At 40.7% G+C, this 1,153,433-nt stretch overlaps 8 protein-coding genes and 3 long non-coding RNA genes across 16 annotated transcripts in view; 7 read left to right on the top strand and 4 right to left on the bottom strand.

The window, feature by feature from the left end:
* Positions 1 to 1,829, top strand: part of LOC132392764 (secreted phosphoprotein 24-like) — an 11,783-nt gene extending 9,954 nt beyond the window's left edge. The window contains exon 6 of the mRNA XM_059967085.1: positions 1 to 1,829. This exon is cut by the window's left edge and continues 3,216 nt beyond it. The gene's annotated coding sequence lies outside the window, so the exon portion shown is untranslated.
* An 18,181-nt stretch (positions 1,830 to 20,010) lies between these two features.
* LOC132392763 (secreted phosphoprotein 24-like) lies at positions 20,011 to 30,860 on the top strand. The gene is made up of 7 exons (XM_059967084.1): positions 20,011 to 25,953; positions 26,054 to 26,157; positions 27,463 to 27,591; positions 27,771 to 27,902; positions 29,798 to 29,837; positions 30,410 to 30,454; positions 30,566 to 30,860. The coding sequence occupies exons 1-6, from the start codon at positions 25,770 to 25,772 to the stop codon at positions 30,439 to 30,441; spliced, it is 621 nt and encodes a 206-aa protein (XP_059823067.1). The 5' UTR covers positions 20,011 to 25,769; the 3' UTR covers positions 30,442 to 30,454; positions 30,566 to 30,860.
* A 26,817-nt stretch (positions 30,861 to 57,677) lies between these two features.
* LOC132392259 (secreted phosphoprotein 24-like) lies at positions 57,678 to 64,530 on the top strand. Its single transcript, XM_059966091.1, has 11 exons — positions 57,678 to 57,729; positions 57,845 to 57,948; positions 58,476 to 58,604; positions 59,225 to 59,356; positions 59,445 to 59,489; positions 60,959 to 61,003; positions 61,837 to 61,881; positions 62,698 to 62,742; positions 63,334 to 63,378; positions 64,313 to 64,357; positions 64,489 to 64,530. Exons 1-11 carry the CDS (start codon positions 57,678 to 57,680, stop codon positions 64,516 to 64,518), a joined length of 717 nt encoding a protein of 238 aa, XP_059822074.1. The 3' UTR covers positions 64,519 to 64,530.
* Positions 64,531 to 98,946: 34,416 nt separating this feature from the next.
* LOC132392258 (uncharacterized) lies at positions 98,947 to 118,366 on the bottom strand. The gene is made up of 3 exons (XR_009511470.1): positions 118,265 to 118,366; positions 102,437 to 102,523; positions 98,947 to 99,757 (listed from the first exon to the last, which is right to left on the bottom strand). It is a non-coding gene; the product is annotated as an uncharacterized LOC132392258 (long non-coding RNA).
* A 5,920-nt stretch (positions 118,367 to 124,286) lies between these two features.
* On the top strand, positions 124,287 to 128,306 carry LOC132392256 (secreted phosphoprotein 24-like). The gene is made up of 8 exons (XM_059966090.1): positions 124,287 to 124,657; positions 124,805 to 124,908; positions 125,610 to 125,738; positions 126,087 to 126,218; positions 126,325 to 126,369; positions 126,962 to 127,006; positions 127,612 to 127,644; positions 127,758 to 128,306. The coding sequence occupies exons 1-8, from the start codon at positions 124,606 to 124,608 to the stop codon at positions 127,788 to 127,790; spliced, it is 573 nt and encodes a 190-aa protein (XP_059822073.1). The 5' UTR covers positions 124,287 to 124,605; the 3' UTR covers positions 127,791 to 128,306.
* An 8,408-nt stretch (positions 128,307 to 136,714) lies between these two features.
* nme9 (NME/NM23 family member 9) lies at positions 136,715 to 206,681 on the bottom strand. Of its 3 annotated transcripts, XM_059967081.1 has the most exons (22): positions 206,552 to 206,681; positions 201,304 to 201,354; positions 194,109 to 194,166; positions 191,694 to 191,744; positions 189,596 to 189,699; positions 188,877 to 188,948; positions 178,246 to 178,362; positions 174,923 to 174,998; positions 172,930 to 173,012; positions 171,953 to 172,045; positions 171,098 to 171,252; positions 168,916 to 169,115; positions 168,443 to 168,587; positions 166,917 to 167,024; positions 164,046 to 164,197; positions 160,019 to 160,163; positions 158,250 to 158,488; positions 157,766 to 157,822; positions 151,049 to 151,108; positions 150,501 to 150,602; positions 146,101 to 146,160; positions 136,715 to 139,224 (listed from the first exon to the last, which is right to left on the bottom strand). In XM_059967081.1, exons 2-22 carry the CDS (start codon positions 201,334 to 201,336, stop codon positions 139,115 to 139,117), a joined length of 2,220 nt encoding a protein of 739 aa, XP_059823064.1. In that variant the 5' UTR covers positions 201,337 to 201,354; positions 206,552 to 206,681; the 3' UTR covers positions 136,715 to 139,114. The 3 variants fall into 3 exon arrangements, with proteins under 3 accessions (XP_059823064.1, XP_059823065.1, XP_059823066.1); XM_059967082.1 differs by lacking the exon at positions 191,694 to 191,744; XM_059967083.1 differs by lacking the exons at positions 188,877 to 188,948; positions 189,596 to 189,699; positions 191,694 to 191,744; ... (1 more) ...; positions 201,304 to 201,354; positions 206,552 to 206,681 and adding an exon at positions 175,906 to 176,010 and having other exon boundaries at positions 178,246 to 178,358.
* An 11,374-nt stretch (positions 206,682 to 218,055) lies between these two features.
* Positions 218,056 to 825,214, top strand: vps8 (VPS8 subunit of CORVET complex). Of its 3 annotated transcripts, XM_059967078.1 has the most exons (47): positions 218,056 to 218,213; positions 229,508 to 229,576; positions 231,018 to 231,148; positions 238,740 to 238,836; positions 243,467 to 243,499; positions 248,598 to 248,652; positions 255,677 to 255,801; positions 257,017 to 257,103; positions 259,014 to 259,081; positions 261,749 to 261,902; positions 264,546 to 264,605; positions 265,046 to 265,153; positions 266,818 to 266,898; positions 278,571 to 278,741; positions 291,144 to 291,218; positions 292,544 to 292,579; positions 295,318 to 295,408; positions 300,210 to 300,256; positions 302,306 to 302,395; positions 309,013 to 309,059; positions 323,748 to 323,970; positions 325,584 to 325,673; positions 328,227 to 328,278; positions 331,357 to 331,399; positions 338,133 to 338,205; positions 349,765 to 349,884; positions 353,458 to 353,529; positions 358,160 to 358,279; positions 358,670 to 358,726; positions 359,690 to 359,772; positions 362,598 to 362,682; positions 382,501 to 382,599; positions 384,534 to 384,623; positions 397,725 to 397,771; positions 418,611 to 418,758; positions 432,507 to 432,596; positions 444,503 to 444,542; positions 465,200 to 465,303; positions 471,010 to 471,091; positions 484,078 to 484,160; positions 558,142 to 558,222; positions 559,022 to 559,039; positions 585,089 to 585,258; positions 644,435 to 644,603; positions 694,090 to 694,143; positions 782,037 to 782,114; positions 824,912 to 825,214. In XM_059967078.1, the coding sequence occupies exons 1-47, from the start codon at positions 218,142 to 218,144 to the stop codon at positions 825,050 to 825,052; spliced, it is 4,209 nt and encodes a 1,402-aa protein (XP_059823061.1). In that variant the 5' UTR covers positions 218,056 to 218,141; the 3' UTR covers positions 825,053 to 825,214. The 3 variants fall into 3 exon arrangements, with proteins under 3 accessions (XP_059823061.1, XP_059823062.1, XP_059823063.1); XM_059967079.1 differs by lacking the exon at positions 559,022 to 559,039 and having other exon boundaries at positions 218,057 to 218,213; XM_059967080.1 differs by lacking the exons at positions 218,056 to 218,213; positions 229,508 to 229,576; positions 231,018 to 231,148; ... (1 more) ...; positions 243,467 to 243,499; positions 248,598 to 248,652 and adding an exon at positions 251,089 to 251,274.
* Positions 685,591 to 734,782, bottom strand: LOC132392760 (uncharacterized). 2 transcript variants are annotated; one of them, XR_009511641.1, is made up of 4 exons: positions 734,441 to 734,782; positions 712,870 to 713,103; positions 687,852 to 688,015; positions 685,591 to 687,740 (listed from the first exon to the last, which is right to left on the bottom strand). It is a non-coding gene; the product is annotated as an uncharacterized LOC132392760 (long non-coding RNA). The 2 variants fall into 2 exon arrangements; XR_009511640.1 differs by having other exon boundaries at positions 685,591 to 688,015.
* Positions 825,215 to 887,309: 62,095 nt separating the features above from the next.
* LOC132392758 (UPF0524 protein C3orf70 homolog A-like) lies at positions 887,310 to 924,070 on the bottom strand. Its single transcript, XM_059967077.1, has 2 exons — positions 922,277 to 924,070; positions 887,310 to 888,768 (listed from the first exon to the last, which is right to left on the bottom strand). The coding sequence occupies exons 1-2, from the start codon at positions 922,458 to 922,460 to the stop codon at positions 888,176 to 888,178; spliced, it is 777 nt and encodes a 258-aa protein (XP_059823060.1). The 5' UTR covers positions 922,461 to 924,070; the 3' UTR covers positions 887,310 to 888,175.
* A 9,294-nt stretch (positions 924,071 to 933,364) lies between these two features.
* On the top strand, positions 933,365 to 939,749 carry LOC132392255 (general transcription factor II-I repeat domain-containing protein 2A-like). Its single transcript, XM_059966089.1, has 3 exons — positions 933,365 to 934,889; positions 937,629 to 937,716; positions 938,416 to 939,749. Exon 1 carries the CDS (start codon positions 933,404 to 933,406, stop codon positions 934,883 to 934,885), a length of 1,482 nt encoding a protein of 493 aa, XP_059822072.1. The 5' UTR covers positions 933,365 to 933,403; the 3' UTR covers positions 934,886 to 934,889; positions 937,629 to 937,716; positions 938,416 to 939,749.
* A 185,356-nt stretch (positions 939,750 to 1,125,105) lies between these two features.
* Positions 1,125,106 to 1,132,776, top strand: LOC132392254 (uncharacterized). Its single transcript, XR_009511468.1, has 4 exons — positions 1,125,106 to 1,125,284; positions 1,127,604 to 1,127,975; positions 1,130,954 to 1,131,157; positions 1,131,800 to 1,132,776. It is a non-coding gene; the product is annotated as an uncharacterized LOC132392254 (long non-coding RNA).
* The last annotated feature ends 20,657 nt before the right edge of the window (positions 1,132,777 to 1,153,433 follow it).

Raw genomic sequence — 1,153,433 nt, 5'->3', positions numbered from 1 at the left:
CCTTTGTCGTATTTGAATTGAGATCTCTGGATCCAGTCCAGCCCTTTTAACATGGGTTCTGCAACTTAACCATGATGCTGTTGTATCCAGTGATCATCATTAAATGCAACAGAGGCAATTCATTCTTCTGTCAGGTACAATCAGTCTCTCTACTCCCAGACAAATTTTGCCCACAGTAGTTTAATGCAATCCATTAAATCAACAATAATCAGGTCAAAGCAAGTCAACATAAGTACTGTTTGACTTTTAAGAAGTTGACTAGAGTGAGCAGAATCCAGCCTTAGAAGATTATTCTGGATCTTTGCTGGAGTGCACAGATGCCTTAGTTATGAAATAATTATATCAAACCTCATTAGATTCATAGAGTCATTGAGCACAATAGCACAGAAACAGGCCCTTTGGCCTATCTAGTCAATGCTGAACTGTTATTCTGCCTATTCCCATTGTATGCACCCGGGCCATAACCCTCCATTCCTGTCTTATCCATGTACTTATCCAAATTTCTTTTAATTGTTACACTTCAACCTCGTTCTACCATTTCTACTGGCAGCTCAGTCCACACTTGTACCACCCTTTGAGTCAAGAAGTTTCCCTTCAGATTCCCCTTAAATATTTCACTTTTCACCCTAAACCTGTGAACTCTAGTTACAGTCTCACCCAGCCTGAGGAGAAACAGCCTGCATGGGTTCAAACTATCTATTTCCTTCACAATATTGCTTACCTCTGTAAGATCCTCCCTCATTCTCCTGCATTCCAGGGAATAAAGTCCTAACCAATTCAACCTTTCCCTGTAACTCAGGTCCTCAAGAGCTGGCAACATCCATATAAAATTTCTCTACACCCTTTCAATCTCATTGCTATCTTTCCTGTAGGTAGGTGACCAGAGCTGCATGTAATAGTCCAAATTTGGCCTCATCAATGTCTCGTATAACTTCAACAAAACATGTTGTCATTCCGCTGTTTGTTTTCTTCCTCCAGCAGCAATAAATCCAAAGGTATCTGGCTCACTACAGACAGCCTTTTTCAAAATCCATTTCTGAGTCTATTCCTGCAAAACCCTTCCTTCCTTTCCGGTTTTTGTGTTTATCTCTCTTGCTCCCACCAGCCCCTCCCTCCCAACCCTGCTGCTCTACAAATTTCCTGCTCTCTGGGAGGGAAACTGAAAACACTCTATCAATGCAACAAACAAAAAATGTCCCAGTTTCATCTCAAAACTTTAGCTGGCAACAGTGGCAACTGAATGTTTGGGTTGTGTATGACAAAAATGTTGAGTTTGAAGCTGATAAGGATTTGTATATATTAATGCTTTGCAAAATCAAAGGGCGGCTCGGAGTGTTTTGCCACGAACCTTTCCCTTCACAGTATTTCTGTTTATCATTCTTGTCCTCTCAGCTCCTCCCTCCCCATTCCTCCTGCTGCTCTCTGGAATGGAAAATCCTAAACACACTATAAACACAACTAGCAAAAATGTTCCAGTCCCAAACAAATGCCAGGACCTACCACATGAATCAATACAAGTGTTGGCAGTAAGTGGCACCAGCCTAACTGAAACAGCTACATCAGTGGAGAAGCTAGAATTCTTGCTTTAACTCTGAATGGTTGAACGAACACTCACTATCTCTCCAAGGCAATTCTTCTCACAGCCACTTGGGTGAAAGACTAGTAGTCGGTAGTCTAGTGTAGTTTTTTGTGTTGTGTTATGTAGTTCAGTGTAGTTTTTTGCATTGTTTCATGTGGCAACATGGTCCCGAAAAACGTTGTCTTGTTTTTACTGTGTACTGTGCCAGCAGTTATGGTTGAAATGACAATAAAAAGTGACTTGAACTTGTCTTGAACTTGAACTACTGGGAACTTTGACAAAAAAGGCACAATAAATTGATCCAATTTTTCCGCAGAGCAGGAGATCAGAGACCTTTTTGTAAGAAGATAGTCCAGCACTAAAGGACTTCAGCTTTGATCACCAATAGCACTACAGGCTGAGAGCTTCCTATTCCAGATTCCATCATCTCACTCAACTCACTGATTTTGAAATATATTCTCAAGTGTTTATCCAGGCTTTTATTTTGTGATACTAAATGTTGAAGGGATCCTGGACAGGCAAAGGCTGTGCAGGGACCTAAGAGGTGGGAGTACTTCCTGTGATATCATCGCTCTGCAAGACATGCTGACCTTGACCGTCAGGCTGCAAATCATTTATACCGAGCATATATTTAACAAATGCAGTTGGTATTTCTGGAGGTAAACGTGTCCCTAGTTGTCCTGCAATGAGGTTATTCTAAAGAGAGATTTTACATTTATCTTCTCTGGGAACAAGCTAGAGTTTGCAGTGTTTGCTGTTTGAACTTAATCTGTTTGTAAGTTTAACCTGTTATGTTTGACATCAAGAATTTTGACAAATAGCTGATATCATCCAGATGTTTATTAATATCCATAGGGTCTCTTTGGAGTTGCATAACTCTATCCCTGTCAATTTCAGTCATTTGAACTCTTAAATCAGGAGGAAATGCATACCATTCACTTCTACCACTCATCAGAGATGTGAATAAATTTACTTACACAGCAGGGCTTTGAACTATTTTCAGTAATGGGCCAAGTAACAAGAAAAACTTACTGCTTAATAGGGACACAGTTAACTCTGGGCTCCAGGCTCTTGCTTTTGCAACCAGGGACCCTCTCACTGCTTTGATTCTGATAAGCTTTACTCTTACCAGTCTATGTGACACTAATCTTCCCTGTGACTTCAAAGTTAAAGCAATTTTCTCCTACTCTAACTGGGCTTTCACCAGTAGCTTGAAGTCATAGAGTGTCTCATTTTATTCAATTTAGCTTTCATGGAATATACATACATTCTTATGTAAAAGTTGAGAACAATTTAGTCATAACGGTATCAAAACAGATCTTTTGGCCTCCCAATCCAAACCCCTTCACCCCACTCCAAATTCTAGCACATTAAGGACAATTTACCATATCCACTGTCAAACCACACAGCACACAGTTTCAGGGAGAACGTATCGACTCGACACAGACAGCACTTCTCGATAGTACCCAATTTGATGGCACTGAGAGGCAGCATCCCTACTATTGACACTGCTTGAGAAATAAATCGTGATCCCTTTCATCTTTTCACATTGCTTACAGCGGAATGCCTGTTATACCTTAGATTCCAAGAGCATTAATGGAGGCTAACTGGACAGCTGTGCAGGGAACAGGATGCACATTTAAAGATGCCTGTTTAACTCAGAGTAGGATGGGTGCAACAATTTTGCACTTTTCTTTCATTATCATTATTGTATATACAGAGCTTTGTTCCAAGAATAGCTGGAACTGGCAGGAGAGCAGTAATTGAAGCTATATCTGCAAATCTTAAAGGTCTTTGGCATGTAGCGACTGGTTGTTACAGTAAACTTCCACAGTTTTCCATACCACGTTCAACACTTTGCATGGAACACCAGTTTATTACACTGATAGGATTGTACCAAATTCAGCATGTGAAGCTCTGAGCCTCTAGGGCTAACAGTTGCAGTGACTTGCTTTCCGGTGCTGTCTGTGTACAGATTGCATGTTCTCCCTCTGACCACATGGGTTTCCTTTCACATTGCGATTGGAAGGTTATTGACCAGTGAAAATTTCACTTACTTTGGAAGGAATGTAAGGGCAATAGGTGGGAGGGAAAATAAGCAAGGGAAATGCAACTTCACAGTGAGGCAAAATAGTCTCTGGGTTGAAATAGCCTTTTCTTTCTGTTGTAAGGATCTAGGGAAAGCTCTCCCTCTTAGCCCTGTCATTCAATTGCATTAAGGTCCCAATCAAAAGATGTAGGTGAATTATTAATCATGTAGAAAACTATCAGTCAACCTGGCTGCTGACCTAGAGTATTTGAACACTTAAGAATCATGAGGCAAGAATTGAAAATTCACCCCAAATTGGAAGCCATTTGTTGATATCAGATTGCATAATTCACAGTCTCGAGAGCCCACATGTAAAATGGCTACAGATCCGTTCAGACAACTGAAACCCAAAATGAAGCAGCCACACCTATCTCTAGTGGATATCTATTTTAATAATGTGTGGTGTGATGCAGAAGAAGTCAAGTCAAGTTCATTATCAGTTAACTATATACCATCAAATGAGTCATTTCTCCAAAGCAGGGTGTAAAGCACAGTAGTACATATAAAACTTATAAAAGTTACAATAACTTTAAAAAATAAGGATAAATTCCACAGAGGAATTATGCATAAATAAACAAAGTAAAGTGCATAAATTAAATATTGTAAGGTACAGAACAGATTAGCCAGTGACACTTTGAACATGTTGTGGCAGGGAGTTCAGAAACCTGAGGGAAGGAACTGTTTCCCATCCTGACCGTTCATGTTTTTATACATCAGAGTCTCCTGCCTAATGGTAGAAAGTCAATGAGGATGCTGGATGGATGGGTGGGTTCCTTAACGATACTAAGAGCCCAGTGTACACAGCGCGCCTGATAAATATCCCTGATAATCCTCTCAGCTGTCCTCACCTTCCTTTGTAGGAACTTCTGGTCCAATGCTTGGCTGCTTCTATACCAGATTGAGATGCAACTTATCAGGACGCTCTCAATGATGCTCCAACAAAATTCAGTTAAGATGTCGTGAGCAGGGAGCCTGACTTGCCTCAACCTCCATAGGAAGTGGAGGTGCTGCTGTGCCTTCTTGATCAGGGAGGCAATATTAGGGGACCAGGTGAGGTCATCCATGATATGAACTCCCAGGAAGTTAGTGCACTTAACTCTGTCTGCAGAGGAGCCAGGCATTCACAGAGAGGGATTGTTCATCTGCACCTTCCTGAACTCCACAATGGTTTCCTGGGTCTTCTCCATGTTCAGACTAAGGTCATTCTTCAGTAGCTTCACTTCCTCTCTGTACTCTGTCTTATCATCATTGTTGATAAGGATAACCATCATTGTGTCATCTGAAAACTTGACACAGTTTCAGCTGGATCCTGTGACACAATCATGCGTCAGCAGTAGGCTGAGCACACAGCCCTGGGGAGCGCTAGTGCTCAGCGTAATTGGACTAGAGACGTTGCTGCCCACACGGACTGACTGTGGCCTTTCTGTAAAGAAGTCCAGGATCCAGTTGCAGAGGGAGGTGTTGAGATCATGTAAGGACAGTCTCCTTACCGGTTTCTGTGGCATGATGGTGTTTAACATAGAACTGAAGTCTATAACCATAGCATATGAGACATGACAGAATGGAGGGCAGAGGCCATTGTAGCTGGGAGTAAGGCTTTAATGTGCTCCATAAAGTGACAATATTCATTTAGGTAGGTCACTGTCACCTTCTTTGGCACTGGAATGATGGTTGGTGCCTTGAAGATGGCAAGGTCTGTGACTGGTACAGAACAGTGATATTATATACTCAGTGGCCACTTCTTTAGGTACAGGAGTGGAACCCAAAATGGTTTCCTGCTGCTGTAGCCCATCTCCCCCTCCACCCATCTAATCCTGGGTGGTGAACATTTTCTGATGGGAGCTTTTGGTCCTCCACCCACTACTTCCTTGCGTCATTGAGTTGCTCCCTCTCCCTCCATTTGACGTGTTGTAACGCATGTTTCTTTGAGTTACCGTCTCCTTTCTGTCAGCTTGGACCAGTCTGGTCATTCTCCTCTGATGTCTCTCATTTTAACCAAGCGTTTTCACTCACAGAACTGCCGCTTGCTGGATGTTTTCTGATTTTGGCACCATCCTCGATAAACTTGAGAGACTGTTGTGCATGTAAAATCTGGGGAGATCAGCAGATTTCTGAGATACTCAAACCACCCTGTTGTACACCAACAAACATTCTACTGTCAAAGTCATTTAGATCACATTTGCTCCCCTCTCTGCTGTTTGGCCTTATCAATTGACTGAACATGTTCACCACGTCTGCATGCTTTTTTGCATTGAATTGCTGCCATGTGATTGGCTGATATTTACATTAATGAGCAGGTGTAGAGGTGTACCTAATGAAGTAGCCACTGAGTGTATATTCTATGTAGTTTATTGAAACATTGTGATATGTGCAGCTAACATTGTTAAATATGGTATGGTGATTATTAATGTGTCAAGAACTTTATCCCCTGAAGCACAGGAGAATGAGGGGAAAATTGATTGAATTATACAAAATTATGAGGGGAAAAGAAAGAGTAAATGCAAACAGACTTTTCTGCTGAAGTTGGGTGACGCAATAACTAGCGATCATTGATAAAGGTGAAAGGTGAAATATTTAACGGAACATGAAGGGGATCTTCTTCTCTCGGAGGTGGTGTGAGTGTGGAACAAGCTGCCAGCAGAAGTGGGAGATATGGGTTTGACTTCAAACTTAAGAGAAGTTTGGATAAATACATACATAGACACAGGTGCAAAGAGGGCTATGTCCAGGTGCAGGTTGATGGAACAAGTCAGAATGATAGATCAGCACATATTAATTGGGCCAAAGGCTTGTTTCTGTACTGTAGTGCTTTATGACTCTAATTGAAGAAGCAGTTTGATTAAAGTTGGTCACAACGTAATTGGAATATGTTACAACTAGAAGTTGTTTGAGTAAATGAGAGTTGTCATTGATAGAGAGAATTTTCCTTTTGGATTGTAGTTATGCTAACAGTAAAAGGAATATGAGAGAACGGTTTTGTTTCTTCTTGAAAACTGCTTCCTGGATTGATTGATTGATTGATTGATTGATTGATTGATTGATTGATTGATTGATTGAACAGATTTTAAGTTAAAGGCTATCCATGGCCAAATTGGGCCAATTGCAATTGACTGTTACATTCACTGTTGCCTGGAACAACAGAAGGATTAGAAAACTGAATAGGATAACCTGTAACCGATTGTGTTATAAGATTTTTTTTAATCAATTGGTTTGGAACCCTTTTCAAAGTTCAAAGTAAATTTTATTATCAGAGTACAGACATGTCACCACATACAACCCTGCGATCCTTTTTCTTATGGGCATACTCTGCAAATCTATAGAACAGTAACCGTAAATAGGATCAGTGAAGGAGCAAGTAGAGCATAGAAGACAATAAACTGTTCATCTGCAAATATAAGTACATAGCAATAAATAACACAATAAACAATCTTTAAGTTTTGATCATTGATTGGGGGAACATCTCAATAGGGAATGTAGTTACCCTCTTTTGTTCAACAGCCTGTTCTTGAACCTGAAGGTGCGAGTCTTGAAGCATTGTACCTTCTACTTGATGACAGCAGTGAGAAAAAAACATGGCCATGGTGGAGAGGACCTTTGATGATGGATGCTGCTTTCCTATGTCAACATTTTATGTAGATGTGCTCAACATTTTGGAGAACCACTTTACCTGTGATGTACTAAGTCAAATCCAGAAGCTTTTGTAGGATTCTCTGTTCAAAGGCATTGGTGTTCCCATACTAGCTGTAATGCAGCTAGTCAATACACTTCCCACTGCACAGCTATAGAGGTTTGTCAAGGTATTTGATGTCATGCTGAATCTGTGCAGACTCCTGAAGAAGTAGAGGCGTCGTCGTGCTTTCTCTGCAATTATATTTACGTGATGGGTCATCTGAGATAGTGACACCCAAGAATTTAAAGTAACTGATTCTTTTCATAGCTGATCCTCCAATGATGACTGACTCATGGTTTCACTCTCTGGATGTCTACAGTTGCTTGGTCTCGCTGACATTGAGTGAGAGGTTATTGTAGTAACAGCACTCAGCTAGATTTTATAGTAAAGCAGCATTTTCTAACATTTGGTGTAGTTGTCAGGATCCATACAACATGTAGGAGGTAAAAATCTTCCAAAAGTAGGAGAGGTGGAGAATATTGAATATTGATGAGGGTGCCATCTGAAGAGTTATTGAGTGAAAATTGGGCGGGAGTTAATTTGATTTTTACTCTCTGCTATTAAAGATTTTTTGATGAAAATGGATCACCTAGATAATCCCGAGTAAATTGTAAACATGTTAGATGGATGTTAATTATTGTGCGTTGTAGCTCACAAAAAATATGCATCAGCATATTCAGCATATGGTGCAGCATTCAACCAAGAAAGGGCAACAAGAGCTCATGGGATTTCTGGGATACTGGAGAAGATATGTAAGGTGACAAGGAAAAATATTTCTTTTGACGGGGGACCCAAGCAACATGAGGTGTTGAAGCTGCTAAAAGCTGCTAACAGAACCAATTATTACTGCCTTGATTTTAGCTGAAAGATGGCTTGCCAATCATTGGGAGTTTGGTAGAAAAGAATGTAGCCACATGGAGTCAGTGGGAAATGCAACTAGGAAACAGTACCTTTGGGCATAGTAATGAAGCGGTTAGCATAACACTATTACATCATTAGCTGTAAGATTGTTCTTCAGTTTCTGCCACTGTCTGTGAGGAGTTGTATGTTTTAACTGTGATTGCATAGGTTTTCCCTGGGTGCCCCTGTTTCCTCCCACATTTCAAAGGCATATGAGATCAAGTCAGCGAATTGTAGCCATGTTACAATTGGTGGGTTGACCAGCACAATCCCAGCTTATTTGATTTGACACAAACAACACATTTCACTGTAAGTTTTGAAGTATATGAGACAAATAAAACTAATCTTTCAAAGACTTACATCAAACCAGCCTGTCTCTTTTTAAGGAGTAATGCAATATGTCTACAGCAGGTGCAAGCTGACTGTGGAAAACTGAGAGTGCCAGCTCCTGTTAGCCAGGGTTGTACTGAAGTCAATGCATTAATGTGATGAGTTACTTTTACTTCTGGCATGTTAGAGTTTACAGGTTCGGTCTGGGATATTTATTTTGCATTAGGTTTCATATTTGCATGGTGGCTTCAAGTGGATACCATGCTGGTCAGGAGCAGCGGGAAGGTGAGTGGAAATCGGAATTACATTTACTGGAAATGCAATCAGATGAAAAGCTCATGGAAAACCAGGCCAGTGGGATCTAAGTCATCGCATCCTTCCCTTCTCCCTGTTGTCTGTTGACTATGGTATAGTTGATAAGAAGTGTTACATCGGTCATAGACCAGATCAATCATTGAATTGAATTGAATTAGTTTTGTATTATCGCACGTACTGAGATACAGTGAAAGACTTCTGTTTGCATGCCAGCCTGGCAGGGCATCGCCTTACATAAGTACATCAAGGAAGTAAAAAAGAAAACAGAATGTAGAATAGAGTATAGCAGCGACAGAGATAGTGCAGTGAAGGTGGAAAAACAAAATACAAGGGGCATGGTGAGGTAGACTGGGCGATCAGGAATTCATGTGGGACTCAATTCAAGACTCTCATATCAGCAGATTAGAATCTGTCCTTAAACCTGGTTATGCAAGCTCTCAAGCTTTTGTATCTTTTGCCCAATGGGAGAGGGGTGGTTTTGGGACCTGTCTGCTGGGTTCCTTAGGCAGTGCATCTTCTGGTTCAGAGTGACAATTGTCTGCTTGCTTGCACAGTGAGGAATTTGTTGCCTACTTCGAGGGTTTGACTCTGGCTCGGAGATCTATGCAATAACTGCGTAGCTATTCTCACCTTAGCAGACAGCTTCTGATTTGTTCTGTAGGCTCAGGAGATGTTGATGGGAGAAATGTGCAGCCATTACTGCCTGGGTAAGGAGTGTTGTCTGCCGGAGGCCGATGCTTCTATTAGCAGTATTCATCAAGATTCAGTTAACCATAATCTGCCTGTGTGACAAGTTCCAGGGTATCTGAACCCTCACTTAGTCAAAGACAGTTCCAAATAATTCAGCCACAGCCCAAAGATCAAAAGCCAAATTAGAACCAAATTGCTACCTAATTTGTTAAAACATATTCAGCAAAGTTTGGGGTCGGAGTATTTAAATCTCACTGTTATCCACAGATATGTTGTCATTCCCCCCACCCCACCTGTATCCACAGTGACTTACGGTAACAGTGACAGTTTATACTGGTTCAAGGCCATTAGCTCCCACACTGACAGCCTCATTTTATCCAATATCAATATTAATCCCTGAGAGCTTGTTTACTGAGTGTAAATCTTGTGCACATTCCTGTGATGGTTCTGCACTTGTACTTGCTGAAGCTCAGGAGAATGAGGGGGATCTCATTAAAACCTGCTGAATATTGAAAGGCTAGATAGAGCGTACCTGGAGAGAATGTTGCCTGTAGTGGCAGAGTCTCAGGACAGAGGGTAATGGCCTTGAATAGAGACGTCCATTTAGAACAGAGATGAGTTTCTTTAGCCAGTGGGTAGTGACTGGATATATTTACAACGGATGTTGATAAGTTCTTGATTAATCAAGGCAGTAAAGATTATGGGGAGAAGGCAGGAGAATGGAATTGAGTGGGATAATAAATGAGCTGTGATGGAAAATTGGAGTGGACTCAATGGGCTGAATGGCCTAATTCTGCTCCGACGTCTTATGACTTTATGATGTTATGGTCATTCCCACAAACTAGTAAAATCTTTAAATGACAGTCTTATGACCCCAGTGCTTGGAGATTGTTTTTCTTTCTTACTAAGTGTTGACTCATCACAAGCTCAGCATTCAAATGGATAACACCTTCAAAAACAATTCCATTTCTCCAGCTTTTGAGATGTTTTGATCTTGTGAGATTCTGAAATTCTTAACCATTTGGACTGATTACAACTGCTTTGCCCTTTTGGGAGTCTAATGACTGATTTCACCTCTACCATACCATCCCCAACTTGTTCTTGGTCATCTCCCTAGATCCTGTAAGAAAATCAAGATAATGTGTCTTAATGACTACCACCTAGTGTCTCTGAATTCCACCAAGATTCGACCCATTACAATTTGGCTACAGCTGAATCAGGTCTACAGTGGATGACATCTCCTTCATTCTGTCCTTTACCTGTCCCTGGAGCATCTGGATAGTATAGATACCGATGTCAGACAATAGCTCTACCTTCAACATTAATGTAATAATCCTTATTATAAGGCATAACGGTGGTATAGCAGCTATCACGATGCTACTAGAGCTCAGAGCATCAAGGATTGCATTTCAATTCCAACATCATCTGTAAGAACAATGTACATTCTCCCCATGGAGTGCATGGGTTTTCTCTGGGTTGGTAGATTAATTGTCCCGTGATTAGGCTAGAGTTAAATCAGGGGTTGATGGGTGGCATGGCTCCAAAAGCCAGAATGGCATAAATATTAGAAGCAAACTCATCCCAAACTTGAGATCCTGGGAGTCAACACCTCCCTCTGTGACTAGATCCTTGACTTCCTGACAAACAGACTACAGTCAGTAACGATGGGCAGTATAATCTCCTCCACAATTATTCGAAACACAGCTGCTTCACCAGGTTCCATCCTCAGCCCCTGTGGTGAACTACATATACCTGTCTGGACACGCCCCCCCCTGCTGACTGCTCCTGTGGCTCCTCCCACTGACCATGGCTCCTCCCACTGACCCCGGTATAAAGGCGATTTCAGCCTGAGCCCTGCCCTCAGTCTCCAGGATGTAGTGTGGTGGTCAATTGCTGCTTGTTCTTTCTTCCAGCCAATAAAAGCCTATATCTCGCCTCACATCTTAGAGAGTTATTGATGGTGCATCAGCCCCTCACTCTACTCCCTGCACACTCACGGCAGGGTGTAGTTGTGTGGTGGAATCTGAAGTAGTTGATAGGAATGGGGGAAGAATGAGATGGGATCACTTTTGGATTGATAAGAACGAGTGGTTAATAGCCACTGTAGACTTTAACAGGTCAGTTTCCATGCTGTCTGGCTCGAAGGTGATCTATCCTACACAAAAGTTTAACAACTGTAATTATTCAACAAAGCAACTCATAGTTGCCTCCATGTGTCCAAACAGGAACAAATGGCAAAAGCAAATCAACCTGTAAAGATGTATTAATGTTGTGCTCCATAGGCAAGGGGCTTACATCAACATAGTGGGATAATGCCAGCATCAAAATTCATTCATGCATAAGATCCAATCTATTCCTTATGATGAACCAGCATTTGTGAAGTAAGCCAAATAAAGGAGGACAAGATGGCTACAAGAACTTTGTTAGGGATAAGTGGGGTGCTAGAGAGACATCCAATGGATAGGCTGGAGAAAGAAATCTTCTGACGATACTTGTCTGGAGAAAGCAATTTTCCAATTAAAAAAAAAAATTCTACAGGATAACCATCAAGTCCCGGGGCCTTACCAGATTGCATTAAAAAAATAGCTTTATGCATTTCGGATTCAGTAATTTGGGCATCAAGAGTAAAATAGTACATCGTTACCATTTGACAAAGGAGAGACTTTCTAAAATATTTCCCAATGTCGACAAATATTGTGATAGATGTAAAACTGAGATAGCTACACTGACACGTATGTTCTGGTCATGTTCTATGTTAAAACAATTTTGGAAGTCAGTCTTTTCGACAATTTCTGAAGCACTCAGAATCAATTTACAACCTAATAAATTGACTGTGCTTTTTGGAATAATTCCTCAAGACATCCATGGTATTTCTGTGTCTGGCCAACATGTTATTGTGTTTGTTATATTGATAGCTAGGAGGGCCTTCTCGTTGAAATGGAGAAGGATATATCAGCTCCTACTTTGTCACAATGGTTCTCTCAAGTGATGCCATGTCTTAGCTTGGAGAAAATTAGAAGTCGAACCTTTGAACCTTTATTTGATTTTGAGAAGAGATGGGGCTCATTTGCTCGTTATTATCATTTCAGTTAACTGATAGATTTCCTCCACAATCTAAATGCAATTTTTTTTGATACATCTTTCTTTCTTATTGGTGGTTTGATGGTTATTTTTAGAAACTTTCTGTATGACGCATGGTTCCGGGGTTGTACCCCTCCAATGGGTTTCTTTTTTTTGCCTCACTTTTCTTGCTTATTAGGGTTTTTTCTTTATTCACAAAATTTTCAATCCGTAAGATAAATTCATCTTTTATGAGGCGTTGTAAGTGTTGTTACTTCAATGTACTTGTGCTATTTTTGAATAATAATAATAATAAGATTTGAAAAGAAAATAAATCTTCTGACATTCATCTGAAGAGTATTTGACCCAGGGAGAATTTACAGAATTTGCACTATGCATGCACCAATAATGAGTTTTTCAACAAAATTCATGCAGCTGGCTCACACAAACAATGTTCTCTGCATAAAAGTTACAAATTTCAACATGTCTTTTGATGTTAGAAATATATGTAGAAATCTCCAATTTCCACAGGGAACCCCTTGTCCATTCAACCTTCTAATCTACCTCCTGGCACCAATCCCTACAAACAGCAGAAGTTTTACATCTGCCTATTCACCTCCTCCCTCACCCCTCCATTCAAGTCCCCAACCTGTCTTTCCAGGTGAGGCAGCACATCTCCTGTAAATCTGTTGGGGTCATCTACTGTACCTGGTTCTCCCGATATAGCTTCCTCTGCATAGGTGATATCTGACATAGATTGAGAAACCGCTTTGTCATGTACTTCCACTCCATTTGCAAAAAGGCCATTAGCCAACCATTTTAATTCTTATCCCCATTCACATCCCCACGGCCTCCTCTATGCCAATGTAGAGGCCACTCTCATATCGGAGGAGCAACACCACATATTCCATCTAGGTAGTTTTCAACCTGATGCATGGACATCAATTCTCCAACTTCCAGTAAATTTGTCCCCTGCCCCTTCCCTCATTTTAAATTCCACACTCCGGCCTCTTACCTCTTCTCAACACCAGCCGGTCACCTCCCCCGACGCCCCTCCTCCTTCCCTTTCTTCTATGAACCAGTACTATTGAACTCCTTCTCCAGCCTTTTGCCTTTCCACTTATGACCTCCCAGCTTCTTACTTCATCCCCTTCCCTTACCCACTTGGCTTCGCCTATCTCCTTCTAGCTTGTCCTCCTTCCGCTCTTCCCACCTTCTTATTCTAGTATCTTCTTTCTTCCTTTCCAGTCCTGATGAAGGATCTCAGGCAAAATGTTGACTGTTTTTCCATTTCCATATATGCTGCCCATCCTTCTAAGTTCCTTCAGTATTTTGCATGTATTGCTCTGGATTTCCAGCATCTGCAGAATCTTCTGTGCATTACTCAACTAACACTCTCTCAGCAATAGTTATATTTTTCAGAAGGCACTTGGTGACATCAAAAGTTATTGTGGAGAATAAAATCTGATGCTGTGGTTAGAAGATTGCAGATTAACTGGAAGCACTGAGATGGCATAAATGTATCTTTGTCTGGTTGGCAAGATATCACCAGTGGTGTGCCACAGGGATCCATGTTAGGGCTACAACATTGCTTTTTTTAACATAACATAGGAGATTGGTGAGTAAAATCAGAGCTCATGGCATTGGGGGCAGGGTTTCAACATGGATAGAAAACTGGTTGGCAGATAGAAAGCAAAGGGTAGCAGTGAACGGGTGTTTCTCAGACTGGCTGGAGGTGACTAGTGGGGTACCACAGGGCTCTGTATTGGGACCACAGCTCTTTACGATTTATGTCAATGATTTAGATGAGAGCATTGAAAACTATATCAGCAAGTTTGCTGACGATACTGAACTGGGTGGCAGTGTGACATGCGAAGAGGACGTTAGGAGAATACAGGGAGACTTGGATAGGTTGAGTGAGTGGGCAGATACTTGGCAGATGTCATTCAATGTGAATGAATGTGAAGTTATCCACTTTGGAAGCTGGAACAAGAGGGCAGAGTATTGTCTGAACGGTGTCGAGTTAGGTAAGGGAGAAATGCAAAGAGACCTAGGAGTCCTAGTTCACCAGTCAATGAAGGTGAATGAGCAAGTGCAACAGGCAGTGAAGAGGGCAAATGGAATGTTGGCCTTTGTTACAAGGGGAATTGAATACAAGAACAAGGATGTTCTTTTGCATTTGTACAGGGCCCTGGTGAGACCACACCTGGAATATTGTGTACAGTTTTGGTCTCCAGGTTTAAGGAAGGACATTCTGGCAATTGAGGAAGTGCAGCATAGATTCACTAGGTTGATTCCTGGGATGGCAGGGCTGTCTTACGCAGAGAGATTGGAGAGATTGGGCTTGTACACGCTGGAATTGAGGAGATTGAGAGGGGATGTGATTGAAACGTTTAAGATAATTAAAGGATTTGATAGGATTGAGGCAGGAAATATGTTCCAGATGTTGGGAGAGTCCAGTACCAGAGGGCATGGATTGAGACTAAGAGGTCAGTTATTTAAAACAGAGTTGAGGAAGAGCTTCTTCTCCCAGAGAGTTGTGGTGGTGTGGAATGCACTGCCTCGGAAGACGGTGGAGGCCAATTCTCTGGATGCTTTCAAGAAGGAGCTGGATAGATATCTGATGGATAGGGGAATCAAGGGATATGGGGACAAGGCAGGGACTGGGTATTGATAGTGAATGATCAGCCATGATCTCAGAATGGCGGTGCAGACTCGAGGGGCCGAATGGTCTACTTCTGCATCTATTGTCTATTGTCTATCTATTGTCTATAAGGCTTTTAATAAGGTTCTACATGGTAGGCTGCTCTGGAAGGTTAGATTCACATGGGTTACAAATAGAATTGGCTAATTAAATATACAACTGTCTTGATGGTAGAAACCAGAGGCTGGGAGTAGAAGGTTGTTTCTTGGCCTGGAGTCCCATGACTAGTGGTGTATCCCAGGGTTCAGTGCTGGGCCCATAGCCGTGTGTCATCTATATCAACAACTTAGTTAAGAATGTAAAAGGCATGGTTAGTAATTTTGCATATGGCAAACTTGATAGGTTGTATATAGACAATGAAAAAGATTATCAAAATTGAAGAGGTATCTTGATCAGCTGAATAAGTGGGCCAAGGAATGGCAAATGGAGTTTAATTCAGTTAAGTTTGAGAAGTTGCATTTTGGAAAGTCAAATCCAGGTAGGAATTTCATAGAGAATGGAAGAACTCCAGAGAGTATTGTAGAGTAAGGAGATCTTGGATTATAAGTACATGAATCATTGCAAGTGTCTCATAGGTAGACAGGGTGGTGAAAATTCAACCAGCTCCATCATGGGCACTAACATACCCAGCATCAAGGACATCTTCAAAAGATGATGCCTCAAAAGGGTAGCATCATCATTAAGGACTCCTGTCACCCTGGACATGCTTTCTTCTGATTACTACCATCATATATATATATATATATATATATATATATATATATACACACACACACACAATACATATATATACACATACACACACACACATTTATTTATTTATGTGCTGCACTGTACTTCTACAGCTATAGCAAAACTACAAATTTCACAACATATATCAATGACAGTATACCTAATTCAGATTCTGAAGAAGGCTTTTGGAATACTGGCCTTCATTAGGCAAGGCATTGAGTATAGAAGTGAGCGTGTCATGGAGGTTGTACAGAATGCTGGCGAGGTAACACTTGACACAAAAAAAATAAGAAGCAGCACATAATCTAAATGAAAGATTGCAGAGCTGGGTGCCTTGGTATATGTGGGATTCACAAAAGGCCGGTGTGCAAGAAAAGCAGTATTTAGGCAAGAGAAAAGAATGTTGCTGTGTATAGTTAGGGGAATAAAACACTGTTACAGGGAGACTATGTTTTAATTAGATGATAGGATATTAAAGTATTGGAATCAGTTCAGAGATTTACTAGAATCTTTGAGGATCATTTGGCCAGGCTAAACTTGTGAACGTTGACGTTCCAAAGAATCAGATGCACTTGACTGAAACTTTGAGAGGTCTTCACAGAAGATTGTGCAAAGAATGCTTCCTGGAAGAATCTAGAACTAAAGACACCTCCAAGATAAGGGGATGCCTATTTAAGACAGAGTTAAGGTGTTTTTTTTTGTCTGTATCATATGGCTATGAATAACTGAAGCTATCCCTTAAAGAATGGCAGAAGCAAAGCCTTTGAATAGTTTCAGGGCAAAGCTAGACTGATTCTTGGTAAAGAAGTACGTAAGGTTGCCAAGCAAACTGCTTTGATCTCATATGGTGATATAGGCCTGAGAGGTCGTGACCTCCTCTCGCTTCAAATTCAGATGTTCATATACAGACCAGTCGAAGAACGAAGACCAATGAAGACCTATTCATTTCATACCACCCTAACCTGTTCTTTGCCTAAATCTCGTCAAGGACTTGACTAACTCCCTTTGAAAGGTTGCTCTTGAATCTGTTTTCCCTATCTTCTCAAGCTGTACATCTATGGTACAGCATACATTTCATAAAGTATCTGCATTGTTTCACTTAAAAATCCTTAAGCAAAGTACTTCAGATGCTGATGAAATCATCTTGTAGATGCTCCAAATAATTTTGATGAAGGAACACTGACATGAAATTGAAACACCCCAGTTTCCTTGCTGTGTAAATCTAGGGAAGACAACCTCTGCCCCCGCCAAATTTGTGAGATTGAGCCACGCTCGATCCCACCCCAAGCCCTGGTTTGTGTGGATGCTGTGTCATTTGCTACCCTGTTACAAATTAATGCCACGAAATAACAGACAGTACACTGCATACGATTAAAGGAATGATTTGATTAACCTTAACTAAAGGGATAGTAAAGAATAACAAAATGAAAACGTTCCAATTAAGCAGTCAAGTTGGAGCTCATCTTGAACTTCTCTGTCATTCACACGCTGGACCTTCAGTAAACATGAAAGCACACACCATCTTCCAAACATCACACGTGATCCATCTTGAACAAATGGGTCTCCTACCGGATCGTATGCTATGACCTGTTCTCCCCAGCATCTCCTCTCATCTCCTCCTCAGCAAAAGCTCCAAGCCTAACTTTAGTGTCCCTCACCAGGGAAACCTCCCCTTATTCTGACCATCCTCATTGGTTGGCACACATTTCGTATCTCCCTCATCTTCAACAGTAACCCAAACAAGCATGAAAACAAAACAGATTGCTTTTACAGAGCCGCCAAAATGAAATATATACAGCATAACAGTAAAAATATGAACCAGCTCATTTCAAAATGTCAACACTTTCTCTTCCCACAGATGCCGCCTGACCTGCTGAGTATTTCCAGCAATTTCTGTTCTATTCAAGGAAATATCTCAGAAACAGAAAAACCTACAGCTCAATACAGGCCCCTCAGCCCACAAAGCTGTGCCGAACATGACCCTACCTTAGAACTACCCGGGCTTTACCCATAGCCCTCTATTTTTCTAAGCTCCATGTAGCCATCCAGGAATCTCTTAAAAGACCCTATCGTTTCCACCTCCACCACCACTGCCGGCAGCCCATTCCACTCACTCACCAGTCTCTACCTACAAAACTTACCCCTGACATTTCCTCTGTACCTGCTTCCAAGCACCTCCAAGCTATGCCTTCTTACGCTAGCCATTTCAGCTCTGGGGAAAAACCTCTGACTATCCACACAATTACTGCCTCTAACCCTCTTATATGCCTCTATCAGGTCACCTCTCATCCTCTGTCACTCCAAGGAGTAAAGGCTAAGTTCATTCAACCTATTCTCATAAGGCATGCTCCCCAAACCAGGCACCATCCTTGTAAGTCTCCTCTGCACCCTTTCTATAGTTTCCATGTCCTTCCTGTAGAGGCAACCAGAATTGAGCACAGTACTCCAAGTCAGGTCTGACCAGGGACCTATATAGCTGCAACATTACCTCTCGGCTCTTAAACTCAATCCCATGATTGATGAAGGCCAATGTACCGCATGCCTTCAGAGTCAACCTGCGTAGCAGCTTTGAGTGTCCTATGGACTGGGACCCCAAGATCCCTCTGATTCTCCACACTGCCAAGAGTCTTACTATTAATGCTACATTCTGCCAACTTATTTGACCTACCAAAATGAACCACCTCACACTTATCTGGGTTGAACTCCATCTGCCACTTCCCAGCCCAGTTTTGCACCCAATCAATGTCCCGTTGTAACCTCTGACAGACCTCCACACTATCCACAACACTCCCAACCTTTGTGTCATCAGCAAAATTACAAAGCCATCTCTCCACTTCCTCATCTAGTTCATTTATAAAAATCACAAAGAGTAGAGGGTCCCAGAACAGATCCCTGAGGCACACCACTGGTCACCAGCCTCCATGCAGAATATGACCCACCTACAACCACTCTTTGCCTTCTATGGGCAAGCCAGTTCTGGATCCACAAATCAAACCCCCCTTGGATCCCATGCCTCCTTACTTTCTCAATAAGCCTTGCATGGGGTACCTTATCAAATACATTGCTAAAATCCATATACACTACATCTACTGCTCTACCTTCATCAATGTGTTTAGTCACATCCTCAGAAAATTCAATCAGGCTCGTAAGGAACGACTTGCCTTTGACAAAGCATGCAGACTATTCCTAATCAAATTTTGCCTCTCCAAATGTTCATATATCCCATCTCTCAGGATCTTCTCCATCAACTTACCAACCACTGAAGTAAGAATCAGTGGCCTATAATTTCCTGTGCTATCTCTACTCCCTTTCTTGATAAGAAACAACATCCACAACCCTCCAATCCTCTGGAACCTCTCCCGTCCCCATTGATGATGCAACAATCATTGCCAGAGGCTCAGCAATCTCCTACCTCACTTCCCACAGTAGCCTGGGGTACATCCCATCTGGTCCTAGTGACTTATCCAACTTGATGCTTTCCAAAAGCTCCAGCACATCCTATTCCTTAATATCTACATGCTCAAGCTTTTTAGTCCACTGCAAGTCATCCCTACAATCGCCAAGATCCTTTTCCGTAGTGAATACCGAAGCAAAGTAATTACTAAGTACCTCTGCTATTTCCTCAATTTCCATGCACACTTTCCCATTGTCACACTTGATTGGTCCTATTCCCTCACATCTTATCCTCTTGCTCTTCACATGCTTGTGAAATGCCTTGGGGTTTTCCTTAATCCTGTCCACCAAGGCCTTCTCATGGCCCCTTCTGGCTCTCCTAATTTCCTGCTAGCCTTATAATCTTCTAGATTCCTATCATTATCTAGTTTTTTGTTTTGTTTTTTTTTTAACCATTTCATAAGCTCCTCTTTTCTTCTTGACTAGATTTACAACAGCCTTTGTACACCACAGATCTTGTACCTCACCATCCTTTCCATGTCTCATTGGAATGTACCTACTCAGAACCCCACGCAAATATCCCCAGAACATTTGCCACATTTCTTCCATGTTCCCTAATTTATGCTTCAAGGTTCCTGCCTGATGGCCTCATATTTCCCCTTACTCCAATTAAACATTTCCCTAACTCATCTGTTCCTATCCCTCTCCAATGTTATGGTATAGGAGATAGAATTGTGCTTTCCCAATGAGAGACCTGACACCTGACCAGGTTCATTTCCCAATACCAGATCAAGTACAGCTTCTCCTCTTGTAGGCTTATCTACATATTGTGTCAAGAAACACACCTAACAAGCTCTACCCTATCTAAACCCCTCACTCTAGGGAGATGCCAATCAATATTTGGGAAATTAAAATCTCCCACCACGACAACCCTGTTATTATTATACCTTTCCCAAATCTGTCTCCCTATCTGCTCCTCAATGTCCCTGTTACTTTTGGGTGGTCTATAAAAAACACCTAGTAGAGTTATTGACCCCTTCCTGTTCCTAACTTCCACCCATAGAGACTCCGTAGACAACCCAGCCATGACTTCCTCCTTTTCTGCTGCGGTGACACTTCTCTGATCAACAAAGCCATGCCCCCACGTCTTTTGCCTCCCTCCCTATCCTTTTTGAAACATCTAAAGCCTGGCACTTGAAGTAGCCACTCCTGTCCCTATACCATCCAAGTCTCTGTAATGGCCACAACATCATAGCTCCTAATGCTGATCCACACTCTAATCTCATCCGCTTTATTCACAATACTCCTTGCATTAAAATAGACACATCTCAAACCATCAGTTTGAGCAAATCCCTTCTCTGTCACCTGCCTATCCTCCCTTTTGCACTGTCTCCAAGATTTCTCTATTTGTGAGCCAACCTCCCTTTCCTCCGTCACTTCAGTTTGGTTCCCACCCCCCAGCAATTCTAGTTTAAACTCTCCCCAATACCTTAGCAAACCCTCCCACTAGGATATCCCCCTCAGATTCAAGTGCAACCCATCTTTTTGGTACATGTCACACTTGCCCCAGAAGAGATCCCAATGATCCAGAAATCTGAATCCCTGCCCCTGTTCCAATCCCTCCGCCACGCATTTATCCTCCACCTCATTCTGTTCCTATTCTCACTGTGACGTGGCACAGACAATACAAAGGCAGTAATCCCGAGATTACTACCTTTGAGGTCCTGCTTCTCAACTTCTTTCCTAATTCCCTGCAGTCTGTTTTCAGGACCTCCTCCCTTTTCCTACCTATGTTGTTGGTGCCAATATTGACCATGATCTCTGGCTGTTCTCCTTCCCACTTCAAGATATCGTGGTCGTGTTAATTATATTCCTATTCCTCCCAGGTTTTGTGTCCCTTGCTGCAATGTTATTCAATATTGTCACGTTCCCATTTTCAGCAGCTGTGTCAGCAACCTTCAGTCTGAGCTTGAAGGTGCAGCAGTAAATCTAACTCATGCCAGCTCTGGATGTTCAGCACCCCTGGTCTTTGAGCAGAAGCTGACACCTGTTCTTCCTTGTGGTTTCATCTTTTCTTGAACTGCTTACCTTCTCCCAGTGCTTCAACTTTTCTCACTCCCCTCCCCCTCCCACACATACCCTGAGCCCTACACCCAACCCAGGAGTCAGGAAACCTAACCACAGATTACAGCACCACTGTCAATAAACCCAAGTCCAAGACAAATCCTTGCATGCAGTGCCCACGCTGGGGGAACTGAACGGCCTCTGTTGTCAGAGGTCCTTTGCAGAGGAGGCTTGGTAACTTTATTAAACCATAATTTTTGCAAACTTTGCTCAGTATTTTGATATTACAGTAACCTAACCTTAGAGGGTGGTGAGATCTACCCAAAGTGGGCATCGGGATGGCTTAGCTCTGTCGCCCACTCATTATTACGGTGGTGAGGGGTCAAGGCATTGAGCCCAGTCCACTGATGGATTATGAGCACAATTCCAACAGACTAAGAGGTTGTTTTAGGGACCCCTTATTTCATTTATTCAGTGCAAGAGAGTTTCAACAATAGTTCCACCCCCCACAAAGGGTGGATTAGTGGAAAATATTAAGTAGTTAAGGTCTCAATGGAGGCTTTTTGGTTTTAATGGAAGCACAAGTGTTGGTTGACCAAGCTCCTCCCAAGAGACACCTTGAGCATTTAGATATTTAGAGTCAGCGTGCCAAAGGTTTAAACTGCATTTCAGGATTAATACTCTTTTGCCTGTGTTTCCTAGACCTTGTGAGCATTGAAAGATAGTGAGATAGAGTCAGAAGTGGAGTGCAAAAGCGAAGAACTTGTACACAACTGTTGGTGGTCAAAAGTAACAGAATTCCCCTCTACTCCCTCAGCAGACCTGTTTATTTCTTGCTCAGTGTGAACCAGTCTCATCTCCATCACCACAACACCAGCTCCAGAAACTTCCACCTGCATCTCATCGCTCTCCAATGCTGACCTCACTTCTAAATTTCTCAGGGCCACCCTTCAATCCTTCCCCGACAACCCTTGTGCTGCCTTCCACCTTTCTCCAACCACCTGTCTATATGAATTCTCATACCATCTCTTTCTCCACTTTCTCCCCAATGCATTGTCATCACCACAGTCCTTGAGCCTTTGTTATTTCTCCATCACACACCAATCTAAACACATGCATGCAGCCACTCCATCACTTCACTCTTCCCCTGTAGTGAACTCCAACCCAATCAATTTTCAGAATCAGATTAATTTATTTACCACATGTACATCCAAACATACAGTGAAATGGCTCATTGCATTAACAAGCAGCACAGTCCAAGGATGTGTTGGGGGCAAGTGTTGCCACACATTCTGATGCCAATCTTGCATGCCCACTATGCTTTGCAGACAACATGGAACGCAACTAAACAGATCACACTATTATAAATAGTTCATTTCTGAGCTCATCGAATGTCTGTGTCCTTTGACATTTGTGAACTGGCTGCAGGAGCTTTAATCATGACAATGGGATATGTGAGAACTGTAAGAATGCAAGACTATGGGAATTCAACCATGGAAACATAAAAGTTAGGTGAACACAAGGACGGGACTCATGAAGAGTGTGACAAGTGAGTGGCCCAGTGCTTTAAGCTGGTGCTAATGTTTTGGTCCTCTTACTGTAGCATTTGATATCAGTGGAGAGGGTATAAAATTAGAGCATTTGAGGGACTTGGAGGTAGTTTTGTTAAGGCCTCACTGATGGGTTGATTGGGAACAATGCCACAGATCAGGTAGAGTAGGAGGTATACTGCAGTGAGAGGAGCCCATGCATACCTAGATAAGTATTTAATGTTTGTTTTTCTGTCCGAATAAATGAAGTTCTGAAGATCAAAGTAAATAATTGGATCTGTGTCTTTCTACCTTACCAAGCCTACTCCACAAACCATTTGACGTAATGTGAGAACCACAACAAGCAACAACACAACAGTAAAACCAGCCCATTTCCTTCCTCACACCCAATCCCCTCACATAGATGTCCTCCAACCCCAGAACAGGCCTACAGGCCTTCAGCAGTCTCGCAGACAATGAGTCTCCAATTTTCCCAATGGACTTTAGACACATAGACCCAGAGCTTCAACTATTGACCCTCGACTTCTGGACTTTTAGGCTTCATCTTTGGTATGGGTCCCAGGACTCCGAGCTCCAGGCTTTGAACTCTGGACTCACTGATGACAGGATACCAAACCTAAGGCCATGAACTCTGGTCTAACTGACTTGCATACCTAGGGGATCACAAGCTCTCGCATCCCCTGCTTGCATGGACATCTGATCCGGGGACCAATGTGCCTGACCTATAAACTCTAGTGTACACTAACTTGTCTGTCAAACATGGGAACATGTAAAATCTAATGTTCACTATGGAGGAATAACTCCATGGGCCCATCTTGCACCCAGTAAATAGCTGGGCCAAAGCAATGGGAACATTCCTTGAAAGGTCCAAACATTGGGACCTAAACTTTGTAGGACTTCTCATGTTCTTCATGAATATGATTCACACCAAAAACAAACTGGTGTTTGGGATCAGCACCGATGTTTTACAGGAGAACAGGAGAAAGAATGGGTTAATAAACATATCATAGGAATAGCATGGACACCAAACCAATAGCAAAAAGGCTTAAGTTTGGCTGAAAAGTCAGCATGTTTGGGAAGAAATACCGGTCAAATGCCAGCCACAGTAGGTCCTGGATTAGCTGATCTGGCAATCGCTAGCTAACCACAGAGAGGCACAAAGTACATCAAGATTCTTCCCTCCATCTATTGTTCTGCCACAAAGTATTTCCATGTGAATGAAGTCCTCCAACTTGACATTCTTTTTCTGAGACCTGCAAATATGTGGGTTCCTCTCTTACTAAGCCAAGGTCCAAGAAGGTCGGCATGGAAACCAGATCTCTCAGCCCACCAAGCCCATGTCAAATATCAGCCATCCATTAGTATTAATTTTACATGAATACCTATTATTCTTCTCACATTCACAGCAACTCTGTGATCCTACCACTCACCTACACACTAGTTGTAATTTAAACTACTGATTCTTGTCATATGAGAGGAAACCAGAGCACCTGGAGGAACTCTGTGTAGAGATAGGGAAAATGTGCAAGCTCCACAGACAGCACCCAAGATCAGGACTGAACCAGAAACCAGTGCCTCTTGTGCCACTGTCGTTTTGGAACTTCAGCAGGGTGATCAAATGGCCAATCCAAGACATCAGTTTGTTTCATGTGTGAGCCCCATTCAGGAACAACGCGAGACATCCTGAGCAATTAAGGTCCCAGTGTCTGGAGCTTTCGAAGAATGTTCATATCCACATTGGCCCAACCATCGGTCCTCATATTTCCATGATCAAATGAAAGAACAGATTTAATGGGCCAAAAGGCCTAATTCTGACTCTATGTTATATGGTCTAGGATAACACAATTTGATGCATTGGTTTCAAAGCACTGTTCTCTGGGCATTAATTCTCCCCAAGTCTCTAATTATTGATCTTCTATATGAATGGAGAGGGACTAGGAATCTGTATCCTGAGATAAGGTGAATAAGTACCTGGGAAGCACTGAGGGAAGCCTCACACAGTAAAGCATGTTGTTTTCGGTCACTGCCCAGGAACGTAACTGATCAGGTGTTGCACATACAATGCTATTGATTGTAAATACAGCACAAGAAGTAGACTGGTAAGAACATAAAAGGGAGGAAAGGAGAAGAAATTTGATGTGAACATTAATTCTGTTGCAGCCAGCTTTGAATTTATTCTGAATATAAAGTGGCGGCAGTGGATCCAGAAGAGCTTTGAGGGGTAATGATTAACCCAAACAACAATGCTGCCCCCTGCTTATAGGAAAGCCCAGGCAACTGTAAAAATTTCCAAGAGGTTCCATCCACATCCACTGCAGCTGCTCAGATCCCATCATCGAAAACTTTGCCACAGAAAGTTCTCCGAAAGCTGAAACAATGTGCATTTTTTGCCTTCCCTAATGATATATCTGCTGGTCTGCACTGCACAGGAGATTCCAGAATACTCCTGCAAAACTGGTGATATGCTGCCAGGAGTTAATCAGGAGACGTGAATGTGGTATGTTTTTAATTACCAATAACCATTTCCTCTACCTCTGTCAGTTCATAATTTCACGTTTCAAGGAATGTAACCCAATCTGACCACTTTCCCCACCAAATCTAAATACGGTGATGATACTTGGAAGAAGCTGTGCCCATTTTACAGCCCACCTGTCAGCTGGTTCCTGTGCCCACGGTCAACAAACTGGGCAAACATGAGTCACTGTTTGGATGTGGTGGAGGTTCAGAATATAAAGACCAAGGCAGCAAAGCAAAGGCAGATCGAGAGAGAGAGAAACAGCTCCTTCACTCTGAGAAACCAGCTGGCTGATCCCACACGAGGCAGAATGAAATTCTTCCTCCTCGCCGTTGCTGCCGTGCAGATTCTGCACTGCTCGGGTAAGTATCAGGGAAAGCAGTGAGTTGTTAATAATGAGCTTCAGGCTGTTCTATATCACCGACACGTGTGAAGAACTGATGGCCTTTCCTTTCTCCGCAGGTGCACCGAGCTCCAAGTCTGCTCTGAGAGCATCAATGATAAAGCTGAACAAGATCACCAGAATCTCGAACCTCTGCGGTGTAACTGGGAGAAGAGTCGCAGATGTAAGTGTTCTTTGGTTTAAACATGTTTCACTGTCAACAGTATACAAAAACATTGCTTCCTGAGCCGCACTTGACATGAGCTAAGTAGTATATTGATAAAGAATTTAATTTTGCTAACATGAGAGATTTGGACTGGAAGCAAAATTCAAAACTTTTTCCAAAATTTAAATTTAGTATTTACTTTTGGCCAAAGTATTTCCAGACTCGATTTATCCCTCAATTATTTATTCGTTTCTTTCTATTAATAAAAATTCTGGTCTCTTGAAAATCTTCAGTGTGACAGGTTAAGGGCTAATGCTCTCTTTGAGTAAATTATGTGTTTGATAAGTTGAAATGTTCCAGGGAGACCTCTTTTGAATGTAAAGGCATGTGTTTCTCTAACAGGCATTTCATTAGAGTAAGAATACTTGGTTCAAAACCACGGTATTGAGGTGGGAGGGATGGTGAGAGTGAACTAGGTTTCTAGAACATCATAGTGGAAATAGATACAATAGTTCATTCAAGAGGCCTAGTATTTAGGGGAGCATGGTAGCGTAGGTTTTATTTATTTTTGATTTAACAATATAGTGCAGAGTTGACCCTTTCGGCCCGTCACCCCAGCAAACCCACAACCCCGATGAACCTTAACCTACTCACGGGGCAATTTACAATGACCAATTAAGCTACCTGATACATCTTTGGACTGAGCGGAAACCAGCAGACCAGGAAAAAAATTCACGCATTCCAAGGGGAGGATGTACAGAGGCTCCTTGCAGAACAGCGCTGGAATTGAACTCCAAACTCTGGAGAAACTCTAGCACAAACTTGTTGCGCTAACTGTTACGTTACCTTGGCACACTTGACAGCACAACACTTTGTAGGGCCAGCTGTAATAACAGGGTTCGATTCCTGCCGCTGTCTGTGAGGGGTCTGTACGTTCTCCCCATGACATTTGGTCCTCAGTTTCCTCCCACATTCCGAGGACGTACAGTTTAGGCCAGTGAGCTGTGTACATGGTATGCTGCTGCTGGAAGCATGGCAACTCTCGTGGACTGTTTAGCATAATCCTTCTTGATTTGATTTGACACAAATGACACATATTTCGCTGCATGTTTTGATGTACACATGACAAATCTAGTCTTTTATATTTGATCTCTTTAGACAGGCATGGGAATATACAGGGGAATGGAAGGATTGGGATCATGTGCAGGCAGAAGGGATTAAGATAATTTGATATTTTGTTCAGCACAGGCAACGCAGGCTGAAGGGCCTGTTCCTGTGCTACACGATGCTCGAAGTTCTAACGCATACCACTTCTGTGCCTAGGTTTATCGCACAGGCAGATTGTCATACAACGTGGATTTAGCATTTACTGTGAAAGAAACAGTCTGTTCCAAAAACTCCCGGCGTCCATTTGATCATCGCAGCTGCCGATTCCGCTCTGGAAAGAATGCGGTGAGTCCTGGGTTTATTGTAGAACTGAAGCTCTTCAGTTTACTGAGTTGCAGCATAAAACAGGCAGTTATATTGAGTCATTAAAGGAATTTTGTAATGCTGAGTTATCTGCTAGTGTCTCCCTGACTCGGCGCCTACTGATGCCATTCAGCAATTTTACCTATACTTTACTTCCACAGGGAAAAGGTTTCTGCAAAAGCCGCGTTGAATACTTTGCTGGCAAGATTGTTGACATTGACGTGGATTGTCGAGGTTTGAGGACAATTGACAACAGAAGTAGATCTTTAGAGTCAAATGAAAATAGTGTTGAGGTAAGTTCACCATAATATAAATCAAGGAATGGGCTTTTTGTGTGTTGAATACAAATTTTCTTCATTTATAACTTTATGTTTTTCCACTGTGTATAAGATTATGAAGTGCATAGACTGAATAAATATGCATAGACTTTTTCTTGTGGTTGAGGAATCAAGAACTAGAGAATATAAATTTCAGGATGAGAAGGGAAAGACTTAATACAAACCTGTCGGGCAACTTTTACACTCAAAGGGTGGCCAGTATATGGAATGAGCTGCTGGAAGAAGTGGTTGAGGTAGGGACATTAACAATATTCAAAAAGCTACATGGACAGGAAAGGCCTAGAAGGATATGGGCCAAACATGGACACATTGGATCATCTTAGATTGAAACCTTGGTCCATATGAACCAGTTGGGTCTACATGCTTATTTCTGTGCTGTAGGACACTTTGGCTCATTCACTTGTGGTTCCGCTTACTTCCCTCTGAAAAGATATGTAACGGTGGACCATAAATTTGACATGCATCTGATTGATTCATTGGCAGTGACATTAGAAATCCATCAATGCTTGCACATGCGAATCAGCTGGTATCTTCACATCGGCACTTTGTATGTATCATTGGAAACCAAATTCACTTGATGCCCTCAGTTCTTATTAACAAGCTCCAAAGCTTGAGCCACTGTACCTCCCTCTGAAACTGAATCCTCGACTTTCTCACTGGGAGACCACAGTCTGTGCTGATCGGATATAACATCTCCTCTTGCTGACAATCAACACTGGCACATCTCAAGGATGTGTGTTGAGCCCACTGCTCTACTCTCTCTATACCCATAAATGTGGGCCTAGGCACAGCTCGAACACCGTCAATAAATTTGCCGACGACACAACTAGTGTTGGCAGAATTTCAGATGGTGACGAGGAGGTGTACTGGAGCGAAATAGATCAGCTGGTTGGGTGGAGTCACAACAACCTTCCACTTAATGTCAGTAAGACCAAGGAATTGATTGTGGTCTTCAGGAAGGGAAGGTCGAGGGAACAAATACTAGTCCTCATTGAGGCATCAGCAGTGGAAAGGGTGAGCAGTTTCAAGTTCCTGGGTGTCAACTCCTCTAAAGATTTATCCTGAGCGCCAACATTATGATGCAATTACAAAGAAGGCACAACGTAGATATTGAGAAGTCTTGATATGTCAACAAAGACACTCACTAATTTTTACCGATGTGTGGTGGAAACATTCTAACTGGTTGCGTTGCCAGTTGGTATGGTGGGGTCACTGCAGAGAATCAGAAAAAGCTGCAGGAACTTATAAACTCAGCCAGCTCTATCGTAGGCACTAGCCTCCCCAGCATCGAGGGCACCTTCAAAGTGCGATGTGTCAAAAAGGAGGCATCCATCATAAAGGACCCCATCACCCAGGTCATGCCCTCTTCTATTTGTTACTATCAAGAGAGAGCTACAGCAGCCTGAAACTTCAAGAGCACAGCCTAAAGACACACACTCAAAGACACAGATTCCCTTTGCCATCAGATTTCTGAATGGACAATGAATCAATGCACATTACCTCACTATTTGTTCCTCTCTTTTTGCATTACATATTTGATTTTTTAAATATATGCATACAGCACTTCTTACTGTATTTTAGTTGTTTTCTTAATTATGTATTGCAATGTACTGCTGCCACAAAACAAATTTCACAACATATGCCAGTGATATTAAACTGGATGCTGATTGAATTTGTTGAAACTTGATGCATGCAAGTGGATTTTTACCCTTTACTTCCTTTTCTATCAATACTGAGAATAGTTCCTTATTTTCAGTACTTTAGGACAATAATGTCCTTTGTATAACTTTAATATTTTATACATTCTCTCCTTTGCATAAAATCTATAAACATTACTCTTTTAATTACAGATGAACTTCAGGAGAGCACCTCGTCGAGGAATCTACAGACGTAAGTGCAAACTAAAAGATTATTAAGATTAATAGGACCACCTGTACTTAACTAGTTAAAATGAAACATGGGGACAAAATGTACTTTATTAATTTTGGATTCTATCTGAAAAAGTTAGGGGAGGGGGAGGATCAAAACTGATTGAATCTTGTCAGAAATGGAGAATTGAAATCCTCGTCAAAGGATTTTAAAATGGGCCTAAAAAGTGATTCTATTCTCCATTGGATCTGAACGTAGTGGCATTAAAGGGAAACTTATTTACACTCACACCATCTATCATCTAATTATTGTTAACCCTAATCTTTAGGATTAATTGATCATTGAACTCACCAGTCAGGAAGTGAGCTGTTCAGTCCATTATTTCTGACCATTAAAGGCCAACGTAGCAATTGCCTGCAGAAAAAAAGACAGGGGAATCATTAAATCACAACTCTGAAATTTAAGCTATTAACCCTTTTGAAATATATAAAAAAATATTGTTGTTAATCTTTGTTTACTGATTGAAAAATAAATAAATGTAAATACTTTAATATAGTCAGGCAAAAGTGAAAAACATTTGTTTTTTATTCCAGGTGTAAAACAAGTCAGAAGAATTGTTGGCTAAGGGAGCAACAGATGTAGGTAGAATTTCAAGTCAAATAATCGCCTTTTGATTTTTAGTAACAATTGGCATATTGATTGCAACCTGGATGAGAAAAATGATAATTTTGTTGATTGCTTGATTCCAGAGTCCCAATGAGGATTCCACAGCCCAAGTGAAACATCTGAAGGGCCAGGCTCGGTATGAAGACAAGAAGACCTCAGTTTGAATAAAGGAGATGTTACCAATTGTATTCCGTTTGTTTATAGATGGGGTGGGAGAGTTGGGGAGGAAGGGTTATCAGTGTGGGGCTGACTCTGCAGACTCCTGACTGTATATTTTACTATAACTGGGAGATTCGATAGCTTGTAAATGATCCATCCTTTTGTGTGTACTGTTTCCAGTGGATTAAATTAGAACTACCAAAGAAATAAATACTGATAGCGTTCCAAATTTTGTTACTTACTTTACTGATCTAGTTTGGTATGGTCATTGTACATTGGGATTATGTCACCAAACAATTCTTCTCCAAATTGTGGGCTGATCATCCGGAGAACTGAGTTTAAATCTAACCACTGCCACGGGGAAAATTAAAGCCCACCAATTTTAATTATTCTACAATAAAAATTTAGCATCAGTAATAGTATTGAAAAGCATTAGCCTCATTAATGTCACATAGGAGCATCTTGACCTGTCTACTGATCATCTAATACTCTTCATTGTTCTCAGAGTCAGAGAGTAACACAGTCCCTTCAGCCTAATTGTCTATACCAACCAAAATGCTCCTCTAAGTTAATGACATTTGCCTCTCTAAGCCTTTCCTATCCATGTACCCATCTAAGTCTCTTTAGAAGCGTCATTATTTTACCTGCCTCCACCATTTTCAGCTAGTAGCTCACTCCATCTACCCACCAGCCTCCAGGTGACAAAGTCATCCATCAGATCTCATTCAAATCTTTCTCCTTTTACTTTAACCCCAAGCCCTCTAGCTTTTAATTCCCCTCCCCTAGGAACAAGTCTGGGTACACTCACCATACCTGTAGCTCTTGTGATTTTATACAATGACCTAAGCAAAGGTTGAGACTAAGGATATTTAGCAATGAATAACAAATGATACCCTTGGCAGCAAAGCCTAAAACAAATAATTTAACAGACACAGTCTGTCTGTTCCTTTGAGATGGTTGTTAATTAGATAGTTTGAGTGAGGAGCCATATACTGTAATGCATGTTGTCAACATAGAGCCTTTACTCTTCAAAAGATATGACACCTGTTTCTTTACCTAGTCAGTGGTGGAATCAATTTATCAGAGTGAAATCTTCCACCTTGAATGGAAGTGAGAAAATTATTTTGATAAACTGAGAATGATTTCTGATTCATTTTCAACCTTAGATGACCCAAGTCTCATGGTCAAATAACATTCCACATACTTGTACAGCAAACAACATTAACTGTGGCCGTTTCCTCCCTCAGCTGACCACTTTATGGACACCTTGGATCCATCTACTGCTTCCTGTGGCATTCCAACTATTTGTTTTTGCCAGCAGTTTCTTTCCTTTCGTCGTTGCTTCCCTTTAACTGCGTACAGAATCCACACTCATTGGCTATGCCAGATGGCGCAGTGTGAGGTAACCAAGTCCATAAGCCATTCTGCTACAAAGCTGACAAGACCCAAGCCTACCAAGGGTGTGGGAGCAGTGGCTGGAGCACCCCAAGTTATGACCAGCTGTTTTACATATTGTATTTCTCATAGGTATGCCCATGGAAGCAGCTGCAGCACTTTGTGACCTTGACCCACATGCCGGACCCATGATTCCACCAATGGGTGCACTTGCAGGTCCATTGGTGAAATGACCAGCGCTAAGTTATTGGGCTGCTCGTGTTCATTTATCACATGGAGCAAGCACAAACAATGCTCGATTGTGATAGTTTGAGTAGGAAGAATTCTCTGTTTGCTGGGGTAATAGTTCTGGTCGATCATCCACCCAAGACCTGGCTTTCGTGCACTGTGCATCCACATCAAAAAAAATGAACTAGCGAAGGAATTTGCCACAGCCTTCTCCAAAGCACAAGAGTCTGAACCTCAACTACCATATGTAGTTCAGATTTGTGCTCAGTGGCCATCAAAACCCTTATCAAAATTGTGTTTCCTGCATTCCCATGTGTTAATTGCCTGATCTGTATAGAGTCTATCATGTTTGGTTCACCTGCACTCTTTCCTGTTACCCTGTGTGTCTATCTGTCCAATGGATTAGCTGACACATTGTTCCCTCTCTTTTTCTGAGATAACTATTATTTTTCCAGGATTGTAGCAAGGCCAGAACTTTTTTTTCCCCCAAACCCACTAACTCTTGAGAAGATGGGGCAAGTTGTTTTCTTAAAGAACTGCAGCCGAATGTGCTTTCACATTGCTGCTGTGGCAGATTCCAGGATTATATCCAGCTCTCTCTTAACCACTTGACAATGACATTTCACTTTACAGGACTCAAGATTTACTTCTTTTTCTTCTGACTTTTAACGGCTGTTGGCAGTCCAAATTAAAGGTCCATTACTGCCATCAACTGGACTGGAGTGTGGTGTAGAGAGTTGGGAACTAAAACCCCTACTAGTTCTTTATCAATTGAAAACTAAATTACCCTGAAAAACTGACGGGGTGTTTCCAGGTTTTAGAATGGGCATTACTACTGCCATTTTCCACACAGAGGGAAAATGGCCTCGATTCCAAATATGATTCAGAAATTTTAATCTTTTCTTAAAGAGAGTTGTCAGCTATATGCTTAAACATACAACATCATATATCATCCTTTCCTGGAGCCGTCTGACCTGTACTATTAATAGCTTTCATAAATTCAGACAAAGAATACATCACTAATGCTATCATTGCTATAGCTGGCTTCCAACACATCAGGGTATTCACTTACAGCCTTATCCTTTCATTGTTAAGCCTCTTCACTTAAATTATCTTGATTTATGATTTGCAAAAAATGACCAAGCCAGTAATTCAATTCTCTGTTTCAGTAACAATTGTATTACTTGCTTTAATCAATGTTATTAGCCCTATGAATCTCCCTTATTTTTTTAATCATTCCCCAAACATCTCCAAGTTTAATACCCCTTCCAATACTATCACAATATGACCTCCAGTAAACCTTTCTCGCAACCTTCACTACTTTCCTCAGCTCGGCCTGTGCCCTTTTACACTTAATAAAGTCACACAGAGTGTAATACTTCTTAACTGTCCTAAACACCTTATTTCTCTCTGACTGCCCCTGAACACTCCTCAGTCCACCATGGTACAGCCTTTCTTCTATTGATGCCCTTTCTAGTAGGAGTCGCTCCCTCTGCAGTTTGCTGAATAATGTGACATAACCTTTCATTGCAGAAATCCACATCATCCTCAACATTCAGCCCTGATAGGTATTCATCACATAAAACTTTAAACCTCTCCCAATTTGCTTTAGCATAATTCCACTTCACAGAAGTGGCCTTCTGTCCCTTATATAAATCCACACCCAAGCTTATAAATATGGGAAAATGATCACTTCCCAATGTTTCATCTCCCATGACATCCCAACTCACTCACTCCAGCTAGAATATCGGAAACTAAAATTAAATCTATAGTAGTTTCAGAACTATTATGAACATTAAATCTTCCATCATTAAAACACACAAGATGTGAAATATCTAGAACTTCCTCAACAATCAAACCATTACCATCACTCTGCGAACAACCCCACAGTGAACTAACGATGCGCATTAAAATCCCCACACCATACAATCCTTAGTGAGCTAGAGCTACATATGCTTTCCAGCAAATCAATCGAGAGCTTTCCAGAGGGGTCATAAAAAATTACCACTTTAATGCCCCTACCTGTTGAATCAAATACTTCTATGACAGGTGCCTCATATACTTCATTTACATCTACAACTTTATGTCCTATCCCTTTCCTTATAAACCTTGCAACATCACCCCCTTTACAGACTAATCTATCATGCCTAATTACAATATAATCCTGCAAAGAAAAACTTAAATGTGGTAACAACCAGGTTTACTGAATACATATAACATCAGGTGGACTTAATAAATCAGAAACAAGCTTCTTAAAGTCTTGACCATTAGAAATCAGGCTTCTCACATTCCACTGCAATATTCTTTTGCTAATTATGTAGCTTCACAAGGAGACTGAAATACAGATACTCCACCCATCAGAGCTTCATTTACAGCTTTCCACATATCACCTGTTATACCCAGATACTTTTAGTGTTACGTATTCCGTAACTGGATAACTTACCAGCAAAGATAGAGAGGTCCGTTGAAGTCTGATGTCACTATTTTCAAACGTTTTTATTTATAAAGGGACACAAAAGTAAGGTTAATACAAACATTCAGATAATGCACGTCGTCAATACTCAATCTAAAGCACGGGTATAGTAATAATCGTCATTAAGAAGTAATCTCGACTGTTGTCTAGGGGATAATATATTGTCTGTTGGAAATATAAAAGTCACTCAGAAGTCTGCAGACTTTAGCCTTTCGGGGAATCGCTGGGTTTCACGTGTTTTAGAGGGATCGGCGAAAAACGGAAAAACTTGCCCGGGTCTTTATGAAGCCACTCCGTTAAATCAGGGGAGCGTTGTTTCCCCGTTGGGTTAGTTCGAAGTCCTTCTCGGTATTATCAGCCACCCATTCCCCAGGCAAAGGAGTTAGGAGCGCACGTGGCGTTGAGTGGCTTCCAGCCATGGGAGCACTGAGCAAGGGTCTCCTTCGGGTGCGTTGCTGGGGTACCGCCTCCTGCAGTCCCCTTTTATCTTGACTTGCAGAGTTGTAGATGTCCATCAAAGTAGGGTGATGCAATCCCTACCCCCACATTGCCCGAGGGTGTCCATATCCATGGTAGCTGTCACGTAGCAGGGACATGCACGTCACACAGGTGCCTCTAAGAACAATGGCCAAAACTGTTGCATTGTCTCTCACTTCCGAGACCTGAATTAATAGCGATCTTGTGATTCTCCGGAAGGAGGGGGCTGCTCCCGCTCCTTCGGCCCCTCAGAGCTGTGGTACATTCATAACATTAGTAGCTTTCACAATAATTTTAATTTTCTCAATGTGACTAGATGTCTGAGCAGTACAATTCACCACATCTGTTATGAACATCACAAACTTAATTTTATCAACTAGTAAATAATCTTTAGTAAGCAAAGCATGATGTTAACATGTAGCCTTTGACATAACAGTATCTTCTCTGACTAGTAATTCTTTATCAATGTTTCATTTAATCTTTTGCACAGCCCCCGCATAAGACACACCTAACTTCTTCAATCCTTTGAACTTCAGCTGCCTTCTTAAGCACTTCACATCGTCTATAAGTTGCACAATGGTCTCCTCCACACTTACAACATCTAAACTTTACGCCTTCACAATCTTCCTATTGATGTTCCCCACCACACATACTACATCTTAGTTTCCAACGACATACTGCTGCAATGTGCCCAAACCTCTGACATTTGCAACACTTAAGCAGGGGTGAAATATAAGCTAGAACATTATTACTAACATACCCCAAACTAACTTTATCAGGGAGCTTCACTTCATCTGAACGTATCAATATAGCTAAACCATCCATCCTTTCCCCATTTCTGACAACTTGCAATCTCTTTACCTCCTTAATTTTGCATCCCAATAAATGAGATTTAACCTCTTCCATCAGAATCTCCACTGAACGCCTGTTGTAACACCCCTAACACCTCTGTTTTCATTAGACAAAATTAGTACCATCCTTTTGCCAAGTAAAGTCTTCCGTCATAATGTCTTTTCACACTGCTTTTTATCCTTACACACAATTAATACCTTCCCTCTTAAAGTATGAGCACAATCTATATTCCCTGTGGCTACTTTTAACTCTGCAGTAAATTTAATACGATTGATGAAGGGCATCTGTTCTGGTTAAAATTTAAACAATACCTTGCAGTCTTCTTTCTTTTTTTTCAAGATATTGATCCCTTCCTCTCGATCACTTGAAATCATTCCAATATTATATTTCTTTTTCCATTTTCCATTTGCAGTTCCTTTTCCAGATCCTCTCCCCTACTTAAACCTATGCTATTTCCCAACATCCCCGCACCATCCATAGCCAGTGCCACCAACTATCACTCCTCGAGCAAGCTCCCAGGTCTGACCACTCCACCATCCAGCCAGTCCTCTTCGTGTACGGTCACTCAGTTTTTTTCCTCCCCCTCTAGATTTAGAACGAGAGCAAGAGAGTTTAAAGGAGCTGGGTCTTGGGACTATTTATGAGTTCCACCTTACAGGAATTTAAAACAGGCAAGTTTGTTAATTGTTGGTTAATTGTAAGTTCATTGAACTAATAATGAGCAGCAAATAAAAAGGCTGAATGAAGCAGAGCATCTATATTGGAGAAGAAATGGTGTGAGTGGGCTAATGGAAGCATGGAGGTTCAGGAGGCTGAGAAAGTGGCCCAGGTGTTGGATGTATGTGTGGATATTTAAAAAGGCTTTGGTGAGGAAGCATTTGCAGGGTCTTAGGTTGCTGTTGATCCTTTGTACTTCATTCAGTGTTGGCAGGATGGAAATAAGGTCAGTGGAATGCTCCTCCTACAAAATGTGGAAGGTCAGGGAATCTCCTGATCTCCTTGATGACTATGTCTGTGGGATGTGTCCCAGTTGCAGCTCCTGATAGACAAAGGCAAGGAAATGAAGTTGGTTCTGGATCATTTGGGATGCAAGGAATATGATAGGTGAGACATTTACTGAAGTTGTCACACCCAAGGAACAAGCTTTGGGTGGATGGTTGGATGGATGACCAGGAAAATTAAAGGAAGCTGGCAGTCAGTACAGGCTTCCACTGTGCTGATTCCACTTAATAGCAGGTGGACATCTTCAACAGGGTAATTATGAAGGACCTTTGCCATCCAGGATATGAGCTCTTCTCATTGTTGCCATCAGAGAGGAGGCACAGGAGACTGAAGGTACACACGTTTAGGAATAGTTTCTTCCCCTCTACCATTGGATTTTGAAACAGATCATTCTTCTACAAACTTAAGACCATGCCTCACTTTTTACTCTCATTTTACACTACATGCTTGATTTTTACTTATTTTTGTGACATAGTACTTTTTTAATGCATCGCACTGTACTACTGCCACAAAAAGAATTGTGACGTGTGTCGGTGATAATAAACCTGATTCTCACAGCCTTGGACTTTTTTGAGAAGGAAGGGACTATCAGCAGTAGTCAGGTCTCTGACTCCAAGGGAAAGGATCCAGGAAGATAGGAGACCTGATAGTGACGGGGACAGGCAGGAGGTCCTAAGGCTACAGAAGAAAAGCCAGGATGGTTTATGCCTCTTGGGAGCCGGCGTCAAGGAAGTCTCTGAGTGGAAGCCGAAATATTCTTTGGGGGGAGGTGAGCAAATAGTTGGCCAAAATGACATAAGCAGTGCAAGGGATGGGGCCCTGCAGAATGAGTATAAGGACTTGGGTAAGAAACAGGACCTCAAAGGTAGTGATATCTGGATTACTCCTGGTACTACATGCTAGGGAGCTCAGAAACAGAAGGATTGGCCAAATGAATGTGACTGAGCAGCTAGAGCAGGCTTCGGGGATTCAGGTTTTTGGGCAATTGAGATCCCTTCAAGAATTGGGATAACCTGTACAAGAGGTTGTATTTGAGCCCGAGAGTAACTGATACCCTTGAAGGGAAATGTGTTAACGCCATACAGAAGAGTATAAACTAGATTGGCAGGGTGATGAAACGCTGAGTAGGAGCGAATTATGGGGTAAAACAGTAACCCAGTGAGAGCAAATTTAGTAATCAGGATTGCCAGAGGCAAGTGAAGGAAATGTATACTGAGATAAACCGCATTTACAGCATGTCAATGCACCAGGAATAGATGGGGAGTGGCATGGTAGTGTAGCAGTTAGCATAATACTGTACCCTGTCAGTGACCCAGGTTCAATTCCATTGCTATCAGTATAGGAGTTTGTATGTTCTCCCTGTGACTCTGTGGCTTTCCTCTAGGTGCTCGGGTTTCCTCCCACATTCCAAAGATGTACAGCTAGGGATAGTAAGTTATGGGCATGCGATGGCAACAATTGTGGGCTGCCCCCAGCACAATCCTTGCTGATTTGAATTGATACGTGACACATTTCAATGTGCCTGTGACCATTAATGTCATCTTTATCTCCACATGGATTGGCTCCGAGAGCTGGGATATTATAACCATAACCAAAACATTCCTGAGAGAAGGACAGGACCAACAGCTCCATATTGCAGGGTACAGATGCTACAATTGTGGCTGAGGTACAGCCTTTTTAATAAGGAAGTACGAAAGAGTAGTACTTACAGATGACATTCTTGGGGCATTGTCCAGTGAGGCCATATGGGTAGAACCCACAACAAAGATGGGAGGGTCACTCTAATGGGGCTGTAGCAGAGAACCACCATCCCCCCTCCCTCTACTCTCCACCAATAGTCAGCAGGACTAGAGATATTGTTCATAGTTATGAGAATAAGTGTTGTATAAGGAGGAGATTTTTAACGTCTCCAGTACTGACAAGGCTATCCAGGCTGTTAAGGGTCTGGAAAATTGAACTTGTAACTTTGTATAGGAAATAATCCTCATTTGAAGGGCCCTACTCAAGGACCTTCTCTTAGAGCAGGAAGCAGGGTAAGGGACAGAAGTGGCAATCAGGGAGCAAGTTGTTTCCAGTGACCATAATGCTATTAGTTTTAAGATAGTAATGGAAAAGTTGAGGACAAACCCACAGGTTAGGGTCCTGTTGAAGCAGGGCTAAATTAGGGGGATTTAAGCAGAGTGATTTGGTGAGCATTTTGGAGGGAAAGGAATGGATAGCAATTGGGAGGCTTTTAAAAGTATGATATAAGGTATTCAGGAGCAGCATATTTTTGTTGGGATGAAGGGTAAACCTGGCATATTTAAGGAAGATTGGCCAACAAGAGATATTGAGGCTCTGGTCAAGAAAAAGAGGAATTATACTGTTTTACTGTGAACAAAGTTGCCATAAAGACACTGAACCTCATGGATATAGAAGTGTTTTATTCAACAAAAACAAGCAAAAGCATCCTATTGAGACCCTTTCAAAGGAAAGGGCCTCGCGACCCAATATTACATAACAATTATATGCTAAAGATCAAAGGACAAGTCTAAAGTTACAACGTAAGTACAATGCTTCCTTTGAATCACATAGTTTTCACACATCTCCTTCTTTGCACCCACACTCCAGACTCCCAAAATGAATCTATCTTTCCAAAATGTTTTTTTTTCTATACTGAGCCATACAACTGATCATCTACCTTCAGAAACCAGCCTTTATTACAGAGTACTGTCACCTTTATACTTCAACATGCTATTCACGACTTTCTGTTGCACTTTCTCACTGTCCTCTGACTTTGCATTTGCTGTGGGTCTGTTTCCATCAGCTGTGGTCAGTTCTGAAGCAGCCAGCTGGTGTTCGTCACTTGGGTTCTCTGCAATGATACTGTTACCGGGTACACTTGATCTCCCGCTCTGTCTGTGAGGGAGACGAGAAGGTGGGCCATATCATTTAACCTGATTCCAGTGTTTCCACTGGCTGCCTTGCTGGGACTGTACACCAACGCAGGCATCATTCATCTAGAGCACAACCTGTGGTTTTACCCACCTGGTAAGTGAAACCTAGCATTTCAACCAGCTCTTTTACCATGACTTGGTCACCTGGCTGTGGGAGGACTATCTTCTTTCCCTCAAGCTCTCCCTGATCTGCAATATATCACTACTGCTTTGCTCGATCCCTTAATGTGTTACCCTGGTTGCAGTGGTCCTTCACATCCCTATGTAATCTTATTAAATTTGCAGTTGTAATTTCTTCCTGTAGATTTGTAATTTCTGTTGCTTCTTGTTCTTCCACTGCCCTCCTCACCGATTTCTGCCCTTTCTGTTCCTTACTAACCCCTTTCTGGCAAGCCTTTACTTTAATCACTGCTACCTCCTCAGGCAGCTGCACTACTTCTAACAACTTCTGACTGTACGGCCCCTCCCCTTGAGACCTCCTCATATGATTCCCACACATTGCCCTGCCTCCTGTCCCTGCTTGGGTTCGTTCTCTCTCTCTCTCTCTCTCTCTCTCCCCCCCCCTCTCTCCCCCCCCTCTCTCCCCCCCTCTCTCCCCCCCTCTCTCCCCCCCCCTCTCTCCCCCCCCCTCTCTCTCCCCCCCCCTCTCTCTCCCCCCCCCTCTCTCTCCCCCCCCCTCTCTCTCCCCCCCCCTCTCTCTCCCCCCCCTCTCTCTCCCCCCCCTCTCTCTCCCCCCCCCTCTCTCTCCCCCCCCCTCTCTCTCCCCCCCCTCTCTCTCCCCCCCCCTCTCTCTCCCCCCCCCCTCTCTCTCCCCCCCCCCTCTCTCTCCCCCCCCCCTCTCTCTCCCCCCCCCTCTCTCTCCCCCCCCCTCTCTCTCCCCCCCCCCCCTCTCTCTCCCCCCCCCTCTCTCTCCCCCCCCCTCTCTCTCCCCCCCCCTCTCTCTCCCCCCCCCCTCTCTCTCCCCCCCCCCCTCTCTCTCCCCCCCCCTCTCTCTCCCCCCCCCTCTCTCTCCCCCCCCCCCCCTCTCTCTCCCCCCCCCTCTCTCTCCCCCCCCCCTCTCTCTCCCCCCCCCCTCTCTCTCCCCCCCCCCTCTCTCTCCCCCCCCCCTCTCTCTCCCCCCCCCTCTCTCTCCCCCCCCTCTCTCTCCCCCCCCCTCTGCTTTACAGGTCACATGCCCACTGCCCCTGTCTTATCCATATTATTTCTCCTTTTATTGAGTCTATGATTGCACCTGCCTGAGTCAGTGTGTCTATCCCCAGGGTAGTACCTTTATTGTTTGGGAACACCCAAACATCTCCAAGGAGCTGCACTGCCTCAATTTCAAGTACCCAGCACTGACTTCTCTCCACCCTTATTGTTTCACCTCCTGCACTGGTAATGTAAATTGCCTCTCCCGTCATGGACGAGGGTAGGTTAGTTATCAATGCTGACAATCCTGTGTCCAATAACATTTCACATTGCTGGTCCCCGATAAACCTTTTGTGTACATCCGTGGATGATCACTAATGGCAATAGAGGCTACCGTCAGTTGTTTGTCTGATCTCACCAGTTCTATAATCTAGTCAGCAGCCAAATGGGAAAGAGAGAGTGCTGTTGTGGATTCTGCCTGTCTTCTTGAGTGATTTTCACACTTTTCTTTTTTTTATCACAACACTACCTCCAACCATGGCCTGAAAAGCCACAGCTGTAATAGATCACCTCGTTTCCCCTCCCTTGTCTTCTCCAGCAGTTCCCTTACTACATGCCTCAGCTGCTGACACAAAAAGCAAGTTCTCCATGATGTCATGACAGCTACACTCATCACAACTGCTTTGTGACTTTTCGTGCCCCTCCTCTGGTCTATTTCACTGTCCCATAATACTATCTTGGAGAAGGTCGATCCCACCACTATCCCCAAATCGAAAACTTCCTGATGAGCTGAGCTCAGGCCTTCCCTCAGCATTTTCAGGAAGACTGGGTCATCCCTCCCTGGATTGTCCAACCCAGAATATTCCTCTCATGCTCGATATTTACACTCTGCATAATCAATGACTGGCTCATCAGCTCTCTGAATAACTGATACTATTGTTCCCTAGTTATTTGCACCTACCCTCCCCCCCCCACCCCATTGCTCCCTCAATTCCCCTTTAAAGAAGCAGTATCTCTCTTCAGTGTTGGCATTCCCAATAGTTGCCCATGTACCATCCTGTCCATGCTGTACTGTCCCACATATTCCTTGGACACTTCCCTTTTACCAACACATGGCTAACTTTAGGACACATCTGGTGAATTTCAATCATTTCCTGGAGCTTGTGCCAGAAATCTGCATTCCCACAGAGGTCCAAGTGTCAGGTTTAATTTCCCTAAGTAAGGGCAACTCTACAAAATGCCCTGCTTCTCCTCAGGGATAAAGGGCTTGTGAATGGCTGGCTTGGGTCATTAGAGTTCTTGACCTGAGGTTGCTTGACCTCAATTGGTGCAATCCCAACAGATATATCTGGGGATCTCCGCGTTAATTACAATATTACATAAAATGTAAGTGATGGATAAAAATTAAACAGTAACACTTAAAACTGCAGGATATATACTCTGCAAACTGTCTGTACATCTGAGCTCATAATGCCTGTTATATTCCTTGGCATCTAACTGTTACACCAAAGTTACAGAAGTTTTGTTAAAACACACACACTCACAAATGCATCAGCCAAAATACCATTCTCAGGAAAGTATATCTGACCCCCACCCCTATGTCCCGAACTGTCAGTAACCACCCTTCACAGCTGATGACCCTATCTCACCAACTCAACACACAAAGTTCAGTCTCTTGTATAAACACACATGCATGCACGCACACACACCACAGAACTTTTCAGCTCCGCCATGTTCGTGATGCCTCATGATCCCAAAGCCACTGACTCAAACAGGTCCAAACGTAAGTGCTAACTTTAAAAATATTCATCCACTTAGATCGCTGAGATCGCACAAAGGTCACAAAGGTATCCTGTATGAGCCCCCAAATGTTACAAGAACAACACCACTGGAGAGACAGTGAAACTAGTGGATACAGAAATGCTTTCTTCAACATCAATGAGCGGCAAGGATCATATTGAGACCCTTTCAGAGGAAGAGGCCTGCTCAACCCAATTTTACATGATACTTTATATGTTAAAGATCAAAGGACAATTCTATAGTTACAATATATCTACAATACTTCCTTTGAATTACATATAATTTTCACACTTCCTTCTTCGCACCCACACTCCAGATACCTAAAATGAATGTTAGTCAGCATTGTCTAATTTTCAATTAACTTGCATCCAAATCTCCAGGAAACTATTGTCCAGGGCTGCATTTTAAACTTAATCTACAATCCACTTTCAGGTCTAAATATTGGTTGCAGAAGTTAATATTGTGCTATATAACCTAGAACATGCACTGGGTTTAGGAGGTTGGGGAATGAGTGAATCCCTTGAAGACTAAGGAAAGATTAAGAATACTCTAAGAGGGGCATCAGGAGGTAAAGAGATGGTTAGTTGTATAAATTGCTGATGAGGCAGCGGTTGCAGTCGCTTGTACGATTTTAGTCCCCTGTTATAGGAAAGACATGGTTATGGACTATAGGGCCTGAGTTATAGGCTAGGTTTTTATTTCTTGAGCATAGGTAGGTGAATGAGAGGTGACCTTATAAAGGTTTATAATATTATAATAAGGATAATGGGAACAGTTTTCTCCCCCCAGATAGGAGAATCAAAAACTAGGGACCATAGATTTAAGGTGAAATGGGAAACGTTTCAAAGTGATCTGAGGGGAAACTCCTTCATTCAAAAGGTTATGAGTTAATGGAACAAGTATGGATGAAGTGGCTGAGGTGGGTACGTAGTATCGTTTAAGAAGAACTTGAATAGGTATATGGAGGATCTGGATAGAGGGATACCGGCTGAAAGCAGGAAATTGGGATGAGCTAGGTGGGCAGTATAGTCGGCAGTGACACATTGGGACAAAGGGCTTCTATCTATACTGTATTATACTGACTCTGACTCTCTGCAGAAGACTTCTCAATTCCTGTTCTGTTTACTGCCTTTTAATTCTTAGCCTGGTTTCGCTTCCATTCTAATTCCTTACTCTACAATCTTCACTGGTAGTTTTGGCATGCTGCCTACACCATATCGCACCTATTTTATTTTGGCTTTAATTGTATTTCTCCTTTGTTATCCAGGAGCTCTGACTTTGGTACTCATCACTTTTCCTACTGTGTGAATGTCTCTATCATCTGAATCATCAATTTCAAAGCCATCCATCATCCCATTGGAGTTAAATCTGAATCCTCCCTTACACCTTATTCTGGTCAGGTCCCCTTTCATCTATTTCAGCTCACACTGCTCCTTGATTTCCTTATTAATAATCTAAACCTTACAACGCATTAATGTTTTCTCACTCTCTCTCAACTTATATCATGCCCCAGGACCAAGTCCAGCGAAGTCTCCTTCCTTTTTGGGCAACTTTGCTGACTATTAAGGATCGTTATTGGACACCTAATTTATAAAGTGATTAAAAACCATATGCCTTTCAATGGTAAAGTAGCAATGGAAATGTTAAATTATAAATTAATAGATTCATTGTGCAGAAAAATTGTGACAAATAGAACAGCATAGAACAGTTCTATTTGCCTGTATTGTGCAGTAGCATTTTATGTTCTAGTACAAGCCCTTAGGCCCATAGTGTTGTGTGGATCTTTTAACTACTCCAAGATCAATCAAACCCTTCCCTCCCACATGGTCCTCCACTTTCTTTCTTTCATAAGTGTCTTTAATTGGAACAAATTGTCAATTGTTAAATGATTTCCTCTTTTGCCTTTAAAATTCAAACAAATTGCCATAGGTCTCCAATTTGTAGGGTCCCAATATTTTTAGATACAGGAATACTTTATGTTGGGGTGACTATAATTGCCTTTCTCTGTAAATAAGATCCTTGCTCTCATCCACTCTGTGAGAATACCAAAATGGTCAGGATATTCCAAGTGATGTCTGAATAAGTACCAGAAATCACGCGTCAATCCAGATCAAAGGTCTTGGCTCAATATCAACTGTCAATTTCCCACCACAAAATGCTGCCTGCCCTACCCAATTCCTCCAGCATCTTGTTTATTTCAGATTCCAGCTCCCAAGTCTGAATAGCACTATGCTTTGCACTCAGTTTTACTTTCTATGCACTCCACTACCTGGTTTCACCTATCAGCTATCAGTTTGTACTACTTCCCCTCTCCCCTCCTATCTACAACCTTATTCTGGCTTCTTCCTTTCCAGTCCTGATGAAAGGTCTCAGCCTGAAACATCAACTGTTTGTTCTTTTCCACAGATGCTGCCTGACCTGCTGTGTTCCTCCAGCATTTTGTGTGTATTGCACCAGTATCTCATTCTCTCAAACTGTCCCTTCACAACATCAATCATCTATCTTCAAAGATGTCAGTATCAGCTGCCACATCCTTTGTTTCACTGAGGGTGTATATGTTAACAATTATCTGCACTGATATTTAACACTGAAAATCATTTTCCAGTAATGAGGCTGGTTTCCTGACACATTAACTAGACAATGATTGCATACAGTACTACCACTCACATAATTGTAGGCATCATCTATCAGTTTGGAAATTGTGCTCAAGCACCTTCATCTGGGGCTTCAAAGTTCAAAGTAAATTCATTATCAAAGGACATATATGTCACTATATACAACCCTGAAATTCATTTTCTAATGGGCATACTCAATAAATCTGAAACAATGGAAGACTGCCCAACTTGGGCGTTCAACCAATGTGCAAAAGACAACAGACTGTGTGCAAATACAAAAAGGGAAAAATAACAATACTAAATAAATAAGCAATAAATATCAAGAACGTGAGATGAAGAGTACTTGAAAGTAAGTCCATTGGTCGTAGGAATTTTAATTTTTCAATGATTGGGCAAATGAAGTTGAGTGAAATTTGGCTTAAGAGCCTGATGGTTGAGGGGTTAGTAGTTGTCCCTGAATCTGGTGGTGTGAGCCCTGGAGCTTCTGTACCTTCTTCTTGATGGTAGCCACGAGAAGTGAGCATGCCCATGGTGGTGGGGGTCCTCAATGATTGATGCTGCTTTCCTGTGATACTGTTTCATGCAGATATGCTCAATGGATGGAAGGGCTTAAGCCGTGATCGACCGGATTGTATCCAATACTTTTTTGTAGGATTTTCAGTTCAAGGGCATTGATGTTTCCATATTGGGCTGTGATGTAGCCAGTCAACCCACAACACATCTACAGAAGTTTGTCAAAGTTTTAGATGTTATGCCGAATCCCTGCAAACTGCTCAGCAAGTAGAGACGTGACCGTGCTTTCTTCATTATTGGACTCGTGCTGGGCCCAGGTCCTCTGAAATAATAACACCAAGTAACTTAAAGTTGATGACCCTCTCAGCTCTGATCATCCAGTGAGGACTGCCTCATGTACCTATGGTTTTCTTCTTCTGAAGTCAATAATCAGCTCCTTGCTCTTGCTGAAATTGAGTAAGAAGTTGTTTCCCAAAGCAGTAAAGAGCAATGAATGGATCCAATACCCTGAAACACAACCAGTAACAGATCTGCAGATGGACCCAAATCCGTCCAGAATTTTGCCTTCAGCTTTCCAGCCTGAATTTAATCATTAGAGACACAAAAGACTGCAAATGCTGGAATCTGGAACAATGAGCTGGAGGAACTCAGTAGGCTGTGCAGCATTGACGGCACTCAAGGAATCATTGACATTTGTATCATGTATCAAATGTCAAACATTTCATTTCCATCTTCACCCCCAACAGATGTTTCCCAACTCATAAGTTCCTCCACCAGGTTGTTCAACAATGTGAGGGTTCAAGCCCATGATCAATATATATTTATAAATAAAAGTTTCTGCTCAGCCTGGGCCTGATTTCCTTCGCACAGGTGCAGCTTAACCTGCCGAATATTTCCATCATTTTATTACTTAAAACTTTCAGAAACTGTAGTTTCTGACTTATTCTGTTACAGTGATTTGCTTGGTTCTGCCTCATTGGTCTGATTTTTTAAAAACATTTTGTTCCAGTGGACTGCTGGAAATGACTAGAAATCAATTCTCATCCATTAAGTGTTGACCCTGACATTTGTTTGGAGTGTCAGTGGGAGGACATTCTAAGCCATTATGGATTGCAGAAATGCACTGGTGTTCTGAACCAGGCAGAACAACCATTCATTCTTTCACGTTGCAGGTCTATCTGTTAAATCAGGAGTGAAACAAATCACCAACAAACAGGGAATCCTCCGTAGTTTTCAGGGCAATGACAGGGTTCGCATCATTAAACAATGTGGCTTAAAGTCAGTAGTTGGCAGAATCTTATGCATAGACTGACCTGCAAAAAAGTCCATCACAACTACCATAGGTGATGACTCTCGCTAATTCTCAACCAGGATCCTATTCGCCACCTGTCAATGATTCAGTCCAAATGTTGTCCCACCCTCTCTGCTGTCCTGCTGACAATTAAGCTCCACATTTGCAATTTCACTTTGCATCGTAAGTGTTGAGAGCAGATCCTTTTTTCACTTCCTTGTAATGTCGTCACAACCAAGTCTTCTTGCTCATTAACCCTCAAGTCATACCGTTTCAATTTTTTTTCCCAGTTGAAGAAACATAGAAACAGAAATCTACAGCACATTACAGCCCCTTCAGCCCACAATATGGTGTCAACCATGTAAGGTCTGCTAGAAACTGCCTAGAATTTCCCTGCTGCATAGCCCTCTACTTTTCTATTTTCCATGTACCTACCTAAGAGTCTCTTAAAAGACTGCATTGTATCCAAGAAATGACACTTTTCCCTCAGAACATCATAAAGGGTAAAACATTTTAACTCAAGGATTTCTGAGTTTGAATCTTCTGCACCTCCATGCTTTCCAGCTGGAAACAAGAGCAAGGTTTGGATGAGGAGTAAATTCTATTGCTGACACTTCATTGCTGGGCCAGCTGTGTGTCACTCACCCTACAAAGTCACTTACCATCATCAGTATGGCGAAGCTGGTACAAAGCCACAAACACCCACTGAATGCAACCCATTAAACGTCAATATTAGATGTTCACGAAGAAAGGCTCAGATCTTCCCTGAAACTTGTACTTTCTGAGGGATGGGCCCATGTCTCTCAAAGTTCACTGGTCAGCTTTCCTGAAGAGCAGCCACAACTTTCCCTTTTCACACTCCTACACATTGACCACAATGCTTCCTTCCCCCAATCCCTGAATAGAGAACACCCTGCAGTTGGTAATTACCACCTTCTTGCCTCAACCCTCCATTGGCCACCCTCCCTAACTCCACCTTCTGGTCAGTGACCATAATCATGACAACTAAGTGGTCTGCTTTGTCCTGGATGATGATAAGATTCTTGACAGTTATTGGAGTTGTATTCATCCAAGCAAGTAAAAGCTGCTTCACTATGCTGCTGATTTGTGCCTTGCAGAGAATGGAAAGATTTTGGGGGTACAGTACATCAGTTATCACATATTCAACCTTTGAGTAATACCCATGGAACACAGGAATCCTCATGTCAATCAAGCACACATTGACACTAAACCTTCAATAATCCCATCTTGTTTTAATCCCTCTTAATTCCCATCAGATCATCCCCGATTTGACCACATACCAGGGGAAGATTACTGTAGCCAATGAACCTGCACACCTTTGGGATGGCGAGGAAACTGGAGCACATGTGCTTACAGGTGAATGGCCTCCCCCATTCTAACTCCTTGTACTTGTCTAAACACCACCTGTCATTTCTCATCACCAAACTCCAGCTGATCTATATTTTGCAGTATCCTTTAACAAGCTTCCCTGATCTCCACAACTCTGCCAATTGTCATGTCCTCAATAAACTTGCTCACGAGACCACCCACATTTTCAAACAGCATTAATATACATTACAAACCACAGAGGTCCCTGCACTTATCCTTACAGAACACTACTGGTTACAGGACTGTCACCTCATCCAGAGAAACACCCCTCTTCCATTACCCTCTCTCTCTGAAAAGCCAAGCCAATTTTTCATCTAATTTACCAACTCACCTTGATATCATATGATTTCAGTTTTTGCCCCAATCTGTCATGAGGTACAATGTCAAGTGTTTTACAAAAGTTCCCCATAGGCAACATCCATTGCCTGGCCCTCATTTGCATTCATTATTATTCCTCAAAATACTAAAATCTGAGTCCGAACCTCCATGCACAAATCATACTCACTACCCATAAAGTCCATGCTTTAATGCGAGTGGAGGAAAATATAGTGCACTAGAGTCATAGAAAAGTACATTTCATAAGGAGGCCTTTCAGTCTATCTAGTCTGTGCCAAAACCATTTAAACTGCCTATTTACATCTACCTGCACTGGGACCCTAGCCTTCCATAACCCTACCATTCATGTACCTATCCAAATCTCCTGTAAATGTTGAAATTGAGCTCATATGGACCACTTGTGCTGGCTGATCATTCCACATGCTCACGATCTTCTGATTGAAGAAGTTACCCCTCATATTCCCTTTAAACTTTTCACCTTTCACCCTGAACCTAGTTGTTATCCCACCCAACCTCAGTGGAAAAAGCCTGCATGAGGGAAAAAGTCTATATCCCTCATAATTCTGCATGACTCTATCTAATCTCCCCTCAATCTTACACATTTCAAGAAATAAAGTTCTAACCTTTTGCAGCATTCCTTATAACTCGGGTCCTCCAGTCCCGGCAACATCCTTGTAAACTTTCTCTGAACTCCTTCAAGCTTATCTACATCTTTCTTGTAGGTAGGTGACCGAAACTGAAAACAGTATGCCAAATTAGGCCTCACCAATGTTTTATACAACTTCAATACTGCATCCCATCTCCCGTACTCAGTTCTTTGATTCATGAAGGCCAATGTGTCAAAAGCTTTCTTTGCGACTCTATCTGGCTGGGACTCCACTTTCAGTGAATTATGGACCTGTATTCCCAGATCCCTTTGTTCTACCACACTCCTCAATGCCCTACCGGTCACTGTGTAAGACCTACCCTGGTTGGTCCTACCGAAGTGCAACACCTCGTACTTGTCAGCATTAAATTCCAGCTGCCATTTTTCCACAGATATCAGAGAAAGTTATTTTACACAGACCTTTTTCTTTTGAAAACTTTTTTTATTGCATTTTTAAGTAGTTACAAAATGATGTATGAAAAAAAATGTATATAACCCTTCCCCCCTCCCCTTAACCCCTCCCCCCTAACTGCCCTATAGAAAAAAAAGAGAAAGAGAAAAAAAAAGAAAGAAAGAATGCCTGGTTGTTGGAAGATCTCCACATGCTCCATGGAATTCGTAATAACTTTAATATGTATATTTATTTCTTTCCCCAAATAACCAATTGTTTCATCTTCAGAGCATCTATAGATTTAATCCTGTCTTCTGTAAATAAGGGCTCCAAATTTTCAGAAATGTTTCATATTTATCTCTTAAATTATAAGTAATTTTTTTAAAATGGAATACAACCATAGATTTCTTTCTTCCAAGAGTCTATACTTAAATATGTATCCGATTTCCAAGTAACTGCAATAGCTTTTTTGGCTACTGCCAGTGCAATTTTTATAAATTCTTTCTGGTATTTATTTAGTTTGAGTTTCTGTTTTATCCCTTCAATATCACCTAATAAGAGTAATATTGGATTATGAGGAAATTGTGTTCCTGTAATTTGTTCCAGTAAAAGTCTTAAATTTGTCCAAAAAGGTTGAATTTTAGAACAAAACCATGTAGAATGTAAGAAAGTACCAGTTTTCTGGTTACATCGGAAACACTGATCCGATAAATTTGGATTTAATTTATTTATTTTTTGTGGTGTAATATATAATTGATGTAGAAAATTATACTGCACTAATCTTAACCGAACATTTATTGTATTTGTCATACTATCAAGACATAGTCTTGACCAATTTGTTTCTTCAATTTTAATATTCAAATCACTTTCCCATTTTTGTCTTGACTTATGGACTCCTTGTTTAATTGCCTGTTTTTGAATCAAATTATACATACAAGATATAATTTTTTTAATATTTCCCTTTTGAATTAAAATTTCTATTTCATTAGGTTTCGGCAATAACATTGTTTGACCTAATTTTTCTCTTAAATAAGCCCTTAATTGAAAGTAACAAAATAAAGTGTTATTTGATACTTTATATTTATTCTTTAATTGATCAAATGACATTAATATACCTCCTTCAAAACAATTCCCTATATATCTAATCCCTTTTTGAATCCAATTATATAAAAGTTGATTGTCCATTGTGAAAGGAATAAGTCTATTTTGAATTAAATACACAGACCTTGAGAAATGTCTGGAATGCACGGCCAGGGGTGGTAGAAGGGACATTTAAGAGACTCAATCACATGGATGAAAGAAAAATGGAGGGTTATGTACTATGTAGGAGGGGAGGGTTAGATTGATCATGGAGTAGGTTAAAAGGTCAGCATGACATCATGGACTAAACAACCTGTACTGTGCGTTAGTGTTCTACATTCTGTTTTTCCAAGGTAAGTAAACATAGTCCTTCAGAATTTTCATCAGTAATTTCCCTACCACTGTAAGTGCTGTCATCCGTAAACATTCCCACTTCTGAACCTACGACTATAAGGCTGTGAACTGGCGTAGATAACTTCAGCCACAACAACTCTGAACTGATTTGACAACCTACAGACTCACTTTCAACGACTCTTTGCTGCTCAGGTTCTCAGTTTTTGTTTTTATTTGCAGAGTTTGTCTTCTTTTGCGCATTGATCGTTGAATGAGAGTTTACCCTTTGGCTGAATTGTATGGGTTGAATGAGGGATCTGCTGCGCCAAGGGGTTAAAAATTGTGGTGTACGGTTTTCTGTTCCTTATGGTGTCTCACGGAAGCCCGGCTCTCTGATCTGTTCTGAGTCTACTGCACTAAGCACATTGTTTTACAACACGGTATACAGGCCATCCTCAACATGAAGGCAAAATTCAGCAGAACTAATGACTAATCCTGCCATGGAGAAATGCATCAAGTAGATTGGGTGAGGTTGAAGCCATGAAGATTCATCCCTTTTATTGATGTTTTCCACTGCCTGTTGATCCAGTCTGACACAGTGTCCTTCAGAATGCAGCCAACTGGTTACGGAGGTGCTACTGAGACATTTACAACATAGCGTGACAATATCAATATTACAAGCAAAACATAAAGAGGCAGTGAACGGGGGCAGGCAGTGAATTTGTTTTTGCACTGCACACTGCCTGTTTGTTTGGCTCTACATTCTTCAACAGAAAGAAACTCAGCAGAGTTTTCAATCAATCACCAAATCAATAAAGTATTGCAATGCCTGTGAAAGGAACAAGATGAGTGGAAACAGCTCAGTGATCAAAACTTACATTATTCTGCACTTTTTCATTCTGCTCTCCATTTGAGTCGACAGAAAATACCGTGACTGTAAAGAAACAAAACGAAAGGATGAGGGTCCCTGTAAATTGCACACAATACCCCAAGTGTGGTCTCACACTTATAGAGCCTCAACATCACATCCCTGCTCTTATATTCTATACCTCTAGAAATGAATGCCAACATTGCATTCACCTTCTTCACCACTGACTCAACTTGGAGATTAACCTTTAGAGTATCCTGCACAAGGACTCCCAAGTCCCTTTTGCATCTCTGCATTTTGAAATCTCTCTCCATCTAAATAATAGTCTGCCCATTTATTTCTTCCACCAAAGTGCATGACCATACATTTTCCAACATTGCATTTCATTTGCCACTTCTTTGCCCATTCCCCTAAACTATCTATGTCTCTCTGCAGGCTCTGTTTCCTCAACACTACCTGCTCTTCCATTTATTTTTGTATCCTCAGCATATTTAGCCCCAAATCCATTAATCCCATAGTCCAAATCATTGACATACATCATAAAAAGCAGCAGTCCAAACACCGACCCCTGTGAAAATCCACTGGCAGCCAGCCAGAATAGGATCCCTTTATTCCCACTCTCTGTTTTCTGCCGATCAGCCAATGCTCCACCATTGCTAGTAACTCCCCTGTAATTCCATAGGCTCTTAGCTTGCTCAGCAGCCTCATGTACGGCAGCTTGTCAAAGGACTTCTGAAAATCCAAGTATACTACATCTACTGATGTCCTCGAAAAATTGCAGTAGGTTAGTCAGGCTAGTCAGGAGTCAGAGTACTACAGCAGAGGAACGGGCTTTTCAGCCCACCTAGTCTGCGATGATTTGTTTTACTACTAATCCCATCAAACTGCCCTCTATACCCCTCCCATCCTGTACTTAAACAAACTCCTCTTAAATGTTACAATTGAACTTGCATCAGTCACATCTGCAGGTAGCCTGTTCCATATTCTCAGCCCGAAATATTGACTCTTCTTGGATGCTGCCTGGCTGCGTTTCTCCAGAATTTTGTCCCTCTTCCTTTAGATTTCCAACATCTGTAGATTTTTTTAGTTTAAAATAAAAATATGGACAGATTTCCTACAAAATAATGGGACTCAAATTACCTATGTGCTAAAATATAGTCAATGTTTGCAATCAAATAATGATAACTTAGGTCTTGTTCAAAATATGATGTATATTTTCATGCTGATGTTGGTACGTGTTTCCTTGGGCGGTGATCATTCCCATGAACTGTTTACTTCCACTAATTATTTTGATGTTCTCTCCTTTGCTCCGCACTTCCCCTCACATCAACTCTGAGGTCAGCGGACAAACCAGGAGCCAAAAAGCCTGACCATAGGCTTCATTAACACTGTCAACAAGTCCCAGTCCAATCAAAGCCCTGGGTGAGGCGCCCATGCTCAGAGAGCTAAATAGTTTCTGTTGTCAGGAACTTGTTGCAGAGAAAAGTTTGTAATAGGGCTGATCTTTTATTCGGACAATACTGTGCTGCAACACCATAATAATATGAACTCTTTGTGTGTAGCCGTTTGAGCAAAAGGACAATCGATACAGCACAGTGAGGGTCAATCCATGATCACAGTCTAAGCTGTCTTGTTGGCCTGTCATTCAGTGTCTGAGCACTTACACTGGGGTAAATGTGAGCACAGGGCCGTGAGCACATCAGGTATTTACTGTACTTCTGACTGCTTTGGCACAAGGAAACTTGAACAGAACAACATATTCTGATTTAACTTCCTCAGCGACCACACTGGGGCTTTGCAGCACCTTGTTTGCCTGTCGCAGAGTGAACATTTCAGTTCCTGCATGATGGATTACTCAGTAATCCTCGCCAGCTGTTTATCTGCACGTTTTCAGTTCTATATATCACCAAACTGTGATGATGTGTTCTTCATATCCCACACAAATTTGGCAAGCAGATAAAGACACCATCAGTTCATGAGCAGCCCACAAAGCCATGTTGGCCATGGCCAACGTGAACCCACTGCCCCCAGTGCATCAGTGAGCTGGTACTCCCACTCACGGCACGATGGAGCACCTCAACGGTCAGTGTTGCTCAGAAATACTCGACTGTGTGAAATCGTCAGTGTGCATTTACAGATCAGGTTGACCAAACTGTGCCATGTTTGCTCCAAGTTTAACCCACGGACAATGAATAAGTTAAGGATATCATTGCTGGAATGATGCCTGGAAAATCTTGGCAGGGCTGAGAATTGTGCAGTGCACCACAAGCCAATTCTGTGCTGCTGCTGCTGTTACTGAATGTCCTTACATCAGCTCCTTGGGCATGATGATGCTGCTTCAGGTCCGTGCCCTCCTCTCCAACGTCACCCTTGACGTTGCCTGCCGGAAGGTAACCAAAGACGTGTTGGATCGATGATGCCAAGAAGTAGTCTCAACAACAATAACACTTTAGAACTAGTCACTTGTCACTGGCTCCTGTAGCTTCCTGTGCTGAGCTCCGTTCGTACCAAGGAATCGATCTGTCAGAGTGGGAGAAAGGAAGCTGAAACCACAAAAAGGGGCTTGGCATCAAATTAGTGATGAGGACTGAAAATTAAATTTAAGATGCTACGGTATTTTGGATTTAAGTTTTTAGATTTAGTTTAGCATTGTTTGTCACATGTACATTGATAAATACAGTGGAATTTCATATTATTTATTTATTTTATTTAGAAATACAGTATGGAACAGGCACTTCCAGCCCAACAAGACATACCACCCAGCAACTAATCTATTTATCCCTTGCTTAATCAAGGATAATTTGAAATGACCAATTAATCTATTAACCAGTATGTCCTGAGAATGTGGGATGAAACCAGAGCACCCAGAGAAAACTCATATGCTCATGGGAGGAACAAACAAACATCTTGCAGAGGGCATCAGAATTGAATTCTGAACCGCAATGCCCTGAGCTAAGATAGCATCTACACTACAGTGAAATGTGTCGTTGGCATCAAATCAAATCGGCAAGCATTGCACTGGGTAGCACGCGAGTAACATCATACTTCCGGCTACAACATAGCATGTCTACAACTCACTTAGCTGAACTATCCACCTTTTTTAAAAAAAATGTGGGAGGAAACTGGAGCACCTGGATGAAACCCATGAGGTTGCAGGGAGAATGTACAAAATCCTTGCAGACAGCAGTGGGAATTGAACCTGATCTTGCAGCTGACACGGTGAAGAGTTGTGCTAACCGCTACACTACCATCTCGATGATGCAGGGAAGGATTAATTTAACAGGAACTTAAAAAAAATATATATATATGTCTTGACAGTGAGAACACAAGGACAATAGAACATAAAAACATACGGAATTAAAACAGGAGACCTTAACTTCATGCCTGTTCACCATGAGGTACAGTCACTATTGATTTTTTACCTCAGATGCTAATTCCTACCCATCCTCATCCCTTGATCCCATCCATATTTTCATTGTACATCACCATGGGTCATTAGGAAGTGAGAAGAGCTTTGGATGCATCACTTCCTGTGCCATCCTCACAGCTTACCTCATGGCAAGATATCAGAGACCATTCTATGTGCAGACCACCATTGAAATGGAGGAAATACAGAGAGATGGGAAGGGAACCAAACAAAGTTATTCATTCTGATGTGTCGGGTTAGCAGCATCATCTTGTCTTCCGAAAGGCAACATTTTCTGGTTACTGATCCACACCAAACTGACTAATAGTCCACTAATTGAACTCTGTTTATTAATACTATCAATGGAAAGGTTCTGTGGGACTTGGTCTTGCTCAGACTACCCTGTTAAGAGCAGTATTTGGGTAATAGTTGAGAATAAAATCAGTCCAAATATTGATTCCACATACGGTCTACCACCTGGTTTCAGTCAGTCCTTGGCATTCATGTTGTATGGGAGTATTCTGGAGTTATGTGAATATAGCAGATATTAACTCAAGCAAGGACCAGTCTTCCGTTCATATTGTAAATTACAACCAGTGAACTGAAGTTAAAAGCTTCACTTTTACTTGTGGCTGCTCCACAGACTAAGGGATTGCATATGCCGCAGCCAAACATGAAAACAATGAGCCTGCAGCAATTCAGACAACTATAGCTAAAGTAGTTTGTACCCTTGTAAATAAATTCAGGGGAAACTTGTAATCAGAAAAGATACTTGAACATTCAGAGATGTCTTCCACTGTAGATATGCATATGCAATTTAAGGGAAGCATTGTCAACTCAAATAATTGAAAGTAAACAACATCATTGTAACCACTGAAAGTTGTATAGAATCAGCTCCTGTTATCTTGATCTAAAGTTAACAAAAATGTGATGTACCTTTGGGTTTGAGAACCTCTACTGAGAGGTTCCCAAGAATGATCGCTGCATGTTGTGCTGAATAAAGATTCTGTATCGCCAATTTTAGTGTCTCTCTGGTGACATTGTTCACAGTCAAAATAATGTGAAGAATGGACAAATCGTTCAAATATAAGCCCTGGGATGAATGGCAGGAACTGGGGGGAAAGAATCAGGGAGAACAGAAACTGCTTAATGTAGAAAGCTGTTGCAGGAAGGACTTGAATTTGGCAGCTGACCTGAATAAATCATGGAAGGTAACGTGCCAGTGAATTCAGTCAAGCTACAGGGGTAATGATAAATACAGTAACATTGCCCCCTAGACTTGGGAGTGCCAAATCCTACCTGAACATATTCCAGCAAGTTACATTTTATAATATCCCACTAATTTAAGCAACCCCTTCACAAAGATGATAGAAACTTTAAAGAAAAATGTCCATAGAAAATGAAACACTGTTCTGATCAATAATGTTGCTAGCAGTAGAATCCCAGAGATTAACCTTTGATTATTGGAAAGTGCAGGAAAATCCTGAAATTAACAACCCTGTTCTAATTGAAAGAAACAGAGGTAAATTCCTTTGAATTAAGAGCAGCTTTGTTCAGATTCATGATGACAATTTCCTCTCTTTGGTTAGTTTATTATTTCAAACTCTAAGGAATAAAACCTGATTTCACTCTTTTCCCACCAAATCTAAACATGATGACGATTCGAGGAGGCGGCTTTGCCAATATTATAGCCCCCCTTTCATCTGGTTCCTGTGCCCACGACTTTCAAGCTAGGTAAATATGAGTCAGTGTTTGAATGTGGTGGTGGTGCAAGATATAAAGACCAAAGGCAGTGAAGTGAAAGCAGATCGAGAGTGAGAGAGAAAAACAGCTTCTTCGCTCTGAGAAACCAGCCGGTCCATCCCACACGAGGCAGAATGAAATCCTTCCTGCTCACCATCATTGCCGTGCAGATCATCCACTGCTTAGGTAGGTACCAGGGGACCTCAAAGAACACTGAGTTATTGGTAATGAGCTCCAGTCAGTGATATTTCATGCACGGGTAAAGGGAGTATTTTGTAAAATATGCTTTCTCTCTCTTCAGGAGTGCCTGTCCCTGAGGATGCTCTGAGAGCCTCAGTTCTGAAGCTGAATGAAATTACTAAGGTTACCAATCTGTGTGGTATCACTGGAAGAAGAGTAGCAAATGTAAGTGTGTCCTTGTTTCAAGTGTGTTTCACAGACTGAGTATTATTATTAGAGGAGGAATATTTTAGAAGAATATTATTGAGCACAGTTAGACACTTTGTTACATTTGAGAAGAATATTAAGCATACTCAACTTTTCATGAAATTCAGTTCAAGAATTTAAATTCTAAATCTGTATTTGATTTTGGAGACGGGAGCAACCTTTGGAATTGTGATTTGAAATTTCATCCAACTTTGGGATTTATTTTCTTCTGAACTATGTCTAAATCCTGATTTTCTATCATTTAATGTTCATTAATTTCCTGTAGCAACTGAAGGCTCCGGAACATTGTTCATTTTGCACAATGAGGGGCAAAGAATTAAACTTACCCTCAGATGGGTTAAACCTTTGGTCCCTGTTACATTGTCATTCTGACTGTCAAATGTAAGCATCAGAATGGAATACAGACCTCTTCTGTTCTAAGCTGTATATGGCCAGTTATGGTTGGCAGATGTACTAACATACTCATGACTTGTTTCTGTTAATAGACCTATCGCACAGGTAAACTGTCATACAGCGTGGATTTAACATTCTCTGTGAAAGAAACCATCTGCTCCAAGAATTCTGGACTGGAATTTGATGATCCCAGCTGCTATTTCCGTCCTAAAAATAGCGCTGTAAGTCCTGAGTTATTCTGTGACATCAAAAGCTTCTTGTGAGTAGTAAGTTTTGCTGTAGTATTGAAACATGTGAAATTAATATCTCTTGGGTCATCTGGTACAAAGATCTCTAAATACCAATTTATATCAAGAGAAAGGACTTGAAATACTGAGATAGACCATTGAAATGGCCTCACAACTCCAGGTTCAATCCTGACCTTGGGTGATGTCTGTGTGGACTTATATGTTCTCCATGTGACTGCATGGGTTTTGTCTAACATCCAATGATGTGTTGGCTGGTAGGATAATTGCCCTTAGCGTAGGTGGCTGGTAAAAGTATTGTGGGAGTGGGGTGGAGATGATAGAGATGCGAGAGGAACGATGGTATTAGTGCAGCTCAGTGCTTGATTATCACCACAGATGCTGAAGGTCCTGTTCCCATGTTGTATGATTTCATGAGTATTATATTAAATTTGCAAAAAGACCATAAAAACTGAGATATGTCATTGAAACTGCCCTAAGTACTAAGCAACATCATAGGAAAATCTGCCAGTAGAAAGTGCTGAAAATTGAGCTAAATGACATTCTGCTTCAAAACAAAATTTTCAATCATGTAATACATCATGTTACTCTAACAGGAGGAAGGGTTTTGCAAAAGCCATGTTGAATACTTTGCCAATAAGGTGGCTGACATTGAAGTGGAGTGTGAAGGTCTGAAGACAGTTGACAGTGAGAGTGACGTGACAGAATCAAGTGAAGCCACTATTGAGGTAACTTCACCTTTACAGTATTCAAGGCAATGAAAGTTTATTTCATTGGATTCCTGGCTAAAGATGTGAACTTACTCTTTTCGTACAGGAAATATCTGAGTCAAGAGAGACATCATTTGAAGAAACATCAGATGTGAGTATTAACTGCTGACTTGATAGACTATTTTCACATTAATCTCAATTATCCAGAAAGTATAAAATGCCACTATTAGTTTTGCCATAATTGACTCTTGAGAGACCAGCTTATTTCTGTTCAAGGTATTAGGAGAAGGGATCCATGTGCTTTTTTCCAATGGGAAATTTCTAACATTTTCAAAGGATTTTAAAATTTCCCCAATCCTGGGGTAGCTTTTCTCCATGAAGTCAAAGCAAACTGAAAGTGTAAAGAATGAGATTTGTGTGATGCCATTATTTGTAGAACACAAGCGGCTAGGGATCTCTAATAGTTGGTCCTTACTGAATAGGAAAGTTTAAAACAATAAATACCAGTTGATGATCATATCATTCATCAACATCTTTTATCCATTGATGGCAGAATATCAAAGATCTTTTCACTGTGACTGAGCTATTGAATCTGAGAAGTAAAATGTCCCTGGTTATCAATTCTATCTCTATAACATTGTTTGTCACTTTTTAAAAGTTTGTTATTTATCAAATGCAGTGTATAATCCTAAATTGAAAGTATTGACATTGTAATACAGTGGATTCCGGTTAACTGGGCCATCGTTAAATCAGGGCAGCCGCTTATTTGGGACAACTCATAAAGAACAAAAACTAATCAAGAAAATACCTGGGATTCCGTTCATTTATTTGGGACACTATGCAACTTAATTAGGGCAGAAAACTGTTGCCAAACCATTTCTAACTAGCAGCAGTTGTGTGCACTTGCCTGGTCATTAGACGTTACACCATGATTCAAGTAAACAATTTTTAAATAGCATCAGTTGCTAGTGTTCGTCTTCAAAAAGCAGTAAGTTTTGTCACTGATAGTTGGCAAGTAAGACAATTCAGAACAGTTTTGTTCATTGAGGTTTCAAGCAGTCATGCTTGAAGATGCTAGGAATGGCCAGGAGTAAAAATGAAAAGATTTTATGACTTCAACAAGTTAGGAACTATGAAGAACTTGAAGGTATTGACAATTGTCTTAAATGTTACAATTAAAATGAAGATTTAGAAGTTGCAATCATTGACAGCACTGTACGAAAGCAGTTCATTGTCCACTCTAGGTTTTTGCGCTGATTTTGTTCATTTACAGTCAAAAGAATGTGACACAGATTAATTCCTTCATTGATAAGTATTAGGAGCTAATACAGAGTTTTATTGTACGGTAGTAGCATTGGTAGCATTCTAGTTCGTTCTCTATTCATTTAAATATATAATTTGTTACTCAGTTTGTCTTTGTTATACCATTTTAACTATTTCCATGAAACTTCTGCTAATTGGGGCAGCCACTTAATTGAGCCAAACTGGACTGTTCCTGATGTGTCCCAATTAACCAGAATCCACTGTATCATCATTTTTAGATTTTTTTATAAATAAGAAACATATACATAGTTTATCAATTAATTCTTCATTAAACATATGAATAATATCTTAATGCAGGTGGAAAGCAAATCAGTCGAGTCTTCACTGGAAGAGCCATCAAATGTAAGTTTAAGCTAATGATTCTTAAATATAATATGTCATCAAGATAGAAACTGAGGATTTTAGTTATTGGGAGAGAGAGAGAGAGAGAGAGAGAGAGAAGAAAAAAAAACCAAGCCTTCCTGACAGCAGCCACACATTGAATCTCCCCTTTCAATGTACGCTATTCAATAGTTCTGAGGGAAGTCAACCCAGCTAGGGGAAATCTCACCCCCATCATTGATCTTGCAGTTCTACAATTCCAGGGTTATGTTGACACATTGCTACTGTGGAACATGAGATACCTGGTGGAGTATTCCCCTCTCCAAACTTCAGTCGAGATTTATCAAATTAGAACTTTTTACCCCCAATTGCATGAGGGAATGAGGAGAGGTTTGATATAGGTGTACAAAAATCATGAGGGACATTGATAGGGGAAATTCAAACAAGCTTTTTCCTCTAAAATTGTGCGATATGAGAACCGGAGATCATGGGTTAAGTGTGAAAGGTGAAATCTTTAGGCGGAACAAGCGGGGGAACTTCTTCGCTCAGAGGATGGTGAGAGTGAGGAGCAAACTCCCAGCAGAAGTGATGGATGTGAGTTTGATTTCAACACTTAAGAGACATTTCCCAAGTACATGGTTATGGTCCGATTGCAGGTCAATGGGACGAGGTAGATTAATAGTTCAGCACAGACTAGATGGGCCAAAAGGCCTGTTTCTGTGCTGTAGTGTTCTATGACTTCTAAACTCTCATTAATAACCTAATAGTTAAATCTTATACATGCTGGGAAATAGTTTCTAAGATAGCACTTTTGCCTTCTGTGCTGAAATGTAAATATTAATATTTCTTTACAGGACCAAACAGAGTCAGAGGACACATCCCTGGAAGAGACAGCAGATGTGAGTATTAGTTGGAACTTCACAAGATGATTTTTCTGTTGATCCTGAATACTGAGCCATTGAATACAACTGAGAATATACCATGACTAATATTTCTATATTCATAACATTTTGACATTTTTAAATATTCTTATATATAAATGAAAAACAGGTATCAATACACTTTTTGCTAAACTTATAAATAATACTTTAATATAGGCACAGAGTGAATCAGAAGAAACATCACTGGAATCTTTAAAAGTAAGTTTAATCTGGGAAATTTTATTTTCTGATTCTTAACTACATAAAATGTGAAACAGATTAAGTTCTCAGAGTAGTCAGAGGCATTTACTTAGTCAATAGAAAAGGAGATACAGAGCTCATTTGCTGTTGGGTGTTCACTAGCCACAAGAGTTTGTTCTTCACTGAATCTGCGGTGACATAAGATCATCGAGAACACACTCCCCTGACAACGCGTACAACTGATAGCTTTCTGATAGAAGCCTCTTTTATGTTCCTCTCACCTAAGGGACAAATTCTGTGGGAGTTCAACACAGCAAAGACCAGTTGAAGGGAGTGGTTGTCTCAGTTAGATTATCTCGTGACCCTACCCCTCTCTGCATGAAGGATGTGCTGACCATTGCCACAATGCAGAATAATAGGTACTCGGTGAAGAATTCTCCAACCCAATGCTTAGCAATGAGCTGAAATTCCAAAATGTTCAGATTTAATAATAGCTCATTTGTAACTTGACATTTAATTAGTTGGTAACATTTTAACTCTTATGACTCTTTGCTCTCCTATGCCAAATTTTTAAATATTAATATTTTCACACAGGTCAAAACCAAATCAATAGAGACATCACTGGAGGAGACATCAGATGTGAGTATAAACTGGGGGACTTGTCAAATGATTTTCTTGGAGAACTTGATTTTGGGCAATAAAATGTGAAGCCCTGAATTTCAGTTTCAGGACAGACTGAGAGAGCAATTTCATTTACCGGGTAATTCAAAATTCCAGGGTGGGGTTTACAATGTTTATAAAGGGATTGTTGAAGTGACCCCAATATAGGATGAGTTGGTTCTCGAAGGATAAAGTGAGCTGAATACCAAATTGCAAGGAAAAAGTGTCAGAGACACTTGTTATACTCAAAACAAAGAAAACCACTGAGTACTCATCCTTCCTGGTGCAGAATAGCAGGGTTAATACAAGAGATGCTAATGGATGGGATGTGTCCCTATCATTACATAACTATTGACCCTGGAGTCCTTATACCAGTTCTGTATTGATCATTGCAGTACATGATAGAACATGAGAGGTTTGGTGAGAACTTCTTTCTCACAATACCGAATCACTGAATTACAGTTCTGATATGTCCACATCAAAGTAATTTAAATTCAAAATCATTTGCTTAGAGTTAATTTATCATTTACCAGATGTTTTCATTAATCCTGTCCTGATGTTTTCATACAGATGAGAAGCAGATCAGAGGAGACGTATCTCCAGGAATCTTCAAATGTAAGTTTAAGCTGAGAGTTTTATCAGCTTGCTTTCTCATATAGCAAGTTGTTGGGATGGTGCAGGCGTTTAGCTAGTAGAGCTGCTATCTAAACACTCCAGTGACCCAAATCCCACACAGACCCATGTTCTCCCTGCAATTATTTGGGTTTCCAGAAGGTGATCCAGGTTTATTTCACACCCAAAGACATACAAGTTGGTGGATTAATTGTGGGAGTGTGGATGAATGGCAAAATACGTGGCAGCAACTCGGAATATGGGGAAGATAAGCAAGGGGAAAACTGAGGCAGAGATTGCTTTGTAGGCTGACATAGACTCAGTAAGCTGAAACAGCCTCAACTTCAAGTTCAAGGGAATAAAAATGAGCTTTTTACAGCATCAGTACAGAATATTATAGCCTCTTTTTATGTCATAAGGGAACATGGAGATAATAAGGAAATTTAAACTGAGAAGTGTCAGAAGAGAATCTGAAGTTTACATTTAAATGCAGTGATTCAGCTCTTACTGGATTCTCCACAACTATGACCAGAGGATTGTTGGGTGAAGCTGAGCTTTTGCTCCCTGAACTTTAGGGTAACCCAGATCAATTACCCTGATAGCACCAATGATCTGTGGATAGGTAATGGATTCCTAAAAGCAGCCCATCTTATATTCTCCTCATGTAATTATAGGTTCCAGGGAAGTTCAGAACTACAGTAATTAATTGATGGAACATTCCTCCAATATTAGAATAGCCATTGACTCCTCCTATATTGACAATTTCTGCACAGCAGAAATTCAAACTTCATTAAGGATATTTTAACTCTAACATTGAGCAAATGAAGCGTACCTCAGGAATATAAATTGTTCTCACTTCCTGATTTACAACCAGATATTATTGATGCTTTTTGTTTAGAAATAATTCTAAAAATATATATATATTATTTTCATTCAGGAGAAAAGCCAATCAACAGAATTATCACATGAAAAATATTCAACTGTAAGTATAACTGTGTCAGATAATTGCCTTGCTATCATTATCACAAAGACAAGAATTATTCTAAAATAACTATATTTCTTGTATATAAATTACTATTACTATAACAGATCTGTTAATTCCATCTATCCTAGGAATACAAGGATTCAAGGTTCCAACACTAATCAGAAGGAAGCATCTGAAAGTTCAAGTTCTATGTGAAACACAAGGAAATCTGGTTCCAATTAAAGAAAATGTTGTCAATTTTTTTCATATATAAGAGCAAGGGGCCTGGGGCTCCTAACTGTACATAAAATGTACCTAGGGATATCTATACTTTGTAAATGTTCTGTATATTGGTGTGTAATGTTGTATTGTGTAATGTGGATCAAATTAAAATTATAAAGGATTTATTCACATGTTCTTTGAAACAAGTTTTTCATTCTACTAATTGTATTTGAATTAGGCTGCTGCACTCAGGCAGGATGTGTCAGTCTACAGATAATTAGGCTGAGCAGCATACTTAGCTGGTTGAAGGCTGGTGTGGAGATGTGGGAGTGGTATTTCCATGGCCCAAACTAAAATTTAAAGTCTCCACGTTTCCTGATCCAAAATCCAGCATTAGCTCAGTGAACTCTTTTGTGAGCACAGAATCTTGCACCTTGAGTCAAAATGACCAGACAACATTTTTCTGTCTCTGTTTTTTTTGTAAGTAAACCCTTTGTTTTGAAAATAGCTACTGTAAGGTTATTGGCATGAATGAGCTCTGACCTAAATATACAAAGTTAATGAGGATTATAGATAGAGGTGGTGAGCTGGTGAGCCTAGAACTTGAGATCATAGGATTAGTGTGCAAGTTGTGATATTGAAAGGAAATCTGAGGGGAAGCTACTTCATCTGTGGAAATGGTGGACGCAGGTTCAATCTTAACATTTAAGATTAGTTTGGATAGGTATGTGGATGAGAGAGGTGTGGAGGGCTATGATAGCACGTGGGTGGGACGAGGCAGATAACCACGCCAACATGGACTAGATGGGTCGAGGGGCTTATTCTGTGCTGTAGACTCTATGACTCTATGATACTAATCTGCTAAAAGCAGCAGGAAGGCTTTCAGGAGAATGGGATGATGTGAATGGGACAATGTCACATCCAGTCCAGTCAACACTATGAGGTCCTCCATTAAAATTTCAGGACGAGTGACTAAGTTAAGATGGCCATCACATAGACACATCAAGCAGCAGCCTGATATAGCCATGCACGCACATTCAGCCAATGTTCAAAGCTCCTCCATAAAGGTATGTTTCTTGTAGCTCTCGTATGACAGCTCCAAAGAGGATGGCAATTCAAAGACATACACTTTGAATTGCCAGCTAAGAGAGTAAGGTCTCTGAAAGTTTTTAAAATTAACTACATTAAGTCTAATGAAAACTGGTCTTACACAGGCAAGGAGCCCTTGCTTATCACCACACGTTACAGACTTCCTATTGGATCGCCGGCAGGTGGTAAGGATGGGCTCCCTCACCTCTGTCTCTCTGACCTTCAACACAGGTGTTCCCCAGGGTTGTGTTCTGAGTCCCCTTCTCTACTCCTTTTACACCCTCACACACAGCTCCAATCTGCAGATGGCATGACTTTGATCAGACTTATTTCTAGCAGTGATGAGATCGCCTACAGAGGAGAGGTTAGCACCCTGACTCAGTGGTGCCAAGGTAACAAACTTTTCCTCAATGTCCAAAAAAAACAAAAGAGATAATTGTGGATTACAGGAGGAATGGGGACAGGCTCAGTCCAATCAACGTTAATGGGACTGCAGCTGAGAGGGTAACTAGTTTCAAGTTCCTTGCATACACATCACCGATGATCTCACCTGGACTGTACTCACCGGATTTGTGGCAAAAAGACCAGAACAGTGTCCCTTCCACCTCAGGTGACTGAAGAAGTTCAGCATGACCCCCCCAGATCCTCAAGACCCTCTACAGGGGCACTGTTCAGACCATACTGACTGGCTGTATCACCACCTGGTACGGGATCTGTACCAACCTTGATCGTTGGGAACTGCAGTATGGTACGGACAGCCCAGCGCATCTGTGAGTATGAGCTTCCCTCCACTGAGGACATTTATAGCAGCAGGTGCAGAAAGAAGGCCTGAAAGATCATCAGGGACACCAGTCACCCCAACCATAAACAGTTTCAGCTGCTCACGTCAGGCAAATGCTACCGCAGATTTAAAGTCAGGACCAACAGGCTATGGGACAGCTTCTTTCTACAAGCCATTAGACCTTTAAACTCACATTGCAGCAGCGTCATAATGCAAAGACTATTACTCCCTCACAGAGGCAGCTTTTGCCATTTCTCCACCCCTTTCTCTCCTCCAGTGGAGCAACACAGTAACATAGTGGTTAGCATGATGTTGCTATAGTGGCAATGATCACTGATTGAGGTTCAGTTCCTGCCACTGCCTGTAAGAAGTCCATACGTTCTCCCCATAACCAAATGAGTTTCCTCCTTATGCTCCAGTTTCCTCCCATATACCAAAGACATAAGGTAATGGTCAGTAAGTTGTGAGTACGTTACATTGGTGCCAAAAGCATGGCAAAGAAACCAATAGGTCCCTCTGCCATTTCTCCACCTCTTTCTCCCCTCCATTGGGGCAGCACAGTAGCACAGCGGTCAGCATAACACTATTACAGCACCAGTGATCACAGATTGGGTTTCAATTCATGCCTATGCCTGTAAGGAGTTTGTATGTTTTTCCCATGACTGTACGGGTTTCCTTCGGGTGCTCCACTTTCCTCCCAGATTCCACAGACATACAGTTACGGTTAATAAGTTGTGGACATGCAATGTTGGTGCGGCAGCATTGTGACACTTGCCAGGCTCTCCAGCACAAACCTTGCTGATTTGCTTTGAGGCAACAATGCATTTCACTGAATGTTTCAATATACAAGTGACAAATAAAGCTAATCTTTTCTTTATCTTTATAAATACACAACTGATCTTATTCCTGCTATATCCTTTGACAACTTTCTTCACGATCCACTATTCCACCAGTTTTTGAGCTGTCTGAAAACTTACTAGTGTGATCATCTAAATTTTCCATAAGACCATATGTGCATAAGGCAAAGGAGCAGAATTAGGCCATTTGGCCCATCGAGTCTTCTCCATTTTTCAATCATGGCTGATCCTTTCCTCCCCTCCTCAACCCCATTTCCCGGCCTTCTCCATGGAACCTTTGATGCCATGTCCAATCAAGAACCTATCAATCTTGGCCTTAAATACACCCAACGACCTGACCTCCATAGCTGCCTGTGGTATCAAATTCCACAAATTCACCCCCCTCTGGGTAAAGAAATTTCTTCACATCTCTGTTTTAAATGGACACCTCTCTATCCTGAGGCTGTGCCCTCTTGTCCTAGACTCCCACACCATGCAAAACATCCTGTCCACATCTACTCTGTCTAGGCCTCGTAAAATACAAAAAGGTTTCAATGAAATCCACCCCCCATTCATCTAAATGCCATTGAGTACAGATCGAGAACCATCAAACATTCCTCGTATGATAATCCCCAGAATCATCCTTGTGAACCGCCTCTGGACTCTCTCCAATGGCAGGACACCTTTTCTTAGATGAGGAGCCCAAAACTGTTCAAAATACTCAAGGTGTAGCCTCACCAGTACCTTATAAAGCCTCAGCATCACATCCCTGCTCTTGTATTCTAGACATCCTAAAATGAATGCCAACATTGCATTTGCCTTCCTCACCACTGACTCAACCTCCAAGTTAACCTTTAGGACGTTCTGCACAAGGACTCCCAAGTTCCTTTGCATTTCAGATTTTTGGATTTTCTTTCCTTTTAGAAAATAGTTTGCACATTTATTTCTACTACCAATGTACATGGCCATGCATTTTCCAATATTGTATTCCATTTGCCACTCGCTTCCCCATTCTATATAAGTCCTTCTGCAGCCTACCTGTTTCCTCAATGCTACCTGCTTCTCCACCAGTCCTAGTATCATCTGCAAATCTGACAACAGAGCTATCTATTCCATCACCTATATCATTGATATACAGCATAAAAAGAACCTGTCCCAACACCGATCCCCATGGATTACTAGTCACTGGCAGCCAACCAGACAAGGATCCTTTTATTCCCACTAGCTGCCTCGTACCAGTCAGCCAATGCTCTACCCATGCCAATAACTTTCCTGTCATAAGCAGCCTCATGTGTGGCAGCTTGTCATAGACCTTCTGAAAGTCCAAATATACAACATCTCCTTTATCTATCCTACTTGTAATCTCCTCAAAGAATTGCAACATGTTTGTCAGGCAAGGTGTTCCCTTACAGAAACCATGCTGACTTTGTCCTATCTTGTCCTGTGTCACCAAGTACTCCATCACCTCATCCTGAACAATTGACTCCAACATCTTCTCAACCACTGAGGTCAGGCTAACTGATCTATAATTTCCTTTCTGCTGCCTTCCTACTTTCTTAAAGAATGGAGTCCCCAGTCCCCTGGCACCATAATTTTTAAAGCTTCCCAATCCACTATCCTCCCACTAATTTTTGCCTTGTTGTACACCCTCTCTTTTGTTTTTACATTAGCTTTAACTTCCATTGTCATTGTTGTACTATTTTGTCATTTGAGTATTCCTTCATTTTTGGAACACATCTGTCCTGCACCTTCCCCATTTTTCCCAGAAACTCATGCCATTGCTGCTCTGCTGTCATCCCTGCCAGCATCTCCTTCCAATTTATTTTGGCCAACTGCTCTCTCATACCACTGCAATTTCCTTTACTCCACTGAAATGCTGCTATGTCAAACTTTACTTTCTCCCTATCAAATTTCAAGTTGAACTCAATCATATTATCATCATTGGCTCCTAAGGGTTATTTTATCTTAAGCTCCCTAATTGCCTCTGGTTCATTACAGAACCCCAATCCAGTATAGCTGATCCTCTCGTAGACTTAACAACAAACTGCTCTGAAAGGCCATCTCATAAGCATTCAACAAACTCACTCTCGTGTGATCAATTAACAACCTGATTTTCCCAATCAACCTGCATGTTAAAATCTCCCATGATTATCATAACATTGTCCTTTTGACACACCTTTTCTATTTCCTGTTGTAATCTATACTCTACATCCCAGCTACTGTTTGGAGGCCTGTATATAACTGCCATCAGACTCCATTTACCCTTGCAGTTTCTTAACTCAACCCACAAGCATTCAACATTTTCCGATCCTACGTCACATCTTTCTACTGATTTGATGCCATTCTTTACCAGTAGAGCCACACCACCCCCTCTGCCTACCTTCCTATCCCTCCAATACAATGAGTAACCTTGGACTTTCAGCTCCCACCAACAACCATCCTTCAGCCATGATTCAGTGACAGCCACAACATCATACCTGACAATCTGTAATAGTGCAACAAGATCATCCACCTTATTTCTTATACTCAGTGCACTGACATATGACACTTTGCGTGCTGCAATTGCTACCCTTTTTGATTCTGCATCCTTAATACACTGATACTCACCCTGCTGGCTATCATCTACCTGCCCTTCTCAACAGTCTGACTGCATGCTATCTTATCTTTTTCACTATCCATCGTATCCTAAGTCCCTTCATTCCGGTTCTCACACCCCTGACAAATCCTCCACAACAGTTTTAGCAAACCTGCCTGCAAGAATATTGGTCCCCCACGGGTTCACGTGCAACCTATCCCTTTTTCCCTTTTTTTACAGGTGATACCTTCCCCAGAAGAGATCCCAATGCTCCAAGGACCTGAATCCCTGCCCCCCACCCCCACACCAGCTTCTCAGCCACGCATTTATCTGCCAAATCATCCCGTTTCTACCCTCACTGGCATGTGGCACAGGTAACATCCAGAAATTACTATCCTGGAGACCCTGCTTCTCAGTTTTCTGCCTAGCTCTCTAAAATCTTTCTTCAGGACCTCTTTGCTTTTCCTTCCTATGTCATGGTATCAATATGTACCAAGAGAGAAGACTGCTCTCCCTGTCTCCAAAATGTTGTGGACGCAATCCGAGATGTCCCTGACCATGGCACCTGGGAGGCAACATGCCATCTGAGTGTCCCGTTCATGTCCACAGAATCTCATTTTCATCCAAGACCAATTTATATATTACAAACTACAGAGATCCCACCAATGAACCCTGCGGATCTCCAGTCAGAATGATTTTCCTTCACCACAATGCCTCTGTCTTTGATGACTAAGCCAATTTTGGTTTCAATCTACCATCTCAGTGTGGATCCCATGTGACTTAATCTTCTGGATTATAATGAGGAACCTTGCCAAATATAAGGTCCATGTAGACAACATTCATTAACCCACATTTGCTAATCATCTTCATCTTTACCTCAAACTGCAATCATATTTGTGAGACAGGACCTCCTCTGCACAAAGCCATGCGGACTATTCCTACTAAGCCCATCTTTTCTAAATATAACTGTGTCATGTCTATGAGATTCTTCTCCAATAATTTCACAACCACTGATATAAGACAATAATTTCCTAGTTTGTCACTGTTGCCCTTCTTAAACAAAAGAATGACTTTGGACATTCTCCAATCTTAGTCACTGTATGTCTTTGCATGTCTGTGTGTGTCTTGAGTGTGTATGATCTTGTCTATGTCTGTTTTCTGTGTGGTATGTGACTCTGTCTGCCTGGAAGCATCTTTTTGTAAGTTGTGGATATACATATCTGTGTGCACGCGCGTGTCTGTGTGCCTGTGTGTGTGCTTCTAATTATCAGTGTATATGTCTATGTTACCGAGTGCCTATTTGTGTTTGGTGAGTGTGCATGTGTGCTCACTCAAAAGCCAAAGTTGAGTTATCGTCAAATGCACATGTATGCACAGATACAAAGAAAATCTTACCTGCAGCAGCATCACGGGCATATAACGTTATACAAACATAATGTAAAGGTTCAAAGGTTAATTTTATTATCAAGATATTTGTGCAGAATACAACTCTGAATTTTTCTTCTCCAGAATGCCACAGAACACAGAAAATCAGCTAAGTAGTTAAAAAGAAAACATCAATTCTATGCCCCCCATAGATAAAGAAACAGAAACAAAAACTCGCAAGCCCAAACACTCCCATCCCCTCCTTCGCACTGTTATGTCCGCAGCCCCCTCCTTTGTGAGAATCGCAAGAGCACTAGTTGAGGAGGGGGGGGTCAGTAGACCCAGGAAATGGGAGAGAGAGAGACGTGCCGAATACCTCATTCCACCGCGATGCAAAATAATGCGACATTGACCATTGTCTCCTGGAGACCACGTTTGTGGATTGGGGTCTGTGCTACGTGCAAGCCCTCGGGCAAAGTCAGCTGGTTGAGAGAGAGATTGCATCATCCCAACCTGATTGACACCTGAGACTCCGTGAGGAAGTATAAAAGAGGGTCTGGGGGAACAACCCCTTCAGACGCACCAGGAGAAACACTAACGATCCCGTAGTAGCGGGAAGCCATTTGAAGGAAGTCACGTGCGTTTGATTCCGTGGCTGGAATTGGTGACTGGAACCACGGAAACCAGCTTTTAGCTAACAACGGGGAAGCCTGCTCCCCTGATTCAACGGATTCACTTCATAAAAGACCCGGGCAAGTTTCTTTTCTCACCAATCTCTCTCTCTCTCCAACAAGTGAAAACCCAGCGGTCCCCAGAAAGGCTGAAGCCTGCAGGAACCGAGTGACTTTTATATTTCCATCGGACAACGTATTATCCCCTAGACAAATGATCGAGCTGTTTCTTATTGATGGTTATTATTAGACCCGCGCTTTTAGATTGAGTAGTGACGACGTATATTATCTGAATGTTTGTATTAATCTTATTTTTGTGCCCCTTCATAAATAAAGACTTTTAAAAATAGTACCATCAGACTTCAACGGACCTCTCTATCTTTGCTGGTAAGTGATCCAGTTATGGGATTTCGTAACAGCACAGAAAAAATAACAGATCACCCGAAATCCCAGCCCCCAATCCACAACAAGAAATAATGGGCAAGAACATGTAAAACAACATACAACTGAAAGAGGCCAATATGAACTACAGTTAGCTTGAACTACAGTCCAATCCATAAATCACAGAATTTTGATAACATTTCCAAGAGTATCAGGACCCAACAGCCTCTCTGGGGAAAGACACATGAATCAGCAGCCTCTCTGAGAACCGTTCACTCCGCTCTGCATTTGACTCAATGCTTCAATCTACCTCAATGCATTAACCGGCAAGAAACATAGTTGATCATGGCCCCTCATCTCGTCTCTGAGCTTTTCCTCGTGGTAGCTCAAAATTGCTTACACTTCCCTGCTGGAGTTTTCTTGGGGACAGCAGAGCATGAGCTCACTGAATCAAACTACAGACTGTAAGTCACAGGGTCCAACAGTTTCAAAGACAAAACTAAGATAAAAAGTAGATGTAGAAAAGCTGAAGTGATTGACTATCTGGAAGATGTCGCCCGAGGAATCGTTCACGGGTGCCATCTTGACTGGAAAATTCACTAGATAAACATAAACTATAAATTACATACAATTTTTACAAGGAAGAACGCAAGTAGAATAAAAATTAAATGAAAATACATTTTAGTGCAAAATGATCAAAATAGTCATAGCGTGGCTAAGCTGTCGTGATTTGGGTTATATTGGTTGTTTCAAGAACCAAACGGTTGAAGGACTGTAGCTGTTTTTGAACTTGGTGATGTGGGACTGTAAGCTTCTGTACCTTCTGTGCAATGGTAGCTGCAAGAAGATGGCATGGTAAAACATTGGGGATCTTTGATGATGCATGTTGCCCTCCTGAGGCAGTGCCACTTGTAGATACTTCCAGTGGTGGAAAGGGACGTGCTTGGGATGAACTGGGTTAAATCCATTACTCTCTCCAGCTCCTTATGTTCCTGCAGAATTGAAATGCCATTCCAAACTATAATGCAACCAGTCAGGATATTTCCAACAGTTACAATCCAAACTTGCTTAACCGTGTGTGTCTGTTTGTATCTTTTTTGGCTGCTGTGTGCACTCAACAGTTCCCTGGCATCATACTCTTATGTTCCAGTTTAGCTATGGCAATACCAGGAGGTTCGACACAGTATTCATTACAGTGTCTCCTGGCACTCAGCTTGTTTTTGGAGATTTGTCTAGTGGTATGCTCTATCCACAAAGAGCAAACAAAAACTTTATTTCTGCTATTTCTGCCTTGTTGATCTACGTTCAGTCATCAACAAAGAGATAAGATATATTGTTGGCCATGTTAGTGACAGGAACATGCTCACTAATACTCAACTTGGATTCTGCCAAGGTCACTGGGCTCCAAATATAAATGTAATGTTGGTCCAAACAGGGATGCAGGAGCTGTATTCCAGAAGTGAGATGAGAGGAACAGCCTTGTTAACCCTGTGTACTTATAAAGGAGCCAGAACAAAAGTAGATAGGAACAATGGTGAAAGTTATCCACCAGCTGGATAAGTGCCTTGCACAAAGGAAGTGGTTTTGGTTAATGTAGATCATCAGGCCCCAGGACATCACTGGAAAGATTCCACATTGCAGTATCCTTCACCAGCCATCTTCAATGTTTCATCAATGACCAGCCCTCTATCATATGGCCAGAAGTGGGGATAATCACTCATGACTGCAGATTGCAAGTTCCTGGACACGATTCTCAGATTTAGATGTATCTATCTCATGTAAATGGAAACATATAGTGAAATGCGTCATTTGTGTTCAGAACCAACACATCTAAGGATGTGCTGGCAGCCCACAGATGTTGCCACATATTCCAACATAGAATGCACACCATGCTTGGCAGAACATAACAAGCAGCAAAACAAGAGCAAACCAATATTCTTTCCTCCTTCCACCTACTCATAGACAAAGAGAGCTCTGCAACTCCAGACAGGCCTCCAGTCTCCAGTCTCAAGGTTACAACCACCAGGGTTTGACTTCCAGTCTTCTGATCGAGCTTCAGGCTTTGACCTTTGGTATCAACACCCAGACTAGCTGATGGCAGGACACGAAATTCCAGGCTCGAACCCCAGGCTGACCGACTGACTGGCCCTCATTCCTCCTCGTGCCTGCTGTTCACACAGACATCTGATCCTGGGACCAACAGACATGGGACAGCCCAACATCCATGGATGTCCTTTTTCACCCGTCCATATTGTTTACCTTCAAGCATGGAGAAGAGGCCTATACTCCAAATGTCTTTCATCACCCATCCACATCGGTAGACTTTAAATGCGAGAGTGCAGAGCGGAGGCCTAACCTCTAACTCCTCGACATCCCTGTCTCTAAACCATAATTTTACCTCTAAGTCACCACATCCCTATCTTTAAACCCTAACCTGATTGTGAACTTCACACTCTGTCCCCAAAACTACAAGCCAGCATTTTCTCAATATCCTAAATTAAGCATTCTTGGAATTCTATTCGGCAAATATATTTCTAATTTTGAGAACCTGCCTTCTCGTGAGAAGCTAGGGAAGAATTTGTGGAGCTCCAAGTGGAAATACTTGTCATACCATTAACCATGTAAGAGGTACTGGGAGACTGGAAGACCGGAAGATGGCTAATGTCAGAATCAGAATTACGTTTATTATCACTGTCTTCTAAGTAGGTCTTAGAATCAAAATCTCAGATGGTGAGGTTTACAGGAGTAAGAGATCAGCTGGTAGAGCAGTGTCACAACAACCACACACCATATCAGCAAAATCAAGGAATTGATTATGGACTTCAGATAGATGTCTCCTATATACAATGATCCTTCGGGCAATATCTTCTGGATAAATCGTGAAACCATATACTTCACTTCATTCATGTCTCTTGAGAGGGAAGAATGCCTTTTTATCACTTGTGAGCTTGCTCTGCTGTGAAGAGGGAGAATGTTGCCCAGGTTTTCTACATTTTGGATGTGGACTTGGATTATGGACTCTTTTTCAGTCTTATGGTTTTTTTTTTATTCTGTGTTTTTCACCCAATCTTTTTTTGTCTTTTGTGTGGGGGAGGGAGTTTGGGGGTCAATGTGCATATTTTTTTTTGGTTCATTTTTTTTGTGTGGTGCGCAGGGATTTGGTGTTGATGATGGTGCTGCTGTTATTTTCTTTCTTGGTTTCATGGCTATCTGGAGAAGAAGAATTTCAGAGGTGCATAGTTTGATAATAAATGTACTTTTGAACCTTTTAATGTGGACTTCAGGTAGGAAGGTCAGGAGAACATACACCAATCCTCATTGATGGTCAGTGAGGGGAAGGATGAGCACCCTGGGTGTCAGCATCTCAGAGGATCTATTCTTGGACCAACACTTTGATGCAAACACAAAGAAGGTGTGACATAGTGGACTCCCTAATCAATGAATGAATGGCTGCCAGGGCAAATGATAATTTAACTCTTTCTGAGCTTGCAGCATGTGAGGTTTGTAGGGTAAACACTGCAGAATTGTTAGTGACTAAATGCCTGTAGAATTACTGTTAATAGATGGATTGTTCAGGCTTATCACTTATGTGTAAACATTAATGTCCTTATGAGGGCCCAAGGAATTTTGTGTCTGGACACTGGGAATGTTGTGTGCTACGAGATGATGAAGAGTGACCATTAAAATGTCAAATTGATTTATGAGGACTGTGTTAATGAACACATGTGTTGCTTGAGTGAAAGAAACCGGACTGAGTTAATGGCATGAGAACAAAAGATCAAAGTGTTTGTCTGTTTCAAAGGCTGCATTAGTTTTTTTAATGTGCATGAACTGATTCAGTTAGAGTCATTAGCAATGGACCCATTGGTCCTGACTAAACTGTGGGCTGTTCAGTCTCACGGAGCTGAACCCTTCTTGTGGGCAGTGGTCATACAAGCTGTCCGTGCTTGCTATCCTGCCCCATTGGCTTGGAGTGCATTTCCTCACCTTTGGAACCTCCCCCACCCCTGAAGGCTATTTCATACCTCTGTGATATGGCAGTACAATCTGCCTTTTATAACAATAATGACTTTAATGGCCCTGAGGTTGACCTCTTTCTCCTTGGTATCTCACCTGTTTGATGGAACAGGGACCCTAATGGTGGAGAGGTATCTTGCTGGCTCTGTTAGAGCAGCTGAGGGTCTGACTGTTGAAGAGACTGGTAGTCTATTGGCCCAACGTGAAGAGTCCGATGCAGATCAGGACCGGGTGCAGGTTATTGGTGTTTTTAAATCCTGACAGCAACAGGGGCAAACTGATCAGCCTCTCACTGCTACAGTCAGAAGTTCCCACCTGCTCAAAAGGGCAACAATTATACCAGTGTCCAAAGAGAGGAATGTGAGTAGCCTTAATAACCATCCTCCAGTAGCACTCGCATCCACAGTGATGAAATGCTTTGAGAGGCTGGTCATGACTGACATCAGCAAAAACCCAGACCCACTGCAATTTGCCTATCACCACAATAGGTCTATGGCAATCTCAATGGCTCTTCACACAGCCCTAGATCACCTGAACAATACAAACACCTATGCCAGGATATGGTTCATCGACTATAGCTCAGTGTTTAACACCATCATTGCCACATTCCTGATCGATAAAGCTACGGCCCACAAAGCTGTGTAGAATGTGTCCTTGCCTTAGAACTACCTAGGCTAAATTATGCATGAAAATAAAGAAGCCCATATATATAATGATTCTCGGGCTGTTGTAAATGGTTTTGCTGTCTGGTTACCCCTGTGGAAACAGCAGTCTTAAACAGTTATGGACTATCCCTTATCAGGAACAGAGTTATGGAAGGACATTTGGAGCCAGTCATCGCATACCACCATTATGGTTTACCATGTCAAGGCCCATTTGAAAACTATTTCACCAATGACAAGATTTAACAACATTGGTGTCAATATAGTTCATTCAGCAGTAGTAAATTGTGGTCTATGTTTAGAAATTATGGACTGATATCTTTTGAAGCAAACCTTGGCTGCCATTCACCATGGACATGTCTCTGATCAGATATGCCAAATCAATTATTTTGCCCCCCCTTCCATTACAGAAATAATTCCAGTAGCTCTTCACTATGATGGACATTTTATTCTGGTCTTTTGATGGCAATCCTCACTGTTAGAGCTAATCAGCTTCAGGGATTAGAAAACCTTGTTTCTGCATATGGTGATCCCCTTGAAATTCAATCTGATAATGGTTCGCACTTACCAGGGTGCAAGAGTAAGCTGTCTCCAATGCTGTACAATGGATCTTCCATGCCCCTTATTATTCTCAGGTTAGTTGCTTAATTGAATGAATGGTCTATTAAAACAGAAAATTCATTTACTTACTCCTTCACAACTTATCAGGATAGCTACCCGAACTTCCCTGTGTATTGTGTAATTTGAACAGCTGCCCCTTGAAGAAAGGCACTTCCTTTTTGTAATGACAGGACAATGTATTGCTCTTGATCCTGATGGCACAATTGAATGTGCTGATGAAGAGCTGATTCAGTTCTGTAAGGGGGGGGGGGGGGGTTTAAGTATGGGTGACACACCCATCTTCTCTCCAATGGGCAAGGAAATACATGGTGGGTGAAGGTACGAGGAGAAACCCAAACTGCGTCTGTGGATAGGGGTCAACTGACTAAGGAAGAATGAAAATATTTCTGTCTCTCTGTTTTAAAGGTTCCTGCTTTGTTCCGTTTCAATGCTTGCCTTGTGTTTTGTTGGATATCTGACTCTGCTGAGACCCAACAAGCCACTGATAACCTTGTGATTTGTGAAAATGGTATTATTGTTTTGGGAAAATGTACATTTTTTGATATGCACTCATTGTGAGTATGGAAAGTCTATAAGTGAGGGAATGCTGGTCTAGGGTGACTGGCCTCATATGGCTGTTTTTTCAGTGAAACAAGTAAAGTGCCGAGTTGACTGTAATCTGCCTCTAGTATCTGAAAAGACAATGAAGTGTTTGTAAATCTTACTCATTCTGTTCAAATTGTCAACAAGGTATTGTTAATGACCCCCTCAGGGGTGAGGACATGTACTTATTTTAATGTGAATGTTGAGATTAATCCTTGGATCTGTATAACTTATATTTTAATAATTGTGATGTTAATTTTAATCATCCAAGGGATATTAATATGTATTATTTTATGCCGAAGGAAGATTTCTATGTGTCTCCTATCTAACAGACATTCATCACGGGCACAGCCCTCCCTATCATTAACGATACCTTCAGGAGGCAACCTTCAAGAGGGTGGCATCCATCACCGAGGACCCTCACCAGCCAAGACATGCCTTCTTCTTGTTACTCCCATTGGGGAGGAGATACAGGAGCCTGAAGTCCCACACTAAACGATTGAGGAACAGATTCTTCCTCTCCACCATCAGATTTCTGATCAGTGCAGGAGCCCATGAATACAACTTCAATATTCTTTTATTTTGTACAATGTATTTAATTTGTAATTTTTAGTAATTTTACGTCTTTGCACTGTACTGCTGCCACAAAACAACTAGCTTCACATCATATAAAACAATAGGGCTAATGCTGAATCCTGAAATTCTGAAACCATTGTTCATGGGTGCATGCATCTGAACTACAGCCTAGTGAGTTTAATATCATTGATGGGCAAGTTATTGGAAGGTTTTCTGCGACACTGGATCTACTGTATATGCATTTGGAAGTGCAAGGACTGATTCTGGATTGTCAGCATGTCTTCCTGTGTGAGAAATCCTGCCTCACAAATTTGATTGAGATTTTTTTGAAGATATGACCAACAATACCAATGGGGGGAGTGAAGTAAATGTTGTCTACAAGCACTTCAGCAGAGCCTTTGAGGACCTGCATGGTAGACTGGTCCAGAAGATTAGATCGCATGAATTAGCCAATTGGTTTGTGGGGCTCCTCATGGAGATACTTGTATAATTAATAGTCATGCAAGAAGACTGGACAATGAGTAGGGCAATTGGAAACAAAATTGGCTTGACGGTACAACTTAGAGGAATGTTTCTTTTGTCGAGTACAGTGGATAGGGAGGATGATTATGCAAGATTGTTATGGTAGTCATGGAAGATTTTAACATGCAGGTCAATTGGGAAAATCAGGTTGGTAATGGATCTCAAGAGAGTGAGCTTGTTGAATACCAAAGAGATAGCTTTTTAAAGCAGATTGTCATTGAGTCTACTGGGGGATTAGCTATACTGGATTGAGTTTATGTAATGAACCAGAGGTGATTAGGGAGCTTAAGGTAAAAGAATCCTTAGGAACCAGTGATCACAATATGATTGTGTTCAACTTGAAATTTAATAGGTAGAAAGTAAAGTCTGATGTAGCAGTAATTCAGTGGAGTAAGGGAAATTACAGTGGTATGAGAGAGCAGTTGGCCAAAGTAAATTGGAAGGAGCTGCTGGCTGGGATGTCAGCAGAGCAGCAATAGTGTGTGTTTCTGGGGAAAATGAGGAAGGTACAGGACATGTGTATACCAAAAATGAATAAATACCCAAATGATAAAATAGTACAACCGTGGCTGACAAGGGAAGTTAAAGCTATTGTAATAACAAAAGAAAGGGCATACAACAAAATAAAAATTAGTGGGAAGATAGAGGATTGGAAAATTTTTAAAAACCTAAAGAAAGCAACTAAAAGAATCATGATAAGGGAAAAGTTGAAATATGGAAGCAAGTTAGCAAACAATATCAAAGTAAGTGGTAAAAGTTTTTTCAAGTATGTTAAAAATAGAAGAGAAATGAGAGTGGATATAGGACCGCCAGAAAATGAGGCCAGAGAAATAATAACGGGGAGAAGGAGATGAACTAAATGAGTATTTTGTGTCAGTCTTCCCTGTGGATGTTGTAGTGTGTGAAGGAAGAGAAGTGGGTGCAGTTACTGTTACAAGAGAGAAGGTGCTCAAAAAGCTGAAAGACCTAAAGGTACATTAGTCACTTGAACCAGAGGAACTGCACCCTAGGGTTCTGAAAGAGGTAGTGTTAGAAATTGTGGTGGCATTAGAAATTATCTTTCAAAAATCATTGGACTCTGGCATAGTGCCAGACAAGATAGTAAAAAGTCAGCAGTTTCCTTCAGGGAAAATCCTGCCTGAAGAACCTGTTGGAATTCTTTGAGGAGATTACAAGTAGGATAGATAAAGGGGATGCAGTGGATGTTGTATATTTGGACTTTTGGAAGGCCTTTGACAAGGTGCCACACATGAGGCTGCTTACCAGGTTAAGAGCCCATGGTATTACAGGAAAGTTACTAATACAGTTGGAGCACTGGTTGATTGTGAGTAGGAATAAACAATCGTTTTCTGGTTGACTGCCAGGGATTAGTAATGTTTTGTAGGGGTCAGTGTTGGGACCACTTATTTTTGTGCTGTGCATAAATTGTTTAGATGATGGAATAGGTGGCTCTGTTGCCAAGTTTGCAAATGATATGAAGATTGGTGGAGGGGCAGGTAGTGATGAGGAAACAGGTAGGATGCAGGAGGACTTGGACAGATAAGGAGAATGGGCAAGAAAGTGACAAATGAAATACAACGTCATGCACTTTGGTAGTAGACATAAATGTGCAGACTGTTCTCTAAACACTGATAAAATCCAGGAATCTGAGAGGCAAAGGGACATGGCAGTCTTGTGCAGAATGTCCTGAAGGTTAACTTGCAGGTTGAATCAGTGGTGAGGAAGGCAAATGCCATGTTAGCATTCATTTCAAGAGGTCTAGAATACAAGGGCAAGGATGTGATGCTGAGGCTTTATAAGACACTGGTAAGGCCTCACTTTGAGTATTCTGAACAGTTTTGGGCCCCTCATCTTAAAAAAGATGTGCTGGCATTGGAGAGGGCCCAGAGGAGGTTCACAAGGATGATTCCAGGAATGAAAGAGTTATCATATGAGGAACGTTTGATGTCTCTGGTTCTGTACTCACTGAAATTCAGAAAAATGAGGGGGAACTCACTGAAACCTTTTGAAAGTTGAAAGGCCTAGACAGAGTAGATGTGGAAAGTATGTGTCCCATTGTGGGAGAGTCTAGGACAAGAGGGCACAGCCTTAGGATAGAGGGGCATCCTTTCAAAACAGAGATACGGAGAAATTTCTTTAGCCAAAGTGTGGTGAATTTGTTGTCATATGCAGCTGTGGAGGCCAGGTGGTTCGGTGTATTTAAGGCAGAGATTAATAGCTTCTTGATTGGAGATGGCATCAAAGGTTATGGGGAGAAGGCCGGGATCTGGGGTTGAGGAGGAGATACAAGAAAAGGATCAGCTATGATTGAATGGTGTAGCAGACTCGATGGGCTAGATGGCCTAATTTTGCTCCTATGTCTTTTGGTCTTATGGATTACAACAAAATCTTGATCAATTTGGTAAGTGGGTTGAGTAATGGCAGATAGGGCTTATTTCAGATGAATGCAACAAGCTATAGTTTGATCAGTTAAACCAAGTAAGGACTTGCACAGTAAATGATAGGGCCCTGTGGAGTGCTGTACTTCAGATAGATAGTTCTTTGAAAATTATGCTATAGATAGATGGAGTGGTGAACAACGTGCTTGGTAAGCATGCCTTCGTTGGTCAGGGTAATGAGTTCAGGAATTGGGATGTCAGGTTACAGCTGTATCATATATTGGTATGTTACACAGCTGTATAATATTTTGTAAGGCACATGACCACCTGCATTCCAAGGTCTGAAAGTGGTAGCTATTGAGTTGGCAGGTGCATTAAAAAATCCAGTTTCTAGCTGAGGTTCTAGAGAAAGAGCTAAAGTTTGGGTAAGATAGGACTTTATTCCTAGGAGAACAGAGAGCTGGGGGATATATTTATAGTGGTTTACCAATACACAAGGAGCACTGATAAGATGGTTTGTATGTGAAACAAAGTGCCAGAGGAAAAGTAGATCTGGGTACAATTAGTAATAGTAATGTGGTCACTCAGGTCGAGCAAGATGTTCTCCTAAGGGTTCGTATTTTTGTGGGTCCTCGGGAGGCTGCAGAGGCCAATCCAGAGTCCATATCATCTGGTGCAGTGTGGGCACACGTAAGTGGTGGCTGTAGTTTGTAGTTGGGTCTTTTGATTGTTCAATTTTTTCTTTTTGCAGCTGCCACTTTTTCTCTGTGGCTCAGCGGAGGTCACTGACATGTAGCAGTGCTCCCTCTTGAATGGAATTTCTCCAGGTGTATCTATATATTTTCCCAGTTTTTGTTGAATTTCTTCAAGTTGATTTTCATGTTATTGTTGAAACATTTCCTTTGGCCACAAGGGGCTTGCTGATCTCCTTTCAACTGGGAGTAAAGGATCAGTTTGGGGCGACACGAGTTAGGAGTTAGGCATCCAAATGACATGACCAATCCTTCAGAACTGGTGCTGTTTTATTGTGGGGGAGATGCTGCTGGCCTCCTCCAGTACCCTGGAATTAGAACAACAGTCCTTCTAGCAAATCCTCAGAATTTTTTGTAATGTACTTTGCTGGTATTGTTCCAGGGCTTTCAGGTGCTTATTGCAGGTGGTCCATGATTCAACTCTATACAGTTATATAGGAAGGATGACTGCTGTACAGACCAAAAGTTTTGTTTGGACCTGTAAGTTGCTGTCTTCAAAGAGTCAGGTGGTGCTTCATCTCTGAGTCATTGCCTGCTTTTGAGGGGAGAGGATACATTGGAGCTCTTCTTCAGAATGTGCTATGATGGCATTGTAATCTGCATACTGATGCTTCATGATAGAGGTGGTGTTGACTTTGCTTATGGCCTTGAACTGGTTGAGGTTGAAAAGCCTACTGTCCATTCTATACATGGTTTGGGATTCCTTGTGGTAGGTCTTGAACCTGAGGTGATGGATGGCAGGTATAAAGATGGAAAATAGGGTGAGTGCAATGATGCAACCCTGTTTGACTCCTGGACAGTGGAGGGTCTGATTCAACACCATAATTGCTGAGTACTGTGCTTGACATGCCATCATACAATAGCATCAGTATTCATAAGTACATTTCAGGCCAGTTGTGTCTTAATAGAACATGCCAAGATTCTTGGAGAAGATAGAAACTGTCTCTTGTAATAAGGCATAAAGAGCCTTTGGCAGCCGCACCCACAACGGAGCAGAACTATTTAGGATCCACTCTACTCACCTTACTCAGGAAAGGGACTGGAAAAGGTGTCCATAAAATAGCCTGCCTCGAATTCTCCTGACTTGATTACCACATTCAGAGGATCTCCATATGTGGTCAGAAACAAAGGAACGTGATATATGGAGCCTGGAATATGCAGATAGATAGTTCAACCAGTGATAGACCAGAGAAAAAAGCTGTGATCTTCACCAGAGAGCTGAGGAGATACCAGACTGACCTAGCTGCTCTTTCTTAAACTGCCTAGCAGATGAAAGACAACTGAAGGAAGAGAAGGGTGGTTACACATTCTTCTGGAAAGGGAAGGCAACTGACAAGTCCAGGATCCATGGTGTTGGGTTTGCAATAGAGAACCAACTAGTCAGTGAAATTTTTGAACTTCCTGTGGGGAAATCAGTGAATGCTCATGATGATCCATTTGGTTCTTGACAACTACCAGATGGCTACCATCATGACTGCTTATGCATCAGCTCTGGATGCACATGAGTATGACAAAGAGGCTTTCTGCACTTGCCTAGACACAATACTGTCAAGCATCTCCAAGGAGAATAAAATAATTCTCTTCTGGGACTTCAATGCCAGGGTTGGTCAGGACTTCAGCCTTGGGACAGATACCATAAAAAAGGAAGGCATTGGCAACATCAACTCAAATGGAGTACTATTTGTCATCAGAGGTGCTGAGAACAATTTTATCATCGCAATCGCTCTCTTCTGCCAGAAAAGCAAATTCAAAGCAACTTGGCAGCACCCACTATCTAAACAGTGGGCCCTATCGCGTAATCTAACTACGTCATTGTCCGAGCTAGGCACCACTGTGATGTGACTATCACAAAGACCATAACCACACCTGATCCACCCCTCCATGTCCATCTGCCTCATGAGAAAAAGGAGGCTTCAGATGAAGCAGACCAGGACAAGACTAAAACCTGAGAGTCTGCTTGACACTGCCACCAAGCAGCACCTTCAGGCCTCGTTTGGGGAAAACCTCTAATGGGAATAACTAGAGGATATCGAAGAACACTCAGGTCTGCTTAAATCCATCATTCTCGATACTTGCAAAAGCATCATTGGGTACAAGTCCAGAAAACATCAGGATTGGTTTGATGATAACAACATGGAGATAGAATGACTTATCTCTACGTAAAGGAAGGCTTTTGTGTCTGGCAGAATGACAGTCGAAGCAAACAGCCAAAAGAGAATCTTATTCCAGAACCGGGGCAAATGTGCAGTGGAGGGTGAGGGAGCAAAAGAGTTCTTGGTGAACTGAGAAAGTTCTGGAAATCCAGAGACCAGCAGACTCTGGTAATATGAGTGACTTCTTCAGTGCCACCAAAGCACTCTATGGTCCAAGTTACTGCCGGTTAAACACCCTGCACTCAAAGGATGGGAAGAACTTATTAAAGAATCTGAAGGATATGAACAATTGATGGAGACAGCATTTTCAAAAACTTCTTAACCAGAGATTTCTAACCAAATCCTGCAGAGACCTGTAAGCAGCTCCAGAGACATGGGGCACCTCTCAGTACGAAGGAGACCTATGATTCCAGATCCTGAAAAGCAACAAAGATCCTCAAGGAAGGTGCACCGGCGTTCCTGTATCACATATACACCCTGCTCCTGAAAGTCTGGGAAAAGGGACAACTGCCCTCAGAGATCAGGGATGAGTTAGTAGTCACCGTTTTCAAGAAGGAAGACAAGACAGATTGTGGCAAATGCAGAAGCATCTCCCTCCTGCCAAAAGCAGGCCAAGTGCTTGCATGTATCCTTGTCAACCAACTCCTCCCACTATCTAAAGAAGTACTCCCTGAATCACTGTGCAAGTTTCCTCACATCTAGAGGTACTGCAGACATGAACTTCACAGTCTGCCAATTACAGGAAAAATGTCATGAACAAAGGCAACCCTTGTACTTGGCTTTCATAGATTTGACAAAGGCATTTGGTACACTAGACCACCAAGCTCTGTGGAATACACAATTATGACATTTAAAAGTCACTTGGACAAATAGGAAAGGTTCAGAGAGATAGGGAACAAACACAGGCAAGATAAATAAATAATAATAATGGGACCATAAGACCATAAGACATAGGATCAGAATTAGGTCATTTGGCCCATTGAGTCTGCTCTGCCATTCAATCGTGGCTGATCCTTTTATACTCTTCCTCAACCTCATTTCCCAGCCTTCTCCACATAACCTTTGATGCCATGTCCAATCAAGAACCTATCAATCTCGGCCTTAAGTACACCTAATGACCTGGCCTCCACAGCTGCCTGTGGCAATAAATTCCACAAATTTATCACCTTTTGGCTAAAGAAATTTCTCCACATGTCTGTTTTGAATGGAAGCCCCTCTATCCTGAGACTGTGCCCTCTTGTCCTAGACCCTCCCACCATGGGAAACATTCTTTCCACATCAACTCTGTTTAGGCCTTTCAACATTCGAAAGGTTTCAATGAGATCCCCCTTCATCCTTCTGAATTCCAGTGAGTACAGACCCAGAGCCATCAAACATTCCTTGTATGATAATTCTTTAATTCCTGGAATCATCCTTGTGAACTTCCTCTGGATCCTCTCCAATCCTAGCACATCTCTTCTCAGATGAGCCCAAAACTGTACACAATACTCAAGGTGAGGCGTCACCAGTGCCTGATAAAACCTCAGCATCACATCCCTGATTTGTATTCTGGACCTCCTAAAAAGAAGGCCAACACTCTAAAGTAAACCACTGACTCAACCTATACCTTCGGGGTGTTCCGCACAGGGACTCCCAAGTCCCTTTGCATCTCAGATTTTTGAATTTACTCCCCATTCAGAAAACAGTCCACACATTTATTTCTACTACCAAAGTGCATGACCATGCATTTTCCAACATTATATTTCATTTGCCATTTTCGTGCCCATTCTCCTAATCTAAGTCCTCCTGCATCCTATCTGTTTCTGCAACACTATGTGCCCCTCCACCAATATTCGTATCATCTGCAAAATTGGCAACAAAGTCATCTATTTCATAATTTAAGTCATTTATGTACAGCATAAAAAGAAGTGGTCCCAACACTAATCCTTGTGGAACACCATTAGTCACTAGCAGCTAACCAGACAAGGATCCTTTTATTCCCACTCACTGCCTTCTTCCAATCAGCCAAAGCTCTAACCTTGTTAGTAACTTTCCTGTAATCCCAAGGGCTCTTAACTTGGTAAGCAGCCTCATGTGTGGCACCTTGTCAATGGCTTTCTGAAAGTCCAAATATACAATATCCATTGCATCCTTTTTATCTATCCTACTTGTAATCTCCTCAAAGAATTCCAACTGGTTCATCAGGCAGGATTTTCCCTAAAGGAAACGATGCTGATTCTGTCCTAATCTGTCCTGTGTCACCAAGTACTCCATCACCTCATCCTTAACAATTGACTCTAACATCTTCCCAACCACTGAGATCAGGCGAACTAGTTCTTTAATTTCCTCTCTCCTTTCTTAAAGAGTGGAGTTACATTTGCAATTTTCCAGTCCTCTGGCACCATGCCAGAGTCCAGTGATTTTTGAAAAATCATTGCTATAATTCATAATAATCATGTTATTATTCCTCCTGCCTTTTTTTCTAGCAGTCCTATATCCATTCTCATATCTCTTTTAATTTTTACAGACTTGAAAAAGCATTTACTATCCACTTTGATATTACTTGCTAGCTTGCTTTCATATTTCATCCTTTCCCTTCTAATGATTATTAGTTTCTCTCTTTAGCTTTTTAAAAACTCCTAATCTATCTTCCCACTCTTTTTTGCTTTGTTGTATGTCCTCTCTTCTGTTTTAACATTAGCCTTAACTTTCCTTGTCAGCCACGGTTGTACTATTTAGCTATTTGAGTATTTCTTCATCTTTGGAACACACATGTCCTGCACCTTCTTCATTTTCCCCAGAAACACACGCATTACTGCTCTGCTGACATCCCTGCCAGCAGCTCCTTCCAATTTACTTTGGCCAACTCCTCTCTCATACCGCTGTAATTTCCCTTACTCCACTGAAATACTGCTACATCAGACTTTACTTCCTCCTGATCAAATTTCAAGTTGAACTCAATCATATTGTGATCACTGGTTCCTAAGTGTTCTTTTACCTTAAACTCCCTAATCACCTCTGGTTCATTACATAGCACCCAATCCAGTATAGCTGATCCCCTAGTAGGATCAACAACAAACTGCTCTAAAAAGCCATATCTTCAGCATTCAACAAACTCACTCTCGAGATCCATTACCAACCCAATTTTCCCATGTTAAAATCTCCGATGACTATCATCACATTGCCCCTTTGACTGGCCTTTTCTATTCTTTTCTTTTCTTTCTTTTTCAATCTTTTTATTGAGTTTCATATATATATAAGAAAAAACATAACATAATAATGAATAGGTTATAAATACAATAGACTTGAAATTGCATTAATAATAGGATAATAATACCCTATTAAACATCAACAAAAAAAGGTACATTAATCAATCAAGTCTATATAATTATATATGAAAAAAAAACAAAAATAATCGTCAAAAGAAAAGGAAAAAAATTTGAAAATATATAAAAGAAAATATATATTGAAAAAAAAACACTAAACTAAACTAACATGGGCGATAATAACAGTTTATAAGTATATGATAGTGTCAAAAAACTCCGGAACTCCATACCTGAACAAGAATAAGCAGAGAGAAGGTCTGAAAAAGGCCAAATTAATTCATATGAAAATGTCGAATGAACGGTCCCCAAGTTTCTTCAAATTTAATTGATGAGTCAAAAATAGTGCTTCTAATTTTTTCCAAACTCAGATAAGAAATAGTTTGAGAAAACCACTGAGACGTGGTAGGAGGATTTACTTCTTTCCAGTTTTGTAATATAGACCTTCTGGCCATTAATGTTACAAAAGCAATCATTCGTCTGATTGGAGGGGAAAACTGATTACCATCCTCATTTGGTATACCAAAAATTGCAGTAATAAAATGAGGTTGTAAATCGATATTCCAAATTGAGGAAATGGCAACAAATATGTCCTTCCAATAGTTATGTAAAGTGGGACATGACCAAAACATGTGGGTCAATGAAGCCACTTCTAAATGACATCTGTCACATTGAGGGTTAATATGAGAATAAAATCGAGCAAGCTTATCTTTAGACATATAAGCTCTATGTACAATTTTAAATTGTATTAAAGCATGTTTAGCACATATAGAAGAGGAATTAACCATTTGTAAAATTTTTTCCCATTTATCTGTTGATATATTGTATCGAAGTTCTTTTTCCCATTCTTGTTTAATTCTATCTGATATTTCTGGTTGTATCTTCATAATCATGTTATAAATAAAAGCTACTAATCCCTTCTGACAAGGATTAAAGGTGAAAATCAAATCTGAGAAATCCATTGAAGTTGAATTGGGAAAAGATGGTAGAACTTTATGTAAGAAATTTCTGATTTGTAAGTATCTAAAAAAATTAGATTTAGGTAATTTAAATTTGTTGGAAAGTTGGTCAAAAGACATCAAAGTACCTTCAAAAAAAAGATCATGAAAACATTTTATACCTTTCCTTTTCCATATGCTAAAAGCTTGATCTGTCAATGAAGGTTTGAAAAAAAAATTAAGTAAAATAGGGCTATCAAGAACAAAGTTTTTCAGAGTAAAAAACTTACGAAATTGAAACCAAATTCGTAGTGAATGTTTAATAACAGGATTAGATATCTGTTTATTGAATTTAACTAAATCAGCAGGAAGAAAAGAACCAAGAACGGAGAATAGAGAATATCCCTTTACCTCACTACATTCCAAATTTACCCACTGTGGACACAATGGTGAGTCCAAATCTAGTTTCCAATACTTTAGGCTACGAATATTATTCGCCCAATAGTAAAATCTAAAGTTAGGTAAAGCTAAACCACCATCTTTTTTAGATTTTTGTAATTGCCTTTTACTTAACCTGGGGTTTTTATTTTGCCACACAAATGAGGAAATTTTTGAATCAATGTTGTCAAAAAAAGATTTAGGAATAAAAATTGGTAAGGCTTGAAATAAATATAAAAATTTTGGTAAAATCATCATTTTAATAGCATTAATCCGACCAACTAATGATAGGAATAAGGGAGACCATCTTGTACTAAATTGTTGAATTTGATGAAGCATAGGTAAAAAAATAAATCTTTATATTTCTTGGTGATTTTTATACCTAAATAGATAAAGTTATCAGTAACAACTTTAAATGGTATCCTGTCATTCAATAAGGTTTGCACGTTTAAGGGGAATAATTCACTCTTATCTAAGTTTAATTTATAACCAGAAAAACTACCAAATTGAGCCAACAAGGATAAAATAGCAGGGATAGACCTGTCAGGATCAGAAATATATAACAGCAAGTCATCAGCATAAAGTGATAATTTGTATAACTTCTCATTACGGGTGATACCAAAAATATTAGGAGATTCACGAATAGCAATGGCTAAAGGTTCTAATGCAATAGTAAATAATAAAGGACTTAAAGGATAACCTTGTCTCGTACCACGAGATAATTGAAAAAAAGAGGATCTATAATTATTTGTAAGAACAGAAGCAACAGGTTTATAATATATTAATTTAATCCATGATATAAAATTAGGACTAAAATTAAAATTTCTCAATGCATTAAATAAGTATGTCCATTCAACTCTATCAAAAGCTTTTTCAGCATCTAATGAGATAACACATTCTGGGGTTGTGGGTGATGAAGTATAAATTATATTAATCAATTTTCTAACATTAAAAAAGGAATACCGATTCCTAATAAAACCAGTTTGATCTTCTGAAATAATCTGTGATAGTACCTTTTCTAATCTAATGGCTAAAATTTTTGTAAGAATCTTAGAATCTACATTTAATACTGATATAGGGCGATAAGATGCACATAAAGTAGGATCTTTATCTTTTTTAAGAATTAGAGAGATAGTAGCTTCATAAAAAGATTGAGGTAATCTCTTCTTAACAAACGCATCATTAAAGATTTCACATAACCAAGGAGAAAGCAAAGAAGAAAAAGTTTTTAAAAATTCTATAATATAACCATCAGGGTCAGGAGCTTTCCCTGAATTCATTGATGAGATAGCCTCACTTATTTCGGCCATAGAGATAGGAGCATCAAGCAAGCTACGATCTTCATCTATCAGTTTAGGAATATTCAAATTGTTAAAAAAATTATCCATCATGGACAGGTCACCATCAAATTCTGATTGATATAAAGATTTATAAAAATCTTGAAAAGTGTTATTGATTTCTTTATGATCAGTGGTTAAATTACCGTCTTGTTTACGAATTTTAATAATTTGTCGCTTAGTCGAAATAGCTTTTAATTGATTAGCTAACAATTTACCAGTTCGATCACTATGAATATAAAATTGAGCCCTGGTCTTGATTAATTGATTCTCAATTGAAGAAGATAATAATAAGCTATGTTCCATTTGAAGCTCAACTCTCTTCTTATAAAGTTCTTTGGTAGGAGTAACGGAATAAATCTTATCAATTTCTTTAATTTTATCTACCAATAAAGCTATATCTAAATATCTTTGTTTTCTTTTACCAACGGAATATGAGATAATTTGTCCACGGATAAAAGCCTTGAAGGAGTCCCAAAGTATTCCTCTGTCAATCTCTTCGGTATAGTTTGTTGAAAAAAATAAGTCAATTTGTTGTTTTATGAAGGTAATAAATTCTGGATCTTGAAGCAAAGTAGCGTTGAGTCTCCAAGATCTAGTATTAATGGAAGAGTCCGAGATCTTGATAGATAACTTCAAAGGTGCATGATCCGAAATGGCAATAGAATTGTATTTACAATCAGTAACATCTGTTAATAAACGATGATCAATAAGGAAATAATCAATTCTAGAATAACTATGATATACATGTGAAAAAAATGAAAATTCTTTATCTTTAGGGTTCAGAAACCACCATATTTCAGTAATTCCCGAATCAACCATAAAAGAATTAATAAGTAAGGCTGATCTATTCGGAAGAGTTCGAATAGGTTTAGATCTATCCATCGAAGGATTCAAACAACAATTAAAATCTCCACCCATTATCAACATATATTCATTTAGATTAGGAAGGGAAGTAAATAAACGTTTAAAAAATTCAGGGCAGTCAAAGTTTGGAGCATAAGTATTAACTAGAACGACTTTTCGATTAAAAAGTGAGCCAGTTATCAACAAAAATCTGCCCTGTGGATCAGAAATAATTTCATGATGTGTAAACGAAATTGAGGGGTCTATAAAAATAGACACACCCCTAATTTTGGTGGTACAATTCGAGTGAAATTGTTGACCCTTCCAGAACCTAAAAAAATGTTGATTATCCTCCCTCCTAATATGGGTCTCCTGTGCAAAAATAATATTAGCGTTCAATCTATGGAATACTTTAAATATTTTTTTACATTTAATCGGATGATTTAAACCATTAGTATTCCAAGAGATAAAGTTAATAGATTTATCCATCATGCCAATATTAGTTGTGTGTATCATAAAAGGTTAAAAAGACACATAACCCATAATTCAGGAAGAAGGAAAATTGATTCAGGAGCAACCAGAGAACATGACACCTCAACAATATTAATAATTTAAAGTCGGCCCATAAACTAAAAGCAAAAAAATAAAAAGCAAAAGCGTGAAAAAAGATCCCTACCCCCTCCCCCCACCCTTCGAAAGAAAGCCAAGCGGCAGGCGCATAATCTAATACTAACATTACCCCCAATTCAAGATGGCAGCTCCATAAAAAGATTTTAAAAAACTATGTAACACCCAGATTAAAATATAGGGTTGCAAAAAGAAAATATATATCAGTCAGAATGAAAAAACTAATATAATAAAACAAACAATCATTAATAAAAAAAGTATGAACATTAAAATTTGAAAATGTAATATACCTTTAAAAAAAATTCCATGTTCAAATACAAGAAAGATGACGTTTCAAAAGCAAAGACTTATGGGAAGAAGAAATGACATTTTGAAAAAGCCATATTACAAAATATAAATGTAAGTTCAGCAATCTATTAAAAAAATTTAGTAAAAAAGAGTTATCAAAATAGGATTAAAAAAAGATTTAATAGACACTACAATATATATAAAAAAAGACTAAAAAATTCAAAACATTCGTCCCATTTCTAAGTACAGGCAGACAAATAAACGCTTACAGAAAGCAAAGTCTTATGGGAAGAAGAAATGACATTTTGAAAAAAAAAGTAATTCATTATTACAAAATAAAAACGTGTATAAAAAAGGATATTATAAGAATTAAAAGAGCGTCTATAAACAATGATAATAGTAGTAAAAAAAAAAGAACCATTCCCGTAGATCAGGATAAGAAGTTGTAACCCAGCTTCACAGGTTAAAACTTAAAATGAGATGGCATCCTCTCTCCGAAAAATCTTCAATATAACACATAGTTCAAGTTGCACTAGAAGATCGATATTCTTCAACAAATTTCTTCGCTTCTTCCGGAGTGTTGAAAAATTGTTGACTGTTGTTGTTCAGCGTAATTCTAAGCTTCGCTAGATACATTAAAGCTTGTTTAAGTCCAATCGAGTGAATCTCTGCCATCACTGGTTTAAAAGCAATTCTCGCTCTCATTACTTCTTATGAATAATCTTCAACAATTCGAAATGTGTTGGTATTGTAAGAGATCATACCTTTTTTACGAGCTAATCGAATTAAAAGCTCTTTCTCCCGAGGATAATGAAGGCGAACAATCACCGCTCGTGGTTTACCAGACACAGCCGAAAGTCTCGCAACTCTGTGAGCGTGGTCGATAACAGGTTTATTATGCAAACCTTCATCACCGAAAATTTCCCACAATAATTTAGAGAAAAATTCAGTTAAATCACCGGACTCAACTTTTTCGGGAAATCCGATGATACGCAAGTTCTGTCTACGAGATCGGTTTTCGAGATCAGTAATTTTAAACTTATACTGATCCATAGTTTTAGCAGTTGACTCAATCTTCTTCTCCAGCGCTTCAATTGTACATACTTTTTCACAAATTGATTTTTCAAGAGTCATGATATTATCTTCATGCCGCTGAATATCTGATGCCTGCGATTGAAGCTTAGTTTCAAGCGATCTATCAGCTTCTTCAAGTTCAGATATTTTCATGGTAAGCTTATTTTCCAAACTTGTCAGTCTACTTCCCAATTTACCTTCTAATCTGCCTTCCAAACCCGCAAGTTTAGCGTCCAGAAGGTTAGAAATTATGTCGACGGGAAAAGGATCCTTAGACAATTTCTTGCTTGTAGCCATTTTAAGTTTGACAAGATTAGATCAAATATTGTTTTAGGAAAAAGAATTAATCAGAAGTAGCAACTCATATGATTAAATTCAAAAAGATTTGATTAAAGGGTGATTATAGTTGAAAAAATGAAGAGCGCCTAAAAGGCAGATGTTTACATCGCCATCTTGAAACTCCACCCGACTGGCCTTTTCTATTACCTGTTGTAACCTGTGGTCCACCTCCCGGCCACAGTTGTATGTAATTGCCATCAGGGGTCTTTTACCCTTGCAGTTTCTTAACTCAACCCACGAGAATTCAACATCTTCCAATCCTACGTCACATCTTTCTACTGATTTGATGCCACTTTGCCAGTAGAGCCACACCTCCCCCTCTGCCTACCTTCCCATCCCTCCGATACAATGAGTAACCTTGGACATTCAGCTCCCAACTACAACCATCCTTCAGCCATGATTCAGTGATGGCCACATCATACTTGACAATCTGTAAAAGTGCAACAAGATCATCCACCTTATTTCTTATACTCCGTGCTTTGACATATAACACTTTAAGTGCTGTAGTTGCTACTCTTTTTGATTCTGCATCCTTAATACACTGATAATCATTCTGCTGGCTGTGACTATGTCCCATCATCTGCCTGCCCTTCCTGATAGTCTGACTGCACGCTATCTTTATTTTTTTACCATTTGTCCTTTCCTGAGTCCCTTCACTCCAGTTCCCACCCTCCTGCCAAATTAGTTTAAACCCTCCTCAACAGCTCTAACAAACCTGGCTGCGAGAATATTGTTCCCCCTCAAGTTCAGGTACAACCCGTCACTTTTGAACAGGCCATATCTCCCCCCAGAAGAGATCCCAATGATCCAAGAATCTGAAGCCCTGCCCCCTGTACCAGCTTCTCAGCCACGCATTTATCTGCCAAATCATCCTAGTTCTACCCTCACTGGTGCGTGGCATATGCAATAATCCAGAAATTACTACCCTGGAGGTCCTGCTTCTCAGCTTTCTACCTAGCTCTCTTAATTCTCTTTTCAGGATCTCTTTGCTTTTCCTTCCTATGTCATTGGTATCAATATCTACCAAGACATCTGGCTGCTGTCCCTCCCTCTCCAAAATGTTGTGGACGTGATCTACGAAATCCCTGATCCTAGCACCTGGGAGACAACATACCATCTGGGTGTCCGTTCACGTCCACAGCGTCTCCCGTCTGTTCCCTTCACTGTCGAGACCCCTATCACTACCACTCCCTTCTTCTCTCTTTTCCTCTGCACCACGGACCCATGCTCGGAGCCTGTAGCACAGTTGCCGTGGTATTCCCCCCAGGAGGTCATCAGCCACAAAAGTATCCAAAGCGGTATTCTTGATTTTGAGGGGAATGACCACAGGGGTGCTCAGCTCTAACTGCCTATTTATATTTCTATTCCTCCTGACAGTCACCCAGCTACTCGCCTCCTGCAACTTCGAGGTGACTACTTCCCTGTCACTCTGACCGATTATCTCCTCACTCTCCTGTACAAACCTAAGGTCATCTAGCTGCTGCTCCAGATCCCTAACACAGTCTTCAAAGAGGTGCAGTCAGATTCACTTCTTGCAGATGTAGATCCCTGAGAAAATCTGGGTCTCCCAGGATGCTAACATCCGGCATTAAGAACACACAACCCCCATTTACTATACCAGGTACAGTAAGAGAAAAACGAAAAGGAAACCATAACAGAAGCTTGCCCAGAGCCGACGTCTCCTTTGAGCCAAAGCCTGATGCTTCTACTCTCGCCACGGGCCTACTCCTGACAATGGCCACTCCACTTGTCCCTCCTGTGCTTTTATTTTATTTGCAGTGCTCTGCTCCCGCTGCTGACACGACCTCTGCAATGGCCATACGCTCATGAAGCTCTCCTTTCAAACAGGCATCGCCGACCTGCGAGAAACCTTTTCACAGTACTCTGCTCCCACCGCTGATAGGGCCTCTGCATTGGCCAAACACCCACAAAGCTTAAACAAGGGACATGCTGAGATAGACACCCTGGTTGATGTGACAGCCTTAAGGGCCTGTTTACTGTGCTGTACACCTCTGTGAAAATAGCTGCCCTCAATTGAACTTATCAGCTCATTTCGTCATCTTAAATACCTCAGTTAGAATTTCTTGTAATCCTGCATACCATTGAACCAAACCTGGAGTGCACAAAATATACACTGTGTCATAAAAAAAGATAGTGATCAGCAAAACAAGTTGGGAACTATTCAACGGAGGACTGTCATGTCAAATTTTACCTCCTGCATTTAACAAAAAGAGGATGTTTACATGGATTTATTAAATGCTGTAGAATTAAATACAGGTTGCATTAGAAGGCTTTCAGAGATGATAGATGATGCTCCGCTACGGATGAAAAATAACTGTGGAACAGCAAAAACAAATCAAATTGGATCATCATGGTGGCAAATAGAAAATAGTATGTTATTCCTGGAACAATTTAATATGTTTTTTTTTAACTACAGGAAGTTTCCTGACTGTTTACACACCCCTGTCAGATGATTAACTCAAGCCTTCCAAACACAATCTTCTGGTTTTAAAGCTTCTGCCACCTCTTCTGATTTGTTACCATTTGAACTCAAACTTAAACCATTGCAAGCAAACTCATGAGTGGCTACTGCATCCATTTTAAGCCACTAAGGCTCACACAAGGACTATCTAAACCAGAGAATCTGTACAAGGAGACTGAAATTTGTCATTAATAGAAGACTAGCAAAGATTAGCATAGAATTAACAAGGAGCAAAGATTTCTCAGCCGACTGTTGTTGCGGCCAAGTTAGGAGCTCAGCTGTAATTCAGGGTATGCTGTAGAGAATTCAATATTATTCAGTACATGGTTTGGAAAACTAATCTCACCTGGACTGTACATACCGGCTGTGTGATGAGAAAACATAACAGCACCTCTTCCACCTCACAGAGCTGAAGAAGTTCAGCACGAGTCCCCAGGTCCTCAGGACTTTCTACAAGGGCACCATTGAGAGCATCCTGACAGGTATGGGAGCTGGACTACCCTCAATCGCAGGGCACTGCAGACAGCCCAGCGCATCTGTGGATGTGAACTTTCCTCTATTCGGAACATTTACTGCAGCAGGTGCGTAAAAATGTTCCAGAGGATCATCAGGGAGTGCAGCCACCCCAACCACAAACTGTTTCAGATGTTACCGTCTGGCAAATGGTACCACAGCATTAAGGAACAGAACCATCAGACTCCAGGACAGCTTCTTTCACCAGGCCATCAGATTTATTAGTACATTGGTCTGATTGTGTATGACTGTACATATATGTACTCAAAATGGTTATGTATACAATTTTAGTGTTTGGGCAATATCCTCCCCCATTTCCCATCTTTATTGCTTGTACATTGTGATGGAGATGCAGCAAAAGGATTTTTACTCCCTTGGGTGTAAGAAATAAAGCAAATACAAACACAAATAAATCTAGAATCCTAAATGAAATCAGATTTCAGATTTCTGAGCAGACAATAAACCCATGAATACCACCTTACAATTTTTGCTCCCTTTTGCACTTCTTATTTATTTTTTATCTGGTGCTGGTGAACCAGCCCCATTGCCTTGTGGGTAGCCTCAGGAGAGGTGAAGGCTACAGGTTTAAACCCAGGTAGAAAATCCGGAGTGGAGCTCCTGGGGCAGCTGGACATCACTGAACACCCTTCCGGCATCTCCTGTGGCCAAGCTGGTGGCAAACGTGTTGCTTCACTTTCCTTTAGACTACGCCGGTGAAGTTGAGAGGAGGTCCTTGACGACTGGCCATCTCAGGATCTTCCTACCTTCTGTACAGGCTTGTGCTGTGGAGAGGTCACTCCAGTGCCAAATGACTCTATTGTCGTTTGAGACAGATGGATGTCATCAATTTACTTGTTGTTACATAGTCCTTATTATAATTTATATACATTTTATGCACTGCACTGTACAGCTGCTGCAAAAAAAAACAAATTCCATGACACGTTAGTGATAATAAACCTGATTCTGATTCTGAAATTAGACTGGGACTAGGGTAACTGGAGTGGCCAATAAAATACAAGTTCTTTAATGAGATCATCGGTATTTATAACATGTTGAATGTGGGATTGTAAAGGCGTAATCCTCTGGTGGAATTGTAACCACAGTAGTATACTCTCAGTGGATTGAAGTGCAGTTAATGGAGAAACAAAGGAGAATGCCTGGTTTTCTTTATTTTTTTATGGAATTATCTGTCCCATAGAATCTCTGTTATGATACCATCTCTCCAACAAAACATTAAGCAATTCCTTAAGCACCTGCACCTGGCAGAAATGTCAATGTTCACTCCAGTTTTTGTCCAATCCTCTCTCTCACGATATTCTATGACACACCATTCAAAATGTCTGCATTGACTGAAGTGGCTAACTTCACACAAGTTTGTTGACGACGCCACTGCTGTGGATCAAAGGTGGTGATTAATCAGCATACAGGAGGGAGATAGAAAATTTGACTGAGTTGTGTAATAACAACAATCTCAGAGGACCAGTCTGGACACATGATATGAATGTAATTACAAAGAAAGCACAGTGGCATCTCTACTTCCTCAGGATCTGTGGAGATTCGGCATGTCACCAAAAACCTTGACAAACTTTTATAGATATGTAGTGGAAAGTGTATTGACTGGCTGCATTACGGCCTGGTATGGAAACACCAATGCCTTTGAGCAGAAAATCCTACAAAAGGTAGTAGATTCAGCCCAGTACATCACAGGTAAAGCCCTCCCAACCATTGAGTACATGAATTACTGTTGTAGAAAAGCAGCATCCATCATCAAAGACCCCCACCACCCAGGCCATGCTTTTTCGTCGTTGCAGCCATCAGTAGAAGGTACAGATGCCTCAGTACTCACACCACCAGATTCAAGAACAATTACTACCCCTCAACCATCAGCCTCTTGAACAAAAGGGGATAACTACACTCATTCAATATCTGGTGTTCTCACAACAAATGATCTCACTTGAAGGACTCTTTATCTAGTTATGTCATGCTCTCATTACTTATTGCTATTTACTTATATTTGCATTTGCACAGTTTGTTGTTCATTGATCCTGTTTACAATTTGCTGTTCTATAGATTTGCTAAGCATGCCCACAGGAAGAAGGCTCTCAAGGTTGAATGTGGTGACGTGTGTGCACTCTGAGAATAAATTTTACTCTGAACTTTTGAACTTAGAACTTTGAAGCAAATGAGTATAGTTACATCTTCTTGGGTTGTCTTCAGGTCAGTTTAAGTCTACTTGAGAGTTAGAGTTAGAGTTGAGAGCCAGTATGGTTTTTTTCTTTTGTTGATTGCTTTAACACACCTAAATATGTTTAAAAGCACAGAGAGCGCTAAGATCACTAACGCTTAGACCGTTATTTCATTATATCATTAGTTTTAGTTTCATTAGATTTTTATCGTTACAATAGGATCAATTGGTACATATAATGTCAGAGAAATATATTAACTACACATCCTGAAATTCCTTTTCATCACAAAATCCACAAAGAATGAGTGACAGTTAAACTTTAGAACTCCAAAGCCCCCCATACACAATCTGCAGCAAGGCAACGACTCCCACCACCCCCACCAACAAAAAAGCATCAGCGTCCTCCATCGAGCACTCAAGCATGCAGAAGGAATCAATAAAGACACAGACTCACAGTACCCCAAAGACTACTCGTTCACCCGGTAATTCAACATACCACGGGATCTCTCTCTCCCTAATAAGGAAAAAGAGGTGTCCCCATTTCACAGCGAGAGGGGAGACATAACAAAACAACTCGCTGATTTACAATGTTAGAAGTCTGTTGTGTCGTTTTTTCCGAGCTCTGTGCCCAGAGAGTCGGCCCCAGAAAGACACAGCTTTCCGGACACACACCCTATGGCAACTAACCCACTACTCCCGATGTTCTGTGTTCTCCCGCGGCACTTCAGTCCGGGGCACCGGCCGAGAATCAGCACATCTCCAGAGCCACGAAAATCCGGCACCCTGAAGGCGCACTGGTCTTCCAGGCCACATCCTTGGGATATCAAGAACAGCCGGTTGTGAGGCCCTGAGAACGGGTCCCATTCCTGCAAAAAATTGAAGTCAGTGTGTAACTCCAGGTCAGGGTCTTCAAAAGAACCTGGAAAAGGAAAAAAGGGAAGATAGAAATATAGCTGTTTCCGAAGATGCAAGCAAAGGAGTCGCCAACTAGCGCCATCATAACTTGGCTTCATCCCTCTTATTGATTATCTTTGCTGCTTCCATACTAAAGGATTAAATGTACTCTTTTGAACTTTGGATCTTGGTTATTTTGGAGTGTGTCATGCAGTGTTAACCCCCGTGATTAGTCTCTGAATGGTTTTGGCTTGTTTTCATGTAATCACTACAATGAGCATAATGCTGGCAGATGCAATTTATGTAGATAGGCATCACAGGCAACCCAGATGTGATGGGCTGAAAGGCCTGTTTCTGTGCTGTATGATTCTCGATTTCTAATATGCAAATCACAGTTCTTTCATAATTATCTATGTAATCAATAATTTCACAAAAGACTCAGCCAATCAAGACTGGTAAAAAACGCAGTCAACTTGAATACCTTTGGAATCATATGAAAACATAAAATAATTAAGTTCAGCACTATTCCCCAGATTTGTATGCCTGCAATTCAAAAAATGTCAATGAGAAAATAAAGGGCATTCAGCCCATAAACACAAAAAACTGACCAGACAAGAAAACAAAAATGGGAACAACCAAGGATTAAGAGGCCAAAGGTCATGAAGATGAAGAAAGCAATCAATCATGAGGCATTGGAGTTCGAGCTAAAGTGCCATTTGATCTTAAAGGCTAATCCGGAGCAGCTGAAGAACAAATTCTCTGGTGAATGTAACCCTGATTAGCCTTCAGAACACTCGTCCTGTTCATTTTAACCATCCCATGGGGCTATAGGAATTTCTGATGGTGATATGCTAAATATTTTCCTGCTGCAGTTGCTTATTCCTCTGATGATTATCCTCACCCACCCCTTTGACATTCCTGCCTCTGAACCCTCCCCCTCCCCCATTTGCCCGAAACCACTCAGTCAGGAAGCCACAAACACAAACCTCTCCACAACTGTCAACAAGACCCTGGTCCAAAGTAAATCTCCGCATACAGCACCCACGCTTGCTGATGACTGGCCCCTATTGTTGGTGACGTGAAGCAGAGAAAGCCTGGAGTTTGCTGTGGGTTTCTTCCAATAGCTTCTGTATAGTTAGCTGTCACTGCAAGGCATGCAGGGCTGAGAAGGAGTTGTCAAGGGCAGGAAAATATAAAATTCTGTTCAAAATCATCTCCAACATGAGAGCAGAAGTGAAATGCATGCAAATGCTTAGATTCAAATTTCCAACTATTGGCAAGGAGATAATATCACAAGATCACAAGACAAGGGAGCTGATGTAGGCCATTCAGCCCATTGAGTCTCCTCCGCCACTCCACCATTAGCAAACTATTCTCCCGTCTAGTTCCAATTTCTGGCTTTTTTTCCCATATCCCTTGATACCCTGACGAATTAGATACCTATCAATCTCCTCCTTAAACATCCTCAATGATCGGGCCTCCACAGCTGTATGTGGCAATGAATTCCATAAATCCACGATCCTCTGGCTAAAAGAATTTCTCCACATCTCTGTTTGAAATGGGTACCCTCTAATTCTAAGACTGTGGCCTCTTGTCCTGGACTCACCCACCAAGGGAAACTGCCTTTCCACATCTACTCCGTCCAACCCGTTCAACGTTCAAAATGTTTCTGTGAGATCCCCTCTCATTCTTCTATACTCTAGTGAATACAGTCCAAGAGCTGACAAACGCTCCTCATATGTTAGCCTCGCATTCCAGGAATCATCCTCGTAAATTTTCTCTCTCCAACACCAGTACATCCCTTCTAAGATAGGGGACCAAATGATGTCTCACCAGTGCCCCATAGAGCCTCATCAACACCTCCTTACTCTTGTACACCATTCCTCTTGAAATGAATGCCAACATTGCATTCACTTTCCTTACTGCCGATCCAACCTGGTGGTTAACCTTTAGGGTATCCTGCACGAGGACCCCCAAGTCCCTTTGCACTTCCGATTTTTGAATTTTCTCTCCATCAAATAATAATCTGCCTGATTATTCCTTGCTCCAAAATGTACAACCGTACATTTCTCAACATTGTATTTCATCTGCCATTTCTTTGCCCACTCTCCTAAACTGACCAAGTCTCTCTGCAACCTTTCCATTTCTTCAACACTTCCTGGTCCTCCACTTATCTTGGTATCATCCGCAAACTTAGTCACAAAACCATTAAATCCATAATCTCTAAATCAGTGTAAAAAGAAGAGCGGCCCCAACACCGACCCCTGCGGAACACCACTAGTAACCGGCAACCAACCAGAATAGGATCCCTTCATTCCCATGCTGTCAAAGGTTTACTGCACCACTGATCAACTAGAGAACATCTTTAAAATGCCTCAAGTAGCTGCCATCCATCAAGAAGGACAAGAGCCATCTTCAACACAGTTTCAGTAGCCCTGGTTACTAAATGAGAAGTAGAAAACATACTTCATGGAGCCATAATTGGGTATTGCACAAAAGGATTAGAATTCTAATATGTCTACCACCTCACATGGAATTATTGTCTGGGTCACCCAACATGAAAAAAAATGCATGCACAAGAACATAGAACATAGAAAATCTGCAGCACATTACAGGCCCTTTGGTCTAGAAGCTGACTAGAATGTCCATACCTGATAGCCCCATGCCCGATGTTTTCTCCAAGTGTATGATTGTTCAACAGTGCTGTCCATCACCAATACCCCCACAAGGTACTCATGCTATAGAGTGAGACAGCAGGTTAAACGTCAGTCATTGGCAAACAAGAAACTAAACCCTTAATGGAAGCCAACTCATCAAAACAGTGATATGGTTGCAGTTCTAGAATATCTTTTTGACAAGTTGACCCAAACTTTTTTGTATATCAAAGACAGTACTTGTGTTCATCTGCATTATTCCATGCAACCAATGCTATTTAATGCTTTTACAGTATACTACAGAATACATTTTGTTAATGCACACTAATAACACTAATTATTATGATGAAAATTCTACTAATGAGTAGGAGAAATCTCAGAGCTGTTCTTCATGAACATCAGACTTTTATTGATGGAATCGTTTTCATCCCTATCAAAACAATCAAAACAGAAATACTGCAGAGAACTTTAACATTGTACCTATTAGTCAGACTAGTCCAGAAAATCAATAGTTTAGCTGCCCAAGGTCTAAGTGGACAACAACTGTTATATTGAAGCAGTATTACTAACTTGCAAATTTTTGTCTCTAAAATGAAAAGAAAACATGCTGTGGAATTTCACTACATACACATGCATATATATTTTAAAAACTTAATTTTTTAAAACAAAAAAAAGTATGGAACTTACAGCATTTAGAGCATCAGTTTTTATGTCCATTGTGTATTTGTACCATACTCTGTCTAACAAAACTAACAAAACATTTAACAAAAACATTCTATCTTGCAAGGGCACAAGTAGCAGCACTGACACATGAGTATTAACATCTGGACTTATTGAGATCTTCTTGACATCTGGACTACTGAGATATCTGATAGCAGCAAGTTTTATAAAAAAGAAAATCTGTCATACCAAGATATATCTTTGCAAGAACCTTTTTTTCCAGTTCAATGAAATGTGATCGTCATTTACTACTGACCACAAACTGTACACCATGACTTGTGTGGTAAATTATCCAAATTAATATCATCTAAGTATGGTTGACTGATTCCAGGAATGGACAGAGTGTGATTTTGTACTCTTACCAATAACCATTTCCTTTCTTCCGTCAGTTTTTTATTTAGCATTCTAAGAAATAAAATCGTACCTCATCCACTTGCCACCAAATCTAAACATGATAACCTTTCTTGGAGGAAGTTCTGCCCATTTTTACAGCCCACCTTGTTCCGGTGCCCATGATGGTCAAGCTGGGCAAATATGAGTCAGTGTTTGAATGTGGTGGAGTTGCAAGATATAAAGACCGAAGGCAGAGCTGTGAGGGCAGATCGAGAGAGAGAGAAGCAGCTCCTTCACTCTGAGAAATCATTCGACTGATTCCACAGGAAGCAGAATGAAATTTTTCCTGCTCACCATCGCTGCCGTGCAGATTCTCTACTGCACAGGTAGGTACTGGGGAGACTGGGGCATCTGAGATCTCTGAGTTACTGGTAATGGACTTCAATCTGTTTTATTTCACCCGTCTAAGGAGAATACATTGAAGTTTCTTGGAGAGTTTTATTTAAATTTACCCTTTCTTCTGCAGGAATGCCAAGCACTAAGGAAGCTCTGAGAGCCTCAGTTATAAAGCTGAATGAAATCACCGAGATCACCAACCTTTGTGCAATTACTGGGAGGAGAGTGACAAATGTAGGTATATCTGAGCAAAGAGCAGGGAGCTTAATTATCAAAATTTACAAATATATTTGACTACACTTAGATGCTGAGTATTAAATATGCACAGAATATGATACAATGCATTGTGCTGGCTGAATCTCTGTTCAGTAGTGTTACAGGAAAGATTCTAGCATGTGGCTGATCGGCAGGAGGCAAAGACTGGGAATAACGGGAACCTTTTCTGATTGGCTGCCAGTGACTAGTGGTGTTCCACAGGTGTCTGTGTTGGGACTGATTCTTTTTACATTATATGTCAATGATTTGGATGATTGAATTGATGGCTTTGTTGCAAAGGTTGCAGATGATATGAAGATAGCTGGAGGGGCAGGGAGTTCTGAGGAAGAAGAGATGCTTCAGAAGGATTTAGACAGATTAGGTGAATGGGTAAAAAAATGGCAGATGGAATACAATGTCAGGAAGTGCATGGTCATGCACTTTGGGAGAAGAAATGAAAGGGCCGACTCTTTTCCTAATGGAGAGAAAATACAAAAAAAATGAGATGCAAAAATCTTTGTGCCAGATTCCCTAAAGGGTAATTTGTAGGTTGAGTCTGGAGTGAGAAAGGCAAATGCAATGGTAGCATTCATTTCAAGAGGAGTAGAATATTAAAGCAAGGATGTAATGTTGAAACTTTGTAAAGCACAGGTGAGATTTCACTTGAAGTACCATGAGCAGGTTTGGGCCCCTTATCTTAGAAAAGATGTGCTGACATTGGAGAGGGTTCAAAGGAGGTTCACGAAAATGATTCCAGGATTGAATGGCTTGTCATATGAAGAGCGTTTGATGGCTCTGGGCCTGCATTCACTAGAATTCAGAAAAAATGAGGGGTGACCTCATTTAAAACCTATCAAATGGTGAAAGGCCTTGATGGAGTGCATGTGGAGAGGACATTTCTAATGGCGGGAGATTCTAAGACCAGAGGACACAGCCTTAGAGTGGAGAGACTTCCTTTTAGAATGGAAAAGAGGAGGAATTTCTTCAGCCACAGAGTGATGAATCTGGGGAATCCTTTGCCAAAGGCAGCTGTGGATGCCAAGTCTTTATGTATATTTCAGACAGAGGCTGATAGATTCTTGATTGGTCAGGGCATGAAGGGATACAGGGAGAAGGCAGAAGCTTAGGGCTGAGATGAAAATTAGATCAGCCATGATGAACTGGCAGAGCAGACTTGATGGGCCAAATGGCCTAATTCTGCTCCTGTATCTTATGGTATTGTTGTCAAGGGAGACTAACACCACATCAGATATAATCTTGGACAAGTAGTTTAAAATGATTAGGAGATAACACTTCAAATGACCACAAAGGCTACATGAGGAAATTAAATCCAGTCAATTAAAATAATCAGGTATAAAATTGTATCATCAGTAAATGCATCATACGAACAATTGGATTGTTATTCCTAACTTACTGCAGAAAATAAAATTGCTACTTTTCCCTTTCTGGCATGATTTCAGATTCACTGAACTGAGTAACTCTTCACTACTCTCTGAAATAGGTTTCTAAGAGAGCCACTTGTTTTATGGCTTTAATTAATGACCAATTGCTGGACTTGTGTTTAACATCCACGTCACAGGAATCAATTAACCCGAGTTAAAATTCAGTCATTCACTATCTGATTTTAGGGATTTAGATTGGACCAAAGTATGCAAATAAAATCTGATGTTTTTTCCAAGCTTTGAACACAGGATTATTTTGTTCGCATTCCAAAATTCTAATTATGTGTTGAAAAGCAAAAGCCTACTGATACTGGAATGTTAACATAAAAATAGTCAGCATTTGTGAAGATAGAAACAGAGTTCATGTTTCACGACAGCATATTGTACATTAGTGAAATTTTTAAAAGGGTTGTTTCATCCTTGGACAAATTAAGTTTTCTGATCCATGTTGGCTGTTGATGCTGAATGGTAAACCAGTGAAATCTGTGTAGAGTTTCTCTGACCAGAACGAGCACACACTGATAATCTATTTCCTTTTATCAGACTTATCGCACAGGTAAACATTCATACAATGTGGATTTGACATTCTCGGTGAAGGAAACAATCTGCTCCAAAAGTTTTGGCCTGGAATTTGATGATCCCAGTTGTCGTTTCCGCCCCAAGAAGATTGGTGTAAGTCTCAAGTTTTATTACAGCGTGCAAACTCCATGTGTGCTGAATTATATCAGCACAAGGGCCAAGGGTGATAAGTTGTATCAAAGGCAGGGCCAATGGTAGACACATGTTTTCTATTCAGAGTGGTAGGTGCCAGGAACACACTCCCAGAGCTGGCGGAGAAAACTGAAATCTGCTACATTAGTGGCATTTAAGAGGTTTTTAGATCAGCACATGAATATGAGGGGAATGGAGGAGTGCTGATCATGAGCAGGAACGTGGGATTAGTTTAATTTGACAGGATGCTTGGCAGAATCGCCATGGGTGGAAGGGTTTGTTTCTGTAGTATATTATTCCATGTCTATGTGTCATAGGAAGTGCCGGCAGTGCTGAGTTATAGTGTAGTGAGTCCCTATTAGGGGGATGATTCTGAGTGCTGGATTTCATACATACTGTTAACCCATAGGGGGAATGGTGCCCCCTGAGGTAAATCAAAAATAAACTAAGAATTGAGCTATACTGTGACCATTTTTTATCTGTGAGGATCTCACAGTCATCAAGACTTAATACATTTCATTTTATTTTCACAGGAGAAAGGGTTTTGCAAAAGCCGCGTTGAATATTTTGCTGATAAGGTGGCTGACATTGAAGTGGAGTGTGAAGGTTTGAAGACAGTTGACAGTGAGAGTGACTCTCTAGAGTCAAGCAAAACCAGTATTGAGGTAACCACTGTTATACAATTCAGTCTAAAGGGATTTGTGACACAAGGTTGTTTAAAATTTGTCTCATTCTCTACAGTACTGATGATTATTATAAAATATTTTCATACAGGACAGAAACAAATCCCAAGAAACATCACTGGAAGAACCATCAATGGTGAGTTTAAACTGAGGATTCATTGAATGATTTTCTACTTGAAATATAATGTGAAACCCTGGATTCAATTTGGCCAGAATGAAGTGTGAAATGAAAAATTAACTTAATTTGAGGAATCCAAGGGAAGTATTCTGATGCTCAACTCCTGTGGGAGATCGCCACTTACTGTGGAGATAAGTATTATTGAAATGGCTCTACGTACAGAGGAACAGTTGATTTCCTTCTGAAGATAAAGAGAACTCAGCAGAAAAAGACCAGGGATTTTGGAATGAGTACTAGCTGTTACATAATACCAATAAAAAACACTATAAACTTGATGAGAATAGCATTCATTCTCAGCTTATCTATTAACCTCATAACTCCACCACACCTGGACTGCACTGCAGAATATGTTAGGTTTATTGACAGTTTTCCAGCTCCAACATTGAATCACAACTTAAAAACTCAATGAATAGGTCCTCATTTATTATTCAACATATTAATGTTTTGTATATCTTATGTATGACTATAATTAACTAAATATTTAATGAACCCTGTGCCAACTTTGTGCATATTAATATCTTGACAGGAGAAAAACCATTCTAAAGAGACATCACTGGAGGAAGCATCAAATGTAAGTCTAACTTTCGTCTGCTGGTTTCCACTAAAATAAGGTTTTCAAATCTGGTTTGAACTCTGTTAGAATAGTCTTTGAGGATTTAATTTTTACTAAACACCATGCAGCAATAAATGGGAGAGGGAATAGTCAAGCTTAATTGCTATTGGTATTTCTACAGACATTGCCAGAGTTTAGGTTGACTTGACCCCGATATAGAAAATGAATTTGCATTGAAGTTAAAGGGAGTGGAATGTTGATGGTACTGGGAGTTGCGGCAGATGGAGCGTGAGAGTATGGTTGATTAAATATCATGAACAATGGTCCAAATTACAGGTCCTTCCTGTAGCTTCAAAGTGAAAAATCAAGACTGAAGTGGAATTCCTCTTTTGTTATTCAATATTTTTGAAATTTGTGGCCCAGCATTTATTGTTCATTCAACAATGGGTTTCAGATTCTTGTGAATATTGAAAATAATATTGAGAATGTGGTGGTGAGCTGCCTTCTTGAACCACTGTTGAAGCTACTTCCACAATGGGGTTGGGAGTGGATGTCCAGAATTTGGATCCAGCGACAATGATAGTTGCATTTCCAAGTTAGGATGGGCTGAGACTCACAGGGGAAATCCCGTGCTCTTCTGAACCTGCTTGACTTCCTGTGTGAAGCGGTTTTGCCACTTCATCATTCTGTGATGTAACAATATTAGTGCATTTGTTTGAAGGCAATGGCAGAAATAAAAATGTGAATATTTTTATACAGGTGAAAAGCATATCAACAGAACGATCAACCCAGCAATTTTCAAAGGTGAGTATCTGCTGTAACTTTGTTATCCAATACTTTACTCTTGATTTTGAACACTAGCAACCAAATATTAAACTCAGACTGTATTCAGTCCATCGCAAGATGACAGCTCTGTTGGTTCTGTTTATTGCAGGAACATTTTGAGGATTCAAGAGGCCAGCACTAACAATAAAGAAAAAACTACGAATGACCAAATGATACAAGCAGACCTCAATCAAATTGAAGAAAATTTGATCAAATATACTTCTCCATATCTAAGGGGGTGGTGGGGGGTGGGCGGGGCTGCATGTCAAACTGAGATTCCTGACTGTACATTTTACTGTGATGGGGAGATTTTATAATTTGTAAATATTGGTATTGTTTATTATGCATTATTGCCTTGTATACTGTGGATCAGATTAAAGTTATAGAGAATATTTCAAGTTCAAGTTTGTTTTCATTCAACCATACACATGTATGCTAAATGAAACATCATTCCTCTGGGGCCAAGGTGCAAACAACAGTACATGTAATCACACACACCACATATACATTAGTTAAGACCCAGCACAAACAGTCACAGCCCCTGAATGGCATGCCCCAGGACTGATGGTATATGGGATGTTGTCCTGTCAGTACTGGAGAACTGGCCTGCAGGGATCAGCTTTTAACTTAGCACGGATTCTAGTGCACTTTTTTCTCACACCACCTCCAGTGCCTCCTTCCCTGGGTGGCTGCAAGAGGTGGCATTGTGGTGTGAGGGCCTGACTTGTGTAATAACCCAAGGAGAACCTTTGCTATTTGTCTCACTAATGAACCGGGCTTATGATATTTTGTATTAATAATGACTAATAGGGTCCTGCGATCATAAGAAAAATGTGTAAGATAAACATTTGCACCACTGGAGCAGTTGCTGCGACTAAACATTTACTAATATTCTTCCAAATTTTGTTACTTAGCTGAGTGATCACACTACAAGAAACAATGCATGAGTGCAAATAAAGCAAGTTAAACCTCATCTTGTTGCTGGGTGAAATAATAACACAGACTATCAGAATTAAACGACAGAATGTGAGCAAAAGTAGCTAACATAGTTTAGAAAGTAAACAGCTTTCCTTTGCAAATCTTATGATAAAAAGTTACATCTCAAGTATGCAGAAGTGCTATGGTCCGGGGCTTGCAAACTCTTCCCATGGATTTCTATATTTCAACTAGAGAGTTGTGTGGGAGGGAAGCATTGTAGAATCTGAAACTGAATAACGCAGTAGAAGAGTCAGAAGAATTGGGTTATTACTTGGCCACCATATGGAAGACTTCTGGATCAACTGAGCAAGCTTAATGTTTTATAGGTATAAATTACCCAACTGCTGTAAAACTGCATGATAAGTCCAGCGTTTAATTAGCACCTGCTGGTGTTCAGTACATGCGGCTGTTCCCATAACAAACGAGGCAGTGCTTTAGGTTCATGTGGAACCCATGGTCCTGCATGAATAAGTCTGTCCCTCCCTGAACCTTTAGGAAGCTCAGATGTATTCATAAAAGTCATGTGAACATAAATCTGCACAGAGTTTGCAAGGGCTATCACATCCACAAATATCTGAGACAATAAGTCCATTTTCTCATGGTCCGGGCTGCATTTCTGAGCAGCACGTGTGACTTGTATTTCCTGAGGTGGTCAATGGTACAAACCGCTGCAACACAGAAGCCCTGCCATTTCGGGAATACAAGTTCTTACTTCCTTCGCAGGCTTTCACCCGGAGCTGCAGAACAAGGTGGAAGAGAGGGAGAGAAGGCTGAGAAGTGGGAGTTGCAGGAAAAGGCTAAGCAGAGGTGGAACATATCTGTAATTAAGAGTGAAGAGTGGCTCACTCTGGATACAATGCTTCTGATCTTCTTTAGAGAACCTCACCCCATTAGATCAGTGTCCAAACAGAAAGATCAGTCCTGACGCATAACTGACCAGCAATAATACCACAAGGCTTTTGAGTCCTATGCTTTGAATATACTGGTGTACATTTTCAGCCCACTGGGAATTTCTTACTATATGGATGTCACCTAATTAAAGTAATAAGCAATGTCTGAAAGTAGCTTGCCAGAGATGAACATCATAGAAAATCAAGTTAGAGAGTCACAATTCCTCAAGAAGCTGTGGAACAGCATGTGGTGAACTACATACACCTGTCTGGACACGCGCCCCCCCCCCCCCGCTGACTGCTCCTGTGGCTCCTCCCACAGACCCCTGTATAAAGGCGATTGGAGGCACTGCTCCCCCCTCAGTCTCCAGGATGTTGTGTGATGGGCTCTTGCTGCTGACGGTGCTTTCTTCCAGCTAATAAAAGCCTATCTCGACTCACGTCTCCGAGAGTTATTGATGGTGCATCACAGCATAAATGTATTTTGTTAAAGAATTTCTTCATTAAGTATCTGTGATATATGGACCTATTTCTTTTAGAGCAATGACTTCCCTGAGCACTACTTATTGATCTGTTGTCAATGCATGCACATTGCTCTCTCTCTCTCTCGTGCAATGTGAATGCACCAATTAAAGCCATCTCCCATGTGCGTACTTTTATTTAATTGATAGCTAGTTGTACACAGACATACTAGCATCAATGTAGGAACACAAGACATGGGAGCTGAAAAATGTGCCCTGTCATTGACCAAGATCATGGCTAATCTTGCACCTCTGCTCCCTTTTCCTGCAATTTTCCAACATCTCTTGATTCCCTTAATAAGTCTAGACATATCAATCTCATTCAGTGCATGAGCCTCTAAAACTGAAAAGAACTGTGAGGAATCTCCTCTCTCTGGGTGAAGAATCCTCTCCTGAATTCAGTCCTGCTCCTGAATGTGGCCGTAATCAGGGAGATGGTGATTGATTTTAGGAGTAAGAGGCCTCTGACAAGTCCTGTATACATTCTGGGAGAAGAGATTGCAGCAGCGGACGAGTACAAATACGTGAGTGTTCACCTCGACAACAGACTTAACTGGAAAACCAACACCATGGCTGCTTACAAGAAAGGGATGAGCGGACTATCTTCTAAGGAAGCTGAAATCCTTCAATGTGTGCAGCAGGATGTTGGAGATCTTTTACCAATCTGTTGTAGTGAGTGCTGACTTCTTTTGCTTCTTTATTTTGGGGGAGCAGCATCATCAAAAAGACTGGATCCTTCCTTGGCTACAACCGGGACTCTTTTGAGTTTAGTGTTGGAGGGGAAGTCACTAAGCAAACTGTTATCCATTATTGACAACCTGGCACATCCTCTCCATGACCTACTGAATGAGCTGTGAGAGCCTTTTCAAACAGACTCATTCAGTTCTGCTGTCACAAGGATTATTTCAGAAAATCTTTCCTACCAAATGTAATAAGCTTATACAACACAACAAAAGAAAATCTGCAGATGCTGGAAATCTGAACAACACACACAAAATTATGGAGGAACTCAGCAGGCCAGGCAGCATCTATGGGAAAAAAGCACAGTTGATGCTATGGGCTGAAACCCTTGGGTAGGATTGGAGAAAAAAAGCTGAGGAGTAGATTTGAAAGATGGGGGGATGGGAGAGAGAAATGCCAGGCGATAGGTGAAACTTGAAGGAGGAGGGATGAAGCAAAGAGTTAGGAAGAAAATGAGGGGAGAAGCACCAGAGGGAGGCAATGGGCGGGCAAGGAGATAACATGAGAGAGGGACAAGGGGATGGGAAGTGGTGAAGGAGGGTGGGGTAGAGGCATTACCGGAAGTTTGAGAAACTGATGTTCATGCCATCAGGTTGGATGCCTCCCAGACAGAAGATAAGGTGTTGCTCCTCCAGCCTAAGTGTGCTTTTATCCTGACAGTGGAGGAGGCCATGGATGGACACATCGAAATGGGAATGGGAAGTGGAATTCAGTGGAGGTGGCCACTGGGAGATCCTGCTTGTTCTGGTGGGTGGAGTATAGATGCTCAGGGAAGCGATCTCCCAATCGACACCAGATTTGTTTATCTCTGTGCGACAGGAGAACACACGTCATAGTACAATAGTCTCTGCTTTATTATTTTGAACATTATAGGATGTGGAAATCATAGAAATGGTTCAGAGGAGATTTACAAGGATGTAACCTGGATTGGGGAGCATGAGAATAGGTTGAGTGAACTTGGCCTTTTCTCTTTGGAGTGACGGAGGATGAGAGGTGTCCTGATAGAGGTGTATAAGATGATGAGAGGCATTGACCGTGTGGATAGTCAGAGGCTTTTTCCCAGACTGAAATGGCTAGCACAAGAGGGCACAGTTTTAAGGTGCTTGGAAGTAGGTACAGAGGAGATATCAGGGGTAAGTTTTTTATGGAGAGATTGGTGAGTGCGTGGAATGGGCTGCCGGCAACGGTGGTGGACTCAGATACGATAGGATCCTTTAAGAGACCACTGGACAGATATATGGATCTCAGAAAAATAGAGGGCTATAGGTAACCCTAGGTAATTTCTCAGGTAAGGACATGTTCGACACAGCTTTGTGGGCCGATGGGTCTGTATTGCGCTGTAGGTTTTCTATGTTTCTATTATTATTGCACATTATTGAACATTGGTACATTATTATTGGGTATATTATTATTCTGTATTTTATCATTCGTTAAGTCTGCACACTGCTAAGTGTGTTCTAAAATGTTGCTGCTGTAACAAAAAAGGGAGCTGTTCCCATTCAAGATCAATAAAATTGTTGTTGTTAATGTCATTATTATTATTGTTGTTGTTGTTATTATTATTATTACAATCCAAACTGGCACCAAATTGTGACCTCTGTTAAATTGCAGCTCAGTTTTAGTTGTTTATTAATTGTTTTTTAGGTTTGTAAAATGGTTTTGAGGACAGAGAGGGGAGTTAGGGGCTCAGGTTAGAGTTTATAGATAGGGATGTAGGGGAATTAGAGGTTTGGCCTGACTCTAAGTCTCCAGTATGTTTTCAAAGGCCAGCAATGAGGACCTGGGATATCTGTGACTGGATGTCAGATGTCGGGCCAGCATGAAAGTGGATGAAGACTCCCCAAGGTCAGTGGGTTCTGGAGCTGGAGTTCTATGCGAACAGTACAACACATCCTGATGTCACCCTGGGCTCCAAAATCAGTGAGAATGAAGTTCAAGGCCTTGTGTTCAGAGTCCTGTCAGTGGTGATTCCAGAGTTTGAGGCCAGTGATCAGTGTATCCTGGGATTGATGCTGAGGTTCGAGGCCCAAGTGTTGAATCAGAATCATAGAAGTTGAGGCCTTGTCAGAGCCATGTCTGCTCAGGAAATCAAGAGCCCAACGTTTGCAAGCTCCAGTCTGAATCTGCTGGAGGTTGAAGGCCTGTCATGGGGCTAAGGAACTGTGTATGTGCATGGGTGGGAGGGAAGAATGGAGCTCACTTTGCTGTTGTTGTTTTGTTGCTTGTTGTTGCTTTGTTCTGCTGAGCATTGTGGGTATGCTATGACGGCACTGGGGTGTGCGGTAACGCTTGCGGGCAGCCCCAGCACATCCTCAGCTGTGTTGGTTGTTAACACAAATGAAATGGATGCTTCAATGTGCGCGTGATAAATGAACTTGAATCTTGAATCTTGTTCTGAGGCTGTAACCCTGATCCAAGACAACTCAGCCATTTTCCCTCCCTGCAGCCTGTTGAGTCCTAAAAGAATTTTTATAATTTTAGACCATGAGACATAGGAACAGAATTCAGATATTTAGCCCATCAAGTCTGCTCCACCATTATCCATCATGGATAATTTATTATCCCTCTCAACCCCATTCTCCTGTCTTCGTCCTGGAACCTTTGGTGCCCTACTTAATCAAGAACTTATCAACCTTTGTTTTAAATATACTCAATGACTTAGCATCCACAGCCATCTGTGGCAATGAATTCCACAGATTTACCACGTTCTGACTAAAGGAATTTCTCCTTATTACTTTCCAAAATGGACATCCCTTTATTCTGAGGCTGTGCCCTCAGTCCTAGACTCCCCTCTACAGAAAACATCCTCACATCCACTCTATATCGGCCTTTCAATATTTGATGGGTTTCAATGAGATGCCCCATTCATTCTTCGAAACTCCAGTGAATACAGGCCCAGAGTCTCAAATGTTCCCCATATGTAAACCCTTTCCTTCCCAGAATCATTCACGCAAATCTCCTCGGGATCTTCTCCAGTACCTTCACATCTTCTCTTAGATACTAGGACAAAACCCACTCACAGTACACCAAGTAAGGTCTGACCAATGCCTTACAAAGCCTCAGCATTACATGCTTGCTTTTAAATTCTAATACTCTTGAAATGAATGCTAACATTGCATTTGCTTTCCTTATTACCGACTCAAACTGCAAGTTAGACTTTAGGGAATCCTGCACAAGACCATTTGCATTTCTGAATTTTGAATTTTCTCCCCACTTAGAAATTAGTCTATCAATGTATACCAATGTGCTTGACCATATTCAGTGGGCCCTCCTTATCCGCGAGTTCCACATGTGCAAATTCAACCAACTTTGTCTTAGTATATAGTATATATTTTACCCTTCTATGCATATAAAACACTTAAGAATGTATGTTTCAGCGCTGGGTTCAGGAAGTTCCCGAGTTCAATCCAGTGACAGACCACTTCCGAGCGCGCTCTCCACCGTGCTGGGTTGATGTGGAGGATCAAAAACCCAAATCCCCAAAACCCAATAATTAAACCACTGCCTTGCTTAGTAATAATTGTAGCTTTTATCGGGGCAGGGCCTTTCTCACTTTATCCTTTAAATTTGTTCTGATCGTTGATGAACTGTAGCCTAACACTTTTCCAATGACCGATGGCGTTTCACCTCTTTCTGATCGCTTTATTATTTCCACTTTATTTTCAATTGTGATCGTGATTATTTTCGTGAACAGAAACACTGCGGATTCGGAGCTCCGCCACCGGGTCCTAATGTCCACCGCATTCAGGCAGGTTGAATAAGGGACTTGAGCATCCACGTTTTTTGGTATCCACTAGGGGTCCTGGAATAAATCCCTCACAGATAAGGAGGGTCAACTGTACCTCCTTACACTATATTCCATCTACCACTTCTTTGCCCATTCTCCTAATCTATCTAAATCCTACTGGAGACTCCTTGCTTCCTCAACACTACCTGCCCCTCCAACTATCTTTGTATTGTCTGCAAACTTGTCCACAAAGCTATCAATTCCATCAATGAAATTATTTACATATAATGTGAAAAGAATTGGTCCCCACACCAACCCCTATGGAACATCACTAGTCACCAGCAGCCAACCAGAAAAGGCCTCCTTTATTACCATTTTTTTACCTCCTGGCAGTAAGCCAATCTTCTAATCATGCTAGTATCTTTCATGCAATACCATGAGCTTTTCTGATAAGCCTTAAGTGCAGCACCTTCTCAAAGGCCTTTTGAAAAACCAAGTGCTGACTCTCATTTGTCTATCGTGCCTATTACTTCCTCAAAGAATTCCAAAAGATTTGTCCAGCAAGATTTCCTCTGAAGGAAACCATGCGAACTTTAGCCTATTTTATCATGTGCCTCCAAGTACCTTGAAATGTCCCCTTTAATAATGGACTCCAGTATCCCAACCACTGAAGTCAAGCTAAGTGGCCAATAATTTCCCTTCTGCCTCTCACCCTTCTTAAAGAGTGAAGTGATGTTTTCAATTTTCCAGTCCTCTGGAACCTTGCCAGAATCTAATGATTCTTGAAGGATCACTACTAATGCTTCCAAATTCTCTTCACCCACCTCTATCAGAACCCTGGAATGTAGTCCATCTGATTCAGGTAACTTATCCAGCGTCAGAACTTCCAGCTTCCTAAGCATCTTCTCCTTCATAATAGCAGCTACTTTCACTTCTGACCCTGGCTCTCAACATTTTTTTTAGGAGATGGCTTTGGGGATAGAGAAGGGAGTTAGATCTCAATGTCTGCGAGACCAAGTCTGAGTTGATTGGAGGCTGAAGAAGACAAACTGTCCTGGGGTTAGAGGACTGTGGATGTGCATGGGTGGGAGGGAGAAACAGGGCTTGTTTTGCTGTTTTTTTTTGTTCCTTGCTGCGTTCTCTTTTATTGGGATCCGTGTTGTTCTCCTGAGCTTTGTGGGCTACATTGGCACCAGAATGTACAGCAACACTTGTGGGCTTCCACAGCACACTCTCAGGGGTGTTGGTTGGTAACACAAATGATACATTTCACTAAATGCTTCAAAGTACATGTGTTAAATAATCTTGATCTTGAACATTAATCAAACAGATCATTACTGTTTAAAGAATGTGTTACTAGCAAAGAACATGACTGAGGTACAAATTCAATATCTCTAAATTTTAAAAAATAGATTAATTCCTTCAAAAAAACGTGGATTGAATTTCTCTTTGAACTCTTGTTGGTCTCACAGCTACTACAAGGAAGTGGGAATTTCGACAATAAATACAAGAATTACTTACTGACAGAGTCTAGTGTTGGGACCTCAGCTTTTCACTTGGTAAATTAATGAGCTGGTTGAAGGAACTGCTGATATTGTGGCAAGTTTGCAGATGACACCAAGATAGGTGGAGGGCTAGGCAGGGTTCCAGGTGCAGGGAATATGCAGAAAGGTTTGGACAGGTTAGGAGAGAGGCAAATAGTGAAAGATGGAATGCAGCATGGGGATGTGTATAGTTGTCCACTTTAGTAGAAAGAATGAAGGCATCTATGGTTTTCTAAATGAGGAGAGAATTCAGATATTGGAGATGTAAAGGGACCTGGGAGTCTTAATTCAGAATTCTCTTAAAGTTAACTTGCAGGTTGATTTGGTTGAAGGAAGGCAAGTGCAGTGTTAATATTCTTTTCAAGAGAATTAGAATGTAAAATCAAGGATGTACTGCTGACGGTTCGTAAAGTATTAGTTGGGCTACATTTAGAATATTATGCGCAATTGTGGGCTCTGCATCAAAAGAGTATGTGCTGGTCCTGGAGAGGTACCAGAGGAGATTCACAAGAATAATCCAGGAATGAAAAGCTCAATATATGAGGAGTGTTTGATAGCTCTTTGAAACATACTGAATATGGAAAGGCTTAGATAGATTTGATGTAGGATTGGTGTTTCCATTACCAGCAGAGTCGAGGAACTGAGGGCACAACCTCAGGTTAAGCAGATGTTCCTTTAGAACTGAGATGAGGAGGAATTTCTTTAGTGAATGGATAATGAATCTGTGGAATTTCTTGCCATAGAGGTCTGAGGAGGACAGGTATTTAAGCGGAGGTTGATTGGTAAGTAGATTAAGGTGTGAGAGTGGGGTTGAGGAAAGGAAAAAACAATCAGACATGATTGAATGACAGAATGACTCAATGGGCTGAATGGCCTAATTCTGCACTTCAGTCTTATGGTATTATGATCTAAAACAACTATCAGCAGCCATAACATGAGCAGGCAAAGTCCAGCCTAATCTGCAAAAAAGGAGGAATAGTTCAGAGTCACACTCTGTCTTCATTTGAATCACACAGTATATAAGAATGCTAATCACATTAATCACCATGACCGATCCAGAAGAGCTGAATGTCTTATAATATTAAGGGAGTAAATGATTAAAATCTCTTATGATAACTGACACCTCCTGCTTACTTTAACCATTCCCTAATTCCATTCAGTTCTGAGCTGACGATGGTGATATACTAAATATTTTCCTGCTACAGTTGTTTATTGCACTAATGATTATCCTCACCCACCCCTTCTACATTCCTGTCTCTGAAGCCTCCCCCTCCCCCACAATGCCGAGGCCATGTAAACCGGGCAGGCAGGAAGCCACAAACACAAACCTCTCCACAAGTGTCAACAAGATCCTGGTCCAAAGTAAATCATTGGATTCAGCACCCACGCTCGCTGATGACTGGCTCCTGTTGTCAGTGACGTGAAGCAGAGAAAGCCTGGAGCTTGGTGAGATTTTTGGCCAGCGCTTTCTATCATTGGCTGCAGGTACAGCAAGGAGGGCAAGGAGTGTAATGTCCAACAAACAAAATAAAACCCAAACTATCTGCAACACGAGTGCAAAATTGAAATGACTAACATACTCTGGACTCACGTCTCCAACCATGGACAGAGTTAGCATTCACATGAAAACTCGTGTGTATCAGGGGTTGATAAAAGCATGCGCTTAGTATAAGCATTAACTGATTAATATATTTCACTTGTGATAAATAATACTTTCTTGCTTTGAAGCTCCTAGAAAGAGATCATTATTAGTTGTGCTACTCCATAAAATAGGCTTACAACCCAGCCCCAGCGCAAGAATGGCCAAAACAATCAATGCCCATCAGCTCCTGAAAACAAACTGAAAGGAACTCTTCAAAGTATCTGCCATACACAGATCCACAAAACTCTGTGGTCAGGAAAGTAAGAAGCTTTTCTATCAAGGCTTTCCAGGGTATTTAGTAAGTCACTCTGCAGTATTGAAATGGGCTCTTTGAGGCCACCTCGTGTCTGGTGACCATGATGCCTTTCTGCGCTTATCCCATTTGCCTGCATTAGATGCACATCCCGCTGTATCTCTCCAATCCAAGTAGTTGTCCGAATGCCTTTAAAGCACTCTAATTATATCTGCCTCTGGCTACTTATTCAAGATATTCACCGCCCCTCAGATCTGCTTTAAAACTCCCTCCTCTGACCTTAAACCTGTGCCTCTAGTTTCTAATCAGAGAAACAGATTCTGACCATCTATCGTATCTATGGCTCTCATAATTTTTAATCACTGTAAGATCTCCCCTCAGCTTCTTACATCGTAGTGAGTACAAAGCCAGCCAGAATCAGATATTATCACTGACATACAGTATATCGTGAAATTTGTCATTTTGTGGCAGTAGTAAAGCATAAAAACACTATAAATTACAATAAGAAATATATTTAAACAATTAATAGGTAGTGCAAAAAGTGGTCCTTTCAGAAATCCGATGGTGGAGGGGATAGAAGTTCTTAAATCATTGAGTGTGTGTTTCTTCAGTCTCCTGTACTTCGTCCCTGCTGGTAATAATGAGAAGATGGCATGTCCCGGATAGCAGTGGTGTTGGGGGGGGGGATCCTTAATAATGGATGTTGCCTTTTTGGGGCATCGCCTTTTGGAAGTGTCCTTAATGGTTGGGAGGCTAGTGAACTAGCTGAGTTTACAAGCCTCTGCAGCTTTTTCCAATTCAGTGTTCCTCTATACCAGATGTTAGAGCAAACAGTTCGAATAGTCTCCACAGTACATCTGCAGAAATTTGCTCTGGTATCTGGCAACATACCAAATTTCCTCAAATTCCCAATGGAACATAGCCACTGATGTGCCTTCTTCGTAATTGCAGCAATATGTTGCGCCCAGGATAAATCCTCAGAGACGTTGACACACACGAACTTGAAGTTGCTCACACTTTGCATTGCTGATCTTTTGATGAGGACTGGTGTGTGCTCTTCTGATTTTCTTTTCCTGAAGTTCACAATCATTTCCGTGGACTTACTGATGTTGACTGAAAGATTATTGATGCAAGACCTCTCAACCAGCCGATCCATCTCATTCCTCTATACCTCCTCATTGCCATCTATGACTCTGATAACAGCAATTATCTGCTAACAACAGCCTGATTTGTCCTTTTACTGACAATGCCTCAGACCAGGCGACATTCTGGTAAATATCTTCTGCACTCTGTCTATTGCTAACACACCCTTCTGTTGTGTGGTGTCCAGAATATTCCAGGTGTAGTCTCACCCATGTTTTGTACAACTGCAGCAAGATCTCCCACCTCCTATACTCACTGAAGGCAAGTACACAAAATGCTGTTGTCACTGCTTAGCCACCTATATCACCACCTTCAGGAAGCAACAAACTTGCACCCCCAAGCTCTCTCTGACCATCAACATTCCAAAGGTCCATATCATTCCTTTTATGTGTTCTGTCAGAATTTCACTTCCCAAAATCTATTACCACACACCCATCTGGATTAAGTTTTAAATGCCATCACTATTGTAACATTCCAGCTGGTCTATGTTCCACTATACCATTCAACAACATTCTTTGCCATCTACAAATCTACCTGCTTTCAAGTCTTCTGCACGCTCACCAATCGCACCCCTTAAATTCTCATGGGTATATATAAGGGCCTGGCGTCCATCCCTGGCACTGCAATGAGTGGCAAATTAAGTGCATATACGTAGCATGAAGAGTAATTCTGAACAGAGAAGAATTGAGCATAACACAGAGAAGCCTTGAGGATAGCAGCTCATAAAACCATAAGAGCAGCATTGGGCCATTCAGCCCATCGAGTCTGCTCTGCTGGGTGGAAAAGAGAACAAAATGGTGGAAATATTCTCAGCTATTAATAACTGCATAGTACAGTAAAAAAGGCACACGCTTGCCAATGTTGGTTGGGGCATTGAATATGGAAGTCAGGATGTCATACTGTAACTGTGTAAATCTTTGATTGGCTTACATTTGAAGTATCATGTGCAGGTCTGGTCACTGCATTGCAGGAAAGATGTGGAGGGTTCAGAGATGATACTGAAGAGATTTCACAGCATATTGCATGGATTATAATGAGAAATCAGACAAATTTGGACTGTTTTTCTCTGAATCAGAGGCTAAAAGATGACCTGATAGAAGTATATGATTTATGAGAAGCATAGATAAGGTAGTTAGTCAGAGCCTTTTTCCCAGGGTGCAAATGTTAAATACGAGAGGGCATAGGTTTCTAAGGGCATGGAGAGATGTGAGAAATATTTTAAAGATTAACAAGTACACAGAAGGGATTATGCAGATGCTGGAAATCCAGAATATCGCACACAAAAATGCTGGAGTAACTATCAGGTCAGGTAGTATTTATAGAGATGAATAAACTGTTGCTGTTTTGAGCTGAAACCTTTCATCAGAAGATTAATGGGTAAGGGGTTTTACAGAGAGAATTGAATATTCCTGGCATACACTGTCAGGAAAGTGGCAGAAGCAGATATAATAGGCATTTAGAGAGAGAGATGTAGAACAGGTGCAGTATATGGGATTAGTTTAAATGGGCATTGTAACCAGCAGAGACAGCATGGGTGGAAGAGCCTGTTTCTCTTCTGCACTGTTCTATGTTCTATATTCTAACAGTATTGACTTGATGAGTTTCTCAAGTAATTTGTGTGTGTATATCCATGAGCCTATCTGAGAGTCTTTTACCAGCTTCTACCACCAACCCACTGCAATGCATTCCAGGAACCCAACACTCTCAGTGTAAAATACCTATATCTGACATCTCCCCTAATCTTTCCTCCACTCACCTTAAAAGGATGTCTTCTGGTGTTGGTCATTGCTGTGCTGGGAGAAAGGTGGTGTAGAAACGGCATGATTATTTCAATGCACAGACATTCTAACAGTCAGTGACTATATGACTATATTATTGTAATAAATGGTGTATCCCTTAATTGATACAAAAGTGGCAATGCACCACCAAGTATACTACAAAGACCCTGTCTAAGCAAAGTTCAAAGTTCTAAATATATATATATATATTTAGAACTTTGAACTTATAGTTTTATATATATATAACTATAAAATAGCTTGAGGTTCATTTTCTTGCAGGCAGAAAACAGGAAGAAATAAAATAGAATTTCATGAAAAATTGATGCACAAGTACTAGCAAACAACCAAGGTACAAAAGAAGGCAAAAGAAAGTAAAAATACTATTGAGAATATGAGTTTAAAAGAAGTCCTTGAAAGTGAGTCTGGAGGTCATAGAATTACCTCAGTGTACTGGTGATGGAAGTAAATCACACCAGTTCAGTAGCCTGATGATTGTAGGGTAATAACTGTTCCTGAACCTACTAGTGAGGCATCTTATGACTTCTGTGTCTACTTCCCCGTGATAGCAGTGGGAAGGGGCATGGGCTGGATGGTGGGGATCTTCGATGATGGATGCTGCGTTTTCTTATGGCAGTGCTCCTTGTGAGTGTACTCAATGGGGGGGGGGGCATTTTGCCAGTGATGGGCTGGGCTGTACCCACCACTTTCTGTTGCCTTTTCCGTTCCTGGGCGTTGGTGTTTTCATAACAAACTATGTGCAGTCAGTCGGTATACTCTATAGTATTTGGTGACATGGCAAATCTACCCAAGCTTCTTAGAAATTAAGAGAGGTTTCATGCCTTCTTTGTGATGACACTTCTGATGACTATGTATGTGCTGGTCCCAGGCAGAGTTTCTGACATTCTAGACACCAAGGAATTTAAAGCCAGTGATCTTCTCCACCTCCTTTCCCTGAATAAGGACTGGGTTATAAACCTCCAGCTTCTTCCCCCTGTAGTTGATAATCAGCTAATTGCTTTTGCTGACATTAAGTAAGAGGTTGTTGTTGTAGCTCCACTCAACCAGATTTTCAATCTCCCTCCTATTTGACGATCTGTCACCATCTTTGATCTGGCCAACAATTGACTTATATCAGTATGGATCATTCACATTCACTGATAACTGAGCCCTGAGTGAAGATAGAGTTGAATAAGCCTAGTATTTTCTTCAGTTTATCTTCTTGTTTCATTACAGTCAGCTGACCCTTTGAGCTGAGAAAAACTGAAAAGTTGAGGGAGAGTTACATCCAACTCATGAGGGTAAAAAGTAATCTATCTCTATCCTGAGGAAGGGTCTTGGCCCAAAACATTGAGTGGTTGATCCCCTCCAGAGATGCTGCCCGACCTGATGAGTTCCTTCAGCAGTTTTTGTGTGTTGCTCTGGATTTCCAGCATCTGCAGAATCTCTTGTATGAACTTATCTCCGTAATGGAAGCAAGATCAAAATGGTTATGAAAACTTCAACTCAAATACCCAACCACATACAGGAGATTAACAACAGAACAGGTGGTGTTTACTGCTCTACTGATGAACATGGCTTTTGGAATTCCTTATTCAATGCATGGTTCCAATCTCAGGTACAGCATCTTGCATTTGTACAGCACCTACACAAAACCTCCCAAGACACTTCACAAAGGTGTCATCCAACAGGAAGCATGATGCAATTTATAGTGCAGAATTAACTGCATCAAACTTCCATTCTTTCTGAATCTTTAATCTGTGCTTTGAGCATTATGATCTTGTTATGCAACAAGAAACCAGGAAACATCTTCCAGAACCAAACAGTAAGATGAACAGCACATGTAGCAGTTGAACTGTCACTTTTGGCTTATTCATAGTCATTCATCTCCTGGTACCCACACAAGATAACAATGCAGCAAAATGACTGTGCTATGGGGGGCTAACAGGACTGAGTAAGATACTCGTCAGATGACTCATGTAATGTATGCAAATCATGATATCAAATTCAAGTCAAGCATTCTGAATAGATCTTTGGGAAAAAGCACATCTTGAGACCAGGATCCAAAGAGGTCCCACGTTTCTTGTTGAACAATGGAAACTGAAGACGCAAGAATTGCTCAGCAGGCCAAGCAACATCTGTGGAAGGAGAAGCAATTAATATTACAGTTCAAAGATCCTTCACTGCAATTAGCGGTCTTTCAGTTGGTTGAGCTCAATATCAACAGCCAATCATTAATTGCAGTTTCATTCCTGAAGAACGGTGACAGGTCAGCCATCGTCGCTGATGAACTAAACCCAGCAGAATGGAGTTAGCACAGGGGAGGGGAACACAGAGAAAGTGCGGAAAATTCAAATGGAAATAAATGAAATTTGTTTTGCACCTCATCCACGTGATGGTTTACAGACAAGTCTTTGATACTGCCACAGGACAGGAGTTAAATATTTTTCCAGCATGTTTTTTTATGCAAAAATAATTCAAATAACGTGCTCAACTCCTCACTGAAAAATTCCAGAAGTTCATCCCAGTGGAGAGAGTGTCACTATGTACACATGGCAAATGATTATTTCTGCTCTTTAGTTTATTTATTATTACATAATCTGAGAAATAAGACCCTTTCCCACTAAAACTAAACATGTTGATAAAATTCGGAGGAAGCTTTGCCCATAATTAGAGCCCACCTTTCATCTGATTCCTGTGCCCACGGTCAGCGAGCTGGGCAAACAGCAGTCAGTGTTTAAACGTGGTGGAGATGCAAGATATAAAGGCTGAAGGCAGTGAGCTGAAGACAGATCAAGAGAGAGGAGCAGATCCTTCACTCTGAGAAACCAGCCAGCTGAACTCACACCAGGCAGAATGAAATCCTTTCTGCTTGCCATCGCTGCCGTGCAGATCCTCCACTGCTCAGGTAGGTACTAGAGAGAGCAGTGAACTGTTGGCAATAATCTTCAGTCTGTTTTATTTTAGCCATGTGTAAGAAGATTCTACTGTTGGAATGTCTTTTTTTACAACTTTCCCTCTCTCTCTCTCTCTTTCTCTCTGTCTGTCTCTGCAGGAGTGCCACACACCAAGGAAGCTCTGAGAGCCTCAGTAATAAAGCTGAATGAAATCACCGAGATCCCCAACCTCTGTGGTATCTCCAGGACAGGAGTGATAGATGTAAGTGTACAATGTTTTGTTGCATAAAGTCTGCAAAAATATCGGTGATCTCTGATAAACTGGTTATTAAGTATAATCTATACATACTACATTATGCACACACAAAGCTGGCTGATTCCCAGTTTGAGAATCTCTAATCTAAATCACTGCTTGATTTCAGAGATTTGGATTGGAGGAAGGATTTCAGATATTTTCAGGATTAGTGCTTCATTTCCTCTAAATTATTTCCAGATTTGAATAGTGTGTCTCCTACTTATAAACTTTTATCAATAATTAAATGTTCCAGCATATTGAATATCTTCTCTAAGGTTCATCATGTTCATTCAGTAATTGGACAACATTAAGTGTCTTGACCATGTAGGCTGATAATTCTGAATTTATAAGTGGAGTTATCTTTTCAGTCATAGAGCCATGGAGTCAAAGAGTATGTTCAACCTTTTATTTGGTCTAGTCCCATCATCCTGCACCTGGATCATAGCTTTCCATACCCCTCCTATCCATGTACTTAATCTTAAATACTGATATGGAACCTGTATCTATCACATCCACTGGGAACTTACTGCGCACCCTAGGCGAGGGGATGCCCCCTCTGGTTCCCTTTAAACATTTAAATAAAACCTGTGACATTTTGAGCTCTACATGACCAAAGTAAGATCATCTGATACAGCAATACATCAGTAAACTGCTTTCCTTTGTTTTAGGTTTATCGCACTGGCAAGTTGACATACAATGTGGATTTAACGTTCTATGTGACAGAAACCATCTGCTCAAAAAATTCTGGATGGGAGTTTGATGACTCTGTCTGCTTTTTCCATCCCAAACAATATGCTGTAAGTACTGAATTATGTTGTAGCATTGAAACCCCTATATGCCACTAACTATCTAATTGAAGAATGGATGCTAATGTTTCACCTTGAAAGGATGATAATACCTTACTTGTATCAAATTAAAGCCATACATACTCAGCTACAGCAAAGGAAATACAAAGAGGTTTCAATGATATCAAAATACCTTTGAGTTAGTTCTAGTAGTAGTGCAATCTCTCGAGTCGTGTACATGATTCTCCTAAGGGATGTCTATTGATGGGAATTCAGGTAGCTGTAGAGCACAATTCTGCCCCCTTCTGCCAAGGGAGTCAATTCTATGCTTACATAAATCAATATTCTTAATTTTGACAGGAGAGAGGTTTTTGCAGAAGCCACGTGGAATATTTTGCTGATAAAGTGGTTTATGTTGATGTGGAGTGTGATGGGTTGAAGACAGTTGACAGCGAAAGTTACTCATTAGAATCAAGTGAAATCAGTTTTGAGGTAACCACAGTTATACAATTCAAAACATTCTCATACTTGAGATTAATTATAAAATGTCCCAATATTACACTGTGCTAAAGATGTAAATATTCATCTTTTAAAACAGGACGAATCCAAATCCAAAGAGACATCACTGGATGAAGCATCAAATGTGAGTATTGACTGGACATTTAATAACTTTCTTGTATATCTTGATTGTGAGCAATAAAATCTCAAGTTCTTAGTCCCTGAGTGGAATGTAAGAAGGCAATTTCTTTCAGTTCAAAGCACAGGAGGAAAGAGATTCCAATGTTTGATTCCTAAATGAATGTGAGGTTGTGAGGATGGGGCTGGGGTTAGTTTCCAACCATTTCCAAAGATTGTTGAATTGACTCCAACACTGATTTTCCACTGAAGGCAAAGTGAATTGACCACCAACAGGACATAATAATTGCAAATGATGACATCTAGAGAGCAGCCTTGATGCAATCTCTTTAATGGACCTTCTCTTAATGGAAGATCATGAAGGACCAGTTCTAGAAGCATGTCCACATAATTGGTTTGACCTTTGAACCCAGGGCAGTGTTGATCACCTACTATACAATTCCACATATTTGGTGAGGAAATTCTCTGCTGCAAAACTGAGCTACTGAATCACAGATAACATCCATAATTGACAATTAATATTTTAAATATTTTAATTTGCTAATAGGTCTTTATTTACTATTGAGCCCTGCACTAAATACGTCAATATTTTCATGCAGGCATATAGCAAGTCAGAAGAAACATCATTGCAAGAATCCTCGAATGTAAGTTTATTTGGGAAAATTTTACGTGCTGTTTCTGAATTGCAAACATGATCCACTCTAGGTTAATCTGTCAGGATAAAGTCTGAAAATCAACAAAAGGAGGGGAAGGATACTGATACTCAAATGTTTTTTGGGGGTTTGCCATTCTTTAAAGAAGGTTATTGAGTTGACTAATGAGCTTCATGAAAAACATTCACTTTCCTCCTACAAAGGTCATAGTATCAAAAACTAGGACATTTTTGCTTACATTTATATTCTCCTAATTTAATAGATACCAGTTATCAGCTCTTCAGGATTGTAGGATTCAATACCATCAAGACCTATAGATAGAACACCTCAATTCCATTAGTTCATTCACTGACCACGCAGCCCCCTTGTATCAGGGCTGCTTTGATCCATGCTGCACTGCAGACCAAAGAAGTGGCTGGAGGCTTTTCAACAACAACAATTAAATTTCGGTTGTGCCATTTTGACTTTTGCCACTTCCTACAGTTATGATTTGATGGCATTTAAATGTTTTAATATTTATTGCATATTTTAGGTGATGCCAAAAATTAGGATTATTTCCAAATTATTAAAGATGTAACACTTATGTTTTAAAATAGGTGAAAAGCAAGGAAACGGAATCATCTTCAAATGTAAGTATGAAGTTGGACTGTGTTGATTAAGTTGTCATCACAAACACGCACTAAAGCCGTATTCAGTACTCTCCAACTGCAGATATTAATTTTGTTAATTCCATTTATTTCAGGAAAGCACTGTGGATTCAAGAGCTTGGTATTAAACATAAAAGTAACTCCTGGGAGCCAAAGCTCAGTGTGAACACAAGAAAACCTCATTCAGAATAAAAAATGCTGTTATCAACTCTATATGTACATGTAAAAGGAGCACTTGAGGTTCCTGACTCTAATTTTCTACTGTAACTGCAAGATACCATTGATTGTAGATGTTTTGTACTTTCATGTTTTATTCTCTTGTATTGTGTTATCATTTTGTATACTGTGGATCAAAATGAAGTGTAAATTTTTGTGGTATTCTGTACAGCTGTTGTCCATTCTACTCTGGATTTAATAGCCAATGCCTGCTTATTAACCTCGGCTTTGTACTGCCACCCTATTTTCTGACAAGGTTATCTATTTCACCACCGAGCAGGTCTATTGGTTTACTACTGAGCAGATCATTGATCTGGCCAGTTTAGACTTGTTGTATTGTACTGCAATTACATATTCTTGGCTTTTAGACCAGAAACCCTATAACTGTATTGTTTTTGCAGACATGTATAGGTATATCTTTTTTTTTCCTGAAAACAGATGAATAAATTACTTTGAACAAATATGTTTTGTGACTTATTCTCTTTTGTTACCTTGTTTTTATTTGTGGTATAACTTTTTTTGACTAAAATTACGTTGGACAACATTAACCACCAGAAGTACCTCCAGCTCAGTTCAGTAACTATCTTTTCTTACTTTGACTGTACACAGTATTATGGGAGCACGTACATCATTCCTGTCTATCAGTCAGCCATACTTTCCACTCCATGATAGATAAGAGCGAATGATTCAATTATATTTAATTCCATATGGTTGTTCCCTGCTTCTTTAAGAGAATTGAATGTGCCTGTCTCAAATAGTAGGAGTTTTGTGAGCGAGGTAAGGCTGTATTGAAAGTAAGGAACTGGTTTGTCTTACTTATTTTTTTTGTCCTCGGTACTTTCTTATTTCCAATTGCAAATTTAAAAAAGAAATTGTACATGCTGGAGAGGCTGAAATAAACAAAGCAAATGCTAGGAACACAATGGAGAGTCTGAATCCAAAATATCAATAGCTTATTCCCCTTCATAGATGCTGCCTGATCTACTTTGACCTGAAACATTGACTCTGTTTTTCTTTTCAATGGTCTTGTCAGATCTGCATTTCCTTTTCTCTACATGAATGCAAATACATGTGGAATAACTCCCAATGGTTGGAGGAGTAGAAAAGAATATTTTTACAAAAGTAAGGTTCAATATAAGACTGGCTGCAGATTCTTAAAGCAAGAGATCAGTCACTTAGACAGAGCCAGCTCGTCCCACACTGACTACATCTGCTCCTATTTCCTGTGCTCTCAATGAAACTTATTGGTCTGATGCCAAGGTAACACAATAACTTTCTCCCAGACCTCTATCACTGTAAGTAGGATGTTTTGCAAACAAGATAACATTGTGGAGTTTCCTCGGCCTATAGAGATGCCATAACCTCTGTTTTGGCACTTCACATCCAGGATGCCTCAAGCTGGATATTGAAAGAGGAAACTGTTCCCCACCCCAGCCTGTTTGTGGGAAACAGCCAATTCTACTGCTGATGGTCATATTGTCATTACTACTACTGACAGTCACTATGGGTAAGTTACTCATGGTTTGTACACAAACATCAAGAATTAACCAAACAGAGTCAGTAGTTGTCTATCAGATAAGTAGAAAGGATGTTTACTTTGAGATCCACAACTAAACAAAGTAAATTTATTATCAAAATACATATGTCACCATATACAACTCTGAGGCTCATTTTTTGCAGGCGTTCACAGTAATTACAAGAAACATGATAGAGTCAACGGAAGACCAGACCCAGCAGGATGAACAATCGATCAATGTGCAAAAGACAAGCTGTGCAAATACAAAGAAAAAAAGTAATAATAATAATAGTGGTAAATAAATAAGCAATAAACATCGAGAATATGAGATGAAGAGTCTTTGAATGTGAATCCATTGTTTGTGAGAACATTTCAGTAATGGGACAATTGAAGCTGAGTGAAGTTATCCCCTTTGGTACAATAGCCTGATGGTTGAGGGGTAATAACTGTTCTTGAACCCGGTGGTGTGGGTTCTGAAGCTCCCGTACCTTCTTCCTGATAGCAGCAATGAGAAGCGAGCTAGATGGCAGACACCGTTTTCCTGCACCAGCATTTCTTGTACAAACATAGATATGCTCAATGGTGGGGAAGACTTTACCCATGATGGACTGTGCCGTATGCTTAAACTGCAAATGCTGTTAATCTGGTGAAGGTCCTGATGAAGGGTCTCGTCCCAAAGAGTCAACTGTTTTCTCTTTTCCACAAATACTGCCTGACCTTGTGTGTGTGTGTGTGTGTGTGTGTGTGTGTGTGTGTGTGTGTGTGTGTGTGTGTGTGTGTGTGTGTGTGTGTGTGTGTGTGTGTGTGTGTGTTTTTCCATTCAAGGGCATTTGTGTTTACGTACTAGGATGGGATGCAAACAGTCAATGTACTTTCCACTATACATCTTTAGAAGTTTGTCCAAGTTTTAGATGACATGCCAAATCTTCATAAACTTCTAAGTAAAGGCACTCCCATGATTTCTTCATGATTACACTTACATGCTGATCCCAGGACATATCCTTTGAAATGTTAAGACCAAGGAATTTAGAGTTGCTGACTCTCTCCACCTCTGATCCCCCGATAAGGACTGGCTCATGGACCTCCAGTTTCCTCTCCTGAAGTCAATAATCAGCTCTTTGGTCTTGTTGACATTGAGTGAGAGGTTGTTGTGGCTCCACTCAGCCAGATTTTCCATTTCCCTCCTATATGCTGATTTGTCACCATCTTTGATTCGGCCAACAACAGTGGTGTCGTTAGCAAACTTAATGGCACCGGAGCTGTGCTTAGCCTCACAGTCATAAGTATAAATCAAGTAGAGCAGGGGACGGGCATACAGCCTTATGGTGCAGCTGTGCTGATGGAGATCGTGGTGGACATATTGTTAATTGTATTTGCCAACAGTGACTTCCAATAAGAGGAGGAAAGGTTTTCAAGAAACCAACATTGCATTTCAGAAAGCTATTGAATCATCATTGTGCATCTCATTAACATTAAGTCTGTGGAATATCTTTCCTGGAATATTATCATGCTTCAGAATATATGTAATGCTTGATGCTGATCAACCTAAGATTGGTCCCAGTATCACGGTCTGCTTGAATTTCATTGCAACCATAACCTCACTAAATTGCTTCTCCATCTGAAACATAATCAAGGGAAATAACCTTCTTTTTGATTTTCTCGCTCATGCTTTTTTCTATTTCTGTTGTGTTGTTGCTAATGAGTCAGAGATGTGGTGGAAAAGCAAAACACTGCAGTTCTTGGAAATCTGAAACCAGAACAGAACATTCTGAAAACACACTGCAGGTCAAGTAGAGTCGTGGACAGCAAAACAGAGTTAATGTTTTAGGTCAATGTGCTTTCAGAACTAGTATTTCTTTTCCCAAGGACACTGGCTGACTTACTGATCATTTCCAGCATTTTCTGTTTCAACTTCAGAGTTGCTTCTGTTGCGTCTGTAGCCCCCTCCTTTGTGAGAATCACAAGATCATCGGTGGGTTGGGTCAAGGGGCTCAGGAAATGAGAATGGGACATGCAAAATGCCTCGTTTCCCTGGCGATGTAAAGCTGCGGGACATGGCTATTGTTTCCGGAAGACCAAGTTGTGTATTGAGTACTGTACTATTCATTGAAGCCCCTCAGGGGACGACCAGAGTGGGCTGGTTGAGGGAATGCATCATCCCAACCTGACTGACATCTGAGACCCCGTGAGTAAGGATAGAAGAGGGTCTGGGGAACAACCCCTTCAGACACACCAGAAGAAACTTTAAGCGACCAAGTAACAGCAGGAAGTCATCTGAAGGAAGCCACGTGCGTTCGATTCCGTGGCTGGAATTGGTTGCTGGAACCACGGAAAACAGCTTTTAGCTAACAACAGGGAAGCCCGCTCCCCTGACTCAACGGATCAGCATCTTAAAGGACCTGGGGCAAGTTCAAACCGCATCACTTTTAAACTCAACAACGCTGCAGCTTGAAAGAACTGATAGTGACTGTTATCTTTCCATCAGACAATACATTAACCCCTAGACAACGATAAAGCTATTTCTTATTGGTTATTATTATACCCGCGCTTAGATTTAGTATTGACGACGTATATTATCTGTATGTTTGCATTAATCTTATTTTTGTGCCCCTTTATCAATAAATGCTTTTAAAAATAGTACCATCAGACTTCAACGGACCTCTCTATCTTTGCTGGTAAGTGATCCAGTTACGGGATTTTGTAACAAAGTTGGGGTTCTCGTCTCGAGATTTGACACCAAATTGGGAGGCCAGTGAATCGGGATTGTAAGTCCAAAACTTGGATCTGGTTACGTGGGTAGCCAGACGGGAAACCAGCAAAGACGGACGTGGGTGAATTTATAGAAAACCCAACTCTGGAGGCGCTGGAGGCAGCCTCTAAATCGGACTTGATAAAATTGGCGAAGGAGTTAAGCCTCGCAGCGGTGAGGTTGTCAATGAAAAAGTAGGAGGTGTGAAGGGCAATAACTCAGTATTATATTGGGAAGAATGTGTTTACAGCTGAGGTATTGGAAAATATCCCTGAAAAGGTACCAGCTAGTGGGACGGCTCAGTTAGAGTTGGAGAAATTAAATTTGGAACATGCACTTCAGTTAAAGCAGCTGGAGGCAGCTGAGAGAGAGAGAGAGAGAGAGAGAGAGAGAGAGAGAGAGAGAGAGAGAGAGAGAGAGAGCAAGAGAGGGAAAGGGCCGAGAGAGAGAGGGAAAGGGCCAAGAGAGGGAGAGGGAGAGAGAGGGAAAGGGCCGAGAGAGAGAAAGAGAGGGAGCATGCGCTCCAGCTGAAGGAGTTAGAGGTGAAACAAGAGCATGAAATGAAGTTAAAACAGCTGGAAGCAGCAGAGAAAGAGAAACAGAGGAAACATGACTTGGAGATGGAGAAGTTACGGCAGGAGCCACGAGTTCCGGGATCAGACCGAGAGGAGCGGTTCAATGTTAGTCGAGAGTTCAGGTTAGTAACCCTGTTTGAGGAGACGGATGTTGATAGTTATTTCTTGCTTTTTGAAAAGGTTGCAGTGAATCAGAAGTGGCCCAGAGGTCAGTGGGTGGCGTTGTTACAAAGTGTGTTAACGGGGAAGGCACAGCGGGCATATACAGCGTTGACCATGGAGGAGGGAGAGGAGGAGAGTTATGACAAAGTAAAGGCGGCCATTCTCCAGGGTTATGAGTTAGTACCTGAAGCATATAGACAAAAGTTCAGAAATTTAAGGAAAGGGTGGAATCAGACGCATACCGAGTTTGCCTGTGAGAAGGGTGTGCTCTTGGACCGGTGGTGCACAGCAGAGATAGTGGGAGAGGATTATGGGCGTCTCAGGAAGTTAATTCTGATTGAGGAATTTAAAGGTTGTGTTTCAGAGGATATCCGGATGTATTTGAATGAGAAGCTGCATAAGTCCATCTCGGAATTTGCTACATTCACAGATGAATATGCCCTAACCCACAAGACCAAGTTTTCCTCGAATAGAAGTTCCCAGAGAGATCGTGGGAATGATCGAGAAAGCCCGCCGGCTGAGGCAGAGGTCCCGCCGTAAGCTAGTGGTAAGGTTGAGGGGGAAAGGCCAGACAGCCAGAGATTTCCGTGCTTGACCTGTTCTAATTGTGGAAAGGGGTGGCATATTGCATCTCGGGGCTTTGCTCCGAGGAAAGAGACAGGAAAAGGGAAAGCAGCCGTCCCTATCAGATGTGCCGTGGTAATCAGTAAATCGACAAGAGAGCCCAGGGTAGACAGAGTACGAGAAGGGGCTGAGACTTGTCTGTCACGCAGAACTGTGTCTGTGAGGGAGGGGGACACACCAGTTCCCATACGGATCTGGAGAGACACGGGGGCTGAGCTGTCGTTGATCAGCAGTAAGGTACTAGAGTTTGGTCGCAAGATGAGGATGGTAGCTGTAAAGGGAATAAGTAAAGGAACAGAAATGGTGGCTTTACATAAGGTCATTATGGATTGTGAGTAGGTATCTGGACCAGTTGAAATAGGGGTGTGATCAGAATTCCCGAGAACTGACGCGGACGTCCTTCTTGGTAATGATTTAGCAGGTGGTAAGGTTTGGTCGGCAATGCTGCCGACCCGCCGACCGACGAGTGCGGTGGCTCCGCCCCTAGAGTCCCAGATCTATCCCGCATGCTCGGTCACTCGCAGCCTGCTGAGAGAGGCAGCTGAGAATGAGAGCATTTTAAATCCGGCCAGTTTTGATTTGGCCGAGACGTTTCTACTGACCCTGTACCACGAGGGTTTAGAGGGTGGTAAAACAAAGACTAGTAAAGTGGAAGAGGGTAAGGGAGCAGAGGTAGATCTGCCCTTAGCGAGGAGAAAGGCCCTAGAGACAGAAAATAAAGATGAGGAACTGATAGAGCAGTTAAGAGATCCAGAGTTGGACAGGGATGATCTGTCTGGTTTGGCAGAACTGTTTGAAGAAGTTGAAAATTCTAAAGGTGTTCCCGATAATGAAATGAGGACAGCCCTAGATGAAAAGGATGCCATTACCTCGTAGAAGTCTGCTGGGTTAGCAGATGAGGTTGTTTCAGCCCGCGGGGTTGAGTTTACTTCGGAAGGGAGTTGCCCAGTAAGTACCTGGGAGGATCGGGGAAATGTAGAATTTGAAAAGGGTACGGGTATTGAAAGCCTGGAAGAGGCCAATATCCCATTTGAGTGGGTCCAAGATGGGGATGCACGTGGTACTGAACCTAGTAACGGAGCTCAGAAAAAGTCTGAGGTATTTGATTCAGTGGAACGAGATGGCCGTCCTGGTGGGTCAGATAGACTTGGTTCAGTGAAGAAAGAGTTAACCTTGGTAATAGTGGAAAGTGAGAGTTCCCAGGTGTGTGTGCTCGAAGGTGTGCTGAAAGTTAATGCGGAGTTCACAAATGGGGAGATAAATATTATCGTTGAAGGAAACGGGAAATCTGTAGTTCCCAAATCGAATGAAGAAATTTTAAACCCTGCCGATCGCTTACCGATTCAGCCGGAAGGTGACGGGGGCCCATACGCTATTATTATTCCAAAATGTGGTGCGAAGAGGCAGAATTCGAAATGCTGTTTGAACAAAGAGGGATCGCTGGTATTGAGACCCAATAGCCTCAGGGGTCCTGAAGAGAAAACTAGCAACTTAAGTAAAATTAAGGAATTGGGTGGAAATTCGGGAAATGGGCTAAGTTTGGAACACATTGTTGATAAAATAACTCCTCTGGAAGGAGCGGACGAAAGCCGATTTCGCCAGGGTGCGCCAACTCCCCACGTGGGAAGTACCCGAAAAAGAGGCGACGGTTAATGGGGACGCCATTTTTAAATAGCAAAGCCGGTTGTACGGGATTTCGACACAGCCTGTGAATAATAAGGACAACCCCCTTGAAGCCTGCCTGTTCAGTTTGAAAACAACCAAAAGATTTGTAGTTCCATCAACTGTTGTAGATGCACGGAAGCTGAGATCACACCTCCTTAGAGTTGTTGCTGAAGGAAAGAAATAAAAATAGGCGGTTATTAAATTGAAGTCTGATGCTACAAGACTTTAGTACGGTACACGATGTTAAGATATTGAAGAAAGTGACACTGTAATCGTTAATTGTTTAGATACTGAATTGAATGCATCACTGTATTACTCTGTAGAAAAAAAACTTTGGTGTTATGTTAGATTCTAACACTCTGAGACTCTGTATTCGTATTTTTCTGATGGTAAAAAACGCCTTGAAGAAAGGGGGTGTTATGTCCGTAGCCCCCTCCTTTGTGAGAATCACAAGATCATCAGTGGGTTGGGTCAAGGGGCTCAGGAAAGGAGAATGGGACGTGCAAAATGCCTCATTTCCCTGGTGATGTAAAGCTGGACGTGGCTATTGTCTCCGGAAGACCAAGTTGTGTATTGAGTACTGTACTATTCATTGAAGCCCCTCAGGGGATGACCAGAGTGGGCTGGTTGAGGGAATGCATCATCCCAACCTGACTGACATCTGAGACCCCGTGAGGAAGTATAAAAGAGGGTCTGGGGAACAACCCCTTTAGACACACCAGAAGAAATGTTAAGCGACCACGTACCAGCAGGAAGTCATCTGAAGGAAGCCATGTGCGTTCGATTCCGTGGCTGGAATCGGTGGCTGGAACCACGGGAAAACAGCTTTTAGCTAACAACGGGGAAGCCCGCTCCCCTGACTCAATGGATCGGCATCTTAAAGGACCTGGGGCAAGTTTAAACCGCATCACTTTTAAACCCAACAACGCTGCAGCTTGAAAGAACTGATAGTGACTGTTATCTTTCCATTGGACAATACATTAACCCCTAGACAACAATAGAGCTATTTCTTATTGGTTATTATTATACCCGCGCTTAGATTTAGTATTGACGATGTATATTATCTGTATGTTTGCTTTAATCTTATTTTTGTGCCCTTTATCAATAAATACTTTTAAAAATAGTACCATCAGACTTCAACGGACCTCTCTATCTTTGCTGGTAATTGATCCAGTTACGGGAATTCGTAACACTTCATAAAGTCATACAGTGTGGAAAAAGGCTTTTCAGCCCAACTCTTCCATGCTGACCAAAACTCACACCTAAACTAGTCCCACTTGCTCATATTTGGCCCATGTCCCTCTGAAGTTTAAACCTCCAGAGTCTAAAACTTTCCTACCCATGTATCTACCTAAGTGCTTTTTAAATGTTATTTATGTGATAGAATCCTATTCATACAAATAAAAGTAAGTACCATCACACATCCTGAGAAATTATAGCAGTGGACTCGGAAAGGCTGAGAGAAATTCTTGGCCCCATCAGTTTACTTATGGTCCTAGGTCAGACCAAAATGCTATACTATGGGAGTCAATTTTTAGAGCAGGGTAATGTTTATTTTCCAAGATCCATTAAGTAATGGGGGAACATCTCAGCTCAAGTACACTGTACTGCTAGATTGAGATAACTTTATGATAAAACAACACGTATTACAAATATCATTAGCACACATTATCATCTGCAACATTTCTTTATAGATCATATTTAAGTTGTAATTCAGTCTTTACACTTGAAAATTTCCTTCTGGTAAATCACGACACTCAGTGATGTAAACGACCAGAGTAAGGAGACAGTGATTTCCACATCCTTAGTTAAATCCGATGTGCATGCATGTATGTCCCATCAATGACTAGTTAGCTGCAGTAGCGTGGATTGTTTAGGCACCTTGTTTTGTGCGGTAGGCAGCCCAATAGCTTAGCGGTTAGAGCAATTGCTTTACAATGCCAGTAATCACCAATCTGGGTTTGATTCCCACCACTGTAAGAAATTTGTATCTTCTCTTCATGACCACATGGGTTTTCCCTGAGTACTCCAGTTTCCTCTCACATTCCAAAAGATATATGGGTTAGGGTTAGTGAGTTCTGGGCATGCTAATTTGGCACCAGACGCGAGGTGACATTTGCGGGCTGCCCTCAGAACACTCCTCGGACTCTGTTGGTCATTGACGCATTTCACTTTGAGTCAATGTACATGTGACAAATAAAACTATTTAATCTTTTGATATAAAGACCTCAGCAAGGTTTCCAAGGGGCCTTACTGCAATGTCTATAGGATGCTGACAGAGATTTGACAGGGTTAATGCTCCTTGAAATGTGAAAGAATCAAATTGAATCATATTTAAAATTTAGTATGATCAATAAGGCTGCTAATTCTACCAAATTTGTAGCGTAGTGGATAGAAGACAAGATTGTGTAGGGTTACAAAAGGATGTAGATCAACTGGGAAAGTGGGCCAAGGAATAGCTAGTGAAGCTTAACACAGACAAGCGTGATCTTGGGAAGTTAATCTAAGCCAGGACTTACACAGTAAGTGCATGGCTCATAAGGGCGTTGTACAACAAAGTGGAGTACGAGTATATAGTTCCCTGAAAATGGCAACACAGATGGTGAAGAAGACAATGCTTTCATTATCAGCACATTAGATACAGTCATGGGTGCTGTGATAGGCCTATAGAGGACTTTGGCAGGACTGCATTTGGAGTATTCTGTGTAGTTCCAGCTAATAGGAAGAATATCAAGTTAGAGACAACACAGAAAAGATTGACAAGAATGTTGCTAGGACTGAACAGCTTGACAAATGGATAGGCTGGAGCCTGTTTTCCCTGGAATTTAGGAAGCTGGGATTGATTATGCAGAGATACAGTATACCAACCCACAAGGGGCATAAATAAGGTGGGCGATTACAATCTTTTCTTCAGGGTAAGAGTGTTTAAAATTAGACAGCACAGGTTTAAAGTGAGAGGATGTGTCTGTGGAAAAAGCTACTAGAAATGCTAGTGAGAGGTACATTTACAGCTTTTAAAAGATATTTAGACAGGTAAGTACATAAAAATGAACATGGGCAAATGGGGGCAAATTGCATTTGCTTAGATGGATACTTTGACCAGCAGAAAATTAATTGGGAATAAGAGCCTGTTTCCATGATATACGACTCTGACTATGACTCTAAGACTAGAATACAATAAAACAGAGTTCTTCAAGAGGCTGAGTGGTTTTGATGCACTGGAAAGAGAAAATCTATTCCTTCTGATGACTAGTTTAATAACCAGTGGTCATAAACATAGAAGTAAAATTGACAAAATTTCAATGATTAGTGCCAATAATGTTAAGTAGGACAACTTCATGTGACTTTAAAAAAATTAAGGCATGGTAGTCATTTATTTATTTAGTGTTACAGCACGGAGTCGGCCCTACCAGTCCTTCAATCCGCCAACGCCCCAGTAAGCTCGCAACCCTGATGAACCTTAACCTAATCACAACACAATTTACAATGACCAACTAACGGCCTTTGGACTGTGGGAGGAAACCGGAGCACCCGAGGAAAACCCATGCTTTCTACAGGGACTACTCCCAGAACAGCATCGGAATTGAGCACTGTCTCGCTGAATGGGCCGAGCTGTCATACTATTGTGCTAAACCTACTGATATATCAAGTTTTCAGTCCTCAGTGAATCACCCTTTATCAAATAAAGCTGGATTGTTAATATCAGAATCAGATTTAAAAGGAAAACAATGTTATGAATGATTAATGATAGATGTTGTTCTGTGAGGAATCAGATGAAGAAAAATACCTCCAAGAGACTGCATTTTCATATATGTATTTTTTTGGTGTTAAGGTGCTTTTTTTCAGTATCAGACTGCCATAGTCAGTCTGAGCTGTTGAAGAGCTGCATTGCACTGTTTGTAATGGGGTCATATGTGCAGCCCCAGCCAATGCCTTCTCCGCTGATTATGCAGAATCGCTGATGGAATTATTTCCTTCTGCATTTTCCTTCTCCTCCTCTGTAGGTCCATCTGGAGAGCTTGTCTTCAGGTGCTCAGCGTAAGCAACATCAGGAGCTGTAAAATTGATAGTGCAAAGGCTGTTTTAATCCCATCGTAAAATGGTCTTATGGTATTGGTGTTGTTTTATAATTGTCACACGCTGTACACCAAGATGCAGTGAACACCACAAGCCACGTTCGTCAGTAGAGCAGTAAACCGCTGATATACATGACCCGTGATGGTGTAAACCTCGTTTATGTGGTTGGGTAGTGGAGTTAAAGTTTTCATGACCATTCTGATCTTTCTTCCATTACAGAGATAAGTTCATAAACACAAGAGATCCTGCAGTTGCTAGAAATCCAGAGTAACACAGACAAAATGCTGGAGAAACTCAGCAGGTCAATTGGGGGAGTAAACAGTTGGCATTTCAGGCTGAGGCACTTCACCAGGACTGGAAAGGAAGAAGCTAGAGGTGGGGGTGGGGTGGGACGTAGTGCATCCTAGAAGGTGATGAGGGAAGTCAGGCGGGGAGGAGGGGAGGCGAAGTGAGGGGGGGTTGAAGAACCTGGGAGGTGATATGTGGAAAAGGTAAAGGGTTGAAGAAGGAGGAAACTGATTGGAGAGGAGAGTGGGCCATGGAAGGGAAGGAGGAGGGGCACCAGGGAGAGGTGATAGACAGGTGAGAAGAGGAGGTAAGAGGGGCATCAGAGTGGGGAATGGAAGAAGAGGGTAGAAGGAGGGGGAAAATTTACTGGAAGTTAGAAAAATTGACATTCATACCATCAGATTGGAGGCTACCCTGTGGGAATATGAGGTGTTGCTCCTCTAACCTGTGGCCTCATCGTGGAGGTAGATGAGGGCATGGAGTGATGTGATGGAAAGGAAATGGGGACTGGAATTAAAATGGTTGGCTACGGGGAAATCCTGCTTGCTGTGGATGGAGCAAAGGTGCTTAACAAAGGGATCCCCTGGTCTACGTCTGGTCTCACTGATGTAGTGGAGGCTGCATCGAGAGCACCGAATACAGTTGATGACCCCAATTGTATTGGATAACAGAAGTGTTACTTCACCTGGAAGGAGAATTTGGAGCCCTGAATGAGCAGGTGTAGCACTTCTTCCACTTGGAGGGATGAGTGGCAGAAGGGAGGTGAGTGAGGAGTGACAACGGACAAGGGAATCACGGAAAGAGTGATCCTTGTGGATGGCGGAGAGTGGGGGGGGGGGGGGTGGGAATAAACATTTGTTTGTGTTCCATCCAGACAGAACATGCCATACATAATTACTTCACAGTATTAAAGGGAAAACTGAATATTTTCTATGGTGTAATTCAAAAGTGCAATGGAGGTAAACAAATCATGTGAAAGGACCATGGTGAGGCTGAGAGTTCATCTTCAGTGTAGAAGAAAAACTTACAATATGTTAAGTCCCTAAATATGTGCTGATGTATGACTGCTGTAGGACAGATTGACTTCAATGGTTTGTGTTATTCAGAATCAGACAGTAAAGCTTTTTGGTTATACTCTCAATGGCCACTTTATTAGGTACACTGTACACCTGCTCGTTACTACAAATATCTAATCAGCCAATCATGTGGCAGTAACTTAATGCATAAAAATATGCAGACATGATCAATAGATTTTGTTTTGATCAAACATCAGAATGGGGAAGAAATGTAATCTAAGTGACTTCGATTGTGAAATAATTGCTGGTGCATGACAGGGTGGCTTGAGTATCTCAGAAACTGCTGATCTTCTGGTGTTTTCATGCATAACAGTCTCTAGAACTTATAGAAGATGGAGCCAAAAACAAAAAACTTGCAGTGAGCAACAGGTCTGTGGATGAAAACACATAGTTTATGAGAGATGACAGAGGAGAATGGATGGACTGTTCGAGCTGCCAGGAAGGCAACAGTAACACAAATAACCACACATTCCAACAGTGGTGTGCAGAAGAGCATCTCTGAATGCACAACATGTCGAATCTCGAAGTGAATGGGCTACAGCAGCGGAAGACCAGGAATATACCCTCAGTGGCCACTTTATTAGGTACAGGAGGTAACAAGGGGTACCTAATAAACTGGCCACTGATTGTATATGCACCAGCATTTTATATATAACTATACCAGGAGCAAACACCTCAGAAAAATATTGCAGCAATTCCGCAAGATAGAAAGGTGTAAAGAATGAGATGAATTTGAAAACATTGACCAAGATGCTAGACAAGGTTGTCCCTTGAGCCCTTTGCATTCTGATCTGGCTTTAGAACCCTTAGCTATTGCTTTCCAAGAACCTATCAATACCACTGGTATTCTAAGGAGAGGTATTACTCACAAAGTTTTGCTTTATACGCTGATGACCTTTTGCTTTATATTTCTAATGTTGAGACTTCATTACCTTCCGTACTTTCCTTACTCTCCTGTTTTAGTCAGCTTTCAGGATATAAACTGAATTTTCGTAAGAGTGAACTTTTTCCTTTGTATAATTTTGTATCAATTAATACTAACCTTACTTTTAATATTGTAAGAAATCAATTATTTGGTTGTAACAATTACTAAGAATTATAAATACTTACTTAAATAAATTTTTTTTACCCTGCTGAATTATGTAAAAACGGCACTATCAAATTCCTTATCGTTGATTGGCCAAATTAATTCTGTTAAAATGAATACTTTACCTAAATTTTTATACCTTTTTCAGGCCTTACCCGTTTTTATTCCTAAATCCTTTTTTGATTCTCTTGATTCTATCATATCTTCATATATATGGAAAAATAAACACTCCTGACTAAATAAAGTTCATCTTCAAAAAGTTAAAAAGAATGGAGGTTTTGCTTTACCAAATTTTAGGTTTTGTTACTGAGCAGTCAATATACAGAATCTCATGTTTTGGTTATATTATATTAACCGAGAGGACCGTCCGGTTTGGGTTTCTTCAGAAGCTAACTGTTAATAAATTTAATAATAATCTCTCTTCTCGGATCCTCAATTCCTTTATTTTTAAGTAAACTAACTGATAGTTTTGTGGTTAAACATACTTTGAGGATGTGGCAAACTATGTATACCTGTCTGGCCATGCCCCCTGCTGACTGCTCCTGTGGCTCCTCCCACAGACCCCGGTATAAAGGCGATTGGAGGCACTGCTCCCCCCTCAGTTTCCAGGATGTTGTGTCGTGGTCTCTTGCTGATAATTGTGCTCTCTTGTTGCTAATAAAAGCCTATCTTTTGCCTCCCGTCTCCAAGAGTTATTGATAGTGCATCAGAGGATTTGGATGCAATTTAGAAAATATTTTGGTTTATTGGCATTTTCTCTTTCAAGTCCCATTTTTTCTAACTACTTTTTAAACGTTCTATGACTGATGTAATTTTTAAAGATTGGAATAGACTGAGTATTAAATGCTTCCAGGATTTATTTGTTGGAGGAAGTCTCTTTTCGTTTGAACAGTTGTCAGCTAAATATAGCTTACCAAAAACCCACTTTTTTGATACTTACAAATTAGAGACTTTCTGCGATCTCAATTACATACATTTCCTAAAAGCCCTGATAATAATTTATTAGATGTAGTTTTTAATTTGAAGCCTTTTTATAATGGATCACTATCTAATATTTACGGTATGTTGTTGGGAATGAGAAACGTTCCTTTAGACAAAATTAAAAATCTCTGGGAACAAGATTTACAGACTTCAATTTCTGAGGAGACTTGGAATGAAATTTTTTAATTGGTTAATACATCATCTTAGTGTGCCCGCCACTCCCTCCTACAATTTAAAGTGGTCCATAGGGCCCACATGACTAAAGATAAGGGGTCTCATTTCTATTCGGACATATCTCTCTATTGTGACAGATGTAACAATGGAGAGGCTTCATTAGTGTATATGTTCTGGACATCCCCGAGGCTTGATAAATACTGGAAGGTACAGGTAATCCCCAAGTTACGAATGTCCGACTTACAGACAACTGTACTTACGAACCAAAGAAGGAGAACGCTGTCCGCTATTTTAAGTTGGATCCCGACGCCATCCGCCATTTTACATCGGATCCCGACGCTGTCCGCTATTTTAAGTCTTTGCCGTTGACACTGTGTTGAGTGTTTAACTTTGTATTTGGCTTAAAATTTTCTTAGTAAGATTCACTCTGACCCCGCCGCCCCCCCCCCCCCATTCTGGTCAGCTGGTGGCACAGTGAGATCAGCGCCGGGCTGGAGAACAAAGGTTTCCGAGTTCAATCCAGTGACAGACCGCTCCCGTGTCAGGTTGATCTCGATCCAATGATTCCCGTACCATCCGTGCCGGGTTGATGTTGAACTTGCAACTCAACCTTGTTAAAAAAAAACACTGCCACCTCCAGTTTAAATTCCCACGTGGAATATTGTGGATGATCAAATACCCAAACCCAGCACAGCCTCCCCACTTGTCCCATTCAACCTGTCTCAGTGCGGTGGTCGTTAGGACCCAGCGGAGCTCGGGACCCGCCGCCTGCAGTATTTCTGTTCCATTGATGGTGTGTGGTGGTCCTTAAGACCCAGCGGACCTCGGGAGCCTGCGGAGGTTGGGACCCGACGCCTGCAGTGTTTCTGTTCCATTGACGGGAAGCGATCGCGATTGAAAATAAAGTGGAAATAATAAAGCATTTGAAAAGAGGTGAAACGCCATCGGTCATTAGAAAAGCATTAGGCTACAGTCGGTCAACGATTGGAACAATTTTAAAGGATAACGGATAAAGTGAGAATAATGGAGCATGTGAAAGGCCCTGCCCCGATGAAAGCTACAATTATTACTAATCAACGCAGTGGTTTAATTATTGAAATACATACGTTTCTTAAGTGTTTATATGCATAGAAAGGTAAAATATATACTATATACTAAGAAAAACATTTGACTAACTGACGCTAAATAATACCGGATGTACTTGTTCCGACTTGCGTACAAATCCAACTTAAATATGGACTCAGGAATGGAACTCATACGTAACCCGGGGAATGTCTGTATTTCAAACTTTTTCCTGTACCTTTTAAATTTTAAACCAAACTCTTTGACTGCCTTATTCAGTTTTGTTGGAGGAAAATATATTATCTTGGAGACACCTGATCTGCACATTTTGGCTTTTATTTCTCTTATAGCTAGGAGGGCATTGTTGCTCAGGTGGAAGGGTGTTGCTCCGCCTACGAAGCGATGTTACATCATGCTTAAATTTAGAGAAAATTCGTTGTTCAATTTCTGAATCAAGACAAGACTCTTTAACGTTATGGGGACCTTTTTTGAATTATTTTCAAAACCTTTGATTTGTTATCAAGTACAGATGTTGGCTAATAATAAGTTTTACTATATGATAAGGACTTTTTTTCCCGTTTTTCTTTCTGTACCAAACAGCTTTTCTTAGTAGTGGGTTAGATTTTTTTTGTATAATAAAACTACTACTTTTCAATATTACAATTCAATTTAATTTACATGAATATGGGGTAATGAGACTATAAGTGTGATTCAAATGTATTGTAATTGATAAGTGATATATATCCTCCCGTACTCTGTATTCTTTCTTGTAAGAAATCAATAAAAAAAAGAAAAAGACCAATACGTTAGAATTGAGTGGATATCAAAAGAGCTGCAGATGCTGGAAATCCACAGCTAAAGAGAAAATGCTGAAATTACTCCACAGAAGAGGGCAAACCAGTGGGATGAGAAACAGAGTTGAACTTTTAAGTAAAAGACCCTCTGTCAGGTATTATTCTGTCAGAAGGATGAAGAGGAGTGAATTATCTTTTTGTCACACTCTTGTAAAATCTATGTGTTGCTAATAACTAGTAATAATCAATAGAATGTAGTATTTTCAGTACACGCGACAGAAAATACCATTAGGTCAGCATGTTGAAAAGTTTTCATATTTTCGCCTTCACGAACTTGGCGTAAGTTGGGATCTGGTTCCACATCTAAAAGTCTATACTCAAGTCTCCTACTTCACAGTAGTAATTACTCCTTGTAAATAAGTGTAATCAATGAGTGAGAAGCAACTAATTAAGCCATTTAAACTAGAGATACGGCAACATTAAAATTCTTCCTTAACCTGTCTATGCATTCACCTGCAGGGCTCACTAAACAGTGAACAGGGATCCTGTGCGGGTCTCCTCTGGGGACTAAAATTAATTGCAGCACCTCAGCTGACTCAGCACAGATAAGGTTCATGGTTCAGGCTATTCAAATTTTGGAGGCTCTACACTTTGACTCATGGTACATGGAAGGTTTAAGATTTTAAACATCAGAAGCTCTCTCGAATCTTTCCTCAGAATGTTATAGAATGGGTTGTTGAAAGATGGGTAAGCAGCTCTGGTGAAGGGCCTTATTCTGTCCATTCTGGAGCAGCTCACTCATCTTTGGTCCCCGCTGGACACTCAGCCCTCACCTGTGGCTCCAAGTTGCTGCTTGCATGTGAGAGTGGCCACACCCTGGGGCACCACTTTGACAGGCATTCTAAACCCGGCGAGGATGACCGGTGGGCCTCATACCCCGGTGAGGTGCGGATCTGCTTGTCCTTGCATACAAAATCTGCTCTGGTGGACAGGGCAGATGAGATCAACAGTGAGATCTAATGGCCAGAAATGCACTTACATAGTGCTTTATTGAGAGAGACGGGCATGACAAGGCGTAAAAGGTGGCATGGTTATCTACCGCCACCAAGTAAAACCCCAGTTACGATGACTACTCGTACCACGGACCCAGACGTCCGAGGTCGAGGGAGTGGAAGTGCCAAGTGCAAAGGCTTTTCCTCTTTAAAAAAAAAATTTCCGCACAGGTTTCAAAACTGTCATCAGATACGGCGAACAACTAAACAATTAGTGAGCTGCCACTGCTCTGACAGATGAACCCAGACAGGGTATGCTTTTCTACTAATGAACTGGAATAATGAGTCTTAATCAAAAGTGTAGTTCTGTAATTATTGCGGAAGCAATATTGTAACTTACTTTCAGGTTCTGCTGAAGCCAATTCTTTTGCCTCCACCTCGTTAGATGCCACCACGGAATCTATAAAAAGAAATGCAATAAAATTAACAGAAAATTTTTTACAATACTCCCGATCTGCAATTTTTGACCACCCATGTAAAGATACAGATTATTTACATATTAACTTACTCTGAAAAATTAAAGCTTTTTTCTGCTTCTGATTGTTCTGCTGCCCTGCCTTGCCTATGTGACTGTACCAAGTATAATGTAACGTTTGAAAGATGTTTTGCAATGCCCAGAGGGGCAGCCAAAGATAAGAAGATGCAGATGGTAAATAATACTAAGAACAGAGAATAGAGGAGACACTTCCAGTGCAGAGAATGAGTCGTGGGGGGTGGTGGAGAGGTGATATTTCAAAAAAATATCTGCAGGGCAAAGACAGTCCACAAAATATTATTGGCAGTTCAAAATGAACACTCCTTTATTGTAACACACACAAAATGCTGGTGGAACATAGCAGGCCAGGCAGCATCTATAGGGAGAAGCACTGTCGACGTTTCGGGCTGAGACCCTTCAGCCTGGTCTGCTGCGTTCCACCAGCATTTTGTGTGTGTTGCTTGAATTTCCAGCGTCTGCAGATTTCCTTGTGACTCGTTTATTGTATTCACTTAGGAAACAAATACGGTAGGTGTAGGTTTCGTGGAGGGGGAGGGGATGTTACAGAGCACGTTAACTTTTAAGAGGAGGAGGTATTAGATATCTGAGCAAAAATACAGGTGGAAAAGTTCCACGGCATGATGAGAGTATCCCAGGCTTCAACGGGAACAATGTAGGAAATTGCTGGGGCCCTGAAAGAGATTTTTAAAACTTCACTGGCCTGAAGTGGAGTTCCAGGTGGAAGGTCGACAGCGAATGTGTGACCTTTATTCAAGGAGGGCAGCAGGGATAAGGTAGGTAACTATAGGCCGGTGAGTCTAACTTCAGTGGTAAGAGAGCCATTGAACCAAAATTGTGAGGGACAATTGGAAAGGCAGGGGCTATTCAGGGATAGTCAGACCTGGTTGATTGGAGAGAGATCCTGTCTGAATAATTTGATTGAAGTTTTGAGGAAGTAACAAAATACATTGAAGACAGCAGTTTGGTTAATGTAATCTACATAGACAAGATCGTAAATGGAAGACTGGTCCTAAAGAGAACCCATGGGATTCAAAGACGTTGGCAGATTGGACTCAAAGTTGGCTTGGTAATAGGGGACTGAGGGTACTTTGTGATTAGAAGCCTCGGACCAGCTTGGGTACTTGATGTGCAGCATGAACAAGGTGGGCCGAAGAGCCTGCTTCTGCGCGTTATGGAGTGATAAATGTTTTGTAGCTCTGAATAATTGCACGTAGTGTCAGTTTACATCATATTGGCCAGGGGTTTCCACAGTAAAAAACACCTATTGAAAGTGGATGTGAGAATTTAGCTCCATTACCCTCAGAAAGTTTGAGATTCCCTTAACATCCTCACATAGAAACTTCAAAATTCCCACAACTGGTTGTCACTGTCACTCAGACACTGGACTCCTCATTGTGAAGGATGAACATGAGAACCTGTCCACTGAATCTGTTCCTGGTGAGTCCTGGTGACTTCATTCATTTTAGTAGAGAGAAATGGGTGTGATCTGAATATAATTAGCATATTTTTGTATTGATTACTCGGGGGGGGGGAGGGTGGTGGTTAAACTAGTCTGGCAGAGGTGTGGGACCCAAAGTAGTAGTGCGGAACCTGGGCTAGTAGCAAATATAAATGTTAGAAAGAGCAATTTCAATGGACAGAATGGGCAAGGTAAAGTCAGGGAGCAAGGAAGGTCTCCAGGAAGCTTGACACAAAAGGCAGGTGAACTTAGGGCATGGGGCTGGGATATTATAACCAAAGCAGAAACATGTTTGAGGGAGGGGCAGAACTGACAGCTCAATGTTCTAGGTTATGGAAACTCTTAGAGAGGCACGTGGATGTAAGAAAAGTGGAAGATTATGATTGTGTAGGAGGCAAAGGTTAGATTGATCGTGGAGTAGGTTTGTACAGGTCAGTACAACATTGTGGGCCAAAGGGCTTGTACTGTGCTGTACACACAACCTATGTTCTATGTTCTTGAAAGGTGGGATGCTATATATTTGAAGCAACAGCATGGTACTTAGAGAAGAGATACCCGTGGGATCTTTTATGCAAAAAAACACCATTGAGCTCCGATATGAAGTTATCTGAAATCTATACATAGGTTGATTGGATTGATCGAATTAGTGCAAAGCATAAGAATGCCTGCATACTGCTTCCTTGCAATGATACCTAGTAGCCCTGGTATTTTCTGTTTGATTCCAACTTAATACTTTGCAACCAATTACACTAGGAACATATTGGGTTGTCTGAGGACACAGCCCATTGCTTGCTGAAGGTTAAGATTCAAGTCATGCTTGAAGTACAAATGGCTTCAGTGTTTCTGGGTCAGGAAGGAGACAGATCAGCATGGTTTCAGGTTCTGGTGGCTAAACAATGAATCATGCTGGAAAATATGCATATGTGGGTTGTGGAAGAGAATGTGATCAGGCATCTACAAGATTGAATAATCTTCCAAAGTTTAATGTCTAGACTTCAGGTTAGGAATAGCAAATAGTTGCCTGCACTTAATGGAATTAGCAATAATTAGCAGGGATGAAACTCATCTGCACAGGCATAATGGAACGGGCAGAACAAATCAGAGGTATTGGTCAATGAATTTGCTATGAGTTCGAAGCTCAGCTTCTTCCAGACAATATCAGAATCAGAATCAGACTTTAATCGCCAAGTACCTGTGCACATACAAGGAATTTACTTCCGGCAGATGTTGTCTCTCTGCTCATAGCAATAATAATGATAAATATAAATGAAAATATAGATTATACATACAGGTAGTGCAATCCAAGTAATAGTTAGCCGACAGTTAACCGGCAGTTAACTGTTCAGCAAAGTGACCGCAGTAGGGAAAAAACTTCTCCAGAGCCTATTAGTCTTAGTCTGGAGGGATCTGAAGCGCCTACCAGACGGAAGAATATGTGAGAATACTGGGGTAAACTTGGAACAGGCACACAAAATGCTGGAGGAACTTAGCAAGTCAGGCAGCAACTGAAGGCACAGGGGCACAGTTAGTGGACCTGCGGAACTCACAGCTCCATAGTTCAGGTTTAATCCTGATTCCCATTGCTTTCTGTATGGGGTCCCTGCGACTTCATGTGTTTCCCCTGGATTTCTAGCTTGCTCCTACATTACAAAGACATGCAGGTTAATTGGAGACTGCAAATTGCCTCTAGTGTGCTGGTTAGTGGTACAGGTAAGAGGACTGAGGAGAGAATAAATTACAAAGAAATAAGTGGGAATAGGTTATTCTGTGAACATACATAGACATGATGGGATGAAATGGCTTCTTTCTGTGTTGTAAGGAACAGCTTGCAAGATAAGCTTTTCACGATACCTTGATACATGTGACAATAATAAACCAATAACACCACCAAACAATATTTAGTTTTGATACTAAAAGGACCAAATTGTCTTGTAAACTCAGCAATTCTGAAATAATTGTATTTTCCACTTATACTTCCAACCCTTTGCTAAAAAGGCAAGCATACCATTTACTTGACCGCTTGCATTTTTTTTTGATATTTCAGATTCACGAATACTCATTACTTTAAATTATTCACTCTTAATAAACTTACGGTTCCCCACAATTTCCAAGTTTCTTTTTGCATCTTCCACAGGAAGACAGACACAAAATATTTGTTTAAAGTCCTTGCTACTTTCTTTTTTCCATCAAAAGTTTTCCACTATTTGTCCTGATTAAATCCATGTTTACTTTCACTAAAACCTTCGTTCAATTTTTGCAGGGGTTCTAGAAATCTGCTCTTATCATTAGGGCTCCCAGCGATCACAATGAGCCTCTCTCAGGGCATCCAGAGGGGAATTGGTTGGAATGAAAGGATCAGACCAAATGGGGATCCCATCCCCTTCCCCACCCCCAGGTGCTCCAGTTTTCTCCCACATCTCAAACTCAAATGAGTTGGCAGTCAAACTGACTGCAAGAAAACTGCTCTGGAAGTAAAGGCGAGTGATAAAATATGGTGAGGAATTGACGAGGACATGGGGAGAATAAAATGGGTTAGTGTAGATGGGTGTGCAATGACTAGCACAGGCCCAGTGGGCAAAAGGGCCGGTTTCTGTGTCATGAACATGAAGTGGTGGTAGGAATACACCAATGTGCTCATTTGACAATGAGCTTGCGAGGGTAACTGTTATCAAGTTATTCTTCAAGCTCTGCAGGTCAGATTGCTCTCTATGTACTGGAGTCTCTGTGCACAGCCCCTAACTGATTTCACTTCCCCACTACAGAGAATATTAGACAGGATCATTACCCTCTTCATTAACTTGCACCTCTGGAGTTTCTTCTGGCAAATTCTTCTGCAAGCTCTCATCAAAGGCGCTCTTTGAGTTTTCAGTCTGAGAGTCTACAGGAGCTGTAGAAATTAAAGGCACAAAAAGACTATTTTGGCAATTGTAAAGATTAAGTGAGAGAGAAAGAGAGGTTGGAGCGGACATAGTTGCTCAAAACATCGAATGGTTATTTCACTTCATAAATGCTGCCTGACCTGCAGAGTACCTCCAGCATTTTTTATGTGCCATAGGGAGAAAGCAGTTGGCCTTATGTGCATTACTCCTCTAATTCAACTGTCCATAGAAATTCATCTACACCTTAAGTACACTTTATGATACTGACCATCAGATCTACAACAGAAGTAATCTCAGCGGGACTGGTGTCAACTAATACTGCAATTTTGCGCCAATGCTTTGCACAATCTTTCTCGTCATAAATTAGGATGTCTCTACCTTTGGGTGGAAGGTTTTAGCTAAGACTGTAGTTTTTTACCTTACAAAAGGGATGATAAGAGATGGATCCACTTACTTTCATCACCTACTTCAGTTTTCTCTGTTGAGTCCTCTGCATCGGCTCTCAACTGTGTATCTAAAAGGCAACAAAATAAGTGAATGAAATATTATATTTACTGTTAATATCTGCCTCTTCAGCATACATGGAATACACACTTACAATCTACTTAATTTTCTATGTTCTTTAATATTAATTCTGTGGAGAATTGGCTCAGAGTTTTCTATTTTTAATTTTAATATGTTCTCCTAATCCAGTGTGCAGGATAAAGACCAAAAATATTACTAACATAATTCTTTCTCTCTGCTGAACTGCACAGATCCAAAAGAGGAAAACTACATTAATCCCAAGGGTCCTGGATTAAAGAAAGGCGATGTAACCCAGTTTTGCTGTTGCTGGTTGGTATCTAACAGCCCCTGCTGGTGGAATGTGTACACAGACATGATTGAGTCAAAAATCTGGCTCTGCTGCCCCTGGTGGTGGAGGAGCAGAGGTGCAATAGGGTAGGGATTGTCTTCTTACAATGCTGCAGTCATCATGGAATGAAGCAGAGGCAGAGTGGCCTTCCTGTTTAGTATGTTCATGTGCTTGGAAAATCACTGCCTGTCTACCAAGAATCTGAAGATGACAAATCACATGGAGAAAGTTAACCCTTACACTTTAACATGACACTTCATTCTGCATTCTGTACTGATGTGATGATATGATCTATATTGATAGCGTGCAAAACAAAGTTTTGCACTGCACTTTGGTGTATATGTAATAATAATAACCCAATTTACCAAATAGATGAAAATGGTGGGTTGATTCTTTAACGAGATGCCAGATAGCATCTGTTGTTTCAAAGCGAAAGACTGATGCAAGGTACAACAGTGACACATTACTTGGTGACTTCACTATTGTTATGTGGGAATATGTCATTCTTTCCCTCCAGACACAAAGTGATGTTAGAAGTAACTCCCTCTAGAGAGGTGCTGTAGTCTCAGGTTGTCCTAAAACATGGTACATCTAGTGTAATAGCTTACACTTTCTATACTGGAAGCAATGATGAAATTTTGGGCAGAAATGGAAGATTTATTCTACACATCAGAGGGCTATATTTGATCCTGGAGTAGTGCCCAGTGCCTACAATGTAAATGTCTCTGGCAATATTCATCCAAGATTTAAAAGCAACCTTCACATGAAAATGTAGACCAGCCGTCTCAGAAAGCATTGCTCAAAGCTCAAGCAGGGTTTCTCTGCTACTTTGATAACAAATGGAGCATTCCATTTTGTCAATACCCCTACTGATTAAGTCTCTTGGGAGTGACTATTGCTAAAGAATAAACAGTGGAAAGTTACCTTCTTTTCGCTGTGACCACAAATCTTTGCCTAATTGTGGATCAGGCCAGTCAACAGTTAGGAATGATCTCACCGACCAGTCTGCATTAGCCCTACTTATTAATGTTACTGTAATGGAATAACATTGCTCCAACACCAACTAATAGTTAAAAAAAAGAAGACAGCCAAAACTCCCAATTACTAATATCATGACATATTAAATACACACTATGATTTTCCGGAGTTAAACAGCTGGAACCTCAGTAACCTTGTCTCTGCCCTATTTCTCCTGAATATTGCCCAGTACTTGAACTGCCCTATTCATAGTCCACCTTGGGAAAAGATGGAAAGGGCTGTGTAGTAATGTTTTAATCATAACAATGAGGGGTATAGATACAAACATGCTTTTTCCACTGAGGTTGGGCGAGACTAGAATCAGAAGTCATTGGTTAAGGGTGAAAGGGTCAAAGTGCAAATATTTAAGGAGAACATAAGGGGGAACTTTTTCACTCAGAGGGTAGTGAAAGTGTGGAACTAACTGCCAGTGGAAGTGGTGGTTGCAAGTTTGAATTGAGCACCTAAGAGAAATTTGGATAAGTACATGGATAGGAAGGCTATGGTTCAGATACAGGTCAATGGGACCAGGCAGAATAATTGTTTGGCATAGTCGGGATAGCCAAAAGGCCTGTTTCTGTGCTGCCATGCTCTGTTTTTCAGTAACAACATAGTGAGGTAGGATATAGAATAAAGCATTTGACAGGTCTTCCATGGTAGGTTGGTCCAAAAGGTTCAGGAACATGGGATCCACATTTAGTTGGAAACAAAATAGGGTTGGTTATTGAGAATAGATGATAGTAGTTGAGAGGTGTTATTTTGAATGGAGGACTGTGACTAGTGCTGTTCCACAATATTCAGTGCTGGGAACTTTATTGTTTGTGATATGCACTCAGTATATATTTTATTAGCTACTTCCTGTACCTAAAATGCTCTTTTTTACACCACTGCTGTAATGTGTGACTTTTGAGTTACTGAAGCCTTACTGTCAGCTTGAACCAGTCTGGCCTCTCTCCTCTGAGCTCGCTCATAAACAAGTCAATTTCACCCACAGAACTGCCACTCACTGGATTGTCTTGTTCTTCACACCATTCTCTGTAAACTCTGAAGACCATTGTTCATGGTCTTGCAAATCAGCTGCTCCTGAGATACTCAAACCACCCCATCTGGCAACAACAATCAACCCACAGTCAAAGTCACTTAGATCACATTTCTTCCCCATTCTGATGTTTGATCTGAACAACAACTGAGCCTCTTGATCATGTCTGCATGCTTTTTCTGCATTGAGTTTCGGCCAAGTTTGTCTGATCAGATATTTGTATTAACAAACAGGGACACAGGTATACCTAATAAAGTAGCCACTGAGTGTAAATAAATGATCTGGGTGAAAACGTAAGTGGCCTGATTAGTAAGTTTGCAGATGACATGAAAATTGGCAGAGTTGTGGACAGTGATGAAGGTTGTCAAAAGTTAGAGCAGGATATGGGTCATTTGGAAAATTGGGTAAAGAAGTGGCAGATAGAGTTTAATCCAGACAAGTGTGAGCTGTTGCAGTTTGGGCAGTCAAATGTAAAAGCAAGTGTATTGCCCCCTAAGCAGCTTTGATCTAATGAGGAACTTTAGGATACAAGTGCTTAGATCGCTGAAAGTGACAACACAAATGGATAGCATGGTAAAGAATGGATATGTTATGCCAGTTTTCATTGGCTAGGCATTGAGTGTAAACTAGGAAAGTCACGTCGCCGCTATATAAACTTTGCTCAGGCTATATTTTGAGTATTGTGTGTAGCTTTAGTCAGTGTGGATGAACTGGAGAGGCTGCAGAGAGGTTCACCAAGATGTTGCCTGGATTACAGAGTATCAGCTACAAGGAGAGGTTGAACAAACTTAAACTGTTTTCTCTGAAGCATCAGAGGCTCAGGGGTAGAACATTATTTGAGGCACAGGCAGGATAGATGGCCAGAATCTTTTTCCCAGTGCGGAAATGTCAAATATTGGAAGGTGTCAGTTTAAGGTGAGAGGGAGAAGTTTAAAGGAGATTTGCTAGGCAAGTTCTTTAAATAGAGAGCAGTTGGTTTCTGAAATGCAGCACCAGGATAGGTTGGAGAAGCAGGTATGATTCCAGTGTTCAGGAAGCTTTTAGATAGTGACATAAACAGATAGGGAATGGACGGAAATGGACAATGTCCAGATAGGTGGAATTAGTTTAGATTGGTATCAAGTTCAGCATGGATAGGATGGCCCAAAGGGCCTGTCCTGTTCTACCCTGTTCTATGTTCTATGTATCTTTGGAGTCAACCATTGATTTTGTGAATGGAAAACTGGTGTAATGTTGAAAGGAAAACATTCCATTTGGCTGGCCTGCAATTGAAATGCTGGGGGAAGATGAGGGGTCAGCATAGATATTAGAGGCAAAATAAAGGGAGATGGTGGTTGTTGATGGTCACAATGCCTACCTCACTGCGCCCTTTTAGATCTGCTGATGTTACCATGTTACTCGAAGCAGACATGTGACATCTCCACACAATCCAAAAAAGCTTCACGCAGCAGAATCTACCTCATGAGGAGAAGGATAACTGAGGGAATGTCGGATCCAAATAACCCATGTCAGCTCTAACTTTAATCTGTGTTGATAAGAATTCCAAAATGATTGATAATTGTAGCAGAAATCTTGCTTATTTATAGCCCTGGCTATTAGAACATTAAAAAAAAACAAATTAAAATAACTTGTTTTGGGAAACAAACTGGTTCATGATTAGACTGCTAGAATGTAAAACAACTTATAAATATCTCTTCAGATTTATTTTTGTGAATGAGCTTGGCATGTAACTTTACTGGAGCAGAAACAAATTTGGCTCATCTCAGAATGTAATACAAACCACTGAGTAAAAGGGAGAGAGACTTGTGGTTTCTCTATGTTTTTACCTGCACTTTTCCTAAAGGTAATAGATGTCTTTCAAGAGTGTGACCCTTAGGAGGAAAGAGCCCACACCACACCACTGCCCATAAAACTGCAGCACATCACTAAGTCAGTTGTCCGTCTTTGCTTTTATTATAGACTAGGATCCCTGCTCAATTACATTGATTTTTTTTAGAGCATACACGAGGGAATCTGCAGATGCTGGAAATTCAAACAACACACACAAAATGCTGGTGGAACACAGCTGGCCAGGCAGCATCTACAGGAAGGAGCACTGTCGACGTTTCGGGCCGAGACCCTTCGTCAGGACTAACTGAAAGGAAAGATAGTAAGAGATTTGAAAGTAGGACAGGGAGGGAGAAATGCAAAATGATAGGAGAAGACCAGAGGGGGCCAGATGAAGCTAAGAGCTGGAAAGGTGATTGGTGAAACTGATACAGAGCTGGAAAAGGGAAATGATCTTGGGACGGGAGGCCTCAGGAGAAAGAAAGGGGGAGGGGGGAGCACCAGAGGGAGATGGAGAACAGGCAGGGTGATGGGCAGAGAGAGAGAAAAAAAACAACTAAATATATCAGGGATGGGGTAAGAAGGGGAGGAGGGGCATTAACGGAAGTTAGAGAAGTCAATGTTCATGCCATCAGGTTGGAGGCTACCTAGCTGGTATATAAGGTGTTGTTCCTCCAACCTGAGTGTGGATTCATCTCGACAATAGAGGAGGCCATGGATAGACATATCAGAATGGGAATGGGACGTGAAATTGAAATGTGTGGCCACTGGGAGATCCTGCTTTCTCTGGCGGACTGAGCGTAGGTGTTCAGCGAAACGGTCTCCCAGTCTGCGTCGGGTCTCACCAATATATAAAAGGCCACACTGGGAGCACTGGACGCAGTATACCACACCAGTTGACTCACAGGTGAAGTGTCACCTCACCTGGAAGGACTGTCTGGGGCCCTGAATGGTGGTGAGGAAGGAAGTGTAAGAGCAGATGTAGCACTTGTTCTACTTACAAGGACAAATGCCAGGAGGGAAATCGGTGGGAAGAGATGGGGGAGACGAGTGGACAAGGGAGTCATGTAGGGAGCGATCCCTATGGAAAGCAGAAAGGGAGGGGAGGGAATGATGTGCTTGGTAGTTGGATCCCATTGGAGGTGGCGGAAGTTACGGAGAATTATACATTGGACCTGGAGGCTGGTGGGGTGGTAGGTAAGGACAAGGGGAACCCTATCCTGAGTGGGGTGGCAGGTGGATGGGGTGAGGGCAGATGTGCAGGAAATGGGAGAGATGCATTTGAGAGCAGAGTTGATGGTGGAAGAAGGGAAGAGAAATAGCCTACAGACTCTCACAGCTACCTGGACTATTTCTCTTCCCACCCTGTCTCTTACAAAAAGGCTATCCCCTTCTCACAATTCCTCTGTCTCCACCGCATCTGCTCTCAGGATGAGGCTTTTCATTCCAGGACGAAGGAGATGTCTTCCTTTTTTAAACAAAGGGGCTTCCCTTCTTCCACCATCAACTCTGCTCTCAAATGCATCTCTCCCATTTCCCAAAACATTGACAGTGCTTCTTCCTATAGATGCTACCTGGCCTGCTGTGTTCCACCAGCATTTTGTGTGTGTACATTGATTTTTTTTTAGTTGAAATGAGTGTAATTTGCATCAGATGCAAATTTTGTGAGATCTTGCATCAGTTATTTCCGAAATAATAACAATAATGTTACTTACAAAATTGGTTATATTCACAGATCAATTTTACCTTAGTTGAGAGTCCCCACCCATGTGTCGACCTTCAAAGAGGCTCTAAAAATTAAGTTGGCAGCGATAACACTGATAACATTTAAATGTTTCTGTTTGTAACTTTGTTTCGATTTGCCAAAAACCCAACAGTGATATTTTCCACACACGTGTCACATTTTACTTGCACTTTAGAGAAAGAAGCAGAGTTAATTAGCAGACACGCTAACTCTGTTTTTCTCTCCATAAATGCTGTCTGACCTACTGAACATTTCCAGTACTTTCTCTTTTCCTTCCAATTACTAATATTGATTTCATTTTGGGATAGGTCCATTTTTAGTTACAGTTATCAAACTTCACAGTTTCCAACTTTGTGAAATGCAAAAATAGAAAAAATATATGTTTTCAGAAAAACTCCTAAATACACAGGTTTGTGGGTGATTTCATGTCCAGCAATATGCAGAAATTCAGTGGGCAAGATGGAGAAACGGAAATATTACGTTAAAATTTGCTTAAGTCTGGGAACTTTTTTTGCAGGATCAACACCTTCAATTATTCCTTATTTTTGCAATATGTTGCTTAAAAAAGTTATTGCTTGGTATATTTACCTGCACAGAAACATTCAAGTTTGTTTTCAAAAGTATGTTTTCGCATTGGCTATATTAGCTGAATTATCTAATTAAAATAACCATAGGAGACATTCATACAAACCTTCTGATTCCTCCATATACTCCGGGTAAACTATTTTCTCCAAGTTTGGTTCAATACCTGAAAGTAAAGACAAATGTCAGCAGTATTATCAATTCAAAACTTAACCAGCTTCTTAATTTTACTTAAGCGGCCCTGTCAAGAGCTTCATTAATTCTTTCAATCAATCTGCACAATAGCTTCAATTTTGGTCTTAGAAGATAATCCTTAAATGTCCAATATCCTGAAGCTTCAGATAAGGTGCATTTACAAAGCTGTCAGCTGCTTTCATATACTTACACCCTAAGCCTGTCATGCTTGTGTTGAGAATAACAGGTTTAGGGTATGGGTAAGAATTGGAATATCTAAATGATAAAATATTTAAATTTACATATATCTGTTTTTAAAATAACCATTTATTTCACATAAATGTGGTAATGTTTCATAATTTAATGCCATAAGCTTAGCCAGACTCTACATTTCATTTCTTCCATTTATATGTTCTGACCTTGGACAATGCCATCCACTCCGATATTTATCTCTCCAAACAGAAACTGGATTTTTTCCATGGCTTGCATCTGATCTGTGGGACCATGCAAGGAATTCTGTAAGACATCCTTTGCAAACTTGGCTCGTAAGGAATCTGGTGCTATTTTCTTGGCCTCCTCGGGATCTGTTGGACCCATCAAATTTCTCCATTCTTCCACTGCATTCTCCTTACTTAGAATCATCATCAATGATGGACCTCTGCAGGGGGCACAGAGAGGATCAGAGCCTATCAGTATTAAACTTACTTTAACCTATCTTTCAAAATGTGCACAATTTCTTACCAGAAATAAGGCTCACAAAGAGAAAGTGGTTTCAAACAATAGATTTTAAAATAATGGCTTTATGAACTTTCAATGTGCCGAAATCCAAAGTCAATGTATAGAACATTCTATCTATTGAAGGCCCCAATGCATAAATTGCTTAAGGCAAAGCTAGACCTACAATTTTTGATTTATTTGCAAGATGTGGACCCTTGGTAGAAATTTTAATATTAATTGCCAATCCTTATTTCCCCCCAAAATGAAGAAGTTAACCACATTGTAAGTTCAGATGTCACATACAGGCTGACTGGGTAAGAAGAATGGATATCCTTTCCTCAAGAAAATTAGTGAGCCAGATGAGATTTGACAATACCTTGAACACCACGTAATATTGGAATTCCAGATTTAGTCACATCTGACATTGTATGATTTGAATTCCTGTTGTTGGATCAATTGCTAGACATGTAACTTAGCCACTTTGCTACTGTACTGTAACCAGAGTCAGCTAAGATTATTATTTTCAAATATTGAGTTGAAAACAGTGTTGGGTGGACTAATGACCAAAATGCTAAAATTAAGAGTCTTCTATTGTTTATCAAATGATATTCATAGCTGAATCCCATCATATCTTTGTGTCCATTAACTCTGACTGTCAGCTTTTTCCTGACGTGTACCATCCTTTTAGTTAAAACAGAATATTCTAATTACTCTCTGTCCTCCTCCCCGTAGAGTACATAAAAGGACATAAAGGAGGGTCAGCTGAGAGGGAATGGAGCCAACACTAACACACTAACTGAATAGCCACTTTCTTGCTGTTGTTTACATTAATTTATCAAACTAAAGAAGGTGGTTTATATGGTGAAAAATAAAACCCAGGAGAAAATAACATTCACTCAAATTATATTTTTATTTTCCCTATCCTTTTGATCATAACTCTCTATTATTTATTTTGCCAGCCATATTTACATCTTGACTCCAAATAATTTTCCTTTGGATGGCTGGTTTGTTTACTGCAGGAATAAAAGCCAAACCTTAAATGATTTTCTTAGCAATGAGTAAAATGTTATATTTATAATCCAATGGGATTCATTAGTTGGGTTCAGCTTTGGAGACAAGGTGAGTTATAAACAAAGCCAGACATCGGTTCTACAGACTATCTGTCTACCCAAGAATAGAATCACATAATCATAGCACGGAAGGAAGGGCATTCATTCCAGCATGCCCACTTTGTAAAGGGCCATCCAATCGGTCCCCTTCTCCCCAGAGCTCCACAGTTTTCCTTTTTCTATTCCATTTTGTGAGCTACTGTTGACTTGTAGACAGTGCACTCCATATCACCAAATCTACATTAACATCCAGAAATAATTGCATTTCTGCCCATGGAAACAGTTTTCCCTCATCTATGCTTTCAAGACCCTTCAGATGTCAGAGCTCAATTAAATCTAGATAGAATCTAAATAAAACCTACTCAGTCATATAGTCAATCAGCTTGTCAAAGAATGGCTTGCCCTTGTGTTCCTTGTAGAACTCTTCAGCCAGTTCTCTGCTAAATACCTTTTCTTCCATCTGTGAAATTATAAAGCCTCCTTCTTCAATCTTCTGTATAATCATATCTGCCATAGTTGAAAGTTAAATCACACAAGCAGGTTAGCAAAGGTTGCACCCATTCTAATATGATAAAAACAATCATAACGAGTGAGAGGATAAATATCACAATGATATTGGGAATGTTTTTATGGAATAAGAAAACAAAATGATGAAAATGCTTTAAAAAGTGCTGGTGTTTGACTTCAGGAAGGAGAAGAAATGTACCTGCTCCTGTTTAGATCAATGGCGGTGAGGTTGAAAGGATTGAGAGCTTTGAATTCCCTGGTATAAACACTGCCAGTAGTCTGTCCTGACCCAACCATGGCCAAGAAAGAACACCAGCACCTCTACTTCCTCAGAAGTTAAGGAAATTTGCCATGTTCCCATCAAACCTTACTAATCTTTACAGATGCACCATAGTTAGCATCCAATCCAGATGCATCACAGTTTCGTATGGCTACAGCTGTGTCTGAGAACGCAATAGGCTTCAGAGAGTTGTGGGTACAGTTCAGCATATTATGATGGACTCTGCCTACACTCCTCAATGGCAGCCACATGCATCAAAGACCCTCCCCACCACAGACTTCCTCTCTTTTCCCCCCTCCCATTGGACAGAACATTCAAAGCCCGAAAGCACATACACCCAGTCTCAAGGGTAGTTTCTGTGCTGCTGCTATAGGAATAATAAACAGACCGCTTGAATGAATGGGTGGACTACTGACCTTACTGCACTTTCACTGTAACTGTAACACCTCACTCTAAATTCTGCTATAGCTTTTCCCTTGTGCTACCTCAATGCACTGACGTGATGAAATGATCTGTATGGATGGCATCAAAAACAATGTCTCTCACTGCAGCTCAGTACAAATAACAATAATAAACCAATTTTGTTACTCTGACATTATTGTTAAAGCTTTCATGAACAAAATTATGCCTCGTTTCCACATCAAGAAAGTTTTTCCATTTCATTTGGCAGAATTTTGTTGGAACTAAATGTGACTGAGTGAAAACCTAAGCAAATTATTCAGATCTGTATGAACTCTGTAATGCAGGACAATTCAAGAGAAGTCCTCATCTTTGTTTACAATTCCCAGCATTAGTTTGTCCAAGACAGCCCTGGAACCTCCTCTGGTTTCTACACAGTTCCAGATCCTCTCATCTTCTTTAAATCTCACCTCACCTTTCCTCCCCCAACAACAGCATAAACAAGACTCTGATTTTTTGAAGAGCTTAAAACTGGCTTCACAGACAATGTTAGAAACACTCCAACAAAATGGTCAATCTAAATGCCCAAAGTGCCAGAGCTCAAGGATTAAGCTGGTCGAGGCAGTCTTGAGGAGGACTTCATTGAATGCATACATGATAGCTTTCTTGAACAGCATGTTTCTGAACCTACAAGGGAACATGCTAGCTTGGATCTGGTCCTGTGCAATGTGACAAGTAAACTTAGCAACATTGTAGTTAGGGATCCTTTTGGTAAGAGTGATCACAGCATGATTAAGTTACTCATACAAATGGAGGGTGCAAAAGTTCAATCTAAAACCAGGTATATTATGCCTAATAAAGGGAGACTACAAAGGGATGAGGGAGGGCATGGACAGGATAGACTGGGAACACAGGCTATATGGTGGGACGTTTGAGGAACAGTGGAAGACTTTGAAAGAGACTATTCCCGGTGCTTAACAAAAGTATATTTCAGTTAAAAGCAAGGATAGTAAGGGTGGGAAGACCCAGGCTTGGATAACTAAGGAAATAAAAGAAGGTATCAAACTAAAAGCTCATCTGTACAAAGTTGCCAAGAGCAATGAGAAACTGGAAGATTAGGAAAACTTTAAAAATCAATGAAGAACCACTAAGCAACCAATAATGAAAGGGAAGATAGATTATGAAAAACGGATAGTAAACATTTTTATAATAATATAAAGTGGTGGCTGAAGTGAACATAGGTCCCTTGGAGGACGAGAAGGGGGAATTGATATTGGGTAATGAGGAAATGGCTGAGGCTTTGAATGACTATATTGTGTTGGTCTTCACAGTGGAGGATCCATCTAACATGCCAAAGAGAGATGATATGGATGCGATGGGAGGTGAGGACCTTGATACAATAGCTATCACAAAAGAGCAAACTTGTGGGCCTAAAGATAGACAAGTCTCCTGGTCCTGATGGAATGCATCCCAGGGTACTGAAAGAAGTGGTAGAGGTTAGAGTTGAGGCATTGATGATAATTTACCAAAATTCTCTGGATTCTGGGCAGGTCCAGGCAGATTGGAAGGAGGCAAATGTCACACCACTGTTCAAAACAGGATGTAGGCAAAAGGCAGGTAACTATAGGCCAATTAGTTTAACATCGGTAGTTGGGAAAATGTTTGATGCTATCATTAAAGAAGAAATAGTGAGGCATCTGGAAAGAAATGGATCCATCAGGCAGACACAGCGTGGATTCAGCAAAAGCAAGTCCTGTTTGACAAACTTACTGGAGTCCTTTGAGGATATAACAAGCAAAGTGGATAGAAGGGAACAGATGGACGTGATTTACTTGGATTTCCAGAAGGCATTTGATAAGGTGCCACATAAAAGACTTATCCATAAGATATGGATGCATAAAGTTGGGGTTATGTATTAGCGTGCATAGAGAAGTGGTTAACCAATAGAAAGCAGAGAGTTGGGATACATAGGTGTATCTTTGATTGGCAATCAGGGGTGAACGGTGTGCCGCAGGGATTGGTGCTGGGTCTGCAACCGTTCACAATGTACATCAATGACCTGGAAGAGGGGGCCGAGTATAGTGTATTTAAGTTTGCTGATGACACTAAATTGAGTGGAAAAGCAAACTGTGCAGAGGATAGAGAGAGTCTGGAGAAAGATATAGATAGGTTAAGTAAGTGGACAAGGGTCTGGCAGATGGAGTAAAATGTTGGTAAATGTGAGGTCATCCACTTTGTAAGGAAAAAATGGAAGATCAGATTATTATTTAAACAGTAAAAGACTGCAGCCTGCTGCTGTGCAGAAGGACTTGGGAACGCTTGTCGATGAATCACAAAAGGTTGGTTTGCGGGTGCAGCAGGCTATCAAGAAGGCAAGTGGAATGTTGGCCTTGATTGCAAGAAGGACTGAATTTAAGAGCAGGGAGCTCATGCTGCAACTGGAATTCAGAAGAATGAGAGGAGATCATATAGAAACACATAAAATTATGAAAGTGGTAGATAAGGTTGAAGCAGGGAAGTTGTTTCCACTAGTAGGCGAGAATAGAACTAGGGGATATAACCTCAAGATTCGGGGGAGTAAATTTAGGACAGATGAGGATGAGCTGCTTTTCCCAAAGAATGGAGAATCTATAGAATGCTCTGCCCAATGAAGCATGGAGGCAACCTCAGCAAATATATTTAAAACAAGGCTGGATAGATTTTTGCATAGTAGGGGAATTAAGGGTTATGGGGAAAAGGCAGAGAGATGGAGAGGAGTCCATAGTTAGATCAGTCATGGTCTTATTGAATGGCAGGGCAGGCTCAATGGGCCAGATAGACTACTCTCACTCCTATTTCTTAAGTTCTTAAGAATGCTTTATTGCTATTCATGTTCCCTCCTGGTAAATGGTGCCAACTTTGATAAGATACCTCAGGTTAAGCTCCCTCAGATATTACCAAACATCCCAATGTTCGTAAAAGTATAGCTGTACATGAAAAACTGTTAATGTTAGTGAATGGAACTATCTTTGCTACTTCTCATCTTCAGAAGTCTCCAAATGCACCTCTGCCCTTAACAGCATACTTAACACTCCTCTGAGTAGTTTTCATATATTTATTGAGCATTTATTTAAAACATTTTAAAAATGCATGGCTTTTGATTAATTATGCTGTACTGAATGGCTGGACATTGTTTCTGTTTGTTTACTGATGTCTCTACACACCTTTGTGATTCTCCATTGCGTCAGGTTTGATGACGGCCAGCGTATGTTCCATTTGGAAGAAGAACTTCAGCTCCCATTCTGCCTCCTCTGGAGTGCTGCTGCCGTGCAGCTGATTTATTGGAATAGATTCCACTGCAAACTGTGCCCTCAGACTGCCGGGAGGAAAGCAATACATGTATTAAATATGATAGATTACAGCAAGGAATGTAATAAATAGCTCATTTGTAGGTTTGAGGCTCCAGCTGGCACACCTGGTCCTGTCTGCAAAGGCACTAGCCTTTCAAATCCCCTGAATGTATCAGTGACGCCTAATTCAAACTGTTATTACCATAGTCGAGTGTATACTCATTGCCATCAGGAGCACACAGAGGTGGTTCTAGCACAATCAGGTAGTGAATCCTGTTTATGTTCACACTAATACATTCCCCCACATTACACCACAGACCTACGACATTGCTGTACTTTCCTTATTTTAATTCACTGCCTTCACCAGCGAAACATAATGTAAGGCTTTATTAAAATAATGGATAGCAACAACTTTTCAGATGATGCTTTGCCTTTGTCACAAATAAAGCACTTATTTGATCTGAAATGTTCTTTGAAAGAGCTTTTCCGATCTTTTCAGACCAAATATATTTTCCGCCAGTTTTGTATGCTTTTCTCTTCTCTCCAGAGAGTAGTCATGAGCTAAGGTAGTTCCATGGGTCTGCAGAGTCCTCCTGTACCACATCAAGTGTCCTTTATTCCTGCATTAGGCTAGTTAATTGCTGTTGGCAGGACACTTGATAATTATTGTCTGGAATTAAAATGTTGGTCATTCCTCATCCAGCATTCCCATAATGCACGTTAGAGCAAGGGCCACCAACCGCCCATTCGGTCAGTGAGTTCCCCCAGTAGCGCAGTCCCAGGATTGTATGTCCAGGGGAGCAGGAAGCAAGAGGATCATTGATCCCCTTCATACGCGAGTCAGCGAGCCCAGAGTTTAATGCATAGAATTTGCGGTTCTTTCATCAGCAAGTCCAGAGCATGAGGCCTGCAATTCAGGGTCCCATCATCAATTAGTCCTAGGGTCAGTACCGAAGCTTGAGGCCTGAAGATCGATTGGAAGTCCAGAAGTCGAAGCCCTGGTCTATGAGTCTGAAGTGCACTGGGGAATTGGAGGCCTGCTGTCTGCAAGTCTGCAAATCCTGTGTGATGCTCAAACACATCTCTCCCATTTCCCACACATCTGCTCTCACTCCAACCGCCCGCCACCCCACCCGGGATAGGGTTCCCCTTGTCCTCACCTACCACCCTACCAGCCTCCGGGTCCAACATATAATTCTCCGTAACTTCTGCCCTTCTGCCACCTCCAATGGGATCCCACTACCAAGCACATCTTTCCTTCCGCCCCTCTTTCTGCTTTCCACAGGGATTGCTCTCTACACGACTCCCTTGTCCATTCCTTCCCCGCCATCCCTTCTCAACGATCTCCCTCCTGGCACTTATCCTTGTAAGCAGAACAAGTGCTACACCTGCCCTTACACTTCCTCCCTCACCACCATTCAGGGCCCCAAACAATCCTTCCAGGTGAGGTGACACTTCACCTGTGAGTCAACTGGTGTGGTATACTGCGTCCGGTGCTCCCGGTGTGGCCTTTTATATATTGGTGAGACCCGACGCAGACTGGGAGACCATTTCGCTGAACACCTACGCTCAGTCCGCCAGAGAAAGCAGGATCTCCCACTGGCCACACATTTTAATTCCACGTCCCATTCCCATTCTGATATGTCTATCCATGGCCTCCTGTCTAGATGAAACCACACTCAGGTTGGAGGAACAACACTGATATTCCATCTGGGTAGCCTCCAACCTGATGGTATGAACAGTGATTTCTCTAACTTCTGTTAATGTCCCTCCTCCCCTTCTTAACCTATCCCTCATTTATTTATTTATTTCCCCCTTTTTTCTCTCTCTCTGCCCCTCACACAATCACTCCTGGCCTGTTCTCCATCTCCCTCTGGTGCTCCCCTCCCACTTTCTTTCTTCCTAGGCCTCCTGTCCCATGATCCTTTCCCTTCTCCAGCTCTATATCCCTTTTGCCAATCATCTTTCCAGCTCTTAGCTTCACCCCTCCCCCTCCTGACTTCTCCTATCATTTTGGATTTCCCCCTCCCCCCACTACTTTCAAATCTCTTAGTATCTTTCCTTTCAGTTAGTCCTGACAACGGGTCTCGGCCCGAAACGTCAACAGTGCTCCTTCCTATAGATGCTACCTGGCCTGCTGCGTTCCACAGCGTTTTGAGTGTGTTGCTTGAATTTCCAGCATCTGCAGATTTCCTCGTGTTTGTGTTTTTAAATCCTGTGTGTGAACGGATTGATGGAGGAGAGAAAAGGGGCTTGTTTTGATGATGTTGCTCTGTTGCTTGTTATGTTCTGTGTTGTTCTGCCGAGCATTGTGGGCATGCTTTGCTGGCACTGAAATGTGTGGCAGCACTTCCATTAGGACTGTCTCCAGCACACTCTTTGGTTGTGTTGGTTGCTAATGCAAACAACACATTTCACTGCATGTTTTCATGTACACATAATAAATGAATGAATCAGAACCTGAATCAATCAGTTGTCTGATCGCCTTTAGAATCAACCCTAGTCTTCTAGTACAAAACTCAGTTTCAGTACCTCTGTTGCCATTGCTCTGACAGAAATCAGCTAACTTAGGGCTGTCTGGGGTTAAACATTTTTCTTGTCAGATTGGAAGCTACTGAGTCAGCCATTAAACAAAGTCTGTTCATTCTTGACAAGAAGCTAAAGGACCACGTTTTTACTTTTCATCAAATCAATTCACTCCCAGTCTCTGCAAAGAAAATCGTGTGGTCATTTGAAAGGACATACCTTTCAGGGGCTTCTTCTTTCGCTTGGTGCACATCTTTAGGCCCCAGCTGATTCCTCCAACGTGCAACAGCATCTTTGCTGGCAAGAGCCAAAGCTAGTACAGGGCCACTGCAATACAGTACAGGCTAATGTTATCACTGATATAAAAGTTTAGTAGGTAAAATACAAGCAGAATATAGATCACTGATGATTCAAAGGAACTTTTGTTTGGCTAAGATGATAAAGTCCTCCATGGAGGGCCAGTTGTTTTGTAATATTTTTCATCCTAATTTTCATGGAAACCATTCCTTCAAGGAATAATATCAAGCAGGTGTTGATATTGATGGATGTGTTCTTCTACCACCCCAGAGACCTGAAACATCTGTACTCGAGGGGTACTGCCTGAGCTTGCAAGGCACCTTCAGTAATATTCATTTGTTATTTTGGGGTGGAAAGGCCAATGCTCCTTGACTCAGGTGAATTTAATCAAAGAGATTTTTTTTCTAAAGGCAGCCATTTTGCCTCCAAGTGAAGTCACTGATCATCTTACCAAAGGCTTGGGCCCTTTCGGAATGCCTAAGCAATGTTTAAGAACTCTGAGATGAGATTACGTAAGATCCATCATGAACCTCTATACACTCTTCTGCCATGTAATTTTGGGTTACTCAGATTGCAAAGTATTCCTTGTACCAAAGGATTATAGGGAAGCATTCCAACAAACTTGAAGACAACTGTATTTGATTATTCCATGACTCTTATATTTCAATCTGGTAAACTAGTTTCAATATTTTAAGCAATTCGATGAATCCTGACTAATTTGTAAACCCCCTTTCAATTTAATGGACATTATAACATGGATAGAATCAAAATCAAGACAATATGTTTTAGTATTTATTATTATGGAAACATTCATTGATAGATACAGTACAGCAACTGTACTTATAAAGAAATAAAATACTGTTGTTGCTGGAAATGATTAAAACAGAATATACAGGAAATACTCAGCAAGTCAGGCAGTGTTTACAGAGTTAAAACACTTAGTATCTTTTCAAATCAGCAAAATTAAAGGTAAATAGTTTGAATATTTAAAGGAAGAAATGGGACGGAATGAAGGCAGGAGGAAGGGAAAGAGCTGACAATAGGCTGATAGTCCATTATAACAAAAGCTTGGTGGAAAATGGTTTTCTAAATTTACCAAGGGTATTTGAAAGGAATGCTATTACTCCTTTGAGTGTGGTCTCCCCATATTTAGGAGTTGGTGTGATTGTTTTGACGAACAAAATTCAATTTTTCATTATGAGTTTACAGTCTCTCATTCTCTATCACTGTCACCTCAACCTCTCTGCTTTATGTTGCTCCAACATAAGGAACAAAAGCCTATCAGAAAGTGAGGACAGAATAATGAATTTAATAATCCAAGATTATCAATTTAAGCATTTTTATTTCAAATTATTTGCCTTACCACACATATAAAGCATGCATATGGTACTATTCAAGGCATTCTGTAATACTTAAACGCTAAATTTAACAATTATGTACGGTGGTACCTGGTCATGTTCTGAAGCAGTGCTGGGAAATATTCTGCTTCCGTGTGCTCTCTGTAAAATTCATAAACTTGTTTTTCTGTAAGGAAGATCTCCTTCTGCATGGCTACTGTTAAGCCAGCCTCACTAATCTTCTGCAGGATGGATTCTACACAGCAGGAGTAAGGAATTAGCACATGTGGAATGACATAAATTGTGATGCTCATACTTTCAGAAGCCTTAAATGATTTAAAATTAAAGTCTCTAGTGGTAAAACTGAGGATGATATTAAAGCTCAAAAGTTATGTTGTGAAAACCAGAAATTTTTGACCAAAATGAGCAGGAACGTGTAACTACACTCCACAAGAAGTCTTTAGTATTTCAGTTCTTTCTGTGCTTTGGTCCCTCCTTTATCAGATTTAACATTGTGTAAATCTGTGTGGATAGGGGCCATATTCGGAGGAACTGCGGTGCAAAGCTACACAAATTATTCTCACCTTTTTTATCCTTTAAGATATCTGGCCTGATCAGAGCCAAGGTCTTCTCCACACGCTGTCCAGCCTCAGCGTCATGATGGGCCTCAGAGCCGGCCCCAAAGTTAGGGAAGAAAAACGCAAGTTCCCTGGCAGCCTGTTCCTCATCATCACATCCATGAACTGCATTGAAGAGCTTCTCAGTACCGTACAGAGCTCGGAGACTTTGGGGGAAAAATATCCATTAGGAATTAAAAAACAGTAAGCACGCCAGGTAAGCTCTCTGCTTTTGCTGTTACTACTCAAAGCAAATAATTTGGCATATATAAGGTGTGACTTACATATTATTGTCTTTTTATTGAATATCTTTAATTATATCTAAGAGTGTTTTCTTCTCTCCCCTATTGAATACCTTTCAGGATTGAGGAATTCTGAATGGGAAACTAGGTAATCTGATCTTAATTGACGTTGAGAGTTCACAGCTAAGATCTTAAGTATTTATTGCCAATAATCATGAAATGCAGATAATTCCCAACAAGTAAATCACCCTCACCTTGCTTTCAACACTGTTAGCAATGATGAATCTCTCACCATTACCATCCTGGGAGCCACATTCAGCAGAAGCCTAATTGGACAAGCCACATAAATAGTGTGGCTACAACTGAAGGCCACATGTTAGATATTCCATGGTGAGTAAATTACCACCAGGCTTCACAACATCATTCCAACGTCCACAAGACCCAGGCCACTCATACAGATACAGCAAGACAAATGGAGTGTTGGTCTTAATTGCAAAATGATGGAATACAAGAGCAGAGACATCTTGCCTCAACTACATAGAGCCCTATGAGATTCCACTGGCAATATTATGTGCAGGTCTGGTTTCTCTACCTGCGTCAGGATATCCTTGTGGCAAGGGGGTTACAGACAAGGTTTGCCTGATGAGTCCCTGAGACGGTAAAGAGAGATAAAGTCAGCCCTCTAGAGATCGAAAGAATGGGTTGTAACCTCATTCAAACATATAAAATGTTCATGGGACTTGACAGTATAGATTCAGTTTTGATTCCTCCTCTGCCTGGTGTGTCTAAATCAGGGTCACAGTCTTAAAATAAGGAAGCATCCTCAGGGCAGAGATGAGAAATTTCAGCACCAAGACCAATTCTCTAATCCCAGAAGGGTGTAGACGTTCAGGCTGAGTATACTTAAGACAAAAACTGATTGATTTTTTGACTTAAGTTAATCAAGGTAAAAGTGATTCCAATAAAAATGTGGATTCGGAGTGAAATATCAGTAATGATGTTGAATGGCAGATGTGGCACAGGGTAGGAATGGCTTGTTCCTGAATCTATTTCATGTGTATGATCTACTTAATAGACATCCACTTCCAATGACTCTGAAGAAGTCCACAGCATCCAGAGCCAAGCTCACCAACTGACTAATCCTATGCTGTACAACTCTACCCACCAAGCTAAACGTCCACTCCTACCCTACTGGTATTCTGTGCTGCAATGTACCCCATCCACAAGTTGCCCCACAGCAACCAACTTAGCTTTCTTCAACACCACCTCCCAAGCCTGCCACCACGAAGAACAGCAAATCCATGGGAACATCACCCTTTATCTTGACTTGAATAAGAATCAATGATCCTTCATCATTGCTAGGTCATTGCTTCCCCTGCTAATGATACAGTGTCTTCTCCTATCAGATTCCTTCTTCTTCAAACCTTTATACCTTTTCGACTTATCACCTTCCAGCTTCTTACTTCATCCCCCCCCCAACCACCCTTCTTCCCCTTCACTTGGTCTCACCTATCACCTGCCAGCTTATATTCCTTCTCCCGCCCTCCCCCCCCCCCCCACTTATTCTGGCTTCTTCCATCTTCCTTTCCACTCCTGATGAAGGGTCTCAGCCTGAAATGTCAACTATTTATACCCCACCACAGATATTGCCTGACCTGTTTTTTCCTCCAGTATTTTGTGTGTGATACAGTAACCTTTACTATTTAGATTGCAGCAGTTCAAGAAGATGGGTCACCACCATCCTTTCAAAAGTATTTACAGATGGGTAATAAATGCTGGACTTCTCTATGTCTTAACATCCTAGTGCTGAGACAGCTGGCTTAATTTCTTCAAATTCTTAATGCTACCCAGATCAAACCACAGCAGTCAGTAGGACAAAGTTTGGGAGTTCCTTTGTTTTCCAGTACCTTTCAGGTTTCTCCTGTTTTGCAATTTCGACATCAGTTGGGCCAATGAACTCTTTCCACAGAGGAATGACTTCATCCGTTCCTTCAGGTTTGGATATGATCAGAGCACGGCAGGGACCACTTGACATGAAGCGAATTAGCTCGTCAAAATGAGACTTTAATGTCAAGAACAAACAATGTTTGAAAATCAGTATACATTTTCAGAATTAATCTTTTATGGTACAATATTTTCCTCCTTTTTTCTTCCTTCAGGTTTCCTTTGGCTGTTTGGCATTGGGTTGATAACTAATAACCAGGTTTCCTTTGCTGCTGTTGAGTCTCATCACTGTCACTCATTTTCTGTTTTAAGTCATAAGAACCACACTTAGAGATACGTATGTAGACAACTTCCCTTCAGGGAAAAAGGCATCCTCTTTTTCATGGCCACTCACCTGCTAGCAGAGTAGCAAGGCATTCCATCACATAGCATTAGGGTTAAGAGATTATATCTTACTCCAGTTTTCTGAATTCATTGGGAAAGTAGGCATATGTATAAAATGACCTGACAGAGTAGATACCGAGCTGATAACTCCCTTTGGTGGAGCATCTAAAAGCAGGAATTATAGTCTCAGAATTGGCTTTCAGGAGCAAGATGAGAAATTTCCACAGCAAGGCAATAGTGATTCATTGCAATTTCTACCTGAGGACTATGGAGATTTGGAGTTTCAGTTGCTGAGTATATTCAAGACAACTGATGGATTTTTAGGGGTTCCAGGGATCAAGGTATATGGGGTTGCAGCAGAGTTACAGGTTTTTGATATCCATCTTTTATTCCAATTTAGCAAGACCCAGATACCTGGTGCTTTTCACACCCACCTCCTCTGACTGATGTTGGTAGAGGCCTCGTGCCTCATCTTCTGTTAATGTCCGCTCCTCTTGGCAGATAATTTCAAAGCCTGCTTCCTGAACCTAAGCAGACCAAGAGATATTGGAAGGAGCTCAGTGTTTTCAATTCTGAAAATTACAGAAACATTGGTGTATCGTGTAATCAACTATTCCTAACCATAACAATGTTGCAACATTACTCCTGGGTCCAAAAATATTACTAGTATTCAAGGAAGCATAGGTCATAGATTTATCGGGTAATATGACAAGGAATTCCTCATTTCATTTTTAAAGCAACATCCCTTTGTTTGAGCCTGTGCCTCTCCTCCTTTTGGAAACATCCTCTTCACACCCACTGTATCCAGGCCTTTCAGTATCTGTTAGGTTTCAATGTGATCCCTTCTCATCCTATTGAACACCATTGAGTTTTCCATTCTAGTTTAAAAACTGAAATCTTCATTTCTAAAACTGAAAACATTTTCTGTCCACAAAACAAAAATAACATTGCAAGGACTCAAGTAAGTTAGGCAGCATCTGTGGAGGAGCAAACAGAGGGTCTTGAGGATCAAGAATTTACATCTGAATAAAAAACAAACTGCTGGAGGAGCTCAGTGGATCCGACAGCAGCTGTAGAAGTAAAGAAGTCAACATTGTAGGTCAAGACCCTGTGTAAGATCCCTCCTAAAATCTGAATAATTTGAAACATTAATTTTATTTCTTCCTCCATGGAAGCTGACTACTTGTCGAGTGCTTCCAGCAGTTTTTAAATCTTCAACTTTAAGTGTATTTTGTTTCTGTTGTATTCTTTACACTTTACATCAATGCATCATTACTAGTTCAGGGATTTCAAGATTTAAACATCGGGGTGGAATTAAAATACAAAGCTGAGTTGCAAATCTGAAGATTGACTGACACTAAATATCCTCAAATAATTTTTAACATTAATGGTTTGAAATTCTGCTTCTCACCTTCATTATTATTTCATCTGCTTTCCCATGAGCCACGGCATCAGGTTTAATGATCGCAAATGTGAATGCCTTGTTGGTAGTAACTGCATTGAATGAACACAGAGTTTGTGATACACATAAGGAATTCACTTTTATTGAATAGTTCAGTGAAAAGATTTAGGAACACAGGTAAAGCAGTCAAATGATTGAGCTAGCCAGGATCCAAAGCCTTTAGGAATATATTTCAGTGTGTCTCTCACTGCTGCCCCCTAAGGGTTAATGTACTAACTACGCTGTGGAAACTTAAGACATGTTTACACTTTAGCTGGTTTTCTCCCCTTTATTCCCTTGCTATTTATAACAGTCAGCCTGACTCACGTGGCACCAGTCAGAATTAACACTCACAACATCCTGGTTCAAGTTGCAAAGAGCTGAGGCTGAAACTTCAGTCTGACACTGAGGAAGTACTGCACACATCTTTGTGATGGGACCTTAAGCCAGGATCTCATCTACCCTTTCAAGTGATTATAAGCATTCCCATAGCACTATTTCAGAAAGAATTTCTGGTGTCCTGGCCAGCACATCACTAATCAGCATCACCAACGGCAACCTATCTGGTCATTGCCTTATTCCTAATTGTGGATGCTTGCTGTGCATTGTATTTTCTACATCATGAGAGTACCTGTTTAAGATGCACTTGACTAGCTGAAAAGGGTTTTTAGATATCATCAGGACATAAATGATGAAACTTAAAGCCAAGTCCTTCTTTCATTTAAAAGTGCCTAACCTTTAAGATTATACAGGTCACCAGAGCCAATCTGATGCTTCATCCTGTGGGGATCCTGCCAGCATTTCCAAGCTGATGTAAAAATATTAACCTATTACCATCTTTATCTCGTTTATACATGGGAATGTTCGCATCAGTGATTACATAAAAGGAAACTGATAGGGTCATTACATTGAATGGAAAAAAACTACAAAAAGTAGTGGATACAGCCCAGTCCATCACAGGTAAAACCCTCCCCACCATTGAGCACATTTACAAGGACAGCTGTCACAATAAAACAGTATCTATTATCAAGGACCCCCACCATCTAGGCCATGTTCTTCTCTGACTACTGTCATCAGAAAGGAGGTACAGGAGCCTGAAGTTCCATGACAGAAGGTTCAGGAAGTTATTACTCCTCAAGCATCAGGCTCTTGAACCAGAGGGGCTAACTTTACTCACCCCAACACTAAATCTGATTCTACAACCTACGAACTGCCTTCTAAGGACTCTGCAACTTGTGTTTTCAATATCTGTTGCTTATTTATTACTTTTTTCTTTTCTTTTTGTATTTACACAGTTTGTTGTCTTTTGCACATTAGTTGCTTGCCTCTGTCATGTGCATTTTTTCATCGATTCTATTGTTTCTTCCTACTTACTGTGAATGCCTGTAAGAAAATAAATCACAGGGTTGTATATGCTGACATATATTTACTTTGATAATACATTTACATTGAATGTTGAACATTTGACCTTTCTCTAGTTCTGCAGAATTACCTATACATTGCCTTAACTAAGATCAGGTGATACTGTACACATCAACAATTGAATATGTAACTTCCTGATCTGCATGTGACAGTACTGCAACATCAAGTGCATTTATCTCCAGAGACATTAAGAGTTTTTTCCTAGTTGGTCTTGCTAATATTGTTACTAGGTATAAATGTCCATAAGTGTAACTAAGTCATTGTGGTGTTACACTGCTCCAGAAGGCAGTCGATAGTAGAAATACAAGAAGACAGGAGAAATCAATGAGTAACTGATTTTTGGCTGACTGTGGTTGGGAGCATCTGCAACATGAAGATCTCTTCCCATTTGATGTTTCCCCCAACATTCCCTTGTCATTCTAAGTAACTGAGCTGATGCTCCCTCCTTCACTCTATCAACGGGCAGCAGTGGGTTCTTTTTACATTCATTGCTTCAATGGTCCAAATGGCCTAATTCTGCTCCTATATCTTATGGTCTTACCCAGTTCTTTCTCTTCATCAACTGGCAGCACTGCCACTTCCTCATTGTCTTCTTTTACTAAACCTCCATCTTTGACCTAAATCCAAAAGTAAATCATGGCTCTGGTTGGTTGCCTTGTTGAGACACTTGAACAATTTTTATGACAGGATTAGACAAAGAAAATATTTCACTGAGGTGCATAAATTTGCGAATAAAGATAAATTGAATACCAAGTATATATATTCCATAACGAAGAGTTTTTTCTTAACCAGAGAACATATGTTAGTAGTAGATGGCTTGACAATAACTGCAGGCGAATGATTCAAATGTTCAGATTCCGATCCTGATAGAGTTGCAGACTTTTTTTTATCATTTGTACATTGAAACATACAGTGAAATGTGTTGTTTGTTTTCTTAAGACTCCATGCGCTTCTCCCTAACCAATACAATTCTAATAAAATCTATCATTTAAGGATTTAAGGGTGTTGGTAGATCAGTTTGAAAAAAACATGCAAGGACTAGATACCCATATAAAAAAGAGAGGTGATTAAAAATAAAACATTCCATTTCTTAGTGTCACAGAAAAGAACAGTACAGAAATAGGCCCTTCAGGCCCATCTACTCTGTACCAAACCATTTAAACTGCCTATTCCCATCAACCTCCACAGGACCATAGGCCTCCATACCCTAACCATTCATGTACCTATCCGAACTTCTCTTAAACGTTGAAATCGAGCTTGCATGCACCACTTGCACTGGCAACTCGTTCCACACTCTCACAACTCTCTGAATGAAGAGGTTTCACCTCATGTTCCCCTTAAACTTTTCACCCTTAACTCATGACCTCTAGTTGTAGACCCATCCAACCTCAGTGGATAAAACCTGCTTGCATTTATCCCATCTATGCCTCACATAATTTTGTATACTTCTATCAAACCTCCCCTCAATGTTCTATGTTCCAAGGGATAAATTCCAAACCTGCTCAATCTTTCCATATAGCTCACCCAAATTTGCCTCAAGGCAGCAAACATCTCCTCCTCTGTGATCTATATAGGGTCCATGAAGTTCATGCAGCTTTGCTTCTGTTATATGAACGCTGTGTCCATCTCCTGAGTAAATACAGATGCAAAAAATTCATTTCAGATCTCCCCCATCTCTGTAGGCTCCACCCATGGATTATCATTCTCATCTTCTAGAGGACCAATTATAGCTGTTACAATCCTTTCTCTTAACACATCTGAGCATCCCTCAGGATTCTCTTTCACTTTGTCTACTAAGGTAACTTCATGTCTTCTATTAGCCCTCCACATTTCTTTCTTAAGTGTTCTTTTGTATTTCTTATCCTCCATAATCACTACATTTGTTCCTACCTGTCTACACCTGCTATGTACCTCAATATTTCTTGTAAACCAAGGTTCCTGAAACCTGTTATCTTTACCTTTTATTCTGACAGGCGCATATAAGTTTTGTATTCTCGAAATTTCACTTTCTAAGGCCTCCCATTTATCAAGTGCACCTTTGTCGGAAAACAGCCTGTCCCAATCCACATTTGCCAGGTCCTTTCTGATACCATCAAAATTGGCCTTTCTCCAATTTAGAGTTGCAACTCGCCAACCTGACCTATCTTTTGGCATATTTACTTTGAAACTAAAGACATTATGATCACTGGATACAAAGTGTTCCCCTACACAAAGTCCATTATCCTGCTCTGCCTCATTCCCTAATAGCAGATCAAGTATCTCCCACTATCTCATTGGGACTTCTCTATACTGATTAAGGAAAATTCCTGAACACATTTGAGAAACCCTATCTCATCTAGTCCTTTTACAGTATGGGAGTCCCAGTCAATATGTGGAAAGTTAAAATCACCTACTATAACAACCCTATGTTTTGGCAACAGTCTGCGACCTCTCTACAAATTTGTTCCTCTAAATCCTGTGGACTGTTGGGTGTTTTATTATATAGCCCCATCAACATGGGGCTATACCTTTCTTATTTCTTAGTTTCACCCCTAAAGCCCCATTAGTTGAGTTCTCCAATCTGTCCTGACTGAGCACTGCCATAACATTTTCCCTGACTAGTAATGCCACCCTCCCTATTTTAATCCTTCCTGCTCTGTCATGTCTAAAACAATGGAACCCCGGAATATTGTGCTGCCCCTCCTGGAACCAAGTCACACTAATAAATACAACATCAGAATTCCATGTGTTGATCCATGCCCTGAGCTCATCTGCCTTTCCTACAATGCTCTTGCATTGAAGTATATGCAGCACAGAAGCTTCTGATTCCTGACTTTTTCTGAGGTCTTAGCAACATCTGTCTCCCCTAACTGTTTTGGAACTCAGGTTCCTATGCCCCTGCAACTGTAGTTTAAACACCCCGTGCAGCACGAGGAAACCTTCCTGCTAGGCTATTAGTCTCCTTCCAGTTCAGGTGCAAACTATCTCACCTTCTTTGGAAGAGAGCCCAATGATCCAAAAATCATTGCTCCCTCCTACACCAATTCCTTACCACATGTTAAACTGTATAATATTCCTATTTCTGGCCTCACTAGCATGTGGCATGGGTAGCAATCCTGAGATCAGAGCCCTGGAGGTCCTGTCCTTTAACTTAGCACCTAACTCCCTGAATTCACTTTGCAAAACCTTGCCACACTCCTACCCATGTCATTGGTCCATACATGGATCAGGACCTCTGGCTGTTCATCCTCCCACTTAAGGCAGTTGAGATGTCCTGGACCCTGGCAGCAGGGAGGCAACATAGGATTCCAGGAATCTCAATCTCATCCAGAGAACCTCCTTTCTGTTCCCTACCTAACGAATCCCCTATCACCACAGCTCGCCTCTCCTCCCCCCTTTCCTTCTGAGTCATAGAGCCAGACTCAACCACTGTGACTTTCCTCTGCTACGTGATTTCCCCCAACAGTATCCAAAGTGGTCTACCTATTGTTGAGGAGGATGGCCACAAGGATACTCTGCTAGGGCTGCTTAACCCCTTTCCCCTTCCTGACTGTCACCTGGTTTCCTGTGTCCTGCACCTTAGGTATAACTAACTACCTACATGTCCTAACTATCACTCTCAGCCTCCCAAATTATCCAGAGTTCATCCAGATCCAGCTCCAACTCCTTAACATGGAGTGTAAGAAGCTGCAAATGGATGCATTTCCCACAAGTGTAGTCATCGGGGACCCTGGAGGTCTCCCTGCCTTCTCACATGCTGCAAGAGAAGCATTCCATTATCCTGTCTAGTACCTTTACTGTACTAAGTCACCAAATATAAAGGAGGAAAAACAATTAAAGACAGTAGTTTGGAATCGGTACTTTTTTTGTCATTACTGTTCTCACCACTTTCCGGTCAGCTCCCTCTTCAAGCACCTTCTTTTCTGCAACTAATTGTTCGAGAATGGTTCTCTGGAGCAACGGAGCATTCGCTCCCCTCACAATGGCAACCAGCTGACCTCCCTGAAACACAGAAAATGCAAGAGTGGCAAGTTTAAAATGTAAGGGTAAGCTTCACAACAACCTTCTATGTGAACTCAGTGCCTCAACAGCTAATGGCCAGATGAAATTGTTAGCAGATGTTTCAGTAGCCAAATGAGAAAATCTGCTGGTTGCTCTACAGTGTAGGTGAAGGTAAATCAGCCAAGTCAGTATTTGTTGACTTATATATTCCACCGGAGCCTCCTCTTACCCTATCTCATCTATTCCAATGAGTAAAATCCTTCATTTGAACCTTGCACAGGAAAATGTTCATGCCTTTCCATTAGATTTCATGCCATTCATCTGGTATTATAATTATATTGTTCTTTAAGAGTATTTAAATACATATACAAGCACTTGAATTTACCAAGTGCTGGTAAATAGGATTAGTCTATGGACATGGTGGACCAAAGGATCTTTTTCCATGCTGTAGGACTTTTTTAAGGCATTATGAAGTAAATGTGTTAACCATTTCTCCATTCTGCATCCAGATCCCTGATTTACCCAGCAACTGACGGTCATTACCATTTGTCTCAAATGTGAATTCTGGAGCCAGGGAGGATAAACATCCTTCTTCTTGCTCCTTGTCTTCCTTTGCCATGAAGACCAGAATGAACCCCGTGTCATGGAGACTAGAATGAAGCCTTCGCCATAGAGACCAAAATGAACCAATCATCGTTACAATCAGAATCAGAACCTTACTTGGTTTCCCCTCATGACATTAACACTGAAAAGTAATTCCTGCCCATTGAGTAACATTGTTGCCCTCCTGAAATAACCCAGATGGGCCTGAGTAAGTAATTAGCAATGCAAGCCAGAAATCGATGGTTCGTGGTTCTGCCAAGGTGCTGATGGAAACTCAGAAGCATTTCTCAATGTTGAGTTCAGGTGTAGATTATCTTTAATGTAATTAAGTGAGCCAAAGGTTCAATGGCCTATTTATCAGTATTTACCATGAAAGAGGTCATGGATGTCAGGGAATTCACAGAAGAGAAAAGTAATGTCCTAAAATGATCAATATTACAAAAGAAGAGCTGCTGGTAGTCATGAGATGGGTAAATCCCCGGGCTCTTACCCAGTGTATCACTGTAGATTGTGGGAAGGAAGGGAAGAAATTCCTGGGGGATCTGTAAGGTAATTTTGTATCTTCCTTAGGAATGATTGAGGTACTGATATCTGGAGGGTGGTTAGTATTATGCAAGGACTAGCCAATGAACTACAGGCTGTTGAGCCTAGCATTTGTTTATGGGTAAGTTACTAGAGGGATTATAAGAGAACAGGATCAATCACATTTGGAAAGACAAATTCTAAAAAGAAATAGTCAACATAGCTACTCACGTGTGGGCAATTATGTCTCACAAACTTAATTGGCTTTTTGAAGAGGGACTATGAGGACAGAGAGGACATTGTCTCTAATGGACATTAGCAAGGCTTTTGCCAAGATCTGGCATGGTAGGCTGTTTCAGAAGGAGAGATCACATGGCATCCAGTATGAGCAAGCAAACTGGATTTTAAAAAATGGTGGAAGGAGTCAGAGTGTGATAGTGGAGAGCTGATATTCAGATTAGAGTCCATTACCTGTAGTGTGATGTAATGTTCCTTATGTGCTGGACCCAGTACAGATCCACTGAAATGAAAACACTGAGGAATTTAAAGTTGCTGAACCTCAGCACTTCTGATCCTTCAATGAGGACTGGCTCAAGGACCTCTGGTTTCCTCCTCCTGAAGTCAATAATCAGCTTCTTGGTCTTGCTGACATTGAGTGAGAGGTGGTTGTTGTGGCACCACTCAGCCAGAGTTTCAATCTCCCTTCAATATGGTGATCTGTCACCCCCTTTGATTGGGGAAGTTAAACTACGTCAGTACATATACAGTGAATAACAGAATCATGGGAGTGTTGTAAACAAGAGACACTTAAGGATACAAGTGCATAGTTCTCCCAATGTGTTGACAAGTGGAGATTATAAGAACATAAGAAAGAGAAGTGGGGTTTGGTAATTAGCCATTCATTGTCATGGCTATTTTGGCTATGGACTCAGCTCCACTTGCCTACCTTCAACCCTAACCCTTACTCCCCCGCTATTCAAAAATTGATTGTGTTTTAAACACATTTCGTGATGTAGCCTCCACTGTTTCCCTGTCGGAGAATTCCACAGATTCACTGCTCTCTGGGAAACGCAGTTCCTCCTCATCTCCATCCCAAATCTATTCCCTCTAATCTTGAGGCTATGGCCCTTAGTTCTAGTCTCAATTACCAGTGGAAACAGCTTTCCCACTTCTATTTTACCTTTCTCTTTCATAGTTTTATTTGTTTATATAAGATCCTCTCTCATTCTTCTATAGTCTCAGACAACTTAATCTTTTCTCATAGCCCAACCCCCTTATAGCCCAACAACTCCCCCATCTCCAGAATCAACCTGGTGAACATCCTCTGCAACACCTCCAAAACTAATATCTCTTTTCTTTAGTAAGGAGACAGAACTGCAGCCAGCACTCAGGTGCAGCCTTGTCATTTCCCTGTACAGTTCTAGCATGTGGCATGTTTGCTTTCATTGGATGGGACATTAAGTACAAGAATTGAGAGATCATGTTACAGCTGTACAAGACATTAGGGAGACCACTCCTGGAATATAAACTACAGTACTGGTCACCATTTCATTCAAAGGCTGTGATTAAGTTAGAGGGAATGCAGAAGAGATTCACAAGGACATTGCTGGGACTGGAAGGCTTGAGATTGAATATGTTGGACTTGCTTTCCTTGGAGCAAAAGAAGTTGAGAGGTGAACTTGAAAAGATTTATAAAATGATGAGGGGTTAAAATAAAGTAACAGATGAAATAGATTGTCAATGTATTTTCCCTACAGTAAGGAAGCCTTTAAATAGAAGGTTTGTTCAGGGCATGACTGCACAAGCACATAGGCGTCAGCCAGTGAGAACAGTGAGAAGAGTTTATAGAGCAGGCATCAGAAGGCTTTGGTGACAATGGGTTGAGGTGAGGTAGGTTATCTGTGTAGAATACGGACAGGAAGAATGTGTGCGAGGCCGGTGTTCTGTACTGGGTATCAGAAGTGGGCAGTTCTGGAGACTCTCAGTCTCCCTGCCGGCCACATCTGCACCACGTTTGTCAAGCTGCAGCTCCTTAGGGACTGTGTTAGGGAGCTGGAGATGCAGCTCGATGACTTCATCTGGTCAGGGAGAGTGAGGGGGTGATAAAGAGGAGCTATAGGCAAGTAGTAACACTGGGGCCTCAGGAGACAGATAAATGGGTAACAGTTAGGAGAGGGAAGGGCAGGAGGAGTCAGAAGTTAGAGAGCACCCCTGTCACTGTATCCCTTGACACTAAGTACTCCTGTTTGAGTACAGTTGGGGGGGACAGCCTACCTGGGGGAAGCAACAGCGGTCATGCCTCTGGCACAGAGTCTGGCCCTGTGGCTCAGATAAGTAGGAAAAGGAAGAGTGTGGTAGCAGTGATAGGGGACTCTATAGTTTAGGGGTCAGACAGGCGATTCTGGGGATGCGAGAAAGAAGCATGGATGGTAGTTTGCCTCCCAAATGCTAGGGCCTGGGATGTTTCTGATCGCGTCCATGATATCCTGAAGTGGGAAGGAGAGCAGCTAGAGATCATGGTACATATTAGTACTAACGAGATAGGCAGGAAAAGGGAGGAGGTCCTGAAAGCAGACTATAGGGAGTTAGGAAGGAAGTTGAGAAGCAGGACCTCAAAGATAATAATCTCGGGATTACTACCTGAGCCACGTGATAGTGAGTATAGGAATAGAGTGAGGTGAAGGAGTATAGGAATAGAGTGAGGTGAAGGAGTATAGGAATAGAGTGAGGTGAAGGAGTATAGGAATAGAGTGAGGTGAAGGAGTATAGGAATAGAGTGAGGTGAAGGAGTATAGGAATAGAGTGAGGTGAAGGAGTATAGGAATAGAGTGAGGTGAAGGAGTATAGGAATAGAGTGAGGTGAAGGAGTATAGGAATAGAGTGAGGTGAAGGAGTATAGGAATAGAGTGAGGTGAAGGAGTATAGGAATAGAGTGAGGTGAAGGATAAATGCATGGCTGATGGATTGAAGCAGGGGGCAGGTATTTGGATTTCTGGATCTTTTGGGGCTGGAGTGACCAGTACAAAAAGGATGGGTTGCACTTGAATCCCAGGGGTACCAATATCCTGGCAGGAAGGTTTGCTAAAGCTATTGGGGAGAGTTTAGGCGAGGGTGGAAACCAAACAGAAGAGATGGAGGAAGAGGAAGTTGGCTCACAAATAGAGAAAGATTGGAGAGAGTGTGAGAGGGAGGACGATCAGATGATAGAGAAGGGATATGCTCAGGCTGATGGTTGTCTATTTTAATGCAAGGAGCATTATGAACAAAGCGGATGAGCTTAGAGCATGGATCAGTACTTGGCGCTATGATATTGTGGCCATTACAGAGACTTGGATGGCTCAGGGACAGGAATGGTTACTTTGAGTGCCAGGCTTTAGATTTTCAGAAAGGTTAGGGAGAGAAGCAAAAGAGGTGGGGGCGTGATATGGTTGATCTGAAATAGTGTCACGGCTGCAGAAAAGAAGGAAGACATGGAGGAGTTGTCTACAGAGTCTCTGTGGGTGGAAGTTAGGAACAGGAAGGGATCAATATCTCTGTGCTTTCTATAGACCACCTAATAGGTGTAATAATAACAGGGTTGTCTTGGTGAGAGATTTTAATTTCCCAAATATCGATTGGAATCGCCCTAGTGCCAGGGGTTTAGATGGGGTGGAGTTTGTTAGGTGTGTTCAAGAAGGTTTCTTGACACAATACATAGACAAGCCTACAAGAGGAGAGGCTGTACTTGATCTGTTATTGGGAAATGAACCTGGTCAGGTGTCAGGTCTCTCAGTGGGAGAGCACTTTGGAGATAGTGATCACAATTCTATCTCCTTTATCATAGCATTGGAGAGGAACAGGAACAGACAAGTTAAGAAAGCGATTACTTGGAGTAAGGGGAAATATGAGGCTATCAGTCAGGAACTTGGAGGCATAAATTGGAATCAGATGTTCTCAGGGAAACGTACAGAAGAAATGTGGCAAATGTTCAGGGGATATTTGCATTGAGTTCTGCAGAGGTACGTACCAATGAGACAGGGAAAAGATGGTTGGGTACAGGAACCATGGTGTACAAAGACTGTTGTAAATTTAGTCAAGCAGAATAGTCAAGCTTACGAAAGGTTCAACAATCTAAGTAATGATAGAGGTCTAGGAGATTATAAGGCTAGCAGGACAGAGCTTAGGAAAGAAATTAGGAGAGCCAGAAGAGGCCATGAGAAGGCTTTTGCAGACAGGATTAAGGAAAACCCCAAGGCATTCTATAAGTATGTGAAGAGCAAGAGGATGAGATGTGAGAGAATAGGATCAATCAAGTGTGACAGTGGAAAAGCATGTAAGGAACTGGAGGAGATGGCAGAGGTACTTAATGAATACTTTGCTTCAGTATTCACTACAAAAAAGGATCTTGCTGATTGTAGGGATGACTGATAGCAGACTGAAAAGCTTGAACATGAAGATATTAAGAAAGAGTATGTGCTGGAGCTTTTGGAAAGCATCAAGTTGGATAAGTCACCGGGACCTGATGAGATGTACTTCAGGCTACTGTGAAAGGTGAGGGAGGAAATTGCTGAGCCTCTGGCGATGATCTTTGCATCATTAATGGAAATGGGAGAGGTTCTGGGAGAATTGGACGGTTGTGGATTTTGTTCCATTATTCAAGTAAGGGATTAGAGATAGACCAGGAAATTATAGACCAGTGAGTCCTATTTCAGTGGTTGGTAAGTTGAAGGAGGAGATCCTGAGAGGCAAGATTTATGAACATTTGGAGAGGCATAATATGATTAAGAATTGTCAGCATGGCTTTGTCAAAGGAAGGTTGTGCCTTACGAAGCTAAGTGAATTTTTTGCGGATGTGACTAAATACATTGATGAAGGTAGAGCAGTAGATGTAGTGTATATGGATTTTAGCAAGGCACTTGATAAGGATTATTGAGAAAGCAAGGAGGCATGGGATCCAAGGGGACATTGCTTTGTGGATCCAGAACTGGCTTGCCCACAGAAGGCAAAGAGTGGTTGCAGAAAGGTCATATTCTGCATGGAGGTCGGTCACCAGTGGAGTGCCTCAGGGATCTGTTCTGGAACCCTTACTCTTTGTGATTTTTATAAATGATCTGGATGAAGTAGTGGAGGGATGGGTTAGTAAACTTGCTGATGACACAAAAATTGAAGGTGTTGTGGATAGTGTGTAGGGCTGTTACAGGTTGATAGGATGCAAAACTGGGTTGAGAAGTGGCAGATGAAGTTCAACCTAGATACATGTTAGGTGGTTCATTTTTGTTGGTTAAATATGATGATAGAATATAGTATTACTCCTGACAGTGTGGAGGATCAGAGGGATCTGCACAGGTTGACTCTGTGGATAAGAAAGCATACGGTGCATCGGCCTTCATCAATTGTGGGATTGAGTTTAGGAGCCGATAGGTAATGTTGCAGCTATATAGGACCCTGGTCAGACCCCGCTTAGAGTACTATGCTCAATTCTGGTTGCCTCACTAAAGGAAGGATGTGGAAACCATAGAAAGGGTGCTAAGGAGGTTTACAAAGATATTGCCTGGATTGGGGAGCATGCCTTATGAGAATAGGTTGAGTGAACTCGGCCTTTTCTCCTTGGAGCAACGGAGGATGAGAGGTGACCTGATAGAGGTGTATAAGATGATGAGAGGCATTGATCGTGTGGATAGTCAGAGGCTTTTTCCCAGGGCTGAAATGGCTAGCATTAGAGGGCATAGTTTTAAAGTGCTTGGAAGTAGGTACAGAAGAGATGTTGGGGGTAAGTTTTTTTTACGCAGAGAGTGGTGAGTGCGTGGAATGGGCTGCCAGCGATGGTGGTGAAGGTGGATACGATAGGGTCTTTTAAGAGACTCCTGGACAGGTACATAGAGCTCAGAAAAACAGAGGGCTATGGGTAACCCTAGGTAATTTCTAAGGTAAGGACATGTTCGGCACAGCTTTGTGGGCCAAAGGGCCAGTATTGTGCTGTAGGCTTTCTACATTTCTATGGCATAGGTTTAAGGTCATAAACATGAGAAATTCTGCAGATGTTGGAAATAGCGTTAAGGTGAGAGATATCAATTTATAAGGTCCTGAGGGGCAGGTTTACCACACAGACTAGTGGTTACATGGAGCAAGCGGCTGGGAAGTGGCAGATGTGGATGCAATTATGATTAAAAACATTTGGACAGGTTCATGGACAAGAAAGGTTTAGATAATGGACTAAATGCAGGCAAATGAAACTAGCTCAGGAAGGCTCGTCGATCAGCATGGATGAATTGGGCAGAAGGTCCTGTTTCCATTCCCAATAACTTTATAACTCTTTTTTGATAACATCCCTTCATCCTGCTGCATATTTGATCTTTTGGCTCTACTGACTCTGATATTGGCCTCGAGGAATTGAACTCAGAGTTTGAGTGGAAATCAAGATTTGAAGCAATGAGTTCCGAAAACCTTCCTTTGACTGCCAATTGGAATATTTAATATTTTACAATGTTATTTCGGACAGTTTCCATCCCCCTTCAAAGGTTTTGTAACCACATAGAAAAGAGGAGGCTAACTTATAAAGGGGAATTTTGTTAAGAGCTGTCCGTAAGAGTAAATAATATTTTATTTTTCACAAATATTATTACTGGCCTTCATAATACTGAGTTCATTTTATTAACTGACCAAGGGGCATGCTTTCATGTTTTAAGGTGTAAATGGTTTGCACAGAGTTGGTAAAGGTACACAACTGTTGATGCAACCAAGGCGGATGATGGTGAGCATTTCAGGTATCTCCTGTAGAGGGAGAAAATCTCTCCTGGTTTCACTTACAAAAATGCAATAAAAAAAAGTTTAAAAAAAAATTAAAAAAAATTAAAAAAAAAAAGAATCTATCCTGTGAACCGACATGTAATGCTTACATATGACAAACTTCACAGATACAAGGTGGGCAGTGTGAAACTGTCACCTCATTAAAAGAAAAATAATTTTGAGGGCCATTTTTGAACCATTTTTGACCAGTGTATTTCAATTGAAAAACCCTGAAGACACATTGGAGAGCTCAACCAATAAATTGGGTTGAGGGCTGTGAATCCAGGAAAATTTATGAAGAGTTAAGTGAAAGGAGAGTAAATTACCATGGAATGAGGTCAGCAAAATTCATTTGGTGATTCCAAGATATCCTAAGCTGCTCCTTGAAGGTCCAGTTGCTCAACATATGTTCAGTGGTCATTTAACGATTCAATCAAGATCATAGAAAAGCTGGGCAATGAGTTTCTTAATCTAATTGTTCTTATCCCTCTGTCATACACCATCTGGAAATAGCAACCATGGTCATGAGGGGGAATCTTATTGAAACTTATCCAATATTGAAAGACATAGATATAGTGGACATTGGGAAAGATGTAGGGGAGTCTTGGAACAGAGGACTCAGCCACAGAATACCAGGATGTCCCTCTAGAACAGAGATAAGGAAGGATTTCTTTAACAAAATGGTGGTGAATCTGTGGAATTCATTGTCAAAGATGGCTATGGAAGCCAAATCATTGGGTACATTTAAAGCAGTGGTTGTACTTCTTGGATCTGCACTTCGTCATTTGCCTAAACTAATTGTTAATCCTCTTATTAGACATACTTTGAGAATATGGGCTCAGTTCAGAAAATATAATGGCTTTCACAGTTTCTCTCTTTCAAGTCCTACTTTACATAACCATCTTTTTCAACCTTCAATGCAAGACTTAACATTTCATGACTGGTACAGAAAGGGCATTAAGGCGCTTTGAAGATCTTTTCATTGCTAATTGTTTTTCAAATTTTGAACAACTGTCTGCAAAGTTTAACCTACCTAATCTTCATTTCTTTAGATATCTTCAAATTAGACATTTTTTTAACCCTTTAATACCAAACTTTCCTGAGATGTCTGAGAAAAACTTTTTGGACTTGTTTCTCTGTATCAACCCATTGGGAAAAGGTATACTATCTACTATTTGTGATAATTTAGTGATTTGGAGGCATGCTCCCTTTGATAAAAGCAGAGCTGCCTGGGAGTGTGATTTAAATATTTCCCTGTCCAATGAGGTTTGGGATTCAATTCTTAAATTAGTTAACTCAACCTCTTAATGTGCTCGCCACTGCCTTTTGCAGTTCAAGGTTGTACATAGGGCTCATATGTCTAAAACTAATTTATCGCGGTTCTATCCTGATATTAGTCCCTTTTGTGATAAGTGTAAAGGGAGCGAGGCTTCTCTTATCCATATGTATTGGGCCTGTCCTAGTTTAGAGAAATTTTGGAGAGATGTTTTTTAAATTTTATCCCATATTCTTAATTGCCATTTAGAACCTAACCCTTTGATTGCTCTTTTTGGCACCTTGGGTGAAGTTGACATGCATTTGAGTCTGACTGAACATCGAACATTATCTTTTGCATCTCTTTTGGCTAGACGGTTAGTTCTTCTTAGGTGCCCCACCCACTCATGCTCAATGGCTTAGTGATATTATGTCATGTTTAGACCTTGAAAAGATTCATTATTCACTTCTTAACTCAGACACAAACTTTCATAAGGTGTGGGGACCTTTTCTTGAATATTTTCACAATTCCACTATAGATTAAAGATTTATCCTTTTTTTGTACTATAATCCCTTACTTGCAGCTTTGTTTTCTGGTTAATTTTTACAGTTTTTTTTAATGTGAAATACATTATAGTTTAGGTAGTAGGCATTATACTTTTTTATATTTACAGCTCTGTGGTGACGAAAGCTCTGATTAACTTTTCTTTACATTGTAATGGTTGGCTTGAAGTTTTGTGGTGGGAGAGTGGGAGAATACTAGCTTTATATGATTTCATTTTGGGTGCTTTTTCTGTATTGTTATGAATTGTATATTAGACACGTTTGTTTTGCACCGTGTAAATCTCCATTTTGTTGGTGGTTTTTTTTCTGTTCTAGTGTAGAAACTCATAAAAAAAATTTAAAAATTGTTTAAAAAGCGGTGGTTGGCAGTTAAGTTCTAATTAGCAGAGCAAACTTGATGGACTAATTCTGCCCCTATGTCTTATGGTCTTTATCTGAGCCACTGTGGGTAGAAATTTTCTCTGTCATCTCTTTTTGGAGTTGACAGGAACCTGACAAGAAACCATAAGCAAGTTCTCAGGTCTTAGAGCATATGACAGTATTAGAGATTGTCTTCGTGACAGAGGCACCCTCTCCATTCCTCATTCATATCTTTCCACCAGAGCGGTCAATGTGCCTTCTGATAATCATGGACTGCACTCACAATTAAGAGAGGCTCCCTGGGAAAAGCACAAGAAGCAGCCAACACGTCAGTCAGCATTCTGTGGAGTTCAGATGTGGGAAGAGTACTGCAGGAGAAGGAGCATTACACAAACCCAAAAACATGTGACATTTCCACTTGATGAATCTATTTCAAATGATCTCACCCCATAGAAAAGGAAAGTGGGTTCACATTTCCCTCTGTACTTTTGTAGGGAGTCAACGTTGTCCACTTCGGCCTGGAAAATAAATGTGCAATAACATCAGTGGGTTAACTGCATTCTGGGAGAGTTTTATTTCCCAGCATGACTGCCTATTTTATGGGAATGTTACTAATTCCACATGGGAATGGAGTGAATTTGCCTCTGGACAGGTTAAGAGCTCCCCTAAATTTTAGCCATTTGTGGGATACTTGCACACTGGAAGGCCAGCATTTCTGGCATTTCTCCAAAGGCATTTGAGCTGAGTATCTTGGGAGACCATTTCAGAGGACATTTCAACCCAGCCGCATTGCTGTAAGTATAGAGTTTCAAGTAGGCCAGATCTCTAAAGCAGATGAGTGAAGCAAATACTGTAGCTTGAACAATGATCAGGTGGTCATCTTTGTTACTACCTTTGAAATCCAGATGCATTGTGGGTATTAGATTGTGATGCTTGAGCCAGTCTGTGTTATGATAGAAGATGAATGGCCTCTGGAGCTGTATTCAGTCCAGGCAGAGGTACTTCATCCACTACACTTGTAACATTATCTTTTTCTCAGACAATGTTTCCATCTAAGACTCATTCGAAGAGATATGGAATTTCTTTTTTGCTGAATTTCAAATGAAACCAGTTTAGCTGTGGTACTGTCTTTCTGAAATTCCACAAAAAAATATTAAGGTCTTACCACTGCAAAATGCAAGAGGTCGTCTCCCAGCTCATTTTTAATCTTCCGAAATAAGCTAATCACAGCCTTGCATGGACCACACCACCCTTGGTATACATCGACCACTGCCAAAGAGAAGAGAGCTAGCTGTCAACTAAAACATTCTATCTGAAACACATGTTTTAAACTCCTTAAAAATTAATTACACAAAAGCAAGGACACGTATAAACTAAGTTTAAGGTACTAATATATGACTTGTTTTGATTTATTGTTTCTGCAATGTGGGCATCTCTGTCACGACCAGTATTTGTGGTCTGCCCCTGAGAAGAGGGCAGTGGTTTGTCTTGTTGAACTACTGCACTCCTCCTGTTGAAGTACTCCCACAGCGGGGAGGAAGTTCGAGGATTTCGACCTAGTGATTGTGAAGGAATTTTGACAGATTTCTAAGCCAGTGGTTACATTTACCAAGTGCTAAGTGTATCCAAAGCTTTTATTTTCAAGTTGTTTTCAATGTTATTTTTGAGACTTAGGCAAGACAATGTATATTGTGCACCACGGGCAATGAATAGCCAACCTGCAGGTTCACCTCCAGATAAACTAGCCCAGCAAGACCTCAAACCTGCCATTGCTTTTCTGCTGCTAAAACCCTTGTAAAGGCCATGCATTTTAAGTCTGCCCTCCTGGCAGCTCTCTGGCCTTTCTCGCTAAACAAATTCATGTTCATTCAAAATTCTGGTATCCACCTTTATTTGAAACCAAACCCTTTTTGTTCATGGCGCTGCACTGCTCCCCAGTCTGAACGCACTTTCATTTGTAGATTATTCTGGTCATTTTCAGAGGCAACTGTGGTCTTGCTTTTCTATATCTCACCTCCAACTCTACAACTGTTTGAGACACTGACATTACTCAGTGCTTCTTGCATATCCACCATTCTAAATTCATCTGAAGCCCAATCCATTAATTACCAAAACTGTAAACTATGGAATTGGTTCCATAAAGCTCGTTGTTTTCTCTACCTCTCTCTCCTTCATTCTTATGCTACATGAAAGCTATTTCTATTTTTCCACAACACACACAAGATGCTGGAGAAACTCAGCAGGTCAGGCAGCAGCTGTGGCAAAGGATGAATAGTCAGAGTTTTGGGCCGACACCCTTCATCAGGTCTTGGCCTGAAAAGTCATCTATAAACTCCTCTCTCTAGATACAGTCTCACCTGCTGAGTTCCTCCTGCATTTTGTGTGTGTTGCTCTGGATTTCCAACATCTGCAAAATCTCTTGTGTTTCTATTTTTCCACATTTCCTCATAGCCCCTGCATGATACTTGCTATTAGATCTTCAACAGTTTTAATGGGGTTGATGTGGTGCTCTAAAAATATTTACTTAAGGGTAGTTAGCATGTGACAAATAAAACCACTGGAAGTGCCATGTCCAGATGTTTAACATCCAAATAAATGAATCACATGAATGAGCAATTCATGGGTGTGCTTCAATAACATATGGTTCAATTGAGCAGCTAAACCACTGAGGGTGATTACAGGCTACAGTGGTCTTAGCATGACTAGTTCATGATGTAAGCAATAATTCCCAAGAATCATCTCTGTGGTAGTTGAACATTCATTTCAGTTTTCCAGTCATCACTTGCTTGAGCTTGCAAACTAGGTAACTTCCATTAAAATATATTAAAATGAGAAAGGAATTTAAGGCTTACTTCTTCTACTGATTATGCAGAATTATTTCAACTATCACCTCAACCTGATCCACTTGCTTCCCAGAGAAAGATGAAGAGGCACAAGTGATTATTCAAGGCTGTTTATGTTTTTCATGGTTTTCTATCTTGTATCTATAATCACTGTGAATATTCTTAGCCAAACCTCCAACCAGAAAATTTACAACAGATAGCTAATTAAATCTGAGACACTGGTCAACATTGAATTGTTATTTTACATCCAGATTAACTTTGGTAAAATACATTCGGACAATGTTGCTGCACTTACTGAAAATGTACTGTTGCCTTCCAGCAATTACTGATGTTTATCGGACATTTAATTGCTGGTGTTACATTAACTTTAAGACATGGGGCATCCATTAAAATAACGTTCAAAGGGATATTTGTACTCACAAAGCCTAGATATCAAAACAGTAGCAGTTGGAAAATACAGGGTGGAGTTTCCTGAAAGAAGAGCTAACTGTAAATAAACACAAATCATTTTCATATGTATTCATATTTTGGCAACAACAAATTACTCTTAAATTCCAGCTGATCTCATTATTAAATATGAAAACACAGAACTATCAGCAACAACATTTTAATTTCACTCCATATGGTACTAGAAGTATGAAACTTGAAATATCATGCAAGCTACTGTGCTTCCACATCTGGGAGTTAAATTAAAAATCTGTAAGTCTTTTCATTTGCACTGAAACCATAAGAAAACATTCAAAGAAATGCTAATGCAAATATTTTGTAGGTCTGAATGCAGATTAATTATTTTTTAAAGAAGTTCATTTAAGAAGAGAAAAAGTAGGTTTAACCGTAAGCCCATTCTGATCATGTGCAAACTGAGGGCAAAGCTCTTCAGTTTGAGGACAGAACCATCATTATGAGCTGAAATATATTCAGGTGCATGGATCTACAGATAGCAGAATCTATGAAAGAAACAATTTAATTTTGTTCTTAATACATTTTCCTTAGCTTGCTTGAATTTCACTCTAGGTTTCTGATTTACACTGTCATTATCCATATCTCTGGCTCAAAGTACATAGGAATTCCATGTTTTTAGTCAGAGCTTCATAGTAAAGGACGGTCTAACATCCTTATCCTGCTTTGGCTAAAGTTCTGTAATTTCTTGAATATAGCAAGGCATCCCGGTTTGCGGTCCTCTTATCCATGAGCAATTCAATGCACAAAACTGGTTCCTGAGAGGGTCCACACATACAGTGTTCTCTGGCTGTAACTGCCACAAGAACGTGGCTGAGCCAGGTCCTTGGGTCAAAAGTGTCCGGCAGCCTGAATGTTCATAAATGCCCCATATTCTGTATTCACGCAGGAGTCCTATCCCTCCTGAGAGTTAGATGGGGAAATTCCAGCATTTCTCTGGAACATCCAGGCTGGAATTTTCTTTGGTTATACTGGACCCAGCCTATCTCTTGCACTTCCCCCTACAGCAGGGGTCGGCAACGTTTACCACTGAAAGAGCCAATATGGACAGAAAAGAAAACACTGGGAGCCACAAAACCCGTTTGACATTTAAAATGAAATAACACTGCATACAACGGTTTTTTTTTGCCTTTATGCTATGTATAAACAAACTATAATGTGTTGCATTTATGAAATTGATGAACTCCTGCAGAGAAAATGAAATTACATTTCTGCATGCAACAAAAACATTTTGAACTCCGAAAAAAAGACGTTGGGTTGAAGGTTACTCCATAGTTAGCCTACCTTGGATCGAAGAATTAAAAGAAAGCGCACACTGGCGGGTGTCAGGCATTGGCAGTGGTGATGTATATTAATAGCGATAAAAAACATGTTGTAGCGGTGTGCTACATGCAGCGCTAAAATAAAGACACTGCAGTCAAAGGTAGCTTTATTCGAACTAAACAGCCTTGCTTTAAAGCCTCCCTCAACCCATCCCCGTGGGTGCGGATGCTCCAAAAGACACGTACTCACAAACCCCCATAGGCTATCTCCCTTAGCCGGAACGGTGGCTAATTGTGAGCCGGTTCGGATGTGCCAGGAAATGGGGTCTCCACAACGTTTTTAGATTGTACAAGATCACAATAATCTTCAAATTTCGAATTACATTTCAAAAACTAACAAACCACGGGGAGCCGCAGCACAGAGATAAAAGAGGCGCATGCGGCTCCGGAGCCGCGGGTTGCCGACCCCAGACCTACAGGATGCTCATGGCCTCACTGAACTCCCAGCGTCAGGTCAGAACAGGCATTGAGCTCATTCTGCATAGGGGAGTGGGCCACATGGTGCAAAACCTAAGGGCTCACCAGCAACACTGACTTCAGTCTCCTCGCCAACTTTAGACTTTTTGATGTTAACACCATTGCCCTAGGTTCAGCTTAGGCTGAATTAGGCTATTTATATCTGTGCGCTATAACTCTTAACAAACTTCTCCCAGCCTTGGTGATGCATTTCCTCTTAACTCTTTGCCATTCAATGACTCCGCAAATGTTACTTTTTCATCTGTAACTTTAAGTCTTTCACTGGTGGCATTGCTTCTCTTCCCCAGGAGCTTTTGCTGCCCCACAATCTACCCTCCATCCCATCACGAATTTTCAGTTTCTCTCATTTTGTAAGTGATAGTCACTCAATGCAATTTTAATGTTAATTATGTTAATTTTTATTGAGTGTTAATCTGTTTAATTGATTAAAAATGGGCCTAAGATTTCATATAAATGTAAAATTTATTCATAGTTAATTTTGCAGAGTGTCATTTTGTTCCATTGTTATCCTTACTCTTAAATATCTCTCCTATTTTGATGCCAGATTGGCTGAATCTCACTTTAAGAAATTTCTTACCAGTCAGCCCAGTTATAGCCAGCGTTTCATCCCATTGTTCCTGGCTCAAGACAGTAATCTGCATAGGAAACAGCAGAGTAAATGTTGGATGCATTTGTAAGTAATTTACAGACCCAAAGTCAAATTAATAGAGAATATGGCTCACCATTGTTGTTGAAAAGGTACAGAAAGACTAGGAATACACTGCAATACATTGTTGCACTCACACTTTACTCAAAGGGACATTTGCTGACAGCAGTGACTTAATTGGGCATCTTCAGAACTGACTGCAGGCTGTTCAAACCCCATTCAACGGCGGAGTGTGCCCAGCTAATAGGGAGGCCTTTTGTTCAGTACTTTGCTGCTGAGATTCTCACTCAATGGATGCCTCAATGTTTACACCATTTGCACCAATTCACTCAGATGCTATTGATGTGGACATGACTGGCCACTCTGGATTAGGGATCCTGAGGCAGGAGGTGAAGTACCTAGTTCCACAGAGGTTCTGCATTGTACCTAGATCTCTTTGACAAATAATGCATTTGAAGACACGGGCTTTTCAGTGCTGTGTCTCAAGATATGGGTACTAGCAAGGAAGGAACTTTGACTGCACTCTTACATCTAAGCTCTCTCTCCTCAGAGCTCAAGATCACATTAGCCCTAACTTCCTTGCCAAGTGGTGATAGCAGATACCTCAATGCCTCCTAACTTGCTGCTCATCACACCATCAAGGGGGTCACCCAGGCACTTTACTCAGAGAGAAACAGCAAAAGTAATTGTGGTGAACTACATATACTGGTCTGGACACGCCACACCCTGCTGACTGCTCCTGTGGCTCCTCCCACGGACCCCGGTATGAAGGCGATTGGAGGCACAGCCCCGGCCTCAGTCTCCAGGATGTTGTGTGGTGGTCATTTGCTGCTTATTCTTTCTTCCAGCCAATAAAAGCCTATATCTCGCCTCACGTCTCTGAGAGTTATTGATGGTGCATCAGTAGTGACTCTGCCTCACGATTCTGATCTGGGTTCAGTCCTAATCTCTGGTGCAATGTGTGTGGACTTTACCTGTTCTCTCTGACCACGTGTTTCCTTGGGATATTCTACTGCCTTCCCAAGTATGGGGTTAATTGCCCAACCATAATGGCACTTGGTAGATTTGATGGTGGGAGTTGATGGGGATATGGAGAGTTTTAAAAAAATGTGTTAGGGTCAGATTTGTGTACATAGGTTCCCATGCTGTATCTCTTTGAGATGGTTTCAGCTATCTTGATAAACAGCTGGCTCTTCGGGCATTGGGTTTTGCCAGAACTGCTGAGAATATGCAGCTCTGTTCAATGTATTTTACAATGAATGTGAAGTGGCTTCTTTTCTTTTGAAAGGGGCCACATGGCCTTTTCTTTCTCCCTCAGTCGTACGTTTAAAACTCCTACTCTGTGCAATTTAGTTTGTTGCATCGCTTTCGATTTCATCAAGCTTCATTTATCTTAATATTTCTCCATATCACAAATTGCTTGCCATTAATTCAAATACCATTAACTGTTTTATTTTACTTTTAAAAGGAGAGATAATAATGATCAAAATGAATTACACAGTAAATGAACTGTCAGTCACTAAGCCTGTGTGTGAAGAAACCAAACTGACATTAGCAGAGTTACTGTCATTGAGAAGGGCTGTTTCAGCACTATATGATTATAAATTAATTCAGCTCCCACGCGTTGTCAGAATACAGAAATTCTTTCATATTAGTTTTCTGGCATCATCAGCATTTGCTGTTTAAATAGGAATATTTAAACATAGCTAAAAAAGAAAAACAGAAAAAATGCCAGCTACATTAAAAGGTTTTTAAGGGGATTGTTTACTGAGTGTGGACGTGCCTCATTAGTAAAGATAATTTCACCTCTGCCCTAGTAAACAGGTTTTCAAAAGTTCCAGTCATACTATTTTAGCAGAGTTCTTAAGCCACTTAAAATAGGGTGGATTAATAAATGTACTAAAACTACAAATACTAATTCACATAAACAGGTTACCTTGTACTGTATTATAATGGTTGAATGTGAGAGAAATCAATCTTATTTTTACATTCATTGATTGGTGTTGTTCTTAACTCAACCTGTTTTCTTTGCTGCCTTTCAGTAAGTGCTACTTATTTTCAGTGACATTAATTGGAGCATTGGCTAAAATTGAAATAGTTTGTTAAACTTGTTTTCATCGCTTTGAAAGGCTAATGACATTCTGCAGTGTTTTTTAAATGAGGAAATTAATACTAAGGCAATGAGCTTCATCTGTGTGTTTTTCAAACTGCATCATGAGCTAAAATTTGTTGTTCAGTAAATATTCTGAATTGATGTTGTTGAGGAATCTGGCAACAATATGGACCCTCCCTTGGGTTAGTGATGGTGGAGCAATCGAAGTCAGACCACAGTAAACAGGGACTAGGAAGCACATTAATGTATCAGCTCGGCTTCACTGGAGAAAGGCCATTCACGGAAGCCCCACAGACAGTTCAGACGCCTAACAGGAAGTGGTTGTGTGTACTGTTATTATATTAATAATTTGTACTTACAAATAGGTTATCTGGCAACTTAAATAATTATAAATTGCACAGGAAAGAAATAATCTTGCGCTTAAAATAGATAACTTGAATTAACTAATTCTGTATTAACCAGTGTTATTTTTAATCTTGTGGTTGTAACTCAGTTGTGGGTTTGCACAATTAATTCCAATTGAATTGCTCCATTGGGGTGATGCGGAACCCTTGGGAATTCATCGGCAGCACTCATTTCTCTGATGTGCTCGTGGGCAATCCTCGGCATGGTAGGTGACTGGGAGAGCCCCGAGCGATGCCAGTGCTATGGAGAACAAGTGCTAACTGATTTCAGTCAGGACACGTTACCAGTGGGATAATTGACTCTAGGAAAACTAAAGGGAGAGGCAGATGAAAAAAAGATAGTTGGAAACACTGCTGAATTGGTGCTCCAAGCTGCTGCTGAGAGAAAAAAACAATGAAAGAAGGACAAGCAGAAAGCAACATCAAATCTGTGTGAATAGTCTATATTACATGTTGTCTATTTTGGAAGGTGGTCATTTGAGAATGCAGGCTAAGGAGTGGAAGGAGCTTGTTTATCATGATTCTATCTGCAGGCACCACAATATGTGGGTCCAAAACATGCACTTGAGCTGCTGGGGACAAATCCATGCATTATTAGGGCACTGAAGGAGAGAAGGAAACATATGGTAGGGAAGGAGGACGTGGAATGAAAATATTTAATTGTTCAACCCATTTTGACTCATTTCTTTGGGTCTTATTTCACCTATGTATGCTTACAGTCATCTTTCCAATAGCTAGGTGACCAGAACTGCACACAATAACCAAATGCAGTCTTTCCAATGTCTTGTCTGGCTGTAACATGTTGCACTTATTGTCCTGACCAATGAACACAAGCTTGCCAAATAACTTCTTCATCACCCTGTCATTCAACAACCTGTCACTCAACTTCAGCAACACTAAACAGCTGATTATTGACCATAGGAGGAAGAAGAGGGAAGTCAGTCAGCCAGACCTTATTAAGGGAATGGAGGTAGAGAGGGTCAGTAACTTTAAATTCCTCAGCATTGACATATCAGATGACCTGTCCTGTGACCAGCACATATGTTCCATCACAAAGAAGGCACGACAGCACTTCTATTTTCTTAGAAGTTTGTGCAGATTCAATGTCATCTAAATCATTGAGAAATTTCTGTAGATGCACAGTGGAGAGTATCTGGACTGGTTGCATCATGGCCTGAAAACACTGATGCCCAGGAATAGAAAAGCCTACAGAAAGTGGTGGACACAGGCAAAGCTCTTCCCACCATTGAATACATTTACAAGGAGCACAGCAAAAAAGCAGGATCCATTTTCAAATGCTCCCACCATCCAGGCCATGCCCTTATCTCATTACTACCATCACGCAGGTAGTATAGGAGCCTTGGGTCCCACACCACCAGGTTCAGGAACAGTTATTTCCCAACAACCATCAGGCCACTGAACTCGTGTGGATAACTTCACTCACCTTAACAGTGAACTGAGTCCACAACCTACGGACTCACTTTCAAGGACTCTACAATTCATATTCTCACTATTATTTATTTACTTTTTATTATTAATTGCAGAATTTGTCTTCTTTTACACAATGGCTGTTTGGCAGTCTTTGTTATGCAGTTTTTCTTTGTATTTCTTTATTTGCCTGCAAGAAAATTAACCTCAAGGTTATATATGATGACGTATATATACTTTGATAATAAATGTAGTTTGAATGTTGAATTGTCATAGTCACAAGTCATACAGTACAGAAGTTCTGTCCATGCCAACCAGCGTGACTCTCTGAGTTAGTCCCATTTGCCCACCTGTGATCCATGTGGTGCAATTGCAGCTTGACCATGTAAAGGACCTCACTGCAGAAATACAATCTCAAAAAGTAGGAAGATTTTGGAAAGAGATAATGAGAGTTAGTGAGCAAGAATTCAGGATGAGGAAGCAGTAGCTTGGATTATTGCTGTTAGTTCTCAAAAAGAGGAGGAAGGTGTTTTTCTCCATCAGTGGGAGGGAAAGTTCTCCAAATGTTGGCAAGACATTGTTGTTGAAGGTAACAAACAGCAGCAACAATGTGCCTAGGTCTTACATACAGCTTAGGAAGTGACTTAATAACCTAACAAGCCCAAAGAATGTGAGTGCAGTTTCTGATTTACCGGCTTACTGTGGTGTACAACCCTGCCTCCACTCACACCCCAGCCAAGTGTAATCTGTCACATCGTTCATCACACCTATTCAACTGTCAGCTACAACAAACTTATACTTCCTGGGCACTTCATTACTTCTAAATTTATATATCCATTGCTGCCACTCACTTCAATCCTTATGGAAATGTTTGAGTCATCCACAAGTGAATACATTAGAAAAAGTAATGATGGCCCATTTGGCCCTTTCTGTCTGTCCTGTCATTCAATAGGATCATGGTTAATGTTGTGTATGTAATATTTAAGTAATATTTGATATAACCTTGTACATATATATTGTTTGATTAAGCATTCCTAGCCATCTTAATTCAATAATTGTGGGTTATATGTAAAAATGCATTAATTGCACGTCATCACACTAACTTGTGATATATGCACACCTCACTTAAAGTAATCTTGAAGCCAGACCCACATTTCATACTCTCGTGTCCTCCTTCAAATAAGGCTAATGTTTTGAAGTTATGAAGCGTAACAGTTCATATTCTGCCTTGGGATCCCTGTTCTGCACTAGTGCTATATCCTTTGATTTCATTAACAACAAAAAACATATTAATTTCTGACTTGAATATAATCAAAAAATGGAGCCTTCAAGTTCTTCTTATACAGAGAATTCATTACCAATGGAGGAAATAAATTTCTTCTCATCTTTGTCCTGAATGGCCCTGCTATTGACACCCCAACCAGGGAAAACATTATCCATCTACCCATTCAAATTCTGTGTATTTCAATGAAATCACCTCTCATAACCTCTCCTCACATGGCAAATCTATGAATAAACTTGATTAAATCTTTGCTAAACTTCCACTATTATAAAGAACTTATTCTTTAGATAGATAGGGGAATTATTGAGACTCTTTATAATTGGAGTAATACTCCTACACTCAAGTCTTCTTGCAAAGAAGGCCCACTTATTGTTTGAGTCCTAATTCCTAATTACTTTTATGTACCTACATATTATGTCTTAGTCATTCATATTCACGGACTCCCAGTCTCTCTGACCGTAGACCTCTTCTACATCTCACTGTATAAAAAAGGACTCTGTGCCAAATCCATTCCACCTTACTGTAAATCCCTGCAACCTGTTGTCAAGCATAACTCCACCATGGGCAGTTCCAAGCCCAGCTGCGAAAGCAGGAGGATTGGGCAAGGGGCAAGCTACTCCATCCCATAAAGCAAAACCCAGAGCTGCAGAAGTTCATCCCTGGGAGAAGAACGAGTTTCGATGGGCTACAACTTGGAAAACTGGCCTTGGACAGAGGACTCTGGCAAGCTGTTGTTGGTGGCCTATACCCCGGTAGGGATGATGGGCTTAAGTGAGTGAGTGAGAATTATATGACTTGCTCATCAACTCCATCCTGGTTCTGCAACCACCCACTTACACTAGGGGTAATTTACAGGAACTATTTAATTTACCAACTGGCGTATCTTTGTATATGAGGGAAATGAATGAGAAGACTCCCAGGGCCACAGAGGGAACTCTACACAGATAGCACTAAAGGTCAGGATGGAACATAGGATTCTGGGACTGGGAGCAACAATACTACCTGCCTTTTGACTCTGCTTCCACACAGCCTGTCTGCATTGACGTCACAGCCCACACTGTCCCTCAGATTATTTGTGCAGTGAATTTACTGGATAGACAAAATTCCTGTGATTCACTCATGGACGTGCTCTTTCACTTTTTGTTAGGAGAGAAAAAAACAGTATATTAAAGGCTAAGAAGTAGAAGCGGCTCCCACAGTTTGTGGAACTCACAGTGAGGTTGTTGCTTGTATATTTATTGAGAAACAGCATGGCAAAGGCCCTTCTGACCCCCAATTTATTCCTAGCCTAATCACAGAACAACTTACAACGACAAAATAACCTACCAACTGGTACATCTCTAGACTTCAGAAGAACTGCCTGCATTATGTTTGTTAGTTGGAACTGAGATATCTTATATTGAGCATTTATTGAGACTGAGCAATCTGAACTTGAATCATCTTATCAAATGCACCTCAGTCTCATCTCCAGTTTACTGGTGAGCTTCCCAAGTCCTCGAAAACTCCTGCCAGAAGTCTTAAATTCTGATTTTGTTGGAAAGCTTTTACATTGTCCTTATGAGCTTGCAGTAATGATAGACATGCAAGTTACATGCATGAAGTCAAATGAGCCTGTTGGGGGAGTCCTTGCTGTTTTTACAATTCCTTTTCCTTTACACTCACCCTCACAAGCACCCTTTGTTGTTAAGGCATAATGGCCCTCCTGCATCCATTTTAGAGTACAACCAAAAAGAATTTTCTTAGAAATTGAATTGCATAACAATCTATGAAGTTCTAGATGAAAGTACATGATAAAAATTATTTGGGATAGTTTTACAATGTTTCATTATTAATAAAAGTAGGTAACAAATCCAATGGAACCTTTAGATTGCAGCTGTTTATTTAATTTCCTAGTCGTACCTGCAGTGCTGTTTCTTTCTTTTTTCCAGCCATTTTCCATTTGTCTCCTGACTGAAATGGAAATTAACAATGTTTGCAAGATTCAATCCACTTTCATCATTTATTTACATATTTTCTTGTGCCACGGCAGCATCTTATTAATCAGAATCAGGTTTATTATAACTTCTATATGTTGTGAAATGTGTTGTTTTGTGGCACCAGTGCAGAATAATATATAAAGTATACAGTACCATAAATTATAATTTGAAATATGTAGGTCGCATTCATGGCTATTCAAAAGTTTGATGGCAGAGAGGATTAACTGTTCCTAAAAAGTTGAGTGTGTGTCTTTAGGCTCCCGTGACTCCACTCCAATAGAAATACACAGCAAATCCAGGAAGGTAGAGGTCCTTAATGATGGATGCTGCCTTTTTGAGACACTGCCTTTTGAAGATGTCCTCAATGACGAGGTGGCTAGTGCCCATGATGGAGCTGACACTAGCCTCCTCAGCGATAACTTTGCTAAAATTTATCTTCGTCCATGTACCACAGTTCATCAAATAACTTTTAAATTAAATTTGCTCAGATGAGAGCAATTTCCACATTTTTAGAAGATTTAGCTTAAATGATTATCAGCTGGGAGACCAGTTTGCACAGATGATTGGATTTAGTTTTTGATGTCTCAGGTTAATTTCAATTCAGTCATGGAATGATTGTCTTCCAAGCATATGCTATTCAAGGTAAACCACTGGAGATAATGCTTCCCCTTGAAGTTTTGTTCAGTGCAAGCACTAATCAACCAATTATTTCCCTTTTAATTTTGTTGGGAATTGGGTCTTTGAAATGAAATCTTAAATATGGTGATTGGACTGAATCTGGCACTGCCAACCAATTTCTTAATGGGATTGAAAGAAATGTGGTCTATTTCCTACTTAGCATCAGTCAGGTGCAAGAAACTAGGGGCTTGAAGAGCACCAGAAGATCCCATGTACTTCCCCAGTCATGGACAACACTGCCACCTATTGCTCAAATGCACTGTTTATCCACAGACTGATCAGCATATATAAGCAATTCCAATTGGTTTCAGAGATTGAGTTAGTTGCAGAGAAAATGTGTAGTGATATTGCACAAATAAATAAATAAATAAATAGTCAATCAATCATTGTCAACTGGTCTGACTAATTTTCTTTCACTGGGTGTGATCATCTGAAGAGTCTGTGAATGTTGTTCAGAGGAGTCAGGACATTCATAAAGCCTGGGTGGACTTTATAGAGGAAATAAAATGGAAGCTGGGATTGTGGAAGTAATGCTAGAACCTGGTCACTGGGTCTAAAGTGCTCTTGCTGTCGGTCCTGGTGTTACTCAGATCCTGTGCCTGTGCTGCTGCAATAACCCCAGCATCTTCCACAATATCGAAAAAGGGACAACGTCCCCAGAAGATTGACATGTAGATCTTTTAATAATTGAAGGGGGTGGATATACAAAATGGCTCTCACCCTGATGGCTACCTTTATATGTGGCTGCTTTAGATTCAGATCAGGTTTAGATTTATGTATCACCTGTACATGGAAACATACAGTGAAATGCATCTTTGTGTTAACAATCAACATAATCGGAGGATGTGCCGGGTCAGCCTGTATGTGTTTCCACACATTCTGGCACCAACATAGCATGCTCTCAGTACTCAGCAGAACAACAGAGAACACAACAAACATCAAAACAAGCCCCTTTACTCCCTTCTACCCACCCACCTTTCACGTGCAGACAGTCCTCCAACTGCAAAACACGCCTCCATTCTTCAGTCTCCAGGTTTTAGGCATTGGACTTCAATTTCCGGACTTCCGATGGACTTTCAGACTATAGTCTTCAGCCTCAACCACCCCAGACTAGCTTATGAAAGGATCCCGAACTCCAGTCTTGCCAACTGACTGGCTCTAGTGCTTCCTTGTGCCTTATGGACATCTGATCTTGGGAGTCACCAACCCAGAGCATCCCTCCACAGTGTTGGACTTTGAGTGCAGAGCAGAAGCCTGGACTCTGGATATCCTTTATTTAGCTATGCATACATTCTGGGTACCAAATGTTACCATGTTCAGAGATGCTACCTGCCATTGGGCCTGCTTATGCTGTCATGAAACATTCCATTCATTTAGACCCCAGCTGTCTCACGTGTCCCTTAGACAAATGCTGACAGAGACAAACACCTGCTAACATAACTCAGTCAGGCAGTGGTTTTCATGGAAAGTGCTTTAAGCACTGCAGAAAAAGGGGTGGCAGGGGGTAGTGGATCCTGTCCATTGGTTTCCTAAATAGACCAGCCTTATCACCAAAACTTTGAAACAAACAGGACAAGACATTTCTTGGTTGTGCTGCAAGGACCTCTCCTTGTGAAACCTTCATACATGGCTGGGGTTTTAATCTCATCATCACACATTGCCCTTGTGGCTGCCAGCTTCTATCTCCATCTTGTATAGGTTACGGAAAGAGATGCTGAGTTCTTTGTTTAAGCTTACATTGAAAATTTGCATATGCTCTATATTCTGTTCTAGGGAGACCCCAGTGAGACAAATAGTAACTGCGTTCATAACATTATTAGCTCAGTGTAAATTGCCAAGTTGTCTGCCTGACACTTGGTAGTCTTCCACTATGACATGGCCAAATGTTGTAGGTTCAAGACCTCATGCTGAAGGATTCACGGTGTGAAACTGTCACAATGGCTCTATGGGGAAAGACCCTCTGTTATTATGTCAAGCAAATTTATATGTATATAAAGAGAATTACATGGTTTGTGCTGAGAATGGGGGTACATGAATACGCTGTGTAAAAAAATCTCAAACTTTACAATTAAAAATATGCCAAGCAGATACCTTTCAAAGGGTTTTTTTCTGGAATAGTGAATTTACAAATCCTTACAATCAATTTTTACTAACAATGTTTCATAGTCATCTCTAATACTTTGTAAAGTTGAAACTTTATATGTCACTTTGCTATCGGATTTTACTTCTATTCCACTTGAGGAAGGTTGAATACTTTGGCAGAAATAATTATTCTGTAATCAATTTCCTTAATGATAATACCAGATTATGATTATATTGAGATTAAAAAAATCAAATTACAATTTGTCTTGGAAAGACAAATGTCCATAAGACCTTTAGACATTTGAGCAGAATTAGACCATTTGGCCCATTGAGTCAGCTCTGCCATTCAATCATGGCTGTTCTTTTTTTCCTCTCCTCATCCCCTTTCCCCGGCCTTTTCCCCATAACCTTTGATGCCTTATCCAATCAGGAACCTATCAAGCTCTGCCTTAAATACACTCAACAATCTAACCTCCACAGCTGCCTGTGGTAATAAATTCCACAAATTCACCACCCACTGGCTAAAGAAATTTCTCTGCATCTTTTTCAATGGACGCCCCTCGATCCTAAGGCTGTAATCTCTTGTCCTAGACTCCCCCACCATGGGAAACATCCTTTCCACATCTACCCTGCCTCAGATTTTCAACATTTGAAATGTTTCAATGAGATCCCTCCTCATCCTTCTAAATTCCAGTGAGTACAGACCCAGAGCTATCAAATGTATGATAACCCTTTCATTCCCAGAATCATCTTTATGAAACTCCTCTGAATCCTCTGCAATACCAGCACAACTTTTCTTAGTTGAGGAGCTCAAAACTGCTCACAATACTCCAAGTGAGGCCTCACTAGTGTCTTATAAAGCCTCAGCATCTCATCCTTGCTCTTGTACTCTAGACCTCTTGAAATGAATGCTAACATGGCATTTGCCTTCCTCACCACCGACTCAAACTGCAAGTTAACCTCAGGGTGTTCTGCACAAGGACTCCTGAGTCCCTTTGCATCTCAGATTTTTGGATTTTCTGCCCATTTAGAAAATAGTCTGCACATTTATTTCTACAATCAAATTGCATCACCATGCATTTTGCAACATTGTATATAATTTACCACTCTCTCACCTATTCTCCTAATCTAAGTCCTTCAGCAGCTTACCTGTTTTCTCACCACTTCCTGCCCCTCCACCAATCTTCGAATCATCTGCAAACTTGGCAACAAAGCCATCTATTCCATCATCTAAATCATTGATAAACACCACAAAGAGAATCAGTCCCAACACCAACCCCTGTGGAACACCACTAGTCCCTGGCAGCCAACCAAAAAAGGATCCTTTTTCTCTCAGTTGCTACCAATCAGCCAATGCTCTAACCATGCCTGTAGTTTTCCTGTAATATCATCGGCTTTTAACTTGGTAAGCAGTCTCATGTGTGACACCTTGTCAAAGGCCTTCTGAAAGTCCAAATATACAACATGCAGTGCATTCCCTTTATCTATCCTACATGTAATCTCCTCCAAGAATTCCAGCAAGTTTGTCAGGCAAGATCTTCCCTTATGGAAACCATGCTGACTTTGTCATAACTTGTCATGTATCACCAAGTACTCCATTGCCTTATCCTTAACAATCGACTCCAACATCTTCACAACCACTGAGGTCAGGCTAACTAGTCTATAATTTCCTTTCTATTGCCTTCCTCCTTTCTAAAAGAGTGGAGGGACATTTGCAGTTTTCCAGTCCTCTGGTACCATGCCAGATACCAATGATTTTTGAAAATCATCACAAATGCATCCACAATCTCTACTGCTATCTCTTTCAGAACCCTAGGGCGCAGTTCATCTGGTCCAGGTGCCTTGGGCCTTTCAGCTTTTTGAGCACCTTGTCCCTTGTAATAATAACTGCACTCACTTCTCTTCTCTCATACCCTTCAACATCTGGCAGACTGCTAGTGATGCAGAATACTCAGTTAGTTCATATGCCATCTCCTTGGTCCCCATTATTATTTTTCCAGCCTCATTTTCTAGCAGTCCTATATCCACTCTCACCTCTTTTTTTTTGCATACTTGAAAATGCTTTTACTATCTACTTTGCTATTGTTGGTTAGCTTGCTTTCATATTTTCCCTCCTAATGTTTTTTTTTAGTTGTTCTCTGTAAGGATGTAAAAGCTTCCCAAACCTCTGTCTTCCCTGTAACTTTTGCTCTGTTGTATGCCCTCTCTTTTGCGAGATCTATACACGAGACTTCAATTCCAATTGATTCGTGACGCTTTGGTTTTAAAATATTACCAAATTATGCCGGTATTATTTGGACCTTTAATCGGTATCCACAAAGGCCATCAGCAAGAAAGGAACATCTTTTTTTCCAACAGAAACACTCGCAACTTTGTGTGCAGAAGATTATCTTTGAGAAGCTGAAGAGTACCTTGATGGAAGTGCAGTCGAACCCACACTACCCGGCAGCTGGGAGAGCCGTCTTGTTGGTGGCAGTGGCCGTGTCTTTTTGTCTCGCACACTAAGTTCAATGGGAGAATCTCCGGAAACTTGGCAGGCGGAAATGTAAACTGTTGCTGGTTGCCTTGGTTAACCATCATGTGATCAGTATGGCCAGCCAATAACACTGCCACCCTGCTTCAGGACCTTACTCCGGTTTCTTTGCAGTACTTTCAAGTGGTGCACTTTGAAATTTGAACACGTTGATGTTGGATAAACCGAGACTGAAACAATGTCGGCGCAATAAAGTAATCGAATTTGTTTTTCCACTAGCGTTTATCGTTTCACATCTTTTCAAAATGCCGATTCAAACTGTGCTAATCGGTTCACGTTGGGGGTTCCCTCTGCGCTTGTATTCCTTGCGCAAATACTATTAATTTGATCCGTTAAATTAGGCTAGATTATGAGGGGTGTTTTCTGGTTTATCTGTTCAGCTATTGGTAACAATGACCCTGTTTCATTTTAGCGTCAAAAAGTGTAGAGTTGGAAAGCCCCAATTGAAATTGGCGAAGTTAGTTTATTTAAACTAGACACATTTTCCTTCTCAGCACCATAACACTTCCAATCCGGTTTAAGTCAAGTGAACTCTTAATGAAATACCACAATGATAAAAAAAAATTTAAAAAAAGTTGTGGGTGCTGTAAATCTGAAATAATCAAGCGAGGAAATCCTGGAAATAATAAATAGGTCATACAGAGTTAATAAATCAGGTTGGTGGATCATTCCATCCAAAAATAAAGTACACTACTATGTAACGTTATTGGAACGAAAAACTATAAATGCGGGAATTCAGAAGCAAAAACAGAAAACGTGGTTGTTGAGTCCAGAAGCTGATTGAGGCGATGTTACCAACAATCAGAATCAGAATCAGTTTTAACGTCGCGGCACCTGTCGTGAAATTTGTTGTTTTGCGGCAGCAGTACATTGCAATACATAGCAATTAAAACTGTAATTTACAATAAATATATATGCATTCACAAGTTACATTAAATAATTAGTGCATAATGAGAAAAAAGCGGTGACTCAATGTCCCTACAGAAATCTAACGGCAAAGTGGACATAGAAAGGGTGCAGAGGAGATTTACAAGGATGTTACTGGGATTGGGGAGCATGTCTTATGAGAATAGGTTAAGTGAATTCGGCCTTTTCTCCTTGGAGCGAAGGAGGATGAGTCGTGACTTGATAGAGGTGTATAAGATTATGAGAGGCATTGATCGTGTGGATAGTTAGAGGCTTTTCCCAGGGCTGAAATGGCTGCCACAAGAGGGCACAGGTTTAAGGTGCTGGGGAGTAGGTACAGAAAAGATGTCAGGGGTAAGTTTTTTACTCAGAGAGTGGTGAGTGCATGGAATGGGCTGCCGGCAACAGTGGTGGAGGCGGATATGATGAGGTCTTTTAAGAGACTTTTGGATAGGTACATGGAGCTTGGAAAAATAGAGGGCTATGGGTAAGCCTAGTAATTTCTAATGTAGGGACATGTTCGGCACAACTTTGTGGGCCGAAGAGCCTGTATTGTGCTATCTATGTTTTCTGTGTTTCTATGGACGAAGCTACCCCCAGAATTGTTGACTGTATGCTTTAAGGCTCCAGTACTTCCTTTCTGGTGGTAGCATGCCCTGAATGAGGAGGTCGTTAATGATGGATGCCTCATCTTTGAGGTGTCTGTCATTTTGATGATACTACATGAAAACACAGCACATCATTTTCATATTCATTTGGGAGTTATGAATTATTGTCATGTGATTCAATACTGAAAATTCTATCCATTCGTTAAAATGCATATTTCTGGAATTATGTATAACAAATTACTAAACCTACCTATACAATAATCAATGATTTCCACTCTGTAATGTAATGACCTAAAATCGGGTCAATTCTGAGACTTACTGATGACAGAAGTAATGAAACCTTTTACTTGTTACATTGTACAGATTAGAAGCATTGTTTTTGCTGCTTACTAGAATACAATCCTTTCAATTATTCTTTCAAATTTAGGTTTGCAGTTTTGTGAAACACTGAACATATTCTGTCAATTGTCAGTACCTATAATAGTTGTATCAAAATTGACATTGGAATATGATTGAGGAAGCTGTTTACATACCTTAGACACCTTGAGTCAATGACTCTCTTGTACATTGCTATGACCAAGAAGTGCAAGGTTCTGTGAATTTTTTAAAAAGGCAATAAAATAATACTGGATTGATTGAAAGGTCTGTATTCAAGTATGATCATAACAATATTTTCCTAATATTTTTATGGATTTATGAAGATTATTTACAAATTTAAAGATCTTACGTAAAGATAAGTCCTTTAATTCACTGCCAGAGGATGATGTACCCCTATCTTTTATTTCTATTTACATATGCAGATAGCAGAATTAGCCTGAACTGCAGATACAGTTATTTTCGCCCATTGAATTTTTGCTCCTCACTTCTGGATCTTCATTTCTTCAAGCTATCAATATGGCTCACAATTACTTATACTTATAGCTTTATGTTGGGAGACTTAGCATTCAAGTCCCAGTCAAAAAATTGAATACAACAATTAGATTCTTGAAAAAGAGAGGGAGGAAGAGGGACCTATTGGCCAGTTGGCTTAATATGCAACATAGGAAAGGTATTAGCAACTATTATTAAAGATGATACATTGGGTCACTGAGAAAAAGCATTGTGATAACCAGACAATTCAAGGTAGCCATTGCTTCACAAAATTGAAGCAATGTTTGACCAATGCATTGATTTTTTTGAGAAAAATAACACATGCAGTGGACAAAGAGAAATCAGCAGATGTACCAAAATTTCCAAGAGCATTTGATAATGTACCATGCCAGCTGTAGAAAATAAAAGCTCAGGTGTAGGAAATTACATATTGTTGTGAATAGATGACTGACTTGCAAGCAAGAAGAAAGAAAGTAAACATAAATATGTCTTTGATGGCATGACTCAGGAACAGGGTTGGGGTCTCAACTTATTACAATTTATGCAGTGTACTTGCATAAAAGGACTAAAGGTATGTGCCTAAATTTTCAGCTGACTGAAAGAATAGGAATGTAAATTGTGAAGCAGTAATAAGGAGGGGACTATAAAGGAATTTACAGAGATTAAGTGAGTGAACAAAAATCTAGCAAATTGAGTTATTGTTCAGCTTAGTAGAAAAACTGAGACAAAAAAATAGCACTTAATAGTAAGAGATTGTCATTCTCTGAGATACAGATATTTGGGTATCCTGGTGCACAATTTTCAAAATGCAGGCACAGTAAATAATTAATAAAAGCCAATTGTCAGGCCTGCACAGACAGACACCTCCAAGTCTCCACTCAGCTAGCAGAAGTCACAAGTTACTTGCCACTCATTTTCAGCTAATAACCTGCAGCCTATTAAAACCCAGCTCTTATCCACAGTCCTTGTTATTGTGTATTTAATATTATAGTAATATTTGAGTAATTTCATAAACATTGTTTGTTTAATCATCCTTTCTTGCTTATATAATTTTTACGGTTATATGCAAAAATACATGAATTGCAAATGTCATCATACTACCACATGATATGCGCATGCCCTGTGCACGAGACTCACATTTTGGACTCCCCTTTTTTCCTTTGAATTAGTTTAATGTTTTGAAGTTACAAAACATAACAGTGGTGATAAGATATCTTTAAAAACAAACCCAAGATGGCTACCAACCTGTTGAAGTGCAACAAGAAGTTCAAACTGAAAAACACTGCAGTGAGGAGTGGTGAGTGAAAAAAGCAGCCCGGCACATGCGGAGACTGTCGAGTTAAAAACAAGGCAGTGAACAGTGAACAGAAGAACTTAACACACATAATCAGTGAGTTCTGGATGGTAATGACAGAGGCACAATGGAGTTGAAGTCAAGAATGAGGGTGACCATGAGCAATATTGCAGTATCTAGATAGAGGCCAGCCTGGCAGGGGCTCACATACACCAGACCAATGTGGGTTTAACGGTGAAACTTGCAACAAAGTAGAATGCATACAAAGAGAGTGTCGTCAGGCAGACAAAAATAAATGGACTGCACAGGGAAGAGAAAAAGATAAAAAGTCAAGTTGCAGTGTCAACAGATACACTAATCTGCACACTGTTAGTAACCAATCTGATAATGATAAGGGTGATACTAGGCTGTGTAGCCTTAAGATTTACAATGTGAAAATTCACAATTGACAAGCAATATGCTGTACGTCAGAAATGAACGGTAAAATAATTAAGTAACACACACAAAATGCTGGAGGAACTCAACAGGCCAGGCAACATCAATGAAAAAAAGTACAGTCAACGTTTCAATCCGAGACTTTTTTCCATTGATACTGCCTGGCTTGCTGAGTTCCTCCAGCATTTTGTGTGTGATGCTTGAATTTTCAGCATCTGCAGATTTTCTGTTGTTTGTGGTTAAATAAATTGAAATGGAGTTGGAATCCAGCTCTGCTAGTGCAGTCATTCCACAAAATGTGTCTGAGCAGCATTTCATAGATACTAAACTGAAGTCTGCAATATCCTGCTGAGACCTTATATTGTAGAAAAGGTAACTCATATGGGAATAATGATCCTGACAGTGAAATAAAACAACCAGTACACCACATTGAGCTGTATGTGTTAAAAACAGGAGGACCAGCATTGTAGGGATATGATTGGCTGCGACAATTAAAACTTGAGCGGAGATCCAGCCACAATTTGCATACCACATTCCCTGCAACAAAGTCAATTTAAAGTGAATTAACCAAAGGCACTGAATGCTGCCCCAAATGTCACCATGCCAAACACCAGGAACTATTGCCCAACAGAGGACAAACAGGTGTTGGTGTCAACCTCTGTGCCTCTGGCTGGAATGTAAGGAACATATCGGAGAAAGCTTCTAATTTGTTAATGGGAAAGTTACTTGTGAAATGTAGTTTGGTTTTAAACTGAAAATAAACTGAAGGAGCTTCATGAAAGTTATAAGCATTTGACTTTTGTAGGTATAATGAACCAGAATCTACTCTACATGGATTAATGTTATTCAAGTGGGAGACAAAAAGCTGCTTGTAAAAGTAGATGCAAAAACCAAAGCCCAGCTGGATAAATGGGAGGCCAAAAAGATAGGAGTCAATGGTGATATGAAAACAGAGCATTCGTCAGATGATGTTGTAGACAAGGAAACCAAGAGGAGAGATCTGATCGTAAATGGAGCAATAGAAGGATTGATAAGAGAATACTCCAGTGAACTAAATGAAATTTCCCAAGATCAAGATGCACAAACTAGAAAAAGAGTGGTGACAATTGCTGCCAGAACCACTTCCTGCAATCTCAGAGTCAATTCCTACATCCAACACCAAAGAATCCCCAGAATCTGAGATTATTTTCACGGCCACAAGTTTCACCTGCTAAAAAGAGTGATTCCACACCCCCCAATCAAAAAAGATATTATCACAAAAGAGTAAGAGATCCTTCTCAGCCATTAAATCTTTAGGCTGAATGGGACAAGTTAAAATTTACTATGTTGTGGATATCTGTATATTGCTGGCTGAAGCCTCCATTGGCCAGAGTTGACCATGGATATTGCATCCCAGTTGTCTAGATACACAAGCCTGGCAGTACAATATGGAGAGCAAGCTGTTGCCCATGTAGCAAGCTCTCCCCTCCATGCTTCTGATGAACCCAAAGGGACGGCAGATACCGATACAGTTTGGTCCCAGCAGCATTGCAGGAGTTACCAGTCAGCACTGAACTCAATGTAGGAATCCATGCTATTGGGAGCATTTAATAGGTAGTGGGAGCTTGTGCCATTACCACCCCTGGCTATAACGACCTTTAGGGTAGTAGTTGTATTATATAATATACTGTGTATATAGTTGAGATGTATTCTCTATTGAGTTGGATTTTATAGGTAAGCAGGGAGAGTGTTGTGTATTTGATATTTCAGTAATATTTGAGTAATCTTGCAATTACATTTTTAGTTAAGCATTTTTCATTGTTTTCTAATTAATTGTGGTTATATGTAAAAATACGTGAATTGCATACGTCATCACACTACCACCTGATAGGTCCACACTTGCTTAAACACAAAGTTAGATGCTCATTTCAGACTCCCGTGTCTTCCTTTGAATTAGTTTAATGTTTTGAAGTTACAAACCATAACACTTGTTACCTTTTATATGAAACAGCTAGCCTCTACGAGTTGCTCCTAGCCTTCAATTACCTTGTTGGCTTGTCATGTTAAGTATCTGTTCTTTCTTGTTTTGTGCGCACCCCCGCCCCCCCCCCCCCCCGTGGCTTGTTATTTTGCAGTTTCTGACTAAAGTGTTTATTCACTGTTGAATCACTCCATTGCTCTGTATTTGGCTCAAACCTACTTGGCATTTGCTGACAGGATGGGTGAACCAGTGATTGACTAGCAGAATTTGCTTCAAGTGGAAGTTGAATGCCGACATGAGTACACGATGCAGAAGTAGCAGGAAGCCATTGACCATTTCTTCTGCACTCTCGACCATCTCTCGATATTGTTACAGCAACCCTGTGACAGGCAAACTTCTCCCTTGGAGCTTTGGATTCCAGTGCTTAAATGCAACAATAAATCTCCAACTTGATGCTGCAAGTTTCCTGTCCCAGGGCTTCCTGCACTTCGAGCTGCAGCCATCTCAGTTTCAACAGACCAATCCAAGATAACCTTCAACTCTCTTAACTGGCAGGTTCTGACCTGGACTGCCACTAACTGGGACAATAGAACAACCATCTGCAATAAATGAGGAATTCACCGCAGAAATGTGTGGAATTTTCAACCATCAATGTGGAGGGGTGGGGGTGGACAGTGAATCAGATACTTTGCCTGAGTCAAGGCTCACGCTTCGTGCTGGAATTCAGTACTTTCTCAGTGGAGTGCAGCTGGAATGCAGCAGCACTGCTGGCCCATTACCATCATGGCCTCTCAGAGTGCTAGTCTACCCAGGAAATGCATATCAACTTTGAAAGCCTCATCGATCTGGTCTTCTGTGTTGACAAGTGTCTTGTTTAACAAACCTCCAGATCTCCTGCCAGAACCATTTCAGGCTACAGGACACTCATTCACAATGCCTTGCAGTTAGGAACAACTCACTTAACCCCTCCCCCCCCCAAAAAGCATAAGCATCATAGGATAAACAACTTGTGTGCTTACTGTGGAGTTGTTAATCATCTATGCATCTAATGGCTACTGCCTTTAAGAAAATTGGCACCACTCCCAGCCCTTGTTCCAGCACCATAGCCCAACTCTCTCTCTGTACCCCTTCAAACCCCGGCGGCTCTATGTGCACTGGAGGCTCTGGTGGCTTCTGGTGCAGAAGGCAACTTTCTGGACTGGACACTGTGTGTGTGCAGCTTGGACTCCGTACGAAGCCTATCTCTCACCTCTTCTGCATCACAGCCATTGGTGGATCTCTGGTATAGTCAGAATATGCACACGGCCTGTGCAGATTTGCATCGGAGAGCATCGCGAGTCCATCCAATTCTTCCTTACTGAATTATCCAACACTTCACTCATCATGGGTTACCCCTGTCTCTCCACTCACAACTCATACTTCTCCTGGTCAGCAATTTCACTGCTGAGCTGGGGATCTGCCTACAACCTCATTTGACTTCACTCTGTAAATCCAAGGAGATGGGGGAAACCCTCAACCTTACCAACCTCCTGCAGGAATACCATCGCCTTCAGTAAAAGGGAAGCCAGCATTCTGCCGCCTCACAGATCACACAACTGCACGACTGACCTCCTCCCAGGCTCCACCTCTCCACGGCGTCGTCTGTTCTCTGTCGCCGCTCCTGAGACCCAAACCATGAATGACCACACTGCTAATGCACTATCGCACGGCTTCATTTGACCATCCCAGTCCCCAGCTGGTGCAGGATCCATCTTTATCAATAAGAAAGATGGGGGTTTAGTCCCTGCATTGACTGCCACGGACACAACAAAATCACCATTAGAAATCACTGTCCTCTCCCCTTGATTCCAAACATCCCACAGTGCCCAGTTCTTCATCAAACTGGATCTAGAAAGTGCATATAACCTGTTCTGCATCTGTCAGGGGATGAGTGGAAGACAATGTTCATAACACCCACTGTCCACTACAAATATTTAGTGATGCTTTCTGGAAAATCAACTATTCTTCAAGTTAGAGAAAGGTATTTTATTTAATTAGATACAGTGCAGAATAGGCCCTTCCGGCCCTTTGAGCCACTCCTCCCAGCTATCCCCCAATTTAATCATTGTCTAATCATGGGACAATTTGCAATGACCAATTAGCCTACCAACTGGTACATCTTTGGACTGTGGGAGAATACCAGAGCACCCACAGGAAACCCACGTGGTCACAGAGAAAATGTACAAACTCCATACAGGCAGTGTTGAGAATTGAACCTGTGTTGCTGGTATTGTAAAGCATTGTGCTAACCACTACATTACTGTGCCACCCCTTGGTAATGCCTTTCAGACTTTCCAACAGTCCTGCTGTTTTTCAAGCCTTCGTTCACGAGATCCTCTGAGACATGCTATAACTGCGTAAAATCACTCATCTTCATCTTCTCGATGGCATCCTCATCTTCTCCAAGGACCCCAAGACCATGTCTATCATGTCTGTTCAATCCTTCAGCATCCCCTTGAAATCCACCTATTCTGCAGATTAGGGAAATGCCAGTTCCACACCCCAGTCATTTCCATCCTGAGTTATGTCCATTCACTATCAGCCCAGAGAAAGTGCATGCCATCATTGAATGGTCCTGACCATGCTCCCTGAAACAGCTACTACGCTTCTTGGGCTTCTCCAACTTCTACCACCATTTCATCAAGAACAACAGCCGAATTGTCACATCTCTCCCCTCCCTCATCAAATCACCTACCTTATGGATAACCTGGTTTGCTGTCATGGACCACACTTTTGATCCATGGCAGCAGACCAGGTTATCCATAAGGTAGGTGATTTGAGCAGATCAAGACACTTCACCTCTGCTCCCATTCTCTGCCATATGAACCCCTTTGGATCCTTTGTGGTAGAATTGGACGCATCTGATGGCTGCCAGGCCAACTGCTGACAGCACCCAGACAGACTACTCCAGCGTGGAGACCATGTCTGGCTATCCACTTGAGATCTCCCCCCTGCGGACTGACTCTCACAACCTCTTGTTCCAGTCATTAGTCACATTACCCATCATTAACCCGGTCACTTACCATGTCCAACTGCCGGTGTTCCTCAGGATCACACCTACTTTCCATGTGTCCTGCCTCAAGCCTGTTGTCCATGGACCACTCAATCCACCTGAGCCTGCACCTCTGGAACCAAGGATGCTGGAAGGTGGCCCAGTGTACATGGTTCACTGGTTGATGCATTCACATTGCCGTGAACAGTTTGTTTAGTTTCTGGTCGACTGGGAAGGGTACAGCCCAAAGAAGAAGCCTTGGGTCCCATCCAGTTTCATCTTGGATCCATTGCTTATCGAGGAGTTCCCGTCACAACTACAGACTCGGCTGTGCAGCAGATTCAGTAATTGCACTCATGATTATGCATGTGCCAGCTAATTATTACTTCATTATGGTGGTATTTAACTCTTTTCTTTTTGTTGTTGCGCTTGTTGAGACTTGAGCAAAGTACAGCAACTTTACGCTTTTGCTTGCTTTCAGCCTTTCCTGAGAAAGTGGACAATCGAGTTGATTGACGCTGAAGACTAGCAGGATTCGTTTTATATTCAGAAATTCCTTTCATCGAGGTGTTCGCATCTGGTTTTCCATTTGAGAGTTTTAGTTGACAGCCCTGTTTCGCCTAGCATTTATTGTTTTATTTTCCCTTAAAATACTGCTTGCATTAATGTCTGTGCACTATTTGCCTGCTTTTTTTCCCTTTCCCTCCCTCTATCTCCATCCCCCTCTCCCCCTTCTCCCATGGACGCCATATCCAAATGTACTGACAGTTCCACTGGACCCATCCAGATTGTCCTGGACTGTCAGGTGCTAGCCGTGGGGGGTGGGGGTGGTGGTGGTTCCTATCAGGCAGGCTCTTCCCAATTTTTACCCAGCTACCAGGAATCACCCACTGCTCATTTTCAAATCATCACCTGCAGGCTATTTAAACCCAGCTCTTGTCCACAACCCTTGTTCAGCCATACAAACTAGCCAGCTTCAATCAGTTGCTCCTAGTCTTCAGTTACTTTGTACTCCTGTCATGTTAAGTATCCATTCCCTCTTGCTTTGAGGCCCCTCAATGCTTAATATTTTGCAATTTATTATTAAAGTGATCGTGTATTGTTAAATTGTCTCCACTACTCTGCGTTTGGGTCAAGCCTCCTCTATATTTCTTGACACCCACAGAATGTTGTTTCTTTCCATAGATGTTCCCTGATTCACTGAATTCCTCTAGAATCTTGCCTACTGCTCTAGGTTCCATCATCTGCAGTCACTTGTGTCTCCAGAATGTTATGGTTTAATGTGAGTGATACTGAACGTAAAAGTTGGAAAAAATTTGCTTCACTTATCCAGGATTGACAAGATGGTGACTGGAATACCACAAACACAAGAGATTCTGCAAATGCTGGAATCTATAGCAGCAGGCACAAGATGCTTGAGGAATTCAGCAGATCAGGCAGCATCTATGGAGGGGAATAAACAGATGATGTTTGATGTTTTGAGGCAAGACCCTTCATCAGGATACGTACGTAACCTCTCCTAAATTGAGGATCGACCTCAAAGCACCAGAAGCGGTTTAGCGTAAATTTACTAATACTTGGATTAGTCGAGTTGTCTTTTGATAGGATAAGCTGGGATCCGTTGGGAGTTCTGGAGAATGAGGGGTGGGTGGTGACACGATTTAATATTAAGTCCTGAGGAGTCTTTAACAGAGTCGATATGGAGAGGATCTTGAGGCAATCTGTATCCAGGTTTTAATGCTTAAAAATGATGGGTCACCATTACAAATATGCAACAGGAATTTGTAACTGAGGTTTGAATTAGGTCAGTCGGATCAAGATCGTGGGACCGAGTCGCGTTGTCTTGCAATCCTTATATTCGCATCGAAATAACCTTTCTCTCAGTACCCAGGAAACGGCACATAGTTGTATGCACCAGCTCTTCAATAACCGTTAAAAAAAAGACTTGCTATAAAGTTGGCATATGAGATTCGCTTTGCAGAAGATCACAATTTATCAACAACAGGTAAAAGAGTAATGACATTACTTTCGAGGAGAAATTCACAACCCTAAATCCCTCTGACAGAGAAAAGGTTCAATTTACTGGACTGGCAGTGAGGTTTCGGCATGCACAGAGCAGGAATAACAATGCAAACATTTCCCAATCCTTGCGTCCTCTCAACTAACAATCACTTCCTGCATTTTCCGCAGGAAACGTTCCGCATCAGAGGCAGCTGATTGGTTTACCGCAGCTGTCTGTCAAAGTGCGCGATGACGTAAGTTGCAGCGAACATCCCGGTAGGGTGACGGTTGCTACGGTGAGGGTTGGGCGGGACTATCAGCAGAGGGTCAGAGACAGGTGATCGGGGAAGTGGTGCACGGAGGATGTCGGAGTCACCGGACACACAGAGCTTAACGTCGTCTTCGTCCCAGATCAACCTGACGGACGCTGACGGGGTAAGCCGGCTAAGCCCAAAGACCCTCTCCCCATTATCCAGGCGCCTACTAACCTGGGCCTTGTGCCTTCCTCTTTAGCTGGACCCCAGTGCCACCATTTCCCCGGTTCGGGCTGCACCATCCTGCCCCTGTGCCCTCTCAGTGGCCCCGATGACCACACCCCCACCTCACCTGCCGTGATCCCAGTGCCCTTCGTCACCTTACCTCTTGTCCACTCCGGTTCAGCATCTCCTTTCCCACCACTGCCCTTGACAGAACTGCCACCTGTTTCCCCCAGGAACGCTGCCCGAGACCAGTTTTTCATGTAAGGTGTGTTCCAGCTCCCAGTAACTTATCCAGGACTTCAGAGTTAGTTGCTAACTAACTAATCTCTGTGCCACCTGATCGATTACTCTGCCGTGCTGTTCTATAGACCCCTTGTTATGTTAAAATAAAACAATAGTAACATGTCATTTCTCTATTCAGATGGGGCCTGCTATAGATTTGTAGCACAATTAGTTGTATTGGTGTGAAATAGGACGATGCCTTAATGGAGTGACATTCATTAATGTACACCACACCTCACTTCATCCCACCTCTTTCACCCACTTACTTACCCTCTCACTTGGCTTCATGCATCATCTTCAGGCTTGCACTCCTTCCTCACCCTCCACCACCTTATTCTGACTTCTACCTTCCCTTCCATTCTTGTTGAAGGGTCTCGGTCTGAAATGTTGATTTTTATTCCTCTCCGTAGCTCCTGCCTGACCTGTTGAGTTCCTCCTGCTGTCTGTCTGTTACTCTGGTTTTCCAGCATCTGCAGATCTTACAATGCAGAAATATATTCTTGCAAAGAAAATGCAGTGTAGGTAGATAATAAGGCACAAGGCCATAACGAGGTAGATTGTGAGGTCAATATCCATTTTATTATGCTAGTTTCCATAAAGTAGACTTATAACAACATGATGAAGCTGTCTTTGAGCTGAGAGATATGTGCTGGCAGGATTTTCTTTCTTTCGCCCAGTGGGAGGGTGTAAGAAGAAAAAATGTCTGGGGTGGGTGAGGTCTCTGATTATGTCGCCTGATTAACTGAGGCAACAAGGTGTAGATAGAGAGGAAGCTGATTTTTGTAATATGATTAAAGGCCCCATGCGACCATTTTGAAGAAGAACAGAGGAAATGGGGCCGGGCTAATATTTCAAAAAAGAGCAGCAGAATTATTTTGATCAATGGGAAACAACTGATACTGCAGATGCTGAAATCTGAAACAAATGTTGGACTCAGCCAGTCAATCGGCATTTGTAGAAAGGGAAACAAATTAAAGTTACAGGTCAAAGAATGAAGGATCTGCCATCTGTGACTTAACTGCAAAATGATTGTGGAATTATTCCCAGTGCCTTGGCTGTCACTTTCATTGTGCTGATTGCTTGCTGACAGTTTCCATGTTTACATTTGCTGCCATTATTTCAACTGTAACTGCGTTTCAGAAAGACAGTTCTTCATTAGCTGTAAATGTTTTGTACATTATGTAAGAGATAGGAAAGGCACTTCACTGTGAATTTAGTTGAATTCTACCCTTCGTTGGTGTAAAGTAAAAACGTTATGCTGTACAACTGGCATGCTATTGATTATTAATACTATTATGAATCTTTTCTTCTTTTGAACTCTGAAAACCACACAGGATTTTATACCTTTTAAAATTAGATAATTATCACTCCATGTTGGAGTTACCTGTTTAAAAACATGCTACTGAATTATATTTATAGTTTCAGTGGGTTAACATTGCAGAATAAACAGATTTGTTTTTCTCATAATTTTTAAACACATCACAGTGCAGCTTGAAGTCTTGCTTATAGCTGCTGGTTACTTCTATCAATTTGGTTTGCCTAGTTGTAGTTTCTGATTTGTTATTCCTGGCTGATGTCATGTGCTGTATCTTATGTTGTTATAGTCTGGTTATTGGGAGATACGCGACACTCTTTTGCAAGATCTTGGATGTATGACTTCATGATGAGATTGTGGACAGCTCTGCTTGCCCCACAACGTGAAGAAAATTAGTTGGTTGTTGATGGTTTTTTCAGACCTTGATTTCTCATTTGAGTTAATTCTTCTTAGTGTGCAGTAGATGGAAGGTGCATCTTCATGATAAGACAAACCAAAACCGAAATGCAATATACTGTGGACCCATGATAAGCGTGTCATTAATCCATGATAAATAAAAGTCACTGCAAAACAACATAAACTTGGGATCTACTTCATTGTCATTTGTGATGTGTAAACCAGGAGTTGTGGTTCACAACATTGTTAGGGAGGATAACAATAGAACTCCAATAGTCAGCATCTAGAAGGGAAGATAAAAAAGTAGGATCTCAAAGGTGATATTTCTGCATTACTCCCAGTGCCACATGCCAGTGAAAGTATGAAGAAGAAGTGTATAGAGGTTCAATGTGTAGGCATGGTGCATGAGACATAGGAGCAGAATCAGGCCATTTGGCCCATCGAGTGTACACTGCCATTTCATCCTGGCTGATTTATTATACCTCTCAACCTCATTCTTCTGCCTTTTCCCTGTAACGTTTGACACCCTGATTAATCGAGAACCTATCAACCTCTGCCTTAAATACACTCAATGACTTGGCCTCCACAGCCGCCTGTGCCAATAAATTCCACAGATTCTGGCTAAAGAATTTTTTCCTCATCTCTGTTCTAAGTGGATGTCTCTTTATTCTGAGATTGTGCCCTTTGGTCCTAGACTCCTCCACTATATATATTAAAAAAAAATCCTCTCCATAACTATTCTGTCTAGGCCAGAGGTTCTCAATCTTTATGTCATATCCCTTTAAACAAGGGATGATGGGTGCCAGGTTGGTAGCCCCTGGTCTAGGCCTTTCAATATTCAATCAGTTTCAATAAGATCCCCCCTCATTCTTCTAAACTCCAACAATTGCAGGCCCAGAGCCAGCAAACAATCCTCATATGTTCACCTTTTAATTCCTCGGATAATTCTTGTGAACCTCCTATGCACCTTCTTCAATGTCAGCACATCTTTTCTTGGATAAGATGCCTAAAATTGCTCACAATAGTCCAAGTGTGGTCTGACATTTAAAAGTTTATAAAGCTTTAGCATTATGTCCTTGCTCTTGTATTCCAGTTGTCTTGAAATGAATGCTAACACTGTATTTGCCTTACCACGGACTCAACCTGCAAGTTGATCTTTAGGGACTCCCAAGATCCCTTTGCAACTCAGTTAGAAAATAGTGCACATCTTTTTTCCTTCTCCCAATGTGCATGACCATGTACTTCTCTACACTATATTCCATCTGCCATTTCTTTGCCCTTTCTAAGCCCTTCAGCAGACACCCTGCTTCCTCAACACTACCTGTCCCCTCTTATCTTCATATCATCTGCAAATCTGGTCGCCAAGTCATCAATTCCTTTATTGAAATCATTGACATATAACGTGAAAGAAGTGATCCCGATCCCAACCCTGACCCCTGCGGCACACCACAAGTCACTGACAACTTTATTCTGACTCTGCCTCCTACCAGTCAGCGAATCTTCAATCCATGCTAGTATCATTCCTGTAATACCATTAGCTCTTATTTTGTTGAGCAGTCTCATTTGCAGCATCTTGTCAAAGGCCTTCTGAAAATCCAAATAAACAACATCCACTGACTCTGTTTTGTCTGTCCTGCCTGTTATTTCTCAAAGAGTGCTAACAGATTTGTCAGGCAAGTCTCCCATTAAGGAAACTGTGCTGAATTTGGCCTGTTTTGTCACATACCTCCAGGTACCCCAAAACCTCATTCTTAATAATTGACTCCAACAATTTTCTAACCACTGAAGTCAGACTAAATTGCCTGTAATTTCCCTATTTCTGCCTCTCTCCCTTAAGGAGTAGAGTAATATTTGCAATTTTCCAGATCTTCCGGAATCTAGTGATTCATGGTCATTTTTAATGCCTCCACAAACTCTTTAGCCACCTCTTTCAGAACTCTAGGGTATAGTGCCTCTGGTCCAGGTGACTTGTCTACCTTCAGACTTCTCATCTTCCCCAGCACCTTCTCCTGAGTAATACCAATGACACTCACTTCTGCCCCCTGATGCTCTTGCATTTCTGGCATTCAGCTAGTGTCTTTCACAGCAAAGACTAATGCAAAAAAAATGTTCATCCACCATTTCTTACTAACTCTTCAGCATTATTTTCCAGTGGTCCAATATCCATTCTTGCCTCTCTTTTACTCTTTATATATCTAGAAAAACTTTTAAATCATTTTTATACTATGGCTAGCTTACCTTCGTATTTCATCTTTTCTTTCCTTATGGCTTTTTTAGCTGCCTTCTGTTACAAGAGATTTACACGAGATCCAGCTATGATCTATGGAAGGCCGTTTCACAGTCAAAGTGGCAATTCCATACTAAAACTTGCATCAGTGAAGCATGCTTGACAGTTGTGGCAGGGCTTGAATACTCTTACCTCTTATAAAGTTAAATCAGGTGACATAGGGCGACAGCAGGTCTTCATTTCCTGATGAGCTCGATGTCTTCTATGCTCGCTTTGACCATCAAAACATGTAGGAACCATCACAAAAATTCCACAGTCCCTGATGATCATATGATTTCAGTTTGAGCACGTGTGAGCAGCCTTCAGGATGGTGAACCCATGAAAACACCCAGCCCAGATGGGGTACCTGGTCAAGTACCTGTGCTGATCAACTGGCTGGATTGTTCACTGAGATCTTTAAACTCTCGCTTCAATAGTCTGAGGTACACACCTGCTTCAATTATACTGGTGCCCAAGAAGAATTTGGTGACCTGGCTCAATGACAATCATTCAGTAGTACTGATATCCATGGTGATGAAGTGTTTTGAGAGGGTGGTGCTGAAACATATCAACTCCGGTCTGAGAAGTGATTTAGATCTGCTCCAGTTTGCCTACTGGACCAACAGGTCCACAGTAGATGCCATCTCATTAGCTCTTTCCTCAACCCTGGGACATCTTGACAACAAAGATGCATATATTAGGCTGTTCTTTATCGATTACATCTCAACATTCAATACCATCATTCCATCTAAGCTAATCAATAAGCTCAAGAACTGGGCCTCAGTACCTCTTTGTACAATTAGATCCCTGATTTCCTCATTTGCAGACCCAGTTAGTCCAAGATCTCTTTCAGTACAAGAGCACCACAAGGCTGTGTGCGTAGCCCCCTGCTCTTCTCACTTTATTCATATGACCATGTGGCTAAGTACAGCTCTAATGCCATATTCAAGTTTGCTGATGACACCAATATCATAGGCCGAATCAAAGGTGGTGATGAATCAGCGTATATTGAAGGGAAATTTAAAATCTGACTGAGTGCTGCCATAACAACAACCTCTTACTCAATGCCAGCAAGACCAAGAAGCTGTATTGCAGGAGAAGGAAACCAGAGGTCAAGGGTTGATGAACCAGTCTTCATCGGGGATCAGCAACTTTAAATTCCTTGGTGATATCATTTAAAAGGAGCTGTTTTGGGTCCAGCTCTTAAGTGCAATTACAAAAAAAGTACGGCAGCACCTCTACTTCTTTACAAGTTTGTGAAGATTCGGCACGATAACTAAAACTTTGACAAACTTCTATAGAAGTGTAATGGAGAATATATTGACTGGCTGCATCACAGTCTTTTATGGAAACACCAATACTCTTGAATGGAAAGTCCTACAAAAAGTAATGGATGTGGCCCAGTGCACCATGGGTAAAGCCCTCCCCACTATTGAGCATATTTACATGATAACACTGTCTCAGGAAAGCAACATTCATTATCAGGGACCCCCACTGCCCATTATCTGCTTTCTTATCACTGCTGCCATTAGGAATAAGGTACAGGAGCCTCAGGGCACACACCACCAACTTCAGGAACAGTTACTACTCAACCATCAGGTTCCTGAACCAAAGGCGATGATTTGACTTGACTTCATCATTGAAATGTTCCCACAACCAATGGACTCACTTTGAAGGACTCTGCATCTCATGTTCTCAATATTTATTGCTTATTTATTTATTGTTTTTATTTCTTTCAATAGGTGCATTTAATGTCAGAGGGTTGTATGTAATATGCATCCTGAAATTCTTTTTCTTCGCAGACTTTCAGAAAAACAGAGGAGTGCCCCAAAGAATGAATGACAGTTAAAATGTTAGAACCCCAAAGCTCCCCCAACTCCTCCACCCAGCAAGGCATTGACACCCCACACCCCCACCAGCAAAAAAACATCAGCACTCTCCATCGAGCACTCAAGTGTGCAGCAAAGCATCAATAAAGACACATACTGTACCCCAAAAACTACTCAATCACCTGATAATTGGACATATCACAAGCTCTGTCTCCCTCTCTAATAAGGGAAAAAGAGGTGTCCCCATTTCACAACAAACAACTCGCTGATTTACAATGTTAAAAGTCTGTTGCATCACTTTTTCCAAGCTCTGCATCCGGAGAGGCGGCACCAAATAGGCACAGCTCTTCCAACACGCAACCCCCAGCAGCTAACGCGCTGCTCCCAATATTCCATATTTTCCAGCAATGTTTCAGTCAGGGGCACCAGCCTAGAATCAGCATGTCCCCAGAGCCACAAAATCCCAGAACCTTGAAGGTGCACTCGTCTTCCAGGCTTCGTCCTTGGAATATCAAAAAGTGGCCAGTCAGGTCCCATTCCTGCAAAGAACCGAGGTCAGAGTGTAACTCCAAGTCAGGGTGTTCAAAAGAACCCCCCCCCCCCCCGCACCCTGAAAAAGGCAAAAAGAGATGTCAAAGATAGAAATAGAGCTGTTTCTGAAGATGCAAGCAAAGGAATAGCCGTTTAGTGGATCTTTTTTTTTATTTACACAGTTTGTTGTCTTTTCACATTGGTTGAACATGCAAGTTGATGTGGTCTTTCCTTGATACTGCTGTGGTTATTCTATGAATTTATTGAGTATGCCTGCAAGAAAATGAATCTCAGTGTTGTTTATGGTGACATAAATGTACTTTGATTATAAATTTACCTTGAACTCTGGTTTTTAAAAGCTTCCCAAACTGAAAATTTCCCACTAGTCGTTGCACTACTCTCTGTCCTCCTTTGCTTTTATGCTGGCTTTGACTTGTTAGCCATGGTTACCTCATCCTCCATTTAGAATACTTCTTCATCTTTGGGATGTATCTTTCCTTCACCTTCTGAATTGCTCCCAGAAGTGCCAGCCATTGCTGTTCTGTTGTCATCATGATAGCAGCCCACCAAAAAGTCCAGAAGGTACCCGAGGTCTTCTTAAACCTCATGCTGCATCACTAATGAACGACCTCCGTCGCTGATTGCGAGAAAGAGCTCTTTGAAAAGTCTTGAAAGCACCTTGTAGATAGGAGGGCCTTAGATTCTTGGGGCAAGGAGACTGTGTAGGGAAGAAGGCAAATACAGTGGGTTGCATTTCAACCCAATTGAGGTAATGCCCCTGTGGTACTCCTTAGCTTTTGTGCTTGTCATCATTTTTTTATTAAATTCAGAATCCCAGGCATGGTCTTGTGGTGGAACATCTATAATGGGATAGAGGGGTAGATTGGAGTTAGTGACACAGTTGGGATTGCTCATCTACTTTCATAAATACCCAGTGTAGGGTTGACACTTAATTACTGAGATAAGGATATAAAATGTCATAATTTGTTTTGGTAAGGGGTTATTCAGTAGTGTTAGGCACTAATTTTGATAAGAATTCATAAAGCAGACACAATTAAAATAAATAATTTTTCATGAAATTGCAGTATTCTTGAAATTGAACTTCCTGAAGTAGATTATTTTTTCTGTAGATGAAATGCTTGGCTGTATTATTCTTTACCAGTAGGGTCTTCAGTATACGCACAAGGATGTGGTTTTGTGAAATTCCATCTACTTAATAAACAATGAAACTAGATTGCTCATGAAGAGATTACCCATTTCAGAAACAGTCATATTAGCCACTTTGTGTTTTTTGTGTGCTCAAAATATTCCATGATTTATTCTTCAATCAATTTTTAATGAGCTTCCTGCATTTATTGTAATGGCTGTAACATGTTCTGGAGAATCCGGGAAAGAGTCAAGTCAAGTCACTTTTATTGTCATTTCGACCGTAACTGCTGCTATAGTACATAGTAAAAATGGGACAGCATTTTTCAGGACCATGGTGTTACATGACACAGTACAAAAATTAGACTGAACTACGTAAAAAAACAACACTGAGAAAAACTACACTGGACTACAGACCTACGCAGGACTGCGTAAAGTGTACAAAACAGTGCAGGCATTACAATAAATAATAAACAGGACAATAGGACAAAGTGTCAGTCCAGGCTCTGAGTATTGAGGAGTCTCATAGCTTGGGGGAAGGAACTGTTACATAGTCTGGTCTTGAGAGCCCAAGAGCTTCGGAGCCTTTTCCCAGACGGCAGGAGGGAGAAGAGATTGTATGAGGGGTGCATGGGGTCCTTCATAATGCTGTTTCATTTGCGGATGCAGTGTGTAGTTTAAATGTCCGTGATGGCAGCAAGAGAGACCCTGATGATCTTCTCAGCTGACCTCACTATCTGCTGCAGGGTCTTGCGATCCGAGATGGTGCAACTTCCGAACCAGGCAGTGATGCAGCTGATCAGGATGCTCTCAATACAACCCCTGTAGAATGTGATGAGGATGGGAGTGGGAGATGGACTTTCCTCAGCCTTCGCAGAAAGTAGAAACGCTGCTGGGCTTTCTTTGCTATGGAGCTGGTGTTGTGGGACCAGGTGAGATTCTCCGCCAGGTGAACACCAAGAAATTTGCTGCTCTTAACGATCTCTACAGAGGAGCCGTCGATGTTCAGTGGGGAGTGGTCGCTCCGTGCCCTCCTGAAGTCAACAACTATCTCTTTTGTTTTGTTCACAGTCAGAGACAGGTTGTTGGCCGCTGCACCTCCTCTCTTTAAGCTGACTCATCGTTCTTGCTGATGAGACCCAGCACGTTCATTGGCGAACTTGATGATGTGGTTCGAGCTGTGTGTTGCAGCACAGTCATGGGTCAGCAGAGTGAACAGCAGTGGACTGAGCACTCAGCCCTGGGGGGGCCCCCGTGCTCAGTGTGATGGTGTTGGAGATGCTGCTTCCGATCTGGACTGACTGATGTCTCCTAGTCAGGAAGTCTAGGATCCAGTTGCAGAGGGAGGTGTTCAGGCCCAGTAGGCTTAGCTTTCCAATCAGTTTCTGAGGGATGATTGTGTTGAATGCTGAACTGAAGTCTATGAATAGCATCCGAACATATGTGTCTTTTTTGTCCAGGTGGGTTAGGGCCAGGTGGAGGATGATGGCAATGGCGCCATCTGTTGAGCGGTTGGGATGGTACGGAAACTGCAGAGGGTCCAGTGAGGGGGGCAGCAGGGTCTTGATATGTCTCATGACGAGCCTCTCAAAACACTTAATCATGATGGATGTGAGTGCAATGGGACGGTATCATTTAGGCAGGACACTGAAGACTTCTTCCGCACGGGGACGATGGTGGCGGCCTTGAAGCACGTTGGAACGGTGGTGCTGCTCAGGGAGATGTTGAAGATGTCAGTGAGAACATCTGCTAGCTGGACTGCATATCCTGAGCACTCTACCAGGGATGTTGTCTGGTCCAGCAGCCTTCCGTGGGTGGACCCTGCAGAGGGTTCTTCTCACGTCGGCCACGGTGAGACACAGCACCTGGTCATTTGTAGGAGGGGTGGACTTCCTCACCACCACATCATTTTCTGCCTCAAAACGGGCGTAGAAGTTATTCAGCGCATCTGGATGGGAGGCATCACATGCACAGTCAGGTGATATTGTCCTGTAATTGGTGATGTCCTGGATGCCCTTCCACATGTGCAGCCTGTAGCTGCTGTCCTGGAAGTGGCTGTCGATTCACTGGGCGTGCCCTCTGATGGCTTTGGACAGTTTGGCCCTTGCTGTTGTTAGGGCTGCCTTGTCGCCTGCTCTGAAGGCAGAGTCACGGATCCTCAGCAGTGCACGCACCTCTGCGGTCATCCATGGCTTCTGGTTGGCACGTATAGTGATGGTCTTGGACAGAGTAACATCATCAATGCACTTGCTGATGTAGCTGGTCACTGATGCTGTGTACTCCTCTAAGTTGGTAGAGTCGCCATTGGTTGCAACCTCCCTGAACATGTGCCAGTTAGTGTGCTCAAAGCAGTCTTGAAGAGCAGAGATGGCTCCTGCTGGCCAGGTTTTCACCTGCTTCCGAACTGGCCTGGAGCGACTGACGAGTGGTCTGTATGCTGGGGTTAGCATAACAGAGATGTGGTCTGAGTAACCGAGGTGGGGGCAGGGCTCTGCCCGGTACACGTCGGGGATGTTTGTATGAGCAAGGTCCAACTCGTTCTCCTCCCTCATTGCAAAGTCCACATACTGATGGAATTTGGGGAGCACTGACTTAAGATTCGTGTGGTTAAAATCACCGGCAACAATAAATAGACCATCAGGATGTGCGTTCTGCAGTTTGCTATTAGCCCCGTACAATTCACAGAGCGCCTCCTTAGCATTAGCGCTGGGGGGAATGTACACACCGAATATAAGGACAGAGGTGAATTCCCATGGCAAATGAAATGGTCTGCATCTAACAGCCACAAATTCTACTAGCGATGAGCAGTGTCTGGAAACCAGCACAGAGTTCTTACACCATTCCATGTTGATGTAAATACACACTGCGAGTCTTACCAGAGAGAGCTGCATCCCTGTCTGCTTGAAACAAGGTGAGCCCGTCTAGCTGAATAGCAGCATCTGAAATTTCATCAGTGAGGTATGTCTCTGTGAAAACATACAACAGACTTTGTACTCCTGCCGAGTATGTCGTTGGAGTCGGATGTAATCCAATTTATTGTCCAGGGAGCGGACTTTGGAGAGCAGAATGGATGGGAGAGCCGGCCGGCGAGGATTCGCTTTTTGCCTGGCATGGACCCCTGCCCGCTGGCCTCGCTTCCGCTTCCTCGCACATCGCTTATGACATCTCCATCTCCGGCTACCAGCATCAGGCGAGTCTGAGGAATGTAGGCCCGTTCCCGTCAGCAAGTCGAGGTCGCGTAATTCAGCCAGAAGATCTTTGTGGAGGTTTGTTTTTGGGCAATCTCTGTATTGTAGTAGTATCTGGCAATGGTAGATAGTCGCTCTGTTATCCATGTGCCCTAATCGAAAATTGTGTATCAAACTTAAATTAGAAAATTAAATTAAAATAACACCAGGTCTGAAAGGCCACTGTGATAGCTGTCGGTCTTATTTTTTCTTGATATGTAGGGAGGAATAAAAACACATAATTTTTTTCTTTTGCAGATTGATGACAAAGAGTTTGATATTCCACAAGTTGATACTCCACCTACTCTGGAAAGCATTCTAAATGAGGTAAGCTTAATGCTAAAATAAGAGTGTTCTGTCTTTAAAATGTGCTGGACAACAGATATGTTGAAGGAATTATTGCCTGATTCATTGACTTTACCTGCGTCCCATAACATTGTAAATTAATTAGTGTCACTGGTAATCTGGGACTAGTTTTGAAATGTAAAGGCATATTAAAAAAAAGTAACTAAATACTGGAAATGTAAAATTAAAAAAGACACTTGCACTTGTAAAAGTGGATGTAAAAGATTGGTTGAAATTCATCAGAATTAAGTTTGTTGCTAGGATTTCTTTGTGCATAATATTTTAGTATAGTTTAGGATATTTTGTTCCAAAACCTTAGATTGTGCCAAGACTAAAGGACAAAAAAAGCACCTGATTGGATTGATTATTAGCTCCTTATACTGCCCTCCTATACCTTTCTCCTCGTCTAGATTTGGAACCAAAGGCAAAACACATAATTATTGGAATTATCCTTAAATTTAGATGGGGTGGAGTTTGTTACGTGGGTTCAGATCCTTTCTGAACACACCTAACAAACTCCACCCCATCTAAACCCCTCACTCTAGGGAGATGCCAATTAATATTTGGGAAATTAAAATCTCCCACCACGACAACCCTGTTATTATTACACCTTTCCAGAATCTGTCTCCCTATCTGCTCCTTGATGTCCCTGTTACTATTAGGTGATCTATAAAAAGACATCCAGTACAGTTATTGAGCCCTTCCTGTTCCTAACAGACTCCCAAAACAATCCCTTCATGAATTCTTCCTTTTCTGTTGCTGTGACACTAACTCTGATCAACTGTGCCACACCCCCATTTTGCAATTTAATTTAATTTAATAGAGTTTAATTTTGTAAAATCCAAGCATTGCTTTTAATTCACTCCAATGCTTTTATAGCTTCCTGCTTTGCTAGCAGGCACTTTTGTGGGCAATACCTTATCAGAACTGGCTGCAAAGGGGACATTAGAAAAATAGCTTGATTTTTTTTTTCTTTCACTTTTAAATAAGAAAAATGGTTAAAGATTCATAAGTTAAGAAAGGATATGAGGGGTTGGGTTTGTAGCTTCTCATGATTGCTCTGCTATTTGGTAAAATCATGGCTGCCTATCTACCTCAGCATCTCTTACTGCAGAAATTTCATTTCCATTGGTTCTCTTAATATTCCCAAAATTATCAATGTCTATATTAAAAAGCATAACAGCCGTTGGGCTGAGAATTTGAAAGATACATTATCTTCTGGGAGTAACTACATGTCCTTTAATTGGAGTCGTAATTGATCATCTCATCGTTATGAGGTTCTTGGCATATTTTTTGTAACACCTAAAATATGCCTTGGTTCTGGACATCCCAGCTAGGTGAAACATCATCCATGGAAACACAGAACTAATCCATTTAAAGTGGTGTTTCCCTTTTCTTTCCAATGTGCCTTTCCTTTAAACAGACAGAAGATGAAGATGAATCGTTTATATTGGAGGACCCAACCCTTTTGAACACAGATAATATTGATGCGCATTCTGGTGAAACCTCTTCTCTTGCTAGTTCAGACAGTGGTGACAGAGCAAACTTAAAACGGTGAGAATTTGGAGATTACAGTATCAGCTTTTTATGTCAAGTCGTCACAAAGTGACAAGAATTTGCTACTGTGGGAATGGCAGTAACTAAGCTTGCAGGTTTTATCTTTGCATGTATTATATTAAATTTGATTTCATTTTTATGGAAAGAGTGACATTTGTGTTTTGTCATAATGTTGATAAGAAGCTAAATGGAAAGGCTCAAAGGATGGACACTGACGTAATATATTGAATTTAACAAAAGGGTCATACACTAAGTGGCCACTTTATTAGGTACACTTGTATACCTCATTACTGCAAATTTCTAAACAGTCAATCACGTGGCAGCAATTCAATGCTTAAAAGCATCCACATGTGGTCAGGAGGTTCATTTGTTGTTCAAACCAATCAGTGGAATGGAGGAGAAATGTGATCAGGTGACTTTGAATGTGGAATGATTGTTGATGCCAGAAGGGCTGGTTTGAATATTTTAGAAACTGCTGATCTCCTGGGATTTTCACATACAACAATCTGTAGAGTTTGCACAGAATGGTGTGGAAAAACAAAAAAAAAATCCAGTGAGCAGCAGTTGTGTGGGTGGAAATGCCTTGATAGTGAGAGAGGTCAGAAGAGAATGGCCAAATTGGTTCAAACTGACAAGAAGGTGACAGTAACTCAAATGTTGTAACGTGTTACAACAGTGTTGTGCAGGAGATCATCTTGGAATGGACAACACATTGAACCTCAATCAATGGGCTACAGAAGCAGAAGACCAGGAGGTATCCAATAAAGTGGCCACTGAGTGTATATTTTGCATCAAGGCAATGCCTAGGACAGTTGAATACTGGTATCTATACTAGAATACTCGAATCCTAGTTTTTTCCTGACATATTGTTTGTATATTTTGAACACAAAGTTAACAATAAACTAGTATCCACAGTTATCACTGGCAATGATCATGTCTGCAAACTAAGCATTGCTTTTAATTCACTCATTTTGAATGCAGACAGGTAACTTTGCAGAATTACATCCAGACATCCAAAGTATATCTCTGTTGTGAGGGATAGCTGCCTGAATGTATGAGTAGAAAAATAAAGTGGTGCCACAAGTAAACAGGGTGTTGAAAAAGTGTTTAGCAAGCTGGCCTTTATCAGTCAGGTCATTGAGTTTAGGTGTTCTGACATTAAGGTGCAGTTGTACAAGCTGTTGGTGAGACTGCACTTGAAGTACTATATACAGTTTTGGTCACTTCTCATGAAAAAATGTGATTAGATGGCAGAAAAGATTTACAATGATGTTGTCAGGATTAGAAGGCCTGAGTTTGGCAGAGGTTAGCCTCATTGTAGGAAAATAAAGGACAATTTTATATAAATGTTTAAAATTATGAGAGATAATGGTTAAGGTGAACGAATGGTAGCTGTCTTTTTCTCAGGGTAGGGAAGTGCAAAGCTAGAGAGCATAGATTAAGGGTGAAAGGGGAAAGATTTCAAGGGACCTTGGGTAATTTTTTCATGCAGAGGGCAATGACTACATGGAATGAGCTGCCCAGAAAAGTGGCTGAGGTAGGTAAAATAGTATCATTGATGAAACAGTTAGATAGGCACATAGATGGGTGAGACTTAAGAGACACATGGGCCCAACACAAGAAATTGCGACTAGCATTGTCAGCATGGACTTATTGGGCTGAAGGGCCTGTATTCATCCTGTATTGCTCTAACTTGCCAGAATATTAAGTGACAAAACATACATATCCTCAACTGTGTATTAAATGCCAGGGACATGTCTTTAACAATGTTTTAATATACAAGATGGCTGCTGAGTGCTTTTCCTAAACTAATCCTGAGGTTTTCACTGAACACTGAATAATATGAACATTCATCTGTTGGCTTCCACTGCATAGTTTTAATGGATAGAATCAAAATGTCCAACATTTAATGATTGGTTTTAATAGGCTCAAAGTAGTTAAAGTTAAGTTGTGAACACGTTTTACTTCTTGAAGATGTGTTCCCCTTTTTCATTAATGTCTGCTGCCCATAATTTCATTCCAGAGTAATCCCTTATTTATCTATCTATTATTTATTTAATATATATTTTTTTAAATTCTTCTTTGATATTATGTATTGCATTGAACTGATACTTACTAAGTTAACAAATTTCACAGCACATGCCGGTGGTAATAAACCTGATTCTGATTCTAACACTGGAACCAAATCAAGTGTTTAGATGGTTAGTGTTCAGTCAGAAGCAAAAAAAAAATCTGCAGATGCTGGAAATACGAGCAACAAACTCAAAATACTGGAGAAACCCCAGCATTTGCAGCAGCTACAAAAAGAGTACAGTTGACATTTTGGGCTGAAACCCTTCAGCAGGACTGGTGGGAAAATACTGAGGAGTAGATTTAAAAGATGGGGGGGGACCTGAAGTAGGTTGGGGCATACCCTTTTCTCTCTCTCTGTCTCTCAAGTTATCTCCTTGCCCGCCCATCACCTCCCTCTGGTGCTCCTCCCCCCTTTTCTTTCTTCCATGGCCTTCTGCCTGTTTTATCAATTTACATCCCAGCCTGGCTGCTGAGTTCCTCCAGCATTTTGTGTTAGTGTCCAGAATATTGGTTTATGTTGTAAATAAGGAATGTGTGGAGTGATCTATGAGCTGGTATCTAATTCATCATTTAAGTTGCCCTTGGGATTTGCAAGTATTCTGTTAAAATAATAAGTATCTAATTTTTAATGTTGCCATCTTTCAAAATTAGTTGATTCTTTTATAGCCCCGATGCCCAGTAGACTAGAATACAGGTAGTCCCCGAGTTACGAATGTCTGACTTATGGACAACTCGTACTTAGGAACCGAGGAAGGAGAACGCCGTCCGCCATTTTAAGTTGGATCGCATGCCGTCCGTCATTTTAAGTCATTGCCATTGACATTGTTGAGTGTTTAACTTTGTATTTGGCTTAAAATTTTCTTAGTAAGGTTCACTCTGACCCCACCTCCCCCACCCCCGTTCTGGTCGGCTGGTGGTGCACTGAGATCAGCCACCGGGTTTGAGAACGAAGGTCCCAAGTTCGATCCAGTGAGAGACTGCTTCCGTGCCGGGTTGATGTTGATCCAGTGACTGCTGTACCATTCGTGCCAGGTTGATGTCAAGCTCACAACTCGACCTCGTTTTAAAAAAAACTGCCAACTCCAGTTTAAATTCCCATGCAGAATATTGACGGATCAAATACCCAGACCCAGCACAGCCCCCACTTGTCCCATTTTGCCTGTCTCAGTGCGGTGGTCCTTAGGATCCAGTGGACCTCAGGAGCTGACGGAGCTCGGGACCTGCCGCCCGCAGTGTTTCTGTTCCATTGACGGGAAGCGATCGCGATTGAAAATAAAGTGGAAATAATAGTGTTTGGAAAGAGGTCAAACGCCATTTGTCGTTGGTCAACGATCGGAACAATTTTAAAGGATAACGGATAAAGTGAGAATAATGGAGCATGTGAAAGGCGCTGCCCTGATGAAAGCTACAATTATTACTAAGCAACCCAGTGGTTTAATTATTGGAATACATACATTTCTTATGCATAGAAAGGTAAAATATATACTATATACTAAGACAAACGTTTGACTAACTGACGCTAAATAATACCGGATGTACTTGTTGCAACATACGTACAAATCCAACTTAAAGGTGGACTCAGGAACAGAACTCATATGTAACCCGGGGACTGCCTGTAGATCTTTATTGTTGTTGCTCAAGACTATGAGATTGTAGTGCTACAATGTTCACAAAGTCTCCTCCAGAGGAAGGACAGTGACAGCATTAATTCTAGACAGTACATTTTTCAAAGAGGCAGTGATCATAACTCCCTGCCCTTTAGCATAGCCTTGGACAAAGATAGAAGCAAATGGTGTTGGAAAGTACTTAACTGGAGAGGGCTAATTGTGTTGCTGTTAAGCAGGAATTTGGCAGTGTAAATTGAGAACTGGTTTTTACGAATTTTACAATGGAGGTATGGAGGTTGTTTAGGGAGCACTTGCATGGTATGTTTGTCCTATTGAGGCAGGGAAGGAACCATGATTGACCAGAGAGGTGGAGCATTTAGTCAAGAGGAAGATGAAGCATACTTAAGGTTTAGGAAGCAAAGATTAGGTAGGGCTCCTGAGAGTTATAAGGTAGCCGGCAAAAAATAATTAAGGGACTTGAGAGCAAGAAGACAACGTGAGAAGGCATTGGCAAGTAGGATTAAGGACAACTCCTTGCCATTGTACACACATACTGCAAGAATGTAATGTTGAGACTTCAGAAAGCACTGGTGAAGCCACAGTTGGAATACTGTGCACAGTTTTGGGCCTCTAATCTTAGAAAGGATGTGCTGACATTGGAGAGCATTGAAAGGAGGTTTACGAAAATTATTCCAGGATTAAATGGTTTGTCATATGAAGGGTGTTTGATGGCTTGGGGCTTGTACTCACTGGAATTCAGAAGAATAAGGGTTGACCTAATTGAATTCCATTGAATAGTGAAAGGGCTGGATAGAGTGGATATGGAGAAGATGTTTCCTATGGTGGGAGTGTCTAAGACCAGAGAACACAGCTTCAGAATAGAGTGGTGTCCTTTTAGAATGGAGATGAGGAGGAATTTCTTTAGTCAGTGAGTGATGTTTCTGTGGAACTCATTGCCTTGGGTAGCTATGGAGGCCAAGTCTTTACGTATATTTAAGGCAGAGGTTGATAGATTATTTGTACCATATAACCTACTGTATAATATAGGACAACTTTATGTTGTACTAATACACTGTATTGAGTATGCGCTATTAGGTGCGTATTGATCTGTACGTGTGTTCAGTTTGGTTTCAGTTAGTAAAGAACCCTGTTAATGTAGCTCCAGTCTCCAGTGTTTTTTTACTAATGATATTGTTGTGTAAATGACCACATACACAACATTCTTGGTTGGTCAGAACATAAAGGGATACAGGGGGAAGGCAAGAGACTTGGGCTGAGAGGAAAAATGGACCAGCCATGATGAAATGGCAGAGCAGAATCGATGGGCCAAATGGCCTAATTCTCCTCCTATATCTATGGTCTTATGTTCTTATGTGAAGAACAGGAGTTTGACTAGAATGAGGGTAGGACAGACCAGGGATCAAATGTGCCGAGAGTTAAAAGAGGTAGGTCCTTAGTGAATACTTATCATTATACTCATTATTCACCAGTGAGAGGACCTTGACAAATGTGAGGTCAGCATAGAAGAGGCTAATGTGCTGGAACTTGTTGAGGCTAACAAAGAGGATGGGCTAGAATGTTTGTAAAAGCAGTAAGATAGATAAATCTCTGGAGCCAGATGGGATATATCCTAGGTTATTATGGAAAGAGTGAGAAGACATTGCTGCATTGTTGGTGATGATCTTTGGATCCACACCACAGGAATAGTATGAGAAGATTAGAGAGTTGGCAAATGTTGGTACTTTGCTCAAGAAAGATAGTGGGTATAATCGTGGAAATTATAGAGTAGTGAATCTTGCATCAGTTGTGAGGAAACTATTGGACAGGATTCTTAGAAGCAGCATTTACAAGTACTTGGAGAAGCATAGTCTGATTAGACGTAGTCAGTTTGGCTTTATGAGGGGGTAGGTTGTGCTTTATGAGCTTGATTGACTTTTTTAAGGAAGTGACAAAATAAATTGATGATGGTAAAGTGGTGGACGTGGTCTAGATAGAGTTTAGTGAGATATTTGACAAAGATACCGAGATCATTCACAAAGTCCCGAGGCATGGGATTGAGAGAAATTTGGCTGCATGGATTTAGAACTGGCCTTCCCAAAGAAGGCAGAGGGTGGTAGTGGGTGTACAGTATTCTGCCTGGACTAGTGGTGTTCTGCACAGGTTTGATCTTTGTGAATTTTTTAAAATGACTTGGATGAGAAAGTGGAAGGGTGAGTTAGTAAATTTGCAGATGATTGGAAGCTTGGTAGTGTTGTCAGTAGTGTAGAAGGTTGTCATTGGTTAACACAAAGTACACTGCAGATGTTGTGGTCAAATAAACACGTACAAACAAGCTGGATGAACTCAGCAGGTCGGGCAGCATCTGTTGAAAGGAGCAGTCAATGGATGCTGCCCGACCTGCTGAGTTCATCCAGCTTGTCTGTACGTGTCATTGGTTAAAACAGGACATTGATAGAATACAGAACTGGGCTGAGAAGTGGCAGATGGAATTCATTCTGGAGAAGTGTGAAGTGATTCACTTTAGAAGATCGAACTTGAAGGTAAAGTGCATAGATCCCCAAGTTGCCACACAAGTTGATAGCATGGTTAAGAAGGTATATGGTCTGTTGGCCTTCATTAGCCTAGGGATTGAGTTGAAGAGCCAAGAGATAATGTTGTAACTCTTTAAAATGGTTAGGCCACTCTTCGAGTACTGTGTTCATCTGTGGTCACCTCTTTAAAGAAAGAATGTGGAAGCTTTAGAGAGGTTGTAAAGGAGATTTACTTAGGATGCTTGCTTTTTTTTAATATAGTGGTACGTGCATGGAATGCATTGCCGGGGTGGTGGTGGAGGCACGTGCATTAGATATATTTAAGATAATCTTTGATAGGCACGTGGATGAAAGAAAAATGGAGGGCTATGTGGAAAGGAATAGTTTGATTGATCTTGTAGTAAGTTAAAGGTCAGGGCAACATTGTTGGCCGAGGGGCCTATATTGTGTTGTTGTCTTCTGTGTTCTATGAACTATTAATTTAGGTGAAAGAAAATTTGGAAGCATGTCATTTTTTTAACGGCAGGTTCTCATTGTCCTGTTTTTTTTTGAAATTGGCAGTTTCTATTTAAGTTTGTTTTCAGGTTATTCCGGTACTGTCAGTGCAGAGGAGTCTCATAGTCTCATGCTGCAGAGTGTCAACATTGCAGTGTGAAGTGTGACTTTGCACTGTTTTGGTAGCTGCTCTGAAATAAGGGAAAAAGGTTCCCTAAACTCTTCTCTTTTATCATCTTTGTTCCCCTTTTAACAGTTTCAGGTTGCAAATATATTTAAGTAAAAGTGAACTTGCGCAATATTTATCTTCTATTTCATGTGTGAATTATTTATAATTCATGTTTATTACTTTAATTCTGAATTTTCGAGTGATAAGGATTGGGTCTGAAGTCACAGACCAGATTGGATAAGGATTGGATAGGAAATTTTCCTTCCCTAAGAAGATCAGTGAGTTCAGTGTATTGTTGTAATCTGGTGTTTTCATGGTTGTGTAATTATGTATTCCAGGATAATTTAGTTAACTGAATTTAAATTCTCCGCATTCTGTGGTTGGACTATTGTGAGCTGTCCAGATTATTACGCCTCTGTTACTGGTCCAGTAGCAGAGCTATTTCATTGTACCTTTTAGACTTTAATTTTACAGAACCAGTTGATACAAATAAGAGAATTGTCATTGTAATCTCAGCCATGAAAACAGTTGCAATAATTCTGTCATTGCCTCCTGCAATTATTTCTCTTGACTAATCTTGATACTGATTAATTTAGAAGGATATAGATTAAAATACAGTTTGGAATGCTTGTGAAGAAGTGGCAAAACAAGGTAACAATAATGTAGTTCTCACAGTTTTTCTTCTTCTTCTCCCTCATTAACCAATTGTCTAGAAGGAAAAATGTTTCAGATGTCAGCTTATGCATTCATGGTTCAGTTGTTCGGCGATCAGTTCTTAAAGGGGTTTCCGCACAAGTTGTATCTGCAGCAGTAAGTAACTTTTCCTTCTTATCACCTCTCCTAAATGATCCCTGTGAAATGCAGTTTGAGCTTTGCTAAACACCTTTTGATTTGACCTGTCAATGTAGCACAATAAGGGGTTGGCAATTGTAGATTTTTTTGTTTTTTCATAAGAAGGATCACTGATCAATTTTGAAAAATGGTCTGCAACCCCTTCTACACTAAAGTCAATCTAGAAAGCAAGCACTCTATTGGCTCCAAAGCAAAAATATTCTTCCCTAAACAAGAAGACCAGATCTGTAAGAATTTCTCTGTCATCGCAAAACTCAATATATAGCTGCAGCAAGACTTTCTTATTCTTGCATTTGTCCATGCTGCGCCAGTTTGATGTGAACTCACCATACTAAGTTTGCTTTCTTTTTTCTGTGTTTCTTAATTAAGCTTTCATTTTGCCACCTTTATTCCAAAGTTCTAATTGTCATGAAGAGAAATTAATGGTCCACTTCTTTATGCCTATTGAATGGATGTTTTTGGTGAAGATTGGTGCTATGTCCATGATTGTAATGCCCATGTGAATGTCGGGATGATTAAAGAAAATAAATACAATCATTAGGGTATATGAGTGTGTGAGAAGTCAACATAGGGTAGCTAAAGGAGGAATAAAGGGCAATGGGACCTAAAGGAGAGTAAGATAATGATATCATGAAGTTTAGAAGGTGAAGAATGAGAGATTGACATGACAGAAATTAACAAGTTGAATCTAGTGGCCACAAAAGAATGACACACACAAAATGCTGGAGGAACTCAGCTGGCCAGGCAACAGCTATGGGAAAAAAAGCATGGTCGATGTTTTGGGCTGAAACCCTTCAGCAGGACTGGAGATAGAATGCTGAGGAGTAGATTTGAAAGATGGGGGGAGGAGAGAGAGAGACAGCAGGTGATAGGTGAAACTTGGAGGGAAGGGGATGAAGCAAAGAGCTAAGAAGTTGATGAAGCAAACAGAAGATGGAAGAAAGAAAAAGGCAGGGGGGAAGGGGTTCGGCCTGAAGTGTCGACTGTGCTTTTTTCCCATAGATGCTGCCTGTCCTGCTGAGTTCCATCATTTTGTTTGTGTTGTTTGGATTTCCAGCACCTGCAGATTTTCTCTGAGTTTTGTTCATAAGCACTTGCTTGCATTTTTTTATCCTGATCATGAAATTGTACCATGTGACGTGTACAAATGCTTAGTTATTTATAGGAAATTCTTGCCAATACAGCTGGCTCCAGGTAGCTCAGTGTTCTGCTTTTTGTGATGTAGTTAAGGTTTTGGCTTTGAGCGTGTTAGTCTGTTGAAGATATGGAGGGAAAACATAGGACTATAATTTGCTGGAGAAAAAAAAAATCTAATGGCACCTGCTATAGATTTGTCTGTGCCCGTTTAGATTTTTACATGCAGCTTTTATGTGAAAGGTTAGATAGAAAATGGTGACTGAGGTTACAAACAAATCAGCCATGCTCATACTGACTGCGACAGAATGATTGAACGATTGAGTTGTCTACTCCTGTTGCTGATTCATATGCTTGCTGATGCATTTGTGGGGAGGCAAATGAGGCCAGGGTGATTATAGGAAGCAAATGTGTATCTCTTTAACTAAGTGGATTGATGAACTATGGAATGAACTGTGTGAACACAGGGAATGATATATGTATATCAGATTAAGTGAATTCATTGCCAGGTGGAATAATGAGGAATAAAGATTGCAAAATGATGACTTGATTAAGAAACACAGAAAAGAGAAAATGAATTTAGTATCCACGAGGAAATCTGCAGATGCTGGAAATTCAAACAACACACTCAAAATGCTGGTGGAACACAGCAGCAGGCAGCATCTATAAGGAGAAGGGTCTTGGCCCGAAACGTCGACAGTGCTTCTTCTTATAGATGCTGCCTGACCTACTGTGTTCTGCCAGCGTTTTGTGTGTGTTGAATGAATTTAGTATCGTGAGTTCACATCAGATTACTACAACATGGACAAATTTACTAGATTGATTTTGGTGTAGAAGGGGTTGTCATCTGGGGAAAAACTGAGGAGTATTGGTCTGCTACATTGAAGTTTGGAAGCATGAAAGATCTCATTGAAATTCTGGTAGCATAGCAAAGATGATGTTCTGAAGAAATAACTCCTAAATGAAGAGGCATATTCTAAGGAAATGTATTAAACACTGAAGACTTGAGGTATAAAGGAATTTCTTCTCATGTAAATCTTTGGATTCCTTTATTTTCGAGAGTTGTGGATGCTGAGTCATTAGTTGTATTTATTTTGAGAACACAAAGGAATTAGAGCCTTATAAAAAATTAACCAGAAAGATAGAGTTAGGGGTAAAGCTTAAATTAGCCATGCTTTCATTGAATTAGTTGTAGGCTTAATAAAAGTTATGACACCACTTTCTATTTCTTGTGTTCTTATTTAAGGATGAATAGTGCCATATAACACATAGATAGTTTTGCAGCATAAATTGGTCTGTAAAATCACAAACAAGAGTACCTCTACAGATGCTGGAAACCCAAGCAACGCACACAAAATGCTGGAGGAACTCAGCAGCCAGACAGCATCTATGGAAAAAAGTACAGTTGACATTTTGGGCCGAAACCCTTCTGCAAGAATGGAGAAAAAAAGCTGAGTAAATTTGAAAGGTGGGGGGAGGGGAGAGAGAAACTCCAGGCAGTAGGTGGAGCCTGGAAGAGGAGGGATGCAGCAAAGAGCTAGGAAGTTGATTGGTGAAAGAGACAGAAGGCCATGGAAGAAAGAAGAAAGTGGAGGGGGGGGGGAACACCAGAGGGGGGGTGATGGGTGGGCAAGGATATAACATGAGAGAAGGACAAGGGAATGAGAGATGGTGAAGAGGGGTGGAGGCATTACTGGAAGATTGAGAAATCGATGTTTATGCCATCAGGTTGGAGGCTACCCAAACAGAATTTAAGTTGTTGTTCATCCAACCTAAGTGTGGCCTCATCATGACAGTGGAGAAGACTGCAGATAGACTTATTGGAATGGGAAGTGGGTTACCACTGGGAGATCCTGCTTGTTCTGGCAGGTGGAATGTAGATGCTCAGGGAAGCAGTCTCCCAATCTACGTTGGGTCTCACCGATATTCAAGAGACCATGCTGGGAGCACTGAACATAGTATATGACCCCAACAGACTCGCAGGTGAAGTGTTGCCTGGAAAGACTGTTTGGGGCCCTGACTGGTAGTGAGGGAGGAGGTGTAGGGGCAAGTGAAGCATTTGTTGCGCTTGCAAGAATAAATGCAAGAAGGGAGATCAGTGGGGAGGGACGAATGGACAAGGGAGTTGCACAGGGAGCAATCTCTGCGGAAAGCAGAAAGTGGGGGGGGGGAGAGAAAGTTATTTGGTGGTGGTGGAAGTTTCGGAGAATTATGTGCTGGACGCTGAGGCTGGTGATGTGGTAGGTGAGGACAAGAGGAACCTTATCCCTGGTAGCGTGGTGGGAAGGTGGAGTAAGGGCAAACATGAGTGAAAAGAATGGTGGAGGAAGGGAAGTCCCTTTCTTTGAAAAAGGAGGCCATCTCCTTCATTCTGGAATAAAGCCTCCTCCTGAGAGAGATGGAGGAATTGAGAGAAGGGTTTGGTGTTTTTACAAGTAGCAGGGTGGGACAAGGTGTAGTTCAGGGAGCTGTGAGAGTCCATTGGTTTATAATAAATATCAGTGGATAAACTATCTCTGGAGATAGAGACAGTGAGATCAAGAAAGGGAAGGGAAGTGTTGGAAATGGACCCGGTGAATTTGAGGGCCGGATGGAAGTTGCATGCAAAGTGAATGAAATCATTGAGTTCAGTATGGGTGCAGGAAGCACCCTGCAGTGCTTCTGCTGTCCCTACACCTCCTTCCTCTCTACCATTCTGGGCCCCAAACAGTCTTTCCCTGAGCACCTACACCCTATCCGCCAGAATAAGCTGCATCTCCCAGTAGCCACCCATTTTAATTCCACTTTCCATTCTCATTCTGATATGTCCATCCACGGCATCCTCCACTGTCAGGATAAGGCTACACTTAGGTTGGAGGAGCAACACCTTGTATTCTGTTTGGATAGCCTCCAACCTGACGGCATGAACATCGATTTCTCAAACTTCCAGTAATGTTTTCAGCCCCCCCCCCCCCCTCATCATTTGCCATCCCCTTGTCCCCCTCTCATGTTATCTCCTTGCTTGCCCATCGCCTCCCTCTGGTGCTTCTCCTCGCACCACTTCCTTCCTACTTCCATGGCAATCTCTCTCTTTCACCAATCAACTTCCTAGCTCTTTGCTTCATCCCTCCCCCTCCAAGTTTTACCTGTCAACTGATGTTTCTCTCTCCCCTCCACCCCCCCCTTCAAATCTACTCCTCAGCTTTCTTTCTTCAGTCCTGCTGAAGGGTTTTTGCCCGAAACACTGACTACTATTTTCCATATATGCTGCCTGATCTGCTGAGTTCTTCCAGCATTTTGTGTATGTTGGCCCATAAAATGCTTGTTCTTTTGTTTAATTTATTTTGTATCAAGTTTGTTTTAGGATTTTGCCATTTGTTTGACATAATTGGAGGAAATACGAGATTTGAGTAAAGTACTCCCTTGGTGAGATGTGTCTATTTGGTAATAAAATTTTATAACTTTTTTTTAACAGGATAGAGTCGATGCAGGATTACCCACTGCTGTTGTGAGTACAACATATATAAATCATTTATTTCCACTTTATGGTGTTGATTATTGATGAAATGTTTATTTTACCTTTTGTAAATCAGATAAAATTTTTGGGATGAGATTTGATGATTCAGTGAATGATTTTATGACTGAATACATAAACTGAATACAAACTGCAAAAACAAACTGTTGAAATTATGATTAGTTTGGGTAAATATTTTCCCATCTGCCATTGATAAGAGGGGGCAATTTGTTGCCTTGGTGTCTTTTATCTGTGGTGCTTTGATTCCAAGACAGAGATTTTTCTTTCTGTGTTCAATGAGGTGCTCTTTGTGATAAAAGTAGATAATTTATTGATTTGATCAGAGCCCAAAATGATTTTGACTTAATTTTCTGTTCCTTCTCTCGAAAGTAAAGTCTACCACAATTGCAGGTGGAAGATCGTTATATATATATCTGCTATATTTCTCAACTTGCATTTTTGAGGCACAAAAATAATTTACATTTGATATCTCTTTGAGTGTACCATTCTGATTTTAGTTTCTTGCTTTAACCTGAAATGGGCGTACAAAGTCCTAATTTTTAGGGAGGTTCAAGTGATAATGATGATATTTGATTTTGTTCCCCACTGGCCCAGGAGGTCTCGACTCTAAACTTAAACAATATCATAAAGTACTACCCAGGTTTAAAATACTGTCCTGCAAATCATACATTAACTAATACACCCATTAACAGTGCAGTAGAAGAAATTAAAAATTGATACTGGCTTAATGAATTTACTTTTAGGCATCATCTCTGAAGATAGTTTAGAAAAAGAAAGAAGGAAAGAAAGTTACTGCTTAGAAATTGAATTTCTTCGATGTGCTGTGCTAGCACCATGTATAACACTGAAGCCCATATAGAAATCCTGTAAAAAGAAAACACAAAATTGTACAGATAGAAACACGCAACAGTACAGTACAGGCATAGGCCCTTCAATTCACCATGTCTATGCAAACCATTAAGCTAATGTACGTGTTATGTATCACTTTATTCCCTGCTTGTTCATGTTTCTTTTAAATGTTGCTATCATATCTGCTTCTACCACCTCACCTACATATATAATATTTACCATCAAGAAAAACTTAAGATAGTTCTTAATCACGACATAGTTTGTGCGTGGGAAATTTGTGCCGTTGAACAGAGGGTCCAGGGCATTAATGGGAAGCTAGAATGAATATTTGGTTTTATCTGTGCAGTCAGTGGCTGCCTGCACTTGTGGGAACCTAGCAACACTTCCAAATCCAAATTCTCAAGGTATCAACTGTTCCTCACTGAAATTGAAGGTGAAACCATCTCTGTGTGTTGTGATGTAGTAGAGGTTTGTGGTAACTGGTGACAAGTTCCTATGGAGAAGTCAAAGTGACCATAATCAGCACACCAGAACAATACAGACATGAGAAAATGATCAGAAGTTTTCATGTCGAATTCCCAACTTGTCAGGAATGACAGCCTTTGAAAATCTGAGCCTGCTAATACATCGTTCATGGGAGTAGTCCAGGGAAGAAACTGCATCTCTGAAGACTCTGTTAGATAGATTTCAGATAGACATGTCTTTGTCATGTTACAGAGGACCTGACATATTTTGCCTAGCAGTCATTGTCTTAACAAGAACTAATAGTACCAGTGCTGTGAATGCTATCACTATCAAACAGAGAATATCTCAACAACTAAATAACTTGGTCTAAACAGAGATTCTCTACTCCCCACACTGTTAGCTCTAAGCACTTGAAGGTGCTAAGAATGTGGAACTGAAGAGCTGGGGTGTATGACGATAATTAGATGCAGCAGATAGCGAATGTGGAGGAGATCTGCAGTTGCTCTCCACGGAGGCCATGCATCAATCGGTTGGTGTCATATAGAAGGGCGCAAGTCTGTGACGCGGTTGGTGGTCTTCACAGAAGGGCTGAGTTTAATTCTGATGGGAGGATGTTTTCGAAGTTCTAAGATTTATGTGATTATTAGACTGTAGTTTATATTGCTTTCCTTCAGTTTGCTGTATTTTCTTGTTGCCGATTGGCAGGTTGGGGTGCAGGATGGGTGATGTGTTGGTTTTTGTGAGAGAAAAGGGCTGGGGATTTTAGGTTTGATGTTCTTCCTGGCTTTTCTGTATGAACGATCTGTTAATTTTTGTGTATGAGAGTGGGGGGTTTGATTGTATTGTTGCTCTTTTTTTGTGAGAAAGAGAATTGGGGGTTTGATGTTATTGTCGCTTTTTTGCAGGGGTGGGAATATGGGGTTTGATGTTCTAGCCACTATTTTCCATGGGGGTGATCTGTTAGCTATTGTGCGAGGGAGGGTTTGGGGGTTTAGGATTTGTGAGTTTTGTTTCTTTTTCCCTTTCATGCAGGGAAAAGAGTTGATGTCTTTCAATGACTCCTGTGTTTTTTTCTTCTGTATTTCATGGCTAGCTGGAGAAGACGAATATGAGAGTTGCATTGTACATGAATACTTTGACACTAAAATGAACCTTTAGCCAAGGTGACAAATAGACTGGGATGTCAAGCAAGAACCTGACCATTAGGTGTGAGGCGCTCTGTGTTGCTATAACTGGTGGAGGTGTGCCATACCATGAGAGTGTGCTGTGGCAGTCATTTGTTCTTTTTCATCTTGAGATCCAGGATTGTTTGTTTCGATTTAGTCATTATATATAATTCTCCAGAGGAAATGGGAGGAAGAAAATGTACTCCACCCAGCCCTTACCATGATAGCTATCTTTGTGTGTGCTGCATCATCCTGTTCATAGAACTGAAGTATACATGTGCTGAGGTTCTGTGTCTGCTTGGTGTTGTGAAGGCTGGGCCTGGCCTCATTGCTATACACTGTTGCATTCATTTGGACCTTGCCACATTGCTGGACTTTCACCAGAAGACAGACAGGCTTCAGTCAACATGGAGCATGCTGCTGCCCTTGAGATGACAGTGTTGCAGATGAGATTGTCTTCCACTTATTTATGGACTGATTGTTAAGGAGTTTTGAAAGAGGGTGAGTTAGCCCTTGTTGAGGTTTTCCCTGAGCAGCTGTGCAACAGATGATTTTATAATCTTTGAGCTGTTCTCAGGGATACAAATGAAGTCAAGCATCAACTGGAAGATCATCAGCACAGTGGAAAAATCTTGCTATGGTTTGTCTTATACCTGATGGCCTTCCATTGTACCAAGATGCTGCCATTCGCTATATTCCAGGGTATAAGCATATATGTTGTGGGATGTACTGAAGCTTAGTGCAGCCCCTGTAAGAGCTTTATGAGAAGGGACTTCAGTCTGAGGTCCTGATGCCTCTGGACTCTGAGGGGCTGAGCCCTGGTGGCATCTTTCAAATATTTCATGTAACAATCTTTCAATTATAAAATCACCCATCACCCATTATTCTTTTTTTCCGGCTACTGAGGCAATATTTGATCCAATTTACCACTGTACCTTTCTTTACTTGTCCAAATAGGATCTTGACAAAAACCTTGCAAAAATGTATGTGGACTATATCAAACAGTTACTGACTCTCCACGAGGAATTCAGGTAGTAAGGTCTGCCTTTCAGTTATAAATTCATGCTGATTGACCTTGATTAATTGGTGCCTTTTTAAATGAAAGTTTTACTGTCACTTAGAAGTCCAATAACTTGTCCACCAGTAAACTTACGTTGGTTGTTTTATAATAACTTGTCTAGCGCGCTCCTAGCAGTCGTGAAAACCTGGCATTGTTTCAAATGCTAAAGAGAACTGAAATGCTACATTCAGAGCCTCTGCTATTTGTCCCCTGCTTTCTGCTAGCAGCCTGGAAAGTAAATCATCTGGGTGCCAATTTAACCATGCTATAAAGCGGTAACTTCCTTAATACTTTCTCTGTTATGATGTTAATCCCATCCAAAATTTCACACACACTTGCCTATGTACAGTTTTGGCACTGTCCCCAACTCTTATGAAGATCAGTTATCAAAATGCTCATTGAAAACCTGACCTCCTATATCTAAACCACCTCCATACATAGAATGTGGTATCTCATAGGTTCTACTCTTTTTTGTTAGTTGCATGTTGGTTCTTCATCTACTTATAAGACATTGGATTATCCTTCTATTTTATTTGGTATTTTTTATCTCACCTCTTTGCTTTCTTCATTTCTGCTTTACTTTCTCTCCAATCTTTTGATACTTTGACATAAGTTGTTTTTGCTTTAATCTATCCTCTATGTGCTTTGTTATTTTGGGTTCCAAAATTGGTTCCTTGCCTGTTTCCTGAATGATATGCCTGTTCTTATTCAATCTGTAACGAAATCTCTCTCTGACTGTCTTCAATTGAGCCGCTCCTGCACATAATGATTTCTTGATCTGTGGTTGTTCAGAACATTGCAAGCATGCTAGACTTCCCAAGATAAACATTCTACAAGTTTGAAATGCCCTGTCATGGCTTGTAGATCAGTGACATTAAGAAATTGAATCTAAAATAATTTAAAAGCAGGAATCTACAGATTCTGAAAAGGCTAAAATTAAAAAAAAAAGCTGAAATGCACAGTATGTCAGGCAGCATTTTAGATGGAGAAATGTTTGCTTTCTGCTTGATACTTCATCAGTGAAAGAAAAGGCATCAACTTGAAAAAAATAATTATTTTGTTTTCTATCTGTAGAGGCATTTCCAAAATGTTCTGTTTGCAGACTAATTATTATGATTTTTAAAGAGGAAGGTTGGTCTTGACTCAATGAAATCCGTGCATATTAAAGTCCACATTTTATGGATGTTGTATTCATTGGACCCATCTTACATGTGTGAATATTGCACGGAAGTGCTGGTGACCTAGAGCTTTTCAGCTGGCTGATGGAAGTCATGTAAGACTGCCAATCAAATTTCCCAATGGGCACTATTTCATCTGAAAATGATGGCTAGAGTGTCCTCGAAATGTACATGATTTGTGTAAAACTTGCATACTTTAATGAGTCTAAGTAGAAAAGATGAAACCGTGTGGTTGCCTTCAGCAATGATGGAATTTGTGATTCAGTTATTTAATGCAGTTGAAGCAAGCAATAAAATATTCTTGTAGCCACAAGTCTATGTTTTTTATTTAAATTGACTTTTTGCTTCTCCAGGTTGTGTCAAACCTCATAGCAGTGGGCACGTCACATGGATTGGCACTTGTATTTGGTAAGGTAGAAATCTTTCACAGTCTCCTCAGTTGTTCAGTGCTCACTGTAACAACCCTAATAATATTGTTGTCTTAAAATAAAAGTTTTTCTCTGAATCTGCAAATATTAAGTTATTCAGATTTCTTCTAACTACATTGAAGTCTTCATGTTCAAATTTTTCTACATGTAAATATGTGTCCAACATGGTCCCTGTTTCTATATGGCAAAAAGAAATAATTTTGAAATTGGGCAATTCTACCAAATTGGTGTGGTAAGATAAAAAGTTATAGCCTCAATAAAGAAAATTATAGGCCCGGTGCCCATTATGTTCTGTCATGTGAAATAAATAGAAAATCTTTGGTTAAATTTTTATCATCTTATTGTTCCTAAAATGTTCCAAGTGAATGCAGATTCATCCTATCAGATTCATCCTTCTCCAGCCCTTTGTCTTTCACCTATCAAGTTCCCAGATCTTTACTTCATCCCTCCCCCCTCCTGGTTTCGCCCATCACCTGCCAGCTTAGACTTCTTCCTCCCCTCCCCTCACCTTCTTGTGTTAACCTCATCTTTTTTTCTCAGTCCTGATGAAGGGTTTCAGCCCAAAATGCTGACTATTTACTCTTTTGCATAGATGCTACTTGATTTGCTGAATTCCTCCAGTATTTTGTGTGTGTTCATCCTGGCAAGATGTGTGTGTTCATCCTTGGAATGAACTAAAGTCCAAATTATTTGTTACCTGAATGTATGCTGAAACTGGTGGTGACCTTTCTATTGTTTGATTGGAGTCATGCAAGGCTGCTTTTTAATTATGCACTCCTTTGTGAGAAAGAATCCTGCTTTCACTTATTTGAAATTGTGTTGATTCTGTTATAGTAGGGGGATGAAAAAATACAATAATTCCAAAGAGAACATTGTTAGTATTTAAATGGACTGGGCAATGTGGTGTTTTTCTGTTTGTGCAAATAAAATTAGCAACGTTACAACATATTAGTTGGCCGTAAAAGCATTGTGAAAACTTTTAATGACCATATTTGAGCTTCAAATCAATAAAAATATTATACATGCAATTAATTTTGAATATAAGAAAAAGCGTGCTTTTAAATAGTTCTGAATTGTGCCATCAACATGAATTACTGTTGGAAGGCACTTGCAGTGCAGCTATCCTTTGTATTGATAAGTTTAAATATTTGCAGTGTTGGCTCACTTCAGGGCAACATTACCTCTGCTTTACTAGCTGTTTAGTCAAGAGTAACCCCAGAACGTGGTCATGTATTTTATACTCTTGAAGGAGTACGGCAGGACTGCTATCTGGAGCCATTTCCCAGCATGGCTGGACTTGAACCAGTAAACTCTGGGTAATGAGTTCAGGCTCTTTTAAGGTTTACATCTCCCCCCTCAAATAATAGTTCAAATGGCACACCTAGCAGAGCTGTTGCTTTATAACTGCAACATCCTGGATAAATGTATCAGAATCAGGTTTATTATCATTTCATTTTTCAATCTTTTTATTGATTTTCAAATAAAGAATATACAAATCAGAGGAGGAGTTTAGCAAACAGATAATATAAATGACATATAAACAGTAATAATACAAACAGAAAGTATATAATGTCAAAACCAAATAGGTAAAATATTATGCTGTTATATATACAATGGTTAAAAAAAACTACAACTCCTCATAGCAATCATAAAAAAAATTGGAAATTTTATTGATAAAGGAAAAAAACCCACTAACTAATCTGAAACAAAAAAAGAGAAAGAAGAAAAAAAGAAAAAGAAAGATTGGGCAGTCCAATTGAGGATAAAATTAAAAAAGAGAGAAGAAACATCCTTCCAAGCATCTCTGAACCTTCATGGATAAGGATTTTCCCCAAAGAGAATAAAGAAAAATAAATAAATAAAATTAAGTCATGTGAAAATATTGAATAAAGGGTCGCCAGACTTGTTTAAAATTAAAGGATGTATCAAATATCTGGCTTCTAATTTTCTCCAAGCTTAGACATGACATAATGGAGGAGAGCCAATAAAGAACAGTAGGTAGGTTAGATTCTTTCCAGTGTAGCAAAATAGCTCTCCTAGCCAGTAAAATTGAAAAAGCTATCACATGTTGGGCGGAAGCAGACATTAATTTAGTATCACCGGCATTTGTTGTGAAGTTTGTTAACTTAGCAGCAGAATTCAATGCAATACATAATACTACTGTACAGAAGAAAATAATACAAACTAAAATAGTAATAAATAAATGAGTAAATCAATTACAGTATACGTATTTTGAATAGATTAAAAATTGTGCCAGAAACAGAAATAATACATATTAATAAAATGAGGTAGAGTCCAAGGGTTCAATGTCCATTTAGGAATCAAATGGCAGAGGGGAAGAAGTTGTTCCTGAGTTGCTGAGTGTGTGCCTTCAGGTTTATATTTAATTTAAGTTAATATTTGTCTTTATTTGTTTTAGTGAAGGCTTGTGCAATGTTGCAGCAATCTTTGTGTAATATGCATCTCTTTTGTGTGCAGAGTGCTGTGTTTCTTTAAGTTATAGAGGAAATGTTTAATATTTTTATGTATAATATGCTGAACATTGAATGCTGACTTGTGGTCTCTTCTTTTTCTTCATGTCGCCCTGGATATATAGGAAAAGGTACAGAACACAGAGGTGTGGGTGTACCTAGGGGGCTTGCTTGCTTTCTGCCTTTACAAACTGAAGCTCCAATAATTGACATAAAGTAAAATGCTTGTTTTTCTGTCTAAGATTGCAAGTTACCTTTAAATTTAAGTACTGCAGGCGAATTTTATCTTATTAACCTTTTTTTGTAAGCTGTCTCCACTATTCATCTATAATGGTACAGAAATAATAGAATAGAATTGTAATATTTTCTATTTTGTGATTCTACCCCCATCTTTCCTTTTTTTGTGTGGGTTTTAGGGATATTTCATGCATCTTTAAATTAGCACAATTCTTTAACAGTCTCAAACAAACATTAACAATCAAAACATATAATGCCGTAGTACATAGAGATGTAATGGGCGATAACAAAAGGAATTTAAGTAGTGACTTAAAGGAGAAACAAAAAGCAATAGAGATGTAGAAAGATTTGAGGAGGAAATAATTCTTGAGCATAGGTGGTCAAAAGCATGACCTCTGGAAAGGTAGAGGGGTTTGATTAATTTTGTGCATATTGTATGTCGTTAGTATTTCGAAGAAAGCTGTTTCGATGGCTGCTTTTGGAGGGCTTCAAACAAAAAGTTCCAGGAAAGTTCAGCATGAATCTGGGGGGTAACAAACTGTTCAGTGAGCTGGGACAGGTTAGTCAGTTTGGATATGAATTTAGCATGGCAGGTGTGATGACAGCAGATTTGCAGAGGGAGGCAGCCTGTCCCTGAGTTGAAAGAACTGTTAATAATACCAGTTAATATGGGAGCCAGGAAGCAAAGCTGAATGGCTAGAACCTTGCTGGAAATAGGGCAAGGGCATGGGAGGTGGTTAAATGAATAGAATAAACTGGACAAGGCAGGGACTGGGTATTGATAGTGAATGATCAGCCATGATCTCAGAATGGCGGTGCAGACTCGAGGGGCTGAATGGTCTACTTCTGCACCTATTGTCTATTGTCTAAACTGGGTGGGTATTAAGGGATAAAATAGAGAGGTTAGGGACATGAAACTTTGATACTAGGATGGGGTTAACAGAGGAAATTTAGAGAATTAGAGAGATGAAGAGAGAAATGAGGCATTAAGGAAAGGAAAAAGAAATTAGGTTAAATAATTAATAACTTGATTCATATGGATGTTTATACCAAAGGTACCTCGGCCAGAATTTGTTCCAGTAATGGAAAATTCATGGTGCTTGTTTGCAACTGAGATTATCATGCCAAGTTAATACTTGCAATGAATGACTGGATCTTATCTTTTAAACATTAAACTTACTCTGGGAGCTGGGGACTCCTCTGCTCGTTCATTATTACTGAACTGTGTCCCAGAATTGAGAGAATTGTTAATAATACAAGTCATCCCTTTAGATTAGAGATGAGGAATTTATTTAGCTAGAGGTAGGTGAATCTGTGGAAGTCATTGCCACAGACTGCTGTGGAGGTCAAATCATTGAGCATATTTAATGAGGAAGTAGATAGATTCTTAGTAAGGGTATCAAAGGAGAATGGGGTTGAGAGAGAAAATAAATCAGCCATAATTGAATGCAGACTCATTGGGCCAAATGGCATAATTCTTTTCCTATGCTTTATGATCATATAGTTATATAATTTATCAGAATGCATAATGGAAATAAAAGCAGAATGTTGGTCTGCAGCAGTGGAAAGAGAGTAAATGAGTTAATGTTCTTTTTGGATTCCTTGAAGCCACACTTGGTCAAATGATTGACTCTTTAACATCAAGGGTAGTCACTCTTAAAAACTCAGCCATCTTACTGATGATTTGGACTGAGACTGTAATGAGTTCTTGAGCTGCATGGTGCTCTGGAACCAAAAAACTGGGCATCATTGACCAAGTTATTGTTGAGCAAATGGACTTCATGGCTGTGGACATATCATCTACTACTTGCGAACAACTGAAACGAGTCTTGTGGGCATTCTATAATTTACTCTGCTTTTGTTGAGATTCCTGCTGAGTGAATTGTTGGCCATTTTAGATGATTGATCAGCATCAACCATTGGTCTGACTTTGTGCATAGACTTACCAGCTATGAATGGTGGATTTCTTTCCTTTAGTGAGCATATGGTATTTCAGGGAAGATATGAGAATGAGTAGAAGATTGGCTGAATAAAGGGGGCCTTTTATAATTGGCTGTCTTGTTCCACAGGGTTCGGTGTTGGTGGAGGGGCAGGTAGTGTTCAGTAAGAAGGGAGTGTGCAGAAGGACTGAGACAGATTGGGAGAAAGGGCAACATTGTGGCAGATGGAATATAGTGCAGGGACATGTATGATAATGCACTTTAGTAGAAGAAATAAAGGTGTAGACTATTTTCTAAATGCAAATTCAAATATCTGAGGTGTGAAGAGACTTGGGAGTCCTTGTGCCAAATTCTCTAAAGGTTAACTTGCAGGTTCAGTGATAAGGAAGATAAATGCAATTTTAGCAACCATTTCAAGAGGATTACAATATAAGAGCAAGGATGTGATGCTGAAGCTTTATAAGGTATTGGTCAGAGTACAATAAGAATATTGTGAGTAGTTTTGGTCCCTTTATCTGAAGAAAAAGATGTTGGAGAGCGTCCAGAGGAGGTTCATGGGAATGATTCTAGGAATGAAAGGGCTAAAGGAGTGTTTGATGGCTTTGCTTGTACTCACTGGAGTTTAGAATGATGAGGAGAGATCTCATAGAACAGAGATGAAGAGTAGTTTCTTTAGCCAGACTGTGGTGAGTCTGTTTAATTCATTGCTATGGATGGCTGTGTAGGCCAAGTCATTGGGTACATATAAAGCAGAAGTTGATAGGTTCTTGATTGGTAAGGATGCCAAAGGTTGCGGGGAGAAGGCAGGGGAATGCATTATAGGGGGGAATGATAAATAGCCATAATAGAATGGCAGAGCAGGTTCAATGGACTGAATATCCTGATTCTGCTCCTATGTCTTATGGTTTTTATGAACCAGTTGTGTTTATTGAATTTGAAAATTTCAATGTTACTACACTAAAATTAACTTGTTTTTGTGACGGATTTAAATAATTAGAATTGCTCAGCGACCATGTTATCTCTCTGGATCACCAATACAGACATTTGGATCACTTGTTCAGGAATATAATCACATTGCTGTCATATTACTTTCTCCCCTTTCATATGAATATCTAAAATAGAATGCATGAACTGAAAAAGACCATTTGGAAAACCAAGCCATCTTGTTCTATAAAGTCAATTTTAATACATTTAATGGTAATCTGTGACATAATTAATTTAATGTTTAGGAATATTTATCTGACTTTTCTATCCAAAGTAGCGAGTGCAATAATATACTGCATATTAGTTGTTAAACTTGGCTTAGTGCCACTGCATTCTTCCCTGACTCAGCGTTCTAAGTTTAAGTCCCAATGGAACTACTGCACAATATAATCTAAATTGGCATTTATTACTGGTGGGGTAATGCTGTCATAATAGGAGTGCTTGCTTTCCAATGAAACATTAAACAATATTCGCTTGATTTAGAAGATCCCAAGGTTTTATTCAAAGCATTCTTTCAATTACTAGGAGAGAGATAAACTGGTCAAAGCAGTAATTCTTTAGTAGAGTAGACAAATCCTCCATGGGAATTGAATGCACAGATCCTTTGTGTGTTGCTCCAGATTTCCTTCATCTGCAGTCTCTTGTGTCTTCATGGGTCTTGGGCAAGACTGAAAGGGCGAGGGCTGGGTACAGAGCTTCATAAAATAGCCAAAGCTGACTAACTTTCCTAATTTGCCTCCATTTGTATTATACTTTCTAATGTCATAATTAAAGCCTGAAGCACCATCTAGTGAAACCTTGGCCAATTTGGCAATTTATTTCAGAACTGTTTGTGTTACTTAGCTGCTTTGCAGTGCTGTCCACACTCCGAAAATACAACTGTGTTATTTATTGCGGAGAACTTCAGGCTGTACTGGAGTTTTGGAAAAAGCTAGATTAATGCAGGCTTTTCATTTTTTCTGTATAAAGTCCTTGCTTTACAATCCTATATCTTACAGTAGTTTGTGTGAAGCAGTTGCTTCCATTGCTGCTTTTTGTATAAAGAAACAAAAAAATGTGTTTTCATCATCTTTCACCTTTGTTACTTCTTACCTTTTACTTAGCATATTCTTTTTAACTTGAAAATTGGGACGTTGTTAGTTTTATTTGTTAGCATCTCATTTCACAGATAGTTGTGGTTTAGTGAAAGACAAGGATTAGAGTTTTTAGTGAAAGACAAGGGTTTTTCTTTAATGCATAAATTTCTTAATTCTCTTCATATTTTTAGATACAAAAATTTTAGATGAAGCTACTAATTGTATCATATGTTACTTTATGAAAGTATATGTAGCTCTGTGATGAGTTATTTATCTTAAAGATCTTTCTCTTTCAGATCCAAATCAAGCTCTGCGGTTGTGTCTAGGGAGCACAGCAGTAGGGGCTCAGTATGGAGCTGTATCAGCGCTCAGTATCAACAGTGACTGCACTCGTCTCCTCTGTGGGTTTGCCAAGGGACAGGTAGGCTTAGTTGACATCTGGCAGTTATTGTAGTAGAGGACTGCTGTCCATTTGGTGGAAGGTTGTTGAAGGGTGAGAATTTTTTAGTATATCTGCCTGCAGATTTTTAACCTTTTTTAAAAAATTACTCACATCAAGCATTTAAGTTGGTGGACTTGTGTTTTTTTTTAAATTGGATTCTAATACCATTGGTATATAAGTTTGTGACTGGATAGGCAGGTACGATTTTGACACATTTAATTTTTGGAATCAAAAAATTCTGAGGCAAAATTAAATATTAAAATTTTCTGTTGGTTTCAAAAAAAATTGTTGCATTTTCTGCCAGCTTTTACTCATCTGCCTTATCTGAAAGGGAGAGCTCTTGGCCAAAATGCCAGAGAACTGAAAGCTGTTACAGGAGCCTGCCACTAATACATCAACCTTCCAATTCCCTCATCAAAGCATGAATTAAAGAATTCTCAGTTCCTTTGTATTTTCTGAAAAAAAAATTGCCAAAAAGTGCTTTTATGACTTTATCTACATCTTTCCTGGTACATGTTGTGTCTCCTTTATTGTAGAAATTGGGCTGCCAGAGTTTGTGACAGAAAAAAATTACTTGAGGTTCTGAATTAATTTTGGGGTGGATGTTTGTAGAAGTAATCATTAGTTTAGGCTTGTTTAAGAAAAAGGGTTGTAAAACCTTACTGAGGCGGTTTTCAATACTAGCCTGTTTGACAAGGTATAGAGCCAGCATGTCAACTATTGAACTGCAGCTTGCCAAGGAACAAATGCTATCGGGGAAGGAGTAGAAAGTATGAGTAAAAGATATCCCTGATTATAAAAGAATACTGAGGATGCTGTAGTGATTGGTTCGTTGTAGAGCCAGCCTGCTATATCAATCTTTCTGGCAATGGTAATGTATAAGATGCTTCTGAGGTTTGTCTTGTGTTGGAGTAGCTGGTGAAGAATTTTATGCAGCATATAACTGGGAACCATGTTTGTATTTAGTTTTTAATATTCTCTTGTAACAATTCTAGTCAGTTTAATTGGTTGTTTGATGCAAAGGTTTAGCAATGTCTTTTGTACAAATTTGATGGACTGGATTATAGGTAGAACTAATAGAAAAATTGAATTGCACCTTCAAAAAGTGTTTAAATCATGCTGAAGTATGCATACAACTGTGAATGCAGAATTTACAATTATAAAGCACTTGTGTGTTATTTTTGTCTCTTGTAGATTACCATGTGGGATTTAGCGAATGGGAAGTTGTTGAGAACGATAACTGATGCTCATCCTCCAGGGACAGCCATCCTGCACATAAAGGTTTACTGTCATGAATAAATTTCAATAGGATAGAATACTAATTTCCTTAATTTACACATGAATTCTCTATTTAGTAACTACAGCTGACCATATTATGTTGTGGGGTGTGAATTTAATGCAGCATTTAACTTATGGAATTTATTTTAACTTTCTGACTTTAGTGAGCTTGGCTGTAAAACAATATTGAATATTTCTATGTCGTAGAAGTCACAGAAATCTTAGGACTCTACAGCACAGAAACAAGTCCTTTTTCTTGTTTAGTCTGTGCTGTACTATTAATCTGCCTAATCCCATCAACCAGAACCCAGACCATAGGGCTCTATACCTCTCCTATCCATGTACCCATCCAAATTTCTTTTAAATGTTGAAATTGAACTTGTGTCCACCACTTCTGCTGGCAGCTCGTTCCACATTCACACCACCCTCTGAGTGAAGATGTTCCCCCTCACGTTCCTCTTAAACATTTCACCTTTCACCCATAACCTCTAGTTCTAGTCACATTCAATCTCTGTGAAGAAGGTCTGTATATATTTATCCTGTCTATACTCCTCATAATTTTGTATACCTTTGTCAGATCTCCCTTCATCTTCTATGCTCTATAGGGCATGAAGTCCTAAAGAATTGAATCTTTCCTGTAACTTGGGTCCTCAAATCTTGGCAATGATTAAAAAGAATCAATTAACAAAGATGAGGGATTAAAATAGTAGATTTCAATTAAAATTAGGCTTTTGATTACTTTTTTCATCTTATTTTAGGTTTATTGATGTATATGGTTCATTTAAGTGTTAGGGATACAGTTTTATCAAAATCTGATTGGCTGAAGTAATAACATTTGACCTCAAAACAAAGAACTCTGCTTCAGGTATAAAGATCAACTTGAAATGGTTGTGTATTTTGGACAGTTTAAAGGCTGGAGATTATCATCATTGAAAGTGAATTATAATTAATTTTTAGTAGATTTGAAAAACAAGTAGTAAGAAGCTAATAAACAAGTAATTTTTATTGCTTACAATTGTGGGAAGAAAATAATGAAGTAATTGTAGCCTCCTGGTAAGCCTCAGGGTTGCTCAGCTCGCTTTCGTCTAGGGGGAGCAGCCTTCGGCCCCGCCAAAATGGGTAATCAAGTTGGTGTAGGTGCTGTGTGATGTACCCCACCACGCCAAATAACAGTTAGTACACCATATGCGATTAAATGATTACACTTTATAAGTACTTCTTGGTGATGGGTTAGTAGAAACAAATACAATAAAGGCGCCAAGTCAGTAACTCTATCAGTTCTGTGTGCAAATAATTCGTTGGAGCTCTTACAGAACCGGGCCTCCCTTTCCTTCAGTCAATGTCCTCTGAACTCTGCGGACCTTCAAATGGGACCACCCTTGGTGGTCAACTAAACACTCCACGCGAGTCTGTCCTCGTCTCCCCTCCTCGCTGAAGACCCTGGGCCTCGGACTCCCGCTCAGGGTCCGTTCCTCGTCCATCTTACAGCATCTCACTCATCTTGTTTCCTCTCTCTGTCCCCATTGCGCCTTCTCCCCAAAGCCTGCGAGAACAATAGCTTATAGATACACAAGAAAGAATAACGTCTATCCCAACTGGTTAGCAAATGAATACAATTCTCGTTATCATTAATTATAACCCAAACAAGCGGCTACCATTAACTCAGCAGTTAACATTACAGAGAAGCCATTTTATTATAACATAACAAAGAAGCCATTTTATTAGCCTTAGCTATAACATAAAAGAAGAAACCCCTTACATAATAAAAATATATGGATATCTAGGACATATCTTGTGTGTTCAATATTAGGTAATTGTAATTGAATATTTGTTTTTATGTTGAATTTTTATAACAAGCTACTCTGTTAATTTAATTTGTGTGTAATACATGTGAATTATCCTTTTTATAACAGTTCACTGATGACCCAACCATAGCCATTTGCAATGATAGTGGAGGCTCAGTGTTTGAACTTTCCTTCAAGTAAGTTTTGTATTTTTTTATATACATTAGAGGCAAATCTCAATATATCTTGTACTTAATATATGCCTACTGATGATTAAACATGAGTTTCAGATGAGCTTCTGTGGGAAGTCTATGTGCAAGATTAAGTATGTTAGATTTTGTTAATTTTTTTAGTTGTATTGCTTCACTCATGCCATTATGGAATAGTAATACAAATTGGCCTAGTAGTTGAATCACTAGAATAAAGGTAGGATGTGGACCAGTTATAAATTTGGTTTGAGACTCTTGTTGGGGACATGGGGAGGGTTGAAGTTCAATTGAAGGGAATTGGAACAATGAGGGAGTGGCAAGACTATTTACCCTGAAAATTGGGGTTTATGAAGGGGTTGATTGTTGGTGGTGGTTATGATTGGCTGATAGAGATCAATAGGTAGTGGAGGGTATTTCTGAGCAAAGGTCAGGTTCATAAGCTATTTCAAGTTAATAATAAGGTTGCATGTCAGGTGGCGGATCAGATTTTTTTGGAAAAAGGATGGGTTAGATGGCAAATTAGTGACCTTGAGAGACACAGGAAGACAGATTTGGTATCATTGAGGTTGCAGATTTCTGATTTTCGTGGTTGGACAAATGTTGCAATTAAAAAGTGTTGGGGCAAGGGGAAGAATGACAAGACAAATTTGTTATTTGACAAGGATTTATCTGTATTGTATTCCCAGTATTAGAAGCACAGGATAGAGCCTACAAAGGGCAGGTCTGCAATACACATGGCCAAAGCAAACCTCAAAGCATTTTGGTGGTCTGTGGGCTGTTCACGCAGATTGATATCATGGTAGTAACCTTCAGGAGAGTTGTTGTCAACTGTTTGATCTTACTTGTATTAGCAGACAATATGTATTAAGAAGCTAGAAAAAAACTGAGAACTTTGTGGAACTTGCAGATGTTATTTTTTTGAAATTTAATTGCATAGAATAGAACAATATGGCACTCCTGAGATGCAGTTTCAGGTCTGTTTTGTTGTCATAGTTTTAGACTTATTTCATCCTGTCTGCTCATACTTTTTTTTCACATTGTGAATTGCCCGCAGCATTTGCTTAACATCTATCAGGCTTGCAGCTGATTCTGTTTCTGCCATTGCTGGTGCTGTATGTACATACAGCACATACAGTAGTATCATAAGCAAGGGGGCAGAAGTTTAAGATGAGATGGAGAGGGTTCAAAGGGATTTGAGGGTGTATTTATTTTATAGTTGTGATTGATGTTTGGAATTAGTTCCCAGAAGAGGTGGCGGAATCAGATATAATACTCTTCACATACTGTACATTTGACCAAGCATTTCACAATGTGAAACAAGCACTGGTAGGTGAGGATAGAAGGATATAGATCTAATACGAGCAAATGGAATAGTGTAGTTGTGGAAAAAGGCTGGCATGAATGTGGTAGGCTGATGGGCCTGCTTCTATGCTGTATCATTATGTATAGTAGTAGACTGTCAATGCTGCTGATCCTCTGGTTCAGGATCTATAGTCAATTTCTTCTTCTTTCTGATTAGCTTTGAAAGCTTCTTTGGAAAAGTGTGTTCTTGGGTGTTGGGCATAATTGGAAATAGGCTTAACTGTGACCTGTACCTATAGTCAATCAGATCAGGTGTGATTGTGTATTGGAAGGGCTGTTAATGATTGTACTCAGTTTTTTGTAAATTTTTTTGAAAAAGAAGGCAGCTGAAAGAAAATTGCTTTAAAACTTTTTCAGCATATAAATTTTACCTTATAGATTGTTATAATGTAAACAGCTGTTACATCTGTTACACTTAAGCAAGTGGGATGATTTCCTTGTAAGCTAATGTCGTCATGTACCGTTCAAAGTTTTGGGGCTTGCTGTAAACTTGCTACCAGTCAGGTGGGGAAGTGTAGCACCAAATGCAAGTTTGCATTGTCTGACTCCTCTCGTGTTGCCATTGAGCATGCCAATAAAATATAAAGTTACAAGTATCTGAAAAAGATGTTGCAAACCTGAAGGTTAGAGAAAACATTACAATGGGAGAAATTCCGAAAGACAGTGTCAAAAGATGTAAGGTGTCTTTTAGAAAGCATTAGTCCATCAAGCTGATACATTTTGTAAGTCGCATACTTCCTTCCATATTGTGGGCTTAGCTTCACTCAATGTCATAAAGGAAAATAGAGTTTGAATATTCCTCCCCAACTCTCAAAGATTAATCTGGGAGTATGGATTTGTGTCCATACTCTTGATTTTTAACCTGGACTGATTCCTCTTCACAGATCCAAGTGACCCACTGATTAGAGAAGAATTTAAGTTCTGTCTCATATAGTGATCTATGAACCTGTGTGTTTTCTATTTTCCATTTGACGTTTAACATATTTGTTGGTTGTTGTTCCTTTCTACTCCTTGTTGCGCATTGGGTGGCAAAATTGCCATATTTTTAAGCATTTTTTTCTGTTTTTTATGAGGCCGAATTGCTAGCTTGATGCTCAACCCAGCACAAATGAAAAATGTGCTAGGAGCTGGCCGGTTTCAAACCCGAGATCTCTCGCCTCGAAGTCTCGTGCAGATGCCATTACACTGCCAACGGGCTACTTAACATGTTTAATCTAGTTTATTTTATTAATTCTTACAGCTTTATTACATGTTGTTCTGCACCTGAATGTCGTTCTGTAATTTTAATCTCAGGAGAGTAATGGGAGTGAGAACATGCGAGTCCCGTTGTTTGTTTAGTGGAGCTAAAGGCGAAGTTTGCTGCATTGAACCGTTACTTGTAAAGCCAGAAATGAGAGATCACCCAATAACACAATATGCACTACTGGCGATGGCTTCTTTAACCAAGGTATAAATGTTTTGAGTAATAAAAATATATATTTTTGAACTGCATCTAATCCCTTGTACCCCTCTATTGATGATGGTCGAAGAAGGTGTCTACTTACTTGAATGCAGAGTAAAAGCTGAAAACTTGTTCTAAAGCAAGAAGAGCACCAATTTGCCAAAAATTGTTCATTCCTTCATATACTTGAGTACAGCATTTCACCCATTGCCAGCTTCTCACCTTCTACCCTGATTATATTCAGCATGTTCAGTCCTCTGTTACATGTACCTTAATGTCCCACATATTTCACTGACTCTTGTTGTGCAGTATCTTAAGTTTTAAACTTACTTCCTTGCATTTAACTTATCACTGGCTCACCGAACCTAATCTTTGTGGTAGTCTAATATTTATCTAATATTTATAAATTTCCATTTATGCTGATAGATCCTCAGCTATTTGGGTAAAGTGCTGAAATTTGTCTTCCTTACTCTGTCCTCTATTTAATCACTCACTGGGGCCATCTATTTATTAATATTCATTTATCTCTCATAATGTTTCCCTTCCTCTCTTATTATGCATTTTCCTTATTTGTAATTAGTGAAGTCTCTTGGGATTTGTTTTTTATTTTTGGACAGTTTAAATGCAAATTGGATAAGAACTTGAATGTACTGTACAATTTTTGAAGAACAACCAAGCATTATCAACTATTGTGTCATAGTTTTGAAGTACATTGTTCTGTCACTGCCTAATCTGCTTGAATTGAAAGTACCACCTAAAATAAAAAAAATTGTCAGCAATTTTTAATTGAAAAACAATTATTGAGCAACTAATGATCTAACCACTACATTATAATTTAAAGGCAATGCAGGGGATGTGGAAGAGTGAATTATTTTTGGCTGAATAGTAGGTAAATAAGTAATGTAAGTGTTACCAGGCTAATTTGCAGATGCATGTTAGAAAGTTTTGAGAATTGCTTTTAAATTAGCTAGGCTGTTGTTTGCTGTGCTCGACGACTTGGTTATCTGGGTAGAGTCACTGAGTGACACAGCATAGATGTCCCAGCTAACCATGTTGTCCATCTAGCTAGTCCCAGTTTACTGTGTTCAACCCATATTCCTGCAGGCCCCTCCCTTCAGTGAATCTGTTAGGTGTTTCTTAAATGAAGGTATCATACAAGCCTCAACCACTTCCTCTGGCAGCTTATTCATGTACTCACCACTCTAAAAGTGAAAATGTTTTCCCTCAGGCAGATTTTGCATCTTTCCTCTCTCACTCTAAATCTATCCTCGTTTTAATCTCCCATACTCTGAGGAAAGGTCTATTACCGTCCACCTTATCTATGCCTCCAATAATTTTAAACACTTCTGTAAGGCTGCCTCCTCATTCTCCTACTTTATGAGAAAGAAAGACATAGCCTGATCAACTTCTCCCAATAACTTAGTCCCTGTAGTCCTGGCAATATCCTTGTATGTCTTTTCTGCTTTCTTTGCTAGTTAACCACATCTTTCCTATGACACGGTGATCAAAACTGTACACAGTGTTCCATATATAGCTTCACAAATGACATGAGCAACTGCTACATAATATCCCAACTTCCTAAGGGGATTTGAAGTGAATTCAAGGATGGATAGAATGTGGAGGGTGGTACAGACAGTTGCTATGACAATATTTAAGAATTATCTAGATGAGCACTTAATTGTCAAGGCATTGTATATTATGAGTTTAGTTCTAGTGATCAGAATTAGGGAGGAGTTTCATTCCTAGAAAACCATTTTGTAATGTGATTTATTTTCTCTCATTACCCGAAAATCCACTTGAAATATTACCATATCAGCTTCCCAGGGAAATCTATTGTATCTGCAGATGCTGTAATCTTGCACAAAAACACAAACTGAGAAAGTTTTTTTAAAAAAAAGGGCAGATGGAGCTGAGTGAGGGAAGTGGACGTTGGTGGCAGCATCTTGTGTCACTACTTATCACCATCTATCCTTCAGTTGAATAGAGATGTATAATTTTAAACAAATCAAATATAGGTAGGGTAACAAAGTAAGAGCAACAGACAATCTTTTGGAGGAAGCACTATCTGTTTTGGGGGGGGGCGAGTTATTGGAGTGGAATAATTTGTTGACGTTTCGGTCAAAACCTGCTTTGACTACTACCTTACACCTGATTTCAGCATCTGCAGTCTCTTGTGTCTCCAGCTAGCAAAATGACTCCTTTGGGTTAAAATTAAAAGTGCCACATTATCTGCACGTTTCTTAAGAATTATGAGTTGAACAAAAATAAGAAGAGAAAAAATTTTTTGTGCCCGTTGCATTTTGTGTTTACTACTATAATTTTTTTCCTGTACAAAAATTTCTTAAGAACAAGTTTTATTCTGTTGCTTGGATTTTTAGGTAGTTACTTATGAATTCGGTAAGGGTGAATGAAACTTAAATGATTATAATGGGGGTGGGTGGTGAGGGGGTCACCTATAAATAGAATTAGTGTGGACAAGTACTTGATGGTCGGCATAGACATTATGAGCTGAAAGGGTAATTTCTGCGCTATGTAACTGACTGTAGAAAGAACTTGTAAACAGAAGCATAAATAGTGCTTGTTCATACCATTTTTGAAAATGCATTTTTTAAAAGTGGAATAATTCCAACAACTTGGTTTGTTTCTAAGGTCTTGGTCATTGGATTGAAACCCTCATTAAAAGTCTGGCTGACATTTCCATATGGAAAAGTAAGTGTACATGTGTTACTTTGGCTTCCTATAACAAATAGGGTACTAGTTCCACAAAAACCTTCAGATACAATACTGGTAATAGTCTTTAGATGTTTATTTTTCCAATTTTCATATCACACTGTGGGTTGTACTTCATCACCACTAATCTTCTGAACAGAATATTTGGCCAAGAACTGAAGGAATTATCGCCTGCTCTCTTCCATGGTACTTGAACTTGTCAGCAAAATGGGCAATATTCCTCATTTACACTATACATTCTGTATTTATATGATTAGTCTATAAAACATTTGCAATTGCATTGTATACTAGAATAAGTGTTTCTAACATTAGAAGGATGCAACATTTACCTCACTATGACTAAGTTATTGACTACCTACCTAATCAGATTATTAAAGTTGGCAGTATTTAATTTTTGTTTTTGTTTTTGTTTATTCTAGACAAATCCAGCAAGTGTTCCGCTTTTATCTTGGCAGTTTGTTGCAGTACAGAGTGCTGTGATGCCCATGCTGGCTTTTTGTAGAGGAAATGCCATTCATTTCCTTCTGGTAAGTTTACCAAGGACATGAACTTGCATCTGAAGTGAAGAGCATCAGAATATTTTCCTCCACAAAATATTTGTCGATAATATTCTCAACTATAAACTCTTTAGCTTCTGAAATTCTCTCATTTAGACATCTCAATGAAGTTAAAATGCCTTAGTCGTCGCTAATCATGAAAGTACTATTCTTGTGTATAATTGACCTTGGATCTGCCTTTGCCGTGGGCATTGTACTTCTCTATTTGTATGTGTAGTAGGATATGCACAATTAATTCTGCAGCCAGCCAAACTCCACTGAATTGAAGACAGGAGTCAGGATATAGCATTCAAGCTCTGGGTGCTTTATTTGGGCAACACACAGACACATACAATTGAGTAAGAATAAAACTGAAAATGAACTAGAAAAATACTGCAAGTACTTAATGCATCTAACTTATGATGATTAATTCACACATTCATAAGAAATTAGGAATATATGAAGCAAAACACATATAAAATATCCAAAATTATACCCATGAGTAAGCAAAGTTTTAAAGTATGCAAGAAGATTAATATCATGTAAACATTTATTAAATTACTAAGGCTGGTCAAAGGATATACTGATCTATCAGTTCTGTAAGAGTAGTCTGTTCTGCTTTTAACATGTTTGGGTTTGTGCTAAAAATGAGCTATGTTGTTCAGTTTAGAAATTATCTGTCAGCCAATCAGGATGGTGGAATTGGGAGAAGGTTCTAGAGAACGCTGGGTGGAGAGGTTTTTGTGAGGGACACTGGTGTGGGTCGAGGTCTTTTTGGCGGGAGCTGGGAGCAAACAGGAGGGAAGATGGCTGAGGACACTGCCTCTGTTGCACAAAGTGCTTTGTGCAGATGAATGGCTTCAAGGAGGAGGGCCCAATACCATGGGCCCATTTGTTCGAGGTGGATTTCGGGCGACATTCGGAAGGTGGTGTATGCTTTCATGCAGACTATGGATCCAGTGCACGAGTTAAAGCCAACTTCAAGATGAACTCCAACTAAAGTGCACATTTGGGCTCGGTGAACTGTAATGTGCCCCTTTAATTTTTTTTCTTTTTTTCCCCCTACTAACTTCAATAAATCATATATTTGAAAATATACTTTCTTTATAATTGTATGCAGTGTACAGTCTGTTATTTCTTGCCAATGGGAAATTGCACAGTGCCAGTAGTTACATAGTAATCACACAGATCAGGGTCTGGGTGGGCGAGACATCCCAACTTCCTGAGTTTGGTGGAACACAAGTCATGTCGATCCTAGACATATGGAGTCTGCAGAAAGGTAGTTTTATCATCGCTGAGTCTGGTGGCTGTTAGCAAGGGGCTAACGAGCTGAATCTCTAGAGACGCTTTATGAAAACGGGTTTCATATCCATAATATACACAGGGTACAGTTAGGGCTCAGTGTTGTATAGCTGGAGTTACGGTATTGTGGGTTATTTAATATACATTTGATACTTATTGCTTGAGTTTTGAATGTTGATGTTTCTAGAAAATGGCCAAAGTATTTGATATACACCGTTGATGTAAGCAAAATTTTGTTTGAATTTATAGCTGACTATGCGGTTTTTTTCTATTTTGATATGTACCTTCGTTAATATTTTTGACCTCATTTATAGCAATAATTTATTAGATAACTTTTTTTCTGTTCTTTGCAGGTGAAGAAAGATGAATCTGGAGCTATACATGTTAGCAAGCAGAAACAATTACACTTACACTATGACCTCATCAACCTGACAGTATGTTTGAATTTGTGATTTTATACTAGTTTTTTTACATGCGAAGTACACTTATAATCAACTCTTCCCATTCTGTGTTGACCAAAAACTGTATTTGACCACTCAGAAGTGGGACCTGGTGTGGTCATCTGCTGTTGTAGCCCATCCCCTTCAAGGTTTGATGAGTTGTGCATTCATAGATGCTCTTTTGCACACCACTTTTGTAATGTGTGGTCGAGTTACTGTTGCCTTGCTGTCAGCTTGAATCAGTTTGGCTTTTCATCCCTGACCTCTCTCATTAACAAGGCATTTTCATCCACAGAACAGCTGCTCACTGGGTGTTTTTTTTTTTGTTTTTAGTATCATTCTCTGTAAACTCTAGAGATTGTTGTGCAAGAAAATCCCAGGAGATCTGCAGTTTCTGAGATGATCAAACCACTCTGTCTGATTCCATGGTCAAAGTCACTAAGATCACATTTCTTCTCCATTCTGATGTTTTATCTGAATAACAAATGAACCTCTTGACCATGTCTACATGCTTTTATGCATTGAATTTCTGTCACATGATTGGCTGAATAGATATTTGCCTTAATGAGGAGATGTACAAGTGTATCTAATAAAGTGGCCAGAGTGTAATTTCTTACATTTCATTGGTACTTGAGAGGAAGTTCAGCAATTTTTTTAAACAGCAATCGTCACATGCTTTCTTGAACTTCAGTGATTTATCAGTTGATGTAGAGCAGGTGTTTGACAAAAAAATTAAAAATCTATTGCCCATTAAAAGCAAAATCCTTTTGTCTATGTTACTGTCATTGATGGTACTACATGGATTCATGTGTTGTCACAATGTCAACCTTCATAGAATTTTATTATTATTTATGAATTCTTTCTCAATAATCTGAATTGTAGTGGTTCATGTCAGATATGATTACCCCAGATCTTGCAATTTGGTAACCCTTTTCCTTAGTTCCGTGAAACCATCAGTCTTCCCATTGGAATTTAGTTACATGGTTCAGTTTATTTTCAGAAATTGTATACAGTATATAACCTGAAATTTCTACTGCATGTTATGACAAATTCTAGTCTTTGACCAAGTTATCTATACAGTACAAGACAACTAAAATGGGGCACACATACACAGAAAAAAACAATTAGGCATAATTTAAACTGTGCTTTATAAATGATAGTCTTTATATGAGGATATCAAGGATAGATTCTTCAAGCAAAGGGCAGTGGGTATTTGGAATTAGCTGCCAGAAATAGTAATTGAGGCAGGCACATTAACAATGTTTAAAAGCCATCTAAATATTTATATGGATAGAAGAGGCATAGAGTACCATGGGTGAGAGTCAGGTAGATGGGAATCACTCGTTGGGTAGCACAGGCGGCAGAAACGATTTGGGCTGAAGAGGCTGTATCCATGCAGTATGGTTGAAGTATTGTAGCTTAGTACTGGCCCCTTTTGTGCATCTGGACTCTTTCCTTCATCAATGCTATGTTTTTTGCCATTTGAATATACATTTCCCCAGATGGAGATTTGAAGGATATTTGTGGAGATACCTGTGGACTTGTGCTTTTGATACAGATCAAAATATCTGTTTGATACTTCCCTCAAATTAGTTGCTGTGGTTCTGAGGAAAGTAGTTGGTAGTTCATAATAGTATTACAGTTCTCTCTTTCGTTATGATACAGTATTGATTTAGTTCCTTTGATCTAATGTCCTGATGCTTTCACAGAGGTTGACAGTTACTACACTTTCCAAGCACTTTCATCTTGTCTCTGCAATTTTATTTTCTCCTTTGCACTTTTATTCAATTATCTTCCGGAGGTTACTTAATCTATTTTCACTACCTTTCAGATCATGCATTCCAAATCACACTCATTTGCTGATTTTTTAAAAAAAGCTTTGATTAAGGTTACTGATCCTTCTGCCATATGTAAGTTTTTCTGCATTTACCCAGTCAAAATTATTATTAATTGTGAACATTTCAACTGAGTCTCCTCTTGAACTTCACTCGTCGAAGGAGAGTGACCCAGACTCCAAAATAATTTAAAAGGATTGAAGTTTCACCCTGGCAATATCATAAATCTTTTCTGCATCCTTCCTGGAGTCTGTACTTAAGAGTTAAACATAGTTCTGCAGTTTGTTTTTAAGAATGGTTTAGGTTAATTTCCTTGGTTTTGGGCTGTATTTCATTAATAAAGACAAAGGTGTTAAATGTATTTACAACAGTCATCTTGACCTGAGCTACAACCTTCAATGATTTGTGTATGCATATGCCCTAATTTAGGACATATAGGAGCAAAGAGGTCCTTCTGCAGTTGTACAGGGCCCTGGTGAGACCACACCTGGAGTACTGTGTTCAGTTTTGGTCTCCAAATTTGAAGAAGGACATTCTTGCTATTGAGGGTGCAGTGTAGGTTCATGAGGTTAATTCCTGGGATGGTGGGACTGTTATATGTTGAAAGATTGGAATGACTGGGCTTGTATACACTGGAATTTAGAAGGATGAGAGGGGTTCTGATTGAAACATATAAGATTACTAAGGGATTGGACACGCTAGAGGCAGGAAACATGTTCCTGATGTTGGGGGGAGTCCAGAACCAGAAGCCACAGTTTAAGAATAAGGGGTAGGCCATTTAGAATGGAGTTCAGGAAAAACTTTTTCACCCAGGGAGTTGTGGATCTACGGAATGCTTTGCCTCAGAAGACAGTGGAGACCAATTATCTGAATGCTTTCAAGAAAGAGTTAGATAGAGCTCTTTTAAAGATAGCGGAGTCAAGGGATATGGGGAGAAGGCAGGAACAGGGTACTGATTATGGATGATCAACCATTGTCACATTGAATGGCGGTGCTGGCTCAAAGGGCTGAATGGCCTACTCCTGCACCAATTGTCTATTGTCTAATTTTGACATTATAAATGGAAAGTTGAAAGAAGGGTGGACCTGATTCAGATGAAAATTGAGGCCAGCTTCTGAAGGTGAAGGGTATGAATAAGGAGCTACTTGAACTTGATTGTTTTCACTCTTCCTGATTCCCATTGCAATTATACTATTGACTTTGAATTATCTTTATTAATATCATGCATCACCACATTTTTCTGTTTGTTTCACCACTTATGTTTGTCTTTCTATTTTGCCAGTGTGTGTCCTTGCGTAATCTTATTATTCTCTTTTACTTCTCACTGCGCTTCTGAGTTTTATCATCTGGAGTCATTGGAATCCTACCATGCACATCCAAAAACAAATAATACATACTCAAAAGACTGGTAGGCCTCAGGATATTCTATGTGGGAAATCAATGTAAAATGTATTTATGGAAGTCATACTATTTTAACCTATTAGCATGTTACTTTAATAACATAAGCTTTATTTTTTCTATGTATTCCATTAGAATATAGTTCTTTAATCATCCTTTGAAAACCTAAATATATTTCATTCTTGTGAAACTTGTCAATCTTTTGTTATTTCAAAGAATTCAATGAAGGTAATCAAACATGATTTGCTTTTAACCATTTTATTCCAACTCCCTATTTTTTGCCCAAATGGTATTTAACTTCCTTATCACCAAAGTTAGGCTGTTAGTTCTGAAGTTAATCTCTCCACTTTGTTAAATATATTGGTAACATTTGTAGTCTTCCAGTCTTTTAGTATTTTGCAGGCCATTACTTCCTACAGTGTGAAACCCAACATCATAACTGGCTGAGATGCTTCACTCCCAAATGAACTGAATGCTTTTTATGCACGCTTTGAAAGGGAGAGTAAAACTGCACCTGTGTGAATTCCTGCAGCATCTGGCAACACTGTGATAGCTGTTTCAGATGCTGCCATCAGAGTATCTTTCAAGAGGGTGAATGCTCTCAAGACATCAGGCATCGATGGTGGACCTGACAGAGCACCAACAACCTTTGTCAACCAGTTGGTTTCAGTGTTCAAGGACATCTTCAATCTCAATCTACAGTTGAAGGTTTCTACCTGCCTCAAAAGGGCAGCAGTCATACCGCTCCCAAGAAGAGCAGGTTGAGCTTCCTCGAATACCATTGCTCAGTTGCACTAACATTTGCTGTGATGAAGTGCTGTGAGAGGTTGGTCATAGTTAGAATGAACTCTTGCCTGAGCAAGGGCCTGTACCTACTGCAATTTTCCTACCACTATAGCAGGTGTACAGTGGTTGCAATCTCACTGGCTCTCCCCTCGGCTTTGGACCATCTGGACAACAACAATACCTACATTAGGCTGCTGTCTATTGATTATAGCTCGGTGTTCAAGACTATCAATCTCTCAGTACTAAGCAACAAGCTTCAAAACCAGGGCCACTGTTCCTCACTTTGCAACTGATCCTTGACTTCATAGTCACTGTGGATCAGTAATAACATCTTCTTGCTGACAACCAACACAGGCACCCCCTCAAGGATGTGTATTTAGCCTGCTGCTCTACTCTCCGTATACTCATAACTCTGTAACTAGGAACAGTGCAAATGTTCACTATAAGTTGACTGATGACACACTGTTCTTGGCAGAATCTCAGATAGTGATGACGAGTGAGGTCAATAGGCTGGTTGAGTGGTTTTGTAACAACTTTGCATTTAACGTCAGTACAACCAAGGAATTGGTTGTTAACTTCAAGAAGGAGAAATCAGAAGAACTCATAGTATTTCTCATCGAGAGTTCAGCAGTGAAAAGGATGAGTAGTTTCAAGTCTCTGGGTGTCAACACCTCTGACTCCTGAGCGAAGTAGATTCGTTGCAGTTATGGAGATGGCTCACAAGTGGCTATATTTACTTAGGAGTTTTAGAGATATGACACATCATTAAAGCCTAGCAGATTTCTACGAATATACCATGGAGAATATTCTGATTGGTTGCATTACCATCTGGTATGGAGGTGCTAATGTGCAGGATCAGAAAAAGCTGCAGACGGTTTAAATTCATCTAACTCCATCATGGGAACTAGTCTCCCTAGTATCGAGGGCATCTTCAAAAGATGATGCTTCAAGAAGGTGGCGTCCATCCTGAAGGAAACTCACCGTACCGTCATCTCATTACGACCATCAATGTGGAGGTATAGGAGCTCGAGGACATGCACACAATGTTTTAGGAACAGCTTCTTCCTCTCTGCCATGTATCAGATTTCTAAATAGATAATGAACACACCCTAGAACACTTAATTCACTGTTCTTGCTACCTGTTTTGCATGACTTATTTAATTTGTTTAATATGTGTATTTCTTATTGTAATTTATGGTACAGTGGATTCTGTAAATTGGGACAGCCACTTATTTGAGCTACCTCTTAAAGAAAAAAAACTATTGTGAAAATAGCTGGGATTCCTTAATTTGTTGAGATACCATGCCACTCAATTGGGGCAGGAGACTGTTGCCGAAGTTTCTAATTTACGTCAATCATGTGCACTTGTGTGGCTGTTAGACACTACACTAGTGGTCACCAACCTTTTTAAGCCTAAGATCCCCTACCTCAGCCTTGGTGAAAGGCAAGATCGACCCCAGATCGATTAGTTACATGCATGCACACTGGGTGTAGAAAAGACTGGAAGTAAAACCCTGCAACCCGGAAGTAGAAATAATGTACAAACATCAGGGGTCACCGCCCTTTTTTTTGCACGATGGACAGGTTTAATGTTGACAATATTCTTGTGGACCGACCGACGGGGTGGGGGGGGGGAGCGTTAAACACGGCCAGGATACAGCGATACTCGAAGGAGGTTCCTTATGTCCAGTCTATTCCGCAATTTAGTTTTCGTGGCTCTCGGCGCTTAGCTTCTGTCACGCTGAAAAAACTCAACAGGTTTGTCTTTAAGTGCAGGGTGCTTGGACTCAAGGTACCGAGGCAGTTTTAAGGGTTTCATTGCCTCATTAGATAGCCTCCCAGCCCGAAATGCAGCCTCCCGCCCACCTGCTAGCTGCCTTGGCCAGGTGCGGCTGGTTGTGGGTGAGGTGAGAGGACAAGGTCAGGGCTGGAGGCCCCTATGCTGAGGCTGCAGCAGTTGCGGTCCGGAGACAGCGACTGATCGAGCGAGGAATGTGACAGGGCGCAGGCCTGCCTCCCTTGTAGGTAGGTAGGCTCTACCGGCCGACAGAAATTTGTTTCAGTAGATCGCAGCACGGTAGCTGCTCTGCTACTTAAGGAACCATGAGGCTGAATTAGGTCGTCTGCGAATATTTTAGTACCGGGTTCCCTATGAATATTCAGTGTGCTAAACAGGTTTACAGGCAGTGCCTGTCTGTCTGTGCTCCAGGCCAGTAGCAACGGCACTTCCCGCCGGCTGCGCGAGGCCATGCAGTGATCCCTGGTGCGAGGGTGTCACAGCGTTTAGGTGATTGATAACCTTGTGTGGGTTCAAGTTCAACAGTTGGCATGATGGAATGAGGAAAGGTGCAGCTGACTCATATCTTTTCCTCGCAGCCTGGTGACTGGGGTCCACTGAAGTACACTGTGTAGTGCGGGGGAGCTACATGCATGCGCACTGGGCAAAAAGAACGGAACTAAAACCCTGCAATCTGGAAACAATCTCTCAACAGCATTTGTGTATTTATTTTTCGTTTTTTTTTCGGGATCTACTGCGGAAGTCTCAAAGATTGACCAGTTGATCACGATCGACTGGTTGGCGACCACTACGCTACACCATGCTTAGAGTGGACAGTTTTTAAATAGTGCCAGTGTTTGTGTTCAAAAAGCAGTGATTTTTGACCAGTAGTTGGTGAAAAATGAGCAGTACAATAATTCAGAACTATCATGCTCACTGTGGTTTCAAGCATTCAGGCTTGATGATACCAGAAACAGCAGGGAGTGAAAATGAAACTTTTCACTACTTTAATAAATTAGGAACCACAAAGATATCGACAGTCATCTTGAATGTTACAATGAAAATAAATATTTGGAGGATGCAATTGTTAAAAGGATTGAATGAACGCAGTCCATTATTTAAATAAGGTGTCAGTGTTGATTTTTTTCATTTACAGTCAAACAAAAGAACATGGTAGCGTACATTAATTTCCTCCATCGTTAACTATTAGGAACTAATACTCAATTTTATGGTACTGTGGTATTATTGATAATGTTTTAATTTGTTCTGTATTACATTTAGGTATATAATTTGTTGTTCAGTAAAATGGTAATTCGTCTTTTCTTTTAATACCTTTTTAAATATTTCCATGAAATTTTGGCTAATTTTGGCAGCCATTTAATTTGGCCAAAATGTATAGATCTCGATATGTCCCAATTAACTGGAATTCATGTACATTTTATGTATTGCACTGTACTACTGCTGTAAAACAATAAATTTCATTACATACGTTAGTAATAGTAAACCTGATTCTGAAAATTGTAGCTGAATCTTTTTTCCTTGCTGCTTGGGGTGGAGTCCATTTGGAATAGGTAGCTTTTTAAAATTAATCTCTACCAAATTTTTTTGGAGCATATACTCATAGCCATCTTTATTTGCATCTAGTGCTCTCTCTCCCTTTCCTCTTTTGGCAGCATCTCTTTGCTGGTGTTGAATAAGTATTCAGTTAGTTCCTCAGCCAAACCCATTTCTGCACAAGATCTCTATTTTGTTTCTTAATTTGTTTCAATTTTCCTTTAACTATTTTTAATATTATGATGTATATGTACAAAAACCTTTTGACCATTTTATTTCAATTTAGCTTACTATCTATGGCCTTTTAGCTCTTTCTGGCTTAGTTGCCCCCTGTATTATGATGTCTGCTTTTTCTGTGTCATTTCATTCTCTTTGGTTATTTCAAGGCAAACTACCTTTGTACACTCTTCCTTTCCCATTCTTAGGAATTTTTTTCATTGACATCTTGGCATCTGAACTGTCTCCTCTTTGATGAGATCCAGTTGTCAACCAACCTTTTAGCACATCAGTTCTTGTTTCCAATCAATCTTTTTAACTAATTGGATACATTTTCTCCTTAATTACTTGACTATACTTTTATATTATTCTTTGTTGTTACTGTCCTTGTGTGATTGACAGAAGCTTATAGGATTGCTGTCTGCCAAGATCCTGCTCTAGAAACCTAGTCGTCTCTTCTTTTAAGGCTCTTCAAAGTGTTCCTTTTGTTCAAAGGCTAAAATATTTGCTCAGTGTCTTCTTGTGGCTTTGTGATAAATAATGTTCAGTGAGGAAGTTTGCACCTCCCAATGTGCTACTTGCAGACCTGTTTCTCATGTATTTGAGTGTACTCATTTTGATATTTTTTAACTGGCCACCAGATGTCACTTCTGTCCATGGGATCTGTGCTAATTAGTTATATTTTGTCACAGTGCTTGAAGGTCAGCCTTCAGACTCTTATTTAGCATGACAAAACATGTAAAATGCATTACCTCAGTTAATGGCTTTGAAGGCTTTTGCTATTTTGTGAGCGCCTTCACATACAGATTCTATTATCTTGCTCCTTTCGATGCTTCTGCTCCATAATTTATCTGTATGTGAACATCTTTATTACTATTTTTGTCATCTTTGCTAGAATGGTAGATGCATTCAAATTAAAGGTCATCTCTTCATTCGTATTGCATAATTTTAATTTGGCTTTCTGTGACCTAGAAAATCTCTTATTGTTGATCATTGATTCCTTTATTTTTAAACTAGTCGTGCTTCTTAATACCTGTACAATTGATGTCATAACTTGAATATATATCCCAACCCTTCTTCCCTTCTGCCATCTGATTCCTAAATGGACATTGAACCTGTGAACACTAGCTCACTTTTTCAGTATATGTTATTTCTGTTTCTGCATGATTTTTAATCTATTCAATATACATACACTGTAATTGATTGATTTTTTTCTTCTATATTATGTACTGCATTGAACAGCTGCTGCTAAGTTGACAAATTTCACATTACATGCCGGTAATAATAAATCTGATTCTTTAAATACCCTTGTCCTGTATTCAAGCCGATACAAGCAATAGCAATGTCAGTCTGTAACCCATCTGCAATGATGGACCAACTTTCAGATCAAAATATTCGATGTCCAGCATGAATCCACATGAGTATGTGGCATGTGTTTGAATGGATTTTAGTAAGTTGGAGTCCTTCTCAAGAGTAATGGTTTTTAAGTTATATATGATATGCTGATCTAATTGCATTTTATTTAAGGTAATTTTCAAAAGGCAATGCTTTTTAAACATTTTAAAAATTGAATAATGTCATTCTGAGATAGGTTTTTTTTTAAAAAGTTTGATCTGACATTTTTTGATATGACTTAGCCAGGACATTGTAACAGAATGTTTACTGAGTTTTTTCATTTTGCTTTGGTATTCTCTGAGGCTTTTCTGAGGTGACTTGGGTAATTCAATCATGAGTCTGGGCACACACAAATTTTGATGCAGACCATTGGAGCCAGATGGTTCAATAATTAGAATTGCCTTTCCTTTTTGATTGCATTTAAATATGTTAATATTCAATGAAGCATTAATGATACTAATGCCCACATATTAGCTAGCTGGTGCCTTTCTAGGAATACTTTCTTTTCCCTTTTGAATGTTGAATCAATCATAGTTCTGCATTTTATTACCAGCCTTAATGTGGAAACAGCTTTGTGTTTGAAACTGCTGGCAAAGTTGCCCAGTGGCTGGTAATTTATTTAACTGTCAATGTTTGTTGTATATGTAATTTATACATAAAACATTTAATGCATGGGTGACACCATGTGAGGTGTAAAAGTACTAGTTAATTGTTTCTTGCATTGTCCTGTTCAGTTAATGTTTTTGCTACGGTGAGAATACAATTCAAGTCCAGATATGCTAGTTGGAATCAAATGGAAGTGATAACTATGTTGGTGTGTAACATAGAATGGTATTCAAAGAAACACAGATCTCAAACATGATTCCTTTTCCCTGTCATGAAACCACTGCCCATCACATATTGAGGTGTATGGATATGCCATTTTCAAAATTTATACAGGCAATAAGAAGAAACAATGAAAATCAATTGAATCAGCAGCATCCATCATTAGGGACCTCCAGCACTAAGGACATGTTCTCTTCTTGCTGCTGTCATCCAACAGAAGGTACAAGAGGCTCAGGACTCACCACCAGGTTCAGGAGCAGTTATTACTCCTCAACCATCAAGCTCTTGAACCAAACTTCACTCACTTCACACCCCATCATTGAAATATTCCCATAACCTATGGACTCACTTTTAAGGACTCTTTATCACGTATTCTTGATATTTATTGCTTATTATTATTGTTTTATTATTATTATTATTTCTATTTTGTATTTGCATAGTTTGTTGTCTTTTGCACACTGGCTGAATGCCCAAGTTGGGGTGGTCTTTCAATGATTCTGTTATGCTTATTATTCTATTATGAATTTATTCAGTATGCATGCAAGAAAATGAATTTCAGGGTAGTATATGGTGCCATATGTGTACTTTGATAATAAATGCACTTTGAACTTAGAACTTAGTTATTTTTTTATCAGAAGAATGTGGCGTTGAGCTCTGAAAGAAATATGAATAATGGAGAAAGGAAATTCCCCATCTTTATTTTTTTGAATTCTTTATTGAGTCCTCTATATGTAAATTATGATCTGAATGTGGGAACAATTGAAGAGAATTGACTGAAGATTTTATTTCTTCAGGAAAGACTTTCTTGTTGATGCTTATTTCATGGTTAAAGTTAGAAACTGAATGGAAATACCATTGTGAGAACATTAAGTAGGAGCAGACAGAGGCCACTTGGGTGCCTGTGCCTGCTCGACCTTTCCATGCTGCTTTCCAGTACTCTCTCCATATCTCTTGATACTCAATGTCGAAAAGTAAATTATCTCCGTTTTAAATATGTTTGGTGACCAAATGTCCAAGTCCTTTTAAAAAGAGAATTTCAAAACTCACTGCCCTTTGGGTAAAGAAATTTCTGTTTTGAATAGATAAATTCCCTTTTTATTTGATAATCATATCCCTCTGAACAATCCTTTTAATCTTTCAGCATTTCAAAAAAAAGTGTGCTTCTATTTTTATCTATCAAAGTGGAATCTTACCTTTTATAAATAGTATTCTCTCATCTATGTCCTTGTGCATTCACTAAGACTATATTTATTTCTCACTTGATCCTCTACTTCCACCTCACAATTCACACCGCCATCCTGTCTTATTTCATTGGCAAACACTGATACATTAAATTTGGTTCCCTCATCCATGTTATTGAAATAGACTGAGAATAGCTGGGTTTCAAGTACTGATCCATATGGCAATATATGTGATACAACTCCCCAACCTGACCCATTTATTTTGAAGATGCAGAAGTAGGTTTTGCAAAAATTCAGCTGAAATCCCTAATATAATTTATTACACAATTAAGTAACCTATCAAGCTTTATGATTAGAGTGCTTTCAATAGAAGTTATATACCACCAAAAATTTACTAGGTGCCTGTGCAAGAGTAAAATAGATTGGGATTTAGGAGGAGGCTCATTTTCTCTGCTGCAGTTAGTGAAAACTATGGCAAGTTCATGGAGTGTGAAAAATAGGAATACACTTGAGTAATAATATTCAGACAATTAAAGGGTATAAAAGTTTGTGATACAAGAAAGTCCCTTCAGATTTCTTAACTGTATTATCTGGAATATTGTATCATGTGCTTCAAAACTGTGTGGGGTTATTCATCTTTCATCTTTAGCTGAACAGTAAAGGGAGAATTCATTCTCAACTTTCCCCTTCTCATCACAGTGGATCAATTCTCGGACACTGGCTCTACTAGATAGTGCTGAGAAGTTACATATGGTGGACCGGCAGAGCCAGAACGAGCTGGAGATCGTAGACATTGCTGAAGTGCAGTTGGTTTATAACAGCAGTCATTTCAAATCCCTGGCCACTGGTGGAAATGTGAGCCAGGCTTTGGTAAGAGCTCAGCAATTTCAAATGTTTTCAACAATTATATTTTTCTTTCCTCTTGTTTTTGGTTAATAATTACAGATATTGATTTGTGGTGCACTTTTATTGTTTTCAAATTTAAATTAAATCTCAAATAAACTGCATTGTCCTTTATATCCTCTCGTGTTACTTGTAAGGCTGGTATTGTCTCTTCTCTAGTTAAAACAATATGGCTGTGGTTATCAGTGCTGTATTTTGCAAGGCTGCATGAAGTAATTATATTTACACGTTAAAAATAAAGGCCAGTAGATATGCATGCACTGATCTAGGTGAAAACTGTTTTAAATAAAATGCATTTTGATGAATGCACCTGCTCATTTTGTGTTAAATGTTTAATATATTTTTTCCACAATGTTGAATGCCATCTTTGATCTCATGGTCATGCACAGAATTAAAATGATTTTTTTGCTAATAAATTAATTTGGATTGGAAACCAGAACCTTTATAAGTTATTTTTCTGGATGCATGCAAATCTTCAGGTGCTTTAACTTCGTGTGAATGTCATGAAATTGACTTAAGTTCCATATCAAGAAAGAAAAAGTAGGATATGCTTTCTGTATGTTATGCATAAAGTGAGAGGTAGGTGTTTATAAATAATGTATTGAAACTACTATATAGCTTACAAATTCAACATGTTAGGCACTGCCACATACTTTAGTCTGTAGATTAATCAAGATATGGTTGTATAGTTCTAGGTTGGAGTCATTACTTGCCCATATGAAGATATTTTTTTGTCTGCAGATTTGATATGATTTGAATGGATGAATAATTTCAGATTATTAGCTTGATTTGGGGCTTATGTTTCTATTTAAGATATGGCATAGAGACAATGGACCAGTGTACCCATTGGGCAGAATTTGTTTGGCCTCCTTTCCTGAATAGGTGTGGTTTCAGCAACTCTAGTCACCCAGATTCACTCATGATCTCTACTGCTGTCTATGTAGAGTTTGTTCATTCTCCTTGTAAATGTGTGGGTTCCCTTTGGGCACTCTCATTTTCTCAATTAATTGACTATTGTGAGCCATCAATGTAAATTTGATGTGCCAAAGGGCTTATTTCTCTGTTGTTTGATTCTAACTCTTAAGAACTCTCAAGACCCGAATCCATCCCAGGCAAAGCAGTCTGTTGGATCTACCATCTAGGACAAATCATTTTCTGGCACCCTGTGACTGCAGTGTGCACTATCTGCAGAACCTATTGGAGTTAATTGTGTTAGGCTACTTCAACAGCACTCCCCAAACCTGCAGACTCTACCAATAAGAGGTTCAAGGGCATTAGGCTCAGAGGTACACCACAAGCTACATGTTCCCCTCCTATTCTGAATTGGAAACACTCCTTCCTCAATATCAGATCTGAATTCTGGAATTTCCTCTTTCCAGCATTGTGTCAGTGCCTTCAGCAGAAAGACTGAAATGGTTCCTGCTACCTTCTCAATGGCAACTAGGGATAGGCAATGAATGCAGACCTTGCCACTGATATTTAGATCTTGAGACAGGATCTACCTGTATTTATAAAGGCGAGAAATGATTATGCAAAGTCAGGATGGCTCTATATGTGGAAAATTGTGTCTCTCAGTTTGAGGATTGACGAGAGTTATGTAGACTTTAGTAAAACCTTTGTTCAGGTCCTACGTGATATCCTGTTCTGGTTTAGATTACATGGGATTCAGGGTGAGCCAGCCACTTAGATCTAAAATTGGCTTGATGGTAGGAGTGAGGGAGTGGAATAGAGTGTTGTTATTCAGATTGAAGGCACGTGACCAATGTGCGCAAGGATCTATGCTGGGTCTCCTGTTTGTAACGTGTATTAACAATTCAGATGAAAATTATGGTGGTACGGTTACAGCATAGGTGGTGGTATTGGTGGTACAATGGATAGTGAAGTAGGTTGTCTAAGATTACAGTAGGAACTAGTTCAACCAGGAAAGGAGCAGAAATTGGAATTTAACTCGGACAAGTGGACATATGTTTACCACCATTTTCTTTTAAAGTTTTTTTTATCATGTTAGGAATTGAGTTATTGGGATGTTAGTGTAGTTCAATTTGCTGATATTGTGATGCTTGAGACTCCCACACCAAACTGAAATACAGCAATCAGTAATCTGGTTCCATAGCTGATTCAGACATAATTTTTGCCAGCCTAATTTCAAATTTCCTGCATAACTGCGCCAACCCTTCATCACTGTTTTGAGGGCGCCATTAACGGTCAGCTGTGGTATGGTCTTTAAGAGAAGCAAATCATTCCCCTGTGTTTTTCTGCCTTTATTTTTATAACCCGTGCTTATCTAGCCCCAGTCACATCTTCCTTGAATTAAAGGAAGTGCTTCTAATGGTGTAAAGTGCAAACACCATACATTACCTATACAAGATAAGGTGGAAATTCTGAAGAAACTCAACAGTGGTGTGTCTGTGAAAAGCATATGTAACTTGCATAACATTGGCTGTTGCACAGTTTATGATATGAAGAAACAAAAAGAAAAGTTGCTCCAGTTCTTTGCTGACAGCGAAACAAAAAAACAGATGTGCATATGGAAAACATTGGAAGATTGAAGATGTTCACAACAAGATAAAATTCTCATAAAGTTATTTAAATTCCTCATCAGCAAAGCCGTAGAACTATCAGGAGAGATGGTGAAGGAATAAGCGAAATTATTTCATGAAGAATTAGGACTGGATTATGAGTGTGATTCCAGTGAAGGGTGGCTTCAGCATTTTAAGCAGCGACATGGCATACAGGTTTGTGCAGTGTGTGGTGAAAAATGGTCAGCAGACAAGGAAGCAACTGCTGAGTTCATTGATGAGTATGCCAAGTTAGTTTTTGATGAAAATTTTAAGTCCTGATCAGTTCTACAATGCGGACAAAACTGCCTTACATTGACATTGTACTCCAAGACGAGCACTGGCTACAGAGGATGCAAGATCACCAACAGGTTGTAAAGCATCAAAAGATTGTGTCACTGAGTTGGGCTGCCCTAATGCTGCAAGAACCCAGAGATGTAAGTTGTTAATCATCTGCAAATGTTTATGTCCCTGAGCTTTCGAGGGTATGAAGCAGTTTCCAGTAATTTACCTTGCCAACGGAAAAAGATGGACTACAAATGACATTACATTGAAATGGTTTGAACATTACTTTGTTCCAGAAGTGAGAGCCCACTGTGACTGTTGGTCTGGACAAAAATTGTAAAATGTTGCTGATTTTGGATAAATGCTCTGCACATCCAAAGCAGAACTCTTAGTTAATTTTTTTTAACAGTATCTACCTGCCACCTAACTGTACATTATTAATTCAAACCCTGGACAATGGCATATTATGCTCTTCAAAGGCTAACTACCGCTCTCTGTTTATGAAGTGGCTACTGAGTGCAGTTGACTCTAACAGACCAACCAGTACAGGAATTTGTGAAAGAATTGCTTTTCATTTGCAGTTTCTTTTTTCTTTTTTTATGTAAGGGTGAGGTGATCATCAAGTGGGTTAGAGCTGTTTGTTTATTTAATCCTAATCTAACCACCAGTGATTCAGCAAAATCACTGATCTGACATTTATCATTCTAGATTTGTGGTGACCAACCTGTGCTACTATGTTATTGTGTTTGTCTTTTCTATCCCACATATGGTATGATTGCAGTTTTATATAATAGTGAAGCAATGTAGAATCTTGCGTTCCAAAGTTAATTCTAAATCAATATTCTCTGCTAATTCTGCTGCAAAACTATCCCAGCCTGTGTAGAATTGGTTTGAAGAGTAGCACTCCGGAAAGCAAACGTGTAGCTGATTTGTATTTTTAACACTTAGGTGCTATACTTTAGGTTCTTTCTTCTGTTCTCATGAAGGTTGTAAATCTTACGTAATACTCACCCAACAGGCTGGTATATGTCTAGGGGAAAATGAGATCCAGCCATAAACCACCCCCACCTCCCGTACACGCAGGTGCTGTGGGAATCAAGTTTATGCCTCGCGTCCGCACACAGTATCAAATTCACACCAGATACCGTTATGAAATACACTTTAAAGATTTTACTAAAACTAAAAGAGTACTAGGCAATACAATATACATGAAAGAAAAAGCAAAAGGCGCCAATTTATCAAAGTTCAGTCAGTTTAGTGCACATCGTTGGAGCTCAACCATCGAAACATTCGACCCCTCGTCACTTTCCTCCGACCTCCACGTCTTCGCACCTGGGACCACCCCTGGTGGTCAACCAAGCAGTGCAGCGCACGTCCACTTTCCTCGGCGTCTTCTTCCCGACTCTCCTGAAAACCTGCGAAAACCCCCCAAGCTCCCAGCCTCACAAGACAAAATAACATTCCCCATTGGTTAACAAAGGAATACAATCCCCGTATCAGCAAGTCTAAAGCTAAACAAGTGCGAGAGAAACACTTATCAGCAAAGAAGCATTCCTACTCTTAACAAACCAAAGAAGCCATTTTGAGTAACATACACAGGACTTTGTACACTTATGTGCAAGTGGAAGAGCTGATGCTCATTGAAGTGTCAACAGATCTCCTGGGGAGTTATTATGAAATAAGTTTTTGGCTATCTATTCATATAATCACAAGGTTTGTGCCAATGCTGAATTTAAGAAACTGTCAGTGTGCATTCACATTTTATTTTCCTACATTCCTATTTCAAGTGCTTTGAATACAGATCCAGGTTTTGAAAGTTTGCTTTTGTTTATTTTAAGTTTAATGTTCTACCAAATACAAATTGCAAGCTTGATATATGATGATCTGCTAAATATTTGTTCAATTTATGTGTTTTATGTACACATATACAATGTCTTGAAAAATATACAACTCCCACAACTATTTTCATATTTAAGTATCTCATTTTCTAAATGTAAAATATATTGAGTTGGGATTTTTGAGCTTATCTACAAACATTGTGCATCATGTCAAATCAAAAGAAAAATTCCAAAACCATCAAAAATTTACTAAAAATTAAAAACCAAAATTGTGATGCTAAGAAAGTATTCATTCCGTTTGTAATTACTACGCCAACTTTCCTTGGGTGCAATACTATATCATCATCAGCGATCACTCACAGTGGAGTATGCCTGGTGATTGATCTGTCCTGTCCTGTGATAATTTCTCCCATCTATTCCAGTTGATGTGACACTTCCTCAGGTTGGTCTTGATATTGTCCTTGAACTGCTTTTTCTGCCCTTCAGGAGTGTGCTTTGCATCCTTGAGTTGGCTGAGCAGGAGTTGCTTAGGGAGGTGGGAGTCAGGCAAAGGGATGTTGTGCCTGAACCATTGTAATTTGTTTTGAATCATGACTGTAGCTGTGGAGTTAATGTTATCTTCCTCCAGTTAGAATGCCTGTTCTTCAGCTAACACTCCGAATCTTTTGGAGGCATCTTTGATGGTAAGTTTCTGGGAATTTTATGTGCCTGCTGTATGTTGTCTATTACTTCGCTCCATATAGCAAGGAGGAGACGACCGTAGCTTTATAGGCCAGAAACTCAGTGTTGACCTTGATATCGCAATCTTCAAAAACCCTCTTTCTCAGCCGAACACAAGCTCTACTTGCACAGCGTATTCTGTGATTTATTTAAAGGTCAATATGGTCTTTGACGAGAGAAGCCTGTCAAGATACCGGAAATGATCAGTGTTCTCTAGATGGGTGTTGACAACTTGGATGGTTGGAGGTTTCGGAACTTGATCTTGAGCAGGTTGGTGCAGGCCTTGGTGTTTAGATCAAGTCCCAGGAGGTTCTATGCTCTGGTGTACAAGGCAGATAACACCATTATAGATCACTCTGAAGATGATGGTGTTATCTGCATATTGGAGCTCCATGATGGAAGTAGTTGACACCTTGCTCTTAGCCTTGAACCTGTTAAGGTTAAAGAATCCCCCGTCTGTCCTATAAAGAATCTGGACGCCTTGTAGGAGGTCTTGGCCTGTGAGGTGGAGACTGGTTACAATGAAAATGGCAATTAGAGTTGGGGCAATGATGTGTCTGTGTTTGACCCCAGACTCAACTTCAAAAAGTGCTACTTCAGAGCTGCTGTTGCTGATGACTGCTGCATTCATATCATTGTATAGGAGCTGCAGGATTTTGAAGTATTTCTCCGGGTACCCGATTTTGGACAGTACCTCCAAAGGGCAGGATGATTTACAGAGTCAGATGCTTTTGTAAGGTCTGTGAAGGCCAAATCAAGTGGGAGATTTTGTTTCTAGGCTTTCTCAGTTTTGAAGGGTGTGACAATCAGGGTATCCCTGAGTTCAGCTGGGATCCTCTCCTGGTCCCAGCAGGTGATGAATATGATTTAGAAGTTCTGTGTCACGTTCCTTGAGGATTTCTGCTGGAGTTCCATCAGGCCCAGTAGCCTTGCTGTCGCTCAATTTCTTGCAAGTGGTCTGCACCTCTGTGATACTACAAAGCTTACTCATGTCTTCCTTCCTGGGTCATTGTGGGAACTGGTTGAATGACTTCAATGTCAACAGTGGTGTTATGATTAAGTAGCTCCTGAAGGAGTTCCTTCCATTGAGAATTGATGGCATCATTGTCCTTTAGCAGCCTTTGTCCATCTTTGGAACAAAGAGGGTTTAGGCTACAATGGTTAGGGCCATGCCCTCCTTGGTGGCAATAAAGAAACCCTTGATATCACCAGTCAGCAAGCTCTAGGGCCCTCTCAGTCCACCACTGATTCTTTATTTTCTTTACTCTATGCTGGACTATCGCCTTGGCTTTCGAGTAGGGTTCTCTTTTTGCCTCGCAGTTGATGTCTTTCAACAGAAAACTTTACTTTTGTTGTTGACTAGCTCTTCTATTTCATTGTAATTTTCATCAAACCAACCTTTGATACTGCTTTGAGAGTCTTTCAGAGAGTCTGTCCAGCCATCATTAGCACTGATTATGGCTTTCATTCTTTACGTCTCTGTGATCCTTCCTCAGAGCTATGACATAATTTATAAGATGCCAAGTAAAAACAGAGAAACATAGAAACAACTACAGCACAATACAGGCCCTTTGGCCCACAATGGTGTGCCGAACACATACTTACTTTAGAAATTATTGAGGGTTACCCATAGCGCTCTATTTTACTAAGCTCCATGTACCTATCCAGGAGTCTCTTAAAAGACCCTATTGTATCCACCTCCACCACCATCACTGGCAGCCCATTCCACACATTCACCACTCTCTGCTTAAAAAATTAATTATCCCTGACATCTCCTCTATACCTACTTCCAACCACCTTAAAACTTTGCCCCCTTGTGATAGCCATTTGAGCCCTGGGAAAAAGCCTCTGACTGTCCATACGATCAATGCCTCTCATCATCTTATACACCTCTATCAGGTCACCTCTCATCCTCCGTTGCTCCAAGGAGAAAAGGCTGAGTTCACTCAACCTATTCTTGTAAGGCATGCTCCCTAATCCATGCAAAATCCTTGTAAATCTCCTCTGCACCCCTTCTATAGTTTCCACATCCTGTAGTGAGGTGATCAGAACTGAGCACAGTACTCCAAGTGGGGTCTGACCAGCGTCCTATATAGCTGTAACATTACCTCTCGGCTCTTAATCTCAATCCCACGAATAATGAAGCCCAATGCACTGTATGCCTTCTTAACCACAGAATCAGCCTGCGCAGCAGCTTTGAGTGTCCTGTGGACTTGGGCCCCAAGGTCACTCTGATCTTCCACATTGCTAAGAGTCTTACCATTAATACTACCTTCTACCATCGTATTTGACCTAACAAAATGAACCACCTCACACTTATCTGTGTTGAACTCCATTTACCACTTCTCAGCCCAGTTTTGCATCCTATCGATGTCCTGCTGTAACCTTTGCAGCCCTCCACACCATCCACAACACCCCCAACCTTTGTGTCATCAGCAGATTTACTAACCCATCCCTCCACTTCCTCATCTAGGTTATTTATAAAAATCACGAAGTGTAGGGGTCCTAGAACAGATCCCTGAGGCACACTACTGGTCACCGATCTCCATGCAGAATATGACCCATCTACAACCACTCTTTGCTTTCGGTGGGCAAGCCAATTCGGGATCCACAAAGCAATGTCCTCTTGGATCCCATGCCTCCTTACTTTCTCGATAAGTCTTGCATGGGGTACCTTATCAAATGCCTTCCTGAAATCCATAGACACTACGTCAATGTGTTTAGTCACATCCTCGAAAAATTCAATCAGGCTCGTAAAGCACAACCTGCATTTGACAAAGCCACGCTGACTGTTCCTAATCATATTATGCCTTTCCATATGTTCATAAATTGTGTCTCTCAGGATCTTTTCCATCAACTTATTGACCACTGAAGTAAGACTCAGTGGTTTATAATTTCCTGCGTTATCGCTACTCCCTTTCTTGAATAATGGAGCAACATCTGTAACCCTCCAATCCTCCGGAATCTCCCCTGTCCCCACTGATGATGCAAAGATCATTGCTAGAGGCTCAGCAATCTCCTCCCTTGCCTCCCACAGTAGCCTAGGGTACATCTCGTCCAATTCCAGGTACTTATCCAACTTATTGCTTTCCAAAAGCTCCAGCATACCCTCTTTCTTAATGTCTATATGCTCAGGCTTTTCAATCTGCTGTAGGTAATAGCTGCAATTGCCAAGATCCTTTTCCCTAGTGAATACTGAAGCAAAGTACTCCTTAAGTACCTCAGTTATCTCCTCCAGTCTTTGAACGGGGATGCATCCACAAAGTTTTCACCTTATTTCTCTGGCGGAACAGGGAACTGGTGGTGTTCAGGTCATGTTCAGCACACTTGGAGAGTAAGAACACTATTTGAGTTGATGTTGCCAACACCTTCCTTCCCAACCAACTCTAGCATTGAAGTCTCCATGAGGAATGACCTTATTTTACTTGGGAACATCTGATAGTTATGCAGTCCTGGTCAGTGTAGAAGATCTCCTTAATATCATCTGGTGAGTTTAGGGTTGGAGTGTAAGCACTCACAGCTGTAACCATTTGGTTGTTAGTGAGCTTAAGTTACATGGTAATGAGGTGTTCATTAATGGCAACTGGCAATTCCGAGAGGTGACTGGTGGTGCTGTTCTTTATGGCAAATCTAACTCTGTGGATTCTGAATCCAATATATATATTACTTGCCAACTCACCCTATTTGTTGAAACCTGTGATCACCTTATGAATTCATAAGAATAAGTAACCCCTCTCTGTGTAACGTCCAACAGTATGGTAGATTTTCAATAGACCAAAGTGAAAAGAAGGCAAAAGAGCTTTCAAGACAAATTAGATATCAGAGAAGCACAAATCTGTGGAAAGATACAAGATCATCACAAAGGCACTGAACATGCCTCAGAGCTCAATGCTTTCCATTGTGAAAAATGTGAAATCACAGCAAAATTGTTAGGTCAGGCCTCCTCTCTAAACTTAGTTGCTGGCGAAGAATGGCACTTGTAAGGGAGGCAATATCATTAAATATGTTTAAGGTGGTGACAGATAAATATTTTAAGATTGAAGAATAGAAGGTTATGTGAAACTGGTATAGAAAAGGTGTTGAGGCAGCATGGATAAGCCTTGATTATATTGAATGGTGGGGCTGACTTTAGGGGTCTGGTGGTTCTTATGCGTGGGTCAGCAGATGGCTAGCAGAATAAGAGGGTCAACAGATAGTTGATAGATCGGTTGAGTCTGCAGATGAGTTGGTTGGATTGTCATGTCGGGAGGGTGGGGGAGAGTACAGATAAGGTGTTGGTTTTAGTGAGAGATAGGGATGGAAGGGTGGAGGTCTGCTGATGGTTAAAAGTTTAGGAAAGTGGTTGTGTATTACTATCAGAATGGGGCATACAGTATGTTGTGCAACCTGTTGTGCCTGATCTTTCAGTGATGCTCAATATAAGCTTGAGAAATGACATCTCATCATTGGTCTGGGTATATTGAAGCCCTTGAACTGAGTTGCATTGAATTAAATTGACTTTATTCCTTACATCCTGCACATACATGAGTAAAAATCTTTATGTTACTTCTCCATCTAAATGTGAAATGTGCAATCATAGTAATTTATAATAAATAGGACAGTCAATGTAATATTGAGTGCACTCAAGTCAGTATGAGTTAATCAGTCTGATGGACTGGTGGAAGAAGCTGTCCTGGACCCTGATGGCCCTGGCTTTTATGCTGCGGTACTGCTTCCTGGTTGGTAGCAGCTGGAATAGATTGTGGTTGGGATGGCTTGGGTCCCCAATGATCCTAAGTGCCTTTTTTTTCACACCTGTCCTTCTAAAAGTCCTGATTCATGGGACTTTTACAACTACAGATGTACTGGGCTGTCCACACCACTCTCTGCAGAGTCCTGTGATTAAGGGAGGTACAGTTCCCCTACCCAGGCAGTGATGCAGCCAGTCAAGATGCTTGGGATTGAAATTGAATAAAAATATCTCAAACAACAACTCTATTTTCCCGTTCTCCACAGATGTGGCTGTACCTCTCTGTTCTACAGTATTTTCTTCTTCTCTCTGTCTCAGACTGCTTTTTAAAAAAAAACAATTGTTGCCATCCCCTTGACTGTTTTGTACACCTTTTTACAGATATTTTCTGGTAACTCCACCCCTGCCCCCCAACAGCTTAAAGTTTCCTCTCTATTGCTATCAGTGCAGCCTTTACATTGTTTTCTTCCACTTCCTGCACATCTACGCTCACCCCATTCCCCCTACCCTCATCTGATACAACAAGAATGGGGTTCCCTGGTCCTTACCTACCAGCTCATAAACTTCCACATCCATATCATTCTCTTCAATGTATGTCATCTCTGGTAGGATGCCATATCTAGGCATATCTTCTCGTTCCCTGTCCCTCTCTGCTTTTCACAGGGAGTCGCCCTTTTTCTACTCCCCCCTCCCCTGCAACCAGGTGCACTTATTCCTCCTCATCAGTGCCCCTCCAGGTACTTATCCTGACAACCAGGTACACTTATTCCTCCCCATCAGTGCCCCTCCACGTACTTATCCCTGCAACTGTGCTCAGTATTTTATTTCTCCCAGATTACATCACTTATCACAGATACGGAAAACTAGATTATTTATATTTGATAGGCGGACTCGAAATACTTGTTTTTTTGTTAATCTCCATGTTATTAGCACTCAAATCAGATAGCTTACCATTAACTATTTTATCTCTCTTTTCCCACTACTTATTTAATTTAACAACTGGCATTTTGGGGTGTGACTCTTCATCAGGACCCTTCATGAGTCTAGTGAGGAAGTATTCATCAGTTGGTTCATTGTGTGTTCAGAAATCTGATGCCAGAGGGGAGGAAATTGTTCCTAAAACACTGAGTGTGTGTCTTGTACCTCTTCTCTAATGGTAATAGTGAGCACGTCAAGAGAGCACATCTTGAGTGATGGGGGACCTTAATGTAAAATATTTCACATATTAAAATAAGTCGTCTCTAATACAAACTTGAAAAGTAATTAAATTTTAATACCTCTCATACTTGTACAATTTGATGGAAAATTTTTGACGAAGCCAAACAAGGGAGTGAAAGCCTATGTAAATAACCATTCACTTAAAACTAGTATATATTGCGGTCTGCTCCTCATAGTTGTGAAGCACTTTGTGATGTGCCAACTATGTGAAATCATCTATCTGTGTACAATATTTCACTTGTCTTGAAGCTATCACAACAAAATGTTTAAGAGTTAATAAACAATTCGTTGACGTCAATATTGATGTCATCTTTTTTCAGGCTTTTACTGTTAGCTTGTGTTTCTTGCCAATCCATCCCTAATAAAAAAGAAACAGAATTTTTTAGAATGAAGGTTGTTTTGTGTGAGTTTTTACATTGACAAGTATTGACTTCTGGTTGTTAAAACAGTGAACTTGTTTTAATTTGGCTTTGTTTTATGTTTTCTTCTCCTCTTCTCAGTTAGTGTGACGAATTTTAGTAACCAATCTAGTGGGTCTCTTGTTTGTTGGCTCTCATCCAAAGAGTCCCATATTTCTGTTTGTGACCAAGTGTTGAGTTATGGTAAAATTATTCTATTTTTGGAAGAAGCATAGTTAAACCTGTTCTTGACTGTATCTGATACTCACAGACTTGTAACCGAGAACCATATACATTTTTTCTGGTCTTAATCTTTTAAATATTGAAACCAAAAATTGGCATTCTGCTTCCATCCTGTATGAGAACAACCAATTAAGTACCTACAAAGGATTGTCTCTGGGATTCATTTTTATATTTATGTCTCTTGATCACACCATATGCTCTAATTAACCACCATTGTGGAGGTTAATTGGATTATATTGTGGAGGCTAAAATAATTGAAGTATATAATTTTTTCCTAATTACTATTCTCAGTAATTTTATTGGCATCCACAACAAATTGCGATATTATTGGTTTTTTGCTGTTAATTTCTGTTAATTAAGTGATTGTTAATTTCTTAAAGGCTCTGGTTGGTGAAAAGGCATGTTACCAGTCAGTCAGCAGTTATGGAGGACAAATTATTTACCTGGGAACTAAGGTAAATGTGTGTGTGTGTGTGTGTGTATTATATCAATTATATATGCAATTTTTAAGACTTCAGATTGGTAGTGAAGTATTAACGTGTAATTCATTAAATAGCAGTTTTGTGTGTTTGATTTCTGCATTATTTTCTTTAATCTAATTTTCTTTGTTTAATCAAACTCAGTTTGCTTTCTCATAAGAAAGAGAATTGATGACCCGGCAAAATAAAAACCCCTCCAACACTTAAGTGGAACTTATGATCTTTTTGGTAGTGTGCAGTTCTGCAAAATGTATGACTTTGTTCTACAATGTTTTAATTGACATGAATACCTGTAACTTATTTGTCTTTGACTAGTTATTGTACATAGTTTTTTTGCCAGAGCACAAGTGGCTGAACGAACATTTATTGTATTAAATTGCTTTTCACTGAAGAGTTTTAAGTGCCCCCATTTGTGATCATTTATCTTCACTTTCACCCTGTGCCATGTACCAACCTGCAGAGTGAATTTTATATTTCTGATAATGGAGTGCACATGCAAGTTCTTTCATGGGCCACTTGCAGCCATCTATACCTGTCTTTTTGGCATGGTATTCAGTGTAAGTCCTGTACATAATCTGATCAGATAAATCTTATCTGATGTTTATTTTAGCCTTACTGTTCATGTCATTGTTTGCATTACTTCAGTCTGTATGGTCACTCTTTTTAATACAAATACTGGAGTTCTCAGAACCACAATAATTTGTTTTGCTGAATTCTAGAATTGAATACTCCCAGTATCAATCAGTATTATTGCATTTTTAAGAATATTCTATGTGAGATCTCCTCCAGTGCCAGTGTCACTCTCCCTACATTAAATAGTCAAAATTTTGCAGAGTAGCTGTGTAATCCATCTCTTAAAGGTATTTCTTTATAATGAAGATTTAAGATACATCAGGTATCTGCTGGCAGAAATAAGGACCATTTATATAAAAAAATACTTCTGTCTCTCTTGACCATGATATGAGGTGGAGAAGAATGGAAAAACTATCTTGTATTTTTATAACTATGCAGATTACAGCCAAAATTACAGATATATTTGCAGCTTTATTTGCAACTAATAAATTTGCTGCAAAATGTCAAGTTAATATCTAATACGCAGGTTATATTGTTAAAGTGATGACTCGCAGTTGGGAGTGCTGGTGTATGGAAACAGCATTTGATAAGCTGTTAAGACTTTGAAATGATTAAACCTTATGCTGCTTTTTCATTGATAAACTTGATGGGACCTTCCATTGCTGAATATAGGATAATCATGAATAATATTGGCCCATATATTGACCATATTTCTTTTTTTTTTGTAGTCTGTGCATGTGATTACTCTGAGGACTTGGCGGGAGGTAAGCAAGTTTTAATGTTTTGTGGGAGGGTCTGGCTGGCTCTTCATTTTAAAGAAAAGCAGTATTTTGCTCCATTTTGGCCTGGCGTTATGCATTTGGATGACTTAGTTTAGCTTATAACATGAAATTCCTTGGTTGTGCAGATCAATAAAAAAGTTGTTCCTTTAGACCATTTCCATCTCCATTGATGTGTATATAGCAAAATCTAACTATGTGAAAGATTAGTACTCATCTGTTACTTTAAAATGCAATCTGTCATAACTGCCCCCATCATGGAGGTGTATCTTTCCTTCTGACTGGAGTCTTTTTCATCACTCCTGTATTCCCAAATATCACATTTTGTCGAAGTTAAAGAAAAAAATACTTTTAATAGAGAGGACAGCATTTTTTTAAATAGGCAACAGTTTCCAGTTTATTTTAGTTCTCATTATGTACTGATCGTAAAAATTGCGTTGAAAGCTATATTAGAGAGATAAAAGTGCATTGGGAAAATTGAAAGCACATGAGGCATTTGAGATTCATGGAACTGCTGTAACGTGTAATTGTGGTTACAGTCTTTAACGTGAACGTTCAGAATTTTGTAGTAATCATGAACAAGATACTAAAAATGCTGACAATCTGAATTAAAAATACTCAGCAGAGTTATTTAGTTGGTCAGATAATATCTGGGAGAATCGGAGTTATTGTTATCACAACAGGGATAAGACCACTGAGCTCTGAACCTTCTGTTCGAAAGATCCATGATATTACTCTGAAGAGTGGAAGATCTGCAGGAGAAGCAGCTATAACTTGAATTAAATTCTCATTCAAGAATGTCATCTTAAACAGTGCAACACTCGCTCTGTCGTGCAGTGCAGCATCTGCCCAGATCTTTCAGCACAACTGTTCTGAATGGACTTGAATCAGCACCTTCGAAACTATGGGCAGGAATGCCATGTGCTTGAAGCCTGTGGTTTGTATGTTGTTATAGTAGAAGCAGACAGTAGTGTACTTTGTAAGTGTGAGCACTTAAGTTTGCTGATATTTTGTTCAAAAAGCAATGGATATGTTTTGCTTTGGTGCTTCAAACACAGAATGATGTTAGAATGCTTTTTGGAAGATCAGTCCAGGGGTTTTGGGTATACAAGATATTGATTTAGATTTCAGCTATATCGATAGATATAGTGATCCAAAAGGAAATTACAATGTCACAGTAACATTACAAGTGCACAGATATAAATATTAGACAAAAAATAGGAAGAATAAAAAATGTTACCTCAAACAGTCTAACAGGAGGGGGTCAGCACTTCCTCGGCTATAGTTCGACTCATTATAGAGCCTAATAGCCAAGGGTAAGAATGACCTCATACAGCGCTCTTTAGAGCAGTGCAGTTGTTTTAATCTATTACTAAAAGTTCAGCCAAGGTGGCATGCCGTGGGTGAGAAATGTTGTCCAGAATTGCCAGGATTTTCCATAGGGTCCTTGTTTAACCACAGCCTCCAGTGTGTCCAGTTTGACTTGTATAACAGAGCATAGTCAGTTTATTGAGGCTCTTGGCATCACCCATGTTGATGCCATTGCCCAGCACACCACCACATTGAAGATTTTACTGGCATCAAGACACTTGAAGGAGAGGCCTGCGTACTCCAAAGAAACTGTCTCCTCTATAAGTTGAGGCGACTCTGGCCCTTGTACACAGCCTCTGTGTTGGTGCTGCACTCAAGTCTGTCATCCAGGGGCATCTTTGAAGTATGCAGGCCTCTCCTTCACGTGTTGTTGCCAGTAAGATCTTCAATGTGGTGGTGTGTTGGGCTGGGTAATGTTACTGTGACACTGTAATTTCCTTTTGGATCAACTATATCTATCTATCGATACTGTAGGTCCTCTCCATATCCACATCCTCCCCATCAATAGTAACTGAGCGATGCGTGATTAGTCTTCCTAAAGTTAATCACTATTTCCTGTATCTTACTGATATTGAGCTGCAAATGATTTGACAAAGTCCTCCACAAGGGCCCTGTATTCATCCTCCCATCCTCCCTTTATGCACCCAATTATTGCTGAGTCATCAGAGAATTTCTGCAGATGACGTCACCCAGTATTGTATCTAAAGTCCAAGATATACAGGATAACCAGGAAGGGAGCCAGTGCAGTCCTCTGTGTGGCCCCAGTGCTGCCTATAGCCATGTTTGACACACAGCTCTGAAGCCGCACAAACTGTGGTCTGTCCATTATTCAGAACACAGTATGAAGAACTTAAATGTGACTAGCTATTCTGACATTTCTTTCATTTTGAATAATACTTGGAGATTGTAAAATCCTTATTTTTCCTCAGTCATTGTGATATATATTTGAAAAGTGAGTTGTTTAACATTGTGAGGCATTATGAATATTACAAGCTTCTTGCAGCCATTTACAATTGAAGCATTAATTTTATCCTATTTGCATGACTTATGTAGACAAAACATGGTGTTTTCCTTAACCAAAAGTGTGACGTTGCCTTTTGTTGTTTCGTCTGTGAATCATTTTCCAATGACGAAGTTTGCAACTTCAATCAAACTGAGATGACACATGAAGCATTGCTTGTAGATCTTTAGTCCAGTCAGATTGTTCACTCACTCTGCAACACTCCAGCCGTTAAACCACGAATGACACGTGCTTCTGCATGTGCTGTAAGGAAGTAGATACTTCCTATAGATGCTATTGTGAAGTAGCGTGAGCATTGATGTACGTTTTTCTCACAATGCTGTGTCTGCAGAGGTTGGATTACCTGTTAAAGCAGGAAAAATTCATTGAGGCACTGTCTCTCGCCTGGTCCTTTCATGAAGGAAAAGCCAAAGCAGTAGTGGGTGAGTTATAATCTTTCCTGAATATCATTGATTGTTAAACTTTCAAAATGTTCAATTTTATTTACATTGATAAAATCATTGATACACACTGTATAGAATGTGAACATTCATCAATCATATTGATGCTATCCTTTTGAAAAGGCAATTGAGCACAGTTCCACGAATAATTCGTGATTCAAAAGCTTGAAGTTTGGGGGAATTAATAATTTGATGAGGGGGTAAAGGAATTTAAGAGTTCAGTATCCCTTGGGAAAATAGTGCTAAGAGGTTTTTAAGGATCAAGTGTTTCAAATGTAATGACGAAGATGAGGAGTGTGGAAAAGTGGTGTTGAGGTCAAGATTGCAGCTTCTAATTTTTTTTTAAAGTTTGAGAATACGATGACTTGGTTCTGTTTCATTTGTTCTTATTAACATAAGAGCAGACTTCTACATTGATAAAAGCTGCTTTTGGGTAGAGACTGGCAAAATTTCAGGTGCTGCGTACTACAAAGAAGTCACAAGAAAAGCTCTTAATGCAGATCTAGAGAAATTGGTTGTGGGAATCCACACAAATGTTTGTGCCAGAAATATCCATGAAATGTCAGAATGGAGAACGTGATAAGCAATACAAATATTCTAAAGGGTGCTAGGCTAGAGTGCATCTGTAGAATTCGAAAGAAAGTCTTGACACACAATGAAGTGCAGCCTTAGAAATGTGTTCAACATTTTGTGATAGACTGTCTGTTGCCCAGACATCCTGCACAGTGAAAATACTGTGTGTATATATGTGCTGTGGTCAGATTACACTGATTATGTTTTCTACTGCTTCATTCCTTGTGACTTTCTGTTGTATGATGCAGGGATTGATGTTAAAGCCACAGTGTTTGAAATGCTAAATTCAACCCAGACAGAAGTCAAAATCAAAGTACATTTATTATCAAAGTATGTATACGGAATACAACTCTGATATTCGTCCTCCCGCAGGCAGCCATGAAATAACGAAACACCATGGAACCCATTCAAGAAAACATCAAACACCTAGTGCGCAAAAAAGGAACAAATTACGCAAATGTCAAAATGCAAGTAAACAACACAAAGAATATCAAACATCAAACCAGCAGTTCAAATGTATTCAGTACAGTTTAGTTCAGCACCACATTGCTAGCCCACTGCAGGCTGCAGGTCCATTCTTCGCTAAAGCACCCCAGTTTGTATCGATAGCCCCGATTAAACCGCTCACAGAAATCAAAACCCAGAAACACATGCAACATGAACTTGAAAGGCCCCCAAAACAAGTCCACAGCCTTGCTGACCAATCCTTGCAATGTGGATCCCAAGACTCTTACACTTTCCTCTGACAGCAGATAGCGAGGGGGAGCGGAAGACTGGACAAATGCAGGCAGACAGCGCTGAACACCCACCTGTCCTCTGGCTCTTGTCCTCCTCGACTTCAACCTTGCTTGATGCCTTAATCGGAGAGAAGCAATAGAGTCGATCATGGGCTCGTGCCCCGTATCCAGGCCTCTAAACGGTACACTCCGCTCCAAATCTCACTAAACTTACTTGGAGACAGCAAAGCACCAATTGCATAATCGGCCCATAAACACACCATCAAAATTTAAATCACAGGTTCCAATTGTATACAGCTTAGCAGTAGAGTCATATTTGAAGGAAGAAGAATAAGTGACAGTAGCTTAGTGAACTGTCTCCAGGAGGTCACTGTTGATCTTATTGTTCGCTGGTGCCATTTTGAAGACATTTGCTTCCACAACAGAAGTTGGCTAATTAGTACAATTGTGAACTATAGTCAATTTATTATAGCTAAGATACCTGCAACAAAATTAAAGCAGTATTCAGAAGTGAGCTGATGTGCCATATAAGATTCACACTGCAGAAGACCTTGACAAAAATTGTGACTAACGATATGTCTTTGATTTCTGTTTTATTTCCATGACTGTCCCCCACTGTTAATGTCCTAGGAGTGAAGAGTTTATCAAAAACATACTGGACGAATAGCATAGCATTAAGAGCAGGTCAAAGATTGGAAATTCTCTGTAGTCCACAGGCTTGAAATATGACCATGTACTTTCAACTTGCATACAAATCCAACAGCATTTGGAAAGCTTGATGCTATCTATAACAATGCAAATCACCTAAAACTTCTACTGCCTCTCTTACTGGTCACTTATATTGTGGTGGCTATGTACCAACCAAAAATGCTCTCCATTCCTACTTTGACATCACTCCCCAAACCCATGTTCTCTACCAGAAGGAAGAACAGGCAGATGAGACAACTCCTGCCTGTAAGACCCTCATCATTGTTTTGTGGAAGCATATCCCCCTTACTTCATAACCACTGGGTTGAAATCTTGGCATTTCTACTCAATACTTTTTCAAGAGTGCTTTCAATAGAAGCACAAAGTAGGTTGTGTTTGAGCATTTAAGGATGATCAATAAACGTCAGCCCTGCTTGTAATCCCTCATCTTGTAAATGAATACTTTAAAAAAGTTGGTACAACAAATCTAAGAAACATGAACATAGAAAATAAAGTTGAATGAAGGGAATTATGTTCATATGCAATTTTTAAAATTAAATATGTAATCATGCAAAAAAGGATCCTGGCAGCTGCCAGTAAATAGTATTAGTATGCTTGATCGCAAGCAGGCTGTGATATTGATCTTTGGCAAAATAAGTTGACTATTCTTAAACCCAAGAAATTCTGCAAATTCTGGAAATCCAAAGCAACACACAAAATGTTGGAGGAAATCAGCAGGTCAGGCAGCTTCCATGGAAATGAACAAACAGTTGACGTTTCAGACTGAGACCCTTCTCATGAGATATTTGTATGAATATCTCAAAGATCCAGCTGAGTGCTTGCTTTCAGATTAAATTGAATTTCTCTAACTCTAGAAAAAGCATAAAAATAAATAACATGTTTTTCTCTATTTAACACAATAGAGAATATTTTTCTCTATTTAATCTTTCCTGCTTTTCAACACTGTGTTTTCCATATTTATTTTCAAATTTTACAAAATCCTTCTCATCAGTTTCTTTTCTCATTTTGATTATTTCTATACACATTAGAAAGTAAAGATCAGAGAGAAGCACAATGCATTTTGAAGCATTCCTTACTCTTGTATGCTAGGCTTTTGCTATGATGAGTGAATAGAAGGAAATATACTCACTAATATGCTAATAGAATAAAGATTGGTACCTTCAATGGACAATGTTACAATTGATAGTTGGCCAGTGGATAAGGAAATTGTTGAAGTCAGTAAATTTTTGAGTGGTCTAATTTTTTTGATTTAAAACAATAAGTAGTTCTTGGACAAATGGCACTTATGCTTTTTGGTCTTCTTTCATGAACCACCATGTAAAATAATGTATTTTAATAAGGAAAATACTTGGGGCTGTTTTGAAGAATTTTACATTCCTTTACAACTTTTACATTTTATGGAGTTCTCATTTCACATCTTGAAATTGCTAGTTATGATGAAACTGTAAACATTTTCAAATTATATTGATTAGTAGTATTTTTATCACTGTTTGCATCACTTGCAGATTCAGTAAATCTTGAGATGCAACCAGCATAAAATATGGTGAACAATTAAATTCAACTATTTGCTTTAGCTTATGAAGTTACGGAATATTCATATAATAAACTATTCAACAGAATACATTATTTTTGTTGTACTGACCTTAATTTGCTTTGACTTTGTTGCTTTTTTCAGGTTTACCTTGTTAAGAAGCTTTAAGTCCCACCCCAGTGTAGCTTCGTTATGGTTTGTGTATGTTATCTGTTGGTACAAAAGGGTGTTTTATGCATTCTAGGGTATTCAGAATTTAACAATGAGAAAGGGAATATCTTCAGAAATGGTAACAGAGGATAAATATTATTAAACATTTGAATAAGCATTTGATAGTGCAAATTTCAACCTATTTTTCAACTATTACAAGATTTTTGATCCAGTAAAGCAGTGGATTCACGGCTTTCTCTTGCACGTCCATAAAGATAAAGTTGGAATAATTGAGTTTAATTTCAAGTGAACAATGCATACTTCAAGTGCAATCTCAACCTATCCTTAAGACATTGTGTTGCAGCATGCTAGAATTTCTAGTAAGTCAGCTTCTTGACTCCAATTTATAACCACTACAGAGATTCTCAAGACGGTGCCCATTCACTTCAGAGACAGATAAAAGGCAGTTGATATGCCCTACGGATGAAACTTAAATCATCGTATATATCTGCTAAGTTAATTTGTCTGTAATGAGGCCTATTAACATGAGAAATGAAATTATATAACTACCCCTTGAGAAATCATGAAAAAGGAATTAAAAGAATCGAACATTTCATTAACTGGAGAAATGTTAGAACTGGAAAAGGAAGCAATTCTATTTTTGTCTGTCTCTGCCAAGCACTTAAGGTGAAGACCAGAAGAGCACAGATACAGATTAAAGCTCTATGCAAGGCTTCTAAATCCCACTCTGAATAATGCTTTTTAATGCGATTATCCACATAAACACATTTGGTGGCCACAGTAGTGCAAATGATTTAGAGCTGAATTACAACAGCACTACTGTCTGAGGAACATTTGCTACTTGCAGCTAGATTTATGCTGCCACAAACTCATTTCAATAAACACTGGGGTCTGTAGAAAAAGGTAAAATGTCAGTATTTTAATGTTCAAGAAAATATGCAGATGCAGTGTCACCTTGTTTTTAATTGCCATCTCTCCTATGTTTATTAGCTGTTCATATCAGAAACAGATGTACATTGTTAGAAGCAGTTTTGTTCATTATTCCATTATTATTTTTTGATAGGGTTGTTTGGAGATCAGAACAAACGGAAAGGAGTTGTGGCTGATCGGGTAAAGTCTTACTTATTCACGATTTTCATCTCATTTTATCTACCTAAAACTGTTGAGCATGGCACTGAATGGTTAGAACATCAGTTGCCAAAACAGTCAACTCTTGGTTCAGCTGTGCTGCTGACAGACTCAAGATTTCAAATGGTGTGCTTTTTTTCCAAATTTGGGCTTGTCCAGCTGATAAGTGGTTATAAACCTACTACAGAGCAGTATTTTAAATACTTTTTTCATTGGAAGGGTTGAATATTTATGGAATATTTTGCCTGTACCCTAACAACTCCATTGGTAAATTACTATAGGTTCAGTAAGCTCCAATATGTTAAGTTGCGGGCAGAAGCCCTTGGCATACTTCCTTAGTGGTTCACTGTTCTTCAGTGCATACTCGTAATAAATAAGATACATGAGTGAACACAATCTTTGTTGTAATTTGCTAGCAAAATTTTTTAATCAGATTCTGATTTATGGTTTAACCTGCATGGAAAAAGTGAAAAAATCTACTCTTTTTGCATGACATTTTTACAGGATTTTTTTTCTTCTTGCAGTTTTAATTAGATTTAGTAGTGACTATCTTTATTTATACTTGTTTGTTCTGAAATGTTTGCAAATGGGACTATCTCTGCATGTGCTCAGTTGAATTTTTGCATTGCTTAAGGCATCAAAAACCTCTTCTACTACCCTTTGTAAGAGTTTCTTCTTGATGATATCATTTTAGTGCTGAATCTGTCCAAGCAAAATTCCTTTCCACATCTTCTGGTGCCACTACAGTAAAACTCCATTTATCTGCTATGCTCAGGTCTTTGGTGATGCCAGATTGGCTGGACTATTGGATGTTATTTTTTCATTAATGCGCCAGCAGACTTTTAATTCACATTTTTTAAAAGCAATTTTACACAACAACATTTCAATAAGCTAAAGGGAGTATGAAATAGAACCAGTTAAGAATCAAGGGAAAGAGCAAACAGAACCAGCGGTTTGAAGGATATGTGGGAAAGAGAGTTCCAATAAGGGACCTGGGAGCTGAGGAATAGGTGCCATGGTGAGTGGCCTGGGAGCACAGGAACATTGGTCCAATGAGTGGCCAGGGAGCACAGGAACATTGGTCCAATGAGTGGTCAGGCAGGACAGGAACAGGGAAGTGTTATAACTGGAGCCTTGGTGAGTTGAAAGGAAACATGGAAATCAGGGCACTGACAAGTGGATGGGGAGTCAACCAACTGAGATCCTGGTGAGTGGTAAGTAGAAACGTTACCTGGATTTCTGGACAGTGAACTGTTGAGATTTTCTCTGACCCTTGTGTGGAGATCAGAGCTGTTCAAGGTACCCCAAGGATTCTGAATCATGATTTTAAATATAATTTCCTTAATTTTTTTCTCATTTTCCATTCTGCACTTTAAGAAATAAGCCCTATTTTATTTCTCCACAGCTTATTAACCTGCATTGCCTCTTGTACTGATTTCTTTGCCTTTATTCCCAGATGCATCTGTTTCTCCACTGCATTTAAGATTACTTATTTTACAAGAAATACGAAGTCCCCTTTTTCCCCTTGTTCTTCTTGTCACAAATGTGTCACTTCAGAATGCTGGATATTCAAATTTGTTTGCTATTGCATGCCCTATTGGCAATTTTATTAATACCACTGATATTTTGTATAGATTATCATCTATAATAACAGCACTCTCTAATCATGACCCATCCACTAACTTTGGAATTGTAGTTTGGATTTCCCCATCTTGATCGTTTATGTAAACTTTGTTGATAGATCCATATCATCTGGAATACCACTCCACACCCTTTCTATGTGATCAACTGTAATTCACCTCTTTTCTCTGTCTTTGTTTTGTAGCCATACATTCTTCATGCATTTAGACCCCACATGATCCAAATAAGATGTAAAACTGCTCCCATTTTACACAGAAAACTAAAATTTTGTTATCTTAAACACTCTTTCTTGCTGCTCAATATTTTGTTTAGGCTACAAGGAGAGAATGTAGTTGACATTTGCAGGAAATTGGAATAAATCTGGTTTATGTTTAAAATCTTTCTCTTCAGATGGTAGAAATCCTGCTTCAGTATGCTGACCGTGCTCTGAAGAAGTGCCCTGAACAGGGCAAGATACAGGTTATGGAACAGCATTTTCAGGCAAGTGAATGGCTCACACTTTTTTTTAAAGAATGGTAACAAATGCAAACAAAAGGGTAAGTTGGTCGCAGTATTAAAAAGGCCATTTACTATAAATGAAAAATTGCTGAAACATTACCAACTTGAAATACTTGGAGTGCCATTTTCCAACGATAGCTCTGTGCTTTTGTTTCTTTTATTTCTTCCCCCCCCCCCCCCCCAGGGTTCTTGCATTTGCGATATTTTTGAATTATCTCAGCATTTTGGTATAACCTCAGAGCAAATCATTGTTTGTGCAGTGTCAAAGTGCTATAATTCAGTAACTAGTGTGCCCAATAAATTAATGAATATGTTGTGGCATGTTATCATATGTTGGTGATACTGGTCTTGTGGAGCAAATGAGTATAGCGGTCATCTGGTTGGTGATATCTCCCATTTATACATGAGTAAACAACATTTATTCCTATAATCACTTGCAGGTGTTTTTGTTCAAAGGTTCTAGCTAATTAATATTCCTCCTTGCATCTTTGCTCTTGACATTTTGATATTCAATTTCCTGCCTTGAGGACGTTGTATGTTACTGTAGCCAGGGGCTACAGCATGTGATGTGAAAAAAAGTAGTTAGATTAGAGATCCTGGGAATAGGTGAAGGCTTCGGATTTGGTAGGATGAGGGGCTGGGAGGGGTGGAGTGGGAGAGATTGCACAAAGGCTCTAGTTGTGGAGGAGGGGTTGAATTTCATGAGAGCTCCTATAAATTGGGAGAAGGAATTAATTGGAGGCAATACATGGGGGAGGGAAGTATTAGGTGAGGGCTGTGTGGGGCAGGGGAAACTAGAGAAAGGTTCCTGTAAGTGAAGCAGATTAGATGAACCAGAGATGTACAAATGAAGCAATGTTCCTTGGAATCCACAGACTTGAATCCAGATAACCTTGTTGTATTAGATCAGACTTGGGCAAAGAAACATCCTCCATTTTGTTGAACAAAACTTGGAAGCAGCACTGAAAGAACCATGAGCACATAATGTACAATGGGACAGTCACGGGTGGGACTTCAGTGTATGTCACCAGGAGTGACTTGGTAGCACCAGAATTCACCAAAATGGCCAAGTTCTAAATGAAATCAGAATCAGAGTAAGGTTTATTATCACCGGTATGTGTCGTGAAATTTGCAATACAATACAATACATGATAATATAAAAATAAAAAATAGTAAATTGATCACAGTAAGCAAAAAACAGAAATAATATATATTTTTAAAAAAGTGAAGTAGTGTTCATGGGTTCAGTGTCTATGTAGGAATTGTATAACAGAGGAGAAGAAGCTGTTCCTGAATCACTGAGTGTGTGCCTTCAGGCTTCTGTACCTCCTTCCTGACAGTATCAATGGGAAGAGGGCATCCCCTCGGTGATGGGGGTTCTTAATAATGGATGTCGCCTTCTGAGGTACTGCTGCTTGAAGATTCTTGGATACTATGAAGGCATGTACCCAAGATGCAGCTGTCTAATTTTATAGCTTTCTAGAGCATCTTTCAGTCCTGTGCAGTAGCCTCTACCCCCATACCAGACTGTGACACAGCCTATCAGAATGCTCTCCGTGGTACATCTATAGAAGTTTTTGAGTGTTTTGAGTGACAAACCAAATCTCTTCAAACTTCTTATGAAATGTAGCCACTGTCTTGCCACCTTTATAGTTGCATTGATATGTTGGGACCACATTAGATCCTCAGAAATCTTGACACCCTTGAACTTGAAATTGCTCACTCTCTCCCCTTCTGATCCCTCTATGAAGATTGATTTATGTTCCCTTATCTTACCTTCCCTGAAGTCCACAATCAGCTTTATCGTCTTACTGGCATTGAGTGCAAGGTTGTTGCTGCGACACCACTCAACTAACTGGTATATCTCACTCCTGTGTGGCCTCTCATCTCTGTCTGAGGTTCTAGCAACAATGGATATATCATCAGCAAATTTATAGATCGTATTTCAGTAGGTTTCAAAGGTACATTTAATGTCAGAGAAATGTATACAACATACATCCTGAAATTCTTTTTCTTTCTGAACATCCATGAAAACAGAGGAGTGCCCCAAAGAATGAATTACAGTTAAACATTAGAACACCAAAGCCCCCCCCCCCCCCCGGCTCCCCCCTCCCACACATAAGCAACAGTAAGGCAACAGTCCTACTCACCCCACTAGCAAAAAGCATCAGCACCCTCCACTGAGCACTCAAACGTGCATCAAGCATCAATAAATACTCAGACTCACAGTACTTCAAAAACTACTCGTTCACCCATTAATTTGACATCACCACAGGCTCTCTCTCTCTCTCTCTCTCTCTCTCTCTCTCTCTCTCTCCCCCTCTCCCTCTCCCTCTCCCTCTCCCTCTCTCCCTCTCTCCCTCTCTCCCTCTCTCCCTCTCTCCCTCTCTCCCTCTCTCCCTCTCTCCCTCTCTCCCTCTCTCCCTCTCTCCCTCTCTCCCTCTCTCCCTCTCTCCCTCTCTCCCTCTCTCCCTCTCTCCCTCTCTCTCCCCCCCCCCCAATAAGGGAAAAAGAGATGTCCCTGTTTCACAGACATAATAAACAACTCGTTGATTTACAATGTTAACAAGTCTGCTGCAATGCTTTTTCCAAGCTCTGTGCCCAGCGAGTGGGCTCCAGAAAGGTGCAGATCTTGGGGCACACAACCCACAGCAGCAAACCTGCTGCTCCTGATGTTCCACTACACCTCAGTCAGGGGCACCGTCCTATAATCGGCGTGTCTTCACAGCTATGAAAGTCCGTTACCCTGAAGGCACACTAGTCTTCCAGGCCACGTCCTAGAGATATCAAAAAGTGGCTGGTTGTGTGGCCCTGAAAGTGGGTCCCATTCTCGCAAAGAACCAATGTCAGAGTGTAATTCCAGGCCTGAAAAGAACCTTGACAAGGGAAAAAAGAAAGAATTGTCAAAGTTAGAAATAGAGCTGTATCTGACGATGCAAGCAAAGGAGTTGCCGTTTAGTGCCATCTTGACTTTGTTCTGCCCTTACACCTAGCCACACAGTCATGGGTATAAAGGGAGTAGAGCAGTGCGGCATCCTGCGTGCTGCCAAATTCGAGCTGTGGGTGAATCTACTTGACCTCATCCTCACCAGTTTACTTTTAGCAGATATATCTATCCACTGCGGCACTGGGAGAAACTGACCATTGCACAGTCCTTCTGTGAATGCCCTATATTGTAAATGAATAATTTTATCAATCATATTTTATTTTGAAATATAATACTGAAATATAATATTCAACATTAGACCTTTTTTTCCCTATCTGGGTAGGAGGAAGTAACTAAAGGATCTTTAAGGCAGCTTCAGCAGTAAATAAACATGCATTGAAAAATTATGAGGCTGGAGATTATGATGTTGAGGGATTCCAGCTAGGTACTAAGCATGCATTTGCAAGTAAACAAAGTTCTGGCAACGCGCTGGTAGCAATGTAATATTAGAAGAACTCAAGTGTGACAGCTTCAGTAGTCCCCTGAATGCTTGCAGTTGCTTCAGGCAGCTATCAGTCAAGTCATAAAGGACACTGACCGAAAGTGATCGTGTTGATGACTTGTCAGGAGGAAATCAAAGGTCTTTTTTCCTTTTGTATTGATGTGGTAGCTCAGTTCTAAAGCAACATGATTGAACACGTTTGGTCATTTATGGAACATTTCTCTGCTGATATTTCAAGTAATCATGGCCCATTGCTGTAATGATGTAAATCTGTTCAGAACAGCTTAGAACTTAGCTGTAATTTGATGGGAATGTTTTACCAGGCTATCAATTATTAAAGGTTTGATTAGTAGTGCAATGCCTATCCGACTTAGCTGACAAGTACTTAGTTACCACTGACGAACTTCTTTTGCCCAAATCTTGAAGATCTGTGGTTGCACTATATCCAAATCATAGAATTTCCAGTAGTTGAGTAATACAGAAAGGAAGTGATCATTGATGAATTGGTTTGTGGTTTAATAGATGTTAATAGATAGGGTATGAAAGGAATTGGACATAATGCAGACTAATGGGATTGGCGTAGAAAGACAAAAATGTTGGCATTGAAGTGTTGCATTGAAGGATCTGTTTCTATCATGTACTGCTCTGTTTCAGTTTTGCTGACGAGTGTCCAGTTAAGTCTACTTTACAGCTGTTTCCAATATAGAATAATTACCTTGGATATAGGACATAATTTCAAAAAGTAGTGGTAATGCAAACTTTGGCAGAGAAATGAAATGTGAGATTGAGTGCAACATGGGCACTCGTATATGTGCAGAATATGTCAAACTTAAAATGACCATCTAAAAATGAACAAATTTTAATTTCTGTGAAAAAGAATAAAGAGAAATCTTTTTTGGCAGATGAAGAGAGAACATAATTTGTCATTGTAAGCTGTCCCGTGATTAGTTTAAGGTTAATCATGTTGGTTGGTGGTTGCTGGGGAGGCGTGGCTCAAAGAGCCAGAAGGGCCTAGTCTGAGCTATATCACTAAATAAATCAACTAAACATAATTGACAAAAACATGAGGAAAGCTCATTTCATACTCTGAGGATTTGTAATCTAAGACTTTAAAAACCTATGCAATGCATCTATGTCATTTACAGATCTTTTTTTAGATCAGGGGCTCAAAACTGCTCACAACACTGCAAAAAAGGTCTGACCAATATGACTCATGTCATGTACAGATGTGCAGCAGAGTGTATTCTAACATGCTGCATGACTGCATGGGTTGGAAACTGTAGAGGACAAGAAGGATCTACAGCACGTATTCATAACTGCCCAATGCATCACTGGCATCAGTCTCTCTGCCATTAAGGGCATATTATGTCCTTAAAAAACCTGTGGGCAATACAGTCATGCATTGGTAGAAGGAATAAAGGCATAAACTATTTTCTAAACAGGGAGAAAATTCAACAATCAGAGTTGCAAAGTGAATTGGGAGTCCTCGTGCAGTAATTCCTAAAGGTTAACTCGCAGGTTGAGTCAGTGGTAAGAAAGGCAAATAGAATGTTATCATTCATTTCAAAAGGACTAGAATATAAGAACAAATATGTAATACTGAGGCCTTATAAGGTATTGGTCAGACCTTTTTTGCAGTATTGTGAGCAGTTTTGGGCCCCTGATCTAAAAAAAGATGTGTTGGCATTGAAGAAAGTCTAGAGGAGGTTCACAAGAATGATCCCAAGAATGTATGGGTTAACATATGAAGAGCATTTGATGACTCTGGGCCTGTACTTGCTAGAGTTTAGAAGAATGAAGGGAGATCTCAATCGAATATTGAAAGGCCTAGATGGAATGGATGTGGAGAGGATGTTTCCTACAATGGATGACTCCAGAGCCAAAGGGCAAGGCCTCCGAATCGAGGGGTGTCCCTTTTAAAATATATATGAGGAGGAATTTAGCCACAGAATAGCAAATTTGTGGAATTCTTTGCCACGGATAGCTGTGGGGGCCAAGTCATTGACTATATTTCAAACAGAGGTTGATAGGTTTTTGTTCAGCCAGGGCATTAATGCTTGGGGGAGAAGGCAGCAGAATCGGGTTGAGTAGGATAATAAATCAGCCATGACGGTATGGCAGAGCAGGTCAATTTGCTGAATTCAGCTTCAATATCTTATGATCTTATAGTCTTGTATACACACAAAGGTGCTGGAATGTAACATCATGAAGGATTCCACCAGTCCTGTTCGTGGACTATTTGTCCCACTCCCATCAGGGAGGAGGGTACATAATATTTACAGATTCAGAGACTGTTACTTTCTCCCAGCAGTAAGGCTGATCAACGCCTCCTCTCACTAACCCACCCTTCCACACCCCCTACCACCATCATTTCCTTTCGGTCACTTTTTTGTATCAACACTTCTATGCCTAGCGTTACTTTATGGACGTGGAATCAATCTATGTATTGAAGTATCTTATCTATTTATATTTATTGTGTTTTTGTTGCACTGAATTGGAACTGTAACAATCGTTTTATTCTCCATACACCTGTGTACTGGAAATGACATTAAACAATTTTGTATCTTGAATAGCATCCTTTAAAGTAATGTTGAGTAAATTGTTAAGGATAATTATTATAGGGATCTAGGGAAGTGTGCTGGAGTAGGACTAAACGGTTGTCCAAACTCCATGGAGTGTGTGACTCTCTCCTTGACTGTCCTATTGTGATGATGAATGATTTTGATTTAATGAATATTATCTATCTTTAGCTTGGATTCAACCTGCAAAAACTAATATTGATTCAGCACTTGGTGATGTTGGAAATATGTGCCTCAGAGGAGTATTTGATTTGTCTTGTGTTTTTTTTTTCTCAATTTTTCTCTGTAAAAGTATATAATCAATTGTCCTTTGGGATCTTATGACATTCAGCAACCGATGACTCTAGATAACTAGGTGGAGAGTATTTTAAACCAGGTTTGTTTACTGGTTCCATTATTCAAATTAAGTCAACAAACTTCTGACTGTGGATAACCACACCAATCTGAAAAAAATTTCAGGGAATTCTGTCTTATTTTGCCCAGTTCTTGAGATCAAACTGTCTTTAAGTCTCTTGCAGAATTTTACAATTTTATTGTCAATGTGCAACTGTTTAAGATTATTGACTATGTTTTATCATGATTTCCTTTACAGGAGATGGTACCTGTCATGGTTGATTATTGTCTTCTGTTAGAACGCATGTGAGTTTCAAATATTATGTTTATTGATATATGTGTTAAATTTATGTGCATATCGTTGGTTTAGGTTAAAGATGAAGCTCTAATTTGCAAATTTTTGATTTTTAGCTTTGTTTCAAATTTTGCATTCATTAATATTCTGAAAATAATTCAGAATTAATAGTTTAAATCTTCTGACTCCTAAAATAAAGGTAATATTAAATGATAATTAATAATATTTTTTATAATACTGAGAAAAAGATTTCCAATTTGCATTGCATATCCTCTGAATCGAGATGTTAGTAAAATCTTAAAATGTGGATGAGATTGTCTGCCTCTCACAATTCAAAGTCTTGGCCTTTGTTCATTGTGTAAAGTTCTACTCATGGCTTTTCCAGTCATTGTTCTCTGACTGTGCAATTAGTAATGATCATTTTACTGCTTTCAGTTAATTTATGCTTTGAATTTTTGTAGTGAAGAGTTTTCCTGTCATGTTTTGTAAGAAGATGAGATTAGGAGCAGGAGAAGGCCACCAGGCCCTTCAAGCCTCTGTGTGATTCATTAAGATTTTTCCTGCACTATCTACACTTTACTTGATTCTCACCATAAAACTGCACTCTCCTATCTGATTGTTCGGAAATCCCAAATGTTCGGTATTTGGCCAACTAAGACTCGCTTCCCACACTGCCTTTAGCACACTGCATTTCTGCTCCCCATACTATCTTGGAACACGCCAACCATCGCCCTAGTTACCTCACCTTTAAATTGCACCAGGGCCATTGCTTTATATTTCAAGATTAGTGTTTATTCATAATAAAAAATATATAATAGAAACAATGTAAATCTTTTACATTCATTGTCATTATATTCAGTAGTGTTAACTTATTATACTCTGCAACATTTTTTAAAAAAAAGCAAATTGAAAGTGTTAAGTAGTTTTAATTTAAATAACATATAGTAGTCAAAATATCTGCTAACTCAGCACCACCTGGATCAAGCTTTCTCAACCTTTTTGCCCTGAGGAATCCTTGAAATAATTTTCAGGTCTCAGGCACCACTGCATTATTATATCTAGAGCTCATGTTACATTAGTATGATCAGTAAGTTGTAGATATAATAATCATCCAAAAATAATTGTCAATGCTCTTTTGAGTAGAGAATTAATTTTTACCTAACCTTTCTTTTAAAAAAAAACATATTTAAGCTTAGCTTTCCTTTCTTGAAATTAATCTTTCTTTCTCTTTCATTAATTTTAAAAACTCATTAGGCAAACATAATAAATTTCTCAATTCTGGGTAGAACTTGAGATAAGCACACATGGATTTTACCTGGAACTGAAATCAGATGATTTCTATCTTTGCTCTTATTCCTTGAAAAGCAAGAAAAAGGTTGCTTACATGGAAGATGTTGAAAACTGCAGCAAAATGTTCATTGCTTTCCTGTGTATGGCAGGATACTCTTCTTTCACAGAAATCCAGAACTTGTCCAGAGCCAGATCAGTAAATCTCATCTTGAGTGCACAATCAGACTCTAGCTCACAAAGTTCTTCCTCTTCTCACAAAGTCAAGGTCTCAGGCTGAACAGAAGATTCAGAGAAAGGGTCCCTCACCCAGTCAAACACATGTATTGGAAGAGAGTTAAAACACTGTTCATTTTTGTTCTGCAGTTCTTCCAGGTGGTTTTCAATAAGACTGGAGAATTTCTGATATCTTTCCTCACTCTCAAGCCTAAGCAGCAGTGGAAACATTTTAAGATTTCCTTTTGCAGCATGATTTTTCCAAAGATTCAGTTTCCTTTTAAATCCAATAATCCTGTCACTTGAAGTCAAATCATTTTCTCCAGGGTCTTGAGGAGACTTGCTCAACTGGTTCATTTGATGAAAAATGTCTGCCAAGTAGGCTAGTTTCTGCAGCCATTCTTCATCTCCAAAGCACTCAGCAAAATCTGGTTAAAAGTACTCCTGCAATTCGCCTTTGAGCTGAAACATTCTGCTGAGAACTCTTCCTCTGCTAAGCTACCGGATTTCTTTATGAAGCGGGAGATAGATGTGTTCTTTGGTCAGGTTTTTAACACAGTTTTTTAAACGTTGTTGAGTGAACTGTTCTTAAAGCCACTAAATAACCTGCGTCCTGAATCTTTTTACTGACTGTGACTTTATTTTCAAAAGCTTTAATCTGTTTGTTTTGAGATTCCAGTAGTCATTTAAAATAATCAGTATTTTTACGTGTCATATGGCTGTGATTTGTAGTTAAGTGTCTTTTCAATTTTGTTACAGCTATTGCTACGTTTGTAAATTGCTTGCCACAGGCTAGGCATAATGGAATAGCACAATTTGGAAAACCCACTGATAAGTAGATTTCAGTGCAAAGATATGGTAGTGGCTAATTGCTCTAGTCCCACCCACCACTTTTGTCTCTAAGTTCCAGTGAGGCTGGTGGACTTCTGGGGCAACAGGAAGCATTGGGTCTCTGCTGCGGTTCTGAGTCTTCCGATTGCAGAGGTTTGTCAGTCATTGGTGTAGGTGCACACCCAGCTGGTGTCTCTCTGCCTCAGGATCCTGCAGAGATACTTGTATACTGACCACCCTCCGAGATGGCATGTGCTGTCGACACACTTTCTTCACCAGGGACACAGCTTGTAGGAGGCTCACAGCATCAGCTGTGCCACTTTGAGGGAACTGCCTCGCTTATACGGTGAGCTGTCAAGGCTATTGGGTCTAGTCTATTAGAGCAGACAGGGTGCTCATGAGCCATTGGGGACGGTGCTGTAGCTGCAAGGGGAACTGGTCCCCATCCTATCAGACTGAGTGTTGAGGGGGCTTGGGGAAGTGGAGGGGTTCCGGCTGTACTACCACCTGATGGGCTAGAAGTGCTCATCGGACCACGCCGGAGAGGGTCCCAGACAACTCGCAGGGATACCCACTGTGCTGTCCTGTGATGCTCCCAAGTATTTCTTGTGTGGGTTTCTCGCACACCTTTCACTCATTGCCTTTGTCTTCCAACCAGATGCACCTTAGTGATTTGTTTTACCATCCGTCAGTGGAGGAGATTGCTAGTAGAAATCTCTTTATACAGGGGTCCTTCCCCTGTCCATTGGGGATCTGGAGAGGAAGGAGTTGCATAGAGCAGAACTGAGCAACTGTTTTTTAAGCAGGTTACTGACACCCCGTCCACCTTTCTATTCTGTGGCCGGGAGGAGTCAGCATACCACGCTTATATGGAGTGTGAAAGGTTGCACCCCCCCTCTTGAGTATCTGAAGAGGCTGTTGCTCAGGTTCTTGTTTCGCTTGAGCCCTGCACTCCTTGTATATGGGCATCCGGTATGGAAGAGGGTGGGTCACAAGTAGGATCTACTGGTGGGCTTGCTCCTGGCCCTGGCTAAGATGGTTATTCACAGGTCTAGGTGGCGGAAAGTCACGGGCTCTGCCAGGGCCACCTGCCTCTCTTCCGAGGCTGCATTCATACCTGGATATCCTTGGAGTCACATGCAGTCACAGTAGCTACAGTGAGGGACTTCCAGGAGTGGTGGGCCTCCCAGGGAATTGACTGTATTAGAGACAGTAATAATCATATTTTAATTTAAATTTATTCACTCTCTTGTAAATAATGTTTGTACTTTGTGCATTTGTTGTGTAAATAAATTTGATTGTTTTGTAAAAAAAAAGGCACTTTTTTGTGTCTGTTGTTGTACTAATGCAATGAAATGACTCTGAAGATTGTAATTCTTCATCATTACCCTTAAAATAATTGTTTGTAAGCCTATACCTAGAATCCTCCTCTTCAAAAAATTGCCACACTGAACCATCTCTAGAATGAAAATTTCCTTCCAATTTTCTACTATACCAACAGAGTTTGTTTGCTTCCTAAAGTCAGTTGGCAGCATGTCAGGGGAAGTTGGGGAAAGTAATTTGGGAGGGGAAGGTGACGTCACAGCACAATTTGGGCGAGTCCATTCAATGCTTGGAAAATGCACTTCATGCTCCTCATCAGTCCTCCCCTCTGTGCAATACAGTCCTCACCAATTATCAGCCTACTGTCCTCCCCTTCAGGCAATACAGCGCTCACCATTATCAGCCTACTGTCCTCCCCTTCGGGCAATACAGCACTCACCATTATCAGCCTACTGTCCTCCCCTTCGGGCAATACAGCGCTCACCATTATCAGCCTACTGTCCTCCCCTTCGGGCAATACAGTGCTCACCATTATCGGCCTACTGTCCTCCCCTTCGGGCAATACAGCACTCACCATTATCAGCCTACTGTCCTCCCCTTCGGGCAATACAGCACTCACCATTATCAGCCTACTGTCCTCCCCTTCGGGCAATACAGCGCTCACCATTATCAGCCTACTGTCCTCCCCTTCGGGCAATACAGCACTCACCATTATCAGCCTACTGTCCTCCCCTTCGGGCAATACAGCGCTCATCATTATCAGCCTACTGTCCTCCCCTTCGGGCAATACAGCGCTCACCATTATCAGCCTACTGTCCTCCCCTTCGGGCAATACAGCACTCACCATTATCAGCCTACTGTCCTCCCCTTCGGGCAATACAGCGCTCACCATTATCAGCCTACTGTCCTCCCCTTCGGGCAATACAGCACTCACCATTATCAGCCTACTGTCCTCCCCTTCGGGCAATACAGCGCTCACCATTATCAGCCTACTGTCCTCCCCTCTGTGCAATACAGCACTCACCATTATCAGCCTACTGTCCTCCCCTTCGGGCAATACAGCACTCACCATTATCAGCCTACTGTCCTCCCCTTCGGGCAATACAGCACTCACCATTATCAGCCTACTGTCCTCCCCTTCGGGCAATACAGCGCTCACCATTATCAGCCTACTGTCCTCCCCTCTGTGCAATACAGCACTCACCATTATCAGCCTACTGTCCTCCCCTTCGGGCAATACAGCGCTCACCATTATCAGCCTACTGTCCTCCCCTTCGGGCAATACAGCGCTCATCATTATCAGCCTACTGTCCTCCCCTTCGGGCAATACAGCACTCACCATTATCAGCCTACTGTCCTCCCCTTCGGGCAATACAGCACTCACCATTATCAGCCTACTGTCCTCCCCTTCGGGCAATACAGCACTCACCATTATCAGCCTACTGTCCTCCCCTTCGGGCAATACAGCACTCACCATTATCAGCCTACTGTCCTCCCCTTCGGGCAATACAGCGCTCACCATTATCAGCCTACTGTCCTCCCCTTCGGGCAATACAGCGCTCACCATTATCAGCCTACTGTCCTCCCCTTCGGGCAATACAGCACTCACCATTATCAGCCTACTGTCCTCCCCTTCGGGCAATACAGCGCTCACCATTATCAGCCTACTGTCCTCCCCTTCGGGCAATACAGCACTCACCATTATCAGCCTACTGTCCTCCCCTTCGGGCAATACAGCGCTCACCATTATCAGCCTACTGTCCTCCCCTCTGTGCAATACAGCACTCACCATTATCAGCCTACTGTCCTCCCCTTCGGGCAATACAGCACTCACCATTATCAGCCTACTGTCCTCCCCTTCGGGCAATACAGCACTCACCATTATCAGCCTACTGTCCTCCCCTTCGGGCAATACAGCGCTCACCATTATCAGCCTACTGTCCTCCCCTCTGTGCAATACAGCACTCACCATTATCAGCCTACTGTCCTCCCCTTCGGGCAATACAGCGCTCACCATTATCAGCCTACTGTCCTCCCCTTCGGGCAATACAGCGCTCATCATTATCAGCCTACTGTCCTCCCCTTCGGGCAATACAGCACTCACCATTATCAGCCTACTGTCCTCCCCTTCGGGCAATACAGCACTCACCATTATCAGCCTACTGTCCTCCCCTTCGGGCAATACAGCACTCACCATTATCAGCCTACTGTCCTCCCCTTCGGGCAATACAGCACTCACCATTATCAGCCTACTGTCCTCCCCTTCGGGCAATACAGCGCTCACCATTATCAGCCTACTGTCCTCCCCTTCGGGCAATACAGCGCTCACCATTATCAGCCTACTGTCCTCCCCTTCGGGCAATACAGCACTCACCATTATCAGCCTACTGTCCTCCCCTTCGGGCAATACAGCGCTCACCATTATCAGCCTACTGTCCTCCCCTTCGGGCAATACAGCACTCACCATTATCAGCCTACTGTCCTCCCCTTCGGGCAATACAGCGCTCACCATTATCAGCCTACTGTCCTCCCCTTCGGGCAATACAGCACTCACCATTATCAGCCTACTGTCCTCCCCTTCGGGCAATACAGCGCTCACCATTATCAGCCTACTGTCCTCCCCTTCGGGCAATACAGCTCTCACCATTATCAGCCTACTGTCCTCCCCTTCGGGCAATACAGCGCTCACCATTATCAGCCTACTGTCCTCCCCTCTGTGCAATACAGCACTCACCATTATCAGCCTACTGTCCTCCCCCCTGTGCACCAACTTTAAATGGCATCCCCTATGTCATGTTAAAAGCTGAGAGTGGACTCAAGCAAGTACACATGGTCCTACTGCGCACTGCCAAACTGGGCCAAGAGACCTCTAATGAGATTGCTAATGGGGCTGCTCAGTCAATGTCCACCAATGCAGTTGCTATCATCGAACATTGTGCAGAGTTTACAAAACAATGTTTTTTTTTATCATGATCTCACGCGGAACCCCTAGTGACCTCTTGTGGAACCCTAGGATTCCATGAAACACCAGGTGAGAAACCCTGACCTAGATCCTGAGTGTGTCGGAGTACTGGATCCAGAAATCAATCGATATTTATGTTCAGTAATTTCAATTATTGAATCTCCACAATCTTTGGGGAGAGTGATTTCTATATGTTCACTACCCTTTGAGTGAAGAGGTTTCATATTTTCTCATTCATGAAGGGGGTACTCTTGCAACCCCTGCTTTTAGACTCCACAGCAAGGCTAGTCACCTTGTGTATACTCTTAACAAGCTCCACAGTCACCTTTCATTCTTCTGCATGCCAGACAGTGCTGACCTAGTTTACTCAGTATGTTCTGGAGTTACATAGTATGGAATTCTGCTCCTATGTCTTATGATCATATGGTTTTATCAAACAGATCTTTAATCTTAGCTCATCCATGCTTGTCCCATTTGCCTGTGATTGGCCCTCTGACTCACTCTTGTAGCAGCTTAAATGCGTTATAAACTTTGTGATTGCACTTACCTCTTCTACTTTCTCTGGAAGATTTTTCTATATACCCTCTACCATCTGTCTGGAAAAAACATGCCCCTCAGGTCACCTTTAAATCTTCTTAAACTTGTGCCCCCTAGTTTTGGACTCCCCTACCCTGGGAAATTGACTCTGACCATTCACCTTATCTATGTATCTTCTGATTTTATATGCCAGTATAAGGCCATTACTCTGCCTTGTATGTTCCAGTAGGATTAAAAACCCCAGTTTATGCAGTGGTCCTTGTAACTCAAGTCCTGCAGTCCTGATAACATCTTTGTGAATCTTCTCTATATTCTTTCCACAATAATGACATCCTTCATATTGGTAGATGATTAGAACTGTGCACAATACTCCACAGAATATGCCTTTCTCATCACTTGATATATCTTGTTTTGCCACTGTTGGAGAACTGTGTGCTTGTATTCCAACAACACACACAAAATGCTAGAGGAACTCAGCAGGCCAGGCAGCATCTATGGAAAAGAGTACTGTCAACATTTCGGGTGGAAACCCTTTGATGGGACTGGAGGAAAGAAGCTAGGAAGTAGATTTAAGAGGTGAGAGAAAGGGAGAGAGAAACACAAGGTGTTAGGTGAAACCTGGAGGTGGAAGGCTGAAGAAAAGAGCTGGGAATTTGATTGGTGAAAGAGATGGAGGCCATGGAAGAAAGAAAAGCAGGGAGGAGTACCAGGAGGGGGCGATGGGAGGGCAAGGAGATAGGTGAGGATGGATAAGGGGATGGGATGCAGTGGCAGGTGGTGGGAAGAGAATGGGAGGCATTACTGGAAGTTTGAGAAATCTATGTTCATGTCATCAGTTTGGAGGCTACCCAAATGGTATATAAGGTGTTGTTCCTTTAACCCAGGAGTGGCCAACCTTTTACATTCTGTACATCAATTTTTTCACACACGAGTTCAGATGCGCCATACAACTCTTGTACCCCCATTCAATTCTTGTAAAAATATGTTAATGTAGATATATTTAGCATTTTACATGATATATTGATTTAATATAAAAACAAAATAAAATTACTTGCCTTAATGAGACTTTTGAGTCTGTTTTGATTTCACCAAGATTTTAATGTTTGGAGTTAAATTAGTTACTGAGAGCAGCAGAGAATTCTTCAAATTTGAATCAGTCAATCGCGACTTTGTTTTATTTTTAATCAATTTCATGGCTGAAATTGCTTGTTCACATCTGTACGTAGTTCTGAAATGACATATATAACTCTGGGCAAATTTTCTTACTTCTGGAAGCTGTTCATGGGGTAATGATCGCCAGAAATTAATCATGTCAGCAGCATTTGGGACTGAGAGAAGCTCATCAAATTTCATCTTCAGTAATGAATTTGTTTTCAAGTCAATAAGTTTCATTTGTGTGTTACTAGGCATCTTCATGATTTTTTGTTCACTAAATGAAAATGGGTTTATAAATGCAAGTATGCAGTCTTCTTCTTTAGCAGAATCATGAAAATGACTTCCAAATGACTCTTGCAATAACCTGATTTTTTTTCAATATATTTTGTAAAATTGCCATTATCTTCAGCACATTCACTCTGCTCTTTTAAGTGTGGAAACTGGCTCAAATCCTCATTTTCTAACTGAGAGGTGAACAGTTTTAACTTCATCTTGAATGCATTGATATCATTTACTAAGCTAGGAAACAATTTGTTCTTGCCCTGGAGTTTCAAATTTAGATCATTGAGATGGCTGGTAACATCAACTAAAAATGCTAAATCAAATAGCCAATTGTTATCACAAAAAAGGGCTCTTTCCTCAGGCAGCTCATTTTTCTCTTCTAGAAAATTATAAACAGTATTTTTCAGTTTCTAAATCTACTCAGACCCTGTCCTCTGGAAAGCCAGCACACCTCACAATGAAGGACGAGATCACCATATCCCAAGTCTAACATTTCACAATATTCTCTGAATTCTTGTCTGTTTAATCCTCTTGCTCTAATTTTATTCATGCATTTCACAACCAGTAATGTAACATGCTGCAAATTTAAAAGTTTTTCCACATACCGAATTAAATAAAGGAGACTACGGAGCCATGAGGGAAGAGCTGGCCAAAGTTAAATGGGCGGATGCCCTGGCAGGAAAGACAGTGGATCAGCAGTGGCAGATATTCTTGGGCATAATTCAAAAGATGCAAAAGCAGTTCATTCCAATGAGAAGCAAGGATTCAAAGAAGGGGAAGGGGCCACAGTGGTTGACAAAGGAAGTCAGAGATTGTATAGCATTAAAGAAAAAGATGTATGACAGGGCTAAGATGAGTGGGAATACAGATGATTGGGAAAGTTTTAAGGAGCAGCAGATCTTAACTAAAAAAGCAATACGGAGAGGAAAAATCATGTATGAGCTCAGTCTAGCCAGGAACATAAAAGGGGATAGCAAAAGCTTTTTTAGCTATGTGAAGAGAAAGAAGATAGTTAAGAACAATGTTGGCCCCTTGAAGAATGAATTGGGAGAAATTGTTATGGGAAACAGGGAAATGGCAACAGAATTTAATGCGTACTTTAGATCTGTCTTCACCAGGGAGGACACAAGCAATCTCCCAGATGTATGGATGGGCCAGGGTCATAAGATATCAGAGGAATTGAGACAGATTGACATTAGGAAAGAAACCGTGATGAGTAGACTGGTAGGACTGAAGGCTAATAAATCCCCGGGTCCAGATGGTCTGCATCCGAGGGTTCTAAAAGAGGTGGCTCAGGAAATTGCGGATGCATTGGTAATCATTTTCCAATGTTCCTTAGATTCAGGATCAGTTCCTGAAGGTTGGAGAGTGGCTAATGTTATCCCACTTTTCAAGAAGGAGAAAATGGAGAACTATCTCAGCCTAACGTCAGTCGTGGGGAAAATGCTTGAGTCCATTATTAAGGACGAAATAGTGGCACATCTAGATGGCAGAAATAGGATTAGGCCGAGCCAGCATGGATTTACCAAGAGCAAATCATGCTTGACTAATCTGTTGGAGTTTTTTGAGGGTGTAACAAGGATGTTAGACCAGGGTAAGCCAGTGGATGTTGTATACCTAGATTTTCAGAAGGCATTCGATAAGGTGCCACATAGGAGATTGGTGAGTAAAATCAGAGCTCACGGCATTGGGGGCAGGGTTTCAACATGGATAGAAAACTGGTTGGCAGATAGAAAGCAAAGGGTAGCAGTGAATGGGTGTTTCTCGGACTGGCTGGAGGTGACTAGTGGGGTACCACAGGGCTCTGTATTGGGACCACAGTTCTTTACGATTTGTGTCAATGATTTAGATGAGGGCATTGAAAACTATATCAGCAAGTTTGCTGACGATACTAAACTGGGTGGCAGTGTGACATGCGAAGAGGACGTTAGGAGAATACAGGGAGACTTGGATAGGCTGGGTGAGTGGGCAGATACTTGGCAGATGTCATTCAATGTGAATAAATGTGAAGTTATCTGCTTTGGAAGCAGGAACAAGAGGGCAGAGTATTGTCTGAACGGAGTAGAGTTAGGTAAGGGAGAAATGCAAAGAGACCTAGGAGTCCTAGTTCACCAGTCAATGAAGGTGAATGAGCAAGTGCAACAGGCAGTGAAGAGGGCAAATGGAATGTTGGCCTTTGTTACAAGGGGAATTGAATACAAGAGCAAGGATGTCCTTTTGCATTTGTACAGGGCCCTGGTGAGACCACACCTGGAATATTGTGTACAGTTTTGGTCTCCAGGTTTAAGGAAGGACATTCTGGCAGTTGAGGAAGTGTAGCGTAGATTCACCAGGTTGATTCCTGGAATGGCTGGGCTGTCTTACGCAGAGAGATTGGAGAGATTGGGCTTGTACACGCTGGAATTGAGGAGATTGAGAGGGGATGTGATTGAAACGTTTAAGATAATTAAAGGATTTGATAGGATTGAGGCAGGAAATATGTTCCAGATGTTGGGAGAGTCCAGTACCAGAGGGCATGGATTGAGAATAAGAGGTCAGTTATTTAAAACAGAGTTGAGGAAGAGCTTCTTCTCCCAGAGAGTTGTGCAGGTATGGAATGCACTACCTCGGAAGACGGTGGAGGCCAATTCTCTGGATACTTTCAAGAAGGAGCTAGATAGATATCTGATGGATAGGGGAATCAAGGGATATGGGGACAAGGCAGGGACTGGGTATTGATAGTGAATGATCAGCCATGATCTCAGAATGGCAGTGCAGACTCGAGGGGCCGAATGGTCTACTTCTGCACCTATTGTCTATTGTCTATTGACTCTTGGTGTATAATGCAGTAATATTTTAGTAGAGGACGACCTAAAAGGTTTCCAAGCAAAGTTGTTGTCCCAGTAGCTTTACCTATCATTGCTGGCACTCCGTCAGTACAAACACCAATGAGTTTACTAGAATCTAGTTGTAGATTTTCTAGGCATGATTTTACTTTGTCAAATATATCTGATCCTCTTGTTTTTCCATAAAGCAACTCAGGACCGATAAGTTCTTCAAAGGTGCTAAAATTATCATCAATACCCCTTATAAAAATGCTTAACTGGGCTACATCACATTTTGTCTCAAGTTAAAGAAATGAAAGTTCAAGCATGGACAAGGTCTTTCAGTTGCTCAGATACATCATGACAGAGTTCTTCGATGTGTCTCGTAACTGTTTGCTTTGACAGAGCAATTTTGTCTACTTTCCTTTCGATATTTTTACCACCAAGACATCTTGCAAATATTTGGAGACAAGGCTTAATTTCTTCTCTATCAGAGAATCTTTGTTTCTTGGCCAACACTAAAGCAATTTTGTAGGACACTTCTGATATCGCCAAACTTTCACAACTTCTTTTAAGAAATATATTTTGTCTTCTTTTGATTTCTTCCTTTCTCTTAATCGCATATTCTTTCTGTAACTCAGACCCAAGTACTAGCTTCCGTTTTCCTTTTATTTCAGTGTGATGTTGTGTTTTATAGTGTCTATTAAGATCGTGTCTTTGAGAAAGTATTTTCACAAACAATGCACAATGGTTTTCCTGATGGACCCGCTATAAATAAGAACTTATTTTCCCACTGTTGATTGAATTCAAAATTACTATCACTTTCTGCTTTTCTTTTGCACTGTGATGGGTAACTGAATGTAAAAACAAGGCTTAATTTTCGAAAAAGTACAAAACTGCAAAAGTTCACAAAGGATGAACAAAGCAGAACTCTGTAGCACACGAATGTCAGTTGTAAACTGACTGACAAAAATTTGTGACGCACCGCTGGTGCAGACCAGCGCCTCAGGATCAAACAAGTATCAAATGTATATTGAACAGTTATGGAACAGCTGTGGAATAAAAGTCCTTCTTTCCTAGTTTGACTCATTGACCATTTAAAAAAAATTGAAAACAGGTTAATGTGAAAGAAGATAACATTCACCAAAAGATGTGCATGAAATAATAAAATCGCTAAAAATAATTGCTAAGTTTTAGATTTATTCTCATTAAAACCCTTTTCTAGCTCTAAGCTACATGAATTCCTGTTACAGTTTTTTTTCTACAAATCGGTTTTTGGTTAATACTTTTTGCATGAGTAGGCTTACTTCTTTTTTATTATTATCACGGGGGTGCAAAGTGCCATTTCTAATCATCCAATGCGCAACTTTTGACGCATGCACCATAGGTTGGTCATCCCTCCTGTATCTTAATTGTGGCCTCATCTCGACAGTGGAGGACGCCATGGATGGCCATATCAGAATGGGAATGGGAAGTGGAATTAACATGGGAAGCCACTGGGAGATCCCACTTGTTATAGTGGACGGAGCATAGGTGCTCGCCGAAGCGGTTTCCAAATCTCCCATTCCATATATCGTGAGACCTGACGTAGATTCTGATAGGTGGGGAGAATGGACCATGGGAGAAAAGGCAGGAGCAGCAGCACCAAGGGTAGGTGATAGGCAGGTGAGGGAAAAGAGGTAAGAGCCTAGAGTGGGAAATAAGAGACAAGGATGAGTGGGGGAGAAAGTAAAAGGAGAAATTGATGTTCATGCTATCAGACTGGAGGCTCCCTAGATGGAATATGAGGTGTTGCACCTCCACCCTGAGAATGGCTTCTGTGGCAAAAGAGGAGGCTATGGCTGAATGGGGATTGGAATTAAAATGATTGCCCTCCGTGAAATTCTTCTTTTGGCTTCAGCTACAAATCTGTTAGGGTTTTCTATTGTATCTCGTGCTTCTGATGTGACTTCCTCTACATTGGTGAGACACCACGTAAGTTGAGGGACTGCTTTGTCAAGCGCCTTCACTCCATCCTCCAAAAGCTTGCTTTTTCTTCACGTTCTTCCTGTCATTTTTGAAAAAAAATGTTGCTTAATGTAAAAATAGAAAATGCTGGCATCTCACACAAGATCGTCTGAAGAGAAAGCCAACAGCTGTGTACCTGCCGTTCAGTGATGAATCACTTGTAGGTTTTGGCTGTCTGGGTTTGGAACATGCTGTTCTGTGCTATAAATTTTGATAATAGTTTCTCTCTTTTATTCATGTGATTTGTGCATTTTAAATCGTGAGGAAAATATGCCCACTTTTCATTTCGTTATCATGTTTTACTATCCTGCTGTTGGTCCACAGCACACTTTTTCCAGCCCTTCGCATTCAGCATTCTGAAAGAACTTGGATTATTTTGCTTGTCACCTACACTAAGGGGTAATTCTCGTGTGCCCAGTTAACCTACCCGCGCATGTTAGATTGGGTTAAGAGAGGAAGATCACTCCACTCACACCTATCCATAATTTCAAAAAAAAAGCTTTAAGATCTTAAATCATTGTATTCAAGATAGATAATGCTTTTTTTAAGTAAAAGCAATCATTTTCTGCTTTCAAATCCTTTGAACACTACAAAGGTGCAGAGTATTGGGGATGGATTGTAGTAGTAGAGATGGGTAGGGAATGAGCTGAAGAGCCTTGAATCCAAAGGTAGTTATTATATATAGAGGAATTTTACTAAGATATTGCCAGGACGGTAAAATTGTAGGTATGAACAAGTATTTGATAAAATGGGTTACTTTGGAATAGAAAAAGCTGAAGAGTGTATCCACCTGACTGGGGTGTATAAAAATGAATGGCACAGTTAAAATAAAGGACGTGTTGTCTTCTTTATGTGAAGGTTCAAAAATTAGTGTTCATGGATATAATTAATTGTTAGTATATTTTGATTTGGAAAGTAGTAAGGTCTCCCAATTACTGTCTCAAAGGGTGCTTGAAGAAGAAATACTCATTATAGTTAAATAGTCCTAGACTATGTCCTTGAACTGTGACCTGCAAAGTTGTGGACCAATTGCTGGAAACCGGGGTTAGTGCTGGATAGTTCTTTCTGTCCATTAGTATTAATCTGAAGATAGTTGTCCTCAGTTTTGTAATTTTTTTTGTGTGTTCTCAATGAAGTTATACTTGCATTGAAGTTTTATCAAATCCAGAAATCCCCCATTTTACTGTAGTTTTGTCCTTCTGTTTACTTCATGTAGTTTTATAGATAATGTAAATCATGCATATTATATAAATTAATTTTAATAGTAAAATAAATTAACTTTTCTTTTGTTACAGAGACCTTCTATTTGGCCAGATCTACAATAGACTAAGTGAGATCTCAGTGGCAAAAGGAGTTTTTCTTGAATGCCTAGAACCCTATATTTTAAAGGACAAGCTAACAAGCATCACACCACAAGTGATGAAGGATTTGCTCATCCACTTTCGGGACAGGGATATGATGGAGAACATTGAAGCATGTATTGTACATATGGACATCACTAGCTTAGACATTCAACAGGTGAATTCATCTTTTTGTTTTTTGTTTCCATTAATATAAATTATTTATTTCTTTGCATGCTAGATTACTCTTAGGGCTCTAATTTCAGTGTATTTCTCCTAACGTTAAGCTACTGCTACATTTTCAGCAATATGTCTGGGCTAATGACTGACAAGTCTGTTCCTGCCTTTTTTGCAGAAAGTAAGACATCACATGGCCTTGTTCATACAATATTATTTAGGCAGCTGATGTTACAAAGTTACATGTTTATGGCAACAAGTTCATTTTTGTTTATATTGTTCTTTTTACTGTATTCTTCACTGATCAGAGCTTGCAATGTTATTTTTTGAAGTTCAATTTTATTGTCACTCAACCGTATATATGTATACCACCAAAAAAAAATGTTTCTCTGGACCAAGTTGCACAGCACTGTACCTATGACTCGCACACATAACACAAAGTAATATCACCTCAAATAAATTAATAAATAATGTATTTCCGACACAAGTTTAAAAAGTACAGTATAATGCTACTGGTGCTTCATATGTGATGATCCTAGGTGGTGCCAGGGAGTTCAGTATGCTCACGCCTTGGGGGAGAAAGCTGTTTCCTAACAGTCTTTCTCCTAATGCTATGGTACCTCTTGCTTGATGGTAAGTGGGTCAGTGAGATTGTTGGAAAGATGCGAGGGATCAGTGGCAATGGGAGGAATTAATGATAATGCTAAGGGCCCTGTGTACGCAGCACTTTTGATAAGTATCTCAAATGAGTGGAAGTGGGACTTGATGATTCTTTTAGCGATCCTTGCAATCCTTTGTTACATCTTGCAGTCAGATGCCTTACAATTCCTGTACTAGAGAGTAATGCAGCTGGTTAGGACACTCTCAATGGCGCTCTTGTAAAAATTGGTTAGAATGGGGGCTGAGGTGGTGGAGCTTTGTTTACTCACTTGCCTCAGTATCCTCAGAAAATGGAGATGCTGCTGTGCTTTGATGGACCAGGTCTGTTATGCACACTCCCAGAAAATTGGTGTTCCTAATTCTCACCATGGAGGAGTCAGTTATGTGAAGTGAAGAGTGGTTCGCCTAGAGCTTCCTAAGCTGTAGAATAATCTCTTTTGTCTTGTTCATGTTGAGATTGAAATTTTTGCAATTGCATCATTCTACAAACCACTCTACTTCGTTTCTGTATGCTGTCTCTTCATCCTTGTTAATGAGGCCAACCACTATTGTGTCATTGTTGAACTCGATGATTTGGTTTGAACTCAATCTAGCATTACAAGCTCGCGGGTAGCTCAGCTTTTCTAATTCACCTTCGGGAATAGATAACAAAAGAGATTCAGCAGATGCTGGAAATCTTGAGCAACACACACAAAGTGATGGGAGAACTCAACGGGCAAGGCAGCATTTACGGAGGGAAATATTGTTGACATTTCAGTCCAAAACCCTTTATCCTGTTCAATGTTGTTAAGTATGCTGCATAGTCATATATCTATATAGCCTATAGAAAATAGAAAAGTCTATTCTCCAGAGGTTTGATACTGAATCCAAAGAGAAACCTTAAATTTCTGAAATGATTGACATGAAGCCCCTTTGGACATCTTTTGACTATGTATATGTGTGCATTTGTTGTAGGTGGTCCATATGTGCTGGGAACATTCTCTCTATGATGCGATGATCTATGTATACAATAGAGGAATGAATGACTACATCACTCCAATGGAGGTAAGTCTTGCTTGTTAAAGGCAAAAGACACATGATCTGTACATTCCCACCACATGCACCTAACCCCCAAGTTATTCTGTATGGAAAACGTGTCTCCCGCCGTGTGTGATTTGATATCACAGTTTACTTTCTTTGTCTAACCTTTTCCTTCAACAAAGTGTTTTTTGGGCCATTTAAGAGTCAACCATTTTGCTAGATCTTGAGCACATGTCAGTTAGATTAAGTAAGGTTGATAGACTTTCTCACTGAAAGGCATTGGTGGAACATTTGGGTTTTTATAAACACCTTTTAGTTTATGGTCATTCATAAGTAGTCCAGATTACTGATCATTATCGACAATGGAGTTCCCTAGCTACCAACATTGTGGGACTTCTTTATTAACATGAGCTACAGTGGTTCTAGGTGACTCGCCACAATTTCTTGGGGAAAAAAGGGATTTGTCACACTGTGTAAAATTGCAAAGGTGAAAAATGCCAAGTTGATGTATGAAACATTTGACTAAACTGGATCAGCACTGAAAACTACTTTGGCTATTATATATTAGACCCACTGGTTATCAGTATGACACAGTAAAATCAGTCAGATGTATCATCTTTCCCTCTTATTGGCAATAGATCACATGACAATACTAGGAAGTCTGAAGCTGTTAATATCCTTCTGACAGAATAATCTGCAGTGTGTTTACGTTGACTACTGTGAGATGACAGCAGATATAATGGCTGAAAGATTTTATCAGCTATATATTGGATGTATTGTTTAATGCCAAAATTACTTTGATCTTGCTTGGACTATCAAAGCAGATGAAATCACTGATCACTTAGTCATTGCTAACTTTTAGTCTTTCAGTAAAGTAGCTGGCATTCCACATGACTGACTACTGGGAATATCTTTTAGAAACTTCGGACACAAAAGTCTGATAACTCATTCCTAGAAAGATTTATTCAGGAGGGCAGTTACGCTCTTCTCTTGAGATATATTATTACCTCATCATCATCATTATGTGCCGTGTCGTATGATGTGGGGGATCATGATCCTCTATCCATGATCATGATTGTTTTTGGCAGATTTTTCTATGGAAGTGGTTTGATATTGCTTTCTTCTAGGCGGTGTCTTTACAAGGTGGGTGACCCCAGTCATTATCAATACTCTTTAGAGATTGGCTGCCTGGCGTCAGTGGTTGCATAACCAAGACTTGTGATATGCACCAGCTACTCATATGACCATCCACCACTTGCTTCCGTGGCTTCACGTGAGCCTGATTGTGGGCTAAGCCGGTGATATACCTTGCACAATAGTGACTTGCAGGCAAGCAGAGGAAAGGAGCACCTTACTTACATCTTCTTTAGTAGAGATGTTTCTCCACCCCTCTCCCTTATCACCTCATAATGAGTAAATAATACTTTGAGGCAATAACAAGGAAATAGCACAGGTTGGTCATAGCTCTGACGAGGTTCTTCTGAACTGTATAGACATTAGTTGCCTTCTAGATAATTGTTTCGTCTTGCCTGATGGTCTTTTGAAGGAGAGAAACAAAATGGAGCCTTGCTTTTATTACAAAGCCTTAAAATACTGTGATTCTTTGCTAAAGTTTCTTTAGTTCAGTCTCCTAAATTGAGCAGGGGTACAGTCGGCTCTCCTTATCCGTGGATTCTGCATGCGTGGATTCAACCAACCTTAATCTTAATATTAATATTAAACATAAGATTAAGCTATGATGATGTTGTTTGTGATCAAATGTATTTATTTGAAAATAAAAATTCTGTGATAAAAAGCAAGGTAGGTGATGGTTTCTTATCTCACTTCAATGGTTTATGTTTTCAAATCTTTTGCCTTTTGCCTTGTGTAAATGCAATGTTGTAAAAATTCTGAGTGTTCTATAAACCTCATTAATAAACTGCATGAAATGCCATGAAGTCCAAACCAAGATAGGTTACCTTGAGAAAATCAGTGACATAATTAGGAACAACTTTCTGCTTGTGAAGATCAAAGGAAGAGTAATATTTATTTAGGAACAGGAACTTGGAGAGGATGCAACAAAGAGTGAGCAAGTGTAGTAGGCTGGAAGGTAGTTTCTGTTACTGCAGAAAATAAATATTGTGTGTTTCATGCTTTAGTCTGTGCACCTAATTAACTATTGGGCATTATTCTGTTTATCAGCATACGCTGTCCAAATCAAAAGCACTAGATAGGTGTGAGCACTGGAATCATTTACTTAATCATGGGGTGATCTTAATAAAATTATAATTTAAGAAAGCTTTATAGTTATTGGTCTGTAGTTATATACTCTTTTACTTGAACAGCTTTATAACAATCCTAGGAAGTACGGGCCAAGCTTTTACATTACCTGGAGAGAAAGCTAATTATTCACCTTGGATCTTTCAATCTTTCCGCTGCATTGAAGTATGGAAACTATTGATCCTATTTTTATTTGCCTGTTGATTTGTTAAATAATGAATTTCAAACTTTAACAGTTATGTTAAGCCATGTTGTCTTGTGAAATCACCGAGTTTCATATAACATATAACATAGGCTTTTTCCCTAATTATTTTCCAGAAATTATTCCAGGTTATTAGTCCTCCTCTTCGGGCTGGAAAATCTCTCACAGGTAGCTGCTACTTTTTCACCAATTAGTTCATGTCAGTAGTTATAAGTGAGCCTTCATGATTAGTGTTTTCATCTATTTAACAATTTAACAGCTGACCGAACAGAGAATAAGAAATCATGCAGCAAATTGCACGCACAGAGCATGTTCCTATTTTTATAGTCTTTCATCTTTTGTCTTATGAAATACAATGCCACATTATTCTCCTCTTTGGCTCATAGTTTTTGCATTTACCATTTCAAAGCTACACATTCATGTTTCTGACTTTCACACCTACACATTCAAGATGAAAGCTGAGGAAGTGTTGAAGGTTAGATGCCAGCTCATCTGACCTGTTGCTCTACTGCTGAACTTGACTTTGAGCTCTGAGTCATACTGAACTCAATGGCCAGCTGCATTTTCCACTTAGCTTAATGCTGATCAGAAGGGTCAATGGATGTGGCTCATTTTCTTGAAACGTGATTGTTAATTACAATAAATTTATATCAATTAAATATTTTTCTTTGTAGTAATATATTTTTAAAATATTAAGCTCCATTTCAACTCCTTTTTAAATGTCTCTGCTAAGAGATATTTAGAGGTTATTGTAAAGATCTTTGATAGAGTGAAGTCAAGGGGGCATTTAGGGCAATATTTTGGCAGTACCTCAGGAGCTGCCACCTGAGGCCAAGTTGCAGTTTATGGACAGCTCTCCTTCACAGAATGGCTGGAGCATCGAGGTCTGATGCTGATTTGTACCATGGGACCGAAAAGGTTGCTGTGATGTGAAATTTGGTCTGGCATGAGCACATTTTGGCCCTTCTGACCTTGTGTAGAACCTGAGATGTTTGAATTCCATTTCTTCCTACCTTTTCTGTATCTACTTCTCTGCATAGAATGACTTTCAATTTTCCATCAGTGCTGCTTTATAGCATGCTGATGAGTTCCTTATATTGAATTTCTTTGCCCTCTGCTTGTGCAGCTGAGATCCTAGCTCTCTGTTGAATTGCATTATTCCACTTTTTTGTATTTATTAGTCTGTATAACTTTTCTCTTTTTGCAAACTTTTGCTATCCATGTTGTTTCCCACTTCCTCACTCTTCTTACTGTTCTATTTTTCATTCCCTAAGGCAGATAATTTGCATTGTTCCTCTTACCACACAGTTATCGTCGAATTCTGCAATGAGTGAATACCAACGTTCCAGACTTGTCATTATTTGATAATAACATTTCAACAACATAAAACAGCTTTGCCTTGAGATGTGAAGGTTATGTGTGTGAAACTATTAGAACTCAGTTATCATTTTATATTGAGTGTTTATTTGAACTTTATGTAATTTTACTATGCCAAGACAAAAAAATCTCAATTATTGACTAATGAACCAGTAAAGGTTAAAATCCATGCAATCACTCATGTGGGAAGCTGTTTTGGCAGCACAATATTTGGGTGTTCCTTTCCTTCTGAAAGACCTGACTATTTTAGTACCATAGTAACTTCCTGACTAATAACACCTCGACAGTCAAATTGCCAAAGACCTCTTTCTAAATGTCCCTTATTATCAGAGACACTTAAAAACAATTGAAAAACACATTCCTTCCCATTGAGGAATTAGATGGATCTGAAACATCATGAATATTTGCTGCTATTTCATAGGAATATACTTGCCTACTATCTTCAGGGTACCAACAGGGATATTATCAATAAAATTGATTCTATAGAGCTACCTGGGCAGATAAACAGGCGATTATTCAAAATGGTAGTGTTTGGGGGTGGTGGTTCTTTTTTTTATTAGAAAAAGTGGAAAATGGTAGGGTGGCAGTGAGCTTCACAAAAGAATTTAGGGCTTAGAGCGTTGTCGTGTGAGTTATGAAGTAGTTTAAATTCTTGGATGAAATAAAAGTGTAATCAGAGGGATACATGCATTTGGAATGGTTTTGGGCTAGAATAGATTGCAAAAATAATGAGAGTTGGGATACCTGGGAGACAATTTTGGTCATAAGCGCAAACATGTTGGAAGTTGATGCATGATAAGATGAGGGCAGTGGAGTTTTAGATGATTACAAATTTTCAGAGATTAGAGTGAAGGATGCAGGACTTCACCATCCTGATTTGAAGTTGCTGATCATATAGATGCTGTTGAACAATCTCTTCTTTTTGATCTGAAACAGTCATTGTATAAGGCCTTGTTGTAGATCATTGATCTCAATGATAAAGGATACAGTATATATGGTCCCTAATGTATTCTGGTGAAGGCACAACGATTGGGAACAGGCACATTAAGTTTCACGTGATTGATGAGAGTCAGTAACTAAGTAATGAGCTTTGATAGAGACAATTATTTGGTCTTTCTAGTATCTAGTTAGTGCTAGATATCAAAAGTATAATCTGACAATGCAAAGATGATGAAGCTATCCAGGAGCTGTATGCATTTAAGTTGTACATGAAAACAATTTTTGGATTGTTGCTAAAACTCAGATGTAGATGAGAATTAGGGAGGGTTAAACGTGATACCATTGTAGGAATAGTGTTTGTGATTGGTCAGGTATGTAAGGAACTAGGGAAGTGCAGTCTCATTTCACTTGATGGTGTTGAGATGATGGCAGGCAATAGTACGGTTAGTCTTAACTTTTTCATATATTCATTTTTTGGAGCTCTGGACAATGTTCACAAAGGCCATTGTTTATTGCTTATGGCCAATTACCCTTGAGAAGGTGATTTTGATTCTTATGCAAGCTCTTGGATAAAGTTTCCAGAATTTCAATCTGGTTTGTTTTTAAAACAATTTTATTGTTTTGTTTTCTCTTCTATTTTCCTGGTTATCATGTACCTCCAATGGCCAGAAGGAGTGGTGGATAAATAGCCATGATATGGCTTTATTTCCATTGTGTTGTTTCAGGTAAATCAGAGTTCAGCCAGTGGGTGATTATTAATGAAGAAGTGCATTTTACCACTTTGGTACACTGTTTTGATGCTCATTTGTGTTAAATGTATAGCCTTCTTAATAACTTGCCACTTAGCACAAAATATTAAAATATTGTGTTTACAAAATGTATGCTCAACAAGTTTCTTTTGAATGAATTTAGATTTTTTTTTGTTTTCAGATGAACAAGTGATTATGGGTAATAAGTTACTGGTATACATCAGGTAAGTTCTGTTTTAAAGATTGCGTTAAGGAGTTGAAGCTGCAACTTGAACTCTGAATCATTCGGGAGGCTTTGAGGGGGGGCAGGGTGATAGACAGGATACAGAGAGAGGTAGTTACATCCAAGATGCAGGACAGAGGAAACTAGTTGACAGTCAGGAGAGTAAAAGCTAGTACAGAGTATCCCTGTGGTCATCCCCCTTAACAGCAGATATACCACTTTGGATCCTGTTGGGGGTAATAACCTAGCAGAAGAAAGTCAGAGTGGTCAGGTTTCTGGCACTAAGTTTGGCTTTATGACTCAGAAGGGAAGGGGGAAGAAGAGATGAGCTGTGGCGATGAGGAATTCATTAGAGGAACAGAGAGGCGGTTCTATGGATTAGAATGAGATTTTTGAATAGTATGTTGTCTCCCAGCTGCCAGGATCCAGGACATCTCGGTTGAGTCCTTAGCATTCTTAAGTGGGAGGGTGAGCAGCCAGATGTTGAGGTCAATATACTGTAGGTGCCAATGAGATGGGTAGAAAGAGGGACGAGGTTCTGCAAGTTGAGTTCAGGAAGTTAGGTGCTAAGTTAAAGGAGAGGACCTCCAGGGTTGTAATGTGAGGACGGTTACCATAGCAGATGCCTGTGAAGCCAGAATTAGGAAGATCATATAGTTTAACACATGCCTAAGGAATTTGTGTAAAAGGAAGGGTTTCATATTTTTGAATCAATGGGCTCTCTTCCAGGGAAGGTTGGACCTGTACAGAAGAGACTGTTTACATCTAAACTGGAGGGGGCCTAATATCCTATCAGGAAGGATTGCTAGTACTGCACAGAGGGGGTTTAAACTGGAGCTCTAGGAGGATAGGAACCAGAGTGTCAGTAGTAAGCGTAATTCGGAGATCGGCTGGATTTCGAAGGGAAGGTCTGAGTCCACGATCAAAAAGCACTTTCATTACACCTTTAAATTCAGCACGCATCTTCAGAACCTGGGGGGCAAAATCCTCCACAAAACGAATGACTGAATTTTGAAAAGCAGAAGTACTTCTGCGGCATTCCTCCATAATCAAACAGTTTTTCACCTGGTATTGATAAAAGTACAAAATTACCGGCCGTGGGCGGGAACCCAGAATTGCACGGGGAATGTAGATCCTGTGCGCCCTTTCAAGCTCAGGTGGATTCGGAAGAAAATCTTTCCCAAAAATCTCACAGAGAAAATCGGAAAAAAAATTCACGAGAGTGCCCTGTTTGGTGGCCTCTGGCAAACCAAGAATTCGTAGATTGCAACGTCTGCTCCGGTTTTCAAGATACACCATTTTGGAAAAAAAGTTTATAATTCTTCTCCTCTAGACTGGAGCAGAGAGTTTCGAGGTATTGAACATGGCGTTTTAAATCTTCAGAAGTCGAGTCGATGCAAGATAAATGTTCAGCATGTTCGTCTACTCTAGCGTTGATCCGATCCAATTTGACATCCAGCTGGTTGAAAGAAGTTCTAAATTCCTTTAAAATATCTTCTCGCTGCTGTTCCAAAGCAGCGAGAATGTCAGCCGGCAAAGCCGTAGAAGATTCCTTTTTCCCGGTTTTAGTACTTTTGGTAGACATTATAAGATAGATGTCTTCGCAGGCAAGTAAAAGAGAACTAATAAAATACCTAACTAAGGTTTAAGAATGGAGACATATAGTGCAAAGATAGGGAGAATGATGGAACAAAAGTTCAGAACAGCTAAACAATCGCCATCTTACCGGAAGCTCCAAGAGTGTCAGTATAGATAGTGGAGTGGTTATGGAGATGGATGTTGTTAAAGCCTGAGACAAAGTCAGGAATCAAAAGGGTGAGCATGGTGGGACTAATGTTCTGAGATGTGTATATTTCAATGCAAGAAATACTGTAGTAAAGGGCAGGGATCAACATGGAATTATGATGTTGTAGCCATTAGTGAGACTTCGTTGCAGGACAGATCAGGACCGGCAGCTGAATATTCCAGGGTTCATTTATTTTAGAGATGATAGAGCAGAAGGGATTAAAGGAAGAGGGCTGGTGTTACTATTTAGGGAAAATTTCATGGCAGTGCTCAGTCAGGACAGACCAGAGAAATTATCTTGTGAGGCCTTATGGATAGAACTGAGGAATAAGAAAAGCATGACCATGTTAATATGGCTATGTTATAGACCACCCAGCAATCCACAGGATTTAGATGAACAAATTTGTAACAGATCGCAGACCTTTGTGAGAAACATAAGGTTGTTATAGCAGGTGATATTAACCTCCACTTATTGATTGGGACTCGCGTACTGTAAAAGGACTACATTGGATGGACCTTGTCAAATGTGTTCAATAAAGTTTCTTTAATCAGTACATAGAAGCACCAATAAGAGAGTGTGCAATACTTGATCGCCAGTTAGGGAATGAGACGGGGCAGGTGACAGAAGTTTGTGTTGGGAACACTTTGCATCTAGTAATCACAATACCATTAGTTTCAAGGTAATTATGGAAAAGTAAGTTCGAGAAAAGCCCGTTTTGATGGTTATCAGAAAAGATCTGGCCAATGTAGATTGGTACAGGCTGTTTTCTGGCAAAGGTGATTTGGAAAGTGGGAGCCTGACAAAAATGAAATTTTGAGAGTACAAAGCTTGTTTATGCCTGTAAGAATAAAAAAGTAAAGATAATAGGTTTACAGGATCTTGGTTTTCAAGAGATATTGAAGCCCTGGTTAAGAAATAAAGGAGATGCGCAGCAGGTACAGGCAGGTAGGATCAAATTAAGTAGTTGAGTTTAAGAAATCCAAGAAAATAAGAAGGCAATCAGGAGGGCTCAAAACAGACATGAGGTTGCTATAACAGACAAGCTAAAGGAGAATCCTAAGGGATTCTACAGTTATGTCGAGAGTGAAAGGGTTGCAAGGGGCAAAATTGGTCCTCTGGAAGATCAAAATGGTAATCTATGCATAGAGCCAAAAAAGATGGGGCAGATCTTAAATGGATTTTCTGCAACTGTATTCACTCAGGTGACCGACACCGAGTCTACAGAAGTGAGACAAGGTAGCAGTGTCATGGACCCTATACAGATAACAGAGGGGGAGGTGTTTGCTGTCTTGAGGCAAATCTGAGTGGACAAATTCCCAAGTGCTGACAAGGTGTTCCCTTGAACCCTGTGGGAGGCGAGTGCAGAAATTGCAGAGGCTTTAGCAGAAATATTTGAATCATCCTTAGCTACAGGAGAGGTACTGAAGGATTGTACAATAGCTAATGTTGTTTCACTGTTTATACAAGGTTCTGAGGATAAATCCAGGAAACTATAGGCTTGTTGAGCCTGATACCAGTAGTGGGAAAGTTATTGGAAGGTCTTCTCAGGGACTGGATGTATGAGTATTTGGATAGACTGGGACTGATTAGGGATAGTTAGGAGGCCCTGTGAGTACTAGGTCATATCTAACCAGGCTTCGAGTTTTTCAAAGAAGTTACCAAGAAAGTTGATGAAGGAAGGTAGTGATGTTCTTCTTGGGGTACTAGCTGGGTACAGGTGTAAATTAGCAGATGACACCAAGATTTGCAAACGACACCAAGATACCTGTATCTGGCTGTACGCCTGAGTAGAATTTATTTGTCATGTATGCCAGGAAAGCACTAGATCCTTTTCCATAGTGGATGTTGTCTACATGGATTTCAGCAAGACATTTGAATCTGTTAGTCAAGAAGCTTCAGTTGCTTGGCGTTCAAGATGAGTTAGTAAATTGGATTGGACGTTGGCTTTGTGGGAGGAACCAGAGAATGGTAGAAGATGTTGGCCTCTCTGACTGGAGGCCTGTGACTAATAGAGTGTTGCAGGAATTGGTGCTGAGTCTGTTGTTGTTTGTCACTTATACCAATGATCTGGATGAGAGTGCGGTTAACTGGATCAGCCGATTTGCAGATGGTACTAAAAATTGGGGTGTATTGGACAGTGATGAACACTATCGAAGTTTGCAGTGTGATCTGGATCAGCTGGAAAATTGGGCTGAGAAATGGCATTTGGAACTTCATGCAGACAAGTGTGTGGTGTTACACTTTAGGAAAACCAACTAGGGTAGATCTTACACAGTGAGCGATAGGCCACTGGGAAGTGTGGTAGAACAAAGGGACCTGGGAAATACAGGTCCATAATTCATTGAAAGTGGTGTTACAGGTAGATGGGGTTGTAGAGGAAGCTTTTGGCACATTGCCCTTCAATGAGTACAGAAGATGGGATGTTATGTTGAAGTTGTATAAAACACTGGTGAGGCCTAATTTGGAGTTTTGCAGTTTTGGTCATGTACCTTCAGGAATGATGTAAATAAGGTTGGAAGAGTACAGAGAAAATTTACAAGGATGTTGCTGGGTCTGAGCAATAAGTTAATCAGTTAAACTTTATTCTCTATAACATAGAAGATTGAGGGGAGATTTGATAGAGGTATACAACATTATGAGGGGTATAGATAGGGTAAATGCAAGCAGGCTTTTTCCACTGAGGTTGAGTGAGATTAGAACTAGAGATTGTGGGCTAAGGGGGAAACGTGAAATGTTTAAGGGGAGCATGTGGAGAAACTTCTTCACTCAGAGGGTGGTGAGTGATGAGTGAGCTGACATCACAAGTCATGAATGCAATTTTGATTTCAATGTTTAAGAGAAGATCGGATAGATACATGGATGGGAGGAGAGTGGAGAGCTATGATCCAGGTGCGGATTGATGGGACTAGACAATTTAAATGATTTGGCATGGACTAGATGGTCTGAAGGGCCTGTTTCTGTGCTGTAGTTATATTTGTCTATAGGATGAGCTCAACTTTAGCATGTTTCTATATGAATCAATCAAAGTTGCAGCATAATGGGAGGCCATTTGTCCATTGCCTCCATGCTAGTGAAAAAAGAACTATATGGGCTAAGGAACTTTCTTGACCTAGGATCATGTTTAACATTGCGGGTTATGATGTATTGAATCCTAATTTTAAAAAAACACACTATTTTATCAGCATTAAAAATGATCAATATTCACCTTGTAACAGTGTGCATATTAATTGTGATATATGAAGAGGCAGATATTCCCATTGTCCAGCTGGACCTTTGTGGTAGTGATTTTGGTTTATTGTTTGTGGGTAGGCAGTCAGGAGTTGCTTTTGTTAAATGATAGCATAAGGGCAATAATTCAAAAGAATATGTTAATATATTGTGGCTTAATGTTTCCTTGAAAAGCTGTGTTCATTGGAAATACTTGTGTGTTGCTGCTGTTAAAGTTGATCAATGAAATGGCTAATCCATTAGCTAATGTGGATTCATGGGCTAGTGAATGTTTTTTCAACTGGATTATTTCCAAATTTTTTTCACCATTGATCTTTCCTTCCCTCACACCAAACAAGAATGGGGGATAAAAGGCTTATAGAAGTTGAAATTAAATGTCAAAATTCATTCAGGATGTGCCTTTTCAAAATTCTTTTGGAACCACATCCAGATTCTTTTGTACAGTAGAAATTCTTTCTGACACTTTCACTTCATTGATTTATTTTCCCCTTATACATTTTCTAGAAAAATGTATTCAGTGCTGATATGGTACTGCTAGAAATCTAAGGACGATATGTTATGAGTATGTTCTGAATTATTATTTTTTGAGGGGAGGACCAACTTTGATTGTTCTTGACATGTTTGGTTTCAATTAACCCTTTCTATGTCTTCGTAAATTCTCTACCATGCCTTCATAGCTAAGGGTTAGATTCTGATTGTAAAATATTTTCAGATTGTTAGTGTTCTTTTATTCATGAGGTTTTCTTTTGTTAATAATAATTTGCTTTTCATAGTTTATCCCTGATAAGTGCTCCTGGGAGCTATCTTTATCAGTCAAATTATATTTTAATTAAAATGGTAACATGTATTTGAAATGAGCATCAACAATAAGCATATTCACAGATTTATTTCAATATACCCTTGAGTATTCAGTATCCCTGTTGATTGAAACTAGCAATAGTGCAAATGATGATATTGTACAATTTTAAGCAAACTAATTTGACAAAAGAAATAATTAAAAGTAATTCCAGTTGTCTCAAACATGTTGCTGGGTAACAATCTTGATAAATTGGAGATGTCATTTTATGTAGTTATATCCTGAAGCTTTTTTTTCGACTTTACTGTAGTTCAAGTAAAGCTTGCCATTAAGAGCATTTAATTTTGCTTGTGCTATTGCCTTTCTGCCTTGGATTAGAAAATGTGTGGCAAGCCTTGTTTGAATATATTGCTGGAGGTTTCATCACAGAACCTACTTCCCTCTACATGGCATTAGTTGCCTGACACATCCACTCCTGAGGCACTCTACTTTCCCACACAAATTAGAAAAATCAATAGATTAGCTAATTTGGTTCTTGATAATTGGCCACCATTTCTATGTCAGTATTTTATAATGAACAGAACTGTGCAAAGCAAAGTTTAAAAATAAAGCTCTCTTTAGTCACAGTAAGATGTCTCTGCAGATTTGCTTCTTATACATTGAATATTTAATTCTTTGAGAATCCAGGCAACCTCAATCAGAATAGGAAAGGATTTTGACTCCAACAAGTAGAATTATGTTTTATTAATTTTACTAGTTGATATCCCTCTGTTATCCTTTAAATGTCTGTTGTTCTTAAGAAATTTATCAAAGTTGTTGATGCATAAATTGGATGGTTTATATTTTTTTAACTGCTGTTGAGATGAAATCTTTGCATAGTATGAGTTCTTAGAATACAGTACTGGAATTATTTTCCTTTTTCAGCTGTTGCCTGGCTGGACGAGCCTATCCTCTAGGTAATATTTCTGAGGACCTTGTTTCATTGGTAAAGCATCAGGTGAGTCAACCTAATAGCACAAAGTCCTGGATTTGTATCAGTGGGCTTGTTTTACAATTTAAGACATTAGAAAAAGCTTTCTGTCATTTCAGTCACTTTTCCTGCTGTAATGCAATACCTTGGGTTTCTTCTGCAGTAAACCTTGAGCTGTGTTTTCAAATTATTTAAGTTCAGATTCGGAATCAGCATCAGGTTTAATATCACTGGCGTATGTTGTGAAATTTGTTGTTTTGTGGCAGCAGTACTTTGCAATATGTAATAATAAAAAAACTATAAATTACAATATGAAGAATATATAAAAAATAAATAAGTAGTGCAATCAAAAGGGGGGGGGGAAGTGAGGTAGCATTCATGGATTCATTGTCCATTAAGAAATTTGATAGTGGAGGGGAAGAAGCTGTTTGTGTAACATTGACTGTGTATCTTCAGACTTCTATACCTCTTCCTTGATGGTAGCAATGAGAAGAGGGCATGTCCCGGGTGATAGGGATCCATAATGATGGATGCCGCCATTTTTAAGGTATATCTTTTGAAGGTTCCCATGATGTAGCAGGCTGAGTTTATAACTTTCTGCAGCTTTTTCCAATCCTGTGCAGTGGCCCCTCCATATCAGACAGTGATGCAAACAGTTAAAATTTTCTCCATGGTACACCTGTAGAAGGTTGTGAGTCTCTTCAAACTCCTAATGAACTATAGCCACTGTTATGCCTTCTTTGTATTTGCCTCAATATGTTGGGCAGAGGATAGATCTACATTGATGTATGTTGGGTGTATATTCCCTTGACTTCTCCTTCCCGAAATCGACATTCGGTTCCTTGGTTTTACCGGCATTGAGTTGCAAGGTGTTGAGACTCCTCTCAACCAGCTGATCTATCTCGCTCCTATATGCCTCATTATTACCATCTGAAATTCTGCCAACGATAGTTGTGTCATTGGCAAATTTGCAGAGAGTGTTTGATTTGTGCCTAGCCAAATGTGGGTTCAGAGAAAATAGAGGAATGGGCAAAGTGCACATCCTTGAGGTGTGCCAGTGTTGATTGTCAGCAAAGAGGAGATTTTCTTTCCAATCCATACTGACTGTGGTCTTCCAGTGATGCAGTCAAGGATCCAGTTGCAGAGGGAGGTATAGAGGTTTTTGGAGCATGTTGATTAGAACTGAAAGTATGATTGTGTTGAATGCTGAGGTGTAATCAATAAACAGCAGCCTGATTTAGGCATTGCTGTTGTCTATGAGATTGCATCTGCTGTAGACCTATTGTAGCCATAGAGAGTCCAGGTTTTTGCTTTGGTAGGAGTTGATTCTGGCCATGACTAACCCCTCAGATAACTTCATTACAGTAGTTGAGTGCAGCGGGTGATTGCCATTGAGGCAGCTCATCCTGTTCTTGGGCACAGTTCTGATTATTGCACAGGTTTTTGGTGCCATACCATCTACCCCATCAGGGTGTGATACCTTGCAAAGGTTCACCCTCTTGAAAATTGCTCTGATGTCGGCCTCTGAGACAGCTGTGACAGTGTCGCTGAAATCTCTAGAGATCTGCACAATTGTAGTTTTACTCTTCCTTAATTCTCCTTGATTGCAGGGACTTGTTATCACATTCCTTGGTGAAAGTTAAGTGGTGGGGATGAGGTTAGAGGGAGCTAGCTTTCCATAATAATTGGGTAAAGATTGAAATGGGAAGGTGCAACTGTCCAATTGTTACTCCTTTCTTAGGCTTTGCTGAGTCATGATTAGATTTTCTAAATGTCCTTCTGAAAGCATTTTTCCAGTAACAAGTTGAGAGCTGACTTCCTCCAACTCCTATAGTAAATAATAACAACAGCTGCAAATTATCACAATTGGTGCTTCCTTTAAATACAGCAGCCAAAAAAAAAATTGAGGAGCTTCACAGAAATATTACTTGTGAGGTTTAATGGGCAGACTATCAAGAAGTCAAAAGTAGATTTAAAGAGGCTTCTACGGAATGTAAAAATATGGAAGCAGGAGTTTGCATCCGCTCCAACATTTGGCAAAATTATCCCTTGTTTTACCTCTGCTACTTTCCTGAACTATCTTTGTGCGTCTTGATTGCCTTAAAATCTGGTGTTTGATCTTAGTTTCAAATATAATCAGTGCTCAAGCTTCTACAGTCTTAGGTAGAAAATTTCAAATATTATAGTTGAAAGCAATTTCTTCCTGTCTTATTTCCAATCCCTTATTCTCAGACTGTGACCTCGGCTCTTGAGTGATACAGCAAAGTATACAATCCTAGATGTCAGACAGTCCACCATTTTGTAGATGAAGAGGTCAAAACTAGTGCTCAGTGTCATCAGAGTACACATAGAAATTTAGATTGTGTCTAGAATATTTTGCCACTGACCAGTATGAAGGTGAGAAATAGGAAGAGACTAATGATAGACACTGGGGAACACCGGAAATAATGGTGACTGTGGATCAGGGAATTTAGTTCTGGCTATTCTCTGCTTACAGCCAATATGATAAAACTAGAATCAGGACAGTGAAGTCATATCCAGTTGAATGACCGTTGGTCATACCATGACAGTTGCTCCTTTCTTCTTTCTTTTGAGAGCTGATTTTTTTTGTCTTTTGAATCATATTAGCTCCAGTTACCATGTTAAGGTAGCAGGAGCATCCAAAAGGTAATTCAGTTTATTAGTCTATATCTCCAGCAATCCTACCTGTATTGTGGTTTAGATTATTCCTAAGAAATTATTGGTAGTTCACTGACGAAGTTGCTCAGGACTCTGTATTTACATGCTCTGATTTACTCGTTATATCATTTACTCAGTACATCATAAGTATGAGGGAACCTATTGCATGCCTTATAATACTGTAGTCTGATTTTGCATTCTCTGTCCATATTATTGTGATCTCTTGTGTCCAAAGTAAGTTCCTTCCCATATGAAAGCCGAATTGGTATAGGCTTCTGAAATGGTATTATAATTGCAATAATAGAAGACGGGAAGTAAGTCTTGTTTTTCAACTATCTAAACTGCACATGTTTCTTCTTGTTATTAAAGTGTAAATACTATAATGAAGTGAGGCTTAAATTGGTCATTTATAAATTGGTATCATATGGTCATTATGGTTAAGTCAGCTGTGTATTGGTTGGCTGTGAGCAGTGAAGTCAGACTTACTGTGCTCCTGAATCTAGAGGTATAAATAATTCTTGTAAACTTCAGTTTAATAAACTTATTTTGACTAAGTAAACTGTACAGTACAGTAATTGTGAATGTAGGCTTTCTGAACAGTGGCGACTGTGGAGAAACCATAATAAAGAGTTGGGAGTTAACTATATATTACACTGTGAATCACAATAAATTAGTAGGCAGACCGAGAGCTTGTGATCATAATTTACGATTCTGTTCAACACAACACTGATCAATGTTCCTTAACAAAATAATGATTGCATATCTTAATGAGTATGAAAATAAGTTGATTGGAACAGCCATATAGGAGCTGCAAGTTAAATTGAAGTGGTTGGTTTTTGTTATTCGACAATGACAATGAGGACATTCACAAGCCAGAGAGGGAATCTTTTGTAAATTATGTACAGAGGTATATAAGTATCTGAAGAGCATCTCCCATGTTCCTGTGTATAGGGTATTTCCATATCACTTAAGGCTAGAGAGACAAACTGGCATACTATGCCTCAATAATTGTGCAGATTTGCTCGAAGGATGTGTACTATGAAGAAATAAAATTTGTGGAGGGATTGATTTGGTGAATTCATTTCCTGCTTGTACCTCTAGATCCACATTTTGAACAGAAACTTAAGTGAGCAGTCCATAAATCTGAGAATAGAATAGAAGACCTCCTGTTCCATAGCAGCACACACAAAATATGTGCAGGAACTCAACAGGTCAGGCAACATCTATGGAAATGAATAAGCAGTTGACATTTCGGGCCAACACCCTTCTTCAGGACAGGATTACCTTCTGTTCCATATTTTTACGATGCATATTAAATATTATATGAATCTTTTGTTCCATTATAATTTTATTTTTACCTTTTGGTTTTCTGGTCATTGCTATTTTGACTGTGCTTTAAAATTTTCTGCTGAGGGTAATATATTATTTCTAGAATTTCATGAAACATTCTTTAATGTGCTAAAATTTAATGTTTATGTCTTACCCCTACTTGATCTCCCAGAAAACATTACCTTTCGCAAACATAGAGCATAACATAGTACAGTACAGGATTATATCCACAATGTATGTGCTGAACATGATGCCAAATTAAATTAAACCTCTTCAGCCTGAATGTGATCCCCAGTCCTACTTGTTTCTGTGTATCCTTTCTTCCAGCATACCTGTCCTATCATCTACTTTCCCTTCAATCCCTCCTTTACTTGCCTGCTTCTCTAGTTCCTATTGCCCAATTATACACTCCCAGATAGCACCAGAAAACAGCCCTGCAAGAATATTGACTCTCCTCCAGTTCAGGTGTAATCTGTCCCTCTTGTGCAGGCTCCACCTCCCAATTATCCATATATCTAAAGCCTTCCTGCACCAGCATCATAGCTATGTATTGAACTCCACTACCTTTGAATTTCTGGTTTCACTAATATTTGACATGGTAATAATCCTGCGATTACAACTTTGAAAGCTCTGCTTTTTAACTTGCTACCTAGCCAGCAGAATGTTGAATTATGTTCTGGAGCTGAACACTAATTCAGTAGCTCAGTTTGTTTTGGAATTAGACTGATTTTACTGAGGTAAAATCTTGCTCCATGATACTTTGATGTACAGTTAAGTTAAGATTGTGAAAAATAAAAGCTGGAAATCTTTTGAGTCATGGGGACATACGATTGGAAATGGGCTCTTTTGCCCACTCCATCAATAATGACCATCAAACACAATTTTTTTGTACTAATCTTATGTTAAGCTTTTTTTTTAATTTTCTGCACATTCTCATCACCTCTTTTCCAGATTCTACCACTTACTAACTTTCAAAAATCACTTCAGAACTTTTTGTGCATGGTAGAGTTTTATACCTGTGAAACCAAATGAGTTGAGTACATCATTTGATTTTAATGTTCCTATCTTTACCCTGTAGCCTCATTTCAAAGCCTCAAGCACTCAAGAGCTAACCATAATTATAAAAACAATTATATAATTGGCATTCCTTGCATTTCTAATGGAGATTATGTAAACTGATGCAGCTCTTTCCCAAAAGTTGAATGGGAAAATATATCTGATTTTGTTTTCCACTATTGTTAAATTGACTGCCTATTCAATGGCCCTGATGGCATTAAGTAAATGTTAAGAACCTTGGAAACTGACCCATTATTATAAACTAACTAAATGAATGGTTCTCGTTCAACCACTTTGCTAGTAACCAAACTTGGAAACTTAACAATGCTTGAAAAAGGCAATGTCTTATGAATAAATTCATACAGAACCTACTGACAAAAAATAATTATCATTAATTAAGGGTGCAGTAAATGAGTGGAGAGGTTGTTTACAAAATCAGTCAGATTTATTATCACTGACATATGACATGAAATTTGTTGGCTTCCATCAGCAGTGTAGTACAAAGACATAAAAAAGTCACAAAATTAGTTTCAAAGTAAGTATGGAAAAATATAGTTCTGGTGTGTGGGTTGAAATTCTAGATTGGAAAAAGGCCAATTCTGATGGTATCATAAAGGATCTGGCAAGTGTGGATTGGGACAGGCTGTCTTCTGGTAAAGGTGTACTTGGAAAATGGGAAGTCTTCAAAAATGAAATTTGAGAGTACAATGTTTGTATGTGTCTCGTCAGAATAAAAAGTAAAGATACCAGTTTTGGGAACCTTAATTTTTAAGAGATATTGAAGCTTTGGTTAAGAATAAAAGTAGGTATATAGGAGATAGGAACAAATAAGGTACTTATTTGTTAAACAGATGCAAGAAAACACTTAAGAAAGAAATCAGGTTGGATAAAAGAAGGAATGAGGTTGCCTAAGCAGACAGACTGAAGGAGAATCCTAAGAGATTCTACAGATATGTTAAGAGGTGTTTGCTATCTTGAGACAAATTTGGGTGAATAAATCCCCAGGGCCTGACAAGGTATTCCCTCGGATCCTGTGGCAGACAAATGCAGAAACTGCAGGGGCCCTAGCAGAGATATTTAAGTCATCCTTTATGACAGGTGAGGTATTGGAAGATTGGAGTATTGCTGATGTTGTCATCTGATATTTAAGAAATGCTCTAAAAATAAACCAGGAAATGATAGGCCGGTGACCCTGACATCAATAGTGGGAAAGTTATTGTAAAGTATTCTAAGGGACCAGATATAGGAGTATTTAGATATACATGGACTGATTAAGGATAGTTAGGCACAAAGCATTGCTTTGTGCAAAATGGTCGAGAGCTTTCTAACATCCATCATCCACTAATTGTTTCATTTCTGAAACCGTTCTTGTCAACCTGCTCTGTACCCTCTCCAATGCCAGCACAATTTTTCTTAGTTAAGGGGCATAAAACTGCTCAGAATACTCCAAGTGCAGTCTGAACAATGCCTTATAAAGCCTCAGCATAACATCCTTGCTCTTATATTCCAGTCCTCTTGAAATGAATGCTAACGTTGCATTTGCCTTCTGTCATCCAAATTATTAACATATAACTTGAGAAGAAGTGTTAAATAGCCTCATATGCAGCAACTCATCAAAGACCTTCTGAAAATCCAAGTATACAACGTCCATGGATTCTCTTTTGTCTATCGTGACTTACAGTATTTCCTCAAAGCATTCCAAGAGATTTGTTAGGCAAGTCTTCCCCTTAAGGAAACCATGCTGACTCTGACCTAGTTTATCATGATCCTCCAAGTACTCTGAAACCTCAACATTAATAATGTTACTGCAACATTTTTCCAACCACTCTCGTCATACTAATTGGCCAAGAATTTCCTTTCTTCTGCCTCCTTCCCTTCTTAAAGAGTGGATTGACATCTGCAGTTTTCCAGTCCTCTGAAACCATTCGAGAATGTCGTGATTCTGGAAAGAGCATTATAGATGCCTTGTACAATCTTTTCAGCTACCTCTTTCAGAACCCTGGGGTGTAGTGCATCTGCTCTGTGTGACTTGTCTACCATCAGACCTTTCAGCTTGCAAAGCACCATCTCCTTAGTCACAACAACTACTCAGTTCTGACCCTGACATGTGAATTTTGGGCATACTGCTAGTGTCTTCCTCAGTGAAAACTGATGCAAAATATATATTACGTTCGTGTGCCATTTCTCTGTCCCCCATTACTACTCCTTCAGCATCATTTTCCAGTGGTGCAATATGCACTCCTCCCTCTCTTTTACTCTTTATGTATCTGAATAATAATCTGTATTACAGGTATTCTCTTTTATATTATGGGCTAGCTTACCTTCATATTTTATCTTTGCTCTACTTATGCAATTTTTAGTTGTCTTTTTCCCCCCAAAGTTTCCCAATCCTCTAACTAATTTTAGCTATATTATATGACCTCTGTTTTGCTTTTCTCCCCCACTTTTCTTGTCAGCCATGTTATCTCCTCCTCCCTTTAGAATACTTGCTCATCTTAGGGATGTATCTATCCTATGCCTTCTGAGTTGCCCCCAGAAACTCCAGCCATTGCTGTCATCTTCCCAACTAAAGTCCCCTTCCAATCAACTTTAGCTAGCTCCTCTCACATGTGTCTGTAATTCTCATTAGTCCTTTAGTACTGATAGGTCTGATTTTATTTTCTCCTTCTGAAACTTCAGGGTGAATTATATTGTGATTACTGCTTCCTGTGAGTTCTTTTACCTTAAGTTTCCTCATCAAATCTCATTCATTACACAACACCCAATCCAAGATAGCCTTTCCTTAAGTGAGTTCAACCACTAGCTGCTCTAAAATGCCATCTTGTAGGTATTCTACAAATTCTCTCCCTTGGGATCCAGCACCAATATGATTTTCCCAATCTGCCTGCATACTGAAATCCCCCTTGCCCTCTTTACATCCTTTTCTATTTCCTGTTGTAATTTATATCCTAAATCCTGGCTACTGTTCGGAGATCTGTATATAATTCTCATCAGGACCTTTCTTTCATTTTTTTAACTGTACCCAAATGGATTCTACATCTTCCGATCCTATATCACCTCTTTCTAAGGGTTTGATATTTTTTTTTACCAACAGAGTCACCTCACTTGCTCTGTCCTGCCTGTCCTTTTGATACAGTGATCTTCTTTCAGTCACGGCTCAGTGATACTGACAATGTCCTACCTGCCAATCTCTAACTGTGCTATAAGATCATCTACCTTATTCCCTATACTGTGTGAGTTCAAATGTAACACCTTCCGTTCTGTATACATGACTCTTCTCAATTTTGCCCGTGTTCCACTTCAACTCATTCCATTGACTGCAACTTTGCTTTATCATCTGCCTTTCCTTCCTCATACTCTCACTACAGTGCATGTACTTGTATACCAACGGCCCCATCCTCTGCTCTATCACTCTGGTTCAGATTCCTCTGCGAAATTAGTTTAAATCCTCCCCAATAGCTCTCGCAAGGATATTAGTCCCCCTCAGGCTCAGGTGTAACCAATCCTTTTTGTACACTACAGATAGTCCCCAAGTTACGAACGTCCGACTTACCGACAACTCGTACTTACGAACTGAGGAAGGAGAATGCCATCCTTCATTTTAAGTCAGATTGCGATGCCGTCCGCCATTTTAAGTCATTGCCGTTGACACTGTGTTGAGTGTGTAACTTTGTATTTGGCTTAAATTTTTCTTAGCAAAATTCACCCTGACCCTGCCCCCTCCCCCGTTCCGGTCAGCTGGTGGCGCAGTGAGATCAGCGTCGGGCTTGAGAATGGAGGTTCCTGAGTTTGATCCAGTGACAGACCACTCCTGCGCTGGGTTGATGTCGATCCAGTGACTCCTGTACTATCCGTGCTGGGTTGATGTCGAGCTTGCAACTCAACCTCGTAAAAAAAAACTCTGCCACCTCCAGTTTAAATTCCCACGCGAAGTATTGTGGAGGATCAAATACCCAAACCTAGCACAGCTCCCACTTGTCCCATTTAACCTTTTTTCAGTGCGGTGGACTTTAGGACCTGGGGAATTCAGTGCGGCGGACTTTAGGACCTGGGGAATTCAGTGCGGTGGACTTTAGGACCTGGGGAATTCAGTGCAGTGGTCCTCAGGACCTAGCAGAGCTTAGGAGCCGGCAAAGCTTGGGACCCGCCGCCCGCAGTGTTTCTGTTCCATTGACGGGAAGCGATCGCGATTGAAAATAAAGTGGAAATGATAAAGCATTTGGAAAGAAGTGAAATGCTATCGGTCATTGGAAAAGTGTTAGGCTACAGTTGGTCAATGATCGGAATAACTTTAAAGGACGACGGATAAAGTGAGAATAATGGAACATGTGAAAGGCCCTGCCGCAATGAAAGCTACAATTATTACTAAGCAATGCAGTGGTTTAATTATTGGAATACATATGTTTCTTAAGTGTTTTATATGCATAGAAAGGTAAAATATATAGTATATACTGAGACAAATGTTTGACTAATTGACGCTAAATAATACCGGATATACCTGTTCCGACTTACATACAAATCTGACTTACAAATAGACTCAGGAACAGAACTCGTTCATAACCCGACTACTGCCTGTAATACTTTTCCAAGAAGAAATCCACCCAGGCCATGCTCTTTTCTTGCTGCTGACCTTAAGTAGAAAGTACAAGTGCCTCAGAACACCCACCACCAGGTTCAAGAACAGTTACTACCCTTTAACTATCAGGTTCTTGAACAAAAGAGAATAGCTACACTCATTTAAGGACTCTGCCATATGTTATTTCCTGCTCATTATTTATTGTCATTTATTTATATCTGCATTTGTGTAGTTTCCTTACAGTTAAGTTCCTGATGTTTACAGTTACTGTTCTATAGGTTTGCTCAGTATGCCAGCAGAAAATGAATCTTAGGGTTGAATCTGGTAACATGTACATAATCTGGTAATATATTTTATCTTGAATTTTAAACTTTGAAGAGATCCTAGTGCTCCAGAAATCTGAAACTCTGCCCCCGAATCAATTTCTCAGCTATTCATTCATCTGTCCCAACATCCTGTACCTGCTCTGACTAGCACATGGTATTGCGAGTAATCAAGTGATTACTACAAAGTACTATGGAGGCCATAACTTTCAGCCTCTTCCCTAACTCCCTATACCCACCGCACAGGACCTCTTCCCCCTTTCTCCTTATGTCATTGGTGCCAATGTACACCACAACCTCTGGCTGTTCACTCTCTCTCTCTTGAGAATATTCTGCAATCACCCTGAGATACCCTTGACTCTTTTACGGTCACAGAGTCTCCTGGCTATAACCCTAACTATCAAGATTCCTATTGCTATTGCTTTACCTGATTTTACCCTTCCCTGCTGAGCTTCAAAGTCAGCTGCAGTGCCACTGGTCTGGTTGCTGCTACTGTGCCCTGATATGTCATCCCCTTCGGCAATATCCAAAGGAATATACTTGTTGCAGAGGAAGGTACAGAGATATGTGGTGCTGGGATTATTAGTAACAAGGAAATGCTGATGGTGGAGGCCCAGCTCAAATTGATAAACAGTGGACTCTGGCCAGTAGGCGAGTTGCAGTGGGCCTGGGTTCTTGTTCGGGCAGGATTTCATTAACCTACCTCTTAAAGAGTTTCATTATGGTAGATGTGAGTGCTACTAGGCAATAGTCATTGAGACAACATACCCTGCTCTTCTTGGGCACTAAAGGACTAGAATAATTGTTGCCTTTTTGAAGCAGGTGGGATCCTCACACTGCAATGGTGAGGGGTTGAAGATATTTTTAAACACTCTGGCCATTTGGTTGGCACAGATTTTTCAGTACCCAACAAGGTACGGCATCATGACCTGACGACTTGCAAGGGATTCACCATCTTGAAGGATGTTCTGACATTGACCTCTGAGATAGATATGGGGATTTGCACAAATGTAGTGTTATTCTCCCTTTCAAAGCATGCATAAAAAGTGTTGCGCTCACTGGAGACTAAAGCATCATAGCCATTTGTGCTGTTATGTATTGCCTTTTCATAAATAATGGCGTGCAAACACTGCCACAGCTACTCTGCACCAATTCTGTCTTGAGCTTCACTCAGAGTTGCCTTCACTCACAGTAACCTTCCTTAGGTTATACCTGGACTTCTTGTTTGATTATGGATTGCTGGTGTTGAACACCCCAGATTTAGCCCTCAGGATACTGTGAATCTTTCTCACTGAGAACTTTGAGTTATCCAGTTTACAGTGTTTCCCCTGTATTGGTCAATTTTCATTAATTCTGAAGCTGCGCTCTGTGATACTCTGCAGGATTTGCTGTCTATTCAATGCTTCAACTAGAGCAATTATACATCAACCATAAGCCTGGGTTTTATGCACACAGCTCATCAAAAATGTTCTATTGCTGTTTATAAATGCATCTCCTGTGCTCCAAAAGATTTGTTGAAAGCAAAAAGGCTTTCTATGTCACATATATGTAAAAGTGTATTTGAATGATGCTAATTCACATTATCTGTTTGATACATATTTTCCTGTTTTTTGTTTGTTTCAGGTCTTTGAGTTTCTGATCCGTTTGCACTCAACTGAAGTAGCTTCTGATGAAGAACTGTACCCTCAAATTAGGACACTCCTTCACTTCGATACTCGAGAGTTTCTTAATGTTTTGGCTCTGGTACAGTATTTCTACTTTAGCAATTTCAGTTTCATTAAAAGTGTGTTCAAATTTAGTTTTCCTGGTGGTTTTTACACATAACATCAAAGAACTATCTTTCATCCACAACAAATCTTTAATTCTTCATTGGTTATATTGTGGTGTTCACTTGCAGTTTTCTTTAGCTGATGAGAATAATGCAGATCTCTTTGTTTTGCATTTTGGGACTGACTTAGCTCTTTATAGCCGTAAATAATTTTGTAATGTATTCCCTATTGTAAAGTGAGAAATGTGGCAGCACACAATAGGATTATAATGACAGCAATGAGATGATGGCAGATAATCTGTTTATAAGTGATTTTACCCTTAATGCCAAAGTAACAGCTCTTCAAAGAATTTTATACATCTACCTGAGAAAACAGTTTACTGTTTAATGTTGATCTGAAAGATGCTGCTTCTCCCAGGACACCATTCCCTCATACTAAGATGGAGTATCTACCTGCATTTTATGCTTCAGGTTGGACTTGAACCCACATTATCAAATGTGATGAATGCTGTTCATAGAACCTCAGCTAACAAATGATTATTCTTAAATTATGGGCCCACACTCAGTGTAGTCATCATTTTAATCATCGGCGTTGCCACTATCAATTAGCATTGTATAATTTTGTTTGATTTGTTTTTATTTTTGTGTAACTTAAGTTTCTGATGTTATGTGACTGTGATGTTGCTGCAGGTGGGTTTTTCGTTCCAACTTTGCATACATGGACATGCATATGACAGTAAATGCAAATTCCACTGTCAGTTCAATGCTGTCCCTGTACTTGAGCAGATATTTGATTCTGAGAGTTTTGTTCACGAGCTGAATTATAATTGTTTGGATTAGATTATCCAGCTCGTACAAGCCTTTGCAAGTTGTTTTCCCCCAGTTCATTGTGCATTTTATCTAAGGGGCTAAGTTTCATGAGGCAAGAATACTTTTTTTAAATGTAGTCCTCCTGTAGCCTGAGGCAGCCAAAATCTATAGTAGATGGCTCAGCTGTTTCAGCTCAAACAATGGATTCAGCTTTTCTTAGTTCATTTAGATTTGCATCATGTTGAACAGCATGTTCACTCACAAGATAATTGGAAATCTACACGTGTATGAGTAGTTAATACCCATAATTAGTTGGTATTTAAAATAATTTCAGAGTCTTACTATTATGGGAGTTCTAATAAACCTGTGGGGTTGTTTTACAGGGGTTGTGCTGTATTGGGTTTTTTTTCCACCAACTAAATACTAGAAATGAATTCATCCTCCATACTTAAACTCACCTTGAATTTATCCTCTGTGCATTTCACTTTACATGAAAGAAAGCTACTCTTTAAAACACTATTACTGCTAACTTAGATTTTAAATTTAACCCTCCCTCCCACTATTACAGTATTACCCTTGCGGCATACATGTCTAATTTTCTGATATATAATCTTTATTATTGTTATGGTTTGTGTGGCTTACAAATAACTCCTTATGTTTTCACACTGTTGTTCTTGACATAACCCAAACTGATGTTTTTTGTAAAGGCTCTTATCTAATTGCCTTTAGAAAGGTAGTAGTGACCTGCTGTAACAAACTACAGCAATAATTCTGGCATAGGCATGCCCATATTTCTGATGGATAGTTCTGGTGAAGGACCACTGATATTTTCCTACAGGGCTAATATAGAAATTGGAGAGGAACTTGTCTTTGGTTGTGCCCCAATTTGCTCCATGTCCTTAATCCTTGAGCATCCGAGGGGGGATTTTTTTCACCAAGAGAATGGTGTGTCCAGAGTGTTCTGCCTGAGAGTGGTGGAAGCAGAGTTGCTGACAGCACTTCAGAGACAAACACTTGAATTCATTTGTTGCCATGTGTTGCACTCTGGATGTTGAGATATTGAAGCGCAAGGTTGTATTTATTAATTTGTCTAAAATCAGACAGTTAAAAGCTGTTGATATTTCAAGTGTACATTTAGTTTTTACTTTTAAAAGTTGTGAAACACTTCTACAATATTAAAGAGCTAATAAACTTGTAAAGTTAACAGAATTTGTGTACATTAGTATAGCTTGTGTTTCATACCTTTTGAGGTAATGCAGGTTCATTCCTGCTGCTTTTGGACATCAAAGTCAAATATATCAAAGTATGTTTATATCATATACTACCTTTAAATTCATTTTCTTGTAGACATTTACAGGAAAATAAAGAAATGCAAAGGAATAAAAAAACTAGAGATAATGAAGAATTGCAAACAAGCAATGTGCAAAGGAAGATACATTATGCAAATTAAAAAAAGAACTAATACTGACAAAACGAGCTGTAGAGTTCATGAATGTGAGTCTATAGGTTGTGGGTTTGTGAGAGTTGTGAGTGAAGTTATCCATGCTGATTCAGGAGACTGATAGTTGTGGAGTAATAACTGTTTGCTGAACTTGTTGATATGGGGCCCAAGGCTCCTGCACCTCTTGCTCAATGGTAGTAGCAAGAAGAGGTCACAGCCTGGGTGATGGGAGTCTGTGATAATAGATGTTGATTTTTTTGTGGTGCTGAGTAATAGGAATGTATTTGCTTGTGATGGACATGGAATGCAAGTGAAATGCAGATTTTTTTTAAATGCTGGAAACTTTGTTTCCACAATTACTTCTGCTAACTCAGAAACCAAATTCGGGCCTACACCCTGGTTGATCTTGCAAAAGTCTTCAATTAAATGTCTTCAGTAGTTAATTTGGGGGGGGGGGGGGAAGGGGAAGCATGAGATATCAGAACAAGTGAAACAGGCATGATGCAGACAGTGGAGCTGAAATGGCAAGCTGTATCTTTTGCATCCATAAGTACTGCTTGATTCGATGGCTTCTTCCCACATTTCTTTTTTTGTTCTACAATGTAATATTTACTCAAGAATATTATATCAGTTATAATGCAGCTTCCTTACAACTTTTTTGAAAGTATAATTTTTCAGGCTTGGTAGCATGGTTCTTCTGGTCTTTGTAGATTCATATCTCACCAGCTCAAAATAACTGAGCCATTAAAAAAAGGTGTCAGATGAGGTATTAAAAAGACATCACATCTCAGATAGGTAAAAGGTTCAATTATGGCAATATCTTGTTGAGCAGGGAAGTTGCATCTAATGCCTTGACAAGTCTCTATCCCTTAAAGGCACTGCAGATATCATCTGGTTATTATGTTTGTGGGACATTGCTCAGCAGAAACAGGATGTTGTTTCAACAATATGTGTAAACTTCGAAAATGTCACTTTAATTGTTAAAGGTGTTGAAGCACCAAAGTGGTGCAAAATTTTCTCATTTAATTTTCTATGAAAAACAAAATTTCATTGATTTTAAAGGTTTATACAGATTAATTTTTCCATTTTGTGCTTTCTTTAATTATGGAGTAGCATTTGATAAAAGTCATGGATCTATGTTTCTTCTGTCCTGAGCAGATTATGATGCAGTGAACCTTAAAAAGAAGTGATGTAAAAATTATAAGGAGGATTTGTTTGTTCTTCTCTCAAAACCTCCATAAACTCATTTTGGTGTATAACACCAAATTCAGCAATGTGCTGTCTTTGTTTTCAATAGACTTTTGAAAACTTCAGAAATGACAAGCAAGCAGTGGAGCATCAGCAGAGGATTGTGGATATTTTACTCAAGGTAAGAATTCTTTGAAAAAAAATGGCAGTAGTCTCTGCAATGGTATAAGATGTGTTTGTTGATGAAGTCCATTTGGGGCGATTTATACTAGATGGGCTTGGTCTGCATCTTAGCTGCTGGAGGCTTTGTGCTGAAAAGAATTTTGGTGGTGTTAATGTTGGGGATTCCAGAACGCAAACTGATGAAGGAAAAACTGCACGGTCCAGTATGATTTACCTGAGAGTGAAACTATTAGTGACGATGATCACATTTATTCTTTCAGGTGTTATGCTTTGGGAGATGCTGTTGCAGTAGGCTTGTCAAATAACTACAGTGCATATGTCGACGTATATTAAAGCTGCAGTGTGCTGTTGTTGGAAGTGAATATTAAAAGTGGTGTTTGGAGTACCTGCCGTACAACTAAGTTGCCTTGGGTGCAGTAGAGTATCTTTGGGGTTGCAGGGTCATTGCTGCATTTGCACTCACTTGGGTGGTTTGGAGAGTATACCTCCACTATTCTAACATGATTTGTAAACAGTGTGAAAATTGATTTGTGGGAACAGTTGAATCACTTGTGGTAGGAAACCCAACACACGTGAATACTGTTTGTCTTGTAGATGGTGTATTTAGAAATATTTAAGTCTTCATATCTATTTATACACCACACATTCTTGTTGGTTAAAAAATACCACTCAACTACTTCTAGTGCAGATACAACAACTGTTTTTTTGATCTATCTGTCCTTTGTGAGCTATCATCGGCATGATGAAAATTATACTGTAAGCAGAGCATGCAAACATAGCAAAGAACATAGAACAGTGCAACACACCATGATGTTGTGACGCCCAATAAGGTTCTAGTTCAAAGTTTGAGGTAAATCTATTATCTAAGTACATATATGTCACCATGTACATCCCTGAGATTCATTTTCATGTAGACATATACAGTAAATCCAAGAAATTCAGTAGAATCAAAGAAAGACTGCCCCTAACAGGATGGACAAACAACCAATGTGCAAAAGACAACAAACTGTGCAAATACAAAAGAAAAATAATGATAAGCAAATAAGCAAATAAATAAATAAATAAATAAATAAGCAATAAATAAAGAAAACATGAAATCAAGTGTGCTTGAAAGTGAGTCTATAGGTTGTAGGAACAGTTCAGTAATGGGACGGGTGAAGTTATTCCCTCTGGTTCAGTAGCCTGATGGTTGAGGGATAATAACTGTTCATGACCCAGGTGGTGTGGGTACAGAGGCTCCTGTACCTGCTTCCAGATAGTAGCAATGAGAAAAGTGCATGACCTGGATGAAGGGGGTCCTTGATGATGGATGCAGCTTTCTTGTGATGGCACACAATTTAAATGTGCTCAATGAAAGGGAGAGTTTTACCCTGTTTGACTGGGCCATATCCACTACTTTTTGTAGGATTTTCCATTCAAGGGCATTGATTTATCAGTACCAGGCCGTGATAGAACCAGTCAATATACTCTTCACCACACATCTGTTAACATTTGTTAATGTTTCAGATGTTGTATTGAATCTTGCAAACTTCTAAGGAAGTAGAGGCACTGCCATGCTTTCTTCATAATGACACTTATGTGCTGGACCCAGGGCAGATCCTCTGAAATGATAACATTGAGGAAGTTAAAGGGGGTGATCCTTTTCACTGCTGATGACTTGATGAGATCTGGCTCATGGAACTATGGTTTCCTTCTCCTGAAGTCAATAATCAGCTGCTTGGTCTGGCTGACATTGAGTGAGAGGTGGTTGTTATGCACCACTCAGCTAGATTATCAGTCCCTCTAAATGAGATTTGTCACCACCTTTGATTCAGTCAATAATAGTGCTGACGGTAACTTAAATATGGCATTGGAGCTGTGCTTAGTCACACAGTCATAAGTATAAAGCAAGTTGACCAGGGGGCTAAGCACACAGCCTTGTGGTGCACCTGTGCTAAGGGAGATTGTGGAGGAGATGTTGTTGACAATCAAAACTTACTGGGGTCTGCAAGTGAGGATATCAAGGATTCAGTTGCATAAGGAAGTATTAGGGCTAAGATCCTGAAGCATATTGTTTAGAACTGAGAGGATGATAGTATTGAATGCTCAGCTGTAGTTGATGAAGAGCATCCTGATGTATGCATCTTTGCTGTCCAGGAGTTCCAGGGTGAGTGAAGAACCATTGCAATGACATCTGTTCTGGAGCTGTTGTGACTGTAGGTAAATAGGAACAGATCCAAATTGCTTCTCAGGCAGGAGATGATGTGTTTCATCACCAATGTTTCAAAACACTTCATCACTGTGGATGTAATTGCTGCTGGATGATAGTCATGAGGCAGGTTATGATGTTCTTCTTTGGCATTGGTATAACGGAAGCCTGCTTGAAGTAGGCGTGCACCCCAGACTGCCAAAGCAACAGGTTAAAGATCTCAGTGAACACTCTGGCCATTTGATCAACACAGGTTTTTAGTACTTCGGCCAGGTATCTCAATGGGGTGGATGCTTTTGCTGGGTTCACCCTCCTGAAGAATGCTCTCATGTCAGCCTCAGAGACTGAAATCAGAGGGTCGTCGAGGGTTGTGAAAATTGGTAAAGGTTCCTTCATGCTTTGATGGTCAAAATGAGTGTAGAAGTCATTGAGCTCATCTGGCAGCGAAGCCTTGTTTTAACCTTTGTCATTTGGTTTCACTTTGTAAGAGATAATTGCATTTAAGCCCTGCCACAGCTGTTAAGCATCCTCTAGTGATTCATGTTTGGTCTGGAATTGCCACTCCACACATATGATGGCTTTGTGCAGATTGGACCTGGACTACTTTGTATTTTACTTGGTTGCCAGACCTGTATATTACTGGTCTCGTCTTTAGCAGATTGTGGATTGTATAGTTCATGCAGAGCTTCTGGTTGGGGAACACTGGATGATTTTGTGGGGACACACTCATCCATGGCTGTTTTTATGAAATCTGTGATAACTGTGGCATAGATGTTCAGATCCTCTGCATCCTTGACCGCAGCCCAGTCCACTGACTTGAAGCAATCCTGTAGACGTTCTTCTGCCTCCTGCAACCACTTCTTGTTGTCCTCGTCTTCAGAGCCTTGCTCTTATAGAAGTCAGAGGAAGTTAGCCAAGTGGTCAGATTTCCTGAAATGCGGTCTAAACATGGAATGGTAGGCCTTCCCTATGGTAATAAAGCAATGGTCAAGTGTGTTGGGACCCCTGGTACTGCAAGTTATAGGTTGATTATAATTGGGCAGAGATTCCTTCAAACAAGTCTGATTGAAGTCCTCGACAATGATTTGAAAGGTGTTGGTTGCTTTTTGTCTGCAAATGGCAGCACTCAGTATCTTGAGTGCCTGTTTAACTTTGGCCTTTGGTGGTCAGGATCACAGAAGAGAACTCTCTTGGTAACCAGAATGGTTGGCATTTAAATGTTAGATCTTAAAGGTTGGGGGAAAATATGTGACAAGACTGCTGTGTCAGAGCACTACGAAGAGTTTATCATGAAACACAGACCCCCACCTTTTGCCCTCTCAGAGTCAGCAGTCTGGTATAGACCATGTATTGAGAAGCCTTTGAGTGTTCCCAGTGTATCTGGAGTGAGCTGTGTTTCAGTGAAACACAGAACGCAGCAGTTCCTCACTTCCCTACGGTACAGCTATCTTGCCCTTAGGCCCTCAGTCTTGTTCTCTAGCCACAAGAGATGCTTGTTTCATTTCCTCGTGTTTCAGTCTGGCTTTGATTCTTTCCCCTCCTCCTCTCTTTCAGCTCTGGCAATGTACCTTTGTCTGCTTAAAGGTGCAGTACCTGCATGCTTCAAAGTTGTTAGCTGAGTCATTCAGAAGCTTGTGAAATTGCTGGTTCAGTAAGATGGTTCAAAAGTACATTATTTAAAGGATTTAGCAGGCTGCAGATTGCTTTGAGTATAGTTCAGAAGTATATTTCAAAGTTTTGTCAGTTACCTGCAAAATGTTGCCATGGTTCACCAGCACCATCTTGTACTGCCATGCAACATAAACCTACTTTATGACCATCTAATCCTTCCCTCCAACACTGCCCATAACCCTTCATTTTTCTTAAATACTTGTGCCTATCTAAGGGTCTTTTAATTGTCCCTATTGTATCAGCCTCTACCAACACCCCAACAGTGCTTTGCAGGCACCCAACTCTCTGACATCTCCCCTAAATTTTCCTTCACTTACTGATCTTAAATGGATGTCTCTGGTATTGACGATTGCGGCCCAGGGAAAAAGGTGCTGGCTGTCCACTCTGTCTATGCCTCTCGGAATCTTAATCACCTTTCTCGTCAACTCTCATCCTTAGTCTCGCCAAAGAGAACTGCTATAACCTGCTCAACCTTAGTTCACCAGGGAAGGTTACTGATACTGAACTAAATCCCACAGAGGAGCTTGATTTAAAAAGTGTATTGAAAGTAGGGCTAGAAATTTTATCTGAAATTCACTTTCTGGGGTGGCTAAATATATGTTACAGGTATGAAGCTACATTTCTCTGCAAGTATTTCTAGGTTTTATAGATAAATATGAATATGCAAGTATGAATACTGTATATAATTTGTTGATTTCATGATAATCAGTTATTGGGTGTGTTAGTTCTATTGTACTTGAATTTCTTTGTTTTTTTTTACTACTTGTAGGTAATGGTGGAGAATTCACACTTCACTCCATCACAGGTTGGGTGTCTGTTTACCTTTCTAGCAAGGCAGCTGGCAAAACCGGACAACACACTCTTTGTCAACAGAATGCTTTTTGATCAGGTGAGTTATTCTAAGCAATTGCGATGATTCAGAATTTGATGCAAAGTTAGTTTCCTAAATTCTAATCCAATCTTTTGTTTTGACAAAGTAGTTCAGTATTTGATCCACCCTTTTATGTGAGTCAGTAAATACCCAGCAATATTCCTTTGCCATAGAATATGCCTTTCACTTTCAACCTACCGTACTGCCTCATTTAACACAACTGGCATTACACTTGTGCGAGCTGGAACTGATATGCCATCTCTTATTTTGCTTCAGTCTCAAGCAAGAGTCAGTGATTTGTGATGGGAAATGGGGTGAGAAGATTTAAGCAAGGAAAATTTTCAACTATTCCATTTAAATAATGCATTTGAATAACTTCTTAAAAATACTCACTTCTGTGTCTTTCAGGTTCTTGAGTTTCTGTGCAGTCCTGATGATGAATCTCGACATGCTGAGAGGCAACAGGTGAAGTGGCATTGATTCAATGGGGTGTGCAGTTAGATTATGTACTCTTAGAGAGTCCAAACTGCAAGATTGCCATGGTTCAATTTCTGATTCCCAACTTCAGGTTTGGATTTGCCAGTGACCTTTTTGGTGCAAAGATGCATTTAGCTATGAAGTGGCAGCACCACCCATTGTAGCCAATTGAACAGATGTGAAATGTGATAAGGGTTAACTCTATCTAATCTTAAAATGGTGTTTAAAAGCAGAATAGGCGTAAGATAAATTGAAGCAGGAGGTGGAATGTGAAAGGAATATAGTGGAAATATTAAGTACAGCAAATATCCCTGAATTTTTTTGGGAATAATGACTTCATTTATAAGCATTTCATAAAGATATAAATCACAAGCTGCTTCATTATTAACGAGGAGTTGATGAGGGAGTAGAAACTATTAGTTTATGGATCTGGAATTTTGTGCAACAAATGAATGTGGTTTATATTTTGATTGGGCCACATATGAAGTAAGCCAAATCAAGCAGTGAATTAAGGAGCAGATTAATGTTTGAAAAATAGCAGGTAAAATGATTGGAAAATGATGAAGGAAGAAATAAAGAGGTCTGTAGGCTTTAAAAAAGGAACTGCAGAGCATGACCTGGGTGTGCAATTTCATGGTGGAAAAGTAGATGATGCATAAGAAACTGATAGAAGAAACACAGTTGATAACCTCATGACCCAAGAAGTTGGTGGAGAAGTGGATCTGAATAATATCAGTGTATGTATAGAAATTGATAAGTGATGCCCTCATGAGCAGAGTGCAGATGAGAAACTGGGGTGGGCCATGTGTAGATTCTTCATCAGTCCTGAACTATATATCTTTAAGCAAGCGCAGTATATATTTGATGAAAACGGAATGTTCAAACTTCATGTGCAGTATAGAAAGAAAAGACAGTTATTAATTACATTAACTGGATTTGGTTTCTTTTTAGGTTCTTCTAGAGCTGCTTCAGGCTGGAGGAATCGTCCAGTTTGATGAAAGCAGATTGATTGCCATGGCAGAGAAAGCTGCATTGTGAGTTGTGTTGAAATGGTTTCTATTAAGGCCTGTTCTATCAGCGAGAAATGTTTAATGGTATATTTTGTGGCTCTGAGTAGTAATTTTGCTGCTAATGAACTTGGTATTTGCATCTACTTAAATTCAAAAGATAGTGTCCAATAATTTTTCATCATTTATATATTTTTTTAAATATCATGTTTTGTAATTCCTCTTTGGATGGACATCCACCTTAGAGGTTATAACACAAAATAAGGGTTAATGAAGTATATCAGCATGGTCAGAGGATTGATTAAAGGACAAGAATCAGAGAAGGAATAATAAATGTCATTTACATATAAATGGACAGAGAGTTTTGTGGATGAATAGAGGCCTCAGCTATTTCTTATTTCTATTAATGACTTAGATGAAATGATAAAGTGTCATATGTCCAGCTACAAATATCTGTAGTTTCTTCCAGGTCAATCAAAACGATATGATAGGTTAATGGATTAAAAAGAATGTCTCCCCAGTGCATATCATCTTGTTCTGCTGAGAAAAATTGCCTTTATTCATTCTCACCTGCAAAATGGCTAAATTAGTCTTTTCTGCCTTCTGGATTAAGTGAGCAATGTCTTGACTAACTCTGTCCCCTTTAGAGCAGTGTAAGCAGGTAAATGTTTGTGTTAAATTTATGACTACTTGGCATTAAACAATAAATTTATTTACTAGTTAGTACCTGTAAGATAGTCAATATTTGTTTATGATTCCTTTCTCTACCAATGATAGACTAGCAATAACAAATCAATGTTTAATGTGGATCAGACTTCATTTCATTCTTGAGCGCATCTACAGCACCATTATTATTGCTGGTCATGCATGGTTTTAATGTTCAAACTTCTCTATTTTGAAAATTGAGCAGGTTTAGAAATATTAATTCCTTTTCAGTCAATACATTTTCATGGTAATGTTATGAGAAATTCTCATCAGACAACATCTATGGAAATTGAAACAGTTAACATTTCAGTTTTTAGACCTTGTAAGAACCCCTTTCCACAGATGTTGCCTGAACTACCAAGCATTTCCAGCTTTCTCTGTTATTATTTCAGATTTCCAGCATCTACAGTATTTTTGATTTTCATTTTTATTTATTATGAATCCTTAGAATAGATTGAAGTTAATAGTTTTTATCATTTGTTTTTATTCTATAAAAGGATTCATATTCTGTTCAATCTACCCCTAAGTGCATCCTGAACCTAAATTGTGTCACAAAATGTGTCTTTAATTAATGGCTATAAATGTCCAAACTTGCTTGAGATTGAATGAATATATCTGAATTATCTAAGTATAATAGTTTCAAAGGTTTCAGTGGTACATTTAATGTCAGAGAAAGGTATACAATGTACATCCTAAAATGCTTTTTCTTCTCAAGCATCCACAAAAACAGAAGAGTGCCCCCAAAGAATGAACAACAGTTAAATGTTAGAGCCCCAAATTCTGCCCCCCAGCTCCCCTCCCTCCCATGTGTAAGCAGCGGCAAGCAATGATTCCCCCGCTTACCCCACCAGCAAAAAAAAGCATTGGCACCCACCATTGAGCACTTAAGTGTGAGCAAGGCAACAGCAAAAATACAGACTTGGAATTCTCCTAGTATACTTGTTCACCTGGCATTTGACATACCACAGGTTCTCTCTCTCCCAAATAAGGGAGAAAGCGATGTCTCCATTTCTCAGCGAGGGGGGAGGAATAACAACTCACTGGTTTATGATGTTAAAAGTCTGTTGGCACACAGCCAAGGATCTTCCGTCTTCAACAACACACCGGTCTTCTTCTCGGACACAGACTTTCGATCCCCCTCATCCTCACAGCCACAAAAATTTGATCATCCAAAGGTGAGCGGTGCTCTTAGGCCGAGCCTTTGGTGTAACGAAGACCAGCCAGTTACGAAACCCCGACAGCGGGTCCCATTCCCACAAAGATCCGTAGTCAGCAAGTAACTCCAGGTGAGGGTCTTCAAAGAACCCTGAAAGGGAAAAATAGATATTAAAGATGGAAATAGAGCTGTTTCCAAAGATGCAAGCAAAGGAGTTACTGTTAGGTTATGAAGTTTACATCATGATATTGTATGAAATATGCATGCTGCATCTATTGTAAAGAATTTTCTCTCTGCAGGTAGATATTCAGATTATTGTGTTTAGAGTTTAACATTTGAGTGCATTATTAAAGTAAAATCTGACGGTAAAAGACTTAGCTAATGTTATGTAAAGAAATTCAATACTCTGGATGCTGGAAACAAATAAAAGATAAAAGCTGGAGATGCACAGCTGGTCAGGCAGAATTTGTGCAGAAAGAAACAAAATTAATCTTGTATAGCAGACTTTTCATCGTAACTAAGTGAAGTTAGAAATGCAATGTTTTTAGTCAAATGAGTAGAAATATATGCTGTGGGTAATGAAATTTATTAAAATTACATGGAACCTTTATGGCTAATGCAATATATTCTGTATTATTCAAGTTGATGATTGGAAAGTTATAGATGATATGTGTGTACATGCTTCATCATCTTTAATCAAAACTTTTTTACTTATTAATTCATCCCCTCTTCCCAGTTGGTAGAGTGACTCATTAGAATTTATTTCACATAAGCTCAGTGTAAGTTTAGAAGCAAAATAGTTTCAGTTCAGTTCGCTTGATTCATTTATCTTTTCTGGGTCTTTGGCAGAGCAAACCAGAGGTAATGAGATCGTTTGAATCATTCCCCATATCTTTTCAATGACGCAGATTTCCTTGGAGGGTAGTGAAGTGCTTCTGTAAGCATTATTGTTCACAATATTATTTTGTAATCACAGTTTTTTTCTTTCCAGCTACCAAGTCTGTGAATTCATGTATGAAAAGAAACAACTCTATGTTAAAGTCATTGGCTGTTACCTGAATGATCCAGTTCGGCAGGTATTTTTGTCATAAGAGAGGAACTTGTTTAATTATTGTGTTGCATAACACATGCATATTTGCTTAGATTTTTCTAATTATACTAGTATTACTCTGAAAATCCCTATAGTGTTATAAAAAAAATCCAAAAATGACATACAATATACCCACACCGTCAAAATTTCCTGTAATGGTTGCAGACCATTAATTATAGCTGAAATACCACTGTTTGTTGACTACAAAATGTTGATATACACTGTTGTACCTAATAAAGTTGCCGGTAAGTGTACGTTCATGATCTGCTGCTGCTGTAGTTCATCCACTTGAAGGTCCGTCATGTTGTGCATTCAGCAATGCACATCTGCACACCACTATTGTCAGGTCAAGTCAAGTCACTTTTTATTGTCATTTTGACCTAACCAGGACTGCATAAAGTGCACAAAATAGTGTAGGCATTACAATAAATAATAAATAAGACAATAGGCACAGTAGAGAGCAGTAAGTTGGTGTCAGTCCAGGCTCTGGGTATTGAGGAGTCTGATGGCTTGGGGGAAGACACTGTTACATAGTCTGGTCGTGAGAGCCCGAGTGCTTCGGTACCTTTTCCCAGATGGCAGGAGAGAGAAGAATTTGTATGAGGGGTGCGGGGGTCCTTCACCGCTTTGTGAAGTTTTGTGGATGCAAAACTTTGCTTTGTGGATGCAGCGTGTGGTGTAAGTGTCTGTAATGGCAAGAAGAGAGACCCCGATGATCTTCTCAGCTGACCTCACTATCCGCTACAGGGTCTTGCAATCCAAGATGGTGCAATTTCCGAACCAGGCAGTGATGCAGTTGCTCAGGACGCTCTCAATACAACCTCTGTAGAATGTGATGAGGTTGGGGGGTGGGAGATGGACTTGCCTCAGCCTTCGCAGAAAGTAGAGACCCTGCTGGGATTTCTTTGCTTTGGAGCTGGTGTTGACGGACCAGGTGAGATTCTCCTGCAGGGGAACACCAAGAAATTTGGTGCTCTTAACAATCTCTACTGAGGAGCCATCAATGTTCAGCGGGGAGTGGTCACTCCATGTCCTCCTGTAGTCAACAACCATCACTTTTGTTTTGTTCACATTCAGAGACAGGTTGCTGGCTCTGCACCGGTCCGTTAGCCGCTGCACCTCCTCTCTGTATGCCTACTTGTCATTCTTGCTGATGAGATCAACCATGGTTGTGTCATCGGCGAACTTTATGATGTGGTTCGAGCTGTGTGATGCAGCACAGTCGTGGGTCAGCAGAGTGATCAGCAGTGGACTGAGCACACAGCCCTGTGGGGCTCAGTGTGATGGTGTTGGAGATGCTGCTCCCGATCCAGACTGACTGATGTCTCCCAGTCAGGAAGTCTAGGATCCAGTTGCAGAGGGAGGTGTTCAGGCCCAGTAGGCTCAGCTTTCCAGTCAGTTTCTGAGGGATGATTGTGTTGAATGCTGAACTGAAGTCTATGAACAGCATCCGAACGTACCTGTCTTTTTTGGCCAGGTGGAGGGTGATGGCAATGGCATTGTCTGTTGAACGGTTGGGACGGTATGCGAACTGCAGGGGGTCCAGTGAGGGGGGCAGCAGGGTTTTGATGTGCCTCATGACAAGCCTCTCAAAACACTTCATGATGATGGATGTGAGTGCAACGGGACGGTAGTCATTGAGGCAGGACACTGAAGACTTCTTCGGCACGATGATGATGGTGGCGGCCTTGAAGCACTTTGGAACAACAGCGCTACTCGAGATGTTGAAGTTGTCAGTGAGAACATCTGATAGCTTGTCTGCACATCCTCCAAGCGCTCTACCAGGAATATCGTCTGCTCCAGCAGCCTTCCGTGGGTTGACCCTGCACAGGGTTCTCCTCACATCAGCCACAATGAGACACAGCACTTGGTCATTTGGAGGAGGGGTGGACTTCCTCGCCACCACGTCATTTTCTGCCTCAAAACGAGTGTAGAAGTTGTTCAGCGCATCTGGGAGGGAGGCATCACTTGCACAGTCAGGTGATGTTGTAACACGTATTTGAGTTAGTGTTGCCTTCCCGTCACTGGAACCAGGCTAGCTATTCTCCTCTGACCTTTCTCATTAACAAGATGTTTACACCGACAGAACTGCCTCTTAATTGATTTTCTTTTTCTTTTCTTCATTTTTCATGTCATTCTCTGTGAATTCTACACTGTTATGAGTGAAAATCTCATGAGATTGTCAGTTTCTGAGATGGACAAACCACCCTGTCTAGCATCAACAGTCATTCCACAGTCAAAGTCATTTCACATATCATTTCCTTCCCATTTTGATGTCTGGTCTGAACAACAATTGAACTTCTTGACCACATTTGCATGCTCTTGTACACTGAGTTGCTGTCAAATGTTTAGCTGTAAAGGTGTATCTAATAAAGTGGCCATTGAGTGCACCAGACGCAGTGAGACATATAGAGCAGTGTTCCCTTTAGGCAAAGAATTCTTTTGGAGATGGAAAGGATTAGCAACTGGCATAAAGACAAGGGATATGAAAGGCAAGATACATGAAAAGTCTGTGCAGATAGTTCGTGATAACCTGTTTGAGCTGACTTCAATATTTGGATCTTGTTTTATTAATTTATTTCATGCTTATATATTTCCCTTTATACAGGGGCATGCAAAAGTTTGGGCACCTCTTGTCAAAATTTCTGTTACTGTGAATAGTTAAGTGAGTAGAAGATGAACCGATCTCCAAAAGTCATAAAGTTAAAGATGAACATTCTTTTCAACATTTTAAGCAAGATTAGTGTATCATTTTTGTTTTGTTCAATTTTAGAGTGGAAAAGAAAGGAAAGGAACATCATTCAAAAGTTTAGGCACCCCAAGAGATTTGAGCTCTCAGATAACTTTTACCAAGGTCTCAGACCTTAATTTGCTTGTTCACAATCATCATTAGGAAAGGCCAAGTGATGCAAATTTCAAAGCTTTATAAATACCCTGACTCCTCAAACCTTGTACCAACAATCAGCAGCCATGGGCTCCTCTAAGCAGCTGCCTAGCACTCTGAAAATTAAAATCAATGATGCCCACAAAGCAGGAGAAGGCTATAAGAAGATAGCAAAGCGTTTTCAGGTAGCCGTTTCCTCAGTTTGTAATGTAATTAAGAAATGGCAGTTAACAGGAATGGTGGAGGTCAAGTTGAGGTCTGGAAGACCAAGAAAACTTTGCGAGAGAACTGCTCGTAGGATTGCTTGAAAGGCAAATCAAAACCCGTGTTTGACTGCAAAGGACCTTCAGGAAGATTTAGCGGACTCTGGAGTGGTGGTGCACTGTTCTACTGTGCAGCGACACCTACACAAATATGACCTTCATGGAAGGGTCATCAGAAGAAAACATTTCCTGCATCCTCACTGCAAATTCAGCATCAGAAGTTTGCAAAGGAACATCTAAACAAGCCTGATGCATTTTGGAAACAAGTCCTGTGGACTGATTAAGTTAAAATAGAACTTTTTGGCCGGAATGAGCAAAGGTACGTTTAGATAAAAATGGGTGCAGAATTTCATGAAAAGAACACCTCTCCAACTGTTAGGCACAGGAGTGGATCGATCATGCTTTGGGCTTGTGTTGCAGCCAGTAGCACGGGGAACATTTCACTGGTAGAGGGAAGAATGAATTCAATTAAATACTAGCAAATTCTGGAAGCAAACATCACACCGTCTGTAAAAAAGCTGAAGATGAAAAGAGGATGGTTCTACAACAGGATAATGATCCCAAACACACCTCAAAATCCACAATGCACTACCTCAAGAGGCGCAAGCTGAAGGTTTTGCCATGGCCCTCACAGTCCTCCAACCTAAACATCATCAAAAATCTGTGGATGGACATGAAAAGAGCAGCGCGTGCAAGACAGCCCTAGAATCTCACAGAACTAGAAGCCTTTTGCAAGGACGAATGGGCGAAAATTCCCCAAACAATAATTGAAAGACTCTTAGATGGCTACAGAAAGCATTTACAAGCTGTGATACTTGCCAAAAGGGGTGTTACTAAGTATTGACCATGCAGGGTGCCCAAACTTTTGCTTTGGGCCCTTTTCCTTTTTTGTTATTGTGAAGCTGGAGAAGATGGAAATTAAAAGTAATCTTGCTTAAAATATTAAAGAAATGTGTCATCTATAACTTTATGCCTTTTGGAAATCAGGTCGTCTTTTACTCACTTAGCTATTCACAGTAACAGAAATTTTGTCTGGGGTGCCCAAACTTTTGCATATCCTTACATATATTTAGTATTCTTCTCAGCAGTTACTTCTCTTCGGTGTCTGATTTCCAGGTTGAAGGGCTAAGATATCTTTAGTCTTCATAACTGAGACATACATCCTCGGCACTTCTCCATAGAGCTGTTAATATATTGATGTTGTTCTTGTAGTTATGGTCCCAAAAATCAAAATAATATCATGGTTTGATCACTGTTTGCCTTGGTTTGTATTTGATTGCCAACTGCATTCTAACTTTAGTATTTATAAATCTAGTCACTTACTGGAAGATTATATTGGTAATACATTCATTGACTGCATTTCACTGTGGAGTGGTAAAGCTTATTTTTATTCAATATAAGATATTAAGGAATGGAAAAAGTGCTGGATAACTGTAGTCCCTATTCTCCACCAGTGTTTGGTTCCCTTCAGAGTACATAAATTGTTTAGCATGACTTGTGTTTTGATGAAAGTTTTTTTTTCTCCCAGCTGTATGGCATATAATGACTGCTGCAATCAAAATTAGAATCGATTAAGTCATTATCTCTTATTTCTATTTTCAAGCAAGTAATTTGAAATGACTCATTTTTTTTTACTGGATTAGTCTCAATAATGTCTTAATTAATACTGGCTCATTATGCAAGCAAAATCTGTGGGCCAGAAGAGGCTGCCCAAGGCAAGCTGTCCCTGTTTGTTTCTGCTACATGTGAAATGGGCATTTTCCAGACTTGCTGATCTAAAGGCAAACCAATCCAAATTGCAGAATTGCAGAATTTTGTATGATGTAGAACCATCTATCGGTCAGGACGTTGTTCTACATTGGAGAAAGCAAACAGGGATTGGTGATCCCTTTACAGAGCATCTGCACATAATACTTAGGTGCAACCCAAAGCAACGTCCTACTTTACCCTCCTACTCCCACATGTTTATATCTATGATCTTCTGCAGTGCTATAATAAAGTCCAAAGCATGCCTGAGGACCAGCACCTCATTTTACATCTGAGTATGTTGCAGCCTTCAAAACTTGGTATAATTCTTCAACTTTAGAAAACTTGCTCTTTCTCCCTGCATCAAAAGCTGACATTTCTATCTATTAACATTTTGGCTGAGTTTTTCTTTCTGTACAGTATGACTTGTTCCATAGCCTTAACAATTGCAACAAGTTTGCAACACGATACACAAAGAAGCTCAGTTTAATTTTAACTGCTGCCTAGCTACCTCATTGAGGAATTTGTTCTGCATCTCCCTTGTCCACCTTCTCTGCTACTTAAAACTAACTTGTTTTCTCTTCTTGAGTGCTCAGCCTTTTGATTCCTAACTTTGACTGAAGTCTTACCAGCAGCTGCATTCACAACCTCTCCACTAACTGTTTTGGCACTCTGGTTCCCATCCCCTTGCAACTCAAATTTAAACCCCACCATACAGCATTAACAGTCCTTCCTACTAGAATATTTGTCCCCCTCCATTTCAGGTGCAAACTGTACCTTCTATACTGGTCCCAGCTTCCCTGGAAGAGAGCCCAATGATCCAAAAATCTTGTGCCCTCCCTCCTATACAAACTTCTTAGTCACATATTAAACTGTATAATCTTCCTAGTTCTGGCCTCATTAATGTATGGCGTTGGGTAGCAATCCTGAGATCTCAACTTTGGGGGTCCTGTCCTTTAACTTTGCACCTAACTCTCTGAACTCCCTATGCAGAACCTCGTCACTCATCCTACCCATGTCATGCACCACGACTTCTGGCTGTTCACCCTCCCAATTATGAATATTGAGGACTTGATCTGAGATACCCCAGACCCTGGCATCCTGGAGACAACATACCATCCAGGAATCTTGTTCTCACCCACAGAAAGTCCTGTCTGTTCCCCTAACTAACAAATCCACTATCACCACAGGGCTCTTCTTCTCTTTTCCTTTCTGAGTCACAGAGGTAGACTCAGTGTCTGAGACTTGACCACAGTGACTTAGCTCAGTTTTGTCATTCCCACCACTAGAAGCAAACAGCTGACCCTAGATAAAGCTTTGGGGAAGGGCTGGTGATTAACAGGGCCCCAAATAGCAAGTAACCTCCAGACCCTTATTAGCATTTCCTCAATCAATAGGATCATGACTGATGTTTAACTTCAGTTGCTTTTGTATCCCTGGATGCCCTTAAAATCCAGAAATTGTTAGCAATTCCTTTTACTAAAAGTACTGCACAATTGAGCTTCCACTGAATTCTTCAAGATAAAATTCCAAAATGTATCTATCCTTTTGTTGATTTTATTTTTGCTATCTGAATACTGAATACACGTTCATTAATATTGAGATGATGTCATCTGTTCCAGACAACCCAACTTGGGGAAATATTATTGCCTGACATTTTCTATCTTTAAGTAATTAGAACTCACATTGTTCTATTTATTACTTCTTTGAGCCAGCCTTTCTGTCTGCCGCTCGTGCATTATTTTGGTGGTCTGTACTACACACAGTTTGCTGTTTTATTCTTATTCCTAATCATATGAATCCTAATCATATGAATTTTAACATAATTATTTTTCCCATGAATTTAACAATGTCTTAAATATTTAATAATTACAGGATTGGTACATTGGACAGATAGATATCTTTTAATGTGCAGTAATTAAAAATATGATATTTTTTCATTCTTGGAAATGGAATTGTTGGTTGGCTTAAAATGTAACTAAACTTACATACCTTTAGTTATTGGCTGAGATTAAGACTGATTGGTTCTCCATAGGTGGAGTTGTAGAGCATAGAAACAGGAATTTCAATCCAACTCGTTAATGCTAACCACATTGCTTCTATGAGCTAGACCGAAGCACCAGCACTTGGCCCATATCCCTCTGAACCTTTCCTATCCATCTATCTGCTTAAATTCCTTTTAAATATTGCAATTTTTCCTTTTCTTCTATTCCTCTGGCAACTTGTTCCACATACCCACTACCCTCTGTGCGAAAAAACCTGCCCCTAAGGTCCTCTTTAAATCTTTCCCCTCTTGCCTTAAATTTATGCCTTCTGCTTTTAAACTTCCTTGCTCTGCTGATTAGATAGTCACCATTTACCCTACCGATGCCCCTGATTATTTTAATATTTAACCGTCTCACTACGCTTGTATTCAAACTTGGTTTGTTGTGTAACTCTGCTAACAGCCACGTGACTCAGCGGTGAGAAGGCCACCTTTCATAAACAAAATACATCTAGGGTCAGTATGATTTGAGATGTAACCAAACAGGAAGGTTGGTATGTTCCAATAAAGGATAATGGGCTATAGCGAATGCTGTATAAATACTGCTCATACTCAGTTATTGGTAGCCCAGAGATGACAGATCGTACACCAGTATAAAATTATAGGTAAAGTATATTTACAAGATATTCAACTTTAGCAAATAGTTAGTGGTAGTCCTTCGGATTCGTTAGAAGACACACTGTTGTGCAGTTCATCTGTGAACATGGAGGTGCCTTAGCAGTCCCAGTCTGGAAGCGCACAGTACAGAGCAATGGGGGCACTGGAAGTCCATTGCTGTAATAATTGTGGCTGCTGTTCTGGGACGCCGCACATGATTTTCCATCAGTTTTTGGCAGCGCCTGTTTTCAAAACTGGTGTAGGCTTTCTAGCACAAGGCTCGCCAGTGGGTTCTGTCAGCAGCCGCAGCTTCTAGTTCCCTTGGCTGGATGTCACAATAGCGTTGGGTTTCCTTCACAGTGTTGTTGTAGCACTTGCACGGACGACCCTGAGGTCTCTTTCCTGTCTCCAGTTCACCCTAGAGCGGCTGGCGAGGCATACTGTGGTTGTCCATTCTGATGATTTGTCCCACCCACCACATCTGAGTTCTGATGATCAGGAACTCAATGCTGGTGGACTCTGCGCGATCCAAGACTTCCAAGTTGGAGACACAATCTGCCAACAAATGCCAAGGATGGAGCGGAGGGTGTGCATGTGAAATTTCTCCAGTTGTTTGATGTGTCGTCGGTACCGAGTCCAGGTCTCACATCCATATAGGAGAGACGGGATGACCATAGCTGTGTAGACTTTCAGCTTTGTGAAGATGCGGATGTTGTGTTGATTGAGCACTCTGGTATGCAGCCTCCTCAGAGACTGGCTGGCCTTGCTGATCCTGGAGTCAATTTCTTTGTCCAAAAACACTTCACTCGAGATGATGCTTCCCAAGTATTTGAAGCTATTTACATTTGTCAGCTGGGTGTTGTCAACAGTGATTTTTGGTTCTATGGGGTTGGTGGTTGGCACTGACTGGTGAAGTACTTCAGTCTTGTTCGGGCTGATAGTCAGGCCAAAAGATGCAGCAGCATCTGTGTATTTGTTTGGCATCAACTGTAGATCAGTATTTGTGCGCCAGGAGCGCACAGTCATCAGCAAAGTGGGGTTCTTGAATAACTGTATGGAGGCACTTTATCCGTGCGTTCAAGCAGTGAAGGTCAAAGAGAGAGCCGTCCAATCGATACCTGCTGTACACTCCTTCCCTCAGACCTTTGACAGCATGTGACAACATGCAAGTGAGGAACAGATTGATCAGGACTGGGGCTAGTACACAGCTCTGCTTCACCCCATTGGAAATGGCAAATGCAGCTGACGTATCACCATTGCAAAGAACTTGTCCTGTCATTCTGTCGTGGTGTAGCTGAATCATCTTCAAGAATTTCCTTGGGCATCCATAACGTCTCAGGATGATCCAGAGAGCCTCCCTATTTACAGCGTCAAATGCCTTTGTCAGGCCAATGAAGACAGAGTAAAGATGCTTGTTCTGCTCGATGCACTTCTCCTTACTGACAAAGAAAACAAACAAGCCATTACAGTTAAACCAATCCAATGTGTACATAAACGTTGGAACTCATCTCTGGAGAAGTTGGGGGTGCATCGCTTTACTCATGCCCTGGACCCATGGTCTGCGAGAAAGCATCTGCCAAATTCCCGAAGACCATCTTGTAAGAGCTGGCTCTCTCAGGAATATTGACCCTTCCTCTGAGGAACCATTCATCTACACAAATCACTTCTTGCAATGGGGTCTCTCCTTCCAATGGCATTCTGCAGCATCTTCCCTTCCACCCTGCTCTGCCAAAAGACCGCAAACCTATCTACTGTTCTTCAGAAACCTGATCCTGTCCAACTCTCGGGAAGCATCCACTGTGCAGGAAGTTAAAATTGGCTGACACAACATTCTTATGTTGGACAACATGGCTCATTATCTTTAGCTGAAGCCAAAATACTCTTACCAGCAGGACACACTGCTATTATAGAAAACTGCAAAAATAAAGTACTTCACAGCATAGCAATAGAAATCTTAACCAGGGTATTACATGTATCTTTATAAAGTTATCCCTCAGCTTCCCACACTCCAGGGAAAATAAGTCCCAGCCAATCCAATCTCTCTTTACAACTCAGACCCTCCTTTCCTGGTAATATACTTCTGAATCTTTTCTGCATGCTTTCAAGCAATCATAACCATACACATTACTTCAAGTATGGATTCACTTATGTCCTTTATGTTTGTAATACAATGCCTTGACTCTTGGATTCATTGTCCTAGATGATAAAGGCAAGCATGCCAAATATCTTCTTATTTACTTATTTTGCCACATTCAGGGAACTATGTACTTGTACCCTGAGTGTAGCCCCCTCACTGGGCTCTTATGCAAACTTGGCTCGTTAGCTGGCTCTGCTAACAGCCATGTGACTCAGTGGTGAGAAGGCCAACTGCAACAAACAATGCGCGCCTAGTGTCTATGATTTGGAGTTCAACCAAACAGGAGTGTGTGATGTTCTGATCAAAGAAACCTCAATTTGAGTGAATATTGTTTAAATATTGCCCATACACAACTACCGGTCAGCAAGAAATAACAGATTGTACACCGCATAAAATTATAAAGAAAATGTATTTACTAATTTCAGCTTTATCAAAGTTATTAAGATAAAGAAAAGAAAGAAAAAAAATAAAAGGGCCCATTACTGTTAAACCGGTTTAAATGTGCACATGACCATGGGAGCTTATAGCTTCGAAAACCTGGGTATAGCTACTACACATGGTGCTGAATTCTCATTACCAGTCACTGGTAGAGTTTCCCATCTTGGATTCCTTAATCTCGCAAACCACTCCTTGCAATCACGTCTTCCCGTCAGATTGAATCTTACGCCATCTCTCCTGATCTGCTCAGCATCTCCCACCAAAGGACCATGCACCCCACCAGTGTCCATCAAAAATCTCTGTCCAGCGCTCTCTAGAACCTTCTCTGAATTCCACCATCCTGATTGGCTGATATATCATTACTATTTTGAACATCATAGCCCCTTATCTTTGGTTGAAACCAAAACATTCTACCAGCAGGACACACTGCTTTTACAGAAAGCTACTAAATAAAATACCCCATAGCATAGTAGTAGAAGTCTTAACCAGGGTATTACAGAAGTTTCTCTGTTCTATAACACTTTCCAGAACCCTCCTGCTTACTGTGTAAGCTCTGCTTTTATTTCTCTCAAATGTTTTTTCCTTGTAACGTTTGTTGTAAAGTGGAATGGTTAAAGTGAGGGAAGTCAGTTATCTTTTCTGGTCATACTGTGCCTTGACATTTACCTGCCCTTCTTGAGCAAGACCATCTTAGGAAAGAAAGAAAGCTGTTCTTGCTGAAGTGGGGCAGGCAGTATCCCCTAATGTTATCACTTAAAGCTTGAGTGGGAGTATTTATGTTGGATTCAAGACAAAAAGGTTAATGTTGAGTGCCCTTGTGGAAGAGGGAAGCAGGATGTTCCTCCAAACCAGATAACCAAAGCTCCAGACTTATTATGATGTATAGTGTAGCTGCAACATACTTCAACTATCCCTTCACAAGGCCAACCAACAGTGGTATTGGAAGTAGTGCAGCTGTCTGTCAGTTCTATGGGTTTAATCCCGACCTCAAGTTCTGGCTTTGTGGAGTTTGCATGTTTACTTCTGTGACTGCATGCATTTCCCTATGTGCTCCGGTCTCACGTCCCAAATGTGGATTAATAGAATACTGTACATTGGACACTGTATATTATCCCTAGTGTAGGTGAAGGTAGTGTTCATGAACTTAAGTGAGAGAATAAGTAAAATTGAATTGACTTTTTTTTTACATCCTTCACATACACGAAGAGTAAAAAATCTTTGTTACATCTCCATCTAAATGTGCAATCGTAGTAATTCATAATACATAGAACAGTCAGTGTAACATAGAATGCACTTAAATCAGTGTGAGTTAATCAGTCTGATGGCCTGGTGGAAGAAGCTGTCCTGGAGCCTGTTGGTCCTGGCTTTTATGCTGTGGTACTGTTTCCCGGATGGAGCAGCTGGAATAGATTATGGTTGGGGTGACTTGGGTCCCCAATGATCTGCAATGATCCTATGGGCCCTTTTTACATACCAGTCTTTGTAAATGTCCTGAATCATGGGAAGTTCAAAACTACAGATGTGCTGGGCTGTCCGCACCACACTCTGCAGAGTCTTGTGATTAAGGGAGGTACAGTTCCCATACCAGGCAGTGATGCAGCCAATCAGGATGCTCTCAGTTGTACCCCTGTAGGAAGTCCTTAGGATTTGGGGGCCCATACCAAACTTTCTCAACCGTCTGAGGTAAAAGAGGAGCTGTTGTGCCTTTTTTACCACACAGCTGGTGTGTACAGACCATGTGAAGTCCTCAGTGATGTGGATGCCAAGCAACTTAAAGCTGTTTACCCTCTCAACCTCAGATAAATTGATGTCAAGAGGGGTTAGCCTGCTTCCATTCCTCCCGTAATCCACAACCAGCTCCTTTGCTTTTGCGAAACTAGGGAGAGGTTGCTTTCTTAACACCACTATGTCAGAGAGATGACTTCTTCCCTGTAGGCTACCTCGTTATTGTTTGAAATAAGGCCAGTCAATGTAGTGTTGTCTGCAAATTTAATTAGGAGATTAGAGCTATGGGTGGGGACACAGTCATGGATATACAGGGACTAATGGAGGGGACTTAGTACACACCCCTAAGAGACTCCTATATTGAGAGAGGGGTGGAGGTGAGGGAGCCCACTCTTACCACCTGCAGGTGATCTGACAGGAAGTCCAGGAACCAGCGGTACAGGGCAGGGTGAAAGCCGAGGTCTCTGAGCTTCTTGTAGAGCCTGGATGGAACTATGGTGCTGAATCCTGAACTATAGTCCAAGAACAGTGGAGGGCTGTCAGAGGTTAGAGCGGGATAGGATGCAATACTGGGCTGAGAAGTGGCAGATGGAGTTGAACGCAGATAAGTGTGAAGTGGTCATTTTGTTAGGTCAAATATGATGGCAGAATACTTAGCCAGACATGTTCTCATGAAACAACTTGATCATCATATCCAGCCTATCTGGACAGCCATAAGTTTTGAGTACTTCCCAGAGTGTTTCTCTGTCTACCATATCAAATGCTTTTGAGAAATCAACAAAGACAATGTACAATGGTTGCTGCTGTTCTGCTGCCTTCTTCTGGAGTTGCCTCAAAGTAATGATCATGTCAGTGTTTGCTCTTTCAGCCCTAAAGCCACATTGACTTTCAGGAAGCACATCTTCTGAGATGACCTTGAGCCGGTTGAGCAGTATCTTCGCCATAATCTTACGATCTGTGGACAGAAGGGAGATTCCTCAGTGGTTTGCACAAACTCTACGGTCGCCTTTCTTCTTGTAGATGATGACTATCAGCGCATCTTTGAAGTCCTGAGGGAGACATTGATTCTGCCAACAATCATTATATAAGTTCAACAGTTCAGTCTTCAGAGCAGGACCACCTTGCTTCAGTACATCTGATGGAATGCCATCTTGCCCGGGTGCTTTACCACTGCTGGTATCTTTTAAAGCCTTATTAAGTTCTGTCATAGTGATGAGTCCACATAGCTCTTCTCTTACTGGTCTAGTTGTGAGCCTTTCACATGCATTGTGGTCCGTCATGCCTTGTTGGTTTAGAAGGTTACTGAAGTGTTCCCTCCATTGCTCAATGATGTCTTTCCTGTCAATGCATAGCTTGCTACCATCTGCAGTTTTTACTGGGGCACTGCATTGCTTCTTGGACCATAGATAGCTTTCAGTCCTGAGAAGAGCCCATTTTAGCCATTCCTGTCTAACATTGCTTGCAATTCTTCTGTTTTCTTGTCTATTGGAGTATCTATCAGAGGAGACGTCAGTGAAGCCTTCACCATCAACCACGGGGTAAAACAGGGATGCATTCTTGCTCCAACTTTGTTCATACTATATCTTGCTGCAGTTTTGGAAATAATGGATCACAATTTGGACAAAAGTGTGTACATCAGGACACGCTCAGATGGAAAATTGTTCAACCTGTCAAGACTCAAAGCCTCAACCAAATCAAGAGAGAGACATGTCGGAGAGCTTCTGTATGCAGACAACTCAGCCCTGGTTGCTACTGATGTTAGTGTGATTCAAGAAATTGTAGACTGCTTCTCATTTGTTGCCACTCTTTTTGGCCTAAGAATCAATGTCTCCAAAACCGAACTTCTGTACCAGCCTCCTCCTCTGTGTAGTCCCAGTGAGACCCAACCACCAGTCATATCGGTCAATTGGGTAGCGCTGAAATGTTCTGACTCTTTCACGTACTTAGGAAACGCTGTGACCAACATCAACTCGTCAGATCTGGCAGCTGAGAGGAGAATTCAATCAGCTACAAAAGTCTTTGGTGCTTTCCAGAAGCGACTTTGGTCTTGCCACAACATTAAAATGGCAACCAAGGTCAAGGTGTATAACACAGCTATTTTACCATCTCTGCTTTATTGAACTGAAATGATGACATTGTATCGGAAGCACATCAAGAAATTGACCCAGACACAACTCAGGCAATCATGCCCAATATTACACATCAACTGGCTAGAGAGAGTACCAGATGTGGAGGTGCTCAAACGTGCTGGGACAGTCAACGCAGAATCACTCATCACAGCTTCTCAGCTGCATTGGACGGGTCATGTCATAGGAATGAGCGATGATCGTTTACCCATGGCGAGCTACGTGAAGGAAGGAGGAAGCATGGTGGTCAGAAGCTGCGCTATAAAGATGTGCTCAAGCGCCAAATGAAGAACACTGACATGAATGTCATCACCTGGGAGAAAGGTGCTTTGGACAGAATAAGTTGGCGCTGCATTGTCAAGAAGTCAATCTCAGCTATAGAGGAGAAAAGGCAGAAGAAATATGAAACAGGTCATGAACGCAGACATTCGGTGCTAAACCAGTCAAATCACAAATGCAACGGATGTGGGACTCAGTGCTGATCCAATGCTGGTCTTGTGGCCCATAAACGTGCCTGCAGAGACTAAACTCTCAGCACAGTCAACATCGAAATCGATGGACAGCCGAAGAAGAAGCAGAAGATGATGGCAGAATATAGTATTAATGGCAAGAGCAGTGTGGAGGATCAGAGGGATATTGGGGTCCGAGTCCATAGGACAATCAAAGCACCTGTGCAGGGTGACTCTGTGGTTAGGAAGGCATACAGTGTATTGGCCTTCATCAATCGTGGAATTGAATTTAGGAGCCGAGAGGTAATGTTGCTGCTATATAGGACCCTGGTCAGACCCCACTTGAAGTACTGTGCTCAGTTCTGGTTGCCTCACTACAGGAAGGATGTGGAAGCCATAGAAAGGGTGCAGAGGAGATTTACAAGGACTTTGCTTGGATTGGGGAGCATGCCTTATGAGAATTATTTGAGCGAACTTGGCTTTTTCTCCTTGGAGTGAAGGAAGATGAGAGGTGACCTGATAGAGGTGTATAAGATGATGAGAGGCATTGATCGTGTGGATAGTCAGAGGCTTTTTCCCCAGGGCTGAAATGGTTGCCAAAAGAGGACACAGGTTTAAGGTGCTGGGGAGTAGATACAGAGGAGATGTCAGGGGTAAGTGTTTCACTCAGAGAGTGGTGAGTGCGTGGAATGGGCTGCCAGCAATGGTGGTGGAGGCGGATATGAAAGAGTCTTTTAAGAGACTTTTATATAGTACATGTACATGGAGCTTAGTCAAATAGAGGGCTTTCGGTAAGCCTAGTAATTTCTAAGGTAGATACATGTTCGGAACAACTTTGTGGGCTGAAGGGCCTATATTGTGCTGTGGGTTTTCTATGTTTCTATGTAAGAGCATTCTCACATAAGTGTCCTTCTTCTCCAGATGTATAAGGAAGGTATGTAGAGCAGTGGCTATTGCATTGTCTGTCGATCGGTTGTGTCGGTAGGTGAATTGTAGCGGGTCCAGTTTAGGTGGTAACATACTGCATATGTAATCCTTGACCAGCCTCTCAAAGCATTTGCTTATTATTGAGGTGAGTTCAACAGGACGCCAGTCATTCAGACATGATACCTTGGTCTTTTTTTGGTACAGGGACAATGGTGGATAATTTGAAGCAGGATGGCACTCTACGCTGGGAAAGGGAGAGATTAAAAATGTCAGTAAACACACCTGCCAGTTGTTCTCTGCACATCCTGAGTACTTGTCCTGGGATGCTGTCTGGTCCTGCAGCCTTGTGACTGTCCACTAGTTGGAACTTTCTGCGTACCTCAGCCTCAAGGATGACCAGATTGCAGGTTGTAGCAGTGGCTTTCCTCGGAGGCTCAGAGTTAGTGACATCGAACCGAGTGTAAAAGCGATTGAGCTCATCTGGGAGAGAGGCCGCGATATTGGCGGCACCACAACGTTTGGCTTTGAAGTCTACAATGGTATGCAACCCTTGCCGCAAGTCACGTGTGCTATTTGTTGTCAATCTTGACTCATTCTTGTCCCTATATTGTTTTGCAGACTTGATAGCTATGCGCAGATCATAGCTGCTTTTCTTGAGCTCTAGTTGATCACCAGCAATGTAAGCTCTATGTTGCGCAGTAAGTGCTGCTTGCACGGAACTATTGATTCTGGGTTTCTGTTTTGGGAAGACCCTGACTGACTTCTGGAGGATAACATCATCGATGCACATCCAGATGAAGCACTGACTCCATCCATGAACTTGGAGACCTCCTCATCATGGAAGACATTCCAGTCGACGTCATCAAAGCAGTTCTGCAGCATGGAGGCCGACTGTTGGAGACCAACAGTGGATGGTTTTAACTATGGCTGCCTCTTGTTTCAGCTTCTACCTGTTCATTGGCAAAAGCAGGATTGAAGAGTGATCTGATTTTCCGAAAGCTGGGCGAAGGAGAGCTTTGTAAGCATTGCGGAAGGGAGTGTAATAGTGATCAAGTGACTTACCTCCACGAGTGCTCACCTGGAGATTAAAGATTTAAATATTAGCTTTATTTGTCACATAACATCAAAACATCTAGTTTCTATGAACAGCACAGTCCAAGGATGTGCTTGGGGCAGCACACAAATGTCACTTGTTTTTTGTGCCAACATTGCGTGCCCACAACTTACCAATCTATGCACCTTTGGAAGCTCATGCAGTCACAGAGCAGAATGTATTGCGTCTTACAGACAGTGGTGCAAATTGAATTGTTACTTTAGTGGCTATGCTACTTTGCCCCACGAGGTACAAGGAACTGGGTGAATAGGATGGCCCCCTATATTAGAAGAAAATGTGTGAAACTAAAGCTTTTCCTTCCAACGGTCTTCTCATCTGACCCCAAATTACACCTTCCTCTCTACCTCTTCCTACCCCCCTCTTAAACAATCATGCTGAGTTATTTCAGAAATTCTTCACATAGGCTGCCACTTCCTGTCACCAAATTAACATTCCCAACCAGTGATTGAATGAGCTGATAGAAGATCATACAGTGATTTCGCACTAAAGTGGGTCCTTTTGGTCCACCTTCTCTGCATTGACTGATGCCTATCTACACAAATTCAGTTTACCTTAGTTAGGCCGTGTTATTTGGAACTCTCCATAGATTTATTCTGATGAGGCTTTGCCTATTAAGATTGACAGGTCTTCATAGTCTTGGTCGTTTTCCATGAATTCCATCTTAATTGAGGCTTTGATCTTTAAAGCTTTCCCACTGTTTCTATTAACTTAATATTTGGTTGCAAAGCTCCTTATATGATAGCTGAACTCCCAGTTTGTCTTGATCGATTGAATCGATTCCAATGTGGAATACTTCCTAGATATTTCTATTTTCTTTACTTGGCTTGGCAGAAGAGAAGTGTTATAATTGGCATAAAATTAATACCACAAAACACTATATATCCTAAAATCCTCATGATAGTGCAGTGAATTCTGGTTAATTGCAACATATCGGGACCAGTACTTTTTGGCCCATTTAAGCGTCTGTCCCAGTTAGTTTAATGGAAATAGCTAAGAAGACAATCTACCATTTAACTGAGTAATAAATGATATATTTAAATGAAATACAGAACAAATTGGAACACTACCAATGTTACTACAGTATTATAAAGCTGTCTATTAGTTCCTACGAGGAATTCAACTGGTTTACGCTACTGTGTATGGGTTGTTCAGGGAGAGGTAGTAGCTCTAGTGAATGGGCTTGTTGTGTCCATTCTGGGGCAGCTCACTTACCTTTGGTTCCCACTGAATGGATGCTCAGCTCTTATCTGTGGCTGCAGGTATCTTTGCATGGAACAGCAGCCACACCAAAGTACAGTGCAGAAGCATGATAAAGCACAGAAGAAGACATAGTTCTCCACTGCAACCAAGGAAAACACCGGTTTGTGATGTCTACTCATACCACTGGACCCAGGCTTCTGAGATTGAAAGAGTGCAACTACCCCAGTGGAACAGTTTTTCCACTTTAAAAAAATCTCTCGCAGCATCGTACCGAAATCATCAGGTATGATGGACAGCCACCACATTGCCATGTTCTTTTGATTGACTGTTGCTGGCATCCGTTAGTCTCGCGAGACTATGGATCTGCATCTGGAATGGTTTCCAGGGCTCAGGCCTGGGCAAGGATGTATGGAAGGCCAGCAGTTGCCCATGCAGCAAGTCTCCCCTCTCCACGACACCGACGTTGTCCAAGGGAAAGGCGAGGGCCGATACAGCTTGGCACCAGTGTCATCGCAGGAGTTGCCAGAACAAGGTTGAAGGGAACATTGGACTGCCTTAGGGACTCCAGCTCCAGATTTGTCCTCAGGGTTTACTCCCGAAGCCTTTCCCATGAGTGGGTGTGGCCGCAAGGCAGCGGAGGTTTGAAATCAGTTTTCCTTCTCTTAGATGGACTGCCTTCCCAGGCTGACGAGCTCCATCTACCCAATAACTGACTGTAAATTAACAAAATTAGCACAGACACCTAGTGCAGATAATGGACTGCCTTCATTCAATACTTTTGGTGATTGCATCCTTCGGATTCATTGTAATATTCAAGATGATTTTCAATACGTTCAAATTCTTAGTAGTTCCAAAGTTGTTGAAGTAATGAAATTGTTTCATTTTCAATTGCTTGAAACCGTAGTGAGCAAGACAATTCTGAATTGTCTTACTGCTTATTTCTCGCCAACTATCAGTGACAAAAATAACTGCTTTTTGAACACAATCACACATAAATGAAACAATTTAAAAGCTGTTCGCTTTAAGCACACTGTGATGTCTAACAGGCACATAAGTGCATGCGTCTGCTGCTAGTTAAAAACTGTTCTGCAACAGTCTCCTGTTCCAACTAAGCAGTATATTGTCCCAAATAAATAAAGGGAATCCTGTTTATTTTCTTGATTAGTTTTTGTTCTGTAAGTTTTGTCCCAAATAAGTGGCTGTCCCAATTAACCGATGGCCCAATTAACTGAAATCCATAGTGTTATAAGTGGCTTTAATTTCTTAAGAAATTTTTGGTATATTTATCTGTTCTACAAACAGTGACTCTTACTTGAGTAGCTCCTTGCATGCATGCACTTTTCAATCTTTTAATGTTTTTCTCTCTATTTTGGATCTTCGCCATTTTTTTAGGCCTACTGATAAAATTTTCATGAAAATATTTCCTTTTATATAAAGATGCAACATAAATATTGCAAACAGTAGCGTAGCATACCACTGACATGAACAGCTGTATTATAATTTTAGGATTTCATAGTCAGAAATAAGTTGTGATGCATGCAAGAATGGATGTAGGACATGAGAGTAATTAAAATCTTAAAGCATGTTTCCTGTGAATACTCAAAATTCAACATAATATTTTCAGCATGTATTTCTGAAAAGAATTTTATCAAATAAGATTCACAAATATGTTCAGCATAATCTGGCACTTCATTTGAGATAACTTATACGACTGCTGTGGAAAATACAATTTCAGGTCATCAGGAAGTCTTTGGTATTGTAGTACTTTATGCAATCTTGATGGTCTGAACATTCCTATAGCAATTCATTAACATACTTGTTAAATTAATTTAACTTCCTGAGGTCTTGTTAATTGATCTAGAACTGAGAGTTCAAATATCAACCCAATGAAATGGGTTTTTAAATTGTTAAATAGATTTACCATGAAACTACTTAATTATTGTTAAGAAGAACCTCTACTGATTCATTTCTGTTACTCAGAGGAGAAAATCCATCGTCTTTTACCCAAATTAGTCCGTATGTGACCAGTGTGGTTGCCTTTTAACTCCTTTCCAGATCAATTAGGAATAGATAATAATTCTGAACATCGACCATAACTTACGGAATAAGTGATAAATGATGTGCTCCTATTAATTTTCTTTTCCTCACTTTTAGGAGGAGATTTTCAATTATGTCCACAATATGTTGTCCATACCTGGCTATAGTACTGAAGAGAAGGAATCTGTATGGAATAAAACAATGGAACACTTCAAGGTACTTCTTGTGAGCAATTTATAAATAACTTGGATGTACAGAACCAGAGTGTGTTGCACCATCAGTGAGGATGCACGGTATTCACACCAAACACAAACGTCCACTGTAGGTTTTATAAAGGGTTAGATGGCACAGTGGTACTAGTGGGGTTGCTGCTTCACAGATTTGCTGACTCAGTTTCAGTCCTGACCACTCATGCTGTTTGTGTGGAATTTGCATATTCTCCCTCTTGCCCAGCCAATATCATTTAGGTGCACTGGTTTTGTATCGTTTGAGGTTAATTGTCCACTGTATATTGCCCCTGTTGTGCCCATGAATAATAGGATCTAGAAGGAATTGATGGGAATATAAAATGGAATCTCAAGAAAATTGGCCTAATGAGGGCACTTGCTGGTCAGCCTTGACTTCGCAGACTGATAGGCCTATTATTTGTAACTGCTAGTCTTTTGTAAATAAGTACATCTGATGTCAATCTTTACAACTTGTATAAACAATTTGTTATTAATCAAAGTGTATAAGTTATATTAACTATAGGAGATAGTTTGATTCCATGTAAGAATCTAATTTGTAGGAAAAACAAATTCATGCTGAGGAATATGTGACATTTATCAACTATTTTCATTTCTAGCTTGCTGAATAAGACTTGGAATTATACTAATATGGTGTCCACTTGTCTGTAATGTAGATCAAATTCATGAAGTGAGAAATGAAGTTATTTCAGTAACTTTCAACAGGTACATTTAATATCAGAGAAATATATATCCTGGAAGTCCTTTTCTTTGCAAACATTCACGAAAACAGAGTGCCCCAAAGAATGAATAACAGTTGGACATTGGAACCCCAAAGCCCTCCAGCTCCCCCACCCACACACGTAGCAGCAAGGCAACGACGATCCCCACCCCCACCAGCAAAAAGCATTAGTGTTCTCCATCGAGCTCAAGCATGCAGAAAGCATCAATAAAGACACAGGCTTGCAGTACTCAAAAGACAACTCTTTTACCCAATAATTCAACATACCCCAGGCTCGCTCGCTCTCTCTCTCTACCCCTAATAAGGGATAAAGATGTGTCCCTGTTTCACAGCGAGAAGGGAGATGTAACAAACAACTTGCTGATTTACAACGTTAAAAGTCTGTTGCGCTGCTTTTCTGAGTTCTGCGCCGAGAGAGTCGGCCCCAGAAATGCGCAGATCTATGGACACACAACCTATGGCAGCTAACCCATGTTCTCCCACGACACTTCATTCAGTGGCACCGGACTAGAATCTGCCCAATCCACAGCTTCAAAAATCCAGAACCCTGAAGGTGTGCTAATATTCCAGGTTTGTGCCTTGGGATATCAAAAAGCAGCCGGTCGTGAGGCCCTGAGAGCAGGTTCCATTATCACAAAGAACTGTAGTCATGGTGTAACTCCAGGTCATGGAATTCAAATGAGCCTTGGAAAAAAAAGAGATGTCAAAGATAGAAATAGAGCTGTTTCTGAAGATGCAGCAAAGGAGTTGCCATTTAGTGCCATCTGACATTGATTTGCTCTTCCGAATCAATAATGCATTATTAATCCAGAGCCTGTAAAATGATCCATACCTGAATGCGCTTTTGATGGAACTGTGCATTTGACTTTATGGAGATAGATGCTCAGAACCACATTTTGATTTCACTAACTGTATAGATTTTTTATACATTGTCCAGATTAGTAGCAAATACTATCTTGACTTCCTTTTTTAACACTTTTTAGCACCTATTTATTTGTAAGAAGAACCTTGCATGTTATTTGACTCTAAATAAATGTCTTTCCACAAGTAGAAGTAGAAATGTAATACTTATCCAGTCTCACAGTGACTTATTGCAACTATTTTGACAATTTTCTATTGAGATTTGCTGTGGAGATTCACAGATTTTATTTGGAAAAATAACCTGGCCTCTTTTTAAATTGCAGGAACTGGTATCTATTAATCCTCCAAAAGCAGCCGAATTGTTAGCGGTGCATTTCTCTACAGAGCTACGATCAATTCTGAACCAATTAGAGGTAGAATTATTTTTCTTCCTTTTTCTGTAACTTAGTTTAAAAGAAATGTTCTTGCATTAAAATTTACACCTGTGCTTTTTTTTAAACTGTGGTGCCTTACCTGCAAAAGTACTAAATCTAGCTGTTCTTGTTCTCTCTTGGCATTGCAAACTGGTTCCCCCGATCCATGTTCCATGCCAGGCTGCCTTTTGTTTCTCTGTCATGTATCCTACTAAAGAGTTATCAATTTGAGTCAATGTAGAAAACACATTTTGCACAGCATGCTTCTTGCTGTGACATGAACATTCAGCTGCAGAAATAAAGCATTTGAACAACTATTAGTGCTTGCCTCGTGTGGTGAGTTATTGGTTCCATTTAAAAAGCAAAGGACTGAAGAAGAATTATGAAATCTTTTAAAATCCTGAAATGGATAATGTTGTTGCAGCCTAGTTTCTCAGCTAATGCTGAGTGAAGCTATCAGATACAAGGTTAATGAACTGCATGAGCAGTTCAATATTTGTAAAGCTTATTTTCCTTCACAGAATGTGTGTGTGGAATATATTTGCAGCTATTTTTCATCTGCAAATAACCCTAGTACAAGTTGAGGTTATTCTCATCTGCACAAGTACATGTTCGCACAGTGGCAATAAAAAAGCTTACTTGCAGCAAGTTCACAGGCACATAGCATCATGTAAGTAGTGCTCTCAAGAAAAACATAAATTATAGGTCATTTTTATTACAAGAGACACAATTTGAACAAAAGGGTCAATCATCATGCAAAGTGATCAAAATAATCATCATGTTCTAAACTGTAGTGATTAGTATTTTGCTGGCTGGTTCAGGAATTCAATGGATGAAGAGAAATAGCTGTTCTTGAATCTGATGGGATGGGCTTGAGGTTTCTATATCTTGTGTCCAATGGTAGCTGTGAAAAGATGGCATGGCCTATGTAGTGTAGATCTTTGATAATAGGTATTACCTTCTTGAGGCAGTGCTTCCTGTAGATACTATCACTGGTGGGGAGGGTTGTGCCTATGATATATTGGACAGAGTCCACTGCCCTCTGCAACTACTTGTGTCTCTGTGCACTTGAATTACCAGACCTGACCATGATGCAACCAGTCAGGATCCTTTCACCAGTACATCTGTAGAAGTTAATATGCTCAGTGACAAGCCAAATCCCTTTAACCTCCTAAGAAATTAAAGATGCTGGCATGTTTTCCCTTTGATTGCATTGATGTGCTAGGCCCAGGAGAGATCATCCACTATGTTAATGTCCAGAAATTTAAAGCTGCCAAGTCTCTGCACTGCTAATCCCTCCATTTTTACTGCACATGTTTACTTTAAATAGAGCATTGGAGCTGTGCTTAGCCTCACAGTCATGGGTATCAAGCAAGTAGAGCGGGGGTTAAGCACGTAGCCTTGTGGTGCATCTGTGCAAATGGAGATTATGGAGGAGATGTTGCCAGTCCAAACTGACTGAGGACTGCAAGTGAGGAAATTGAGAATCCAGTTGCACAAGGAGGCAAGGAGGTACTAAGGCATAGATCTTGAAGCTTATTGATCAGTTTTGAAGGGTGATAAGGTGATGAAACAACCAATTCCTGCCTGAGAGGCGACTTGAATCCACTCCAATTTGTCTACAGTCACAGCAGAACAACAGCAGATGCAGTTTCATTGCCTCTTCACTCAACCATGGAACATCTGGACAGTAAAAAGATGTATACTTCAGGATATTTTTCATTGACCACATTTTGGCATTCAATACTATCATCTCCCCAGAGCTAATCAATAAGCTTCAAGATCTGGGTTTGAAGCTGGAGTGCTGCCAGGAGAGTTGTGAGTGAGTCATTTCTCTGTGAACACAACAGTCCCTCATTATACCTCTGATAAAGCTGTCTTGCTCTGAGATCTTTAATCTTGTTTTCTAATGACTCATTAGGCTGGAGGGTGCTGGGACGGGGCGGGATCAGGGGCCGGTGGGCCTGGGGGAAGCTTTTGCTTGCTGCCCATATTTTCTGTGACACTGGGGACCTCCCCAGTGTTTCCAACAGCAATGTTTACCTCCTGGGAGGTCTGTTCTGGGTAGTAGTTATTTAGCAGTCACTCTGAAGATTATGGAAATAATTCCTCATCCAATCCCTTTTGCCTCAATTTGATTGTTCTAGAGCACATTTAGCTTTGTTTCTACAACGGTAAATAAGTTATCTAAAACACTACTGTTGGGTCAAGCAGCACAGTGATGTGTATGTTCTAATCTTGTTTTCAAATCTCTGTGGTGCGACTCTTCCTAGTCTTTTCAAGTCCTTCCAATTCAGTTATGTGCACACTTCAAATTCTAGCCTCTTGACCAACCTTAATCTCTCCACTGTTAGCTGTACTTTTGGTTGTTAACCACTACACTTCTCATCTCAGATCTCTTCATAGAGTAATCATCTGCCCTGATAATTCCTTGAGTCTCATTATCTATTTGGGTTTCATTTGATAATATTGCTGAGAAGCAGTTCTTACATTTTACTATATTTAGCATTTCATAGATATGAAATGCTAGCTTCTGAGAATCTGCCATGGGAAGAAAAATTAGGGGCTGCAAATGTCTCACATCATCCTGTACCACAATGGAAAAAAAAGATTAAATACAGCTGTAGTTTTTCTTCCTTTGCTACAGAAAAAGAGCGATTTCTGACCATGCATTTGTGTTTCTAGATTTTAATCTCACAACAGTAGCTTTATGTAAACACTTTTGTTTCTTATTCTATATTGGTATTTCTCCTGTTACAAATTAACAACAGAATGTTGAAAACATTTTGACGGTCAGGAAGCAATTGTGAAAAGAGAAACAGGTAACAAAAAACTGGGAAAGAGGGAAAACAATTTGGCTTTCTGTAGCAATTTTAACATGCAATTGAATTATCTCAATTTACTGAAAAAAGGAACAAATGCCTCTTTTACATTTAATTTGGAATGTTCATGTGCCAAAAGGAATGAGCCTGGAACACCTACAATAAGTGTCTGCAGAAGTTATAATATATCCCTGCTTCCTTGAAACAAATGATTTTTCAATTAATTAATTTCCTAATATTTATGTAGTTCATTGCACAAATTAATTCAATGAAATGAAATGATATGCTAGTTGTAAGTAAGAGTATTTCTAGAATTGCTGGCACCCAATATTTTTCACAATTTTTTTAGAAACTACTTTTTCAGAGAATCTTTCCAAATTATCGATTTTAACCAAGAACTTTATACATTACTGCTCCTGCTACAAGATTGCTATTTGCATTTCAAAACCTCATTGTTAGTAGTTACTGTTTTTTTTGTCAGCCCAACTGTGAAGTGGAAAATCAAAAATCAATTTTAATACTTGTTTGAAGGAGAAAAACACAATCATGCCGGAGTTGTTTAGAAAGATCAAAATGTTTTTGCATTTGCTGTGGGTACCATTTTCTTTTGCAATGTAACACTTTGAACTTTAGAGTGAATTGTGCAGAATAGTGGGAAGTAGAACTTAAAACTTGCTTTCTCATCCCTGTCATGTTAAAGTAGCAGAGTGGAGTACTGAAAAAGTGAATGACTGTGTATGCCATTAATCGTGTCTTAATCTGTGATAGATATTCACTTTCCAGAGTCTGAGAGGCTTATTGATAAACTCAGCTTTCTAGCACAGCTGGATGACTTTTTCAAAGGGTCAGAATTAAACTTTGAACAAATATTATTTTTTCAGCTTTTTGCTGTAAAGCAGAACTAGTCCCCAGTTCTTAACGTAAATTGCAAACAACAAGCAGTTTGAAGTAGGAGGCATAGATTTGAAAAGTGTGCAGGGAACTTGTCTCCGTCAGCCAAGTGCAAACAATGGGGTTATGTCACTGAACACATCAAACCTGGTCACGACCTGGGATGTTTGTGTACTCAGGGGATCAGCCCTCACAGCTATAATTGTTGGTGTTTGAGATCTCTGTTGCCAGAAGCTTTAAAGACCATCTGTGTGAGTTACTTTGTCCCAGCAAAGATATCTGGAAAATGTCACATGCAGATTATGTTGTCTAGTGGAAAATAATATAAGTATCTAAAAGATGGGAAGGGGATAATGTCTGGAATGATAATGAAAACAACAGAAAGATGAGGTTATAGAAAGAATTTAAACTTATTCCTCAACCCTTGGTTTCTGCAATGGACAGCTCTTTCATTTGCAATTTGTTAATATGTTTGTATGAATTATAGCTGTGTTTGGAAATTTGCAGTTACTAACTCTTTTGAAATTTGAAACTCTTTTATAAATTAGAATTCCTCTGCAGATGTTAAATGTGTGTTAAGAATTTTGTCTGAATTAATACACGTAACAGTAAAAGTAAAATGACGGTGTTTAAACTACTTTGTTAGCTGGAAGCATCTCACCCTTGGTAGCGTGGAGGGTGGGGGAAGGACCTACCACTCAAGCAGTGGGTATTGGCAGCTAAATCTTGCTGCAGAAGCTAGACTGGGAAGTAAGCTAGGTGAATACAGTATAGTCTCCTTCTAAGATAGATAGATACTTTATTGATCCCAAAGGAAATTACAATGTCAAGGTAGCATTACAAGTGCACAGATGTACAAATATTAGAAGAAAAGTAAGAGAGAATAAAAAAAAGTTACCTCAGTCTAACAGGAGGGGGTCATCACTTTTCCAGCTATAGGTTCACTCATGGAGCCTAATGGCCGAGGGAAAGAGTGACCTCATAGGGTGCTGTTTGGAGCAGTGCAGTTGTCTTAGTCTATTACTAAAAGTGCTCCTCTGTTCAGCCAATGTGGTATGCAGAGAGTAAGAAACATCCAGAATTGCAAGGATTTTCTGTAGAGTCCTTTGTTCTACGACAGCCTCCAGTGTGTCCAGTTTGACCCCTGTAACAGAGCCAGCCTTTCTAATCTGTTTATTGAGCCTGTTGTCATCATCCATGTTGATGCCTTTGCCCCAGCACACCACCGCATCGAAGATTGTACTGGCAACAACAGACTGGTAGGACATCTGAAGGAGAAGCCTGCATACTCCAATGGACCTCAGTCTCCTCAGGAAGTAGAGGCGACCTTGGCCCTTCTTGTACACAGCCAACACGAGGAAATCTGCAGATGCTGGAAATTCAAGCAGCACACAAAAAATGCTGGTGGAACACAGCAGTCCAGGCAGCATCTATAGGGAGAAGCACTGTCGATGTTTCGGGCCGAGACCCTTCGTCAGGACTGACGTCGACCGTGCTTCTCCCTATAGATGCTGCCTGGCCAGCTGTGTTCCACCAGCATTTTGTGTGTGTTGTTTGTACACAGCCTCAGTGTTGGTGCTGCTCTCAAGCCTGTCATCCAGGTGCACTCCCAGATACTTGTAGGTCCACACCACATCCACATCCTCACCATCAACAGTAATAGAGAGTGGTGCAGACTTAGTCTTCCTAAAATCCATCATCATCTCCTTTGTCTTACTGATGTTGAGCTGAAAATGATACAGACCTTTTGACAAAGTCCTCCATGACAGCCCTGTATTCATCCTTCTGTACACCCAACTATTACTGAGTTACAGAGAATTTCTGCAGATGACATGACTCAGTGTTGTATCTAAAGTCTGAGGTATACAGGATAAACAGGAAAGGAGCCAATACAGTCCCCTGTGTAGTCTCAGTGCTGTTTATAGCCATATCTATCACAGCTGCATGTTCTGTGGTCTGCCAGTCAGGTAGTCCATTATCCAGGATACAATGGAAGTGCCAACCTGCATTGAATGAAGCTTTTCTCCCAGCAATGAGTGCTGTGTGGCATTGAAGGCACTTGAGAAATCAAAAAACTTGATCCTTACAGTGCTGCCCTGCTCCTCGAAATGGGAGTAGGCTCTGTTCAGCAGGTAGATGACACATTGTGGACTGTAATGTGCTCTGAGTAGGCAAAATGCAGGGGATCGAGGGCTGATCTGACCAGGGGTCGGAGGTGAATGAAAGTACCCTATCTATATTGGATAGGGCTTTTGAGCTTACAGCTGGATGGACAAAGAACCCAATTTCATCATAAACCAAATTGATCACTATTTAAAGAACTGAATATAAGTGACAGACAATTTGCTTTCTGGACCATGGTCTCTGTCTTGAACTGAAATTGGTCAGTTTTGAAGCACTTGCTCCTTGGTCAGACCTTAAACATCAGTCTTCAAAGTTAAATAGTGATCCTTCATTGTTTTGGAACCAGTTTGCCTGCCTTGGAGGGGTACATCAACAGATTTCTGTGTTCATGTACAAATATATAACGAGTGTCTCCTGTTGATCATCATCTTGAATATTGACATTAAAAGATAGATGATTAATCGGGGGGAGGGGGGATTGAACTAGTGCAGGTAAGTTCAATGTTGAATCCAACACAAAAAGAAAGACTGAAGTTTGAATAAGGGGAAACTGAGAAGTAAATTTCAATAAATCCATTTTTCAAATCTATGACTAAACAGTCTGAAAAATGAGACACCATACTTATTTAATTTTTGGAAAAGTGTTGATTGACAATCAATAAAAATCATGTTGCCAGAAAGAATGGGCATGTAATTAATTATCAATGATGATGATTATAAATACAACAAATCATGAAAGTGACAAATGTTAATCAATTACTATTTTTGAAAAGCTAATGATAGAGTGGCACAAACTAACCAGAAACTAGCGGTGATTTATCATTCGTGGATATCTCATCCAATCTACGTTGCCTGGCAAGCTTCCACATTAATGAAGTTGTTCATCAGACAGTTTTTCAGGCTAATTTCTTTAGAGTGCTTTATGCTTGTACATGAGTTCAGCTTGCTTATCTTGAGGATGCAAATTTCAGTTGGGAAATGGTTCATTAGTTATTATATTGTAGGATATTTTTGAACAGTGATGAAACAATTATGTTTCTGTTCTGGTTATTTGATAATTTTGAATGCCATGCCAATTTTAATGTTTCATAGTTTAATTTTCGTTAAACTTGATGCATCTGGCATTTTATTCAGATCTAATCTGCACCATCATTTGAGCATCACTCTGTAAGCTTTTACTTTTTTAAAAAGCTCTTTCGTCATAATCATGCTTTGGAGAGAGATGACATGTTGTAACCCTGAATAGTTGTGAAATTCCGTACATTCTATATTTGCATATTGCCTGCATATTACATGTTAATAATGATTGCTGCGATTTGTAAACTTTCTTGTAATACATTACTAATTTCATTGTTATACTTCTCTTCTTCTTGTCACAGACTTAGTCTTGTGTGAAAGTGTGTATCGTGGCTGTTAAAGATTGCTGTTGTGTTTTATTTAAACCTGCAGCAGCCAATTTAAAAGTTTAAAAATGATATAATGAAATAAAAGCAAGTGTAGGCCATCTAGTCCTTTGAGATGCTGTCTCCTTTAATAAGGTCACTACCAAACCAGTGCATTATCCACCTTTGAACTTGATCCCTCATGTCCCGTCAAGAAATCTCTACTCTCTTGAATATGCTTGTAACTTAACACCCACAGTATTCTAAGAACTCTACCTTCACAACCTTGATCTTGATTAACCAATCCTTTATCCAGAGACGGGCTCTCAAAGGAGGAACGGGTTCTTGATCTCTGCTCAGTTCATTCCTCTGAGAGTATTAGCTCTCAATGAGTTGAATCATTCTTATAAACCTAATGAGTGTAGCTCTGGGTTATTTCTTCATCTGTAATGTACTGACTCCAAGGAGTGTATACATCCTTGGGGATGGAGACTAAGAACACTCCCAGTTCTCCATGTGTGTTCTCAATAATGACGTATATACAATCAATGCCACTTTATTAGGTACCCCTGCACATTAATGCAAGTATCTTTTCAGCCAACCAGGTGGCAGCAACTCAATGCATAAAAGCATGCAGACACGGTCAAGAAGTTCAGTTGTTCAGACCAAACATAAGAATAGGGAAGAACTGTGATATAAGTGACCTTTACAGTAGAATGATTGGTGGTGACAGACGTAGCTTGAGCAGCCAAGAAATTGCTGATCTCCTGGGATTCTCATTTACAACAGTTTCTAGAGTTTACAGAGAATGGTGCAAAAATGGAAAAAAAATCCAGTGAGTTGCAGTTCTGTGGACGAAAATGCCTTGTTAATAAGAGGTCAGAGGAGAATAGCCAGACTGGAATAAGGTGACAGTAAGTAATTCAGATAATCAGGCTTTACAACAGTGGTGTGCAGAAGAACGTCTCTAAATGCATAATATGTCAAACCTTGAAGTTGATGGGCAATAGCAGCAGATAACCCAGAACATACAGGAGGTACCTAATAAAGTGGCTGCTGAATGTCATTTCAGCAAGGTTTAAACTTGTTGAAGTTAAAATTCAATCAAACTGTTATTTTAAGCAAGCAATTGTACAGGTGTTCCTTTCTGCTAAGATTAGGATAATTAGGAATGTTGTGTACAGGAATGAATAATGTAGTTTCATATCTTGGGTTATTAGCTCACATGCATACCCAAGGAGAAATGTACAGATTTTTTATCTTGGAAGATCTATCAATAGTTATTCAATTTCTCCAAGGATCTGTTTGAATATCCTGAAGCTATTGTCCAATCATTTAGCCTACCTACCTCTACATTGTATGCCATCAAGAAAATTGGATACTTTTAAAATAGAGGATGTACTGTTTCCCTTTGACAAAATAGATTAACACCCTATTATAATGTGCTTGGCAGTGAATTAAAAAGAAGGCAGTGAACATAGAATTGCAAATTTTACCTAATTATAAAGTGGGTAATTTAAACACCAGGAACACCCCATTAATTGCAGGATTTTTGCCAGTTACATGTTTGTTGTATTTGACAGTTTGCTCTGAGTTCCTGCAGTTAAGAACTATAATTCAGTGCCATTAGTGATGCTACAATTTCAAATAATCTTTAGTTCTCAGCTGCAGAGTATTTATGGTCATTGTTAGCAGTTTGATTACTCTGGGTGATTTGTATTTTTTTTAAACACTTGTAGGTGGCAAGGAAAGAGAAGTGCTGAATCTAATGAAAATTGGCACCTGATGTCAATACTGACAGATGGTGCAGAATTTTACACAATTATTTTTAAAATGTGTGCTGAAACTTTATAATACTACAGGGATCGCTACTGGAAAATAAGATATTATTTAGTGTTTAGTGCTATAAACTTTGCTAGTATATTTGATGTGGGAAGGTGTTAGAATCTTGCCAGAAGAATGGGATTCTGAGCTATCTCGAAACATGAATAAGCAGCAGTGATGATTTTTATGTGATTGCAATTCACAATTTGAGACCAAGTTGCTTGAATAAACAAGCACTGCAATAATATCTACTTCCATGTTTCTAACATGTTGCCCTATTGCGAAATGTCACTCACATCTTGAACTAACTGTTACGCAAGTGAACGTGTAGCCTTGCTGCACCATGTTATTTGTAGTAAGTATCAATTGTATCATTGTGTATAATGTTAAATAGATCAGCTGTTTTCCAGAGTGAGAGCTATTTCTGAAGATTCTTTGATAATTTCATTTACTCAGCGAGAGTAATTTTTATTTAAGCTGTGCAGTTAGTGCAGAAGAACGCTTTTAGAAGATTTTCAGGTGTACAGTTAATAAAACATTACTATTACATAATGAAAATGATGCTTGTTTGTGACTTCATGTCTTAATATTTATTCACCCTCGAGCTTCATATGAATTGCATAACTTTTTGTGATGATCACATCTTTATTTTTAAGAGAACTTTTTTGATTTAATACATATTTCAATTACTGATGTAATCTTAGTTAAGGGGGCTCAAAGGAAGAGAAAAGGATGCAGAGGTATAAAGGGAAATTCATCATGAGTGTCTTAATATTCCAAAGGAAGGATAGGAATGATTGTTTAGGGTGGTGGTGCTTCAGCATTTGAGAATTAGAGTGCTCAAGGAGAAGATTTTCAGATAGCAAGGTTACAGAGGTGAGGAGTGATTGTGAATGAGGTAAAGGTTTTTGTAGACATGAAATGCTGAAAGAACAGGACCAATGAAATTCAGCAAGGATGAGCTTGACAGAAATTTGACATTGTGCATAACACAAAGATTGAATTGAATTCACTGAAATTAATGTAGAATGGAAATGCAATATTGACCAGGGATATAGAATATTTAAAACTAGAGACTAAAGCTGATTGAAGATATAGGGGTTGAGGTAGCACTAGAGGATGGAGAATTAGGAGGGTTTGAAGCTGCGTTCTGGGATAAAATTTCAAATTGACTCGACATCCATGTTTTACCCTTGAACCCCAGCAGATAAGTTATTTTTGACAAAAGCGTTGTTACCTAATATAACTTGGGAAAAGCAAGAACAGTATTCCTTTTCCCTGTATTTTTAACTGTACTGGTATCGGGTTAATGGTGAGGACAAAGAAAGAAATAATGTTCTATTAAATATAATCATAAAACATCAATAAAATTTGAGTAAAAGTGACAGAATTCAAAGCTATTATTGTCTGGAGGATATGTCCTATTATTTCTGAAAAATGTTAAGATAAGTCTTAAGTACACAAACATAGTGGTTATTCATTTATTATTGCCACATGTACCAAGAGACAATGGAAAATATTTGCTTTACATGCCAGCCATGCAGACCTTTTCATTACAACATTGCACTGAGGCAGCAGTAACTGCAAGTGAATAAAATGTTATTTTTACAGAAACAGTGCAGTTTGGCAGAAAGTAATGTGCAGGGCTCACAGTGAAATAGACTGTGAAATCAAGAGTCCATCATATTGCACTATGGTACCATTCAATATTCTTACAGTGGTGGGATAGAAACTGTCTTTGAGCCTGGTGTACATGCTTTCAGGCTTTTGCATCTTCTGCCCAATGAAGGAGGAGACGAGAGAATGTCTTGGGTGGGTGGGGTCTTTGATTACGATGGTTTGCTTTATCGAGGCAGCACAAAGTACAGTTGAAGTCAGAATCAGAGTCAGTTTTATTATCACTGGTATGTGATGTGAAATTTGTTAACTTAGCTGCAACAGTTCAATACAATACATAATCTAGCAGAAACAAAATAATAAATAAAATAAAAATAATAATAAATAAAATAAAAATAATAATAAATAAATAAATCAACTACAGTATACATATATTGAATAGATTTTTTAAAACTTGCAAAAACAAATACTGTACATTTTTTTAAAAAAGTGGACACCGATTTAGCAAATCAGATGGCAGAGGGGAAGAAACTGTTCCTGAATCGCTGAGTGTGTACCTTCAGGCTTCTGTATCTCCTACCTGATGGTAACAGTGAGAAAAGGGCATGCCCTGAGTGCTGGAGGTGCTTAATAATGGACGCTGCCTTTCTGAGACACTGGTCCCTGAAGATGTCTTGGGTACTTTGTAGGCTGGTACCCAAGATGGAGCTGACTAGATTTACAACCTTCTGCATCTTCTTTTGGTCTTGTGCAGTAGCCTCTCCATACCAAACAGTGATGCAGCCTGTCAGAATGCTCTCCACGGTACAACTATGGAAGTTTTTGAGTATATTTGTTTACATACCAAATTTCTTCAAACTCCTAATAAAGTATAGTCGCTGTCTTGCCTTCTTTATAACTGCATCGATATGCTGGGACCAGGTTAGATCCTCAGAAGTCTTGAAGCCGCTCACTCTCTCCACTTCTATGAGGATTGGTATGTGTTCCTTCATTTTACCTTTCTTGAAGTCCACAATCAGCTTTTTGATCTTACTGATGTTGAGTGCCAGGTTGTTGCTGTGGCCGCACTCCTTTAGTTGGCATGAGATTCTACCAACAGTGGTTGTATCGTCAACAAATTTATAGCTGGTATTTGAGCTATGTCTAGCCACACAGTCATATGTATATTGGAAGTAGAGCAGTGGGCTAAGCCCACACCCCTGAGATGCACAGGTGTTGATCGTCAGCAAAGAGGATATATTATCACCAATCTGCACAGATTGTGGTCTTCAGGTTAGGAAGTCGAGGATCCAATTGCAGAGGGAGGTACAGAAGTCCAGGTTCTGCAACTTCTCAATCAAGATTGTGGGAATGATGGTATTCAATGTAGATCTATAGTCGATGAACAGCATCCTGACGTAGGTGTTTGTGTCGGTTAGGTGGTCTAAAGCTGTGTGAAGAGCCATGGAGATTGTGTCTGTCGTTAACCTATTGTGGCTATAGGATAGGTTGTTTACATGAATTTTAGTAAAGCATTTGACAAGATCTCTCCTGGTATGCTGATCCAGAACATTTTGACTCATTCTATTAGTGCAATAGATTAAAAATTGGCTGGATGTTAGAAAACAAGGGGTAGTCATTGAGGAGTGTTTCTCTAGAGTTAAAGCAGAATTGGATTCTTTGGTAACAGCATTAAGGATGTCAGCTACATTGAAGTCCAGTCATCACATGGTGTTGAAGGTCAATGGACACATTCACAGCGTAGTTGAATTTGTGTACATTCCCGTTATAGTATTTTCTTTACACCAACATCGCAGTTAATATGATCCACTTGGATCCAAAGCAGGCTGAATCTTGAACAAAGCAGAATATGTCTTCCTGGATGATCATGCTGTGTTTTAAATTCTGCCATCAGTACTGTGTTCCCAATACTTAAAAAAACTTCAGAATCAGAATCAGTAACATATGTTGTAAAATTAGTTATTTTGCTGCAGTCTAAAGTGCAAGGAATAAAAGTCACTAAGTTACAAACATAATTAAATAGTGCAAAAGACCAGAAGCCAATTTGCACAAATTCCTATGTAAATACAGCTTTGGGGGAATAGATGTATATCAGATGTATCAAGGAATTGGAAACAGTTGACAATTTTCTATATTAATTACTTGAATAATTAGATGAAAGCAAAGCCTTTGTTGTGAGTATGTTGCCTGCTCGGTTTAAGTACACATAAAGTTGGTATTGCTACATTCTATGCTGTCAATAATTAAAAGAGAATAATTTTTTCATGTTTTCATCCTCAAAAGCTAAAAAAAATTGTTTTTATTTTTTTCCAATCTGTCCAAAACACACATTTTTAATAAAAAAACACTGGTGTTAGGATTCATTGGTTACTGCTCAGTGCAAAAAATATCTAAGGCTTGGTGATAACTTAATTGTTTTTTTGTCTTTTATGTTTTTTTCAGGACGAACACATGCTATTTCAGTTATTACAGAGTCTTTTGGATTCTCCGTAAGTATACGTTTGCTGCAAGTATAATCTAATATATTCATGCATTAAGTTAACTTCTTCCAGTTATTTGATTTGGATTGATCATTTTTCTACCTTTGTAAATGTCTTGCTTCAATATCCCATTACAACCAAAGTCCTTGCTGAGGTTATGAGTATAAGTTTTGAAAGCATTTTCAAAAGTAAAAGATGAAATAAGTGAATTGACAGAAAAATGTTTAGGTTTTCAAGTTTGTGCATGTAAGAATAGGTACAGGCAAATAAAATAATTTTCATTTTTATTCAGCATTCTAAAATAAGTAACTAGCAGAGTCAGACTGAACATCATTATGAATTTATATTAACTTTATGCATCAAATTGCAGCAATAGTGTTGATAAAGCTTAGTATATTACTCACGACAAAAACACACCTTCTTGGCAATGATGTTAGAATTTCTCTATTAACACCAATGATTTGCATATTTTGAGCAATGTTAGTTCATTTACTACAGAACGTGTATTCTGTATTAGTGTGGGGATTTCTTGGAGCATCGCTGTTCATGTTATTCCATGCCAAATAAGCCTCGGGTGCCCGATCCCTCCCTAAAATCCGGAAGCGTCTAGAAGCTCTTCGAAGGAATTTTGGTAATTAAAAAAAGTCCAAACTTATCCACTAAACTAAAATAACTAAATGTGTCTTTTTGATCAAATTTGGTGAATGCATTCAAATAGAAGGGATCACGTGGAACAGAGTATCTGAACTGCAGCTCATTTCTGACTTTTATATTGTAATGTGCACAAATCAGTAATGATCTGATCAACACACTGCAACTACTTTGCAATCATGGAACTCTGTGAATAAGCAACACTGTCGTGTTACTGTATGTTTGTTCAGAAATTAAAATGGCCATTTTTATTTCCCTCTTATTGTTTGTAATATTTCCTAATAATCGAAATTTTTCTATTTTATTAGCTACTGTATACATACATTTCTGGTATATTTTCAGTTTTTTAAATATGAAATCAACATCAAGCAATCCCAAGGAAGAATACAATGAGCTGTTTCCTTTATATTCTTTTCAGTTAATTGAACCTCAGATGTATCACGGTTTAAGGGAATAATATATCTATCTATATACTAAAGCACTCATGCTCTGTTTGTCTGTCTGTGACCTCCAATTAGCGCAAATGGTGCATTACAGTGGCACTATTTTTGGCTAAATCAACTTAAAATGCGCTAACTTACAGAATGCAGGCAAAGTTCAGGGTTATATATTCGTATAAAATTGCTCACTTGCCAAAATCAACAGCTCTGCTTTCACCTGAGAGCCGATGTCAGGCATGATGGAAACCGCGACTTGACACCATGACGCATGCGCATGGCAAGCCTCAGAAGCGCTTCACAATGCTCACAGCACTGACGCTAACCGGAGCAAAAGGGCAGGGCAGCTCTATTTCGAGCGGTCACATTCTGCTAATCACCAACAACATGTGCAGGATTGGGACAGATCTAACTGCCACCCATCAATAAGCGATAATTTTTATTGTAACGACGTACTTCAAGACACCTATTAAACCCTTTGCTGCAGTCAAAGGACAGTGGTGACTATATCACATCCATTTAGGAGAGTGCCAACCACATCATCAAGAATAATTAGCATCCTGGAGGCTTTGGTGTTACTGCTTCATATTTTCTATCCAGCATTAGGGTAAAAAAAATATGGTCAGCCTAATTATGCCATGTGGAAAGAGAAGGGGGACATTATGATCAAGAGATGATGCCAAACATCGTCGGGAAGCAGCAAGGAGAGGGAAAAAACAAGAATCGGATGAGGCCAAGGCTGCACGTCTCCAGGATCAGAGACAAACAACAAACAGCAGAAGAGATTAAACGATGGAGGATGAAACGGCTGCATGTGTCCAGAATGACAAAAACAGGCACAGGAGGGAAAGAGAGAAAGGGACAAAGTGGCAGAGAAATGCACGTCTCCAAGATCAGAGACAAAGAATAAACAGAAGAGATGAAGAGACAGCGAATGAAGGGACTGCACGTCTCCAGAATGACGAGAGGCACAAGGGTAGCAGATCAACTAGAAATGATGCCATCAAAAGTGTCCGTCGTTAAATGAGGAGGAGCTATATTTGCCTTGCTACGCGTCCTCCTCCTTTAATAAACTGAGGTTTTCTTCTTCAATTTCCATACCAAAGTAATACCAATATCATCTAGGAAAATTTAGTGTTCATTCTGGTCGCATCAGACTGCACTACCCTTCTCTCAAAGGGTGCCCCAACAGGTCACCCCGTTGTCCAGTCTGATATAAACATGAGATTCTGCAGACGTCAGAAATCTTGAGCAACACACACAAAATGTTGGAGGAACTCAGCAAGATGGGCAGTGTATATGAAGGGTAATAAACAGTTGCTGTTTCGGGTCAGGTCTGGAAAGGAAGGGGGTAAGTAGCCAGAATAAGAAAGTGAGGAAGGGGAAGGAGTGCAAACTGGCATGTAATATGTGAGACCAGATGTGGGAAGGGTGAGGATAAAGCGAGACGCTGGAAGAGATAGTGGAAGTGGAGAGTAGCTGATGAAAGAGGAATCTGACAGGAGAGGAGAGTGGACCATGGCAGAAAGGAAAGGAGGAGGGGAACCTGGGGAAGGTGATGGGCTGATGAGGAGAAGCAAAAGTGTGAGAGGGGAACTTGAATGGAGGATGGTGTTATGAACCCCGTAACTGGGTCACTTACCAGCAAAGATGGAGATGTCCGTTGAAGTCTGATGTTACTATTTTTAACAGTATTTATTAGTAAAAATACACAAAAATAATATCAATGCAAATATACAGATAATACACGTCGTCAATACTAAATCTAAAAGTGCAGGTATAATAATAATCAATAAGAAATAAGCTCTATCGTTGTCTAGGGGATAATGTATTGTCCGATGGAAATATAAAGTTCACTCAGTTCATGCAGGCTGCAACCTTTGGGGACCACTGGGTTGCAATGGTTGGAGAGAGAGAGAGATTTGGGAGAAAAACTTGCCGATTTTCCTTTTATGATTTCGATCCGTCAGGAGTCTTGTTGTCGTGGCCTTTCACTTGTGGCCTGTCCTTTAGCTAAGCCGTTCTTCCGTGGTGAGCCCGCCAACCCAGGCAAGGGAGGATGCATACGAGCCCCCACCGGCTGTCGCTATTAACGCTGTCACGGGATTTCTAGCGTTTCTCCTGGTGCGTCTGAAGGGGTTGTTCCCCAGACCCCTCTTTTATCCTTACTCACGGGGTCTCAGATGTCAATCAGGTTGGGATGATGCAATCCCTCAACCAGACCACTCTGGTTGTCCCCTGAGGGGTTTCAATGCAGTACTCAATGCACAATTCCGTCTGCAAGAGACAATAGCCGCTATCAATGGTTCTGTTTCGCTGAGGTCAGGACACATTCCAAACCTTGTGTATTCTGGATGTCTCTCTCTCATTTCCTGGGTCTCAGACTCGAAATAATAGCAATCTTGCGATTCTCAAAAAGGAGGGGGGGGCGACTTTGTACCCTTCGGCCCCTCAGAGTTGCATCACATTCGTAACAATGGAAAAAGAGAGAAGGGGAAGAGGGAAAGATATTACCAGACGCTAGAGAAATTGATGTTCATGGTATCAGATCGGAGGCTACCCAGACAGAATGCGAGGCTCAAAGGGTGATGGATCTAGAATCTTTGAATTTCCTTTAAGACAAGAAAATAAGTCTTTAATTCAAGAGGTGAAACATGACTGTGGGTAGACAGGAAAGAAGATAAGGTTATGATCAGATTGGGCTTGAGGATCTGAGTGGAGCATTTCTGCTTCAGGAGCAGCTTCTTCCCCTCTGCCATCCAGTTTCTAGCTCACTACCTCACTCCATCACTCCATTTTTTATTGATTTCTGCTTTTTGCATTATTTGTTTTAACTTAACTATTTAATATACACATATATAATCACTGTAATTCAGTTTTTTTTCTATATCTATCATGTTTTGCATTGTATTGCTGCCACAAAGTTAACAGATTTCACGACATATACCAGTAATGCTAAACCTGATTCTGCTTTCTGGTTACTATGTTTCCCTCATTTAAATCTTTCCTTCTCCATTTTTGTCATAAAAGTAACAGCCTAGTTCCTCTAGCCACTAGAAGTCATCGAAGTTTTTGTACTAAGTGCAATTCCAATTAATTATCTTTGCATCTTTAATGATAGATTAATATGGTCATTCTTCAGTATAGGTCTCAACACTTCTCGCTGTAACTGATCCTGGTCTTGACAAGAAAGGTCACAGTCAGTCCATGTTGGTAAAAACATCTCTAGCTCCATCACACTGAGCACCAGCGTTCTCCAGCGCTGCGTGCTCAAACTACTGCTCTTCACGCTGCTGGTGCATGACTGCATTGCTAGATCCAGTTTAACTGAATCATTGAGTTTGCTGATGACACAACAGTGTTTGGCTTCATCAGCAATGATATGAGTTGGCGTACAGAGAGGAGATAGGGTGGCTGGTAGAATGGTGTGAGCACAGCAACCCAAGGCTCAAAGTGGACAAGACTAAAAAGATGATTGTGGACTTTTGGAAGGTGCAGGCTGGTCACCTGTCACCATTCATACATGACTCCTGTTAGGAGAGACTTAGAAGCACATCGTGGTGGATTTTATTTAGTTCCTCAACACCACTGCTTTGGTCAAGAAAGCACAGCAGCTTCTACACTTTGGAGATTGTGATGAGTGAGGCTACCTCCATCCCCCATTCTAACCAGCTTTTACAGGAACACCATGAAGAATGTCCTGACCAGCTGCTTCACTGTCTGGTACAGGAATTGCAAGACCTCTGACTGCAAGTCTTGAAAGAATTGTGAGAAACTGCTAAGAGTACCATTGGGCTATCTTTTTCATCCATTAAGGCCTAAGGCTTTTAACATCCAATCAAAATTGGTCACATGACTGGAGCTGTACTCTACTGAGTGTTTTCTGCGGATTAAATACAAAATAAATGGATATGCTATTTCATGTATAAATTCATCTTAAATTTTCCTACCATCTGCTGAGATGTGTATGTAAGCACACAAGTACTTTGTTCTCCTGCATCCCTTCTAAACTACAAAAAAAAGTTCAAAGTAAATTTATTATCAAAGTACATGTATATCACCATACGTAACACTGAAATTAATATCCTTGTGGGCATGTGCAATAAATTCAATAACCATAACAGAGTCAATGAAAAGCTGCACCAACAGGATGGACAACCAGTGTGCAAAATACAACAAACTGTTCAAATACAAAAAGAAAGGTGAAAAAAGAAAGAATAATAATAATTATAAGCAATAAATATCGAGAACCTCAGATGAAGAGCCCTTGAAAGTGATTCGTTGATTAGTATTGACCCTCATTCTTTCTTTCAGAATTAATTGCCTAATACTTCTCTACTTAATACCTGACAATTTCTGACCATCTCACCAAATTGCATTGTTTTCCTCCACAGCATATATATTTTGCAATATTTCTGTCACCTGCAACTTTGGACAACTTTGAAATTGTTCAGTACATACAAAAATCCTAATTTTTGATGTATTAAAAAAAGAGCAGTGTTTCTTTCTGACCCTGTGAATACTTTTGTATAGCTTCTTCAGGTCTGAAAAACATCTGCTGACCATAACGTTCTGCTTTCAGTGACATAACCAACTTTGCATCTTTAAAACTATGGGAATTCAGGTTTTTTTTTCAATTATTTTCTTAATTATGAAATTACTGCATTCAGCATCAACCCATTACTCTCAGTGCTCTTCCTTGAAGCTGAGTTAGGGTTGGCAAATTGCAATTTGCTTTCATGTATTAACCCTTGGTCACCAAGCTTGAAATGGGATATTCTGAGGTCCTTTTCATCATTGCTGCTAATTTCGACCAGGCCAACTTTAAGAGTGTGTTACCAAAGAACCACTAGGGTTCCAAGCACCTTTGACCTTTGCTACACCATCAAAGATGTATATACCATGTCCCACCCTTCCCACACTGTGGTAAATCAGACCATCAAATGTGTTCAGGACTGTGTTTAAAAGAGGACAATCCCGGTGTTCCCAAACCAGAAAATGTGGATGAACTGGGAGATCCATTTCCTACTGAAGATTAGGTCTGCAGTGTTCATATCAGGTGATTTGACATGAAATTGACCTTTACAAGAAACAAGATATGACTTTGATAAAGCTATCAGTAAGGATAGGCAACAACATCTCTGCCATGATTATTCTTAGCACTGGCACCCCAGAAGGCTCTGTTGTCAGCCACTTATCTGCTCTTTGTACACTCATGACTACATGGCCAGTTTCTGATCAAGCTCCATCTATAAATTTGCAGGTAAAACAATAAGAGTGCAGAATAAAGTGTTGGGTCATATTTCTTTAAAGGGTTGTATCTCAAACAATGATGGGTTGGAATTCAGGAAGGAGATGGAGAGCTAGTAACATGGCATTAGAACAACTATGCAATGTCATAAAACCAAGAGCTGATTACTGACTTCCAAAAGGGGGAGGTGCACATGCTCCTGTCTACATTAATGGTGCTGTGGTCAATGGTATTGAGAGCTTCTATAGTTCCTTTGAGTGATCATTACTAAACAGCCTGTCCTGGAACAAGCATGTTATTGCCACAGCCAAGAAAGCTTACCAGCATCTCTAGTTCCTTAGAGGACATTCGGCATTTCCCCTTTGTTATACCATATCCTGGTTTTGGATAGCAGCTACCCTGCTCATGACTGCAAGAAGCTGCAGAGTTGTAAACACCACTCAGAACTTCAGAGATGGAAACCAACCTTCATGGACTCTTGCCTATACTACTTGCTGCCTCTGTAAAGCAGCCAGTATAATTAAAGATTAAATGTGGACTCTTGACCTTATGACATACCCCGTGACCTTGCATCTTACTGTTTACTTGCATTGCACTTCTCTGTAATTTTACACCTTATTCTGAACTCTTATTGTTTTACTTTGTACAACTCAATGCACCATTGTATTGAATGTTTGGACTGAATGAAAGGCAAGTTTTCACCGTACATTGGTAGATGTGACAACAATGAACAAACATATCGATTCATTTTACTATTCAATAATGACTCTGGTTAATGTCTCCCAGAGATTCTCCAGAGTAGGCTGACTGGCATGCTAAGTACACCCACAGAAAATGAATCTCAGGGTTGTATGTGGTGCCAAATATGTACTCTGATAATAAATTTTACTTTGAACTTTGAATCATGTGCTTTTATTATTCTGATCAGAATCCTATCCTTTGCACTCCTCCATTTCTTTGGTCTCTATGAGAACGTGTCCACCACCTTGCACATTTTACCTTTAGTTTCTAAGAGAGAAGAAGTACTTTCAACATGAGCACTGCTAATCTTTACCTTGTCTCTATCTACTTCATTTTCTTTTTGGTGCTTTTGGTTGTATTTAGTGAAGGTAAGTCCAGGATTCATAGTTCTTCAGCAATGCTCTCTTTCCCAGCAAAATGAAGTTCGTAATCTCCTGTTGCAAATCCCCTCTGCTGTCCCCTCTCATTCCTTTGGCCACACTTAAATGATTTGTATTTTTTTTTAAGACTTTTGATTTTGCACTTATAATATGCAGTTATTAAATACTCTGTCTCCATTTGTTTTTCATGTAACACTTAACCAACAGACTGGTATATGTCTAGGGGAAAAGGAGATCCAGCCACACACCAATCCCACCTCCCGTACACGCAGGTGCTGTGAGAATCAAGTTAATGCCTCGCGTCCGCACACAGTATCAAATTCACACCAGATACCGTTATGAAATACACTTTAAAGAGTTTACTAAAACTAAAAGAGTACTAGGCAATACAATATATATGAAAGAACAGAAATAGCAAAAAGCACCAACTTATCAAAGTTCAGTCAGTTTAGTGCACACTGTTGGAGCTCAACCATCAAACCATTCGACCCCTCGTCGCTTGCCTCCGACCTCCACGTCTTCGCACCTGGGACCACCCCGGTGGTCAACCAAGCAGTGCAGCACACGTCCACCTTCCTCGGTGTCTTCCTCCCGACTCTCCGGAAAACCCACGAAACCCCCCCCCCCCCCCCCCAAGTTCCCAGCTTCATAAGACAAAATAACATTCCCCATTGGTTAACAAATGAATACAATCCCCATATCAGCAAGTCTAAAGCTAAACAACTGCAAAAGAAACACTTATCAGACAAAGAAGCATTCCTACTCTTAACAGACCAAAGAAGCCATTTTGAGTCACATACACAAGACATTGTAACCCCTTGGGTTGCCTCTGGCTCGGTCTGCTCGTTCTCGTCTAGGGGGAGCAGCCTTCGGCCCCGCCAAACTGGGTAATCAGCTGGTGTGGATGCTGTGTGATGTCCCCGCCTCGCCCAAAAACAGACAGTACACCATATGCGATTAAATGAGTACGATTTATAAAGGTTACTATAACTAAGTGATTAATAACGATACAGTATATATGAAGAAAAAAATAAAGAAAAGGTGCCAAACTTATCAAAGTCCAAACCACTTAGTGCACAACCATTGGAGCTCAATTACTGAAGTCTTCTGGCCACCATTCGATCCCTTCCAAACTCCTTGACTCGCAGCTTAGGACCATCCAAAGTGGTCAACCAAGCACATCTAGCTTCATCTCCTCTCCTCGGAGTACCTCTTGGCCTCGGACCCTCGCTTAGGGTCCGTTCCTCACCCAGCTTACAGCATCGCGTCCTCTCTCTCAACCCCTCACGCCAATCTCCCCAAGAGCCCACCAACAATAGCTTACAGACTCAGAAGAAAGAACAACATTAATCCCAATTGGTTTACAAAGGAATACAATTCTCGTTATCAGTAAATTTTAACCCAAACAAGCTTACAGCACTCTCTTGCAACAAAGAAGCATTCCTGCTTTTAACAAAACAAAGAAGCCATTTTGATTACATATACAGTAACAAAGAAAAAAGAAGAAACCCCCTTTACATTCATTTCTCTGAATATTGTGTTCAGCATGGCTATCTACTGAATTATGAATCTGACATGTTTTCTGATATTCTTTCGCTGGTATTTACAGTAGTTATGCAGTGTGACCTACCTTTGAATGTCCTTTCTTTCACTATAGTTCCTATTTTGCTTCTATTGCTCATTTACTGTTGTGCCTGCTTGTTCTAGTCCACCTAATCTGATACTCTTCAAACTCAGCAATAGCTTCATACTGGATGGCTGTTATTTTCCCCAGCTACTTGAAGCCTATCCCTTCTGTTATATTTCCAGTCATCTTTTTTTGATCAAGATGGGTGTATTGTAGAGTCGTACAATTGATATTAATGTATTTTAAATAGAAAGTGATTGAACAACCCTGTAGTCTTACTGTAACATTTCCAAATCATTTTCACTTTCTTGTTCCCATACCTTTAAACTCTGAGAACCTATTGACTTACAAAAAACCCTTTCTAATGCATTATCTATCCTGTGTATCATAAATGGTAGAGTAAAATAATAGTAACTGAGATTCCACAGATCTACAGAGGTCTGTAATTTCAAGCAAGCAATTTGTTTTTACCATGCTGAGTAAGCTATTGTTTTCGTGGAAAGTCCTGTAAAAAGTGAGAAAGAAAAATGGTACTGTTAAACATGAATTTAGCATTTGATGTTGCATCTAGCAAGATGAGTAGAAGTTAGATTAGGTTTTAATTTTTTGTTTAAGTACCAAACAATGTTATCTCATTGGTTGTTTAATCTGATCATTTCAAAGATATAGTGATTAAGTAATATGAGAACATTAAAAATATAATATTTTTAGCTGAATCTGCAACAAATTCTGTTCCAAAACCTTATGCTGACAACAGATGTTGGTTAATAAATGGTCTCCATCTGTTTCACCATGCTCTCTTTCAGGAGCTCTTGGGATGCACAATAAATATTAATTATTACAGAACAGAAATAAATAATTGCTTCTCTGGCAAAAAAATAGTTATGCTTACAAATTACAATGTTGGTGCTATCATTCCTGAAGGCTTGTACCACCTTGATAGTCTGGTGCACTATTTTGAAGTAAAAACAGAAAAGGCAGATATATTTAACAGCTTTCGCCTCTTAAATGGAGAGAAATTGAGTAAGTAGTTCAGATTGCTGACCATATGTGAGATAAGTTGAAGTTGTTTTTTACTAACTATATGAACCTTAAGCTTCAGCCTGATCTGTTAAATATTAGCAGCATTTTTATTTCAAAATTTCAGCATCTGCTTTTTTATTTCACTATATTAAAGTTACTTTTGATGCCAGATAATGAGTTGTTACAATAATGAGTCCATATCATCTCCCTCTGATGTTTAATGGCATTACCTTTATCACTTTTCACATCATCAACACCATGAGACCATTTTGACCAGAAGTTTAACCAGACCAATCACAAAAAAATCCTGTGGCAACAAGAGCACAGGTTAAAGGCAGGGTGTTGTGCAGCAAGCAACTTAACTCCTGTACTGGACATGAATGAGTTTAGTGGAATTTTCTCCTCTTGCTAGGATAAATGAAGCTGCAACAACATTTAAAAGTTGACCGTTTAGAACATAGCAGGCCACAGGATGCACCACAACAATTCTTGTACATTTGTATACCTTTTCGTTCAATTTGATAGGTCTCTTAGTTATAGATGAATCATTTTTCTCATAGCCTTTATCCCTCAATAGAATACATCTTCTATGAAGGCAATGAGTCTACTGGAAGCAAATACTCAGATGATAACAAACTAGGAAAGCAAATTGTAAGGAGGATGCAAAATTTTGCAGTTGGAATCCAATGTGGGGCAGGAAGAATAGAAAAACAAAATATGCAAGAGCGAGACTACAGAGTGCTGCAGCACATTTGGATCTAGATACAGTGCCTTGTAAAAGTATTCAGCCCCAAATCTTTGCTTACATAATTAAGTATTACAACCAAATATTTTGATCAATTTAACTGAGCTTTTATTTGTGAATCATATGTTCTTTTTTCACAGTAGAATGCAAAATCAAAGAAAAATGTAATACATTAAAAACAAAAAATGCAAATGCTGAAATGTTAACAGTTCGAATGTATTTGTCCCCCTTTGCTCAATATTTAGTTGAAACACCTCTTGGAGCTATTAAAGCCAATAGTCTTTTGGGATAAGACTCTATTAGCTTTGCACAATATGATGGAGCAAGATTTTCCCATTCCTCTTTGCAGAATTGCTTATGCTGTGCCAGGTTAGTTAGGGAGCTGCAGTAGACAACAATCTTGAGGTCATGCCAAAGATGTTCATAGGGTTAAGGTCAGGACTCTGATTAGGCCACTCAAGGACATCAGTTTTCTTCATTTGAAGCCACTCCATGGTTGCTCTGGCAGTGTTCTTTGATTTGTTGTCCTGCTGAAAAATTGACTTCCTTGCAGATTAATCTTCCTGGCAGAGGTAGCAGTTTTTTTATCCAGGATCTATCTATATTTAGCAGCATTTATCTCCCCATCAATCCTGACCACATATCCAGTCCCTGCTGTTGAAAGGCATCCCCTTAGCATGATGCTGCCTCCACCATACTTTACAGTAGGGATGATGCACAGTATTAGACTTGCACCACATGTACCGTTTAGTGTTGAGGCCAAAAGGTTCCACTTTAGTCTCTTCTGACCACAAGAAATTCTTCCACATCTTTCCAGTATCTTCTTTCCAAGTGACACTGTAAAATCTTTCTGCAAGGATATGTTTTGTTTTTAGCCAAGGCTGTTCCTTTGTCACTCTTACATAAATAACCTTTTAACGTAAAGCCTTGGAGATTGTGGAGCCATGAACTTTATCCCCCATTGCAGCTACTGCAGCTCACTCAGAGGGACTGTTGGCATCACAGTAGCCTCTCTTACATGTCCATTCTTCTCTGGTGACTGTGTAGAGGGGTGGCCTGTCCTAGGTAGTATGGCTGTGGTTTAATATTTTTTCCACTTTTTCATGATGGACTGCACTGAAGTCTGAGGTATGTTCAATGTCTTTGTGATGGTCTTTCATCCTTCCCCGGATATGTGTTTCTCTATTATCATTTCTCTGACTTGAATGTTCTTTTGTTTTCAATTTGGTTTGGTCTGTCGAAAATCTACCATACTGTTGCGCCTTATAGATGAGGTAGTTATTCTTATGAATTCATTGAAAAGAAGTGATTCTCTAATTTACTACATTTGGCAATGTTATACACAGTATTGCACCTGAGGAAAGTTAGCGTATTAATTACAAAGAGGGTGAATGCTTTTTCTGTCTCAAGTTTGGTTTTTAATTTTTAGTAAATTATTGACAGGCTTTGGAATTTTTCCTTTGATTTGACATGATGCACAATGTTTAGAAGATTTGCTTAAAAAATTCTACTTCAATATATTTGAAATTTACAGAACGAGACAGTGAAATGTGAAAATATTTGTGGAGACTGAATACTTTCTCAAGACACTCTATTTTTGTACATGAAGCACAGCATATTATGCAGTCTCCAGCAGTTTGCTTTACTCCATGGAGGAGGTTGTGTTTCTTACATTGACCTAATTTGCCGCCTCAGGACCTTCAAAACCAGACCAAAAGCCTGAGGAAAAAGGTGAGAGGAAACCGTACAATCCATGCAATATCAAGAAATATTGAGAGCACTGGATCTGGTTAAGTTTGTGGAATCAGAGAGCATTTGGGATAATACTCAAAACTTGTGCTGTAGTTCCAATGGAATTACAACAACAAAATGAGGCACTACAGCTTGAATTCGTGAGGAGGATGCAAAGAAACTGCAAAGGGGTGTAAATAAAAGGGATTTCATATTACAGTTTCTTGCAGCACAGAAGTCGACTATTTAGCCTATTGAGTCTTAGCCAACTGTCAGAACAATTCCAGCAAGCACATTCCCCACTTATTTCTTGGCAATTCCCTCTTTCTCCCACATGCATCTCTTGACAGGTGAAACTTGCCTGCGTATGCGCTGAACACAAAAAGGAGGATAGATTCAAACAAATCACTGTCTTATCAGCTCAGAATCAGACCACAATCATCAGCATTACCAGCGAGCTTACTTACTTCTCACTTGCATGTTTACTGGTGCCTGATTTGGGTTTTATCAAGACCACATGATTCCAGATATCATTACAAACATAATCTGAACAAGCATGGACTCATACAGCACAGGAACAGGTCCTTCACCTTATGATTTCTGTGATGATCATGATACCAGTCCAAATTTATTCCATGCCTCTTAAGTGTTGCTGTTATATCTGCATCCACCCTCAAACCTGGTAGTCCATTCCAGACACCCACCATTCTCTATAGAAAATAAACTTGCCTCATAAAACCTTCCCCTTCTCACTTTAAACCTCTGCTTGTATTTGACATTTCCACTCTGGGGAGAAGACTTAGACTATATATGCATCTCAGAATTTTAAATATTTCTGTCAGTTCATTGCTCAGCCTCTGAAGTTCCAGAGAAAAATATCCAAGTTTGTCCAGCCTCTCCTTATAGCTAATAAGTTCTAATCCAGGCAACGTCTTGGTGAATGTTTGCACTATCTTGCGCTGGTGAAGCACTGCGATGACTTATTGGTAACAAACAAAGCTACTACTAGCTACCTTTCTCATCACATTTTTTCTGGAAAACGATCACTCCAATCAGCAGCCTGCAACTTTCCTTTTGAAGTTGGGCTTTCGAACTGCCTGTACAACCTGGCATTTTTGAGGTATGAACTGAAGTCTCAAAGGCGCAGGACAGTTATGGTTTGGTTGAATTGAAGCAGCGGGGCCTAGGCCTGAGAGTGATGAATGAACCAGTGTTTGACAATTGCTGGAGTGGACTTGAAGGTGATTTGAAGCAGCAGAACTGAAGTGAGGCACTATGGGGCGATGGGGCCTTGGCATAAGAGCAAGGAACAACCCAATGTTTGACTGATTTAAATGCTGGGTCAGATTGGAAATGTCAGGTATTGACTGAATCAAGGCGGCAAGTTCATGGCCCAAGAGCATATCAAAATGATGGGGCCTGGGTCTGAGAATGAGGAACGACCCGCTGTTAGCCTGATTTAAGCACCAGGCCAGATTGAAAAGGTCAGGGTATCGATGCCAGAGGAGAGGGATAGGTTGTTCAGCTTGCTGCTCACAAGGTTTACTTGACTGTCGGCTGAACTGAGGCCGTGGCCTGCAACTAACAGGCTCCTAGATCAGCTGTAACTGGCTTCATGCTGAGGACCCACTTTTACAAATTTCAATTCTGAATTTTTTTGCTTACTTTTAGTGTTTGCACGATTTTTTTTCCTGTTCATTGGGTGACGGTGTTCTTTTTTAAGAGTTAGAAACATAGAAAACCTACAGCACAATACATGCTCTTCGGCCCACAAAGCTGTGCTGAACATGTTCTTACCTTAGAAATTACCATTGGGTTTCTTTATTTGTGGCTGCATGTAAGGATATGGAACTCAAAATTGCATATAATATACATACTTTGATAATAAATATACTTGAAAATCTCCATGTGCTGTAATGGGGTGAACAGTACTGCACATAAAATTCCAGATATGTTCTAAAACAAATTTTATTCATTAGCAACATGGCTTGTCAACTTTAATATTCAGTAAACTGCCTGATAAAGGCTTGTGTGCCATACACCTCCTTTGCCACCCTCTCTATTCGGCATGCCACTTCAAAAGAACTGTGGACTTGCACCCCAGTTGCTGTTTATCTATGTTCCTAAGGATCCAAACATTTACTATATGCTTTTTCTCTTACATTCAACCTTTTAAAGTGCAAAACCTCAATCTTGTCTAGATTAAACTCCACCTGTCATTTCTCTGCCCTTATTTTCACCTGATCTGCATCCTGCTTGTATCCTTTGATAACTTCTGCCCCCCCATCCAGAACTCTTCCAATTTTTGTGTCTTCTGCAAATCAGACTGATCAGCTCACCTCTGTTTTCATACAAGTACAGTAGATTTTATAGTCCTATTACAGATCCCTGCCTGCAGTCTAGCATCACTGATCTCAGACTTCCAGTCCAAATAATACCTCACCATCATTACACACTGTCTTCTCTGGCCAAGTCATTTTGAATCCAGATTACCATGTTTCTGTGGATTCCATGTGCCTTAATCTATATGAGGCTCCTTGTCTAAAACTTTGCTGTATCCAACATTTTTGCCTTACACTCATTTAATCCAAAAAACTCTATTGTTTGTAAGATATGCCTTTCCCTGCTCAAATTCATGCTGACTATCTCCAGTATGTCCATGCTTTTCCAGATGTGATTTGATCCTATCCCTCAGAGCCTTCTCCAATTGTTCGTCCATAACTGATGTGAACCTCTATTTTCTGGTTTCCCTCTGTTGTCCTTCATAAGCAAAGGAATAATGTTGGCAAGAGGATACAAAGATCTATCAAGGTCCCAGCAATATCCTCTCTTATCTCTGAACAGTTTGGGATAAATCCCATCCAGCTGTAGGGACTATGCAGCTTAATATATCTCAAGAGTCTCAGCTGCACACAAAACTCAACATGACCTGATCATAGTTTTAAACAGCTGTAACGCGACTTGCCGATATTTAGATTTAGTGCCTTGAGGCAAATGTGTTGTATGCTTTTTTTCTTATATCAACATGCTGTATCAGCTTATAGTTTTCTGATTTCACTTTTCTTCATATCATGGAGGTGAGAGTAATGACTTATGTTTACGCAGGATTTGACTGAAGGTGACATTTAGAAGAATTTTGGTAAAATTGAAACCAATGAGCTTAATAGAAAAATAGTTGAATGGTTGTAGTCTTAACTTGTGTAAAGCAAGGTAATTAAAGTTACTAGAGGTCTTTCGTCCAGCCTCAGTATATTCTAGGAGGGCTGTCTTTGGCCAACCACCTTCACCTGCTACTGTACATCAATAACTCCTTGCATAAGGTCAGAAGTAGGATTGTTCGGTGATTGCACAATGTTCACAGCTACTCAGCAAAGGAAGCAATGCATGCTTGCATGCAGCAAGACCTGTACAGTATTCTGAGATGATAATGATAAATAAATTCATACCATGTAAGTACCAGATGATGACTATCTCCAACTGGAGGATATCTTCTGACCCATGACTTTCAATAGGATTCTTAATTGCGTATCAGAAAGTAATAGTGACCAGCATCCTTGAACTGCTGTAGTCATTGTGGTGAAAGTACTCCACACTGGGTAAGGAGTTGCAGGATTTAGACGCAGAAGCAATGAAAGGCCTGTTATGTATTTCCCAGTCATATTAGATTCCAAGGATCTGGTGTTCCTAGCTACCTGTATCCTTGTCTTGGTTATAGGGATTATTATGTTGTGAGGTGACATTAGACTTGACTTGGGCAAGTAACTATAATTCACTTTGCAGATGCTGTACTTAGTGTTGGCAGGGATGGAATGAATGCTTAGGTAATTGGGATGCTGATAAAGTGAACTGGTTTATCCAAAATGGCGCTGATGTTGTGTTTTAGAGCTGCGCTCATTCAGATTGAGAGAACTCACTCACACTCTAGTCTTGTATTTTATTGACAATTGGAAAAAATCTTGGTTTGTCATCAAGTGAATACCCAACTGCTGACCTGCACTTGTAGCCACAGAATTTATAGTTGGTCCAGTTTAGTTTCTGGTTGCTGGCGATCTCTAGAATAGTTATGATGTAGACTGTGGTAATACCACTGAATGCCAAAATAAGATGGTTTAGCTCTCTCTTGTTGATGATAGTTTTTGCTTGGTATTTTTCTGGTACAAATGATTATGGTTGGCCTGACATCTGTCGGCCTGCGCCTGAATGTTGACTTTTGCTGCATGTAGCTATAGGCTGTTTTCAGGACTGGATTCGTGCTCATGGAATGTATCAAATTGACTGGAGAGTAATCATTGTTATAATTGGGATCTCATGAGGGAGTGCAAATGCAACATTTATTGGAACTTTGGGTGAACTTGGTGACAAATGCTTCAGCCTTTATTTAATGGAATCAGGTGGATAATTGATGAATGTGTCAAATACAGAATGGATTAAACACCCCCCCCCCCTCCACCCCTGGCCCGGATGAAATACTACCATATATGTTAAAAGGAGCCAAGGAAAGTATATTAAAAAAATGGGAAAGGGCCAGTATCAGAAAATTTGACATCAAATTATTTAACATAGATTTGAAAAGGGAATGCTACAGTCAACGAATCTTAACTTAATGAAGTAGATTTAATATAGTTTTTGATAAGATGCCCATTTCATACTCCCAAATAAGATTTGGCCTGTTACGCCGTGAAACATAGCAGAATGGGGAGAAAACTGGGAACAGCACAAAGGAATAGTTGATGAAACATGGTGGTGCTTTTTCCTGCGGGCAGGAATTTTGACTTCATGGAAAATACGGAACAAAGTGGAACTTCTTATTTTCATTAAAAAAAAATGTTTTTCTTTAAAGCATTTATGACACAACCATTATGAAGAACACAATGGGATTGTGGCTTTAAAGAATGCTCATTCTGAGCTTCTTCAGTAATGGCCAAGTATTAGTTCAAAAAGCAACTAAATAACAGATTCTCAAAAAAATATATTTTGCTCTAACATTAATAATGAACATCAGAAATACAAAGTGCAGTGTGTACTACATATATCCCACTGAAGGTATTTAAAGTTTTAAGGTTAGAATTTAGTCTGTTTAGGTTCTTTTTTGAGACGAGAACATTTGACATTTTTGCATAAATGAGAGAAGTGCAAAAACATGAAGTCAATGATATAAAAATGTGAGTGCCATATTTGTCAAATTCATTGTACATGATTACTCCATCCTGGCAGCAGCCCCAGGTCCTAATTCTAGATGCATAATCAAATGTCAACAGCGAAAACTTAAATGCAATAACTTTTATTAAATTACATCTCAGTAACTGGAAAGAATGTAGGTTTGTTTGTTGTGGTTATTTTGAAGACTTGAATTGAATTTGTTTATAATTAGGTTGCAAAAAGTTGGCGTTGGAAAAATATAAATGTTCTTGTCTCAAAAAAAATTAAACAGACAAAATTATAAACTTAACATTTTAAATGTACAAATTTCACTACATATGTCACAACAATTTCACAACAGCATCCATTATAAAGGACCTCCAGCATCCAGGGCATGCCCTTATCCATCATGTAGGAGATACAGAAGCCTCAAGGCACACACTCAGCGATTCAGGAACAGCTTCTTCCCCTCTGCCATCTGATTGCTAAATGGACATTGAAGCTTTGGACACTACCTCACTTTTTTAATATACAATATTTCTGGTTTTGCTCATTTTAAAAATCTGTTCAATATACGTAATTGATTTACTTGTTTATTTATTATTTTTTTCTCTCTCTGCTAGATTATGTATTGCATTGAACTGCTGCTGCCAAGTTAACGAATTTCATGTCACGTTCCGGTGATAATAAACCTGATTCTGATATGAAACCTGATTCTGGTCATGTTATTGACGAGGACCCAAAGGCCTTGACCATTATCTGCAGAACTGAGTTTAATCCAATCATGACAGCCATGGATTTAAATTTAAATACAAATAATATTGAAATCAAAAGCTAAATATTAATGATGGTGACCATTACACTACCAAATGGCTATAAAAATCCATCTTTTTATTGTGTCTTTAAGGGAAGTCTACTCCTCTTTTCTAGTGTAGTTTTAGGTGCAACCTTGCATCCACTGGTATGTTTAACTTCCCATTGAAATGGTCCAACAAAACATATTGGGGTCAAACAATACAATAAATACGTACTAGTTTTGCCAGCAACATGTAGATCCAACAAACTTTAAAAATTGAGAAGACTGAGATTTTTGAATGATTCCGGATTATATTCAGCTTTATGTTGACTGGTGATATATAAAAATTCAGACATCATATTAGTGTGAGATGATTTCTGATAATCACTATACAATAGTTGTAATTAAAGTTTGAGATTCATACTATGATATCTGCTGCCTGTGCCATCATAATTTCACCTCAACAGAAAAGAAATAAAAAGAAATCTTTGGATGGAGATTGCCAAACAGGAATCTTCTTTGTGAGTCATATAAACACACAACACAGAATCAGGCCCTTTTTAACCCTTCTCATCCATGCTGAATGTGATAGTTATCTATACTTTTTCCATTTGCCTGCATTAGATCTTTATTTCTCTATGCTTTCCTATCCAAATACTGGTTCAAAGATCTTTCAAATATTAGTATGGCATCTTTCAACATTACGTCCTCTTACAACTCATCCTGAATTTCATCACCTTCATAAGCCTCCATAAGGTCATCTCTCATTAGTTTTGTTCCATTGAGAATAAATCCATCCTATCCAATGTCTCTTTGTAACTAGGCCATCTATTCTAGGCAACATCCTAGTGGATCTCGTCTACACTCTCTATTGCCACCACTTCCTTCCTTTATTTAGAGATGCAACATTTGAATAGGCCCTTCTAGTCCTTCAAACCATGACGCCCCACAACCCCAACAATCCCGATTTAACCCTGACCTAATTGAGGGAAAATTTACAATAACCAGTTAACCTACCTAGTATGTTCTTGGACGGTGGGAGGAAACTGGAGCACCCAGCAAAATTCCATGCATTGCGAGCTCAGTTCCACGGGGAGGACAGTCAGAGGCTCCTTACGGAGGATGCTGGGATTGAACATTGAATTTCCTACATCTTGAGGTGTGATAGCATCGTGCTAACTACTATGCTACTGTGGCTTTATCTGGCTCCCAGAACTTTTCAACAGAAGTTTTCTACAATTGTGATGTGTCATCCCAGTGTGATGCTCAATGGCTCAGCCTATGGTGGAAGCATGCCAAATACCAATTTTAATGATCCTAAACACCTGTGTTGTCACTTTAATGAAGCTATGGACTTGCACCTTAAAGTCTCCCTGAACACTTTCAAGGTCCCTACCATTTACTCTATATGATCTACCAGAATTTGATATGCCAAAACGCATTACCTCACACTTGTATAGATTAAATTCCTTCCGCCACTACTCTGGCCAATTTTCCAGCAAATCTATGTTTGCTATCTCCTTTGACAATCTTCTTCACAGTCTATGACTTCATGAATTTCAATGTTGTCTGTAGATTTGCCAGTCAGGCTACCTACATTTTTATCCAAGTAATTTACAAACATATTCCAAACAACATGGGTCCATTCACCAATCCAGTCAGAAATGTAGAAGATACAAGAGCCTCAGGACTTGCACCACCAGATTCAAGAACAGTTACTACCCCTCAATCATCGGCTCTTGAACAAAAGGGGATAACCACACTCATTCTATTTCCGGTGTTCCCACAGCCGATGGTCTCACTTTAAGGACTCTTTTATCTTGTTATTTCATGCTCTTGTTATTTATTGCTATTTATTTACTTTTGCATTTGCACAGTTTGTTGTTCATTGATCCTGTTTACAGTTACTATTCTATAGATTTGGTAAGCATGCCCACAGGAAAAAGAATCTCTGGGTTGTATGTGGTGACATGTATGCACTCTGATAATAAATTTTACTTTAAACTTTTGAATTTTGAAAAGCATTCATCCATCATGAACTATTCTCTGCCTCTAATCACCATACCAATTTTGAATCCAGTTTGCCAACGTATCCTGAATCCTTTGTGCTACTTCAGTCTTGAGGTCTAGCTTCCCGTGCAGGACCTTGTCTAAAGCCTTATTGAAATGCGTTAAAGAAAATCTCTAGTTTGCCTATTTCTGCAGACTAAAAACTTAAAAGTTGCAACTCCATGTTGATGGATGTTTTTACTTTATATAGATTGCACATCTTCCAGTCTTTCTTCGTCTACCTTAGTGATCACATGCCCACTATGTTTAACTTGCAGGGATGGAGTGCAAGTGAATCGAGAACTCCTGCAGTTGAATCCTGACATTCATGAGCAGTACCTCGACTTGCTTTGCCAGTACGATCCACAGCGAGTAACTGATTTTCTGAGGGTGTCAGAACATTATAGACTTGAAGAAGCTATTCAGGTACTTAATTACACTTAAATTTACACATGATATCTAAAATGGAATAGCGGTACCAAAAGACATTTTTGAGTATTAGAATGTGATTTAAGTGGGATATTTTATCAGTTCCATAAATGATTCAAACAAGTTGTGTTCATAAAATTTCAGTACAAAATGAATAACTATCAGAATAGCTTATCTTTCAGTGATATTTTCAATGCAGTTGTTTGCAGCGCTGGATATCCAAGTGGTTGTGTAGCTGGTGGAATTTTCATTAGGCTTTTTTAATAGTTAATAAGCCTGCTGCATCCTGTACCACATTAACATGCCTGAGGCATAATTCTGAAGTAATTAACCCATCAAAAACTCTGACTTGTGATGAACTCTGCTAAGTTACCAACCATGCAATAAAAACATTTACACTTATACCGATTAACATGCCGGTTGCCGGTTAACAGGGCCGCATTGGGACCAGTACATTTTAGCCCAGTTAAGTGGCTACCCCAATTAGCTGAAGTCCCATGGAAATAGTTAAAAAGGTATTTTTAAAAAAGACAAACTACTATTTAATTGAGTAATAAATTATGTATTTAAATGAAATACAGGACAGATTACAACACTACCGATTTATTCTGCCCAGGGAGAGGTAGCTTTCTGGTGAAGGGGCTGTTCGATTCCATGCTTGGATAGCTCACCAATTCCATGCTTGGATAGCTCACTCCCCTTTGGTCCCCACCAGGCACTTAGCTGTTACCTGTGGCTCCACGTAGCTGTTTGCATATAACCATATAACAATCACAGCACGGAAACAGGCCATCTCGGCCCTCCTAGGCCGTGCCGAACTCTTAATCTCACCTAGTCCCACCTACCCGCACTCAGCCCATAACCCTCCACTCCTTTCCTGTCCATATACCTATCCAATTTTACCTTAAGTGACACAACTGAACCTGCCTCTACTACTTCTACAGGAAGCTCATTCCACACAGCTATCACTCTCTGAGTAAAGAAATACCCCCTCATGTTTCCCTTAAACTTCTGCCCCCTAACTCTCAAATCATGTCCTCTCATTTGAATCTCCCCTACTCTCAATGGAAACAGCCTATTCACGTCAACTCTATCTATCCCTCTCAAAATTTTAAATACCTCTCATTTAAATACCTTTCAAATTCCCCCCCTCAACCTTCTACGCTCCAATGAATAGAGACCTAACTTGTTCAACCTTTCTCTGTAACTTAAGTGCTGAAACCCAGGTAACATCTTAGTAAATCGTAAATATGACAGCAGCCCCACCCGGTACACTGCTTCGACAGGAGGGCTAAACTCGAAGAGGGTAGCTGGCAGGCCTCATACCCCCGTGAAGTAGGGAGATGCTTGTTTTAGCTTGAGAAGTCAGCTCCGGTGGACTGGGTGGTTGAGATCAACAGTGATTTCCAATGGAAAACAAGTTTCTGCAACGTTTCTGGAGAGTGAAGGGCATGATAAAGCACAGAAGTAGTCCTGGTTATCCACTGCAATCAAGGAAGTCTCCTGTTTGTGATGACTACTCATACCACCGGACGCGGACTACCATGTTCAAGAGGGAGCAGCTGCCTCAATTAGGCTAAATTCCATGGAAATAGTCGAAAAGGTATAAAAAGACAAACTGAGTAGTTAATTATGTATTTAAATGATATACAGAACAAATTGGAACAGTACCAATACTACTCTAGTACTAAAAAAACTGTGTATTTGTTCCTAATACTTATTGATGGAGGAGCTCATCCTGTCGCAGTCTTTTGACTGAAAATGAACAAAATCAACATGGACACTCAGTGCAGATTTTGGGCTGCCTTCTTACAATGCTGTGAAAGGTTGCATTCTCCAAATATTCATTTTCATTGTAGCATTCAAGATGATTGTCGATACCTTCATATTCTTCACTGTTCCTAACTTGTTGAAATTGTTTCATGTTCATTCCTGACTATTTCTTGCACCTTGAAGCCTGATTGCTTGAAACTGCAGTGAGCAAAACGGTCCTGAATTATCTTACTGCTTATTTCCTGCCGACTATTAGTGAGAAAAATTGCTGCATTTTGAATACAGACACGCACAACTGATGCTATTTAAAAACTTTGATGGAAAAACGGTGCAGTGTCTTATAGTTACATAAGTGCACACAACAGGCCCTAGTTAGAAACTGTTTGGTAACAGTCCCTTGCCTCAATTAAGTGGTATCATATCCCAAATAAATGAAGGGAATCCCAGCTATTTTCTCAATTACCTAATGGCCTAATTGACAGGAATCCACAGTATTTCAAATGGTTTACATAAATGGCATTGGTTGTGGATAAGTGTAACAGAGAGGGAAAAATGATTAATTGCGAGATGCTCAACTTCACACTGTTTCAGAGTAGAGCAAGCAGGATTAGTGGAACAGTAAGTGGAGTTTTGAAAATGAGTAGAAAAATCGTGAAATGAGTGAAAATGGTTGAGTAAGTAATAAAAGGGAAAACATGGCTGTAGCAAAGGGTGAAAGGAGGAGAGGGGAAGATATTGTCAAATGCATTTGCTGCTATGTATTTGAAAAAAAACAGTATGTTATCCGGCACTTACAGTAACAGAGCACTGGGTGGTGATAGTTCCACCACTGGTTGGTGCAATTATCGATTGCTGAGGTTAGGAAACTTTCCTCGTCCTCTCCTCACTCTTCTTTCATTTTTACCTCAGCTTTTAATCCCATTCCTCTACCTTCTCCTCCTTTTCCCTCTCTTTTTACTATAGTTTTGATTTCTCTCTCTGTTCACTCTCTACTTACCCAAGCTCTCCCCTCTCCTTTCCATTTACTCCTCACTCCTGCCATCATAGTCATAGAGTTGTACACCACACAAGTGGACCCCTTGGAGCATCACATCCGTATCGAGCTTTTGGCCCATCTGCAATAATCCTATATGTCTGTATTAGGACTGTTCCTACTTAAGTATCTCTCTAAATCCTCTGAATTATCTGATTCTACCAATTCCTTTGGAATTGAATTACACTCTCTGTGTAAACAAAAATCTTTATGAATATCCTCTGCACTCTTTTATGAGCAATCTTATCCTGTAATGTAGCAATCAGAACTTTATAGAATACTCCATGTGGTGTACCATTGCACTATACTAGGCTAATTCTTATATTCCATGTCCTAATTTATGAAGGCAAACATGCCATATACTGTCTTCACCATCCTATTGAACTGTGTTGTCACTTTCTGTGAGCTATTGACTTGGACCCTTGGGTCTCTCCACTCCTCAGCATTCGTTGGTGCCCTACAACAAATTGAATATATCACACCGCTACTTGACTTGCCAAAGTGCATCACCTCATATTTTTCAGGATTAAATTCTATCTGCCAGTACTTAATGCAACTTTCCAACTAATCCATATCTTGCTGTACCCTTATACAACCTTTCTTACTGTCTGCAACTTGACCATTTTTGTGTCATCTGTAAACTTGCTAATTGGCCAAATCATCAATATGTCATAGACAGCAAAGATCCCAGTCCCAGTTGCTGTAGTACACTACTAGTTGTCCTTTCATGCTGTGTTTCCTAACACCAAGCCAATTTTAGATCTAATGGGCTGGCTCATCTCAATTTCCATTTATCTTAAACATCTGGGCCAGCTAACTCTGTAGGACCTTATCAAAAGTCTTACTGGAGTCGATATAGACAACAACAACAACAACCATCTTCATGAATTTCCCTCACACAATGCCATGCAGGCTTTTTCTGACCTGCCCCTGGCTTTCTGATGTATATAAATCCCTTATGATTTCTGAATATTCTGTAGTAATTTATTTATAGCCACCATCCTGCTTATTCCTGTTTCCCTTCTTAAGTAAAGGAACAACAATAGCTGTTTTCCACCCTCTTAGTACCTCACCTGCAGCTAGTAAAAATGCAAAACACTCTCTTTGATTCCCAGCTATTTCCTCCCTTGTTTTCCCAAAGTGTTTTGGGAAAGATCTCAGTATCCACCCCTAGATGTTGCAAAACATCTAACACTGCCATAGTCTTAATTTTAGCATTCTGCAACCTATCAGAGTACTTTTCCTTGATCTCACAGTACCTGTCTTTCTTATATTGCATAGAGGGAGTTTTCACTTAGAACTTCGTACATTATCCCTGGCTCCATACATAGATTACTGCTTTGGTCCCTAAGGGACACACTATCTCTAGCTACCATCTTCTCCATTTTCCTCTTCCCTCTTCTCCATCCTCATTCTCTAAATTCTTCTTCCTTTCTGGCCTCTTCTTCTCAATTCTTGTTCTTCCCTCCCACCTTTCCTTCCTCCCATCCCCTGCTCCCTGCCTCCCCCTTCCCTGCACCCCGCCTTCCCTCCCCCATTCACTTCCTCCTTCCCCTTCCCTGCCTCCCCTCCCCTGTTCCCTGCTTCCCTACCTCCTGTTCCCTGCCTCTCCCCTGTCCCATGTTCCCTGCCTCCTTGCCTCTTCCCTCCCCACCATGCCTGGCCTCTTCTCACCCAAACCTGGCTTCCCCCTGTGACCCAGTCACTACCTGTCTTCTCACTCACTCTTTGCCTCTTCCTCAGAGATTGCTCCTTTTATTGTTAAGATCCACACTTCTCTTAAGATATCATCATGTACACAAATGTGCAAAAATATAAAGTAAATAGATAATTTGTTTTACATTTTACTGGGAGTGCATTAAAAGGTGTACCTCATAGAGGTCAAATGATATTTATACTCATTTAACCCATCCTTTGAGTTGCTTATCCACTGAAGTTTTGCATAACTGTAATAAACTTTAATGTTAATGAATAGATGATGTAAACTGTTTTGATGCAGATGTAAAATAGAATAATACATCTTGCTGTTTTTTAACAATCATAATTGGAGCATAAAGCCCAATTCAAAGTAGTTGATCATTCTCAACATACATGCTTCTCCATTGTAATTGTTCAGTGTAAAATATGTTCAAAGTCATTGCTAACTATAACAATAAATATCATGATTTATAGCCCAACAAATTGCTACCTTTGATTTATATCATTGGCTTTATTTACTTGATTTCAGAATTTGTTTTCATTCAATTCCTGCTTTTGAATTTATTTTAGTGTTTGGTTGCTTGTTGCAACATTGCAGCTCAAGAGAGAAGTCTCAATGTCCACTCCCCTTTGTATGGTGAAATGCTTTCTGATGATGGCCTCAAAAGACTTAGTTCGATTTTTACCTTTGTGCCTATATTCTGTGTGTATCTCACCAACCTAAACTGGATGAAATATTCTCTCTACTGTAAAATTTTATTTTGCTCACCTTTTTCTATCATTGAAGGCTAACAGGTAATTTATCCTAAAAGTAAACTATCTTGGCCTCAACATAATTCCATTGAATTTGGATCTCCTTTATCAAGGAGATCCAAATATACCTTTTTCAAGGCATTATGCCCAGAAGTGGTCACAGCATTCACCAAGCACAAGATGTGTTATATGTAGTGTTTAATAGTTGGTTTCATTTTTTTCCTTGGATTTCATGACAGACACCAGTTGAATACATGCTTGATTTTGTCATCTGATTTTGAGAAAGCAACACATCAGTTATATTTCCATTGAATTGTGAGAGGATAAGTGCTATTCATGTGTTATGAGGTTTGTTGGAAAACTGTTACCTTTAAATATTATCCAGGTCCAGTTCTCGTAGCATTTTCCTGTTTTGTATATGTGAGCTTATTTATCACTGTTCTGTTAACAATGGTATCTGTGTGTTTTCCATTGTATTGATGATGTGTCATATTTTCATTATTGCAGCAATGCAGCATATTTCAGCAATAGATTCTTGTAACAACTCTGAAAAGGTTCCATTGTTGCAAATAGTATGTCTGATATAGAGGTGAAAATACCTGGTTTGGTCTTTTTTTCCAGTTGTATTTTCTGCTACAAAATCAAAAGCTGTAGCATTACAGTTGCATAGCAGTTTGGAAAAGATGAAGAGCATAATAAATTTATATGTATTAGACTTCCTTGTAATTTTTGTTCTGTTTGCCTTTTTTTTGTAGAATCAGAAACTAATGCAGGAATATCAGACAAGTTGTACAGTGGCTGGACATTCATTTTTCCCCGAACTTAGCCAAGCGCACAAGATGAAATTAACCTTTTTGTTTGTTCCTCTTATACTGAATCACTGCTGTTTTAATCTCTAAGCAGTAAAGCTAATAGTATAATAGATCATAAGCATCAATGATTTGTTCTTCATAATAAGTTAGCACATAAGATAATTTTTTTGTGTTGTTTGGTGTTGATACTTGGTGGCTCTTTGCGTGTAACTCCAATGGGAATCATTAAATCCCAATTAGGAATACTACAACTGAAATCCACAGTGACAGACATGCGTACTTCATTAAGCAACATTGTTTGATGACGTTTAAAAACGACCTATTGGTACTTCAACTTGGCTGATCTTGGATTGCAGACTTCAGTCATGAGTGCAGTTCCCCTTTGAGAAAATGGAAGCGTGGAATACGGCCTGTCCAAGGTGCGATTGAAACGCAGATTGCAGTACCAGAGGTACATTGAGGACTTCTGTGTTCTTTGCTTCATGGAAGCATGGCTCACTGTCACCATTTCGGACATAGCACTGCAGCCTGATAGCTTCACCATTCTCTGCAAAGCCAAGACAGCTCAGTTATTTCAAGAGGTAGAGGTGGTAGAGTATGCTTTATGAATAAGTCATCGTGGTGCACAGATGTGGCGCTTATGGCTCAATCCTGCTCACCTGACCTGGAACATCTGGTGGTCAAATGTGCATTTTATTTGCTGAGGGAGTTTTCCTTGGTAGCAGTGTGCACTCCACCTCAGGCCAATGTCAGACAGGCACTGAAGGAGCTGAGCATTGTGATCAGTAGTCACAGAACAGTGGGGGATTTCATCTAGGCCAGCTTGAAGAAGTGTCTGAACAACTGCCACCGATATATCACCTGTGGAACCAGAACAGCCAACGCAATTGACCACTGTTATCATTGCTCCTTTCCGTGACTTGTGGGACATTGGGTGGCAACCTAGCCATTTCTTTAGCAGTTTTGTATGTTTTTTATGAAGCAAAGTTGGTAGTTCAAACTCAATCCAGCACAGATGATCTTGGGACCACTTATCTCAAAGTCTGTTGCGAATGCTACTATACCACCGGATGACACCACTGTTAAACCACCATCGAGTATGCTTACTGTGCCATTCCTTGCCCACACTTGGCTGTACTTCTACTTGTAGTGTATAGGCAGAGACTAAAGTCTACAGCACCAGTGGTTAGGACCAAGAGGGTATAGTTCAGGGAGGCAGAGGAGCTGATACAGGACTGCTTTGAGTCAGGGGACTGGACAATATTCAGGGTTTCATCTTTGAATCTGAATGAATATGCCACGGTTGTCACTGACTTCATGCAGACTTGTGTAAATGAGAGTGTGCCTTTGAGAACACTCTGGACGTTTCCAAACCAAAAACTATGGATGAACTAGATGATTCATAATCTGCTGAGGGCTAGATCTGTGGCATTCAAGACTAGTGGAGAACTATACAAGAAGTCCAGATATGACCAATGGCAGGTTATTTTAAGAACAGGATAACAAAGGTGATTGAAGTTAGTGATGGAATTGGATGTAAATCAACAATGGGAGGATTTGCAAGCCGTTACTTCACAGGCTGAATGGCTGTGATGATTCACTCCCAGATGAGCTCAACACTTTTATGCATACTTTGAAAGGGAGAATAAAACTACACCTGTGCAAATCCCTGTAGCATCTAGTGACCTTGTGTTCTTTGTCTTGGAGGTCAAAGTCAGAACATCATTTAAGAGGGTGAACTCTTGAAAAATGTTCAGTCCTGATTGTGTTCCAGGCAAGCCACTGAAAACCTCTGCTTTCCAATTGGTAGGAGTGTTCAAGGACATCTTCAGTCTCTCACTACTGCAGACAGAGGTTCCCCCCACTTCAAAAGGGTGAAAATCATACTAGTGCCCAAGAAGAGCTTGATGAGCTTCTTCAATTTCTATCGCACAGTTGCAATCTCATCTACTGTGATAAAGTGGTTTGAGAAGTTGGCTATGGCCAGAATCAACTCCAACTGAAGCAAGTACCTGGACCTTCTGCAGTTTGCTTATTGTCACAGTCTTTCAGTTCTAATCAACAAGCTCCAAAACCTGGACGTCTGTACCTCTCTGCAACTGAATCCATACTTTGTCACTGAGAGACCGCTGTCAGTACTGATTGCAAATCACATCTCCTCCTTGCTGACAGTCAACCCTGGCGTACCTCAAGAATGTGTGCTTAACCCACTACTGTACTCTCTCCACATCCACAGCAGTTTGGTTAGGCACAGCTCAAACGCCATCTACAAATTTGCTGATGATGCAACTATAGTTGGTAGAATTTCAGATGGTGATGAGGAGGTGTACAGCAGCAAGGTAGATCAGTTGATTGAATGGTGTTGCAAAAATAACCTTGCACTCAATGTCAGTAGGACCAAAAAATTGATTGTGGACTTCAGGAAGCGGGGGGGGGGGGGGTGGGGGGGGGGGTGGAGGCATCAAGGGACACACACCAGTCTTCATTGAAGCATCAGCAGTGGAAAGGGAGGGCAGTTTAAAGTTCCCAGGTTTCAACATCTCTGAAGATCTACCCGACATATTGGTGCAATTGCAAAGAAGACATGACAATGACTGTATTTCATGAGGAGTTTGAGGAGACTCGGTATGTCACCAAAGATTCTTACCAATTTCTACCGATGTACCGTGGACAGCATTCTAACAGTTTGCATCACTGTTTGCTCTGGGGGTGCCAATGCACAGGACCAGAAAATACTGTAGAAAGTTGTAAATTCAGCCAGCTCCATCATGGACATTAGCCTTTTCAGCACTGAGGACACCTTCAAAAAGCAATGCCTCAAAGAGGCGAGACCCATCATCAAGGACTCCCATCACTCAGGACATACTCTATTCTCATTGTTACCGTAAGGGAGGAGGTATAGGAGCCTGAAAACACACGCTCAGCATTTCAGGAACAGATGTTTCTCCTCTGCAATCAGATTTCCCAATGGACAATAAATCCATGAACACTACCTCACTCTCTGTTTTTCCTCTTCTTTTGCACTTCTTATGTATTGCAATGTACTGCTGCCACAAAACAACAAATTTTGCAACATATGCCAGTGATATTTACTCTGATTCTGAATGTCATTGTGCTGGGTTAGGATACAGCTTTGTCTAATGGAAGATAAGCTTAAGTTCTTTACTTTGTTTATGATCCCCAAATAAAATATGCTGCTGTAGCGGTGTGCTACACGCAGCACTAAAATTACGACACGGAGTCGGTAACTGCAGTTGAAAGAAAAAACTTTATTCAAAATCCTCAGCCTCACTTTTAAGCCTCCCTCAACCTGCCCCCCGTGACACAGAGGCTCCAAAGCTCTGTGCTCGCAAACCCCCGTAGGCTATCTAATTGTGAGCCGGTTCGGATGTGCCAGGAAATGGGTCGCCACATAACCCCCCCCACAGAACCGGTGATACACCCCCCAATGTCCACAGTCTGGGCGAGAACCTGCTTGGGAGGTCGGCCTCTGCGCCGAGGTTCCGGAAACTCGGCCGGTTGCGTCAGGTCCACATGGGCCGGTTTGAGGCGGTCCACCATGAAAACTTCCTCTTTCCCCCCAACGTCCAGCACGAACGTGGACCCGTTGTTCTGGAGCACCATAAACAGCCCCTCGTATGGCCGCTGCAGTGGTGGCCGATGCCCGCCCCTTCGTACAAACACAAACTTACAGTTCTGCAGGTCTTTGGGTACGCAGGTCGGGTTCCGCCCGTGCTGTGAAGTGGGTATGGGGGCCAGGTTACCGAGCTTCTCGTGTAGTCTGCCTAGGACTGCTGCGGGATCTTCCTCTTGCCCCCATGGGGCTGGTAGGAACTCCCCGGGGACGACCAGAGGCACGCCGTATAACAACTCGGCCGACAAGGCGTGCAGGTCATCCTTGGGCGCTGTGCGGATGCCGAGTAGGACCCAGGGAAGCTCGTTCGCCCAGTTGGCTCCTCGCAGGCGGGCCATGAGGGCCGACTTCAGGTGACGGTGGAAACGCTCCACTAGCCCATTTGACTGTGGGTGGTAGGCAGTTGTGTGGTGCAGCTGAGTCCCCAAAAGGCTGGCCATAGCTGACCACAGGCTGGAGGTGAACTGGGCGCCTCTGTCGGAGGTAATGTGTTCTGGTACACCAAAGCGAGATATCCAGGTGGTGATCAGGACTTGGGCGCAAGATTCGGAGGTGGTGTCGGTGAGCGGGACCGCCTCTGGCCATCTTGTGAACCGGTCCACGATAGTCAGGAGGTGCCGCGCTCCTCGGGACACTGGCAGGGGGCCCACGATATCCACATAAATGTGGTCGAAACGCCGGTGGGCGGGATGGAACTGCTGCGGTGGGGCTTTGGTGTGCCGCTGCACCTTGTCCATCTGGCAGTGCATGCACGTTTTGGCCCATTCACTGACCTGTTTGCGGAGTCCGTGCCAAACGAACCTGCTGGAAACCATCCGGACAGTCGTCCGGATGGAGGGATGCGCCAAGTTATGAATGGAGTCGAAAACACGGCGCCGCCAGGCTGTCGGGACGATGGGACGGGGCTGGCCGGTGGCGACGTCACAGAGTAGGGTCCTCTCACCCGGGCCTACGAGGAGGTCCTGGAGCTGCAAACCGGAGACTGCGGTTCTGTAACTCGGAATCTCCTCATCTGCCTGCTGTGCCTCTGCCAGTGCCTCAAAGTCTACCCCTTGGGAAAGGGCCTGAACGGTAGGGCGAGAGAGCGCATCCGCCATGACATTGTCCTTACCCGAGACGTGCCGGACATCCATCGTGTATTCAGAGATGTAGGACAGGTGGCATTGCTGGCGGGACGACCAGGGGTCGGACGCTTTCGCAAACGCAAAGGTAAGCGGTTTGTGGTCCATGAACACGGTGAAGGGCCGACCTTCTAAGAAGTGCCTGAAATGCCGGATTGCCAGGTATAGCGCCAACAGTTCCCGGTCGAAAGCACTGTACTTGAGCTCGGGTGGCCGCAGGTGTTTGCTGAAAAACGCCAGGGGTTGCCAGCGACCTGCGATGAGTTGCTCCAGCACCCCACCGACTGCCGTGTTAGATGCGTCCACTGTGAGGGCGGTAGGGGCGTCCATTCTGGGATGTACTAGCATTGCGGCGTTCACCAAAGCTTACTTCGTTTGAACGAAAGCGGCAGCGGACTCCTCGTCCCAGGTAATGTCCTTGCTCGGACCCGATATCAGGGTGAACAGGGGGCGCATGATCCGGGCAGCTGAAGGGAGGAAGCAGTGGTTGAAATTGACCATACCTACGAATTCCTGAAGGCCTTTGATCGTGGTGGGTCGAGGGAAGTGGCGGACCGCATCTACCTTAGCAGGCAGAGGGGTTGCCCCGTCTTTAGTAATCCTGTGGCCCAGGAAGTCAATGGTATCGAGTCCGAACTGGCATTTGGCGGGGTTGATTGTAAGACCGTACTCACTCAGTGGGGCGCAGAGTTGATGGAGGTGGGACAGATGCTCCTGACGGCTGCTGCTGGCTATGAGGATGTCGTCCAAATAGATGAACGCAAAGTCCAGGTCCCGTCCCACCGTGTCCATTAACTGCTGGAACGTCTGTGCGGCATTCTTCCGGCCGAACGGCATGCAGAGGAACTCGAAAAGGCCAAACCGGGTGATGAGAGCAGTTTTGGGGATGTCGTCAAGATGCATCGGGATTTGATGGTACCCGCGGACGAGGTCTACCTTGGAGAAGATCCGCGCGCCGTGCAGGTTTGCTGCAAAGTCCTGAATGTGCGGCACAGGGTAGCGGTCCGGTGTGGTAGCCTCGTTCAGCCTGCGGTAGTCGCCGCATGGTCTCCAGCCCCCTGTCGCTTTGGGCACCATGTGCAGGGGGGAGGCCCATGGGCTGTCGGACTGCCGGATGATCCCCAATTCCTCCATTCTCTGGAACTCCTCCTTCGCCAGTCGGAGCTTGTCCGGGGGAAGCCGCCGAGCACGGGCATGGAGGGGTGGTCCCTGGGTCGGGATGTGGTGCTGTACGCCGTGTCGGGGCATGGCCGCTGTGAACTGCGGTGCCAGAACCGATGGGAAATCCGCCAGGACCCTGGTGAAGTCGTTGTCGGACAGCATGATGGAGCTGAGGTGAGGGGCTGGCAACTGGGCTGCACCCAGGGAGAACGTCTGAAAGGTCTCGGCGTGTACCAGTCTCTTCCTGGGCAGGTCGACCAGTAGGCTGTGAGCCCGCAAAAAATCCGCACCCAGAAGCGGTTGGGCTACAGCGGCCAGTGTGAAGTCCCACGTGAACTGGCTGGAGCCGAACTGTAGCTGCGCCTGATGGGTGCCATAGGTCCTTACTGTGCTGCCGTTCACGGCCCTCAGGGGGGGCCCCGGTGCCCTGCTGTGGGTGTCGTAACTCGTCGGAGGTAAAACGCTGATCTCAGCACCAGTATCGACCAAAAACCGGCGTCCCGACCTTCTATCCCACACATACAGGAGGCTATCCCGATGGCCAGCCGCCGTAGCCATCAGCGGCGGCTGGCCCTGGCGTTTCCCGGGAACTTACAGGGCGGGCGACAACGGCGGGCTTCTGCTCCCCACCGCTGGTGGTAGAAGCACCAGTGTTCCTTGGGCCGGGGGTTGGCGGGCTCTGCGGCCGGGCCTGGACTGGTTTGCTGCTGGGAGCGTGGCTGGGAGATCTGTGCGATGGACGCCCCGCTCACCTTTTTGGCGTTCCACAGCAAGTCCGCCCGGGCTGCCACCTTCCGGGGGTCACTGAAATCCGCTTCGAACAGCAGCAGGCGTATGTCCTCGGGCAGCTGCTCCAGGAATGCCTGCTCAAACATGAGGCAGGGTGTGTGTCCGTCGGTCAGAGACAACGTCTCATTCATTAAAGCCGATGGAGGTCTGTCGCCCAAGCCATCCTGGTGCAGTAAATGGGCAGCCCGCTCGCGCCGTGAGAGTCCGAAAGTCCTGAGGAGCAGGGCTTTGAATTCCGTGTACTTACCGTCTGCCGGGGGCGACTGTACGAACTCCGCGACCTGGGCCGCTGTGTCCTGGTCGAGGGAGCTCACCACGTAGTAGTAGCAGGTGTCTTCTGAGGTGATCTGGCGAACGTGGAATTGGGCTTCGGCTTGCTGGAACCATAGGTTTCAAGGAAACCGCATGAACAGAGGCGGCGTCGGTCATTTCTGGTCCAATAATCGTTTGGACCGTCGGGGTCACCAATTGTAGCAGTGTGCTACACGCAGCGCTAAAATTACGACACGGAGTCAGTAACTGCAGTCGAAGGAAAAAACTTCATTCGAAATCCTCAGCCTCACTTTTAAGCCTCCCTCAACCTGCCCCCCCCATGGCGCAGAGGCTCCAAAGCTCTGTGTTCGCAAACTCCCGTAGGCTATCTAATTGTGAGCCGGTTCAGATGTGCCGGGAAATGGGTCGCCACACTGCAAGATTTTTGAACAGAATTGGCATGATCACATAACACAACCAAGTTATCTTTGGTTAAAAGAATCATTTGTGAAGTCCGAAAATTGATGCTGCTTACCTAAGGATTACCGTTCTGAAACTGGGTTTAATGTGGTAATGGAGCTCTCCTTAGCATCTGGCTGTACTGCTTTTTTATAATGAATATTCAGCATTGTATTATGAATGTTATTCAGTGTGAATTGCTTCATTTTTGTATACTGCTTGTTGCTAGAATTTTAACTTAAAATGTGTTTGTCACTTAGATTACGAAGAAGCATAAGCTGCATGAAGCCACAGCCTACTTACTGGAAAAGGAGGGTGATATACATGGCGCCTTTTTAGTCCTGCTTGAGGTATAAGCTTACTGTTTTTTTCATCTGTGTGTAACGCTTAGGGCTATTAGCTTGTGTTTGTCTAGGGGAAAATCTGTCCACCTGCGAAACCGCATCTCCCGTTTGCGTAGATGCTGTGTATTGCACACTGGTACAAACTCGCACATACAATTTCAGATGGCACACAATGTACGTTTTACAGATTACACTTTATAAATCTTATTGGAACTAGGTAATAGCGATACAATATAAAAAGAAAGAAAAGGGCGTCAAAACTTTATCAGAGTTCAGTCAGTTCATGCACAACCGTCGGAGCTCAATTAACAAAGCCTTCCGTCCACCATTTGAGCTTCTCCGACCTCCTCGACCCACTGTCTGGGATCAACCTCGGTGGTCGACCAGAGCGCGTCCAGCATGTGCTTCCTCTTCGGTTCTCCTCCCAATAAAAATGCGCGCACTGACTCAGGTTCACACACATACAGATAGAATAACATAGCTTCCATTGGTTAATTCCTCCGTTATCAATAATTATAACCCAAACATTTCAGCTGAACGGAGCATTACCTCATCAGTTACATACAAAGAAGCAATTTCATTATACTGCTGCAGTTACAGTTAATAATCTGAGAACCCTGCATGTGCAATTCTTTTAAAGTGAAAAGTGAATTATAATTTTAGAGTTATGTTGGTGTTGCTTTAGTTTGTGATACTTGTCCTTTGAAAAACAGAATTAGCTCCTGGAATCACAGATAAACAAGTGATTGCAGGTGCTGGACTCCACAGTGAAAAAAAAAACACAGCTGAAGGACCTCTGATGCAGGCAACATTAGAATAAGCAGAAGGTTGATTGCCATTTTTGGTCAAGACCCTGTATCAGGATGTTGCGATACAGCGTCTCAACCTGAAGCATCATTGTTCCTTTGCCTTCAAAAGATGCTGCTTAATCCACCAAGTTTTTCCAGCAGCTAACTCCTGACATGTTAATTTCTACCTTTATTTTAGGCAAAGAAACCATGTACTCTAGTAGTTTCATTTCCAGGTGGAGGAATGTATGATTTTTGGTTCCTTGAAGTCTTAATTTCCTGAAAGGGGGCATGATTATTATAATGTGTCTTAAAGATCAGCTGTCTATTTTCCTGTCTTCTTTCCCAATGCTCAGTAGTGAGTCAATTATGAGTGATTAGGTCCTGTGCTGCCGAATGCCTGGATCAGCTGTCTCATTATTATCTTGCCATTCCTCTTCGGTCCTCATGTTCACAGCTAAGCATCTTTAAACTGCTGCCTTGTACATACTTCACAGTTATCTCAGCTAACTTTGATCTTTTCATCATCTCCCCTTTTTCATAATCTATCTGGCAACTAATCTGGTATACGAACACTACTTTAAAAAAGTCTGGTTGGTGTGTGTGTGTGTGTGGTGTTAAGTTGCCTGAGACTTTTGTACAGTACTGTAGTAATTTTATGTATTGCACTGTACTGCCATCGCAAAAAAGAAGCAAATTTCATGACGTGAGTGACGATAAATCTGATACTGATATGGATCTCTATTGTGGACTGAGAGTGGAAGGGGACAAAGGGAAGACGATCATGGTTGGGAGAGGGATAGAGAGGGAAGCACCAGAGAGATATTTTGTAACAATCAATAGACCAATTGTTAGGCAACAAATGATGTTACCTGGTACCCGAGGGCTAGGTGTGACTGCACCCGCACCCGGTCTGCCCCGGCATGCATTCTCTTCCACCTGTTCTACTGCACTCTACCCTCATCATTCCCAATATCCTTTACACCCCCCAGATTTACAAACTTATTCTCTGCTTCACATTGCTCCCTAGCCATATATACAGTATGTGCCTAAGACCTTTGCACAACACTGTATGAAATGCCACATTTCCATTTCTATATTTTAGCCTCCAGTCTGAATCTCTTCTTTCTCTATTTCTTATATTTCATTGCCTTTGGAGTTGTAATTGTTGCCTGGTTACCTCTGTTTTATCCTATCTGTAGTGCCTTGCTCCAATCTGTGAATATTTCTCCACTGTCATTTTTTCCTGTCAATCTTGGAAAGGCATATCCAAACATAGTGCCTAATTCTTCCATTCTGTTGCTGACTTGCTGGAGCCATCCTCAGCTGTCACATTATCTGAATTGACACATCCTCCACTACCACTTTGACGTTTCAATGAATAAACAATCAGGTGCTGCCTGACCTTTTGAAGTTTCCAACACTTTTTTTTGTTTTCAGATTTCCAGCGAATGCAGTTTTTTGATTTTAATACACAAACTCTGCCCACTTAATGTGCCTTCCACTGAAAGTCAGTTTATCAGCAAATAAAGTGGCTTCCCTTCATATTTTGCATTGATATTTTGGCTTTAAACTGAAACTTAGTACATTGATGACACCTTGCCTTTTACCAAAGCATCTTCAAGTCTGTCTATGATTTTCATTAACTACCTGGTTGAAGCAATCTTTTTCATGGTTTGTGAGGTGAGAGTTAACTGAAGCTGAAGCACTTGAAATAATCAATTTTATTAACAATTAAGACTCAAGTAAAAGTTGTTTATAAGTTTGTGTGAGCATTCAACTCTAAACCAAGGATGAATATTGCCTCAGATAATTAATTCTTTATTGTTGACAACACTAAGTTTGTATTATAAGTATGAATTTTCGGTCTGACAGTTTTGAGGACACCTGGAACACATTTATACTTGTAAATTATGAATGAACAATATCGTACAGAAATGCAGTATGCATCCTGAATATTGTCCTAGCCTTGCAGTTTGTTAGGGCTCACAACAGTTACCCAACGGAGTGGGCATCATAAGCTCTGATTTTGACTAAATTGAACCAAATTTTGCTTTAATGGTAGGTCAATCATTTTATTAAATATGTTTGGTCTTTCATGAAACCAGGTATGGAAGCTTTATATTGAAAAGCATAAAAACTTTCATTATCTACATGAGTAAGCAAGAGATTGAATTCTCAACATAGTTCCTTGTTTCTTATCTATTAATTTGCATTCAGTCATTTTACAAATAAGATTAAGTACTTCTCTTACAAAAAATAACAAGTTAAAGATTACAGATTGTTGAAAGTTCTTTGGAAGCTATTTTTCTTTATTCTTTGTAATATCCAGACTCTAAATTAACTAAAACATTTTCTCCCAAATCCTATTATGACCAATTCAAGTCTTCTTAGCATTTATATTCTCCAAGAGTAGGTGCTCTTTCTGTTAGGCTTTTAATAAGTAACTGTCATTTTTTGTACACTTCATACCTGCCTTGAGCCTTTTGTCATTCTAAGTTAAATTTTATTTGATTAAAATTGCATGTCATGTTGAAGAAATGGCAATGTAGAAAGCTATGGTTAAAATTAAATATCCTTGGACTTGAGGATATTTGAGTTTTCTATTTTAGACCATAAGATATAGGAGCAGAAGTAGGCCATTCGGCCTATCGAGTCTGCTCCGCCATTCAATCCTGGGCTGATCCAATTCTTCCAGTCATCCCCACTCCCCTGCTTTCACCCCTTACCATTTGATGCCCTGGCTAATCAAGTACCTATCTATCTCTGACTTAAATACACCCAATGACTTGGCCTCCATAGCTGCTGATTTGGCAACAAATTCCACAGGTTTACCACCCTCTGACTGAAGTAATTTCTCTGCATCTCAGTTCTAAATGGACATCCTTCAATCCTGAAGTTGTGCCCTCTTGTCCTAGAATCCCCTACCATGAGAAATAACTTTGCCATTTCTAATTTTCTCAGGCCTTTTAACATTCAGAATGTTTCTGTGAGATCCGCTCTCATTCTCCTGAACTCCAGGGAATGTAGACCAAGAGCTATATTCCTTGGAGTTCTGGAGAGCCAGACATTCCTCATATGGTAACCCTTTTATTTCTGGAATCATTCTTGTGAATCTTCTTTGAACCCTCTCCAATATCAGTATATCCTTTCTAAAATAAGGAGCCCAAACTGCAAACAATACTCTAAGTGTGGTCTCATGAGTGCCTTATAGAGCCTTAACATCACATCCCTGCTCTTATATTCTATACCTTTTGAAATGAATGCCAACATTGCATTCTCCTTCTTCACAACTGATTCAACCTGGAGGTTAACCTTTCGGGTATCTTGCACAAGAACTCCCAGGTTCCTTTGTATCTCTGCATTTTGAATTCTCTCCCCTTCTAAATAATAGTCTGCCTGTTTATTTATTCCACCAAAGTGCATGACCATATATTTTCCAACATTGTATTTCATTTGCACTTCTTTGCCCATTCCCCTAAACTATCTAAGAATCTCCACAGGCTCTCTGCTTCCTCAACACAACCCGCTCCTGCACATCTTTGTATCATCGGCAAATTTAGCCACAAATCCATTAATACTGTCGTGCAAGTCATTGACATACATCCTAAAAAGCAGTGGTCCCAACACTGGCCCCTGTGGAACTCCAATGGGAATCAGCAGCCAGCCAGAATAGGATCCCTTTATTCCCATTCTCTGTTTTCTGCTGACCAGCCAATGCTCTACCCATGCTAGTAACTTCCCTGTAATTCCATGGGCTCATATCTTGTTAAGCAGCCTCATGTGCAGCACCTTGTCAAAGGCCTTCTGAAAATCCAAGTATACCACGTCTACTGCATTGTCTACCCTGCTTGTAATTTCCTCAAAGAATTGCAGTAGGTTTGTCAGGCAGGATTTTCTTTTGAGGAAACCATGCTGTCTCTGGCCTATCTGTCATGTGCCTCCAAGTACTCCGTAATCTCATTCCTAACAATCAATTCCAACAACTTCCCAACCACTGATATCAGGCTAACAGGTCTATAGTTTCCTTTTAGCTGTCTCCCACCCTTTTTAGCTAGCTGAGTAACATTTGCAATTTTCCAGTCATCCGGTACAATGCAAGAATCTATCGATTCTTGAAAGATCATCGTTAATACTTCTGCAGTCTCTCCAGCTACTTCCTTCAGAACCCGAGGGTGCATTCCATCAGGTCCAGGAGATTTATTCACCCTCAGACTATTAAGCTTCCTGAGCACTTTCTCAGTTGTAATTTTCACTGCACAAACTTCACTTCCATGACACACTTGAACGTCTGATATACTACAGACTTCTTCGCCTGTGAAGACTGATGCAAAATACACATTCAGTTCCTCTGCTATCTCTGCACCTCTCATTACAATATCTCCAGTGTCATTTTGTACTTGTCCTATATCTACCCTTGACTCTCCTATACCCTTTATATACTTAAAAAAGCTTTTAGTATATTCTTTGATATTAGTCACCAGCTTCCTTTCATAATTCATCTTTTCCTTCCTAATGATCATCTTAGTTTCCTTCTGCAAGTTTTTAAAAGCCTCCCAATCCTCTGTTTTTCCACTAGCTCTGGCTTCCCTGTATGCCCTCTCTTTTGTCTTTACTTTGGCTCTGACTTCACTTGTCAGCCACAGTAGTGTCCTTCTTCCCTTTGAAAATTTCTTCTTATTTGAAATGTATGTCTTGCATTTCTCTCATTTTTCACAGAAACTCCAGCCATTGCTGCTCTGCTGTGTTTCCTGCAAATGTCCCTTTCCAGTCAACTTCAGCCAATTCCCCTCTCATGCCATTGTAATTCCCTTTATTCCATTGAGATACCAACATGTTGGATTTTATTTTTTCCCTCTCAAATTTCAATGTGAACTCAGTCATATTGTGATCACTGTTCCCTAAGGGTTCCTTAACCTTAAGCTCTCTTATCACCTCTGGACCATTGTACAACACCCAATTCAGCAGAGCCAATCCCCTCGTGGGCTCAACAACAAGCTGTTCTAAAGAACCATCCCTTAGACATTCTGCAAATTCTCTCTCTTGAGGTCCAGTACTGACCTGGTTTACCCAATCTACTTTCATGTTAAAATCCCCAGCGATTATAATGACATTACCTTTCTGACACACCTTTTCTATCTCCTGCTGTAATTTGTAATCCACATCCCGGCTGCTGTTTGGAGGTCTGTATACAACTGCAATTAGGGTCCTTTTACCCTTGCCATTTCTTAACTCAACCCATAGAGACTCAGCACCATTCAATCCCATGTCATCCCTTTCTAATGATTTAAGCTTTGAGAATGATTTAAGAATGATTTTCTTTCATCCATACCAAAAAAAATCACTTCAATTATGGAATTCCAGATAATTACTTTCACTTTAATTTTTAACCCTTCCAAATGTGCCTTCAATTTGCTCAACACCATTTTAATTATTTAATTAGCAAGTCACCTTATCTTTATGCATGTTCAGGTTATTAGTGGTACAGTTATGTTTTCTCTTTCTTTCTCCTTAATCACATTAACTATTCCATGCCAGTTCCTCCTCAGTTGTTCCACAAATTAATTATTTCACTCAGGCCATATCATAGTTCGACTTAAACATTCATCCCCAGGTGGAAAATCAGGTGGAAGTCAGTTTGGACTTACAGGCTATTTTATCAGATGATTGAGAAGAAACACACACAAAATGCTGGAGGTACTCAGCAGGTCAGGCAGCATTTACAGAAATGAATAAACAGTTGATGTTTTGGGCAGAGACTCTGATTGAGGTGTAGCTCTTCCAGCAGTTATTGTAATAAAAATTGAAACAGATCTTCTCGTTATTTGGTATAGGTAAAGACATTTCCTTTTGCCATAGCAAAGGTTGTTAAGAATGATTCTCTTGAATTTTGGAAGGTTATGCTCATTGATTGCAAACTATCCTTTGTGTTTTTTCACAAATTGTTTCTTATGGATGTGTTTTATACAGTTCCTTTTCTTCAATTCTGATTCTAATTGTGACGTATACTATATTTATTCATCACGACCTAGGATAGTCGTAGCTGCCATTCATTGGCATCCTCTCAATCTCTTCTCTCTCCTCCAATATTATTTTTGGCTTCTTTTTACAAGCTTGCCATCTTGTTAACCTTGAATCCTTGAAGTTTAATCTGTAATAATGATTACCTCTTAAATACAAATTACAAGCTCTAAATGCTTGATCACATAAGTGTCCCATTAATTTTGTTTCTCTTCTCAACACTACTCTGATAACCTGTACCAAGAGCACCGTGTTTCAAAAAATTGTGCAATTTTATATCATCTTTAATGCATTAAGGCTCTTCACAGGAGTGTTATATAAAATTTGACTTGAGTTGCATATGGAGATGTCAAAAAACCTAAAAGCTCAATGAAAATTATTAATAGATTATAATGAGGAGAATGAGCAGAGATCTGAATTGATGTAGGGAGGGAACTCCAGAACAAAGAGCTTTGGTAGATAATAACAGGACTGTCAACAGCTGACCAATTATATGTGGGATACCCAATGGCAGAATTGAAGGAGAGCAGAGTCCTTAGTAAGCTCGAGAAATATGAAGAAAGATGAAGCAATAGAGAGATTTGAAAACAAGGATTAAAAAGAAACTGAGGACTGCTGAAAAACTGAGACTATGCAACAGTCTTTGGGTAATGGGATGAACTGGCAGTTGCAGAGCAGAATTTTGTGTGAGCTTAAGTTAATGGCTAGTAGATAAAAACAGTCACTGATATTCCAATGGAATATGTACAGTACCTTTAAAAAGTTTACACCCTCCCTTGGAAGTTTTCATGTTTTATTGTTTTACACATTTATTAACAGTGATCTAATTTGGCTTTTTTGACACTGATTAACAGAAAAAAAGACTCTCTTGTGTCAAAGTGAAAAATGGATCTCTACAAAGTGATCTAAATTAATTACAAATATAAGACACAAAATAATTGTTGCATAAGTATTCACCCCTCCCCCAATATTGACACCAATCATTATTAGTGTTGCCAATTAGTTTTAGAAGACACATAATTAGTTAAATAGAGATCTGTTTTAGGAGACCTGTGTGCACTCAAAGTGTTTCAATTGATGGTAGTAAAAATACATTTGTATCTGGTAGGTTCATCTGCTGGTGAGTCAGTATCCTGGCAAAAACTACACCATGAAGACAAAAGAATACTCCAGGCAACTCAGTGAAAAAGTTATTGAAAAGCACAAGTCAGGAGGACAATGAGTTGAATGATTTGTTTCCATGCTCTGTGACCCTTAACTCAGAGATTCTAGGTATTGGTTTAGGAAACCCTTCAAACTGCTACTAATGCATTCACATCCCTTCTTACCACACCAATACTGTGATAAAAGTCCACATGTGGTTTTACCAATGTCCTATACAACTGAAGCCTAACCTCCTACTTTTATATTTGTGTCCCCTCACAATAAAGAATATTTTTTTTTGGTTTTCTAATTACTTGTATATTTTCACACCATTTGAGAATTGTGCTAGGATACTCACATTGTCCTTCTTGGAGCAGCACCATCTCTCGACAATTGTTTTTAGCTTTCTTGTTAAAATTAATAATTCCATGTTTCCCAAAGTATACCCCTAGATATTTGCCTCATCATTTAACCTATCCATATCCATTGTAATCACTGTCTATTCTCTTCACAATTTCTTTTTCTACCGGTCTTCGTGTCACAGCAGATTTAGCAATTATTCCTGGGGTACCTTCGTGTGAATCAATTATTATTGAAGTCCAAGTATGGCACGCTCCCTGTTCTTGTCAACCAGAAAAAAGCCCATTTATGCCTATTTTCTGGTTACTGTTTGTCGGCTACTCTTCTGGCCATGCCAGTGTGTCTCCCCCAACACCATGGGACATTTTTAACAATACCGTTTGATGCAGCACATCATCAAATAGTCTATCAACTAGTTTTCCTATATCTACAACAGCAATTTTTTAAATATGTCATAGCCAGGCACTGAAAAAAATCCAAGGTTATCTGGCAAAGTCAACATGGTTTTGTGATAGGAAAAGCATATAGAAGTACTGGAGTTACATCCTCAAAGAATTTAAATATGTCATGTTACCTTTGGTTAAGTATGTTTTCCATGTTGGCATTGACAGATTACCTTATTTTTTTCCCATGCCCAGCTGTAGTGTCTTTATTAATAGCTCTCAAAATTTTCTGGATGTTAGATGCTGTGTTAGCAGTTCTGCAGTTCTTTTATTTCTTTCTCCATCTCTTTTTGAATAAAGAAATTCTGTGTTTTTCTCCAATTTAATGGAACCTCCCTTACATTTAGGGTAAAAAGATCAGACAGAATTTGTATTGGCCCAGCTTAATAAGGGGAATTGCTTTTCCCTATTTACCAACAAGTTATCAGATTCAATCTCAGTTTGTAGTTACTATAGCCAACACAGCTGCCTTATATTAGTCTTTGATACAGATATTAAGGCAGCACAAACCAGCCGTGCCTTCTGATTGCTCCCATTAAGGTTGTAGAAGGGACCCCTATATGTTACTATAACTTTATCCGAAGATCCTGAAAGCTCTGTCTATTTTTGGCTACCTATTCTTTCTTGATCTTACATCAGTTTATAAAATCAAAACTGGCATATTGTCTCTCTACATGAAATGATTCAAATTGTTGAGCAGGAGCAGGATTATCATTAAATTCTCAGGAATTTGCAGACATAATCTAAAACTAGATTTTATTCATGTCTTCTATTTAACTGGCATTTTGATTTTAATTTATTTTGTATTTTCTAATAACCTTCCAGCTTACTATAATATATTGAATTTGAATTATTTTATTCACTTTTGTGGATAAACATGTACCAATTGTGATAAGGCATTTCCATGATATCATTAGAGACTATTCATGAAATTTGCACAACTTCTTTTCCAAAATGGCCACGTTTAGAGTCATAGATTTGTTCAGCATGGAAACAGGCCCTTTAGCCCAATTGTGCAATGCTGACCAAGATGCCCATCTAAGTCCCATTTGTCCATGCTTGTCCATATTACTCTAAACCTCTCCTTTTCATATACTTGCCCAAGTGCCTTTTAAATGTTGCTAATGTGCCTGCCTCAACCATTTCCTCTGGCAGGTCATTCCATATATGGACCACCTTGGTGAAAATTTTGCCCCTTAAGTTCCTATTAAATCTCTTCCCTCTCACCCTAAACCTATGTCCTCCAGTTCTTTATTCTCCAGCTCTTTGATAAAGACTACATGCATTCACCCTATCTATCCCCCTCATGATTATATACACTTCTATAAAATCACCATTCATCCTATGCTTCAGTGAACAAAGGTCTAGCCTCCTCATCCTCTCTGTACAGCTTAGTTCCTTGAGCCCTGGCAAAATTCTTGTAAATCTTCTCTGCTCCCTTTCCAGTGTAATGGCATATTACTTCTTGCAGGACAACCAAAACTGAACACAATATTCCAAATATTGCCAATGGTATGTACAACTGCAACACAATATACCAACTTCCATGGTCAGTGCCCTGACTGATGGAGCCCTCTTCATTACCCTGTCCACCTGTGACTTTATTTACAAGGAACCATGTCCTTGTACTCTGAAGTCCTTCTGTTCTACAACACTCCCTAGAACCCGACAATCCATAGTGAAGTTCCTACCCTGATTTGTCTCCAAATTTGTAAATTGTTAGTGTAGTGATTTTGTTATTAGATTGGTTTGTAGGTCTTTGAATAAAGTCAGTATCCACGTTGGTATGTCAAACTGAGTTATTTGGAATCAAGTGCTCTAATTAAACTCAACTGAAAACAGGAACTTAATATCACGGGGTGATAGATACATGTACACAGATACAAGACAGAATTTGTTTACAAAATACAATAAGTTGTAAACAATTTTTTTGTCTCTTGGTATGCCATTTCATAGAGGGATATATTTATTGATATAGTTGAGACAAGGCTTTAGGAAAACGTGCTATTCTTAATTTCAGCTTTTAAGATTTATGAAAGGGTTAACGTTGAACAAATTGTAAAACAAGTAAGTACAATGTGCAAGCATGAAAAATCAGTCAGGGTACCTAGTGACTGGTCTCAGCTTTGGAATTTTGCGTATACCAAGTTTTGCCGCCGTTTAGGCCAAGTTTTCTCTTTCACAGTCCGGTAACATAACATCTAATCAATGGTTTTAAGGAGAACCTTTTCTACCTCTTCGTAGAGCTTTTTTTCTTCTTGAATTGCTTAATAATGTCTCCAACATTCTCTAACTTTGCTATCTTTCACTATCTTTGGCTGCATCTGTCTTTCGTTTAACTTGAACTTAAGTTGCTACTAGTTAACTTACCTACTTTCCAGGTGTAAGCTGAATCTTACATGTTTACTATTTTGCGACCCATATTTCTCCTCTCTACTTGAGACTTAAGCAAACGCTGCTCACTTTATTCTAAACACACTCTTAGTTTATCTTCTGTCTTTTACCTTATCCATTGATTAGATTGATTTTGCTCTTTTCAAGTGGGAGGATCTGAAAATAAATTTTAACTTTTTAGGGTCATATAGTTAACTAACTAATTGGAAATGCTTGTTTCATTGACATCATGATTCAGTACTTACAGATGATGCTTCTGATTTTTTTTGGGTACGCGTGTTAAAAGGAAAGTTGATCATTCCTCCTTAGGAAAAGTGAGGGAATTACTCTTAAAATCACAGCAAAACAGTTGCCTTTTATAGTTTTCTGCTGGATAAGTAGTCTGGAAATTCTGTAAAGAGTTCTTATCTGATTTGTTGAATGGCCTTTAGTGGAAAGCAGTTCATCCACGAGTCTACAAATCATGGGCAGAGCACTAGTAAACGTTTCCATTGTACCATATTTCTTTGCCATACAGGATAACATCTGACTGATTTCTAAATCTCCCTTTTTTTCAGAAAGGTCTGTCCACTTGGAAAATAAACCACAAGCATACTTTGATAAAAACAATTTTGCATTTAGAAAACACTTTAGGGGAAACAAAAGCTGTTTTAGGAGATGTGTTCAGCCTAACTGGGGTGGACTTTCCACAGAAGGTTTCTTGTTAACTATTTGTATTCTAATAATATTGAAGCAGGAGATTGATTAACAATTTCTCTTTCAGATTTTGAAGCACAAGCTGTCCTTGTTTACAGATGGTGCAAGTAAGTAACAATTAAACTGCATTTTAACACCTGTTCAATATATTTTGTCATTGACAGAATTAAAGTTGCTGAGTCTGTATATCACTATTTGATGTTTATTCATTGTAATTAAAAAAACAAAAACCTGATGGAACTGAACAGTACATGAAACATCGTCTATAGATAAAGGAACAAAGTAAAATCAATTGAAAAGAAAATGCTCATTGTGTAGCGGTGTGCTACACGCAGCGCTAAAATAACGACACGGAGTCAGTAAACTACAGTTAAAGAAAGATTTTATTCGAACTTCACAGCCTTGCTTTAAAGCCTCCCTGATCCCGCCCTCCCGCGGATGCTGTAGGGGCACGTAGTCACAATCCCCCGCGGGCTTTTCCCTTTGTTGATGAAGCAGACCTGGCACCCTTTTGGGACTGGCCTTTGTGCCGGCATGTTGGCTATTTGTGAGCCGTTTCGAGTGCGCTAGGAAGTGGGTCGCCACATAGCACCCCCCCCCCCCCCCAGAACCAGCGATACACCCCCCAATGTCCACAGTCTGGGCCGGACCCTGTTTGGGAGGTCGGCCTCTGCGCCGCGGTGCCAGAAACTCGACCGGTTGCGCCAAGTCCACATGGGCCGGTTTGAGTCGGTCCACCGTGAAAACCTCCTCTTTCCCCCCAACGTCCAGCACGAACGTGGACCTGTTGTTCCTGATCACCGTAAAAGGCCCCTCGTAGGGCCGCTGTAGTGGTGGCCGATGCCCGCCCCTTCGTACAAACACAAACTTACAGTTCTGCAGGTCTTTGACTACGCAGGTCGGGTTCTGCCCATGCTGGGAAGTGGATATGGGGGCCAGGTTGCCGAGCCTCTCACGTAGTCTGCCCAGGACTGCTGCGGGTTCTTCCTCTTGCCCCCTTGGGGCTGGTATGAACTCCCTGGGGACAACCAGGGGTGCGCCGTACACCAACTTGGCCGACGAGGCGTGCAGATGGTCTTTGGGTGCTGTGCGGATGCCGAGTAGGACCCAGGGAAGCTCGTCCACCCGGTTAGCTCCTCTCAGGCGGGCCATGAGAGCTGACTTTAGGTGACGGTGGAAACGCTCCACTAGCCCGTTCGACTGTGGGTGGTAGGCAGTGGTGTGGTGCAGCTGTGTCCCCAAAAGGCTGGCCATAGCTGACCACAGGCTGGAGGTGAACTGGGCGCCTCTGTCGGAGGTAATGTGGGCTGGTACACCAAAGCGAGATATCCAGGTGGTGATCAGGGCTCGGGCGCAAGATTTAGAGGTGGTGTCGGTGAGCGGGATTGCCTCTGGCCATCTTGTGAATTGGTCCACGATAGTCAGGAGGTGCCACACTCCTTGGGACACTAGCAGGGGGCCCACGATATCCACATGAATGTGGTCGAAACGCCGGTGGGTGGGGTGGAACTGCTGCGGCAGAGTTTTGGTGTGCCGCTGCACCTTGGCCGTCTGGCAGTGCATGCACGTTTTGGTCCATTCACTGACCTGCTTGCGGAGTCTGTGCCAAAAGAACCTGCTGGAGACCATCCGGACAGTTGTCCTGATGGAGGGGTGTGCTAAGCTATGAATGGAGTCGAAAATGCGTCGCCACCAAGGTGCCGGGACAACGGGACGGGACTGGCCGGTGGCGACGTCACAGAGTAGGGTCCTCTTACCTGGGCCTACGGGGAGGTCCTGGAGCTGCAAACTGGAGACTGCGGTTCTATAACTCGGGATCTCCTCGTCTGCCTGCTGCGCCTCTGCCAGCTCCTCAAAGTCTACCCCTTGGGAAAGGACATGAATGTTAGGGCGAGAGAGCTCGTCCACCACGACATTGTCCTTACCCAAGACATGCCGGACATCCGTCGTGTATTCAGAGATGTAGGATAGATGGCGCTGCTGGCGGGACGACCAAGGATCGGACACCTTTGTGAAAGTAAAGGTAAGCGGCTTGTGGTCCGTGAACGCGGTGAAGGGCCTACCTTCTAAGAAGTGCCTGAAATGCCGGATTGCCAGATATAGCGCCAACAGTTCCCGGTCAAAAGCACTATATTTGAGCTCGGGTGGCTGCAGGTGTTTGCTGAAAAACACCAGGGATTGCCAGCGACCCGCGATGAGTTGCTCCAGTACCCCACCGACTGCCGTGTTAGAGGCGTCCACTGTGAGGGCAGTAGGGACGTCCATTCTGGAGTGCACTAGCATCGCGGTGTTTGCCAAGGCTTCTTTCGTTTTAAAGAAAGCGGCGGCGGACTCCTCGTCCCAGGTAATGTCCTTGCCCGGACCCGACAACAGGGCGAACAGGGGGTGCATGATTCGGGCAGCTGAAGGGAGGAAGCGCTGGTAGAAATTGACCATACCTACGAATTCCTGAAGGCCTTTGATCGTGGTGGGTCAGGGGAAATGGCAGACCGCGTCTACCTTAGCGGGCAGAGGGGTCGCCTCGTCTTTAGTAATCCTGTGGCCCAGGAAGTCAATGGTGTCGAGCCCAAACTGGCATTTGGCCGGGTTGATTGTTAGACCGTACTCTCTCAGTTGGGCGTAGAGTTGACGGAGGTGGGACAGATGCTCCTGACGACTGCTGCTGGCTATGAGGATGTCGTCCAAATAGATGAATGCGAAGTCCAGGTCGCGTCCCACCGTGTCCATTAACCGCTGGAACGTCTGTGCGGCATTCTTCAGGCCGAACGGCATGCGTAGGAACTCGAAAAGGTCGAACGGGGTGATGAGAGTTGTTTTGGAGACATCGGCCGGATGCATCGGGATTTGATGGTATCCCCGGATGAGGTCTACCTTGGAGAAGATCTGTGCGCCGTGCAGGTTTGCTGCAAAGTCCTGAATGTGTGGCACAGGCTAGCGGTCCGGTGTGGTAGCCTCGTTCAGCCTGCAGTAGTCGTCGCATGGTCTCCAGCCCCCTGTCGCTTTGGGCACCATGTGCAGGGGGGAGGCCCATGGGCTGTTGGATCACTGGATGATCCCCAATTCCTCCATCCTCTGGAACTCCTCCTTCACTAGTCGGAGCTTGTCCGGGGGAAGCAGCCGAGCATGGGCGTGGAGGGGTGGTCCCTGGGTCGGGATATGGTGCTGTACGCCATGTTGGGGCATGGCTGCCGTGAACTGTGGTGCTAGAACCGATGGGAAATCCGCCAGGACTCTGGTGAAGTCGTTGTCGGACAGCGTGATGGAGTCAAGATGTGGGGCTGGCAACTGGGCTTCTCCCAGGGAGAACGTCTGAAAGGTCACGGCGTGGACCAGTCTCTGCCTCGGCAGGTTGACCAGCAGGCTGTGAGCCCGCTAAAAATCCGCACCCAGAAGCGGTTGTGCTACGGCGGCCAGTGTGAAGTCCCATGTGAACCTGCTGGAGCCGAACTGTAGCTGCACCATATGGGTGCCGTAGGTCCTTACCGTGCTGCCGTTCACGGCCCTCGGGGGGACCCGGTGCCCTGTTGTGGGTGTCGTAACTCGTCGGAGGTAAGACGCTGATCTCGGCACCGGTGTCAACCAAAAAACGGCGTCCCGACTTCTTGTCCCACACATACAGGAGGCTATCCCGATGGCCAGCCGCTGTAGCCATCAGCGGCGGCTGGCCCTGGCGTTTCCCGGGAACTTGCAGGGCGGGCTACAGCGACGGGCTTCTGCGCCCCACCGCTGGTGGTAGAAGCACCATTGTTCGTTGGGCTCCCCACCCCTGCCTCTGGGCTCTGTGGCCCGGCCTGGTCTGGTTTGCTGCTGGGAACATGGCCTGGTGATCTTTGCGACGGACGCCCCACTCTCCTTCTTGGCATTCCACAGCAAGTCCGCCCGGGCTGCCACCTTCCGGGGGTCGCTGAAATCTGCGTCGGACAGCAGCAGGTGTATGTCCTCGGGCAGCTGCTCCAGGAATGCCTGCTCAAACATGAGGCAGGGTTTGTGTCCGCCGGCCAGAGACAACATCTCATTCATTAAAGCCGATGGAGGTCTGTCCCCCAAGCCATCCAGGTGCAGTAAACGTGCAGCCCACTTGTGCCGTGAGAGTCCGAAAGTCCTTATGAGCAGGGCTTTGAATTCTGTGTACTTGCCGTCCACTGGGGGAGACTGTACGAACTCCTCAACCTGGGTCGCTGTGTCCTGGTCGAGGGAGCTCTCCATGTAGTAGTAATGTGTGTCTTCTGAGGTTATCTGCCGAACGTGGAATTGGGCTTCTGCTTGCTGGAACCATAGGTGAGGTCGCAGCGTCCAGAAGCTTGGCAGTTTCAATGAAACCGTATGAACAGATGTGGCGTCGTTCATCTCCGGTCCAAAAATCGTTTGGACCGTCAGGGTCACCAATTGTAGCGGTGTGCTACACGCAGCGCTAAAATAACAACACGGAGTTGGTAAACTGCAGTTAAAGAAAGATTTTATTTGAACTTCACAGCCTTGCTTTAAAGCCTCCCTGATCCCGCCCTCCCCAGGCGCGGATGCTGTAGGGACACATACTCACAATCCCCCGCAGGCTTTTCCCTTTGTTGGTGAAGCAGACCTGGCGCCCTTTTGGGACTGGCCTTTGTGCCGGCGCGCTGGCTATTTGTGAGCTGGTTCGAGTGCGCTAGGAAGTGGGTCGCCACAATTGCTCATAAAGGTGTGGCATTCTCTGGTATGATCTTCCTTCAATGGTTTTATTTTTCCTGAGCATCAGTTCAAATGAGTTTGTAGTGTACTTCAATGGTGATGTTAGTCATAGGGTTAAGTACTTAATTGCATTACAGAATTCTGGCAGGCAGAACAAAAGAAAGGAATTTTTATAGACTGCAAAATTAAGATTGAAGTGTGTACAAGATAGAATCTAAATCATCCTAAATGGTACGAATTATAAAGGTTGTATTTTTAAATGTGAATTTGTATCATTTACAATTCATGTCTACAAAACTAATTCTGAGGGACAAGTAACAATTCATCATGAATTAAAACACAATTAAAACTCACTTGTACTTTGTGGAACTAATTGCAACATGCTCTTGAGTATTATACAACACAAATTGTTGATAGCAAGGTTTCGTCAAAAAGCTTAGTTATTTCTGTTGATTACTCCAAACAAAGCTTTAGAGTAGGGGATGACACATAGCAACATCTGAAGCCACTGTAAATTGCTTACCTCTACAACTGGTCTAGAGCAGGTGCAAACTCACCGACTCTGCACTTAACAATCAGTGTGGATTGGTAGTAACATTGCCTCCTTGCTGGTGATCAACATGGGTGCACTCAAGGATATGTTCGTAGCCCACTGCTCTTTCTCTTTCTCTCCTTCTCCTCCCCCTCTCCCTTTTTATCTCAGCCCCCCCCCTTCTCTCCCTCATTTTCGGAGAGTTGGTATGCCACCTTACAACTTTCTTAAAAACCTTAGAAATTTCTGAAAGCATTCTGACTGGCTGCATCACAGCCTGCTGTGGAGGCTGTGATGCACATGATCACAAAAGGCCATCTCCATTTTGACATAGCCCTCCCTACCATTGAGGACATCTTCAAGAGCTGGTGTCTCAATAAAGTGGTCATTTAAAAATGCAATAAAAAATTATTTAAAAAAAAATAAATAAAAATAAAGTGGCATCCATCACTTGAGACCCTCATCATCCAGGACATGCCCCCTTCTCATTGGGAGGAGGTACAGGAATCTGAAACTCCTCATTTAACTATTCACAAGCGGTTATTTTCCCTCTGCTATCAGATTTCTGAATGATCCAGGAACTCAATGAATACTGCTTCATTATTGCTTATTTTTCCCCTTTTATTTGTAACCTAATTTTATTTCTTTGCACTGTACTGCTGCTACAAAAGAAAGAAAGTCATGCAACTTAAGAAGGAGTGGGCCAATTTCTTTCTTGTACTGCTTCACGTTTCACACCGTCATGGCTAATTGGTGTTTTTTTTGTACTGACACATTACCCTTTGTAGGAACCATGTATCTATTTTTTCAGTCTATAAGAGCCATGTATCTATTTTCTGGTGAATTTATTATGTTAATCCAGGGTTTCTCAACCGTGGTTCCGTGGAAGGTCGCTTGGGGTTCTGTGAGAGTCCGTGATTACAAAATCTCATTGTTTTTTGAACAATGTGCGATGCTATCATGCACAGTGGTGGGCAGTGACTGAGCAGACCCGTTAGCAAACTCGTTGTAAGTCTCTTAGCCAAGTGTGGTAGCGTGCAATAGGACCGTGTTTATTTGATTGAGTCCATTCTCAGTCTTTGATGTGAGATAGGAGAGGCCATTGATAATTGGTGAGCACTGTATTTCACAGAGGGATGGATGATAGGCTGAAGATTGGTGAACACTGTACTGCACAGAGGGGCAGACAGTAGGCTGTTGAGGAGCGTGAAGTGCGTTTTCTGAGCATTCAATGGACTTGCCCACTTTTATATTTTGTTAGGCCCCATGGTTTACAGACATGTCTGATGGTCTAATGTGGCAATTTTTGAATGACAATCTTCTGAGTCATTTCACTGCACTAGTGCAACTATGGACACAAAAAAAGTTCATCTTTACGATGAAAGCTGCTTATCAATGGGTTCTACATGGACTGGTGATCCACGTTGTCCTATTCCATTGTGTCTAGTCTATGTCAAACAACATACAAATGCAGCAATGGCTCCAGCAAAATGGAAGAGACACTGAAATACAAATCACAGCCAAACGACACATAAAAGTGCTGATAATCTTACACAGCTATTGTGATCTCAAAACGGAGTAAAGCTTCAGTTAATAAAATCACAGTCAGTAAAAGTGTCCAGGGAGTGAATTATTTTGTAGCAGAAATTATTACCCAGAAAAGAAAAAGTCATACAGTTGGTAAGAACCTAATAATGCCAGCATGTGACATTATAGTGGGTAGAATGCTTGGATAAGATGCAGTATGAAAAAATGAAAAGGTTTCATGCTCAATGATGATGGCTAATTCTTCATTTGCGAAAATCAAGAGAGATGAAGAGTCATCAGGAGCGATGGCATGATTGTTGGTGACTGGACAAACCAATTCTGGATCTGCAGACTCTGTAGCAGCAGGGACATGGGAACAGCTGGGATGCAGGCACTCAGGTAATAGGATCCTTCCTGCGTCTCCTCTTCAGTGGTTACTCTTCTGGATTCCTGAAAATTCTTGGCTGCTCTATGGATCAGTGTTCTCCAGCGGTCTCTGTTGCAAGCCAGCTGCTGCCACTAATTGACCTTGATATTTATGTAAGAGAGTTGCTGCTTAGTTTGAATTTGTACTTTTTGCGTGCAATCTCTCTTACCCTGAGAGAGTTCTCTGTGGAATACTGCTTTTGGTAACCTGGAGTTGTCCATGCGAGACACATGGCCAGGATAGCAGAGTTACTTGAGCAACACCGTGGCCTCGGTGCTTGGAAGTTCAGCCTTCTCTAGGACCTCGATATTGAAGACATGATCCTGCTAACTCATACCCTTGATGGAGTGGAAGCAGCATTGATGGAAGCACTTGATGAACCGGATTTGCTTGCGGTACAAGACCCAGGCTTCAGAGCTGTAGAGCAGTGTTGTGATGACAGAAGCCCCGTACACCTGGATTTTTATCCATGCATGTTTCTGGAGGTGCGTGAAGGCAATGCTACTGCTGGCTTTGGCAAGTCGATTATTGACGTTCCTTACTACCATGGGATCGCTGGAGATAACACTCCCCAGTAAAGTGAACTGTTCAACTGTGCTGAGATGGTGGTTGTCAATGGTGATCCGAGGTGGGTTGAAAATGCCATGGGGTGGGGGAGGGCTTCTGATGAAGGATCATTTGTTTCTTCAGACAGACCATTAACCTGAAAGTCCTTGCAGCCTTGGTGAACTGTAACTGCAACCTGTAGCATATCCTCTGTGTATGTGAGACAAGATTCACACAAAGTAGCTCGAGAATGGGCTCTTGCATGGTTTTTGTTTGAGAGAGAAGGGGGACGCTCTCAAACAGTCCATAAGATGACATAGTAATGACATATCACATGGTACTGAAGAGGTTTTCTGTGATAAACTCCAAAACAACGGCTTCTCCATCCAGGCTGATGAGTCAACAGATTTCACCAATAAATGTCATGTTGTAACATTTGTAAAATTTGTAAATGATGGTGAAGTTCAAGAAAACTTTTTCTGTTGCAAAGAGTTTCTGGAAACAAAAGGTCTGTGTTGGAGGAACTGCATTAACATCTGACCCTTTCAGTGTTTGGTTCCATGAGAGGTTTTGTTTCTCTTGTAAAAATAAAGAAATTAAACAATGACTTGTTCACTCAGGAATATTTTTTTAAAAAACTGGTGTGCTCTTTGTCTAGGTTTTCACACAATCTTCTTTGACGTACAGAAATCCAGTGGTTTAGCAGAGGAAGAATTCTCAACAGGGGTCTGAGTTGAAAGGTGAATTGCAGGATTGCTTTCAAGAGAATAGTAAGCCAGATTTTGCTGAGAGTTTTGAAGATGAAGAATGGCTGCTGAAGCTAGCCTACTTAGCATTTTTTATCATATGAACCAGTTGAACGAGTCTCTGCAAGGTCCTGGAGAAAATGTTTTAACTTCAAGTGACAAGATTCTTGGATTTAAAAGGAAACTGAATCTTTGGAAAATGCATGCTGCAACAGGAAGCCTTGAAATGTTTCCAATGCTGCTTGGGCTTGAGAGTGAGGAAGGGTCAGAAAGTCTTGTCTTATTGAAAACCACCTGGAAGAACTACAGAACAAAATTGAACAGTGGTTTTCCTCCCTTTCACCAGAAATGTATGACTGGGTGAGTGACATTTTCTCCTAATCTTCTGCTCGGCCTAAGAACTTCACTTTGAAAGAAGAGAAAGAATTTTCTGAGATGCAGTCTGATCGTGCACTCAAGATGAGATTTACTGACCTGCCCCTGGGTCAGTTCTGGATTTCTGTGAAAGGAGCGTATCCTACCATTCATTGGAAAGCAGTGGACTTTTTGCTACAGTTTTTAATTTCTTACATGTGTGAGAAAGCTTTTCCTTGTTTAACAAACATCAGGAGGATAGAAATCATTGAATTTTAGTTGAAGTTCTCTGCTCATCTAAGTTCGACCTGGAATTGAGTATTTGTGCAGCAAAGAACAAGTACTGGTTTCACAAGCTGTGCCTATACTTGAGCCTGATCATTCACTTAGTAAGAAAATGTTTTTCAAACTCTTGTATAAAATTGTGTCTCAAGCTATATTTTCATTCATATTGTTTTTGCTTACGGATGTTAATAACTATTATTTAGCATTGTCAATAAATGTTCATGTTGTAAATAGCATTAATTAAAATGCATTTATTTATGTTAAATCTACCAAGCCTACCTTTAGAAAAATTAAAGCCCATTTTGGTTTATTTAACAGAAATTTATTATGTTTGCCTTCTGAGTTTTTAAAATTTATGGAAGGGAAAAAAGGAGATTAATTTCAAGAAAGGGAAGCTAAGTTTACCTTTTTTTAAGAAAGGTTGGCTAAAAATTCATTCTCTACTCAAAACAGCATTGACAATTATTTTTGGATCATTATTATATCTGCTACTTACTGACCACACTAACATAGCATGATCAGTAGATACAATAATTTTTAGGCAGGGTTTCCCAGAGACTTGAAAATTATTTCAAGGTTTCCTCCAGGGCAGAAAGACTGAAAAAAGCTTTGTTAATCTGTCACGTGGGTTGGAGCATGGTATAAAGCAAATGAGTGTAGTTATGTATTCACACTTAATTTAGTTAGTTGTTAGCCAGTGGGAGTAAGCCACTGCAAAGTTTTTTTTTGACCACTTAAATTGCGCTAACTTCACTAATTGGAACATTAATTTAATTCACCTGCTAATTAAGTTTAGCTTATATTGTTAATTAGAACATTTATTTACACTGATATGAATGCTAGGATCGCTATATTGTTGATTTGGTTTCATTAGTTTTTTTTATCACTAAGATCATTTATCTTTGCTGGAATCATAATAAAGTATCAAATGTACTTTTTTCAATTTGGAAATTTGTTTTTAGAAGTGCATCATACTGTGTCAATTATCCTGGCTTAGTGTCTCAGCTGTTTTAGTTTGTTTGAAAGTAACCACCACATTTTGTAGACAAAAATAGTTATACCAAACAAGCACCAGTCATGGCAAATGATTGCCTCAGACCCATTGATGAAATTGGAATCACATCTCCTTGAAACAGGAGCAGCTTGCAGTAGGATTATCTGTGATTTTTTTTTGTTGATTCATACTATGTGTTTCTGGTTTGGACACAGTTTGGAATGGTCAGCACTGCCTGTCCATTGGGGACCATTGCTCAATTCTGTGGTGTTTGCCTATGGGTGCACCATTTTGTTTTATTGAAGTGCCAGTGTCTGAATTGAAGGTTGTTTGTTCAGTCTGGTTTAAGCGCTGTGTATGCGCAGATAGTTTGTTTGTTGGCTTCTTTATTGAATTGAATATTGCTGGTTCTGTAGCTGAACAATATTGCACAACTACAGACAATAACGTGAGTGTATTGAAGCATGAAATTGGTGCCAACAACCCTGCAGTTGGGCCTTGCAAAAGAGAAATTAAAGTTTAAGTTTTGGCTAATCCAATCAAAAATCTTCAAAATGTGTAAGAAACAAATCCAAATAAATTAATGGTTTAATACCACCAATTAATGCTTTTATGAAAATTAAAGAAAATGCCTTACAAGTGCAATCTCATCTTGAAGATGTGACTAAGCTCTGTGAAGCTGTTGTTAAGCACTATCACGTGCTAATCTCAATACTTCCCAAGGCCAAACAAGAAAAACAGCAAATGTTTTTCAAACATTGGTGCTATTGCAGTACGTTTATAAAGTATACAGAACAATGATTGACCGAAACATGTTACATTGAAGGTCGTGTTGCTGCAACAAGTAAATTTGTGCATTACCTTCCATCAAGCAATGTTTCTCAAATCCAAAGCGTGTTTTGACTACACATAGAGAAGGTTATTCACAGGATGATGTGAAACTGAATGACATTGTGTCTAATATCAGCGCTTGAAGTTCTGTTGCAGGAAGAAAGGGTACTGTATCTACTACTTCCTCTTCCATGCATTAAAACAGAGGCTGATTTTGGTCAATGATTATTGAGGGACAAATATGCACTGGAAGAGCAAGAGCTGTTCCTCTTGGAACAGGAAAGGGAAAAGAAGGAAGAGTTTAACCTGGAGAAATAAATTGCTGCTCATATGGCCGAAGTTAATATGGTAAGGGCTTTGAGTGTGATGAGTGCTCAGACTGCTCCAGCAGGACTATTCTATGTTGTGAGTTCCTATGTTGAAAAGGCACACAGAAAAACAAAAACACCCAATGTAAATGCTGTAAAACCTGAGCAAGACCCCAAGTGGTAGTTCAGGGTGCTTACTCTCAATCTGCACTAATGCAGCCATTAATTTACAGCATGGAAACACTCTTGTTTTAGATGATAGAGATCAAAATAGTACTATTAATATTATGAGGAAGCAAAATGAATAATAACCTTCTTTATACAATAGCAGTGCATTTGATCTTTGCCTAAAGAAGATTGAAATCTTCGATGGAGATCCATTGCAGTATCATGCATTCAAGAGGGCTTTTGAAAAGTGTTTAAGATAAGACTGATAGGTATAGTGACTGCCTCTATTTCCTTGAACAGTACACTAGAAAACTTGTCTGAAATTGACAACATATTGACCCTAAGGAAGGATATCTTAAAGCTTTAATACTGGAACATTTTGGTAATGAACAGGAAATTGCTTTCATCTACATGCATAAGCTTCTTTTTTGGGTACCCATCAAGTCTAAAGATGTGAAAGCTCTTTAAGACCACAGCCTTTTTCTTAGAGGCTGTTGCAGTGCCATGAAAGATGTGCAATACATGTGTGAGCTGGACATGCTTGCTAATATGTTGATTGTTATAAAGAAATTGCTGATTATGTTGATTGTCATAAAGAATGGTGGGCTGTAAACTGCAAAAAAGGCACAACCATAAGATTATTTTCACTGATGTTAATTTTATAGAAAGACAAGTAAAGATTTCTACACACTCGGTGTTTAGGAATGTTCACGATGCTATATCTCCGTCCATGAGGTGTAAGCAAAACTAAGTCACTATTTTGTTTTGTGGCTAACGAAAGCAGCTTTGCCACCAGTGTGCCCACTGTGAGAAGTAAAGCTAAAACTGAAGCTGGAGCTAATGGAAGGAAAATGGGCTTGTTAACCAAAAGTGTCTGTTTGTTCTGCAAGAGTGCACACACATTGGATTTGTGCCTTCATCTGGAGAAAAGAACTCATAGTAGGAATATTGCTCTCCTAAAAGAATATAGTGTCTGCTTTGGCTGTTTGTGTACAGGACTTATCAGCAAGGATTGCAGGAAATGTCTTTCATGCAAAGTGTGCAATAGCAAGCATGACAGCATACTTCATATTCACTCTTATGAAAAGGGTGCAGAATCAAAACAAACCATGAAATAGCATTACATAGCAGAGAGTTGTGACCTGGTATCTAATGACCTTACAGGGGCTAATGTTCATGATGGTTAACTTCCCATAGTTCCAGTGCAAATAAAGTATTAAGAAGGTAACAAAACAGTGGTTGTTTATGCTTTCCTAGATCAAAGGAGTACAACGGTGTTCTGCACAGTGGCCCTCATTAACAAGCTCAACCACACAGATAAAAGGACATGTATTCACTCAGGCACCATGGGTCAAGAGAACGTCGAGTAGCTGCATTGTTTCAGGATTGGAAGTGGCTGGCTTAGATGTGAAAACTATTGTGAACCACCAAATACAGAGGAAAAATGCCTGTCCACAAAGGGAACATTCCATGACAGAGGGATCTACAGGGATGGTCTCACCTGAAGCTTGTCCATTTGCCAGGGAAACATGATTCAGAGATTGAGCTCCTAATGAGAACAAATGTGCCTAAAGCATTGGAGCCGTTGCATGCAATTCACAGTGTTAATGATGGACCCTATGCAATTAGAACAATATTGGGTTGGACTGTGAATGGACCACTGAAAGAAGACCATGGTAACGGAAGAGACTGTGTACAGCCAGAACTAACAGTTAACAGGATGTCAGTCTTCAGCTTGGGTGAGTTTTGGCTGCAACAGTTTAAAGCACACTTCCCTGAATGCAGTCAGGATGAACAAAGTGGTTTGCAAGAGAAGACCACATGATCATGGAGCCAGTTGTCAATTCTGCAGAACTGTTGGAAGGTCACTACAAGATAATTTTACCATTGACAAAGGAGGTAGGTAACATGCTAAATAATAGGATGATTATTGAACAGTGTGCTCTAAATCTATGGAAGAGATTTAAGAAGCATTTGTCATTTTATACTGACAAATTTCATGAAAGATCTGATCTCCAAAGGTAATGCAAAATGAATGCCAGCAGAGGATCTGGTACATAGTGATGAGAAAGTTTGGTATATTCCACATCATGATGTTAATTTCCCCAGAAATGCAAAATGTTTTGTTTGATGGTGGAATGAATTTTCATAATGTTCAGCTTTTACAAGGACCAGATCTTACTAGCTCATTAATTGGAGTCATAACCCGATTCAGAAAAGAACCAGAGGCGATCATGGCAGATATTGAATTAATGTGAAAGTACCAGCAAAAGATACAGATCTGCTGAGGTTTCTTTGGTGGTCTGTTAATGACCTCTGCCAAGATATGGTGGAATAGAACTGTGGTACTTCATTACCAAGCTGTTCCAATTTCATTTTCAGGAAATGCAGAGAAGAATATGAAGAACAGTTCAGCCATGAGATATTAGATAAGGTTTTGCATTTACCTTGCATCAGTATCCTCTGAAGAAAAAGTGGCGTCTCCCTATCATGACCGTGTATCCATTTGTACTAAAGGCAGTTTTCCACTCACAAAGTGGATAAGCAAGATTCATAGTGTACTAACTGTGATAACCAGAAGAGCAAAGAACAAAAGACATGAAGGATTTGGATTTGGGTGTCCAATGGTGCATTCTGTCTGATACTTTCAAGTTGAAGATTGCAATCCAAGATAGACCATTTACTAAATGGGGGATCCTCTCCATAGTTCATTCCTTCAGGGATCTTGAGTCCGGTGTCACTATCTGCTAAGATGATATTTTGTAGAAAGAGTTTGGCTGGGATGACACTATATTAACGTCAGTTGCTCATGAAGTGAACAAGCTAGCTGGAAGAACTCTGCCAGTTGGAAGACTTCCAGGTTGTTAGATGTTTGTAATCCTGGATTTTGGAAAAGTGACTGCTGCACAGTTATACCACTTTACAGATGCAAATGAAGATGGCTACGGAGCAATGAACTACCGATTGTTGCATAACATGTGCTCTCAGATGCACCATGATTTATCATGGGAAAATCTAGGGTAGCTCTGTTGAAGCCAATTTCCGTCCCTCAGATGGAGCTGACTGCTGCCACTGTGACAAGCCCAATGGACACATTGTGGAGGAAGGAGTTACACATGCAGCTTCAGGACTCAGTGTTGTGTATTGGTAGTACTTCTGTGCTGAAGTAAATAGAGAATGAAACTTACAGATTCCAAACCTTAGCTGCAGTACTCTTAGGGTCTCATAAGCATCTCAAATGAAGGTATGTAAACACTTAAACACTTCAAGCACCCAGGCACATGGTTTGAAGGTGAATGTATTCCCGGACAATGAGACATGGGTGTCAGGGCCTTAGTATCTTAAGCCTGAATGGCCTGAGAATCCTGATTTGTTCTGGAGAACTCCTATTAGATGATCTAGAAATCAAGAACAGTGCTACAATGAATGCCATATGAGTTGAAGAGGACATGGTAACATGTATAATCCATCACACCTCGCCTTGGTCCCATCTGAAGAAGACAGTGATCTGCAGTTTTAGATTTAAGAATCTGCTCTTGTTTCTTAGTCAGAAGCAATTGAACATGGCTGTTACTCCATCTGACTTGAATGAGGAAACACAAAGATATACTTTGGAGAGAGAGATTGAGTAGGGCAGAATCAGATCAGCCGTGATTGTCTCTCAGAGGAGGAGCTCAGAAAGGCTGAAATGGAGATCATTGGGTTTAGCCAATGGAAGAGATTTCTAGATGAATTCTTAAGGTTGCAAAGGGGAGAAAGTGTGAAAATGAATATCCATATTTTGAAATTTAATCTAGTACTTTAAGATGGACTATTGAAAGTTGGTAGATGGCTTTGGAGGGCAGCCAGACCTGAAGAGTCTAAGCATCCTGTTATACTGGCAAAGGATCTTCATATCTCAGACCTCATTCTGAGGCATGTACATCAAGAGCTGGGATATGATGGCTGTAACCACATGTTATCTAGGTTTTACCAAAAATACTGGACTCCCATTGCTAGTACAGCTATAAGAAGAATCCTGTCTTAAGTATGTTGTTTGTCAATGGTTGCACACAGCACCAGAATTCCAGCACATCCCAGATCTATCTCTGGATAGGGTCTCTCCAAATGAACTTCCGTTTACACTTTTGATCTTTTGAAGTGAAGAGCAAAGGGTTCACAAACATTTTCTTGCAAATTGTAGGTATCCATATTTTTCCATCAAACAACTTTGTTGGCCACATAACACTCTAGATCCATTTCTTATTCCTTATCTTCATTAAACTTGTATATTTGTATTCAATTAAATCTATTAAGTATTTTTGTTTAATTTATGTGATATGGATGCCAGTTTCAAGGCCAGTATTTATTGTCTGCCATTAGCTGTCCTAGACAATGTTATCATGAACAACAGAGTTCTTCTTGGCAGTGTGAATGTACTTCCACAGTGTTCCATGTAAGGGTCCATGGCCTCGGATACAATGACCTTGAATTACATTACCATTGCAAAAGTCAGGGTAGTGAGAGTACAATTTTTATGGAAGTATGCTAAAGGTGGCATTGCACTACATAATGTAAAGTTTACCATAATCAAAGTGCAAAGTCCTAAAGTCTGAGGTCAGCTTGTAACTTCTAAATACAAACAGTGATAGAGGCTACATTGCTTTGATCTAGTCTGAAGCAAAACACAAATTAAATTTCTTAACACTGCAATGCGTACTCTTTTGAATTACCTCTCTTTATTGATCACATGCTTAACACTAATGTCATGTAGTATACTTGCTGAAAATCAGTTGATTATACAACGGCTTCAAGCAATATTTGTGCAAGTTTTATGCTCAATATTGTTTTATTTCTTGCTTTGGCCAGCATGATTGGACTTGTATAGCTATAAGCTATACTTGTAAAACTGATAAACCTTCACACGGCACCTTGAATAAATAATGAACTGATGTAGATGCAAATGAGACAAAATATTGTTTTGTTAGTTCTTTCGAATACATATTCTTACATTGGAAGACAAGATACTGGGATGTGAGTAAAATATTTTTCCTTCCTCTTCAATTCTTTTTTACTCTTAATTCGTTTTTCTTACTCTTCCAGTAAGATAGTGGCACACTTGGCTTTTACAGGGTCAACCAGAGGTGTTATTGTCTTTTTATAAATGTACTTCTTTATGATCACGAGACACTGCTGGACATTAAGACCTACCCCTCAGTGTTTGCTCGGTAGAAGACGAGCTGTATTGTGTTTAACTGCACATTGCTGCAACATTCATAGACTCAGGGACTTGAGCTATATTTTTTGTGTGACTGTATTTTATATTTGCTTACTATCTTATGTGCGCTTGTCAACTTATGTGTGTCATGTGTGCCTTGAGCTGTGTATGATTGTTGGTACTGTGTTTTTCAACTTATCCCCGGAGTAACATTATTTCATTTGGTCGTATACATGTGTATTCATGTATGTTAAATACCAGTTACGAGTGGTGATTGATAAGGTACAAGGTGTCAATTTTAGAAAACCTAACACGTTTATTTTTCCTACATTTACACACTTAGTCCAGCGGTTGTGGAGCATAAGGCTTTCTTCTTTGTAGACGTTGGCATCTTGACTCTCCTGAAGTGGTCCACAGCATGGGGTGATTCATAACTACATGGCCTAAGATAGAAGGAGTTGAGTTATTAACTTCAAACTTTCTGCATTTTCACTCAGAGTTGAACTGCACGTACATGTAACGAGAGCTGTATAACTCATCTCTTTCTACCTTAGGCTGCGAACTTTTTAATCACCCTGCTGTGGACCACTTCTACAACGAAGGGATCCGTATGCTACATGACCACTGGACCAAGTGTGTATATGTAGGAGGGGACTATATTGAAAAATACATGTGCTAGATGTTCTAAAATTGACTCTTTCTACCTTACGCCACAAACTTATCAATCATCCCTCGTAAACTTGAACATTAAATTCTATTCATGGCACATTTCCATTACCATATATTTTCTGTTGAACTAGTACTCACTGATTTACTGTTACCATTAACATTCTCCATACAGTTAATTTGTGTATCTGAACTCCGAATTGTTTAATGAATAGCATGTTGCACAGTATGATTGAAAACCAATAAGGGAAGAGAGGTCAGGGTAGCAGACTATCCTTTAATTGCTATCACATCCCAGTAGTCCATGTTGTGGCTTACACTTTTAACTTAATAAAGCCATTTTGAGATATTTTAGGACTAAGGGTGACAATCTTTTTATGGATCCAATCTTAATCCAGAATGATAATGGAATTTATGGGATTTACATTAAAATAAGTAGAGTATACTAGGTATTTGACATTTTAGAGTTTTTTGCATGTAAGGCCTTTTAAATAAAAACAAATCTCAATGCTAGAGGGGAAGCAGAGGATTGATGGCAAGGACAGAAGGCAAGGAGGAGTACTGTGGGAGTTTTGTAGGAGGGAGCAGATAAGATGTGCTTTTGGAGCAGATTTTGGTTGCTCCAGTGATGATTTTGACAGTAGAGATTTTATCAGTCAGTGGCCAGATGTCAAAAAACCTACATTCTTTCTCTGTTAGTATATTGACATTTGATTTAATTTTAGCACCAAGGTTATTAGCTTCAGTTTGCTTTTTGATCTTTTTGACAGTGTTGCTTTTGCATGAAAATAAATCTGAGCTTCAGTTCTTCGGAGCATAATTAATAAGAAGCAGTAGGACATGGAGTGGTGTTGCTGTCTATAGCAATTTTTTGACTCATATTTCCATGGTTTTGAGCATAGGAAGTGGGAGCAGAAGTGCACCCTCAACCTCTTGCGCCTACTCTGCCATTTAGTAAAATTGTGAGTGACTCGCTCACAACCTCAGCTATTTTCCTGCTGCCCATGGTAATCTTTCATCTGTTGCTCATCAATATGTATCTACTTCTGTGTCGAAAATATTCAGAGATTCTGCGTCTTCCATCCTTTGAGGAGGGGAATTTCAGAGGCTCATTACCCTTTGAGAGAAAATATTTTGTGTCATCTCTATCAGAAACAGTCAATCCCTTTAGAACAGTTATCCCTTTGCTTTGGATGCTTCTGCAAAAATAAACATCCTCTACACATCCCCTGTCAAAGTTCCTCAGGATCATATATGTTTCGATGAAGGTACTTCTTGCTCTACTAAACTCCAATGAATATAAACCTAGCCAATTTTTCTCGTTAATACAAATCATTATTCTCTGTAGTGGTCCTGTTAATCTTCCCTGAATTGCTTTCAATGCATTAATATCCTCCCTTAAAGAGGATATCATTGCTTCACATCATACTCCAAACATGATCTCACCAATGCCCAATGCAGAATGTACCATTTATTTGAAAAATTATACATCTATAATATTGTCTCTACATTTATATCAAATTGCTGATTGATCATATTCTGATTTAGAATTATTTGCAAAACTGAATAGTTGGCATAGACTCAAGGTATGCAAACTACTGTCATATATTATTCACCTCAATATTATCACCAAAATATGTACATTTTTAATTTCTAATTTGATTCTGTTTGCAGCAAAAATCTGTTAATTATCTAAATGCCTACTATTCTTGATTTTTTTTTGTTGTGAAAGTCTTGTAATCAGGTTCAGAAGAGTTACTGTATATCTGCATAAATCTCAATTTATAAGCTTTTTATGGCAGAAACAGAATGATAGAATCTCCATATTACAATGCATGAATTACCACCCTGTTCCTGTCATTGAAGCAATGATGATCTTTCCCTTGGCTTCACCTAGCATGAATGGTCCACTCTCTAAGAAGGGAGGAAGGCAAAAGAAAGGAAATTATAGGCCAGTTGGCCTAACCTCAGTGGTTGGGAAGGTGTTGGAGTCTATTATTAAAGGTGTAGTTTTGATATACTTCTAGACTAAAGATAAAACAAGTCAAAGTCAGCATGGTTTCTATGAAGTGAAATCTTCCCTGACAAATCTGTTAGAATTTTTGGAGGAAGTAACAAGTAGATTGGACAAAGGAAAGGCTGAGGATGCCATTTACTTGTAGTTTCAGAAGGCATTTGATAAGGTGCCACATGTAAGGCTGCTTAACAAGATAAAATCCTATGACGTAACAGGGAAGATACTGGCATGGATAGTGGAATGTCTGACAGGCAGGAGGCAGCAAATGGAAATAAAAGGGGCCTTTTCTGGTTGGCTGCCAGTGACTAATGGTGTTCCTCAGGGTCAGTATTTGGACCGCTGCTTTTCACATTGTCTGTCAGTGATTTAGATATTGGAATTGATTGGTTTGTGGCAAGTTTTGCAGATGATACGAAGTTAGGTGGAGAGGTAGGTAGTGCTGAGGAAGCAATGCGATTGCAGCAGGACTTAGATAAATTGGAAGAATGAGTAAAAAGGTGGCAGATGGAATACAATGTTGCATTTTGATAAAAGGAAACAATAGTGTGGAGTATTATCTAAATGGGGAGAAGGTTCAAACATCAGAGGTGCAGAGGGACTTAGAAGTCCATATGCAAAACCCCTAGAAGGTTAATTTGCAGGTTGAGTCTGTGGTAAAGAAAGCAAATGCAATGTGGGCATTTATTTCAAGAGGAATAGAATATAAAAGCAAGGAGATAATACTGAGCCTTTATAAGACACTAATCTGGCTGCATTTAGAGTATTCTCAACAGTTTTGGATTCCATATCTCAGAAAGTATGTGTTGTCATTGGACTGAGTCCAGAGGAGGTTCATGAGGATGACACTGGGAATGAAGGGGTTAACATGTTAGGAGTGTTTGGCAGCTTTGGGTTTGTACTCACTGGAGTTTAAAAGAACGCGGGTGGACCTCATTGAAACCTACTGAATGTTGAAAGGACGAGATAGGGTGGATGTGGAGAGGATGTTTGTATCCAGAGCTAGAGGGCACAGCCTCCAAATTGGGTGGCGACCCTTCAGAACAGAGGAAAGGAGGAATTTTTTTAGCCAGAGAGTAGTAAATCTGTGGAATATTCTGCCACAGTCTGTGGTGGAGACCAAGTCCGTTTGTAATTTTAAGGTAGTTGATCATTTCCTGATCAGTCAGGGCATCAAAGGATATGGCGAGATTGCAGGTGTTTGGAATTGAGTGGGATCCGGGATCAGCCCTGATGGGATGGTGGAGCAGACTCAATGGGCTGAATGGCTTAATTCTGCTCCTATGTCTTATGGTCTTATTGTTATTTGGCCTAGCACTTCATGTTGCTGGCATCCTGATCTCACTTCAGACATGCTTTCTTTCTGTGCTGTCTTCTCCCATCCTCCTGGTAGCTTCCACCAGATCTATTTTGCAGAAATGGTAGACATTTCTTTTGCATTACTCTGTAATATTGTCACACAGATTACCAATTGTATTTATGTGCCATTACTTGCCCATAGGGGAGAAAAATGAAGATATAGTACAAGCTGCAGAATCCACACTGGCGGAGACAATTGCACTGTGTCAACGCAATTCACACAGCCTGAACCAACAGCAGCGGGAGGTGAGTGTTGGCATTTTGCACTTAAGTGCTAAATATTTTTACTTGTGTCATATTTTAGGACTGAAGTTCTTGATTGTTTTGTGGTTTTTTTTATGCTGAAAGATGGTAATATTCATGAGATTTATATTTCAAATATAGTAAAGAGGTTTCGTTGCATATTAAATGTTGTATGCTTGGAGATTTATCTCAAATTCCATCACTGTGGTACCTTTCTTCATAAAAAAATTGTTTAGCCAAGAGTCATTTTCTTAGTTGTGGAATATTCCTCTGTCAGTGGTCACAATAGTGCCAATAGGGGAATTAACTAGTAGCAGCAATGGCTTTTGTTTTTGCAGGATTGAGATTATTGGGTAATTTGGTAGACGTTTTTCTACTTTGCTGGGACATTGCAACTAGCCACATATGATTTGATTTGAAATTATAAAATTATAAATCTAACCAGATAGAAAGCATGAGAAATCCTTTTGGAGCTAAGAACTGTGAAGCTGTGGAGTCAATTGAATGAGTCAGGCATCAAAATACACATGCATAAAATAATATAGTTTGTCTCTGTTGTATTTTCCATATTTCTTAAAAGTTTTGTGCAATTGTCCAAGCAGTGCTTTTCGTGATAGAAACAAAACAATCCAGTGCAAATTTTGCATGAAGTTCAGAAAAGGATGACTTGGAGATCAACTTCGGAGTATGACACTTGATAACCTGTGTTGGAGTGACTTTGGCTCTGGAAAGGAAGTGATGCAGTTCGTAAAGTTTTACATTTCGTCTGTAGATTAGCTTCAGCATTATGTGGATTGCACACCTTTGTGTAACACTCATGAGATGCAGGTAGATTTCTTTGGTAGCCAGGCGAGGCGATAACAAAGAAAATGCCAGAGAAAAAGTTAGTCAAGCAGCATCTGTGGAAAGAGAAAGCAGTTAAAGTTTTGGTCCAGCCTTTCTGCTTTCATTTCAGATTTTAGCTTCTGCTGTACGAATTCAGGAGTGATGCTTCTCCTTTTTTCTCAATGAATGAAGGGTTTTTTAAGGCCATATATTGTGCTTGATGCTGCTCCCTGAAAGTCTCTTTGAATTAGCATCCAGTGAAGATCATGTTCACTGGGCCTTTTAGTAGACAAAATCCACATGGTGAATTGTGAGACAGCTCTTCAGAGATAACTTTCATTGTGGAAAACTTTCTGTCATTCTGGAGACCTTCTGACAGATTGTCCCTATTTTTGAACATGGTATTTTGAACATGATTATGGTATCTCTGAGATACCACGGTACATGCTCCTCAACCCAGATGTGTAAAATGTGAATTTGTGACTGAAGTTCTTCACTACCAAGTCTTAAACTTCAAATGAAGTATTGTTTGCTCCAACAGCCTTAATATGCAGCTTCTACAATAAGAGTGTCAAAACCTGGAATATTAGAATCCTCATGGACAGCCCCAAAACATGGCAGAACTGAATGCCACTGCTCTATCACTACTCTGAGTGGGACAGATTGTGTAGTTGGTGGAAAATACAAAGATAAATACACCTTTTTCTGGAGGAGAAAACTGAAAAAGGAATGCTTTTCATACAGTGGATTCCTCATCGATTGATGTTTCAGTCTGATGTCTTTGTGACTCCTCTTGTAGGATAAGTGATACCACATGACCTCCAATTCACAGCAGTAGAGGTTTTTTTTTGCTGCATATTCCCCACCTGTGATGCTGTAAATAAGGAGGACCTCTCCAGCCTTCAATCTGCTGACCTACATCCCAGAGGGAGGCAAACTGAATCTCCTGGGTAATGTCAATGCCAGTGTTAAAATCCTCCTGCAAGACATGACTGAGAAGGAGGAGAAAAGGAAAGCTACCCTTAGCAGAGTTGTCCTTCTAATCAAATGCTTTGGAGCACAGACATTACCCTATAGCCAGCATTTTGTCAGAGAGACCAATATAAATTCTCATGGCAACACTGTAGTTTCAGACACTAACATCTGATGGACTATGTATCCACTTTTCCTGCATCATGACTGTTGGATTGGTCATTGTCTACTGTATTCTGTTATCTTCATCAGCCTGGCTTCAAAATATTGGACTCAACAAAAACATTGCATCAACAAAATCAATGTTGAAGGATTTAAGGAACCCATTCAGATAATGTGCACTAACAGCAGCTCACAGACAATTGGACAGCTTCCAACAACAGGAGCTACATAAATTATGTAGTATTCAGATGGCTGTTTGCTGTCTTTACAGATGCAAAGTAAGGTGAATTTGTGTTTTATTTGCCAGAGAGTGTCAAATCTCCCAGAAGGTTAATTTGCAGGTTGAGTCTGTGGGAAAGAAGACAAATGCAGTGTTGGCATTTATTTCAAGAGGAACAGAATATAAAAGCAAAGAGGTGATGCTGAGGCTTTATAACGCATTAGTCAGGTTGCACTTGGAGTATTATAAACCGTTTTGGGACCCTTATAACAGAAAAGATGGGTTGTCATTGGATTGAGCCTGGAGGAGGTTCACGAGGATGATTCTGGGAATGAAGGGGTTACCATATGAAGAGTACTTGCTAGCATTGGGCCTGAATTAATTGGAGTTTAGAATAATTGGTGGGGATCTCACTGAAACCCACCAAATGTTGAAAGGACAAGATAAGGCAGAAGTGGAGAGGATATTTCCTCAGGTGGGAGTATGCCGAACTAGAGAGCATAGCCTCAAAACAGAGGGGTGACCTTTTAGAATGGAAGTAAGGAGGAATTATTTTTCGCCAAAGAGTGGTGAAACAGTGGAATGCTCTGCCACGGATTGTGGTGGGGGCCAAGTCCGTGAGTATATTCAAAGTGGAACTTGATAGATTCCTGATTGGTCAGGGCATCAGGCATATGGTGAGATGGCAGGTGTGTGGAGTTGAATGGCATCTGGGATCAGCCATGATGAAATGGCAGAATAGACTTGATGTGCTGAATGGCCTAATTCTGCTCCTATATCTTACGGTCTAAAGCCCCACAATTCTAGTTTGATGAGAATGAATGGGAGATCCAGAAGCTAGTTACCACAAAGGCAAGGCATTCCCGGATTGGAAACACAACACACCTGAAGGGGAAAGAAGGAAGCAGTTCTGCAGCCTCCTGAAGACCAAAGTCAAACAGAAATTTGGTAAGAACAGATAGTGGATGGAAAAAAGCAAGTGGTCCTGCAGTTTGATCGTTCTTCAGCTAAACATCCTAGAGCCTAGCCCACTGAGAGACAAGAATGGAGGAAACCATAATAGTGACAGGGGTTTAAGTGGCACATAATGAAAGGAACACTTCAAAGAACCACCCAGTCTGACTCATTGTGTCATTCACTTCATTCTACAGCAAGCTATTTGCTTCACTGTTACCGCTATCCGAGACTAAAAACATTGGTGGGTTGTACTAAGCATGGAGTTCAGTCATATACTAAGTGTTAGATTTGCTCAAACATCTTTGGGGTCAAGATGCTCCAAGAAAATCATTCAGTGCATTTTGTTTGTTTTATAAAGAAAGCTGGCTATTTCTACCATTTAAAACCATGCCCTACAATGTATTAATGGACTGTATTATCAAGTTGTTTGGATCCTTGTTTCTCGGCTTCTGTGTTAAAGTGTTAACTCCATCACAGTCTCTGCAAAGAAATTGACAGATCTCAAGATCATTTATGACAACAGCTATTTGCATCTGGTATCTACAAACGTAGTATTAAGTTTTCCAGTTGTGAGAGAATTTTGTGTGCGAGTATCAATGTGAACCATTGTCTCAACAACGTATGGAATTTGCACCGCCCTTCACGTTGTGTGTCCACATCATATACAAGTCATTTCCAATCTGTGGCGGAGTTTCGCTTCAATGAACTGTTCACAGCTCAAACAGTTCATAAATTAGAAATATAGATAATGACTTTGTTTCAAGGTGGCAGAGGATGCCTACAGTTACAGCCAGAAAATACAAGTCTCTGGTTTCCTTTATGTTTGTTTGTATGTGTGTGCTATACGTAAGTCAAGTGTTTGTAAGCTGGGAAGTAACTGTATTTAAAAAAAAAGCATTATTCCTCTCCTAGTTCAAAGGGACCTACATAAGGTACATTTAGTCGAACACCATAATGAAGTCAGAATAGAAGAAAGCTGTCCGTGATAAGGAAAGATAGGAATTAGGTCATTTCAAGAATGTTTTTAGTTATTAGTGTAAAGAATATGATATTATCTCAGGACCAATTCTATTTGGATAGTTAGGCCCCAAAGTAAGAGATAGCCCTCTACTACTAATAAATTATTTTGATAAGCTGCATAATTAGTGGAGGTATTAGTTTTTTTTAAAGTACAGTACAATATATTTACCTACAAGCATTCTCCCCATCAGATGTGACATTTTTGCTGTGCTAGAAATACTCCCCTCTAACAACTAATTTTTCTGAACATTCTACAAAGGTATTTATTTGGAAGTGAGCCCAACATTACATTTTTTTTATCTTTATTAATGTCTGCAATAGAAAATTAAATCAGCTGTGCACTTCTGAAAAGCATAAAATTTTCACTGCTGAATAGTCCTTTATACAGCGTAGGCAGTATCTTAGGATGCAATGAACAGAACTGAAATATACAGCAGCCGAATTTATCGTACTGATAAATTAAAAAAATAGGAAATAAATCACATTTTAAAATGAAGTTTTTCTTTGGCCCACTGTGAAGTGATGCTATTTGTAATAACACAGTGCTTTTCTCAACAATGATTTCATAAATCTTTTGAAAGTAATTTTAATTCTACTGAGATGAAAATGTTAATTAAAGTGTGCAGACCCTTTTTTTTGTCTTTGAGATCTAGTTCTTTCAGATCATAAAGCAACAATATGTCAGTTGCCTCCACTCCATCAATGAAATGAATATTCTTCTTTATAGCTACAGAGATAAATATCAATTGAGCATTTCAAACTAAAGCTCACCTACCATATTTATGTACCTATACTTTCCAGTTGGAAGTATTGCATCATTTTCACAAATGGAAAACTGCTCATGTTGACTAAATTCCAATTTTTTTCCTATGGTTTAGGAGTACAAAAATTAATTTTGTATTCCAAGCATTGACTCATTGGAAATTACTTCAGCAGTGACTGAAAACAGGAGATGGATCCCAGCTGGGAAATGCAAACAACCTTTGCATTGCTGAAGCCCTATCTTTAAATTGCACTCAGTGGTCTCTTTATTAGCTATATGGCTGGTCTGCTGCTGCGTAGCCCATCAATTTCAAGTTTCAATATGTTGTGTATTCAGAAAAGCTTTTCTGCACACCACAGTTGTAACGGGTGGTTATTTGAATTACTGTAAGCTTGAACCAGTCTAGTCATTTTCCTTTGACCTCTCTCATTAACAAGGCATTTTTGCTCACAGAACTGCTACAGTGGATATATTTTGCTTTTCGCACCGTGCTCTGCTGTGCTTGAAAATCCTGGGAGATCAGCAGTTTCTGAGTTACTCAAACCACCCATCTGGCACCAGCAGTTATTTCACAGTTAAAGTCACTTAGATCATATTTCTTCCCATTTGATGTTTGTTCTGAAGAACATCTGAACTTGTTGACCATGTCTGCATTAAGTTACTGCCACATGATTAGATGTTTGCATAAACAAGCAGGTCTCACATATGTACCTAATAAGGTGGCCTCTGATTGTGTATTGTATCATGTTGTAGAATCTAGATCTTGATAGATTTGCTTCCCCTCTTACAGGCATTATGGTTTCCTTTGCTGGAGGCTGTTATGTCAACCCAGAAGCAGCTAAAAGATGGATCATCCAGCGAAACCATAGAATGTAAGTATGGAAACAGTTTAGAATGCCAGTTGTTTTGATTTATAATTAATATTAAAATAATTAACTTTTTACTATACTGGGAACATGACAATCTGAAGTGATATCATGGTAGAATCTCAAACCTAAATGCAGCGAAAGATTTTTTTTCCTGTTTATTTGTGTTATCTTGGTGTTGAGAATACAGAAATATAAAATAATACAAGGAATTAATGAGATTGACTGAAGTCTTCTGTTGTTTTTATAGTATTTGAAGGTATGATTTGACATTGTCTAATATTGTTACTGGTTTATTTTTGTCACCAGTACCAAGATACACCAAAAAGCTTGTCTTGTATAATGTTTATACAGATCGAATCATTACACTATGCATTGAGCTAAAATAAAATAAAACGAAAACAATGCAGAATGAAGTATAAAAGCTACCAAATGAGTGTATTGCAGGTAAACAATAAAGTGCAAGATCAAAATGAGGTACATTGAGAAGTCAAAAGTCCATCTTTTAGTGCAAGAGTCTGATAACAGTGAGGTAGAAGCTGTCCTTGAGTTTAGTGGTGGGTATTTTAATGCTTTTGGATCTTCTGCCAGATGAGAGAGGTGAGGAGAGAAAATGTTTGAGGAGGGTGGGGTCTTTGATTATGCTAGCTGCTTTACTGTGGCAATGAGAAGTTCATACAGACAGAGCCCGTAAAGGGGAGGCTGGTTTATGTGATGTCCAAGCTATGTTCACAGCTCTCTTTAATTTCTTGAGGTCACATGCAGAGCAGTTGCCATACCAAATCATTAATCCAGACAAAGTGCTTTTTTTTATGGTGTATTGATAAAAATTGGTAAGAGTATACAGAAACATGGTAAGTTGTGTTAAACTTCTGGGGAAGTGGAGGTATTGGTGAGCTTTCTTGGCTGTGACATCGATGTGGTTGGACCAGGACAGGCTATTGGTGATGTTCACATCTAGGAACTTGAAGCTCTCAACCCTCTGAACCTCAACACCTTTGATATAGTCAGGAGCTTGTGCACTACCCTTTATGAACTCAGTGGCCAACTCTTTTGTTGACGTTAAAAGGTTGTTATCATGATTCTACGTTGCTAAGCTCTCTATCTCCTTCCTGTATTCTGACTCATCGTTACCTGAGATGCATCCTAATATTCATTAATGCATTATCACAGAAATCTCTATTTGCTTTTTTGGTGGATTGCCATTTTAATTACGATATGAAGGAAATAACTAACAAGGTTATTTCAATGCAGTTCTTTCTAATGCAGAATGAATGTCCATTCTGCATCATTCAAATGCAAATATGTACAGTAGTTTCTGTAAATTACTCATTTAATCCAGAACATGTTTTAAATCAATCCATTATTATAATGATTTATTTGTGATTTTTATTTTTGTGATCCTACACTTTTTAGCCCATTCTAATTTGCCCTAAAAGGATGAAGTATTAACTCAGGCTGCATTGGCGACTAACTAGTGTGAAAGCAATGAATGGGCTAGGGGTTCTGTTTTGATCCTAGACTAATGGTTGTGAGTTAAAAGATCAGCTGTCATTATAATAAATGAAGCTGCAGGCATGAACGGAGGGGAGCCTAATCTTACTACTTTTTCTTAACTCGTTTGTAATAGCAGCAATCAAAAAGAAATGGTTAACCATTTGAAGTTGAAAATTTGAGGGATTGTGAGGCAAGAGAGGATAATAGGACCAACTATGTCCCCAAATGCTAATGTACACTTGATCATTTTAATGGCTACCTACTGCGCTGTTACAATTCTATAGGATAATAATCAAAGAAAGTTTAATAATGTTAAGATAAAGGGAGAATCTTAAGCTTCGTCAAAATGCAATTATATGTAAGGCAAGAAAGATTTTCTGAATGAACCTGGATATGCCAGACTGTTTTCTAATTCTTAACAGGCTTTGTATTCAATATTGTTAAACTATTTTTCTCTTTTTGTCACTTATCGATTATGATGTTTTCTCTTCACATTCATTAAAGCAGCATAAAATGCCTGCCTTGAGCTGCTCTGCATTTTTTGGTTCCAATAGACAATTCTAACCAAAATGTTTGCATTGCACCAAATTCTCTGCAATTGTCAAGTGCTTCCAAATGTATAAATGCTACTTCTAAGTTCTCCGTTCTGAAAGATAATTTCTTATGTGGTTTGTCCGAAGAAGCTGAAATTAAAAAGGCTCTGACAATGCCCTTTAATTTCAGTATGATAAACATCTTAAGCCATTCCCTTTATTTGGGTTTAATTTTTTTCTCCTCTTCCTCATCAATGTTAGTACTACATACCAGTACATTTCTATTCTGGAAGCAGTCAGATGATAAAAGCTGGAATTTCTATTGATTTCAGTATTTCTCTTTGCAGTTGAATATTTGTAATTTTCCAGTGAGATTATGTGATCTAGTTGTTTGGTTATTTATTCTGCTGCTTTGAGGGAACTTAATTGTTATGCTGAGTTACCTGAATTCTTTACTTTCCAATTTGCAGTTTCAGCAAGCATAGATGATTATAGTCTTGGTATAAAAATCATTACTTAATGTGCTGACAGTGTCATAAATAGTTCAAAGTAAATTTTATTATCAGAGTACATGTATGTCACCACATACAACCCTAGGATTGATTTTCCTGTGGGCATATTCCACAAATCTTTAGAATAGTAACTAAAACAGGATCAAAAAAGGGTCAACCGGAGGACAGAAGACGGCAAAGTGTGCAAATGCAAATATAAATAAGTAGCAGTAAGTAATGAGAACATGAAATAACAGGCTAAAGAGTCCTTAAAGTGAGATCATTAGTTGTGGGAATATCTCAATGGATGGGCAAGTGAGTGTAGTTAAACACTTGTTCAAGAGCCTGATGATTGAAGTGATAGTAATGGTTCTTAAACCTGATGATGCAAGTCCAGAGGCTCTTGTACCCTCTACTTGATAGCTGATGCTGAACGCTGCTTTCTTATGATGGCATTTCATGTAGATGTGTTTAATGATGAGGAGGGCTTTAACTGTGAGGTACTGGGCCAAATCCACTACCTTTTGTAGGATTTTCCATTCAAAGTCATTGGTGTTTTCATACCAGGTCATGATGGAGCCAGTCAATACACTCTCCACTACACACTGAGAGAAGTTTGTTAAAGTTTTTAATGTCATGTTGAATCTCTGTAGATCACTAAGGAAGTGGTGGCACTGCTGTGCATTTTGTTTGTAATTGCATTTTCATGCTGGGTTCAGGATAAGTCCTCTGAAGCAGTAAACACCCAGGAATTTAAAGTTCCTAACCCTCTCCACCTCTGATCCTCCGATGAGAATTGGCTCATGGACATCTGGTTTCCCTCTCCTGATGTTTACAATCTGTTCCTTGTCATGCTGACATTGATTGAGAGGTTGTTTAGGAGAGTTTTGGGATTCATCTTCATCTAGTGGTGAGTGGATGGTCCATTCAGGTGTTGTCTATAGGAACCTACCATTACAGACCAAACTCACAAATCAAACATCAGGTTTGCTGTATATCATATCAAGGAATGGCTGAGTTTTTTTGTGCACAGGAAAGGCCATGTTCCTAGCAATAATCTCATTCTGTATTGATAACTTTTCTTCAATAACCCTAACCATGTAGCTCTGTTATAATTCCATCACTGGTCACCAATTTCTATATTGTACTACCAATGTTTTCAGCCCCTGCAGATAGGAATGTTTCATGTTGAAATCCTTAACCCTGTCACCTCTGTCAACCCTGCATGATCTCCTAAGTGATCCTGCCATCTTGTATGCTACAGAGTCACGGACAATTTTCAGAAGGTGTCTTACGGCAATGACGAAGGACCACCAATGCAGTCTCCATAAAATCTAGCCTGATTGGTGTCAGTATCCTCTTCCAATCCAACATCCTTGTGTCACAATGCTGATCACACTCAGGAAGTTCTATTGGGTAGGACAGGTTTGTTTGTACTAGAAGTTTGGGAAAAAGCAGTTATATGACTGAAGCCTATGAAGCCCTGCGGGATCATGGCAAGGTAGATGTGCTTTGGCTGTTTCCTCTGTTTGGAAAAATCTGGAATTGCAGTCACTTTAAGAATAAGATTGAGGCAAAAGGTTTTCTGACAATGCCTCTTGATTCTGTAGAATTCCTTTCCTCAAGACAGAGGTGAAAGCCATAAATGTTTTTAAAGCAAAGGTAGACAGATGTATGATAAGCAAAACAGTAAAATGTTATCATGAATAGACGCAAACATGGAGTTGAGACTGCAGTCAGATCAGCTATGGCCCTATTAATTGGCACATCAGGCTTAAAGAGCTGGGTGGCTTGCTCCTGTTCCTCATTCATATGTTCACAAAATATTGATGTAAGAGCAAGTTGTCCTTTATCCAAAGAGACTACCTGGGAAGAATATGATGGCATCACTACAAATAGCCCTGCAAACAGGAAGATTAAAGTAAGAATGTAATTATAATTCAACCTGAAATAGATTCAGATTTATTTATCACACGTACATTGATACCTGCAATGAAATGTATCACTTGCATTAACAAGGAACAACCCGCAAGTGCTGTCGTGCATTCTGATGCTAACGTAGGAACACATAGCAGGACAGCAGCACAACACAGGACAACACAAGCAGCAGGAACAACAGCTACAGCAGAATAAAACATTAACAGCAAAACAAACTCCTTTAATACTCTCCCACCTCCTTACACACACAGAACTTCAACTCCAGAACAAGCCACCTCCAGGCTTCCAGTCCTTCACCCCAGGCTCTCAAACTCGCAGACTTCAGGCCTCCAATCTTTAGTTTCTGGCCTGGACTCCTAAACTTTAGACATGTTATTTAATTTGCTGAATAATTACAGAAACATCTTATTTTAGTTCAGTTTTCTAGCATCTGTTATGTTTTGCTTTTCAATGTAGAAAATTGTCTACATCACAAGGAATAGAATAGATTTCGTCTACTGTCCTTTATCAGCAAAATTATGGCAATTATATATTGATAAGGTTATTGATTGGCTCTTGTTTGCCATTAATCTACTCCACAAAGTTCAGTTTTTGTTGCTGCAGGAGTATTCAGCTGCAAACCTCACACCAACACAAATATGGCCATAACTCTTGAAGTTGGTTGTCAACTGGGCTATATCAGATCAGGAGTCCTAGATTTGTGGACACAGCTCAGTACATCGCAAAATCCAACCTCCCCTCCATGGAATCTGTCTACAGTTCTCATTACCTCAGAAAGCAGCTAACATTATGAAAGGCCTCTTCCACCGTAGCCTCTCTTTTTCCTGCTTCCTGTCGTGCATCTGAAAGCACAAACCACCAAGCTCAAGGACAGATTATATCTTGACCTGTCAGTCTACCTTGTCATAATTCTGGTGGTTGCTGGTTACTAGTGGTGTTCCGCAGGGGTCGGTGTTGGGGCCTCTTTTTACACTGTATATCGATGATTTAGATTATAAATTAAATGGTTTTGTGGCTAAGTTTGCAGATGACACCAAGATAGGTGGAGGAGCAGGAAGTATTGAAAAAATGGAAAGGTTGTAGAAAGACTTGGTCAGTTTAGGAGAGTGGGCAAAGAAATGGCAGATGAGATACAATGTTGAGAAATGTACGGTTGTACATTTTGGAAGAAGAAACAATCGGGCAGATTATTATTTAGATGGGGAGAAAATTCTAAAATCTGACGTGCAAAGGGACTTGGGAGTCCTAGTGCAGGATACCCTAAAGGTTAATTACCAGGTTGAATCAGCAGTAAGGAAAGCAAATGCTATGTTAGCATTCATTTCAAGAGGAATAATGTATAAGAGTAAGGAGGTGTTGATGAGGTTCTATGCGGCACTGGTGAGATGCCATTTGGAATACTGCGTGCAGTTTTGGGGCCCCTATCTTAGAAAGGATGTGCTGATGTTGGAGAGGATAATTCCTGGAATGCAGGGACTAACATATGAGGAGCGTTTGTCAGCTCTTGGATTGTATTCATTAGAGTATAGAAGAATGAGAAGGGATTTCATAGAAACATTTCGAATGTTGAAAAGGTTGGACAGAGTAGATGTGGAAAGGCTGTTTCCCTTGGTGGGTGAGTCCAGGACAAGAGGCCACAGTCTTAGAATTAGAGGGTACCCATTTAAAACAGAGATGAGGAGAAATTTTTCTAGCCAGAGGGTTGTAGATTTATGGAATTCGTTGCCACATACAGCTGTGGAGGCCCAATCCTTGAGGGTTTTTAAGGAGGAGATTGACAGGTATCTAATTAGTCAGGGTATCAAGGGATATAGGAAAAAAGCCGGAAATTGGAACTAGACGGGAGAATAATTTAGCTCATGGAATGGCGGAGCAGACTCAGTGGGCTGAATGGCCTGCTTCTGTTCCTTTATCTTATTTCTCTCTCTCTCTCTCTCTCTCTCTCTCTCTCTCTCTCACTCTCCGTCTCTCCCTTTCCCCCTCCCCCCATCCATGGAGGAAAATGAATAGTCAACTTTTTGCGCAGAGTCCCTTTATCAGCACTGTGCTGAGAAGGATTGTGATGAAGATCTCGCCCTGAAACATTGACTTTTCATGATTAGTTGTTGGTGATTTGCTCGCAACTCTTCATGTATGGACTACGGTAGCTTGGAAAGGAACTAGATCAAGTTGGAATGAGCAGCAAAGGATGTGTTAGCAATGCACATGGCTTCAGAAGTAGTTTAAATTTATTGTGGTAATTTATGAAAGAGTGGGGAAGAATGTGAGTTTACTTGAAAATATTTGTTGTATTACGACATGGTCAAAAAAGCCATCTCCATATTTCAGTACAAGTGAAGGCAGTGTTCAAGAAAAGCTTTTGTATGGTCAGAGACATGAGAGCTTTGGCTTAAAGTTTATCAGAAGAAATCGTTTGTTTAAACTAAAACTCAGGAAAATAACACTTTTAAATCTCTAGAGATACTAGATGAAGTTTAAATGATGCAAACTCTTAATCTGAAACGAGGCAGTTGAAGGTGCATGTAATCTCAAGCCGCTTAACTACCTTATGATAGTTCCACTACAGCTCTGTATATTCCAGAAACATTTTAACTTTACATCTTCTGGAAGAATGTCTGAAAGGTCAGAGAGGCCTGAGAGGAGGGAATTGTTCACTTGATCCTTGAATAATTGAATTACTCAACCTGAGTGTCAGTGGTTCAATTCTAGCAAGTATAACTCTTGTAAGTTTGTGACAAATTGAGGTTTCGAAAATTTGATAGGAATTTGGTGATTAGACATAGATAAGTAGATTGTTCCTTTAGAAAACTTGCAAAACTTAAGGAGTTTGTACAGCGAACAATAAATTGTTCAGTTGAAAGGTTAAATCACAAATTATATTTTGTGTACAGCAAAGTAGTTTAATGTAGATTTTAAAGGAAGTTGCTCTACCCTTTTTGCATTGTACCTTTTTAATGTTAAAAATGTTGTGTGACTTTGATGCCTTTGAACTCTGTTTGGAAAGAAAATTATCCAGAGCTCACTGATGAAACTAAAGAATTTTTGCACTCTGAAACCTAACTGGATCATTTTCTTAGACGAAACAGTACTTAGTAAAATGTTTGTCATTTGTCTCATGGCTTTGCACCAGAACACTTACATCACAAGGCAATTAGATTTTGCACGAGGCAAACTTTATATATAATTTTATATTTTAACATGCTGCCTAAATCACCAAGGGTAAATCATGCTTGACTAATCTGTTGGAGTTTTTCGAGGATGTAACCAGGAAGTTAGATGGGGGGAGATCAGTGGATGTAGTGTACCTCGATTTTCAGAAGGCATTTGATAAGGTCCCTCATGGGAGATTGGTGGGTAAAATCAAAGCTCAGGGCATCGGGGGGAAGACATTGGCATGGATAGAAAACTGGTTGACAGATAGAAAGCAAAGGGTAGCGGTGAATGGGTGTTTCTCGGAATGGCAGGTGGTGACTAGTGGGGTACCACAGGGCTCGGTATTGGGACCACAGCTGTTTACAATTTACGTCAACGATTTGGATGAAGGCACTGAAAATAACATCAGCAAATTTGCTGATGATACTAAGCTGGGTGGCAGTGTGGCATGTGATGAGGATGTTAGGAGAATTCAGGGTGACTTGGATAGGCTGGGTGAGTGGGCAGATACTTGACAGATGACGTTTAATGTGAATAAGTGTGAGGTTATCCACTTTGGGAGTAAGAACAGGAAGGCAGATTATTATCTGAACGGTGTAGAGTTAGGTAAAGGAGAAATACAAAGAGATCTAGGAGTCCTTGTTCATCAGTTACTGAAGGTTGTTACGAAATCCCGTAACTGGATCACTTACCAGCAAGGATAGAGAGGTCCGTTGAAGTCTAATGGTACTATTTTTAAAAGTATTTATTGATAAAGGGGCACAAAAATAAGATTAATGCAAACATACAGATAATATACGTCATCAATACTAAATCTAAAGCGCAGGTATGATCATAACCAATAAAACGTAACTCTATCATTGTCTAGGGGATAATGTATTGTCCGATGGAAATATAAAAGTCATTAGCTCGTTCAGGCTGCAGCGTTTTGGGTTTAAGAGAGGGAGGCGTTTAAACTTGCCCAAGTCTTTTATGATGTCAATCCGCTGAGTCAGGGGAGTGGGTTTCCCCGTTGTTAGCTAAAAAGCTGTTTTCCGTGGTTTCAGCCACCAATTCCTGCCACGGAATTGAACGCACGTGGCTTGGTTTCCGATGACCATCTGCTGTTACGTGGTCGCTTAACGTTTCTTCTGGTGCATCTGAGGGGTTGTTCCTACAGCCCCTCTTTTATTATGACTCGCAGGGTCATAGATGTCAATCAGGTTGGGTGTGATGCAATCTCTCCCTCAACCAGCCCACTGCCCGAGGGCATTCACATAGCAGAGCATCTCAATCCACAAATCTGTCTCCAAGAGACAATGGCCATGTCCCGTAGCTTTACATCGCTATGGGGGGGAGAAACATAACATCCTGCACGTCTCCCCCTCATGTCTTGGGCCCCCCTTTTGACTCAACCCAACAGTGATCTGGCGATTCTCACAAAGGAGGGGGCTACGAAAGTAACAAGATGAATGAGCAAGTGCAGCAGGCAGTGAAGAAGGCTAATGGAATGTTGGCCTTTATTACAAAGGGAATTGAGTACAAGAGCAAGGAAATCCTCTTGCATTTGTACAGGACCCTGGTGAGACCACACCTGGAGTATTGTGTACAGTTTTGGTCTCCAGGGTTAAGGAAGGACATCCTGGCTGTAGAGGAAGTGCAGCGTAGATTCACGAAGTTAATTCCTGGGATGTCTGGACTGTCTTACGCAGAGAGGTTAGAGAGACTGGGCTTGTACACGCTGGAATTAAGGAGATTGAGAGGGGATCTGATTGAAACATATAAGATTATTAAGGGATTGGACAAGATAGAGGCAGGAAATATGTTCCAGATGCTGGGAGAGTCCAGTACCAGAGGGCACGGTTTGAGAATAAGGGGTAGGTCATTTAGGACAGAGTTAAGGAAAAACTTCCTCTCCCAGAGAGTTGTGGGGGTCTGGAATGCACTGCCTCGGAAGGTAGTTGAGGCCAATTCTCTGGATGCTTTCAAGAAGGAGCTAGATAGGTATCTTATGGATAGGGGATTCAAGGGATATGGGGATAAGGCAGGAACCGGGTATTGATAGTAGTTGATAAGCCATGATCTCAAAATGGCGGTGCAGGCTCGAAGGGCCGAATGGTCTACTTCTCCACCTATTGTCTATTGTCTAAATAGTTGTGGAATGGGTCGTAATTAACATTCTTTGAGTTTAATGATTCAATTTTCATCTCATGATCAACTACTCATTCGTGGCAGTAGTCTTATTTTTATATCACTGATTTTCGATTTCATGTGATTAGAACCAATGGCAATTTACTGCAAATCACTGCAAAATACCCCAATTGCATTCAGAAGTGATTATTTAATACTTGATGTTATATTGGAATTTTCAAAGTTCTTTATTCTTTGCCTTTGAGTCATTAGCCATTTTTCCCCTAATCATTTTCATAAATCAACTCATTAGTCTACTTTTACCATATAGTTAACCTATCCAAGCATTAGCACAATACCGGAAAGGCAAATTTTTGGAGTGTTGGAATTCACGTTCCTGGTATTTCTAAATAGAGTGGAAGTAATTTTTTTGTGGAATAAGGTGGTAATGGATTAAAAATGATTTCTCAATGTGTTATGTGACCCAATTAATTCATTTGTAGCCCCATTCTGTAGTATTATGTTACGTAATTCCTTATGTATTTTGCCTTTACTGCCAATATGAAGTATTATAGCCAATGTGCATTGACTCCAGAGCTTACAGTTTGGTTTGTATCTAAGACCAGGAAGGTAGTTGCAATACCAAATGAGATTTACTATTTTATATACTATGAGTGAAGGTATTTAATTTCTTAAAAGTCATGAGGAACCACTTTTAGATACTGTGTAATAAACCAGATTTGATTACTGTTGGAAGTGGTCACAGTATGATAGAATTTACCCTGCATCCCTTCATTTTAAATGGGAGAATCTAAAACAGGATGTATGAGTATTGCAGCTAAATAAAGGAAACTACAGAAGATTGAGAGAGGAGCTGGTCAAAGCTAATTAAAAGGGAAGGTTAGTAAGGTTGACGATAGAGCAGGAAGGTGTGAAGTTTCTAGGAGTTTGGAAGATGCAGAGTCGGTTCATCCCAAAGAAGAAAAATCTTTTTAAAGAGAGAATGAGGCAAATGTGACTGATAAGAAAAGGCAAAGACAGCATAAAAGCAAAAGAAATGGCACACCATATAGCACCAATTAATGGGAAGCTATAGGATCAGGAAACTTTAAAAAAACAAAAAAGCAATGAAGAGAGAAAAGATGAACATGAAGATAAATATTGGACTGGTGGAAAATGATGCTGATGAGGGGCAAAGAAATGATGCATGAACTGAATAAATATTTTGTTCACTGTGGAAGACACCTGTAGCATGCAGGAAATTTGAAAGTGTCAGGGGGCAGAAGTGAGTCATTATTACTAAAGAGAAGGTGCTTAGTAAGCTGAAAGATCTGAAGGTGGGAAAGACACCTGGACCAGATAGACTACACTCCAAGGTATTCAAAGTGTAGCTGAAGAGATTGTGGAGGCATTTGTTTTGATCTTACAAGAATCACTCACTTCTGGAATCACTCACTTCCAATAGACTAGAAAATCATACATCACTGCTCTCTTTGAGAAGGGAGGGAGGAAAAATGCAGGAGATTATAGTTGTGACTTTAACAGTACTTGGTACTTGGTGACACATGATAAAATAGGATAAAGTTAGGTTGCCTGACAAATCAGTTGGAATTCCTTGAGGAGATAATAGGCAAGAAAGGCAAAGGAGAGTGAGTGGATGTAGTTTACTTTTCAGAAGGCTTTTGACAAGGTGCCAAACATGAGGCTGCTAAACAAAATAAAGCCTTTCTTGATTACAAGAAAGGTACTACATGGACAGATAACCACAAAGTACACTGCAGATGCTGTGGTCAAATCAACATGTACAAACATGCTGGATGAACTCAGCAGGTTGTGCAGCATCCGTTGAAATGAGCAGTCAACGTTTCGGGCCAAGACCCTTCGTCAGGACTGAGGAAGGAGGGGGCCGGGGCCCTATAAAGAAGGTGGGGGAAGGGTGGAAGGTGCCAGGTGGAAAACCAATCAGAGGAAAGATCAAGGGGTGGGGGAGGGTAAGCAGGGAGGGGATAGGCAGGACAGGTGAAGAAGGAATGTAAGAGGTGATAGGCAGCTAGAAGTGGAGGCAGAGTGAAAGTGGGATGGAGGAAAGGAGAGGGAGGGAATTACCGGAAGTTGGAGAATTCGATGTTCATACCAAGGGTTTGGAGACTACCTCCTCTCTTACCACCATTCAGGGCTCCAAACAGTCCATCCAGGTGAGGCAACACTTCACCTGTGAGTCTGTTGGGGTAATCTGTTGCATCCAGTGCTCCCAGTACAGCCTCCTCTACATCGGTGAGACCCAACGCAGATTGAGGGACCGCTTCATTGAGCACCGCTCCATCCGCCACAACAGACAGGATCTCCTGGTTGCCACTCACTTCAACTCTGCTTCACATTCCCATTCGGATATGTCCATACAAGGCCTCCTCTACTGCCATGATGAGGCCAAAACTCAGGTTGGAGGAGCAGCACCTCATATACCGTCTGGATAGTCTCCAGCCCCTTGGTATGAACATTGAATTCTCCAACTTCCAGTAATTCCCTCCCTCTCCCTTCCCCCACCCCACTTTCACTCTGCCTCCACTTCTAGCTGCCTATCACCTCTCTCATGATTCTGCCTTCTTCTACTACCCATAGTACTTTCCCCTTACATTCCTTCTTCACCTCTCCTGCTTATCCCCTCCCTGCTTCCCCTCCCCCACCCCTTGATCTTTCCTCTGATTGGTTTTTCACCAGGCACCTTCCACCCTCCCCCCACTTTCTTTATAGGGCCCCTGCCCTCTCCTTCCTCAGTCCTGACGAAGGGTCTCGACCCGAAATGTTGACTGCTCATTTCAACGGATGCTGCCCGACCTGCTGAGTTCATCCAGCGTGTTTCTACATGGATAGATGATTGGCTGACTAGCAGAAGTCAAGAAGCAGAGAAATTTCTTTTGCTAAAGGATGTTGAATCTGGAATTCACTGCCACAGATTGTTGTGGGGCCAAATTATTGGGTATATTTAAAACTGAGGTTGATATTCTATTGATTAGTAATGTCATCAGAATTTACAAGAAGAAGCCAGGGAAGTGGGTTGAGGGGAGAAATAAGTCAGCCATGATGGAATGGTGGAGAAGACTCAATGGATTGTTTGGCGTAATTCTGCCTCTATGTCTTATGGAACTTCAAATATGAAACTTTCATCTGATAAATCTCATTTCACATAAAAACACAGTGCGTCATTTGGATCCAAGATTTTGTCTGATGTTCCCTAAGTATACTGACTTGTATTCTGTTTTGCTTTCCACAGCTCTGAAGCACTTGACAAAACAAGTATTAAACAGTATGACAGGATTCATAGCACTTCCATCCGTTTTGCAGCGAATTCTGCAGGTGAGTTTTGAAATCACTTGGATTACTTCTTCATTCATCACAATTTCACCCAGAATTTGTTGGAACAGAGCATGTAATGAGATCTGATGTATAGTAAGTATTCTGTTATATCCTTCCAGTTCAAATATTTTCACTCAGGAAATTAATGATAAAGAAAACTGATGCTTGACTGATGACTTCTGAGTCCTAAGTAAATGATGAGAGCAATAATCTTTCTCCTTAACCAATTCATTCAAATTGGAAGAAACTTTTAATTTATATGGAAGGAAGTATGGACTCAAGCAATAAAAAATGCAATGGAACTGAAAATTAAATGGATTAAAGAAAAAACAAACAAATGAGGAACAATAAACTTTTAAGATCCTGAAAAGAAATTTTGTATTTTCAGTCATGAGATTCTGTAAATCAATTAATTGCCTTGTGTGCTTCCATGGTGAATGGTATGTTGAAACTGCTTATTGTCTCAGTAAATTAATCCTTAGTGTGAGTTTTATACTGTGGTGTAGATTTATCAATTCCTTGTCAGGAAACCTCCATTGTTCTGAGGTGAGTAGTATGGGCAGAAAAAATCTTCCACCAGTTTGAGTGATTTACAATGTGTTTATCCACCTTGTTACAAGTTGATGCTTTAGTTTGTGCATGCACTGTGAATTCACCATTATTTTTTCAACGGAGCCTGGGCTGTTGACATTTTGTGGCAATTTACTTTGAAAGAAAATTAAAAACCATCAGCAAAACAATTATTTGGGAAGAATTAGCCGTTCTATGTCATTTCAAGAGATGAATATCATGAAACCAACCTTGCTCCAAAACTTAACGTTTGTGTAAACAGAAGTATTCTAAGATTTGCTCTTATGTTTGTGTATCATAGAAATATTGACTTTGAAGCAATGTTTCACTGAATTAGAGTTGCTGGTCTGGGATTTTTCAATCCCAGATATTTCCCATGCAGTCGATGCTTGGCCAAAGTTTGGGGTGCCTCATATTGGGTTCACAGCATTCTAAAGGGAGAGGGTGAGCAACCAGAAGTCCTGGTACATTTTGATACCAATGATATGGGTAGGATACAGGAGGATATCCTGAAGCGACAATATAGGAAGTTAGGTAAGAAAGCTGAAAAGCAGGACTTCCTGGGTAGTTATTTCTAGATTGCTAGCTGCGCCGCGTGCCAGTGTGGGTAAGAATAGGATGATTTGGCGGATGAATACATGGCTGGAGATTGGTGCTGGGCGCAGGGTTTCAAATTTCTGGATGATTCTGATCTCTTCTGGGAAAGAAGAGATAACATGTACAAGAAGGATGGGTTCCACTTGAACCCAAGGGGGACCAGAATCTTTATGCTTACACTTGTTTGAGCTGTTCGGGAGGATTAAACTGATTTTGCATGTGGATGGGAACTAGAGCTGTGGAAGGACAGTTGGTAGACAAGTAAATGCTTTGTGTAGTGACGCTGTGAGGAAGGATGATAGGGCAAAATTACAGTCAGTGGTATGAGTTGAAGTGAAACATGGGGGCAAAATCAAAAAGGGTGATGAATAGAGGACTGAAAATGGTAGATTTGGACGCACACATTATACAGAATGAGGTAGATGATCTTGTGGTGTATTTAGAGATTGGGGGGTATAATGTGGTCATCAGAGTCATGGCTGAAGAAGATCATAGTTGGGAGCATAACATCCCAAGGGTATGCATTGTATCAAAAGGACAGGCAGTTTAGCAGAGAGGGTGGCATGGCTCTGTTGGTAAAAAATTAAATCAAATCCTTAGAACGAGGTGACATTGGATCAGAAGATGATGTGTCCTTGTGTGTGGAGTTAAGAAACTGCTAGTGTAAAGGACCCTGATGGGGAAAATTAGATTGGTGCTGGATCCCTAGAGAGGGAATTTGTCAAATGCCTATGAGATAGCTTTTTAGAAAAGCTTGTGATTGATTCCACTAGGGGAAAGACAATTCTGGATTTGGTGTTGTGTGATAAACCTGATTTGATTAGGGAACTTAAGGTAAAGGAACCCTAATGAGACAGTGATCATAATATGAAAGAGTTCAGCCTGCAGTTTGAGAGGGAGAGGGTAAAGGAACAATGAGGCATCCATGGCTGACAAGGGAAGTCAAAGATAACATAAAAGTAAAAAAACGAAGGCATAAAATAAGGCAAAAATTAATGGGGAGTTAGGGGATTGGGAAGCTTTTTTAAAAAAATCAACAGAAGGAAATGAAAAAAACATAAAGAGAGAAAATATAAACATGAAGGTTATCTAGCCAATAATATAAAAGTTTGTTCAGATATACAGTACAAAGAGTAAAAGAGACATGATACTGGATATTAGACTGCTGGAAAATTACACTGGAGAGGTAGTTATGGGGGAGAAGGTAATTGCAGATGAACTTAATAAGTATCTTGGTCAGTCTTCACTGGGGATGATATTAGTTTGCTAGAAATTTGAGTGTGTCGGGGGCAGTAGTGAATGCATTTGCTGTTACTGAGGGGGTGGTGCATTAGTAATGATCTTTCAAGTATCAATAAATTCTGGAATGGTTCTGGTGGGCTGGAAAATTGCAGTTGTCATTTCACTTATAAGAAGGGAAGGAGGCATAAGAAAGGAAATTATAGGCCAATTAGCCTAACCTCAGTGGTTGGAAAAATGTTGGATTCCATTATTAAGGATGAGGTGTCAGGGTACCTGGAGACATATAATAAAATAAGCTAAAGTGAGCATGATTTTCTTAAGGGGCAATCTTACCTGACAACTCTGTTGGAATTCTTTGAGGAAATAACAGGCAGATAAAGGAGAGTTGATGGAGATTGTTTACTTGGATTTTAAGAAGGTCTTTGCCAAAGTTCACACATGAGGCTGCTTAACAAGATAAAGGGCCATAATGTTACAGGAATGATACTAATATGGATATAAGATTGGCTGACTGGCAGGAGGCAAATAGTGGAAATAAATGGAGTCTTTTCTGGTTGAATGCCGTGACTGGTAGTGATTCCTGGCACTGAAATGGTTAACGTATGAGAAATATTTGATAACTCTGAGCCTATACTTGCTAGAGCTCAGAAGACAGAGGGGTGGATCTAATTGAAACCTATCAAATATTGAAAAGTGTAGATAGAACGGATGTGGGAAGAATGTTTCCTGTAGTGGGGGAGTCCAAGTCCAAATGACAGAACCTCAAGATAGAGGAACATCCATTTGGATCAGCAGTGTGGGGGAATTTCTTCAGCCAGAGCGCAGTGCATCTGTGAAATTTACAGACAGACAGCTGTGGAGGCCAAGTCATTGGGTATATTTAAAGCAAAGGATGATAGTTTTTTTTATTAAGTCAGGGCATCAAAAATTATAGAGAGAAGGCAGGCAATGGGATTGAGGGGGAAAATAAATCAGCCATGATGGAATGGCGCAGCAGATTTGATGGGCCAAATGGCCTAATTCTGCTCCTCCGACTTGTGGTCTTAATGAATGACTTGCCCGCTGGGAATCTGTTCCTTTTTGATGATGGATTCTGGAATACAGCCACATGCAATGTGATCCATTTATCTGCTCAAATGCACCGATTCATGGGAGATCTTTTACTTTTAGGCTTACACTAAAGAGTTTTTTAGAAGATTGAGAATGACATTGCAGTACCTTGCATTCTAAGCTCATTCTGCTGCTTGTTACGTCCAATGGAAACACTACACGTACATGAACTGGATTATGCTGCTTGTCAGCTGGCTGTCCTGTAGAGGACTGCCACCTAGCGGCCATGAATGGGTCAGTTTGCTCCTGACTTCCACACCAAACCAGGAATGATACTGCTTCGGAACTGAACTCAGTATCAAGACCATGAAAATATTCTGATATGCTGAGTCCCTCTCCTTTATTATTTAATTTAATTATAAATTTTAATTGATTTCTCATAATAAATATGTTAATAACTAAGGTTTTTTTTAGATGCTTGTAATTTTGAATTACTTAAAACCTTTTGAAGGACGTCATTGATCACAGATGCTTAGAGCCTTTTTAGTAGCCTTTTCTGTAGCTTTCGATGGCAATGAGCTATCAAAAACCACAAAGGCTGTTCAGACCACAGGGCCTTGGGTTTAACTGCTTGAGACACATTGCAATTTGTGAACTGCTATGCTTCACAACATCTGAGGCAGCAAAGGCGTTAGGTCAAATTAACCCACAGAACTACAGAAAGGAAGCACAACTGTTGAATCATGCCAGTTCATTATTCATTCCTTTTTATAGTTATTGGTGGAGTACAATGAATCAACTTTTACACTAAAGGTATAACCAAACCGCAAGCTATGTATTACATGTCTATTGTGTTAGAATATAGCAAGGTACAAAGTCAGATTTCATAAGGATATAAATGAGTCAGTGACACAAGTGGCATTTGGAATTTTTTTCTCAAGCTGTTGAGTGAAATTGGCATTACCAATGTTTACTGTTCATCTATGAAGATACCAGTGTAGAGAGAAGATTGACTGTCTAGCAGGAGGCAAAGATTGGAAGTCAAGGGAGCCTTTTCTAGTTGACTGCCGGTGTTCCGCAGGGGTTACGGTTGGGTCCAGTACTTTTTACGTTATGTTAGTGATCTGGATAATGGAACTAATGGCTTTGTGGCCAAGTTTACGGGTGATAAAAGATAGATGAAAGGGCAGATAGTGTAACGGAAGCAGGGGCTCCATAGATAGACTTAGATAAATTTGGAGAATGGCCAAAGAAATGGCAGATGGAATACAGTGTAGGGAGGCGTATGTTCAAACTTTAGAGTCAATTTATTGTCGAAGTACCATATCCAGCCCTGAGATTCATTTTCTTGTGGGCATTCACAGAAAATAGAAACATAATAGAATGAACAAAAGACTGCATCCAACAGGACAAGCAACCAATATTCAAAAGATGACAAATTGCGAACATAAAAAGAAATAAATAAAAGAAATAATAATAGTAAATAAATAAGCATTAAATGACAAGAATGAGATGAAAAGTGCTTGAAAGGAAGTCCTTAGGATGTGGGAAGAGTTCAGTGATGGAAGCGAGTGAAGTTGTCCTCTCTGGTTCAAGGGCTTGATGGTTGAGGGGTAGTAACTGTTCCTTATTCTGATGCTGTGGGTCCTGAGGCTCTTGTACCTTCTGTCTGATGGCAGCAGCAAGAAGTGGGCATCTCCTGGATGGTGCGGGACATTGATGGTAGATGCTGCTTTACTGTGACAGTGCTATGACAATATATGACCATGCAATTGGTAAAAGGAATAAAGGTGTTGAACATTTTCTAAATGGGGAGTAAATTCAGAAATTGGTCCAGATTAGAGTGTTTGTGGAGAGGATGTTTCTAAGACCAGAAGGCACAGCCTCAGAATAGAGGAAACAGGGATAAGGAGGAATTTATTTAACCAGTCTGTGGTGAATCTGTAGATGGTTGAGGAGGCCAAGTATATTTAAAGTGGAGGTTGATATGTTCTTGATTAGTAAGGGCATCAAAAGTTACGAGGAAAAGGCAGGAAAATGGCTTTGAGTAGGAAAATAATTCAGCCATGATTGAGTGACAGAGTAGACTCAATGGCCTTATTCTGTTTCTTTATCATATAATAGTTTCATGGTCTTCCTCTGAGAAGATGCTGGTGAACCATTGCTTCATGCCCCGCTATCACCATGAAGTTATTTCCAGAGTGCTGTTCAATAGGGCATCCAGCTATACTGACAGAATATATTTCTAAATCAACTTGGAGGGAAACAAAGAGGTAGTGTTCCCACATGCCTGCTACTCTTTGTGTTGGCAGAGTAGTTGAGTGATCAACTACAGTGACTTTCTTAAATGGTGCATGCTGTGGCTACTGCTCACCGTTAGTGGAAGGAATGCATGCCCATTGTGCTTTATGTAGTGTCAGCTGAGCAAGTTTCCTTGCTCTGGATGGTTTCAAGCTTCTTGAGAATGGTTCGATATGCATTGATCCAAATCAGTGAATATTATTTTAATCATTAAGTTGTGCTTCTAATGTGTGCTTTTAAGTGTTAGAATGGCTTTGATGAATCACTTGTCACAGGATACTCAGCATCTGACCTGTCACAGTGGTATTAGATTTTTCTTTGTGACTGGAGGAGTAAACTCTCATCATTGATGACCCTTTGGGATGATGATGGTCTCACTTTCCCAGTTCCGATGAAAAGTCTGTGTCCTATGGAATTAACTATTTCTCTTTTTGATACTGCCTAAGCTGTTCAGTGTTTGCAACATTTTCTATTTTCACTTAATTTTTATTTTTTTTTAATTTTCATTCAAATTTTTGGGGCTGATGATGTATATATGAAAAAGAACTACCGTATATAACTATATTCCCAACCAGAGTGAAATGATAGGACTGGTCAATGTAAAGATGTCAGCACTATTGAGGAAGGTCGTTTAGAGTATTTTTAGAATTAGCATTGCTGTGTCATAGGCAATACAGACACTACTGCATTGTTCATGAAAATGTGAAGCAGAAGATTCACAGCATGAATGTAGCAGTACAGTGGGAATTGCTTTGAATTACAGAACTGTTCCTTGCAGGAAAAAAATTGCCAAAATGTAGAATCTGTCCTGTAAATGTGTGGCTTCCCTAAATCACATCTATGCTTTCTACATCCATTTTCCACATCAAATCCTGATGAGAATGTTGTTGCATCTTAAAATAGGGAATGCTTAAAATCTTACTCTAGTATTCAGCAATCTGTTCCAATCTGAAAGATGCAAAATGAAACAATGGCATCTTTTGTAGAAGTAGTGGATGATTGTGCTGATTATTTAAATAAAACAATAAGGTTTGATTAAAGCTTTATAAAGAAGGAAAATTTTCGAGTATGAGTGAAAAGCTAGCCAGAAGTATTATAATCAATGGTAAGCATCATAAGTAAAGGTAACATTAAGTGTTGGTCATTCAAAAATGAGGATGGTAAACGGGGAGATGATAGACAAATTAATAAACTACATTGCATCAGTCTGCACTAGAGGATTCAAGTAACCAGGGGCACTCAAGAAATAGCTGTAAATTGGGAATTGAAAGGGAGCGAGAAACTCATAAATAAAATGGAGAAGTGGCATTAAGTCAATTGATGGAGCTGCAGGTTAAAACTTCTCAGGTTTTGATGGGCTGCTTTGTACAATTTGATTTAATAATAATGGCTAATGACAAAATTGATTCATTAGTTTTAATTTTTCAAAGTTCTCTAGATTCAGAGATGATTCCAATACATTGCAAATAGCAAATGTCAATCCTTTATTCAAATGGAGGAAAACAACGGGAAATTATGGGTAGTTAGCTTAATGTATGTTTTAGGGAAAATGTTAGTAAGTTATTATTAAACATGTTAGAGTGAGGTACGGAGAATTTCAAGGTAATCAAGCCAAGGGTGAATAGCTTTGTGAAAAGTGAATCATATTTAATATATAATGTATTTGAGTTTTCTGGTGGACAAAGGGGGATCTAGATTTCCAGGAGGAATTTAATTGTTGTCATATTGAGAGGTTATTTCAGATGATGAAGTTCAAAGTAAAAGTACAGAGTAAAATCTATTACCAGTGTACATACACGTCACTACATACAACCCTGAGATTCTTTTTTTTGCAGGCATCTATAAAACAATAAGTGTAAACAGGATCTGTAAACTGTAAATGTTAGGATCTGTAAACTATAAACTGTGCAAATGCCTATAATAAACAGTAATAATAACTAGCATAAAATAACAAGATAAAAGAGTCCTTAAATGAGTCTGGTTATCCCCTTTGGTTCAAGAGCCTGATGGTTGAGGAGTGGTAACTGTTCTTGAAGCTGGTGGTCTGAGTCCTGAGGCGCCTATACCTCCTACCAGATGGCTACAGCAAGAAAAGAGCATGGCCTGGGTGGTGACAAGTTTGATGATGGATGCTGCTTTTCTACAGCAGTGTTTCATATAGATGTGTTCAATGGTTGGGGGAGTTTTACCCGTGATGTACTGGATTTTCTGCTCACGTTCCCATACTAGGCCATAATATAGCCAGTGAGCACACTTTTCACCGCACATCTATTGAAGTTTGCCAGAGTTTTTGATGACATGCTGAATCTCTGCAAATTCCTGAGGAAGTAGAGGTATTGTTAGTAGAAAGCATAATTAGAAAAGTGGCTGGCTAACAGGAAACACAGATAGTGGAAGAGTTTTCAAAGAAAGAGTTTAGGAAAATCTTAAGCAAGTGGATGAAAGAAAAATGGAGAGGTGTAGATGGAAGTGTTATACTGATCTTGAAAAGGTTAACAGATCAGCACAATATTGTGGGCCAAAGGGCCTGTACTGTGCTGTAATGTTCTATGTTCTGTATTCTAACAGACATATTAGGAGCAGTAAAAGACAACTTTGTCCTTAGAGCCAACTCTGCCATTTAATAAGATCACAGATCTTCTTACTATAACCACAACTCCAGACTTCCATCCACCCAAAATTGCTGGGTTTATGCTATAGGCCCCAAATAGCCAACAAGAACAAATGCATAGGGAAATTGTGGGGGCTTGCCAGAACAACAGGGTAGTTAATGAATATAATACACAATGCTTCCCATTTAGCTAATGCCTACTAGTATACTCCATCAAACAAAATTTTGCCCACTCACTAAATCCAGCTATGCTCTTGTAGTTCTTTTCTGTTCCCTTCACAACGTACTTTCCTATCTACATTTAGGTGACCCATAAATTTAACATCTGTACTTTTAGTGCCTTTATCCAAGTCACTTATACAAATTGCAAAACCTTGAAGCCCCAGCACTATCCACCGTGGTAACCCTCCCATTAGAACTTGAGTTTTTAACTTGATACCTTCTTTTATTTCCTTAGTTATCCAAGCCTGGCTCTCCCATTCCTTACTGATTTTGCTTTTAACTCGAATACAGTTTGTTCAGCACTGTGATCTGTTAACCTTTTCAAAATCAGTATAACACTTCCATCTACACATCTCTCCATTTTTCTTTCATCCACTTGCTTAAGATTTTCCTAAATTCCCCTAATGTGTCTGTTCTACCACCAACCATGGCAGCACATTCCACCCTCCATTCCCCTGTTTAAAAAAAAGACTGTTGGAAAATTAGCTTTAACATGGCATAAGTTCAATCGTGTGAAATATGAAAATGAAATTTTTTGTCTTGTGTTTCTGTATCAACAGGAAATGTTAGAAACAGGAGTTAAGGCATCTATATTAATGCAGTAAATATTTTGATTCCATTTGTGATACTGGGTAGATTTTCTTTCCATTCTACACTACCAGCATTCTATTGCTCACAGTATCAATCAGTATCCATTGATTCTGCAATGCAAATTGCTTTGCTCAGCTTTGGAAGTTGTACTTATTGTAAAGAAGAGTGTCCTTTTAAGGTATTCCTGAACACTTTAGGAACTTATGGTGATGCATATCTGCATATATAGAAGCCAGCGTTACAAAGTAACCTAGTTTGTTCTTTGGACAAGGTTGAAATTGATTATAAACTGTGAAATAATAACTATTATGAGTAGTCAGAGGGTATTTATGATTATGATATTGTAAGTTAATTGTTGGTACACAGCTTTCATGGGAGAGGTAGTCACAAGAATATCTCATCTCTTTACAGTGTTTAATCTCAAAAATGCTATGTGTAAAGATTGTAGGGGAGGAGGTCTTATAAATGAAATTTAGGGAGCTAGGAGATAAATCAAAAAGTAGAACGTTTTATTTCAAATGTAATAGTTCCAGAATTGCCACCTGTGCTATGGCAGCATAGGATAAATATGTGATGAGAGCAGTGCTGCAGGAGGGAGGTTTCAAATTCCTGGGACATTGGAACTGATTCTCGGGGAGTTGGCACCACTAGACAGGAGTGAGATAAATGTCCAAGGGGGTTGTTTGTTAGTGCTGTATTGGGGAGGGTTTAAAGTAATACAGCAGGGGGGTGGGAATCCAGGCAGAAAGTCAGAGGAACAATGCAGAGACCAAAGCAAAACTTCATTAAGGATGAGATCAGGGAGATAGTGAGAGATGATACAATATCTAAACAGCAGAATGTTAAGTCCATGTGGGTAGAGGTTATGAAATGAACAAGTCATTGATAGGAGCTATTTGTAGTCCACCTAAAATAGTAGCATAGTCAGTAAACCAAGAAATGTCTACTGCACATTCAAAGTAAATTTATTATCAAAGTACATATATATCACCATATACAACCCTGAAATTCATTTTCTTATGAACATACTCCATAAACCCATAGAATAATAACCGTAACAGAATCAATGAAAGGTTGCACCAATTGGAACGGAACAATATTTGTCATGGAGGACTTTAACTTGCACATAGTTTGGAGGATTGAAATTGGTTGATGAAGTCTTGAGGAAGACTTCACAGAATCCATCCATGACAGCTTTCGTGAACAGCATGTTAGTGAACCTGCAAGGAAATTGCTATCTTACAGAAAAGACAAGACAAATACTGTACGATGAAACAGATAAAATTAACAACCTTGTTGTGTACTGTACCTAAATAAGGGGGACTACAATGGGCTGAAGGAAGAGCTGGCTAACATGGACTGGGAGAGCAGGCTGTATGTTGGTACTGTTGAGGAATAGTGGAAAGGGTTTCAAAGAAGCTTTTCGCAGTGCTGAACAAAATGTATTCCAGTTAAAAGCAAACACAGTAAGGAATGGGAGAGCCAGGTTTGGATAACTAAGGAAATGAAAGAAGGTATCAAATTAAAAACTCATGTATACAAAATCATCAAGGGTAGTGGAAAGTGGGAAGGTTGGAAAATCTTTAAAAAGCAACAAAGAGCCCTTAAATAAGCAGCAAGGAAGGGGAAGATAAATTATGAAGGTAAACTAGTGCAAAATATAAAAACAGATAGTAAAAGTTTTTATAATGATAGGCTGAAGTAAAGGTACATAATTTGGAAAATAAGAACCTGGAATTAATGCTGGGAAATGTGGAAATGGCTGAGGCTTGAATGATTATTTTGAGTCAGTTTTTATGGTGGAGGACATAACTATAATGCCAAAGAGAGAGATTATGGATGTAAGGACCTTGATGCAATTGATTTCACTAAAGGGGGAGTGATGAGCAAACTGGTGTGTCTAAAGTTAGACAAGTCCTCTGATCCTGGTGGGATGCATCCAAGGGTACTGAAAGAAATGGCAGAAGTTATAACAGACACGTTTGTTATAATTTATCAAAATTTTCTGAATGCTGGTCCAGTACGTTGGAAGATAGTGAATGTCACAACACTGTTTAAAAATGGATGTAGGCAAAAGGCGACTAACTTTTGGCCAATTAGCTTCATGTCTCTAATCGGGAAAATGCTTGAAGCTGTTGTTAAGGAGAAATAGCAAGACATCTTGATAGAAGTGTTTCCATCAGGCAGACACAGTATGGATTCATGAAGGGCAGGTACCCTTTGACAAACTTACTGGAGTTCATTGAGGATATAACAAGCACAGTGGATAAATGGGAATGAGTGGATATTGTAGACTTAGATTTCCAAAAGGTGTTCAGTCAGGTGCTATATAAAAGACTTATCCATAAGATAATGATGCATAGAGTAGGGAGTAAAAGATCATCAAGATGGTGCTAAGATGGGATGTTCATCAAAGTCATGGCTCAGACATAGTTATATTTTGTTTGTAGGGATGGGTTTGCGGACAATGTGCAGGTGTTAGGGACAGTTTAGGGATTAGGGTAGGGATGAGGGGATTCAGATGTAAAGGACAGCAAATCAAGAGTCAGGCAGGAACCGGACCCCAGGTCAGAGCACTTCTCAGAAGAAGGCTAGTGATCCCTGTGGACAAATGTCAGGTTAGCATTTGCTGAGATGTAGACCCACGATATTCATAGTCAATTTCAGTGGGTCCCTTGGGCGATAGCGGATTACCTCCCCAGGTCAACAGGTTTTTGGATTGGAGATCTGTGTGGGCAGGAAGCATGAGGTCCAATGACAACCAGGTAGAAGAGTCCCAGGGTCAGAGGTCCATCTAAGTTTTGTGATTGATAAGTCCTGGTGTCGATATCGAAGGTCAAAGCCTGAAGGTTATAAACCAAAGTCAGTGTACCCAGATATGAAGGCTACTAGGTTGGCATGTCTGGAAGTTGGAGGCCCAATGAGCAGAGCTTGGAAGCCTGGAGTTTGTCCACCTGGGGTTGGAGGAATTGTCCTGCTTTTGTTTGGTTTTATTGCTGTTGTTTTGTTGTTGCTTGTGTTGCTCAAAATTGTGGACACACTATGTCGACACGTGAATATGTCGTGATCGTTGCAGTTTGCTGCTTGCACCTCCTTGGGTTGCGTTGGTCCTTATCACAAATGACGCATTTCACTCTCTTTTGCTGTATGTTTGATAAATAAATGAATCTGAAGGTATTAGTATGTATAGAGGATTGGGTAACAATAGGAGGCAGAGAGATGGGATAAGTGGGTGTTTCTCTGGTTGGCAGTCAGTTGAGAGCAGTGTGTTGGGTCTGCAACATTTCATGATATACATAAACAGTCTGGAAGAGGAGAATGAGTATATGCTAAGTAAGTTTGCTGATGACATTAAATTTCAAAGTAAAATTTATTATCAGGGCACGTAGATGTTGCCACATGCAACCCTGAGATTTTTTTTCCTGTGAGCATACTCAGAAAATCTATAGAACAGTATCTACAAACAAGATCAGTGGAAGAGCAAGAGCACAGAAGACAACAAACTATGCAAATATAAATAAATAGCAATAAATAACAAAATCATGAAATAACAAGATAAAGTGCGATCATTGGTTGTGGGAACATCAGAAATAGAATGAGTGTAGTTATCCTCTTTTGTTCAAGAGCTTGATGGTTGAGAGGTAGTAACTGTTCTTGAACTTGGTGATGCGATCCTTGAGACACTCGTATCTTCTACCTGATGGCAATAGCGAGAAAAGAGCATGGCCGGGGTGGTGAAGATCTTTGATCATGGATGCTGCTTTACTACGATAGCATTTCATGTAGATGTGTTCAGTGGTTGGGAGGACTTTACCCGTAATGTACTGGGACGAATCCACTACCTTTTGTAGGATTTTTTTGCTGAAAGGCATTGGTGTTCTCATAGCAGGCCTTACTGGAGTCAGTCAATACACTTTACATTACATATCTATAGAAGTTTGTTGAAGGTTTTGATGACATGCCAAACCTGTGCAGACTTCTATGGAAGCAGAGATGCTGTTGTGCTTTCTTTGCAAACTGAGTGGAAATGCAAATTGTCCAGAGGATGTAGAGAGTGCAGAGAGACATAAATAGGCCAAGAGAGTGGACAAAGGTATGGCAGATAGAGTATAACATTGGTAAATGCAAGCTCAACCTGTCTTTTTATTAGTTTTTCCAGTTTTTTCATTTGGGCTGATTTCAAACTACTAAAATGTCCACTGTGTCATCATTTCCGGTTCCTCCCTGTATTTTTGTTCCTCTTCCAGGTGCATGACTTCATACTTTGGTTAACTCTTTATATACCAAAGGGTTGATTTTAGAAATATGGCTCTGACCATTAATTTTGACTCTTAGAATACTAATGGCTTAAATCATCCGATTAAATGGAAAAAGATTTTAAAAGTATTCAAAAGACTGAACGCGCATATTTTTGCACAAGAAACTCATGAGGAAAGAGGATAATCAACATTTTTTTAGGTTTTGGGTAAACAGTACCATTCGAATTCAAATGCTAAAGTAAAAGGAGTTTCAGTTTTTATTGACTCCTCTATTACATTTGTTCAACATGATATTATTTCAGATCTGAATGGTAGATTTTTGTTAATTACTGGGTTACTTTTTAATAATAAGATTGCTATGGTTAATGTTTAGCTCCAAACATGGATTATCCTGAATTCTTTAAGTCTTTATTTGCTTCTCTACCTAATCTAAATTAATATATGTTAATAAGGGGTGGTGACTTTAATTGTTGTATAAATCCTTTGCTGGATAGGTCTATATCCATTCAGACATAACCAAATAAGTTGGCCACTTATATCAATTCTTTTTTGACTGACTCCGGAATTTTCGATATTTGGAGATTTCTACATCCTAAGGACAAAGAGTTTTCATTTTTCTCGCATGTTTATCATTTTTACTCAAGAATTGACTACCTTTTCATTGTATCTCCTCTTATTCCATCTGTAACTGGTTGTAATTATGACATTATAGCCATCTCTGATCATGCTCCAATGAAACTTTCTATTAAGTTAATGGACACACTTCCTAGTATTAAGCAATGGTGATTTGATTCTACCTTACTGCAAGATCCAGATTTTATTAAATTTATGAAGGAACAGATTGATTTCTTCTTTTCAACTAATTTTTGGATGAAATTTCCTGCAGAACGTTTTGGGACACGTCGACAGATTATCTCCTATTCTGTTGGTTTGAGAAAACATATTAAGAATGAAACTGTTTTATTGGTTGATAAGATTAAAGAAATTGATAAGAAATATTCGATCGCTCTTAGTATGGAGCTTTATAAACAAAGAGTTGAGCTTCAAATGGAACACAGTTTATTACTTACATCTTCAATAGAAAATCAATTAATGAAAACCAGAAGTGAATTTTATATACACAGTGATAAATCGGGTAAGTTGTGAGCTAACCAATTGAAGAATGCTTCGGTTAAAAGTCAAATTATTAAGATCGGTAAACAGAATGGTGAATTGACAGTTAATCATGATCGGATAAACAAATCTTTTCAAGATTTTTATACTAATCTGTATCACTCTGAATTTTCTCATGATCTTAATACCATGCATGGTTTTTTAGGGAAATTGAATTTTCCAAAATTAACATCTGAAGAACGTTTAATACTAGAAACTCCTATTACGGATGCAGAAGTTAAAGGTGTTAGTTCCTCAATGAACTCCGGAAAAGCACCAGGTCCAGATGGGTATACAGTGGAATTTTTCAAGTTTTTTTCCTCTACTGTTTCTCCTTGGTTATGTAGGGTTTTTGAAGAAGCAATTAGATTAGGTAAACTACCACAATCTTTTTATAATGCTTCCATTTCTATAATATTGAAAAAAGATAAAAACCATACTGTCTGTGCATCTTGCAGACCGATATCCCTGTTGAATGTAGATTCCAAGATCTTTTCCAAGTTACTGGCGACCAAGCTGGAGAAGGTATTACCTCAAATTTTCTCAGATCAAACTGGTTTTATTAAAAATCGCTATTTTTTCAATATTAGGAGATCAATGAATATTGTTTTTACTCTTTCACATAGCATCTCAGAATGTGTCATTTCATTAGATGCAGAGAAAGCATTTGATAGAGTTGAATGGCCATATTTATTTACTGTGCTTGAGAAGTTTAACTTTAGTCTGACATTTATATCCTTGATTAATTATCCTGAATTAAATTAATATACCATACTCCAGTAGCCTCGGTTATTACTAACAACCAAAGATCTCCCTTTTTTCGTTTATTTTGGGTTACCAGGCAAGGTTGTCCTTTTAGTCCATTATTATTTGATATTGCCCTGGAACCTTTGGCAGTTGTTATTAGAGAATCACCTAACATTTTTGGCATTACTCGAGGGATAGATATACATAAGTTATCATTATATGCAGACGACTTGTTATTATACATTTCTGATCCTGAGAAATCCATTCTTGCAGTTACATCATTGTTGGCTCAGTTTAGTAATTTTTCCGGGTTTAAATTGAATCTTAATAAGAGTGAATTGTTCCCCCTAAATAGGCAGGTTCCAATTTACGGAAATTTGCCTTATAAATCAGTTAATGATTATTTTATATACTTAGGGATTAAAAGTACAAAAACACATAAGGATTTATTTAAGGATAATTTTTTACCCTTAATTGATCAGATTAAATGTTTATTTACTAAATGGTCACCATTGTCTTTATCTCTGATAGGTCGGATTAATGCTATTAAGATGATTATTTTACCTAAGTTCTTATATATATTTCAAGCAGTACCAATTTTTATTCCAAAATCCTTTTTTGACAATGTTGATTCAAAAATTTCTTCATATGTATGGCAGAATAAAAATCCTAGGTTAGGTAAAAGATATTTACAGAAGTCAAAAAAGGAAGGTGGATTGGCATTGCCAAATTTTAGATTTTATTTCTGGGCAATTAATATTCGATATTTGAAATGTTGGTTAAGGGATTTGGATTTATCTCCTAGCCCTCACTGAGTAGATTTGGAAACTAAATCTGTACAAGAATTTTCATTGCGTTCTATTTTAGGGACTTCTCTTCCCTTTGCTCTTTCTACATTGCATAAACAAATTGACAATCCGATAGTTAAACACACTCTACGTATATGGTTACATTTTTGGGTTGAAATAATTTGTTTTAGCAATTCCTATTGTATCCAATTTCTTTTTTCATCCCTTTATTATGGACCAAGCTTATTTAGCTTGGAAGACTAAAGGTATGCTATGATTTTCTGATTTATTTTTGGATAATTGTTTCCTGTCTTTTGAACAATTATCTATAAATAAAATTTGCCCAGATCTAATTTTTTTTAGATATTTACAGATTATGAACTTTTTAAACACTGTTCTTCCTACCTTTCCAAATCTAGATTCTATGGGTATTTTGGAGAAATTGTTAGAACTAAATCCTTTTCAAAAAGGTGTAATATCAAATGTTTACAATATAATTATGAAAATACATTCAGAGGCCTTTTATAAAGATTAAGAATGGTTGGGAAAGAGAACTTAACTTTACTATCCCTAATGAGAACTGGGATAAAATTTTTCAACTAGTTAATTCATCCTCTATATGTTCTAAACATTTATTGATACAGTTTGAAGTTGTGCACAGGGCTCATATGTCCAAGGATAAATTAGCTCATTTTTATTCCCACATAAATCCTATATGTGACAGATGTCATTCTGAGATAGCTTCTCTAACTCATATGTTTTGGCTGTGTCCGTCTTTGGAAAATATATTGGAAAGACATTTTGATATTATTTCCATGGTATTGAATATTGATTTACAACATCCTATTACTGCAGTCTTTGGTTTACCAATGATGGAGTCAATTCATTTATCTCCTTCTGCTTGTCAGATGATTGCATTTCTTACATTAATGGCTAAAAGATCTATTTTGTTGAATTGGAAAGAAATTAATCCCCCTACCACATTTCATTGTTTTTCTCAAACTATGTTATGTTTAAATTTGGAAAAAATTAGAAGTGTCATATATGACCCTTCTATTAAATTTCAGAAGACCTGGAGGCGATTCATTCAATATTTTCACATGATGGAATTTGACCCAGTTCCAACCCTATTTTTTTTTCTGGTTCTGATTATATATACACACATACACATATATATATATATATATATTTGTATCATGTATGATTTGAGAAGATTAACTATATTGTACTTATTGCTTATGTATCCTTTTATGCTTATTTTAATTTTGTAATTTTGTAATCCCAATAATTATGTATCAATCTTGCCATGTTGTTATTAATAAAAAGATTGAAAAAGAAATGTGTGCTCAACCACTTTGGAAGGAAAAACAGAGCATCAGATTATTATTTAATAAGTGAGAGATTGCAGTATGCTGTTTTGCGGAGAGACTTGGGAGTGCTTGTGCATGAATTATGCAAGGTTGGTTTGTAGATGCAACAAGTTATTAAGAGCAAGTGGGATGTTGGTCTTCGTTGCTAGAGAGATTGTATTTAAGTGTATGAATATTATTCTGCAACTGTACAGGATACTAATGAGACCTCACCTGAAGTACTGTATGTAGTTCTGGTGTCCTTACTTGAGGAGAGATATACTGGCTTTGGAGGAGGTTCACTTAGTTATTTCTGCAGACGAGGGATTAGCCTTGGAGGAGAGATTAAGTCATCTGGGGCTTGACTCGCTGGAATTCGGAAAAATGATGTGGGATTTTATAGAAGCATATAAAATTATCTGAAGGGTAGAGACAGGAAATTTGTTTCCATTGTTATGTGAAACGAACTAGGGGCATAGCCTCAAGATTCGGGGCAATGGATTTAGGACAGAGATCAGGAGAAGTTGCTTTTCCCAGAGTGGTGGATCTGTGGAATTCTCTGCCTAGATATATTTAAGGAACAGTTAGATAGATTTTGGCATAGAAGGGGAATTAAGGGTTATGGGGAAAAGGCAGGTAAATGGAGTTAGGTCCGCTGCCAGATCAGGTGTGATCTTATTGAATGGTAAAGTAGGCTCAACGGGCCAGATGGCCAACTCCTGCTCCTATTTGTTATGTTCCTTTGATAGGGGAAAAATGTTATTTAAATTCAAATTCTATTAAAGATTTTAAGTGATGTTTCTGAGATTTAAAAAAAAAAGTCACTTTTGTTTTTAAGTTATTGGGTAGGAACTTATGAATAAGAAACTTGGTTAAAACCAAATTTCCGCTATGTGCAGTTGGTCTGAAAGATTATGTGATGTCTTCACCTAAACAGTGAGATTTGATGCATCGGGGAGAAAAAAAACACACTTACTGTGTTAACGCTGAAACATGATGACAGTTTCATAGCCTTTGAGTATGCATGCTATCCATTTTCATAATTGAATTACCCAAGTAAGATAACTGAATTACAAATTAAAAAGGGAAGAACTAAACAGATGTTAACAGGTGACATAATGCCAAAGTCAATGTAAAAATGATTTGCATTGAAACACTTGTTAATTTAGAGCACGTAGATTTACAATAATGTGCAGAAAGATGAACTGTGTAAGGTTGTTATAAACATTCGAACTGTTCTTGACATGGAACCAATGGCATGTGCAGCATTTAGTTGATATTCCCTTCCCTAGAACCAAGATCAAAAGAAGAAAAGCCCTCTTTGTAGCATTGATAACTTATGTTTTGTAGCAATGGCTGCTGTCTTTCTCTTCAACCAGGATATATCAGTTGATCTATAGCATAGGTTCAGATTCATCTATCATAGATTTTGCCTTTAAGTGCCTTACTAATGTTCCAATATGCAGTACATTCAGTGACTACTTTATTAGGTGCCTCCTGTATCTAATAAAGTGACCACTGTGTATATGTTTGTGGTTCTCTACTGCTGTAGCCCATCCACTTCAAGGTTTGATGTGTTGTGCATTCAGAAATGTTTTTCTGCACATCACTACTTTAAGACGTGATTATGTGAGTTAATGTCACCTTCCTGTCAACTTTGACTTCTCTGGCAATTTTTTTCTAACCTCTCTCGTTAACAAGATGTTTTTGTCTGCAGAACTGCCACTCACTGGATGTTCTTTGTTAATCACACCATTCTCTAAACTCTAGACACTGTTTTGCGTGAAAATCCTGGGAGAGCAGCAGTTTTTGAGGTACTCAAACCACCCTACCTGGCACCAGTAATCATTCCATGGAAGAAATCAATTAGATCACATTTCCTTTCCATTCTAATGTTTGATCTGAAGAACAACTGAACTTCTTGACTATGTCTGCCTGATTTTTATGTATTGAGTTGCTGCCACTTGATTGGCTAATTTGATACTTGCATTTATGAGCATCTGTATCAAATAAAGTGGCCACTAAGTGTAAGTTTTGAAGTTAAGTTACAAAAATAGATGAAAGGTGTCTGAGAAGAATAAATGAGACTGTATGCATTTAACTTGCCCTATTTTTATTGTCATGCCATCTCAAAGTATTGCACAACAAAAGAATTATTTTGAATTTTAGTTATTGTTATCAGGCTAATAAACCTAGTCATTTTTGTTGCAGAAGCAGGCCCCTCAAAGGAAATAAATAGGCAAACAAGTTTTGTTGCAAGAATACCTGCTCTCAGCTCTGAGATTGTTTCGATATCATTTTTTGTCATTCATAATATTCCTGTACTGAATATTTACCTAAATTTGAATTTTAAAATAACATGTCCTGTCTTTGTTGGACAAAATAGATTCTTGAAGTATGAATTTGGAGCAAAAGCTCCCTCATCTTAAGTATTCTCCACCAGTTAATAAGACCATAGTTAACCTAACTGTAATCTTATATCTGCATTCCCATATTACCTGTAATTTTCCACCCACTTGCCTTAAAAATATTTATAACGCCCTGGTTAAGATTTTTACTGCTATGCTGTCGGTATTTCATTTTAGCAGTTCTGTTCTGCTTTAGTGTGTTTGGGTTTGAGCTAAAGATAAGTGACTATGTTGTTCAACTTAGGAATGTTGTGTCAGCCAGTCAGGATGATGGAATTGAGAGAAGGTTCTAGAGAATGCTAGGCAGAGAGGCTTTTGTGATGGACACTGGTGTGGGTTGAGACTTTTTGGCAGAAGCTTGGAGAAGACAGGTGGGAAGATGGGCAAAGTTGCCATCCCTGTTGAATGAGATGCTTTGTGCAGATAAATGGCCTCAAGGAGGAAGGAATAATGTTCCTCTGGAGGAGCCCGCCTGTTTGAGATGGATTTCGAACAACATTCTGGTAGTTTGTGCTTTCATGCAGGCCGTGGGTCCAGTTCATGAATTAAAGACAACTTCAAGATGAGTTCCAACTTGAGTGCACATTCAGACTTTGTTAACTATAATGGGCCCTTTTTTATTTATTTTTTCTTTTCTTTTTCCTACTAACTGTTCAATAAAGCTGAAATTTGTAAATATACTTTCTTTATAATTGTATGCAATGTATGATTTGTTATTTCTTGCCGATAGGTAATTGCAAGTGAGCAGTATTTACATGGTATTTGCTCAGATTGGGGTGTGGGTGGTTGAAACATCCTGACTGTCCTGGTCTGGTGGGACCCAGGTCATATTGACCCTAGACATTCAGAGTTCGAGAAAGCTGGTTTTCTCATCACTTGGCTTATTAGTGAGAGGCTACCTGGCCGAGTTTCTAGAGGTGCCTGGTAAAAAGGGGTTTCATATTCAACAAACTTCTCCCATTATTTGAGGAAGAGAGTTCCAAAGACTCATGAACCCTCCCCACTGAGAAGGAAAACTTCTCATCTGTTGTAACTGGTTAGATATTATTGTAAGAAGTAATCCTTTAGGTTTAAATTCAGTCATAAGAGGGGACATCCATTTTGTCAAGTCTTATCAAGAACTTTCAGTCATCTTTCACTTTTCTAAACTTGGATACAGGCATACATTGTCCAATATTTCTTCATATATAAACACATATTTTCCAGGTATTACCCTAAACTGTTTCCAGTGCAACTGCCTCAACTGCATCTTTTAACTATAAAGGCAAATACTAAACTCAGTTCTCCAAATGTGGAAATCTTCCTACCTTAGATTATTAGTTTTCTTGCCCTTTTACAGCTTTTATCCTTCTGGTTCTATAACACTTGAACTTTAATATGACCCCCATCCTGTACTAACAGCCCTTAATATTTATTGGATTTATTTTCTTTTATGGATGCTGTCTGAAAATGGATACTATAGTATAATAAGAAGAGCTTTTAATTTTTGTTGCCTTGCTGAGAATGAAAATGTGTAATGAAAGCAGGTTTAGCAGATTAAAAACACAAAAGATTCTGCAGATGCTGATAATCCAAAGGAACTCAGAATGGTCTCAGCCTGAGGCATTGACTCTTTATTCCTCTCCAGCACTTCAAAAATATATATTATGCACTGTGGAGCAACACCTGTGCATGATGGTTTAGACAGATTTTTTTTGGGTTGAACTAGTCGAAAACATGATTTTTAAACATTATTTATACTGACAAATTAGTTTTACAAAAGAAGTGTAAGAATTCCATTGTGGTTTAACTAAAACTCTGAATCAATAGATAATTTTCTGTCTCCTTGGATTTCTAAGTGGAAAGGAAATAATTTTCGTGAACCTTTTTGATTAATTTCTGAATCTTTTAATAACATTTCAGTTACCTATATACACAAATGTTAAAATCTATTTGTATTTTCATAGCTTTATCTTTTAGCATTTGGAAAGCAGTCTTTTCAATCACTTAAGGGTACAAAGTACATGACTTAGCCTACTTCCCTGAAAATTCATTTGTCCCCATCACATAATCTGTCAATACTTGTTGTTATGTTGTGCTTCCATCTACACTGATCTATCCAACTTTGAATTCTTGGCTAGCTTGGATATGATTTCTCTGTTTCCTCATTTAAATTCAAGGTCCCAGCACAAATCCCTGTAGAATGACTTCAGTCACATCCTCCAAATAAACAGATTATCTGCCAATTTAAGCATTTAATAAATTAAAGCAGCATTATTAAAACAGGTCCATAATTGACCAGTTTCCTTTCATTAACATTCACAAAGACTGGAAGTGAATTTAATTAAACTTTTGAAGTTAAAATCAGTTATCTTTTTGTGTGCTGCCAGTTTCTCTGATATGGCTGTTAAAGAGTGTGGTAAAACAAATGTTTTCAGTAATATTAATGTAAATAATAAAGGAATGGCATTTTCACAAGGGTCTCTAAAATGCTGCATTGTTAGCTGAAGATCACTGGAGCATCAACAAAAAAATAGTGCAGATAGCTCTTTATGAATTTTCTCAAGATTTTGTTGTGATCTGGAGAAAATCTATTGTGTGGTCAGTGTATGATGCCAATCAACAAAATTGTCAAAACTAAGTGGAATTAAGAAATTTAGAAAACTAACCATTATGTTTTACAATAAAAAAGGATAGGAAGCTTAAAGAAGTAAAAGAGGCTTTTAAAGAACTAAAGGTTGTCATTTTTACTGCTTTCTTAGATTAGTGACGAGCATTTCAACACGGGTGAAAATGTGTCATTATTCTTTCTATTGGCTGAAAGTGTTAAATTCCATAACAGCTGCATGGCCATCTGCAAAAGCCAGCTGCTAAATGGGTGCATTAATCATATTGCCATTTTTCTATCACTGTTGAGTCTGTAATTGCTGCAAAGAATTATTGCTTTGTTTTAGAGTTTGAGTCATCGGGCTATACAACATAGAAGCAGATCTTTTGTCCCAGCTCATCGTTGTTGACCAAATTGTTGCTCTGAGTTGTTACCATTTGCCTGAATTTGGCCCATATTACTCTGTATCACTCTATATTTCATATACATGTACCTGTTTAAATGTCTTCTCAGCATTGTAATTGTACCTGCCTCCACAACCAACACTGTCCATGAGAAAAACTTGGCTCTTGCTCTACATAAAACAGTCCTAGAATATCCAGTCTCTGCTTATAACTTAAGGCTTCCAGTCATCGTGACATGCCTGTGAATCTTTTCTGTACCCTTTCCAGCTTAATGATATCTTACCCAGAGTAGGTGACTAAAACTGCACACTATACTCCACGTACAGTCTCACCCATGTCTTTTATAATTGGTTTATTATTGTCATATACAGTGGCATGCAAAAGTTTGGGCACCCCGGTCAAAATTTCTGTTTCAGTGAATAGTTAAGTGAGTAGCAGATGAACTGATCTCCAAAAGTCATAAAGTTAAAGATGCAGCATTCTTTTCAACATTTTAAGCAAGATTAGTGCATTATTTTTGTTTTGTACAATTTTAGAGTGAAAAAAGGAAAGGAGCACCGTGCAAACGTTCGCTTAGCTATTCACAGTAACAGAAAGTTTGACCACGGGTGCCCAAACTTTTGCATGCCACTGTATATTGAGATACAGTGAAGATCTTTGGTTTGTATTGCCATCCAAACAGATTATTTCATCACATCAGCACATCAGTGTAGTATAAGGGAAAAGCAAAAACTGAATGAAGAATATATTTAAAATGGTGCAATTGAATGCTTGTGACAGCTCACTGGTATTTAAAAAGTTAAGAAATTCAACTGAAAAAGTCTTTTCTGAAGTAGATTGTGTTACATTATCACTGCAAACCGTGAGGGGACGAGCCATGGTGAGGCAAGTTCAGGGGATGAGTTGAGATGGTGTGTTGCAAAATCAATGCAGATTGAATAGGCAGTTCAGAGAGGAGAGCTTGAAGCAGAGGAAATTAGATGCCCATACAATTGGCCTGGTTGTGAGATTGGATCGCTCTGGGTATGGAGCTGAGTTGAAGAGCTTGATTGTGGCTTTGGGCAGGGCGGCGAAATCCTGCCCAGAGGGAGCTGTTGAGCACTGTGGTCTAGGCCCCTGAGCCCTTCATGGTAGCTGGGTTCTAGTGTGAGATACAATCTGTTGTTTAGGGAATTTAAACACTGGCCCAGGTTGGAGGCAAGAGCCGATTTTACTCGTTCACTCCTCTCTCCAGGGCGCCGGAGCCTTTAGTTGTTCAGTTGTTTGGTCAATTTAAACACCGGCCCAGATGGACTGAAAGGTAGATTGTCAGGATCCAAGGTTTCACTACTAATGTAATGGTCTTTCAGTAGAAGCAGTGTTTGCATTATGATTAGAGATAAAGGGTGCTTTGGAATGTGAGCTGGGTCCTTTGTTCTTTGGACGATGGAGAGAGAAGGCACTGGAGTGAACCGATAGTAGAATTGGACCCAGTAGGGGACTGTGATTCCATGAAGCAAGGTGCTGAGACTGACAGGGGATTGGTGAATATGAATTTTGGGAAGAGTTGAGCTCCAATTTGTGTACTTTTGACTGCTTAATTATAATGGGCCCTTTTTGTTTATTTTTTCTTTTCTTTCCTAACCCTTTAGTTAAGATTCATAAATATAATTCCTTTAATCGTATGCAGTGGAGTGTCTGTCATTTTGTTGCACTAATTTGTAATGGGGTAGCAAATTACACAGCATCCACACAAACCGGGGTTTGGCGTGGGAGAGCCGTCTCAATCTCAAGAGTTTGGTGGAACCGGAGTGTGTCTTCCCTAGATTTATGCAGGCAAGGAGACCAGGCAGAGTTTCACAGGATTTGTGTTTCTTTTCCCCCTTTCTCTTGTGTTAGTCTTTTATTTTTTTTTTCTTTAAATGGGTTCTTTCGGGTGTCTTGCTTTGTAGCTAACTGTAAGCAAAAAAAATCTCAATATCGTATTATGTGTATATTTTTGATAACAAATGTACTTTGAATATAGTGTAATAGTTACAGAAAAGTGCACTGTAGGCAGATATTAATCTGCAATGCCATGACATGGTTGATTCTGAGATCATGAATCCTTCTTAACCATATAACAATTACAGCAAGAAAACAGGCCATCTCAGCCCTGCTAGTCCTTGCCGAATGCTTACTCTCACCTAGTTCCACTGATCCACACTCAGTCCATAACTCTCCATTCCTTTCCTGCCCATATACCTATCCAATTTTACTTTAAATGACAATACCGAACCTGCCTCTACCAATTCTACCGGAAGCTCGTTCCACACAGCTACCACTCTCTGAGTAAAGAAATTCCCCCTCGTGTTACCCTTAAACTTTTGCTCCCTAACTCTCAACTCATGTCCTCTTGTTTGAATCTCCCCTACTCTCAATGGAAAAAGCCTATCCACGTCAACTCTATCTATCCCCCTCATTATTTTAAATACCTCTATCAAGCCCCCCCTCAACCTTTTATGCTCCAAAGAATAAAGACCTATCTTGCTCAACCTTTCCCTGTAACTTAGGTGCTGAAACCCAGGTAACATTCTAGTAAATCTTCTCTGTACTCTCTCTATTTTGTTGACATCTTTCCTATAATTCGGTGACCAGAACTGTACACAATACTCCAAATTCGGCCTTACCAATGCCTTTTACAATTTTAACATTACATCCCAACTCCCCTATACTCAATGCTCTGATTTATAAAGGCCAACATACCAAAAGCTTTCTTCACCACCCTATCCACATGAGATTCCACCTTCAGGGAACTATGCACCATTATTCCTAGATCATTCTGTTCTACTGCACTCTTCAATGCCCTACCACTTACCATGTATATCCTATTTGAATTATTCCTACCAAAATGTAGCACCTCACACTTATCAGCATTAAACTCCATCTGCCATCGTTCAGCCCACTCTTCTAACTGGCCTAAATCTCTCTGGAAACTGAAAACCTACGTCATTATCCACAACACCACCTACCTTAGTGTCATCTGAATAGTTACTAATCCAATTTACCACCCCATCATCCAGATCATTAATGTATATGACAAACAACATTGGGCCCAGTACAGATCCCTGAGGCACACCACTAATCACCGGTCTCCAACCTGACAAACAGTTATCCACCACTACTCTCTGGCATCTCCCATCCAGCCACTGTTGAATCCATTTTACTACTTCAGTATTAATACCTAACGATTGAACCTTCCATGTGGAACCTTGTCAAAGACCCTACTGAAGTCCATATAGACAACGTCCAATGCATTACCCTCGTCAACTTTCCTCGTAACCTCTTCAAAAAATTCAATAAGATTTGTCAAACATGACCTTCTACGCACAAATCCATGTTGACTGTTCCTAATCAGACCCTGTCTATCCAGATAATTATATATACCATCTCTAAGAATTCTTTCCATTAATTTACCCACCACTGACATCAAACTGACAGGCCTATAATTGCTAGGTATACTCTTAGAACCCTTTTAAAACAATGGAACCACATGAGCAATACGCCAATCCTCCGGCAGCATCCACGTTTCTAATGACATTTGAAATATTTCTGTCAGAGCTCCTGCTATTTCTACACTAACCTCCCTCAAGGTCCTTGGGAATATCTTGTCAGGACCCAGAGATTTATCCATTTTTATATTCCTTAAATGTGCCAGTACTTCCTCCTCTTTAATCGTCATAATTTCCATAACTTCTCTACTTGTTTCCCTTACCTTACACAATTCAATATCCTTCTTAGTGAATACCAAAGAAAAGAAATTGTTCAAAATCTCCTCCATCTCTTTCGGCTCCACACATAGCTGTCCACTCTGATTCTCTAAGGGACCAATTTTATCCCTCACTATCCTTTTGCTATTAATATAACTGTAGAAACCCTTCAGATTTATTTTCACCTTACTTGCCAAAGCAACCTCGTATCTTCTTTTAGCTTTTCTAATTTCTTTCTTAAGATTCTTCTTACATTCTTTATATTCCTTGAGCACCTCATTTACTCCATGCTGCCTGTATTTATTGTAGATATCTCTCTTTTTCTTAACCAAATTTCCAATATCCCTTGAAAACCATGACTCTTTCAAACTTTTAACCTTTCCTTTCAACCTAACAGGAACATAAAGATTCTGTGCCCTCAAAATTTCACCTTTAAATGACCTCCTTCTCTCTATTACATCCTTCCTATAAAACAAATTGTCCCAATCCACTCCTCTAAATCTTTTCACATCTCCTCAAAGTTAGCCTTTCTCCAATCAAAAATCTCAACCCTGGGTCCAGTCCTATCCTTCACCATAATTATATTGAAACTGATGGCATTGTGATCACTGGACCCAAAGTGCTCCCCAACACACACTTCCATCACCTGACCTATTTCATTTCCTAACAGAAGATCCAACACTGCCCCTTGTCTAGTTGGTACCTCTATGTATTGCTGCAAAAAACTATCCTACACACATTTTACAAACTCCAAATCATCCATCCCTTTTACAGTATAGGCTTCCCAGCCTATTCGTGGAAAATTAAAATCTCCCATAATCACAACCCTGTGCTTACTACAAATATCTGCTATCTCCTTGCAAATTTGCTCCTCTAGTTCTCGCTCCCCATTAGGTGGTCTATAATACACCCCTAAAAGTGTTACTACACATTTCCCAGTCCTCAATTCCACCCAAATAGCCTCCTAGACGAACCCTCTAATCTATCGTGCCAGAGCTCCTCTGTAATATTTTCTCTGACAAGCAACGCAACACCTCCCCCTCTTGTCCCTCTGATTCTATCACACCTGAAGCAACAAAATCCAGGAATATTTAGTTGCCAATCACACCCCTCCTGCAACCATGTTTCACTAATAGCTGCAACATCATATTTCCAGGTATCAATCCATACTCTAAGCTCATCCACCTTTCTTACAATGCTCCTAGCATTAAAATAAATGCATTTAAGAAATTCTCCACCTTAATTCTTAAAGTACGGAAGGACAGTAGATAGAAGTTGTCATTGAACCTAGTGGTATGTGCTTTCAGATTTATCTATCTTCTGCCCAGTGGGAGTGAGGAGAAAAGAGAATGTACAGAGTGGGAGTGTCTGTGAATAAGTTGGCTACTTGTCCTAGGCAACAAGAAACATAGACTGAGTCCATTAAGGGGAGGCTGATTTTGTGATGTGCTGAGCTGTGCCCAGTTTTAACTCTCTGCAGTTTCTTGTAGTCATAGTCAGAGCAGTTGCCATGCCAATCAGTAATGTATTTAGATACAATGCTTTCTATGGTGCACCTATGAAAATTGGTGAGGGTCATTGGGGACATGCCAAGTTTCTTTATCCTCCAAGAGAGGCTGAGGAGGCCCAAGTATTCTCGAAGTGACAATGAATGATTTTCTTCAGCAGTGCTGTAATTTGCATCTATGTATTCTTGTAATAACCTAAAAAAGTGTTTCTCTAATTTCTGTATATTCTGTACACCCACATTATTAAATGTATCTAATATTTAATTGATATTATTGACATCATATCAAATGAAATATTATTCTGCAATTGAAAGGGACACACTGCAATTAATTCTAATTATTAACATACAGAATGTTGAATTTTCTTTAAGTTCAGCTTTTCAATCAATGGAGGTACCTGAAATATATTGAAAATCATTCACTGAGGCACCTAGATACCTCTGCTTCTCAGAGCTTATAAAGTTCAAAGTAATTTTTTATCAAAGTACATGTATGTCACTGCAAACAACCATGAGATTCATTTTCTTGTGGGCATACTCAATAAATCCATATAGAATAATAACCGTAATCGAATTAGTGAAAGACTACACTAACTTGGATGTTCAACCAGTGTGCAAAAGACAACAAACTGCGCAAATACAAAAAGAAAGAAATAATGATAAATAGATAAGCATTAAATATCAAGAACATGAGATGAAGAGTCCTTGAAAGTGAATTCATAGGGTTCTCAACATTGATGGTGTTACTTTCTGAATGTGGCAAAGTGGATAATTTTACATTTACATCTTCCCAGAATGGATGTTGGAAGAAATGTTATGATCAGACAATTCTATATCATTGTCCTCCAATATCCATAAAGGTTGTGGATGTTCAGTCATTAAGTATATTCAAGACTGAATGCTAGATATTTTATATGCATTAATAGAATTAGGAATTAGAGGGTGAATGTATAAATTCAGTGGAATTTTCAAGAATCACACAACAGCACAATAACTGCTTATATTCATTCAGCAGCTGGAGGTGAATTTATGCAATTCTGACTTTATATGGTTGTGCATGCCTATTAACCAAAGAAATGAAAGTTTGCTGCAGGCTGGATTGTTGTATTTCTTCTATTAATTAAAAGATTTAAGGATATCAAGAAATCTGAGGTAAAACTTAATAGAATTAAAACCTCTCTGAAGAATTGCAACATCTCCAATGCCTCCAGGGAACCTCATATTCCTTAAAAGGAAATTCAGCTTATTGAGTCTATACCAGTTTCAATTCCATCTTATTCCTTTACGTCCTCAAACCCATTCTCTAGCATAACCATCAACTTCCCAGCTACCTGCAATAGAAGTAAATTTGAATCAGTTAACCTACCATTCAGTGTGTCTTTCAGATGTGGTGGGGGGGGTGGGGGGAGAGGGGTTGGAAATTCATGCAGTAACTGGAAGAGTATCTGGGAATGTAGTGACTGGAAGAACATGCAACCTGCACAGATAGCACAGGAGGTCAGCATCAATCCTGGGTCACTGGAGTAATGAGGGAGTGCTGCTACATCTCTGGCTCAAGATGGGTCAAAGTGAAGAAGCAGCATTTAGGATGGTATTGAAAAGACTGAGTTTATGTAACAGGAGCACACAGAAATCCTATGTTAAAATTGCAGTTAAAGTTACCACATATCAGTCGGTCCATCCACTTGATGTACCAGCCACCATTTTGCCTCATCTATGCAACAGTATGCTCTTCCCACCTTGACCTCACCAGTTAGCTCAGAATCCACAAACTAATGTGAACGCAATTTAATCTCAAACCCAGTAGACCATCTCAGAATGATTATATGAAGATTTCATGCAATTCAATCCCCCACATCATAGATATAATGAAATATAAGAGACGTCTTGCAATTGATCCATGCATAAAAGTTGATAATGTGCACAATTTCTTCTGTGACTTTTACAAGGACTGTAGGACGGATGCCATAAGGTTGCAATTTTGAGGCAGCATGTGCATTTTTATTTGTACAACATTTAACATTTCCATAGGTTGTTTGCTGTTGGTACTAACTTCTAATGCTTTGGAGTCGAAAAAGGTCAGTACTTCATAGAGGAACAGCCCAAAATCTGAAATGAAGACAATAAAAAAAAATTAAGATTTCAAGAAAAAAAAATGTGGCAAGAGTAAGATTTGGACTACTGGCAGTTGTGCATTCAATGATAGCCGCTGTAAGGAAATCCATGTCTGAAATCAGAAGATTAATAGCTAAGCTAAAGGAGTTGAAAGTTGTTGCTATAGACAAGATAGGAAAAGACAATGAAAAGATTTGAACACTATCATCCCCTCAATACTAATCAACAAGCTTCAAAATCTGAGCTTCTGCACCTCCCTTTGCAACTAGATCTTCGACTTCTTTATTGGGAGACCACAGTTAGTGTGGATCAATAATAACATCCCCTCCTCATTTTCAGTTAACAGAGGTGCACCTCAAGGATGTATACTTAGCCCACTGCTACATTACCTTATACTCAGGACTGTGTGGTTAGGCACAGCTCAAACACCATCTATAAAATATCTAACAACACCGCTGTTGTTGGCAGAATCTCAGATAGCAACAAGGAGGTATACTGGAGTGAGATAGATCTGCTGGTTGAGTGATGTCAGAACAATCACCCTACACTTAACATAGCAACACCAAGAAATTAATCGTGGATTAGGGAAGTTGGGGAAGCACACATCAAATCCTCACTGAGGGATCAGTGATGGAATAGGTGAGCAGCTTCAAGTTTCTGGCGTCACAGTCTCGGACCAAACACACTGATGCAGTCACAAAGAAGGCACACCAATAGCTGTACTTCATTATGAGTTTGAGGAGATTTTGTATGTCATCAAAGACTCTTCTACAGATGTGTGCTGGAGAGCATTCTGAATGGTTGCATCGCCACCTAGAATGTAGGCAGTAAAGCATAGGATCACAGGAGTCTGCAGAGTGTTGCAGACAGCCAGCTCCATCATTGACACAACCTTTCTCACCATCGAGGACATTATCAAAAGGCAGTATCTCAAGAAGGTGGAATCTATCTGGGACAATGCTTTCTTCTCATTGGGAAGGAGTTACATGTACTGAAGAAAAGTGAAAACCTTTTTCTCCATACTATCTCCGTACTATACAGATCAAATCATTGCACACTGCATTTAGGTTTTAAAGAAAGATAAAACAATAACAATGCAGAAAAAATGTGTAACAGTTGCAGAGAAAATTCAGTGCAGACAAGTTAGGTATAAAGTGCAAGATCATAATGAGTTAAACTGTGAGATCGAGTCATCTTAATATACTAGGGAACCATTTACTATTCTTGTAACAGCAGGTTAGAGGCTGCCTTTGAGCTGGTGGCATGTGCTTTCAGGCTTTTACATCTTCTGCTTGATGGGAGAGGGGAGAATAAAGAATATCGGGGTAGGTGAGGTCTTTGATTATACTGGCTGCTTTACTGAGGCAGCAGGAAATATATCAACACGTACAAACAAGTTGGATGAACTCAGCAGCTCGGGCAGCATCCGTTGAAATGAGTAGTTAGCGTTTCAGGCCAAGACCCTTCGTCGGAAATATAGACAGAGTCTGTTTTAGCATGTAAGCCTTGCCAGAATTGATGGCTGGTCTAGGTCTCAGTTTTGATTGGTCCTGTCTCTTAGTTTTACAGAAGTCATGCCTCAATTTATTTTCAGGAGCAAGCTCACTTGATTTGATTGCTGCAGACTCCGTTTTCAGTTGGGAATGGATCCTCCAGTTCATCCATGGCTTTCAGTTTGGGAACACCCACATTGGTGCCCAGCATAATTGTTGATAACGTGCACGACGGTGGTGATGTACTGATCTAAGCTGAAGACACACACTCAACATTTTAGAAACAACCTTCTTCCTGTCTGGCATCAGATTTATGAACTGTCAGTGAACCCATGACCACTACCCTTTGACACAATTTATTTTGTAACTTCTAGTAATTTTTATGTCTTGCACTGTATCCTTGCTGCAGAACAACAAATTATATGACATAGGTCAGTTTTAATAGTGCCAGTAGTGCAATGCTATTACAAGTCGGGGCATTGAAATTCAGAGTTCAATCCAGGCATCCTCGGCATGGAATCTGTACATCCTTCCTGTGGAATTGTGGATTTTCCCTGGGTGGTCTGGTTTCCTCCCACAGTCCTGTGTAGGTTAATTGGTTGTTTTATATTGTCGCCCTATCAGTTTAAGGTTAAATCGGGGTGGTCAGGGTGGAGCTACTTGAAGGGCAGGAAGGGCCTACTCACACTGTGTCACTAAATGAAGAAAATAAATAAATAATAAACCTGATGTGAAAGGGAGATTCCATTCCTTGCCTTTCAAGGCATTCAAATGGTAGGCTGGGTAATGCACCATTAATGAGAATGCTGCTGTTTTCCAGCATAGCTTAATTATCAGGTGCTAATTTGAGGCTTCTCTCTGATAGATGTAACCAATAGGGATATTAGCATCCTTTGTCATCATACCAATGGCTAATTAGAGACAGTGTGCTCTAAGCACAAAATGAAAGACTGTTTCTCCAGTGTCCCCATGGATTTCCCATGTTTTCAAAATATAATTAATATTTTACAAAGAGAACTAAACAAACTTTTGTCTTCAACAAAGGTATGGAAACACAATGATGTGGACAAATCAGAAGATTTGGGAAAATCTGATAGGCAGCAAGGTCATGCTTCGATCTTTCCCGGTTGATAAAACGGTCAAGATTTCCAATGGTTTTTAAAAAGTTACTTGGTTTTAAGAAAAGTCTTAATGCTTGATAGAAGTATATTGTTTAATAATTAGAAGTACTGAAAGAAATGTGACAATTTTTAAATGAAAAATATGTTTGCTCTTCCTTACCTGTGGCTGAAGTTTCCATTCAAATAAATGAAGTGTAAATAGCTCAGAATCCAAGAGCTAGACATTCAGCAAGCTCCTGCTCTATTGGTGGATTCCATATTGCGTTCAGAGACAGAGAGCAGCTAGGAAACCATAAGCAAAGCTGGGTCATCAAGATTGGACTTGCGTATTTGTGCAACTGTCCCGGACTTGCCAGCAAAAATATAGATATAGATTGGGCATTTTTGTTATTTACCAGTAAAATCTGGATAAGGACTTAACTATCTGTTAGTTAATTTAGTTAGTCAGAGGAAGTTGTTGCCATCAGTTATTTTCTGTAAGTAAAAAGAATTGATAATGGAAAATGAGGTGTTATCTGTTGTTGAGATAGGTAGGAAGCTCTGTTGTAGAGGAAAGACTGGAGTTTAATCAGACCCCAGACTCTGCATTGTATTCATTTAATTGATATGCAAAGCTGCTCCAATATGCAAATAATTAAATACTCACAGCAGGAGGTGCATGAATATTTGATAGTTTACAGCATCCTTGACTGGATTAAGAATGACAAACCTTTATGTTAGAGTCAAGTAACTGCAAATATGAAATTAAAAATGTTGGAAATGCTCAGCAGGCTAGACAGCGTCTACAGAGAGAATACGAGTGAATCTGCAGATGCTGGAAATAAATAAAAACACAAAATGCTGACAGAACTCAGCAGGCCACACAGCATCAAAGGGAGAAGGTAGTGACGACGTTTCAGGCCGAAACCCTTCATCAGGAGTGTCCTGATGAAGAGTTTCGGCCTGAAACTTCGTCACTACCTCCTCCCATAGATGCTGTCTGGCCTGCTGAGTTCTGCCAGCATTTTGTGTTTTTATCTACAGAGAGAATGTTTTATTTGGGTTGAAGATCTATCTGCAAAACCTTGAAAGAGTTTGATACAGCAGAGAGTCTGAGGAAGTATTTCAAAGGTCCATTTTATTTTCAACGTATGTATCCATATACAATTTAAAAATTCATTTTCTCCAGATAGCAATGAAACAAAGAAAGAACATGAAAGTTGTTCAGAGAGGAACATCAGACCCCCTCCACCAGAAAAGAGAACGGTATCCTGATTATCAACATCCAATACCTCCCTCCCCTGCACAAATTGAACAAGAACATCGAGCCTCTTACAACTCCTCCCCCGCACAAAGAAACTAACAGAACATCAACCCTTAAACCCCCTCCCTTTGCACAACAAAACAGAACAGGAACGAATGATAAAAGCGAAGCATATAAAAACCATTAGGTCTGAAAAAGTCCTCAGTTCATAAGTACAACAGTCCAATCCATAAACGCAGAAGCATAGCATCCTCCAAATGTATATTTATTCATATTTATGTAGGAATATTTGCATATCTTTCAACTATTGAAGAGTTTCTTTTGAAGGAATTTGTTTTTGTTATGTAAAATTGCTATGTGCATTTGCTTTTAATAATCAGTTTATTTTGACAAAGTTTATACAAAACTAAATGCAGTATACTGTGCTTAATTTTCTAAATTGAAATTCATTTCAATTATAATTGAAATTATCATAAATTAATTGTTAACTTATAATTTCAATTAATTTTTGATCAGTTTATTAATTAATGATGATTTAAGCACAATTCATTTATGATGATTTTATACTTCTGATTAAAATATTAACACATTTTCATTGTGAACAATGTTCAATATCTTTGGCCATGTAGCTGCTATCAGCCTGATTGATGTGTGGATTCAATGATATACGCGATAATGTCTCGTAAAGCACACAAAATATTAAACTGGAAAGATAGTTACAGATTTCAGCACCAAAGAGAATATAGTGCATAGTTTGGGTGCAGCACTAGTGTAATGGTGAGCATAATGCTATTACTACTCTAGCAAACCGGGTCCAATTCCCACTTCTGTCTGTGAGGTGTTTGTACTTTCTCTCTGTGACTATGTTCCAAAGACACACAGGTTAGCAGGTTAATTGGTCAAGTGGATTTAATTAGGTGGCACAGGTAATTAATTGAGACAAAGGACCAGTTAATGTGTTGTATCTCAAGATTAAAAAAATAAAGTTAATAACTTACTCATTTTCTGTCGTGTTTCAAGGACACATTGACATGGATTCAAGATACAAAGTTTTACAGATGATATGGTTTTGTATAGAACAGTGCAGCACAGTCCAGGCCCTCCAGCCACAATGTTGTGTGACCTTTTGACTATTTTAAGGTCAATTTAACTATTCCCACCTACTTCTCCTCCATTTTACCTATCATTCATGTACCTATCCAAGAGATTCTTAAATGCCCTTTGTATACCACCAAACCTGTCAGGGCATTTCACACACTCACAATACTCTGAATAAAACAGAAGAGCTTAACTCTGCCATTCTCCCTGTACTTCCCTCCAATCATCTTAAATTTATGCACCCTCATATTAGCCATTTCTGCCTGGGGGTAAAAGTGTCTGGCCATCCACCTGATCTATGACTCTTATCATCTATTTTGTGTTGAGCAGTCGACAGTCAGCAGCAGAGTGCTGACAATAGATCATACAATAGAAAGAGCCTTATATGGAACTATCACAATTATTTACAATGTGTGACTGTGCACATAATTACTGTAAAAGCAAAGAAAAACAGCAGATGCCTGAAATCTGAAATAAAGTATTTGCAGAATGAGTTAATGTTTTAGGTCATTAGAAAAGGGACAAGATAGACATCCATCATGTTTTAAGTTACAGAAAAGAGGGATAGGTAGAGGGAGCAAAGGGCCTGCCTTTGGTAGGATGCAGACTACGTGAGATTAAATGCTCTCACTTGTGTTACATTGGTTACCAGAGGACGGTGAAGGATATGACGTCTGGAAGAGCTGAAAATATAATGAGATGAATGAAACACAGGAGAAAAGACAACAATTGTTGGAACTGTGAGAAATCTGAAGCAAAATAAATTTATGAAAACTCTTGGGAGGTCATGCAATATCTGTAGGGAAAGGGTATTTAATCAGAGCTGGCCAGTTCTCCTGAATTGGGAAGGTTCTCTAAGACAGTTGAAATGTAAGATATTCTTTGACCTTCTGAATTTCATCAGAATAGTGTAAGAGGCCCAAGGTCAGAGTGGGATAAAGAATGAAAATAACAGGGGACTTAAAAGCTCAAAATCACCTGTGTGGTCTGAAAGGAGGCATTCAGCAGAGTGATCACCCAATCTGCATTGGTTTATCAAAGTGTAAAGGAGCACTCCATATAATGCACTCAGTGGAACAAGTGCAGGTAAGCCACTGATGGGAGTATCAATGTCCCTAAATAATGTGAGAAGAGATAGAAGAACAGTTGTTGTATCTCTTTCATTTGCATGGGTTATTGCATGAGTAGGGGTGTGGGTGTTGTTACAGTTTGAACAGTCAGCCAGGGAAAGGGGAAAACTGGTGGAGATTTATCTGGTGGTAGAATCTCATTGAAAGAGGCAGAAGTTATGGGATATCGTCTGTTGAGTGTGGATACCACCAGTGTGAAAGAGAAGGAAGTGAGAATAGAGCAGACATGGTTTAAAGGGAAGTCATGGATTAGCAAAAAAAGAACTTAATCAGAACAAATACAACAGCTAGAGAAATGGAGAGAATAAGATAGACTTTTTACAGTAAGCATGGTAGGGAGATATATTCATTGTTGATCCTGCCTTTGCTTTTGCTGTCTTACTGGTAGCACATTCCAGATACCTATCTTTCTCTCTGTGTAAAAGAAAAACTAGTCTCATAAATCTCCTCTGAACTGTCCGCCTCTCATCTTAAAGTTATGCTTGCAAGTATTTAACGTTTCCACCCTTGGGAAAAATTCTGACTGTCTACCTTGTCTATGCCTCTGATAATTTTATATATTTCTATCTGGTTGTCCCTCAGTCTCCAGTGCTTCAGATAAAGCAATCCAAGTCTGTACAAACTCTCCTACTAGCATATATTCCCTAATGATGTTGAACTTCTGTATACTTAGCAAAGCCTTCATATCCTTCCTGTAAAGAAGGACCAGCTAAAGCTGATAGAACGGTTAAGAGGCCAGATATCAATTATACCCACCTTTTTGATGCAGGACGTTACAATGCACTGTCTGTGGTGTAAGCAGTCAAATTAACAATTGCATGACCCTAAGGCTTTCATCAATTCTATGACGTAATGTGAAGAACTGAGGGCCAGACTATAGCTGGGTTATGATTCTCTCCATGCTTGCCTGCTGGCCATCAGCACACTCTGTCCTTTTGCTACATTGCAAACTGTTTTTATTGTTGGGGTGTTTTATACCCCTCAACTCCAGTCCCTCCACCACCCCCTCCACAGTTCCATCAACCCACCACACACACATTTTACCCACCAGCTCCTCTTCCCCATTCCTCCTTTAGTTCTGGTTCCATCTGGTCTTCAGCTCTCTGCCACTGGTTCCCATTGTCAACCCCTTGCAACAGATTCGAGCATTGATTACACTTTATCCTCTTCCTTAACACTCTCCAGCAGCTCTTTCCATCTTCACCCATACCACTCTCTCATCTTTGCTCCACCTGTTTAGTTTTATTTTGTCTGCCTCCATCTATTGAGGATCTACCTCTGTCTTCCAGCTCCATGCCTCCTACTCCCCCACCCAGCTTCAGCAGTCCATCATCCTTCAACTCTCTTCAGTCCACCCATCACCCACTATTTGACCACTGCTCCTCTGTTTCTGTTGGCTGTCTCTCCCCTCCACTCTTAGCTCTGAAGTGGGTTTTTGCTCCAAAATATCAGTGTTTCCTGTCCTCCCCCAAAGATACTGCTCAAACTGCTCAGTTCCTCCAGCAGATTGTTTGTTGCTCTAGGTTCTAATATCTGCAGTCTCTTGTGACTCCATTTTACTCTCTTAGCTACATGATTTGGGCCAGGACCAGTAATTTGCATTAAATTACATGTTCAATTTCAAGTTTATTGTCATCTGGCTTTACACATATGCATCCAAACAAAACAATGTTCCTCCAGACCATGGTGCACCTGCAAAACATAGATCACACATGGCACATAAAACAAAATGTTGTCACAAGTAAGTTAATAAATATAATTCAAAATGTCTGTAGTGCACAGCACAGGTAAACAGTAAACAGCTCACTGTCCTAGTGATGAGACATCTGTGGTGGCAGGGTGTTCATTTGTCTCACTGCCTGAGGGAAGAAGCTGTTACCCAGGTGGCAGTCATAGTCCAGATGCTCATTTACCTCTTTCCTGACAGTTATGGGTCAAAGAGATTGTGGGATAGGTGGTAGGTATCCTCAACAATGCTTCGGGTCCTTCATCTACAATACTCCTAGTAAATGTCACTAATAGAAGGGAGGGAGACCCCGGTAATCCTCTCAGCGGTTTTTACTATCCTCTGTAAGGTCTTGCAGTCCAATGCCTTTCAGCTTCTGTACCACATAACGATGCAGCCAGACAGGACACTCTTACGTGTGCTCCAGCAGAAAGTTGCTGGACCAGGGCCAGGGAGCCTTACACACCTCAATCTTCTCATATGATGCCCACAATCATCTCTTTTGTCTTGTCCATGTTGAGACTCAAGTTGTTCTCACACCATTGTTGTAACATCAATGAACTTGATGCAGTTTGAGCTGGGTTTAGCAATGCAGTATTGAGTCAGCAACATAAACAGAAGTGGGCAAAGCGCACAACCCTGGGGGGGGGGGGGCACAAGTGCTCAGTGTGATGGAGCTTGAGATGTTGTTCTCAACTTGGACTAACTGTGAGAAATCAAATAGTTCTGATTTGCAGAAAGGATAGGAAGGGATGGATAGTGCAATAAGTGATAGGATGATGAGATGTAATTATTATACAGCTATACGGTAGACAGATTAATGAGGGTAGTTAGAGAGAGAATGCAAAGGAACATCTAAACACAATGAAATATAGATTGATTTGAAAGTCACAGTTAGAATTTTAAAATCATTCAGGATTTTTCACATCTTGAAGGTCATGAAGGAAAGCATCAATGTGTGAATGTACAAATTAAGATTTGATAAGCAGAGTTTAATTGACTGTAAGTTTCTTGGTGAATAGGTGAGCCAGATGTCCATTGGAATAACAGGGTGGATGCAACTGGGCCCTGTTTATAGCAGGATCCATAGTCCAAAGCTTATACTGAACCATGGTTCCATAGAGTTTCAGGCATTAGCTGAAGAGAAAGATGCAGTTGTAGTTAGGGAATGGAATTTGTAATTGGAAATAGCCATGCACTTTGATGTAAGGTCCCAGCCTAAAATGCTGGTCATCCCCTTGCCTCCATAGTTGCTGTTTGACCCACTGACTTCCAGTAGTTTATTTTTCACAAAGGTTTACTGTAGCTGCTCATACTCCTTCAGAGTATTTTTTCTTTTTCCTGTCTTTGATCTTTCCATTGCTATTCCAAGTTCCTCTTTAGCCTTGAAGAGTTGGCTAGCATTGGATTGCACTTAATTTCACTATTTGGAAGGATCCCAACATCATTACGGATGTAACAATATGGAACAAAATGGGTCAGTCATTGAAAGAGATGCAGGAGAAGCACTGGATGGTCTTCCCATAATGACAACACCCATTAGCCAAATGCTTGGAGCAGATATTAATTCCTGGCTCACCGACAAGTATTTGCTTGGCTGTTCCAGTGTCACTGCACTGACTGTACTAACATTGACTTAAATTTCCAGACTGAATGATTATGGCATAATTCTCACAGTAGTCAGTAGCATGCTGAACTTTTTATTATTTTGTTTCTTTATTAGCATTGTGACATTTCACTTTGTCATGTACTGCAGAAGACCCTCCATGAGGGTGATGTACCTAATTGGCACAAAGGATATTTTTGAGGAATCAAAGGCGTTAAAAGCCGTTCATCCATTCCTAGCTGAAATACAAGGCCCAGATTACATAGCTATAAGAATCAGCCATCATTAGCAGCCTGTTGTTTCAGACACCTGCCATTAAAAGACCTTCAGTAAATATATTTCAGCATTAACAATTAACTCCATCATCTTTATCCAGAGAGCTGCAACTTTCTTCCTGTTTTGAATACTCTCACTGAATATTTGTAGATCTTCGGGGCAGTTGGCAGAGTTAAGCCAAGAACCAGCAAAAAAAAATTCATTATATTCAGTATCTTGTTTGCAATGCATTCATTTTTCTCACCACGCACTACCTGTTGGAGTTGGTAAGAGGCCTTGTTGGACCAAGTCACTGCAAGCATTTTTCATACCTTTTGAACTAGATCACTCCTGATCAAAATGTGTTTCTTATGGATTTATAAAATTAATAATGTTCCTTCTCTGCAATACATATATTTTTTAAAATCTAAGATGTGAAGTTTGGCTGTTATGCTCGATTCACATTAATGGCACTTAAAACTGATTAAGCTGCAATTAAATTCTTCAAAATGCACCAATTATGTAGAACAGCTTTTTGTCACATTGCAGGAGTAAGATTAATTTGCTGCTGTTATTAATAGTGTATTGACTTGATATGTAATATTGAGGTTGATTGTGGATGTGGTTTAAACTTAACTAAATGGTGAAATAATGCTTATTACATCAAGGAAACATTAATAATCCCTTGCATGCTGGAAATACCAAGACCAAAAGTTCAAAGTTAATTTATTATCAAAGTATATACAGTCGGCCCTCCGTATCCGCAGGTTCCGCGTGTGTGGATTCAACCAACTGCGTATCGGGAAAACCCAGACATTCTCTCTCCTGCACTTATTTGAGCATGTGCAGACTTTGTTTCTTGTCATTATTCCCTCAACAGTACATTATAACAACTATTTACATAGCATTTACATTGCATTAGGTATTACTAGTAATCTAGAGATGATTTAAAGTATATGGGAAGATGTGCATAGGTAACCACGGATTGGGAATTGAAAAAAAAAAGGAAGTTCTCTAAGTTGGAATAGGTACATCCGGTATTATTTAGCGTCAGTTAGTCAAACGTTTGTCTTAGTATATAGCATATATTTTACCTTTATATGCATATAAAACACTTAAGAAATGTATCTATTTCAATAATTAAACCACTGCGTTGCTTAGTAATAATTGTAGCTTTCATCGGGGCAGGGCCTTCACATGCTCCATTATTCTCACTTTATCCTTTAAAATTGTTCCGATTGTTGACCGACTGTAGCCTAACACTTTTATAATGACCGATGGCGTTTCACCTCTTTCCGATTGCTTTATTATTTCCACTTTATTTTCAATCGTGATCGTTTTCTGGAACAGAAACACTGCAGGTGGCAGGTCCCAATCTCTGCCGGGTCCTAAAGTCCACCGCACTGAGACAGGTTAAATAAGGTCTGGAGCTCCGTTGGGTCCTAAAGTCCACCGACTTGAGCATCCACGTTTTTTGGTATTTGTAGGGTGCCTGAACCAATCCCCTGCAGATGAGGAAGGCCAACTGTGTATGGCTCCACATGCAATGCTGGGACTCATTTTCTTGTGGGCAGTCAGCGTAAATACAAGAAACACAACAGAAGCAATGAAAGACCACACCAAACTGAATGGACAAACAACCAATGTGCATAGGACAACAACCTGTGCAAATAGAAAAAAAAAGAAAAGAAATAATAATAATAATTAATAATAGTAAATAAATAAGCAATAAATATTGAGAATGAGATGAAGAGTCCTTGAAAGTGAGTCCATAGGTTGTGGGAACAATTCAGTGCTGGGGTATGTGGAGTTATCTCCTCTAGTTCAAGAGCCTGATGTTTGAGGAGTTATAACTGCTCCTGAATCTGTTAGTGCAGGTCTTGAGGCTCCTGTACCTTCTCACTAGCATGGCTTGGATGTTGGGGGGACTTTGATGATGGATGTTGGTTTCCCATGAGCGCTTCATGTAGATGTACTCAATTGTAGGGAGGGCTTTATCCATGATGGAGTGGACCATATCCACTAATTTTTGGAGGATTTTTCCAGTCAGGGGCATTGGTGTTTCTATACTAGGCTATGATATAGCCGGGCCATATACTCTCCACCACATATATGTTTCATCACCAGCCTCTCAAAGCATTTCATCGTGGTTGGATGTAAGTGCTACTGGACAACAGTCATTGAGGCATGTAACCATGTTCTTATGGACGGTATAATTGAATCCTGCTTGAAGCAGGTGGATCCTCAAACTGCTGTAGCAGGAGGGTTAGTATTTGGCCCGATACTCCATCTGGGCCAGATGCTCTCCATGGGTTCACCCTGTTGAAGGACGCTCTCACGTTAGCCTCAGAGACTGAAGTCATAAGGTAATCAAGGGCTATTGGAGTTCTTGAAGGTGCCTCCATGTTTGGAACTAGTGCCATTTTATTATGGTTGCTATTTATCACCAAGTCTAAACGGAGTCTTGGCACGATTTCTGGCTGGGACTTCAATTTTTGTGCCCTTACAAATGATAAACTTTTGTTTAATCTTGTGTGTATTGAAAGTTTTCAAACAAGTTGTTATTTCCTTTATAATTGTACTATTTTAAGCTGGAAATAACATTTTCATTGAGATCAGAAGGCTGAGCAAAAAAAGGGTCGTAGTCAGCTCAGTTAAACAAATCGAGAGCTTCTAGAAAAGTAACTTTGAAGCATTACAGAAACTTCAACACTTCCCTGGAGAGTTTTGTAAATATTTAAGTATATTTTAGTTGGCTTTGAGCTGTCATTATTCTGAATGAACACTATTGACGACTTTGAATAGATTAAGAAATAAATCGGCATGTTTTAAAACCAGTTAAAGAGAAATGCAGTTGGGCTATTTTGAGCTATATTTAGTTTATTTTTGAAATGCAGTCTTCACTTGAACTCTGACAATTTACTGCAAGTTTACAGTAAAGTGAAGCTACTTGAGCGAAGTGGTCCAGACAAACAGCAGATTTGTTTATTTAGTGCATATTGCATTTTGCGCTATGCCAACCCACCCCCTGCTACTTCCTGTTGAAAATATTTAAAGTTGGTTTCAAGTTAAGAGTTATTTACTTAGTAACTGTACAGTACTGATCATGAAAATTGCCTCTATGTTAAATAGTAACACCCAACATGTTGAACAATATTGTTTTCCTGTGACACTGGATATGCATGCTCCAGACAAGTTTATGAATAGGTTTCTAGATGTTTTTACTTGAGTGAAAACCGGAAATGAGTGGCATGGTTTCAAGATAACGGCCTGGTCATTTAAAACTCAGTTACATTGTCATTTCTTTTGCAGAGGATCATGAATCTTTGGAAGTTTCTCCCTCAGAAAGTTTATACAGCCTTGCTGTGTGATGAATTTTTTTCTAGTTCATACATTGTTCTTTTCTGACTGAGTCAAGGGCATTTACATATGTATTCAGAAAAAAAGAAGCACTGCCTATGTGAATTATGAATTGACTTTATTTCTTACATCCTTCACATACGTGAAGAGTAAAAATCTTTACATTGCATCTCCGTCTGAATGTGCAAATTATAGTAATTTTTAAGAAATGGTAAGTACAGTCAGATATGCATCAGAACAGTCAATATAGCTTAGAAATACAATGTGTCAGCATGAATTGATCAGTCTGATGGCCTGGAGGAAGAAGCTGTCCTGGAACCTGTTGGTCCTGGCATTAATGCTGTGATACCATTTCTCAGATGGTAGCAGCTGGAGCAGTTTGTGGTTGGGCTGACTCAGGTCCCCAGTGACCCTCTGAGCTCTTTTTATGCACTTATTGCTTTAAATGCGGGAAGTTCACATCCACAGATGCACTGGGCTGACCCCACCACTCTCTGCAGAGCCCTGTGATTGAGGGAAATACAGTTTGCATACCAGGCAGAGATACAGCCAGTCAGAATGCTCTCAATTGTGTCCCTTTAGAAAGTTCTTAGGATCTAGGGACTCATGCCAACTTCTTCAACCGTCTGAGGTGAAAGAGGCGCTGTTGTGCTTTTTTTCACCACACAGCCAGCAAGTGAGGTCCTCGGTGATGTGTATACAGAGGAATTTAAAACTCTTCATCCTCTCAACCCCAGATCTACTGGTGACAATAGCGGGGGGAGCCCCTGTACTCTACAACCAGCTCTTTCTTTGCAACATTGAGGGAGAGGTTTCTTGACAGCACTGTGTCAGGGTGATGACTTCTTCTCTGTAGGCCGCCCTGGCCTTATCTTAAATAATAATCAATGTAAATAATAATACTGCAAATTTAATTAGCAGTATGTGTGTAGAGAGACTAAAGGAGGGGGCTTAAGACACAGCCCTGGGGACTCCTGTGTTGTCGGTCAGAGTGGCAGAGGTGAGGAAGCCCATTCTTACCACCCACTGGTGATCTGACAGGAAGTCCAGGATTCAGTTGCACAAGGCAGGGTGAAAGCTGAGGTTTCTGAGCTTCTTGTGTGCCTGGAGGGAATTATGGTGTTGAATGCTGAACTGTAGTCCAAGAACAACGTTCTCACATAGACTTCTCTTCTCTCCAGGTGTGCAAGGAGGTGTGTAGAGACGTGGCTATTGCATCATCTGTTGATTGGTTGTTTCGGTAGGTGAATTGTAAGAGGTCCAGTGTGGCTGGTAGCATGCTGCAGATGTAGTCCTTGACCAGCCTCTCAAAGCATTTGCTTATTACTGAGGTGAGTGCGACAGCACATCGGTCGTTCAGACATGTCTTTTTAGGTTAGGGACAATGGTGGTGATTTGAAGCAAGAAGCCACTCTACACTGGGAGAGGGAGAGATTAAAGATAACTGTAAACATGCCAGCCAGTTGTGCTGGACACACTCTGAGTACCCGCCTTGGGATGCCGTCCAGTCCCGGAGCCCTGTGGCTGTTCACTTGTTGGAAACACCTGCATACTTCAGCCTCTTATATGATCAAGGTGCAGGTTGTGTAGGTGGCACTCCTCGGGGGCTCAGTGTTGGCAACATCGAACCGATTGTAAAAGAAGATTTAATTCATTTGGGAGAGGCAACAATGTTGGCAGCACCATTGCATTTAGCTTTGAAGTCTGCGATGGTGTGCAGACCCTGCTATAAGCTGCTTGTGTTTTTGGTGGAGAGTTGTGTCTGGATCTTGTTCTTGTATTGTCATTTTTCTGCCTTGATGATTTTGTTTAGATCATAGTTGCATTTCCTGAGCTCCTGGTGAGTGCAGCATGCATGGAACTGTTGATTCAGGGTTTATGGTTTGCATAGACTGATCGATTTTTGGAGGACAATGTCCTCAATACACTCCCGGATGAAGCTCGTGACCCCTTCCGTGAACTTGGAGATGTCTTTATCATAAAAGATATTCCAGTTAATGTCATCAAAGCAGTCCTGTAGCATGGAGAATGATTGGTCGGACCAACAGTGGACGATTTTAACTATGGCTACCTCTTGTTTTAGTTTCTGCCTGTACATAGGCAGAGGCAGGATGAAGGAGTGGTCAAACTTCCCAAACAGTGGATGGAGGAGTGCTTTGTAAGTGTTGCAGAAGGGAGAGTAGCAGTGCTCAGGTATGTTATCTCCCCATGTGCTCACCTCAGTGTGTTGACAAAACTTCGGAGAGACTTTAGTGAACAATGCTCAATTAATGTCTCTGGTAACCATGAAAGCAGCCTCCAGGTGTACAGTCTCCAGGGTGCTGCTGGTCTAGTACAGTTTCTTGAGAGCTAGATCAGCATCAGCCTGTGCAGTGGAATATACACAGCTGTGATGGTAACAGCCGTGAACTGTCTAGACATCCAGAAAGGTCTACACAGCAGCACAAGGTACTCCAGATCCGGGAAACAAAAGAACTTGAGGGCATGCACATTCCGGGGGTTGCACTAGTATTGTTGACCATGAAGCATACCCCACCTTTACTCTTCCCAGAGAGGTTTTAAGACCTGTTTGCCCAGAACAGAGAGAACCCAGAGGGCTCAATGGCATGATCCATTATCTCCTCTGTCGACCGGGTCTCCACATATCACAAAATGCTACATTTCTGTGTTTCCTGCTAGTAGGAGATCTGGGCTGTCAGATTACACATCTTGTTGTCCAGGTACTGAATGTTAGCCAGCACCTGGATAGGGTACAGAGGCCGATTAGCACACTTTCTCAGCCTCATCAGGATGCTGGCCATTCCCCCTCACCTCCAGTGCCACTTCCGAGGTACCAACAGTGTAGGAAATGAGCCTTCCATGATCGTGTATGCTGGGATTCTCAGTGTAGAAAATAAGGCACGTTGTGGGTAACTGCAGTCTTCCCGATGTTCAGAAGTGTCAGTCAATCATATTTAATGTGACTTACCAGCTTCTTGAACAAGAACTGCGAAGGAACTTGCAGAAATGAGCAGTACACTGTAAAGCTGACACAGAGCTCGTAACCCGGCTGCCGTATACGGCACCAGCTTGCCCAGCACATTAAAGGTTACAAGAAATCACTCTGAGTTATGTTAAGCTTACAATACACCAGGAAAGACAAATGATTACTGAAGTCTAACTACGGAAAACAAAATAATCATTACCATCCATTTCATGAGTGGATCTACACAGTGCCTGAGGGGAACCACAGATCCAACAACCTCACATTACACATTTTCTCTCCCCCTCCCCCTCCACCTCTGATCCTCTTGACATTCTTGACCCTACCTCCAACTCTTAGCACTGGCACTAGTCTCTGCCCAGCTGAAGAGAAGCTCCCCCCATCCCTGTGCGAAGAATTTGCTCCGTTAAGAGCCCTTTATTCCTCTCTTGGACTCACACAACTCAAAAACAGACACCAAGTGTATAAGTGGGGAAGCATTCTTCACTAGTATCTAATGCTAATTATTGGTTTTCAAATTAGAGACAAAACATCGGACAATGAGGGGGAAAACGGGCCATTACCACATTCCAAGGTGGCACCATTTTGTCTTCAAAACTCCCATTTTATCTTTAATACTTCCATTTAATTTCACATCTATCAAGGAAGAATCACATTTAACTCTTTCCTTGCAAGCAGTTATATGTACTTGGAGTGGAGATCCCGGGCTGCAGTAACCTGTTATAATCACATACGGTACGTCTCAGTGACCTGAGGTATGGATATTCCATAAAAACAAATCGGTGTTTTGCAGCGACCTATCACAAGTAATTCAAACTAAGATTCCTTGGGGCACTGCACTTACTTCAGCTTGTTCCACTAAGAGGTGCTTTTACTGTTATCAGATGCCTTTGATGATTAGAAGTATTTAGGAATAGCTGAAAAATATAAAAACATTGAAGGATTGTTATTTTTTGGATGCCTTTTAGTGTCAGGATGCACTTTTGAAATAATAAATCTTAATGATTCTATCAAGGCAGGAATTTCAAGTATTAAGCAGTCATAAAATATGTTCAAAATGTTATTTTAAGCCCAAATATCTGATGCTCTTTCAATTAGTTTTTTTAAACTCTGATTTTAATGTCTTAAAGCTGTAATCTGTTCATGAAACCACAAATCAGCATTTAGCAAGTAGGAGATGATAAAATAGCTCAAATGATCTGAGGTGTAATTGCAAGAGATGTAACACGGATGTTGTTAGTAAAAGTTGGGCATGCAGATCAATACTACTTCAAATAGGTGTGTTTTCAAGAACTAAAATTTTAAAGGAGGTGCAAAGAAGGCAGAGAAATCTTTAAATAAAAATTCTCCACATAACAGCAAGTATAATTTGTGAACTAGTGACTTCTGACATATTTCAATATTCAGTAGAGGAGGTCATTATACAGGCCAAACTTACGTCAGTTGACTGCTTGCATACCAAACCAAAAATGCTTATGAGTGCACTAAGTGGAATTTTGGTTGATTACTTCTCTTTTTCTATTTTTTTTAAAGTAAACTTTTCTGAAAGTTTTGCTGTCAAAGAAATAATTTACAGTGGTCTTGGGAAGAGAAATGTGTAGTGTTTTTGGAACAGTTGACAAACAGACAATGCATGCTTGTACTGATGAGATTGACATGAGATCAATTTCCTTTGCTTTTCAACTCATTTCTAATGTTATCATGTTTGGGAATTGGTAAGAAAAAATATTGGTGAAATAAATTTGCTACCAAAGTCAGTTAGCAATATAAAGCAGAGGGTAACGTAATTTAAATTGATGTTGGCTAGTGTTGCAGGGCAGATTGAGAATCTGTAGTACTGTGGTTGTTAAGTACTATCATGAATTTATTAAAATTTCAGTTTACAACTTCTAAAGGTATCAAACATGTAGTTTTGCTAATGTTTTAAATAAAAAAGGAACTTCTAGATGACTATTGATTAAAAAACAATCATTATTGACACCTTGTATACTGCTTTCTGAAAACCTCAACATGATATTTTTACTGTGTTATTGAATATGTTTGAGGCCATTTGAAAAGTCTTCTTAATGTTCAGTGTTGGTTGTCTGTCATTTCTGACAATGACCAAATCCTGTGTGGGATGAGTTTTATAGTGAAAAAGACATTTCACTGGGGCAGTTCCACTGTATTGACCTCAAAAACCTTGGTCCAGTGGTACGAAAAATCAACCCAACTGGAGACTTCCTCAGCTGCAATAGATAGCCATGACGCCTTCTGTGCCTTGTCATGCCCTTTGCTCTCCATGATGCATTGCCGCACTGCCTTCCTGGATCTTGTAGATGATCTCATCTGCCCAGTCTGCCAGAACCAGCTTTGCATGCTGGGGTATGCGTATCCCTATCTCAACAGGGTTAGAAGTTCCTGGTTACCCTCATCTGCTTTAGCCTGCCTTTCAAAGTGGTGCACTGAGGTGTGGCCACTGTCAAATGCAAACAGTTATTTGGAGACACAGGTGAGAGATGGGTGGCAGGTGTGGACCAAAGGTGGATGAGCTGCCGCTGGGCGGAGAATGACAAGCCCGCCACCAAATATGCTACCCCTCTCTAGGCACCCCATACACCCAAAACAGAGGTGCAATATCCATTTGATTGATGTATCTCCTACTCATGGATTGGGAAGCAATTCTGCAAACTTGAAACAGAAGTTGGGAAAGAGCGAATCTGAGAGTAAAGGGTAGGGTGCAGTAGAGAAAGAGATGTCTGTAAAAATTAGAGGCAGCAACATAATGAGGATGAATAGATACAGAAGGAAAAGTAAGTCAGAGATTGGGAAGATTGAAGATGAGAATAAAAGAAGATTAGATTGGGAAAGAAAAAAAGAAGAATTAAGAACATCGATGTATGTGCCAGCAGGTATCTGTGTGTCCACCTTTGCATGTGTGTTAGTGCACATGGAACAGAGCTGATATGTAGTCACATTGCATCCCCTTGCCACAGGACCAAGAACCCACTTGTTCAAGGCTGTGTTGTACCTGGCAAGCAACCGCAGTCTTTTGTTAAAAGAAACTATCATGGTCAGTTTCACTTTTTAATATAGAATTCAGGGCATTAAAAACTGGACCCTCCTGCAGAGATCTATCATTCTTGGATTAGAATGTCACTATGCTGTTAAAGGCCTAGGAACTTGTCTATTTAGACATCTATGTTACCTATTGAACAGAACACTGGCAGGAGATGGCCAGCGTAAAGAGCAAGGTGATGGGTATATCTTCCTGTGGTGAGGTAAATTGAAAGAAGAGCACACTCTTCATCAAGTGAGCTTGTCCATCAAGAAGGAGTGAACCAGTGATCTTTGCAAATCCCACCTGTGTTTTGAGTGTTTCTCATGACCCTTGTCTCAATCTAACCCAGAACCAGTGTTCTGTAGTCATTCAAACATGTAGCCCAACCTCGGAAGATACAGATGTGGCAAGGAGGGAGCTTCCATTTTGCTCTTGATAAAACTCTGTCACACATTTCAGAGGGATCTCAACAAAACTCCCTGAACAACCTTAGTTCCAGAAAAGACTGTCCTCAGGGAGACTATGACTGGCATATAGGAAATAAGAAATGTAAGCTCTAACAGAGCCCTTCTCTTGATAAAATAGTTGTGAAATAGACTTGTCTTAAATAATATGCTACTTTGTCGAAATAACAAACGCAAGACCTTATGTGAAAGCTCCAAAAGTACCCATAAAGTCCTGTTAGATTATTACATTGTCCAGAGACCATGAAGAAGCTTACACTACCAGTGTCTTCATAGCTGTTTATGACTATTACGCCAGTCTCATCCATGTCATCGTTTCAGACCCAAATCAATAGTGGCAACAGAAATGTTTGGGAATAACCAGGCTCACTAGCCACAAATAGAGAATCAGAGTCAGATTTATTATCACTGACATAGAACATTACAGCATAGATACAGGCCTTTTGGCCCTTCTTGGCTGTGCCGAACCATTTTTCTGCTTAGTCCCACATGTGACATGAAATTTGTTATTCTGCAGCAGCAGTACAGGGCAAAGACATAAAAGTCTATAAATCATAGAAGTAGGGTAAGGAAAAAAAGAATAACAAGTTAGTGTTCATTGGTTCGTGGAACTTTGGGTTGGCATGGTAGCTTAGCAATTAACATAATGCTTTATAGCGCTAGAAATCTGTGTTCAATTCCCGCTGCTAAATATAATCACTTTGTACGTTCTCCTCGTGACTGCATGGATTTTCTCTTTGTGCTCTGGCTTCCTCCAATATTCCAAAGGTGTATGGGTTGGTAGGTTAATGGTTCACATGGGTGTAATAGGGTGGTTACAAAATACAAAAACCAAAATTTTGAAAAATCAAAAATCAGATTCCGGAGGAGAAGAAGCTGTTTCTAAGTTACTGAGTGTGGGTTCTTTCTCCCTGATAGTAATGAGAAGAGGGTATGTCCTGGATGGTGGGGGTTGCCTTCTTGTGGCACTGCCTCTCCAATATGTTCTTGATAATGGGGAGAGTTGTTCCCATGATGGGGAGAATTATGCCCATGTTGGAGCTGTCTGAGTCCTCTGCAGCTCTTGCGATCTTGTGCACTGGAGGCTCTTTACCAGGTTGTGATTCAATTAGTCACAGAACACACCCTTAGCCAACTGAGTCTGTACCAACCATCAATCATCCCTTTACACCAATCCTACATTAGTCCCATTTAGTATTTCCTCTGCATTTTCACAGCTGCCCCTAGTTCCCATTACTCACCTAAACACTAAGGGAAATTTGCATTGCCAGATAACCCAGCAACCTGCGTGTTTCTGGAGGTGGGGAAAAAACCAGAGGGCATTGGAGGAACCCAATGTGGACAAAGGGAGAAAGCGTAAACTCCATGCAGAAAACATGCAAGATCAAGATTGAACCCTCTTTGTTCAGGATAGTATTTAGAGAATAAACAGTGAACCTGAAGTGAAAGTGACAGGCTTGTGCTGAGTATGTGAGAGTGGAAGTAGGGAGGTAGCACTATGCTGTCAGGTACATATAGGCTGTGGGTTCTATCTTTGTCGAGCTAGTTGACCTTGGTCTCTGTTGCAGTTTAATTTTTTCAATGTTTATTTGACATGTATTGTCTACTTTTAATAAGATTAATACCTGGTTCTGTCTATAGCTACAAAATTGAACACTTATCTAAGGTACAGCATTATTGCAATCTGTGAATTGAATCTAAATTTGATTTTTTTTCCAAAAGGTGGTGCAATTCTAAATTAGCATGGGTGGCTAATTTTCTCTGCAAATAAAGAAAATAGCACCAACTTACAGTAATTAATCTACTCTTCTGTACTTGGTATTTTTTACTTTAATGTTAATTAAGCACAGTTTATTATGTTGTTTAGTAATTAAGTTGATTGAATATTTGCTTTATATAAAATAACTTTGTAACCTCAAAGGCTGTAAAGTGAATAGTAATAGCTGGACTGCTGTGAGACCCAATAGGTCCAGCTATATTCTTGTAAAGAAACATAGGAAAGCGATGTCTTAAGTTTTCATAGTAAACTGTTCATGCTTGAGTGCCATTTTTCCAACATCTGTGATGTAATGTAATCCCACCTGAGTTAATAACTGCAGTTTTTCCAATCAAATTTACTGTTTACTATAAGTAGCTAGAATCTAATTGTGTTGGTGATTATCCTCTGTGATTACAATCTTGGAAAAAATATTGTCATAATTTCCTTCCATCTAATTTTATGGTTGCTAAAGAACAGGCAATTATAGACAAGCTCCCTAATTCCTTTGGATTTCTCTTGATCTCTGCAGGTGTGAATCACACAGAAATGACATAAATGGCCACTAGTTCTTTACCTTTTGAGATTTTACTTGAGTTATATTAGAAGATCAAGATTCTGCAAAATTTTCAGTATCAGATGATTGGATATTAACTCCCCTTTAGATATTTTAATATGAATTTTACTTTGTATATTTTATATCAACTTTGACTGTCACCTTTAAAAACTGACAAAGCAAAACAAATTTATCCCTAAAATGTGATATTCCCCAATAGCTGGGGATTAATTGTTAGAGAGCAACGCAAGTGAAAAGATCCTTTGTTAACTCAGCTTCATTACTATGATACAGTTGATATGTTTGTCCATATATTTAAGTAGAAGAATTAATAGAGCATAGAACAGTAGAGTACAGGAACAAGCTCTTCCGCCCACATGTCTGTCTTATGGGCCATGATGCCAATATATACTAATCACATCTGCCTCCGCATTATCTTTATTATTGTCTGTTCAATGCTATCATCTGCTTCCACTTTTTCCCCTCTTTACTCCTTAAGTGAAAAAAATGCTTTGTAAATCTTTATTTTTTTCCCCTCTCAATTTAAAACTTCTATTTGATATTTCCACCCTGGGAACAAGACTTTGACAATCTACTCTATCTATGCCTCTCATAATTTAAAAATTTCTGTCAGGTTTTTTGTCAGTCTCCAATGCTCCAGATAAAGCACTCCCATTTCTCCCAGCCTCTCCCCATAGCTAATGTTTTCTAATTTAAGCAACACCCTGATAATCCTCTGCTGCACCATCTCTAAAGACTTCACATTCTTCCAAAAGTAAACAGAACTGCACAGAATACTTCAAATGTGGTCAAACCAAAGTTTTATTCATCAGCAATATGACTTGCCAACTGTTATACTCAATACCCTGATCAATAAAGGCCAGTATTCTGTGCACATCTTTACCACATTTGACTTCCCAAAGTGCAATGTCTCACATTTATCCTGGTTAAATTCTGTCTGCCATTTATCTGTCTATTTTTATAACTGGCCTGTAACCTGCTGAGTCATTTGAGAACCTTCCTCACTATCCACAATACTGCCAAATTTTGTGTTGTCTGAAAACCTCTGAATCAGCCCATCTACAAAATAATATAAATGCATATCAAAAGCAACAAAGCTCCCCACACAGAGATCCGTGTAAGCACCACTGGTCAAGCACCCCTCCACCATTACCCTCTGCTTTGTTTGGCCATGCCAATTTTGAATCCAGTTTTGGATTGAAATGCAAGGAGACGTTGAACAAACTAGGGTTTTTTTTCTCTGAAATGGCAGAAGCTGAGGCAGAAGTTTAAGAGATTATGAGAGAAAAAAGATTGATTAGGCAGTCGTTATTTTTATCCCATGGTCAAAATGTCTCATATTAGAGGACATGCATTTAAGGTGAGAAGAGCCTTCTGGTCACAATAGCGGCTGCATACAATGCTGCTTCAGTTGACATTTTCTGGATGGATCATGAAACCATATATATTTCTCTTATGTTTTTTATGTTTGTTTTTCATCTGGAATGTGATTCTGGAACTGTTGGAGCCTGTGCTTTGCAGTTTGGAAATAGTTTGGGTGTTTCAGCACTCTGCACACTCTGAGATGATTTCAGGAGGCAGGGGCAGCATGCAGGAACCTCATGGCAAGAAGGTTGCAGGATGCAAGCCGGTGTTCGACTCCACTTAGCTGATTAAAGCGTCCATTGTTCGCCGATTAAAGCGATGGGGGAGATTGAAACATCGAAGCAAGTGCAGAAGGTGAGCACCGGCTGCCTGCCTTTTTATTGCTGGGGAATCACTCTGCTACATAGAGAGGAGACTGCCTTTCTGTCGCTGGTGAGATTGTTCTGCTGCTGGAGGGGAGAGACTGCTTTTTTATTGCTAGTGGATTGATCTGCTACCGGAGAGAGGAGACTGCCTTTTTATCACTGCGGGTATAATTTGCTACCAGAGAGGGGAGACTGTCTTCTGATTGCTGAGAGATCGAGCTGCTACAGAGAGAGGAGACTGCCTTTCTGCCGCAGGTGAGATTGTTCTGCTGTCGGAAAGGAATGACTGCCTTTTTATCACTGGGGGATTGATTTGCTACCGGAGCGGGGAGACTGCTTTCTGATCGCCGTGGGATTGATCTGCTGCCAGAGAGGGGAGACTGCCTTCTGTTCACTGGGGGATCGATCTGCTACCGGAGACGGGAGACTGCTTTCTGATCGCCGTGGGATCGATCTGCCGCCAGAGAAGGGAGACTGCCTTCTGTTCACTGGGGGATCGTTCTGCTACCAGTGAGGGGAGACCGCTTTCTGATCGCTGCGGGATCGATCTGCTACCAGTGAGGGGAGACCGCTTTTTGATCTCTGCGGGAATTGATCTGCTACTGGAGAAGGGAGACTGCCTTCTGTTCACTGGGGGATTGATCTGCTACTGGAGAGGGGAGACCGCTTTCTGATCACTGCAGGATCGATCTGCTACCGGAGAGAGGAGACTGCTCTCTGATCACCGTGGGATTGATCTGCCGCCAAAGAGGGGAGACTGCCTTCTGTTCACTGGGGGATCGATCCGCTACTGGAGAGGGATGACTGCCTTTTGATTGCTGGTGCATTGCTCACTGCTAGAGAGGGAAAGGTCAACTGTTGTGCCTGAAGAATGTTACCCAGGTTTTCTATATTTTGGATATGGGCTTGGACTTAGTCTTTTTTCAGTCTTATAATTTTTTAGGTTCTGTGTTTTTCGCCTGATGTTTCTCATTTTTTTTGTATGTGGGGAGGGAGATTTGGAAGTCAATGTACCCATTCCATTTTTATTCATTTTTTTGTGCAGGGAGGAAGGATTTGGGGGTTGATGATCGTGCTGTCATTCTTTTCTTTCTTGCTTCCATGGCAATCTGGAGAAGAAGAATTTCAGAGTTGTATACTTTGATAATAAATGAACCTTTGAAGGGCAAGTTCAGAGTCTAGTGGATTCTCAGAATGCTCTCCCATTGGAATTCCTGGTAGTGGAGCCAAATAAGAGAAAAGTGTTTATCAGACTATTAGATAGGTACGTGAATATTCAGAGAATTCTGAGATCTGGAGCTGATGTAGGCATGTTATGTAAAATGAGGTTTGTGGGTTTGGTGAGTGAGGATAGAAGACATTCCCTATTTGGAAGTAAGTTACTCATTTATTTACAAGACAAGATAAACACTAAACATTCAGTAAACCATTCTAGTTGCAATCTAGTTGCAAATATTCTAGTCTAGTCTATTCCATTCTAGTTGCAAATACTTAACCAAAGTGTGCACCTGTACCCTCCTTTACTGCTGTAGATGTCCACTATTTACGTGGAGCCATCTACGGTGTGATACACCGTAACCCAGAGAGCAAAGGAGAGTGCCTGCTTTCAACGTGCTAGATTTAAACTATAGTGGCCCCATGACATCATCAGTTAAATGACAGCTAGTGGGAGGCCCATTCTGAAATGGGCCAATCCCCAGCTATCATGGGAGGAAACTGCTTTCGATGAACTGGTAAGATAGACGTTTACTGCAACATCCCATCCCTTGAAATGTGCAACACCATGACATCCAGTCTGCAGGTTAGTACAATCCCTGTAACGTTCTCCTTCGCGTGTAATGAAACGCCGAATTAAACGTCGAGATAAACCACAGTTAATAAGAACCAGATCGCAGTAAGATTAACCATTTACTGTTCACTCTTCACATTAACATATGGTGAAAAACTGTTGATAAAACAATACAAGATTGATACAGTATTTGTTCCTTCCTTAATATCACATTTCAATTGTAAATACTTGCAAAGGTGACTATAACTACATTACACTAAGGTGCAGTATACAGGGAGAGTTTACCTGCTCCATTGACTACTTTAAATACACTTCCATGCAAACTATCCGCAACTCTTTAACTAACGAAAGCATAAACATTATCGACCGTCGTTACTTCTAACAGGATCGGCATTAACATCTTAGTTCAATATATCGATTATCTATTAACTTACAGCGTTGCTCTCACTGTGATTTCTCATGCCTGCAAAACAACTTCTGCTCAGGTGAGCCTCGTGGTAAGCCCCCACCCTCGCGCTAATTTCAAACCGGTATTTTCCCACAAGACGCGGCGAAACCGGATGTGACGTCATCGCATGCCGATATATATTACATGCAATGAATATACTTTAAACACTTCTAATTCTAACTAGAAAATACTATTGAATGAATTACTAAGCAAAAATATTATAAACTAAATAACCGTCGTAAAGACAGCACAATCCCTGTAACTGCCTGTATACTGTATATAAAACATAACACCATGATACCCAGAATTATCAGCCCACCAATTACTACATAGTCCACCAACCTCGCAGTGTCCCATTATCGTAGTGTTTGTTTGATGTATATATGCATGCCTCATGGTCACCGTCATCTAAAGCTGTGCTTTTAACTTCAATTTACTGCTTGCAATTTGCAATTTACATCAAGAACAGAAGACCAGTTCTTGATTGAATTAATATTTGTGATATTCACTTAACTCCAGAATACTCACTAGCATACTCTTCTCTTCGCCCTGGGCCAGGGGTCAGCAACCTTTACCACTGAAAGAGCCACTTGGACCCGTTTCCCACAGAAAAGAAAACACTGGGAGCCGCAAAACCCGTTTGACATTTAAAATGAAATAACACTGCATACAACGTTTTGTTTTGCCTTTATGCTATGTATAAACAAACTATAATGTGTTGCATTTATGAAATTGATGAACTTCTGCAGAGAAAACAAAATTACATTTCTGCATGCAACAAAAACATTTTGAACTCAGAAAAAAAGACGTTGGGTTGAAGGTTACTTTTAAGTAAAATACTCAACGTCTATTTGAGTCCTCCTTGTATTTATGAAAAACGCCAAACTTAAATTTGCCGCCAGCAGCAAAAATAACGTCAGCCAGCTGTCAACCTGAAAAATAAAAGGACTATTTCACTGAACAATGAAAACATATTCATATACGTAAAATAATAGGCAATTAAAATATTTATCATACTTGGTCAGGTTGACTCACACCTGACAATGCAGTCGTATTCAGTAGGGATGGATCGATGCTTAGGGGAGTGACCGGGAAGGATAATGTGTTTTTTTCCTCTCTGAACTCACAGAAGCGTTTCCCAAACGATGTTTGCATTGCGATGATTGCAGAATGTAAATACTCCGAATTTATCATGTCGTGACCTTGTTTGAACTCTCTCAAATTGGGGAAGTGAGACAATGTGCTTTTCTGTAAATCTCTGGCAAGCAACGTCAAGTTGCGCTCGAATGCCAAAACATCCTCCAACATGTGCAGGGCTGTACGTCCTTACCCCGTTGAAGAGCTGTGTTCAGCGTGTTCAGGTGCGCTGTCATGTCTACCATGAAGTGTAGCTTTTCCAGCCACTCTGGCTGTTCCAGCTCAGGAAAGGTGAGCCCTTTGCTGCCCAGGAAAGTTTTCACTTCTTCCAGACACGCGACAAAGCGTTTCAGCACCTCCCCTCTGGACAGCCAGCGATAAAAACACGTTGTAGCGGTGTGCTACATGCAGTCAGTAAACTGCAGTCAAAGATAGCTTTATTCGAACTAAACAGCCTTGCTTTTAAGCCTCCCTCAACCCGCCCCCCCCATGGGCGCGGATGCTGCAAAAGACACGTACTCACAAACCCCCGTAGGCTATCTCCCTTAGCCTGAACGCTGGCTAATTGTGAGCCGGTTCGGATGTGTCAAGAAATGGGTCGCCACAACGTCTTATTTAGATTGTACAAGATCACCATAATCTTCAAATTTAGATTTACATTTCAAAAACTAACAAACTAACATAAAATACATTTTAATTAAATACTGACCATGTAGCGGTGTGCTACACGCAGCGCTAAAATTACGACACGGAGTCGGTAACTGCAGTCGAAGGAAAAAACTTTATTCGAAATCTTCAGCCTCACTTTTAAGCCTCCCTCAACCTGCCCCCCATGGCGCAGAGGCTCCAAAGCTCTGTGCTCGCAAACCCCCGTAGCTATCTAATTTGTGAGTCGGTTCGGATGTGCCAGGAAAAGGGTCGCCACAACCAATTATTTCCCAAAGCAACAGGGAGCCGCAGCACAGACGTAAAAGAGCCACATGTGGCTCTGGAGCCGCGGGTTGCCGACCCCCGCCCTGGGCAGAACCCTGTCCCAGGAAGGTCAAACGTTAAGGAGGATCTAATTAAATAAGGCAGCAAAATGCCCTTCACTTCAGATCTCTTCCCCAATTACTAACCTATCATGTCCCTATGGGTACCTTCATCTACACTTGCCAGCTTTTCTAATTGGCTATCTATAAGATTAAGCAGAAATGGCAATAAAGTGTACCAGAAATTTGATTACATCCTCTTCTTGGATACATTTGTCTTCTCAATTTCAGCCGGTCTTTAAGCTGTATCTGTGTCATTTGTGTGATTGTTTCCTCCTTCCCCTACTGGATCATTACACATTGATCACATCCTTCGCTTATCCCCTTCAGTGTCTGATAGCTAAAACGGCTGTCAGTAGTTACTCTGTGGGTAGGGTCTTACCAAGGTAACTTTGTTTCAGTTTCACAGGCAATAATTCATATTCCATGTTATGACTGAAGATTATCGGAAGAATCTGACTGTTATTCTCTTCGCTCCATCTACAGGAGAGTTTGGTGTGATTTCTATTTGAATAGCTGCCAGGACTTCACCCCTTTTCAAACTGTCCTTTCCTTCGGTGACCCAACCACTGAAAGGGCCCAGCTAATTTATGTTCACTTCCCATTCAAGCTGGGGTGGCTATCTTTAAATACTCTGTGCATTGTCTTCTCTCTTTCTCAATCTACCTTGTGAAGTTGAGGAACTTGATGTCTCTGTCATAACTCAGACGATCCCTTCCATCTATTTTCCAAATGTCTTTTTATTCCGGTCTATATAACTAAATTTCTACCTTCCAGAACCAGCCTTCATTACAAAGTACTGTTACTGTTATATTTTAATGTGTTATTAACGGCTTGCTCTCACATTCTCTATGTCTTCTACATTTGTGTTCCAGTTACTTTTCATTTGCAGGTCTGCTTCAATCAGGAGGATGTTGATGGTCATTACTTAATTTCCTATATTGAGATTGTTAGTGGCTGGCTCATTTGGTCTGCCTTCTCCCCCAGTTCTCTGTGGTCAGCACTGCTGAATTTCATTTGCATTTTAACAGACACTTGCTGCACTTCAAGCATCTTCTACATTGCTATTCTGGGAGGCAGGAATGACCTGAATCCTGGCTACTCATTTGCATTTTATGAGACACCCAATGTGACTAAGTATCAATTTTGCAAAGTTACAAAGAGCTGAAACTCAAACAGTGCATTGACAATACCCAATGTATACACAATATATTAACCTTATGGAACATACTTGTTACGAAAAGCAATGTTTCAGGTCACTCCCCAACTTTCCGATCTCCCTCTAAAAACAAATTTCAAATTCTCAATTAGAGTATACACAAAACAGTAATCTTCTAAAATGCAAATTCCTTCTAGAATCTGGGAATCTCATGTCTGGTATAGAGGCACTAACATTTCCATCACCTAAACTTGGATACCACATGGCCAGTGTAGAATCCAGGTCCCTCTCCCCCATCCCCCTCCCTCTCTCCCCCTCCCCCTCTCCCATTCCAAACTAAAGAAATAAATACTGTATTCACAAACTTCAAACACAGATAAGATAAAGCAAAAATTGATGCTTGTACTTTTCTTCCTTCTGAAGCTTCAATAATATATACTGAAAAGTACTTGGAACTGATGCACCATCAATAACTCACACTGAGACGTAAGGCGAGATATCGGCTTTTATTGACTGGAAGAAGGAACCAGGAGTGAGTGTCTATCATACAGTGTCCTGGAGACTGAGGCCGAGTGTCAGGCCTCAGATCTCCTTTATACAGGGGCCTGTGGGAGGAACCACAGGAGCAGTCAGCAGGGGGCGTGTCCCGACAGGCACATAGTTCACCACATTCACCCCCCCTTCATTTGAAAGAGTCCTCATGTGGCGAAGTTTCTTACAAGTCAAGTCTATCAGGTGGTCGAATCTGTCACTGCAATCTACGTAGCACCGGCTGTGACCGCATAGATGCCGGCAACATTGGTGATTGCACAGGGGACGGAGGTTGCGCTTGTTCTTGCCCACTAGGCGCCGGTGATCCCTCATGCATGTACGAGGCGCCTGGTATAAATGCGTACGAAACGCCCGGTATACAAGTGTCGTGAGGAGTCTGTGTAGGGCCTGGTGAGCACGGTGTCACCTCTGGTGCAGGGTTCATAGTTACCGGAGAGCCTTCAGGGTAGTGGTCTGCTGCACCTGCGGGCGCCAGGTCGCGGATGGAGACCGTGTCCTCCTGCCCATCAGGTAAGACCACGTAAGCATACTGGGGGTTCGCATGTAGAAGGTGAACCCTCTCTACCAGCGGGGAGTATTTATTGCTCCTCACATGTTTCCGGAGCAGCACTGGCCCCGGGGACATCAGCCAAACTGGTAGGGTGGTCCCAGTGACAGACTTCCTGGGAAAAGAGAATAGGCGTTCGTGAGGGGTGGCATTGGTGGACGTACATAACAGAGAGCGGATAGAGTGCAGTGCCTCAGGGAGGACCTCCTGCCATCGAGAGACCGGCAACCCTTTTGACTTAAGGGCTAAAAGTGTGGCCTTCCACACTGTGGCATTCTCCCGCTCCACCTGGCCATTACCCCGGGGATTATAACTCGTGGTCCGACTGGTAGCAATGCCCCTAGCTAGCAAGTACTGGCGCAGCTCCTCACTCATAAAGGAGGACCCTCTATCACTGTGGATATAGCAGGGATACCCAAACAGAGTGAAGAGCTGGCGCAGGGCTTTTATGACGGATGTGGCAGTGGTGTCGGGGCAGGGGATGGCAAAGGGGAACCGTGAGTACTCGTCGATAACACTGAGAAAATAGACATTGCGGTCAGTGGAGGGAAGGGGGCCCTTAAAGTCAACACTCAGTTGTTCAAAAGGGCGGGTGGCCTTGACAAGTTGTGCCGTGTCAGGACGGTAGAAGTGCGGTTTGCACTCAGCGCAAATTTGGCAGTCCCTGGTCATCGTCCTGATGTCCTCCAGGGAGTATGGCAGGTTCCGAGCTTTCACAAAATGGTAAAATCGGGTGACCCCCGGATGGCAAAGTTGTGCATGAAGGGCGTACAGCTGGTCGAGCTGTGTGCTAGCACATGTTCCCCGGGATAGGGCATCAGGGGGCTCATTGAGTCTGCCAGGCCGGTACAGGATATCATAGGTGTAGGTGGAGAGTTCTATCCTCCACCGCAAAATCTTATCATTTTTGATTTTGCCCCGCTGTTGGTTGCTGAACAGGAACGCAACCTAGCGCTGGTCAGTCAGCACGGTGAACCTTTTGCCAGCAAGATAGTGCCTCCAGTGCCTAACAGCCTCCACTATGGCCTGGGCTTCTTTCTCCACCGCGGAGTGCCGAATTTCGGAGCCTTGGAGGGTGCGAGAAAAGAATGCTACTGGTCTGCCTTCCTGATTGAGGGTAGCAGCCAGAGCGAAATCGGAGGCATCACACTCCACTTGGAAGGGAGCGGTCTCGTCCACCGCATGCATCGTAGCTTTGGCAATGTCCACTTTAATGCAGTTGAAGGCCGCGCGGGCCTCAGCAGAGAGGGGAAACGAGGTAGACTTGACCAGGGGGCGAGCCTTGTCTGCGTAATGGGGGACCCATTGGGCGTAATAGGAAAAAAAACCCAGGCACCGTCTGAGGGCCTTGAGAGTGGTGGGAAGAGGGAGTTCTAACAGGGGGCGCAAACGTTCGGGATCAGGGCCAATAACCCCGTTTTCCACGACATACCCAAGTATAGCAAGGCGGGTGGTTCCAAACACACACTTGTCCCTGTTATAAGTAAGGTTCAGAGCTGCGGCCACTTGGAGAAATCGTTGGAGGTTGGCGTCGTGATCTGGCCTGTCGTGACCACAGATGGTGATGTTATCCAGATAGGGAAATGTGGCCTGCAGTTGGTACTGGTCCACCATCCGGTCCATTTCTCTCTGGAAGACAGAGACACCATTCGTGACACCGAAAGGGACGCGCAGGAAGTGATAGAGCCTGCCACCCGCCTTGAAGGCGGTGTAGGGGCGGTCCTCTGGGCAGATGGGGAGCTGGTGATAAGCGGATTTCAGATCTATTGTCGAGTACACCTTATACTGAGCAATCTGGTTGACCATATCCGCGATGCGGGGTAGGGGGTATGCGTCAAGCTGCGTAAACCTATTGATGGTTTGACTATAGTCCACCACCATCCTATTTTTCTGCCCAGTCCGAACAACAACCACCTGGGCCCTCCAAGGGCTTGAGCTTGGCTCAATGATCCCCTCCCTGAGCAGCCGCTGCACCTCCAACTGAATGAAGGCCCTGTCCCCCGCGCTGTACCTCCTGCTTTTGGTTGCCACAGGTTTACAGTCGGGGGTCAGGTTGGCGAGCAGCGGTGGGGGAGGGACCTTGAGAGTGGAGAGGCTGCAAGTGGTGTCGGTAGCGCAGCTGTCGGCCTGGTGCTGGATGGGATGTGTGTGCCCGTGTGTGTGTGTGGTCAGTAGCGGGGTATGTGAATAAGTCCCACAAAACTGAGGATTCCTGACAGTGAGTGGTGGGAGGGGCCCGTCATATACCATAGTCACACTTTCGAGATGGCTCTGGAAGTCCAGCCCCAATAGCACAGGTGCGCACAGATTAGGCATGACCAGCAGCTCAAAGTCCCGATATTCTGTGCCTTGCACCACCAAAGTCGCTACACAACCCGCCCGGATGTCTGTGGACTGCGACCCAGAAGCCAAATGGAACCTCCGACTTACCGGCCGCATTGCGAGTCCGCAGCGTTGCACTGTGTCCGGGTGAATAAAACTCCCAGTGCTGCCCGTGTCAAACAGGCATCTAGTCCTGTGCCCCTCCACCCAGATGTCCATCATGGACCTTGCGAGCTGGTATGGGAAGCTTTGGTCGAGAGTTACAGTGGCCAGAGACCCGGTAAGCATCGGAGGGCCGGGGGCGGGGCATGCTGACGCCGACAAAGATAGCCATCCACATCCGTGGTACCCGGTAAGCATCGGAGGGCCGGGGGCGGGGCATGCTGACGTCGACAAAGATGGCCACCCACATCCGGGCATGCAAGATGGCGGCCCCCACGTTTCACCTGCAGCGCTGCACTCCGCTCGAGGTTGAGACTTACAGACCTTGGCGAAATGGCCCCGCTTTCTGCAGCTGGAGCAGATCGCTTCTCGCGCTGGACAGCGTTGTCGAGGATGTTTTTTATGGCCACAGAAATAACACACGGGCTTCTGACGGGCCACCACCGTGGTCAGGGTCGGGGAGCTCGTGGAATCGCGACTGGCGGCGGCGTTGGCGAATTCGCTCCCGGGAGCCGGCGGTTGCGGGGTCTGAGGCGTCCACGGAACCGGCGGGGAATCGTGCGACTGAACAGCATCAGTGTTGTGCAGCGCAGCTTCCAGAGCGTTGGCCTTCTCCATCGCCGAGCTTAAGGTAGGATCTGAGTTTTCCAGCAGTCGCTGGCGCATGTACACTGACCTCAGTCCCGTCACAAAGGCGTCTCGCACCAGCAGCTCCGCATGCTGTTCTGCCATGAGCGCCTTGCAGTCACAAGCTCGGACGAGTGTCTGTAGTGCTCGGAGAAACTCAGCGCACGATTCGCCAGGCCGCTGTTGCCGGGTAGCTAAACGATGTCTTGCGTAGACGGTGTTCACCGGCCGCAGGTACTGTCTTTTGAGGGCGTCCAGTGCCCCATCGTAGGTCGGCAGGTCCCGGATAATGGAGTAAACTTTGGGGGTGACCCTCGAGAGTAGGATTCTGTGCATAACGGCGGGTTCAGTCGCACGAAGCTCCGCCAAGTACGATTGGAAGCATGCAAGCCAGAGTTCAAAAGCGAGAGCTGCATCAGGGTCTTGAGGGTCCAAATCCAACCGGTCCGGACGCAAAACGGGTTCCATGTTTTAAAACTTCCAGTCAATAAAATTGATGCACCATCAATAACTCACACTGAGACGTAAGGCGAGATATCGGCTTTTATTGACTGGAAGAAGGAACCAGGAGTGAGTGTCTATCATACAATGTCCTGGAGACTGAGGCCGAGCATCAGGCCTCAGATCTCCTATCTACAGGGGCCTGTGGGAGGAGCCACAGGAGCAGTCAGCAGGGGGCGTGTCCCGACAGGCACATAGTTCACCACAGGAACAAACATTTAAAGTACTGTAGCGGTGTGCTACAAACAGCGCTAAAATTACGACACGGAGTCGGTAACTGCAGTCGAAGGAAAAAACTTTATTCGAAAACTTCAGCCTCACTTTTAAGCCTCTGTCAACCGGCCCCCCATGGCGAAGAGGCTCCAAAGCTCTGTGCTCGCAAACCCCCGTAGGCTATCTAATTGTGAGTCGGTTCGCATACGCTAGGAAATGAGCCGCCACATAACCCCCCCCCAGAACCGGCGATACACCCCCCAATGTCCACAGCCTGGGCCAGAACCTGCTTGGGAGGTCGGCCTCTGCGCCGAGGCGCCGGAAACTCGGCCGGTTGTGCCAGGTCCACATGGGCCGGCTTGAGGCGGTCCACCGTGAAAACCTCCTCCTTCCCCCCAACGTCCAGCACGAACGTGGACCCGTTGTTCCGGAGCACCGTAAACGGCCCCTCGTATGGCCGCTGCAGCGGTGGCCGATGCCCGCCCCTTCGTACAAACACAAACTTACAGTTCCGTAGGTCTTTGGGTACGCAGGTCGGGTGCCGCCCATGCTGTGAAGTGGGTATGGGGGCCAGGTTACCGAGCTTCTCGCGCAGTCTGCCCAGGACTGCAGCGGGTTCTTCCTCTTGCCCCCTCGGGGCTGGTAGGAACTCCCCGGGGACGGCCAGGGGCGCGCCGTATACCAACTCGGCCGACGAGGCGTGCAGGTCGTCCTTGGGCGCTGTGCGGATGCCGAGAAGGACCCAGGGAAGCTCGTCCGCCCAGTTGGCTCCTCGCAGGCGGGCCATGAGGGCCGACTTCAGGTGACGGTGGAAACGCTCCACTAGCCCGTTCGACTGTGGGTGGTAGGCAGTGGTGTGGTGCAGCTGAGTCCCCAAAAGGCTGGCCATAGCTGACCACAGGCTGGAGGTGAACTGGGCGCCTCTGTCGGAGGTAATGTGGGCTGGTACACCAAAGCGGGATATCCAGGTGGCGATCAGGGCTCGGGCGCAAGATTCGGAGGTGGTGTCGGTGAGCGGGACCGCCTCTGGCCATCTTGTGAACCGGTCCACGATAGTCAGGAGGTAACGCGCTCCGCGCGACACTGGCAGGGGGCCCACGATATCCACATGAATGTGGTCGAAACGCCGGTGGGCGGGATGGAACTGCTGCGGTGGGGCTTTGGTGTGCCGCTGAACCTTGGCCGTCTGGCAGTGCATGCACGTCCTGGCCCATTCACTGACCTGTTTGCGGAGTCCGTGCCAAACGAACCTGCTGGAAACCATCCGGACAGTTGTCCGGATGGAGGGATGCGCCAAGTTATGAATGGAGTCGAAAACACGGCGCCGCCAGGCTGCGGGGACGACCGGACGGGGCTGGTTGGTGGCGACGTCACAGAGTAGGGTCCTCTCACCTGGGCCCACGGGGAAGTCCTGGAGCTGCAAACCAGAGACTGCAGTCCTGTAACTCGGAATCTCCTCATCTACCTGCTGTGCCTCTGCCAGTGCCTCAAAGTCTACCCCTTGGGAAAGGGCATGAACGGTAGGGCGAGAGAGCGCATCCGCCACGACATTGTCCTTACCCGAGACGTGCCGGACATCCGTTGTGTATTCAGAGATGTAGGACAGGTGGCGTTGCTGGCGGGATGACCAGGGGTCGGATGCTTTCGTAAACGCAAAGGTAAGCGGTTTGTGGTCCGTGAACGCGGTGAAGGGCCGACCTTCTAGGAAGTACCTGAAATGCCGGATTGCCAGGTAGAGCGCCAACAGTTCCCGGTCAAAAGCACTGTACTTGAGCTCGGGTGGCCGCAGGTGTTTGCTGAAAAACGCCAGGGGTTGCCAGCGACCTGCGATGAGCTGCTCCAGCACCCCACCGACTGCCGTGTTTGATGCGTCCACTGTGAGGGCGGTAGGGGTGTCCATTCTGGGATGTACTAGCATTGCGGCGTCAGCCAAAGCTTCCTTCGTTTGAACGAAAGCGGCGGCGGACTCCTCGTCCCAGGTAATGTCCTTGCTCGGACCCGACATCAGGGCGAACAGGGGGCGCATGATCCGGGCAGCTGAAGGGAGGAAGCGGCGGTAGAAATTGACCATACCTACGAATTCCTGAAGGCCTTTGACCGTGGTGGGTCGGGGGAAGTGGCGGACCGCATCTACCTTAGCGGGCAGAGGGGTTGCCCCGTCTTTAGTAATCCTGTGGCCCAGGAAGTCAATGGTATCAAGTCCGAACTGGCATTTGGCAGGGTTGATTGTAAGACCGTACTCACTCAGTCGGGCGCAGAGTTGACGGAGGTGGGACAGATGCTCCTGACGACTGCCGCTGGCTATGAGGATGTCATCCAAATAGATGAACGCGAAGTCCAGGTCCCGTCCCACCGCGTCCATTAACCGCTGGAACGTCTGTGCGGCATTCTTCAGGCCGAACGGCATGCGGAGGAACTCGAAGAGGCCAAACGGGGTGATGAGAGCCGTCTTGGGGACGTCGTCAGGATGCATCGGGATTTGATGGTACCCTCGGACAAGGTCGACCTTGGAGAAGATCCGGGCGCCGTGCAGGTTTGCCGCAAAGTCCTGAATGTGCGGCACAGGGTAGTGGTCCGGTGTGGTAGCCTCGTTCAGCCTGCGGTAGTCGCCGCACGGTCTCCAGCCCCCCGTCGCTTTGGGCACCATGTGCAGGGGGGAAGCCCAGGGGCTGTCGGACCGCCGGATGATCCCCAATTCCTCCATTCTCTGGAACTCCTCCTTCGCCAGTCGGAGCTTGTCCGGGGGAAGCCGCCGAGCACGGGCATGGAGGGGTGGTCCCTGTGTCGGGATGTGGTGCTGTACGCCGTGCCTGGGCATGGCTGCTGTGAACTGCGGTGCCAGAACCGATGGGAACTCCGCCAGGACCCTGGTGAAGTCGTTGTCGGACAGCGTGATGGAGCCGAGGTGAGGGGCTGGCAACTGGGCCGCGCCCAGGGAGAACGTCTGAAAGGTCTCGGCGTGTACCAGTCTCTTCCTGGGCAGGTCGACCAGCAGGCTGTGAGCTCGCAAAAAATCCGCACCCAGAAGCGGTTGGGCTACGGCGGCCAGTGTGAAGTCCCACGTGAACTGGCTGGGGCCGAACTGTAGCTGCACCTGACGGGTGCCATAGGTCCTTACTGTGCTGCCATTCACGGCCCTCAGGGGGGGACCCGGTGCCCTGCTGCGAGTGTCGTAACTTGTCGGAGGTAAAACGCTGACCTCAGCCCCAGTATCGACCAAAAAGCGGCGTCCCGACCTGCTATCCCACACATACAGGAGGCTATCCCGATGGCCAGCCGCCGTAGCCATCAGCGGCGGCTGGCCCTGGCGTTTCCCGGGAACTTGCAGGGCGGGCGGCAACGGCGGGCTTCTGCGCCCCACCGCTGGTGGTAGAAGCACCAGTGGTCATTGGGCCGGGGGTTAGTGGGCTCTGCGGCCAGGCCTGGACTGGTTTGCTGCCGGGAGCGTGGCTGGGTGATCTGTGCGATGGACGCCCCGCTCACCTTTTTGGCGTTCCACAGCAAGTCCGCCCGGGCTGCCACCTTCCGGGGGTCACTGAAATCCGCGTCGGACAGCAGCAGGCGTATGTCCTCGGGCAGCTGCTCCAGGAATGCCTGCTCAAACATGAGGCCTGTGTGTCCCTCGGCCAGAGACAACATCTCATTCATTAAAGCCGATGGAGGTCTGTCGCCCAAGCCATCCAGGTGCAGTAAACGGGCAGCCCGCTCGCGCCGTGAGAGTCCGAAAATCCTGAGGAGCAGGGCTTTGAATTCCGTGTACTTGCCGTCTGCCGGGGGCGACTGTACGAACTCCGCGACCTGGGCAGCTGTGTCCTGGTCGAGGGAACTCACCACGTAGTAGTAGCGGGTGTCTTCTGAGGTGATCCGGCGAACGTGGAATTGGGCTTCGGCTTGCTGGAACCATAGGTCCGGGCGCTGTGTCCAGAAACCCGGCAGTGTCAACGAAACCGCATGAACAGAGGCGGCGTCGGTCATTTCTGGTCCAAAAATCGTTTGGACCGTCGGGGTCACCAATTGTAGCGGTGTGCTACAAACAGCGCTAAAATTACGACACGGAGTTGGTAACTGCAGTCGAAGGAAAAAACTTTATTCGAAAACTTCAGCCTCACTTTTAAGCCTCTGTCAACCGGCCCCCCATGGCGAAGAGGCTCCAAAGCTCTGTGCTCGCAAACCCCCGTAGGCTATCTAATTGTGAGTCGGTTCGCATACGCTAGGAAATGAGCCGCCACAGTACAATAAACACATTCCAAAGATCAGAGGAAAAGTAAAGATGGATGGATGGGTCCCCCACTTGTTTACATTCGCACAGCTTCTTAAAGAGACTGCTTCTTAAGGTGAGACATCCTGCAAATTCATTTACATCAAGTGACACAATCTTTCTATGGATTAATTCAAACACCCTTTCTACACAGATTTAGCAAACAAAGGACAGATTTTGCACTCATGCATACCTTCCCTCTTGCTCTCCAAAGTGAACTCAGATGTGGTCACGCCTCACACAACATTTTTCAAACTCAAACCATTCACACTTCATAACGGGGTGGGGGTGCAGGGTGAATGACTCCCTCCCTAGGGGGGTGTGGGTGGGAAGGTTTCAGCCATTGTGTGATCACTGCTACCACTGAAGTTCCACCAGTGTCTTTTGTAGAGCCTGTTGTAAGGGTCAGAGGGAATCCTGAGCATGTGGAATCTTGTGGAGGACAAAGACACCCTTGTCATGAGAAAGCTTGGAGAATAACTCTTCTCCCATAATGGCCGCCTTGCCTCTCTTGCCTAGGCAGTGCTCCCAATACATGGCACAGAGAGTGGGAGTGGAACCCCCTCTACCTGTTCCCTCAGGATCTCGGCTCTGAGCAATGCCCAAAACATTTCCATATGGGTCATGCGTTTCCCTCATTCCCCAGGCATCTTGTCCAATATACGCGATCAACTACCCAATCTTCCCCCATGTATATTATTCCCATGAATAATCTGATGGTGGCATCTACTATACCCCCTATCGCTGGTCCCAATAAGGGCAGCACCACTCCCTTTAGCTGTTAACTTATCTAAATACCCCAACATAGTTAAGATTAACCCATGCCCCTCCAGTAGGTTGTTACTGTCCTGATAGATCCCTGTGAACAGAGACCACTGGGGAAGGGCTCTGCTCCCTTCCCCAACCGTGCACCATGCCTCCTGGGGCTGTAAATGCCATGTGAAGAGTACTGGATACGACTTTAACCACCACAATTGCTCTGCCCATAGCAATTCATCACCTCCGTACAAGCAGTTGGCATTCTCAGAAAGTTGTTAAGCAGATGGTGGGTGAACAGCCCTGCCCCATCCCCCTAGGATGTGCATCTCTCTGTTGGATAATCTCATTCCAGCACTCCCTGAATCCTGGATCTCAGCGACCACATGGGCCGAGGCTCCCCTTGCTTCTGCCTATACTATCTCCCAAGTCTGTCAGTTCCTTAGTGGTGAACTCTCTGATGATAGTCATCCCAGTGAGACACAGCATTATCGTCCCCAGATCCCTCTCCCTCATACCCTTCTTTTCCCCCAGCTGCTGTCCCTCACCCTGTTCCATATTGGTGAGAGAGGCTGTGGGCCAGCAGCCCCCTTGTTAGGTCTGACACTGTGTGGCCACCAGTCTAGCCTGTACTGGCGCAAGTGCATAGGTGCCTACTTCGAAGGAGGACCCCGAAGCTCTCTGTTAACGTTTAGTTTGTCTCTAATATCTTAAACAGAGGAATAACATTGGCTATTCTCCAGTCCTCTGGGATCTCAACTGTTGCAAAGAGAATACAAAGATCTCTGTCAAGCAATCAGCATTTATTGTGTTTATCTATTATAAACTCTATTTTGGGGAAAATGTCTTGGACAAGTGCTAAAATGGAAATATTGCATTCTTTTTCTAACAGAAAATTCCTTTTCATTGTGTGGCTAGATGAATGTAAGATGTGAGTCAGGTTTATCTCCAATGCTTAGCATCCAGATAAATATCCATTAGTTCCATTGAATATCAGAGAATGTATACAATATACAACCTGAAATTCTTGTTTTTCGCATATATCCTGAAAACAGAAGTGCCCCAATGAATGAATGACAATGAAAGTGTTAGAACCCCGAAAGCAGCAGCGAAGCATCCCTTCCCCACTTTCTTCAGCAACTAGCATCAGAATCCTCCATCCACCAAGCCAGCAATAGCAAAGTTCCCAAGAAAGACCGTGATGTGCAGAACAAAAACAAGACAAAATTTGTGTGCAAAACGTGCACAAAACAGTGTATGTGGCATTTCTGCAATTATATAAATGAACTGAGCAAAATTGTCTGGAGTCATAACTGAAAAATAGTCACTTGGTAAGCTATTAGCCCTGATAATTGTTGGACTAGCTGTTAGCATGGAACAACATACTTAAAATGAAAGTGGTGCAGATAAGAATGTAAATTAATAGCAGTAGAAGTGAATAAAATTAGCTTGACACAAGAAGCTATGAGGTTATTTATATGTTAACTATTTTTCATTTAAATTTATGTAATTACGTTGGATGTACCAATGGAATAGTAGAAACCTTATAATGAAAATGCCTTAGGTATATGAAGCTTGCAAATGAGAAAGGTGTTATATTGCTAACCTTATTTCAGGGAGTTTGGAGCTTGGAAAAGAATCCAGGATAGATACTGTGTTGAGCATTAATGTTTAGCTGCTCAGCTGAAACATAAAAAAAAATCTGTAGAAGTTGGAAATCCAAAACAAAAACAGAAAACAGTGGAGCATTCAGTATATCAGGCAGCATCTATGGACAGAGAAGCCCACATTAAAATTTGAAATCAAAGACCCTTCATCAGGACTGGGAAAGGGAGAATAAGGTTTCATATTAAGTTACCTACCATCCTCTCTGCAACTTAATTCTAACTTTTTTTCTCTTTTTCATTTATGATAAGAATCTTTGACCTGAAAGGTGAACTCTTTCTCTTTCCACTGATGCTGCCTGTCATCTCCCTCCCTCCCACACCCCACCAGTTTATTTATGTGTGGAGTGTCACATGGCATGGGCTAATGCTTATGTGAAAACACAAACCCAATCTCATTTGTAATACCATCCATGAATTCAGAATAATCAAATCCTGGCACCATCATTGAAGTGACCATCAGTTAGATAAGTCATAGATATCATAGCTACAAGTTCATAAGCCATGCATCTGTGATTAATGGATCATCTCTTAATTGGTCAAAGCCTCTACTATTAACAAAGCTTGTCAGAATGAGACAGTCAAATAAAATTGCTTGGATAGCTGCAGCTCCAAAGAATCTTATCAATGTTCAGAACAAAGCACTCATTTATTTGGCACTCAATTCACCATATTAAGCAACACACACAAAAATGCTAGAGGAACTCAGCAGGTCAGAGAGCATCAATGGAAGGGAATAAATTACTTGCCATTTTGGGCTGGGACTGTTCATCAGTACTGGAAGGGAAGGGGGCAAAAGCCAGAATAAGAAATTGCGGGGGCGATGTGTTTATGAGTACAAGCTGACAGGTGATAGCTGAAACCAGATGGGGTGTTTGGGGGAGGGAGGATAAAGTGAGAAGTTAGGAGGCATACATGGAAGAGGTAAAAGGCTGAAGAAGTAGGAATCTACTAGTCTCACCTATCACTGCCTATTTGCACTCTGCCCCTCCCCTTACCACTTTATTCTGGTTTTTGCCTCCTTCCTTGACTTGCTGAATTCCTCCAGCATTTTATGTGTTGCTCAAGGTTTCCAACAAATGCAGAATCTCTTGTGTTCACTTCCTTGAGCATTTACAACCTTTATTGCTGATACGCCATGGTAGGAGTTTATCCCATTTCCAAAACGCATTGCAACAACATTGCTCACGAATGACCATTAAACCTCAAACCAAGGAAGACAAGGTATGAAGACATCTTTACCTCCAGCACTATTTTGACATAGAAATATTTTGTTATTATTTTCCATTATCCTTGATTTATAATCTGAACTCACATAATATCATCGTTGGATATTGTCACTATATGAGCTTTAGTGATCCATAGAGGCGCATAACCAGCAGCTCAACAGTAGTTATAGTTAAAACCTAAATGCCGGCCTTGCCAGTTATGGCCAAGTCCTCAAGAAAAAACGTCTTGAAATATCACCTCCAGATCTTTTGTTGTCATTTTGCTGAAAAATTAAAGTCAGTGAACCTTTGTCTTGAAAGTTGCTGAGACCAAATAAAAGTTATTAATATTCTTTAGCATGATTGTTAATATGGAAAATAATCGTATCATAATTATTGTTCTATAGAGCATTATCAACTCTTAGTGTCAACAGCATTTCGGAATCTTTCAGACCTTCAAATGTGAACTCCTTTTCCATGAATTGTTTCTTCTTCAGGACTGTGCTTAAATCGACCTCTGAGGGTTTGGTCACATCTTAATATCATCTTGTGTTGCCTGGTGATCCATTTTATTTTATGATGCTACCATAAAGTGTTTTGAGATGTTTTACTGTGTTGTACAAAAGTTATTGTGATTAAGGCTTTGTTTTTATTTCCTCTGGTTAAGGTGATCTAAATGAAAATGAAGCAGAAAATAAATACACTGAGACTGAATTATCAGATTTCATTTCTTATTGGCTCTGTGCTTGCAGAAAATATAACATTGATTCTATCATAGGTGAAAATAGTGGTGGCCAATGTGCAGCATGTTAGTGCACCAATTCTTTTACACGGTTGGATATAATTTCTAGATTTCAGCTATAGCATTGAGATAAATAGAAATTCTAATTCCAAGTCATCTTCCATTCCCCTTCAGTGAGTTTGAGAAATTATATGCACAGGTCTCTGAGAAGATTGATTGCAGACTCAGTCTCACTACCTTTGGAATTGGAATTGCCTGGCATCAGTTCCAGGATATAGAATATTGACATGCTGCAATATCTGCACCTAAATTTTTCAATCATTTTGCTTGCATGGCAATTTATTTAGTTTGTATCCCATTTAATTTGAACCCTATTGTACACAGCCTTTGCACCTGGCTCAGCTAAAAATTCGAAATCTCAGATTTGCCAGATTTGTTTATTTCTGCTTTTGTAAAAGTAATGCCAATTCAGTGCCTCTACTACAGAACCTTTAACGTATATTCATCAAAGCAAAGCTAAATTTCTAAAATGCTTTCTCACCTAATTCCTGAATATCTTCCCTCATTCAAGGAAGTACTTTGCACCAATCTCTTATGGAATCTGGCTTTGCTGTTAACCATGTCCTTATAGACTCTATCTTCATGTTCAGACTTTCGCAGTTGCTGCAATCAGTTCTAGCTTTGTGCAACTGTAGTCAGACTTCAGTCTTTTATATTTTTTCCATTTTTCCACTCTGCCTTCAGACAGTATAATTCAACCATTTGCCTGCTCTCACCTTCCTTATGCCCTTCACCTTTCCTTTCTGTGTAATCTTGAGAAGCATTCCTGAAAGCTATCTCTTCAACCTTCTCCCATTTCTATTCAGCACTCACACGACCTTTGATAGATTAACTCACTGGACTCTATAAAAATACAAATTAATCTTAGTTTTGTGGCTGAGACACAAATGAAAATTAAGGGTAATTTTTTTTTAACTGAAGTAACCTAATTGTTCTGCTGGATATATGAGCAGTGGGCCTGTTTTCTGACTTGCTGCATATCTGGTTACTTGCAGGATCCTATGTATGGGAAAGGAAAACTTGGAGAGATTCAAACCCTTATACTGGGAATGATAGACACATTCAATTATGAGCTGGTAAGTACAGTTACCGCAATTTGTCCAGCTTTCTAATAAAAATGACAATTGGTACTAGTTGGATAGGCTTCATGTACTTTTTTAAAGTGAATAACGTTGAAGAAATGATTTGAATCTATAGAACAGTTCATGTTGTTTTTAGTTGACGTAGAGCTACTATAAGCTAATGAGGCTATTTTCTCTCTCTAGAATCTCTATCTTCATTAGATATTAATGTTATCTAATAGCCTCCTTGTTCACTACAGTAATTAATCCCACGAAACATTTCTGAAGAAAGCAAAAATTTTTATAAAACCTTCCTTTTAAATCTTGGGTGAAATGTTAGCCTAAAGACTGCACCTTCTGGCAAAAATGATTTCATTTTTAATGCACAGTTCATGGATCTGTGTTTTTTGCTTGCTGTTAATTATCTGTTTACAGATAATCTATTTCATAATTTATTTAGGAAGAAATGCTCATTGTGAATTCCTGAGATGGAGACACTGCATTAAACACAATATTAGGTAGAACATATTGGTGTAAAATGCAAGTCATGCATTGAAACCTTGCCACCCCAAAATTAGGAGGGTAATGGAAGTACAGCTACATATAATTATACCACTGTTCTCAAGCAAAATAGAGAAAGTTGGATTATTACCTCATCAATTATGTCCAAAGGTGTGATACTGTATATAAGAGACTGATTTTAACACGTTGTTTTTGTGTTAAGTTCACTTTACTGCAGTTTGAAATATGATTCTCTTCTTAAAATGAGAATTTACTGTAACTTTGTTCATGAGTTCTTTTCTTTATTTTGTAGGCAGTCTTTTTAAATAAGGTTTGTGGATTGCTTTGATATTTGTTTAAATAGATTGCTCCAATTAAATTGGTTTAGTTTGCTAGAGACTAATCATGCCCTGCCACCAAGCCTTACCCTCTTGAACTGACTCAGTGTTTTAAGAATTAAATGTCAGTTAAGTTAAAATTAACAATTAAAATACCGAGATCCTGCTAATATATTAATTTAACGTGAATATGATTAGAGTTCGGTGGTAAGTTACTGCTGCCAACAGTCAACTTCATTGTTTCCAGACAAGAATCATTTCGCCGTTTTAGCAGTGTTAAAAATCAAGTTGGAATTAACTATATTTCCTATATCTTGATATGTTGTTAGTGTTGGAACGAGTTAGCAACAACACCCCAAAATCTATTTGGCCTAAGTGGTATAGTTTTCAAAATTCAGACAAAATGCAAAACACAATTTAATTCATGTACAAGTAGAAAATCTAGATTGGGCCTTAGGATGGTTAATAAGAGATCTTGAATCATAAATCATTTTTTTTTTCAAAATTGGCTTTGCTTCTGATATCTTATAATTTTGAAAAGTCTTTTATAGAAATTAATGCAAATTTCCATGAATGGCAAGTGAGCTATCATTTTCTGAGGAGCCACTTTTTATATAAATCCCTTCTATGCTCCTTATTGAATTCTGGCAAAGCTGACATATCACTCAAATAGTCCTCTTAATTCTCTAATATCCTGTTGTTAGATAGTTCTGTACTGATTATGCTTGTCATAAAATAACATATTATTTCAGACTTTGCTGTTTTTCATGAGGATTCAACATCTTATAATGACATGCACATGCCTAATCTAAAGTTTCTAATTGCACATGCATTGAATTTTGCTTGTATAGTTTATTCAAGAACATATTTTTGCCAAACAATTTATTTGTTTATGTAAGAAAAATTAGATCAGTGCATTAGCATTGGGAATTCATTTGTTCCGTAGAATCTTTGGTATAATTTAATATTCTTACATTGGTAACTGATTTCTGTCTCTTTCTATCTATGGCAATATCTTGGACAAATTTTAAGAAAACCTTTTCAGGCTTTGTAGAATAATCTGATTATCACTACAGTTGGTACATTTTGAAAAGTGCACCATTGCCTTCATAAAGCCCTTTGAATTGCTTTAATATTGAGCTTCCTTTCTTTCAAGAATATAAGAATATAATTTTCCATTTGTCAGTCAATTGGCAGAACTGTACTGGTTCACATTATAGCCTTTAAACAGGTACTAGTAACAGACTTCTATGTGATTCTGATTCACTGACAATGAGGAAAGTAGTATGATTGTCAAGTGCAGTGTTTCACTAATTCTCCAAATCGAAAAAAATGGTCCATGTTATTTTCCTATTTGAAGCTGTTGTCGCTTAATAGAATAATCGCATCCAATCCTATATGGAATATAAAGTTACACAGCATAAAAATATCTCTTTGATCCATCAAGTTCATGCTTAACTTTTTGACTACCTACATGAATCCCATTTGCCTGTAGTAAGTCCATGTCCTTCCAGAGCTTGCCTACTCAAGTGCCTGTCTAACTGTCTCTAACTGTCATTTTTTTGTTAATACCATTTCTTGTAGTGAATACCAGAAATCAACCACACTTTAGATATAAAAAAAACTTGTCTTTCAAATCTCTATTGGAATTTCTGCCTGTTTTCTTAAACCTATCTCTTCCTATTTTTGATATCCCTACCACAAGAAAAAGGTTCTGACTACCTGGCCTATCTATCCTTTCTGACTCTTATAATTTGATATACCTTTGCAAGTCATCCTCAACCTTCTTCACTCCAGGGAAAATAATCCCAACCCATCCAGTCTCTTCCCCCAAATGCCCTCTTTACCAACCTACCCACTTGTGTTACAGCTTAATTAGAGCTATGGACTTGTTCCTGTTGCTTAAGAGATTTGCAGGATTATTCAGAGTTAAAGGGTAAACAGAGACAGAATAGGTTCCATTAAGGATCAATATAGCCATTTATGTGGAGCCTCAAGCAATGCATGAGGTTTTAAATGAAGATTTCTCATCTGCATTTGCCATGCGAAAAGTCATGGAAACTAAGAAATTAAGAGAAATGAATAGTAATGTGTCCACTTTACAAAAGAGGAGATAATGGCAATATGAAAGCATGTTAAGGTGGCTAAATCGTTGGGTCTGACCAACTGTATCCAAAGATACTTTCTAGGAAAGAAATTGCAGGGACCCTGGCACAGATATTTGTGTCAGAGTTAAGCGACCCTTTAGCAATGGTTGAGGTACCAGAAGTCATGAAAGTCAAGTTTCTCTACACAGAGGTGGTGGTAGAGGCAAGAACAAGGAGAACATTTAAAAGACGTTTTGACAGGTAAATAGGTAGAAAGGTTCAGACAGATGAGATTGGCTTACTTATCACTGAGTAGTCATAACTGCTGAAAATATCAAAAGGAGAGGCAGGTAGGCAGAGGGGATGTGTGGCTCTGTTGATTTAAAAAATAAATTAAATCCTTTGAAAGTGGTGACAAAGGATAAGAAGATACAGAATACTTGTGGGTAGAGCTAAGAAACTGCAGGGATAAAAAGATCCTGCAGGGAATTATGTAGAGGACTCGGAACAGTAGCCAGTAGGATATCAACTACATCAGGAGATAGAAAAGACATGTAAAAAGGGCAATGTTACAATAGTCACGGGGATTTCAATCTGCAGGTAGATTGGAAAACTCAGGTTGGTGTTGGATCCAGAGAAGGAATTTGTAGAATGCCAACAAGATGGCGTTTTAGAGCAGATAGTGGTTGAACCTGCTTGGGGAAGCGTTACTCTGGATTGGGTCTAGTGAAATGAACCAGATTTAATTAGGGAACTTAAGGTTAAAGAACTCTCAGGGGACAGTGATCATAATCTGATAGAGTTTACCCTGCAGTTTGAGAGGGAGATGATAAAGTCAGACCTATCATTATTACAGTGAAGTAAAGGGAATTACAAGTGCATGAAAGAGTTGCTAGCCAAAGTTAATTGAAAAGGAGCACTAACAGGGTTAGCAATGGAATAGCAATGCCTGGAGTTTCTGGAGGTATCTCAGAAGGTTGAGCATAGATATATACATCCCAAAGATGACAAAGTATTCTATAGGGAGGATGAGAAAACCATGGCTGACAAGGGAAGTTAAAGACAGCATAAAAGGAGAAGAGAGGGCATATAATATAGCAAAACATAGTGGGAAATTAGAGGTTTGCAAAGATTTTTAAAACCAACAGAAGGCAACTAAAGAAAAAACCATAAAGGGAGAAAAGATGAAGTATAATTTAAAAGAGGTTACTAAAAGTTTTTTCAGATATATAAGAAGTAAAAGAGAAGTAGAAGTTAATATCGGACCTCTGGAAAATGACGCTGAAGAGATGGTAAATGGGGGGCAATGAAATGGTGGGCAAACTTAAGTATTTTGCGTCACCCTTCACTGTGGAAGACACTAGCAGTATTCCAGAAATTCGAGAGTGTCAGGGGGCAGAAAATGTGCTTGGAAAGCTGGAAGTGTGAACGCACTGTAGATAACTCATCTGGGCCAGATGGACAACACTCCACGGTTCTGACAGAGATAGATGAAAGGATTGTAGGGGCATTAGGAATGATCTTTCAAGAATCACTAGGTTCTGGAATGTTTCCAGAGGACTGAAAAATTACAAACATCACCCCATTCTTTAAGAAGGGAGAGAGGCAGAAATTATAGGTAAGTTAGCTTGACGTTAGTGGTTGAGAAGGTGTTGGAGTCCATTATTAAGGATGTGCTTTTGGGTTACTTGGAGGCATATGATAAAATAGGACAAAGTCAGCATGCTTTTCTAAAGGAGAAATCTTGCAAATCTATTGGAACTCTTTGAGGAAGTAACAGGCAGGATAGATGAAGGAGAGTCAGTGGATGTTGTTTAATTAGATTTTTAGAGGGCCTTTGACAAGGTGCCAGACATGAGGCTGCTTAACAAGATAAGAACCTGTGGTACCATGGTATTACAGGAAAGATACTAGCATGGATAGAAGATTGGCTGAGAGTGAGAGGCAAAGAGTGGGAATAAAGGGAGCCTTTTCTATTTCACTGCTGGTGACTACTGGCGTTTTGCAGGCATCAGTATTAGGACCATTTCTTTATCATTATATGTCAGTGATTTGGATGACAGAATTGTTGGCTTTGTGGGCAAATTTGTGGACAATATGGAGATATATGGAGAAGCAGGTAGTGTTGAGGATACAGGGAGTCTGCAGAATGACATAGACAGATGGTGAGGATGAGCAAAGAAGTAGCAGATGGGATATATTGTAAGGAAGTGTATAGCCATGCATTTTGGTAGAAGGAATAAAGGCATAGATTATTTAATAAATGGAGAGAAAATTAAAAACTCAGAGGTGCATTGGGATTTGGCAGTCTTGTTTAGGGATCCTGACAGGTTAACTTGCAAGTTGAGTTGTTGGTAAGGAAGGTAAATGCAACGTTGGCATAAATTTTGAAAGGTCTGCAATATAAGAGCAAGGATGTAATGCTGAGGCTCTATAAGGCATTGGTCAGACTACATTTGGAGTATTATGAACAATTTATTTATTTAGAGATACAGTGTGGAATAGGCCTTTCTGGCTCTTCAAGCTGCACTGCCCAGCACCCCCGAATAGCCTTCAGTTCAACCCTAACCTAATCACAGGGCAATTTACAATGACCAGTTAACCTACTAACCAGTACATGTTTGGACTGTGGATGGAAGGCAGAGCATCCGGGGAAAACCCACACATTCCATGGAGAACATACAAACTCCTTATAGAGTATGCCAGGATTGAACTCCAAACACTGGTGCCCCAAACTGTACTAGTGTCACACTAACTGCTACGCTACTGAAGGGCCCCTTTTTGAGCTCCTTATCTAAGAAAAGATATGCTGGAATTAGAGACGGTCCAGAGGAGGTTTATGAGAATTATTCTGGGAATGAAAGGGTTAAAGTATAAGGAGCATTTGATGGTTCTAGGACTATACTTACTGGAGTTTAGAAGAATGAGAGGGGATCTCTCTGAAACCTATTGAATATTGAAAGGCATAGATAGAGTGGATGTGAGGACCAGAGGGCACAGTCTCAGAATAAAGGGATGTGCATTTGGAACAGAGATGGGAAAGAATTTCTTTAGCCAGAGAGTGGTGAATCTGTGGAATTCATTGCCACGGTCAGCTGTGGAGGCCAATGCGCCTTAATTTTCTCAATCAGTATACTGTGAAGGCTCTTGTGGTAAACTTAACCAAAGTCTATGTATACAACAGTACAACGAGAAAAAAGTCTTTATCCAGAGGTTAGAGAATCTTCGGAATTCATCATCTAAGAAATATTTAGAGGCTTAATTACTGGATATAAACAAAACAGAGATTGAGGGATTAAAGTGATTCGAGAACATAAGTTTGGAGATGTTGTAGAGACATCGCACTGTCATTAATGTTTTGTCATGTTCTAATGGAGTCATGAGTAACTGAATGGCCCATTCTTACCCCTGTGCCTTTTGCACTTGTCTTTTTGTTTCTTATTTCTTGTACATTAATCCATGATACCATCGGTAGGACTGATTGAACAACCCTTGTGGTGTTCAAGCCTCACACTGAGGACACTTTGTAACATTTGTTCTGAAACTTTGAAAAAGGGTGCTTTCAGAACAAGTCTGAAAGCTTAAGATGGTGCATCTATACTTGTTGTGAATCAGCAGTAGCATAATTGCATTCCACTATAACTTGTAACTTTGTCTTGGCATAACCCCTGTTCTGAAATTATAAAGAAGCTGGGAAGTGACTGCTTCATTAATAAGTACAGAAGAAGGTGTCAGCACTTGGAGCAGAATCTGTTAAGTACACTTGCAATTATAGTGGTGGAGCTCAGCATGTGGGTGAAAAAGCAAGTCTACCGTAGACATATATTGTTTGCAACTAACTTGGAAGTCCTAATTCCTATGTGTGTCTCTTCCTGAGCCCAGTGACATTCCAGAAACTAATCTTCAGTCAATTTAACTACAATATGTGATAGTAGAAATAATTGAATGCTTTGGAAACAGAAAAGGCTATAGGAGCTTAGCATTGTTTTTGGCAGGACAATTTTGTCTCCAGGTTTCAGTATAGACATATGTTCAGTCCCGAACATAAACATGAGATTAATCCTCATGGTGAAAGTGACTGCTCTTGACATCAAAGCCATATTTGACCAAGTGAGGAGAAGGATTTACAGACTACTTTCATACCTACACAAAGAAAGATTTTCATGTCTGTTTGTGGGGGGTGGTGGCTCTGGGAGATTTAGTCTTCTCATTTCTAGGTCTCAACTATAGATCATTGACTTTGTTCCCTTCATCCTTAGCTGCTTAATCAGTGACTTCCCTTGCTTCAGTAGACGTGGAGATGTTCCAATATCTGCAGTGACAACAGTTCCATGTTTACTTCAACTGTGCTGGTCATTGATTGGCCTGTTCGAAAGATGAAGCCATTGGTTCTTTCCCATTAGTCCCCTTGTGCGCCACACACCAGTTTCTGGTTCCAGGCACCTCTTCTTTTTTTGGGAGCGCTCTTCACTTGGAGCTGGTGTACTTGGTCACTGCTTTTGTCCCTTCTGACACACCATGCTTGGCCAGTTTCCCGGGCAGCAGCAGGCGCACGGCGGGCTGGATCTCCCAGGAGCTGATGGTCGACCTCTTGTTGTAATGGGCGAGGTGGGAAGCCTTGCCAGTAATAAGCTCGAAAATGTTGTTTATGAAGGAGTTCATGATGCTCATGGCCTTGGAGGAGATGCGGTGTAGGGGAGAACCTGCTTCATCACTTTGTAGGTATAGATGGCGCAACTCTCCTTCCTCAGCCTCCTACGCCCTTGTCAGACTTGCCTGATGGTTTCGGCAGTGCTTTCTTAGTGCCTTTCTTGGGAGCAGGTTTCTGCTCGGGCATTTCTTCCGCCAAATTGAGACCTTCGGAGGTATAAGAATAGCTCGTGCGAGAGATTTGCTCTCTTCTCCTTTGTCTCCAGGAGCTCTTTTTCACACTTGTAGTGAGAACTAGGCCTCAAGCCACAGGCTTGCCTCCTGCAGATTAGGTGAGACTCGCGGAAGCGCTACAGCATAGTTGAGCTGGATTGGGGCCTGGCCTCGCCCCTCAGTGTTGACACCCCATGCTCAAGCATTCGAATGACAGGCCAGATTATGTGCATTTGTACACTGCTGGGAGACTGTACCATCGATCGCTAGACTTTATCACTCAGGGCCTTGGGCAATGTATGTTTCTTTTTGAGTGAATATGTTTCTTTGCTCAATATTTTGAATTATGTTACTCGCTTTTGCACCTTGGCCCCAGAGAAAAGCTGTCTGGTTCAGCTATGCCTATGTATGGTTTGAATGACAATTAAATTTGATTTGATTTCTGAAACAAAATACTATGATCAAAGACTTGGGGACAGTCACTTTGAGAAAGGAAAGTTTCTCATAGAAAACGTAGGCTATTTGTATTGCTTAGTGTTGCTTCAGACTGTGATTTCAGATTCAATGTTTTTTTTTAAGTGAGACTTGCTGCCATAAGATGATTGGATATAAATAGCTTTGTTGGGTGCCATATTAATTGGATCTGGGCGCTCAGTTATTTACAATCTATATTAATGACTCACATGAAATGATAAAGTGTAATTGGATGATACTCAGCTAAAAGTGAGCTGTAATGATACAATGATATAGAGTGATATATATAAGTGAATGAGCAAAAATATGTGCTATTAATCACATCCATAGAAATAATTAAAAATAATTAAATGTGACAAGTTTGGAAGTATTGGTTTACAGGTGCATCAGTAGTTAAGCAAATAGTATGTTTTTAGTAAATAGTATGTTGCAGTCCTCGGAGTCGCTTGATGCCGATGGCCGGAGTTGAGGACGTCGTCAGCGGTGTGTGAGGAAGCAGAAGTGAGGCGAGTAGGCAGAAGTCCGTGCCAGGAAAAAAGTAAGCCCTTGCCGGCCGACCCTCAAATGGACATTAAATTGGACTACATCTGTGGCTACGAAAACCTCAGCGGGTGTACAGAAACAGACAGAATCCCGGGCGCCGCCATTCAACTGATTATTTATGTAACAGATTTTCCCCCAAGCCATCGGACTACCAACTTACTGCCCTCTGTGTGCCTGTTGTCTTGTTTATTATTTATTGTAATGCCTGCACTGTTCTGTGTACCTTATGCAATCCTGGGTAGGTCTGTAGTCTAGTGTAGTTTTTGTGTTGGTTTACGTAGTTCAGTGTAGTTTTTGTATTGTTCATGTAGCACCATGGTCCTGAAAAACGTGTCTCATTTTTACTGTGTACTGTACCAGCAGTTATGGTCGAAATGACAATAAAAAGCAACTTGACTTTATTTCTAGGCAGATGGAGCATATGGGTCATGCTGTGATTCAAGGCTTCCAATGCTTCCTGAGTTCATTTCTTTAGTATTGTATGTGATTTTAGTCTTAAAACAAAGGATATAATTTCTTGTTGAGTCTGATTTCTGGGGGACCTTTGAAATCCATTCAGTGAGGTGGCATGGCAGCGTGGTAGTGTAGCAGTTAGCTTAACACTTTACAGTGAAAGTGATGGAGCTCAATCCTCACCACCATCAGTAAAGAGTTTGTATGTTCTCCCTGTGTTCATCTGGGTGCTCCGGTTTCATCCCACATTCCAAAGATGTACAGGTTATGGTAGGCACATTTCCCTTGTTTGTTGGTGCAATAAAGAGTGGGGATCTGTGTGGCTGCAGCTGTACTGAAGACTAGGCCTCAAGCCGTGGGCTTGCTAGCTGCTGCAATCCAAGAGAGGAGATGCCGGGGATGGTGTAGCTCGAATGGGTGCTGCTGTCCAGTGTTCAATTGTTGGATTGCGCGTGTACGTTCATCTGCAGATTGCTCGGAACTGCACCATCAATTTGCGGGACATGTCACTCAGGGACTTGGGCTATATATTTATTTTTTACACAACCGTATGTTTGCTTGCTATCTTGGATATGCGTGATTTGCAACTTCACCCTGGAAGAAGGTTGTTTTGTTTTCATGTATGGTTGAATGAAAATTGGACTTGAACTTGGGTTTGTATTTGGTGGACAGGCTATGTTGGCATTGGAAGCATGGTGACACATTCTTGGACTGCATTTTGCTGTAAATAAAGCTATCTTTATCCAAAGGATTTGAAAGAAGAAGGTTTCTCAATTGAGAGGGTGGATTTTGATAGCCTGTTTTCTCAGGCTGCATGATCAAGAACTGTGATGAAAACAGAAAATGCTGGAAAAGCCAGGACTCATTTATGGAAAGAGAAAGAGTTGACATTCTGCAAATGCAACCTGACCTCTTGAGTTTTCCACATTTTCTAATTTTTACTTACGATTTTCAGCATCTGCCTTTTTTTTTGTTTTGTCAGTTTGGAACTCAGGACAAGGTAATTAGTCCATGTAGAGTGGAGATAAGTTGATATTCCTTTATTCAAAGGTCATAAGTATTTGAAATTCTTCTCTTCAGAAGAATGTATGCTCAGTCTAATTTAGGTAAATTGTGAAATTAAGAGATACGGGAATCGATCAAAATGGATATCGTAGTTGGGTAACTTGAGGTACAGGATCAGCTGTGATACTGCCTGGCAGAGCTGGCTGGAGACTCTTTATAATGTATTAATTTTTATGTTTTTGGATTTGTTTGAATGGAAGGTAAATAGCAAGAGCAGATAGAATGAGGGAGACTTCAGATAAATAAACATGAGAACACATCTTTTGGATAAAATGACTCATTTCTATGCTGTGTATTCTATGTCCATATTCATGATTCAAAATTGTTTAATGTCATTTCTAGTACACGAGTGTAAAGAAGTTTGAAATAATTGTTACTCCGGATCTGATGCAGCACAAAAAAGCCACAATGAATATAAATACATAAGATAGCTTATATATATATATAGATGGTGTGTCCATAAAGTGATGTTAGCCACAGGAGTGTCTGTACATAAGCTGACTGACAGGAAATGATGAAGTAGTGGTGGTTGGGGGTGTGGAGAGGTGGGTGAGTGGGTGGACATGTTGATCAGCCTTACTGTTTGCGGGAAAGCAACTGTTTTTGAATCTTGTCTGGATGGAGTCTTCTTGGAGTCAGGTTGCTGTGAATTCAGTCCAAAGCAGAGGTAAACTTCATCTATGGCTAAATACCAGTACGAGCTACTACCTTTAGCTATTGCTGAATGGAGGAAATCAAGATTATTCTCCTCCTGAATAATAAGCATTCATCGTTATTGAAACTAAACCAGAAAATGCCGGAAACATCAGTAGCTCAGGCAACATCAGTGAATGAGAAGAACAGTTAATATTTCAGGTTAAAGAGGAAGGACCATTTTCCTGAAATACCAATCTTGTAGCTCTCTCCAAAGAATCCACCTGACCTGCTGAGTTTTTTCTAGCATTTTCTATTTGTTGTTATTTCAGATTCCTGGTATCAGTAGTTTTTTTGATTTGTTTCTATCGTAGTGTTAATTAATTAATGGTTGGAGCCTGTGGATTGAATCTTGGTAGGATAATTGGGCTTTAGTTTGATGGCCTAAAAGGTCAGTTTGCCAAGTGAACCTTCCAATCTGACAGTAAATTATTGGTTGGATCAGATAACAAAGAACCATCACCATGTTAAGAGTGTGTTGCAGCAAATGCTTGACAAGGATTTGAGGAAAGAATATAAACCACAATTTAAGCCATCCATTAGGGTTGATTGAGAGCTTTTTACTCAAAATCTATTCCACCAATAATGCTCTGGCTAACATGGGCCACATTTGTTAAGTAGCAGACTTGGGTAAACTTGATAGAAAATAATGCAAAAATTGCTAAACCCTCAAGAACCTTAACAACTTACTTTGCATTTCTAGAACAAAAAGCTGGTGTTTGAAACACAGAAGTTTCTAACTGTTAAGTTCATGTCCTTATTGTAGGACTGTAAAAATTAGATCACTTCCTACAAACAACAGAAATTATACAGCTTTCAATCTCTTAGAATCACACAGGAGTACAATCACTACAACATAATTCTTGAGAGGACAGTATTTGGAGATTACACAATATGCCTGCTTGCTTCACTGTCTATGGCATATGGAATGCATGGCTGAAAAGTATCTGCTGAAGGCTGTTTACTATGAACAACATGGAATAACGGAAAATCAGAAATATGGTACAATAACAAGGGCTCATGAAATTTCACTTTCCCAGTCCACTGATGCTCAGAAGCTCATCAGATAGTTTGGCCTCATGCCTGCAGGAGATCTACCAAGCAGAGTGTGATCCAATCTCTACTTGGCAAGTAAACTTTCGGCCTCTGTAGGAAGGATTGGCCTTTGCTTCCGTACCATAGCCAGAACTAGCTTAATGTCAGTTGCCCTTTCCTGCACCAAAAATTAGGATTAACTTCTAGAGTTGATTAGGTGGGAGGGTTAATTTGAGATGCAGAAAATCAAACAATTAGTTAAAAATTCCACAGATTATCTGATGTACTTGGCTCGCAAGAGTGAATGGATACGCTCAAAAGTATGTTTCCTAAGTATCTAGGTTTTCCTGTTTGTGCTTATACAAGCTAATGCATCTGTTCTAACAACAATCCAGTGTTCTGAATAATCTTCAGCATCTAATACAATAAAAGGAAGCTAATAAAAGATTGCAACACACACAAGATACTGGTGGAGTCGCCTCCTACCTTATAACTCTACTCCTTACCTCTTTTTCTTCAGTCCTGCTGAAGGGTCTTGGCCTGATCTATAGATTTTCTCTTGTATGCTAATAAAAGATTGTTTCACTTTGCACCTATTTGGATTATCTCACTGCTGAGTAAAGTTCTACCAAAGACTCATCCGCTTTGTAAACTATTGTGACAGTAAGGTTGTCTCAAGCCAATGTTTTTTTTGCGAGTCAAATGTTGGAATTTAGTTGTTTAAGTTTTCAGTTTGTCTGAACATTAAGATTCAGGTCCTTTATGACATTAGACTTGTCATTCTTCTGCTGACAATGTTGTATAATGCTTGTTGTGCTATCATTGTTTAATTGTTTTTTAATATTCCCAAATCCAGAGATTAAGAAATGCTTAGCATTTCTAATACTTAGTGGAGACTTCTTCCACAATTTCCATCAGCACAGGTACATTTCAAAGCTGTGTTCTTAGCTCCCTGCTCTACCCGCATTTTACCTATGAGTGTGAGGCTAAGTGTAGCTCCAGGTCTATATTTAAGTTTGCTAATGTTACCATTGTTGTTAACTGAATCAAAGCTGGTGATGAATCAGCATAAAGGAGGGAGATTGAAAACCTGGTTGAGTGGTGCCATAACACATCCCCTCAATCACTGTGAGCAAAACCAAAGAACTGATTATTAACTACAGGAGAAAGAAATGGGAGGTCCATGAGCCAATCTTCATTAGAGGGTTGGAGGTGGAAAGGGGCAGTAACTTTAAATTCCATGGCATTATCATATCAGAGGATCTGACCTGGGATCAGTATATAAGTGCCTTAACAAAGAAGGCACACCAGTGCCTCTACTTTCTTAGAAATTTGCACAAATTTGACTTGTCATCTAAAACTTTGACAAACTTCTGCAGATGCAGTGGAGGGTACTATAACTGGTTGCATCACGGCCTAGTACAGAACCACCAATGTCAAAGTACGGAAAAGCCTATAAAAAGTATATTTACAGCCCAGCCATCGCAGGCAAAGCCCTCCCTACCATTAAAAACATTTACAAGGAATGCTGCCGCAAGAAAACAGCAACCATCATCAAGGACCTCCACCATCAAGGCAAGCTCTCCTCTAGCTGCTGCCATTAGGGAGGCGGTACAGGAGCCTTAGGTACCACACTACCAGGTTCAAGAATAGTTATTGCCCTGCAAACATAAGGCTCCTGAACCAGCATGGATAACTTCATTCACCTAAACTGTGAACTGATTTCACAACCTATGGATTCACTTTCAAGGACTCTACAACATGTTTTCACTAATATTTATTTACTTCCCTTATTTATTATAATTTTTTTATTTGCACAGTTTGTCTTTTGCACATCGTCAAACACATATGGCTTTTCATTGATTCTGTTGTATTTTTGTTCAACTATAAATACCTACAAGAAAATGAGTCTCATGGTAGTATATGGTGACATACTAAACACATAGATTGATAATAAATTTTCTTTGAACTTTGAGATCTTCCAGTTATCAAACTTAAATTAAAAACCACGACTAAACTAAAGCATGATGCCTGTAATTAGAGAATGGCTTTCATATTTGTGAATTTGTAGTAAGTTCTGCAAATCAAAAAATAGTATATATCAGAGTTTTCTTGCAATTATTTGTGGAGAAATGGTAACCTTGCAGTAAGACCATCCAAAAACCAGCCACATTATCATGATATGTTTTATGATTGCTTAGCTTCTCACTTGGATGTCTATAAGCTTAGGATAGATACAGCCCTCATCTGTCACTTTCATAGTTTTTGAAGGGAGAAAAATTGTGTTGTGGCTTGGTACTTTAAGTCTGCATTGTCTGGTTGTCCTTTCTGCTCACGTATCAAAATATATTAAACTGAATTTGCAGTCATTTATCTCTGCAGTATTCCCGATGAATGTTGACAGAAGGTTCTTTTGGGAAAGGATTGCACCTTCCAACAATGATTTTGAAGTTGAAGCAGTTTTTAATTTATTATGGTTATTGTTCATGGACCCTTGACACCCTTACAGTAGAAGACATTAAGGAAGCAAATCTAATTGACATAACTGAAATGTTACATTCTTATTAGACAGTATATTAATCAATAATTGCACAACAAGCAGCTATAAACTGACAATGGTAATTAAGAGAACTGAACACTATTCTAAGAAGCAATATCTGTTACTTTTGGATAATAAAAAATACGTATTTTAAATGAGAAAGAACAGATGTGAAAATACTTGATAACTATGAATTATCATGTGATATATAAGCTAATTAATATTTACTGAAGGCACTAATGCAGAAATATACAAAGCTACCTGATCCCTGGCAATAACCTGACAGGAAGTACCCTTGAGTGGGATAAGTAGGTCAGTTTGTCACGGGACTGTAGGGAGAGAAAGAAAGCCAGAATGCTTTAGAATGGTCAGATCAATAAGGACTTACTCTGGAAGCAAGCAGTGAAACAATTGGTGCAGCCCGGTTGAGTGAATCATTTGGCTGGATCAGTCTGGAGGAAGCAAAACAAATCAGAGAGGAGAAAGATAGTACTTTAGCACAAAAGCTGGGGTAGTATGAGGCTGAAATGGTGGAGGAGGCAGAAATTTTCTTGGATATGTGCTTTTGAAATGCTGTTATCTTCAGGGATATTAATGAATAGTTGACCATTAGGATGAAGTTCCTTTTCAGTGGTACATTTAAGTGCCTCTATTCTGTGTTCACTATCTCTATGATGCTCTTTGGAGGAAAAGTTTTATGGAAAGGTTCCAAATTGACCACCAGAATTTTAATGGAAGAATAAGCACCTAAAATATTTATAACAGTGTACCAGTGACTTGATTGAAAATTTAAGCACTCTACTGAATTTTAACTTTCTGTGGACCTTCTATGTTCTCTGTTTTAATACATTAAAAATCTTAGATCTGCACATATTTTCTGCCAGCCAGTCCTTACTTAAATACTTATGTTGACATTTGTAATGGAAAATGCCTATGCAAATTTGAAATTTATTAAATACACCCTTTGTAGAAATGCTGTAATGAGAGAATATAATTACGACATGACAAGTGAACACAAGTTTTTTTTGACAGGGGACTTGGGACTTTAGAAACTGTACATAAGTTAGGGATTTTTTTTAAAAAGGACTGTTTTCTGGGTTCACTTTTACATCACTTGAAGGCTTTATTATTTTTCAGTCTTACATTGTGGTGCCCCTGAAGGTTGGCTGATCTTTATAGTTTTACTAGATAGTATTTAGATTGTTGGGAACATCGCAATGTTATTTCAGTGGCTGTTGATAGGTTATCAACTTGACATGTTTGGAGTAGAAATTTCCAAAGATTGTACTTGATAGCAACCCCAAAAGAACGATATACCAGAAATTTTGGCCTATATTTCCTGCAGTCTCAAAGAAAGAGAGATGATCTCACTGGTAGAAAAAGAGATATTTATGGGGATTCCAACAACACACACAAAATGCTGGTGGAACACAGCAGGCTAGGCAGCATCTATAGGGAGAAGCACTGTTGACGTTTTGGGCCGAGACCTTTCGTCAGGTCTTAAGGGGAATTGTTGCTTTGAAAGATATTTGGAATTGGATGGCATAGTTTCAGGATAAGCTGTCAACCATTCTTCATTCAGAAGTTTGTAAATTTTTGGAATTCTCTTTACCAAAAAGGCTTTAACTACTCAATCTTTGAACGTACTCTGAAACTGATGGACTTTTTGGATGTCACTGGTGCATGAGATTAGGGTGTTGTGGAGTTTAGGTTATGCATCAGACATGAGCAATTATTTTTGAAGAAAACAGTCAGCAGTTTTCAGCAATAGGTAAACAATATCTGCACGCTTCGTGCAATGACTGAAAATTATTGAACAATATTTTAATATAATGTTTTTGCTCACTATTTTAATTTTGTATTTTTGCAATGCTCCAGACTTAAGTAATTCCCTCGAAGTGTCTCTTCCAAGATGCTCTGTGAATATAATGAGGGACCATCTGCAGCTTTGTGGAGTTCAAGTAGGTCGATGTATACACAGAGGAATTCTCCTCGTAATTGTATGTTTGGGCTCAGGACAAGGCAGCTGCTCTGCTCTAATGAGGTTATTAAAAGGCTGCAGGTGTCCATGGGGGCTATTACCATCCTTTAGGTTGGCAAAGCATTGCTTTCTGCATTTGAGGTCACTGCAGCCTGTGATTTCTTTGTCTTCAGCTCCTTCTAGGCTACAATGGACAGTTAGGCAGTCTGCAGTTCATGCTAGTGTTCAGCATGTTGCTCACTTTCCAAAGCAGGCATTCTCCTCAGTAAGACATACAAAATATTATAGGAACTAAGCAAGTGAAGCTGCATCTATAGAGGAAAATAAACAGTCAACATTTCAGGCTGACACACTTCATCAGGACTAAAAAGGAAGAGAGCATACTTCTCACTTTCTCCACAAAGACCCACAGCAAGGTAAGAGCCCAGATTGCACACTACTTTCAGCTACAAAGCTCAGAGTACATATACGTCACCATATACTACCCTGAAATTCATTTTCTTGTGGACTTTTGCAGTGAATGCAAAGACACACAGTCGAATCAATGAAAAACCACACACATGGATGGACAACCAATGTGCGAAATATAACAAACTGTGCAAATGCAAAAAGATTATAAAAAATCAAATAATAGTTATAAATAAATAAGCGATAAATATGGAGAACAAGAGTTGCAGAGTCCTTGAAAGTGAGTCCAGTTCATGTGGAACCAGTTCAGTGTTTGGGTGAATCAAGATGACAGAGAGGTGAAGGAAGGGGAGGAAGGTGTCAGAAATGGACTAAATTAATGTAAGGGCAACATGTAAGTTGGAAGCAAAGTTGATGAAATTGACCAGCACAGTGTGGGTGCATGAATCAGCACCAATGCAGTCAATGTAGCACAGGGAGAGTTGGGGGGCTTGGAGCCTTGATTGTTCTATGTAGCCAACACAAGATAAGTATAGCTGGGTCCTACGCTGGTGCCCATGGCTAACCTTTGAGATTGGAGCAAGTGTGAGGAGCCGAAGAAGAAACTGTTGAAGTTGAGGACCAGTTGTGTCAGACAGTGGAGGGTGGTGGTGGAGGGGAATTGGTTGGGTCTTTTGAGGAGAAAGAAGCAGAGAGCTTTAAGGCTTCTTGATGGGGATAGAAGTGTGTAGTGACTGGACATCCGTGGAGAATATGAGGCAGTCAGGACCAGGAAATTGAAAGTTTTTGAGGAAATCGAGAGCATGTGAATTGTCACGGATATAAGTGGGAAGGGACTGAAACAGGAATAAAACGGAGTCGAGGTACGTAGACACAAGTTCAGAGGAACAGGAGCAGGCAGAAACAATGGGCCTACCCAGACAGTCAGGTTTGTGGATCTTGGGTGGGAGGTAGAAATAAGCAGTGCGTGGTAAGACTTTGTTGTACTTGCCCTGGGTAACGAAAGTGAAATGCACACATCTACCTCTGAACAACCAACATTATTTACCTGTACTGCTACCTTCAATGATATTTGGATTTGTACACCAATGTTACTTGTTCCTCAATACTCCTTAGGATCAAGCTGGTGTATATCTTACTCTTACTTGACAACCCCCCCCCCCCCACCGCCCCCCGAATTTAAACATCATAGTTGTCAGGATTAGGTTCTTTTGCTATAGTCAATTTACTGGTTGATCAGTATCATTCTGTCACCTAAGGCTGTTCTCCTCACTATCAAGTATACCAGCAAAATTTGTGCTCTCTGCATGATAATTGAGGATTCAGGTTGAGATCTGTGTTGAACATCATTATTAATTGCATTTAATGGAAAATATTACTTTTTCCCAACCAAGCTGAGATACAGAAACATCTCTGCATGGACATCCAGACTAAAAAGCAGCTTTCTCCCCAGTGTTGTCCTGCAACTGAACAATACCCTCTACCCCACCCACCCATCGTCCATGGCACTATGGTCATTCTCTAAGTGCAATGTGGCAAGTATTTTCCTTAGATTTCAGAGCTCTTTTTTTAAAAATCTCAGCTTTAATTCTTGATGCCATTCTATATTTAATCATAGCTTTTTATAACATGGGCAAGTACAACATTTGAATGGGACAGCCACTCTTAATTTTAGAGCTGTTTGAAGTAACTCCGATGTTATTTCAACTTATGTCATTATGTTTTTAGTAATTGAATTGCCAGTGTGTTGTTTTGCACTGAATGGAGTAGCACTGCATCTCATTGTCCTTAGCAATGACAATAAAGCATTAACTAACTAAGCTGTTGGTAGAAAAGTGTTAATTGCGATTGGGGAATTAATTTCAAACAAAGCTACAATTATGGATAGGTGTCTACTTGTGTTTGCTTTGAAAGTGACCTAAGACTGTTTGTCTCAGTATTAGCATTTCCATCAATGAAGATGTTTGGATCACTGAATTGCTGACGTTGAGACAAACTTTTAAACTCCATAGTGTACAATGGTCCCCTCAGTCTTTCTGGCATTCCCACAGCATGTGAAAATTTCCCTACAAACCTAGAAGAGGTCAAGCCACTCCCTCTATTCAATTTAATATAAAATTAATATATTTTAACTTTGCCCCAAAGATGTGATTCTGTATGATGTATTTTTTCATTAAAAAAACATAGTGATAGCCATAAGGTGGGAGCAAGAAATGAACTGCTGGATAAACACAAGAGAATTCTGAAGGTGCTGGAAATCTTGAGTAGTACACGCAAAATGCTGGAGGCATGCAGCAAGTCATGCAGTATCTATGGAGAGGAATAAGTGACGAAAGGTCTCATCCCAAAACATTATCTGTTTATTTTCCTTCATAGACGCTGCCTGACTAACAAATTGCTGGAGGTTTTTTGCTTCAGATTCCAGCATCGGCAGCCTCTTGTGTCTGCATACGTAAGAGGCTTTGCTACTAAATGGTATAATAATCTTATAATATTTGAGGATTCAGATTGAGTTCGATATGTGACCTATTTAATGGAAAATGACCTTTTAGCACAGAAAATGTCAATTGAAAATCATTAATTCCAGTTTTGGGAAACAGTTGTTTTTTTACAAGTTAATTGTGTTATAGCTAATAACTCATAACATTTTCCAATTTAGTCAAAACAATTTTTTGATCAAATCCACACAATTCCATATGATTATATCCACGATGTTGCTCTTAAAGAACAGTCAGTAACATTATCTCTAAACACCATTTTCACTTCCCTTCAGATTAAACTAATTGCAATGATGTAGCATTGGCTTCACCTCGGCAGTGTTTGGAGTAGCCATGCTAAAATTAAATGATGAAATAGGTAGAAGAAAGCTAATGGCTTTTTCTGACAATGCACACAGAATGCGGGAGAAGCTCAGCAGGCCAGATGGCATCGATGGAAGAGTACAATGAACGGCTTGGGCTGAGACCCTTCTCTCAGCCCGAAATATTTACTGTACTCTTTTCTATAGATGCTGTCTGGCCTGCAGAGTTGCTCCAGCATTCTGTGTGTGTTGCTATGATTTCCATCATCTGCAGATTTTCCCATGTTTGTGATTGGCCTTTTTCTGTCAGTTCTTATGTTGTTTTGCAATACTATCAAAGATTTTTAGGATGTTGAGAGGGTGTGATAGATTAGGTTGCTCAAAACTATTACTTCAGGTGAATGAATCGTTAACAGGAGATAATATATTTTAAATCATTACTAAAGCATCTAGCATCTCAGTAAGGAACAATGTTCTTACTTGGAGAATTGATGGGATATGAAACATATCCTTGAAGTTGGAAGATGTTGATTACATTAAAAAACAATGAAGAGTGATTTGACAGGTACTTGAGAGTAACTTGCAGGGATCCAGACAAATATATATTTAAGCATAAACACACTTTCAGAGAACCAGCACAGGCATGGCAAGATGAGCAGACTCTTCCTACACTGCTAAGATTCTATTTCTTGATTGGAATAAATACACATTTGGAATACATAATTGTGCTAACCTATGTTCTCAAACATTGGGAATGCACGTTTTCATTCATTGAAGTGCTCATAATTGGAAATAGAAAGAAACCCAGAGTAATTTACCAATCTTTGTTGAAACAAGGTATTAAATTGCATAAGTGATTCAGTTGCCAATTTGATCCATTTCGGGGAAATATGGGGAAGTTAAATTGCTGTGTATTGTAGATGAGTCAAAAATAATTATCCAAAAAAAACCTTCCAGGAGCCTGCCAGTAAGCAGTTTTAGCAGCAGTCATCTGCTTCTGACAGTGACTATAGTACATGCTGAGCACCCCTTACCTGAAATGCTTGGAGTTGGAAGTGTTACAGATTTCAGATTTAGTCGCATTTTGGAATATTTGCAGCCAGTATATAATTAGATCCCTTGAGTATGGGACCCAAGTATAAACACAACATCCATTTACATTACATATACAGCTTAGACATATACCCTGAAGGTAGTTTATATACTTCTAATAATTTTGTGCATGAAACTGTAATGTACACTTGAACCTTCAGAAAAGTAAGCTATCAGTTTGGCCGCCCAGCTGAACAGTCAGTGATTGTCTGACATCGCAAACTCCGAATTTATGTGCTACCAGTAAAGAGTCTTTGTCTTACATTTGTTCATCATACATGTATAATGATGCAGCCATTCAGACTGTTTGATTTTCATCAGTAATGAGCTTGGCAAACTCATCAATGAATTTCTCTGCTGCTTTGTGATCAACAGACACTTCATTGCCACAAATTTAAAAAAAAAATAATGCTGTGTCTTTTCTTAAATTTCTGCAACCTAGCCTGCTAAATGTTCACAATAACTTTCAATTTCCAGTTTGTTGTGATAGACCTTTGCTTCTGTCATGATCAGCATACCATTAAGCGGGGTATGTTCATTCCAACGTTGACGAATCCACAATTGGAATCTTCAGTTATCACTTTGTTTTTTTAAATTTTTTTTTCATTAACTTATGTTCATTACATGTGTGATGTCATCTCTCAGAATTGTCTGTGATGCACAGTGATCTGTACAGCGTCTGAGGCTACGTCCACACTAGACCAGATAAATCTGTATCTGAAGCTTTTTCCCTTTGTTTTGACCCTCCGTCCACACTGAAATGGTGTTCTCCTCCCCTGAAAATCGAGCTTTTCTAAAATGCCCTCCAGAGTGTGTAAATTTGAAAATGCCGCTTGGGCAAGAGTAGTGTGGACGGGGTAGCCAGATATTTCTAGAAACGCTGTCATGACGTGCCGGAACAGATGGCGGCATTTCATTGTTCTCTTGAAACCCCCAACACAACCTAACAATTTCAGAACAAACGGCAACGAGACTGAAGCCAGAAGAGTTAGAAATGTACTCATCAAATACTTTGACCCATAACTTACTGAATAAATAAGTATACTCACTTTGCCCTGTTTTCTGTCCTTGTTTGTATGAAGGTGGTTTACCTATTTATACAAATACTTCTCTGACAATAGACGTGTAACAGCCTAATGTAACATTGTATGGAAATACAAGATAACACTGATGCAGACATGTTTTATATATTTAACAGGGTGCTTTATTAATGCAACAGTCAGTCAGTTTTTCAATGTTTTTCGTCGTAAGCTGGGTCATACTGTCCGTGAACTCCCTGTCAGTTGCCTCCGTACACTCCAGTATTATTTTTTTTAGTTTTAAGTCCTCCTGCGCAAGAGCAAATAGCTGTCCATCGTTTGGCAATTTAATTTTAATTTTTTCTAGTCTGTAACTGGACAAACACACACCAACTCTTTCACAGTGAGATTCGACACCAAACATGCCACTTGTTTTCTGTAGGTGTGTCCTGCACACTCCCAGTAGTGTATTCGCCCAAATACACATTTTAATGTAGACAGAGGTATTTTCAAAAATGCTTGGTGTGGTTGCCTATTGTTTTTATGCAAAACCAATGTTTTCAAAATTATCTGGTCTAGTGTGGGCGTAGCTTAAGAATGTTTCCAGCACCTTTTGGAATTTTCCATTTATAACATCATGCCAAGCGCTCAAGTTTCAAATTTTGAAGGTTTTCAGGTTTTGGAGTTTTTGGATGAGGGGTGATCCACCTGCATTTGTACTGCTGACATCTATTGTTTGTCACTGGGTTCAAAGCAGGGTAAGAGTGCAAAAATTATATAAAAGAATCAAACATGTTTATTGAAATATGCTTGAACTGCAGTGTACTGGGAAGCAAATGTTTATTAGCAAACTGGTTATCCTCTCTCAGAAATTTCCAAGTATGCATTGCAGTCCTATTATATTGATATAACAGAAGTATACATAAATTACTGAAGTTAAATTATATATTGGGTTTTAAGGAGAGCCCAGATAGACTTCGGTATTTTTCATTGGAGCAAAGATAGCTAAAGGGGCACTTTATAGAGATTTATAAAATTATGAGCGGCATAGATGGGTAAAGTAATCACAGTCCTTTTCCCAACTTAGTTAAGTTCAAAACTAGAGGACCTAGTTTAAGGTAGAGATCTGAAGGGCAAGTGTTAGCTATGTGAAGTGAATTGCCAGAGAAGTGCTGAAGTCAGGTACAATTACAACATGTAAACAATATTTAGGTAGATACATGAACAGACAACACTAAAAACATGCAAATAGGCATCTTTGTATATCTGTGAATCTGATCTCATCTCATTCCCATCTGTACAGTTAAAGGAAAGTCACAGAAACCGTGTGCATACTTCGTGACCATTTTGTAAACTATATGTACTCTGTCCACAATGACCATCCTTTCCCATATCTCCCTCCAAGAACCCCTCCCCTCCCATCCTCATCCCCCCCCACCCCACCATCACCATGTTACCCATTTTGAGCTGTTCACCAACCACGTACAGACTTTACACACTGGATATTCTCCTCTTCCATAACAAGTTCCATCTGCCCTTGAACTTCCCCCAATGGTTCCCTGTGTCACCTCTGTTACTTAATAGATTTACCACTTGTAGCCTTTATGTTCCTGCTTATCGTTCTGTTACCTCTCCACTATCACGATCACTTCCCCTCTTCTTACCTAAACTCATCTGCCCTCTTTGTCTCTCCTTCCTCCTCCCCAGCTCTATCTGCTCATCATCCTTATCATACCTCAGTAAACAATTATCTAATGGCCCTGTCCTAACACTTCCTGCTCTCGTCTCCACTATCAGTCCTAATGCAGGATATTGACCCAAAACGTTGACAGTTCCTCCTAACCCCACCCCCCCAAAAGGTGCTTGACCCAGGGACTCATTACCACAGATTCTTTGCCACTCCATATTCCACCATCTGCAGTCTCTTGTGTAATACATATATTTCTTGTTTAATTTAAAGTGCAAAGAATCAAAATTATATTTCAATTTTGCAGTCTCAAAATATGGGATTTACTTTTTTCATAATTCCCTTTAATTAGATAAAAATTGGACATGTAGTTTAATTCAATCAGGTCTTAGTGCTTACAACACACACAAAATGCTGGAGGAACTCAGCAGGCCAGGCAGCATCTATGGGAAAGCATATAGTTGGTGTTTTGGGCTGAGGCCCTTCATCAGTTTTTAGTGCTCAGCCCTTTTCTTAAATCATTGAATTCTTTTGTCCTCTTCCAAGGTGTTTTCCGTATTCTGGAAGGCCACTTGCTGGTATAAAAAGGAATCAATTATATCATGAGTTCCATTCCGTTAAGCATTATGGCTGTTAATTTTAATTGGCTGCTGTGAGATGCTAATTTGCAACAGGCACACTTGCTCATTTTGTGTTCGGCAATGAAAGGTCTGTTGAGTTTATTACTTAACACTCAGAATACTGAATTTCTAATGCAAAGTTTAATGTTCCTAAATTACTTTCCAGGTATTTTGCAATAAATTAGCTGTTAATCTCTTTTTTAAAAAAAATTTGATTAGAAGAGAAATTAGTTTTTATGTCATCATCACAACATGTGTCAGGGCAGGACCTTGTTAGTGGCTCTTTCTTCATTAGATGGGATACCTGTAAGTCTTATTATTCATTAGTACAATGCCTTCTTGATGTGCTCCTTCCTTGCTGGGGCAGAAATTACTTCCCTGTGGAAGGTTGACAAATGCTATCTGCCAGACTACTTTTGATTACACAGAAGTTTGGACAGGAATCTTCCTTGATTTTTATCAGCTCTGATTAGCCCTGGTTCGCATTCTAGGTTTCCATTTTATCTAGGCATGTGTGTACAAATTCATGTGGCACACTGTCTGCCTGAGTAGAATAGCATGGGCAGTAATATGTATATGTTCATTTCCCATTTTGATGAATATGATAGTTTTAGCGACAATTACAAACAAAATGACTCGGTATCTATCAGGTCTGGAAAAACAATCCTTATTTTCTACTGCAAGAGATTTGATTGAGCTTTGGGTTTTTGACAGGATCCCTTTTGCTGTTCATCATATTCTCTTTAATTTTAACACTTCAGTTAAATTGTAGACCAAACCAATGTACATGACTGCTCATTCTCCATCTGGCCACCAAGAACATCACTGCTCAGATTTTAATACATACAAATGTTGGAAATGTAAATTGAACACTTAGCCTTCACTCATTGTTGAGGATCATCCAGGGATACTGATCATTTGGATGTAGCAGCAGATAACAATTAAATAATTCCTCAATTATGTGTCTATCTAGAAGATACTAAGCAGCATTTCACTTTAAAGTAAATTCCTTCAAAATTGTTACTGGAAAATAAATCAGAATTTTTTTTCATGAAAACTCTTTAATTTTATCTTTTTTCAAGGGATTGATGTTGGAATTTGCAGCTCAACCATGTGTAAAATCAAATCCCATTATGTCATAGGGTAATTATAGGCCAGGCAATCCTTTAGCCCATTGTATCCATGCCAACCAATGTATGTCTGATTAATTTTGAGGAAAAGGAGAATATTCAATTATATCTGTTGAAGGATTTCCATTCACTATGGAAAATTTATATTTCTTGACATTAAAATACTTTTGGATACTTCTTTCTTATAATTCCATAAAACCTAGCAAAGCAATAGTCATATATGGATTCAATTCAGTGACCCTAGATATGAAACCAAATATTACCAACATTTAACAATAACTTGCTTGATTGTTTTCTGAATCACAGGCAATGATAAACTTCTCGACTCCTGCCTAACTTGATGTGGCAGTTGTTTAGCAAGCTGGATATTTTTACCTATAAAGGCTACTATACAAAAGATATTAAAAATAAGCAGGTAAAGTTGGTAAAGTTAAATATGTAGGTTTGCTGCACCACCATAACACATAGATGAAAAATAACAACAAATTTCATGACATATGTTGGTGATAATAATAAACCTGATCATGATTCAGAATTATGATTTTATTAAGGAAATAATTAAGGCAAAATGTAATCTAGTGTACAATTATTATTCAAGTTCTTGATTTAGTTGTGATTAGAAATTAATGCATTCTTGTTTAAAGTTATTTTCAATAACTGAAAAGCACCAAAGCAATATTCTGAAATTAACCTGTATAGAAAAGCTGAAAAGTTCAATTGCACTATATTCAAAACTCATATATCTACCTCATCCCTACTTCATGGTTAAAGAACCAGAGTGTGTTACATTGTTCCCTTTAAGGTGTGTGTGTGGCTGCTCAGTAACTGAAACGGTCCCGCGCACATAACCTTTGTTGCTGCACTGCTAGAATGTTCTTTTAATTTTAATATAATTTTTAAATTATGTTAGGAATGAAATCTGTATGAATATAACTCTGAAATACCCTGTAATTAATGTGTTAATGAATATAACTCATAAATTTTCGAGAAATTAAATGTACCACAGCCTTTACTTTGAATTTGAAGCATTTTAGTTCAACATATTTACATTGTCAGTGTTTTATGTTACAATGCTGTTAGAAATTGTAACAATAAGCACTGAATGGAAGTCAGTAGCTTATTGTTAATAAACCTCTCGCCCACTGAACGCCGGTGCCATCTCATCAAAACATTTTACTTTTGCCAAGCAGCTGCTGGGAAGGGTTTCAGCCCGCAATGTTGTCACTACCTCCTCCCATAGATGCTGTCTGGCCTGCTGAGTTCTGCCAGCATTTTGTGTTTTTGTTTTACTTTAGCCTTTGTTTTGACTGCTTGACATCATTGTGCTTTGAGTTGTGGTTTGCATTTGTTTGATGTGCATATTGCAAAAATAAATATTTAAAGTGCTGTGCATTTTTCAATCTGTGTCTAAATTTTCCTGCTCAGAGCAATCGTTGGTCCACACAGCTGTAAAAAAAATATTAGAGGGAATGTTGGCGTGTTAGCACAGAATTAGTGTGCCATTAACACAGGGTTGAATTAAAAGGTTCCTTTTTCTGCTGTTTCTTTTACAGACATTGTTAGAAACCACAACAAACCTCTTGAACCACGACCTCCATTGGTCACTCTGCAACCTTCGTGCTGCAGTTAGTAGGGGACTGAACCCCAAACAGGAGCATTGCAGTGTCTGCCTACAGCAATACAAGAGAAAACAAGAAGGAACAGAGGAAGTCATTGTGTTCAGGTATGTGCAATATCTTGTCGCTGTCTTACACTAACTACATTGAGCGTTTTCTTATTCCATACCTTTCAATGTTTCTTTGTTGACCTAAAACTTGTTGGGAGTATCAAACCATTTGTACTCTCCCTTACTGACAGAATCTTTATTTACTTGAAGTCCAGCATTTGTCAGCTGCTTGGTCTGTGAAGCTGATGTCAACTTAAAATCAGAGAATGTCTGCACAGTTTAAGGCATTGTAAGTAACATCTCCTGCCATAGGAATGCAAGACATAACTAATTAAGCCATGCTTGATATTTGGAAATGTCTTTGATATTTGCAGACTTTCCAAAAAATTGATATGCAATTAATAAAGAACATACATAATAAACAAGTTGGCCATGTGGCACCTTATTTCTGTTTTGCAATTCATATGATCATAGATGATGTTTTACCAACATGCTACTTTTTTCATGGACACCTCTCAAAAGGCAGATACAAATAAGATATAAAACAAAGCTGGCCTTTACAAAAACTTAAAGCGATTTTTCAGTCACAACAATACTTTATTGGATCGTATTTATTATGGACATGTTTTATGGCAAAGTATACATGATAGCTATTAGATTCTAGTGATAGAAATGCTGTGTGTTATGTGTGAAATATGTACTACTGTGCTTTACACCTGGTATGGAGAAACGTCTCATTTCTATATACATTCTGTGGTTATATACATGTATATAGTTAAATGACAATAAACTTGACTTGAAATAACATTGTGATAAGTTTGTAAACTACCTCAGTAGGTTACTTTATCATTAAAATGACTCCAGAAGTAGATATTTAGAAATATGAGTAATTAAATAGAATGGAAAGCTTAAGGATAAAGGCTGAAGATCTTATTCTAAACTCCAGTCTGCAGTTTGTTTAAAAGATTAGTCAACATGGGAAGATGTGCAATGTCTGTGTTGCCTTTATTCTTTGATTAGTGACCCTGAGCAATTTTATGTACTTGCCAGTCATGTACTTAAGTGCATAGTGTGACCTTGTTACCATTTAAGTTGTCAAATTCTTTGCACATCTTTGCCAATCACTGCTTTTTCCATTAGCTACTTTTATTCCACAGAATAGTCTTGTAAGTTGTCTCTATATCCAGATAGTTAATATTTTGATTTATATAGAGAATTAGTTTTTGATGATGGGAGGGAGTAGGTCTTAGAGCCATGCAGCATTTACTGCTGCATCATCTCACACAAACAAAACGCAATTGAGTTCTCATTATAATTTTGCACAGTTGAACACATTTCATTGTACAGTAGAAATCAACTAAAAAGTCTTATGTAATTGCAGACCCCTATGTTGACACCATTTGAGTTTAGAATGAGAAGGCAATGTGTCACTGCTGAAAGTAAACATTTAGAAATGCCTGAAAATCCTTGCTGCATATTGAGCAAATAAAGATTTTTTGACCACGTTGGCATGTTGTTCTGTTAATTGGTCCTTGTAGGATAAACTGAGGACAGGGATGGACTGAGCAAACGGAAAACTAACAGAGGACTGCACAGCATTTATTAGCTGCAGGGTGAAGCAGGGCAGTGACTGAGAGTGGACTGTGGGAAGTGAAGTGGTGGATGGTGGAGCACCACCAAACTAGATGGAGAGAAGAATAAATTGTCTCTGAAGACAGAATGAAATGATGGTAAACTTTGAGGGTGTAGAGGTAATGGGCAGCAGGATAATCCTGAGTGGAAATAGCAAATTGGGAATGCATACATCAAGGCAGAACTCAAGTGGACTTAAAAAGGGAGAAGGTGGGGTACGGCTGTAAAGAAGGCTGAGTAGGGCTCAAGACATGCAAGGCAGAAAGCAGAATGTGGCTTTGATGGATCTGCAAGGAAGAGAGCAGAATGGAACTCAAACAGATGTGAAAGGTAGAGGCAGGGTCTGGTTCAAACTGATGTGAAAGTGAAACACAATTGAGCTCAAGGAGATGTTTTGACCTCCAGACTCCCTCTAAATCCTCCAAACCAACTTCTTATTCATGCCGAGCAAATGGTGCATGAAATGCAATGTCTCTGCCAGCCAGTGCGGAAATGTTGAGGATGTAACCAGGAAAGTTGAGGAAGGCAAAGCAGTGGATGTTGTCCACGTGGGGCCAGGCCTTTGACAAGGTTCCACATGGGAAGTTGCTTTGCATTCAAGATGAAGTAGTAAATTGGATTAAACATTGGCTGTGCAGGAAAAGCCAGAGAGTGGTAGTAGATGGTTTCCTCTCTGACTGGAGGCCTCTGACTAAAGGTGTGCCTCAGGTATCACTGCTGGGTCTGTTGTTATTTGTTACCTATATCAAAAATCTGGATGATAACATGGTAAACTGGATCAGCAAATTTGCGGATGACACCAAATTTGGGGCTATAGTGGGCAGTGAGGAAACTTATCAAGTCTTGGAGTGGGACCTGAATGTGCTGGAAAAATGGGCTGAAATGGCAGATGGAATTTCATACAGACAAGTGTGAGGTGTGGCACTTTAGTAGGACCAACCAGAGAACGTCTTACATAGTGAGCGGTAGGGAACTGAGGTGTTTGGTAGACAGAGATGTCTGTGAATACAGATCCATAAATCTTTGAAAGAGTCATTACACATGGATAGGCTCAGAAAGAAAGCTTTTGGCACATTGGCCTTCATATTAATGTACTGAGGGCAGGAGTTGGGATGTTATGTTGAGATTATATAAGACATTAGCAATGCCTAATATGGACAATTGTGTCCAGTTTTAGTCACCTATCTACTGGAAAAAAATGTAAATAAAATTGACAGTACAGAGACATTTTGCCAGGACCTGAGGATGTGTTTCATATGAAAAGGTTGAGTAAGTTAGTATTTTATTCCCTAGAATGTTAAAGATTTAGGGGAGATTTGATAGTGGCATACTTATGAGAGGTATAGATAGGGTAAATGCAAGTAGGCTTTTTCCACTGAGATTGAGTGAAATTACAATTACAACTTATGTGTTAAGGGTGAAAAGTGAAATGTTAAGGGAAACATGAGGGAAACTGGAGAGAGTGTGGAACAAGCTGCCAGCACAAGTGGTGGATGTGGGTTTGATTTCAACATTAAGAGTAATTTGGAATGGTTCATGGATGGGATGGGTATTGTCCAGGTGCAGATCAATGGGCTGAGGTAGATTAATTGTTTGCTATGGACTAGATGGGCTGAAGGACATTTTTCTGTGCTGTGGGGTTCTATGACTGACTTCCTCTGTATCCTCTCCAAAGCTTTTGGATCTGCTGGTCATGGGGTAATCAGAACTAAAAACAGTATCTCAGATGTGGTACTGAAGTTTTACCCAGCTACAACATGATTCCTGACTCTCATACTCAATGCCTCGACTTTCACAACTAGCAAGACATAATACAGTTCAATAACTGTCTAGCAGAAGAGATGCTTGGTAGGATGATGATTTTCTTGTGCAGCAACCTTTTAAAGCACTGCTGTGCTATCGATCCCTCTTCAGGCCATGTGATTTTATCTGTTACCTTTGCCTGATAATTAAGTGGCTATGGCTTCTACCTGTAGTTAAAATTACTTCCAAAGATGACACCAATATTCATATCACAGAAAAGATCCCTTTTTAGAACAAGAGATTAAATTTGGAATCTGTGAAATCAGTGACTCAAGATTGTATATGTAACCTGGTGCCATTTACTTCCCTTTTCCATTGAATGGGTATGGTTAATATCTCATGATTTTATTTTCAGTAATTGGTTTATTATTTCCATACATACCAAGTGAAAATCCTTGTTTGCATGCCTTCTTTTTCGTACATAAGTACATCAAGATTGTAAACGAGATAACAGAATGTAGAAAATAGTGTTACATTTATCAAGAAAGTACAATGCAGGTAGGCAAATAAGAGGCAAGGTAAATTGAGAGATCAAGCTTTCATTTTTATTGTATAAATGATCCATTCAAGAGTCTTATAACAGCAGAATAGAAACTGTCCTTCAATGTGTTGACATACGCTCTCAAGCATCCCTATCTTCTGCCAACTGAGAAGGGACCAAGTGCAGAATGACTAGGGTGGGGGAGCTACTTGACCATATTGGCTGTTTTCCTTTGGCATCAGGAAGTATAGATAGCGTCAGTGAAAGGGAGGCTGGTTTTCATTATGCATTCAAGCTGCATTTACAACTCTCTGCAACTTTTTGTGGTCTTGGAAAGAGCAGTTCCCAGACAAACTGTGATGTACTTGGATAGGATGTTTTCTGTGATGCATCTGTAAAAACTGGTAAGAGTTATCAGGGACATGCTGAATTTCATTATCATTCTGAGGGAGTATGTACCTGATGTGCTTTGTTGGCCATTGGTCCATGTAGCTGGAGCAGAGAATGATATTTACACCTGGAAATTTGAAGCTCTTAACACCTCTCCATCTCAGCACCATTAATACAACTTGTACACTGCCTCATTTTCTGAAGTCACTGGCCAGCTCGTTTGATTTGCTGACATTGAGGGAAAAGAAATTGCCTTACACCATGCCACTACGCTCCCTGTCTCCATGCCGTAGTCCATGTAAAGATTAAAGATTAGCTTCATTTGTCACATATGCATCAAAACATTGAAACTTACAGTGAAATGCGTGTTCTGCTATAGTGACCAATGTTGCCTGAGGATTGTGCTGGGAGCAACCTGCTGCACTAACATAGCATACGCACAACTCAGTAACCCATGAGGATGCAGGAAGAGGGGCGGAGTTTCAAGATGGCGACGTAAACACCTGCCTTTTAGGCGCTCTTCATTTTTTAAACTATAATCACCCTTTAATCAAATCTTTTCATCTTTATTACATGGGTTGATACTTACGATTTATTTCTTTTCTAAAATAATACTTGATTTAATCTTTCCAAACTTAAAATGTCTGCACCTAAGAAATCGTCTAAAGAGCCTCTATCTATTGAGGCAATTTCTAATCTTCTGCATACTAAACTGGATACTAAACTTGCAAGTTTGGAAAGTAAAATGACAAGTCTGGAAAATAAGCTTACTGCGAAAATGTCTGGGCTCGAAGAAGCCGTTAGATCGTTTGATACCAAGTTTCATTCGCAGGCAGCAGATATTGAACGACATGAAGAAAAGTTTGCAGCTCTTGATAAGTTAATTTGTGAAAAAATACGTACAATCGAAACACTGGAGAAGAAGGTACTGTCGACTGCTAAAACAGCAGAGCATTATAAGTTTAAAATCACCGATCTTGAAAACCGATCTCGCAGACAGAATTTGCGAATCATCGGGCTTCCCGAAAATGTTGAATCTGGTGACTTAACTGAATTTTTCTCTAACTTATTATGGGAAGTTTTTGGCGCTGATGTTTTGAAAGCTAAACCTACTATTGATCGTGCCCACGGAGTTTCGAGATTTTCGATCTCGAGAGACAAGCCACGAGCTGTGATTGTTCGCCTCCATTATCCTCGGGAGAAAGAACTTTTAATCCGACTAGCTCGTCAGAAAGGTATGATCTCTTACAGAAGCAACACGTTTCGTATTGTTGAAGATTATTCATTTGAAGTAATGAAAGCAAGAATCGCTTTTAAACCAGTGATGGCAGAGATTCATTCGATTGGATTTAAACAAGCTTTAAGATACCCAGCGAATCTCAGAGTTACGTTGAGTGACAACAGTCAGCGCTTTTTTAATACTCCGGAAGATGCAAAGAAATTCGTCGAAGAACATCGATCTTCCAGCATAAGCTGAACTATGTGTTATGTTGAAGAATTTTTGGAGAGAAGATGCCATTTCGTTTTGGGCTTTAACTTATGAAGCTGCGTTATAGCTTTTTACTTTGGTCTGTAGACCCATTTTTTTTTATTATCATGGTTTATAGATGCTCTTTTAATTTTACTATAATGTCTTTTTTCTTAATTTTTTTTCTGAATTGGATATACATGTTTATATTTTGTAATAATGATTTCTTTTTTTAAGATGTTGTTTCTTCTTCCCATAATACTTTGCTTTCCGTAAGCATTCATTTGTTTGCTTGTATTTGAGAATGGGACGAATTTTTTATATTGTAGTGATTATTGAATCCTTTTTTAATTCTATTTTGATAACCTTTTCTTTTATATTTTGTAATATGGCTTTTTCAAAATGTCATTTCTTCTTCCCATAAGTCTTTGCTTTTGAAACGTCATTTTTTTGTATTTGAATATGGATTTTTTTTAAAGGCATATACACTGTTTCAAACTTTAATGTTTATCCTTTTTTAATTAATGATCTTTTACTTTATTATATTACTTTTTTTTCCATTTTGATTGATATATATTCTTTTTTTTGCAACCCTGTACTTAAATCTGGGTGTTTTATAATCTCTTTTTATCTTTTCATGGAGTTGCCATCTTGAAATGGGGGTAATATTAGTATTAGTTTGTGCGCCTGCCGCTTGGCTTTTTTTCGAGGGGTTGGGGGAGGGGGTTGGGTTCTTTTTTCACGCTTTTGCTTTTTATTTTTTTGCTTTTAGTTTATGGGCCAACTTTAAATTATTAATATTGTTGAGGTGTTATTTTCTCCGGTTGCTCCTGAATCATTTTTTCTTCTTCACAAATTATGGGTTATGTGTCTTTTTAACCTTTTATGATATACACAATCAATATTGGCGTGATGGATAAGTCTATTAATTTTATCTCTTGGAATACTAATGGTTTAACTCATCCGATTAAACGTAAAAAAATATTTAAAGTATTCCATAGACTGAATGCTAATATTATCTTTGCACAGGAGACCCATATTAGGAGGGAGGATAATCAACGCTTTTTTAGGTTCTGGGAGGGTCAACAATTTCACTCGAATTGTACCGCCAAAATTAAGGGTGTGTCTATTTTTATAGACCCCTCAATTTCGTTTACACATCATGAAATTATTTCTGACCCACAGGGCAGATTTTTGTTGATTACTGGTTCACTTTTTAATCGAAAAGTGGTTCTAGTTAATATTTATGCTTCAAACTTTGACTGCCCTGAATTTTTTAAACGTTTATTTACTTCCCTCCCTAATCTAAATGAATATATGTTGATAATGGGTGGAGATTTTAATTGTTGTTTGAATCCTTTGATGGATAGATCTAAACCTATTCGAACTCTTCCGAATAGATCAGCCTTACTTATTAATTCCTTTATGGTTGATTCGGAAATTACTGAAATATGGCGGTTTTTGAACCCTAAAGATAAAGAATTTTCATTTTTTTCACATGTATATCATAGTTATTCTAGAATTGATTATTTCCTTATTGATCATCGTTTATTAACAGATGTTACTGATTGTAAATATGATTCTATTGCCATTTCGGATCATGCACCTTTGAAGTTATCTATCAAGATTTCAGACTCTTCCATTAATACTAGATCTTGGAGACTCAACGCTACTTTGCTTCAAGATCCAGAATTTATTACCTTCATAAAACAGCAAATTGACTTATTTTTTTCAACAAACTATACCGAAGAGATTGACAGAGGAATACTTTGGGACTCTTTCAAGGCTTTTATCCGTGGACAAATTATCTCATATTCTGTTGGTAAAAGAAAACAAAGATATTTAGATATAGCTTTATTGGTGGATAAAATTAAAGAAATTGATAAGATTTATTCTGTTACTCCTACCAAAGAACTTTATAAGAAGAGAGTTGAGCTTCAAATGGAACATAGCTTATTATTATCTTCTTCAATTGAGAATCAATTAATTAAGACCAGGGCTCAATTTTATATTCATAGTGATCGAACTGGTAAATTGTTAGCTAACCAATTAAAAGCTATTTCGACTAGGTGACAAATTATTAAAATTTGTAAACAAGACAGTAATCTGACTACTGATCATAAAGAAATTAATAATACTTTTCAAGATTTTTATAAATCTTTATATCAATCAGAATTTGATGGCGATCTGTCCATGATGGATAATTTTTTTAACAATTTAAGTATTCCCAAACTGACAGATGAAGATCGAAGTGTGTTTGATGCTCCTATTTCTATGGCCGAAGTAGGAGAGGCTATCTCATCAATGAATTCAGGGAAAGCTCCTGGTCCTGATGGTTATATTATAGAATTTTTTAAAACTTTTTCTTCTTTGCTTTCCCCTTGGTTATGTGAAATCTTTAATGATGCATTTACTAAGAAGAGATTACCCCAGTCTTTTTATGAAGCTACTATCTCTCTAATTCTTAAAAAAGATAAAGATCTTACTTTGTGTGCATCTTATCGCCCTATATCGCTATTAAATGTAGACTCTAAGATTCTTACAAAAATTTTAGCTATTAGGTTAGAAAAAGTATTATCACAGATTATTTCAGAAGACCAAACTGGTTTTATTAGGAATCGGTATTCCTTTTTTAATGTTAGAAAATTGATTAATATAATTTATACTTCTTCACCCACAACCTCAGAATGTGTTATCTCATTAGATGCTGAAAAAGCTTTTGAAAGAGTTGAATAGACTGTGGCGACCCATTTTCTGGTGCATCCGAACCGACTCTGTGTCGTCATTTTAGCGCTGCGTGTAGCACACCGCTACAATTGGTGACCCCGACGGTCCAAACGATTTTTGGACCAGAAATGACCGATGCCGCCTCTGTTCATGCGGTTTCGTTGAAACTGCCGGGTTTCTGGACACAGCGCCCGGACCTATGGTTCCAGCAAGCTGAAGCCCAATTCCATGTTCGCCAGATCACTTCAGAAGACACCCGCTACTGCTACGTGGTGAGCTCCCTCGACCAGGACACAGCGGCCCTGGTCGCGGAGTTCGTACAGTCGCCCCCGGCAGACGGCAAGTACACGGAATTCGAAGCCCTGCTCCTCAGGACTTTCGGACTCTCACGGCGCGAGAGGGCTGCCCATTTACTGCATCTGGACGGCTTGGGCGACAGACCTCCATCGGCTTTAATGAATGAGATGTTGTCTCTGGCCGACGGACACACATGCCTCATGTTTGAGCAGGCATTCCTGGAGCAGCTGCCCGAGGACATACGCCTGCTGCTATCCGACGCGGATTTCAGTGACCCCCGGAAGGTGGCAGCCCGGGCGAACTTGCTGTGGAACGCCAAAAAGGTGAGCGGGGCGTCCATCGCACAGATCTCCCAGCCACGCTCCCGGCAGCAAACCAGTCCAGGCCCGGCCGCAGAGTCCGCCAACCCCCGGCCCAATGAACACTGGTGCTTCTACCACCAGCGGTGGGGCACAGAAGCCCACCGTTGTCGCCCCGGGAAATGCCAGGGCCAGCCGCCGCTGATGGCTACGGCGGCTGGCCATCGGGATAGCCTCCTGTATGTGTGGGATAGAAGGTCGGGACGCCGGTTTTTGGTCGATACTGGGGCTGAGATCAGCGTTTTACCTCCGACGAGTTACGACACCCGCAGCAGGGCACCGGGTCCCCCCCTGAGGGCCGTGAATGGCAGCACAGTAAGGACCTATGGCACCCGTCAGGTGCAGCTACAGTTCGGCTCCAGCCAGTTCACGTGGGACTTCACACTGGCCGCTGTAGCCCAACCGCTTCTGGGTGCGGATTTTTTGCGGGCTCACAGCCTACTGGTCGACCTGCCCAGGAAGAGACTGGTACACGCCGAGACCTTTCAGACGTTCTCCCTGGGTGCAGCCCAGTTGCCAGCCCCTCACCTCGGCTCCATCACGCTGTCCGACAACGACTTCACCAGGGTCCTGGCGGAGTTCCCATCGGTTCTGGCACCGCAGTTCACAGCGGCCATGCCCAGGCACGGCGTACAGCACCACATCCCGACCCAGGGACCACCCCTCCACGCCCGCGCTCGGCGGCTTCCCCCGGACAAGCTCCGACTGGCAAAGGAGGAGTTCCAGAGGATGGAGGAATTGGGGATCATCCGGCGGTCCGACAGCCCATGGGCCTCCCCCCTGCACATGGTGCCCAAAGCGACGGGGGGCTGGAGACCATGCGGCGACTACCGCAGGCTGAACGAGGCTACCACACCGGACTGCTACCCTGTGCCGCACATTCAGGACTTTGCAGCAAACCTGCACGGCGCACGGATCTTCTCCAAGGTAGACCTCGTCCGAAGGTACCATCAAATCCCGATGCATCCTGACGACGTCCCCAAAACGGCTCTCATCACCCCTTTCGGCCTTTTCGAGTTCCTCCGCATGCCGTTCGGCCTGAAGAATGCCGCACAGACGTTCCAGCGGTTAATGGACGCGGTGGGACGGGACCTGGACTTCGCGTTCATCTATTTGGATGACATCCTCATAGCCAGCGGCAGTCGTCAGGAGCATCTGTCCCACTTCCGTCAACTCTGCGCCCAACTGAGTGAGTACGGTCTTACAATCAACCCCGCCAAATGCCAGTTCGGACTCGATAACATTAACTTCCTGGGCCACAGGATTACTAAAGACGGGGCAACCCCTCTGCCTGCTAAGGTAGATGCGGTCTGCCTCTTTCCCCGACCCACCACGATCAAAGGCCTTCAGGAATTCGTAGGTATGGTCAATTTCTACCGCCGCTTCCTCCCTTCAGCTGCCCGGATCATGCACCCCCTGTTCACCCTGATGTCGGGTCCGAGCAAGGACATTACCTGGGACGAGGAGTCCGCCGCCGCTTTCGTTCAATCGAAGGAAGCTTTGGCGGACGCCGCAATGTTAGTACATCCCAGAATGGACGCCCCTACCGCCCTCACAGTGGACGCATCAAACACGGCAGTCAGTGGGGTGCTGGACACGACGGATGTCCGGCACGTCTCGGGTAAGGACAATGTCGTGGCGGATGCGCTCTCTCGCCCTACCGTTCATGCCCTTTCCCAAGGGGTAGACTTTGAGGCACTGGCCGAGGCGCAGCAGGCGGATGAGGAGATTCCGAGTTACAGAACCGCAGTCTCCGGTTTGCAGCTCCAGGACCTCCCCGTAGGCCCAGGTGAGAGGACCCTACTCTGTGACGTCGCCACCGGCCAGCCCCGTCCAGTCGTCCTGACAGCATGGCGGTGCCGCGTTTTCGACTCCATTCATAACTTGGCGCATCCCTCCATCCGGACAACTGTCCGGATGGTTTCCAGCAGGTTCGTTTGGCACGGACTCCGCAAACAGGTCAGTGAATGGGCCAAAACGTGCATGCACTGCCAGACGGCCAAGGTGCAGCGGCACACCAAAGCCCCACCGCAGCAGTTCCATCCCGCCCACCGGCGTTTCGACCACATTCATGTGGATATCGTGGGCCCCCTGCCAGTGTCCCGAGGAGCGCGGCACCTCCTGACTATCGTGGACCGGTTCACAAGATGGCCAGAGGCGGTCCCGCTCACCGACACCACCTCCGAATCTTGCGCCCGAGCCCTGATCGCCACCTGGATATCTCGCTTTGGTGTACCAGCCCACATTACCTCCGACAGAGGCGCCCAGTTCACCTCCAGCCTGTGGTCAGCTATGGCCAGCCTTTTGGGGACTCAGCTGCACCACACAACTGCCTACCACCCACAGTCGAACGGGCTAGTGGAGCGTTTCCACCGTCACCTGAAGTCGGCCCTCATGGCCCGCCTGCGAGGAGCCAACTGGGCGGACGAGCTTCCCTGGGTCCTACTCGGCATCCGCACAGCGCCCAAGGACAACCTGCACGCCTCGTCGGCCGAGTTGGTATACGGCGCGCCCCTGGTCATCCCCGGGGAGTTCCTACCAGCCCCAAGGGGGCAAGAGGAAGAATGCGCAGCAGTCCTGGGCAGACTACGCGAGAAGCTCGGTAACCTGGCCCCCATACCCACCACAGCATGGGTGGCACCCGACCTGCGTACCCAAAGACCTACAGAACTGTAAGTTTGTGTTTGTACGAAGGGGCGGGCATCGGCCGCCGCTGCAGCGGCCATACGAGGGGCCGTTTATGGTGCTCCGGAACAACGGGTCCACGTTCGTGCTGGACGTTGGGGGGGAAAGAGGAGGTTTTCACGGTGGACCGCCTCAAACCGGCCCATGTGGACCTGGCGCAACCGGCCGAGTTTCCGGCGCCTCGGCGCAGAGGCCGACCTCCCAAGCAGGTTCTGGCCCAGACTGTGGACATTGGGGGGTATATCGCCGGTTCTGGGGGGGGGGGGTTATGTGGCGACCCATTTCCTGGCGCATCCGAACCGACTCCGTGTCGTAATTTTAGCGCTGCGTGTAGCACACCGCTACAAGACATACTTATTTAATGCCTTGAAAAATTTTAATTTTAGTTCTAATTTTATATCATGGATTAAATTAATATATTATAAACCTGTTGCTTCTGTTCTTACAAATAATTATAGATCCTCTTTTTTTTCAATTAACTCATGGTACGAGTCAAGGTTGTCCCTTAAGTCCTTTATTATTTAATATCGCATTAGAACCTTTAGCCATTGCTATTCGTGAATCTCCTAATATTTTTGGTATTACTCGTAATGAAAAGTTATACAAGTTATCACTTTATGCTGATGACTTGTTGTTATATATTTCTGATCCTGATAGGTCTATTCCCGCTATTCTATCCTTGTTGGTTCAATTTGGTAGTTTTTCTGGTTATAAACTAAATTTGGATAAGAGTGAAATATTTCCTTTAAATGCGCAAACTTTATTGAATGACAGGACACCATTTAAAGTTGTTACTGTTAACTTTATTTATTTAGGTATAAAAATTAGTAAGAAGTATAAAGATTTATTCAGATTGAATTTTTTACCCATGCTTCATCAAATTCAACAACTTACTACTAGATGGTCTCCTTTATCCTTATCATTAGTTGGTCAGATTAATGCTATTAAAATGATGATTTTACCGAAATTTTTATATTTATTTCAAGCCTTACCAACTTTTATTCCTAAATCTTTCTTCGATAACATTGATTCAAAAATTTCCTCATTTGTGTGGCAAAATAAAAATCCCAGATTAAGTAAAAGACAGTTACAGAAATCTAAAAAAGATGGTGGTTTAGCTTTACCTAACTTTAGATTTTATTATTGGGCGAATAATATTCGAAACTTAATATATTGGAAACTAGATTTGGATTCACCATTGTGCCCACAGTGGGTAAATTTAGAATGTAATGTTGCACAATGATATTCTTTATTCTCCGTTCTTGGTTCTTCTCTTTCTGTTGATTTAGTTAAACTCAATAAACAGATATCCAATCCTATTGTCAAACATACAATATGAATTTGGTTTCAGTTTCGTAAGTTTTTTACTCAGAAAAACTTTGTTCTTGATAGCCTTATCTTACTTAACTTCTTTTTTAAACCTTCTTTAACAGATCAAGCTTTTAGCATATGGAAAAGGAAAGGTATAATATGTTTTCGTGATCTCTTTTTTGAAGGTGGTTTGATGTCTTTTGACCAACTTTCCAACAAATTTAATTTACCTAAATCTAATTTTTTCAGATATTTACAAATTAGAAATTTTTTATATAAAGTTTTACCATCCTTTCCCAATTCAACTTTGACAGATTTTTCAGACATGATTTTTACCCTGAATCCTTGTCAGAAGGGATTAGTGGCTCTTATTTATAATAGGATTATGAAGATACAACCAGAAATATCAGGTAGAATTAAACAAGAGTGGGAAAAAGAACTTCAATATAATATATCAACAGAAAAATGGGAAAAAATTTTACAAATGGTTAATTCTTCTTCTATATGTGCTAAACCTGCTTTAATACAATTTAAGGTCGTACATAGAGCTCATATGTCTAAAGATAAGCTTGCTCGATTTTATTCTCATATTAACCCTCAATGTGACAGATGTCATTCAGATGTTGCCTCATTGACCCACATGTTTTGGTCATGTCCCACTTTACATAACTATTGGAAGGACATATTTGCTACCATTTCCTCAATTTGGAATATTGATTTACAACCTCATTTTATTACTGCAATTTTTGGTATACCAAATGAGGATGGTAGTCGACTTTCCCCTTCAATTAGACGAATGATCGCCTTTGTAACATTAATGGCCAGAAGGTCTATATTACAAAAATGGAAAGAAGTAAACCCTCCTACCACATTTCAGTGGTTTTCTCAAGCTATCTCTTGTCTGAGTTTAGAAAAAATACTATTTTCGATTCATCAATTAAATTTGAAGAAACTTGGGGACCGTTCATTCGACATTTTCATATGAATTAATTTGGCCTCTTTCAGACCTTTTCTCTTTTTATTCTTGTTCTGGTATGGAGTTCCGGAGTTTTTGACACTATCATACTCATATAAACTGGTATTATTGCCCATGTTAGTTTAGGTTTATTTTTTTTAATATACATTTTTCGTGCATTTTTACATTTTTTTTTCTTTTGAAGACTATTTTTATTCTTTTTCATGTTCAATCAAAATAGGTATGATTGTTTATTGTAAGTTTTTTTTTGACTGATATTTAATAAGATATTGTTATCCTATTGTAAATTTAACTTCAAATCTAGTACACTTATAACCTATTTATATTATGTTATGTTTTTCTTTATATATGAAATTCAATAAAAAGATTGAAAAAGAAAGAGGATGTAGGAAGAATGTACAATCTCCTTGCAGTCTGTGGGAATTGAACCCTGATCGGTGATTGCTGGCAATGTAAAGCAATTCCAGTAATTGTTGCAACATCCCATTGGTAATGTCATATGCAAACTTATAAATTAAGCTATAGCAGAATCTACCCAAACAGTCTTGAGTGCTTGGAAAGTAAAGTAAGGGGCCAATAATGCATCTCTGCAGATCTCCCAGTATTGAAGAGGAGGTGGCGTCGCTGTCTTTTCTTATAGGTAGTGATCAATTGGTCATGAAAACAAGGATCATTTCTGTATACCCTTCCATTTCAGAATGCAAAATATTTTGCACCTAAGTATTGTCAAAGATGAGTATTAATGGATCTGGAAAAAAACATGAAAGAAGTCAACTGGGAATTTAATTGACCAGTTGTCATGGAAATAGCAATAATATAGCAGAAGTGAGATGAGCTCTTAATGGCAACACAGCTGGAGCAGAGGAAAATGTCACACTCTAATTGTACAAGCTATGTTAGCACAGACATATCTCATTTCAGTGTTTCAGTACAGCTCTTAAAGCAGAAGATGGAGGATCATTGACCAGTCCCAAACTATAGTGATTTGTGATTGCAGTTACCTGATAGAAATGATGAGAAGGAAAGTGCTATTTTTTGTGATAATTTAATAAAATTGGAAATCTTTCACAGGCCAAGTGAAGCACCTATGTTAGTTTGTGTTCCTCTCAATATTCCCATTTTCAAATTAAGTGGACATATACATATCACTTGTAAACTCATTAACTTTGATTTATTAAAAGAACACTGGCAATACTTGACTGACTTGTTACAGTGAGCAATTGAAAAACGAAAGCTGTGTGCTGGCTCCCAAGACTGGGGTACTCAGTAAATGTAAGTGCTACTTAGTTTTGTATGCAACAGCACCATAAGTTAAAAGAATCTGGCAATCCAACACAATCTTCTGATAGTTTTATGACAAATTCTAAACATTTGGAATGTTATGTGAACAGGTATATGCCATAGGGTTCCTCTATCTGTGCTGCTATTCAGTATAGTTATGGTTGTTTTTTTTTACCTCACCACCTCTTTCCTCCTTTAACTGAATAACCTTGATTACTTTAAAAGCAAATATTCAATTAATAACTAAATGTCATTGAATTTTTGCTTTGAGTATACTCATAGAGCCTCTTAAGTGGAGAATTTTAAAGATAGGATGGATAAATGCCCAAATCCTGACAAGATCTATCCCAAGATGATCATGGAATTAAGAGTAAAGATTGCTGGGGTTTCAACGGATACTTTTGCTTCTTCAGTCATCATGGATAAGGTACCAAAAGACTGGAAGACAAAAGCAGTGTGCTAGAAGTTTGAGAGTGCCAGTAGACAGAAATAAGTGCCGTTGCTATTAGTAAGGTGAAGTATCTTGGAAAGCTGTAAAGTCTGAAAGTAGAAAAGTCACCTGGACCAGATGGTCTACATTCCAGGGTTCTGAAAAAGATAGCTGAAGAGATTATGGAGGCATTAATAATGATCTTTCAAGAATAACTGGATACTGGTTCTGGAGAATTGGAAAATTGTAAATGTCACTCTTTAAGAAGGGAGGGAATCAGAAGAAAGGAAATTATAGGCCAGTTAGCCTGAATTCAGTGGTTGGAAAGATGTTGGACTCTACTATTAAGGATGAGGTTTCAGGATGCTTAGAGGCACATGATAAAATAAGCCAAAGTCAGAAAGGTTTTCTAAAGGGGGGATTTTGCCTGACAAATGTGTAGGAATTCTTTGAGGAAATAATAGGCAGGATAGATAAAGGACAGTTAGTGGATGGTGCATATTTGGATTTTCAGAAGGCTTTTGACAAGTTGTTGCACATGAGGCTGCTCAACAATACAAGAGCCCTGGTATTGCAGGAAAGGTACTAGCATGGATAGAAGATTGGCTGACTGGCAGGAGGCAAGGAATGGGAATAAAGGGAGACTTTTCTGGTTGGGTGCTGGTGACTAGTGATGTTCCACAAGGGTCAGTGTTGGGACCACTTGTTTTCATGTCATATGTCAATGATTTGGATGAAGGAATTGATGGCTTTGTGGCTAAGTTTGCGGATGACACAAAGACAGGTAATATTGAGGAAGTAGGGTGTTTGCAGAAGGAATTAGACAGAATGGGGGAATGGGCAAAGAAGTGGCTGATGGAATGTAGTGAAGCAAAATGTATGGTCATGCACTTTGGTAGAAGGAGTAAAGGTGTAGATGGTTTTCCAAATCAACATTTCCCAACCTTTTTTCTAATGCCATGGACCCCTCACATTAACCAAGAGGTCTGTAGACCTCAGGTTGGGAGTCTATGTTCTAAATGGAGGGAAAATCTCAAAAATCAGAAGTGTAAGGGGACACGAGAGTCCTCATACAGGATTCCCTGAAGGTTAACTTGCATGTTTTGTTGATAGTAAGGAAGGCAAATACAATGGTAGCGTAAACAATAAAAAATCTGCAGATGCTGGAAATCTCAGCAACGCACACAAAATACTGGAGGAACTCAACAGACTAGGCAGCATCTATGGAAAAACGCACAGTCAATGTTTTGGGCCAAAATCCTTCGGCAGGACTGGAAAAAAAGAGCTGAGCTGTAGATTTAAAAGGCGAGTGGAGGGGAAAAGGAAAATCACCAGGTGATAGGTGAAATCTGGAGGGGGGTAATGAAGTAAAAAGCTGGGAATTTGATAAGTTGATTGGTAAAAGAGTCAGAGGGCCATGGAAGAATGAAAAAGGATGGGGGAGGAGTACCAGAGGCGGGCAAGGAGATGAAGTGAGAAGGAAAAGGGGATGGGAAATGGTGAGGGGACATTATTGGAAGTTTGAGAAATCGATGTACGTTCCATCAGGTTGGAGGCTACCCAAACAGAATACAAGATGTTGTTACTCCAACCTGAGTGTGACCTCATCACAACAGTAGAGGAGGCCACGGTTTGACAATTTGCAATGGAAATAAGAAGTGGAATTAAAATGAGTAAACACAGGGAGATCCTGCTGCTTCTGGCTGGAGTGTATATGCTTGGTGAAGCGGTGTCTCAGTCTACATTGGATCTCACCAATATACAGGAGGCCACACCGGGAGCACCAAACACAGTAAATGACTCCAACAGACTCTCAGGTGAAATGTCACCTCACCTGAAAGGACTGCTTAGGGCCCCGAATGGTAGTGAGGGAGGTGGTGTAGGGGCAGGTGTAGCACCTGTTCCACTTGCAAGGATAAGTAGCAGGAGGGAGAAGGACAGATGGACAAGCAAGTTTCGAAGGGAGTGATCCCTGTGGAAAGCAGAAAATGCAAGGGGGAGGGAAAGATGTGCTCGGTGGTGGGATCCCGTTGGAGATGGCAAAAGTTCTGGAGAGTTATGTGTTGGACACAGAGGCTGGTGGGGTGGTAGGTAAGCACAAGAGGAACCCTGTCCCTGGTAGGGTGGCGGGTGGATGGGGTAAGAGTAGATGTGCATGAAATGGAAGAAATGCATTTGAGGGCAACGTTGATGGTGAAGGAACGGAAGCCCCTTTTTCTGAAAAAGGAAGACTTCTCCTTCGTTCTAGAATGAAAAGCCTCATCCTGAGAGCAGATGCGGCGGAGATGGATGAATTGAGAGAAGGGGATGGCAGTTTTACAAGTAGCAGGGTGCGACGAGGTTTAGTCTAGATAGTTGTGAGAGTCCGTGAGTTTGTAATGGACATTAATGGATAAGTTGTCTCTGGAGATGGAGACCATGAGATCAAGAAAGGGAAGAAAGGTGTTGGAAATAGACCAGGTGAGATTGAGGGCATGGTGGAAGTTGGAGGCAAAGTGGATGAAATCGACAGGTTCAGCACGGGTGCATGAAGCGGCACCAATGTAGTCATCGATGTAGTGTAGGAAAAGTGCAGGACAGTCACCAGTGTAGGCTTGGAGCATAGGCTGTTCCACATAGGTGACAAAAAGGCAGGCATAGCTGGGACCCATGCAAGTGCCATGGCTACAACTTTTGTTTGAAGAAAGTGGGAGGAGCCAAAGGGGAAATTATTTAGAGTTATAAATTATAAAGAGTTAAATTATTTAGAGGACAAATTCTGCTAGGCGGAAGGAAGTGGTGGTGAAGGGGATCTGGGTTGGTCTGGTGTCCAGAAAAAAACAGAGCTTTTGAGTCTTTCCTGATGGAGGTAAATAGGGACTGGATATCCATAGTAATAATAAGATAATGGGGGCCAGGGAACTTGAAATCCTTGAAAAGATCAAGAGTGTGTGAGGTGCCACGGTGTAGGTAGAAAGGGACTGAACTTGGGGGGGATAAAACAGAGTTGAGGTATGCTGATATGAGTTCAGTGGGGCAGGAACAAACTGAAACAGGTCTTACTGGACAAATGGGTTTGTGGATCTTGGGTAGGAGGTAGAAATGAGGGGTGCAGGAACTATGAGGTTAGTGGCAGTGGATGGGAGATTCCCAGATTCAATAAGGTAGATGATGGTGTGAGAGACAATGGCCTGGTGTTCCTTCGTGGGGTCCTCTACAAGTGACAAGTAAGAGGAAGCGTCTGAGAGTTGGTGCTGGGCCTCAGGAAAGGAGAGGTCAGTACACCAGACTACTACATCACCTCCCTTACCTTCGGGGTTGATGTTGTGGTTAGGATTGGTGCGGAGAGTGGAGAGTCGAGCATTTGGAAGGAGTGAGGTTGGAATAGGAGAGAGTAGTGTTAAAGTCCAGATGGTTAATGTCCCATTGGCAGTTGGCAATGAAAAGGTCCAGAACAGGCAGAAGACCAGGGCAGATTGTCCAGCTAGAGGAGGAGGGTTGAAGACAGGAGAAGGAGTCACCAATGTGGGATGGGGTCCTTGCCAAAGAAATAGGCTCGGAGATGGAGGAAGCAGAAGAAGAGCTCAACGTCATGGCAGCCGCGGAACTCACTGAGGTGCGGGCGCAGGGGGACAAAGGTGTGGCCCTTACTGAAAGTTTTGCCTCAGAGAGGGGAAGGTCAGAGGGAATGGTGAAAACCCAGCACAAATGAGAGCAATGGTAACATTTCTTTTGAAAGGACTAGCATACAAATGAGTGATGTAATGCTGAGGGTTTATAAGGCATTGGTCAGGCCACACATGGAATATTGCAAGCAATTTTGGGCCCCTTATCGAAGAACAGCTATGCATTGAAGAGAGTTCTGATGAGATTCACAAGAATGATCACTGGAGTGAACGGGTTAACATACGAGGAGCATTTGATGGCTATTAGACTGTACTTTCTGGAGAATGGGGAAAGGGGTATCTCACTGAAACTTATCATATGTTGAAAAGCCTCTATAGAGTGGATGTGGAGAGGATGTTTCTTATAGCGGGAGAACCCAGGACCAGAGGGCACAGCCTCAGAACAGAGGGCACTCCATTTAGAACAGAGATGAAGAAAGATTTCTTTAGCCAGAGGGTGGTGAATCTGTGGAATTCATTGCCACAGACAGTTGTGCAGGCCAAGTCATAGGATATATTTAAGTGAATGTTGATAGGTTCCTGATTAATCAGGGACTCAAAGGTCATGGAGCAAAAGTAAGAGAATGGGGTTAAGTGGGACAATAACTTAGCCATGATGGGATGGTGAAGCAGACTTGATGGGCTGAATGGCCTATGTGTTATGTATGGTCTTAAGAAATAAAGGTTTTCTGACCTCAGGTGCAATTGGTTTATTATTATCACTAGCATCGAGGTACAGTGAAAAGCTTGAACACTGATACACTGATCATCCAGGACAAGCTCTTCACTGTACCTCAGTAGAGGTAAGAAACTAATTCCAATTCTACTGCATTAGTGTGTATTCATAGTAAGATTTTTTTGAGCTCTGTGGAAGTTTGGCCATTAATATTTCTTGAGAATAACTTCAATTCTGAAGATTCAGAGGGTGTTCTCACTATTGGTTTTGGTCATGATCATCCCTGCCTCAGACATTTTCACTCCTGCATGTCATTTAAATTGTCCAAGCTCCCTCTCGCTGAAGCTATGTAATCCAAACTACAGCCTTTTAGTCCTGAATGACAAATCCTTACTTTAAGGCTATAAGCACTAGTCCAAGTCTGGAGAATCATCTCCTTTGTCAAGTCCTGTAAGAATATAATCTCTTCTTAGCTTTCTGAACTTAAAAGTACTTTTTTATATCAAAATAAACTTTATTAATGTAAAGGGGGTTTCTTTTTTTTTCTTTGTTACTGCGTATGTTAATCAAAATGGCTTCTTGGTTTTGTTAAAAGTAGGAATGCTTCTTTGTTGCGAGAGAGTGCTGGAAGCTTGTTTGCGTTAAAATTTGCTGATAACGAGAATTGTACTCCTTTGTAAACCAATTGAGATTAATGTTGTTGTTTCTTCTGAGTCTGTAAGCTATTGTTGGCGAGCTCTTGGGGAGATCGGCGCGAGGGGTTGAGAGAGAGAGGACGCAATGCTGTAAACTGGGTGAGGAATGGACCCCAAGCGGGGATCCAAGGCCAGGAAATAACCCGAGGAGAGGAGACAAAGATAGATGTGCTTGGTTGACCACTTCGGGTGGTCCTGAGCTGCGAGTCGAGTCGTTTGGTGGGGATTGAATGGTGGCCAGAAGACTTCAGTAATTGAGATCCAATGGTTGTGCACGAAGTGGTTTGGACTTTGATAAGTTTGGCACCTTTTCTTTATTTTCTTTTCCCTCATATATACTGTATCATTATTAATCACTTAATTATAGTAATCTTTATAAATTATGATCATTTAATCGCATATGGTGCCCTGTCTGTTTTTTGGCGAGGCAGGGACATCACACAGCATCCACACCAGCTGATTACCCAGTTTGGCGGGGCTGAAGTTGCTCCCCCTAGACGAGAACGAGCTGAGCGAGCCTGAGGCGACCCAGGGGGGTACATTGCACAGCTTCCACAGAAAGCAATCCCGGACAAGCCCCCACTTTCCAGTCCTGATGAAGGGTCTCGGCCTGAAGCATTGACTGTTTATTCCCCTCCATAGATGGTGCCTGATTTGCTGATTTCCTCCAGCATTTTGTGTGTGTTACTTCTATTTCATGTGATATTTACGCATCATAGTCCCCTATCAACTATCAGCACAGTTTTTCCATCTGAATCTAAAAATTCTTCTTTTACCAACAGATATGAAAAGCAAAGCTCAATAAGCCAAGTGTATTTTGGGAAGGCTGACTTGTAGACTTTGGTTTAAATTCTTTTTCCAAAAGGCAGACCTTTCAGCAAAATAATGCACTCCTTACTGAATCTCTAAATTCATGATGTGCATTGTGAAGAAAATGTAGCCAAAAATTATCTGTACATAAGACTCCAACTTTAAACGTGGATGGACTGTTAGGGTGAAATTCTTCTTTTACTAAAATACATTCTTAATTAGTATGTCTTTAATAATCTGGGCTGAAATATCTAAGAAGCATGGATTGTTAATGGAACGGAAATTCCATTTCATAATCATTCTTGATAATTTTTAATTCAAAAGTCATCAATCTAATTTCAGATATAAAGTTAATGTTAAGCCATCTACTATATATTTGATATTTTTCAGCTATTTTCACTCCTTCAGAATGTCATTAATCGGTGCATGCACGGTATCTACCTGTTCAGAATGTTCACTATTGCAAAAATGAGATAAGACATCAAACAGACAAATCAAAGCTATACTACTTTCATGTTTTCCAAAGTAATTTCTTGGAATAGTGCAGTCAGAAGTCATCCAATATTTAATAATTTTTTGATCATGGACGAGCTAAATTAAAGTGAAGGAGCATGTTCAGATCTTTGTTTCAGCCAAATGAAACCATGGAGATAATATTTCTTGCAAATGTTTTGCAGGTGGATCAGACAGCAATGTTTTGTAGCAGTTGGATCAGACATTTGATTTTATAGCTCAAAGGTGAACTGCCTTCTGACCAAGCCCATCACTTCTGAATTTAACAGGTGCAGGCAGGTGACTAACTTCTGAGAATCCAATTAAGTGTTATAATGAATCTACACTGGCAAGTACCACTTATTCTTCCTCTTCCTTCTAAACAGCTCTCTTACTCATTTTCCTTTCCAACCCCTTTCATCTCAACCCACCTCTTCCCCCCCCCCCCATACTCTAATTTGACTTTCTTCAATTTTTTTTCTTAGTAACTTTCCTTTGACCAGAAGTGGAGATGTCTTCTAATAGTTGCACAATGCTCCTTTTCATTCACAGCTCACAATTCCTTGAAGAAACAGGCAGCCTAAGCTTGCATGAGCAAGATCTAGGTGACATTCAGTCACGGGTAGATAAATGACAAAGAACATTTACATCAACAAGCTGTGATCGTTTCCAACCTGAAAAAAAAACAATTATTGATAATTCAGGTGGAAAAACTTGCACTGGATATTAGCAATTCACATCCCTCGCCCCACCAAACATCCCCTGCCCACAGATGTTGCTCGACCTCCTGAGTTTCTCTAGCCAATTATTTGTTGTTTGAGATTCCAGCATCTGTAGTCTCTTGTGTAATCATTCAAAGTGTTGTCATTAGCCAAGAGCTGAAGTGTTTCAGCCAAATTTTTCAGATCGAAAGCCCTTCATCAGAACTGGAAAGGACATTTTAAAAAAGCCCATTGAACTGCAGAAAAAGCAAGGAAGTTTAAACTATCTGACAAAGTAAAACCAGAATAACCATGGGGAAAATCTGTTGACAAAGTTATTCTGTTGATAAGTGAATGCGTGCAATTAAACAGTACAGATTTAGACAAAAGGATGGAGGAATTGTGAAGTGCAAGGGAGGCAGACATGCCTGGGGATGGAAAGAAAAAAGTGAGCCAATGTCACAGTTGGATCATGTATACAGATAGAGAAGTTAAGTTACCTGAAGCTGTGGAATAAATGTTAACATGGCCAGACAGTCAAGTTATTTCTGTGGTGATACCCAATCCATCACACAGAAAATATGGTGGTCTTAAAAAGTAATTAAAAATGAAATTCTGATGTTCTAATGGATTTCTAGCTGTCCACTGCTTCAGACACAACTTCATTAATTGAACCACATCCCAAATATGTACTTCAGATGAAAACTTTGAATAACAGTACAGGTAATTAATCTCTGCCCTTCAATTATATTGACCCCAATTTCATTATTCTACCAAATATATAACTGAGATCAGTTCCAACAATGCAGATCAGTGGCTACATTCCTCCACCTAAATGATTCAGTATCACAGCAAGGAGAGTATTATCCAGTTGTCTATGAAGATAAAATGTATTCAACAATTTAAAGACTTACACGATGTGGAATCAGGCCATTTCATCGGATTTGTCCATATCTATCAAGGTGTATGTCTGCATTAACTCCTTTTATCTGAATTTGGCTTGTGTCTGTCTAAAACTTTCCTATCCAAGCACCTGTCTAAATTGTTTTTAAATGTTGCAGTTGTATCCAGTGCTACCACTACCTATAGCAGCTCATTCCAGATGACTTCCACCCTCTGTATGCCTCAGTTCTCCATAAACTTTCTCCCTCTCACCATAAACCTACCCTGGGAAAAATATTGTGATTATTTACCCTGTCACTGCCCTTCACTTTAGCAATCTGATGTACCTACCTGCTTCAAGCAGACTTCACTTAGATTATTGCCTGAGAGGAATGTGGTAACCTGCCTCAATGACTATTGTTCAGTAGCACTTACATCCACAGTCATGAAGTGTTTTGAGAGGTTGGTAATGAAACATAGAGGCTTTTTCCCAGGGCTGAAATAGTCGCCACAAGAGGACACAGGTTTTAGGTGCTGGGGAGTAGGTACAGAGGAGATGTCAGGGGTAAGTTTTTTACTTAGAGAGTGGTGAGTGTGTGGAATGGGCTGCCAGCAGCGGTGTTGGAGGCAGATACTATAGGGTCTTTTAAGAGGCTTTTAGGTAGGCACATGGAGCTTAGTAAAATGGGCTATGGGTAAGCCTAGTAATTGCTGAGGTAGGGACATGTTTGGCACAACTTTGTGGGCCGATGGGCTTGTATTATGCCATAGGTTTTCTATGTTTCTATATCAACTCCTGCTTGAGAGGTGACATGAATCAGCTTCTATTTGCCTAACAGTGCAACAGGCCGACAGCAGATGTCAACTCATTGACACTTCACTGAACCCTGGAACATCTGGATAGCAAAGATGCATATGTCAGGATGCTCTTTGTTGACTACAGCTCAGCATTCAACACCACCATCCCCTCAAAATGAATCAATCGCCTTCAAAACCTTGGCCCCAATACCTCCTTGTGCAATTAAATCCTAAATTTCCTCACTTGCAGACTCCCTATCAGTTCAGTTTGGCAACAACATCTCCTCCATTATCTCCATCAGCACAGGTGCACCAGAAGGCTGTGTGCTTACCTCCTTGCTCTATTTGTTTTACACTGATAAAACTGTGTGGCTAAGCACAGCTCCAATGCCATATTCAGGTTTGCTGACGACACCCCACCGTCATAAGTCAAATCAAAGTTGTTAGTATAGGTACATATCAGCATATGGGAAGGCAATTGAAAACCTGGCTGAGTGGTGGCACAGAACAACCTCTTACTCAATGTCAGCAAGACCAAAGAACTGATTACTGACTTCACGGAGAAGAAACCATAGATAGATGAGCCAGTCCTCATCGGAGGATCAGAGGTTGAGAGGGTCAGCAACTTACAGTTCCTCAGTGTTATCATTTCTGAGGAACTGTCCTGGGCCCAGCACACAAGTGCATTTACAAAGAGAGCATCCACTTCCTTAGGAATTTGCAAAGATTTGGCATGACATCTAAAACTTTGACAGACTTCTAAGATGTGTGGTGGAGAATCTGTTGACTGGGTTCCTCACAGCCTGGTATGGAAATACCAATGCTCTTGAATGGAAAAACCTACAAAAGTAATGGATACGGCACAATCAATCATGGGTAAAGCTCTCCCAACCATTGAGCATATATACATGAAGCATTGTTACCGGAAAGGACCATCCACCATCAGGGATCTCCACCACCCAGGTCATGCTCTATTCTTGCTGCTGCCATCAAAAAGAAGGTGCAGAAGCCTCAGCACTCTCACCACCAGGTTTTGGATCCGTTATTACCCTTCAGTCACCAGGCTTTTGAACCAAAAGAGATAATTTTACTCAACCTCACTTGCTCCATCATTGAAATGCTCCCACAATCTTTGGACTCACTTTTAAGGACTCTTCATCTCATATTCTCAATATATATTGCTTACTTGCTTGTTTGTTTGTTTGTTTGTTTATTTATTTATTTATTTATTATTATTATTATTTTTTCTATTTGCACCGTTGTCTTTTGCACACTGGTTGAATCCCGAAGTTTATGCAGCCTTTCATTGATTCTGCTATAGTTATTACTCTATTATGGATTTATTAATGATGCCTGAAGAAATGAATCTCATATATGTACTTTGTTGCTTTGAACTTTAATAATTTTATATTTATATGTGTAACATTATCTAGGTTTATTTTGCATAGTTTTATCAGATTACCTTCTACCTGGGTCACTCCAGGGAAAACTGCCCTAATCTATAAATTCTCTCCTTACAACTCAAGCGTTCTTGTCTGTTTTTTTTTCTTCCTTATATATCAGTGGGTAGAACAGATGACTTGAAGAATACCTACTCCCTCATCCTGCTGTTTATTCCACACATTCTCTGCTGGCAGTTTATAAGGCAAGTTGAATTGACAACTAATGCAAGGAAAGTGAAGATGAGTAGTGAGAAATATTTGGATGTGATAAATATGAGATATCTGCACTTAATAACTATATTTTGTGCAGACTATATGTAATAAAGAAAAAAAGTACTAGCAACCTAAACTGCTGTGAGTCCTTATACTTTTATCTTATCACAACTAGTTCGTAGGAACAGCGTCCATGCTCCGTCCAAATCATTTGCCATTCTCACTTTGATATGTAACTCTGCATCTTCATTGTTGCTAACTCTAAATCCTACAGCAGTATATTCACCACAATAGGTAAAAAGTATTTTCATCCAAATCTGCTTCCAGTTACAAGAACTTTCTTTTTCAACTGCAGCAGGTTAATTGAGATTGGGTATTATTGTTGGCCTTGACAATGATGTTGTTTGCTTCATACACGAGGAAGTACAAATCTTGACAAGCCTCCAGCATAGATTCTAGTCTGGAACATGGTATTCAAAAAGTTACGCAACCTATTGTGTATTGAAATTGTGTGGTCTTAAGCAATTCTTGCATCCCACCCTCAGTTTTCTCGAAAATTGTCCATATTGCAATCTTCATAATGCTAAGCCGAGCCATCCACTTATACAAAAATGCAAATGAAAAGAATGTTTTACTTAGTTATTTTCCAAAAAATTGCATAAGAAAAGTTTTATTCCATAAACCTAGCAGTCTGGGGATGTTTTGAATTCCATAGAGCGTATTTTCATCACCTGAATTGCCATGCCATGGAGTTGACTGTACTAAGCAGTCTATCAGAAATACTTCATTTTACAGTCTTAAATGTCATAACATGTATACTTCCAGAATGGTGGTGTATATGTGTTAATTTTTTTAAATTCCATCTGCTATTTTTCTTCCCCTAACTTGCCAAGTGTTTCCATTATTTTCTCTTTTGGTTTCTGATTTTCAGCATCTGCGTTTTCCCAAATTTTAAGTATGCTGCCTTTTGGTGTGTTATACAAACATTAACATCCTGTATAGAAGCCCAAATCATTTAGATCTTGAGTAACAAATTTCTGGAGCATAGCTTTATTGGCAAGACCCTTTGAAGAATCTGTATGGAATAGCTGTGTGGTTCTAATGCAATAGCATTAATGTTTCTAGCAGCAGGAAAGCGTTTGCTATGCACTTTGCAGTGTGAAGTGTGAGTGTTGTGTTCACACATGCTGTGAGTATGATTTTTAATCAGTTAGTGTGGAGCAAAGTACATTTTAAAATCTTCATCCTAAGATCCCTGACAGGTATGGTAGAAGTTGTTTTCTGATTTCTGAAAGGGACTGGAAAGTGTTGCCCTTACTTTTTTTTCGTAGCAGCTTTGTAATGCGATGTAAGCATTTCAGTGCATCATTTTAATCTTGTTATTGGTATTGATTACCAAGACACAATGAAGCACTTAACTTGCATACTTTTTCTATAGATCAAATCATTGCATTGAGTTTAGAATAAGGTGAAGCAAAATAAAAGCTACAGGAAAAAGTCCAGTGCAGGTAAACAAAGTGTAAGATCATAACAAGTTAGATTTTGAAGCCAATAATCCATTGTATCATACAAAAAGTCGGTTCAGGGATCTGATAACAGTGGGATTCAGCCTGGTGGTATGTGCTTTCAGGCATTTGTATATTTTGCTCAGTGGGAGAGGGGGCAAAACAAAATGTCTGGGTTGGATGGGGTTTTTTATTTTCTGTGTACTTTATGAGGCTGTGAGAAATACAGATAAAGTCTATAGAGGGGTGGCTGCTTTCTGTGATATGCTTAGCTGTGTACATAATTCATCATCTATCAGATTCCTTCCTCTTTACCTCTCTTACCCACCTGGCTTCACCCATCACCTTCTAGCTAACCTCGTTCTCCTTCCCCCACCTTTTTGTCTGGCATCGTCCCCCTTTCTTTCCAGTCCTGAAGAATCAAACTGGGTGAAGAACAACCCGACTAAAAGCTAAGAATGTGGCAGATGTGACAGTTTAACCTTCAAATCATCAATTCTTACACCATGGCAAGAGTGAGCATGGGAATGAGACACAAGGTGGTCATCCCAAGTAAAAATTTCTCCAGTAGTCCAGAGTTTTAAGATGTGCCATTTAAGCATTTCTAAAGAAGCACAAGCAAACGGGCAAGGTTGAGGACCTGAAACGCAGTGGTCAGCCATAGAAACTAAGTGCAGCAGATGAGTGATACATCAAACTGATGTCATTTCTAAATCAGAGGAAATCCAATACTGCTATCAGCTTTGAATTCTCAGAAATGACTGGAACCCGAGTACACCCCTCTACAGTCTGAGAAATCCAGTTGGATGTGGTCTTCATAGAAGAGTTGCTGCCAGAAAGCCATTCCTCCAAAGTGGAAACAAAGCTCAAAGACTTACCTATGTATAAAACATGGTGTTCTGAACAATAGCAGCAACTGCTCTGGACTGAGGAGTCAAAATCTGAAAATTTTGGCTCAAACAAGAGGCATTTTGTCCATAGAAGAGCTGGAGAGTGCTACATGGATAAGAGTCTTCACCCCACAGTGAAGCATAACAGAGGTTCTCTCCGGGTTTGAGGCTGCATTTCTGTTCATGGAGTCAGTGATCTGGTCAGAATTAATGGAACCCTCAATGCTGAGAAGTACAAGCAGATGCTTATCCACCATGCAGTGCCATCAGGGAGGCAGCTGATCAGTTCCAGTTTCATTCTGCAGCAGGGCAATGACCGTAAACGCACGGACAAGGTTATACAGAACTATCTTCAACAAAAAGAAGAACAAGGAGTTTTGCAGTAGATGGTGTGGCCTCCACGGATCCCTGATCTCAACATCATCGAGGCTGTCTGAGATTACCTGGAGAGACAGCAGCAACTGCAACAACCTACCAGCCAACTTTCCTGTAAAACTACTCTACAGTGTACCTAAGATAATTGATGCAGTTTTAAAGGCAAAGGATAGTCACACCAAATATTGATTTTATTATGTTTCTTTTAGTGTTTCCTGCTCTTTGTAGTATATATTTAGAAACTTTCTATTTCATTATTTTTGAAAGCATCTTCACTTTGCAGAGTTTTTTACACATCTTGAGACCTTCACAGAGTACTGTACATACAAAAATAGGGCATAATTGGAGGAAAGTATAGGGGGTATCAAAGGTAGTTTATTTTGTGTAAAGCAATATTGTTGAAAGCCGTTGATGCAAAACAAAGCTGTGAGCATGCAATCCAAAAACATATACATTAAAATGATATAAGTAAAATACGCTTTTAAAAGTTAAATTAATGAAAAGCTTTTTCTGCTCTTTTAAATTTTATTGAGAGATAAAGCACGGAACAGGCCCTTCTAACTCTTGGAGCCATGCTATCTAGCAGCCTATCCACTTAACCCTAGCCTAATCACATATCAATTTCCAGTGACTAATTAACTTACTAACTGGTACATCTTTGGACTGGGAGAAAACCAGAACACCCGGAGGAAACCCATGCACACATGGGAAGGAACATACAAACTTGCTTACAGAGAACACCGGAATTGAACTCCAAGCTCTGATGCTCCGAGCTGTCATAAAATCGCGCTAACTTCTACACTTTCATGGTGCCCCATATTTAATATTAAGCAGAATTAAAATAATTTTAAAAATTGCATTTCACCTTTGTCTTCTAATCCACAGCCCTGGAATCCCCACTGAAATCAGTGGGTCTTCACTCTTAGTAACTAGGCTTGACGTGATACAGAAATGGAGATTTCTCCTTTGTGGTACTGGGCCCTGCCATTGGTTCCAGCATTGAAGCCTTATTGCAGGTGAAATGCAGTCTGTCAGTAAGCCACCAATCACAGGAATTGCTGAATTGTCAACACCTAGAATCAGCCAAAAAGATTTGCCAAACTGCCTCTTTAAAAGTCTAAGCTGGTACTGTTTTTGTTCTGCTGATGGATCCCTGTGTTGGCTTGTAATGAGTGATAAATAAGCAAATTTCACAAATTTGTAGAAATGAGTAGATGTTGATAAGATGTGACTTTGAAGAGCGTGGCAGAATTTCATCAGTCTTAAAACATTGCTCTTTTCATTGTAGCCTCCAAATGGAAATAGACTCGATAAGATCCATTGGCAAAGCCTTGCAAAAGGGCAAATCCTCCAAGATATTTGCTGTGAATGTTTATATATTACAGTCTATTAGAACCATACCAATATGGCATTCCTAATAACATACCAAGTGAAACAGTTCTTACTAATTGAATGACAGGCCAAATGTCAACATGACAACAGAACCAGGGCTCTTTAGTTAGAATGCCTCAACTGTGATCATCACTGAGACTGATTGAGAGAGTGAAGTGTGCTAGATATTGCTTCCGGTCCACAAGAAGCCCTGTTAAAGTATTTGCAGTCTCCCTAAAGATGATTTCCTTTCTCTTCAAGTGCTCTATTTCCAAAGGCCTGGAAAATACGACTAAAAACATTTCTAATATTACCTTTTTTAAAGTAAATCATGATCAACTATCACCAAAACCAATGAAGAAGCAAGGACGATTTGAAGGATGATCTGTGCTGGTGTATTGCAAAGCTGAAACGCAACATCTTCAAGATGGGGTCGCAGATGGAGTTTGTATTGCTATTGCTATTGGAGTGCACAATTTGGAGAGAAGTCAATGCGGAAGAGTTTGTGGTAACCCATGTGCAAGGTTGGATTGCTTCAAGTGCCGGGCTGATTTGATGAGATTGAGAATGGCTTTGGGCAGTGTGGCCCAGGTGTATCACTACTTCAGGGCCTGGGTCCTAGAGCGAGGCACTACGCAGTGCTTAGACAATTTAGATGCCGGCCCAGGTAGACTGAAAAGTTCAAGTGTCAGGATCGGAGGTGAAGATCGGGCCGATTTCACTGGCTCTCCCGCTATGTTCTTTTCTCTCTCTGGCAGCTGTGGTCTCTTTGAGTTTCATGATATTTTTACTCTGCTAATATGATATTTGGGCCTAATCTGGCTGCTCTGGGGAGAGGATTTAAGGATTCAATCTGCTTTGGCATGCTGTCGTTTGCTTCTACTGTTTGCATGATGTGTGTTTTTTTTTTCATCTTCTCTGCTCAGTGGTCTCTCTTTTTAATTGGGTTCTTTGGGATCTTGCTTTGTGGCTGCCTGTAAGCAAATAAATCACAAGATATCTAATTTATATGTTGTTTGATAATAAATGTACTTAGAATCATGAAATAAATAGGGTAATAAGAAGGAAAAATGAGGCAGTGTTAATGGACCATTCAGAAATCTAGTGCCGGTTTCTGAATCACTGAGTTCCTGTACCTCTTTGATGGTAGTAACAAGAAGAGAGCATGTCCTGAATAGTAAGTTCCCTCAGTGATGGATGCCAGCTTTGTGAAGCACAGCCTCTCAAAAATGTCCACTGTGGTGGGAGGCTTCTGCTATGCTGCCTTCAGAATTGCATTGCTGTGTTAAGCCCAGGATACCATAGATCCTCTGAGATGCTGATACCCAGGAACTTGAAGCTCCTTATCCTTTCCACCACTAACCCCTAAGCTAAATGTGCATCCTCAAGATGTGTGTGCTTTGATTGTGAGAGATGTTATTTCTGCACTGTACTGATGGTGCTCTCTCAATAAGGAAGTTGCAAATCTAGTTGCAGAGTGAGGTACAGAAGCCCAAGTTTTGAAGCTTGGTGATTAGAACTGTGCAGACACTGGTGTTGAACACCGAGTTGTAATCGAGAAATAGCAGTGTGATGTTTGTTGCAGTCATTTAAATTTTCCAAAGCAGACTGGTGGGCCATTGAGATAGCATTTGCTGTTGATCTATTATGAATGACAACAGATCAGGGCCTTTCTCAAGCAAGAATGACTTGAACCATAACCAATCTCTCTTGAAGCACTTCATTGCACTTGATGTGTGTGAACTATTTCTAGATCGATCGATCAGGTGCCTTGCTGTTCAGCGTAGGTGATCATGTCTCTCCATCCATCATGGTCCCTGACCCTCTAGGTTGTAGTTGCTGCCTCCCCTGTTTCTAACCATGATGTTAATCCATCTACCATTCTCATTCGCTGACTGCCTCTACTTCTTTTTCCTTCCAGCTTTCCAGTTGAAACTAAATGATCTAATGTCTCTCTTCTGATGATGTGTCCAAAGAATTTTGATTGCTGTTTTCTGATTTTTTTCTGATTTGTAGATATATGTTCTTCCGAACATTGCAAACATTTAAACAAATAGTTTGGTTCATTTTGGACTAACTAGTAGTCAAATAGTAGTCAAAAGCAAAGCTGAATGTCAATCCTGGAAATCAAAAATAGAACAGAAAGCACCAAGCTCTTCCCCTCTTGCCTTTACTTCTTCCTCCAGTTCACTATCCTGGAGTCTTTCCCAGGCATAGTGCTGAGAATAATTTCTCAATATTATTACTTTTCTCAATTAATTAATGTTTCATCATAGATCTCTTCTTTTTGACTTTTTCCCATTTTTTTTTCCTGACAATACAATTTCTCTCTCACAATCTGGCACAGCTAAAGCATGAAACGGATCAACCTATAATTTTTTTTCTCCATAGGCGCTGCCCAACCAGTGAGAATTCACAGCAATTTTTATTGTTACTAATTATATTGTTCACTAGGCTATCCTCAGTTTATCATTGCTTAGCAACTCCATGATCTGTAGGAGTAGGACTGTAATTCAAAATCAATGCGCTGGCTTAATCAGCCTTTCCTATTAAATCTGAATTTGAGCATTCAGAAACAAAGATCTACTAAGTTAAGGACAGGTTGTTCAGAATTTTCAGCAGATAAGAAAAGCAAAATGAAGTTAACAGACCAGATCGTGTGAGACTCACTACTAACCTCTGTCGCTGCCTCACTGGAGTATAATAGCAAATGGTGACGAAACTTCAGGTAGTGGGAACTGCCCCCACCACCGGACCACCCAGAGAGGCATTCGCAGCCTATACTGTCTCTAAAACATGTTTCTATTTGTTTCTGATGATCAGAGGTATCTAAAAGCAGTTGAGGCAAATGTGAATTATTTAAAATATTGATTTAAAATAAACAAGAATTTTGAAAATTTTCAAAATCAGCACTAAAAATAAATTTTTTTGAAAACATATAGCCAATCTAAGTTAAAGATATTATTCTGAATTAATTTTTTTTTAAATCACTTGCCTTTCCTTTGCTTTTCAATGCTGATCACCGTCAAATCAATATAGTCATACTGGATACTCAGGTATGGTTGTTATAGAGGCAAGAAGTATACCGAACTTCTGGGCTGCATGTAAACCAGTTCAGTTAGGGGTATGGAAACTGTTTGCTGACAGTTTCCTCAAGAATTGCTGGCTTAAGTGGAGAATGATCACAGTTCAGTATTTCAAAATCAGAATTGGATTTATTATCGCTGACTTGAAATTATGTGAAGTTTGTTTTTTTGGAGAAGCAGTACATTTTATGTCTATAGGTGAGGACGTAAAATTACTATAAATTACAAAAATAAATAAATCATGCAAAGAAAGGAATAATGAGGTAATGTTCATAGGCTCATGGACTTTATAGAAATCTGATGATTGAGGGAATGTGTGATAGATATTCACTGTCTAGAGCCAGGTGGTCTTTCCTTTTTGCCAAGCCTAGCTCTCTAAATAGAGCAGTTGTAAACTTATATAGATCAAAGTGTAGTTTTTGAATGTTAAACGTCCAACTAATATTCTTTGTTTAGCTTCTAATTGCAAACAGCAGACAGTCTTCAGTTTTTAATGTAATGTCAAGTAGTTTTCAGTTTGAAGTTAAAAAGACAGGTTTGCAAAAATCGCTGTCTACATCACAGACTTAATTGGCTCATAATAACACGATCTAACTACTGAAGAGGTGCAGTGTAGCAGTGGGGTATGTTAATTAGGCCTACACCAAGCTAGACAACATTGGCTAAGTTGTTTAGTTCAAGGAAACTTGCATACTATATTGATATTACTTAGCATATTAAATAACTGATCTATTATTAGTTGGAAGGTTCTTGTACTCAGGGCGTCAACTTCACAGCATTAATTGTGGGTACCTGGGATCTGTCTCCAGAGGCTTTTAGATGACTTGTGTTAAAAGATATCTGAAAAATATCATATGTGTGAAATCACCTACATGGCAAAGAAACAGAGTAAATGTAGAGAGCAGTTGAGGAATGCCAAAGAACATTAAGAATGACAGAAACAGAGGATAAACTAGAATCCATTCCACTGTCTTCATTGGATTTTTACAATGGATGATTTGTTCATCTGTCGCTTGTGGATATCTCTTTTTAGCTTATAGGAATTGAAGCTGTGTTTTGGAAATGGTTTGTAGTTTAGAAATTTGAATTTTAGAAATTGTTTGTGATCTGAAATGTAAGAGTATTATTCCTTAATAGAAATAGAAGAATATTATTCCTTAATGTAGAACTTGCTGGGATGATAAATGCCACCCAAGAAATAGTCATGGGAAATAGAGCAGACATAGTAAAGTAAAATCTGCAATTGAGAGGAAAGGACATATCAAAAGCACAATTATAGAAGGTGACTACATCAGAATAGGTATGAATGGAGCAGGATAACCTGTCTACAAACAAATAAAATCCGTACAGCAACTGTGGTCATGTTTGCTTTTAGGGGTAGGTGGACTTATGGTAGCAATTGAGTGATCGTCTTTGAACTATATCAGATCCATTGCTAGAATGTGGCAACTGAGCATGCGGCTGATTGATTGTGCATTAAATCAACTGGGCATCCTACATGCTGGAAGCACTCTCTTTTGGCGCGAGTTTTCAAGTATGCGTGCTCTTTCATCTCGACGGGCCTGGTTCATAGTTCTTGCACCGTATGTTGCCCAGTATGTATTCTGGCTAACATAACTCAGTAAAATTGTTTAATCATTCTACTCTGTTGTTATTTTTGCTCCACACATGCATAACAATCTCGATCAAAAATAAAATTACAAAAGTTAAGACAGAACGTGGAAAAGTTAGCATTTGAATATGAGAGAAAGAGGGAAATTGGAAGCAAAGTTCATATTTTTGTCCAAAATGGGGGAACAGTGGGGAAGATTATAACATTGTTTAAGGAAAAAGAATTCAGAAAGGGAATCTGAGAAGAACTGGAGCAAAAAACGTTTCATGTATTCCATGAAACCAAAACTAGCTTTGCTGTGGTCCAAAGTGACAAAGGTGTAGCAGTTGTCCAGAAAAATAAAAAAATACCTTCGACAAGAAATTTACCCATTTTTTCCTTTTTTTCAGAAAGTTAGCCACTGCAGCCTTCTGCATTCTTAGTACAGAATTGTTTTCTTAGTGCAGTTCTAAGTCCATTGACAATAGACAATAGGTGCAGGAGTAGGCCATTCAGCCCTTTGAGCCAGCACCACCATTCACTGTGATCATGGCTGATCATCCACAATCATTACCCCGTTCCTGCCTTCTCCCCATATCCGTTGACTCCGCTATCTTTAAGAGCTCTATCTAACTCTCTCTTGAAAGCATCCAGAGAATCAGCCTCCACTGCCTTCTGAGGCAGACCATTCCACAGATCCACAGCTCTCTGGGTGAAAAAGTTTTTATTGAACTCCGTTCTAAATGGCCTACCCCTTATTCTTAAACTGTGGCCTCTGGCTCAGGACTCTTCCAAGATCGGGAACATGTTTCCTGTCTCCAGCATGTCCAATCCCTTAATAATCTTATATGTTTCAATCAGATCCCCTCTCATCCTTCTAAATTCCAGTGTATATAAGCCCATTTGCTCCAATCTTTCAACATATGACAGTCCCGCCATCCCGAGAAGTATTGCTCGGTAGCAAATCTGTTCCTCCTTATTCCACACACTCTAGGTAAAGAAATCATTCTCCCTAGAAATTGCCCACCAAGATCTCTTCAAATTGTGTGTATTTCGGTTAGATCCAGTCCCATTCTTCCTGGCCAGAATCTACTTATCTATCCTCATGTGACAGGTCAGGAATTTACCCGGTAACCCTTTGCGACAGTTCCTCTGTATTCATCCTTAGGTGAAGAGATCTGATCTGCCACAATACTTCAGGTCTGGTCTTATCAAGGTCCTCCATAATTATAGCAAGGCTTTCTTATTCTTGTACTCAAATTCTCTTGTAGTGAAAGCCAACAATACCATTTGCCTTCCCAACTGTTTGCTGCAGCCTGCATTCTTTTCCCTTTCAGCATAAGGTGTACACAGACATTCAATTTTATGCACAATTATACTGAATCTAACACTAAAGTGGATAACTTCACAATTATACATTTTATATTGCTTCATCCATGTTTTTTTTTTGCCACCTGCTCAGTTGTTTAAGTCACCTTGAAGCCTCTTTACATTCATAAACTCAACAAGTTTAATGTCATTGGCAAACTTCGAAATATAACATCGGGTTCCATCATCCAAGTCATTGAGATATATGTATAAAATAATTAGCTCAGGCTCTCTAGCACTGAGCAAATTGGCTTTTGTAGCCTTTGGTGGTTTTGCACTCCCAGTGAGAATGACTTTGACACTATTTTCTTAGGTGATTACTGCTTTTCATTCCTTGCAGCTCTGATGCTTGATAAGATTAATTACCACGTCAACTATTGCTTGCTGAGGTGTTTCACTTGATTTTTCTTCAAGCAAATTGTCCTTGAATAAAAGATTGGGCAACCTGTTTTTACATTGTATGCATCAGCATCTCATAAGCTCTATCCATTAATGTATCTCTGAGCTTGGTGAGTATTTTACCTTATACTGAAATTCATTTTCTTCACACTCTGGGAATTAAAGACAGTTTCCACATTTTTTGCATTTAACAAACAGAATACATTCCCCTGAGTACATTTTGCTGGCAATAAAAGAAAATATTGTTCTGTGCCATAGTTCTTTAAACTCCTGGGGGTATTTAATCCTTGTACTTAGTAGAGAATGCTTCCATAGCACTATCCAAGGTGAAAAAAATTTCATCCACCATTCCAAAAAAAAGTTGCTACAGTGTGAGAAATCAAGCTGAAGTGCATGGATGATGCTTGCTGGGAAGTCCAATTCCTAGTTGTTATTGACTGGTTCACTGAAACCTAAGAGAGAATGGGTCTTATACTAAATATCTTCAAAAACAAAGTTGCTTCATTGTACAGCGCCGCAGCATTACCCACACCCCAGCCGACAATTTAAAGCCATAATTAGATCCTGGAAAATGTAGATCATTTTTCATAATCTGAGAGCCATTGATCTGTGAAAGTACTCTTTAATGAAGTTACCTCTGTCTCCAATGTAACTGTGTACCATCCTGATTGACTCAAAGTGAATCCCTGGCCAACAGCCATTCAAAATGTAGAAGAAACGTCAAGAAGAAACTGAGAACTTTAAGTCTCAGGATTTGGGATTTGGGAACACAGCGCCTTCCTAAACATCGACCACACCTGTGACAATGTCTGCAGATCACACGTAAGCCTTATTAGTCACTTGAATGAAAGAAGTCATTCCAGCATTCCTAAATTTCAGGTATCTGCCTGAGAGAAAAGAAACCTGCTAAAGATATTCCAGTGGAGCATGAATATTTAGACACAAAGTACACTGCAGATGCTGTGGTCAAAGCAACATGTACAACAAGCTGGAGAAACTCAGAAGGTCAGGCAGCACCCGTAGAAACGAGCAGTCAACGTTTTGGGCCGAGACCCTTTGTCAGGACTGAAGAAGGAGGGTCAAGGACCCTATAAAGAAGGAGGGGGGATGGTGGGAAGGAGAAGGCTGGTAGGTGCCAGGTGAAAAACCAATCAGAGGAAAGATCAAGGGGAAGCAGGAAGGGGATAGGCAGGAAAGGTGAAGAAGGAATGTAAGGTGAAAGCATTGTGTAGAAGAAGAAGGCAGAATCATGAGAGAGGTGATACGCAGCTGGAGGAGGAGGCAGAGTGAAACTGGGATGGGGGAAGGGAGAGGGAGGAAATTACCGGAAGCTGGAGAATTCAATGTTCAAGCCAAGGGCTGGAGACTACCCAGACGGTATATGAGGTGTTGCTCCTCCAACCTGAGTTTGGACTTATGGCAGTAGAGGAGGCCATGTATGGACATATCAGAATAGGAATGTGAAGTAGAGTTGAAGTGAGTGGCAACTGGGAGATCCTGTCTGTTGTGACGGACGGAGCGGTGGTGCTCAATGAAGCGGTCCCTCAATCTGCATTGGGTCTTGCCGATGTAGAGGAGGCCGGACCGGGAGCAACTGATGCAATAGATGACCCCAACAGACTCACAAGTGAAGTGTTGCCTCACCTGGAAGGACTGTTTGGGGCCCTGAATGGTGGTAAGAGAAGAGCTGTAGGGACAGGTGTAGCAGTTACGCTTGCAGGGATAAGTACCAGGTGGGAGATCTGTGGGGAGGGATGTGTGGACCAGGCAGTCGCGGAGGGAACGATCCCTGCAAAAAGCGGAGAGGTGTAGAGAAGAAAAAATGTGCTTAGTGGTGGGGTCCTGTTGAAGGTGGTGAATGAATATTTAAAAGTTACATCCTAGTAATTCTGGAATGGGTTATCAATGCAATATTTGCAACACCGTGTTCCAATTGTTAGCTCATCAAAATCAGGCTTTAGAACAGTTGTTAGAATAGTTAGGTTCCAGAATAGTTTCAGTGTAACTGCAACTATGTTAGAATGGGCAACAAGAAGTGTTCAAAGCTGATCAATGTATATATGTTTGCAACATATGTCACTTATCCTTTTCAATTGTATGTCTGTGCAAGAATATTTAAAGACAGAGTATGCAGGGTATAATAGCACAATCTAATTAGGACTAACTACTAAGAAATAGCAAATATCTATTTTTCATTCCAAACTCTTTAGAGTAAAGTTAATATTGGTTGAAATTTTCAGTGTGTGAGTTTCTTTTTTTACCTGCATTTCTTTGATTTACTGAAGGTTTGTAGAGTGCACAAAGTGCATCTGCTGTGAGCCCATCAATGCAGGGCTGTTCCCAAAGGGTTGTGTGATTGAAGGTATCCTAATGTAGTTGCATGTAACATCTGGGATCTTGACTAGCATACAAAATCTGTAAAACTCTTGGTGTGATTTGCTATTCTCCTTTGCAAGCTTGTCCAGGTTAATTTCTGGTTCTGATACTTGATGGTTTCAGCATTTGTAACAGGTTCTGTAGAAAATATTCAACCAGAGCCACAAATATTAGTCATCAGTCATGTAGAGAACTGGTGGCATGATGGATTATGTGGGTGCAGTGATTGTACTTGATAAATAGTAATGAAGAACATTAGCTGTAGGCAAGGGCACTTATTTTTCCAAAAGATATCAAATTACCAAAGTGGAATAATAATGATTATGGTGAACTGTGAGGTCATGATATGATCATTGTCAACAGAGAATCAAGACAAGATTAGAGGGTTAACTTCTAAGATAAATGTCAAAGTTCAAAATAATGCTGCATGTTTCAAATGATTTTCAATTTTCAACTTCCTGCTGATTTTTAACATTTTTAGTTACTCTGGTGAGTTTTAAGAACTACTGTGATCAAAGTGGAGGTGAGATTTTAGACTTCTTTTTTTTCCCTATTCAGTGGTTTTCCAATAATTTGAAAATGAGCACTGAACTGCTATTGTGATAGATTGCACCTGACATATGGTTTGTGAATAGATTATAAATGGTATGATGACTGCTCGAAGGAGAGGCACATCGCTGATTGGAGCTTTTTCAGCTTTAACTCTCCACGTGCTGTAACTGCAGTTTAATCTTTTAACCTGCTTTTGTTCCTTAAATTATAAAAACTGCAAGCACACATAGATACCACAACAAAATAATCACAAATACAACTGTGAAGATGTGTGCTGGTTCATACTTCTAGGTATAGAATTGAATTGACTTTATTACTTACATCCTTCATATACAGGACGAGTAAAAATCTTTATGTTCCGTCTCTAAGTATGCAATGTGCAATTTATAGTAATTTATACTATGTAATAAATACTATGTATAACAGTTATAATGCAGCTTTCTTACTAGTGAAGCCTTTCTTGGTGTATCTTTCTCTACCATTTCTTAAAATGTGTTTAATATTGAATAAGTTTTGATCCAAAAATATCTCATTTGAGTAAATTGTGGATAAAACTTAACATAAACCTTTCAAAACAAAATCTCTCAAAAACTGTTGACTAGTAGAATCAATTTCTTGGAGCAGAAAAGATTAAGAGGGATGCCTGTTGAGATAAGTAAGATTCTGAGATGATCGATTTTTTTGTTCCTAGCAAATGTGTCTAAAGCTTGAGGATATACAGTTATGATAATGTTTAGAGGGGTCTGAGGAGAATATTTTTTCACCTAGAGACTTTGGAATCTGGAGTGGTAGGGGACTCTTGGAGCTTTTGAGAAATTTTAGGTGAATACATGAATCACTGAACCTTAGAAATCTATCGATCAAATACCAGTAAATAGGATTTGTTCAGGATTTGTACATGATGTTCAGCATGTTGGACTGTGTTGAATAACTTCGACTGTAGCTTTCACAAATAAGAAAATCTGCATCGCTGGAAAGCCAAGCAACACACACAAAATGCTGCCTGGCCTGCTGAGTTCCTCCAGCATTTTGTGTGTGTTGGCTGTAGCAATAAATGTTCTAGATAATGGGGCAGAATCTTGTACTCCATTTCCCAAGTTAATTTTCATTGTACTTCACTTCAGAAATTTGGATCAATGTTCTGCTGCTTTATTTGTCACTTAGTGTATGCATTTAAGTTCCCTGGAAAATTTGATTTTAGATATACAAATATTTCAAAATCAGTTATATATACATGACCCTTTTTCTGAAATTCCATTCAGCAGCTGCTGTTTTGATTTCTTTAATCTCTGTGATTTAATGTCACCCATCATGCTTCTGTTCAGAATCAGAATTAGGTTTAGTATCACCACATGTCATGTAATTGGGTAACTTTTATGGCAACAGTAAAATGAAATGTATGATAAATATAGAATGAAAGCTGAATTACAGTAAATATGTGTGTGTGTGTGTGTGTGTGTGTGTATATATATATATATATATATTATATAAAATCAGTGCACGCAGAAGTTTGGACACCCTGGTCAAAATTTCTGTTACAGTGAATAGTTAAGTGAGTAGCAGATGAACAGATCTCCAAAAGTCAAAAGTTAAAGATGAAACATTCTTTTCAACATTTTAAGCAAGATTAGTGTATTATTTTTGTTTTGTACAATTTCAGAGTGGAAAAAAAAGGAAAGGAGCACCATGCAAAAGTTTGGGCGCCCCAAGAAATTTGAGCTCTCAGATAACCTTTATCAAGGTCTCGGACCTTAATTAGCTTGTTAGGGCTATGGCTTGTTCATAGTCATTGTTAGGAAAGGCCAGGTGATGCAAATTTCAAAACTTTATAAATACCCTGACTCCTCAAATCTTGTCTCAACAATCAGCAGCCATGGGCTCCTCTAAGCAGCTGCCTAGTATTCTAAAAATTAGAATAAATGATGCCCACAAAGCAGGAGAAGGCTATAAGATAGCAAAGCGTTTTCAGGTAGCCGTTTCCTCAGTTCATAATGTAATCAAGAAATGGGAGTTAACAGGAGAGGTGGAGGTCAAGTTGAGGTCTAGAAGACAAAGAAAACTTTCTGAGAGAACTGCTCATAGGATTGCTAGAAAGGCAAATCAAAACCCCCGTTTGACTGCAAAGGACCTTCAGGAAGATTTAGCAGACTCTGGAGTGGTGGTGCACTGTTCTACTGTGCAGCGACACCTACACAAATATGACCTTCATGAAAGAGTCATCAGAAGAAAACCTTTCCTGCGCCCTCACCACAAAACTCAGCGTCAAATGTTTGCAAAGGAACATCTAAACAAGCTTGATGCAGTTTGGAAACAAGTCCTGTGGACTGATGAAGTTAAAATAGAACTTTTTGGCCTCAATAAGCAAAGGTATGTTTAGAGAAAAAAGGGTGCAGAATTTCATGAAAAGAACACACATCTCCAACTGTTAAGCACGGGAGGGGGGTTGTGGATTGATCATGCTTTGGGCTTGTGTTGCAGCCAGTGGCATGGGGAACATTTCACTGGTAGAGGAAAGAATGAATTCAATTAAATACCAGCAAATTCTGGAAGCAGGCATCATACCGTCTGTAAAAAAAAAAGCTGAAGATGAAAAGAGTATGTCTTCTATAACAGGATAATGATCCTAAACAGACCTCAAAATCCACAATGGACTACCTCAAGAGGCGCAAGCTGAAGGTCTTGCCATGGCCCTCAAAGTTCCCCAACCTAAACATCATCGAAAATCTGGATAGACCTCAAAAGAGCAGTGCATGCAAGATGGCCCTAGAATCTCACAGAACTAGAAGTCTTTTGCAAGGAAGAATGTGTGAAAATCCCCCAAACAAGCATTGAAAGACTCTTAGCTGGCTACAGAAGGTGTTTACAAGCTGTGATACTTGCTGAAGGGGGTGTTACTAAGTACTGACCATGCAGGGTGCCCAAATTTTTTCCTAGGGCCCTTTTCCTTTTTTGTTATTTTGGAACTGTAAAAGATGGAAATAAAAAAGTAATATTGCTTAAAATATTAAAGAAATGTGTCATTTTTAATTTTGTACCCTTTGGAAATCAGGTCATCTTTTACTCGCTTAGCTATTCACTGTAACAGAAATTTTGACCGGGGTGCCCAAACTTTTGCATGCAACTGTAATAGTTAAATTAAGAAAAGTGGTGCAGAAACAGAAATAAACAAGTGAGGTTGTGCTCATGGATTCCAATGTCCATTTCAAAATCAGATGGCAGATGACAAGAAGCTGTTTCTGAGTCTCTAAGAGAGCACGTCCTGGGTGGAAGGGGTCCTTAATGATGGACGTCGTCGTCCTAAGGCCTGAAGATATCCTAGTCAGCTCCCATGATGGAGCTGACTAGTTTTACAAGTATTTGCAACTTAGTTTGATCTTGATCAGTAGCTCTCACATGCCAGACAGTGATGCAGCCAGTCAGAATGCTCTCCACAGTATATTAGTAAATGTTTTTAAGTGTTTTAATCGACGAACCAAATCTCCTCAAACTCTGAATGAAACAGAGACACTGTCTTACCTTCTTTATAGCTGCATCAATATGTTGCACCCAGGTTAGGTCCTCAGAGATATTCCCACCCAGGAACTTGAAATTACTCACTTTCTCTAGTCCACAATCAGCTCTTTGGTCTTACTGACATTGAGTGCAAGGTTGTTGCTGCAACACCACTCAACTAGCTGGTCTATCTCGCTCCTGTATGCCCTTTTGTCACCATCTGAAATTCTTTTTTTTTCTCATTTTTTTTTATATAAAGGATAAAAAAGAACCCCTAAACTAAAAGAACTAAACTAAAAAAAAGAAAAGAAAGATTGGGCTGCCATATTTCATCGGCTAAAATTATAATTTCTCGTTAACTCTGCTCCGCTATACCTGAGCAAAAAATTACCTAAAAAAGGATTCAGAAAGGGTCAACTTACATCATATGAAAATATTGAATATATTTTGAATATAAATATATTGAATATAAATGGGCTCCAAGTTTCTTCAAATTTAACCAGAAGGTCCATAGTACCGCTTCTAAATTTTTCCAAGTTTATATATGCTATTGTTCAGGAAGACTATTGAAATGTGGTAGGGGGATTGGAATCTTCGCATTTAAATAAAATGGATCTTCTGGCTATTAATGTAACAAATGAAATTAAATGACAAGCTGATGAGGATAAATGACTGGAGTCTATTACTGGTAGTCCAAAAATTGCAGTAATAAGATGAGGTTGTAAATCTACGCGCAAAACTACTGAAATAACATCAAAAATATCTTTCCAATATTTTCCTAGGAGCAGGCAAGACCAGAACATATATGTGAAGGACACTACTTCAGAATTACATCTATCACAAACAGGGTTTATATGGCAATAAAAATGATCTAACTTATCCTTGGACATATGAACCCTATGAACCACCTTAAATTGTATCGAAGCGTGTCTGGCACACATTAAAGAAGTATTAACTAGTTGCAGAATTTTCTCCCATTTCTCTGTAGATAAGGATATACGAAGTTCTCTTTCCCACTCGTTCTTAATTTTATCAGAAGTATCTAAACGTATTTTCATAATTAAATCATAAATAAATGCTATTAAACTCTTCTGATATGGATTTAAACTTAAACATTTCTGTAACTTCAATTTGATGCGAAATTGGAAAGGTAACTAAAGTAACGTTCAGTAAGTTTCTAATCTGTAAATATTTTAATAAATGTCTAGGGAAATTATATTTATTAGACAACTGTTCAAAAGACATGAAACAGTCATCCATGAATAAATCACGAAAACCTGTTGTTCCCTTTGTTTTCCATAAGAGGAAAGATTGTTCTAGATGGTTGAAAGAAAAAATTAGATATAGTAGAACTTGACAGAATAAATTTATTTAATCCAAATAATTTACAAAATTGAAACCATATTCGTATTGTATGTTTAATTATTGAATTTATCATTTGTTTATTCAAATTAGTAAATACAAAGGGAAGCGCAGCCCCTAAAATAAAAGCCAGTGAAAACCCCTGTACAGACTCCCGCTCGAGGTTCATCCATCGGGGACATTGACTTTCATCCAGCTCATGTATCCAAAATGTTAAATATCGAATATTAATTGCCCAATAATAAAATCTAAGATTTGGTAAAGCCAAACCACCTTCCTTTTTTGATTTCTGTAGATATTTCTTACTTAACCTGGGATTTCTATTCTGCCATATATATGAAGAAATTTTAGAATCAATGATAACAAAAAAAAAGATTTAGGGAGGAAAATTGATACCACCTGAAATAGATACAGAAATTTAGGTAAAATAATCACCTTAATAGCATTAATTCAACCAATCAAAGATAAGGACATTGGGGACCATTTAGTGAACAGTTGTTTAACATGGTCAATTAAGGGTAGGATATTAATTTGAAATAGATTCTTATGCTTCTTAGTAATTTTAACCCCCAAATAAATAAAATAATCAGTAACCAATCTAAATGGTGATTGTCTGTAAATTGGAACTTGCACATTTAACAGGAAAAGCACACTCATATTAAGATTCCATTTGAAACCAGAAAAACTGCTAAACTGTGCAAGTAGTGTTATTACTGCAGGAATGTATTTCTCTGGGTTAGAAATATATAGTAACAGGTTATTTGCATATAGTGATACCTTATGCGTCCCATTCCCATGAATAATGCCAAATATATTGTGTGAATCACGAACAGCGACTGCCAAGGGTTCGAGGGCAATATCAAATAGTAAAGGACTGAAAGGACAGCCCTGTCTAGTACCTCAAAAAAGCCTTAAAAAAAGGGGATCTCTGATTATTGGTAAATATGGAAGCCAGAGGTGTGTGATATATCAATTGAATCCAAGATATAAATTTTGGACTAAAATTAAATTTCCCAAGTATATTAAATAAATAATCCCATTCAAGTCTGTCAAACGCCTTCTCGGCGTCAAGCGAAATAACACATTCTGGAGTATTAGAAGTAGTATATACAATGTTCATTAACCTCCTAACATTAAAATGTGAATAAGGATTTTTAATAAATCTTGTCTGATCTCCGGAGACAATTTGTGGCTACCTTCTCTAATCTAATTGCTAATATTTTGGAAAAGATTTTAGAATCCCCATTCAACAAAGATCTAGGTCTGTATGATGCACATTCAGTGGGATCTTTATCTTTTTTAGGAATTAAAGATAGATGCTTCATAAAAGGATTGTGGTAATTTACCTACAAATAAAGCATCTTTAAAAATTCTACACAAACAGGGAGAAAGTAAATTTGAAAAAAATATTAAAAATTCAGCTGTATACCCATCCGAGCTAGTGCTTTACCAGAGTTCATCAAAAAAACTGCTTTCTTTATTTCCTCTTCAATAATGGGTGCATCTAATGCTAACCGTTCATCAGCTGGTAAGTTCAGAATATTCAGTTTCCTTAAAAGTTCATGCATTATGATAGGATCATCAGGAAATTCTGATAGATATATTAATTAGTATGAAATTCTTGAGAAGATTTATTAATTTCATCGTGGTCAACAGTCAAAATACCATCCCATCTACAGACTTTATTAATCTGACATTTCACCAGAACAGCTTTCAATTGGTTAGCCAATAAATTACCCGATTTATCACCATGTATTATAAAATTGACTCTTAGTTTTAAGTAATTGATTTTCAATGGGGGATGTTAATAACAAACTATGTTGCATCTGGAGTTCAACTCTCTCTTTGTAAAGCTCCAAGTTGGGAGCAATAGAATACTTTTTATCACTTTCTTTAATCTTAACCAATGTACGTATTTCACTATTAATTCATCTTTTCAATCCAGCAGAGTAGGAAATAATTTGCCCACAGATAAATACTTTAAAGGTATCCCATAATATCCCACTGGAAATTTCTTCCATTGAGTTAAATGAAAAGAAAAATGCAACCTGTTCTTCAATGAAATTAACAAAATATAAATCCTGAAGCAAAATAGAATTGAACCACCACTGTCTAGTACTAAAAGTTACATCACTTAACTTAATTGATCATTTCAAATGTGCATGATCGGAAATGGCAATTGCATTGTACTCACAGGCACTGACCGATGAAACTAGTCGAGAATCAATAATGTACATGAGAAACGAAAGAGAGCTATTGATCATTAGGATGTAAAAACCTCCAAATCTCTAAAATTCCCGAGTCAACTAAAAAGGAATTCAGGTTCACTTTATTGTCATTTAGAAACCACAAATGAAATGCAGTTAAAAAATGAGACAACGGTCCTCCAGAATGATATCACAAAAGCATATGACAAAACAGACTACACCAGAAAATCTACATAACATTTGGCAATCCCCAATCCAGTGTCCGGAGAGGCTGCTCCGTATTAATATCGTGCTACCGTCTTCATGCGTTCCCCGGAAAGGAGCTCCAATTCCACTAGACATACAAGATCAAAAGCTAAAGCTACAAGACCTGCACTAAACCACATAGTTACAACAATGCAACCAATAACATAATTGATAAAAAACAGACCATGGACACAGTAAAAATAGTCCAAAGATGTTAAAGGACTATAAGTTCAAAGGAAATCACCGCACTGTTTCCGCAAGTCCCCAGGATCCTGACAGACTCACCATCCCATGCCAATGGCAGAATGAAATACCCCCACTATGGACTTCCATGGTGCCACCCGACTCAGCCTCACAGACGCAGCACACAATGAAAGCGACCTGACCGCAGCAGACTCCGAGTCCATCGAACCTCCAAGCTGACAACCGTCCCCTCTGGCACAGCTTCTCTGAGCACCATCCTCTGCTGAGCGTATTAAGACGGCCCCGCCAACGGCCATCAACAACACGACCCCAAGGACTGGGGGCCTGTTCTTCCCAACAGAGTCCCGGACCTTCCAGCAGCAAAGAAGGTCTTCCTGGAGATTTCCCGATGTTCCTCCGTGCTCCCACGTCTGTTTTCAATTGATTATGATTGTGCACGGCACCCCACTTCACAAATAACAGATAATCAGCTCCGGAGTGGCCGCTGCAAGCTGCATCACGCCGCTATCTTGGAATCCCTTCCCTTGGAATTAATAGAAGTAGCAGATTTGTTTGGAAGTACCTGATTGGGTGCAGACCTATCCATCATAGGATTCAAACAACAATTAAAATCTCCACCCATTATTAATATATATTCATTTAAATTGGGAAGAGATACAAATAAATGCTTAAAGAATTCAGGATAGTCAGTATTTGGTGCATAACCATTAAGCAAAACTACTTTTTGGTTATAAAGTTAACCAGTAATTAATAGAAATCTACCATATGGATCTGAGATTGTATCATATTGAACAAATGAGATCGAAGGGTCTATAAAAATGGAAATGCCTTTCACTTTGGTCGATGAGTTTGAACTGTTGAACTTTCCAAAACCTAAAAAAACACTGACTATCCTCCTTCCTCACATGAGCCTCCTGCACAAAAATAATCTGAGTGTTCAAGCTATGAAAAACTTTTAAAATCTTCTTCCGTTTAATTGGATGATTCAAGCCATTCATATTCCATCAAACAAAGTTAATATTATCCATTTTCCTTAAACAAACTATATAGTATGTAAAGGGTTAACCATATTGCCTAGCAAACTCATGAATCAGGAGGAGGGAAAAAATTTAAAGAGAAACCGGAAGTTACGACAATACAGACATTTTTGTAGTTTTAAATCAGCCCAAATGAAAAATACTGAACTAAGAATAGCCCCGGCCCCCCACAAAGCCCCAAAACAATCATTTGCAGAATATTTTAAAAGACAAGGTCTGAAAAAATAAAACAGAATACAATCTTAATAATAGTTCAAGAAAAAACAAATAATCACCAAGTCAGAGTCTTAATAATTTTCTCAAACAAACAAAATAAAAAATTAAAATAATAAAGGAAAAGGAAGGGAACTTTAACATAGAAATATAATAAACCTCCTTCAGCCAAATCAAAGTACCAGAAGAATCAGCCCAAGGGCAAAGCTCTACGAATTTAAAATGTCCGAATCTATAAGCTGGTTAGTAACTAATAAACCAGGTGTATACAAACATAAAGGAATGGTAAATTTATTAAACATCCGAGCTCAAACAATGTTCCTTGAGAAATTGTGCATCCTCCACGGATTTAAACCATTTAAACAATTTATCAGGTAAGACAATTCTTAAGCAAGCAGGGTATAGCAGAGCCATTCGGAGATTCCTCTGATATTTCAACATCACCGATTCTTTCTTGGATTACCTCAGGACAATAATCTTCAAGCAGACGAACCATAAGATTTTGATGTTCAATAATTCCCTTCCGATGTGCAATTTGAATTAAGTGCTCCTTAGTACTCACGTAGTGAAATTGAAGAATCACAGGGCGCGGTTTTAACTCTTTTGACGGTTTTGGTCTTAATGCCCGATGTACAAGGTCAAGTGCCGGAGAAGAAGAGAAGACCTCCTAGCCAAAGACTTCCATTAAGAATTGAGAAAAAAATTTAGTAAAGTCCCCGCTCTTAAAGTCTTCACTGAGTCCTATTATTCGCAAATTCTGTCTGCGACTATGACTCTCCAAATCAATAACCTTGGCTTTATACTGCTCCAGTGTACAAGTAGTCAATTTTAATTTCTTTTCCAAAGAATTCGGTCTGGAATCTCTCTGTTTCCCAGCTTCAATAAGCTCTGAAATTTGCCGTTGCTGTTTTTCGTTCACTTTTTCAAGTGCTATTAGTTTACCTTTGTTCTCCTTTAACATTACTTCCAAAGCAGCGAATCTTTTCATCTAATAAATTCGAGATAGCCTGCAAAGTAAGTTTAGGCTGTTTAGGTTGTTCGAAAGCACCTTCCCTCTTCCCATTTCCATTACTGATTTCCTTGCCTTCGGCTAATGCCTTTCTTGCTCTGGAAGTCATTTTCATGGATTAAAATTCAGAATTCAGACATATAAAGGTGTTAAAGACATTTTGATATATATAATAAAAGGGTGATAAGGAAATTGAAAAATGACCAGAGCAGAGCCAAAATGTGACCTACTCCATCCACGGCCAAGAGAGTGGCCATCTGAAATTCTGCCAACAATACTTTATTCTCTTAATATACAGTACAAATATCTACTCTTTAGAAAACTTCAGCTGATGTTCCAGTAACACCGTAATGTTCAAGCAAAAGTCATTGGTTGGACATTCGTTCTTAGTGAGCATAGGAATGATCACTCTATGTTCTTTTTTAATGTCGGAGTGGAGTGCAGATCCAAGTGGAAAAATACTATGTACATTAGATGTCACTCCTTTGCTTACTATTTTAACAGATGTTAATTTGCCATATTAAATAGCTAATAGAAGGAAAGGAAGAAATATGGCACAAGCTAAGCATTTGTCCACTTAAAATGATCATCATAATTATAAGATTTTGCTTCTCCAAATATAAAGTGAATTAAAACTTATTAAAATACAAACTTCTTAAAAGGATGTGTTTTCCAATGCCTCATTATAAGATAATGTTTATAATTTTGCTTGCACAATAGTGAGTTTCTCAATATCAACACTTAAGAGAATCAGCTCCAAAGCCTTCCTTGTGAATCTAAATTCAATTGATGTCATCTATATCATTTTAATGTTCTTTCTGCATTAACTAGGTGTCTTCATTCTATGGAAACAAAAATAACTTTTAATGTTAAGGGTTAGGGTTAGAGCACGTCCAGAGGCAAGGAAGTTTGAAATTTAGATAGAATAAACCATTCAGTCATTGTAATTTGGCCAAGGTAAATGAAAATCTCAAGTTCTATTTACAGTGATCAAGATGGCTGAATAAGTAAGTGCTTGACACCAATATGTAACACAGAAGGTTAACAATGTAATCTCAGCTCGGAGTAGTCAGGCTGAACTGTAGAGAAAAACTGGGTTCGTTTCAATGTTTTCTATAAACTGTACCTGATATTTTAAATTTTATATCATGATATAAATCTGTACAAAGTAAGAAAATGCAAAACAAAACCTATACTTTCATGGTTGGTACATTAGGAAATGTAAACCATAAATATAAAAAAGAAAACACTAACAAACATAACAACATAGCCATTCACATGGCTCCCTGAGGTGTTATATTGTTTGAGGGTCTTTCCTTCCCCCCCCCCCCACCAGTTCTGCCCCTCCATGTGGTCCTTCCCCACAGAGCCTTGGTATTGGCTGCTCTGTATTTCAGTGTATCCCTCAATGTGTAAAACGGCAGCCTGGTCTGAGCCATTTGGCAGCATTCCCTTACAGGCATCTCTCTGTGCTGGAAGACCTTCACCGAGTTGATGACTTACCAGAGATACATAATGTTGATTTCAGTGTGTGTTGCCAGAAACAGTCAGTCGATCAGAGGGTCCTCTGTCATCATTTGCTGGAGATAAACTGGAACAAAAATCCTTGCATATGTCTTCTTAGTAAATCCACATTCTGCAAGCAAAGAGTTGTGTGACTACTTCCCCATCGTAGCAGTCCCAAGAGCAGTGTATATTAGAGGTGATATATCATCAATAGAGGAAAGCTCTGACTGGGAGGGCACCTCTCACCACCTGCCAAATGAGGTCTTGGTGCTTGCTCAAAGCTAGTGATGAATTGTTCTACCAGATATATTAGACTGTTTGCTCACAGAATCTACTGTCTGCAGTACATTCCATGCTGACAATTGCCTAATCAACTTGTGATCAGAAGTATTTAATTGGAAGAACTCTTCCACAAAGAACAGGTAGGACATTGCATGGTAATGGGGCCAGGCCCATTTTACAATGCCATAACCTGTACATGATGTCCAAATGATGGAGATGATGTGAGATTTATAGTCAGCATCATCTAAGGAAGGCAACGTCATTATGTTTTTGTTCCTGCAGGATGGTATGGAAAATTGGGTTTGTGGGGGTGGGAATTACTAAAGCTCATGAAATATTTTCATCCCAGTGATGCTGAAGTGATCAGGAGATGCCACTCAGAAGTTTATCAGGAAGTCCGAATTTAACCGAGACAAAAAGAAATAAACGGATACATTGGCCCTTCTCTTTGTTTCTGTAAGCCGAAAAGATGTTCAATTCACAGGCTCGTTAATTAAAACATAATTGATTCTTGGATTTGATTTCTGGTTGGCTCCCCTAATTCTACTCTTCATAAGCCCTTCAGTCCATTTCCTAACTCCACTAAGTTCTTTTTAGTCTACACTGACCGTTGAGTAAGTAGAATCTTAATTTAAATATTTTTTTTTCATTTTCAAGTCTTTGTCTGCCTCTGTATTCTCCAGTAATCGTTTAAATATTTGAGGTATCAATGCTTCATTTTCAATTCAGAAAATGAGAGCACGCATGAATTTCGTTGTCCCAATATTAGTAGCAATTCCTTCATCACCCAAATCTCTGCTGCAGTTCCCACTGAAAATCTTGCCACCACTCTATTTTTTTTTGGTGGTTGGGTTCCTTAAAGCCTGCTTCTTTGATCAGAATTTTGATCATTTACCCTAATATCTCATCCTGTATCTTACCATCAGCTTTTTGTATGGCAACATTCCTTTCAGGTATCCTGAGACGGTGTTGCTTTGGCAGTGGTGCTATACAAATTATATCTTTACTTGGTAAAGTTTTGTACTTTCTGGGCATTAAGCAATATCAAAATTTAATGTTCATCATTTATTTAAACAATTGAGATGAGAATGCACAAGGTAGCATTGGCAAGTTTGTGGCTGACACTAAAATAAGTGCAATCATGAATAGCGAAGAATTTTCATGGGATTTTGATCCATTAAGGTTAGTGAGCCGAGGATGAGCAAATAGCATTACATTCAAGTGTGCAAGGTGTTGCATTTTAGGAAGTTAATCCAGGGTAGGATCTTCACAGTAAATGGAAGAACCCTGGAATATGTTGTACAGGGACTAGGTGTACAAGTACATGGTTCCCTTAAAGTGGCATCACAGTTCGACATGATGGTGAAGATGGTACAACTGAGCAGGCGCGTGGATGCTGGCGAGTTAGACCGGTGGGAAGAATTTAAAAGGAGAGCATTTTTTCTGCAGCGGTTGGATCAAGGCACAACTGTGCAAGCACATGGACGGCAGTGAGTTAGACGGGCGGGAAGAATTTAAAAAGAAGGCAGCTTTATAGAGCGTGTGTCAGATAAGAGGGAGTCAGAGTAGGAGGGCTTTGGCACAACAGGGCTTCGGCGATATCAGGTCAAGGCGAGGTAAATTACTTGTGAAGGATAGGAATAGGAAGTATGTCTGCGAGGCCGGTGTTCTGTACTAATGTCAGATGTGGTATTTCTCAGCCTCCCGGATGGCCACATCTGTACCAGTTGCATCAAGCTGCAGCTCCTTAGGAACTGGGTTAGGGAACTGGAGGTGCAGCTTGATGACCTTAATCTGGTCAGGTAAAATGAGGAGGTGATAGATAGAACCTATAGGCAAGTAGTCATGCCAGGGCCTTGGGAGACAGATAAGTGGGTAACAGTCAGGGGAGTGAAGGCCAAGAGTCAGGTACTAGAGAGTATGCCTGTGGCTGCCCCCCCCCCCAACAATAAGTACTCTTGTTTGAGTACAGTTGGGGGTCAGCCTACCTGGAGGAAGCACAGAGTCTGGCCATATGGCTCAGGGGGGTAGGGAAGGAAAAGTACGGCAGCAGTGATAGGGGACTCTATAGCTCGGGGTTCAGACAGGCAATTCTGTGGATGCAGGAAAGAAACACGGATGGTAGTTTGTTACCAGGTGCCAGGGTCCGGGATGTTTCTGATCGCGTCCACAATATCCTGAAGTGGGAAGGTGAACAGCCAGAAGTCATGGTACATATTGCTACCGACAACATAGGTAAGAAATGGGAGGAGGTCCTGAAAACAGACTACAGGGAGTTAGGAAAGAAGCTGAGAAACAGGTCCACAAGCACCACAGTAGTCTTGGGATTACTGCCTGTGCCACATGACAGTGAGAATAGGAATAGAGTAAGGTGGATAAATGCGTGGCTGAGAGATTGGAGCGGGGGCAGGGATTCAGATTTCTGGATCATTGGGGCCCTCTTTTGGGGCAGATGTGCCCTGTACAATAACGATGGGTTACACTTGAATCTGAGGGGAGACAATATCCTGGCAGTGAGGTTTGCTCAGAGAGTTTAAACTAGAATTGCTTGGGGATATGAACTGAACCGAAGAGATGGAGGAAGTTGGCTCACAAATAGAGAAAGCTTGTAAGCAGTAAGCAGCTTGTAAGCAGTATGAGAGGCAGATGACAGAGAAGAGATGTACTCAGACTGATGGTTTGAGATGTGACTATTGTGATGCAAGGAGTATCATGAACAAAATGGTGAGCTTAGAGCATGGATTAGTTCTTGGAGCTATGATGTTGTGGCCATTACAGAGACTTGGATGGCTCAGGTGCAGGAATGGCTACTTCAAGTGCAAGGATTTAACTGTTTCAGAGGGGGGCAAAAGAGATGGGAGCATGGCACTGCTGATCAGAGACAGTGTCACGGCTGCAGAAAAAGAGGAAGTCATGGAGGAAATGTCTAGTGAGTCTCTGTGAGTGGAAGTTAGAAACAGGAAGCGGGTCAATAACTTTATTGGGTGTTTCTTATAGACCACCCAATAGCAACAGGGACATCAAAGAGCAGACAGAGAGACAGATTCTGGAATGGTGCAATTATGACAAGGTTGTTGTGATGGGAAATTTTAATTTCTCCAATATTGATTGGCATTTCCCCAGAGCAAGGGGTTTAGATGGAGTGGAGTTTGTTAGGTGTGTTCATGAAGGTTTCCTGAAACAATATGTAGATAAGCCTACAAGAGGAGAGGCTGTACTTTATCTGGTATTGGGAAATGTAATCTGGTCAGGTGTCAGGTCTCTCAGTCGGGGAGCATTTTGGAGATAGTGACCATAATTCTATCTCCTTTACTATAGCATTGGAGAGGGATAGGAGCAGACAAGTTAAGAAAACGTTTAATCGGAGAAGGGAGAAATATGAAGCTATCAGGCAGGAACTTTGGAAGTATAAACTGGGAGCAGATGTTCTCAGGGAAATACATGGCAGAAATGTGGCAAATGTTCAATGGCATTCTGCATAGATACATTCCAATGAGACAGGGAAAGGATGATAGGGTACACAAACCATGGTGTACAAAGGTTGTTGAAAATCTAGTGAAGAAGAAAAAAGCTTATGAATGGTTCAAAAAACTAGGTAATGATAGAGATCAAGAAAATTATAAGGCTACCAGAAAGGAGCTCAAGAATGAAATTAGGAGAACCAGAAGGGGCCATGAGAAGGCCTTGGCGAGCAGGATTAAGGAAAACCCCAAGGCATTCTACAAGTATGTGAAGAACAAGAGGATAAGACGTGAGAGAATAGGACCACTCAAGTGTGACAGTAGAAAAGCATGTATGGAACCGGACAAGGTAGCGGAGGTACTTAATGAATACTTTGCTTCAGTATTCACTACGGAAAAGGATCTTGGCAATTGTAGAGATGACTTACAGCAGACTGAAAAGCTTGAGCATGTAGATATTAAGAGGATATGCGGGAGCTTTTGGAAAACATCAAGTTGGATAAATCACTGGGACCAGATGAGATGTACCCCAGGCTACTGTAGGAGGCGAGGGAGGAGATTGCTGAGCCTCTTGCAATGATCTTTGCATCATCAATGGAGACTGGAGAGGTTCCGGAGGATTGAAGGGTTGCAGATGTTGTTCCCTTATTCAAGAAAGGTAGTACAGATATCCCAGGAAATTATAGGCCAGTGAGTGTTACTTCAGTGTTTGGTAAGTTGATGGAGAAGATCCTGAGAGGCAGGATTTATGAATATTTGGAGAGGCATAATATGATTAGGCATAGTCAGGATGACTTTGTCAAAGGCAGGTCATGTCTTATGAGCCTGATTGAACTTTTTGAGGTTGTGACTAAACACATTGATGAACGTAGAGCAATAGATGTAGTGTATATGGATTTCAGCAAGGCATTTGATAAAGTACCCCATGCAAGGTTTATTAAGAAAGTAAAGAGGCCTGGTATCCAAGGGGACCTTGCTTTGTGGATCCAGAACTGGCTTGCCCACAGAAGGCAAAGAGTGGTTGTAGATGGGTCATATTCTGCATGGTGGTCAGTGTCCAGTGGTGTGCCTCATGGATCTGTTCTGGGACCCCTTCTCTTCGTGATTTTTATAAATAATCTGGATGAGGAAGTGAAGGGATGGGTTAGTAAATTTGCCGATGACACTAAGGTTGGGGGTGTTGTGGATAGTGTGGGGGGCTCTCAGAGGTCACAGCAGGACATCAATAGAATGCAAATCTGGGCTGAGAATTTGCAGATGGAGCTGAGGGTCTGAGTTATAGGGAGAGATTGGACAGAGTAGGATTTTATTCCTTGGAGAATAGAACTCTGAGGGGTGACTATATGAAGCTATATAAAATTATGTCTGCCACAAATCAGTTTTTTTTCCCAGGGTAAGGGAGTTTGAAGCTGGAGGACATACGTTTAATGATTAAAAAGTACCTGAAGGGCAACTTCTACACAGAGAGTGGTTGTATATGGAATGAGCTTCCAGAGAACATGGCAGGTACAATAACAATACTTCAAAGGCATTTGGACAGATAGATGGATAGCAAAGAGATGGACCAAAAACGGACAAATAGATTGTCATGTTGGCGAGCATGGATGAGTTGGGCTAAAGGGCCTGTTTCCATGCTCTATGATTATGATTCAAATACAGTGCATCTTTGTGTTGAGATTAGAAAGCCTGATATAAGAAAAAATATGCTTGCATTGGAGAAGGTCCAGAGGAGGTTTACGAGATGATTCTGGGAATGAAAGGGTTAATAACTGAGCATTTGATGGCTCTGGGCCTGTACTCACTGGAGTTTAGAAGAATGCGGGGAGGGTCTTATTGAAACCTATTGAATATTGAAAGGCTTAAGTAGAGTGGATGTGGAGAGAATGTTTCCTATATTTGGTTAGTCTTGGACCAGAAGGCACAGTGTCATAATAAAGGGACATTCATTTAGAACAGAGATCAGAAGGATTTGCTTTAGCTAGAGGGTGGTGAATATGTGGAATTCAGTGCCATGGATGGCAGATGAGGCCAAATCATTGTGTTTATCTAAGATGGAAGTTGGTAAGTTCTTGGTTAGTCAGGGCATTCAAGGTTACAGGAAAAAGGCAGGAGAGTGGGTTTGAAAGAGATAATAAGTCAGCCATGATGGAATGGTGGAGTAGACCCAAAGGGCCGAGTGGCCTAATTCTGCTCTTATATTGTATGGTCTTATGATTAGAATTTAATGGATTAATTAAAATTTTATGCATCATGAAACTTAATATTGTCCATTGTTACCGATTGTTACAAGCTGAATGCAGGCCCAGATTTGAAATAGATATCTAAAAATAGTCTTGACAGTGTTTTTAATAGCAAATAGCACATGAGCAGCATTTTCTTCTGTTTCTGTAGTGTGCATCAAACTCTTTTATGTAACACAGATTGTTCCATAATTGAAACTTGGCCAGTTTTGAATAGCAACAAACACAATGTTGATTAGCAATGTTTTGCAAACACTGATGAGGTGAATGATATGAATCAGAGTAATTGAGTTTTCATGGTCTTGAGGGCAATATACTATCCAGCTCCCAAATAAAGCATGTTTTTTTTCTAATGCAGAGTGAATTTACAGAAATCTTTACTTTCTGTGTGGGAATGGATCAGTAGAACATATTATCGGCTATATATAAAAGCATGAATATATAACAATTTTATCCAAACATCAAAGTTGCCTGCTGAGCCAATTGTGTCCACACTTGGCAAACCAGTCCACCAGACTGCACTCCTTCTCCCCGCATCAAAACAGAAGTTGAAGCATGAGGATCCAGTACAGAATGTTGTTCAGTGCTGGTCTGAGGAAATGCATGAGATTCTACATGACTGCTTTGGTCAGTAGACTTGTCAATGTTCAAAGGTTTAGCAGCCAGCTGAGATGAGTATGTCACTGCCATCATGGACTTTATCCACAAGTGTGTAGAGGTCTGGGTACCAAGGAGGAAAATTTGGATGTTTCCAAACTGCAAGATCCACTGTCTACAAAAGTCTAAGGCTGCAACATTCAAATAATCTCAAATTATTCTCTCAATTACCTCTGCAATGTGCTTACCCACTTGTGCACATTTGTAAAAGTAAATGAGCTGTGTACTTCGGTGAGGAAAGAGCCATGCTATCAATAGGCATATAAACAGGAGGAGGCTATGCAGCCCCATGTTACACATTCTTGGAGAACACAAGTGTTCAAAATTGAGAGCTTCTGGCATTGGTAGACTAGCACTTAGTGTAACACTATTACTGCACTAGCTGTAAGATTCTTCGATTCCTGTCGTCCTCTGTAAGGAGCTTTTACATGTGACTGTATGGGTTTCCTCCTGGTGCTCTGGTTTCCCCACACATACCAAGGATGTATGGTTAAGATTAGTGAGTTGTGAGCATGCTATATAGGTGCAGAACCATGGTGACACTTACAGGCTGCCCCCAGCACAATCCTCACTAGTCTGATTTGATGCAAATGACACATTTCATTATATGTTTTGATGTACATATGCAAATAAAGCTAACTTTTAATCTTTCTCCTTCTTTAATGCCTTGCTTTACCTGGCTGGCCTTTGATCTGGCTACCACTCAGAGAAAAGTAATGATTCAAAGTTCTCAGTACATTTATTATCGAAGTATGTATATACTATATACAACCCTGAGATTCATCTCCTTACAGAATCAAAGAAACCCATTAAAAAAGACCATTAGACACTCAATGTGCAAAAAAAAAACAAATCATACAAACAATAAAAGTAAGCAAATAACATTCTGTCATTCACAAAAATGAGTCCACAGCCACGAAGCCAGTCATCACTGCAGTCAGTCCAGGAAGCCATTAGTTGCAGGGCACAGCCTTAGTTTAGGGTAGAGACAAGTAAATCTCACGAGCAGTGAGATGAATGCTGGCCTGTCCCTCTCCTCTGGCCCCAACATCCTGACTGTTTCAATCTGGTCCAGCACTTAAATTGGCCAAACCTCAGGTCATTCCTCACTTTACGATCCAGGCTCTGCCGCTTTGAGAAGCTCTCAGGCTGTTTCAGTCCATACCCAAACTTTACTGTTTGGCCAAATGCTTAAATCAGCCATACAGCAGGTCGTTTCCCGCTCTCTGGCCAGGACTTTGCTGCCTCGACTCTGCCTTGCCTCAGTTCTGCCATGTTGAGTCACCTCCAAATCTGGTCCAGCAGTGGCCAAACATTGGCTCATTCACCGTTCTTAAGCCAGGTCCCTGCCGCCTCATTTCGGCTCGTACCCGCCGTGCTACAACCATGAGACTTCACTTCGCGCCACAAAAAAAGCCAAGTCATAAACTGGTTCAAAAGCTCAACTACAAAAGGGAAGTTACAGGCTATTGATTGCCATGATGGTAAATGAGAAAATGTGTGATTAATAAAGTAGTTAGTAGCTTTGTTTGCTGCCAGCAAGTTGTCACTGTGCTTCAGCACCATCTTTAACCAGAAGATCATTTTAATCTCTGTTCATTTCACCTGCAGTTGTGGCCATATCTACCACTCACATTGTCTCCAAAGTAAAGACTGTGGAATTCAAATTGAAGGACAGACAAGATGGACTTGCTACAAATGCAACTCTGGTAATAAAGGTGGAAGGTGCCGAGATTTGGGATTAGATGTCAACAGGGGACGTAGCATTTCCTTGGCACAGGTAAGATGCTGTAAAACAGAAGATGTTCTTTTGATTTCCAACAACCTTCCTCAGTGGTTGTGCTGTTGTTTACATGACAGTGAATGCAGTCTTCCTTTCCCTGAGTATTTTAAGCTTTTCTTTAAAATTAGTAAAATTTACTCTGATATTTCAATCTACCCTGTCTTACATATGATGATAATCTGCAGTCAGAATAGTATCTAGGGTACAATGCACCACACAGATGCTCATTTGCTCAGTTCATTAATGTGTTAAGCTGCCAGGCATAGGAAAGCATAACAACAGTTCGTTGGATGAGAAATATAAACTCTTATAATGTGACTTTCTGAGGAAGTTGGAGCGGAGATACTTCTGTGTTCATCACTATGTTTTGGACGCAGTTGGCATAACATCTGTTCTGGAAGGGATGGCTGAGAGAAGATAATGGGGATTGTATTTACTTTCCAATATTATTCCTCATCTTTGAATGTATTGCAATTGTATTGTTTACCACCAAAGTACTGAAAGTTGATAGAAGCTTTGTACAACCTGATGGACTAGATTTTGCTTCAATTGTTGAATTCTATTACTCTGAGCTTCCTTAATCTGCACAATCTATTTGTATTGACTCCCTTTTTTTCTCTATGATCAGTGTTCAGTCAACTTCCTGGATCAATACACTGAGCTTATAGCTAGTTTGCTTATATGGGCTCTATTAGTAAACTATTTTTTCAAATATCCTGCACACTCAGTGGCCACTTTACTAGATAAACCTATATACCTGTTCATTATTGCAAATATATAATCAAGCAATCATGTGGCAGCAATTCAATGCATGAAAAACTTGCGGACATGGTCAAGGGATACAGTTCGTGTTCAGACCAAACATCAGAATGGAGGAGAAATGTGGTCTGAGTTAGCTTTACCATGGAATCATTGTTGCTGCCAGATGGGGTGGTTTGAATATGTCAGAAACTGCTGAATCTCTTGGGATTTTCACACACAACAGTCTCTAGAGTTAGCAGAGAATGGTGTGAAAAACAAAATTATAACATCCAGTGAGCGGCAGTCCTGTGGGTGGAAATGCCTTATTAATGAGAGAAGTCCGAGGAGAATGGCCAAACTGATTCAGGCTGACAGAAGGCAATAGTAACTCAAATAACCACATTTCACAACAGTAGTGTGTGGAAAGGCAACTCTGAATGCACAAAACATCAAACGTTGAATTGGATGGCTATAGAGGCAGAAGACCATCAACATATATCAAAGCTTCAGGCCAGTGTTTCTTTATGGGATGAGTTCAAAGCACAGTTGAATTTGAAAGTTTCTTTTCCTTAGACAGTTCCTTGAGATTGAGGATCTATTCCAGTTCTGTGAGCTATGAAGTGGGTGATGAGACTAATGTGGGTACCATGGTCTCTTTCACAGATGATGCAGGAGGTTGCTGGCATGATAGGTGGATTGATAGTTTGTGAGCTGATATTCTGTGCTGTATATTCAAGGTCTGTGTGAACTCTTAATGGAAGGCCTCATTACAAATGTCCTTTCTGCATTTTGGGGTTCATGGGCCAGAATTCCCAGGAATCAGAGAGATGTTGCATTTCTTCAAGGAGATTTTCAGCATATAATTAAATCATCTGTTTACCAGGTAATCTCTTCTATGCTGTCTTCTGAGAGTCATGGAAAAATGCAGCACAGAAACAGGCTGTGCTGCCCATCTAATCCATGCTGAACTATTAATCTGCGTAGTCGCTTCGGGCTGCATCTGGAACGTAGCCCTCCAAGCCTATCCCATCTATGCACCTATCCAAATTTCTCTTAAGTATTGAAATTGAACCGCATCTACCACTTGCACTGACAGCTCAGTGCACACTCTCACCATCCTCTGAGTGAAGTTGTTCCTCCTCATGTTCTCCATAAACATTTCACCTTACACCCTTACACATCTCTCATAACCATAATCTTTAGTTCTAGTCTCACCCAATTTCTGTTTTGGGAATCTGGTATCCAAGATGTCATTGATCTTGCATGTCCACTGTAGACAGCTAAATGTAACTAGGTACTTAATAATGAGGTGTTGGCCTTGGAAGAAACTGAGATGATAGTTTGCTTGTTCTTCAGAATTTGGAGGATTCTGTGGAAACGGTGTAGGTGATATTTTTCCAGCACTTTATAATGCCCACTGTATATAATCCAGATCTGAAAAGCAGCTAAGAAGGCAGCTTATTAAAAGCAAAGAAAACAAATAAATACCCAACATAAAAATTACTTAAAATGCAATCATAGGAAAAAAATACTAAATCCTGTTATGCTCAGCCATCCAAATAATTCATATATTCCATCATGTTTTCCATAATCATCTTTCTCTTCAGCCTTACTTTTAGATAAGGTTTCATTACCTCGGAATGCAATAAATTCATGGAGTCCATATTACAATCTTGGCTCATAGCATAAATCACTCTCAACTTCATGTATAAAGATGACTAAAACATAGATAAATCCATGATTGGTGAAAACTATTGAAGACTGTTTTTTATAGCTGCAGTTATAGCCAAATTGTTTCTGACATTGTAAGCAATATCACTAACAGTTGCATTCAAATTTTTAAATTTAAAAAATAAAGTTAAAACTAACTATTTTTGTATGCATTTTTTAAAAATTATTCAGAGTCCTAGAACACTACAGCACAGAAACAGGCCCTTTGGCCTACCCAGTCCATGTCGAACCATTAATCTGCCAAGTACCATCGATATGCACTCGGACCATTGCCCTCCATACCCTTTCCACCCACGTGGACCTATCAAAGTTTTTCTTAAATGATGAAATTGAATCCACCACTTGTACTGGCATTTCGTTCTACATCCTCACAACCCTCTAAGTGAAGAGGTTTTTTTTTCTCATGTTCCCTTTAAACATTTCACCTTTAAACCTTAACCAATGACTTTGAGTTGAGTTTCAGCCAACCTCCATGGAAAAACCCTGCTTGCATTTACTGAACTATAAACCTCATAATTTTGAATACCCCTATCAGATCTACTATCACTCTCTTATCTACTAGGGAATAAGGTCCTAACCTATTAAACTTTTACCTATAACTCAGGTTCTTAAGACTGGCAACATCCCTGCAAGTTTACTCTGCACTCTTTCAATTTCATTTACATCTTTCCTGTAAGTAGGTGACGAAACCTGCACATAATGCTCCAAAAAATGCTTCTTATACAATTTCAACATAACTTACCAATTTCTGTACTCAATACATTGATTTATGAAGGCCATATGCCAAAAATTTTCATTACGACCCTATTTACCTGTAATGCCTCTTTCATGGAACTATTGATCTGTATTCTCAGATCCCTCTGTTCTACCACACTTCTCAGTGTCCTACTGCTCACCATATAAGACCTACCATGGTTGGTCTTCCCAAAATGCAACACCTCACACCTGTCAACATAAAGTTGCATTGGCCATTTCTCAGCCCAGTCCCAGTTTTCCGGTTGACCCAGATCCTGCTTTGATAGTCTTGGTAGGACCGTGGGTGAAACAATGGTTGTAGTTGGCCACATATAGTTGCTTTGCATTATGTACATGTTAGTTAGGTATAATTAATGTTAATTTACGTTTCTGTTGACTTACATTTGCCATGTTTGCGGTTAAATTTGAAATTGCTTTCCACTCTAGAAAATAAACTGTGATAAACTGATAATCAGAAGTACAACACTGCCTGTCCATATTTCTAGCCCCACAAGGTTCTTTAAAGATTCTTGTCCAGGGAGACCAGTAGAAAAAATGCTGCCCACTCCCTCACTCCCTACATCTCTAAAAATTTCAGTAGATAAAATCATACAATTCTGCCCTGTGTCTTGTGGTGCTTACACAGGTCCCAGATCCACACAGAGCACTAACATTGTTTGGCTGTCTGATTATCATGAGTTACGGTCTAACAACCCATTCCATTGTTTGGAAGCTGTAATTCCAGCCCTATTACTGTACTACTGACCACAGAATCTGTGCTACCGTTTCTGTGATTCAGTTTGGTATGTTTTAAAAGAAATATAAATTTGTGTGGTCCAGGTCACAACCTTGAAGCTCCTTTCTCTGAAGGAAATGGTATTGCTGGTCTATGAAATTTATTGAACATTTTTTTTCAAGAAATCATGCATTGTATAAACTAAGTAAAACTATACTACCTATTTTTCTAGGGGATTTTAAGCTCAAAGCCAGATTGAGCAATCTGCAGGCTGTGTGACCCCTTTTTGAGAAAATCAGAATAACCCTCAACCCTCATCCTCATTTTGAGTTTTAGCAGCAATCTTGAATTAACAAAAGTCATTTTGTTGAGGCTCACTGTTTACAGACAGCTGAAAATAAGGCAATTCCTAGTGAAAGCAGCTGGCAGGTAGCAAACAAAGAAAATGAAATCTAGTAATGGTGGATTAGACTTGCAGTGAACCGAACACTTAAAAGCAAAAGACCTCCTGATGAGCCTCTTCAAAAACTGGTATAATTGGATTCAGCGTATTTAATGCACGCTCTGCTCTATTGTTCATTAGGTCTGATTTGTTATCAAGATCTGATAAATATGCTTTGAGCCAGGTTCTGTGTGCCAATTTCAAGGGCTGTTTGTGCAGACCAATGCTGAAGTACTTCTCTCTTTCACGCCCCTTGGTATTGTGGCCTGTATCTGCTGTTCTGTTTGCCCTTTATATTTTTGATTTGCAATGCATAAGATCCTGCAACAATTTTTATTTATTGTAACTATGCAATTGCTGTGTTCAAGTTGTTTATAATGATTTTCACAAATGATAGTGTCTACATTTGGGAAAAAAAAGTATTTATTGGCTGTGCAGAAAGGGCTTTCTGAAGAAGACATGAAAGATCCTTTCTCATCTGTGCTTGCATTAGTGTGTGTGAAACTGTAAGTATGCTAGTGTAGTCATGCGCAAAGCGCTACTGAAGAAACACACGGAGGCAGAAAGAGCTGAACTCGGAATGACTTTACTGATTCAAAATTGCGCGCTTAAATCATCCCTCCCATGGGTCCTTGCGACCTGCAGCGCAGACGTGACATCAGACTGGCCCTGGAAGGTCCGCCCTGAGCGGACCGCGTGTCTGCCTGCGGCTCCTGATAGTGGTTCAAGTCCCGTGTGTGCAGACCGCCACACTACCCCCCACCCCAGAAACGTCCATTGAGAGAGCGGAGCCCCCAGTCTGTGTGGCTTGCCTGGGTGGCCGGCATTGCCGGCGCGGTCCGGGTACCCTCAATGTCCAAGTGCACCGGTTTGAGGCGGTCCACTGTAAAAGTCTCTTCCTGGCCTCCCTCCTCCATGACACACTTGGATCCGTTGTACTGGATCACCTTGAAGGGTCCCTCGTGCGGCCGCTGTAGAGGTGACCTGTTTTTTATTCTGCGAATAAAAATATACTCACAGTCTCGGAGGTCTTTAGGGGTGAAGGATGGCGTGGGACCATGCCTGGAGGTGGGGACCAGGGTCCCTACCTTGTCCCGCAGCCTCATTAGCACTGCTGCTGGAGTTTCAGCCGAACCTTAGGCCTCTGGTATGAACTCGCCCAGGACCGTCAGGAGGGCACCATAGACCAACTCTACCGAGGAAGTGCCCAGGTCCTCTTTGTGGGGCTGTGTAGATGCCCAGTAGGACCCAGGGAAGCTCATCTGTCCAGTCGAGGCCCCTGAACTGCGCCATCAGGACCGACTTGAGATGCCGGTGGAATCGCTCTACCAAACCATTGAACTGGGGATGGTATGCTGTGCTGTGATACAGCTGGGTGCCCAGGAGCTGCACCAGTGCTGTCCACAAACCAGACGTGAACTGCGCCCCCCTGTCGGAGGTGATGTCTGTTGGGAGGCCGAACCTGGCGATCCAGTTTGCAATGAGTGTCCTGGCGCAGGACTCAGTGGATGTGTCTGCGAGCAGTATGGCTTCCAGCCATCTGGTGAACCTGTCTACCACGGTAAAGATATACCTGGAGCCCCGGGAGACTGGCAGGGGGCCGACAATGTCCATGTGGATGTGTTGGAACCTCTTTTGCATCGGCTGGAATTGCTGGAGGGGAGCCTTCACGTGCCGCTGGACTTTGGCGGTCTGGCAGTGTACGCAGGTCCTGGTACAGTGTCCGACCTGTTTGCGCAAATGGTGCCAGACGAATCTGTCTGCTACCAGCTTGATGGACTCCTGGATGGACGGGTGGGCCAGGTCGTGCAGCGTATCGAACACCCAGCGCCTCCATGCTGCTGGTACCACAGGTCGGGGTTTGCCGGTAGTCATGTCGCACTGGAGTCGATCCATTGCCGGGCCGATGGAGATGTCCTCCAACTGGAGCCCCGAAACGGCGCTGCGGTAAGCTGGGATCTTGGTGTCTGACCGTTGTGCTTCCGCAAGTGCTGCATAGTCGATTCCTGTGGACGATATGCCTACTGAGTGGAGGCGGGGTGAGACAGTGTGTCGGCGACGACGTTGTTCTTCCCTGTGATGTGGTGGACGTCCATGGTGAATTCTGAAATAAAGGACAGGTGCCTCTGCTGCCGAGCCGACCATGAGAAGGTGAGAGGCTTGTGGTCTGTATACACAATGAACTCCCTTCCTTGAGGAAGTACCGGAAATGCCCGAGAGCCAGGTAGAGCACTAGCAACTCCCTGTCGAAGGTGCTGTGCTTCACCTCTGGTGGCCGTAGGTGCCGGCTAAAAAAAGTGTGTGGTCACCACTGGTCCTCGATGAGCTCCAGGACTCCGCCGACTGCTGTGTCAGAAGCGTCGACTGTGAGTGCCGTGGGTACTTCGACTGTCGGGTACACTAGGAGGGCCGCCTTCGCTAGCGCCTCCTTGGTTTGCTCAAACGCCTCCGTGGACTCCGCGTCCCATGCCACTTCTTTGGCCTTGTCAGCCATCAGGCGGAACAAGGGTCTTATGACGCTGGCCGCCGCCAGCACGAACCGATGATAAAAGTTAACCATCCCTATGAACTCCTGCAGGCCCTTGACTGTGCTGGGCTTGGGGAACTGGCGGATGGCCTGGACCTTGTCCGGTAGGGGAACTGCGCCATGTCAGTGGACTCTGTGGCCAAAGAAGTCAATCTCCATCAGCGTGAACTGGCACTTCGCTGGATTGATTGTCAGTCCGTGGTCGCTTAGGCGTTGGCAAAGCTGGCACAAATGTGCCATGTGCACTTGATGCGAACTGCTGGCCATCAGGATATTGTCCAAGTAAATGAAAACGAAATCCAGGCCGCGGCCCACCGAGTCCATGAGCCTTTGGAAAGTTTGGGCTGCATTCTTGAGATCGAAAGGCATCCTCAGGACTTCGAACAAACTGAACGGGGTGATGAGGGCTGTCTTGGGCATGTCGTCGGGGTGCATTGGAATCTGATGGTATCCCCTGACCAGGTCGATTTTCAAGAAGATGGTTGCTCTGTGCAGGTTCGCCGTGAAGTGGGGTACCGGGTATCTGTCGGCGGTTGTGGCATCGTTGAGCCTTCTGTGGTCTCCGCAGGGCCTCCATCCTCCTGCAGACTTGGGCACCATGGGCCGTTAGCTTGGCTTCCCCGAGCTGGAAAGGTTGGAGTGTCTCGGCGTGGACCAAACGCCGGCCATATAGGTCGACAAGGAGGCAGTTGGCTTGTAGGAAATCTGCCCCTAGTAGTGGCTGTGACATTGCTGCCAATGTGAAAGTCCAACTGAAACGGCTCGACCCGAATTGCAGTGAGATAGATCGTGGGCCATACGTCCGAATACTGGTGCCATTTGCAGCGGTGAGTTTGGGGCCCGGGACTGCATTATGAGTGTCCGTGTTTGAGGGGGGTGGTACACTGACTTCGGCCCCGGTGTCTACCAGGAAGCGCCGCCCGGAGTGTCGGTACAGGAGGTTGTCTCGGTGGCCAGCCATCGTAGCCATTAGTGACGGTTGACCCTGGCATTTCCCGGAAAAGCACATGGTGGATGGCAGCGGTGCGCGTCTGAGCCCCATCTTTGGTGATAGAAACACCATTGTTCTGAACTTTCGTCTTTTTCCCCCTTGGGTCTCGATGTCTTCAGTTATGGGGCCTGGGCTTTGGGGCACGCAATCGCAGCTAGGCCCATGGAGGCTGCTCCACGTAGCTTGCTCTGCCAAAGGATGTCTGCTTTAGCTGTGATCCTGCGTGGGGCGCTGAAATCCTCACTCACGAGGAGGAGGCGAATGTCCTCTGGCATTTGCTCGAGGAACAGCTGTTCAAATAAAAGGCACAGCTTATGGCCATCCATGAGCACCAGCATATCTTTCATGAGCTCGGATGGCGTGCAGTCGCCTAGGCTGTCCATGTGTAGAAGCCACGCAGCCCGTTCGCGGTGGGAGAGTCCGAAGGTACAGATCCATTGGTGGCTGGCGTAGGAAGTCGATGATCCGGCCTGCGGTCTCCTGGTCGAGCGTGCTGACCATATAGTAATACCGTGTGGCGTCAGCTGTAATGTCTCTGATGTTGAACTGGGCCTCAGCCTGCTCGAACCAAATGTGGGGCTGAGTGGCCCAGAAAGTCGGAAGCTTCAGAGAGACCGCGCTGTACGAGTTGCTCGGACTTATGGCTGGTTGCTGAGTCGCCAGTTCCAGTTGCCATCTGGTACGTCGGGGTCACCAATGTAGTCACGCGCAGAGCGGAAAGTCCGCCCCGATCGGACCACACGTCTGCCTGCGGCTCCCAATGGCAGTTTGAGTCCCATGTGTGCGGGCCGCCACACTAGTCACGTTGCATCTTGATTTGAATCATATGATGTATATAAGCCTTCATATAAGCTTTTGATGTGCATACTACAAACCAGAGGTTATTGAGTCACGAAGATTGTGATTGCATTTATCTTGGTACAGTAGCTACTTAAATCCTGAAAGAAGTAGCAAATGTAACACAAACATTTAAGTTCAAGGAAGAATTAAAGAATATTAGCTTCAGTCAAAACTTTCAGGGCAATTGACGATCTTCTTAGGTTCATCAAAGTTTAAAAGCAGTGTTTAAAATTAATTGATTAAAAGATTAAATATAAGGTTGCTGAAAACACCACAAATAACTGCTGAGTATTCAGATCTGTAAACTGCAGACAAAATTACCAAAACATGGTTTTAATAAGTGAAATCTATGGTGGAAAAAATAGTCCGTCACAAACGAAAGAAAATCTGCAGATGCTGGAAATCCAAGCAACATACACAAACAACACAAATGTGTGTGTTGCATGAAAAAAAATAGTAATTATTCACCTACTCTTACTTTGTCCTAATTTAAAAAAGAAAATGACAACTTTTCTCCAAGTAATAGGAAGGTTTGGGAATGAAAATATCTTTGTTCAGGCTAAAGAGCTAACCGTACCCTGTTGAAGTGAATTGATCTGTATGAACATTATGCAAGACAAGTTTTTCATTGTGTCTTGAGTACATGTGACTATAATAAACCAATTTACAAGTGCAGGAGTACTAGTCAACATTGTGAAGATGATAAAAGAAGCCCCCACCCAATCAAGCTTCATCACAGATTCTGAACCCATCAACAGAGGCGATATCATTGGAATATTTGCGCTGATCAGCTAGTACCTTCAACTCCTTGACAATTTGTCACAGTTGATTGCAGGATGAAGTGGTGAAAAGCTAAAGATGTAAGGCTGAGAACTTCTGAAAGACTTTTATGAGAGAAACTGCTTCCTCAGCATCCTGAAGTTCTTAGGAGCCCAAAATAGATTTAATTTCTGCTGTCAGCAAGCTCTTTTGGGCTTATCAGTAGGAGATTCAGTTTTGTGGTACCTGCAGCATAATGCATTATGTATTAACTCATGTGATACTTCCCATTCTTATAAATGTTATAGTATTCAAAGTATAGAATGAATATTGCCACAGAAGATAAATTACAAATTATAAATCTGAAAATTGTACTATAAATAGCCAAGATGGTGGCGCGACGCAGCTTGCAGCGGCCACTCCGGAGCTGATAACTGTTATTTGTTAAGTGGGTGCCGTGCGCAATCATAATCTGATGAAAAATGGACATGCAAGCAAGGAGGAACATCTGGACATCTCCAGGAAGGCCCTCTTTGTTGCTGCTGCTGCTGAGAGGTCCGGGTCTCTGCTGGGAAGAACAGGCCCCCAGTCCTCGGGGTTGCATTGCCGGTGGCCATTGGTGGGGGCGTCTTAATACACTCGGCAGAGGATGGTGCTCGGAGAAGCTGTGCCGGAGGGGATGGTCGGAGGCTCGGAGGTTTGACGGACTCGGCGTCTGCTGCGGTCAGGTCTCTTTCAGTGCGTGCTGCGTCTGCGAGGCTGAGTCCAGCGGCTCCATGGAAGTCCATAGCGGGGGTATTCCCTTCTGCCGCCTGCGTGGGATGATGAGTCAATCGGGCCCCTGAGGACTTGTGGAAACTGTGTGGTGGTTTCTTTCGAACTTATAGTCTTTTAACATCTTTGGACTATTTTTACTGTGCCCATGGTCTGTTTTTTATCAATTATGCTATTGTTTGCACTGTTGTAACTATGTGGTTTTGTGCAGGTCTTGTAGCTTTAGTTTTTGGTCTTGTTTTGTCTGTGGGTTTGGAGCTCTTTTCTGGGACACGCTAAGATGGTAGCGCGATATTAATAAGCAGCAGCCTTTCCAGACTCTGGATTGGTGATTGCCAAACTTAATGTGGATTTTCTGGTCTAGTCTGTTTTGCCATGTGCTTTTGTGATATTATTCTGGAGGAACGTTGTCTCATTTTTTAACTGCATTGCATTTGTGGTTTCTAACTGGCAATAAACTGAAACTGAACTGAACTGAAAAAGTTAAGAATAGTTCAATTCACTGATGATATGAATGTCATGCAAACTTCAATATTAATTGCAAATGTAATTAAAAGTATTGACAAAATTTAAACAAAGCATTTATTCATATCTGATTGCTAGATTAACTGAAGTTCCTCCCTGGAAGTTATATGAAAGGGAAGTTCTAGCTTGCATGATGGTGATGGTGAAATAAGTGTTAAACATATTTAAATATTCTTCACCCAGTTCTCCGAGACAAAAGTTAGAAAAAATCCAATCTCCAGAAGGTCAAACTTCTGAGCAAATATTCTGTATCTAAATGTTGTCTTTGTCAATAGCTGGCAATAAGAATTTTAAAAGAAGCAATTTAATAGAAAGCTTGGAATGACGCCATAATCCAAAAGGTTACTACTGTGGAATGGCTTATGGGTAATGTTGATATCATGTATTAGTTCGCACCTTTCATTCCATGTTCAATCGAATTTCTTTCATAATTTAGAACGATTTTAAGAAAATTGTAGTGTTTGCAATGATATTGAAATGACCTTTATTAAAAATGCATGAAGGTGTTGAGTTTTATAATTATTAATGGTTATAGAAATGAATCATCTGTGCTTCTTGCACAATCTTGCAAGAGAACTGATCAGCAGGCAGCCCAGGATTTTACCCTTCCATAAAGTCATATGATATAGGAGCAGAATTAGGCCATTTGGTCTGTCGAGTCTGCTCCACCATTCCATCATGGCTGTTGTACCAACACTCCCAGTCCCTTTCTCTTGCCTTTTCCGCATAACTTTTGATGCCCTTACTGATCAAGAACGACTGCGGAAAAAGTCGCAGTACAATTTTAATGAATAGTGTTCAGGGCAGCACCAAGTACACCAGGACTTGAGTTACACAGTTGAAATTAGATGTGTACATCAATTAATGGCTTGAAATTAGATATGAATTTCAGTTAATGGTTTCTTCACACCTTATTTTGGAAGTACAAAGAATCTCACAATAGGTTGCCTCAGTTTGCCAGAAATGGGCTAAATACAAAAAATCTCTGAAAGAATAAAACAATAAGCTAATAAAAACAAAAAAATGCAAGAAGTACTGAACTGATCAGGTGAAAAACACTGGAGAGAAAATCAGGGTACCTTTTAACATAACATCTCATCTCCTGTACACGATATTTTGATTTATGAAGGCCAATGTGCCAAAAGGTTTCTTTGAGATCCTGAAATCTTTATGAAGCTGAAATGAATGGGGTTGCACTTGAGTTAAGTGAGGAGATTGAAAGTGTATCTGTCTCTTTTCAATAAAGTTATGGAATTCTCACAGTTACGATAGCAGAATCGGATGTAACAACATCTGACTCACAGTTTCCTCAGTTCTGTGCTTTATAGTATAGGTGTGGGAGTTCAGGATGATATTGATACAAGCACAAGTTGGTGGTCCTCTACAGAACTGTATGTTAGCCATCAAAATAATCAATCCCTAAATGTTTTTATAGTGTTACAGAAACCAAATGCTTAATTTATGCTTGAATGATCAGTTATTTGAAGAAAGAAATATGCATTAAGCACAGGAAATTCTAATTGTATCATATGATTGTAGTCTTCAGTCTAACTTTGTTGAAAAAACTCACATGAAATGTCAGCTAGAATTTGCTAAAAGGCACGTGGGAGACCTTGAAGTCAGCTGGAAGAAGGTTCCATAGTCTGTTGAAACCAAAATTGAGCTTTTTGGCCATCAGGCTAAATATTGTGTTTGGTTTAAGCCAAACACAGCACATCATCATCAGCACACCATCCCTACTGATGCATGGTGGTGCCTGCATCATGCTGTTAGGATGCTTCACTGCAGCTGATCCTGGAAAGCTTGTAGAGGGTAAAAGCCAGAGAAATCCTGGACAAAAACTTGATACAGTCTGTAAGAGAACTGCAACTTGGGAGAAGATTTGTTATCCAGCAAGATAATAACCCCAAGCATAAAGCCAAGCTACACAGAAATGACTCAAAAACAACAAAATTAATGTCCTGGGGTGCAAAGTCAGAGTCCTGTCCTCAATCCAATTGAGAATTTGTGGCTGGACTTGAAAAGGGCTGTTCATCACAATCCCCATGCAATCTGACAGAACTTGAGCAGTTTTGTAAAGAAAAGTTGGGGAAAATTTGTAGTGTCCGGATGTGCAAAGCTGATAGAGACCTATCTATACAGACTCAAGGCTGTAATTGCTGCCAAAGGTGCATATACTAAATACTGACATGAAGGAGATGAGTAATTATGCAATCAATGATCTTGTGTTTAAGAAATGTAATAAATTTAGAGCATTTTGTAGAAATTTGTTTTCACTTTGACACAAAAGAGTCTTTTCAGTTGATCAGTGTCAAAAAGCCAAATTAAATCCCGTGATTCAATATTGTAAAACGATAAAACATGAAAACTTCCAAGGGGGATGAATACTTTTTGTAGGCACTGTACTTTAATTTGATAAGAGGGATTGGTTCAGTTAGACACTTATTTACTTGTTTAATTAGCTCAGCACAACATTGTCAGCTAAACAACCTGTGTCTGTGCTGTAGTGTTCGATATTTTCTGTTCAACATTGTAAACCACAGTTAGAAAAATTAGATTTGGAATGGATAATTTTAACCTTTAGTTTAAGTGTTAATTTATAAGAAGTGCAGAAATTTTCAAACGCAGAATATTATAGAATAGTAAAAGAGTAACAGTAGAGGAGGGCACTGATTATTTGAGTTGGTGGTATTCATTTGCTACTTTTACAGCCACCTACATTTCCTTTTTAAGGATTAAAATATTCCCTTTTTGATATCCACAGTCAAATCTGCTTCCATTACCCTGTCAGGCAACATATCCCAAATGCCAACTGTTCATTAATCAAAATACAGAAACTCCTATATCACCTTTGGGTTTTACACTCCTTATATTTTGAAATGAAAACTTAAATTAATTCTTCACATTGTAATAGAAAGAAGATAAAATTGGATGAAACTAGTGTGTGTTCCCAGCTTGATTAATTTCAGTGGGATCAGGCATGTACTTTGCAACTGTCTGTGGGGTGAAACTCTGCTTGAGTTGAATTGAGGCGTATTATTGAGCTTTGGTACAGCTAAAGTTATTCTTTAACTTATTGTGCTTACAGCTTTTAGATGAAGTGGTTTCCTTCAGCCTCTCCTGATCCACCTGCAGTTAAACTAAATTGATATATTGGCCCCATGTCTACACATAGAACTTCTATGTTCTATTTTCTATAATAGAGGAACAGGTCCTTTGGCACACAATGTTGTGCTAAGCCAATTAAATTAGCAATCAAGTGACTAACTGAACTAATCCTCTCTGCCTACATAATGTCCATGTCCTTCCAATTTCCTCACATTCATGTGCCTATTTAAATGTCTCTTAAAAGTCTCTAAAGTACATGGCTCTACTATCACCCCAGGGAGCACATTCTGGGCACCCACCACTCTCTATGTAAAAAAACTTTCCCCTCACATCTCCTTTCAAATTACCCACTCTCACCATAAATGCATGGCATTTGCTTTTGGTCATTTCAACCCTGGGAAAAACATACTGTCTCTCTACTTTATAACTCACTTATAATCCTGTGCGACAGCCTCCCATAGAGTTGAACCAAAACACAACAACCTTATGCCATCTGCTCAGTGCAGAAAATATATTTTTGTTTTGTGGATTTTATAGCAGGGAGTTAAATTGATATTTCCCTTGCCTGGTTATAAGAATGTAATGAAAGTAAATGGAGAAGCGTATTAAGTTCTGTTTTCATTCTTAATGACGTAGGATAATATGTAATATGCTGTCATTAAATTATAGCATTCTCTTAAAGTTATGTATGCATCTTTCTCTCCTACCTCATGGACATGTGAGTTTTTACAAACTTTGTAACCAAACTTGCTTGGGACTTCAACAGTGATAGAACAGAGAGTAGTACAACATAGTACAAGCCCCTCGCACCACGATGTTGTGCCAATCTTATAACCTATTCCAAAATTGCCTATATTTTAAAGTTATTATCCACGTTTCCAAAATATTTAGGCGACATGTTCCATCTTTATACATTAAAGAGGGAACTTGGTCTTCCAAGAAACTAAACTGCTCTAATTATGGCACTTAAAAAATGGCCAAATTGAATTATTTTATTATTAGTTCTTGTGTTTTTTGCCTCTCAAAGCCTGGAATTAATCTCTGGAAACTCCATTTACACTACAACCCCACAGAGATTTGCTACATGGCTACATTTCCTCTGTTCCTAAGACCACGCTATTGGTCATTTTGTCTAATATTTCCTTGTGAATTTGCATCAGCTTTTATATGATAGTTCTTTTGCAGTATCAATGCTGCAATATAAATGTAAATGTTGTTGCTGCTACATCTTTTGTATTCAGGAATGTTTAGTATTTTGAATTTGATGCTGTTGACAATGGTAATCATAATTGTACTTTCAGCAGTTGGATCATTTGTTATGATGACAATGATTCATACTATGCGTTAAGCACAAAGTGATATTAAGTAGTTTCTGAAATTAAAGTATCAATTTTTGTGAATAATTGGGACCTGATTTAGCAAAACAAAGTTAACTTGAAATAAGAATATGACAAGAAGATTATGGACCTCCACAGAGACTCCCAGTCTTCTCATCTTTAGTCTCTGAGCATTAAGAAGGTGAGAAGCACAGAATGAAATTAATACATATGCCACCTACTGCTCTTTAATTGAGCAGATCAAATACATTATCTATTTTTGAGGGCATCACACACAGCTATGAGTCTCATAACTAAAAGGGAACCTTTTTTTTCAGTTTTGCTTCAGCTTATTTAACTCTTTCCTCTATAGCATTATGAGTTTATTCTCTAGAAAATGAGAAAATTAGGAATTTCTTTAGCTAGAGGCTGGTGAGTCTGTGGAATTCATTACCGCAGATAGCTGTTGAGGCCAAGTCATTGGGTGTTGGTAGGATCTTAATTAATAAGTGTGTCAAAGGTTACGGAGAGAAAGCAGGAGAATGGGTTGAAAGGGAAAATTAATAACCCATGATTGAATAGTGGAGCAGACTTGATGGACTGAAGAGCTGGATTCTGCTCCTGTTTTATGACCTCAAAATGAGTTTATTCTCTAGAAAATTATTTTTTGGATAGAAAAAAACTGTATCAGCTGGATTTTTGTTCCATTGCAATAGTAAGGGACAATGACATTAATGTGACCATTCCAAAGCTTCAGTGCGTTCATTGTGTTTTGCTTTCATCCATAATAATGCGAATATTGGAGTGCTGTGGGTGGTGAAAGCTTTAAGACCACTACAGAATTGAAAAATGATGAATTACTCAACAGGTCAGGCTGCATCTGTGTGAAGAGAAGCATAATCAACATTTCAGATCAGAGATTCTTCATTTTAGGTTTTTTCTCAGAAAAATATTTTTTCAAGACATTTATCCTCTGGGTGGTGGCATGCAATTGACTTCTGCATGTGTTCTTTCTTGTTCTGTATTTAATGATACAGCAGGAACTGTTTGTTATATGACTAACAAATATTTTGCAAATGGCTAATATGATGGGTTTTTTTTGGTAAAAATATTACCACAGACAAATTCTGAACGATATCTCTAACTTCTGAGGGGAATAAGTTAAATGAAAATAATGAGTATAAATTTATATCACAGAGGAGGTTAATAAATAAATATGGAAAAGCAGTATCCACTTTAATTAATAATATTTTTAATATTGAATAATATGTTTTCCTGTATTTTAACATTGTAAATTGACCCAATCGAAGTAACAATGACCTTGAAAACTTGCTCCATGTAATCAACATTAATAACCATGCTCCACATTTTCAACATGAAACTTGCAAGAATAATAGTGAGTAAAACTATGACTTACGTTGTTCCTTAATCTTCAAACACAATTTTCTCATCTCAGTTCCCTTATCAAAAACAAGAAGTGCTCACTCTGACATCTCTTTCCACCTATTTGTCCAATGGAAATTGCAAATTTATTTAATTTATGCACTTTTATGCTACAGTCATTTAGGATGGATCATATAAGCATGTCCCAATCAAGCTGTTTTCATAGGCTCACCTACAGACAGCTACTGAAATCATCTCTGCTACATTTTTCTTCAGAAGGCCTATAGATTTTTATTTTCAAAATCTATGCACTGCTGCAGTGGAAAAGCACAAATGTCATGTGGTTGCTGAAGTAATTTTTCAAACCTGACAACTGGGACACTTTACTACCTGTTTATATGCATCAAAATATATAGAAGGTGAACTGTCTTAAAGTAAAAATTCACAATCTTTTCTGCTAGTGCTCACTCTCTTTAATAACTTCTGCCTTTCTTGTGGCTGACTCTATATACTTTTTTTTACAGTTTATATGTTCCAAGTAATTTTCTCCATCAGTAATTCTAGAAAGACTCTCCTACCAGATAGACTTTCTGCTTGAAGGAAGTACTTAAAATCTCAGCTTCAAATAATGATCTTAATTTTTTCTTTACTTCCACTTCCAGAAAAATAATATTTTATCCAGTTTGTTATCAGTTTTCTCTTCCACAATGGCTGGAAAGTGTGCATATTCTTTATATTATTTATCTGGTAAAGTGTTTCTTCTTAGTAAATCTCATCCGCCTTCACATTTTTCACTGAAACCTCAGACTTTCATGATTTCATTTATTTCCAAGAGCAAGCACTATTTAGTTGAGGTGAGCATCTCTTTCTTAGAAAGTTAAAAGCAGAAACACCACAATTAATAGTTTTGTTGACTTACTTATAACTCAAATTCACTTTTCTTTCTTGTCTTCCTAAAGCCAAGGTACCTACAGATTAGTACAACACAAACTTGAGCTTAATTTCTATTAACAATATTTAAGCCTAATAACTAGCATTCTACTTTGCAAATAAACTTTCAATAACCATATTGTAATTTATAAAAAAACAAACCCTTTGTACTGTTTCTGAGAATAAAATCATATCTCAAATGATTTTAAGAGAAATTTCAGTAATAAACTCTAAGCAATCTGAACAACAATGCTTTAGATTTAATTAGATAATTCACATGATCACTGAATCTAATCAATTTAAAAGCATAAATTTCTGATTTATGATAATCAATGCTAGCTTTTACCACAAACAGTTTAACTAATAGAATATAAAACAGTAAGCTGCAGTACAGGCCCTTCGGCCCACGATGTTGTTCATGTTGTGTACTGAATATTTCTGTGCTATTTGAATAATATTGTAAATTAATTGATTAAGCATTCTTTATTTGTTTAAATCATTCATTATGGATTTTATGTAATAGTTCATGAATGGCAAATGTCATTACACTGCCACATCATACATGAGCGCCTTGCTAAAGTAAAAACAAGGTACATGCATTTATTTCCCAGATCCCTGTTTTGCTTTCAATTAGTTCTAATGTTTTGGAATTACAAAACATAACAATGCCTACCTTTCAGCCTATTCTAAGATCAATCTAACCCTTACCTCCTACAGCGCCATCAATTTTTCTATCTCCCATGTGCCTATCTAAGATTCTCGTAAATGACATAACGTATCTGTCTCTACCACCATACCTGGCAGTGCATTCCATGCATCCATCATCCTCTATGTAAAAAAGAAACACATCTGGGAAAAAGGCACTGCCTATTGACTCCTTCAATGCCTCTGATCATATGCACCTCTATCATGTCATTTCTCATCTTGCTTCGCTCCAAAAAGAAAAGCCTTGCTCATTCAACGGTTCCCCATAAAAGATACACTCTAATCCAGGCTGCATCCTGGTAAACCACCTCAGCACCCTCGTCCAGGCAACCAGAAATGAACGCAATTGTTGTCTGGTCTAACCATAGTTTTAGAGAGCTGCAAAATTACATTGTGATTCTGGAATTCAGTCAGACTAATCGAGGCCATTGGCAAATGGAGGCCAGCACACCTTCTAAACCACCCCATCAACGCCTGTGGAAGCTTTGAGGGATCTAAGGACGCAGACTCCTACATCCTTCTATTCCTCCACACAGTTAAGGATCATGCCTTTAACCATGTACTGTCTTTAAGTTCGACCTTTCAAAGTGCATCACTTTTCAGCCAAGCTCTATATCCTAACCATATCCCGTTGTAACCTATGACAACCTCCTATACTATTCACAACGCCACCAGCCTTGATGTCACCTGAAAACTTACTAACCCACCCTTCCACTTCTTCATCCAAGTTTTTTATAAAAATCACAAATAGCAGGGGTCCGAGAACAGATTCCTGTAGAACATCACTGGTCATCGTCCAGGTGAACTATGCCCCATCTGCTACCAAAGTCTGCCTTCTGGTGGCAAGCCAATTCTGAATTTGCACAGCCAAGTTTCCCTAGATCTTTCTGAATGATGAACCTTGTTGAATGCATTACTAAGATCCAAATACATCACATTCACTGCTCTATATTCATCAATTTGTTTTGTCATTTCCTCAAAGAATTCGATCAGGCTTTTGAGTCATCACCTGCCCCTCATAAAGCCATGTTAACTATCCTTAAGCAAACTATACTTTTCCAAATGCTAATAAATCCTGTCTCTAAGAATCCTCTCCAATAGTTTGCCCAACACTGACATAAGAATCACTAGCAGTCCGTAATTCCCATGATTATCCTTATGATCTTTTTATGAACAAAAGATTAACATTTGCCAACATCCAATTTTCTGATACTACTCCTGTGGCCAGTGAGAATGCAATGATCATCACCAAAGGTGTAGCTATCTCGTCTCTCGCTTCCCATTGTAACCTGGGGTATATCCCCTGGAGACTATTCTATCCCAATGTATTTCAAAACTTCCAGCACATCCTCTTAACATTGACATGTTTCAGCATTTAGCTTTTCCTATGCTGTCCTCACATTTGTCATATTCCTTTATAAAGATGCAGAAGTTAACAATAAATGTATCATTGACTTTACAGAATTAAGAGAAATGTAAGGTGAAAAAAGAATTTTAAATGTTGTGTGTCTGTACAACATAACAAGGATGCTGGACATGCACGGTAGATTAACCATCAACATAAAAAGGAAGTTAATTCCAGGTCAAATTTATATTTTCATGCCTTGGAGTTCCACCTGTACAGATGGCCGTGCCAATACCTTGGCCAAGTGTTTTTTGTATGTGAGTCCACTGAGGACTAAGCAGATTGTGATAACATTACAGCCTATTCCAGTTATAGTCTGTATTGTACAGCCTAACTAAACAGTAAAAGCAGATTCAGTGCCAACTTTACAAAGGAATACTGGAAGGAGAAAAATAACTTAAGGGTCATGGTGAGGAGGTGAAACAGGTTGGAAAGCTCTTTCAAAGAGATGGCATCATTATATGAGGGCAAATAACCCCTTTCAACATTTTGTGATTCTAATCTCATTAAATTTTAATTAACCATAATACAAAGTCAGAAATTAATGACATTAGCAAAATTGAATTTTCAATGCACATGATCTTTTAATTCTCTTTGAAGAGCAAATTTTAGTTTCCATCTGCTCATCACTTTCCAAGCAGGTACACTTGAAGCTTTTAACTTTATTCCAAGAGCTCAGAGATCAGTTGTAGGATCTGACCTTCAGCTCCATGCTGAGCATCTAGGCATTGAAGCTGGTCCCCTGTGGGCTTATACAACTCAGTGCTCCCAGAAGGGGATGCTGTCAGTTTACATCCTGTTCCAACCTGAAATGGCATCATTTTTTAAAATTGCTTTAATCTTTTTTCCAAAATCTCTGTAAGTATGCACTATAGCATTGACGGCTTTGAACAGCCAGTGGTAGTGATAAAGCATTTGTCCCCATTACAAATCAACCAGGCAGATATTTATGAGTTGTTGGAGTAGGGGTTTGACTCGATGATAATATATGTGTGATAAGGAACGTGCTGTCCTTTTCACCATCTGTTTAATTGCCATACAACTAGTGTGCCAGGGGCTGCCAGTACACCCCCCTTTAGGTTCTCTTCTGGCTGGAACAAATTACCACACTATCATTTTGAGTTCTCTTCTAATATTCTTTCTTAACTTGTGAAATAGCTTGATTTTTATTTTGTTCTTTGTTGCAGTGTGTAATCACAGGTTGCTTTGCGTACATGGGAACATCTCAGTCTACATATTCCTTTCTAAGTCATGCATCATGCTGAATTGGAAATACTCTGTCCACTTTATTAGTTATCTCTTGTACCTAATCAAATGGTCACTGTATGTCTGTGGTCTTCCACTGCTGTAACCCATCCACCTCAAAGTTCAACATGTTGTATGTTCAGAGATGCTCTGAGAGAAAGATACTGCTGATATTATATTTGCTAGATTTGTTTTAGTAAAGTTAACCTGCTAAGAAAATTGGAAAGAAGTGACAATGACAGGGATTTCATTGCTTTTATGTTTGACACTTTCTTAGGCTTCATGAGTATCCCATGAATAAAATCTTCTTCATAATTTCTTCCAACTAACAATCACAATCAGTGCATTTTTCGGATTATAGAGAGCCTGCTGTGGTAACGTACAAAATACCACATGACTAGTGAATGATAAGTCTTAAAAATTGATGATAAACATTTTCCTGAATCTTGTTTTGGCCATTTATTGTTAGAGGATAGTATAGTCCAATGGAGATGGGTTTATAGAGGGTTTTTGTTTTGTTTTGAAGTTGTGAAGTATAAAGCCCGTTTGTTTTTAGGTCAACAAGTGGATGATGATTTCGAGTTTGATTTACTGCAACTCAGTGACTGAACTTGGGGTGATCTGGTTTCTGCTGTGGAGGCATGCTAGTTTGAATTTTTTCCTATTGGTCTTGTTGACTAGTTTTCTTTCGTAGGTCAGAATACAAGGAGCACTTCAAGCTGTGTACATCAACATTTTGGTACTGGATTTGTTTGTTATTTCTGATGATGATGATGATGTTGACTCAGTCATGCGTGGTCAGTGTCGGGCATTTTCATGCCTTACAAGGCGCGGAACGAAAGACCATGACACGCCACTCCTCACACGGACATTTTGCGGTATTTTTCTTTATTTTATGAAGTCAATTTGCGAGCTCAACACTCAACCCATCACAGATGGAAAGCATACTCAGGAATGGCCCGACTGGATTCGAATCCAGGAAACCTCTGTTCCGGAGTCTGGTGCTGATGTCACTGAGCCCCCGTTTTCTGAACGCTTGCTTTTATGGAAGACCTACATTAGTTACCTGTTTTCAGTAACAGGTGTTTTCACTGTTATGATAAAAGGCAGCGCGCGCCCCGAGCAGCCAAGCTCCTCCCCTGGAACTGCATTCTAGCCGCCATTGCTTAAGCACATGCCTCTGAGCATCAGTGCTTTATGTCCATTTATTTTGTGCATCTGTTAGCAAAATGAGTGCTAAGGAATCAGAAAAGCCTAAAAGAGCTCATAAGAGTGTTACACTTAGTGTAAAACTAGACATAATTAAGCATTTTGATCATGGTAAATGAAGTAAGGACGTTGTCCGTGTGTTGAACTTGCCTGCATCCACTATTTGCACTACAGTATTTATATGCAGAGAGAAAGAATCTTGAAAGCGGCCAATATTACTGTTGATTCTGCTCGTAGCAAAGTGGTCCCTCTTAGTCGGCATCCAATAATGAGTAAAATGGAAAGACTATTGATTGAGTAGATTGATGGGTGTACAAAGTGGGGTGTTCCGTTAAGTTATCTTATGCCTAAGGAGAAATCAGTCAGTCTTTTTAATAAGCTGAAACAGAAAGCACTGGACGATGGTGATGAAAGTGTTGCGAAAGTGAAATTTAAAGGTAGTCATGGGTGGTTTGATCAGTTTCTGAGGCGAGGGCAACTTCATAGCTTAAAGTTTACTGGAGAGAGTGCTTCGGCTGATACTGAAGCTGCCAAAAAGTTCCCAACAGAACTGAAGGAAATAATTACAGAAGGTGGTTATTTGTATAACCAAGTGTTTAACTATGACAAAACTGCCATTTATTGGAAAAATTTGCTGAGCACCCCAACCTCCGATGACTCTGCCTCACACACCATAATCAGTTTGCTCGCTGTCTTCCCGATTCCAGTAAGTGAAACTACACTGTACATACATTTCTACTTTATATAGGCAGTGTATTTTTGAGTTATTTGGTATGATTTGGCAGCTTCATAGCTTAAAGGTTATTGGAGAGACTGGGAATGCTCACAAATTTTTCCCTTATTAATAAATGGTAATTGCTTATTCACTGTACAACATTCTGGCTTACAAACTATTTCATAGGAACGCTCTACCTTGGGATAGCGGGGGAAAACCTGAACTCAGCAGGTCAGGTAGCATCTGTGGATAAATGTAAACAGTCCAAATTTCAGGCCGAGACCCTTCATCAGGACCGTAGGAAGATGTTACCAATTTTGTGACTTACCAGGCATGTGAAAGATGGCCTGCATAGCATAGCTGACTAACAGTATCTAGGGCCTCATTCTTGGGATGTTTGCCTGAGAATGGCTACTCACAGAGGTTCACCTATACCTCCAATAAACTTGAAAAATTTTGCAGAGACAACATTGGTGATACATTTCCAGTCCCTTGAAATGCCCTTAAGAATTGTCTGATATTATGGAAATGTAGCCATTAAGTAACTTAAGACAATTGGTAAAATTACATCCCAAAATCTGTGAAATGGTTGCAACAATAGTAAAATCTAAATATCTAGAAAATAATTTAACTTAAATTATTCTCGAGAATTTGATTCTTGTGGATTTTCTATACATAACAAGTAACACAAAAGGAATACTTAACACTAATATAACACAATTTTTTGTTGCTGTCCCTGTGATTTTGGCATAGTATTATGCGACCCGTGTGAGAAACAATAAACATCCTGTCCAGCTGGAACTCAGCATGCTTTCTCTCCCAACTGAGTTATTGAGTTAAATAAAACATGGGGCAGTAGAGCAGGTCTTTTGGCCCACAATCTTTGTGCTCTTCTGTGCGTGATCCATAACCCTCCATTCCCTGCATATTGATGTGTTTATCTGATAGTCTCTAAATGCCACATTCATATCTGCTTTCATCGCTCTACTTCCTAGTAGTCTGCTACTTTCTCTGTACAAATTGCCCAGCACATCTTTAAACTGCGAGCCCCAATCCATACCACCCCTCCCCCAAACACTTCATTATTACTCTCAACCCCATTCTCTCAACTTCTCCCTGTAACTTTGAAGCCCTGACAAATGAAGAAAAAAATCTATCAACTTTTTTTTAAAATATACCCAGTGACTTGATCTCCACAGGCATCTGTGGCAATGAATTCTACAGGTTCATCACACTTTGGCTAAAAAATTCCTCTTCACTATGTAAATAGATGTCCCTCTATTCTGAGGCTGTGCCTTCTGTGCCGCTAGACTCTACTGCAATAGGAAACATCCTCTCCGCCTCCACTATATCTGGCCCTTTCAATATTCTATAAGTTTCAAAGAGATTCCCTTCCTCCCCCACATTTGTCTAGACTCCAGTGAGTGCAGGCCCAGAGCCTTTAAAAAACTCTTCATATGTAAACTTTTTCACTCCTGGAATCATTCTTGTGAATCTCCTGTGGACACTGTCTAATGCCAGCACATCTTTTCTTAACCAAGAGGCCAAAAACTGCTCACAATATTCCAAGTTCAGTCTGTCCAATGCCTTATAAAACCTCAGCATTACATCCTTGTTTTAATATCATTATCCTATTGAAATAAATGCTAACATTGCATTTGCCTTCCTTACCACTGATTCAACCTGTGAGTTACATTTAGGGGATCCTGTGTTAAGACCACCAACTCCCTTTGCACGTTTAGTTTTTGAATTTTCTCCCCACTTAGAAAATTGTATACACCTTTATTCCTTCTAGCAAAGTACACAACTATATATTTCCCTATACTATATTCCATATATCACTTCTTTGTCCATACTCCTAATCTGTCTAGGTCCTTCTGGAGACTCCCTGCTTTCTCAATACTACCTGCCCTTCCACCTTTCTTTGCATCATCCACAAAGTTGGCCGCAAAGCCATTAATTCTGTCATCCAAATCCTTGATATATAAATTGGAAAGCATTAGCAACCACCAACACCTGCAGAAAACAACACTTATCACAGCAGCCAACCTGAAAACACCCTTTTTATTCCCACTATTTGCCTCCTGCCAGTCAGTCAATCCTCTATCCATGCTAGTATCTTTCCTGTATTACCATGAGCTCTTGTTAAGTAGCGTCATGTGCTGCTCCTTGTCAAGAGCCTTCTGAAATCTGAATAAACAACTCATCTTAAGGATTGCAGCTTCCTTTTCTATGCCCCTCATAAATTTATAAACCCATCAAGCCTTCCATCAGTGCCAGTCGCTTCGGAGTTCATCCAACTTATGGCATCAGATAAAGCGAGCTTTTGACGCATTAGTTTTAATAATTCATCTGTTAATGCAGAAACTGGGATGTTATGTTGAAGTTTTGTTAGACATTGGTGAGGGTGAATTTGGAGTTTCCTGTGCATTTCTGGTCACCTACTTACAGGAAAGCCATAAACATACTTGAAAGAGTACAGATAAAATTTACAAGGATGTTGAGTTTTAGGGAAAGGTTGAATAGGTTAGGAGTTTATTTCCTGTAATGCAGGAGAATGAGGGGAGATCTTATAAAGGTATACAAAACTACAAGAATATAGATAGCATGAATGCATGCAGTCATTTCCCCTTCAGGATGGGTGAGACAAGACCAAGAGGTCAAAGGTTTTGGGTAACAGGTGAAATATTTAAGGGAATTCTGAGAGAAAACCTTTTCAGTCAGAGTGTGGTGTGAGTGTGGAAATAATACTTGCAAATTAAATTGTAACATTAAAGATAAGTTTGGATAGGTACATGGGTGGGAGTGGTCCAGAACAATATGGTCTAGCTGCAGGTTGATGGGTCAAGGCAGAACATCAGCTGATTATTGACTAGATATGCCAAAAGGGCCTTGGTTTTGTGTTGTAGTATTCTGTAACTTTAACCTCTCCTTATAACTCATACCCTCTGATCCAGGCTGCATCCTGGTAAATCTGGTCTGCACCCTTTCCAGAGCCTTTACATCCTTCCTGCAATGGGGCAAGCAGAATCTTACACAATGTGGCAAGCAAATCTCTTTATGTTGTGCCCTGCTGGATAATAAACATTTGTTATATCTGCTTAACAAAGCCATCTTGTGTTGCTAGGTAAGTACTGTATATTGAACATTTTATCATTTTTTTCTTCATTGCTATCCTTATTTTTTTGTCATCAGTACTATTTTATGCAGTAAAACAGTCTGCTTGGTATAGCCCAATGATAGGGTGTGTAAAGTAAGGTCAAGTCAGATGAAAACTGAAGCGAGTCTGAATTCAGCCTTGATTCTGAGACAGACTGATGTTGCTGCTGATACCATAAGGTGAAGCTGCTCATTTGCTTGATAGCTGCTTTCTTCATCTCGATGATTACAAAATTTCATCCAAAAAGATCTACTTGAATAATTCAGTGACTACAGAGGAAAAAAAATTAATTCGAGCCATTTAAACAAATATGTAATTTAATGTGATGAGAGAAAATTAGCCTTGTCATAGACTTTTGTAGAACTCTTCAGTAATTTGTATTCAAAAGAAACGTACTGTCTAGACAATTATAATGGTACAGAAAAGGATAGAATAAGGTCTAACCATTTTAGTTAGATATAAATTATTTACCGTTGCTTTAGTTGAAAAATTAATGAAATTGAGACTTAGCTTGCATTTTGCATCTACTGAGATGTTTTCACCTGATCCCATGTTTTTTGTTTGCTAGATACCAGTTAAAGCAGGTTATGTGTGCCGGTAAGTTTATATTGCACATGACTGGATTGGCAATAAACTGGTTAACATTCAAGCGAAAGCACAAGATTAAGAAAAAGCATCATGGAATATAGACTGTTTAAGTGATTAGGCAGTGTGGTAGAGCACGGAATATGTTTAAGTGAGATGGTGCATGAAATGCTGATACCTTAGAGAAGAAAGCAAGTCACTTGAGATTTAAAGGAAAATAAGAGAAAACAAAGAAATTAGAAAGGCAAAAGGGTTTTGTGAAATGACGTGGGCCAGCAAGATTATGGAGAATCATACAATCTTTATGTATATTAGAAGGAAGGAATTGGCCAGATGGATAATCTGTGTATGGCACCGGGGGTATGAATGAAATCCTAAATGAATACTGTTCAGTATTCCCTAAGGAGAGGGATGTGGAGACTGGAGAGGTAAAAGAAGGGTACAGTGATATCTTCAGCACATCTAAATAAGGAAGGTATAAGTGCTGGAAATATTGGAACACGTTAGGATGGATAAATTCCAAGGGCAGATGGGATCTATCCCAAAAAGCAAAGACATCTTTGTTAAATATAGGTAAAGTACTAGAAGATTGGAAGACAGTTGAACATGGCCCTAGTTCAAAAAAGCGCAGTAGAAATAGTGCTGGAAACTGCAGGTCAGTGAGGTTTACATCAGTGGTGGGGCTTTTATGCAACACATCTCACAAATTTGACTGAAATGTTTGAGGAAATGATGAAGTGATTAATGAGGTGAATCAATGGCCATCTATTATATCAGTTATCCCACATTATCGACTGGTCCAGAAGGGACAAGGGATCTGAGGTATATTGGTAAAATTGGCTTGGATTCATGTAGTAGTCATGCATGTGTGTTTTTCTTGTTGGAGGTCTGTAACAGATGATGTACTGCAGGGATCCGGGCTTTGACCATTGCTGAGTGTAGGCAGTTTAATTAGAAGCTTGCAAATCACTTAAAAATGGATGAACCATAGAACACTACAGCACAGAAAACAGGCCATTTGGTCCTTCTACTCAGTGCTGAAACTTTATTCCATTAGTCCCATTGACCTGCACCCAGTCTATAACCCTCCAGACCTCTCCCATCCATGTATCTATTCAATTTATTATTAAAACTTAAGAGTGAGCCTGCATTTACCACGTCAGATGGCAGCTCGTTCCACACTCCCAGCACTCTTTCAGTCAAGAAGTTCCCCCCAGTGTTCCCCCTAAACCTTTCCCCTTTCACCCTAAAGCCATGTCCTCTTGTATTTATCTCACCTAATCTGAGTGGAAAGAGCCTACTCACATTTACTCTGTCAATACCCCTCATAATTTTGTAAACCTCTATCAAATCCCCCCTCATTCTTCCAAGTTCCAAGGAATAAAGTCCTAACCTGTTCAATCTTTCCCTGTAACTCAACTCCTGAAGACTTGGCAGCATCCTGGTAAATCTTCCCTACACTCTTTCAATCTTACTGATATCCTTTAGGTGACCAGAACTGCACGCAGTACTCCAAATTTGGCCTCACCAATGTCTTATACAACCTCACCATTACATCCCAATGCCTATACTCAATACTTTGATTTATGAATGCCAGGATGCCAAAAGCCTTCTTTACAACCTCGTCTACCTGCGACACTATTTTCAGGGAATTATATATCTGAACTCCCAGATCTTTTTGTTCCTCCGCACACCTCAATGCCCTACCATTTACTATGTATGTCCTACCTTGATTTGTCCTTCCAAAATGCAACACCTCACACTTGTCTGCATTAAATTCCATCTGCCATTTTCTGGCCCATTTTTCCATTTGGTCCAGATCCTTCTGCAAGCTTTGAAAGCCTTCCTCACTGTCCACAACTCCTCCAATCTTATTGTCATCAGCAAACTTGCTGATCCAATTTACCACATTATCATCTACCACATTTACCACATTACCACAGGTGGCACACCACTAGTTACAGGTCTCCACTCAGAGAAGCAATCATCCACTACCACTCCCTGGCTTCTCCCACACAGCCAATTTTGAATCCAGCTTACAACCTCTCCTTGGATACCTAGTGTCTGAACCTTCTGAACTAACCTTCCCACATGGAACCTTGTCAAAGGCCTTACTAAAGTCCAGGTAGACAACATCCACAGCCTTTCCTTCATCTACTTTTGTGGTAACCTCCTCGAAAAACTCCATAAGATTTCTTAAGCACAATCTATCAGGCACAAAGCCATGCTGACTATCCTTAATCAGCCTTTGGCTGTCCAAATACTTGTATATCCGATCTCTCAGAACACCTTCCAATAATTTACCGACTGCTGATGTCAGGCTCACTGGCCTGTAATTACCTGGCTTACTTTTGGAGCCTTTTTTAAACAATGGAACAACATGAGCTATCCTCCAATCCTCCAGCACCGCACCCATGGCTAAGGACATTTTAAATATTTCTGCCAGGGCCACTGCAATTTCTACACTAATCTCTCTCAAGGTCCGAGGAAATACCATGTCAGGCCCGGGGGATTTATCTACCTTTATTCGCTTTATCTGCCTTTATTTAAAGGCAGCAGGGACCTCCTCCTTTTTAATCTCTATGCCCCTATGGCAATACTGCTTGTTTCCCTTCCTTCCATATATGCCATGCCAGTTTCCTGAGTAAATACTGATGCAAATAAAACTGTTTAACATCTCCCCCACCTCATGAGGCTAGACACATAAATGACCACTCTGATCTTCCAGGGGACCAATTTTGTCCCTTGCTATTCTTTTAATATACTTGTAGAAACCCTTTGGGTTTACCTTCACATTATCTGCCAAAGAAACCTCATGTCTTTTTGCCTTCCTGATTTCCTTCTTTAGTATTTTCTTACATTTTCTACACTCTTCAAGTACCTCGTTTGTTCCTTGTTGCCTATACCTGCTATACACTTCTCTCTTTTTCTTAACCAGATCACCAATATCCCTTGAAAACCAATGTTCCCTATGCCTGTTAACTTTGCCTTTAATCCTGGCAGGAACATGCAAACTCTGCACTCTCAAAATTTCACCTTTGAAGGTCTTCCACTTACTGAGCACATCCTTGCCAGAAAACAAATTACCCCAATCCATTCTTCCTAGATCCTTTCTCATTTCCACAAAATTGGCGCTTCTCCAATTTAGAACCTCAACTCGAGGACCAGACCTATCCTTATCCATAATTGACTTGAAACTAATGACACTATGGTCACTGGACCCAAAATGTTCAGCTACACATATTTCTGTCACCTGACCTGTCTGGTTCCCTAATAGGAGATCAAATATTGCATCCTCTCTCATAGGTACCTCTTTATATTGATTTAGAAAACTTTTTTGAACACATTTGACAAACTCTAAGCCATCTAGCCCTTTCACTGTGTGGGAGTCCCAGTCAATATGTGGAAAGTTAAAATCCCCTACTATTACAACTTTCTGTTTCTTACATCGGTTTGCTATCTCTCTACAGATTTGCTCCTCCAATTCTCTGACTATTGGGCTGTCTATAATACAACCCTATTAGTGTGATCATACCTTTCCCATTCCTCAGCTCCACCCATATGGCCTCTATAGACAAGCCCTCTGGGCTGTCCTGTTTATGCACAGCTGTGATATTATCCCTGACTAGTAATGCCACTCCTCTTCCTTTCATCCCTCCCCCTCTATCACATCTGAAACAACGGAACTCGGGAACATTAAGCTGCCAGTCCTGCCTCTCCTGCAACCAAGTCTCACTAATAGCAATAATGTCATAATCCCACATGCCAATCCACACCCTTAGCTCATTTGTTTTACCTACATTGAAATAGATGCACCTGAGAACATTTCTATCACATACAAACCTTTGATTTCTGTCTATACATGCAGTCCTCACATGACCTTTGTCCTACTCCATCTCACTATATGCTCTAACACTCCGGTTCCCCTCCCCCAGCAAATCTAGTTTAACCCCCCCCCCCCCACACCGAAACAGCACTAGCAAATGTACCTGCAAGGATGTTCGTCCCACTCCAGTTCAGGTGCAAACCATCACATCAGAACAGGTCCCAACTTCCCTGGAACAAAGCCGAATTGTCCTGAAACTTGAAGCCCTCCCTCCTGCACCATCTCCTTAGCCACGTATTTAGCTGCATTATTTTCCTATTTCTAGCCTCACTGGCACGTGGCACGGGTAGCAATCCTGAGATTGCAACCTTGGAGGTCCTGTCCTTCAACTTTGCACCTCTCTCCCTAAACTTTCTTTGCAGGACCTCCTCCTCCTTCCTATCCACGTCATTGGTCCCTACGTGGACCACGACATCTGGCTGCTCGCCCTCCCTCCTGAGAATACCGAGAACTCGATCTGAGATATCTCAGATCTTGGCACCAGGGAGGCAACAGACCATCTGGGATTCCTGTTCTCTCCCACAAAACCTCTTATCTGTCCCCCTAACTATTGAATCCCCTATCACTACTACTCTCCTCTTTTCCCTTTCTGAGCTGAGGGTCCAGTCTCGGTGCCAGAGATGCGACCACTACAACTTGTGCCTGGTAGGTTGACCCCACCAACAGTTTCCAAAACAGTATACAGTTGGCCCTCTTTATCCGCGGGGGATTGGTTCCAAGACCCCCTGTGGATACCAAAAATCGCAGATGCTCAAGTCCTTTATTTAACCTGTTCAGTGCGGTGGTCTTTAGGACCCAGCGGAACCCTGGACTTTATTTAACATGTTCAGTGCTGTGGACATTATGACCCGTTGGCGCAGCTCCGAATCCGCAGTGTTTCTGTTCTTGAAAATAATCACGATCACAATTGAAAATAAGGTGGAAGTAATAAAGCAATCGAAAAGAAGTGAAACGCCATCGGTCAATGGAAAAGCGTTAGGCTACAGTCGGTCAACGATCGGAACAATTTTAATGGAGCATGTGAAAGGCCCTGCCACGATGAAAGCTACAATTATTACTAAGCAACGTAGTGATTTAGTTATTGAAATACGTATGTTTCTTAAGTGTTTTATATGCATAGAAAGGTAAAATATATACTATATACTAAGAAAAACATTTGACTAACTGACGCTAAATAATACCGGATGTACCTGTTCCGACTTCAAATCCAACTTAAAGATGAAGTCAGGAATGGAACTCATTCATAACCCGGGGACTGTCTGTACTATAAAGTCATTTCTAGATTATTTATAATACCTAATACAATGTAAATGCTATGTAAATAGTTGTTATACTGTATTGTTTAGGGAATAATGACAAGAAAAAAATAGTCTGTACATGCTGAAACAACGAGTGCTGGAGAGAGAACTTGCGGGTTTTCCCAATCCGCGGTTGGTTGAATCTGCACATGCGGAATCCATGGATAAGGAGGGCCGACTGTACTTACTATTGATGGGAATGGCCACAGGGGTGCTCAGCTCTTTCTGTCTATTCCCCTTCCCTCTCCTGACAGTCACCCAGCTACCTGCCTCCTGACTTTTAGGGGTGACTGTCTCCCTGAAATTCCTGTCTATTTTTGCCTCTGCCTCACAAATGATCCATAGTTCATCCAGCTCCAGCTCCAGCTCCAGTTCCCTAACTCAGTTTGTCAGGAGCTGCAGCTGGATGCACCTTTTACAGTTGTAGTCATCAGGGACAATTGTGCTGTCCCTGACGTCCCACATACTGCATATGGAGCACTCAACTGCCCTAACTGCTGCCTCCATTACCTACTTCTAAGTTAATTAAATTAATTAAAGGAACTTACCTGGCCTAACCTCACTGAGAGCAAGCTCGTCCTCAGCCTCTGCTCGCCAAAGCCTCAAAGCTCCACTCCTACCCTGAGCCACTCACATACTGTCCACTCCACTTCAGTTACCCTACCTTTTATTTGTCCTTGCTAATTATCTCAAGTACTCACTCCCTCTAGTCAACACTCTGTTTAACCCTTCAATTGGCCTCCGTGCTCTTTTTATAGCACCCTCACCTCAGATCCTCAGCTGCTTCCCAGCACTCCGCGCACTCCCAAGCCTCTAGCTCTTCCTCCGGCTGCGACAGTCCCGCGATCACACTGAAGTCATAGATAACAAAGAAGGGTGTTTAAAAATATAGTGGGACATAGATGAAAGTTAATCAGGTGGAAATTAATCCAAACAGGTGTGAGGATGACCCATTGGGATGGCAAATTCTGCTAAGACACACAGAATAACTGGCAAGGACCTTAGGATCATTAATGTAAAGAGAGACATTGAGGTGCAAGTCCAAATTCTCAAATGGTGACACTGGTTAACAGGATAGTGAAGAAGGCATTTGGTATTTGTTTGCATTTGTAGGTTGAAAGAGCAAGAAAAAGACTTGGTATGTTATGTTCTATTTGCTCCAAACATTGATTAAACTGCATTTAGTGCAGGGGTCACCAACCCTTTTTTAGCACTGCGGACTGGTTTAATATTGACAATATTCTTGCGGACCGGCCAACGGGGGGTGGGCGGAGGGTGTTAATCAGAATACAGCGATATTCAAAGTGGGTTCCTTACATCCAGTCTATTCGCAATTTAGTTTTTGTGGCTATTGGCACTTCCCACCTGCTCACATTTTTTCCACTCAAAAAGCTCAATGGGTTTGTCTTTAAGTGCAGGGTGCTTGGACTCAAGGTGCCGAAGCAGTGTTGAGGACTTCATTGCATCATTAGACAGCCTCCGGGCCTGAACTCCAGCCTCCCGCCTGCCTGCCACCAGACACTTTAGCTAGGTGTGGCTGGTCGTAGTGGTGGGTGGGTGGGGGTGGGAGAACCATGTAAGGGCCCTCCGCGTCTCTGCGGACTGCGACCGCCGCGGCCCCGACCGACTGAGCAAAAAGTGCGACAGGACGCATGCCCGCCCTCCTTGTAGGTACGTAGGATCTATTGGCCGACAACAGTTTGGCTCAAGGGATGACTTTCAGTAGATCGCAGTGAGGTAGCTGCTCTGCTACTTACGAAACCCTGAGTCTGAATTAGATCGTCTGCAAATATTTTAGCACTGGGTTCTCCACGAACATTCGGAGTGCTGAACAGATTTAGGGGCGGCACCCGTCTGTCTGTGCTCCAGGCCAGTAGCAATGGCACTTCTCGCCGGCCGCATGAGGTGGCCGATTATCTGAGGCCAACCAGTGATCCCTGGTTATCACTGCATTTAGGCAACTGATGACCTCGCGTGCGTTCAAGTTCAACAGTGGGCATGACAGGGAATGAGGAAAGGTACAGCTGACTCATATCATTTCATATCGCCAAATCATATCATTTCCTCAATATGGGGACCACTGACTTAGTGCATTATACACAGTTCTGGTTTTCATGCTGCATGAGGAATGTGGTAGCAATACGGAGAGTGAAGAAGTGATTCACCAGATGTTCATTGGAATGGATGGCAATAGTTATGCAAAATTGGATAGACTGCTCTTATTCTCACTGGATGTAAATGGCTTACGGGTAACCTTACAGAGTCTATAATATAGATATTTACAAAGTTATAAGGGGCAATGATAGGTAGTTAGAATTTTCTTACCAGGGCAGGAGAGAGAGGTAAGGTTTTCACACAGGGTGTAGTGAATACAACCAATGAGATGCTAGAGGAGATCTTGAATGCAATTACAATCATAATATTTAAGAAGCATTTAGACAAGTACTTAGATAGAAAAGGAGTGGAGAGATATGGGCTGAACATGGACAAATAGGTTTAACATAGATAGGTGTCATGGTTGGCATGGATGAGATGAGCCATGGGAGCTTATTTATATGTTATAGAATTCTGTAATTCTAAGAATGAACACAGACCAAGATTTCATAAAATGGTCATACAAGTTAAAAAAATATTCCAAGATAAAAACTGAAAGGTCATTTGTGTAGTATGCATGCATCAGTGTTTTATGGGAAAAATATGGTATTCAGAGGCATATGGTGGTCTGAGCACAAGAATCAGAAGGTTGGCATGCAGACAATTGTGAAACCAAACTCCACGTTATTGTTAATATATGAAAGGTTACAATATACAGCTTGAAAATTTTAAAACTGCAAGGCTGCCTTCAGTCAGTTGCTGGATTATGAACAACAAATGAAAGAATAATCAAATATTATGTAATCGATGTTCCCTCTGAGGTGTGCGCACACACCTTTTGCAACTGTTGCACAGAAGGTTGTCCCCTCTACCTCACTGGTATAGTAAGTATCTCACAATTGGATGCAATCCCATTACCTTTTCGATTTCTGATGCGGATGGTGTTGACAACGTGGAGTTTGCGATAATTTGGGTCTGCGGATTTTAGAACTGGCTTATTTATATTGTTTTTATTGAAGAAATTATTCAGTGCACACATGTCACGGCAAAAAATTGCACAGCACAACATTTTTGCTCACTCTGGTCATTACAAATTAGAGGGAACATTGTATTCAATGCAAAATATATTTTGCACAATATTCTGTCCAAGACTGAGTTATATCAGGACACTGCATTCTCTAATCAGGTGAATTTCAGCCTGTTTATTTCCTGGCATAATTAACTGGATGCCAAATCAGTAGTGAACAGCCTGAATTTTAAAATTGAGACTGCACCTTAAATATCAGCTACATTTCATTTCTTCTTATTAGATGAAAGGCATACATGCCTTAGAGAGATCACAATTAATTCATGGGATAGAGGAATTGCTCTTCAAGGAGAGTAGAATGAGAATTAGTTTTGTTCATATACTCCTCTTTTAATAGATGGCACGACAGAGCAGAAGATTAGATGTTGTTTCTCGAAGACAAAGTTATCTAGAATTCAGGTTGTCGTTTCAGAATAAAGGGTTGGGCATTTAGCACTGAAATGAAAACATTTATTTTTCCAGAAGTTGTAAGTGATTGTAATTTTTCAAAGTAACCTGTAGGAATCATAAGACCATAAGACATTGGAAGAGAATTAGGCCATTTGACTCAGTTAATCTTCTCCACCATTCCTTCATGGCTGATTTATTGTCTCTGAACCCCATTCTCCTGCCTTCTCCCTGTAACCTTTGACACCCTTACTAATCACCAACCTATCGAACTCCACTTTAAATATACCCAATAACTTAGACACCACAGCCATCTTGGCAATGAATTCTGCAGATTCACCACTCTCTGGCTAAAGAAATTCCTGCTCATCAATGTTCTAAAGGGTGTCCTTCTATTGTGAGTCTGTGCCCTCTGGTCGTAGGCTCCCCCATTCTTGGAAACATCTTCTGTATATCCACTCATTTTATGCCTTTCACTATTCGGTAGTTTTCAGTGAGATTCCCCTTCATCCTTCTAAACTCCAGCAAGTACAGGCCCAGAAGTTTTCCCCCAAGCACAAGCTTCCCCCAAGCTATCAGACTCCTCAATACCCAGAGCCTGGACTGACACCTTACTGCCCTATTGTCCTGTTTATTATTTATTGTAATGCCTGCACTGTTTTGTGTACTTTATGCAGTCCTGGGTAGGTTTGCAGTCCAGTGTAGTTTTTTTTTCTGTTTTGCTTTTTACGTAGTTCAGTCTAGTTTTTGTACTGTGTCATGTAACACCATGGTCCTGAAAAAATGTTGTCTCATTTTTACTATGTACTGTACCAACAGTTATGGTCGAAATGACAATAAAAGTGACTTGAGAATCAGCAAACACTCCTCAGATGTTAAACATGTTAATGTCACGTATATCTGTACATTGGTTCAGAGAGTCGAGGACAGTTTGGATCTTTGACTCTGTTCTGGTGACCTGTTTTCTGAGTTCAGCTGACTTTTTTTTTCAAACCGCTAAAACCATACAGAGATCTGTCATGTTACCTAGGCATTAGTTCAATGTTCTACTCTCAAAGTGTAACTGCTGAATTAAAATGGTTTGTACCTCTGCATTTTCAACAAAAATTTTGGAGTCAGGATCAAAGGATCATTCTTTATGAGTTCTTGTATTATCTGAAGAGAACAGATGAAGCTCTGATTTGACTGTGTTTTCCTGCCTCGCTGATACCCTTATTGAGCGTAAAACTGAGCCTTGACTGTGTTCCTAGTGATACTTACCTCTAACCATTGTGAACTTCAGATTATTAAATTCTGCACCTGTCATTGAAACTTGTATTGATTAAGTACAAATTGGTTCTTGCTGTGGTTCAAGAAATGACATCACTCATTGATCCCTCGGTGTTGGACGTCAGACCATTGTGCATCAATGTCTGACCGCTTCTGTGTAGACGTTGCTGTTTTGTAAGCGAATAAGCAACTTAACAAAAGCACCCTTTAAACTGTAATCCAAGAATAGTATTTGAAGAATTATCTTTCTTTTATTCAGGTGAATTATTGCAACAATAATCTAGTAGCCATGTTTAAATAATAAATGCAAGCCATCAGCACATGAGAAGGATTTGTAATCACCCTCACCTATCCATTCCATTATGTCCAAAATGATGATGAAACTGCATCTTGAATATAGTCTGTGGCACTGGTTACACATCATAGAAGGATGTGATTAAGCTAGAAAGGTTGCAGGAAAGATCCACAGCGATGTTTCCAGCACTGAAGGACCTCAGTTATAAGAAGAGACGTTTAAGACTGGGACTGTTTACTTTGGAGCGAAGGCAACTGAGGGCTGATCTTATAGTTTACAACATCATGACAGTTGTAAGTTAAGGTGATTGATTGGCCTTTTCTAATAAAGGAAACCAAACCTTGTTTAAAAAAAAGACTGCCTGAATGCAGATGGTTTGAAAAACCTGTTAAGGCTGAGATGGCTCAATCCTTGGATTATGCAACAGACCTTTAGAGTAACTTTCTTGTTCTCTGCAAAGTACTTGAAATACAAATAATGATGTGAGATTCTGAAGCAAAGAGAATTAGTATTAGTATCAAGGTACTTTGTGCTTTGACCGATAAGCTTTAACTTGCTATTTTTCAGCCAGAGTATATTTTTAATTTAGTTTATTATTAAACTATGAAAAAAGTATAGCATTAATTATCCATATTATGTGTTAGTTGTATTGCCTGAGTAATAACTAATATTCCACTATTGTACCTTTAGGTTACGTTTTTGGATTTCTACTTAAAATCTTTAATTCCTGCACTTTCCACTGAGCAACACTTGTTCTTACACCTCCCCCCTCACCACAATCCAGAGACCTATATAACCCTTCCAGGTGAGGTACAGATTCACCTGCATCTCCTTCAACCTCACCTTCCTCAATCACTGTTTTTGATGTGGCCTCCCCAACCTTGACAAGACCCATTCTACGACTAAAAGACTAATTTGCAGAGCAGCTGCATTTTGTCCGCAATGAATGTCTCGAGCTTCTGGTTGCATGGCATTTCAATGCCCTGTTCCATTCCCACAATGGAATGTCTGTTGCTGCCTTCTCCACTGACCAGGTTTCAACACATTTCACCCACCAGACTTCGCCTCCATTTGTTTCCATCTGCCCTTCAACCCTCTTCTCTAAGTATCTTTCATAATCTTGAAAGGGTGAAATATGTATTACTTTGCCTTCTGTCTTACAGGGGAAAATAACACTTTTTTTTGGTCAAGACGTGCAAAAATGCTGGATGAACTCAGCAGGTCAGGCAGCATCCGTTGAAAGGAGCAGTCAGAGTTTCGGGTTGAGACCCTTCGTCAGGACTAAAGAAGGATGGGGCAGGGGCCCTATAAAGAAGGTGGGGGGAGGGTGGAAAACCAATCAGAGGAAAGATCAAGGGGTGGGGCAGGGGAATCAGGGAGGGGATAGGCAGGAGAGGTGAAGAAGGAATCTAAGGAGAAAGCACTATGGATAGTAGAAGAAGGCATAGTCATGAGAGGTGACAGGCAGCTAGAAGAGGAGACAGAGTGAAGGTGGGATGGGGGAAGGGGGAAGGAGGGAATTACCGGAAGTTGGAGAATTCGACGTTCATACCAAGCTTCGTCGAGCACCTACGCTCCATCCGCCACAACAGACAGGATCTCCCGGTTGCCACTCACTTCAACTCTTCTTCACATTCCCATTCGGATATGTCCATACATGGCCTTCTCTACTGCCACGATGAGGCCAAACTTCAGTTGGAGGAACAACATCTCATATACCGTCTGGGTAGTCTCCAGCCCCTTGGTATGAACATTGAATTCTCCAACTTCCGGTAATTCCATCCCCCTCCCTTCTCCCATCCCACCTGCACTCTGTCTCCTTTTCTAGCTGCCTATCACCTCTCATGACTCTGCCTTTTTCTACTACCCATAGTGCTTTCCCCTTAGATTCCTTCTTCAACTCTCCTGCCTATCCCCTCCTTGCTTCCCCTCCCCCACCCCTTGATCTTTTCTCTGATTGGTTTTCCACCCTCCCCCCACCTTCTTTATAGGGCCCCTGCCCCCTCCTTCTTTAGTCCTAATGAAGGGTATCGACCCGGAACTTTGACTGCTCCTTTCAATGGATGTTGCCCGACCTGTTGAGTTCATCCAGCTTTTTTGTACGTCTTGATTTGTCGACAGCATCTGCAATGCACTTTGTGTTTACATTTTTTTGGTGTTTTCCCCATTCCATAACCTGTCATTTACACTGAAATTCTAGTGAATTCATACTTTACTTTTTCAAGGATTCTAATATATTTCCTATAACATGATATCAAAACTAGGAGCTGTTCTAAATCATGGTCTAACACATGCATAAACTCAACACACTTTATTCCTTCCTTGTTGAAAGATATGGCAGCAAATCTATCATTTAATTAGCCTTTCAGCAATCTCTGCAAACCCTTGCATTCTGGCCTAATAGTTAATTTGAACTATTTGTTTGTCTGTCCTGTTGGATGCCGTCTTTCACTGATTCTGTTGTGTTTCTTGTACTTACTGCGAATACCTGCAAGAAAATGAATCTCAGACTTGTATATGGTGGCATGTATGTACAGTACTTTGAAATTAGTTGTATCAGTTATGAGTTTTCTAGTTTACATATTCTTGTCCTCATGCAGCTGTCAAAAAGGAGTTAGAAAATTTGTAGGTGGTTTGTCAATATATTATTTTGTCTTTTGAGGAATTCAGCCTGGGCTGCATGAAGACATAATACAAATTAAAAATCTTCATTTCAACTGGGCATTACAAAATTGAACTGGAATTGGTTTACACACGCAAAAAGCTGGAGGAACTTAGCAGGGCAGGAAGCATCTAAGGAGAAAAGTACAGTTACCATTTCGGGCCGAAACCCTTCAGCAGGACTAAAACATCGACTGTACTTTTTTCTATAAATGCTGCCTAGCCTGCTGTGTTCCTCTAGCATTTTGTGTGTGCTGCTTGGATTTCCAGCATCTGCAGATTTTCTCTTGTTTGTGATTAGAATTGGCTTATTATTGTCACTTGTACTGAGGTACAGTGAAAAGTTTGTCTTGCATACTGCTCATCTCAATCAATTCATTATGCAGAGCGTTGAGGTAGTACAAGGTAAAACAATGACAAGGTAGAATAAAGTGTAACAGCTACAGAAAAAGCGCAGTGCAAGTAGACAGTACAGTACAAGATTTTAACCAGGTAGATTATAATAGTTTTTTTTGGATTATTTGGTTGTGCTTATATTTATATAAAATATCTTTTTATTGATATATAAGTTTCAGCTTTCTGCTTTGTCTCCTGAAATATTACAGATGTAAATGCTGTAGCATGTTTGAATGCCCAACATGGTGTGGCAAGTATGTGTTTAATTTATATTCTGTATGGCCAAATGCGCTTCTGCACAGAAGAAGTTCTCTTCCAGCAGTTTTTCCCAGGGGTTCTGAATCTAACCCTTAAGTCTCATGTGAAGAATTTGAGGTCATCAATTTATATCCCCTGGGCACCTCTGCATATAGTGGGATAAAGACAACTCAGGCATTCCTTGCTTCTGGCAAAGATGTTTTATCTGCAGATTGACTGGATAGCAACTTGTCACCATTGTTCTATTAAAGTCAAAGGCCAAAGATTACTAGCACTCATCAACCTGGAAATGCTTTTCTTGCTTACATAACAAAGATGTGCAGTTTATCATTTTTAGGTCCTTTAGACAAGAGTTGAGTCGCAGTAAATTAGACAATGCCTTGTATCTGAAAATGGACATTCTAATTGTATAGTTTTCTTCCTATGTTTTAGTAATGAATTCTGTTTCTCTGATGTTTTATTTCATTTCTTTGGCATCATTACTAGTTGAGGAATAGAAGAGTTTTCACATGTAATGTTCATAGAACATACAGTACTGTTACAAAAGTCCTAGGTACATAGATATTGCTAGTGTGCCTAAGACTTCTGCACAGTGCTGTATTTGTCAACTTGAAGCAGAGAGCAAATCTGACAGGGGCAAAAGATGTTGGGAATGGCAAGGGTGGAGCGCCACAGGAGGGGTGTGGGTCAGATGGTACAGAAGTGTGCCAGGGGCAAAGGATGGCGTGGGTGCAGATACACCAAACCCTGAGACACCAGGCAGGGTCATTTGTTTCAAAAAATTGGTTTATTGATTATTACAAAATGTCTCTCTGGTGCTTCCTGCTCCCTTCCCTCATCCTTCTCCTTGACCCAAATATGATTACCTTCTCCCTTCTCTCTTCCCACTCTCAGTCCACTAAAGAGACCCATATCAGAGTCAGGTTTATCATCACTCACATATATCATGAAATTTACATATTTTGCTGCAGCAGCAGCACAATGCAATAGAAAAAATTACTACAGTACTGTACAAACTTCTGAGGCACCCTAGCTTGACTTCCTATATACATTCAGTGACCACTTCATTAGCTATAGGATTGTACAGCAGCGGAATCAGAAATGGCCATCCACTTTGCAGTCCCATGTGCTGGGCATTCACACCACTGTTGTAACGCATGGTTATAAGAGTTACAGGTGTCTTCTTGTCAGCTTGAAACGATCTGGCCATTCTCCTCTGACCTCTCTGATCAATAAGGCGTTTACGTCCATTGAACTGCCGCTCACTAGTTGGGTTTTTTTTTGTTTCGCGCAGTGCTCTGTAAATTCTAGAGAATGTTGTGCATGAAGATTCCAGGAGATCAGTGGTTTCTGAGATATGCAAACCACCACATCTGGCACCAACAATCATTCCACTGTCAAAGTCACATAGATCATATTTCTTCTCCATTCTGAAGTATGGTCTGAACAACAACTGAACCACTTGACAATGCTTGAATGCTATTATGCACTGAGTTGCTACCACATGATTGGCTGATTAGATATTTGCATTCAGGAGCAGGTGTCTAGGTGTTCCTAATAAAGTGGCCACTGACTATATTTGTAACATCGTAAAAAAACCTGGCATTAGATGGGTAGCTGTTAAGCTTGGGTATCACAAGAAAAAGTAATTGGTGCAAATAGTTCAGCGATTTTGAGCTTGTTGCTGTTAATGATAACATCACGAGAGTCCTCAGCATTGAAACAAGCCTTCAGGCTCACCAAGGCTGTGCCAGCCCATTAACCTGAATTGCATTTTATTCTCAGTCTCAGCATCTATTATTGTATTCTTCTATTCACTAGTATACCAAGAGCAATTTGCAGAAGCCAATAAACCTACTAACCTCACTGTCCTTGGCAGAACTGGAGGAATCTCACCTGATTACAAAGAGAACATTCAAACTCCACACATAGCACCTGAGGACAGGGATAAACCCTAGTTGCAGAGCTGTGAGACAGCAATTTAACTTGTTGTGGCAGTGTTGCCGCCACACTGCCAAGGACCTGTAACTTATTGGATTTCCCAGTGACAGTAGCAAAGTTCATTGTTAAAAATAAACCCATACTTGTCAAATTGTAAATGAAGAAGTACTAGGTGGCTCAGTGAGTACACATCCTGATTAGTGTATAATTAGTGAATGATAAACGTTTTAGGAACAGTGTCTTCCCCTCCACCATCAGATTGCTGTGCAGTCCATTAAATACCTCACTATTAAGCTCTCTTTTTGCATGCACATTTATTTTTGTTACTTATTTGAGTGGCATGGTAGCATAGCAGTCAGTGCAACACTATTACAGTGCCAGCAACCCAGGTTCAATTCCACCACTGTCTGAAAGGAGTTTGTACGTTCTCCTTAAGACCATGTACTCCGGTTTTCCTCCAGATGCTCCGGTTTCCCCCTCTATTCCAAAGGCTTACGGGTTAGTAGGTTAATTAGCCTCATGGGTATAATTTGCCGGCACAGGCTTGATGGGCCCCAAGGGCCTGTAACAGAACTGTATTTCTCTGCATTAACTACACAGCTGCTGCAAAACAACGAATTTCAGAACATATTTCAGGGATATTAAACGATGCTGATTTTGAGGAAGATTTATGGAGGTGGTTCGGTGATGAAGTTCCATGATTGCACTGTGATGCCAGGCAGAAGGAAAGTTAGTGCCTTATTGATTTCCATTCTCTTTTGTTTGAGAATATTCTTGGTTGAAGTTGGATCATGTTAGAGACATGTTTAGCAATGAGCGTTCCAGAGCTGCTGGATTTGCCGATCTATAGCCTCCTGAGAGAATTAGTTGAAATATCAAGTATCATGGAAGCAGAACCTGCAAGGCTGCAGCTTTATTAGTTATTCTCTGTTAGTCCCACATAGCTCTTGTTTCTCTCAGTATGTATCTGTCTCCTTCTTAAATGCCCCAGCCTCCACAACTACAAATTAAAATCAAAAGAAATGTAAATGGTGGAAATCTTAAATAAAAACAGACAATACTGGAAACACACTGCAGATTAGATAGCATAAAATGCAGCATGGATACAGACCATTCAGCCCAACTCATCCATGATGACCGGTGGGTATCTTTTGGTGTTAATCCTGACATATTCAGTACTTGGTCCATTGCCCTCTGTACCCAAGTGATGTAAGTGCCCATCTAGACACTTGGTTCAGCAGCAAACCAGCTGCAATGGCTTTCTCTGGCAGCACTCTGTGGAAAAGGAACAGAGTTTTAACATGACGTGTTAAAGATCATTCACCTTGAGAAAGAGGTTACAAAGAGAATTGAGACACAAATCTGATCATTGCATTTCAGAGCACCTTTGTGCAGTCACAAGGAGAGACCTTAAGCTTTTGGTTGCCTGCTACTTCAATTCACCATTCCTCTCCCAACACTGACCTGCCTAACTGTTCTACTGCTCTGTTACAATGAGAGCTAAAAATTATAAGTTCAACTATATGTGCACTTGCATCGTTCTGAACTTGAATTGAATTTCCCAACTTTCATTATATAGACCAGTACAGCACATAATCTGGCCTTTCGGCCCACTGTGTCAGTGCTGACCATGCTGCAAAACTAATTAATCCCACCTGCCTACACACGGTCTGTATCCCTCTATCCCCTACCTGTTCATGTGTCTGTCTAAACTCTATATGTTGCTATCGTATCTAGTTCTACCACTTCCCTGAGAGCACTTCCGGGCACCTACAAATTGCACATTTCCTGTGGCTGTTGCCCTCTCAACTTGAAGTTTTGCCCTCCCTAGGGAAAAGACTTTGACTGCCCACCCTATCTGTGTCTCTCATCATTTAGTAATTTTCTATCAGGTCTCTCCTCAGCTTTCAACATTGCAGAGAAGATAATCCAAATTATTCTAACCTCTCGTAGCTAACTCACTCTTTCTTTCTGTGTGTATCATACTGGCCTTTTAATCAGTGATTCATCTTTATTAGTGGCTCAGCTTTTCTCCTATCATTAGTAACCTCTGGCCTGCTGGACAGGTCACACATCAATACTATTATCAAGTCTTAACACAAACAAAGAAGCCACATTAACCCATTCAGTACTGGAGCAACACAGCAAGTCAGGCTGCATCCATAGAAGGAAATAAATGGTTAATGTTTTGAGCCACGACACTTCGTTGGTACGCTTGAATGTTTTCATCTTGAACTGAAACATTGTTTATTCCTCTGCGTAGATCCTGCCAAACCTACTGTGTTCCTGAAGCTCTTTGTGTGTGTTGCTCAAGATTTACAGCATCTATGCCATTTCTTGTGCTTCACCTATTCAGTTCCAAACTGTGAGATATTCTTTTCATTCTACTCCTTCCTCCTCTACCTTCTCTACAACTGAAAGCTAATTAGTTTTCTCTTTTTCCCAGTTTTGACAAATAGTCTTGGTCATAAAGCTTTAATTCTCATTTTCTTTCTACACTTGCTGCCTGACCTGCTAAGTCATTCTAGCATTTTCTGTTTTAATTATATTTATAAATCGGTCAGGATCTAGCCAAACCAGAAACCCTGGATGGACAATTCCGTTCATGCTGCACTGACTGCATGAGACAGAGCTTTTGTCACCGGCAACCACCAGGAACTCAAGAAATGCAGTTATGATCTACGCAAAGTCATGAAGATAGCAAAGCAACAATACAGGGAGAAGACCCAGACCAACAACACACACAGCTTGTGGCAAGGCCTGCACACCATCGCAGACATCAGAGCTAAACGCAGTGGTGTTGCCAATATCGCTGTCTCTGCTCCAGATGAGCGAAATATTTTTTACACTAGGCTTGATGTCACCAGCACTCAGTCCCTGAGGAGAGCTGCCAATGCGTCTTGCACCTTGCTCACCTCTGAAGCTGAAGTTAGCAGGTGCCTCCAATGAGTGAACAGCCGCATGGCTGGGGACCGGACGGCATCCCAGGGCAGGTACTCAGAGTGTGTGCAGCACAACTGGCTGGTGTATTTGCAGACATTTTTAATCTCTCCCTCTCCCAGTGTAGAGTGCCCTCTTGCTTCAAAATATTCACCATTGTCCCTGTATCTAAAAAGATCAATGTAACATGTCTGAACGTCTGGTGTCTGGTTGAACACAGCTCAATAATAAGCAAATGCTTTGAGAGGCTGGTCAAGGATTACATCTGCAGCTTGCTACCACCCATACTGGACCCCTTACAATTTGCCTTCCAACAAAACCGATTGACAGATGATGCAATAGCCACAGCTCTACACACCGTCTTTACACCATTGGAGGGGGAGAATGCTTATGTGAGAATGCAGTTCTTGGACTACAGTTCAGCAGTCAACACCATAATTCCCTCCAGGCTCAACAAGAAGTTCAGAGACCTCAGCTTTCACCCTGCCTTGTGCAGCTAGATCCTGGACTTCCTGCCAAGAACGCCAGCAGATGGTAGGAGTGGGCTCCCTCACCTCTGCCCCTCTGACCCTTGACACAGGAGCCCCCAGGGCTGTGACCTAAGTCCCCTCCCCCTCCTTTACTCTCTGTACACCCATGACTCTGCAGCCATGCACAGCTCCAATCTGCTAATTAAGTTTGCAAATGTTGCTACATTGATTGGCCTTATCTCATATAGTATCGAGGCAGCCTATGGAGTTGAAGTCAACACACAGGTGCAGTGCTATCAAGAAAACAACCTCTCTCTTATTGTCGCAAAAAGCTAATTGTAGCCTCACCCCTGTTGACATCAATGGATTTGGGGTTGAGAGGGTGAACAGCTTCAAGTTCATCGATATACACATCACCGAGGATCTCACTTGGTCTGTACATACTGGCTGTGTGGTGAAAAATGCACAACAGCACCTCTTTCACCTCAGATAGTTGAAGGAGTTTGGTATGAGTCCCCAAAACCTGAGAACTTTCTACAGGGGCGCAATTGAGAGCATCCTGACTGGCTGTACAGCCGAGCGCATCTGTGGATGTGAACTTCCCACTATAAAGGACATTTACAGCAACAGGTGCGTAAAAAGTGTCTGAAGGGTCATTGGGGACCCAAGTCACCCCAACCACAAACTGTTCCAGCTGCTACCATCCGGGAAACAGTACCGCAGCATAAAAGCCAGGACCGACAGGTTCCAGGACAGCTTCTTCCACCAGGCCATCAGACTGATTAATTCACACTGACACTATTGTATTTCTAAGCTATATTAGCTGTGCAGTTGTATATCTTACTGTACATGCTATTTACTACTAATTACTATAATTTGCACATTAAGACAAGAGATATAACAAAGATTTTTACTCCTCACGTATATGAAGGATGTAAGAAATAAATTCAATTCCATTCAAAATCTCCATGGCCCTCCTAGGTAGAATTCCAGAATTCACCATTCTCTGTGAGAAGAACTTCATATATATTTCAGTTTTAAATTACTGACTGTTTACCTTGTAACCATGTGCCTTGATTGAAGATCTATCACCTATGCAAACATCTTAACATCTATCTTAACATGCCCTCATAGTTTTCAGTAAAGGTCATCCTTCATTTTTCTAATCTGCAAAGAACAAAGATCTAACTTTTTGAGCTATTCATGATAGGACAAGCAAGTTTAATAATTTGATAATTTGCACCTGGGTTAATCTAAACAGTACAGAAGAACATAAGAAAGGAGTAGGTCATCTGGCCCGTCGAGCCTATTGCGCCATTCAACAAGATCATGGCTGATCTGACTATGGACTCATCTCCACCTGCCTTTTTCCCATAACCCTTACTTACCCTACTATGCAAAAGTCTATCCAACCTTGTCCTAAATATATTTACTGAGGTAGCCTCCACTGCTTCATTGGGCAGAGAATTCCACAGATTAACCACTTGAGCCTATGTCCCCTAGCTCTAGTCTTACCTACCAGTGGAAACAACTTTCCTGACTCTATCTTATCTATCCCTTTCATAATTGTGTATGTTTCAGTAAGATCTCCTCACTTCCTTCTGATTCCAATGAGTACAGTCGCAGAAGACTCAATCTCTCCTCATAGTCTAACCCCCTCATCTCTAGAATCAACCCGGTGAACTTCCCCTGCAGTGCCCCTAAAGTCAGTATATCCTTCCTCAAGTAAGGCGACCAGCAGTGCATGCAGTACTCTAGATGTGGCCTCACCAGTACCCTATACAGTTGCAGCATAACTTCCCTGCTCTTAAATTCATTCCTTCTAGCAATGAAGGCCAACATTTCATTTACCTTCATGATAGCCTGCTGCACCTGCAATCCGACCTTTTGTGATTCACGCACAAGCCCAAGTCCTCCGTGCAGCAGCATGCTGCAACCTTTTACCATTTAAACAGTAATCTGCTCTTCCAATTTTCCTTCCAAATTGGATGATGTCGCATTTACCAACATTGTACTCCATCTGCCAGACCCTTGCCCACTCACTTAACCTATCTCTATCCCTTTGCAGACTCTCCATCCCCTCTGCACAGTTTGCTTTTCAACTCAATTTAGTGTCATCAGCAAACTTAGTTATGCTACACTGGGTCCCCTCTTCCAGATCGTTAATGTATATCGTGAACAGTTGCGAGCCCAGCACCGACCCCTGTAGCTCGCTGACACCACTGATTCAACCAGAGAAGCACCCATGTATCCCATGTAGTTTTTAAATCATCAGCATTGTGCAAGTTGAATCTTGCATCAGCAAGGCAGATGGATTAAAATGCTACAGTGACTTGGCCTTTTCACCCTTTTATCCTGATTGAATTTTAACTTAGTAGCTTTTTTATTGAATGACTATGGCATAAAAAGAGGCCAATTGGCCCATTGAGTCTCTGCTGGCTTCTAGTGGGTCAATCATGCTACTCATGTTCCCCTGCCCTTTTTGCATGGCACTTTCTTCAAGTGCCATTTTAATTATTTTTTAAACTTCTGAAGAAACTTTAAAATCTGAGCTGAAATACCAAATGCACAAACTGTAGCTTTGTATAGAAAATCTGCTTTTCATTGTTAATACTCAAGAATGTTGACATTGGAATCTAAATAACATCATGATTTAATGTAGAAATTAATTTCTAATTGGATTATTATTATATACGGTGATACAGTGAAAAACTTTGAATGCCATGCATACATACAGATGATTTCACAACATAAATATATCAAAATAGTGCAAGAGAAAGTGAAAACCAGGATGTTGCAATTACAGAGGATTTGCAGTGCAGGAAGACGATAATTTGTAGAACCCATAGCATGGTATATTGTGAGGTTAATTCTTATCATATGAGATTCTTTAAATAATCTTATTAAAGTGGGATAGAAGCTGTCATTGACCCTAGTATGCATGTTTCCAAGTTTTTGCATCACCTACCTGACGGTGGGGAAGAAGAGAGAATATCTGGGGTGGGAGGTGTCTTTCATTATGTTGGCTCCTTTTCCAAGGTATAGTAGACAGAGTCCTTAACTAGATTGAGGCACCTGATCAGTTCCCAAAATGCATAAACTTTTGGAAATTGATAGTTATCACAGACTAACCATTTTGCAGTTCAAGAAAGATATTAAGTTAGTAATGTTACTGGAAGCAAAAGGCTGTGCTGATGGAGATAGAGTTTTTGCTTTCACTAGTGCTTTGCATTGAAGCATGCCCTCTGAAACAATGGTTTCTTACAAACAGAACCCATAGTTGATTGGCACACTATTTGTTTTTTTTCCTTACTTCAAACGACTCAAGATATGCAAATTAACCCCAGCCAGTCTAGATTTCTTCTTATTGCTATGGTGTTTTGTTCAGAGCTGTGTGTTCTTTTACTGTATTTCATGATATATTTCAAGTTAGTCAGTTGTTTGAAGACTTTTTGATCAGACATGTTGGAACTGATTTAGACCAGAACTTTTGAAATCCCTGGACTTTTGTCCTATGTACCATTGCCATGTCTCCTAGAACAAGGTTTCATTGTTATTACTCTTGGGCTGAATGTTAACATAGCCAAATGCTGATTTGCCGAGTGAGCTGCTGATTGTGAGGAGCACAAAAATTTGTATGCATGCAAGTCTGATGATATCGAATGTAAAAAAATATTTAGCTCTGCAACATAATTTATAATTGATTCAATATCTTTAATGTAACGAAATATCCTCTGGATAGTCCTGAAGCTCCAAGTACAAAGCACTTGGTTTTATATTCATATGCTGAAAAACATCTGTGTCCTCATTGTTACACAATGCCCACACTGATGTCAAGCTTAGATTATTGAGTGGAAGAAGTATAAGAATCACTCACTGCTCCATTCCTCTGAAAATGTCAATATCCTGACTGATTCCATTTCCTGTTCTTGCTTCTAGATTAAAGTAATGCCAGTCTATTACTCAGCGAACAAGGATTCTGACAGTAGAAGGGTAAGTCATTTACTTGATAACGTAACTGCTTGCCTTTTCTTCTAAAATAAAGTATTCTGTAAGTGCATCAGTCTTAAATCATCAAAAAAATAGCAATTCCAAAAGAGTAAAACTGACAGCTACAGAATTACTGGCATCCATGCATCTGATTTCCTACTCTTTAATAAGTTGAAACATTGGCCAGTTTAGAATCATCTACGTACTGGACGAGAAAATATCAGTTTCAAGAAAATAATAGTGAATATCTATATTGGAATATGAACCTCAATGATACCTGCTGAAAGTTTCATTTAAAAGGGTAGGGATTCTATATTGTATATTTACCATGATCACAATGGAACACATTCGAAGGTTGTAAATATGAGTTTCCTTGTGGATTATATCTTAAATAGTGCCCAGAACATTGGAGAAGACTAGTAATTAGATACGTTCATGGATGGATGTTCACAGATATCATAAAACTGGTGGTGTGGAAACAAGGAAGGTTGTCTAAAGTTACAGTAGGATATGGATCAGGTGGAAAGTTGAACAGGACATGGACAAAATGATTTTAATCCCAACAAGTGTGAAGAAATGCATTTAAGTATTAAGGTGCTAACAAGTGTTTATGCACAGGGAGATCTTGGGGTTCAAGTCCATGGTTCCCTGAGTGTGGCAACACAGGAGAGATAGGGTTGGAAAAGAAGGCAAATGGCAGGCTATTACTCAGCGAACAAGGAAGGCAAGCCTACCATTTGCCTTCTTGTGTTGGAACATGAAATATAAAGGTTAGAATATTACATTGTAACTTTACAAAGCATTTGTTAAATTGTACTTGATGTATTTTGTGCATTTCTGGACATCACATTGTACAAAACATGTAGATTTGCTAGAGCATGCAGAGAGTATTCACATGTTCACCAGCTTATTCCCTGGATTAGAGACCTTTTGTTATGGGGAAAGGTTGACTCGTTAGATTTATTTTCCTTGAAGTAAAAGAAACTGAGAGGTGACCAGATAGATTCATATTAAGTTAAACATAGAGAGGGTTGATGGTCACGATCTTTTCCCATGATAAATAAATCAAAGACAAGAAGGCATAGGTTTACTGTGAGAGAGCCTGAGCAGAAATTTTGTTATACGGAGAGCTGATATCTGGATACAGTGCCAGAATAGATAGTGGAATCAGTTGCAGTCATTACCATTAAGAGACATTTCAACAGGCAAGGCTTAGAAGGATACAGTCCATCTTCTTTATCCGCGGGTTCTGCATGCGTGGATTCAACCAGCCGCGGATCGGAAAAACCCAGAAGTTCTCTCTCCAGCACTCATTTGAGCATGTACAGACTATTTTTTCTTGTCATTATTCCCTAAACAATACAGTATAACAACTATTTACATAGCGTTTACATTGTATTAGGTATTATAAATAATCTAGAGATGAATTAAAAGTATAGGCAGTCCCTGGGTTATGAACGAGTTCTGTCCCCGAGTCCGTCTTTAAGTCAGATTTGAAGTCGGAACAGGTACATATGGTATTATTTAGCATCAGTTAATCAAACGTTTGTCTTAGTATACAGTATATATTTTGCCTTTCTATGCAAATAAAACACTTAAGAAACATATGTATTTCAATAATTGCGTTGCTTAGTAATAATTGTAGCTTTCAAAGGGCAGGGCCTTTCACATGCTCCTTTAAAATTGTTCTGATTGTTGACCGACTGTAGCCTAACACTTTTCCAATGACCGATGGCATTTCACCTCTTTCCAATAGCTTTATTACTTCCACTTTATTTTCAATCGTGATCATTTTCGTGAACAGAACACTGCGGAGTCAGAGATGCGCTGGGTCCTAAAGTCCACTGCACTGAGCCAGGTTAAATTAGGTCTGGCATTCCGCTGAGTCCTACAGACCACTGCACTGTGACAGGTTAAATAAGGGACTTGAGTATCTGTTTTTTGGTATCTGCGGGGGGTCCTGGAACCAATCCCCTGCAGATAAGGAGGGCCGACTGTACAGACTTAATGCAGGCAGATGTGGTTAGTGTAGATGGGTATAAAGGTAGGCATGGATGTGGTGTTATAGACGTGTGTATTTCATTTCTTAGATTCAAAAAACAGCAATTATTTAAGATGAACTGAATTCTGCATCTTTTGGAAGCTGATCTATTAGCATGGAACTTGTAAGAATGGTTACAGTTTCCAAGCTTTCTAGTTAGACATTCTGGATTTTTTTTTTTTTTTATGATCTCAATGTGCTTGATCATTAGACTATTCATGAAGTCCATTAGTGGGGCATGAACCTGCAGCAATTCTCTAAGGCTAATGTCAGAAATCTTACTTGATGAGGCTGCACCACTTTAACCAACAGTGGGAAATAACTGAGGGAACTGCCTTTTTTAAAACATTACTGTGTTTAGTTATATATTTTCAATTATTTAAATTGCTTAAATATTTAAAAATTATTTTAGTAATATTTTGAATATCTTAGTTGTTTAATTTTTAATCATCCTAAGCTGTTGCTGAAAGTCAGAAACATTCAGAGCTTTTGACAAGTATGACGACCAGCTATGACAGGGGTGCAACAAAACTGGTCTTCAAATGGCGTCTTCATCCAAGTCAAGGATAGAGCTTTTTGGCAGCCTATTATGTGATTGTGTAATGACGCATGTTATTACCAGACTTTATTGCACTTTCTCAACACCTTTGATTAGGACAGCGACAAATAGGAAGTTGTCTATAGTAAATCCAAAGTAACTTGTCAGGGAGTTTTTTTGCTAACATTTCTGGTTCATTTGTTTTATAATATATTCAAATACAGTAGAAAAGAAACTTAATAATGGGATTTTGATTCTAGGGTGCATCAGTAATTTTAGAAATTTTGGGGTAATTTAGACTAGTTTTATTTTAGTAATGAAGAGATTTTCTGTGTTCCTGGGTCATAAGCTTGATGTTACAAAAGGAGCACATTGTTAATTTAATGATTATGTAGCAGTTGAAGCAGGGCATCCCAATCAAATTCACTTCAAGAACTGAATGAGACTAAGTATAGGAGTAGGCATTTTTTGTGGAAACAAACATGAAAACTAAGCAATGTGTGATTTTGTGAGCCAGAAGGAATCTGTGAAGTGAGCTTAATTCTGCCTTTGTAATAGCTGTTTTGATTCTATATTTTGAATGTGCATCCCATTAAATAATTTAACTTAGAGCATTTATCTATGTTGACAGCTCATGGGAATGTCTCTCGAGCTGATAATGTGTGCAAGCTAAAATGATATTGCAAGCTATAATGATAAGTTCAGTTATTAAACTAAAATACTGCAACAATAATGGTATTTCAACTGAATATGTTCATTTTGCAATTCTCCATTCCTCTTTTTCGTAATCCTTGCATACCAGCTTGATCAAGATATTAATCTTGTAGGCAGCATCTCTGAGGAGGCAGAGTTAATATTTCAGGTTGATGGCTTCTCATTTTCTAACATTTCTCTCTGATATGAACTGCCAGCATTTAAACTCAGTTCTGAATTTCCAGACTGCCTATTTCTCACATGCTGCCATACTAAAAAGAGCTATGCTGATTTTACCAAATATGACTAGAGAATTAAGTAAGTTTTTGCAAAAATCACAGATTGGGAGAAAGATGTTCCCAGAAAATCAGAAAATGGGAAATATGATTGAGAGCAGGACTTCCTGTGTTATTTTCTGTTTTAGGATGGGATTCCATGTATTTGGAAAGGACATGGTGTCTATGTGAATGAGAAAGGGGGTTTCTTCTCAGTGGTACACTTGAGTATGTAATCAGGGCATTGGAAAATTTGCAATCTGGGGATCTTTCCAATTAATCAGGAGTTCCCCAAGATCTTATATTCTGCTCAAGATGACACCAGCAAACAATGCTCCCTCGGTCAACTTCTTCCCACAGCAAATGAAAATACCTTTTTTACTACTTTTATGTCTTTTTTTCACCTTAAATGTGTTTCTGGGACTGTTAGAGCTTGTGATTTACAGTTTGGAGATTGTTTGAGTGATACAGCGCTTTGTTGTCTCTGCGAAAATTCCAGGATGCGAGTGTGTACTCGGGCGGCCTTGAAGCCCTAAAAATTCGAGATGGGGCACAAGCTGATGTTTGACTCAATTTTGTCATTTAAAGAATCTATTAATTGCTGATTAAAGCATCAAGGAAGTTTGAGACATCAAGGTGATAGCAGAAGTTGGGCTAGAGTTTCAACACTGACTGCCTGCCTTTTGATCAGTGCCGGAGAAGGGATCTGTGAGCAGACTATTGGTGTTTGGCTCATTGTGTCAGGGGTGTAGGCCACTCTGCTTCTTGTGGCGTCCCTCTCTTTTAAAGAAAGTCCCTGATATTGTAGGATGTTAGCGTGTTTCTGCATTTATGGATTGGACTATTGAGTTTATGGACTGTAGCCTTTTTTCAGACTTAAGGTTTTTATATTCTGAATTTTTTTTTTGCCCGTTCCTTTGCCGTTTTGATGTGTGAGGGGAGGGTGTTTGGGCATTAGTGTTCTGTTAGTTTTTGTATAGTGTTTGTTTTTTGGGGGGGTCAGTACAGGGGGAGTGGGGTTTTGGGGGGGGTTGATAATTGTGATGCCGTTTTTTTTTGTACAGGGGCTGGGTCTGATGTTTCTCTCTAAACGACTTCCATGTTCTTTCTTTGTTTCGTGGCTATCTGAAGAATTCAAATTTCAGAGTTGGATATACATAAATGCTTTGATACTAAATGAACCTCTGAAGATCAGGATGAAAACAGGATGGTTTGGAAAGTCAAAGATCTTACGTGTGTTGGCAAAATTCCTGCAGTGTCTGGTCCACGTCATTCTGTATCGTGCCACTATCCTCCATCTCCATTGTCACCCCGCCTCTAACCTGGGATCTATAGCTAGGCACCTACTGTGTGACATTACTCCTATGGTTTTTTCAAATGTATATCACATTGCAATGCAAAGACCTATAAGCTAGCAATTGAATCCTAAGTCACTCTTAGTGTTTACTATTCTTAATATCACAGCAATTAGGAGGCAGTATCATAATTTTCTAGATTTTAGCATCCTGCTTAACTTTGGGAAACGGGCAGGTAGATTTCAGGTTAAATCGTATGACATAATTTTACCTATATTTCCAAATTTCACCAGCTATAATAAAAGCTGTTTTTGAAGAAAACAGTATCAGCAGGATGGTTAATTCACTTTATATTGTATTCTATAGGCAACACTACATAGAAATAATTTTTTCTATCGTTAACTTCTGTTAAACTCAACTCATTGATAAACATTCATAGAATCGTTCAGTAACAGGAACAGGCCCTCTGTCCCACATTGTTTGAGTCAACCATAATGTCATCATCTTTCAAGGCAAGTGATGTGAATTTACCAGTATGCTATTTTCACACTCCAGCAAGAGAAGTAGGTGCTTGTTGCTTGGTCAGTGGCTTGTTCTGATTAAACCAATGGCAAGATGATGATCGATGTACATAAATGTCAGATCATGAAGTTAAGAAAGAAAGACCTAAAAGGAAGTAAGTGATCTATGGATTTGCATGCAGAGATTATTGGAATCTAGCTTTATTGTTTTCAAAAAAGAAGAAATCAATTAAGTTATTGATGTTTTGACTAGCTTGTCAATGGAATGTAGTTCCAGTGAAGTTCTAACCATATTTATGTACTCATTGCATACTTTAAATTCATAATTAATTCTGTATAAATTGATTCTTCTTGATTTGTTCTTTTCGAAAGGTTACATTGATAATGAAATTTGAGAACTGTAATATGACAGCTGGGGAATCTACATGTAGTACAGGTTGAGCACCTCTTATCTGAAAATTCAAAATTTGAAAACCTCCAAAATCTGAAAAAATTTTTGAGTGCTGACATGACATCACAAATGGAGAATTCCACAAGTATTTGGGAAAGTTCACAGGTGATGCTCAGTTCTCTGTGCACCACAGACAATCCTGAGAAGTGACCTCATATACCCTGAGTGTGGCCTTGTTGGTGCCAGCTTTTTTCCCAGCAGTTTTCATAACCAGATCTTTTTGTATTACTCACAGTGACTACCATGTGTTTTGCACTTATTCTCTGCTCTGTGCTGTGAAGATATTGTTGAAAATGTCAAAAAAAGCCTACAGTTAGCCCTATGGGTAATAGAGAAAAGGAAAATGAGGAAGTATGTATGTTTATAACAGAGAAAATCAAATTGTTAGAAAAACTTGATAGTTTGTAGGATCTGACAGAGGAGTATGGTGTTGGAACAGCCACCATTTATGACTTTACCTTACATACAGCGGCATGCAAAAGTTTGGGCACCCCTGGTCAAAATTTCTGTTACTGTGAATAGTTAAGTGAGTAGAAGATGAACTGATCTCCAAAAGTCATAAAGTTAAAGATGAAGCATTCTTTTCAACATGTTAAGCAAGATTAGTGTATTATTTTTGTTTCGTACAATTTTAGAGTGGGAAAAGAGGAAAGGAGCACCATGCAAGAGTTTGGGCTCCCCAAGAGATTTGAGCTCTCAGATAATTTTTATCAATGTCTCAGACCTTAACTAGCTTGTTAGGGCTATGGCTTGTTCACAGTCATCGTTAGGAAAGGCCAGGTGATGCAAATTTTAAAGCTTTATAAATACCCTGACTCCTCAAACCTTGTCCCAACAATCAGCAGCCATGGACTCCTCCAAGCAGCTGCCTAACACTCTGAAAATTAAAATAAATGATGCCCTCAAAGCAGGAGAAGGCTATAAGAAGATAGTAAAGCATTTTCAGGTAGCTGTTTCCTTAGTTCATAATGTAGTTAAGAAATGGCAGTTAACAGGAACAGTGGAGGTCAAGTTGAGGTCTGGAAGACCAAGAAAACTTTCCGAGAGAACTGCTCATAGGATTGCTAGAAAGGCAAATCAAAACCCCTGTTTGACTGCAAAAGACCTTCAGGAAAATTTAGCAGACTCTGGAGTGGTGGTGCACTGTTCTACTGTGCAGCAACACCTGCACAAATATGACCTTCATGGAAGAGTCATTAGAAGAAAACCTTTCCTGCATCCTCACCACAAAATTCAGCATCAGAAGTTTGCAAAGGAACATCTAAATAAACCTAATGCCTTTTGGAAACAAGTCCTGTGGACTGATGAAGTTAAAATAGAACTTTTTGGCCTCAATGAGCAAAGGTATGTTTAGAGAAAAAAGGGTACAGAATTTCATGAAAAGAACACCTCTCCCACTGTTAAGCATGGGGGTGAATTGATCATTCTTTGGGCTTGTGTTGCAGCCAGTGGCACGGGGAACATTTCACTGGTAGAGGGAAGACTGAATTCAATTAAATACCAGCAAATTCTGGAAGCAAACCTCACACCATCTGTAAAAAAGCTGAAGTTGAAAAGAGGATGGTTCTACAACAGGATAATGATCCCAAACACACCTCAAAATCCACAATGGACTACCTCAAGAGGTGCAAGCTGGAGGTTTCGCCATGGCCCTCACAGTCCTCCGACCTAAACATCATCAAAAATCTGTGGATAGACCTCAAAAAAGCAGTGCATGCCAGACAGCCCAAGAATCTGACAGAGCTAGAAGTCTTTTGCAAGGAAGAATGGGCAAAAATTCCCCCAAACAAGAATTTAAAGAATCTTAGCTGGCTACAGAAAGTGTTTACAAGCTGTGATACTTGCCAAAGGGGGTGTTACTAAGTACTGACCATGCAGGGTGCCCAAACTTTTGCTTCAGGCCCTTTTCCTTTTTTGTTATTTTGAAACTGTAAAAGATGGAAATAAAAAAAGTATACTTGCTTAAAATATTATAGAAATTTGTCATCTATAAATTTATGCCTTTTGGAAATCAGGTCATCTTTTACTCGCTTAACTATTCACAGTAACAGAAGTTTTGACCATTGGTGCCCAAACTTTTGCATGCCACTGTATAACCCAAAAATAAAGTAAAATACAAATAACCTTTTAATCAAAATATGGCATTGTAGGTGGAGACTGAAAGCCTGCCATAGTGTGTTGTTGTTCAACAGCTGGTTCAAGTATTCACTTGATGCTACTGTGCTGTTTTTGTTACCCTGCACGCATTATACTTTCATTATATTAAAGTTATGTAGTAATTTTACTGTTAGTAGATATGTGTAATGATTCAGATTTGGATATAATGACAATGCCAGACAGCCACTGACTGTCCATCTGGATGCAAAGTACACTGCAGATGCTGTGGTCAAATCAACACGTACAAACAAGCTGGATGATATCAGCAGGTCGGGCAGCATCCGTTGAAATGAACAGTCAATGTTTCCTGTCCTGACGAATGGTCTCGGCCCGAAACATGACTGCTCATTTCAACAGATGCTGCCCGACCTGCTGAGTTCATCCAGCTTGTTTGTATGTGTTGACTGTCTATCTGGGCAGCTGACATAGTGAGAGGTTACCTTTCGGATGGTTCAATGTACGCATTATTGTGTCATACTCAAAATTATTAAAAATATTATATAAAAGTACCTTCAGGGTATATGTCTAAGCTCTATATGAAATGTCAATGTATTTCATGTTTTGACTTGGGACCCATCCCCAGGGTATCTCATTATACAGGTACAAATATTCCAAATTCCGAAAAAATCTAAAATCCAAAACACTTTTGGCCCCAGGCATTTTGGTTAAGTGGTGCTCAACCTGTATTGTATCTTCTATGAGATTGTTCAATTTGACTATCAGGGCAGCTGATTTATAGTGACTTGAGAATGTTGCAATGCTGATTATTACATTATTATGGAACTGTTCCTGCTATTTCTACACTGGATTTCTATAATGTAATTTCTGTAATTGCATTATGGATATAGTAGATACAGAATTCTGATTACCATTAAATATTAGTTTAACCCTGCAGTTAATTTTATCTTCTCTCATTTGTAAACTGTGGGCTGCAGAGATAATTGGAAAAAAACATTTTCTAAACTGCGGGTTGACCAAAGGAGACAAGTTGGGAGTTTGGCAAAAGTAAAAAGGAGCCTCCTCGCATTGGTGCTATTGAAAGGGTGATCCTGAGAAAGGGGCTGATAGCTGAGAGGATATTAGGAAGAGTAAACTAACTCTTAACAGTGTGATCCCAGAGGCTTTCAAGTGATAGTGAGACCAGAATCTGTTGTTACTGAAGCCAATGAAAAAATAAATATTGGTCAGGATATCAGGGGTAATCACTGGCCTCTACTTCGGGTAAATTCTCATGAGAGGGCAGAAGATCATCTGACTTTGTGCCTTCCTGAAAAAAGCTCCAACAAGGATTAAAAACATCAGAATCAGAATTGGGTTTAAATATCACTAGCATATGTTGTGAAATATGTTGTTTTGCGGCAGCAGTAAAATTGTAATTTATAGTTTCTTTTATTAAGGATCACAGTGTACTGCTGCCACAAAACAACAATAACACATACAATTAAACAAAATGTTCAAAATGAGAGCCAAAAAAATCGTAAGGTTGTGTACAAGTATACATGCATTCATTGTCCATTCAGAAACCGGATGGTGGATGGAAAGAAACTTCCTGAAATGGTGAGTGTGCGTCTTCAGGCTCCTGTGCTGCCTCCTTGATAGTAGCAGTAAGAAGAGGACGTGTCCTGGTTGATGCGGGTATCTTTGTGAGGCATTGCCTTTTGAAGATGTTCTCGATGCAGCTGGTGGCTGGTGCCCATGACGGACCTGGCTGAGGTTGTACCTTCTTGCAGATTTTTCTAATCCTGTGCAGGGTCCCCTCCATATCAGACAGTGCTGCAGCCATTTCTCCCATTATAATGCTATCTTGCAAAAAGTAAATGAGGTCTTGGGATTTGTGGAGTTGAGTTTTGCTACGTAGCCTTGCAGCTGACTGTGTAACCTAGTAGACAAATTAATTAAACACATCTGCTTGTTCCATTCCCCCAGCTGTGTGCAGCTGTGCCTCAGTGAATCGATTTTTATCTACCTGGGATATATCATGCACACATACGTTTTGTTCAGTGGGAGGACATGTCACCTCTAAGCGAGAAGCACATGGGCTCCTCTCTCGTTTCAAATTTAGAAACACGTAACTGGAGCCATTCCCAGTACTCGGGCTTAATGAAACCACAGATGTGATATCTTCAGAATGAGACAATTAACCATCTACCCTTGGCTAGAGATCCCACTGCATTTACTCAAAGGAGAACAGATCCACTTTCCCCAGCATTCTGGGTCCAGTATCTCTCAAATGCCAAAGGCATCATCAAGATCTTAATCTTATGGCTGTTGGGGCAGCACAGTGATGCAACAGGTAGTGCTGCTGCCTTGGGGAGCCAGAGATGCAGGTTTAATCCTGACCTCTGGCACTGTCTGTGTGGAGTTTACACATTCTCACTGGGTTTCATGTCCCAAAGATTAATTGGCCGCTGTTTATTGTGCAGGTGGATATATAGAATCTGGGAAGAGTTGATTGGAATGTGGGGAGAGTTAAAAATTAGGATTAATGTAAGTGAATAGTTGATGATTATTGAGTACTTGATGGGCCAAAGGTCTGGTTTCCATGATGCTGGAAAACCGAGCAGCACACACAAAATGCTGGAGGAACACAGCAGGCCAAGTAACATCTATGGGAAAAAGTACAGTTGACATTCGGGCCGAAACCCTTTGGCAGGACTGGAGAAAAAAAGCTGAGCAGTAAATTTAATAGGTGGGGGGAGGGGAGAGAGAACCACCAGGTGATAGGTGAAACCTGGAGAGGGTGAAGTAAAGAGTGGGGGAGTTGATTGGTGAGATGAGGTGAGAAAGGGAAAAAGGGTTGGGAAATGGAGAAGGAGGTGGGGAGGATTGGGGGGATTACTGGGAACTTGAGAAATTGATGTTCGTGCCATTAGGTTGGAGCTTCCCAAATGGAATATAAAATGTTTTTTCTCCAACCTAAGCATGATCTCATCATTACAGTGTAGGAGGCTGTGGCCCTTTTTTTCTGGCGGATGGAGCGTAGATGCTTAGCAAAGCATCTACGTTGGGTCTCACTGATGTACAAGAGGCCACACCAGAAGCAACAAATATTGTAAATGACCCCAACAGACTCACAAGTGAAGTGTCATCTCACCTGGAAGGACTGTTTAGCATGTTCCAGGCGAGGTGACACTTCACCTGGGAGTCCTTTGGGGTCATTTACTGTGTTTGGTCCACCAAAACAAGCAGCGTCTCCCAGTGGCCGCCCATTTTAATTTCACTTCCCATTCCCATTCTGATATGTCCATTCATGGCCTCCTCCACTGTCATGATGAGGCCACACTTAGGTTGAAGGAACAACCCCTTATGTTACATTTGGATAACCTCTAACCTGATGGCATGAACACAGGTTTCTCAAACTTCTGGTGGCGCCAGCCAACATGCCCCCCACCCCGCTTCCCCTTTTCCCACTCTCACCTCATCTCACCAATCAACTTTCCAGCTCTTTACCTAATCCCCTCCAGGCTTCACCTATCACCTGGTAGTTCTCTCTCCCCTCCCACACCCTACCTTTTAAATCTACTTGTCAGCTTTTTTCTCCAGTTCTGCCAAAGGGTTTCCACCCGAAACATCCTCACCTACTGAGTTCCTCCAGCATTTTGTGTGGGTTGTTCAGAGTGGCATAGTCACCAGTTTACAAAATCCGGCTTCTTTGCTCACCAGAAATAACATTTTTGTTACACCCGACCTTCCACTTCACAGAACTTCGCCTCTCCAACATCTTCCATTATTTTGCCTACCACCAGTGTCAGGATCACTACAGAGTGAAGAGTTTATTCATTCTCTCTTTTTGAGCAAAGGAGTACAAGGATATGTGGGATTTCTTTTGCATGTCACACCACTCATTCCAGGAGCAGTCATCACAATATTTTCAGCCCTCAGTCCATGCCTTTATATGCCAATTCTATTGAAGATGTGCACTTTAAAAAAAATGCTTCCTCAATCAAGAGCAGAAAATATATCTTCTAAAATATATATGAGTTGCTTGAGGTATTAAATGAAATAGATTTGAGCACAATTCAACACTCGAACATTGTATGTTCAGACATCAGGCCATTGCATAATGTTTATCCCATGAGGCATAATATACGGTTTTCATGTTGAATAAGTTACTATACAGCACATATTGACATTTATCTTTTCTGTACCCTTTTAATAATTCCAGTGTGATCTCGGTGGAGCCACATTCTGCAATATAAACATCCCTAGCTTCCACAGCACTTTGTAATAAAACTAGTGTTTATTCTGTAGCTATCAGTTTAGCAACCCTTCCAGTGCCTGGCTGACTGTAATACTGTGCCCAGAATTGTCTACTTTACAGGGGTGAGGTTGGATCAGTGTTTTGTTCATGCTGGTAATTGGGAACTGTCTACCTTATACTGCTTCCTCATCTTGAGTTGCCAAATTCAATGAACTGTTGCTCATTATCTCCAATTAGATTGTGGGCCACTATCAGTAATTCCTTATTGCTCCTTACTAATTTTTGCCTTCTCAGTGAATCGTTATACACTGATCTGAGTCATCTATAATTCCCAGCCCTTGTTGAATAATTTTTTGTGCCAGTGAGTCAAATTCTGATATCTTGCTTAGTTTGTTCATACTTGACATTGGCAAGTCATGTAGTAGCATTAAAGTGTGTTAATTTTTTGTGATTTTTTTTCAAAAGAGGGATATCCACCAGATCTGTATGTTCTTTCCAATGCAATCAACCGCTGAGAGAGCTGCATACAAGAAGCTAAGTTCAGCATTAAGGCTTTTGCTGAGCATTGAACTATAAATTCCTCCTGATTGCTATGATAACAACATGACCTTGAAATCCTGCTCTCTGAGGCATCACAACAGCTCTGGGTCATTTTATGACTGTACCAGCAGACTGTAAAATTGCGGCAAAGATTGAGTTGCTGAATTGAGTTTTTTATCAACTCAGAAGGTCAAAAACATTTGCCCAGAGATCTTTAATGCTCTTACACCCTTCTTCAAAATCTAACCTATTTTGCCATTTTAACTTCACGGATTCTGTTTGGCACATCATTGTGCACAAACATAATTAATTTGTCACTTGCATAACTGAAGCACAAACAGTGCTGTCTTCTCAGGGAGGAGTAGGTAAAACTCAATTGAGACTGTTTCAGTAATTACAGTCTTATATCATTGTCATCTGGAGAACCTCTTCTCTCTGAGGCCTATTGAGGCGGTCCGCACACACGGGACTCAAACCACCATCGGGAGACACACAGCCCGCTCAGGGCGGACCTTCCGGGGACAGTCTGACGTCATGTCTGCCCCGCTGGTCGCAGGGACTCATGACAGGGAGATGTAAGCACGCAAGTTTGAATCAGTAAAGTCATTCCGAGTTCAGCTCTCGCTGCCTCCATGTGTTCCTTTCGTAGAGCTTTGCGCGCGACTACATTGGTGACCCCAACGTTCCAGACGGCATCTGGAACCGGCGACTCTGCAACCAGCCATGAATCCGAGCAACTCGCACAGCGCGGTCTCCCTGAAGCTTCAGACTTTCTGGGCCACTCAGCCCCATGTTTGGTTCGAGCAGGCTAAGGCCCAGTTCAATATCAGAGACATTACAGTCGATACTTTTTGGTATTACTACATGGTCAGCGCACTCGAGCAGGAGACGGCAGGCTGGATCATCGACTTCCTACACCAGCCACCAACACGAGGGCAGGTACACTAAGGCGCTCCTGATCCGTACCTTCGGACTCTCCCGCTGCGAATGGGCTGCGCAGCTCCTACGCATGGATGGCCTGGGCGACCGCATGCCATCTGAGCTCAAGAATGACATGCTAGTGCTCATGGACGGCCATAAGCCATGCCTTTTATTTGAACAGTTGTTCCTCGAGCAAATCCTCGCGAGTGCAAATTTCAGCGACCCACACAGGGTCGTGGCTAAAGCAAACGTCCTTTGGCAGAGCAGCCTCCATGTGCCTAGCCACGATCGTGCGCCCCAAAGCCCAGGCCCCGCAAACGAAGCCATCGAGACCCACGGGGGGAAAAGACGAAAGTTCAGAACAATGGTGTTTCTATCACCAAAAATGGGGCTCAGGCGCGCACCGCTGCCATCCACCATGTGCTTTTTTGGGAAACACCGGGGCCAGCCGTCGCTAATGGCTACGATAGCTGGCCACCGAGACAGCCTCCTGTACGTTTGGGAACGACACACCGAGCGGTGCTTCCTGGTAGACACCAGGGCCGAAGTCAGCGTATTCCCCCCCTTGAATGTGGACACTCATAACGTGATCCCAGGCCCCGAACTCACCGCCGCAAATGGCACCAGTATTTGGATGTACAGCCTGTGAACTATCGCACTGATTTTCTGGTCCAGCCATTTCACTTGGACTTTCATGTTGGCAGCAGTGTCACTGCCACTACTAGGGGCAAACTTCCTACTAGCCAATTGCCTCCTGGTCGACTTGAAAAGCCGGCGTTTGGTCCACGCCGAGACGTTTCAGACTTCCCAGCTATGAGAAGCCAAGCTACTGGCCCTCTGCCTGGATTCCGTGACCTTCTCGGGTAATGAATTCACCAGGGTGTTGGCAGAATTCCCCTTCACAGTCACCCCGCAGTTCTCCACGACGGACCCCAAGCACGGTGTGCAGCACCACGTCCCCACGCTAGGACTGCTGCTGCATGCCCGTGCTCGCAGGCTCCCACTCAACAAGCTCTACCCCACCAAGGAGGAGTTCCGTAAGATGGAGGAGATGGGAATCGTACGCCGCTCAGACAGCCCTGGTGCACATGGTGCCCAAGTCAAGAGGAGGAGAGAGGCCCTGCGGAGACTACAGAAGGTTCAACGACGCTATAACCGCTAACAGATACCCAGTACCCCATATCTAGGACATCACGGTGAACCTGCACGGAGCGACCATCTTCCCAAAATCGACCTGGTCAGGGAATACCATCAGATCCCAGGATCCCCGACGACGTGCCCAAGACAGCCCTCATCACCCCGTTCGGCTTGTTCAAATTCCTGAGGATGCCTTTGGGTCTCCAGAATGCAGCCCAAACTTTCCAAAGGCTCATGGACTCGGTGGGATGCGGCCTGGATTTCGTTTTCATTTACTTGGACGATATCCTGGTGGCCAGCAGTTCACACCAAGAGCACATGGCACATTTGCGCCAGCTCTGCCAATGCCTGAGTGACAACAGACTGGCAATCAATCCAGCGAAGTGCCAGTTCAGGCTGATGGAGATCGACTTTGTGTGTCGCAGAGTCAACTGACATGGCGCAGTTCCCCTACTGGACAAGATCCAGGCCATCTGCCAGTTCCCCAAGCCCAGCACAGTCAAGGGCCTGCAGGAGATCGTAGGGATGGTCAACTTTTATCCTCGGTTTGTGCTGGCAGCAGCCCGCATCATGAGACTCTTGTTCCGCCTGATGGCCGGCAAGGCCAAAGTGGCATGGGACACGAGTCCACAGAGGTGTTCGAGCAGACCAAGGAGGCACTGGCAAAGGCAGCCCTCCTAGTGCACCCGAGAGTCGATGTACCCTCGGCACTCACTGTTGACGCTTCCGACACGGCAGTCAGCGGAGTCCTGGAGCAACTCGTCGAGGACCAGTGGTGACCACACACTTTCTTCAGCCGGCCACCAGAGGTGAAGTACAGCACCTTCGACAGGGAGTTGCTAGCGCTCTACCTGGCTGTCCGGCATTTCCGGTACTTCCTCGAGGAAGTGAGTTCATCGTGTATATGAACCACAAGCCCCTCACCTTCGCATTGGTCAAGGTATCGGACCCATGGTCGGCTCGGCAACAGAGGCACCTGTCCTTTATTTCAGTATTCACCACGGACATCCGCCACATCACAGGGAAGAACAACGTCGTCGCTGACACACTGTCTCACCCCTGCCTCCACTCAGTAGGCATATCGTCCACAGGAATCGACTACACAACACTGGCAGAAACATAACAGTCGGACACTGAGATCCCGGCTTACTGCACCGCCGTTTCGGGGCTCCAGTTGGAGGACGTCTCCATCTGCCCAACAGCGGGTCGACTCCTGTGTGACGGTGATGTGTCTACTGGCAAACCCCAACCCGTGGTACCAGCAGCATGGAGGTGCTGGGTGTTCGACACGCTGCACGACCTGGCCCACCCGTCCATCCGGGCGTCCATCAAGCTGGTAACGGACAGATTCATCTGGCACCATTTGCGCAAACTTGTCAGACACTGGGCCAGGACCTGCGTACACTGCCAGACCGCCAAAGTCCAGCGGCACATGAAGCCTCACCTTCAGCAGTTCCAGCCGACGCAAAGGAAGTTCCAACACATCCACATAGACATTGTCAGCCCCCTGCCAGTCTCGCAGGGTGCCAGGTATATCTTTATCATGGTAGACAGGTTCACCAGATGGCCGGAAGCTATACCGCTCACAGACACGTTCACTGAGTCCTGCGCCAGGATGCTCATTGCAAACTGGATCGCCAGGTTCGGCCTCCCAACGGACATCACCTCCGACAGAGGGGCACAGTTCACGTCTGGTTTGTGGACAGCACTGGTGCAGCTCCTGGGCACCCAGCTGTATCACAGCACAGCATAGAAACATAGAAACATAGAAGATAGGTGCAGGAGTAGGCCATTCCGCCCTTCGAGCCTGCACCACCATTCAGTATGATCATGGCTGATCATCCAACTCAGAACCCTGTACCTGCTTTCTCTCCATACCCCCGATCCCTTTAGTCACAAGGTCCATATCTAATTTCCTCTTAAATATAGCCAATGAACCGGCCTCAACTGTTTCCTGTGGCAGAGAATTCCACAGATTCACCACTCTCTGTGTGAAGAAGTTTTTCCTCATCTTGGTCCTAAAAGGTTTCCCCTTTATCCTTAAACTGTGACCCCTCATTCTGGACTTCCCCAACATCGGAAACAATCTTCCTGCATCTAGCCTGTCCAATCCCTTTAGAATTTTATACATTTCAATAAGATCCCCCCTCAATCTTCTAAATTCCAGTGAGTATAAACCTAGTCGATCCTGTCTTTCTTCATATGAAAGTCCTGCCATCCCAGGAATCAATCTGGTGAACCTTCTCTGTACTCCCTCTATGGCAAGAATGTCTTTCCTCAGATTAGGGGACCAAAACTCACACAATATTCTAGGTGCGGTCTCACCAAGGCCTTGTACAACTGCAGTAGAACCTCCCTGCTCCTGTACTCAAATCCTTTTGCTATGAATGCCAACATACCATTTGCTTTTTTCACCGCCTGCTGTACCTGCATGCCCACCTTCAATGATTGGTGTACAATGCCACCCAGGTCTCGTTGCATCTCCCCTTTTCCTAATCAGCCACCATTCAGATAATAATCTGTTTTCCTGTTCTTGCAACCAAAGTGGATAGCCTCACATTTATCCACATTAAATTGCATCTGCCATGAATTTGCCCATTCAACTAACCTATCCAAGTCACCCTGCATCCTCTTAGCATCCTCCTTACAGCTAACACCGCTGCCCAGCTTCCTGTCATCCGCAAACTTGGAGATGCTGCATTTAATTCCCTCATCTAAATCATTAATATATATTGTAAACAACTGGGGTCCCAGTACTGAGCCTTGCGGTACCCCACTAGTCACTGCCTGCCATTCTGAAAAGGTCCCGTTTAGTCCCACTCTTTGCTTCCTGTCTGCCAACCAATTCTCTATCCACATCAATACCATACCCCCAATACTGTGTGCTTTAAGTTTGCACACTAATCTCCTGTGTGGGACCTTGTCAAAAGCCTTTTGAAAATCCAAATATACCACATCCACTGGTTCTCCCCTATCCACTCTTCTAGTTACATCTTCAAAAAATTCTATAAGATTCGTCAGACATGATTTTCCTTTCACAAATCCATGCTGACTTTGTCCGATGATTTCACCACTTTCCAAATGTGCTGCTATCACATCTTTGATAACTGACTCTAGCATTTTCCCCACCACCGATGCCAGGCTAACCGGTCTATAATTCCCCAGTTTCTCTCTCCCTCCTTTTTTAAAAAGTGGGGTTACATTAGCCACCCGCCAATCCTCAGGAACTAATCCAGAATCTAAGGAGTTTTGAAAAAATTATCACTAATGCATCCACTATTTCTTGGGCTACTTCCTTAAGCATTCTGGGATGCAGACCATCTGGCCCTGGGGATTTATCTGCCTTTAATCCCTTCAATACCTAACACCACTGAAATCTGTCATCTCCATCCAAACTTCATGAAAATAGGATAACTGATTTAATTCCTACAATACATTGAATATTCAGATTAAAATTTTTACCCTGAAATTCATCCTTAAGAAAAGTGAGAGCTAATTATTATGAGAAGTGTATATTATCCGTAAGTAGAAATTCTTTATTAGTAAAAAGCTGATGCATCACTTATTGTAGTGTACTGTAGAGTAGAAAAGCAGCTATGTTTATATGCTGGCATGATTCCATTGCATGCAAAATTATGATTTATCAATTCATTTTTATTTTGGCAGGTTGCTGTTAGTGAGTTGCCACAAAGATTGTTACTGCAGCTCAGCTTTTTAAAAAAAATATTGAATATATTTTAATATATACTTCCAAGTTTGCTGACACAATAAGCTTGGGCAGCAAAATGAGCTCTGGGGACAATGCAAAGTGTCTAGAAAGATTTATAAAAATTAACTGAGTGAGCAAAATGTGAAGGATAAATCATAATGCAGGTTAATGTGGTTACTTTGGGTCGAAGAATAGAAAGTACAATGGCATGGATCTCTCAGGGCATTGTAAAATACATGCTTGTACTCACCTGTTTCAAGCAGGCTTCAATCATACCAGGGCCCAAGAAGAGTGTGGTAACCGCTTCAATGACTATCGCCCAGTGGCGCTTCCATCCACAGTGCTGAAGTATCTTGAGTGGCTGGTGATAGAGCATATCAGCTCTTGTCTGAGTGGCAACTTGGATCCGCTTCACTTTGCCTACTGAAGCAACAGGTCTACAGCATATGCCATCTCAATGGCTCTTCACATAACCTTGGGGCATCTGAAAAGCAAAAATGCATACATCAGGATGCTCTTTATCAATTACAGCTTAGCACTTTATACCTGCAACCCCTCAAAACTAAAGAGGCTAATCCAGATATCAGAAGTTTTGAGAGGAGGGACTCTGCCTGGGTAGAAAAGGCAGCAGTGGACCACTACAGTGAGAAGGAGCTTTGACCAGCAGCCAATCAGCATTTGGGATTGACTAGCAAGAGCAAATTAAAGGAAGGCAGGGGCAAGTACAGCAGCTTTCCTCTGAGTGGGCAGAATCAGAGTGGTAATCTTGAGGCTTTAGCTCTTTGAAGCTTCAGCGAGAAGAGGCTTCAGTCAAAGAAGTCAAAGAAAAGCTCTATGTCAAGTTTTTTTGCCTTTCCCTCTTTATATCTGCTCAACTGGGACAGTAGAGTTCCAGGCAGGATAGTTGAATGCTGCTCTTGCGGAATGTAAAGAAGCGGGAAGAGCTCCTGTGTCCCTGGCGACTACAACTGCAAGAAGAGCATCCAGCTGCAGCTTCTAACAGTCAGCGGTAAGGAGCTGGAGCTGCAACTAGGTGAACTCTGTATCATTCGGGAGGCTGAGAGGGTGATAGATAGGAAATATAGAGAGGTAGTTGCACCCAAGGTGCAGGGCACAGAAAACTGGGTGACAGTCAGGAAGGGGGTTAGGGAGCCAGTGCAGAGTACCTCTGTGGTCATCCCCCTCAACAACTGGCAAACCACTTTGGATGCTGTTAGAGAGGGATGACCTAACAAAGGAAAGTCATGGTGGTCAGGTCTCTAGTACTGAGTCTGCCTCTCTGACTCAGAGGCAAAGGTGGGAGAAGAGGCATGCTGTGTTGATAGGGGATTTGTTAGTTAGGGGAACAGACAGGAGGTCTGAAGGCGAGAATGAGATTCCCAGATAGAATGTTGCCTCCCGGGTGTCAAGGTCCAGGATATCTTGGATCGAGTCCTCACATTCTTAAGTGGGAATGTGAACAGCTAGAAGTCGTGGTCCATGTAAGTACCAATGACATGGGTAGGACAAGTGACAAGGTTCTGCATAGAGAGTTTAAAGAGTTAAGTGCTAAGTTAAAGGGGCAGGACCTCCAGAGTTGCGATCTCAGGATTGTTACCTATGCCAGGTGCTAGTTAGACCAGAAATAGAAAAATTATACAATTTAATATGTGGCTAAGGAATTGGCATAGGAGGGAAAGCATAAGATGTTTGGACCATTGGGTTCTTTTCCAGGGAAGGTGGAACCTGTATAGAAGGGATAGTTTGTACCTAAACTGGAGGGAGACTAATATCCTTGCGCGAAGGTTTGTTAATGTTTAAACTAAAGTTGCAGGGGAATGGGAACCAGAGTGCCAGAACAGTTGGTGGAGAGGCAGATGTTGGTAAGACTTCAGACAAAGTTAGGAATCAAATGGTTGAGCATTGTGAGACTAGTGTCCTGAGCAACATTTATTTCAATGCAAAAATTATCGTAGGAAAGATGTATGATAGTACTGAAGATGAGGTAGCTGGTTTACAAACAAAGCCAATGTATAGTGAGGAGAGGCTATTGATGAGGCAAAATTGCAGTCAGCAGGATGAGTTGTAACGTAAAAGGTGAATAAGGTGTTATTTAAGTGTGTGCAGTATACAGAATAAGATAGATGAACTTGCAAAACAGTTGCAGATTGGCAGGTATGATGTAGCCACCACTGAATCATGGCTGAAAGAAGATTATAGCTGGGAGCTTAATTACAGCAGGGATACACATTGTATCAAAAGTACAGACAGGAAGTTCAAGGGGGCAACGTTGCTCTGTTGGTAAAAAATGAAATCAAATCATCAGAAAGAAGTGACATGGGGTCAGAAGGTGTTGAATCATTGGGAGTAGAGCTAAGAAACTGCAAGGGTAAAAATACCTTATTAGGAGTAGTGTACAGACCCCCAAACAAGTAGTAAGGATATGGTCTACAAATTACAATGAATACAGGAAATGCAAGCCAATAGGGCAATGTTACAATAGTCAGGGAGGATTTTAATATTCAGGTACATTGGGAAAATCAGGTCAGTGCTGGATTACAGGAGGGTGAATTTCTAGAGTGCCTACGAGATGGCAATTTAGAGCAGCTCGTGACTAAGCTCACAAGAGGACCAGCTATTCTAGATTGGGTGTTGTGCAATGAATTGGAATTGATTAGAGACCTTAAAGTAAAAGAAACCTGAGGGGAAGTGATCATAATGTGATTGAATTCACCCTGAAATTTGAGAAGTAGTAGCTAAAAGCAGGTATATCAGTATTACAGTAGAGTATGGGAATTACAGAGGCATGAGATAGGAGTTGACCAGAATTGATTGGAAAAGAACACTGACAGGGATGACAGCAGAACCGCAATGGCTGGAATTTCAGGAAGCAATTGGGAAGGTATAGGATGTATACAGCCCAGAATGTATACATTCCTCATTGAGTATTCTAAAGGAAAGATGACACAACTGTGCTACAAGAGAAGTCAAAGCCAATATAAAGAGTGGGTATATGATAGAGCAAAAATTAGTCAGCTTAGATTGGGAAACTTTTAAAAGCCAACAAGAGGCAACTAAAGAGTCATTAAAAATGTAATGATGAAATAGAAAAGCAAGTTAGCTAATACTGTTATATAGGATACCAGAAGTTTCTTCAGATACATAAAGTGTAAAAGATAGGCAAGAGTGGATATTGGCCTGCTGGAAAACAGTGCCAGAGAGGTAGTCATTGGGAACAAGGAAACAGTGGATGAACTGAGGAAGTATTTTGCATCAGTCTTTGCTGTGGAAGACACTAGTAGTATGGTGGACCATGAAGTTACCATTACTAGAGAGAAGGTTCTTGGGAAACTGAAAGGTAGGTAAGTCAACAGGACCAGGTGGTGTACACCCCAGGGTTCTGAAAGTGGTAGCTGAAGAGATTGTGGAGGCATTAGTAATGATCTTTCAAGAATCACTGGATTCTGGAATGGTTCCAGAAAATTGGAAAATTTCAAATGTCACCCTATTCTTCAAGAAGGGAGAGAGGCCGAAGAATGGAAATTGTAGGCCAGTTAGTCTGACATCAGTGGTGGGGAAGATGTTGAAATCGATTATTAAGGATAAGATCTCAGGGTACTTGAAGACTCATGATAAAATAGGCCATAGACAGCATGGTTTCCTCAAAGGAAAATCTTGCCAGATAAATCTGTTGGAATTCCTTGAAGTAATAGCAAGCAGGATAGACAAAGGATTGATGTTGTGTACTTGGATTTTCAGAAAGCTTTTGACAAGGTTCCACACATGAAGCTGCTTAACAAGATACAAGGCCATATTATTACATGAAAGATTCCAGCATGGATAAAGCAGTGACTGATTAGCAGGAGGCAAGGAGTGGGAATAAAGGGAGTCTTTTCTGGTTGACTGCTGGTAACTCATGATGTTCCATAGGGGTCTGTATTGGGACCAATTCTTTTTACATTATATGTCAATGATTTGGGTAGTGAAATTGATGGCTTTGAAGATGATACGAAAGTAGGTGGAGGGGCACGTAGCTTTGAGGAAGTAGAGAGGCTACAGAAGGACTTACACAGATTAGGAGAATGGGCAAAAAGTGGCAGAAGGAATACAGTGTCAGTGTATGGTCATGCACATTGGTAGAGGACATGAAAGGGTTGTCTATTTTCTAAATAGAGTGGAAAATACAAAAAATAACGGAAGTGCAAAGGGACTTGGAAGTCCTTGACAAGAGAAAATCTGCAGATGCTGGAAATACTGCCAAAGGGTCTTGGCCCAAAACACCAACTGTACTTTTTTCCATAGATGTTGCCTGGCCTGCTGAGTTCCTTCAGCATTTTGCTTGTGTTGGGTGTCTTTGTGCATGATTCCCTAAAGGGTAATTTGCAGGGTGAGTTTGTGGTGAGGAAGGCAAATGCATTGTTAGCATTCATTTCAAGAGGACTAGAAAAAAAAAGCAAGGATGTAAGGTTGAGACTTTATAAAGCACTGGTGAGGCCTCACCTGAAGTCTTGTGAGCAGTATTGGGCCCCTTATCCTCAGAAAGGAATGAAACTGGAGAGAGTCCAAAGGGGGTTAACAAAAATTATTCCACTGTTCACTGGAATTCAGAAGAGTGAATGATAACCTCATTGAAGCTTATTCAATGGTAAAAGAACTTGATAGAGTGGATTGGGAGAAGATATTTCCTATGGTAGAACACAGCCTCAGAACACAGGAATGTCCTTTTAGAATGGTGATGGAGTGGAATTTGTTTAGTCACAGAGTGCTGAATCTGTGGAATTCTTTGCCACAGGCAACTGTGCAGGTCACCTTTATGTATATGCAAAGCAGAGGTTGATAAATTCTTGATTGGTCAGGGCATGAAGGGATATGGAGAGAAGGCAGGAGATTAGAACTGAAGGAAAATTAGATCAGCATGATGAAATGACAGAGCAGATCTGATAGGCCAATTGCCCTATTTCTGCTCCTATATCTTATGGTCTAATCAGTAAACTCTAAGACCTGGACCTCAATACCCCGAAGTCTTGGATCCTGGATTTCCTCACTTGTAGACCCCAGGCAGTTCGGATTAACAAAAGTATCTCCTTCACAATCTTCATCAGCACAGGAGCACCACGAAGATGTGTGTTTATATCCCTGCTCTACTTGCTCCGCACCTATGACTGTGTGGCTAAGTATGGCTCCAACAATGTACACGCTTGCTGATGGCACCACTGTTGTGGGCTGTATCAAAGGTGGTGAGGAATCAGCACACAGGAGGGAAACTGAAAAATTTACTGAAATTTACTGAAAAAACCTGAGTTGTATAATAAGAACAACCTCTCATTCATTCTCAATAAGACCAATGAACTGATTATAGACGTCAGGAGAGGGAAACCAGAGATCCCTGAGCCAGTAGTCATCGGAGGATCAGAGGTGGAGAAGGTCAGTCATTTTAAATTCCCGGGTGCCACTATCTCAAGGAACCTATCCTGGACCCATCATATATATATATATAATTGCAAACAAAGCATGACAGCGCTTCTACTTTCTCAGGAGTCTGCGGACATTCAGCATCTCATCAAAAACCTTGGCATAGTCCATAGGTGTGTGCTGACTGGCTGCATTACAGCCTGGTGTGGAAACCCCAATGCCTTGGAATAGAAAATCCTACAAAAAGTAGTGGATTCAGCCCAGTTCATCACAGGTAAAACCCTGCCAACCATTGACTTAGAAAAGCAGCATCCATCATCAAAGATCGTCACCACCCAAGCCATGCTCTTTTCTTCCTATGGAAGGTACAGGTGCCTCAGGAATCGCACCACCAGGTTCAAGAACAGTTACTACCCCTCAACCATCAGGCTCTTGAGCAAAAGGGGATAACTATACTTACTCTAATTCAGGTGTTCCCACAACGATGGCCGTACTTGAAGGCCTCTATATCTTGTTATTTCATGATCATCATTTATTGCTATTTATTTATATTTGCATTTGCAGAGTGTCTTATCTATTGATCCTGTTCTATAGATTCACTAAGAATGCCCACAGAAAAAGTATTTCAGGGTTGTATGTGGTGACATGTATGTACTCTGATAATAAATTTCACTTTGAACTTTTGATTGAACTTTGAATAGTCAGTTTATTTCTCAGCTTAGGGAAGGCTAAAACTAGAGAGTGTATACTTAAGGTGAGAAGAGAAAAATTTGAAGGGTGCAGGAGAGGAAACTTTTCTGCAAAGAAAATGATGCATAACTGGAACAAAAAGGATTGTAGAAGTTGGTACAATTACAACATTTAAACAACTTTTGGACAGGTACATGGATAGAGAAGATTTAAAGGGACATGATCCAAATACAAGCAAATAGAATTAGCTCAGATAGACATCTAGGTCAGCATGGACAAGTTGGGTCACAGGGCCTGTTTCTGTTTTGTCTAGTTCTATGACTGACTGTTTTGAGCGAGCACAATGTATGAAAAGTAAAGTACAGACGCCACAAGCATTGTCAAGAATGGCTTGGTGAGAACAGAGCTGGCAATAGTGCAGAGTTGGTAACTAAGAATGGATGTTCATGCCATGGAGTCGTACACAATGGAAACAGGTCATTCTGCCCATCATGTCTTTGCCAATCTTCAAGCACACATTTACATTCATTCCATTTTGTTCTCTCCACATTCCCATCGATTTCCCACAGATCTGACTCCCTCATCTGTACACAGTCACCAGAAAAGGTCCCCACCCACACGTCTTTGTGGGTTAAAAACAGAATTCCAGTGCAATCGCAGTCAGAATGTATAAACTCCACATAGAGGGTCAGGGTTAAACCAGACTCACTAGAGCTGTGTATCACATATACCTTAAATGCCATACAAGATAGAGTCATTTAATTGGTTCCTCAAATGAGGGCATTGTCCTGTTAGAAGGGGATAATGTTGAATGTGACTGAAGTCACTAACATTTAGAGGATTGGTACTTTATTTCAGTAAAGCAGATAATGACTAAGAACTATTAATATGCAGAATCCGCTCACAAACAAGAGAAAATCTGCAGTTACTGAAAATCAAAGCAATGCACACACAATGCTGGAGGGACTCAGCAGGCCATTCTGCACCATGGAAAAGAGTAAACTGTCAACATATCGGGCCTGTCCTGATGAAGGGTCTCGGCCCGAAACATCGACTGTGTACTTTTTTTTATAATTGCTGCCTGGCCTGCTCAGTTCCTCCAGCATTTTGAATGACTAGACTATTTCCCTTGGCTGGAATAACTAGAAGGGAGCACAATCACACATTGAGTAGACATTCAAACTTAAAATGAAAAAGTTGTTCACTCAGAAGGTCATTGATTTCCAGAATTACCTGCCCACAAGAGCTCAATCTGTGAATATATTTTAATATAATACATATTCTGCTGTTCATTGACCCACTCATCTTATTTTTAGTACAGTTTACGTTGTGTACTTATGATATGGGAAATACACACTGTGGTCACATAAGGACCTTCCATGGAGCAAAATGAGTTGCTAGAAGTGACAAGCCCACAATAGCCACAGAGTTTAAGTGTCATCACATGACCTTTGCTTGAAGCAAGCACAATCCAACCCGATACTGAGAAATCCTCAAGAGGCTAGACTGTCAAACATTCCATTCCTTCACAACCACATTGAGCCAAATCGGAGTTGCATGAAATTTCCAAATTCAAGAAGAAATCAAACTTAAATAGTTTAACTGCTAGAATAAAAAAAATAAAGAATATGAGGCTATCAGGCAAAAACTTGGAAGCATAAATTGGAAAGAGATGTTTTCAGGCAAACATATGGAAGAAATGTGGCAAATGTTCAGGGGATATTTGTGTGGGGTTCTGCATAGGTATGTTCCAATGAGACAGGAAAAGATTGGTAGGGTACGTGGTGTACAAAGGCAATGGTAAATCTAGTCAAGAAGAAAAGAAAAGCTTGCAAAAGGTTCAAAAAACTAGGAAAAGATAGTGATCTAGAAGATTATAAGACTAGCATGAAGGAGTTTTCGAATGAAATTAGGAGAGCCAGAAGGGGCCATGAGAAGGCATTGATAGACAGGATTAAGGAAAACCCCAAGGCATTCTACGAGTATGTGAAGAGCAAGAGGATAAGATGTGACAGAATAGGACCAATCAAGTGTGACAGTGGAAAAGTGTATATGGAACCAGAGGAGATAGTAGAGGTACTTAATAAATACTTTGCTTCAGTATTCACTACGGAAAAGGATCTTAGTGATTGTAGGGATGACTTGCAGTGGACTGAAAAGCTTGAGCATGTAGTTATTAAGAAAGAGGATGTGCTGGAGCTTTTGGGAAGCATCAAGTTGGATAAGTCACCAGGACCAGATGGGATGTACCCCAGGCTACCGTGGGAGGCAAGGGAGGAGATTGCTGAGCTTCTAGAGATGATCTTGGCATCATCATTGAGGACGGGAGAGGTTCTGGAGGATTGGAGGGTTGAGGAAGTTGTTCATTTATTCAAGAAAGCGAGTAGAGATTGCCCAGGAAATAATAGGCCAGTGAGTCTTACTTCAGTGGTTGGTAAGTTGATGGCGATCATCCTAAGAGACAAGATTTATGAACATTTGGAGAGGCATAATATGATTAGGAATAGTCAGCATGGCTTTGCCAAGGACAGGTTGTGCCTTACGAGCCTGATTGAATTTTTTGAGGATGTGACTAAACACATTGATGAAGGTAAAGCCATAGATGTAGTGTACATGGACTTCAGCAAGGCATTTGATAAGGTACTCCCTGCAAGGCTTATTGACAAAGTAAGGAGGCATGGGATCCAATGGGACATTGTTTTCTGGATCCAGAACTGCCTTGCCCACAGAAGGCAAAGAGTAGTTGTAGATGGATCATATTCTGTATGGAGGTCGGTCATCAGTGGTGTGCCTTGGATCTGTTCTGGAACCCCTACTCTTTGTGATTTTTATAAATGACCTGGATGAGGAAGTGGAGGGATGGGTTAGTGAATTTGCTGATGACACAAAGGTGGGAGGTGTTGTGGATAGTGTGGAGGGCTGTCAGAGGTTACAGTGGGACATTGACGGGATGTGAAACTGGGCTGAGAAGTGGTAGATGGAGTTCAACCCAGGTAAGTGTGAGGCGGTTCATTTTGGTACGTCAAATATGATGGCAGATTATAGTATTAATGGTAAGACTCTTGGCAGTGTGGAGGATCAGGGGGATCTTGGGGTCCGAGTCTATAGGACGCTCAAAGCTGCTATGCAGGTTGACTCTGGTTAAGAAGGCACATCGTGCATTGGCCTTCATCAACCGTGGGATTCAGTTTAAGGGCTGAGTGGTAATGTTGCAGCTATATAGGACCCGGGTCAGACTCCACTTGGAGTACTGTGCTCAATTCTGGTTGCCTCACTACAGGAAGGATATAGAAGCCATAGAAAGGGTGTAGAAGAGATTTACAAGGATGTTGCCTGGATTGGGGAGCATGCCTTATGAGAATAGGTTGGGTGAACTCGGCCTTTTCTCCTTGGAGTGACGGAGGATGAGAGGTGACCTGATGGAGATGTACAAGGTAATGAGAGGCATTGATTGTGTGGATAGTCAGAGGCTTTTTCCCAGGGCTGAAATGGCTAGCACAAGAGGGCATAGTTTTAAGGTGCTTGGAAGTAGACACAGAGGAGGTAATAGAAACATAGAAAACCTATAGCAAAATACAGGCCCTTCAGCCCACAAAATTGTGTCAAACATGTCCCTACCTTAGAAATTATTTGGCTTACCCATAGCCCTTTATTTTTCTAAGCTCCATGTACATATCCAAAAGTTTCTTAAACGACCTTATCATATCCGCCTCCACCATCGTTGCCGGCCACCCATTCCACATCATCTCTGTACCTACTCCCAAGCACCTTAAACCTGTGTCCTCTTGTGGCAACCATTTCAGATGTCAGGGGTAAGTATTTTATGCAGGGAGTGGTGAGTGTGTGGAATGGGCTGTCGGAGGCGGAAACAATAGGATCTTTTAAGAGACTCCTCAATAAGTACATGGAAATTAGAAAAAGTTAGAGGGCTATGGGTGAGCCTAGGTAGTTCTAAGGTAAGGACATGTTCGGTGCAACTTTGTGGGTCTAAGGGCCTGTATTGTGCTGTAGGTTTTCTATGTTTCTTTGATACTTGCACTTGTCTTTTATTCAGTGACAGTAAAGTACATCTGCTTTCTCAGGTCAGTATACTCTGACCACTTGTCTATCTTTTCATTGGAGTGCACAGACACCAGGGTCAGAGACCAAGTGACCCAGAAGGAGGATGTCTGCATTTGAAAACTAAAAACAAATGGTTGCACATTGCAACCAACTTAGAAATGTTTGATTATGCGGACTTGTTTTGAGAGAGTACAAATCACAAACCTCAGTGCTATTATCTGCACATTTCCTTTCAGCATTATGGCCTGGTAGAATTAACCTCCATTAAACCTTTTAGTGATTTACAATAAAAAGAAATTTGAAGTAAATAAAATGGAATTTTTAAGGTCATTTATTTTTGGTGAACTATCTTCTTTGTTCATTAAGTAGATCAAGAAAGGAAACTGAGAGTTATGCCAAGATAAGAGGTTAATTTACATTAACTGCCTTGCTTTTTCTTCAAAGGAATTTTTATTGCTGCTTGCAAGTGTAATTGATGGTGAGAGCTGTTAAAACTGTTAACCAAGGGTGTTAACTTTTCTTATAAAATACAATTTTACTCCAGATTTACACTGCTATTTTAGTGTGAAGGCATACAGTTCGGTTTTCCCCTCAACCTGCGGTCTGGGCTTTTCTAGTTTCACTTCAATGCAGAAGTGCATTTATGCAGTGGTTCTCATTACTTTGGCATAACATTTTATGGATTCTATATCCAACAATGCTTCTGATACCGAGTGATTAGAGCTTTTTTTTAAAACAAAACAAAGTTCAGGAAATATTGGTTTAAATGTTTGCACTGAAAAATGTTTTCCTTTATTTGAGACATATCAATTTTTAATCAAGCAGACAGATGCCCAACTTCTCATAAGTTTACTACAGAGCTAGACAGTGAAAATATACACTCTGTGACTACTTTATCAGGCCTCCTGTACCTAATAAAGTGGCCATCATGCTTGTGGTCTTCTGCTGCTGTAGCCCATTCACTTCAAGGTTTACATCTGCATTCAGAAATGCTCTTCTGCACACCACTGTTGTAACGTGTGGTTATTTGTGTTAAGTTCTGTTGCCTTCCTCCCAGCTTGAAAATCTGTCTGTTCTCTTCTGATCTCTCTCCGTTTTCATTGACAGAACTTCTGCACACTGGATTTATTTTACACCATTCTCTACAATCTCTACAGACAGTTATGTGTACAACTCCCAGGGGATCAACAGTTTCTGAGATACTCAAACCACTGTTCTGACATCAACATGGTCATAAATCAGTGAGATCACAGTTCTTCCTCATTCTGATGTTTGGTCTGAGCACTGAACTTCTTGACCGTGTCTGTATGCTTTTATGCACATTGTTGCTGCCACATAATTGGCTGAGCCGATATTTTCATTAATGAGCAGGTGTACAGGTGTACCTAATAAAGTGGCCACTGAGTGTAATTCAGTCAAGAGAATTTCTTATCAAGTCAAGTCACTTTTATTGTCATTTCGACCATGACTACTAGTACAGTACGCAGTAAAAATGAGACGACATTTTTTCAGGACCATGGTGTTACGTGACACAGTACAAAGACTAGACTGAACTACGTAAAAAACAACACAGAAAAAAACTACACTAGACTACAGACCTACCCAGGACTGCATAAAGTGCACAAAACAGTGCAGGCATTGCAATAAATAATAAACAAGACAGTAGGGCAGTAAGGTGTCAGTCCAGGCTCTGGGTATTGAGGAGTCTGATAGCTTGGGGAAAGAAACTGTTACATAGTCAAAGAACACTGAGGCTGTCTACAAGAAGGGTCAGCGCCGTCTCTATTTCCTGAGGAGACTGAGGTCCTTTAACATCAGCCGGATAATGCTGAGGATGTTCTACGAGTTTGTGGTGGCCAGTGCTATCATGTTTGCTGTTGTGTGCTGGGGCAGCAGGCTGAGGGTAACAGACACCAACAGAATCAACAAACTCATTCGCAAGGCCTGTGATGTTGTGGGGATGGAACTGGACTCTCTGACGGTGGTGTCTGAAAAGAGGATGCTGTCCAAGTTGCATACATGGTGAGGCAGTAAAGTGGATTAGACATTGGCTCAAAGGAAGAAGTCAGAGAGTGATAGTGGAGGATTGCTTCTCTGAGTGGAGGCCTGTGACTAGTGGTGTGCCACAGGGATCAGTGCTGGGTCCATTGTGGTTTGTCATCTATATCAATGATCTGGATGATAATGTGGTAAATTGGATCAGCAAATTTGCTGATGATCCAAAGATTGGAGGTGTAGTAGACAGTGAAGGTGGTTTTCAAAGCTTGTAGAGGGATTTGGACCAGCTGGAAAAATGGGCTGAAAAATGGCAGATGGAGTTTAATGCGGACAAGTGTGAGATATTGCACCTTGGAAGGACAAACCAAGGTAGAACATACAAGGTAAATGGTAGGGCACTGAGGTGTGCAGTAGAACAGAGGGATCTGGGAATACAGATACATAATTCCCTAAAAGTGGTGCCACAGGGAGATAGGGTTGTAAAGAGAGCTTTTGGTACATTGGCCTTTATAAATCAAAATATTCAGTATAAGAGTTGGAATGTTATGGTGAGGTTCTATAAGGCATTGGTGAGGCTGAACTTGGAGTATTGTGTGCAGTTTTGGTCACCAAATTACAGGAAGGATATTAATAAGGTTGAAAGAGTGCAGAGAAAGTTTACAAGGATGTTGCTGGGACTTGAGAAATTGAGTTACAAAGAAAGGTTGAATAGGTTAGGACTTTATTCCCTGGAGCGTAGAAGAATGAGGGGAGATTTGATAAAGGTATATAAAATTATGATGGGTATAGATAGAGTGAATGCAAGCAGTCTTTTTCCACTGAGGTTAGGGGAGAAAAAAACCAGAGGACATGGGTTAAGGGTGAAGGGGAAAAATTTAAAGGGAACATGGGGGGGGGGGGTGCTTCTTCACACAGAGAGTGGTGGGAATGTGGAATGAGCTGCCAGATGAAGTGGTAAATTGGGGCTCACTTTCAACATTTAAGAAAAACTTGGACAGGTACATGGATGAGAGGGGTATGGAGGGATATGGTCCAGGTGCAGGTCAGTGGGACTAGGCAGAAAAATGGTTCAGCACAGCCAAGAAGGGCCAAAAGGGTGAGTCATATAGAAACCTCTGCCCTACATTGGATCTAATAATGAATTATGTATTTTCAGGTAGCATCTGTATTGATCATGCTACAGTGATATTGGCTCAGCTTTGTGTGTGTGTGTTTCATCCCTTTTATTTTCCCTCTAGAAGTTCGGAACAGGCACAGCATGACCTGCATGACGTTATCCTGGTCTGCATTTCGCAGCTGCTAAATTCTTTTGTTGAGTTTGTTCTGTTTATCTTCTCAATGTTCTGTCTTGTTCCCTCTCAAAGTACATTTACTATCAAAATGTGTATAAATTGAATTGACTTTATTTCTCACATCCTTCACATAAGGAGTAAAAATCTTTACGCTATGTTTCTGTCTAAATGTGCAATGTGCAATTTATAGTAATTTGTAATAAATAGTATGTACAACAGGACAGCCAGTATAGCATAGAAATATAATTGTGTCAGCGTGAATTAATCAGTCTGATGGCCTGGTGAAAGAAGCTGTCCTGGAGCCTGTTAGTCTTGACTTTCATGCTGTGGTACCGCTTCCTGGATGGTAGCAGCTTGGAACAGTTTGTGGTTGGGTTGACATGGGTTTACAATGATTCTTTGGGCCTTTTTTACGCACCTGTCTTTGTAAATGCCTTGAACAATGGGACGTTCACATCTACAGATGCATTTGGCTGTCCGCACCACTCTCTGCAGAGTCCTGAGATTGAGGGAAGTACAGTTCCCATACCAGGCAGTGATGCAGCCAGTCAGGATGCTCTCAATTGTGCCCTTGTAGAAAGTCCTTAGGATTTGGGGACTCATGCCAAATTTCTTCAATCATCTGAGATGAAAGAGGCGCTGCTGTACTTTTCTCAGCTCACAGTCGGTATGTACAGACCACATGAGATTCTCAGTGATGTGTATGCTGAGGAACTTGGAGCTGTTTACCCTCTCAACCCCAGATCCAATGATGTCATTAGGGGTTAGCCTGTCTCCATTCCTCCTGTAGTTCACAACCAGCTTTGATTTTGTGACATTGAGGGAAAAGTTGTTTTCTTGACACCACTGTATCAGGGTGATGATTTCTTCTCTCTTGGCAGTCTTGTTATTATTTGAGATAAGGCCAATCAATGTAGTATTGTCAGAAAATTTAATTAGAAGATTGGAGCTGTGGATGGTGAAACTGTCATGGGTATACAGAGAGTAAAGGAGGGGGCTTACGACACAGCCCCGAGGGGCACCTGTGTTGAGGGACAGAGCTGAGATATAGATCTGACTCATACCACCTGCGATCTGACAGGAAGTCCAGGATCCAGCAGCACAAGACAGGGCCAAGCCTGGAGGAAATGCTGAACTGTAGTCCAAAAACAGCATTCTGATATAAGCATCCTTTTTCATCAGATATGTAAGGACAGTGTGTAAAACTGTGGCTATTGCATCATCTGTCGATTGGTTGTGTCACTAGATGAATTGTAGGAGGTCTAGTGTGGGTGGTAACAAGCTGCAGATGTAGTCCTTGACCAGCCTCTCAAAGCATTTGCTTATTATTGAGGTGAGTGCGACAGGATGACAGTCATTCAGGCAAGTTACCTTGGTCTTTTTAGGTACAGGAACAATGGTGAATGTTTTGAACCAGGAAGGCACTCTACGCTGGGAGAGGGAGAGAGTAAAAATGACTAAACACACCAGCCAGTTGTGCCGCACACATACCGAGTACCTGTCCTGGGATGCTGTCCAGTCACGCAGCCTTGCGACTGTCCACTTGTTGGAAACACCTGTGTACTTCAGACTCCAAGATGACTAAGGTGCAAATCATTTTGATGGCTATCCTCAGGCTTAGTGTTGGCGACATCAAACCGAGCATAAACAAGATTTAGCTCATCTGGGAGAGAGGCAGTGATGTTAGCAGCACCACTGTGTTTAGCTTTGAAGTGTGCAATGGTGTGCAGACCTTATACAACCATGAGATTCATCTGCTTATAGGCAGCAGGAAAGCAAGAAACCTGAAGGAATCCAATAAGTAAAGACCAACACCCAATGCACAGCGAAAGAGGAAAAAAACAAAAATCATGCAAGCAATAAAAGCAAGCAATAACATTCGAACCAAATTGAGTCCATAGACCCAAATCTCAGTGCAGCTAGAGTGGGAATAGCCTCGATCCCATTCACCCATTGTACTGATAATCTTATTAAAATGTCAACAGTTTATTCTAATGGTTATCCTGTCTTTATTCTATCAGACACTTTCTACCTTCCCTGCCCTTTAACAAGCTTCTTTTGTCACATTCCCAGATTTGACAAGAGCCTTTGACCTGAACATTATCTCTTTATTTTTTTCCCACAGATATCTGCTGAGTATTTCTGGCATTTTCAGGTTTTTTAAAATTTTATGTACAGCATCTATAATATTTTGAACTTTATCAGTGTCTGATCTAACCTCACACCGGATCTGAAACTATCATAAACCTTGGAGAATCTCAGCAAGATTTAGCTCTACCTTTACACTTTATAGATGGTTCAAAACCAGCTATACTTATGTTGTAGAATCTGAATTAGCATTGGTAAGTATTTCTGCAGATTGTAGTTTAGCTAAAAGCCCTCAGGGTTTCTGCACCTAGATTGAATTGTAATCTTGAAGTTGCTTCCAAGATAACTACTGATGCAAATCTCCAAACTTCCTGCATACTCTGTCCATTTAGTATCATTTCTATTCATCAGTTTAAATTATTTAAAAAAAGGAAATGTTTTCAGTGGCCAGATTCATGAAATTTTAATCACTGAATGCAGAATGCACCATCTGTTTCTTTTAACAAGTGTATCTCTTTCCAAAAGAAGTATTGAACCACTGTATGTAGTGTCCATATTGTAGGAGTTAATAAAGGTATTAACCAAATAAAAATGCCTAATAGACAAATAGTACTTAGTATCAGTTAGTCTGACATCGGTGGTGGGGAAAATGCTAGAGTCAGTTATCAAAGATGTGATAACAGCACATTTGGAAGGAGGTGAAATCATGGGACAAAGTCAGCATGGATTTGTGAAAGGAAAATCATGTCTGACGAATCTTATAGAATTTTTTGAAGATGTATCTAGTAGAGTTGATAGGGGAGAGCCAGTGGATGTGGTATATTTAGATTTTCAAAAGGCTTTTGACAATGTCCCACACAGGAGATTAGTGTGCAAACTTAAAGAACACACGGTATTGGGGGTATGGTATTGATGTGGATAGAGAATTGGTTGGCAGACAGGAAGCAAAGAGTGGGAGTAAACGGGACCTTTTCAGAATGGCAGGCTGTGACTAGTGGGGTACCGCAAGGTTCAGTACTGGGACCCCAGTTGTTTACAATATATATTAATGATTTAGACGAGGAATTAAATGCAGCATCTCCAAGTTTGCAGATGACATGAAGCTGGGCGGCGGTGTTAGCTGTAAGGAGGATGCTAAGAGGATGCAGGGTGACTTGGATAGGTTAGGTGAGTGGGCAAATTCATGGCAGATGCAATTTAATGTGGATAAATGTGAGGTTATCCACTTTGGTTGCAAGAACCGGAAAACAGATTATTATCTGAATGGTGGCCGATTAGGAAAAGGGGAGATGCAATGAGACCTGGGTGGCATTGTACACCAATCATTGAAGGTGGGCATACAGGTACAGCAGGCGGTGAAAAAAGCAAATGGTATGTTGGCATTCATAGCAAAAGGATTTGAGTACAGGAGCAGGGAGGTTCTACTGCAGTTGTATAAGGCCTTGGTGAGACCGCACCTAGAATATTGTGTGCAGTTTTGGTCCCCTAATCTGAGGAAAGACATTCTTGCCATAGCGGGAGTACAGAGAACATTCACCAGATTGATTCCTGGGATGGCAGGACTTTCATATGAAGAAAGACAGGATCGACTAGGCTTATACTCACTGGAATTTAGAAGATTGAGGGGGGATCTTATTGAAATGTATAAAATTCTAAAGGGATTGGACAGGCTAGATGCAGGAAGATTGTTTCCGATGTTGGGGAAGTCCAGAATGAGGGGTCACAGTTTAAGGATAAAGGGGAAACCTTTTAGGACCAAGATGAGGAAAAACTTCTTCACACAGAGAGTGGTGAATCTGTGGAATTCTCTGCCACAGGAAACAGTTGAGGCCGGTTCATTGGCTATATTTAAGAGGAAATTAGATATGGCCCTTGTGACTAAAGGGATCGGGGGTATGGAGAGAAAGCAGGTACAGGGTTCTGAGTTGGATGATCAGCCATGATCATACTGAATGGCGGTGCAGGCTCGAAGGGCCGAATGGCCTACTCCTGCACCTATTTTCTATGTTTCTATGAAACCCAATTTCTGCTGCTTAAGAAGTGTCAAGGAACATTATGGATTTTGTGGTGATTGCTGTAACAGTGGAGAGCTCAGTCTGGAAGCATTTTGCCTGCAGATAATATATTCATGAAGTGTGTCTATGCAACACGGGATTAGGCCTCAGTGCATTTGTTTCAGTTTAATTTTTTTTCACACCAGTATAAGGTAAATTGGGTAACTTAAATATGAATAACAGTTTGAAATAAAATGAACATATGTCAGCATGTGATATTTTCTCTGGTAAGGCTTGTTTGAGGATGAGAAAAATGTTGGTGCACATTGAAGAAGGAGAGATCATCAGTTATTGCTAAATGAGCTATTTGTAGAAAACACTGAAGAACTCCCATTTTGGTCTCCTTGAACTTCACATCTAAAGATACGTTAGGTGCCATCTCCAGCTGTACGAATAAATGTATGCCAATTTGCAAGAGTTGAACAGTTTCTTAAACTGTTAATGGAGTGAATGGCAATTTTGTCTGTTGTGCATGGTTTTAAACAAAGAAAGTTTGGATGACTCAGGTACTAGAATTCCCTGCTCCAACTGATGTTGATGGATCTTTGTCATCCACCTCAGCCACAGAGCAACAAACATTGGTAGAATTTAATTTCTAATACTGAGACTACACCCCAATTTAGCACTCATGTTTCAGCAAAACATTATATAATTACGCTCTGAACAGGAATTGAACCTGTTACATTTTTAATTTAACACTGTAGATAGCACTATCAAATGAATAGAATTGATACTTGACAATGGATTTGTCCAAATTAGAGGCCAAGTTTGGAGTATTGTGTACAGTTCTGGTCACCAAATTATAGGAAAGATGTCAACAAAATAGTGAGATTACAGAGGAGATTTACTAGAATGTTACCTGGGTTTCAGCAGCTAAGTTACAGAGAAAGGTTGAACAAGTTACCTTACTTGGGCAGATACTTGGCAGATGTCATTCAATGTGAATAAATGTGAAGTTATCCACTTTGGAAGCTGGAACAAGAGGGCAGAGTATTGTCTGAACAGTGTCGAGTTACGTCAGGGACAAATGCAAAGAGACCTAGGAGTCCTAGTTCACCAGTCAATGAAGGTGAATGAGCAAGTGCAACAGGCAGTGAAGAGGGCAAATGGAATGTTGGCCTTTGTTACAAGGGGAATTGAATACAAGAGCAAGGATATTCTTTTGCATTTGTACAGGGCCCTGGTGAGACCACACCTGGAATATTGTGTACAGTTTTGGTCTCCAGGTTTAAGGAAGGACATTCTGGCAATTGAGGAAGTGCAGCGTAGATTCACTAGGTTGATTCCTGGGATGGCAGGGCTGTCTTACGCAGAGAGATTGGAGAGATTGGGCTTGTACACGCTGGAATTGAGGAGATTGAGAGGGGATCTGATTGAAACGTTTAAGATAATTAAAGGATTTGATAGGATTGAGGCAGGAAATATGTTCCAGATGTTGGGAGAGTCCAGTACCAGAGGGCATGGATTGAGAATAAGAGGTCAGTTATTTAAAACAGAGTTGAGGAAGAGCTTCTTCTCCCAGAGAGTTGTGGAGGTGTGGAATGCACTGCCTCGGAAGACGGTGGAGGCCAATTCTCTGGATGCCTTCAAGAAGGAGCTGGACAGATATCTGATGGATAGGGGAATCAAGGGATATGGGGACAAGGCAGGGACTGGGTATTGATAGTGAATGATCAGCCATGATCTCAGAATGGCGGTGCAGACTCGAGGGGCCGAATGGTCTACTTCTGCACCTATTGTCTATTGTCTAAGTTAGATCTTTATTCTTTGGAGCATAGAAAGTTGAGGGGGGACTTGATAGAGGTATTTAAAATTATGAGGGGGATAGATAGATTTGACGTGGATAGGCTTTTTCCACTGAGAGTAGGGGAGATTCAAACAAGAGGACATGAGTTGAGAGTTAATGGGCAAAAGTTTAGGGGTAATACGAGGGGGAACGTCTTTACTCAGAGAGTGGTAGCTGCGTGGAATGAGCTTCCAGTAGAAGTGGTAGAGGCAGGTTCAATATTGTCATTAAAAAAAAAAAAATTGGATAGGTATATGGACAGGAAAGGAATGGAGGGTTATGGGCTGAGTGCAGGTTGGTGGGACTAGGTGAGAGTAAGCGTTCGGCATGGACTAGAAGGGCCGAGATGATCTGTTTCCATGTGGTAATTGTTATATGGTTATATGATTTAACAAAAGAAGCAAAAGACTGAAAGTAGGATCTCCTTACGTTTTGGCTGAGTAATGATAATTGTAATCTTAAGTAAGCTATTTGATTATTATTGTCAGTACAATTAAGATTGTACTGCTGTTGCTGTGATTTCAATAACTTTTGTTGAACATTATTTGAAATACATTGCAGAATGCCAAAGGTAGTGCTATGACAGGGCCTGTGTTACTTAATGTGTGACACAGGAGTAATGTGAAATGACAAGAAATTATGAAGGTTGTTAACTATTTAAAGCTTAAATTTAGGCTGAATAATGTCAGTTGAATCTCAAGGTCAGAGTACTACTTTGAAATTTTTACAAGGCAGTTTTTACATTTCTGTGAATTTTCCTGCAAATTGAATAACACATTTTTATGTAGTAGGAAAACTATGTTGCACAGAAAAAAGAGCAAGAAGCTGTTAACCATTTTCTCATTAACAATTTTGTCCATTTTAGAATGCTCTGGGCTGTAAAAATGTAATCCAGCAAACTAAGCTGGCAACTCTAAATGCTCCTGGCTGGAACACCGGTTTTTGTTCAAGTGCTTTGCTCCATTTCATTTCTGCCAAACCTTTCTTGATATATCAGGGACTGCGCAAGCTAGAAGATCCAAATCTCTAAACAACACACTCTATAATTTATGCTTTTTCCAAAGTATGATTCCATACTGACACTTGCTTTGTGTTAAACATGCTGCCCTGATGAAAAGCTTGGACTTGGCCAGTAAAGCTTATTTTGTGGTAAATGATGAGTGATACCGCAATGCAGCCTATACTTTCAGCTGCTGGGGAGTATTAACAAAATACACCCAGTGACCACTTTATTAGGTACCTCTTCTACCTTATAAAGTGTCCACTGAGTGTATGCTTCTTCAGCATGTTGTACATTCAATTGTGATCTTCTGCACACCACTGCTGTAACACTTGGTTATCTGAGTTACTGTCACCAGCTTGAACTAGTTAGGCCATTCTCCTCTGACCTCTCATTAACAAAGCAATTTCACCCAGAGAACTACCATTCACTGGATGTTTCTTTTTGTTTTTGCACCATTCTCTGTAAACTCTAGAGGCTGTTGTGTGTGAAAATCCCAGGGAATCAGCAGTTCCTGATTTATTCAAACCACTCGTTCTGGTACCAACAGTCATTCCACAGTTGAAATCACTTAGATCACATTTCTTCCCCATTCTAATGTTACGTCTGAACAACAAAAAATGAATCTCTTGAACACGTCTGCATGCATTTATGCATTGAGTTGCTGCCACATGATTGGCTGATCAGATATTTGTATTAACAAGCAGGTGTACAGGTAGGCAGTGAGTGTATGAGTACATCTTGTAATGACAGGATGAAGAAGGAAGTGAGGGGATAGTAAAGTTCTCACAGGGATCAGAAAAACTTGTGGAGGCATTAGGGAACAGTGTGCAGATACGAAGTAGCCTCCTTGGACAAAGCTACGAACTATGCAGCCAATTAATTGAAAACATTCATGTCCTTACACCCACCTGGCAACTTCTAACCATCAGAATCACCTCTTGGAGTTCGTAGTATCTTTACTCACTTTTTGATTATATCAACAACCTCTCATTTTGCAGAATTTCTTCTGGTATTTTTTAGTTTGCATGGGAGACCTGCTGAAGCCACCTGACTGTGCAGTGACCAGGATCAATGTTCTTGAAGTTTGGTTTTGCAGATATGAAAAAAAATTGGGAAATAGAGCATACAGTATAGAACATTACTTCATCCCAGATGTTGTACTGTCCATTTAACCTACTCTAAGATCAATCTAACCTTTCACTCCTACATGGCTGTATATTTTTCGATCATTCATGTGCCTGTCCAAAAGTGTCTTAAATGCCTCTGCTGCATGTCTCTGCCACCACCTCGACATGGTGTTCTACTTGCCCGCCACCCTCTGCGTAAAGAACATACTATTGACATTCCCTTTATTTTCTCCTCCAATCACCTTCAAATTGTGCCCCCTTGTATTAGCCATTACTTAGGGATCAGGCATTATCTGTGAAGAAATCAAAACAATTTTCTATGTCATTTACCTTCTCCATGTTCCTCCAAACCTCTCTCATTTAAGACGTGCTTGTTTTCAGATTTCTTCCTCCTTCTGATTAAATATTATTGACCAGAAGCATGACTTTTGTTCCTCTTTCCCCAGAAAACCGAGAAGTTGAAAACTGCAACCTGAGTTGCGGAGTGCTTTCAGCATTCAGCATTTTCTGCTTGCTGTTTCAGATTGTTGATTTGTGACACGTTTGACAGGGAGTTGTGCAACTTTCAGCTCACAAGTGCAGGAAAGGTGTGCCTGACCCTTTGGAGAACATTTACTTTGAGTTTTCAGCATTATTAAAAGCTGGATCTCCTTAATGTCAGAGCTGTGAAAATAGGTGCCATTAATGTAGTGCATTTAACATCTAGTTCCCGTTGTTCCTGGAAGAGGAATATTATAATGAGGGAAATCTAGCACCATCTTGAAACTGTTACTGACATGTGTCATGATTTTTAAGAGCTTTTTTAAACAGCGTGAGGGAGACAGCTAATGATGTAATAAAGTGATATTTTTGTTCTAGCATCCTGTTTTTCTGCTAATCAATTGCAGACTTCGATCAGTCAGTACGTGTGTAATAGTTAAACTGTCTAATGATGTCCCCAGTCATCATCTGGTGTTTTCATGTTCCAAATCTGAACTCAATCATCAGGGAAGTGATATGGTCTACCCCTCAGTTATTGTAGAACTGTACCACCGCTGGGGGTCACATGGGTGCAAACAGTCCTATTGGATTTAAAGAGTGTATTAGACGACTCTGAAACACATTGACTATGAACGTTAGAATGAAAGGCATTGCATTGTTTATTCTTGTAAATATTTTTTATTATGAATAAAGTTTGTTTTGATATAAAAAAGATCATGGTCTGCCCTAAACTTGTTAGTTTGACAGCATATTCAGATGTCTATCTCAAAAGCAGTGGATGAACTAGGAGGTATGTTGTCTGCTGAAGGCTAGATCTTTTTTTCAAACTACTTGGGATAAAAGAGGCACAACTGCACAGGCGCGTGACCTCAGAGCGCGGAAGATTTAAAAAGAACACCGTCATATCCAGTGGGCAGCAGAGTGAATGGGTACAGAGTGATAGGGCTTTGGCTCAACAGGCTTAGGCAGAAACGGGAAGAGGCTTTCTGTGACCGTTGAGTCTTACAGTTAAATGGTAGGTTACAGATTTATTTATTTAGAGCTAACAGCAGCATTAGAGGTATGCATTTAGGATTAGTGTTGTGCTTGGAGTGGCAGAAGTGGGGACCTTGGGAGACTCCCAGCCTCCCCCAGGATTACATCTGCTCCAGATGCAGTGAGATGAAGGTCCTTAGGAATCGTGTGAGGGATCTGGAGCAACCACTTGATGACCTTCAACTAATTAGAGAAAGTGAGGAGATGATCGATAATACCTATAGAGAGATTGTGGACAGCACCTCTGTGACAGTCCCCCTCAGGAATCAATGTATAGTTTTAGATACTGTTGGAAAAGTTGACCTGACAGAGGAAGACCACAACGAACAGGACTCTGGCACTCTGCTCAGTGCTGTGATCAAGAGAGCAAGGAGAAATGCCGTAGTTATAGGGGATTCCATCGTGAGGGGAACAGACAAGAGATTCTGCAAGCCGGACAAGGATACCCAAATGGTGTGTTGCCTCCCTGGTGCGAGGGTACGAGATATCTCGGACTGGGTCCAGAGTATTCTCAGGAGAGAGGTCGAGCAACCAGAAGTCTTGGTACATGTTGATACCAATGACATAGACAGAAAAGGAGAGGAGGTCCTGAAGGAAGATTACTGGGAGCTAGGAAGAAACTTGAAAAGACAGTCCTCCAGAGTAATAATTTCAGGATTACTGCCTGAGCCACATGCCAATGATGGTAAGAATAACAGAGTTAAACAGATGAATGTGTGGTTAAGTAACTAGTGCAGGGAGCAGGGCTTCAAATTCTTAGATCACTGGGATCTATTTTGGAGGAGGCATGACTTATACAGAAAAGATGGGTTACACCTGAACTCAAAGGGTACTAATATCCTAGCGGGATTGTTTAATATAGCTGTTGGGGGGGGGGGGGTTTAAACTAAGTTGGCAAGGGGAAGGAAACCAGGGTGTTAGGGTTGAGGAAGAGGAAAATAGAAATAAATCAAAGATACTGTGCAGCAAAGATGGCAAGAAGGACAAGCAGGTGAATAGACAGGATAATTTGCGGTGCGATAGAAATATAGCAAAAGCAGTAACAGATACTGATCTAAGTGTACTATACTTAAATGCCCGCAGCATTAGAAATAAAGTGGATGACCTTGTTGTACAGCTACAGGTTAAAAGATATGACATAGTGCCCATCACAGAGTCGTGGCTAAATGATGGATGTGATTGGGAGCTGAATGTTCAAGGATACACCGTGTATAGGAAAGTAGGTAAAGGGGGTGGCATGGCCCTGATGGTATGTAATGATTTCAAATCACTGGAAAGAAGGGACATAGGATCAGAAGAGGTAAAATCCTTATGGGTCGAGTTAAGAAATGGCAAGGTTAAAAAGACACTAAAAGCAGTTATATACAGGCCTCCAAACAGCAGCTGGGATGTGGACTACCAGTTACAGCTGGAAATAAAAAAAGCGTGTCAGAAGGAAAATGTCAAGATGATTAAGGGAGATTTTAAAATGAAAGTGGATTGGGAAAGTCAGGAAGATACTGGATCTTAGAAGAGAGAGTTTGTAGAATGCCTACAGGATGGCTTCTGGAGCAGCTTGTCCATATGCCCACCAGGGGATCAGCTGTTTTGGATTGGGTGCTGTGTAATGAGCCTCAGGTGATTAGGGAGCTAGAGGTAATGGAAGTAGAGATCATAATATGATCATGTTCAGTTTCAAATTTGAAAAGGAGAAGCCGGTATCAGGTGTATCAATATTTCAGTGGAACAAAGGAAATTACAGTAGTATGAGAGAGGAACTGGCCCAAGTTGATTGGAAAAGTAAGCTAAATGGAGGGACAGTAGAGCAGAATTGGATGAAATTCCTACGATAAATAAGTGCAGGAAAAATATATTCCAAGAAAAAAGAAAATCATAAAAGGAAAAAGTGACACAAATGAGGCTAACGAGAGAAGTTAAGGCTAAAATAAAAGCAAAAAAGGCAGCGTACAAGGAAGCAAAAATTAGTGGGAAAAATGAGGACTGGACGAATTTTAAAAATTTACAGAAGGAAACTAAAAGTCATTAGTAAAGAAAAGATGAATTATGAAAGGAAATTGGCAATTAACATAAAAAAAGACACTAAGAGTTTTTTTTAAATATATGAAAAGTAAAAGAGTGACACGGGTAGATATAGGACCTATTGAAAAGGATGCTGGAGAAATTATAATGGGTAACAGAGATGGCAGAGGAACTAAATGAGCATTTTGCATCAGTCTTCACAGTGGAAGACATTAGCAACATACCTGTTAGACAGAGGTCTCAGGGAGTAGAATTAAGTACAGTCAAGATTACTAGAGAGAAGGTGCTTGAGAAGCTAAATGGACTAAGGATAGATAAGTCTCCCGGACCAGATGAAGTGCATCCTTGGGTTCTGAAGGAGGTGGCTTTGGAGATTGTGGAAGCATTGGAAATAATCTTCCAAGAATCAGTAGACTCTGCCACGGTTCCGGAGGACTGAAAGGTCTCAAATGTAGTTCCATTGTTTAAGAAAGGGGGAGGCAGCAAAAACAAAATTACAGACCTATTAGTCTGACATCGGTAGTTGGAAAATTATTGGAGTCGATCCTCAAGGATGAGGTTATGAATTACCTTGAGGTGTATGACAAAATAGGCCCAAGCCAGCATGGTTTCATGAAGGCAAGATCCTCCCTCACCAACCTATTGGAATTTTTTGAGGTAATCTCGAATAAGATTGACAAGGGAGAAGCTGTGGATGTTATGTATTTGGATTTTCAAAAGGCCTTTGATAAGGTGCCTCATAAGAGGCTGCTTAATAAGATGAGGGCCCATGGAATTACAGGAAGGATATTGGAATGTGCGGACCATTGGCTGATAGGCAGAAAACAAAGAGTGGAATACAGGGATCCTATTCTGGTTGGTTGCCGGTTACTAGTGGTGTTCTGCAGGGATCGGTGTTGGGGCCTCTTCTTTTTACACTGTACATTGATGATTTAGATCATGGATTAAATGGTTTTGTGGCTAAGTTTGTGGATGACACCAAGATAGGTGGAGGAGCAGGAAGTGTTGAAGAAACTGAAAGGTTTCAGAGAGACTTGCTCAGTTTAGGAGAGTGGGCGAAGAAATGGCAGATGAGATACAATGTTGAGAAATGCACGGTTGTACATTTTGGAAGAAGAAACAATTGGGCAGATTATTATTTAGATGGGGAGAAAATTCAAAAATCAGAAGTATAAAGGGACTTGGGGGTCCTAGTGCAGGATACCCTAAAGGTTAACCACCAGGTTGGATCAGCAGTAAGGAAAGCGAATGCGATGTTGGCATTCATTTCAAGAGGAATAGTGTATAAGAGTAAGGAGGTGTTAATGGGGTTCTATGGGGCACTGGTGAGACCCCATTTGGAATATTGTGTGCTGTTTTGGACCCTCTATCTTAGAAAGGATGTGCTTATTTTGGAGAGATTTCAGAGAGGATTCACGAGGATGATTCCTGGAATGCAGGGACTAACATATGAGGAGCGTTGGTCAGCTTTTGGATTGTATTCATTAGAGTATAGAAGAGTGAGAGGGCATCTCATAGAAACATTTCAAATGTTGAAAGGGTTGGATAGAGTAGATGTGGAAAGGCTGTTTCCTTGGTGGGTGAGCCCAGGACAAGAGGTCACAGTCTTAGAATTAGAGGGTACCCATTTAAAACAGAGATGAGGAGAAATTTTTTTTAGCCAGAGGGTCGTGGATTTATTGAATTCGTTGCTACATACAGCTGTGGAGGCCCAATCCTTGAGGGTTTTTAAGGAGGAGATTGACAGGTATCTAATTAGTCAGGGTATCAAGGGATATGGGGAAAAAGCCGGAAATTGGAACTAGACGGGAGAATAGTTTAGCTCATGGTGGAGTGGCAGAGCAGACTCGATGGGCAGAATGGCCTACTTCTGTGTCTTGTGATCTTGTGATCTGTGGCATTCAAGTCTGGCAGCCCAGGCCTGTACCAGAAAACCAGGTTTGATTTGCAGAGGGCTATTTCAAGGGTGAAGGGACAATTTCGAACGAGGTTGGAAGCAATATCAGATGCACGGCAACTCTGTCAGGGACTGCAAGACATTACTTCCTACAAAGTGAAACCTAATAGTATGAATGGCAGCGATGCTTCACTCCCAGATGAACTCAATGCCTTCTATGCCCACTTTGAAAGGGAGAATACAACTACAGCTGTTGAAGATCCCCGCTGCACTTGACGACCCTGTGATCTCTGTCTCAGAGGCTGATGTTAGACTGTCTTTAAAGAGAGTGAACCCTCGCAAGGCAGAAGATCCCGATGGAGTACCTGGTAAGGCTCTGAAAACCAACCAACTAGCGGGAATATTCAAGGACATTTCAAGGACATTTCAATCTCTCACTGCTACGGGCAGAAGTTCCCACTTGTTTCAAAAAGGCAACAATTATACCAGTGCCAAAGAAGATTAGTGTGGGCTGCCTTAACGATTATCACCCGGTAGCACTCAAATCGACAGTGATGAAATGCTTTGAGAGGTTGGTTATGACTAGACTGAATTCCTGCCTTAGCAAGGACCTGGACCCATTGCAATTTGCCTATCATCACAATAGATCAATGACAGACGCAATTTCCATGGCTCTTCACTCGGCTTTAGACCATCTAGACAACACAAATACCTACGTCAGGATGCTGTTCATCGACTATAGCTCAGCATTTAATACCATCATTCCCACAATCCTGATTGAGAAGTTGCAGAACCTGGGCCTCTGTATCTCCCCTTGTAATTGGATCCTCGGACTTCCTAACCAGAAGACCACAGTCTGTATGGATTGGTGATAACATATCCTCTTCGCTGACGATCAGCCCTGGGGCACATCAGGTGCGTGTGCTCAGCCCACTGCTCTACTCTCTGTATACACATGACTGTGTGGCTAGGCAGAGCTCAAATACCATCTACAAATTTGGTGACGATACAACCATCAGGTGGTGATGGGAGCGTGTACAGGAGTGAGATGTGCCAACAAATGGAGTGGTGCCACAACAACCGGCACTCAACATCAGTGAGGCGAAGGAGCACATACCAATCCTCATAGAGGGATCAGAAGTGGAGAGAGTGAGCAGCTTCAAGTTCCTGGGTATCAGAATCTCTGAGGATCTAATCTGGTCCCAACATATTGATGTAGTCATAAAGAAGGCAAGACAGCGGCTATACTTTATTAAGAATTTGAAGCGATTTGGCATGTCATCAAATACAGTCAAAAACTTCTATAGTTGTACCATGGAGAGCATTCTGACAGGCTGCATCACTGTCTGGTATGGAGGGACTACTGCACAAGACCAAAAGAAGCTGCAGAAGGTTGTAAGTTAGTCAGCTTCATCTTGGGCACTAGCCTACAAAGTACCCAGGGCATCTTTAGGGAGTGGTGTTTCAGAAAGGCAGTGTCCATTATTAAAGACCTCCAGCACCCAAGGCATGCCGGTTTCTCACTGTAACCATCAGGTAGGAGGTACAGAAGCCTGAAGGCTCACACTCAGTGATTCAGGAACAGCTTCTACCTCTCTGCCATCCGATTCCTAAATGGACTTTGAAGCATTGGACACTACCTCAGTTTTTTTAATAGACAGTATTTCTGTTTTTGCACATTTTTAAATAATCTATTCAATATACATAATTGATTCACTTGTTTATTTATTATGTTTATTTTATTTATTATTATTTTCTCTCTCTCTGCTAGATTATGTACTGCATTGAACTGCTGCTGCTAAGTTAACAAATTTCACGTCACATGCCGGTGATAATAAACCTGATTCTGATTCTGATTCTGATTCTATAGAGAAATTAGAATCACAATCAGAACCAGGTTTACTATCACCAGCATATGTTGTGAAACTTATTGTTCTGCGGTAGCAGTACATTGTAGTACCCAGTAATGAAAACTATAAATTACAATAAGAAGTATATGTAAAAAAAATAAGGAATGCAAAAAGGAAGGGAAAAAATACTGAGGAGGTTCTCATGGGTTTATTGTCCATTCAGAAATATGATGGCAGAGAGGAAGAAGTGTTCCTAATGCATTAAGTTTGTATGTTTAGTCTTCAGTACCACCTCCTTGATGGTAATAATGAGAAGAGGGAATGTCCTGGGTGACGGGGGTCCTTAATCATGGATGTTGCCTTTTTGAGGCATCGCCTTTTGAAGGTTTCCTAGATGCTGGGGAGGCTGGTGCCTATGATGGAGCTGGCTCATTTACAACTTTCTGCAGCTTTTTCCGATTCTCTGCAGTGGCCTCTCTATACCAGATGGTGATGCAACCAATTAAAATCCTCTTCATGGTACAGTGGTAGAAATCTGCAAGTGTCCTTAGTGATATACCAATTCTCTGCAAGCTCTGAATGAAGTACAGTCAGCCCTCCTTATCCATGGGTGATTGGTTCTGAGACCCCCCACGTATACCAAAAAATGCGGATGCTCAAGTCCCTTATTTAACCTAGCTCAGTGCTTTGATCTTTAGGACCCAGTGGAACCCCGAACTTTATTTAACATGCTCAGTGCAGTGGACATTAGAACCTGGTGGTGCAGCTCTGAATCCGCGGTGTTTCTGTTCACGAAAATAATCACGATCACAATTGAAAATAAGGTGAGACTAATAAAGAGATTGGAAAGAGGTGAAACGCCATTGGTCATTGGAAAAGCGTTAGGGTACAGTCAACAATCAGAACAATTTTAATAGAGAATGGGAAAGGCCCTGCCCCGATGAAAGCTACAATTACTACTAAGCAACATAGTGGTTTAATGATTGAAATACATATTTTTCTTAACTGTTTTATATGCATAGAATGGTAAAATATGTACTATATACTAAGAAAAACATTTGACTGACGCTAAATAATACCGGATATATCTGTTCTGACTTCAAATCTGACTTAAAGACGGACTAAGGAATGCAACTCATTCATAACCCGGGGACTGCCTGTACTTTTAAGTCATTTCTAGATTACTTATAATATCTAATACAATGTAAATGCTATGTAAATAGTTGTTATACTGTATTGTTTAGGGAATAATGACAAGAAAGAATAGTCTCTAAATGCTCAAACAACAAGTGCTGGAGAGAGAACTTCCAGGTTTTCCCGATCCGCAGTTGGTTGAGTCTGCACACGTGCAATCCGTGGATCAGGAGGGCCGATCAATATGTTCATCCCAGAATAGATCCTCAGAGATGTTGACACCCAAGAATTTGAAACTGCTCACCCTTTCCACATCTGATCCCTCGATGAGGACTGCTGTTTGCTCCACCGAGTGATGCTTCCTGAAGTGCACAATCAATTCCTTGGTCTTACTGATGTTGAATGCAGCATTGTTGCTCTGACACCACTCAACAAGCTGATCTGTCTTACTCCTGTACACCACCTTGTCACTATTTGAAATTCTGCCAACAATAGATGTGTCATCAGTAAATTTATAGATGATGTTTGAGCTGTGCCTAGCCACACAGTTGTAGGTATAAAGAGAGTAGGGCAGTGGACTAAGCACATATCCTTGAGGGTCGCCAGTGTTGATTGTCAGCGAGGAGGAGATATTATCACCAGTGTGTACTAAGTGTAATCTCCTGATGAGGAAGTCAGGGATCCAGGTTTTGGAGCTTTGATCACTAAGGTGTTGTTATTAAACAGCAGCCTGATGTAATTATTACTAATGTCCAGGTGATCCAAGGCCAAGCAGAGAGCCAGTGAGATTGCATCTGCTGTAGACCTATTATGTTGCCAATTGCCACATTTAAGACTTTCAGAATTTGTGCTGAGGGCCACATTGAAGCTTAGTGCACTCACCACAAGGGCTCGGTAGGGAAGGAACACAATATAGAGTTCTCTACTGGGTCGGGTTGGTTACCAATGCCCCTCAAATATTGTGGTAATATACCACCCGCAGAGGCCACATGAATGGCAACAGTCCCATTGGTTTTAAAGAATGCAATAGAACAGTACATAAAGCATTAATTATGAATGTCAGAATGAAAAGGCATTGCATGGTTTATTTTTGTAAATACTTTATTATAGTTTATTAAATAGTTTAATTTAATATTTTAATATATAAAAAACAAAATTATATCACAATCTAGTTTGTCACAATGACCTCATCAGTGGTAGCTGGCCACACACAAGAATTGTCAGCCCTTAACCCTATTAGATAAAGTGTCTGGCACCTTGGCAGGTTGAAGCCATGCAGATAGATTCTAGGATTCCTTTACAAGGACTTGCTTAATGTCAATGTTGACCTGTGTTTCTGATGTCAGAGGGTCTCTAACATATCATCCTGGTGTAAGCAGTTTGTACTATGATGTGATCGGTAGAAAACTACCTTTTTGTTCCTGATCCTTCCACCTACATTTCTATCCCACAAGAGTTCCCTTTTTCCTTACAAATGTAGACTTTAAAACAATAGCTTTCTGTTGCATTCTACTGTGGTATGGGGATCTCAATACATTATTTAAAGGCACCAGATGATTGTAATATTGTAACAAGCAATCTGCTAACTTTACATTGACATTTCTTTTAATCTTATCAAGCAGACAATGCTAACAGCTGGGCTGTTAATGGGAGTCATTGTTATGAGTGACCAGCAGCATTTAAAGTGTCTCATAGTAAAGTAGCTAAAATGTGTACATAGTAAGTAGTTAAAGGCAGAGAACCATGAAGGTCATTGCCAGGTGTCAAGTGTAGGCCACCTGGATACAGTACTGAAAGAATTAAATTGAACCCACTTGAGTGGTCAAGGTTAGTTAATCATCTCCAAGAGCCACAGTCCCACCAGCTGTACCAATGGACTCAGGCACTGCTGAATTCTCCAGGCTTCTATTACTCACAATATAACAGTCTTCATCAATCAGACTCAAATATAACCTTCATATGCTCCATTGCCTCTTTACAGACTTAACAATGTCACAAGCCTCTACGCTTGTGTAATGGTTTGCACACAATTCTAGTGCTCAATAATGGTAGTGGATATTCATCCAGATTGAATGACACTCAGTAGCAGATATATTTATTTATATATTGAGAGACGGTGTAGAATAGGCCCCTCTGGCCCTTCAAGCCATGCTACCCTGGCCTAATCACGGGACAGTTTACAATGACCAATTTACCAACCAATCGGTACATCTTTGGACTTTGTGAAGTAACAGGAGCACCCAGAAGAAACCCACATGGTCACAGAGCGAACATACAAACTCTTTATAGACAGTGGTGGGAAATGAACCTTGGTCCCTGGTGCTGTAAAACGTTGTGCTAACCACTACACTACCATAACACCCTTTTCTATTTATTAGAACCATACCATAGCCACTTCACCTGTTAGGAAATAGTTTTTACTCACAGCAGAGGCGGAATTCCATTTTTTCCAACATGTTCTATTGCATATGGAGACGCTTGCTAAAATTGGCACCATTAGCAAACAGATTTGTTAAATCACATATATATGAACATTCCTCTATTAATTATTTTCATTTTTAGAATCTTTTTATTGGTACATAACCTTCTTCAGCCATAAGATGATACAAAACTTCAACAATTTAATATATATACAAGTAATAAAGCTGAAGAAAATAAAAAACATCGTAATATATAAAAATGAAAAAAAAAATTATTTTAGGGAAAGAAGGAAAAAAAAGAGCCCCATCTCACTAAGAAAAAAAAAGACCCACTAACTACAAAAAAAAAGAAAAAAAAACATTAGGAATCAACCCCCGGAACACTACGTCTTACCATCCTCTATATATATTTTTTTAAATCATCAACCGCCAATTCATATTTATATAAAATAAAATTGGAAGGAAACCATATAAAAAATTCAAATTAAATGATAATATTTGGCAAAAGAGCCCCATCTTCTCTCGAATCGGGGATCAAAAGTTCTACTTATAATTTTTTCCAAACTGAGACATAACATTACTTGAGAAAACCATTCAATGTAGGGACAGAAATATCTTTCCATTTTAATAAAATAGCCCTTCTTGTCAATAATGTAACAAATGCAATTACATGTTGATCCGAAGATGAAATACCGTGAATATGATGCAAAACTATTCCAAATAGAACAGTCAATCTATTAGGTTGTAAATTAATTTCCAGAGCTTTAGAAATTGTAGAAAATAAAGATTTCCAAAATGGTTTTAATAAAGAACATGAGTCTATTAATTATAAACCACATATGATATGGATTTTCACTATGAACTATAAAAAAAATTGTAGAATAGTTAAGTCTATGTTCCAGTCATATCAAATGGCAACATGGACTGAATAATATAGACAGAATAATGGCATTATTTCTTTTCTATCCAGTGTACTAAACTTGTATATTAATAAAAAAAAGGATTGATTTATATCTCTTTCAGGATGTACCATGGTAATTTAAAGTCAGTTATATCGCAAGGAAAAAGGCCCTTCAACCCAAATCATCCCATGCAGACCAAAGTGCCTACTTTAGCTAGTCCCATTTGTCCCTTATCCCACCTTTCCTAATCATGCACCTTTCCTAGCCATGTATCATCCAATTTTTAAAACATTTTAAACATTGTAATTATACTTCTTCTGCTAACCCGTTCAATATATCATGTTTAGAAAAACTTGTTCCTCAAGTTCTTTTTAAATCTTTTCCCTTCTTAGCTTAAGCATATTTTTTATGATAAGTTCATATAAACAAATGTGATAATGGCCAAATATCTCAATTTAGTGAAGTTAATTGAGGAGTGATTAACATTAGATTTAATTGACTTCATTTAAAAATGTGAATAAGTGGTTGTGATTTTCTTTGAAGTTTTTTCTACAAAGAACTCTGATGAGGAATTTGATGAACAGGCTACTGAAGCTGAAGATGGACATATGCAATAATACATTTGATGAAATGGGAAACTGAATTCCAGCAACCAGCATTTCATTCTGATCTCTTCTGCTGTCTGTGTACGAGTGTACGAGTGTACACAGTCTGTGTACGAGTCTGTGAACTTTGTACGAGGGGTGATTGATAAGTTTGTGACCTAAGGTACAAGGAGTCAATTTTAGAAAACCTAACACATTTATAATTTATTAACTTAGTCCAGTGGTCATGGAGCATACGGATCCTTTCTTTGTAGAAGTCGGCATCTTGGACTTCTAAAAGTGGTCAACAGCAGGGGTGATTGATAAGTTTGTGGCCTATGGTAGACGGAGATGAGTTATTAACTTCAAACTTTCTGCATAATCATGCAAAGAGTTGAACTGCATGTGCATGTAATGAGAGCTATACAAGTCATCTCCTTCTACCTTAGGCCACAAACTTATTAATCACCCCTTCTGTGGACCAATCTGGAGGTCCAAGATGCTGACTTCTACAAAGAAGGGATCCATATGGTCCATGACCACTGAACTAAGTGTGTACATGTAGGAGGGGACTATGTTGAAAAATAAATGTGCTAAGTTTTCTAAAATTGACTCCTTCTACCTTGGGCCACGGATTTACCAGTCACCCACCCCCCCACCCCCGGTATATTCGCCATGTGACCATGCTGAACCCCTGGGTTGTCTATTTTCCTCTTCAGTTTGAAAGGCATGTAGGAGCTTAATAGGCTATTTTAACTTGCCCTTTATCCAGGTAGCTAATAGAATTAGGGGCACATTTGTGACTAGGTGTAATAGAATAATTTCCTTTGAAATAAATGTGGGAAGAAGATTAATAAGTTCTCTATGAGTTAGTATGACTCGATTGTCTGAATGACCACTTACTTTTGTGCACTGAGAAGTTTGCAAAAGGTTAGAGCCCATGGTCATCTCCATGTGGGCTTTTTGCTGCAACGCAATACATTATTGATGATGTCTCAGTGTCAGTGGAGAGACAAACAGCCTTCAACATCAGAATTCTGCAGTAGAAACAGGGTGCAAAGGGTATCCCAGGTCTCTCAGCAATCTGTGCCTAAACATATTGATAGGATTGCAGCAGCACTTCCCTGAGGAAAAGCTGAAGCTGTATAAAGTATAGATCTGTTTCTTTCTCTCAAGACAACATTTGTCTATCCACACTTACCAGTAGCAGTCTTGGGGGCAGCTGATGTGATGTGGTACTGCAATGCACAGTTGAACTTGCTGGTCTCTGAACTGCTCAAGGTCATTCTCCAAGGCCACCTGAGTACAGCAGCATCTGCAGTCTCATTTCCCAGAAACACACAGCAGTCAAAGTCAAACACCAGCAAGGCACCAATAGGGATTGAATAACTTGTGTATTTGGTGGGATTTCATTCAGAAATCAGCTCAGAATATTTTTCAGTGGTGTTTATTTTTGCCTTTTGACCACAGTCACAGTGATGGTTGCTAGCAGAGAGAAGTTAAGTTGTGGGACTGTTTAATGGGACTTGCTGCTTTAAATGAGATCTTGATGGATAGATACAAAAGATTCTGTAGATGATGGAAATATTGAGTTCCTATGAAAGCTGTTGGCCTGTACTGTTGATTGTTTATTCCCCTTCATAGATGCTATCTTACCTGCTGATTTATTCGATGGTCAAATTCTCTTAATGCTTCTTGTTCCTCCTGGTAATACTCCCTTTCTTCATCTATTCACAATATACCTGATGGCATAAACATATGGTGTGCAGCCTGCAACAGACCCTCACAATCTTAAAAGCCCTGCAGAGCCCCTCAAGGATGGGCCAGGAAATGGAAGTATTGGTGTAGATCTCCAGTGGAAATACTCTCAGTACAATTTACTTGACAGAGACATTAGTCAAATCATGCATTTATCTCCTGGACCTTTTGTTTTGCATCATAGACAAATTTAGCAAACTGACCTGCTCTGTGCCTGAAGCAGACTGACAGTAGACTTGTGTAAGAACCAATAGTTCTTGCTCTGCCAGGCTGCTCTCTCCCCAACTCCTATAGCCTATGATTTCTCAACATTCTTACAGTGTAGGAGCTACCATGAGCAACTACTGTGGGACATCAAATGAAGCAGAGATCAAGATGTTCCTCTGAGGCTCAGAGTACCATTCCTGCATGTCCTGCCTGAGGAAGTTCCTCTGGATTACTACTTTCTCAATAACTTCCAGCTTGGGTCTCCTGGCAAGAACACCACGGTGACTTTCCCACGTAAGCCCTCGATAAGAGCACTTTTATTGACACATTTAGGCCATCATTTGCATTGATTCTGGAGGCAGTTGTCCACTTCCATTTAACTTTCAAAAAGATTATGTTTAGTATAGACTTGATAAACTATCACTAAATGTCATGTGGTTAGTCGGTCAACAGCATGAAATGCAAGACCCATATTTTTTCTGCTGGCGATCCCTTATGACATTATGGGTCTTAAGGAGTCATGCTTTATTCAATAGCCAACTAATCAATATAAGCCAAAAATAAGTATGAGCAAAGAACATGTAGCATGTAGTATCTCTATGGAGATAAATTCTAGTTTATGTCTACGTTTGAATGAAATTGAGAAGAAAATACTGATTTAAAAAATCAGTGATTATTACCCGAGTCCTTAAGGTGAGGATATTGCAGGAAGGTTTGTAACTTGCTATAGGCAAAGTCAGAGACTACTAAAATATTACTTCAGGCAAGCAATAATGAATGTAGAAGTCCTTGAAACAGTGACAAGAAGATAGATGTGAAAATCGAGTTGGTGGCGTTGGTACTAGTGTGGTGCTATTTAAGATACAGAATTAGAAATCAAATTAAAATGCTGGAACATGGAGTGAAATGTGAGTCTGAAATTAAAATCCATTGTTCATAATACACAGGTTACTGTTTCTCAATCTTATGATGATTTTAGTCAGAATATTGCATGAAGCTATTTAATTTTTTGCCTTCTGTACATGAAAATGACCAAATGCAGATTAGGTGAATGCTAATATAAAATATACTGAGCATATTTAAATCAGAGAGCATTTATGAAGGCAGAAACAGACTACATATGCAATGGTCATAGAATTCCAATCATCGATGATATTATTATGTGGTCACTCTATTTTGAAATACTGAGAAGTTATAAAAAGAAATGTGATCTTTTGCAAACTTGACTCTCCAAGTCCTGGTGGTGTCAGGGGATTGACAGGTATATTTCTCTGCTAAGTGTTTTTACAACTAGTTCAAAACATTATTGTCTATTCAGGAATCTGAATAACACTTTCATATTATTCCTTTTACTGGTTTTAACAGATTTCAGAGATGGAAAATATCTTTTGAACATAGAGCATACAACAATGCAGCACAAGACCACCTCTTAAGGCCACAATGTGTGTGCTGTCTGAGCTAAGATTTGTCTAAATTTCTTTTGCCATAACGATCCATATTTTCTTAATAAATAAATATATAAACAAATATTCTTAATATAAAATTTATCAGCATTTACCTCTACTTCCCAATATCAAATGCTGTGATGGTGAGATTTTCATATTCTGAAATTGAAATCCTAGTCTCATATACCAGAAATAGAGCTCATTTGGACAAGCAAAGTAATTCTCTCTTTTGCAAAGAAAGTTAGTACTGTTCCCCCATTTCCATAACATATTTTCTCTTAGAAGTATTCATCCAATTCTCAACTGAAGGGTATAATCATATCTGTTCCCACTGGCCCATGATGCAGGGGATTCCAAATCCTGATCTATTCCCTCAGTAAAGTTGTTCCACTGTTTCTGTCCTTTCAGTCTGTTCATCGTTCTTTATTGTTCCTTCAGAAAGCTTGGAAATTTTCTTTGTATTTATTTAACAGCCATTATTCACCATACAAAATACTTGCATTCCTAGGCAACATTGCAATAGATAAAATCTTGTAAATTACAGAATACGGAGAAGAGCATTGTAAAAATTTGGTACAAAATATTCCTAACCATCGAGAGTGGCACATTATTTATGATTGCAAGAAATAGCTTCATAAATCAAAGATGTGTCTCAAAGGATTATGGTGAAATTATGTAAATTGAATGCTTTCAGTGTGTTGTAAGGATATTCCTCTTTAGTCTTTTTTCTGTTCTAAGAAGACTGATCTCAGCTTCTCCATTCTATCTGTGGATCACCTATTTCTGAGTCTTGTTCCAGGAAACTTTGTGTGCTCTCCAAAAGAATCACTTCCCTCCTAAAGCATGGTGCCCAGAATTAGACACAGTATTGCTGCAGGCCCCAGGTGTAAAACAACTTCCTAGCATTTGTGCATAAAACTCTACCAGTAAACCATAAGCTAGCATGTGTTTAATTATATGTTTTGTTAAAGCATTCAGCTACCTTCAAAGATTAATGCATAGGTACTTCCAGGTCTTTCATCTTGCATCTGGCTAGGCAAACACACATCTTGCTTTTAATATACAGTGGAATCCAGTTAATTGGGCTATTAGTTAATAAGGGCAGCTGCTTATTTGGGACAACCCTTATAGAATAAAAGCTCATCAAGAAGGTATCCAGAATTCCCTTTGTTTATTTGGGACACTATGCTGCTTAACTGGGGCAGGAGACTGTTGCCAAACAGTTTCTAGCTAGCATCAGTCGCTTGCTCTTGCGAGACCGTTTGACACAACACTGTCCTTTGAGTAAACAGTTTTTAAATGATGTCAGTTGTATGTGTTTGTGCTTAAAAAGCAGCGATTTTTGTTACTGATCGTTGATGAGACATAAGCAGTAAGATAATTCAGAACTGTTTTGCTCACTGCAATTTCAAACATTCCAGCTTGGAGATGCCAGAACGGCTGGGAGGGAAAATGAAACTATTTTACTATTTCAACATTTTAGAAACTACAAAGAATTTGAAGGTATCAACAATCATCTTGAATGTTACAATTAAAAAGAAAAAGAAAATTTGGGAGATGCAGTCATCAACTGCATTCTATGAAGGCTGGTGTCTGCATTGATTTTGTCATTTAGAGTCAAAAGAACATGACGTAGATGAATTCCTCCATTTATATTAATACACAGATTTATAATACTGTAGTAGTATTGGTAGTGTTCTCATTTGTTCTGTATTTCAATTAAATACATCATATGTTACTCAGTTTATTTTTTTATACCTTTTTAACCATCTCCATGAAACTTCAGCTAATTGGGGCAGCCGCATAATTGGGCCAAAATGTACTGGTTCTGATGTGTCCCAATTAATCGGAATCCACTGTACTTAAATGTACTTCCAGGCTGCATTTTTTTCACTAAATGCTGATGCGTACTACTTTGTCCAAAACATTGACCACTACTAAAATTACCACCACTAATTTTATTCTTGAGGCATTTTCATAGCCATTCTGCTATTATGCTTGTATCTCATTTTGTTCGCAATAATATGCCTTATCCTATATTGTTAATATGCCTATCAAAAACTATTTCTTCTTCCACTTTCCCTGTGACTTCATTAAAAAGCTTTAATTAATTTAATCAAACAAATTTCTCCTAGAAATTTGTGGATTTTTCCTTTATTATCCAACCATGTATTGGTTCCTCCAAGATTAATGTTTTAGAAAGTTTTCCTGCTGGCCTGTATTGACAGGTTTATCTGACTGCACTCTTTAGGTCAAGGATGTAAAACTTTTTACTTTCCATCTTCCACTCTCAACACCAAGGCCAAGATGAAGACTGCATTCATAATTGACTATATAACCAAATTCTTTTTTTTTTTTAATAATTTTTTATTGCATTTTTAAATGATTACAAAGTATGAAAAAACAATGTATATAACCCATACCCCCTCCCCTTAACCCCTCCCCCCTAACTGCCCCATAGAGAAAAAAAAAGAAAGAAAGAAAGAAAGAAAGAAAGAAAGAAAGAAAGAAAGAAAGAAAGAAAGAAAGAAAGAAAGAAAGAAAGAAAGAAAGAAAGAATGCCTGGTGGTTGGAAGATCTCCACATGCTCCATGGAGTTCGTAATAATTTTAATATGTATATTTATTTCTTTCCCCTAATAACCAATTGTTTCATCTTAAAAGCATCTATATATTTAATCCTGTCTTTTGTAAATAAGGGCTCCAAATTTTCAAAAATGTTTCATATTTATCTCTTAAATTATAAGTAATTTTTTCTAATGGAATACAACCATAGATTTCTTTCTTCCAAGAATCTATACTTAAATGTGTATCCGATTTCCAAGTAACTGCAATAGCTTTTTTGGCTACTGCCAGTGCAATTTTTATAAATTCTTTCTGATACTTATTTAGTTTGAGTTTCGGTTTTATCCCTTCAATATCACCTAGTAAAAATAATATTGGATTATGAGGAAATTGTGTTCCTGTAATTTGTTCCAGTAAAAGTCTTAAATTTGTCCAAAATGGTTGAATTTTAGAGCAAGACCATGTCGAATGTAAAAAAGTACCAGTTTCCTGGTTACATCGGAAACACTGATCCGATAAATTTGGATTAAATTTTTTTATTTTTTGTGGTGTAATATATAATTGATGTAGAAAATTATACTGCACTAATCTTAACCGAACATTTATTGTATTTGTCATACTGTCAAGACATAGTCTTGACCAATTTGTTTCTTCAATTTTAATATTCAAATCACTTTCCCATTTTTTTCTTGACTTATGGACTCCTTGCTTAATTACCTGTCTTTGAATCAAATTATACATGCAAGATGTAAATTTTTTGATATTTCCTTTTTGAATTAAAATTTCTATTTCATTAGATTTCGGCAATAACATTGTTTGACCTAATTTTTCTCTTAAATAAGCCCTTAATTGAAAGTAACAAAATAAAGTGTTGTTTGATATTTTATATTTATTCTTTAATTGTTCAAATGACATTAATATACCTCCTTCAAAACAATTCCCTATATATCTAATCCCATTTTGAATCCAATTATATAAAAGTTGATTGTCCATTGTAAAAGGAATCAGTCTATTTTGAATTAAAGATCTCTTTGCTAATAAAGATTTTTTTATCTCATCATCAACATTTATCTTATTCCATAAATCAATCAAATGTTTTAATATAGGAGATTCTTTCTTTTCCCGTATCCATTTAGATTCCCATTTGTATTTAGCACAAAAGAGGGAGGAAATGAGTGTGGCGGTTGCTTTAGATGCAGAGAAAGCATTTGATAGATTGGAATGGGATTTTTTATTTAAGGTATTGGAAAAATATGGATTAGGAACATCATTTATAAAATGGATTAAAACCTTAAATACTAATCCCAAAGCTAAAGTAGTGACAAATGGTCAAATTTCAACATCATTTCAGTTAACAAGATCAACTCGGCAAGGTTGCCCACTATCACCTGCTTTGTTTGTGTTGGCAATAGAACCACTAGCTGAATTAATTAGAATGGACCCAGATATTAAGGGTTTCAGAGTTAATCAGGAAGAATACAAGATTAACTTATTTGCTGATGATGTTCTAGTTTATTTAACAGATCCATTACATTCACTACGCAAATTATCTTATAGACTAGAAGAATATGGGAAAATATCGGGTTATAAAATAAATTGGGATAAAAGTGAAATTTTGCCTCTTACTAAAGGAGATTATAATCAATGTCGATTAATAACTCAATTTAGATGGCCAGCAAATGGTATAAAATATTTAGGTATAAGAGTTGATAATGATATAAAAAACTTATACAAATTAAATTACTTACCACTTTTGAAAAAAATTCAGGAAGATCTTGAAAAATGGATGGCATTACCAATAACATTAGTAGGTAGAGTAAATACTATAAAAATGAATATATTCCCTAGATTACAATATTTATTTCAATCATTACCAATACAATTACCCCAGAAGTTTTTTCAAGAGTTAAATAAATATCTGAGGAAATTCCTCTGGAAAGGTAAGATGTCCAGAATATCGTTGGAAAAATTGACATGGAAATTTGATCTAGGAGGATTACAACTTCCAAATTTTAAGAATTATTATAAAGCAAATCAACTTAGATTTATTGCATCTTTTTTCGAGAAAGATAAACCGGCATGGATTAGAATAGAATTAGACAAAATAGGAGAAAATGTACCAGAAGATTTTATATACAAATGGGAATCTATAACCAAATTCTACAGTACTGCAATAATCTTAATAAATTCAATGGCTACCAAATTAATTTTGTTTTTTGTAGATCTACATTTAGAGAGCATAATAAAAAAGATTGTAAATGATGCCTACATTGGCCATGTAATTAATTGATAATTGTTTTGTGATTATCACATGTACCAAGGTAAGGCAAAAAGCTTTGGTTCACATGCCATCCATACAGATCATTTCATCATATTAGCACATCAAGGTAGACCAAAGGAACGCAATAGCAGAATACAGGATAAAGTGTTACAGTTACAGAGAAAGTGCTGTACAAGCAAGCTATAAATTACAAGACAATTACGAGGTAGATTATGAGGTCAAGTGTTCATCTTACCGTACAAGAAGTTCATTCAGAAGTCTTATAATAGTGGAATAGAAGCTGTCCTTCAGCTCGATGGAGGGAACCTTTTAACTGCCAAAAGGTATTGATGGTCAATTAGGCAGAAAAGTAACAAATGAAATTTACTCTAGATACGTGTGATTTATGGAAACATACAGTAAAAGACACATACTGAGTGATACAGAGGAACAAAGGAATCTCAGAGTGCTCAGTCTTAAATCTTTAAAGGTAGCCCAAAAGGACAGTAAAGTAATTGAAATGGCATAAGGGATGGTTTTCTCTATTAGATTAGACATGGATTGTAAGAATAGGGAGGAATGCATCGACACTCAGAGCACAGCTTGAATACCAGGTATGGTTCAAGTCACCACATTATTGCACTAATATCATTCGGGTTTGGGTTCTGCTGGAAAGGTTGCATTGCAGACGTATGAGGATATTGCAAGGATTGGAAAAAATAGAATTGTTTCCTTTGGCTGAGTGGAGCCAAAATGAAATGCATAAAATTGGATAGCCTAGTAGAATAAATATAAATCAATTTTTTTTTAGTAGAGGTCATAATTGATAACAGGACTTGAAGGGAGTTATCTGGAGGGTAGTAGGAGTCAGAAAGTCTTTTTCTAAAAAGCAGTTGAAGGCAGGAACCCGCATTGCATTAAATTGCACTGGAATGTGTATGAAGGAGCTGTGGACCCATTGCTGAAAAGTGGGATAGGGTGGCTGGCTGCTCTTCTTCAACAGACATTGATATAATCAGCCAAATGGTCTCCAGTGTAATAAAGAAGCTGTGATTATAATTTGGAGCTTTCAACAGGAAATTTACACAAAGGAGGCCACAGATGAATATCAAAACCCTGAATATAAAATCTAAAATTTTTCTCTATTGTGCAGCATGACATGTTGCTTTGTAACACTCCCCCAGGATTGGGCAGGCAGCAGCATATTAAATCCCCATGGAGTGATGTTTCTAGGTTCAAAACTATCCAGTTCATGTTTTCTTTATGTGCAGAGATACTTACAAAATTTTAATACTGCACATGTCCCTTTACAATCATGCAACTTCACCTGTTTTTAGGGGATTTCACATACATATGATATTTCATCAAGTCACAGGAGCTTACAAAGCAGTTGTGTTTCTGATTGCACAGCATTATATGTATTCCAGTGTTTGGATATTCACAGCCACAAATCTCCCTTGCCTGTTACAAGAGGAACTAGACTATAAGACATAGGATTTAGGCTATTCAGCCCATCTATTGTGCTCTGCATTTCATGGCTGATCCTGGATCCCACTCAATCCCATTAACCTGCTCTCTCACTATATCCTTTGATGCCTGACCATTCAGGAAACTATCAATTTCTGCCTTAAATATACCCATGGACTTGGCCTCCACTGCAGTCGGTGGCAGAACATTCCACAGATTCACCACTCTCTAGCTAATAAAAAAGATCCTCCTTGCTTCCCTTCTAAAATGTTGCATCTCAGTTTTGAGGCTGTGCCTTCTAGTTCTGGATGCCTCCACCCTAGGAACCATCTTCTCTACCTTCACCCTATCTAGTCAATGAGATTCCTCCACATTCTTCTAAATTCCCGTGAATACAGGCGTAAAGCTGCCAAACGCTCCTCATATGTTAACCCCTTCATTCCTGGAATCATCCTTGTGAACCACCCCAGACTCTCTCCAATGACAACGCATCCTTTCTGAGATATAAAGCCCAAAGTATTGTTAATAATACTCCAAGTGCAGCCAGATTAGTGTCTTTTAAAGTCTTGGCATTATCTTCTTGATTTTATATTCTATTCCTCTTGAAATAAAATGCCAACATCTTGCATTTGCCTTCTTTCCCACGGACTTTGCCTGTAAATTAACCTTCTGGGAGTCTTACACGAGGATTCCCAAGTCCCTGTGTACTTCTGATGTTTGAATTTTTTTCCCATTTAAATAATAGTCCACACTATTTTTCATTTTGCTAAAATGCATTATCGTACATTTCCCAACACTATATTAAATCTCTTACTTTTTTGCCCATTCTTCCAATTTGTCTAAGTGCTGCTGCAATCTCATTGTTTCCTCAGTACTACCTACCCCTCCACCTATCTTCATATCATCAGCAAACTTTGGCACAAAGTTATCAATTCCATTATCCAAATCATTGATATTGTGAAAAGTTGCAGTCCCAATACTGACCCCTGAGGAACACCTCTCGTCATCGGCAGCCAACCAGAAAAGGCCCCTTTTATTCCCACTCACTGACTCCTGCTTGTCCACTATTCCTCTATCCATGCCAGTACATTTTCTGTAATGCCATAGGATTTTATCTTGTTAAGCAGCCTCACGTGTAGCACCTTATCAAATGGCTTCCGAAAATCCAAGTAAATGACATCCACTGCTTCTCCTTTGTCCACCCTGTTTGTTACTTCCTCGAAGAACTCTAACAAATTTCCCTTTACAGAAATTGTGCTGACTTTGACGTATTTTATCATTAGTCTCCGAGTACTCCAAGACATCATCCTAAATAATAGACTCCAACACTTTCCCAACCACTGAGGTTAGGCTAACTGGCCTATAATTTCCTTTCTTTTGATTTCCTCTCTTCTTAAAGAGTGGAGTAATATTTGCAATTTTCCAGTCCTCCATGATCATGCCAGAATGAAATGATTCTTGAAAAATCATGACCAATGCATCCATTATCTCTTCAGCAACCTCTCTCTCGGAACTCTGGGATGTAGTCCATCTTGTCTAGGTGACTTATTGACCTTAGGACCTTTCAGTTTGCCTAGCACTTTTTCCTTTGTAATAGCAATGGCACTCACTCCTACTGCCTGACACTCACGGACCTTTGGCACACTGCTGGTGTCTTCCACTGTGAAGACTGATGCAAAATACCCATTAAGTTCATCTGCCATTTTTTTGTCCCTCATTATGACCTCACCAGCATCATTTTCCAGTGGTCCAAAAATCAACTCTCATCTCTCTTTTTCTCTTTACTTAACCGAAAAAAAACCTTTAGTATTCTGCATTATTGGCTAGTTTGCCGTCATTTCATCTTTTCCCTTCTTAAAGTTTTTTTAGTTGTCTTTTATTGGATTTTAAAAGCTTCCCAATCATCCAACCTTCCACTCACTTTTGCTACCTTATGCAGTCCTTAAATCTTTTATGCCCTCCTTAAGTTCCCTTGCTATCATCTCTGCCATTATCCTCCTCCAAAACACCTTTGCAAGCTCCCCTTTCATGCCTCTGTAATTCCCTTTATTCCATTGCGATATTAATACATGTGACTTATGCTTCTCCCTCTCAAACTGCAGTATGTATTCAATCCTATTATGATCATTGTCTCCTCAGGGTTTCTTTCCATTAAGCTCCCTGATAAGATCTGGGTTACTACCAACCTAAGGTAGCCTTTCCCTGAGTAGGCTCAAGCACAATCTGTTCTAAAAAGCCATCTCATCAGCATTCAACAAATACCTTCTCTTGCAATCTGACACCAACCTATTTTTCCCAATCCTCTTGCTTATTAAAGTCCCCCATTACAATTGTGACATTACCCTTATTACATGCCTTTTCCAGATTGCATGTTACTGTCCATATCAATAACATAGCTTATCATGGCTTTATAGTTTGGACAGATATCCAAAATCCAGATATTTATGAACTGGAGTTACCTGAAAAGATGTTTTGAAAAATCTTCTATATATTACTCAGTAAAATGAAATTCTGATCTATTGTCTAAATGCTAGGACAAATAAAAAAACTAGGTAATAGTTGTCAGTGCAGGGCCAGTTATTAGCTTCATTACTTTATTTAGAGTGGTGCAGCAGACTAGTTCCTGCTCTCTGTGATGTCCCCTGCGGTCCTCCCTTTCCACTCTCACACACCCACCCTCTGCAAATTCTATGTTTTCCTGTCTTTTATGCCCCATCATGTCAAAAAAGGCCAAAGACGGTTTCTGTCAAGGGTAGTAATGTAGGAAGAAAGCCACCTATTTTGTCTTCTTGACAAATGCAGAACAAGTCCTATTCTCCAAAACTCTATGTATATGGGCCAAAATCCTGGAGAGCATTAATGCAGTCTTAGTCTGAAGTTTGCTGGTTTTCCAGGAAATTATGGGAAAATTACAGAAAATGTCTGGACTGTTCTGAATTTGTATTGTTTCAAGTGACAAATTTTGTCAGTGATCCACCAGAGAGGAGCAATGTCCAGCAGCTGTTAGACTTCATCTTAAGAGCATTTGGCTACTTGGTCTGTATAGAAGGCAAAAGGTACCTGAATTTTGATCCTAAAATGCCACTTTCCAAAACTGTCAATTATGCAATTTCCTTCTGGTTAAACACTGTCCCTTAAGATCTGAGTGACAGCTGCCTAAAGCAGTTTGCGACTTCACAAAATCACACAGGAATAATAGCTGTCAGACTTGATTTTCTTCAATTTTCCACAGCTACCAACTCTTAATTAGTTCTCTAACAGGTTGTATAATGGTCATTTTTCCCTCTGTTCAGAAGGTGCTGTTGAGTCTGGAATAATTGAAATATCTGGCAACTTAAAAGGCTTGGAGGTTCTGCCTGCAAAGGAGTGTAGTGTGATAGTGGTGGTGAAGACTCTAATTGGGCCAGGATGTAGCAGAATAACTCCATGATGGAGCTGAGGATAAGTGAGGTATTGTTGCACCTCCTCACTACTCAGGAAATGTCTTACATCGAAGCCAACAACTCCCATCACCTTCTCACTGCTGTGCATTCCAATTCTAGGATCACAGAGGAGTGCAGTTGCACAGCAAGATCCTATTTTAAATATACTACTGAAATGACTTGGTGAAAGTCAAGGAAATCTTCAGTTTCTGCCACTGCAATAGAAGCAGTAAGCCCATGCATTGTTTCTCAGGATCAGGTTAACTCTATCACTATTCTGGCAACATTGTGGGGTGAGAAGCTGTAATACTGAGGCCAGGATTGTGCTGGGCAGCCCAAAAGTATCGACATGCTTCTGGCGCCAACATAGTATGTCTGCATCTCAGAATCAGAATCAGAATCAGCTTTAATATCACTGGTATATTTCATGAAATTTGTTGGTTTGCAGCAGCAGTACATTACAATACATAATAGAAAAGGAAACTATAAATTACAATAAGAAATATATATTAAAAAAGTTAAATTAAGTAAGTTATACAAAAGTGATGTAGTTTTCATGGGTTCTTTGTCCATTCAGGGATCTGTTGGTGGAGGGGAAGAAGGGGTTCCAGAAAAATTGAGTGTGTCTCTTCAGGTTCTTGTACATCCTCCTTGATGTTAGCAATGTGAATAGGGCATGTCCTGGTGATGGGGGTTATTGATGATGAATGCCGCGTTTTTGAGGCATTGCCTTTTGAAGGTGTCCTCAGTGCTAGGAGGCTAATGTCCATGATGAATCTGGCTGAGTTTACAACTTTGTTTAGCTTTTTCTGATCCTGTGCAGTCAGACCTCCATACCAGAGGGTGATGCAACCAGTTAGAATGCTCTCCATGGTACATCTGTGGAAATTTTCAAGCGTCTTTGATGACATATCAAGTCTCTTCAAACTTTTTATGAAATATAACTACTGCCATGCTTTCTTTGTAATTGCATCAATATGTTGGACCCAGAATAGTTCTTTAGTAATGTTGACACCCAGGATCTTCAAACTGCTCACCCTTTTCATTGGTGATTTTCTTTATGATGACTGTTGTATGCTCCCCTTGACTTCACCTTCCTGAAGACCACATCAATTCCTTGGTCTTATCAACGTTGAGCACAAAGTTTCTGCTGTGACACCACTTAACTAGCTGATCTATCTCACTCATGTACTCACTCTTCACCATCTGAAATTCTGCCAATAGTTGTGTTATCGGCAAATTTATAGAATGCATTTGAGCTGTGTCTAGCCATACAATCATGGGCGTAAAGAGAGCAGAACAGTGGGCTAAAGCTAAAAGAACAGTGGCATGCTTGAGCTGTTCAGTATTGTCAGTGAGGAGAAGATATTCTTTCTGGTCCGCACTGACAGTGGTCTCCCGGTGAGGAAGTCAAGGATCCCATTGCAGAGGGAGGTACAGAGGCCCAGGTTTTGGAGCTTGTTGATTAGAGTTGAAGGTGTGACTATTGAAAGCAGAGCTGTAATCAATAAATAACAGCCTCACGTTGGTATTGCTGTGGTCTAGATGATCCAAAGCTGAATGGAGAACCAGTGAGATTGCATCTGCTGTAGACCTATTGTGGTGATAAGGCAAAGTGCAACTGGTCCAGATCCTTGCTTCGGCATGAGATTAAAGATGTCTTTTGACACTTTTTCCAGTTGGTTGTGCAGGTTTTCCATGCCCTACCAGATACACCATCAGGGTCTGTCACCTTGTGAAGGTTCACTTCTTGAAAGATGTTCGGATGTTGACCTCCCAGACAGAGATCACAGGGTCACCAAATGCTGCAGGATTCACATAGGTGTAGTTTAATTCTCCCTTTAAAAGCATGCATAAAAGATGTTGATGTCATCTGGGAATGAAGCATCACAGCTACTTTTGATGTTAGTTTTTGTCTTGTAGGAAGCAATGCCTGCAAATCGTACCAGAGCTGATGTGCATCCAGTTCCATCTCTAACTTAAACAAGAATTGTTTTCTTGCTTTTAAAGTAGCCTTCTGAAGGTCCTGCCTGGAATTTTTGTATAGTTCTGGATCACTGGTCTTGAATACCACTAATACAAATCTTCTGGTTCATCCATGGCTTTTGGTTTGAGTATGTCTGGTATGTTCTCGAAGGCATACTCTCATCCACAAAAGTCCTGATTAAGTTGCTGACAACTGTGGCTTATTCATTCATATTCAAAGATGAGTCCCTGAATATTATCTAATTCACTGACACAGTTCAAAGACAACCTCTGTAGTATCCAGGACATCTTCAAAGAGCGATGCCTCAAAAAGGCAGCATCCATCATTAAGGATCCCATCATCCAGGTCATGTGTTGTTCGCATTGCTACCATCAGGAAGGAAATACAGAAGCCTGAAGGCACACACTCAATGATTCAGGAATAGTTACTTCCCCTCTGCCATCGGATTTCTGAATGGACATTGAATCCACAAACACAACCTCACTCCCTTTTTTTTGCTATTTTTGCTGGTGATAATAAACCTGATTCTGATTCTCAAAGCAGTTCTATAAGTGCTCCTGTGCCTCCCTTGACCAAACAACATTATCCCTTGTCTGTCATTTTCCAGCCTTTGTGAAGGTAGTTTGAAGCTCTTGGTGCATGGTACTAATTTTAGTCAGGCTTTCATGATAATTTAACAGCAGCATCTGAGAAATGTTTTAATTATTATATTCCCATTTTTATTTGAATACTTCACTGTTTTTCATTGATGCTCATGTATTTCATTGTCCTACTGTGAATCTATGCAAGAAAATGAATCTCAAAGTAGCATATGATGATATGCATACTTTAATAATAGGTTTATTTTACCTTGAACTTTCTCTGTGCTGTTACACATTCCCTTCCCAAAATATAAATAACATGCCCTTTCAGGGAGTATCAATGGTTTATTTGCTTCATTATGAGAATATTTTCCTCCCAATATTTAAAAACCCTGAGAGCGAAGGATACAAAAATAAATCAACAATATTGGTCTCTGAATTAATAAGAGAGGATTTAAGTGGAACCCATGTATTTAGATCGAAGCTTATGTGAAATACAAAATGGTTATTATTACCTTTTCGTCAGCTGTGTAGAACAGTCTATGTTTAAAGACTTACCTGGTTATCCTCCCCTTTCTCCTATTGTCTACTTTCTTCACCTATCAGATTCTTTCTTCTCCAGCCCTTGAACTTTCCCACCCACCTGGGTTCACCTGTCACCTTCCAGCTATCTTCTTTCCCGTCAGCCGCCTTTTAATTCAGGCATCTCTCCCCTTCCCTCTCGGTCCTGAAGAAGGCTGTCGGCCTGAAAAGTCAATTGTTTACTCGTTTCTGTAGATGCTGCCTGACCTGCTGTTCCTCTGAGCATTTTGTGTATGTTGCTATGGTTATTGTAAGTTGTTTATTCCATCATTACTGATGAGTTATTACAGTCAATCAATTATATAGCTGAAAATTTCATCCAAGTTTATAGTGTTCTATTAGCACAATTTCAAAGCGCAAGCATGCACCCAACATTATTCTTTGCTGTCATATTGTTTGTGCAAAGCTTTCTAACCTCACCATTTGACATTTCCTGTGAGAGGAACTTCAGGTGGATAAGGATAGCCCCTGACTGTGTTAAGTTTCATTTCTGTTATTTTTGTCTTAGTACATGAAAATAACAGATCTTAATGAGTTGCCAACTGAGATGGATGGAACAAGTTTTATTTATCACTTGTGTAGTTTACCACTAATGAGCCAGCACTTCCAGCATCTTTGTTACTTCTCTGAACATGCACAATTATGTAAACTATTTGTGGGAAGGAAGGCACAGAATATTTTTCAAACCATTTGTATTACAAGTGTACAGGGTTTGTCTTTTGCCTGCAAGTATGTAGTCTTCCATTACTCAAATGCCAAATATTCATGTTGTATTTTAAATAATTTTTAACAAATTTAGAGAGATACCTTCTTTCTGATACATAGTAGTAATGGAGAAGTAAACAAAAATTAAATTAGGAACAAAATTAGTGGTTGAGTTTCCTGCAGAATACTTTTATATAACAACAAAAAATCTTAAACTTTGTAAGGGTGTTATTTCCCCTTAAAAGCCGGATTTTTTTTTTTGCCTTCAACAATATAGCTACAATCCCTCATTTTTTTTCTATCTTATTCTGGCTGCATTATCTTTTCCAACCTTTTAATTTTGTTGGCTACCTATCCCTTTCACCACTGTGCTCTAGTTATAGTCAGCCGCATTCCTTGTAATATACTCTTTTAATCCCAGTTGATATCTCTACATTTTACCAATTCTTGATTATGTGTGTCCATTGACAATTAAGATTGATTAACTTTTTGTTACATTCAAATGAATGTATTTACTCATCTGAAACAGGCTATTACTCGTAGACACCAGCTGGTGTAGGAAATATAGAGCGCAGTGTCTTCAGTCTGCCCCAGTGGTATTAACTCAAATTGTAAAATGTTAGAAACCTTGAAAAAGTGAATTCTGAACCCATATTTCTTTCCCATGTCAGATAGTAAACATGGAAACTGTGACCTGGATCTTCTGCTGCCTTCAGTGACAACACATCAGTTTTTCACCTGCTGGGAACATCCTTCAGAAATTTAGACTCGTGCTGCCTGTAATTTTCCATCCATTAAAATTAATGAATGGAAAATCACACTAAGTAGTGATGTGTTTTCCTTCTAACAAAGCCTATGAATCTGGATGTCAGGGAGGGTAATCTAGGTCTCTATCTATTTCAATATTAGTGCCATTAATTACTTTCAGCTAGCCAAGCCATCTTTTATAACCCATGCTTAATTGCCTATGAGAGGCTGATAATGAGCCACCATCTTGAACTGCCACAGTCCACTCTGGTATCATGAAGGGTGTTTTATGATTTAGATAGTGTCATTGACGGAACAGTAATATATTTTAGGTCAGGATGGTATACAACTTGTAAAGTAGCCGACAGGGAGCTCTGTTCCTATGGACTTCTTCCATTGTCTTTCTTGATGGGATCTTAAAAAGAGTAATATCTCTAAATGTAAATGATGTGAGGTGCCCATTTGCAGGGTGCTGTTGGAGGAGTAATTGTGAGTAATTGCAGTGCCTTTTGTAGATAATATACACTGTGGCTATCCTTTCCCAGTGGTAGATCAAATACATGTTTACAATAGATGGGGTCCCAATCAACCAGATGCTTTGCCCTGAAAGACACTCAGTTGTTTGGGTACTGCCGGAGTTAAATTAGTCCAGATAAATGTTTTATTAGGTTGCCTTGGAAATGATGGAAAGGTGTCAAGAAATGGACCAACTGTTGGATACCCAGCTTCGAAACTGCTTATGTAGCCACAGTATTTATGCAGCTGATCCATTTGAGTGTTTGGTAGTATTACCACTGAATATCAAGATAAGTAGCCATTACCTGGCAGTTGTTTGACAGAAATTATATTTGTCACTTACCAGGCCCTGTCTGAATTTTTTTTTTAGATTTTGGTGCTTGCATTATAATTTCCCTTACTGAATGAGGTGTTTGTGACTGTTATCCAATATTGTGCAAGCACCTGCAAACATCACCTCTTCTGACCTTTTAGCAGAAAGAAGGTTTTGATGAAACAACTAAGAGTAATTAACCCCAAGACATTGCCCTAAGGAACTCAATTGTGGCCAGTGGGTAGAACTGTCAGCCTCCAATGCTTAAAATCTTTGAGGTATGTTTGTAATTTTTGTAGCAATTTCCCTGCGTTTCTCTTGATTTCAGTTTTTCTAGTGCTACTTATTGCCACCCTTGATCAAAAATTCTGGCAAAGGATTGCCCTGGTTAAACACAATCTGAGTATAGAATTTGCTATTTACTTATGAATGTGCTCTGTTTGATAGCACAGTTGCCAACACCTTCAGTCAATTTGCTGGTAACTGGGAATGGAGTGACTGGTCTAGATTGAATTGTCTTGCTTTTTGTAGACAGAGCTCCACTGGAAAAGTTTACCTGGAGGTATGGCTAATTCTGAAGGTCAAGTCTTCAGTACTACAGATAGGATATTATTTGATCCCAAGCTTTTGTTTATCCAGTGTTGTTGTTCTTGATATTGTGTCCAGAGAAATCAAATTGGTGAATGACTAGCACCAGTAGTAATGGGATCTGAGGGAGAAGACAAATTAAGTCATCCACTTGGCAGTGATGCTGAATGACCTGCAAATGGTTCAGCTTTGAGTAGCATGTGCAGTCTGAGCTCTACCAGCATTAATGATGAGAGTGCTCCCAGAACCACCTGCTCTCATTTGCTTTAATTGTACAGCAGAGTTCACAATTAGATATGGTTGGACTGCAAAACCTTGTTATGTTTGTAGGATCACGTGTGGCATATAAACACCCCTGGCAATGCCAGCACTTATTTCCATCCTTAATTACCACTGACCCCCAGAAGACTGATGGACTTGTAGTCATAGGCAGGCCAGATGGGGGAAGGATGGCAGATTTCCATCCTGGGAACATCAGTGAACCGTTCTTATTTATTACAACAATCTGGCAATTTGATTGTAATCATCACTGTGACTGTGTTTGTTTTTAATTCCAGATTTACTTAAATACCCAAACGTAAAATCTCCAGCTGCTAAGCTGAGATGCATTCTTGTGTCTCTGGATCAGTAGACCACAGTAATGCCTGCTAAACTGTAAAATAACTTGTATCCTACTGCATCTCTAAAACATACAAGTTCTTTAAACAGTCATAAGATGTTACTAAGTTAGAGTTAAATGTCTTCTCAAGAGAATAAACTCTAAAATTATTTGTAACTTCAAAATGATGTGCTTTGTCTTTTTTATTATATTAGTCACCAGAAATTGTGGCTAAAGCACAATAAAAATATTAATTGGACTTTAATGTTCAGTGTTGCCATTGTATCATGTTTTCACTGCAAGTTGCTCAATGTTGATCTGGTAAGAAGATAGCTGTCAATCTTCTAGTGTATGGCTTTTCTCCAGGGCCAATGAAAGCTGGATAATGAAAAAGAATCAGAATTAGAATCAGACTTTAATCGCCAAGTACCTGTACACATACAAGGAATTTACTTCCAGCAGATGTTGTCTCTCTGCTCATAGCAATAATAATGATAAATATAAATGAAAATATAGATTATACATCCAAGTAGTGCAATCCAAGTAACAGTTAGCCGACAGTTAACCGGCAGTTAACTGTTCAGCAAAGTGACCGCAGTAGGGAAAAAACTTCTCCTGTGCCTATTAGTCTTAGTCTGGAGGGATCTGAAGCGCCTACCAGATGGAAGCAGTTCAAACAGTCAAAAAATGAGAAACAATTGGGTGAATTGGAAGCAAATGAATTTTAAACAGTAAGAATAAGTGTAATTAAGGGAGAGATAAAAAGGAAATGTAAAATATATGAGCAAAAGAAGGTGTAACTGAAGCCAATTATGTTTAAGAATTACAGTAACAGTTCTTGAGAATTACAGCATGTTGCAGATTAGGTGTATGATGAAATATGGGAATATTGAACACATTCACAATAACTGACAGCATTGCAACAATACTGTCTGCATTGGAACATGAGGTTTTAATTTGACTTAATAACCTAATAAATACACAATAATAATATTTGTCTAATCACAGCAGTTGATCTTTTTGAAATAATTCACAACATAGTTTGAAATATTTTGAACATAACCACATTACAGTTTTTTTGCCCCCTGTGTTTTAACACAAATCTACCTCACTGCATGGGCCCATATCTTACAGATGATGCAAAAAAATAGAAAAATTAGAATTAAAGTGTTTTAAAGTTATTCTTTTAAAGTTCTTGTGCATGAACTTGGACTAGTCCCACTGTTGCCCTCAATAGCTTACTGAAGGTTGTGTTTTTAATGATCTCATGAAGATCCAATGAGCAATTTTGGGCCCCTTGCCTTAGAAAGAATGTGCTGAAACTGGAGAGGGTTCAAAGGAGGTTCATGCAAATGATTCCAGGATTGTCATATGAAGAGTATTTGATGGCTCTGGGCCAGTAGTCACTAGAATTCAGAAGAATGAGGGGTGACCTCATTGAAACCTTTTGAATGGTAAAAGGCCTTGATGGAATGGATGTGGAGAAGATTTTCCTATGGCTGAAGAGTCTAAGACCAGAGGACACAGCCTCAAAATAGATAAGCATGCTTTCAGAATGGAGATGAAAAGGAATTTCTTTAGCCAGAGATTGGTGAATCTGTGGAATTCTTTGCCACAGTCAGCGGTGGAGGTCTAGTTTTTATGTATATTTAAGGCAGAGGTTGATAGATTCTTGATTGGTCAGGGCATGAAGGGATATGGGGGGGAAGGCAGGAGATTGGAGCTGAGAGGAGAATTGGATCAGCCATGAAAAAATGGCAGAGCAGAGTCAATGGACCAAATGGCCTAATTCTGCTCCTATGTCTTATGGACTTATGATCTATAATATTCAGGAAAACCAGTCCAAAATTGCCCTTTTCTGCCAATCATGACATACTTGCATATGAATTATCTCAAATTATTTATATGCTTAATTCTAAAATGTTATTTTCTGAAAGAAATCGATGCAACATGTGTGTTAATAAGTCTTTTCTTTAAATAAGTCTTTTCTAAAATTGCTTGAAGCAGTTCTGGGTCATCAGATTTTTCTCACAGGTCACCAAAGTGATGTGGATAGCAAGACAGCCTCAGAAATTACAACTTAACCTCCAGAAGCCATTCACTCTCTATTGCTGTAGGATTCTATAGTTGCACTGGTCCGATTATAACTTCCAGATTAGGATGTCATGTACCTCTCATCATTCTCTGAGGCATTAATTACCAATTATGGTAATATGAAGGATTAATAATAACATTGTAAATCCAGCAAATTCGCAATTACCATTAAGATCATCGAAGAGAATGCTTGCAGGTTCAACTTTAGTGTTATTTTGTAAATAACACCATTCTTTTGCACTTCTGGTTAGATGCTAATTGCATTTCATTGACTTTGTATCTGTACTCAGCACAATGACAATAAAATTGAATCTAATCTAATCTAATCTGCTTTGGTAGAGGCTAACTGTGGTGTGTCATAAATCATCCTGAAATTTTCACAGGCTTAATACTGCTGGTGTATCTCTTTTAAGCACAAGTTGCTGGAACTTTCATAAATCAATAATTGAATGTGCTATTAATGTGAACTCGAGAGTCTGCAGATGTTGGAATCTGGAGCAAAGAAAATCAAACTGCTGGAGGAACTCAGCAGGTCAAGCAATATCTGTGCAGGCAAATGGGCAGTTAACATTTCAGTTTGAGACCCTCTATCAGATTTGATATAGGGACTTCACCCAAATCATCCACTACACTTTTGGCCTTCATAGATGATGCTGAGTTCCACCAGCAACTTGCAGTTGTACTGTTAATGTAGCTGTCTGTTTGGTCATTAAATGACTGTCATGTTATTAGCTACAAAAAAATATTTAAAACTTAGTTAAAGATCAGGTAGATTAATTAATTAATTAATTCCAGAGCATAGCTTGCTGGAGTAAGTAACTGGTTCTAAGTGCATTATAACTGGTTGCATCAACATCTGGTATGGAAGTGCCAACGCACAGGATTGGTAAAAGCTGTAGAGGGTTGTAAATTCAGCTAGCTCCATCATGAGCATTATCCTCCCACCATTGAGGAAATCTTCAAAAAGTGATGCCTCAAAAAGACAGCATCCATTATTAAGGACTCCTAATACCTGGGACATGCTCTCTTCTCCCAGCTACCATCAGGGAGGAGATACAGGAGCCTGAGGATACACACTCAATATTTCAGGAACAGCTTCTTCCCTTCTGCCATCGGATGCTCATTGAACCCATGAACACTTTGTCATCATATTGGTCTCTTTTTGTACTACTTATTTATTTTTATATATTTCTTATTGTAACTTAGATTCATTTTTATGTATTGCAGTTTACTGCTGCCACAATGGAACAATTTTTGCAACATGTCAGTGATAGTAAACCTGATTTTGATTCTAACTAAATAAACCTGGAGCGATGATCAGACAGATAGATCTTCGTGAGGTTAAACTGGTTAGTTTTCAAAAGTGAGTTCATAGATAGCCGTGTGTTATTTTTGTCATTCTCTATGACACTGGCTAGGTGTTTCATTTCTGATACACGACGCATTTGATGATTGTAGAATGATACCATGAGTTCTTTCCTTAACAGCTGTCCTGATACTGTGAATACCCGGTACTGCTCAAAAGCTGTCTACATTTAGTAAAGGATTATGGCTAGAATAGACGTTAGGCATCATTTCAGAAGAGAATCTGTTCTGTGAAAAACTGCTGAATTGATGATTGTAGTAGAGACCATGGACCCTGATTTTCTGATGTCATGATGGAGACCTTAATGGGAAAATGAAATGGAAGTAATGGCTGCAGAGGGATAGGGAGCCATCCAGACACATGCACACTGGAAGAGTTCTCAAAGACGTTACCAATGATGCTGCTCTAAAATCAAGACTCTAGTGTCCCCATCATTTTTGCTTTGAACACATTGCTTGAAATTATGTGCAGGCTTTCTGAGAATATCCTCTTAACATTTTTTTTATTTGAAAGAGACTCTCTTCAATCAATTAGTTGTTAACAATCTTCCTAGAAACTACTTTACAGTACTCAAGTTGTTGTATCTAAATGCATGTAATATAAAAAAGTAAGGTGGATGATCCTGTTGCAATATTACAGATTGCCAGATATGATGTTGTGGCCATCACTGAATCATGGCTGAAGGATGGTTGTAGTTAGGAGCTGAATGTCCAAGGTTACACGTTATATTGGAGGGCTAGGAAAGTAGGCAGAGGGGGTGGTGTGGCTCTACTGGTAAAGGATGCATTCAAGTCAGTCAAAAGATGTGACATAGGATCAAAAGATGTTGAATCCTTGTACATTGAGTTAAGAAACTGCAAGGGTAAAAGGACATTGATGGCAGTTATATACAAGCCTCCCAACAGTGGCCGGGAGGTGGATTACAGGTTACAATAGGAAATAGAAAAGGCGAGTCAAAAGGGCAATGTTATGGTAGTCATGGGAGATTTTAACGTCCAAGTTGATTGGGAATTCTAAATTCCCCTGATCCTCCCAACTACTCTCTGGGCAACTCCCTTCCGGAGTAAACTCAACTCCGCGGGCTGAAACAACCTCATCTGCCAACCCAGCAGACTTCTTCAAGGTAATGGCATCCTTTTCATCTAGGACTGCCCTCATTTCGTTATCGGGAACACCTTTAGAATTTTCAACTTCTTCAAACAGTTCTGCCAAACCAGACAGATCATCCATGTCCAACTCTTTTAACAGCCTTATCTGTTTCTCATCTTTACTTCGTGCCTCTATAAATTTTCTCCTGGCTAAGGGCAGGTCTACCTCCTCTCCCTTACTCTTTTTCACTTTCCTTTTCTCCGTTTTACCACTCTCTTGGTACAGGGTCGGTAAAAACGTCTCGGCCAAATCGATACCGGTCTGATTTAAACTGGTCTCATTCTCAGCTGCCTTTCTCGACATGCTGTGAATTTGAGTTGCCAACAACATAATTTCTGAAAAATCACTTTTTTGGTTACAAAGTAGTGAGATACAAGCCAGCATTTTCTCTTAGGCCAATATTCCCAGCAGTGAGACCTGAAATGAACTCTGTCAGCTCCAATGAGCAAGCATGTTTTCAACACACCCAGCACTGGATTTCCAAAACAGGCACTCTCTTCTGAGCTCTATCAAGGCAAGATTTAAGGATTTGTTTGTTTTTAGAGAAACCGCATGGTAACAGGGCCTTCCAGTCTAGCAATCCCACTCTGCCCAATTACTCCCATGTGGCCAATTAACTTACTAAGACATACGTCTTTGGAATGTGGGAGGGCATCAGAGCACCCAGGGAAAATTAAGGGGAGAGTGTACAAACTCCTTACAGACAATGGCAGAACTGAACCTTGGTCGCAGGTGCTGTAAAATTGTGTTACGCTAACCACATCTTCAATGATCCTCAAATATGTGGAAATGACCAATCCAACTCATTGCAGTTTCGAGTTTGTCAAAGTCAAGTTTATTGACAAGTGCACTAGTACAGGTATGGGCAGGTGCATTGAAAATCATACTTGCAGCACATCACAGGCATCATATAAGCAGAGTTCCAATGATAAATGTACATTACACATAAATTATACACAACTTTTACAAGAAGGAAAACAATTAAAGCAAAAAAATGAAGTTCATTTTAGTGCAATGTAATCAAGGTTGTTGAAGTGTTACTAAACTCTAGTGATTAGAGTTTTGCCAGTTGTTTGATGGGAAATAGATGTTCCTGAACCTGATGGTGTGGGACTTCAAGCTTCTGTACCTCCTACGCAATGGTAGCTCCAAAACGGTAACATGGCTTTGATGGTAAGAATCTTTAATAGATGCTGCCTTCTTGAGGCAGCAGCTCCTCCTCTGGTGGGGAAGGATGCGTCTGTGATGTATTGGGCAACGTCCACAACTCCGCAGCATCTTATGTTTCTGTGCATGTGAATTGCTATGCCAGTCCATGATGTGACTGTTAGGATACTTTCAACATCTGTAGAGTGCTCAACGATAGGCCCGAACCTCCTTAACCTCCTAAGAAAGTAAAGATGCTGGTGTGTTTTCCTCATAATTGTGTCTATGTGGTGGGCTCAGGACTGGATATTCAACATGTTAATGCCCTGGAATTTATAATTTCTGACTCTATCCGCTGTTGATCCCTCAATGTAGAGTGCCACATGTTTGCCCTCCTTTCTGAAGTCAACAATCAGCTCGTTAATTTTGCTGATGTTGAGTGAAAGGTTGTTGCTGCAGCACCATTCAACCAGGTGTCCTATCTCACCAGTCATAATGGAGAAAGATGGCATTGAGAATCTCAAGTCCGTGCTTCAGGAGCCTATAGACAAGCTGTTACTGTGCAGTATATTCAGATTCCTGAATGGGGTTAAATTTCTAATCAATTGTGTTCGTGTGAATGTGGTGTGGTGTAGGCCTGTAATACAATTGGTATCTGCTGCCACCAAGTTCCCGAGTTGGGTTCCATGGTGTCCTCCTTGCTAAGTTTGCAAATTTTATACCATTTCATTGCAAAGGTCTTTTTCACATTTATGTGACCTAGTATGCCCATGCTTTAGGCTCAATCTTCATCTTGATTGATAAGGCTGATATTCAGTGCATTTAGACAGGATATTTTATTAACCACCAAACCATCGTTAACAACATTAATAAGTATTGTTGCTGCAAGTATACATAATGATTTGATGGTAAATATGCATTAGTTGTTTTGACAAAGCATTATGGAATATCTAGTCTAGTATTCACCAGTACACTGAATATAAATAGTCTGTATAGCAGAGATATGTAATCATCACTGTTGATAATTTTCCAGTGAGTGGTTAATTTTAATGAGTTGTACGATGGTGGAACTGAGCGTTTTGCATTAAAACCAACTGTTAGAACTTGATTATTTTACAGAATAAAATATATATATCTTAATGAGATTTAAGTAGAAATAACAATGGCTGATGTGATAACCAAGACAAGAACTGCCATGCTTTAACAGCAGGACTCTTCAGTGTGCTGGCATCATGTAGATACAATAATTTAGAGAAATCTCCATTTCACAGTGCAGTACTTTCGACTACAAATTTTCCAAAATACATACAATAGTGAAAAAGGGGAGATGTGAACTTGTTACTTGAAATTCAGTAATATAGTTGTTTATTTTCCAGATGGTATGAGCTCAGTTAAAATTTGATGTCTGAATGAAAAATATGCCATCACTGTATTTCTCTTATCAAGTATTTTAGAACAATATTTCCTTTTGGTGCTATCTGCTGTCTCATTTCACAGCCAAATGAGTAAGTGGGAATTTAATTCACATCATTAATTGTTGTGAAAGGTAGATGGTAAAAGACTTTGGATATGGTGAAAAGTGTAGCATTTTGATGTAACAGCATGGCTTGTGATGGAATTTCTGGGGGCAACTAGTAGTCTTGGTGGATAGCAGGTATCTTTACTGAAGAATGTTTTTGAACCAATTGTTCTTGTCAGAACAATTCAAAAGCCACAAGGCCATCTTTACTGATGCAACAAGCAACATATGCAAGGAACTCAGCAGGTCAGGCAGCATCTCTGAAGGGAAGTGTACATTTGAAGTTTCAGGTGAACTGCAAAACAAGGCACTTTCCTCTTCCACCACTACCCAAACACATAGACACAGGCCTCTAACCCCACCCACCCCACCCTGAACTCGTAGACTTGCAGAAATTAGCCTCTGACTTTCCCAGTCGACTCTCGGAACCAAGGCTTTGTCCATCTAAGCTCAACTTCCAGACTCGTTGACTTCACTCTTTGATCGTCAGGCTTCGATCTTTGTCATCAAGCCCAGGACTCATTGACGATAGGATCCCAAACTCCAGACCTTGAGCTTGAACTCTAGGCTCAACAATTGGCCGACTGACGGAGTTATCAGCCTTCCTATCAACTGCCTGCACAGACCTCCGATCCTGAGACCTCCCAACCTGGGGAATCTTGTGACCTGAGCTTCACCAACCCTCGTCCTTGCTGGTCTTCATCCATAGCTCTTGCCAGCCTACCATCCATCCCTGGGGATTACTGGCCTTCAACCCACAGAACACCACAACCTGCAGTCCAACCTATGTCCTCAAATTCCTCCATATCCCTGTCTCTAAACCCTAAACTGACACCTTATTCCCCAATACCGTCCCTATGAACCTAAAAAACAACTAAGTTTGAGCCACGATCTTGACAGAGACCACATCAGCTCATTGCCATCTTGAAAGATTGAAGGAGGGAAGAGTAGAAATAGCAACAGAAGTTCGGAGGTAATAGCTGGAGCTGGTAAAGGGCTGTAGATGATGGAAAATTTCCAGTATCTGTAGTCTCATGTGTCCTTATTTTTACTGATGCCTGATTTCTAAATTGAGCTTTTCAAAACTGAATTTGCATTCTTAACCTACTATTTTCTAGTACTGCTTGGATTAGAGAACATATATAAGGAAAGACTGTGTGAGCTAGAGCTTTTCTCTTTGGAGCAACAGAGGATGAGAGGTGACTTGACAGGGGTATATAAGATTATGAGAGGTATGGATGGAGTGGACAGTCATTCTCAGGGCAGCAGTAGCCAATAACAGAAGGCAGTACGGTAGAGGAAAGTTTAGAAAAGATGTCGGAGGTAGTTTTTTTTTACACAGAGATTGTTGCAATTTGGAATGCACTGCCAGGTGTGGTGGTAGAGGCTGATATAAGATGAAAATTTAGAAGACTCTTAGATGGACACATAGATTTATGAAAAATGAAGGGTGTAGAAGAAAAGTTTACATTAATTGTGGAGTATGTTTATATAGGTTAGTACAACGTTGTGGGCCAAAAGGCCCCTACATTACTGCACTAATCTAAGTTTTGTGTTCTGGTCTGGGATTTGAACTCTTGATCGCTGGATTAGACTTGAGCTATCTGAATTACGGTGTTATTGGCACTGCACCACCATAGAAAACGCTGGCTGGCTGGCTATTGAAAGTGCTGGTTTTAGGAAATCAGCCCAATCCTTTTTCTTCCTAATATCTCATGATCTCCACATTTCCCTGATGGAATCACTGAATGGTAACATTGAAGGTATTTTCTGATCTGATTTTTATCGTTGTAGGAGTGATGGATTAATTGTGAAGATTCAACTACTGGCCCTTCGGAATTTGATGTTTATAATTCCACTTAAAATAGGGAGGGAAACAAATACATCCATTTACTTCATGGATGCAGGAATAGCCCCTAAAAATGAATTTTTTTTTGTGAGGCTAAGCACTTTCTCTCTCCATCACCAAGCAGAGCTGTAACTATGGCAACTCCCACACAATATCTGGCCAAAGGATTCTAAAACATCAGAAATACAAAATGCATTGCTGTTGCAAACACTGAAAGGTGCTAAATGAGCTAATTAATACAGCTGAATGTTGTGTGCTCCACAGAAGTGCAATACTCAGGTGTTACTGTGTTGCATATTTAGTCCAAAGAACCAAGGGAAATTTTTGACCTCAAAACGTATATGCAGATTGCCACTCAGAAAGGTTTGCACCAAAGTCTATTAAATAGCATGTGTACTCTATCCTCTTCATGATAAACATTATACAAGCACACATTTCGTTTCATTTCATTTTTCAATCTTTTTTTATTGATTTTCAAATAAAGAATATACAAATCGAAAGAGGAGTTTAACAAATAGATAATATAAAAGACATAAACAGCAATAGTAAAAACAGGAAATATATAATATCAAAATCAAATAGGTAATATATTATGCTGTTATATATACAATAGTCAGAAAGAAATTACAACTCCTCATGGCAATCGTAAAAAAAGATTGGAAATTTTATTAAGAGAGAAAGAAAAACCCCACTAACTAAACTGAAACAAAAAAAAGAGAAAGAAAAGAAAAAGAAAGATTGGGCAGTTCAATTGAGGATAAACTTTTTAAAAAAGAGAAAAAAAAAACACATCCTTCCAGTCATTTCCAAACCTTCATGGATAAGGATATTCTCCAAAGAGAATAAAGAAAAATAAATAAATAAAGATAAATTAAATCATGTGAAAATATTGAATAAAGGGTCGCCAAACTTGTTCAAAATCAAAGCATGTATCAAATGTCCGGCTTTTGTTATGAAAATTTTGTTGCATCTCTTCCCATAACCAGCACACAGACCCTTACTTCATTGCCTTTTGTTCCCAACAATGGACATAAAGCATCCTATTTGCTAATAACTAACAGATATTCCATCACTGCATCCTGCTTCTTTAAGGCAAGATATGCAAGCTCTGTCAATATATTATCTTCCAATTAAACAGCATCAATTATTAAACATCTGTTGGAAGCAATGACAGGAATGATATGTTATCACTGTCCTTGTCTGCCCATTGCCTAAGGGAATTGTGGTATATGGTAGGCTATTTGTAGTTTGAAGTTCAAAGCTATATTTTATGACGAGCAGAATTTAATAACTCAACCAATGCTCCATCCTAAACTGAATGTCAAGAAGAGAAATGGACGAAAGTGTCATTTGAAAAATGTGTTCTTCATAGAAGGCAACCTGATAATAGTCATTGATTGAATGCATATGTCACAAACCAACCTTTACATGATCAGTATCATGACATGTTTGCCAGACTTTCGTAACAAAAGTGTACTGCAGGGTGAATTCATGGTACCTGCATATTATGTCAGAGAAGAAAGCTATTTGGCAAAGTGGGCTCATGCTGATTCACAAAAGAATATTATCAGCAGTCCATTCACTCTATTGTTTTCCATATTGCCTAACAATTTGCTCTTTCTAACATGGACATCAACTCCTATTTAACATTGTTGGCACTTACATCTAATCTAGAGTAGCCAATTAACCTTCCAGCACATCTTTCAGGGAGGAGAGGAAATAAGACCTCCATGTGAATTGAATTGACTTTATTCCTTGCATCTTTCACATACATGAGGAGTAAAAATCTTTACATTATGTCTCTTTCTAAATGTGCAATAAGTAATATATAATCATTTATAATAAATAGAACAGTCAATGTAACATACAAGGATGTAAAAATGTTCCACAGAAAGCACCAATTGTCAGGTTGAAATGCAGGATCCTATGAAGATTATTGCCAACACTTCACAGCCTGAGTTATAGAGAGTTTGGACAAGTTAGGACTTTATTCCTTCAGTTTGAGGGGTGACCATTATCCAATAGTTCAAACAGCCCTTTCTGATACCATGTACATATTTGTCTCCAGTGTGAAATTTAGACCATAACATCAAAAGAGATAGGAGCAGAATTAGGCCACTCAGCCCAAGTCTGCTCTGTCATTTTGCCATGGTTGATCCAATTTTTCTCTCAACCATATTTTCCTGCATTCTCCCAAACCTGTCATCCCTGACCTATCAAGAACTGATCAACTTCTATCTTAAATCCATCCAATGCCCTGGTCTCCACAGCTGCCTATAGCAACAAATTCCACAGATTTACCATCCTCTGGCTGAAGAAATCGCTCCTAATCCACGTTCTAAGTGGACATCCCTCTAGTCCTAAACTCCCCCACTATATTTTCTTTTAGAAAATGCTCTACATTCTTGTTCCTTCTACCAAAGTGCATGACCATACACTCCTCAACACTGTAATCCATCTGCCACTTCTTTGCCCATTCTCCTAATCTGTCTAAGTCTTTCTGCAGCCTCACTGCTTCCTCAACACCACCTGCCCCCAATCTAACTCCATATTGTCCGCAAATGTGACCACAAAGCCATCAATTCCATTATTCAAGTAATTCTAAACAGTATAATGTAAAACAGAAGCAAATCTAACACTGACCAGTAGTCATCAAGAAAAGTCTCCCTTTACTCCCACTCTTTGCCTCCTGCCGATCAGCCAATCCTCTATCTGTGCTACTATCTCTTATCTTATTAAGCAGCCTCATGTGATTTGCCAAAGGCCTTCTGAAAAATCCAAACATACACTGATTCTCCTTTGTCTATCTGACTTGTTATTTGCTCAAAGAATTCCAACAGATTTGTCTGGAAAAATTTTCCTTTAAGGAAGCCATGCTCACTTGGGCCTATTTTATCATGTGTCTCCAAGTACCCTGACACCTCATCCTTAACAATCAACTCCAACATCTTCCCAACTTCTAAGATCAGACCTACCAACCTATAATTTCCTTTTATCTGCCTTTCTCCGCTCTTGGAGTGACATTTGCAATTTTCCAGTCCTCTGGAACCTTGCCATAATCTAGTGATTATTTATGTCTCCACAATTCTTCAGCTAACTCTTTCAGAAACCTGGGGTGTAGTCCATCTGGTCCTGTAATTTATCTGCCTTCAGACTTTTTGCTTCTCAAGTACCTTCTCCCTAATAATAGCAACTGTACTCACATCTGCCTCCTGACACTCTCAAAAGTCTGGCTTACGGCTAGTGTCTTCCACAGTAAATAAGGATGCAAAATACTTAATTAGTTCATCTTGCCATTTCTTTTTCTCCCATTACTACCTCTCCAGCATAATTTTCCAGCAGTCCGATATCTACTCTTGTCTTTCTTTTACTCTTTATATATCTGAAAAAGGACTTATGGTATCCTCTTTGATATCATTGGCTAGCTTACCTTCATATTTAATCTTTTCCCTTCTTATGGCTTCTTAATTGCCTTCTTTTTGATTTTAAAAAAAATCAAACCCTATATCTTCCCACTAATTTTTGCTCTATTATGTGCCCTCTCTTTTGCTTTTATGTTGTTGTTCACTTCCCTTATCAGCCACGGTTGTGTCATCCTGCCTTTAGAATATGGCTTCATCTTTGGGAGGTATCTATCCTGCATTTTTCGAATTTCTCACAGAAACTCCAGCCATTGCTGTTCTACTGTCATTGCTGCTAGTGTACCCTTCCAATCAATGTTAACCAGCTCCTCTCTCATGCATCTGTAATCCCTTTTTCTCCACTGTCATACAGATTTTAACTTCTTCCTCTCAAATTACAGGATGAGTTTTATCATATTATGATCACTGTCTCCTAAGGATTCCTTTACCTTAAGCTCCCTAATGAATCTGATTCATTACATAACACACAATGCAGAATAGCTCAACCACTAGCTGCTCTAAAAAACATTTGTAGACATTCTATATATTCTCTCTCTTGGGATCCAGCACCATCTTGATTTTCCATTCTACATACATATTGAAATCCCACATGGCTATTGGAACATTGTCCTTCTGACATGTGTTTTCTATCTCCTGCTGTAATTTGTTGCTCACATCCTGGCTAAGTCCTTTGGAAGACTGTGTGTAACTCCCATCAGGGTTTTTTTACCCTTACAGTTTCTCAACTCTACCCACAAAGTTTCTACATCTTCTGATCCTATGTCACTTCTTTCTAAGACTTTCATTTCATCATTTACCAACAGAGCCTCCTCCCTTTTCCTATCTATGTCATTGGTGCCAATAAAAACCATGACTTCTGGCTGCTAACTCTCCCCCTTTAGAATACCATGGACTCGATCTGAGCTATCCCTGACTCTGGCACCTGGGAGTCAAAATACCTTCTGGATGTCCACAGAAGTGTCCACAGAATCTCACATCTACTTCTATAACTGTGGAATCCCCTATCACTACTGCAGTCCTCTTCTACCCTCTTCCCTTCTGAGCCTCAGTGCCAGAGACATAGTCACTGCAGCTCCCTCCTGGTAGGCTATCCACCCCCACCCCCAATAGTATACTTATTATTGCAGGGTACTCTGCACTGGCTGTCCATTTTCCCCTCTCCTGACAGGCACTTGCCACCTGCAACTTAGGGGTGACTACCTCCCTGTAGCTCCTATCTATTGCCTCCTCATTTTTCCATAAGAGATGGGGGTCATTGAGCTACAGCTCCAGTTCTTTAACATGTTTTCTGAGGCTCCTTGTGCAGATGGGAGTATCTGGGAGGCTGGAGGTCTCCCAGACTTCCCACATCTCGCACAAAGAATACAACACAGCCCCATAGCAATTTTCACTACACAAGCAAAGAATGAAGAAGAAAAAACTTAACAGTTACCTATTTTGCCCAAACCTATTAAACCAAAACCTCCCCTCTCTAACAGAGGACAAAAACGTACAACAGCCACTCCACTTGTCCCTACCCTCTTTTTATTTGCCCTTGCTAATGAATTGCAATTCGATTGGGTTGCTGGAAAGAGCCAAAAGCCTGTGACCACTCCTTTTAAAATCTTTTGTCCGGACCTGTGTGTAGCCTCCTCTCTCAATACAACTTTCACTCAGATAATCTTCATTTCATTTTACACTTCAACCCATTTTCATTTTCCACTGTGAGGAACACAAGACAACTGATTTGCCACGACCTTTCACACTTCTGTTAAGACTGAGCAACTGCCACAAAATGCTGGAGGAACTCTGCATGACAGGCAGCGTCTATTGAAAAGAGTAAACAGTTGACGATGTGGCCAACAATTTTCATCAGAACTAAAAATAAAAGATGAGGAGTCAGAGCAAGAGCTGGGGGAGGGGAAGAAGAAATGCAAGCTGGTAGGTGATAGGTGAAACTGGGAGAGGGCAAGGGGTGAAATAAAGAGCTGGGAAGTTGATTGGTGAAAGAGGTAAAGGGCTGGAGAAGTGGGAATCTGATAGGAGAAGGTGGAAGACCATGGAAGAAAAGGGAGGTGATAGGCAGGTAAGGAAATAAAGTGAGAAAGGGAAATGGAAATAGGGTTATGGTAAAGGTGGGGGGGGTTCAATTTCCAGAAGTTGAGAGATCGAGTTCATGCAATCGGGCATCTGCAGATTTTCTTGTGTCTTCAAGACTGATTTCTCTTCTGTTTTATTTATAAGTTATAGTGATGATTGTTAACATTTTAAACGCAAGAATGTGTCTGGAACAGTGCTGCATTTTGGGCACAACCTAGCCACGTCTGTTTTACATTTGTATTGCAGCAGTAATAGTTTGCTTGCGTCCTGACTGTGATCTCACCTCAGTATCTGCTGTGAGGAGTAGAAGAATAATGGCTTTTCATGGTATGAATTAGTGGCACGAGATCAGATACAAGATACTTGCTGAAAGATAAAAATGAGAGTACTAAACTGACTAAATACAGCCACAACAACTTGACTATACAAAACACAAGATGCTGAATTTTGGTATAAAAATAGCCATTCAAACTGGATGTGGCCGATATGGTACTGATTATAAGTCTGATCACAAAGCTATTTAGTCAGTCCTGATCCACACAAAAGAATAAACAATCAGCGCCACTCAACCTTCGAGCATCAGACTATCTTTTAAACAATCAATGCACCAACTCTCTACCTGAAATTTGACATTTTAAAGGGAAGATTTAATAAATATTTTTAGAATTCTATCAATTCAGATCTTTATTTGTTTCACTGAAATTTATCAAGTATATTTCAGCACATTTTATCGACCATTTTATTTTATTATTTGGTCACGTCACTCTCTTAATCTTCTATTTGAGCAGGACACAGTCTGTCCAGCACTAAAAGAATAGCTATGCAGTCCTGAATAGGTTTTTCTCAAAATAATATTAATCTATTTATTTGATAGAATTGTAATCCTCCCCAGGCTTTTTTGTTTTGTTGCAATCTAATGGAACCATTCTGGTGTCATAAGTAGCAGCTGGACAGTTAAGTAGTGTCAGATCAAGATACCTTTAATATACTAGAATGTATGCTTGCTCGAAATAGTATTGGAAAAAGAAACAGAATTTTTAATTTATTATTGCATTGTTCTTTGTGGTAGCTTGATGTGGATAAATGTGCTCTTTTACTTCCCATATTACAGCAATATCCGAAGCATTTATCCTACTGCAGTGGGTTGTAGACATTTTAAAATGGGTATAAAAGAAATTATATAAATGTGGATATTTCTTGGCACATACTCCACATATTTTGTTTCTTTTTATTGTGTGCAGCCAACTGAGGCAACGTTAGAACCACAACAGCTCCAGGCCTTTGATCAGCTCCGGCGTCTCTACAGAGGACCATCAAGGGTATGTGCTTAACTTTTCTCTTGATGATTTCACTTAAAGCAAAACAGTTCCTAATAAAGCAGCAGTTCCACTTAGGGATGTAACGAGCAACAGTCAGAGGTTCTACTGTAACATGCACAACTTTAGAAGTAATGAGCTGATGTCATAAACAGCTTTGTCTTTATTTATTTATAGCCACACCCTACACTAAAAATTATTTTTCACATAAAACAGTTATAAAAAGTGCTTGTGGTTGGAGAATATGTACTATTTTTAAGGATTTTTTAAGTTATCCAGCATAAGGAATGAAGTTGGGTTGAGTTAAGAACCTGCAAAGATAAAAGGACCCTGATGGTAGTTTTACGCAGGCCTCCCGACAGTAGCTGGGATGTGAACCACAGATTACATCAGGAAGTAGAAAAGGCATGTCAAAACGGCAATGTTATGATAGTCATGGGAGATTTCAGCATGCAGGTCAACTGGAAAAATCAGGTTAGAAATGGATCTCAAGATAGTAAGTTTGTTAATTGCCTACAAGATAGCTTTTTAGAGCAGTTTGTTTTTGAGCCTCTTAGGAGATCAGCTATATTTGAGTGGGTGTTATGTAATGAACCGAAAGTGATTAGAGAGTTTAAGGTAAAAAAAAACCCTTAGGAAGCATTGATCACAATATGATTGAGTTCCCCTTTACAGTTGATAGGGATACACTAAAGTCTGACATAGCAGTATTTTAATGGAGTAAAGAAAATTACAGTGGTATGAGAGAGGAGTTGGCCAAAGTAATCTGGAAGGAGATGCTGAGAGAGATGACAGCAGAGCAGCAATGGCATGAGTTTCTGGGAAAAATGAGGAAGGTGCAGAATAGATGTATTCCAAAACTGAATAAATATTCAAAAGGCAAAAATAGTACAGCCATCGCTGACAAGGGAAGTCAAAGCTAAGAGCAAAAAATTAGTGTTAAGACAGAGGATTGGGAAGCTTTGAAAACCCTACAGAGAACAACTAAAAGAATCATTAGGAGGAAAAAGATGAAATATGAAAACAGGCTAGCAAACAAAATCAAAGTGAATAGTAAATGCTTTTTCAAGTATGTAAAAAAAAGGAGAGATGAGAGTGGATAGAGGACTGCTAGAAAATGAGGCTGGAGAAATAATAATGGGGACCAAGGAGATGCCATATGAACTGAGTATCTTGCATCAGTCTTCACTGTGGAAGACACTAGCAGTGTGCCAGATGTTGAAGGGTATGAGAGAAGAGGAGTGTAGTTACTATTACAAGGGAGAAGGTGCTCAAAAAGCTGAAAGACCTAAGGTACATAAGCCACCCAAATCAGATGATCTGCATCCTAAGGTTCTGAAAGAGGCAGCAGTAGAAATTGTGGTGGCATTAGTGATGATCTTTCAAAAATCGTTGGACTCTGGCTTGGTACCAGAGGACTGGAAAATTGCAAATGTCCGTTTAAGAAAGGAGAAAGGCAGCAGGAAGGAAATTGTAGATCAGTTAGCCTGACCTCAGTGTTTGGGAAGATGTTGGAGTCAATAGTAAAGGATGAGGCTATGGAGTATTCAGTGAATGCAAAACAAAATAGGACAAAGTCTGACAAAAACAACACACAAAATGCTGGTGGAACACAGCAGGCCAGGCAGCATCTATAGGGAGAAGCATTGTCAACGATTCGGGCCAAGACCCTTCGTCAGGTCTCGGCCTGAAACATCAACAATGCTTCTCCCTATAGATGCTGCCTGGCCTGCTGTGTTCCACCAGCATTTTGTGTGTGTTGTTTGAATTTCCAGCATCTGCAGATTTCCTCGTGTTAGGACAAAGTCTTCATGGTTTCCTTAAGGAAAAATCTTAACTGATGAACCTGTTTGAATTCTTTGAGGAGATTACACATAGGATAGATAAAGAGGATGCAGTGGAAGTTGTATATTTTGACTTTCAGAAGACCTTTGACAAGCTGCCACACATGAGGCTGCTTACCAAGTTAAGAGTGCATGATATTACAGGAAAGTTACTGGCATGGGTAGAGCATTAGCTGATTGGTAGGATGCAGCCAGTGGGAATAAAAGGATCCTTTTCTGGTTGGCTGCCAGTGAGTAGTGGTGTACCACAGGGGTCAGTGTTGGAACTGCTTTTTATGTTGTATATCAGTGAATTAGTTGATGGAATAAATAACTTTGTTGCCAAGTTTGCAAATGATACAAAGATTGGTGGAGGGGCAGGTAGTGTCGAGGAAACAGGTAGGCTGCAGATTAGGGGAATGGGCAAGAGAGTGGCAAGTGAAATACAATGTTGGAAATGGAATGGTCATGCACAGTGGTAGTGGAAATAAATGTGAAGACTATTTTCTAAACTGAGAGTAAATCCAAAAATCTGAGATGCAGAAGGACTTCGCAGTCCTTGTGCAGAACACCCTGAAGGTTAACTTCCAGGTAGAGTCGATGGTGAGGAAGGCAAATGCCATGTTAGCATTCATTTCAAGAGGTCCAGAATACAAGAGCAGGGATGTAATGCTGAGGCTTTACAAGGCACTGGCAAGGCCTCACCTTGAGAATTGTGAACAGTTTTGGGCCCCTCAACTTAGAAAAGATGTGCTGGCATTGGAGAAGGTTCAGAGGAGATTTACAAGGATGATTCTGGGAACAAAAGGGTTGTCATACGAGGAACGTTTGAGAGCTCTGAGTTTGTACTTGCTGGAGTTTAGAAGGATGGTGGGGATCGAATGTTGAAAGGCCTAGACAGAGTAGATGTGGAAGGATGTTTCCCATGGTGGGGAAATCTAGGACAAGGGTACAGCCTTAGGATAGAAGGGTCTCCATTTAAAGCAGAAATGTGGATAAATTTCCTTAGCCAAAGAGTGGTGAATTTGTGGAATTTATTACCACAGGCAGCTGTGGAGGCCATATCGTTGGGTATATTTAAGACAGAGCTTGATAGGTTCTTGATTGGTCATAGCATCAATGGTTATGGGGAGAAGGCTAGGGAGTGAAGCTGAGGAGGGGAAAAAATGATCAGCCATGATTGAATGGCGGAGCAGACTTGATGGACCAAATGGCCTAATTCTGCTCCTATGTCTTATGGTCTTATAATAAAGTAGCAATGTACATTCCAAGCATCAGAATTGCTCGTGAAGGTGCATCAAAAAAAAGTCTGGTCTGCTAGCATTGTACCTCATTCTCATTATATGCAATTCCCAAATCTATCTGTGTGATATCTCATTATTTATTTCCAGAAAGATGTTGCTCCAAGCTCTTTAATTATTCGCTTCATCAATCTTGGCTTTATCAGGGCCATGGTTCAATACCCATGTATTAATTGAATAATATCTTGATTATTTTGTGATTACTTTTATTGCTGAAACTGAGAGAAATATGCTTTAGTTGTACAAGTTAGAGGGAAGAGCAAGGGAGAATGAGACATCATGATAGCATTTAAACAAACCTTTCCATGTCCAGTGTAATTTCTATCTCACTGTTTTTTTTTTCATTATTAAGCCTGAATCCTTTTTACATCCTTCTTATTGAATGACCGAGTATCTTTTAAAAGCTGTAATTGCATCTGCCTTCTTCACCTCAATCCAGATCACCATGACTGTGTGGAAAAAAATTACCTTTCGGATCTCTACATTTCTCCCCTCTCGTCTTAAACCACCTCTACATTCACTTTCCCTCGAGGAAAGAAAATGGTTGTCTATCCTATCTATGTCACACATAATTTTATAAACCAAAATATCATCCCTCAGAGTCCCATGTTCCAGTGAGAATAAAATAGCCTATCCAATATCTTTACAACTATACCCTCCATTCAAAGCAACATCTTCATGAATCTGCACACACAAAATGCCCGAAACATCAACAGTGCTTCTCCTTATAGATGCTGCCTAGCCTGCTGTGTTCCACCAGCATTTTGTGTGTGTTGTTTGAATTTCCAGCATCTGCAGATTTCCTTATGTTTGATCTTCATGAATCTCTTCTGCATTCTCTCTTTTGCTACTCCATCCTTCCTGCAGCATGTTGAATAGAGCTCGACACAATACTTACTCAAGTTCAGTCAAGCCAATGTTTTATACAACCGCAACACTTTCCAACTCTTATAATCAATACCTTTACCTATGATGATAAACATATTGAATGTGCTTTTCAGTACACTGTCCACCTGTGTTGTCTCTTTCTAGGAGCTAGGCAACTTACTACTTTGTCTGACCGGAATTTTACCTCTCAAAGTGCATTACCTCAAATATGTCTGGATTAAATCCCATCTGCCAACCTTACCATCTGATCTGTGTCTTGCTGTACCTTCTGTCCTATCTGTGACTGCCACCAATTTTCACTGCACCTACAAATTTAATCATTAATATCGGACAAACAACAGACATAACCACCCAAATCTGCAGTCTATTGACTCTCAATCTGCTGAGCATTCCGCTTTATTCAGAAGTTGTAGCTGTATAAGATTTTAGTTGAACCAAATGTCTTTTTTCCCAGGGAAAGGGAATCATCAGCTAGAAGGTGTAGGTTTTAAGTGAGAGGGGAAATTTTTTAAAGGGACATCAGCGCCAACTTCTTCACAAAAGTTGTGGTGAATATGTGGTATGGGCTGTGGTGGAAGTGGTTGAAGCAGGTACAATAACAGCATTTAAAAGGCATTTGGACAGGTACATAAATAGGAAAGGTTTAGAGGGATGGGAGCCAAATGCTGGCACATGGGACGAGTCTAGTGGAGCATTGGTTCCCATGGACGAGTTGAGCCAATGGGCTTGTTTCTGTGCTGTATAACTCCATGACTCATCATTGCACTAACTAGGGAAAAAATGGACTTGGTACTTAAAAATAAACTTTTCTAATCCATTATGAAGTGAACCAGGAAGTGATGTTTGATAATAATCTTTTTCTATTATCTGCTGAATCCTTTCATACATCTCATGGTACATGTAGTTAATCAAGAAAACTCTATTTCGTTCAACTGGTAACAAGGATGGAGATAACTATTTCTTTTGAAAAACATTATATGTTTGCCCTATCTGCTGCTTCAGGGTCTGTTTTCAAAAATATTAATGCATCCATAGTTATAAAAATCATTTTGAAAGTGCATCTGGAGCTTGCTAAATTCTATAGATTACTTAACATTTTAATTTTAGTTTTCATTATTATGTCATTCATATAGTTGGAACAAACGAAGGTAGAAAAAGTGCTGCTTAGCGGAAGTTCTATATAGTGGTTTAATGTATTGATGGCATCTGAAATTGGGAGTATCATTCCCTTCTTGATATGGAAGTGTTTGCAAACTGCAACATTGACTACAACTCTCTACTTACACAACTTGGGAAGTCTTCAATTCACCTTGATTCAATAAAATAGGTAGAATATCTATGTTGCAAGCAGGACTGTGAGGAAGGATAAACAGATGCAGTCAGTGGGATGAGTTGAAAGGTAACATCAGGGCGAAATTGAAAAGGGGAATGATACAGTACTGAAGGTGTTATATTTGATTGCATGCAGTATATGGAATAACGTAGATGATGTTGCAGTGCACTTAGTGATCGGCAGGTATGACATTGTGCACATCACTGTGTTTTGGCTGAAAGAAGATCACAGTTGGGAGCTTAACATCCAAGGATACACATTGTATCAAAAAGACAAGTAGGTAAGCAGAGGGGTTGGGGTAGCTCTGTTGGTAAAAAAGTCAAATCACTTCCTTAGAGAGAGGTGACACAGGATCAGAAGATGTAAAATCCTTGTGGGTAAAGTTGGAAGCTAAGGGTAAGAAGATCCTGTTGAGCACCATCTGCAAATCTCCAAGCAGTAACCAGGATGCAGGTTATAAATTAGAACAGGAGATGGAAATGCCATGTAATAAGGGCAGTGTTGCAACAATAGTATGGGGGATTTCAGTACGTGGGTGGATTGGGAAAATTAGGCTGCTGCTGGTTCCTAATGGAGGGAATATGTAGGATGCCTGTGAGGTGGATGCCCACTAGGAGAAAGGCTATTCTGGATTGTGTGGTGTGTAATGAACCAGATTTGATTAGGGAGCTTAAAGTAAAAGAACCCTTAGGAGGCAGTGATCATAATATGATGGAATTCACGCTGCAGTTTGAGAGGAAGAAAATAAAGTCAGATGCATCAATGTGACAGTAGAGAAAAGGCAATTACAGACACATGAGAGAGGAGCTGGCAAAAGTTGTTTGGAAGGGGACACTAACAAGGATGACAGCAGAACAGCAATGGCTGGAATTTCTGGGGGCAATATGGAAGCATAGGATAGAAACCAAAAGATGAAGCATTATTCTAAAGAGAGATGAGGCAACCGTAGCTGACTAGGGAAGGCAAGGACAAAAGAGAGGGCATTTAATAGCAAAAATTAGTGGAAGTTAGTGGATTGGGAAGTTTTTAAAAAGCAACAGAAGGCAATTAAAATAGCCATTAGCAGAGAAAAAATGAAATCTGAATCAATAATAGTCAATAATATTAATGATGATAGCAAAATAAAAATAAAATAGCAAAGAAGAAAACTATTTTTTAGAATCTTTTTATTCAACAGCTATAAAAGCATACAAAACTTCAGCAGATTAATATGTATACAATTAATAAAGCTGAAGAAAAAACTGATCTTAAAATATAAAAATGAAAAAAAAATTATATATAGGAAAAAGAAGGAAAAAAGAACCCCATCTAACGAGGGAAAAAAACCCCACTAACCACAAAAAAAACACCCATTAGGAATCAACCCCCCCCCCCCCCCCCGGAGCAATACATTTGACCATCATCTAAATATATTTTAAAAAGTTATCAACCGCCATTTCATATTTATATAAAAAAAATAAAATTGGAAGGATACCATATAACTTAATTCAAATTAAATGATAATATTTGGCAAAAGAACCCCATCTTCTCTCAAAATAAAATCAAGGATCAAAATTCTACTTCTAATTTTTTCCAAACTAAAACATAACATCACTTGAGAAAACCATTCAATTAATGTGGGGGAAGAAGTATCTTTCCATTTTAATAAGATAGCCCTTCTTGCCAGTAGTGTAATATGAGATACCCTGAATATGCTGAGGAACTATTCCAAATAGAACAGTCAATCTATTAGGTTGCAAATTAATTTTCAAAGCTTTAGAGATTGTAGAAAATAAAGATTTCCAGAACGATTTTAATGCAGAACATGACCAGAACATATGCGACAAAGTAGCTACTTCAGTTATACATCTATCACAATAGTTATCTATACTAGGAAATATTTTAGATAGTCTCTCCTTTGTTAAGTAATAACATTATACAATTTTAAATTGAATTAAACAATGGTTGACACATACAAAAGAAGATTTTACATTTTTCAAAACTTGAAGCCAATCTTCATTATCAAAGGTCATATTAAGTTCTCTCTCCCAATCTTGTTTAATCTTTAGTGATAGGTTCTCTTTTTGTAACAAAAATAAGTTATAAATTCTACTAATGGAACCTTTCACTAAGGGATTCAATTTCAAAATGGTATCCAACAAATCAGATTCTTGTAAATATGGAAACATAGGTAAATATTGTTGTAAAAAATTTCTAACCTGAAAATATTGCAAAAAATGTGTATAAGCGAGAGAGTATTTGTTAATAAACTCCTCAAAAATCATCAATCAACCATCACAAAATAAATCTGTAAACAAATGAATTCCTTCATTTTTCCATAGAAGAAAAATGGGGTCAGTTGTTGAAGGTTTAAATGAGAAGTTTTGATATAAAAAACTAGATAACTTAAACAAAGAAGAAAGCTAGATACACTTTTTCTGTCATATAGAGTAAAAGAGAGGTGAGAGTGGATATCGGACTGCTGGTAAATGATATGGGGTCAAAGAAATTGTAGACGAACTTAGCAAGAATTTTGCATCAGTCTTCACTGTGGAAGAAACTAGCTGCATGCCAGAAATTTGAGAGTGCCAGGGGGCAGAAGTGAGTATAGTTGCTATTCTTAGGCAAAGGTCCTCAGGAGGCTGAAAGGTCTGAATGTAGATAGGTCACCTGGACCACCTAGACTGCACCCCAGGGTTCTGCCAGAGATAGCTGAAGAGATTGTGGAGACATGAATAGTGGTCTTACAAGAATCACTAGATTCTGGAATGGTTCTGGAGGACTGGAAAATTGCAAATGTCATTCCACTCTTTAAGAAGAGAGAGACAAAAAAAAAAGGAAATTTAGTCCATTTAAACTGACTTCAATGTTTAGGAAAATTTTGGAGTCCATTATTAAGGATGAGATTTCAGGTTATTTGAAGGCACCTGATAAAGTAAGCCTCCTTAAAAGGAAATCTTGCCTGACAACTCTTTTTGGAATTCTTTAAGGAAATAACAGGCAGGATAGATAAATGAGAGTCAGTGGATGATGTTTACTTGGATTTTCAGATTTCCTTTGATAAGGTACCACACACAAGGCTGCTTAACAAGATAAGAGTCTATGTTATTACAGGAAAGATACTGTACTAGCAGTGAAAGAAAATTGGCTGACTGGCAGGAGGCAAAGAATGGGAATAAAGGGGTATTTTTCTGGTTGTCAGCTGCTGACTAGTGCTGTTCCTAAGGGATTGGTATTGGGACTGCTTCTACTGAAGGATTTAGACAGATTGGGAGAATAGGCAAAGAAGTGGCAGATAGAATATAGTGTAGGGAAGCGTATGGTTATGCACCTTGGTAGAAGGAATAAAGGCATAGACTATATTCTAAATGCAGAGAAAAGTTAAAAATCAGAGGAGCAAAGGGACTTGGGAGTCCTCATGCAGGATCCCCTAAGGGTCAACTTGAAGGTTGAATCAGTGAGCAGTTTTGAGACCCTTATCCAAGAAAAGACATGCTTGCATTGAAGAGGGTCCAGAGAATTTTCTCGAGAATGATTCTGGGAATGGAAGGATTAAAGTATGAGGTTAAAGTATAAAGTTTGGTGGCTCTGGCACTGTACTCTGGGATTTAGAAGAAGGGCGGGGAGGGGGTCCTCATTGAAACCTTTTGTACATTGAAAAGAATTCATAGAGTGGATGTGGAGAGGATGTTTCCTATGTTGGATGAGTCTAGGATCAGAGGACATGGTCTCAGAATAGAGGGCCATCAATTTAGTACAGAAATGAGGAGGAATTTCTTTAGCCAGAGGGTGGTGAATCTGTGGAATTCATTACCATGGACAGCTGTGTGGCCATGTCATTGGGTTTATTTAAAGCGGAGATTGATAAGTTCTTAATTAATCACAGTGTCAAAGGTTACAGGGAGAAGGCAGGAGAAAGGGATTGAACTTTGAGAAGAATAATAAATCAGCCATGATGGAATGACAGAGCAGACCAATGGGCTAAATGACCTGATTCTGCTTCTATGTCTATGTTTTGTGTCATCCACCAAAAATATACAGTATATCCGACATTGTAGTTAACTTTTTTTTTCTATGCTCTAACTTGAATGAGTCACTCTAAAAAAACGGAATATAGTAGCTAGTATAGTATCAGTAGTGAGTCATTGCAGGAGCCTCAAGAGCATAGAAGGAGTTTGAGGATAGATAATGTAGTAATTGAAAGAAAATAATAAGCGTCCTGTGAAGTATCATAGAAATTGTTAATAATGGATGTAGAGAAAGATTCCTTTTGATAGGGTTTCTACTTCCTAAGACTAACACTTCGTGTTAAGTAACTTTAATTGCTCTATGAGTAAAATAGAAGACATCAGTTTTCATGTTTTTTTTCCTTTCAAGTAAGACAAAGAGATGTAGAAATTGGATTAAAATTAGGGTCCATAAATCTAATCCATATTTTGTGAGATCTGCAGCAAGAATAGCTACGGTGGCAGGGCCTTTACCCTCAAGGTTGTGATCAGATTGCTGTCCAACTGATCGACAGTGGATCTGAGAAGAAATCGGGGCTCCTAAAGGTGTTGACAGCATGGCAGAGTAGAAGCAAGCAATAAGGGAAGCTCTTAAACATGGTCTGCATCAGAGGAGACCTAATACATTTGCAAGGAAGCAAGCAGGGCACAGTCCCCTTCAGTAAAGACAAAAGCAGAGGCAGCCTTTTACTCCATTGTCAAGATGTGATTCTCCCTAAGTATGCCAAGCCAATCACTGATCTTTAATGTGAAAAAATTAATTTATTCTAGTGAGAACAGAATGAGCATTGTTCTTCATTAGATTTGGGTGCAAATATCTGATGGCTTTGTTGTTCTGAGGACATGCATCAACTTCTGCAAGCTCTGACAGAATCATGTTTAGCATTCAGACTCAGATTCTTTCTTAACAAAAATGTTCCTTTATGGAACAATATCCTTTAGAGGATTATTTTAAATGTGACTATGTATATCAGTCTATCTGTTGGCAGTACAGTGCCTACTTTGTCTAACACAAAGCCACCTGTTACCATCTCTACCCATTTATCCCCTCACCCACTAATACTGCTACTCCTTAACTTGTGCTTGCTTCAGTCAGAATGATGTTATTTTTAAGGGATTATCTCCCACCTCTGTGCACCCATTTCAGACATTGTAGATGAGTTTTTTGGCTGCCCTGCCCACCCACCTATCCACCACTTCCCACAGCAGATGTTCCACTAACAAACTGTATGGTTTTAAGTGCACAGGAAAGCTGCAAACAAATACTTATATCCAGGTGAAAAAATCAGAAATGCTGAAAATGCTTATGAAGGGTTCCTGACCAGAAATATTGACTCCATTTCTTTTCCCACAGATGCAGCCAGATTTGATTCCTTCACACATGCATTTAACTGACTATTTCTTTATTCAGATAAAAATATAGATTTGCAAAGTGAGATTGAAGAATGTTGCTGTCAGGTGCTTTCAGTGCATCCTTTTTAGCTTTGCTTAGGAACCCGAGCTCTTCATATTGCAAAAAGCAAATGTGTTGGAAATGCAGAGTGAATCTTTCTGTTTGCCTCCCACAGACATAACCTATTTATTTGAATATTTCCAGCATTGGCACATGGACAAAAGAAAACTGGAGGGTTATTTTCGAGGGAAGGGTTAGATTGATCTTGGAGCAAGTTAAGGTCAACACTACATTGTGGCCCAAAGTACCATATTGTACTATTCTATATTCTATTTTATATTTCTAGCATCTAATTTTTTTTTCATAAACTTGAGTTAGTCACTCTGGTAGTTAACATGGGAAATCAGTAAGGAGAGAAAGATAAACAAGAGAAAATCTGCAGATTCGGGAAATCCAAGCAACACACACAAAATGTTGGAGGAACTCAGCAGGACAGGCAGCATCTATGGAGAAAAATACAATCAATGTTTCGGGCTGAGAGTGTTAGGCGGGACTGGAGAAAAGAAGATGAGATTTAAACGAATGGACAAGGGAGTCACGTAGGGAGTGATCTCTGTGGAAAGCAGAAAATGGAGGGGAGTCAGCTTATCTATTGATGTCTATTATAAACCCACTGACTCTCACAGTTGACTGGACTATACCTATTCCCACCCTGTTACTTTGTAAAAATACCATCTCCTTCTCTCAGTTCCTCTGTCTCTGCTGCATCATTTTTCAGGATGAGGCTTTTCATTCTAGAACAATGGAGATGTCTTCCTTTTTCAAAGAAAGGGGATTCTTTTCCTCTACAATCAACACTGCCCTCAAATACATCTCTTCAGCTTCATGCATTGTGCTCTTACCCCATCCTCCCGCCACTCTACCAGGGATAGGGTTCCTCTTGTCCTTACCTACCACCGCACCAGCCTCCAAGTCCAACACATAATTCTCCAGAACTTCCACTGTCTCCAATGGGATCCACTACCAAATACGTCTTTCTCTCTCCACCCACCCCCACTTTCTGCTTTCCGCAGTGATTGCTTACTATGCGACTCCCTTGTCCATTCATCCCTCCCACTAATCACCCTCCTGGTACTTATCCTTGCAAGTGGAACAAGTGCTACACCTGCCCCACACTTCTTCTGTCACTATCATTCAGGGCCCCAAACAGTCCTTCCAGGTGAGGTGACATTCCACCTGTGTCTGACCTGTGGGTCATATACTGTGTCCAGTGTTCCCAGTGTGGCCTCCTGTATATCAGTGAGACCAATGTGGATTGGGAAATGATTTTGCCAAGCACCTACGCTCTGCCAGAAGAAGCAGAATCTCCCAGTGACCACCCATTTTTATTCCGCTTCCCATTCCTATTCTGATATGTCAATCCACGGCCTTCTCTACTTTCACGATGAGGCCATACTTAGGTTGGAGGAACAACACCTTATATTCCATCTGGGTAGCAGCCAAACTGATTGCATGAACATCAATTTCTCAAACTTCTGGTAATGGCACACTCCCCCCACCCCACCTGCTTCACTACTCTCCATCCCCTTTTCCCTCTCTCACCCTATCTCCTTGTCTGCTTGTCTGCCCATCCCCCTTTTCTATCTTCCATGGCCTTCTGTTCTCTCCTATCAGACTCCACCTACTCCAGCCTGTATCTCTTCCACTAATCAACTTCCCAGCTCTTTACTTAACCCTTCCCCACCCTCCCAGTTTCACATATCACCTTGTGTTTCCTCCTCTCCTCCCCCCACATTCTAACTCTGACTCCTCATCTTTTTCTCTGCCGAAGGGTCATGGCCCGAAACATCGACTGCACTTTTTTCCGTAGATGTTGCCCGGCCTGCTGAGTTTGTCCAGCATTTTGTTAAGGGAGAAAGATGGACTGCAAGAGGGAGGGGAAATAGCAGTTTTGGCAGCAGTTATTCTGTAATTCAAGCTATTAATTTGCTTTTATGTGTGCAGTGTACTCCAAAGCATTGAAGCATGCCACCAATTAACTGCTTATCAAACAGCCCCTCAAATGTTTCCACTGCTCCATCAGTCACTTTGCAACTCAGGTATTCAGCCAGATCACTTTGATAAATCGTCCTGACATTTTCAAACAGAGCTTTATTGCAATTACTGTAGCTGTACAGTGATGATTTCAAAACACATCACTTATATAGATTATAAGCATTACTAACAGCAGCACAGATCATGAATGCCGTGCAATTTCCAGCAGATAATTTCATAATATTTTAATGCACCACAATGTTATTACCAGAACCACATTTCTCAGCAGTATATTTGCCCTTGGTGAAGCACTTCTCTAAGCAGTGGTTGACTGCATACATGGAAGGTAAGTGAGTTAGTCTCGCTTAACTACAAACATCATCTTAGTAAAGAGATTTGATCCCGTTTGTCTACTGGAACTGCTAGATTAAGCCAGCATCTAATTTATCATATGGGGCACTGACTGAGAAACAAATCAATAGATTAAATTATCAAAAAATATATAAAAGAAATTAAAGATAAAACACATCCAGACTGTTAATGTAAAGATAAAATGAACTTTTGTGGAATGCAGACATTGCAAATCGTTCTGTCGTTTCTTGTGAATTACTGATAAAATTAATAATGAAAATAGGATTGAATTTGTTATCTAGTGCTATTATTGATAGATATCTTAAGATGCAATTTGTAATTACAAAGTATTTTACAAGAGGAAAAGCAATGTATTGGTTAAATATTATCTAGATTTTTTTGTGATTGCTTTTATTACTACAACTGGGAGAAAGATGCTTCAGTCGTACAGGTTAGAGAGAAGAGCAAGCTGGAATTGCCCATTATCAACATAAGGTATAAAGTTTGACCTATTGATTTCAGGTCAGCTGATTGCTCATTCTTTCACCATAACCTTTCACAGTAAATAACAAGTAAATCTTTCAGAAACATGAGCATTCAGCATTGCTGTGGAATCAAGTCCCAGACTTATGTGGAGCAGCTGGAAAGCCAGTACTTGGTGAAAAACAGATAGCAAAACACCTGTCACCACAGTCTCTCACCGGATTTCCTCTGAAGATCCCCAGAATTGAGTGAGTTGTTTAGATCTTTTGATCTGGAAAGCAACCCATCCACTCCTGGTTTTCAAAGGTACAATGCTCATGACAGGCAATCAGCTGTATCTCCCAATTTTGTAAGTTGACCCAATATTTGAAAGAAGTCCACAGGACAGTGTGAGGGGGCAATAATGACAGGTGTGAGTTGCATCTCGGTGCACAGATTTTGCCATATCCTAAATATGTGTGGGTTGATTGGGTAATTGGGTAGGTGAGTGGCAGAATCATCTCCAAGTAGAATGTACCCTATGTGGGGAGAATAAGTTTTCTCAGGCCTCAGGTGAATTGCCAGATGATTACAGTAGAGTAAATGTAGTACCATTATTCAAGAACAGCTGCAGAGATGATTCTGGGAACTGCATGCCTGAAACCCTATGTTGAGCACCTTTTGACTATGTTTTATAACAAGCAACAATTAACTCAGAGTGGATTAATTATACACGCATATTTTACTTGCAGCAAGGGAAAGACTAGCATGGCACAATAGCCTGTGATAGCTTCAAGAAAACACACAGCACAGCCACTACTTTAAACCCATTGTTTGTTACCCATACTTCAGTTCAAGGGAAAGGTGCATTCTGTTCTTCTGTTTAATCTGTGTGCTTGGCATTCTTCCAGTAACATAACTGCTGATCTGCAGTTTGTCAAGGACTCAGGTTCCATTGGCATAATGTTGCATGAACACTGTGTTACAGACAAAAATGCCATTTTGTTACTACAAGTAATGTACATTTCCACATTGTTGAAAGGGAAATATTTAGAAAAAAAATCAGATGGCTTTGTTAATGGGAGATTCGGTCTAACAAAAATTATTGAAGTTTTCAGAGGTAACAAAATGTGTTGATGAAGGCATTATGGTTGATATAATCAACAGTGACAAGACCCCTGCCAGAAAACTGGCCCTAAAGAGTGGACCATGGATCCAAGGCAAATCAGCATATATGGAGGTAGAGAGTGATAATGGAAAGTTGTTTTTTAATGTTTGGAAGCCTATGAACCATAGGGATCAGTGATGGGAATCTCACTGCAATATATGTCAACAATTAAAAATGAATGTAGGAGGCATGACTTGAGTAATATGCCCAAAATGCCCAAGGAACTCAACAAGTCAGGTAGTATTTATGGAGGCAAATAAACAGTCAATATTGAGTGCTGAGATCCTTCGGTCAGGACTGAAAAGGAAGGAAGTGGAAGGCTGAAAATGTTGGGAGGAGGGAAAGGATTTCAAGATGGAAGGTGATACATGAAGCCAGGTGAGGGGAAAGTGAGTGGGTGGGGGAAGAGCATGAAAATGAGGTGGCATTGTTGATAGAGAGCTGGATAGTCTGTGGGAAATAGGCAGAGCATCAGCAGTTAGAATTGAGTTATGCTCCAACTGTGATGATGCACTATGGGTAGGATGTACACAATGAACGTTAAACCGCTAGGGAGTATTCAGGATCAGAAGGAAGTTTGTGTACAAGTTCATAAATTCCTAAAGGTAGTAGCACAAGTGATAAGATGAAGATGATAAGATGAAGATGAAGTGATATGGGATGCTTGTCTTCATACGGTATGGTATAGAATATAATATTTTATGTCAATGTTCTCAAACCCCTTGATCAGCAGAAGTAAGCTCAAAACCTTTCGTTGCAGCAGTCACTGATTAACGCACAATCCTAAACCCCCAAAGGGCCAGTCTGAGATATTAGTTTTAAATTGTATTTGTGTATAGATTAATCAAGCCATTTTACATTGAATAGCCACTTTATTAGGCACACCTGTACACCTCGTTAATGCAAATATCTAATTAGCCAATTTTGTGGCAGCAACTCAGTACATAAAAATCATGAAGACTTGGTCAAGAGGTTCAGTTATTGTTCAGACCAAACATCAGAATGGAAAAGACGTGATCTGTGTGACCATAGAATGATTGTTGGTGTTAGATGGGGTGGTTTGAATATCTCAGGAACTGTTGATCTCCTGGGATTTTCACACAAAACAGCCTCCTGAATTTACGGAGAGTGGTATGAAAAACTAAAAAAAATCCAGTGAACATTAGTACTGTGGATGAAAAAGCCTGGAAAAAAGAGGGTTCAGAGGAAAATGGCCAGACTGGTTCAAGGTAACAGGAAGGTGACAATAACTGAAATAAGCATATATTTCAACCATGGTGTACAAAAAAGCATTGCTGAACACACGACACATCAAAATCTGAAGTGAATGGGCTACAGCAGCAGAAGACCATGCACATACACTTAGTGGCCATTTAATGAGGTACAGGAGGTCCTATAAAGAGGCCACCTAAATGCGTATTGTCAGACTGCCACAAATGATTTCAAGAGTGTGTTTTTGTAAATAATCTGCACATCAGTTTGACTGCTTATGGGTTGATCTAAATCACAATATTAAATTACTGCCTTGTAAAATACTTCTGGGTAGCAATCATTCTTTGCATAATGCTTCCAAAATGGTCAGCTATCATTTTTATTTTTAGCTTTAACAAGTTAAGATTATATGAAGCAATGCAATTATTTCTATAAACAGTTAATCAAAACCAGGTTCTAGGCAGAGGTGTTTAAGTAAGGTAAGAGACAAAATAGAACATGGAAATAGTTTGTATGCAGGTCAGCTGAACAGCATTGAAATAACCTAGACTGCAGGTGAGGCAAATCCATTCTGAAGGAAAAGCAATATATTGTGAGGTTGAAAATCTCCAAAGAGACTGGGACGTGCTATAAATATACAGCAAGTCAGACAGCAATTTGAAATGAGAACAGATTGACTTGTCCTTTTGAGGTTTCAATGGAAACGGAATCACAAAACAATTCTATGGAAGGGTAAATGGGTGACATTTATCCATGGACATGATCTGTGGAAAAAGAAGAGGAAGGCTGAGGCTGCGTTTTCTATTTTTGTTCATAGTTATACCTTTAAAGAGTATCTGTCTGTTCCTGAAGAGATTTCCAGTATGCTGTTACCAGTTCTTTATTTTCCCAGTCTCTTTTATGATTGCTATAAAGACATGTGCGGCAGCACACAAGGATTTCACTGATGTGTGCTATTTCTGGTGCAATTTAATTTGGAAGCTTTTAAACTTTTAAGAGGATTTTAAAATTTTGTACTGAATGATTGCAGTGTGATTGAGGCAGAAATTACTGAGTATTTTAAGAAAAAGATCACTAAATATTTGATACAGGAGAAGCTGTTTCTGTAGACTGATTTTAAGATTGATAATGCATTTCTTGAGTGAAAAGCACATTATAGCTATGAAATTAGATGGAATTTAGGTGTGTTTCCTGGCCCCATACAGGATTCTTAGAATCCAAGGAAACTAAACTAGTTAAGTTTGGTCCTTGTTTTCATATTGGTATTCTTCTAAAAGAAGGCACAACAACGACTGTATTTCATTAGGTGTTTGAGGAGACTTGGTACGTCACCAAAGGCTCTCACAAATTTCTACAGTTATACCGTAGGGAGTATTCTAACTGGCTGCATTACCATCTGGTACCAAGATGCCACTGCAGAGGATCGGAAAAAAAGCTGCAGGAAGTTGCAAGCTCTGCCAACTCCATCATGGACTCTGGCCTCCCCAGCATGCAAGACATCTTCAGGACCAATGCCTCAAAAAGTTATCATCCATCTTTAAGGACCCCCAACATTCAGGACGTGCCCTCTTTTCATTGCTACCATCAGGGAGGAGTTACAGGAGCTTGAAGCACACACTCAACATTTTAGGAACAGCTTCTTCCTCTTCACCATCTGGTTTCTGAATGGACAATGAACCATGTACATTATCTCACAATTTTTTGCTGCTCTCTTCTTGCACTACTTATTCAATTCAATTATCTATATTTCTTAATGTAATTTATATTTTAATTATATATTGCAATGTACTGCTGCTGCAAAACAACAAATTTCATATGCCAGTGATATTAAATCTAAATCTGATTCTGATTAAGATTCTATGCAAATGAACATCTACTACTCAATCAATGGCAACAATTCCCACTGGTGTATTGAAAAGACAGATTCATTTGGCAGAACACTGTCCTGGATTGATAGCAGATTGATGGCTTGAAACAAACAATAGTTGAAGTTGAGATTAGCTGCAGTAAAATTCAGGAATCTTGGGGTTTAGGGTAGTAGCTAGAGGGATGGGAAATTGCAGGTAATTATATTTCTGTTTTAAGTTAAAATGATTTTCATAAGTACAAGCAACAATGCTGTTAGTTTTCTTAGTGTAGCCCATGTAACAGCAGGACCTTTAACAGACTTTATGTTCATGATTTGTACCTGCAAATAAGAGTCCAATACCAATGCAATGTTTGTCAAGAAAAGATACCTCTTATTAGTCCTTACCCAATGTGTTGAATAGCGCAATTCTGACTGGAAGTTTGTTTGCACTTCATGTAGACCTTGGTCACACATCAACCCTGTAAACGGGATACCAGATATCCTAATTCGTAGGTTAATGCATCATATATTTATCTTATTAAATACATTGTTCAACCTTGTCAGGGTTATTCTTTGTATTAAGTGGCTATCCAGTCTGTGCTGATAATTGGTGCAGGTAGTTTTCCGACAAGAGGCTCTGTGGATCACAACCTTTTCTTTACAATATTGGTGAAAGGTGAAGTGCTCTTTATGGGATATTCAGATTGTGTTTATTTTGATGAACACTATGCGGGAAGATTATTTTTCTCTTTTGGGGGTTATCATTTCAAGATTCAAAATATATTATTATTAGTAAGATTAGAAATATCTGGGACTGTGATTTATTGATATAAAGAACTCTAATTAAACCAACTATATTTCATGCCTGCTTTAAAAAGTGATACCAAATAGTTTTGTTTTTGGAATTTGTCACCAAAGTATTTAGATAACCCTTTCCTCTACTGTGGATGAATCACTTCCAGTCTCAACCATCACTTCTCACCTCACTGTTTCAAACCAATCCTTGAACTCCCTCGGCCTCAGTTCGTAAAGTTCCTGAATTTTGTGCCATGGTAATCATATCCTACTTCCAGCTTTGTCTCTGGATGCATACCCATAATAGTAAGATTATTGTGGGCTACTAAGGGTTAGTTATGGTGCAAGATAACTAAGGCTTCTCTCCATCATCACTATGACCTTTACTGCTGAACCACCCTTATTTCCTTGGCTGTGTAAATCTAAAGAAGATACTCAAGTCCCACCAAACTCATGAGATTGAGACAGCTTGTCCCACTCCAAACCCCGGTTTGTGTGAATGCTGTGTAATTTGCTACCCCGTTACAAATTAGTGCCATGAAATAACAGACAGTACACTGCATATGATTAAATGAATTATATTTACAAATCTTAACATAAGGGTTAGTAAAGAATAGCAAAAAGAAAAGGGCCTATTCTAACTAAAGAGTCAAATGTGCATAAGTTGGAGCTCATCTTGAACTTCTCTGTCACTCACGCGCTGGGCCCTCAGTCAACATGAACACCCACAACGCCATCTGAATGTTGCTCCCAATCCATCTCTAACAAATGGGTCTCCCACTGCATCGTATCTATGACTGGTTCTCCTCAGCGTCTTGTCTCTTCGTCTCCTGACAAACAAAAGCCCAAGACGAACCTTATTGCCCCTCACCAAGAAAGCCTCCTGCTAATTGGATGGAACACATTCCACATCATCCTTTATCCTCCATAATAACCCAAACAGGCTGAAAGCAGAACAGAGCTACTAAATAAAGTACCTGCAGCACAACAGTAAAGATGTGAACCAGGGCATTACACTGCCTTCAGTCATCTAGTTTCCTTTAATAGCAATGCTGATCGAAGCATTTTCTGACCCCAGTACTGAGGTTTTCTGAGGCATAACCCAGCCTGAAGGTGCTGGATAGGTTTGAGAGGGGTGGGGGACAGGATGTCCTTCTATCCTTGCAATGAACATGCATCAAATTCACTGCAAAACTATGTAACACTTTATAAAACATTTAATAAAAATCCCATGACATTTCATTGAGGTTAAAAAGAAAAAGGATATTGAGACAGTGTAGAGAACTTAGTCAAAGTGCTGGTTTCCAATCATGTTTTTTAAAGAAAAAGAGCTGAGGGAGAGAGTTCTGGAACATGGACATCAGTGACTAATGCCACAGTCACTTTTGACTACATTTGACTACAAGGACCACTTCATCGAGCACCCTTGTTCCATCCACCACAACTGGCAAAATTTCCCAGAAGCCACCCATTTTAATTTGACTTACTATTCTCATTCCAATATGTCAGTACATGGCCTTCCCTACTGCCACAATAAGGCAACACTCAGCAACACCTTAAGTTCTATCTGGGTGGCTCAAACCTGATAGCGTGAACATAAATTTCTTTAGCTAATGGCAATTTATCACCTCCTACCTTTCTTTCTATTCCCCATTCTGCTTCCCCTTTCACCTCTTCTCTTATCCTCACCGCCCCGCCCCCCCCCCCCCCCACTCTGGATTCCTTCTTCGGCCTTTTATCTCTTTCACCTTGCACTTCCCAGCTTCTTACTTCGTCCCCTCTTCCCCACCCACTCACCAACCCTCCTCATCTGGTCTCACCTGCTAGCTGTACTCCTTCCTCTCCTCAACCTTCTCATTCTGGTTGCTTTCTTCTTCCTTTCTGGTACTAATGAAGGGACTCGGCCCAAAATGGCAACTGTCTATTCCCCTCTGTAGATGTTGCCTGACATGCTCAGTTTATCCAGCACCTTGTGAGTGTTACATAAGACTATGTAAAAGTAGATAAGAGAGACACAAGAGGATAAAATTATGAATGGCTTTCTTGCATTGATTCAGAGCAAGTTACAGTTCCTAAATTGTAATTTTGACCAATGTTTTTGATTCAGACACTTCCGAGGACTTGTACTTTAAAAAAAACTCTTCTGGCATGCCAGAGAGAGTGGGAGGGGAATTCAAGTGGTGACTTATTTGCAACTGAAAAGAGTTTATTTTGTTTCAGTGGAGAAGAGCTTAGGGTTAAATGCTGGAGATGTGTAAAATTGGTTAATTGTATTGAGGTTCAGTGAAAATCATATCATCCAGATAGATCAGTTCATCGCATCTGTGCAATGAGGTACTGCAAGCAAAAACAATAGAATGCAGAATCAATTGCTACAGTTACAGATGGGGGTGTATATGAAGAAAATAATCCTTTCTCTTTGGATATGGGATACTGGATAGCCTTATTCCATAATTCAGTATGTGCTAAGCACAAGCATACTTAGGATGGCTTGCTGGATTGTACTTTATCACAGTGTTTTTGAATGGTTATAACAGCCTAATATATACATACTCATTATTGAAAACCAAAATCTTATAGACCATCCTCAAATTATAAAATACATTCTGGTCCCTGCAGATCCTCTATTTTGAGCAGCAGAAAGAGTCACACCTTGATGGGACAGAGCCCTGATTTTCTGCTCAGTTTGCAGTTGGGGGAATTAAATGAGCCACTGGTCTACCCCATGGAATTTCAAAGCGAGTGTGTTTTGAAAAGTATGTGTAGGAGCGAAGACACTGACAAATTACATTTCCTAGAGACTCTTGTTAAGGTCACTGATCCCAAGGGTACATTCAAAATGATCACTCATGAATGACAAAGTCATCTTATTATTTGACAGCATAGAAATAAGTTATTTCATGTGATGTGAGACGATATCCTAAGGTAGTGATATGGCGCTATGCCCATTATATTTGTAATGGTAAAATATAATCTCACAGAAAATAATTAATTATTTGAATCTGTAACTCTGATGCAAACAATTACTGATCTATTCTAACTGTGCTGTAAAGCACTTTCCTGTTCACTCAGAAGCAACCCTGGATTGCTGTCGGTTCTGTGCAGTTACACATTCCTACTTGAACCTTTTGCACACTGTACTACTTGGTTTTCCATCTCTTTCTACTCTTGCTGGTTGCCCCATTACTGAATAAAAGGTAATGATGGAATGCCCAAACCACATAATAATTCAAGGGAATTGATGAAAGGGTAAATCAGCCTTACTTGCTTTCAAATGCTGTTATGATGACTATTGTAGTGTTCTCGTACAGGCTGTAGAAACTCTGAATTAACACCAAGTTAAACCAAGTCAATGAAGACAGGATCACAGTAAGATTAACCGTTTACTGTTCACTCTTCCACATTAACGTATGGTGAAAACTGTTGATAAAACAATACAAAATATATACAGTATTTGTTTCTTTCTTGGCATCACATTTACATCATTAATACTTGTAAAAGTAAAACTACAACAAACTATATTACATTAAAGTCTCATTAAAGTACAAAATACAGTCAGAATCTACTTACGCCATCAACAGCTTTAAATACACTAAACACAAACTATCCAGCAACGCTTTCAATAGCACAAGAAAATACACTTTATCAACCGTCATTACTTTTAACAGAACCAGCGTTAACATTTTTACTTCAACATATCGACTGTCATATAAACTTGCGGTGTTGCTTCTACGATGTTTCTTAGTGCATAGAAATGGAACTTTTCTCGCGTTGATCCTGCACACGCAAGCCCCTGCCTTCCCATTTCTGCCAAACCAGTATTTACCCACAAAATGTGGCGAAACCGAGTGTGACGGCATCACATGCCGTGATACATCACAGATAATGAATTTACCTTCAACAGCTGCAAAGTAGTTATCAACCTTAACTTTAACTAGAAAATAATTACAAACGAATTATTTAAAGTGAAAATGTAATAAAGCTAAACAAATGCGTTAAGGGCAACACAACTATCTATAATTCCAAAGTATTTTTTAATGTTTCAGAGGAGATCTCTAAATTTAGGCTCACCTCTAGGAGATGACAATATTGTGAAATGATAGGTGCTGTGTGTTACAAGGGCAGCCTGGTTAGTCACTTGAACCATTATGTTAGATCTCATGATTGTTGGAAGAAGATGGTTACTGTGCTCCTATCCCTGCAGGTTTTCTTTTATGGCTAGTGGTAGAAATTCTGCCTGCCAGTTAGAAAGTAGAGGGACAAGTTTCACTTCAGAGGTTTGACTATGTAAGATAACTAACACTTAAGTGTTGTTTCAAAGGATTGCTGTATTGTCTTGAGTTGCTGTATTTTGGATGCTGAGTTAAGCCAAGTCTTCATTGGACATCTCCTTTGAATTCAAGCTTCCCTGATGAGATTTGAAGAATTTTTCTGTTATCTTTATACATTGTTACATTACAATAAAATGACTAAACAACCTTTTACTTCTCTGTTGCACTGGGAAAATTGCACTACCTGAAGTGTCTTGTTTTGGCTGTGGTACTTAACTGAGGCCCTGTTAACCCTCTCAAGAGAGCATTGAAGATACATGATGCAGTTTGAAGAGTGAAAGAATTTTTCCAAGATTCTGGGATAAAGTCCATATTTCCCTCACTTGAATAATGAACTTGCTTGTAAAATATTTAATTGGTTGTGAAGTGCTTTGTGTCATCCTCAAGTTCTGACATATACTGTATAAAAAACAATGTCTTTATTTTGTTTGTCTATTCATATCTCCTCTTCTTAGGCAGGTCCTGCCATTGAGGATAGCTTTCTTCTGTTGGTGATGGGTGGGGAATATGGAAAAATGACAGATTTCTTCATTATTTACTCAATGCTTCTAACTCAAGGATGGGTTGAGTGAGCTAAAGCTTTTCTCTTTGGAGCGAAGGAGGATAAGAGCTGATTTGATAGAAGTCTACAAGATGACAAGAGCCACTAAATCAAGTGGATAGCCAGAGACTTTTTCCCAGGGTGGAAATAGCTAATACTGGAGATCATAATTTTACGATGATTAGAGGATAGAATGGGGGGATGTCAGAGAGAGTGGTGCATGGTGGAGGAGTGGAAGCAAAAGGGACATTGAAGAAACACTTGGATAGGCGCCTGGATGGCAAAAAAGAATAGATGGCTGTGTAGTGTTAGATTGATCTTAGAGTAGCATATACGATCAGCACAACATTGTGGATCAAAGAGCCTGTACCCTAGTGTTATGTTCTATATTGTAAAAGATCTCAAGAATGCTCTTTCTCTGTCTTGAGCAGACATAGGTGAGGATTTTAGAATTTCTCACAGAGTTTGAGAAAATCCTTGAATCATTTCCTCTGTCCATTGAGTAGTATCTTCCTGTGACAGAACTCAGAATACAGTGTCTGTCTAAAGAGGCTGATGTCAGGCATGCGACAATTTGGCCTACCCAACAGAGCTGACTAAGTGTAATTAACACCCCAGTGTTGTCTTGGGAGAAGACACTGACATTGATTTAGGGGTCCTTCTCATGAATTTGGACGATTTTGCATCAAAAACATTGTAGTGCCTTGTCATTATTCTGAGATGCCTGTTCTCCCAAGACTCTGAAGGAGAAAAGATTTTTGGATGGTGTGAGTCAAGAAAAGAATAGACAAAGTATAGAGGAAGTAAGGGAAAACTATATATATATATATTTGCTTTGAGGCAAATGGTCCAGATTGGAGTACTTTTATTTTAAAAATCAAATCTGTTATCAGAAATTAGCAATACAATATGCTTCTCACTCTTCTCTTTAAGGCATGTAAATAATTCACATGTATTTTCTCAAGATTTTTGATACATTACATCAAAATCTGACTTTTCAAAATACTTTGAAAGTTTAATTCTTAAATGTTTTTGATACTTTATATTGTGAATTATTTAGAATATACAAGGAGGCATCATTTAAAGGTGATTGGTGGAAAATATAGTGAGGGATGTCAGATGTAGGTTCTTTACAGAGGTGCATGGAACACCCTGCCAGAGGTGGTGGTAGTGGCAGATACATTACAGGCGTCTAAGAAATGCTTAGATAGCCACATGGGTGATAGAAAAATGCATGTTGGAAGGGTTAGATTCATCTTAGAGTAAGTTAAAAGATTGGCACAATGTTGTGAGCTAAAGGGCCTGTACTCTGCTGTTATGTTCTATGTAGTCTTTCTGTACTCTAACTTAGCCACTCGAGGAATCATCACATGCTGATGTATTTTTGTGATAGATTGGAAGGCTGCTTAATCACAGCAGTCACGGCATAATTCCATGACAGGGAATAAACGGTCTGTTGTGTGAGAAGGGAAGAAATGATAAATGGATCCTTAGTAATAGTTCGATTGTTCTAAGCAATAAGCATTGTTGAACTTCTTCCGTATACTTATCCTTTTAACATAACTGTCACTGACTTCTCTTAATCACTGAGAAAACTCGCTGGTCGTTGATCTAAGTGGAAACTTTACATTGGCCCAATGGGCAATTATTCCACGAAATAAATATAGGGAATGCTTTTTGTTCTTTGAAGAAAGCATTCTACCATTCTACTTTCCTGGTGCAAATGAAAGCCACCTTGACAGGACACTAGGCTGTGGTTGAAATTGGTTGAGTATAATGATGGCATTAATTTCCTTTTTCCCCTCTCCTATGTTATAATATCACAGTTTATTTTCTATAAGATTAGGCTTAGTGTTATTGTGTCTCTAAAGTAAATTGAGAATGTCATATTTAATCACACAGTTCTTTTGAAAAACTGTTATTCCCGTGCTAATCTTGGAGGTACACAGACTGCAGAAGCAGGAATATGGAGCTGAAAAACTGCTGGAGGAAGACAGCAGGTCAAGAAGCATCTGTGTAGGCGAAGAAATGGTCATTTCAGGTTGAGACTCTGTTTTGGGACTGAGAGTGCAAAGGGGAGATATAACCATATAACAATTACAGCACAAAAACAGGCCATCTCAGCCCTTCTAGTCCATTTCGAACGCTCACTCTCACCTAGTCCCACTGATCCGCACTCAGCCCATAACTCTCCATTCCTTTCCTGTCCATATACCTATCCAATTTTACTTTAAATGACAATACCGAACCTGACTCTACCACTTCTGCTGGAAGCTGGTTCCACACAGCTACCACTCACTGAGTAAAGAAATTCCCCCTCATGTCACCCTTAAACTTTTGCCCCCAACTCTCAGCTCATGTCCTCTCGTTTGAATCTCCCCTACTCTCAATGGAAAACGGAGATGGCTAGTAAAAAAGGGTAACAGGAAGGGATGGCAGGTGATAGGTGGATCGGAAATGATGGGTAAATGGAACTACATAGGGGAGAGTGGATTTGGGAGAGAGCAGATAGGGGCAGATAAGAAGGTAGATGGAGCTGGGAGGATGGAGGTAGGGACAAGTCACTAGAAAGTGATGTCGAACCATGGGGCAGCAGATAGTGGAATCTGATAAGAAAGAAATATGAAAAGTGGAACCATGTAAGGGGCTAATAATGGGCAGATGGACCCTGTTGGAGAAAGGGATATTAGGACCAGAAGGTGTGGATGATAGGAAGATGAAACCAGGTGCAAAAGGGAAATGAAACCTGGTAAAGAAAATGAGGGATCAGTAGGAGGGAGAAATGAGCACAGGGAGTGTGGGTTTCTTGAAGTAAACAAATCAGTCTTCGTACCATTTGGTTGTAGACTACCCAAGCATAATATAAGGTGCTGTTTTTCTCGTGTGCGTTTAGCCTCACCCTGGCAGTGGAGAAGGCCAAAAACAAACATGTCAGCAAAGGGAATGAGAAAATATTTGAGTCTTCTGACAATGCAACATAGTACCATAATTGGTATCTACTGCTGCAGCATGTAATATAAATGACAGCTTTGCTGCTGTTGGCATGCTATTATGGCCATATGCTTGTAGTTTAGTGTGATTATATTTAAATGGGTTTGGAGTTGTTTTGTCTGTGTCTTGCCAAAATAAGCTGGTTTTAAGATTACAACTATTTTTAATCAGATTTTCATCTCAATGTTCAATTTCTTAGTAGACAATTTGGCTTCACTAGCGTTGGGGATGTTCCATATAGGCTCTATATAAACTCCATATAAGCAGGAGCCTTATCAGATATGAGTCACTTATGTTGAACTTGTCGTGAGACCCAACTTTTTGATTTGAGGTAGTTGGGTTGGGTCACAACTGCAAAACGATTGAGGGCTCGGGCGTAGGTTTGGTTGACGAGCTCCAATAATCCAGTCGATGCAGCGGTGTAGCTCTAGTTGGTATCTCCTGATATGAGTTGAGCAGATGAGATCTGTGCTACAAAAGCAGCCGCTGATCATTTGTAGCAACTGGCTGATAACTCATTTGTATGACAGACCAATCTGTCATTTACAGAAGAGCCATGCATGGGTACTGTAAGACAATTTCTCTTTGGGCAAAGAGTTATTCCAGACACTAGGAAAAGATACACTAGGAAAAGATGCAGCTGAAAGGGGCAAGGAGATATAGAGAGATGGAACTGGGGTTCTGGACAAGAGAACAGTGAATTTGACAAGAATGAGAGAGATTTTTTTAAATTGCTCAGAGGTTATGCATAGGAAATAGCTTTAAAACCTGAGCATGTTCAGGAGTCCTGTGATGATTAGGTCAGGCTAGAATCAGGTCAAGAGGCCAAGGAGGAATGGATAACATTAAGCGTAATCAAAAAGAATGTTATGAGTGGCACTGATAAGGGCTAATTTAGCTAGAACTCTGATTGGAACAATTGAGACTTAGTAGTCCAGGAAAACTGGCAGACATCTTGGATGTCCACAACACATTCAGGGTTTTGTAAAACAAAGGGTTTGGGGATGTTATATCAGTTTCCATGGACAGAAGGATTCAAGTTTAGTTTTAGTTTCGAGAAGGAAACACTACGTGAGATGAGACGACCACTAGCCACATTAACAACCAGGGTGGTCATGAAGCCAAGATTTCTTCTCAGCAGTTTAGCGGGAATGAAGTAAGTGGATAGTCAGTGCTAAGGAGAATTCAATGGTGACTTTCCTATAATTTTGTCCTGGTGGGGTGTATGAAAGAAGAAAGCAAAAAAGCTGTCTAACCAATCTAAAGTCCACATGCTGCTCACCCTTATGAGAAATGAAGTTAGAAAAGCAAGTTCACTGGAGAGAAAGGAGATACAAGAGACTGCAGATTCTGGAATCTGAAACAATAAACAAATTATTGGAGGTACACAGAGATTTAAGCAGTATCTGGGAGTGGGGATGATGTGGGTGTAGTACCCCTAAAAAGCAGAGACAAATGAAACAAACACTAACTTTAATGCATCAGTAACTTTATGGTAAATGAGTATGGAGTGTACTGCCCTGCCCAGGTATGAGCAAACAATCACATGCTGAAGATTGAATGTAAGCCCTTACAAGTCAATGGCAGATTCAGTGCTCAATACTATAAGAGAATACCTTGCATACAGATTCTCAGAATTTTCAATTAAATACATTTGCATGTTTTTAAAGTAATATATCTTTTTTCTAAACATGAAATCATATTTACATTAAATAAATTATTTTAATTATTTAAAAATTAGCTGAACAGTTACTTATATCTAAATCAAACAGATTTCAACCTTGTCATATGAGCAGCCATTGTCAGGGCTTTGGGTCAACCCCCTCCCTCACATTGTGAAGAGGAAAAATAGCTGGTATAAAGGGAAAGCACCAATTTTGCAGTGAAATTATATGAATTGATTTTGAGTACAGGCAGTCCCCGGGTTACGAATGAGTTCCGTTCCTGAGCCCGTCTTTAAGTCGGATTTGTACATAAGTTGGAACAGGTACATCCGGAATTAGCATCAGTTAGTCAAACGTTTGTCTTAGTATATCGTATATATTTTACCTTTTTATGCATATAAGACACTTAAGAAACGTATGTAGTTCAATAATTAAACCACTGCGTTGCTTAATAATATTTGTAGCTTTCATGCTCCATTATTCTCACTTTATCCTTTACCTGTATCCTTTAAAGTTGTTCCGATTGTTGATGGACTGTAGCCTAAAGCTTTTCCAATGACCGATGGCATTTCACCTCTTTCCAATCGCTTTATTTCCATTTTATTTTCAATCGCGATCGTTTTCTGTCAACAGAACAGAAAACTGCAGATTTTATGTTCTATCGCTGAGCAGCAGTGAACTCTGATTGGTCTATCAGAGTTCTCTTTAGGAACTAGTTGATTTGACCAGCATTTCTGATTTGGCTATTGTTTACGATCGCACTTAATAAAAAAAAGCAGTAGCATCTGCGGGCGGTGGGTCTTGAGCTGCTCTGGGTCCTAATGTCCACCCGCACTGAAAAAGGTTAAATGGGACAAATGGGGGCTGGAAAAAGGGGGGAGGGTCAGGGTGAATCTTGCTAAGAAATATTTAAGCCAAATACAAAGTTACACATTCAAAACGGTGTTAATGGCAATGACTTAAAATGGTGGATGACGTCGTGATCCGACTTAAAATGGCAGACAGCATTCTCCTCCATCCGTTCGTAAGTACGAGTTGCCCGTAAGTCAGATGTTTGTAACTCAGGGATTGCCTGTACTGAGGTATCCTTTATGATAGTGTGGTAAGTTGGTGTTGAATGAGACAATGTTGTTAATGCACCCATGAATCAGAATCAGGTTTAATATCACTGGCATATATCATGAAATCTCTTGTTTTTGCAACAGCACGATGCATACGTAATAGAGAAAAAACATGAATTACAGTTAAAAGAAATATATAAAATAAGTAGTGCAAAAATAAAAATAATGAGGCAGTGTTCGTAGGTTCAACATCCATTCCGAAATCAAAAGGCAGTGGGGAAGAAGCTGTTCCTGAATCGTTGAATGTGTGCCTTCAGGCTCCTATACCTCCTCCCTGATGGTAGCAATGAGAAATTTTAAGATGACACCACTGAAGATGGGCGACAGCTTACTGGCAGTTCATAAAGCAAGAAATACAACTAAACATCTTATTAATAACACTTTTTCTGTGGAAAATTATGGTAAACTATTACCGCAAACAATGAAGAGGCGAGTGAAGGCAAGGCTGACTCGAGGGTTGAAGCATATGGGTGTGATGCAAAGTCGGAGCAAGGTTGAGGCATGTTTGAGATGGAGTTTGTGCGAGCAGAGCAGAAAAAAGTGGGAGTGGAGGGGTTTTGGAGCGCATCCACCTTAACCAAGAGCGAGGTTGGATCGACCTAAGTACCGGGCTGATTTGGGAAGGTCACCTATGGGCCAGAGTGTGGCATGGTCCAAACCCAGAGCGTATCGATCTGGCAGGGCCTGGGTCCTAGTGCGCAGGACCACGCAGTGTATGGACAGTTTAAATGCCGGGCCAGATGGATTGAAAGGCGTGCTGTCAGGACTGGAGGTGAGGGTCAGGCTACTTCTACTCATTGGTCTGCGATGTTTACTCCGCTCGCCATGGCGCTGAGGCTGTGTCCTGCTTCGAGCTTCATGTCAACGGACTCATTTTCATTCTGAATGCTGTTGCTTACTTTTATTGTTTGCATGATTTGTGGTTTTTTTCTCTCTGCATATTGGACATTGATCTTTTTTTTAACTTTTCTTCTTTTGGGTTTCTTGTTTTATGGTTACCTGTAAGCAGATGAATCTCAAGGTTGTATAATTTATACACACTTCGAAAATAAATACACTTTGAAATTCAAACTTTGAAGAGGGCATGTGCTGGGTGATGGGGTTCCTTAATGAAGTATGCTACCTTTTTGAGATCTTCTGGATGCTACAGAGGCTAGTGCCCATGATGGAGCTGACGGAGTTCACAACTTTCTGGAGCTTCTTTCAACCCCCTGCCCATGCCAGAACATAAAGCGGCCAGTTAGAATGCTCTTCATTGTACATCTGTAGAAATTTGTGAGTGTCTTTGATGACATAATATCAAATTTCCTCAAACACCTAATGAGTTTACATATGTTGAAAGGCCTAGGCAGAGAAGATGTGGAAAGGATGTTTCCCTTTGTGGGGGGGCTCCAGGACAAGAGGGCACTGCCTCCATATAGAGGGGTGCCCATTTAAAACAGAGGTGCAGAGAAATTTCTTTAGCCAGGAGGTGGTGAATTTGTGGAATTTGTTGCCACAGGCTGCTGGAGGCCAAGTCATTGGGCATATTTAAGGTAGAGCTTCATAGGTTCTTGATTGGACACAACATCAGAGGCTACAGGAAGAAGGCCAGGGAGTTTGGCTAATGAGGGGAAAAATGGCTCAGCCATGATTGAATGGTGGAGGGAACTCAATGGGCTAAATAGCCTAACTTTTCTCATATGTCTTATGGTCTAAATCAAGTCAAGTTTATTATCGTTTAACTACATACATGTATATTGCATATATAACCATATAATGTATATAGAAGCAAGACGTTTCTGCGAACCAGGGTGTAAAGCACGGTAGTACACATAACAGACATAACACACATTAACTTATGAAGGTAAAGATAAAATTTACAAATGAATCACGCATGAATAACAAACAAGTGCATTAATATTAAATCTTGTAAAGTACAAAATAGATTAACCAGTGACACTTCAAATACACTGCGGCAGAGAGTTCAGAAGCTTAATGGCCTGAGGAAAGGAACTGTTTCTCATCCTGACCATTCTTGTTCTTATGATTGTAGTCTCCTGCCTGATGGTAGAAAGTCAGGGAGGATGTAGAATGGATGGGTGGAATAGTTTATAATACTAAGGGCCCTGTGTATGGCATGCTTCTGATAAATGTCCCCGATGGATGATAGTGAGCCCCCTATCATCCTCTAAGCTGTTCTACTTGTCTTGAAATACAAAGGCAGGATACACAAATTCTAGAAAATTAAAACAAGTGTTTAAGTCAGGAAGTGTAAAAAAAGGTGTGTGCAGCAACATGACCCTCTGCCAAAAGGATAAATATACACCTCATAAATGTAAAAACATGAAAAAAAGGTGACAAGAATCAGAAGGATTGAATGATGTGCAATCTAATTTTCTTTTTGAAAATCAGATCTTTTTCAAAGTCTGCAATCTGATTCAGAACAAAGAACAGACCTTCCAGCCCCAAATGTTGTGCCAAACTAATTAAGTTAGTAATCAGATACCAAACTAAACTGATTCATTTTGCCAATACAGTGCACACATCCTTCAATTTCTTGCACATTCATGTGACTAAGAACTTCTTAAACACCCCTATCGTATTTGGCAGCAGGAACCCCCACATTCTATGTAAAGAAAATTAACTTATCCAGCACATCTCCCTGAAATTTAACACCTCACCTAAAATGAATGCCTTCTGGTCTTAGACATTTCAACCTTGGGGTAAAGATACTCACTTTCTACTCTATCCATGCCTCTTTTAATCTTATAAACATCTACTAGGTCACCCTTCAGCCTCCAACACCCTAGAGAACAACATCGAATTTTGTTCAACCTCTTCTGTGCCTTCTCCAATGCCTTCACATCCTTCCATGGGTTGACCAGAACTTAATGCAATACTCCAGATGCTGCCTAACTAGAGTTTCATAAATTTCTTAACTTCCCAACTCTTGGACTCAGTTTCTTGATTAATAAAGTCAAGCGTACCATGTGCCTTCTTTATTAGCCTGTGTAACCATTTTCAGAAACCTATGAACTTAGACCAAAAGAGCCTTCTGCACATCAAAATAATTAAGATCCTTGACATTAACAGTGTTCTGTCACTAGACATTTGATCTCCCAAAGTGCAACACTTCATACTGCATAAAGTGTAATGCTCCATTTGCTATTTAACTGCCCATACTGTATTGACAACTGATCTATAGCCACTGTATTCTTTACCAGCTTTCTACTTTATCCACAACGCCACCAATCTTTGTATCATCTGCAAGCATATTTAACCCCCAACCTACGTTCACCCAGGTCCTTTATATATAGCACAAACATTATGGGTCTTTTCAGAACACCACTGGTCACAGTTCTCAGCCAGAAAGCATCCCATCAACCACTACCTTCTGTCTTCTATGGGCAGGCTAATTCTGAATCCAAGCTGCCAATTTACTGTGGATTCTATGCACCTTAATCTTTTGGATGAGCCTCCTTTTAAGAATCCTGTCAAAACACCTTTCTAAAATCTATGCCAGTAACTTCTGTAAGGTCTACCTCCAATCACCATGTCACTTCCCCAAAAAACTCAATGAGGTCAATAAGGCACAGATTGGCTTGTACAATGCCATGTTGACTGACCCTAATTAGGCCATGGTTTTCCAATTCCTCATAAATTTAATCCCTAAAAATCCTTTCCTGTAACTTCTCAACCAGTGAGATAAGACTATAGTTTCCATGACTGCATCTTTTCCCTTCTTGAATAGTGCAACAAAAGCCAGTCAGAATCAGATTTAATATCACTGGCATATGTTGTGAAATTTGATGTTATGCAGCAGCAGTACATTGCAGGAAATGAAATAAGTAGTGCAAAAAAAGAATAAGTAGTGAGGTAGTGTTCATAATTTCAATGTCCATTCAGAAATCTGATGGCCAAGGGGAAGAAGCTATTCCTGAATCGTTGAGTGTGTGTCTTCAGCTCCTTTACCTTCTGCCTGATGGTAACAATGAGAAGAGGGCATGTCCTGGGTGGTGGGAGTACTTAATGATGGATGCCACTTTGGAGATATCCTGGATGCTGGGGAAGCTAGTGCCCATGATGAAGCTGACTGAGTTTACACCCTTCTGAAGCTTATTTGGATCCTGTGCAGTAGACCCCCCCCCCCCCAAAGCTAGATAGTGATGCAGCCAGCTTGAATGCTCTCCACAGTACATCTGTAGAAATTTGCAAGTGTCTATGGTGACATACCAGATCTTCTCAAATTCTTAATGAAGTATTGCTGCTGCCGTGCCTTCTTTGGAACGGCACTCATGTTCGGTCTAGGATAAATCCTCAGCAATGTTGACACCCAGGAGCTTGAAATTGCTCACCCTTTCCACCTCTAATTCCTCAATGAGACTGGGGTGTAAGCCCTCATCTTACCCTTTCTGAAGTCCACAATCAGTGGTTTGATTTTATTGTCGTTCAGTGCAATGCTGTTGTTGAGACACCGCTCAGCCAGCTGATCTGTCTTGCTACTGTAGGCCTTCTTGTCACCATCTGAATTTCTGCCAATAGTAGTTGTGTCTTCAGCCAAGTTATAGATGGCATTTGAGCTGTGTGTAGCCACAGAGTCATGGGTGTTGAGAGGACAGCAGTGAGCTAAGCGCACATCCTTGTGGTGCATCCGTCTTGATTATCAGCAAGGTGGAGATGTTATTTCTGATACACACAGACTGTTGTCTTCTGGTGTGGAAGTTGAAGATCTATTTGCAAAGGGAGGTACAGAGGCCCAGGCTTTGGGGATTTTTGATCAGAACTGTAGGAATGATTGTGTTAAATGCTGAACTATAGTCAATAAAAAGCGGACTGATGTAAGTATTAGTATTGACCAGGTGATCCAAGGCCGCATGGAGAGCTGATAACCTATTGTGTTGATAGGGAAATTACAGTGGGTTCAGGTCCTTGCTTAGGCAGGCAATTTTTCTAGCCATAACCAGCCTCTCAAGTCACTTAATTACTCTGAGAACTTGCTTATGGTTAGAGAGGACATGAAGATTTTGGTCAAGACCCCAACAATCTCATTTCTTGCTTCTCTCAGTAACCTGGGGTATATTCCATTCAACCCCTGGAAGCATATCCACCTTAACATTCTTTAAGAAACCCCACACTTCCTTTTCTTTTATTTTAAAATGCCTGAGGAAATTAGCACACTCAGAAGTATAAAGTGTTAGATTTTCCCCCCAGTTTTAAGCAGTACCACACTTCTGTCACAGCCCCCTAAATCCCAAGCCGTGGCAAACATATCCTAGACCTACTGGAAGTGCAAGTTAATGTAGAGACCTCAAGTCCATCAGCCCATCTTGGACCTTAGCGAATGACAGATCTAAGGCTCCCTATTAATAAGTAAGATGAAAAGATAGCAGAAGCCCAACAGCAAAGTTAGTTAGGTTTAAGTACAGAAAGGAAAGAGAGAGAGATAAAAACATTACAATCGAAAAGCAATTTGAAATGGAGAAACTGAATACTGTAAAGTTCTGCATTTCTGGACTGGAGATATTTAGATACAATGCAGAAACTTACTTCTGGTGTTAAGGAACATCTGCAATGTGAAACTGCAGTCCAAATGTTCTATGGTGATTGTAATGAGCAAAGGACATACAAAAGCGAGTATTTCATAAAACAGTGCAGTTGACGGCAATTAGCCTTTTTCAACAAGGATAACACTGGAACAGCATGAATTGCTGAAATGTTATGGGATTTGCAATACTCTACATGAGGTATCTCTCTCTGCCATTAGACCTGCAATTATTTTAGCAAGAATTTCCAATCCAACAACTTCTTACTCGTATAAAGAAGCTATACATATTATTCTATATGTTCTATCTGCATTCAGCAATGCCTTTCTTAATAAAAAAAATTGCTACACCTATGATACTCAGCCACATACTTCATATTCTAAGAATGTACAATGATGCCATGATATATTTCCTTGACATATTTTATCTATGTCTTAAGTGATCTAACAACACATTCACACTAACTTTTATTGACTTTTCATTTTGTGCTTCCTTTATGTTAAGTGTAGTCTTCAGCTACAGTGTGATATTGATGTATGAGTAAAATGGGCTGAGAAATGGCAGGTGACGTTTAATTCAGAGGAATGTAAGCTGTAAGATTTTCGGAGTACCAATGAGGCTAAGATGTACATCATGAATAACAGGGTCCTAGTTTCCAACCTGGTGGCATCAACATTGATTTCCCCTTCCAGTTTTTTCGCCATTTTTTTTCTTTTCCCCTCCACCTTCCCTCCTCTTCTATCCCCCACTCTGGCCTCTTCTGTCTTCTCCTCACTTGTTTATCACCACCCCCTGATGCTCCTTCTTCCCTTTCTCCCATGGTCCATTCCCCCTTCCAATCAGATTCCTTCTTCTCCAGTCCTTTTACCTTTCCCACCCACCTGGCTTCACCAGTCGCCTTCTAGCTTGTCCTCCTTCCCCTCCTCTCACTTTTTTTATTCTGGCATCTTCCCCCTTCCTTTCCAGTCCTGATGAAGGGTCTTGACACAAAACATGGACTGTTTATTCATTTCCATAGATGCTGCCTGATCTGCTGAGTTTATCTGGCATTTTGTGTACGTTGCTCAGGATTTCAAGCATCTGTAGAATCTCTTGTGTTCAGAGGTTAAGCCTTCTGAACTTCCCTAGAGCAGAGGAGATTGAGGGCACTTAATTGTTATTTAAAATTATAAGGTGTATAGCAAGTTTACACATCACGTAGCATTTCCCATTATCAGAGGTGAATAAAGTCAGAGAACATAGGATAAGGGTAAAAGCTTTAGATGACCTCATGTTAGAACTGTGCAAGACATTGGTGAGACCACACTAGGAATATTATTGACATTTTGGCCATTTACCTACAGGAAAAATGACATTAAACTGGAAAGGATGCAGAAAAGATTCATAAGGACTTTACTGGAACTGGAGGGCTTGAGTTATATAGAGAGGCTGTATACTCTGGGTCTTTTCTCTGGAGTGCAGGACTCTGAATAGTGAACTTGCAAAGGAATATAAATTAAAAAGTGGCATTGATCAGGTGAATGATCATGGTCTTTTCTCCAGGGTAAAGGAATTTTAAAAAAGAGCGCATAGATTTAATGTGAGAGAGGAAAGATTTAAAGGGACTTGAGGGGCAAGTTTTTCACTATGAGGGTAGCTGCTTTTTGTAATGAGCTACCAGAGGAAGTGATAAAGGCAGATTGAATTACTATACAATGGTTAAAGGGCATTTGAACAGGTATATGGATAGGAATGGAAGAATATGTGCCAATCCAGGCAAGTGGGACTTCCTCCACTAGGCAACTTGAATGGTGCATCTATTATAGATGCACCAGAGAAAGTATCACATCTGGATGCATAACAGCTGGATGGCAGCAGCTCTACCAAGGTCCACAAGAAATTGCATAGAGTTGTGAATGCAGCTCAGGCCATCATGCAAACTAGCCCCCGCCTCATTAACCATCTACATTTACCACTGCCTTGGGAAAACAGCCAGCATAATCAAGGAACCCATTTATTCTCTTCCCTCTCTGGTCGGCCAGCAGATACAAAAGCCTGAGACCATGAACCACCAGTCTTAGATAGCTTCTACCTCACCACTGTCAAACTCTGAAATGGATTTCTCATCATTCAAGAATGAACTCTTGAACTCTTCATTTCTCAGTCTATCACGATGTGGCCCTTACACTTTGTTGTCTCTTATAATACTAAATTCTGATTTCTATTTTCTTTTTACTACCTCAGTGTAATTAAAAATAACATGATCTGTCTGGCAGATCAATTGGCTTTCCTTCTTTGCTACTTCTTATGAAGTCTAAACCCTGAAATATTAATTCTCTTTCTCTTTACTGAAGTGCTGCCTGACATTCTGAGTATTTCCATGATTTTTTGTTTCAACATTCCAACATTCAGTTTTTTTATTAGTGACTTTCATCTCTATTGATATTGATAACTTATAATTTTTCAAGAATCATTCAAATTTTGCATTAGAAAATTTTCTTCTACCGCACTGTTTCTCAGGTAAAACATTCCTTACCAAATAAAGGAAAAGAAACCAAAATTCCTGGATGTACTCAATGGGTTGAACATTAATTGATAGGAGAAACTGTTCATGTTTAAGGACAATATTCAGATACATTATTTTCATCTGTATATTTTTAAACTGATGGCCTACTATGCTGGACTTGCCAACAACAAAATCTTTTGCTTCTCTTCTGTTGTCCTTTAGTCCAGCTGCAATAGTCTGTGACTCCAGGTTTCTTCAAATGTTTCCATCCTTAGCAGTGTCTCAGTGATCTGCCTGATGCACCCTGTGTAGCTTTAATACTCTTTCTTTTAATGCTTTGGGAAGAGTCATGGCAAAGAGCCAGTTCCAAGTTTTGTGGAACTAGTATTTGAGGAAAGGAGCTAGGTAGTAAACTGAAGGAATGTCCTCTATCTTATTCTCGTTCTCGTATCTCATTGTATGTAATGTTAAAGATGCACAGGAACTCAGCAGCTACTCTGGCTCCCAATAAAGGTGCTAGCTTTAAATTTGTAGATGGTATTTTGAAGTTTCTTGTTAGGGATTCAGTTATCCAAAGCTCAGCGAATGCAGCACTACTGAGCACTTAAGTAAAGTTGCATTTAATCTACTGGCAGCGGAGATAATAGCGGTGCTCAATGGAAAAGGGATTCTACGGATGCCAGACCTGGTGCCAGCAACCTGGTCTAAGCAGCTCAGCTGAGGAAGTAGTTGATGCAGTCGTCAGAGAGGAAGCAGAAACGTAGCAACAGAGCCAGGGCAGTACCCGACCAGACTGGCAGTACCATCAATTTTCTTGGCCAGCACCTGCTAGCTAGGTAATAAAATGGACTTACTGAGACTTAGAATGAATGCACAGAAAGAGATGAGTATCTGCTGCATTCTGGTTTTCACTGAAAAGTGGCTGAACAGCAATATGACCGACTCAGTATTTCAACTCGACAGATGTCTCTGTTCAACGCATGTTGGAAATCTCTGTCGGGGAATTCCAAAGAAGGTGGAATCTGTTTGTGCAGAGGTTATTACTGTTCTGAGGAAATTGAGCATCGTACAATTAAATGCTGGCTGTGTTACCTGCTCAGGGAGTTTACTGTTGTGTTTATCCCTGTCTCCATTCCCCTGAGAACCAACACCAAGGATGTTTTGGGAGAGCTTTACAGTATCAAACTCTCTACAAAACAAGCATTTGGACGGTCTCGTCATAATTGCTGGAAGCCTCAGTCAAGTTAAACTGCAGAACATTTTACCCAAATTCCACCAACATGTCACCGTGGCCACTAGGGGAACAAATAGATGGGGGTCATGTTCATTCAAACAGATGCGGTGCTTACAAAGCCATCCCACATCCTCATCTTGGCCTCTCAGACCGTATCTCTATAATGTTAATCTCAGCATACCAACTGCTGCTGAAATTGTGTAGAGAAATCAGTCAAGAGGACCATCACTGCATGGCCTAATGAGGCAACCTGTGTGCTTCAGCATTGATTTGAATGGACCGACTGGAAGATGTTCAAGTAGGCCGCACAGACCTCAAAGAATATGACTCATCTGTCATCAGTAAGTAGACGACGTTAGTACCTCAAGAATGGTCATTCCACAGCCCAACCAGAAGCCCTAGCAGAACACAGAGGTTCGCTCCCTACTAAAAGTCCAGGATGTTGCCTTCAAGTCCGATGATAGAACAGCTCTCAGATCAGCCTGAAAAACCTCATGTTATGCATCAAGAAGGCAAAGACAGCCTATGCACAAAAAAAAAATCAGGACCACTTGTCTGATAATGATCCCCAATGTTTTTTAGGGGAATTAAGGGTTATGGGGAAAAGGCAGGTAGGTGGAGATGAGTCCATGGTCAGATCAGCCATGATCTTATTGAATGGTGGAGTAGGTCAGATGTATTACTCCTGCGCCTATTGCTTATGCTCTTATATATGTGACTGGGCATCAAAGGCATTATTGACTATCCAAGGAAAAACAGCATTGACTGTACCAGTGATGCCTCCCTCCCTGATATTCTAAACAACTTTTATTCACGCTAAGAGGCATGCACCACAACGCCAGCCACAAAAGCTATCCCCCTTCTAGGTGAGCAGGAACAGCAACAGATGTGAGAAGGACTCTGCAGGGAGTCAACCCTCGTAAGGTGGCCAGACCAGACAATATCCCAGGATGAGTAGTCAGGAAGTGTGCGCACCAGCTGTGCAGCTGGGTGTTGGACATCATAATGAACAGACCTCAGATAGTCAGGGTGCACAACTGACCTCCCTCCCCATCATCCTTAACGTAGATGCCCCCCAGGGCAGTGTGCTGAGCCCATTGCTGTACACTCACTCATATGAATGCACAGCCAAACACCCGAGTAATCACATCAGGTTCGCCAATGACATGACAGTGGTGGAGCTCATCATCAACAACAATGAAATAGCCTTCAGAGAGGAGGTGGAAAAGCTCAAGGCATGGTGCCAGGCAAATAATCTCTTCCTTAATATCAACAAGGCAAAGGAAGATGAAGATTGACTTCAAGATAACTCTCAACATTCATAGCCCTTTTTACATTGGCAGCACTGCAGTGGAAACAGTGAGCAATTTTACATTCCTGGGAGTACACATCACACAGAACCTCTTATTGTCCCAGAACACATCCTACACTGTCAAGAAAACTCACCAGAGCCTTTTCTTTCTGAGGAAGCAGAAGACAGCTGGACATCAGAGATCCATACTGATGTCCATGGTTTTTGATGCAAAATAGATAGCATCCTAACAAGCTTCCTCACTACTTGGTACAGAAGCTGCACTGTAGCGACAGAACTGCTCTACAAATGAGAACCAAAACTGCCCAGTGCATCACTGGCACCAGCCTGCTCAGTGTTAAGGGCATATTAGAATCAGAACCAAGTTTAATATCACTGGCATAAGTCATGAAATTTGTTGTTATGTGGCAGAAGTACATTGCAAAACATAATACAGAAATAGAAACCAAAATTACAGTACAAGGTATTTATATATATACGTGCATTAAAAAGTTAAATTACATACGTAGTGAAAAAAGAGAAAAGTAAGTGAGGTAGTATTTATGGTTTCAATATTCATTCAGAAATCTGATGGCAGAAGGGAAGACACTATTCCCAAATCATTAATTGTGTGTCTTCAGGCTCCTGTACTTGCTCCCTGATGCTAGCAATGAACAGAGGGCATGACCTGAGTGATGGGGGTCCTTGATAATGGATGCTGCCTTTTTGAAGCATCACTCCTTGAAGATGTCTTGAATGTTGGGGAGGCAATTGCCTATGATGGAGCTGACTGAGTTTACAACTTTCTCTAGTTTATTTTGACCCTGTGTAGTCTCCCCCCCCCCCACCCATACCAGACAGTGATGTAGCCAGTTCGAATGCCCTCCATGGTACATCTGTAAAAGTTTACTGGGCTTCGGTCCTCTCTTCTCCCCCCCCCCCATTCCTGATGAAGGGTCTCGGCCAGAAACGTTGGCTACTCTTTTCTCACGGATGCTGCCTGACCTGCTGAGTTCTTCCAGTGTTGTGTTCGTATTCTGTAAAAATTTGGGTATGGTTTTGGTGACATACCAAATGTCCTCGAAGTCTTAATGTAATATATCTGCTGTCGTGCCTTCTTTGTAACTGCATTGATATGTTAGGCTCAAAATAGACCTCAGAGATGTTGACACCCAAGAACTTGATATTGCTCACCCTTTCCAGTACTGACTCCTTGATGAGGACTGGTGTGTGTTCCATCGTCTTACCCTTTCTGAAGTCCACAATCAGTGGTTTGGTTTTACTGACATTCAGTGTAATGTTGTTGTTGGGACACCACTCAGCCAGCTGATCTGTCTCGCTACTGTACGCCTTCTTGTCTCCATCTGAAATTCTACCAATGGCTGTGTCGTCAGCAAATTGTGGCACTGTGCAAGCTGAATTTGGTGCTGCCCCCCAGTGTTCACTCAGCAGAAGACAAGCTGTATTATGTTCAACTGCAGACTCCTGCAACGTTCATGGACTCAGGGTCTTAGAATGTATCTTTTTTATGTGACTGTATTTTTACTGATATCTTATATGTGCTTGCTGTCTTACATGTGGTCTGTGTGCTTTGTGCTGTGTTTGACTGTTGGCACTGTGTTTTGCAACTTGGCCCCAGAGTAACAATGTTTCATTTGGTTTTATTCATGGGTATTAATGTATGGTTGAATGACTATTAAAGTTGAAGGTGAACTGAATTAGAGACTTTTTCAAGCTGGCCAGCTTAAAATCCACCAAAAAGATGGAGAAGGTATCAGTGCACTATTTCAGGCCTGTTGATTACTTAACTCAATTCATGTAGAGTCTGTTTGACACGGGCCTGAGGTGGAATGTACACCGCTTCCAAGATAATGGCTGAAAACTCGCACAACAGATAAAATAGGTGATACTTGATCACTAGATGTTGCAGACTGGATGAGATGGGACAGAACCACCACGTTTGTGTACTTCAGGGAGTTAAATATAAAGGATATTCCATCTCCTCTGCCATTGAAAGACTCAGCAGTCCTATCTTGGCAGTGAGTCATGAAGCCAGCGAGCTGCATGCCTGGGATAAGCAAGTCGCAGTGAAACAAAACAAAAATAGAAAGATGCTGGAAAAAGGCCAGTAACTTCATGTAGGGTCCCATGCACCCTGCTCACAGACAATTTGTCTCACTTCAGTTAGGGAGGAAGTTAAGTGGCATCCACACCATGACCACCAGACTCAAAACAACTACTTTCCCCAAGCAAAAAGGCTAATCAACCTCTCCATTGACTAACACCACCTCTACTTTATTATTTCCTGTCAGCCACCTTATACACAGCCTAGTGTTAGCTTATCAACATAAATCAATCTATAAGTCAAATCTACAAATCAATATACATAAGTTGTCTTATGTATTTATATTTATTGTGTGTTTTGTATTATTGTGTTCTTTATCTTTGTGTTTTTTCTTGCTATATCAGATTGGGAATAACAATTATTTCATTCTCCTTACTCTTGTTAACAGGAAGTGACATTAAAGAATCTTAAATCATTCAGTAGTTCTACTTTGACATTTTGAAGTGAGTGTGATTTGTGTAATTGCATAAGGTTTATTGTAGACAAGGAGTCTATTTCCTACACTATCTCTGTTCGCAAGTTCTTGACAATGACAGTGATTACAAGAATTGATCATCCATCATTTTGGAGTACAAAAAGCTCTCTTCATGTAAGCAACACACACACAAAATGCTGGAGGAACTCAGAAGGCCAGGCAGCATCTATGGAAAAGAGTAAACAGTCAGCATTTTGGGCCGAAACCCTTCATCAGTTCCTCCTGCATTTTGTGTGTGTTGCTTGGATTTTCAACAGCTGCAGATTTTCTCTTATTTCTTCATGTAATATTGAGTCTCTCAGTTCAAGAACAGAAGTAGTGGAGCCTTATTATTTACTTCTATCACCTCTTTGAATTGTACTAACTTGTAACTAAACAAAATATCCAGCATTTATAAATGTTTTTTTCTTTGTTTCTTGCAGCTTGCAATTCTCACAGAACTCTCACGTAATCGAAGCAGTGACAAACATGGCTTTCTTCATCCTGGTACAGCGGTGAATAGCGTTTTCCAGAATGAGAACTTCCAGTTGCGTCTGTCACCACCTCCTGTCACTGAAGATTAATGTTACAGATGCTGTTTGCACAATCAAAAAGGACTAAAACTTCTTAAAACCTTTTGCATTAAGATTTAATGCCAAGGCTAAAAATACCAGTAGCCTGCATAATTCTCAAAACTTGCATACATAACATTGCTACTATTAATAAAGTATGTTCTGTTCTGCCGTGCTGGTTGTGTATTTATGGAAAGACAGACAATGCACTTTTCCACTTTATCATGAAACAAATGAAATAACTCAGATTTCTTAACCATATCTTCTGCTGTTTCTTCCCCATAAAAATATAGTTGAATAAGTGTTAGGGAAGATGGAATACTTAGAAGATTCACGACAGAAGTTCACTGTTCACTCCTTTTACTGCAAGCATGATAGAACACATTTCAAGTAAATTGATCTACATGCCTCACCAATTAACCACATAACTGTACATAATACAAGTAGTCCAAATTCATATCTAGTCAGTGTTTGGAAATATTGTCTCAAAAACAGCACAATTCAAACCTAAAATGGGTGCACAGTAGAGAGAATGAGAATGGATAATTGACTCATTGGTGTTTATCTCTTCGCAATTTGCTAATGTTAATTGTAGCACCTGTTTATTCTACATAAACCAGATGAGTTCTGAATTGGACACTAAAACCTTCCTATTTCATGTGAGTGATGGGCCAGGAAGGAGAGCAGCAGGCCTGCTCTTCATTCCATTCCTATATGAATGAAGAGAACTGAGCTGATTGAAAAACGAGGGTTATCAGTCAATTGGATCTCAGTGCAAGAAAGACATGTGTAAATTGTATTCCAATAATTTGTTCCAGTAAAACTCTTAAATTTCTAGGACTATCCAAATTAGCAATGTTGACATGGCAAAGGGGCAGCCAATGACTAATCAGTTTCAACAGTAAAGCAGCTGGTGCTCTTGATCTTCCAAATCCTTGTGTTCTTCTTCATCTCAAGTAGGGCTGGGGCAACTTGTTCCCACTCTGTCAGTTCTGAGGTGGATGGTGAGACCCATGATGGATCCACACATTTTACTAGTTAAAGGAGAAGGTAGTTGGCCAAATGTAGAAAGTGCTAGTTTCTAGGCATTTTCAATTCATGTTCAAGGTTCTCAAAGTCACCTCAAATACTGCTCCCATTTGTAAGACTGTTACATATTGTTAATGAAGTTTGAGAATCTTTTTCTTCTGCTCACCCTGTTATCTCTCCCTGTGACAGAGCTCAGAACAGAGTGTCTATTCAAAATACAAGCAAGAGAATTGAGGTGGATGGATGAATGGAGAAATAGAGAGGAGGAAGAAGGGAGTGTCCATCAGTGCTTGAGTTACGTACTTTGTAAGGTCACAAACAGACAACCCAACTTTTTTTTTGTCATTGGTTGAATGCTTGATAGTAGGAGAAATAGTTAAAAATAGTATTGAACTCAAAGGAAAGTCAAATACTCAAACAAAGATGGGTGGTTATATACAAGACTGGACAGAATGTAATCAGGCAACAACATATGATAAACACATACCAAAGATGGACATATTAGAGTATGAGGTAAAGATAGACAGGAATGTAAGAGCAAGCAGTAAGAATTACTATTGAGTTTGGAAATTAATATTGGAAAACAGGATGAATTAAGCAGTTGTATTCATCAGTTTTGGCCAGATACCAAGATTAGCTGTGTTTGTCACATGTACATCAAAACATTGAAACATAGTTATTTGTATCAGTGACCAATATGGTCTGAAGCTGTGCTGGGGCACCTCACAAGTGTCACCATGCTTCTGATGCCAACATAGCATGCCCACAACTTACTACCTCTAACCTGTATGTCTTTGGAATGAGGGAGGAAATCAGATCACCCTGAGGAAACTCATGTGGACATGGGGAGAATGAACAAACTCCTTTCAGAGGGTGGTGGAATTGCATCTGGGTCTCTGATGTTGTGATAGCATTACCCTGACCACTATGTTACTATTCCACCCTTCCCAGGAGTAGTTGCAAATATGGAACGGAGAGAAGAAGTGAGCAAGATTACATTTACCAGGTAAGAGTGCTGAAGCTGCAGTTAGCAAGATCCCAAGTCCTGATGGACTTCATTATGATCTTGTGGTTATGAATCTGTTAAATTAAATTTTTTTAAAATCCCAATATGCAAAGAGCAAATATAACTTTTTTATTCAAAAGATGAAGACAGAAATCCAGAAAATACAGGCCAGTTAGCTTGAGAATTGTCATGAGAAAATGTCACAAGCTACTATTAAATATGTTATAGCTGGGCATTTAAAAACTCATGGTAATTAAGCAAAGTCAACTTGGTTTTACATTAGGAAAAATCATATTTGGCTGAGTTATTAGAGTCCATTCAAGAAGAAATGTGCTGTTGTTAAAAGGTATCAGTGGGTGGACTCATTATTGAATTTTCCACTTTTATATAGCTTGGTCTTTATGTTTGTATCACAACTGTCCACATGTGCTTGCAGTTTTATGTTCTAATCTGCTGGCAATGGACTAATAATTTATAACATTGCACACTTCACACCATTACAAACTGCCCATTTAATGCCTACATTGTTACACCCTATTACAGACATTACCTTTATTTCCCCATTGCCTCCCCTCCCCGCCCCACTTCTCAGCTAACTGCATTAAGTTTTGTTCTCCCTTTCTCAGTTCTGATGATAAGTCTTTGACCTGAAATGTTAACTACTTATCTTCCCTAGAATGGAAAAGATTTATAATTAGGGAAGGTTGGGCAGATAAGGCTTTATCCATTGAAGAGTGAAATGTGATTTATCACAACATATAAGAGTATAAGGGTTGGCATCAGAGGTTGTGGACTGATCTGGACTCGGTGGATAGCGTTGGTGAATGAGGAGTACCATGCATGGTAATTTTCAGGCTTATCTTCAAACTCATATAGTCCTGAAGTGACGAGATCTCGTCATGCTAAATACTGTACCGTGGGTTCAACTGCAAGTGGCATGCTGGCTTGGGAATATGTTGGCGGGTGTATGACTGAGGGTGTACATTTGTTATGGGATTTGCTGTTCTGAATTTAGCCTTTGCCTCTCCTCTCACCAAATCTGGTAAGTTTGGTGTCGAGAAGTATTTGTCATCAGCCCTTTCATTCTTGAATTCATTGTAAAGTTGCATGGGTAAGTTGTCTTCCTCAGATGGATGTGATGCAATTGGGCCTCTCTTTGACTCCTCATGAAATGGGATGTTAGCATTTAAGTATGGAGAGGAAGAACAAATCTTCAGGTACATTTGAGATCGGATGTAGTCGCTTGTGAGTTCCAATCTGTTCCTTTCTGAAGTAGATTTTACTTCTTCCAGAACATGCATTTCTTCAGCATTTTCTAATATCTCTGCTTCCACCCTGGCAGCTTCGGCTTCTCGATGTAGCATCAGCACTTCTAACTCTGCTTCTATCCTTACCCTTTCCAACTGGTTTTCGGTTTCTCTGGCATCCTTTTCCATTTTCAGTTTTGCTACCTGTTAAGCGTATGACGCTCGCTCCTTAGCAGTTTCTGCTTTAGCTCTTGTGTGGGCAGTCTTATTTGTTGATGCCCTACTGCTCCTGGTGCTGGATCACGATGCCATCGTAGCACTTAAAACACCTGGTAATGCCGCCTTTTCACTGTAGTGTTCTCGCACAGGTGTAAAAACTCTGAACTAAACACCAAGTATAAACCGGAGTCAATGAGGCATGGTCCCAATAAGATTAACCGTTTACTGTTCACTCTTCCACATTAACGTATGGTGAAAACTGTTGATAAAACAATACAAAATATATACAGTATTTGTTTCCTTCTTGGCATCACATTTACATCATAAATACTTGCAATAATAAAACTACAACAAACTATATTACATTAAAGTACAACATACAGTCAAAATCTACCTACACCATCAACTGGCTTCAAATACAAACTATCCGCAACTCTTTAAATAACAAAGAACATAAACTTTATCAACCGTCATTACTTTCAACAGAATCAGCGTTAACATTTTTACTTCAACATATCGATTATCTTATGAACTTTATGGCATTGCTTCTATGATGTTTCTAGTGCGTAGAAAGAAAACTTTTCTTGCGCTGATCCTGCACACCCAAGCCCCCTCCTTCCCATTTCTCCAAACCGGTATTTTCCCACAAGACGCAGCGAAACTGGGTGGGACGTCATCGCATGCCGCGATATATCACAGACAACGAATTTACTTTCAACAACCTCAACTTAACTAGAAAGCGATTACAAACGAATTACTAAAGCGAAAATATAATAAACTAAACAAATGCCTTAAGGGCAACACACTCCCCGCCTGACCTTTGTAAGGTCACTATGAACATAATACAAAACTTCATTCTCTAAATCAGTCCTTAAGTAGAAGTAGAATGACTTCTGCAACTGGCCTTTGGTAAATTTTCACATCACTTTGGTCAGAAGTTTTCAACTCAACCTTCCTGACATGTCCATCCCTGCCAGGGAATGTGGCAGTGATTCTGGCCATTGGCCAGCAGTTGCGGGCGATCAGCTTGTCCCTGAGCAGGACTAAAACTCCAACTTGAAGATTCCTGCGAGGTTGTGTCCACTTTTGGCTGTGTTGCAACAAAGGTAGATATTCATGTCTCCAACGGGACCAGAACTGATTTGCGAGAGCCTGAACCTGTCTCCATTGCTTTGTGTACAAATTCTTATCTGAGAATTCCCCAGGTGGAGGGGGAGCTCCTGTCTTCTGTGTAAGGAGCATTAATGGTGAGAGTACGAAGGGGTTTTCCAGGTCAGAAGAGACAGGTAGGAGTGGTCGTGCATTTGTAATGGCTGTGACCTCTGCCATTAGTGTGCACAGTACTTCGTAGGTCAGTCGGGTGCGTTGCTGCAGAAACATTGAATCAAGGATCCTTCTGGCGATACCAATCATCCGCTCCCATGAGCCTCCCATGTGAGAGGCGTGTGGTGTGTTAAACTCCCAGATGCATCCCTGCTCACTGAGGTACCTTTGCACCGTCTTGTCCATCCCAAGCTCCTTGGACGCTCCAACAAAGTTCGTGCTGCAATCAGATCTTAACTGTTTTACAGGGGCTCTTAGTGCAAAGAAGTGCCTGAGAGCATTAATGCAGCTGGATGTATCCAAAGTTTCGATGACTTCAATGTGTACCGGTCTCGAACTCATGCAGCTGAACATGATGGCCCACCGTTTACTCTCTGCTTGTCCTCCTCTAGTGTGTCTAGTGGTGATAGTCCAGGGACCAAATACATCGAGCCCCACATATGTAAAAGGAGGGTAGGCATTGAGGCATTCTGGTGGGAGGTACGCCATACGTTGAGCTTCCATCTTCCCTCACGGTTTCCTGCAGGTTACACATCTGTGGAGTACGGAATTGATCAGTGTTTTGCCTCCCAAAATCCACAGTCTCACTGCCCTGATTGCTCCTTCCGTCAGTTGACGGCCCTGATGCCTTACCTGTTCATGGTGATGGCAAGTAAGCAGTAAGGACACATGGCTGTCTTTGGGCAGGATTACTGGGCTCATTTCTGCAGCTGAAAGGCAAGAGTGTATTAACTGGCCTCCAATGCAAATGAAATTGTTCTTCAGGATTGGGTTGAGTTTTCTCAAAGGGCTGTCCTTTAGTATTGGTTTATTAACTTGGAGGGCTGAAAACTCCCTTGCAAAAGCTGCTCTTTGAGTTGCTTTAAGGATGACGTCCTTTGCCTGGGCCAATTCATCCGCAGCATACCTACATGGGATATGAAGCTGTTTTAGATCTTGAAGTAAATCTGTCCAAGCCTCCCATCTGTTTAGCTTGTCTTCTGGTAGGGGAGTGTCCCAGTCAGAGAGCTCAGAGGTAAGTTCTCTGAGAAGGGCTCTTCCTTGGATCGTAACTGGTGCCAGTAGACCCAAGGGATCGAAAACACTGTTGACAGTGGAGAGAACTCCACGGCAGGTGAATGGCTTGATCACGGTCAGCACGGAGAATGTGCATGTGTCAGTTGTAATCTCCCAAAGGAGGCCCAAACTCCTTTGTGTAGGTATGGTTTCTCCATCTAGATCTAGGTCTTTGATTGCCGGAGCACAGTCATCGTGTGGAAAGGCCTCCATTACTGCCTGACAGTTTGATATGAACTTGTGCAAACGGAGGTTTGACTCTGTGAGTGAGGCTTGCATACGTCGGAGCAGATCGATTGCTTTGTCTTCTTTCTGTAGCGATATCAAGCCGTCATCGACATGGAAGTGCCTTTCTACAAACTTAACGGTGTCATCACTGTGCTCCTTTTTGCAGCCCACAGATGGCCACAGCAGGTGATGAACTATTGCCAAAAACATGGACTTTCATCCGGTACTCAATGACTTCCTTGTTAATGTCATTGTCCTTGTGCCATAAGAAATGGAGGAAATTACGATGGTCTTCCTGTACTAAGAAGCGATGGAACATCTGCTGGATGTCCACTAGGATTGTGACCTTCTCCTTCCGGAAGCGCAGCAGGACCCCGAGAAGGGTATTGTTGAGGTTGGGGCCTGTGAGGAGCACGTCATTGAGGGAGATACCTGAGCACTGGAGTCAAAGACCACCCTGATCTGATTGGGCTTTTGTGGGTGGTAAACCCCAAATGTTGGGAAGTACCAGCACTCCTCGCCTTCTCTCAGTGGCGGCGCTACTTCAGCATGCCCATTAGCGAAGATCTTCTCCACGAATGCTACGTATTGTTGCTGTATGTCAGGTTTCCTTTTCAGGGTTTTTTGCAAAGACGTGAACCGCTTGACTGCCTGCTCTTTGTTGTTTGGCAAGCACTGGCGTGGTTCTCTGAAAGGCAATGGGGCGACCCAGTTACTTGCTTCATCTCTGAAGACCAAGGTGTCCATTATTTTTAAGAAGATGGAGTCCTGTGCTGATGGAGCAAGTTTATTATCATGCTCAGTTTGAACAAAGACCGACTGTCCCAGTGTCTTGTCAGTTACTTTACTACACTTGTTAAAGCCCTGTCATGCTTCCTTGATACACATGAAGCTTATGCAGGGTTGAAAAATTGAATGGCGGCCACTCTCTAGCACATTGGTCTTGAGTGTGTTAACTGTCGGTTTGTGTACATTGCCAAGGCACACTTCTCCTATCACCACCCAGCCCAGATACAGGCATTGGGCAAAGGGGGCGTCGTCTGGTCCATTGACCTGCTGCCTGACCCTGTGCACCTGCAGAACATCTCTTCCTAGTAGCAGGAGTATTTCTGCTTTTGGATCCAGTTCTGGGATGTGCTTGGCAATGTGGTGGAGATGTGGATGGTGTAGCATTGCACTTGGTGTCGGGATCTCGGTGTGGTTATTCAAAATGTCATTGCACTCTCAGAGTGGAGGGAGACAGCTGACAACTTTACCATCCAGCGACTCGAGCTGTAAGCCTTTTGCCTTCCTTCCATATCTTTCTACACTGCCTGAGCAAGTTCTAAGGTAGTATGGGAACTGATTACTCTCTACGTCGAACAAGTCAAAGAACTCTGGTCTGACTAGTGACCGATTGCTCTGGTCGTCCAGAATTACATAGGCTTTGATGGCCTTGTCTTTGGCTCCCTTAGGGTACACCTTAGTGAGGTAGATCTTTGAACAAGAACGGCTTGGCTGACCTTAACCGCAAACTTCTGTGCAGCTTGAGCTGACAACAGTTGTCTTGGAGTGATCCTCTCCCTCCCTGCCGTCCTCTTGTGAGGGTGAAGGAGCTATGTTAGTTTGCAGTAACGGGCCGAAGTGCATGGTCCCATTGTGATTAGTGCTATTACATTCCAAGCACCTCACGGGGATCGTACACTCTCTAGCGAGGTGAGAGGTAAAGGAACAGCATTTAAAACATATTTTTTTCTCCTTGAGAAGGGCCATTCTCTCGTTAAAGGGTTTTTTCCTAAATGTTCTGCATTTTTGAGGGGGTGGGGTCTGTTGTGTAATGGACAATTCTTGCTAGGGTCATTGTTAGTTGTAGAGACTTCAGTTTTACACACTGAGACAGGTTTATTGATGTTAAAATTATTCAAAGTGGATTTGACTGGCTTAGTGTGAATTGTACTGCTACCTTGACTCATGAAGCCAGGGTTGTTTCAATTCTTCACCTCCTTGCACACAAACCTAGTGAAATACTCAAAGGGAGGAAATCAACATCGTTCTTTTCCTTGTACTCTGAGCCAACAGACACCCACCTTTCCTGCAGCCCAAATGGAAGTTTGTCTATGATTGGTCTAATTCCGTATGATGCATCTAAGTATGACAGGCCAGTTAAATAGCCATCTTCTTTAGTGCCTTCAATCTCCATGATTAGATCTCCGAGCTCTCTTAGCTTAGTGTGGTCCTTGACTGACACCTTAGGAAAATTTTCCAGACATCAAAATAGTGCCGTTTCAATAATTTCAGGAGTCGCATAGCACTCCCGAAGTCTCTCCCTTGCTTTGCATAAGGCTAGCTTGGGGTTCTTGATGTACACTGAACGTATGCATCTCACCTGTTCACATGATTCTTTTCCCAGCCATTTTGTCATAAGATCCAATTCTTGGGTTGCTGGATCAGCGCGAGAAAAATTTTCTTTCAACGCACTAGAAACATCATAGAAGCAATGCTGTAAGTTCATAAGATAATCGATAGGTTGAAGTAAAAATGTTAACGCTGATTCTGTTAAAAGTCATGACAGTTGTTCTTTATTATTTAAAGAGTTGCAGATAGTTTGTGTTGAAGTGTATTTAAAGCCAGTTGATGGTGTAGGTAGATTCTGACTGCATGTTGTACTTCAATGTAATATAGTTTTTTGAAGTTTTATTTTTGCAAGTAATGATGTAAATGTGATGCAATAAAGGAAACAAATACTGTATATATATTGTACTGTTTTATCAACAGTTTTCACCATACGTTAATGTGGAAGAGTGAACAGTAAATGGTTAATCTTACTGGGATCACGCCTCATTGACTCTGGTTTATACTTGGTGTTTAGTTCAGAGTTTTTACACCTGAGCGAGAACACTACAATTACAGTCATAGCTTTAAATTGAGAGGGGCAAAGTGAAAAAGATACATATGATATAAGTACAGTGGATTTTGTTTGATTAGGCCACATTAGGACTAGTACCTTTTGGCCCAATTAAGCAGCTACCCCAATTAGCCAAAGTTTCATGGAAGTAGTTAAAAATGTATAAAAAAGACTAAGTACCATTTAACTATGTACCAAATTATGTATTTAAATGAAATACAGAACAAATTAAAATACTATCAATTGGTTTGGTGGTTGTCCATCATATCTGATGTTAACAGGAAACCTCTGTGGGAGAGTTTTTAAAGTGGGGCATTTCCACTCTCTTGACTCGAAAGTCCGGGTCCAATGGTACAAATATTGTCACAACTAGGGTCTTTCTTGGCTGCAGTTGTTAACCATTATGTCTGTGCTTCATCGTGCCCTTCACTCTCCACATTATGTTGCTGAACCACCTTCCTGAGCATTAGATTTCATGGTAAATGTCATCCACCCCGTCTGTTGGAGCTGACTTTGCATGCTACAATAGGCATGTCCCTATTTCATCAAGGTATAAGGCCTACCGGCTACCCTCACCTGGGTATCCTGCCTGTCGAAGTAGTGTTCATCAGGACTGAAATGGAAGGGGGAAATGGCAGAATAAGAAGGTGGGGGGGAGGAGAAGGAGTACAAGCTAGAAAGTGATGGGTGACGCCAGGTGTGTGAGGGAAGGAGGATGAATTAGGAAGCTGGGAGGTTATAGGTGAAAAATGAAAAGGGCTAGAGAAGAAGGAATCTGATTGGAGAGTAGAATGAACTATGGGAGAAAGGGAAGGAGGAAAGAAACCATGGGGAGGTGTTAGGCAGGTCAGGAGAAGAGGTAAGAGAGGAGCCAGAGTGGGGAATTGAAGAAGAAGGTAGTGTGAGAGAGAAAAGAATATTACAGAAAGTTAGAGAAATCAATGTTCATGCTATCTGGTTGGAGGCTGCCGAAGTGGAATATAAGGTGTTGCTCTTCCACCCTGAGAGTAGCAGTGCTTAAAAGTCTTTTAGATGGGCACATAAATTTGCAGAGAATGGATGGATATTTTGAAGCAGCAATTCATTTGCACATTTAAAAGGGACGAACAGGTAGTAATGGTTACCAACCATATACAGGCAAATGGGAATTGCTTGGACTGGCTTAATGTTGAGCATAAACATGCAGATGGAACAGCCTGTTCCTGGTTTGTACTGTTCTATGTTCCATTACAAAATTGGCAGAAATCTGAAATACTTATATTGTTATCAGCCTGTGAATACTTACTGCTGATGTTGGTGTAACTCCCTGCCTATTCCTCATCAAAGATGACAGAACAGTACACTGGTTAACTTCCATTCACAAACAATTAATTCCTTAAATTCAATTTTAATTACAGCTAGCACTGATTTTTTAAAATTTTATTCATACAATTTCATGAAATGTTTTTTACATTCTCTTTTGAACCAATTAGTCATTACCAGTTTTTACTTTGGATTTCTATATCACAATTCTGTCTAGTTTATAATTCAGTCTCATTTATAATTCCGAGTTAAACTCTGTACATCAATCAAAGCATTCAAAGACCGTTGCTGTGTTTTTTGCTCAACACTCAGAGAGTGAAGACCTGAGAATCAAATACAGATAAAACTGTACATGTTCAAGGCCTGAGAAAGTTACAGGCATGGTGAATGGGAGGGAGTGTCATTGGAGTATTCTGACTGAAAACTCTATGCCAAATTGGCATCCTCCATGGCAATGTGGCATCAATCTTTGGAGAATCTGTATCCTTTTTTTAGGCTGTTGGTCCAGACCCAACACAAAGTGATTTTAGAATTTTAATGTGGGGTTTAGCAAGTCTTTTCAGTATTCTTGCAAACAATAGAGAGAAATAGAATGTGTGAAAATAACTGAAGACTTCACCACGGATACAGTATCCAAAGATAGTGAACCGTTCTTGGAAAGTTATTGTGCTTTATTGACAGCTGTCAAGTTCAAATCTTGTTAAATAATCTGCTGACTTGATTCTTTGTATAATACTTTGTGAATAGTGACAGAAAAGTTCTGCAGCAGTTCATCCACAGGAAAACACCAAAATGAGTCATTTGCACTCCTTATTGCACATCATTATACAACCAGTAGGTACGTATACAATATATTCTCAACTTCTGTATGATGCTATTAATTAGAGTGAAATGAGATTCATCCAGTCCACTCTCCAAACTGGTACATTGACATTACTGATTTAATATTCCTTTTTTCCCCAATATGTACATCATCATCATGAAATTACTGCTTACATTTTCAGCACAAGTCTAGAGGCATAATATGAGCAGGTTAACATCTCAGTGTTGTTTAACTTCTTCCTTTTTTTTCCAAGGGTGCTGTTATTCATATGATGTTATCATTATTAAGGGAATTAACACATTGCTTTGGTGTTATTAAATAGGTAGAATAATGGCATTGCCAAATCCTAATCAGCACCAAAGCAATTAGTAAACATATTAGAAGCTATACATTTATATTCATCATACTTTTATATACAGCACTTTCAGCCCTTCGAACCATGGCACCCGCCCAGAAACATCCAAGTTAACCCTAGCCTAATCGCTGGATAATTTGCAATGACCAATTAATCTACTAACAGGCAGGTTTTTGGATTGTGAGAGGGAACAGGATGATCTGGAGAAAACCCATACATTCCATAGGGAGGACGTACAGACTCCTTGCTGATGACCTTGGAATTGAACTCCAAACTCTGACGCCCCAAACTGTGATAGCGTCAAACTAACCACTGCTCTACTGTGGCACTATTTTTATCAATACATGTCCCCATATTCTTTACTCAGTTGGAGCATTAAAAGGAATGTCATTTTGATCTGCTAGCTTTTATTGTGAGCCAGTAATTAAAAGCTGATTTCAGAACAGCGATGCACAGGTCAGGTTGTACTTGTGGGAACAGACAATCTCTTCCTTTGACCACAGGTCCATTAGACTATGGTCAGCATGGTACATCCTACAGATGCTGCAGGGGAAGGATTGGATGGAGACTGTGCTGTGCTTCCTTGAGCAGGCTGTTCAGAGGATCGGACAGAATGCCTCAACACCAGATCTCAGCAAGAGGCAACTGGACTTTGGTTCGCTGATGGTGAGAGTGGCCGTCCCAATCAGTTCCTTTCTGCTTGCCCATTACTCCCATCTCATGCTGCCCCAGGGATGATTGTAGTGGGGTCGAGACAGTCGCTCAGATTTTTGTGGGCTGTGTGTTTAGAAGCAGATGGGGAATAAGATGCAAGGGTCTTTTATCACGGATCATCCCAAGCAACTGCATGATATAGAGCTCTCTGATTTATGGGCTTTCCCTTTTGATTTGCAGGTATATCAATCGAGCGAGCTACATGAGTGGCATTGGTGCTATTAGCTTTAAAATTGTTAATTAACACTGCTTAATGCATTGTCCATGAATGAAAAGGTTTTGCACGGTTTGTTCTTGTACATATTTTTATTTGGAATAAAGTTTATTTTGTTTTTTAAAAATACTCAGGTCAAAAATCCTTTTCCTGAACTGGGAAAGAGAAAACAAGTTAAACTCCAGACAGGGTTAGGAAGGAATGAATCGGACAAAGTAAATATCTCAAATAAGGTAAGGCCACCTCCATGTCTTTTCAAAATCAATCACATCTTTCCTCTGCTTTCAGCATTTCAAAGGGACAGTTCTATTTATGACTGCTGGATCTGCTCTTAAACCTCATAAAATTATAGAAGACATAAATTTATGAGAAGCATAGATGGGGACTAAGGTTCTGGCAATCTATGAATAGATCATCATAATCTTTAGGTGTCTCAAATATTAGAGAACATGCATTTAAGGAGGGGAGAGTTTAAAGGAGATGTGCAGTATATTGCTTTGCTCTTGCAAGGACCAATATATTGTTGGAATGCTGGATTGGATACTGTATTGCCTTTTTCCCCAAAGGTTACCCCTATAGAACAGAAATGAGGAGGTATTTCTTTAGCAGAGGGTAGGAAATCTGTGGAATTGATTGCCACAAATGACTGTGAAAGCCAAGTCATTGAGTATATTTAAAGTAGAGGTTGATAGCTTCCTGATTTGTAACGGAATCAAAGGTTAAGGGGAGAAGGCAGGAGAACAGGATTTAAGAGGGATAATAAATAGCCATGATCAAATGGCACAACAGATTCAAAGGGTCAAATGGCTCATTTCTGCTTCTTTGGCTTATGGTCTTACAGAGCAAACTTTTTACAGAGTAGTAGGCGTCTGAAACATACTGAAAGGGTTAGGGATGGAAGTAGATATGATAGAAACATAATCAGAATCAGGTTTATTATCACCGGCATGTGACATGAAATTTGTTAACTTAGCAGCAGCAGTTCAATGTAATACATAATCTAACAGAGAGAAAAAAAAAAAATAGACAAGTATATTAGTCCTGGGTGCTGGAGGTCCTTAATAATGGACGCCACCTTTCTGTGACACTGCTCGCTAAAGAAGCCCTGGGTACTTTGTAGGCCAGTGCCCAAGATGGAGCCGACGATATTTACAACCTTCTACAGCTTCTTTTGGTACTATGCGGTAGCCCCTCCATACCAGACAGTGATGCAGCCTGTCAGAGTGCTCTCCATGGTACAACTTTAGAAGTTTTTGTCTGTATTTATTGCCAAATCTCTTCAAACTCCTAATGAAGTAAAGCTGCTGTCTTGCCTTCTTTATAACTACATTGATATGTTGGGTCTAGGTTTGATTCTCAGAGATCTTGACACCCAGGAACTTGAAGCTGCTCACTCTCTCCACCTCTGATTCCTCTATGAGGATCTGTATGTGTTCCTTCGTCTTACCCTTTCTGAAGTCCACCATCAGCTCTTTCATCTTACTGACATTGAGGGCCAGGTTGTTGCTTGGCACCACTCCACTAGTTGGCATATCTCACTCCTGTACACCCTCTCATCACCATCTGAGGTTATACCAACAATGGTTGTATCATCAGCAAATTTATAGATATTATTTGAACTATGTCTAGCCACACAGTCATGTGTATATGGAGAGTAGAGCAGTGGGCTAAGCACACACCCCAGAAGTGTGCCAGTGTTGATTGGCAGCAAGGAGGATATGTTATTACCAGTCTGCACAGATTGTGGTCTTTTGGTTAGAAAATTGAGGATCCAATTGCAGAGTGAGGTACTGAGGCCCAGGTTCTGCAACTTCTCAACCAAGATTGTGCAAATGATGATATTAAATGCTGAACTATAGTCGATGAACAGTATCCTGACGTAAATGTTTGTGTTGTCCAAGTGGTCTAAAGCTGTGTGGAGAGCCATTGTGATTGTGTTTTTTGTGGCGATAGGCAAATTGCAAGGGTCCAGGTCCTTGCTAAAGGAAGAGTTCAGTCCAGTCATGACCAACCTCTCAAAGCATTTCATCACTGTCGATGTGAGTGCTACTGGGCAATAGGAGCATTTAAGAGGCATTTAAATAGGCAAATGAATATGGAAGGATATGGATCATATACAGGCAGAAGAATGTTAGTTTAATTTAGCATTATCTTCAGCACAGATATTGTAGGCCAAAGCACATGTTTATACAGCATGTGATACTGTTCTATGTTCTAAATCATTCCCTTATTACAGCACTGTCTAAAGCAGCTACAGAAGATACAAACTTGCCACTTAATTTCTTCCTTTCCTAACATACTGAACAGGGACACAAAATTTGTTCCAGTTGAAGCTGCTATTAACTTGCACTTTTTTTTTCCCAATCTGGCGTACTATATTCATTACTCATGTCGGAGAAAACAAAAGCAGGTTGGTGCCCAGTTTTCAGAGTACCTGCATTCAATTCAATTGCTTGCCACTTTAGTTCTTTCTCTCACCCCAACTCTTACTTATCTGGCTCTAACCTCTGGCACTGTTTGAGCAGCAGCATCTCATCTGGGTATGAAATGGCTTGCTATCCCATTTTCTTCAAAATCTGAGATCTTTTTTCTTATCCTCGTTAAACAACACAGTTTTTGTTATATTAGATTTCATTTAGCCATAATTTGCATTTAATTTTAAATGATTCTTTTGGTGCAGTCCATATTTCATTTTGTAAACTCATGCATACAACCACCTCCATATCACAACAAAGCCCTCAAATAGACTCTTGTCAGTTTTGAATTGCTTTGCTTGGTGCAAGATACAAGGGCTCCAAAGTTAATGATGATAGTTGGAGCAGTAGAATGTGGGAGGCGAAAGACAGATAAATGGTTTGACGTGTGATACAGTGACAGAAGAAAGGGAAATAGAGAGCAGTGTTGTGAGGAGCAGGATAATGAGTGCTCCTGTTTGCAGCATTGCTGTAATTGAGCTGGAAACTCAGAATCTTACCTTCATAATCCTGTTGAGATCATTAAACATGTTTTGCTCTGAAGAATCTAAGCTTTTTATGTACTGCTATTATTTGATAAGATGAAGGATTTTTTTCTGATGTTAGCTAACAATCCTGAGAATAAGGCAGCTCAGCAGCTACTTGTCCGACTATGTCTGAGAAAATCTAATCTTTCATCTTGAGTTTACTTGCTATGCCGGAATTTGTTCAACTAGGAGTGCTAAGCATTAATGCAGAATTGTCCATGGAATAAAAAAGTGACAAAGAAACAACTAAAAAGCTGCAATTTATTATAAAAATGACTTATGCTTTGTGACTGATAAAATATTTTCATATATTAGCTATAATCTAAACATATGTTTGCCCTTCTGTTTGTTAACTTCAATATGCAGGTAGATTGGGAAAATCAGGTAGGTGCTGGATCCCAAGAGAAGAAATTTGTACAGTGCCTACAAGATGGCTTTTTAGAGCAGTTTGTGGCTGAACCCACTAGGGGATTCGGTGTTATGTTATGACTTAGATTTTATTAAGGAATTTAAGTTTCAAAAAAACAGAGGATGCAGTGATCATAATATGCTAGAAATCTGACTGAAATTTGAGGAGAAGCTAAAATTGGATTTGTCAGTATTACAGTTGAGTAAAGGGAATTACAGGGGCATGGGAGAGCAGCTGCCCAAAGTTGATAGGATGGTGGCACCAGCAGGGTTGACGTTAGAACAGAAATAGTTGAAGTTTCTGCGAGCAATTCAGAAGGCCCAGAAAAGATACATCACAAAGACAAAGAAATATTCTGAAGGGAGGACAAGGCAACCATGGCTGAAAATAGAAGTGAAAGAAAGCATAAAAGAGAAAGAGAGGGCATAATGTAACAAAAATTAGTGAGAACATAGAGGATGGGAAGCTTTTAAAAACCAACAGAAGGCAACTAAAAAAGCCACAATGAGAGATAAGATAAAATATGAAGGTAAGCTAACCGATAATATCTAAGAGGATACAAAAAGTTTTTTCAGACATATAAAGAGTAACAGATACTAGAGTGGATATTGAACCACTGGAAGATGATGCTGGAGAGGTAGTAATGAGGGACAAAGGAATGGTGGACAAACTGAATAAGTATTTCACTGTGGAAGACACACACCGGCAGAATGCCAGAAATGTGAGAGTGTCAGGGGGTAGAAGTAAATATGTTGTAGCGTTCTCGTTCGGGTGTAACTGAAACGCCGAATTAAATGCCGAGATAAACCACAGTCAATGAGAACCAGGTCACAGTAAGATTAACCATTTACTGTTCACTCTTCACGTTAACATATGGTGAAAACTGTTGATAAAACAATACAAGATTGATACAGTATTTGTTCCCTTCTTGATATCACATTTCATTGTAAATACTTGTAAAAGTGACTATAACTACATTACATTAAGGTGCAGTATACAGGCAGAGTTTACCTACGCCATTGACTACTTTAAATACACTTCAATGCAAACTATCCGCAACTCTTTAACTAACAAAAACATAAACATTATCGACCATCGTTACTTTTAACAGGATTGGCGTTAACATTTTAATTCAACATATCGATTAGCTATTAACTTACAGCGTTGCTCTCACTGTGATTTCTAATGCTTGCAAAACAACTTCTGCTCGGGTCTGCCTCGTGTGAGCCCCCGCCCTCGTGTTGATCTCAAACCGGTATTTTCCCACAAGACGCGGCGAAACCGGATGTGACATCATCGCATGCCGATATATTTTACAGGCAATGAATATACTTTAAACACTTCTAATTGTAACTAGAAAATACTAACAAATGAATTACTAAGCGAAAATATTATAACTAAATAACTGTCATAAAGACAACACATATGTTGTTGCTTTTACTAAGGAGGAGGGGCTTGGGAAGCTGAGAAGTCTGAAGACACATAGATAAGTCACCTGGACCAGGTGGACTACACCACCCCAGGTTCTCAAAGAGGTAGCTGAGGAGATTGTGGAGGAATTAGTAATGATCTTTCAAGAATCACTAGATTCTGAAATGGTTCTGGAAGATTGGAAAATTGCAAATGTCACTCCACTCCTTAACAAAGGAGGAGGCAGAAGAAAGGAAATTATAGGCCAATGAGCCTGACTTCACTGGTTGGGAAGATTTTGGAGTCCAGTATTAAGGATGAGGTTTCAAAGTTCTTGGAGGCAGATGATCAATTTGGCCAAAGTCAGCATGGAAATATAGGGAAAATTTTGCCTGACAGATCTGTTGGGATTCCTTGTGGAAATAACAGACAAGACAGACCAAGGAGACTCAGCAAATGTTGTTTATTTGGATTTTCAGATGGCCTTTGACAAGGTTCCACACATGAGGCTGTTCAACAGGATAAGAGCTCATGGTATTACAGGAAAGGACTAGCATAGATAGAAGATTGGCTGACTGGCTTTGATAGCTTTGTGCCAAATTTTTGGATGATACAAAGATAGGTGGAGGGACAGGCAAGTGAGAAAGCACGGTGTGTCCACTGAAGAACTTAGATTGGGGGAATAGGCAGATAGAATATAGTGTAGGGGAGTGCATGATCATGCACTTTCACAGAAAGAATAGAGTTGTGGACTATTTTCTAAATAGGAGAAATATAAAAAAATCAGACTTGCAGAGGATCTTGGAAGCCCTTGTGTTGGATTCCCTAAAGGATAATTTGCAGGCGGACTCAGAAGTAAAGAAGGCAAATGCAATGGTGGTATTAATTTCAAGAGGCCTAGAATACAAAAGCAAGGATGTAATGTTTGAGGCTTTATAAGGTTAGCAGCTTTGAGCTTTATTTCTATGTAAGGATGTGCTGGCATTGGAAGGTCATGAGAATGATCCCAGGAATGAAAGGGTTAACACGTGAGAAGCATTTGATGACACTGGACCTGTACCTGCTGGAATTTAGAAGAATGAGGGGGACTCTCTTTGAAACCTGTTAAATGTTGAAGGGTCTAGATGGAGTGGATGTGGAGAGAATGCTTCCCATAGTGGGCGAGTCAAGGACCAGAGGACACAGTCTGAGTATAGAGAGATGTCTGTTTAGACCAGTGATGAGGAAAAGTTTCTTTAGCAAGAAGGTGGTGAATCTGTGGAACTCATTGCCACAGATGGCTGTGCAGGCCAAGTCATTGGCTGGAGGTTGATGGGTTCTTAATTAATCAGGGCATCAAGGGTTATGGGGAGAAGGCAGGAGAATGGGATTGAGAGGAATAATAAATCAGCTTGTTGGAATGGCAGAACTGACTCGATAGGCCAAGTGGCCTGGTTCTGCTCCTATGTCTCATTGGCAAGATAAATACGTAACAAACTGATTTCAAACTCCTTCATTTCTGGACTTCTGTATCAAGGTAATTTAATCCAAGTCTAATCACTTCTATTCTTCCACTCGGATAATTATTTTAATCTCCCTCTCAGGATTTGTAAGTATCCTGATCCAACTGAACATGAGTTTCTACAGAATCATACAGTGATTTTTTCTGCATAGAGAAGAATGTATTAAAAATAGACCTTGTCACTTTTGGGGACATGGGTTCATATTCCATCTATGTGATATTCGGCTCTATCTCAATCATCATGACCAAAAGTGCATGGCGCAGACATGCATAAGAGTTTAGTAAAATTTCTAAAAAAGTAGGTGCTCAAAGGCACAGAGAAAGGAAATTTTGCATAGCTGGAAAGGAGTGTAATACACACAAAATGCTGGAGAGCTCAGCTGGTCAGGCACCACCTATGGATGAGATAAAAAGACAATATTTTGGGCTGAGACCCTTCATCAGAACTGGAAAGGGGAGAGAAGCCAGAATAAGAAGGATGGGGGGAGGGGGATGTGTTCAAGGTCTCAGGTGATAGGTGAAGCCAAGTGAGGGGAAAGGTGGGTGAGGATAATGAAGTATTAAGCTTGGAGGTGATAGCTGGGAAAAACGATGAAGGGCTGAACGAGAAGGAATATGACAGGAGAGGAGAATGGGAGAAAGGGAAGGAAGAGGAGCACAAGGGAGGTAGAAGGCAGATGAGGAGAAGAGAAAGAGGGTAATATTCTCAAGACTGCAGCTGCACACAGTTTTGGGAAGAAGCTTTATATCTTAGCACTGATACACTCACAATGCTTATCATCATACAGAAAGCTTCAGTACAGCAAACTGTAAGAAAAACAAATAATGATAAAGAGATTAGTTCTTCAAAATAAAGTGAAAGTTCTAGTTGGTGTTATCTTCCAATTGGCATTTGCTTGTATATGTAGCAATTCCTTTCCAGAACCCTTGATGTGCAGGTAACCTTTTCCATCAATGTTGTTTTGCAGTCACAGTTTGACATTGAGGATATTTTTACATTATTTAAAAAGGTCACGCTTTTTTGTGTTGTACACTTCAGTGAACATCGGCGTGCAAAGTATGTGCAGATCTTTAAGATTCTTGGATCATAGTTGGCTGTTATGAATGGACTTGAGTCCTGAAGATGACAACAGATGGAAAATGAGATACTGTTCTGCAAACTTTTAGTGGGCACAATTATAACAGTACTGGAGGCCACAGTCAAATAGGTTAGTGTGAGATGGAGAATTAAAAAGGCAGAAAATAGGAATCTCCAAGCTGTGGGGCAGACTAAACACAGGTGGACCACCAGGAAGTCACCCAATCTCATTTTTGTGTCTCTTTTGTAGAGAAGACCACATTGTGAAAACCAAGTGCAGGACATTAATTTGGAAGAAGTGCAAATGAATCACTGCTTCACCTGGAAAGTCTATTGGAATCAATTGACAGGAAGATGTGAAAGGATGATTGTAGGATAGCTGCTGTTGTTCCGTGATTTAAGAAAGGCTCTAAGAATAAGCCAGGAAAGTTGATGAAGGTAAGGTAGTGGATATTATCTACGTGGACTTTAATAAGGCCTTTGACAAGGTCCCACATGAGAGGTTACACAAGAAGATTCAGTAGCTTGACATTCAAGTTCAAGTTCTATTGTCATTCAATCATACATGAATGCCAATGAATAAAGCCAAACGAAACAGTGTTTCCCGGGGCCAAGGTACAAAACACAGTACCCAACAGTTATACACTATATGAGGCTCATACAGGTTCGTACAACGCTCAGGATAGCAGTAAACATACAGTCACACAAAAATATAATATAGCCTAAGTCCCTGAGTCCATTTATGCTGTTAGTAAGAACAAGCATGCAGCAGTCTGCAGATGAATGTCTTCCACCAAGCGAAAACTGGAGGGCAGCAATGTCAGGAGGGCCCAGTTCCCAATCCAGCATAGACGCTGTGCCACACTGCCTCCGGTGTCAACTTTCCTGGCTGACTGCAACAGGTGACACCACAGCATGAAGCTTAGTCTGTGCTACAACCGACACCATGAAGCTTCCCCACTGTCAGTCTCACCTATAAAACAGTGAATCAGACTTGCAGTCTCCTACGTTACTGATGTCCAACAGGGTCTCGCAATCGCAAGAAAAATGTCCAGGACAATCATTTGCTGTTAGAATACACAACATTGCCTTTGCTCTCGGACTCCAAAGCCTTTCTGTAGCAAGCAGCAATATGGTCTGCAAAAACTCCAGCTCGTCCAGCACCTCCGTTAATGAACGACCTGCAATACTTAAAATAGAGCCTTGCAATCATAAAAAAATTGTTTAAGGAAGACAATAACAATTTGGTAGGCCCCGTAGGGGCCACTGCATAGGAGCACACTGCCATCTTACCTGAAACATGGTCAAGATGCGGTACTAAACTGGATTAGACATTGGCTTCCTGGGAGAAGCCAGAGTGTGGTAGTAGATGGTTACCTTTCTGACCGGAGGCCTGTGACTAGTGGTCCCTCACAGGGATCAATGCTGTGACTGTTGTTGCTTGTCATTTGCATAGATGATCTGGATGATAATATGGTCAACTGGATCAGCAAATTTACAGATGACACTGAGATTGGGGGTGTAGTGGACAGCAAAGAAGTCTATCAAAGTTTGCAGTGGGATCTGGATCAGCTGGAAAGAAAGGCTGAAAAATGGCAGATGAAATTTAATGCAGTCAAGTGTGAGGTGTTGCACTTTGAGAGGACAAACCAAGGTTGGACTTACACAGTGAGTGGTAGGGCATTGAGGAATGTGGTAGAACAGAGGAATCTGGGAATACAAATCCATAATTCCTTGAAAGTGGTGTCACAGGTATATCGGGTCATTAAGAAAGCTTTTGGCACATTGGACTTCATAAATCAAAGTACTGGGCACCAGGAGATAGAATGTTATGTTGAAGTTTCATAAGCAGTTGATGAGGCCTAACTTAGAGCACTATGTGCAGTTTTTGCAACTACCAATTGGAAAGATGTCAATAAGTTTAAAAGAATCCACAGAAAATTTACAGGGATGTTGATATGACGAGGTCCTGAATTATTAGGGAAACTTTAAGTAGGTTAGGGCTCTATTCCCTAGAGTATAGAGGAACGTTGGAGATTTGATAGAGGTGTACACAATTATGAAGGGTATAGAGAGGGTAAATGCAAGCAGGCTTTTTCCACTGAAGTTGAATGAAACTAGAACTTGAGGTCACGGGTTATGGGTGGATGTTGAATTATTTAAGAGGAACATAAAGGGGAACGTCTTCACTCAGAGGTTGCTGAGAGTGTGGATAGCGGAAGTGATGGATGTGGGTTTGATTTCAACACACAAGAGAAATTTGGAACGGTACATAGAATGGAGGACAAAGGTCCATGTGCAGGTCAATAGGACTAGGAAAATTAATACTGCAGCATAGACCTATCACCTGTACTCCTTCCCCTCCATCCACTTTCCTATTCTGGTTTCTTCACCCTTCCTTTCCTGTTCTGTTTATCTCCCTCCATAGATACTGCCTGACTTGCAGAGTTCCTCCAGCAGAGTTTATATGTTGCTCAGATACAAAAACATTGTCTCCCATTATGTTGCTTATAATCTTTCTCACTCAGTTTATTTAAAGTTCATTGCTTAGGGTGAGCATTCATTCTTCTTTTCACATTACTAATCTCTACATAATCTACTATCTCTCACCTTACTCCTCCCCTTAGCTCTGCTTTGAAAACTGTGAGCACCCTCAACCTCCATCCAACAACCATTAGAAATTGCTGGCCCAAAAGGTTGACTGGTTTCTATTTCCACAAATGCTTCATGCCTGGCTGAATTCTTCCAGAATTTTACATTTCTTTACAGAAAACATTGCTGGATTAAGTGAAAGAGCAAAATATGAAGTTCAGTGTTGGGAAGGATGAAGGGGTTCCTTAGGATCTTAGAAAAATAGAAAAACATTTTTAAATGGCAAAACATCCTGAGCTTTGGAAGAGAAAGGAAATTTGAGTTTTTGCAGAAACAACTACAAAGTAATGGGTAAGTGGGAAAAACGAATATAAAATACTATTGGAATAAAGCATCACATAATGCAACACATTCTCGTCACTCATGTCACCCAACTCCTCGTAGGTTCTTTTTTTCATTAACCTACACTAGGGTGAAATTTACAGCAGCTCATTAATTTACCAGAGCATCAGTGATCAAAGAGAAAACTGTGAAACTCCACTCAGATGGTACCCAGATCCAATCCACATCCCTGAAACTGTGAGGTAGCAAGACTGACTCCCCTTTAATGTAAGAGTTTGCATTTTACCTAGTTTTCTTTCCCCTCCTGTTATTCAAAGGGGACAGCATTTTTCTACTTTTTTGAACCAGGCACTGGGTATCTGAGAAGAGATGGAAAAGGGACTGATTGTTTATTTATTTATTTACACAGTGCAACTTATGGAAGATTGGAGACATATGTCTCCCGCCTTCTGCCTGATATACTTCTAGATTTCAGCATTGTGATTTTGTTGTTTAATTCTCATATCTGAATATAATGTGCTTATTTTGTTCCTGTATTAAAGCATAATTGAAATTCTAGAATATGTAATGGATTTGTAAAGGTCAAAAATATAACTAATTTAATACCTTTAACTGGATTTGCATCCAGTTAGCAATGCCAGGAAAGAAACTGCATAGAATTTAGCCATAATGGACCATATCCTGTTCACTCCCATCACATAGAGCTCTAAATTCAAGCATAGCATTTTGAGTCCTGAGCTCTGGAAGATGCATAAAGCCATCATTGTTTATCATGTTAAGTAGTTAAGCAGAAAGGACTTGATTATATTTTGTGTGTAACCCATCCTCCTGTGGTGCGTTTGTATCTGATCGGGATCATTCTACAAATAATTACAAATCAACCCTATCTTTGTTTTAAAAAATCCATTTTCTCCCTAATCATTTCATTTCCCCCCCCTCCCGAAGATTTGAACTTCCCACAATGTATACATATTGGTTATAACTTCAACATAAAAGGAGTTGATTCATGAAATTGTTACAAGAGAGCTGTGACTAGATTTCCTTCCCAAGACTGAGCTCACTCAATAACAAGGTACACTTGCTTTAACTGGAATTTCTCACAGGTTCCAGGACATATAGGATATAAGTTTGATTGAATGATAGTACTAAATAGGTGATACATTGACTGTCTATTATACATCATCCAGCAAGTGAAACAGAATACGAGGTTGAGATCATAATAAGTGGCAGATGCAGATCAGATTGTTTTGTGGTATCACTGTGCTGGATTTCTAGCCCATCGTTTTGGACCCATGTCTATTTCTGTAATAGTAGGAGCGTCTTCATTAATTTTGACAGAGTATTATGTGATTTTTTTTAATTAGAGGAAGGATACAAAAGAGTAGAAAACCAGCATCTGGATACTAACAGGCTTTAGGGATTCCAGCGATTATAGAGCGACTGAGGAACTGATGGTTTTTAGTGTAGCTGAGAAAGTGAAAAAATAACCAGCATGTATCAGTCAATGTATGAACATAAATTATATAAAAGTAAATTCTAAGACATAGAAATGATAGTTCAGATAATGTTCTGCCTTTTTGGAAATTGTGGCATATATGCAGGTCTTCGGAAAAAGAAGCAGTATGCAGCATGGTAATATTTAGATATGGGTTGATAAGTGACAAGAAGCTGCTTCACCACCATCTTCCCAAGGGCCATTATGGATGGATAATAAATAATAGTGTTTATTGATCCCAAAAACTGATAGTGAAGAAATAGTTATCTAGGTAGAGGATCAAACATATTTTCGTCAAACATTTTGCAATTCCTGGTGGTAATATGCATGGACATAATTCTGATTCAAATTGAGTGCAGACACCACTATTGCAAGTATAAAAGCTTTAAACAACACACACAAAATGCTGGTGGAACAGCAGGCCAGGCAGCATCTATAAGGAGAAGCACTGTCGACGTTTCGGGCCGAGACCCTTCGGCAGGACTAACTGAAAGGAAAGATAGCAAGGGGGCAGGGGGAAATGCAAAATGATAGGAGAAGACCGGAGGGGGTGGGATGAAGCTAAGAGCTGGAAAGGTGATTAGCTAAAGTGATACAGAGCTGGAGAAGGGAAAGGATCATGGGACGGGAGGCCTCGGGAGAAAGAAAGGGGGAGGGGGGAGCACCAGAGGGAGATGGAGAACAGGCAGAGTGATGGACAGAGAGAGAGAGAGGAAAAAAACAAACAACTGCCGTAAATTCCGGACTATAAGCCGCTACTTTTTTCCCACGCTTTGAACGCTGCAGCAACACTGCGGCCTATACTACAGTGCGGCTAATGCGTGTTTTTTTTTTCATGCTGCCAAAAACATTTTGCCTCGTAACAGTAGACTGTTATGAATCCCGTAACTGGAGAACTTACCAGCAAAGATAGAGAGGTCCGTTGAAGTCTGATGTCACTATTTTCAAACATTTTATTTATAAAGGAACACAAAAGTAGGGTTAATACATACATTCAGATAGTGCACATCGTCAACACTCAATCTAAAGCGCGGGTATAGTAATAATCATCATTAAGAAGTGAGCTCTGCTGTTGTCTATGGGTTAATAGATTGTCCGTTGGAAATACAAAAGTTACTCAGAAAGTCTGCAGGCCTCAGCCCTTTGAAAATCGCTGGGTTTCACGTGGGGCGACCGAGAGAGAGAGATTGGGGGAGAAGAGAAAGAACTTGCCGAGTCTTGATGAATCTTCCATGAAATCGGGGGAGCGCTGGTTTCCTCTCCCCGATGTTAGTTAAAAGTGGTTTTCTGTGATTCCAGCCACAAATTCCAATCCCGGAATCTAACGCATGTGGCTTCCTTCAGAATGGCTTCCCACTGCTGCAGGATCACTCTCTCGTGTCTTCTTGGTGCGTCTGAGGGGGCTGTCCCCCTGAGACTCTCCTTTATACTTCCTCACGGGGTCGCAGGAGTCGTGATCAGGTTGGGATGATGCAATCTCTCTCTCAACCAGCCCACCTTGCCCGAGGGCTTTTCACGTGGTCTCCATGAGACAATAGTCGCTGTTGCCTTATTCTGTATACCGGGTGGGATGTGCAATTTGGCACGTTTCTCTCTCTCTCTCTCTCCTACTGGGTCTACTGACCCCCCCCCCCCCCCCGACGGGTGCTCTTGTGATCTTGTGATTCTCACAAAGGAGGGGGCTGGGATCATAGCAAGACCAATAAAATTGATGAGTAGTTCACAGAGGTCCAATGAAATTGTACGATAAATCAAGCTCACTTTCACAATTAAATTATTGTAAATCAGTCATTTGTACTCACCCTCATCAACATGGAAAACACTCGAAGAAAAGCATATGATGCAGCTTTTAAGTTAAAGGCGATCAATAACTTTTCCTGGTAGGCTGCAGTATATATATTTTTTTACCAGTCGTTAGGAGATATTGGAATGTTGTTTGTGCACTGTTCAGTAAAAAAGTATACGCAACGTAATTTGTGTGTTACCGATACGTATGTATATTTAAAAGTAGCTGTGTTACAGGCACTGTTCGAAAAAAAGCATTTGCAATATGTATTTGTTTATGTTACCATATGGATTTAATTAAAAGTTAAAAAATCCTCACGTGTAATATCTTTCTGTGTAAATATCTCATATTACTACGTGGGACACCTGCGGCTTAAAATCCGGTGCGGCCTGTACAAGTACAAAATTGAATTTCTTTCTAAAATTAGAGTGTGTGGCTTTTAATCAGGTGCGCTCTGTAGTCCGGAATCTACGGTAAGTATGTCAGGGATGGGGTAAGCGGGGAGGAGGGGCATTAATGGAAGTTAGAGAAGTCAATGTTCATGCCATCAGGTTGGAGGCTACCCAGCCGGTACATAAGGTGTTGTTCCTCCAACTTGAGTGTGGCTTCATCTAGACAGTAGAGCAGGCCATGGATTAACATGCTTTTATAAATATGTGCAAAGAGCTTTCAGCGTTTGAAAGTTAAGTAAAACTGCAAGCAAATAAAGCATTTATTATTTACTTTATGGTTATTTTTAATCAACATCTATTCTTGTAATGTTTGCACATACGCGACTTGAATGACATTATTCAATCTCTTCAGATTAAATATTAAATGGTGTTTGAAAGCCGTTGCAAAGCAAACATTAGAAAATATGGAAATACCACTTCCTCCCAGAAGAATGGTCCCTTTGTAATTTATCATTGCCATAAACAGAGCAGGATATAGGGGGCTCTGGACAGAGGTAGTATCCTTGATGTCTGGCAGCTGCACTCTACATACTGTAGTAGGATGGACAGGTATCACTAGTCCCTATCTATCTCCTAATTCTCTCGCATCTACCTCCAAGGGCACACCTTAGTACACTGCTTCAGCTGGTGGGCTAAATGACATGAGGGCATGGTGTTAACACAGCACCACCTTGTCAATGAGGTCACCAGGCAGGGTGGATGAGTTTCCTGAAGAACTACAACGACCATGTGTTCCAGACCAGGGCGAGCCACTGAGTTGGAGGACATCGGCTGAGGTCTGGCCTGGAGAGGGATGGATGCCACTAGGCCTCATCAGTTTAAGGCATGTGACACGATGGACACAGCAACAGACCCCATACCGGATTGGTCATCACCTGGCTCACTAAGGACCACGCTATCCAGGGCAGAGGAGTTAAGTATGCTATTGGTATAACCTCACCACAGAAGATCCATGAGAGAAACAACATCTCATTAGCCACATGGAATGTGACAACACTTTCCCAAGCACAGAAACTGCAGGAGTTCGCAGGAGCTAGAGAGGTCTACCTGGCACATTGTAGGACTCTGTGACGTTAGGTAGAAAGACTTTGGTGAACATCTTACTGGGGAAGGCCATATACTACGCTACAATGTAGAATTCTACAAACATGCCAATGGCGTAGGACTTCTTGTCAACAAGAGCATCAAGAACTCAGTACGCGGGTGCCACCCAGAATCTAGCAGGCTTATTTTCATCTGCCTTACAGCAGCACCTTTCACAGGCCTATGCACCAACTACTGACTATGAAGGTGACCTAGTGGAGGAATTCCACACCCGACTCCAGGGCATTAATGACAAGGTGGACAAAAAGGACATCCTAATCATCCAGGGGGACTGAAATGCCAAGTTGGGAGCAGACAGACTGAGAGGCTGGAAGGAACTCTGCAACCCCTCCTGTAATACCGTAACCAACAAGCGAGGATTACACCTACTTGAGTTCGCCAGCTACATCGTGGTATTTGCGAACCCCCTTGGATGCACAGCACTGGACCTGGCATGCGCCCAATGGAACATAAATCATAGCCAGATCGATTACATACTGGTGCAGAACCTGTTTTGGGATCAAGAGAGCCACAGCAAGGATGTTCCCAGGTGTTATTATTGGAAGTGATAACAACCTGGTGATAACGAACTTTAGAATAAGGCTGAAGAAAGTCAAGAAGCCCAAGAACATCAGAATGACTGAGGGACCCCTCCATCACCGAATCGTTCAAAGCTACAGTTAGCGGAAAATTTGCCCCACTGCTGACATTTGACGAAGATACTGAAGTGTTGACAACTAAGTTCAGTGAAGAGATGATAGAATTATTCAATGAGATACTTGGAAAACACCATCAGAAATACCAGCCCTGGATAACAGAGGAGATCCTGGAAATGTGACACTAGAAGAGACCTGAAGAAAACTAGGAACACAGCAACAGGAGCTGTAGCATACAGGGATCAGCAAGAAGATCAGGAAATACATGATCAAGGCCAAGGAAGCACAGATTGAGAGACAATATACAGAAATAGAAGATAGTCTGAACAAGAACAACAGCAGGCAAGTGTTTCAAATTGTGAAGGACCTCACTAAACAGAGAGAGTCCTGAGTCAGCACCATCCAAGACAAAGAAGGAAACTGTCTCACAGATGATGAAGAATGACTTAATATTGTTCAGACCTTTACAACCATTAGACCCATTGCACTTGCAAGCCAGGAATCATTAAGCGATGATGACTTTCCAATTCTGCGGAAAGAAGTAGAAACAGCCATAAGATCTCTAAAGAATGAGAAAGCTGCAGGAATAGACAACATCTCAGCTGAGCTGATAAAACACTAGGGAGATACAGTGATAGACATCCACACCAAAGTCTGCAACAAAATCTGGCAGGCCAAAGAACAGCCGACACCCCTGGACAAAATCACTCATCATCATTCTCCCCAAGAAAGACAACTTACAGCAGTGTCAGAATTATAGAACCATAAGGCTTATCAGCCATGCAAGCAAAGTGAAGTTGAGAGTCATCTTGAACAGACTGAAACCACAGGCAGAAAAAATAACCACCAAAGAGCAGGCTGGATTCAGAAGTGGAAGAAATACAACAGAACACATATTCAACCCTCAAGTACTGTGCAAGAAATACAATCAACATCAACAGGACATCTTCCACATGTTCATCGACTTCAAGAAGGCACTCGATAGGGTGTGGCTTGATGCGGCCACAATGAAGAGATACAACCTGGGCCAGAAGCCGATCCAAACCATCAAGCAGCTCTACATCAAAGCTAGCTGTGTGGTACTTGTTCATGGCACTGTTGGAGAGTGGTTGTACACATCAGTAGGAATCCAACAAGGCTGCCTCCTTCGACCCATGCTGTTGAACATTTTCCTGAAGCAAGCAATGACAGATTCCCTGGAAGATGATATCGGCACAGTCAGCATCAACGGACAGATTATAATCAACCTCAGGTTCGTCGATGACATTGATGTGCTGGCATGAAGTGAGGATGGATTGGCCTGCCTTGAAAACTGTCTGGGTGATACATCTACCAGATATGGCATGGAGATCAGCACAGAGAAAACCAAGCTGTTGAGAAACAGTGAGGAGCCAAACACAACAAAAATCACAGTCAGTGGACGAGAACTAGAGACTGACAAATGGTTGAAGTATCTTGATGCCATTATCAACCAAGAAAGATTAAAGCCTGAAGTCCTTGTAAGGACAGCCCAAGCAACAGCAATGCTGGCTAAACTAAAACCAATCTGGAGAGACAATAAGAATGCTCTCAGATCCAAGTTGAAACTCCTGCAAGCCCTTATGCTCTCCATCTTCTTGTATGCATGTGAATCATGAACTTTGACAGCAGAACTGCAAAAGAAGATCCAGTCAGTAGAAATGAGATGCTTCAGAAGGCCCGTCAGCGTTTCCTACACAGACCACGTCTCAAACAATGAAGTACAAAGAGCCATCGCCCAGCACATGAGACACTACAAAGATCTACTGTCCACAGCAGAGAAAACTGAGGTGGTATAGCCACATATCAAAATCAAGTGAACTTTCAAAGACTATTCTTCAGGGAATGCTGAAGGGGAAAAGGAAAAGGGGCAACATCAACATCAAGGAGCAAAGGAAAAAATGCACAGACAACATTGCAGAGCGGACTGGAGAGAGCTTTGCCACAACCCAGACACCCACCCGAAATTGTAAGAGATGGAGGCAATTGGTGCACCTCTCATCTGTACAGAGCCCCTATGACCTGGGCAGGTTGCAGGATCCATAACTGTAAAGTAACTATATACTCACAGTCTAATTTGGCATTGTTTGATCTATGTCAATGTCTCTTCCATCCTGAGTTGCACTCATGTTCATTAGCTTTACAGTAGGCAAGTATTTGGAATCTACAGAACTTGTCAGTTTTTCCTCCGGCTCAGTGAATTCCTTGAGTGAATAGCTGAGCCTTAGGTCTCAGTGCTTAATTAATCAGCATCTAGCAAGACTGTGTTGGAAAGGAAATGGTGCCAAATTTATACTTCCTGATCAATAGCCATCAAGTTTTCCAATTTTGTACAATGGTTTCAAATGAGTGACAGCAAATCAACTGTGCATTTATTTATTTGGGATAGATGTGCAATAGCTGATTTATTATTACTAACTTTACATCATTATACATAATCAAAATCTATCTAGTGTCTTCAAGAGATTGCTTAATAAAAGTAATTTTATGGAAATTTCTGGAAAAGCACGGTTAAGCCACATAGTATCAATAGAGAGTGAAAATGTTGTTTCAGATTGACAAATTCTTGTCAGACCTGGAAGAGAGCTGAGATTAATGAAGGGTATCCAAGGTCAGAGAGGGAAATGGGGGAAATTTAGAATAAGAGGATAAAGAACTAAATGGCAGATCTGTAATAGGATGCAAGATAAGAAAGTGTGACACAACAGTGAAGAAAATGGTTAGAGAATATGGAATGGTATGTCTGGAGGAGCTGTTAAATACAACAGCAGTGCATAACATCCAAAACAATATGTGCAAGTATGATTATTAGTTACTGAAATTATTAGGAAGTTCAGAATGTTACTTATCTGAAAGGTAAGATGCTTCATTGGAACAAAGGAGGAAGCAAAGGACAGGTTAGTAGGAATGTAGAATTATAGCAGAACATTAAGGTTTCACTTACAAAAGGAAAGAATTCAACAAAGCAATCAGTTGGGCAATGTTTGATCATTTCTATGTCAAGTCCTCAATATTCCTGTTTGTGAACTTGTAAACTGTTAACATTGCACTGCTTCTTGTTCGGATAAAAGACCTTCGACCTGCAGTACACTCTCTATTCAATACCAAATACTCCTGATAGCAATGTATTTTCATTTCACATAATTTCCTTTTGAACTAAAAATTACATAGGTTTGAAAATCTGCAAACCAAATACAATTTCCACCTTTATTTTGGAAATGATGTAAAAAGCTATGTATAGAAAAGGCAGCCTAGAGGGAGGTTTGTGTGTGCAGGAACACAAACAGAATAACATATGCTGTTCTCCTTTACTACTTGAAAGAAAGAAAGGACATATCCACAGTGAAGCAATCAACCAGCATCTGGGCTGTGTAATTAACGTGGTTCCCTTTGCAAAGTAACCTGCTCAGCAGATGAATTCAAAGCACCAGCCATCTGGCAAATAGTAGGTTTCTCTGCAATGTACACTCCAATAAGCGGCATTCCCTCTTCCATTTTTTGCAAAGCCCTTACCTGCATCTCATCCATTTCCATCATCTTCTCTTACCTCCCACCACCTTCCACAACAAAACAAAGAAAGAGTTAGTAAGTTTGCAGATGACATCGATGGTACAGTGGACAATGAAGAAGGTTTTCTACAAATAAAACAGGGTCTATTATATCAACATGAAAAGCTGGCTAAGAAATAACAGATAGAATAGATAGATAGTGCCAAATATTGCATTTTGGTATGTTAAACTTCGACAGGATTTGCACAGTAATTGGGAAGGCCATGGGTAGTGTTGTAGAACAGAGATACTTAGGAGTAGTTTCCTGAAGGTGATGACATAAGTAGACAGGGTAGTGAAGAAGATGTTTGACATGCTTGCCTTCATTAGCCAAGATACTGAGTGCAAGAATTGGGATGTCATATTCCAGTTTTATATGTGAGACCACTTGTGGAGTCCTGTGTACCATGCTGGTCAAGTAGCTTTAGGAAGGATGATATTAAGCAGGAAAATCTGCAGAAAAAAAATTGCAAGGATGTTAATGGAAACGAAGTGCTTGAGTTTTAAGAGAAGACTGGATAAGCTGTTTTTTCTTCCCCTAGAGCAAAGGAAGTTGAGTTTTATAAAATCACATGGTACATAGATTATGTGACTCATCTCAGTCATTTTCCCCGGACAGGAGTAGTCTGTAAGTGTGAGGACATACATTTAAGGTGAAAAGGGAGAGATTTAATTGGGATTTTCTTCACACATAATGAATGTGTTCAACTTGTGGAATAAGCTGCCAGAGGAAGTGTTAGAGATGGGTTCAATTACATTTAAAAGGCTTTAGGAGAGATACCTGTATAGGAATAGTTCCGTAAGATGGGTCAAAAACAGGCAAATGGGACTTGGCATCTTGCTCATGTTGACAAGTTGGACTGAAGGGCTCATTTCAAAGCTGGATGTCTCTAATATCACAAACACCTTCTTTACTCCGATAACCTGACCAAGACCTGCAACGTTTAATTCTTTGCAGGTTCAATGGGATTTTGACCACGAAATTGTCAAAATATATCTCCTCACTGTGAGACATAGTGGGTGCAGCTTTTTATCCCCAACACATGCATCAAATATACTGTATCTTGGTCAGACATATAGGATCAGAATTATACAACAAAGAAATAGGTCCTTTAGCACATTGAGACTATACTGTCCATCATGCACCCAATGACACTGATCTGTCTTTACTCTGCTTATATTACCATGAATTCCCCTCATCCCACATAGCTTCTAACTGTCACCTATACACTAGACCCAATTTACACTGGCCAATAAAAATACTTATATGCACATCTTTGGGACATCAGAAACAACCTATGTGATCATGAGGAGAACAAGCAAACTCCACACAGACTACACTGCAATTTAGGATTGAACCTGGGTTATTGGAGCAGTGAAGCATCTTCTCTCCCAGCTGTCCACCGTACCACCCATGCCCTGAGAATAAATTCTGGCATGTAAAAGAATTAATTATTAACCACTGATCTAAAATCATCTTTCCAGAGTGTCATTCTAAATGAAGCAAACATATGCTTCACTTTATAGGGCATCCTTCTGGTGCTTGTTAGATTTAGTCATAAACAAACATTACTGTGACTGAGACCTGTATCAACTTGTAATGTATTCAAGCTCAAGGAAAGAAGAAATACTTTCATATTTAGCCAGGATCTCAAAGAGCCAGCCTCCCACATGCTTCAGTCAGGAAAGGAAATTATTATTTTTTAATCTGACACAATTCTATTTTAACTTACACCTCTTTAAAACTTCACTGAAGTTGAGACAATGTTAATACAGTTAACTAGGCAGCAAACATCCATTCAACAAGATTCCACAGGTGTTAATAAAAGCTGAATGATTACGTAGTTTTGTTATTGTGTCATAGCATAAAAGCATGCCCTTCAGCCCAATTCAACCATTATGATCAAGCTGTCTACTTGTGCTAATTCTATTTCCATGTATTTGGCGCATTTCCCTCTACATTTTCCTATATATATACCTCTCTAAATGCCATTTAAATGTTGGAATGGTACCTGTCTCTACCGCTTCTCTTGCAGCTTGTTCCATACACCTACCACCCACTATGTGAAAAAGCGACTCCTCAGATCCTCTTGTTAATCTTTCTTCTCTCTCCTTAGATCAATGTCCTCTAGTTTAAGACTTCCCTACCCTGAGGAAAAGGCTGTGACCTTATCTATGCCCCTCATGATTTAAACTTCTATATGGTCACTGTTGGTTGAATTGCCCAGGGTAATCTTCACTACATAGAATCATGGGATTCTATGGGATTACACACAAGCATATTGAGACAAGGAATATTTTTCTATGCTCAAATTTTGTATTGCCCAGCATCCACAAATGACAGATGCAAGGTGCTCACTTAATGACTCAATGTGAATATGTTTCTTTAGGCCATTAATTGGCACAACTTTTATTCCTAACTGCTTACAAGTTATATGCTTATAAAATGTAAGAGTTTATTTTAATGCTGTCTGCTAATCTTTCTCATAACCTTCCTTTATCTTTTGCATTTGATGTAATTCTCTCCTATACTTTGCATTATCTTTTTGTTTAATAAAGAAATCTTGCTCTTGACATGTCATTTCTTAACATAATCTTTCTTTTAAACCTTTACTTCCTTTCTCATGCTCAAACGTTTCCTGTAAGTTATGTCATGGGTTTTAAGACTCACATCTTCGTACCTTGGCTTCAACTACCTAATATAGCTTGTTGTCAGACTGTCATGAACATCCTATTCCACAACAGTGCCTTGTTCAGATTCTCAATTGATTAGTCCTCCTTAACCATGGGGATATTTCAAATAAATTGCAGCATCTAGAGGGAGGAGAAGTTGGCATGGAAGCAGAACTATTTGTTATTCTATAGTCAACTTATTTGTACTTCTTTTTACAATAAAGATTTCTCACTGATTCATCAAACCATTTTGCTATAGTTATTTTGAAAAATATATCAATTAGTCACAGATGACTGATCTCATTCAGCCACCCACTGGAATTAATATTTTGCCAAGCCATTGACACTTTTTATCATGATATTAGTGTTTATTTGGGTTAAGCCATCCAAAGATAGTCACATTCTTGTAAGACTTGCAACATGTTTTGATAATTTGTTGAAGCGACTATTTCATTACTACCCATGAACCAACATGTTAACTGTCTCTGACTCTCTCTGGAAAGATTATGAATTAAGATTCAAGCATAAAATCACACCACTTGTAGGAAGTGTAACAACTGTCAGAATGGCTTTGCCAAAGCATAGATTTATTGAATCACAGACACTTTAAAGTACATACCAAGGCTATTCTGTCCACTACATTCATGCTGACCCCAAACAGAGCTATTTAGGGTTTTGCCACCTCCCCTTGTAAGCTGTGGTTCTTCAACTATTCAACTTTAAATGGGATTGGGGTTTCTGCCTCCACCATCGTTTCAGAGAGTAAATTCTAGACCTGGGGGGTTGAGGGGAGGGTGGGTCTACTAATAACTTTTATCTTTGTTCCTAGATTATCAAATTCTCCACCATGGAAATAAATCCTGCCTAACTACTCTCTTCTGGTGTCTCAAAATTTCATAGACCTTATTTAAATCTCCTCATTGCCTCATCTGTTGCACAGGATTGGTAAATATAGAGCTGTGGGTTCTATATATTTAAGAGGCCATTTCACTTGACCCACTATAGCAGAGATATGGAAAATGGAAGCACTTCAGAATTCAAGGATCGTGATTATTTTGATGCAAAATGAACTAATGTTCAGGAAGAGGACGAAATGGTAAATGATTACTTTCTGCCTGGAAGAAAACATAAGGTAGAAAATTCCAGGGTTGATAGCAGCACCAGTGAGTTTCTTTTATTTAAATGCTCTCTACTGTATGTAGGGAGTAGAGAGGACAGTTTCAAAGTTTACAAAAATGCAATTTAGTGAATAATAAGTATTATAGCATAAGACCCTGGTTACTTTGGCAGATTGGAACTATGGCAGATACCTGGTTGATGCCATCCAATGCAAATAAGTATAAAGTGATGAATCCTTGGCAGAATCAAAATGAAGTGCTGGTATAATCAAAACGCTACAGTTGTAAGAGGTTGCAAGAACAGTGCAATCTGAATATACACATCAGCTAATCTTTATGGGTGGTAGGGCAAAGCAGTTAAGAATGATAATGGGAAACCCAGCTTTCTAAGCTGGTACACTGAAGACAGAATTATGAAGTCAAGCTCAAAAATGCCACGTCACTGGTTAGCCCTCAGTTGGAGAACTAGAGACTGTGCACTTGTACTAGAACTGGTTTAGAGATGGTTTTTGGGTTGATACCAAGAACAAGGGACTTCATTCATCCAAGAGTTCAATGCAGCTGAAATTGTTTTCTTCTGAGCAGAGCAGACTAAGTAAAAATCAACTAATAGATTTTGAAAATCACAATGCCTTTTATTGACAGGTTTAAAAGATTGGGCAAAGACATAGGGTAAATTAAAAAAGACATCACGTAAGGTCTGTTGAAATTTATATGCCACACTGTGGATTCCAGTAACAATTTATTGAACTTACACTTACTGATATAAATGGAAGATACTGCGCCAAGCAATTCAATTGAATAGCCATTTCTAAGTACTGGAAAAGGTACAGTGAGCTGATCGACCTCTTTCAGGGCTGTATAATCCTCCACCGTTTTAAACTTTGCTGCCCTGCTTCCCCAAAATTATTCCTCAACACCATAATTACAGAAACATTCCCGAGTTGTTCATTTTAAAGAATTAAATTATATCCTTGCACAATTATAATAAATAAATGTGACAATTCCATGCTTCTGCATCCCTTACAGATACATTGAGAGAGAGAGAGAGAGAGAGAGAGAGAGAGAGAGAGAGAGAGAGAGAGAGAGAGAGAGAGAGAGAGAGAGAGAGAGAGAGACAGAGAGAGAGAGAGAGAGAGAGAGAGAGAGAGAGAGAGAGAGAGAGAGACGCAGACACACCACAAGCAGGTAGATGGCACTGAACACCCACCCACTTCCCGCTCTCATTCTCATTCATCTGTCTTCCTCAATGCTTTAATCAGCAAGATCAGTGAGAAATGGATTTGTCTCCAGGCTTCTTGGCCTGAAGGGCGCACACTTCGCTTGAAACCTCACCGAACCTCCTCAGAGACAGAAAAGCACCAGATCACTCAATTCGCCTGAAAAAAACATTAAACTGTAGATCACAGGTTCCAATAGTAGTAGAACCACATCTGAAAGAAGAAGAAGATGGTGCCAGCGAACGTCCATGTGCATTGGAAATATATTACAGATACAATGTCATAAGTATATCTAACTATGCATATTAAATTACGTGAATGAATTGTATTATTATTTTGAGATAGAAAGTAATAGAAACACCGTTGGTGCAAACACTGAGTGTCCGGGGCCTGTATAGGGACTGGCAACATTTGGATCTGGTTTGGAGGCTGTGAGAATAAGGGCTGGCAACATCTAGGGCTCTTGAGATGACTGGGAACAGTACAGAAGCTACTGTTCTGGTGACAATTAGCTCTTTAGCTATATGTAGTGGTACACAAATAAATCAGTCAAAGAGGCAGAATAACTAACTCACAGAGTGATATGCATTAGATCAGTGCTGGACTACATCTGAGATTTCAAGTGATCTGAAATAAATCAGATTTTGACCATGGGTTCAAGAGGATACTTTAAATTTGTTGTTTAATTTGTAATGTGTTCATCAAATAATAATTACTGGTTTTCATGTAAGATTCTAATATGAGGAGCAAAGATGATGTCAAATGGCTGCCTCTTCGAGCTCATCTACAAAACGGCTTAAATCCCTCTCTTTAATGTCTCTTTCTACCTTCTGAAGGTGGCTGGAGCTCTGTCAGAGTCCATGATCTACAGCTGCACTCAAACTGTAGTTCTTCATGGTGGTGGATTTACTTCTGGAACTCTCTGACCAGCCGTTTTTGACATCTCCAAGAGTGACCTGGCAGACATGTGCCTTTTGGGATGCATCCTTGGACTCGTAGGCTGTAGGCTCGATTCCTCGCTGGTATTGCCCACTGGAACATTGTGGAGATTTGAACACTGAAACAGCTATCAGAGGCCTCTGCACTCTCCCCCTTCCCCCTCTCTCTTGCTCTCCCCTCTTCCCTCTCCCTCTCCTTTTCCCCCTCTCCCCCCTCTCTCCTACTCCCTCTCCCTCTCCCTCCCCCTCTCCTCTCCCCGTCTCTCTTCCCTCCTTCCCTCCCTCCCTCACTGTAGTTTCTGATGGACCTGGATCATGGTCTCTTTGGGGCATTTGCTATTGTTTGCTTAGGGGGTGGTGGCACTGATGCTTCCAGCTGGAACAACTGGGGGGAGGGTTGTTCTTTTGCTGCTGCTTGTACATGGGAGGGACGTGGAGGTTGTGGATTCTAACATTTCTCTGGCACTCATTTTTTGGGGTTTTCTTCTGTTTTGTGGATGTCTGAGAAGATTGTAAATTTCAGGTTGTGTACTATATACATTTTTCTGATATTAAATGGAACCATTGAGCCATTGAGGTACTGTGGTGCGTAAGGAACTAGTATAATTACTATATATGAAAACTTTCCTCAAGGTCTCATGTCAAAGTTTCTCATTAGAACATAAGAAATAGGAGCAGGAGAGGGCCATTGGACCCATCAAGCCTGCTCCACCATTGAGTAAGATCATAATGATCTGGCCATGGACTCAGCTCCACCTATCTGCCTTTTCTCCATACCCCTTAATTCTCCTGCTGTGCTAGAAATCTATCTAACCTTGTCTTCAATATATTTAATGAGGTAGTTTTTACTGCATCCCTAGGAAGAGAATTCCACACATTCACTACCCTCTGGGAAAAGCAGTTTCTCCTCATTTTCATCCTAAATCTATTTCCCTGAATCTCGACGTTATGTCACAAAGTTCTAGTCTCACTTACCAGTGGAACAACTTTTCTGTTTCTTCCTTATTTATCCTTTTCGTAATGTATATATTTCTGTTAGATCCCCTCTCCTTCTTCTGCATTCCTGTGAATATAGTCCCAGGTGACTCAATTTCTCCTCAGAAGCTAATCCCCTCATTTTATGAATCAACTTCATGAACCTCCTCTGCAACACTTCCAAAGCCAATATGTCTTACCTTAAGTAAGGAGACTAGAATTTCATGCAGTACTCACCAGTACCCTGTACAGTTGCAGCATAATCTCCCTGCACTTAAATTCAATCCCTCTAGCAATGAAGGCAAACATTTCATCTACCTTCTTGATATGCCATTGCACCTACAAGCTAATCTTACATGATTCGTGCACAGACACTCCCAAGTTCCTCTGCACAATAGCATGCTACAATCTATCACCATTTAAATAATAATCTGATCTTCTATTTTTTTCTTCCAAAGTGGATGACCTCACATTTACCAACACATTCATCTGCCAGATCCATGCCCACTCACTTAATCTATCTATATATCTCTCCGCATCATCTGTACAATTTGCTTTTCCACTGATCAACAAACTTAGGAATGCTTCACTTGGTCCCTCTTCCAAATCATTAAAATTATTCCTTGCAATAATGTGAAATGGTGAAATTTCTTTTGATCTTGCTGGTGGGGTGGGGAGTTTTTGTGGTTGCTGTTGATACCAAGAAAAGTACAAACCATTGAAATAGAGAAAATATTGGTCAGATAGACATACTTTATCAGGAAGAACCGATATTACCATTATGCTTTTTACAGAGAGAATTTGTGGGCAGCAGTCCCATTGGAACTGTTGTGGTGGGATGAACAACTCTAGACCTGGAGGGCTGTTCCTGGCTGGTTTTGTATTTTAATGTGCTTCTGATAGAATATCTTGGGCAACCTATCTTTCAGGAATGAGGAGAAGATAAGCAATATTTTTTTCATAACCCTTACTTTTCTGCATTAGCACAATATGTCCTGCTGTTTCCCAGATAGTTCAATAAAGGCAATAAGAAGCAGTGTTTCCAGTAGATTTTCAAACGTAATAAGTTGGTTGGTATGGCAGAGTGATTTTGGAAATGAAGGGCTTATAGTGAAGATCCAAAAGGACACAAAGTCCAAAATTATTAACTGATTTAATGATCAAGAAATTAAATGACTGGAGCTCAACTTAAGGTACTCATCAAAAGAAATATGAGACTTGATATGTTGACATACAAATAAAATACAAAATATAAAAATATGTAACATAACAATAAAATAAAATTTTAGAAATACAAAATTCAGATGTTAAATGGTCAGCTTTAATACTGATTTCATTTCCAAGCCCAACAGAATACTCATTGTTTTAAATTTTTATGTAATTTGATATAAGAATTCTGAATAATAGATGAGCCATTTTGTGTTGTACAGAAATATTTGTGAACAAAATTAATCTGCAGTCTTTCTTCCACAGTGTCTCTGTGATCTGTTCTGGTCTTTGGCTTCAGACAGAATTTGACCATTTTTAGATTACTGCCAATCCCATTTAGTTTCTAGGCATTAAAATTTCCATAAGGACACTGACATTAAGTTGTGGTTTAGTTGTACACAACTAAAAAAGATCTTCATTATGTCTGAATAAACATATTCAGTCAGTCGAGGGATAGAGTTTAAGAGTTGTGGGGTAATAATGCAGCTCTATAAAACTCTGGTTATGCCACACTTGGAGAACTGTGTCCAGTTCTGGTCGCCTCACTCGAGGAAGGATGTGGAAGCATTGGAAAGGGTACAGAGGATATTTACCAGGATGCTGCCTGGTTTAAAGAGTATTCATTACGATCAGAGATTAAGGGAGCTAGGACTTTACTCTTTGGAGAGAAGGAGGATGAGAGGAGACATGATAGAGGTATACAAGATATTAAGAGGAATAAATAGAGTGGTCAGCCAGTGCCTCTTCCCCGGGCAGCACTGCTCAATAAAAGAGGACATGGCTTTAAGGTAATGGGTGGGAAGTTCCAAGGGGGATATTAGAGGAAGGTTTTTCACTCAGAGAGTGGTTGGTGCGTGGAATGCACTGCCTGAGTCAGTGGTGGAGGCAGATACACTAGTGAAATTTAAGAGACTACTATACGGGTATATGGAGGGATTTAAGGTGGGGGGTTATATGGGAGGCAGAGTTTAAGTGTCAGCACAACATTGTGGGCCGAAGGGCCTGTACTGTGCTGTACTGTTCTATGTTCTAAACATTTCCCATCATATGCTAATAACTGTATATCTTATTTACCAAAACTCAAAACATACAGTATATAGATATGCATGCTGTGCAAGACATTAGTGTGTTGCAGTTTTATTTTTGCAATAATGTGTTTATTATCAGGAAGCAATTTAGCCTTTTGCCAATAATATACAAGTTACATATATTACTGGACACGACTTCAGATGGTACTAAATTTCATGAATCTTATGCTAAGTTCAACAATTTTGTTGGTATGTCATCTCTAGATTTCCCAAAGTCCTTCCACCATCAATAAAGTTTCACACACAAAATGCCGATGGAATGCAGCAGGCCAGTCCTGACGAAGGGTCTCGGCTCGAAATATCGACAGTGCTTCTCCCTATAAATGCTGCCTGGCCTGCTGTGTTCCACCAGCACTTTGTGTGTGTTGCTTGAATTTCCAGCATCTGCAGATTTCCTCGTGTTTGCTCATCAATAAGGTTTGTCAGGTTTACTTGAATGGACAGATCTCCAACAATGCTGATTTCATCCACATGCTTACTAATGCTGCTCCTAACCAAGATTCTAAGTCACTTCAAATTATTGTGAAGATAATGGACCTTGAAGCAATTTGTAAGCATGTAAAGTGCCTACAGCCAGCTAGAGAAAACAAAAGACATTATTAAGGACAATCTCCTGAGAGCCATTACAGCAAACTACCAGCTAGACAGAAATACATCCAGTTACTGCTATCTTTTGCTGTATTTCTTAAACCAACATAGTATCTGTGCAGTTAACTTGCAGTGTATGGATATGAAGGGTAATAAAATCTTTGGAGGGTCAATAAAAAAAGGAGGTATAAGGGAGAGCAGCCATTGTTGGAGTAGGGTACCGTTAGAGTGGTTCAGCTTTGGTTCAACAGGCTTGGGTGAGTACAGGAGGAATACTTCCCTAGTTTTATTGTTAGTGCACTGAGAATGAGTCCAGAGGTATTGGTATATTCCTTGTGTGAGGTATGTGAAATTTGAGAGTACTCCAGTCTCTCTGATAACTAAATCTGCAAAAAGTGCATGGAGCTCCAACTCCTTAAAGACCATGTTAAAGAACTGGAGCTACAGCTGGAGGACCTTCGGCCCATAGGAGAAAATAAGCAGGTGATAGATAGGAGCTACAGAGAGGTAGTTACCCCTAAGTAGCAGAATGCAGGTACCTGTGTGACTGACAGGAGAAGGAAAGGGAATAGGTAGCCAGTACTCCTGTGGCCATTCTCCTCAATAATAAGCATAGTGCTTTGGATGGTGCTGGGCGGGAATGACCCACCAAGGGAATCCCCAGCAAGCAGGTCTCTGACACTGAGTCTGGTTCTGTGGCTCAGGAGGGATGGGAGTGGTGAAAAGGAGTGCAGCAGGGTGTTGTTGGATCATTGGGATTCCATAATCAGAGAAGCAGAAAGCGGATTCTGTAGATGTGAAAGAAACACGTGGATGGTATGTTCTCTCCCAGGTTCCAAGGTCAATGATGTCTCAGATCACATCCAGAGCATTCTAAAAGGGGTGAGGAACAGCCGGATGTCATGTTGCATATTGGCACCAACACCATAGGTAGGAAAAAGGGGGAGGTTCTGAAGAGAGAATACAGGGACTTAGGCAGAAAGTTGAAAAGCAGGACCTTCAGAGCAGTAATCTCTGGATGTCTGCCTGTACCAGTGTGGGTTAAAATAGGATAATCTTGTAGATGACTGTGTGGCTGAGGAATTAGTGCAGTGGGCAGGCTTGCAGATTTCTGGACCATTGGGATCTCCTCCGGGGAAATTGTGGCCTGTACAATAAAGATGGGTTATGCCTGAACCCGAGGGGCACCAATATCCTTATGGGCATGTTTACTAGAGCTGTTGGGGAGAGTTTAAACTACTTTAGCAGGGGGATAGGAATGATAGGGCTGAGCATGGGGCAGTTGGTATACAAGTGGATGCAATGTGTAGTGTGACTGTGAGGGCAAACAGGTAAATGGTAGGGCAAAACGGATCCGTGGGATGAGTTAAAGTGTATCGGGGCAAAATCAAAAAGGGTGATAAATACAAGACTGAAGGTGGTGTATTTGAATGCACACAGTATATGGAATAAGGTAGATGATCTTGTGGAGCACTTAGAGAATGGCAGGTGTGATGTTGTGGGCATCTCTGACTCATGGCTGAAAACAGATCAGAGTTGGGAGCTTAACATCCAAGGATACACATGGTACAGAAAGGACAGGCAGGTAGGCTGAGCGAGTGGGTGGCTCTGCTGGCAAAAATGAAATCAATTTCTTTGAAAGACATAACATAGGATTGGAAGAGGTAGAATCCTTGTGGATAGAGTTTAGAAACTATAAGGGTAAGAAGACTCTGATGGGAGTTATTTACAGGACGTGGGCTACAAGTTACAAAGGGAGATAGAAAGAACAGGTTGAAAGGCCAGTGTTGTGAAAATAATGGGGAATTTCAATATGAGAAAGATTGGGAAACTCCAGTTGATGATGCAACCCAAGAGAGGGAATTTATAGAATGCCTACAAGATAGCTTTTTAGAGCAGCTTGTGGTTGAGAATAGCAATTCTGAATTGGGTGTTATGTAATGACACTGAAAGGATTAGGAACCCCTTGGGAGAGAATGATCATAATATGTCAGAATTCACCCTGCAGTCTGAGAAGGAGAAGCTAAAATCAGATATATCAGTATTACAATGGAGTAAATGGAGAGGAGATGGCCGAAGTTTGGGGCATAAGCCTTTGACAAAGTTCCACGCATGAGGCTGCTTAACAAAATAAGAGCCCATGGTATTATGGGAAACATAATAGCATGAATGGAAGATTGGAATGGGCTTTCTCTCCAGTAACAGGATCAATGACCAAATTAGATAAAGCATTATTTGCAAAAACAGCAGAGGGTGAATGAAGAGAAATCTTATCATTCTGGATTTTGCTGTGTTCTGGAGTACTCTATCTTAAAAAAAAATAGGATTTCAATATATTAAAATTGTGTTGGACAAACCTGCAGGATGAGGAACTGAGAGAACTATAGATAAAAAGGTCCAGATGTAGAAATACAACTGTCCTCTACGGGGCTCACAAGAGACAGTCAATGCTGAACCTGGACCAACAAACAATCCGCTTAAGGTCTTGATGCAACACAGTGACTGTCTGTTTCCCTCAGCAGATACTGCCTGACACGTTAAGTTCCTGTGGAATTTTGTGGGTTTTTTTTCCATGATGGAGCTAGCACAAAGCAGAATGGACAAAATAGCTTCCTTTAGCATCACAAGCTTCTACAATGTTATGGTGAGCAGATTTTGTCAGCATTTGCCACAAAAGATGTTTGAACAATGTGAACAGCATTTTGCAGTTGCTTTGTATTCTCCTCTTTTTCCAATGTCCTTGTTGATAACTTGCCAATAAAACTAATCCCCAATAAAATGAAAGGTCTTCTACTGCAAGCTCAGGGAAATACAGACAAATTGGAAATCCCACAGGACACGAATCACTTTAAATCTCCAATAGCAGGTGAACAATAAAATCAGTGCTCTGTTTGCAAAATGACTGCCTGATTGCAATATGCTGGTTGGGCATGTGAGGTGAAAAATTTCCAGGTTTCCTTGCCTGTAGCTTTTTCACTGGATCCAAATCTATTTATTAAATGGATATTTGAGCTTAGTTTTAACAGCCTGAGTGTGTGAATTTTTAAAGCAAACTCATCCATCAAAGAAAGTTATTGTATCTGTGTCACTGCTTTTTCTAAGCTGTTCCTATTACAGTTCTTTCAGGAAAATTAAACAAACTTTGATATTAAGACTGAAGTAATCGGAAATTTTGGTTGCAGTGCTGATAGAGCAGACTGAATGCCCTTGTTTAACCATATAAGTACAACATAGCAGCAACGGTATTCATTTGGGTTGTGGGAATCCAAGTAGCCAATTTGAGGGTTTCCAATGACTTTTTTGTGGCGAGATTGGGAAGATTTTCCAGTGATCACTTAGCTTGTGGAGATCCAATATCCATGAGTGTTGTGTGTAGGTCAAAAGGGCCCTAGAGACTACTTGGATGGGGAAGGGAGGTTACACAGTCAATTCTGGGGTGCAGGGGTATCCGTTGTGCACCAACTGGGACCAAAGCTGAAGGGGGTGAGGTGATATTGCTGGGAGGTACTGTAGGATCAAGGTCAGGGGATTGGGGCAAACTCCAGATGGCTAAAGTGAGATCAATGGGTGGGAGCCACAATGGAATAAGAGTTGTTCAGTGTCATGTGGGACATACTTCTGCAGGAAGCCCTTATTTTCAGTGGAAAACTTAATTCCACCTTCATTTGACAAGGTACCTCATGATCGGCTGATCCAGAAGATTAAGATGCATGGGATCTAAGATAGCTTGGTCTCAGAATTGGTTTGCCCATAGAAGACAGATGTAGTGTTGGAAGGTTATTATTCTGGCTTGAGGGCCCACAACCAGTGGTGTTCCACAAAGATTGGTGATGGGGCCACTGTTGTTTGTGATATATATGTACATGACTTGGGCTGGATGAAAACGCAAATGGGTAGGTTTTTTAGGTTTCCAGATGACTCATAGTTTGGTAGAGTTACAGACAGTATGAAGGGCTGTCAAAAAATACAGCAGCATATTGGTTCAGTTCCATATGGGTAGAGGAATGGCAGATGGAGTTTATTCTTACCAAGAGTGAAGTGCTGCACTTCTTTAGATCAAATAAAGGGGGAAAGTATGCAGTTAAAGTCACGATCCTTCATAGCATTGATGCACAGTGGGATCTCGGAGTCCAATTCCATAGCTCACCGAAAGTGGCAACACAAGTAGATAGTGTAGTAAGTAAGGGATATGCCACGCTTGCTGTCATTGTTCGACACACTGAGTATGAGTAAGGAAGTTATGTTGCAGCAATATGAAACTTTGGTTAGGCTACACTTAGAGTATTGAGTACAGTTCATTACAGGAAGGGTGTTGAAGCTTTGGAAAGGCTGCAGAAAAGGTCTACCAACATGTTAGAAGGTGTGAGCTATAAGGAGAGGTTGAACCGATTTGGGTGGATTTCTCTAGAACATGTGAGGCGAAGTGGAGATCTATCAGACAGCTTATACAATTATGAGAAGCAAAGACAGGTTAGACAGGGTAGACAGGGTCCTTTTCCCAGGGAGGAAATGAAAAATATAAGGATATACATTCTAGGTGAGAGGGGCAAGAATTTTTTACAGAGACTGGTGGGGGCCTGGGATGGGCTGGCAGAGGTAGTGGTGAAAGCAGATATGATAGTGGTGTTTAAGAGGCTGTTAAATAGACACATGAGTATACAGGGAATGAAGGGATATGGGTCATGTACAGGCAGAAGAGATTGAGTTTAATCCAGCATCATGTTGGGAGCAGATATCGTGTGCTGTTGTTCTATTGCTCGGTCTTCGTAATTGAGAAGCTCGACACTGAGATGGTATACTTTAATTCAGTGGTCACCTTAATTATAACCATCTGCTGGCATAGTGGCATCAGCGCTGGACTTCGGGGTGAGAGGCCCCAAGTTCGCATCTGGCCGGCTCTCATGCACACTCTCCATCTGTGCCTGGGTTGAGTGTTGATCTAGCAACTCAAAAAGAAAACCTGGAGAGGGATGGGCTCTGCCAGATTTCAGATGCTCAAGACATGCCGTACGATGAGCAATCACCAAAAAGATCGGTACAAAAAGCTTGTCATGGCGGCATCCCGACGACTCCACCGGGAGTTAAGGGTGCACACAAACAAACACACACACACACACACACCTTAATTATATTAAATTTAAAAAAAGGATTAAAAACACCAGTAACTAGCCTAGGTAAAGAAGACTGCAGGAACAGATCAAGGAGCTACTTCTACTAAGGGTGTGAAGATGGATAGAGTTTTGCTTTCTCTTTTCGCAAGCTCTTTAACCTGACCACACAGAATACATTTAAAACAAGTTTTAAGCAAAATTTAAAGCAAACATTAAACATGATTTAAACATTTAAAGTAAGATTTAATTTGTGTTAGCTGTTCTAGAGGTGGCTGTAGAAATCGTGGACGCATTGGTAATCATTTTCCAATGTTCTATAGATTCAGGAACAGTTCCTGCTGATTGGAGGGTGGCTAATGTTGTCCCACTTTTCAAGAAAGGAGGGAGAGAGAAAACTGGGAATTATAGACTGTTTAGCCTGACGTCAGTAGTGAGAAAGATGCTGGGGTCAATTATAAAAGAGGAAATTACGACATTTGGATAGCAGTAGAAGGATCAGTCCAAGTCAGCATGGATTTATGAAGGGAAAATCATGCTTGACTAATCTTCTGGAGTATTTTGAGGATGTAACTATGAAAATGGACAAGGGAAAGCCAATGGATGTAGTGTACTTGGACTTCCAGAAAGCTCTTGATAAAGTCCCACATAGGAGATTAGTGGGCAAAATTAGGGCACGTGGTATTGGGGGCAGAGTACTGACATGAATTGAAATTTGGCTGGCTGACAGGATACAAAGAGTAGTGATTAACAGGTCCCTCTTGGAATGACAGGCTGTGACCAGTGGGGTACCGCAAGGTTTGGTGCTGGGACCGCAGCTGTTTACAATATACATTAATGATTTAGATGAAGGGATTAAAAGTAACATTAGCAAATTTGCTGATGACACAAAGCTGGGAGGCAGTGTGAAATGTCAGGAGGATGTTATGAGAATGCAGGGTGACTTGGACAGGTTGGGTGAGTGGGCAAATGTATGGCAGATGCAGTTTAATGTGATAACTGTGAGGTTATCCACTTTGGTGGCAAGAACAGGAAGGCAGATTACTATCTAAATGGAGTCAAGTTAGGAAAAGGGGAAGTACAACGAGATCTAGGTGTTCTTGTACATCAGTCAATGAAAGCAAGCATGCAGGTACAGCAGGCAGTGAAGAAAGCTAATGGCATGCTGGCCTTTATAACAAGAGGAATTGAGTATAGGTCCTTCTGCAGCTGTCCTGGGCTCTGGTGAGACCACACCTGGAGTATTGTGTGCAGTTTTGGTCTCCAAATTTGAGGAAGGATATTCTTGCTATTGAGGGAGTGCAACGTAGGTTCACAAGGTTAATTCCCAGAATGGCGGGACTGTCATATGTTGAAAGATTGGAGCAACTGGACTTGTATACACTGAAATTTAGAAGGATGAGAGGGGATCTGATTGAAACATATAAGATTATTAAGGGATTGGACACACTGCAGGCAAGAAGCATGTTCCCACTGATGGGTGAGTCCAGAACTAGAGGCCACAGTTTAAGAATAAGGGGTAGGCCATTTAGAACAGAGATGTGGAAAAACTTTTTCACCCAGAGAGTGGTGGATATGTCAAATGCTCTGCCCCAGAAGGCAGTGGAGGCCAAGTCTCTGGATGCATTCAAGAGAGAGTTAGATAGAGCTCTTATAGATAGCGGGGTCAAGGGATATTGGGAGAGGGCAGGAACGGGGTACTGATTGTGTATAATCAGCCATGATCACAGTGAATGGCGGTGCTGGCTAGAAGGGCCAAATGGCCTACTTCTGCACCTACTGTCTATTGTCTGTTTTCTGGACTTATTAATTTGGATGAAAGTGAGAGGGAATTAGAAGCTGAGTTGGGTTTAAAGGTACCACTTAACTAAAGTATATTTTGGCTAACCAATTTTGCAATCCATGCATTTAAAAGAGCAAAAATAACTAAACAATTGGGTCTCAGAATCTACAATCTTAGTCGGTAATCACTTTTTTTAATCAGAAAATTACAAACCAAACACTTTTACTATACCTGTGAGAGGCTTCTATCTGCTTCTCCTTTCAACCATTCATGTCTCCATCTGATCAAGATTGTTGCATCCTGGAATTGCTTTTTAAGTTCTGTTCTTTAATCAACAATGTAATATGTAATTTCATTCCTTGGAAACTTAATTAGGCTGGTTGCTGTGAATAAATAGATTAATGTGCCCCTGTACAGTCTGCTAAGTGATGCATCAGCTCTGCGGCAAGGTTGCAAAGTACTTCTGCTCTTGAAAGCCAGAAACAACCAGATTTCACTAAGGGTTGATTATTTTATTTTCTCTGTATTTGCTTACTCTACTTTGCTTGTTCACTTATTTCATTTAATTGTAATGCTGTAGTGCAGTTTTATTTACCAAAGGTGAACTATGTATGAGAAATGAACACTTTCAACCTGTTTTGTTAAGGATGAGCAATCAATATGTCCTGATCAATAACTGCATAAGGAACTGGCCTTTCAGCTGTCAGTTTCAGGTTGGGAGTTCTATTACATGATTGTAAATGCACCCTTTGTTGAATACGATCTTTCCAACTTTAGTGATAAAGTAGTACTAATATTATGCACCAGCACTAGCAACAAGCTCATAACTTGCTGGCGAGGCATGCTGTTTCCAGTTGTAATTCAACCATCCTATTAATGACTAGACCCAGAATAGTTGCCTGAATGAAATATTAATGATGTTTGTATACTTGGATGTTATTCATGTTTAGGCTTGGTCAGATTCCTGTTGGGAAAAGGGGAATCATTTTCAAAGAGGCGGCTTCTTAGAGTAATACACAAGGAACTCAGGAGGCCAGGCCGGATCTGTGGAGGGAAATGGAGAGTCAAGGTTTTGGTTTGAGACCCTATACCTGAGCTGGACTGATGTTCATTTCTCTGCACAGCTGCTGCTTGACCCAGTGAGTTCGTCCAGCATTTTATGTGTGGCTCCAGGTTCCAGCATCTGCACTCTCATGCATCTCAGAGTACAAGAAACAAATAAAGTTTAAGGCAGCATTATCAATCCTGTTAGTATTGAAATTCTTTAGAATAGCACTTAATAATGAAAACTCTAGTAAGTGATTTCATGATTCAAGTTTGTTTAGTGTCATTTCCTGTACACAAGTCTAAAAGAGAATGAAATAATTGTTACTCTGGATCTGACGCAGCACAAAAAAAACGCAAATGGATAAAGAACCAGAATAATAATAATAATAAAAACTATTAACATAAATAGTCAAGATAGTTTATATACATCAATTGATTGTATGTCCATGAAGTAATGATAGGCCTGTACATAAGGTGACTGACAGGGAATGATACAGTGGTTGTTGGGGGTGTGGGGGTGGGTTAGTGGGTGGGCGTGTCGATCAGCCTTACTGCTTGGGAAAAGTAACTATTTCTGAGTCTAGTGGTCCTGGCATGGATGCTGCCCAGCCTTCGTCCTGATGGGAATGAGATGAACGGTCTACGAGCAGGGTGAGTGGGATCCTTCATGATACTGCTGGCCCTTTTCTGGCACCTTTCTGTATACACGTCCTTGCTGGTGGGTAGGCTGATGCTGGTGATGCACTGGGCATTTTTGGTTACCCGCTGCAGAGCCTTCCTCTCCGCCACCGTGCAGTTCTCATACCGAGCAGCGATTCAGCTCGTTAGAGTGCTTTCTACTGCACATTTTTAGAATGATGTGAATATGGATGTGCATAGTCCAGCTCTATTTAGACTGCTTGAAAAAGTAGAGGTGTTAGTGCGCTTTCCTGACTGTGTATGATGTGTTCTTGGGACTGTGAAACATTGTGCAAGATGAGCGCTCCTAGGAGCTTCCAATTCAGTGCCACCAAAGTAAAGAGGCGTGTGAGTAGTGCAACCATCACTGTGATAAACATCTCCTTTCTCTTGCTGACATAAAGGAAGAGGTTATTTGCAAACCTGCTGACGACAATAGCAGCACCTCTGCCATAAATTTGATAAATATAGCTAATCGCAAGTTGATTTTGCTATAAATTTCATTGAATGAAAAAACTGTCAGATGTAGCAAAATTTAGTTTATAGAATCATAAGTAAAGCATATTTTGTTTTTCCCATGATATTAATTACATTTTCAAAAGGAGATTTCAGTGCACTAGCAGTAAGCTTTCACTATAGTGCACCGCAGAGATTCATATTGATTCATTGTAAATGATCTCAGAACAACCACAGGAGAGTCCAGTGTCTGCTTTCAGCAACTCTGAATTTGTTAACAATATTCTCTTCCTGAGCAACAACCACTTTTTGTAAATTTGACTCAGAAAAGCATTGTGAATTCACTGCAAGTAGTTTTTTTATACACATAGGCCACAGGTAAGGCCAGAATCTATTGTCGTAGTGGCTAGTAATGTAGCCACACTTGTGGGCCATGCTGGGTGTGTTGGTTGTTAACACAAATGACACATTTCATTGTATGTTTTGATGCATAATAAATAAACTTGAATTTTGAATCTTGAAACACACTTCGATTTCCCTTCTCTCCTGAAAGTGATACATTATAGAGAGTTAAAGTCCTGTGGTTTTATACATAAATAAAGATTTTTTTTTCCCAGTGGAAATCAGAATAGCTCTAAGATCCAACAGGAATTTACAAATAGTCATAATACTGAAAATGAAAAATCATCCAACATTAGTTGCTGTACATAGTTATCAAATTGAGTAAGCTGAGGTAAAATTATGCTGAAGCCAGCAAGTTTCACAGACTGTGCCAAGAAAGTAAAAGTGTAAAGATTTTCTATTACTCTTTTGGTTGGGACTAGCACAGCTCCTCAGAGAATAATTGTGTAGAGTTTAGGCTGGAACACTATCATCTTTGACTGAAAGCTTCTGGAGACTGTAAACTTGGAAGTTGGATGTCAGCATAGTATATGATCTCAATTAAAGATATGAAGTATTTGTCCTCATCCTAATACCATGGAAGCTATGGACAAGGGACCAAGCATGCTTGGAAACCATGATTCCTGTTTGACTAATCCACTGCAAATCCAAGCTGGAAAGTCTAATTTGTAAATGGACATTATTACTATCATCCCTTGCATGGATTTGATCAGTTTAATATTTGAGGTAGTTTAAGGTTGGAAGCAGCACAGTAGAGTAGTGCTTACCATAATGCTTTACAGTACAGGTGAGCCGGGTTCAATTCCCGCCACCACCTGTAAGAAGTTTGTACATTCTCCCTGTTATCGCATGGGTTTCCTCCGGGTGCTCCAGTTTTATCCCATACTCTGAAGATGTACCAGTTGGTAGGTTACTTGATAATTTCAAATTATCCCATGATTAGGCTCAGATTAAATTGGTTCTATTGGTCTATGTAATAGGTTCAAATTATGGAAAAAGTTTTCTAATTCACCCTCACCAAGGGGGTGGAGGTGATGCAGGAGTAATTTGGCAGATGTATTAATTGATTGGATTCAAGGAGCTTTAACGTTGCCATTGGATCATGTCATGTCATTCTCCGAGTTGGTGGATTTTCTTCACACAATGTATTAGTTCCCTTGAAGGAAGATTTTGTTGCAATGCCCTCTGAATAGTCAGATAGTTAAAGACAATGCACTATTATCCTAGTTAATATGTTCATTAGGGTCAGATGTGTGAAATTATTAAGTGCTACCATTACTGGGAGATACTGTACTTCATTGGAATGGCATCCTCTTTATTAGTATTGCCATTTGTCTTGCAAAATCTAATGATACCACTCCTCTCAAATTTTCCATTTGGGATGTCAAAACCAAGGAAACCTAAGGAAGTCCAGAGGTTTACATTCTTCATTAGCTCCATTCCTTGTATCCACAGTGGTTCCCACTTGGACACCTGCTTATGATGCAGCATCCAAAGTGGCAAAGTGGCACTGAGCCTTCCAGAAAGATATTCCTCACTGTTCATTACTGTATCCATGCCACATGGCAACACTATGCTAACACAACTGATCTGCCCTTCGTTATTATACCCCTAAGTTTAAAGTGTTGGTGTAAAGCCCAAAAGGAAAAGTAGTGACTGGGATGCCTTGCTCTCCTTCAGATAAAACATAGGATATTACAGCACAGTGCAGGCCCTTCAGCCCACAATATTTTGCATGATAAACTGTATCACTAACATTAATATTCATCAGATTTCCAACCTGATTCAGCCACCTAGAATTAATCCAAAAGTCCCAATTTTCCCATTTTCTGATTAGCTTTTCTTTTTTATTTCCTCTGTTCTGTCCTGGAACCATATGATGAATGCCCTAGCCACATCCTAAATACGATTTTTTTAGTAAAAGCCTGTGACTACATGCCTAACTCATTCGTGGTTTAATTTAACTTTATTTTTCAGATTTATGTTTACTTCCCAATAGTGTTTTTACTCAAGTTTTTAATAACCCATTTCTATTTTGTACTTTTCCTTTATGAGACAAATATTATTACATGCACATTTAGCACTTTACATATTATTTGCAAGAACCTTTAGATGGATAAAAGAATTGGAGGCTTTATTAGAAACAAGCAACATACATTTTTAATGTGTACAGCAAGCCACATTAAGTGAGAAAAACACCAGAGTGAAGATCGAAGATTCAAGCCTTCACAATCTGTTCCCGGTTGGTTCCAAAGGTTCCTTTCATTAGCAATTTAGCAGCTTTCCTTCCTATAATTCAGCACTAAAGTAAGTCTATAATGAAAAGTTTGCAATGTTGCATATGTTCTCTGAACATTGGCTGTAAACAAAACAAGTTCCCATTTTGGTACACTGTGAAACTGACCTGGACTATTAGAATGGAAGTTTACACATTGAAAAATTCAAGATTCAAATGTATTCATGAGAATTAATTTCCTCAGTGAAAACTTGAAGCATAACACTTGATGGTGAAGAGATATTTTCTCCAAAAGATCAATTATTGTGATTATTCAGTATGTAAATAGATTGGTATATTCTTGCTAAGAACCTTGGAAGGGAGTGTTTGAATAATTATTTTTGATTCAACACAATTCATGCTGGAAGGACTAAATTGGTCAAGCAGTAACCCTGGAGAGATAAACAAAAAAATATTCCAAGGCAATGTCTTATTATCAGAAGTATGAAAATTAAAAATTGGCAAGTCACAAGGTACAGAGAAAAGGGAGTGTGCAGGAGAAAGCAAGTGGGACGGGTTTAGGTAATTTGGAGGCAGGAAAGGTTAGATGATAGACTTAGTGAAGATCCAAATAGTGAAAGTGATTGGTAAAGGGATTACTGAATAATGAAAAATCAGTTTGAAAAAAATATAATTTTTTTTGACCATTTAAACTTTCATTCTTCCCCTTGTGTTCTTCCTTCCACCTTTCTCAGCAGTTTAAGACTTGTTCTAACTCTGAATGATTTCCACTTTTGATGAAAGATCTTTGACATGAACTCTCCACAAAAGGTCCCAATTTGACTGGTAATTTCCAATATTGTCCATTTTACCTCAGATTTCCAACTTTTGTAGTATTTTGCTTTTGTATGATGTACTTCAATTGACAGTGAGATGGTGTTGGGAATGAATATTTCTTCAGAGGACTGAGTGAATGCATTGAGGCTCATAAAGGAAATGTACCTTCTTGAAACATTTACAGTTAGTGGTCAAATAGATTTAGTCAACAAATGTTTAACTTGCCAGGTATACCTGGTGCATTTGAGAGTATGAGTATAATGGGGAAGAAGGAAAAATAAGAAAATTTATTGAGATATAACTTCATGTGGAAAGCAAACTAATCCTGGAGCAGGTCAGGAGATTTAGAGGAGATGACCCAAATGCAGAACAGTGGAAATGATTTAGTGGTGAGCAGTAATAAACTGCAAAGTAATGAGCCACGATGGACCACAAAGCAAGAGAGAACAGATACTTAACATGACAAGGCAACTGAAGGTTGCAAGTGGCTGAGGCTGGCTGGTTCAAATGAATGATACAAGTACTGTAGATGAGCACAGGGTGTAAGTAGGTGATGAGTTAGAAATGAGAAGCAGGTGACTCCTATTTGCTGGGTGGAGACTGAGAGGTGTCTACCTGACAGAGCAAGGGAATTCTAAGCAGTATTATAACTTCATTGCAATTTATTATTTATAACTTTTCATCAAGAGATTTCTTTTACTTTTGAGAGGAAATGACAAATACTTTATGATTTGGTAAAGAAAAAATAAAACAAAGCTGCAAAGCTGACATGAATGATAAATATCAATACGATCCTTCTCAGGAGCTGGCCTTAATTTTGAGCTCCTGGTAAATTTGCATATTTACTTAAGATAATGACATTTGGTAGTCTGACAAAGGAATGAGTTTAACACTTTCGGAAGTCTGAATCACTACATGCATATTAAAAAGAATGGTAGCCAAAAATACCTGGAATCAGGGAATTCTCGCAAAGCTTGCAAGCTGTGAAAAAATAAATTCTCCAGTGCCAAGAAAATAGCATTTGGAAATATCTAATTTGGTAATATATACACAAATGTTCTTTTCCACTTGTTGGAAATTCTTTGCTGAGAATACCCCCCCATCTTTTCTTTCTGAAAAACACATGCAAATTGGAACTTTATTTCATTTAGATGTGAAAGATTAAAAAAAAATGTATGAAGCTAGAGTCCACAAGTATTAGACAGGTTGGTCCATAAGATTAGCTGAAGGTTTTGGAAGCTGTTTCTACACAATTACTATTAAGTCCGTAAGATATAGGAACAGAATGAGGCCATTTGGCCCATTGAGTCTGCTCAGCAATTTCATCATAGCTGATCCAATTGTTCTCCCAGCCCTAATCTCCTGCTTTCTCTCCGTATCCCTTCTTGTCCTGACCAATCAAGAATCTATCAACCTCTGCCTTAAATATACATACAAACTTGACCTCCACAGCTGCCAGTGGCAAAGAATTCCACAGATACACTACTCGCTGGCTAAAGAAATTCCACTTCATCTCTGTTCTAAGGGGACACCATTCTGTGTCATCTGGTCTTAGTCTTTCCCACCATAGGAAATATCCTCTCCACATCTATTCTATCAAGGCCTTTCACCCTTTGATGGCTTTCAGTGAGGTCATTCTTCTAAATTCTAGTGAATACAGGGCCCGTCAAACACTCTTCATACAACAAGCCATTCAATTCTGGAACATTTTCGTGAGCTGCCTTTGAACCCTCCCATGTTTCAGCACATCCTTTCTGAGATAAAACTGCTCACAATACTCCAAGTCAAGTCTCACCAGTGCTTTATAAAGTCTCAACATTACATCCTTGCTTTTACATTCTAGTCCTCTTGAAATGAATGCTACCATTGCACTTGCCTTCCTCACCACAGATACAACCTGTAAATGAACCTTCAGGGAATCCCAAATCCCTTTGCACCTCAGGTTTCTTGTAATTTCTCTCCATTACAAAAAAAGTGAACCCTTTAATTTCTTCTAACAAAATGCCTACAGGTATGTATATGTATTTTCCTTATTTTGCCATTGCATGGCATATTTAGTCATGTAAATATATTATAACAGGATATAATCTCTAAGATTCCATTACAAATCTAAAATTTATAGGGATAACATTATTAATTACTGCGTAAAATTGTGTGTCATTTTGCTATGTTGCTAATAGACTGATTCTGTTTCCACATAGGTTTTGAATCCTCTAATAACATATCTTGTAAAATTCTGAGCTATTTTTAATTAAATTTATATCTAATTAATCGAATATTAGCAAACTTCTCAAAGATCTGTTGATTACATTTGTATGAATGAATATTGTTATTATCTATACCTGAACATACTGACTAGTAATGACACCAAAATTAGTATATCCACAATCAATTAGACACGTGAGAAAGTTGAGTTGTAAAGTGATACGCTAAAATTCATTAATTTTATTTTTTTTAATGTATTCACAGATACAGCACAGTAACAGGCCCTCCCAGCCCAACAAGTCCACATTGCCCAATCACGCCCATGTGACTCATTAACCTACTAACAGATATGTCTTTGGAATGTGGGAGGAAACTGGAGCACCTGGAGAAAACCCATGCAGTTACAGGGAAAACACAGAAACCCCTAACAGAGAGTGAAAGAATTGAATCATGGTCATTGCCACTGTAATAGCATTGTGGTAAATGCTTTGCTACCATGCCACTTGGGGAAGTACCTCATACATTACCTCAATGTACGTATCTAAAATTTCCAGGGAAATTTAAGCGTACAAATTGTAAAAGGCTTCTCTGGTGCAAAGATAAGTAAACATGGAAGTATCTAAATTAGGAAAGCAACGTTAATTTCCAAACTGCCACATATTTGGGCTATGATTTGAATTATGTTCTTGTTTGCCAACCAGTTTACTTTCTTTTCCCCTTTTCTCACTAAAAGCCCATCCTCTCCTCTCATTGAAGGAATTGAATTGTTTACAGAGCTATGGTTCCAGAAGAAAAGGCCACATAGAAGTCATCATTTTTTTTCATGCGTAACCCTTAATAGTCAACTTTAGCAAGCAATCCAGTTGCTAATGGAGGCAAAATCTAATCTGATGTGGTGTCTGTATGATATATCCAGAACTGTACTTCCCACAAAGACCATTAGGGAGTAATCAGTTTTGAAAAAATTGTTTTTTTTTTCCTTCCCAACTCTAAGGGAAGTGTATCTAAAGACAGCAAAGATCATACACAGTGGAGTAATTCTGTCACCCGTACACAGGTTTAAATTGCCCTTCCTATAACTATTCCAAGGATGAACAGAGGCTTCAAGTTCCTGTTACAGGTCTATTTGTCACTTTTGAACAGGTGGGACAGGACAGCACTGAAGAATCTGACTTTGCGAAATGGTTTCTTTGGCAATCTACTGATAAATGAGTGAAAGCATATTCTGCTGTAGTTTCATGAGTAAACATTGCCGACAATGAGTAGGAGGTACAGTATAGTTTATATCTAAAGTCCTCTTTGCTTCATGTACCACCAAACACAAACCTTTGTTGGGTCCCAGGAATGTGAGCATAAAGCTATTTACTGTATGTTTATTTCTTTTACTTGGGCAGTCCTTCAGATCAGAGGTAACTTGCTTTCTCTCATGTTCCATGGACTCTAGGGTGACAGAGAAGACTAATGTGAGCCCTATAGACCCTTCAATAGATGGTTCAGGAGATATCTGATAGGGAGCGCAGATGAGGAGCTTCACTCCTTCTGTGGTTGATTCTGGGATTCTGCATACTCCCAAAAAATAGCCTTGAAGTTTGCTATGCTACCCTGAACGTCCCTTCTCCACTTCAGGATTTTCAAAGGCCATGGGGATATGTCATCTCTTTCCAGCTGATGTTCTCCTCCCAAGAAAGTGATGGTTTTGGGAACTTGATTTTGGAAGGTGATTGGCGTGGCCTTCCCAAAAGAGCTGATTGAATGCAATTATAGCATTAAAATTGCAGACATTGGCTTGGTAGAGTACAGGTTCACTTCTCCTGACAGTAGATTTACAGGAATTTGCTGCAACATCTTTGGTGGTATCCCTCTGATGTTCCTGAGGTTCTAACTGTGTTTGGTCCCAGTGTCAGAAGCATACAGCAGAGCAAGGCTCACTGCCAGGTTTGTGCCTGGTTCAGGCTCCTGACTTCAAATTGTCATTTTTGTAGGCCAATATTATCCTTGCATTGTGAAGAGAATGGCAAATTTCATCATCAGTGTCTGATCACTAAAAGGCATTCCTGAAATTTAACAAGTGCTTTACATTTTCCAGAATCTGGTGAAATTTCATTGTCAGATTACAGTGATGGTAAAAGACCTTGTGTGTGTTTGTGTATGTCCAACATAATGCCCATCCTCGTGCATCCTTCATTAAATGATCTGAGAGTGGCTTGGAGCTTGGCCTCCAAGTGTGGTCTGTGTACTGCAGCTCAACTGCACAAGTTATGGTGATCATGGTGCTGAAGCAGAGGCAATGCAGTTGAACATTTTCAGCTTCAGAGTCGGGTTCACTTGTTTATCACATATTCATTACAGCCTCCAGCGAAGTGTGCCACATGCATTAACAATCAACAGAACCTAAGGGGTTTCATATGAGCCCTGCAGGTCAGTTCCACTGTGGCAAGAGATGTGTTAAAATATTGTGGGGAGAAAGACTGAAAAAAGTATTGATGCCAATCAGCACTAAGGTTGGCCCTTGTGTGGACTCATTGAGATCAAGAACTATGTTTTCCCATGCAACAGATAAAAGATGGAAGTGAATTTCTGTAGACAGCCAAGTCTTAAGAGGGCACTTCATTATACCTCCTGGTTGATAGCAGTTGATCTAACTCCCTGATAGTGACAAACATATCCTCTAAAAGTACAGAATCCAGGTTGCAATTTGAAGAGCAGATCTTTTATTCCACTGTAAGAAAGGGACATTGAGGAGGACCTGGTGAAGAATTTTTCTATGAAGAATAGCAGAGAGATGCCTTTGTAATTCCCATTTGGATCTGAAACCTTTGTTGAATTCAGTTATAGTTGAGGTCTGCTGATATACTGTATCCTCCCGTTCTCAACGATGGAACTAAGTTCATCACTGACACGTTTACAACAAATATCACATTCATGAAAAACATATTATCTATGTCAGACTTGTACTAAAAGAACCCCTGCTCGGTCTAAAATCAGTTACCCTATTTGCTTTAAAAACCTTGATTGATCTCCTCAGCAGTTCTGCTTTGGTGGAGTTTTTATAGTTCATCTCTGTTCATCACTGTTGTTTTTCATCTTGTACAATCCAAATCAAATGAATGTTTCTTTTATCCAGGATGTTCAAAATTTCACACTATTACTTGGCCTTTACATTGTATACATTTATTTCTAAATTGTGCTTTATGTTGTTCTTTTAGTTTACCCCCTCTAATTAAATCCAAAATACGACACGAAAGTGACATTATAATCTAAGGGTATTCATAAAAAGAGGTGGAGTATAATGACAGTAATTTTTGATTAAACTGAGACAATATTAAAACAGAAATCTTTCCGGTTATGACTACATTAGACATGGCCAAAGGATCAGATAGATATAGTTCATATGTAAACTAGTTGCAAACATTCTGATGTGGGAACTGTCTACCTCGTGTATATTTATTACAAGAAAAGGTGTCGGGATAACTACAGACCAGTTAATTTAATGTCAAGAGTGAGCAAAATTTAAGAATCAATAATCAGGGTCAGAATTAGCAGGCACTTGGAGAAGCATGAGTTGATTAGAGAAAGCCTTTATAGGTTTGTTAAAGACAAAATCAACTAACTTTAAGGATTTTTTTGTTGAAGTAACAGAGAGGGGAATGCAGATGAAGCAATAGATGTAGACATCCGAAAGATATTTGATAAGGTGCTACAGAATGGGGTTGAGATTGAAGCAAAGAGGGCTGCAGCACTGTGGATTGAAAACTGGCTGAATTAAAGGAGGAGGAATGAAAGGTTCTCAGGTTGGGGTTAAGTGTAAAGGATGTCCCCAAAATCTGGTTTAAATTTTTTTTTGTTATGTTTAGTCAGTTGCACCTGGGTGTTTAGGGCATAATTTTCAACTTGCAGATGGCACACTATTTAGGAGTGTAGTGAGATCTGAGGGTGATAACAGACTTCCAGGTGCAATAAACAGATTTGTGTACTGGGTGCACATGAGAGACTGCAGATGCTGGAATCTGGTCCTGATGTAAAGTCTTGACCTGAAACTTTGACAACCTCTTCGTCTCCTCAGATGCTACTTAAGCTCTTCAAGTGGATTACCGTCTGCTGGTGGAATGGGTAAGGGGTGGCAGATGAAATCTAAAGCTGAGTAATGTGCTGAAGGAATGAGAAAAGCCAATGTAAAAAGAACAAAACTAAAAGGGATACAAGATTGGAGGGAACTGAAGGTTCTATGAAAGTGGGAGGCAGGTTGTGGAAGAAGTCAAAAAAGCACACAGGGTCTTGGACCTCATAAATGGGGCAAAGGGTACAAGAGCAAGAAACTCAAAATTAATTTTATGAAACACTGATTTGGCCCCAATGGGAGTTTGGGGCACCACAGTCTACAAGAGGTGGAAAAGCTTTGGACAAGGTAATGAAAATATTAACAAATACGATTCCTGGGAAAAATGATTTCGGTTATATGGATGGACAGGATAATCTCATGTCCTCCTTTGTACCAGGGAGGGAATATAGAATTTAAAGATATTAACTTTATGGATGGAGTGAGTAGGGAGAAGCTGTTTCCATTTTTGGAAAGGATGTAGAAATGGGGAACATATGATGCAGATGATTTGCAAAAGTTACATGATAAATATAAATCTCCATTTGGGAGTGGTTAGAAATGGTAAGGGATTGCCAATAGTTTAAATGAATTGAATTGACTTTATTTCTTACATTCATCACATATCATGAGGAGTAAAAATCTTTGTTAAGTCTCCATCTAAATGGCCATGTGCAATCATAATAATTTATAATAGTTTATAATAAATAGAGCAGTCAATGTATACAGAGTACACTCAAGTCAGTGAGAGTTATCAATCTGATGGCCTGGTGGAAGAAGCCGTCCCGGAGCCTGTTGGTCCTGGCTTTTATGCTGCAGTACCACTTCCCGGATGGTAGCAGCTGGAATAGATTGTGGTTGGGGTGACTTGGGTTCTTGGTGATCCTACAGACCCTTTTTACACACCTGTCTTTGTAAATGTCCGGAATCATGGGTAGTTCACAACTACAAATGCACTGGACTGTCCACACCATTCTCTGCAGAATCCTGCGATTGAGAGAAGTACAGTTCCCATAGCAGGCAGTGATGCAGCCAGTCAGGATGCTCTCAATTGTGCCCCTGTAAAAAGTTCTTAGGATTTTGGGGCCTATACCAAACTTTCACAACCATCTGAGGTGAAAGAGGTTCTGTTGTGCCTTTTTCACCACACAGCTGGTGTGTACGGACCACGTGAGGACCTCAGTGATGTGGAAAACCGTTTACCCTCTCAACCTCAGATCCATTGTTGTCAATAGGGATTAGCCCGTCTCCATTCCTCCTGTAATCCACAACCAGCTCCATTGTTTTTGTAATGGAGGCAGTTTGAATTGTAGATTATGAACAGAATGGCAGTACTTTGGGATAAGGATGGGGGAGTGCAGCTCATGTAGTACTGATACAGACTTGAGAAACCAAATGGCCGCCTTCTTTGCTTCAGGTATTAAGGGATTGGCAGTAGCTACAATGTCTACCAATATGTTGCAATTAGGATTAATCATTGGTGTTATTGCACATGGTATACTGTACATGGCAGGCACCAACTGAACAAAAACATTATTGTGTTCTAATTCTATCCTTCAGGCAATCCACTTGAAATTTATAGAAAGATCGGAAGTTTTGTTCACTTTAGCTTGTGTCACAGTGCCAAATTTTCAGTTTGTTAATCTTAATTCCTCTTTAATTTAGTCAATTACCAGGCACTGTTCTCCTTTATCAATATGTGGTGTTCTGTGAGTCAATTACTCAGTGCTTCCCAAAGCAAGAATGCATTTGACAAAAGTCTGTTCCATTTTTCATCCCCCACAAAATTCAGTTTAATTGTGCACAATCTGCTGCCTCAATGAAAACGTGCACTCAACATGAGCCTTATTGCTAACTGAGGAAATCCTGAACCAGTAGTTTATTTTACCTATGATCTTGTGTATAATACAAAAACAGCACAGAGCAAGTCAAATAATGTAATCAAACGTATCTATCCTAATAATGTAAACATCAATAAAAATACTTGACAATCAATATTGTGTTAATGACAATGTATATTTTACAAGTACCTTAAAAATTAAAGCACTTTTTCATGCGGGGTTAATGTAACTCATTCAGCATTATATCTACAAATTATTGGATTGATGGAATCATTTGACATGTTGCACAACAAGACTTTAGACCCTAATGTCTTCACTGATCTGTGACTTAGGAAAAGGTGATTTTCTTTTTGAATGCACATTTTGTGTGATGCTCTCCGTGACTGGCATAATCCTAATATACTGTAAATTATCTGCTTGTGTCTTTACTCTTCTCTCCTCCTCCCCACTACTTCCAGCACCCCCCGCCCCTGTCAGAAGGGAAACACAGTCTGGACTTGTACAAATGGTGCTGTGTGTTCAATTGTGCTTGAGTGTGATGTTCGAATTATGACAATGCCAGAGTCAAAGAACTGGATTAAAAAGTTGTCAGCTTTGATATTGTGCTTGGCAGCTTCAAAAGTCTTGGCCCCTTTGGTCTTTCCACAGTCTAAATCACTAGGTTGACATAGCAATCATTCACCTACCATCTGCATGCATTATATTTTAATTAGTTGTCTATTTTATAATTGAGAAAGCTTTATCAGTTTCTGTCTTTAATTACTTCAAAACAATTATATGAAATACTGAGCACATCTTCAATTTATCTTGGAATTCATAAACCTTGGTTGTATCTGTTTTGTCTGGAATGAATGAAGATAGCAGGAAAGCTTCCTTGCTGCTTTAACTTAAACAGTAGTTTCAATTTTTTCAATAATTTCCATGGCGGATTGAGAAGGAGAAAGCAAAGCACAATCATCTGGATCCCACTGACTCTCTGGAGTAGAGTCATCATCTGAACTCAGTTCATCTTCATCCTCATCCTCCTCTGTGTCGTCATCACATGATTCTGGGTAGTGGAGCCCTAAAGCATTTATCCCGGAATCCTCTGAGGCAGATGGTGAGGAGCACTGGTTCATTTGTGGGACAGTCACCTTGTCTGCCACGGTTGGCCCCTTTGAACAAACGGAGGTCGTCTGACTGACGTAATCTCCAGCCTTTTGGTCCTGCACAACAGGGGCTGGTTGAGGCTGACGCTGAACATAGCACATCTTCCCATTAATCCTTTTGACCCGATAGCTGTCAACAAAGAGTTTGGAAATGGTGCAGTATCTCGGTGCGTCGGGCGTGAATGGAGGCCTGAGGAAGGAAGAAGTCTTTAGAAAACGCTCCGTCAGCGAGATGGACAGCTGGATGGTATCTGTATGGCCGCTTGTGCTGATCGGGATTGATGTGCTTGGGAGATGCTCTACCGGGGTCATAGGTTGATAAATATATCTACCTGAAAAAGGTCAAAATGAATGAAAATGGTAAGAATGCAAGGGAATTAGAAATCAATTACTTGATGATTATTGCTAATTATTTATCCTGTTCAGATTAGATAAAGTACCAAACAAACTAATGCATAACAAAACCATAAAATGTTTTATTCATGTCATTGATAATCCACTTCAAAAGCATAGTTCTTCATTTTGGGACATGTGATATTCGTTAATTTATCCTCTTTACAAATTGTGTACCATTTGGATGTGCGTGATTAAACTACCATTTAATGTTGTCCTTCCTTCATTACTACCAAAGAATTTAATTGCCTTTTGCGTTTGGATGTTGGAAACTCTGGGAAAGGAATAATTCAAACTGACTAAGTGTTAATACTTGGATCTCTGAAGCTGGATGTTGTAAGAGTTATAGCAACCAATGACTTAGAATCTGCACAGACACTGGGCAGTTTCAGACTGACATATTCTCAGCTGACATTACTGCAGGAGATGTTGAGCCACTTCTTGTCAGTGATAGACTGTATTGTGTTGAAGAAGTGAAGGGGATCTTAATTCCGCATCTGCTTTTAAGCAAAAATATTGAAACTTCTGCAAAATCGCTGCACATTTATGGTATATCAGGGTATATTGATTAACCATATGCTCAAAACAAAGGGGATTTTTTTAATACTAAAAGGATTCAGGAAAGATTTCCTCTCCTTAATTCATAGTCAGAGTCATAAAATGCTACAGCACAGAAACAAGCCCTTTGGCCCATCTAGTTCATGCTGAACTGTTCTTTTGCCTAGTCTCATCAACCTGCACCAGGAACATACACCACTCCACACCCTTCCCACCCATGTACTTATCCACATTTTTCTTAAAAAGTTGAAATTGAACCCGTATTTATCACTCCTGCTGCAGCTTGTTCGACACTCACCACCCTCTGAGTAAAAATGTTCCTCCTCATTCCCCTTAAGTAATTCACCTTTCACTCTAAACCTATGACCTTTAGTTCTAGTCTCACCCATCCAACCCACAAGTTACTTGTCAAAATATTGTTACTGATTGATCAGATCTCTGATCAATCAGTAACAATTTGGTATGGGGTTAGATGGAGAAGAAAGGTAACAAAATGTATAAGTGGCTATACCAAGACTGCAATTTTTATAAGTGCATGAGTATCATTACAACATGTGAGAGGTCACTGGTGACATTGGAAGTAAGATTTAACATGTCTAATCTTTAGAAACCGTATATTACTAATCTGAAAAAAATCATGACAGTGAGCTATCAATTTTATTTTTAAAAGATTTGTCTCATTGAATCACTTCTTTAATATATTCCTTACCGAGGTTTCAAATCCTGTCCCTTCAAACAACCAACATTACGAACGGCAGAAAAATGCATTTTGCTAAAATCTTTAAGTCACCTGGTTTATTGTTTTGGAGTTTCATAGTCATTGCTAATACAACCAAGATTCCTTCCCTGAATACATCCCAGCTGTTATAATAGTGACATGTATCCTTGGCTAAACAGTTCTTGGCAATGTAAAGCATTGGTACTGACTGAACATTGTGGAAATGTGCCCAAAATGACCCCATACCATGCGTTGATCTGCATTCAATTGCCAGAAAAGATATGTACCGACTGACCTTGCGGGAAGCACAGTGTGGATTGAACTGAATGAAACTAGAGGTAAAAAGGTTAAGTGACAAACACGAGGAAATCTGCAGATGCTGGAAATTCAAGCAACACACACAAAATGCTGGTAGAACGCAGCAGGCAAGGCTGCATCTATAGGGAGAAGCGCTGTCGACATTTCGGGCCGAGACCCTTCGTCAGGACTAACTGAAAGGAAAGATAGTAAGAGGAGGATGGGAAAGTGCAAAATAATAGGAGAAGACCGGAGGGGGTGGGGTGAAGCTGAGAGCCAGACAGGTGATTGGCAAAAGGGATACAGAGCTGGAGAAGGGAAAGGATCATGGGACGGGAGGCCTAGGGAGAAAGAGGGGGTGGGGAGCACCAGAGGGAAATGGAGAACAGGCAGAGTGATGGGCAGAGAGAGAAAAAAAACTAAATATATCAGGGATGTGGTAAGAAGGGGAGGGGCATTAATGGAAGTTAGAGAAGTCAATGTTCATGCCATCAGGTTGGAGACTACCCAGCCGGTATATAAGGTGCTGTTCCTCCAACCTGAGTGTGGCTTCATCTTGACAGTAGAGGAGGCCATGGATAGACATATCAGAATGGGAATGGGACGTGGAATTAAAATGTGTGGCCACTGGGAGATCCTGCTTTCTCTGGTGGACCGAGCGTAGGTGTTCAGCGAAACGGTCTCCCAGTCTGCGTCGGGTCTCACTAATATATAAAAGGCCACACCGGGAGCACCGGATGTAGTATACCACACCAGCCAACTCACAGGTGAAGTTTTGTCTCACCTGGAAGGACTGTCTGGGGCCCTGAATGGTGGTGAGGGAGGAAGTGTAAGGGTAGGTGTAGCACTTGTTCCACTTGCAAGGATAAGTGCCAGGAGGGAGATCGGTGGGAAGGGATGGGGGGGGGGGGAAACGAGTGGACAAGGGAGTCGCGTAGAGAGCAATCCCTGTGGAAAGCAGAAAGAGTGGGGGAGGGAAAGATGTGCTTGGTAGTGGGATCCCGTTGGAAATTACAAAGATGGGTTGCATTTAGTTTTGAGTATAAAAGAGCATTAAATGTTCCAATTGTTTAAAATTAATAAATGATTTGACAGTATAGATAGAAACAAAGATTTGCTAAGGTGTAAAATGAAAGCCTGACTTGAAGTTAGGCAACTACAGCCAGTCTGAATTTAGACATAGCTAACCCAAACCCAAACAAAACACAGCCAAATCAAATCCAACCCAATAACAGTTAATCTGGATCTGACATTCCCACCACCAACTCAAATCAACTCAATCAAAGAAAGGTCAAAACCTAATCTCAGCTCATGGCACACAGGTCTTTTTGATACACAACCTCAGCTAATACATATTGTCATTTCCTTTTAGCTTGGGTCAGGAAGCTAAGCTCTAGGTAGAAATGCTTCCTTCTGGTGGTGGTGTTCAAAGCAAGATGGTATAAACTAGAGCTAACCAATCAATGTAATAAAGAGAAGCATAACTTTGCAAGAAGATTAATGAAAATATCTCTCTGCTTCAAATTTTGTTCAGATGGATAGATGTGAAGGAACATTTCCTGAGGCGATGGATGGCTGACTCCTTTTCTTATAGAGGTAGATACTGTAGGTTATGGAAGGGGGCATCAATAATGCAATTCAATAATGCCGAATTCTGGTTCAACTGAGACATTTGATTTCAATATGGTGATGAACTGAATTTTGTACTACCCTTGATATTGAGGAATATTCAATAAAGAAAGGACTTCCAATAGTTGGACACATACTTTGGATAAAACACGATGGCTGTGGTTGTCGGGGGCAAATCATCTCAGTTGCAGGGTATTGCTTCATTATTTTCCTCATGAAGTGAGACAATTGGCTGATGAATGGAAAATTTTCAACAATATAACGCTCCAGATAATGAAGAAGTCTGAAAAATCTGTCCTTATGCAGTGGCATCTAGACTGACTCCAATAATTGGCAAGTATTTATTGAATGTAACTTGATTAAAATCTAAAAATCTACTCTTGGCATTTGAGAAAATTACATGAATAAATCCTCCTCAGCAATATCCCGAGTCCAGTGACTAACTGGATGATTTACAACAGAATAATAGCTTTTGGAACAGGTTAGGGACTAGTACATTAACACCAAATAAACACAACTCAAATGGAGTATCCTCCATTGACAAAGGCAGTTCAGCTCTGTCCACTTTTATAGCACCTATATACTAGTACAAACATCCTGTGTTAAAACCTGGATTTATTTTTTGAAAAATCTCTTTTATTATCTATTAATATACAGTCTATTGCTTATTTATTTACTACATTGACAAAGGTTCAGGAAGATGCACAGACACTTTTTCAAAGTATTTCAAGATGATCAATAACTGTTAGCTTGGCCATCTATAGTCGATGAGAAACAGAAAACACAAGCATCATCTACAAACAGGAACGGTTTAGAGTCAGGTCAGAAATTTCTTTGCAGGAACAATACTGATTGTTCAGGATCAGAGAGAGACAGATCAAGAAGGACATTGAAAACACAGCAGAAAGGCAAGGCTGTGTGTAGGGATGAGGTCAGAAGAAAGTGAAGGGACACAAAGGTCAGGAAGTGTATAGCAAACCGAGACAGCTGACATTTGCAATCTGTGATATCAAAAAGGAATGAAAAATAGAAGCCTTTATAACTCCAAATGCAAAATAGAATTGCAGTGGGTGAGATCTTTGAGATGGACTGAGTTGGTGTTGCTGCAAGGAGAGGTCAAGAGCATCAGTGCATTGGCATAAAGAGGGGTATCTCAGGAGGAGATGAGAACAGTGTCTAGAGAAACATTAACTGTTTGATTATATCAGTGATCCTGGGGGGTCCAAATTGCTTGGGATAGAATTTGAATTTGAATTTATGAAGGATGAGTTGGGACCAGAGACTCTTGCTAAGGGTAGCTGGTATAAAATATTAGCCCTGTTTCTCTTTCCACAAATGCTGCTGAGTGTTTCCGGCATTTTTCATTTTTTTTCAGATTTTCATATACTCTCTGCTCCTTTCAGAATGCGTTCACATCCCAAAAAAAACAATGTACATTTTCTCAATAAGCACTGTTTCTGAGATACCCTAAGATCAATCTTTCTTTTTGAGACCTTTGCAAATGACAGGGATGTCTCTCACCAATATCATCTAGCCGCCTCACCCCCAACTTCCCCTCCACACCCTTTCTGGGTGTCTCACCTGTTGCTTATCCCCAATATTTATTTTGCTTCCATTCTCCTTCAGACAGTGTGGATTTCATCCATTCCAACAGAACTGCCAAATTCTGGATTCTTCCTTTATTCAGAGGACCATAATCTAAACATTACAATGCTTTGCTCTTCTCCAGAGTGACTAGGCACCCACAAGTAGTTAGTCATAGAGTCATTGTGGTGAACTACATATACCTGTCTGGACACGCCCCCCCGCTGACTGCTCCTGTGGCTCCTCCCATGGACCCCGTTATAAAGGCGATTGGAGACACCGCCCCAGCCTTAGTCTCCAGGATGTAGTGTGGTGGTCAATTGCTGCTTGTTCTTTCTTCCAGCCAGTAAAAGTTTATATCGCGCCTCGTGTCTCCGAGAGTTATTGATGGTGCATCAGTCATACAGAACTGAAGCAGGATCAGCCATCAAGTATAAACCTAGACTAATCTGATTTACCAGTGTTTCGTGCATAGCATTCTATGGCTCAGTGCCTTAAGTGCTTGCTTAGATACTTCACCACCATCACTGTCAGTTCTATTTTTATCAGGACCAAAGAATAGTCCATGATCTGAATATTAACTCTGTTCCTCTCTCCATAGATACAGCCCACTGCTAAGTTTCTATAGCATTTTTTGTGTTATACATGCTAATGTAATATCATAGGAGGACATATTTGAGTTTGTACATTCAACAAATGAAAAGAAATTAACACAATCTGAATTTTCTTTTCAAAACTGGGGTGGGGGTGTGTGGGTGAGTATCTTAAATTTTGTATCCTTTTAAAGTTTGTCAAAGATTACATATTGTTGCAGATAATAGCAGTGGGAGCCCTTTTCTGGCGATGTACCAGTCTTCATTGAGCTAGATTCTGGACTTATGCCATTCTGTTAATAAGATCAAGAAAGCTTCCATACAAAACTCGGCATAACGCTGGCCATGTGATCCTTCTGCTAAGGGACAGAATGGGGAACAAAGTGTGATGAATCAAACTAAAAGCACCAACATTTTGAGTTTCTGGCCTCTTTTGCGAAAATGTGGAACTTTAAAATTGTTGTTTCCACTAGTTATAGATCCCTTTTCTGTGAAACAATTTAGTAATTTAATCTGTTAGCTGTCTTGCAAACATCTTTCCCTTCCTGTTTCTCCTGTCTGACTCAGCAAAGACTTCAGTCAGAATCTCTTGATTTCCCATGTCAAGACCGTTCATCACCAAGCCTCAAAAAAAAGAAACAAGACCTAACTAAGTCAAGAAATGTTTCAAATATTTTCCCAAACATAAGAATGGAACATTTTCTAATATATTGAGGAGGATAGATAATATTGATTTAATTACTATTCATAGAATAGGTTGAGTTCGTAGTATTACAATAAAAGGCTACAAACAATTCTTGAGGCACCTAGCAGAGTTCTTAAAAATATAAATTATAATATTTTCCCTGTCACCTGGGCTCAGGGTCAGTAATTCCCTATTTTCTCCCTCCTTCCTTTCTTAAACAGTGTTCATCCACCATTTCCAGAGTCACCTCTTTTAAATCTCTGGATTGGCTCCTGGTAGTTCCCTATGGGGCCAGTAGCTTTCAGCTTGCTCCAGTTCAACCTTATATCCATAATATTCTATCACCTAAACACAGTGAAACCTTAAATATACAAATTTAGCATATGATGACAATTTAACAGAAAGAATTAAATATGAAACCTACAAGTCTGCATATTTGTTATTCACATGGTTATCGGTTCCTTACTTCCTTATGGAAAAAGAATTTTTAATTTAAATGTTTGAACAATTTGAGCAGTTCTATACTAAAATTTTCAGCTGTTTTATCCAATTAAAACAGAGAGTATTTGATTGGCTAGAGCCCAATTGTTGTAATGGAGTATTAAAGGTAACATGAGATTCCTAATTTAAGTAACAAAAAAGATCTCAAATAGCAATTCAAACATCACTGTTTACGAAAATAGAGTTGAAGTTTTTACATGGTTAATTAAAGTAGACGGACATCAAGTCGAAACTGACCATTATGTCCTCCTGGTTCAGCTGGATGTTGGTTACCGTTCCTGGAATTCTAATTTGATGGAAACTGGATGGCAGCCTTGGACATGGCATCTATCAGAAACTCACTCACATGGGCTTAGTATACCTCAACAATATCATGCCTCCCAATGTAGAGTGGTTCTGTCTACTTTGATTAACCGTATGCAAACTATTTCACACTCAGAGAGTCTCCCAGCTGAAATAAGACAATTATTCATGACATTCCTACAGAGTGAGTACAAGGTGAAGGAAATCAATCAGGCCCTTAAAAGGGCCAACAGAAAAACCAGGAAACCTACCAATGAGGAGGAATCCATCGCTACCGCCTGACTTCCCATAATTTTCATGGCTTCTTTAAGGATTGTCAGGATCATGAAGAAATACTGGACTAATAGCATCCACAAATCCATAAGGTAGCTCAAATCACAGCTTATGTGGTCAAAGATGACCTAGGGCTCAGGCTGGTTAACATTTACACGATTCCTTGTGAATGTGGAGCAGTGTATAATGGCCAGGTGGGACACAAGGTGGAAACCCGCATCAAAGAGGTGTATCCGTTTGGGTTACCCGGAGAAATCGGCAGTAGCAGAATGTTACATTTACAATGGGAATAGGTTTGACTTTGATGGCACTAAACCACTGTGCAGTGTTAATGGCTTTTGGGACCACCCGGTGAAGGAAGCCAATGAAATAAAACTAGAGGAAAATAGTTTTAGCAAAGACAAAGGTCTTACTCTAAGTAAGAACTGGAATTCAGTCGTAAGCAAGATAAGAGAGCGGAAAACTGATTGGATGAGGATAACCAATCAGGAAGGATGGATTACAGGGATATAAATACCACCAGAGTAAACATGCCAATGCATTATCCCTGATGAAGATGGCAGAGTTTGTCAGCAAAACATCGGTTATAATCAATACCTGTACCTTTTTAAGCCTAAAAAGAATTTATTCCACCATACTGCCGGTGTCTTCCACAGTGAAGACTGATGCATTAGGCCTTGTGTCTTCTGATGAAAAGTCATTCAATTGAAATGTTAACTGTTCCTCACACCACAGCAGCTTTATGACCTGCTAAATATTTCCGGGTTTATTTCAGAACTTAGTTTTCCTGCAGGCTTTTGCTTTTGAAACCCCATTTTAAATATTTAAATTAAATGTGAATTGAACAGGGATGTTGGTGACCCATTTCAAAGCCTGCTGGGAATTTAAATCGAGTTCATGATCACCGATTGGAATGTTCAAAAAGTCCCATCTGCTACAGTTTTCCAGCACAAAACAGTCAAAATTATCTTCCTCCAACTGTTTTTCAGTTTTGAGTTGAGATACTCCACTGTTCTCAAGGCAGTGGGTGTGCATGAGTTCATAAGTGGTTAGGTGAATGCCATTAACAGGTTGAGTTTTGACAGCTAGGTGATTGTGTAGCATGCATTGCCAGGATGTGCACAGGCTAAGTGAAATCACATCACTTTCTTCTTTTCACTGAATCATTTTAGTTGAATACAAAGCCGCAATTAACTGTAAAATAAAATTTCGTGGATGCAAATCAGTGTCTGCCCACAAGCTATAGGATACCTAGCATGGAACTCAGCAGGAAAGATAAAGGGAGCATTGAACTATGCATTTGCATTGTGTGGAACACCCTGCTGTATACCAAACCAATTCATTCTGAATTCTTTTGAAATTGCAGCAATCGGTTAGATTTGTACAATTAATGGAAAGTTTAACTCATTTCAACCTGTGACCTTCACAATAGCAATATACTTTTTCCCTTACATATAATGGCCGAGGCATAGTGAGAATTCATATGTCCTCACATCTACATTCTAAGACACATTTTGTACACTATTCACACAATCACCTAAGAAATCCAGACCTTCATATATAGTCAGCCATCTCTCACCACTGCTATTTATTGAAGGCAAAGATACAGGCAGCTGAAATGATAGACCAGGGGTGTCTCACCTCAGGAAGCAGGCTGATGCCTCACAACGAGACAGTGCTGGACCAGATAGATGCTGGAGCAGGTGACATTTAATTACTAGGACAAGCAGAGTTTGTTCTCACCTGGACAGATAACATTTCAATGTCACTTCAATAAACTTCAGTTCCTACATGCAGAGGCCGCACCTGTGGCCACTTACTCTCAAATGAATAGCACCTTCACACATCAACACAACAACTCGGATATTAGCCAGGTGCAAATAATAGCTCACTGTGCACACCCCTACAGATAGATAGATGCACAGATCACTACATCCTCCACAATCCAGCATGTCATATCAAGGGGACAGTACAACACATAACTTTGACATCTAGCATGAAATCTACCACACATTTTACCATATAATCTAGAACACACTCTAACGTTCCAAGTATCACAGGGGAGCAAGAGTTAAGGAAATTTGTGATCAGGTATGAAAGGATCAAGAGCATGAGAACTCATACTATGCCTTTCTCACAGATCTATGGTCAGAGTTTGTAATCAGGCACATTCTCAGAATCTTCATTATTCATAAGTGATTTCAGTATTCATTGAAAACACTTAGTTCTTGCAAATATGTCATATGATGACAACCAGTCCTGAGTCATTGTCTTCTGCATAAGCTCTTTGCTTTGACAATAGCAGCAAATAATTTCAAACAAATCCATTTTTGGATAAAGATGTTAGATGCATTACCATTGCAGCTGTGAGGCACTGGCTGAGTAATGACATATGGTATTTCCCTGGTAATGCTCCCCAATCCTTTCCATGTTACAATGATGGCTGCATTGGTGCTGCTTTGCCTCTAACTTCCACCCTGCCTTTGAATTCACATGGCTCATTTCTAACACCTCCCTCCCTTTCTCAATCTGTCTTTCATTTCTGGAGACAAATTGTTGACTGACATCTTTTTGAAATCTTCTGATTCCCATGGTTATCTCGACTATAACTCTTCCCACCCTGTCTCTTGTAAAAAAGCTATTCCCTTTCCCTAGTTTCTTCATCTCTGTTGCATCTTACCCAGGATGAGGTTCTCCTTTCCAGGACATCAGGGATGTTCTCCTTCTGCAAACGCCAGGGGTGCATTCCTCCACTATTGATACTGCCCTCACCCGCATCTCCTCCATTTCCCGGACATCCGCACACAACTCATCTGTCTATCGACTTAACAAGGATAGACTTCCTCTTGTGCTCACCTACCACCCCAAAACATCATTTTCTGCAATTCCCGCCATCTTCAAACAAACACATCTTTATCTCACCACCCCCCCAATTCTCCGCTTTCTGCAAGGATCACTCCCTCTGTGATTCCATTGTCCCCTCCCCACCAATCTCTCTCCTGGCACATACTCCTGCAAGTGATCAATACTATACCTGTAAATTTGCCTCCCCCCTTACCTCCATTCAGGGCCCCAAATTGTCCTTCCAAGTGAGGCAACACATCACCTATGAATCTGTTGGGGTTGTTTACTGTATTTGATCCTCCTGATGTGGCTTCCTCTACATTGCTGAGACCCAACGTAAATTGAGAGACTGTTTTATCGAGCACCTCTGCTCCATCTGCCAACAGCAGAACTTCCTGATGGCCAACCATTTTAATTCCTATCCCCATTCCCTTCCAATATGTTAGTCCATGGCCTCTTGTGGTGCCACAAAGAGGACACCCACACGGTGGAGGAGCAACACCTTATGTTCCATTTGGGTAGCCTCCAATCTGATGGCACCAATACCTATTTTTTCCTTCTGGTAAAACCATTTACCCTCCCCATCCCCACTTTTTCTATTCCCAACTCTGGCATCTTACCTCTTCTCGCCTGGCTACCACTACCCCTTAGATCCCCTCCTCCTTCCCTTTCTCCTATGGTCTACTCTCCTCTCCTACCAGATTCCTTCTTCTCCAGCACTTTACTGTTCCCAGCCATCTGACTTCACCAAATACCTTCTAGCTAGTCCTCTTTCCCCTGACCTTACCTTGTTATTCCGGCACCTTACCCCTTCCAGTCCCAAAGAAGTGTCTTAGCCTGAAACATTGACTATTTGTTCATGTCCATAGCTGCTGCATGACCTGCTGAGTTCCTCTAACATTTTCTGTGTGTTGCTGTGAATTTCTAGCATCTCCAGAACCTCATGTGCTTATGATATTTTCAGGTCACCATTTCTATCAGATTAAATTTCATTTCAGGGCTTCTGTGGAGTGGTAGAGATGGTAGCTTAGAGCCATGGTCTGGTGCCCTGGAGTGAGCTGAAGACCTGGAGAATGGGCTACATTTATTGGGGCAGTCAAAGAACACGCCATTGTGCACATGGCCCAATTCTTCAGAACATCATTTTTAAGTCAGGCAAAAAGGGAACAGGAACTACTATCCACTCTCCAGATATGCCCCCTCTTATAAAGTTAAATCAAGTGATATAGGTGACAGCAGAGCTACTCATGCAGATGAGCTCAATGTCTTCAATGATTGCTCTGACCATCAAAGCAGGGAGGAACCATTACAAACTCCCATGTCCCCCAATGACTCTATGATTTCAGTCTCTAAGGCTAATATGCAAGCAGCCTTCAGGAGGATGAACTCAGCCCAGATGGTGTTCCGGGTCAAGTACTAAAGACCTGAGCTGATGAACCGGCCAGGTTATTCACCAAGATCTTAAACCTCCTGGTTTGCCAGTCTGAGTTATCCACCTGCTTCAAGCAGGCTGTGGTATTACTGGTGCCCAAGAAGAGCATGGTGACCTATCTCAATGATAATCACCCAGTTGCACCTACATCCACAGTGATGAAGTGCTTTGACAGACTGGTGATGAAAAATACCTACTCCTGCCTGAGAAGCAACTTAGATCCACTCCAATTTGCCTACCAGCGCAAAAGGTCCACAGCAGATACCATCTCATTGGCTCCTCACTCAACCCTGGAACATCTGGACTGCAAAGATGCATACAGCAGGATGCTCTTTATTGACTAAAGTTCAGCACTCAATACTATCATCCCCTTAAAACTAGTCAATCAGCTCCAAGAGCTTGGCCTCAATACCTCCTTGTGCAATTGGATCCTTGATTTCCTTACTTGAAGACTCCAGTGAGTTTCATTTGTTAATATCTCCTCTACGATCTCCATCAGCAAAGTGCATCACCAGGCTTTGTGCTTTGTCCCCTTCTATATTTGCTTTACAATTATGACTGCATAGCTAAACACAACTCAAATACCATATTCAAGTTTGCTGACAACACCACTGTTGTAGTCCAAATCAAATGTGACGATGAATCAGCATACTGGAGGGAGATTGATAATCTGGCTGAGAGAAGTCACAACAACCTCTTACTTACCGTCAGCAAGGAGCTGATTATTGACTTCAGAAGAAGGAAACCAGAAGTCCATGACCCAGTCCTCATCAGAGGACCAGAGGTGGAGAAGGGTCAGCAACTTTAAAATTCCTTGGTGTTATTATTTTGGCATGACATCTAAAACTTTGACAGATTTCTTCAGGTATCTTAACTGGCTGTATTACAGCCTGGTATAGAAACACCAATGCCCTTGAACAGAAAGTCCACAAAAAAATAATGGATATGGCCTGTCCATCATGGGTAAAGCCCTCCCCACCATTAAACACATCTACATGAAGCACTGCTGCAGGAAATCAGGATCCCACACCACCCAGAACGTGCACACTTCTCACTGCTGCCATCAGGAAGAAGGTACAGGAGCCTCAGGACATACCAACAGGTTTAGGAACAGTTATTGGCCCTCAACTATTAGGTTCTTAAACCAAAGGGGATAACTTCACTCACCCCATCATTGAAATATTCCCTTAACTAATCACTTTTGAGCACTCTTCATCTCATGTTCTTTATATTTATTGCTTATTTATCATTATTATTATTTCTTTATTTTTGTATTTTCTCAGTTTGTTTTTTTTTTGCACACTGGTTGAACACTCAAGTTGGAATAGTCTTTTGCTGATACTATTATGGTTATTATTCTATTTTGGATTTATTGAGTCTGCCCACAAGATAATGAATTTCAGGGCTGTGTATGATAACATGTATGTACTTTGATAATAAATATACTTTAAACCTTTGATTTACATCCTCTTTTGACAACTATAGCCCTTCATTTAACTTCTGAGAAGAAGTACTCTCTTCAACCATTTGGTTCTTGATTACTAGAGTTTAGCAACACTATGACTACTTTGCTCATTCTATACAAAAGGTACTTCGATTTTTTTTTGTTTTGGCTGGGTTCTTCCTTGTAAAACTTGTGTATAATTCATGCTTAGTTTATGTTTTTCTTTGAAAGCTGCGTATACGAAGCTGTGTACCTGTGATGCTGTTGTAAGTTATGTGCTCTCCAAAACTAGCTGTGCCTTAATCAGGCTGTTCCAGTACAGTTACAACATATGTCCTGTTTATAAAAAGCGGGACAGATCCACTCTGGCTTATTACTGCCCAGTCAGTCTACCCGATCAATCAAGCCATTGGTGACACTGCTATCAACATTATTGCCTCATCAATTACTTACGCAACTCTGCCATGGGTGGTCCCCGGCCCGACTGCAAGAGGAGGAGGGTTGGGCAGGGATTAGGAACCCAGAGCTACAGAAACACCAACAGAAACTCTAAGGTGTCCAGGACAGAGGACTCTGACGAGCTGCTGTCAGTGGCCATAATTGGAGTAATGGGCTTAAAAAGAAGAATCAATATTGGGCATCAGTAAACAAGTTCTTTTCAAGCCCTGCACACTCAGCTTTCTGGAAGTCATCATTGGGTAGAAACTCAGCCAGACCAGTGACACAAAAACTGAGCTACAAGCACAGCTGGGTCTCCTGCAGAAAATGACACATCTCCTGACACTCTAAGGCCTTTTTATCATACACAAGAAATATTAGGAGTGTGATGGAATATTCTCCACTTGCTTGGATGAGCGCACCTCCAACAACTCTTGACGCCCCCAGGGCCAAGTACTCACTAGATTGATACCCCATCTGCCGTCTAAAGCACACATTCACTCAACTAATAGTGCACAACACAAATTGCTCGCTGTTACTGAGAAACTGATACTACTTCACAAATAGTACAATCTCTACCAAAAAGCATAAGGGTAGCAGAATGGCATCTTCAGAAATATCTACTAGAAATTCATTGTTGCACAATTCCACTGTCCTGTTGCTTTCACAGAGGTTTTGTAGGAATTTTACCATCTGACTGTGGCTGTCAGTACATGAAACTAGGGCTGTAATTACATAGATTAATTTGTCAAATTGATTGATTTATAAATTTGACCATAACTTTAAATGATGCTTCAGGGGGCTTCTTAATCAAGAGAAACAAAGACTGCAGTTACTGCACAAGATTATTATTAACATTTTATGTGAATGATCTCTCACCAGTTCTGATCAAAACTTTTAAATCTATTTCTTTCTCCACAGATCCTGCCTGATCTGCTGAGTATTTCTAATAAATTTTATTTTATTTCTGATTTTCAGCATCTGTGAAAGTTTGCTTTTGGAGATTGGAACATGACCTTCTGAAATAATCAGAAGGTTCTGGTATTTGGTATTATTCTGATCCTCCACATCTTTTAGTAGTACTGTTAAATGGCCTTTTCTCTGAGCATCCATAAGATTTGAAAAGGGAAGTCACTGCTTTCCAGAAACTGATGCCATTTCTGAGATCAATTCAAGGCAAACATATGCTAGCCTTGAAGAGTGAACCAGTATGCGTACAATTAAAAAGAACATGCGAAATTTGGTAAGGTTGGTTGATGATAAATAGAATTATTCAGTTAATTTGCTGGTTCTGATAAATCCCTGGGTGGCAATGTCTGGCTGAGACTGAGATCTAAATTGTTAGCTTTGACTTCTGTTTATCACAGAGTTGCATCTATTTTAAGCTAAGTAACTTGCTTTAAATAATTTATATTTGCAGTATGGTTATGGTGCAAGGTGGTATTAAACAATTATATCACACTGATTAAAAATTATTGCTAAAATGTTGCAGTGGTTTGAATGACTCTCAAATGTACCAGTATACAGAAAGAAGGGCTTAAAGGAAAATTTCCATGATCAAACACGGCCTTAGAGAATGTCCAAATAGGATTATGAAGAAAGTAAACAACTTAAATTGTTAAACATGAGAATATCTGCAGTTGCTGGAAATCCGAGCAACCCACACAAAATGCTGGAGGAACTCAGCAGGCCAGGCAGAACTTATGGAAAGTACAGTCGACATTTCGGCCCAAAACATCAACTGTCCTTTTTGCCATAGATGCTGCCTGGCCTGCTGAGTTTCTCCAGCATTGTGTGTGTGTAAACGGTAGCACTGTTTCTTTCTGCAGTGATATACCTCAGATTAATTCCTTCATTCCTGCTTTTATGTCAAGATCATTTTTCTCATCATTAAACTCTAACATTTGGTTTCTGTTGTTGAGGGGATAAACTGAGTTGTTCATTGCCTCATCTTCCATTTGTTTCAGCAACTTTATGAAAAAAAACCTCCTGGGAAAAAAAGTTTGTCTATTTCCATTTTGTGGAACAATATGACACCAGGTCATATGGCATAACAGACCAGTAATATGGACTCTGGATCACAACAAACAAGAAGCTGTAAATTTAATCACAGCTGCTTTTACTTTTAGATGCTTCTTGTTTCTCTGTCAACTTCCAGTCTATCATATGATTTAGCAAATATTCAGATGCTAGCTCTTTGCTTAAATATGGGAGGAAAAGTCCATTGCAATTGAGGAGTCACAAGCAGATCTTCAGCTTTGTCAGATTGTTTGAACTCGAAAGCATCGAGGATGGCTTGATGGTCCTACATTGGGTGGAATTCTTCAGTAATCTGTCATATAACCAAGGTCAGTCTCTGAGCCAACAAACATGTCCTTATTCCTCCTACATGACAGAGTTGCTGGAGAACGTTTTCCGGTTCTCCCTCATTTCCTGCTCTATTTTTCCCAGCTGGTAATGTATCATCATGGCAGGCTGTGGTGAACTATGTGCCTGTCTGGACACGCCCCCTGCTGACTGCTCCTGTGGCTCCTCCCACAGGCCCCTGTATAAAGGCGATCTGAGGCCTGACGCTCGGCCTCAGTCTCCAGGACATTGTATGATAGACACTCACTCCTGGTTCCTTCTTCCAGTCAATAAAAGTCGATATCTCGCCTTACGTCTCAGTGTGAGTTATTGATGGTGCATCACAGGCTATATTGCCTAGTAGACATTGGATCAAACAATGTATTGTTCTCAGGAAAATGGCCAGAGCTGACAGTCTCGCAAAGGTGAATTTGTATTCTTTATATCTCTGTCTAACTCAATCTGATGGTTGGAGTTTTAAGAACTCTCCTCTTTCTAAGTCATTGATGTATAGAGTTATAAAGCACTACAGCATAGAAACAAGCCCTTTAGCCCATCTAGTCCATGTCATTCTGGTTTTCTGTCTTGTCCCATCTAGCCCACCATCCATCTCTCATCCATGTAGCTATTGAAACTTCACTTCAATGTTACAAATGAACCCATGTCTACCACTTCCACTGACATTTTGTTTCACACTCACATCACCCTCTGAGTCAAGAAGTTCCGTTCAGATTCCTCTTAATTATTTCATGTTTCACCCTAAACCTGTGACCTCTAGTTCTAGTCTCACCTAACCTGAGGGGAAAAAGCCTGTATGCATTCATCCTCATAAATTTGTATAGGATCTCTACAGGATCTCCCCTCATTCTCCTGAACTCCAGGGAATAAAGTCCTAACCTATTCAGCCTATCCCTGTAAACCAGGTCCTCAATCTGTGTAAATGTTCTCTGCACTCTTTCAAACTTAGGTAGGTAACTAGAACTACATGTAATACTTCAAATTTTGCCTCACTAACATCTTATACCACTTCAGCATAACATCCAAAATCTGTATGTACTCAGTGCCCTGATTTATAAATGCCAATGAGCCAAAAGCTCTCTTTATGAGCATATCTCCCACTTTCAAGAATCGTCGACCTGTATTCCCAGAACCCCCTCTTCTACAACATACCTCAGAGCTGCACTGTTTACAATGTAAATTTTACCAGATTTTGTTCTCCCAATGTACAACACCTCACACTTGTTTCCATCAAATTCCATCTGCCATTTTCAGCCCATTTTCCCAGTTGGTCTGGAGCACTTTGCAAGCTTTGACACCACTCCTCTCTGTCTACTACACCCCTATTCCTCGTGTCATCTGCAAAATTGCCGATCCAGTTTACCACATTATCATCTAAATCATGAATACAGATGATAAACAACAAGGGATTCAGCACCGATCCCTGCAGCACTCCACTAGTCTCAGGCCTCTAACCAGCCAATGATGAATCCAATTGACTGTTCCATCCTGAATGCCAAGTGACTAAACAATTTGGACCAGCCTCACAAGCAGGATTTTGTCATTCATGATTTTTATAAATGACCTGGATGAGGAAGTGGAGGGATGGGATAGTAAGTTTGCTGATGATACAGGTTTGAGGTGTTGTGGATAGTGTGGAGGGCTGTCAGAGGTTACAGCTGGACGTTGATAGGATGCAAAACTGGGCTGAGAAGTGGCAGACGGAGTTCAACCCAGGTAAGTGTGAAGTGGTTCATTCTGGTAGGTCAAATATGATGGCAGAATATAGTATAGAATATAGTATTAATGGCAAGATTCCAGGCAGTGTGGAGGATCAGAGGGATCTTGGGGTCCAAGTCCACAGGACACATAAAGCAGCTGCACAGGTTGACTCTTTGGTTAAGAAGGCATACAGTGTATTGGCCTTCATCAATCGTGGAATTGAATTTAGGAGCCGAGAGGTAATGTTGCAGCTATATAGGGCCCTGGTCAGACCCCACTTGGAGTACTGTGCTCAGTTCTGGTCGCCTCACTACAGGAAGGATATGGAAAACACAGAAAGGGTGCAGAGGAGATTTGCAAGGATGTTGCCTGGATTGGGGAGCATGTCTTATGAGAATAGGTTGAGTGAATTCGGCCTTTTCTCCTTGGAGCAATGGAGGATGAGGGGTGACCTGATAGAGGTGTACAAGATGATAAGAAGCATTGATCGTGTGGATAGTCAGAGGCTTTTTCCCAGGGCTGAAATAGTTGCCACAAGAGGACACAGGTTTAAGGTGCGGGGGAGTAGGTACAGAGGAGAGGTCAGGGGTAAGTTTTTTACACAGAGAGTGGTGAGTGTGTGGATGGGCTGCTGGCAACGGTGGTGGAAGCAGATACGATAGGGTCTTTTAAGAGACTTTTGGATAGGTACATGGAGCTTAGAAAAATAGAGGGCTATGGGTAATCCTAGTAATTTCTAAGGTAGGGACATGTTCCGCAAAACTTAGTAGGCTGAAGGGCCAGTATTGTGCTGTAGGTTTTCTATGTTTCTACAAATGTCCATGTAGGTAACATCCACCCGCATCAACCTTTTTGATAACCTCCTCAAAAATCTGTAAGATTGATTAGACCCAATTTACCACAACAAACTATGTTGACTGTCCCTAATCAGGCCATGTCTATACAAATACACATATATATTCTGCCCCTTATAATATCCTCCAGTAATTTACCTACAATGGACATCAGTCTCAGTGGCCTATAATCTCCTGACATTCTTATAGCCTTTCTTAACCAATGGAACAACTCTAGCTACCATCCAGTCACCCAGCTAATTACCCGTGGCTAAGGACATTTTAGTTATCCCCTACAAATCCTGCACTGGCTTCCTACAAACGGCAGGAAGACAGCTCGTCATGCCCTCGGGACTATCTACCCCAATTTTCCTTCAGACATCAAGCACCTTCTCTTCAGTACCTGTGTCAGCTTCCAGTAATAATCTCCTATAGAGTCACTCATAGAGAACTAGAGCACAGAAGCAGGCCATTTGGCCCATCTAGTCCATGCCAAATTGTATCTTCAAAGTCTTCTGATATATGGAAAGGTTCAGCAAAATGAACTCTATACCAAACTACCTAGTTTCAGTTAATTCAGACATCCAATGCCCACTTTCATTCATCTCACTAACCTCGTCCTGTTTGGCTACATAAGTTTGCTGTGATCACACAAAAGGCGAGCAAGATTAACTCTGATAACCATTCTGATTATCCCCTTCATCCCCACCATGAAATATCATAAAGGGACTTTTTGACTAATGGAAGCATTGAGTAAAAATAGCCCTCATGATTCAGCAGTTAAAACCACACACTGCTCTGTGAAAGAAATCATGTTTCACTTGGATGCTCATCCTAGAGAGTATATAATATCACAGATTATACATGAGTCCAAAAAGGTTTACCACAGCACTCCTAATGACTGTGTTCGACAGAAGTAGTGGAAAACAAATCATTCGAAAACTCATTACAAGAACACCTATGGGAAGCCATCAGCCATTTCTCAGCTCTGCAGATACTCTCAATTTTTCCTCATCTGGTTCAATGTCACTAATGGTTCATCTCTCCTTTTTATCTCAATGTACAAACATGCCCAAGCTTGCACTGTTTCATGTATGTTGAAATAGATTTTCCTTGACAAAGAAACTTTCCATTGTTTGAATTAGCAGGCTACCTCTATTCACACTTGCTCCAGAATTGACACCAGCACCCTTCTGATAAGATACTGGCCGCCCAGTTCACGCTGGATTCAAAAGCAACCGTATAATAGATCAAATGACATGTCTGCAGTGAAACACACCCATATCCCAAACAAAATTCAAAAGGGAAAATAGTTCATTTGTTCCTATTTAAATCTGATCTCTAACTGCACTGAATATCCCTATTATTGATTGTGCATTCTTCTATTGCAGACAGAGCCTTTGTGGAACTGAAGTGCTTTTCTCTACTAGGTGCACTGTGTATTGTGCAAATACTGAGCAAAACATCTGATGCAATTTATTAGAGCATTTTCCTTTAGTTACTCTTCCGTCAATGAGGACTTAGCAAAAACAGCTATTACAAGCTGTATTTTTTGCTGTCAGCTGTTTTAAAGAGGTAGTTGGCCTCTGCAGATTTATTCTTGACTGCAATTGATACCTTGTGCTTTGGCATATCAAATAACATGTTTTATTATTTTCTCTAATGCCCATACTGACATTTTCATTCTATCATTCAACTGCTGCAGAGAAAAAGATGAATTTGGTCAGGAATTAATAAATAATATCCTTCAGCAAATGTTGTGTGCTCCTGCAAAGTACTTACTTTAATTAAAATACTAAGATATTTTAATCATTAAAGGGAAATTTTAAATGATAATTACCATTACAGAAGGCAGAGAAAATAACATGCAATGGAGGGAATTTCATCCCCGCCTGCTTGACAGAAATTGTTTGCTTAAAGAGGTGGATTACCTATCTGCACTGAACCAATCAGCTTCCTGTAGACTTGAATTATAAGGTAAAATTTTGAGCAGCTAAGTAAGACACTGTTACTGGCAGCAATTTTCTTCTGAGGCATGTACTGGGATACCAGTATGTCTTTTCCTCGAGGACAATCTAGCAGGAAGAGAGAGAATCAAAAGCTACAAGATGCATGAGGAATTTGAGTTTATTTCAGTTATTTTCTCACATTGTTTAGGAGCTTGAACCTCAATACTTCAAGAATTTACTGGCCTATATTCTTTTTTGATATGCATTCATTTTATTGATATGAGAATTGTGGGCAAAGCCAGTATTTATTGCTGAACCCTACATGCCTTTGAGAAGACGATGATAAGCTACCTTGCGGTCCTTTTGATGAAAGTTTTAGACCTTAAGACCATAAGGAGCAGAACTCAGCCATTTTACCCATCGAGGCTGCTCCACCATTTTATCATGAGCTGATCCATTCTCCCATTTAGTCTCACTCCCCCGCCCTCTCAGCATAACTCTGGCTACTCAGATACCTATCAATTTCTGCCTTAAATACACCCAATAACTTAGCCTCCACTGCCGCCCGTGGCAAAAAATTCCACAGATTCACCACCCTCTGGCTAAAAAATGTCTTCGCATCTCTGTTCTGAATGGGCGCCCTTCAATCCTTAAGTCATGCCCTCTTGTACTAGACTCCCCCATCAAGGGAAACAACTTTGCCACATCCACTCTGTCCATGCCTTTCAACATTTGAAATGTTTCTATGAGGTCCCCCCTCATTCTTCTAAACTCCAAGGAGTACAGTCCAAGAGCGGTCAAACGTTCCTTATATGTTAACCCTCTCATTCCCAGAATCATTCTAGTGAATCTTCTCTGAAATCTCTCCAATGTCAGCAAATCCTTTCTTAAATAAGGAGCCCAAAACAGCACACAGTATTCCAAGTGAGGTCTTATCAGTGCCTTATAGAGCCTCAACATCACATCCCTGCTCCTATACTCTATTTCTCTAGAAATGAATGCCAACATTGCATTCACCTTCTTCACCACCGACTCAACCTGGAGGTTAACCTTAAGGGTATCCTGCGCAAGGACTCCCAAGTCCCATTGCATCTCAGAACGTTGAATTCTCTCCCTATTTAAATAATAGTCTGCCCATTTATTTCTTCTACCAAAGTACATGACCATACACCTTCCAACATCGTATTTCATTTGCCACTTCTTTGCCCGTTCCCTCAATCTATCCAAGTCTCTCTGCAGACTGTTTCATCAGCAAACTTAGCCACAGAGCCATCTATTCCATAATCCAAATTGTTGATATACAACGTAAAAAGAAGCGGTCCCAACACGGGCCACTGTGGAACATTACTGGTAACCGGCAGCCAACCAGAATGGGATCCTTTTATTCCCACTCTCTGTTTCCTGCCAATCAGCCAATGCTCTATCCACGTATGTAACTTTCCTGTAATTCCATGGGCTCTTAACTTGTTTAGCAGCCTCACGTGCGGCATCTTGTCAAAGGCCTTCTGAAAATTCAAATACACAACATCCACTGCATCTCCCTTGTCTAGCCTACTTGTAATTTCCTCAAAAAATTGCACTAGGTTTGTCAGGCAGGATTTTCCTTTAAGTAAACCATGCCGAGTTCTGCCTATCTTGTCATATGCCTCCAGGTACTCCGTAACCTCATCCTTGACAACCGACTCCAACAACTTCCCAACCATCGATATCAAGCTAACAGGTCTATAATTTCCTTTTTGCTTCCTTGTCCCCTTCTTAAATAGCAGAGTGACATTTGCAATCTTCCATTCCTCCAGAACCAGGCCAGAATTAATTGACTTTTGAAAGATCATTGCTAATGCCTCTGCAATCTCCACAGCTACTTCCTTCAGAACACGAGAGTGCATTCCATCTGGTCCAGGAGATTTATCTACCCTTAGACTATTCAGCTTCCTGAGTACTTTCTCTGTCATAATTGCGACTGCGCACACTTTTCTTCCCTGCCACCCTTGAGTGTCCGGTATACTGCTGATGTCTTCCTCAGTGAAGACTGTGAAAATACTCGTTCAGTTCCTCCACCACCTCCTTATCTCCCATTACAATTTCTCTAGCGTCATTTTCTATCGGTCCTACATCTACTCTCACCTTTTACTCTTTATATACTTGAAAAAGCTTTTAGTATCCTCTTTAATATTACTTGCGAGCTTCCTTTCATAGTTCATCTTTTCTCTCTTAATGACCTTCCTAGTTTCCTTTCGTAAGCTTTTAAAAACTTCCCAATCCTCTGTCTTCCCACTAATTTTTGCTTCCTTGTATTCCCTCACCTTTGCTTTAACTTTGGCTTTGACTTCTCTTGTCAGCCACGGTTGCACTTGTTTTCCATTCAAAAATTTCTTCTTTTTTGGAATATATCTGTCTTGCACCTTCCTCACTTCTCACATAAACTCCAGCCACGGCTGCTTTGCTGTCTTTCCTGCTAATGTCCCTTTCCAGTCACCTTTGGTCAGTTCCTCTCTCATGCCACTGTAATTTCCTTTACTCCACTGAAATACTGACACATCAGATTTCGGCTTCTCTTTCTCAAATTTCACAGTGAACTCAATTATGTTATGATCACTGTTTCCTAAGGGTTCCTTCACCTCAATCTCTCTGATCACCTCTGGTTCATTACACAAAACCCAATCCAGTACAGCCTATCCCCTAGTGGGCTCAACAACAAGCTGTTCTAAAAAGCCATCTCGTAGACATTCTACAAGTTCTCTCTCTTGAGATCCAGTGCCGACCTGATTTTCCCAATCCACTCGCATGTTAAAATCCTCTACAATTATCATAACACTGCCCTTCTGGCAAGCCTTTTCTATTTCCTGTTGTAATTTGTAGTCCACATCACTGCAGCTGTTATGAGGCCTGTATATAATTGCCATCAGGGTCCTTTTACCCCTGCGATTTCTTAGCTCAACCCATAAAGATTCTGCACCTTCCAATCCTACGTCACCTCTTTCTAATGATTTAATAATAAACTATGCCACCCCCTCTGCCTACTGGCCCATCCTTCCGATACACCATGTATCCTTGGACGTCCAGCTCCCAGAGACATGCATCCTTTAGCCACGTCTCAGTGATGGCCACAGCATCATACCTGCCAATCTGTAGCTGTACGACAAGATCATCCACCTTATTCTTTTTCCCACAGGAAGTTCCAGGAGTTAGATCCAGGAACAATGAAAGACCAGCATTATATTTCCAAGATGGTGTGCGGCTTGGAAGGGAACTTGCAGGTGGTGATGCTCCACTCTTTTTTATACCCTTGTCCTTGGTAATGCAGTTTGCAGGTTTGGAAGGCACTGACAGGATAATCTAGGATTTTGTAAACTGTAAATATTGTGGCTGCCATGGTGGAGGAAGTGAATATTTGGAGTGGTGAATGGAAGCTCTCTCTCTCTCTCTTGCTCCTCCTGATGAAATGGTCTCCATAGCTCAACCACAAATCAGATTCCTGCTGCCCAATATCTTGCTCTTGGCTTCTGGCAAGGTGGATAATAGACTGCATTATATTATTAGATATAATGCAGAGGTTCAATCACAAGATCTGTGATCAAATCATATTCATTTCACATTTTGCTTCTATTGTGATTAGACTCTCATTAGTATTCAAGGCCCATGTAACGGGAACATTCCTAAATGTTAGGATCAGTTGTATGTTAGAACTTAGAAGTCTAAACTTGCCAATGCAATGACACAAACAAGTAGCAACAACATCCTCAACCTAGGATTCATACAAGAGTGGTCCAAACTCAATGTAGTATAAATGTTAACAAATAACGATAATATTTATAACACAGGCAGTCAAACCCTAGGGTCTGCATTTGACTTGTTGCATAGAGCATAGGAAGATGAGAGGTGACTGGACAGAGATGTACAAGACGATAAAAGGCATAGATTGAATGGGTAGCCAGAGACATTTTCCCAGGGTGTAAGTGGCTAGCATAAGGGGCATAATTTTAAGGTGATTGGAGGGAAGTACATGGAGGGGGGGGAATTATCAAAGATGTTTTTTTACACAGTGTGGTGGGTGTATGGGAAGCCCTGCCAGGGGTGGTGGTAAAGGCAGATACATTGAGGACATTTAAGAAACTCTTAGATAGGCACATGGATAATAGAAAATTAGAGGAATCTGCAGAAGGAAAGGGTCAGATTGATTTTAGAGTAGGCTAAAAAGTTGGCACAACATTGAGGACTGAAGGGCCTGTACAGTGCTGCTATGTTCTATGCCCTATAACAACACACACAAAATGCTGGTGGAACACAGCTGGCCAGGCAGCATCTATAAGGAGAAGTGCTGTCGATGTTTCGGGCCGAGACCCTTCGTCAGGACTATGCCCTATGTTCCTTCTGTTATCCTCTTCCCAGAACAAGCAGCAAATGCAAACGTGGAGCAAATCAGAACACAACAAAGAAAACTAAAGGAAACATCTGGTTCCGCCTATCACCCTGTCCCACCCCCTCACTCCCATGGCTTTCCACTGACTATCGTTTGTCTCTCTTTTTAATCCTATTGCAAGGACTTGACCGAAAATGTTGATATACACATCCTGCCTCTACAGGGGCTGCTTGACACACTGAGTTCTTCTAATGTTCAGTGCTTTTTTTCGCTCAGTAGGAAAATCTTAAATGGTTGACAACCCATGGAAACTCAGGAGGTAATGGGCCCATCACAATATCTACAGTATGCAGTTAGTCTGACTAATTTTTAAATCAATTGTGACCCCCAGGTTATGGAATGTTATACAGTGATATTAGCATTAAAAATCAAGAGTAGATAGCTGCACTTCATCCTCCCAGAGATTCTTAATTCTTAAAACATGAATAGTATGAAATATTAGGAAGTCCCTAAGTAACGACCTTGCTGTAATTGTAAAACGTTTATATGAAGGGATACTTGGAGTGAAATTTAGGACATTATATCTCAAAGGGGGAGGGGAATAATCTTTTCTTTACCTAGAGAGGCCCAAGATAATACAGAATAGATTCAAAAATTGATTTCCTGGATGAGGAAATTATTGTATTGGAAAAGTTTAAGTAGTAATATCCTATATTCAGATTTTGGCAATCTCATTCAAACATTTAAGAAATTAATAAAGAAGTGAATCAAACTAGAGGACACTGATTTAGGGTAAGGGGGAAGAGATTTAGGGGGATTTGCATGAAATTTTCTTTCACTCGGAGTGGTGACTACTGGAATGCACTACTGGAGAGGGCATTTAAATAGTCAAAAATGAGCATTTGAATCACTTAGGCACTGAAGCACAAGTAAACCGGGGAAACTGGGGCTGAATGGCCTATTACCTTGCAGTATGACTGTATGATTCTATGCCAATATAAGAAGATGTCGAGGATTAACCTGGAGAATTTGAAGGTCATAGGGTCCAGTCTCAGGACAGTTCTGTGTGCAGGTTTGTTGCAGGAACTGATGTGGTGGCTTTGGAGAGATACAAAGGAAGGTTCACAGGATCTTGCCTGGAAAGAGAGTATTAACTTTAAGGAGTGGTTGGACAACCTTAGGTTGTTTTCTCTGGGATGCTGAAGGCAGAGGGCCTGTTGCTATGTTCAATGCTTGTTAAGATATTTGCCATTCTGACTGGAATCACAATTAATTTGTTTACTTAGAGGGTTGCAAGTTTTTTGAGTTCTCTAAACTAGAAGTGTGCAAATACTTGATCATTAAGAATAATCGGATTTGAACAATAAAAAATTTTAGTGACTTTCAAAGATATGGAAATAACACACAAATGTGGACTTAAGTTACATTAGTGAGCATTACCTTCCGGAATAGTAAAGCAGATTCAGAGAGCCTGACTTGTCTACTCCTATTTCCATGTTTTTATGTTATTACAGGTGCATATTATTTACTCATAGTAAATATAGTGTGGCTAAATCGATAGTGAAGATTGTGGAATTTTACTAGTTACTGCCATGTGCAAATGACCAATAAATTTACATCTCAGCTACCCTAACTAAGCCCATTAAGCCTTGCAAATACATGATGTGATACACGATCTGAAAGTATTTGATATTCACATTTTCACAAATATTCAAATTTCTGAGAAAAGAAATCCCCATAAAAGTCAGTGATGGTAAGTTTAATTCTGTTTTCTACAAGATAATAAGACTTTTGTATCAAAGCATCTCCATTAATTCCCAAAGATTCCCTCTGTAAGTTTTTTCTTATTTGATATAGAGGTTCAGTCCTTATCTTGCAAAGCAGACTCCAGGCATCATAGAGCCTACTAATTCTCTTGATACTTACATTTTTGAATTTTACATTCCCAGAGGTCAATCACTTAAAAATTTGGAAGTTTCATCTTCACTTGCTCTACTGTTTTCATGGTAACTGGTGAATGAATAATCCAGCAGTTTTTTTTTCTCATCCGTATAAATCGAATACATGTCATGTTATTTACTTAGGATTAGATTATTCTCAATAACAAAGTTATTACTTTTTCCCACCTGGTTTATTGTCATCATAAATAGTGAAAATCTGAAATGATGATTGTTGTACAGTGTTATCTAATAATCTTGATGAGTAGGATGGGTTTAAAAAAAGACATGTTAAAGGTAGAGGGAGAGATGAAGATGATTAGAGAATTCCAGAGTTTTAGGCTTGAATAGTTGAAAGAACAATTATCGGTGGGTGGAGGAGATAGAGGGTCTTACAGTACTGTGCAAAAGACTAAGGGTGCCTAATACTTTTGCACAGTACTGTGTTTCAATGTGGAATGGAGAGAGAGTTTGCACATCTGTTGAGAGCAAAGGATGTTGGGAACGGTGAGGGTCAAGTGCCATGGCTGGTGTGTGGGACAGGTGGCAGAGGAGTACCAGGGGCAGGTGGTGGTAGACGTGACACACCCAGCCCTGAGGCACCAGGCAAGGTCATTTGATTCTACACAATTGGTTATTGATCATCACAGAATGTCTCTCTGGTACTTCCCTCTCCCTTCCCCTTTTCCAACCATGATTCTCCTCTTCCTGCCCGCTTCCCACCCTCAGTCCATAATAGAGACCTATATTAGAATCAAGTTTATCAACACTCACATACGTCATGAAAGTTGTTTTTTTTTTGCAGCAGCAGTACAGTGCAATATATAGAATTTTCAACAGTACTGTGCAAAGGTCTTAGCGATCCTACCTATATACTTGTGCCTAAGGCATTTGCACAGTACTGTAGATTTACAAGAAAGTTGCAGGGCCTAGGTTATACTGGGAGGTTCAGCAGGTTAGGAGTTTAAGGGTGACCTAACAGAAGAGTATAAAATTATGAGGGGCAAATGCACGCAGTCTTTTCTCCCCCAGGGAAAGGGAACCAGAAGCAGGAGGGATAGGCTATTCTGGGGGGGGGGGGGAGTTTTAAAAGGGACCTGAGAGGCAACTTCATGCAAACAGAGGGTGGTGTGTATATCGAATGAGCTGTCAGAGAATGTAGTTGAGCAAGGTATAATAAAACAATTAAAAGACACGTGGATAAGTACATAAAAAGGGGAGGTTTAGAGGGATATAAGAAAAACATGGTCAGCATGGACATTTTGGATAGGAGTCAAGATAAAGTTCCTATTCAAAACCTTAACCTGTCCTTTTGTACTTGAATGCTGACAGAGGTATTGTATATTTTCAGCCTTTCCTATCTTTATTTTGGATAATCAGCATATGTTGTTTTCTATATTTAATCTACTTTATTAAAAAATTAATCCATTTATTAGTATATTTTATTGGCTGTGCCTCTGCTGCAAGCTGTTTGCTAACAAAATTCTAGAGGGACATTTGATTACAGTGGGTATTCTCCACTGTACAAAAGCATAGATTTAGAGAACTCATCTTTTGTCAATACTAGCAATAATTAAGTTCCAGATAGTAAATATCAGTCATACTGAAGCTGATGGTATTAAGTGAACACCAGTGGCTTGGCTGTTAATGAAGCTGAGACACAGAGGAGAGTGCTCAGAGATGAAAAGATAGCTTATCAGATTGTATGGAAGTCTATCTGACTTTCAAGGGATGGTAATGACTGGGATTTGGATATAAAAGAGAACAATATCAGAGATTGCGCAGGATATGTGATTAGGAAATGTAGAAAATGTTATGAGAAGGTTGCCAGGACTCAAGGGTTTGAGTTATAGGGAAAGGTTGGGTAGGCTAGGACTTCACTTATAGAACATAGAACATTACAGCACAGTACAGGCCCTTTGGCTCACCAGATTGTGCCAACCTTTTAACCTGTTCTAAGATTCATACTAACCCTTCCCTCTTACGTCCCTCTCCATTTTTCCTTGGAGCATAGCCCATGATTTTGTACACCTCCATGCTGTCGGAGAGGCGTGACCTTATTGAGGTGCATTAAATCATGATGGGCAAAGGTATTCACACAATTTTTTCCTCAGTGACAGTGAATCAGAAACTAGAAGGCATAGTTTTAAATTCAGAGCTCAATGTCCAAATAAATGTATTATCAAAGTACATGTATACTACTTCAGGATTCATTTTCTTGCAGCATTTACAGGAAAAATGATATACAATAGACTTTAACGACTGGGATTACAGGACTAACTTCTTTGTGTGGAGGGTGATGTGTATAGGAAGCAAGCTGCCAAAGTACATGGACAGGAAAGGGTTAGAGAGGTACGGGCCAAATTCAGACAAATGGGACTAGCTTGGTTGGCATGGACCAGTTAGCGGTAGTTCAAAAGGTCTATTTCCATGCAGTATGTCTATGACTAAACAGTGAAAGTCATTTCTCAGGGATATGGACAGATTGGTGATGTGGCCTGACACATAGAGAATGAAATCTAATACATAAGAGTATGGAGACATGTTTTGGGAGTAAATGTAAACTAAATCAGAATCAGATTTATTATCACCGGCATGTGATGTGACATTTTTTAATTTAGCGGCAGCAGTTCAATGCAATACATATCCAGCAGAGAGAGAAAAAATGATAATAAGAAGTAAAAAACATAATAATAAACAAGTGAATCAATTACATATATTGAACAGATTATTTAAAAATGTGCAAAAACAGAAATACTCTATATTAAAAAAAGTGAGGTAGTGTCCAAAGCTTCAAAGTCCATTTAGGAATTGGATGGCGGAGGGGAAGAAACTGTTCCTGAATCGCTGGGTGTGTGCCTTCAGGTTTCTGTACCTCCTACCTGATGGTAACAGTGAGAAAAGGGCATGTCCTGGGTGCTGGAGGTCCTTAATAATGGATGCTGCATGCAGTAACTGAAGGAGAGGGAGAGGGAGAGGGAGGGAGACAGAGAGAATGTGTGTGTGTGTGTGTGTGTGTGTGTGTGTGTGTGTGTGTGTGTGTGTGTGTGTGTGTATACATACGCACAGACATACATATACACACACACAAATCATTTGATATGAGAAGTTAATAAAGCTTTTGGAATGTTTGGCTTTATTGATTGGCATTGAGTATTGGTGCAAAGAACTTCTACTGAACCAATTTAAGTCACTTGGGTCTCATCTGGAGTTTAATATCTGTTTCTGCTCATTAGATTCAAAGAATGATTGTATTTCCTTTAAAACTATTGAAGGGTTTAAATGGAAAATAAATGTTTCCACTAACAGGTGAGTGGATGAATAGAAAATACAAATTTAATGTAATGACCAAAGAACAAGATGAGATAAGTGAAGTTTTGCTTGATAGTTTTGCTTATGAGGCGGAACACACTTCCTACACAATAGTGAAACAGATTCCAAAATAATTTTAAATTGATGGATATTCATAGCTGTACAGCACAGAAACCCACCCATGCAGATCAAGATGCCTGTTTAACCTAGTCTTGTATTTGGACCATATCCCTCAAAACCTTTTCTATCCACATACCAGTCCAAGTGTTTCACTTTAAAATGGTGAAATGGAAAACTTTGAAATGGAAAATGTTGCAGAGCTTCAGGGAAAGGGCAGGAGACTCGGCTGGCTCCTTTGAAGAGTCAGTAAGGACACAAAGGACTGAATATCCTCTTCTCCTCTCTAAAGCTGATGTTTGGTTTATGAATTTTTAATTTGAAAACCAGTCAGCTTTCCATTCGACAGAATATAAAATTTCTCATTTTCATTTTATAAATAATTTCATTACTTTATAACCACACATTTGAAAATATTCCAACTTTGTAACCCCTCCCCATGTATGTGAATTATTAGCTAATCTCATCATGTAATGAAATGTGTAATTAGGGTAGAAAAGGGGAATTTTAAAACACCTGCACTAACAAAGTACCATCAAGTGACCTTTTACCAGGCTGAAATTTCTTTCCGCTGAAGGTTGTCAACTGTCTATCCTGGGGAGTTGTGATTGCTGAGTCATTAAGTTTATTCAAGGGTGATGTAAATAGATGTTTGGTCTATGGGGAACACTGAGAGATTGGACAAGAAAATGGATTTGAAGCCAAAAAATCAGACGAGATCTTAGTGGAACTAGTTTCAGGGGCAGTATCACCTCATTCTACTATTTTTCACAACTGCATGTTCTTCAAAATCCAGACACAAATTCACCTCAGGATGAAGGCCTCTATTCCTATGCAAAAAAATAAGGCCACTTGGCCCTTCTGGATACACTTTCTACAGGAGAATCATTGGTGCATCAAAACTGCCTCTCATTTGCCATTAATTGACAAGACGACACAAAGAAATGTTGTTGTAAGAAAGATATAAAGATATGTCTGTCATGCAGAAGGAAATGTTTTTAAGTGTTTGAGTTGAGGAGCAATGGGGAACCTTTTGAGTAAAGTAGTGGGAGTTGCGTATAAAATTTAATTGAACTGCGCCTGCCACTGTACTCCATTACTACACTCATCACAACTGTGATTCTTGGACTGCAGAAGGGAGAAGGTAGGTGATTTTCTTTTTAATTGTTAATATCTAATTTCATTTAAAGCAGGGGTTCCAAAAATTTTTTTATGACATGTACCCCTACTATTAACTGATGGATCTGTGGATTCCAGGTTGGGAACCCCAGCTTTAGTGTATTCAAAGGGAATTTGATGGGCACTTCGGGAATAATACCTAGAGCTTCATCAGCCTTGAGTAGACAATAACTCAGCATTCACAAGAAATACCTCCTTATCTCAGTCTGGTTAAAGAGATTAGACAGATGGGAATGCTTGAACAGCAGCCGGCATGGATTCAAGGGCCCACTGACCTCATGTGTGCATTTAACTCTCATGATTCAACAAGGTCTTCAAATCAAAGAACTGTGAAAAGGAATCATGAGAATGATTCCTCCCATTAGGTAACTGAAAGACCACAAAATAAGAGGACTCCAAGAGGTAGTGACTAATACAAGCTCTTGTACTAATCATTAAAATCATAAATAATTTTGAGCAAGTTAAATACAACGTGTTGGTTTGAACAATGAAAGTGCAGTTTTCAACACTGGATCAAAAGATAAGCATAGGATTTAAATTCATCTACTTGCAAATTGGAGTTATATTTTAGTCACCACATTATAGAAAGGATGTGATAGAGAGAGTCTAGGAAAGACTTACAAGCATCATTTGTAGAATGAGGAATTACATTTTCTATGATAGGTCCGGGTGTCTGGAACTGTTTCTCTCAGAGGAGATTTGACCAGAAGTGTATAAAATAATGAAGGCTCTGGATAGAGTATAGTGGGAGGCTTTTGATTTAGTGGAGAGGGTAATGATTAGAGATCACAGGTGTTAAAACAAAAAAGGGGAATAAATATTACAAGGGAAAAAGTCTTCAAGGCTCCACAGAAAGTGCCTTTAAGTGACAGCAGCGATTTGCTCTTGTAGAGTTGGATAAGATGGGCTGAACATCTTCTTCTTGTGCTGTGACTGTTCTGTGACCCTATGGGTTGACTAGGAAGGATGATTGCATTCTTTATTATATCTCGCCTTTGGCTTTTTGTGTGATCCTTTTCTTTCAAAACTAGCTGGAATTGGGAGTGAAATAAACCAACCTGCAGAGGTTGACATAGTGACATTTACCTTTGCAAGATGATTGAGGAGGGGTTGAAAATTCAATAAAATTCTCAACCATGCTTTGCATTCTCAAGCCTATGCTTGGTTGAATAAATCAGGCCTGCAGAAGATATTCTGTTCATCCCATTAATGAAGTGATTTCCTGAGCATGTATGCTATACCAATTTATGTGAAACACCATATGCTCAATAGATAATTACTTGCAGTCATTTAACAAAGTAACTACATAATAATATTTTAAAATTAAATCAATGCCTTAAGTTTGATTGCCTGATGTGCTGCATTTCGCTTCTGTCTAATCTGGCTGTTGTATAGGCTGTTAGACAGACTTCTAGCCAAAGATTCACTGAAGTTTCATTAAGCTCTCCGTTTCCAGAATTTGACAACAAATGGCTCACTAGTGCCATAGATAAAATTCTTGCCAGCATTAACAAAACTTTGACTCATAAATATGCAGCAAACCCAGCTTCATATAAACTATTCCTCCCCCACCCCATTTTCAGGCTAAATTAAATCTCCAGGTTTGAAGGAATTGGGGCTGTGTTGGCTCACTCTTACATTGACTCACTCGTATCACCTTCTCTGATTCATAAAGTGACCTTTGCCATATCGATTTATAAACTGACCTTCCCTCTCCCGTTACTTTTCTGTGAAGGAGGAGTCTCCCCAGCAGGAGTCCAACAAACAAAACTCAACAATCTTTTGAATCGGAAGCCTTGTCAGCTAATTGACATTCAGTATTGACCACGGCCCCAATTTATCAACGTTACGTGCCTTGCAGAGAACCAGATTAGAGGTTCAAACTGTCCGATCGGGATTACAGCATTCTCCTTTTTTGATGCTTTGATGTTTTGCCTTCTCTACTATTGAATTTAATTTTTAATATCAATTACTTATATCTGTAAATTAATTACTGCATTTGACTTCTGATGGCGGTACTGTAATCAGTGAAGAGGGCTTCGATAGGATGCACAGAAACTGCCATTACAGCAGAATATTTCTTTAAACTCCAAATTATAACGGGTTAGAATAATTTTAAAAAACTAAACGAGCAGTGTGTGTGTGTGTGTGTGTGTTCATTGTTCACACACATCCGATTGCCGTTTCCTCAATTTAAAGAAAGGACGGCAGGAAGGCTTTAAAAGAGCTATAAAGAGCACCGTTTGCCGTGGAAGAGGATAAATATTTTCAGGATCTCAGTCAACAGGATTGCATGCTAAACAGTATAATTACCAAATCAATGCGGACCACGATATAATTTTAACTGACATTTCACTTCTGCTAATCAGAGGCAAACAGTAACGAATATCGCTTACAGTGACACCACCCCAAGTGGCAACACCAGTGCCGCTTGAAGCACTTGCCATGGCTGTGGGTGGCACAGATGGAGACGCCGTCACAAGGCTGGAAGTCTGGTCTCCCCGCACAGCTCCGAGCCAAAGCCTGGGCTTCATCCACCTTCTCGTTCTTCCGAATCTTCCTCACACCGGAGGCCTTCATTTCGGCGGGGGAAATCCAGACCGAGGAGAAAAAGCAAAAAGAGGTCCCGTCCACACACACACACACACACCCACACAAAATGTGCTTATGTGTAAGGAGGCGGCGATACACTATGAAGAGAGTGAAGCAAACTTCAATTAAACAGGACCCTGCGTAGTTCAGTGAAGTTTAGAGTTTAGGGCGGGGGTGAGATTCGGATTTGGAATTGGAGAAATTAAGAAGCGGACAGTTCGGAAGGTCACAAATACTGCAGCTGTAAGGATGTTCAGAACCAGATGTAGATCGTCCTGGCCCGTGGCTATGATCTGTCCGATGTATAACTGTAAGAAGGTGGTGCTGGCGAACAGAGATGCATCTGCCAGAAAAAGTAGCCATGAGGAACACTCCCCATCGCGCCGTCAGACAGAACTGGGACAGAGGCTTTCGGTAGAGGTTGGAGCCAAATCCACTCGGCAGGAAACTTGATGGCCGGCGGAGAGGATGGTAAATGAAGAGAAAATGCTACGTCAGATCAGAGTTGAGGAGCCTCAGATTAGTGGAATGGTTTTCCGGAGTGGGGGCACTGCGATGGGATCAGGCCAAATCCCAAACCGCTCCTTCCAAGTGTAACGTAGGACCAAAAGTGGGAGCACGAAGTCGAAGCCAAAATCAATGGAATCGCTTTCAGTCGATGTCCTGGTAATAATCTGAAGTGCAAAAGACTTTCACTGCATCTTCATAGTTTATCGCAGCAAGCACAACGGCAATGCGCCGCGCATTCAAATTCTACCCTTTTCCACACATTAATCCTTCACTAGCGTGGCATATTCCTTTCCCAAACCGGATCAGTCCCGAAGGTCGCTCAGTAATCCCGCCGAGATGAAGCCGAGCCCTGGGCAGTGCCTGGTTTTTAAAGTCACTTCTGCTCTCGCCCTCGATGTTCTTGTCACCGTCGACGTGATGTCAGTGACACGAAGCAACAGCCTGTGGAAATGCAGTCTCGAAACTGGAAACGGAAGGGGAAGGGAGGAGGAGGAGGAGGAGGGGGGAACGCTTTGGCAACAACAGCATAAAAAATACATTTGCTGTTCCATTTGTTAGTTTCTGAGGTCCGGAGCAGCCTTCCGCTTCACAGCTGTAACAGTGTGACAACATTCTTTCCGCATCCCCAGTTGCATGCAAGGACAATCCGGTCGGTTTCTTTTCCTTACAACTTTGATAAGCATAGCAGAAGTTCCGCGATGGCTGGTTTGCCTTTTTTAAATATTTCCATGGAATCAGGAAACTGGTGCAGCTGTTCAATGACGATAGCCCATGTGATCCAGTCGTTTTAATATATGCATTCCTCGCAGTGGAAGGCGGTGTGTAGTAAACGACAATCCTTTTGCAGCATTCATTTGACAGAACTTGAAAGGAACACGGAATAAAATGGGGGACAACCCTCAATCGCAATTTGCTAATCTCCATTTGAACATTTATGTGTATCAACTTAAAAATAATGATTAATGTTTGAAAACGGGTATACAGTACTCGAACACACTATCGTTTGCAACTTCTTTTAACCGGATAGAATATCCCTGAAAATGGTAACATAACCAAATAACTACTTGCCCTCAATCCTAAGAGGTACAATCAAATACCTGTGGGAAATGGTGAAAACGTTCTTGCAATATTAGTGCACACTATTTTATGTAAGCAAATATTTTACATAAATATTTTATGTAAACAAAAAAGATGTTAAAAAGTATTTATATAATCAATCCCGCTTTACAGACAGTGAGTTATTTCTAAAGTGTGTAGGAAGTAATGCTACAATAAAATAGATTTTATAGAAAGCACGATGTTTTCTGCTATTGCGATGTTTTTATTCCGTGCATCCAGAAGCACTGCGACCATCCTAGCATGCCCTTATGGTACTTTTACCAAAACAGTCATCAGCATCATCCCTGGTTAAAAAAAATGTTCCGGGAAGAATCTTTAGATGTAATTTACATTCCCTTGGTTAATGCAATAGGTTAAAAATCAACATTTTAGCATTGACTATCAGCGTCACCAAGACGATAAAAAACAACTGAGCTATTGCTCTATCTAGACAACTGGACTTGCTGTGTTGCTGATAAGGCGTATGGTCACTCATCCAACAGGCTCCTTCAGTTCTCATGCTGGGTTTTTCTCCAGTTGATAAAGTCTGAGTTGTTTAAAGGTATAAGGGCTTTACCTTTAAGGACTGACAACCTTCATAAACATAGGAACTATTACTATGTCGCTTTTAGGCTATGCCCCGTGGTTAAACTATGTGAGAGAGAGCTAAACAGGATCATACCTAAATTAGTCCATCTAACTCCAAGCTGTTATGAGGCTACTGAATATGTCCCTCCAAATTGCAAGCATCCCACAACTATCAAAGGATGGACTTACTGTAGGGCATACATGTATTCTGTTGACTCTTGGAAACTATACACTCTGTTTGGGTTCAGGAGGAATTTTGTTGAATTAGTTTCCTTTTGAAGGAGCCTGGGGTTTAACAAGTTTTTGAATCTCTTGTTAATTACCTAGCAGTTCTTATCTGGGTCTCATGATTCTTTGAGCAAGTGTGATCATGTGGGACCAGCTCAAGAAATCGTCGGGTCTTTCTCTGCCCATCTTTTACACAGCTTTGCATGAAAGCAGCCTATGATTTGGAGTTTTATTTTATGTATTATATATGGGCATTGAAAATTCTGTCAGATTTCAAAAAAATGAAATATTGAAAGGAACACTCTGAAAGCAACTTTTTTTCTGAATTGCTTTTACGTTTAAGACCAACACTGTAAAGAAGGAAATGTACTATCAATAAGTTGTTCATGTCAATCAGAGTTGTTGCTTTCGCTACCTGTGAATTTTAAGCTTAAGGACATAATTCATATTCTGTTTTAATAATCCTTTGAGCCTGAACAAGTTTTGATTAAGTGTAATGTGCAAATATTACTTTAAATGTTTTCCTTAGAGGTAGTACCCACACACATACCATTGTAGGTCGAAACCAAGTGTTGGCTGAAAATCCACTGCTTCTGAGGCATCCACTGCTAAATGTTTAATGAGCTTGGGAAGAACTAAAACTACACATTAGAATGGGCTTAGTGTGTTTAATATGAAACAACAGGCCCTGCAAAAGATGAAGCTTTTGTCAGTTTTCCACAAGGTTAGTGATGCAGAAGCGGACAGGGATTTCTCATTCCCTTCAATTAAATTTCTACTCTAACTTCTTCACCTCTGATACTGGTCCTTCATTTTGCCAACTTAATTCAAGGTAACACAAAATGACTGGACAAAGATTCCTTTTGTAGATTTAAAAATTAGAGAGTGTTAGTTTGTGATACAAGATGCAATATTCAAGTTTATTTGTCATGCGTACATTGAAACTTAAAGTTAAGTGCATTGTTTGCGTTGACAACCAACATACCTGAGGGTGTACTGGGGGCAACCTGCAAACGTTGCCACAATTCTGGTGTCATGATGCTTGGCAGAACCACACAGAACAAAATAACACCAGCAAAAGCAAGCCCTGATCCACTCACACACATAGACAATCCTTTAACCCCAGCTCAGGCCTGCAGCAGACATGGTCTTGGCCTTGGATTTGGATACATCCACAATACTCATTTTATTTGTTAGTTTCTGTTTTGAAAAAAATCTATGGCTATTGGTGACCAAAAGCTTTAGTTTGTTAGAACAACAAACTTTCTTTAGGAGGAACAGTCATCTCTACAGAGGTGGTGCACTATAGGAATTGGAGTGAAGTATAAATTGTAGAGGTCACTTAGTCCAACTCTTGCTTAGTCAATAATTTCATTGACATTAAGCATTGAATATTGGTCTACGTGTTGTGGTCTAACCATTACTTACCTAAAAGAAATCATTCATATCATGGCCCCTGCTACCACTGTATACCAAACCATCTCCATGTCACTATTCTAAATGGTAGTTAATACCAGAAGTAGATCCAGATGTTTCTTCACCTCAGATCAGCACTTTTCTGTGAATGGGCTTAAGATATTTGCAATGTTACTATAGTGAGTAAAGGGATTGACACTGGTTTAAGGAGGCAACCCAATATTTGTATAGCCCACTTATATTTTCCAGGTTACTTTAGGCTAAAGGACACAGCCCTTAATTTTGTCCTAGATTTTCTATTGATTATGTATGTTCAAAAATCACCAGTTTTTACCCTCTTAATGTGACAGCCCTTCCTTACAATCTTCTGTAAGGTGAAGTCAGTGGGTTGGCAGTTCACTCATCCAACGAAGCTTACTGCCACATATTACAGACTCACTTTCAAGGACTGTACAACTAATGTTCTCAATATTATTTATTGTTCCATCTTTTTAATTAGCTATTCATTTATTTATGCACAGCTTGTCTTCATTTGCACATTGGTTGTTTGTCAGTCTTTATTCATGTATTGTTTTTCATTAAAAACATAGAAGCAGAAATCTACAGCACATTACAGGCCCTTTGGCCCACAATGTTGTGCCAACATTGTAACCTACTTTAGAAACTGCCTGGAATTTCCTTACCACATACTCCTCTATTTTTCATGTACCATGCTCCACGTACCTATCTAAGAGTCTCTTAAAAGACCCTATTGTATCCGTCTCTACCACCATCACTGGCAGTGCATTCCATGCATCCACCACTCTCAGTGTGAAAAACTTACCTCTGACATCCCCCTTGAACCTACTTCCAAGCACCTTAAAGCTATGCCCCCTCATGTTAGCTATTTCAGCCCTGGGAGAAAACCTCGGCTATCCAGTTGATCAGTGTCTCTCATCACCTTATGCACCTCTATGAGGTCACCTCTCATCCTTTGTCACTCCAAGGAGAAAAAGTCAAATTCACTCAACCTATTCTCATAAGTCATGTCCTCCAATCTAAGCAACATCCTTGTAAATCTCCTCTGCACTCTTTCTATAGTTTCCACATTTCTTAACTTTCCTGTAAATGCCTGCAAAGTGTGGCATGTGGCCAAGTGGTTAAAGTGTTGGACTAACGATCTGAAGGTCGTGAGTTCGAACCCCGGCCAGGGTAACGTGTGTGTCCTTGAGCAAGGCACTTAACCACACATTGCTCCAGTCCACCCAGCTGAAAATGGGTACCGGCAAAAATGCTGGGGGTTAACCTCGCGATAGACTGGTGTCCTATCCGGGGGAGAGTCTCAGTTGCTTCACGCCACGGAAACCGGAAATAAGCACCGGCCTGATGAGCCTCGGGACAGACTTGAAATGCCTGCAAGAAAATGTATCTCCAGGTTGTATATGGTAATAAATGGTAATTTTGATTCTAAATTTACCTTGACTTTGACATATTTGAAAATTCTTGCATACACTACAAATTACCAATATGATTTATCTGTTTTTCAGCAAGTGTTATTGCTATGGTTGGTTAAAAGGCTGAGGGCATTCTGATTTTGTAAGGAATGACACAGGATTGAAATTTAATAGACAGGAAGCATTGAGGTAATCAATAACATATCATTAATATGATAATATTTCTTATTAAAAGCTAAGATGAAAGCAGAAAACACTAGAAGTACTCAGCAGGTCTGGAAGCATCCATGAAAAAGCAACTGAATTAACATTTCAGATACCAGACTTGAATGTTCCAACATTTAGAGTTTTATGATTCTTAGCTAAATGTTGAGGCTAATTTTCTTTTAGTATCTCTCTATTTTTGAATGAACTATAGGATATTCAAAGCCATCATTAGCAGTATTCTGTCCCAGCTTCACTGCATTTAATAACCCATCCTATACTTTCAAAGGCTTCTTTAGAACCTTATTTCAATTCTATGCTGATTATATTATCTACAGTTATTTCTATGCTTCTGTTTTTGCTCTGTCTTTTCTTGCAGTGCTTTAAAATGTTTGTTGTATAAAAGTTTTTCAATGCAGTCTTCATTATGATTTTTTCACAATATATTTTTTTATTTATGAAGTTGCATAAGTTACTTTCAACTGATTCAATAAGAAACAACATCCCTCCAGTGTGATCCAATAAGGTTAAGATGTTAAAATATTCCACTACGCTACCCATTTAAAACATGTTTGCTAAATATTGCCTTTCAGAACACAATTATCCTTGCCTGAATATGTCAATTTCTGTCATTTATTTTGGTTGGGATTCTGCAAAACCAACAATGAGTAAAATGCGCCCCCTGTCTTCTGTTTACAGTGAACATGCAGGATTCAAAATAAATCTTTCATTGCATTTTTCAGATATGTAAAATATTTAGGAAGAATTGATACATCTTAGTTATGTCCAAGAAGCCATCACAACCATCCGTCATTTATTCATTTTTTCCTCCACTAAGAGGCATCAAAATAGAGGACTAGAAGGTTAGTCAGAGGTAGAAAGGGATAGAATTTAAGGAGAAGGAGATGATTGGCTGCTAAACCTGTAATGTAAGCCTTTGATGATGTTATTAATTAGTGAGCTATACTCACTAGTGTATTAGTATACTAATAGTGAGATATCAGTGAGATGCAAGGCATCTGCTGAATCATATTGTTATTGCTTCCTATGTTATGCCGTTACTGTTACATTGATAAGCATCTAAGATGGCTTAGCATTAGTGCTCCTGTAGTTGTGAGCCTTATCCTCTTGAATCCTGTCTGGGATTAAAGACAGTGAAAGCAGAAGAATTAATTAACCTGTCAAGTGGCCATGACCGGGCCCAAATATCTTTTATAAAATGGAACATTCATAGGTTTGGGAGAGAGCAGACAGAAGTGTTTTCCTAGATATTCTCCTTATGCTGATCCTCCAAAACAAATTAGAGTGGCTCTAGGGGTGAGGGACTTTGGTTACGGGAGACACAACAGCACAAAGATTCACCAATTCATCAGATGCCTTGCAAGGCAACATCTCACTAACTATTAGCCTTATATTATAGGTCAAGCAGAGATTTAATTAGTGTTCAAATTGCATTGATCTTTAATGGAACAAACATAGTTTGTTTGCCTGAATGATCAGTAAACCAGAGTCTTTGGATAATCAATAATATGAAAAAAATTGAACCACGAGATTGTGAATTGGAATGTGTTTTCTGAAAGGATGGTGGAATCAGATTTAATAACAATTTTCTGCAGGATATATGTGCGGAAATAAAAATATTGCAGGTTATTGGAAAATTCAGGATAGTGAGTCTAACTGGATGATTGCTTCTAGGTCCCAGCACAGGCATGGTGGGCTATGTAATCTCCTGTGATCTGGTGAATTGTGTCTGGGAATAATGGAAAGTGCATGTGCATGTGTTAATGTGTTAGAAACATAGAGGGTAAGCACAATTGTCAGATATTCAGCCCTGTTTGTTTTCGATAATGGATATATCCAGATCTCATTGCAGCTTCCCTTTCCCCAAAATCTAAGTTTTCAGATAATATCTTGCCTTTCTGTTTTCAGGACAAGAGCTCATCACCTCATATTTATTTTCATTAACCTACATTGGCCATGTGTTTGCCCAACTCCTAACCTGTCAAAAACACACTGGAGCTTCTCTGCATTCACCACGCAACTGCCATTTCCCTACAGTTTTGCGTCATCAGCAAATATGCACTTGTTACATTAAGCTCCCTTATCCAAGTCAGAAAGTATATTGTGATTAGCTGGGGTCCCCACACTGATCCTCGCAGCATCTACTGTCACTGCCTGCCACCTGGTCAAAAATTCAATTATTCCTCCTCTTTATTCGTCAAATACTGTAATACCCATTCCATGTTGGTATATTGCTCCCAATTCCATGTACTTTAAATCTGTTCATAATCTTGTACATAGAACTCATCAAAAGCCTTCAAAATGTTCAAATACACCATATTTATTGTTTCTTTCAAATTTCTTCCACTAGTTATATCCTCAAATAAAGTCCAGTAGATTTCTCTTTCACAACCCATACTGATTTTAATGATTTCTTAATAATTTCCAGGTTTTCTGCTATTTTATCTTTTACAAATGATTAAAGCCTTTTTTACCCATAAAAATAGATTACTCTATATAATAATAGATTAAAACAGTGTCCTCACTAGTTATTTTAAAGAAATGGAAGTGAATGCTAGAAATTATTTTTGCTACTGATGTCAAATTTGTTTGTTATAAATATGTAGCTGGTTCTGTATCTCAACAGATTCTCTCTTCCATTGGAACCATTGAAGAAGACAGAACATGGGCTGCCAAAAGCTTATGACTCCATCTTTCACTTCTGATGAAGACTAGTGTCACCTGTGCTTGCTAAGGGAATCCCTGGGGAGCTAATTAGCAATACCTTTCTTCGCTAGTTTATTTTTGAAGTTGAAATACATTCAATGTTTGTATCCGCTGGCTTTCAAGCTTATTCTGAGGCTGCCTATTGAAATGAAGTGTTTCATTGTGCCAAGCACATATTTTTCCTTGATCCAGTGATTCTAAGAAAAGCTAGGCTGTATACTAATTTGACTTAAAACCCAAACAGATAACATGAAGTAATGTGCGCAATTCACTTCCAATGTAGAATTGATCTCCTTAGCCTAATTGATTCGTGCTTCAGTTTAAGCTCCACACAAACTGTTTCATAGTCTATTTTTCCTAATCTCATTAGCACTTTCATCCTTTTCTTCTTAATTCAATTACCTAGTTTCTTTCTGAACCATTTACTTCAACTATTTTATATGCTCTGGTACCAGGTTCTACATTCAGAGCATTAGCTGAGTGATTAAACGTCTCCTTACACTTTCTTACTGCTTTTAATATTTTATGTAACTTCACAGTTTTCCCATGCTGCCACATTCTACACTCTGCAGCTTTAAAATAACAAAATGCTGTGGAATTATTTCAGGTTTGCCTAAAAATGATTACTAATCAGAACAAAACATTTACTGTGTTACTTGAGTCACTTTTGGCCCATTTTCCTCCACACCCACTCCTAATGAAAAGAGAAGCTTAGCTTTTTATTCCCATTATATGATCAATGTGCTAAATCCGTCAAATTTACTTGTGATTTGTGATTAGGATATATCCTTTCTAGATTCAGTTGAAAAGCAAGCTATTTCTCATCTAACCAGCCAATTATCTTTGCTTAATAAACTATGTAACCCAAAGAATAATAGCAAGAAAACATTTTTCAGAAGATCTCCCATTCTGCTGTGGTGACTGTGAAGATTCCATTTGATGTGTGCATCAACAGCTGAAGTTATTCAGAATAGTTCTGAATTTCAAAATGAATCTGAATTGCTGTTTTCAAACATACATAACAAATGTATGAATAAATGAGTAGAATACCAGGGTAGTGAAGGAGGGGCCTCCTCAGGGTCATAGTGCTGTACAGCACAGAAACAGTTTTTGGCCCACTACATCCAATCAACACTAATTCCATTTGCTTACATTAGGAACATCCTTCTGCAACTTATTTGGCTCTTAAGCATAACGATTGTATCTCATTCCACCAGCTGCTTTGGCATTGAGTTCCAGGAATCAATGGTGTGTAAAAGAAAACCCTCTCAGATTCCCTTTAATACTCCTTCCTCTGTCCACGTCTCCTTGTTATTGATACCCTTACCATGGAGAAAGCATACCCTCTCAAAATTGCATATGCTTCTATTAGGTCATTTTTTCACCTCCTTTGCTCCAGGAAAAACAAACACTTTTTATCCAGAGGGTTCAAATTCAGCAGTGAAGGAGTTCCTTCCTCTGTAGCCACAGGCGATGCCAATCCCATTTTTTCATCTCTTCCCATCATCTAACAACAGATAGTCCTTCTAAGTGAGCCACCCACTCACACCTCTATTCTAATTAGAGTCTCATGGTGAGCCTTTTGGTGCTCACCCTGGAGAAACCAAACACAGATCACAGATTAGGTAGCTGCTAAGTGTTTAACACACACAAGCAAGCTAAGATTCCTGAAGCTTGCCATCTTAGTTCTCCTGTTTTTCCAGTCACTCCTGTTCTCAGTTTCTCAGTCTGTAGTCTCCTGTACAATTATAATGATGAACCAACATAAGTTATCTGTCTAAGTCGGGGGTCGGCAACCTGCGGCTCCCGAGCCATTTGTGGCTCTTTCACCTCTGTGCTGCGGCTCCCTGTGGCTTTGGGAAATAATTGGTCAGTATTTAATTAAAATGTATTTTATGTTAGTTTGTTAGCTTTTGAAATGTAATTCTAAATTTGAAGATTATGGTGATCTTGTACAATCTAAGTGTGGCGACACATTTCCTGGCACATCCGAAACGGCTCACAATTAGCCAGCATTCCGGCTAAGGGAGATAGCCTACGGGGGTTTGTGAGTACGCGTCTTTTGCAGCATCTGCGTCCATGGGGGCTGGGTTGAGGGAGGCTTAAAAGCAAGGCTGTTTAGTTCGAATAAAGTTATTCGACTGCAGTTTACTGACTGCGTGAGCACACCGCTACAACGTGTTTTTATCGCTATTAATATACGTCACCACTGCCAATACCTGACACCCGCCAGTGCGCGATTTCTTTAATTTTTCGATCCAAGGTAAGCCAACTATGGAGAATTCTAAAAAAAGAAAAGTGACTGAAGAAAACAGAACGTTTAATGATACGTGGACAGATTCATTTGCTTTCACTGTTGACGAGACTGGTTTACCGGTATGCTTAATATGCAATGAGAAACTAGCAAACAACAAAAAGTCAAATGTCGCAAGGCATTTCCAGAGTAAACACGCAGCCTTTGCTCAAAAATATCCAGATGGAGATGAGAGAAAAAAAGCCGTTTCGGAACTGATGCGGAAGGTTGATCTGAGCAAAAATCATTTCCAGAAATGGATGAAGTCTGGAAAATCAACGACATACGCCAGTTATATTGCCGCTCAGGAAATAGTCAGGCACGGGAAGCAGTTTACAGATGGTGAATATATAAAAGAATCTTTCATTAAGATTTCAGAACATCTATTCACGGACTTTAAAAACAAGAGTGAAATTGTGCAGAAAATCAGGGATATGCCCCTCTCTGCAAAGACTGTCAAAGACAGAACCATAAAAATGGCAGAAGACATCACAAGACAGCAAATTAAAGACATCAATTCAGCTGTGGCCTACTCGATTGCCTGTGACGAGTCTAAAGACAAAGGTGATATTGAACAAATAGCGTTGTTCTGCCGGTATGTAAACTCTGCCGGGCCACAGGAAGAACTGATTGAGTTGATACCTCTAAAAGACCAAACACGGGGGGAGGACATCTGTGAGGCTGTCTTGAATTGTTTAAGAGCCAAAGGAATAAAGACCACCCATCTGGTGTCAGTAGCTACTGATGGGGCTCCGAATATGACGGGAACGCACAAGGGATTTGTGGCTTTACTGCAGAAGTCGCTGGACAGAAAGCTGCTGACTTTTCACTGCATCTTGCACCAAGAGGCACTGTGCGCTCAAACATTTCCTCCGGAATGCACAGAAGTAATGGATGTTGTCATTCAGATTGTCAATAAAATAATGGCAAAAAGTTTAAATCACCGTCAATTCCGTTTGTTACTGGACGAGATGGAAAGCGCATATTCTGATCTCCTGCTGCACAACAAAGTCCGGTGGCTGTCCAAAGGGGAGGTGCTGAAACGCTTTGTCGCGTGTCTGGAAGAAGTGAAAACTTTCCTGGGCAGCAAAGGGCTCACCTTTCCTGAGCTGGAACAGCCAGAGTGGCTGGAAAAGCTACACTTCATGGTAGACATGACAGCGCACCTGAACACGCTGAACACAGCTCTTCAAGGGAAAGGACGCACAGCCCTGCACAAGTTGGAGGATGTTTTGGCATTCGAGCGCAAGTTGACAGTGCTTGCCAGAGATTTACAGAAAGGCACTTTGTCTCACTTCCCCAATTTGAGAGAGTTCAAACAAGGTCACGACATGATAATTTCGGAGTATTTACATTCTGCAATCATCGCAATGCAAACATCGTTTGGGAAACGCTTCTGTGAGTTCAGAGAGGAAAAAAACACATTATCCTTCCCGGTCACTCCCTTAAGCATCGATCCTTCCCTACTGAATACAACTGCATTGGCAGGTGTGAGTCAACCTGATCTTGAGATGGAACTGGCCGACATAGCCGACAAAGACATATGGGTGTCCAAGTTTAGACGCTTGACAGCAGACCTTGAAGATGTTGCCCGTCAGAAGGCCGTTCTTGCTCAGAATCACAAATGGAGTGATATTGAAAACCTTCCAAAACCGGACAAACTTGTGTTCGAAACATGGAATGCTATGCCCGACATTTATGTAAACATGAATAAGTATGCGCTTGGAGTCCTGTCGATCTTTGGATCCACATATGTATGTGAGCAGGTGTTCTCCAACATGAACTTTATTAAAAACAAACATCGCGCACGCCTCACAGATGACAGCTTGCGATCCTGTGTAAAGATGAAGGTGACGTCATACAGCCCTGATGTGCAGACGCTGTGCGCTGAGGTCCAGGAGCAGAAATCCCATTAACCAAGTATGATAAATATTTTAATTGCCTATTATTTTATGTATATTCATATTTTTTCATTGTTCAGTGAAATAGTCCTTTTATTTTTCAGGCTGACAGCTGGCTGATGTTATTTTTGGTTTGCTGCTGGCGGCAAATTTAAGTTTGGCGTTTTTCATAAATACAAGAAGGACTCAAATAGACGTTGAGTATTTTACTTAAAAGTAACCTTCAACCCAACGTCTTTTTTTCGGAGTTCAAAATGTTTTTGTTGCATGCAGAAATGTAATTTCGTTTTCTCTGCAGGAGTTCATCAATTTCATAAATGCAACACATTATAGTTTGTTTATACATAGCATAAAGGCAAAAAAAACGTTGTATGCAGTGTTATTTCATTTTAAATGTCAAACGGGTTTTGCGGCTCCCAGTGTTTTCTTTTCTGTGGGAAACGGGTCCAAGTGGCTCTTTCAGTGGTAAAGGTTGCTGACCCCTGGTCTAAGTACTTTCCAGCCTTCTGGAACCCAACACCAACATTTACAAGTTCAGGTAACATTTTTTCTGATTTTTATCAGAACTGACTATTTTTGCTTCAGGGCACCCAAGTCAAAGTACAAGATGTTGATGAGACTGAACTTGGAGTATTGTGCACTGCTCTGAGCACCATATTATAGGAAGAACATGATTAAGATGGCAGAAAAGATTCAACAGGATGTGACCAATACTGAAGTGCTTGAGTTACAGGGAGGGACTGGATAAGTTGGAAATGCTTTCCCTGGAGCACTAAGGCTGAGGGGTAACCTTATCAAGTTTTATAAAATCATGAGGGGGCATAGATTTGGTGGTCGGCCACACTATTCCAGTAAAGGCCTAACCAATGTTTTATGAATTGTACATAGCCTTCCTGCTCTTATGTTTAATGTTTCAGCTAACGAAGATGGGCATGCTCTATGCTTTCTTCACCAATTTATCTACCTGTACTGCCATCTTCAGGGAACCCTTAGGTTTGTACACGGAAGTGCTTCTGTTTCTCAATAATTTTCATAAAGCCATCCATTGAGAGTGTCCTCATCCTTATAAGGATTAAACTCCATCTACTGTTGCTCTGGCCCTCTGACCAACTGATCAATATTATCCTACAATCAACAACACTACTTATTTTTTGTGTCATTTTCAATTTTTTTAATCGTAATGCTTACATTCATATCCGGCATCAAAAGAGAATTGGGGGCAGTGGGGGGGGGGGGTGTTGCTGCTGAATGCATGGATATTTCATGTGCAAGAGAATTGCTCAACATAAACATTATTGCACATCATATACTAGTATTCTACTCTTCTGTGAATAAACATTAAAACAAACTCACAAACTAAATGCTCCATTCCTTGAGTCCACTAATAACTATTTGAACTTTGCACCTTGTGATTTAAAGTTGTAATTTGACCAGATATCATTAGCTGAATCAGTTTGATAAAATATTGTGGGCCAAAGGGCCTGGTCCTATGTTCTAAATCACTGAAGAACAATGTTGAACTCTTTCATAAAAACATTAAAAATTTTCCAGATTTCTATTTTCTGTTTCAATGTTAAAACAAAATGTTTTTGCTTCACACCTTTGCTGGGGGTATTCTTATCAACATCGTGGATGATAGGTGGTGGAGCACCATGGTAATGTAATGGTTAGCGCAACACTATTACAGCTCGGGTCATTGGGATTTTGGAATTCAATTCTGGCACCGTCTGTCAGCAGCTTGTACATTCTACCCATGAATGCCTGGGTTTCCTCTGGGTGTTCTGGTTTCCTCTCACAGTCCAAAGACATCCCAATCTGTAAGTTAATTAGTCATTGTAAATTGTCCCATGATTAGGCTATTGTTAAATGGATGAGTTACCATGAGGAAATCTGCAGATGCTGGAAATTCAAACAACACGCACAAAATGCTGGTGGAACACAGCAGGCCAGGCAGCATCTATAAGTTGAAGCACTGTCAATGTTTCGGGCCGAGACCCTTTGTCTCAGCCCGAGACGTCAACAGTGCTTCTCCTTATAGATGCTGCCTGGCCAAATGGATGAGTTGTTGGGCAGTGCAGCTTGTTGGGCTGGAAGGCCTGTTCCACACTGTATTTGTAAGTAAAATACAGTCCAGGGTAGGATGCACAGTTGGAACCAACCACCACTTGTAAGCATGTGTGAATGATAGATGGTAGGCTTGCTGTGCTATAATCTGATGGGAGACAGGGTAACAATGAAATTTCATTGGAATCTGGCGTACCAAACTCGAATTTAAGTTTTTGAAAATCTTTTCTGAAATTGCTTAATATTCTTAGAAACTTTTGTCAGTTGCATGAGCTATCTGGATATATAAATAGAAGAACAGAGAGAATGTACTATCTTTGATTACTCCCTGCCTCAGGGTATTTTTCCAATAACTTCCATAAAATTGATCATGGATGCACAGGCTTATAACAACATGGCTTATCCCAGCTGTCCTTTTTGAATAAAGGTACCATATTTGTTGTCCTCCAGTCATCTGGCGAGTCACCCGTGGTCAGTGCAGAATTAAGGTTCTCTGTCCGCGCCCTAGCAATCTCTCACAATGCCTTCTCTGACAGAATTGGATATACCTTATCAGGTCCTGGGCATTAATTCACCTTTAAGCCTCCTACAAGACCTAATAATTTTTTTCTTTTCAATGATAACATACTTGAAGAATTTCACTCTCTCCAGCCCTGAATTGCCAAACTACAATATTCTTCTTTTGTAATTACAGGTGAGATGTGTTCATTTAAGAATTCTGGAGAAAGGGCACATCTGTACCCAGTAGTGGGTGGAAAGCAAACTGTGCTGCCAGCAAAAAGGTATAGTTAGTTTTATTTTCACTAATACACACTGGAAAATCATTATTGTCAGAATTTATTGCCCATCCCTAATAATCCTTACAGGGAGAAGTAGCAAGTCTGCAGTACAGTTGGTTGGTTCTGGTAAGAGTTCCTGTTTGAGACTATCTTCTCTTCTTTCTGATATGCTTCCTTTTATACTTAATCCACAAAGATTAAGAAACTGAGAGAAAAATCATTCCTCCATGGTTAATGGATGCAATTTGAACCCGACTTGCCAACTGTAACCTATCTCTTATTTCTTCACATACTCTTAGCTTTCAACAACGTCCAACTGTCATTGTATGTACTTCCCCTTTTATCCCTACCTCTGTCTTAATGCCAGAATCATACAACACAGAACTAGGTCATTTGCCCCATCCTGTGGATGCTGGCCATCAAATACCCATCAATCCCATTTACCAGCTCTTTGTCAGCAGCCTACTATGCCTTGGCAATTCAAATGTTCTTCTAGGTATTATGATCTCATCAGGCATGGCAACTGGATTGCAGCCACAGTTTGGGTGAAAAATATTCTTCTTTGGATCTCCTTGAAGCTTTTTCTCCCTTAGCCTGAACATTTTAACCTTAGAAAGTGACCCTCTTGTTAGATTTACTTCTGCTGTGGGGAAAATGTTCCTACTACCTATCCTGCCTCATAATGTTATACATCTCTTTCAGATATCTCCATCAGCTTCCTCCACTCAATGGAAAACCCAGCCTATCCAGTAACACACCTAATCCTCCTGCAGCATGATGCATCTGATTAAGTGTCATCCTTGCAGAGCTAGAGCATTGACTTGGTGAAATCTGGGGAAAGACTAGAACATTCAATACAAAAGGAATGAACAGAACGTACTCATCATACATTATGCAACTTACTGAAGTAGAGGAGATCTGTCGTACTGTACAAGTGAGTTGTTCTCTGTCAGAGATGGAAAGACTAGAAATTCACAGTCTGATAGAATTAAGAGTTGTCCTGACAAATATGTTGCCTTGATTATGATGTTGACTTTAAGAGGATTATGGTGATTGTCAAGACTGTGGATAAACTGTAACTAAGTCAAATGTCATTCCTCAGATGAACAGGAAAGATTACTAGAGTAGCTGAGGGCTTTCCTTCACAGCCACAACTGCAACCATTGATGAAGTGCTTGTCGCAATCATTAGGTGCCTTACATGTTCCTCAAGAGATGTTCAAGCAAGGAGAGCAACTGTATTAAGTGGACACATGCTGATGTTCAGATAATTTAGGGTATAACCATATAACATATAACAACCACAGCACGGAATCAGGCCATCTCAGCCCTCCTAGTCCGTGCCGAACTCTTAATCTCACCTAGTCTCACCTACCCGCACTCAGCCCATAACCCTCCACTCCTTTCCTGTCCATATACCTATCCAATTTTACCTTAAATGACACAACTGAACTGCCTCTACTACTTCTACAGGAAGCTCATTCCACACTGTATATCTCTGATAATTCCATGTGCTGTGAATTCTCCACTGAGTTTTTCCTGTTGCCTCTGTGGTTTAATGTGGAACTCTTCAATATTGGATATTGCTTTATGCATTGTAGCATAACACTATTATCATGTCAGCAACCTGGATTCATTTCAGGCTGTTGTCTGTAAGGAGTTTGTACATTCTCCCTGAGACCATATGGGTTTCCTCCAGGCAATCGGTTTCCTCCCATAGTCCAAAGATGTACTGGTTTGTGGGTTTATTAGTCACAAGGATATTATCGAACAACACAGGCTTGTCTGGCTGTAAGAGCCTGTTAATGAGCTGTATCTCCGAATAAAAATAAATAAATAAATAAATGTAATGCGAGTGAAGTATCCTTCTGAGTTCCACAATAATTCCTTGGACAATTACCAGGCTTCACACTGATTTCCAGCTTTACACAATGCTCTCCCCACTAACCCCTGTCTATGCCAGTGTATGTGTATTTATGTCTCATTCTGTTTACCCAACCTCTTCACCTTCATTTTGGTGCCTTTGTGCTGTATTGAACAGAGGACCTCAACCAGCATTAGAGTTGTCCCCAACTTTATTCGGAGGTAATTTGTGGATTTCCTTTGGAGGTAGCATTCTGTCAGAATTACTCCAGAGAGGCCAGGGACACTTCCATTCCTCCTTTTCCAAAGTGGCCAGAATCTAACTTCAACAAATTTCTCCAACTTTGAAAACTTGCATGCAGTTCTAAAATAGCTAAGGTCAAAATGAAGTGATCTTTTCTCGCTTCCTGGATCTTCTGAATTGAGATGATACTGGGAATCGCTCGCTTCAAGGTGGAACTCTACATGGCCTGAGGTTTCGTAAGGTGTGTCCATAGAATGCTGATGAGACATCCGGCACTTATGTATTCTGTGTGACGGATTGCTTTATTAGGCAAACTATAACGTGGCGATAAAAACTACTGATGGTGAGATCTGGATGAGCAGTAGAGCTAAAAATATTTGTATATTGCTCCCAGCTGGTTCCTGCATTATTTACACAGGCAATTATATTTCCACTGGGCTTTACATCCGTAACAGGCAATGTCTGTGTTTTAAGCAAGAGTTTGCCATTATGGGAGGGAAACTTCAATTCCCAAACTATCAGAATTTATCTAGTCAGCAGCACAACACTAAGCACAGATTCTGCTGTCCATTTCTCAGTGTTATTGATTCCACTGCCTCTTTCATCTAAGGAATATTCTTGCCATGATGTCACCCAGAAAATGCAAACAATTGCAATAGACAATAGGTGCAGGAGTAGGCCATTCAGCCCTTCAAGCCAGCACCGCCATTCAATGTGATCATGGCTGATCATCCACAGTCAGTACCCCGTTCCTGCCTTCTCCCCATATCATTGACTCCCCTATCTTTAAGAGCTCTATCTAACTCTTTCTTGAAATCATCCAGAGAATTGGCCTCCACTGCCATCTGAGGCAGAGCATTCCATAGATCCACAGCTCTCTGGGTGGAAAAAGTTTTTCCTGAACTCCGTTCTAAATGGCCTACCCCTTATTCTTAAACTGTGGCTTCTGGTTCTGGACTCCCCCAACATCGGGATCATGTTTCCTGCCTCTAGCGTGTCCAACCCCTTAATAATCTTATATGTTTCAATCAGAACCCCTCTCATCCTTCTAAATTTCAGTGTATACAAGCCCAGATACTCCAATATTTCAACATATGCACTAATCATTAGCATTTTAGAGGAGCTGTTAGTTAAAGAAATGAATCTGGATGAATGCTATCACATCTTATGAAGTAAAATGAAGCGATTTAGGTGGCAACAGGGCTTCACTTCCAGATGAGCAAGATGCATTCTCTGCTCACTTTGACCATCAGAACATGGAGGCACCATCTCGAACTCTCACAGCTCTAGATGATTCTGTGATTTCAGTCTCTGAGGCCAATGTGAAAGCAGTTTTCAGGAGATGGAACCCTGGAAAGCATCTGGCCCAGACAGGGGACCTATCCAAGTACTAAACACCTGTGCTACTCAACTGGGTGGAGCGTTCGCTGAGATCTTTAACCTCTGCTTCAGGAGTCTGAGGTACCCACCAGCTTCAAGCAGGCTTCAATTATACCGGTGCCTAACCTGCCTCACAGGCTATTATTCTATAGCACCTCATTGGTTCTTCACTCAACCCTGGAACATCTGAACAGCAAAGATGCATGCATCAGGATGCTCTTTATCAACTACAGCTCAGTACCATCATCCCCTCAAAGCTAATCAATAAGCTCAAGACCTTGGCCTCAAAATTTCCTTGTACAGTTGGATCCTTGATCTCCTTACTTGCAAACCCCAGTCACATTGGATTGGCAACAATATCTCCTCCACAGTTACCTTCAGCACAGGTTTACCACAAGGCCATGTGCTTAGGCAACTGCTCTATCTGCTTTACCCTTATGACAGGGTAGCTAAGCACAGCTCTAGTGTCATATCCACATTTGCCGACAACACCACTGTCGTGGGCTGAATCAAAGGCACTGATGAATCAGCATATAGGAGGGAGATTGAAAGCTTGGCTGAGTGGTGGTGTCACACCAACAACCTCTTACTCAGTGTCAGCAAGACCAAGGAGCTGGTTATTAACTTCAGGAGAAGGAAAGCTGAGGTCCATGAGCCAGTCCTCATCGGGGGATCAGAGATGGAGAGGGTCAGCAACTTTAAATTCCTTGGTGCTGTCATTTCAGAGGACCTGTCCTGGGCCCGGCGTGTAAATGCAATTATGAAGAAGGCATGGCAGCACCTCTACTTCCTTAGGAGCTTGTGGAGATTTGGCAAGACATATAAAACTTTGACAAACTTCTATAGATGTGTGGTGGTGAATATATTGACTGGTTGCATCACAGCTTGGTATGGAAGCATCAATGCCCTTGAATGAAAAATCCTACAAAATGCAGTCTATACAGCTCAGTCCATCACGGGTAAACCCCTCTTCACCATTGAGCACATCCACGTGAAACGTTGCTGCAGGAAAGCAGTGTCCATCATTACTGACCCCCACCACCCAAGACATGCTCTCTTCATGCTGCTGCCATAAGAAAGAAGCTACAGGTGCCTCAGGACTCATACCACCAGGATCAGGAAAGGTTATTACCCCTCAACCATCAGGGTCTTGAACCAAAGGGGATAACTTCACTCAACTTCAGTTGCACCATCGCTGAAATATTCCCACAACCTATGAACTCACTTTCAAGGAGTCTTCGATACTGTATTTACTGATTATTTATTTATTATTATTATATCTTTCTTTTTGTATTTGCGCAGTTTGTTGCCTTTTTGCACACTGGTTAAACGCCCAAGTTGGTGCCGTCTTCCACTGATTTTGTTATGTACAAAGTACTGTGTATGTTAATCAAAATAGCTGCTTTGTTTTGTTACGAGTAGGAATGCTTCTTTGTTACAATAAGTGCTTTCTTTTGCAGTTGTTTAGCTTTAGACTTGCTGATATCGGGATTGTATTCATTTGTTAACCAATGGGGAAATGTTATTTTGTCTTGTGAGTCTGGGAGCTGGGGGGTTTTTGCAGTCTTTTCGGGGGAGGCGGGAAGGAGACGCCGAGGAAGGTGGACTTACGCTGCACTGCTCGGTTGACTGCCCAGGTGGTCCCAGGTGCAAGGACGTGGAGGTTGGCGGAAAGCGAAGAGGGGTCGAGTGGTTCGGTGGTTGAGCTGCAACGATGTGCACTAAATTGACTGAACTCTGATAAGTTTTGGTGCCTTTTATTTTATTTTCTTTTTCTTCATATATACTGTATTGTTAGTAACCTTTTAGTTCTAGTAAAATCTTTAAAGTATATTCTATAACGGTATCCGGTGTGAGTTTGATATTGTGTGTGCGTCGTTGCATTAACTTGTTTTCCACAGCACCTGCATATACGGGAGGTGGGGTTGGAGAGTGGCTGGAGTTCTTCCCCTAGACATATACCAGTCTGTTGAGCAGGTGTTACAGTTATGACTATTATTCTATTATGGTTCTATTGAGTATGCCTGCAAAACTATGAATTTCAGAGTTGTATATGGTGACATGTTTACTTTGAACTTTGAAGCATTACCAACCCATGGTTCACTTTTCGCTTGGATCAGAATGCATTGGAAAATAGTTTTTTGGTGCATTTATATTTCAAATGCTTGGGCAGAACTCCGACTCAATTACACTTCTGAGGAAAGAGAAAGGAAGTCAAAGCTTTAAATCACAGGCATTTTATCAGATGAAAGGTATTCTTTCATCAAATGCCATATGTCCTGCTGACTCTTTCTGGTATTTTTTTGTTTCTCTTTCAGATTTCCAACATCTGCAGTATTTTCTTTAGTATTGCTCACACTTCAGCCTTTTATAGCTGAGTGAGTCCTAAAAAAATAGGAACAAAGAGGAACGGCCAATGACCCAGATTCAGCCCTGTTTGTGTGGAGTTTGCATGTTCTCCCTGTGATGGCTTGAGTTTATTTGGTGTTCTGTTTCCCTCCCAATATCTCAAAGTGTGCAGGTTAGAAGTGTAATTAGTTACTGTAATTTGCTCTGAATCTGTAGATGGTGGTAGGAAGTGGGAGAATTTGATTGGGGATGAATGGAGCTGGATGGCAGGTGTTTGCTTGTGTGCTGAAGGGCCTGTTTCATGCCATGTGATACAATGACTAAAATACTTCAGCTTTTAAGCATTTCAAGATAAAAAAAAAAGGTAAATTGTCGCGTTCAGAAGATACTTCAATGACAGTTTCCATCAGGAACAACTGTAACTTTTATTTACAGTCCTGCTGCATCTAACCATATGCATTATTAGTGATAGGCAATAAATGCTAATCTTGCCAGTGATAACCAGTATGCATTTATGTGAAAAAACTCCCATAAACATTATATCAGCAGCACAGTAATTATTCCATTGTGTTAATGATTGCAACAAACTGTTCACCAATTCCATTCTGCCAACATCCTAGGTATTGTTCCTGATTGTAAAGTTAACAAGGAATGCTGCATAGTTCATGTATTTTCCTAGTTATTGTGTTTTGCATTTTCCTTGTTCTGGATACAGACCACGAGTTACCATTTGAAGGTCCCATTTTTAATCAACTTCTGTATTACGGATTATTCTGGAGTTATATAATTATGTGAATATAGCAGATGTTACTTCAAGTGAGCACTGATCTTCAGTTCATAACATAAATTGCAAGCAGCAATCAGTTTGAAGCGATTGTGAGATGTTCTTGTATGCATCAGCTAAATGTAAGACAGTGGGGTTATGTTAATTGGCCTGTATGAAACATGGGCTAAGTTATTTTGCACCATTGTGAGTGAGTTCAAGCTGGCGGTCCAGACTGATTTTATTGCATAGTATATCAAAGATGATCACAGGTGTGGTGGATCAATCAAAAGTTGGGATACTTGTATACTCAGACTCAGCCTTGACAACATTACTTTTGGCTGTCTATGATCACTATCCCCATCTGTGTGAATTACTTTTGTCACAGCAAATGTGTTTGAACATTCAGAGGTTTTTCCCACTGTAGCTATGTAATTCAAAGGAAGTATGGTCAACCCAAAATATTGGAAGTAAACAATGCCATTGTAACTATTGAAATTGTGTTGAATAACCTGTTGTTACTTTTCATCTGAAGAGATTAAAAATATGATGTACTTTGCATTTGAGAGACTCTACCAAGAAGGTATTTAGGAAAATGCCTATGTGTTGTGATGAAGGAAGACCTTTATATCACCAGCTCAAGTGTCTGTTCAATGACTCAGATCACCTTCACCATGCTCCATAGCGCATAGAAAGCCAATATCTAAGCCCAAATCTTACATCGCTTGTATCTTGTATATTAGAAGGGCTTACGGATGAGAAATAAGTGAGATTGGGTCAGAAATGGGTATTTCTCGCTCAGTTTTTTTGCACTGGATTTGGACCTGGACTGGTGACTGTTCGATGTGCAGCAGTTCTTCCAGGCTAGAACTTTCCCCCTAGATTTTTCCAGCTAGTGGAGATAAAGGTCACCTGTCTTTTATGAGGTGCAAACAAGGCTTATGTAAATGTTGTCTAGATTTGACTGGGACCAATGATTCAGAGTTGAAACCTTATGCCTAAGTCAGCAGAACGTGTTGGCTGAAGACTCTATAAAGTGGGTCACGCATTTTATCTCCAAATTGCTTTGCTCTAACAATCACAGGTCAACTATGCATCCTGTTTCCAAAGCTGGTCAATTTCTCACCATCCTTCCATAAGAACGTGTTCTTGTCTCCCCCAACTCGCAAACAGGCAATATTATTCACAATGTCCTCCAAAAGCATCAAAGATTTAGGGGATAATATTTACTTTAAATTGAGTTGTTAGCTGGCAACGATAGACCATTCCAGCTTGTCGCTGAGATTCTCACTATTAACTACACCGCATGTAGTGTGCATTTGACTCACAGAGTGCAGAAACGGGCTCTTTGGTCAACTGAGTCCAAACTAACAATTATGTTCCCGGCTATACTGATTGCATTATATTCTCTCTGTATTCTCATCAAGTCCTCTCCGATGCTACCCCTCACCTGCACTTTACAAATTTACAGTGGCCAGTTTGGGACCTGGGAGAAAACTGGAACTCCCAGATGACAGCAGATGCCAGGATTGAACCTGCGATGCAGGAGCTGTGAGGCATCAGCACTACTTGCTGTGCCACTGTGCAGCCTGCAGGTAGGGAAGGCGACAGGTCCAGATATTTGCACCTTTCGGATCTGAAAGTCACCATCCCTCGTAAATGGGCATCATTAAATGACCATTTCAAAACACAAGATGAATTACCTCAGCTATGCAGACAACATACTGCCAAATTATCCCCGAAACCTTACTAGCATTACAGAATGGATTTCCTTAAAATACATAAGGAAAAAAAACCCAGAAATTTTGGTTACTGGTAGCAATAAAAAAAGTGTGAATCTTAGAGATAAACTTGATCATCTGGCCCTACAAATCAAGCCCAAGGTAAATAATTTAAGTGTTATTGATTGAGCAAAATTTTAAATCACTTGTTAACCAATTAATAAAGCTGCATTCTTCCATTTAAAGAACATTGCAAGAATTCAATTTCTTATAACATCTCAAGATGTGGAAAAATTCAAACACACTTTTGTTTTTATTTGATTAGACTGCTGTAATGCACTCTTTTCAGGACTGGCTAAGAAAGAGATAAATCGGCTGCAGCTTGTTCAAAATGCAGCAGCAAGAATTGTAACCAAAAAGGAAAATCTGAGCTCATTTCACCAGTTTTAGCATCATTACACTGGTTGCCTGTTTCCTTTAGGATCAAGCTTAAAATACTCAATTGTATATAAGGCTCTGAATGATCTAGCTCTGCCGTATATTTTGGAGCGTCTATCCACTTACATCCCTAATCGTAACCTTAGATCCATGAATACTGGTTTGCTTAGTGTCCCTAGAGCAAAGCACGTAAGAACTGGTGTCATGGCTTTTCGCTCTTATGCACCAAAAATCTGGAATACCCTACTGACTGAGATAGTGGATGCCAGGCCTGTACTGTGGAATGTTTTAAAACACTTCTGAACATCTACTTTTTAATTTTGGCCTTCTTATAGGATTACTTAATGCTTGTTAATGTTGATTACATTTATATAATTTGGTATACTTGATTACATTTTATTCTATATAATGTTTGTTATTATTTATGATTTTTAATTTTGTCTTGTATTTTTATGATTATATTGATTTATCTTTACAATCTTTATAAAGAACATTGAGCCTGCATCTTAATGTATGAAAGGGGCTGTATAAACAGTTATTATTATTATTGTTTTCTGTAATTATTAATATGTAACTCTTCAAACACATTTTCTCCCACCTACTAACTTACTTATTCTTTGCTGACACATCCACAGTTACTGCCCTGACTTGGAAGAGGAGTACAGATTTCCTTTCAGTTTTAAGTGCATATTGCAAGCACATTTTGATCATAAGTTCCACCCCTTGGTGAAGAGGATAATACATTAGCACTTGCCTTGTATTCCCAAGTCAGAAGGACACAGACTTCAATTTACATGCGATACTGATTTAACAACAACCCTGACAAACTGGGTCACGGTGACTCTCTAGGTGATGAGCATGCACAGGAGACATGGCATCTACTTGGAAACACAGGAGGCCGCAGACGCTGGAATCAGTTTACATGAAAGGTCTCAACCAAAAATACTGACTGCTTATTTCCCTTCATTGATACCGCCTGACCTGCTGAGTTTTTCCAGCATCTTGCGTATGGGACCTATAAAAACACTGTCATGTCCTTTAACTCATCCGTGTATCACCTCCCAGTTTCTCATTTCATCCCCCTTCCTTCATGTGGCTTCACCTACCACCCTCTAGCTGTACTCTTTCCACACCCCCCCCCCACCTTCTTATTCTGGTTTCTTCCCCCTTCCTTTCCAGTCCGGATGAAGGGTTACAGCCTAAAATACCGACTGTTCATACCTCTCCATAGATGCTGCCTGACCTGCTGAGTTAATTCAGCATCCTGTGTGTGTTGCTCTGGATTTCCAGCATTTGCAGAATCTCTTGTGCTTACTGTCATGCCAATTGATGTTTTCAGTTAATGCAAGTTAGAAAGAGAAGCTCATAATTGAATGGTTTCTTTCTGGATGCATTAAACAATTATTAAGCAGTAAAACAATGTGTGCTTGATTAAGGGCTTGTCACTGGACAATTCAATGGCAGATCAATGGAGGTGTGGTATTCTATAGGACTTACACTCGGGAGATACAAGAGACTGCAGTTGCTGGAACCGAGAGCAGCAAACAATCTTCTGGAAGAACAATGGTTCGAGCAGCATCTCCTGTGAGGTGGGAGTGATTCCAGTGGAAACACAAGTAGACAGGGTTGTGAAGAAAGCATTTGGCACATTTGTCTCCATGTGTTGGGGCATTCAGTACGAGAGCTGACATGTCATAATTTAGCTGTACAAACATTGTGTGACTGTGTGTGCCTCTGGTTATCCAGCTACACAAAGGATGCCATTAAACTGGAAATGGTGCGGTATAGATTCGCAAGGAATTTACCAGGACTGGACACTTTCAGCTAAGGAGAGAATGGATAGTCTGAAGCTGCTTCCTCTGGACCACTGAAGGTTGAGAAGTAACCTTACGGAGGTACATGAAATCATAAAGGGCATAGATAGTCCTGTTGAAGGGTCTTGGCCCGAAATGTCAACTCTACTCTTTTCCATAGATGCTGCCTGGCCTGCTGAGTTCCTCCAGCATCTTGTGTGTGTTGGTTGGGCATAGATAAGGTCATTTCTCACAAGGTAGATAAGTCTAAAACCAGAGAGCATAGGTTTACGTTGTGGTATGGGAGTGCGGGTGGGAGTGAAATTTAAACGGGACCTGAGTGGCAACTGTTTCACACTGATGTTGTGGGTGTGCGGAATGAGCTCCCAGAGGAATTCATAGAAGGAAGTGAAATTACAATATCTCAAAGGCATTTAGACAGGTACGTGGATAAAAGTGGCTGAGAGGGATGTAGAGTAAATGGGACTGGCTGAGGTAGGCATCTTGTTTGGAATAGATAGGTTGGGCCTGTTTGCATGCTGTATAACTCTATGTGTCTGGGCACAGGCTTCGTCCCTGCTAAATCAGCTGCTTGGATGAAATACACTGGTACCTGTCTCAAAGCATTTTTCACATCCATTCTGTTTTCTTGTGGGGTGGTCCATATTGTAGTTGGCCTGGCCATTGGTGCAGAAGATGTGAGGGGACCAAACATGGGTAGTCTCCCTTACTCTGCCCTGTGCACCAAGATCATGTGTAAGCAAGCATTAGATTAGGTTATATGGCAAGACTTCAGCTCAAAGTCTCGGGACGTTCTGTTCAACAGCAATGGAAAACGTTGGTGAGATTTGTGTTGTGCACTTGAATCCATGCCATTCCATGTGGTAAACTCATACTGCCTGCAAATGTTGTGATTCAGCAGCACACCAGTGTTAACCAGTCTGTTTGTGGCTTTAGCACTTTTACAATGGGCCAACTTCGTAACAACAAATAATCTTCTGAAAGAACTCAAGGAGATGAGCATCATCGGTGGGAGGTGGGGTGGGGGGGGGGGAAGAAATTTTCTACATTGCATGTCACGAACCTACATCAGAACTGAGAGTGGAGAGGGAAGACAGCCAGTATAAAGAGCAAGGGGGAACGGCTGAGCCAGGGGCTAGTGGGTGATATGTGGTCAGAGGAGGCGTCAAGGGTGATGGCCAGAAAGAGCCAGCTGTGGGAGTTGGAGAGGGGGATTTAGGGATAAAGGGAGGTGGACGATATCCAGAGACAGGCATAAGAAAAGAGGCAGATGGAGCCATGTGGGAGAGGAAACAGTGTAGACAGAGCCCGCTAGGAGAATGAATTTGTTGCTCTAGAGATGGGTTGTTGCTGTAGATTGCAATATCTGCAGTCTCTGGTATTCACAGCTAACCTTGTAAGGTGACTAGATCCAGTTCACACTCACTTGCAATGTTTAAGCACACTCTGAATTCATTACCATGTAAACATTGGTAGAATAAAGCATCTTTCAGAAACTCTGTACTCTATGGAATTTTCTACATGTTTAATCACTAGAATTAAATATAGAAAATGCTAGAAACACTCAGCAGATCTGGCAACATCTCTGGCATTTGACAACAGTGGTACTTTCTCTGAAGGGTCTTACGTTCTGAAGAAGGGTCTCCGAGCTGAAACATTAATTCTGTTTCTCCGCAAATGCTAGTTGACCTACTAGTGTTCCTAGTGTTTTCTGTTTAAGATGTCCAACATTCAGCTTTGTGAATGGTAATTTACACATTGATATCCAACCACGAGGAAATCTGCAGATGCTGGAAATTCAAGCAACACACACAAAATGCTGGTGGAACGCAACAGGCCAGGCAGCATCTGTAGGGAGAAGCGCTGACAAAGGGTGTCGGCCTGAAACGTCGACAGCGCTTCTCCCTATAGATGCTGCCTGGCCTGCTGCGTTCTACCAGCATTTTGTGTGTGTTGCTATACATTGATATCGTTATTTTTAAATCAAGATTTTTATATCAATGTGTCATAAAATGCTTGTTACACTGTAATTTTGATGTGTTCCAGAAAAAAAATAACAATTTAAATCCAAACCATTTATTAGTATTGTTTCACTAATTCAATGTTTTAATATATCATTGTTATCAGAACAGCTTGTTCATTTATTCAAATGAAATGGTATTTGGAACACACAGAATTGCCCCACACAATCCAAAATACAGCTCAAAAATGCCTTGAGGCTGTTTTCTTGAATCTCAGCATTACCACCATCCTCAGCCTTCTACAGCAACAGAGTCTGCCAGGCAGAGTAATCGAGGCAGCGCTGGCATTTCTCTCAGACGGTGGGAGTGCTAGGAGTGTTTTTGCTTAAACTACAGCTTCCGTCTATACAACTGAGATATGTCTCAAACATTCTGCCAATCGATGTGTACAACAGAGGGACAGGACCTTCAGCTCACAAATAATCTGTGTGGAACTAATTAGCTATCAAATGGCCAACTAAACTAATCACTTTTGCCTACATAATGCCCATAACCTTCCATTTCGCACACATTCATGTGCATATCTAAGAGCCTCCTGAGTGGCCCTATCATATTTGCCTCCACTGCCACCCCTAGCAGCACTCACCACTCTCCGTGGAAAATAAAACTCTGCCCTGCACATCTTCTTTTAACTTATCCCCTCTCACCTTGAATGCATGTCCTCTAGTATTAGGCGTTTCATCCTTGGGGAAAAAGATACTGGCTGTCTACTCTAGTTTATAATCTTATGAATATCAGATCTGCTCTCAGCCCTTGCTGCTCCAAAGAAAACAATCCATGTTTGACCAACTCTCCTTATAGCATATGCTCTCTAATCCAGGCAGCATTCTGTTAAATCTCTTCTGCAACCTCCCCAAAGCCAATAGATCCTCCCTATGATGTGGCCACTGGAAGTGGATGCAATACTTCAGACAGAGCCTAACCAGAATTTTATAAAGCTGCAACATAACCTCCTGACTCTTGAACTCAGTTCCTCAGCCAACAAGAGCAAGCTTGCCATTTGCTTTTTTTACCACTCTATTAAGTAGCCACTTTCAGGGAGCTCCCTGTCCTCCACATCCGTCCCCTCAGAAAATACTGATTTAGCACTCATTTAGGACCTCACTATATACTCCACCTTCAAGCTCATGTTCCCTCCTTTATCCTTGTGGGCTCTTATTTGCTCCCTAAATATCTTCTTGCTCTGGTTCTTGGGATTCTCTTTAACCCTTCTTGCCAAAGACTTTTCATGGTCCCTCCTGGCTCTCCTAATTCTTTTTTGGTTTCTTTATAATCCTTCGGGGCTTTGTTTGAGTTAGGCTTCTGAAATCTTACAAACATTTCCTTCCAAATTCACCTTCTCTCTCGTCATCGAAGGTTCCCTTAGACAGTTGTTTCCAATTAACTCTTCCTAGTTACTGCCCAATACTCTTGTAATTTGCCTTGCTCCAACTTAATACTCTGCCGTGGGGTTCATATTTATCCTTATCTGTACTTACTTACTTACTCACTGGTGCTTATACCACTGGCGTTTAGGACAGCAGTGAAGGTCCTCCATCTCTGGTGGGGTTCAGAACTTCCTTCATCATGTCAGTAGCTTTTTCTCGATTTTCATTGCTGTCAGGCATGCAAGTCCTGGATGGAGACTCAGGAATACCATTGCTCTCAGATGTAAAAGGAATCTTCATTAAAGTTTCTGTAACAATTTTGTTTTGCCAGTCAGAGATGCTAACCCTGAGCTGAACCCCTAAACCAGTGGATCACTCTAAGACTGGCCTCTACCCTTTGACCTGTTTGGCATGGGTGACCCTACCAAGAGCCAAAGCACAATACCTTGACTCCAACCAACATGGTTGTCTGGGTCATTGAGGCATGTGACCCTCCAATCCTAATGACAAGGTTCTGATCCTCTTGGAGGGTCCTTGTTTATAGCTCTCTCAAAAAATTAATGAGCAGCAGTCACAATTCTCAAACTGTTCTCCCTCTAAAAGGTCAGTTATCTAATCAGGCTCATTAACCAATATCAGGCCCTCCTCTTGTTGGATATCCACATATCAATTGAAGAAACCCTTTAGGTTGCACCTAACAACATCTGCCCCATCTAAACCCTTTACACTAAGGATGTCCCACTCCATATTAGCTCTCTAACCTGCTTGTATGTCTGTTCCTCAATGTCCTGGTGGCTATTGGGGGATGGGGGGGTTTGTGGCATAATCCCATCAGAGTGATTTATTTTTCTTATTTTTGAGTTCTAATGAAATATACTCAGCGGATGAGCCCTCATTTATGCCCCCACTCAGTGCAGCCGTGATATTTTCCCTGACTAATTGTGCAACTCCCCTCCCCCAACTTTTAACCTCCTTCTCTACCTTTACTAAAATATTGAATCCCTAGAACATTATGCATCTGTTCCTGTATCTCGCTCAACCAAGTCTCAGTTATGGCCACAACTTCACAGTTCCATTTACTGATCCATACTCTAAATTCATCACTCTTACTCATAATACCTCTCCTTTAAAATGCACACACTTTAACCATCTGTTCATCTGTGTCTAATACCTTTCTCCTGACTTTCCTTACTGTCACGATATCTATCTTCCTTTCAAAACCTCCACGTTTTGAGAGGTGTCTTGATACAGGTGCAAAAGATGATAAGAGGCAGGAATCGAGTGGTCAGCCAGAGACTTTTCCCCAAGGTAGAAATGCTTAATACGAGGGGGCATAATTTTAAGGTGAGTGGAGGGTTGTATCAGAGGTAGGTGTTTTACACACAGAGTGGCAGGTGTGAGGAACGTGCTGCCAGGCCTAGTTTCTTGTCGGGTGCAATTTTTGTGTTATGTTCTTCACAATTATTTCTGCCAGGTCTTGGAATAATTAATATATCATAAGTGAAAAGTTTACCCTGGAGCTAGAAAGCATCCTGTGAAGAGTTTCTGGTTGAGCTGAATTTTCTTTAACGTTTGAGGTGCCTTGCTCCAATTCATTATACTGTGGGCTGTGTACAGATTTGTTAATTGCTTGAGCATGCAGTGTATCAGACAGGACAGCTGTAGCTATAAGACCATCATCAATCCATTACATCACATCCATTGATGGTAATTGGTAGAGATTATTATTATTAAATATCCATAGGCAATCCTGTCAGTTAAGGCTTGGTATAATTAGCTTACAAATCCTTCCTGTGGTTAGATCAGCACCAGTGGCAATGCTTATTAAAATATTCAATAGATGTTATAAGAATTTGCCTATTTTTATTAAGCTTTCAGTGTGGTTTACTGCTAATTAATTAGATTTCTTGCAGCTTGCTTCTCATTTTTTCCAGACAGACTTTGCTACATTAAACACCTCACAGACTGAGGTGAAACTTTGAGCACTTGTTGGCCCAACTATTAAGCCTAACTTCAGGTAGACAGAAGAACAGATATTTTTCCATTTGCCACTTGTTAATCATATTCTGTAAATAATGCATTTTATTGTTTGTAAAAAGAACTCATTTAACTCTCTTTCTGCTTTGGTGCCTCAATGGGCTTTGTTGAGTTTATAAATATGATGTTTAATGTCAGTGCTATCTTACCTGCATAAGACCAGATATTAGATCATTATAATGTACCACCAATCAGCATTTTGACTTTGTCACAAATACCAGCTTGTTACAGTTGTTTCCCAATCAATGACCCATGTTAGAGATCAGCTTCGCAATTTTCATCCCCATTCTAACTCTTATGTTGCAGACCACAAGGCTGTGCCAACTAAATTGGAATGGTTGTGATAAGCCTTCACAGAATTAGTGTGAGGCAGGTACATTCCCGTCATTGGATTGATGTTTGCCTTGTAAGAATATTGGCAATGGCAGAATTATCTGCAAGAATGGGAAAACAATTTTCCAAACAATGATGAGAAAATGGCAATTCATCTTGAATAAAAGTTTCCCCAAAATATCTAGTGGTCACTGTAATGTGGGCCCGGTCCTTTCCACTATTACTGATACCATTGCCCAGAATCACCTGACTTGTGCTGCAGTGATGTCATCAAGCATCCAAAGGCCCCAAATGTAATGAGGACCCTAAAGCAAGAAATAAAAAGCAGAGTATATTATGAGCATTATGAAAATCAGACCTGAAGCTTGATAAACACAAGAGATTCTGCAGATGCTGGAAATCCAGAACAACACACACGGAGCACTGAAGGACCTCCGTAGGTCAGGCAGCATCTATGTAAATGGAAGAAATGGTTGGCGTTTTTGGCCGAGACTCTTCATCAGCACTGGAAAAGAAAGGGCTGGCTTGTTGCTCCATCCAGTCTTGTCCTGATGAAGGATCTCGGCCTGGAACTCTGCCAGCTCATTCACTTCCAAAGATGCTACCTGATTTGCAGAAGAAGTTGTAATTTTTTGCTGTATAAAGTTTTGTTATGCATAGTAAACTGCCAGTCTGTCCTAATATGCCATTCAACACCAACTTGTAACACCGACACTTTGAAGGTAGTTTTCAGTGAGATTACTCTGTGTGTGTGTGAGAACAACATCAGTACATCAAGAATAGTTATCTCATGGCTCAACCAGAAGCCCTGGATGAATGTAGAGGTGTGCTTCCAAATAAAGGCCAGGATGCTGCCTTCAAGGAACAGCTGTCTGCTACAGATCCCTGGCTGGGCATCAAGGGTATTACTGACTGTGCAAGGACAAACAGCATTGACTGTACCAGTGACGCCTCCCTCCCTGAGCTCTAAACAACCTCTTATGCACGCTTCAAAGCATGCAACACAGCACCGGCCATGAAAACTGCCCAACTGCCCCCCCCCACCCCCACCCCCAGGTGAGCTGCCACTCCGTACGAACAGCAGAGAGGAGAAGAACTCTACAGAGAGTTAACCCTCGTACCCCTGGGCCAGACAACAACCCAGGCTGAGTTCTCAAGGGGTGCACATGCCAGCTCACTGGCATCTTCATGGACAGCTTCAAAATTTCAGGGTGCTGCTCCCACATGCTTCAAATCAGCCACCATCATCCCTGTACCAAAGACCTCTACACCTTTAAAACTAAATGACTACTCCCAGTGGCATTGACACCAATCATAATGTAGTGCCTTGAACAGCTGTTAGTGGCACATATTAAAACTTGCCAACAGAACTGCTCTACAACAGATGCCTCAGCATCTGTTGTTTACCTGGCCCTAACATACCTAAAAAACAAGGACACTTAAGTCAGAATGCTTCTTCTGTTCAGTTCGACATCAACACTATTGGCCCACAGACCCTGGTGGGCCTACAACTACACCTTGGTCTGAATACTCCACTGTACAACTGGGTGCTGGACTTCCAAACAAATAGGCCTTGGATAGTCTGGATGCACAACTGCTCCTGTCTCCCCATCATCCTCAACACAGGTTCCCCCCGGGGATGTGCGCGCAGCCCATTGCTGTCCACTCCACTCCCACTTGACAACGCAGCCAGTCATTCGAGCCGTCACGTCGTTAAGTTTGCCGATGAGAGTGGTGGGCTCATCACTAACAATGATGAAGCGGCCTACAGGGAGGAGGTGGGAGAGTCCGAGGCCTGTTGCCAGGCAAGCAACCTCTTCCTTAATGTCACCAAGACAAAGGAGATGGTCATTGACTTCAGGAGAACTGACGCCACTCACACGCCCTTTATATCGGCGGCACAGCGGTGGAAACTGCAAGCAGTTTCAAACTCCAGGGACAACCTCTCATGGTCCCAGAACGCATCCTGCTTAGCCAAGAAAGCTCAACAACGTCTCTGCTTTCTGCGGAGGATAAAGGATACACATCCATACTCACATCATTCTACAAATGTGCAGTAAGGAGCATCCTGACAAGTCACATCACTGCACGGTACGGAAACTGCACTGCAGCAAACGGAGGGCTCTACCAAGGGTAGTCAGAACTGTCCTATGAATCGCTGGCACCAGCCCACCCACCAAGGACATGTATATAAAAATGTCCTGGCAAAGGGCCAACATCATCATGAAGGATTCCACCCACCCTGCTCATGGACTATTTGTCCCATTCCCATCAGGGAGGAGGCTACGTAGCATCCAAGCCAGGAACACCAGTCTCAAAAACAATTACCTTCTCCAAGCAGCAAAGCTGATCAACACCTCCATCCACTAACGTGACCACTACTTCATTATTTCCCGTCAGTCACCTTATATACAGTCACTTTATGGACGTATAATCAGTCCATGTATACAAGTTATTTTATGTATTTATATAACCATATAACAATTACAGTACGGAAACAGGCCATCTCGGCCCTTATAGTCCATGCCGAACGCTTACTCTCACCTAGTCCCACCTACCTGCACTCAGCCCATAACCCTCCACTCCTTTCCTGTCCATATACCTATCCAATTTTTTTTAATGATAATAACGAACCTGCCTCTACCACTTCTACCAGAAGCAATTATATTTATTGTGTTTTATTGTTATTATTATTATGTTCTTTATCTTTTGTGGATTTTTTTGCACTGCATTGGATCCAAAGTAACAATTATTTTGTCTTCCTTACAGTTTTGTAAATGAAATGACTTTAAAGAAAATTGAATCTGGAGGCTTGGAATCGTGGAGAAGATGGTGAAATAGCACCCTCCTGTGGTGGAATAAAGAAATGCTGACAGCAATTTCTGGATTTTCATGTTGAATGGCCACAACTGCAATACAGATGTTGCTACAAGTTATATGACGTGAGGACAGCAAACACCGACAGTTTCACCAGCAAACTCAAAAGCTGGGCTATTATCAGCTTGAAGGTGGTTGGTCCATGATTAGTGAGGTAATGAGTATTGGCATCATAAAAACAATTTAACAGACATGGTGTCAGTACATTTGAAATAATAAAACTAATCTAACATCAGTAAATGACACTAGAAGAAAAGTTTAATAAATATGGAACATCACTATTGGCGAAGAATATGACAATATATGCATAAATGTAAAGACATTTTGTTTCATTTTTCAATCTTTTTTATTGATTTCCAAGTAAAGAATATACAAATCGGAAGAGGAGTTTAGCAAGTAGATAATATAAAAGGCATATAAACAGCAATAGTAAAAACAAAAAGTATATAATGTAAAAATAAAATAAGTAAAAGATTATGTAAGTAATATGTATTATGTAAGTAATATTTTGCTGTTATATAAGTAAAATATTATGCTGTTATATATACAATAGTCAAAAAAACTACAACTCCTCATAACAATCATAAAAAAAAATTGGAAATTTTATTGATAAGGAAAAAAACCCCACTAACTAAACTGAAACAAAAAAAAGAAAGAGAAAAAAGGAAAGAAAAAGAAAGATTGGGGAGTCCAATTGAGGATAAAATTAGAAAAAAAGAGAGAAAAAAAACATCCTCCCAGTCATCTCCGAACTTTCACGGATAAGGATTTTCCCCAAAGAGAATAAAGAAAAATAAATAAATAAACATAAATTAAATCATGTGAAAATATTGAATAAAGGGTCACCAGACTTGTTTAAAATTAAAGGATGTATCAAATGTCTGGCTTCTAATTTTCTTCAAGCTTAGACATGAGCTTAGTATGTTGACTTTACAAACAGGTTTTGTAGTCAACGTACACTGATTGAAACATAAAAAAAGATTACTTTCTGCAATCTAAGAGAATTACGTTACATTTCTTTATTTACAGCTGGGTTTGGTGCAGGCTGACAAGACCAGACTTACTGGGTGTTTCCAACTGAAGCTTGTGGTGAGCTGCCTTCCTGAATCATACTGTCTGCCTGCAGTTACATCTAGGCAATAGACGGCAAGTACAGTAGATTTCATTTCCCAAAGGACATATGCAAATGAACTCTGTCTTTCTTAATTGACATTCCAGTCATTTGATTAATAGTAATAGCTGTGTACTGTCTGTCTACTCTCTCTCTCACCTCTAGTGCCTGTGGTCCTCACACATCTCAATGAGGTGTAGTTTGGTGGTTTAACCGACCATCATAAATTGCCCCTAGTGTGTACCGGTAAATGAGAGGTAATTCCAAGGGCAATCAAAGGAGAATAAAATGGGATTAGTGCAAATTTTTGCTTTGTGTTAGCGCAGACTCTGTGCTGAAGAGCTAACTTCTAGTGACTGTATAACTATTTATATTCCTTACTGACTACATTGAGATTTGCTTTAGCCTCTCACATATTAGTCCAAGAACATAACCACAATTCTCATATTGATAAACCGAAGAGTGAAACTGTATAGTAATACTGAGATATCCTATTATGGTGGGTATGTCGAGTTGGAAATGGCTCATTAAGCTCTCAGTTTTACGAGCTGCTGCTAGGATGTTTGAAAAGAATAAAACACGATGCCCTATGTTGCATTAACCTTAACACCAGATTTGATGAAAACTCTCATGCCAATGAGCCTTGCAAAGTCCTGTTCATGAAGATCAGAGCTTAGGACCCAAGAGTGGAAGTCCTGTCCCCGAGTCAAACAACAGCCTGGTCTGGTCACGCTCAGAAAAATGTTTGTTTCCGCCGATCTACCAGACTCATTCATTATTCTCCTGTTTCCTGGGACAGATCCACCAGTAGAGCTAGTCTGGCTCAGAGTCAAACAACAGCCTGGTAGAGTTTGGCTCAGAAAATCACATGTTTCCGCCAACGTACCAGATTCATTTAATGCGATCGCAAAAAATGGAATAGATCCACCAGCAGAATAAATCCTCCTGAGGTAATAACCTTCTGTCAGAAGACTAAAAGGGTTGGCAATAAAGACAACTCCTAGACTAACCATTAAAATGGCTGAGCAAGCGACTCATGGCAATTCAGGATTGTTAACTGAGTTTGGCTTTGAGGTGATCCCACCCTCTTGTGTTAAAATAAGAAGCATGAGACCATCCTGGAGTTAACTGCCTACATACTGAGCAGATCATGCTCCATCTTATATGTAAAGTTCTTATATATAATGTAATGGGAGAAATGTGCACCAGGCATTAATACACTGTAGCAAATCACAAGGCCTTTGTAACTACACTGGTCAAATGAAATAATGGCCACATGTCATACAGATGTCCTTGAAGATTTATTTTTATTTTTCTCTCTCTCTTTCTGCAGCTGACACCGTGAAACCTACAAGAAAATAAAGGACATAAAAGATTTGAATCATACATCTCTCAGCCTTTTAAAGTCTCTCAAGCTGGCGTCCGCCCATAAACAGGCCCAAACACGTCAGCACAACAGAAGTGTAAAATCAAATAAATCTGAAAAACATATCACACTGTCCCTGTAGAGGCACATCAACAACATTATACACAATATAAAACAAATAAAAACAATTACCGTGTGCACCACTTGGACCACATGCAGAATAAGGTTATTTTAGGGCCATGTGCACTTCTCTGCTTCCATGTTGGTTCTGACCCATAATGCCACGGTCATGCTCTTACTAAACTCTGGTCATGTGACAACACACACAAAATGCTGGTGGAACACAGCAGGCCAGGCAGCATCTATAAGGAGAAGCACTGTCGACGTTTCGGGCCGAGACCCTTTCATACATCACTTTCACCAATCACCTTTCCAGCTCTTAGTTTCATCCCACCCCCTCCGGTCTTCTCCTATCATATTGCATTTCCCCCTCCCCCCACTACTTTCAAATCTCTTACTATCTCTCCTTTCGGTTAGTCCTGACGAAGGGTCTCGGCCTGAAATGTCGACAGTGCTTCTCCTTATAGATGCTGCCTGGCCCGTTGTGTTCTACCAGCATTTTGTGTGTGTTGTTGTTTGAATTTCCAGCATCTGCAGATTTCCTTGTGTCTGGTCATGTGATCCATTTTGTGGATGTGAGAAAGACACCCACATGGTTTTTTGCCTCCCGGGTGCCAGGGTCCGGGATGTCTCTGACCGGGTGCATGACATCCTGGTACAAGAGGGAAAGCAACCAGAAGTCGTGATACATGTTGGGACCAACGACATAGGCAGGAAGAGGGATGAGGTCTTGAAGAGTGAGTTTCGGGAACTAGGCAGAAGGCTGAAGAACAGGACCTCGAGGGTGGCATTCTCAGGATTGCTGGCAGTGCTACGTGATAGTGATGGTAAGAATTGGAGGAGATGGCAGTTAAATACATGGCTGAGGAATTGGTGCAGGGGGCAGGGTTTTAGATTTTTGGACCATTGGGATCTCTTCTGGGGAAGGTGGGACCTGTACAGATTAGATGGGTTGCACCTGAACTTGAGGGGGAGCAATATCTTTGCTGGTAGGTTTGCTAGCATGGTTCAGGAGGGTTTAAACTAATTTGCAAGGGGGATGGGACCCAGAGTGATAGAGCAGTGAAAGAGTAAAGCCAGATCTAACATATAAAGAGGCTTTGCGGAAAGAGCAGCAGAATAAAGGGTATAAAGGTAGTAAGGTAGAAGGGCTAAAGTGTGTGTACTTCAATGCAAGAAGCATCAGGAACAAAGGTGATGAACTGAGAGCTTGGATACATACATGGAATTATGATGTAGTGGCCATTACACAGACTTGGCTGGCACCAGGGCAGGAATGGATTCTCAATATTCCTGGATTTCAGTGCTTTAAAGGGATCGGGGGGGGAGGGGAAGGGAGGAGGGGTGGCATTACTGGTCAGGGATACTATTACAGCTGCAGAAAGGGTGGGTAATGTAGCAAGATCCTCTTTTGAGTCAGTATGGGTGGAAGTCAGGAACAGGAAGGGAGCAGTTACTCTACTGGGGATATTCTATAGGCCCTCTGGTAGCAGCAGAGATACCGAGGAGCAGATTGGGAGGCAGATTTTGGAAAGGTGCAAAAATAACAGGGTTGTTATCATGGGTGACTTTAACTTCCCTAATATTGATTGGCACCTGATTAGTTCCAAGGGTTTAGATGGAGCAGAGTTTGTTAAGTGTATCCAGGATGGATTCCTGTCACAGTATGTTGACAGGCCGACTAGGGGGAATGCCATACTAGATCTAGTATTGGGTAACAAACCGGATCAGGTCACAGATCTCTCAGTGGGTGAGCATCTGGGGGACAGTGACCACCACTCCCTGACCTTTAGCATTATCATGGAAAAGGATAGAATCAGAGAAGACAGGAAAATTTTTAATTGGGGAAGGGCAAATTATGAGGCTACAAGGCTAGAACTTGCGGGTGTGAGTTGGGATGATGTTTTTGCAGGGAAATGTACTATGGACATGTGGTCGATGTTTAAGGATCTCTTGCAGGGTGCTAGGGATAAATTTGTCCCGGTGAGGAAGATAAAGAATGGTAGGGTGAAGGAACCATGGGTGACAAGTGAAGTGGAAAATCTAGTCAGGTGGAAGAAGGCAGCATACATGAAGTTTAGGAAGCAAGGATCAGATGGTCTATTGAGGAATATAGGGTATCAAGAAAGGAGCTTAAGAAGGGGCTGAGAAGAGCACAAAGGGGGCATGAGAAGGCCTTGGTGAGTAGGTTAAAGGAAAACCACAAGGCATTCTTCAATTATGTGAAGAACAAAAGGATGACAGGAGTGAAGGTAGGACCAATTAGAGATAAAAGTGGGAAGATGTGCCTGGAGGCTGTGGAAGTGAGCGAGGTCCTCAATGAATACTTCTCTTCGGTATTCACCACTGAGAGGGAACTTGATGACGGTGAGGACAATATGAGTGAGGTTGATGTTCTGGAGCATGTTGATATTAAGGGAGAGGAGGTGTCGGAGTTGTTAAAATATATTAGGACGGATAAGTCCCCGGGGCCTGACGGAATATTCCCCAGGCTGCTCCACGAGGCAAGGGAAGAGATTGCTGAACCTCTGGCTAGGAGCTTTATGTTCTCGTTGTCCACGGGAATGGTAATGGAGGATTGGAGGGAGGCGAATGTTGTCCCCTTGTTCTAAAAAGGTAGTAGGGATAGTCCAGGTAACTATAGACCAGTAAGCCTTACTTCTGTGGTGGGAAAGCTGTTGGAAAGATTCTTAGAGATAGGATCTATGGACATTTAGAGAATCATGGTCTGATTACGGACAGTCAGCATGGCTTTGTGATGGGCAGATCATGCCTAACAAGCTTGTTAGAGTTCTTTGAGGAGGTGACCAGGCATATAGATGAGGGTAGTGCAGTGGATGTGATCTACATGGATTTTAGTAAGGCATTTGACAAGGTTCCACATGGTAGGCTTATTCAGAAAGTCAGAAGGCATGGGATCCAGGGAAGTTTGGCCAGGTGGATTCAGAATTGGCTTGCCTGCAGAAGGCAGAGGGTTGTGGTGGAGGGAGTACATTCAGATTGGAGGATTGTGATTAGTGGTGTCCCACAAGGATCTGCTCTGGGACCTCTACTTTTTGTGATTTTTATTAATGACCTGGATGTGGGGGTAGAAGGGTGGGTTGGCAAGTTTGCAGACGACACAAAGGTTGGTGGTGTTGTAGATAGTGTAGAGGATTGTCGAAGATTGCAGAGAGACAATGATAGGATGCAGAAGTGGGCTGAGCAGTGACAGATGGAGTTCAACCCGGAGAAGTGTGAGGTGGTACACTTTGGAAGGACAAACTCCAAGGCAGAGTACAAAGTAAATGGCAGGATACTTGGTAGTGTGGAGGAGCAGAGGGATTTGGGGGTACTTGTCCACAGATCCCTGAAAGTTGCCTCACAGGTAGATAGGATAGTTAAGAAAGCTTATGGGGTGTTAGCTTTCATAAGTCGAGGGATAGAGTTTAAGAGACGTGATGTATTGATGCAGCTCTATAAAACTCTGGTTAGGCCACACTTGGAGTACTGTGTCCGGTTCTGGTCGCCTCACTATAGGAAGGATGTGGAAAGATTGGAAAGGGTACAAAGGAGATTTACCAGGATGCTGCCTGGTTTAGAGAGTATGGATTATGATCAGAGATTAAGGGAGCTAGGGCTTTACTCTTTGGAGAAAAGGAGGATAAGAGGAGACAAGATATTAAGAGGAATAGACAGAGTGGACAGCCAGTGCCTCTTCCCCAGGGCACCACTGCTCAGTACAAGAGGACATGGCTTTGAGGTAAGGGGAGGGAAGTTTAAGGGGGATATTAGAGGAAGGTTTTTCAGTCAGAGAGTGGTTGGTGCGTGGAATGCACTGCCTGAGTCAGTGGTGGAGGCAGATACACTTGTGAAGTTTAAGAGACTACTAGACAGGTATATGGAGGAATTTAAGGTGGGGGGGGGGGGTTATATGGGAGGCAGGGTTTGAGGGTCGGCACAACATTGTGGGCCGAAGGGCCTGTAATATGCTGTACTAGTTTATGTTCGATGTTCTATTACACTATACAGTACATTAAATAAACCTTACATAAAGAGCACAAAATTCTTAATCAAACAACATTTTAAGGTGATATGTTTTAAACAAATTTTTTATCAATGTTACCTTTTTAACATCTTACTTATTACATTTTTAATCTTTTTTTACGGCTGAATGAACTGAAATAATCATGAATTTATGACAGAAACATATAAAATAGACAGCTCAATGAAACATGTCTCTGAGACAGTTACAGCCTTCTTTAAAGGGAATTCCCAGAAAATCTCTACTCTGCCATTTCATCATGGCTGAACCAATTACCCTCTCAGCCCCAAACTGTTGTCTTCTCCCCATATCCCTTCATGCCCCGACCAATCAAAAATCTACCAACTTCTGCCTTAAATATACATAAAGATGTGGCCTCCACAGTTTCATCACTCTCTAGCTAAAGAAATTCCACCTCATCTCCATTCTGAAAGGACACCCCTCTATTCTGAGTCTATGTCCTCTGGTCATAGACTCTCCCACCATGGGAAATATTCTCTCCACATCCTCTCTTTTGAGGGCCTTCAGCATTTGATAGGTTTCAATGAGTTTACTCCTCATTCTTACAAATTCCCACAAATATAGGCCCAGAGCTATCAAACACTCTTCATATAACAAGCCCCCCGATCCCGGAATTATTTTTCTGAGCCTCCTATGAACCCTCTCCAGTGACAGCACATCTTTTCTAAGATAAGTGGCCCAAACCTGCTCACAATACTCCAAGTGAGGCCTCACCAGTGCTTTATAAAGTCTCAACGTTACATCCTTGCTTTTATATTCTAGTCCTCTTGAAAGGAATGCTAACATCACACTTGACTTCTTCATCAATGACTCAGTCTGCAAATTAGCCTTTAGGGAATCCTGCCCAAGGACTCCTAAGTCCTTTTGTGTCTTGGATTTTTGAATATTCTCTCCATTTAGAAAAGAGTCTATCCTTTTATTTCTTCTACCAAAGTGCAGGACCATACACTTCCTGACACTGTATTCCATCTGCCACTTCTTTGCCCATTCTCCTAATCTGTCCATTAAATAAACCTTACATAAAGAGCACAAAATTCTTAATCAAAGCATATTTTATGGTGACATGTTTTAAACAAATTTTCTCAAAACTACCTGGCTCTTCATCTATCTTTGTATCACTCGCAAACTTTGCAAAAAAGCCATCAATTCCTTCATTCAAATCATTGATGTATAATATTAACAGAAGTGGTCCCAACACAGACCCCGTGAAATACCACTCATCACCAGCAGCCAACCAGAAAAGGCCACTGCTTGATCCTTGCTAGAATCTTCCCTGTAATACCATTGGGTCTTAACTTGTTAAGCTGCCTCACGTGTGGCACCTTGTCAAAGGCCTTCTGAAAATCCAATTACACAACATCCCCCGATTCTCCTTTGTCAATCCTGCTTGTTATTTTCTCAAAGAATTCCAACAGATCTGTCAGGCAAAATTCCCCTTTAGAAAACCATGCTGACCATGGCCTATTTTATCATGTGCCTCCAAGTACCCCAAAAACACATCCTTAACAATCGACTCCAACAAATTCCTAACCACTGAGGTCAGACTAACTGGCCTATAATTTCCTTTCTTCTGCCTCTCTCCCTTCTTGAGGAGTGCAGTGACATCCGAAACTTTCCAGTCTTCCAAAATTCTCAACAGGCACTAACACTGGTATAACACTGTCCAGGAGTGCTGGACAAGTGCCAGTAACATCATGAAGGATCCAACCCACCCTGCTCATTGGCTGTTTGCTCACTCCCATCAGGGAGGAAGCTGCATAACATCCTCACCAGGACAACCACCAAGCAGGAAGGCCGATCAACACCCCCATCACTACTTTATTATTTCCTTTCAGAGTCGGCTTATGTACAGACATTCCTGTGCCTAGAGTCACTTTATGAATCAATCTATGCATATAAGCTATCCTATGTAATTATAATAATTGTTTTTTTTTATCATATTGGCTTCTTTGTGCTGCATCAGATCCAGAGTAACAATTAGTTTGTTTTCATTTATACTTGTGTACAGGAAATGACACTAAACAATATTGAATCCTGAATTTCATAATCTTCAATCTTGACACCCACATCCTTTGAATGTACTTGGTCTGATCTTGTTAAAGTATTCATTAAAACCAGGCAGTCAAAATGCCATAGCTCTATAGTCACTTGCCATACCGTATGTTGTGAAAATACTGTTCCACAATAATTTGAATCTTTCCTGGAGTGTTTTCTAGTTCGTTAGCTAGCTTTTAGTACAAGGACCTGGACCTGTTGTAATTTGCCTATTGCCACAAGGTCTGCAGTGGATACAATCTCACTGGCTCTCCACTTGGCTTTGGATCACCTGGACAATAACAATACTGTACCTGTGCCGCTTGTTGACAACAGCTCAACGATCAACAGAATCACACTCTCAGTTCTAATCAACAGGCTCCAAATCCTGGGACTCTGTTCCTCCCTCTACAACTGGATCCTTGACTCCCTCATCAAGAGACCACAGTCTGTATGGATCGGAAATGACATCACTTCCTCACTGAAAGTCAACGCTGGCACACCTCAAGAATGCACTCTCTACACTCCGGACTGATGGCAGAATTGGAGATGGTGACAAGCAGGTGTATAGGAGCGAGGTAGGTCAGCAGGCTGAGTGGTGTCACAGCAGCAACTTTGCACTCGACATCAGTAAGACCAAGGAATTGATTGTGGACTTCAGGAAGGGGAAGTTGAGGGAACACACATCAGTCCTCATCGAGGGATCAGGTGTGGAAAGAGTGAACAGTTTCAAGTTCCGGAGTATCAACATCTCTGAGGATCTGTCCTGCGGACCAAAGTATTGACGCAATTACAAGAAGGCACATCAGCAACTATAGTTCATTAAGAGTTTGGAAAAATTGGTATGTCACCAAAGGCACTTGCAAATTTCTACAGAGGTACTGTGGAGAGCATTCTAACTAGTTGCATCACAGTCTGGAATGGAGGGGCCACTGCACAGGAATAGAAAAACTTCAGAAAGTTGTGAACTCTACTAGTTCCATCATGGCACGGGCTTCCCCAGTATCCAGGACATTTTCAAAAGGTGATGTCTCAAAAAGTGGGCATCCATTATTAAGGACCCGCATCACCCAGGGCATGACTTCTATTCATTGCTACCAACAAGGAGGAGGTATTGAAACCTGAAGACACACACTCAACCTTTCAGGAACAGCTTCTTCCCCTCTCCCTTCAGATTTATGAATGGACAATGAACACTACCCTTAATGAATTTTCCCTTTCTTTTTTCACTACATATCAAGTTAATTTCCTTTCCTTATACATACTTATTATAGTAATTTATAGTTTTTATTATTATGTATTGCAATGTATTGCTGCTGCAAAACAACAAATTTTATGACATATGCCCGTGACATTAAACCTGATTCTGATTCTGAAGTTTCTGTTTTTTTAAATCTAATCTAGTTACCTTTGTAATAAGTCTTGTGAAGCCAGCCCCACAGCATGGATTTCTTTGCTGTTGAAACTCAGATTTCTCTGGGCTTTTAATGAAAAATATTAATTCATACTATCATTTATTCTCATAGTCACACAACATTGAAAAGGCCCTTTAGGCCGTTAATTCCATGCCAACAATTAAGCACACATTTGCACTAATTCTAATTTGCCCATATTACCTTCAACTTCCCCCAGATTCCACCACTCATCTACACTAGGGTGAGCTTACATTAATCTACTAGCTCATTCCTTTAGAATGTGGGAACAAACAGGAGCACCCGGAAGGAAGTCACACAGTCAACAGGACGTGCAAGGTCATAGGGATAACAACCAAGATCAGGATTGAACTCGGCTGGGTAGAGCAGTGAGAAAACGGCTCTCCTAGCTGTGCCACCATTCTGTCTTCTGCAAATCTAGTTTATACTTTATGCTTTCTTTTGTGTCCATTCTGAGACAATATATATTTACGGTTATGGCTAAGCATCTTTTATATTCTCTATCTCCATTTCATATATTGTGTTCAAAAACCTTGATTTATTTTCCTTATCTTAGAAAATTCTCTTCCATTCCATAAATTATAACTTCTGTAAAACTTGAATCTAATCAAGGAACAAGGTTCAAACCCTCAAGTGGTATAATTTAATATCAGAAAATGTATACCGTATACAACCTGTAATTCTTACTCTTCGCAGACATCTACAAAACAAAAACAAACCCAAAGAATGAATGACAGAGAATGTTAGAATCTTAAAGCCTCTCTTTCCCCTTCCCATGCACAAGCAGCAGGGAAAGCATCAACCTTCTCCCCTTCTTCACCCATCACTTGCTCCAGCAAAATCATCGACCCTCACCACCCAGCACCCAAGCAATAGCAAAGCCCCCAGAGAGACCGTGATCTAGGGTCCATCAAAACCACTGTCCATCCCAACACTCCAACTCAAACAGGCTCTCTCTCACCGGTGAGAGATATTACTTCCGCAACAATGAGAGGGGAGACCAACAGTGTTACAAGCTTCTGCGTTGCTCTCCAAGCCCCCTGATTTGAGGACTAACAGAGTCTCTCTCACCATTGACAAAGAGAGAGAGAGAGATCGCTTGAGACCAAGGGCCTTCTGAAAGCTGTGCACACTGCCTGCTGTCTTGATGTTTCAATCTTCTGTGACACTTCAGTCAGCAACATTGGTGAGGATGTTATTGCAGGCACAAGAAATTCTGCAGATGGAATACTAATACCACAAAATACTGAGGAAACTCAGCAGGTCATCCAGCATCTATGGAGGGGAGGAAGCTGTTGCTCAGTAGGAGGGTCACAGCCCTCAATTACCCTCAATTGCTGGTGTCTGACCTGCTGAGTTCCTCCAGCATTTTGCATGTATTGTTCTGTTAGCAGCTCTTGTGCCCCTGTCTGTATTGAACAAGCTTAATGTTAATGATTCCCCTTCCCTAGTCTTTTTCCAGAACCTGAGATCACTCCACTTTACTCTCCTCCTGAAATACACTAGCTTTTAACATAGAAACATAGAAAACCTACAGCACAATACAGGCCCTTTGGCCCACAAAGCTGTGCCTGACATGACCTTACCTTAGAAATTACTGAGGGTTGCCCATAGCCCTCTATTTTTTTGAGTTCCATGTATCTGTCCAGGGGTCTCTTAAAAGATCCTATCGTATCCACCTCCACCACCATCACCTGCAGCCCATTCCATGCATTCACCACTCTCTGCATAAAAAACTTACCCCTGACATCTCCTCTGTACCTACTTCCAAGCACCTTAAAACTCTCGTGCTAGCCATTTCAGCCCTGGGAAAAAGCCTCTGACTAGCCACACGATCAATGCCTCTCATCATCTTATACACCTCTATCAGGTCACTTCTCATCCTCCGTTGCTCCAAGGAGAAAAGGCTGAGTTCACTCAACCTATTCTGATAAGGAAAACTCCTCAATCCAGGCAACATCCTTGTAAATCTCCTCTGCACCCGTTCTATAGTTTCCACATCCTTCCTGTAGTGAGGCAACCAGAACTGAGCACAGTATTCTAAGTGGGGTCTGACCAGGGTCCTATATAGCTGCAACATTACTTCTCGGCTCCTAAATTCAATACCATAATTGATGAAGGCCAATACACCATATGCCTTCTTAACCACAGAGTCAACCTGCGCAGCTGCTTTAAGCGTCCTATGGACTCAGACTCCATGATCCCTCTGATCCTCCACACTGCCAGGAGTTTTACCATTAATACTATACTCTGCCATCATACTTGACCTACCAAAATGAACCACTTCACACTTATTTGGGTTGAACTCCATCTGCCTCTTCTCAGCCCAGTTTTGCATCCTATCAATATCCCGCTGTAATCTCTGACAGCCCTCCACACTATCCACAACACCCCCAATCTTTGTGTCATCAGAAGATTTACAAACCCAATCCTCCACTTCTTCCTCCAGGTCATTTATAAAAATCACAAGAGTAGGGGTACAGAACAGATCCCTAAGCCACACCACTGGTCACTGACCTCTATACAACAACTCTTTGCCTTCTGTGGGCAAGCCAGTCTGGATCCAAAAAGGATCCCATGCCTCCATACTTTAAGCCTTGCATGGGGTTACCTTGTCAAATGCCTTGCTGAAATCCATATACACTACATCTATTGCTCTACCTTCATAAATATATTTAGTCACATCCTCAAAAAATTCAAACAGGCTCATAAGGCACGACCTGCCTTTGACAAAACCATGTTGACTATTCCTAATCATATTATGCCTCTCCAAATGTTCATAAATCCTGCCTTTCAGGATCTTCTCCATCAACTTACCAACTACTGAAGTAAGACTTACTGGTCTATAATTTCCTGGGCTATCTCTACTCCCTTTCTTGAATAAAGGAACAACATCCACAACCCTCCAATCCTCTGGAACCTCTCCCATCCCCATTAATGATGCAAAGATCATTGCCAGAGGCTCAGCTATCTCCTCCCTTGCCTCCCACAGTAGCCTGGGGTATATCTCATTCAGTCCTGGTGACTTAACTAACTTGATGCTTTCCAAAAGTTCCAGCACATCCTCTTCCTTATTATCTACATGCTCAAGCATTTCAGTCCTCTGTAAGTCATCCCTACAATCACCAAGATCCTTTTTGGTAGTGAATACTGAAGTAAAGTACTCACTAAGTACCTCTGCTTTCTCCTCCGATTCCATACATACTTTTCCACTGTCACACTTGATTGGTCCTATTCTCTCACATCTTAACCTCTTCACATACTTGTAGAATGCCTTGGAGTCTTCCTTAATCATGTCTGCAAAGGCCTGCTCATGGCCCCTTCTGGCTCTCCTAATTTCTGATTTAAGCTCCTTCCTGCTGGCCTCATAATCTTCTAGATTCCTATCATTACCTAGTTTTTTGAACCTTTCGTAAGCTCTTTTCTTCTTGACTGGATTTACAACAGCCTTTGTGCACCACGGATCTTGTACCCTGCCATCCTTTCCATGTCTCATTGGAATGTACCTACTCAGAACCCCATGCAAATATCCTCTGAACATTTTCCATATTTCTTCTGTATGTTTCCCTGAGAACATCTGTTCCTAATTTACGCTTCCAAGTTCTTGACTGATAGCCTCATATTTCCCCTTACTCCAGTTAAATGCTTTCTTAACTTGTCTGTTTCTATCCCTCTCCAATGCTCTGGTGAAGGAGATAGAATTGTGATCATTATCTCCAAAATGTTCTCCCACTGAGAGATCTAACACCTGACCAGGTTCACTTCCCCATACCAGATCAAGTACAGCCTCCCCTCTTGTAGACTTATCTACATGTTGTACCAAGAAACCTTCCTGAACACACATAACAAACTCTTGCTCTAGGAACATGCCAATCAATATTTGGGAAATTAAAATCTCCCACCACAACAACCCTGTTATTATTACTTCTTTCCAGGATCTGTCTTCCTATCTGCTCCTTGATGTCCCTGTTACTATTAGGCGGTCCATAAAAAACACCCAGTAGAGTTTTTGACCCCTTCCTATTCCTAACTTCCACCCACAGAGACTCCGTAGACAATCCCTCCATGTCTTCCTCCTTTTCTGCAGCCATGACACTATCTCTGGTCATCAGTGCCATGCCCCCACCTCTTTTGCCGCCCTCCCTGTCTTTTCTGAAACATCTAAAGCCTGGCACTCGAAGTAACCATTCCTGCCCCTGAGCCATCCAAGTCTCTGTAATTGTCCCAACATCATAACTCCAAGTACTGATCCATGCTCTAAGCTCATCAGCTTTGTTCATAATACTCCTTGCATTAAAATAGACTCATCTCAAACCATCGGTCTGAGCGCATCCCTTCTCTATCACCTGCCTATCCTCCCTCTCGCACTGTCTCCAAGCTTTCTCCATTTGTGAGCCAATCACCTCTTCCTCCGTCTCTTCAGTTTGGTTCCCACCCCCCTGCAATCCTAGTTTAAACTCTCCCCAATACCCTAAGCAAACCTTCCCGCCAGGATATTGGTTCCCCTTGAATTCAAGTGCAACCCATCCTTTTTGTACAGGTCACACCTGCCCCAAAAAAGGTTGCAATGATCCAGAAATCTGAATCCCTGCCCCCTACTCCAATCCCTCAGCCATGCATTTATCCTCCACCTCATTTTATTCCTATACTCACTGTTATGTGGCACAGGCAGTAATCTCGAGGTGACTACCTTTGTGGTCCTGCTTCTCAACTTCTTTCCTAACTCCCTGTAGTCTGCTTTCAGGACCTCCTCCCTTTCCCTGCCTATGTCATTGGTACCAATGTGTACTACGACCTCTGGCTGTTCTCCTTCCCACTTCAGGATATTGTGGACGCGATCAGAAACATCCCAGACCCTGGCACCTGGGAGGCAAACTATCATCCATGTTTCTTTCCTATGTCCACAGAATCACCCGTCTGACCCCTAACTATAGAGTCCCCTATCACTCCTACCATCCTCTTCCTTTTCCTACCCCTCTGAGCCACAGGGTAGGCCAATCCCCCCAACAGTACTCAAGCAGGAGTACTTATTGTCAAGGGTACAGCCATAGGGGTGCTCTCTAGCCTCTGACTCCTGCCCCTTCCTCTCTTGACTGTTACCCACTTCAGGCCCCAATATGAGTACCTGCCTATGGCTCCTCTCTATCACCTCCTCACTCCCTGACCGGAAGAAGGTCATCGAGCTGTATCTCCAGTTCCCTAACACGGTCACTATGGAGCTGTAGCTCGATGTACCTGGTGCAGATGTGGCTGTCCGGGAGGCTGCGAGTCTCCAGGACTTCCCACATCTGACACCAAACACAGAAAACTGGTCTCACACACATACTTCCTATCTGTATTCTACTCAGGCAACCTATCTCGCCTCAACCCTTTAACGCCTAAGCCCTGTTGAGCCAAAGCCTTCCTACTCTGTCTCCCCCTACTCCGTTGCCCGCTCCTCCAATGCCCGCTCTATAAGGTGCCTTCTTCTAAACTCTTCTCGCTGTTCTCACTGGCTGACATCCACGCGCTTGCGCTGTCGTGCCCTGAACAAACTGCTGTAGAAATAACCATCTCCCTTTAAACTCTTCTGGCTTTTAAACTCTTCTCACTGTTCTCACTGGCTAATGTCCACACGCTTGCGCAGTCGTGCCCCGATCAAATCACTGAACGAATAACCTTCCTTTTAAAACAAAAGGAAAACAAGGTCCTTGTACCTAACCATAACTTCTGGTTAATTTGTCTTCCATTTAACTCTCTACCTTTAGTTTCTACAAACACAATTCTTTAGCAGTGTTTCTCTGTAAGAAAGCAACAGACACAATAGCAAACACGAGGAAATCTGCAGATGCAGGAAATTCAAACAACACACACAAAATGCTGGTGGAACGCAGCAGGCCAGGCAGCATCTATAGGGAGAAGCGCTGTCGACGTTTTGGGCCGAGACCCTTCGTCAGGACAGACACAATAGAGCCATTTAAGAGGCCTCAGATAAGCACTTGAATGTCAGAATCACAATCAGGATTATTATCATTGACATATGTCGTGAAATGTGTTGCTTTTGTTGTGAAACGTGTCTCACTTCATCACCCCTTCCCCACCCACCTGGCTTCACCTATCACCTTCCAGCTTGTACACCTTCCCTTCCCCCCACCTTCCTCTCCTGGCTTCTTCCCCCATCTTTTCCAATCCTGATGAAGGTCTTGGCCTGAAACGGCAACTGTTTATACATTTACGTAACTGCTGCCTGTCCTACTGAGTTCCTCCAGCATTATTTATCTGTTGCTCTGGATTTCCAGCATCCACCGAATCTCTTGTGTCAGTGAATTTGTTCTGTGTGTAATCTTGTGCTTTGTTACATTAAACCAAAATTAGATATCGTAAAGTCAGTTGCAACATCATAAGCACAAGAGATTCTGCAAATTCTGGAAATCCAGAGCAACACACACAAAATGCTAGAGGAACTGAGCAGGCAGTGTCTATGGAGAGGTATAAACAGTTGACATCTTGGGATGAGACCTTTCCTCAGGTCTGCAAAGGAAAGGAGATGATGTCCAAATAAAAACACGTGGTTCGGGAAAGGTGGACAAGCCAGAAAGTGATAGGTGGATGCGGGAGGAGGATGAAGTAGGAAGCCAGAAAGTGATAGGTGGATGCGGGAGGAGGATGAAGTAGGAAGCCAGGAGGTGATAAGTGGATGCAGGAGGAGGATGAAGTAGGAAGCCAGGAGGTGATAGGTGGATGCAGGAGGAGGATGAAGTAGGAAGCCAGGAGGTGATAGGTGGATGCGGGAGGAGGATGAAGTAGGAAGCCAGAAAGTGATAGGTGGATGCGGGAGGAGGATGAAGTAGGAAGCCAGGAGGTGATAAGTGGATGCAGGAGGAGGATGAAGTAGGAAGCCAGGAGGTGATAGGTGGATGTGGGAGGAGGATGAAGTAGGAAGCCAGGAGGTGATAGGTGGATGCGGGAGGAGGATGAAGTAGGAAGCCAGAAAGTGATAGGTGGATGCGGGAGGAGGATGAAGTAGGAAGCCAGGAGGTGATAAGTGGATGCAGGAGGAGGATGAAGTAGGAAGCCAGGAGGTGATAGGTGGATGCAGGAGGAGGATGAAGTAGGAAGCCAGGAGGTGATAGGTGGATGCGGGAGGAGGATGAAGTAGGAAGCCAGAAAGTGATAGGTGGATGCGGGAGGAGGATGAAGTAGGAAGCCAGGAGGTGATAAGTGGATGCAGGAGGAGGATGAAGTAGGAAGCCAGGAGGTGATAGGTGGATGTGGGAGGAGGATGAAGTAGGAAGCCAGGAGGTGATAGGTGGATGCGGGAGGAGGATGAAGTAGGAAGCCAGGAGGTGATAGGTGGATGCGGGAGGAGGATGAAGTAGGAAGCCAGGAGGTGATAGGTGGATGCGGGAGGAGGATGAAGTAGGAAGCCAGGAGGTGATAGGTGGATGCGGGAGGAGAATGAAGTGGGAAGCCAGGAGGTGATAGGTGGATGCGGGAGGAGGATGAAGTAGGAAGCCAGGAAGTGATAAGTGGATGCAGGAGGAGGATGAAGTAGGAAGCTGGGAGGTGATAGGTAGAAAAACCAAAGGGCTGGAGAAGAAGGAATCTGGAAGGAGAGAAGAGTGGACCATGGGGGAAGGGGAAGGAGGAGGGGAACCAGGGGGAGGTGATAGGAAGTTGAAGAGAAGAGTTAGGAGGCTAGAGTGGGGAAAAGAAGAGGGAAAGGGAAGGGGAAAATTACCAGAAGTAGAAATCAATGTTCATGCCATCAGGTTGTTTTATTCAAATTATTCCATTAGTTTCAGTTTAACTATTTTGTTGTGGAAACAGGTGTTATCAGGGCAGCCACTCAGAGCAATCAATGTTCAACTTGTTATCAGTCTAACTCAATAGCTGGATACACATAATGACAGACCAATAGCACAACAGCCAATAAAGGAGCTGCTAGTCTGGAAGGATCTATAAAGAAAAAAAGGACACCTTTTAAAAATTCACAAGCCACCTTGATTTCTCAGCCAAGTATAAACTACATAAAATCCAGGTGATAATAAAAAGACTTCTTTTTATGGGTAATTGAAATGTAAAACTGGCTCCATTAAAAGTTAATGCATGTCCATAAACAAATACTGCCAATGGGACACCCCTGGGTGCAGGAGAACAGAACATGAAGGGTGCAGAAACTGTGTGCACCAAGTCTGTGTGGGGTAGGGTTACAGTCCAAGATGCTGAGGGGGCCAGGTCCACGTTACAGACCCTCTGAAACAGGTTATGGATGTAGTATTTAAATACTAAACATGAATGGCGATGGCACCTTGTGGGAGCATGTATAGATTTGATTGTGCAATAACGTAAAGCAAGTCATGCACTAATTGTATTGTTTCCTGTGTATTTTTTTTATGAATAAAGTATATTTTTGAAATGAAAAGGAAAAGTAGGGAAGACTGGAAATGTTCAGTAAGTCAGGTAGCCTCCATGGATTGAGAAACAGTTTCAAGTTGATGACGTGTTCGATTAGAGTGTAAAATTGTTCTTTTCCTTGCAGTTTAACTTTCCCTATGCTTGTTTATAGTTTTGTATAATCATCTATATGTGTGTAATCGTGGTATATTATACAATGAATTTTCAGTGAAGCTGATTCCACACTTTTCTAGAAGTTTCTATGTAATGTGTGTCATGCCATTAATCTGACAATTTCATAGGATATTACTTATCAATTGAATGCGCTTTATCTCTCCAGCTTGTACAAGAAGGCCATGGCTTCTTTGTATTTTTTATCTTGGCTTTCTGTCATTCTTTGTTCTTTCCTCTTATAAAACAGTGGTAATTACCAAGTTTTTTGCCTCATTCTTGACGTCTGAAGAAGCTGTGGGTGATTACTCTCTAGATCCAACAGACCTAAGAATGCTTTCTCACTTGTCCAGTTCAGAAGTCATCAGTCTGAAACATTCACACTGTTCCTTATGTCACAGATTCTGCGTGACCTGCAAGGCTTTACCAGCAGTTTCCATTCTTATCCCACACTCCCAACTGCCTTTGCAGCTGATGTCAAAGTATTTTCATAGTTCCCTCAGTCTGTAGACCCCACAGTATTAACTGCATGTAGCAGTTAATCCAATGTTACGATTCAGTCACTAAAAAATATAAAACAAGCATTTCCATTTAAATTTTGACCATTTTATATTTAGCAGCTTGGAGGAGTTTGGAAAGGTTTGATAAATAATTCTGTTTTTCTTTCATTGTGAATGCAAAAACTAATAGTGTATTTCAAGGCTGGTTAACAGTGTTTATATAAATAATCACCTCATCTTTTTTGTGATTCTAGTTAGGATGACAGCCTGGGGAGTCAGACTCAATATAAAGCATATAGAGATGTGGAAGGAAGGAAGAATAGTGAAGAGGCAGTGCAAAAACATAAAAAAGAGTCTAAAACTACGTTATGGGCACCTTGACAGTCATAGGCTCGTCAAAGTTGCCATGGGACTAATTAAAGATCAAAACTATCACCTGTTGCTGGAGGCAGACATCATAAGAGATATGATGGGTCTTTTGTGTCATTGCATCAAAGGCAAAAAGACATTGCCAAAGCTATGATAAATATGGAGGTTGCAAAACAATTTGATAACAAAATAACTAAAAATTAAAGTGAAACTCCTAGAAAATTGTGGGCCCAGGCGTCTGTACTGTGCTGCAATGTTCTATCTTCTAAAACCTGGTCTATCTGAGATGAACGAAGCATAAGTATGTTTCCTAAGTTACTAAGGAAAGTGGGTAAAATTGCCGAGCTACAAATTACAATCTTGTAAGGTAGGATGATGCCAAACTACGGGAGGATTGTAAACATTACAATGTTTTTCAAAAAAGGGCGAAATAGACAAACTAGTCACCTACAACGTTCACACAAGCCATGAGATAGTTTATAGAAAAAAATAATCTGCGAGAAAAATTGTACATGCACGGAATAATGGAAGAAGAAATAAAAATTGGAAGTGCTGGAAACAATCAGCAGGTCAGGCAGCGTCTGCAGAGACAGAAGCAAATTTAGTATTCTGGACTTTTTTTTAGTTGAAAGGTTATTGACTTGAAATGTAACTCTCTGCAGATGTTGGCTCACCTTCCAAATATTTCCCATATTTCCTGATTTCAGAATCAGAATCAGGTTTATTATCACCGGCATGTGTCGTGAAATTTGTTAACTTAGCAGCAGCAGTTCAATGCAGTACATAATATAGGAGAAAAAAACCAAAAGAAAATAATAATTATCATAATAATAAATAAATCAATTACAGTATATGTATATTGAATAGATTAAAAATCATGCAAAAAACAGAAATAATATATACTTAAAAAGTGAGGTAGTGTCCAAGGGTCCATTCAGGAATCGGATGGCAGAGGGGAAGAAGCTGTTCCTGAATCATTGAATGTGAGCCTTCAGGCTTCTGTACCTCCTACCTGATGGTAACAGTGAGAAAATGGCATGTCCTGGGTGCTGGAAGTCTGATATAATGGATGCTGCCTTTCTGAAACACCGTTCCCTGAAGATCTCCTGGGTACTTTGTAGGCTAGGACCCAAGATGAAGCCGATTAAATTTACTACCCTCTGCAGCTTCTTTTGGTCCTGTGCTGTAGTCCCCACCACTCACTGTACTAGACAGTGAGGCAGCCTATCAGAATCTCCACGATACATCTGTAGAATTTGCTTTAAGTTTTCAAGTTCAAGTTCATTTAATTATCATTCAACTCAAGTGCCTGTATACATGAATACAGCCAAATAAGACAGCATTCATTCAGGGCCAAGCTGCAAAGCACAGTGCCAACAGTCATACACATCACATATAGCACCTATAACATACAGTCACACACAAGAAATATATAATATAGTCCAAGTCCCTGAATGTCATGCCCTGTAGATTGCTGGTGCCTAGATATCTTCAGAAAGAACAAGCCCGCAACAAGAATAAACCTGCAGCAATTTTTTTTAGCTTGTGCTTTGTATAATGACATACATCCATTACTGGTCTGTTAATATCATTTTATGTTTGACTAACTTGAATGAGCTTTTTGATGAGGTAATAAAAGGCAGATGAAGGTAGTTGAGCTGATGTTGTGTTAACTGTGAATGTAACACTTCCATTGGTGTTTGATCATCTACTGCAGGGATGGCCAACCTATGGCGCATGTGCCAAAAGTGGCGCATTGCACCCCAGTGATAATAATAAAAAAGTAAGCCTACTCATGCAAAAAGTATTAACCAAAAATTGATTTGTGGAAAATAAAATCTGTAACAGGACTTCAAGTAGCTTAGAGCTAGAAATGAGTTTTACTGAGAATAAATCTAAAACTTAGCAATTATTTTCAGCAATTTTATTATCTCGTGCACATCTTTTGGCGAATGTTATCTTCTTTCACATTAATCTGTTTTCAATTTTAAAAAAGTGTTCAATGAGTCAAATTAGGAAAGAAGGACTTTTGTTCTGCAGTCATTCCATAACTGTTCCAATACACATTTGATACTTGTTTGATCCTGAGGCACCAGGCGTCAGCGCCAGCGGTGCGTCACAGGTTTTTGCCAGTCAGTTTACAATTGACGCTCGTGCACTACGGAGTTGTGCTTTGTTTGCCCTTAGTGAACATTTCCAGTTTTGTACTTTTTTGAAAATTAAGCCTTGTTTTTACATTCAGTTACCCATCACAGTGCAAAAGAAAAGCAGAAAGTGATAGTAAGTTTGAATTCAATGAACAGTGGGAAAATAAGTTCTTATTTATAGCGGGTCCATCAGGAAAACCGTTGTGCATTGTTTGTGAAAATACTTTCTCAAAGACACGATCTTAATAGACACTATAAAACACAACATCAGACTAAAATAGAAGGAAAACTGAAGCTAGTGCTCGGGTCTGAGTTATGGAAAGAATATGTAATTAAGAAAAAGGAAGAAATCAAAAGAAGACAAAATATATTTGTTAAAAGTCTCATTAAAGTAAGTAATGTTTATCTTGTTTTTATATTAAATCAACATATCATGTAAAATGCTAAACATGTCTATATTAAAATTTTTACAAGAATTGAATGGGGTACAAAAGTTGTATGGTGCATCTGAAAAAATTGACGCATGGGGTGTGAAACGTTGGCCACCACTGATTTGTTGCATTTCAGGCTCAGGAGTAGAATTGAAGCCCTTGTGATAAAAAAAAAGCACAATCGCATTCGGATACAGAATTCGTAAGTAATGGAAAAAAGAATTTTGGTACATAATTATTTTTAGATTTCTGAGAGGTATAACTTATGGTCTGTGCCAAGACCACAGGTTTTAGTGCAAATTAATTAGAACAATTAGGCAGAATAATTAGAACAATGTAAGAAAGAAACAGTCGGAGATCTGGGTGGACTGAAAGGTAAATGGGATAAGGCCCAGCAGGTGTTTGCTCACTGGACAGCAGCTGCTGAGGAATAACTGCTGAGGAAGGGGGTGAGATAAATTGATAAACACTGAACCAGGCTGTTAACAAGTGGTAACCACAAACAGGAGTGGTTATACCCAGTACCGCCTGTTGGAACGACACCGGTAGAGAACAGGCACTGACAGGCTGAGAACCCTGATGATCCCTGCCGGCCACTCACACTCATCACCACCATCCACAAACCCTTCACCCCAGGGCAAAAGTGGAGCATTCTATCTGAACTTCCCTCACTTACAGCTGCATGTGGCAATGCAGAAGTTAGAAGAAGTGATCGAAATCCACCAGGTGCACTGCAAAGGCATACACATATTGGTTAAAGCCAAATGCCCAAGCACTCCAGGGGTGCAGGAGGAACATGAGCACCTAGTGGGAGTGCCAGCAATGAGAAAAGATATTGGAACTTTTAGGAAGAAATGAGGCAGCAACTTGGAGCAACGAGTAACTGGGGAATGATACTGTCAGTTGTTCAGAAGGCTGATTAGCCTTCCATGGACTATGCAGAGTGAAAATACCAGCCCTGTGAAGAATACTTAGGGCTGAGCAATCCAGGGAGGGATGATCCTACCTCCCTGAAAGGAAGGGCTGAGCTCAGCTATCAGGAGATTTTAGACATGGGGATAACTGTAGGATTGACCCACTCCACAGTAGCTTCATCAGCTGAGGAAATAGATGAAAAGAGAGGGGAGATGGGTCACAAAGTTGCTGTAGTGGTCAGAGCGACTGTGAAGATGCAGGGAGCTTGCTTTGTTTGCCACTGACCAGGGCACTTTGCAACAGACTGCTGTGCTAGACGTAGAAGGACAAGGAGATAGTGTGTGACAGCTGTGGTCTCCCAGGCCTAACAGGGAAAGGAGACAAGAGAGTCATTCATTGAGCCCAACCAAAACAGCAGCTTCTCTACCCAATCTGACTGCTGACCAGATTGCTGCTTGCTGGCCTTAGATCACTTGAACACTTATGTCAGGATGCTGCTCGTTGACTACAGCTGAGCACTTAACACCATCATTCCCACAGACCTGATCGATAAGCTGCAGAACCTGGGCCACTGTACCTCCCTCTGCAATTGGATCCTCAACTTCCTAACCAGAAGACCACAATCTGTGTGGATTAGAGATAATACCTCCTCCTCGCTGATGATCAACACTGGCAAATCTGGGGCGTGTTTAGCCATTGCTTTACTCCCTCTGTACCCATGACTGTGTGGCTACCCATGTATAGATTTGCTGATGATTTAACGATTGCTGGTAGAATCTCAGACAGAGATGAGAGGGTGTACAGAAGCAAGATGAGTGGTGTTACCGCAACAACCTGGCACTCAACGTCAGTGAGACAAAAGAGCTGATTGTGGACTTCAGGAAGAGTAAAATGAAGGAACACATACCAATCCTCATAGAGAGATCGGAAGTGGTGAGAGTGAGCAGTTTCAAGTTCCTGGGTGTCAAGATCTCTGTGGACCTAACCTGATCCCAACATATCAATGCAGGTGGAAAGAAGGCAAGACAGTGGCTATATTTCATTAGGAGTTTGAAGAAACTTGGTTTGTCACCTAAAACACTTGAAAACTTCTATAGATGTACCGTGGAGAGCATTCTGAGCCTGCCTCACTGTCTAGTGGGGGGAGTGGGAGGTGAGGGGTTACTGCACAGGATCAAAAGAAGAGGAGCGATGCCTCAGAAAGGCGACATCCATTATTAGGACCTCCTATCACCCAGGACATGTCATCTTTTCATTGTTACCGTCAGGAAGGAGGTACAGGAGCCTGAGGGCACACACTCAGCAATTCAAGAACAGCTTCTTCCCCTCTGTCATAAGATTCCTAAATGGTAATTGAATCCATGAAAACTGCCTCACTTTTTTAAAATAAATATTATTTCTGTTTGCACTATTTTAATCTATTTAATATACATATATATCTACTGTAATTGATATTCTTATTTATTTTTCCTTTCTTTGTTAACATGTATTACTGCTGCTGCTAAGTTCACAAATTTCACGACACATGCTGGTGATAATAAACCTGATTCTGATCATAGGACTAGTAAAAGCAGCCTCAAGGTCAGACAAGTAGCTGGCGGCAGTCCCCATTGTTAGCGCTGGTGACCCATGGATGTACGTAACAGCGTTGTTAGGAGGTCTGCTGGAGCCAGGATGGTGTCAATGGGTTGCTTTGTCAGCAGTTTTCAAAGATGTAGGTTAGCACAAGCAAGATTCTGTCAGTAAGACCACACACAGATGACATCCAACTGTGGCCAGTCCTGCCATAATCCTGAATGTCCTGTTTCCAAAACATAAGATTTTGCTAATGGATTTCGTGGGCTTCCATTAGCAGCTGAGTCCCAAGACCAATTTGCCTTCATCCTGGTTGGTCAGCAGTTTACATGGACAAGACTCCCCAAGGGATTCCACAATAACTCAGCAAGTTTTCATAACGTCATGACAGAGATTTTGGGAAAGCTCAATTCAACATCCTTCTGCTCAACCATCTTACAGTACAGTAGATGATCTACTAATTTCTCAGAGGATGAAGCAGATCATTTAGTGGCTAGAGCCAGTGTTTTAGAAATGTTGCATGATGAGGGGGGGGGGGTTAAAAGCAGCCCACACAAGGCTCAGATAGGGAAACAAACTGTACAAAGATAAATGACTTCAAGGGGTGGAAGGACATGTCAGATGACAGATGTTCCACAACCAGACAACACAAGGAGAGTGAGGAAGGTAATAGTTCTATTCAACGATTGCCATAATTTCATACCAGGGTTCTCAGCACCAGTGGCTCTGATACAGGCCTTAATCAAAGGAGGGAAACCTCCTCTGAAAGAAGTAAAATGCAGGGCAGATGAGGAAAAAAATTTTCAGATATCAAGAGTGTCCTGATCTCTACACCTACACTCGGGTTACCCAATGCGGCTCACCCCTTTCACTTTTCACTACAGCAGCAAGGGAAGGTACTACAACACAGTGGTGGTGCAGGCCAATGGGGACACAAAATGAGCAGCGGCATATTATTCACCAAAGCAGGCACCTGTTGCAGCAGGCCTTCCCCACTGTGTAGCATCATTAAACTGTGCAGAGTGGGCAATCCTGAATGTCCTGTTTCCAAAACATAAGATTTTCTCAGTCCAGGATATTGCTAATGGATTTCGTGGGTAAATGACCTGGTGTGATGATGGGACAACTCAGACTACACACTCCATATACTATTGTCAAGCTCCTGAACATAGGGAGGCTGACAGAAGGGTAGCTTCGGAAGCATTTCTGGTTGGCAATACACAAGTCAGTGACAATAGTAAGGGACAATGGAATGAGCACCATCTGAACAGTGGGGGAGGCACATGAGTACCAAACGGAAACAGAGCAGGAGCAAGATATTGGTGTGAAGGAAACACCTCTGGAAGGGAAAGCAGAGGAAATTTTTATAGATGGGTTTTGGATGTAAATAGATGGGAAACCACAGAGTAGATGGGCCATGGTGAAGCAAGCAGGTGAGGAATTAGCTACAGGAGGACTGCCAGGAGATTGCTCAGCTCAGGTTGTTCTGATAGAAGCACTGTGCTACAGAAAGGGCAGACAATTAAATATATATATACAGGCTTATGGGCTGGTGCATGATTATCCGACGGCATGGACATTGAGGCATAAAACATGCTGCTTCATGATTGTTTTATTAAGAGTTAATAGAACAACGAGAACAGGAACAGATCAGTGACAAGAGACACTGCCTCTTGAAGGAGAGAAAAACTTATTGCGTATAGCATAGAACATTTACTTTTATACCCAAAGATAAAGGAAATTCCATTGATGAGAATAGTCCATTTTGAAAATACTTACTAAATACTGCCGTAACATTAACCAGAGGAAATATTCATTCACTTATTGAAAGAACTGAAAAGCTAAGAAGCTTCCACTAGAGCAGGGGTTTCCAACCCTTTTTATGGTGTAGACCCCGGCCATTAACTGAGAAGCCCATGAACCTCAGCTTGGGAACACCTGCTCGAGAAGTATATGAAACAGCTATGTATATAAAGGCGACTTAAAAATACAAGCTGATAATTAATTGTTAAATTGTAAAGAAAATGACAATTCAACTGTCGCAGTCAACAGGGGAGACTACGGAGCAGAATGGGCATGGGCATGCAGACATCAGGACAAAAGGGCATCAGAAGAACAAGAGGCAAATGAAATTGGAAGTGTGCAGGAAGAAACTACTGGAGCCAGTTTAGTAAAGCTACAAGAAGTGGTAGAGGCAGAGGAGAAGGAGAAATAGAGGAGAGACGGAGCAAAGGAGAGACCAGATAGGAGCTAGACTTATGGAGAGGCAGGAATCCCAGTACAGTATTCCCACCATGTATTAGGCAAATACTACTGAAGTTATATCATGGGGTGGCACAACCGATTGGGAAATAATGCAATAGCCACAGCTCTACACACCATCCTTACACATCTGGAGAAGAAGGATGCTTATGCAAGAATGCTCTTGGACTTCAGTTCTGCATTCAACACAGTAATTCCCTCCAGGCTTGACAAGAAGCTCAGAAACCTCGGCCTTCAACCTGCCTTGTGTAGCTGGATCCTGGACTTCCTGCTGGATCACTGGCAGGTGGTAAGAACGGGCTCCCTCACCTCTGTCCCTCTGACCCTTAACACAGGTGCCCCTCAGGACTGTGTCCTTTACTCTCTGTATAGCCATGATTGTGTTGCCACCACAGCTCCAATCTGCTAATTAAATTTGCAGACGACACTACATTGATTGGCCTAATCTCAAATAATAATGAGGCAGCCTACAGAGAAGAAGTCATGACCCTGATTCAGTGGTGTCAAGAAAACAACCTCTCCCTCAATGTCACAAAAACAAAGGAGCTGATTGTGGACTACAGGAGGAATGGAGACAGGGTAACCCCTATTGGCATCAATGGATCTGGGGTTGAGAGGGTGAACAGCTTTAAGTTCCATGGCATACACATCACCAAGGATCTCACGTGGTCTGTACATACCGGCTGTGTGGTGAAAAAGACACAACAGCACCTCTTTCACCTCAGACATTTGAAGAAGTTTGGTATGGGCCCCCAGATCATAAGAACTTTCTACAGGGGCATAATTGAGAGCATCCTGACTGGCTGTATCACTGCCTGGTAAGGGAACTGTACTTCCCTCAATCACAGGCCTCTTCAGAGTGGTGCGGACAGCCCAGTGTATCTGTAGATGTGAACCTCCCTTGATTCAGGACGTTTACTAAGACAGGTGCGTAAGAAGGGTCATTGGGGACCCAAGTCACCCCAACCACAAACTGTTCCAGCTGCTACCATCCGGGAAATGGTACTGCAGCGTAAAAGCCAGAACCAACAGGCTCTGGGACAGCTTCTTCCACCAGGCCATCAGACTGATTAATTCATGCTGATACAATTGTATTTCTATGTTATACTGACTGTCCTATTGTACATAACATTTATTACAAATTACTGTAAATTGCACATTGCACATTTAGATGGAGACGTAACGTAAAGATTTTTACTCCTCATGTATATGAAGGATGTAATAATAAATCCAATTCAATTCAATCAGGGAAGGCGCTGCATGATCATGACCCTCCAGCAGGCCTGGTGTTGGACAGGGGCAGGTAAAGATATTGAGAGATTCTGTGGCTGTTGTATCATTTGTGCTCAGCATAACTCCAGTGAGGGCATAAAGGTGCAGTTGGCAACACAGCGATGGCCAAGAGAGCCCTGGGAAAATACTCTGATGGTCTTCATGGGGCCCCTGCCAAAAAGTCAAGTGGAAACATTATTGTCTGGTGATCAGGGGCTTTCCCAATGAGAGATTGGACCACCAGCAATGATTTTAGGTCTTGATATCTCCCCCAAGTGGGGAACCCCAGCCCAGGTGGGCTGGGATCAAGAAGCACATTTCACTGGGAAAGTGATGAAGGAGATGAGCAAACTGTAAAGGATTCAACAATGATTCCATGTACCCTACCACCCCCCCAGAGCTCAGGAGCGGGAGAAAGGATGAACCTAACAATCTAAACTTCATTAGCTAAAGCTATAACAGAGACAGGAAAGATATGGGCTGATGTCAGGAGTCCTGACGAGGTTGAGCCCCAATGAATTACCGATGGGGTGAGCAATGTGACTCCCTTATGGGGTGTTTACGGGCTGCGGTGAACCTGGAACTTATAGGGATAAAATGACCCAGGATGTAAAGGACCTCTGTATCAGCTTGAAATGCTGAGGGACTGAGCAAAACAGCGGCACCACATTGCTGATCAGATGAAGAGAAGATAATCCTCCCTCAGCCAGGAGACCGTCCTGGTAAGGGAGCTGCCGAAAGAGGCAGGGTGTGTTCCCAGGTGGACAGGACTACAGGTGGTGCTCCTGACAAGTGACACTCATGTTTGTGTACAGACCTGGTGAGGCAGCCAGTGGAGACACTGGACTCAGGTTAAACCGGATCACTCACATTCTTGTCACCCTCACAGAGAGAACAGGGATCAGGTTCAGCCAATGACACTGTCATTACAGAGAATCTAGATGATGAAACCAGCCTGCTGTGTCATAGCTCACCTCTCCTGATGGAAGACGCACAGATGAAAGAGAATGGAAACATAAAGGGGGGGGAGAGAGGGGAGGGAGAGAGAGAGAGAGAGAGAGAGAGAGAGAGAGAGAGAGAGAGAGAGAGAGAGAGAGAGAATGAGAATGAGTAAAATTTAAAGCATAAAGGTAACTATACTTTGTAATGAAGACTGGTTCTTGAAGATAGATGATTAGTTGTGTAGATCAGAATAGAAAGATATTGGGTAACACAGACGGGAAGAGGGACCCGAGTTAAGGCACAGACATCATTCCACAACCTCGATGACAAGAAAGAGAGAAGAAATCACATTCCGTGTCAGAAGGCAACCACCCCAGCTGAGCGGGGAGTGAACACAAATAAACTGGGCCCTTTCAGTGTTGGGCCAACGATCGAAAGGACAGTCCCGGAGGGGGTGCCACTGGGGCAAAGTCCCTGCAGCTATCTGAATAGAGACCAACCACAAACCCTACTGTAGATCGAGCAATAGGACTGATTGTCAAGATCATTCTGATATCTCCTGTCATGGCATGGCATGTGAACTGTTGCTGGTGAACCGGAAACAAAGTTATCTTGCTGTGGCCCTGCCCACAGATTTACTACTGACAGCCACAACTGAGGGCTTTAGCTGTCAGAGATTGAAGGGGTGAAGAGGATGTGATCAAATTTCTGGATTGTTTTATTGCCATCTCTGTGCAGTCCTGTAGATAGCCAATTAGAGATGTTAGATTGTGTAGACGTAGTTACACATAGGTTAGCAACTGGGGAAGGGATCCAAAGAGGAGGGCAGTTTTTGCTGCCCTGCCTAATCAGATCCTTAATGTTTGGCCTTCCTGGGACAAATTTCTGTCTGGGTGTCCAGGAGGAGAGAGTATTCCGGAGCTGTATGAATACAGGGGGTATTAATTCAAACGAGAAACAGGCTTCAGTTCTCATTGTAAATGTAACTAAGTTCAGGAAGCTTGCAAGTAGCCTTCTTTTTTTTGTAAGTTGCAAGCAGTAAACTGAAGTTAAAAATCACAGGCTGCTCCACAGTCTAAGGAATTGCATATGCAAGAACCAAAACATTAAATAGTGTTAATTGTCTTGCATCAAATCTGGCAACATGGCAAACTTACTTGTACTGTTGGGACTGGAGTTCAAGCTGGCAGATCACACAGATGTCTCTTAGCATATCAAACATGGTCACAGGCAAAGGCAATCAATACTTTTTGTGTGCTTATCATAGCTGTGTGCGCAGAGACTGCCCTGACAATATTAAGTTTGGGTGTCTGGCTCTCTGTTGTCAAATGATTTTAGGATATTTGTGCTAATTAATTTTTCCCAAAGGTGCTTGGGCCTTCAGAGATGTCTTATTAATTACAATATGCTTCCACTATGTATCTGAAAGAAACCATCTGTCAATCTAAAGTTTAGAAGTAAACGATGGCATTCTAACTATTGAAATTGTATTGAATCACCTGCTGTTACCTTTGATCTTAAAAGTATAAAAATATGATATATCTAATTATCTGTGATCCTCTACTGTGAGTATCTGCACAAGAATGCCTGCTTGTTGTGCTGAATGAAGGCTTTTATGTCACCAACCTCAGTGTCTCTCTGGTGACGTGGATCACAGTCACAACAGCTGGGTCCACTCTTACATGTTATTTATACTAATGATTTGGATGGCAATGCTGGTTATTACGTTTGTGGAAAACGTCAAAATTGATGAGGTAGTGGACAATAAAGAAGGTTGTCCAATGTTATGACAGGATGAAGTTGGTCAAAAAATGATGGATGGAACTTAAGTCTGACAAGTGTGAGGTTTGGAAAGTTAAAACCTTGCTTGATTTGTACAGCAACTTTTACGGCCAAAGTGAGTATTGTGTAATAAAGAGACCTAGGGCCTTAGTGATGGCATTTCTCTGAAAGTGGCACAAAAAATAGACAGGTGATAAAAACGATGTTTACCATGCTGGCGTTCATCAGTATAAGAATTAGGTTTTTATGTTACCATTCATGAGATTACTTATGGAGCTCTATGTATATCTTTCTGGTCATCCAGCTATAGGAAGGATGTCCTGATGTTGGATAGGGTGCAGAGAAGATTCAAGGGGTGTTTCTGAGACCGGAGGGCTTGAGTTAAAAGGAGTGGCTGAATAATCTGGGGTCTTTATCACTGAAGCATGGAGGAGTGATGTTAGAGAAGCAATGGAAGGTCACAGTCTTTTTTCCAGGGCAGTAGATTCTAAAAATGAAGGATATAGATTTAAGGTGAGGGTGAAGAGTTAAAAGGGACAAGAGGTTGTGATGGATGTGCATGCAGTGTCCAGGTCTGTGGAGCCATTTTTGCCAAGATCATCTTTCTATCATAGCAGCTGATACTTGTAGAGATCAAAGAGTTACTTTTGAGTAAGTTATCTGATATTTTTTGTTCAAGTTCTTTTCATAATAGGAGCCGATCTTCAGTGCTTAAAGTAAATGCCAAACAAAAATCACTCTGAAGTTAAGTGGGCAGCTCTGCAATCAAACACCCCTGTCAGTAGAGCATAGGATTTTGGCAAACAACATGGGGCTGGTTGCATTGTAAGACAATGGGGCTATGTTAATTGGCCTGTTTTCAAACTCAACAAAGCTGGCTAAGTTATTTAGTTCAAGGAAGTTTGCAGAACAGATTGCTGATCTATTAATAGCTAGAAGATTTGTTTACTCAAAGAGTCAGCTTTCCAGCCTTAACTGTGGGTACCTGGGAACTCTGTCTCCAGAAGTTTCTAGACACCTGTATGAAAAGGTATCTGAAAAAAAAATCACGTGTGTGAAGTAACTCAAAAGGCAGACAAACAGCATAAATGTTATAGGGCAGTCGGGCCTTTTAGGAATGGTCAAGGAACAGCAAGAAGAATGGCAGAAAGATAGGGTGATTAGAATCTATTCCTTTGTCTTCAATTTCTGTGATAAATGATTTATTCTTCTGCAACTCAATGGTATGTCTTGTTACCTTGTAGTAATTGAACCTGTGTTTTGGAAATCCTTTGTGTTTTGGAAATCATTTGTAATTTGGGAATCTTTTGCAACATAGAAAACCTGTGAGTTTTAAATGTGTTTCACAAGTTTTACCTGGATTTAAATGTGTATCACCAAAAAATAAATGAACTGTGTTTAAGCTACTTTTTTAGATGCAAGTATCTCCATAAGACCATAAGACATAGGAGCAGAATTAGGCCATTCAGTCCATCAAGTCTGCTATGCTATTCCATCATGGCTGACCCCAAATTCCACTCAACCCCACACACCTGCCTTCTCGCCATATCCTTTGATGTTCTGACCAATCCGGAAATTATCAACTTCTGTCTTAAATGTACCCACAGTCTTGGCCTCCACCGCAGTCCATGGCAGAGCATTCCACAGAGTTACTACTCTCTGGATAAAAAAAATCAACCTTACCTCTATGCTAAAGGGTCGCCACTCAACTTCGAGGCTGTGTCCTATTGTTCTGGATACTCTCACCATAGGAAACATCCTCTCCACATCCACCCCAACTAGTGCTTTCAACATGCAATAGCTTTCAATGAAATCCCCAAGCATTCTTCTAAATTCCAGTGAGTACAAGCCCAAAGCTGCCAAATGCTCCTCATATGTTAATCCCTTCATTGCCGGAATCATTTTCGTGAACCTCCTCTGGACTCTCTCCAATGACAGCACATCCTTTCTGAGATGTGGGGCTCAAAATTGTTGACAATACTCCAAGAGCAGCCTGACTAGTGTCTTATAAAATCTCAGCACTACCTCCTAGCTTTCATATTCTATTCCCCTTGAAATAAATCTCAATGTTACATATGCCTTCTTTACTACAGACTCAATCTGTAAATTAACTTTCTGAGAGTCTTGCATGAGGACTCCTGATTCCCTCTGCATGTCTGATGTGTGAATCTTCTCGCCATTTACAAAGTTTGTAGATGAAAGTCCACACTACTGTTCTTTTTTACCAAAACGCATTATCATACATTTCCCAGCACTCTATTCCATCTACCACTTTCTTGTCCATTTTTCCATTAGTCAAAGTCCTGCTACAATTGTGTCGATTCCTCAGCATTACTTACCCCTCCACCTATCTTCATATCGTTTGCAAACTTTGCCACAAAGTCATCAATTCCATTATCTGAATCATAGATGAACAATGTGAAAAGCAGCAGTCCCAATACCAATCCCTGAGGAACACCACTAGTCACTGGCAGCCAATCAGAATAGGTCCCTTTTACTCCCATTGCTGCCTCCTGCCTATCAGTCATTCAGCTATCCATCCTAGTATCTTTCCTGTAAAGCCATAGGATTTTCTCTTGTTAAGCAGCCTTGATACAATGGCAGGGAGGATGTGGGGGCTCACCGGTCAAATATGTAGTGAGTATTGGCATTTGAACTTGGCATGGAGGATAAACAGGGAAGTAGTTGTGTGCTTGTAGGGTAGTTAGTGACTGTGTAACTCCTGCTAGTAAGGGTACACATAGCTATCTATATCAGATAGGGCTTAAGATCTTTGAGTTTAGAACTTGGTCATTTGCAAACCCAATACCATCAAAAGTTGCTTTTTTTCGGTACAGATGGTGGGTATTTGTAATGAGCAGGGTAGAAGCAGGTAAAATAATGATGTTTATAAAGGCATTTGAACTGTTGTTTAAGAGAGAAGTAGACAACAGGTGGGCATCATGATGATATGCACAATTTTAAGTCAACTTCTGTGCTATCCTTTAAACAGCAGCAATTCATTCAATTAGGGGTGGCATTGGTGTATATAGGGTATCCAGGAAGGGACTTGTTTGCCACCCTTCAGTCTGTTGGGAATACAAGGAACTTTGAAAGAGCACCACAAACGCATTCACTACCTTGCCAACATCAGCGCACAGGTTATTGATTCAAAGAAGGTTCTAGGTTTCAGTTCTTTTACTTCTTCTCATAATTTTCCTTTAGTGCTACTAATTACCTGAAATGAAATTCATAACAAAAACTGCAGTTGCTGAAAGAAGGCCTGCAGGTGAAGTGGAAAATGCTGAAGATACTCAGCAGGTCAAACGACATCTGTGGAGAGAGAAACAGAGCCAAGGCTTCAGGGAGAGACCCTTTCTCAGAATTTGTTTAAGCTCTACTTTATCATTAGACCTGTTTCTCCAACATTCTGACTATTATAAAACTCCCATATGTCTAACAATTCAGAAATCCTGATGGTTCACCACCTAGTTCACTGGGTAATGATTCTCTTGCTGTCTTTGGCCTGGTTCCCACACTCCCATAAAACTTATTCGGGCTTTGTTTTCTACATGACTTCTAAATTTACAATATTCACTGGAGATCTTATTACATAATTCCTGAACATAAAAACTGAACTAAAAGTGTTCTGAAGGCTTAATTGAATTAAAACTTGATGGTCTAGAGAATCTGCTGGTTCAGCATCACCCAAGTTCTGAACATGCAGGATTAAGTGAGTTTTGATGTGCACTGTATCTTTGTAATGGCAGAACAGTAATGTAGCCCGTTAAGCGCAATTGTTTTACAGTGTCAACTGTAAGATTGGGGTTCAAATTCCACCCTTGTCAGTAAGGAGCTTGTATATATTCTCCCCATTACCACGAAAGTTTCCCCCAAGTGCTCTGGTTTTTTCCCACACTCCAAAGCACACAGTCAGGGTTAGGAGTTTGAGGAGATTTGGTATGTCTCCTGCAGGTGTACCATGGAAAGCAATCTAACTGGTTGCATCACCGCCTGGTGCGGAGGGACCACTGCACAGGATCGGAAAAAAGCTGCAGAAAGTTGTAAACTCAGCCAGTTCCATCACGGGCACCAGCCTCCCCAGCTTCAAAAGGTGATGACTCAGAAAGGGCCGCATCCCTTCATGAAGGACCCTCATCACCCAGAACGCCCTTTTTTCATTTTTACCATCAAGGAAGAGATGCAGGAGCCTGAAGGCCACACTCAATGTTTCAGGAACAGCTTCTTCCCCTTTGCCATCAGATTTATGAATGGACATTTAACCCACGAATACTATCTCACCTCTTCTTTTGCTCTCTTTTTGTACTCTTGCTTAATTTAATATTTTATGTATATATATATAAAACTAATTGTAATTTATAGTTTATTTTTATTATTGTGTATTGCAATGTACTGCTGCTGCAAAACAAATAATTTCACAACACACGCCAATTTTATTACACCTGCTTCTGAACTGTGGGCATGCTACGTTGGCGCCAGAATCATGTCAATACATGTGCATGGCTCACCACAATCCTCGCTGAATTGATTTGGCACAAATAATGCATTTCACTGTACATGTGACATAAAAAGCTAATCTTAATATTTGCCAGTTAAATTTCTCCTCTCATTTACCACCAGAGGGCCCTCTACCCAGTTATTTCCTTACAGGCGTTCTGCATATTCTCATTGTCTGCTCAAAACTTTCAAATGATCTCAGAGCATGGACCCAGTTATCAACTTTAGCCACACCAGGAATGACCTAATGAAGAGGAAATTTGTATTATCTGACAACAAGCCACTTTGAATGCTCATGAATGTCAAAAACACTAAGAGTGTGCTGACCTTCTACTAGAAGTATGGCCAGTGCAGCTGGCCATTTACTGTGGGAAGGGACTTTTGTTACACTGGATCCACGTTATTAAGCTGCGAGACTGCCTCCTGTGGAACAGCTTGCCCTAGACAATGCTGGAGAAATAGTGTGGCACACGGCGCAAATATCTGGTGATGACAGGGCATCTGAGCACGTGCAAGAGAAGCAGTAGCAGGACATCGGGAAGGATCTCTCTAGTCTTGTACTTGAGTTTGCTTACCAGCATGTTCATATTAATAATTTGTGCAAATCAAAGGTTGAAAGGTTCATTTTAATATCAAAGATTCATCTTCTCCAGATAGTCACGAAACAAAGAAAACCGTGGAGGTTATTGACAGAAAGACACCAACCTCCCCTCGCACAAGAAGAAAAAACAAAAACTTGCAAAGTGCAAACTCCCAATCCCCTTCCTCACACAAACAACTAAAGATCACCCACATGGATAATGGCAGCTAGAGCATCCCAATGTGTTCCATTCTCTCACAACTTAAAAATGCTGAGACTTTCTACTTCTTCTTCCAAAGTGACCACATACATCTCCAGTTTTAGCTTTAGCTTTATAAGCACAAGTGTTTCTTCAGGTGCTAGAAATCCAGGGCAACACACAAAATGCTGGAAGAACTCAGCAGGTCAGGTAGCATCTATGGAGGGGTGTAAACAAGACCCTGAATGGTGTCAGTCTGAAACATCAATCGTTTATTCCCCTCCATAGATGCTATCTGACCTGATGAGTTCTTCCATCATTTTCTGTAGTCTTTAGCTTTATTTGTCATGTACATCAAAACATACAGTGAAATGTGTTATTTACATCAACAACCAACACAGTGCAAGAATTGCACTGAGGCAGGCTGCAAGCATCACTACACTTCTGGTGCCAAAATAGCAAGCCCACATTTTACTTCACTTAACTTGACTATATTCTCCCAATGAAAAAAAATTATATAAACACAAAACTCCAACATCTGCAGTCTTTTGTATCATCATATCCTCCTAAAGCCTCTCGTCATACTTCTCACTGCCCCCGCAGCTACTGAGATTTTCATTATCAGAAACCTAGGATATTTTGCACCTGTTCTCAAGCAAATTGCTGATATAGTTTCTAAATAGCTGAGGACAGTTTCAGTCTTTGAGGCTTGTGTTTTCCTACTTCTTTAACTAAACAGTCTAAGCTGATGTACTTCTTCTAATTACACGGGCTCTAAATTGTGTTTGTATAATCTTTTACGTGGCGCTTTATCAAAGGGTTTTTAAAATTTGAAAAATACCACATCTAATGGCTCACCTTAAATATTCTGTTAATTATAATCTCAGCACAGATACCTCAACTCATGCTGAATCACAAATATACTATTATTATTTCCTCTTTGTCCTGTAATCACTTTCTCAATAATTGAATTTTTTTGCTTCATATCCATTTCACTGTTTCTGAAGACAAATACAAAATGTTTAATTTCTCTTCCATTTTCTGTTGTCCCAGAATGATTTGTCTTGTTTCAGTTTTTATGTGACAACCAGTAGCTAACTGGAGAATAGGAACTAAAATTAAAATGTTTGGCTACCAGGACGTTTTACTCTGGCAGATGGAGTGGAGATGCTCGATGAAGCAACCCCCCAGTTTTTAAGTATATTAGTAACAAGAAGATAACTAAGGAAGGAGCAGGTCCTCTCAGCAACCACAGAGGGTCAGGATATATGGGTAAATTTGTTTTCTCATTGGGAAAGGACATGGAAGCTATCTGTAAGAGAGGTATATGCTGATACTCTGAGCATGTCAGGAAAAAGCAAGTGCTATAAATATTGGAGCACATCAGAATGGATAAATCCCCAGGGCTTGATGGGATCTATCACAGAATCATAAGGGAAGAGACGGAGGAGACTGCTGAGGCACCAATGAAGATTTTTACATCTTCATTAGTCATAGGTGAGGTTCCAGAAGACTGGAGGATAGCCAGTATTGTCTGAATTTTGTAAAAGGACAGTGGAGCTACACTGGGTATGTGACCTTAGTGGGAAGGGAATTAAACTGACAAGTAAGATTTATGATCACTTGGAAGGTGGGGAGTGATTTGGAGCAGTGTTTATGCTAGTGCTGTATGGGAGTTTTAGACTTTAAACTAGAATTACAAGAGAATATAAATCAGAGTGCCTGAACAGATAGAGTGGTGGTGGAGAAAGGCTTTATTAAGCCTACATATAGAAATCAAAAGGTTGAACATAATGGGACTATAGCTCTGAGCTGTGTATATTTTGATGCAAACAACATTATAGAAAAGGCAGATGAGCTTAGGGCATGGATCAACACCTGGAATTATGATACTGTAGCTATTAGTGAGTGCAGGAGGGTCAGGACTGGCAGCTCAGTATTCCAGGGTTCCGTTCTTTTAGATGTGAGAGAGTGTGAGGGATTAAATGTGAGAGGTGGCATAACTAGTCAGGGAAAATGTCACAGCAGTGTTCAGTCAGGACAGACAGGAGAGCTTGTCTAGTGAGGTTTTATGGGTATAACTGAGCAATAAGATGATATGACCAAGTTAATGGAATTATGTTATAGACCGCCCAACAGTCCATGGAATTTAGAGGAGCAAATTTGTAGAGAGATTGCAGACAGTTGCAAGAAGCACAAAGTGGTGATAGCAGGTGGTTTTAACTTTCCACACATTGACTGAGACTCCCATAATGTAAAAGGACTCAATGGGAAAGAGTTTGGCAAATGTGTTCAGGAAAGTTTCCTTCATCAGTACATTGAAGTCCCAGCTAGAGAGAGAGTGATTCTAGACCTCCAATCAGGGAATGAGACAGGGCAGGTGACAGAAGTTTGTGTAGGGGAACACTTTGTATCTCGCGATCATTATACATTAGCTTCAAGGCAATTATGGAAATGATAGGTCTGGTCCTTGGGTTGAGCTTCTAAATTGGAGACAGGCAAATTCTGTAGTGTGGATTGGGATAGATTGTTTTCATGCAAAGGTGTAATTGGTAAATGGGAAGCCTTCAAAAGAAAAATTTGGAGAGAGCAGAGTTTGTACAGTATGTTCCTGTCAGAATAAAAGGCAAGGACACCAGGTTTATGGAAACTTAGTTTTCAAGAGATATTGAAGCCCTGTCTAAGAAAAGGCAAAAAATGCATACCAAGTATTGGCACGACGGAACAAATGAGAAACTTGAAGAGTATAAGAAATGTAAGAGGACACTAAAGAAGGAAATTAGGAAGACTAAAAGAACACATGAGGTTGTTCCAGCAGACAAGGTGAAGGAAAAGCCTAAGGGCTTCTACAGATATATTAAAAGCAAAGAGATAGCAAAGGATAAATTTGGTCCTCTGGAAGATCAGGGTGGTGATCTGCATGGAGCCAAAAGATATGGGGGAGATCTTAAATGGATTTTTTTGCATCTGTTTTTACTTGGTAGATGAGCACAGACATGAGATGAGAGGAAATGCAGCATGGAGTTCATGAACCCTATACAGGATACAGAGGAGGAGGTGTTTGCTGTCTTGAGGCAAATTTAGGTGCCTAAATCCCTAGGACTTGACAAGGTGATCCCTTGGATTCTGCAGAAATTGCAGGCGTCCTAGCAGAAATATTGAAGTCATCCTTAGCCATGGTTAATGAGCTGCAGGCTAGCTAGTCTTGTCCTGTTGTTTAAGAAAGGCTCGAAGACAAAGCCAGAAAGTTATAGGTTAGTGAGGCTGACATCAATAGTGGAAAAGTTATTGGAAAATATTCTTAGGGACTGGATATACAAGTATTTTTATAGACAGGGACTGATTATGGATAGTCAGCATGGCTTTGTGCATGGGGTAAGTTGTGTCTAACCAATCTTATTAAGTTTTTTGAGGAAGTGACTAGGAAAGTTGATGAAGATTAAGCAGTGAATGTTGTCTACATGGACTTTACCCCGGCTTTTGACAAGCTCCCTCATGGTTTCTTTGACAAGCTTAATCCAAACGTTAGTAAGTTGGATTATCGTGGAAGAGGCCACATAGTGGTTTTAGATGTTTGGCTCTAACTGGAGGCCTGTGATTAATAGTGTGCCACAGCGATTGGTGCTAGTCTATTATCTGTGATCTAGATGATAATGTGGCAAATCTGCAGGATGGCATGCTGATGGCATGAGTTCTTTGCAGCTATTCAAGTAGAGGCCACCCAAATCCTTCTGTAGATCAATTAACTCAACTGGGAGACATGATTATTCTGACAACTTGCCTGTGAATATTAGTTAAATTAAGTTCCCCCATTGGTGCCTTTGCCCACACAATAACTACTGACAGCCACGTAGGACAGTTTCAGTTTCAGGGATTGACTGGATGAAGATTAGGATATGAGGTATACTGCAGTGGGCCAGCAGGGAAGGAGGCCACAAGCAAATGATCATGAATAACAAAGCTATACTTTGAAGTCTAGTTGAAACTGAGAAGACAAATGTGTACAAGGATGTGATCAAATGCCTGTAAGTTTTATTGCTGCTTCTGCTAGTGTCTTGCAGATAGTGAATTAGGATTGATAACGTAGATATAGGACCACACAGGAACATGGCAACTGAATGATTGGGGACGGGATCTGAAGTGAAGGGTTTTTTTGCTGCCCTAATTAATTAAATTTTCTTTATAGTTTGGCCTTCCTGGAATAGATATCTGTCCAGGGACAAATAAATAGGGTATGTTAGGGATTATTCTGGAGTTATGAAATTACAGGTAACATAAATATGGATTAATTAAAATGAAAACCTGTCATCAGGAAATAAAATCTGTTCATACTTTAACTTCCAGTGATACAATGTGGTTACCAAAACCTTTCATTGGGTGTGGAATAATTGGTGCTCATTACATGCCCCCACAAACCACTGCACTGGCAATGTAAATTGGCTCTCCATTTGTGGGAAAGGGTGGATGAGTTAGAGTCATAGAAAAGTACAGCACAGAACAGGCCCTTCAGCCCATCTTGTCTGTGCTGAACCATTTAAACTGCCAAGTGCCATCGACCACCACCCAATCCATAGCCCTACATACTCCCAGCTATCCATGTACCTATCCAAACTTCTCTAAAATGTTGAAATTGAACTTGCATGCACCACTTGCACTGGCCACTCGTTCCACACTTTCACGACCCTCTGAGTGAAGAAGTTTCTCTTCACGGTCTCTTAAACTTTTTACCTTTCACACTTAACCCATTATCTCTACTTGTGGTCCCACCCAACCTCAATGGAAACAAAGCCTGCTAGCATTTACCCTATTTATACCCTCCATAATTTTTTACCTCTATTACATCTCACCTCAATCTTCTATGTTCCAAGGAATAAAGTCCTAAACTATTCAATCTTTCCATATAACTCGGATCCTCTAGTCCTGGCAACATCCTTGTAAATTTTCTCTGCACTCATTCAATATTATTTGCATCTTTCCTTTAGGCAGGTGAGCAAACCTGCACACATTACTCCAAGTTAGGCCTCTCCAATGTTTATACAACTTGAACATTACGTCCCATTCTGTACTCAGTCCTTTGATTTATGAAGACCAATGTGCTAAAAATTTTCTTTCCAATCCTATCTACCTCTGACACCACTTTCAATGAATTATTTACCTGTATTCCCAGATCCCTTTTTTCTACTGCACTCCTCAGAGTCCTACCTTTCACTGTGTAAGACTTACCCGACTTGATCCTACAGAAGAACAGATAAAGAAAAGCTTACAAAAGGTTCAGAGAGCTAGGTAATGTTAGAGATCTAGAAGATTATAAGGCTACTAGGAAGGAGCTTAAGAAGGAAATTAGGAGAGCCAGAAGGGGCCATGAGAAGGCCTTGGAGGGCAAAATCAAAGAAAACCCCAAGGCATTCTACAAGTATGTGAAAATCAAGAGGATAAGACATGAAAGAATAGGACCTATCAAATGTGACAATAGAACTGGAGGAAATAGCAAAGGTACTTCATGAATACTTCAGTATTCACTATGAAAAAGGATCTTAGTGACTGTAGTGATGACTTGCAGCAGACTGAAAAGCTTGAGCATGTAGATATTAAGAAAGGGGATGTGCTGGAGCTTTTGGAAAGCATCAAGTTGAATACGTCGCCTGGACCGGATGAAATGTACCTCAGGCTACTGTGGGAGGCAAGGGAAGAGATTGCTGAGCCTCTGGCGATGATCTTTGCATCATCAATGGGAACGGGAGAGGTTCTTGAGGATTGGATGGTTGCGAATATTGTTCCTTTATTCAAGAAGGGGAGTAGAGATAGCCCAGGAAATTATAGACCAGTGAGTCTTACCTCAGTGGTTGGTAAGTTGATGGAGAAGAGTGGTTGTAGAAGGGTCGTACTCTGCATGGAGGTCAGTCACCAGTGGAGTGCCTCAAGGATCTGTTCTGGGACCCTTACTCTTCGTGAATTTTAAAAATGATCTGGATGTGGAAGTGGAGGAATGGGTTAGTAAGTTTTCTGATGACACAAAGGTTGGAGGTGTTGAGGATAGTGTGGAGGGCTGTCAGAGGTTACAACGGGACATTGATAGGATGCAAATAGGGATGAGCAGTGGCAAATGGAGTTCAACCCAGATTAGTATGAAGTGGTTCATTTTGGTAGGTCAAATATGATGGCAGACCATAGTATTAATGGCAAGACTCTTGGCTGTGTGAAGGATCAGAGGGATCTTGGTGTCCGAGTCCATAGGACACTCAAAGCAACTGCGCGGGTTGACTCTGTGGTTAAGAGGGCATATGGTGTATTGGCCTTCACCAATCATGGAATTGAATTTAGGAGCCGAGAGGTAATGTTGCAGCTATATAAGACCCTGGTTGGACCCCACTTGAAGTACTATGCTCAGTTCTGGTTGTCTCACTAGAGGAAGGATGTGGAAACCATCGAAACAGATCTCTGTTCCTCTCAAACACCACTCTCCTCTATCTGGCTGAACTAGTCCTCACTCTTAATAGTTTCTCCTTCATCTCCTCTCACTTCATCCAAACAAAAGGTGTAGCCATGGGCACGCATGGGTCCCAGCTATGCCTGCCTTTTTGTCGGCTATGTAGAACAGCCTATGTTACAAGCCTAAATTTGTATCACTTCCCAATTTTTGTTATGCTACATCAATGTCTGCATTGGGACTGCTTCCTGCTCTTGTTGATTTCAACAACTTTGTCTCCAACTTACACCCTGCTCTCAAATTTACCTGGACCATTTCTAACACCTCCCTCCCCTCTCTTGATCTCCCTGTCTCTAACTCTGGAGTCAGTTTTATTCACTGATATCTTTTATAAACCCACTGATTCGCGCAGCTACCTGGACTATACCACTTCCCACACTGTCACTTGTACAAATGCCATCCCTTTCTCTCTGTTCTACCGTCTCCGTTGCACCTCCTCTCGGGATGAGGCTTTTCATTCCAGATCTAATGAGATGCCCTCCTTCTTCAAAGAAAGGAGCTGTCCTTCCTTCACCATCAGCGCCCCCTTCACCTGCATCTCTCCCATTTGGCACATGTCTGTCCTCATCCATCCTCCACCACCCCAGCAGGAATAGTTTTCCTCTTGTCCCCACATATCACCCCAGTAGCCTCTGCATCCAGCACATAATTCTCAGTAACTTCTGCCATCTCTAACAGGATTCCAGCACCAAACATATCTTTCCCCTCCCCCCCACTTCCTGCAGAGATCACTCCCCATGGCACTATCTTGTCCATTTGTCCCTCCCCACTGATCACCCTCCTGCTATTTATCCTTGCATGTGGTACAAGTGCCAAACCTGCCTCTGCATCTCCTCCCTCACTACCACTCAGGGCCCTAAACAGTCCTTCCAGGTGAGGCGACACTTCACCTGTGAGTCTGTTGGGGTCATCTACTGTATCTGGTGCTCCCAGTATGGCCTCCCGTATATCAGTGAGACCAGATGTAGATAGTGACACCTATGCTCCATCCGCCAGAAAAAGCGGGGTCTCTTGGTGGCCAATCAGTTCAATTCTACTTCCCCTTCCCATTCTGACATGTCAGTCCATGGTCTCCTCTACTGCTGCTATGAAGCCACACTCAAGTTGGATGAGCAACACCTTATATTCCATTTGGATAGCCTCCAACTTGATGAAATGAACGTTGATTTCTCAAATTTCCAGTAATTGCTCCACCCCCCCTTTCACTATTCCCATTTCCCTCCCTCACTTCATCTTCTTACATACCCAGCACCTCCCTCTGGTGTTCCTCTCCCTTTCTTTCATGGTCTTCGACCCTCTCATATCAGATTGCCTCTTTTCCAGCCCTTTGTCTTTTTCACCAATCAACCCCAGCTCTTTACCTCACCCTCTCTTCCTTTTCTAGTTTCACCCTGTGACCTACCACCTCATACTTCTTCCTCCCCTTCCCACCTTCTTGCTCCAATTTCTCATTCTTTTTTCCAGTCTTGATGAAGGGTTTTAAACACAGACTGTTTACTCTTCTTCATAGATGCTATCTGACCTTCTGTTCCTCCAGCATTTTGTGGGTGTTGCTTGGATTTCCAGCTTCCGCAGATTTTCTCATCTTTCTCCTATGCACCTCCTTTTTTTAACCAGTGCCTTAATATTTCTTGAAAACGAGGCTTCCTTAAACCTGTTACCTTTTATTCTGACAGGCACATGCAAGCTTTGTACTTGCAAGATTTCACTTGTGAAGGCCTCCCCCTTACCAAGTACACCTTTACCAGCAAACAGCCTGTCCCAATTCACACTTGACAAATCCTCTCTGATACTATCAAAATTGGCTTTTCTCCAATTTAGAATCTCAACCCACAGACCAGACCTATCTTTATCACATTTACTTTGAAACTAATGGCATTATGATCACTAGACGCAAAGTGTTCCCCTGCACAAACTTCTGCCACCTGCCCTGTCTCATTCCCTAATGGCCGATCAAGTATTGCACATTCTCTCACTGGTACTTCTATGTATTGATTAATGGAACTTTCCTGTACATATTTGATAAACTCCATCCCATCTAGCCCTTTTACAGTATGGGAAGCCCAGCCAATATACGAAAAGTTAAAATCACCTACTATAACAGCATTGTGTTTCTTGCAACTGTCCGCGATTTCTCCACAAATGTGTTCCTTTATGTCCCTTGGACTGTTGGGTGGTCCATAAAATAGTTTCATTAATGTGGTCAAAACTTTCTTATTCCTCAGTTCCATCCATAAAGTCTCACTGGATGAGTTCTCTAGCCTATCCTGACCAAGTTCTACCATGACATTTTCCCTGACTAGTAATGCCACCTCTCCCCTTTAATTCACCCCCACTCTGTCATGTGTAAAGCAACAGAATATTGAGCTGCCAGTCCTGTCCCTCCTGTAACCAGCACTCACTAACTGATGTAATATCATAATTATTTGTGTTGATTCATGCTGAGCTTATTTGCATTTCCTACAATACTTCTTGGATTGAAATATATGCAGCTTAGAACATTAGTTGCACCATGCTCCTGACTTGATTCCTGACTTTGTCTGAGGTTTTAACAACATCTGTCTCGACAAATTCTCCATGATCTGTTTAGGCACTCTGGTTCCCATCCCCCTGTAACTCTAATTTAAACACCCCCTCCGCTCCATCCAGTACAAGCAAAACCTCCCGCTAGGATATTCGTTCCCCCTCCAGTTCAGGTGCTAACTGTCTCTTCTGTACAGGTCTCCTACTTCCCTAGAAGAGTGCCCAATGATCCAAAAATCTTATGCCCTCACTCCTACATCAACTCATTAGCCACATGATAAACTGTATGATTTTCCTATTTGTGGCCTCACTGGTATGTGACACATGTAGCAATCCTGAGATCACAACCCAGGACTTAGCCCATTAACTTAGCACCTAACTCACTGAACTCAGTTTGCAGAATTTCATCACTCTTCCTACTCAAGTTATTGGTATCTACATGGACCACGACCTCTGGCTGTTCACCCTCCCACTTAAGAATTCTGAGGACTTGATCTGAGATGTCCCAGACCCTGAACCTGGGAGGCAACATACCACTGGGAGTCTCTTTTTTGTCCACAGAACCTCCTTTCTGTTCACCTAACTACAAACTCCTCTGCCATCACAGCAAAAGAGATATTTCTGCCAACACAGACTGTGGCTTTTCTGTCTAGAAGTCCAGGATCCAGCTGCAGAGAGAGGTGTTGATGCCCAATGAGGACAGTTTACACATCAGTTTCTGGAGTTTAAGGCTGAGCTAACAGTATCCTGGCATACGAGGCAGGATGTGGCATCGCTTTCAGGAGCGGGCAGCGTCGGTGCGGGCAGCGGAGCGGGAGTAAGGAGTGCTCGTGACTGATGACTGGAGATCGGAGGATCAGCCATTGTAGGTAGGCCGAGACCCTCGGACCTACCTGGAGAGTACCTGAGGAGGAAGGTAAAGCTGTGCAAGCGCAGGTGACGTCAGCGGCGAGCGCAGGCTTTAAAAAGAGGCCCACTTTCAGGAGCGGGCAGCGGAGTGCGCAGGAGCCCAGTGCTGGGCTTTGGCTCAGCAGGCTTCGGCGCAAGAGGACTTCAGTGAGAGGAAATCAGTGAGCCTGAGTACGTGCTTGCTGAGGGTAAAAGGTAAGGTCAGTAGGTTCTTTTTTCATTTATTCTGACTAATCTGGGATCAGGTAATGGGGGAGACAGTTAGAGCAGTGGTGTGCTCCGTATGCAGTATGTGGGAGGTCAGGGTCAACACAGTTGTCCCTGATGACCACACCTGCAATAGGTGCATCCAGCTGCAGCTCCTATGAGACCCAGTTAGGGAATTGGAGCAGGAGCTGGATGAACTACGGATCATTCGGGAGGCAGAGGCAGAGATAGATAGGAGTTAACCGGAGGTAGTCACACCGAAAAGTCAGGAGGTAGGCAAATGGGTGACAGTCAAGAGAGGCAGGGGGAGCAGACAGAGAGAGCAGAGCACCCCTGTGGCGGTTCTCATCAACAATAAGTATATTGTTTTGGATACTGTTGGTGGGGATGACCTACCAGGAACGAGTTGCTGTGGTCCTGTCTCTGGCACTGAGGTTGGACCCTCGACTAGAAAGGGGAGGAGGGAAGAGAAGAGAGCGGTATTGATAGGGGATTCTATAGTCAGGGGGGGCGGATAGGAGATTTTGTGGGGAAGATCGGGAGTCTCGGATGGTATGTTGCTTTACTGGTGTCGGGGTCCGAGACATCTCAGATCGGGTGCAGGTTATTCTCGAGAGGGAGGGCAAGAATCCAGATGTTGTGGTCCATGTAGGGAGTGAGGGGGTCCTGCGTAGGGAGTTCAGGGAATTAGCTGCGAAGCTGAAGAGCAGGACCTCCAGGGTAACAATCTCAGGATTGCTACCTGTGCCACGAGCGAGTGAGGCAAGGAACAGAAAGATTATACAGATTAATACGTGGCTGAGAGCATGGTGCAGGAGGAAGGGCTTCAGATTTTTAGATAATTGGGCTTTGTTCCAGGGAAGGTGGGATCTGTTCCGAAGGGACGGTTTACACCTGAACTGGAGCGGTACTAACATTCTTGCAGGGAAGTTTGTTAGTGCTGCTTGGGGGGGGTTTAAACTAATTTTTCAGGGGGCAGGGATCCAGAATGAGAGAGAGGATAGTGAGATGAAGAATAAAGGACAGGTGGGTACTACACAGTTCCAGAATATTAAGTGTGTAGTAGAGAAAGGTGAGGTGGAACAAATGATAAGGAGGACACATGTACAGAGGGATGGTCTGACGGAACATGGAGTTAAATGTGCAGAAAGAATAGGTAAATCTAGGAAGGACAACAAAATTTTAGGGGCATATAGCCCGATGGGAGTTCGGGGAGCTGGGTTAAGCACAATAGGCAGAGATTCAAACAGAGAGAGGAGAAATGGGCTAAAAATTCTATATCTGAATGCACAAAGTGCCAGAAATAAGGCAGATGAGCTTGAAGCTCAGGTGCGAATGGGTAACTATGATGTTGTTGGGATAACGGAGACATGGCTGCAGGGAGATCAGACCTGGAAGATGAATGTACAAGTGTATACGTGCTATCGTAGGGACAGAGATGTGGGCAGAGGAGGTGGGGTGGCCCTGTTGGTGAGGAATGAGATTCAGTCCTTTGCAAGGGGGGACATTGGATCAGGAGAAGTGGAGTCTGTGTGGATAGAACTGAGGAACAGTAAGGGCAAACGGACCCTAATGGGTGTTGTCTATAGGCCACCAAACAGTAGCATGGATATTGTGTGCAAGTTGAATACGGAGTTAACATCGGCATGTGGCAAAGGTAATGTCGCAGTAGTTATGGGGGATTTCAACATGCAGGTGAACTGGGAGAATCAGGTTGGTGCTGGACCAGAGGATAGGGAGTTAGTAGAGTGCCTACGGGATGCATTCTTGGAACAGCTTGTACGAGAGCCGACCAGGGACAAGGCTATTCTGGATTTAGTCTTGTGTAATGAACAGGATTTGATAAGCAATCTTGCAGTAAAGGATCCATTAGGAGGTAGTGATCACAATATGATAAGCTTTTATCTGCAATTTGAGAAGGATAAGGGCAGCTCGGAGGTGTCAGTGTTGCAGTTGAAAAGGGGAAACTATGGAGCCAAGAGGGAGGAGCTGGCCAAAGTTAACTGGACGGATATCCTAGCAGAAAAGACAGTGGAACAGCAATGGCAGGTATTCTTGGGAATAATGCACAAGGTGCAAAATCAGTTCATCCCCCGGAGAAGGAAGGATTCAAAGGGGGGAAAGGGGCCACAGTGGTTGACAAAGGAAGTCAGAGATTGCATAGCATTAAAAAAAGGAAGTATGACAGAGCTAAGGTGAGTGGGAGGACAGATGATTGGGAAATTTTTAAGGAACAACAGAACTTAACTAAAAAGGCAATACGAGGAGAAAAAATGAGGTACGAACACAAGCTAGCCAGGAATATAAAGGAGGATAGCAATAGCTTTTTTAGGTATGTGAAGAGAAAGAAGATAGTTAAGAACAACGTTGGGCCCTTGAAGAATGAATTGGGTGAAATTGTTATGGGAAACAGAGAAATGGCAGAAGAATTTAATAAGTACTTTAGATCTGTCTTCACTAAGGAAGACACAAGCAATCTCCCAGATGTATGGATGGGCCAAGGACATAGGGTAACAGAGGAAATGAAACAGATTGACATTAGGAAGGAAACGGTGATGAGTAGACTGACGGGACTGAAGGCTGACAAATCCCCAGGTCCAGATGGTCTGCATCCTAGGGTACTAAAGGAGGTGGCCCTGGAAATTGCGGATGCATTGATAATCATTTTCCAATGTTCCTTAGATTCAGGATCAGTTCCTGAGGATTGGAGAATGGCTAATATTATCCCACTTTTTAAGAAAAGAGGGAGGGAGAAAACAGAGAACTATCGACCTATCAGCCTGACATCGGTGGTGGGGAAGATGCTAGAGTCCATTATTAAAGATGAAATAGTGACATATCTAGATAGCAGTGATAAGATTAGGCCGAGCCAGCATGGATTTACCAAGGGTAAATCATGCTTGACTTATCTATTGGAGTTTTTCGAGGATGTAACCAGGAAGTTAGACAAGGGAGATCCAGTGGATGTACTGTACCTCGATTTTCAGAAGGCATTTGATAAGGTCCCACATAGGAGATTGGTGGGTAAGATCAGAGCTCATGGCATCGGGGGGAAGACATTGACATGAATAGAAAACTGGTTGGCAGATAGAAAGCAAAGGGTAGCGGTGAATGGGTGTTTCTCAGAATGGCAGTTGGTGACTAGAGGGGTGCCACAGGGCTCGGTATTGGGACCACAGCTGTTTACAATTTACATCAACGATTTAGATGAAGGCATTGAGAATAACATCAGCAAGTTTGCTGATGATACTAAGCTGGGTGGCAGTGTGATATGTGATGAGGATGTTAGGAGAATTCAGGGTGACTTGGATAGGCTGGGTGAGTGGGCAGATACTTTGCAGATAACGTTTAATGTGAATAAGTGTGAGGTTATCCACTTTGGGAGTAAGAACAGGAAGGCAGGTTGTTATCTGAATGGTGTAAAGTTAGGTAAGTGAGAAATACAAGGAGATCTAGGAGTCCTTGTTCATCTGTCACTGAAGGTGAATGAGCAAGTGCAGCAGGCAGTGAAGAGGGCAAATGGAATGTTGGCCTTTGTTACAAGGGGAATTGAGTACAAGAGCAAGGAAATCCTCTTGCACTTGTACAGGACCCTGGTGAGACCACACCTGGAGTATTGTATACAGTTTTGGTCTCCAGGGTTAACGAAGGACATCCTGGCTGTAGAGGAAGTGCAGCTTAGATTCACAAGGTTAATTCTTGGGATGTCAGGACTGTCTTACGCAGAGAGGTTAGAGAGACTGGGCTTGTACATGCTGGAATTAAGGAGATTGAGACGGGATCTGATTGCAACATATAAGATTATTAAGGGATTGGACAAGATAGAGGCAGGAAATATGTTCCAGATGCTGGGAGAGTCCAGTACCAGAGGGCATGGTTTGAGAATAAGGGGTTGGTCATTTAGGACAGAGTTAAGGAAAAACTTCTTCTCCCAGAGAGCTGTGGGGGTCTGGAATGCACTGCCTCGGAAGGCAGTGGAGGCCAATTCTCTGGATGCTTTCAAGAAGGAGCTAGATTGGTATCTTATGGATAGGAGAATCAAGGGATATGGGGACAAGGCAGAAACCGGGTATTGATAGTAGATGATCAGCCATGATCTTAAAAAGGCGGTGCAGGCTCGAAGGGCCGAATGGTCTACTTCTGCACCTATTGTCTATTGTCTATTTTCCAGGTGGGACAGGACGGAGCAGAGTGCAGAGGCTATGGTATTGTCAGTGGATCAATTTGAGCAACAAATGAACTGAAAAGGACTCAAATCAAATCAAATGGTTCAAGTAATTCAATTTAATAACAAAGAATGTCTGCAGTTTTCAATCTGAAATTCTTACTCTTCCAAGGGTCCAATGAAGCTGCACGATGGGATTTAATGTGATTCATAACCAGCCATTCAAAGCACATCATTATTTTTGAGGCACTGTTTGAGGCAGGTTGCTATTGCCTCTTGGGCAACAGGATGTTGATGTCTGCCTTGAAGCCCAAGGGGGTGATGCACTGCTCTGGAGCCGAAGGGGACAGTGGACAATGGTGCATGTATGATGTTAGTGGCACAATCCTTTAACATGATTAAGAAAAAGTATATTTGTAGTTGCATGAATGAAGGAACTGGAGAAAAGTACTAGCAGTATGAAGCGGCTTCTTTATTCAACAAAACAGTATACTGCAGGCATCATATAGAGACGCTTTTGGTGGAAACATTTCGCTGTCCCAACATGGGGCTTGATATTTTATGTGCTAAACATCAAAGGACAATTCCATCTTGACAATGTATTGACGATGTTTTCTTTGAAACTACATATAACCTTCACACCTCCCAATTCGCATGCACACCACAGACATCTCAATGAATTTTAATCAGCATAGTCTGGTCTGTGATTCATGGCTTTTAGGAACATATTCTTCATTTAAATTAAATCTACAATTTATATTCAGATTGGAAGATTGGTGGCTGAGAAGTCATTTACTAAATGTAAATGTACTGAACCCAAAAATCACTCAGATGTATTTTGGCTGCCTAGAGCTTGTGCTCAGAAGGTTTTAGAGCAAACGCCAGTACCCAATGTTCAGTGGGGTTCTGTTAGAATGTGTAACCATTTTAACTATGCAACTCTGCAAATTTACCAGACAATATATGAAACAGTGAAGTCGGTGATTATAGTCATTTCAGCTGTAATTAATCATTTATTCTTATCATTGCATTTAAAAGGTATAAAACATTGTGTCAGGAGAGTGATATTTCTCGAACTTCCTTTGCATTGATTACCAAGTTACAGCTTTGCTGTGTCTCAGATTAGTTAGACCATAAGGCCTTAAGACAGAGGAGCAGAATTAGGCCATTCAGCCCATCAAGCCTGCTTAGATATTCCATCATGACTGATACCGGATAACACTCAACCCCATACACCAGCCTTCTCGCCATATTCTTTAATGTCCTGACTGATCAGGAAATGATTAACTTCTGTCTTAAATATAGCCACAGACTTGGCCTCCACTGCAGTCTGTGCCAGAGCATTCCATAGATTCATGACTCTCTGAAAAAAACTTCCTCCTTACTTCTGTTCTAAAAGGTCACCCCACAATTTTGAGAGTGTGCAGTTTAGGTCTGTTTACCCCCATCATAGGAAACATCCTCTTCACATCCGCTCTATCTAGTCCTTTCAACATTCAATAGGTTTCAATGAGATCCCCCTGCATTCTTCTAAATTCCAGTAAGTACAGGCCCAAAATAGCAAAATACCTCTTATTCCTGGAATCATCCTTGTGAACCTCCTCTGGATTCTCTCCAATGACAATACATCCTGTCTAAGATATGGAGACCAAAACTGTTGACAATATTCCAAATGAAGCCTGACTAGTGCTTTATAAAGCCTCAGCATTATCTCCTTGCTTTTATATTTTATTCCCCTTGAAATAAATGCCAACTTTGCATTTGCTTTCTTTACCACAGACTCAACCTGTAAATTAACCTCCTGGGAGTCTTGCACAAGGACTCCTAAGTCCCTCTGCACCTCTGATGTTTGAACCTTCTCCCCATTTAGATAATAGTCCGCACTATTGTTCCTTTTACCAAAATACATTATCATACATTTCCCAACTCTGTATTCCATCTGCCACCAGAGGGGCACCAGAGGGAGGTGATAGGTGGGTGAGGAGAAGAGAAAGGGTGAAAAGGGAATGGAAAAAGCAAGCGGGGAAGGTGTGTTTAATGGTAGGATCTCCTGGTAGGTGGAAGAAATTATGGCGACTGATGCCCTGATCGTGGAGTGGTTGCTTGCTATGATGGCAGGAAAATGGGGGTGATGGCAAATGTGAGGGTAATGGAGGAGGTACGAGTGAGGCCGATGTCAATGTAGTGGAAGGAAAAGCCCATACTTTGAAGGACATTTCAGATGTTCTTGAATGGAAAGCCTCACCCTGAGAACAGTGGCAATGGAGAGAGAGGAACGGAGAAAAGGGACAGGGAGGGAAGAGGTATAGTTAAGATAGCTGTGAGAGTCAGTGGATTTATAAAAGATTTCAGTCAGTAATCTGTATCCAGAGATGAAGAAAGAAATTGAGAAGGTGAGAAGCAAATGTCAGCAATAACAGAATGCAGAATATATTGTCTTACTTACAGAGAAAGTGCAGTATAGGCAGACAAGAAACCAAGAAATTGATTAAATGCAGCTAAGGTACTTCTCCCTGAAGGTGATAGTGTGAATATGTCTAAAACAAGGGTTTGTAATTTTAGGATATGTAATGCGACAAAAATGGAGAAATTTTTGTGCCGGTCAGAGGGCATGAACCTCAAGGTGTCCAATGTATCTAAGGTGGCTGCAGATAGCTACCAGGGCACAAAGACATTAAGAGGGATGGAGAGAGAGAGTAGGAATATGATGTTGAGATAAAGGATCAGCCATGATCATATTAATACAGAGCACGTTTGCAGACTAAAGTTCTACTCCTGCCCCTGTTATTCAGTTTTGTTGTTATTAGAAGGCTGATAGAGTTGCCAAAAATAGAGCTTTGACCAGCAGCCAATCAGACATCGAAGGTTTGGAGAGAAGGGGACTTCAGACAGGTCTGCTGCTCCAGGATAAATGGCAGGAGTGGTTCATAAGAACACAATAGAGCTTTGACCAGTGGCCAATCAGCATCTGGGATTGATTAGAAAGAGTAAATTAAAGGAACACACGAGCAAGCACAGTAGCCATCATCTGAGTGGACATAGTCAGAGTGGTGATCTTAAGGCTTTAGCTCTTTGAGGCTTCTATGAAGAGAGGCTTCACTTCGAGAGAGCAAACAAAAGAAAAGAGAAGTTTTTTCCTTCTCTTTTTTATATCTGCTCAGCTAGGACAGTAGAATGTTAGGCAGGATAAAGGATTACTCCTCTTGCAGGATGTGGGAAGGCAGGGAGACCTCCAGTGTCCACTACAATTGCAAGAGGTGCATCCAGCTGCAGCTTCTAACAAACTGCATTAAGGAGCTAGAGCTGGAACTGGATGAGCTCCGGATCATTTGGGAGGCTGAAAGGGTGAGAGATAAGGCACATAGAAAGGTAATTACACACAAGGTGCAGGACACAGGAAAATATGTGACAGTCAAGAAGGGGAGAGGGATTAAGGAGCCAGTGCAGAGTACCCATGTGGCCATCCCCCTCAACAACAGGTATATCATTTTGGATACTGTCGTGGGGATGACCTAACAGAAAAAAGTCACAAAGATCAAGTCTCTGGCACTGAGTCTGGCTCTGTGACTTGGAAGGGAAGGGGAAGAAGAAAGAAGGGCCATGCTGTGGTAATAAGGGATTTATTAGGGGAATAGACAGGAGCTTCTACGGGTGAGAACGAGATTCCTGGATGCTATGTTGCCTCATGGGTGCCAGGATCTGGGATATCTCTGATTGAGCCTTCAACATCCTTAAGTGGGAGGGTGAACAGAAGTCGTGGTCCACACAGGTACCAATGACATGGGTAGGACAAGTAATGAGGGTCTGCATAGGGAGTTCAGGGAGTTAGGTGCTAAGTTAAAGGGCAGGACTTCTAGGGTTGTGATATCAGGATAGCTACCTGAGCCATGTGCTAGTGAAGCTAGAACAAGGAAGATTATACAGTTTAATATGTGGCTAAGGGGTTCATGTAAGAGGGAAGGCATAAGATTTTTGGATCATTGGGCTCTCTTTCAGGGAAGGTGGGACCTGTATAGAACTGCAGGGGGACTAATATCCTAGTAGGAAGGTTTGTTAGTGCTGCATGGTAGGGTTTAAACTAGAGGTGCAGGGGGATGGGAACCAAAGTGCCAGAACAGATAATGGAGAGATTGTGGAGGCAGATGTTGGTAAGACCCCAGACAAAGTTAGGGATCAAAAGGTTGAACATAGTGCTACAAAATCGAGAAGGATGAATACAGGACAAAAGGTGTTATATCTGAATGTGTGCAGTATACAGAATAGGGTAGATAAACTTGCAGCACAATTGCAGATTGGCAGGTCTAACGTAGGCATCACTGAATCATGGTTGAAAAATTATAGCTGGGAGCTTAGTGTCCAAGGATGCACATTGTATTGAAAGAATAGGCAGAAAGGCAGAGGGAGTGGTGTTACACTGTTGGTAGAAGATGAAATCAAATCATTAGAAAGAGGTGACGCAGGTTCAGAAGGTATTATATCATTATGGATAGAGCTAAGGAACCACAAGGTTAAAAAGACCCAGATGGAAGTTATATACAGACCCTTGCTACTGTTTGGGGATGTGGCCTACAAATTATAACAGGAGATAGAAAATACATACCAATAAGGCAATGTTACAACAGTCATGGGGGACTTTGATATGCAGGTAGATTGGGAAAATCATGTTGGTGCTGGATTACAAGGAGGGGAAATTTCTAGAGTGCATAGAGAAGGCTTTTTGGAACAGCTCATGATTGAGCCCATGAGAGGATCAGCTATTCTGGATTGGGAGTTGTGTAATGAACTGAAATTGATTCGAGAGCTTAAGGTAAAAGAACCCTTAGTGGAATGTGATCATAATATGATCAAATTCAGCTTGAAATGTGAGAAGGAGAAGGTCAGATGCATCAGTATTACAATGAAGTAAAGGGAATTACAGAGGCATGAGAAAGGAATTAAGACCATAAGACAAAGGAGCAGAAGTCGGCTATTTGGCCTATCGAGTCTGCTCCGCCATTTCATCATGACCTGATCCAATCTCCCCTTTAGTCCCATTTCCCCGCCTTCTCACCATAACCTTTGATGCCCTGACTACTCAGATACCTATCAATCTCTGCCTTAAATACACCCAATGACTTAGCCTCCACAGCTGCTCATGGCAACAAATTCCACAGATTCACCACCCTCTGGTTAAAAAAATTACTTCGCATCTCTGTTCTGAATGGGCGCCCTACAATCCTCAAGTCATGTTCTCTCGTACTAGACTTTCCCACCATGGGAAACAACTTTGCCACATCCACTCTGTCCATGCCTTTCAACTTTCAAAATGTTTCTGAGGTCCCCCCTTATTCTTCTAAACTCCAAGGAGTACAGTCCAAGAGTGGTCAAACGTTCCTCATATGTTAACCCTCTCATTCCCGGAATCATTCTAGTGAATCTTCTCTGAACCCTCTCCAATGTCAGCCCATCCTTTCTTAAATAAGGAGCCCAAAACTGCACACAGTATTCCAAGTGAGGCCTTATAAAGCCTCAACATCACATCCCTGCTCCTATACTCTATTTCTCTAGAAATGAATGCCAACATTGCATTTGCCTTCTTCACCACCGACTCAACCTAGAGGTTAACCTTAAGGGTATCCTGCACGAGGACTCCCAAGTCCCATTGCATCTCAGAACTTTGAGTTCTCTCCCCATTTAAATCATAGTCTGCTTGTTTATTTCTTCTACCAAAGTGCATGACCGTACACTTTCCGACATTGTAATTCGTTTGCCACTTCTTTGTCCATTCTCCCAATCTATCCAAGTCTCTCTGCAGACTCTCTGTTTCTTCAGCACTACCGGCCCCTCCACCTATCTTTGTATCATCAGCAAACTTAGCTACAGAGCCATCTATTCCATAATCCAAATCATTGATATACAATGTAAAAAGAAGCAACCCCAACACGGACCCCTGGTAACCAGCAACCAACCAGAATGGGATCCCTTTATTCCCACTCTCTGTTCCCTGCCAATCAGCCAATGCTCTATCCATGTATGTAACTTTCCTGTAATTCCATGGGCTCTTATCTTGTTTAGCAGCCTCATGTGTGGCACCTTGTCAAAAGCCTTCTGAAAATCCAAATACACAACATCCACTGCATCTCCCTTGTCTAGCCTACTTGTAATTTCCTCAAAAAATTGCACTAGGTTTGTCAGGCAGGATTTTCCTTTAAGGAAACCATGCTGAGTTCTGCCTATCTTGTCATATGCCTCCAGGTACTCCGTAACCTCATCCTTGACAACCGACTCCGACAACTTCCCAACCACCAATGTCAAGCTAACAGGTCTATAATTTCCTTTTTGCTTCCTTGCCCCCTTCTTAAATAGTGGAGTGACATTTGCAATCTTCCAGTCCTCTGGAACCAGGCCAGGACCTATTGACTTTTGAAAGATCATTGCTAATGCCTCCACAATCTCCACTGCTACTTCCTTCAGAAGATGAGGGTACATTCCATCTGGTCCAGGAGATTTATCTACCCTTAGGCTATTCAGCTTCCTGAGTACTTCCTCTGTCATAATTGCGACTGCGCACACTTTTTTTCCCTGCCACCCTTGAGTGTCCGGTATATTGCTGATGTCTTCCTCAGTGAAGGCTGATGCAAAATACTCGTTCAGTTCCTCCACCACCTCCTTATCTCCCATTACAATTTCTCCAGTATCATTTTCTATTGGTCCTATATCTACTCTCACCTGTCTGTTACTCTTTATATACTTGAAAAAGCTTTTAGTATCTTCTTTGATATTATTTGCTAGCTTTCTTTCATAGTTCATCTTTTCCCTCTTAATTACCTCCTTAGTTTCCTTTTGTAAGCTTTTAAAAACTTCCCAATCCTCTGTCTTCCCACTAATTTTTGCTTCCTTGTATGCCCTCTGCTTTGCTTTTACTTTGGCTTTGACTTCTCTTATCAGCCACGGTTGCATCAGTTTTCCATTCGAATATTTCTTTTTCTTTGGAATATATCTGTCTTGCACCTTCCTCACTTCTCGCATGAACTCCAGCCACTGCTGCTCTGCTGTCCTTCCTGCTAGTGTCCCTTTCCAGTCAACCTTGGCCAGTTCCTCTCTCATGCCACTGTAATTTCCTTTACTCCACTGAAATACTGACACATCAGATTTCGGCTTCTCTTTCTCAAATTTCACAGTGAACTCAATCATGTTGTGATGACTGCCTCCCAAGATTTCCTTCACTTCCATCTCTCCAACCACCTCTGGTTCATTACACAATACCCAGTCCAGTACAACCGATCCCCTAGTGGGCTCAACAACAAGCTGTTCTAAAAAGCCATCTCGTAGACATTCTACAAATTCTCCCTCTTGAGATCCAGTGCCGACCTGATTTTCCCAATCCACTTGCATGTTAAAATCCCCCACAATTATCATAACACTGCCCTTCTGGCAAGCCTTTTCTATTTTCTGTTGTAATTTGTAGTCCACATCACTGCAGCCGTTTGGAGGCCTGTTACCCCTGCGATTTCTTAGCTCAACCCACAAAGATTCTGTACCCTCTGATCCTATGTCAACTCCTTCTAATGATTTAATATAATTTCTTACCATTAAAGCCACGCCACCCCCTCTACCTACCTGCCTATCCTTCCGATACACCGTGTATCCTTCGATGTTCAGCTCCCAGAGACATGCATCTTTTAGCCACGTCTCAGTGATGGCCACAATATCATACCTGCCAATTTGTAACTGTACAACAAGATTATCCACCTTATTCCTTATGCTGCGTGCATTTAAGTATAACACCTTAACTCCAGTATTTGGTAATTTTTGTATTGATTGCACTGCAACTCATCCCAATGGCTGCGAGTTTGCTCCATCACCTGTCTGTCTTTCCTGACATCCTTACTGCTCACTACCTTAGATCTATTTCTGTTTTCCCTCTCCTCTGCTCCATTATTCCAGTTCCCATCCCCCTGCCAAATTAGTTCAAACCCTCCCTAACAGCCCTATTAAACCTTCCCACCAGGATATTGGTCCCCCTAGGATTCAAGTGTAACCTGTCCTTTTTGTACAGATCACATCTGTCCCAATAATCCAGAAACTTGAATCCCTGCCCCCTGCTCCAATCCCTCAGCCATGCATTTATCCTCCACCTCATTCTATTCCTACTCTCACTGTTGCGTGGCACAGGCAGCAATCCTGAGATTACTACCTTTGTGCTCCTTCTTCTCAACTGCCTTCCTAATTCCCCATATTCTCCTTTCAGAACCTCTTCCCTTTTCCTACCTATGTTATTGGTACCTATATGTACCACGACCTCTAGCTCCTCACCCTCCCACTTCAGGATATCGTGGACGCGATCATAAGTATCCCGGACCCTGGCACCAGGGAAGCAAACTACCATCTGGGTCTCCTGATTGTGTCCACAGAATCGCCTATCTGACCCCCTAACTATCGAGTCCCCTATTACTACTGCCTTCCTTTTCCTTTCCCTACCCTTCTGAGCCACAGGGCCAGACTCTGTGCCGGAGGCACGTCCACTGTTGCTTCCCCCAGGTAGGCTGTCCCCCCCAACAGTACTCAAACAGGAGTACTTATTGTCAAGGGGTACAACCACTGGGGTACTCTCTAGTACCTGACTTTTCCCCTTCCCCCTTCTAACCGTGACCCACCTACCTGCCTCCCGTGTCCTCGGAGTGACCACCTGCCTGTAACTCCTCTCTATCACCTCCTCACTCTCCCTGACCAGATGAAGGTCATCGAGCTGCAGCTCCAGTTTCCTAACACTGTCCCTTAGGAGCTGCAGCTCAGCGCACCTTGCGCAGATATGGACGTCCGGGAGGCCAGGAGACTCCAGGACCTCCCACATCCGACACCGAGAACAACAAGCTGCCTCACACTCATACTTCCCCTTTCCTCAAATAACAGGAAAATCTGAAACCTAAATCTACCTTGCCTCGCCCACTTCCGCTTAGTGCCGTTGAGCTAAGGCCCTTAAGCCTACATTCTGCTCCCGTCTCCGCTGCCCACTGTATAAGGCTGTGTCCTTTTTAAATCTTCCCTGCTTCACTGCCCAACGTCACACGCCTGCGCAGTCCCGACTCTCTTAACTCTGATGAGAAGAAGAAGCAGAAATCAAAATGGCCCCTGCCGCCCTCCCGTTCTGATCCTCCGACTTCCTTCTCCCAATAAATAAATAAATAGAAATTAGGCAGAATTGATGGTAGTAATGAGATGAGGGCATGTCCTGGGTTGTGGGGGTTCTTAATGATCGATGCTACCTTTTTGAGGCATTGTCTTTTGAAGATGTCCTTTTATTGGAGTCACGTGATGCAATGACAGAGACGGCTGCTTAGAACAGTGCTCCGCGCCAGTGGTATATAATTATCCTTTAAAAATTTGCTTTCACAGTCTATTTTATCACAGTTGCAGCTCGAAAGTGTTACTGTCTGTGTAAGATGTCAAAACAACTTAAAACAAAGGCTTCTGGAGATATTAAGAGGCATTTGAGCTCATAGTGCTCCGGGCAGGCGGCCGCTGATCAAAATGGTGGACGACCATCATCTGAGGGAAACCAACAAGAGGCAAGTCATGACTTTGCTGACATATATGTGGCTTTGAAAAAAATCTCAGACAACCAGGTAGGCCTTGAAGATGTACGCCGATCTATATCGTTAGTGGAGTCAAAGCTGTCATTGCTGATAACTAGGCTTGCAGATGTTGAGAAGCAGGTCCAGAAGTGGCTGGAATTTCTGGATGCAATTCAGAAGGCAGTGGATATATGCATCCCAAAGAGGAAGAAGCATTCCAAAGGAAAGATGATGCAACTCAGGCTAACAAGTGAAGACAAAATCAACATAACAGCCAAAGACAGGCATATAATATAGAGCAAAAATTAGTGGGAAGTTAGAGGATTGCGTAGCCTTTAAGAAAACAACAACAGGAAACTAAAGAAGTCAATAAGAATGTAAAGATGAAATTTGAAAATAAGCTAGCCAAAAATTTTAAAGAGGATACCAAAAGTTTCTTCAGATACATAAAATGTAAAAGAAAGGTGAAAGTGGATATTGAACCACTGGAAATGACATTGGAGAGGGACAATGACATGGACAAAATGAATAAATATTTTGCACCACTCTTCACTGTGGAAGATGCTGGTAGTATGGTGGATGTTCCAGGTGCCAGGGTGCATTAAATGTGTGAAGTTACCATAACTACAGAGCAGGTTTTTTGGGAAACTGAAAAGGCTGAAGGTTGATAAGTCATCTGGACCAGATGGTGTACACCCCAGTGTTTTGAAAGAGGTGGCTGAAGAGATTGTGGAAGCATTAGTAAAGATCTTTCAAGTATCACTAGATTCTGGAATGGTTCCAGAGAACTGGAAAATTGAAAATGTCACTCCACTCTTCAAGAAGGGAGAGGGGCAGAAGAAAGGAAACTATAAGTAGGTAGTTTGACTTTAGTAGTTGGGAAGACGTTGGAGTTGATTATTAAGGATGAGGTCTCAGGGTACTTGGAGGCACATGATAAAATCGGCCATAGTCAGCATGGTTTCCTCAAGGAAAATCTTGCCTGTCAAATCTGTTGGAATTCTTTGAAGAAATAACAAGCAGGACAGACAAAGTAGAATCGGTTGATGCCGTGTACTTGGATTTTCAGAAGGCCTTTGATAAGTTGCCATGAATAAAGTTGCTTAACAAGCTACAAGCCCATGGAATTACACGAAAGATTCTAGCATGGCCAAAGCTGTGGCTGATTGGTAGGAGGCAAAGAGTGGGAATAAAGGGAGCCTTTTCTGACTGGTTGCTAGTGTTCCATAGGGGTTTGTGTTGGGACCGATCCTTTTTATGTTCTATGTCAGTGATATGGAGAATGGGATTGATGGCTTTGTTGCAAGGTTTGCAGATTATATGAAGATGGGTGGAGGGCCAGTTAGTTTTAAGGAAGTAGAGAGGCTACAGAAGGAGAGATTAGGAGAATGAACAAAGAAATGGCAGATGGGATACAGCATTGGGAATTGACTAGACCTGCACTTTGGTGGAAGAAATGAAAGGTTTGACTATTTTCTAAATGGAGAGAAAATACAAACAACTGAGGTGCAAAGGAACTTGGAAGTCCTTGTGCAGGATTCCCTAAAGGTTAATTTGCAGGTTGAGTCCGTGGTGAGGAAGGCAAATGTAATGTTAGCATTCATTTCAAGAGGACTAGAATATAAAAGCAAGGATGTAATGTTGAAACTTTATGAAGCACTGGTGAGGCATCACCTGGGCCCCTTATTTTAGAAAGGATGTGCTGAAACTGAACAGGGTTCATAGGAGGTTTGTGAAAATTATTTCAGGATTGAATGGCTTGTCCTATGAAGAGTTCTGGGCCTGTATTCACTAGAGTTCAGAAGGATGAGGTGAGACCTCATTGAAACCTATCGAATGATGGAAGGTCTTGATAAAGTGGATGTGGAGAGGATGTTTCCTGTGGAGGAATAGTCTAAGTCTAGAGGACACAGCCTCAGAATAGTGGGGCTTCCTTTTAGAACAGAGGTGAGGAGGAATCTCTTTAGCCAGAGGCTGGTAAATCTGTGGAATTCTTTACCACAGGCAGCTGTGGAGGCCAAATCTTTATGTATATTTAAGGCAGAGATGATAGATTCTTGACTGGTCAGGGCATGAAGGTATACAGTACTTGGAGAAGGCAGGAGATTGGGGCTGAGAGGAAAACTGGATCAGCAATGATGAAATGGCGAGCAGACATGATGGGTCAAACGCCCTAATTCTGCTCCTATATCTGATGGACTTGTGGTCTAAAATGCCGAAAGCAGTGTGTTGTAACTGTAAACAAACCACACATTAACTGGAGCAGAAAAACAAAAACATAATGCTGGAGAAATTCAGCTGGCTAGGAACATCAGTGGAGGGAAATGGACAATTTCAGGTCCAGGTGAAAAGTCTGGATGCAAGATATCAGCTGTCCATTTCCCTGCACAGATGCTACTTGACTAGTTCCTCCAACAGTAGTTTTTTGCTCCAGATACCAGCATCTACAGTCTCTTGTATCTCCTGAGCTGCAGATAGATGAGGTTTTCATTCAGCATAACAGGCAGGCATGCTTGAGTTATCAGCACCTCCTGTGTGGTAGTGAGACTTGGACCATCTGCTCCAAGCAAGAGAGAAAACTCAATAATTTTCACCTGCACAGCTATCGCCGCATCCTTGGCATCACCTGGAGGGACAAAGTCCCAAACTTTGAGGTCCCCTCCTGCGCTGGACGTCCCACAATGTTCACACTTTTAAGACAATGCCAACTGCGCTGGCTGAGCCACGTCCATCATATGAAGGATGGTAGACTGCCAAAGGACATCCTCTACAGAGAACTAGCACCAGGAAAGAGGAACATTGGTAGACCCCAGCTTCACTTCAAGGACCTCCGCAAGCGTGACATGAAAGCCTTAAAAATCAACGCAGTGTGCTGGGAAGATACAACAGGTGACCGCAACAAATGGCAAGATACTCTTCAGCAACACGTAGAGCAAGGTGAAAGAGTGATCCTGAGTCAGTTTGAGGAGTGGAGAGCTAAATGGAGAGCACAGCGGACAACAATTCCACAACACCCTACACGTGCAGCAACCATGGCAGAGCCTATTGTTCCAGGATTGGCCTCAATAGCCACAGTTGACGCTGCTCGACAAACCAGTGCCTACCAGAGGCCCAGTACCCATGGTCGACCACAACAAGCAGGCATTTTGGAAGGAGCCCTCCCTGAGAATAACAGCAGCTTATTAAATATAGTTTCAATGGTTATAGTTACAATGTTAACTTCAACATTTTGGGTATACCTTTGGAGAATTACATATTTACAATTGAAGCTCATCATTAATATTTGAAAAAATCTTTGAATATTTAAACACACAGATGGTTTGAAGAGCTCCGAGCACAAAAACCCAAACACTTAAAATGCAGTTAGACCTTAAGGCCATAAGACATAGAAACAGAACCAGGACGTTTGTCCCACCAAGTCTGTTCTGTCATTCAATCATGTTCATTTTATTTTTCCTCTCAATCCCATTCTACCGTCTTCTCCCCATAATATTTGATGCCTTTACTAATCAAGGACTTTGTCAACCTTCACTTTAAAATATACCCGATGACTTGATTTCCACAACCATCTGTGCCAATGAATTCCACAGATTCACCACACTTGGGCTAAAGAAATTCCTCACCTCTGTTCTAAAGGAATGTTCTATTTTGAGGTTACACCCTCCAGTCCTAGACTTTCCCACTCATAGAAACATCCTCTCCCTGGAATATTAATTACAGTGTTGAGGGGTGGCTCCATGATCTATCAACTTCCAAAATATTGATGGCAATCATCTATTGTTTTGCCCCATATAATTTCCAATTATGCAAAACCAGAATGTTCCACACCCAATGGCTGTTACATTGTTTAATAAAGTATTTGTCCAAATGTCAAGGGAGGAGTTTGATTTGTCAGTTTCCAAAGTGGTCTCCTGCTATAAAGTAGTTGCTTGCAGCCTTCATAGAAAATGGTCTCTGTTTGATTACTCCTGGGATTTTACATGTGAATAGTTTTGCTTGAAGTCTTGTTGTTGGTTGTATTAATGGTCAATATCCATATAATTCCTGATGGATCTGCAAAGTCTAAGCATGATAAACACTGCAATTTCAGAGTCCTGCAAAGAAGGATCAAGGCAACGATAATAAAAGGTAAATCAGGATTTGAGAATAGGCCGGCATACTATATAAAAACATTCTGTATAGGCGTCTATTGATGGAAACACAGGAAAAGATTCAAGAGACTCAGGTGATCAATTCAAGAGATTTTGCAGATTCTGGAAATCCAGAGCAACACACACAAAATGCTGGAGGAACTCAGCTGGTCAGGCAATATTTTTGGAGGAAAATAAACAATTGATATTTTGGGCCAAAACTCTGGAAGAAAATAAACAATTGATGTTTTGGGCCAAACCTCTTCACCAGGATTGGAAAGGAAGGAGGAAAAAGCTAGAATAAAAAAGGGAAGGGGAAGCGGCACAAACTTGCAGATGATAGGTTAAGCCGGGTGAGAGGGAAGGTGGATTGGTGGGAAGATGAACTGAGAAGTTGGAAGGTTATAGGTAGAAAAGATAATAGAGTGAAGAAGGAATCTGATAGGAGAAAGAAAGGGGAAAAGATGGACAGAGGGAAGTGATGGAGAGGTGAAGTGAAGGGAGGGGTTAAGAGAAACCCAGAATGTGGATTGGAAAAAGAGAGAAGATATGGACAGGAAGGAGGGGAGAAATTACCCAGAATTAGATAAATCAATGTTCATTCCATCAAGTTAGAAATTACTAATATCTAGTATGCTGTGTTGCTCCTTCAACCTGAGTTTGGCATTATCACGGCAGTAGAGGAGGCCATCGGCAGACATACAAGAAGAGGAATGGGAAGTTGAATTGAAATACATAGCCATTGGGAAATCTGCCTTTTGTGGCAGAGTGAAGGTGCTTGCAAAGTGGTCCCCAGTCTGCATCAGTCTTACTGACATAGAGGAGACCACACTCGAACACTGAATACAGTAGATGACCATGATAGGTTTGTAGGTGAACTGTCTCACCTTGATGGACTGCTTGGGACCCAGAATGGCGATGAGGGAGGAGGCTTAGGGACAGGTGTAGCACATGTCGCGCTTGTAAGAGTAAGTGCCAGGGAGGCTATCAGTGGGGTAGTCAAGTGAGTCAACTGTTTATTCCCCTCCATAGAAGCTGCTTGACTTGCTGAGTTCCTCCATCATTTTTTGTGTTGCTCAAGGGCATTTCATGGCCACTTTTTGCTCTCCTAATTTTTTTTCTTATATTCTTGCCTATGTCCTCTATAGGCCTCAATTGACTGATTTAATGCAAATTTCTCTTATTTGTCATACCCTTCCTTTTCCCTTATTAAACAAAATCCTTTAATTCACCAAGGATTCTTAATCCTTACAGCTTTTCCTCTGTTTCATGCAGGGACTTGCGGTTCTGAGCTTCTACTCTTCCATTTTTAAATACCCCTCTGTGGTGAACTATGTGCCTGTCGGGACACGCCCCTGCTGACTGCTCCTGTGGCTCCTCCCACAGGCCCCTGTATAAAGGAGATCTGCGGCCTGACGCTCGGCCTCAGTCTCCAAGACATTGTATGATAGACACTCACTCCTGGTTCCTTCTTCCAGTCAATAAAAGCCGATATCTCGCCTTACGTCTCAGTGTGAGTTATTGATGGTGCATCACCCTCACCTATCAGATGTTGTTTCCCCTCTAGCAGCTGCTCCCAGTCGACTTCCAGCCGGTCCTATCCTGCGCCTCTGATATCAGTTTCCCCCCCAGTTCAGTGCTCAAACTCGGGGGCCAATCAAAATGACTGCCTTGAAGCCTATGGTTACTACTCCAAAAGGGTTCCTTCATAGACCTTTATCACTTTCCCATTCTCATTCCCTAAGATTAGGCCAGGTACAGCCCCCTCTCAAACTGCACACTCTATATACTGTTTCAGAAAACCCTAGCAAATGTATTTTATATATTCCTCCCCCATCAAACTCCCTTGCACTAACACAATCCCAATCAATAATGACCAAGTTAAATTCCCCTGATACTACAACCTTATAACTTGAAAAGTTCATGAGGATAGCTTGTGTGAGTGAGATCTTTTCTCTTTGGAGTGAAGAGGATGATACGTGAATTGATAAAGGTATACAATATCGTAAGTGGCATAGATTGAATGCATAGTCAGAAACTTTTTCCAATGCAGAAATGGCTAAATGGCATAAATTTATGGCGATTGGAGAAAATTATAGGGGCTGAATGTCAGATATATTTTTTGAATACACAGAAAGTGGTGGGTGTGTAGAACACTTTGCCAGTGATGTTGGTAGAGGCAGAAACATTAGAGGTATTTAAGAAACTCTTAGATAGATGATAGAAAAATGGGTGTCTACATAGGAGGAGAGGGCTAGATTGACCTTGGAATTGTTTGAAAGGTCAGCTCAACATCATGAGCCTATGGGCTAGTATTGGGCTGTAATGACCTATGTTCTATGAATCGAATTTCCCTGGAAAGTGGTGCATGTGGTGTGCATTCAGCTCCAAATGCCAGTAAAAGTCAGGGTACCTCACTGTGAGGATTCTTATTCTGACAGAGGCTCTGCATCCGGAAAAGATGCCCCTGATGCGGTGCAAGCTGCTTTGCTCTCTTTTTGACTATCGAGGGGTTTGGTAGGGGCAAGGTGGAGAAGGGGCATGAGCTGGCTTTCAGTTTGATAGCCTGATGGTGAAGAAAGTTGGAGGAGATGGAGGGGCCTGGGGAACAAGGATGCAGGGCATACAAATGTAGCCGGTGGTGGACATAATCAAATCGGTGCAGGTTGGGACATGATTGGGATAAGAATTAGAAAGTTTTTGCGGATTTCCCTGCTGAGAAGATGATTGGAGGGAGGTTGAGGAGATGGTAGGATGGGGGTCAAGGAGTGTATGCTGAGAGTTAGAAAGGAGTAGGATCATAGGGTTGCAGTTGACAACAAATATAGGAGGAACGTATACACTTCCAGGAACATTGGACACCATCAGTTTTAGTGTGGGGTCAATAATTCTGCAGTAATGAACTTAGAGCACTCTGTGTTACTCAAGACTCTGTAACGTTTCTTGAACCCAGGAGTTGATGCACGACTAGGCTTATGAATTGGAGCGGCTATTTGGGGCAGCAGCTGTTTAGTACCCCAAAGCCAAAATAACATGTCCCCAAAATGGTTCAGCACCCCATTAATGAGACGTCTGACTGAAACCAACAATTCCCTTCTGTGTCTATCTTACAACATCATTGACCTTATAGCCCTGTGCTTGCTCTACCACTCAGTAAGATCCTGGCTGACCTTCTACCTCATTGTCTCTTTCCTGCATTAACTCTGATTAACTCTGCATGTGTGTTGACATTAATAGGTATCTTCATTTAATCTTTTCACAATTTAATGCCTTTGCTGGGAAGCTAGTGGCCTAATATCTGATTACTGCAGCCATCATCTCTTAACCCAACCATTCATGACCTGAGAAACTTGTTCCACCTTGTGACACAGAGAGGACGATCAGTGGATTAAACGGCCATTAGATATTGTACTTGAGCTTTAATGCAATTGATGGCGATGGCAGAATTCACGATTTAATGAGAAGTGGTGTTTATTTATTTTCGGTGCAACGATCTTCTGAAACGACTTGAGCTTCAAGACTTAATTCTTCCCATTAATAAAAGGTCATAAGACATTCAGAAGGTTCTGATGATTAGATTTTTATTCAATACAAGAACTAAGACAACTATTAACATTAAGATAGCTAAAAATCTCAGTATTTAAAGAAATAGGTAAATATCTGAATTGACTGTCATCTTCATTTGCTGAACCCAAGGATCAGATGTTTAATCTCTCAACAAACAATGGATTATACCTCTATTTTTGGCATCTCAAACATTCTTGCCTTAATCACCAACACCAAATTATATTCCATGCAAGGAAATTGGAAAATATTTTGATTCAAGCAGCTATGGGCTAGTTTCCATCCAGAAAGGTGCAGACGCATGATACGAACTGTTGATGATGGGACTTCATCCAATTTTACAGATCACTACATCTTACTGTGCATCATCCAGAGAAGGCACAGTTCCCAATGGCCGATGGTCAGAAACAACAAATCCTTTAATTAAATGACAGAGGCTGCAGAGGAGTGAGAGATGACTCACATTCAATGTGAGTGAATATCCCAGCAGAAAAATACACTCTAAAGTTCTCTAACTGTGAACATTTTATATAAAGAGCAGAAAAACCTATAACCTAGAGTGATGTGTTCCTAGTTCTTCTGAGTCTGTTCCATGACCTACAGCTGATGGCAACATGGATGGAAATGAATGTTATACCAATAATGAGAGGAAGATGTCAGTAATGTTTACATGAATCTCACTTGAAGGAATCTGGTCCAATTTCACAATTAACATGCTTTCATTAAGGAATGCTCACCACCAGGCAGCTATGCCCTGAAGACAGACCTAGCTAAACCCAATAATATGATTCTACTTCTTATTTGAGGACATTTGGAATAGAAAATAGCTCAAACCAATTTATCAACAGCAAGAACTTTGTAAATTCCATTGAAAGCTATTGCATAAAATACTAATGATTTAGTAGCACAGTATTGATAATCAAAAATGAAACATTATGTGTAAAGTTACGTTTTTATGACAAAGAATTTTTTTCATATGGACTAATTCTATTTGTCTTCATATCTTCATCCATTGGTTTTACCATAAAATCTGAAATTCAAATTGAAAAGTTTATTTATTTCACGATTCCGTCAGAGCTATAAACCTTCCCATTATCTAAAGTTGGTGCCTCAAGAAGACAACTTCCATCACAAGAGATCATCATCTACTGGGATGTACTCTTCCCCCCCCCCCACCCCCCATTACGACTCTTGGGGAGGAGTTACAGGAACCTGAAAATGCTCACTCTTTCAGAAACAGTCTCTTTCCCTCTGCCATTGGATTTCTGAATGATACATGAACCCATGAACCCTACCACACTATTTCTTATATCTGCACTATTTATTTTGTAATTTATTGTAACTTTTATGCCTTTATACTGCACCACTGACATGGAACAACAAATTTCACTTCATTGAAGTTATTGGTAATGAAAGTGGTTCTGAAAGATTCTCATAGCTTCAACTGAACATTAACGTATCATTTTACAAAATTCTTATTGGTAATCATTTTCCTTAAGTAACAATAAATTAAATTGTCTTCCCCTTGGACATATGTGTGTAGAAATTGACTGCTTTTGTGTGTTTGTCATGTAATATTAGTTGTGTGAACATGAAATAAATTATTTAATTTGAAATGCTCTTACTGCAAAAAAACAAGAATAAATACTCAGAAATTTCAACGTTCATGGGCAGTTGGATGAGTAAAGGATGTTAAAGCAAATGATGATTATTTATTTCATTTCCATATAAGCTTATTTACAAGGTCTCAATAGGAAAAAGGGATTAGTGAATGAAAATCAAGAAAATGAGAGAGGCTGGAAATTTGAAAATAAACATAAGATACATATTGGAAATACTCAGCAGATCAGGACATATTTGTGAAAAAGACGTTGCAATAATGTTTCAGGCCAAAGAACTTTCATTTGAACTGGAATTAGGATTTGTGCTCATTTGAAGTATAAGTATCTGGAAAACACAACTACGTGAGATGGCCTATTTTATGCAATTATGTAATTACACAAATAAAACAAAATGAGAATTTCCTTTTCAGAAGATAACAGTAACTGTGTTGATACTTACCAAGCCTTCATTTTACTCTCCATTTTCCTCTGCCTTGTAAGGTTTAGTTGTAGCATAAGTACTCCTGTATGGAATGATCTGGTTTAAGTTCAGTTGTCTTATATTTTGCCATCTTCTGGACCCAGGCCTCCACCTCCTCCTGTTGCCTCTTCTCCAACCATTTCTCCTCCAGCAGGACCAATATCTTCTCCAGCCAAACTTTGAGGATAAAATGTTTTATTTATGCAGTTACTCAAAAGTAAATAATCCCCTTTTTTTGCTGATGTTTATGAAAGCATCTTTGAATCTGCCTCTGCTCAAATTAACCACATCTTATATGCAAACAGACCTGTCCATTCTAAGCACCTGATTATCAGAATGCATGGATCTGATTGGACCTCCACTAGGTAGCTTAGGGAAGTTTTCAGGGTGTGGCTCTGTGACTGCATGCAAAATTTGAATTAATAGTTTTTAACCCTTAACAGGAGAACATAAGCATTATGTTCTCAGTAATGTGTGGCCTGATTTTCATAAACTCCTTGATGCAGGCTATTCTATAATATTGGGACAGTTATACTATTACCCCAAATCACAGGCCACTCTGGGACACATTCTTCTTCCATCGTGGCATCTAGTGCAGGTTTCTGTTAGAGACCTGGCCGTCAGCTCATTGCTGCAGCCGAGTATATATTAGGGTAGTGACACTATAGAACAGCTTCGGTGTGGCTCCCATTCTCAGACTCACTAGCTGTTATAGCTGTCACCAAGACTGGATTGAAAGGAATGTGTTTCATAGTCTCTAACATTAGAGAGCAGCCTGTACCTACTCATAAGTAACTGTAAAGTTAAAAACAGTTTTTATATTTTCATGCAAATTGTGATCTAACTTAAATGAACTAAAAACTAAAACCTAGCAGCCAATTCTTCTCAGCAAATGCAAAGAGCTTTTGCGCTAATTTTATCCTAATGCTAAAGTTTTCTTGGTATGTCTTCAGCTGATAGATCTCCTGGTCTGAGAGCTGGGAACCCTGCGCTGTTGGATTCCATGATTAATACAGTTCAGCTACTTAAGCCCACAGTGGCATTGGGCACCTACTGAGAAATGGAACTTAGTCATGGTGCTGGGCTAGCATATTTCCCTATTTTAAGCCACAATACCATATCCGGGGCACTGTAACTGATCATGGAATATAGGTATTTCTGTCCAGGTTTGCTTTAATTTGGTCCAAAGCTTCCAGCATCAGTAAAACTCATAGGCTGAGATTTGTTTTGATGTCAGTACCATGCTAGACTTCTCAAAGGGACTCATTCCAAAGGTTATTTAAAATAATGCTGGTTAAATCCAATACCAACAAAATCTGATGATAGGAAAGCTTTGTGTGCTACAGTTTTCCCCTTGGGACTGCGGGGCAGGGATGGGATGAGGTGCTGAGGAGTGCTGCAGTGCAGTCAGTCTAACTAACCTAGAATAACATAGTAAAAGCAAGTTAATAATTGTGAACAGATGTATCAATGAATTTAAGGAGCTTGAATGATGGATACATTACAGGTCACCTTGTTCTCATTAAATGTACAGTATATCCTTGGCCGTGCGAGAAAATATGGAACACTTCTCACTGTCTTGGGCTGTGTTGTAGCTGGGTGAGCTCAAATCTTGGTTCTGAGCATGAGCCAGATATGCTATCACTGAAATGTACCCATTGGGAGCAGGATGTGGAATTAGAAAAGAGTGAGAGGGTGAAGCAGCTCTAGAGGAAGAAGTAGTACATGTGAAGGGAAGGAGAGACAATACTGTACAACAGATCCAAGAGGCCTATTAAGTTTCCGTTTAAATACTCCATAAAAGTATAATTGTATCCAACCCCAGCAGCTCCTCTACACTGAGCTGCAGATTATCAAACATTGTATGTATAAAATGGACCTTCCCAAATCCCCTTTAAAATTCCTTCCTCTACCTTAAACAAGTGCTCTCTTGATTTCCATAAATAATCTAATACTAAGGAAAGTGCATCAGCTCAAAGATCTAAGTCCATCAACATTTGCAGAAGCAAAGCAGGTTGTGAAAGTTGCTATGGAAAGTACACAGAGACCTGAGCTTCAAACATAGTTGCATAGATAGAGCACATTGGTGGAGAAGTTATAAAGAGCCTTTATTAAAGATCAACCTGGCTATTACATCTATTCCAAGTCGCTACATTTTAAGATTTTTGTGAAGGCCTTGGGTAGGGTGCCAAAAATATTTAAAAGCAATGGTTGAAGATGATGGGATTCTTCTCTTTTGAGCAGAAATGGAAAGGAGTGGAGATGATAGAGGTGTTTAAAATAATCAGTCATCTAAAAGGCAGAGTGAAATTGTTTCCATTGAAGATAGCCAAAAAAAATGAAGATGAACAATGAAAATGCCAAGGATATCATGACTGTTAAGCCTGCTACTTCTAAAATGCACAAGAGGTTCAGTTGTTAAGGATTTCATAAAGAAAAGAAAATCGAAGTCCTAATGGAAACTGATGAAGGAACAAGATAACATATTGTCCTTACAAAATCCAGTGCTTTTTTTTTTGAAGGGATCCCTGTGCTCTGACTGTGCAGTTAATGTTAGAGTCATAGAGATGTACAGCATGAGAAAAGGCCCTTTGTCTCATACCTGATCATGCCGACAAGATGTATATTCCAACGAACCCCACTTTTCCAGAACTTGGACCAGAACTGGTCATGCATATACCTGCCCATACCCTTCGTAGAAGCATCTATTATACATGCCTCTACCACTTCCTCTGGCAGCTAGTTCCATATATCAACCACAAGCTATGTAAAAAAGCCATGTAAAAGATTCTTATGAAATGTTTTAGCTATCCCCTTAAACTATGTCTTTTAGTTTTCTTTTCCCCGACAAAACAAACTGTTCACCCTTTCTATTCCCCATGCGACTTTAATATATCTATGAAATCACACCTCAGTCTCCTCCACTCCAAAGATTAAAGGCTCTCCCTATATCTCAGTGCCTCAATTTATGTCCAAGTCCATGTAAATCTTTTTTGCATTCTTTCCATTTTAATCACATCCTTCTATAACAGCATGATCAAAACCGAACACAATACTCCAAGAATGATCCAAAAAAATCTATGTTTTGTACAATAGTCTTGTACAATTGCAACATCACCTCACAACTTCTATATTCAATACTCTGATGAATGCCACCATGCCAAAAACATTTTTTACCACTGTCTACCTGTGATTTCACTGTAAGGGAACTATGCATCTGTACCCCACGTTTCCTCTGTTCTACAACAGTACCCAGAGTTTATCCATTTAATGTTAAACTCTTGCTGATTTATCTTTACAAAATGTAACATATTGCACTTACCTAGATTAAATAGTATTTACCATTCCTCATCCTACCCAACCAATCAAGATCCCACTGCAATCCTTAATAGTCTTCTTCACTGCCTACGACACCACCTATTTTAGTGTCATCTGCAAACTTACAAACTATTCCTTAAGTATTCTTCATCATAGCCTCTTCCATATCATTAATATAGTTGACAAGTTACAATGGGCTCAGCTATGACTGCTGGGGCATACCATGAGTCACAGACCTCCAGTCTGAAAAACATTCATCCACCTGTTTCTTACCATCCATACAATTTTGTAGGCAGTTTTCTAGCTCTCCATGGATGCCATGCTATCTAACCTCCTGGAACAGCTTACCATGTGGAACCTTATCAAAAGCCCTAGCAAAATCCATATACACCACATCTATCACCTCCCTTCAATAACCTTCCTCATAACTTGATCAAAACCATTAAATCAAGTGCTTAAAGTATATTCTCCCACACACAAAACTATCTTGGCTACCCCTAATCAAGTCCTGCCTTTCCAAATGTAAATATATCTTATCCCTCAGAATGCAGTCCTGCAATCTACCTATGATGAGGTTTTGTCCATCCCTGCTTAAATAATTTGCTATCCTTCAGTCTTCTGGAACCTTACCAGAAGATGATGGTGTTGCAAATATTTGTGTAAGTGCTGTCACATTTTCTTCTTTAATCTCCCATAGTGTTGTGGATGCACCTTGTCTGGATCCAGACATTTGTCTGCCTTCTTGCATTTTAACACATTCAATGCTTCTTCTACTGTAATCTGGACATTCCAAGATCCATTTAAGCTTCCAAGATGTGAACTTTTACAATCAGCAGCAGAGGGTTGTCAGTGGAGTTTATCTCCAAACTCAAAATCTGGAACTTGACACATTCGTTTGCAACTGGATTCCTGACCCCCTGACCAACAGACCACAATCTGTAAGGATTGGCATTGAAACCTATGCCACAACTATTGTGAACACACTTGTGCCCCACAAGGTTGTATCATCAATCCCTGCCCTACTCCTGCACTGCACATGACATGTCCAGATTCTGCTCTAACTCTGTCTATACATTTTCAGATGATACCACTGGTGTGGGCCATATTACAAATGAGATGAGTTGGAATACAGGAGAGCTTAGTGACAAGATATCATGACCAGAACCCTTCTATCAAAGACAACAATACGAAATATCTGGACATTGACCTCAGGAAAAGTGTGGTGCACAATCTCCTGCCTACATCAATGGTATTGGATTGAGAGGGATGAGAACTTCAAATTCCTATGAGTGAACATCATCATTAGTCTGTCCTGGTCCAGCCACCTAAATGTCACAGCCTAGAAAACTCACCAGTGCCTCTACTTTCTCAGGAGGCTAAAGGAATCTGGCATGACCCCTTTGACCCTCCCCAATTTACATCAAATAACTGTAGACAACAGAAAAACATATGCCTGGCTGTGATTTATCAAATACACCTCAACTTTCAATACCATCATACCCTCAATATTAATAAACCTGGGAGTCTATATCTCCCTCTGCAATTAGAGCCTTAGCTTCATCATCATGAGACTCTAGTCAGTACTAATTGATGATAATATCTCCTCCTTGCTATCAATCAATACAAGTGCAACTCAAGGAGCTGTACTTAGCCACCTGGTCTACTCTCTTTACATTCATGACTATGTGGTTTAGCACAGCTCACTGCCATTTATACATTTGCAGATGATCCAACTGCTGTTGGTAAATCTGAAATGGCAACAAGAAAACATGAAGGAATGAGACAGATTGGTTGGTTGAGTGATGTTGCAATAATATTCTTGCACTATGTCAGCAAGACGAAGTAACTGATTGTGGAGTATATTTATCACTGCTTCAATACAGCAGCAGCAAAATTAAAGACCATATCCACCCCAGCCATTTTCCCTTCTCCCTCTCCCATGCTCAGAAAACACAAAAGCCTGAAAGCATCAAAGGCATAATCCCAATGCAGGCAAATAGGATTGGTGTAGGTGGGCATAAAGGTCAGCATGGACTTGTTGAGTCAAGGGCCCATTTCCCTATTGTACAGCTCCCTGACTCTGCATTATGTTGTCTACCTGACAGGTCATTTACACCGGCACATAAGCAGGCAGGGAATGGAGGGATATTGACCAGGTGTAGGCAGATAGGATTAGTTTGGTTTGCCATCACAGTTAGCACATTGTGTGTTAGAGAGCCTGTTCTTGTGCTGTACTGAAATAACTTTTGTGTCCTATGACTCTATAAAAGTGTTCAAATCAATTCCTCTACTTTTACATTGTAAGTTAAAAATATTAAATATTTATGCTATTGTTTTTGCACATGTTCTCACAATAAATTCAATGAAAATCCATGAATTACCCTTCTTGAACATCTTTCTGATGATTCTCTACTTTCAGATGATGATGATGATGATGATGATCGATTTCTTCTTGTTGTTGTTCTTGTTGTCATCTTTATTGTTGATGTTGCATTTGCCGTTGAGGTTTCTCTAGTTACTGGTGTGACAGTTGTTGCATTTGGTGAGGTACCGGCTGTGCTTAGTGCTGAGCCTGTTGATGGTGTGACAGTTGATGGATTTGGTGAGGTACCGGTTGTGCTTAGTGCTGAGCCTGTTGATGGTGTGACAGTTGATGGATTTGGTGAGGTACCGGTTGTGCTTAGTGCTGAGCCTGTTGATGGTGTGACAGTTGATGGATTTGGTGAGGTACCGGTTGTGCTTAGTGCTGAGTCTGTTGTTGGTGCAGTAGTTGATAGATTTAATGTGTTAGGTGCTGTGGTATTTGTGCACTGAATAATGATACTACGAACTGTGTCTTCTTCGGTTAGGACTCGGCCTGTACAATTAGCAGTCTCCTGTAAACAGAATGTAATTCCATAAAACTTTCAAAGCAGCAGATTTATAAGTGCTATCATCAGTTTTAAGTGGGTTATTCCTATAGGCATTGCTTTATCATCAAGGTAAGGTCCCTAAAGGGAGAACGCCTATGTGTGACCTTGTTTAACTTGGGGAGGCTAATGAATGGGCAGCCACTACATGGTCCTTGACAGATCAATGTTAGTGTCCAGCAGCATGGAGTGAAAGATAACTGAAAGCCCTTTCTCCACCCTCACTGCCATTGTGATGTGTCATCATCTTCCACCAGATCCACCTTTAACATTGTGGATGAATCGCTCTTTGTCGGGAAACTCTTCCTTGACTTTACCACCATGGGCGACCCTACCACAAGCTAAACCCCAGGCGGCATCGCTCTTGGGATTTCAGGAACCCACTTGACTCTCCACCATGACAAGGTGAGGTCAAGGTGAACAGCTTATCACACACTCTAGAGACACTTGTATTTGTTCATCGGTTGAAAGTTTCTCCAAAAAAAGCAACACTCGCAGCTTTTCAGTGGGCTCAAAATATTTGCGAGCAATCGGTTACTTAGAGCAATGAGCATATGCTATAAAAAGTAAGAAGGGCCTTTTGTAACTTTTTGGAGGGCCTGAGATATCATGGATTATTTGGCTCTTGGCAAAGGCCTATAACAAGAAATGAAGTTTAAGCAGAATGACCGTTGTGGGAGTGGCAGAGTTGTATGAGTGGATGGTGTTAGGGTAGAGAGCTTGAGGCTTTGGCTCAAGGAGATTTGGTGAGAAGAAGCAAAGGCTATGGTAAGTTTCTGGTAAGTTTCTTTCCTTCTTCCTTTCTTTGTCGATGAGTGTCTACCCAGAATAGAGAGAATGGATCCAAGGTTATTTGTGTGTCCCTCAAGTCAACCGTCGGTGTTTTGAGTGACCACCAGTCTCCCTGATAACCACATTTGTGTGAAGAGTATTCAGCTGCAGTGTTAGGGAACTGGAGCTACAGTCGGATGCCTTATAGATCATACAGAACAATCAGGAGGTGATATATAAAGGCCACAAGGAGGTGGTCACCCGTAAGCTGCAGGAGGCAGGTACCTGGCTGACTGTCAGGAAAGGGAACGGGAATGGGCAGCCAGTGCAGAGTACCCCTATGGTACTACCAGAGTAAGCCCTCAGCGACTTAGGTCAATGGCATTGAGATTGGCTTTGAGGCTCTGAAGGGAGGTGGGGAGACGAGGAGTGCAGAAGAGATAGGGATTAATATAGAGGAGCAGACAAGAGATTCTGAGGAGGTGAAAGATGGTATATGCCTCCCAGATGCAAGGGTTGTGGACGTCTCAGACCAGGTTCACAAACATTCTAAAGGAGGAGGGTGAACAGCTGAAAGTTGAGCTATATATTGCTACCAATGGCATAGGAAGGAAAAGGGTGAGGTCCTAAAGAGTGAATATAAGGAGCTAACTAGGATGCTGAACAGTATGATTAGTAATCTCTGGATTGCTTCCACTGCTCCAGACCAGTGAAGGTAAGAATAGAAAGATTTGGCAGATGAATGTGTGGCTGAGGAATTGGTGCAGGGGACAGGGTTTATGATTTGTAAATCATTGGGACCTCTTCTGTGGTAAGTATGACTTGTACAAAAAAGATAGCTTACACCTGAACTTCAAAGGGACCAATATCCTTGTGGGCAGGTTTGCTAGAGCTGCTGGGGAGGGTTTAAACTAGTTTGGCAGGTGGATGGGAACCAGAGCGATAGGTCTGAGGATGAGGCAGTTGGTAAACAGGTAGATGCAGTGTGTAAAGGAACTGTGAGGAAGAATAGGCAGTTGACAAGGCAAAATTGCAGTCAGTGGAATGCGTTGAAGAGTGTCAATTTTAATGTGAGAAGCATCAGGAACAAAGGCAATGAACTTTTAGCATGGGTTCGTACATGGAACAACAATGTTGTGGCTATTTCAGACACTTGGCTGTCACAAGGAAGGGAAAGGCTGCTGGATGTTCAGGAATTTAGATGTTTCAAAAGGACAATGGAAGCAGTAAAAGAGGTGAGGGAGTGTCATTTCTATTGAGGGATAGGATCACAGCTGCAGAAAGGGAGAACGTTCTGAAGGGATTTTCAACTGAGTCAGTGTGGGTAGAAGTCAGAAACAGGAAGGGAGCAATTGTTCTATAGGGAGTATTCTATAGACCCTCTCACACTGAGGAACAGATTGGGAGACAGGTTTTGAAAAGTTGCAAAAACAAGACAGTGAGGGTGACATGAAGGAGCTGAAGAATGGAGAGCTAGAAGCTGGCATGGCAAGGACCTAGAGAGAAGAAATAAGGAAAACCCCAAGGTATTATACATGTATGTGAAGTACAGCTGGATGACTAGAGTGACGGTAGGATCGATTAGGAATTAAAGAAGAAACATGTATCTGAAGCTGGAGGAGGTCCTTAATGAATGCTTTGCATCGGTATTCAGTACTGAGAGGGACCTTAATGTTTGTGAGGACTGTGTAAAACAGGCTGATGTGCTAGAACATGTCATTGTTAAGAAGGAAGCTATGCTGGAACTTTAAAAAATATTATGATCGATGAATCCCACAGGTTGGATGGGATACGATGGGAAGTGAGGGAAGAAATTGCTGTACCATTAGCAGTGATCTGTTCACCCTCACTGATCACAGGAATAGTATCAGATGATTGAAGGGTGACAAATTTTATTCCTTTGTTCAAGAAAGGGAGCAGGGATAATCCTGGGAATTATAGTCCAATAAATCTTACTACAGTGGTGGGCAAGTTACTGGAGAAGATTCTTAGATACAGGATTTATAAACATTTAGAGAAGCATAGTCACATTAGGGATAGTCAGCATGGCTTTGTGAAGGGTAGATCATGAGCCTGACTAAATTCTTTGAGGGTGTGACAAAGCACGTTGATGAAGGTAGAACAGTGGGTTTGGTGTATATGGATTTTAGTATTTATTAAGTTTCCTGTGATAGGCTCATTCAGAAAGTCATATGCATAGGATTCAGGGAAACCTGGCTACTTGGATGTAGAACTAACTTACTCATAGAAGACAGGGCATATTTTGCCTGGAGATTGTTGACCATTGTGTGTTCTGAACTGTTCTGGACCCCTGCTCTTTGTGACTTGGACAAAAAAGTTGAAGGGTGGGTTAGTACATTTGCAAATTACATGAAAGATGATGGAGTTGTGGATAATGTAAAAGTTTGTCATAGGTTACAGAAAGATATTGACAGAATTTTGCAGAGCTGACAAGTGAAAGATGGAGATCCACCTGGAAAAATGTAAAGAGATTCACTTTAGAATGTTGAACTTAAAGGCAGAATCCATGGTTAATGGCAGGAATCTTTGCAGTGTGGAGGAACAGAAGGATCTTGAGGTGTATGTTCATAGATTCGTCAAAATTGCCACACAATTTGATAGGTAGTTAAGAAACAGCATGGTGTTTTGGCTTTCATTGGTCAGAGGACTGAGTTCAAGAGCCATGAAATAATGTTGCAGCTTTTTAAACCTTGGTTGGACCACACTTAGAATATTGTGGTCAGTTCTGGTCACCTCATTATTGGAAGGATGTGAAAGCTTTAGAGAGGTTGCAGTGGAGATTTACCAGGATGATGCTTGCATTGAGAGCATGTTTTATGAGGATAGGTTGAGTGAACTAGGGCTTTTTTCTCAAGAGCGAAAGAGGATGAGAGCTGGCTTAATAGAGGTAGGTATACAAGATGATAAGAGGCATATAGTAGATTGAGTGGACAGCCAGAGACTTTTTTTCCAATGGTAGAAATGGGCAGTACAAGGGGGACATAATCTTAAGGCGAATGGAGGAAATTAGATGGGGGATATCAGAGGTAAGTATTTTACACAGAGATTGGTGGGTTCATGGTAAGCCTTGCCTTGGGTGGTGATAGGGACAGATACCATAGGGGCATTTAAGAAACTCTTAAGTACTAGAAAAATGGAGTGATGTGTAAGAGGGAAGGGTTAGATTGATCTTAAAGTAAGTTAAAGGGTCAGTACAACATCATGGGACAAATGGCTTGTATTGTTCTGTAATGCTTTGTGTTCTATGTTCTATTAATCTCCTTTTTGTGAGATCATTGACTCTCTTGGTCAAAGGAATTGAGAATCAATGGTGGCACTGGAGTCATACATCTGCTAACTGTGAACAAGATTTTTTAAATGATAATTTAGTATTTTTAAGGTTACATTACTAGTGTTAGCTTTTTAAGTGCCAGATTTAGTTCAATAGTTGAACTTAAGAGAGGAGGGTGGGATCAGATCAGTTGTTGAGGGTGATAGACATACAGGGGGGATGGAGAATCAAGATCAGGAAGCCTTTGGCTAGAGTTTTCTCAGAGTTGATTTCAGTCTATGGCAGATCCCACTGGGAATCTGAGAGAAGGTGTGACGTGAGGAAGTGAAACTTTGAGAAAGGTAATTTATTTACAAATTAGTGATGGACACAACAGAGTGCCTCCAAACCAGTAACTGGCGCATTTACAGATCCAGGCTAAAATGGGCAGCAGATGGACTACTGATCCCAGGTGAGTGGTGCAGGGTTGGAACCAGTTGTTGCCCCTGGCTGCTCCACAGCCATCTCAGGCCCTTAGCAATAGTCCCCAATATATCAAAAAACAACATGATCAAAAATATATATCTGGAAAAGACTCTCATTTCAAAGGCGGCTATGTGTTTCTGCTCTTCAATCACTGAGGTCAATCCAATTTCAAGGCTGCAGATAACTAAAATATTCTGTTGCTTAACTCTGGTATATATTTATTCTCATATTCCTTAACAACAAAAGGAATCCCATGAAGTTAACAAACCAGTTGTTGTGAGGCAAGGATGGGTGGCTAATGGTCTGGTCACCAAACATCGTATGAGAACCAGGCACATGAGCTCTCACAACAGCTAACAAGACCATGTTGCATTGGGATTCATCATTGGGAGATACTGACACACACCATATGGAATTTGAAAATCAGAAACCTACAGATGCTGAAAATGTAATGAAGATAGTAGATACTGGGAGAATATGTACCTGTTTCCAGATGGAAGAAGCCAAGAATATTTATACAAATCAATAGTTAGCACATAAGTGCTGAACAGTGTGCTGGTACATTCATCCAATCCAGTTTCCACGTGACTATGAGTCTCGGTTCTCACTGCCAAGCAATTTCCCTCCCCACTGACTGATCACACAACAGCATTATAACCCTGCAAAGTTGTCCCTATAATACGAGGTAACAGACAGTCGCTCTAATAGTTTCTGCAGTGTGGGAGTCCACAGGAAATATTAACCAGGTGAGGACTAATCTTCACAGATTCACTGTGAGATCATAGCACTATCGAACTATGGTGCCAATAGCCCCAGACGACAACAGAAAAGAGACTGGTAAACCTTTGTAATACTTACAGCATCTGAGATGGGTTTCAGAGGACACAGTGCCAGGTCCAAAGTAGAATTCTTGGCACACTCAGTTTCCTGGACACTAATAGTTATGTCCAGCAGGGCAAAGCCATTTGTTAGAAGAATGAACTAAAAAGAAGAACAATGTTATATTCAATGAATAGTATTTAAAAGTATGTACCCATTGTTTTCCATCCAAGCATGTCATTTGAGATCCCTGCGCATTACCACACTGAAGTGTAATGACTTGATATGTCTAAGGATGCTATCCATTGTAAGCTACAGCAGTGGCCAGTATCTGGAGGGTCTACAATATAATTCCTTTCAATAACTCTTGTCTTAGTGAAGTTGGATTCACAAGTCTATAGTCAGTAGGTATTTCCAGAAGTTCTTCTTGAAGAGAGGTACCACATATACCATTATTTCCTTGCTTGAAGTTCAAAATTCATTTCCTTTGTTAATACTGATGAAAAAAAAAACTCCTTCAGGCTCTTACCTGTGTCTTATTGCCCCAGAGACCCTACTTTTTCCATACTTACCCTTTTGTTCTTAATATACGTACACAACTCCTTCAGATTTACATTAATCCAGTCCACCAATGATATTTTGTGCCACTCTTTCCCTTGTTAATTTCTTTAATATTATTGACAGGCCTGTACCACCTGTACTTGCCATATACAAGCTTTACCCTCTTTATCCAACCTTCACTATCCTTCAACATACAGGGTTCCTTCTACTCCTTACCCTTGGCTTTAGTCCGTACTGGGAGATGTTACCCTAAGTGCTCCCTCTTTCTGCTTCCTCTAGATCCTCTAGATCTGCAGCAGATCAATGGAAAATCTATTTCACATTTACAAAGATGTTAGAACAGGGAAGTTCCATTATTGTCTTAATGACCTAAATTTCACAATGAGAGTTTCACAAAAACTTGAGAAAATATATGACAACATAAAACCGCTTACTTGGACACAATTTACAGTTAAGTTATAAATATTAAAATATCAACAATAATAACCATTGTCGTAATACAAGCAGCCTTTACAGAAGTGTCATTTAACGTTTCTTAATATCAAAATAAAGATAACAGGATCAGAAGTGTTATATGATTTCTTGAATTTTATCTATCATTACAAAAAAAAAGGTAGATCCTTTATCTTATCCACTTTTCTGCACAATTGCCATTTTCTTTAATTCCCTATCAACCCCTGCATTCAGTGGAGAGTCAGGTAGAGATATCCACTAGAAAGTCCTTTTTCTTTACAGCCCTAGTTCAAAGACCAGGAGCCTTGTAACATATTATCATTCAGATGAAATGTAAACTTGCAGTTTTGCATTTTCCTCTGCTTCTGATATTCAGCTGCACTTCAGTGCTCCTATAACTTCTGCACAGATAATGTTTTCAAATATTATTTAGCAAACTCAATTTTTATTCTAATGATTCTTTTTAATTTATGATAGCTTCAATAAAACTCTTATTCTGTTAAGCATTGGCACGTGGCCAAGTGGTTAAGGCGTTTGTCTAGTGAAAGTCGCTCGTTCGAGCCGTAGTTGAGGCAGCGTGTTGTGTCCTTCAGCAAGGCACTGAACACACATTGCTCTGCACCGATACCAGTACCAAGTTGTATCAGCACTTGCCCTTCCCTTGGACAACATCGGTGGTGTGCAGAGGGGAGACTTGCAGCATGGGCAACTGCAGGTCTTCTGTACAACCTTGCCCAGGCCTCCGTCAACATCAAAATCGATGGACGGCCAAAGAAGAAGAAGTATTTTGTTGTATTCAATTTCATCTGATTTACAAGCATGCTAATTACACTTGAGAGCTGGAGTTATAATCAGAGATTGGGCAGGCTTGGCCTTTATTTCTTGGAGCATGCAACATTCCTTGGAGAATGACCTTATTGAAATGTACAAAATAATGAGTGGCAAAGATAAGGCTGGTACAACTGGAGATGTCCTATACAAATATAGCAATATTTTTACTCCATTCTCCCATGCAGGTCAGCACTTCGTTTGCTTTTCTAATTGATTGCTTCACCTGCAGGTTATCTGACATTGTTTTTTTTGTAAAAAAAAAGCCCAAATTTCTCTGAACTTTGACGTTGATTATTTTACAATTTAAAAGATATTAATTTGTGTGTGTGTGAGAGTGTGTGTGTGTGTGTGTGTGTGTGTGTGTGTGTGTGTGTGTGTGTGTGTGTGTGTGTGTGTGTGTGTGTGTGTGAGTGTGTGTGTGTGAGTGTGCGCCCTTAACTCCTGGTGGAGACGTCGGGGTGCCATCATGACAAGCATTTTACACCGATCTTTTTGGTGATTGCTTGTCGTATGGTGTGTCTTCGGCATCTGAAACCTGGCACAGCCCATCCTTGTCCAGGTTTTTTTTACGTGGTCGAGTTGCTAGCTCGACACTCAACCCAGGCATGGATAGAGAGCGTGCAAGAGAGCCAGATGGATTCGAACTCAGGACCTCTCACCCTGAAGTCCAGCACTGATGCCACTACGCCACCAGCCTTTATTAAATTTTTCTATGCTCATTTCTAAAATGAATAAACTCACTTTGGCACTTTTAGTACTTTCCAGGTAAATCACAACTCCTGTCCACATATCTTTGTAGTTCCCACCCCTTTCCCACCACAACCTTTTTGCTTTACATTGTTTGCCAATTTGAAATTATTTACCCACAGGCATTAATACAGGATAAACACAAATATAACCCTCTAAGTAACACTTTGGTATGCTGTATTAACAGCCAGCCAAGCTGAAATTGGTCCTTTCCTTCCTATGCTCTTTATAATGTAAGCTGAACAATCTTCCATTCTCCTAATATGCTATGTCCAACCTTAATAGCCCTTATTTTTGACTAGAGAGATCTAATTTCCCAAAAGATGATTACTACCAGTTCACATAAATGAACTCTTGTTGATGTTATTTAATACTAGACAAGAGATAAAAATGAATCAGGTGAATTTAATAGCACTTACCTGTACAACCTCACACAATTGGACAGCAAAGATGTTACTGACCGCATATTCTACATTCACCCTCGTGATTGTAGCATTTAGTGCCAGCTCAGCCTGTGGAGGGGCCATCATCCCACATGTTTGTGCTGTGACAAAACAAAAGCAGATTTAAAGAACAAAATATGTTTGAAAGCTAAATGTTTCTGCCTCAACCTCCCCTCCTTACTATATTTCTTTAAAGTCTACCTCTTTTGACAAGTTTTTCTTATCAACTGATATAATCACAATTTTTTGTAGCCCTGTAACTAACATTAGAATATTTTAGAATGTAAAATTATACTTGTTGAGTTTTTGTTAGATTAATACTACACAGATCATCAGATCAACAAACCATACTCCAACACATACAGAACTCAGGAGGAATCTCACAGGACAGGCATCATCTGTAGAGGAAATTGAATGATCAATATTTCAGGCTGAGTCAAGTCTTGATGAAGATCTTGGCCTGAAACATCCACTGTTCACTTTCCTCCATAAATGCTGCTTGACCTTCTAAGTTCTTGCAGCATTTTGAGTACGTTGACACAGATTTCTAGCATCTGCAGTATCCAGTTATTCAACAGTAGTATTCAATACTTGCCAGAGCAGTAGAAAATCTGGACTGCAGCAATAATAAAGATAACGATTTTCATCTGGTTTGCATGCATTGTTGTAAGGTGCACCAATCTCGTTCGTCTTTGCTTACTGGTTCCACTTTTATATACCGTGGCCCTTCAAATGTATTGCACAAATTATGCTATAATGATGCAAGTAGACACAAGAGCAATTACTCATCTTTTTCATTTCCTGGAAGATCTTACTGATGATCAAAATTTTTAAAGAGCGATCTATTTTGCACGGACTGTGGTGTCAAATTTCTGTTTGGCAATCAATGCAACCCAGGGTGTTAACTAGATATAGGACCAAATAGAAAATTACACTGGAGACATTGTAATGAGAGACACAGAGATGGCAGAGGAACTGAATGTGTATTTTGCATCAGTCTTCACAGTGGGAAACATCTGTGCGTTCAAGAGTATTAAGGTAGTGAAGTATGAGCAGTGAAAATTATGACTGAGAAGGTTTACAGGAAGCTTAATGGTCTGAGGGTGGATAAATCTCCTGGACCTGATGGAATGCACCCTTGGGTTCTGAAGGAAGTAGCTGGAGAGTTTGTGGAGACATTTACAATAATTTTTCAGGAATCAGTAGATTCTGATATTGTGCCAGATGACTGGAAAATTGCAAATGTTACTCCGCTATTTAAGAAGGGTGGGAGGCAGCTGAAAGGAAACTATAGACCTATTAGCTTGATATCAGTGGTTGGAAAGTTATTTGAATCGATAGTTAGGGATCAGTTATGGAGTACTTGAAGGCACATGACAAGATAGGTCAAAGTCAGCACTATTTCCTGAAAGGAAACTCCTGCATGACTAACCTACTGCAATTTTTTGAGGAAATTACACACAGGGGAGACCAAGGAGATGGAATGGATGTGGTGTACTTGGATTTTCAGAAGGCCTTTGACAAGGTGCTGCACAGGAGGCTGCTTATCAAGATAAGACATATGGAATTACAGGGAAGTTAGTAGTATGGGTAGAACATTGGTTAATCAGCAGAAAGCAGAGAGTGGGAATAAAGGAGACCTATTTTGGCTGGCTGCTGGTTACCAGTGGCGTTCCACAGGATTCAGTGTTAGGACTGCTGCTTTTTACGATGTATGTCAATGTTTTAGACTATGGGATAAATGGATTTGTGGCTAGATTTGCCAATGATACAAAGATAGGCAGAGGAGCAGGTAGTGTTGAGGAAACAGAGAGCCTGCAGAGAGACTTAAATAGTTTAAGGGAATGGGCAAAGAAGTGGCAAATGAAATACAATGTTGGAAATACAATGGCATACAATGAAATACAATGTATGGTCATGAATTTTGGTGGAAGAAATACATGGGCAGTCTATTATTTAGCTGGAGAAAGAATTCAAAATACAGAGATGCAAAGGGTCTTGGAAGTCTTTGTGCTGGATCCCCTAAAGGTTAACCTCCAGGTTGAGTCAGTGGTGAAGAAGACAAATGCAATGTTGGCATTCATTTCTAGAGGTATAGAATATAAAAGCAGGGATATGATGTTGTGGCTCTATAAGGCAGTTGTGAGACCACACTTTGTGTATTGTGTGCAGTTTTTGGATCCTTATTTTAGAAAGGATATACTGACATTGGAGAGGATTCAAAGCAGGTTCACGAGAATGATTCCAAGAATGAAAGGGTTACCATATGAGGAACGTCTGGCAGCTCTTGAGTTGTGTTCCCTGGAGTTCAGGAGAATGAAGGGGGATCTCATAGAAACATTCCGAATGTTAAAAGGCCTGAACAGATTTGATATTCCAAAGTTATTTCCCATGGTAGGGGAGTCTAGGACAAGAGGGTATGACTTCAGGTTTGAAGGACATCCATTTAGAACAGAGATGTGGAGAAATTACTTTTATCAGAGGGTGGTAAATCTGAGGCCATGAGTGGCTGTGGAGGCTAAGTCATTGGGTGTATTTAAGGCAGAGATAGATAGGTTCTTGATTAGCCAGGGCATCAAAGAGTATGGGGAGAAAGCAGGGGAGTGGGGATGACTGGAAGAATTAGCTCAGCCATGATTGAATGGCGGGATGGACTCAATGGGTTGAAAAGCCTACTTCTGCTCCTATATCTTACAGTCTTATGGTCTTATGTCATCTGGGCATCAGTGACCTCCATTCTCCATTTCTCTAGATAAGATGATTGATCTTATTGAATCCAGTTACTTTGGCTCTTCCAGGTGTTTTACTCACCAAGAATAGGTGGTATCAGCACTTTGTATATGTTAGAACTTCAATTCCCATCCCAGTGTCGAGAACAACAATGATTTGAGAACCCGCTTGACAATAGTACACTACAATTATCCTCTTCCCCCCCCCCCCCAGTAGTTTTGCTGGATTACTTAGCAGCAGAAGCAACATCGGTTCATTTCAGTGTCTCAAGAATATGTTCTCACACCACAGTGATAGAAAATGTCACTGTTTTCTCAGTGCCCTCTCTCTTCTTCTCGTTGCATCCATACCTTAGCTTATGAGCTGAATGCTGGTGACAGTTACCTGTCATCATGGTGGGAAGATTGTGCAATGTGCAGTGAACTATCAAATCTTGTGAGCCTTTCGACCATGTTCTGTATGGATGCTGCAGAGTGGTTCAGGGAGCAGAAGCCTTGTCTCAACACAATAGTGATCTGCTCGTGCAGCAGCTTTCGTGTTGTTATGAACCCCGTAACTGGGTCACTTACCAGCAAAGATAGAGAGGTCCATTGAAGTCTGATGGTAATATTTTTAACAGTATTTATTGATAAAGATACACAAAAATAATATCAATGCAAACATACAGATAATATACGTCGTCAATACTAAATCCAAAAGCGCGGGTATAATAATAATCAATAAGAAATAGCTCTATTGTTGTCTAGGGGATAATGTATTGTCCAATGGAAATATAAAAGTCACTGTTAGTTCGTTCAAGCTGCAGCATTTTGTTTTGAGAGAAAGACGGGTTAAACTTGCCCAGTCCTTTTATGATGCCAATCCTTCGAGAGTCTTTGGGAGTTGGTTTCCCTGTTGATAGCTAAAAGCCGTTCTTCCGTGGTAAAAGCCACCGGTTCCGGGGCAAAATGGAACCGAACGCATGTAGCCTCCTCCCATCAGCTTCCACTATTATGGGATCACTAGCGTTTCTTCTGGTGCATCTGAAGGGCTGTTCCCACAGACCCTCTTTTATCCTGACTCACAGGGTCTCAGATGTCAATCAGGTTGGTGTGATGCAATCCCTCCCTCAACCAGCCCACTTTGCCTGAGGGCTTCCACGTAGCACAGTATTGTAATACACAAGTTCGTCTCCAAGAGACAATGGCCGTTCCCGTAGCTTTATATCACCGGGGGGAACAAGACATTCTGCACGTTTCTCTCTCATTTCCTGGGTCTCCTGACCCAAATCAATAGTGATCTTGCGATTCTCACAAAGCAGGGGGCTACCCCGCACCCTTTGGCCCCTCAGAGCTGTGGTACATTCATAACAGTGTCAACTGTGCATGCATGCATGGTTTATACATGGAGATGTCAGGGTGTCAGTGGCATCCAGCAGTCATGGTTTGACTTGCCGCAGAGTTAACGAGCAGTTTACATAATCTGTGCCTGTCATCCTTATGAGGACAAGTAAACTTGTCGATTCTGGTGTATGACTTATAAGTAAACTGTAACTTCCTTGCTCTAAAGATCCTCAGTATCTTCCCTTTATGGACTAGTAACTGTGAGATGTTGTGATTACATACAGATGCTGCTTGATCTGAGTCCCTAAGCATTTTCTGTTTAAATTTCAACTTTACAGCACTGGCAGGTTTTCATTGTCACAGTATTTTCCTGTTGTACTTACATTATGTTCTATTTTAATTTTAATAAAGGGTAATGCACTGGATCTTATGCTTCTTCACTAAAATTGAGTGTAAATGTGTGGAAGTCAATCCTTGACTAGGTGAAAGTCAATGAACACTTTTCAGCTGATAACTTGATAAGCAGAAACTGACATTTTCTGGTTTTCTTTTTGACTTAATGTGAATGAAGAGAATGAAGCCTCTGCTTAAGCTAAATTTGTCAATTGGTGAAGTGAAGCAAATTCTGTGAAGCAATTTCTAAATAATTAATGAGGGATGCCTGGGGAATAAAAGACAGGATTATTGAAACTAGTTTGTTACTTAAGATCATAAGACCACAAGACATAGGAGCAGAATTAGGCTATTCAGCCTATTGAATCTGCTTTGCCATCTCATCATGGCTGATCCATTTCCCTCTTAACCCCATTCTCCTGTTCATGCCCTGACTAATCAAGAACCTATCAATATCCACCTTAAACGTATCTCGTGACATGGTCTCCACAGCCACCGGTGCAACAAGTTCCACACATTTACCATCCTCTGGCTAAAGAAATTCCACTTCATCTCTGTTCTAAGTGGACATAGTTTTTGGATAGATTAAGAGAATGGGCAAAACTTGGCAGATGCAATGCAGTCTGCCCTCAGAATAGACAGACATCCCTCCAGAGCAGAGATGAGGAGGGATACCTTTAGCCGCTGGTGGAATTCATTGCTGGAGAAGAATGTGGAAGCCAAGTTGGGTAGTGAATTCAGAAGGAATTAAAGTGCTGACAATTTTCTAAACTGGGAGCAAATTCAGAAAATGGAGGTGCAAAAGGATATTAAGTGTGTAGTAGAGAAAGGTGAGGCTGAACAAGTGATAAGGAGGACACATGTACAGAGGGATGGTCTGATGGAACATGGAATTAAATGTGTTCAAAGTATAAGTAAATTTAGGAAGGACAACAAAATTCTAGGGGCACATTGCCCGATGGGAGTTCGGGGAACTGGGTTAAGCACAATAGGCAGAGATTCAAACAGAGAGAGGAGAAATGGGCTAAAAATTCTATATCTGAATGCACGAAGTGTCAGAAATAAGGCGGATGAGCTTGAAGCTCAGGTGCAAATGAGTAACTGCGATGTTGTTGGGATAATGGAGACATGGCTGCAGGGAGATCAGACCTGGGAAATGAATGTACAAGGGTACACATGCTATCATAGGGACAGAAATGTGGGTAGAGGGGGTGGGGTGGCCCTGTTGGTGAGGAATGAGATTCAGTCCTTTGCAAGGAGGGACATAAGGTCAGGAGAAGTAGAGTCTGTGTGGATAGAACTGAGGAGCAGTAAGGGCAAAAAGACCCTAATGGGTGTTGGCTACAGGCCACCAAACAGTAGCATGGATATTGGGTGCAAGTTGAAAAGGGAGTTAACATTGGCATGTGGCAAAGGTAATGTCGCAGTAGTTATGGGGGATTTCAACATGCAGGTGAACTGGGAGAATCAGGTTGGTGCTGGACCACAGGATAGGGAGTTTGTAGAGTGCCTATGGGATGCATTCTTGGAAGAGCTTGTACGGGAGCCGACCAGGGACAAAACTATTCTGGATTTAGTGTTATGTAATGAACAGGATTTGATAAGCGATCTTGCAGTAAAGGAGCCATTAGGAGGTAGTGATCATAATATGATAAGTTTTTATCTGCAATTTGAGAAGGATAAGGGCAGCTCGGAGGTGTCAGTGTTGCAGTTGAACAGGGGAAACTATGGAGACATGAGGGAGGAGCTGGCCAAAGTTAACTGGATGGATATCCTAGCAGAGAAGACAGTGGAACAACAATGGCAGGTATTCTTGGGAATAATGCACAAGGTGCAAAATCAGTTTATCCCCCGGAGAAGGAAGGATTCAAAGGGGGGAAAGGGGCCACAGTGGTTGACAAAGGAAGTCAGAGATTGCATAGCATTAAAAAAAGGAAGTATGACAGAGCTAAGGTGAGTGGGAGGACAGATGATTGGGAAATTTTTAAGGAACAACAGAACTTAACTAAAAAGGCAATACGAGGAGAAAAAATGAGGTATGAACGCAAGCCAGCCAGGAATATAAAGGAAGATAGCAAAAGCTTTCTTAGGTATGTGAAGAGAAAGAAGATAGTTAAGAACAATGTTGAGCCCTTGAAGAATGAATTGGGTGAAATTGTTATGGGAAACAGAGAAATGGCAGAAGAATTTAATAAGTACTTTAGATCTGTTTTCACTAAGGAAGACACAAGCAATCTCCCAGATGTATGGATGGGCCAAGAACATAGGGTAACAGAAGAAATGAAACAGATTGACATTAGGAAGGAAACGGTGATGAGAAGACTGATGGGACTGAAGGCTGACAAATCCCTAGGTCCAGATGGTCTGCATCCTAGGGTACTAAAGGAGGTGGCCCTGGAAATGTTCCTTAGATTCAGGATCAGTTCCTGAGGATTGGAGAATGGCTAATGTTATCCCACTTTTTAAGAAAGGAGGGAGGGAGAAAACAGAGAACTATCGACCTGTCAGCCCGACATCGGTGGTGGGGAAGATGCTAGAGTCCATTATTAAGGATGAAATAGTGGCATATCTAGATCACAGTGATAGGATTGGGATGAGCCAGCATGGATTTACCAAGGGTAGATCATGCTTGACTAATCTATTGGAGTTTTTCGAGGATGTAACCAGGAAGTTAGACGGGGGAGATCCAGTGGATGTACTCGATTTTCAGAAGGCATTTGATAAGGTCCCACATAGGAGATTGGTGGGTAAAATCAAAGCTCAGGGGAACGGGGGGAAGACATTGACATGGATAGAAAACTGGTTGGCAGATAGAAAGCAAAGGGTAGCGGTGAATGGGTGTTTCTCGGAATGGCAGGTGGTGACTAGTGGGGTGCCACAGGGCTTGGTATTGGGACCACAGCTGTTTACAATTTACATCAACGATTTAGATGAAGGCATTGAGAATAACATCCAGCAAATTCGCTGATGATACTAAGCTGGGTGGTAGTGTGACATGTGATGAGTATGTTAGGAGAATTCAGGGTGACTTGGATAGGCTGAGTGAGTGGTCAGATACTTGGCAGATGACGTTTAATGTGAATAAGTGTGAGGTTATCCACTTTGGGCGTAAGAACAGGAAGGCAGGTTGTTATCTGAACGGTGTAAAGTTAGGTAAGGGAGAAATACAAAGAGATCTAGGAGTCCTTGTTCATCAATCACTGAAGGTGAACGAGCAAGTGCAGCAGGCAGTGAAGAAGGCTAATGGAATGTTGGCCTTTATTACAAAGGGAATTGAGTACAAGAGCAAGGAAATCCTTTTGCATTTGTACAGGGCCCTGGTGAGACCACACCTGGAGTATTGTGTACAGTTTTGGTCTCCAGGGTTAAGGAAGGACATCCTGGCTGTAGAGGAAGTGCAGTGTAGATTCACAAGGTTAATTCCTGGGATGTCTGGACTGTCTTACGCAGAGAGGTTAGAGAGACTGGGCTTGTACACGTTGGAATTAAGGAGATTGAGAGGGGATCTGATTGCAACATATAAGATTATTAAGGGACTGGACAAGATAGAGGCAGGAAATATGTTCCAGATGCTGGGAGAGTCCAGTACCAGAGGGCATGGTTTGAGAATAAGGGGTAGGTCATTTAGGACAGAGTTAAGGAAAAACTTCTTCTCCCAGAGAGTTGTGGGGGTCTGGAATGCACTGCCTCGGAAGGCAGTGGAGGCCAATTCTCTGGATGCTTTCAAGAAGGAGCTAGATAGTTATCTTACGGATAGGAGAATCAAGGGATATGGGGACAAGGCAGGAACCAGGTATTGACAGTAGATGATGATCTTAAAATGGCAGTGCAGGCTTGAAGGGCCGAATGGTCTACTTCTGCACCTATTGTCTATTGTCTATAGCTTGTAGATTGAGTAGGTAGGAAGGAAGGCAATTGCAATACTTAATTCAAGAGATTCTGCAGGCACTGGAAATCCAGTCCAACACACGAAGTGCTTGTGGAACTCAACATATCAGGTAGCAGCTATGAAAATGAGTAAACAATTGATATTTCAAGCCGAGACCCTTCTTTCAGACTGGAAAGAAAAGAGGATGATGCTGGAATAAAAAGGTGGGGGGGAAGGGGAAGGAGGACTAGCTGGAAGATGAGCTAGATGTGCAGGAAAAGTAAAGGGCTGGAGAAAAAGGAGTCTGATAGGAGAGCAGAGAGAACTATGAGAGAAAGGTAAGAAGGGGGGCACCAGAGGGAGTAGGTAATGGGCAGTAGAGTAGAAGAGGTAAGAGTCCTGAGTGGGGAACAAAAAAGGAGAGAAGTGGGAAGGAAAAAATTACCCAAAGGAAAAATCAAAGTTTACACCATTAGGTCGGAGGCTCACCAGACAGAATATGAGAGTGCCTCATTGTGGCAAAAGATGAGGCCATGAACCGACATGTCAAAAGCGGAATCGATTTAGAAATTAAAATGAATGGCTAGTGGGAAGTTCTATTCTTGGTGTTGGAACAGTCCCTCAATTTATATTGGGTTTCACCAGTATAGAGAAGACTGCATTCGGAGCACCAGATACAGTAGACAACCCCAGAAGATTTGCAGGTGAAGAGTTGCCTCACCTGGAAGGACTGTTTGGGGTCCTAAGTCAAAATAAGGAGGAGGTAAATGGACAGGTTAGCATATGGAGCCAGTGATCATTAATGGAGAATGTGTGGAGCAGGTTAAGACCTACAAGTATCTGGGAGTGCAGTTAGATGAGAAGCTAGACTGGACTGCCAACACAGATGCCCTGTTTTGGAAAGCACAGAGTCGACTGTACTTCCTCTGAAGGCTGGCGTCATTCAATGTTTGTAGTGAGATGCTGAAGATGTTCTATCGGTCAGTTGTGGAGAGCACCCTCTTCTTTGTGGTGGCGTGCTGGGGAGGCAGCATTAAGGGACGCCTCACGTCTTAATAAGCTGGTAAGGAAGGCGGGCTCTGTCGTGGGCACAGAACTGGAGAGTATGACATCGGTGGCAGAGAGGAGGGCGCTGAGTAGGCTACGGTCAATCATGGAAAACCCTGAACATCCTCTGCACAGCACCATCCAGAGACAGAGAAGCAGCTTCATCGGCAGGTTGCTGTCAATGCAATGCTCCTCAGACAGGATGACGAGATCATTACTCCCCAACGCCATTCGGCTCTACAATTCAACCACCAGGGGCAAGACATGTTAAGTGCCGGGGTTAGGACTGAGCTTAAGTTACCACTCAATGCACTTTAGTAAACTATTTAAGAACTTTTTAAAAGCTATTTATTAATGCTTTTTGGGAGGGTGATTTTAGATGCATATCATATTTATACCGAGTTAAGTACTGTATGTAATTAGTTTTGCTATAATAAGTGCATGGGAGACTGAAAAAATGTTGAATTTCCCCTTGGGGATGAATAAGGTATCTATCTGTCTATCTTAAGTCACTTGCAGGAGTATGCGCCAGGAAGGAGATTAAAGGGTAGGGATGAATGACAAGTTAATCATGGGGGGGGGGGAATAATCTCTGAGGAAAGTGGGGAGTTAGCAGGGAAGGAAGCAAAGATGTGTTTGGAGGTAGGATCCTGTAGAAGATGGCAGAAGTTGTGGTGAATAATATGTTAAATGTGGATGCTCATGGAGTGGTAGGTGAGGACAAGAGTACCTCTATCACTGTTAAGGTGGTGGGAAGATGGGGTGAGCACGGATGTCCAGGAAATGGAGGAGATGTGGGGGAGGGCAACATGAATGGTGGAGGAAGGAAAACCCCATTCTTTAATGAAAGAGGACATCTGTAACATCCTGGGAACTGATGCTGTGGAGAAGAAGGAGCTGAGAAAAGGAAATAGCATTTTCACAGGAAACAGGGTGGGAAGAGCTAAAGATAAGATAGCTGTGAGAATCAGTAGGTCTATAAAATATGTCAGAATGGACAAAGTGTACTTAAGGGTAGAATAGAAGTTGAAGGCAAAGGATGAAATTGATGTGCTCAGCATGGGTGCATGAAACAACACCAATGCAGTCATTAATGTAGCTTAAGAAGAATTGGGAGCATTAACATGGAAAGCTTGTAACATGAACTGGCATACAGAGCCAACAAAAAGACAGGCATACATGGGGACCCAATGGTTACTCATGGCTATCACTTGAGTTTGGAGAAAGTGTGAGGAACTGAAAGACAAATTGTTGAGGGTGAAGATTGGGTCTGCTAGATGGAGGAGGGTGGTGGTGGAGGGGAACTGCTTGGGTCTTTTGTTGAGAAAGAAGCAGAGTGTTTTAAGGCCTTCTTAATGGGGGATAGGGACTGGACATCCATGGTGAAATTGAGGTCAGGCCCAGGGAAATGAGTTTTTGAGGACATCGAGAGCCTGTGAAGTACCACAGATGTAGGTGGAAGGGTCTGAACCAAGGGGAATGGAATGGATATCAGGTATGCAGATGTGAGTTCAGTGGGGCAGGAGCATGCAGTGACTGTGGGCCTATCCAGATAGTCAGGATTGTGGATCTTGGGTAGGAGATAGAAATGAGCAATGCAGGATTAGGGAACTCTAAACCTGTTGGCAGTGGATGGGAATTCTCCAGAGCTGGTGAGGTCAGCGAAGGTGGTGGAGTCAATTTTCTGATGGTCTGGACTTGGTTCCTTTTCAAGAGGAAGTTAAGAGATGGTATTTCAGAGTTGCTACCTAGCCTCAGCAAGTTAAAGCTTAGCCTGCTATACTGCAACAAAACTCCCTTTGTTTGCGGGTTTGATGGTAAGTTTGGGAATGGTGTGGAAGAGTGGAGGGCAAAGTGTTCAGAGGGCTTAGGGTTTGAGGAGGAAAGAGGAATGCTGAAGTTGAGACAGCTGATATCTCATCTGCAATTAGAGACAAAAAGATCTAGAGAATTCAGAGAACCAGAGTGCGGGGTTCAAGAGGAGGAGGAGGATTGGAGATGGGAAAAGTTGTCATTAGTGGTGAATTCTTGCCAAAGAACTGTGCTTGGACATGGAGGCGATGGAAAACAAGCATTATGGTGGACATGGAGCTCACTAAGGTGTGAGCAAGAAGAAAACTAATGTAATGTTAGTATTCATTTAGAAAGGAGTGGAACGTAAAATCAAGGATGTAATGGCAGGGCATTATAAAGCATGGGTCAGTCAGGTTGCGTTTGGAGTAGTTTTGGGTCCCTTGTCTAAGAAAGAATGTGCTGGCATTGAAGAGGGTCCAGAGGTAATTGACAAGAGGGATCTCAGGAATGACAGGGTTAACGTATGAGGAAGTGAAGAGTAGGTACAAATGCATCTTATCCAATGTTTCAGACAGTGACTAGTGAGATACAAGAAGGTTTAATGTTTAAATCCCAGGTATCCAATTATTGGGTGTGGAACATTCACATTCCATCCCATTGAAATGCTCATGGGACAACAAGAGACGATTGTTCCTGCTAATTGGCAACCTTTGCAAACTTCAAGCCAGCAGCACCTTTGTCTAATCTGACTGAGAGCAGATCAAAGAGCTGGTGAGGAAAGTGTCCAGGTCACACAAACGACTGACAGCTGCCTCCATTGTCTGATAGCCTACTGATATATACAATAGGTTTATTAAGGGACCAGCTATACATTATGCAAGTGGACACAGGGTTGTAGCGGTGTGCTACAAGCAGCGCTAAAATTACGACACGGAGTCGGTAACTGCAGTCGAAGGAAAAACTTTATTCGAAAACTTCAGCCTCACTTTTAAGCCTCTGTCAACCGGCCCCCCATGGCGAAGAGACTCCAAAGCTCTGTGCTCGCAAACCCCCGTAGGCTATCTAATTGTGAGTCGGTTCGGATACGCTAGGAAATGAGGCGCCACATAACCCCCCCCACAGAACCGGCGATACACCCCCCAATGTCCACAGCCTGGGCCAGAACCTGCTTGGGAGGTCGGCCTCTGCGCCGAGGCGCCGGAAACTCGGCCGGTTGCGCCAGGTCCACATGGGCCGGCTTGAGGCGGTCCACCGTGAAAACCTCCTCCTTCCCCCCAACGTCCAGCACGAACGTGGACCCGTTGTTCCGGAGCACCGTAAACGGCCCCTCGTATGGCCGCTGCAGCGGTGGCCGATGCCCGCCCCTTCGTACAAACACAAACTTACAGTTCCGTAGGTCTTTGGGTACGCAGGTCGGGTGCCGCCCATGCTGTGAAGTGGGTATGGGGGCCAGGTTACCGAGCTTCTCGCGAAGTCTGCCCAGGACTGCAGCGGGTTCTTCCTCTTGCCCCCTCGGGGCTGGTAGGAACTCCCCGGGGACGGCCAGGGGCGCGCCGTATACCAACTCGGCCGACGAGGCGTGCAGGTCGTCCTTGGGAGCTGTGCGGATGCCGAGAAGGACCCAGGGAAGCTCGTCCGCCCAGTTGGCTCCTCGCAGGCGGGCCATGAGGGCCGACTTCAGGTGACGGTGGAAACGCTCCACTAGCCCGTTCGACTGTGGGTGGTAGGCAGTGGTGTGGTGCAGCTGAGTCCCCAAAAGGCTGGCCATAGCTGACCACAGGCTGGAGGTGAACTGGGCGCCTCTGTCGGAGGTAATGTGGGCTGGTACACCAAAGCGGGATATCCAGGTGGCGAGCAGGGCTCGGGCGCAAGATTCGGAGGTGGTGTCGGTGAGCGGGACCGCCTCTGGCCATCTTGTGAACCGGTCCACGATAGTCAGGAGGTAACGCGCTCCGCGCGACACTGGCAGGGGGCCCACGATATCCACATGAATGTGGTCGAAACGCCGGTGGGCGGGATGGAACTGCTGCGGTGGGGCTTTGGTGTGCCGCTGAACCTTGGCCGTCTGGCAGTGCATGCACGTTCTGGCCCATTCACTGACCTGTTTGCGGAGACCGTGCCAAACGAACCTGCTGGAAACCAGCCGGACAGTTGTCCGGATGGAGGGATGCGCCAAGTTATGAATGGAGTCGAAAACACGTCGCCGCCAGGCTGCGGGGACGACCGGACGGGGCTGGTCGGTGGCGACGTCACAGAGAAGGGTCCTCTCACCTGGGCCCACGGGGAGGTCCTGGAGCTGCAAACCAGAGACTGCAGTCCTGTAACTCGGAATCTCCTCATCTACCTGCTGTGCCTCTGCCAGTGCCTCAAAGTCTACCCCTTGGGAAAGGGCATGAACGGTAGGGCGAGAGAGCGCATCCGCCACGACATTGTCCTTACCCGAGACGTGCCGGACATCCGTCGTGTATTCAGAGATGTAGGACAGGTGGCGTTGCTGGCGGGATGACCAGGGGTCGGATGCTTTCGTAAACGCAAAGGTAAGCGGTTTGTGGTCCGTGAACGCGGTGAAGGGCCGACCTTCTAGGAAGTACCTGAAATGCCGGATTGCCAGGTAGAGCGCCAACAGTTCCCGGTCAAAAGCACTGTACTTGAGCTCGGGTGGCCGCAGGTGTTTGCTGAAAAACGCCAGGGGTTGCCAGCGACCTGCGATGAGCTGCTCCAGCACCCCACCGACTGCCGTGTTTGATGCGTCCACTGTGAGGGCGGTAGGGGTGTCCATTCTGGGATGTACTAGCATTGCGGCGTCAGCCAAAGCTTCCTTCGTTTGAACGAAAGCGGCGGCGGACTCCTCGTCCCAGGTAATGTCCTTGCTCGGACCCGACATCAGGGCGAACAGGGGGCGCATGATCCGGGCAGCTGAAGGGAGGAAGCGGCGGTAGAAATTGACCATACCTACGAATTCCTGAAGGCCTTTGATCGTGGTGGGTCGGGGGAAGTGGCGGACCGCATCTACCTTAGCGGGCAGAGGGGCTGCCCCGTCTTTAGTAATCCTGTGGCCCAGGAAGTCAATGGTATCAAGTCCGAACTGGCATTTGGAAGGGTTGATTGTAAGACCGTACTCACTCAGTCGGGCGCAGAGTTGACGGAGGTGGGACAGATGCTCCTGACGACTGCCGCTGGCTATGAGGATGTCATCCAAATAGATGAACGCGAAATCCAGGTCCCGTCCCACCGCGTCCATTAACCGTTGGAACGTCTGTGCGGCATTCTTCAGGCCGAACGGCATGCGGAGGAACTCGAAGAGGCCAAACGGGGTGATGAGAGCCGTTTTGGGGACGTCGTCAGGATGCATCGGGATTTGATGGTACCCTCGGACAAGGTCGACCTTGGAGAAGATCCGGGCGCCGTGCAGGTTTGCCGCAAAGTCCTGAATGTGCGGCACAGGGTAGCGGTCCGGTGTGGTAGCCTCGTTCAGCCTGCGGTAGTCGCCGCACGGTCTCCAGCCCCCCGTCGCTTTGGGCACCATGTGCAGGGGGGAAGCCCAGGGGCTGTCGGACCGCCGGATGATCCCCAATTCCTCCATTCTCTGGAACTCCTCCTTCGCCAGTCGGAGCTTGTCCGGGGGAAGCCGCCGAGCACGGGCATGGAGGGGTGGTCCCTGTGTCGGGATGTGGTGCTGTACGCCGTGCCTGGGCATGGCTGCTGTGAACTGCGGTGCCAGAACCGATGGGAACTCCGCCAGGACCCTGGTGAAGTCGTTGTCGGACAGCGTGATGGAGCCGAGGTGAGGGGCTGGCAACTGGGCCGCGCCCAGGGAGAACGTCTGAAAGGTCTCGGCGTGTACCAGTCTCTTCCTGGGCAGGTCAACCAGCAGGCTGTGAGCTCGCAAAAAATCCGCACCCAGAAGCGGTTGGGCTACGGCGGCCAGTGTGAAGTCCCACGTGAACTGGCTGGGGCCGAACAGTAGCTGCACCTGACGGGTGCCATAGGTCCTTACTGTGCTGCCATTCGCGGCCCTCAGGGGGGGACCCGGTGCCCTGCTGCGGGTGTCGTAACTCGTCGGAGGTAAAACGCTGATCTCAGCCCCAGTATCGACCAAAAACCGGCGTCCCGACCTTCTATCCCACACATACAGGAGGCTATCCCGATGGCCAGCCGCCGTGGCCATCAGCGGCGGCTGGCCCTGGCGTTTCCCGGGAACTTGCAGGGCAGGCGACAACGGCGGGCTTCTGCGCCCCACCGCTGGTGGTAGAAGCACCAGTGGTCATTGGGCCGGGGGTTAGTGGGCTCTGCGGCCGGGCCTGGACTGGTTTGCTGCCGGGAGCGTGGCTGGGAGATCTGTGCGATGGACGCCCCGCTCACCTTTTTGGCGTTCCACAGCAAGTCCGCCCGGGCTGCCACCTTCCGGGGGTCACTGAAATCCGCGTCGGACAGCAGCAGGCGTATGTCCTCGGGCAGCTGCTCCAGGAATGCCTGCTCAAACATGAGGCCTGTGTGTCCCTCGGCCAGAGACAACATCTCATTCATTAAAGCCGATGGAGGTCTGTCGCCCAAGCCATCCAGGTGCAGTAAACGGGCAGCCCGCTCGCGCCGTGAGAGTCCGAAAGTCCTGAGGAGCAGGGCTTTGAATTCCGTGTACTTGCCGTCTGCCGGGGGCGACTGTACGAACTCCGCGACCTGGGCAGCTGTGTCCTGGTCGAGGGAGCCCACCACGTAGTAGTAGCGGGTGTCTTCTGAGGTGATCCGGCGAACGTGGAATTGGGCTTCGGCTTGCTGGAACCATAGGTCCGGGCGCTGTGTCCAGAAACCCGGCAGTTTCAACGAAACCGCATGAACAGAGGCGGCGTCGGTCATTTCTGGTCCAAAAATCGTTTGGACCGTCGGGGTCACCAATTGTAGCGGTGTGCTACAAGCAGCGCTAAAATTACGACACGGAGTCGGTAACTGCAGTCGAAGGAAAAACTTTATTCGAAAACTTCAGCCTCACTTTTAAGCCTCTGTCAACCGGCCCCCCATGGCGAAGAGGCTCCAAAGCTCTGTGCTCGCAAACCCCCGTAGGCTATCTAATTGTGAGTCGGTTCGGATACGCTAGGAAATGAGGCGCTACAGGGTCATCAGTATTGATATCTGATCTACCACTGGAGAGTGGTTTACATCACCAGAGCATGGGGGAAGGGGGGAATAATGAGGTCAGAGTGGAATGAGCTACAGGTACTTGAGATGGATGGAGTACAGCATCCTGTGGAACTTTTGGGTGTGTCCAAACAATGAATGTCCTGTCCTATGGATAGACACCCTAAGTAAGGCTGGTGCTATCATAAGTTCAGTAAAGGGAGAGATTCTGTGTATGAGTCAGGATCAACAAACACTGATAATCCATAGAACCAACATGGCCACAGAAACCCTGAGAAGTGTGGGGAGAAGATAGGATACTACGTGTGAACCAAATCAGGAAGTCCCAAAGGAAAGTCCAAACACATAACACAGTAGCAAGGAATGGCTGCAGGATAGCATAGTATTTAGTTTAACACATTACTGAGACAGCTGTATGATTGGGGCTCAATTCCTTCCGCTGTCTGTTTCCTCTCTAAGTGCACTGCCCTCACCTCTCTCCGCACTAATCCCAATCTTACCATCAGACTTGCAGACAAAGCGGATGCTGTTATAAAGTGGCAGATTGACCTCTACCATGTAACAACACTCAGATACCTCCTTATACCTTATACCTACCCCTTGAAGAGGATCCCATGCTGGACCATCAGAAATTGTTTCTGACATCGTCACTGATCTCCTCAACTCTGGAGACTCATATCCACTGCCACCAAACTAGTAGATCCCTTACCCTGCACTGCTTGCTTCTATCTCATACCCAAGATCCACAATCCCGACTGTCCAGGTAGGCCTATTGTCTCTGCTTGCTCTTGTCCCAATGAGCTCCTGTCCATTCTGACTCCCTTGGTTCAGTTTATGCCCACCTCTATCTGTGACACTTGTCGTGCTCTTCATTTCCTCAGTAAGTTTCAATTCCCTGGCCTTGACCACCTCATTTTCACTATGGATGCCCAGTCTGTATGCACTTCTATCCCTCATCAAGAAGGCCTTAAAGCTCTACGTTTCTTTCTTAATAAAAGAACAAACTAATTCCCCTTCTCCAACACCCTTCTCCATCTAGCAGAACTCTCCTTACCGTCAACAATTTTTCCTTTGGCTCCTCCCACTTCCTCCAGACTTGAGGGGTTGCCATGGGCACGCTCCTGGGCCCAAGCTATTCTTGCCTTTTTGTTGACATTGTAGACTAGCCTGTGTTCCAAGACTTCCCTGGTAATGTTCCCTTGCTATTCTTCCTGTCATGGTCCGGATCGGTTCCCCTTTAAATTTAGTTCGGTTGCGATCTGGACCATTGACGCCTTTTTCCCTTTTAATTTCATTTCACGCGTCCCTTGAGCTTGGCAATTAAGGTAATCTACCCTTGACCCGAACCAGCAGCTTATAAGCCCCTGGCTTTAGCCATTCGGGGCGAGAGTGTTAAGAAGCTTTCGCAAGTTGCCGCCGCTACGACAAGCCAGAGTGATCCAGCCCGCATCGGAGTACCAGCAATTCACCTTCCGTTGCCAGAGTGGGTCAATCTACCAGGGGTGAGTGGAAGGTGGAGTCCTGGCTCAACGTTCATGCCCCTTGTCTGTGTCTACCCCCAAAGAAGAGCCCCGGCTCGGTGCCTGAGCTGAAGGTGGAGTCCTGACTCGATGTTCCTGCCAGTTGTCCATGTCTACCCTCTGAAGAAGTCCCGGCTCGGTGCCTGAGTGGAAGGTGGAGTCCTGACTCGATGTTCCTACCCGTTGCCTCCGTTGGGTAGGTCCGGCCGGACTGCCATTGCCTGGCGGGAGTTCCCGCCTTTCTACCCATTGCTCTCCAAGGTCCGCGGCTGTCCATGCTCCCCCCGTCCAAGTCCAAGGTTCTCGGCTGTCCCAGTACCCTGTTTGCAAGTCCCAGGTCCATGGCAATCCAAGTCCCTAGTCCCCTAGTCCAAGGATCTGTGTTTCTCTTTGTCCTCAATTTCCCGATCCTCTGTGTAGCGAATAATAAACACTATTTTATTATACCTAAGAAAGACGTGTTTGTGTCCTGCGTGTGGGTCCTCTCCCAGCCCCCTTGTCCCTACCTCGTGACACCTCCACTGCATTAATAACTGCATTGGCACTGTTTATGCACCCGTGCTAAGCATGTCAATTTCAACAACTTGGCCACTGACTTCCACCAAACTCTTAAACTCACTTGGTTCATTTCTGACAGCTCCATCCTCTTTCTCTATCTCTCTGACTCCACCCCTGGCGATAAACTGTTGACCGATATCTTTGATCAACCTACTGATTCTCACAGATATCTTGACTTTTCTTCTTTCCGCCCTGTCTCGTGTAAAAATGCCATTCCCTTTTTCTCAGTTCCTTCGTCTCCATTGCATCTGTTCCCAGAATGCAGCTTTCCTTTCTAGAACATGCTCTTTTTCAAAGAATGGTGTTTCCCTTCCTCCACCATGGATGCTGCTCTCACCTACATCTCCTCCATTTCCCAGACTTCTGCGCTCACCCCATCTTCCCACCACCTCAACAGTGATAGAATTCCTCTTGTCCTTACATACCACTCCATGAGCCCTTGCATCCAACACATCATCCTCCCCAACTTCCACCATCGACAAAGTGATGCTACCACTAAACATATCTTTATCTCTGCCCCACCCTCCTTGATTCCCTTGTCCAAATATCCATCCCCACTAATCTCCCTCCCGGCACTTATCCCTGCCAGCAGCCCAAGTGCTACACCTGCCAATACACCTCTTTCCTCACCTCTATTCAAGGCACCAAACAGTTCTTCCAAGTGAGGCAGGCACTTCATTTGTGAAGGTGCTAGGGTAGTCTGTTGTGTCTGGTGCCCTGAGGCGGCCTCTGCTACATTGGTGAAAACACGTCATAAACTGCTTTGTTGAGCACCTCTGCTCCATCCTCCAAGAAGTATAATTCCCCGGTGGCCAAACATTTTAATTGCAATTCCCATTCCTGTCCTGACATGTCAGTCCATGGCCTCCTTTTGTGCCAAGATGAGGCCACCCTCGGGGCGGAGGCAAGACCTTATACTCCATCTGGGCAACCTCCAACCTGACGGCATGAACATCAATTTCCCCTTCTGTTAAAATAAAAATTTCCTCCTCCCCTCTTCTTCTATTCTGCACTCTGGTCTCTTCCCTCTTTTCACCTGCTTATCCCTTCTTTCTTCTCTTTCACCTCTGGTCTAATATCTTCTCCTGTCATATTCCTTCCTCTCCAGCCCTTTATCTTTTCCACCCACCTGGCTTCACCAACGACCTTCTAGCTATATTCCTTCGCCTCGCCCTACCTTTTTATCCTCGTGTATTCCCTTTCTGTTTCCAGTCCTGAAGAAGGGTCTCAGCCCGAAACGCTTCCCTAGAATCTGTTTGACTTACTGGGTTCCTACAGTATTTTGTGTGTGTTGCTTTGGATTTCCAACATCTGTAGATTTTTTTGTGTTTATGATTTGTTGCTCCACTGCAGAGTCTCATTGAGGAATGCCTAACCTGAAGAAGTTTAAAATCTTCTCTTTTGATGAGAGTTTAGTGAGATGTCCTGTGATCTCTACTGCCCTCCGACTCTTTGACCATGTCAGAATCAGATTCAGGCTTAATATCACTGGCGTATGTTGTGAACTCTGGTGGCTTTGCTGCAGCAGTACAATTCTTTCTTTTTCAATCTTTTTATTATTGTTATTAATATCAACAAAATACAATTGATATATAGGTAATGGGATTACAAACATACACATTTCCATTGCACATGAAAGAATACATAAGCAATGATTACAGTATAAATGATTATTCCCAAATCATGAACGATACAGTATATAGATGAACAAGGTAAATCTGGGTATATCATAATACATAATAAAAAAAACAAAAAAAACAAAAAAAATATTAATAATCTAATTGCTAATAAAGAAAAAAAAAGCAAAAAAAGAAAAAGAGAGAAAGAAAAACTGGAAAAAGAAAAAAAGGGCTGTTTATAATATCTCACAAGAATACATAATCATCAGTGTCATCAACTCCGATCTTCTCAACATATATAAAATTAAAACTGGAAAATCAAATAGGCTTGAAACAGGGTCATATTACATCATATGAAAATATTGAATAAATGGTCTCCATATCTTTTCAAATTTAATAGAAGTATCAAATACACCACTTCTAATTTTTTCTAAATTTAAACATAACATAGTTTGAGAAAACCAATGAAATACAGTGGGAGGATTAATTTCCTTCCAATTCAGCAAAATAGATCTAGCCATTAGAGTAAGAAATGCAATCATTCAGCAGGCGGAAGAAGATAAATGAAGTGAGTCCATCATTGATAAACCAAAAATTGCAGTAATAGGATGGGGTAAATCAATGTTCAATGCCGCAGAGATAATATCAAAAATATCTTTCCAATATTTTTTCAAAAGCGGACACGACCAGAACATAAGAGTTAAAGACGTTATTTTAGATTGACCTCTATCACAAATAGGATTTATATAAGAATAAAAATGAGCTAATTTATCCTTGGACATATGGGCCCTAGGTATGACCTTAAACTGTATTAATGAATGTTTGGCCCATATAGATAATGTATTAACTAATTGAAGATTTCTATCCCAATTCTCAATAGGAATAATAAGATTAAGCTCTCTTTCCCAATCATTTTTTGTCTTATAAAGGGGCTCTGAATGTATCTTCATAATTATATTATAAAGTTTTGATATAAGCCCTTTTTGAAAAGGGTTTAATTCAAACAAACTCTCCAAAATACCTGAAGACACAAAATTTGGAAAAGTAGGAAATACAGTATTTAAAAAATGCCTAATCTATAAATATCTAAAAAAATGAAATCTAGGCAAATTATATTTATTAGATAATTGCTCAAAAGACATAAAACAATTGTCCAAAAATAAATCAGAAAATCGTAGTAATCCCTTAGTCTTCCAAGCTGAATAAGCTTAGTCTATAGTTGAAGGGTGGAAAAAACAATTGGATACAATAGGAATATTTAAAACAAACTGAGCCAACCCAAAAAATTTCCGAAATTGAAACCATATAAGTAAAGTATGTTTAACTATCGGGTTGTCAATTTGTTTCGGCAATTTAGAAAGAGCAAAAGGGAGAGAAATCCCTAAAATAGAACCCAGTGCATAACCTGGTACCGATTTAATTTCCAAGCTCACCCAATGAGGGCTAAAAGATCCATCCCAATCTTTCAACCAACATATCAAATATCTAATATTAACTGCCCAATAATAAAATCTAAAATTAGGCAATGCTAACCCACCTTCCTTCTTTGCCTTCTGTAAGTATATTTTACCTAACCTGGGATTTTTATTCTGCCATATATATGAGGAAATTTTTGAATCAACATTAGTAAAAAAAAGATTTCGGAATAAAAATTGGTACCGCTTGAAAAATATATAAAAACTTAGGTAAAATAACCATCTTAATAGCATTAATCCTACCTATCAGAGATAAAGATAATGGTGACCACTTATTAAACAAGCATTTAATCTGATCAATTAAGGGTACAAAATTAACCTTAAACAATTCAATTCATAATAATAGAAAAAACCTGCAATTTGCAGTAAGTAAATTGCTGAAGGATGGACTGAAAATTGGCGCAGCTGGATTTCAGGCTCAGTGGGAATGGACCACAGTCTAAGATCCTCCTTTTACCACATACGGAAAGTAAGAGTCAGGTGGGGGAAGTTCCTCAAATAAAGGAAAGCTATATATCACCAGGGGGCCACATAAATGATAATGCTAGGTTTGTGGCCAAGATCAACAAATGGATGTATCACAGATGTAGGTAAGAAGGGACTAAACCATGAAGGATAGATTGGAGTCAAGGTATGCAGACACGAGTTTGGTGGGGCAGGAGCAGGCAGAGACAGCGGACCTACTCAGACAATTAAGTTTGTGGATATTAGATAGGATGTGGAAAGGAACAATGCAGCATTCAGGAACGATGAGATAACTGACAGAGGGTGGGAGATCACCAGAGATGATGAGGAAACAATTATCAAGGGCGAGTTAAGAAGAGACATCTGAGAATTGCTGCCAGCCTTCAGCAGCACAGCAGTCAGTCTGGCACACTACAACAGAATCCTCTTTGTCTGCGAGGGTGACGGTAAGGTTGGGATTGGTGAGGAGAGACTGGAAGGCAGTGCATTCAGAAGGTTTAAAGGTCAAGGAGGAGAGAGGATTGATGTAGTTGAACCTGCTGATGTCTCATCGGCAATTAGAAATGGAAAGATACAGAGCAGGCAGAGCATTGGAACAGGTGACTAAGAAGAGAATGAGGGTTGGAGACAGGAGAAGGGGCTCTCTGTGCTGAGTAGAGAATTCTTGTTGCCAAAGTGGGCTCAGAGACAGAGGTGAAAGAAGAAGAATTCAGCATTGTGGTGGGCATGGAACTCATTGAGATGTGGGCGAAAGGAGACGAATGTTATGATAGCATTCATTTTGAGAGGACTAGAGCACTAAAGCAAGGATGTCATGCTGAGGCTTTACAGGGCATTGGTCAGGTCGCATTGGGAGTGTTGTGAGTAGTTTTGGGCCCCTTATCTAAGAAAGGATGAGCTGGCATTGGACAGGGTCCAGAGAAGGTTCATGAGAAGGATCCCAGGAATGAAAGGGTTAACGTATGAAGAACTGAACAGTCAGTATGAATGCATCGTATCCAGGGTTGCAGACAGTGACTAGTGAGATAAAAGTTTAAATCCCATCTGTTCAAAACTTACATCAATGATCTTATTGATGGACATGTACTGTTTCTAAGCTCGCTATCAACATGAGATGGTGTGGATTCTGCATTGAGAGGAAGTTTCAAAGGGCTTTAGATAGAAGGAATGAATGGGTAGAATCATGGCAGGTGCAATATTTGTGCAAGTAAGTGTGAAGAATCCATTGTATCAGAAATTACAGAAAGGCAGAGTATTTTTTAATGGCAAACACAAAAATGTCTACAGATGCTGGAAATCCAAAGCAACACTCACAAAATGATGGAGGAACTCTGCAGGTCAGGCAGCATCTAAGGAAAGGATCAAACAGTTAACATTGACATTTATTCTTTTCCATAGATGCTTCCTGACCTGCTGAGATCCTCCAGAATTTTGTGTGTATCATTTAATGGCAATTGATATGGAAACATTTACATAAAGGTTCTTACACAACAGTCACAATAAATAGATGTGCAGGTGCTACAACAAAGTGTATAAAACTGTGAGGTGCATTTATAGGGTCAATGCACAGTCTTTTTCTGAGAGTTCAAGAATCAAGAACTAGGGGACATATGTTAAAGGTGAGAGTGGAGAGATTTATTAGGAACCTGGGGGTCAAATTTTTCACACAGATGTTGCTCAATATCACAGATTATTCTGGAGCTATGAAATTACAGATAGCATGATTATTCGTTAATTAAAATGAGAATTAGTCTTCAGGAAATAAAATCTGTTCATACTTTTCCAATGATACGCTTTGGTTACTGAAACTAATTATTGGGTGTGGGACATTCACATTCTATCCCATTGAAATACTCAGTGAACGACAATAGATGATTGTTTGTGTTAATTGGTAGTCATTGCAGCGACATCTTTGTCTAACCTAACTGCCGAACAGATCGTAGAGCTGGCGAGGACAGCATTCAGGTCAGAAAACAGCTGACACTGCCAACTTTGCTAGTACTGATCACCCATCATGTATGTTAGGGGACCAGCAATGCGATATGTAAGTGAACACCGCGTCATCAATATTGATAACTGATCTATGCTTGCTCTGAACTGGAGAGTGATTTACATTACTGGAGCACTGGAGGGAGATAATGAAGGTACAGAGGAGTGAGGGCATCCTGTGGAATCCATTGTCAGAGTGTGATACTGAATCTTCTACTGTATCTAGGAAATAGTAAGGATAGGTGATCTAGTGACCATAATTCCATTAGTTTCAAGATAGTTATGGAGAAGGATAGATCAGGTTCTTGGTTTGATAATCTAAATTAAAGAAAAACCCATTTTCATGTCATCAGAAAGGATCTAGCAAGTGTGCATTGGCACAGGTTGTTTGCTGGTAAAGGTATGTGTGATAAGTGGGAAGCCTTCAAAAGTGAAAATTTCAGAGTACAGAGTTCCTGTCAGAATAAAAGGCAAGGCTAACAGGAGGTTTAGGGTACGTTGGTTTTTGAGAGATTTTGAGGCCCTGCTTAAGAAGAAAGAGGTGCATGGTAGATAAAGGCAGAAAGGAACCAATGAGGTACTTGAAGAGCATAAAAATGCAAGAGAACACTTGAGGGAAGTCAGGAGGGCTAAAAGAAGGCATGAGGTTGATCTAGCAGACAAGGTGAAGGAGAATCCTAAGGGATTCTACAGATAATAAGTGCCAAAGGCTACAAAAGAAAAAAAATTGAAGATCAGTGTGACCAGCTATGTGTGGAATCGAAAGAGATGGGGGAGATCTTAACTGGAAAGACGAGGAAGTCTGCAGATGCTGGAAAACCAAAGTAACTTGCACAAGATGCTGGAGGAACTCAGCAGGTCTGGCAGTGTCTATGAAAAAGAATAAACAGTCAACATTTTGGACCAGGAACCTTTGTCAGGACTGAAAAGGAAAGGGGAAGATACCAGAGCAAAGTGGCTGTTGGAGGGGAAGGAGGTAAGCTGGAAGGTGATAGCTGAAGCCAGGTGGGTGGGAAAGGTCAAGGGCTGGAGAAAAGAGGAATCTGATAGGAGAGGAGAGTAACCCACAAGGGAAAGAGAAGGGGAAGGAGACCCAGGGGCAAGTGATAGGCAGGTAAAAAAAAGTGAAATGTCAAAATGGGGTATAGAAGAAGTGGTGGAGGAGGAGGAAATTATTTTACCAGAAGAAGAAATCGATATTCATGCCATCAGGTTGGAGGCTACCCATATGGAACATAAGGTGTTGCTCCTTCACCCTAAGGGTGGCCTCATCTTGACTTAAGAGGAAGCCAAGGGCTAACACATCAGAATAGGAATGGGAATTAATATGTTTGCCACTGGGAAGTTCCACGGTGCAAAGTTGTTCAGTGAAGCGGTCCTCAATTTATGACAAGTCTCATCAATGTAGAGGAGGCTGCATCAGGAGCACCGGACGCAATAGACAATCCCAGCAGATTCACAGGTGAAGTGTTGCCTCACCTGGAAAGACTGGTTGAGGCCCCAAATGGAGGTGAGGGAGGAGGTGCATGGGCAGGTGTAACACTTGGGCCACTTGCAGGCTTAAGAGTCAGGAGGGAGATTAGTGAAAAGGGAATTGTGGAAGGAGTGATTCTTGTAGAAAGCTGGGGTGGGGGGGGGGGGCGGTGAAGGTAAAGATATGTTTAGTGGTGGGATTCCTTTGAAGATGACAGAAGTTGTGGAAGATGATGCATTAGATGAGGAGCATGGTAGGTAAGGACAAGAGGCACTCAATCACTGTTAGAGGAACTCAGCAGGCCAGGCAGCATCTGTGGAAAAAATTCACCATTTTGGGCCAAGATTCTTCATCAGAACTTGTACCATCATTGTTAATGTGGTGAGAAGTTGGGGTGGGTGCAGTCGTTTGGGAAATGAAAGAAATGCAAGTGAGGGCAACGTCAATAGTGGAGAGAGGGAAACCCCATTCTTTGAAGGAGGACATATCTGTTGTCTTGGAACAGAAGGCTGTGTCCTGGGAACAGATGCAGCAGAGGAAAAGTAACTGAAAAGGAAGGAATAGCATTTGTATAGGAAATAAGATAGGAAGAGGTATAGACAAGATAACCACAGGCATCAGTAGGTTTATAAAATATGCCAGTGGACCGTTTGTCTCCAGAGATGGACACAGAGAGGTCGCAAAAGGGGAGTTAAGAAAAGACCTTCATTAGAATTTTTGCATCTGTATTTGGCTGGGAGACAGAGACAGAGTCTACAGAATTGAGACAAAACAACAGTAAGGTCATCCACATTACAGAAGAGGAGGTGCTTGCTATCTTACGGAAAATTAGGGTGGATAAATCCCTAGTGCTGATGAGGTTCCCTCAGACTGTGTGGAAGTCTTGTACAGAAATTGCAGAGGCCCTGGCAGATATATTTGAAACAGCCCATTGAGGGTGCTGGAGGATCGGAGCATGGCTAGTTATTTCAGAATAAGCCAGGAAATTACAGGCCAGTGAGCCTGACATAGTGGGAAAGTTATTGAAATGTATACCAAGGAGCCTGATATATAAGCAAGCTCGAGGAAATCTGCAGATGCTGGAAATTCAAGCAACACACACAAAATGCTGGTGGAACACAGCAGGCCAGGCAGCATCTATAAGGAGAAGCACTGTTGACATTTCGGGCTGAGACCCTTCGTCAGTCCTATCGAATATGAAAAAACTATGTTTCTGAAAGAAAAAGAAGGAAAAAAAAGAACCTCAACTAACTAAAAAAAAACCCTACTAACTGAAAAAAAAAACCCATTGGGAGCACAACCCCGGAGCTATACATCATACAAGCTTCCAAAAAATAATCAATCCGCCAACTCAAATCCACAAAGAAAAATCAGAAGGAAACCATATTAATTAACTCAAATCAGATAATAGTAGCGGGCGAATGAACCTCACCTTTTCTCAAAATCAAATCGAGGATCAAAAGTTTGACTTCTGATTTTCTCCAAACTAAGACATAACATCACCTGAGAAAACCATTGTATCAAAGTAGGAGCAGAAGCATCTTTCCATTTCAACAAAATAGCCCTTCTGGCCAATAATGTAACAAATGCAATTACCTGTTGGTCTGATGGAGAAATACCATGAATATATTGAGGAATTATACCAAATAAAACTGTCAGTTTATTAGGCTGTAAATTAATTTTTAAAGCTTTAGAAATTGTAGAGAAAATAGACTTCCAAAAATGTTTCAGTACAGAACACGACCAAAACATATGTGTCAATGTGGCTGTCTTGGCTTTACATCTGTCACACTGACTATCAATATTAGGAAACATTTTAGACAGTCTCTCTTTTGTCAAATAGCAATGATGTACAATTTTAAATTGAGTTAAAGAGTGATTGGCACAAATCGAAGAAGAGTCAACCAACTTCAAAATCCGCAACCAATCTTCTGTTATTATGGTCATGTTAAGCTCTCTCTCCCAATCTTGCTTAACCTTAAGTGAAGGGTAATTGTGCTGTTGTAACAATAAATTATAACTTTTCCCAATAAAACCCTTCACTAAAGGATTCATTTTTAAAATAATATCTAACAGGTCAGAATCTTGTATATGTGGAAAATTACTTAAGTATTTTTGTAAGAAGTATCTGACCTGAAGATATTGCAGGAAATGTGAATACGAGAGAGAGTATTTAGTGACTAATTTCTCAAAAGTTATCAATAGGCCATCTTGGAACAGATCTGTGAAGGAATAAACTCCTTTATTCCTTTACAGGTCTGTTCCAAGATAAACTCCTGTATTCCTCCGAAGAAGAAAGGTAGGATCACTTAATGAAGGTTTAAATAAATAATTTCAATAAATTAAACTAAAAAGTTAAAATTTTTTGAGATTAAAAAAATTACGAAACTGGAACCAAATTTGTAATGACTGCTTAATCACAGGATATATTTTAAATGAGTAATTTTGGCCAGTTGTACAAGTAGAGAAGCTCCTAATAATGAGGTTAAGTGTAACTGTTTTACAGCATTCAATTCCAAATCAGCCCAAGGTGGTCGTTCATTTCTATCTGCCCAATATAACCAGGACACATATAATGTATATTATCAGCCCAATACTACTTTCTTAAATTATGCAAAGCAAGACCTCCATTTTTTTTAAAATTTTGTAAATGATATTTAACAATTCTTGGTCTTTTATTATTCCAAACAAAAGATGAAATAATAGAGTCAACCTGATCAAAAAATTAGATTTAAAAAAAGGGATATTTTGAAATACATTTAAAATTTTTGGTAAAATCATCATTTCATCATTTTAACTGCATGAATCCGGCTGGCTAATGAAAATGTAAGTGGATTCCATCTACAAAATAATTGCCTCATAAAATCCACTAAAGGAACCAAATTAGCTTTATAAATGTCTTTATGATTTTTTGTGATAATAATACCGAAATATTTAAATGAGTCCGTAACTCTAAAAGGAATGTCATCACATATAGAAGCAGAATCATTTAGGGGAAATAATTCACTTTTATGAAGTTTTAGTTTATATCCTGAAAACTTTCCAACATCGTTTAATAGTTTCAATAAACTAGGAATGGATTCTTCAGAATTTGAAATATAAGCTAAGAGATCATCAGCATAAAGGGAGATCTTATGAACAGTCCCATTTATAAAAATTCCATGAATATCTTTAGCTTCACGAAGTGCAATAGCCAAGGGTTCCAGAACCAAATTAAATAACAAAGGACTTAATGGACATCCTTGTCTCGTGCCCCGAGTAAGCCGGAAAAAAAGGAGATCTGCAATTGTTAGTAATAACAGTAGCAATAGGGCTTTTACATATCATTTTAATCCACTTATTAAAATTAATACCAAAGTCGAATTTCTCTAAAACATTAAATAAGTATTTCCATTCAACTCTGTCAAATGCCTTTTCAGCATCAAGAGAGACAGCACATTGGAGAGTCTTAGAAAGGGATGAATATGTAACATTTAACAGTCTCCAAACATTAGAGAAGGAATAATGGCCTTTCAACATTCAAAAGGTTTCACTGAGATCCTTCCTCATCCTTCTGAATCCCAGCCAGTACAGACACAGAGCCATCAAACATTCCTCAGATGATAACAAATTTATTCCTGGAATCATCCTTGTGAACTTCCTCTGGACCCTCTCCAATGCCAGCACACCTTTTCTAAGATGAGGGGCCTAAAACTGCTCACAATACTCAAGGTGAGGCCTCACCAGTGCCTTCTAAAGCTTCAGCATCACATCCTTGCCCTTGCATTCCAGACCTCTTGAAATGAATGCTAACATGACATTTGCCTTCCTCCCCACCGACTTTACCTGCAAGTTAACCACCACGTGTTCTGTACAAGGACAACCAAGTTCCTCTGCAACTCAGATTCTTGGATTTTCTCCCTGTTTTGAAAATAGTCCTCACATTTATTTCTACTACCAAAGTGCATGACCATGCATTTTCTAACATTGTATTTCATTTGCCACTTTCTTGCCCATTCTCTTAATCTGTCTGAGTCCTTCTACATCCTGCCTGTTTCCTCAACGCTACCTGCCTTCCACAATTCTTCGTAACATCTGCAAACTTGGCAACAAATCCATCTATTCCATCATCTAAATCACTTATATACAGCATAAAAAGAAGTGGTCCCAACACTGACCCCTGCAGAACACCACTAGTCACTGGCAGCCATCCACTCACTGCCTCCTACCTATCAGCCAATGCTTTAACCATGTTAGTAACTTTCCTGTAATACCATGGGCTCTTAACTTGGTAAGCAGCCTTATGTGTGGCACCTTGTCAAAAGCATTCTGAAAGTCCAGATATACAACATCCACTGCATCCCCTTTGTAATCTCCTCAAAGAATTCCAACAGGTTCATCAGGTAGGATTTTCCCTGAAGGATCCATGCTGACTTTGTACCATCTTGTCCTGCGTCACCAAGTACTCCATCACGTAATCCTTAACAATTGACTCTAACATCTTTCCAATCACTGAGGTCAGGCTAACTGGTCTATAATTTCCTTTCTGCTGCCTTCCTCCTTTCTTAAAGAGTGGAGTAACATTTGCAACTTTCCAGTCCTCTGGCAGCAAGCCAGAGTCCAATGATGTTTGAAAGATCTCTAGCACTATCCCTTTCAGAACCCTAGGGTGCTGTTCCTTTGGTCTGGGTGACTTACGTACCTTTAGGTTTTTCAGCTTTTTGAGCACCTTTTCTCTTGTAACAGTAACTGCACCCACTTCTCTTCCTTCACACACTACAACATCAGGCATACCGCTAGTATCTTCCACAGTGAAGACTGATGCAAAATACTCATTTAGTTCATCAGCCATCTCCTTGTCCCCCATAATAATTTTTCTTGCCTCATTTTCTAGCAGTCCTATATCCATTCTCACCTCTCTTTTATTTTTAATACACTTGTAAAAGCTTTTTCCATTCACCTAGATATAGGTTCCCAAGAGTTCTTTTACGTTAAGCTCCCTAATCACCTTCAGTTCATTACATAACTCCTAATACAGTATAGCTGATCCCCTACTAGGCTCAATGACAAGCTGCTCTAAAAAGCTTTCTCTTAGTAGTGAATTGGATTCAACATTGGCCATATTAAAGTTTGCTGAATACACCACTATTGTTGGCTGATCAAAGGTGTTGATGCATCAGCTTATCGGAGGGAGATTGAAAATCTGGCTGAGTGGTGCCACAACAACAACCTCTCACTCAATGTCAGCAAAACCAAAGAATTGATTATTGTCTATAGGAGGAGCAAAGCAGAGGTCTCTCATCAGGGGATCAGAGGTAGAGAAGGTTAATAACTTTAAATCTCATGGCATTATAATTTCAGCGGATCTGTTTGGGGTTCAGCACTTAAGTGGCATTACAAAAAGTTGGTGTCAGTCCAGAATTTGGGTATTGAGGAGTCTGATGGCTTGGGGGGAGAAAATGTTACATAGTCTGGTTGTGAAAACCTGATTGCTTCAGTGTTTTTTCCCAGATGGCAGGAGGGAGAAGAGTTTGTATGAGGGGTGCGTGGGATCCTTCATAATGCTGTTTGCTTTGTGGATGCAGCGTACGGTGTAAATGTCTGTAGTAGTGGGAAGAGAGACCCTGATGATCTTCTCAGCTGACCCCACTATCCGCTGCAGGGTCTTGCGATCAGAGATGGTGCAATTTCTGAACCAGGCAGTGATGCAGCTGCTCAGGATGCTCACAATACAACCTCTGTAAAATGTGATAAGGATGGGGGTTCGGAGATGGACTTTCCTCAACCTTCGCAGAAAGTAGAAACACTGCTGGGCTTTCTTTGCTATGGAGCTGGTGTTGAGGGACCAGGTGAGATTCTCTACCAGGTGAACACCAAGAAATTCGGTGCTCTTAATGATCTCTACCAAGGAGCCGTCGATGTTCAGTGGGGAGTGGTCGCTCCATGCCCTCCTGAAGTCAACAACCATCTCTTTTGTTTTGTTCACATTCAGAGACAGGTTAGCACCAGTCCGTTAGCTGCAGCACCTCCTCTCTGTAAGCTAACTTGTTGTTCTTGCTGATGAGACCCACCACGGTGGTGTCATCGGCGAACTTGATGATGTGGTTCGAGCTGTGTGTTGCAGCACAGTCGTGGGTCAGCAGAGTGAACAGCAGTGGATTGAGCACACAGCCCTGAGGGGCCCCCATGCTCAGTGTGATGCTGTTGGAGATGCTGCTCCCAATCCAGACTGACTGAGGTCTCCCAGTCAGGAAGTCTAGGATCCAGTTGCAGAGGGAGGTGTTCAGGCCTGGTTGGCTCAGCTTTCCAATCAGTTTCTGAGGGATGATTGTGTTGAATGCTGAACTGAAGTCTATGAATAGCATTCGAACATACGTGTTTTTTTGTCCAGATGGGTCCAGAATCTAATGATTCTTGAAAGGTCATTACTAATGCCCCCATAATCTCTTCAGCTGCTTCTTTCGGAACCCTGAGATATATTCCATCTAGTCCAGGTGATATATCTAGCTTCAGGACTTTCAGCTTCCTCTCCAGTGTCATTTTCCAATGGTTCAATATCACTCCCACCTCTCTTCAGCTCTATATATCTGAAAAACATTCGGTATCCTCTTTGCTATTATGGGCTGGTGTGTTGCCCTTAAGGCATTTGTTTAGCTTTATTACATTTTCACTTTAGTAATTTGTTTGTAATTGTTTTCTAGTTAAAGTTAAGGTTGTTGAAAGTAAATTCATTGTCTGTGATGTATTGTGGCATGCGATGATGACACACCCGGTTTCGTCGTGTCTTGTGGGAAAATACCGGTGTGGAGAAATGGGAAGGAGGGGGCTTGTGTGTGCAGGATCAGCGCGAGAAAAGTTTTCATTCTACGCACTAAGAAACATCATAGAAGCAACGCCGTAAGTTAATAAGATAATCGATATGTTGAAGTGTATTTAAAGCCAGTTGATGGCGTAGGTAGATTCTGACTGTATGTTGTACTTTAATGTAATATAGTTTGTTGTATTTTTACAAGTATTTATGATGTAAATGTGATGCCAAAAAGGAAACAAATACTGTATATATTTTGTATAGTTTTATCAACAGTTTTCACCATATGTTAATGTGGAAGAGTGAACAGTTAACGGTTAATCTTACTGCGATCCTGCTTCATTGACTACAGTTTACCTCGGTGTTTAGTTCAGAGTTCCTACACCTGCATGAGAAGGCTACAGCTAGCTTAGCTTCATATTTCATTTTTTCTCTCCTTATGGCTTTTTCAATTACTTATAGTTGATTTTTAAAAGTTTTCCAATTACTACCTTCCCACAATTTTTTGCTATGTTATATGGTCACTTTTTTGCTGCTATGCTGTCTTTGACTTGTTAGCCATGGTTGCCTTATCCTTCCTTTAGAATACTTCTTCATCTTTAAGATGTATCTACCTTGCACCTTCCGAATTTTCCCCAGAAACTCATAGCCATTGCTTTTCGGTTGTGATTCCTGTTTCGATTTTGCTTTCGTGTTATACTTCAACTCATCTCACTGACTGCAATTTTGCCCTATCATCTGCCTGTCCTACCTCATAGTCTCATTATACACTGCATCGACTTGTATACCAACTGCTTCATCCTCAGCCCTATCACTCTGATTACCAACCCTCTGCCAATTTAGTTTAAACCTTTCCTAACAGCTATAGCAAACCTGCTGCAATGATATTAGTCTCCCTTGGACTCAGGTGTAACCCATCCTTTTTTTACTTGTCATTCCTCCCCCAACAGAGATCCCAATGATTGAGAAATATGAAACCCTGCCCCTTGCATCAGTTCCTCAGCCACTCATACATCTGGACTATCATCTTGTTCCTGTCCTGACCAGCACATAGTACTGGGGGTAGTCCAGAGTTTATCAACTTGATTTAACCTTTTTCCTAACTCCTTAAACTCACTGTACCGGGTCTCTTCCCCATTTCTATCCATGTTATTTGTGCCAATGTGCACCACAACCTCTGGCTGCTCACCCTCCCTCTTGAGAATTTTATGCAGCTGCTCTAAGAGATCCTCGAACCAGCATCTGGGTGGAAACACATCACCCTGGCTTCTCTTTTGCTGCTGCAGGATGTGCTGTCTGGCCCCTAATTATTGAGTCTGACTTTACCCTTCCTGCTGAGCCTCAGAGCTGGCCTCTGGCCTGGATGCTGTGGCTGTGAACTGACAGGTCATCGCACCCAGCAATATTCAAAAGGGTATACTTTTTTACCCTTTACCTCTTGTGGTTACACATCGAGGCCATGGAGGCGAAGTTGGCTAATTGTGATGTGCTGAGCTGTGCCCATAACTCTATGTGGTTTATAGCAGTCATAGGCTGAGCAGTTGTAAAATCAACCCTTGATGCATTGGGGTAGGTTGATTTCTAGTATCAAAATCACTGTCTCAAATAACGTGAAATTTGTTGTCTTACGGCAACAGTACAGGGCAAAGATACAAAATTACTATAAATTACAAAATAAATAAATATTTTCATAGAAAAGAATAATGAGGTATTGTTCAAGGGTTCATGGATTATTCAGAAATTTGATGAGAGTAGGAAAGAAACTGGACCTGAATCATTGAGTGTGAGTCTTGAGGCTCCAGTACCTCCTCTCTGATGGTAGTAATGAAAAGAGGGTATGTCCTGGATGATGAGGGTTCTTGAGGATGGATGCTGTCTTCTTAAGTCACTACCTCTTGAAGATGTCCTCAATGGTTAGGAGAGTTATGTCCAAGGTTGAGCTGGCTGAGACTACAATCCTTTGCTTCCTCTTGCAATCCTGTGCATTGAGCTTCCCTAGTAGGTTCTGATGCAAGCTCTCAGAATAATCTCCTCTGTACAGCTGCAAGAATTTGCAAGTGCCATACCAAATACCCTGAAACTTGTAATGAAGTGGTCCTCCCTCTGGTGCAACATCAGGTCCAGCTTCTTCCCCTCCATCATTGGATTTCATGGACAATTCCAGTTCAAGATGGCACAACTGAAGGTGGGCAACAGTTTAATGACAGTCCATAAAGCAAGAAATACAACTGAATAATGTATTAGTAACACATTTTCTGTCGAAAATTCTGGTGAACAATAAAGAGGTGAGCAAAGGCGAGGCTGACCCAAGGGTCATGGTGTGCAGGTGCGAGATGATGGCAAAGTCAAAGTCGAAGCAAAGTCAAGGCATGTATGAGGGGAAGTGGTTGGAATGAGGATAAGATATGGACGAGATGGAATTGGGGGGTGTGAAGTGGAGAAAAGTCAGAGTGGAGGAGTTTCGGAGCCCATCCACCTAAGCTGTGAGCGAGGTCTGATTGATCTAAGCACACAGCTGATTTGGAAAGTTTTGGGAGGGCCAAAATGTGATGGTGTGGTCCAGACCTAGAGCATATTGAAGCAACAAGGTCTGGGCCCAAGTGAGGGGAATGACGTGGTGCTTGGACAGTTTAAACAATGATCTAGATGGACTGAAAAAGCAGCTTGTCAGGACCAGAGCCAAGGGTCGGGCCTGTTCTGCTCACTACTCTATGACTTCTGCTCCGCTCTCCGTGGTGCTGAACCTGGAGACTGCTCCAGGCTATGAGCTCCACAATGAATTGCCCTGCTGTCTGAAGTGCTGAAGCTAGGGCTATGGGCCTGCTCCAGCTGCTCCAGGCTTCATGTCAATGGAATAATTTTCATTCTGAACACTGGGGCTTGCTTATATTGCTTGCAGGATTTGTGTGTGTGTGTTTTTTTTTTCTCTGTGTATTGAGTGTTGGTTTTTTTTTAATGTGTTCTTTCAGTTTTCTTGTTTTCCAGCTGCCTGTAGGCAAACAAATCTCAAGGTTGTATACTTTGATAATAAATGCACTTAGAAATTTGAACTTTGAACTTTGAGCAGCTGTTGGGTGAGAACAGAACTTGCAGATGTTCAAAGCTCAATGTTCAAAATAAATTTCACTCAACCTATTCTCATAAGGCATGCTCCCCAATCCAGCAACTTCCTTGTAAATCTCCTCTGCACTCTTTCTATGGTTTCCACATTCTTCCTGTAGTGAGGCATCCAGAATTGAGCACAGTACTCCAAGTGTCTGACTAAGGTACTGTATAGCAGCAACATTACCTCTTGACTCCAAAACTCATTCCCACGGTTGATGAAGGCCAATGCTCCATGTGCCTTCTTAACCACAGAGTCAACCTATGTAGCAGGTTTGAGTGTCCTATGGACTCGGATCCCAAGGTCCCTCTGTTCCTCCAAACTGCCAAGAGTCTTACCATTAATGCTACATTCTGCTATCATATTTGACCTTCTAAAATGAACCATCTCACACTTTTCTGGGTAGAACTCCATCTGCTACTTCTCAGTCCAGTTTTGCAAACTATTAATGTCCCACTGTAACCTCAGACATCCCTCCACACTATCCACAATGCACCTATCCTTTGTGTCATCAGCAAATTTACTAACCCATCCCTCCACTTCCCCATCCAGGTTAATTATAAAAATCATGAAGAGTAGGGGTCCCAGAACAGATCCCTGAGGCACACCAATGGTCACTGAACTCCATACAGAATATGACCCATCTACAACCACTCTTTGACTTCTGGGGGCAACCCAGTTCTAGATCCACAAACCAATGTCCCTTTGGATCCCATGCCTCCTTTCTTTCTCAATAAACCTCGCATGGGGTACCTTATCAAATACCTTGCTGAAATCCATGTACACTACATCTACAGCTCTACCTTCATTAATGTGTTTAATCACACCTTCAAAAAATTCAATCAGGCCTGTAAGGCATGACCTGCCTTTGACAAAGGCGTGCTGACTATTCCTAATCATATCATGCTTCTCCAAATGTTCTTAAATCCTGCCTCTCAGGAATCTTTCCATCAACTTACAAACCACTGAAGCAAGACTCACTGGTCTATAATTTCCTGGGCTATCTCTACTCCTTTTCTTGAATAAGGGAACAACATCTACAACCCCCCAATCCTCCAGAACCTCTCCTGTCCTCACTGATGATGCAAAGAACATTGCCAGAGGCTTAGCTATCTCCTTCCTTAATTCCCATAGTAGCCTGGGGTACATCCCATCTGGTCCCAGTGACTTGATGCTTTCCAAAAGCTCCCACACATCTTCTTCCTTAATATCAACATAATCAAGCTTTTCAGTCCACTGCAAGTCATCCCTACAATTGCCAAGATCCTTTTCCATAGTGAATACTGAATCAAAGTATTCATTAAGTACCTCTGCTATCTCCTCCAGTTCCATACACACTTTTCCACTGTCACACTTTGGTCCTGTTCTCTCATGTCTTATCCTCTTGCTCTTTACATACTTCCTGTCTGCCAAGGCCTTCTCATGGCCCCTTCTGGCTCTCCTAATTTCATTCTTAAGCTCTTTCTTTCTAGCCTTATAATCTTCTAGATCTCTATCATTACCTAGTTTTTTGAACCTTTCATAAGCTCTTCTTTTCTTCTTGACTAGATTTACAATAGCCTTTGTACACCATGGTTCCTGTATCCTCCATCCTTTCCCTGTCTCATTGGAACATACCTATGCAGAACACCACACAAATATTCCCTGAACATTTGTCACATTTCTTCCATACATTTCCCTGAGAACATCTGTTTCCAATTTATGCTTCCAAGTTCCTTCCTGATAGCCTCATGTTTCCCTTTACTCCAATTAAATACATTCTTAACTTGTTTGTTCCTATCCCTCTCCAATGCTATGGAGATAGAATTGTGATCATTATCTCCAAAATGCTCTCCCACTGAGAGATCTGACACCTGACCAGGTTCATTTTCTGATACCAGATCAAGGACAGCCTCTCCTCTTGTAGGCTTATCTTCATATTGTGTCAAGAAACCTTCTTGAACACACCTAACAAACTCCACCCCATCTAAACCCCTTACTCTAGGGAGATGCCAAACAATATTTGGGAAATTAAAATCTCCCAGCACAACAACCCCGTTATTATTATACCTTTGCAGAATCTATCTGTTTATCTGCTGCTCAATGTCCCCGTTACTATTGGGTGGTCTATAAAAACCACCTAGTAGAGTTATTGACCCCATTCCTATTCCTATCTTCCACCCACAGAGACTCTGTGGACAACCCCTTGATGACTTCCTCCTTTTCTGTAGCTGTATTACTATTGCTGATCAACAGTGCCATGCCCCCACCTCTTTTGCCTCCCTCCCTGTCCTTTCTGAAAAACCTAATGCTCGGCACTTGAACTAGCCATTCTTGTCCCTGCATCATCCAAGTCTCTGTATTGGCCATAACATCATAGCTGAAAGTGCTGATCCACGCTCTAAGCTCATCTGCTTTGTTCATAATACTCCTCCCATTAAAATACCCTGAGATTCATTTTCTTGTGGGCATACTCAATAAATTTATAAAATAATAATAATAATAATAATAATAATAATAATAGAATCAATGAAAGACTGCACCAACTTGAGCATTCAACCGGTGTGGAAAAAGTCAACAAACTGTGCAAATACAAAAAGAAAGAAATAATAACAATGATAATAATAATGAAAAAGCAATAAATATCAAGACCATGAGTTGAAGAGTCCTGTAAAGTGAGTCCATAGGTTGTGGGAAAATTTCACTGATGAAGTGAAGTTGAGTGAAGTTATCTCCTTTGGTTCAACAGCCTAATGGTTGAGGGCTAATAACTATTCCTGGACCTGGTGTTGTGCGTCCTTGGGCTCCTGAGCCTTCTTCCTGATGACAGTAGCAAGAAGGGATACGTTCTGGATGCTGGGGGTGCCTGATGATAGATACTGCTTTCCTGCAATGTTTCATGTAGATGTGCTTTACCTGTGATTGATCAGGCCACATACATTACTTTTTTTTGTAGGATTTTCTGTTCAAGGGCATTGACGTTTCCATACCAGGCTGTGATGCAGCCAGTCAGTATACACTCCACTACACATCTATAGAAGTTTGTAAAAGTTATAAATGTCATGCTGAAACTTTGCAAACTACTAAGGGAATAGAGGCACTGCCATGCTTTCTTTGTAATTGCACATATGTGTTGGGTGGAGGACAGGTGCTCCAAAATAATAACTCTGAGGTATTTCATGTTGCTGATTCTCTCCACCTCTGATCCTCCAACAGGGGCTGACTCAAGGATCTCCAGTTTCCTCCTCCTGAAATCAATAATCAGCTCTTTGGTCTTACTGACATTGAGTAAGATGTTGTGTTGTGGTTCCACTCAGTCAGATTTTCAACTTCCTTCCTGCATGCTGATGTGTCACATTCATTTTGGTCTATGACAGTGGAATCTTCTGCAAACACGAATGTGCATTGGAGTTGTGATTAGCCACATAGTCATAAGTGTAAAGCAACTAGGGTGGAGGGGGTGGGGGGACAGGGGTAAGCACACAACCTTGTGGTGCACCTGTGCTGATGGAGACAGTAGAGAGGATGTTGTTGCCAATCTGAACTGACAAGGTCTGCACGTGAGGGAATTGAGAGTCCAATTGTACTAGGAGGTATTGAGGCTAAGGTATTGAAACTTATTGACTAGTTTTGAGAGGATGATGCTGTTGAATGCTGAGCTGCAGTTGATAAAGAACATTCTGATGTATGTATCTTTGCTGCCTAGGTGTTCCAGGGTTGAGTGAAATAGCACCTGTCGTAGACCTGTTGTTCCAATAGGCAATTTGGAGCAGATCCAGGTTGTTCCTCAGGTGGGAGTTGATATACTTCATCATCAACCTTTCAAAACACTTCATCACTGTGGATGTAAGTACTATTCGACCATGGTCATTGAGGCAGGTTACCATATCCTTCTTGGGTAAAATTAAAGCCTGTTTGAAGTGGGCGGGGGAGGGCAGGGTGAATACCTCAGATTGCTGAAGCAAGAGGTTAAAGATCTCAGTGAACACACCAGCTAGATAATCAGTACAGGTTTTTAGTAATTAGCCAGGTACCCCATCTGGTAAGTGAGCTCATCTGCCGTGAAAAATCACAGTTTTGAGTGGCGTTGTAGATCAGGGATTTTGACAGAACCTCAGTCACCTTGAAAGGGGAAAAAAAAGAGACATTAAAAAGAGGAACTTAAACTGTTTCCACAGATAAACTCGAAGAGGAAGCCATTTGACACTATATTATCTCCGCCCAATATTTATCCTCTACATGAATGAGGTCCTAATTCCAGTTCTGATGAAATTTCTTTGCTCTGAAATATTATTGCAGTTTCCTTTTCACAAACATGCCCTGATCTGCTGAGGGTTTCCAATATTTTCTTCTTAATTAATTTCAAATTTCCAGGTACTGTATTTTTCTTGATTTTTATTCACTAATCCCTTTTTCCTGTTTTGATCTCATAAATTTACAAACACATACAGAAATGAAAACAATACACCTCATTTAACTTAAATATCTATCACACCATCTTCCCATGAATGGAGTTTAAAATGTTCTGAGTATTTGTGCTTGATAATTGCAGTGAGACAAATTAAGTGGTTCAACTGATGGTGACAGCAATAGAAACACACAAAAGCACACACAATTTCTACACGTACATCCAGCTGGAAGATACTTTCATTTATTGTGAGTTAAAAATGCTTATCAAAATTATCTGCTAAAATTCACCTGAAGATGTGAGAATCACACAGAATCTGATTCATTATCACTGAATTAAATGAAGTGAAATTTGTTGTGTTGTGACAGCAGTATAGTGCAAGGACAGAAAAGTTAATATGACTTACAGAATAAAGAGTGCAAATACAGAAAGTTATGAGATAATGTTTATTGCTCATGTACTGTTCAGAAATCTGATGGCAGAGGTGATGAAGCTGTTTCTGAATTGTTGAGTGCAGGACATCGGGCTCCCTAACTCCTTCCCAATAATAGTAAAGAGAAAAGAACATGTCGAGGAAGGTGAAGGTTCCTTGTGATGGATATTGTCTTCTTGAGTCACTACCTTTTGAAGATGTCCTGAATGGTGGGGAGGTTTGTGCCTGCAACGGAGACTTAAAATAAATAAACTTTTGACTTGAATTTCAGATGTCATGTTAAACCAATGGATGAAGATATCAAGACAAAGAGAACCGGTCCGCATGAATGAAAGTCTTTGAGTTAAAATTTTGATTTTACACTTAATGTTTTAAATTTAGTTACAAATAATGTGTTGTTTAATTGTTAGTATTTTATTTAGTAGCATTCAACAGGAATTTGCAATGTTCTTACTGTTCATGAGTGCACAAATTAATTGGTTTGAGCTATTTTCTATTCCAAATATCCTCAAATAAGAAGCAGAATCATATAATTGGGTGTGGTGTTGTCTTTCTTCAGGGCATAGCTTCCTGGTGGTGAGCATTCCTTAACGAAAGAATGTTAATTGTGAAATTGGAACAGACTCCTTCATGTGAGAATCACGTAAACGTAACTGACATCTTCATTTCATTATTGGTATAACATTCTTTTCCATCCATGTTGCCATAACCTGTAGGATGTTTCATACAGGGGTCATGGAACAGACTTTGGAGAACTCTAGAGTATTGCTTTTTCTGCTCTTTATGTAAACACTCCACAGTTACAGACCTCACATTCCCCAAATGCCTTCAGGAGTTTAGAGAGTGTACAATAATCAGAGTGCATATTTATTTGGTTATTCACTCGTATTGAATGTGAGTGTTGTTTCCCTCTCCTCTGCAGCCTCTGTCATTTCCATTCAGTGAAAGGACTTGTATCTGTCCATCTACTATTGTGGACTGTGTGTGGTCGATGCACATTAAAGAGTAGGAATGTGTCAACTTGGGTGAGGTCTTATCAGCACATATAGTTCTCTTGCTCTCTAGATGGAAACTACCCTGTAGCTGTTTGAAATCAAAATATTTTCCGATTACTTTGCAAGGGACGTGATTTGGTGTCAGTGATTAATGCAGCCTGTTTGAAATGCCAAAAATAGAGATATAATCCATTTTTATTGAGAGCTTAAACAGTGGATCTTTGGGGACTTTCAGTTCAGCAAATCAAGATGCCAATCAACTTGCACATTGTACCCATTCCTTTAAATGATGTGACATTCTGCAATTTGAATGTTAACATAGAGTCATAGAGTAATAGAGAAGTACAGCCCCAAAACAGGCCATTTGGCCCATCTAGTCTCTGTTACCTACTACCTGCACTAGGACCATAACCCTCCATACCCCCACCATCCATGGACCTAACCAATCTTCTCTTAAACATTGAAATCAAGCTCACGTGCATCACTTGCACTGGCATCTCATTCCACACTCCTACAACTCTCTGAGTGAAGAAGATCTCCTCATGTTCCCGTTAAACTTTTCACCTTGCACCCTTAGCCCATGACCTCTAGTTGTAGTCCCGCACAACCTCAGTGGAAAAAGTCTGCTTGCATTTACCCTATGTATACCCCTCATAATTTTTATACCTCTATCAAATCTCTTCTCAATCTTCTACAATCTAAGAAATAAAGTCCTACCTATTCAATCTTTCCATATAACTCTGGTCCTCCAGCATCCTTCTAAGTTGTCTCTGGACTCTTTCAACCTTATTTACAACTTTCCTGTAGGTAGATGACCAAAACTGCATAAATTAGACCTCACCAATGTCATATACAACTTCAACATAACATCCAATCTCCCGTACTCAATAACTGGAATTGTGAATGCCAATATGTCAAAAGCTTTCTTTAAGCATGATCCACCTGTGACACCACTTTCAATGAATTACGAACATCTATTCCTCGATCTCTTTGATCTACTGCACTCCTCATTGGCCTATCATTCAAATAAGACCTATCCTGGTTCGTCCTACTGAAGTGCAAAACCTCACACTCGGCTGCATTAAATTCCATCTGCCATTTTTCCAGCTAATTCAGATTCCTCTGCAAGCTTTCCTCACTGTCCACTACCCCACTCTTCCCCCCCATCGTGGTGTCATCTGCAAATCTGCTAATCCAGTTAATCACATTATCAGCCAGATCATTGACATGGATGACAAACAGCCAAGGAACCGGTAACAATCCCTGCAGCACACCATTAGTCACAGGCCTCCAGTCAGAGAGGCAACCTTTTACTACCACTCTCTGGCTTCTCCCACAAAGCCAATGCCTAATCCAATTTACTACCTTATCTTGAAAACCAAGCGACTGAACCTTTTTGACCAACCTTCCATGTGGGATCTTGTCAAAGGCCTTGCTGAAGTTCATGTAGGCAACATCTATTACATTGCCTTCCTCAACTTTCCTGGTAACTTCTTTGATGAACTCTACAAGATTGGTCAGACACGAACTATCATGCACAAAGCCATGCTGACTATCCTTAAGCAGTCCACGTCTATCCAAGTACTCGTATATCTGGTCCCATAATACACCTTGCAATAACTTTCCCACAACTTAAGTCAGGCTCACTGGCCTATAATTTCCTGCTTATTTTTAGGGCTTTCTTAAGCAGCAAAACAACATCAACAATCCTCTAGCCCTGTGATACCTCTACTGTCACTAAGGATGATTTAAATATCAGGTAGATTGTGCCATCAGGTAGAAGGTACAAGTGCCGCTGAACTTGCACCATCAGGTTCAATAACAGTTACTACCCTTCAACCATCAGGTTCTTGAGCAAAAGGGGTTAACTACTCTCATTCTACTTCTGGTGTTCCCACAACCGACGGTCTCAATTAAAGGACTCTCTATCCTGTTATTTCATGCTTGTTATTTATTGCTATTTATTTATATTTGCATTTGCACAACCTGTTGTTCATTAATCTTGTTTACAGTTACTGTTGTATAGATTTGCTAAGTATGCCTGCAGGAAAAAGAATCTCAGGGTTATATGTGGTGACAAGTATGTGCTCTGATAGTAACTTCTACTTTAAACTTCTGACTTTGAAATATCTCTGCTAGGCCCCTGACAATTTCTAAATTTGCCTTCCGAAGGGCCCAAGGAAACACCTTGTCAGGTCCTAGGGATTTATCCACCCTGATTTGCCTCAAAACAGCAAATGCCTCCTCCTCCATAATTGTTACAGAGTCCATGAAGTTGAAACCGCTTTGCCTCAGTTCTGTAAATTCTGTATTCATCTCTGGACAAAATATAGATGCAGAAGGTTTATTTATGATCTCGCTCCCCCCCATCTCTTTTGTCTCCACACGTGGATTACCATTCTGATCTGCCAGAGGACCAATTTTGTCTCTTGCAATCCTTTTCCTCTTAACATCTCTGTAGAATCCTTTAGGATTCTCCTTCACCTTTTCTGCTAAGGCAACCTCATGCCTTCTTTTAGCCCTTGTGATTTCTTTCTTAAGTGTTCTCTTGCATTTCTTATACTCCATAGGCAGCTCATTTGTTCTTACCTGCCTGTACCTGCAATGCATCTCCATTTTTTCTTAGCAGGGTCAAAATAACTCGTAGAAAAATAGAAACATAGAAAGCCTACAGTACATTACAGGCCCTTCACCCACAAAGCTGTGCCACACGTGTCCTTACCTAGGGTTATCCATAGCCCTCTATTTTTCTCAGCTCCACAAAGGAAGTCTCTTAAATGACCCTATCGTATCCGCCTCCACCACTGTTGCCGGCAGTCCATTCCATGCACTCACCACTCTCTGCGTAAATACTTACCCCAACATCTCCTCTGTACATTTTCTCTTGAAAACCAGTCCCCTACACCTGTTAGCCTTACCTTTTATTCCGATAGGCACATACAAGCTTTGTGGTCTCAAAATTTAATTTTTGGAAGCATCCCACTTACCAACTACACCTTTGCTAGAAAACAGCCTGTCCCAATCCACACTTGTCAAGTCCGTTTCTGATACCATCAAAATTGCCCTTCTCTAATTTAAGATCTCAGCCTGTAGACCAGACCTAGCTTTTTGCATATTTACTTTGAAACTAATGGCATTATGATCACTATGTGCAAAGTGTTCACCTACACAAACTTTTGTCACCTCCCCTGCCTCATTCCCTAATGGCAGATCAAGTATCATACACTCTTTCATTGGGACTTTGATGCATTGATTAAGAAAGCTTTCCTGGACACATTTGACAAACTCTATCTCATTTAGTCATTTTACAAGTATGGGAGTCCCAGTCAATATGTGATCTACAATAACAACCTTGTGTTTCTTGCAACAGTCTGTGATCACTCTACAAATTTGTTCCTCTAAATCCCTCGGACTGTTGAGTGGTCTGTAATATAGCCCAATTAACGTGGTCATACCTTTCTTATTAATCAGTTCATTAGATGAGATCTCCAGTCTGTCCTGACTAAGTACCACCGTTACATTTTCCTTGATTAGTAACACCACACCTCCTTCTTTAATCCCTCCCACTCAGCTGCATTTAAAACAAAGGAACCCCTTAATGTTTGAGATGCCAGTCCGGCCCCTCCTGCAAACAAGTCTCACTAATGTCGACAATATCATAATTCCAGATGTTGATCCCTGCCCTGAGCTTATTTGCCTTTCCTACGATACTTCTTGCATTGAAATATATGAAGCACAGGACATTAGTTGCACCATGCTCAACCTTTTGATTCCTGACTTTGTCTGAGGTTTTAAATACATCTATCTCCATAACCCTTAGTTAGAACTATTTGTTCTGACACTCTGGTTCCCATTCCCCTGTGACTCTAGATAAACCACTCCCCACCCCCCATGAAGCACTAGCAAGCCTTCCCACTAGGATATTCGTCCCTTCCAGTTCAGGTGCAAACTGTCTCTTCTGTACAGATCCCAACTTCCCTGGAAGAGAACTCAATGATCCAAAAATGTTATGTCCTCCTTCCTGCACCAGCTTCTTAGCCACGTGTTAAATTGTACAATCTGGCCTCATTAGCATATGGCAAGGGGAGCAGTCCTGATACAACAACCCTGGGGGTTTTGCCCTTTAACTTAGCACCTAACTCTCTGAACTCACTTTGTAGAACCTGGTCACTCTTCTTACCTATGTCATTGGTACCTACTTGGACCATGACCTCTGGCTGTTCACCCTCCCTGTTAAGATGCTGAGGACTCGATCCAAGATATCCTGGACTCTGGCACCCGGGTGGCAACATACCATCTGGGAATCATGTTCTTATCTTCAGAACCTCCTTTCTGTTCCCCTAAGTAATGAATTCCCTATCAGCACAGCTCGTCTCTCCTTCCCTCTTCCCTTCTGAATCACAGAGCCAAACCATGTGCCAGAGACCTGAGTGCTCTGACTCCCCTCAGCTAAGTCACCCCCCCCCCCCAAAAGTATATCTGTTATTGAGGCAGATAACGACAGGGATGCTCTGTATTGGCTCTTTAACCCCATTCTCCTTCCTGACTGTCACCCCATTTCCTGTGTTTTGCACCTTGTCCTCTCTGTCATACCCTCAGTCTCCTGAAAGATCCAGAGTTCATCCGGTTCCAGCTCCAACTTCTTATCACATGGCCTTAGAAACTGCAGCTGAATGCACTTCTCGCAGGAGTAGTCTTCAGGGACGCTGGAGGTCTCCGTGTCTTCCTATGTCCCACAAGAGGAGCATTCCATGATTGTGCCTGGCATCTCTACTGTTCCTAACTGAGCAACTATAAAGAAGGACAAAGAATAAACGGTGGGGGTAGAAACAAAAACTCCATCTATAGCTTTATTTGCCTTCTCTGTCTGAAATCTCTCCTCACTGAAGCCTCAAAGAGCTAAAGCCTCAAAAACCCCACTCTAACTCTGTCCACTCAAGTGATGGCTGCTCCAACAATGGCAGCTTCCCTTGCTCTGCTTACTTTAATTTATTCTTGGCAATCAATCCTGACTGATGATTAGCAGCTGTTCAATGTACTAAACTGCTGTAAGTCAATGCCTTTTCTACTCAATTGGCAGACCTAAGCGAACAAAGTCTTTTCAGGTATCGCATCTCCGATTGGGCACAACTCGAAGTTCCAAACTGCTGCATGTCACTGCCTTTTCTTCTCAATCGGTGAACTTGAGTGAATCAGGTCTTCTTAGGCTTCTGATGTCCAATTGATCACTGCTCAAAGCAGCCTTAATTCTTGTATTTCTTAAAAGATGAGATGACCATAGATATAGGAGCAGAATTAGTCCATTTGGCCCATCAAAATGGCTCTGCTATTTCATTATGGCTAATCCTATTTTCCTCTCAGCCCCAATCTCCTGCCTTCCCTCCATATCTCTTCATGCCCTGACCAATCAAGAAACTATCAACCTCTGCCTTAAATATACATAAAGACTTGGCTTCCATGGCTGCCTGTGGCAAAGAATGCCACAGATACACCACCCTCTGGCTAAAGAAATTCCTCCTCATCGCTCTAAAAGGATTCCCCTCTCCCACCATCAGAGACATCCTCTCCACATCCACTCTATCCCACCATTTGATAGTTTTCAATGAGGTCACCCCTCATTCTTCTGGATTCTAGTGAATAGAGGCCCAGAGCCATCGAATGCTCTTCATATGACAAGCATTCAATTCTGGAATCATTTTCAAGATCCTTCTTTGATCCCTATCCACTTTCAGCACATCCTTTCTAAGACAAGAAGCCCAATACTGCTCACAATACTCCAAGTGAGGCCTCACCAATGCTTTATAAAGACTCAACATTACAACCTTGCTTTTTTTTTTCTAGTGCTCTTGAAATGAATGCCAATATCGCATTTGCTTTCCTCATCACAGACTCAAACTAAAAACTAATCATTAGGGAATCCTGCATGAGGACTTCCAAGTCCCATTGCACCTCCATTGTTTTGGTTTTCTCTCCATTTAGAAAATAGTCAACCCTTTCATCTTTTCTACCAAAGTGCATGATCATACACTTCCCAACACTATATTCCATCTGCCACTTCTTTGCCCATTCGCCTAATCTGTTTAAATCCTTCTGTAGCCTTTCTACTTCCTCCAAGCTACCTGCACCCCCACACCTACCTTCTTTGCAACAAAGTCGTCAATTCTATGAACCAAATCATTGACATATAATGTAAAAAGAATTGGCCCCAACACAGACCCCAGTGGAACACCATTAGTCACCGGCAGCCAATCAAAAAAGGCTCCCTTTATTCACACTCTTTGCCTCCTGCCAATGGGCCACTGGTTGATACATGTAATACCACGGGCTTATCAAAGGCCTTCTGAAAATCCAAATACACAGTATCAACCAATTCTCATTAATCTAACCTGCTTGTAATTTCTTCAAAGGTTTGTCAGGCAAGCTTTTCCCTTGAGGAAACCATGCTGACTATGGCCTATTTTATCATGTGCCTTCAAGTACCCTGAGCTCTCATCCTTAATAATCTGACATCTTCCCAATCACTGATGTCACACTAACTGATCTATAGTTTCCTATATTTTGCCTTTCTCCCTTCCTGAAGAGTGGAGTGACATTTTCAATTTTCCAGTCTTCTGGAACCATTTCAGAACCTAGTGTGTCTTGAAAGATCATTACTAATGTTTCCACAACCTCTTCAGGCACCTCTTTCAGAACCCTAGCATGTACACAATCAGGTCCAGGTGATTACCTTCAGACCTTCCAGTTTCACAATAAACTTCTCTCTAATAATGGTAACTTCACACACTTCATGACACCTTTAACTTCTAGCATACTGCTAGTGTCTTACACAGTGAAGACTGATGCAAAATATTTATTCAACTCATTCCCCATTTCATTGTTCCCTATTACTACCTCCCCTCATTCCACAAAGTCAACACAGAATGCATTGCAAAATCAAACTGATCTCTTTCACCTGCACATGACTCATATGCCTTCACCTCTATTCATGTGTCTATCTAAAAGACTCTTAAATGTCACTGTTGTATCTGCTTCCACTACTACCCTTGGAAATCTATTCCAGACACCTTCCTCTTACTGTGTAAAAACTTTGCTCCGCATATCTGCTCCACATATTCCCTCTCTCACCTCCAATGCATGTCTTTTGGTACTTGATTCTACTTCCCTAATGCAAACAATTTCCACCCATTTGTGATTTAGGGTAGATTGTCCTTTATTTATAAGATATTCTTGTGATGCAGTAGGTAATATCCAGTTCACTGAACAGTGCATATCTGAATGCATTAAAAAGGCCAAAAGATATAGGATCAGAATTAGACCATTTGGCCCATCAGTTCTGCTCCACCATTTCATCATGACTGATCCATTTCCCTCTCAGCCTCAATCTTCAGCCTTCTCACCATATCTCTTCATGCTGTAACTAATCAATATTTAAGTACACCCAATAACTTGGCCTCCATAGCCACCTGAGGCAATGAATTCCACAGATCCATTTCCCTTTGGCTGAAGAAATTCCTCCTCAATTCTGTTCTAAATTAATGCCCCTCTACTCTGGCACTGTAATCCCATGGTCTGAGACTCCCCCACAATAAGAAACATCCTCTCTACGTCCACTCTATTGAGGCCTTCAACATTCTATAGGTTTCAATTAGATCCCCCCACCGCCCATTCTTCTGAATTCCAGTGAGTACAGGCCCAGAGCCATCAAGTGCTTCTCATATGATAAGCTTTTCAATCCTAGAGTCATTTTTATGAACGTCCTTTGAATCCTCTCTAATTTCAGCGCATACTATCTGAGATAAGGGGCCCAGAACTGTTCAAAATACTTCATGAGGCCTTTCCAGTGCCATATAAAGCCTCAACATTACGAACTTGTTTTTATTTTCTCACCCCCTTGAAATGATTGCTAACATTTTCTTTGCCTTCCTCACCACCAATTCAACCTTCAAATTAGCCTTTCAGGAATCTTGCACAAGGACTCCCAGGTCCATTTGCACTTCAGATTTTTGAATTTTCTCTCCATTTTGAAAATAGTCTGCGCTTTTATTTTCCTCTGCAAACTGCATGTCCATGCTCTTCCCAACACTGCAGTCCATCTGCCATTTCTTTGCCCATTCTCCTAATTTTTCCGTCTTTTTGTAGACTCTCTCAACACTATCTGCCTCTCCACCTGTCTTCATATTGTCTGCACACTTGGCCACAAAGCCATTAATTCCATCATTCTAACCATTGACATATAATGTAAAAAGATATTGTCTCACCACAGTTACTAGTCACCAGCATCCAACCAGAAAAGGCTCCTTCTATTCACACTCTTTACTTCCTGTTAATCAGCCAATGCTCTATCCATGTTAATATCATTCCTGTAATATCATGGGCTCTTAGCTTGTTAAGCAGCCTCATGTGTGGTACCTTGTCAAAGGCCTTCTGGAAATCCCAGCACACAACATCAACTGATTCTCCTTTGTCTATCTTGCTTGTTATTTTTCAAAAAACTCCAACAAATTTGTCAGACCAGATTTTCCTTTAAGGAATCCATGCTGACTTCAGCCTATTTGATCATGTGTCTCCAAGAAAACCAAACCCACATTTTTAACAATTGACTCCAACATCTTCCCACCCACTGAGGTCTGACTAACTGGCCTATGATTTCCTTTCTTCTGCCTCTCCCTTCTTGAAGAGTGGAGTGATATTTGCAGTTTTCTAATCCTCTGGAATCATGCCAGAATCTACTGATTTTTGAAAGGTCCTTACTAATGCCTCCTTAAATTAATGATACTCCTCAAAATACATTCGATTTTCTTCATTAAATGTACCCATTCTGTTCATGATATCAGTGTTCCCTAATTACTCCCTCTCCACTGTTGTTTCCTATAATTCTGCAAGTATTGATTTCTTGGCAGATCTGTGAACATGGTGTTCATTGGGAAAAACGAGCCAATGGTTTACTTCACAATCAATTATTGGTTATAAAAATAAGCCACTTGTTAAATGAATGAATGGAAACTCAGAGTGAAAATGATAATCTGCAGATGCTAGAAAACTAAATTGACAGCAGGAAAAGTTGGAAATATCCAGCAGGTTAGGTCTCCTCCATAGAATAAATACTTCAAGTCAAAGACCCCCCACTAAAAGTGGGAAGGTGATGTTTATACGTCCATTCAGGTCCACCTTGTTATCCTTGTCCTCACTTGGAGATTGCAACTGAATGTTAGGCTCTGTCTATCCCCTGCTTAAATGCAAATGTTGTTTTTACAATTACTGTGGGAGCAGTCATAACTTGACTCACACACCTGCTCAAAATTGGTCAGTGGAGTCAAGCGTGTATGACTCATCGGTGCCAGTAGATTAAAGAGATTAAATTGACCTCCTTTGTACCAAATAGGAATGTGCTAAATACCATTGTGTCTGAAACTTGCCCCATACATCCCTTATATGCTCTCCCCAACTTACCTCAAACCGATGTCTGCTGGTATTTGACATTTCTACCATGGAAGAAAGGTTCTGACTACTTAGCCTGCCATTTATGCCTCTCATAATTCTATCAGTCTTCACAGCTTTATAGTTTATATCCTTATAATACACAAATACAGGTCATTAGCTATAAGGAGAGGTTGGACAAACTTGGAGAAAATAACCCAAGTTTGTCAGAGATCTGATCACAAACAAGAGAAAATCTGCAGATGCTGGAAATCCAAGCAACACACACAAAGTGCTGGAGGAACTCAGCAGGTCAGGCAGCATCTATGGAAAAGAGTATAGTCCACTTTTTGGCCGAGACCCTTCACCAGGACTGGAGAAAGAAAGATGAGTCAGAGTTAGCAGGTGTAGGGATGGACGAAAAAATACAAGGTGATAGGTGAAACCAGGAAGAGGGGAGGAGAAGTTGAATGGTGAAAGAGATACAGAGCTGGAGGAGGGAGAATCTGATAGGAGAGGACAGAGGCCATGGAAGAAAGAAAAGAGAAAGGAGCACCAGAGGAGGTGATGGGCTGATAAGGCGACAAGATGAGAGAAGGAAAAGGGAATGGAGAAGTGGGGGGGGGGGGGATTATCAGAAGTTAGAGAAATCGATGTTCATACCATCAGGTTGGAGGCTACCCAGAGAGAATATAAGGTATTGCTCTTCCAAACTGAGTATTGCCTCATCACGGCAGTGGAGGAGGCTACGGACTGACATGTTGGAATGGGGATGGGGAGTGAAATTAAAATGGGTCGCCACTGGGAGATCCTGCTTTTTGTGGCTGACAGAGTGTAGGTGCTCAACGAAGCACTCTCTCAATATAAGTCAGGTCTCACTGATATACGGGAGGCCACACCGAGAACACTGACAGCGTTACAGAGTGGACAGCGGAGGAGCAGCCGAAGAAGTAGAGGGAGACAGAATAGAAAGGCTTTGGCTTAACGGCGCTTCGGCTATAACAGGTCGAGGCAAGGTACGTTACTTGTGTAGAATACAGACAGGAAAAATGTGTGTGAGGCCGGTGTTCTGTGCTTGCTGTCAGATGTGGTAAGTTCTAAAATGTACGGAAGAAATGTGGCAAATGTTCAGAGGATATTCGTGTGGGGTTCTGCGTAGGTGTGTTCCAATGAGACGGAAAGGATGGTAGGGTACAGGAACCATGGTGTACAAAGGCTGTTCTGGGAGCAGTGCATTTGAACCACAGCACTCTTCTGTTAAGAATCCTGCCATTAACTGTATTCTTGCTGAGGAGTATGTAATCTCCTGATAATTTGCTGAAATTGTCTGTGATTATTGGCACCTCCACAGGGAGCTGTGTTGGCTCCTTCGTGCATTGGTTAATGGTTCAATTTCTTATCTTCATCTGCCAGTGGCTTCGTTCTTTCCAATAGGTTTAGTGAGGTGGTTGGTAATGAGCAATGTTGCTATCTAAGTGGATGCTATGAAGGTAGCTACCCTGGTCAGTGGTGTAGGCAGATGCATAAAATTTAAAGGAACTTTTAATGAATGAGCAGAACATAGATAAATAGGTTACCTATGATTTCATAACTTGGCTGTATATGTTAAAGGGGTAAAAGATCAATATATTCTTTTGTTCTTAGCTTCTTCCCACAAAGCTCCATCTGATTTATTTGTTTAGAGTGAGACTTGGTGTGTAATCGCACATGTTTGTTTAATGTAGAGATACTAATGTCTGGAATGGATTGTTGTTGGATACTGCATTTCTAGACACTTTTTGGAGCATATATGGAATAAGATGCCAGAGGAAATGGTTGAGGCAGGTACATCAAGAGCATATAAAAAGCACACTGGAAATAAAATGCTCGGAGGGATATGGCCAATAGCAGGTAAATGGCATTAGCTTCAAGGGGAATCTCTGTTGCCATGGACAAATTGAGCCGAAGAGCTGTTTCTGTGGATTTACTCTATGATATGTAGATCCTCCCAGGCCAGGAATCCATATGTTAAATATTCACATATAAATTATCCACCACTACGTTCACCCTGCTACCCCTCCCCCATACACCTACACAGTCACGCACACATAAATTCCTGTATGTTCTTTCAGCTTGAAGTAAATTAGAATGCTGGAAGTTAAGGTTGTGAAAGATTCATATGCAAAACAGCTTAATGGTTCAAGCAATATTATTTTGCTTCTAGAAATGAGGGCTAATTACTCCCTTATTGTGAAACAATCAAGGATTGTTTATCTTGTTTATCCCACAGCAGCAGTTTACTGAAGATTTTTGGTTTACATTTAAAGTTTACAATTGATTTACATTTTTCCATATCTCTTCCTGCTTTCTTGTGTATGCAATTTTCAGTTGAAAAGAAGATTTAATAAAGCTGCATGATTTTTCTCATGTCCCTCACGGAATATTTAACAATCTTTCACAGAGCTTGTTTCACTCCACCAATTTACAAACGATGTAAAAAATGAATTTGAGCCTCCCGTCTCCTCCTACACATTAGTTCAAAGTGAAAAATAGAAAATGTCACCAGTTGCAACACACGCTAAATACTGGAGGAACTCGACCGGTCAGGCAGAATCTATGGAAATGAATAAACAGTTGATGTTTCGAGTCAAGACACTTCATCAGGATTGGTTCTGCTTATCAGGTCATTGGATGATAAGTAATCAGTAGCTTTCACATAGCTGAGGATGAAGTTCCATATATTCATACACAATTTCAGTGAAGGAGCATAAGATCAGGCACTGCACCCTTTTTAAATTAAAATGGAATATGATTAAAATGGAAAATGAGGCAAGTGCAACAGGAAAATAATGAGACAATAGAAGAAACTCAGATGATTAAAAAATGAAATTTAAATAGAAAAAATGCTGTTCTCATGTCAATCAGCATCTGTGGGTGATTGTATTTATACTTTGTATATTATACATATCACAGTTGCCATCCCTTCAGCAGGGAATATATTGAAGATCTTAACCCAGAGAAGGGAAGTTACATTTCATTTTTTTTGTAATAAACCAGCAGTCAACAAAAAATAATTGTTTCAGAAGGATAGCAACACAAATTGTGGGAAGTGCTTGTCAGCTCTGTTCTATACGAGAGCAAAGGGAACTCGGGTTCCATGGTGTACATTTGGTGCTTCTCCACAGGTAGTGAAGTGTGCAGGGCTACGTCAGTGCCGTGTTACCATTCAGGACACTTTTATTCTAAGGTGAATTCTCTAACAACCCCACAGAGGCTTGGTGGCAAATCAATACGTGGTTGCCGCTGCTGGTTGGAACATGTCAGTGATGCCACTGACACCTTCACATGCAACCCATACGTACATGGGTGGTTGACATGAAAGCTGCTGCATGAGCCGAACTGATGTGCTGAGACAAGGCTTCTTTTAACCGAACCACATGGCAGTATCCACCGACAGTATGATTGAATTCACACTGCAGCTTGAGAGAGAGAGAGAAGCAGAAATCACAAGTATCAGTAACGCAATGGAATAAAGGGAATTACAGGGGCATGAGGGAGGAGCTTGCCCAGGTGGATTGCAGGGGGATATTGATGAGGATGACGGCAGAGCAGAGGTGGCTGATGTTTCCGGGAATAGTTCACAAAGTGCAGGATAGATATGTCCCACGGAAGAAGTTGTTCTCAAATGGCAGGGGTAGGCAATCATGGCTGACAAGGGAAATTAAGGACTGCATAAAAGCTAAGGAAAAGGGTATGTTATGTAGCAAAAATGATTGGGAAGTTGGATGAGTGAGAGGCATTTAAAATCCAACAAATGACAATTAAAAAAAGCTTTAAGAAGGAAAAAGATGAAATATGAGGGCAAACTAGCTAATAATATAAATCAGGATATTAAAGGTTTTTCCAGTTACATAAAGAGTAAAAGGGAGGTGAGAGTTGATACTGGACCACTGGAAAATGATGCTGGTGCAGTAGTAATGGGGGATAAAGAAAGGGCAGATTAACCTAATGGTTAATGGGTACTTTGCATCAGTCTTCACTGTGGAAGAAACTAGCAGAGTGCCAGAGGTCCATAATTGTCAGGGAACAGGAGTGAGCATCATTGCTATTACAAAGGAAAAAAGGCTCAGCAATTTGAAAGGTCTTAATGTGGATAAGTCACCTGGACCAGATGGACTACATTCCAGAGTCCTGAGAGAGTTTGCTGAGGAGACAATGGATGCATTGGTCATGATTTTTCAAGAATCACTTGATTCTAGCATGGTCCAAGAGGACTGGAAGATTGCAAATGTCACTCCACTTTAAGAAGGGAGGAAGGCAAAAGAAAGGAAATTATACGTGAGCTAGTCTGATTTCAGAGCAGAGTGTTTCAGTACATTACATTTGCTACGATGAGGTGCCCCACCCAGCAACCTCTCTGACTTGGGTGATTGAGAAGTTGCTTCTCCACAGCGAATTCCCAGGCTGGAAGCCAACGATCATTACACCCCCAACCATACAGACAAACCATGGGGCCACCATCAAGACTACTTCCAGTAGTTGTGAAGGTATGGTAGACCACACTCCAGTAAGAAAGTCAAATCAGCCTTGATCTTGGCTAGGTATTGTAAGGCATTGATACATTGTACCATTCACTTCACACTGCACATATTCAAATAGGTGGATCAATGTTTGTCTCTGCATTCTCTGTGCCAGATCCCCATTTTATTGAAAACGTCAAAGTATTGGGGCCAAAGGAGAGGGACAAAATGGTGTTCAGTTCCTTGCTTTGCGAGGTTTTCTCATTTCTGTGCTGAACTGAGGCTGTGGCCTGCAACTAACGGGCTCCTGAAGTGATGATTAGATTTGTGGCTGTGGACTCACTATCATGAACTTCAGTTCTGAATGTTATTTGCGTGATTATTATTTTTCCCTGCATATTGAGTGTGTGATGATATTTTGCAACTGAGCTCTATTGGGTTTCTTGTTTAGTGGCTGTCTGTAAGGAGAGGAACCTCAAGGTTGTATACATACTTTGATAATAAATATACTTCAAACTTTGGACTATGAACATAATTGAAAGGTGAGGACATCCACAATAGGGACATGTGGGTTGAACACGTTCACAGTGATCACCTGCTCCTCTGGGTGGGGAATGGTGAAAAATGGCTTCTCATTTTACAGTGACAGAGACACTTCATTTCCCTTGCCTAACAAATCCTGTGGGATCTTCTACCATCTCACTGTGATATTGAAAGAGTTGTTCCTAGTGAAGTCTTGGACACAGTAAATATCTTTTGCCTCGAAATTGCAGCACTTGAGCATGACCTTCCAAATCAGGAGGTCTCTGTTGAAGGGGTTTAGCTCACTAAGATCCTTCACTGCCACCCTGATGGTGTTTCAGATCCCAGTCGATGTGCTGGTAGATGCAGCCATTCTAACTGGGTGCTGATTGCTGGAAGGGGTGTTAGACAGGTTTCCCCAATCGGCATGAAGATCTAACCTTATGTCAGCAGGTAACCCTTGATCATAATGTGTCCCTTTTCCATCCTCACTTCCGGTGAGCTCAGATATCCAACACAATATTAAACTGGTGAGAACAGAGACTATATTTGGTCTGAGCCAAAAGGTGAGAAGTGATTGGGTTGGACATAGGGTATGTTTTTGAGGCCTGTTTTGGGCCCTGAATAGAGATAAGAGGGAAGTTGGATGAGTACGTGTAGAACGTCTTCCACCACTTTCAGTTTGGAGATTCACCTCGTATTCTATGTGGGAGGTCTCCAACCTGACAGCATGAACATCAATGTCTCTAACATCAGATAATTCCTTCCCTTACTCCTTCCCTCTTCTTCTACACTGACACTAGCTCCTCTCTTACTTCTTTTCTCATCGGCCTATCACCTCTCACCTTTCTCTCATTCTGCTATGCTCCAATAAATAAAATCTTAACCTTATCAACAATTCCCTGGAACTCAGGTCCTCAATTTCAGGCAACATCCTTGTGAATTTTCTCTGCATTCTTTCAATCTTACTGATACCTGTCCTGTAGGTATGTAGGAGCCAGAACTGAACACAATTCTCTAAATGCAGCCTCATGACCATCTTACGAAACTTCAACATAACATCTCAACTCCTGCACTCAACGCCCTGAGTTATGAAAGCCAATGTGACAAAAGCTGCCTTTATGACCTTAAACACTGGTGATGCCACTGTGAAGGAAATATGGATTTGTATTCCCATATCCCTTTGTTCTACCACACACATTTGTACGTGGCCCATCAGCGGCATCAACAGAGTTTTACTGAGAAGGATTTCTTGCAGGTTGGAGGTGGTTATTTAAAAAAGGAGTGTTTGTCCATTGTACATGCCTTATCAACGGCTGTAACCGGAGCATCAATCATGAGTTAGATAGCAGGGAAGGTTCAGCCATAAAAGGGAGACACTGCCTAGCGGAGTGGTCATCAAAGGAATGGTCATTGAGGGAGTGATCTAAGGTAAAGTGGTAGGGCTTTGGCTCATTTGGGCTTCGGCAAGGTAAGTGGGTAAATGGACCTCGTTGTTTTCTGTTTCCATTTTTTAGAGGAATAATGGGCATGTGTGTAGGGTTAGTACTTTGCTCTAGGTGTCAGATGTGGGAATCCTGGGAATCTTCTGTTCTCCCAGATGGCCACATCCATGCCACGTGCACCGAGATGCAGCTCCTGAGAGACCGTGTTAGGGATCTGGAGCTGCAGCTCGATGACCTGCAGCTTGTTAGGGGGAGTGAGTAGGAGATAGATAGGAGTTACAGGGAGTTAGTCATCCCAAGGCTGCAGGAGTTAGATAAGTGGGTGACTGTCAGGGAAAGGTTGGGAAGAGCTCAGACAGTAGAGAGACCCTTGTGGCTGTTCCCCTCAGTAATCATTATCTCATTTTGGATGCTGTTGAGGGGGTTGACCTGACAAGAGGATAACCACGGCGATCAGATCTCTGGCACTGAGCCTGGTTCCATGGTGCAGAAGGGAGAGAAGAAGATGAGGAATGTGGTAATCATAGGGGATTCCATAGTGAGGGGAACAGACAAGAGGTTCTGTCAGCCTGTTAGAGATACCCACATGGAGTGTTGCCTCCCAGGTGCCAGGATACGGGATGTCTCGGACTGGGTGCAGAGTATTCTGAAGGGAGAGGGTGAACACATTGGTACCATTGACATAGGTAGAAAAAGGGAGGAGGTCCTGAGGAGAGAATTCAGGGAGTTGGGTAGGAAGCTGAAAGGCAGGACCTCCAGGGTAGTAATCTCAGGACTGCTGCTTATGCCACGTACTAACAGTTGCAAGAATAGCAAGATCTGGCATATTAATGCGTGGCTGAGAGACTGGTGTAGGCTTTGGGTTCCTTGATCATTGGGGCATCTGTTGGGGGAGGTACGACCTGCACAAAAAGGATGGGTTACACCTGAACCCAAAGGGGTCCAATATCCTAGCAGGCAGGTTTAATAGAGTTGTTAGAAAGGATTTAAACTAACTTAGTAGGAGGATGGGAACCGGATTGATAGGGCTGAGGAAGGGGAATCAGAAATAAATGAAAGATAGTGTGCGACAGAGATGACAGAAAGGACAGGCAAGAGATGAGGCCTAATCACAGCCAGTGGGATGAGTTACAGGGCAATAGAGGTGTGGTGCAATCAAAACAGAAAGCAACAAACGTTGGACTGAAACTTGTATTTGAATGCATGCAGCATAAAAAATAAAATCGTCGATCTTGAAATTCAGCTACAGATTGGCAAGTATGATGTTGTAGCCATCTCTGAAACTTGGCTAAAGGTTAGCTGCCATTGGGAGTTGAAATTCCAAGGATATGCAGAAAGATAGGTTAGCAGGCAGAGGGGGTGGTGTGGCCCCGTGTATAAAAAATTAATTATTAAATCCTTAGAAAGGGATGATATAGGATCGGAGAGTGTCGAGTCTCTATGGGTTGAGTTAAGAAATGGCAAGGGCAAAAGGACTCTAATTGCAGTTGTATACAGGCCTCCAAACAGCAGCTGGGATGTGGATTCCAAATTACAGCAGGAGATAGAAAAGGTGTGTCAGAAGGGCAATGTCATGATAATCGTTGGGGGTTTTAACATGAAAGTGGATTGGGAAAACCAGGCCAGTACTGGATCTCAAAATAGAGAATTTGCAGAATATCTAATGGATGGCTTTTTAGAACAACTTGTTCTTGAGCCCACTAGGGGATTGCCTGTGCTGGATTGGCTGTGGTGCAATGATCCAGAGGTGATAAGAGAGTTTAAGGTTAAGGAACCCTTAGGGAACAGTGATCATAATATGATTGAGTTCACTTTGAAATTTGAGAAGGAGAAACTAAATTCCAACATGTCAGTATTTCAGTTGAATAAAGGAAATTACAATGGCATGAGAGGGGAACTGGCCAAAGTTGACTGGAAAGGGACACTAGCAGGAAGGACAGCAAAGCAGCAATGGCTGGAGTCTCTACCAAAATGAGTGAAGTGCAAGAAAAATATACTTCTAATAAGATGAAATTTTTGAATGGGAGAAGGACACTACCATGGCTGACAAGTGAGGTCAGAGCCAAAGTAAAAGCAAAAGAGGGGTCATACAAGGAAACCAAAGCTAGTGGGAAGATAGAGGATTGGTAAGCTTTTAAAAACTTTCAGAAGGAAACTAAGAGGTCAGTAGGAAGGAAAAGATGGATAATGAAAGGAAGCTGATGACTAATATCAAAGAAGATACTAAAAGCTTTTTTGTATATAAAGGGTAAAAAAGAGTTGAGGGTGGATATAGGGCCAATAGAAAATAACACTGGAGATATTGTAATGAGAGATGCAGAGATGTCAGGGGAACTGAATGCATATTTTGCATCAATCTTCACAGCGGAAGACATCCGCAGTATACTGGACATTCAGGAGTGTCTGGGAAGTGAAGTATGTGCAGTGAAAATTACAACTGAGAAGGTGCTCAGGGAACCTAATAGTCAGAGGGTGGATAAATCTCCTAGACCTGATGGAATGCACCCTTGGGTTCTGATTGAAGTAGCTGGAGAGATTGTGGAGGCATCAACAATGCTCTTTCAAGAATTGATAGATTCTGGCATTGTACCGGATGACTGGAAAATTGCAAATGTTACTCCGCTATTTAAGAAGGGTGGGAGGCAGCAGAAAGGAAACTATAGACCTGTTAGCCTGACATCAGTAGTTGGGAAGTTGTTGGAATCGACAGTTAGGGATGAGATTATGGAATACCTGGAGGCACATGACAAGATATGCCAAAACCAGCATGGTTTCCTGAAAGGAAAATCCTGCCTGACTAAGCTACTGCAATTTTTTGAGGAAATTACAAGCAGATTAGATGAAGGAGATGAAGTTGATGTGGTGTACTTGGATTTTCAGAAGGCCTTTGACAAGGTGTCACACTTGAGCTGCATAGCACGGCAAGAGCCCATGGAATTACAGAGGAGTTACTAGCATGGGTGGAGCATTGGCTGATCAGCAGAACAGAGAGTGGGAATAAAGGGATTTTATTCTGTCTGGCTTTTGGTTACCGGTGGAGTTCCACAGGAGTTGGTGTTGGGACCGCTGTTTTTTATGATGTAGGTCGATGATTTAGACTATGAGATTAATGAATTTGTGGCTAAGTTTGCCGATGATACAAAGATTGGTGGAGGAGCAGGTAGTGTTGAGGAAACAGAGAGCTTGCGGACAGACTTAGATAGTTTAGGGGAATGGGCAAAGAAATGGCAAATGAAGTACAATGTTGGAAAGTGTATGGTTATGCACTTTGGTGGAAGAAATAAACGGGCAAACTATTATTTAGATGAGGAGAGGATTCAAAATGCAGAGGTGCAAAGGAACTTGGGAGTCCTTGTACAGGATACCCTAAAGGTTAATCTCCAGGTTGAGTCAGTGGTGAAAAAGGTGAATGTAATGTTGGCATTCATTTCTAGAGGTATAGAATATAAGAGCAGAGGTGTGATGTTGAGGCTCTATAAGGCACTCGTGAGACCACACTTGGAGCATTGTGTGCAGTTTTGAGCTCCTTACTTTAGAAGGGATATGCTGACATTGGAGAGCGTAAAGAGAAGATTCACAAGAATGATTCCAGGAATGAGAAGTTTGCCATATGAGTCACATTTGCAGCTTTTGGGCTGTATTCCTTGGAGTTCAGGAGAATGAGGGGGGATCTCACAGAAACATTCTGAATGTTAAAGGGCCTGAACAGATTTGATATGGAAAAGTTATTTCCTATGGTAGGGGAGCCTAGGTCAAAAGGGCACGACTTCAGGATTGAAGGGCGTCCATTTAGAACTGAGATACAGAGAAGTTACTTTAGTCAGAGGGTGGTAAATCTGTGGAATTTGTTAGCACGAGTGGCTGTGGAGGCTGTCATTGGGTGCATTTAAGGCAGAAATAGATATGTTCTTGATTAGCCAGGGCATCAAAGGGTATGGGGAGAAGGCAGGGGAGTGGGGCTGACTGGAAGAATTGGATCAGCACATGATTGAATAGCAGAGCAGATTTGATGGGCCGAATGGCCTACTTCTGCTTCTATATTTAATAGTCATATGGTCTTACATCAGTGCTATACCATTCACAATACAAATCTTACCCTAGTTTGTCCTTCCATATTGCAAAATCTCATACTTTTCTACATTAAATTTCATCGGCCACTACTTATGCTTTATTGTCACCAGTCAATTGATACTGGAGCGTACAATCATCAGAGTGATATTTGTTTCTGTGCTTCATGCTCCCTGAAGTACAAATTGATGTAAATATAATAAAAATTTAGATTACAAATTACAATTAGAAGATAGAAAAGGGAAAGTAAGGTAGTGCAAGTCAGGTCCAGATATTTGGAAGGTATACAGCCCATTTTCCCAGCTGGTCCAGATTACTTTACAAACTTTGATTCTCTTCCTTGCTGTCCACTATGTCCCAAATCTTGGTGTCATCTGCAAATTTGCTGATCTAGTTTACCACATTATCATCTGAATCTTTAATATAGATGATAAACAACAATGGATCCAGCACCAACCATGGTGGTAAATCGTTAGTTATTGGTCTCCAGTTAGAGAGACGGTCATCTTCTACCATGGTCTGACTTCTCCCATTAATCCATGGAAATACAGTTGACTACTTCACCTTAAGTGTGAAACAACTTAACCTTCTGGACTCACCTCCCATATGGGACCTTGTCAAAGGCCTTGCTGAAGTCCATGTAGACAACATCTACTGCCTTTCTTTCATCAACCTTCTTGGTAATCTTCTCAAAAAAATTCTAAGATTTGATAGACATTATCTGTGACATAAAAAGATATGTTGACTATCCTTAATCAGACTCTGCCCATCCAAACACTTATGACCTGTCTCCTATAATACCTTCCAATAGTTTACCCATGACTGATGTCAGGCTCGCTGACACGTAATTTCCCAATTTATTCTCAGAGCCTTTCTTGAACAACACAACAACTTTTGCTATCTTCCAGTCCTCTAGCACCTCACTTGTGACTAAGGATGTTTTAAATATATCTGCAATTTCAGTACTAGCCTCCTACAAAGCCTGAGGGGACACCTCATCCATCCCTCGGGATGTATCCATCCTAATTCACCTCAAGGCAGCAAGCACATCTTCTTCTGTAATCCAAATATTGTGCATGGCCTCACTATGCTTTTGCTCAATTCTATAGTGTTTGAGTCTATCTCCGGAGTAAATACTGATAAAATATTTCATAATCACGGTTAGCATTGCCTCATCATTTTCCCTATTTTCCTTCCTCCCTCTCTTTTGAAACATGTAAACACTGGAACTACAAACAGCCAATGCTGCCTTTGCAACAGACAATTCTCTATAATGGATACAACATTTCTTAATACTTCTCACATCAAAGTACACACATTTCAACCTATCCTGCAGACTGTATTTATCACATGTCTTATCCACTGCCTATTGCATCCTACTTCAACTGCTCCATTAACTGGCCTAACACTCTGGTTTTCATTCTCTACCAACTTCATTTAAATTGTCCCCAACAGTTATAGTAAAACTGCCTGCAAGAATGGGATGTTAGACTCTCTCAAGTTCAAGTGTAATCCACACTTTGAGTATAAATTACACTTTCCCCAGAAGAGATATCAATGATCCACATATCTGAAATCCTGCCCTTTGTACCAACTCTTCAGTCGCATTCTCATCTGCCTTATCTTCACAATCTTACTCTCATTTGTAGTTAGCACGGCAACAATGCGGAGATTACTACTAGTAGTGCGATTTCTCCAGTTGAGTATGATGTTTTTCCAAGGAGTTAATCCTTTAATGGAGAATGCTTATGCGTGACTTTATTTAATGAGGGGAAGCAGATGCATGGGCTGCCACCACATGGTCCTTGACAAATCAGGTTTATGGTCCAGTTGCATGGCATCCAAGATGAAAAGGGACCCTTCTTTGCTGCAGTTTTCCTCAGCCTTCACTGCCGGGTAATGCAACATCATCTTCTGCCAGCACCAGGAGCTAACTTCCAGCTGGCATCACTTTTGGGATCTCAGGACCTCCCAAGACTCTCCACCAAGGCAGGTGACGATCTTTGGAGAAGAATCCAAAGATTACTACCTTTGAGATTCCGCTCATTAGCCTCATTCCTTACTCTCAATATTCCAGCTTCAGGACCTCATTCCTGATTAGAGGCATGGCCACTATAAGCATCTGTTACCAAAGCCACCTGCACCACCATCTTAATTATAACCTAATTTACCGTCATGAAACTTATGAGCAAGTCCCAAGACCTACGGCATTGAAACACTCATACCTCTTGGTCCAAGTCCCACCTCTTCTTTTCTGGTTCTTTTTTTCCCTCAAAGATCCTGCTTGCTTCTTGCTTCTTAAGCTTTGAATACACTTCCTTTTCTTCTTGACTAAATTTACCACCTACTTTATTATCCTATGTTCTGTTACCATGTCATCCTTGTCCTTTCTTCTACTGGAACATTTCTGTCTTGTCCTCCCTGAGTCAGATGTGGACTTGCCCAAAAGCATCTGTTTCTATTCATTCTTCCTATGTCCTACTTAATGGTCTTCCAATCTCACTGCCACCCTCATTTGATATGTTGAAGATTCATGCATTCTCATTCGTAGATCTCTTAAAGGTTAAGGAGCTGTGATCACTATTTTCTCAGACAGTTCTGGATTGGGTGTTGTGTAACAGATTTTATTAGGGAGGTTAAGATTAGTGAACCCTTAGGAGGAAGTGATCATAATATGATAGAATTCGCCTTGCAGTTTGAGAGGGAGAAAATAAAGTCAGATGGATTATCATTACAATGGAGTAAAGGGAGTTACAGAGGCATGAGAGAGGAGCTGGACAAGTTGATGGAACGAGATGAAATAGCAATGGCTGGAGTTTTTGGGAGCAATTTGGAATGTGCAGGATAGATAGATCTCCAACATGATGACATATTCATAACGTAAAGAATAGGAGCAAGAGTAGGCCATCTGGCCCATTGAGCCTGCTCCGTCATTCAATAAGATCAAGGCTGATCTGGCCATGGACTCACCTCCACCTACCTGCCTTTTCCCTTTAACCCTTCATTCCCCTACTATGCAAAAATCTATCCAACCTTGCCTTAAATATATTTACTGAGGTAGCCTCCATTGGGCAGGGAATTCCCCAGATTCACACTCTCTGGGAAAAGCAGTTCCTCCTTATCTCCACCCTAAATCTACTCCCCTGACTCTTGAGATTATGTCCCCTAGTCCTAGTCTCAAATATCAGTGCAAACAACTTTCTTGCTCCTATCTTATCTACCCCTTTCATAACTTTATTTATTAATATAACACCTCCTCTCATTCTTCTCAATTCCAGCTGTACGGTCCCAGGTGACTCAATCTCTCCTCATAGTCTAACCCCCTCATCTCTGGAATCAATCTCCTTTACACTGCCTCCAAAGTCAGTATATCCTTCCTCAAGTAAGGAGACCAGCATTGCATGCAGTACTCCAGGTGTGGCCTCACCAGTACCCTGTACAGTTGCAGCATAACTTCCCTGCTCTTAAATTCAATCCCTCTAGCAATGAAGGCCAATTTTTGCCTTCTTGATAGCCTGCTGCACCTGAAAACTAACCTTTTGTGATTCATGCACAAGCACGCCCAAGTCCCTCTGCACAGCAGCAGGCTGCATTTTTTTCCCATTTAAATAATAATTTGATCCTCCACTTTTCCTTCCAAAGTGGATGACCTCGAATTTACCAACATTGTACTCCATCCGCCAGACCCCTGCCCACTCACTAACCCTATAATCTTTGCAGACTCTCTGTATCTTCTGCACAATTTGCTTTTCCACTCAATTTAGTATCATCAGCAAACTTAGATACACTACACTGGGCCCCCTCTTCCAGATTCTTAATGTATATCGTGAATAGTTGCGGGCCCAACACCAAAACCCTGCAGCACACTACTTATCACTGATTGCCAACCAGCGTAACCCCCATGTATCCCAACTCGCTGCTTGCTATTACTTAACAATCCTCTGTTCATGCTAATGAATCATCCCAACTCACTGTATCCTTATGGATAAGTCTTTTATCCAGTATCTTATCAAATGTCCATCTGTTCCCGTCTATACACTGAGCTCATTATATCCTCAGAGAACTCCAGTAAGTTTGTCAAACAGGACCTACCTTTGCTGAATCCATGCTGCGTCCACTTGATGGATCCATTTCTTTCCAGATGCCTCACTATTTCTTCTTTAATGATAGCTTCAAGCATTTTCCTAACTATAGATTTTAAACATTTTTGCCTACATCCTTTTTTGAACAGTGGTGTGACATTTGTCATCTTCCAATCTGCCGGGACCTGCCCAAGTCCAGAGAATTTTGGTAAGTTATCACCGAAGCCTCTACTATAACTTCTGCCATTTCTTTCAGTACCCTGGAATGCATTCCATCTGTACCAGGGACCTATCTATCTTCAGGCCAACACACCTCTAAAGAGAGAATGATGTAACCATGGCTGACAAGGCAGGTCAAAGACAACATAAAAGGAAAAAGAGGGCATATAAATATAGCATCAATTAATGAGAAGTTAGATTGAGAGGCTTTTAAACACTAACAGAAGGCAATTAGAAAAGGCATAATGAAAAAAAATGAACCTTGAAGGCAGGCTAGCCAATAATAAAAGAGGATACCAAAGGTTTTTTCAGATATATAAGAAGTAAGAGTTAAGTGGTTATTGGACTGCTGGAAAATAATGTTGGAGAGCTAGTAATGGGGACATAGAAATGATGAGTGAATTTAATAAGTATTTCACGTCTTTCTTCAGTGTGCGAGACATTAGCAGAATGCCAGAAATTTGACTGCTTTGTTTTCAGGTTGTATGTCACTAACCAGAATGACAAAATTGATGGTTGTGACCAGGTTTGCAGATGATACGAAGATATGTGGAGGGCCAGGTAGGGTTTGAGGAAATAGGGTGTTGACAGAAGGACTTAGACAAATTGAGAGAATGGGCAAAGAAACAGCAGATGGAAGCAAAGTATATGGTCATGCACTTTGGTAGAAGGAATAAAGGCAGACTGTACACTATTTTCTAAATGGAGAGAAAATGGAAAAATCAAAGGTGGAAAGGGACTTAGGAGTCCTTGTGTAGGATTCCCTAAAAATTAACTTGCAGGTTGAGTTGGTGGTAAGGAAGACAAATGCAATGTTAGCATTCATTTCAAGAGGGCTGGAATATAATAGCAAGGATGTAATACTGAGAGTTTATAAAGCATTGGTTGGACTGCACTTGGGAGCAGCTTTAAGCCCCTTATATAAGAAAAGATATGCTGGCATTGGAAAAATCATAAGATTATAAGATATAGGAGCAGAATTATGTCATTTGGCCCTTCAAGACTGCTCTGCCATTTTATCATGGTTGATCCATTTTCCCTCTGAGCACCAATCTCCTGCCTTCTCCCTGGATCCCTTCATGCCCTGACCAATCAAAAAGCTATCAACATCTGTTTAAATATACATTAAGACAGCTGCCTGTGGCAATGAATCCTATAGATTCACCACACTTAGGCTAAAATCTCCATTTTAGAAGGACACCCCTCTATTCTGAGGCTGTGTCCTCTGGTCCTAGACTTTCCCAGTATAGGAAAGATCCTCTCCAAACCCACTCTGTTAAGGCTTTTTCACCATTTGATAGGTTTCAATTAAGTCTCCCCTCATTCTTTTGAATTCTAGCGAATACAGGCACAGAGCCATCAAATACTCTTCATATGACAAGCCTTTCAATGCTGAAATTATTTTCATGAACTTCCTTTGAAACCTTTTCAGTGTCAGCACATGCCTTCTAAGATAAAGGGCCCAAAACTGTTCACAATAATCTAAGTGAGCTCTCACCAATGCTGTATAAAGCCTCAGTATTACATACTCGCTTTTATATTCTAGTCCTTTCAAAATTAATTGTAACATTGCATTTGCCTTCCTTACCACACATTTAACCTGTAGATTAACCTTTAGAAAATCCTGCACAAAGCCTTCCAAGTCCATTTGTGTCTCAGATTTTTGAACTTTCTCTCCAGTTAGAAAATAGTCTACTCTTTTATTTCCTCTACCAAAGTGCATGACCATTCATTTCCCGAAACTGTATTCCATCTGCCACTTCATTGCCCATTCTCCTAATCTGTCTAAGTCCTGCTGTAGCCTCTCTGCTTACCAAAATCTATCTGCCCTGCCACATATCTTTGTATCATCCTCGAACTTTGAAACAAAGCCATCAATTTCATCATCCAAATCACTGACAAATAACATTAAAAGATTAGAATCCAACACAGGTTCCTGTGGAACACTACTAGACAGCAAACAGCCAGAAAAGGCTCCCTTCATTCCCACTCTTTGCCTCCTGCCAATCAGCCACTGCTTTATCTATGCCAGAATCTTTCCTATAATACCATTGGCTCTTAACTTGTTAAGCAGCCTCATGTGTGGCATCTTGTCAAAGGCCTTCTGAAAATCCAAGTAGATGACACCAACTGATTCTCCTTTGTCTACCTTGCTCGTTATTTCTTCAAAGAATTCCAACAGATTTGTTAGGCAAGATTTTCCCTTGAGGAAACCATGCCTATTTTATTATGTGCATCCAAGTACCCCGACATCTCATCCTTAATGATCAACTCCAACATCTTCCCAGACTAACTGGCATATAGTTTCCTTTCTTCTGTCTCTGTCCCTTCTTGAAAAATGGAGTGACATTTGCAATTTTCCAGTCTTCCAGGACAACTCCAGAATCTAATGATTTCTACTAATGCCTCCACAATCTCTTCAGCCACCTTTTTCAGAACTCTGGGATGTACACCATCTGGTCCAGGTGACTCATCTACCATCAGACCCTTCAGTTTCCCAAGAGCCTTCTCCCTAGTAATTACAACTTCACACGCTTCTGATCATTGATACACTGGAACTTCCACCATATTGCTACTGTCTTCCACAGCGAAGACTGATATAAAATAGTTACTCAGTTCACCTGCCATTTCCTTGTCCCCCACTACTACTTCTCCAGCATAATTTTCCAGGCTGCTTAACAAGATATCCACACACTTGTCTCTCGTTTACACTTTATATATCTGAAGAATCTTTTGGTACCCTCTTTAATAAGGGTCTGGAGGAGTTCATGAATGAATGGCTGAATGTATGATGAGCATTTGATGGCCCTGGACTTGTATTCACTGGAGTTTAGATGAATGAGGTGGGAATCTCATTGAAATCTATCAAATATTGAAAGTCTAGATTGAGTGGATGTGGAGAAGATGCTTCCTATAATAGGGGAATCTAGGACCAGAGGACATAGCCTCAAAATAGAGGGACGTCCATTTAGAACAAAGATGAAGAGAGATTTTATTAACCAGATGGTAGTTCATTGTCAAAGACAGTTGTGGAGGCCAAGTCTTTGGGTATATTTAAAGTGCAAGTTGTTAGGTCTTGATTAGTCAGGGCATCAAAAGTTATTTGGAGAAGGCATAAGAACTGGATTGAGAGAGATAATAAATCAGCCATGATGGAATGGCAGAGTAGAGTCGATGGGCCAAGTGGTTTAATTCTGCTCCTATATTTTATGAAAAATTAGTCACCTGACTAGGTTAATTTCCCATTAGACAGTCTAGTACTATCCTTCCTCAAACTGGCCTATCTATATACTGTTGTAAGAAACTGTCTTGGAAGCACCCAACAAATTCTACCCCAGCTAAACCTCTTGCACTAAGGAAGTCCTGGCCTATATTGGAGATGTTGAAGTCATCCACTATGACAATGCTGTTGTTTTTCTATCTTTTCCTAATCCACCCTCATATCTGCTCCTGAATGTTTCTGTACCTACTTGCTGGGATGGAGGAGCAGTGTGGGTGGGTGATCTATGATATAATCCTATCAGAGAGTGACTGTTTTTAGTTCTACCAATACAGACTCAGTGGAAGAGCCATATATTATGTCCCTTCTGACTGCAGCTCTGGTATTGTGCCTGATCAGTAGTGCACCTGCTCCACCTTTTTTACATCTTCTGTCTCTTCTAAAATTCTGCAGAACTAATGGTGTCTGTTTCCTCTCTCAACTAATTCTCTGTATTGGCCACAACATCATAATGTTGTGTATTGATTCATGCTCTAAGTTCATTACCCTTACCCTTAATAGTCCTTGCATTAAGACAAACACGTCTCAATCTTTCCATCCCAACTTCTATATATTATCTTGCTCTCTTAGTCCCTTCTTCTCTACCTTCCCCTCAGTCCCTCCACTTTCTGACCTGCAAGACTGGTTCCTGCCTCCCAAGCCAACTAGTTTAAGCCTTCCTGAGCAGCAGCAGTGAGTCTCTGAGCCAGGGTATTTGTTCTCCTCCAGCTAATCCTCCTTGTAAAGGTTGCCTGTAGCAGAGAAGGCTCTAACAATCCACAAACCAGAAGCCCAAGGGTTGGATAGTCTAGCAGAACATCAATATCACTGTGGAATGGGCAGACAGAATGGACTACTTTGGTGCTGAAAATCATATGTAATGCAAACTCGTTGTATTTACCACTTTGCATTTGAAAGTGGCAATAACCCTTAATCCAAGAAAACTCATCCTGATGGAACACAGAACAGTACAGCTTAGGGTCAGGGCCCTCAGCCCACAATGCCTATACCAAACATGAGTCAAATTAAAGTACTTTCTTCTGCCTGTACATGATCCATAAGTCTTCATCCTTGCATATTGTATTCATGAAAGAGGCATTTCTCCTCGATATATTCCTTTGTCTCACCTCAAATGCACGTCCACTGGAACTAACATTTCTACCCTGAGATGAATGATCTCTACTCATTTGAGATTAGGGGTACTTTGTACACTGATATTGTTGCAATATGTGTGTCAAATGGTTGTTTTGATGAATCTATTGTGGTAGTGTAATGGGTAGCATTTGTTGCTCTCAACTTCCACTGCTGATTAGCAGTCTTGCGAAAAGAAGAGCTGAAATGAGTAAGTCTCTCCCTGCCGGTACATTGCCTCTCCAACAGCATGCCTCATGTAGTGCCTCCTTGTTGGTGACACAGGGAAACTGAATTCCTTTCAGACTCGGGCTGTATTACAGAGGACAGGGAGGAGGTCTGGCCCCTGCACACATAGCACACAGGACTACCAATGTGTGGAGATGTCCTGGTGCTCGTGAACCAGATCACCAGTTATGGGTAAATTGTCCCACTGCTTTCTGGGCAGCCACAGGAAGGCTATGGGAGTAAACCCAGACAGAAAACCTTAGGAGCCTTAGGAGCCCTAAGGCAGCTGGAATTTACTGAACATCCTTCCAGCAGCTCCTGCAGCCATGCTGGTGCCAAATACACTGCTTCACTTTCCTTTGGACTACACTGGTGAGGCCGAGAAGGGGATTTCGATGACTGGGCACACCAAAATCTCCCTCTATTTTGCCTTGGCTTGTGCCCTGGAAACATCACTCCAGTGCTAACTGACTCCATTGTCCTTCGAGACAGATGGATATCATCATCAGCAGCAGTTATGAAATGTCGAGGACACTGAGCAGAGAGTATCAGACTGCAGTGATACTCCTCAAAATAGATCTGGGCTGAAGGGGAAATTGGACTGAGAGGTTGTTTCCATGGTGCCTGACTACATCTGTGTCACTAACCAGGTGTAATCAGCCTGAAAAGATAATTGGACTTGTTCACAGGAAAAATTGTTTTAACGCTGGAAACATCTCATTACATTATTTAGTGAATAGTTTCTGCTCTGTGTTTTCCTCAATTACCTGCCACTCCATTCCCCTGTTCCCTCTCACTCCATCCACAGACACACACACACACACACACTCATACATGTAATCCATGTTCTTTCAACTTGAAGAAAATTAAAACACTAGCTGATTATAACACAAAAGGTTCATGTGAAAAACATATCAATGTTTTTATTTCTAATTTTTACACCTCTTACTTAATTTAACTATTTAATATATATATATGCATTCTGTAATTCAGTTTTCTTTCTCTATTGCAGAGTTAACAAACCTCACGACATATGCGGATAATATTAAACACTGATTCTGATTCAATATTTTGCACTCAAGAAATAAGTACCAATTACTTCTTGATTGTGAAACAATAGGAGAATGTTTACCTGATGAAGTCTATCCCACAGCAGCAGTTTTCAGAAGTGAATTGTTTTGCACTTAATTTAAAGAAAGCTACTTTTCCAATTTATCTCCTTGCATCTCTGTGCATATAAATTTAGCTTAAAAAGATTGAATTACCCTGTATGTTTTTCCCAGGTGTCTCTCACTGAATATTTCACATTCACCCTGGAGAATATTCTTTACTCCACCAATTTACAAACAAATTAATTAGTCAGGGACTTCTATCTCTTCCTGCACATTGGTTCAAAGAGAAAACCAGACCATATCAGCAATTTCCACTTAGCAAGTTATCAGTTGATTAATAATTATTAATTTTTAACTAGTCACAGATTAATGTCGACACATTCACCCACAATTTCAGTGAAGGTACATCATATCTCGTACATCACACTTATTTGCCACTAAAACGGTATATGATGTAAGTGCAACAGGAAAAAAATGTGACAATAAAAACACGCACATGCTGTAAAATTTATATTTGTGAGGAAAGTGCTGCAAGTACAGAGATCAAGGAGCATCTGTGAGTAATTGTGACTTTTCACAGTTGCCAGTCCCTGTTAAGGGAAGTCTTCAAGGATCTTTATCCAGGGAAAGGAAGTCACAACTTATTTTTCTTTTATAAACCAGAGGCCAAAAAGAACACTTGACTTTGCAAGGATGAGGGGCACAGGTTCTGTGAATTACTTGTCAGCTCCGTTGAAAATCAAAGCACGACTGCTGGGGTTGATGAGAATATGCCAATGATGCCACTGATATCTTCACGTACAAACCATGCATGCACGCACAATTGATGTGAAAACTGCTACATGAGCAGAACACTGTTGTGTGGAGACAATGCTTCAGTGTTGAGTCAATGGAAGGAGAAGAAGAGCGAGACTGCAGGTGAAACTGTGATATTCTCTCTAAATTATGTGGGCTATAATCCCTAATTGGCTTTGACAATATAGAAAAGAATCATTGCCTTGAATTTCTGATCATCATGCTGCTAAATGATTCAGCAAAACTGGGGGCGGGGAGAGGAATTTTAATGAACTGGAGGCACGCAAGCTCTCAGATCATTGTTCTCAGTACTGGGATGAGAAACAAAGTGCTAACACACATAGAGTGTTGATGCCACCCACTGTCTCTGGGTGGAACTGCTGGAACCCAGTTTACCATTGGACTTGGGGTGTAGTTTATCTGGAGGAAAACAACTGCTCAGTAAGATCACCTAGTGTTGAGCAATGAGAATGGAGCTTAAATGTTAGCCTTGTCAATGATGTCAATATGATAGGGTGAACGTTATGAACCTCCAAGAGAACCAGAACCTTGTTTTTGGGTTTGGAGGCTTGTGTGCTTCAATGACTCGCAGAGCTATGTTAGCTGGAGTCAGGGCTTTATGGTTTGGCTCTTGGTAAGGTCACCCATGTCAAACAGGTCAAAAGGTAGAGGACAGACTAAGGGTGGCCCACCAGTCCTCCAGGTTCAGGGCTTCACTCAGGGCTAGCAACCCTGACTGGTAAAACACAATTGTTACAGAAACAGCAATGAAGATCTCCTCTACATCTGAGTGCAATAGACAATAGACAATAGGTGCAGAAGTAGACCATTCGGCCCTTTGAGCCTGCACCGCCATTCTGAGATCATGGCTGATCATCTACTATCAATACCAGGTTCCTGCCTTGTCCCCATATCCCTTGATTCCCCATCCATAAGATACCAATCTAGCTCCTTCTTGAAAGCATCCAGAGAATTGGCCTCCACTGCCTTCCGAGGCAGTGCATTCCAGACCCCCACAACTCTCTGGGAGAAGAAGTTTTTCCTTAACTCTGTCCTAAATGACCTACCCCTTATTCTTAAGCCATGCCCCCTGGTACTGGACTCTCCCAGCATCTGGAACATATTTCCTGCCTCTATCTTGTCCAATCCCTTAATAATCTTATATGTTGCAATCAGATCCCCTCTCAATCTCCTTAATTCCAGCGTGTACAAGCCCAGTCTCTCTAACCTCTCTGCGTAAGACAGTTTGGACATCCCAGGAATTAACCTCGTGAATCTACGCTGCACTTCCTCTATAGCAAGGAGGTCCTTCCTTAACCCTGGAGACCAAAACTGTACACAATACTCCAGGTGTGGTCTCACCAGGGCTCTGTACAAATGCAAAAGGATTTCCTTGCTCTTGTACTCAATTCCCTTTGCAATAAAGGCCAACATTCTACTAGCCTGCTGCACTTGCTCATTCACCTTCAGTGACTGATGAACAAGGACTCCTAGATCCCTTTGTATTTCTCCCTTACCTAACTCTACACCATTCAGATAATAATCTGCCTTCCTGTTCTTACTCCCAAAGTGAATAACCTCACACTTATTCACATTAAGTGTCATCTGCCAAGTATCTGCCCACTCACTCAGCCTATCCAAGTCACCCTGAATTCTCCTAACATCCTCATCACATGTCACACTGCCACCCAGCTTAATGTCACCTGCAAACTTGCTGATGTTATTCTCAATGCCTTCATCTAAATCGTTGATGTAAATTGTAAACAGCTGTGGTCCCAATACCGAGCCCTGTGGCACCCCACTAGTCACCACCTGCCATTCCAAGAAACACCCATTCACCGTTACCCTTTGCTTTCTATCTGCCAACCAGTTTTCTATCCATGTCAATATCTTCCCCCCAATGCCATGAGGTCTGATTTTACCCACCAATCTCCTATGTGGGACCTTATCAAATGCCTTCTGAACATCGAGGTACACTACATCCACTGGATCTCCCTTGTCTAACTTCCTGGTTACATCCTCGAAAAACTCCAATAGATTAGTCAAGCATGATCTGCCCTTGGTAAATCCATGCTGGCTCGTCCGAATCCTGTCACTGTATCTAGATATGCCACTATTTCATCTTTAATAATGGACTCTAGCATCTTCCCCATGACTGATGTTAGGCTGACAGGCCGATAGTTCTCTGTTTTCTCCCTCCCTCCTTTCTTAAAAAGTGGGATAACATTAGCCATTCTCCAATCCTCAGGAACTGATCCTGAATTTAAGGAACATTGGAAAATGATTACCAATGCATCTGCAATTTCCAGGGCCACCTCCTTTAGTACTCTAGGATGCAGACCATCTGGACCCGGGGATTTGTCAGCCTTCAGTCCCATCAGTCTATTCATCATTGTTTCCTTCCTAATGTCAATCTGTTTCATTTCCTCTGTTACCCTATGTCCTCGGCCCATCCATACATCTGGGAGATTGGTTGTGTCTTCCCTAGTGAAGACAGATCTAAAGTACTTATTAAATTCTTCTGCCATTTCTCTGTTTCCCATAACAATTTCACCCAATTCATTCTTCAAGGGCCCAACATTGTTCTTAACTATCTTCTTTCTCTTCACATACCTAAAAAAGTTATTGCTATCCTCCTTTATATTCCTGGCTAGCTTGTGTTCGTACCTTATTTTTTCTCCCCGTATTGCCTTTTTAGTTAAGTTCTGTTGTTTCTTAAAAATTTCCCAATCATCTGTCCTCCCACTCACCTTAGCTCTGTCATATTTCCTTTTTTTTTAATGCTATGCAATCTCTGACTTCCTTTGTCAACCACTGTGGCCCCTTTCCCCCCTTTGAATCCTTCCTTCTCTGGGGGATGAACTGATTTTGCTCCTTGTGCATTATTCCCAAGAATACCTGCCGTTGCTGTTCCACTGTCTTTTCTGCTAGGATATCCGTCCAGTTAACTTTGGCCAGCTCCTCCCTCATGGCTCCATAGTTTCCCCTGTTCAACCGCAACACTGACACCTCCGATCTGCCCTTATCCTTCTCAAATTGCAGATAAAAACTTATCATATTATGGTCACTACCTCCTAATGGCTCCTTTACTTCAAGATCGCTTATCAAATCCTGTTCATTACACAAGACTAAATCCAAAATAGCCTTGTCCCTGGTCGGCTCTCGTACAAGCTGTTCCAAGAATGCAGCCCGTAGGCACTCTACAAACTCCCTATCCTGAGGTCCAGCACCAACCTGATTCTTCCAGTTCACCTGCATGTTGAAATCCCCCATAACTACTGCGACATTACCTTTGCCACATGCCAATGCTAACTCCCTATTCAACTTGCACCCAATATCCATGCTACTGTTTGGTGGCCTGTAGACAACACCCATGTGGGTCCTTTTGCCCTTACTGTTCCTCAGTTCTATCCACACAGACTCTACTTCTCCTGATCCTATGTCCCCCCTTGCAAAGGACTAAATCTCATTCCTCACCAACAGGGCCACCCCCCCCCCCCCACCCCTCTGCCCACATTTCTGTCCCTACGATAGCACGTATACCCTTGTACATTAATTTTCCAGGTCTGATCTCCCTGCAGCCATGTCTCCGTTATCCCAACAACATCATAGTTACCCATTTGCACCTGAGCTTCAAGCTCATCCGTCTTATTTCTGGCACTTCGTGCATTCAGATATAGAATTTTTAGCCCATTTCTCCTCTCTCTGTTTGAATCGCTGCCTATTGTGCTTAACCCAGCTCCCCAAACTCCCATTGGGCTATACACCCCTTGAATTTTGTTGTCCTTCCTAAATTTACTTATTCTTTCTGCACATTTAACTCCATGTTCCGTCAGACCATCCCTCTGTACATGTGTCCTCCTTATCACTTGTTCCGTCTCACCTTTCTCTACTACACACTTATTATTCCGGAACTGTGTCGTCCCCACCTGTCCTTTATTCTTCATCTCGCTATCCTCTCTCTCATTCTGGATCCCTGTCCCCTGCAAATTTAGGTTAAACCCCCTCAAGAAGCACTAGCAAACTTTCCTGCAAGAATGTTAGTACCGCTCCAGTTCAGGTGTAAACCGTCCCATCGGAACAGATCCTATCTTCCTTGGAACAAAGCCTAATTGTCTAAAATCCTGAAGCCCTCCCTCCTGCATGATCCTCTCAGCCACATATTAATCTGTATAATCCTTCTGTTCCTTGCCTCACTCGCACATGGCACAGGTAGCAATCCTGAGATTGTTACCCTGGAGGTCCTGCTCTTCAGCTTCGCACCTAACTCCCTGAACTCCCTACGCAGGACCCCCTCACTCATCCTACCCATGTCATTGATCCCTACATGGACCACAACATTTGGGTTCTTGCCCTCCCTCTCGAGTTGCCATTCTTGAGTCTCCACCCATGACTTGCACAATTGACAGTAGTTAAAATGGAAAAGATGTAACTGACACAATGAAGGAAGCCCTGAACACTGCCAGAGAAGGAGACCCTTCATTGCTGCCCTAAAAGCCAGTGGCATAACAGGCAGTATGTGAGTAGAACATATGAAGCATGCAGTGAACTTAACATGGCTTCTGTGACTTGGATTTTGTAAACTTGAAATTTCCCACACCTTTAGTCTTTTGCAATTTATTCTAGGTGATTAACAGCCTGGAATATATTGATTACTAAATAGGAAATCACCACGATACTCTGTGCAAAATATATTACTCAATAGTAATTGTGCAATATGGTAAGTTTCCAGCAGATGAAGGAGCTGAGACATTATCATGTTGTCTACTTATGTCATTGTGGTATTACTTGCGCAATACATTTGAAGGTTCTGGTGGATAAATTGTGGAACCAGCAAGCAGAGATTAATGGGATCGACGCATCTTACAGAGATGGATGCAAGTAGGAGAAACACCTTTATCTTTGTTTTTGCTGCAGCCCAGATCCTCTACTGCTCTGGTAAGTATTGACACCTGCTGTTGAATGGCTGAAGGATGCTTTGTTGTTCAGATAATCAATGTGGTTTTATGCTAATAAAAACTCAGCAAGTACTTTTTTTTTACATCAGAAAATCTGATGTGATTGACAGTGAGTTAATTAAATTTTGGTGTGGAGCAGATGATAAAAAAGCTTGGCTAAAGAGATAGATTTCAGCAACACTTCAAAAGAAGGGAGGTCAAGGCAGAGACATTTAGCCATCAGTCAAACATCTATCATTCCTTAAATTTACTTTTTGTCATAGCACAGAGTTGTGGAAATACAAATTTTCAACTGATTGAACTGGTACTGAATGCTACAATCGAAAAGGTGAATGAAAACTCCACAATCAGTAACCTCTATGCTGTCACAAGGTGCAAAGTTTTAAATGTAAGTACTAATAAATTCCACTGGTCCATTCTATCTCCTGCCTAATATTAAATAGCATTAAAATGAATTTCTTCTCATGCATTTTCAGTGATTGTATGTTTTTGGAAATTATATCTCTCAAGTCAACAGTAAGATCTACTGAGGATGGACATGGTGTATTAGGAGAATAGAAGACTATTTAGTTCACAAAAGATGGAGAATTGAATGAATGGGCTGGCTGTTACTAATGGCTTACCACTTCTGAGGTGAAATCTGTTTACAATATGTATGACGGTAAATAATTCTAAACTGGGCAGGCACTGGTGGTGGGACAGGGGGAGGTGTGGAACTGCAAAGAGATATAGACAGGTGAAGTAATTTGTCAGGAAGGAAATAGAAGGGCTAACATAAAAATGCACTTTTTATTAGTCTTTCTATTTCCTTCCTAGCAAATTGCTGTATAAGTGTATTCTTTTCAAAAATGTATTAAAAACAATTTTATTAAATTAAGAAACTAATTACCTTTAGTGTTTGAAGAAATCCTGGCATATTTGTCTACAGAACTATGTCAGATAACATGCAGTTGGGGAAAAGAGTTAGAAGGGTGAGTAATATGTCGTCCTTACTGCAGGTTGGGTGGGAGGGAGTACTGTGTAAGGATGTCTTGTTGTAGTTGTGTAGGACTTCATAAAGCACCACTCCAAATGTATTCTGTACAATTTTTATTTCTATATCCAGGGAATTATATATATTTTCCATTTTGAGGCTATGTAGTGAATATTTAATAGAGAGATGACTGGCCTGAGGAGATAGTAACAGAAGTAGCTATGCTGTTATGTAACAATGGATACAATTCAATAGATCTTATGACACATCTGCTCATGTTTTTTTTTAATGCCAAGAAACATAAAATCTTAAATTATGACACTTTTGGAAAAGCTAATTAAATTGGAAAAGTATTTATAGCTTGCCAAAATATTTGAATATAAATCATGTCCAAACAAGCTGGTTCATATTGTCATTTGTTTTCACATGTTTCTGTGAAAGTCTAGCCATGGAATTTAGGTTACTAACGTAACAGTAGGATTTCCTTGTGCAAAAATGTGAAATAGATCCTCCATTTATCTACTGTTGATTGATTGGTGGCACTCCAAAAGGAGAAATAGAGAGAGTTCAGGGCCAACAATTTTCCATAAGGATGAAAGCCAAGGGTAAGAAGTACAATGAACCCTAACTGTCGAAGGATAGAGAGGATTGGATAAATGGGATAATGGAAGAATATGGCAGGTATACTGTAGATGGGCGAGAATTGTCAACAATATAAACTGAATTTAGAAAGTAAAGGGAGATCACAAAATACCTCTGGATTAATGCAAATCTGCTTTCTTATCTGAAAGGCAGATGAATAACCAGGAAAATTGTAGGAATTTTAGGATAACAAGGTACATGTGAGGTCACAAATGGTTACTTTTCATTAGTATTGACAATGAAAATTGACATTGTACTTTGAACAAACAGCAAGGGAATATTCTAGTATAATTGTACATAAATAAAGAGGAGGTGCTCCATAACACAGCACTGTTAAAGGTGGATAAATCACCAGGCCCAAATAAGATTTACCCCAGGCTGCTATGGGACCCAGTGGTAGAGATTGGTGGGGCCCTGACTGTGATTTTTAAATCATTGCTGGCTATAAATGAGGTGCCAGATGGCTAGGGCATAGTAAATGTGGTGGCCTTCTTCAAAATGTCCACTGGAAATGCCTGTTGACTGTCTGTTAGTTTGGGTATGGCCCAAGTACGGAGCTGGAGAGAGACACTGAAACTAGGGGTGACATGGGAGCTTGAGGTGGCCGGCCATTCCTCAGGCATAATCTCTGCTTAGCTGCTGGCTGTGGCCTCTGCTGGTGGTGGGCAGATCATGGTTTGTCTGTGCATTCTCAGTACCAGATCCCCCTTTTATTACAAAGGTCAGGGTGTTGAGGCCAAAGGAGAGGGATGAAACGGTGTTCAGCTCACTGCTCTGTGAGGTTTACTCATCTCTGTGCTGAACTGAGGCTGTGGCCTGCAACTAATGGGCTCCTGGATCGGCTGAAGTGATGATTGGATTCACGGCTGTGCACGCACTATCGTGAACTTCATGTCAGTTCATTCAGATATGACCCAAGCACAGAGAGAGTCAGACACTAAAGCAAATCGGTTGGTGGTTCTTGAGATTCAGGGGAAGATCTCTTGAAGCCAACTATTCCCCCTCTCCTGGCTTGAATGACCTTGCCTGTAGGCGCAGCTGATCACCTTGTTGGGCTTGTTGTTCGTGGGTGCGCAGCAGAGAAACCCTGGCACATCTCCACTTGTGCTTTTAGTGCTGGATCAACGGTTCAGCAGCAGGAACTCCTACATCAATACCATCAGGGAAGAGCAGGGGCTGGAATCCCTTCTGGCATTTGAAAGGAGATATACCCATGGAGGATGATGGGAGGTTATTGTGGGTGATCTCTGTCCAAACCAGTTGGGAGCTTCAGGATATGGGATTGGAAGAGGCAAAGCAGTGCAACTTCAAGTTCACTCTCTCAATCTGGCCATTGGGTTTGGGGTGGAAACTGGACAAGAGGTTGACTGTAGCTCCTACAAGAGAGCAGAAAGCCTTCTAAAAGTGGGATGTGAACTGTGGTCCATGATCAGACACTATGTCTTGAGGGAAGCTGTGGAACTTTAACACATGTTGAACCACGAGTGTGGAAGTCTCACAAGCCAACAGGAGGGCAATGAAGTGGGCCGCCTTGGAAAATAGAGCCACAACAACTAAAATGGTGGTGTTTCAATTAGATGGGGGCAGGCCAGCGATGAAATCCACCAAGAGGTGGTGGGGCGCAGACAGTGGACATAGCAGACCTGCAGGATGCTGGTGTGATGTTTTGTTCTGGGTGTAAGTGTGACAGGCTGATGCAAAGTCATAGACAACCAGGGGCGTAGATGGCCACCAAAATTGTCTGTTTATAAACTCCTGGGTCCGTTAAATTCCAAGAACGGGTGCTCTGCCTCTTCCAGAGAGTGTTGCCACTCCTCCAGGGCCTCATTGACAGCCAAAGTTCCCGGGATGGAACACTGTAGTTCCTCTAAGTCAGAGTCAAGTGACGGGAAAGAAAGGTGATGCTGGCAGCCTGCGGTAGAGTGCTGAGAGAGGACTGCTCCAATGCTGGCATTGGTTGCACCACTACATATAACTGGGCAGTGGTGAAACTTCGCTTTAACTCCAGAAATGCCGAGGTCCTGCTGGTGAGTGCATTTATGGGAGCCGTGGTAGAGCTGAAATTCTGGATGAAGTGGCGATGAAAGTTTGCAAATCCAATGAAGCGCTGTTCCTGTTTGACTCTAGAAGGTCTGGACCACTCTGTAACTGCCTGACCTTTACTTGGGTCAATTTGAACACTGGATGGGGTAAGTATATAGCCCAAAAGTGACACCTGGTGTTTATGTAATTCAAATTTCCTGGGCTGGGCAGACAGGTTATTTTCAAGAAGCCATTTAAGAACCCTGCAGATATGCTAGATGTGTTCCTGATGAGAGTGGGATTAGATAAGGATATCATCTAAATACATAAAAACAAACTGGTTCAACATGTCCCAGAGTACATTGTTAACGAATGCCTGGAAAACAGCAGGGGTGTTGGCCAAACTAAATAGCATCACAAAGTACTTATAGTATCCATAAGAGGTGTTGAAAGCTGTCTTCCACTGATCCCCTTCTCTCATATGAACCAAACTGTAAGCATAAAACAGCTCAGCTTTGAAAAAGATGGTTGCTCCCTGGCGATGCTCTGACACAGACGCCAGCAGGGGGAGAGGGTGGCTGTTCTTCACAGTGATGTTGTTCGGGGGCCGGTAATCGATACAGGGATGGAGCTTGCCATCTTTCTTGCTCACAAAAAAGAAGCCTGCTCCCACCAGTGTGGTTGAAAAATGGTAAAAAACCCATGGTCAATGCCTCCTTGATGTACTCCTCCATGGCCACCATTTCAGGATGACAGAGGGAAAGGAGCTGGCCCTGGAGAGGACTAGTGCTAGGTAGGAGGTCAATGGCACAGTCGTATGGCTGGCGTGGAGGCAGGGAGGTGGCCTTCCTTTTACTGAAGACCTCATGGAGATCTGCATAATCCGCTGGAATCCCAGACACGTTTCCATCCCTACCTGACACAGGAGGGGATTCATGGGATGGAGTTTGAGCTGGACCCAGACAAGCAGACAGGCATGCCGGTCCCCACTCTTGGAATGCCTTACCAGACCAATCAATTTGTGGGGTATTTCAGGATAACCAGGGGAGACCAAGCACCGATGGCAGTTCAGGCGTATCAACCAGATAGAAGGAAAGTTCTTCACTATGGTTGCCTTTGAGTACAAGTTTGAGGGATTCAGTGGAAAGGTAGATCTGGCTGACGGCCAGCGGGCAACCATCCTAGGCCATGATGTTTATCTTTTCTTTTAATTCCAGAGTCGGAACTCCCCATCCTTGAGCTATGAGGATATCCATGAGATTCCTGGCTGCACATGAGTCGATAAGTGCCATTGAGGCAGGAACCTGTTCTCTTTGGCCACTCTCATTCCTCCTGAGGCAGGCGCAAGCCCTACTTGCACAGGCTCCTCCGTGGACTGAGTGCTGGGTGGTGAGGGAGAGGGTGAGGATAAACAGTGATCAGATGACAAAGCTTAAGACATTCTTTTCCTGCACCCCTCAGTTCCCCAGTTGTCAACTTGAATAGCCAGATTAATCAGGTCATCCAGACTGTCCTGCTCATCCTGGACAGTGATCTCATGCCAGACCCCTGTGTTCAGTCCACACTGGAAGGCAATGTTGAGAGATCTCTCATTCCAACCCATCTCTACTGCAAGCATGTGGAATTTGACTGCATAGGCTCTCACTGCTCCTCTGCCTTAGTGAAGGTCCAAGGGTCGGTAGGCAGCCACCTAACCCTGTTCTGGAAGGACAAAAACTCTCCTTAACTCTGCAAAGAAATGAAGGAATGGCTGGGCTGCAGGGTATCCTTACTCCCCTAAAGCGTTGAACAGACTGAGTGGAGGTCCATCTAGGAGATTGATCATGTACACCAGTTTTCGCACATCACCAAAACAACCAGGCTGGGCTTGAAATGTCTGCTCACATTGGATAATAAAATTCCTGCAGCCGTTGGGATCACTAACTGGTGGTGGAAATACTCTGTTCTTGTACAGACGCAAGAGTCTGTGGTGGTCCGGACAGAAGATTGGGAACGTTGGTGGCAGAGATTTTCAGGCCAGCAGAAAAGGAGGACCTGCGAGATGCTGGGAGTGGGACTGACGCAGCCAGAGGCTGCTGAATTGTGTTGGTGAGAATACTAATGGCTGTCAGCTGATGTTAGCTGTCTACAATGAGCTCATGGATGGCGGTGTGAGAATGAAAATCTCAGACACCTGACTCCAATTGTCTCCAATTGTGGCAAAGGATGAAACCCGTTCCTCCAGATGAGAGGGGGCTCATCAGCATGAGATTATCTGCCTCATTGCTTCAGTAACTTCACCCAGAACAGAATCAAGTGCTTGCAGCTTGTCTCCTACCTGACCAAGGGATCTCAAGGCCGTCAGTTGCTCTCACTCTGCTGAATCCATCTTTGTGTGGTTGAGACTTGCTGTCAGTTCATTTGGATATGGCCCAAGTGTGGAGAGAGAGAGAGATATTGAAGCTGGTTGATAATTCACAGACATTAATGCAAACAGGGTTTTAAGGGAAAGGAAAACAATAAACATAAAGTTAAACAGGGCTGTTAACCAAAACTCTCAAATGGAAAGCTAGATGCCAACACCGTGGCTGAAAGGAATACCTAAATATAAAATGAATACTGTTAGTCTTCAATGTCAGTCAACTCCACAGTCCACTTTCTCAGGCAAGGTTGAAATCAGGCAGGTTGCTGTGATTTGCTCAAGTCTCAATAAGTGCTACAACAAAAGAAGAGAGTTAAATACTACCCTAATTAAGTAATAATTAGCTGGCATGTGCATGTTCACGAGCACAATTGTCGAATCTGCTGTGCTGCCGAGTCTGTGGTTGTGACAGTCGACTAGTCAAAATCACCAGTGGGAAGCATTTAAAAGGGTATCATCTTGTAGATGCTCCCGTTACTGATTACAACTTACAATGGTACCATCTTTAGATGCACCATGACAGTTTATTGCAGTGTAGTAATGCCAGAAAAGGTAAATAATATGGTGCCAAGCAAAACATTGTGTACATTATTTTAAATACTATTCAAAATTCAAAGTAAATTTTATTATCAAATTACATTCATGTCCCCATAACCATGAGATTCCTTTTCTTGTGGGCATGTTCAGCAAATCTACAGAATTGTAACTCTAACAAGATCAATATAAGGTCAACCAGAGTGCAGAAGACAACAAACTTTGCAAATCCAAACATAAATAAATAGCAATAAGTAACAAAAACATGACATAATGAGACAAAGTCCTTAAAGTGAGATCATGAGTTGTAGGAGTATTTCAGTATTTCAAATGGGTGTAGTTATCCCTTTTCATTCAAGAGTCTGGTGGTTGAGGGGTAGTAACTGTTCCTGAACCTGGTCATGCGAGTCCTAAGGTTCTTGTACCTTCTACCTGACAGCAGCAGTGAGAAGGGAGGATTAAATACAACATTGTTCTTCTGCTTAGGTCACTGATTTTGGTGAACGTGTAGCTGAGGTGAAGTTAATCTTTGATGTCCAGGAAACTGAGTGTGCGAAGAATTCTAGTTCCAACCCAGCACAATGTACTCTGAAGCCCATCTCAGATGCTGTGAGTATCGCAAATGTTGTCATTCACTTCTCTGTTGTTATTTATCCCAAGTCTGGGGCCTTTGGCCTAGTTGTACAATAGCACTGCAGTCTCATGTTTAACCCATACCTGGATGATGGTTCCCATGAACTCCCACACATCAAAAACCAACAATGTGATTGAATGTGCCCTAGCATTATAGGGACCAATATGGAAGGTTCTGAGTATGTAAAGTGAGTGGAGAGGGAAAGTGCTTGTCAGTGAGAAGAACTGAAATTCAGTCAAGTGGCAAGGTGGTCTGGGGAATTAGGATGGAAAGATTGGATGAATAGACTAGCACTCCTGTGCTGAACACTGATTTGTAATAATATCCTTGAATTCTCTATTCTAAAAACTCACAAGTACATATTCCCCCAGCATTTTGTGTCTTCATTAGATTTCCAGTATCTGTAATTCTGTTTGATTTTTAAATTGCTAATCGTTTATGTCAATCTCTCTCCCTGGTTGTTCAAAAACAACACTGATCTGCTCTTGGCTCTTGTGAGAGCTCATGAGACCACTGCTTTGTCAAGACCAGGCAATAAACCACCCACTGTTGCTCCACAACAACTGGCGAGTCAACTTCGTGGCATTCCATTCAGTATTAAGGTCTGTGGGAGTAAAATTATACCCTGGTTAAACAATAGTTTGTCATTAATCTACAGCCTTGAACGCTGATTGTCCTCAGATTAGTTCACAAAACAGATTCCAGAATGCGAATGTTAGTCCATGGTTAATTCATCTGCTTTTTTAATGCTTGTTCAATCATTGAAATCCAGAAACACAGCACCACCTTCAAAATTAGAGTACATTGCAAACAAATATTGTTGTGTATCCTGCTTCTACATTGGTAGATGCATATTCCCTGTGGGGAAAATCCATACGATTCATCATACAAAGAATTTAGGCACCAGGGAAGGGCAATGTTAATACAGCTCGGGGAGTCGGAGTTTGGATTTAAATTCCAGTGTCCTCGCGAAGAAGTTTCTACATTCTTCTCATGAGCCGGTGGGTTTCCTCTGCATGCTCTGGTTTCCATTGCACAGTCTAGAGACCTGCTGGTTAATAAGCTCACTGGGTGTTGCAAATTTTCTAGTGATTAGGCTAGGGTTAAATAGGCTCGTTGGGCTGGAAGGGCCTGTTCCTCGCTGTATCTCTAAATAAAGGAAGGGACAGAAGGTCATTTTCACTCAGGAAGGCTGCAGAAACCTGCTTCAGCTCTGAGATCGCAGCGGGTGTGGAGCAGCCAGGAACAACTGGAACTCACCCTGGATCATCAATTCATCCTCAGCCCCTTTTAGCTTGGGTCAGCAAATACTCCCGTAGTGGTTTAAAATGGTCTGTTGCTCACATCTCTATTTTCTAAATAAATGGTACTCTCAAGGTGTCACTTCCACATGTCACACCCTCTCCCAGATTCCCAGAGGGATCTCTTACAAACCCAAATCAACCCTGAGGTCACTCTAGCCAGAGGCTTCCTGATCCTGACTTCCCATCCCCTGTCTTGACCATTACCCTCAACAACCTGTCCAACCCCATCCTCTTCCCTTAAGTTCAGCTGAAATAATTCTCGGTTTAAAGCCAACACAAATAATGTAACAGTGAGATTACTGAATTATTGTAAAAATCCTGTCTGGTTCACAGTTAGTCTGTATGTGACTGCTGTACCACTGTTAATTTTTAATTCCCTGACCAAGAAAGACAATGAGCTCACAAAGATATGATCCATCCAGGTGTTTGTAGTGAAGTCTACAATCTACGAATGAATACAAATGTACCTCATACAATGCAATATAAAGCAATCTCTTGCATGAATAAACCTCTTAAATCTGATACCTATGGCCACCGCAGCAACATTCCACTGATGATGGGCAGTCGCAGTTACAAGTCTGTAGCTTTGAAACCTGTAGATGTGAACTCCCCACTATTCCGGACATTTACAAAGACAGGTATGTAAAAGGGGCCCAAAGGATCAATGGGGACCCGAGTCAACCCAACTGTAAACTGTTCCAGCTGCTTCCTTCTGGGAAATGGTATTGCAGCATAAAAGCCAGGACCAACAGGCTCCGGGATAGTTTCTCCCACCAGGCCATCAGACTGATGAATTCATGCTGATACATTTGTGTTTCTATGTTATATTCACTATACTGTTGTACATATATTTATTATAAATTACTACAAATTGCACATTGTGCATTTAGACAGAGGTGTAATGTAGAGATTTTTTACTCCTTGTGTATATGAAGGATGTAAGAAATAAACTCAGTTCAATTCAATAAATAGAATTCTCTCTGCTTACAGGAAACAGCCACTTGTACAGGTGTAGTTAGACTTGAAAAAGAGATTGTTCAAAACGTCAATGTAGAATGCATGGATACAAATGTTACAACACCAGCAATGCCCACATCTACCCCTCTAGACACAACAGTGACCAAATCAGCCTCCACACCAACCACATCAGATACCACACTGACCATAACAACTACCACAGTCACCAGTCCAATCACAACAGTCACCAGGAAAACTACACCAAACACAACATGGGCTACACCAACGAGAATGACGATAACAACAACTACTACAAGAAGACAACCACCATCCTCATCATCGTCATCATCATCATCATCATCATCATCTGAAGACAGTGGATCATCGGAGGAATTTCAGAAAGTGGTAACATGAATTTTTGTTCAATCTGTTATTGAAGAAAAGAATGCTTGTAATGTCCTGCAAATTTAGGCTAAAATGACAGCATAAGTATGATTTGTTCCTAACGTAGATGACATTGATGAAGCTATCTGGTAAAATATTATTCTATGACTTGAATGATAACTGCACAGTAGGAGTACATTTAGCTCTTCAACAGTTGCAATGGACTTTGCATGGACAATTCAGGTTGTCATGTTCCTTCACCTATTCCCATTAAGCCTCCAATGTTCTTTTCTATCAAGTGATTCATGACTGAATCAGCCTCCTATGCATTTCAGAAATTTATGTTTTCAGTAACGATGTGCTTGGTAACTTTGCTATTTATTGTAAATTTCTGGTTCTCAGCTACCTTCAATGAAAACAGTTCCATTCTCTTATCTAAATGCTTCATTGGTTTGAACAGCCTGTCCTCTCCCCTCTTATCCTTCTCTGCTCTAAGGAGATTAATCCCAGCATCTTCCGCCCTTCCCTTTAAACCTTTTCTGCATCCAACGTAAATTCTCCATGAACTCCTGAAGTGTGGTATCCAGGACTGGATATAATATCCAGCCAATCTTTAATAAACGTTAAAACATAAAACATTACAGTACAGTACAGGCCCACAATGTTGTGCTGACCACACTCCACTCAATCCATGCACTTATTATCTTATACGCCTCTATTACCTCTCCTCCTCCTTTGCTCCAAAGAGAAAAGCCCTAGCTTGCTAGGGTTCTACATAATTTCTCCACCTATGTGCTCCAAGCATCTATGTTTGATGCCGAAGTCTCTGTGTGATTTAGATAACCACTTTCTCAACCTACTTTGCCATCTGTAAACATCTGTGCATTAAATCTTTGAGGTGGTGTTGATGCTTAACAAAATTGAGAGAGCATAGGTTTAAGGGGGAGAAAGGAGGCTTGAAGGGTAAGATTTTAATGCAAATAGTGTATTTAATTATCTGGAACTCCCTTAAGAGTAGATGCTGAAATCAGGTAGAATTATTACTTTTAAGAAGCACGTGGACAAGCATAATAGCTCTCCAGGATCTGTTTGTAACATCTCTCATTGTCTCCCATGTAACATTTCCTCCTTTAGTGCTGTCTGACCTTCCCAGTCCTTTCTAATCCCAGACTCTACTGCCAGTGGATTCATTTCAGTGATGACAGATGTAGCTCATGGTCAGAAATCAAACAATGAGCTCAATAGCCTGCACCATGTCCCATCCTCAGAATCTCACATGGCAAAGAACATCCATTCCCTGCTATACCTCCACGATTCAAGCTCCTTTCATTCATTGTTAACAAATTTTATTTTGGCTGGGTAAACGTATGGCTCAGCAAACCCCAGGCACTAGAAGTGGTAACCAGCACCTTAACCCATACCTTCCCACTGTCAGAGGGAAGAACTGTATAAATCTTGAACTCCCTTGCCACCACTCTGTTATGTACAGCACACATCTTTAATTGTGGCTGCAGGAATTGTGTTTGCGCTGATTTTGAGCATTATAATTTAAAAAAAAATCATTTGAAAATGAAGTCTTGGAGAATGCTAATGTAACCTTGAGTGGAAAACAAATTTCAGCCCATGGGTTCTACTGATGCTGGAAACTCTGGTCCGCCTTTCAGCAAACATGGGCATAAAAATCTAAATCCCATGATCACTGATGATGTCCAGGGTATGGTAGGTGGCTTTTCAGAACATAGAGGCGAATCTGCTCCAGTACCAGCACTTGTATTAGGACCCTTTTCTCACCAGGAGTTCAGGCATCCAGTGCAGCTGTAGGCCTAAGTAGTTGTGGTGTATTCTTCATGCATTCCAAAAGGTGCAGCAATAAAATTTCTGCAGACTTCCCAGCTCTTAGACTGGGATACTTATCAGCTGAATGGGTAACTAGAGGCCTAAACTATAAATGCAGTAAACCTAAAATAAGGTCAAGAAAATTCCAGACATTCTCATCTCACCTCCATGGAAGTTGTAGAATTTTCATATTTTAACTTGTGCATTTGAATAAAACTGTAAGAATAGCAGACTCATTGCAATGGTTGAGAAGGAAAGTCTCCAGGGAAAATGATAAGCAATGGCCTTTAGCTCATTCAAGTTGTTAACTTACATTCAGTTGCTTCTAAACGTACCCGTGCTCTTTAATATTTAATCTTACATTAAAATAGTTAAAAAATATATAATCTATTTACTAAAAAATAAAAAACATCCTGATGAAGGGTTTCGGCCCGAAACATCGTCACTACCTCCTCCCATAGATGCTGTCTGGCCTGCTGAGTTTTGCCAGCATTTTGTGTTTTTATTTATTTCCAGCATCTGCAGATTCACTCGTGTTGTCATCTATTCACTAATGGAATTTGCTTATTTTCTGATTTCGGCAACTGTCAAATGTACTCACATCCAACCGTTTAGGGGACAGCTTTAACAGCAAGAGAGACTGAGAATGAGGGCCACACCCTCTTGTCAAAGCTAATCTATGAGTGCCACTGGTATAAAGTATTCACAGTTTAAACAATGCACTGATGGCCAGGTTTCCAACAGAAAAATGTGCTAGAGAAATGGAAGAAAATCATGGCGCAAATGCAGGTGGCATGAGAATTCCGGGCAGGGGAATAATATTCCTAATATTTTAGAATATTTTGCATTCAAGGTGTTCAAGAAAACCAGGACACACATTATTAGGCACAATACACATCTGTTTCCATGATAAGCTCCCCATTGCATACAAGTCCCAGGCAGTATCAAAATGCCTCAAAAATATTTTTTAAAATATTAACTTCCATAAGCATGGCTAACTAATGGGGGTTCAATCAAATCCATGCAGGGTGATGCACAGGTGATTAAAATGGGCAGGTCTGATTGCATGTAAATTGTGGTTAATTAGAACAGAGGCAGATTCAATGAAGTGGACATTCTTTTGCTTTGATTAACTGTATAAATGAAACACTTTATCTTCAAAGTTTTGCTGGGGAAGATATAGGAACTGCTGGAGGAGACAAAGTTGGAGAAGAGGCAATTGGTGGAAGAGGAGGTTGGACCGTTTCCTGAAAAGGCTTTTATACAGAAGACAAAGGATTTTAAGTCAGGTCCATTTACGTAGGAGTATTTATGCTACAACTACAGCTCGCAAGGCAGAGGAAATTTGAGAGAAGTAAAATGCTTTGGTAAGTGTCAGTTTGGTTACTAGTCCGCTTCTGAAGAGCAAATTCCCTGCATTATGTTTAATTTATGTGATCACTTTATTGCACAGAGTAGGCCATTTGGCCCAGCTGATCCTTCCTAACATTTATCCTCCAAATGAGCACAAGTCCGAATTCCAGTTCTGATGAAGCTTACTCAGTTAGAAACATTAGTGCAGTTTCTTTTTCCACAAACGTGACCTGATCTGTCACCACTCACAGATCTGATGGTGGAGGGGAAGAGGTTATTCCTGATTTATTGAATGTGGTATTTGGCTTCCTATACTTCCTCCACAAGTACTGTTAAGTCTTGCAACTTCAAAACATTAAGTTAATTCAAAGGAATGCAAGAGAGTCCGAAATGCAGGTCTAGCTTCGTGTTTACTTTAAGCAAGGTGCGCATGTATCACATGGTAGTGTCATGGTGCATGCAATTCATGTATAACTCACAGTGTATTATTCAAACAAACAAGAATGTTTGTAAAAATAAACAAGAATATATGCAAGAACTCTCAAATCTTGCTTAAATATTAAATGCACAACCAAGAGGGCATGTCCTGAATGGTGGGGAAGCTTGTGGCAGCGCTGGAAGCTTCCAGTGAATTCATTTCTCTGCTTAAATTTCAGATTTCATCATGGAACGATGGATAAAGATAGCAAAACAAAGAAAATCTGTCAAAATGATGGAAGTTCTTACATTTTAAACATAGTATTTCATGTTTAATTGCAAATGATTTAATGTTTTATGCAATAGCATTCAACAGGAATTTACAATATTATTAATCATCATGAGTGTGCAAAATAACTGATTTGAGATATGTTCAATCCCATTTGCCCCAAATATGAAAAAGAAACAGAATAATTAAATTGGGTTGAGCTGTGTTTGTCTTCAGGGCACTAGCTGCCTGCTGGTCAAACGACAGCAATTGTGCAATTAGATGGGGTACCTCCATATGAAATTCATATGATCATTACTGACATCTTCCTGCCAATATTTGTATAACATCCATTTATATCTACATTGCCATAAGTTGTAACTTAATGCATGAGAGGTCTGGAACAGGCTCAGAGGGACTCAAATCATATCACATCGGGTTGTTACTTCTCTGTTGTTTAAATAGAGCCACTAACCTCTGGAAATCTGACTCTGTACCTTCAGAACTTTGACTGTCCAAGAGCCTTCAAGAGAGTCAGTTTGTATTTTCTAGCAGTAGATGCTGGGATGTTCACTGATGCTGAATGTAAGAATCGTCTCCATTTCTGGTGTAGCCTTTGTCATTTCCACGCAATCAGGGTTGTTGTGATTGGCTGACTACCGTGGGGACATTATTTTCTCTGGCTAATGCAGAGCAAAGTGTTGGGGGAGATGTGAAATGGGATGGAGTCCCCTCTGGAACAGCACATAAGACACAGAAACTGAATTAGGCCATTTGGCCCACCGAGTCTGCACCGTTTTCATAGTTATCATACCCCTACACCTCTCTGGATATAAACTATCTCATAGCTGTTTGAAGCCACTTATCAAATATGTTTTAACCCAATTTCTTGCATGGAATGCAATTTGGTGTTAGGGATTAATACAGCAATATATTGAAACACTTTGGGGGGGGGGATAAAAAAGAGGTGAAGCACAATTTTATATTGAGAAAATGTAATTGTATCTCCAGGGCAATAATAATTTCTGCAAAACAGATGACAATCAACTGACTCATTGTATCTATTTCTGTAAATGATACTTCTTAAAAATCTTAATGTTAACAGTTGTCTTGAGTTTTGCATTTAATAAAAAACTTATGATTGCAACTTCCTGAAAGTCTTAAAAATTTTATTGATTAAGGAAATTTCCCTTGAAGCCCAGAACCTCAGTTCATCTCAGAAGACTGTTGCACTTAATAATCAAATGCTTTGTCTTATTTAAATGGCAAATTCTGACTAAACATGCCAGTGTCTCTATCTCAATGAACCCTTAGATCATCCATAGGTTGTAACCAGTGTATAATAATTGCTGTCAATTGATTTAAGACTTGTTAGTAGGTGATAATCTACTGATCATCTTCATTAGGCATGAATGATGTTCCTTTGTTCAAAAAGGGGAGCAGGGATAAACCTTGAGATTGCAGCTTGGTGAGCCTCTCCTGTGTGGTAGGGTGATGAATATGAGGAACATTCTTTATGTTCACTTGGAAAGGTGAGCAGTGCCTCACTAGCGTTGTGATACTCACCAGTTTATAATATCCAGGATTATCCACATTTCCCTTCATGAGAAAAGGGACAGCAATCTCTAATTGCCAGTCCATTGGGACCACGCCTGGTACTAGATAGGACACAAAGGTCTTGGTGAAGTTTCCAGCTATCTTCCATCTCTTGCAAGTCTCAATCACCTGGGCTACATCGCATCAGGACTCAGAGCTTTATCAGCCTTAAAATTCCTCAAGTGACTTTATGAGAGGTATAGATAGGGGACGATACCTGCATATGCTTACCCTCAGTTTAGGTGAGGTTAAAACTGCATTAGCCATTGGTTTAAGGTGAAAGGTAGAATATCTAAGGGGAATATGAGGGGGAACTACTTCATTCATTGGGTGGTGCAAGTGTGGAACAAACTTCCAGTAGAGGAGGTTGATGCAGTTTCACTTGTAACATTTAAGACAAGTTTTTATAGGATGAATAAGGATCGTCTGCAGGTAGATGTGAGTAGGGAGAAAACAGCCAGGTATGGACTAGATGGGCTGAATTGCCTGTTTCTGTGCTACAGTGCTTTATGACCATGTAGATTTATAACAGAAAAATAAAATATAACTTCTTGTCTTTGGGCAAGTTGATCAGTGTCTTCCCTGAAGAGGGAATGGCAGATGTGATGTGCAATTATTCACAGATGCTGTTTGAACTGAGTGTTTGCAGCATTTTCTGTTTAAATTCCAATTTTGCAGCATCGAATGGTTTTTATTGTAACATGATTTTCCCTTTGCACGCACTTCCTGCTCTACTTAAATATAAGAAATAGTAATGTGTCTAGATCTTCTGTTTATTCTCTGAAACTCTGTGTCAATGTATGGAGTTTATACTAGACAACATGAAAGGTAATGACAATTTAACAAGTGATAACTTGCAAAGCAGAAAATGCTGAAATTTTCTGTTTTTTTTAATTTTGAAATGATATGCAGGAAACTTGTTCTGCATACACGCCTTGTTCCATGTGATTAAGTTACCCCTCAGATCTTTTTTATTCTTTCCCCCTCACATTAAATCTGTGCCATCTAGTTTTTGATACCCTTTACCTGGGTAAAAGACTGCGCATTCTCTCTTTTTACGATTCTATATATCTCAATAAGAGATATTCTATACATAAATAATGCTATCTCATCTTTCAGTTAGTCCTGACGAAGGGTCTCGGCCCAAAATGTCAACTGTACTTCTTCCTATAGATGCTGCCTGGCCTGCTGCGTTCCATTAGCATTTTGTGTTTGTTTTTTGAATTTCCAGCATCTGCAGGTTTCCTCATGTTTGCGTAAATAATGCTCCTCAGTTTAGCTCTAGGTCTCCTAAGATTCAAGGAGTGAAGTCCTGGCCTACAGCCTCTCCTTATAAAAGCTTACAACCCAGGTGATGCACCATCAATAACTCTCGGAGACGGGAGGTGAACGATAGGCTTTTATTAGCAGCAAATCGGAGCATGGCATCTCGGAGACTGAGGGAGGAGCAGTGAATCCAATTGCCTTTATACAGGGGTCTGTGGAAGGAGCCACAGGAGCAGTCAGCAGAGGGGCATGTCCAGATAGGTATACATAGTTTACCACATTCACCACCTCCCCTTTGTTTTAAAAGAGAGTCCCCATGGGGCGAAGTTTCTTACAAGTATATTTACAGGTTAAGTCTATCAGGCGGTCGAGTCTGTCGCTGCGATCTACGTAGCACCCTTGACGGTGGTTGTGCTGGCTCCGGCCTGAATTGAGGTGCCAGCCCGTTAGGCATCAGTAATCCCTCATGCGTGTGTGAGGCACCCGGTATGGGAGTGTCGTGAGGAGTCTGTGTAGGGCTTGGTGTGCGCGGTGTCTCATGGGTATATACATCGGTGGGTATGGGGTTCATACTCACTGTGGAGTGTTCGGGCTAGGGGTCTGGTGCTCCTGCTAGTGCCAGGTCGTGGATGAAGACTGTGTCCTCCTGCCCATCAGGTAAGACCACGTAGGCATACTGGGGGTTCGCATGAAGTAGGTGAACCCGCTTGACCATCGGGGAGTATTTATTGCTCCTCGCATGTTTCTGGAGCAGCACTGGCCCTGGGGATGTCAGGCAAGCTGGTAGGGTGGTCCCAGTGGCAGACTTCCTGGGAAAAGAAAAGAGGCGCTCATGAGGGGTGGCATTGGTGGACGTACATAACAGGGAGCGGATAGAGTGGAGTGCCTCGGGCAGGACCTCCTGCCAGCGAGAGACCGGCAATCCCTTTGACCTAAGGGCTAAAAGTGTGGCCTTCCACACTGGTATTCTCCCTCTCCACCTGTCCATTTCCCCAGAGATAATAGCTCGTGGTCCTACTAGTAGCAATACCCCTAGCCAGCAGGTACTGGCACAGCTCGTCACTCATAAAGGAGGACCCTCTATCACTGTGGCTATAGCAGGGATATCCGAACAGAGTGAAGAGCTGGCGCAGGGCTTTTATGACGGACGTGGCAGTGGTGTCAGGGCAGGGGATGGCAAAGGGGAACCATGCGTACTCGTCGATAACATTGAGAAAGTAGACATTCCGGTCAGTGGAGGGAAGGGGGCCCTTAAAGTCAACACTCAGTCACTCAAAGGGGCGGGTGGCCTTGATAAGTTGTGCCTTTTCAGGACGGTAGAAGTGCGGTTTGCACTCAGCGCAGACTTGACAGTCCCTGGTCATCGTCCTGATTTCCTCAAAGTTGTAAGGCAGGTTCCGGGCTTTCACGAAATGGTAAAGTCGGGTGACCCCCGGGTGGCAAAGATCTGCATGGGGGGCGTATAGCCAGTCAAGCTGTGCACTGGCACACACTCCGCGGGATAGGGCATCAGGGGGCTCATTGAGCCTTCCAGGCCGGTACAGGATGTCATAGTTGTAGGTGGAGAGTTCTATTCTCCACCACAAAATTTTATCATTTTTGATTTTGCCCCGCTGTTGGTTGCTGAACATGAACGCAACTGAGCGCTGGTCGGTCAGCACGGTGATCCTTTTGCTGGCGAGATAGGGCCTCCAGTGCCTAATAGCTTCCACTATGGCCTGGGCTTCTTTCTCCACTGCGGAGTGTCGAATTTCAGGGCCTTGAAGGGTACGAGAGAAGAATGCTACTGGCCTGCCTGCTTGATTGAGGGTAGCTGCCAGCACAAAGTCGGAGGCATCACTCTCTACTTGGAAGCGAATGGTCTCGTCCACCACATGCATCATTGCTTTGGCAATGTCCCCTTTAATGCGGCTGAAGGCCGCGTGGGCCTTGGCTGAGAGCGGAAATGCGGTGGACTTGACCAGGGGCGGGCCTTGTCTGCGTAGTGAGGGACCCATTGGGCATAATAGGAAAAGAAGTCCAGGCGCCGTTTGAGGGCTCTGAGGGTGGTGGGAAGAGGGAGTTCCAACAGGGGGCGCATATAGTCAGGGCCAGGGCCAATGACCCCGTTCTCCATGACATACCCAGGGATAGCAAGTCGGGTGGTTCCGAACACACGCTTGTCCCTGTTATAGGTGAGGTTAAGAGCTTTGGCCGCTTGGAAAAATCGTTGGAGGTTGGTGTCATGATCCTGCCAGTCGTGACCACAGATGGTGATGTTATCCAGATATGGGAACGTGGCCTTCAGTTGGCACTGGTCCCCTATCCGGTCCATTTCCCTCTGGAAGACAGAGACACCATTCGTGACACCGAAGGGGATGCGCAGGAAGTGATAGAGCCTGCCGCCCGCCTCGAAGGCGGTGTAGGGGCGGTCCTCCGGGCGGATGGGGAGCTGATGGTAAGCGGATTTCAGGTCTATGGTTGAGTACACCTCGTACTGAGCTATCTGATTGACCATATCCGCGATGCGGGGTAGGGTGTACGCGTCAAGCTGCGTGAACCTATTGAAGGTCTGGCTATAGTCCACGACCATCCTATTTTTCTGCCCGGTCTGAACAACAGCCACCTGGGCCCTCCAGGGACTTGTGCTTGGCTCAATGATTCCCTCCCTGAGCAGCCGCTGCACCTCCAACTTAATGAAGGCCCTGTCCCCAGCGCTGTACCTCCTGCTTTTAGTTGCCACAGGTTTACAGTCGGGGGTCAGGTTGGCAAACAGCGGTAGGGGAGGGATCCTGAGGGTGGAGAGGCTGCAAGTGGTGTCAGTAGCGCGGCTGTTGGCATGGTGTTGGGTGGGATGTGCAGGTCGGTGTGTGTGTGTGTTCAGTAGCGGGGTATATGACAAAGTCCCACAAAATTGAGGATTGCTGACAGTTTTTGGTGGGAGGAGCCATGACCAGTAACGCAAAGTCCCGATATTCTGTGCCCTGCACTACCAACATCGCTACACAACCCACCCGGATGTCTGTGGAATGCGATTCAGAAGCCACGGTGACCTTCTGGCTTACCGGCTGTGTCACGAGTCCGCAGTGTTGCACTGTGTCTGGGTGAATAAAACTCTCAGTGCTGAGGGGGGAGCAGTGCCTCCAATGGCCTTTATACAGGGGTCTGTGGGAGGAGCCACAGGAGCAGTCAGCAGAGGGGCGTGGCCAGACAGGTATACGTAGTTTACCACACTGGGCCTTTGAATCCAAGCAATAATTTCATAAATCAGATGAAATTGAAAAGGATGAACCAATATTGACAGCAGCTTAGAATGATAACAGATGATAACTTTAAAATGATCATATCTTGAGAGAGAGTTTTACTATAAGCAATTAGAGGCTCTTTTAGCTGCCAGACCATCACTCACTGAAGTGAATGCAGCTGGATTTTAGAAGCAGAGCAAAATACAAAACTGCACTGTATATCCGAAAGGAAATGAATTTCAAGGTGTTTGGTCTTTGAACCAGGGCTGAAAAAAGGAGAAATTTCCCTCCAGGTGTTTGCTCATATCTCACACTCCACTGAATGTTGATAGATTTGTGGATGCCAGGGAAATAATGGAGATACAAATTATTCAGCAAAATGGATGAGATATAGGCTGTCATACTTTTATGTAATGATGAATAACATTCAAGAGATCTTGTACCTTATTTGCTTCCGTTTTTTAAAATTTTGATGTCAAGAAGCATAATAATTTATGACATTTTAGCAAGTGTTGCTTGTATTGAAACAGTATTAAAAATTTGGCAAGATATTTGATTGTAAATTGTGTCCAATTAAGCTGTTTCACAGACATATTTTTCCCATGTTTCTGTGAAATTCATGCCATGAAATATATGTTATTAACACAATAATGGATTTCCCTGTGCTATCAACTGTTGCAAATGTGAAATGGATTTTTAAATTTATCTGTTATTGATCTATAGGAGGCACTCAAAGGAAAGAAAGATAGAGAGAGTTCAAGGCTAAAAGACAAGGATAAGAAGTACAAGGCAATGATACTCCCTGAGGGTTTCTGCCTGAAACATCAACTGTACATTTTTCCATAGATGCTGCCTGGCTGGCTGAGTTCCTCCAGCACATGGTGTGCGTTGCTTGGATTTCCAGCATCTGCAGATTTTCTTTTGTTTGTAACCTGGTTGAGTGACAGATCTCTCGGATGGTGAGCATTTTGGAGACAGTGACCACAGCCTTAACCGAGCCTTTAACATAGCCTTGGACAGAGATAGGAGTGGATGGTATCGGAAAGTATTTAACTGAAGGAGGGCAAATAATGCTGTCATTAGGCTGAACTTTAAGAGCAAAAACTGGGAAATGTGCAATAGAAATGTTTAGGTTGTTTAAGAAGCACTTCCATGGGAATCTGGATAATTTTATTCTATTTAGTCGTGAACGAACCATGGTTGACAAGAGAAATGGACCATTTAGTAAAGAAGAAGAAGGAAGCATTAAAAAGATTTAGCAAGCAAGGATCACACAGGGCTCTTGACAGTTATAAGGTAGTCAGAAAGGAGTATAGGAATGGACAGGAGAACTAGAAGGGGTCGTGAGAAGGAGAGCAGGATCAAGGAAACGCCCAAGGCTTTCTGCACACATGTGAAGAACAGAGGGCAGGATGGATTAAAGACAGAAGAGAAAACATATGCCTGGATCAGGAGGCGCATGTCCTTTTAACATTGTCTTTCATCATTAGGGGAGGTCCTTAATGAATACTTTGCATATAAGGACCTTAATGAATACAGAGACCCTAATGACTACAAGGACCTTGAATGTGAGATCAGTGTAGAACAGGCTGATTTGTCAACATTAAGAAAGATGATATGCTGGAACTTTTGGAAAATATTAGAATAAATAATAGATTACCCCAGAATGAATGGGATATACAGGTTACTACAGGAAGTGAGGGAAGAGATTACTGCACCTTTGTGAAGATTTTTACTTTGTTATCGGCAACAGGAGTAGTGCCAGATGATTGGAGGAGGGTAAATATTATTCCTTTGTTCAAGAAAAGTAATAGAGATAATCCTGGGGATTGTTGACTGGTGAGTCTTTTGTCAATGGTGGGCAAACTTTAAGAAAGGATTCTTAGAAATGGGATTTATGAGCATTTGGAGAAGCATAGTCACATTAAGGATAATCTTCAACATGGCTTTGTGAAGGGCTGATCATGGCTCTTGAGTCCAGTTGAATTCTCTGAGTAAGTTACAAAACATATCGATGAAGGCAGAGCAGCAGATGTGACATGGTAGGCTCATTCAAATTTGTACCAGATCCCAAAAATGGAGCAATAATTCATGTCTGAAGACAACAAATTGGCCTCTTTTTAGTTAGAAACCAAGCACCTGGGTGGGGACCACATGTTTATGTGATAGAACCTGGTGAACCAAATCTTAATCCCGATGTATGAGGATATCTTCAGGCACATATGAAGTAGCACCCACACCAGCGAACCCCAGAGGTGCTAATGGAGCTTGGGAAAACAAATGCTTGATAACATGCACTGGAATTACTCAAAGGATTGACTATAGCCATTAAAAGAAGAATACAGGCACAGGTTCCTGTGCAGAAAACTACTGCAAACTTCCCATCAAGAATTTGGACCTTTGACTATTCAGAGCTTGCAGACAGAATGTGGCATGCCTCCAGCTGATGCCAAAGAAATTCTGAAGTGGTGATTCACAATGCTGGGATGTAACAGACCTCCTGGGCCAGTCACACTCCACAACATATTGAGCAATTCTGATTAATGTTATTTCCCATAGCCTTGGTACCACCCCCAAATGAGTGTGGAAATTCATATCAGATATACTGACTGGAATGTATGGATTTATACAAAAATAAATGTGACAAAAAGATATAAGAGCAGAATTAGGCCTTTAAGTTCAATGGGTCTGTTCTGCAATTTCATCATAGCTGATCCATTTCCCTTTAAACCCCATTCCTTTTCCCCATAATCTTTGATGCCCTGATTAATTAAGAACATATCATCCTCTGCCTTAAATACAACCAATGACCTAGCCTCCATAGACACATGTGGCAACAAATTTCACAGATTCACCACCCTCTGGCTGAAGAAATTCCTCCTTATCTCTGTTCTAAATGGTCAACCCTCTAATCTGAGGCTGTTCCCTCTGGTCCTAGAACCCTCCTACTATAGGAAACATCCCCTCCACATCCATTCTGCCTAGGCCTTTCAACATGCAAAAGGCTTCAATGAAATGCCCTCAGATTCTTCTAACTTCCAGCGAAGACAGGCCCAGAGCCATCAATCACTCCTCATAACCCTTTCATTCCTGGAATCATTCTTGTGAACCTCCTCTGAACCCTCTCCTATGACAGCACACCTTTTCTTAATTGAAGGGCCCAAAACTACTCCAAGAGAAGCCTCAGCAGCGCCTTATGAAGCCTCATAATTATATACTTGCTTTTGTATTCTAGTCCTCCTGAAATGAATACTAACATTTCATTTGCCTTCCTCACCACCTACTCAACCTGCAAATTAACCTTTAGGGAATCCTGCTCAAGGAGTCCCAAGTCTCTTTGCACCTCAGATTCTTGAATATTCTCCATGCTTAAAAAATAGTCTATGCTTTTATACCTTCTGCCAAAGTGCATGATCACACATTTCCTATCACTGTATTCCATCTACCAGTTCTTTGCCCATTCTCCTAATCAGGCTAAGTCCTTCTGCAACCACTCTTCTTCCCCAACACTACTTGCTTCTCCAGCAGTTTTTTTATCATCCGCAAACTTCACAACAAAACCATCAATTCCATCATCTACGTCAATGACATACAGTGCAATGTAAAAAGAAGCGGTCCCAATACCGACTGCTGTCGAACACCATTAGTCACTGGCAGTCAATCAAAAGAGGCTTCCTTTATTCCCACTCTGACTCCTGCCAATGAGCCAATGCGCTATCCATGCTCGTATCTTTCCCGTAATACCATTTGCTCTTATCTTGTTAAGCAACCTCATTTGCAGCAACTTGTCAAAGGCCTTCTGAAAATCCAAGCACAAAACATCCACAAATCCCCTTTGTCTATACTACTTGTTATTTCCTCAAAAAAATTTAACAGATTTGTCAGGCAAGATTTTCTCTTGAGGAAACCATGCTGACTTTAGCCTATTTTATTATGTGCCTCCAGGTACACTGAGAACTCACCCTTAATAATCATCTTCCCAACCATTGAGGTCAGGCCAACTGGCCTATAGTTTATTTTCTTTCTCTTCTTTCCCTTTTTGAAACATGAAGTGACATTTGCATGGTCCTCTGGAACCATTCCAGAATCCACTGATTCTTGAAAGATCATTATTAATGCCTCCACAATCTCTTCAGCTACCACTTTCAGAACCTTCGGGTATAGACCATCTGGTCCAGCTGACTTAACAACCTTCAGCCCTTTCAGTTGCCCAAATACATTCCCATTAGTAATAGCACCTGAACTCACTTCTGCCTTGATGCTCTCCAACTTCCAGCATACTGCTAGTGTCTTCCACAGTGAAGACTGATGCAAAAAACTTATCTATCTGCCATTTCATTGTCTCCCGTTATTACCTCTCCAGCGTCAGTTTTAGAGGCCCAATATCTACTCTCTCCTCTCTTTTACTCTTTATATATCTAAAATATCTTTTGCTATCCTCTTTGATATTATTGGCTAGCTTACCTTCATATTCTATCTTTTTCTCCCCTTTTGGCTTTTTTATTTGCCTTCTGTTGGTTTTCAAAAGTTTCCCAATCCTCTAACTTCCCATTAATCTTTGCTCTATTATATGCCCACCCTTTTAGCTTTTATGTTGGCCTTGACTTCCCTTGTCAGCCACAGTTGCTTCATTCTGCTTTTAGAACACTAATTCTTCTTTGTGGTATATCTATCCTACGCCCTTCCAAATTGCTTCCAGAAACTTCAGCCATTACTGCTCTGCTGTCATCCCCGCTAGCGCCCCCATCGAATCAACACTGGGCAGCTTCTCTCTTGTGCCTCAGTAATTCTTTTTTCTCCACTGTAATACTGATACATCTGCCTTTAGCTTCTCCCTCTCAAACTGCAGGGGGAATTCTATCATATTATAATCACTGCTTCTGAAGGGTTCTGTTACCTTAAGCTCCTCAGTCAATCCCGGTTCATTACACAACACACAATCCAGAATAGCTGATCCCTTAATAGACTCAATTACAAGCTGCTCTATAAAGCCATCTTGTGAGCATTCTAGAAATTCTCTCCCTTGGGATACAGCATCAACCAGATTTTCCCAATCTACCTGCATATTGAAGTCCCCTATGACTATCGTAACATTGCCTTTTTTACATTCCTTTTCTACCTCCCATTGTAATTTGTACTCTGCATCCTGGATACTGTTTGGAGGACTGAATATAACTCATTTCAGGGTCTTTTTACTCTTGCAATTTCCTAACTCTACCCACGATGGTCCTATGTCACCTCTTTTCTAAGAATACAATTTAATTTTTTTACCAACAGAGCCACCCCGACTCTGCCTACCTGCCTGTATTTTCGATACAATGTCTGTTCTTGCATTCTAAGCTCCAACTATAACCTTTCAAACCTGACTCAGTGATGCCCACGACATCTTACATACCAATCTCTAATTGTGTCTCCAGATCTTCTACTTTATTCCATAGACTGCGTGCATTCAAATATAACACTTCTTGTCCTATATTTATCACTATTTTCAAATTTGTCTCCCTTTTACACTGCAACTCATCTCACTGACTGCAATTTTGCCCTATCATTTGCCTGTCGTACCTGACAGTCTCACTACACAGTGTATCTAGTTGAAAACCAGCAGCCCTTTCCTCAGACCTATTACTCTAATTTCCAACCCCCCCCCCCAATCAAACTAGCTTAAACCTTCCTCAACAGCTCTAGTAAACATGGCTGCAAGGAAATTGGACTCACTCAGGTTCACTTGTAACCTGTTTCTTTTGTACAGGTCATACCTTCCCCAGAAAAGATCTCAATGATCCAGAAGTCTCAAACTCTGCCCCTTGCACTTGTTCCTCAGCCACGCATTCATTTGCCAAATAATCCTATTCTTACCCCCAATGGCACGTGGCACAGGCAACAATCCAGAGATTGCAACCCTGGAGGTACTGTTTTCAACTTCCCAGCTGGCTAACTAAATTCTCTCTTCAGGACTTCCTCGTTTTTCTTACCTATGTCATTGTTGCTCACCGTCCCCCTTTAAAATGTTGTGGGCTCAATCCAAGATGACCCTGACCTTGGTATCTGTGAGGCAACAGTACATCTGGGTGCTTCTATCGCATCCACAGAGTCTCGTGTTTACTCCTCTAACTATGTGATCCCCTTTCTATACTGCAATACTCTTCAACCCCTTCTCTTCTGAGTCATAGTGCCTAACTCAGCGCTAGAGAGCCGGTTGCTGCAGCCCCCCGCCCCCACTAGGGTGCACCCCTTAACAGTATCCAAAGCAGTATACTTATTTTTGAGGGGAACGGCCACTGTGGCACTCTGTACTGGCTCTCCATTTTCTTTTCCTCCCCTGACAGTCACCCAGGTACATGCCTCTTGCAATTTACAGGTGTCTTCTTCCCTGCAGCCCCTATCTTTAATATCCTTAGTTTCCCATATGAGCTGAAGGGCACTGAGTTGTAGCTCCAGTTCCTCAGCGCTCCGTGGAGCTGCAGCTCGGTGCACCTAATGCAAACGTGGTTATCTGGGAGTCTGCAGGTCTCCCAGAATTCCCATAACTCACACAAAAAACACAGCACAGCTCCCGGAGCCATTCTCACTGCTCTAACTATGCACTAACAGACAAAAAATGGAAAACGAAAAAGGAGGAGAAGAATCTCACAAGATGCTTACCTCACCCAAGCCTGTTCTCACTGAAAACTGATGAGCTAAAGCCTACCCACTCTAACCCTGGTCTATTCACAGAATGGCCAGTACAGAAAATGGCTTCTCTGCTTGTCCCTGATTTATTTGCTGTTGCCAATGAATCACCACTGTGCCACTGCAAAAAGCTGAAATCCCACTAAAGTTCCTTTTCACAAACTTTCCCTTCCCGACTTTCATGAGGTTTAATTCGCAAATTCGACTGTGCTGCTGAGAAAGGTGGTGCAGATGTACATTACACAGTGGACTTAGTACGATATTGAGTACGCGAGGTGATTGATATGTTTGTGGCCTAAGGTAGAAGGAATCAATTTTAGAAAACCTAGCACATTTATTTTTCAACATAGTCCCCTCCTACATTTACACATTTAGTTCACCGGTCGTGGAGCATACTGATCTTGGACCCTCACAAAGTGTCCACAGGTGTGTGATTGATAAGTTTGTGGCCTAAGGTAGAAGGAGATGAGTTATACAGCTCTCATTACATGCACATGCAGTTCAACTCTTTGAGTGAAAATGCAGTAAGTTTGAAGTTAATAACTCATCTCCTTCTACCTTAGACCACAAACTTATCAAACACCCCCATGGGTTATTAACTGATGAGTTGAATAGGTCAACAGTGTGCAGGGTTGTTGTGGAGGCAATTGGGAATACTTTTCGCTACTTTGTAGCTGCATCCATTACTACCTAGTAATTTGTGCTGATGAACAGTCAAGGAAATCCAGAGGAATCTTCTGCCAGGACAATGCAGATCATTCCCAGGATGGAGAGGTGCTGCTCTTGGCACCTTCTGGACATGTTGGAATCTTGTTCAGTACATGGCAAACTGCTCAATTTGCTGATCTATCCCCGGCCACCAGACAAAGCTTCAAGCCAACACTTTCATTTTAACCATGCCTAGATGACCGGCATGTAGTCTCTCCAACACTTTAGTTCTCAGCTTGGATAGTACAACTACTCTCAATCCCCATGTGCAGCAGCCCCATCAGGTATAAGTTCATCCTGCTGCTGGTAAAAATGGGAGAAGTGGAATTTCTTCTGCATACTCGAGCCATTTTGTTTGGCCATGTAGACCTGAGACAGTGTGAGGTCTTTTCTGGTTTCCTTTGGATCACCTCTGCAATAATAGGGAGACTTCTGATTTGTGTTAGAGAGAATACTTCAAGAGGAGGGTCTTTTATGTAAATTTTTCTGGTACTTCCTTTTCCAAGGGTAAATGGGACACTCCATCAGCATTTCCATGATTAGTCATCCTCTTGAATTCAATCTTACAATTATGTCATCCAAGAAACAGAGCCCATCTCTGTAATCATGCTGTCGCTGTTCATGAAACACCCTTCTGTGGATTGAAAATGGGCACCATGATTGATGATCAGTAATGAGGGTAAACTCTCTCCCATACAAGTACCAGTTGAAACATTTTACACCCCAAACCAGACTCAAGGCCTCCCTGTCAACCTTCGTAATTTTTCTCTGCAGTGGTGCAGTTGAACTGCACGTGCATGTAACGAGAGCTGTATAACTCATCTCCTTCTACCTTAGGCCACAAACTTATCAATCACACATCTGTGGACACTTTGTGAAGGTCCAAGATCTGTATGCTATTTCTCTTCCCTGCGTAATTCATTTATTTTTGTCTGCCTGACATGCTTTTTGTAGGCATCCTACTTTGTTGCATTTTCTGCAAGTTTCACCATTAAAACTGCATTTGTTTAGTGAATGGGAGCCCCTGCCACAACAGTAACACAATTTGTTCAGCCAGGCTGGATTCTCTTTAAATGCTGCAATTTTGTTTATGCTCACTTTCAATCCTGACTGCTACTCAACTGCTTCTGTTTGTGGTTTGCATTAACAACAATGATTTCCACTGCTCTTTTAAATGTAAGGTGCTTCAATTAAGAGCCAACTTTGAATGCTTTATTTTAAGATTCCACAAACTAAATGATCTCTTAGTGCATCATTAAGCCCTTTACCAAACTGTCAATGCTCAACCTCTTCAATTCAGCCATGTTTACTGAAATGGACTCCCCTTCCTGATGAAACCTAAAGTATTTTGCAGTCAATGTCAGCTTTGGATCTTAATGATCCTGCATTACTCTTACAATAGCATCAAAGCTAATGAAACCGGGTGACCGTCAAATCTAGTCCTGACAAAGGATCTCGGCCCGAAATGTCGACAGTGCTTCTCCTTATAGATGCTGCCTGGCCTGCTGTGTTCCACCAGCATTTTGTGTGTGTTGTTTGAATTTCCAGCATCTGCAGATTGCCTCGAATCTTACCTCGATTGACCATCGAATCTTATTCATTTTCATTAAGAGTACTTAGGCATCCAGCTGGGTAATGCGAGAATAGTTGTCTGTGCCTTTAAGTAGAGATGGTGATGTCATTGCGTATGTGTGGGATAGTCGGAAGACCATTTTGTTTTCTGCAGAAGCAGCTGGTGGGGCTTTGCGATTAAGTTCCTCCCAGGGATACTGGGCATGGTGAGGAAAAGTGAGTATTAATTGACGATATCCATGTGAATTCGTTTTTGCTCTTACATATCCACAGTTTGAACATGGGATAGTGGGATGATGTAATGGTCTTGTGAGTGGGATGATGTGTGTAGTGTAGGCCTCCATTAGTCTCAATAGACCATGGATTTGCACCTTGGAAAGTTTCCAGGGTGTAAGCCTGGGCAAGGCTTTTTTTTAATGGAAGACGGACAGTTGCGCAAGCTGTAAGTCTCCCCTCTCCACGCCACCAGTGTTGTCCGAGGGAAGGGCATTAGGACCCATACAGCTTGGCACCAGTGTCGTCGCAGAGCAATGTGTGGTTAAGTGCCTTGCTCAAGGACACACACGTAGCCTCAGCCAAGGCTCGGACTAGCAACCTTCAGATAACTAGACAAATGTCTTAACCACTTGGCCACGTGCCTACACTAGTGGGATGATGTAATTGTCTCTTGACCATGGGGTGACATTATGTCATGTGACGGCATGTTCCAAACCATATTTAAACCAACCCGCAGTTTATGACACAGTTCTCAATTTTATTTTGACGCAACATTGTTGTTGCCGATCAGAGGTGTGGAGGCACCACCGGTTTTGTTTGTTGCATGTTTATTTTTCCTTTACAGTCCAGTATCGGAGAATGAAGGCATTACCGGAGTTATTCAAGTTCAAAGGATTGGATAAAGTTAATGTTGTTCAGTGTTTTGGGGAATGATAACTTTTGACTTCATTCAGAAATTGTTGAGTCTCCTCTCGGCCGCCCGTGGAGTAAGATGCGTGTTGGCGCTACTCCTTCCTTTTACAACTTACTTCCCACTGCTAGTTTTGTTTAAACTTTGAAGGCTTATTACTTTTAGTGAAGGATTTATGATTTAATTACGATGGCTGGAACCCAAATTGGTATCGAATTAATGGCAAAATTGTTTCCGAAGCTGAACAAACAAAAGAGGCAGAGGAAGTCTCAACTTCAGAAAGAATGTTTTCTTTGATGCAAGATATTAACACCAATATCAGAATGATGGACACTAAGACTGATAAACTGACAAGTGCTAATGAAAAGCTTGAAAAAAACCATCTCTGCTTTTCAGGAATCTTTGAGGAATGTGGAATTTCAATATCAGATGCTTAAAAAGTACACTAATAGAATCAGAAGAGAACAGGAGACGGTGAATCAAATGATTAAAGAACAAGAATTAAAGATATCTACTATGGAAAAGAAAATTGTTGAGGTTTCTTTGGAATTATTAAGAATTAAGAAGAAAATGATTGATCTGGAAAGCAGAAATCGTAGAATGAATTTATGCATACTGGGTTTGTGTGAAAACATGGAAAACGGTGAGCCAGTAAAATTTTTCTGAATATGCTATGCTCACTTTTTAGTGTAACACTTACCCAACAGGCTGGTATATGTCTAGGGGAAAAGGAGATCCAGCCACACACCAATCCCACCTCCCGTGCACGCAGGTGCTGTGAGAATCGAGTTTAAGCCTCGCGCCCACCCACAGTATCAAACCCACAACAAATACCGTTATGAAATACACTTTAAAGGGTTTACTAAAATTAAAAGAGTATTAGGCAGTACAATATATATGCAAGGGAAAAAAACAAAAAGGCGCCAACTTAACAAAGTTCAGTCAGTTTAGTGCACATCGTTGGAGCTCAAACATCGAACCATGTCGCTTGCCTCCGACCTGCACGTCTTTGCACCTAGGACCACCCCTGGTGGTCTTCCGAGCAGTGCAGCTCACGTACACCTTCCTCGGCGTCTTCCTCCCGACTCTCCACGTCTTCGCACTTAGGACCACGCCGGTGGTCTTCCGAGCAGTGCAGCGCACGTCCACCTTCCTCAACGTCCTCCGCCTGGCTCTCTCCCAAAAGCCCGTGAAAAAACCCCTCCCCCAAGTTCCCAGCCTCACAAGACAAAGTAACATTCCCCATTGGTTAACAAATGAATACAATTACCATATCAACAAGTATAAAGCAAAACAACTGCGAGAGAAACACTTATCAAACAAAGAAGCATTCCTACTCTTAACAAACCAAAAAACCCATTTTGAGTAACATACACAGGACATTGTACATTAGTGAGATGCTCGAAGCCCCTCCGATGATCGATAGAGCTCACTGAATTCTCCTCCGAAGCCTTCGGTGGAGATGAAGCCTCGCTTTGATTTTATGCTTTTAAGTTTACATTACTTTGCTTCTAAAGAAGCAATTTTTCAAGATGCTAGGAAGTCGGGGAAGCTAATTTATAATGGAGTAGAGATTTGTATAGTTGAAGATTTTGCCTCAGAGGTTTATGCAGAAAGAATTAAATATCAGGAAGTGATGGCTGAACTTTATAAGAAGAACTGTCATCCCTCTTTGTATTATCCAGCTCGTTCAAGAATCTCCCTGCCTAACGCTCGCCCAAAACGGTTTGACTCCCCAGAATAAGATTGGAAATTTATAAAGTTTAAGCCTGTCTTGCAAGCAATTTAAACACTTAATCCTTAGCTGGGAGTGGTTTGTAGCTGGATCACTGGAAGTTCAATCTATGTTTTATGTCTGCCCAGACATCGTTTTGGCGGTTTTATATTTCCTTTAGGATTTTTAAGAGTTTAACACCAGTCATAACATATTATTTGGTTGGATCTATCTTATTTTGAATATATGATCAATTTTTATTAAATTAGTTTAAGATGGCCACTGTTAACTACATTCTAACCTCTGTTAGACATAATATCAAAATATTTGGAATTTGTTTATTTCTTTATGTATCTGTTGTTGTGCCTTTAGTCAGTGGTGTTAGAGTATAACTTTTTAAAAAGAGTCTGCCTATTGGAGACAGGGGTTTAAGGATTTTAGTTTAGCATGCTGTCCGCCTATTGGATGGTTTTTGGGCTTTGGGGGGGAGAGGGATGGGGCTATTAGTTTAGGCTTTTTCGACTGGTCAGTCCTGAGAGGTTTTCCTGTCAATCATGTTGGGTTTTTTTTCTCTCTGATCAAATCCATAATTTGTTCTTTCCTGTGGGTTTGGTCTGTGTTGGTGCAGTAACTTATTTTATAAAATTTTAAATTAAAGCCTTATTATGGATGTTAATAAAATTAATATAATCTGTTGGAACCTAAACGGCTTGAATCAACCTATTAAGCATAGAAAGATCTTTAAGAAATTAAAACCACTCCAAGCTGATATTATTTTTGCACAAGAGACCCATACCCATAGGGAGGATGAAACTCATTTTTTTTTTTATTTTGGAAGGGTTCTCAGTTTCACTCTTCATCAGTAACTAAAATTAGAGGGATATCTATTCTTATTAATTTTAAAATCCCTTTTGTACATTTTAATACTGTCACTGATTCAATTGGAAGATACTTAATTGGTACTGGTTTGTTATGTTGTCAAAAGGTGGCTTTGGTGTGTATGTATGCACCTAATATAGCTAGCTCTGAATTTTTAAGAGATTATTTTCTGTGTTGCCGAATTTAATTGAATGTAAGTTGATCATGGGCGGTGACTTTAACTGTTGTCTCAATCCTTCGATTAATAGGTCATCGACCAATCCATGGCTTCCTAATAAGGCTGTGAACTGTATTAATTCTTTTTTACTAGAATACAGTTTGGTCGATATTTGGAGATTTCTCCATCCTAAAGATAAGGATTTTTCTTTTTTTCACATGTACATCATAAATACTTAAGAATTGATTATTTCTTGTTGGATACACGATTGGTGCCTTTTGTTTCTGACTGTGCATATGACGCTATTGCATTGTCGGATCCTGCACCCAATAAACTAATACTGAAGTTCCTTGATAATGTACTGAATGCATCTCAGTGGAGATTTAATCCTACACTGCTGCATGTTTCAGCATTTGTAAGTTTTATTAAACAGCAAATTTCTTTATTTTTTGAACTAACTACAACTGAGAGTATGTCAAATTTGGTTATTTGGGATGCAATGATATCTTTTCTTAGGGGACAGATAATTTCATGTTCAGTAGCTTTAAGAAGAAAAAATAAAGTGGAGCTTTTAGTGATTACTAATAGGATTAAAGAAATAAATAAAGTTTATTCAGTAACACCTAGTGAAGATCTATATAAGGAAAGGGTGGAACTTCAAACACAGCATGATCTGCTTTTGACTTTTCCCATTGAGCAGCAACTTTTGAAATCTAAGAATCAATTTTATATACATGGGGATAAGTCATGTAAATTGATGGCTGGTCAACTTAAAGCAACTATGGCTAGAAGGCAGATTTTGAAAATACAAAGAACTGATAGAACTGAAACATCAGATTGTCAAGAAATTAATAAGGTATTTTTGGAATTTTACTCTAATCTTTATAAATCTGATTTTCCAGACAACACTACTTTTATGAATAGATTCTTGCAAGGATTGAATATACCCAAAATTTCTACTCAAGATATGAATACATTAGATGTGCCTATTAAATGAGAGGAAATAGCAAGGGCTATATCCTCTTTTCAATCGGGTAAAACTTCTGGACTGGATGGATTTACAGTAGAATTTTTAAAGACATTTACTGAAACACTTACACCTCAATCACGCCAAATTTTCACTGATTCTGTATTCTCTGGGACCCTCCTGAAAACTTTCTATCAGGCATCAATTTCATTAATTCCCAAAAAAGAAAAAAATTATCAATGTGCTTCTTTCCTTATTAAATGTGGATTCTAAAATTCTTTCTAACATTTTGGCTAATAGGCTCAAGAGTATATTACCTAAGGTTATTTCTAAGGATCAAACTGGATTTATTAAGAATAGATAGTCATATTTTAATATTTGGAGATTATTGAACAATATTCATTCCTCTCCATCTGAAGAATCCGAATGTGTTGTTTCCCTTGACGCAGAGAAAGCCTTTGATAGGGTAGAATAGTCTTATTTACTTGAGGTTTTAGAAAGATTTAATTTTGGTCCAGGTTTTATTTCCTGAATTAAGCTGATCTATCAAGCTCCTATGGCAGCAGTTATAACTCACAATCAAAACTCTCCTTATTTTAGGCTATACAGAGGTACCCGCCAGGGTTGTCCTCTTAGTCTGCTGTTATTCAACCTGGCTTTAGAACCTCTTGCTATTGCTCTTTGAGACTCCAACAATGTTCAAGGTATTAAGAGAGGAGATAAAGTGCATTAAGTTTTGTTGTATGCAGATGACTTGTTAGTTTATATTTCAAATCCTAAGAAATCTATTCCTTCTAAATTATCTGTATTTTCTGAATTCAGTAGTTTTTCTGGATGTAAATTAAATTTGCCCAAAAGCGAGTTATTTCCTATTAATAACTACTTGGATCAATATGATCAGATTCCTTTAGGATTGCTAAAAATAACTGTACTTATCTTGGTATTAAAATTACCAAAAATTTTAAGGACCTGTACAAATATAACTTTTTTTACACTAACTGAATACACACAACAAATACTTTCTTAATGATCTCCTATGCGATTATCATTAATTGGACGAACTAATGCTATTAAAATGATAGTGTTACCAAACTTATTATATGTATTCTAAGCAATCCTTTCCTTTGTTCCTGAACTGTTTTTTGATAGAACAGACTCTAAAATTTTATCTTATATTTGGAATAATAAAAATCCTAGATAGAGTAAACATCCATTTCAGAAATTGAAAAAGCATGGTAGTATGGCTTTGCCAAATTTTAGAATGTATTACTGGACAATTATTATTTGATATATTTCTTTTTGGATTCATTGTTCAGACATACATGACTGTGCTTTATGGGTGCATTTGGAGAAAAACTCGGTGAAGGAGTTTTCTTTGGCCTCTTTACTGGGAGCTCCTCTTCCTTTTTTGCTTTCTAAGATTGGTAGTTGAGACCTCAATCCCATTATTAAACATACATTAAGAATTTGGTTTCAGTTTTGTGGATTTTTTGAGTTTAATAACTTTGTTCTTTCTAGTGAAATCCATCTTAATTTTTTTTACACCATTCAATTCCTTATTAATTTGGAAAACCAAAAGAACAATAACTTTTTTAGACTTGCTTATGGGGGATTGTTTAATGCCTTTCACTCAGTTAGTGGACAAATATGACTTACCTAATGCACACTGCTTTGGATATTTACAAATCAGGAATTTTTTATGTAGTTTACTTCCAAATTTTCCCTCTGCTTATTCACCCAATATGATAGATACTCTTTTTCAGGTTAAACCATTTCAAAAAGGACTGACAGCTATAATTTATAAATGGTTATTGAATTTGCAAAAGGTATCTGACGATAAAATTAAAGGTGCATGTGAATTGGAATTTCAAAAGTCACTTTCAGATAATCAATGGGATAAAATTTTTCATTTGGTAAATACCTCATCTATTTGTGCCTGGCATTCC

Source organism: Hypanus sabinus, chromosome 4 (genome assembly GCF_030144855.1).
Source record: "Hypanus sabinus isolate sHypSab1 chromosome 4, sHypSab1.hap1, whole genome shotgun sequence".
In the NCBI taxonomy this organism is placed as follows: Eukaryota; Metazoa; Chordata; class Chondrichthyes; order Myliobatiformes; family Dasyatidae; genus Hypanus; species Hypanus sabinus.
Note: the sequence above shows the minus strand (reverse complement) of the source record. Positions and strands in the feature narration are given on the sequence as shown.

Excerpts from the sequence above, each read along its gene's own strand:
- vps8 (XM_059967078.1), top strand. The coding sequence starts at position 218,142 with ATGTCGGAGTCACCGGACACACAGAGCTTAACGTCGTCTTCGTCCCAG. Across the intron at positions 484,161-558,141 it reads TTTTGCAGCGAATTCTGCAG|GATCCTATGTATGGGAAAGG; the intron begins GTGAGTTTTGAA and ends GGTTACTTGCAG. Across the intron at positions 782,115-824,911 it reads TCTACAGAGGACCATCAAGG|CTTGCAATTCTCACAGAACT; the intron begins GTATGTGCTTAA and ends TGTTTCTTGCAG.
- LOC132392758 (XM_059967077.1), bottom strand. The coding sequence starts at position 922,460 with ATGAAGGCCTCCGGTGTGAGGAAGATTCGGAAGAACGAGAAGGTGGAT. Across the intron at positions 888,769-922,276 it reads CCACTTGGGGTGGTGTCACT|GTAGATATATTTATCAACCT; the intron begins GTAAGCGATATT and ends GACCTTTTTCAG.
- LOC132392259 (XM_059966091.1), top strand. The coding sequence starts at position 57,678 with ATGAAATCCTTCCTGCTCACCATCATTGCCGTGCAGATCATCCACTGC. Across the intron at positions 61,882-62,697 it reads CCCTGGAAGAGACAGCAGAT|GTCAAAACCAAATCAATAGA; the intron begins GTGAGTATTAGT and ends ATTTTCACACAG. Across the intron at positions 64,358-64,488 it reads CACATGAAAAATATTCAACT|GAATACAAGGATTCAAGGTT; the intron begins GTAAGTATAACT and ends CATCTATCCTAG.
- nme9 (XM_059967081.1), bottom strand. The coding sequence starts at position 201,336 with ATGGCTGGAAAAAAGAAAGAAACAGCACTGCAG. Across the intron at positions 172,046-172,929 it reads CAGATGAAATAATAATGAAG|GTTCAGGAAGCAGGCTTTGA; the intron begins GTGAGAAGCAGA and ends TGGTCTGCTTAG. Across the intron at positions 160,164-164,045 it reads CGCAATGGAGAATCACAAAG|ATATGATTATACAGAAGATT; the intron begins GTGTGTAGAGAC and ends CAACTATGGCAG.
- LOC132392255 (XM_059966089.1), top strand. The coding sequence starts at position 933,404 with ATGCCCCTCTCTGCAAAGACTGTCAAAGACAGAACCATAAAAATGGCA.
- LOC132392763 (XM_059967084.1), top strand. The coding sequence starts at position 25,770 with ATGAGTCACTGTTTGGATGTGGTGGAGGTTCAGAATATAAAGACCAAG. Across the intron at positions 27,592-27,770 it reads TCCGCTCTGGAAAGAATGCG|GGAAAAGGTTTCTGCAAAAG; the intron begins GTGAGTCCTGGG and ends TTACTTCCACAG. Across the intron at positions 27,903-29,797 it reads CAAATGAAAATAGTGTTGAG|ATGAACTTCAGGAGAGCACC; the intron begins GTAAGTTCACCA and ends TTTTAATTACAG.
- LOC132392256 (XM_059966090.1), top strand. The coding sequence starts at position 124,606 with ATGAAATCCTTTCTGCTTGCCATCGCTGCCGTGCAGATCCTCCACTGC. Across the intron at positions 124,658-124,804 it reads GCAGATCCTCCACTGCTCAG|GAGTGCCACACACCAAGGAA; the intron begins GTAGGTACTAGA and ends CTGTCTCTGCAG. Across the intron at positions 124,909-125,609 it reads CCAGGACAGGAGTGATAGAT|GTTTATCGCACTGGCAAGTT; the intron begins GTAAGTGTACAA and ends CCTTTGTTTTAG.